Here is a 1,153,433-nt window from a genome sequence, read left to right on the forward strand (position 1 = left end):
CTGCAGGAATCCAGGCCTTTACTCTCGACATCCACCTGCATTGAATGCCCCCCACATTTTTATTTTCCCGTTCAATTCCTCCCATCTTTGTAAGTTTCAACTGAAGTTTGAGTTCCTACATGAAACTTTCTCTGAATTCTCCATGATTCTCTAATCTCCCTTTTTTTCCCCCGATCTTCTATTGAACTTAAGCCATAACACTCCATTTAACACATGTCCCATGTCTAATTTTGTCACATTATGTTAATCCTGTCATTCCACTAAGCTTGTGAAACCCTTGTGAGCACAGACTATGGGAAGAGTGAGAATTGGTTCTCTCAACCTCCGTTCTACCTCCTTTTAGGCTGAAGAAATCAGAAAGCTAAAAACATTCCTAGACTTTCTGGCCACTAAGATTCCAGAAGAGAATGAGGTTCTGCTAGCTGGATTTACTTTGAGAAGAACTGGAGAGTAGGAATGAAGCAGAAGCCACGTTTTTGCACCTCGTTGATAACACTAATGTGCAATGTTATTAACCATGTGCTGTTTCCTGCAGGAACATTCTTGGGTCCATTTTCCATCTTACCAGACAGACACATTTCAGTAGCAGCAGCACTAAGTATGGGGGTGGCTTTTTTACCCCATCTGCCTCATTCAGCAACAGGCATGTGTTTTTTTTAACTCCTGGCACTGCAAAATCAAATCAAATCAAATAAAAATCAGTAGCTCCTTAAGATCTTGCCTTGACCATGCACCTGAAGCTTTCCAATGCATTTCTAAGCACCTATTTCCTTATGTTAAAACTCTTGCAGTTGCTAATTCCTACAGTGATTTCTATGTTCAGCATTGAATCCTGATTGATATAGTGGTCAGATACTACGTTTCATTATCTCTGACAGCTTCTTATACAAAGTAGAAGATCTAGTAAGATATCAATAAACACTTAGATGATTGTATTAGCTATTTGTTCCTATTAATAAATTATATGCAAAACTTGACAGCTTTATACAGAAAAACATTTATTTTATCACAGTTTCTGAGAAGGGAAATCAGGCAGCCAGGAGTGGTTTAGCTGGGTGGTTCTGACATCTCTCATGAGGTTGTAGTGAATGTTTAGGCTGAGGTCAGCAGAAAGCTTGACTGAGACTAGAGGACAAATTTCAAGCACATTTACATGGCTGTTGATAACAGCCTTCATTTTCTCACTGGGGGTTGCTCAGAGGCCCCAGTTCCTCAACACATGGACCCCTCTGTTATGCCACTCATGACATGACAGCTAGGTTTCCTAGAACAAAATGATCTAAGGGAAGCATTAAGTGAGAAACAAAGAGAAAGAGAGAGAAAGAGAGAGACCAACAAAATGAAAGGCACAGTATCTAATGTAATCCATGTTAGAAGTAAAGCACCATTGGGGCACCTGGGTGGCTCAGCTGGTTAAGCAGTGGGCTCTTGATTTTGGCTCACATCATGATCTCAGGATCCTGGGATCCAGCCCTGAGTGTGTGGAGCATGCTTCAGGACTCTCTCTCTCTCTGTGTCCTTCCCATGCTCTCTGTCTCAAATAAATAAATCTTTAAGAAGAAGAACAAGGAGAAGGAGAAGGAGAAGAAGAAGAAGTAGAAGTAGTATTAGTAGTAGTAGTTAAGCACCATTACTTCTAAAAATTTCTCACTTAGCCCAACCTTGTTATAATGTGGAATGGGACTACAGTACAGTCTGAATTCCAAGCCATGGGGGCTATCTTGGAGGCAGTCTGCCCTCGCCACCAATAATTCGTGTCTATTCTATATGCAAAATATTCTCACCCTTCTCCAAGGCCACTGAGTCTAATCCATTACAACCTCAGTGTGATATCCAGAATCTTGTCATCTAATTGGGTCCAGGTCCAGAGAGGTCTACTTGTACGTAATTCCTTAAGAAAATTTCTTGAGTCCGATCCTCTCAATTTGGAGTACTGTGAACTAAAGAGACACATGATCCTGTCCCCCATGCACAAACCCCCCAACATACAATGGTGGGGAAGGCACAGGAGAACTACTCTAAGAACTCCTATTCAAAAACTGGAGAAACAGGAGACACACTCACAGATCCACAGCTGCTCTAAAATTCATCCAGGCGAGCAATGAAAATTCCTTCATTAAAACTCAGTTCAACACCTGCTTGTAAATGACTGACTTACTCTGGTTCTGGGGTCCACCCTCTGGGATCTTCATTCTGTGCAGAGTTATCCCTTATGTTCCGCAAAAGGAAATGTGTGTTTGGCAGCTGCTTCCTGTTTGTAGAAGCTTGAAAATCCAAAGGCTTTTTCTACTCCCTTTTAGTCAAGCCTTCTTGACTAATTATATTCTTCAAATATAATTTTCTTTAAAAAATATTTTGGTCTCCTTGAATCCTATAAAGGTTCATTCCATTAAACAAAAACCATAGTCACCAATCACTTCAAAATAAGTTCTCACCTAAGCTGCTAACATCGCTGAGGAAAACTCTCGTAAACTTATTCAAGGCCCTATTGTTTGAAGGGATTTGTGAGTCATATCCTTAACATTTTCAGAAAACCCTTTATCTGACTCAGTAGTACTCTGAAATTTCAACTAATAGCACACCCTCTACTTTATCTGAAGACTTCTTTCTTTCCACTTATGGTGACTGAATTCACTCTTTGCTGGGAAGCCATATCTTCACTGTAGCATTGTCTGTAGCCTGGATAGTCTCTGCACATTCCAGACCATCAGTCAAGTAAGTTCCAGTTTCTTCCTGTTCAGCACCTTTTCTTAGCTTATCTTTTTCTTCCTCCATGTTACAATAAGCTCAAGAACATACCAGGCAACATTCTGGCTGGAGTTCTCTTGGTCTAAATTATGCTGTTCAGTTGGTCAGTTTTCTACTTTCCACTTTACTAAAAGCAATAGTGTTGCTAAACTTTCTGCCAGTATAGAATAAGGATTCCTTTTTTACTAGTTTCCAATAAGATAGTCATCCCTCCTTTAGGCTGTCAGCCTTTGAAGGCCAAGAGATGTATTAAACTCTCCATAATGTTCTCCTCAAAGTCTGTCCAGCTTCTGTCCACTTCCCAGTTCCCAAGCCACCCATAAAAATAAATTTTTAGGTATTTATTACATAGCAACATACAACTGATAGCAAAATCCATATTAGTTATCTATTGTTGTGTAACAGTTTACCCAAAAGTGTCAGCAGCTTGAAACCCATATATTTATCATCTAAAAAATTTTCAGAGGGTCAGAAATTCAGGAGCAGCTTAACTGGATGATTCTGTCTCAGAACATCTCATAATGTTGCAGCCATGAAGTTCATCTGGGATGAGGTCATCTGAAGCCTTAAATGGGGCTGAAAAATAAACTCCCAAGGTTTCTATCATGGCTATTGGCAAGAACTCAAATTTTATTTTCTTTCTTTCTTTTAATATCTTATTTACTTATTTGAGAGAGAGAGCATGGGACAGAGGAAGATCAGTGGGAGAAGGAGGTTCCCCACTGGTTAGGGAGCCCGATGCAGGGCTTGATCCCAGGACCCTGAGATCATGACCTGAGCAGAAGGCAGCCACTTAACCAACTGTGCCACCCAAGTCCATCCAAGTTTCCCCAGGAACTAAAAGTTTCTCACTGCATATTGGACAGAGGCCTCTGCTACTCTCTACAAAGGTGTCCCCGTAAGGACTGCCCACAATTCTCAGACAGAATGATCTGGGGTAGAGACAGAGGCAGTCAAAATGGGAGATGCAGTGCCTTCTATAACCTAACCTCAGAAGTAACATACTGTTTCTGTGTTCTGTTAATTACACAGAAAAACCCTAATACAACGTGGGAGGATACTACACAGAGATATGAATACCATTAGGAAGGGATCATTGGTATCCATTTTAGAATCTGTTTACCCTAATGGTTGAAAGATTCCCAGATAATGTATCACGTTTTTCTTGTTAAATGTTGTAGCCTAAGAGTTTATTGGGTACCTGTATCTGGCAACAATTTTTAAATGTAAATATATTTAATTATAGTTATATTTACATTGCACAATATAATTATATTTAATTAATAATATTTTATGAGTCATATGTATTTGAGTTTTCCAGGGAGACAGAGCTGGTATAATATGTTGTGTGTATGAGCATGGGTGAGTGTGTGTGTGTGTGCATGTGTGTGTGTGTGTGTGTGTGTAGAGAGAAAGAGAGAGAGAGAAAGAACAAAAGAAAGAACAAAAAGAAAGGAAGGAACAAAGAAAGGGAGAAAGGGAGAAAGAGAAGGAAAGAAAGAAAGAAAGGGAGGGAGGGAGAGAAATTTATTTTAAGGAATTGACTCACATGATTATGGATGCTGGCAACTCAAAAGTCTTAAGATTAAGATGGGCCAGCTGTCTGGAGACCCACATGAGAGCCAATGTTGTAAGATCAAGTCCAAAGACTATCAGACTAGAGACCTAGAAAGAAAAGAGAGTCAGCATTTAAGATGGAAGGCAATGTGCTGGAGAATCCCCCTTGCTCTAGAGAGATCAGTCCTTTGTTCCATTTAGGCTTTCAGTTGATTGGATGAGGTCCACCACATTAAAACGAGCCATCTGCTTTACTCGAAGTGCATTATCCAAAAACACCCTCGTAGAGGCATCCAGAATAGTGTTTGACTAAATATTTGCACAGTGTGGCCCAGCAAGGTTGACACATAAGATTAACCATCTCATAATGTAAGTACTATACTCATATTTAAACAAGGAGCTGAGGTATAGTATTTTGGCATAATGAATTAAAATATTCTTCCCACAACAATATCTATCTGTGCTCACTGAGTTGCCATTCTACTGAGGCTCAGTTTCAGTTCAGAGGTGGTGGGAAGGTAATTTTGTTAAAGTTAGCTCTCACCAGTGAGATAGTTTTTCATGTCCACTCTTGGGGTTCAGACATTTGTTATGAATATCAGATTGGGGTGAGATAACAGAAACAGTATTTCAAAAAAGGCCCTAGGGACTCCATGGGAAAATTATCCAAAGAGAAATAAGAACCTGTACTATCAACTATCTTACCTATAAGGTCTGGGCATCTAGAAGAGAATGGTGGACTCAGGTATAATGAGTTGGCAGACACAGTAATCTATTGCAATACGACCTTCTGATGGCATTGTCGACCCTGGGGAGAAAAAGCACTGAGTGAGTGAATAGAAAGAGTTTTTATTTTGTTGCTCTAGGAACCCAACTGCAAGAACATCAAAAGAAAGTGAGATATATTATTTCGCTCTTTCAAGAGACTGCCATGCTGTATGGAAGGAAGGGAGAAATTGGAAGCTGACAGCATTCAATTCAAGGGGGTTAATAGAGCAATGAAAGCTGGTGCCCAAAGGGAGAGATTGTGTGTCTGGAACACCATGGTGAGTAGAAGCTTAGACTGGTTTGTAGTCAACATGAAGAATACAGGCAACACTAGTAGAGAATTGCAAAGAGGGAAGAACTTCTGAGTGAGCAACTAGGAGCTGGCAGCGGTAAGACTGCAGTATATAGTGTTCTTCTTCTTTTAAAAAAGCAGCAGTTTATACCCATCTAATATCCACTCTCCTTATCCTCATTTGAGGGAGAAGAAAGGATTATATATAAAAAAAAAAATCCCCTCTGAGCCAGGACCCTGGGATTATGACCTGAGCTGAAGGCAGCCGCTTAAGGGCTTTGCCACTCAGGCACCCCTCAGTATTCTGTTTCTTGAAGTTACAGTACCAAGGTCCTCATTTTCCTACAAGATATAAACTGAGTCACTCCCAGATTCTAGAGGATGCCACATTCCTTGAAAACATCCCCTTCCTCCATTTTTTAAAGCCAGCAATGGTAGGTGGAATCCTCAGATAGGTTGTCTTTGACTCTTCTTCCATCTTTTATGCTTCTAGGAGCTCATGGGATTGGATTGGGAGAATTCAGGTAATCCAGGATGATCTTCCCATATCAAAATCTTTAATTTTAATATGCAAAGTTTCTTTTTCCATATAAGGTAACCTTATTCATAGGTTCTTGAGATTGGTGTCTGGATATGAGGGGGGCATTATTCAGTCTACCACAGCAATGAAAATATGATATTAAGTTAAATTCATTCATAATCAAAGGATGTAGATTGAAACAATGAAATGATTTAATTGAATCTATTGAAAATGGCAAAGATTAAAAATTTGTATTTTTTAATTTCTTGAACTGGCAAAAACTAAAAATATGACAATATCAAGTGTTCACTAGGATGTGGGAAAACAATGTATTTATATACCACTGGTATACACTGGTATAGGTTCTAAACAAATGACACATGGCCATGCCCATATATATAAATATAATCTATATTTTGTTTATGGGTTTGTTCTATATATGCTTATGTTCATATAAATATTTTTTAAATCCAAAAATCCATCCAAATCATCACAATGATTTCCTCAAGAAGAGACTGTATAATGGGAAGTTGACTTTGGGTGGAAAAAAGAAGCTTTATTTTATCTGTAATTTACACATCTTTTTTTAAACCCTCCCCCCAAAATAAATAAATTAAAAAATAAAGAAGTATAAAATAATAACAGGTCTTTATTATGGGAAGTGAGACACAGGGTTTCTTTTTGTTTATCTATCATCTATCTATGCTCTATCTATGCATTTGAATTTTTTTTACTTGTAAATAAGTATATCTGAAGACAAGAAATAGATCTCTTTAGACTATACACATAAACTCACCAAAATGTATTCTAGTAATTGTTTAAACCAGAGGTCAGCAAAGTTGAACTTTTGTACCAAGTCTTGCCTGATGCCTACTTACATAAATAATATATATTGGAAAAGAGCCATCATTAGCATATTATTTATGGTTTCTTTCCAAGATACAGTAGCAGAGCTGGGCCATTACAACAGAGACCATATTACCTATAAGGCCTAAAATACATATTATCTGGCCCTTTTTTTTAGCCTTTTTGCTTAGAAGGGACACCTTATTAGAGTTGGCCAAGAATTTGTAGGACTAGAGCCCCTTGTCTAACCCTGAGTATCTGGGTTGCAGAATTATTTAACATCAAGTAAATCAAATCACACCTTGAAAGCAAAGATGATCCTGGTGTTTGATTAGGAATAAGTGCCAATAGAATAATAATAATAATTTTAAAAAGAATAAGTGTCAATGAAATTATTAAATGTATATTACTAAACATATTAAACATTTAAATCATATCTTTGTACTCAGTCACAGACTGTTGTACTTAAAGGCATGAACTGGGAGGTAGAATTTTGTTTGTTTCCTGACTGGGGATAGTTCTTCAATCAAATAATCCTAACCAAATAGAATAAGTATGTTTCAGTGTGTTTATATAGAGCTCTCCACCTAAGTTACACTGGGTAACAAGGAGCCTGCTTGCTCAGCAGGAAGCCTGCTTCTCCCTCTCCCACTCCCCCTGCTTGTGTTCCTTCTCTTGCTGAGTGTCTCCCTGGCAAATAAATAAATAAAATCTTAAAACAACCACCACCACCACCAACACCAAAAAACAGATTACTGCCAAAAACCCAAAGGTATGGGAAACAGGGTCTCCCAAAGAGCCTTCAGAAAGAAATACACCCTGTTGATGACTTGATTTTAATGCTTTGAGAACTGTGTCAGATTTCTGACCTCAAGAACTATGAGATAATAAATTTATGTTATTTAAGCAACTGACTTTATAGTAATTTATTATGGCAACTATAGAATTAGACATTAAAATTTATTCTTTTGTGCTTACCTGTTCTTATTCCTTGCCCATTTTTCTATGAGTTTGCTGGGTTTGCTTATTAATTTTTAGTTTTTGTACATTTTGTTTAGTAATCCCTTGTTATAGGCTCTATTATATGCGTTACAAAACTCTTCTTTAGGTCTGTTGCTTCTCTCTCTCTCTTTTTTAATATTTTATTTTATTTATTTATTTTTAAGATTTTGTTTATTAATTTGATAAACAGAGATCACAAGTAGGCAGAGAGGGAGGCAGAAGAGAGAGGGGAAGCAGGCTCCCCATGGAGTAGAGAGCTTAACATGGGGCTTGATCCCAGGACCCTGGGATCATGACCTGAGCTGAAGGCAGAGGTTTTAACCTACTGAGCCACCCAGGTGCCCCTGTTGCTTATCTCTTAACTTTGTTTATGGTTATCTTGAAATACACATGACTTTAATTAAATGTAGTAAAATTTACCAAAATATGTCTAATAAGGTTATGCTTTTATTGTCTTAAGAAAGCAGTCTTGGGGCACCTGACTCTCTCGTGTCAGTAAAACATGTAACTCTTTTTTCTTCTTTTTTTTTATAGATAATTTTTTTTCTTTCATTTATTTATTTTCAGTGTAACAGTATCATTATTTTTCACCACATCCCGTGCTCCATGTAATCCATGCCCTCTATAATACCCACCACCTGGTACCCCAACCTCCCACCCCCCCACCACTTCAAACCTCTCAGATTGTTTTTCAGAGTCCATAGTCTCTCATGATTCACCTCCCCTTCCAGTTTACCCCAAGCATGTGACTCTTGATCTCAGGGTTGCAAGTTCAAGCCCCATGTTGGGTGTAGAGATTATTTAAAGATAAAATCTTAAAAAAAGAAAAAAACAGAACAAAACAAGGCAGTCTTTGTTTCATTATTAAAAGACAGCTAGACTGTTTGCTGACTTCATCAGTAAGCTAATTTCTAGGTTGAGTGCAGATAATGTAAATGGGCTTCTTCGAGTTACATGTAATAAGACACAAAAAAGAAGAGTAGGAAAAAGAGATAAAAAGAAAATGTGAAATTTCACTTTGTAGTTGTTATCCACTATGACATTTAGTTTCCATTTTATTATTTTAAACAGTATAAAACTGATTGTTTTGAGTTTAAACAGTGTAATATTCGTCATTTCACACAATTTGACATATATACTCTTACACAATCTGACAAAGTTTAGTTTTTACATAGGTCATGATAAATGCACATTTTATTTAGATAATTCAAATTCCTACAATAGATTTTAACTTTTATAGGGTATTAGAAAGTTGATAAATAGCAATTTTAAAGCTACCATTAAAGGATACACAAGAAATACTCAACACTGGCAGGCCAGATGTTTCTTTAGGCATCTAGTATGTCTTTCCTTGGCCTTAATTCCCAGAGCTTAGAATTGAAGATTAGACCCGCAGACCATCAGAAAAGCATTTTGCCTGGCCTGACTTTCTCACTTAAATCCTATTTATAGATTATGACTGTTATGCAATCCAGTAATTTCCCACAGAAGATTTACCCAGGTTTCTAGTTCACTTTTCAGCTTATACCCTTTCAGATAGGTATTTTTGTCTGCCTTGCGTAGATTTGAAAGATCGCCAGAGCAGATGTTACCATAGTTTTCAGTTGGCACATCTTTGCTTTCTTGCAGAAATGCAAGCTATCATTACTTGAAAACTGGATTTTAAATGTTTTGTGTCATTGCTATTGTTGCTGTTGTTTCTTTTTAATTGAAATCAGGCAGAGAAGGGAGTCAAATCCAAATACTAGCCCTTGTTGGCTGATGGATAAAGTGACCTCAGGTCTCTCTCACACAACATGCTATGCAACTTTATGGATTTGATAATGAAAATATAATTTCTGTATCTAGTGAAAGCTTTTATATATTAAACCAGTCAGAGGCAGAGGGTATAGAGAGCTTTATATAGTTAATGAAGCTCTTTACTATCTGGGGATGTAATTCAAGAAATACCTAATGCATTTTTTTCAAAGTCCAAATTTTGTGGTGGCAGATGGAATTAGTTGAAATAAACCCAAAAGCCAATTCTCTTTCTGAAGAAATAAAAATAACGATGATAAATATTGTTACTATGATGATTTCTTTCATCAGGGATCTAAGTATTTTATTAATCAGAGGTACAGCTTGGTATAATTTCAGGGACAAAATAAAGCTCCTTTTTTCCCTCTTTCTTACAAAGATTTTTAGGTTAAAATTAAAGCGCATTTTAATAATGACTTTCTTCTACAGGTTAGATTAAATTAACTAGAATTTAGATAAAACCAGTAAATTATTCATTTATCTGAGATTGCTTAACACTTTCAGACTAGTTAAAAACCATTTACTCTATTTTAGTGACTATCGGTACACCATGTCCATCTTAAGGACTTAGTGGGTGAATTGAGGAAGCATTTACATCAGTTTTCTTAAGTATGGTCTACAGACCCCTACTTCATAAAATGCTCTAAGAAGACAAAATAGATGCATTTGAAAACTGATCCCTCTATATATTTATTGTGTGTGTATATTATTTATACATTTGTGTATATATATTTTATATATATATATAAATATATGTATATTTATATATATAACAGCCTAAATTGACATTTTAAAGTTTGTGAGAAGTACTGCAGTAACGAAACTTGCCTGACTTATTTAAACTAGTTTTTCCCAAATATATTTGCCAAAGAGCTTTTGTCTTAAGTAATGCCTGTTGATACCTTTAAAAACAACATTTCCAGAAAACACATGTTATGAAACTTTGATTACTGATGAGATCAGAATCCTAAATATACAAATTCTTGTTTTGAAGACTTTTTTTAAAAAATACAGATGACCCTTGAACAACATGGCAGTTAGAGAGGCTGACCCCTGTATCGTCAGAAACCTGCATATAACTTTCGATCTCCCAAAGACTTAACTACTAATAGACTACTATTGGCCAGCCTTACAGATAACATAAACAGTCAATTACCAGATATTCTATATGTAAATTTTTATAGTAAAGTAAGCTAGAGGAAAGAAAATGTTATTAATAAAATCATAAGGGGAGGAAATATATTATAGTACCGTATTATATTGAAAAAAAAAAAAAAAGCCATATAGGCAGACCCACACAATTCAAACCCATGTTGTCCAAGGGTCAACTGTATTTTATTTTAAACTCTGGCCATGACCTACACAGAATGAGGATACTATACATCCAAATATTTTGCTTCATCTCTTTTTACTCCAAAAAGTGAAATTGGCCACATCTGTTACACTGCTCTCAACCACTTCAAGCTGGAGAAGAACATGACCTTTTCTTCTTTAAAAAGAAAACAAAAGAAGTGCATAATATTCCTCCTCATCTGTTTACCAATTACCATAATAGTGAGTCATCATTTTTTTCTTGTGAATAGCAGAATTACTAATGTTTAAACACAAACCATGTCTGTTTTTAATCAGGTATCTTGAACTCTTTGTCAGAATATTTTCAGATATATATTTTTATCATTGCTATGGCCCGGCTACAGAGGTTAGAATATATATTGTAGCCGTGTAGCTATCCATTTTTTAAATATTAGATTTGAAATTCCACTTGAGCAGATGCCAAATACTAAAAGAGATTGATTATATGCATGACTATCCTAAGCCATATACAGAAACTTACCTATCTGCAAATTACAGAGAGGATGAGCTCAATTAGGAAGGAAATTATGATTTCAGTTTTTCAGTGAATTAAGTCATTTTTTAAAAGAGTTCAAGAACATTACACATAAGGAGTCAATAAAGAAAAAAAATTATTTTTTTTCATTCAAAAAGTATTTGTTAAAGAATGGGCATAAATAAGGGCTCCTGGGTGGCTCAGTGGGGTAGGCCTCTGCCTTCAGCTCAGGTCATGATCCCAGGGTTCTGGGATCGAGCCCCACATGGTGCTCTCTGCTCAGGGGGGAGCCTGCTTCCTCCTCTCTCTCTCTCTGCCTGCCTCTCTGCCTACTTGTGATCTCTGCCTGTCAAATAAATAAATAAAATCTTTAAAAAAAAAAAAAAAGAATGGGCATAAATAAAAGACAGTATATTAAGCATTAGCTGAATGCCTAAGAAAGACAAAGATGGTTAAATCTCATATTTTTAAAATCATCAAGCAACTGTAAAGATCTAGATAGTTTTCAATGAGTATCATTACGTGAAAGACCCTTCAGAAAATACAGGGTTATTGACAGGTTTTCACTGAAATTTCTTGGTGCTTTCCTACTCTAGCACTATTTGTCTGCTGAAATTGGAGACCAGAAAGAGACGAACATCCCCAGTCCCCAAAATCATTTTGATCCTCAAAATGTAACCATTTTAATGAGTAATAGTCAGTCACAGAAAAAAAGAAGAAGAAAATGGCATTTTTTTCACAAAATTCAAAGAAGACCTAACCTAACCAATCTACTTCCTGCCTCCTTCTCTCTGGATCTATGATAATGCTGGTAGATCTTTCTTCCAAGCATCTGAGTTCATTGTGGTTTGAAGATCACCCCCAAAATGGGAGATTGTCCATCCACATTTTCAAGGGTTCCAAGAGAGAAGTGTAATCGAAGAAGTGTTCCACACAGAAAAATGAACACTTGATGTGGAACGCCCCCTAATTTCTTAGTCTAAAGACTCTGTAATCTAACACTATAGCCTATTTATGACCTTGAAGCTGGAATTATAAGTGGGGATGTGGACAGTCGTTGAATTCCCCCAAGAGGTTATATGTATGTGTATACATTTAGGAAGCTTATAGTCTAAGAGTAGTTTGTGGCTGTCAAATAAGGCTATACTTTAGGCTCTATAAATAAAAATGTATCCCAGGCCCCACTCCTTTTTTTTTTTTTTTTACAACACTTCTAGGTGATTTCTAATACTGCTTTCTTTGCTATAGATAGTCATTGGGTTGCCTTTAGTAAACCACAATGACAGTCACCATTCAAGGAGTATAGAGAATTATCTTTACTACCTGGCTTATATTCAAAAGTCAGATGGATGAGTTGTCTTCATCAAGGAATATGTTTACAACCCGAGGGGCTAGAGTAAAGTCACTCCCTTCAGAAGTGGAGAAAGAGTTTACTAGCACAAACCAAACGAAGAAGCCAGCCCTTAGGTACAGGGTTAAGGTTCAGAACAAGAACTTAACACTGAGAAGGGCTTTTAAAGATTATTCAGGTAGGGGTATGGAAGGAGGCAAAAAACAATACAATTCACTAATTCAAAAACTATACCGAGCACAATTTAAGCTTTCACTCATAATTAACATCCTCTGAATTCTCAGTATGAGCATCAATTCTTACAGGTGTGGCAAAGTGGTAGTAAAATTTCAGGGTGGCGAAATAAAAAATACATTTCCATTCCCCAACCTGCCTCTTCCCATGACAGATACATGTAATATAAGCCTACATATAACAGAAAACTTAGAGATCTGCATATCTGTGGATGAGAGTATGTGTGAGAGCGTATGCAGCTGACTCATAATTCTATATATTTTTACTCTCTAACATTAAAAGGAGAAAGGAATTTCTGAAATATAATTTAAACATTATATATATATAATACAGCATATATGTAATATAGTACACACACACATATGCACACACTGCTTGTTTGTCTAGAGAATTTTAGACAATGCTTTTGAGGAACCAGAGTAAATCCATAAATTTGCTGGGTGTTAACAGCACTTCAGGGAAGGAAATACAGCTTACAGAGGGGAAATTTCTTAAACATTTGATGTTACTGTAAGTGATTCTATGGCATGCTGCTAAATGAAAAAACCTAGTATCTTTTGACTCAAATTTAAGTGACAAAATTTTAGGAGCATTATGGGCCTGTGTATAAATGTGTATAAATGTATAAAATTTTAGGAGCATTATGGGCCTGTGTATAAATGTGATGATTTTTAATAGGAAAAATATTAGTTCACGTAGTTTATCCAGAAAGAAAGTGGACAATGAGCTACCATGGGAAAATACTCCAGCAATGATTCAAAACTGGAGCAAGTTCACAGATGTTTGGTCTCTGATAAGAATGAGGTGCCAGTTATAATTTGCCTGTGGTGACCTTTTAAAATAATGTCAAGTCCCAAAGAACTACCACCATCTGGAGGGGTGCTGGCTATATGATGTGGATCTAAATTAGGCATAGAAAGTAAACCAGGATTATCTTAAACAATGACAAACTGATCTTAATTTGTAATAGGCCTTTGTTGGCTTCCTGATTTAGTCCATTACTCCCTCTGTGTCGTTTCTACTTTCCTGTGTAATAGTAAGCATCAGCCTTTATACTTACTCTCATGACAAGCCTATTACACAAAGTATATGAATGGTCCACTGTCTCTTTTCCACTCCCTTCTAGATAGAGGTGCTCACCAGTAGAATAGGACATGGGATGTGTGACAGGTAATCACATGATTAATTGTCTACACCTGATTCTAGCAAAGTTGTCGAGAGAAACAATGAGTCCATACTCTATCTGGGAACTCTTTCAAGCATGGAGGCTCAAAATAACTCTTTTTTACATATAATAAATTCTAACCCACAATGCAAAAGCTTTTCCCAAATCTTCTGTTGGCATTCCACAAAGGATGAACTAGCTAGATAATTTTTGGCTCGGCTATTAATTACTATTTACTAATTACTATTTACTTAATTTATTTAAAATAGCTATGAACAAACTTGCACCATATTTCCAAACCATTAAAACATAATTGCATTTCACAGTTGACTAAATCTAGAAGATAAAAAAAAATAATGAGGGATAATATCAAGCTATGGTAGGCTTAATAATGGCCCCCAAATTTGTCGACTTTTGACCCCCTGGAACCTGAAAATATGTTACCTTATATAGCAAAAGAGATTTTGTAGATATGATTTAGTAAGGAATAGTGAGATGAGATTATTCTAGATTATCAGGACAGCCAATGCAATCACAAGTATCTATAAGTGGGAGGGCGAGATCCACCTGACAAAGGAGGTGATGTGACAACAGAAGTAGATATGGGGGCTAATGGGCTTCAGCAGCCTCTACAAGTTGGAAGATTCACAGAACAGATTCTTTCCTAGAGCTTCCGGAAAGAACCAGGTCAGCTGATTCCTTGATTTTAGCTAAGAAAAACCCATCCTGGACTTCCGACCCTCAGAATTGTTATAAAATAAATGTGTGTTATTTTAAACTACTGATATAGCAGTGATTTATTAGAACAGTCCTATGACATGAATATAGATTTTGACAGCCGGGAGGGGTGCTGCTGTAAAAATACCCAAAAGTGTGAAAGTGGTTTTGAAATTGGATAATGGGCATAGGATGGAAAAATTATAAGAAGCATGATAGAAAAAATATCTCCCTGGGGCAGAGAGAGAGAGAGAGTTTAGAGGGAGAATCCTAAACAGGTTGCATGCCCGGTGTGGAGCCATCACAGGGCTCGATCCCATCACCCTGAGATCATGACTCTGAGCCAAAATCAAGAGTTGGACACTTAACCAGCTGAGCCAACCAGGTACCCATGTCCCCTATTTCTTGAACAGTATGTTGCACTTCTAGACTGTCAAAAAATATGTGTTGATTAAACAAATATTTTTTTAGATTTTTATTTATTCATTTGACAGAGAGAGATCACAAGTAAGTAGAGAGGCAGGCAGAGAGAGAGAGAAGGGGGGAAGCGGGCTCCCTGCTGAGCAGAGAGCCTGATGCAGACCTCCATCCCAGGACCCTGAGATCATGACCTGAGCCAAAGGCAGAGGCTTAACCCACTGAGCCCCCCAGGTGTCTCTAAACAAATAATTTTTGAAAGTATTTCAAAATGAGGGCATTTGGGTGGTCCAGTTGGTTGAGCATTTTGCTCAAGACATGTTCCCAGGGTTCTGGGATGGAGCCCCACATCAGACTCCCTGCTCAGTGGGGAGTTTGCTTCTCCCTCTCCCTCTGCCTCTCCCCTCCACTTCTGCTCTCTCTCTCTTTTAAATAAATAAAATTTTTTTTAAAAAGCATTTCAAAATGAAATTTTTTTGAAAAGATTTTATTTATTTTATTTGACAGACAGAGATCACAAGTAGGCAGAGAGGCAGGCAGAGAGAGAGAGAGAGAGAGAGAGGAGGAAGCAGGCTCCCCGCTGAGCAGAGAGCCCGATGCGGGACTCGATCCCAGGACCCCGAGATCATGACCTGAGCCGAAGGCAGCGGCTTAACCCATTGAGCCACCCAGACGCCCCTCAAAATGAAATTTTTAAAAATGTAAACTGACTTAAGGAGACTGTTACAGAAATAGAGATATTAATGACTCTGCTAGAGAGAGCTCAGAAGGAAGTGAGAGGCACAATAAAGCCTATTTTAAAGAATTCTTTTTAAAAAAATTTTAATTATTTTTTATAAACATATATTTTTATCCCAGGGATATAGGTCTGTGAATCGCCAGGTTTACACACTTCACAGCACTCACCCCAGCATTCTTAAAATGTCATAAACAGACTGCTGATAGAAATATGGAGGGTGAAGGTGCTGCTTGTGAGATCTTGTAAGGAAAAGAGGAAGAACATATCCTCAGAACTGGAGGAAAAGGTATCTTTCTAATATTATAGAGTGACAGAAAACTTTGCAAAACTGTATTCTATAGATATGTAGAAAACAGAACTTAAAAGTGATGAGCTTGGGAATGTAGCTGAGGAAATTTCCAAGGAATGTGTTGGAGGTGCAGCCGGGTTTATTCTTGCTAATTATAGTGAAATGCAAGTGGAGAGAGATAGGTTGAGATAATGACTATCAAGCAAAGAAGACCTAGGATTAATGACTGGGAGAATTCTTAGCCTATCCTGATTCCTCAAAAATGCTGCACTGGACTTGCCGTCAAGAAGCATGCTCTGGAGAGAAAGCCAATTTTGTGGTTGATAACCTTCTGCTATTGCCTCTGAAGGATCAAAAAGCAAATTGTTCTGTGACACAAAGGGGCTTTGAAGATAGTAAGTGTGTGACTCACGGATCCCTTCAGTCATCTTAGCTGTAACTACCTTCTGATTTGGAAAGATTCTTGTTTACCTCATATGCAAAATACATTCACTTCATCCAAGGCCTTTCAATTTCTCAACCCATTACATCAATTCAAGTTCTGACTTCCATATAAGCCTTACCAGCTGAAAATTCCCAAACCTCATCATCTAAATTAAGAATGAGGGGCAGTCTAGAAATAATTCACCCTGGGGCAAAAATCCTCTCCACTTGTGGACCTATGGGAGCATTTTGGACATATGACCTTCAGAACCGTAAGAGAATAAATATGTCTTGTTTTAAGGCACTAACTTTGTGTTAATATTGGTTATAGCAACAATTAAAAACAATAATAATCCAGCTTTAAAACTTTAAAAAAACTTTAGTGCTTATGGTTGGTAACCTCTCCAAACAATAAATAATATTTCAATGGAAACTTGTCAAAAAAGTTATCAACATTTTCTAGGAGATTTTTTTTTTTGACAACAAAGTGGAAAATTTATAGGTTAGTAGGAAGTCAGTAAAGACATCCTGTCTAACATGATATATTTTCACCCCTGTTTGAATGAGAATTAAGATATTCTTTTAACTCTAACCTCACTAAATTCCCTTAGGTCAGCAGCCTTTGGCAAGTTAACTTCCCTGAAGCTCAGATTGCAAATGTATAAAGGAAGGAAAATAATACCTAATTTATGGGATAACTATTGGGGTTAAAGGACAATGGTTGTAAATTCTAAAGTAATGGCATCTTAATCTTTATTATTTTCACCTTATTTGATTATTTTACTATTATTTTAATATCTGTTTAAATCCCTCTTGACCAAGGAAGGAAAAAAAGAAAAATATTTAATTTTACTTAGGGGTTTATTTTTTAAATGTCTAGAATTACAAATTATAAAATCAAAGGTTTTTTTTTTTTTTTTTTTTTGCTTTGTTCAAAATTGCTTTAAATTTTAATAAATAAAATCCTTTTAAAGTGAATCTTAATTTGTGTGTGAACTGAGAACAATTAAGAATAGACTATCAGGAATTCCTTATTTTTAAGGAAATCTGGTTTACAACAAATTAGACTTACAGAACAGATTAGGAATTTTGTATTTATTTGCAAGATATCACCTAACAACTTCTTTGAATAACCACCAACAAGAAAGACTTATACATATAAAATGTCTACAATACATTTAAAAAAAAAATAGGCTGGAGGCACAGCACATTCTCCAGAAAAAAACAAATTTTTTTCCATATGTATGTTTCTTTTAACTTTAGAACAAAGTCCCTCCATACACACAAGGGCTTATTTTTAGCTCATTATGAATATTCACGAGAATGCATGCTATTAATAATCTTGGAATTGTTTGCTTTTATATTTGTGAGTTTTCTTTACAGATAAGTTTCAAAATCAAGAACTCTTATCATGCATTTTTTGTCTTAATTAGGAAAGATGTATTTTAAGATAAAATGATGTTATCAGTTTAGTTTCAATTAAAAACAAATATATTAAATAGGATAGCACATATAAGGTACCTATTCAAATACCTATACATGATAGGTATTTAAGAAATAGAAAGAGCTAGAATAAAATAAAAAATTATAACTATGTGGCATTATTATAGTATCACTATTATAATCAATTTAGAAGAAGCCAAAGTGTTACACACACATCTTCACATAGATTCACAGAGGGTAAGACTAACATATATGCAAACACACTTTATAAGAGTGTGTTTAATAAAAAAATGACTTTATAATCCAGTCAGAGAAACTGATAAAGTTTTGAGGGAACCACTTAATTGTTTTATGTGATATTTTAATTTAACCAAACATATTTGGTTTTCTTTTTAAGCTAGTTGAACAGTGTTTTTTAGTTAATTATTTATTTTAAAAGATTTTTGTTTATTTATTTAACAGACAGAGATCACAAGTAGGCAGAGAGGCAGGCAGAGAGAGAGAGAGAGAGGAAGAGAAACAGGCTCCCTGCTGAGCAGACACCCCCAATGTGGGGCTGGATCCCAGCACCCTAGGATCATGACCTAAGCCGAAGGTAGAGGCTTTAACCCACTGAGCCACAGAGGCAACCGTTTTTTTTTTTTTTTTTTTAATTGTTATTTAGGTACTTATGATATATACAAAACTGAAAAAAAATTACAATTATGTTTTCTTTTCTCTGAGAGCATAGGAGTCTTTCTCCTTCCCACCTTTTTGATGGGCTAATATGTACATATTATCATTATATAATGTCCGCTTAGATACTGAACTTGAATTAACACTGAGATTTACACTATTAGAATCAGAATCAGAAATAATCAGAACACAAATCAGACCATAAAATGAAAATGCAAAATAATATCAGCATCGGATTCCAAAATCAGAAATGATCAGAATAATGCAGTAACACTAGAAATCATATATGTCTAACTTTATTAGCCTAATCTTGATATTAAATGTTGCTAGATTACTTCTTAACATTAGAATAGAACTAAAAGTACAAACACTGTTTTAAAGGATTATAAATGGGTGTTTTTTCTTATCATTTTTATTAATTACATATAATTTCATCACTCCTATATCTTAAATAATTTTGATATTAACATAGCAAAATGTCCTATATTTAGTCTCACTATGCCCTCATTTTTATTCATGTTTATAGTAGAACATCTGTTTGGTTGACATTTTAAAAGTGTACTGAAATAAGGCTAACAAATGTTATTTGACACCTCATATAACTAAAAGTAATAAATCTAAAAATGTGCAACAATAAGACAAGGTGATATTTACATCATTAAAAAAAACTACATAAGTGCTATAAACATAATTCACCTTTAAACATCTTTATGTGACAATGAAATACATTCAGCCAATCATAGTGCTTAGATATAAAAATGATCCATTTTTAATGTACCTACCAAAAAGAAACTCTAGAAGAAAGCATATCTTATGGTATGAAATAAGAATATGGCCAATAAATAAGAGTTAATGGTATATGTAGAAAAAAAGAAACAGTTTAAATTCCAGCTTTCTGTAAAGAGAAGTAATGCAAATACAATCAAAAGCAATGTCATACATATTTTCAATGTGTATTTGCCTATTTACACATATAAAGAATTCTTACATAATGACACATATTTTTGCTGCATTGTTTGTTTGTCAGCCCATTTTCACATGCATTTAACTTTGACCTTATAGCCACACTTTAAGGTAGACAAGCAGACAATTGAGCCGCATTTTATAGAGAACATAACTGAGACTTGGAGTGCTTGAGTTGCAAACTACTCCATTGCAGAAACGTGGAAGCTGTAGCTTGAATTCAGTTGTTTTTCAAGCCAAATTCTGAAAGTCTTGAGTTTGGGATGATTATTAGTAGATATTAGAATCCATATATACTAATTGTGAAGAGGAAACAACCCATTTCCTGAAAGAACTAGTTTTCTGGGGTTCTCTGAAGAAATGATGATGATGAATAAGGTTTGAGCTAAAAGGTCAGCCAAGTCAATATTCTCTTCTCAACTGAGAAGACAAAAAGATTATAAAGGTGGGAACCAAAATGTTATTTTATTGCTACTAACTTGGAACGGTAGAATGTGGCCTTGGACAAATGATGAGAATTATCTTTCTACTATTGATCCCGGAAAATCAGAAAGATATAACCTCCCACTCACTCATAGCCTTGGACCATCACGAGTCTTTCTGGGGGGCAGAGCCTTTGCTTTTAGGTTGACCCCTTAACCAAGAGCCTCAGACTTCTGTAGGCAAGCAGACCCCACAAAAGAGAGATGGGGCTAAGTTTCTCACACCCAGTTTGTTCCAGTACTTGCAATTAGGCGGAGGAGGAGATGAAGAGGGGCAGGAGTGTTAAAATAGTGGAGCTTGCCCTACGTGAAAGAAATCCTAAAAACAGGTGTGAAATAGTCATTTAGAGAAGAAATATAAGTGAATCTATTTAGATTTTTGAAAAGATTTTTTTAAAAAAATACAGTGTCAATATTTTGCACAAAGATATACAAAGAATTGGTTAATGAAAGGATATACTATCCAGATAAATGATTTTATTTAAATGAGACATTATGGCATCCCCCTCCCACCACTTATGTTAGACCTGCGGTCCCCATTGGGCAATTTTAAAAAGTATCCATAAAAGCGGGGCATACCTGATTTTTTCTGCAATCTCTTAAACTGATGTAAGGAAGGAAGTGTGCAGCTTATTAAAACAACTTTCATAAGATGGTATTATCTTCCAACTAGACCTAGATTTAAGTGGGTTCCTCCCTCCTTCTAGCAGAAGGAAAGTTACACCGAATTTATTTACCTTAACCCACAGTTTTGAATTTCTAGTACAGTATTAACTCATACCTCAGTCACTCCCACTTTACCCCCAGACTAGATTTTTAACTGTAAACCCAATTCTGCATTTCTTTATCCCTATAATGGGGTAGCACAGATTTTTGGTCCCTGACACCAACTTTTGCTGGAGTTATGACTAGAGATAGTCAAATTCCTTGATCACTATCCATGTCATTTTGGATGTACTTGTGGTGTCAGGAGCCTTGTTTTTCGTCTGTGTCACTACTTACTGGGTATCATTCCAGTTCTTTGCCAACCTGTTCTGTTCTAAGTATGTCTTTGCCTTGAGGTAAAGTTGCATGATGTCACAAGAAGCATATAATAAAATTGAAAATGCATTTGGGAACCGTTCAGCACTTCCAAATTTTGTAACGTTAAATTCACATAAATTGCAGTGACAGGCTATGTTTTTGTGTTCATAGGGAAATCAACAAGTACAAGTAACTTTAGAAAAATAAAAAGTTACATTTGGGGGGGTGAGAAGTTGAATGGGGGGAATAATACACATTCTTCTTTTTTTTTCCTCTGCCACAAAGAAAAACTATGATAGTTATCGGACTAATCCACCACTACTCACTACTCAGAGTGTGGTCTGTACACCAGCAATATTACCTGGGGACTTCCTAGAAAGAGAGAATTTCAGACCCCACCTCAGACCTACTTAATTAGTATCTGTATTTTAACAAGACCTAATATGGAGAAATCACTCTATTATTCCATGAACACAACTGTTCAAAGAGCACTTGGAGCCCAAAGCATGTTGGGATTTCTTTTTCTTTCTTCTTCTTCTTCTTTTTTTTTCCTTAAGATATCTCTGAGAAATCAGATAGAAATGATTGCCTTGTCCTTATTCAAAACGATGGATAAGCCACACCTGGAAAATTCCCTTGATCCACCTCCAGAAATAATGGCGTTGAGGAACGTCTGGAGAACTATAAACTGAAATTACTGAAGGGAAAGGGAGCCTACCACATGTGGAAGGACTAAAGACTCATTCAGCCCGCAAACATGAAAGATGAAGCAACAGTGATCAAAGTTTACAAAATCATGAAAGGCACAGAGAGCATGTTCACTGATATTAGTGTCAAGGAGCTGCCTCTGCTGGAGAAATATGTTCGTCCTCTACCCTGGCAAATGTAGATTAAGTGTCTGCTACTCAGGCAGCCAAGCAGCTGTTAGTCGTTACCACGTTTAACTTCCAAGCCAGGTTTCGCCCAGACTGAGTCTCAACCAAATGAGGGGAATGTGAAAATGGTGGAGGCCAAGACAGTGCGTTGGCTCTGTGTCAAAATTCTTCTTTGCTTCATACCCCTCCCCAATTACCTTTCCTTTTCACCCTTCTGAAGAGGGTCTCTCCAATTATTTTTGCTGCCTGCCAGTAGTTTCACATTATTTAACTGGACTTCACACACTCTACTCCCTCGCTCATGGGTGTGGATGCTCTCTTGATCTGATCTCTGGCGGACCGGACCGCTGCTCGGATATGCCAGCTTATCAGCTTCCCAAATTCCTTCAGGCCACCTTAGCTCTTGTTGGTGGGTGATTTAGGGGTTTTGATGACACTCCTTGGCCTTAAAGCGGTGACTTCATTCAAAAAATGGCAGGTATTTCTCTATATAATAGTAAAACTATCCTGTAAATGGTAAACTACTGAACTATAAATAGGTTCAAGAAGGTTTGCTATGAAAATCATTAAATCCGTGGGTATCTATGAATTCATGAAATTATTAAAATCTATGGGGATATTTCGAGGAAGAAAGAAGACTTCAATATTGCTGGTCACAATGGTGGAGGATCTTTCATAAAACACCCCTAAGTGTGTGGAGGCAGAGCACTGAGGAAATGGAATGGACTTCTACCCACTGTGACGTCTTTTATTTTCAGTTATAAATTAATAACATTATTTGGTTCTGGATTCTCATTATGGCTGAGGAGAGTGAGGGACAAATAGAAATCTCTGGAAATATTTAATATACTTTTGTTGTTGCTGTTCTCAGTTATTTCCAAACACACAAGACGCAACTTTTAACTTTTCATATACTCTATATTTATACATAATATCCCTTAATTATGTTTACTTAAAAATCCAATCCCTTCTATTTTCCATTATATGGAAATGAATGGATAAAATGTACAGAAATATGAAATATTTCAATTTATGGAATTGAACTTGTGGATTGGGTAAAAAACTTAGTTCAAAAAAGGATTTTTAAGAAAAGGGAGAGAATAGTGATAATTAAAAAAGACTGCTTGGCATCTCCTGAGTATAACTGTGTGAGAGTACTCATGCTTTAAGATATAACCCTATATATGTCTTATAATCTCAGTTTCTAGCCAATATCTCTAAGGCCAGAAAAAATATACTAGATGTCATTACACTTCCAGTTTTAAAGTGATTCCTATATCATCTATGCAAAACTTGTTTTGTGCTTGTTTCTGCCAACATTACCCCATCACCTACCTCCAGCTTCTAGGTAGGAGGCAAGAGTGACAGTGACTTGAGAACTATGGTGGTGAGGATTTCCCTGGAGGGACTCGTCATTGTGGAGTAGGTAGGGCTTCCATTCTTCAGCTAAGTAAGGATGGCTTCCTGCGGAGCACTGGAGAGCATGGTGTATGTTGCCTGGACTTTGACAGACAAACAGTCTAATTTCTGTCACCCATGAAAAATCTAAAGGAGGAGAATGCATAACCTTTATCCCACAGCAAGTTTCTCAGGCTGAAGGAAATCCCAGCTGGTTGAGAAAAGAATTCATTGGTAAAGTTTAGAGTTTTAGTATGATATTGGGCTAGATTTTTAGTATGATATTGGGCTAGATTTTGAATACTAGGAAAAGAGAAAATCTATTGTCACCTCAAATTTCTGGAAAAGTGTTGGGCCAAGAATGACTTTCACATAGGAGAAGGAAACAGGAAGGGGATAGGATTGCAGTCGCTGTTTTCCCTCTGAGCCCGGTCTATGTGACTAACCAGGTTCCACACTCCGTCTCTCTAATCCAGGTAATGTGATGGAGAGTGAGATGGAAAAGGAAAGAAACCTTGATTCTTTTCTCTGCCAGATTAAAGAATTTTAGGACAGCAAAATAAAAGTAAAGCCACGTGTTTTGTTTTTGTTTTTTTTTTTTTTAAGATTGTATTTATTTGACAGAGAGAGATCACAAGTAGGCAGAGAGGCAGGTAGAGAGAGGAGGAAGCAGACTGCCCGCTGAGCAGAGAGCCCGATGAGGGACTCGATCCCAGGACCCTGAGATCATGACGGGAGCCGAAGGCAGCAGCTTAACCCACTGAGCCAGGTTTTATTAAAGTACACTGCAAGGGAGGAGCAGGCCATTCAAGAGAAACAATGGTCCCAGAAACTCCAGGGTGTGGGCTTATATCAATTTTTTTTTCTTTTGCATGTGTCCTAAGGTCCCAACATTTGAGTGACAGTCCTGGATTATATAATAATTATCCAGCTACACATGTCCTTTCCCAGAATGTCTTCCAATTGCCTATATGGGGTAGGAAACTAGAACATTACTTCCATTCTAGAGACATGGATGTAATAAGAACGAGTGACAGGTTTCTGCACAATAAACCTAATTCTTCTGCAAGGATGTCACTACACTCCTGTAGTGTAGAATGGTGTGGTCCCTGGGAGGGCTTTGCTTGGGGCTTTCATCAGAATGTCTAAGGTCCATCTTCTATCACTCATGCCAACCTTCCTGCCTAACAGTAACATTAAATTTCTGTCCATAGTCACATAGGTAGCAACAGTTTTTTTTTATTATTTTATTTTATTTTGTAAATCATGTGCTCTTTTTAATAAATCACATTGTGAATAAATTTACTGTAAATTCATATACCTATCTTTTGGCCCAATGTCTCACTATTCACCCAAATAAACTTCTAGTCCAATAATAATCACCAACATTTATAAACTTGCTTTGTTTCTTACTCTATTATATTTACTTTAAATATGACCTTTTGTATTTCCTGCCTATTTTAATTCCACCACATTTATTAAATACACAAGTCAGCTAAATTTAATCTCTGCTTTAAATTGGTTCAGTTTTTGAGTGATGTGTGTGCCAGCCAATGGGGAAGGAATATAAGATGATTGATACAGCACCATTGATATAAGAAGCTAATGGATCTGGTAGGAAAGACATACATACAAGACAACATTTGATAACTGTACAACAGAAGTAAAGAGTTTTGGAAGGTCAGAGGAAAGTCCCACTACTTCTCACTAGAGCAAAAATTCTCAAAAGGGGCATTTGGGGTCTGGGGAGCAAAAACACTTATCCTTTTTATATATAAAGCAGAGATATACATATAGTAAATGAACATATGCAATCTATCTGTTGTGTTCAATATTTATAGGAAGGATAATTAGGAAAAATGCCTTAAAGGCTCTTGGGTGGTTGAGGGAGGTGCAAAAACAGAAAGAACTTTGAGAAACACTAGACTAGAGGAGCTGATGAGGACAATCCAGGTAATTTTTGTTAGGTTTTTATTTTGAACTAATTTAAACATTAAAAGAAATAAAAGCAGTACAAAAGGTATCTATACATTCCTCACCCAACATTTTCTCTGACTTCTTCCAGGATTTTTTTTCTCTAACTTTGATTTTCTGTAGTTGGAAAATAATATGCCATGGTGTATTTTGGTGGTTGGGTTGGGGTTGGGGGGGGGGCATTTATCCTGTTTGTTGTTCTCTGAACTTTTTGGATCTGTGGTTTGGAGTCTGACATTAATTTGGGGGAAATTCTCATTCATTGTTTCAAATATTTCTTCTGTTCTTTTCTGTCTGTGTTCTCCTGGGACTCTCACTATGCTTGGGCTATATCTGCTGTCATCATCCCACAGCCCTTGGAATTTTTTTTTTCTTTCTGTTTTTGTTCTCTCTGCTTTTTAGCTTTTGAAGTTTCTATTCAAATATCCTCAAGGTCAAGAATATTTTCTCATCCATGCCCAGTCTACTAGGGGGCCCAGCTAGGTGGTGCATCAAAGGCATTCTTCCTACCTACCAGTGTTTTTTTTATCCCTAGCATTTTCTCATGGTTCTTGCTTAGAATTTCCACTGCTCTATTTGCATTGGTCATCTCTCTTACAGGCTGTCTACTTTATCCATGAGAGCCCTCACCATGTTAATATAGTTGTTCTAAATACCTCGTTGGATAATTCCTATGTCCCTGACATGTCTGGCTCTAATCCTTGCTCTCTTCAAATTGTGCTTTTTGCCTTTTAGTATACTTTGTAATTTTTTTTTTTTTTTGACAATTAGATATGCTACAATGAGCAAAAGGAACTGCTGTGAACAGGACTTTAGTAATGTGGTATTGAGATGTGAGGGAAGGGGAAGTGTTCTATAGTCCTATGATTAGACTTCAGTCTTTTACAGAGCCTATACCTCTAGACTGTGAATTTCACAAATGTTTCTCAGTTCGTTTGTTTGTTTTTTCTCCCTCCTCCCCACCCTTAGGTGGTGGCTTGGTTGGAGTGACTGTCCAGTATCTAACTTCTCTCCTGATTTGGGGCCTCTCCACTGCATGCCGTATCTATATGATACAGTACCTCTTCGCACACTACAGAAGTCAACAGGAAAGATGCCTCTCTTGCTTGCTGCTGATGGCATCCTACAGCAGTAACAGCAGCCTCCTGACCCAATTGTTCTTGCTAAAATATAGTTATTTCTAGAAGATCCCTTCCAACTGACCTGTCCCCACATACATTTCTCAAATCTAGTTTGCCAGCCTCCCATTAAGCCTGTCACTATATTCCATTCTCATTGCTGAAAAACCAGGACTGGTTTCTGAGCCTGGAGTCACAAAGCCTGACTGATACAATGGATCACCCCCTAAGGTTTTTCTGCAAAAGGAATGATGCCATCATCTCTCTGCATTAGGATGTTCACTCTGACCGGTTTGTAGTAAGTGGATGAAAAAAGTAGAAGTAGAGATAGTAAGAAGAAATATATTACGGTAGTTTTGACATGACAGTACATTATGAGCTTGAACTAACACAGTGGAAGAAAAGGACAAAAACTCAATGTGATCGTGAAGATATAATCAGTAATTGATATGACGTGGTGATTACAAGGGTCAGAGGAAAGGATGAAAGAGAAAAAAGAAGCTAGTTGATTAGTCGATGACTCTTGAGATAGGATGTGTAGTATATTGATTGTACTCCAGAAGAACAATATTGTGAGCCAGAATATGAGACATATAGTAGTGTTTCGGTACCAAAAGTGAGAATTTGAGGATAAATGATTAGATCCCTTCTGGAAATGCTGTATTTGAAGTACCAGTGAAATGTTTCTTAATATCCTGACCACTTATTCTGTGCTTACTTCTTATGTAATGCTTCTTATGTAATTACTGGTCCACAGATTTTATTAACCCATAGCATAGTACCTTCAATAGTGAAGATATAAAATATCTGTGTTAATTCATTATAGTATTATAGCATTTAAAGTAATTAGATAAAAAATTGTGTATATCTATAGAGACAATTAGCTAAATGAAACAATCCTAAGCAGATTTTCCATAAACTTTACTTTATTAGAAATATTTCATAATTATAAATGTTAGAACATATCTCAGTGTACTTCAAAATGTTCATAAAATATAATGCAAACTCTTATATATATAATAATTAAAGGAAAACATATTAATAGGCAAAAACACAAATAATTATTTACCATTTTTAAACCTTTGGTTTACTCTTCTTTTTAAAAAATATACACTTAAAGGGCACTTGGATGGCTCAGCCAGGTAAGCCACTGACTGATTCCAGCTCAGGTCATGGTCTCAGGGTCATGAGATTGAGCCCTGCACTGGGCTCTGTGCTGGGCATGGAGCCTGCTTAAGATCTCTCTCTCTCCCTCTCCATTTGCACTTTCCCCCCAATAAAAATAAATAAATAAATAAAAATTATACAGTTATGCTTGCTCATAATAAGATGCAAACTTGATTCATCCGAGCTAAATCTCTCCTTTTTGCTGTACTTACCTCTCACTCCCACACTCCCCTACCCAATGATGAGGACATTAATGAACAACAAAATAATTGGGAAGTAAATCAACTAAAATAATATATTTGCCAAAGTAAATGAAAAACTCACATTAGTAATGTCACTACCCTGAGGAAAATCAAAACATATCATCTGATTCAGATAAGATCATTGTAATATATATTATATAATTATGTATTATATGTAATATATGTTATTGCATCATAAAAATATTTTTCATAATATTTGTATACATATATATATTTATATAACATAAAATATATAAGAACTTCTGGGAAATTTTTCTTTTTTGCTATTGCTTAGGCTATCATTCTCAAGAGGTATCAGTAGCCCTAAAACCTGTAGCCAGGAAAAATATTTATCTCTTATTACATAAAATATTAAATAATGGACCTAAAAGCTTGGCTTGTCTCTACTTCATTTAATGAACTGAAGAGATGATAGATAGATTTATTTTGATTGTCCCCTAGAACTTTATAATTTAGTTTCAATAGTTCTAGTTAAAGAAAAATTCTGGGATCAAGAACTCTCTCAGTCTTCCAGGGTGCCTCAATTAATGTTTTCATTGCTGTGAGTTTTATACTCTTATTCATCGATGGAATGAGCCCATTGCTTCAAATTAACCATGAATGAATTAAAATAGTCATGGAGAACACTGTTGTAACAGATTTACCTTCTTCCTCCTAACATCCTTCTGAGTCTAAAGTAGTAGAAAAAGAACATCTGTAAGGTAACTCAATGTTGAAGAGACAGACACTCTTATGTTCATGAAGTATTTACTATATGCCAGAGGGCTTAATCTTTGAAGTACAAATTTACTGGTTTTCTACAGATTCTATCAATATCCATGAGCATCTTCTTCCATATTTCTTTTTACCCCTGCTTCCAATGATAAGGAAAGAGAAAATTCCTAATAATCCAAGCCAGAGGCCGGGCAAAAGGGAGATAGAAATTTGGTGGGGAATATGAGTAAAAAGAAACAAAAGGATCAAGAAATTGTATTGTGAGTAAATAGGAATAAGGCCCAAAAAGAATGCTCTTCCTTGAGCATGAGATATGCATATAGCCTCTTCTGAAAATTTTGGATTCAGTCTTCCATATCAATGGACTAAGCCCAAGGACAAATAGAATGGGCTATATACCCACCATGTGAAACCTGCTGTTTGAGTTGGACTATTTAGTGCTCATGCTTGGAGAAAAGTGTTTTGTTTTGTTTTTTTTCTTCTTTACAATTTCTTGCTTCTTATCAACTATTTGTTATAGGCCTCACTACCTAGAAGTGCTATAATTTGGGGTTGGTGCTGCCTGATACCATTATATCATGACACAATGTTTTCCTGGGTCTTAACACAATTATGCACATAACTAACCTTGGCAAGACACTGACATGAGAATTGATGTGTTTATATAAGGTACAAATAAGCGTACCTTGTATTTGCCATGAATTTACCCAATAAGTATTTATAAAGTACTACTTGTCACAATATCTTCTCAGAGAGAAAAAGACAGAGAGGAAATGGAACATGGCCCCCAAAACCCAGAATGAGAGCACAACTACAAAGAGGAAACTATATCTTATGTGAATTTACCAAAAATCATTCCCAAGAGAGACTTTCCAGGAAATGCCAAAAGGTAAGTTCTATAAAAAAGCATGTAAGACCACATCCTTAACAGTGTTTTAGAAGGAAGTTATATATCATTTTTAGAGCAAGAAAGCTGATCCACCCAAAGAACTCAAGCAGACACCATTCACTGGTGGTTACTTAGAGGTTCTAGACCAATGGTTTGGGACTAATATGAGGCCATGCAGAGTGGTATATTTTGGTTTTTATTTGTTTGCTTGTTTGTTTTTGTTTTTGTTTTATTTCCTTTCAGCATAACAGAATTCATTGTTTATGCACCACACCCAGTGTTCCATGCAATCCGTGCCCTCCATAATACCCACCACCTGGCTCCCCCAACCTCCCATCCCCGCCCCTTCAAAACCCTCAGATTGTTTTTCAGAGTCCATAGTCTTTCATGGTTCATCTCCCCTTCCAATTTCCCCCAACTCCCTTCTCCTCTCCATCTCCCTATGTCCTCCATATGTCTATTTTGAATGTAACCATATGCTAAAAAGTAAGGGGTATTACATTTGACCAGTATCAGAAATTCAGGAAAGAACAAGGGATCCATAGAACATGAAAGACCCTGCCCTTGAGGTTCTGCAATGGTTGAAACACTTGAATACATCATCCTCAGTGTACTATATATCACTGGCTTTTTAATTTTATTTTACTTTATTTTATTTTATTTTTGTAAGCTTTTATTTTAATTCCAGTTAGTTAGCAGACAGTTTGATGTTTGTTTCAGTTGCACAATATAGTGATTCAACACTTCCATATAACACCTGGTGCGTATCACAAGTGCCCTCCTTAATCCACATCACCTAGTTCACCCACCCCCTCACCCACCACCACTTCTGGTAATCACCCATTTGTTCTCTAGTTTCTATAGTTAAGATACTGTTTCTTGTTTTTTTTTTGTTTTTTTTTTCTCTCATTCTCTCTCTCTCTCTCTCTCTCTCTCTCTCTCTCTGTGTGTTTCCCTTTGCTCTTTTGTTTCTTAAATTCCACATATAAGTGAAATCATATGGTACTTTTCTTTCTCTGGCTTATTTTACTTAGCATTATACTCTCTAGTTAACTTTTTGAGGAACCTCCATACTGTTCTCCAGAGTGGCTGCACCAGTTTGCGTTCCCACCAATAGTGCAAGAGAGTTCCTTTTTCTCCACATTCTTGTCAACACCTGTGTGTTTCTTGTGTTGTTGATTTTAGCCATTCTGATAGGTGTGAGGTGATATCTCATTGTAGTTTTGATTTGCATTTCTTTTAAAGTGAGTATTTCTGGAAAGAAACAAGAATGATGGAAATGAATTCCAGTTTCTTAACTATCTAAGAAATAATGGTTAACATGCTTTGTATGAATATTACAGAAATGACAAGAAGAGCAGCATGGGATTAGTCATTACTTAGGTGATTTTTGAAAGGAGAGCTTTCTATCTAGTAGCTAATAGTCTGCCTCAATTTAATTTCTCTAAAATTCCCCCTTTAACTCTCACTAACAATGGAGATAATTTAGGAAACAGAGATGAAAACCAAAGAGATCCAGAGCTACAAAAAATAAACTTAGTTTAGCAGCCTAATCTTATTCCTGAAGTGAGCTGGGCAAACATGTCATAGGAAACATATCCTCTCAAGGAATTTCTTCTGGAGAGGAGGAATGGGGTGGGGGTGGGGGGTACTGTTCTGCCTATGACAGTCTAGGCCAGATGTCCCCAGTTACGTCACATTTGGAGGTAAAAATTCAGGCCCAACAATAACCACAAACTGGTATAGTTTTGGGTCTTTCCCTTCAGCTCTTCAGGAAAAACACTGACCCCTGCCTCCACCATCTTCTCAAATTTCTTCTCAGTCTATACCAGAGGTCACTCCTCCTGTCACATATATGCTCAGAAAATAGTCCTGCCAATTACTCTGATTCTCTGCAGCACTGACCCCTTCCTGCTGAGGCTGGTACTCCGCCACAGAGCCGGGCTGCCTGGCCTTCCTGGACATCTTACTTGGGTTCATGAAATTTCTCTTTCTGGTTTTTCCCCTGTCCTTACTTCAGACCTTGTGTTGAGGCTGAGGCATGTATCTTCATGAATTGTGGCTGGAGCCCAATCTGAGTGACTAGCACTGTCCCACAGTCAGAAGAACTGCCCAAACCTATCTGACACCCACACCCACATACTCACAATGACTCCATACCCTGAAATGAAATCAAAACGGTTTGCATTCTCTATCTCCTTAGGATTTATTCTTTTCCAAAGAACTTAAAGGAATTTCTTCTTAATGCTGGAGAATATTTGTAAGTCCTGTTCATGAAAGAGGCCAGAGTCCCAACATAGAGCCAGGAAGTACCCTCACACAAAATTTTGCCATTTCATGCTATTATTCTCTGAATAGATTCCCAGCATCTCCAATCCTGGGACAAAGCAGTGAGAAGTTTGACTTTCCAGGCAGTTTCAGTAAATGACCTATCACCCTTGCTAAAATACCATAACATGTTTAGGTTTCTAAAATAAGTTTCACAGGATTTGTGATGAGAGCAACAATTACATTAGGCTTTCTGCTCATGCTTAGTTGGTTATAAAGAACTTCACAAACTTCACAATAACTCAGCAGAAATTTGCTATTGTCAAGGGCATTGTAGCAGACCCTGGTTAGATACTTACCCATTCCATTCACTGGTTGAGCACACTGGAAGAAAATTTCATAGCCTCTTTTGAGGTTAGCTTAGAGATCCATCCACGTGATTAGTTTTAACTAATGAAATGTAAATGGAAGTGGTATTAGCTTCTTTCTGTCCTATGTGCTAAAATCTTCCAGAGATATTCAGCTAAACTGTCCTCTCCCCTGTGCTCTGAGGATGAATGCAAAAGACTCAGACATGACTGAGTCACATGATGGAAAGAGCCAGAATCCTTTAATCACAAAGTCGGAAAGAACCTTGCCCTGGAGACACACTCACTCTGCATGTGAGTGTGAGTGTGTGTGTGTGTGTGCGTGTGTGTATGCATGCATGGGGGTGTGTGTGTGTTAAACCACTGAGGCTTGGGGGCTATTTGCTACAGCAACTAGTGTTGAACACTCTGTCTTCTGTGGTGTCAGGTGGAATCTCATTGTGGTTTTGATTTGCATTTCCTTGATAATTACTGATGTTCAACATCTTTTCATCTGTCTCTTGGCCTTCTGTATGTCTTCTTCGGTGCTCACTTCGGCAACACATTTACTAAAATTGGAATGTATGTCTTGTTTGAAAAAATACCTATTCAGTTTCTTTGTCCATTTTTAAATTGGATTACTTGTTCTTTGGTGTTGAGCTGTGTAAGTTCTTTATATATTTTGGATATTAACCACTTTTCAGATATATTATTTGCAAATACTTCTCCCACTTAGTAGGTTGCCTTTTTTGTTTTGCTGTTAGTTTCCTTCACTACACAAAGGTTTTTCATTTTGTTTTGTTTTGTTTTTAATTTTAATGTAGTCCCAATAGTTTATTTTTATTTTTGTGTTCCCTTGCCTGAGGAGACATATCTAGAAAAATGTTGCTAAGGCTGATGTCCGAGAGATTAGGACTTTTGTGGTTTCAGGTCACACATTTAGTTCTTCAATCCATTTTGAGTTTATGTTTGTGTATGGTGTAAGACAAATATTTCTTTAAAAAATACTAGATCCAAATTCTATTAGGCAGAGATTGACATACTTCTGTAGGCTTCCTGGGATAATACCACAGATGTCATGTATCAAGCACTTAGGTAGATAACGGGCACATATTACATAGGTTGGTTCCCAGTAAAAATGATTTAGGAATATGATTTCTTTGCTTCTATGTTATTTCATTTTGACTTTTAATAAAGGACTGCCTCTTCATCTTGTCTGACAGCATGGGTTTTTAGAAGGTATAATTTACCTTTGAAGCTAAACTTTCTCTGCTTCAGGAAAGGCACTAGGAAATGTTCTTTAGTTCCAGACATATAAGACAAGTACTTCCTGATCATTCAGGAATAAAACTTGAATTCTTCTAATTTGGAATAGAAATACTGATGGGTTGTGTAGAGTTATGTAAGTTAAGTTTATCTATAGATGCACAATAATCTTGTAAGTGATATTTTTTCTAAAAATAAATAAATAAATAAATACATTGGACTGTTGATAGCCCTATAATAGATCGTTCGGGAGAAACAGCAGAGGTTTTGGGGAAGTACTCTGTGCACCATTGGTTTATCTTGTTTACTTGTATTTCTTTGTTAAAAGAGAGAGAGAGAGAATGAGAGAGAAGGAACCCACAGTACATATTTAAAAAATAATAATAATAGCAAAGGACCAGCAGAGGATGTAGCTCATTTTGTGTTCCTCAACCTTACATCCTGGGAAACTGTGAAGAGGGTATTGAGACATGGTCAGTAAGTATTGATCCAGACAATTTCGTCTGCCCAGATCTTGGCAGTAAGATAATGCTGGCAAGGACTCCACCTCCGACCAGTAAGACTTTCCAATGACAGTAACCAGGATTGATTTACTCTTGCTCAAAACTAACTCTAGTGGGCATTGGAGAATACCTTGGGAAGAGAAGCTGAGGACCAGAACAAGATATTTTCAGTACAAGGGATGCAGCCTCAAAGCCATAGTGATTTGACTACTAGAAGACCTTATATGGAACCAGAAGTTGGTGAAGGCAGACACAGAAGTTATTTGGGCTCCCTCCAAACTATTTCTTATATTTCAAAAGTGTACCATTACGAGCCCTTTCCCTGATGCTGATTATAGGTTTCCCTTTATCCTTAACTTCATTCTGCCTTGCTTGCAGGAGGGAAAAAGAAGGTAAATCTTGAATGTTATTTTTAAGGCTTACTTGAACAAACATGGCATTGTCTTCCTTCCAAATGGTATCCTAAGTACATTCTAAACTGGGCCTGACACTTGGGTAATCTCTTAGAAGTTCACCAGGCCCATTATAAAAGAATTCTGCTTTATCATAAGGAGATACTTTTGCCGGAGGGAGGCAGTCTGGCCACTTAGCTTCAAAGCTGACTTCCTTCCACTCCACTAGCTCTAATTCTCAGTATATTGTAGCCTTTAGCAAAATAGCTTTAGCAAGAAATAAACGCAATGAAGAACAAAATCATCAAGGGTGATGAAAATAGCCTTTTGAGCTCTCATTTGCTTTTTGCCCAGACTAAAAATATAAACTTTATCAGGTTGTTCTCAAGTCAGTTTACACTCAGCTAGTTAATGGCATGAAAGAGACGTGATGAAGTTCATCTCTACAAAACACTGTGATTTCTTATTTCATGTGTAGTCAGTATTTTTCAGCTTCATAGCTCAATATATAAAGTGAACAAGTTGACAACCCAAGCCTCATTTATTGTCATAAACAAAACTGAAGTGTATTTTCTCTAGGATCTTGTCACATCATTAACTTAGGGTACAATATGGGAGAGATGCCTTACTGCTCAAAAGAATGTCATTGCGGTATTGATTCTTAGACCAACCATGATAAAAAGAATTAGTGCTGTTTTCCACCTCTCATTAAGCAGAAGGGAGGGAAGGCTTTAGAGTGAGGTTGAACAACAGGAAGATGTAAGGCAGTGGACACACATCTATCTTTCTTCCTACTCAGTGCCGAACTGAACATTGTCCCTGATATATATATGTGTTAGTTTTTCCGCTTAAAAAAAAATTACTTAATTTAAACACTCTATAAATTCAGGCAGAAGAGATCACCAGTTGGGTCAACCAACATAGGAAACAGTTCTCAAGGACCACAGGTCACATGACACTGAGTACCTTCTGTTTAAATAGTTTCATCCTGTCTGTCAGGTTTGACTAAACTGTCAGACTGAAATTTTTTTGAAAAGACATTGTTATTCAGTGCACTTTTAAGAGAAAAAAAAATGTACTAGGAAGAAGAATTACCAGGGAGAAGTGCAGAAATAAAATTTCCTATTTTAGGCAGTTAGATAATAAATTGCTCAAGCATGGAAATGTGGAATACTTTACATCAACTGGAGAATTGTGGTTATTAAAATGATCTGTCAATAGAAACAAAGCAAAGTTTAGGTGATGAATAGCTAGCAGCTGCACCTTTACTGCACACTCAGGAATTTATAATGAGGTTTAGGTACTGTGTTTCTTTTCATTTCACTTTTTTGGTAAATAAACAGGGAAGCCTAGAAACATCTTCAAGATTATGCTTGTAGTGGATTGCATTCTATGTTTTAAATGTTGTGGAATATTTATGTTTTGTAAAAAAAAAAAAAATGGGGGGGGGGGATAAAGCAATGCATTTCTTCTGCCTATACTGTCTTCATAACAAACCTGACAGTCCCTGAAAGCCTAGCTAAAGAAATTTCTATCAAACATAAATGCCCCTGGGTCAAGGATAGAATCTCTCAGACAATGATTACAAGCTCTGAACTTTCTTTATAGAAGAAAACAGAGATAAGTTTAAAAAGCCACTGATACGATCTTAGATCTTTTTAAATATATTTATCACAAAATTGACATTAAAATGAAACATTTAAACAAACGGAGTGTCCGACTCCCATACTGTATTACCTAAAAGACCACCTAAATTTCAAGTCTCTGTAATTCTAATATAAAATATAAGTAAATTGGGGAACTATGGTATAAATGATCTTTGGCTATATCTACCTTTTTGACTTCCTGTACCTCAATCTTTCTGAACTTTGTAGCTCAGGCCACTTAACTTCATTGTGTAGCTCCTCTCAGTGTTCTAGACCAAAGTCTCACTCTGGTCAGGTAAACTGCATGCTAATCTCATGGAAACAGCAAATCATTTTTGCCCAAGCATGTTGATTCTAAGAACTGGTCTCTTTTAGTTGTTGAAGCCCACTGACGAGACAACCAGAAAAACAAATGTAGTGTAAGAAAGTGAGGTGTGATAAAATGATTTATAAGAAATACATATTTGTTCATTCAGATGACCAAAATACATATTTCAGATATATTTGGTTTTTATCCTCAGTTCCTGAAAATGCTTCAGAGCCATAAATGTGAATGGGCATTGCGTTACTGATAAAGGTGACTTAAGGACCCCACTCAAGGATGGGGGGGTTTGCCAGGAGGACCAACCACCTGATTAAAGGGTTGGAACTTTCAGTCCCAACCTCCTGACCTCCAGGGAGGGGAGAGGGGATGGAGGTAAAATCAGCAAATAGCCAATGACTTAGTCAAATATGACTGTGTAGTGAAGCCTCCATAAAAACCCAAGTGGACAGCTTCTGGGACTGTTTTTTGGAGAACATCCAAGGTTGGGGAACCAGAACACTTGCCACTGAGACAGACCCCAAGCTCTATGCTGACGACACTCCTTTGTTGGGGACCTCATCCTATGCATGTCATCATCTGGTTATTGATTCATATTCTTTATCATATCCTTTAATAAACTTGGTAAACATAAAGTGTTTCCCTAAATTCTGTTAACCACTTTAGCCAATTGATTGAACCTAAGGAGGAAGTTGTCAGACCCTCCAATCTGTAGTTGGTCATCAGAAGCATAAGTAACAACCTAGGGGTTGTGACTGTTACTTGAAGTATGGTATAGAGGGATAGACTTATAGACTGAACCTTTACCCTTTAACCTTAAGTCTGATGTTATCTCCAGGTAGAGAATGTCAAAATTGATAGGATATCTTGGACACCCTCCCAGTGTTATATATGGAAGAACCTCCTCCACCCCCAACATTGGACTTGGATCTGGGAATTGGATGAGGTAATAATTAGTTTCCTGAGGCAAAAGAGAATACATACCACAGCTATTGTGGGGGCGATTTGGAAAAGGCTATAGGAAAGAAAGGATCTCGGAATTTTAGCTAGTCCTGATTGATTCTAAATAGGGACATGGAAGTAGGGGTCCCATTTTGAGATGAATGCATTCAATAAGTGGACTAGTTCCACAATTCAGTGTTTTAGTAATCTTTATTTAAGAAATGGGAGAAATGAAACGGGCCTGTGGATGTCTTGTCATTAGTAATTTCTTGGGTGTGGTGTGGCCTTGGGTATGACTCTATTAGAAACACTGTTTTTAAAAAAAAAAAAGAAAGAAAAGAAAAAGAAACACTGTTTTTTTTAGCTTTGTCCCTGATCCATTGGGAAAATGTTTGATGTTCCATCTTATCAGCAAGATTGATTTTTATTTCCACATTTTATTCCTGATCCAAAGAAGTATGTGCTATGAATCTCAGGTTATTGTTATATTCATTGGATTCCACCATCCTACTTGCTTGAGTTTTCTGTTCAGTGGCATTAGTCTTTTCTCGCCTTTCTCAAGACCGGGCACATGCCTCTGAATACCATTTGGCTGGGGTTGCAATAGTTTTGAACTTATCTTCCTCATGCTAATGACTTTATGGGACTTGATCTCCAAACTCTGTCACCTGCTAGGACATCTGCCTATTTAACTGCAGAATGTTTTAGTTGCTTAAACTTCCTTCATTGCCTGCTTTCGGAACTTTTCCTGATTTTCTGCCTCGTCAGAAAATTTGTGTTCTCTTCAGTCCCTCTGGCCCAACTACCAACTGAACTTCAACAGAAAAGAAGAAACACAGAACCAGAAAGTTGAAAAATTTGGCCCAAAATACAAACATTTCTGAATATATAGTTGTTCGGCAATGAACAATTCATGCCACACAAGTGAATATTTGGTTATTATCATTTGCCTTAAAAAATGAGAACAAAACACTTTAAATTAACTTAAAATGATGAGTGATGAAAGGGGAAGTGTTTCTTCTTTGTTTCAAAACCACACCAAGACAGCTTGGGTTTAAGCCTATGCTATTAGCAATGTGATACTAGAAAGTAGTTATTTAACCTCTTTGTGTGTTGATTGCCTTCCTCTGCAAAAACACATGCAATAATAGTCTTAGCTCATAAGATTATTGGTATGTATGGTGCATCATATGGCACATAGTGCCTGGTCATTATTATTATTTTTAATAAGGGCAATTTCTGAAGACAGTGTCACTGAAGGAAAAAAAAATGTTTAGACCAACTCTAAAATTATTAGTAGGGACATTTCTGAAAAATGTGAGCCTTCTTAAAGCCTTCTTAAAAGGCTTATTCTTAACATTTAAATGATTCTTTAGGTTTGTGCCATTGAACAGGAATATATATGATGACAAGAATGGGAATAATTCAATAACGTAATTTCTGAGATAATACACCTAAGGTCTGCTCATATGAGTAACAGTGATGTTGTAGTGCTAACACAATTCCTAAATGCCATTGTTAGTTATGCCATTGTTTAAATCATGTAGGATTTTGTAATTTACATGTTCCCAGAGATTTTAAAAGTAAGTGCACATTATAAATCAAATGAATAATAGTAATGGCCATAGACATTATCAGCAAATAAAATACGACTACTAAATTATCTTAGCAACTTTCAAACTAAGACTCATATTTCATGTGTTATTATTTTGTTTCTCTTAAGTATTTGTTTTAACCTAATAATTCAAATTCTTTGCTCTTCCTTAATGTATTACATAAAAATATTGGAATATTTTGCCATCCAATGGAGGAATAATTTAAATTTAATTCTTTCTATCAACTTCATATTTTTATTCCTCCAAATATTGCACTGTAATAACATGTAAAACATCACTTTCTCAGATGGAGATGGTGACGGTTTTCTGAGCCCTGCTTAGCAAGCCCTCAGCACAACTGAACCCCTTCATCGTCACCTTATGTTTGCTGACACAATTTCATTTTCTTATCAGCCAGTTCAACACAGTCCCTGAGCTTAGGAACAGAAGGCTTCTATTGTACTCTTTACCTTTATCGAGCTCCAGCAAGCATTCTCCACCTAAACATTCTTGAAAATTAACTTTAAATCTTTGCCTGAGGGGATTTTTTTTTTTCGCCGTCCAATTTTCCACTTCTGTGGTCTTCTCTTTGCTTCAGCATATTCTGAAATGTGTGCAGTTGATAGGAACACATTTGGAAAGGCAGTGCCAAGGAATACCCCTCTCCTCAGCTTTATCCAGGGGCTGCCCAGGTTTCATGTGCAGTGGGACCTATTGTGGTGGTATCTGCCTAACGAGGCAGTGGTGGTCATCTAATGTCTTAGGTGTCTTGGTAGATTCCTACAGATAGTCTCTTCTTTTATTTATTTATTTTTTAACACTGAGACAAATTGCCAGGGAAATGAAATTTAAATAACAGTCACAAAAACTCTCCAATGTAGATGACATAAAAGCCACTTACTAAAGTAAATCATATCTTGGCAACTTAATGTCTTGCAGTAATGAGAAAATTTGAAGTAATTCCTAGGAACAATAGATCATAGAGCTCTGTCCTTAACAGGAGCTTAAGATAAAATGAAAAAAAAAAAAAAAAAAAGGCAATAGCCATTAATATAGGAAACAGCTATGAAAATAAAACTTACAAGAAGATACACTAAATCAAGATTTGAACATCTTAAAAATAGTGCTGCTAAAAAGTGGGAAGCAATTCTAGGCATAATAAAAACCGTAAAAAAAATTAAAGTTCAACAGTCCTCAAATGCTGCTTCAAGTGAGGCAAAACCGCACAACACATGAGGAGAGAACATCTGGTCAGTCAGATATATGCAACTGAACCTTAAAAACTGAATTGGCAACTTGCTTCTTGGTTGGCATTTCCCTCTATGAAGTGTGGGCACATTATTTTATCCATCACAAGTGGACACTTTAGAAAATAGTTGATCACATCTAGAGAGTTGATGTTATCAATTCATAAGCAGTGATGAGATTCAGAGACATACGTATACCTAACAAACTCAAAGGGGACTGAATATTAAAGTTTATGTCAATGGGTCAATTGAATCCGGGCAAGTGAAGAGGGCACTAATGTTCCATGTAGTTATCTTTCTCTTATTATCAAAGTAAAAGTTGTTCATGTAGAAAATCTAGAGAATATAGACAAACTAAAAATGGAAAATAAAAATCAACCACAGGTGCACCACCCAGAGAGAACCACTGTATCACTTTGTAGTACGTCTTTCCAGGCATTTGGTGCATATATATATATATATATATATATATATATATATTCTATTTGGCAATTTACAGGTTTTTTAAAATTTAACAATATATAGTAAATATTTTTGATGTAATAAAATATACTTCTATAACAAAATCGCATATGACCTTTGTACTCCATTGTTTATGTGTTTTTGAAATTTGAGAAGGTAACACATCTCAACAACTAAACTTAACTCAGGAGCTTCAACTTTCAGTGATGATGCAAAAAATCTTAATCTTATAATCAAAGGAAACTGAATCTCCTTTGGATGAGATTTACATCACATTCAAGGTTCTTTTTCCTTTCTGAGGTGGAGCCTGTATATGGGGGAAAGTTATGCATGGTGGACATATGTGCATGGGTATTGGGTAGGAGGTCTTGTAAAGCTGACTCCCTAGGTTGGTCTTCCCCCAGTCTGGTCCCTGTTTCTGGCGGAGTCCACTGCTGCCCACACTTTCAACCTTGCACTGATGAGTGCGAAGAAGGAAGGTACCTAGGTTCTAGATTTGATTTGATCTAATGTCATTGATTCTTGCTGCTGTTGTGGTTTTGGCAAGGGTAATGTCCATTTCCTTTACCTTTTGGAGGATCCTTAGGCTTTCTCTTGTTGACTTCTGTCAACATCAAGTGCTGAAACCTCAGAAGGTCTTATGGGTCATCACTTGACTGAGTGACTTTGGGCTCTGGTTCTTCTCTCTCGGGTTCTAAAGAGCCCAGTAGGTTATAATCTATGCACACTGACATCCAAGGACAACTGCTAGGGAAAAGAGGAGGGAAGGAAGGCAAGTGTCTTCCAGGCTCTCCTATCGAAACAGGTGGCTACACTTCCCCAAGCTGTCCTGGAAAGTAACCTTCAATGAACCCCTAACTTCAGAATTTCCAGTCAAAGAAGGGCACACTTTCTTTATTTTAGAATCACCTGAGCTTTAATGGTTAATATTATGTGTAACCCTGCCTGGACCACAGTGCTCAGATGTTTGGTCAAATATTATTCTGAAGGACATTTCTGTGGAGGTGTTTTTTTTTTTTTTTAATGAGATTTACATTTATATCAGTGGACTTTGAGTAAACAGATTACCCTCTGTAATATGGCTGAGTCTTAGCCAAGATGCTGAAGGTCTTAAAAGAACAGAAAACTGAACACCCCCAAGCAAAAATGAATAATTCCAGCAGACTGCCTTTGGACTCAGACTGGCCCTTCTCTCTGGGTCTCTAGCCTGTTGGCCTGCTCTGCAGATTTTGGACTTGCAGCTCCACAATCTCATGAGTCAATTACTTAAAATAAATCTAGATAGATAGATAGATAGATAGATATCTCTGTCTACACACACACACACACACACACACACAGACACACAGACACACGCATATTCTATTTGTTGTTCTCTGTAGAACCCTAACTAATATGCCACACCCCCCAAATCAGAGAGATTCTTTGCCTCCAGTTCTACTTCTTCCTACAGGAGTGACCCTGGAAAGTAGAAAGGTTAGTGACCTTAGCTTTTACTTTCCTTCTCTCTAGTGGATTAAATAATGACTTTCCCCCTGCTCCCAAAGATATGGCCACATTCTAATGTGCGGAGCCTGTAAATGTTACATTATTTGGACAAAGGATCTTTGCGAATGAAATTAAGTCTTTTGAGATGAGGAGATCATCTGGATTATCAGGGTGGGCTCTAAATGAAATGAAAAGAGTCCTTATAAGAGAAAGGCAAAGGGAAACTTGAGACAGAAAAGAAGGAGGGAATGTGATCCTTCAGGCACAGACTGGAGGGATATGATCACAAGAAAGGAAATACAGCCACTAGAATAGGAAGGAGCAAGGAATGTGTTGTCCAAGGGAACCTAGGGAGCTCCAAGGTAATGCTGCTCTGTTGACACATTGAGGCCAGACTTCTATCCTTCAGACCTGTGAGAGAGGAAACTGCTATTATTTGAAGCTACCAAGGTGTGGTCACTTGTTATGGCAGCTTCAGGAAACTAATACATTCCTTCCTTTTGCAATTTAGTTTCCCCCTAAATTCTTTTTTTTTTTTTTTCTTTCCTTCCCAACACACTTTATATGTGAAAATGGAAGCAAATCAGATATAGAAGCAGATTCTTTTGGAATGTACCTCTAGGTAAATTTCTATTCACAATCCTTACCTACCCTTGAAAATGTCTAATAGTGGCCAACAGAAGAGAAGGGATTTCTTTAAACCAAAAACTAAAGAAGATGGCATCATTTTAAAATTTTGCCTTTCTACCAAAAATTATCTTTTGCTCCATATACTTTTACCATATCTAATTAACCAATATTGAGGCTGTTGGATATTTATCATAAAGTATATAGCTACAAGGACAGGAAATTTTTAAGTGGAAATAGTGAGTTATAGAAACTGCAAAGATCTAAGAATTTGGGCTTATTTATTATGCTTTCTTAGGTCTCTCCTTGCTTCTGATTCAGTGTTTCCCAAAGTAGGTTAATGAGAGATACTTTTTCCAAGAGGTTATTAGTGAATAGGCAGTAGGTAGGAAAGACTCCTATAGTCACACTTCTGGATATTAATTATATTGTGGTAATTCACTATGCTTGAAAGAATCTACATTTTAAATTCCTCCAGTCTGACTTCTGTTTCCTCTGTTAGAGCCTGAACTCAAATTCTTAGTCTCTCTTGCAGACAGAATGGTCACATTTACCCTGACTCCTCCAATCAGAGGCACTTGCAAAATTAGTTTTAGGAATGAGCAGAGTGAAATTACACATAATTGTCAACCTTTTGTAGAGTTTGGCTGTGGAGGTAGGCAGCTTTGCTAAAGCACTTACAGAAGAATTTCTGACATGTGATCCTAATTCTCACTGGTATGAACTGAGGTAATGGATTTAAGTAGTAGCAATGCTTTTCCTTGAAAGCAGCCTTTGTGGTATACCATTGAGGTTTTTTCTCACTGTACAGCTTACAATCCTAGCTTCCAGGCCCTCTTGGAGAATCAGTTAGTTGCTTAATATTTTTTAATAACTACCTTTCTGTTTAAACATGGCTTATCCTTTTTTGTCACAGATGTTAGACAAGTTTGGGAAACCCGGGGTTAAGTTTATGATGCAGTTTTCTTTACTAGAGACAACTTTAGCATATTTAATGTGCATTGTGGCCTTCCAAGAAGGTAAAGTATGCAGTTTTCCCTTGAATGTGTTTAACTACCACATACTTACTTGGAAGAAAATCGTACAAAACACATGTTCTCTGGGAGATTATTTGAGAAATGTTTTAGATTTCCCCGGTCTACCTGCCATGAGAAAGACAGAGTAAGCATGCCAGCATGCACGTGTTACCATGGTCCCCCCGCCTTCCCAAAATTCTTCAATAGTTTTTCATTGACCTATATGATAAAAATATAAGCTCTTTGGTAGACATAATATTTTACCTATGCTTTTATTTATTTATGGCTTTCAACATTTAACTCTTGATTCCCGATCCAACCTCATAGTCCCCCTCCACTTTCCCTATCTATGATCCCCTATGTTTGATTCCGTGATACTGAACTGCCTATAAATTCCAGAAAAAGCCTTGCCCCTCTCTCTGTATGCACTGTTACCTCTGCCTTTATTCTTTTCTTTTAGGAGTGTAACCAACTTTTTGTATCTTAAACCTCTCCGCTCAAATTCTATATTTCTCTGACACATTGCACTTGATACCCAAAGCGTCAATTCGGATACTTGTTTTCCTTCTACTGCGCTTAGCACACACACCATTAACGTGATTGCCTTATCTAGTTCCAACTGCTTATTTGAAGTGTCCCCCTGTAGTTAGGCTACCATTCCCAGAGGGCTCAGGAAGCACCTTCTTCTTATACAATGTCAGTAGCAAGGGAAGGAGACAGAAGTAGAGTTCTTTATAGAATCTAGTCTCCTGTCTCTGTTAGTGGATAAATTCAGTGCCCAGATTCAGAAGGATGTACAGAGAACTTCTTCAATTCTGGTCCAAGTTTCCTCCATACAGATTCCATTTTGAGTGGTGACCAGAAGACACCTATAAATACTACTCATCTCACCCACTAGTTTCTTCCTGAACATGGAAGAATTTCATTCTTCCCTATTCTCAATTCCCAATAGAGTTGGGCCTCTCACCTTCCCATAAATTTCTTATTCACTTCTTCCCCACATGCCCCAGAGCTCCATCAGGAATTTTGCTTCCCGATTCCTGCCTTCTACTCCCACCTCTTTTTTTCAAACTCCATTCTTGGTTGACAAACTTTCCCTTTGGCTTAATTTTTCTTAAAATGGAATTGAGAAGTTATGGACCTCTGAGATTAGAGAAAATGTTGAAGGAAAGAATAACTGTTTTGTTCTCAGGAACAAATATAAATAAGAAAATTAGCCACTTACATTGTCAAGCAAACTTTTTGTGGCATAACTGCTGTGTTTTTATGCAGAGAGATTTCTTTTTTCTTTCTTTCTCTGAGTTCTATTTTAAAAGCCTACATCTTTTATTTTAGAGCAGTTAACACCCAGAAGTGATACATTTCATGCCCAAGAAGGTGATAGTGGTAGATATATAGGTGAGGAAACTCTCTTCTGCCACATTTGCATTCCCAATGTCCAGCAGAACGAGGACACATAATATATATATATATATATATATGAAACTGTATTTTAAATTATCACAAAAATTAACAAATGAATGGCACTCCTAAGTAAAGAGCATTAGGTGTATAGTAAGGTCAGGAACCCATTTGGGGGAGGGGGGGGGTTATTTATTTATTTATTTATTTTTAGAGAGAGAGGAGAGAGTGTACAAGCATGAGTGGGGGAATGCCAGAGAGAATCCTCAAGCGAACTCCCCACTGAGCACAGACTCTGATGCAGGGCTTGATCCCATGACTCCCAGATCAGGACCTCAGCCGAAATCAAGAATCAGACTCTGAACTGATTGAGCCACACACGCTCCCTGGTCAGGAATCTGCTTGATAAATGATTCTGTGAACTGGAAGTTGCCCAGTAGAAACCAAATGTTTAGGTCACTTCTAAAGCTTTGCTCTGAAAGGAACAGAACAGCATTTGGAAAGATATATGGGGTCAGAAGTTTTCTATTTGCATGTTTTCATTTTTGTTTGTTAAAATGGGAAAGACATAAACATATCAATGAACTGAAGAGAAAGGCATTTTGGAGAGTAAAAGGTTAAAAGTCTGAAAGTAGAGGACAAAAATTAGGAAGCAATGTCCCCAGGGAGGAAAAAAAAAAGGGAGCATAATCTTGAACAAACATGAAAGAACTCACTTTGTGTAAGAAAGGGACTTCTGTCTAAATTGAGGATGGAGTGGATGTGAAAATGGACACAGAGGCAGTAACATCTATCATAGAAGATCAGGAATTTAAAGAAATTTGCACCTGAGAGCCTTTCTCTGTATAGACATGTATATATGTGTTTTTATCTTGTTTGCCAAGGGTTGTGTACATTTTACTCAACATGTAGTAGCACAGATCCATGTAAGCTTCCTCTTTCATTTTGTTTAGTGATTAATTTTATCCCTATTTCCACTTTTGTTCATCTACTCTGCCCCTACAGGCACTTACTCAAATGTCTTTTACCTGTGATATTTATCTAAACGATGGTGCATTGTTCTTAGCATATGCATGTGTGGATGCAGTTAGAGAATATGTCAGTGAGCAAAACAAAACAAAAATCTACTGCCTTTATGGATTTTCCATTCTAATATGAGGAAAGGAAGCATGAAAGAGAGAAAAAAATCAAATGACTAAAACATGCAGCTTAGAAACCCGTAAGTGCTATCAAGAAACAAGAAGGGGCTCCTGGGTGGCTCAGTGGGTTAAGCCTCTGCCTTTGGCTCAGGTCATGATTCCGGGGTCCTGGGATGGAGCCCCTCATCGGGCTCTCTGCTCTGCCTGTCAGCATGCTCTCTGCTCTGCCTCTCTGCCTACTTGTGATCTCTCTCTGTCAAATAAATAAATAAAATCTTAAAAAAAAAAAAAAAGAAAGAAAAAATCAGAGAATAAGAATAGGGAGTGGCCAGGAAAGGTGAGATTGGGGTTCTGATTAGGGCAGTTGGAGTATCACTGAGCAAGTGACATTGGAACAAACACTTGAATACAGACTGAGATTCATCTCTGCTGAGAAGTTCAGAAAGCTTCCCATGGAACAGAAAGCATGGATCCTTAGAAAGGCCTGCAGAGTCCTGTACCCCTGGTCACCCTCATCTTTGCAACCTCTGATCCTACTCCCCCTCACTCCTGAGGTTCAGAAACAGCAAACTCCTGTGTGCTCTTAGAATACTCCCACCTACCAGCATCTGCTCTGGCTCTTCCTCCAGTTAGGGCTCAGTTTCTACAAATATCCAAACAGCTCACCTCCTTTCTTTTTTCTACTCTTTGATTAATTGTCACTTTCCCAACAAGGCATTCCTTGAGCATGCATTTAAAATAATGCTAGATGCTCTGGACAACAACTGAAGACACCTTGTGCCCATGCTTATGGTGGATGGGAAGATGGTACCTAGAGATACAAAATACCCTCTGCTCCCTTTAATGGCCCATACTGAGACAGTTGCCTGATTTCCTTTCCAGCTCTCCAGCTATGAGGTCCTCCTACCCCCAGGAAGAGGGAGTGAACAAAGTCATTGGAGCATCCAAAAAATAATAATAGATAAATAAAATGTTAATGTATCTTCTATCCCCAAACCTGCAGTCCTTACCCCTCCCCCAGCCTAGTTTTATTCCATAAAATGTATCTCTTTCTAAAATGCAATACAGTTTGCTGCTTTTGTTTATTATCTATCTCCCATCAACTCGCCTTCCCAGTCCCCTCAAGGCAAAGATACTAGAAGGTGAAGCTCCTGGGGGAAGGGACCAGGAATATTCACTGACCATCCACTTCCTCCCTGGAGGACCTAAAGAAGTAGGCTTTGAATACATTTTTGAGAAGCACTTGAGCAGAAGGAACAAACCATGGGCTATCTGGGGGCGAGTAGAAGTTGCCCAAGGGGAGTGGGCCAAGGGAAAAGTATTCCTCATTTGTTCAAGGAACAAACACAGTAGCCAGAATAGATGAACTTAGAGAAGAAAGCAAGACAGTGGACAAATTTTGCTGGGTTTTGTTGGGTCCTGTAGGATTTTGGAAGCCTTGGGAGAATTTTAACAAATCAACTATAATAGGCTCAGGGCTAAAATTGAGAGATCAGTTAATAGACCAGTGCAACAAACCAGGGCAGAAATGATGGAAGAAGCTTAGCTTCTTATAAAAAGTTTGGTTTCATTTTGTGTTCTTACATATATTTTTTAATCTGCACAAAAATTATTATATTCCTTCTCTCTCTTTTTCTCTTTCTTTCTTTCTTTTTCTTTTCTTTTCTTTTCGTCAGCAATATGTTTTCACAATCTGTCCATGCCAATGGGTGAGCTGCTAGTCAATTGCTTCTAATTACTACGTATTATTCCACTGTCAGCATCTACATCTTTTTTCCTAATGTGAACTAGAAATAAAGCTAAGGTTGGGATAAGCTGTTGTTAGGGGAACAATGTGAGGAGAATGAGGGTAAGGAATAAATTGCTGAGGAAAATGGGAGAGTAAATCAGAAAAGCAATGGTTTGGATTAAACAATGTTAGAATTTGCCAGATGGGGACAGTGAAGGAAGCAAAGGTCAAAGAACTAAGAGAACTCATAAGAAAATGGCCAGAAGGACAAACCCTAGGCCCTTCTGGACATTAATTATAGTAATAAAAACAAAGACAGCACCAGTAACTATAAGTAGTTTTCCCTAAACACACAAGACCCAGGGTAGGGATTCACAGACATTAATGGAGGAATGGACTAATACATTTGAAGAACAAAGAAAAATCAGGACATTTGCTACTACATGGAAATCAGCAAAGTACTTTCACGAAAATAACAAAATGAAAGCCTTAGAAGTATAGAGTATGATATTCAGAAGCATTGATGCTTAATTTTCCAGAAACAAATACTCTTGAGACTACAACCAAGTCTAGTGAATACCTTCATAGCTCAGTGAGGAGCTAGGATATGTTAGAGAATCACATACATGGAGGCTGACGTTCTCTGAGATGATGGTAGGAATTAGAGTGAAAAAGTCAGTGACTGACATATGCTGATTGCAGTGGTAGTTGGGAGGCAGATGATGCCATCTCAGTCCCAATGATATGCAGATGATGCCACCTTGGTCCTATTGATATGCAAGGCCAGGAGAAATAAGAAGCCCATGCAGAGGATGGACATGAGGCAAGGAACACCACAGGAGGAATGTAAGACACCACAGAAGGAAATCAAGTGCAGACACTGAAGAAGAAGGCAGTCTCTGGTCAGTGGGACAAGAGCTTCCAAATGGCCCAATAATGAGGTCTCAATGAAGATAATGGGAGAAATTACAGAACCATAGAATGGTCAGAGGAGGCAAGAAATAGCTGATGGGATGTCTGGGTGGCTCAGCTGGTTAAGTGGCTGCCTTCGGCTCAGGTCATGATCCCAGTGTCCTGGGATCGAGTCCCGCATCAGGCTCCTAGCTCAGCAGGGAGTCTGCTTCTCCCTCTGCCTCTGCCTACCACTCTGTCTGCTTGTGCTCACTCTCACTCCTCTCTCTCTCTGACAAATAAATAAATAAAATCATAAAAAAAAAAAAAAAAGAAATAGCTGATAAAACAGGTGTGTAATTTAGCCAGGGAGATCTCATGGTTCTAAATCAAATAATGAAAAGTTTTCTCAGTTAAGTAAATAATGAGTTTGGAGTAAAATCTTTAAGTTAGATGAAGGCTTTAGCTCTTTGAATAGAGTCCATGCAGTAGGCATGTCTTCCTGATAGGGAGGAACTACAGCCTAGTTCCCCAAGCCCCCTGCCTTCCCACCCACCTCTCATACATCCATGTGCATATACAAAATAATATAAAAATTAAAACTATGAGCAAAGTTGTCATGATACCTATTTGATCAATTGGAAAAAATATGATAAGATATCATCCAAATAACCACATTAAATGGCCTTTCATTCTCCTTCCATTCCTTAGAACAAATAAATTAATCTGTTTCTGACATTTAATACTTTTAGCTTTTTAAAAACTTTTCTGGTTGGTCCTTCAACTGACAACTTTTAAAGTAACTTTTTCTTTTTACCTTCATAATATTTCATACACACATAAGCCATTAACAGGTCTGAATTATAAATAAATATGCAGAAGTCATTTTCTCACCTCAATTTTTGCACATCATTCTAAAAATAAAATATGATAAACTAGAGTGGTTTATATTTTGGAGAATCACAGAGTGCTTATAATTCAAGTAATAGGGTTCATTTTTAAAAGTTAAAAAAAATCCATATTAACTATTTGACTTCTAATTATAACAACTGCTCAGTAGCTCTGAACACATATATTAGAAGCAAAAGTCATATACCCCACCATCTCTGAGCGTGGTGATATTCACCAAGGTTCACATTCATTTTGAAGTGAACTTGTGCCCAATTTTGTTTCTAAATATGTTCTAAATCTCCCATAGATGGGTAGTGACTGGATTATGTCCTAGGAGGTTTCAGTCCACAGAAGACCCTGGTCTCTATTTTCTTAAAGCCCTGGAAAAGAACATGATCTTAGGTTACCTCCTTTAGGGTGCGAAATCATACCCATAGCCAGAGAATGGCAACACAGAATAGTATACTGACGAGCGCATTCCACAGCTTAGAGACACAAACGGAAGAGCTGGAAACCACCCTAACATTTGTTTTCCCATTTATTGAGCAGCACTGAGAGCTAGATGCTGGGAAGAAATAAACGAGGAGTTGCTCTGAAAGAACTCATAGTCCGTGGGAGGAGACTGGTGTATAAACAAATATTTACAATAATGGCAATAATTCATACTTGTAACCTCATAGCTGTGGCTGAATAATCTGGAAGAGCAGGGAAAATTGTCCATTGATAGAGATCTACCTTATTTGCAATCAGGTGTTAACAAATAAAGTCAAAGTTGTGATACAAAACCTTTGTTTGCTTCTTCTAACCAAGGAAAGTTCAGTCCCTTTAGTGTTCTTTTCAAGGTGCCATCAGGTATCTCCTCTCCCCCCGGCTGTTCTCTCTGCCTGTGTTTTTCTGGGTCTTTTCACTGTTTTAGATCTACCTGCAGAGTCCTGGCTCCAGGCTGGAAAGATGGCAATAGATCCTTATTGGCCTTCATATAAGGTAGCTATAGTCCTTCAGAGTCTCCAAAATGGAGAAGCTACAACATAAATCTTTCTTCACCAACATTTGCCACAGTATCCCATGAAGTTTCTCTAGACAAAATTGTTCCAGCGTTAATGGACAAGGTCTGATGATGTGAAAAAGTCATCAAGTACATGGACTCTGGAACCAAATTGCCTGGGTTTGAAATACTGCTTGACAGTATGCAACATCTTTTCTTTCCTCATAACATTGGTTGAGGATTAAATTAATTGATAATATGTGTAAAGAGTGAGGAGGAAATAAAAAGCAAAAAAGTAAGAGACACCACAAATCTCACACTATTATAGAAAGGTAGATGAGCAGCTCTGGAGATACAGGGGCTCAGACACACTGGCTTTGGGCTAATCCCCTGCTTTTGGTCCAGACCCCCTTCTGTCTGGGAGAAATTCCCACTGTTCTTGTCTCCAAAAGAAACTGCCCTCCTGGGGCTGCTGTTCCTACGGCCCATCCCCATGGAATTAGTCCTAGCAGTGGATGCAGTCCTCCCTAGTCATGTCAGAGTGGAGAACTGGCTCACCCTCTGCCCCCTAGTCTGTTTTCCCCACCAGGTGGGTTGGTTCTTTTCTCATGATGGACAGGATGGGTTCCAAGACCCCAAGTCTGACCCCTTACCTCTCATCTCTGTATCGTGCTCAGATTTCTTATGGCTTTCCCTTTCTGACACTGTAGATAGAGGTTTTGTTTGACCATTTTGCCAGCTAAAGTTGAACCAGACAGCTTCTATTTCGGTTCTGTGGACCCTGAGGACTAGTCCTGTGAACGCAGTTTCTTCTTCCAGAGATACTGAACTGAACCATCCCATTCTTGGTCAAGAAAATCTAAGGTCACCATCACTGCTAGTGCTGTGCCAATTGGTTTACCTTGTTAGTGGGAACACATTTTTCATAAACCTAATAATAGGGAAATGGTAGGGAAGGGAGCTGGGTTGTCTGTCCTATCTCCTTTGGCTGGGTGAATGTTTCCTAAATCAGGACCCTAATTCCCCTTCTTCTGAAAACTCCAGGTTTTTTTAAATCTTTCTTAAGTTTTGGAGCCCTCATTTGACTATTGTCTCCAGAGGTGAGGTATTTACAATACAACCCTTGGCTAAGCACATTCGTTCTCACAAAGGACTGTGGCTAGGCACTTTTTGGGTTTTTTTGAACTTATAATCTCCAAGAAATATAACCTAGAGAGTTTCTTCTATAGAGTAGTATTATGTGCAGGGTCATAAGGAGAGAGGGCAATGGATAAAATTTACTTCTAAAAAGGAAGACTGCTTATAGTCTTAGAAATGAAGATTTTAAAGAAATAAATCCCTAATGCCTCCTTGCATGGAATAAATAGCAGCAGAACATAATTGAAAAAACTTAATCTTAAATTAGTGAAAATGAATTAAAACCTCTCTCTCTTCCTAGCTTCTGGTCTTGAATTATTTACCATCTCTGAGGCTTTGTCTCCTCCTCTATGAAGTGGCTATATTTATTCCTGCTTCATATGACTTTTTATATAATAAAATGAAAAACCATGTAAGCAACTAATTGAGTATGGTGATCATCAGGATAAATAACAAAAACTCAGTTATTTATCATTATGTTGAGTTCAACTAAGAATCACTGAATTAGTCAACCCTAATTTCCAAGAATCAGTGTGGAATTTCCTACAAGTTTAAAAAAAAAAAGAAAGGGGCGCCTGGGTGGCTCAGTGGGTTAAGCCGCTGCCTTCGGCTCAGGTCATGATCTCAGGGTCCTGGGATCGAGTCCCACATCGGGCTCTCTGCTCAGCAGGGAGCCTGCTTCCTTCTCTCTCTCTCTCTCTGCCTGCCTCTCAGTGTACTTGTAATTTCTCTCTGTCAAATAAATAAATAAAATCTTTAAAAAAAAAAAAAAAGTCAAATTAATTTACCTCTCCGGAATATTTAAATATAGCTCCTCTAAAGGAATTTGATGACTGCTTAAGGAGCCATATCTGGAGGAATTAGATGATTTACTTAGCGCCTCATCCTGGATTTCTATTTCCCAAAATAAAGAACCAGAAGAGATTATGCTGTTCCTGTAGCTGCATAATTAGTACCCACTGAAAATGTTTGTATCATAGTCTATAATGAACGCATTATTCTCTTAGTTGCAAAAAGCTCTATCTAGAAGATGCTGTATGTTTTTCCAGATTGTGGAAATGTTGAAGTCAGTAATTGATATTATTAAATATGTTTACTGCTGATGCAGTGACACAGCTGAAATGGGCTTGCTTTTCTATGCTGAAAATTGATGGGATATTGAATTTGACTTCAATTCTACAGTGGATGTCAGCAAAACTTCAACGTGTGACTGCAGTTTCAGAAAGAATCTGTGCATGAAGCCAAGAATCACTGGTCCAAAGCAGCATGGCTGTTCACAGAATGAGGGAAAGTGCCGTGGAACAGGAGGATGGGGCTCTCAACCCTTCGCTCGGACCAGGTCTTGCTTGGGGCTTGATCTATGTGTGTGGCTGTCGTCCTCAAGCTTTGGAAAAATGACATTTTTTCTTACTATACTGGATGAATGCTAAAGAGTGTCAGGAAAAAAATAATCAGGCATGTAGATCAGAGAAATATTTTGTTAAAATGATAGCTGGAAAAATGAATATTTTGTTCATATAATAATGTATATTATATATTACATATATCATATATATAATGTATATTATCTTACATCATATAATAATGTAAAATGAATCTGGGTTTTTTTTCTTTGTTTCTATGGTGCACTGTGTCTAAGTGTGCATTATTTAGACAAAGATTTATAAATTGATATCAAAAGGTAAATTCACGATGGATAAGCAGAAAACTTGTTCTCTTCCCCAAAATGATATGTCCAATGTTCTCCATTTCATAACTTTAGATTGAACTCTTTTGTGCATATTAGACTATTTCCAGGGAGGGCAAACATTTACATCCACATTTACAATATCACTAATGCTCTAGCAAAATAATGTACTTTCCCATGCTTCATCTTACTGAGTCCCTAAAACAACCATGTGACCCATGTGATGTGGCAGTTTAATTCCCATTTTACATATTAGCACATTTAAGATTCTGGGTAGGGAAATGACTTGGTCAGTGTCAAATACCTAATAAACATCTCACAGTTGGCTCTCTTTCAACTATTCTGATTTTAAACTGAGGCCTTTTCTAGGGCTATCAGTGTATCAGCTTCCAACTTTTGTTTTTTGTTTTGTATTTTTGTGTATCAGTGTATTTTTCCCGCTTGCTTTGGATCATTTACCAACATAACTCAAAATAGGAAAAACTACCCCAATTGTCTGCTCTGTCGTTTCCTTCTTTGGCTATGACTAGTTCTGAGGATCATGTCACCCCCTGAGGTGGCATCACAGAATGTTAGACCTGGAAGATGTTAGCGATGATGTAGTCCAACCCTTACACCGGGTTTGCCAATCCCTTTCTTCACCTACACCTTGTGTACACTTGGCAGACCTTCTCCACTGTTCCTTTTCTAGGGCTATCAGTGTATCAGCTTCCAACTTTACTGATGAGCTATATTCCCTAGGTTTGTTGCAATCTTTCTCAAGTAAGATGTTGACATTTCAACAGAGTAACTGAGGATATGTTATTAATGAATGAAACAAGGTGTGAGCATAGTTAAAAGAACTAGTTTGGTTCCCTGGAGTCATTACCTCCAGGAGACCTAAAGTAGCCAGGGATGAGACAGATACTGGAACCCAAGGAGCTATAAGAGAGGTCTGGAGTGTATTTCTCAAGGATGAAGATAGGGAAACAAATCACCAAACTCTTTCTTTTGAACTACCTACTCTCATGCCATACCTCTCATTGTCCCAAATTGGAAGCCAGAGGGTATATTAGCCAAAGTATATTTTAAACAGATTATGCTGGGGCACTTGGGTGGCTCAGCTGGTTTAGTGTCTGACTCTTGGTTTCGGCTCAGGTCATGGTCTCAGGGTTGTGGGATCCAGCCCCAGGTCAGACTCTGTGCTCAGTGGAGAGTCTGCTTGAAATTCTCTGTCTCGGAGGCCTGGGTGGCTTAGTCACTTAAGGACCTGTCTTCAGCTCAAGTCATGATCCCATAGTTCCAGGATGGAGTCCCATATCTGGCTCCTTGCTCAGCAGGGAGTCTGCTTCTCCCTCTGCCCTTCACCCTGCTTGTGCTCTGTCTTACTCGCCCTCTCTCTCTCTCCAATAAATAAATTAAAGTCTTTAAAAAATATAAAAAAAATTAAATTTAATTTATAAAATAAAATCATTTTTAAAAAATGAAGAGATTCTCTCTCCCTCCCTCTGCCCTCTCCCCCCATGCTCTCTCTCTCTCTAAAAATAAGAAAACTAAAAAATAAACATAGCCTACACTAACATATTCTTTGGGAAGCAAAGGTGAGAGGGGAAAAAATGAGGTAACCAAGGGAGAGCAAATATTTTAAAAGCACTTTACTAAAATAACCCCATCTTCATAAGATGCAGATTGCTTGGTTTCACAAAGCATCTCCAGAAAAGTGCTACGAAGCTATGATGTCTCTTGGGAGTCTGAAGGGGCCCATTGACCAATAAGGGCCCCACAAAGTGTTAATTCCTCTAATCTGGACCATGTCAGGCATGGGCAATGACTGGTCTCATGGTGTTTCCCCCTTGACAGCAATGAGGAAGCGGCAGGGCATGAGGAAAGAGGTGGCTGGCATGAGCCAAGGTCCTGTGGGGTTGTGCCAGTGAACAATCTGAAGGAAAGTGAACCACCAAACAGAGGCACTCTTGGCCTACAGTGGCAGGAAAGGTCCAGCTCTATGATCTTCAGAATAATGTGAGCCCTCCCTAGGGCCACACCACTCAGAGAGCAAGCAAGCCAATGGTGCCAGTCTAGGAATATATGAACCAGGCCTGGTACAGAAGCCAGAGTGTCCATAAAGGTCAACCTCATAGGGTACAAAGAGGAAGCAGGAATTGGGGAGAGGAGAGCACGGTTGGTCTGGAGCAGAAAACAGAATATACGCATCATTCTGGTAAAAAATGGGAAGATGTTCTACAAACTGGCCATGTCATATTTTACAAAACTGTACCTCCAAACTTTATTCTTTCTTTTTTTAAATTTATTTATTTATTTATTTATTTATTCATTCATTCATTTATTTATTTATTTCAGCGTAACAGTATTCATTGTTTTTGCACCACACCCAGTGCTCGATGCAATCCGTGCCCTCTCCAATCCATGCCACTACCTGGTTCCCCCAACCTTCCAACCCCCGTCCCTTCAAAACCATCAGATTGTTTTTCAGAGTCCAGAGTCTCTCATGGTTCACCTCCCCTTCCAATTTCCCTTAACTCCCTTCTTTTTAAGATTCCCAAAGTTAAAGTGGCAAGATAGAGTGGGCTTGTGGTAGAGTCTGACTGCCTTGACTATAGTCTTAGAAAATTTTGCTCTGTCCCTTTTAGTGATTTATTTTCCTCCAAAGTCCTATAAAACTGCATTATTACTCACAACTCACCCTCACCATGTCCTCTATGACTGCCCTGACTCTGCCTTCCTGTTTGCTCTCTGCGGGACCACTGTCATCTTTTGCTGGGGCCTTTGCTTATTGCCACACACCTAGGACTCATTATATTTCTTCCCAGGTCATTCTTTACAGTGATAACAGAATAATCTTTTAAAAATACAAAACTGATCTCATCATTATCCCTTTTAAAAAGACTCTACTATCTTGTATACAAATTATTTTGTAATTTGGTATTGTAAAATAGGATATCAGTTTTATCTCGGTTAAGACCAGTGTGGTACCTTTATTAGGGAGCAATGTACTTTTTAATTTTTGATAGATTTGAGCACAAAAAGGAGGACATGGGCGCCTGGGTGGCATGGTTGGCTAAGCCTCCGTCTCTCAGTTTCAGCTTAAGTCATGATCTCAGGGTGGTGAGATGCAGCCCTGAGTTGGGCTGCCCGCTCAGCAGGGAGTCTGTTTGAGATTCTCTCTCTCCTTCTACCTCTGTCCCTCCCCCTGCTCACTTTCTCTTTCTTTCCCTCCCTCCCTCTCTCTCAAAATAAATAAATAAATCTATTTTTAAAAAAAATAAGGACATAAATTCCACTGAACGAAATTGTGTGCGAGAGAGGGCATGCGCGTGAGTGAGCACACGTGCATGTCCCAGATTGTTCAATTGATTGCATTTTTTCCGCTCACATTCTCTCTTGATGGAAAGGTTGTCCACTCCTCCTGCTTACACAGACCATTTACATACTTCCATGATAGTCCTCGTGACATAGTTCAGTAATTTTCTCTAATTATCTCTCTTCCTCACTTCTCTAAGCCCGACAGCGAGTCTTAATCATTGGGACTCCCTATAGTTGTTGTTACTCAGTGAATGGTTTTGATTGAAATGTAGAATCGAGTGTTTTAGTAGTGTAGGGTTTGCTTACAAGACTATTTACTCTTCATTTTATTCGTATCTCTATATATTTACATGTGCATTGATATTTCATTTTGAACACCTCTTTAATTTAAAAGCATGGATTACAAACATAGAGTATAAACAAAAACCAAAATAAGGGTGTATATTATTTAATTATACAATGCTCACCCTAGAATATATTTAAAGATGATTCAAAGACTTTTTTTTAATCCTTTTGTTGTTGTTTCGTTTATCAAAACTACTTCTCTAGCCTTTCCTAAAGGGCATTAAGTAGTGTTTGCCACTTAGTAAAAGCATGTCGATTTGCCAGCTAATCTGGCCTCAGTTTCATAGTCTGTAAAATGGGAAGAATAATATCTACTCATGGGATAGTGTATATAGCATGCCTAGCCTAATTCCTCAAAGGTCTGTTAGACCCCTCTCCTCTGTCTCATGTTGAAAACTAATTTTTAAAAATGCTTGTTTAATATGAATTTGGCAATACAATGGAAATATGGGCCAGTAGTGGAAGAATATTTTCATACATGTAGAGTGTGGTGGAAAATCTTTTTTATTTTCATACCTTCAGGTTCTTTACCATCATTGTCAGAAAAGGAAGTTAAGAAATGCTTTATCGACTTATTCATTCACTCAACAGATATTTATAGGGTTTCACATTTATACTATACACTGTGCTGAGTACTGAAGATTTAAAAAAAAAAAAAAAAGAGCATTGGTTCAGGTATGATTTCTCCTTGCCCCTTAAACAGATAAAGTCACCCAAGATCTACCAACTTGTGGCAACCCCCAGCTACCATTCATGCCTGGGACATGGGTGTTGGTTCTAATCTCCATCTTGCAGAATTTGCTTTTGGCCTCCTCACCTCAGTCTATGCCCTATCCTGAAAGTTTTAACAGAGTTAGTTAGAGATGTATACCTGTGTTTTAGTATTTAATTCCTTCTTACACATTGTCTCATCATAGATATTTAACCCACTAATTTTTTTCCTTTTTGATAATTACAATAAATTTTAATTCTAATCAGTAGTTAAAGAGAATATCATTTCCCCTTTCCAATATTGTAGAAACTAACCTGACCTAGAAGTGCATTTGCATTTATTAATGTCAAACATCATCTAGTTATCCGTAATTGTGATTGGAACCACATGGGGGAAGAAAAGAAGCAAAAAGGACTTGCCTACCTCAGCTGTCTAAATTCGACTAAGAATTAATATTTGCAGGTGGTGGGAAATTTATTATAAGGTTGCTGCCAGGGCACACCTTGATTTACCCTTGAGGCATGGCATTAGGCCTCCAAGTACATAACCCAGAAAGGAATTGTGCAGGTGCAAAACAAATCCACAGATGATTTGCCAAATGCCTAGTTTCATACTCCTCTGATTCTGGAGACGATGTCATCCATCTGATTTGTATTAACTTTTGATAAAATCTAATTATAAATAAAGACTAGAAAAATATAATAGAAACAAAAGGTATTCAACAATAGATTATAATCTTGAACAATCGGAAATTATTCTGATGGCTTTCCCTACTCCCGGCCCTGCCCTTGCCAAGTTGCATAGGTAAAGCTCCCTTTGTAAAGATGGTACATAACATTCCATGTATGATTAAATCTGGCATGAACAGGAGTGGATATTAGTACACAAATGTTTTTCACCAGAATGTTCTTTTTCTTTTTTTTTTTTTTCCAGAATGTTCTTTTTGTTTAAGTGATGAGGGAGTGGGGTATGTCTGCAAACGGGGAATTTTCAAGAAGCTTAGTTGCTCCTTGAATACGTGACAGTCGCCCTGGCAACAACCGCAACCACTAAATACATAATAATAATTTCTTCACAGTAAGGATATGAAATAAGCTATTAACTCCAGAGCTAATATTACATTAGAATAGTGTAAAGAGTATAATTTTGGAAAGGAAGGGTGCATTTTTGTAAATTTCTTCCTCTTTTGACATTTAACTTTGAGTCTGGGTGTCGATGGTGCAAATTACCAGGATCTGAGTCCTGGAACAGGGCCTAGACTTCCAATGTGTTGCATGTCATTACCAAGCCCACAGTTCTGTTTTGTTTTTTTGGCCCTGCCATACTTTCTGATGTCGAAGACGGTTTGTTTTCTTTTGTTTTGTTTGTTTGTTTTCCTCGTACCAGAACCCATTCTTGGCGATGCACCATGTTGCTATCACTGATCTACTTCAAATTTGTGTAAATAAAAATGGAGCTCATTTTCACGTATCTACTTCAGAATTGCAGTTTTTCAAAGAGCGGTGTATGGTAAACATTATTATTAAACGTTCACTGAGAATGAAAATTTTCTCAATACTCCCCCAAGATAGATGATTTCCCCCTAAAAACAGTAAAAACAAAACAAAACAAACAAAACAAAACAAAAACAAAAAAGAAAAAAAAAGATTAAAATTTCTTTATAACACATTAAAAAATGAATCAAGTTATACTCTTAGATGGATCCTGAAGGATGAAAATATACTATCTTAGCCCATCTTCGTTTTTTTTTTCTTATTAAGATTTTGTTTATTTATGTATTTGAGAGAGAGAGAGAGAGCATGAGCAGTGGGGAGAGGGAGAAGCTGGGGAGCCTGACGTGGGGCTCCATCCCAGGACCCTGGGATCATGACCTAAGCCGAAGGAGCTCCTTAGTCCACTGAGACCCAGGCATACCAACCCCCTTTGGTTTTATTGATAAAGAAACTAAAGTCTAATGATGCTAATTTAGTGGGCAAGAATGCAGCAGACCAAAGAACTATGAATGAAACCAAGAAGTAATTCGCTTCTCATTCCGGTACTATTTTCACTCTTCAACGCTGCTGGGTTCTATCTAAATCACAAACCAGAGTTTTCAAAATAGAGACCCCAGGTCTACTTGCATCGCCGCAATGCTCCCCCCACTATAGCTTCAGACCTATCTCCTGAGGTTCATGCTGCAGATCTGGAATGAGGCACTTGCATCTGCATTTTTAACAACCACCGTCCAGGAAACCCGCTGCTCCCTGAGATTCCAGAACACTGTCTGCATTGTGATGCCTTGGGTCACGATGTAGATGATAAGTGCTGATGACTTGCTTCCCACACAAAATGTTTTTCCCGTTGCAAAATGTACAAAATATCTCCAATTCAGATATTGGTCCTGAGCCTCTTATGAAAAAAAATCAACACGTAAGATTTGTCTGGACTAATCTATTTAGCCAGTGAAGTGCTGGAATATAGGATCTGGTAACAGAAATTAACTCCTCTCTTATAATTGGTGTGTACTGAGTGAAAATCAACTGTTGCATTTTACTTCTTCAGAGAAACTGGTGATGGGCATTAAACAGGAAGGCGTAGATATGGTTTCCTCTAGATAAAGGCTGTATACAGATGGGAACGGTGAGATCCTTGATAAATATTCAGCCAGCAGTGCTTGATTATACCCAGCCCCAAATTCAGAACGGTGGCATTCTGAAAAGGGTGGTAAGTTCCATTTACCAGCTGAGAGACGACGCTGTCGAGAGTCGGTATTAATATTATGATCATCAGGAATATTGTAGTACCTGTTTATTTGTGAAAGCGATGATACGGTTTTCTATTAACAATATTCCACAAGAATCAAGAGAACAGTTTTCATGCCAGATTTTGATTTTGTTTTTGTTTTGTCTTATGCGCGTGAGAGAAGGAGGGGACGGAGAGATACTTCATAGTGAAGTTTGATTGAAAACAAGCAAATGCCTGCATCGGTCTACATGCAGGACGAGGCCTCAAGTTTTCTCATTTCAAGCCTGAGTAATTTAGATCATCTGGAAGGCACGTGGGCACAAGGCCACAGTTTCTAGTCAGTGTCAGTTGCCTTTGTACAGGAGACAATCAAGCAGCAAGGCACACTGTAATTTTTCTTTTATGTTTCAAAGGGTTCTTTAAAAAGATTGTATTCTTCCCTCACATTTTCATTGCCACAGCTGGTGGCTCCCTCCTAAATGGTATATTAGGGCCCTCGAGCACTTGATGTTTATCTTCTCTTACTTGACTGACACGACGTGTGTCAAAATGTAAATAGTCTAATGCAGAAAGCACATGAGTTCAAGGAGAAATTATAAGGACCGTTTCTGAAATGTCTCTGATGGGCTGTGCTCTGAGAAATTTCTGCCTGTGACCTTCCAGCCTTCTCTAATTCTAAGCTGGTGGGTTTTTAAAGTGTGCTAATGACCACACTAATCTATACCCACTGGAAGGACCGAAATACTCTCTCTCACCTGCTTGAACACACACTTTCTGCCGTGATCTAAAGCGGATTATTCACAGCTTGCTATATAGCCCTACAATTCCTTAGAGCTAAATTAAATTAAGCCCATTTCAGATTCCTTTCCTAGTTATTAGGAATAGCGCATTTCATTTTTAGAACCTTGCTCTAATGAGAGTTCTGTTGTTAATGAAATCATTACGCATCGATAATGCTGTCTGCATCTGACCAGGAGACAATCGAATCTAGTCTTGGAATGCTGGAGATGGCAGAAGGTTAGAGACGTAGGACCATTTCGTTGGGCCTCCCCTCTCCTTATTTTCCTGACGCAACATTCTCTCTCAGCTCAAATGCCTCCCCTTTTTCCCACAGACCCATTACCTTGACGATGAAGACAGAGCAGAGTCTTTATCAGGGATCCTGGTAGAGGGAATCAGATTCTTTAAATGCTGGTCTCAGATTTCTGGTTTTTTCCTTCCTCTCATCTCTCTTACTTCCCACACTTACTGAGTGTCGGGTTTTGTGAAGTACCCTGCTAAGGACAGAGATTCTGTGATAAGCAAGAAAAATGTCTGCCCCAATAAACTAACAAGTAATTGCAACTGTGCATCAGTAACATAAGGTGAATATTAAAAGAGATATTGTGAGGATGGAAAGGTGAGATTTGCTTGCAGGATGATGAAACGCCCCACATCTCCCACCGGGAAAAGATGGCTCCTTGTTCGTCTCTTGCATTCTTACAATACCTCGTAGCTAATGGCTTGGCACAGTCAGATTGGTCCTACTTCCCCAAACATACCTTGGCATTTCACACCTCCCATCCTTTACATGTTTCATTTTAAACATGGTCTTCCTCTATTTCCATACCTCTAGGTGCACACACCTCCCACACACTCTCACAAACTCTGTTTTATGTGGGATCACAGTATCTGCATTATGAGGACAATACACAGTCATCTATTTTAAGAGAGATTCAGATCATTTTTTGACCTCATGATTTATTCTGACTTTTTTGAGGAAGTAATAGGATCATTTAAGCCCATCTCAAATTCTATGACTGCTTAGGTTTACCAGACAAAAAGACTGTCTCCTTGTGTCATTGTACATTTTACGGAAACATATACTATCTAAGCTCTAAGCTCCTGTTCTCTAAGTCACATTGTCAAAAGCTAAACTTGGCATCCTGAAGGGTTTCCACTTGCAATCAGAAAAACTCAAGGCTGTAAGAGCTATGAGTTCCGAGTTGCTCACAGACCAAGAGATTTTTAATACTAAGTATGAAAATTATTTGGCTTTTGTGGCTGATAAGTTGCCCAGTGGTCCTCTTGCTTATTTGGATCAGGATAGGTGGGAAGAAGGACTGGGGAAGAAGGCAGTCTAGAGATGACATGAACAAACTTGATATTTGAGGATTGGCTGGTTATTAGGATTTCTAAGAAAAGCTATAAATACCTGTAAGATTAAGTTAAGTTTCCTTTGTGTACCTGCATTGCCTGTCTCCATTTTGTCCTTGACATAGAGGGCTCCATTTTAGTTTGATTCTATAATACGCCTCTAACTTGTAAGAAAGAGAATTTGTCTATTGGGGTCCACAAAATGGAGACTGTCCCGAAGGTATTGCCCATAACATAGCTGGCATATGGGGAAATGCCTCATTATCAAGGAAATTTCATATACATCAATCCCAATTCTCCAACTCAGCTTTAGCTAGCTTAACCTCACTCCAGAATACAGACCTGCTAACCTTAAAAGGAAATCTCTGACCTCCTAGCCAATCCTGTCTTCTTTCCATGGCGCCACTTCTAACATTCTCTAAAACTCACTCTTGAGTAAAACCCCACTGAAAAAATGCTCCATTGTTTGTCCGGCACTGGAATCCCTCAATCCTTAGACAGTTTTACCTTAGATACATTGCACCAAATTCATTTAAAAAAAATATTTTATTTATTTATTTGCCAGTTAGACAAAGCACAAGCAAGGGGAGTGGCAGGCAGAGGGAGAAACAGATTCCCTGCTGAGCAAGGAGCCAGATGATCCCAGGTCCCTGGATCACCACCTGAGCCTAAAGCAGAGGCTCAACCAACTAAGTCACCCAGTTGTCCCACATCAAGCTCATTTTTAAATTGTTTTACTTTTGTCATAATTTATTATGGTGAAATTTATTTCAGAATTTGTTGTTATTAATACATTTGCATATAATTTTGTATTGGTTTCTAATTGGATAGGATTGATTTTTTTAGAGCTTCAGTTAATTTTAAAAAGTTAATATATAGCTTCCAATAGAATACTGCTATCATGTCCTTAAATCTCCTAAGTCACTGTTTATAATTTTTTTAGATTGAGGTAATGTTATTGCGGTTAATTTTAACCATTATGTATCAATTTTTTTTAATCGAACTCTAAAAAAGATAATCTCATTTCATAGTTCTAGGAACCTACTGTCACCTAGGATGGCAATCTGGAAGGAAGTAGTAGGATCTAATATTAAACAGTTGCTTCATCATTTCATAGTGAAAGTTTTACATCAATTGAATAGGTAATGCATGGATTTCAATGTCAACAGGATTATAAAAATAACTCATATTTATATAGCATTTTAAATATTAAAAGCAAATGCCAATTTATTTCATTCTCATAACCCCATGGGTGGGAAAATTATTATTAATAGATAAACCATTGGTGTGTTTCCCAATGACAGAGATTTAAAACAAAACAAAACAAAAAAACCTCTCATATAAAAACATTCAATTTGCCTCAAAATGAGATTCCTGGAATGTGATTTAGGCTTACTTCTCTAGGGCTTTGAAGAAACAGTAGAGTTCTGCCATACCAGGTCCTGGTACCAACACTCATGAACTCCATAGGCAAGGATATTTTCATGCATATGTACATCACCTAATTCACATGCTCAAGAGCAGGGAGTGTGTATGGATGATGGAAATCCATAAATAATCAACAACAAACTTCTTTGGCTCAAAGGGTTTACACTTTATCCCCAAGGAGGCTTTGGCCCTGATCTCTACCTAGAAGGAAAAATTGGCTGCTCTTTCCTCTTCCTTAGATCCCCTTCCCAGCTTGTGGCCATGAGACTCCCCTCCAGGAGTTTGTGTAGCATCTCCATTGGAGGTCATCTTTTTTTCATCACCATCTGGAGGTCTTTTCCCAGGCACTTTAGTCACTCCTCCACCTGATTACAATATCCCACTGATCCTGTTTTGCACTCTCTCTGCTTCTGAACAAGATCTCTCTTTGGTGTCCCAACACCATAAAAGAAGTTAATAATGCATAATGAGCTTGGACATCAATAGTTGGAGCTGTAGTGGACTAAAATTACCCTTCTCTTTCATGTCATCATGAAGGCAGAGTCTGATCATGGGCTCAGTGAATTCCCATGTTGTCAGGACTGACTGGATGTTTCGTGAACGACAGGAATCATGTGAGCATAGGCCAGAGCTAATGTGCCCCTCTCCCTCATTCTATTTCGTCTGGAAAACTGATAACTTTGCATCTGTCCTTGAAGAACCAGCAACTACTAGTCTGGAAAAATGACCTTTGCCTTATAAAATGCACAATATCATCTTTTCAGTTTCCACATAAATCCAACTTGCCTTTTATTACCTTTGGGTTTGTGTTGCTTAATAAATTACGATGAGCATGTGCAGCCACCCTTTTTAAAAAACATCTCTTTGCTGTAAGAACATAGCAGAATCATTGCTTAGCTAGGTCAGAAGCTTCCAAAATCATATTCTTTATTTTCCTTTAGTACATTAATAGAAAGGAAAATGGTGTCTGCTTTATGAGTTGATTGCTTAGAAAAATAAAACACACTCACAAAAGCGAGTCTCTAGGAAATGAATACGTGAATTAACTAATCCTTTGAAACAACTTGGGTACATGGACAAAACATCTGATTTGGGGAGAGGACAAGAAGTAGGAGGCAATTTGGGATCAGTGTTTGCTCCAATGAGTGTAATTATTGTGTAAATTGTGGCTCTTGACAAAAATCTCTGAGTCCTGTTGAGATGTTGTTAATGCCCCAGGAAGAAGCCTGCCTTCTCCAGTGTGATTGCTTACAAAGATGCTGCTGCCTCCTTCCGCCTTTTCCCACAGGAGATGGGCAATTTGCCAGTGTTTCATTTTCAAGTGCCATTGTTCACCTAGAGCTTTAGGAAAATCTTCTGCCTTTTTATTGTTAATCCGAGCCTAAATGATGATCATTTTTAAAAAAATCCTATAGCATTGTATAACAAATTTATTAGGCACTGACATTCGCCACTGTGGTACAAAAAGCTTTGTCACTTATTTTTTAACTTAGTAAGTAATTTAGTAATTTATGCAGCCCTGGAATGACTTTATTGGTTTACAAAATCTCCTTTTATGAGTAATTCATTGGAAAAATTATAAATCTAGAGCCCTTTCAACAATTCCTTTCAAACATCATTCTTCAGTTATGATTCTGACAACAAAGCAGCACGGTAATGTTTATTACATGATTTAATCCTTTTAATGTCTATTTTACCTGGCGTATGTGTATGCCACAGAAGAAAAACAGTCCAATTGTCCTACATCCGAAGGAAATAAGACACATTTGTTCATTAAAGAAATTGAAGAATAGGTTAAAGATGTTAATGATCATCGAATATGAGCTCATGCTGGGACCTTATGTGTATTAGGTTTGGCAGTCTTGGATTAATTCTTCATATTTAACAGACGCTGCACATTCAGGGGGGAAATTTCCTGTGTTTCATCATAAAGACGGAAGCGTGATCAAAATGGATGCCAGAATTTGAAATGGTTCTAAATGGTTCTATGCAAAAATGTAAAGCAGGTGATCTTCGTGATTATCACTCCGTCTAACATCCCTTTGCATGCCTTCCAGGATGTGCCCTCCCCTCCCCTCACTTGTCATGGCCTGCCCACCGCCTAGCACTTGTGGGCTGTCACTTGGCCAAAGCCCCACCATGACAGCATCCTTATGCTCCCAACCTTTCCCGTTCCCTTCATCCTCAGTTCAAAAATCTCCTCCAAATGTTACATTCTTTAAGAGTCCTGTCTAGTCTAGAGAACAAGAACATTGATTTGTGTTTAGGAGTTAATAGCGGGTAGTAGCTATTAATGTGACACCCTTCCCAGATATAATTTGCATTTAAACAGCTGCCTTTAACCGAAAGAAGTGGAGAATGCTGAGGATTTCAGACTCTGAGGCAGGGCAGAGGAAAGTGATTTTTTTTTTTTTTTTTTTGCCACAGAGCCCCTCCTAGTACCCCTCAGGTATTTAATCTGCTTGAGCAGCATTAGGAGGGAGAAAAACAAATAAATACGGCTCTGATTTGATTCCCAACTCTGATAATTACTGGCTGTGTGACCTTGAACTAGTTCTTTAGTATCTGAAATCATAAAATAGGGCTAATAAGGTTTTATGTGGACTAAATGAGTAAGAAAGCTAAAACTCCTGAAAGGTTTACTGTTACAAGAATGTCAGTTAAAAATCTTAGGGTTACACATGACAGAAATCTAACTCAAAGCAGACATTCTGACATAGTAGCTGTTGTCCAGGAATGTGTATTTTTTTAGCAAGCTAAACAAGGGTATATTCTGGTATGGTATCACACTTCAAAAATCACTGTTCTAAGGGATCAAGGAATATTTCTTAGACCAAAAAAAAAAAAAAAAGGAGGAAGGGGGGCAGGAGATGATAGAGAATATAATGATCTGGATCTAAAATCATCTGAAAGATGGGGAAGGCAACCTGACAACAGGTCATAGAGAGTATGGGTAAGACTGAAATGGTGTGCTGAAAGTAAACTGAATTAGTCACTAAATATTTGCTCAAGGCTAATCTTTGACAGTGGAATGAACTCTAATTATAGAACTCTGTAGAAATTACCTCTAATCAGGGAAGGTAGTTGGACCACTGTTAAGTGAACTAACAGTTCATTCCTTAGTGCATCACAAATGGAACCTGCACCAAGTAGAACTGTCACACACAGAAAACTTTATTTGCAGCAAATAAGGAGATCACAGGAATGACTTCCAAAGCCGTGACTCCCCGAACAAGGAACAAGGGTGAGTGGACTCCTTTGATTTAGGGTCAGGATAAATATTCAGAAAGGGAAGTTTTGTCATCATATATAGAGGCAGGTATATGGTCATGTATGTGCCTTGAGGAAACATGCCTCTACATACCTTGTATATTATGTAAACAATGTTTGTGTCCCTCCTTGGGTGGAGAGTTTCATATTATTAATGGAGGCAAACAAAGGCAAAGGACCCTGTCCTAAGAGGAAGCCACCCTTAAAAGGAAAAAGAACCCATCCTGTTATTCTACACCTCCCTGGAAGGAGCCTTCTAACCTTTCCCATATAAACAACTACCTGATGGGTAGATGAGTGTGTGGACAAAGTCCTGATTGGGTGACAGGTGTGTGGAGGGTTAATCAGATTAAAGAACCCACCAAAATTCCTATAAAGGCCCCTAGACTTAGAAACTCCCACAGCAACCCTCTTGGGTCCCCTCATTCTTCAGGAGCTTTGCTCAATCAATACACTCTGCTTTCCTGCTCACCACTCGTTGTCTGGTCTACCTCTTCACTCTTGGAAGTAGCATGACCAAAACCCCGGGCACTAAAGGAAAAGAAATCTTGAAACATTATAATGAGGTAAAGGTGGCTGTCAGTCACCCTATGGGTCAATTCATGATCCACCTATGCAGCCATGAGTTGGGGTTGAGCTCCAACTGGTCTGGGTGATCAGGGTCATCAGAGCTTGTCCTTGGGGTAGTTATTACCTCTTGAGGGGTAGTTTCACTTTCCATCAATGGATACTATGCTGTCGAGTCATTTGCTGAGTTAAGAGATAGCTGGAAAGAAGAGTTTAAGAAAGCATGTGGGACAAAGGTTAATGGGTACAAGCAGGTAGGCAGTAGAGGTCATATTTGGGATCTAGTTGGTGACACTGTTCTCAGTAAGCTGAAAAAACGGACAGAAAATGAAGGAGGTACCAAAAGACTGGAAATGATAAAATATAATCCTTTGAAGAGCCAAAGCTTGGATTCTTTGAAGAGCCAAAGCTTGGATTCAAGCAGATATAGAGCAATGGATCTTGACCTCAATATCAAGAGAGATTACCAAAAGGAATGTTGATTGAAATATGTCTAAACCTTCAACTGGAGAACATGTTACTCATTGAGGACCTATATCGATTTTCTAAGAAAAGGTCAGACTATGTCTAGTTTTAATAGAATTATTTGATTGGTAAATTCAGATGATCAGGGAAAACTGGCATACAAGATGTCTGGAGTTCAATTGTCCATGAATTTACTATGAAAAAGAATAAAAGAACCATTAACTATCAGGGAGGAAAAACTTTTCCTCTACCCTTTTTGGCTCAATGACTAAAGGCCTGTGTATTAAACCAACAAAAGACAGATTGACAAGAGAAAAGGCAAATGATTTTTATTAATATTTCACATGCACAGGAGTTCATTGAAAAGTGGACTCAAAAAAGTGGTTAGACTTGGGAGCTTATATTCCATTCTAACAAAGGAAAGGAGGGGTGCCTTGGTGGCTCAGCCATTAAGCATTGGCCTTTGGCTCAGGTCATGATCCCAGGGTCCTGGGATTGACCCCCACATCGGGCTCCCTGCTTAGCGGGAAGCCTGCTTCTCCCTCTCCCACTCCCCCTGCTTGGGTTCCCTCTCTCTTGCTATCTCTCTCTCTGTGTCAAATAAATACATAAAATCTTTAAAAAAAAAAAAAAAAAAACACAAAAGAGGAGATTTCGGCTTCACAGAACAGGAAATCATGGGGAGTGATGAGGAAATACATGGAGGAACTAATAGAAGAGAACGGTAATTATAGTAAAGTTTATAAATGCAAACTTTTCTTGGTATTGTCGGTCCTCTTCCTGGTTCAGGTGGGGAACAGAGAGTCGGGGGAGAGAACACCTTCACAACAGAAACTGAAGCCCTGCTCTGCTCTTAGATAGAGAGGGGCAACCGAAAATTCTTCCTGAATATATTGTTTCTCAATTACTTTTGGTTCAAAATAATCCTTATACCAAAATGGCCTACTTCGGTGTAACATATTCTGACACCTTCCTAGCCAAAGATCTTAAAGGAGTGATTCTCTAATTTTTGAACTCAGAATCCTTTATATTATTAATGTTTATTGAGAATAGGAAGACCTTTGTTCATATTGGTAGTATTAATCAATATTTTCTGTCTTACAAGTTAAAACTGAGAAAAATAAGTGTTAAATAATTCACTTAAATATTAATAATAAAGCCATTATATGTGAAGATATAGACTATACTTTCAAAACAAAAAATAGTGAGAAGCGGTGCCTTCCTTTACACTTTACAGATTTCTTTAGGCTTCATGGAAGGTAAATTCTCACATCTGCTTTTGTATTCAGTTTGTTGTGACATAGAAAAAACCCCTAGTGTTCTATTGTGCTTCAATAGAGCATCTATCTAGGCATTGTCTGTGACACACCTGTCCACCTTCTCAGATTCTGATTCTGTGGCAACTATTTACCATTCTGTAGGTAGCTGTAGGTGCCTGAAAGATGTGTAAAGCCTGTCTTTTTTGGTAGATGTTCAAATATCTTCCCTGAACGCTGTGGAAAAAAATAGTTCTTCCTCTGTTTGTAATTCATTTCAACATTCCGTTGCCCCATATACAATTTGGGCTTTTTGACTTTTCTTTTAAACCAGTTCCCTTGTATGCCTGGTTCTCTCCATTTAATGAACAAAGTAACATCTTAAATGCATGATCACTTCACATCCAAAGGAGAGTCATGATTTTACCTTTTTCGAAAACAAACAAACAAAAGTATCTTCTAACAGTGAAATTATTTATGATGTAGGATTAGAAATCTTTACTGTACACTCCTAGACAATGAAAGTGAAAATAAAAAATAATGTCTTAGTTTTATTAAAATGTAGTTTTAACATTGCAGACCCATCTCCAAAAGATCTTAGTGACCCCCAAGAATCTCAGGTTCATATTTTCAGAGCTACTGCTTCATAATTTTGAGGAGAGCAGTATCCTTTAACACAGATGATAAAAGGAAGTCAGAAAGATGGTGTGGGAAACCTAAAATGTATTGATAGAAAAGTTTAAAGAAACTGAAGGGTACATTTAGCAAAGAAAAGAGAAAATTTAAGGGGACGTGATATTAATATTCAAAACTGTGGAAGATTTCATGAAGGTGGAGATTGATTCCTCTCCCCTTGAATTCACTGGAATTTTAGTAATTTGCTTCCCAGAAATAGATTGAAGAATAAACAACACTGTGTAACTTCCAGAGCCGGATCATACAAGGTGGTAGAGCTTACCTGATCACCTCTCTGGACAGTCATTCTTGGAACCCAGCCAGCACGTTGTGAGGAAAGAAGCTCAGGTCACATGGAAAGACCACATGTAAATGTGCTGGCCACCAGCCCAGGATAAGGTTTAAATCAACAGTCAGAATCAACTACCAGACGTCTGAGTGAACAACACTTCAACAGTCAGGCTTTAAACCCTCCAGCTGAAGCCGAATAGAACCGAAAAGCTGATGACTGCCAAGCACTGTCCAACTTGCAAATCATGATGAAAATTTATGATTTTTTTTACCACTAATATTTGTAGGGGGCTTGTTATGATGCAAGAAATAGCCAAAACAAAGAATAATTATGTCTTGAAGGGTTATTACAAATTTTTTTGTGACAATTACAGAGAGTCCAATATTGGTTGACTATAGGAAAGATTTTTATAGTGAAAATCTATCCAAAAAATACAATCCTAGAATGAGCATGTTTCATGTTGATAGCATTGTACCTTATGGTTATCATGTCCAATTCTTTCAGATGAGGAAATGTGGACTCAGCAAGGTTAAATGATTTGCTCCTCTACTCATTAATGGCTCAGTCAGAGCTAGAACAAAAGAATCCTGAATCTTAATTAACTTCATTTTCCACTGCACCATTTTTGTTGGGAGTTCTTGGTTTTCCTACTTCCAGAGCTCTTCAAAGAGCATGACTTCCTATTTGTCAGGAGTGTAATATAATGGAGAACAAGGATGATGGGTTTTTGACTAGATGATAGACAAAGACCTTTCCAAACCAATATGCTATGATTCCATGACTTAAAAGGGACATATGTTTGCAGGCTTATGAGAAGTAAGGGTCTTTTCTAAGCACACTACTTATACTTCTCTGTGGTCCTTGTCTCCCCAAATAGTAATTCATATAGTTGTTTTTTTTAAATAATTTTAATTGTTAATTATCATTCAAAGAGACTGAGAGTCTCAACATGCATTTCTGTACTCACTAATTCATTCTACTGCTATTTGTTAAGAGCCCACATGTGCACCATGTTTTATACATTTAGGAGACTAAGACGATTAATTGCATCTCATCCAATTCCGGTTCTTCCAAATATATTTTCATCTAATTCACTTTTTGTACTTATTCTGTTTATCTTCATGCTAACTTTTCGTATTGAAAAAGGGTAAGAATTAATTTGCTATTTTTATTAAATTATAGATTAATTAGTAGAAAATATCAAAGGGGGTAGAATGGAAATAAATTGCAATCATAAGAAGATGTAGGGATTTTTGTCACAAGGCTACATTAGTAAGCTGGAAATATTTAAATTGTCACTAAATGGAATATCTGCTTTCTTTTTTTTTCATTATTATAGCTAAAGTATATGAGATGTTTAAGGGGAAAAAATCAAAGCAAAAGGCAAATATTTTCCAGAAGGAAAAGCATTTTAATGTTAATTGCTATTCCTGTACAAAAGTCTGAGGAGAGCAATGCAGGTTAATGGTTGACAGGACAGATCTATAACTGAACTGCCTGAGTCATATCTCAGTGAGTCCATTTCTTCATTGCCTTACTTAAGATGAGTTACAAACCTCTTTCTATATTCTTCACTGGCAACATGGGAATGACCATATTATTATCCACTTCATGTGATTAGGTAGTGTGGTTAATATTTGTAACAGTACTTAGAACAATGTTTTGCCACATGCTTTGTGCTGTAAAGACATTTGTGAATTAAAATATAACCATGTGATAATACTTTGACTCTTCTCCTTTTTCTTCTGATTAATTAAAAAGTTTAGTTTTACTGATTTACCTAACATTTTAGCAATAACAGTAGTTTGTTCATTTATATTTTTCCTTCTACTTCTAATTTCCCTAAAATTTTAGAATTCAGGTGGTTTACTATCATCATATAACTATTTAAACTTAATACAAACTGTCCATTTAATTTTAACCTAGTCACATTTAACATGTACCTAATGATTTCTGTTTCTGGGATCTTAAGAAAACTTTATTCACTTCAGAAGTGGAACAGAGATACGTTCTTGAATTTTTATTATACTTACAGTAATATCTTTCATTCATTTTTAATCCACCTAACTTTTAAATTTCTGTGTGGTGTAAAATTGGCATTAATTTTTAATTATCTATACAATTATCCAGTTTCCCAGTAACATATATTAAGGCCATCCATGTAAAGACAGATCCATATTTTGTTATATCCCGAATGTCCATATGTTCATGGCTCTAGATTTGGAGTCTTGAATGTAATCTGTTGGTCCATTCTTCCTCCTGTGCTTTGCCAGACTTTTATTCTTGTATAAATTTATGGGAATAACCAATTTACCAAGCAATAATGTATCACTCAGGACAGTAACTACCAAACTATAGAAGGAAATGAAAAGCTTACTTTAAAGCAACCAAACACAAGAAAGACATGAAGTCACTGAGGAGTGCAGTAAAGCAAGAAAGTGAGTGAACAGAAAGCCGGAATCAGCAAACAGTCCTCACATGAAAAGCTTATTAATTCTCTAAGTGAAACTATTGTTAGAATTACAAGTCTAATCTCCACAAGACTGACCGTATGTGACATTCAGACAGCTGTTTTAGCCCATTTATAATCTTTTTAAGATACTAGCTTCCATTACCAATGCAAAACTTGATCATTAGCAACAAACCCTGAAGAATTAGACATCATAACATGGAAATTTTCAATGGGTCCAGGATGCCCGGGTGTAACGCTGACAGGTGGGATACGTAGAGCGTGTCATCCTCACCTTTCTCAGGCTGGGTTGTAGACCCAAGATAAGAAAGGGGGTGAATGAAGACTTTGACAAAAGGAACTAAATCACTTTAAAAAATGTAAATAATCAAAAAGCTGCTTCCAATGTGACACAGTTTTGTCTACAGGCTGTTATCTCCAGACAACATTTTGAAACGTATCCCTTCCTGTTGGCTGCTAATATTGTAACCGTGCTTTATCCTGGATTTTCATAAGAATTCTGGAGGATTTGAGGAAGGCCAATTAATCAATGCCAGAGTGGATAATGATTTATGACCAGAGTAAAAATAGGAGTGCAGACGTTTCAATGTGGCTCCTTCTCTCTGTTGACCAGAATTTTTTTTCTTTTTCTTGGAATGACTCCAAACATCTTGTTGGCAAAGAGGCTGTATTTTTTGAGATAGCAAAGTTGTTTATTGAGCCACTGAGTTCAATCAGCATCAGTAACTCCCGCAGTAGAAGGAAAATTGGTAAGAAAAGGCTTAGTGTAAATCTTTGAATATGGAGGAACCCATTAGCTGGTTCAGCAAGTCACAGAATGGGACTTAGAATATGAATACATTGCACATAGAACGTGTGTTTGTGTCTGTCTATTTTAAAATATATGGGATAGTCTCTCCCTATTCCAGTATTTTGTTATGCTACCACATTTGTGCCTAAGTATTTTGATACTATTACTGGCATAGCACTCCCAGACAAAAGAAAAGATATATTTATTATTTCCCTGAGTTCTGTTTTTATCCTTCAAGATATCTGGTCCAGATATTCAATCAGATTTTATTACCTTTGTTTCCAAATCATAAATTGTTTAACAAATACCCCATCATTGATGTGTATCATAGAATAAGATAATATCTTATTTCTTTGATGAGTGATTATGGGATACTACCTTTATACTGCTGAGATTTATGCTACTCTTTTCAGCAAAAACGAGTGTAGGATGGTGAAATGAACAGTAATAAAGTTGGCAGGCTGAATGCTGCTATGTGTGTCTAATGTCTGAGAAAGGAGTCTGCTTTTATGCAAATACAAATTGGCTGTGAAGCTTGTAATTCGAGAATCCAAACATCTAGCATGTGTCCTCTGTATGACCCAATGTGATTTGAAAGACAGAGTAGAGACAATAGGTGGAGAGGGCAAGGAATGAGAAGGAAAATATTAATGTTGTTTGTGGATATTTGTTAAAAGCCCCTGCCTGTTAAAGAAAGAGACTCAGGAATGGGAGAACTGCTAACTTACAATCTTAGTATTAAAAGAATAAAGGACTGTTGTTATTATTTTTCTACAGCAATACCAAGGGTTAATTAATATCTAACACAGCCTTTGGTATTGAGTAAACACATGATTTCATTTTATCAAGTGTCGTTGTGAATACTAACAGTGCTTCTTTTGTGAGAAGGAATAACAAACAGGCGGAGAGCTATGCCCAATAGATCCAACCTGAAAAAGAGCCTTCTGCAAGCTGAGAGTTGGTAGCCGAGGACCATTCTGACCTATATGAAAAAGGTTACTGAGTCCCCAGTAACCACTGATGTAAGAGCTGGACACCGTGTCTTTATATTCCTCAACTGGGTAGCTCTTGCCCAATACTCTGCCCTCTAGAATTCCTGCTATCAATTAAGGGTATTATCAATGAAGGCTATGTCCTCAGGACTCCATCTTTTAAGTACCATCTTTGGTCCAAGAGTATAAATCTGACCAAAGCTGGTAAAAATAGTGTTCTTTGATTTCTGGCTGAAATCATTTGTCTGGGCCTAGGAACTTGACCATAGACTAATCAGAATAAGTCTCTGAGACGTAAAACCTTAAGATGAAAAGCACAGAAGGTATTAAAGCCATGTTTTCTGCCACACAGAAGAAACTTCTATAACTTTTATATTGGGAAAAATAGAAGTAGGCAAATGGCAGCCCAGCTAGTACATAAGAGTCCCTCAAGCCCTGTTTCTAGGAGTTCCTAAGCCTTAGCTGCATCCCCAACTTTTTTATTTACTGGGTGTTTCTTTATACCTTACATTTCCTGAGTTAAAATGTTGCCTGTTTTGTCTAATTAAGCCAACTTGGGATTTTGTCACTTGTAATTTGGAATCCTAATACAAAGGCGAAGGTCAATGACTTTCACGTATTCCTGACAGAGGATTGTTATCTTTTTTTTTTTTTTTTAAGATTTTATTTATTTACTTCACAGAGAGAGAAATCACAAGTAGGCAGAGAGGCAGGCAGAGAGCAAGGGGGAAGCAGGCTCCCCGCTGAGCAGAGAGTTGGATGTGGGGCTCAATCCCAGGACTCTGAGATCACAACCTGAGTTGAAGGCAGAGGCTTAACCCACTGAGCCACCCAGGTGCTTCAGGATTGTTATCTATTAACACGGGTGTACTATGTAAAAGATTATGGTACAAGATTTCTGTCTGGAATTGACCGAAACTTCTTTTTTAAAGATTTATTTATTTTCCAGAGTGGGGAGGGGCAGAGAGATAGAGAGAGAGAGAAATCTTAAGCAGACTCCCAGCTGAGCGAGGAGCCAGATGCAGGGCTCAGTCTCACAACCCTGAGATTATAACCTGAGGCAAAATCAAGAGCCAGAGACTTAACCGAATGAGCCACCCAGGTGCCCCACAATTTTTTTAAGTAAAGTTATTTCTAGAAACTATATTTGAAGGATTATGCTGAAGAGCTTATGATAGTTCATTACACAAATTAGTACAAGCATAAATGTAATCCTTTTATAATGTGGTTATATCAAATAGAAGATATTAACACATTGCTCTTTTTATTCCATCTCACCAAAAACTGCAGATTTTCTATATAAAAATTAGTTCAAACGTGGATGACAACTAAGTAAAAATAAAGGTGGCAAGTTGGGGTGCCTGGGTGGCGCAGTGGGTTAAAGCCTCTGCCTTGGGCTCAGGTCATGATCCCAGGGTCCTGGGATCGAGCCCTGCATCGGGGTCTCTGCTCGGCGGGGAGCCTGCTTCCTTCTCTCTCTGCCTGCCTCTCTGCCTACTTGTGATCTTTGTCAGTCAGATGATTAAATAAAATCTTTTAATAAAAAAAAAAAGGTGGCAAGTCAAAAAATAGATATGATTTGTTTATCTCTTTGCAGAGCAAGTTTGATAATATTGCCCCTGCTTTTTGTTCAGATTCACTGATATAGCCACTACCACGTGACAAACAATGAAGAAAGAACTCATAATTTTATGGAAGAAAGTAACAGTGAAATCCCAACAGCACAGAGAGAGAGAGAGAGAGAGAGAGAGGAGAGAAGAATACCTACCCAAGAAGGCTGAGTTGTGAAAATAAAAGTAATTCAAATTCAGGAAAGTGTCTTAGAAAGACAAGGTGTAAATAGGTGCTGGATATAGGTGAACTCTTTCTCCATCCCAGACCCATTCCTCACATTTGTGCTGATCTGTGATTGTTACATGCACCATTGTCCTTTGCTTTCTCCTCTCTATGTTCTTCAACTTTTTATAAAAAGATCTGCTCATTTCCCATATGCAGATCCAGCATACCCAATTTTCGTGAATGAGTCCCAACTGAGCCAGAATAAATTCCTACAGCAGCCATACCACCCTGCCCTTAATTCCAACCTAATCCAATGGGGCTTTCAATCGTTATGTGCCTGTATTTACCATTAAAGGTCCAGTCGTTACTTCTCTCCTAAGTGTCCCTTGCTGCTCATTTCTGTAAAGTCAAAATAATGCTGTACATCCCAGGGGGCTGCTCTGATTATTAATTTTTTAAATGGAGAGAAAATGCTTAGACAAATGACCTTCATAGTTTATCTATATTTATTATTTTTTATTAGTGACATCTATATTTGTTATTTGCCTTCTTCTTATCATTATTGTTATTATTATTATTTGCAGGCATTATCTTCCCGAGCCTAATAATAAGTGCATCTGTATCCCTCAAACTAACATTCTGGGGTTTGCCCTAGTTTTCAGGATTAATATTCTTTTTATAGTCCCCCATCTTAGTTCATTAGTTCAATAATTCACTTAATTAGTTAATATTTTTCAAAAAGCAGCAGGTAAAAGGGGGCTAGGTTAAAGACAAGAGACAAGGCAATGAGGGTAGCAGAAATGACCTACCCAGTTCAGCCTTAGGAGAGATGGGGGTAACCAGGATGGCCATATCTATACGTCATAATAAAGACATGGGTTTTTACTCTTGAAATGGGGTGAGAAAGACCTAAGGAAAAAGGTCAGTGTTTTATTAGTTTTTTTTAAACCACGTAAGCATGATCTCTGAACTCAAGAAAAATACATGTAGGAGGAAAGACTGACACATAAACATACAGTGGAATACAGGATTCAAAGTGGAATGTATGTACAAATAGGAATGCCAATAACTAATTGTTATGGATACATATTGTATGTGATACGTATTATATGCCAAACCCAGTAGTATGCTGGAGCTGGCTCTTATCTATACATCGGATCCAATGTGGCACATATCTATTCAACTCTACTTTTAGTGATGCCATGGTGCTATGAATCCCCTCATTTTTCTTTCCATCTCTTTTCTTTTTTTTTTTAATGTATTTTATTTTATCTTATTTTATTTTAGAGAGAAAGCATGAGAAGGGGAGGGGCAAGGGAGGAGGGAGAAGCAGACTTCTTGCTGAGCAGGGAGCCCGATGTGGGGCTTGATCCCAGGATGCCAGGATCATGACTGGAACCAAAGACACTTAACCAACTGAGTCACCCAGATGCCCCTCTTTCCTTTTCTTTTTTCCGGAAATGTGTGCAAAGGACAATGTCTACTACATTCCACCCATTTCAATGGTGATATCCATTCAACCCTCGCATTAAATTTACTGTACTGATTCCTCAAGAAGGCAACACTTAGCAACAATTATAGGAAAATGATAAGATAAAATTAAATTAAGACCCAAAAGAAGGATCAGCAGGTTAAGCTAGAGATCAGCAGCCTCCACTGCTATCGTTAGTCCTCAGGCTTAGGTGATACTCATCATCTCTTTCTTTTCTCTCACCCTTGGCCAACATTTCTGCTTCTCTGGGCTAATGAAATGGTAGAGTGACCTAGATCTTTGTACCTCACGTGAAAGCTCTTGGTACTGTGCCCTTGTTTGGCTATGGTCTGTTCTGGTTTAAAACAAGGCTTGAGATCACCAAGGACACCACAATGTATCTCCAGAGTCTCGGATACACTACTTTGTGTTACTTTGTATGAAAGCAATTCTATCTCCTCATAATGATCAGAGTCAAGTACCATAGCCAATATGGTAATATTCTTGTGTGCAAGTCTATTGGCATGAGGAACTTAAAATGGCCAGGGGGAAGTCATAATTTCAGAACCCTAGATCTGCCAAATTTAAAATTGCTAGGGCAGGAGGCATATAGTCTCTATATGGGGCAATGGTAGAGATGGCTAGAGGGGTTACTTCTGCTTCCATCCCATCATCTGGACTCATATAATCCAAATATCAGAGATTCGGGACAAAACAGCTATTAACTATAAATATATACCATGCCTGAATTTGATTCTTCAAACGAGCAAGGTATTACTTGCAAGTTAGAGCTTTAGGCATGCCTTTGAGTGGTCATTGCAACATTATATTAGACTGTCAGGCTTTGAGTCATTTTGAAAATAGGCTAATGATCCCTTGGGCTGTGCTCCATGTTATGATCACTTTTCTGCAAAAATGTGTCCTTTGATCTGAAGAAATATCATATGAGATAAAATGTCAGTCAATCAGACACACTATAAGCCTTTAAATACTGATCAAGACAGTAAGGGCAGAAAGGAAAACACATACCAGCACATCTGTCAGTTATTGCTCATTCCAGGGTGGAGGAGGTCTGATGTAATCATCTTGCCACCAAGTCACTGATTAATTTTTGAGAACTGGTAACACTTCAAGGGCCCAGTATCAAACTGTGTTGCTGACAAGGCAGACTTTTAGCAACAAAGATAGCTATATCAGACTTGTTAGAATAAGCTCATGCTATTGAACTCACGTAAAGCCACCACCTCTTTTACCAGGGCTGGTCCATTCATAGGTCTACTGTGTGAGCACTGGCTCAGGCTCAGATGAGTACAGAGAATGGTTGACATACTGGATGAGTCATCCTGGCCACCTGCTTGTTTAGTGCCTCCTAGTTGGCATGAATGTGGGCTACAAAGATCTACACACCCATGAGTACATTCACATCCCTTTTTTCTATTCAGCCTTGCTCTTTCCAAGCCAATGATCAGTCAGCTAAGCCATTTCCAACTTGCTGGGAATCTGACCACTTCTTTCTTCATGTGAGAAAGAAGACTATATACTCTATACAAACTCTGCCCCAGGAAGATTTTTTTCTTGCCACTGTCTTCCAACATTCCTTATGCACAGGACCATCAAGATCCCCCTGGACTATACTATGACAGAGGAGGAAAGTTAAAGTATCACTGATCAAGACTGGAATGTATATTAATTACTGTCTGCTCTGGCTGTAAATATATTCATCCCATTAAAAACTCAGGGGCTAGGAAATGACCACAGGGTGAATCCATGTTTTCTTTGGAATTGGACAAGAATTCCATTTATCACCTAGCATTACACTATAATGGGTGACCACAATGGGATTTGGGGTCCTTCATCTCATTATAGCTGGAACTTGTAACCAAGAGCTTTCAAAAAAAATTCTGGGTATTCCACCACCCCAATGTATATAGATCCCTTTAGGGAAGGATTTGGTGAATGGCTATAGCATAGCAAGGTCCTTCCTCAACTTCAGTTGTATCTTCTTCAGTCAAGCTCAGGTCTGTAAACTGGATGAGGAATAATGGTTTTCCACCAGGGTGGTTAATATCAGTTCATCTGCCTTTAATCTTTTTTTTTTTTTATATATATTAAACCTAACCTTGTTGGTTGTCCATTTTCCGGGTTCTTGTGAATACCATGGTGAATTCTCTATAACCATAGGTGCTGTAGGTCAGAGCCCCCACGTTTCCATTCCAACCTTATCACCCATAATGGCAAATACTCTCACTCTGTGTCTGATGGTTAAATGCTACCACCTAGCCTCTGCCATTCTGTAATCATATCACCCCCACAACAGCGGGTGCAGTTTCACAACAGCATTTCTTATTATTAATATTGGCCTCCAGTGGATAGCCATCACTCCACCACTAAGCTTCCATTTGCTGGCTCCTCTTTCACTCAGTGCTTTTATTAGTGAAAGAAGTATCCTTTGAACCCTTGTAGAAAACAGCTATTTGGTATGTTGTTTAAGCTATCATAACAGATCTAGTCTTACACACCTACCTCTCTGAGTATTTTTGTTCCTTTTTCAACATTCTAACAAATGGAGTTCTGTCATGTCCAGGTACTTTAATATGAGCCAGCATAATGTGGACTGTCCTTCCAGGAGCCATTTAAACAGTGCATTAAGTCCATGCCCTTTGCTAGGGTATTGAATGTGAATCATGAGAGAGAGCCTCCATATCATCTAATCCTTTCAGCCCGGCTTTAGATACTACTCATCTTCTCCAGGACCCTCAAGTCCACTCATAGCTAAATTTTCCTGATTCTAGCTGTGATATCCTATCCAGGTCTTTTTGTTCTTTGGTGAAATCAAAACAATCCTCTATCCTCCTTTAGTAGAGTTAGTACTCCCTAGTTGGGTTATTCTAAAACTTTTTTTTTTAAAGATTTTTATTTATTTATTTGACAGACAGAGATCACAACGAGGCAGAGAGTCAGGCAGAGAGAGGAGGGGAAGCAGCCTCTCTGCTGAGCAGACAGCCTGATGCGGGGCTTGATTCCAGGACGGTGGGATCATGACCTGAGCCGAGGGCAGAGGCTTTAACCCACTGAGCCACCCAGGCACCCCGGGTCATTCTAAGACTTGATTCTAGTTATTGATGTCCTTGCCAGGAGGGGTAATTTTCAGGGGGATTTCATTATGAATTCAGGGAACTAGATGCTTCTGCATTGTCTTTAAGAAAGTAGATATTGCTATCTTCAAGCAATAGTAAGTGGTCATGTCTGTAGACACAGAAGTTACCGGGCAATTTTAGGTTCAATGTATTCAAGCACATCTTTGTAGAGATTATGGGACTCCACTCTTTTCCAGACATAAGAGTAGAGACTTTCCAAATCTATGAATTTATCATTCTTTTTAGCTGCACTAGATTCACGTTTGAGTTCTAGGCCTGAGCCTAGTGTGGTCACTCTTTGGCTCCAGGTAAGAAGAGTTTCTGTTAGTGCTTCCATTGAAGAACTTTCACTTTTATATTATGCCTTGAGTTGGTTATTGACTAACCTGGATTTGTCATTCTCTTTTTGTAGTTCATCAGTGACACTTAGCAAAAAAATCAATCAGTTCCACAGTTCTAAAAATAACCATTACTCCTACATTACTTGAGTGATAGAGATACTGTATTAGCCAATACAACATCTTCCATCCTCAGCCCATTCCAGTTTACCATAAAGGAATGTTTTATGGGGCACCTGGGTGGCTCAGTGGGTTAAAGCCTCTGCCTTCAGCCCAGATCATGATCTTGGGGTCCTGGGATCGAGCCCCGCATTGGGCTCGCTGCTCAGCAGGGAGCCTGCTTCCCTTCCTCTCTCTCTGCCTGCCTCTTTGTGATCTCTGTCTGTCAAATAAATAAATAAAATCTTAAAAAAAAAAAAAAAAGGAATGTTTTGGTAACTGTAAGGCAGTTTTTTACCAGGAGTTACCATCCATTCAGTTTTCACCAGTAATTGCACCTCTGTTACCATCTCCTTGGTAAGTAACCTCACTCCAGAATTCCCTGCTGGCCATCTATTTCCTAAACCACCTCTGTTAACAGCTGTGTTAGACTGGATTCCCCAGAATCATATTCTGAGATAAGGTTTATATGAAATGGAGTTACTAGAAAGAAATAACTGAAAAAAGAAATAGGTATAGAATTGGGGAATAGGATTTCAAAAGAAGGAAGTTCAAGCATTGGTATGAGATCAAGACAATTCCTCTAGTTACCAAATTAGTTTTACATTGCTATATAACCAATTACTACAATTTAATGACTTAAAAAAAAAAAAAAAAAAAGAGGGAGGGTACCTGTGTGGCTCAGTCAGTTAAATGTCTACCTTCAGCTCGGGTCTTGATCCCAGGGTCCTAGGATCGAGCCCCATGTCGGTCTCCCTATGTCAGGCTCCCTGCTTCTCACTCTCCCTCTACTGCTCCCCCTGCTTGTGCTCTCTCACTCTTTCTCTGACAAATAAATAAAATCTTTTTTAAAAATTTAATAAAAAAGCTCACTTATTGACTCCTGTTCTACAGGTCAGAAACCCAAGCAGACTCAACTATCTCCTCTGCAAAGAGAAAATCAAAATTATAGCCAGGCAGAACTCATGTTGAGATTCTTGGGAAGAATCTGTTTCAAAGTTCTTTTAGGTTGTTGGCAGAATTTAGTTCCTTTCTAGTATAGAACTAAAGTCCCTGTCTCCTTATTGGCTAGGGAGCACTCAAAGCTCCTAAAGGTTATTCTTCAGTTTGCACATGTCTTCTGTCTTCAAGGTCAGCCATGACCCTTTGAGTCCTTCAAGTACTTCGTATTTCTGACTTTCCCTTCTGCTACTAACTGGAGAAAAGGCTTGTGAGATCACAAGCCCTTGTGGGCTCATCTACTGTTTAAAAACCTAGTTCACATGGGATTTTGAGTCTGGTTGATATGAAACCTCTCTATGATGTAAGGTATCTGTCTCTCATTTGGTTCATGTAGACTTATTGTTCATTGGAACACATTCAAGTTCCTTGACCATCTGTGATGGAATGTCTATGTCTATGTTCAGTCAAAAGTCAAATTAAATCTGACATACACATAGAGTAGTTGGAGTTAATATTTCTCTATAGCAAGGTTAAATGATTTGGAAACTCAATTAAATCTGTAAAATCCCTTTTGCCAGATCCTATAACATAGTCCCAAGAGTAATACCATGGGACAGAGATTATGGAAGCCATCTTGGAATTCTGTCCACCACAGTTTGCTACAGAGTTGCCATCAATAAATACCCAAATCAGTTAATTTATCTATAAAATGAATATAATAATCCTGCATAATTCATAGCATTCTTGTAAAGATTAGAAAAGAAAATCTATTTAAAAGTACTTAATGTAATACTCAGTCATAGTAAACTGTAACAATTCACTTAGGTAGTGAACTTGTTCAATTCTGGTAGCTATTCTCTAAAGATTGTGAATCTCCTAATATTCATGCCCTTGTATAATTGCCCTCCCTGGAATCTGGGCTGACTCTTATGATTCAGTTGTAAATAAATAATATGTAATGGAAATAATACTGTCTGACTTCTGACGCTAGGTCATAAGAACTCTTGTGGGTTCTGTCTTTGTCTCTTGAAAAGAATATTCCAGGGAAAGACTTCTTCCTCAGACTGTTACGTTCCGTGGAAGCTCAGTTATTCTTCTGGGGAAAGAGCATGGAGAGAAAGTTGCCTGGGCAGTCCTAAGTTGTTCCATCTCAGGCAGATGATACACCTGTGATGGAAGAAAATATCCTGTATGTCCATCCTTTGGTGTTCCAATTGAACCTTCAAAAGAGTCCAGACCTTTCCAACATCTGACTGCAATCTCATAGGAAACTCATAGAACCAGTAAAGGAAATAATAAATTGTTGCTTAAAACCACTCAACTTGTCATGGTTTCTTATTCAACAACAGACAACCAAAACAGAGTTCTTAGCAAGATAGTAAATTAAGTTGTCATTATAGGATTTCCTTATAGTTCCAACCTGAATTATATCTTTTCCTGGTTCCTATATGATTTTGAGGTTTGTTGATATAAAGGCTTTCTGTAATGTAGGCAATCAGTCTCTTATGTGGTTTATGTAGCCTTATTATTCACTGGAACACACTCCAGTTCTTTGACCATCTGCAGTGAACATCTATGTCTATATGCAGTCAAAACTCAAATGAAATCTGACATACACAGAGTGGTTGGAGTTAATTTGTCCTCCCTTGACTCCCACTTATTACAGAAAGACCTGTTCATTTAAGTGTTTTCAAGCTACACGTTCCTGTAGTTGGAAGTTATTACATGTTGATAGTTATCTTCACTGACATTCACTAGCCTTGATATGCCAGAGAATTTTAAATGGGACTGAGAAACAAAGGCAATACAGTTATGCAGACACTGGAATGTGAAATAACACTCCAGTGACTTAAAGAAATAGGATCAATGTAGCCCTAATAAAATATGAAGGCTTTCCAGTCCCAGATCCTATTATCTCCAGTGATACTCTAGTTGTCTGTCTTTTAAAAGTGCAGATGCAATCCAGTTAGAAAAATGTCACAGTTCTCCTGCAACAACATCAGGCTCTACACTCACAGCAATAAAGATTTTCTCCATCAGTGAACATTGTTGTCTTTGGTCCCTGGCACTGAGAAGTTTCCCCCCAAATCTCACAATCACTTTGTTTGACAAGTGGGCTGATCTCAGCCACAACAGCAGCAAATATCTTCTTTAACTTTGGTAAGTTGCCAAAATTAAATAAAGGAAATGATCCAAGAAGAGCAATAAACAACAGAGCCTGGATGCTAGTTGAGTAGCCTAGCTTGGCATCTGTGTCCAGCAGAGTGCCTGCGTGTGCTATTGTCAAGGGCTTATTGATGATAAATGACAGAGAGGTCATTATTTCCCTGAACCCAATTGCAAAACCTTCTCATTCTTATAAGCACAGTCATGCCTGAAAGCCATTTAAAGATATTTGTGACTGTCTAGAAACATGAAGGCTGCAGCTCCAAGCTTAATGGGCGGCCATGTGCTCTGAAGGAAATAACAGAATTACCCGAAAAACCCAAGACTTCAAAACGTAGGACAGTGAAGAAAGAGAAACTACACTCATAGAAATGTTAAGACCCCAAACTAAGAGGATATTGTTTAATAGGCTCCTTTATGGCAAAATTGTCAGCTGCGCAAAGACTGCAAATCTATTTAAGTTAGAGATCCATATTATCTCCTAATGAGGGACTTCTTTTGCCTTGATTTTTTTTTCCCCATTAAATCTCCTTTTATCAGCCCTTAAAAAAAAAATACAGCCATAGTGTGTGTGCCTGCTTGGAGGAGCTGAAGGAAATGAATCAACAAATAATCAGAGAACTAGAAGAGATTCTAGAATTTTAGTAGTTGCATTGTATTATTTTAGCTTTTCCTCCCTGATACCAGCCCAGAGACAGAGTTGCAGGAAGCCACACAGCTCACTCGTGACAGTCAGGACTTGGATAGAAGGTTTTGCCTCTGGGTCTTTTGCTCATTCCGTTGTTTCTCCTTGATGCTGCGCAAATCTCTATCATGTGCAGATGCTCTGCTCTTAACTTTTGTTTCGCTGTAATTCTTGGTTATATTAACCCTTATGTGGCCAAAATCCTAGTATTGACACGGTGAAGAAGAACAAGGAGGAAGACATGCTCTCTTCTACATTTATTGGGTTTTAGGGAAAACGGGGCAAGCAACAAGTTAGTGAATAAGAGAAAACTGCTCATGTTGAATTAGGACACTCTCAGAATGTTAGAGATTATTAACAAGGGGTCTCAGAGACTTTTGAAGTTAAAAGAGTATTAGTCTATTCCCTATTACAAGAAACAAAACAAAAACTTTTACTTATGGTTAAAAGGAATTGTAAAATCACAACTTGACTTCCAGGCGTCATTTTGAAGCTCTCCCTGCCTCCCATACAAAGACTGTCCTTTCCAGCTATATGTCATTTTTCCTATTCTCTGTTGGTTCATCTTTTATTCTTCCTAACAGAATCCTTTGGGGGTTTTTCCAATACCACAATGTTGTCAGTTAATATTTGCTTTCCCAGACTGCCTTGTTGCTAATAGAGGTGGCAGGGGCGGGGAGGGAGCTGCAAGAGGATGGTGACTTCCAGCTTATGTCATAGGAGAAGGGAGGAAGAGTTCTAGCAGAGTTCTATTTTTCTAGGTAAAATAGGATGGCTGGTGTGGCCAATTTGTCTTTCTCCCTCCTCTTGACTGAAGTTTATGTGTGATATTTGGAGCTCCAGTAGCCATCATGCTACCATAAAAGAAAGACACACCCTATTCCCTGAACCATATCCAGCAAGTCTATTGGGAGTTTTCTTCTTATGTGATATAAACAGATTTCTCTTTGTTTAAAGTACTGATATGACTTTTTGATTACTTGCAGTGGGTCACATTCCTAATGGATATGTTCTCCCACAGGGCCATGATTATTTTTCCTGACAGCGCACAGGAGAAGAATGAGGCATTTTTCCATGACTTTTCATACACTGACCCTTTTGAAATGTTTCCTGCTTTCCTATATGAAATGTGTTATCCTACCATTATGAAAATGATGAACCATAGCCCCTCCTATTGAGTCCTTCCCCAAATCCTCCACGAGTTATTAATTCCAAACCTTTATACGTCCTCATAGCTGTTTGTACTCACATTTAGTAGGTATTTCTTGTATGTTAATGATAATTTTGTATAAATCTGTATGGCCCCATGCCAGTTCCCCATAGACGCCATAGAGGTCGTATTAGCATTAATATTGATTTGTTACTTCAGTTCCCTCACATTCATGATGCCGTAAAACAGGAAGTTCCTGCAAAGACAACCCGCCCACTTCTCAAGTACGGAGGATACGGCAGATGTGGTGGGCGTGCAAAGATGAGTCTCTGCCTCTGGGTTTCTGCCAATAAGGCCTTGGGGCTCTCCTGGTATATGGTTCTCTCCGTCTGGCATTTGTTGGATCTAATACATATCTTAGCTCTCTGCTCTACTTGCCACAAAGACGCCCTCTTTCTGGGAAAATGAGGCTCTGATCCAGGTGCAGGAATCTAGGGCAATTTTGAATGGCATATGGCATCCTGGGGGTTGTTGAGCAATATTTCAAGAATCAGGGAGGCCAAGGAAGACTCAACAACAGTGTGCAAAGCTGTTTGGCTAGTTACTGGTGGAGCCAGAGCTAGAAGTTCTTTGACTCATAAGTCAACACGTCTCCTCTAGATGACCTTCATGAGAACTTGGAGCATAACGAATGCCTAAATGAGAACACTATTACCAGCTGGTTTCATTCTTCCAGAAAATCTCTTGTTTGCCATTAAATCGAGGACATAGAACAGTGTCTCTCACACGGCCTTGAAAGCCCCTGGCCAATCCTGGAAAGTGCGGTGGAGGACAGCTCTGCCTCTGTTAGAGAATTTACAACGTCCAAATAGAGGTACTGTTTTACTCTTCATACAGGAACAAAAACAAATTAACATGGGTCGGATTAATGCATGTGAAAAAGTATCTCATTCTCATACTCATATACGCACACACCACACATCCGTATCACGTATCACCGCCTTTAGATGGATGTCAGCAAACTCTAAAGATAGAGCAAAGGGAACGAACAGAAGCAGAAAGACAGCAATCAATACTCAAGTTGCCCTGGCAACTGGTGGAGGGGAAGCAAAGCTCCTGCCAAATGATTCATATAACAATAGTCTTCGTGGAGAATCCTGCAGTCACACCATTAACCATCTGGCCTAAAAAACAGGAGTGCCAGGGCATTATATTATTTCATTCCTGCTTCATCTGATCCCCCCAAACCAAGGTTTCTGACCCAAACTGAATTCAGTTAAAAAAAAAAAAAAGACAAACGCTACATAATATGTGTGTTAAGGCAGGGGAGACAGGAATTTCTTTTTTCTCTTTCATTATCTAAAGTTTTAAAATGAGTCTTGTGTCAGCCAGCTCGGGCTGCGGTAACAAAATACACAAACTGTGTGGATTAAACAGCCCAAATTGACTTTCTCACAGTTCCGGAGACTTGAAGCCTCACATCAAAGTGCCAGCAGATTTGGTTCCTAGAAGAGAACTTTCCTCCTGGCTTTCAGATAGTGGAGAAGGTGACTCACATGGCTTTCCCTCTGAGGGGAGAGAGAGAGAGAGAGAGAGAAAGATGTGGAGAGAGGGGGAGGGAGAGAGAGAGAGAGAAAGAGAAAAGGGAGAGGAAGAGAGAGAGAGAGATCTCTTCCTATTATAAAGCCAAAAGTCCTGTCACATTAAGGCTCCTTATTTATGACCTTATTTAACCTCAATTACCTTTTAAGGGCCCCATCTTCAAATACAATCAGTAGAAGGTTAGAGGGTTTTTTTTTTTAAGATTTTATTTACTTGTTTATTTATAAAGTTTTTTTTTTTTTAATTTATTTGACAGGCAGAGATCACAAGTAGACAGAGAGGCAGGCAGAGACAGGGTGGGGGTGGTGGTGGGCGGGTTGGGGGAGGAAGCAGGCTCCCTGCTGAGCAGAGAGCCCCATGCGGGGCTCCATCCCAGGACCCTGGGATCATGACCTGAGCCAAAGGCAGAGGCTTTAATCCACTGAGCCACCCAGGTGCCCCAAGGTTAGAGTTTTAACATACAAATTGTGGGTGGGAATTCATTGTGTAGCTTAAAGTTTATGTGTTTTTCATATGCAAAATACATTCAGTTTACCTCAACTTAACTCATTGTAACATCAAGTCTACATTCTCAAGTTCAAAGTCCCTTCTGAATATCCTCTAAATCAGGTATGAATGAGATTGTGGTATGATTCATCCCTGAGGCAAAATTTGTCGCTAGCTGTGAACCTGTGAAACCAGATAGGGTACTTCCAAACTACAATGGTAGGAGAGGTGTAGGAGGGACATTTTCATTCTAAAAAGGAGTAACTGGAAAAAGAAAGAGGTGACAGGTGCCAAGCTAGTTCAAAGCCTGGAAGTACAAATTCCATTCAATCTTAAGACTGAAAAATAATCCTCCTTGCTTTAATGCTCTGCCTTCCAGGACTGCTGAGTCACCCCAGGACTCTTAAGGGCATCCTTCCCCCTTTGTTTCTGCAGCCTGGATCAACCCATGCAGCTCTCTGAGAGGAACTTGCTCATACAGTTACCAGCAGTGGTCAACGTGTCCACTGAAAAGGAGGAGGAAGCAGGCTGCCCCGGGGACTCTGGTGGGAGTGGTGTCCTCCATGATCTCTGAACTGACTGTGGAGTCAACTGGTTTTCCTTTTTCTCTAAGTTTAACACACACGTTTGCAGCCTTCCTTCAATGGCTCCTGTTTTCTCTGTTTCCCTTGGTCTGGTGTTGGTGCTGGTATAATCCTGTCTCTGATCCTGCCTTCTATGAAGATAGCTGATTCAAACCTTGCCTCCTGCTTGAAGAGGCCCCCTTTTTGGGAAATAGGCCTGAGCAATGGAGACCCGAGTGAGGTAAAAGGGCCCATGGCCAACCCGGGGGGCTGAAGACAAACAGGCTCTTAAGGCAAGCCACCTCAAAATATCCAGGTACCAAAAAAGGAAAATCCCACAGGTTCCCATACCTCCCCGATTAGTCCGCCACCCCCACTGCCTCATGGCAGAGTCTCTCCTCTGCTGTCCTGCCTGCTGTTCCCTTGCAGTGCCTTCAATAAACTTCTGTCTGCTTTGCTCGCCTTGGGTGAATTCCTTCACTGCCTGCCTGTCCCACCAGCTGCCTCCCAATCGGTCACCCTGATGAGGGAGCAGGAGGCTGGCTGAGGACAAAGCAAGACCTGGCGCCTTGCACCTCCCCCTTTCATCCGCTCCCCTCCATAGGTGTAGCATTCCTCAGGCACCCCTGACTGCCATAAAATGATAAATAGTTAACTTGCTGAGATCACAATCCTACAAGACAGGAGTCTCCCTTGGTTTGCAAATGTCCTTGAGATTACAACAAAGAAGTTACCTTATCAATAGCCCAATTTCCAAAGACACAGAACTCAGTTTCTCAAGCCTAATGTCACCCTCCCCTCCATAAAAAACCGAAGGAGGTGGAGGTAAATAAAGTTAAATTTCTTCTAAACCTAAATCTCATTAACAAGGATGCTTGATAGCAGGAATGTAACATTCCACCAGACTTCCAATTGTCTTTACTTGATAGCAACTAAGCCTTCAATATCCTGATAGTATTCTTTGCCCCAATAGCCCTTCTGAACACCCGTTTGTCCTCACCTACCCAACTCCTGTGTATATAACCAACCACTCCTCACAACCCGGGGCAGCCGCATCTCTGCCTGCCCATGGGCCCTGTCCCCGTGCTCTAATAAATCACCTTTTGCACCAACGATGTCTTCAGAATTCTTTCTTTAGTCATCGGCTCCGAACCTCCTCACCCCACCGAACCTGACTTAGGTTCTGGGACTTCATCAACCCCACACTTGGTGGCCTATCCAGGGACCCTCTGCTGGTCTGGGACTGTCCCTGGATTCTTGGGGAATTTCTCAGAACTTTCCTTCAGTGGACTGCCTCCTTGTGGAACTGATGGACACCCAGCTAAGGCTACTCTTTGGTGAGGATCTGAAGTCTGGCGGGGGAGGGAGAACCAGCCAGGCAGTCCTTGCCCTAGAGGGTGAGGGATTACCCCTCTTGCCCTCTGGAGGGATCCTTTCCTCCCTCTCATTTCCCTTTTTTGGCCTTTCAACAGTATAACCCTCATACTCCTCAGACAACAGAAGATCTCTGGCCAGGGCGTCTCCCCAGTGTGATCTGAAGGTCTGAGGGTGACAGTCCCCAGGGACTGTCCATGACTGTGAGGTGAAGGACCCTCTTCTCTCCTGCTCTGTCCCCCTGAGATATCCATTCCCATGGTGCAGCACGACTGGCCGTGACAGCTTGTTCAGGGCAAATCCTCTCACCTTACGGACTCTGCTGGGACCCTTTCCTGAGCTGACGCTCAGCCACCTTGCTTCTTTTACGCCTCCCCCCTTTCCTTTGATCCCACAGATCCAGATGTCATCTTGATCTACCAGCAAAATGCATTCCTACGATCTGAGTGCTGAGTCCTCCTCTGCCCTTTTTCGGTACAGGTTCAGCCAGCAGGTGTCCTCTTTCCCTGTTGCAGAGGATGTCCCAGCAGGGATTGGTATTGCCATTTGCCATGACGCTCTCCTTGGTGGGACACTCTGGTAGAGTTATACGGTCCAAGACTTTTTGAGGTCAGTTGGGTACCCTGACTGAAATTGCAAACACCAGCTGGAGCCCCATTCCCTTTGGGAAAATGCTCCTTTGGGAATTTGCAGTTGGTCTTTCCTCTATGGGACAAAACTTCTCTATTCTTTTGGACTTACTCTTGGGCTGTATTCCTAAGGACTGGAATAAATCTGACCCCTAAGGCCTGAGAAAAAAAATTCTCATCTTTTCATGTAATGTTTCCTGGCTTCAGATCAAACTCCCAGATCAAGAGGTATGGCCTCTCCATGGAACTCTTAGAATACTATTTCCAGCTTGACTTCTTTTGCCAGAACTCCTCTGAAAGGTCAGAAGTCTCATATATACAAGCCTTCATGGCATTGTCCCTAAGCCCCGAACTTAGCAAAAAAGTAGAATGTGTCTTGCTTGGTTTCATGGTCCATCTGAGCCTGTGGACATTCTAAATAACCCCTCTTTTATTCCACCCCATCATCTTTCCCCTCCCCCTGAAAACCCAGAAGCTCTCTTGGAGCCTACTAATTCCCTAGGGGCCCCTGCCATTGGCAGCACCCTACCAATGGCCCCCTCTCCCCATCCCATACCTGCCTGGCTTTAACTATGAGCCTAAGAACTTGACTTCTATTTCTTCACAAAATGTAATGCTCCACTGTGAGGTAGCAAATGGGGATCCGGGACCATTAGGGTCCACTTTCCCTTTCCAATGTCTGATCTGTCTCAAATAGAAACAAAACTTGGTTCTTTTAACTTAAGATCTTTCCCATTTCATTAAGGAATTCAAAAGCCTCATAATTGCCTTTGATCTCACCTGGCAGGACATTCAGATCATCTTTACCACATGTTGCACCCATGAGGAAAGACCTTGTATCTGGTCTTTGGCTCAGAGCTGGGCTAGTGAGGCCCACACCTATATCCCTGACCATGCTCTGGTGGGGCTATGGGCAGGCCCAAAGCCAACAATAGATGAGATTATCAGGCAGGAGATCCTGGCAGAATTAATCGGCATGATAATTTGCCTAAATGAGGCCATGCAAAAAGCAGTCATAAAACCTGTAAATTATACAAAGCTTAAAGAAATAACCCAAAGCCCAAATGAAAATCCTGCTTTATTTCATTCTCCTGTAGTGGAGGTCATGAGGAAGTACACTAACCCAGATCCTGAGGGCACAGAGAGCAGGGCAACATTCGCGAAGTATTTCATCAGCTAAGCTTCCCCTGATATCAGATAAAGGCTTCAAAAGCTCCATCAGGACCTCTGATCCCCTTCCCCATACTTCTGGAAATGGCCTTCAAGGTCTTCAATAACCCAGAGGCAGCCTTGGGGGCTGAAAGGGAACAGAGAGACAAGCAGAAAGCTTAATATAAGGCTGTAGCTATCACTAGCTCCCTGTTCTTCTTTAGGTCCACACAGGGGCAAAAACCATCACAGGTGCCAGCTGCTAAGCCTCCCGACACCCAGAAGCTCCTAAAGCCTGCTTCCATTGTCGCCAGGGGCCATCTGGCCTAGACATGTCAGTGTGCCCTCTGTCAGGGCCTTGCCTGGCCTGCAAACAACCAGGGCATTGGAGAATAACGGACTTCCCTACCTTCCCACATGCAGAAGGTCATCCCAGGCCCAAAAGCCCCAAGCATAGGCCAACCCAGGTAATCTATAGCCTTAAGCCAAGGCTGCTGCAGGCAACTTGGAGCTGCCTTTAACTCTGTACTTCAGTGATCAAGAATTCAATGGAGGAACGGAGGGCGGCAACCTCCTCTCCTTTGATTGATGAGGCCCAGAGGCTGCTCAGGCTCCCATGTTCTCCATCTTTATGGCAGAGCCTCGGGTAACACTGGATGTGGCACAAGAGAAAACTGAATTTCTAATAGATTCAGAAGCTACTTAATCTGCCCTTAAATACTCAGGCATCTCTTCCAGTCCTCTATTCTCATCAGCAGTAGAAATGGGCACCCAAAGAAGGGATGTTTCACTTCCCTATTAATTTGTGCTTTGAGTAACAATAACTTTACCCCTTCTTTCTTGTTTTATTTGATTGTTTCACTCCGTTACTTGGAAGGGACAAAATAGCAAAGGTACAAACTGATCTTTTGGTACATAAGGTACAAATTTTTCTGAGATTGACTGCCCCCTGCTGGCATTCTTGTCCCTGAGGCTTCCACCCCTTCAAACACCAAGGTCTCTCCATTTTCCAACAGATTTGGGAGAGCTCCATTTTGGGGTGCTCTCTATCAGCGACACTGATAAGGATACAACTTAAAGATCGTCATTTCTCTCCCTACCCCTGAAAATCCCAGTACCCAGTACTTGTGTCCAGAAGTCGGACAGGGTCTACAGCCATTCACACAAAAATTCTTGGCAACAGGACTTCTACACTCCTGCATTTCACCTTGCAATACCCCCATTGTGGCAATAAAACAGGCCAATGGCCCACACGAAATGGTACAGGACCTAAGAGCTATCAACGAGGCCGTTATCCCTATTCATCCAATTGTTCTTAACCCTTATCCACTCCTAGGATCGATCCCCTCAGACTCCCTTTGGTATACTATGTGGAATCTAAAAGATGCTTTCTTCTGAATCTCAGCGTACCCAAATTTCCAGTTCCTCCTTGCCTTTGAGTGTCAGGACCACTCAGGTCCTGTTGGGTAGGTAACCACTAGGTTTCCCAACAGCTGACTTTGACTGCCCTCGCTCCGGGCTGTGGGGACAGTACACATTTATTTGGACAGGCCCTAGCCAAGGATCTGTCCACCCTTCAGCTCCCCAGAGGCAGACAGTGCCTTACTTCAATACATTGAGGATTTACTTACCTCAGACCCAATGAAAACACCTCTAACACAAACACTATCCTGGTGCTTTGGAGCTTGGCCTCCTGGGGCTATAAAGTCTCCCCTTCAAAGGCCCAAATTTCCCCTCAGAAGGTTCAATTCCTAGGATTAATATTTTTCTTTTTTAAGATTTTATTTATTTATCTGACAGAGATCACAAGCAGGCAGAGAGGCAGGCAGAGAGAGAGGAGGAAGCAGGCTCCCTGGTGAGCAGAGAGCCCGATGTGGGGCTTGATCCCAGGACCCTGTGATCATGACCTGAGCCGAGGGCAGAGGCTTAACCCAATGAGTCACCCAGGTGCCCCAGTTCCTAGGATTAATATTAACCCCTGGGACTATGAACCTCTCTGACCACTGTAATGGTTTCATTTTACATATGAAAACTCCCTCTACAAAACAACAGCTATGTTCCTTTTTGGGTATGGTTGGGTTCTATTGAGTATGGATACCCCAATTTGGATTAATAACAAACTTCTCAATGAGGCCCTGAGGGGAACTGGGGAGGAGTTTTTGGAGTGAGACTCTAAAATAACCAAGCTTTGGGGGGGCCTCAAACAGGCACTTACAACAGCCCCAACTTAGCCCTGCCAGACCTCCAGAAGCCCTTCATATAGGTACGTGAATGGAGGAGAACTAACTTGGAGTCTTGATCCAAATGTTGGGACTTTCCTGGCCATGTACCTACCTAAGAATCTAGACCCTATGGCTCCGGGATGGCCTCCTTGCCTTCGAGCCCTGGTATCCATGACCCTACAGATAGGAGAAGCCTCTAAATTAACCTTGGGATGAGATAGAACTGTTTATACACCCTATCAGACATTGGATAACCTAAATTCTAGGGCATTTCATTGGATCTCTAATAATAGAATTACAAAATACCAAACCCTTTTATTAGAAACACCAAAACTATTAGGCCATGTGAGACCCTAAATCCTACATCTTACTGCCAGATCCCACAACAAATGTCCCTTTGAAAACTTCTTGCCAAGAAACTATGGATTTGATGTTCAGGTCCAGGCCAGATCTTCAAGACATGTCTGTAGAGAACCTGGAGGCTGTTATGAGTCATGGATGGTAGCAGCTTTGGAGCAGGACAACGGGTCTCTTGGTGTGCTGTTGTTAGCTTAAATGAGGTTATTGAGTCCAGACTTCTGCCAGGTGCTGCATGTCAGCACAAAAGGCAAAACTGATTGCTCTAGCCCGAGCCCCCAAATGAGCACAAAACTGAAACTAAACATATATATCAATTCAGCTTCTGCCTTCTATTTGGTCCATGCCCATGCTGCTATCTAGAGGGGGGGGTCTTCTTACAACCCACAATACCCCAGTTAAACATGCCTCTGAAATTTTGGCCTTGCTAGAGGAGGCAGTTATGCTCACTGCCCAAATAACCATTATCCATTGTAAGGTGCATCAAAAGGATAATGACTCAGTCTCTGTTGGAAACAACAAAGCTGACAGACAAGCAAAGGCAGCCACCAGACTGCCTCTTCAAGCCACTTTGGTTGCCAGTCTAAATCCCTTTTCCCCACAACATACTCAGGAAGAAACCCAATGGACATTTAAAAAGGTCTTTCCCATCCTCCAGAGGGTTGGCTGAAAGGCCCCCTTAATAAACTGTTACTCCTGGGAATGTTACAATGGAAATTTCTTCATAATTTGCATCAGGCAACTTAGGACATCCCCCCAGCTCTACGGGGTATCTCCCAGATGTGTTCTACCTCTTGTCTCATCACACCAGAGGGGGCCCATAAACCTCCCCTTCTTCAACCTATCCACAGACAAGGGACTCTACCAGGGGAGAATTGGGAGACAGATTTTAAGCACATAACTCACTGCAAAGGGTTCAGATATCTATTGATATTTATAGACACATTTATGGGATGGATTGAAGCCTTTCCCATTAAAACAGGGCTTTGGAGGTCCCCACTCTTCTTGATCACATCCTTTCCCATTTTATGCTTCCTGGCTCTTTACAGTCAGACAATGGCCCAGATTTGGTCTCTCAAATAACACAGCGAGTTAGCGAAGTCCTCCAGAGAAAATACCATCTGTAGGCACCATGGCACCCACAGTCCTCCCATAAAATAGAAAGGACCAACCAAAACATTAAAAGTCTCCTCCCGGGGCGCCTGGGTGGCTCAGTGGGTTAAGCCGCTGCCTTTGGCTCAGGTCATGATCTCAGGGTCCTGGGATCGAGTCCCACATCGGGCTCTCTGCTCAGCGGGGGGCCTGCTTCCCTTCCTCTCTCTGTGATCTCTTCCCTTCCTCTCTCCTACTGTGATCTCTCTCTGTCAAATAAATAAATAAAATCTTAAAAAAAAATAAAAAAAAATAAAAGTCTCCTCCCTAAACGTATGCATGAAATGCAACAATCTTGGCTGACCCTCCTTCCCCTCACATTATTAATGTCACATATCACCCCAAAATCCACAACCCATGTCAGTCCATTCAAGGTTCTTTATGGGAGTACTTTACTCCAGACAAATCTTTTATTAGACCCTGAAAGACACCATGTCACACAGTATGTTATATTCCTAGGGCAAACTGTCTCCGTCATTAATGACCACCAAAACCAGTGCAGTTGAAAACCTGACCCACCTCTCTTTCTCAGGTAACATACATCCCAAACTTACATCTGGAGATTGGGTAGATCTTAAAATTCTTTCCCAGGACCAAAAGTCACTTGAACCTGCCTGGACTGCACCTTATCGAGCTCTCCAGGCCACTCACAGAGCAGTGAAGTTTCATGGTTTCTCCCTGTGGATCCATCTTTCCAGAATCAAGACAGCTTAGTCCACAGGTGGGAAGCCCTCCACTAAGTACAGCTGTAAGCCCTTAGAGATCTACATCTGTAATTCAAATGAGACTCAGGTTCTATACACCCAGAGGTTTAGAGGCCCATGTATCTGGTCAATCTCCATTCTCTTGTATTCAATCATTCTATGATAGTATCTTAGAAAAACTCCCCAGATACTTTCCTCCCCAAATTCCATGATTTCTCCTTCCCAATTTCAAGACTTCATTCTCAACCTTTTCCTTCAGGGTGACCTCTCTGTTTACCTGGTCAGAAATCATTACTTACCTGGAGCTGTCCCTGCTCTTGATGTCTTGCTCTCACAATACCATCATCACCTCCTTTGGGATTAATCTTTGTCTTTCTCATTGTAGCCTTCTTTTGGTATATATATCACAACCTAAACATGGATTTCTATGTTCACATAATTGGCTCTAAACTTAAATAGCAAAAAGACCAGCCCATTGTGAAGCATGACCCCTCTTCTGCCCTTCTTATGTTGTTTGCTTTCACTTTCCATTGACAATACAAAGGCTCCGCTAAGGAGACACAATACCTCCTCCAAACAGCCAATTCAACCTATTCCTCCAATTGTTGGCTATGTGTAGATGCTTCCGGGGGGATCCTGGATCCGGATCCCCTTCCTGGGCCATCCCGGAAGAATGGACACTGAGTGCTTGCTCTGGCAGCACGTATGCTAAAATTGGAATGATACAGAGCAGATTAGCATGGTCCCTGCTCAAGGATGGCACACAAATTCATAAAGTATGCCATATTTAAAGAAAAATAAGAATGGATATCAATAAAGGTCTCCTTAGCTTACACTGTAACCCAAAGCTAATATGCCCCAGTCAGCCTTAAATTATTAGCAAACAGATTTCAAACCTTACATGCCATCAACCTACTCATCTTGGGAGCCCACTTTTCAGTCATTAAGCTACCCTTACATGCACCATTTGCATGATGGCCACAAGACCACAGGGAATATTAGTTAGATTCTCTAGTGCCCCCAGGCTAATTGTTCCCCTTCAATCTCTTTGGATACAGGGGACATGACAGTTCTGTCAAGGCAAACCTCAAAACTGCCCAACTCCTTCACTTTGGTTACAACCCATAAAATGGGGACCCTGCCCATTCTGTCCCCCAGAAAACTCTTCATAGATGTCACTAGATATATGCTTTTCTGGAAAAATCATACAGTAGCACTTCACTTCTCAAAAATCATACAGTAGCTCTTCACTTCTCAGTTCCAAACTTTGTATTAGCTTGGGCTGTCATAACAGCCCAAGCTAATAAAAATCCCAGTTGGATTCTCTGGAGAGATCTCTCCTTGGCTTGCAGAGAGACTCTTTCATGCTATTTCCTCACATGGCCTTTCCTCTGTGACATACTTCTTTTCTACTCTTCTACTCTTTTTTGAAGGCTACCCGTCCTACCAGATTAGGGCCCTACCCTATGACCTCATTTAACTTCAATTATCTCTTGAAGGGGTATCTCCAAGTACAGTCATATTGGGAGTCTGGACCTCAGTGTATGATTGGGTGGAGGAAGGGTCACAATTTCATTCCTAGAAAGACTGTATACAACATACAACTTTTTCTAAAACATAACTTGTTGAAAGGAAACAAGTATTTCTGGGGTTTAGTAAATGGACATGAATGGACCTGAATAGATAGCATGATTTCCTTTTATTATAATAAATTATTCCAGGTGGTAACCAATTATTCTAGCTAGTCAGGTTATTCTAATTAGGAACCATTATTAGCCACAATGAGGTACAAATCTATGGTTCAACTGGTAGCTATCATAATTCTTCTTCTAACTATAACAGAAGTATGATGCAAATTTCTTTACAGGGATGAGAAAAATATAAACTGGGTAATGTAATTGAGATTTACTTTGAAATTATGGGTAATTACCTAGAGTTTAGAGATAATTAAACCTAAAAACATGTGCCCTCTTACCTCTAGGGTTGTCCTTCTAGATTGATTATACATTTTTGTTCTTCTATAGAGAAGGCAGCTGAGTTGGTTACATTATTCTCTAGCTCATATATATTATAATTCTCTGTACAGACTAATGACAAGAATTTTGTGATTGACTTTGCAGATAAAAAGGATTTAAATATGTAGGATGCAAGGATTAATATATCCACTGGAATAGAGTCTGTATTATATTTTTCTTCAAAAGTAGTATATACTCATTGCTTTCTTCTAACAAATGTACCTAACTTCCTAACATGCCGTCAGCATGTATTTCAGTGTCTTCTCTTACAAAATGATGGACAAAACTGCTCCATGTATCCACATGAACATGGACTCTGTATTGTTCTTTAATTAAATCTCAAGCTGTATTTATTCTTGTGCTGATACTGGCTTTATCCTTCTGGGCCCAAATGGGAACAACATGGTGCCTCTTAAAACAAGATAATTCAGTAAGGGCTCAGTGAAGGAAATACAAATATGTGAATAAGATAGATTGAAACCACAACCAAAAAAGTGCTACCACACTCAGGACCAAAGGGATTGTGGGATAAAAATAGTTATGGAACCTGGGAAGAAAGATCCCTTTGGAGAAGACCTGAGTGCCATTAGTGGAAGGGCATTACCTGAGGCATTACCTGAGACAACCCCATAGAGAGGGCCATAGAAATAAACATATTGGTTTCTTTATTCATCCCTCAGGTTTAAAAAAGAAAAAAAAAAAAAAAAGTTCAGAGCTTTTTAGCAGCAGAATCTAACTAGAAGCCAAAGTTAAGGGAATCTACTATTAAAACCAATATAGTTTAACTCCTGGGTAGAAAGCTGGATGGTGAAGAGTATTTTGAAGGGACAATAGCAATAGCCAGAAAATGGGGTATCATTATGCTGTTTGTGATTAATTCTCCTTACTAAGGGTGTTAGCATATGTCATTCCATCTCTCTCTTTTTTTTTTTTTAAGATTTTATTTATTTATTTGACAGAGAGAGAGAGTGGTGAGAGAGAGAGCACAAGCAGGGGAATAGCAGGCAGAAGGAGAGGGAGAAGCAGTCTTCCCACTGAGCAGGGAGCCTGATGAGGGGCTCAATCCCAGGGCTCTGGGATCATGACCAGAGCCCAAGGCAGACACTTAACAGGCTGAGCCACCCAGGAACTCCTGCCATTCCTTCTCCTTGACCAAGTCTTCTCTTCAATTCACTTTGCTGATTCCTATTTATTCTCTGGATATCAGTTTAGAAAGTCATTTCTTTAGTTAAGCCTTCTTTAGCTCCTTATTATTCGGGACATGTCAGGTGATGCTGTGATAATAAATAACTCTAAAATCTCAATGGCCGAATACAGTTAAGGTTTATTCCTTTCTAACAAGCCCAACTTCATAGGCCTGCAAGATAGGCAGTCATACAGGGCTCCAGGCTCAAAAGGGGCCAATGTTTGATTTAACTGCTGTCATCATCTTGGTATTCTTAAAAAGTTATTTTTTTTAAATCGTGGTGAAAAATACATAACATGAATTCTACCCTTTTTAAATGTACAATTCAATGGCATTCATTCAGTATAATCACACTTGAATTGGACAAATTGTATAGCTAATCCTGTTCCCTAATAGCACATGCCCATCATGAGACTCTGCTCTAACTACTCACTGAGTCTGCCAGCCCCATGGCATCTCCAGAATCTTGTAACCTCACCCCCAGAAATATATACTTCTTTCATTGCCTCAGCAGGAGAAGCATCCTCCAAGAGTCAGGCACACCTGCTCTTCTATGCTGACTTATCAAGACATGTAGTTGGAAAAGGAAGTGTATTTTAATAGTCCTTTCAGATAACAATGGGTAGTCTTTTTCTGATAATATATAAAAGTTGACAAATGGAATTTTTCTGAAATTAAGTTGCAGTGTAAAATTTGAAACCATATAAGAGACCTTTTAATCTCTGTTACATTAAAATCCATTCATCTATCATGCACTTTGTTTGTTTGTTTATTTGACAGACAGAGATCACAAGTAGGCAAAGAGGCAGGCAGAGAGAGGGGAAAGCAGGCTAGGCTCCCTGCTGAGCAGCGAGCCCAATGCGGGGCTCGATCCCAGGACCCTGAGATCATGACCTGAGCCAAACGCAGAGGCTTTAACCCACTGAGCCAACCACGTGCCCCATTCTATCATGCACTTTGAATTGATCCCTTGTCTGTGTAAGACTTTAAGTATCATGCTCTGGCCATTTGGAAAATATTGACTCATTGAGTTATGCGGAGTTTCTAACTGTCCGCTCATTTTGTTACATGATATCAAAAATCATATATACCAATATCATTACCAGTGTTACCAGAAACGCTGTTAAATATTGAGAAGTTGTCAAATTTATAGTGTGTGAAAACCATGCAAGTTTTCAAAAATTCTAATTTTTGCTTGAAAGCTCAAAAGTCATCATTAAGAATACTCTCATCTTTGCTTGAAGTGTTAGACTCACATCTTTCACTTTTGAAAAAAGTCTGTTGAGTGTCAAGCGGGCAATAGTTATTTCAAGTAAATATGTTCTATTTTAAAAACACATGTTTTATCTTGTTTTATCTTGGAACTCCCATTCATATGTTGGTATAAAGCAGAAGTGCTTTATGGGTACTTCTCATCCACTTCGTCGCACATAATATTAAAAAGATATGTACTCAGGGGTTGAGATTTAATTTTTATTTATGTCTTCAAAAATTTTTAAAGATTTAATTTTATTTATTTGACAGAAAGAGAGACAACCAGAGAGGGAAGACAAGTGGGAGGTTTGGGAGAGGGAGAAGCAACCTTCCCACTGAGCAGGGAGCCTAATGCGGGGCTCGATCCCTGGACCCTGGGACCATGACATGGGCTGAAGGCAGACACTTAACGACTGAGCCACCCAGGTGCCCTAGATTTAATAAATCAATACTTTTTATTGCTTCATCGAATTTTCTTTCTTTCTTTCTTTCTTTCTTTCTTTCTTTTTTTTTTTAAAAAGGGAATTGTGTGATGGTGAAAATCATAGGCTGAATTCTGTCTCCTCTAAAATGCATGTGTTGAATTCCTAACCAGCCCTACCTCAAAACGTGACTGTATTTGGAGATAGGGTCTTTAAAGAGGTAATTAAGTTAAAATGAGGACATCAGAGTGGACCTTAATCCAATATGACTTCTGTCCTTATAAGTGGAGGATATTAAGACACAGAGGGAAGACCATATAATGACACAGGAAGTACTCAGTTTCCATAAGCTATGGAGGGAGGGCTCAGAAGAAACTAACTCTACCAATATTTTGACCTTGGACTTCTTGTACCCGCAACTGTGAGGAAATGAATTTCTGTTTTTGAGTCATCTAATCTGTGATACTTTGCTATGGTAGGCCTAGCAACTAACACAATGGGTACAGGGAAGAATACAATGATTACTAGTACAGTTTGATGCTATTAATTTGATTTGTGTTCAAGGAGTAACAGTTTGAACTACCTCTACTTTTGCACTATCATTGTCAAGATAGAGTCAATGGAAAAGACAATATTTTAGTATTGTAATAAAAAATAGTGTTGACCTCACTACCTCTCTGAAAGTGTCTCTAGGACACCCAAGGTATTGGAAAGATACTTTGAGAACCACTAGGTTATCCACATTAAACAATTTATATAATTATTATTATTCATTGTCTGTTCCACCTGGGAGCATACTAACTCCATCTTTTCTAAAATGTCTGAAGAGTCACATAAATCTGGAAAGATCTTAAAATTCCTATTTCTGCTGGGATGTTTCAGAATCTGTATAAAACATGGTTACTTGAAAATAATCAACATCACATTTGAGTCTCCTTTTATACGACTGTATCTCTAAATGAAAAAAAAGTTGTTTTGAACACAGTTTTAAAACTCTATGCCATTTTCCCCCTTCACTTAATGGGAAAGATTTAGGGTAGGATTGGGGCAAAATTATTCCACAACTAATGACATTTATTTTGTTGTCAACTCATTCATTGAGACTACTCTGACTTGACAGCTTGTTAAGTTATATTAAGTCTGCATTTTTAAAAATATTTTTTAAAGTATTTTATTTATTTATTTGAGAGAGAAAACACAAGAGAGGAGGGGTAGAGGGAGAGGGAGAAGCAGACTCCAGGCTGGGCAGGGAGCCGGATGCAGGACTTGATCCCAGAACTCTGAGATCATGACCTGAGTTAAAGGGAGATGCCCAAGCAACCAAGCCACCCAGGCACCCCTTAAGTCTGTATTTTAAAGCATTTTCTTTGGGGCATATTCGGTTTCTTGCATCTAAAAGAATTATCTGATACATGGAGTATTCTAATGACAATATTTTTAATAAAAATTGTATTTTTTTCTTATAATATACCTCTTGTTTTTAATATGAACCTTAACAATGGAACAACAATTAGGGAAAAAAATAGACATTTTTTATAGTAAACAAGAAAACCAGAATTGAAATGTTAAGAAGGGTGAAACCTTTTGTCTCGTTTTCCCTGATAATTGCTACTGAGGACAACGGCTCATTCATCAACACCTGTATGGAGAAACATAGTTTCACTCGTTTAATTGATGAGTGACTTGTTTCCTTGAAGTATATTGAGTGACTTCTGGTGGGCTCAACTAATGTAGTGCATATCCCATAGCATAGCTGAATTCTTTTAGTGAGACGTTCTTTTGCGGGAGCACGTGCAGGAATCATTTTTAGCTCACGGACAATTTCTTCCAGATAATGCAATACTCAGGCATTTGCTAAATGCTTAAGATGATGCAAGGATCTTCTCACAGGAAAATATTGACTCTGTTTGCTCCCTAAGTATATGTTGCTTAAGTGGATTGACCTCTCCAGGTAAAAAATATTGGTCTACTGCCTAGAGTTTAACACCACCGATGAAATTGCCCTGAATAAAGTAATATTTACTGTGACTTCAATCCTCAGCTTTTATAAAGGGTTTATATTAAAAAATGATCTCTTTGAAAAATAGTCCTCTGACTTTTGCAAAGCTGCAGCTGAAGATAGTGCTACTGGCTTACTCACCACGTATACAAAAAAATCTCCTGCTAAATTTTTGCTTGCTTGAGGTTTTCACAGAATAAATCTGTTTGTCTCTTCAGAGGAGCTTCATGCTGTTGACTTTGACATAAAGAGGCAAAATGATGTGATAGCATGTTTTGCTCCTCTTAGGTTTAAGAGGGTTTAAGTCCAGACTTACCGCTCTACAACCCTGTTAGCTTCTAAACACATTCTTGTTGCCTTCTATTTTGTTTCCACTACTAATTAGCTTATTTTACAAAATGTTTAGACTTTAAGCTCTTGGGGTATTTAGTCAAATGGAATGAATGCTTTTACAGGAAAAGTCACAATGCCATTCAACTTAATGTGGCAAAATAATTCAGTGGGTGCCAGGATATTCAAATCAATTCAATACTGAGGCAGCCCTTCAATTCACTGTTGTGTCAGAAACTGGCAGTTGCAAAAGGAGTATAAGACATGGTGTTTTAGTGGCGTACATTTTTAAATATTTCACAATCTTTATTTAGAAACCCTCTCTCAAGTCTCAGATGGTTAGGAAAATAAATATACATGTCTTCAAGGGGGAAAAAAAATCATCTCTAATAGCAGTAAATTCAGACACGGAAAACTTGAAGTCCCTGATGGCAAGCTAGAACTGAAGAATGGTATCAGACAGAGCGTGGAGCAGGTAGAGTTTATGCCTGGGGAGCTAATCGAGCAAACTCACGTGCAAGAGTGCTTTGATTGTTGCCCCCAAGTCTTCCAACAAGTTTATTTTGTGAGCACACAGCTTTGCACACTGTTTCTGTGTGTATGTTTATGAGGGTGTGTGGGTATTGCAGAATTAAAGTTCTTGTGCCTTTGAATACTATGGAGTCATTTTAGAAGAGATATTTGCAGGGAATGGATGATTAATTATATTTTGCCATTTCATAATTATCCATACTTAGTCTTATGCTCTAATTATTTTTCATGTTTCTAAGCTTTCGTGGAGTTGGTCTTTAAAAAGAGATAATCAACAACTCATTAAGATCCTGGGGGAAGGCAGAATGGGAGAGAGGAAAGACAGGAAGACCGAGATTTGCTTTTTAAATCTATTTTTCCCTACTAAGTTTTATTGCACATCATTATCCTTGTTTTTGTTTATGTATTCTTTGCAGGATATAGTTTTATTTGTTGGTGCTCCTTTTGTAGTTAGTCCTCAGGCAGATCATTGTTGCAAGATTTATCAGCATTGTGTATTGTTCTTAATTTTCCCTAATGAAGTTCTTATTTGAGCCTTGGGGTCTGGTTTGGCTCCACTGCCTTCAACTGCATATGTGTAGAAAGTCGCTCTGCCCCACTTGGGGTTGTATTTTGTTAGTCATAATGAGTCTCATTCAGCTTGTGTCTGGTAGTTCCTGTTCCTGTTTACATGAAACCCATACACTTTCCAAGTGGGAATATTTCACACTGTATTATAATTACGATATTTATTTAGATTGCAGATTTCAGCTTCTATGACGTTCTTTACTGCGAAACTTACTGCACGTATGGCAAGTTTGGATACATAAAATTTAGAAATAGAATTGAATTTTCCCATTTATAAAGGCAAAACCCCCCTTTGAGGATGAGCTGTCTTTACCTTCCCAGAATGGAAAAGAAAACTTGTGAAGGGGGCTTAGGAGACCCTTTGTGTTCCTTTACGAAGTCTAGGCATTCTTACGCCACAGCTTTTCATCCCATTCACCCTTTCTCCACTGTATCTTTGTTCTATTGTTGTTTTCCAGCCATTCCAGACCACTGACTATTCCGCTTACCATTTACTATTCTGTATGTACTACGCTGTAGCATCTTACGTCCCCATGCTTTTGCCTAGAGAAAAGTAAAGCCCTATCTTCTTTGTCAAGGGGGGATAGAGACTGAGGCATTATTTGGTCTGGGATGCCTATCGTAACGCCTAGTCTGAATTAGGTAACCACCTTCCCTATGCTACGGCAACACTCTGCATGCATTTATCATATCTGGATTCCACCAAATAGGAGGTGTTGGCTCAGTGCCCTGGTTCTTTCATCAGACAGCAGTTTCCTATGGGCTATAGACTGTCTCCTGTCAGCTTTCCCTCCTCCAAGCTATCGTCTAGGAATCCTTCCCTCACTCAGTCCCTTTTAACACTGAAATCTCACCTGCCCACACCCAACCTCCGTGTTCCCTCCTACCTGTCAACTCCCGAAATTGATTTCTTCAACACTCATAATCATATATGATGCGCTTCACTCTCTACTTCTAATATAATGCTCACTCCATGCCTTATATTGCCTCCAACGAGTTCATAATGAGATTGAATGCTTTGTCATTGCCAGGCCCCACTATACTGTGCCAAGCAAAATACTATGTATACAATAAAATTCATTTTAAAACATTTGGTCACTTGAATGACAAAATATCCATTCCTTTGTATGTACATATGAATGTATTATGTGTATGTGATATATATATTTATATGTGTACATGAGTATATCTACACATATAAATGAGCATGCATATACATATATATATTTATGTATATGTATATGTGCATATATGTGCATATATAAACACGAATGCACATTATTATATGTATACACACATACAAATACATATATAATTTGTCTAGAGAAATAGAGATTATTGGCAGCATTATTCTGTCTGGAATGCCTGCCTGACTTGACCCCCATAATCTTTATTAGTGCCTCTTTTTCATGGTCTATGAATCTATTCATTATACCTTAGATTCTGCTGAATTGAGTTTATATACGTGTATGTACATGTGTTTATGTGCATGCATATATGGATTTCCTACTGCATGTTCTAGCTATATAATACATTTTAAGTACAGAATTCTTTTTATTTGGCTTATTATTAAAACAGATTCAAAATATCTTTCCACTTGAGATTCACTGATGAAAACAGTTCTTACCATCATTATAAATTTTAACCTTTTAAATAATAACTATTAAAATGATGTTTGTAGGAATTATATGGTATTAAATATTTAACACACTATTTCTTTAAATTTGCTGTCATATGTATACGGGTGTTTGTGTTATATGTTTTAGATATAGCTGTAGAATACTTTAAATGCCAGGAAAACGCTTCGAAAAAATGAATATCGTCAACATTAATGAAAACAAGGCTTAATCCTTGGCAGATAATTACTTGCACAAAGAATGCTTGCACATTTATTGAAATGTTTTAATCCCTTTTTAAGCTGAATGCTACTCTCCATTTATGTCTTTTTTTAAAGGCTGCTTCCATTTGTCTGCTCCATCTTTTTTATTAGAATAACCATTACCCATCGGCAATTACTCTGAAATCACCTATGTTGGGGCATTTTAATCTATTGATTGCATTCATCTACCATCTCAAAATTAATTAAGTAAATTTAAATCCCAACTCTCTCTATTTCACTTTAATTTCTCTTATGTCATATTCTTTTATACTTAATGTCAATGAAAGTTCATATAACGGTATCCTCAATTTCTCTTCTGTATTTTTATATTTATCTATTTCTGAGTACACTGATTTTTATCATGAGTAATTTGCTGCATTTTGCTTTCCACTGGGACTTAGTTCCATATTGTCTTACTGAGAAATGATTAAGTCCTCTCTCCCTAAATTTTACGTGAGCCACGAATTTTTGTTGTTGTTTTGCTATTTTTTTAATGATTTTTAACAAACTTCCATTGGAAGTAGAACTACGCAGTAACCATAGAGGAGTCTCAAAAGTGATTAAATCATACTTCTGAGAGTTAGGAGGAGGGAGACAATGAGTATATTCTCCTGCTTTAGTTTTAGTCTAATGATTTGGAGACTTAACGGTATAGAAGAAGAGCGTGGAAAAGCTGAAGAACACAACGCAGCATCATCCCTGATGCTCAAGTGCCGAGCACTGATCTCAGTTAAGTACTTAAACTCTGTCGTAAGTGGGAAGGGTACACGCAGTTTCTCACTGAACACCTTTTCTGTTATCGCCACAGAACACCTGAGATTCACACATTTCTTTCCCATGAGAAATTGAAATTAATTTTAAAAACCACAGCAAGAAAAAGACAAAACCACAGCGAGTTTTTTGGGGGGCCACTAATGTAGAGCCTAGGGACAGAATGAGGTTTTTAGGAGAGTTATTCCTCAAAGTGGGTGTCACAAACTACCGGTTCCATAAGATGCCTCAGGACAAAGGGTTCTATGTTGTATACAAATGGATCAAATTTGAAAAGAAGTCGAGTAGTAAAGAAATCTCTTTAGATGTTCACCTGTTGTTTTCTTCTTTATTTTAAAAATACCTATTAAAATTCCACAGACTATTTTGAGAAAGACTAGAATATAGATAATAGGACAGGGTGAGGGGGTATGAATGAGACTAATGTGGATTTTACTGCTTCTAAACGTATTTGGAAGCCTTGCTCATTGCCTCTTTCCGCTTAGCTCAAATACATTCATCAAAAAGATACTTTCCCAGAGCCTGGGTCCCTATTTCACAGGAGATACTCATCTATTTATGAAGGCAAAGGTTATTTCTGTTTTAACCATTCTGTACGATTCTTAGCACAATATCTCAGTACTAGCTTGCAAAATGAATGAATAAATAAATAAAACAAAAAACAAGCCGTTTTTCAGAAACGCATTATTCCTAAGTGTTGTCTAGAGACACATTGTGTAAAGATTGTCCAAACAAGCTGTCCAGGCCCTAGAAGCTGCATCCATGAAAATCATTTTATAGGCCAAGGATGCTATGGTGTCATGATCTGAGGGCAGTGACAGTGGCCTGAAAATTCCCTGTCATAGACATTGACCTGCGCCCTGATACTGTATTTGAATCAGAAACCTCAAGTGTCTTTTTCTGATTGATTGCCAAGGTAACTGAGTATGTATATTCTAGTAGCTCCACTGCTGCTTGGAGAAAGCGTTTGGGCTGGAAGATACCAAGGCGGGTCACACACAGCCTTTCAAATTGTCCTGCATCTGTCTTTTGGATTCTCGAGGGCTTTGCAACCCTTTCTTATACCAAATTTCTTCTCTGAGCCTGAAGAAAACTCCCCCTGGGACTGAGAGCCGAAACTAAGACTGCACTAAATTCATCCAGATGAAAGAGCCCTCGATACCTTTTGGAGACAGCTTGTTATCTTCCCGCCTTACTAAGGCTTTCTATGCGTCTTTTCTTATAAATTCTTGCAACTGGCTTTTCAGTTATTGCAATTTTATTTCACGTTTCTGTTACGAAGTGAAATTTAGCATGAACTTGGCTGATCTTCTCTTTGGAAGATAGAAAAAACACTCTCACAAATTGAGGGCATTGAATGTTATCTCTTGTTAAAATGCTTTCTTGTGCCACTGGCGTATCTTTTATATAGCTCATATGTAATAATTAAGAGACCACAGTGTTTTATTTTAATAAATCTTTCCGATAATTTTGCACTTTTGCCATCTGTAGGTGTTTCCATAATGCACCCAGATTCAATAGAGCAATGATTGTTTTCGGGGCGTCTGGGTGGCTCAGTGGGTTAAGCCTCTGCCTTTGGCTCAGGTCATGATTTCAGGGTCCTGGAATCGAGCCCCGAATTGGGCTCTCAGCTCAGCAGGGAGCCTGCTCCCTCCTCTCTCTGCCTGTCTCTCTGTCTACTTGTGATCTCTGTCAAATAAATAAATAAAATCTTTAAAAATAATAAAAAAAAAAGCAATGATTGTTTTGTAATTCCTCTACTTTTTACCATATTGGTAACGGATATATCTGTCTTTAATCACACCATTATGCCACTGTATTATGTTAATGCAACATTATTTGTAATTCTCTAATACTGTTTTATTTTCCTATGGGTAATCTAAATTAAATGAAATTCTGAAGCGTATTATCCACTTACCATGTGCTTTAAAAGTATTTTCAAATAAATAGTTTTAGAGTTCAGTTTTTTTATTTCATTTTTACTATTACTATATTATCTTAAAAAATACATGAACTTCTTTTATTTTTAGAAATAATTTGATCCTGTAATTGTACTTAGTGAAAAAGAATGAAATATTCATGAAGTACAATAAAATAGGGAATTTCTCTTTTCTACCCAGTCCCTAATACAACTTTTCAACATCCATCATCTTAGAAAAAGTTATCATTAGCTATTCTAAGGCAATTAAGAAATATCCACTTTCTTCCAATTCTCATACTTATTTATATTGAAAGAATCATTTCTGAAGGTAATTTCATAGATGAGAAGTTTATATTCTATCTACCTGAAAGTCTTTATGGGGTGGGGGAGATCAGATCTGGAGACCAGGGCCTATAGAGGGGAATCTATAATTTCAAATACTTTTTATATTCTCCATCAGTGTTAGCAGTTTAGTCACTACTGTAAGTCAATTTCTAGTTACCACCACCCAACCCATTACCAAAGGAGATAATTGGATCATGCATTTGGTCACAAAATATTAATGTAGAGTTAAAAAAGTGAGAGAATGGTCTGTTTGATTTTTCTACAGGCAAGTCTGTTTTACATAAATGGCTTTTTTACAAATTTGAAATGTGAATATATTTTATTTTTTCCCAGTGAGTACACAATACACAATTCTTTGACAATACTATTAACCAATTTTATGCCAATTTCTTTTCTGATCTAATAACATCAAATGAAACACATTAAGATTTTGGACGCTGTTTGATGACTTAACAGACTAGTTAAAAAAAAGTCCATCTATAAAACAAAGTATAAAAAGTCTACCCACGGCCACAAAATCCCTTATCTTGCAACACTTTAAAGTCACAATAAATGCTTTTGAAAACGATGAGATAAGAAAAATTAGTAAATTGAACTTCAGTGAAAAAAAGGTATGGGGGTTTCATTTGAAGGTACACATTGTAGAGAAGCAAAATAAAAGTAACTTCATCTCTAAGATAATGTGGAAAGACGTTGCTTTACACCAATTCTCATCATGTAACTTTATAAATACAATGTACAGAAGTAGATGTACAAATTAGGGAATGTCATGGTTCTTCATATCTTTAATACTGACACACAATCACTTTCCAGTGGTGAAGATAAATCACAGTTTAGAGCTCACTGGTATTCATGTAATTAAGTTGTAAATGGACAATTCCATAAATTTGTTGAATAGAAATTTGGAGGTGTTCTACCTGAGCTCATACAGACTTTCAACTTGAATCCCATGAAGATATATTTAAATATTTAAATACCCAGAGCCTTAAGCTATGACATACACCACCATTTTATCTGTCTTTGTTATTTAGAACAAGCATACTTGCAATGTTTTACTTCCCTTTGGTTGTAGGACACCTTCAATGTTGGTCTTGATTTTCCTATATGCTCCCCTGAACTGGATTCAAATCCTGTGAAGGAATCCATTGTTTTCAAGCCCCTGTACTATCCCACTTAAAATATGGTATGGAAAAGGTCTGGAAAGAGGCTGACTCTACCTGCACACTCGAGGCATACCTGAGTTGGGGCGCTGCTTGGCTTTTCCCCAGTGGAGACGTAGCATGTTAAGAATGGAGCTGTGTTGTTTGGGGCTTGAGTGCGCAGTAGCATGGCCTGTGAGTGCAAGATGAGTTTGCATTCTCCCCCACCCGGATTTCCTTCTGACAAGTCATGCAGACCTTGTGCAGACCTGCAGAAGACTGAGCTCAGTGATTCACATTCATTCAATGGGCTATAAGATGAAAAAAATTATGGGAGGTCTTGTACATGTTTGTATTCTTCTACTAATATTCTGACATACTGATTAGAAGCTTTTTACTTATAGTAAGTTGACAAAAGCTCTTAATTTTTGGATAGGATTCCTGAATTCATTTGGATAGCCACAGCATTTTTATATTGCTCTGTATCTGTGTGCAGATGATATATTGGGAGCAACATTTTACTAAGCAAATTATATACAAAACTAGACTTAACAGGGAATGTGGAATGTTCTAGAAGAACATTCCGCATAACCATAAGGTCTGTACTGCCAACATCTAACCCAAATGGTTATGTTTTATACACTGAAAATAATCAGGAAGGTCTGATGCTATGTCCTGCATTATTCCAGAAGTCACTGTCATACCCATACTCTACACTGAAGTCTTGGTTTATTTGTCACATTAGGGATCGGCATCTGTGTGTAATAAATGTGATTAATGAAAGTTTTAATCTAAAGTGGGTTACAGAGAAGCCTAAAGAGGGATCACAAATGAACAAAACTTTGCTTTTAAATAGAAAGAGGCGAAGTAGGGAGCTGCATAAATCAAAATTAAATTCCTCACATCCTACAGTTGTGGATAGTAGGTAGTCATTCTTCACAGGAACTTTTCACCTTCCCTAGACAATCTGACCCAGAGAAATCAAACTGCATTAAAATTCAGGCACTGGTGGTAGGAAGTTGATAACGCATTTAATAAGTGTGTCTCAGAATATTTTTTTTCTCTTCGGCCAAGAAATGAGCTACATGGCCCCAAAAGAGGTTGGGGCCCATAAAAAACATTACATTCCTCCACTCTTGCCTGTGTTGATGCAGTCTCAGGGAACAAAAAGGATAGAGAAAATGAATTACGTTATCCCTTTGCTATAATAATATGATACAGAATTGGAGATTGAGCCAAGAATGAATGGGAATATGAATTGTCATTCAAGTGGGTCCCCCATTAGAATTGATTCTAATAATCACATCGAACATTTTTCAAAGTACCAACTACTGAACACATCATAGGAAAAACATGAGAAAGTATAACTAGAAATAGAATTTACAGTTGTGGAGGCGGCAGATGGAAAAAAATGTCACCAGTGGGAATTTCAGGGAAGTTCTCTTCTACTTGACTGATCGACTATACACGAACCGAGGCTGACATATATTCCAAAGTCATATTCCTTTTGACCATACATGACTGATGTTCAGGAATTTCTTGTTCTCAAAGTCGTGGGAACAAATGAGGCAGGACACTGTTATTAATGTCCACTTAACGAGGTTTGGTTTTATTTAAAAAGTGTATAAACATGCATTTTTCTCCTTTTAAATTTTCGTTTTCAATTTACTCATTCAAAGTGGGTCAAACATCTTTTAGTTGGTAGCCAATTTCTGAGAATGTACCATAAAATGTTTATTCCAATAAATCTACTTACTGTGAACTGAACATACTCTGAGCACTGCCTTGTAAGCACTTACAATTTGGCGATACATTTGTGGCATAAACTTCACTTCTTAACCAAATAAAACACAAAATTGTCTATAGACTGCATTATTTTTCCAAAGTCATAAATTTAAGTGATGCAGCTCTATCCTCTAGTGTGTACTATACATGTATTAGAAAGATGAAACGAGATATTGCAATAGAGTTTTTGCATTTGGAAGCAGCCCGAGTATGTCCTAATAATAAATTGCCTCTTTAACTATTTGCTAGATATTCTAGAGTTCATTTTGTTTGTTTCCTTGGGGAACTTCATATTATAGTCTGACTTAATGAGTTGGAGAGATTAATTATGGTAATTCAGAAAATGCTTTTTTAAAAAACTGTAATATAAACACAGCTCTTGTGAAACACCTTAATTTCCTTCTGCTTGTTATAATTCTCAGACAGGTCAATTACAACAACAGGTTAAGTTGATTCTACATATAACCTTAATTTCCTTTTTTTTTTTTTTTTTAAGCAAGCTTAGTACATCTTTGCTATTTAGCCTGAAGACTTAAATTTCCTTCTTGCACCCCTGCTTTTTTGTCAATAGTAAAAGCCACCCTTCTGCTTTTCTTTTTGACTCAGTCCCTGATATTTAAAGAAGACTTTGCCAACACCACTGTTCCCTTGCATCTTTCTATTCCTACACCCCAACTGCAAACCCTCGAGCGTGATTGGTTCCCAACCGGCGCACCCAGCCTAGCTTACAGTACAGAACCTCCCCTCGAGCGTGATTGGTTCCAACCGGCGCACCCAGCCTAGCTTACAGTACAGAACCTCCCTTCACATTCAGTCCTGTTCTTCATGTCACGAGGAGTAGAGATTTGTGCTTATCACCAAATAAAATTGCAGTGCAAAATTTAAACATAAAAGTTACACAATTAAAAGTTAATATATGGCACCACAGCCTATTAATTCACATATAGTACAACAGACCAATAAAAACAGACAATAGTATGAACAGAGCTAAAAAGAGGGAGCTTGCATAGCAATGCACGAAAGAAATTATATACAGAGGAAAATCCTTTTCTTCCTGGAGGGCGAGTTTTGTTTTCTTTCTTTTGTATATACTCCTGACAAGAAAGAGTTAAGGTGGGTGGTGTACTTAAGAGAAGAACACAAGTAAAATATCTGTGGGATATGTGTGGCTGTGTGTCTTTACATTGCATTTACAGTTCTTTTAATAGTACATAAATAAAGAAATTGTTCATTGCACTGTTTAGTGTCATCACTTCCATGAGTTCAGACCTGGTGGTCCTTCAGAGCAGCTTTGCATGTCTCCTCTCAGTTACTCTACAAAGAGATAAAAATCAGAGGTAAGTTTGCATTGACATTAGGTAGGCTTTCCAACTGACCAACATGACAAAAAGCCACGTGAACAGATAATAAATGAAAATAACACCACCAGATGGGCTTTGCGAGTGTGTAAAGGTAGTGATGGGAAGGGAAAGAAAGAAACATTGTAAATTTGGAGATTTAAAATTCACATAGCGCTCTCCCTGCACGTCCCTGTGAGTTTACAGTTACGCTAAAATGGAAGTCAAAGCAAAATCCAAGCAGTCATGAATCAAATTAAGAATTATAAACATATCTTAAAAATGTGAAGTCTAGTCAATAAAGAACTTCACAGTTTGAAAGAACTTTTATTTTTCATTATTTCATGGCATCCCCCAGTCTGTGATGGAAGCATAATAGTAATGCCATTTTTTTAAGATCAGGAAGTAGAGAGATTGGGAAGGTAGCTGACTTGCACTGGGTTGAGAAGACTGGAATCCAGGGATATTCCTTCATCAGTGCTTTTAATGTGAATTCAAATGAGCAGCTGAAACTATTTAACAAGTATAATTCTGACATTGGAGAGAAGAATTGGTAAATTTTACGAAAAAAAAAATTAACACAAAGAATTCAGAGCTTCTTCCTGTGACTGTGACATGCTCTCTTTCTCTGTTGTCCGGTATTTTATTTTTATAGATTATTTTATTTTTATAGATTATATAAATTATAGATTTTTATAGAGTAAGATAATAAATAATCTTTAAAAAGATTATTTTATTTTATAGATAGTTATATCAATGTTGGATCATTATTCAAAAAGAAATTTATTTATAAAATATGTTATCGTAATAAAATATCAACTTTACAAGGTCGACTGTCTAAATCTAAAAAAAATTATAATAATAAATGAAGAGCAACTAGGGAACGAGGAATTCCTAAGGTTCTTTAAAAGGCAAAGAAAACTGCAAAGTGGACTGTTCTTAATTAACTTATAAATATTAAGATTAATTGCCTAAATATAGGCAAATTTTGTATCATGTAAATCAGACTTGGAATAGAAGAAATATTCATTTAATGGACAGCTGTAAATAGCCATGCTCTATTTCCAAAAATCGTAATCAATTTTTTTCTCTTAGTAAAGCATGATTTCTACAATTCTGAAATTTGTTTATTGTCCCAATGTTATTGATGAGGTTCAGGACGTGCTACCCCAAAACATGACATCTTGGCATATGGAATATTGAAAGCTGAAGGAGTCTGAGAAACCAACAAAGGGAGGAAGGTCACTCTGACCTCTCTCCTCCCCACCTTGATCTTCTTCTCTGAAACAGACCATAAAACTCCCATGTGAAAGTTACCCTCCCTCTACCAGAGGAAGGAAGACATTCTTATTCCCAGAGACAGGGAGTTATAGGGCCGAGGAATCTGTGCAAACAAACCTTGTTAAACTAACCCTTATCTTCCCAGTTACTTCTTTACCCTTGACTTCTCCTCTATACCAAACCCCTCGGTATCATAAAATCTTCACAAATTTATGGTTTCTTTGTCTAAAAGATATAAAAGCTTTCTGCTCTGTCACTTCTTTCAGTCTACATGCTCTTCTGAAGTCACCCGTGGGCATGTAAAAATTCGATAAAATTTGTAGACTTTTCTCCTGTTAATCTCTGTTTATCAGTTTAATTCTCAGACCCAGCCAGGGACCCTAAGAGGGTCAAGGAAACTTTTTTCTCCCCTACATTATTGACCCACTATTTGTTCTGAATCACCAGTGTCTTTGAAGGGTCCTAAAGCACTTACATAATTCACCTGTAAACTGTCCTTGACTATTTGAGCCCATATATCCTATGTCAAGAAGGTCGCTGGCATTGCGCTGATGACTTCCCCTCAACACCTCGGCTTTCCTTGGTCCAGTGGATCCTTTAGAAGACGCTGTTCCTGACGAGCTGTGACCTCCTGGAGATGGGAAACTGGGCTTGCTGTATGGCACCAATGTCTCCTCTGAAAAAGAAGTACAAAGTGCTAAGCTGAACAGCAACATGGAAGCCAAACAAACTTTAAACATTAAGTTCAAGGTGGGCTAGTTTATGATTTCACTCTTCAGTAAAATTAAAAATAAGAGGTTCAATAAGCCTGGATATTAAAAAATTTCCATGTGCAAACAACATTTCTGATAATAGGAACTGAAACAGGATTAAATTAAAAGGAAATTTGGGGATGGGGTGCCTGGGTGGCTCAGTTGTTAAGCATTAGCCTTCTGCTCAGGTCATGATCTCAGGGACCTAGGATGGACCCCCTTGTTGGGCTCCCTGCTCAGTGGGGAGTATCCTTCTCCCTCTCCCTCTGCTCCTGCCTCCTTGTTCATGTTCTCTTTCTCTCTCCCAAATAAATAAAATCTTAAAAAAATAAACTTGGGGATAAAAATACAATGTTACATATCATTTGCAAAATTTAAATTCATTAATAAAAGGGAGCTGAATACCATGAACCATATTATTTAACAAAAGCATTTTTATGAATATAATTTCTGGACTTCAGTGAGGCACCAATTAAATTTTTCAAAAATATTGAAGAAACATGGTTTTTGTTTCACTCGAAATTATAGCAACATTTTCTCAATCAATTTAGATAAAGAACTATATATGAGTTGACAAAGCTTCCTAAGTTTCTGTTGTTTCTGGGGATAGAAACACATTATTTTACAGATGGTGTATTTCCTTAAAAGAAAAAGAGAAATACACAGTTTCATAACTAAATAATAAATGAAAACACATTTTAGGTATCAATCCTACAAATAACACAAGGTGTATTATTAAGTAACTAATATTTTAAAACATTTTTTTCTTTTTTACTTTCCTTTTTCCTTCTTTCTCTCTACCTTTCTATTTTTCTCTTTCTTTCTAGATATGGGCTATTATTACTGTGATGACTATTTCTCTCCTTAAATGGTCTTTATGAAATCTCAAGAATCACATGACTTCTTTCACAACATGAACGATGTAAACTTCCTAAGTGTTTCACTAAATCTAGGTCTTAAAATGGACATATCTTGGCTCTTATAAACATTACATTTTCTAAAATCTTAAGTACCAAGTTGTGACATCATATAATTATTGAAAATGCCTGGGTAGAGGGCATATCTACAAATGACTGAGTCCAAATTAAAAAAACAAATGTGTAAAGAAACTTTCAAATGTTGTGCTGTGTGTGTTTGTGTATATGAATGAAAATGAATCCTGATATGAGAAGAAATGTTCCAGAAAATGTATTTCTATAATAGGCTCCAACAACCACTACCCCTCCCAAAATAAAATCCAACCACAAGTGATGACTTTTATTTTGTGACAGTTCCAGAAGCTTGATTTATAAACAAGAATATTTCCCAATGAACTGTTAACAATCAACTAAATTTAACCAGTTGGAGAAAGCACAGGCCCAGTTTAACCTTTTCTATCCTTAGATATTTACATACATTTATGTGCAACTTTGTTATTTCAATGAGTTCAACGATTTGACTGAAGTGAGTTCTCTTTTCAAAATGACTAGTTACTTCAGTCAAAATGAAAGTGCTTGAAGGCAGGGATTAAATGGACGTTAAGATGAAATTTAGAGGTCTTAAAAGCATTTTAGTATAAACATTAGGAGGCAAAAATATCAAATTGTCTCTTGAATAATACAGGTGAAATCTCTTGAGCTCAAAGACCCCTACGCAAGGTTAACTTGAGGAACAATCCCCATGGGAATCAGCCTTAAGGTGTATGTTGGTGAACTTTGCTGAGGAATCCCAACTTTTCAGTGATTCAAGGCAAACTTTTTTCCGATGCGCTTAAACAACTGCCATTTCTAAAATACCTGGTAGGGAAACAAAAGGTAAAAGTCCACACTTTCTTGGGACTGTGCAGAACACACCTGGTCCAACACTTTGTTTGTGTAGGGCTTTCCGTATATCTTCTTGGCGTTCTGTGGAGTTTATCCATTCTTGGGTTTGTCGCTGCCACTCTAGGGATGTTCTAGCTGGACAATCCAATGAGCTCTTTGTGTCTTCTAAGCTGGATGCTGGTGGTGTTTCCAGAGAGCTTCCTTTTCTCTCTGTTGAGTTTTCCACGTTACCAGCATGCTGGTTCGGGCCTATTTGCTGCCTTAAACCCTGACCTGGAGGGGGATCTGGTGGTGGTGGAAGATCTAAAAATTGTGAATAATGTTTAGAATGGACTAAAATTTAATGAAAAATACAGGTTTTAATTCATGATGAAGAAAAAAACCCGTGCCCTCCTAAAAGTCTCACTCATGCAAAAGAAATCTGGGGGTTGGGGGGTAAGGGAGGGTTGCAGGGAGGGCAAAGGTCAGTTATTTCTGTCTAAAATGCATATTATTGATCTCTTTGCTACCATTGGATCATAGTGTCTTTGAAACAAAATCGACTGATTTCAATTATAATATGTAGAAAGTGTTTTCAATTGCACATTGAGGCAAATGTACAAAATACAATTTATGTGTTCTCCATATTTTCTTCATTGTCCACTCCAACTCCCCAAAGTAGACATATCATGACACAAAAATGACTAGACATTCTAGCAGCTGTGTTAGTAAAAGGCCCTGGGAAGAATAAAGGCTGCCCTGCCACTCTCCATAGGAAATGTTGCCCTCGGGAAATTAAGAACTATATGCCGAATCATATGCAACATATGACTGCCTTTACCCATGTATGTGGTACATTTAGCAACAGTCAAGGGGTTAAGCTAACATTTATTAAATGCAATTAACATTCTGCCTGACAAACCAATTCTGGCTGTTCGTTTCATGAGTTAGCTAATGAGTTACAACTAATACATTATAATCTTCCAATGCATTAATTTTAATAACTAATAACTAATGTTCAGAGTACAGATAGAATATGCTTCATGGTGCTAGAATAGACAATGTATCATAAAAATTTGAGATGTGGTAGAATAGATAACTTTGTAAAAAAGCTCTTTAAATTAAATATAAGATATGAAAAAATCAAAAGTTCAAATGTGCAGCTAATTTTTTATTTTCCTTTCATTAACTGTGCAGATCATGATATCTTTATATTTGGATTATCTTCAACTGTGATCTTAGTCTCTTCTGTCATCTTTCTTTAAGAATTCTACTAGTTCTATAATATGATTTGTACCATTATACTAGTTCTAAAATTACTTTGTTAAAGATTTTGAAGTCTCCTGAACATTCTTAACATTCTTTTGGATTATTACCTTCTAATTTTTCTGGCATACTATTGCAAACTTCTCTGTTCATCCTTAGAATATCAGTGATTACATTAGTCGTTCATGAAATAAAATATCATATGCACTACATATATCTATTATCAATGGGACTATTGCATATAATCTTCATCCATTATTTCCTGTGCTGTTGTTGTATTAGTGCTCTTACTTCTAATAATACTGTTTGTGAAATTCAAAAGGAAAAAGCATGAATTTCTTGTGAACAAAAGATAGCTTCCTTAAGGAAGGCTAAATTGTTCTTTTTAAAGATTTTGCTAAGAAACTTTATACTCTCTCATAATGAGAAAAATGATATTGTCCTCCACTGAATTGACAATAACACTCTCCTCCGCATCTGCTTTGGGAGTTCCCACGCTGAAGCAGCATTCCCAGTTCTTATGTATGTCCTCTTGTTAGATTATGAATTACTAATTATTGAAGGGAACAGTGTTTCCATCTGGGAGAATAAAGTTGCATTTGGAACATTTCTTCCAAAATGAAGAGCTGATCCAATATTGTGATATCTGTTTGTAGAATAATCCAGAAATGAGTTTATGTTTCCTTTATATTCAAAACTGAATTCCTTCGGTAGGCATTATTGTAAATGTAAGGTAATTGTTTCACTTGAGTGTTTGGACTTAAGACTGCCAGTAGTGGGAAGGGCAGGAATTATGACATTTGCTTTCAAAATAACTATCTGGTCATTGATTTTCATTCTCCATCAAAGCAGCTTCATCTTTAAAATGGCCAAAATGGCATCTACGTATGCTAGCCAAAATCCTGATTACTGTTTAATTTAACCTGAAATCATATAGCTATATAATTAAGTAATTTACTTGGAGTTTGTATATTCTAAGAAGAAAGAACATGACATGCACATTGAAATAAACAAATTGGAAAAAAAGATGAAATTAAAAATGACTGTGGCAAAAATAAAAGTAATCAAATATGTTCACTTAAATTTATTATTCATTTCCAAGTTGATTCATTTCAAGTAAATCAATTCACTAAAGAGTCTCTTACTGGTCTACTGAGGATTACCCATTGTCAGGTACACAACAGTCCAATTAAATATGTACCATTTTTATTGTCTTTTTCAGGTTTAAAGAAAAAAAAAAGGCAAAAAGAAATCAGATACCTTCAGCTGGGATCTCTCCTTCTATGAACTCCAGGCTCACATCACTAAATCCATACTGAGGAGTTCAACTTAGATGTTTAGAAAGGATCTAAAATTTCACATATCTAAACTGAGTTCTGGACCTTCCTCTACAAGATATGCTTCTTCGGTAACGTCCATCATCTCAATTAGTAGCAACTGCATTCTACAAGTTGACCAAGACTTTGGAGTAATCCTTGACTTTCTTGCTTTATAGCCTGAGTTAATTTCACGAACAAATCCTGTTGGCTCTGCCAACCTATAGCCAGAATTCAATTCTTCTCCTTGCTTCCACTGATGCTACCTCGGGAAGAACTTCTACATCGCTTCCCTGGTTGAATTCTACAACCTCTTAAGTGGTTTCTGGGCTTCCACACAGAAAAGCACATTTAGTCTATCTTGAAATAACAGCTACAATGTTTTTTTTTTAAATAGAAGCAGAAGTAAAATCATGTTACTCCTCCACCTTAAACATACACACACACACACACACCCCTCTTCAATGGTATCCGATTCAAAGTAAGAGCCAATGTCCTTACAGAAGCTTAAGACCCTACAAACGCCCTCACTGACTGGTCTAACTTCATATTCTATTCTGTTTTTCTCTCTGCCTCGGTCACACTGCTTCTCTTACTTTTCAGCAAAAAAGCTTCAGGCTTCCACTTGCTGTTCCCTTGACCTGGTGTGACCTCTCCTTGATACCAGCATTGCTCTTTCCCTTTTAATCTTCCAGTCTTCTGTACTGTCATCTACTTAGTCAAGCCTTCCCTGAGACTCTACTTAAAAAAGAGGTGACCCCCTCCCGAATCCTGGTATTTCTCTACTTCCTTCCTATGTTTTTTCCCTCCATGATATTTGCCACCATCTTATATACTTTTACTTTCCCTTATATATTTGCATTGGTCTTTATCTTCCCTCAATAGAATGCAAGCTCCAGAAAAGCAGGGGATTTTGCCTGCTGGTTTCCAGCCTATCATTTGGTATGAGAATAAATTGATTAATGAATAAAGAAATTTGCTAAATGGTATAGGTTAGTTTGTAGCAGATCTGGAGTGTGGCCAAGGTAGTCTGTGGAGAGCAAAGACTCCATTCACTAATTAGGACATAGGAATGAGGGGAGAACAGACTAGAAGGAAATGCTATGGTGGGGGGGAAGTTGATGGACAGAAAATTACTTTCTCTGCCTTCTTTCTTCAGCACTTGTCAGTGTATTGCTATCAAAGGGTATTCTTTAGCTTATGCAAATGGAATAGAAGATTTGGACTGAACAATGCCTGCTTAGGAGAGTCTTTATTCAAGGGAGAAGAAGACTCCTTGATGTGTGTGGTGGTTTTTGCATTGCCTTTGAGACAGAGGCTGATGTTTTTCACTGTTCCCGATTCCTCTTACTAGACACAAGAAAACACTACTTTCCCATCTAGTCAGTAGTCTGATGTCATGTGCCCATGCTCTTGTCAAGGAAATGAGAAGTGATATATGCCACATAGAGTCTCCCAAGTGATCACCCAGATTTTGTCTTCCCCTCACTCAGAAGCCACAAATGTCTCACATTAAAAATGATGGCATCCCAATATTGAAAAAGCATACATCCTTATATGACTACTTAGAGGAGATCCACCTGACCTTTATAAATTATTATAAATTATTGTAACCATGAGGAACAAACTTGCTGTACTAAGCCATTGAGGGACAGCAGTGGTTTGGTATGGCAGCTTCCAGTAATTACCGATTAATTTACTCACCAAACACAATTTCGAAATGTATCAAGCAAAAGTTTAAGTGTAGAAATGTCTAGGCACTAAGTGCTAATCAACAGCAGCCTTCCCTAAAAGAACAGTTTGATTTTACATACAAATATTATAAAATTATTACTGATGCATGGATTCATACCATACAAATCTAGGACACACACATTTACTATAAAATAACAACATCCTTAAGGATGATCTCCAGACTGCCATCCATAATAGATGTCCTCATGTCATAACTGGAACATCATTGGATCATAAACTTGGGAAGACATGGGAGCCAAAATTTTCCTTGCAATATTATTGCTTCAAAAATATTTCTACAAACAATACATAATCCATAACCTCCTTTTGAAATGGTGGCAACTTTAAGAGTTAGGGACTGTCTGTTGTTTAGAAATATAAGCAATAAATTGATCATATTTTAAAGTAGGAAGCAGCTTATTTGAACTAGACATTCTGAGAAAACTTGCAAGAACAGTATTTTAGTAAGAAAAGGAGCACTATCTTTTTGGTTTATATTTTTTATCTTCTGGATATTCTGTATATTATCTTCTTACATTTCAGAAAAAAAATTCTTTTCTCTTTCCATGACATTGATAGCAGGAAAACTATACAAAATTGTTAATTCTGAGTTTTATAACTACCATATCAATGGGGGTGGTCTTTTTTATCTAGAGGGAATAAGACCAACACTACTGACTGCTTTAAATGCTGAACTAATCTTCAGATCATCTGAGGCAGAAAGGAAGTGGTGAGCATTTTTGTTCACCACAGGATATTGGTTTATAAAGGAATCAAGATCCTGAGTTCACCCTTATTCTCAAATTCCACAGAAATACTCCCCAATGAAAACAAGGTAGCAGGAAAGATAAGTAAACCTGAAAGCTTTTAGAACAAGTTATGGTTGACTTTTTAAGTCTGCCCTACATTACAAAATGACAACAGAAAGCACAGAGATGGCTACGAGATACAGACCCTTCACCCGAACCAATAAAGAGTAAGTACTTTTCCAACTAAGCCTCGTTCTGTCTTATAATGACAAGCCTAAGAGACTGAAATGAATGTTAAGGACACCATCATAGCTTCTCAATGCTGACTGCACATTAGATTCATTTGTGGAGCTTTAAAAATATCCATAATTGGTTTTCACTCTGAACAATGAAATCACAATCCCCAGGGAGTGCCTGGGTGCCTCAGTCGGTTAAGTGTCTGCCTTCAGCTCAGGTCATGATCTCAGGGTCCTGGGATCTATCCCCACATCTCCGCATGAAGCTCTCTGCTCAGCGAGAGTCTGTTTCACCCTCTACCTCTGTGCTCTCCCTTTCTTTCTCTAAGAAATAAATAAATAACAACAACAACAACAAATAAACAAATAAAAAAAACCCCACAATCCCCAGGGGATAATTTAAGAGTTCTATAGATGGTTCTAATGTGAAGCTTGGGTAGGTTCACCCTTTTGGTATTTAGTAGAACTATCTCAGATTAAAGTTTGTATGCCTAGAGGGGATAGTGCTGAGAAGCGGAAGAAATGTACCTTTGGTTTTGGGCATTATACATAAATCATAGGTATTAATAGAATAAAACATCAGGATAAATATTTGTATTCCTATTTTTAAATGTATGAGAATTCAGTTGAACGTACAGGAAATAGATCCCACTTTAAAGAGATGAACTACTCTGTATTGAACAAGGACATTGCTCAATAATGTGCCTCTTGAAACTAGCAGTGTTTAAGCAAGTACTCAAAGACTGAAAGTTATACACAAATACAAGAATTGAAATAAATCAGCAGACTAGGGTCCATGGGCCAAATTCAGCCACTGTCTGTTTATCAACAAGGTTTTATTGGAAATCAGTTACACGCATTCTTCTTTTTTTTCCTATAGCTACACTCACACTACAATGGCAGCGTTGAGTATCTGTGACAGAGACTGTATGGCCAGGTAAAACAAAAAATATTTACTATCCGGACTTTTACAGAAAAGCTTGCTGACCCATCTACCAGATGATCTGTAGTATGCTTTTAGTCCTGAAATTCATGAAACTAAAAAATTGCTAAGTTACAAATCACTTCATGGTCTTTTTCAAAAGTGAAATACCATCGAAGTTATCTTAATTTGATGTCAGAAATGTCCCAAATTTAATATCAGAAATGCACAGCAAGTGCACGTGCTACCTGCGTTTTCTTTCCTAACCTCAAAGGGGAATGTCCATTAAAAAGCATTAATGGAAAATGCCAGAATGGCAGCAAGATCAACATTGAAAAGTGGTATGGCACACATTTCTTGGGGCGTGGTAATACAGAAATCCTTCCAGATTGTTAGAAAAAAGGGTGTTTTCTTTAAGCGAGACCATATTGCCGGGTTTTCTGCCTTGTTACATAATGAGGCAGTGCCTAATCTACCACTGCTACTTTAATCTAAGTTAATGATTCGCACAGAGCGCATCTCTTCGGCGAGGAGACAAGAGAGAAGGAAACAAACCTACCATCTGTCATTCCTTCCCTTCGATGAGGCAAGGCTGGTTGTTGGTCCATTCGCCCTCCCTTGTGTTTTTTAGTGGGCCGAGGCCTCTGACTTTGACTCAGGGCTGCACTGGTATTACTGTCAGTAGAAAATGGGCTGGTTGGTCGAGGTCTTTGAGAGGAGGTAAAAGCTTTGCCTAAAAAGAAAACAAAGGGAATGGGGTATAGAGAATGTTATAAGGCAGTGATTCTGCCTGTTTTGTATTTCTGCTCTTACTTAGCCTAACCTACAAACTTGCCTAGAGATGCCATTTAAAGATACCAAATACTGGTGCATCTCCATAAAAAAAAAATATGTCTTCTTGCTTTTATTTTATCCAATTTTTAGTAACCAACACACTGCCCACTGGAAAAAGATTCAAGCAAATGGATGTAAAACAAATCCACCAACCAAAAACCTGATATTACTTGATTATATTTTTATTTAACCTTGATGATCTTAGTGGTATTTTTATGGTTATATGCAAATTCATGCTGCTTTTACTTCTTAAAATTAAAGCAGTTACTTCTGAAATAAATTATGTACTTATCTTATTTCCCTAATCAAATTTTATCCTTGGGATCTTACCAATTCTCTCTGAGCACAGAAAAAGGTCCTGAAGTAATTGCATTTGAAAAATCTACATGAAAGGTCTGCTCAGAGACATATATTAAACTGACCTTACCGCCCATACAAATACATGATGAATTTTACCTCTTCTACAGGAACTCAATAACATTAGTGTATAGTATAGGATAGATAGCAGGTTAAAATCACCTTGCATATCCAAAGTGTAATAGGTATTTTCTGATGAATATTACTGTATCTGAGCAGACTCCAAATTCTCATTGAAAAATGAAATTGTGTTACGTCCTTTTCTTGAGGTTTAGTACATATGCAGGGAAATTTATTTTGTGAAAAGGGTAGCTAATAAATGTTCAACATCTTATGATTTTAATATAATGTTCATTATGGTAAGTGAGGGTTGTTTTATGTGCATGTATCTATTCTCTTGTGCATGTTTTCCCTTTACATAAAATTATTGTATGTAGTTACATTTTCTTAAGTCAATGTGACATGATACTGCTTAATGCTTTATTAGCTATTAGCATACATGCAAGAAATGCACTTATGCCTTCTAATTTATTAGTTTCCTTGCACTTTCTCATTGCTGTGCTTATAGCTATGCCACAAAAAGCACTCAGGCAACATAAAGTTTCTGACTTACGCCTTATAAAGCAAGAAAATTCAAATAACTGTTATATTTGATATAATATATCATATTTTAGTTCGGATGCTATATGAAAAATAAACCTCTGCAATGCTTGGAAAAAAAATTTTATATCATTTGAAGATTCCTAATGCATACTGAAAAGAAATACTGATGGTATAATTCAAAGAAAATTTCCAAGACTCCTTTTTATCACCTGAGAGTTTAGTGAAGGGTCAAAACCATTTTTCTTCACTTTACTAGTTGAATACTATTAAGATTTCTTAAACATGTTTAAGGCTTCATTAGTTTGTTTTGTAAAGTAGCTCCATTTAATTCACATTTTAGAATCTTTTTATAAGTGCATTTAACAAGTACAGCCATAGAATAGCATGGATCAATAGCCGAAGCTATTTTGTTTCAGTAAAACAAACAAACACAAATTACTGATCTATTATGAGGATGAATCTCACATTTCTTTTAGGGAAAAGAATCAGATACATGAAAAATTATGAAATTGGTACTCAATTCCTCTCAGAAACCCAAATTAGATTAGGCCAAAGAGCCATACACATGTAGTCATCATTTTATTCTAGTGGCAAATGCAGTGGGTGTATCTTTAATTAGCATCCTTTAAAACAAATAACAAATTATTGGGTTAAAATTTTAACAGTCCAACAATTAATAAGACCATCAGCCATTTGAACGGTTAGACTGGCAGCCATAGACCCATTCACCCCCTGCTGAGAAAGCCTTCCCAGAAAACACATTTGCAGAAAGAAATGGGGCAAAGGAAAGTGATGGAGATAAAAGCTGAATAATTTTAATCACTGGGCCCATTATTGATTGTGTGAGAATTTGGCCAAGAGTGAGTTATTGAAAAGTTAATGGCCATCCCAGATGCAGCTTGGCTATCACGTAAAAGGAAAGCGGATTCCAATTAATCAGCAGAGCCGTGAAGGGGAAGGGAAAGAACGGAGAGAAGTGGGTGAGTAGGAGCCTATTCTCGGCTCTGCAAAAGTAGCATCGGGGAGAAAGTTCTGGTAATTGAGGATCCGAACTGTGGTCATGCATGTTATAGAAAGCCCTGCAGTCAGACTCACTGAGGAGGAAGAACAGGAGAAAAATAGCTCAGTGTCTAAAGGACAAGACTCTCTCATGCAAAGAGTGTGGACTCAGAGTCTACCAACCTGTTCTCGTAAGGCTGGTTCCATCCAGCCTAAAACCAGCTTTATCTGCTGCTGCCACCAGTGCTTGTGCAAAGCTGCCGCTGGCAAAGATGGCGCCATCTGAGGAACTACCTACACTAGATCTATGACTAGAAAAGTTACGGTCCTCATCAGATGCAGAGCCCCATCCATTTACCATTGAACCTAAAAACAAATGTAGTTGTCTAGTGAGTGGTACATACTGGATAGCTCATCTCCTCGCACACACTCCTCTAAGGAACAAGTAGGCTGCCTCAACTCCTCACTCCTCCCCGAGGCAAATCTGGTTCCATCCTGACCTCCGCAGCCATATGCAAGCCTCCTCCATGGTTTCCACATTCCTAGTGCGGGCGAATGAATCCCCAGTAAAACCTAAACCTCTTTGCAACGCATAAACAAAACATGTTTCGTATGGTTCCAGTCTTATATTGTTTATATTATTACATAATCGATTAGTGAAATAGAATGGCTATGTATACCTTCGGCCCCACAATTCAGAGAAGGACACTTTTATTGAAGTAAATTATAGTGTCATTTAAAGTAAACTTATCAAGGTTTCAGATGAAGGAAGAGGGTGAATATATATTTTGAATTTAAATAGACTCAAATGATAATTTGCAATCAATATACAGTGGTGTACTGTGGAGGAGCTAAAATCATTTCGAGGTTTTAAAATACAAATGGAAATAATCAGGAAATATAACAACAAACAGTATAAACAACAAAAAAAAGTATGACTAGTATCAGAGCATACAGACTTAGAACAAAGAAAAAAAGTATCTCTAAAAATTTCTATTAATTTCAAAGCTCAGGATGCCTTCTTTGCTTTTTAATTGTTTTAAGTACTCCAGGTTTCTTTTTACTATGAATCTTTGTTTTAGAAAATTAACTATTATGAGGGATGTAACTGGCCTTCATATGGATTTTTCTGCAAAACACAATATGGTGATAGAGGAAAAGAATGGTACTTTTATGTGTCAAGAGCAGCAAAACATGAAGATACTGAGAAATAACTTTTATTCTTAATTTTTCAGCACATCATTTACAAGTTCAGATTTTTTTCTTAGACCAAGGCACACGGAAACTTTAATCTATTATTTAATACAATTAATATTACAATATTTAAGCTGTGTACTATTAATTTATGACACAATAAAGTGTCACATATTTCCTAGCCTAACTTTTAAAAAAAAGAGGCAAAAAAATATTTATAAGAAGCTCATTTATGGTTTCTACATCAACAAATTACATAGTCACAAAAAAGAGATTAAAAATAGATCCCCCCCATAGATTCCCCACCCCCCTTTTCTCCAGCATTTAAGAGACAACAGTCCAGATAAGAGTATTGGTTTGATGCAGCGTTTGTATTTTTGGCTGAGGTGCCAGGATACAATCACACGGGTTCATGCACTTTCAAGAGAGAGAAAACAGAAACCAAAGGGGTTAGAAGAATCTGAGAAGTTAAAAGGGTGTTAAGTGTAGCAGAGAAAGATAGAGTTTTGATTCTATTTGCCAATAGCACAGAGATGTACTTTTTACTTTCCAAACAAATTCCCCTGACACAGGCCACTGCAAGGCAGCCCAGATAACAGCAGTCACCGAGCCTCCTCTGAGAGAACCATTTCTGAGTTAATGATCACAAGTCAAGGACCAACAGCCCAAAACGAAAGGAGAAATGATGCAGTGGGCTTTGCAATATAATGCTACGACAGATAAGAAAAAAAATCAAAGTGATTCAGTCAGTGATCACCGGAGAGTACGAAACCCTAGAACTGAGGAGAGTTTTGAAATATGTGAAAATTCTGTCCTGGTCTCTCCTACACACCTGTTTTCTGTATTTCTAAATGTCCGCTGAGCATCTACAGCTAAATCTTTGTCAGCTCTCTGAAGAAACTCCCTCTCCAAACAAGCAACTCCTTTATCTCATCTCCAGTTTCATTCTTAGGTGCCTGGTGATTTCCTTCTGGTCCCTCTGTCTTTCTCATTGTCATCTGAAGTAGTTTTCTCATTTGACACCTAATTTTGTTCCTCCCTTCAAAACCATTCAGTTTGCGAATGCCACATCTGGAGTCCAAGGTTAAGAATTTGAGCTCCTTCGGTATCTAGCCCAGCCTCTCTTTCCAGCCCTACACCCTCTTACAGCCCTTGTAGTCCCACTGCCTGCCCCACATATGCTGCATTATCTCTGGTCGCTTCGACACACCTCTGGATTGTCATTAACTCTACTGACCACTGCCCAACTTGAAAGTCCAAATCAATTTCCCTTTTATTACCTTGATTCCACCTCACCTTTAACCCTTAGGAAGAATTGATTTCTCTACTTGTGTTTTTCAAACAGTATGCATACAGTAGCGTATCAGGTGTCTACGAACTATAGTTTGTAGACACCTGATACGCTACTGTATGCATACTGTTTCTTATTCTAGACAGTGGAATTCTGGAAATGAGGGACTCTTACTCATTTTCCTATTTCTTCTATGGGGGCTGTGCCCAGTAGAAATTCAGCAAACATCAGGCATATTGAATTCAATGTCTTTAATGTTTCTCATTATTCACCATAAATCCTATATGTAATTCTATCCCATGTGCCATTTCCTAACAATGAACTTATTTTATTTACAGAAAAAATATATTCCTAAGAACTTGTAGAAAAATGTATTAAGTAGGAATATAATGGTAGTCAACTCTTGTTGACAACTTGGACAATAGCAAAAGAAGCGAGTTATTACCTGAAAGGGAAAACTAAAAAATTAATTAATATACATAGCTGTGCTTTGATATACTTGAGTATTAATATTTATTAATATAGTATTCAAAGTAAGATAATGATGTTATATGAAGTGGCGATTTGCTTTTTTCCCCTGAGTTCTCCATCCACACTCAATCATGTATTTTAATGTACTTAGCCCATTTTTGTTCATTTAAATTCTTTCTCTGCTGTAACCAGCCAAGAAATAATTGTTGTTTTTTTTTTCCTGTTCAAGTTGTCTTGCTGTGTGTTTTGAGCTTCAGGATTTATCATTATGACAAATACAGTCTCTGAACCTGAAAAAGTAGGAAAAATCCTTCACCACAGCAGCGTCATTAAAAAAATGTGATTTTATGACCTCTCTTAGCAGAGTTAGCTTGAGTTTCAAAAACACCATTTATCTCCTGTGGTAATGAGTCCTTCATATGCAGCTTGCAGATTTCAACCTACAAATTTGCCAATCCCTAAACGGACCAGCTACTTTGCTGCCTTTCTGTCTTTGCTGACTTTATCTCCACCATTAATGTTCCTTGCCATGTCCTCAGAAATCTCAGTTATTCATGAAATTTTCTTTGGTGCTTTCTTTTTCCTTTCCATGGGTGGAGAGAGCAGCATGGAAGATATGGCTTGGAGTAGGTTTTGGTCAATATAGCAAGAATAACAGCTCTGTTTTCTTTGCTACTCCATGTAAGAGCTAAGAAACTAGAGAGATGACTTCAAAGTTGAAAAGACAAATGCTACACAGGCCTGGCCTTGGTGAGCATCAGGAAATCTCATTACCCCAAGCTAAAGAGGGGCAAGTGCCCTAAGGTTAGTACAGTTGAGTTTACCTTCAAAATGGAGGGCAAGAAAGAAACAAAAGAAGGCAATAAAGTTTCTTTCTTCTTTGTCCCTCACTCTTTATTTTTGATAGCCCCTTTTCTCTATTTAAGTACGATCTACAGAATGGGGGTACTGGTGGGGAATATTTTAAAAGAAAATTAGCAATATACCATGGAGAAAAAAGTATAGAACATACATTAAATTTCTTGCATGCTATAAAATTGTTACATTTGTTTAAAGCAATCACTGATTTCACCTCTGTGGCTACCATTCTTGCTCTTTCTTTAGATTTAAGCATCAGGAATGATCTGAACATTTGTGGAAACCATTAAAATAAAAGAAGACAATGATAGGAAGGAAAGGAACACATTGGTTCACGAATTAGAAAGTAAGCAAGAAAGTAAATGGGTTTTACTTTCCTAGATGTAAATAGAAACATAAAAATTGAAATGAACACCAAGTGAATGAGTTCAGGTAGAGATTCTTTACAAATTATAAGCAATCCATACCAATTTGACATGTTATAGCCCCAAACATCATCAATACATATTTAAACATTTAATGAAAAATGAATTTATGTCACATAGCCAAATTTATTTGTGTTTACATTTTCAATCTTTGGAAATTTCTCAGGTTTAAAGTTGCTGAAAGGCCAAAAATATCTCAAATTTATTCAAGCTATTAAAGAAGAACTGCATAAAGGACATTAAGTTGTTGCTCAAATGTTACTGAGCAGTAAAATACCATGATAAAATGGCATCTTGCTGTGTCTATATTCCATCTTCAGCACTAAAATTAATTTATGATCAGTCATCAATTCATTTACATGTCGCTTTATGCTAAGTCCTTCCTTGCTGATAAATGCTTATCCTTAGATCCATTAAGCTAGAGTAAAGTCTGTGCTTTATAATATGACCCTGTTAATTGTTGCATTACCATTTTTATGGGATACAAAAACTGGCTGTCCCCCATTTTTTCAGCCAATATTTAATCCAGGAACTCTCCTTATTAAGTGCAATCAGTCTAAATATCTGTTAAATAAAATCTTCAGCTCTAAGTGTCTTTGGACAAATCAATCCAGATCTTGACCTCTGCTTAAACGTAGGAAAACATCTCTAATCTTTAGAAATCCTTCTTTCACTCAAACATATTAAATATGCAAGGATCCCACCTGCATTTCTCAGAGGGAAAGAATATGTAGTATATATGGAAAGCAAAATAAGTCATTACAAAATTTCTTCCTTGGGACATATGGCACCTGTTAACTTGTCCCACTCAGATAAAAGTGGAATATATGATATTCCTCTTTTATCTGTTAAATTCTGAAGTATATGTTTAATTTCTTTTTAAATACGTCACAGCTGTTGAAGTAGCCTAAGAAAGTGATTTAATTATTTGTAGCCTTATCTCTGAAATGCCCCTAATTCTAAAATATTTTCCTTGAGTTTGTGCAACAAAAGCAAGGCATCAGGTCACACTGTCGAGTGGCCAATTCTCTAAAAGCTGTGTGGTCGAGGAAGGTGGTGAGGCTGCCAGGTTTTATTGTTTTCAAAACAATCTGGTTTAGGAGTTCCAGTAAAAACCTCCAAGGACATAAAATCAAGAAAATATAAAGCCACGATTTCCTTTCAGCCGTAATATTTATGTGGGGTCCAGCAGTTAAGGAAACTTTTATTCATTTCACTTCATGGCACTCACTCTCCATTGTACTTTCTGTGATCAGTGAAGCAGTTAGAATCTTGGCACCGGGTACAGGACATTTTCCCTCTGTCCTCGCTCACATTGCCTTCTGTTTCTTTTTTCCTGTGGTGGAGTCATTAAATTCAGGAAACACTTACCCTGGACTCCCATCATGGAAGATACAGAAAGAAGCATTAACTCCCCTCCCTGTCCTGTTACCCCAAAATGGTGGATTTGGCATTAAGGAGGAAATATGGCAAGCATATTCCTGAAGACTGAAACACTCTGGGTGTTTACTTTATAGCCCCAAACAGAGTGTGATGTGCTATAATCAAGATAGTTTTATACTTTATTATAACCAAATGGGTTATAGTATGAATTAAATTAAAAAGATTTCCTATAAAAAGTGCTGCTACAGTTGATTTTTGTTAACATGAGTCACTATAACTGAATATAAACTAAATATAAGAAAATAAATAATAAAAGGTACATCTAAAAATTAAGATTTTTTAAATCTTGATCAAGCATATAGAGAGTAAGGGCTAATGTTTCCAGAGATAAAACTATATGTTGTATTTGTGTGCGGATATGTGTACATTTTTATTCATACGTGTATAAACACACATATGCATACACACAGAAAGGAAGACAGAGCAGAGAGAAAGAGAGAGACAGAGATCCATATGTTAAGTAATAGGCCAGGAAATCATTTTCTTCTTAAATATGTTAAATTCAGAGATAAAAAAAAAAAAAAAAAAAAAAAAAAAAGTTGGGCATATCCAGAGAAGGGATCATGATAATTTATCATAAGAGTGAGAACAATTGATTTTGAAAATTGTTCTGTCATTTATCACGTGGGTAACTTTAAAAATACTTTGAACTCCTCTGTGGCCCAATTTCCTTTTCTATAAAATGAGAACAAAAACAGGGTTGTGGCAGTTAATGAATTAATAATATGTTAAAACTTTACAACAAGGATCTGCAGACTTTTCTATGAGGTGTCAGATACCTTATATTTGAGGCTTTGCTGTCTTTTTTGTTTGTTCCATATTTTCTTAGAATCCTTTAAAAATGTAGGAAATATTCTTAGCCCATGAAGCCACAACAGAAAAGCAGGCCACTTCCTTGGATAGTGTCTTGTACCTACTAAGGGCTATATATGTGCAAGCTAATATTCTTCTTCTTCTTCTTCATAGCATTATTATTATTATCATTATTATATTTAAATTCCTAGTCAACAGATAGGAAGGAATAGACATCTGATAAATGTTTGTTGTTGGTGGGGTCGGGGGGACAGCGTCTGAGTGGCTGAGTCGGTTAAGCATCTGTCTTAGGCTCGGGTCATGATCCCAGGGTCTTAAGGTCGAGTCCCGCATCAGAATCCTTGCTCAGGGGGGAGCCTGCTTCTTCCTCTGCTCCTCACCTGACTCCTGCCCTATTAACACACACACTCTCCCTCTCTCAAATAAACAAATAAAATCTTTGAAAAAAAAGTTTGTGGTGGGAAAAAATATAGTATAACAGGTTTGTAAATACATTTTCCACATTACTGAGTTTTGGAAACCAAATGTTGATTTTTCCCTAAAATCCATGTGTTGAAACCCTAATCCCTAAGGTATAAGGAGGTGGGGTGTTTGGCGGGGCAATTAGGTTTAGATGAGGCCATGGATGTGGGTTCATCACAATTGGATCAGTGACTTTACAAAAAGAAGCTAGGGCGCCTAGGTGGCTCAGTCAATTAAGCATCTGCCTTTGGCTCAGGTCATGATTCCAGGGTCCTGGGATTGAGCCTCACATGGGGCTCCCTGCTCAGTGGGGATCCTACATCTCCCTCTCCTTTTGCTGTTCCCCCTGCTTGTGCTCTATGGCTTTCTCACTCTCTCTCTCATCAAATAAATAAGTAAAATCTTGAAAAAGAGAGAGAGAGAGAGAGACAAGAGTTTGCTGTCTCTCTCTACCATGTAAGAACACAGCACAAAGATGGCTGTCTGCTAGCTAGAAAGAGGAACTCACTAGGAATCAAATCTCCTGGCACCTAGATCTTGGACTTCCCAGCCTCCAGAACTGTAAGAAATAAATACTTATTGTTTAAGCCACCCAGTCTACTGCCTTTTGTTATAGCAGCCCAGCCAGGTGAAGACATGAGATTATGGCATATGAAACTACAGATATTTTCCTCTCTTCTTGCTTTTCCATTCATGACCCATTATTTCAAAATTAAAGAGGTCCATCGCAAATTACTTTGTTGTTATGAAAATATTGGGAATTAATATAATTATTTTTTTATAAAGCTGGGTTGGGCACCTTATTAGCTGCTGATATTACTTAAAGTGGTTAAGGCTGGAATGTAATATATCAAGTAAAATCCGGAATACATAGGCTTATTAACCCATCTCTGTGTTATCACTTGACTGTCATTCTGGTTGGCTTTAGAGTTTCAAGGAATGGAATAGAACTGTTTGTTCCATTTAATAAAAATGGTTATTAGTTTCATGAAAGTGAAAATCTCTATCAGGCGATTTAAGTCAAAGTAAATGCCTGATTTCCTCATACCACAGACAAATTTAGAACCCCAAGTAATTTACAGTAAGATCAGAATCCTCTCTGTGGGCACTTACCATCTTAAAAACATAAAAAGCCAATGGAAACAGTGTCTGTTTTATTGCCTACCTCATTTAGCACCATTAAGCTAGCTTTAAGTGTCTGAAGAAAACATAAACACGTTAGAATAATATACATCAGTATGTTGATTTCCAAAACATTTGGTTGATACATACATTAACCTCGGGGCCATCTCCATGTACACGTACATGTGTGCATGTGCACACACACTCTAATACACTTAAAATTCTATTTACACTCACTCACACACACACACACCCTTGCATACATTCACATGCAAATAAAACCACAAACCCTATCTATACTCTCTCACATACACATCTATACATTCACCCATGCTTCCTACGCACACATACTTTTTTGAGAAAACATATTTGCTCTTATTTTAATTTATATTTACTTACATTATACTTATATACTAGCAGACAAATTAAATCTTTGATCATACCTTTCCCACATAGTTATCACAGAGCCAAAAAAAAAAAAAAAAAAGGAGAAGAAAAAAGTAAAGAGTTTCCTCTTTGGCTACTTTTTGTAGAGTACAAGTTCTTTCACTGAGATGATGTATTATTCATAGGGTAAATTCATCATGTAATACATACTTAGAAACCATGAGGTTTTTATACACGGCAGTAATTAAGCAGTGAATTCAAGGAGGAAAACAGACTGTTTTCTTAGCAATAAAAGCTTCATTTGGAATGAACAGTATACTCACTACAAGGAGAGAGGCAGATTGGTTTTAACCACATTCACATTAAATACCCTAACATGTTACTAACAGGTGACCATGGAAACGTATGAAATGGCAGGCTTATAGATATATTTATCACCTCTGATACTATATATTTAATAAAAGAACTACATAGGCTATAACTGCCTTTTTTGTGTGTTATTATTGCAATTCTTACTGCATTCCTAATGGAAAAGAGTTCAGTATCATTAGTGAGATATGCAAAAATATGCAGAATTTTACCCTGAAGATTATGCTACAAATTCAGGCAAAGGGGCTTAACATAATAGTGCACTAATAAGTTAGCTCTCTGCATTCAAAGATTTAAACTTTTGCTCTGCCACCTTCAGTTGGATCAGGATTTGAAATCACAGCAGTGTATCTGCAGTTCTTAAATCTTAATTAGCCTGGCAAGCATACAGCCCCCAGGTAAGGCGCGAAACAAACAAACAAAAATAGTGGACTCATGCATCACACATTGTGTTACTCAGGAAGGCATATAGAAGAAACATATAGGTCTTTATCCTTCTCTATCACTGCCATAAAGAAGTTTCCCTCAGTGCTGGCTGAACTCTAAGGCATAGTGCGAGATCTGTGTAAGTTGGGAGCGTTGGAGTACAAATGAATGAAATGAAACCGTGATAAATGCCTACAAGGATGAAGATGATATTATCGAGATGAAAACAGAAAAGGGCGATTTTCTGAGAAAACCCAATGCCAGGCAAAAGCAAGATCTACGCTTATGGTGATTATGTCTTTCTAGTCCTATAGGAGACATTTGTGCATGTGTGTCAAAGAAGGGATACCTACTGGAATAAAAGATGAAATTTTTGTGTTTCTCCATAGTCACTGTGTACATATTAGGATTCAAGTTTTTTCAACAAAATGGGATAAACTTAAGTCCTTGGCAATATGTTGCAGTCCTGGGATCATCCTAGGAGAGTAACAACTGCTACCGTTCACATGGTGAGCAAAGCAGAGGACACCGAAGGAGTAAACAGCAAAAATAACTGTATTTCTTGGAAGAGGAGCAATTATTGAATCCAAAGATATGAAATGCGTAAATGTATGGCTTATCTCACTATATATTTTCTCCATTCCAAAAATAATACCTTGTGCAACCTTAGAGAGGCTCATTCTGAAGACTTGCTTATTTTCATCAGTGAATGATTTTACAGAGTGAAATATTGAGAGGCGTCTTAAGATTGCATTCACTTTGTATGTAGCTCCTGATAAACAAAATATATCGTTTCTAAAAGTCAAGGTTTTTTATGTAATAGACTTGGTTCCCCAGTAGAGTGAACTTTTCATGAAAGCCCTGGATATAATTGAGTTTTCTTTCATGTCTTTAAAGCTTTTTAAAATTCATGAATTTTCTTATCATTTTTGCAGCAAAGCAAAAGTATTTCCAAATCCTTTTTGAATTTTGTGTTTAATATTAACATATTTAAAATGTTATAGAAATAGCTGGAGTGGAATAAATCTTACATAAGAAAGTATTTGATTTCTGATGCATTTTAATGTTATAAATAGGTCAGTTATTCCTATTAAATCAGTTCCGTTACCTGTCACAGAGCTGTCTAGATTGTCCATACTGGATCCGGGTGTCTGCTCTAGTGCCCTCAGGGGCCGGGGCATTTCTAAAGCTTCCTCCTCATCGTCCGCATCATCATCTGGAACATCTGTTTCCAAATCGGAAATCAAGGCTCCGGACATATAACCTAATGGTGGAACCGGGGGCTGTGGAGGTTGATTATTGCTTTGAATGTGCCTAGAATTCAAATAGGGGAGAAAGGGAATTCATTAACATCCTACCAAATTAGAATTAAACAGCATGTGATGGCCACTCATTCTGTCTTCTTGCTTTCTGTTAACTTTTTGGAGATTACAGTGCTTTCTTACATTTCAGCAGAGACAACGGGCTATGTATACATGGCTAGTCAACAAAACAACAACAGTATTGATTGTATATTCTTCCATTGGTATTTATGGGATAATACACAGAGAAAAATACAGATCCAACATTTTTGTGCAAATAAATCATCCAAAGGAGAATATGAGTATTTGCTACAAATAATTGCTTAAAGCTTTTTTTTTTTTTTTGCTCCCCCAAATATAATAATTTGGTTTACATTTAGTGTCAAAATTCTACTTGGCCTGTTTAATCTCTGTGACCTGCTAGCCCTTACAAAGAAAAAAATGTCACATGAAGGGTTAATACCAATAACCCCTCTCCCAGCCAGAAAGACAGTGCCTGCCTTTCAAGGCTTTCTTCCTACACATCCCCCTCCCCACCCATGAATCAAGCTGAGTGGTGTTATCTACTGTAACCCAGTTTAAAGTAGGAATGGCTCCTTTATGTTCTAGCTATTTATTTATGCCTCTGTTTTACCCACTAAAGTCTAAAACACCTCAAATGTGGAAAAGATTCATCTTAGCACTCTCTGTGTTTGGAACCTGAGGTGTGTTAACACACCCTTTGCAATGCATATGTAACTTTAATCTCGACCTTGTGAAGTAGGCAGAACATGTATTATTCCCTTTTTAGAATCTATTAAAGTGAAATTCCAGCTTAAGTCACTTATTTCAAATGGCATGGCTGGACACTAGGGTTCAGTTGATCCATTTTGCAACTACTTAAGAGTTTCTTCTAAATTATAAAGGCCATGATATATATGAAAGTCATTGTTGTCTGTTACTGTCATTAGGAGTGAATATAACACATGTATTAACACATTGTCATTTTTTTTTTTTGCATCCATGCAAAGTATTTAAAAGACATAGGCTATTTAAGGCACATGTAAGTCAAGTGTTATGCATTTTTGAATTAAAGATACAAGATGATTTTTAACACTTGCATTTTGGGGGAAAATAATTCATTTTTCCGGAATTTCGTTAACATTCCTCTCCCAAGTGTATTTTTTTTAAATTTATTTATTTATATGACAGACAGAGATCACAAGCATGCAGAGACACAGGCAGAGAGAGAGAGAGGAGGAAGCAGGCTCCCCGCTGAGCAGAGAGCCCGATTGAGCAGAGAGCTCAATCCCAGGAATGGATCATGACCTGAGCTGAAGGCAGAGGCTTTAACCCAGGCATCCCCCCAAGTGCATTCTTGATCTTGCAACCAACTCCAATGTAACAACATTCTACATCTTTCAATGATAAAACAAAACAACACCCCCCCCCCCAAGATGTTAGTTCTGGGATCCCCATTTTTAATTTCACAGATCAGGCATCTGAGGTCCCAAGTCTTTATCTGACATTCATCATAGCTCATTCATGCAAAAATCAGGAAGTTTCTAAACTACTGGTATAGAAAATCTTGAGTGTTGATAATGACATCTTGTAAATGTTGCCTCAAATTCTGTTTGTGAATTAAGGATGGACTGAGTCAAGTCATAAGCAAGAGAATACTAGGTGGTATTTATATAAATGATTCATTTTTCTCTAATGGTGTGTACTTTTGTCCTGGAAAGAACCAAAGAAACTGACATTCTAGTTCTACAGCATTGCTGACAACTCTTGAACGGAACAAATATACATTAAGGTGTAAAATGGACTCCTCCAGATGAGCAGAAGTAGGAGATAAACTGAAATAAGAGGGTGCAAAACATTTGTAGATCTCTTGTAGTGACAAGCACTGTACTATGCACTGCATGGGTCCATATGAACAGAATCCCTGGAGGTGGAGTGTGGGAATTAGCCTTTTTAAAATGTTCCTCCTGTGATGCCGATGTGCACCTCACATGAGGAGGGCATTTCATTCCTGAAGGGCGAGATCCTACGGGAGCACATATAGGCTCATAACTTCTACAAAGCAGGTCACTAATGACATCCTGGAGGATTGTTGGGTTGAACAGAAACATATTCAGTGAGAGAAACAGGGTTTTCCCTACAGGTACCTGGAGCAGGTGAAGAACTTGTTTGTCCACTCATTTTGTAAAGATCTATGCAACACACACTAAAGGTGATGCTCTTTTAAGAGTGGCAAGATAGCAATGAAAAATTCAGGTGAAAACCTGAGCCCTTCTGAAGAATAAAAGCTCTAATACAGCTAGATACTGGACTATGTCCTGTATAAGAGCAAACTCATTTAACTCTCTCTTTTTTTAAATGACTTTATTTTTAAGTCATCTCTACACCCAATGTGGGGCTAGAACTCACAACCTCAAGATTAAGAGTCCCACGCTCTACCAACTGAACTAAGCGGAACTCATTTAGTTCTCACAAAAAACTGTGATGTGTAATAAAGAATTTACCTTGTCTAAAGAGAAGGTAGGCTTTTGCCATGTGCTCCAGGGAGGTAATCTCTCTCTAAGTTCTAGAATGTCCTATCTGATAGGAGTGTTTTTGTTCATCTGGAGTCCTTAGGCTTCTCCAGAAAGTCTAACAATGTGATTTATGATGGGGGCTTTCAGTCACATGGTGTCAACTTGCCTTCTGGAGGGACTAGAGACTGAAGTCAGCTCTACAGATAACCAACCATGTCTATGTGACAAAGCTGCAAGAAAGACCATGAAACTCAAGGTTCGTATGAGTTTCCCTAGTTAGAAATACTCTATGCATATTGTCCTACATTGTTGCTGGGAAAGTAATGTTTTCTACAAATGCATTGGGAGAAGACAACTGGAAGTTCAAGTTTTGGAACTTTCCCGGACTCTGTCTTGTGCATCTCTTCTTTTAGAAGATTTTAATCTGTATCTTTTCTATATAAACCATAACTTTCAGTGTCATGGTATTCAGTGATTTCTATGGCTTCTTCTTGTGAATTCTTAGAACAGAGGATGGTCTTGGAGACTCTGCTCTCGCATTGTATATGAGCTAATTGGTATTAGGATCGTCATTTTATAAATGGGGGGGAGGGGGGTGGAAGAACAGAAAGGTTGAGCAAGTTGCCCACTGTCATACAGATAGTAAGTAGGGGCAGTGGCAGTGGTTCCAACCACACCTGCCCTCAGTCAAATACCAGATCAATCTGGAATATATAGGGGTGACATTTAGGTATCACTACATTTTAAAATTATCCAGATGACTACAAAATGCATCAAATTTGAGAACATCTGAGCTAGAATCTGTGCCATAAATGACTAAGTACATGGTTATTATTAGTTAGCCTGAAGGAAATCCTTTGGCTCTTGAAGTAGTGGGCTTCAACTTAAATAGAGGTATTTTATTTTGCCTGATGCAAAATAATACTGTTTAACAGTAGATTGTCTTTGGCCTTTGAAAAACATCAGATCACTGAGAAAAAAGATGTCTAGAAACCCCTGGTTCTAGGAAAAGAACCTATGTTCGTAACTAGCTTCATATGATTGGCCTGGTTTTAGTATCTCTTTGTGTATTTTGTTGTACTTTTAAAAGAAATAGTTCATTAACACTAAGAACAAGATCTATCTCATTATCAACTATCCAGTACCTAAAACTATCAAAAAGAAAAGCAAATTGTATTTCATAAAAATTTAACTTGACATGCATCATGGAAATCAATAGAAGATAATCAGAGGTATGCCACTGAGATTTCAAGAGTCAGATTTCATCTGTCACTATTTGGGAGAAGAGAGAGCATATGAAAAAACTTGTATAAAATTGTGAGATCTTGTCCCACTTGTTTTCTTCCTATGCTTGCACAGGATACCCAAGTAGATTGCCATCTCTACCTTAGGAGAGGGTGTGAGTTGATTAGAAAGAAAAGAATTTGGGATTTGTAATTTATTCTAGGTGTTATTTTTTTTAAGGCATCTACTATATTACTGGTTTACTTTTTTCTGTCTCATTTAATTCACCCCAAGTATCTTTTATTAACTGACACTGACCATATGTGATTTGCAGAAGCTTACATTTACATATTCACAACCACATACAGAATTAATCACAGGCACTTTGAAGAATCTAAACGGAGTCTTTTATTATGGCTTTGGAAGTGAGTTCAAGGATAAGCTAAATGGAGCTAACTTTTAAATTAGAAAAGATTCTGGTGTAGCCAAAAGCAGTTTAGCCTGAAATTCAGCAGATCTGAAATTCTTGTCCCGGTTTACTCTTTAACCAGTTATATGACTTTGATCAAATTATTTAATGTAGCATCCCTCAGGCAGCCCTGACTGCCATGAACAAAAGCAAATAGTTAACTTGCAGAGCTCACAATCCTGCTAGACAGGAGTCTCCCTTGGCTTACAAATGTCCTAAATCTCACTAACAAAGATAGCAGGATTGTGATATCCCACCAAAATGTCTCCCAGCTATCTTAATGTTAATGACTGGTCTAAAGACAACATTGATCAAGCAGCAAGGGCAAGGCCTCCGGTAGGCCTCTGACATCCTGGCCCCTTGTAGGCCCTCTTTAGCATATGAAAACTCCACTGACACCTCCCTTCCCCTCACCTTCCCCCAACCACAGGGTACCCCTCACAACCCGGGGCAGCAGCTCTTCCTGCCCATGGGTCCTGTCCCCGTGCTTTAATACACCACCATTTTGCACCAAAAGAAAAAAAAATATTTAATGTATCCTAAACTAATTTCTTTATCCGGATGATTGAGTTGCACAAAAGTGCTTCTAACCCTCAGCTGTATAGTCCTATGAGAACTCCTTGCAAATGTACTGTAAACGAACATTTCCTCAATCCCTGTGATGAAGGCCTGGGTCCCCTGACCTGACAAGAATATTTACCATGTTTGCTTGGCTATATCAAACTGATAGGCTCTTGTCAACTCATCCAGGTGAGCTTGCAGCATGGGCTGCATCTCTTCCCGGGGGGATGGAGTAAGAGTTGCAGTGGACTGCTGTCCAAAGGAAATAGCGGGAGAAGAAGCCACGCCTCGGACAGGAGGTGTTGGGACACGATCATCGTCTTCTTCCAGTTCATCTTCCATACCCTGGTGTAAGTATGTTTGTACCGGTAATGGCGGGCACCAGCTATCACTGTCATACCTGAAGTTTAATGAGAAAAAAAAAGCATATTGATACATAAACACGTAAACATGCACACAATGATACAGGCAATTCATAACAACCACAATGGGAACGACAGCACCCTCTATGTTCTCTTAGTTGATTTCATCCTGATTTCAATTTGTTGGTGCTGCCACAGTAAATCACCTGGCTGTTATCTTAATTTCTAATCATAATGACATCTACTATCTCAATATCTCAATTTATTCTTGGAAGATCTTATTAGCTAATTGTTACCCCACAGTTACAAAAGGCAATAACTTCCCAACAAAGTTACTCACATGGAAAACCCAAATTGCTAATTAAAGACAATTAATGAATTAATTTAGTGCTTGTAGATTTAACTACTTTCTTCTGCTGTTTATCCTTGTATACCAAATGGAACACGCCAAGATTGATGGTCAAACAAGTGTCTGAGAATTTAACTTACTCTTTTTCTAGATCTATGCCAACCTTTCAGTCCATATGACATGTAATCATTAAGATTTTATGTTACAAAATGTATTCAATGGCCCTTAGATGTTTTTAATTCTCTGATTTTCTCAGTGGAAACTCACAGCTCCTTGTATCTTGACATCTAAAATCTATAAAACAGAGGTTCAAAAGCCAGCCTAATAAAATATATATTAAAAAGGAAAATAATAATTTATAAAAGCAGTGTGTTTTTAAGGACTCTGGTCAGAGAATATAGAGAATTAATCCAAACAGTTTTCATTGTGACATAATATCTCTCAGTGGCATTTCTATTTACACTTTCTCCATATACTATTATTTTCATTAATCAAAAAGATCCTTTTAAAGGGAGGCTTAAGGATAGGATAAACAATATTATTGAATGTAATTGTTCTATAAATTCCACTTCTTAAATATCTACCAAATCTCCTACTTCCCCTTTACTTCCATAATCACAGATCAGAATCATTCTGATGAGCACTAGCCCATTAGCTCTCCTAGTCTATTGTGACACCATCTTCATCTTTTTTATCCTATAGTCCATACAGACAAAGTCTAAAATCTTAATTTCCATCATACCTGTACTTTGAATTACTCAGTGGTTATCACTAATATAAGAAAAAGTTCAAATTCATTAGCAGAGCCTAAAAGACCCTTCCCCATCTGATCAGCCCATCTTTCTAGCTTAATTTCACACTATTTCCCCAACATCAGCCTACTGTGTATTTTTTTCTAAACTCTGTGTCTTATTCTCAGATCATCTGCCTGTGAGCTCCTGCTCTTCCTCTGGTTCAGTTCAAATGCCATCAGTTTTGTGAAGTCTTCTCTGCCTCCACCATATGGAATTGATTATAACTCTAAAATACATACATTGTGGTACTCTCCATATTATATTTTTAAAAGGGATTCTATTTATTTATTTGACACAGAGAGAGATCTCAAAAGCAGAAGTGGCAGGCAGAGGGAGAAGGAGAAGCAGGCTCCCCACCAAACAGGGAGCTCAATGCATGACTTGATCCCAGGATCCTGGGATCATGACCTGAGCTGAAAGCAGATGCTTAACTGACTGAGCCACCCAGGCGCCCCTACAGGGATTTTTTGTTTCTGTTTTTTCCTATTGTTTTATGAGATCTTTAAATTCAAGAACTCTAATTCTCAACTTTGCATTTCCAGCACCAAATACAATTTCTAGTACATAGAAGATTTCATTAAAGGAATGAAAAATCAAATGACTATTATAAATACACACACACACACACACACACACACACATACACACACACACATATCCTCTCCCTTACAAATGCTAACTTGTAAATGTTCAGATGATTCTTGAATATTTTTACTCAAGTGTCTTTACTTACCTTGTCTAAAACTAAATTTATTTAAAAACCTATACACGGGTGTTTGTAGCAGCTTTATTCATAATTGCCAAAACTTGGCAGCAACTCAGATGTCCTTCAGTGGGTGAATGGATAAATGAACTGTGACAAAATTCACCGAAAGGCCAAATTCTAAGTTTCTCCAGATAATGCAATATTATTTAGCGCTAAAAATAAATGAACCATGAAGCCATGAAAAGAACTGGTGGAAACTTAAATGCACATTACTAAGTGAAAGACGTCAATCCAAAAAGTCTACATACTGTATAATTCCAAGTATATGACATTCTGGAAAAGGCAAGACTATGGAGACAGTAAAAAGATCACTGATTGCCAGAAGTCAAAGGAAGGGAAGGATGATTAGGCAAAGCATGGAGGATTTTTATGACCAACTGCTCTATATGATATTATAATGTTAGATATGTGTCATTATAGATTGGTCCAAGCACATAGAATTTACACCAAGAATAAATCCTAATGTAAACTATGGACTTTGTATGATGCTCATATATCAATGCAGGTTCATCAGTTTAATAGTGTATCACTTTATTGGGAAAGTAGATAGTGGCAGAGGCTCTGGACGTGTGGGGAAATCTCCGTACTTTTTCTCAGTTTTGTAGTTAACCTAAAACTGATCTAAAAAATAAAGTCTATTTAAAAAAATCCTTGCGTTAATCACCCATTTATTCGACAACCCTGTATCAGAAGACTGCATCTATTTACAGAGCAGGCATCCAGTAGGGCAGACTGGTACCAAGCAATTAATCAGCAATACCAGGTACTACAGGAATAGGGAGACGGTGGGCTGAAACTAGTTCGGCAGTAGGGCAAGGCTATGCTGACTATAGGAAAAGGGGTTATTTTAAAAGGTGGCCCAGAGAAAGAGAAAAGATCACAGTATTTGAAGAACTCAAATAATTTAATAACTGGTAAGTGCCAACAAATAGAGTTGGGCACAGTTGAGGCAGGGGAGGTGACGATGTGCCAGATCACCTGGGGCCTCATCATCCCTGAGAAGGACTGTAAGTGATGGGTGGCCCCTGAGGGATTTTTTACAGGGAATAAACCTCATCATCAGTAGCAGTGCTATTTTCCTCTCTTGTTGAGGCTACCTGAATAATCTACCTGGTGAGCTGTGAACTGAAGAGCGTGTTTCAGCAGCCTTATACACTCTGATAGGGACAGCTCTGTCAAAATGTCTTCTATATTGTAGTGTAAGCAGGCCCACTTTAATCTGTTACAGATGACAGGTTTTTTTTTACACTGGAGAATACCATTGGTTAAACTCGTATTCCCATCAAATATGTAAGTACCAATCTGCCCTGAAAAAATACATTGCTCCAAAATGATGCCATTTTGATCTGTTTCATATGTTGGAGATCATAGTTAGATTTCGTTTGGGGGGGAAAAAAAGATTTTTTGGTGTACAAAGTTTGTCACCCGTGGTCCGATCTGGATTCCGTGCTTCCGGTTTTTCCCATCCGCTAATCAGTCCTCGACACCACATACAAACTGGTCTATGGAAACATCAGAATTGTTTTAATCAAACGTTCACTTCTGTTCATTCTATTCTATGCACTAAATATGTCTAAGTGTCCACCTACCTTTTTGGATGGTTTTTCTCTGAACAAGAATTTTCTACTCAAAATAAATTGTTTTCTTCATCATTATAATAATCTTTCTCTTCTCCTTCCCTCTCCCTCCCCCTGTCCCTGTCCCTGTCCGTCTCCTTCTCCTTCTTCTTCTTCTTTTTTCTTTTTTTGATACTTTTCCATCATGGTCTATTGCTTGAAATTATTCAACTTATTTTGAATGAACTGTACTTCTCCAGTTTCATCTACCTTAATCTTACAAATCCTTCAAGCTACATGCTATATTCCATATCTTTTATAAAGATTTTCCAGATGAGGCCAACTAGCAGTGATATATTACTCTTCTGACTTGCACTGACATTTTTGCACATCCACTTGAAAATTGATTTTCTGCTATGTTATGCCATTTCCAATGTTGGTTTCTTTAACTATTGTCTAATTTTTTTGAGAATTTAACCTTTCACATGTTAATAGTATCTTTTCCTCAAGTGGATTTATGCTACATTAAAATTATGACATTCAATTACTCTTGTCTAGCCACACCTGACATGATACTTTAAAAATAGTAGATGATAAGCCTATTTATTGATTTGAAATGAAAACACACAAACTGATTCATCAATAAGAATGTTTATGATTTTGATGACATGGCTAGAGGTAGAGAGTATAATGCAATGTGAACTAAGTCAGAGAAAGATAAATACCATATGATTTCAATCATACAAAACAAAGGAGCAAAGGGAGAAAAGAGAGAGAGACAAACCAAGAAAGATTCTTAACTCTAGAGAACAAGCTGATGGTTACCAGAGGCGAGGTGGGTGGGGAGATGGGTGAAATAAGTGATGGGGAGTAAGGTGTGCACTTGCTGTGGTAAGCACTGGGTGTTATATGGCAGTCCTAAGCAGACTTTGTTGACTGGAGGAGCCCAACATGGGGCTTGATCTCAAGACACTGAGAACCATGATGTTGAAATCATGACCTGAGCTGAAACCAAGAGTCAGATGCTTAACAGACTTAGCCACCCAGGCACCCTCAACTTTTTCTTGTGGTAACATAAAGACGACTGAAAATGCTCCTGATGCCAAACCAAAGGTCTTTTGGCCAACCATTCCTAGAAAAGCTTTCTTTGTTTTGTTTTGTTCTGTTTTTTTGTTTTTATATTGTCAATGAAGTATGAGGCATCATATTATCTGTCTTGCCTGGTAAATAATGGGAAAGATGACAACAAATCAATGTTGCATGTGAACTAGCTAAAGGCCACATACAAATAGTGAATTACTAATAAAAATACAATACAGTTCAACACCCACAAAAGCTTGCCAATCTTTAAGTATAGCAAAAAAGCAAAGTGTCAAATTTCTATTGAATCCCTACTGAATTCTTACTAGCATCATATGATAATAATAAAAATACAATATATTTATAGCTAAGGATGAATACATTTTGATTCCTTTTTATCTGCTTTATGCCAGATAAAGCATATTCCTTTTTATCCTTTTTATCCTTTTATTCCTTTTTATCCTTTATGCCAAGAGAGGCATATGGATGAGAGAGAACATTTACTATTGTTGTGATAATATTGAATTAACGAATACTTTTCTATCTGGACAATGATTTGGTAACTTTTGGTATTTAGTTCTGTGGGGGGAAATGACCCCAGAAAGGCTTAGAAATAAATTTAATAATATTGAAACTTTAGAAACAGTATTAAACATTGTAATAAAATGTAAGAGACCATCTTTTCAAGCTTGAGATTATTCTGGGCTAGGTATATTTCCCAAATTTATCCCTTTCCTCCATCCTACTGCCATTGCCTTATCTTATGGCCTTATCATTTTTTAAGCTATTGGCTATTCTGCTGTAGTATCCCAAATGTTATCCACCTGCCCTAGCCTCCTGTACTCCAATTCATCATCTATATCCAAAGGTCAAAATCCCTATATGACAGACAAGCCTTCACAGTTCGCCACAAGACACCTTTTCAGATTATCTCTTACTCTATGAATATTTCAAACCTCATACAGCAGGTACCGATTGCTGAAGGATACACATGAGCAATTAGAATGCAATGCTATGAGTACTACAGTAGAGTTGTAAGCTTAAGAAATAAAAAAATTAAGGAAAGGCTGGTCACCTTAACTAGAATAAGATGGAGTTTTCAAGGAAGAGTAGGGAGTATAAAGGAAAATGAATGGGGGCTATTCTTTTTTTCCTATCTTTCATTATATATGTGTATCTATAGATAGATAGATAGATAGATAGATTTTAAGATTTTATTTATTTATTTGATAGACAGAGATCACAAGTAGGCAGAGAAGCAGGCAGAGGGTGGGGGCGGGGGAAGCAGGCTCCCTGCCAAACAGAGAGCCCAATGTGTGGGGCTCTATCCCAGGACCCTGGGATCATGACCTGAGCCGAAGGCAGAGGGTTTAACCCACTGAGCCACCCAGGTGCCCCTATATATATATATTTTTTTTTTTTTTTAAAGATTTTATTTATTCACTTGAGAGAGAGAGAGACTGAAAGACAGAGAGAGAGAGAGCATGAGAAGGGGGAGGGTCAGAGGGAGAAACAGACTCCCCACCGAGCAGGGAGCCTGATGTGCGACTTGATCCCAGGACTCCAGGATCATGACCTTAGCTGAAGGCAGTTACCCAACGAACCAAGACAGCCAGGAGCCCCTACATATTTATATATTTTTTTCTTTCAGCTATGGAAATTTCTCTCCATCTGCACAGCAAATGGTGATATTAGCAACATTTTGCTGTAGTCCTTTGTTCATAATTTATTCTGGCACCTAGGCTGCTTTAGGTTAGGGACCATTGCTTGTCCTTTGTTTTTTCTGCCTCAAGCTCAGAGCTGGCACTCAACAGCTGGTTAGAACTCCGGGTGCTATTATTTGTGAACAAATGATTCAAGATTCACTTCAAAACTGAGCTTCTTTTTTTCCTTTTTTTTTTTAAATTTTTATTTTTTTTTAACATTTTTTTTCAATGTCCCAGAATTCATTATTTATGCACCACACCAAAACTGAGCTTCTATAGGACTGTCCCAACCTTACACCTGGCATAAATGGTTATCCTTTCCATAATACAAATTATTATTTTGTATATTTGCTCATCTAGGGCTTATCATATAAAATAGTGTGTGTGTGTACACAGTCTTATGTGTTTTCTGGTCTCTACCTACCACTCCTGAATAATTATGTATCAATTTCGTTCATCTCTGTTGCTTTCTTTCCTGGCACTGGGCATAGCATTTACTACGTACTTGAAAAAAATGTATGTTGGATAAGTTCTCTATTATGATATGCTAAAAACAGAAAGAAAAACTATATATCACCATAGGAAGTACAGTTGCAGAATCCTTGATTGCTACAATAAAAATAATCATAACTAAAAGGTGATTTCTGAAGTTTATTTTGTTTGTATTTCAAGAGAGACTTAAACCTACACAAGTTTCAAAACAAAGCATATAAACAATTCTACAGAAGAACTCATCTGTAAAATATTCAATGTTAGTTTCATGAATAGCACATTATAAAATAATCTAGGAAGTGTTAAAAACATCCTTCCTTTTCTTTTTTTTAAACATGTATTTATTATTTATTTGAAAGAGAATGGGCGCAAGCACACACATGAGTGGGGGTGGAGAGCAGTGGTGCCAGGGAAGACTTAGAGAGAGGGAGATAATCTCCAGCAGACTCTCCTCTGGGCATGGAGCTTGATCTCACGACCCTGAGATCATGACCTGAGCTGAAATCAAGACTCAGACATTTAAGTGACTGAGCCACCCAGCTGCCCCTTTTTTTCAATATTATGAGGTTTTCACATTAGAAAACAAAGAAGTATAAAGAATATATCAAGAAATGGAGTCCAGGGCGCCTGGGTGGCTCAGTGGGTTAAGCCGCTGCCTTCGGCTCAGGTCATGATCCCAGGGTCCTGGGATCGAGTCCCGCATCGGGCTCTCTGCTCAGCGGGGAGCCTGCTTCCTCCTCTCTCTCTCTGCCTGCCTCTCTGCCTACTTGTAATCTCTCTCTGTCAAATAAATAAATACAATCTTTAAAAAAAAAAAAAAAAAAGAAATGGAGTCCAAAGAAAAAGAAAATTGAATTTTGCTGTCAATTTAGTGATAGGTAAGACTTTACTATTTTGGTTAAAAGTGAAAATTTTTGTTTCAGAAAATACAAGATACTTAAGGCAAATAACTCAAAGGTTATTAAAAACCAAGCTCCATGCTACAAAGATTTTGAATATATATAATGGAAACATATATTTCTTTACCTGTCTAAAGGACTAAATGAATTTCTAGAAATCTTTTACAAAAGAAAAGATTTTCTAATAGCATACATCCTGGCTAAATACTAAAATAATCCAGAAATAACTTTATATTTTATGGCTTGCTGTTCAGAAAATAATTTATATAAAAAAAATAGAAGTCTTCAGCAATGTGTATTATTTCATTCATGAAATGATATTTTCAATTCTACTGCTGGGCAATAAAATAGAGTGAGAAGTTTAGCATTTGTTTGGAATGAATTAATTTTATTTCTGTGGGTAATAGCTATTGCAGTCTGTTTTTTAAGTAGACCTAGTGGGAAAAGTAAAAAAGAAAAGAAAAATTCCAAATTATCTACTTTATGCTTATACATGTTTGATAGTATTATTTTCTCTTCCCAGTTGACAAGCTCTATTTTCCAGTTTTCTGATTATAGCCTTTAAAATGCAGAATACTGGAATGCTTGGGTGGCTCAGTCCACCAAGCATCTGCCTTCAGCTTAGGTCATGATCCCAGGGTTCTGGGATCGAGTCCTGCATTGGGCTCTTTGCTCAGTGGGGAGTCTGCTTCTCCCTCTGTCTGCTGCTCCCCCTGCTTATGCACCCCCCGACAAATAAAATCTTAGAAAAAAATGCAGATTCTTAAGCCCTGTAATCATCTTTTCTTATGGAATTCACACATTTGGTTTTTCTTCAACAGACTTCATGTGGCATGGGCACATTTACATTATTGATGTTTTACATAAGATTATATGCAACGTTTAACATTTTTAAAAAGTCAGAGAAAAGAGGATGTGCTCTTAATTTCCTATTTTGAATGAGAACATTTTAAAAAAGTAATATAATAATGCTATGTATATATATGGGAATTACAATCCCACAAAAGCAGGTGAGGACCCTTGGAGAAAAAGAAATATGTAGAGGGCGCCTGGTGGCTCAGTGGGTTAAGCCTCTGCCTTAGGCTCAGGTCACGATCTCAGGGTCCTGAGATCGAGTTCTGCATTGGGCTCTTGACTCAGCAGGGAGCCTGCTTCCCCCCTCTCTCTGCTTGCCTCTCTGCTTACTTGTGATCTCCCTCTGTGTGTTAAATAAATAAATAAAATCTTTAAAAATATATGTAGAGAAGAAAATATAGAGGTATGTATGTGAATATATGTGTATGTGTATATGAATATATATACATATATGCACATCTATCATCTGTTTATATAATGTATATATTATAGTATATATGTGTATGTATTACATTACCAAAAAAAAAAAAGGTAAATGAGGTTTTTTTTAAAGGAAGCAAAGTTGTGGCATAGAAAGTTCCAATTCTATGGAACACCTGGGTGGTTCAGTGGGTTAAGCCTCTGCCTTTGGCTCAGGTCATGGTTTTGGGGTCCTGGGATGGAACCCCTGTTAGGCTCTCTGCTCAGCGGGAAGCCCACTTCCCCCTCTCTCTCTGTGCCTGCTTCTCCACCTACTTGTGATCTCTCTCTTTCTGTCAAATAAATAAATAAAGTCTTAAAAAAGAAAAAGAAAGTTCCAATTATGAATATTAATCTAGGGGTGCCTGGGTGGCTGAGTCATTAAATGGTCTGCCTTCAGCTCCGGTCATGATCCCTGTATCCTGGGATCAAGCCCCATATTGGTGTCCCTGCCCACCCGGGAGCCTGGTTCTCTCTCTCTAGTTCTCCCGTACTTGTGTTCCCTCTCTTACTCTCTCTCTGTCATAAAAAAAAAAAAAAAAAAAAAAAGAAAAGAAAAAAAGAAAATATTAGCCTGGAGGGACACTTGGGTGGCTCATCAGTTCGGTGTCCTGCTCTTGACTATGGCTCAGGTCATGATCTCAGGGTCCTGAGATCGAGCCCTACTTCAGACCCAGTGCTGGGCGTGGAGCCTACTTAAGATTCTCCTCTCTCCCTCTCCCTCTGCCCCTCATTTCTCTCTCCCGTTTAAAAAAAAAAAAAAAAAAATTAATCCCAGACATCAAAGATAGCACTTCTTTTAAAAGAAAAGGAGATGGAACAAAAAAAAACTATGTGCATGTGCTCTTTACACAAAATAAGACAGGAGATAAAGCTATTATTCAAATAAACTGAGGAGTCTTAACATCTAAATACTTCAAAATTTAAAGAAACTTGGAAAAAGAAAAGCTGTCTTTATTATGCATTTTCAGTTTCATTCAAAAGCGGTGGGGACCCAGAAATTGTGAGAAAGACAGAGCAATTAGAATTATTAAAATAGAAAGAAAAAAGGACTCAGTATGTTTCTCTTAATTTGCTATTTTTTTAAAATTAGAAAATAAAAAGTATCACTGTCTTTCAGCTTTAAATCAATTTAACACATTAACAGAGGAACACTAACTCTTGAGACATATTTGGGAATGAATAAGGAAACCTGTCACATTTAAATGCCCTTGAAGGACATTTTCTAACTTCAAGAGGTTTTGTTTCAGAATGTGCATGAGCTTGAATCTCTTTCACTGTTCTGGCCCCAAAACTCCCATCAAAGCTAACGATTAAAGTCCCTACAATTACACCATGGGATGGAGCTCAACAGTGGATTCTCTGCTGTGGCCAGACACCAAGTCATTAGAAAACTGTGAGAGATGATGAAGAAGGTTATTTTAATTCCCTTTTCAGCCCCGCTCAGGAGTGGCTCTTGCTGTGGGTGTTCGCTTTCAAACTAACAAGCAATATTATAAATGGAGGTTGCATTATCAGGATTGCTGACAATCTGAAGCACTTGACAGGCAAGGATTCCGGGTTCTCAATATGTGCTGTGTTGTATTTATCAGTGAAAATACATAGACAGTGCAAACAACAAAAAGGGGTTGGGGGGAGGGAAAACAGTACGAGAACACCAGATCAAGACAAAAAGGTACAAGAGAGAGAAGAGGAGAGCCTGGGGCATTTTGTTGGTATGGAAAATAGTTTTACCCATTTTCTTGCTGTTCCACTGAATAGTGTTCCAGCTCTGTACCAGGAAGGGGCTGGACTGGGGGAGGAGGTAGAGGAACATTGGCCCAGGTCGATCCATTGTTTTTCTGTGGTTTAGAAGAGTTTTTATTTTTTTTCTTTTTTCCACCTTTCCCACCTGAAAGTAAGAACACATTGATTCAGACATACCGTACATCGGTCGAAAGAGAGTACATCACAAGGGAAGATGTATGTATGTTTTCAGAACACCACAATCAGTATATTACATTTGTTAAAAGCTATAAACAATGAGATGATATAATCAGAAAAAAACGTTTTTATAAATTGCTCAAAATTATATTATTTTTCCCCGATGCATTAACTACAGTGCTGAATAAACCAAAAACATGGCTTCTGCAGCAAAAGCACACTTATTGATTTATTCACGTCTGCTGCCTCTACATTTTCATTGTTAGATGAAATAATGGGCCATAACAAATTCTTTCAAATGTCAGATTTTAGTGCGTTTATAATGCTCTTTTGCATAATCTCTCTCAGTGGAAAATGCAGTGTCTAAGGATAGAGGCTAAACTTTTCCATTAGAATTTACTCAATTTAATTAATCCAGGAGAGCACAGTTTTCTCTCAAAAGTGACTGATAAAAATCAATCAACTATAATCTGGATACTTGTAAATCTTTCACAATGATAAGTGTTATAGAATTTTAAACTAACGAATGGGGTAATTATTTTTGCCTATAGTGAGAGTAGTTCCCAGATGTTTTAAGCATAACATTTCCTAAAATTCCAAAAAGAGTGGGATAATTAATGGAAATGCAGTGATCAGTTTCAGTACTATTGTTAATACAAATGAATTCATGCACAAAACATGAGCAAAAAATAACTTGTCAGCATAAGAGCCAACTCTGGAATTACTGAAGCTTAATGAAATATAAAAATAAAATTCATCATTTGTATAGTGCTTTTCACTCTTCCAAAATTTAGGTAAATCAAGTTTCTTCCTAAATGGACCACAGTTGATTGCGAGAATGAGCGCTTCTCAAACAGCATAACAAAGGATTTTGTTTCATTGGAACCCAAGAAACTTACTTCACTCTCACTGCAGCCTATAGTTACATTTCCAAAAAATGGTATGGACCCCTTGGACCTCATCTTTCTGGCACTGCACGTTGTGAGCATTGACTACTTGCAGCAGGGCTATCAATAGAGGTAGTACTAGAAGTTTCACCTTCTTTCTTCTACCAATTACTAAACTGCATCAGCCAACTCAGAAAATTATGTCATTTAGTCATAGCTTATTTGAATGCCAGAAAGTGATGCAACTACTAAACTGGACATAGACACTGTTGCCAACTATGGAATTACGTCTGTCGTCTAGGTCATGCGCACATAAACACACAGATTTAAAAGAGCACCCCTACAGACAAAATGCTTTCACCCTTCCTTTTGCTTCCTATCTTTGGCAGTAGGAGAGGTATTAGGAGAAAGAAGAGCAGGTATCTTCTGCTTCAAGGATAATCTGGGTTCTACAAACCCAGCTTAATCTGGGTTCAAAGACTAGTTTCTCACTTGGTAAATTACTTGATAGATACCCCTTCAATTTCCACAGAGGTAAAATAGACACAAAGTTCCTACATTTTTGCAGTATTCTGAGGATCAAACGAAATAAACCATGGAGAGGTTCAGCTTATTTAGAAATTTCAATAAATCCCAGTCATTATTACTTTTTCCCATTTCCTCTATCTTAGAGTAAGCCTGGTTCTACCCATTTCTACAGCCTTCATCAAGCCTGACTTCTCCAACACCAATGAGTATCCCAGAAATAGTCTGATTCTTGGAATAAAAATAATAAATCTGCTTGAAAAGAAATCTATAATTTTTATGCTTAAGGTAGATAAGCCTTAATCCTTTGTTTCTTGATCATTCATCAAAATCATAAACCAGGGTCATGTCTTCTGTGCAGTTTCAGAACTGTATTTCAATAATTAAAAAAGGAAAAAGCACACTGGGTTGTGTGCCCTTACTAGCTTTCCCCCTCATTGCATATCTTTTATTCCTTATATAATTATAGGTGTACAATGTTTTCTTCACTCTTCACTTTAGAAATGTTGTATCATCACCACCAGAACTGAATGATACAGATAGGGAAGTTCTTAAATCTCCATAAAGCAAATTCTGTAATATTAAATTTAGTTGGACTAAACTAGAAGGGAATAATCACTTCACTCTCACCTCCCAAAGAATGCTTTCTATCACCAGTTTAAGTAATATTGTATTCAAATGTAGATGAAGTACTTAATAGACGAGAAAACAAAGGTTCTTTATAAAGGTTATGTGGTCCATATTCACACAGTAAGAAAAAGAAATTTTAAATGCAACAGCTTTACTAGAAATGACTAATGGAGCGCTAAACCCAACTCTGTTGAAGTTCTTGTCCAAGGTCAAAAAAGGCATTATCAACTCTTCAAATATCAGACTTAAAAATGAATTGGGGAAACAAAGCTGATTCATAGATGGAATTTTCCTCCAATAAGGTTTTCCTCCAATGCCCAATTTTCCCTCATTGGGAAATTTTTGTTCTGTCATTGTGGTGTGTCCTGATGGGACTATCAATTGATACGCTTTGTCCTCTCTTAGCATTGACCTAAAAGGTGGGGCTCTAAGCATGATGGGGAGCATATAACAGAAGTTAACGAAATTAAATGTTTACCTAAGATCTATACCTTGAGCTAAGTGAGCTATAGTTTGTTGTTGGTACTTGCAACCTAAGATCCCCAAGCATTTTAAGGGCAGAAAGCCTGCCTTATGCTTTAGAGGAACATATTTTGAAGACTGGCAATCATATCTGACCCATTTCTCTTCAACTCAAAATGTAAATATTCAAATCGACACTTACTGATGCTGAACGAACAACTTTCTTGCATAGAAAATTATAAAAATAAATCATTTTCAAGTTAGTTAAACACATACTCTATTTTGAAAAATACTGGTGTATAAAAATATTTCATTGTCACTACTGATATTGAGATACATATATGTATATACATAATTATGATTGCCTATGGTTTTTGAGAGATCTGAGGTTTTTTTCTTTTAGTGGTTGCATTTTTAGCACAAGCGCTCAGAACTTATGTATGGAATAAATTATAAAATTGTTTCAAAGAGGAAGAGGAATTCACTGAAATAATTCAAAAATGTCCAACTTTCTTTATTTTGTGATTATTTTAAATTGGTTTCATTACTGTGCACAAATTAAGATCTTATAATATATGATTAGATATCCATTGGGCAGTTGGATCTTAAATTTGAGCCTTAGAAAACACATCCATGATTATTAAAAGAATGAAGCAAATTTTGTGATATTAAACTCAATTGGACTAAACTAAAAGGGAATAATCACTTCACTCTCACCTCCCAAAGAATGCTTTCTATCACCAATTTAAGTAATTTTGTATTCAAATGTAGATGAAGTAGTTAATATAATTCATAGATATATATATAAATGTCACTTGGGAGATTAATGGATTAAAAAAAAGCAGTAAGCACTATTGTGAATCAAGTTCTGCTTACAATTACTCAGAAGGTAACTTTTAAAACTCAGTGTCAATCAACATATACAGAATATTTAATGAAAGATTCACAAAAGGTCTTATGTAATGCATGGCTTAAAATATATAGATTTTAAAAAATACATATATTGCTTGGAACTTTACATATCTTGAATAGAATATTCCTAGGATACATTACTTTTTAATTATTCAGTACAACTGTCGGATTCATTATAAATAAATGACATTATAAATGACATATAAGGTTATTCAAAATATCCCCCTATATTATTAAGCCAGTTTAAATTCATAACAGATGTTTAAAATTTTCTTGATTCTATAATGTATCTAATTCTACCAATAGGTAAGAAGAGCAAATGGCTCATTTTGGAGGGAAGAGAGAGCATTAACATTTCAGACTGAAAGGGTTCTATCTCCTGAGGAAAAGTCATTTAGTAAATGTTACCCTAATGTAAAAGAGTTAACTCTTTATGGCCTAGGAGACTGTGACACATCATAATACACTATAATCCTTTACTAAGAACTTGTAGATAAAAAAAAAAATTCATCAGAAAGAATGGCAAATCATTAATATGAAAAAATAAGCAAATAAGGTCATGGAATCAATTAGAAATGTGCTGATAAAAATCATCAGTTACATGATATACATGTTATGGTTGAAAGGGAGAATGTGTCTACTACGACCTCCTTATTTTAGAGGTGAGGATCTTGAAGAGTATCAGTTCTATTCATTATGACAGGCATATATTTCTGTCGGGTAAAAGTCTGTCCTGATATGTGCTATACAATACTTATATTATAGATTGTAGGTTTGGCTGATACAGGTCAAATATATATTAACATCTACAGCATAAAAGAATTGTCCATATACAGACTGAAATTTTTTTTGGAAATTAATTATAATGTCTGATATTAACATTCTTGGTTAGCATGGTAGCAGCACCATACTCTAAATATCATTCAATAGATAATAAATCCTATTCCATAATATTTTGGAAACATTGTCCAAAAATAGGTCACATCACTGGAATCCGATTGTTATGAAAAATGTCCCGAATAATTTGCATTTTAGCTGAATTCATCGTTTGCTGCCCATGTCATGGAGTTGACTTTCCCCTATGATCTTTTTATTATAAAGTTCTCTTGGCTCTTAGATAGGGTTCAAGGCAGATCAAACTCATCTGTTCTTTCCTAAATAATAGGAAAATCATATAATTTTCCAGTCAATATGGTGTTGCACACTTAGTACATAAAGAGTGACAGGGATTTTTATCCACCCACCCCTTCCCAAAGTCTGATTTCATTAGGATAAACTGCTATTGTCATCTGAAAGATAAATGCCTGACAGTGAGCTGTGACTCAGTATTTCTTCACGGTCGTTAGGAACACAGGTCATATGCTGGTGACAAACAAATATTTCTCCTTACTGTGATGAGACCAACCTGAGAGACTGCCACTCCTCTCTGAGCTGTTGTGAGAGCTGGTGGTGCTGAAATCCTGTGACTGGTTGTGTGGCATTCTATTAGACAATCCCTCAGCCAATCGGTAGTCAGGGATGTAAAGTAAGGCTAAGGGTTAAAGGGCAGAGGTCATAGTGGCATCATGTGATTAGTTCACAGCACAAGCCCATGCAGAACATGCAGTTAGCAACTCAGAAGCAGATGTCGTGGGACAGTGGAGGAATGTTCCGCCTCTCCTGCCTAATGGAAGTTGAGATGGATTACTGACCACTCTACTGAAAAAAGAGCTAAAAGGATGAAACCGATTGGTGTTGGTGTGTGGTGGCAGTGACGGTGGTGGTGGCGGTGGCGGTGGGAAGGACTGTGCAAGGTACCGAACACATGCCAAGAATATTTTTTTTTTTTTTTTTTTTTAGTTTAGGTAGTGAACCTGGTGATGAGTCACTAAATTGAACAACAAATACTAATTTCTATCTCATGCACAAATGATATGAAAAGAACTCCTCGGGGTGTTAGACCCTGACTCACCATTGTTACCTTTGTTCTGATCAGGTAGAGAATATCCGAATCCCATCAGGTCTGTTTTTTGCTGAATCGAGCTTTTCCACTGTGGATCGGGCAGATCGACAGCCAATTCGTGGATGCTGTTGGAATGCAGGATCTGTGTGGTGGCATATGGGGTGGCCTGTGTTATTTGGCTGGAACTGTTGTAAGTGGTTTTGGTCGTGAAGTCAATGCTGCTGTAAATGGCTCCGTCCGAGAGCATCGTGGCTGTTTTATCCCCTTGGCCTGGAACGGGCGGCAGCACATCTGTGGGGAACGTGAGGAAATGAGACAATTTAATGATGCACAGGAAGCCCCAAACTATCAGGACTGAAGATGAAAAATAAACGTGTCATGCCGCACGTTTGCATTTCAGCTGAGATGGGCTTTATGAGTCAATGAAGGGTAGATGATGTACAGCCATCGCCAAGCTATCAGCGTCGGTGACAGGCAGGCCTCCCGCTCGTCCTTCACGACTCGCTGCTTACCACGTCGCTTCCCCCATTTTCTGCAACCATGAATGAGAGGTTTGGGCTATTTCACTACTGAAAAATGCTTTCAGTTGTGCATCCCGTTTTTAGAACCAATGAGACTGTTAGCTCCTTACAGAAGAAATAATAAAAGCGAATCTACCAGTTACGGATTGAAAACATCTTTTTCCGCGTTACCCCCAAAGGCAGAGAATAGAGCGGCTGAATAGATGCAAAATTGTCCAAAATTAGACTACACGAGCCAACTAAGAGATACATTTTTCTGAAGTTCCAGCTTGCTGTTTCTCTCATTTGATTTCACAGTTCCAGTATGGAGTGGAGCGGATGGTAGGAACTTTTTTTTTTTCTTGGGTAACAAAAGATAATTTTCATGAATAAGTCATTTTCACAATACACCAGGATTTAACTATAGAAAAAGCAATCTGAGTGATCCGTGAGTTTAATTTATGCTATTAACTCTTAGAAGTGGAGAATTATAGTTTCAAGTTATAATACAGCAAGAGTAAAATTAAACTTTAGTAACAACACTGAATATCAATCAGTCCTTTTATCTTTTGGCGTGCTGAATTATCTTTACATGATGCATTATAATTCAGAACTGCCACCTCCCTCCCGATCTCTTATTTTTTTTTCCTTTTTTAGAAGAAAGGTACTAGATTTTTAAAAAGCAAAAACAACAACAAAAAAACAATACCAGGGTGCCTGGTGGCTCAGTTGGTTAAGCCTCTAACTTGTGATTTCAGCTCAGGTCAAGATCTTGGGATCGTGAGATCAAGAACCATGTCAGACTCTGCACTCAATGGGCATTCTGCTTGAGATGGTCTTTCCCTCTACTTCTGCTTCCCTCCCTACCCCTCCTCACACTTGCTCTCTCTCTAAAATAAATAAATATTTAAAAAATAAAACAACACTAAATGACATACTTTTAATCATGTAGAGTTAAAAGTGAATCTAATTATAGTATATATTCCTTAACAATCTATGTCTTGAAAGCCATACATCAGAGGACTTGAGATAGTCAATGATTTCTGTACTATGGGAAATTTTCAACTAGTTAAAGTACTGTAATATTATAAGTAATAAACCAAATTATTTTCCTCCTAAAACCAATTTATCATGACAAGAAAATGCAGAAAGTGAAACTTAGTCAAAATATCCTCAAATTTTTAGGTTTGATGATACCCAATTGTATGCAAAATAAAGATTCATAAAAAAATATTAATTTTGCTTTTGCATTTTACAAAAGCTCAAATGTCTTCTTTAGCAATAGAAAGACATTTATAATCCATTTTGCACACTGCATAATTTAGATCTTTCTAAAGTTTGGAATTCTAACTTGCTTTATAAGTAAGTGGATACACATTTTATTGAAGTAAATATTTTAAGTGCATATCAGTGAAATTGTTGAAGATATTCAAACATATAATATTTCACAAAATTGTACAAGCAAGTAAAATTGGTTTTGGATTTCAGAATCCCATAACTCCTTCTTGGCCCTTTTTGCTTTTACCTATAAACTACTTAGAAAATTGGATAGGGGTGCCTGGGTGGGTCAGTGGGTTAAAGCCTCTGCCTTCAGCTCTGGTCATGATCCCAGGGTCCTGGGATCGAGCCTTACATTGGGCTCTCTGCTAAGCACGGAGCCTGCTTCCTCCTTTCTCTCTGCTTGCCTCTCTGCCTACTTGTGATCTCTATCTGTCAAATAAATAAAATCTTTTTTTAAAAAAGAACGAAAGTTGGATAATAAAAAAGTATACTTCATCCTCAAATGTCAATATCATTTGCATTCTCAAAAGCATTTAATATTTAGTAATGTATCAGAATTATGAAAACAGATCCTTCACTCTGGGGAAATTTTCAGAATTTTGTTTCTGCCACATCTACCATCTTCCACTGATAATATTAAGTGGATAGACATGTGTGTCCGGCACAGGTCTCAACTTCCCAACACCTTGAACTTGAGGCCTTCTAAGTCATTCAGTTTAGATTGGGAGCCACTCTGTGAGCTTTTGAAATGGTTGCATGTTTAGATGTTTAAAAATGGAAAAAAGATGTCCGAGGACCTAATCCTACAGAATGTTATCCTGCAACAACTGAGGTTAGAGCGCTAGAAAAAGAATCTGCCTCTCCCCTTTGGATGAAATTAGCCAGCCTTCAAGTCTAAGTGCTTCTATACTGATGTGGAGGCTGCCCATGTCCTCCAGCTATCATTGGATCACTCCTCCATGTTTGGAAAATAAATTGAATTATATCCAAACGTTGAAATATTAGAAGATCATACAGGAATATCTGGATGTGGGGAATCATCCTATAATATCAGATGGTTTGGAACTCGGAGCCAGCCCTCCTCCAACAGCCTGGACCTGAATAGCGGCTGCCATCTTTAGGCAGGACCTTCTAGTTCCCACTTCCCACTGTCCACATCAACCTTTCCTTAGTGCTTTGGGCTGACTGGCACTTGTTGATATTTGAGTTTAAACCTCTGAATTACAGACACCCTTCCCTCTAGGAAGAACTACTCATGATTCATTTTGCAGTTTTCAGCACCAGAGTGATCTGTGCACTTATTTCTTTTGCCTGATATACTCGAATGAATGACTATCGCCTGTAACATATCCTAAGACCCAAGACACTTAAGAAGAGGAACATAAAGGATTTATGTCTGGATTTCCATAATTCCTCACCTAGTGTTTTGCAGAGGGTAAGTACTTGCTGAATGATTAAATGAATCTTTTATAGTTTGTAATGACAAAAGACAGACTTATGCAATAATTAGTAACTTTATTATTCAAAATACTATTTTCATTACATTTAAACATGTATTAGTATTCCATTCTTGAAAGGGAAATCTCAGTATCCACAATAATTCTTTTAAGTGACTGTAGTTACACAATCATACACGTGAATCCTACCTAGAGGACTGCAGAACAGTGTAGATAAAGGAACCGAGGCTTTAAAATGTGTGAGATCTGCCTTCTACACCTAGATCTCAAGTTATTCATTTCAATAAACCTTAGTTTTTTGTCCTTTAAAATATAAATATGATTATCTATTATTTATGTTACATTTATTATGCCAGTGAGATGAAATATAATGTACAAAAAAAGCCTACCTATATCTGGTGCGTAGTAAATGCTTACAATGCCTATGACACTGAAAAGAAATATAGTAAGCCTTGCAAAAACCTTGTCTTGGCCTTAATGTTCCCCTGTGAACTATTTCATATCGTAAAACTGTGGTGGGTATTGAAGAAAAATCTTGAAAAATCTAGAAATGTACCCTTTGGCTAAATTAGACTGAGACATTTTCGATGTTATTGTAGCCCACTAGAAAATGAAAAATAACAAAACCCAAACAAAACATTTTCCCCAACTTCAGGCATTCATTTCTTGATCTATAGAGAATGGTGTACTAATCAAATACAAATACAGCCAGTAAAAGACTGATCTAATCCTTGATTGATGAAAGCCTTCAGAACAGAATTTGTATTGACAAAATCATTCTGGGTAGCGTAGAGGGGAGTCTTCCGCTCTCCCGGTGAGGAGATGCTCAGCTATAGACCTATCCATGATAAAGTCACAGCCTGTAATTGAAGGGCTCAGAGTTTGGTCATGGGGGAAGGCAGCCACTTTCAGAGGTTCTGGACGAATAAGAATCTTAAACAGGTTCTGGACAAATGAGAATAAGAATCTTAAACAGGTGATTACAGAGGGCAAGCAAAAAGCTGAGGAGTCATACAACTTTTTTTTGTTTTGTTTTCTCATTTACTATACTGATGCCTGCTGGCCACTGCTTGTATGTCAAGCTTTGTGTTAAACCTGAATGTGTTATTATCCATTTAATCCTCATTACATACCTATGATGGGGGAATTGTTATTTTCTGTATTTTATCTGGAGATTGGGAGAGAGTGCCCTTCCTTCAAGTTGGTATTGACAAAATGAAGACTTAAGCTATAGTTAGTAGCTTTATTATTTGAAATACTATTTTAATTATATTCAAACATTTATTGGGATTCTACCCATAAAGAAAAAAAATGCCAGTGTCCATGATTATTCTTCTAAGTCAGTCTATTTCTACACTTATGCCTGTGAAATTCACCACTGAGGCTTATAATAGGTTAGCCAAGCCCTGGGTCTCCTCCATCGTTAATCCCACGCAGAGGTGTGGAAACCCTCTAGCAGATTCAGCCATACTTTTGTGCATTATACCACTGCTCTCCTAATTAATCATCCCATTTTCTACTCGAACTCCATTCCCCACCTGGCAGTGATCTGGATGACTTAACTCTGTACTTAGATTTTGGTGTTCTCCTCTTAACAAATCCTTTGGTGCCTTCTGACTACCTTCTGGACAAAGTTTAAAATCATTGTATATCTTAGAAGGTCATCTATTATCTGTCCCTCTGAAAATTTTTTTTTTTTTTTTTTTTACTACCTCTGCTTCCTTGTACTTTATACTCATTAGGAAATTCATTCATTTCTCAAATAGGTCAATGCCTCTCTTCTTTCTAGACCTTAAGATACAGACATTTCTTCACACACTTTTTCCACAATTCTGACTAATCTCTACCTCTCCTTCAGATATCAACTTAAATGACACTCCATTCATAGAACTTTCTTATTCCCAACAGGCAGCTTTTCCATGTTAGGCACTGGCAAAGCAGCGCCAGTCCATTACTGTTTGCACAAGTTTCTACCAATGGAAAACTTACATATTTTTGCCAAACTAATCACTGGGACCACAGACTTCTCCAGTCCCATCTTTCTCTAAATCCATCATTTTCCTATTGAATGGATGAAAAAGTGGCAGTAGGGAGCCTGTAATTATTTATAGCAGGTCAAATTTTGTTTCTACAGAGAGAACCCTAGCACCAAATTTTGGAGACCTTAGTATATCAGCTACCTAGCACCTCTTCGTCCTTCATTTGGGGTACAAATTATCAATGGTAGAACTACATTTAAGTTCTGCTTCAGCATGTGGTCTAATCTCTATAGCATACATCCTATGAGGTTAGGGACCATCTCTCTTTATGTTGATATTTTATTTTTATTGTCTGCCATAATGCCAGGTACATAGGACATAGTTAATAAATATATGTTGAATGACATGTAGAGAACAGAAATGACTATTCCAAAATCATAAGCCCTACTTAGCAGCATAGTTTCTGATTTTACTAATCTTGTGCTAATAGTCCTAAAGCCAAACTGTATTATGACTATTTGCCATCTTGGTTAGTAATGACTTCCTTAAAGCTTAGTCTTACGCAAAGTAATATAGACACAATGGTCTTACATAAAATATTTAGTGAATGTAGAGCACTGTTAGTACATGTATTTTAGTAATTTTAACTGTGGAAGAAAGTACTCTCTATTATGTATTTTTTAAAACATTTAGGAAAGCCAAGAAAACAGATAACAAAGTTTTGAATGCACAACTTACCTCCACGTCCAAAATTCCCAATCTCGTTTGGGCCACTATTGCTATTGTTTACTGGCAAGCTTGTGGCTGGCCACGAATCAGCAAGCCATGGGTAACTGGGATCCCCAGCATTTAGAAGACCAGGACGGCTGAAACAGAAATTAAAAGGAAATCAATCGGTGGAGCTCACTGAGAGATTTGGACACCTGTCTCCTACACTAAAATAGATGAAAGAATTTAAGAAGATTTTAATTCACTTCAATTAAAAAGTGTAGGTTCTCAAGAATTAAGGAACTTCCGTAGTTCATTAAGACTATATATAGCCTGTCAGTGGAAGCAGAAGCATCCTGCCTGGGATTCTGCTGACATCCAAATGAATTCTGTTGTCTGCCTTGAAACTGGTGGGAATTGGTAACACAGCAGGATCCCGAAACAAGGTTTGATGATAAATTGGCACCTCAAAGGAACAATTGCTCAGGGTGACTGCTTGGTGTCAGCCATCTCCAGGACTTTGGGCTATTGCTTCCTCCATTCCTACAGTCCCCATATTTTTCTGTCCCCTGTAGGCTGTAACCACTGTTATGAGCCCTCGTGCTTGATTTAGAGGCAAAGAACTTGAAGGAAATTAATGAACAGTATTTATATTGTTCTATCAATAGCACATTTCCAAATTCTCTAAGTTGTGAGATATTAGGGGTATACTAAAGATTTTAAGGTAATTAACGATTCACTGTGATCTGATCCAGCATGTGAGTATAATCAATGAGAAAAACTTCCCTCACATCATATTGAATAAAGAATTCTCATTTTTGATATAAAAGATGGGACTCTGATTCCTTTCCAGATTATTAGCATATTTACAAAGAAATAGCAACATCTATAATCATTGCACTTTATTTTTGATAGACCGTTTCTGTGAAATCCCTAAGAGAAACATGTGTTTCTATGGCAACTGCAATAAGAAGATCCAACTGCTTACTTGCTACATGCACTAGCTCTCATTAGACCTAATCTCTTTTTGCTAAAATATTGATTAAATGGGAGATTGGAAGTTATTACCAGAGCCTAATTACAATCTCCATATTGGCAAAGGGGAAATAGATGAGGATATATGGGTTTGTTATCAGCTTTTATCAATTTCAATTGAGTATCCAAAGTTGTGGAATCCAGTCCTATCAATCTACAGCCTATTCATCATCCATGAATCATTTACTTTGTGATCGATTATGTGTAATTGTTCACTCACAGCAATTTAGTGAGAGCCAATAAGGAGTCTTAAACAACAGCAACTTCATTTGCTAATGTCTAATTAATGCAATAAACATCCTGCTAACAAATGAACACATTCCTTGTGATATTTACTACTAATTTCTTCAGGGGCATCTGGGAGATATGAAACATCTGGACTTGATTCCTCTAAAGTGCACAACAGATAGATCATTAAACCTTGTGGTAAGCCATTTAATTCCTCCTAGAATTCTCAGACTTATAAGTGATCGTTTATTACAATAATAGTCTCTTACTATAGTTTCCCCAGTCCTGATTAAAAATAATAATAAAAAAGAATCTCCTTAGCATACCTCCCATTGCTCATTAGTCCTCCATCGCCTCTTTGAAATGTAACTGTTAAAAAAAAAGAAAGACACACACACACACACACAAGTAGTCAATATTAATTACGATTAATACCAACTACATATTGGTCCTTAGTTTAGAGCTGAGGCCTCTGGGAATTTTAACAAAATATAATTAACATAATTGTACAGAGAATAAGAAGCCGTGGTTTGGCCCAGGGCAAAGCCATCATTTGCTCCAACTTTAATAAGACATTTAAAAATACTTCAAGCCAAATGTATGGTTAAATCAAAAGGGCAATTTGTGTTTGGATATCAAAAACTGTTACAATTGGTAGATATAGTGTCATTGGAAGGTCAACATGCATTAATGGGGGATTATCAAATCGCGATTTTTAATCTTAGTATGTGGGTATCCTAATTAGAAAGCACAACATAAAATGCACATAACAGAAATTGAAACGGAATAGTTCAAACAGGTAATAACATCCTGCCAGTGGAAAAGAGAAACAGGTACTGATTGATGACGTAGTCCTCATCATCACAGATCCTTTTAGGGACACCATTAAATCACTATGAGTTGAACAACTACAATTACAGTAGACATAAAGTATAATTAATAGAGAATACTGTGTTGAGTGTTTTGTTTTATCATCAAAAATTCCACCCAAATGAAATTTTCAAATACTTGATGCGAAATATATTCAAATTGTATGTAATAATTGCAAAAGCTTAAGTCCTTTATAAAACTCTGGAACTTATTGGTCATATCAACAAGCATTCCGTAGAGCTATACCTGGAGAAGACCTCTCTCTAGACACTAGACTCCATTCCACAAAGCTATTAACATTTTAAAAAGTGGGTTTCAAGGATTGGCCAAAGACCATAAATATCTGGGTGGATCCATCATTTCTTATCCAAAATCTTTGTAGCCCAATATGTTTGGAATTCAAAACGTTTCAGATCTCAGAAAGGTAATCCAGTGCATACTCTAGAGAGGATCCAAGTCAGCAACTCTATTCAAAGTTATTTAATGTGTTCACAATAAAATATAATAAAATCATGACTGGTGGGATAAAGTCTATGATAGTTCCACATTAGCATGGATCAAATTTTGCCACTCAATGAGTTAACTAGAACTTTGGTGTTTAGAAGTTTACGGATTGCAAAATAGCAATTCTGACTAAAATAAATACAGATCAGAGAAACCAATTCCTAGGGATGAAGGAAAAAAACTTCTGGTTATGGGGCAGGGGAAGGAGGTTGCGAGGGGAGGGGTAAGATAGTTCATGGGGATTAAGGAGTGCACTTGCTGTGATGAGCCCCAAAACATAAAAAAAGCTAAACAAAACAAAAAATTAAGAAAAAAAATTATACAGATGTGAATCCAACATGTCTTTTGTTTTGTTTTGTTTTTTAAAGATTTTATTTATTTATTTGAGAGAGAGAGAGAGAGAAAGTGCACCCAAGCAGGGGGAAGTGCAGAGGGAGAGGCAGGCTCCCCGCTGAGCAGAGGGCCTGATGCAGGACTCAACTCCAGGACCCTGAGATCATGACTTGAGCCAAAGGCAGACACCCAATGACTGAGTCATCTAGGTTTCCCCAACATGTCTTATCTTTGGAAAATATTGATTATATTTACCATGATTTCCTAATGAGTAAAAAGTATAGAAAAAATTAAAAGAAAGTTTTATGAACTGATTCATATTTTAAAGAGGATATATTGTTACTTAAAGTATACATACAATAAATACTTTTTAATTTGAATAATCTCTCCATAATTCATCTATTCCTCAAATTTTTGCTATGAAATATGATAGCTCTTTAAATTTTGTAAATTTACATATGCAATTCCCCACTCCCTTCCCTAAGATCATTTAATGACACATCTCTCAGGATATCATAATTAGGTGATAGGATCATGATTCCCAGGGTCTATCAGGAGGTAGTGCTTTGAGGAACACCTGGCTGGCACCTGAAGTGTACTTACTTATCAATTTTTCAGGCACCATCTCAAATTCATTATAAAACAATTCTGACATATCCTTTGTATCTGCCCAGGGCTTGCTCTGGACAGTTCCTCAGAGAAGATGAAAGAATACTGATCACAACTCTGCTTCCTGACAAGTTTGCTTAAATGACAGGAATCAAGAATCAGCAGTGGTCCATACCACTTCAGGTCCCACTAATAACTACTTTTAACAACAACAAAAGAAGAATTAATCTGAAACAATTAATTTAAAAAATTGAGCACTAGTGCTGTGAAATAAAGCCCTGATTAGAAGAAAAAATATGCACACAAAATGTGAAAACAGTACAGCTAATTAGCTTTCCATCCGATGTGACTTTCTAGTTATGTGGTTTTTTAATGGACTATCAAGTGATTGTTTTACTCTACTAAGAGAGTTAAGATAATGTTGCGAATATCACTGTGAATATGCAAATAAGCAGGCACTGATGAGCTACACCTCAAATGTGCTGCTTAGAAGATAGGTGGAAAGAAGCTAAGTATTTCTCCTAATTTAGATGTGCTTTCGTCCCCACTCGAACTTTCCATTATTGCTAGTAAGTGATACAGAGAAAAGGAGGGCAACTGAAGCTGAGGCACAAAAATTGAGTTGCACTTAACTTTTACATACTAATCAATGGTAAATTATTCATAAAATGTAAAGTTTAGAGGTGTCTGGGTGGTCCAGTTGGTTAAGCATCTGACTCTTGGTTTTGGCTCAGGTTATGATCTCAGTCATGAGATCAAGCCCTGCCTCAGGCTCCAGGCTCGGTGAGGAGTCTGCTTTCAGATTCTCTCTCTCCTTCTCCCTCGGTCCCTCCCACTTGTACTCTCTCTCTCTCTGTGGGGATTCAGAGTGCCTGGATAGGTAAGATTTAAGTGAAATGTGGCTCCGGAGGTGAGACCAATTGAAAAGAAAAGGAGGAGTGCTGCAGCTCTGGGTTTCCTTTCAAGTTTCTGAGCTGAAAACAGCCAGATTTTTATTGTGGCTTAATGCTTTCATCTAGGGTGTAAATATTTAACTTAAAAGAAAAACACTCTTAACTTATGGTCACATGTTCATCATTCCCTTAGCCCATACACATGACACAAACACTGCTTGTTTTGTTTGCATCATGCATTGCCTCATATCTATATGTCTTGATTACTGAAGCCTAACATTCCTTTCTGTTTTTCTGTTCCTACTTGAGGTATTGATAAGACCTGCAATTAAAGGGGAGACTGAGCCTGGCTCAGGACCTTTTGCCATTAGAGAGTCTGGTCCCCTCGTTCTCTCCTTTCTTTTATTTAGGGGTCTGGAGTAATCTTTTCATTTGGTACCTCAGGGTTTGCTAGCCAAACCTAGCACTCTCTCTAAAATAAATAAACTAATATATATATATTTTTTAAAGATTTTATTTATTTATTTGACAGACAGAGATCACAAGTAGGCAGAGAGGCAGGCAGAGAGAGAGAAGGAAGCAGGCTCCCTGCTGAGCAGAGAGCCCGATGTGGGACTCGATCCCAGGACCCTAAGATCATGACCTGAGCCGAAGGCAGTGGCTTAATCCACTGAGCCACCCAGGCGCCCCTAATATATTTTTTTAAGTGTAAAATTTTTAAACTTACAAGGCAACACTCAAAATCTTATCAGATGACATCCAAATGGCCATCAAGCAGTTGAAATGATGCTCCACATCACTAATCATTAGGAAAACAAAAGTCAGAATTACAATGGATGCTACCTCGCATCCATTAAGATGGCTACCATGCAAGACAGAATAATAAGTGTTAGCAAGGATGTAGAGAAATGGGAACTCTAGTGCACTGCTGTTGGAATGTAAAATGGTGAACCCATAGTGGAAAATAGTTAACAGTATGGTGGTTCCTCAAAAATTAAAAATCTAAGATTATCATATGATCTAGAAATTCCACATCTGAGTCTATACCCAAAAGCATTGAAACCTAGGTCTCAAAGAATTAAAGTAATGTTATTCACAACAGCTAAAACCTGAAAGCAATCTAAGGGACCATAAATGGATGAATGGACAAGAAAAGTGTTGTGTATACATACAATACAGCTATTATGAAAGAAGAGAATTATGACATACGCTAAACTTGAGGATATCATGCTAAGTGATATGTCAGTCGTAAAAGGCAAGTACTATATGATTCCACCAATATGAGGTAGATAGAGTGGTCAAAATCATAGAGACAGAAAGTAGAAAGGTGGTTGAGAGGGGTTGGAGAAGTGGGGAGATGGGTGTTATTGTTAACAGGGTATATAATTTCAATTTAGAAGATGAAAAGAGTTTTGGAGTTGGACGGTGGTGATGATAGCACAACATTTTGAATGTATTTAATGACACCAATCTGTATACCTGAAAATAGGATAGTACATTTTATGTTACGTGCATTTTAACACAATAGAAAACTGGGAAAATACAATCAGGATTCATTTACAGACATGTTAGAATATGGACACTAAGCTAAGGGTCATATTTACCAACTAAGAATTACATACTGTGAGTAAAATGCTTTTAAATTTCAAAGCACTTAGGACATATCCAGTTTCTCTCTGTGTTACCATAATCATTAAAATCTGTTTTCAAACCTTTCTAGACCACTTTTGGCAAAATATTCCATAATGACACTTATCTTTGTACCTCTATATACCAAGTGTACAGAGGCAAAAATGAACAGTACATTATGTAAATACATGATCAACTGAAAATGGTCCATCGACAGACTTTGGTATACATGAAAATTCTCCATTTTGTATGCTTCCATGACAAAAGAAAACCTAAAAACCGAAACTAATCAAACAAAAAACAACTCTTATCATAGTAAGATTGATTCATTGTCTTCGGAAAACAAGGGGAAAAAGGATGAATATTCAAGTTTCCCTTTTATTCCATGCTCCAAACAGATTTGTTCCATTTTGAAAAGTAGACCCAAAGTAACTGGGTCATATTAGACCACAAGACGGAAAGTAGACTAGAAATAAGGACGAGCAATTAGAATGAGTAAAATAGAAGTCACATCTGGTGTTTTGATGAGCATTTTTCTTTCCTCCCCTCTTTCCTCCCTCCCTTCCTTCTATCCTTCCTTCCTCTTTCTTTCAGTCTCTCTTTTTGTGTAGAAATAAAATAAAATAAAATAAATTCCACAGCAAATTGAAAGCTGTTTGAGGTAGCTTTCATTTCAAAGAAATGTTGAACTTCCTTGCATTTAAAAGCAAGAGGGATGGAAGTAGAGGTTGTTGGACAATTTTGCTCTAGTCATGATTTTTATAATCACAGTGTAATAACTTTGTGCTTAACAGAGATAAGTTTGAAAGAAATGTGAATCTTTACCAGGAAGGAGTCTCTGCTAGTACCTAAAGTTAAGAACTTTCAGGGAACAACATACAGAAGTTTTTACCGAAAACTCACTGGATAGTGCTAATGTAGCTAAAAAGTTGTACAGGTACCACAACCTGAAGTGTTTAAGAATGGCATTAAATATTTTGAATTTATTGCAATATTTATAAAGGATATGAAGTAAAGAGATTTTGCAAGTTACATCATACAGAATGTACCTCTACTATTATCTGACAGGATTAATCCTAATCTCATGCCTGCTAGAACTGAGGGGGAAGGGAAATATAGTGATGTGGTAAATTGACATTTTGAGGTAAGGAAGCTTTCACAGTGCCTATCTCTAGAAGGCCACATTTTCCTACTCCAAATGGAAACTTTAATGTTGCTAGCCAAGCCTCCTTCCCTTTCCTGATAAGCTATTTCTCAAAAATGCATGTAGATTAATCCTCTTTTAATAAGCATTAACACAGCCCAGATCATCAGAGTATAAAAATTCCATCAAATCTTTTAGCTGTCTTTGGATAGTTTTGTCAAATAATTTCTATTTCACCGATGGTTTTTGAAGCCTATGCAAGAAGTGTTTAGCACTTCATAATTTGCTCACTCATTAAACTTGATATTTACTGAGTTTCACACAATCTGTTATTCTCAAAGGTACTACTCATAAACTATCACTCACTCCTTTACAGGTTAAAAAAAAAATAATATATATATATATATATATATATATATATATATATTCTCATTACAAAGTTGACAAATGAAAAATTGTGAATAACAGTGAACAATGTAAGTTTGAAAAGAGTCACGTAACCCTTGTGAGGATTATAAAATGGATATACATGAACATGCATATTATCTATATAATATAGCTTCATAGAATCCTCATGAGAGTTCCATAATGTTATTTATTTATCTATTCACAAACACTGTTAACACATGTGATCAAACATTTACTCTAGATTCAAAAATCACCTAATGGTCTCTGTATCTCCCACCCAAATCTTTTTACCAGTCATTTGATGCTACAACTCAGGTGGTGAATTATTCAAGCAGCCAGGAACCTCACATGCAGTGACAAGAAGACTGTTAGTGCTCAATGGAGAAGAAGATAAATAACATTGTATGATGCCCAATGAAAGTATAAAATCATTTCACCCAGAATATGAGATATAAGGATTCCTTTTTTTGTCATAGCTGCCCTTCTTTGCACCATGTGCAAAGATATGGCACGCGATTGTGCCTGAAGAATTTAAATAAAGGATAAATAGGGAAAAAGATTGAATAAGAAGTTCATGTGTAACATTGCCCTGGGGAAATCTCCACTATCTGCTGTGTAAAGAAGCAAAATAGGTTCAAGCCAAATTCTCCTTTCAGATCATTTTTTTCAAGATTTTATTTATTTATGAGAGAGCAAGCAAAAGAGAGAGCATGTGCCGGGGAGGGGGGAGAGAGAGAGGTAAAAACAGACTCTGCACTGAGAAGGAAGCCCAACATGAGCTCTATTCCAGGACCCTGGGATCATGACCCGAGCCAAAGGCAGATGCTTAACCAACTGAGGCACCCAGGTACCCCGCAGAGATCATTTAATATGTAAGCTTGCATTTGATTCTTGATAGTTGGTTTTATAATATAAGGTGTTATTCCACTAGTGTCTTATGATAAATATGTTTAAATCCTCTGATATATAAGAAAAATATCAATACCTAGTAGCACCTTTTTTCTTCCTTCTAGACATTCAAATATAATTATCCACATGACAGAGAGCCAAAGATTATCTGTAATAAAAGTCAGTGAGTTTTCCTGCACAAGTGAGTGGAAGGCATCTTGCTGAGAGTTAGAATCTCTAACCTGAAATATATTTACATATCTTCCCACTAGTTAAAATCTTCCCTGTTCTACCTCTAGTGGTTAAGAAGAGATTTGGAATGAAGTAGGAAAAAGGGAGTGCTGAAATCAAATTTTACCTGCTTTATAATTCTACATACAGTTGGCCAAACTTTATTAAAATGCATATCTATCTATCTATTTATATATATATATATATGTGAATTGCATCAGATACATATGTATATCTTAATATACGTAAATTTCATCAGCTGTCTAAGTATAATCTAAGAGCAAAATTGGCGTTTGAAATAAATGAAGTATCTTACGTTATAAAATTAATCTAAATACTTATCCCAAAGTAGATTTTTTGTTTATTTAGGAAAAAAACTACCAATGCTCTGATGAATTAACAATAAAGTCTGGACACCATAGAGACATTACCATGCAGTGAAAAAGTGAAAATATTAGTCTTTTTACTTTGTGAGTAAAATCACATTGTCTCCATGCTTATAAAATTTATAAGATTCCCACAGAATTGTTATGATAACCAAAATATAAATAGAACCAGTACAAATAGAATATATTCTCCATAATTTTTCCAACACACTTCAAAGAAAGAAAAAAAATAGCCCTGTATGAAATCTCTGTGCTCTTAAATAGATCATTAGCTCATGCATAAAATATCAGAAATTTGAAGCTATAATATATACTCCACTAATCATTCATATTTAAAAATCCCCTTTTTAAAAGGTTGTATAAGGACAAGAACATGAACATTTTAACAGGTGGAGGATAGGATATATATGGAGGGAAATGTGTAAAAAAATTTACCAAGGCAGATATGCAGTGCTAGCTACCTACGGTTTGGATTTTCATTTGCTTCTCACCTAGAAGAGAACAGCAGTTGCTAGAAGGCAAATTACTAGTTGAAGGTGAATCCATTCTGAGAGTCAGGCATCTATCCATTAAGTATAAAGGTTTTGAAAGGCTGCTCTCTGGCTTGGCCTTACTCCAAAATATTTGAAGGGCATAGCACCTTCTGAGTTAGGAGTTTCTCTACAAGCAGATGGATATCAATCATGATGAGAAATGATAATAGGAAATGTACTGTACTTGTCAAGCTCAAAGACCAATAGATATTTTCAAATTAAATGCATAGGTTTTGCAAAAAACTGCCATGGGGGGAAAAAGAAAGGAAAAGAAAAAGAAAAAAGAAATCTGTCTGACATAATTTTACTAAAAGCACAAACCTACTAGTTATGAGAACTATGTTATTTATAGGAGTGAGCACATGAGTGTGGAAGATAAAAATGCAACACCTCAAATATGGATATTCTAGAATTCTGCATTGAAACTAGAGCAGTCAATCTTCTATTATTTTCACTGAAATCAAGAAAAGGGATAAACACTAACTAGACAATGAATTAAATTAGTTCTTCCCTATGATTTACATGATTCATATGTATATCACAGAGATGAACTGTAACATGGTGATTGATTTAACAGATGGGCTGATGACAATGCCTACAAGGAATGAAGGTAGATCAGTGGACTACAGACCAAGAAGGTACATTAAAGTATCATGAATGTTCAAAACTCTGACACTAGTTACTGCCTAGCACCTCTTGCTGGAAAGAACACCTCAATGATGTGGGGATAAGCAGTCAAATGACACAGCCCAAGGAAGAAGCCACCAGCAATCAGTGAGACATGAGAAACGCAGAATGACTGCAAGTCACAAAGCATGGAATCCCCTTTTCAATGGATACACTGTCCTGCTTTCTCTAGTCATGGAAATTTACTCTAATGGTTAATAATCACCTTAATTTTCATAAGATATGGACATTAGTCTCAATGCTACAATAGAAAGATTATATGTAAATGCTGTCAAATCACAAGCAAGAGAACCAAGTATAGAACCCTTCTATTTTGCACTATTTAGACATCAGTGGCTAAGAAGCCTAAAAGCTAGAGCAGCTTATAAGCTTAATAGACTATAAAGCTTCTGTCAGAATCCATTATTAAGACATTTATAAACATTTAAACTTAAAGTTAAAACTGGAGATAGAAGATTGAATACACTGTGTCAAAAACTTCTGAAGTGTTTGTAGGATGATGTGAAATTAAAATTGTTCCCTTGTAAATTTTAGAAAGTGTGAAATATTGGGAGACAACGTATTTTTATGATTGTCGTTGTTAGAAGAAACACTTAAAATGAATTGCAATTAAAGTTGCTATTGAACATAGCTTCAATACTGAGTTCATTCTTTAAATCACTGACTTGATAATTCTACCCCCTCTCCTGTCTCCCTCCCTGCCTCGGAAATGTTTGGAGGGCCACAGGTTTTGACATCCTTGAAATTCTATCACAGATTCTAAGAAGAAAACATTTTTGCAAATAGCTAGACATCTAGGATCTCCTTTTCCTTCTTCTGCTTCTTTTCCTTTTCCTTTTTCTCCTTTCTAAAAGGCTGATTGGTCACCCTGAAATAGATAGACTAGACTAGTAAATCACTTAATTCATGCTTCATCAGTCTTATTAAATCTGATGAGATTTTTTTTTCCTTGTTTTTATTTGTCATTTAGGACAGTTCCTATTGTAATCTACATCTTGAAATACTAAAAGCTATATTTCAAATATTTTCTTCCTGAGCATGTTAGAAATGATCTTGCCTAAATCCACCTCTTAGATAATGGGTTCATGGCACGTCTGTGTGTGTAAGTGTGTGTGTGTGTGTGTACATGCACAAGTGTGTGTGTGTGTTTTGAAGAACTAGTTGAGAAAAAATGGTCACACATTTATCCGTGTGTACTCTTGTTATGATTCTTTGGAGATACAGCAAAAAGCTTGCCTTATAGTCATAATGTGATCTGGTGAAAAGAAATACATTAAGGCACATGTATAATTGCATTTTACAGAGCAGGTGTTTAAAACAAGCTACAACATCCATCCATTCATTCATTCATTCATTCACTTCCTCATTATTCAGACCCATTCCCTCTCTTTCATTTCATCACACTCCTAAAAACAGGATATTTTCTTAGCTAGAAATAGTCTCTTACCAGCATAGTTACTGAGTCCCTTTCTCTTCTTTCTTCGCCAATACAACCAGATGCTAAAACCCATCAAAATTACCCAGCAGGCACCACCAATACCAGCTATAAAGGCTGGCTGCTTCACAACATCAGTGATTTGCTCAGTAATACTGTTATTGTTTTCAGTAATGACAACTTCATTACGTCCCCCTGTGGAAGAAATAGTAGTTTTAGTTGACGGTAAGCACAGGAATACAACATGGTATGCCAAAGACATAGAAAATTAGAAAATTCCTACAAAGGCAGGTAATATTTGTGCTCTGAGCATGTCACAATTATTGATAAGTATATTTCATAAGTTTCAGAAGATGAGTTAAATTATGAGCCTAAACTGTGATTAAGAACATGGCTCCCTTATGTTTTGGTTTACTATGAATAGATTCAGAACTGCTTCTTGATTTATTGCCTTATAAATAAGTACTAGGGTGCAAAATAACAGCAACTTTTCTTTAGCTAGGTAAAGCATGTTTTAATATAGTCTCGTTAAAATATATAAAGCAACTGCAACATGCATAAAGTTTGCAAATTGTCTTTCCTCTATAGCACTGCATCAATTCAACTGTTCTTGGCTTAAAAATATGTCATTTAATATTGTCCTTAATAGTCTAACAAAGATCTTATTTTGATCAAACACCCTTAATTTTGGGGGATGTATTAAAACTACCATATAAAACAATGACAATTATGTGCTTCATAGAGATCAGTCTCTATAATTTATATATATGTATATACATATATACCACACAAAGGTACAATAAAACTAAACTAATTTGAAAATCTGCTTGAAAGTTGAATAAAAAAGACAACTTTAATACTAATTCTAAGGTCTATGTTACTAAAATAAACATTTAAATCTGGTCTAATATTACTCTAGAAATAGTCATGATTTTGGCAGTTTAGACCTTTCAGAGATAATTAAGAAAATCTTAATCCACATTTTCAAATAGGTTAAAACTTATGGAATTGTAGTATCACTGAAAAGCAAATATTTAGGTGTGTATTTAAAAGATTAAGATATTTACACACAGGAAATTAAGTGATTTGTAGTGTCAATATCATATCCTTTCAGTTACAAATCAAAGAGTTGAAAAATAAGTTGAAATCAAAATGTAAGTGGCAAATGTCAGCATATCACACCACATGTATGATGTTCATTATTTCAGTTATTATGGCATTATAACATAGAAGAAAGAACATGGTCTTTGAAGTTTCCTGTTTGGATATCATCTCTTCCACTTACCAACTTAAATAAGCAATAACTTTAGGTAAGGGACTTAATCTTTTCAAGTACCTGTTTCTGTTAGTTGGCAACAGCACCATTTCAAATATTTGGAAGTATTAGTTAAGATGATGTATGTAAAGAGGCTGATGACTCCAAATTATGACCCAAGTATGGGTAAGGGTTACTTTAAGAGCCACTCAAGGAACTTCAGGGATGTAAGTTATAATTGTCTAGATGTAAGAGTCTTGAAAACCACAGATGACTTGTTTGCCAGTTTCTCCTTTCTTCCAGGTCAGAAATTTAGCCAACATAGCCTAGACTCACTTGTAGTTAAGTGCAGCAAAGTGACTTACAATACTGCATAGGCATATTATGCATACTGCCTGTAGACCTGACCCACACACTACTGTGACAATACTTGACATTCTCCCTCTTTGCTAATGTTAAATAGAAAGAAGGGGTCTTTGGAGCATTCTGACTCCTGTAAGAGAATCCAGAGCTATTGATTGGAAGGATCGAAGTTTCCTAAATGACTGTGTGGAAGACAAACCCTAACCTCCATTCTGCTAATCTATATCAGATGGGACTATGAATAAGGAAAAAAAAACTTTTATTTTGTTATAGCTGTTAGCATTTTTCTTATACATACTTATATTCCATTTCTGAAATGTCTCTTGTGTTAAATTCCAGATGTAAAACCCAGATTCACTTATGTAATACCCTGATTAATCTTCCCAATTTATCTGACCTTAGTTATTATATACATAAACTTAGATAAAAAATATTTAAAATGAATTCATATTTTCAATATAAGACATACACATACCTGCTGATTTTTATAGCTACTAGGAGTTACCAAAAGGAAAATAAACACATTATTGAACAAGGAGAAAAGAAAACTTGTCCTTCATTTGTGTACAAGGTTGATAAAATATGATGTTTTATGTGCAATATTTATGTTACCAAAGGTGTATTACTACTTCTTATGTTGCTGGTATATTTGAAACAATGTTGTCAGTTGGACTAATTAGAGCATAGACAAGGGATGTGTGTGACCTGTAACGCTCCATTGTTCTTGCAGACAAAAAATATAATGAAATGTAATGTCTTCCTCCCATTGGAGAGTAATGAAGAACAAAACCAATTTGTTGGACTAAAAATTAATTAGACACATCAGATTCGATTGTATCTATTACTGTGAAAGTTTGCAGCTGTTCCACATATTGTTACCAACTATATAAGGTAAGCATTAAGTGGCCAAATGATTAAAGAAACAATAGCTATATTATTAAGCAAGATTACTGAAAATTATAAAGCAAAGTAAATTTACTATATGGCATAATCTTTGATGCTTACTTATGTAAATGTATGTGGTTGAATTTCTGTGTGTGTAAGTAAAATGGTATAGGAGAACTATGGACACTTTGATGTTAAATTATCTTACCAGTGGAAAATACAGACAAAAAACAATGCTTTTAAACATGTGTATAGCTATTTATTATATTTATATGATATTTTATTTAATATTCCCTTAATGGAACTTTCTGGGATGAAAATAAAACTGAGAAGGAATAGATGAAACAGTACATAGTCTGGCATAAGACAAATCTAAAATTATCAGCCATAAATTACAACAAATGCCAATACATGATTTAATTAAGGCAAAGGGGAAATGAGGTAGAGCTTGAGTCACTTCGAGTGCTGTTTCTAGTACTGAACAGACAATAGAGAAAGCACAAATTGAAACAGAAAAAGATTAGCCATCACTAAATCACTTTTCAGCTAAGGAATAACAGTTTTGTAGATAATGTTATCAGACAAGATGTTAAGGTAGATGTGCAGGAGTAATTAAAGAAACACTTAAAGGCTTCTTCAGTACAACAGTAGATATTAAAAAGAAATAAATCTCTTGAGTAGAAACAGCATTTTCTGTGTTGAGTTGTGCTTGTGTGTTTGTGTGTGCGTGTGTGTGCACATGTGAGCATGCATTTATTCCAAGTGGTGCAATTCCATTGATCACATCTCGAATACTGCACGTTCTAGTTACACAAATAGGAGATAGAAATAGCATTTATTAGATTATTTTTTAACTTCACAGAAAATTTGGAAAGAGTTGTATGATATGCTAAAAAATAAAGTAATAATCATACATTTAAAAACAGTCTTTTTAAACTAATGAAAACTTAAATAAAACTTTCTATTTGATTTAAAACACTCTAAGTTAGTTTTCCTTTTTTTAAGTTACTATACAGTTGTTAAGTTCTTAATTGACATGAGATGAGCTTGGTTAAATGGTATTATTGTAATGTTTTACTTGCCTCCAAGTACAATAAATCCCCCCAATATTGTGAATAATGCATACAGTCTCTACAAAAAACAAACAAACAAACAAACAAACAAAAAACAACAACAGCCAAAACTTCCCTTTGCTTGAGAATTACACTTCTAATAAAAATGATAGAAAATACAGTAAAGAAATATATAGATACTTGACAATCTGGGTTAGAAATATTCCAACTGATATAGACAATTAAAAAGAAAAAAAAAACACAAAACCCCACAAAGCTTTGTTTGCTTATGCAGGAATTTTCATAGAAAACGGTGCCCTTTAAATATGTCTCATAAACATTTAAGGAAAAAAGTAAGAGAAGTAAGAAGGGCTTACTTCTAAATAGCATAATGTGTGTGTGTGTGTGTGTGTGTGTGTGTATGTGTGTGTGTGTATCAGTTAAATCCTTTTGGGTGTACCTGTATTTCTTTCTTATTCCAATTTATTTTAGAAAATCTCAGAAGGGCAAGATTGTAGGTTCCCCTCAGGTTAAGAAATTAATTCGGTCTGTATGACTAATTAAGAAAGGGAAGGCAATTTAAAGGAAAGTTAATACTATAACTTTTTCTCCTTAACATTTTTAATATATAAAAGAACAAAAACTTGGAGAATATTAAAAAATCAACAGTATGGTTGAATGTTAAATCTCTTCATATACAATAAATATTTTGTAAAAAGAAACAATTTCCCAGAAATTGGCAGTGTGCTCTATGTGCATCATTTCAAAAAACAAACAGAAAGAAATGGGACTGGCACATTCTATTGTATCAAACTCTGGGTAAATATTCTTAAAATATGCAAACTCTAGGAAGAACATTTAAAAATATATTAAAGATACTAATAAACAAATAAAAGCAGGAAGAACTGAAGATATATGTCTCTTGAAAGAAGGGAGATGCACTAGGGGAAATCTGAATTTATGAGGCTTTCTTTTCCTTTAAAAATTTCAAACCATACAGTGCTAGGCAGCTTGAACCCAATTGCTATAAAGTGTCAGAGGATACAGTTCTCAGATGACAGAGTGACTGAAAATTTTCATTGGGAAGCCATGTTCAAGAGCCACACGAAAGTAATATTTCCAAATCTTTGTATGAACTCCCCCTTAATCATACGATGAACTCTTAAGAGTACCTGCAGAATGAAGATTCCAAGAATCTGGTGAATATCAAAAACCAGAAGGCTGAAAAGGCTGAACAGACTTTTCAGCTGATGTTCACTGTAGAGAAAATTTTGTTTAAACCTTAAATTTCATCAAGTTGGAAAAGAGATCAACATATTTGGCTTTTCACTGAAGCCTCTTAAGGGCCATGACTTGGAAGTAAAGGTCGAACTGAGATTTTGCTCTGAGAAAAAGGTCAAAACATAAACAGTCCCATATTAACAAAGGTAAAATCCAAGCCCCCGAAAAATCAAGATGATCAGCTAGTAACATAACTCTCTTTAAAACAAGACCCAACATTCTTTAGAAGATCACTAAATTTTATGGTATGCATCTGCAATGTATAGTATGCAGTAAAAAACTACTAAGCATGCAAAAAGAAACAAAATAACAATAGCAAAAAAGAAGAAAGAAGTAAAAAAATAGTAAGAGACAACCAAAGGTCAAGAGAAAAAAATAATCAACAGATACAGACCATGAGATGACATGGACGTTGAAATGAGGAGAAAAGGACTTTAAAGTAGCTATTAGAATAAATGGAACATGTAAAAGAAAACAAATAGAAATTCTAGAACAGAAAAGTATATTAAATAAATTAATAATTCACTGGATAATTCCATTTCTGCCCATAAAGAAATAACAGGTATGGGACACAAAATCCTCCCATAAATAAGTAGAAAAGTTGGCAAAATATGTAAAACAAAGAGCAGGATTGTGAGAAAGGGGAAGTAAAAAAAAGGGAGATTTTACTATTTTCATATTTGATCTGAAGATAGTGCTAATACTCAAATGCGATGCAGTGAAGAGGAACCCAAATGTGGCTAAACAAAATTCCTGAGAGGAACTCAGGGAGGCTGAGGAAATTGAATTTATAGAACAGAATATCTGATAAAAAATGAGTAACATAAAATTTTTTCTTAGTTTTAATTTACTTAAAAGATAAAGATAACTAATGATTTAAAGCAAAGCAAATCATAACACTACTTTAGTTTGTATATTGGTGTTTACTATATAAGAGTAAAACTATAACAATAGCAAAAATACTGAGAGGAATGAAAATGGAATTATATTTTTTTAAGTTCTTGCTAGGTAAATCCTAGAGTAACCATTATTTTAAAAAAACCCTTAATCCTAAGAATCCAATAATGGATACAAAATAGAATACAGAAAGTGACTTCATTCAACAAGAAGAAACTAAGAAAATAGGAACAAATTCAGATAGAAAATAAATAGCAAGATGGTAATTCTAAGCCCAAGTGCATCACTGATTATATTGAAGTTAATGGTCTAAACATTACAATAAAAAGGCAAGGATTATCATATTGACTTTAAAAGAGACTTAATACGTAATATAAATAGTAGAAATGTACAATATCCCTGTAAAAGGATGGAAACAAAGCACAAACTATGTAAATACTTTTAATATAATGTAGCTATACTAATATTAGACAAAGTACATTTTAGGACAAAGAATCTTACTAGGTAATAAAGCGGGGCATTCCATAATGATAAAGGGTAAGTTCCCTAATAAAATGTAACAATTCTAAGATGTATTCACTTAAAACAAGTAGTAAAATAAATGAAATGAAAACTTATAGACAGAAAGAAGAAATACAAAAATCTTTAATTATAATAAATTTCCAGACTCCTTTTTTATTTATTGAAAGAGTAAACAGGCAGAAAATCAGTAAAGACCTGAACAATACTACCAACTAATTTAATATGACATTTATGGAACATTCCACTCCAGAACAGAAAAATGCACATATTTTTCAAAGGCATAAGCAACATTCCCTAAGACCAAATGTTAAGCCATAAAATAATTCTCCATATTTAAAAGGCTAAATTCATACAATGTACATTTTCTAAACACAGTGGAATTAAATTACAAATCAGAAAGAAAAGGCTATTTGTGAAATTCCAAAATATCTGGAAATGTAACAATACACTGCTAAACAACCTCTGCAAAGAGAACGAAATCCTTAGGTGAAGTGAAAAGTATTTTCAACATCGTGGTAAATGGAAACATCGTGGTAAATGGAAACTCAAAATGTATAAGATTCAGCTGAAGATGTGCTTAGTAAGAAATGTATAACTTTAAATAATAATTTATTATATATTATATATAATATATATATTATATATAATATATTATTATTATTATTTATAATTTATTTTAAGTATCTGTATTAGAAAGGTCCAAATCACTGGTATAGATTTCCATCTTAAGAAGCAACAAAAAGTAAGTAGAAGAAAAAATGCAGAAATTAATTAATTAGAAATCAAATAAATAAAACTAACAAAGCCAAAAGTTTATACTTTTTAAAAAAAGATTTCATTTATTTATTTATTTGACAGAGATCACACATAGGCAGAGAGGCAGACAGAGGGGGGGGGAAGCAGGCTCCCCACTGAGCAGAAAGCCCAATGTGGGGCTCGATCCCAGGACCCTGAGATCATGACCTGAGCCGAAGGGAGAGGCTTAGCCCACTGAGCCACCCAGGCACCCCAAAAGTTTATATTTGAAAAGATTAAAAAACATTGATTAATCTTTATCAAAGCTATTTGAAATTAAAGGGATGGTTGGGGGGTTGCAAAACAAAGAGGGAGAGAAGAAAAAGAGAGAGAGAACATGAATTCTCAGTATATGAATAAAAGAGATGAGGGGCACCTGAGTGGCTCCATTGGTTTAGTGTCTGCCTTTGGCTAAGGTCAGGATCTCAGGGTCCTAGGATGGGGAACCATATTGGGTTCCCTGCTCAGCAGAGGTCTGTTTCTCCTTCTCTCTCTGCCCTTCCTCCCTTCTTGTGTCCTCCCTCTCTCTTAAATAAATAAATAAATAAAATCTTTTCTTTTATCTTTTTTTTAAGATTTTATTTATTTGATAGAGATCACAAGTAGATAGAGAGGCAGGCAGAGAGAGAGGGGGAAGAAGGTTCTCCGCCAAGCAGAGAGCCCGAAGTGGGGCTCGATCCCAGGACCCTGGGACCATGACCTGAGCCAAAGGCAGAGGCTTTAACCCACTGAGCCCCCATGTGGCCCTAAAATCTTTTAAAAAAATAAAAGAGAAGACATAACTACACATCCTGCAACATTACAATTAAAGTGGATTATAAATAAGGAGATAATGCAATTAAGCATATAACAATAAATTCAAGAACTTAGATAAGTTAGACAAATTCACTGATGGAAAAACCAAAAATCCATTTAATACAACCAGCAAAGGAATAATAACAGTTCTAAATAAATGCAAATTCATAAATACAAAGAGAATATACAAAGAAAACTCTAGGCACAGATATTATAAATGATTCTCGAAAGAATTTAAGGAAGAAAATAAAAGGCCCACAAAAACTCTTAGACTGTAGCCAAGAATAGGATATTTCCCAGCCCCTTTTATAAAGTTAGCCAACCTGATTCTAAAACCTGACAAAGACATTAGAAGAAAACTATTGATCACTATCCCTCATGAACATAGATGCAAACTTCTTTAGCAGATGTTGGCAAATTGGATGGAATAATATCTGTAGAAAACATAATGTATTTTGATCAAATGAGACTTATCCCAGGAATGAAAGGCTTATTCACTTTTGAAATGATTCAATAGATTTTACCATATTAACACATATAGGAAGAAAGGAGACAGAATATTGTTTGAATACACCCTGAAAAAATATGCCACAATTATTAAAATAAATAAGTGAGGTGAGTAAGGACATAAGATGAAAGGGTAATATATAAAAGTAAGTTTACATATAGTACAGAATAAGTGGTAAAGGAATTTAACAAGTATACTTACAAAAATAAAATAGGGAAAAATTTAAGAAAACATGTGCTGATATAATTAGGAAAATAAATAAGCCTCAACTCTCAAAACACATGCAATTACTTTAAGATGAGTTATAGACGTAAGCATAAGAGCTAAAATTATAAGGCTGATAGAAGAAAATCTAAGGAAATATATTTCCTATCTACAGATAAGACACAGTTTCTTAGAAAGCACTAAACATAAAAGAAAAATGTGATACATTATAGTTCACTAAAATTTAAAAATTCACTAATCAAAAGACACTATTAATTAAAAAAAATAGGGAATCCATAGGTGAGGAAAAAATATTTGCAATGAAAAACTATATGACAAAGAGTTTGTATACATATATAGAATTTATATTCTATGTATGTATCGGTTCTCCTATCCAGTAACAAGAGAGAAACAACACATTTTAAAAAGGCAAAGACTTGGAAATGGTACAAAAGAAAATATGTGAATGGCCAATAAAACACACATAATGTTGTTCAACATTATTAATCGTCAAAGAAAACTGAAGTAAAGACAATAGTCAGGTACACTTTCATACTTGTCGGCATGACTAAAATTGTGGATGGTTAACATCAAATGTTGGTGATGGTGTAAAAAAAATGCAAGTCATGTTCTTTGCTAGTGAAAGTATAAAATTATACAATAATATGAAAATCTTTACAGTTTCTTATAAATTATGTCAATCCTATTACCTAAAAATTCCACCTCTAGATATCTCTCCAAAGGAAATAAAAACTTGTGTCCTCAAAAAGACTTACACAGGAATGTTCATGCCCTCAAGAGAAAAGCAGAGAAACAAAATAAGATATATTCGTTCAATTGAACACTGCTCAGAAACAAAAACCTATGAATTGCATGATACATACATTGGTAAGTCTCAAAAACATTGTTTAGTGAAAGAAGCCAGACACAAGGTATTATATTCTGTGTGATTCCATTTACATATATTTCAAGAACAGGCAAACATAATCAATGCTAGTAGGGAAAAATTGTCTGTGATGATGATAGTGCATTTAATAGGAATTTCTTATTTGGGATAATATATTTGGATTACAAAGTTTCTTTTGGACTGTTTCTGGTGAAATTTTGACATCTTTCTTGCTTAGAGGATTTGAAACACAATGCACTTTCTTCAGTAACTGTCTCATTTCTTATTATATTTCAATGACATCAATATTGTTAGTGAAATTATTGATTAAAAATTATTTTCAAACTGACTTTCAGCATTTAAACACTTAGTGATTATAATTTGAAGAAGTTTCTGGGAAACTTGAGAGCACAAGAAATTGCTAACTATTTGTATGAGAAACCCTAGTCAGTCAACCTATTTGCCTATATGATGAGTGTACCCTCTTCTCATTGCTGCAGATCTACTCTTAGGACACAGATTAAAAATATCTACCTTTTTGCCAGTTGGCTAACTGATAACAGGCCACAGAGATGTACTCACCAATGATTATAGGCTGCGGCTCGCTTTTTACTCCAACCCCTGCACTCGTACTAGCGGCAACCTCTACCCGGTATTGGATACCTGGGAACAACCCACCAATTATTACAGATCGAATGGCTGCATCCACAGTTTTGTTGATATGGAATCGTGTTTCATTCCCCAGGCACCAGATCTATAGAAATGTAAAGTGAGAAACAAAAAGAATATAAAATTATCCTTTCTGTCAAATTGATGACCTATTTTTTTAGTAGTGACCCATCTATTCTCTTGGCTTATAGAAGTATTTGTAAATGACATTTTCTAAAGGCTAATATTTGCAATTTATTTATCTACGTGTGTGTGTGTGTGTGTGTGTGTGTGTGTATTAAAGGAAGAACAGTAGGAGAAGCTAAAACCACGCCATGTTCCTTTATATATTACAACTAACACTGAATGCATATAATGCAGTGATTCTTAAACACTTCTGGAGAGTGTTCTTGGTTGCAAAGAGTATTTGGGTATGGATTAAAACTCATAAACTTCTCTGATTAATTTATTTATCAAGGTATATTATGCATGTAATCTATTAAAACATGGTGATTATTAGTTGTAATATCCAATGGATATAGGTGCACATCTAAGTAATTTATATTCTATTTAAGAAACTATTAACTTACCCAGAAGTAGTTAACAAGATTAATTGACCTAAGTTATAAGTATTGACTGAGATGAAATTAAGGCCAGTATTTACATTGACAGTAATAAATCTCAGTATCGATCAAAACATATGGACATATACACAGACACATTCATGAGAACAGAGTGGTAGATAGTCTTTGAAAACCAATGTGAAAGAATCCAGGCTTTTACTCTAAGTAAAAATCAGACTTTAAAGCATACTTTGTCCTGGGATATGGAGATCTGTTACTGTCAAATGCATTATAAAAAGAATCATACTGTATATACATATTTGCATTCATAATCTACAGTATTTCATAATCTACATGGAGATACATAAGTAGAAATACAAATGGTTTTTTGAAATAGGTCAATTCCTGGAACTTTTTATTTAAAGTAATTCTTACTTATTTCTTTTATTTACACAATGATATCTATGTTACTAATGTAGGAATATTTAGGCCTAACTAAAATATACACTTTGTGACCGAAATAAGGCACTCTCATATGAGTGAGAAAGCTTACAACTTATAACAAAAAATACCATGTTATAATCAATATTGGTATATCAGTAAATGGAAGTTTAAGATATTTAGTTCCCAATGATACAAAGGTAAAATCCTAACCTCATTAAAACATAAATACCAGAACAGATCATTCTTTGCCATTGTACCCTAATCCTTATAAAATTTATATGTATGCATATATATTTATAAGTAATTGTGATTCTTATATTTCTTACACATTTCTTTATAAAGTGATGGGGATAATTTTAGAGTTAAGTGCTTGTGTACATGGTATCAGTAAGCTAATCATTCATTAATTTAAGAAAATTCTATTTTGAATTTTATTTTTTCTTAGAAATAACAGAATTCAACCTGCAATGCTTTCACTACAATTATTCAGCTTCATTTTACATATCAACTCTAAACTTTTTGGGTGAGATGGGGTGTCTAGTTTTCTATTCTTATAGATATATACAACATGTTAATTGTTAGACTCCCATATACATTTATTAATAGCAAAATCATAGTTTTGAATTTTTATAAGGTTTAATGAGGTTTTACTATCATATGTGTTCTAATCACATCACAGCTAGTCAGAGTCTTATTTCCCAAAGTTAGACATTTTGTCTGTTAAACATCAAATGATGGCAGGAAAACAATGGATCTATAGTTTCTAAACAGCAACAAAATTATCATTAGAAAAATGAGATAATAAACTACATTTATAAGTTTTTTCATAATTTGTTTTTATAATGGCTCCCTTTTTCAAGTGAAATATTTTCCAAAACCTCAATAAATTGACCAAAAGAGGACTTCAGAGTGGGAGTTGGTGCCATCCACCTCCTATCCCCACCCCAACCCTCTAAACCCTGGAAGCATCTTTTTATGAGAACACGGTTTAAAAATATCCCTGCTAAGGCCCCTTACACAGAAATTTAATAACAATGATACAGGACTTTTAGGATGAGAGCTGCACCACCTACTCTGTACCCAATCTCTCTAACTCTTTGAGGTTCTGGAATCATGCTCTATAACCCCCTTCCCAAAACAAAACAAAACAAAACAAAACAAAAACACTCCACTGTTCTGGTTTACTTGTCCAGGTGAGTTTTTGTTATCTGTGTCTTGGAGTTAGGTCCCAATCCCCTATGCATTTGTTTCTTTACCTGTCACACAAAGATAGAAAAATTACTTTACACTCAGTCTCAACAAGAGGGCTTCTGGAGATGAGCTTCTTGCATGTGACACTGAGACCTCTGGGAAGCCCTTCTGTGAGCCCTGCTTCTTCACCCACTTCTTCACCCACTCCTACCTTGTATTCTTGGATGATTCCATTCTGATGATCTGGAGGAGGAGGATCCCAGGAAACACTAATACTTGTGCTGTTGTGGCTTCCTACTGTCAGCACAGTGACAGATTGTGGAGGGGCACTTGGGGCTGCAAAGGAAGCGATTAGGGTAAACACCAACTGTAAGTCTTGATGTGCATTAATACTGCTTATAGAATATGGATATGCAGACAAGAAGCAAGAGGTCTGGTTTCCAGTAGCTCTCAATTTGCACGTAGTATTCAACAGTGACAGTTTTTTTCCAAAAATTGCCCTTTCAATATAATGGATAGGTTTAATGCAAACACAACAGCTTTGCTAATATGTGCTCGCTAATAAATTTAACAGCTAACATTCTGATGAGTGTTTTCTATATGTCTCGCACTGAGTTAAGCATCATATTTGATGATCACACTAACCTCAAGAAGTAAAAACAAATCTTATCTCAATTTCACAGAAAAGGAAAGCGAAGACAACTGTACGAGAATTATCTAAGTGAAACATCAAGGCAGAATTTGAACCTAGGTATGTCTGGATCTAGAGCTTTGATCCATGTGAGAATAGGCAGGCTCTCTTTCTGAAAAAAAACATTCCTATCAAAAATATTCTGAGAGTGGGGCACTTGGGTAGCTCAGTGGGTTAAGCCTCTGCCTTCACCTCAGGTCATGATCTCAGGGTCCTGGGATAGAGCCCCTCATTGGGCTCTGGGCTCTCTGCTCAGCAGGGAGCCTGCTCCCCCCCCCACCCCTGCCTGCCTCTCTGCTAACTTGTGATCTCCGTCAAATAAATAAGTAAAATCTTTATAAAAAAATATTCTGAGAGAATGTATTCCAAATTTTCATCAACCATTATCTCTGAATGGTGCCACTAATAATCTTCTTGTTTGGTATGGTTTTGTGTTTAATACATAAAAACAGAAACACAGCAATAAATTTCACCAAAATAAGAAAAAAATACTTTTTTTTTCATATCAGGTAAAAATAATTGACTTATACATTGACTCCTAATTTAAGATTTAAAACTTATTTTATGTTGATGGGAAAGAAGCTCTGAAGTTACAAATGAAAACAGTTCATGTTGGGTTGAGTGTGAAATGGATAGATTTTAATTTCCTACAGTTCCCATCCTTTATGGTTTCTCCTATAACTAATTATAATCACACTGAGAAAAGATGAGTGAGAAAAAATTTCTGATTTTAGACTGCAGCATCTGCTCTCCAGTCTCTCTGAGAGTTGAAAAATACTAATTTTATAGGAAAATTTATCAATTCTCCTTAAATCTCTGAGTAGGAAAAACAAAATGAAACAATAGTTGAAACAAAATTCAAAGAAATTGTGGTATTAAAGGATTTTTATGTGAAAGGTTCAATGCTTTCATAACTCTATACAGTTTAACCTTTGAACATGTGTACAATTGAATGGTGAAAGATATTTTAAAAGCCTATCCATTAAATCTCCCATGTTCCATAAATTTGTCATCGAGGTATGTCCATACGGCACTGAGATAGAGGATATATACAGACATAGTAGCACAATATTGCCCTGTATTATTCCTCTGTCTGATAATATTGTTGCAACATATGGCACGATGACATAAATCTAACCACCTGTTCACTCATTTTGTAGTTATTGAGTAGATTGCACTGAAAAATAACACTTGAAAACTGGTTTCTCATTTGCCTTGCTGCTGGCTTGGAGAGAATACCATGCCTGCTTCCTAGCAGGTCAATTATTCCAGTGCTCTGCTTCTACAGATGTGAAGCAACCCAAATCACTGCTTATCATTCCCACACACAGCCCCGCTGAGCTCCATTTGTTACCTTCAGAAGGCCACATAAACTCTAAAGGGATGCATGCCGAATGGTGAAAGATGTCTAATCCAGAGGAAAAGCCTAACGTCAGCAAAAATTCATTTTTGGAAGTGCGCTTTAAATGCAGCACTCTATATTACATTCACCCACTCCAGTCATTAGTAGTACACATTTTCAATATAAAGTAGAATTTAATGGTGGATGAACATATTACTATTAATTTTTAGTAGTTTTTTTCTTTACATATCCTAAAAGTTGATTAATACCTTTAAAGATATGCACTTCTGTTCATGTCAGCATATCACAGCAGAAAGTTTTCACTGTGATGCTGATTAAAGATATGTGCAATTTAAAAGCTCTTTGGTCAAACACAGACATCTATGGTACCATAAGTAACTGATACACATTTTCTTAAGATTGCTTTCATACTGATTTATGAAAAATGGCCATTTTCCAGGAGCTTTGTAAATAAAATTAGTAGAAAATCAGAAAAGGAGGAGATTATTACACTTGGCATCTGACTTTTTGTACTTTTAATACCATTTATTATAAGCCTCTAGTTTAGGGAAGGAGACACTAGTACAGGGACTGGTCAAATCTACATTAATTTCATGTCCATCATAAATTGACTTTAAAGTATCTGTGTGCAGGGATGCCTGCATGGCTCAGTTGGTTGGACAACTGCCTTCGGCTCAGGTCATGATCCCGGAGTACCAGGATCGAGTCCCGCATCGGGCTCCCAGCTCCATGGGGAGTCTGCTTCTCCCTCTGACCTTCTCGCTCATACTCTCTCTCACAGTCTCTCTCTCAAATAAATAAATAAAATCTTAAAAAAAAAAAGTATCTGTGTTCAAAAAAGTTTCCAAATGGAGGGGAGAAAATGTCACTAATGAGAATGTTATTGCAAACATGCAAGTGGCCTTCTGATTAGAAATTATGAGTCAGACAAGCAGAGTCCATGGGGAAGGAAGCTTATTAAAGAAAATGTCGCACTTTACTACATCAAAAACCGGAAAGTGACAATGAACAGCCTGCATTCTTGAGTTTATAAATGAGTTTATAAACCCGTTTATAAATGAGTTTATAAACCCGTTCTTATGATATGAAGCCAAATGAACTCAACCATGTTAAGAAAAAAAAATATGGGAAAATATTGTAATCAAATCCCAGTGTACTGGTAAAATTTGGAACAAATGTCTGCTTAAGAAAAAAAAATCCCCTTACTCGAATGTCATTTTTTTTTTAAAAAGTTGTCATATTCTATGAGATTCTTGGAATAAAAAGAGAAAAGGCCACTTCCTGAATTCACTTTTTATATTCTCTCCTGCTATTTCTCTAAGGTATATGATAAACTAGAACTTGAAGAGAAATTATCTTGGGACTCCTGGGTGGCTCAGCCAGTTAAGCGGCTGCCTTCGACTTGGGCCATGAGCCTGGGGTCCTGGGATTGAGTTCCATATTGGGCTCCATGCTCAGTGGGGAGCCTGATTCTCCCTCTGCCTCCCACTTCCCCTGATTGTGCTCACTCTCGCTTCTCTCTTTGATTTAAAAAAAAAAAAAAATTAAAAAAAGAAAGAAATTGCCTCCATTATGGGTTAAGTTGGCTTTTGTTAGAAATCTGAATACTGACCTTCTTCAGTAGTACGAATTATTTTAGATTCACTGTCCATTCCTTGGAACTCATTAAAATAGGGTCGAACTTTAATTTCATAAGTCACCCCCTTTTTCAGGTTGACTAAGACAGCACTTCGCTCAGTTGGGACTTTGGCATCTAAATTCTGCCATGTTGATGTTGCCTGTAGGCCGGAGGTCTGGCGATACATCACTCGGTAGCCCTGAATAAACTGGGGTTGGCGATCGACCTGAAAAACACAGCAAAAATCTTTTGAAACCAAATAGAAATATTGTAGACATGACAAGGAAACCATGCACATCCTAATTTCTCCTGTCCCTATTTTAGTCTTCGTCAACTATTATCTGTGGGATGCCATCATTTTGTAATTCATCTCCCTGCTTCTGATACCCAATTCCAATTCCGAGTTCACATTGCCTGTAAGTTATGATTTCCAAAATAAAGAGTGGGACAACTCTCTCTCCTGCTTAAAATACTCCATAGTATCCAAGATGTTTACTTAATTCAAATTCCTTAGAATAGCAAAGGCCTGACAGGCCTAGACATGCCAATTTGTCTAGCTTCACTTCTCATCATCCTTCTCCTATATTCCACAGTTCCTATTTTTATGGTTGGACATGTAATGTGTTATTGCTCAGGAATTTCCATTCTTGTCTTTGTCTATTCATTAATACCTTCGCTCCCTCCAGTCATTTGAGTTCCTACTAATCAAGTTACTAGTCAAGTTACATTCATAACTAATATCCATAAGCAAATGTTATGAATGAGATGGACAAGGAGTTAAGGAAGCCTGGAGGGGAGAGGACGTTGATAGAATCAGGAAGGGGAAAAAGAACCAGTGTTGAGTTCTGCAAGGAAAGTAGGACTATTTATTCCAGAGGAAGAAGTGTAGAAACAGCCCATATAAATGTCTATGCCTGGAGGAAGTGTATGAGAAGACAAGGAGTTGTGAAGTTAGAGCATCTATTTTAAAGGCATTTGAAAAGCTTATACCCACTAGCAAATATGAAATGAAAGACTTATTAGTTTATCAGTTTCTGGCTCCTTCAAGAGCCCCACTATTGGCACAATTTCACAATTTTTTTTATCCTTTCATTCACTTAAAGGTATAGAGGATAAGCAGCTGTTTTTAATGAAAGTCAGATTTTTGAATCTGAATATCATATCAAGTAAAAATGTGAAAATGCTGTTTTGTTCAGTCATAAAAATTACATGAAAACCGAATATATTAAAAATGCAAGCTAAAAATAAAACACGTCCTTACACATTTATTCGACAATCTCTATTGAAGTTTTACCATTGTTTCTTCTTCAGGAAGAAAAGGATTTTTACCATTTTAAACTTTTTGAATGTCTTGCCATTTTTCCAGAATTGCTTGATTTAAAAAAATAACTATAACAGAAACTTCTTCAATTAATTTTGCATATATTCTAGCTTAATAACATATTCCAAGAAGCCTTTAACTTGATAAATTTCACTGTCAGATACAGGGTAAAATTTAATGGAGAAGAGATGGAAAACCTCATTTCAGGAAGGTTGGGGAGAGAAGAAACAGAGAAGGAGATGATGAAAAATGGCTATTTCAACTTTTAAAAAATTTCTTTATCCAGCTGTTAACACACAATGAATAAAACGTATTGTCTCATGTATTAACTGCTTTTTAAAAAGAATTATTTATTTATTTATTTGCGAGAGAGAGAGAGAGAGAGAGAGAGAGAGAGAGAGAGAGAGAATGCATACATGAATGGGGGCAGGGCCAGAGGAAGAAGAAGACAGGAACGCCAAGCAGACTCTGCGCTGAGCTCAGAGCCCCCTTAGGGGTTGGATCCCAGAACCCTGAGATCAAGACCAGAGCCAAAATCAAGAGCAAGAAGTTCATCTGACTGAGCCACTCAGGCACCCCAGTCCCACATATTAACCTCTACCATTTATTCTCCAGTTGTAGCATTTTAAAATTATGTTTAAGTGGGAGTTGGAAACTTAAAGAACCTCAATCAAAAGAGAATGGAACTTGGGGTGTTTGGGTGGCTCAGTGGGTTAAGCCTCTGCCTTCAGCTCAGGTCATGATCTCAGGGTCCTGGGATCTAGCCCCGCATCGGGCTCTCTGCTCAGGGAGCCTGCTTCCTCCTCTCTCTCTGCCTACTTGTGATCTCTCTCTCTCTCTGTCAAATGAATAAATAAAGTCTTTAAAAATAAAAAAAGACGGTGGAACAAAGGGACATTTTTCTGTATTCAGAATGTCCAAGCTAGAGAGTCCATGAAGCTGGTGGGCCTGAGCTTATGTGTTTCTATGTATAGCTCATTCTAGCTTCGCAGATGAGCCTTAACAACTAAGAATGCCTTCGTCCACCTGACAGCATTCTTACCCTCAAAGATTCTCTGGAATTGGGGCTACACTTACAGCAGGCTCTGCCAAGAGAAAGTTCGCCCAGCTCTGATGCCAAAGCTCACAATCTTTGAACCTTCATACATGCTACCAGCTTGTGTTTGTACCAAGAGATGTAGTTTTTGAAAAGCCGTTGTTCTGACATTATAAAGCGAGGCAGCTCAAAAGCAAAAAGTTAAATTTATGAGAGCCAAAGAGAGGTGCCTTTAATCAAAACTGTCAATGTTCAAAAATTCCTTGCAGCATATGTTAAAACAACATTAAACTGGCATTTTATAAACTTCTCGGCATTCGCTTTAAGTGAATTTATATACTGAAAGAAAGACATAACTCACAATAATAGCTTGTTAATACTGAAAGAAGCAAGCTGTGTTTTTAAGAAGAACATTAAGCAGCTGTTTCCAGATGAAGAGAGTCTGTAAATCAGGGTAAATTGGTTTTATCCATGTTTGGTTTTCATTAATTAAGTGTTTTAGGGACTTTATGAAGCTAATGTTTACTACACAACATTGCCTTGCTCGCTTCATTGTATGCTGCTTTCAACCCCTATATTCTAATGGCCTACTTAATAACTAAAGAGTTTAACTTGATTTTGTGCAGTTACAGTAACTTCTTTTTCAGAAGAAAAGTTGTTGTTACAGGTGGAAGCAAAAATGAAAATGCTGAACACTACCTTTAAAAAAAATAGGTGGGATTTTTATTGCATATGTGTTCTATAGCACTGACTTGTGGTGCACATTTTGACAGGTGGTCACTTTCAAGTTAAACCAGATGCTTGTTACTAGTTTTATTAACATTCGTTTATAAGAAGGAGGATTTTCTTTAGTGTTGATTATAATCATAGTCTGGCCACAAATCCATGGGTCTGTAGAATTTAAAAAAAAGAATCTGTACTTTCTGAAATATGAACAAAAAAGCATTGTTTTCGGGGAGAAAAATGAAATGAAACAAATTTCCATCATCCAGTCATAATGTTGCAAGTGAGTTATAGCTCAGCCTTTTAAATTTTCTCAGCCTCAGTTTTCTTATTTCACTCAACAGTATTCATATTAGAAGGGCCTAGAGACAATTAAGTTAAAGAACTTTGCAAGTTTCAGGGACGCACAATGATAAAGCATCATTGGTAAGTAAGGGATCCGCATGTAGTCCGTATGTGGCCAAAGGGGAAATTGCGCAACACCATTGAATTGAAACCACATTCCATTAAAATGTGTAAGTGCTTACCACCATCTTCTCTATTAAAAAAAAAAAAAAAAAAATCCATCCAAACTGAAAACTTGAAGTGAATTTTCTTTGTTGGGCTTAGCCTGTTAAGGATGAGTGCGCTTAAAGCCAAATTCTGAAATTCTAGTTTGCCAATGGACACTTTCACTTTCAGTAGCTGTTATGTTAAAGGGGCAAAGGATCTGTGTTTTTTTTTTGTCCTTGAACAAAAACACCCCCACCACACACACTAGAATAACCTTTTTTTAAGCATTTTTAATTTTTTAGAATAACTGCTTTAAAAAAAAAACAGATTTATTGCTATTTTCTCTTGAAACAGTCATGTCTTATCATTTTTGCCTACCCTCGTCATAAGAGCAGTCACTTTGAGAAAGCAGTCCTGGCTAACTATTGTTCCTTCAAGATTAGCCTTGGTAAACCACCTCAGCTGGCAGCATGTCTGACTCCATAGGTTGGGGAATTTATTTCTCTCTTCCAATAACACATCTGTAACTCAAATACTAACAAAGTAATACTTTAAAGACCATGCACATTTAGGAAGTTGAAAATATGGCATGGAAAAAAAGCATTTGGTTACAATTTCTTTGGCAAAAGACCACACCCCTAGTCTGACTTTACTTCACTAAACTGACCTCTCAAACATATACTTAATTTCAAGTGTAACTATAAATTCACGGGGAACAATAGCCTGTGATCTAATTGAACACTCTCTTTTTATTTTATTTTATTTTATTTTATTTTATTTATTTATTTGAGAGAAGACAGTGAGAGAGAGCATGAGAGGCGAGAAGGTCAGAGGGAGAAGCAGACTCCCCATGGAGCTGGGAGCCCGATGTGGGACTCGATCCCGGGACTCCGGGACCGTGACCTGAGCCGAAGGCAGTTGCTTAACCAACTGAGCCACTCAGGCGCCCTGAACACTCTCTTTTTTAAAAACAAAAATACAAGGGTCTAAAAACAACTGATTTGATCATTCAACAGACTGTTATTGAGAGGGTATTTTATAACAGATGTTCTGCTCAGGAGAAACTAAAATGAAAAACATGGGCTCCAGACTCACAGAACTCAACCTCATGAGAGAGAGAGATATGCAAACTAGTCATGACAAGCTTTGTGGGATGCAGAGATGAAGATGACAAGGTTCCTCTCCTGGAAGAACTCCCAGACTACAGACCTGCAATTTTGATCTAATTCGATTTGTTCTTTTAAACTCAGTGACTTTTAAAGTGATTAACTTCATAAACATAATGACTTTGATTCTTACTCAAATAATTTCCACATTTAGAAGCCCCTTAAAAGAGGCCCCTTTGAAACTCCCAACAGAGCAGAGAAAGACTTTTCAACTGAGAATGAGGAAAAATCTGCTATTAAAAATACAATTCTTTCCTTGGCTTTGCTAGTTTTATATTTGGTTAAAGGCACAGAGAGATGGAAGAGGCAAGGCAGATAATACCCCTACTGTGTGTCAATGGAAAAATGATGAGGTCATTTTGTATGTACCCTCCATGGGAACAGGAGAACAGAAATCATTTTGTGCAGAAAACAGAATAAACCTATGCAAAATAATGTTTAAAATGGAATCAGAAACAATGTGATTGTAAGTAATTACTCTTAAAATATTATAACCTTAGTCTTATTTATGTTGAAATTTTATCCAATTTTGTATTCCTAGGACAAAATTTTGATCACATGTTCTTGTTTAAGAAGTAACAAAATGCCCCATTTGGGGCCCTGTGCCAAAATTCTACCATTAAAAAATATTCTTTTCAAATAAATATTTGTCTATAGTTTAAGTAAAAAACACAAAACACAGATTTAAAGTAAATAAGTTCTAATCCTAATTTTACCTCTGAAGTGAGTGTGGGATATTGGGAACATCATTCAACTTGAATACAGGGCTTCCTTTGAGAAAATTAGAGAATTAAGCAAAACAGCCTTAAATGTTATTTTGGGTTTTCCTGTTCTACTATAATAATGCCTTTTTATTTCCCCATATAGATGAAAATGAGTAGTGATGCCTTTTCTGGTGCCTGAGGATAAAGTTAATCACTTCTTCTTTGATTGAAATCTCTCTATAGGGTATGTATATATCTGTTATAGCTCTTATTCTTGTGTACTGTCATTGAGAATTTCCATGTTTCTCTCAAGTAGATTTGTCTCTTTATATAGTTCTCCACCACACCTAGGACAAAATTGTTCCATGAGAATGCTTGTTGATGTATTTATTATTGAGAGGACACTGGAATAATTCTCTTCCATTGTATTTTTTTTTTTTTAAGATTTTATTTATTTATCAGAGAGAGAGAGGGGGAGAGAGCGAGCACAGGCAGACATAATGGCAGTCAGAGGCAGAGGGAGAAGCAGGCTCCCCGCCGAGCAAGGAGCCGGATGCGGGACTCGATCCCAGGACGCCGGGATCATGACCTCAAGGCAGCTGCTCAACCAACTGAGCCATCCAGGCATCCCTCCATTGTATTTTTATACTTCAAATACAATTAATTAAGAACTGGTGAAAAACAACCAGTTTTCCTTTCTTAATGTCCTTTGTTGAAGGAGTTGATAAATGGTTACTTTCCGAAAGAAACTTGGACTGTAGGGATGCCTGGGTGGCTCAGTTCGTGATCCCAGGATCGTGGGATTAAGTTCCCGACTCCTTGTTCAGCAGGAAGCCTGCTTCTCCCTCTGCCTGTCATTGCCCCTGCTTGTATGCTTTCTCTCTTGGTCAAATAAATAAATAAAATCTTAAAAAAAGAAAAAAAAAAAAAGAAAAGAAAAACTTGGACTCTAAAACCAGAAAGCGAGAATCCAATTTCTTACTTAGTCATTCTTCTACTACAGCAAAACAACAATAATAAAAATAGGGACATACTTATAAATACTTTCCCATTAAAATCATTATTAAAGTAAAAGACTTTCTAGGTATTCCTAACTCAAATGTCCATTACTGATACAATGCATAAGATCTATCACATACGCAGACGGCTTAGCAAAGGATTTTTAGAGGTTATAATAGAGAAAGCTCAGATATAAATGAAAAGTTGGCGCGGGCTGTACAATGCATGGGGAAGAACATTACCTGGCTCTTCTTAAAACACAGACACACACATAGACACAAACACATATACACAAGTGTTGGTATCCTCTAATGTGGCTATTTTTATGCTATGTGTTATTTTCACTGCAGTGGCTATCAAGTTATCAAAACATTTTGGAGTTTGATATAACAGTGGGCAGGTTGACATTTAATAATGCATGGAATTGAACAGTCTCAATGCATATTAAAATATCAATGTATTTCTTAAAATACATTAGCTTTTTAGTATCTAAGTCATATTATTAAAATTATATTCATGTTTTGGTGCTATTATACAAGATACAGCTAAAGGAATGTACAGATGATTTATTTAAATTTAGAAGAAAACTTTATCAAATTAAATTTTGTGCTTCAAATGACATCATTAAGAAAGTAAAACCTGAGAGCCTGGGTGGCTCAGTCAGTTAAGCATCTGCCTTCAGCTCAGGTCATGATCACACGGTCCTGGGATCGAGTCCCACATTGTCTCCCTGTTCAGCAAAGAGATCTGCTTCTCCCTCTCCCTCTACCCCGTGCCCACTTGTGCGCATTCTCTCTCTCATGCATGCTCTCTTTCTCAGATAAATCTTTAAAAAACAAAAACAAAAACAAACAAACAAAAACAACCCACGGACTGAGAGAAAATATTTACCAACCATATATCTGATAAGGAGTTTGTATCCACTTTATAAAAAAACACAAGTCTATAATAAGGATGAAAAACCTAACTTAAAAATAAGCAAAGAATTTGAATATCTTCTCTAAAGAAGATATACAAATGCTCAAGCACCTGAAAAAATGGAAAATATCACTAGTCATTAAGGAAATGCAAATCAAAACCACAAGGATATTCCACTCCACACCCACGAGAACAGTTAGAGTCAAAAAAGAAAGAATAACAAGTGTTGAGGAGGATGTGAGAGAATCTGGCAAGGGTGTGGAAGAAACTGGTGGAAACATAAGATGGTAGAACCACTTGGGAAAACATTTGGGCAGTTTATCCAAAGGTTTGAGAGTTATCATTTTACTCAGCAATTCCTAGGTAGATACCAAGCAAAATGAAAACATATGTCAACTTGTTCTCAAATGTTTATGGCTCCCTGATTCATGTTAACCACAACTAGAACCAACTGAAAAGGGCATCAGCTGATGAGAAGGCAGAGGATATGATATATCTGTAGGATAGGATGCTATTCAGTAGTAAAAAGGAACAAAGAACTGTTAGATATTATAACATAGTTGAACCTCAAAAACATTACATTGAGTGAAAGAAGCCAGACACAAAAGATCACAAATTGCATGATTTCATTCATAGCAAAGGAAGAGGCAAATCTATGACAAAAAGTAGATTAGTGGGTGCAAAGAGCTAAAGTGGGGGAATGGAGAAGGCACGTTGCAATGAACACAGGGTTACATTTTCAGATGACGAAATGTTCTAAAACCAGATTCTGATGATGATTGCACAATTCTGTAAATATACCCAAACAGAGTTGTCCATTCTAACTCTGATATGGTAATTATATCTCAAGAAAGCTGTGAAAAAATAAGAAGAAGAAACATGCCATGGTTCTATTGCAATCGATCTATTTTTATTCTACTCTTTTATTCTATGGAATATTTTTCCTTTTTGCCATTAATTACAACTTGATTTTAAATGGTGAGGGTTTCCATTACTATTTGTTTGTGGATTCCCTTTTTCCATCTTTGGTTTGTTTTCTTGAAGGAATAAAAGAAACTGCCATTAAAATTGCTTTTGAAAACTTACCGTCCACGTGACTTGAACTGTGGTGGGAGTCAACACAACTGGAGTATGAAGACGGACAATGACATCTCCTAGTTCTTTCTGTACTTGTCTATGGTCCACTCCTTGTGCTGGTGGGCTGATATCTACAGAGATAACCATTCCCAAAATTTAAAAATTCCTAGTAAAATTTTAATGTGTATTACACAAGCCATTAGGTCATTAGAAATAATTGTAGGGCAAAAAACAAAACTTTGTGACAAAAAACATTAAAGCGTATTTATATACATACCATCCCTGCTAGGACCTAATTTGAGAGACGATATTTATCTCTACTAAAATAAAATTAATAAAAGTGTTTGTAATCTCTCACTCCCTTCAAATACATTGTTGTGGAAGATCTATTATTTGCTTATTAAAGAACGAAGTATGTGCCACAAGACATCTCTAGAAGCATCAGTTTTCTACAGATGTTGGCATATTGGAGGACTTTCCCGAGTAGTTAATGGAGCTATCTCTGAAAACTGCTGTTTAGGAATTTGTTCAATCCCTTGTCCCAATTGGTAGATTGTATGTTGTTACTCCTTGACCTATTCCAGACTGGAAGCATGGAAAAGAAAGTGATGAGGGAGACGTGGGAAGTGAATTATGTCACTAAAGGTTAACAAAGTGAGGGAAAGAAGAGGAAAAAGCCCTCAAATTTACAAAAATACTTCTGAAAAATTTAGGATACTTTTTAAATGTTCTAAAGTAATCAATTTTGAACACAACTTTAATATCTGATCCAAAAAAAAGAAAAAGAATTCGGCTGTTTTTGGAAGTGATTGGGGGAAGGGAGAAGGAGACAGAATTACAATATTTAGAATCCTATATGCTCAGTCATACATTGTTCAGCTGCCCCAGTATTCACCATTCCCATAATACTAGTCTCCTGTTTCATATAATGGTTTATATTCTGTGTGCCCATTAAGAAAAAAATAGAGAGAAATCATAGACTTCCGAGTTCATCAAATTGATATCAAATACTGAATTTCACACAAACTCAAATCAACTACGCTAACTGTTGCACTGCAATGTTAAGTTGATTTTTTTTTTCCTCCAGCTATCTTTTAAGGAAGGAAGCCTCATTTAAAATAATTGATTTTCTTAATCCTGTTTTCTCCTATTTTCTCGAGCCACAATGCAACACTCGGCAAAAATACTTGTAAAGTGCATATCTCAGCCATAATTTAAATTGGATGCACTAAAAAACTGGGACCTACATAGGGGAGGTAGCAGAAGGATGGGCAAATGGGTGAAGGGGAGTGAGAGGTATAGGCTTCCAGTAATGGAATGAGTAAGTCATGGAATGAAACCCACAGCATAGGGTAGAGAACAAACTGGTAGTTTCCAGAGCGAAGAGGGAGATGGGCGAAATAGAAGAAGAGGACTCAGAGTACATGTACTGGGGCATCTGGGTGGCTCAGTGGGTTAAAGCCTCTGCCTTTGGCTCGGGTCATGGTCCCAGGGTCCTGGGATTGAGCCCCTCATCGGGCTCTCTGCTGGGCGGGTTTGCCAGCTTCCCTTCCTCTCTCTCTGCCGGCCTCTCTGCCTAATTGTGATCTGTCTGTCAAATAAATAAAGAAAATCTTTAAAAAAAGAAAAAGCGTATATGTACTATGATGAGCAATGAGTAATGTATAGAATTACTGAATCATTAGATGGTATACCTAAAATGAATATAATACTGAATATCAATTACACTCGAATTTAAAATCAAATAAATATTTCTTTAAAGCCGCAGCACAGGAAACATAGTCAATGATATTGTAATAGCATTGAATAGTGATAGACGGTAGCTGCACTTGCGGTGAGCATAGGATAACACAGAGAGAAGTTGAATCACCATGTTATATGCCTGAAACCAATGTAATATTGTATGTCAGCTATACTAAAAAAATTAAAAAAAAAAAAAAACAGAAAAGAAAATTCTCAAGGACCTTAGTGTGATGTGGAAGAATGCATATAATATAATCAGAGGGGGAGATAAATCATGAGAGACTGTGGACTCTGAGAGATAAACTGAGGGTTTTGGAGGGGCGGGGTGGGGTGGGGGGTGGGGTGAGCCCAGTGGTGGGTATTGTGGAGGGCACTGCATGGAGCACTGGGTGTGGTGCTTAAGCAATGAATTTTGGAACACTGAAAAAAAAATAAAATAAAATTTAAAAAATGAAAAAAAAATGAATATAATGATATTTGACATTGGCATTACATATAGTATATAATGAAAGTGTTGCTTTTATTTAATATTTGGAATTTATATCATTAATTCCCAAATTTGATTTTAATTAAAATAGCAGGATTAAAATACCTTAAACCTCTTCTATTGTTTTCCAACCCTCTGTACCGATTTGAGTAAATCACAAACTTATCTCATGACTCAGGATATATATTTGCTATTATTTGGAAAATGTATAATGTAAACGATAAAAAAAATGAGTGAAAAAACTGGGACATAAATAATTGGGAACCAGGTTTTGGTGAATTTTTCTCCCCAGTTCCACTGTTTTTCATCCTTAACATAAATAGCAGAGCTATTCTACTTGATCCAGAAAAAAAAAATTATTAATAATATGTGAATAATATTAACCTTTGCTGACATATCTGTGTCTACTGTGATGTTGACGCTACAAGTATTTGCTGCCTTCCCAAAGAATTCCAAATTCTATGGTACTTAATAACTTTCAAAATAAGACCTCACACAGCAAAGTGTCCTTTGAAAAGAAGTGCTTCACAGAATGCAAAGCTGCTGAAAGTGTTGTGTCAAAAAATGAAACTGACATTCAAACACACAATATGAGTTTTCCTATTAAATATCTGTTAAGAGAACATAAGTCTTTTGCTCTATATAGTCTCTCAGCTGGATCAAGCCAGATCACAAACAACTTCTCATTCATCTTTTTGGACCTCTTCACCGAGAAGTTATTTTATGAGCCAAGATTTAGTGACTGGCAGAGGTCTGCCGGATATAATCACACCCAAAGTCTTCCCTACTCTGTGATCTCTCTCGCCTTCCATTAGAGCTACACACAAAAACTGTTTCTGTCTACACTGGTAAAAATGACCCCGGTACTCTGATTTCTTGAGTTAAAGCCACAAACATCTTCAGGTTCCATAATTTAATTTACTCATTAAATTCAGGCCCACTGAAAGCAACTGGATCCAAGCAAAGTAAAAATATAACCAGTTTCAGATCTTCAAATTTCTCGTTGTACTTTTTATTTTCTGGAGACAGGTTCTTTACCTACAGGCCCTTTATCATCATGGAAAATTAATCACATTACTGCTTAGAGAACAATAGAGAAGTGGCATTCCCTCCTCCCCTGACTGTCATCATGTCAGCAACGTTCTAAAATCACGTGGGGACTATTTCACTCGATTTCTTTAAGGCGCCCTTCTCTGTTATAAGAACGTGCGAGTTACTATCACGGCACTACATTGTAATTATAATAATATTTTTATGGCTGTATGGTGCTTTTCATTGCATAAAAATACTACTTTGAATTATATCTTGTTCAAAGCCTTTTACAAATAGGAAATAATTAACCCTTTCTCAAGAACCCTGCGGGAAGTCAGTTGTAACCAATAATAAAGCCACAAGGTCTGTTTTATTAATTCCCCCCATGAACTAGTAGGAAGGGAACTTATAATGCAGCATCCTGTTTTAACCCCTCGACTCCAGTGATTCTTAATTTGAGAAGAAAGATCTTCAGTTTTGAAATTATAATATTCTGCGTGTTCAAGTTTTTATTTCAATTCCAGTAGTTAGCATACAGTGTCCTGTTAGTTTCAGGTGTAGGACAGAGTGATGGCAGAGTTCCTCACCCAGGGCTTATCACAGCATGTGCGGTCCTTAATCCCCAACAGGGATTTCACCCATCCCCCACCTCCTCCTGGTAACTGTCAGTTTGTTCTCTAAATTAAGAGTCTGTTTCTTGATTTCTCTCTTTTCCCTTTGCCCATCTGTTTTGTTTTTTATTTTTTTAATCAGTCAAAAGAATTGTATACCTCCGGAAGAAAACCTGATTTATTCCTTTCGGAAACAAATTGCTCCTTTAAACTAACCTGGTCTGATAAAAAAAAATGAAAGAAAACAAACAACAAAAACAAAAAGCCCACCCACTGTAGGAATTCTTGTCAAACTTGAGCAGAATCATCTGCCAGAGAGCACCCTAACACAGACTGCTGGGCGGTACCCCCAGAGCTTCTGAGCTGGGGCCTGAGACTGAAATTCTACCGTGGTCCTAGGGGATGCAGCTGCTGCTCCCGTGGGAGCTCTGCCTGGAGACCCACTGTGCTATAAAAATAGAATTCTTAAACAATAGGGGTAATTTTGATATCCCCATCTGGGCATTAGATCCATTAAAGATCACTTTTTGCATTGTATCATTAACTTTCAAAGGAGACCAGTTTCCTCCTTTTGAAATATAGTAAAGTTCTAACTTAGCTGATTTACTACGTAAGTGTAAACAATTATTTTGTTTATTTATTTATTTTTTACTCAACAGACCCTGGCAGCTCCGAGAGGAGGACTCATTTACCAAGTGAACAGCAAGTTCCCTTCTCCTTCCCTGTATTGAGTCTAAAGAATCCTTGTAACAGGGCGCCTGGGTGGCTCAGTGGGTTAAGCCGCTGCCTTCCGCTCAGGTCATGATCTCAGGGTGCTGGGATCGAGTCCCGCATCGGGCTCTCTGCTCAGCAGGGAGCCTGCTTCCCTCTCTCTCTCTCCGCCTGCTTCTCTGTCTACTTGTGATTTCTCTCTGTCAAATAAATAAATAAAATCTTAAAAAAAAAAAAAAAAAGAATCCTTGTAACAGGTAAGGCAGACACATTTCTCTTTCCTCAGGCAATCCCTTTGTTCTTAAATTGCTGCTGAACGCCTCCTTCCAGAACCAGTCGCCTTTACAGCCCTTGAAATTACCTTGTGTGCGCACGGGATCTGACATGGGACTTGGGTCACTGAGACCTTGGGGGTTGATCCCTCTGACCATGAATAAATAGATCGTATTGGGCCGCAATCCCCTCACTGTGTAGAGTGTGGTCTTTACATGGTTTGCCACCGTCTGCCAGCTGTTGCTCACCGATTGGCTGAAACAGGAACAGAACTTTCATTTAAAGACCAGTCGTGAAGGTATTGGCAATGGAGTTGGGTATCAATGACAAAAGTTAATGGCTGAAAATTAAACACACACACGCACAACACTTGAAGTGTTAAGCCCAATAAATGAAACATTTGGATGATTTCGGTTTATTCAACAACAAAGCCGAGCCCACCTAACGGAAGTGCCATGCACAACAAAATTAAACTCAGCCCAGGAGATGTGACAGCCCGTTGCTAATGCACAGCAGCCCACTAAATGAATACCTGTAAAAGGAACAGAGGCCAAGATCACAACATCAAGTTTATACAATAAATATGGTCCTCGTGAATGTATGTATATATACCTTGAAAAGAATTAACCTGTAGAAAGAATAAATGGACTACAGAGTAAATTATGCCAATACATTTTCCTGTTACAAGGTGTGTTTTCTTTTGCATCAATTCCACATGCAATATTATAATAGAGCCTTCTAAAACTACATATCTGTAAAAGAAGAAAGGAAGCATGTAAGGAATATTTTCCTTTGGTCACATTTTTAATAAAATTGTACATTATACAGTATGTGATTTCTCATCTTCAAATGGTGAAATACCTCTGAATCTAGATGTGGAGACCCCTTAACAGCCCGCCAGAGATGGGATGCCCATTTAGAAAACTTTGTCTAAGGTCAAATGCTGCTTTTGTTCATAATGAGGAAAGAATGGGATTTTTCAGGGCTGCCCGTTCACTTTTCAAAAGTTCTTATACGTCAAAGCATGAAAATTATAGAAAAGCTGTCTTTTGAAAGTTGGAAATGATGTATTTGTTGATCGTTACCTTAAATAGATTAGGGAAGCCTAAAACGAAAGTAATGGTTTGTCCTAATGCTTTAAAATGACAGGTGCTATTGCTATCTTTATAAAAGCAAATAAAAGAACATTGAAACAATACAAACTTCATTTTCCCATATGTGTAAGTATTTTATCAAATTCTCACAATGACTTCATCATGACATTTGCTAATGTATAGTCTATATCCTTATATTAATGACAATTTTTTCAAGTAACAATTGGACATATTTTTTCCTTTCAGCAACCAGAAGTGCATGGAATCAATTCTTTAATTGTAGCTTTTCATTTTTTTCTTAGGCATACCCCAAAGCTTCACTAAAATATATAGCACAAAAACAGTGGAACTATTTTAAATTCTGCTGTAATTATGAGAAAGCAAGTTTCCAGGATTCCATGCCTCAATAAACAATGCAGAACTTAAAAAGTGTCCAGCCTAATTCAATTATTTTCGGCCTAGTTCTAATGACAAATTCTCATCTTAAGTCTTAACAATGGTCAGAGTAAAGAAAGGAGCTAAGTGGTTAGGTGTTGAGCTAGATCCCCATAGACTTAGGGGTGGGTAATGCATATTTAGTCCTATTATCAAGTTATAAGTGGAAAAAAACCAACTAGAGTCTATTCTTGAATAAAATCAGATAAATACTTAAAATGAATTGTTAAACATGTTCTTAAGATAAAACAGCAGGATAGCTCACGTGAGATTTTAGGATATAGGAGCTTAAGCAACAACCCAATGGAGAAAAAAAAAAAAAGGAACTGTCCCATACCTGAAAGCCTCAATGATATATGCACTTGCTGGAAGGGCTCCAGGGGTACCTGGTTGCCAGGACAAGGTGACACTGTTCTTAGTAACATCAGTGACCTGTGGTTTGGATGGTGACCCTGGCAGGTCACTTAAGTCATAATTTTTACTGATTGTTGCTCCAGATTCTATAGAGGACAAACAGAAAATGCTTCATTCCTGATTGCATAAGATGCCATAACACTTAACAGAAGGAAAATGGTCTATTAAAGAAGTTGACCTAGACAACAAGCAATTCATCTTCATGAATCAAAAGTATGTAAATGAATACTTGCCTTTCCTACATGTTATTAAATGTTTACTTTCATGCAAGATCACTAGAATTGCTTGCTCTTCAGGTAGAGGAAATAAGTTTATCGAGGACAAATGTATCAAGCTGCATATATGCAATGTCATGTGGAGAAATTAAAAAGTGGCATATGACTTCATTTTTGTAGTCAGTGAATTTAAAATTTTGATTATTTGATTGTTATTTGATGACGAACTAATTACTGAAATGGGCTCAAGATTTCTTCTGTTGAGATCATTCCCAAGGACTCACCTGTCACGTCCAGCACAGCACTCCACGAAGTCTCCCCACTTGAACTTGTAGCCACACAAGTGTAAGTACCAGTATCAGAAATCTAGTGTGCAACAAAGGGAGACAATTCAATTATTTTAATTAATTTGTAGAGTACTCAATCTCAAGGAGGTAATATTTCATTTCTTAAAATGTGATGTATCATTTGGCTGTCCAAATAGTTCATTAGTCAATCATACATGCATACAAAATATTAATTAACTCATATAATATTATTTATTCATAACAGGAATTGAATGATTTTTTTTTTTTTTTTTTTGTATTTCAACAACTAAATGTTATTTGTCTGGTAAACTCAATTTGTCTGTTCCTCTTCCCTCCAATGTAATACCTTTATCTTCGTATAACTCCAATTTACAATGGGGTTTCACTGTGTCAGAGTCACATATGGACAACTCACAACAGAATTTTTCAGAATCCTATAAATATTCAGAGATCAGTAATGCAAAACTATCTTTTCCACCTTAATACATTATATTTCAATGGACAAAATGCACTCAGAGTCAATAAGGATTGTGATACCAGGTGGCTGACTTTTTTTTTTAAAGACATGGAGAAAAGTGAAGGAAAAAAAAACCAAACAGGTCGCTCCCTTCAAATAGACTGGTATTCACTTATATTTAGATTTTAGTAGTGTTACAGAGAATGAGATAAAATTATATCATAAACACACAAACCATGTCTAAGGAATCCCTGCAGTTTAGAGCCGAAAGGGACCAAGCAAATAATCTCATGCCCCACTCTTTAAAGCATATTTAAGAACTGCCATTCCATTGATCACTTAAAATGCTTTTATTATTAGCTGAAGAACAGGAAAGGATTTTTTTTAAGTAGTTGATAATATAATCAAAAGTTCTCTTTTATAACTGTACAAGGTATACATTTCTGTGATTATGCTTTGGCAAAAGGCACCAATCAATGAAAAAGTGTATATCAAAAATCCTTGTGGTTGAGTTCTGTGGGCCTAGAGTAGAAACAGATTGATTCACACTGGTTTAGAGATGAGCCTGGGAAGAGAAACTGATCACCAGTCTGAATAAGGCAAGTCACATGACGCAAAGTTAAAATTCTGTGAAGAACATGAGTCTAATTGTTGATGAAATATGAGGGTTCACGGAATATAGTCTCTTCTGGGTCCACAGAGTAAGTGTATTGATGACTCAACCTTCCGCAATGGATTCTCAGGTACATCGTTAGTGCATGGATGTTACTGCTGGGCCACCATTTTAATTGATTTTAAATGTCATTATGTATTTTAACTTGAGTTTCAAACTGCTCTGAGCATCGTTCTCTGCCATATTATCTTCATACAATTGTCTTCTATTATACAGCGGGATGATGGGGGATAGCCATTGTCAAAAGAGCCATTCTTTCGCACGTGGCTGTATGTGCATTATAGTCATTAGAAATCTCTCCATTTAAGAAGCATCACTCACAAACTAAATATAATGAGCCAAGGTTGGATTTTAATGCGATGTTCATTTGAATGTGGTCTGTGAAAGAGTAAAGAATTTGCATTTTATTATAGCTGTTGAACTAAAATGTAGCACTTGTTATTATGTGCAAATGCTTAAAGAAGGGTATGTAGGTAATGCTTCTTAACTGCATCTCCTTGTCATTGTGGAGAGACACAGTCTGACATTAGCGGTGGTAGGTAGGTTTTAATGAGTATTGGAATATTCTACTCCTCAAAAGATACAGATTCAGTTACCAATTAGCTGGACTAGGAGAACACAGTGTTCATCACATTATTTCCGCCCCCCCACCCCACATTAAGTACCAAAAAAAAAAAGGAAAGAAATAGTGAGACACAAAGGAATATGACCTATAGAAACCCTCATTTGACTATACAAGTGAAGTAGTGTAAAAACACATTTTTATCTCACTTTAAAGACAGTCAGAAAAAGAACAACATTTTCATACTGGAGTTTATCAAAAGCCCTGTCAAAAGCCGAAATATCGTTGCTAAAACTCACTCTTCAATCACCATCATCATCACTACCTTTATTCTTATTCCTTTAACTTTAAATAATTTCTTTTTGGCTCATGAGTGCTTCATCTCTCTTCTTTCCTTTTCCTTTATCCTTAACCAAGTGCTTTAAAAAGAGATTAATGCATTGGCACACTCCATCACCTGCTTTTTTCCTTGCGTGGTTGGCTGCAGACAAGCCCCCAGGAACTTGCATCTCAGAGACACGACTCAGAAGCCTGACACAGGGCTTGAAGTTTGTTTGACATCATCAAGCACCCACCTTTAATTGCTTCTTTCAAACACTACTGGGGATCTTGACTATTCAAGCACACCTTTTAATTCAGTGGTACAGTGAAAATGCATTAACCTCCATGGCCCAAGTCTGTCTTTAGCCCAAAGAGAGAGGTGAAAGTGTTTACTCAAGGAGAGGTGGCATTAATTTTTTAATAACTCCCATTTGTTCAAAGAAAGTTAGCAATTAATTCAGAATCAGTAAAGAAATAGGCTAAAATCCGTATTAATTTATCTTTTAACTGAATTTGACAGCATTTTTTCCTAATTCAAGCAATAATTAAGGCCTATGTCTCAAAATTAAAAAGAAAACATTAAATATTAATTTTATTAACAAATATACAAATTAACAAAGGTTTGCGTGCTTTGAGTGTGCATGGACATACGACAAAAAGAGTCCTTCATTTTTTGTAAATATCTGGGTGATACACTGATAAATACCAAGTAAACACATAATTAACTATAAATATATTTGTATTTTAAGAGAAGAAATAATCCATGTTGTAATCAATTGAAAATACATGTAGTGAAAAATATTTTAACTTCTTCCCTAGCTTCCAGATAGTAAAATTCAGCATTGTTTTTCTGTTTTTTTTGTTTTGTTGTTGTTGTTTGTTTGTTTTGTGTTGTTGCTGTTGTTCTTGTTTTAATCTTGGCTCCTATTTCTACCCAGATACCAGATTCTACATTGCTTTTCCACCAAATATTTTTTTATTTAATTTTTCTTCATGCACTATATTAGTTATCTTAATTCTGGCTCTCATTCCCAATCTTTTGACTATTCTAGCAAACTCTGCAGTGTCAGCATAGTGATTCCCACATGGAGGGGGTGCTCTGTATATTTTGTTGAATGAAAGTGAATATACTCATAGAGGGCAGGTGGTCCCTATCTGGTACTCGCACCTTGTATAATCAATCCTTCCCCTCGAATGTGTGTGGGACCTGTTGACTTGCTTCTGGACCACAGAAGATGGCAAGGGTGACAGGATGTCACATTTGTGATTATGTAACATAAGGTCATAATACTTGTCTTGCCAGGAGACTCCCTTCCTCATTCACTTTGAGGAAGCAAGTAGTCAAAATGGGAATATCAATATGGCAAGGAATTAAAGGCAACCTCCGGTCCACAGCAAACGAGATTCTGAGGTAATCCGTATGATGGCCATTTGGTACTGATTGCTGCAGCAATCACGTTGCTTAGAAGCAAATTTATCCCCAATCTTCAGATGAGACCACAACTCGGATACCAGATTATCCCTTTGTGAGACCCAGAAGTGGAAGACCCAACTAAGTCACACCCAGGCTCCTTACCCCACAGAAACAAATAAATGTATGTTGCTTTAAGCCTCTAAGTGTTTGCTGATATTGTTAAACAGTAGACAGGTAATGCAATATTCAGTAAGAGGCATTTGAGTTGCTTCTGGAGTAAGTTTAATCTGTTAAATCGGCAGGAATAGTCGCCATCTTCCAATAAAAGAACAGCAATGACTTGTCCTTGCCCACAGGCTTAAATCTAAACTCTACAGCAACTTAAACTAAAATGTAAGATTTTCCACCAACTAGCCAAATCTACCTTTTATGTACTCAATCTTATCTCTTCAGTTTTTCACATAATAGCTTGGCCAAGCCAAGTTGTCCACCTTTCTTTCTTTCTTTCTTTCTTTCTTTCTTTCTTTCTTTCTTTCCTTCTTTCTTTCTTTCTTTCTTTTTTTGAAGATTTTATTTATTTATTTGACAGACAGAGATCACAAGTAGGCAGAGAGGCAGGCAGAGAGAGAGAGAAGGAAGCAGGCTCCCTGCTGAGCAGAGAGCCCGATGTGGGACTCGATCCCAGGACCCTGAGATCATGACCTGAGCCGAAGGCAGCGGCTTAATCCATTGAGCCACCCAGGCGCCCAAAAGTTGTCCACATTTCTTTACAAACTCCCTTTGTTCATGACAGTAAATCAGAAGGATCTGACACTTTCAAATTACTTTAAATATCCCATTACCATCATTAACTTCATGTGTTTAAGATTTTCAGCTTTATCAATTGGATACGTACAAGTTGGAATGAAAGAATTAAAAGTTTCTGTTATGATCTTATCATTAACATAAGGACTTTCCTTCTAATATCAGTTCATCAAATGATGAATTTGAAATAAGAAATAGGGAAATAAGAAATAACAGGGCCTATAATAAAAGGTACAGCAACTATGCTAGTATGGAAGATTTTAAGTTTACAAAGCCACTTCCCCCGAGGGCAATACTTACGTTGAAATGAAGACCCAAACACAAGTCAAGCATCACTTACCCGTAAATTCTTAATCTGCAGTGTTCCTTGTTCTTGTATAGTTGCTCTTGGATCTCTACCCAGAAAAGTAAATCCCTCCTTCAACCAGCTAATTATAGGAAGAGGATCCCCAGTAGCTTTACATTTCAGTAATGCTGTACCATCTACTGCTAGTGTTTGGTTGGCCGGGCCTTGTAGAATTATGGGTGGAGGTCTATCTGTCAAAACTAAAGGATAAGGATATTTTTAGTATATTTTAACTTCTCAGAATTTATATTATAGTATTAGATGCATATTACATATATATTATCTATAATTTATCCTGCATATTCTATGCCCATTATGTATCTATCATCTATACATACTATAATATATATACAGCATATTTACTGAGGACATACTATCGTTTATAACTTACTCTGAATTACCTACGGTAGATGACAATAAAATAAATTCTGACATTATAGTATTGTTGAAAGTATTTATCATATTAAAATAAAAATATGGAGAGTTCATAGCAGTTATTCACAAAATGTACATTTTATCTCTTACATGCATATTTAAGAAAGCCTATAGAATGTCATATGGGTAGAAACAATTTTCTTCTTTGTTTTCATTATAAATATACATATAATACATAATTTCACCCTTCAAAGCACCTTGCTCTCTCTCTATATATATTTATACATGTACATATATATAGACTATGATATGTTGGTTGATATTAAATTACTAGATATAAACACTATTTCCAAGATTATGACACTGGGCCTTAGATTACAGTATTATGATCTGGGTGATAGGATTTATCTAGTCCTTAGAATGAAGCAGTAATCTAGTTATACTCTATTTATGGTATGACAAATTAGGGTTTTCATGTAAAAATCAGTGTTTACATATATATCAATTCCTGTGTTCATCTGGGTAAAATTTCCACAATTCATGATTAAGTTAAAAAAATAAATTAAATAAATAAAACAAATAATTTAAGAAAGTGTTTTTGTAATTAAATTGTTTCATGACAGTATCTTCAGTGTCTTTGGAAGTATTTCATAATGATTTAGGAAATATAGCAGCATGTTAGTATTAGTTAAATGGATGATGGAAAGAGTCAATTGGATGCAAACTTTCATCCAGAAGTCATTAGAAGAACACTTCATAACAAAACTGACACGTCCAGGTCCAAGGAAGGCTTTGTTAAGAGAAAGTTCTAAAAAAAGTTGCATGGATTTTGGTTAATTACTCAAAATATTTATGCATATTTATATTATGTTTATTATATAATTACCAAAATAAGTATACCACAGATAAACATAAAACTTTCACAGAAAGGAAAAACAGTTGTGGATTTTAATGATTATTAAGCAACAATGAGGAGAAAGTATCTACAAAGTTTTTTTGTGTGTGTGTTACAATGTACCTTATCAAAATGTCATTTTGCTCATTAATACTCTAATCTCCTTTGTCCACCAGATTATCTATTTCCCAATCTATATGCAGCATCTTTATTATTAGGATTTGTGGTTTTGGGGGAAAAACATTAAATTAAATAGCCCCTTTACAGCCTACCACGAGAAAGCCAACCAATTTTAATTTAAAATAGGAGTTATGAAATAGATCTACTGCATGTGCATGTCAAGATGCAGTGAACTTCTAATCAACCTAAACTACTACATCAAAATATATATTAAAATGTGTATGTGTGTCTATGCACACATATAAAAACCTTATAAAAAACTAAAAAAATGAAATTTTGTTTGTGTATTATTTATAAAAATTAGAACTATATCTTTCATGATTTTCTTGATCAAATTCTTCATTTTAGAAGTAAATAAAATAATCTTCAGATAATGTGAAAATACAATGTTATATTAATTCTGACCCATACTACACAATCGATATCCAACCTGAATATTCGTGGAATTCATTTTCTTTATGGGTCAAAATTGAAGGGGTAAATCACAAAACATGAATAATTCTAAATTCAATGAGAAAAATGGGTCTACATTACTAGAATAGAATCTATTTATTCAATTTTAAATATTCTTACTGCTTTTTTTCAAATTAAATATCTCTACAGAATTCAGGTAACTTCTCATAACCTGTTTTTATTTTTATATCCCTGAAATCATTAGATATTGTCAAGGACATCTAATTACTTTCTTTCTTTTTTATTGCTCAAATGAGTAGCTCAATGTCTTTTTAATGAATTTGATCAATAAAGTAATTGAAAATCTCCTCGCCAGAAGGAATTTTCAGTTTCAAAGATGTTATGGGTGAAAGATGACCGCAGGTTTCCATGACACTGAGGTTAAAGGTTAAATGAACATTTAGGGTTTCCAGTGATCTGTGAACAATTCCCTGGTTTTCTCTAACTATGCATTATAAATCCTCAATAAACCATTTATATAAGATCATGGTGTGACATTTGTTGTCAATATAATATATAAATAATTTCTTCTCTCTAGTCCTTTTAGATGCTATTGGTTGCACTCAGCATTCTCATTATAATTTCCTAATTTTCTGAAAGAAAAAGAGCAGAAGGAAAGAAGAAATAAACAGTGCCAACGAATTAATGAGAAGGTCTTCTGAAAGGATATTTTGAAATTCAAGTATATTGAAGCATCTTCATTCAATCTATAATCAGTAAAATTATCACTCAACAGAACATTTCATCACCATTAGCAATCTCATCTTATATGAACACTTGAGTTAAAAATACCTCCAAGAAAGGAGTCTAAGTGCAAAAATGTAGCAACAGAAACACTGCTCTACGTGTTTTGCTTGTTTCTCTGAATATGACATACATTTTTTATTCTACAGTGGAATTTCAACTGGCCCTAAATTGCCCTGGGTCACACCCTCCAAAAAATGTTGCAAATGAAAATGATAGCTTACATACCATTAAATTGTTAACCAATCTGAAAACTCAACAAAACTATGAATAGAAGCTAAAGTCATAAGTCAATGTACCAAGTTAGTATTTAGAAAGAGTTATTTGTAATAAATAATGTGTGTGGGGGGGGGTTAGGTCGTGAAGTTAGAGTTCTTTCCTGTCAAAATCAATAACTCTATAACCTTCATTCAATATTTTTGCAAAAGGATCTTGACTTTGTGATTGCTTACTTAAGTAAAAATCAATGTAGGAATTAATATTCAAGCCAGTTGTAGCAAACCATTCCGTCCTCTCACTTATCAGGTTTAAACTTGTTTTTACTCTTTTAATTTTGACCTTAGAAACAAAGCTGGAATAACTACTGTTTTGTGAGATTATGTCATCAACCAACACAAGTTCTCAAAACAAAAGTTTTCCTTTCATTGCATCAGAAATAACCCTGCGAATCTGTCATATATTCTGGCTCTTCTAATTCATCAATTTCATTTCTTATAAATATGGTTTGCCTTTTCCCATAACAATTTATTTATTTAGAAATATTTTAGAGTCTGTCTTTCGTAAAATAATATAAGCAACTAGGTTACAATATAGGTTACAATAGAGGTTTTCATTATTAAACATAGACTGTTTTATTCTCCTATACAGAAAATAACTTAGGCTCTGGCCAGAATATCTTCTTTTCCCAGTGTATATATATCTGGACATTTTTGCTAAGTGTAGAAAGCATAAGGACTTAAGAAAGATGAATAATTATCTTCTATTTCTTTTAAAAAATACATAGATATGAAGGATCAAAGATATTGCCCATCTAAAGAAAGAATTTCTTAGCACTGTTACCCTTGAACCTGACTTCTTTCAGTTCCATGGCAGTAAAATTTCTGCAACATCAGCAGGTACGGCCATTAACGACTCAATGTTCCTACAGTCAATGTTTGTCTGTTCCATTTATTCCTATTCTTGACATGGTGCTGAGTCAGGCAACACCACGGACAGACATTAAAAAATATTTCCTTTGTATTAATTTTAAATAACCATTTAATCCATATGTAAATTTGAATAGCATAAAAGTGCACCATATTTCTTGAGCAGAGAAGGAAAAGAATCAGAGAGGTCACAAAACAGAGTTCTTAGATCTCAGAAACCAGCATCAAGGGAAAACAAAAGCCCCACAAACCTCACAAACATAAGAGAACAAGAGAGAATTTTTAGTTTAAGACATCAAACAACACGGATAAAATTGTGCTCGGAAACTCACAAAATATCTCAAGTTTCCTACCTACCAAGGGCGACAAATAAGCTCTTGGGGAAATAAAAACAGATTATGGAGATCTTTACATTCTTTTCAACAATCACTATAAATGTAGGTGTCTCAGCTATGATTTATAGTACATAATGTGCAAATAAAAATCCCCCAACAATTTTAGCATCCATCAGTAGTTTGGAAGCTATTTAATTTAATTTAGCGAATGAATAATTAAAAAGTCATAGGATGTCATAATGTGATTAGCTAACTAAGAACTCATCTCTGTTTCCCCTAATATTAAAGATGATATCTTTTCCTTCTTTAATGAAATAAAATTATTAATATCCATTAGAAGCAATCATGTCAGCATAAAACTAAAAAATATACAGATGACATATCTATACACTGGGAATGTGAGGTCATTTCTTTAAAATAAAGAATCTCTGTATTTTTTAAAATAAAATAGACAGTCTTTGATATTTTTCTTTGGAACAGTACCTGTAGAATTAGAAACTATTAACAATGTTATTTTTACCTAGATTCAAACTTAGAAGATAAGCATTCATTTACACATTTAGCAACTCAGAAAATTTCACTTGGTTAATATGGATCTTGAAATAAAAATTATTATTTTCCAAAGACAAATCTAATAATAATACCGCACCATCAGTAACTTCCAGTTGAGCTTTCGCTAAAATGCTTCCTGCCACAGTTAGGGCCTGGCAGATATAGTAACCCGCATCTGAGCGCTGAATGTTGGTAATTGTGAGGTCTCCAGTTGGCGAAACAGAGCATCTACTGTTGGGTTGCTGGGGTTGATTTGGAAAAAGCAAGTTCTGTGAAAGAAACACAATCTCATCAATATCTTTCCCACATAGAAGGAAAAATACATTAACAATAGCTATTATAATTACTGTGATATGGTAGGAAAAAGAAAATACCTATTTCTAAAAATATGGTCTTGAAATGATTAAATGCCACATAGTGAATTTCACTGGGAAACTTTCTCCAAATCATGGAAAAATAATATGCCTTAAGAAGTCAGCCTGTCTTCTGAAGTCTGAAGGAATAGTCATCTAAAAACCATGGATCTTGGGGCACCAGGGTGGCTCCGTCAGTTAAGTTTCTGCCTTCTGCTCAGGTCATGATCTTGGGGTCTTTGGATCAAGCCATGCGCAGGGCTCCCTGCTTATCGGGGAGTCTGCTAATCTGTCTCCCTTTGAACCTCCCCCTCTTGTGTGGGCACACACATACTCTCTCTCTCTCAAATAAGTAAACTCTTGTAAAAAAATAAGAAAAAATAAAAATAAAAAAATAAAACCCCTGGATCTTTACCTTAAGCCTTTACTTTCTCCCTGACTTACTGCCAGTTACTTAATATCTTTGAAACATGATTTCCTCATCTGTAAAATGGGCCTGACAATGCTCATGTGACTCACCAAACACTGTGATAACGGGGACTGTAACATTAACTATGCTTGTGTTTTATAAACTGCACATCACTAAGAAATGCAAAATAGAGTTTCCACTAATCATTCTGAATACTTGATGTAATTATCTGAATTTCTTATTAATTTCTTAATAATTTCGTAATTATCTGAATTTCTTAGTGTGTGGCTGGGACTGACAGAAAGAGACAGTCAAATCTACTCCTGCTACAAAATTTCTGCAGATTGTAATAGCTTTGAAAGGAGCTAGGTAGAAATATTACCATCTATGCAAGATGAAGCAAATCATTGAAAATAAAGAGAAGATGCCAAATGTTTCTGAGGTGTGCATGTGCCCTTAAAGAATTTCACAATATGACTTTCTTTTCTATGAAAAATTACTTTACAATACACCTCACATTAAATACAAGCAGCCCAAACGTAAAATTTCGAAAGTTCCTGTATGAGAGCAGTAATGTTAACTTGGGTGACCTATGTTGCTTTACTGTTGTTCAATTAAGAAAAACATCTGGGTATAACAAATCATATTGAGGTATGTTTCCAAGTTGGATTATAAATAAGAACATATCAATTTTTATGTTGTATTTACTTACAAAAAAGAACATTATAACCCTCTGGGATCTGTTCCTCAACATAGTAATTAATTTTTCAGGTTTGTAATTAAACAGTTTCAATACGTTACAATCAGGAGGTAATAACATTCAATTAAAGGCATAAGACACATTTTCACCTTAAAATGTTTTTACCCTTGAAGTAATACCAATGGAAGAGGATAAAATAGGGTATTAACACTTTTCAATTACGCTAAATGACTTTAATCCTGCGAATGATGTCCTACTTTAATTAGAAGCTCTTCTCTTTATTGCAACATGATGGATGTCCACTTTATTAGATTTGAGTGTGACACTATAAGCCCACTTTACATAAACATTACCGTGTTATTAAGCCCTTTCTAAAAGAAGTGATGTTTGCAAGCATGTCAGGAATATAATTTCAAAATGCTATTGCCTCCTATAAAACTTGTATTACTATATAAGGCTAGACATTTTCATGCATAGGAAACAATATGAGAACAAGCTAATTCTCGTGTGGAATCCAAATATATTACTGAAATAAACCATCTAAAAGAGAAGGGTCTAAATTTTAAAGCCACTTGAAAATGATACAATAACTCAAAGTATGCACTTTCCTACAATTAGCCATTAGAATACTCATTTACATAGCACTAATACATCAGATGGACTTAATTCTCTCTGGGATCTCTTCCTCTACAATGTAATATCAGTCCACCTTCTAAATGATTCGTTGACATGGAAAATGGCATATGATTGAGGTTAACCCATCATCTTTATTCGCGGCTTGTGTGACACAGGCACAAGAAAATGGATTACAAGCAAAACCCAGGAATTCTATAGAGCTCTTCTCGCCTTCAAGTGCCTAGGTGTCCTATTAGTGCTAATTGGCATTATCAGCACATATTGAGGAATATGGACCATTAAGTCCAGGCTCTTAACTCTCTCTACTGATGGAGAGTCATAGATCACTGTAAAAATTGGATACTGGAGACAGTAAGACCGATTTATTTTTCCTAATATTCTAATTCATAATTTGAAACTTTACAATTTCCTCAGGCAATTCTCTTTTGTTCTTATTCACAGTCTCTCTCTGTCTCCCTCTCTCTCTCTGCCCCCTCTCTCCGATGCAAGCGAGATACATGAAGGAAAGAAAACCAGACCTAAGATTATAATCAAATCAAAATACCTAACTAGAATTTTCTCCAGAGACTGATAACTCTGGAATTACCTGCCACTTTATCAAAACAAAACACACAAACAAAAAAAAACAGAAAAAGAAGTTCTTTAATGCCAATTTGATTATCTTCAAAAACCATTAAAGCAGAATGTAGCATATGTAAATACCATGTCTATGGGGCCACAGGTCCAATACACATGTTATCCAATATCTTATGTCAACCCAGAGCTATTTTAGGGCATGTGATTTACACATGATACAGCTATATTTATATAGTAATGAGATGGGATGATGGAATTTCACTCAATACATGGATTTATTGATTTATTTATTATTATTTTCAATACACAGATTTAAAGTGTAAATTTGCAATAATCCAATTGCTTCAGATATTATATTTATAAAATTGATAAAAAGTAATATATTCAAATCATTACATTTCCTATCAGTGGCTTGCAGGCGTGACTTTGATGGATCCCAAAGCAGCCAGGGTGGGTGGAGGGAAAGAGCTGCGGGCAAGAGTAAAAGTCCTTTCGAGCTACCCGAGCTCGCCAGCATTCACCCATCCCAGCCTTCTCAGGTGCTGTGTGGGTCTTGGGGCAGAGGTGACCAGAGTGGTGTTGAATCTCTCCTTGGTGCTGGGCATTACTGTCTGGGCAGCGGGAGACCTCAGGTCCTGGCAGCCTGGGCCTGAATGATAGTATGAAGATGAGGACAAAGGGGGAACTTCCTGATGCCTTTCTTTCTTTCTTTCTTTCTTTCTTTCTTTCTTTCTTTCTTTCTTTTTTTTTTTTTAAGATTCTGTTTATTTGAGAGAGAGGGAAAGCACAAGCAGGGGGAACAGCAGAGAGAGCAGGAGAAGCAGACTCCCAGCTGAGCAGGGAGCCCCATGTGGGGCTCGATCCCAGAATCTTGGGATCGTGCCCTGAGCCAAAGGCAGACACTTAACCAACTGAGCCACCCAGGTGCTCCTCCTGATGCCTTTCTACCCAGATAATCATACATAAATTCTGATCAACAGGTTCTTTTAATATAGTTTAAAAATTTTCCCATCCCTGGTAAAGTTTTTAGATTTCCTGGGACTCTTAAGAACCATTAAAACTTAAAACTCTTAAACCATTAGGTTTTCATTACTCCCCAAGAAATTCTTCCAGAATGTGGACTAACAAAAGAGGGTGCTGAGGTCTCTTCCTGTGAACTATATGCCTCCTGAAAGTTGGTTCTGGGAACACTACAATAAAAATATCTCTAGGTCCTTCAGGAATGCACTGATAAGCTCTCAGGCAAAGAACAGTTTTCGGTTTAAGCTGGAAATTCCATTCATTGCCTGAGAACCTAGAGGCCAAGTGCTTGTCCAAGTTGGACACTGCCAACGTGGAAAAAAAAAAAAAAAGTATATCCAATTGACTTTGAACAGAGTCAGAAAGGCCATGCTACCCACAGAGGGTCTTAAGTGGACAAATTAGGGCAGAGCAAAGACCAGGCAAGTGCTGATGCCTTCTGGTATATGATGTGTTATTTCCTATCTCACCCCATTGTGAACGAATCCAGACGGGATGATGGAACTAAATACTCTTAAATGGAAGTATCCTTAAATTAATGATAAAACAAAGGCATTTATAATATCTCTCTATGAACAAGGATTGCAACTGGCTTCTAGATGGATTGATAATGGAAATATTGTTTGACTGGTTTACATGTACGTAGGATATTCTAAACATTTTATACGTAGAAACTCATTTTATAATCCCAATGTAGCCTGCTGCCAGAAAGTAAAATTATTTTTCTGTTCAGAGATTTTAATAGCTATGGAGGTTTTAATCAGGCTTTTTAAGATGATTTAGTTACACTGAGCTGTATCTATTCTATGTAAAATACAGAATTTTGGATATTAACAGTGGAAAATACAGAACACTCTATTAGAATATCCAGACCTCACTTATTTAGACTTAATTGTTCTCTTTTTTGGAAATAAAATATATTCAACATCGATAACACGAAAGGCGAGACAAACTTTGAGAAGCACCAGAGACAGGAAGAGTTCAGAGATTTCAGAAAAGCAGTCAAGGTTCACACTCACCTGGCTGCCTTCTTTTTGCCAAAAAACAGCTGGCTGTGGATTTCCTTTAGTTTCACAGGGAAATGTCACTGTTCGACCTTGAGCAACAATCTGATCTCTTGGCCTAACCACAAACTGTGGAGGAGCTATAATTTAAAAGGAAAGAAAGTGTGTAAATATCAACCACTGACAAAGAAATAGATATCAAAGGGAAAATCTGGTACTAGATGGACTACTCAGAGCCAGACAGAAACCACAGTTTTTAATGTTTTTTTTTTTCTATTTTTTAAGGCATTTTTCAAAACACAGTGGGGAAAGGGGAAAAGCACTCTCTATCAAATGTAAGGAAAAGAAAACTTATTAGTAGATACTTCCTAAATGTTGTACATAATAATCCTGTAACCCTTATATTTGCTAAGGAAAATAGATTTTTCATGATATTCTAATGTCTTTTAAAGAAAAATATGGTTTCCCAATTTGGTTTTGCGATTTGAATAGATAAAGGTGAAAAAGAATCCCTTCATTACACAATTACAAAATACTCCTTCCTCTGAAATTAGTCTACTCACAGATATTGACCATTCCTGTAATATTTATAAGACATTGTTCTACGTGCAGGCAAACCAGAAACCTTAGAATATGATCCCTATCCTCAAAGTGCTTATATTCTGGAATTTGCAAATTAAAGTGTTGAAGACATCAAAGAATTATGAACTGGGAATTACATACAAAGATAACTAACGATATAATGACATGTTTGAAAGTGGTTGATTATACTTAATTCATTTCATTTAGATAAATAAGCATTAGTCAGACAATTGCTATGTTCCCCTACTGGACACGAGGATACAGAGATAAAAAAAATATATATATATCTATCCTGCAGTCTTCAAGGAACTCACAAACTAATGGGAAACACAAAACGTGATGATGACAACAGCAAAAGCAAGGTAATACAATTACCTAAGACTATGCTAAGTTCAGTGATAGACATGTTTCAGAGTACAGCATAGGAGCCTTTCAATCATAGTACATGTAAGAAATGTGACGGGACTTCAGGAGAAAAGGATCCCTTCGTGTTATGGCAGCTGTGAAAGGCTTTAAGCAGAAAATACATATTACAGACTTTGAGGAAAGGGCAGCGTTTAGGTAAGTGGAAAAATGAACATAATCCAAGCAAGGAGCTTACTGAGCAAAGTGCAAGAAGCAAGAACACATCTAGCATACAGTGTGTAATCTGGCAGAAATGAAGGGTCTCGGTTGCATAAACATCATGGGCTGAAAAACATAGATTTGGATGTGGCTTAAGAAAGTCCTGAGAAACCAAAGTGGGGATTTTGTTCAAGTTCTTTCTAAACTAAGAAGGGACAGATGCAAAGCAAAATCATTGGAAATCTTAGCCCTCTAATGAAGATAGTATGGATTGTGAGGGAGGCAGATCAGTCAGTAAAATAGGAACTCTGGTGGAAGACGAGGGAAATGATGTAGGCACAGATAATGAAACCTAGGCATGAGGAACTCCAATAGAAAAGAAACTAAAGGGATCGGGGGAGGGTAAGAATACTGAGAAAGTTCAAGTTTAAAGTGGGAGCCAAGTGAAAGACCCTAGACAGTATAACTGTTAGTTTTCACAAGGATATCTTCTTCACACTGAAACCCACTCTTGTTGACAAGAAAACAGCAATTTTATTCCATGACTTTTCTCATCATCTGTTTACACTTTAAATCATTGCTCCTGCTAGAAAATGGAGGACGAAAAAAAGTTTAAAGTCAACTCTAATTTCTAAAAGCTGCTGGCCATGGGAACCATCCTAAAATTTGAACTCTGAAGAATTAGAACAATAAATGACGTTCGGTTGAAGTCTTTACCCAGAATTCTTTCAGCCCTTTGGGAGTACACAAGAGCAGGTCCAAGAACAAAGTCAATGGAGGGTAGCCTCAAACATATAGCCAAGAGCTAACGCTTATAAGAATGCAGTATAGAAACAGCAGCAGCATTATTTTTTTTTTTTAATTCACTGAGATTTGCAGTGACTTAGTTTGTAGTGTTCTGCCTCCTAACTCAACCCATTCAACACATCCCCCAGGGACAGCAGGGATAAATCTACTAAGTGAAATTTTCTTCTATAACTATAGATAACAGTAGACTCAGTCTAACGGGATGGAGAAGCCAGATTTATGAATCTATTTGAACAGAATGTGGTTTATGTTGCCTCGCATTTTCAGGAGATTACTTGCTTCTTACAATCTTCTTGTTATTTCTACACAATTTCACTGAATCAGCAGATACATTGATTTTTGTTCCCTGTTTTCTAATAGGAATGATAGATTAAATCAATGTTACAAAATTACTTTGGGAACAACTCTTAAAACACTGCAATGTCCATTTTTCAGGGAGGATATGAAACCACCAGATTATTTATACCAAAAAAGGCTTAAGATTGGTCTCTATTCTCTCTAATATCCAAGGAAAATGATACATATTAAGCAAAATTTAAAGATCAGATATAGTTCCTTCTTCTTATTAATCCTATAAAAGACAAATTTCGTGTCAATATGGATACTAAGCCAGAGTAAATTATCTTATTCCTCATTATAAAAATAAAATCATGTAACAGTCTGATAAAAGTCACACAATCCCTTATTTGTTCATTTGTACTGCTTTGGACTAGAAAGAATTTAAATTGGCTCATATTACCTGGTTAGTAAAATCTTAGAGCCCCATTTGTGCTATACAGTCCTTCTTTATATAATTTAAAATGTAACAGTTGATTTTAAAATGTAATAGTTAATTTTTAATATGTAATAGTTGATTGAAGTCACCAAAAAACAATGAAAATATATTCTATAGTCTTAAGCATACTATGCTCACTCTGTATCTGTCAACCTATCTACTTCAGTAAAATTAACATCTACACTTTAATCATAAGCACATACCTCCTTGTATTTAATTTTTTTTTAAGATTTTTATTTATTTATTTGACAGAGAGAAATTACAAGTACACTGAGAGGCAGGCAGAGAGAGAGAGAAGGAAGCAGGGTCCCTGCTGAGCAGAGAGCCTGATGCGGGACTCGATCCCAGGACCCTGAGATCATGACCTGAGCTGAAGGCAGCGGCTTAACCCACTGAGCCACCCAGGCGCCCCTAATTTTTTAAATTTTTAAGAACTTCTTAGTAGAAAAGTGATTTTACAAAACACTTTTGGAATCTGGATCCTACAATTTTAACCATCTGCAAAAACACAGCCCCCCAAAAAGGACTAGCAAATGACTGCAACTATCTCCCCACTTTTCTGAAAACATGATTCGTTCATTTATTCATTCAAAATGCACTGACTGACCACAGATTATGAGACATTCTCTTTGGTACAGGGATGGGAAGTAAAAAAAAAAAAAAAAAAAAAAATTGGCAGTTACTTCCAGGTAAATAAGTAAATAAACACAAATGGAGCAGAGTATGGTTTGTATAGTAACACAAAAAGCAGAGGGTACTGGGTGTGAAAGGTTGGAAGAGCAGCAAATAGACCAGATGATGAAGAAAGAAGAGAGCTATGTTTGCGTTGTGTTTTAAAGCAAAAATAAGAGTTCACTGGATGAAGAGGAGTAAGGCTACTTGGAAAGAGAGAAGCAGACGCCAGGCAGAGACTTGAGGGGCTGGATGTGTTAGTGGAGTGTACGTGGCCTTAAGAATAAAATCAGAGGGCGCCTGGGTGGCTCAGTGGGTTATGCCTCTGCCTTCAGCTCAGGTCATGATCTCAGGGTCCTGGGATGGAGGCCCACATCGGGCTCTCTGCTCGACAGGGAGCCTGCTTGCCCCCCTCGCTCTCTGCCTCTCTGCCTACTTGTGATCACTCTCTGTGTCAAATAAATAAAATCTTTAAAAAAAAAAAAAAAGAATAAAATCAGAGATGCAGAAGTGATATAATTAAGGCCAGATAATTTATGCTGAAAGAGCTTAAATTTTGCCCCAAAACTATGGAGATCTGTTCAAAGATATTTACGCAAAAAGATGTAATAAGATTTATGTTTTAGAAAGTGTGCTTTTTCTAAAAGAGAAAGCACAGATGCGAGGTAAGAAAATCATAGCAACTTAGGGCGGAAAATCAGTTGAGAACTGTTAGTTATAGAAGCACCTTAAGAAAACATTTCACCAGAACTCTGAAAGGACAAAGGAATTCTGAATATTATAAATTAACATTTACTAGTAATGATAAGACCTAAGAAGACCAGGAAATCATAATTTTTGAGTTTTCATCCAATATTGATTTTTTTTAAAAACCCCTAACAAAATACTATCAGTATTTGTATTATTCACACTATGAAGAATTCTTTTATGTGACTTTCATTTATATTGTATTTTTATTCCATGTTATTAAAAACACACCCTATTTCTAAAGTACCAAATAGTTTCTTGTCATCAGAACTTTAGCCGCATTGCTCTCGGTGGAATCGGACTCACCTTATCATTTTAAAAATTAAACAAACAAAATACAGATCTTAAAGCTAAGCAAAAAAAATTTTTTTTTTCAAGAGTATTTCCATGTCTGAAAATGTACTTCCTTTCCTACTGTCACTTACAATTGGACCACCAAAACAAATCGTATCAATCACTTTTACTTCTGTAGTCTCTCTCTGCTCAAAATCTATACTGCAACCTCCTGTGAAGGGCTATCAGCTGAAGGAATTTATTTTTGAGGTCTTAAAGTGAAAAACTGCATCAATAATTCTTCTGCTAACATTTCACATTTTCACTCTTTCTGCCAGGTGGCAGTGAAAATGGTTTGAAAAGACGGTGCTTAGCGGATGGTACCGATGGGAGGGAGCAGGGAGAGAGGTGATAGTTTATCAATACGGCAAGGTAGCACAAAGCGTGCTCCACGTAAAATGGATTTTCTATGATGACTCTCATTAAACATAAAAAAACCATGATTGGGTCCTCAAGATGACAATTCCAAACACACATTTAAACCCAATGTGCATTAAAGAGGTTGAGTTATAAACTCCAGAAGAATAGAAATGGCAATTCTTGTACGCATTTTCCAAGAGAGAAGACTATAAAATACATATTTATATCTTCTCTAAAACCCAAAAGTGGTAGACAAATGTTTTGTGGTTGTGATATAATAACATAGTTGCTTAATCAGTTAAGTGATTATACCTTATTGTTACAGCTATCACAGGAAATGAGATGAAGAAAACAGTGGTAGGATTCAGTGTTCAATGGATACTTACAAGTTAAAAACAATAGCTTTATAAGAAAAGCGTGTTGTGTGATTTCCAGGAAAGTAGACCCAAATACGAAAAGGTCAATTGAGATTAGAGGTCTGGTATTGTTCCCTTGAAACAGCATTTTTGAGAATTTAAATACAATGCACAGTAAATTGGATTTGATTTCTGCTAAATTATGCTTTGATACTGTATTCAGTCCAAGCTGGCTTCAATCAAAGTCAGGCTACAGCTCTGTTATGCTAATGCCCGCTGGTGGAAGTGAGTGGGTGTTATGGAAATCAGATGGCTGAACATGAGTAGGAAGCATAGGCCATGCGTGAGGTGGGCTTGGAGAGGAGGGGATGGGGAGACCTAAAGGTTAATCACATCATGTTCCGAGTTGTTTTTACAGGAAAATATGACTTTCTATGGCAGACATGAACATGGAGATCGTCATGCGGCAGTTGCATATATTAATATGTGACAGGATGGTTACAGGCATACTCAGTACATCTTTCTTCGGGTATAATTATTGCCTGAGTGAGGAAACTTCTTGTTCAGTAATAAACATTTGGAACTTTATATCTTAAGCAAGTAGAAAATATTTATTTTGCTCTTTAATATTTTTGCTTGTTACATTCTAATATAGTCTATAAGCACATTTGAAAAGCACACTCATTTACCATATGTTTGGGTTAAAGATATGCTGAGTCACAAACTGCTTAATACAAGGACAATAATTAACATTAACTGTGTGTTCATTCAATGCCAGGCAGTGAAGGGTGTTAAACCATTCACAGGCATTATCTCATTTAATACTCAAAGAACCTTAAGTATTAACTACTACCATTATGATATCATTATGTATTAACTACTTATGTATTAACTACTACAATTATGATGATCATCAAGCCAAAGCTTACAAAGGGCATACAGGTTTTTAAAGATTAATGTACTAGGTCAGAGGATAGGTTTGACTTATGGTCCATCAAATGTCATAGTTGGACCTCTTAAACATTGAGCTTTTAGATTAATTCAGTTGACTTCCAACCATGATCTGATTAAAATTTGCCCTCTCTCGTACCAGATAGAAAGGTAAGAATCATATGCTATGATTTCCAATATGGCATAAGAATGTTAAAATCATAACAATACGTTACTCCTGAATAATTGCTTTGGTTATTAAAGTAGCACAAAACCTATGGTCTTGCTTTCTCTGTAGCCCTGAAAACACAATCTTTCTCAAGTATATTTATTTCAAGTCATTCTTTATTCAAAAACCTAGAGTGCTTGTTCCCCTCAGTGTAGCATTTGGCTACACTGGCCGGCGATTTTACCATACTGACACTCACTCATCCCCAGACCAGCTCTGGTATTTCAGCAGAACAGTCTACTTTTAACCACTTGCACGGGTATTGGCTTGTTCCCGAGGTTCACCCATCTCTTTATCTATTATTCTTTTATCCAACTTGTTGACAATGATTAGCCTGAGCACACTCTATGTTCTACTTTCTCGTGTTTCTTCCACTTTAAAGTACCTGCTTTTGCTTGCATTGCCTTTTTGTCTCTATTCTTGCCCCTGCCTAGCTGTCTTGCTTCCTCAGTGCAGTTGTAACTTCCTACTGGAATGGGGGGCTACCATCTGCATTGAAATGCAATCTTTATTTGGCCTGAAAAAGCCCCACATAGTGAGTGTTAAATGAATGTCTTGAATTAGGAAATTAAAAAAAAAAAAAAAGGTTCTTGATCTAGAGCAAATACTCAATGTCTTTTCCATTTTATCATACTGGAAGGATATGACACATTCCTACCAGAGACAGTGACTCACTATTGTAGCAGTTTGGGTGGAGAGATGCCAAGAAAATACATTGTTTGAAAACAATCTCCCAACTGATTCTGAAATGTCCTTCTGTAGAGAATGCCCCTGCACCATATTGGAAACTTCCGACACAAAGACTACAAATGAATAGGCACCATCCCAGAGTGGGTGTTGACAACAACAACATAGAAAAATAGAAGAATTACGTAACAACCAATTCTAGACTTTCCTGAAAAGACAGGCTTACTCCCACCAAAAATAAAAAGTGAGAAGTCATTTCAATAAAATGCAGTATAGAGTGGGAATAAGAGATGAATGCTTACTTAGTTTATCATGGACAGACTAACTTCTAATTGATAAATGATTGTTTCTTCAACTTACCTAATTCTATTTGATTTTTACTATTTAACACTTCATTTGACTTCAAAAGAATTTCTGTTAATAATATTGGAAATGCATAATGTCATAAAATATTTAATTTGAAGCTTATTAACACATAATTCGTCTTAGAGGAAGCGGCGCATATAAAAGGAAAACATAATTTAGGGAGATAGGATTTAAAATAATCACTTTTATAAACTCTGTTTAATCACATTTAATTCATTTGTCATTATTTTCAAGGAATACAAGTAATCAAATTACTAAATTACCTACCTTTCCAGCTCACCTCTTTCTTAGTGAGTTCATGGCATTAACTCTTCTAGATGAATGCTATGCCTTCTTTCTCAGCCAGCACCTTACTTTTAGCTAATATTAAAAATTCCATGGTAAAATTCCAACATCTATACCTTTTCTTCTAATAATAATGTAGTAATTATCTATCCATATATATGCTTCTTCAATAATCTAATGTCTCTTTATAAGTGTAAATATATATAAATTTATCTATATATTTGCTTCCTGAATGTCAGTATGAAAAAGTAAAAGTACCAAATGGCATACTGCTTTCATAAATATGAAAAGTAAAGTAAATATTCAAGGACAATAGAATGGTTACAAAGAATCACAATTCTTATATTCTTCATCCATTTAGACTTTCCATTCTACTCTACCTATGAAACATCTCCATTGTACAAATTGCTTTCAGACTTGTATGAATAAAGACATGTTGCAATTATGCAGCTATTTTAGAACTACTTTCATGGAATTTATTGATTGTGGGAAGACTACTTTTTGAGGGTTCACATAATAGCTAGAACTCAAAAAGTAATGCATGATTATTCAAAATCTGAAGATTAAATTAAGTCATGGAGTTGGTCAAATGAATGCTACAGTGTGACTATAAAATAATGAAAGTGGCCTTCTAAATTGTCATATACAGTAAGCAATTCCAAGGAGTATCAAAAGTACTGAGCTTTAGTAGTAAATATGACACACACACACACAAGTATGCATGTTTGATAATCCTGGTAAAAATCATTTTTTTAAATTTATATTCACACATATTATACTTCTCCCTGAAAAGGAACAATGCAAACATCAAAATGAAACATTTCTATGATTATCTAGAGTGCACAGAATGCCTTTGAAAAGAATAAATTAATTTGGTTCAAAATATCTTGAATTTTGGGGTTTTTATAGGCAAGCATATAATAACAGTGTTATAATAAACAGCTATATGCACATTACTACTTGTATTTGGTCTTAATTGTTTTTTAAAGACAATTTAAAGACATCACTGGAAAACATCATAGTAGCAAAATTTATGTTAGAAATGAATTCAGGTGTTGCTTGGTTGGTTGGTTTAACCAACCACAAACATTTACTGGTTTCATTTTGTGCTAGGGTCTGAGGGTACTAAGATCTCTGTCCCTGGAACTTACTGGCTACAGAGGAAACTCATATGAAGACAATCAAGTATGACACAACATGAGGAATATGGTGAGGGTGTAATACAGGATGTCCTACCATTATGACAATAACTTGACTCTGTCTCCAACATTTGAGGAAAGCATGGAGAAAGGAGGAGAGAGAGAAAGAGAGAAAGAGACAGGTTGAATTGTTCCTTTGAAATTAAGTAGATAAGGAAGGGAAAGTGGGAATTTGTTCTTCACAGAGGGAAAAAATGCATGCATTAGGACAGAGATGTGAGTTTCTCAGACTGCAACAGCTCTCACCCTAACTAGCCTGTGTCACCACCTTTGGCAATCCAGATCAGTCTGTCAAACTAAAGGATTATGTTGGTGGAACCATGAATTTTTTTCTTGTAAATAATCTTTATTGGCTTTAGCCTCTGATGATAGTAAATAGTTCTATGTTGCAATAAATGTAATAGTTAATTCCTAGAGTAACTAAGTTGGGTATATTTAAGATAATTTTAAACCTTATTATATTCCAGTGTACTAAAATAGATTTCATTTTGATTATAGATAAATATGGGAACCCCTGCAGCTGTAGGAAATCATTCTGAGATTCAACATGCAAATTTCATAGACATACCAAATTCTATAAAATTTGTAAATTGAGAATGCCTAGAAAAATCTGACAAAGTTTTAAACAAATTCTGAATTGTCAAGCACATTTCATATATCATTCTGTCCATTATCAACAGTAAGATTACTATTCTTGCTTTCCTGACTGACTAAATACTAAAATACTGAGGACAAAATAAAATTTTATTTTCTCTAAGGGACTGTTAATTCTCAAAAATAAAACAAAACAAAACAAAACAAAACAACAACAACAAAAAAACCCAAACTATTAATGTAAAAGCTAATGAATTATTAAATAAAGCAATGTTTAGATTATAGTTTTAAACGATCTCATTTTTCACCAACAGAAAGAGAACAGTTGAAAGAGTAGTGAAGAAAATTCTATCTAGATCCTAACCTGGGAAAACTAGACTTTTCCACATTGTGGATAGAAGGGGCTGTAAATATGGGGGTGTGGAGAGGATTCTTCAAGTAAATGGTGAGACAAGACATCCATTTTCACTCACTTAACCTGTCAACTTGCCAGAACTGTCATGTCAGCACTCCAGCTAAACCACGAAGGCTGATCACATCCCATTATCTCATTTTTTTTAGAAAAAGATTGCATGAAGATGCCAATCAGAAAAAAAGAAAAAAAAAAAGGAAAAAAAAAAAAACTTGCAACCAAGAAACAAATGTACTGATGCTGAAGGGCTGCTTAGTTAACGGAATTTTAATATGCAACTGCAATGTTTCTTAATAACATTAATTACACGCTTAGTAAGGCACCATCCTAACTCATTAGTGCCTTCTTTTTGTTGTATTTTATCTCCTCCTAGCAGAATGGAGACTATGTGATTGGCCTGCTACCATTAATGTTGCTTCATCTTTTTATAGCACTATTTAAAGCTGCTTGCATAAACATTTTCTAGGCAAGTATTACCTATGTATGCATATGTGTGTATCAGTTAATTGCACCACCATTTGGCTTGCCCCTACCACTTGTAAGTGTTATGCTAGACCTAGAGGCAACAGAACGATAAATGCAACAATGTATTTACTAACAAAGAGTTAACAGTTTTTCAGGACAGATGAAAATAATATCCCTAATAAATCTGGAAAGCATTGCTTGCCATAAGAGACTTTAAAAGGCATTCAGATATATTTTAACTCAAAATTTAATTTAACTTGGTAGCTTATATATTTTTAATGAATCTAATTATGAGCTATTCCCTTGAGTGACATTTAATATGTTTAAATAAGTAGAGTCATAATTCAACTGTCATGCATATAATTTTTAGGTGTAATGTATATCATAATATCTATTTTATAGTACATAGAAATACACATGAATATATATAGGTATCATGATATCTGTCAAATTACAAATTAGCATAACATGTAAATGAAAATTTTCACTTTCTTAGAAGGTGTGATTAAAATATGCTTGCTATTTCTTTCTGGTAGTAGCCAGTCAAATCTCTTAACACTAATCTCCTAATACTGTTTCAGTCCAGAGTATTTATATTATTTTGATATTTATAGTACTTTAATTTTAATTATTAAGTTAAATTAAATTATTAAATTAACATATTTAGTGTTTATTCTTATTTTAATAAACTCTAAAATTAATGAGTATTTAAGATTTTTGATACTTAGGTTAAGATAATGGAGTAAAGGCTTATTGTTCTACTTTCCTTTATTTATTACAAGAGAAATTAATAATTTAGATAAACTACATAGCTCAAAAACACAAGTGGTGAAGTACTTCTGTCAAACATAGTCAAGTCTTGAGAAAATGAGTAAGCATGGTAAATACCAACTAGTCTCTATCCACAATCTTCTATCAATACCAATTTCACAAAAACTATCTGCTAACAATGCAAAAGCCCATCCCATGGTCCTTTGATGAGAAAAAGAAAAAATTTAGTCAAGAAGGAGACTTGGACAATATGAGATATGACTGTAGAAAACCAGCTAAAATGCAGAAGTTGAGCAGAAGGTACTGAAAGAAAGGAAAAGCCAAGCCTAATGTGAGAGGCAAAATTGCAGGGTGGCCTCCACAGCCTTCACTTCCTGGAGACACTCCCATGATTATGTGATATCTCATGACAAAAGTAATTTTGCCTATGTAATTACGGTTACTAATCAGTTGACCCTAAGAATAATCAGATGGGCCTAACCTAATTAGATGAGACATTTCCATCCGGAAATTTTCTCTAGCTGATAGCAGAATGAGTCAACAGACTACTGCTGAAGTTGAAGGTTGTGACGGCCATGTGCAAAGGCTGGCAAGTGACCTGGGACCCACTACTGGCAGCCAACAAACAAGGACATGGGGATTCTAATCCTATAGCTCACAAAGAACTCAGATTTTGTTGTTGTTGTTGTTTTTAAGAGACGATGACTCTGGTTAGGTCCTTTTTTTTTTTTTTTTAAGATCTTTTATTTATTTATTTGACAGAGAGAGAGAAGGTACACAAACAGCAGGAGCTGCAGGCAGAGGGAAAAGGAGAAGCAGGCTCCCGGCTGAGCAGGGAGCCTGATGTGGGGCTCAGTCCCAGGACCCCACAGTCATGACCTGAGCCGAAGGCAGATGCTTAACCGACTGAGCCACCCAGGTGCCCTCAAAGAACTTAATTCTGTCAATAAAAAACTGAATGAATTTTGAAGTGGATTCTTCTGGACAGTTTTCCAGAAAAGAGCTTAGCCTGATCAAAACCTTGCTTTTGTCCTGTGAAGTGCTAGGCAAAGGACTCAGGTGAGTCTGTTTGGACTTTTTATCTATAGAACTGTGGCCTAATAAACAGGGTGCTAATGAAGTTGCTCAATTTGTGGCAATTTGTTACACAGCAGTAGAAAACTAATACATCTAAAAACCACCTTGATTATGAAGCAGGGCTTATGAAAAAAAATGAAGAGGGAATCTCATAAGGACTACAGAAAGCTTCTAACTTAAAGAGATCTGCTGTTTACCATCCAGGTCACTAGCATATTGAGAAGAAATAAAAACTTTTTTGATAAACTATTCAAGATAACATCCACAGAGGCTGCTGAATGATCCTGGTACTTCCCATTTGCTCTTCTCCAAACATGCAAACTCTCATCTTTAGCAGTAAACTGAATGACTAATAATCAGGTAGGGCCTAAAAACAGGATATATGTAAAATAAAATAAAACAAACTACCCATTAACTGTTTAATTATTGACAGAAAGAATACAATCAATTAGTCAAAGAAAGAAAGATAATCTTGAGCTTCAAAGAATTACCTAAGGAAACACAGAAGTACTTTAAACTAAATAGTAGTCCATAGTCTAAATGACATTACATGCAACAGGGCCTCTCTTTTTCAAAAGAATCAAACTTAAAAAAAAAAAAAAAACCAAGACCCTCAAAATGTAATAAAAGAGCTCAAAGGTAACTAGAGATGAAAACTAATATATTTAAGATTAGCAAGGAAATGATGAAAAGAGAAAATAAAATTAAATAAACAAAATGTATTTTAAAAATATATTTCAAAAACAAAAAATGATATTCACAATTGAAAAAGTTAGGGAGATTATTTAAGCACTAAGAAATCAGACAATATGAAATAAAAATGATACTTCAAAATTATTATACAGAAGTTAATAAATATGGAATTAAGACAAAGCAAAGCCACATAACTCATGGGAGACAGAAAAAGATAGTCAAAGATAAGAGAGAAGAAAACACTTGAAACAGAGTAAATTCAAGCATGAATCTGCAGATTCAAGGGGCTTGTGTCCTGGGGATATTAGTCACAGCATGATCAGGACCAATATATAATCTAGCAAGGTTCCAGAAGAAGGGACTACATTGGTCTTCAAATCATTAAAAGGAATCAGCCTAAGATAAAAATATTCCATAAACCTCAGACTTCTCTACAGTACCATCCAATACTAAAACAATCCAACATTTTCACCAAGGTCTGAGAAAAAAAAATACGACTCAAGAATTTTATACCTATCCTTTACTTTAGAGGCAGTGAACAGACATTGTTGAACACACAGGTCCTTGCAGAAGCATCAAGTCAGTGACTAAAACCAGGCAAGCTTGGGAAGTAGCCCATACTTGTTCTTCACTTTAAGAATTAGCATTAGATTAAGATATTTTAAATGTTTCACATTATGGAAATTCTGTTAGAACGTACAAGACAAAACAGAATGCATTTTTTTAAGCTACTATTTAATCAAAACATATGGAGCAATGAAAAACGTGATGCTTAATAAAAATTAAATGGGACTCTGCATAAGGTAGCTAATGAGCACCAGGTGCAGGAAACATTAAGTGCTTGTAGGAGGGAGATGATTACCTCAGGTCATGGGGTAACTGCTTGTCCAAAGAAGAAAGTCTGCAAGGAATAAAATTAGAGGTTTCCTTCTAAGACACACTCAGGACGCCTTTTGCAGAAAAGAGGATCTTGACATGAAAGGATTCATATATCATACCTACATGTTTTCTGATTAAGAAAAAGAAAGCCTGGAATATTTCCAATATTAAGTTAAATGATATGCAGCACATAAAGTTTTCCAGATTTCAAGGTGGAAGGGAGGGGTGTTGGTGTCAGAAAGATCAGTTGTGTTATTCTGTATGTAATGTCTGCTTCATAATCTGCCTCGGATGACTTTTTCAAATATTCATTTTTTATTGGACCCCTTGGTGGTCTCAATAATGTGTTTTAGAGCCCCTTAAAACAAAACTACACTTCGGGTCCAAACGGAACTTTCTATAATGAGGATATGTTTAATTGTTGTGTTTAAGCAGTGGAGAAGATTGGAAAGGAACAATGTCCCCATAGATTTTTGTTTAGAATACTGGCTGCTTCTTAAAAATAATAATTAAAAATGGGAATTTTGCCTCAAACATATATATTTCTCAATACCTACAAACTCTTGTGTGGCCAGTTATATTCTTTCATCCAAAGGAAACATACCTTTGAGTCACTAACTAAGGAAATAGGTAGAAGATTCCCTAAAATTGTGTATTGTCAGTTTGTTTTGATATTTTAAACAAGTTTTTACCTGATGCCCACAGCTTTTAGCTTCCATACGGGAGGCAGTCAGCATCTAGCATATGGTCTACATGATAGAAAACGGAGCAGGGCTCAGCTTCACTCCTAAGGCAGCTGGTAGATTTGACAGTTCTCTTCCAATTACTCATCATGTTTTGAGTTGCTGTAGGAAAAAATGTGTTGCCTATCTCCAAAATAGATGTTCTTTTTTATTTTTAAGCTTGGGAAGGGCTTCCAAGAGAAAAATAAGACAGATGGGTATAGGAAGCAAGATATGTATTCCATTTTCTGCTGTCAGTTCCCTTATCAGAACGTATCAGAAGAGTTTTCCAAATAAATGAATATTTCAGCATTCTTAGTTAATTCTGTCCTAGGATGTACTTTTGCTTCTCATACAAAGAATGACTTTGGAATAGTAAAAAGTCGAAGCCTCAGAAAGGGCTGGCAGACTTTTAATAATCAAAGTGGCATTTGTCCTGAATTTTGTGGTAAGCAAATTATGGAAGTTGCATTAAAGGACTCCTTTTGAAACGCTGACTTCGCCAATGGGCAAGTGAAATCTGGAGAACACTTTTCTCCATTGGCAAGTATGTAATTGTCTGCTTTCAGTGATATTTCCCCCACTGAAGATCCTGTAAGTCGAGAGTTTTTTCTGAAATCTCAAAAGGAGGCCAAAAGGTGTTTATTCCAACTGCAAATTGCATAGTGTTGCCAATTATTTAATTCAAATGCAGGTCATAAGAGTTATCCATTTAGACAAAACTCACAGTTTGGGGATTTATAATGATTTCTAAATGGGCTTTCCACAGGGACTACCAAGTTGTTGTGGTTGTTTTCTTAATCCTATATGGAATGTAATGAATGAAACTATAGATATTCTGGAATTTGCATATATTTCTAATTTTCTTTCAAAAGCTTTACATAGGTATTATCCCTTCCATTTTCTCTAAATTTCAGGTATTCGGTACATATTTCTTCACCTAATCTATACTGGACTTCAAAGCTGGATTTTCTCCCCCTTTCTGTGATTTCTTCTTTGTGGAATACCCTATATGTTATTGCTAAGAACTTCAAAGTTGAAAAACTTGCATTTCAAACCACTAACAAATATTAATATTAATGTACTTTGCTAAGAGCTTCAAAGTTGAGAAACTTGTGTTTTAGTCAACTTACAATATTAATATTAATATAGTTTTCTACTATTTGACTACTATTTGACTACTTTATGATCTACTTGATTTGTATCTTCTGACCTTCTAAAAAAAGTTGGCATATCTATAGCTCCTGAATTAAAACTCATGTAAAAAGTTTATGCAAAGAAAAAGCAAGCTAATTTCCTCATTATCCATCTCATCTTTGGTGATCCAATAAAAGCATATCCAACATTCAGTTTCCAAAATTAATAGCAGTTGTCAAGTTTAAAGTATAGTTCTTCATATTTCTGAACATTGTCATAAGTCATTGGAGATAGATTTATGAAATGACGACTTTCCCAGAATAAAATACAATGTGTCAAGAAGCTATTCTTTAGTTCCAGTCCAATGAGAACTTAAGAAATCATTTAAAACAAGAATAAAAACAGAAATAACTTTGAAATACCTTGTAGGTGACAAGTATATCTCAATGCTACCTGTACATCACATTTGCTAATCAATGTATATCTTTTTTGTTGTTGTTGTTATTTCTGTGTTTTAAATGTATTGGAAATTATGAACATACTATTTTCTGTCCTGGAAATTTGTGAGATAATATAAATCAAGTGGTCATGGTTTATTGGCATAACGTTTCTATATGTAAAGATCTACAATTTAAAAGTCATTTTTCCTTTTAACTTGAAAAGTTATCTTATTATTTCCCATTCACTTCTTAATTTTAGATGTAGTACCATAGGTAGGTAAAGTTATCGTTAATAGGAATTTGTACAAATACTAAAAAATAAGGCTTAAAATGTAACCTATTCCACTATTTCCTAACATCCCCAACTGTAAAAAGCATGATCAATTTAATAATTGTGTTTAAAGAAAAAAAATCACTGCCTTTTACATTCAAATTAATTGTAAGCCATAACTGTGTTTCAAAAAATAAAAATACAAAATAACATATGTCTCAGAAATTAAGAATATGTTAACCAATGTTGACATACAGAGTGTTTTCACATATATAAGCAATCTTGAGCTTATTTCATTCCTGCAACAGATTCGATAAGTCAATACTACTCTCTCCATTTTATAGATGAAGTGACCTAGGATCAGGGATATTAAACAATTATCAAAGGAAGTACTGCTCAGAAATAACAGATCAGAAGCTCAGATTGGGAAACCAAAGTTCTAATTTTCTGTATTTGCTATCTATGCAAGAATATACTACATAACAATAAGGTTTATAAATGTTTCAACTAATGGAAAAAAAATGTTATGAGTGGACCAATATATACCAAATGTCAATGTCAAGTCAGTGTATTAAGAGGGCTTTGGAAGTTAGATGGACTATTTATAAACCTTGTGTCAAATCAAATAACTTATTCAAGTATCTTTTGATATATTAAAAAAGCACTATAGTAAATTCATTCATCCATCCATCCATCCTTCCATCCATCCATCCATCCATTTATGCATCCATCTGTTCATTTACTTATAACACAATTACCAAGATTTATTTTATATAAACACATTTGTTGGTTGTTTAGGCTAAACTTTAAAAGAGATGCAGAAAGGTTATAAAATCAGTGAATTTGATAAGGTCTGACTTTCCAAATGTTTACAAATAATTACCACTTAAATTACTGCAAATGCAAACTGTTAACTTCAATTTTGTACAGTCAATGAAGGATGAGAAATGTTAAAACCACACCAACTTTTCATGCCAAAGAACACAACTCATCCTTCTCTTTTCTTCTTAGTGTAAGCGTCTACTTAGAACAACTGGAAGCATTCTACCAAATTTTGTTTAAATAGGAAAACAGATAATAAGTATACAGCAGTTGAAAATGCCACTACAAAGCAAGGACTTGAAACAGTTTAAAAATCAAAGAAGTGCATCAAGTTATCGAACCTTTTAATTTAGTTCCTAATCATTTATCTTAATGAATATCAAGCATTACTATTAAATGATTTTTATATATACAAGAAAAAAAGAATTATTATGCTTATGTCTTTAAGAAAAGTTAGCAGTTTCTAGTATTAAACATTCATATATTCTTTTCCATGAAAATCATTACCTATTCATTCTTACTCTCGTAGGTCACTACAAAATGGCTTATCAAAGTGATGAAAAGATCCAGAACAACTTTCATGGAAGATCCTCCCGTAATATTAAACATGGATGAATAAATATATTTCATGCTATCAAATCCTACTATGCATGAGTTATGAAGCATTGTACAAAGCCATGCTAAATGGATAGAAGGATGGCTACTTACCAACAGGGCGAGCTGTAGACATTACAATGGTGTGGTGAGAACATAAAGAAGAAATTTAAAAAAAAAAAAAAAAAAGAAAAGAAAATTATCAGAATGCATGATGTGTAATGTTAACATTTAAGTATGGACAGTAGAGTGATCTCTAGTCTTATAATTCAAGTATGAACAGGATGTCTGAGTTTGACTAAAACTGAAAGTTATAATTCTAAGAAAATAATTATTTTCATTCCAGAATTACCTCTTTGTGAATTGAGAGATAGTTTATGTAAAGTCATATTGTCATCACTTACTATATAGTTCTTATTTCAAAGTACTTTTTAAATACCCTCTATCACCCCAAAGTTAAGAACCTGATGAATATAACTATTCAAGTCACAGACTGGCAAATGTCATGTCAATAAAAGAAAGCCTCACTGTCTGATTTAAATAGCAATTGGATTTTAAGCATGGTTAGTCAGAACCATTACAAGGACTACAGAAAAGCCCCTGACGCTGCTTTTCAGCCAGTAATAAGTTAAGATCACATCACTTTTCATCTGTGGACAGGGTGGATGAAAATATAACAAATATGTTGGAACATCCTTAGAGATTTCAACTGAGTGCCTCCCTAACTACTGTTAAGCTTTTTTTCTTTCTTTTTCTTTTCTCTTTTCTTCCTCTTTCATTTCTTTTCTTTCTTTCTTTCTTTCCTTTTTTTTTTTTTTTGGCAGAGGGCAGGAAACAATGAGTGACAAGTTGATCCTTGTTCACACTGAGAATGGCTTTCAAACTGCTGCTTCAACAAATTATTATCATATTTTTTATTATACCATAACTCAATCATTAAAATCAGGCTGGGCCTGTTATTGTGCACAGCAATTGTGAGAGACACACATGGGCTCAATAATACTTTCTTTAAAGAGAATAAAGCCAAATCAACTTAGATAGTAAACCACTTCATATAAAAGCAATGGACAAATATAAAACATATGGTACCATTATTCAAGTGAAGAGGAAATACATTTAATAGCATTTGAATTATTATGAACTCTTATATTCAAAATATAAACTTACACAACAAACAAGTGTTTTGCCCACGTCCCCATGGATAAAGCTCTAGTGTGCATACAACATAACTCTAGAATTTAGGGTAGTTTTGTCTTCATGATGCCTCATTGGACACAATGAGATAGATATAGCCACTGCAACCATATTTATAGGCATCCATTCACTCAACCAATACATCGTGATACTAGCTTTGTGCATTCTCTGAAACAATAAGGAGTTGCCTCTGTAGGAAATTCATGGTCTTATACTATTATTTACAATGAAAAGGGGGAGATTCAGATAATTCAATGAAGAATAAAGCAATCATAGCAGCAGGATGAAAATTCTAGCTCAGTGACCCTCTAGTGCATTCCACAGCCTATGAGGTATTTGCCATAGCAAGAGGAAAAAAATCAGAAAGTTGCCCAATCCACAATTTCTTTCTTGGGGGCAGGTGTGCACAAAAATAACAACCAAGAACAAGACAACAGACTAACATCATAAGGTTGTGCCTCATTCGAAAGATGTATCTCTTAATTTTGTTAACATTTGGTAGAAAAAGAACTTTTCCTTTTGGTTTTGAATTTGCATTTTTCAGGTGCCCTCTCAGGCTGAATCCCCAACATAATGCTTCCTTTAGAAACCAAAAGGCATTTTGAATCTATTGATATTAAAGAGAGAAAAAGAAGAAACCATGGCGAAAAATTGGGCTTAAAAATATAAAATACATTTCTATTTCACTTAGTGTAGAGTAATTTTATTTAAAAGAAAAAAAAAAGGTTTTATTGCCCTAAAATCAAGATAGTTTTTTCCAATGAAGTCTTAATTTATGCAAAGCCAATCTGAATAACTGAAAATGGGAAAAATGTGTTTACAAATATGCAGTTTGTGTTAACTCATTTTGGACCCATTTAAAAACGCTCTATTAGATCATGAATTATTTGACTAGAATATAAATGCTAGGTCGACTGTTGTCTAGCATTATTTCTTTCTAATTTTATGTTTGTCAAGTCAGCAAAGGGAGCTACTTGCTGTTAAGTTTAATTTTATAATCTATTTTCACCTTATTTTAAAGTAGAAAACAACTAAGTAAATCTCTGTGCCACATTTTGACTATAAAAGTCCTTTTCATTTTCCCCAACTGGCCTTCATGATAAAATTTTAGCAGAAACATACCAATTAAACTTCTCGTTTCTGTTACATAGAAACATTTTATCTGGAAAAAAAAAACCTAGCAGGTGGATGTTTTCAAAATCAGCAAATTAAACTAAACTGTGTCCCTGCATTAAATGGATGAAAATGGATGTGGCCTCTTGGTCAGTTGACCCTGTTCTAATAAAACAATCCAGGGAAGGGCTAAACATTTCACGTATGTGCACAGAAAAATGAGCACAGAAAAAAAAATAAGTCGTAGATAATATGCTTTTTCTCCTGTTAACCTCTTAGCATGAGAAGTTCCAATTGCTTTTCCTAATGATAAAAATATTTTTAAACAATATTTTACTCCACATTCTATTGTATCATGGAGATTTTCTTTAACCCTATTTTTGAGGTTTCAGTCTTAGATGAGTAATAAATACATACCACACAGATTAAACTCTCTAATCCATCTACAGGACACAGATTAGAGGAGAGACCATTTAAGGTTTGCTGATTTAAAAAAAATCCTATTAAAAACAAAAAAACTCTATTAGTTTTTTAAGTTAGCTAGAAACATCCATGTGAGAGGAGCATGCTTTGTTAAATGAAATGTTAAACCTGCAACTTTCAACAAATTATGAAAACAATTAGCTGGGAAATATCTCAAAGCAAACAGACCACTTCACGTCTCATTCATCCAAGCATTCAAGTATAAAAAGAACCCTGCTGCTTCTATAAACAAATAACTCCTCACATTTTTATCACCATTTGTTTAGTCAGCAAATATTTTTTAAACGGAATATTTCTTGATGGGTTGTTTATTTTTTTTTCCCTCACTCACTTTAGAAACAACAAATAAACAAGCTTTGGGGAAAATTTGGTCAGGTGAATTGTTTTCCTAAAGGGGTGCCTAGTACATGAATACATACAAATATATAATCACCTACAGAGAATGTAGATTCAATGTAGTAATGTGGTTTACAAAGGTTATTGGATTCTGATACTATATAATCAGTCTGTGTATTTGATTGGTATATGATGACAGCTTTTGATGATCTGTTAACTCATGAGGAATGAAGATGCTTGTAAGCAACTAGCACGCGGATTTTGTCTAAATTTGTTTTGTATCTAAATTCCCGCTAGAAATGTCCGGATGGGGAAAAAATATGGATTTTGTGGAATAAAAGTAGAGCGATTGAGAAGTGTGGAATCATCAATATTTTCCAAGTTGTCCACAGTGTGTGTCTCCTAAGAGTTACCTGGGGAAAGACAGGTTTTGTTTTTTGGTTTTTTGTTCTACGATTTGGTGCTAAAATCATAGATCAGGAAAATAATGATGGCCCCCATGGAGGACCAACAGGAGAATCCCTGACACATTTCTCACCCACGCAAATTCCTCCAAAGCTTTTTGCCAATCACATGAAAACTCGGAGTAAAGCTGCACAAGGGTCAGAGGTGGGATTACACAGGGTGAGCTGTAACTGAGAGGGGGTCAGAGCCCGCCGCTGACCTTCTCACAAAGGATGACAAGGGGAGGCATCTGTTAAGGTGCGGGAAGATAGGTGGGAAGACTGAGCAGAGGATGTGGTCGCCTATCTCTGTCTGACGTTCTGTGAGTGTAAATGATGCCATGGGTGATGCCTATTGAGCGAGAATAAGTGTGGATGTCCACATGGTACCTCTTGGTACTCGGGACTCTATGATTTACTCCTGTGGATCAACGCTCACCACCAGGAAATCCGTTAATTCATTCTACCTCACTGTGGGGGTTAAGTAATGCTTTCTTTCACTTACAAGCAATTCCAGGGAGTCTATAAATGGACGTTATTCCATGAATGAAAAAGCGCATGACACCCAGAAAGTGAAAGTTATTACAGGAGCGACACTAACGATTTCAATTATTTAAGGCCAATGAACTTCACAAATCACTCTCTAAATCAGATTTTCTCATTGTGGGAGCTCATTTGTATCCATTTTTCACTTTGGAAGTGGTGTTGGCTTTATTTATTTATTTTTTATTGTTGCTTTTTGGATGCTGAAATAGAAAAGGATTTCAAACTAGTACCCTCCTGGTATAAACTGACGAACTAGTAAACAGAAAGCAGAGTACCTTTAAAATTGTGACATTTCAAAGAAGTAAATACTTCAAAACTGTGGGTACATAAAAGACTGGTATAAATCTTTTCTATTCTTAAGATTTACTTTTAAACCATCTCAGCTATTACTTATTAAATAAAAAAATAATTCCCTCAAATAATCATCCCTCTGAACCCAAATTTGAAATCAATTTTATTTCAATTAATAATAGAAAGGACACAAAATCTAGGCATCTTAATAATAATAATAATGATAAAAGAGTGTGAACTATTGTTTTGACTGTGAGTTCACTTACCAATTTAACCAAAAATTAGTCTGTTGATTCAATTGTATTTCACATCTTAAGCTTCTTACCTCGGACTGTGAGAGAAGCAGAGGCTTCTACTTTTCCAACCCGATTCTCAGCAATACACATATAGGTGCCTTCATCTGTACTCATGGCCTTTTTAATTCTCAGTGTGTAATCATCTTTGATGTCATACCTGTGTAGAAATGAACCGGTTTTATTAAATAACATATTAGATAAACTAAAATAACACTACATTTTCATCTTCATTTTCCTTTTTTGATTATCATATTTTAACTAAAACAAAACCCACGGGCATACATACATAACATTCAGCCACAAAGTGCGATCATTAGATTCAAGATGTTACTAAAAAGATCATGAATTTCATATTGGATCTCATTCAGCCTGATTACCAGCTACCCATATTTCATATATGTATTAACAACTCTTATTGCATCAAAACTATCAAAGGCGTTATTAGCACTTGGACTTTTTTTTGGAGGCAGTTCTTACATAGTAAGTAAGGAATAGTGTATATTTCAGTTTCTAGGTGAGTTATATTTCACTATTTTGTAAGTTACACTGTACTTCAATATATGACTTACTTTTTGGGCATCTTGAATCTAGAGCTAAACTACATTAAAGGAAAAAAATTCTCTTATTTGTTGGCAAATTGATACAAATACATTGTTGAAGGAATTAAGAGGGGGCTGAGTTTTAAAAATTAGTAATATTAACTCTTAATGCACCAACCTGCCTGGGAGTGATTTCTGGACACCCTCAGCTCTTTCACATGCATTTATTTTCTCACTTCTACTTTTTTAACAAGTAGACGAAGACACTAGTTCATAAAAAGATTATATAATTTTAACATGAATCTGTTGAAATACTTACATATAAGAATATGCTCTTATTAGATTCTCAGAGATTACAATTATACAAGCATAATAACAAAGCTATTATCTTTTTAATCTGATCTTTCCTCTTGATTTTCACTGACAGTCTTTGTTATCTCACACACATACTTTTGTAATAACTTTTGATGGATCATATTGCCCGTCTCCCTCATACATATCATACAAATAAAGCTGTATTTTTAAAATATTGCTTTAATTGTTTCTATCTACTCACAACTAGCTGTGATTTCCTATTGCTTTCAGGACAAAGACAACATTTTAGGCTTACTGTGAAGATTACTGTAATCAAATTTCTTCTACTTCTGGCTTTAGCTAAAAGATTAATAGCTTAAGTTTACTACAGAGTAAGACATAGACCTAATACTCGTTCCATTTGATAGAAGTTTACATGACAAAAAGCAATGTCTATGAACCAATCATGCCAACCAAACTTAGTTATCATACTCTATCCTCCAATTATGGTGGTTATTTTTCTGTCAGCACATTTTTCAGTTAAACTTCTGCTGATTTAAAAAATGTCATAAGCTATTAGAAAAGCTTTCGCAAACCCTTGTTTGAAACCAACCATTACAACACTTGACAATGGTATTAACTGTCTTCTTGGAACTTACTGCTATACAATCATGGCACGCTTGCTTACACTTTGTACCATTCGTCTCTTGATGAAGGCAGAGATCCTGCCTGCTTCACTCGCTGCTATAGCCTCAGCCCCTAACACTGAGCTTTCAACATCCAGTAGCATAACCGGGTGGTGAAGAGCAGACTGGAGCCAAATGGCCAGAGTTTCAGCCTTGGGCTCTACCTCCTCCAATCCATGTAAAAATGGACAGCATACTTAAACTCTCTGGGTCCCAATTTCTTCATTAGCAAAATGGTGCAGATGGTAACACCTATTTCATGAATTGAGAGTCACCTTTCAAGGAGACATTACACAAAGTTCATAAAACTGGCACACAGAAAGTACAATGCATATTAGCTATTTTTTTAATTAAATTGATTTATTTATTTTCAGAAAAACAGTATTCATTATTTTTTCACCACACCCAGTGCTCCATGCAATCCGTGCCCTCTATAATACCTACCACATGCTACCCCAACCTCCCACCCCCCCGCCACTTCAAACCCCTCAGATTGTTTTTCAGAGTCCATAGTCTCTCGTGATTCACCTCTCCTTCCAATTCACCCCAACTCCCTTCTCCTCTCTAACACCCCTTGGCCTCCATGCTATTTGTTATGCTCCACAAATAAGTGAAACCATATGATAATTGACTCTCTCTGCTTGACTTATTTCACTCAGCATAATCTCTTCCAGTCCCGTCCATGCTGCTACAAAAGTTGGGTATTCATCCTTTCTGATGGAGGCTCATATTAGCTATTTTTATTGTAACTCATGGGATCTCAAGAAATATTGGTTGGATATATCATGGATATTTTTAAAAAGATTATTTATTTATTTATTTATTTGACAGAGAGAGAGATCACAAGTAGGCAGAGAGACAGGCAGAGAGAGAGGGAGAAGCAGGTTCCCTGCTTAGCAGAGAGCCCAATGAGGAACAGGACCCCAAGACCCTGAGATCATGACCTGAACCAAAGGCAGAGGCTTAACCCACTGAGCCACCCAGGTGCCCCTATGATCAATATCTTGTTTCTTACTGATATAAGGGTCAACCAAATCTAAATGGCTGCAAGTTTGCAAATTTGCCACATTTATCTATTAAGGTTTTTTTATGAGCTACATTTATAACTTAGGGCAAGGACGGGGCTGAAATGCATTAGAGAGTAATAGGGCATACAAACCTGCTCTGCTTAACTCAGCCAATTAAAAACGAGAAAAAAAAAACGATTTTGATGACGGGCTCAGAAAAGTTGCTGGTGATATATTTACTGTCTAATAAAAACTGCATTTCCTACAGTTAGTCTATTTCTGCTGGACAAGCTTAGCTATGAGATACAAGGATTGAATAATAATAATGTATTTTGTAGACATTTCTAATTCATCTCAAAAAAACTGGATTCTGGGGGCGCCTGGGTGGCTCAGTGGGTTAAGCCTCTGCTTTCGGCTCGGGTCATGATCCCAGGATTCTGGGATCGAGTCCCGCATGGGGCTCTCTGTTCAGCGGGAGCCTGCTTTCCTTCCTCTCTCTCTGCCTGCCTACTTGTGATCTCTGTCAAGTAAATTAAAAAACAAAAACAAAAACAAAAACAAAAAACAAAACTGGATTCTGGCTAGAGTTTGGTCATGGTTCTTGTTTAACTTGGTAAAGTCTGTTCAGAGCTCTCTGAATTTTTATCAAAAGCTAAAAGAGGGGAAGATAAACTTGAATGTCTACAAAGTCCTCTCTGGATCAAACACACATGAAAACATTATTCTGAGTTTAAAAAAAAAAAAAAAAAAGACACCCATGATTTCTGATTTGTCATTGAGGAAAAATTTTAAAAATTATGTTGCCTCACAGTTTAAACAAACAAACAAAAATTATGTTGCCTCACAGTTTAAACAAACAAACAGTTTAAACATGCATTGGCTCACAGCAACCTCAGAATAATTCTCTTGAGGGGCGCCTGAGTGGTTTAGTCAGTTAAGCGTCTGCCTTCCGCTCAGGTCATGATCCCAGGATCCTGGGATGGAGTCCGACATCTGACTCCTCCATAAGCGATCAGAGAGGAGACTGCTTCTTCCTCCCCCTCCCCCTGCCTGCCTGCCACTCCCTCTGCTTGTGCTCTGTCTCTTACTATTGCTCTCTGTGTGTCAAATAAATAAATAAAATCTTAAAAAAAAAATTTCTCTTGAATCTGAAACTGTCATTTTACAGAAGAGGAAACTGACCCTTAGTTAAGTAAAATGATTTGCTCAAGGTCATTTTACTACTAAAGAGAAAAATCAGAATTCAAATCTTGAACTCTGATCTCAACCTGGCACTTTTTCCACTCTGTGTACATACCTCTTTCCTACAGTAAAATACTTTGTTGACATTTTTTTAAAGATTTTATTTATTTATTTATTTATTTGAGAGAGTGCACAAACCTATGCACAAAGGCTGGGGAAGGGCAGAAAGAGAGGGGGAAGCAGACTGCCCGGTGAGCAGGGAGCCCCGATGCAGGGCTGGATCCCAGGACCCTGAGATCATAACCTGAGTCAATGGTAGACACTAAGCCTACTGAGTCACCCAGGTTCCCTGTTGAATTTTTAATTGTTAACTTAAGACATATATGCCACATTATCTGTATCAATTGGATAGAAATATAACTTTACATTCATCAAACATTTAGTTATACCTTCTGGCAAATTTAACCTCAGGTTAGATAAATTCATTATATAGGTAACAACATGGTAGATAAACAGAGTGAGAGCTATCTATGTCTTGCTTTAGTAGGTAAGAGTATTTACTTATAAATTACAGATGACATAATATTTGAACCTAAAATATGTCTGAAATCAGACTTGCTGAGTTCTCATTTCTTTGAGGTGTATTTAAGAAAGCCAAGAATAGGAATGGGAACACTGCATCGGTGTTTTAATTTTCTTTTGTTTTAAATTGGATTTTGCTTGTTTAAAACCAAGAGATACAAGAAATGGTGCACCGTACCCTGTGATTACAATTCTGTTTTCAAGGAAAAATGAAAAATGAAATACATCTTGGGAAGAATAAAATGAATTAATATTAGCTACTAATGAAAGAGACTACCTTTCAAAGATACCATGCCATTATAAGAAAATAGTGATAGAAAATAGGGAATATATTTTTTTTTTCTAACTATAGACAGGGTTTCAGAAATAGGTTATAAAATTCTGGATAAGAACAATGGTGTTATGGAGATTCTTGTAGAATATTCATAAAATTCCAACTTGGTGCAGAAAGTACGTACACCAGGTAATAGGCCCATTTACTGCAAAACAGGTAAGCTTTGGAGTAGGAAGAGGTTGGGAGTGATGATTTTTAAGACTCTTTCCCTATATAGAGTGTTTCTTCACTGGAATTTGTTGATGCTCAGTAAATATTGTCTCATTTCCATTTACCTTTGAAAATCATTGGTATCTGACAAAATTATAATGAAAATTTAATTATTTTAATTATTTTATTCAAGAAATCCTAACATTTAAGGAGATGTACATGTCTCTTACATGCCAGGCACTGCATTAAAATTGGGGAGACATGCCTTCAGATTTTGTTTATTGGGGCACCTGTGTGGCTCAGTGAGTTAAAGCCTCTCCCTTTAGCTCAGGTCATGATCCTGGCGTCCTGGGATCAAGCCCCACATCAGGTTCTCTGCTCCGCGGGGAGCCTGCTTCCTCCTCTCTCTCTGCTTGCCTCTCCACCTACTTGTGATCTCTGTCTGTCAAATAAATAAATAAAATCTTTTTAAAAAAAAAGATTTTGTTTATTTACTGGACAGAGAAAGAGAGAGAGCCCAAGCATGGGGAGTGGCAGGCAGAGGCAGAGGGAGAAGCAGGCCCCCACTGAGCAAGGAGCCCAATTCTGGTCTTGATCCCAGGGATGATGACCCTGATTCCAGGGATGATGCTTAACCTACTGAGCCACCCAGGTGCTCTAGGGAATATATGTCTTCATAAGGCTCCAAGCCCAGGGAAATAGTTCTCAACTGGAAGGGATGAGATATGACTCCACAAAAAAGTCTATCAGAACTATCTCTAAGACCTTCTCCAGCTAACACCTACCTTTCCCCAGTCTAAGGTTTGATATGCACACATTTCCGAGGGCCCAGCTGTTTTATCCCAATTAGAAATAATGGCTACAATACACTAGTCCTGATGGGTCCCATCACAAAGGGTTATTGTAATTTAAAACCAAACCAAACAACAACAGATTGGAAGACTCTCAGATATCCCAGGGTGTTCAGAATCTTTAAATTCTCATTTTTTTCACTGGAACTTTGCCTGAGGAAAGCTTGTAAATATTATCAGCAGTATGGATTTATATAAAATATTTTGAATATATATGAGATGACTGAATCTTTCCATCAAGAAAAACCCTTCTGCAACCATCCATCATCTTTTGAATCCTATGTGCCACAATCTATCAACCAGTTTTCCAACTTAATTCCTATGATGAGTGACCTCTTCCATTTTTGAACATCTCTGATCTCTATTAGAAGGTCTCCTATAGATGATAAAACAAAAAGACTTCTTCCAGAAGTTTCTACTAATCCATTACTTCTTGGGCCAATCAGAAAGATGTACTCTCTCTTGCATGACAGCCTTTTGTGTTTTGCATTTTTTATGAATTTTCTCATTTTTAGGTCAACTATCTCTAACCATAAACCATATAATCTGATAACAATTATATAATCTAAGGGTTACTGGGAGAATGAAGAGCATCAATACAAATTCACTGGTTTATATACTTGAAGACGATTAAGTGTTTCTACTATTTGAAACCATCCAATGATTTCTCCTTCAGTCACTCAGTATAAAACCTATTTTTATGATCTTCAAGGTTTTAGATAATCTACTCCTCACCTACCTGTCCAAATTCATGTTCATCCTCTTCTAAGCACATGATCGTTCTTTTCTTTGTTTAACATAACTACCTAGTTACCATGTGTCTTTGTACTTCTGTTGCAACTTCATGGAATGCCCTTCTCTATCTTCCATTGAGCTTTTTGACTTTTAAGATTATTTAAATATCTTGACTTTTAAGATTCTTGACTTTTAAGATTATTTAAATATCCTCTCAAAGATGTCTTTCCTGCTCAAATACTGTGAAGAAGCTTTCTACCCACCAGTGACTTAAAAATTACTTTTATTTCTTTTTATTTTCATATCTTCTTGTTACTTTTACTATTTTTCTCTTTAAACCAACATCTCTTTCAAGTTTTTAGTTTCCTTGTTTACTGTCTTTCCAAGAGCATGTGTGCTCCATGAGAACAAGTGCTAAGTCTCTCTTTTCCCAAACTATGTACCCCAAGTCCTATCAAACAGTCCCTGAGATCTTGAATATATATGTTCACTGAAGGCTTACTGAATGGATGATGGAACACCCAACAAATGCCTTAAATTTTTCTGTGGTTCTTTCACAGCAGGATTACTCGTTAAACAAATATATGTAGAATGGAAAGATCAACTAATTTGAAATATACTATTACACTCTATCAAGAAATATAGTAATACTGTTAGGTTTATACATCAACAGTTAGCTCTCAAACATTGAATAAATTAATATCAATATAATATTGTGAATGAAAGAACTCAAAATATTTAATATACAAATGCTACTAGAAAGACAAAATAAAGAAGTTAACAAATCTTTACCAGCAATCTAGACATCTGGTTTACAAGTGATCATTAATAAATGTCCCTCTGTAAATTAATAACTTGAGAAAATAATCTCCCTTCCTGCAACAGAATAAATGATGTGATTCTGAAAGAATATCTCAAATAAGGTGAAGAGGATGAGAAAACAGAGTTAAAGCTTTGTGTTTTGCTGAAAGCTTTCAAATATGCTATCTCATTATTTTGGCAAGGCGGGTGATTTCTAATCACACGTCTTGTGAAAATAATGACAATAAAAAATACATTCATGGTGTTCTCAAAAGACTCTTTAATTTATCCTAACAAAAATTCTGGTAGAGGGGCACCTGGGTGGCTCAGTGGGTTAAGCTGCTGCCTTCAGCTCAGGTCATGATCCCAGGATCCTGGGATCGAGTCCCACATTGGGCTCTCTGCTCCCTCTCTCTCTCTGCCTGCCTCTTTGCCTACTTGTGATATCTCCCTGTCAAATAAATAAATAAAATCTTAAAAAAAAATCTGGTAGATAAGGAGGTAAAATATTATTTATTCCATTTTAAAAATACAAAAAACTTAGACATACAAAGTTCAACCTGCCTGAAGGCAAACCACATATCTTATTAATAAATATACTTTTATAAAATATAGAAATTGGTTATTCTAAGAACCTAACAGATTATAAATTCTGAGACACAATAAAGAATTGAAAAATTATTGAGTCTAGTTTAATGTTCAAAGTTTAAGTTTGGGAAAAAAGCACTTTGTTTTCTAGAACCTTGAATTTCACTGATAGCAAAGGTTTAGACCACACTGGAATCTAGAATCTAGAATCTAGATTTTTCATGAATTAGATTATAGAGATTATAACTTTCTACCAATAAATAGCACGAATTTTCAATTTATTTAAAAAAATCATGATGAATTTATTTAAATCATGATGAATTTATTTTAAAAAATCATGATGAACATATATAGAAGAAACATTTAAGTAAGTATGGGATTTACTCCAAAATGGCAACTACTCCCACAAATTTTCCTTAATGGCTTTGGTAAATAAATGGTCAATAGTACAATCAAGCTTTTAGTCACTGAGAATTCAGGCCTCAAGGTCTGGATACAGAAATTTTACACTAGATAATTTATACTATCTAACATAGAATTGCAACTTGATTATTTGTGGGCTGAAATATGCCTGAAAGCAGGTGTGTGTGTGTGTGTGTGTGTGTGTGTGTGTTTTGTCCCACTGATGATTTTAAATTACTGGAATAATTGACCTTATTTCAAGCTTTGACATTTTCATAAACAAATTTGGATTTTGAAATCAAGGTCTGTTTTACTCCAAAGTACATACTCTTTCTCCTTCATCATACTGCCAACCCAATGGATCTAATACAATGGTACACTCCACAGCTGGAAACACCACTCTTCCTTCTCACACTACTCAACCACTGTGCCAAGTTCTAGCCCAAACCCTGACAGTACACTGATGAGCCCAGCAGACTCAAGCACAAGTATGTCTATCAATTTTCAGAAAAAGAAGCATCTTGTGTCAGAGAAATGATAAACTTATGTGATCAAATTAGCTCTTACCTGCAAAAACTGCAGAAATTCAAGAATTGATTTTAAAGAAACTATGTCTGAAAGCACTTCAAGGGGCACTTGGTTGGCTCAGTCCATTGTGTGCCTGACTCTTGCTTTTGGCTCAGGTCATAATCTCATGGATCCTGAAATCTAGCCCCAAGATAGGGTTCATACTCAGCATGGAGTCAGCCTGAAGATTCTCTCCCTTTTCCCATACCCCCAACTCATGCATGGGTGTTCTCTCTCTCTCTCTCTCTGAAATACATAAGTTTTTTTTAATTATTATATTTATTGGACAGAGAGAGATCACAAGTAGGCAGAGAGGCAGGCAGAGAGAGAGAGAGAGAGAGAGAGAGAAGCAGGCTCTCTGCCAAGCAGAGAGCCCAATGCGGGACTCGATCCTAGGACCCTGAGATCATAACCTGACCCGAAGGCAGCAGCTTAACCCACTGAGCCACCCAGGTGCCCCTCAAATACATAAATCTTTAAAAACACTTCAAAACCCAGAAAGAAGTAAATATGTGGCTCATTACTAATTTCACATTTAGGCAAGATGAGGCAAAAAATGACAAACTTCCTCTCCAAAGGCCACACATTGAGGCAAATACAATCAGAGGAAAAATTGTCCTCAGTATCTACTACCAGTCTCTGTTTTCTCTAATGGGTCATGAATTTCCTGAGACAATAATTTGCTTCCTAAAACTACATATTTCACAAGCAATTGGATGTTAAATATTTCCAAAGGTCCAATAAATGTGGCCTTATTTCTTTAATTTCTTTCTGGATAAGTTGATACATGCATCATAGGAATCTCATTGATGCTTTTCACTTTTACATTAGATAATTGGAGAAATGCTCATTTTTCTTAGAAAGTAAATATTGACTGAGTTGTATACAAAATTATGATTAATAGCTCCTTACATTTAGAGAGATCTTTATAGTTTGCAACAGAGTTTAATACATAGTTTAACAACAAGGAGCAACTTAGAAAAAAATGCTTATTTCCAAACACCATTTTATAGAAGATGCTGAGATTGTTGTATTGAGCTATAAAGAGACGAGAATCAGTATCCTCTGCAGTAAGTACATTCATTCTTCTAACCCAGAGCAACACGCCCCTTCCACTGACCAGTGTGTTCTCACTGTGTGAGTGTGCATTGGGCAGGTGTGCATTTCTGTGCCAGTGATTTTATAGTCACAGTTCCCAAAACTCCAGAATATAACTTTACCAATATTTCACTCACTATTACTCTAAAACCAACTGTAATCCTAGGAGGCTCATAAATGTTTACTAACACACACATATTCTACAATTATCCTTTCAGTAAGCCATCTAATGTACCTAAGTTTTGTCTTGATTTCTTATTAGCCTTCTTAAAGTAGTTGAGAATACATTTTAAATGCCTAAAGCCTACTTTGATATAAAACAACTACTTTGTAAATATGGTACATTATGTATGATCAACATGTAGGAGGTATTGTCTGACTTTAATGAAAAGCAGGAAAAACAATGAAATGGATGAAAAAAAAGAACATTACTGGTGAGGAAATCCTCATAGAAATTGGGTGATTTTGATTGTAAAATCTGTCAGTCTCAGACTGGTATAAATGCAGTCATTGTTGCCAGGTTTGATTAATGACAGTTGTACAATCATGTGCTGACAGTCCCCACCATAAAGATACCTTTTTTCCCCCGATACTGAACACTGCTGAAAAATGCAACCCAATCAGATTTGGCCCCCGGACAACATGTGCTATCATCACTGTACCGTGAATTGAGATTGATTGGTAACCAGCTGTGACAAAGTGGGAAAAGAAGCTCTGGGTTTTGTATTCTATTTTTTCCCAAATAAAAAAAGAAAGAAAGAAGAAGAAAGAAAGAAAGAAAGAAAGAAAGAAAGAAAGAAAGAAAGAAAGAAAGAAAGAAAAGAAAACTGAATTGTGTCAAAACCATTACCATCTGTTCAGCTAAATAATCCACACACACAAAAAAAATTTATTTTAATACTGACAATAACAGTTTATGTGCAAGGTTCCATTGGTGTGAGATCTCGTATTTGATGATGAATCTTAAAAGTGTTTCCAAAGAGAAAATATTATTCATATTTAAGGAGCAGAATACTATCTTCTCAGATCACTTCTAAATTTAAAGAATCGAATTTATTTCTTTCTCCAGACAAAAATTTCGTAGGTAGTGGGAAGATTTCCTATTTATCTAAATTTACTTTGAAAATACCAAACAAGATTTTTGAAAACTGGCAAAATTTGATAACAAAACCACATTTCATACATTTCTCATACTCTGCAATCCCTAATGCATTGTGAGCTTCTAAAGTAAAACCTTTCTTTGTTTTCTGGCTTTTGTGAATATTATTCAGATAATTTAGTGACCTCTCAGTCCAAGCCTTCCACAGTGACTTTAGAATTTGGGACGATAAAAGAACAAAAGAAAACACAACACAACTTCTGTTATGAAGTGTGATTTTACCATGTTTGGTTCAAACCCACGTATCTCATCACCTTACTTGAATTATGTGAGGATTCTATACTAATAAAAATTCTTGAATGGCTGTTCTCATTTCAAAAGCTCCTTTGTTTTTCATGGAAAGAAATTTATTTTCTCAATATCTTTCCTTTTTGAAATCACCTACTACTTCTTGCTGCAAGATGTCTGGCTCCAATTCTGCAACAAATGTTTTGAATTAGCATTTACAATTTTATTATGTATCTGCTTTATGAATCATTATGTTGGCCAATAGTAAAAACGATGAATTGAACCAGGAAATATTTAATGTCTATGTAAGTAAATATGCCTTTCGTTTTAGGGAGAGTTTAAAAAGTTAGCTTTTATATTTTCAAAATACTTGAGTCAGTTGAAGATCACCCTATACCTTTTAAACTCTTACAGGAAACAAAGAAACGTCTACAATCATGAGCGTTCCATGGTTCCGTAATTCCATGAAAATTTAACTATGGAGATTTTATATGAAAATGTCACAAAGTCTATTGCCTGCTTTCAACAGAAGGATTTTCAGGATAAAAATTAATCATTAATTTTATGGAGTCATTCATAGATAAGTAAAGACATACCCATCAACCACCCGAAAGCTCCACATGGATGGCAGTGGATGTGGAGATAACAGCCATTTAGAACTCAGCAGTGATTTTCAGTTGCTCAAAAAAAATTCATGCTAACAACTCCCAACTTTGAATCGAGGCACTCCTATATAAAACATCAGCTTTCTCAGAGAAATTTAAATCTTTTGGTGTTTTTCACTCTTAAAAGCTGGAAGTGGATAAAAGTTGGTCAATTTTCCTAACACAATCTTCTTGCTCACAATTCTTCAAACAAAATTCCTCCCCAGACAACATTTGAAACTATTATTAAAACTCACAGAAGCTTGGAAGGGGAGGTGAACCATGAGAAACTATGGACTCTGAAAAACAATCTGAGGGGTTTGAAGTGGCGGGGGGGTGGGAGATTGGGGTACCAGGTGGTGGGTATTATTGAGGGCACGGATTGCATGGAGCACTGGGTGTGGTGCAAAAATAATGAATACTGTTTTTCTGAAAAAAAAAAAAAAAAAAAAACCTCATGGAAGTGCCTCTTGGCAACCCACATCCCAGGTGATATTTTCATATTCTGTAACACTTAAATATGTTCTAAAGTCATGTTCTTTAAAGGTTGATCTCTGGGACCCAAGAATGAGCACAATAGGCCATTATTTTTTGGGCAAAGGGATACTGAGTCAAGTTATTTATACTTTAGAGGCAACCCAGGTCACATCTTTCTTTTTATTTACTATTAAGCTACTGATATACTAATTATAATACATAATACCAATTATGATATATAATATATAGTACATAATACATGTACTGCAGTTATAAAAGTTAAGGTTTACACTGAAAGCAGAATTGTCTACCTATTCTTTCAGGATTCAGATCATAAGTATTTCTGGGCAGGGTACCTAAGACCAGTATGAAGGACAGATATCTTCTTAATAAATGAAAATTAATGTAATATTCATTGGAAAAGGAAAGAAAACCAAAATCTTGGGAGATCAGACTTGTAGGGAAATAATGAGCTACAAGGCCGTCTCTGAAGAGAACTTGCTGTTCTGGAAGCATCTACTGAAAGCCAAAATGAAACTTAAAATATGACAGCATTTGGCCCTGCCCTAAATAACAAAACAATATTTTAGATTCTCTTGGCTTTCCCTAAATGCTCTTCTTATTACCTCCATGCCAGGCATAGGTGTCTTCCTCATTGTCAGTCTGACCATAGACGCAAAACCCCTCTACCCCGTCTCCCTTTAGCACAGCTGAGAGAGCAGGGCATTTTCCAACTAAAAAGCTAAAAGAATGCGAACACAAAAAATGTTCAAAAATGCCCGCTAGGATAAAAAAAAATACTGTAATTGATTCGATGAAGTGCAGATTTCTGACCCCTGGATAACCAGGCCCTAAAGAACACTGCCCAGGATCCTGGACACTGCCACCACCTTAAAACCAGAGCCTCTCTCTGGAGCTTGAGCAATTAAACCAAACTGCAGCTGAGCCCTCCCAGAAAGGCCAAAGCATCCTGCTCACCCCAAACTCGGAGTGCCTGTAAGTTTTAATCACGGCAGGCTGCTGCTGTGTTTTGAGTGCCCCGGTCCCCCCATCTTCTCCTCCTGTGACAGACAATGGGGCCTCCAGGGATTAATTCTCTTGGTAAATTTCTGAGCAACTGTAAAGTTCAGAGCTGTTGTCCTTAGTCACCACTCCGTTTCCATCTTCTCTTGTTATCTCATTCTCTCATGTTTCACCTCTGCAGCGAGCTTGGTCTCCTCTGATACAACCTCTCACAATTCTTTTTTTTTTTTTTTTTGGTAACCACCTCCACAATTTTTTTCACTGTAGCTTCTGACATACCAGTTCACTGATTTGTAAAAACCTTTTTATCCTCTCTCGCAGATTTTTAACTTCGCTTCACATCTCAGTGGAAATCTGGCTGTTTCCCGAAAGTTGGTGAGAGGGTGGAGGAGAAAGGGATGTGGGAAGTATCCTCTGTGCCATGCCATTAGTGCCTAACAGGAACTAGTTACACAATCAATATTCTTTAAAATGGGTGGCTTATTCTCTCCTATGAAAATAAACCAAACCAAACCCAAATCCTATCCTATTGAAAGGGAATCATGTTATCCTGTTTGCACATGGAACCCTTAGAATTTCCTCCTCTTTAGAAAATATGGTAATAGGACTTACTTCATAGGACTGATTTAAGAATTAAAGGAGTTAAAATATTTAGAGTTTTGAGACTTGAACTTGGTAGATAGTAAATGCTCAATAAATGTCACCTGAGATTGTCTGTGGCTGCCCCTCTCTTCACTTATAGCTCTTCCTCCAGTGAAAATGTCTTTGTCTTCTTTTGGCCATTGTCTCATAGCAGATCCTGAACCTTGTTCTCAATGGGAATAGCTCACTTTTAGAATTTGATGTTTAAATGTCTGATGCTGCTATAGCCTCAGGCATTTCCTGCTGTATCAGTTTATAAACTGAGCCTCTTCTGCATTTCTATCAACTCTTTCCATCATCACTGCCTCCTCTATCCTACCTAGACTCTGTGTTCCCTAAGTCGTTTGCCAACATCCTCTCTTTTCTTGTGTTATTATGTATCAATACAATAGTCTACCCTTCTTTACTTACCAAGAGTAGACTTATAAATGCTTCAATTTACCCTCAACTGTGTCTCTAGAGAACAGTCCCAACCTCTGAACCTGCCCAGAATGTTCCTTCCCGACCTGGTCTCTGCTCACCTCTCCATTTCCATCTTGCACCATTGGCTACCTTACAGTCAAGCCCCCAACTGTACTCAGAATTCTCAGGCTCTTTCCTGTTCCTGCATCTCTGCATGTGCTATGTCTTCACATCTGGATTTTTCTCCATACCTCCCCATTCCCCCATTCTGTCTCCCTAGAGCCTAACTACTTCTGTTTATCCTGACACAAAATTAATGTGTTTGATGTCTCTCCACAGTTTCAGAGTTGAAGCTCTATGAAAGCATGGTCATGTCTTTGTTCACAGTTGTATCCTCAGAGCATGGTACAGTGAATTGAAATCTAATAGGTAGTCAAGATCAATTTGTTCATGAAGGAATAAATTAAGGGTGTACATACACAGGAAAAGGGTATCTTTCACCAGGACCAAACATCACTGATAACAAAATGCCAAGTCTGTAGAGTAGAGAGGCTGTGAACAACACAGGGCCCATTCTGAGCACTAAGACACATTTTAGGAGCACCTGGATGGCTCAACGGGTTAAGCATGTGCCTTCTGCTTAGGTCATGATCTCAGGGTCCTGGGATCCAGCCCTGCATCAGGCTCTCTGGTCAGCAGGGAGTCTGCATCTCCTCACTCACACTCTGTGCCCTCCCCACTCCACCCTTCAAATAAATAAATAAAATCTTTTTAAAAAATCACCTTATTTTCAGCCCCCTGAACTTTGACTAAAGTTAGTTAAATTTTATCTTTTACTCATAATTTTTATTTTGAAACATTTTCTGTGATCATTTTTTCTGAATCACTGGCTAATACTACAATTAACAATACAGTGCACAGGGCCCCAGAGCAATCCATAGTTTAAAGGAGACAGAGGATACCCTTGCTCACACCTATCCTTGTTCTATGATTTCATCTGTTGCCCAGATAAAGATACTCAAGTTCCATATCCAGCAGTAAGAAAAGAGTGAAGTCCCAAAAGTTTAAGATAAAAATTAACTTTTATGTCAAAATTACATGATAAAAGTACAGATAAAAGTATATTTCATCACTGATAATTAAAGGATTTACCTTTACAATCTTAAAATCAGAACTATTTTTTTATCATTGACATGATATCACTATTTGCCTGGCATATAGATTTTCTTTTTAATTAGGCTGCTTTTTTTTTGTTTTGTTCTGTTTGTTTTGTTTTTCTTTTTGTTTTTGGTATTATCTGCAGAGGGCACTGACCTATCACTGATGATTACATTATTGTTTTCAAGACTGCAAAGAACGTTTAATATCACCTCATATTTATAATGATTTTTACTAAATTTATTTATTTATTTATTTATTTTCGGCGTAACAGTATTCATTGTTTTTGCACCACACCCAGTGGATTTTCACTAAATTTAAATTCCTTGAAAGTTTAGAGATTAACCGTGTGTGTGTGTGTGTGTGTGTGTGTACATCATGTACTACTTTCTACCACATTCATATAAGATTAAATTCAAACCATTCTAGAGATTCTAGGATTTTCATTTGGTTCATAACAGCAGAAAGGAATATCTAATTCTTTGCTATCCTTAATATGCAACCATCCTTGTGATTTATTCAAATAAAATAATATCTGCTATTCCTTAAATGCATTACTTTAAGTACTTTTAAAACTTTAGTAGTATTATTTCCGTAAGTTTGTTTAATTAGAACATGAAAATTCATGGTAAAAATTGCCAACAAATCACAATTAAGGAAAGCATGTTGGAACAAATAAAGTGGTGGAGGCAGGTTAAATTATCCTTCAATTTAGAATTCATTATTGGCTTATATTCATTTAGACAATTTGGTTTTACAATAGGACTAGGAACTATAACATCAGGTTTGGAAAAGTGAATATATCTCATAGTTGTGTGTTTTGTTAGAAATTAATCTCAACTTTAAGTTCAGTTAGAAAAGGACTTCAGGGATTAAACCCACAGCAATCCACAAAATCCACAGTTTAGAGCAGGTATTTTTGACAGGCAGTTCTGCTTTTGTTCTCTTCTGAGTTGAGAAAGAATTATGTGCAATAGGGATTGTAAATTCAGAGTGAAATGGATCTTTGAATGTATCATATACTTAGTGGCCATGTGGTCCTCACGGGATAAACTTCCAGAAGATTCCATGGGTGTTCAAAGTGAGACTAGCTGAGGGAGGGGAAAGGGTGCTCTGCATATCAGAAGGAAGTTCACTTTGGACAATGCTATGGAAGAGTCCCAAGGCTCTCTCGCTCTCCTCTTCTGCCCACAGAAATCTCCTCATGAAATATGCTTCTGGAATAATTTAGAAATTCAACACAGCTACATGGGAGCACAAGTCATCATTAAGTGTATCACATAACACGTAGGTTGCTAGATATATTTGAAAACAGAAGGTTTGGGCACTTCTCTAATTAAGCTACTCTTAACGAGTTTTATCAATTCAGCAACTATTTAATGAGGAAGAAATATAAAGAAACATCTCATGCCTCATATATTCTAAAAATATGCAAAAATATACATTCATCTCAAGTCATTCGTGAACCTAAGGACCTTCTTGTATTCGATGATGATGTATTTCTGTCAAATCCAGCCATGGTATTATCTGTCTGTCTCACTGGTGTAAACTTCATAGTTAAGACAATAAGGAAAGACTTTGACATCTCTTTCTTTGAACTATATTCTATTATTTTTGCCCTAACATTATAAAACAAAAAATAAAAATCATATAAAATAGCATTCAGGTAAGCAATGCCTACATCATCTTTTCTACTAGATCAGGGTTTCTCGACCTCAGTCCTGTTGGCATTTTGGGCCATGTTATCCTTTACTGTGGGAATGGTCCTGTGCATAGTCTTCTGTGGAGCAGCATTCTTAACCTCTCCCCATTAGGTAATGGTAGCACTGAATCCTCCAAATGTCTCAATTTGGGGCAAAAAACTGGCAATCAAAAATGTCTCCCAATATTCCCATTACAATAACAGCAATTAACACTGTTTTCTCTTAGTTACACAGAAATAAATAAATAAATAAATAAATAAAGTAAAAACAGTATACTGTTTATATTTTTATATTTACTAAACAGTATATATTTACTAAACAGTATACACATATACTGTTTAGTAAAACATGGAAGGGTATTCCAGGTCCAAAATGAGAAATGACCCAAGCTTTCATGCAGAGAGACCTGGGGTTTGGATCCTGCTTTGCTACCCATAGGTCCTGTGACCTTGAGCACAAGGATGCTCACTGTCCCAAAGCTTCAGTTTCCTGCACTGTTATAAAGGGGATTCATACTTCAAGGTTGTTGGGAAGATTAATTATAACTGTGCAAGCACCTAGCATAAGACTAGTGGGCCCTGAAAAAAATACAGTGTTTCTGGGATGCCCGGGTGACTCAGTTGGTTAAGCATCTTCCTTCAGTGGAGGTCATGATCTGGGCTTTCCACTCAGTGAGGACTTTCCTTCTCCCTCGACTTCATGCTCTCTCTCGCTCTCAAATAAACAAATAAAATCTTTAAAAAAATATATAATGTTTGTTATTACTTTAATATAATTTCCTTTGGTGCCCTGGGTGGACTGGTCAGTTAAGCCTCTGATGATCTCAGCTCAGGTCTTGATCTCAGGGTTTTGAGTTCAAGCCCCACATTGGGCTCCATGCTAGGCATGGAACCTACGTAAAAGAAATGAATAATATAATATAATGTAATGTAATATAACATAATATAATATAATATATTTTCTTTAATGAGGAATTATTTAGGGGCGCCTGGCTGGTTCAGTCAGTGGGATATGCAACACTTGATCTTAAAGTTGTGAGTTTGGGCCCTCCCTATGTTGGGTGTACTTAAAAATATTACTTAAAAATAAAATCTTTTAAAAAATAGATTATTTAAGCATAGCAGTTTAGAGAGCAGACTTTAGGGCTAGTGTGCCTGGATGGGTTCAAATCCCTCTCTACCACTTGAATTTACCCCTCAGATTCTTCCTATGGTAACATAAGATTGATATGAAGCATGTTTCATGAGGAAACTGAGGATTAAATGATTTCTCTGCGTGTAAAGCATTTGAAAAATTAGCTAGCACTCCTTAAATCAATTTTAAGACCCTCATTTTTCCTATTTTAACAACTGTGACATTAGGAAAAATTTTCCATAGATAACATATATTGGATCTGGCAATTTTTTCTCCCTAACTCAGAGAAAAAGTACTGCTGGATCTTGCAAACAATTCCAGCCTGATTTCAGTGACATAAGATATTATTATGTGATTGCAAATAGTTGGGTTAAACAAATCTTTTGACTTCCATATTTATTAAAGACAACATCTGTCATCCAAGTTATAAGCCTTAGTATTAGCGTTATCTTCTCTTTTCTCATGAATCCTGATGTATAATCCCTCTTTTTTTTTTAAAAAAAAAAAAGGCTTTTCTTTGAACTTCCAGTTGCATTAATATCCATATTTGTATGTTTATAGGAAATAACCCACTGGAGTCCCCTAACTACCTTTTAAACAACTTCCCCCCAGGTATTCTCTACTCCGAACTCCAAGCATTCTCTACTCCAAACTCTCCTACATAAAATATGGGAATCGGTTTTTTAAACATAGAGACAAAGATACCTTTCTATTGAATGTGCTTCAGTGAAGCCCCGTTTCACAGTGTGTTCAGTATAAACACTTTATTTGGAATTAGAGGCTTTCATAATAAAGCCTCAACTAACCTTGTTGGCCTTAAGTGCCACTCCACTCCACTTCAGGCAAAATGAACCACTAATTGTTGGCTTATACTTTCCACCACCAAAGGTTTTTCATCCTGCTTCCATAGTGCTTGGAATAGTCCATTGTGCTGGAATATTCTTTGCAGCTCCACTTAGGAGAATTCTGTTTGCCTTTTCCGACCCATCTCTAATGTCACGTGGGACTAAAGCAGCTTTGCTTTTCTGAAACCCTAAAGAGTCATGTGTATTATACTTTTTACATAGTTTGCCTTATTTAATAGTTAATGCTGTACATATCTTCTACCCTCTACTAAAATCCTTTAGAACTAACTCATCTTTTTAGAAATCTGTTGCACTAAGAACACTAAAAAATTCAATGCATATATATAATTATTTTTGAATTTTTGAAATCTAATATTTTATTAGTGTACATTAGAGATTTTTTTATTATTCCTTTGACAGAATTAACATTTTGCTATAAATTATGCTCATAGTAAGGATAATATATTTTCTTTATCTCTCTCTATAGAATTTGTCATAAAGGTTCTATTATTTGTGGTAAAATGTTGAACAAAACTCTTAGAAAATGTAGATTAATGGATGAAATACTTATCTGACATATATGTATAATATATATTATACATTTTTTGTAACAAGTGCCATTTTTATATGGATTGCAGTGATGCATAATACTTAAATAACTATCCTTTATAAAGGCTCCAAACACCTAAATATTTGATGAAATTAGTTGAAAGGTATTATAGTAACTTTTATAATTGTGACGGTCACAATCATTGTAAGAATGAGTGGCAAAATTTCTGCACTGAGATCTTGTCACAGGTCTACCCCATAGATTTATATCATGAATCACCTTCCCAGAAGAGACTTCTAGTAATTTAATTTCTTGACAAAGATTCATTGTGTCTCAATAACAGCACCCAACACCCTCCACTACCAAACGTGACCTTTGAGAATGAAACTCCAATGAGTTGATATTATGCACAAACTAAATTTCTCCAATAATCGATTCTACTCTGTGGAGTTGGGTCTACTCTTACAAAGCTTTGAAAGTAGTTGAGTTTTCTCTTTTCCTTGACAACTGTATCTCCTTTACATACTAATAAAAATATAACTCTCATCCATCATGCTATTTTAATACTAGGTCTCAAGTTATTCTTTGTGGGTTTTTTTTTTCCTTTCCCTTTCAATTCATACCAATTGTTTTGAATAACTGGATTAAGCAGCAACTTTTCCCAAAGGACCATTATAAGAAATAATAATAATTATGACAATAATAATGGTGATGATAATAGCCCCACACTTTAGGAAATATAAAGTCTAGATCTCAGTCCTGTCAACCAATTCACAACTGTCCATAGAATGGCTGACAATCAAATACTATCAGGAAAATATAGAATAATGCTCTTTTGGTAAATTCAACCACTGTTTGAGTACCATTAGGCAGTGCAAATGAAAAGATGAATTAAACTACATGCTCTAGGAAAGTCCATAGTTCTAGATTTATATACTTAAATGGTTTAATTCTCACTGCAAGTAACTCTTTAGCTTCTTTTGTGTTCTCAGAGACTTCATTTTTATTTTTAGATACAGTGTTAAGAAGAGCACAAGAATAGAGGTGCCTGGGTTCCCCATTGGATGGGCATCTGACTCTCAGTTTCTGATCAGTCATGGTCTAGCAGCTGTGGTGTTGGGGTCTTAGGGTCTCAGCGTCTTGCCCCACACTGGGCTTCCCCCTCAGTGTGGGGTCTGCTTGTCCCTCTCTCTCCCCCTTCTGTCCCTTCCCTTGCTTGCGCTTGCACTCACATACACACACTCTCTCTCTTTCATTAAAATAAAGAAAGAAAGAAAATCAAAAGAGAAACACAAGAATATATTGAGCTAAAATATCCTGTGATAATAAAGACAGAATTATTTTAAACTGTGTTTCAGTGGGCAGTGGGAAGTAAAGATAATTTTTAAAATCATGCATACTTATTTGATATGATATATATTACTGATAAGTGCCATTATGATAAAGGTTATAAAATCATGTAGATGTACTTCATTACACCGATATATTTTGTGACCACCTGATAGGCAAACGTTTCTTAAGCTGCCTTTTCCTAATATTTAATCCTAAATGGAGAATGGAAAAAAGATTGTTTCCACCCAGCACCTCTAGTTAGTGGTCAAGAGTGTGGGCTTTGGAGCCAGACATCCTAGATCCCTTACTAGGTGACTGACTTTGTCATGTTATCCTCTTTGTGTCCCATTTTTCAACTTGTAATATGGGAATAACAATAGCATTTTTTTAAAAAGATTTTATTTATTTATTAGAGAGATGGAGAGAGACCAGGAGTAGGCAGAGCAGCAGACAGAGGGAGAGGAGAAGCAGGCTCCCCTGCTGACCAGGGAGCCCAATGTGGTGCTCGATCCCAGGACCCGGTGATCATGACCTGATCTGAAGGCAGGCGCTTAACCGACTGAGCCACCCAGGCGCCCCAACAATAGCATGTATATCATAAGGCTGCTGTAAGAATAAATATATTAATGTAAAATGCCTAGCATAGGTCTTGTATAGAGTAAGCACAATGTAAATATAATGTATTAATATTATATTTATAGAAAAGGAAAATGCAATAAAAAACAAGTCTTTTGAACTGATACTAGAATTTTCCTACAAAAACCTAAATAGGTTTTTAGGATCAAAGGTACTTAGGATCAAAGGCGATTTTGAATGAAAAAATATGTCTATATATATATATATTTACATATAAATATATATAATATATAAATATTTATATAACATATATGAATATTTATATATATAATATGCCTATATATATACATATATATATGGCAGGATATGTGCAAAATATAAAAAGTAGTTGTCAGCAATATATGGGCAGATGGATACTTTTATTTTCCTCTTTAGGCCTATCCATTTTAAATTTCTGGGTTTTTTTCCTCCTATAAAAATGTGTTATACTTGTTAAAATGCTCTGAGTTATTGCCATTCACAGAATCAAACCACTTCAGAATTTAAAGGCGTAGAAACCATCCTATCCAAATTACACATTTTGCAGATATGGACTCTGATACTCAAGATATTATGTAAATTACTTAAAACAGCGTGATGCATTTTGGCAGAGCTGGGATAAGATTGCTAATTTCCTAAATTCAACTTCACCTTGTAGGCCCCCATTGCAATGACAACTGATGAAGAAGTATAACAACAGCAAAAGTCTATCAGAAGTGTATCTTAAGGACACCTGGATGGCTCAATGGGTTAAGCCACTGCCTTCAGCTCAGGTCATGATCTCGGGGTCCTGGGATGGAGTCCCGCATCGGTTTCTCTGCTCAGCAGGAAGCCTGCTTCCCTCTCTCTCTCTCTCTGCCTGCCTCTCTGCCTGTCAAATAAATAAATAAATAAAATCTTAAAAAAAATGTATCTTAAGAAAAACCCCCAAGGGATTTGAAATCATCAAAGGGATTCTAAACACAAACTGTCATGTGAAGGCAAGAATTTGTGTTAACATGGTCAGTTAAAGAACTTTCCCCTTTTTATATTTTGTTTACAGTTAAGGAAGAATCTAGGGACTAGAAACTGTGTCTCCAACAGTGAATATATATATATATATATATATATTGAATATTCAATATACCCACCCGTGGCTTGATACAGTGACTATGTCTTGGTAAGTCTTTGACTTGTCCTATAATTTGGGCTATGGAAAAACATTGCTGGAACCCTGATGCCTGTCTAGTGAATTCTTGAATGTGCTTCACTTTGATGGATGGAACAAACCTGCTGCAGCTCCCGTGTTGGACAACACCCATGTGCCAATGACAGGTGGCACTCAGGCAGACTCTTTTGCTCTGCAGACTGGCACCTGGTCTTGGCTCTGCCTCGACACAGCACAAGAGCTGCCAGTTAACGGACATCTTTGACTTCAAGGCATTTCATATTCCAAGTGTGTCCCAGCTTGTTAGTTGACCACTGGCCAGAACCCAAATTGGATGCCAGTTCCTGCATTGTTCCCGAGCGGAGATTCTCAACAGATGGGCCAGTGTGGTCACAGGATGGGGCAACTTGCACTCCTCAACCTAAGCGGCAATTAGTTTTGTGTTAACAGCAACTATTAGCACCTATTTGATGAAAACACAGAAAAAGGACCATTTTGGCATCCCTCTGAAAGTTGCTAATTAATCCTGTTTGTAAACAAAATCTATATCTTCAACTTCCAACAAAGTAACTTTGACCTGGTCCAAATTTAACTTTTTCAAAACACTAAGAGAATTTATGTGTGGCTTATGAAATTGGTCTAAAAATTACCCTTAACATTAATGCTATATTAATCCCATAAAGTTATTCATAATAGAGTGTTTCTGATTATCTAAAATTTTATCTAAATATAAAATTTACAAGTGGCTCAAGTACATAAACAATTAATAATCACATAATTATGAAGCCCATTAGTTTAAAATACATATTTTAGGGGCATCTGGATGGCTCAGTGGCAGAGGCTTAAGCCTCTGCCTTCAGCTCAGGTCATGATCTCAATGTCCTGGGTTCGAGTCCCACATCTGGGTCTCTGCTCAGCAAGGAGCATGCTTCCTCCTCTCTCTCTGCCTGCCTCTCTACTTATTTGAGATCTCTCTCCCTGTGTCAAATAAATAAAATCTTTTTAAGAATACATATTTTGTGCTGGACATATTCTAAATCAAGTCCTGGCCATAATATGTATTAAGTGTGACTTTGGAAGAAAATTATTTAAGCTTCTACCTCCATATCCCTCAAATGGGGAGTTGTATTTTTCTAGAACACTATTGAAAATAACGTAATTAACATGCAGAAGTGTGTGACAAATAGCATGTTCTTCAAAACTACTTGCTTTTATTGTTTCAATAGTCTTCTTACAAAAGTGATGGTTTTCCTATTATGAGCTGACAAATGATAGAGTATAATGTGTGAAATTTGAAAGTCCTAACCAAGATATCTTTTTGAACTGAGGCGATGATGAAATATCTGGGCCGTGCACAATCTTCCAGAGGTAGAAAAATTGGAGGTAACTCTCGGGCTAGGAAAACTGGCTAGCCAAATATATAAATAAATCCATATGATTTTGAAAACAAAAGTGACATTTATTGAATCAAAGGGATTTTATGTGTTTCTATAAAAATTGGCCAAAGAAGGAGTGTCCTAGAAATTGAATACTCAATATTTTTCACCTTCACTATATTTCCCTTATAGTTTTTATATAAGTAAGAAATGCCAGCAATCAGCTGCATTTATAAAACTGGAGCACGTGTTACGTGTATCCGTGGTACAGTATTTACAGTGCTTTGAATAGTTATCATTTTAATAACCCTTTGAGTTAGAATGGATGGCATAATTATTCACTCTGTACGAATGAATCAAAGTGTAGGTTAGTCATTAGTCCCACTGCATTGCTGGTCCATTTCTTCAGGATGTAAAACACAGAGTTTAAATACCTTCTTCAAGGTCACACTCCTAGTTAGTGGTAGAGAAATATGTCAAACACCATTTCCAGAACATGGGAGTATAACTAAACAGATAAATGATTGAACAGTGTCAGAACAAGCCTAAAGTCTAACATCTCTGGTAATGGCCTCAACATTCTTCCTGCTATTGGTAGCTATTTTAAAAGACCTCCCTTTAAAAGACCTAATTGTACATGTAGTTCTAATTTTTTCTAGACAGAACCGCTAAGGCATCTGGATTGCTGAAAAATCATAGAATATTCCTTTATACTTTTTTTTTAATATTTCTAAACCTTAGGAACAAATCCACTTTTCAGATGTCATGTATCATGTGTTATACACATTGCTTTTCTCCAGCTCTCAGTTCTTCTCCTTCTTTTTTAAAAAAATTAATTGACCAATCTCGGCCAGCCTACCTAATCAGCGTGGTTATTTATCAGGAGCCCAAATTACCACATGTCCTTGAAGCACACACTGTATGTGAAGAAGGCCCATCTCCTCAGCAGCGAGGCTGAGCACCTGTTCAGCATCTCTCCATCCCAGAAGCACATGCTCTAAACAATGGAGCTTCAAAACAATTAATATAAGAACATTTTCCAGGGCTAAGTGAAAAGAGCCACTTAGTGTAAAAATGTTACAAAAAAAAAAAAAGGAATTATAAGTGATTCTATTCAGTTTCTTTTCTTAAGGATTCATATATTTATGTGAATCTCACATTTCACGGAACTAAGAACTCTAAAAAATCTCTCTTAAAATAGACTCGCACTTTAGAAAAAGGAATTTGTCAGTGGCTTCAAGAAAATTGATAGAATTTTGCACCATATATCTTGCAATTCTTAGTCTCAAGTCCCTTTTCTATTTTTATGAAATATTCATGAATTATATCCACTATGTGCAAGCCATCAACCGCATTTAAAATTTGCAGGCATACATAGGAATGTAAATGGCATATTTTATTTCCTTTTTGCTCTGACAAGCTATTATGAACATTCCTTTCTGTACTCTAGATCTTTATTAAGAAAGTTAGTGTCACTTTAGAATTGGTTTAGAAAATAAATAAAAATGAAATAGAAAAAATCATGGCGCTAGCTATACGGTGATACAACAAAATTATATGAATGATGAAGTACGTTAAATCTCCTATTTGCAATTCTTTAAAAGACTGCCAATAATTAACTGAAATACAATCTGTACTGACAGGCCCAGATAAGAAATTGCAATTAGATTCATTGCACTACTCCTTAACTAATTTCTGAGAAGGGATATTTTTATTCTCCTCACTACTATTCTATTGAACAGAATACTGTTCAATTATACTGTTCAGAATACTATTCAATACTGTTGGTGTATTTCAATTTAATTTTTATTTGTTTCATTGTAAATTGATTATATTGTTTCTTTCATATTAATACGTGGTATTTTTCATATAGCTTCAGGATATATATGTATATTATATATATGTATGTATATTTATTTTGATATAACAAATATGCACTATCCATGTAGTAAGATGAAACATAGCCTAAGATGAAACATTGTCTTAGTATTATAAATACTAGCAACTTTTATCATATGAAACACTTTGTGGAAAGATGTGAGGAAGGCACGAGTCATCAAAAGAGTATTAATTAGCAAAAAGCTCTAGGTTTGCCTGAGAAAAAAAATGTGGTACCCAAAGAAGAGACTAGGATTACTTTAGTCCTGACTTTCTTTAATGTATTGTGTATGTAAATACTTTCCCACATCACCCAATCTGGTTAACAAAAAACAAACAACCAAGAACAGTATATTTATCTTGATGAAAATGACTTTTTTAAAACAGACTGTCAGTGAGCATTTAAATATAGTAGGCACTTAATAAATGTAGGTGATTCTGAAAAGGGTACATTCTACCACTAAAATTACACTTAAACAAAACAAAACAAAACAAAACCCTGTTTTAAAAAAAATAATCATTATAAATAATAAAATCTTTCCCCTCTTTCCCCTTACCTCCCCATCTTATTCCCTCTACCCATTTCATTTTCATATTGGTATGTAAAATTCTCGTCCATAATAGAGGAGTCGATTTTCACTTATTTGAGCACACATATATGGAGCCCCTCTGAAAAAGATACTGATACTTGACATAGTCACAGATCAAAGCAATGACTTCTTTTTTCTCCCTAAAACTTCCAGTTGTGAAACAGTAGCATCTTCAGAAGTTTCAGCAAACAATCAACATTTTGACAGGAGCATGTAATAAGGTAAATGCTCCTTCCCATTTTGTTTCTTTGTTATATGGAAAATAGCCAAATAGACAACTTTTCCCTGGTTGGGCATTAGGGTTATTGCTGGCCTTAGGAACTGCTACTTTTCCCACCTCACCAAAACACTCATCTAATCAAAAAAATGTCTTTAATACAACTCGCCAAGGGTACATTTTAATTTTATTAAAGATAGTTACTGAGAAAGGTCAGGAGTTTAAAGGCTAAATCAAAGAAGGAGCTATATGAGTACTACTAAAAAAAATATTTTCACAGTAAAGATAAAAAAATATGCGCTTAATTCATCTCTGGTTACTGAAAGTTTGGCACAGATATCTTCTTCTGTGTCGAAGGTTTAAATAGCTATCACAGCATCTCATAAATTTAAACTTGAACTGAAAAGCTTTTCTTGTCTCCAAAAGAAAAATAGTCACATATTACTTACATAGTAATTACAGGCTATGCAGCTGCCCTACAAAGCTTTACTATAAATGTGTTAAGCATGAACCACTACACAAACCTTATTCAAATTGCATTAAATGTTAAGCCAAGGAAATGTCATCCTCCACACCACTTCACACAATTGCCTACACAAGAACAATGGCCATCTCCCTAGTCGGAGACTTAAATAATGTAATAGAATCAATGTTGTTGATTTAGGCTACGGTTGGTTAAAAGTCATTACTGTTATTCCTCACCAAGTAAAGAGGTCTATTTCCCCCTCATTATGCATAAGTGAAGCTTATGCTAATGAATACAAATCTAAGAATGAATAAGCTTCTTTGAAATACCATTTAAAGATTGAAAATTCAAGAAAGAGGACATGGCTTCTATCGTGACAAAAATATTGACCTCAATTTCTATACTGCACTGATCCTCACTTTAAGCCTTTCTAACGGAAAATTTAAAGCTTATGTAGCATTTCCATTTGCTTAATACTTTAAAAACATTTAGCTGGTCACACAAAGCGCAGTCGTAATATCATGCCAGTAATAGAAAAATAAAGAGGCCAGAAACCTATGACAATGTTTTAAGGAAAGTTAATGGAGGTAAGATTTCTCAAAATTTCAACCTTGTCTTAAGAGTCCTTTCTATCATCTGTTCTAAACATGTAATATTCATACTGTTCTTTCGTTTTTCTCATTTGCAATCCGAAGCAAATGAACTTTATAAGATCGGAGAATATTATAGCAATTAGAGGTGTGAGACTTATGATCTGATGCTTAAAGAAATCTGGGAACAAATCAAACTGGGCTTGATTAAGTTTTCTTTTACCTTAATTCAAAGACATAGACCCATTAAAATGCAACACACTTGTTCAACTTCCCATGTCTGAAACATTTGTGTACTGGATCTTGTTTAATGATTAAAAATGGCAGAATCATGAGGGATGTTCTAGGGATATCATGTAACCCCTGATATGATGTGACAAAAGGGCTATCTCTGTGGCTTTCTTCCCTAAAACTCCCCAAATCCAATCTAATTGTGAGAAAATACGAAACAAATTCAAGTTTGGGGAATGTTCTGTAGGCTACCTGGCCAGTACCCCGTAAGACTGTCAAGGTCATAGAAACAATGAAATATTGAGGACCTGTCATACTAGACTAAGGAAACATCAAAAGTAAATGCAGTATTCTATAAAATCCCAACTAAATACCCTAGATTGGATCCTGGAGCAGAAGGAAGCCATTAATGGAAAACCTGGTGAAATCAAAAGAATGTATAAACTTAAATCATTACGCATTAGTGTTTGTTCATTAAGAATGGCAAATGTTTCATCATAATGTAAGATGTTAACAAGAGGGGAAACTGAGTATTAGGTATACAGGAATTCTCTGTACTATCTTTGTAATTTTTCTGCAAAGCCAAAAATATTCCAAATTAAGGTTGATTGTTTTTAAATAAATGGACAAAGCTGGGGTGCCTGGGGGACTCAGTAGGCTAAGCATCTGCCTTCTGCTCAGGTTATGATCCCCAGGTCCTGGGATGGAGCCAGCACCTGGCTCCCTGCTCAGCAGGGAGTCTGCTTCTACCGCTCTCTCTGCCGCTCCCCCTGGTCCTGCTCTCTCTCTCTGTGTCTCTCAAATAATTAAATAAAATCTTTCAAAAAATTGACAAGGCTTTTTACTCCCAGTAATTTGAAATTAACCTGCACCTACACTATGCCAAATTTTACTATATAATTCATCTCTCAAATTCATATCAATATTTTAAAATTATACATTAAGTGCTCTCAAACTCAAGGATAATTATTGACTATACATAGAGGATAGATGCTAATAATGCCACTCCATAAACTCTTCATGCTTTTTAACCTGTTTCTCCACTGAGAAGACTTGAGGAATCTCACATTCACGAATTCCCACAACAACACTCCTTCAAAACAAGGTGTCTAACAGCAAAGTGACAAAGGAAGCAGAGAGATGACTTTCCCCATTATTTAATCTGAAAAACTAACCAAATTAAAAGTTTCACTTGTTTTATTCCTATAGCAAAGAATGTCTCACTTTCTAATATTTAGTCCATTTCAGACCAGTGTTTTTGATGATACAATTTTAGAAAATACAGTATCAGAGGCTTAGTGATAAATAAGCCAAGGTTTTTTGAATGAAGGGATACATTCAGTTAAGTACCCATAGCAGTTGCTGGTGAGAGCAGAAAAAAGGTTCCTGATGTCTGTGAAAGCATGTTTAATTTCAGTCAGTTGAATGAAACCTAATTTCTTTTTTTTAGAAAAAAATCACAAAAAACACAGGATGTGAAATTTTATGCAGATGACGATTGTAGTAGGAGTGATGGCTATGGTTTCAGAAGGTAAGTCTAGGGGGAAGACAAAGCAAATCTTAAATCCCAGGGTCCTGTGGTAGAGAGCCCCATGTAGGGCTCCCTGCTCAGCGGGAAGCCTGTTTCTGCCCCTCCCCCTGCTCATGCTCTCTCTGTGTGTGTTTGTGTGTGTGTGTGTGTGTGTGTGTATTAAATAAATAAATAAAATCTTAAAAAAAATAAAGGTAGACTTGCTCATTAGAAAAAACACTTGAAAACACTTGAATGACTCATTTGGTCATAAAGGGCAAGGTCTTAGAAAGATTTTAGACAACCAAAAAGTTAAATATTTTTATAAAAGGATGACAAGCAGTTTTGGACTTCCCCTAGAGAGTTGAATGGCTGGGTTTGGGGTTGGGTAATAGGAAGCATAGAAAACAGATGGAAGATCTCCATGAAGAGATGGAGACCGAGAAAGTGGCAGGCAGTCCCTAAGTGACCAATTCCCTGTGTGGATAGTGATGTCAAGTATTCACTGCCTTTTCACTATTGTGTTGCACAGGAAACTTCTGCTTCACTCCAGAAGCCTTTGCTTAGTGAGGCTCTGGACAACCAAGGAAGGCAGGCAGTAGCCAGCAGACAGAGAGGTATCACAGTAGCAGAGCAGTCACTGGAGGCAATCAGGCTAGGTAATCAAAAGTTCACCAGGAGCAGAATGGCAGACCTGGAAAGGGCCACTTCAGCATCGCTGATAGTTGGGGATAGTAGATGGAGTGGCGGATTGGGCATTTATGTGAAAATTCAATGAACGAGTGACAGTAAAAGCCTGGAGGACTTTGGCATATTATTAAACACCAGCTACGTGGCTCACATATGTAAAAACCATATGTGTGGAAATAATACACTGGGCTATAAGAGTGTTCGGTGGTACGATTGGGATGTCTTTTTCTTCCTAATTGTTCGGTGGTCATGTAACAATTTTCCACGTGTATGATGTCCTTACCTTCCTCTTGGCAAGTCGGCATCATCCTTTTTCCATCGCACAGTTGGTTGAGGATCTCCCTGGACCTGACAACGGAATTCTACAGCTTCTTCCTCCAGCACCACCTGGTTAATTGGCCTCCTGAGAAATGTGGGTCGTTCTTAGGAAGGAAAGAAGGAGAAAAAAAAAAAAAGCAACAATGGTAAAACAAAATGAATGTTGTGCATGTTTTAAGTACATTATAGAAAAAACAGAACTCTGAATCTCGAATGTGTCTTGATTAGACCTTATGAATCCAATGTAATTGAATAAAATAAAATATTTTGGAATACAGAGGTAGCTCTGGTTTTTATGAAACACCATACAGTCTTTTGGAAAATATTAAATTGATTTTTCAATGAATTCCTGAGCCAAATCATGTAAATCCTGTCATAAAAAATCTGAACACTGAATTCCACAGAAAGAAGGAAAGAGATAAAAAAATGATCACTTGAATCTATCACAATGGCTGAATGAGAAAGTTAAGAGTTGAAACCAATGGAAAATATCGAAAAGGAAACTAATCTTAATTCTCCATCAAGAATGCTAGCGTTAACCAGAGTTAAAATAAAGACTTAAAAAAAAAAAAAAAAAGAATGTTAGAGAAGACAAACAAAAACATTGTGCTCTCACATATCAGTGTTATCTAAGTTTTCCCAGATAGGCTATCATTTCACAAGGACCCCAAATATCCATGAATGTTTTCACTTCATGTATAAAAAATCTCTCTCCCTGATTTTTTTCTTAAATAAATAAGCTGTCAATCTGACTTTTTCTCAAGTCAAAAACACTGATATTAATAATTATTTTAAACTATTTATCATCATATATAGTTTTCTGGGACCATTCCAATTATCTTCTTAGTGTTCCAGATTTTTTCTTTACCTAACTTTTATGTTTATTTTTCTAGTAGTCTGTTTTCATTCTCCTCCCCTTTATTATTTTTTTGTTGTTGTTGTTACTTTGCACCTATCCTCCTTACTCTGCATTTCAGTACCCCTCTACATAAGGCTAGGAAAACAATCAATCCCTGTCCATAAAAATATTACCACCTAACAGAAATATAAAACACAGTCGCTTTATGGATTTCTAAGCACTGTAAGTTCTTATCTAGTTTCTTCCCTTTCTGACAATGGTCTGATACAGTAAACATTACCATTTAAGTATTTATTAGCACATGTCTCCAAATCATAGAGAGTCCAATAGTGCTACTTACTGAAGTAGAAAGAGAAGTCAGGGAAAAGAAAGATGAAATCCATTGGGAATTGACACAGTTTATCTGGCCATATGGCCGTATTTAGTCACTTAAGACTCTAGTTTCAAACCCAATTTAAAAACGTCAAACAAATGGCAACAAAACGAAAACATATTTAGCAAGGAAACTTTAAAGAAAATAAATCACTTCAAATAGCATATATTAAGAGTATAGGAAGGAAGTATATAATTTTATTGTCTAAATAAAAATCTGTATTTATAAAATAAATGCGTAAGTTGCAGGAGACATATAGTATTGCAGTAAAGTCAACAATCATTGGCATTCAGAAGGAAGACAACTCCATCTCTCCCTAGTGAAGCTGACAGTATGGATCAAAATTTTCTCTAAAAGAGCAGCCTGCATATGCTTACGTATTTGCACTCTGAGACCTCAAAATCCCAAGCTGTGAAACAGGCAAACAGAACTTTTCATGGAGTGCTTTTTTTTTTTTTTTTAAAGATTTTATTTATTTATTTGACAAAGATCACAAGTAGGCAGAAAGGCAGAGAGCGAGAGAGAGCGAGAGAGAGAGAGAAGCAGGCTCCCCACGGAGCAGAGAGCCAGATGCGGGGCTTGATCCCAGAACCCCGGGATCATGACCTGAGCTGAAGGCAGAGGCTTTAACCTACTGAGCCACACAGGTGCCCCCATGGAGTGCTTTTTTAAACACAGAATTTAGAAATAACCCATACAAACTTGGAAGGAAAAAAAAGTTTGCTCCTAAATACTTTAGGTAGTCAGAATCAATTAGCAGCTAGAGCCCCCTCCCTCAAAGACAGCAGAATAAATCTGCATGTTGGATAGAATGATTTACTATCATCCTTTTTTTAAAAAAGACTTTATTTGTTTATTTGGAAGAAAGAGAGGACAGCATGAGTTGGGGAGGAGCAGAGGGAAAGGGACAGGCAGACTCCGCACTGAGCATGGAGACTGTCTTGGGACTCCATTCCACAACCCCAAGATCACGACCTGAGACCAAATCAAGAGTCGGTTCCTCAACTGACTGAGTCACTCAGGTGCCCCGATTTAGCATGATCCTTTTGAACCCTGGACACTCTATGCTCCAAAAAACTATTTTAGCAGTGGCTGGTTGATATTGAGCCGTTGTTTGTGGTGGCAAATGGGCAACAGGGTAAGTAGAGTATCCTTGTGTGAACGCTTGGAATGCTAACAGCACAAGTGAATCATGAGCACAGAAAGCAGGATTAACTTTTTCTTTCGCATCACTTAGGAACGTTCATCCAATTCATCTAAAAGCTGCAATGACCAAGGTTAAAAGAGAGCTAAGCCACTGTTAATATGGCTTGAGATTGAGAAATCATCTGTCAGTAGACTCTTCCTGACCACTCTGACTCTAATGGGTGTGTTGGGCTGCAACCTAGTATATGTAGAGAAGTCATTTTCCTTATCTGCTCTTTCATTTAGCACATGTTAACACAGCTTTTCCTATGGCAGACTTTGAGCTTGGTTGCTGGTGAAGAGCTTGGTTTCTTTTTCATCAGGGAGATGAAGCTAGTTAGACAGACGAAGCTAGTTAGGGAATGGTGAGACCATGAAGGGTCTTATAGGCCATGTCAAGGAATATGAGTTCTGCCCTGGGAGTGCAAGAGAGCTGCTGAAGGGTTTTAAATAAAGAAGCAACGTTTTTAATAACACGCGGAAAAGACTGTGTCAGCAGGTCTGTGGAAGAACTGGAAGAGAAACATGAAGTAGTGAATTAGGTCAAATGGTTTTTGTAAGAAATTATTTCAGCTTTTTTTTTTTTAAGATTTTATTTTTATTTATTTGTCAGAGAGCGAGCGAGCGAGAGTGAGCACAGGCAGACAGAGTGGAAGGCAGAGTCAGAGGGAGAAGCAGGCTCCCTGTGGAGCAGGAGCCCGATGTGGGACTCGATCCCAGGATGCTGGGATCATGACCTGAGCCGAAGGCAGCTGCTTAACCAACTGAGCCACCCAGGCGTCCCTTATTTCAGCTTTTGACTGATAGAGTGGTTCTATGGATATGGAAAAGGGGACAGAATGAAGAGATAACAGAACTGAGTGATCAGTCAGATGTGAAGGTTGAAGAAGAAAAGTCTAGAAAGATTCTCATTTCTATTTAGCAAATTGGAACAGATTGGCAGGTGGAGTATGGTTATAGGGTGTGTGTGTGTGTGTGTGTGTGTACGTGGATCCTTTCATCACAAAAAAAAAAAGGTAGATAGGAGAAAAATGAACACCTTATCCTTATGCCACTGTGGTCAGGTTTCTGGGGCACCTGGGTGGCTTAGTCGTTAAGCTCCTGCCTTTGGCTCAGGTCATGATCCCAGGGTCCTAGGACCAAGTCCCACATTGGGCTCCCTGCTCAACAAGAAGCCTGCTTCTCCCTCTCTCATTCCACTCCCCCTGTTTGTGTTCCTTCTCCTTCTGTGTCTCTGTCAAGTAAATAAATCTAAAAAAAAAAAAAAAAGAAGTTAAAGGAGCCTGCTTACATATTAGAAGGGAAAAAGAAAAAAATATGATTACATCTGTAGATATTGAAAAGCTCTTGGATTTAAAAAATGAATAAAAAGGAATCAAAACTTCTTAAGCATGGGGAAGATATTTTATCAGAAGTCAAATGCAAAACTTTTTAAAAATAATATGCTAAAAACATGCTTACTAAAATCAGAAATAAGATGGACATGGCAACATTAATGATCAATAAGAAAAAGAAAGAAAATGTGAATATTGGAGAAAAGAATAATTTTGATAATTGATAACTGCAACAAAAAAAGAAGAACTACATAGGATCATTGTAGCAACACTGGGAGTATTGGAAAATGAGTGCTTTTAAGAAAAATTGTGGCAGATTCATATGTTGCTAAACTAGTAGGTCATTGGAATGATAAAGTTATCCCTCTCTCTCTGTCATCTATGTAACACAGAAAATTTCCATGACATGATACTAACTATGAATTAATTTCTATAACAGTACGTGAGACTAGTTCCATTAAAACACACATGGATATTTTTCAGGCCAAATTTTTGTATGCTTCCTTTAAGATGCTACTTGTCACAAAATTGCAACATATGAATGTAATTAATCCAAAGGGCAAACTTTACATTAGATTTGTTACAATACCAGAGTTATTAAAGGCAAAGTTGTTTCTTCATCCTTGGGACACTGTCAGGATCCTTGAGGGTTTTTTGGCTATCCTATGTGTTCTAAGCCCCACTGTTTTGTATGGGGACACGTGGAAGCACCTAATTTATAATTTCAAGAAGAAGGAAGATACAGGATCCCCTGCTGCTGTTCTGATGAACTCAGCAGGGGTGGCCAACTTCGCAATGAACTTGCACTATTTCCTTCTGCCCTCAAGCAGAGTCTAGTTGCCTAGCAACTAGATAACCATAGGGGAGTATGTGGTATAGAATTTTTGGAAGCCTAACATTGGCTCATGAGGGAAAATGTAATTCAATTGATGGGGGAAAAAAAAAGACAATGCAAAGAATAAGCCAGATAAAAGTCATTTGCACATATAGGGCACATCAAGTTGGGTTTCATACTTGAGTATCTTCAGTTGTACCTTTCAACAAAGTGACATAGACATTTACTAATACATTAGAGTCTGGTCACAACTTTTAAAGTATTATTCTGGGAATTTCCACAGCACCCATTATAGTAATTATCTCTAAATTGTATTATTCATTATTCCAATTGTTTTCTGCTAATTATATTAAATTCACCTTCTACCTCAATTTTAACTGCCTACAAAAAACAGTATGTTAAAAACTGTAGGTTTGCCTACATTTATTTAAATGGAAATATGTTTTTTTATAAGAATTATTTTCCAGTTTCCTTAACTAGACTTTATTTCCAGAACATATGAGAACTAGAAATATGAATATTAAAGACCAAAGAAGTTGTCCAGGTAGAAAGCATATTTTTGAAGGCTTTGCCACTGCAGTGACCACTGTTATCATGAACCAAACATAAAGCCATGCCCCTTTCAGACACAATTTGCAAAAATTACAAGGAAATGTTTTGGGGTTTGCTGTTTTGTGTCAAAATCATCTGCAAATAAATGCAAAGTTATAAGCGTTAGAAAGTAAGTTGATAAGTAATCATATTCAGTACTCATTAATGCTCACGAAGGAAGTTTTGCACAATTAAATATAGGTGAAAACATCTTGAACTACTAAATCATGAGCAAACTTAATTTTGAGGCATGTAAAATAAGGTCACTGATTTTTCCACGTTACCACCTTATGTCTGATCACATATTGAAAATCAGGGGGAGAAATCTCTAGGGCTGTTTTCTGACTGCTTATCAATTAGATCAGAGTCCCTCTGAATGGCCTGATCCCTAATTATATAGCCATTGAATGATCGGAGGCAATGTCTTTGCCAATGCAATTAACATTTTTTTTTAATGTGAAATTAACTGGATTTGAATCACCTGTATAACTTGCTTACAGGGTTAATCTCTCTTGAGACGTTAGTGTTGTTTGGCAGTGTGGTACCATGTAAAGTACAGCTTTCAAGTAGTCAGGTCAATTTAATCTCAAATTGGAATTCTGGAAAATCCAACTCTGTAGGGCTGTAATAACATCAAATGCCAAGTCTCACTATGGTCGTGTCAATAATGTTCTGAAAACAAAATGTTCGCTTTCATAAAAAATACGGTAAGTCTGAAATGTGGTTGCATAATCTCTCTTAAGTTTCTTATTTACATGGGACAATGAAGGAAATTAAATCCCCAGTGAACAAATTTCCGTTTTCAACTGCTGGCAGTCCTTGACTCGGGTGATAAAATTGGCAATGGCTGTGTCATGACAGCTATTACTGGGATCATCTTAACAATGTTAAAAAAAAACTTTGTTTGACATTACAAAAGTGGTGTTGCAGCAGTAATCATGTAGGTAGAGTCCTTTAAGTCCCATACGACCACAGCTATGCAATAAAAGGACAGTAGAGCTGACCAGTGCTTGTAAACCTTATCTTTAACTTCAGCTGACTCAGAAGCACTCGCCACCTTATGGTGTCTATTAAAATGGGAAGTCAGATGGCTAGCCTTAGTATGTCTCTTTTTATTTAATTGGGCAGGCATGAGGGGATGGGGTTATGATAGCCACTGAATGTGAATCACTGTGCCCTTCCAAAACAGACCAGATGATAATGATCAGTCTGTCTGAATGTGATTAAATAAATCCTGGGTGCATTAATTTCTTTTCTTGCCAAGAATTTTGTTTGTCTGAGAGAAATCATCCTGTGAAGCAAAGACAAACATAGGTAAATGTTTTCGGAGGAGGAAATGCTTCACTCACCATAGTTTCATGCTCTTGCTGATAACGTAATGCAAAAGGTCCACCAAAAGCAGGGCATACGGCTACTCATTTTATTACTTTACTAAACACTTAAATAGGGCCTGGCACATACGAGGTGCTCAGTAGAATTTTGTTGAATGAGAGAATGAACAAGAAATATTATGCTGTTCTAACGTTTGCAAGTAAACAATATTTAAAAGAACTATATTGCTCTCAATAATTATCTTAATTTTAATGATGCCTTATATTTGGAATTCTTACATGAAGGTCACAGGTTATCCATAAAACTTACACATTTCCTAAGGTTTGGTACCAAGATATCTTCTCACACAGCTTTGTCTCCCAGTATCTCAACTACACTCAGGCCACCACTGCCTATAATCTTTCCTCTAATAACTGGAAATCAACATCACCAGCTCCATCCTCTGTATTCATCTCCAGTGAAATGGCTACTTCTCAATTTGATTACCCTACCCTGAAAGCCATCAACTGACACAGAGATTCCAATAGTCTTTTTGGTGAACAGCAGTTAAATATGAATGAACAACAATAGATCACTGGCCATTTGAAGAAAGCCTCCAGTGTTAAAGATACAGTAATGTAGGAAAGGGGGGAGGGAGTAAGTCAGAAGAAATAAAAGCAGGAAGCATCACAAGAAAATTATATTTGAAAAAAGGATTAGTAAGATCCTAAGATGCAAAAGAATTTAACCTATCCATGAAACAAGAATAGAATATAATAAATAAGGAAGAATGAAAAAAAAAAAAAAGACCTGGAGGTTTAACATCAAATTAACAAATACATGATTTGAATAAAAAAGATGTGAGAGTATAACTCCCTTAATTAATTTAAATTACAATTGCTCATCAGCAAATAAATGAAAAAAGTGCCAAGTGAAGGCATAGTATTAAAACATTTCAGAACACTGGAATAAAGATACAGTACTAGAACCAGAAAGAGAAAAAAAGAAAGAGAGAAAACTGATCACATAGGAGTCAGAAGCTCAGTAGACTTCTCAGAGCAGCAACAGAAGCTGAATGATTTTGAAGTGGTGATTTTAATATTCTGACCAATGTTTTTTTAAACTAGAATTTTATAACCAGCCAAAGTATCAATTAAGTTTCAGAAAGAATACATGCATTTTGCCCTGAAATTTGCTCTAAGCTGTAGTCAGATAGAAGGCAGGAGAGAAACACTCGTCCATATTTACATGGTTATCATAACTCAAATTCTGAATCTTAATACAACCAATGTTTCTAAAGTCAATATACGGAAGGACAGATAGACGGGAAAGTGGAGGTGAGAAGGTGGGGAAGGGGATATATGTGAGCCAAACCACCATCTTACAAATAGGAAGTCAAAATAATGCATAAAACTACAGAATAAGGACATATTTAGTAACATGGAAATAAATCTCAGAAGAAAAAAATGACACAAGCTTGTAGAAATGCTCAAAGATGAGGCCTATGTGCATGTGCATGTGTATGTGTGTGTGTGTTGGAAGGAGGGGTAGGGCTAGACATTTTATTTTCAGTCTATTAGAAGTATAACATATGAAATATTTTTTTCATGGATTACTTTGATAAACATTTAAAAATCACTTAAGGGACCAGGCACCTGGGTGGCTCAGTCAGTTAAGCATCTGCCTGACACTCAGGTCATGTTCTCAGGGTTCTGGGATCAAGTCAGGCTCTCTCCACTCACCAGAAAGCCAGCTTATGCCTCTCACTCTCCTCTGTGCACTCTCTCTCCCTCTCTCTCTCAAATAAATAAATAGAAATCTTTAAAAAATAAAAATTAAAAAAAAATAAAAAATCTTTTCAAGGGCACCTGGGTGGCTCAGTAGGTTAAGTGTCTGATTGTGGCTCGGGTCATGATTTCATGACCAGCACTCAGTGGGGAGTCTGCTTGTCCCTCTGCCTCTCCACCTTCCTTATGCTCCCTCTCCTTCTCAAGTAAATAAATAAAATATTTTAAAAATAAATAAATGAAAATCATTTAAAAAATTGTTATTTTTAACTGACACTTAAATTTTGGATAACAGATAGCCCAAACTTACCTATAATTAGAAATTTAATTATGCATCTAGTTTCTCTGACTGCAGGACATTTAGAAGTTGATTCACATATGTAAAGTGTTAGGGAGTATTCTTTATGAAGGCAACTGGAGTGTTTCTCAGATTTTAGTATCCATTAACACTGTGATGCCTAATTCTTAATTTTAGATTTGGTACTGCCCCTTAACAAAGCTGTTAACTATGGCCAACAAATATTAAAGAACTAATAGGAAAAATGATGCATGGCGAATGGCAGAGTAGCAATTTGAAAATGAAGAATCCAAATACTTGCCAAAGGCTTTTGTATTAACCAAGATCTACTGTAACTCTTTTTTCTGTTTTTCCTTGTCATTTATAAATGAATTGTATTTTTTGAACAATTAATACTATTGGTTACTTTTTCTGTATAACATATTTTAATTTTCTGTAAAAATTTTCTGTAGCTGCAGAGAGGTTACAGTAGCCAAATTTTTTAAAGGAGAATTGCTGCTACTTGAGAATAAAATCGAGAGTCGGGGAGGGGTAAAGTGTAACCAGTTATAGGTTTTTAAACCCTGGGTTGGAAATAATAATATCTAACAATGATGAAATGCAAAGAAGTTTATTAGAAAATGTGTACTGGACAGAAAAGCACCAAAATAACGTAAGGAAGTCTCCACTATTCATAGCACAGTAGTTCTTTCCTCTCAGAATTGAGAAAAGTACAGAAGGGACCTTTCTCTCATGCAATCCTGGTCATGTCCTTGAATTGGACAATCACTACTATTTTTATCTTTTATTTCTAGATATGTTGTTTTCTTATCAGTAATGGAAATTTTTGAGTTTTTTTTCTCCAACTTCATATTGTACTTAGAACCCCTTGGGTTAGTTCTGACTAGTTTACACCATTAGATAAACGTTCTCAGCTTCTTAAATCAATTCTTCCAGAGGTACGGACACTAGACAAATTCAATCTTTTTGGTTTAGAGCTATTTTCAAGATAATTTAGAAGTTCCACTGTAAGTCCCACCATATTTAAGGATCTCTTGTAGTTCTTGTCCCACCATTAGGGAATATAGGGTGAATATTTCATAACACAGTCACGTTCTGGTAAGGCTGATTGCTTGGGTAATGATATTAAACTCTTTCAATTTCCTTCTGAAGGCAGTATGAACTGTTATAATGCAACATTTTTCTGTTCCAAAGCTTGTGGGCAGTTACAGAAAAATAGTAATGAGTGTTTCTTTAAATAGAACAGCTGCACTTGTGGGTTTTCAATGCTAATGTTCAGCGACCACTAATTTCATATCTTACCAGGCAAAACTGTATTTTATTCATTATGGAGCGAAACACATTTTGAGACTCTTAAGGCTGACTGCATGAAATTTAAGGGCAAACTGATACTTGTCTGAGCTCTGCAGGACAGAAATTTACGTGCATACTTTGAACAATTTTATTTTTACTACTCAATTCCTTTAATGAACTGTGGGATTTCTCTGGGTTCTGTCATTTGGGACTTCAAGCTGCTTAGTATCCATAAGGAATATTACCAGAGATTACTCGGTACTTAGAGTGATTGGAAAGAGAGGATTGCACTCGAGTCCATATTCAGAAAGCACATCTTAACACTCTAAATGTGATGGAAATCATAATATGGCTCTTTGGCGTCGTGGCACTCCCATTACACCATGGGATGGCACTTCTCAAACTGCAAAAGAAATTTCTTTCAGAAAGCATGCAGGATTCTGAAGCTACCCTCAAACATGTTCTGGGAGTCAGGACCAGCAATAAAATCTTTCCATAATTCATAAACCCAGAAGATTATTTTGCCGGCACAAAAAATTATTTAAAAATCACACTTATTTGTTGTGTTAAAAAAAATCACAAAATATGGGGTGCCTGGGTGGCTCAATTGGTTGGGCATCTCACTCTTGGTTTCTGCTCAGCTCATGATCTCAGGGCCATGGGATTGAGCCCGGTGTTGGGCTCCACACGCAGCAGGGAGTCTGCTGGTCTGTTGGAGATTCTCTCTTCCTCTGCCCATCCCCCTGCTCACATTCTCATGCTCACTGTCTCAAAAGTAAGTAAGTAAATAAATAAATCTTTTTTAAAAAATCACATATCAACAATAGTTAAATCTTTCAAAACAGAGATAGATAAACATATGTATGTGTGTGTATATATATGTATATATATGTGTGTGTGTGTGTGTTTGTGTGTATTCCTACATAGACTTAAATGGGACTTCAATGACTTCTAAAGGAATGTTTCATTTTCCAATATCGTTAGGAAATGTTAAGATTTTCCTAATTTTCTGTCACTTCATTTCTCTTTCAGTTTTCCACAGCTGCCCTATAATCTTTTCTTTTTTTGTTTACTCTGCTATTTTTGTAATCCTCTGTTCTCTCCTTCCTAGTGCTTTCTCCACAATTCCTCTGATACAGATCTAATCAAGATATGTGTGTGTGGGGGGGGTGGGTTGGTTGTTTTTCTGACGGAGGTACCGCGCCCAGTCTGGAGCACAAAGTGGGGCTTCATCTCCTCCCATCAAGACTGGAGCTGATACCAACCAGTTGCCACCGAAGCACCTCCACGTGTAATCGAGTTTAGTTCATTAATCATGTTACTCCAATAGAGTCCCTGGGTTCTTAAATCTAAAGAAACATGAATATAATAGCCATGAACTAGGGAAGCTGAAGGGACTCCATTTTACAATGTTTCCATCTCTGCTGTTTTTCTGGGAGGCCCCATTTACTCATATTCCATATGTTCCAAAAGAAGCTCTGTTCCCACTTCAAGGGGGTAGCAAGAAAGTTAATCATTCTGAGTTTTTGTCTTAGATCCCAAACACCTGTTAACACCTAAGAAAACCTTATCCCAAAATGTCCCAGGAGGTTAGCTTCAAACTAAGCATAACTGATGCTGGCATCAATATCCCTACTCTCGGTAATTTATGGAGTAACACCTATTGTTCACCCAGTACTTGCCCGTAATTGACCCTACCCTGGACTCCTGGAGGAACACATACTCCAGACTCTTTTCTTTTCTTTTTTTTTTTTTTAATATTTTATTTATTCATTTGACAGAGATCACAAGTAGACAGAGAGGCAGGCAGAGAGAGGGGTGTTGGGGGGCAGGCTCCCTGCTGAGCAGAGAACCTGTTGCAGGGCTCGATCCCAGGACCCTGGGATCATGACCTCAGCCAAAGGCAGAGGCTTAACCCACTGAGCCACCCAGGCGCCCCTACCCCAGACTCTTTTCTAATATTTACCCCTAGCTATAAGCAACAACAGAACTCATTCTTCTTTCCGAGTCTCCCAGACATTTTGTCTGCTCTTCTGTCTGTCACTTACACTATACAATAAACTCTATTTTCACTTTCTCTGGCTCACGTTGGATTTCTATCCTGAGTGAAGCCAAGGACCCTCTTGGCTGGTCCTGTGGGATCTTCCCCTGGGTTCTTAGACCCAGCCTGCCTGCATCAGCAAGACAGTTTATTTGTTTGTTTGTTTTTTTCTAATTTTGATTACATGTATGTATTTATGTATGTGTGTGCATATGTAGTTAGCTAGTTTTTAAAATCAAAGCTACACTGTAAATATTTCAATTTGAAAAATTTTAAAGTAGAAAGCAAGTGAAATATGTTTGCACTGCACTAATAAAAAAGAAGAAAACCAAAAAAAGTACCCTCTGTCTTGCACATAAAAGATACTTGATAAGTACATTACAGTGAATAAATTTTAGACAGATATAATATCTCAAACAGAATTTGAGAAAGATCAAGTTTTTGCATTCTGATGAAAAGCAAATCCTATAAATATATATGAATAAAATAAATGAATTATTGTTTCAAAGTTCTATTTTTCTTCAGATGAAATCTTTCATCCCTATACAACCTGATATTTAGTAACAAGGAATATAATAAACATCAAAGGAGAATTATATATAAATAGCAATTTAGAATTGAAAGTAAGTTTTACCAAAGACAGTCAGCTCTGCTGGATCACTGTCTCTTTCTCCCACCATATTGGTGCCAACACAGGTATACATCCCTGCATCGCTTTTCCGGGTATTGGAGATCATCAGTTTTCCACCACGGATCTGTTAAAATTAAAAAAAAAAAAAGAAAGAAAAAAGAAAAAAAAAAGAAAAGAAAAAAGAGAAAAGAGGGAGGGGGAAATAAAGAAAGGAAAAGAGAGAAAGAAAATGGAAAGTAAAATAAACAGCAAAGAAAAGATGACTAATAAATAATTTTGAATATTCAAGCAGAATATTTTTTTCCTAAAGGAAATTGCTCAGTGTCTAAAACACAAAACTTTCTCCCTATTTTGGAACCTGTGTGCATTTTTTTCTTCTCTTTATTTCTCCCTCAAGATAAGCCTTCATATTCCCTTTCTAGAAAATGCTTTTGGGCATTCTTTTTCTTTTTTGTCTGGGTCTGGTCCCTTTTTTGTGAATGCTTCAACCAAATCCTAATGGTTGGTCTTTACTCTGAAGTAGGTGGAATGAATTGCTATTGATACTTGTTATCAGAAAGAAGCACTAAAATAACTGCTTTTGGTAATATAATGAAATCCAACAGACACCAAGGATTCAACAAGCCACTTACTGACTACCTCTGTGGGCTGGGCAGTGTTCTAAATGCTTGAGATTCAGGGGTAAACCAAATAATAATAAACCTCTGCCTTCATGGAGCTTAAATTTCAATTGTTAGCATTAATTATCTATGTCTTACCTTGACTGTATATATGAGATAATTTCTGAAGAGGAAGGCAGGTTGGATAAAAATAAATATATATATTTTTAAATGATGAGAGTACAAATTGGTATAAATCATTGACTTCTAATAGGTGCTTCCTGATTGTCTCCTAAATGAGAAGCATTTATTGACCAAATAAACCAATGTCACATGTTAAAATGTCTATTTGTTAAAGAGGATATTGAAGCAGAATTAGATTTTCAGTATGTGTATCATCTCATGGTTTCTTTTCCAATTTTTTTTTCTTTGTATTTATGTAATTTGACAATCTTAACATCACAATGACTGAATGTTCTTCAAGAGGAGAGAACATGGTGGCTCCTCTGTTAACTTTTATCTCACAGGCAAACAAAACCCATGTAGGTATGTTTTCAATAGATATATTTCATGCTCTGATACTTGTAATGTCACAGAAAGGGACTTTCAATTTTATTTTTACATGGGAAGAAAAGACTGTCAACTTGTTCAGTGGAATATAATAAATTGTGCATTATAAAAATGGCCATGAAGGCCATTTTTCCTCCCCCTAAAGCTGAGTTTGGCAATATGACTTGATTTGACCAATGAAATTAAATCAATGTTTCAGTAGACAAAAAGTCTTCTCAAATTGAGACTTGTCTTTCCTTGCTATAGCTGGAATCCTGAGACCACGATGGGAACCAGTCTGATCTGGCCTGCTGGAAAATTAGAGGCCATGAGAAGAAGCAAGATGCCAAAAGGAGTATAAGTCAATGGCCAGACATGTAAAGTTACCCTAGATCATCCAGCTGCCAGCACGACTTTTAACCAGGCCACAGAAGCATGAGAAAACCAAGTGAAAATCAGCCAAGCTGGCCAAGAATAAAGAATTGTCATCTTACCCAAAGAATCATAGTCTAAATAAAATGGTTATTATAAGTTGCTGTATTTTGTGGTGGTTTCTTATAAAGCGAAAATTAAATGATGCAAACATGAACTAGAACCCCTTGAACAGTGATTTTACTCTATCACCAGGAGCATATTTCCATGCTTGGTATCCAAGCACAGACCACTGAGAACCAAATTCTCCTTGGCAATGTGGGTCCTCATGGTGCCAAGAGTTCAAGCCAGAATCACGTGAATATATGTTGTGATCTCTTACACGGCCTATCTGGTTCTATGTTATGATACAACCACGATGCAAATATTAAAAAAACCCTTCATTTATAAGATACTTTCAAAGATTATAGATACCAGTCTACATGGACTTTTTATAGAAATGGCACATTTGTTCAGTTAAAACTTTTAGAGTGAAATACATTCATTCTCAATAATTGCACTAAATATAAAAATTATATTAAGAATAGCATCCGAACTTTAAAGCATTATCTACTATTTCAGTGAACTGGTTCCCATAAGCATCACAAACAACATAAGCTGAGTGGGTCATCTAAAAATATAAAATAATATGCCATTTCCCTTCTCTATCTCTTTACAATGTTCTGAGTGTCTCGTTTTGATATTAATCAAAATAATGAACGTAATCATCAATTTTCCTTGAAAGCAGACTATTGTTCTACAAGAGCTAAATGGCAGAACCAAAAAAGCTATGTTTATTTTGATTTTACTTTATACCTCTTAAATTTTTAAATGAATTCAAGTATAAAATTTTTGTTATAAATATTAATTCTGAAAACTGGAAAAGGTGCTTTAAGTACCCATTACCTCACATTACTTTTTCTTATAATTTTGGAAATAGTGCCAAGAGAAATATTCTAGTTAATATGGCTTAGGGTCATCATTTACCCTTTATCACTCACATGATACTACACGATCAAAAGATGCATTTGAGATGTTAAGAGCTTTGTCATCTTTGTACTGCAAAGATATATATATATATGTATTTCCACATTCATATATATTTACATATTCATATCTTTTCATATTCAGATAGGTACAATTATTAATATATCATCTACACTTGATTTCTATAATTTGTGTCTCTTTGAAGCCTCATCCTAAAGTTTCAGTTCTCGGTTACTCTTTTTCAGTCCTTTCAATGCAGTGTAAGTGGTAATTAGCATTCAGTGCAGGTCTACAATTTTATTAGCAATAAAATATATCCATTTGAATACTTGATAGTCAATCTCTGTAGGCGTTAATTTTAATTTAACTCACACTTATTCTTTCTTCCTTGTCATCAATTCGAACTTTGTCTTTCTTCCAGTAGATGGTGGGTTCTGGGTGTCCCCTGGGAGGTTGGCACTCCAAGATGGCAGGCTCTCCAGCTGCTACTACAACATCTGTGGGATTTTGCCGGAAGTCATCTCGTAACACTGAAGAAAAACAATGGTAGTGAAAGAAAACTCAATGAGTACATCATTGTTGATAAGTACATCAACAGTTAGAATCAGTAACTGTAGCTTTCTCTCGCAAAAGGTAACTTCATACTTCGGGTTTTACTTTGTTCTAATCATAATTAAATATTTCCTAAGAAACATAGCCGTGCCCCTCTTAAAACATTCTAGAGCCAGCCTAAATGTTCAACAGGGAAATGGCTGACCATAGGATCATGCATCTTTGCTACAAAATCGGATTTAAAATATAAGAAAAGTCTAAGGAAAGTAAGAAAGACTCATGATACAATTTTGAGATTTAATACTCAAGGTACAAAATTGTTTATGCAGCAAGACCCCATTTCCTGTAAAGAAAAAGCATATGTACATACATATCTATAAAGACACTAAATTGTCAAGTTATACTTAAAACTCCCAAACAAGTCATGCACGCATGGTCTGTGAGCATGTATGCGTGTCTGGGAGAGGAAATGGGGTGAACACTTTTTGAGAATGCCCTTTTTCGTGACATGAATAGAGACAAGATCCATACCGTTTTCATTACACTTCAGAAGATGGACTCATTGTTCACCCTGCAACGCACTAGCACCCACATACACAGGGCTACATTTTCATTCTCATGCATCTCCACCTGCCAAGCGACATCTGGGCAGCGTGATATTCAGAGCAGAGATATCCCTTATAGCAGTTTGGGCATTCTGAATTTCCCCTCCTTTCATTAGGAGAACAGCAGGTTGGACCTCCATTGTAACCTCCGAAAATCTGGCATGCCTGGCTCTCCAAATGTCACCTATCTATCTGTGTGTGCTTTTCTTTGGCTGGCAAGATGAAAAGCCCGGAGAAATGACTTGGCCCTATCAGATTGCAGAATGCTAGATTTCTTCAGCAAATAAACTATGTTAGGGGAAACCTTCAAAAAAGTAGTGGAGACCGGACCTATACCATATACCTCAACTGCCTCTGCTTTTTCTAACCACCTTGACTTTCCTATTCCTTTGTATTCCAACAATGACAACTTTTATTTCCTAAGCATATTGAAGGGAAAACACACATATGCACGCACACACACACACACAAACCCACACACAGACAGACAAACATAGGCACATACAGTGCCTTATATCTATGTCTATCTTGGTCAAGCTGTTTGAGATGGAAATTAGGTAGCTTCTGCTAGCCTGTTATGAATCATCTGGTACAAATGTGGATTGGGTCACACACCAACTGCCTTTAGTGTCCTATAATGAGACCTACTTCCACACTCTGCTCCTTTGTTGGGCAAAGTCTCTGGGTTAATTGTCATTCTCCAAATAAATAAAAATTCCCTGGCCTGAAAATAGCTCCAGAGAGACAACTGAGGGACTTTTAGGGCTTTTCTTCTCTTGTCTCTTGCAACACATCCTTTAACAGGGGTTTCCATCTTAATAAAGTCATGGCCTTTACAAGATTAGAGAACCTCTTCTCCTATTGAAGGAACAGTAAGAAAGAATTCAGCACAAATTGCTCACTCCTAGTTTATAAGCTGATTAATTTACTGCTTTTGCTGCTAAGGAAATGTGTTCTGTTTTAGCACAGTGAACTGCACATTTTTTGGTTCTCTTGTCTCACTGCAAGAGAGGTGTGATTTATATGCATAGGGATTTGCTTCCGAATGGGCTCAGAGAAGTGTGCATTTAAATGTGACATTCAGGCAGGGGGATGGGAAGGGGTTAACACTGTGGTTCCCTTTTGCAGGTAAATCCTCCTGGGAAAGCAAGCTGGTGACTCATTTATATTCTAAATACAGAACAGCTGCCTATTTATGCAATGTTAAGACATGCAAAAATATGGTAACAGAGTGGTGAGCACCCCAACCATATCCAGAACTGGCAACAAATGGTGTTTTGGCAGTCCCTCAATCTGACACATCTGGCCAGTTGAAGGACCTTCTCTAGAACTGGCCTCCCTAACAGATGACATGCCAAAAAGCCTCTGCTCAAATGGTACTTCAGGCCATTGCAAATCATTCAGAAACAGAGTGTTACATCTATTTGCAACAAGACAAATTAAGAAAAAAAATAATAAAGGTCCTTTGACATGGAGGACAAAAAGGAGAAAAATATCATAACAAACTAAGGACTGCTACTCTCTTAAACAATATAACATGTGTTTATGGCATTCACAAAAAAAGAAAATGACTCCAATTTGCAAATGAAGCCAAGAAATCTAACATCAACTGTAATTTTAGGCTTTCAGACTATTCACCCAGAGAGTAGGGTGAGATAATAGTATAATTGGTACTGTACCCTCTTCAACTGGGAAAATGCTCTTTGGGGTTTGTACAGCATTCAGTTAATTCATTTTTTTGCTTAGTGATACCATTTCTTTTACCCTAAGTCTTTGGGGTATTAAAATGGGTTTCTTCTTTCTCTCAAAAGAAAACAGTCAAAGGGAACACATCCTTTTCATCAGGTCCTAATACCGAAGACTGCAAACTTACTCTTAACAAAATGTAAAGCCATTTTTACTCTTTTCAAACTGCAAAAAAAGGATAGGTATGTTCTGATGTTGGCTTACATGTGTCCAAGGTTTGTAGAGCCATTCCTTAATATAAGCAAGATAAAACAAAATAATAGGGCGCCTGAGTGGCTTCAGTGGGTTAAGCCTCTGTCTTTGGCTCTAGTCATGATCTCAGGGTCCTGGGATTGAATACTTGGCCTTGGGCTCTCTGCTCAGCAGGCAGCCTTCTTCCCCCCTCTCTTTCTGCTTGCCTCTCTGCCTACTTGTGAGTTCTCTCTGTCAACTAAATATATAAAATCTAAAAAAATAATAATAAATAAATAACTCTTGTCTCCAATTTTTGTTCTAATTTTTCATGCCTTGGATTTTGCTCTATACTTTATTGCAGGTGATAAAGAAAAGAAAGTATTCCCTGTAGTAAAGAATTCATGTATTTTGGGTGAAGGGAAGCAAAATGGTCTTGTAAATGTAGAAAAGTGAAGCAAATCCAAATTAAGCCTGTATTTTTTTTTCTCCTGAGCCCCTATTGTAGAAAGAATTGAGAGAGCTATATTTTTGATGAGATTTGACAAGTAAGCCAAAGCAAGGGTACAAAACAGTATGTGTAAAAACTAAAGCTCCAAACAGGTCTTTTAAATAGACTGAAAAGAAATAAACCCAATTAACTGAGAAAAGAATCTGGTTACAATGACAAAAGTTTAAAGGGTAGTGGTAAGTTATGCTTTCAGGGGGGAAAAAAAGATATAATAGATATACACTTTTGATTTAGCATTTACTTGTGGAGCTAAATTTAGAGTACAAGGGCTCAAGTCTCCATGGGGGGAAACATGTCATTGGCCAGAACTGAGATATTCTTTTCTGTATATGAGCTGAAAACCACAAATGAGAATTCACTCAGCTACTCCTAACCTAGAAGAGATCTGCATTTTTTTCACACTGACATGCACTGTGACTTAGAAAGTTATTCTGGAAGATCAGAAAATTCTGAATTACTTGTGTGTTTGATAAAATATAATTCATAGTCATGACATAAAGATCTGCAACAAATTAATTCAATTCTCCAGGAATATATTAGACACAACAATGTGCTTGCACTGTCCTATAAAGTGGTTAAGAAATAGAAAACAAGATAAGCTTTTTCTCTTTTTCCCTCAATGATCCCTCCCTCCTGGCATTTAGTCTCATGTGTAATCTCCTCCCCTGTATGGTGGGCTGGACCTCATGACTTGTATTTACTGAAGAGATTATTGCAAAGTGATGGAATATCACCTTCAAAATTGGTTTATAAATGATTGTAACATTCATCTTTTTCACTCTGTCTTTTTGTCTCTGAGATTCCTCTGATCATGTAAGATAAAGCCTTTCTCAATGGAGAGGCCCATTTGGCAACCATCTAAAGGCAGTTTCCAGGCAACAGAAAGCAAGGAACTGAGGCTTTCAGTCCAAGAACTCTGGAGGACCCAAATTCTGCCAACAACCATGTAAGCTTGAGAGCAGAAACTTTCCCAGTTGAGCCTTCGCATGATACCACAGCCCTGACCAACTTCTTAACCACAGCCTTATGAGAGATCCTACAGCAGATGACTGATTTAACTCTTATCTGGTTCCTGATCCACACACAGAGAATAAATGTTTGTTATTTTAAGTCACTGAGTCTTGTAGTTTGTCACACAGCAATAGGTAACTAATATCATGCCCTACAAGAGTGTTAGATCCAGTTGTGCCTTTAGAGTTTACATGTCTGATTCCTGTCTACTCATAATACCATCTTCTTTCCTTTCCAACTCCTCTTCCTTCTGTCCCAAATCAAGAGTCCTCAAGAATTTTAAAAACAGATATCTTATATATTTTATCTTTATTTATTACATAAACTATTTTATATTTTTTACACTTTTATTTTATATTTTGTCAACAAAGGCAAGGCAAATCCTTACTTAGACATTTCCATGTTATTTTATTACGTTAAATTAGCAGTCATAGTGAGACAAGACTGTTAAGAGGTCAAAGATGTATTTCTGAATTATAAGGTACACATGCTTCAAAGTAGTTACTAGAAATATAGAGACTAAAAATATTATCAATGAAAGTACTCATACACAATATTGGATAAAGAATACCATCTAAGACAAAATAAATCGATCATGAGAAAGGTAATCTAAAAGGAAACTAGAATTAAAAACATTGTTAGCAGCAGCTGAAACCAATAGCAACTCAGAGCGACACTGATAACGAGGCTTCTTTGTCAGCAGGGTTTCTCTCTCTATGTGCCCATAAGCTGTCAGAGCTGTGTGGCTCAAGACTTCTCAGTAGAAAACATACAGAGGAATATCTAATAATCAATGTACATTAGCATCTTGTCATCTTTCTGCTTCGAGATCTCCCCCAGATTTGTTTCTGTTTCCTTACTTTTTCCCATTTCTTCCTTTGGACACATACTGTTCCTTCAGTGTCAGCTTCAGACTTAGTCATCTGAGAAGTTTTCCTTCTATGCTCTCACTGGACTAGGTATCCCTCTAATGGACTCCCATTTGAAGGGCATAAGAAGACCTCATCATATGTTCTTGATTGGTTGACTGAAGTGACAAACTCCTCTTCAAGAGGGGTGTTGTAGTCCTTTCCGCGTCTCAAATAAACCACAACATTTTTGTTTCGTTTTGAAGCCACAATGTTTTAATTTGATTTTAAATGTCATTTATGAAGAACAGTTTAAGTTGGTTGAATTTAAGGGATACCATACTTGACTTGCCTACCTAGAAGCTCATCTATCTCTAAAATAAAATCCAGGCAGTTCAAGAAGGTCAGAAATTAATCAAAGACACAACAGATTTATGCCAGCCAGTAAAACTGGTAGATCAAATTATACTATCAGCATTATAATGGACTTAGAAAAAATGCAATAGCCATTCCTACAGCTGGTAGATATTGTTTCCTTCTCCCTACCATCACTAGCATCATCACCACCTAACACCATGGGGAACAATCAGGTGTAATGTCAACCAGCCTGAAGCTCAAGTCTTCTACTTCTGAGGAAGAACACTGTCTCTTCCTGTTGCACTAAATGGTTGCTGTTGATAGCCATGCTGTGACCCCAGGGGGAGCTCCAGCCTCAGTATGAAACTGAGGTTATGCACTTGAAAAAAATCCAGGTTCTTGATGACCTACATGAACAAATAAATCTTGAAGACTATGCTAAATCTGGACTTTCTAGTTACATGATCTACATAAGTTTTTTTTTTTTTTTTTTTCATACTTAGACCCGTTTAAATTGAGTTTCCCCTTTCAACCAAAAGCTCCCCACTGACAAGCTGTAATAATTCTGCATTTTTTCTGGTTTCAATGATGGGAAGACCAAATAAATCAAAAGAGGAATCACCATTCATAACAAACTATTTCATTGTGTTTGACACAATCAAACAAAACAGGGGCAGAATGGACAGGCTAGTCACCCGCTAAATAGATGATAAAATCTGATATGTAGGGGACAAGTCATCAGAGGTTTCTTCCGCACAGAAGGGGAACGAGAGAGAAGTAACTCAGTGGGGAGACATCCTGCCACTGCTGTGCAAGCTGACACTCTGGCACTTTGGCACCTCTGCAGCACGCTGACAATTCCAAAATGAGCTGCTCTCACCCTCCATCTCCACTATGACTCGCGGGGCAAGCAAACGCACTCAGCAAATGATCCAGACAAACCAGTGATAGGAACTGGAGCATGCTGAATAAACAAGGATGCCCTGTTGACTTGTTCACTTTCGAGTCACAGCATTTTGGGAAGCCTGGTATTCTGCAGGGAATAAAACACACAAACACACAATTCACCAGAGGAACAGCCCACTCCAGGTTTCTTAGCCCAGCCTTTATTCTTGAATCCTCTTTTTTTTTTTTTTTTTTTTTTTTTTTTTTTTTTAGCTCTGTTCTGCCCTCACCAGCAATAGAATTTGAAGACCTGCTCCGAGTGCCAAGTCTTCCTTAATGTTTTCCATTAATGTTTAGAACTTGCTGAAGGATTCTTAGAAATTGCATGGAAACATCGTGCTCTCTGTAATTTGTATCTGTAACCTCTGTAATGCATATGTTCTCCTTGGGGACCAAGTGTTGAGATCATTCATAAACTCTTGGATCGCATGTGGCACTGCAAACTGGTGACATCTGACCACGGCAGACTCCGAGGCCTGTCTCTGGCAATCATTTCCTTTGGTTTGAGTTAAGGAGCCAGCAGTTGGCATACCTTCAACACTTGGAAGTCCTATTTTTGGCAAAGCCCAGCATCTGATATTTGACAGGGATCTGCATACTCTATCCATTAGGTTAGGAGGAAGTTGTGGATTGGAGCTAATTAATGTTTAATCGGTTTCTCTTTTTTCTTCCTTAAAGTGCCATCGTCCATAAAACTGTTCATGTGGGATTAGTGTCTCCAGCATCACAGAGAGCTCAAAGGAATGAGAGCTTCTTAGAGATGTGCCCAAATATAGTGTGTCAGGAGGAGGATGGTGTCTAGAACAGCAGGTATTAGCCTAAACATGTTCAAGGTAAAGCCTTCTTCTATTCAGAAGAAACACCTCCTCTCAACAACCTCAAAATATTCTGCTCTATTACCCAAATAACTTCTTTCTAGCACCTGCCCCACTTAGGTCTAATTCCAGTCTTGGTTACGGAGATGCCTACAACTCTGGGTAATGGAAAAAACAGCATACCGAATTCAAAATAGAGAACTACACTAGCACTAAGAAAAAAAAAAAAAGCATTAAGTAGTATTTCTCAGGATGGTAACAAGGGGGACAGGCTTTGCTGGCTCAGTTGGAGGAATGTGCGACTCTTGATCTTAGGGTAGTGAGTCCAAGCCCCACCCTGGGTATAGAGATTACTTATATAAATAAGACTTAAAAAAGAGAAAAGATGGTAACAAGGGGAAATACCAGATTTTCCAAGCTTTTAATAGTGCCTCCTATGTTCTCTAGATCTGGGTTTGAGTATAGACAAACAAACAAACAAATAATCATGACATCTTTAAAGGATTTGTATTTACAGGGTGATTACAAATAGCCATTTGTCTGCTTCTAGCTTTTCAGTCTCGTTCATGTCCCCAGAGCCTCAAGTCTTTAGCCAAAGGAGTTAGGCTCCTAGGTATCAAGAAGGCTTGTTATAATCAGTGTTTTTCCCCTTACTTCCCATTTTTCTTCTACAACCCTCCCTTTCTCTTTCTTCTCATTGAATGCTTACTATTAGAACAAGGAAAATAAAAGTTTGAGAGGATTGAACATCATATATATATATATATATATATATATATATATATATATATGCAAAAAATAGTGGGTTAAAGCCTCTGCCTTTGGCTTGGGTCGTGATCCCAGAGTCCTGGGATCGAGCCCCACATTGGGCTCTCTGCCCAGCGGGGAGCCTGCTTCCTCCTCTCTCTCTGCCTGTCTCTCTGCCTACTTGTGATCTCTGTCTATCAAATAAATAAATAAAATCTTTACAAAAATACATATATAAAATAAATGTAAGTATATATTTAAATTCTAATTTCAGGATGCATCACTGCTTTGTAGCTACATCAGTCAGTTTGAATAAAAGAATAAAGAGTGCTATCAAGTAAACATTAATGTGCTGCCTTATTCTGGATCCCAATACATTACCCCCCTCCTCCTGCCTTGTTAGTCCTTATCTGAAGGCATTAGCTTTTACAGCATTCTAACACTGCATAGTTCACAGAGGTACTCAAACTCGACAGCATCTTCCTTTCATTCTACCCTGTCCTAGCATCAACGGGTTATTGCTCCAATATTTCTCTCCCATGGTGTATTCTGATGTGCATGATCAACATGAATTACAATGCCAAGTAACTGCCAGATGTCATGAGTTATAAACTCAATAGTCTAAGGATTATTACACATTAGGGCACCCTACGGTGCAAGGGTGTCCTGGAATTTATGTGTTATTTATTACCTATTGGCAGGGTCTCAAAGTAATCTCACCCCTGCTGATGAAATGAGGGTTGGAAGGAGAAGAAGGTCAAGGTCAACCTTCCTTGTCAAGAATGCCAGTTACTTTGAAACTACTGTTGCTTTACCTTTTTTTCCCCTCTACTGAAACTCAATGAAATCTCGGAATAAGAGGAATATATATTGTAATGCATCTATGGACTTTCAACGTAATGTTGCTTATTTCATTTTTCATCATGTTGCCTATTTTGACGATACATTTCATAACTATAACTGCCAGTGGTCCAATTTAGAGGGTACTGGTGAGCCCCACCATAATCCACAAACTTAAAAATAACCTCTTTGAAAACACACTGTTTATTTTCTTTTTTCTACATAACAGGTACATAGACCAAAGACTAACAGCATGAGACTTATGCAAATTTTCAATGCAACAGTGAGAACATTTTTCAAAAATCATGTCCCACAAGCCTGTGGACTCCTCATTCTTTCCCATCCAATATCTTACGATTTGCATATGTCCACACCACAAAACATGGTCATTATTCTAAGCTGTCATGAATTTTGCTGAAATGGATGTAATGTGACATGCTATATTCTTCTGGAAATGTTCTATTTGATTACTACATGACACAAAGCTTGAAATGTTTCCTAATCCAGAATATGGCATATTTATTTTCAAATTGACTGATTAAAAAAAGCTCTATCATCTCTCTCTTCTATCCCAAAGACCCAGTAACCTTCTTTTCTTTTGCCACCAAATGAATTCTGAACGCTGCAGTTAACATTCAGTAATCTCATTACCCATCTACCATAAATCTTCAAAAGCATCACCATGTTTTGACAGCTGAGCAGGACAAGAGGAAGCAAAGAGCAGAGCCAACACTTTTTATGAATGCAAATGTGCTAAAGACCACATTTAAATTATTTCAGAAAACTCATAGAACACAACTGACAACAACTGGAAGACAATGTGCAAAACAACTTTTGTTTACCTATGAAAAGTACAATCTCTTTTACCCCTGATGCTGGGTCCACAACCCACCCCCACTCTACCCATTGCCATATACTCTCTGAAGACAAACTGATACCAAAGAACCAATAATGAATATCTTTTCAGGTGTAAGTAATACTGAGTTCTCATGATGAAAATTTATTGTGTGTTTTCCTGGAAATTATTTAAATATTTATACATTCACATATACTTTAATTAAAACTTCGTATCTTATAATAAACTGGAAAGACGCCATTTTAAGCATGGAGGTTTAAAAAAAAAAAAAAAAATCCCTCTCTTCCTCTGCCATACCCTGGAGTCAACCTTGGCCAGCCACAGGCCAACCTTGGCCATGCTCAGCAATAAGGGAATAAATCAAATTGTTTTCTGAGTCTCTGGCTATGTTTTTATTCTCTGGGTTCTGCTGTTATTGTGAGAACAGGCACTCAGTACATTTTCATTTCCAAATTAAGACAAATTAAAAACAGAGCCACTTCATGCTTGGAGAGGTGCAAACTCCCTACCCAGAAACAACTATCTCCTTGTATGTGATTGTTTTAGTTTCTCTTCCTGAGAGGTTACCAAAACTTGAAAAGTAAAGGTTATCAAATAGTTGAGGGCACCTGGGTGGCTCAGTCTTTAATTATCTGCCTTCAGCTCGGGTCATGATCCCAGGGTCCCCGGACCATTGGGCTCCCTTCTCAGTGAGAAGCCTGCCTCCCCCTCCCCCACTCCTGCAACTTGTTTTCCTTCTCCTACTGTGTCTCTCTCCATCATATAAATAAATAAAATCTTTAAAAAGAAAAAAGTTATCAAAGAGTCTATCAAACCTTCATCAGTTTGTCTTAATCAAGGCTATTTGTGATACCAGTTTATTACAATTAACAAATTATTATAACCTCAAATTTTGGTCATTTTCATACACCAAATATCAACGACTTTATCCCACTCTTCCTTCAAACTGTCTATAAGTGGTAAAATTGGAAACATTTTCTTGATGCTATCAATAAACTGTTAAATTTATAACTATTCTGAATACCCTACTTCTCCACCATTTGCCCACTTACTTTTGTAGGTCCTAGAACTGGCATTTAATTTATGCTTCTGAAACTACCATATTTGGCAAGGAGGCAATATGGCATTGTGGTTAAAATAATGGATTTAGTCAGAGGCCTGGGTTTGAATCTCGGTTCTGCTATTATACTAACTGGATGGTCTTACACAATCTCTGAGCTGCTTCAGAGATTTTCTTTAACAGAAGAGTTTTCCAAATATGTCACTTCTTCTTCTTCTTCTTCTTTTTAAATTTTTTTTTAAATTTTTAAGTAATTTCTACACGCAACATGGGGCTTGAACTCACCACCCTGAGATCGAGAGCCACACACTCCAATAACTAAGCCAAGTAGGCTCCCCTCAGTTCTTTTTAATCTGATAAGTGTGTACTGCATATTTGGTTGTTGCAAGGTGCTATGCAACACATTTAGGAGGACAAGATACTTCAAGCTGAGATCTTGAGTTCAGGGAGCTAAAGAGACTTATATATATAACTCAAAATCTACAACCTGAAAGAAAGAAAAAAAAAAGCATGCAGTAACTACATTGAGAGGTACATTAAAAATACATTAAAGTCCAAAGGAGAGCAACATTGCATTCAACAAAGAAGGCATTTTAGAGGAGACAATTTCAGAGTTGGGTTTGGAATATACAGCATATGCTTTAATTAATTACAAGAAGAAAAGAAACATTTTGGAATGTGCTTGCATGCACATAAAGTGATCCCTGGAAGAATACCTAAGAAACTAATAATAACAAAGGTCTTTGCAGAAAAAATAAAACTGGGAAGGAAAAGATGGGAGGGGAAGACCTCATTATGTCTGCATTATACTTTTTGATTTTACAACCCTGTTCATGTAGTAATAATTTATCAATACTTATATTTAACAATGTATGAATGAAAATAAAACCAACTATGTGTGTTTTCAAAGTATACGATCTGTCCCAACTGGATTCAACAGAGTTGTAAAGAGGGTACAGAAACCTGGTTTTTCCCAAGAGTCATTCAGAGACACAAATGAAAGTTTATAGAAGGATGGCAGTTTGGAACATAAATGTCAACAGAATGTCTATAGATGATGATAGGCCTGACCTTAGAGATCAAAATATATAATTTGATTAATTAGCTATTTTCTCATAGCATAAAAATTCAGAAGACTTGAATGTTGAGAAAGTCTCTTCTTTTCATGGAAGGTTAACTGAAGCCCTACTATGAGCTTCATATAAGAGATAAGAAGGTGTGGAAGATGATAACCTTTTGATACAGACCTAGGCCTCTTACTACCTGTATAGAGGACCAGATGAAAAGCAAGGAAATTGCGGAGGAAGGAGTGAGTAGTGGTGACCTTGCTCTGGTTGAGAGAGGCTTGACGCCCTCACATATTCACTGTCTTCACAGACTGCATAAAAGCCAAAATATCTTTACTTAGAAAAAGTTCTTCATCTCTCCCAAATTGTAAATTGTGAATCTATAAACCAACTTTAAATATGCGTATCAAGAAAATTATAAATGATTCTTCCTTTAACAATAAAAATTGATCTCCATTTGAAGGTTGTTCATGGAGTCTTCTTTCTTCTTCTTCTTCTTTTTTTTAAAGATTTATTTGTCTTAGAGACAGAAAGACCATAAGCAGGAGAAGCAGAGGGAGAGTGAGAGAGAAACTCAAACAGATTCCCCACTGAGCATGGAGCCTAACTTGGGGCTCCATCTCAGCACCCAGAGATCACAATCTGAGTCAAAACCAAGAGTTAGATGTTTAACTTACTGTGTCACCCAGGTGCCCCTTCATGCAGTTTTCTTTATTGGACATGTTAAAAAAAATTGTTTGGCTTTATAAAGATTTTGGTTTATTATCTTTGATATGTCAATGCCTTTTGTATTTCACATAATTTGAACATACAAAAACATCATTACCTTTTCATCTTTTTCAAAAGATTTATTTATTTACTTGAGAGAGCAACGTAGAGAGGGAACATGTCAGGGGAGGGGCAGAGGGAGAGAACCTCAAGCAGATTCTCTGCTGAGCCAGGAACCTAACTTGGGGCTCAATCCCATGACCCATGAGATCACAACTTGAGTCAAAACTAAGAGTCAAAGGTTTTACCAATGGAGCCACCCAGGCACCCCTCACTTTTTATTTTAAAAATGAGGAGACTGGATACATGTATGTACAGATTAAGTATAATGATATTTTTCAGTCTTTAATATAATTTTTCTTATAAGATGATATTTGGCGATATATCATAAAATGAATTATATTCTATCTTAAACAATATAATTAACTCTTGAGGAAACTTTCTCTATACCAGTAAATTCAATTTTGTCTAATCCTTAGGTTTATGATAATGTCAGCTCATTAAAATGTTGGTTAAAACTTATTAAAATGCACACTCAGAGGTAACAGCTTCATTACTATAATATGAGGTAAAGAAAAAGAGAATGTTTTATTATCATTTAATTGTTTTCAGAATTGAATATATTTGCATAATAAAAAGTCTCACTGTATATTTTCAATAGTCTTTAAATATTAAGCTGCCCAGTAATTTAAAAATTAGTTCTCTAAAAGTGACTTTGTTACTGCAGAATTCTGGTTGTTCTTTGTCATTTAGAAAAAGTGGCCATACTAGCGATAGAAAATCATCTGAAATAATACTAAAATATGTTAACATAGTTTATTTCTTTTTCAATGTTTATAATGTTTAGGTAGAATAGGATTTCCACACAATAGTGGATGACTTAATCAAACGTTGCAATTAATTGCCTTCGCCAGATATGTCAGTACTTTGTAAGAATGGAAAGTCGGGAAGAAATTACATTGGAAATTAGCTATATTTCCAATGCAGATGTAATCATTTCATATTTCTCTCCCACAGTAGCTCAGCCTGAGTAAATACTTGGTATTATTGCTGAGAATTAAGATGTGGAAAATTTGTATAGGGTTTTGTTTTTGTTTTTGTTTTGTTTTTTTGGTATTTTCCTCCAAACCTGACATGATAAAACCATTACTATTAAAGCACTGTATAAAATATATCTAATTTTAATGTATATTTCCTATCTTGACTTCTAAAATACTCTCCTAATTTTCCTCCTACAAGCCATTTACTCTTGCATGTACTTTGCCAGAAACTTTCTGTTCCTTTATTTTTTTCTTAAAGATTTTATTTATTTATTTGAAAAAGAGAGACAGCACAAGCAGGCAGAATGACAGACAGAGGGAGAGAGAGAGAAATAAACTCCCCTCCAAGCAAGGAGCTCAATGTGGGACTCGAACCCAGGACCCTGGGATCATGACCTGAGGACGCTTCTTAACTGATTGAGCCACCCAGGGATCCCAGAAACTTTCAGTTATTAAAGCATAGTAAATGCCACTCAGATATGGAGGTCCTCAGACACACATTCTTCCAACTTAACCTCTGCCAGTCCTGCCTCCATGCTGATGACTCTAAAGGGAATGCCTCCAGCCTTGAGCCCCCTAGAGCTCCAGACCTGCTTGCTTGACATCACCCACCACTTGAGTGTCTAAGAGTATCTTGAATTTAATGTGACCAAAATGGAATTCTTGATCTTTATCACACAAATATTTCTCTTCCCAATCTTCAGTGTCTTTGTATATGGAATTGCATGCAATTTTTTCAAGAAGTTATTAATTTTCCTCCATTTCTCATATACTATCCCGTCTATCAGTGAGGCCTAAATGACTTTGAAACTTCCTCAGAATCACTTTTCTTTAACTCCACTGCTCTCATTTGGTCTGAGTCACTATCATGTCACCAGGAATAGTGAATCTGTCTCTTAACAATATTATTTTTGTCTTGCTCTTCTTACAGTCAATTCTCCACACAGCAGAATAATATCATTAAAATTATAAGACAAATCTTGTCATCCCTCTGCCTAAAATTATCCAAAGGACTCATCATATTTATAAAAAAACAAATACTGAGGGTTTTGGAGGGGAGGGGGGTGGGGGATTGGGTGAGCCTGCTGGTGGGTATTATGGAGAGCACATATTTCATGGAGCACTGGGTGTGGTGCCTAAACAATGAATTCTGGAACACTGAAAAAAAATAAATTTAATTTTAAAAACCCAAACAGACAAAAAACAAACCAAACCTAAATTCCTTATTCCAGCCTACAAAGCATCTTGGGGTCTGGCTCTCATTTTTCACTACCCTTGCCTCTTACTCCAGTCTCCCCCCAGTGAGTTTGGTCCTTCTCTTCTAGCAAGGCACGTAACTTCTTTAGGTCCTATTCCTATACTACTCACTGTGAAATTTTCTTCCCCTATGATTTCTTTTTAGATCTCCTCTTTTTGTCCATCACATCTCAGATTACATGTCAATTCTTTGGATTCACCCTTTATCATGACCCAATCTAAAGAAGCAACAAGATCACACATAACACATCTCTCTGCTATTTTTCCCCCTGCATATCACATGTCACTATGTAAAATTATTACAGTTTGCTTATTTGTTCCTTATCTGCTTTCAGTAGAATGTAAGCGAACTCCATGAAAGCAGGGACTACATTCATTTTGTCTCTTGTTGTACCCCAAGGGTCTGGAATGATAGTCTTGGCACAGAATAAGTGCAGAGTAAATATTTGAATGAGTAGACGAGTGAAGAATTTCAATTCTTGTCATCAGCTAAATTGGATATAGTTGATCATTACATATGCATCTTTGGTAGAAAGTTTCCTAAGTTGATTTAATGATTTTACTCAATTAATGTATAGAGTTTCTTGTTCTTTATTTTGGTGAATGATACAGTATGTTTTGAAAGAGATTATTGTGGAATGATCTCCCCACATTTACGAACTTTTCAAGATCATGTTCTGTATGTTTATTTTAAAATATTTTGGTTTTCTGGTAGGGTGAGATAAATCAAAGTCCAATAATCATCAAGACGTCCTGCCCAGAAGGTGAGTGGAAACCTCATGATGACCTGAGGAGATAGGTCAGTTTATGAATGAAAAGACAGGACTTCCAAAATGCCAACTTCATCCAGTTAATAAGAGAAGCCGGGATTTGAAAATAAATCTGTTTTTATTCCAGAGCCTACGCTTAAAGATTATTATAGTGGAAACTTGGGCATAACAGACATATTTTATAATTCCTAAACCTAATTATTAAATATACTAAAAATAATTTAACTTGATAACCAAGATCTTCATTATAATTAGTTATTGTATCATGCTGTGAGAGGGTGATTTTAAACATTAGGCTAAATCTATTTTTAATTCAAAATTCATGAAGCCACTTGCTTCTTTGAATAAATCTCTAGTACGAACTTGATTTTCTACAATTGTTTTTTTTTTTCTCCGAAAAACCCGAAGAACAGAAGCTAATGGCAAGTGAATTGCTGATCAGTATGACACGGCTGTCTTTCTGTATAATGAACTATTGCAGCTTTTCTAAGGGTGTATCCAACCCCTTAGGATTAGGGACTTCCTTTTCTTTTCCTTTTCTTTTTCCTTTCCTTTTCTCTCTTTCTTTCTCTCTTTCTTTCTTTCTTTCTTCCTTTTTCTCTTTTTGTTTATATGTAAGTTAATCTCCTCTTTCAGCAAAAGCAAACCTTTGTTCAGCTTCACTCTTTTCTCTTTTCTCATTTATTTTTCACTGAATATTACAAAACATATATCGGCGTCTCGGAGATACTTCACTTCTCAAAATGATATAATCAGTATGAGGTTATAACCCTTGCAATGCCATGTACAGCCAGAATTTTGCATCTCTAGCTATTCTCTGCCCTTTGAATGGTAGGCCCTGGTAGCTCACAGGTTTTGGTGAAGGAAATCATTCAGCTTGAATCCTGGGATCATTACTTATTAGCTACGGAATTTAGGACAAGTTATTTCCCCTTTCTAAGCTTCTGCTTCTTTATCTGTGAAATGGGAATAATGGTGACCATCATCCAGGGTGGCAATGAGGGTTAAGTGAAAGAATTTTTGGCATTTAGCACATATTTGGCAAAGACATATATTCACTCATTATCATGGCTTTGCATAATGAAATAGAGATGTTTAAAGTTAGAAATTCACCTTTAGAAAGTACATATCTCCCCACAGTGATAATTCTCTTGATTAAGTTCATAGGTATATAACAAAACTGTAGGTAACACACAATAGAATGGAAATTTCTCTATTATCATTAATTTCATAATGTAATATTTAATAAGTAATATTGAATATGTTGCATAAGCTAATATTCACTGGGTCTAAATAATCAGTTTAAATATTTGCACTAATTCGTTTAGATGAAAAGTTGTGACACTTTAATTTTGCTTTATGTTATTTAAGAAAAAATAATCATTTACTTTTTGGGCAGTCTTTCTGAGTAAAAACACACAGAACAAGTGGGTCAAGACTTTAGCAAAAGAAGGGATCAAAATGTATAGCAAGTAGATGCAAAAAAATGACTCTACAATAATGCCAAGCAATTTTTATGCCTAATTCTTACTGAACAATCATTTATGGTTAGTCTAAATGTAGATATTCTAACACAAAAATTAGCTTCTTAATACGGACTTTTATTATGTTATTTATGACATTATATGATGACATTATGCTATTTATGACATTTCTCTCCACATTTTTAACTACTGAACACCTGATTTCATTATTTACCAAATTGGGCACATGATCTCCAGAATTATGTCACTATCACTTATTAAAGATTAAAATAGATCATATATTTCAAGATTACACACACACACAAAGTTGAACTAGTGAGAGGAAAAAACCAAAACAAATCAGGGGCCTCAGTTCCTACAGAACCCCAAATCACCTGTTCCTGACAGTTCCATCTTCCACTTTCCATTTGGAGAGTTAGTAACAGAAAAGCAGGCCAGTACACCCCCTGACATCTTTAATTGACTTCCTAGAGAGTGTTATCAAGAGCTACTCAAGCAGGGCTAATAGTGCCTGCAGATAGCTCACACATGGCAAAGCTGGGGGAGCTGGGCTTTAAAAGGGCTGGAGGAAGAGTATAATCTCTACTCCATGGGGGGGGGGGCAAGAACTAAGGGTTATCTGGAAAGCAACAAATAAACCTTCAGCACTCTTGAGACAAGAGGGAAAACGTGAATGTAAGCCAGGAAAATTGTAAATGTAAGCGCATGAATAAATGCGGACTCCCCAGAGCTGCCTCCTTTAGATTTAGATCTTGACCCTGAGTTGTGTTAAATGATGGGACCTGACTGACAGGCAAAGACACTGGCCTCATGGAGCCTTCCTTTTGACAATTCACCTTGAGCCTTCCGAGAGCACATGCTTCCGGGAAGAGCCAGGCCCCGTCGAAATGAGGCAAAAAGGATCTGGCAGAATCAGACAAGCCCAGTCATTTCAGTGAAGTTGGAAAACCTCATCCCCACAGGGAGGGCAGCACATATGGTGCCTAAGATCTCTGCTTGGACCGCTGCCTCGGCACATCGGGATGAAAAGAAGACTGTTTGTTTTCTTTTCATTTTGGTTTTGCCACTGAAGGTCTCGCTTCTGTACCCGATATTTAATTGGAACAGAATGAAAGCCTTGCACACAAATCTCAGCACGTTGTATCTTTTAGGTTTTATTAAAACATATTTTCACATGAATGTTTGCCCATCACTTCCGAGACCGGCCCCTACCTCCTCTCCACCAAGCTAAGATGCTTTCCTTTGAAGCAGAGCCAACCCTTGAGGTTTCTGGTGAGGCCAACAAAACATAAACAATTAGGCTTCAAGCCTCAAGACAGCAACTCCCGTTTGCTCTTACTGTTAGATTTTCAGTGATTCGTTTCATTTGCTTGCTGCATCAAACTATGAAAAAGTTCACTGTACAGTAAAAACTATTTTATAGTTTTTAACATTATTTTTTTTCTAGTTGATACCCAATGTCAGCTTCTATAAGGTGTTTTTTATAAGTATCACATTTTTTATTTATTTTTTAAAGATTTTATTGATTTATTTGACAATGAGAGACACAGCGAGAAAAGGAACACAAAAAGAGGAGTGGGAGAGGGAGAAGTAGGCTTCCCACCAAGCAGGGCTTGATGCCGGGCTGGATCCCAGGCCCCCGGGATCATGACCTGAGCTGAACGCAGACGCTTAATGACTGAGCCACCCAGGCGCCCCTCGTATCACTTTTTAAAATATTTCTATACATTTCCCCTAGTTAGTGTAATTTAAAAAAGGATTTTTCATTAATGATTGGAACTGCTCATTTTTTCAAGTTTATTTAGTGAATCTGTGTTATCTTGTCAAAAGTATGAAAACGGTTCTTCTCATGAATCAAACAATATTCAAACTTTGATAGCAATTCTGTTAGTTTTAAATTCAGTTAAACTGGTTGCTTTGGAGTCAGCATTATAGTTTCATTCTTCTATTTATTATCTCATAATAACTTTACCTTTTGGAGTTACAAGCTATAGAATTAAAAACAAAAACAAAAACACGACTTTAATCAGCAACAGTAAACTACTCAAGCAATTTGCCTTGCCGTCTCCTGGTATTAAGCCACACACCTGGGAAATGGTGGACTAAATTACAGGTAGAGCCTGGGTGTAGGAATGAGTGCACTACAAGGCAAAGCTAACTTGTCCAAACCATGATGTTTCATATGGTGTCCCAGCAAACTTAATTAGCAGCATGTCAACTTCCACAGCAAATGAATGGTCATAAAGAAATAATAAGTAACCAGGAAGGGAGGAAAAAAAGAATAGACAATTAGATTAAAATTAGTTATAATGAAAAATAATGACTCTAGCAATTTTTAAGGGTGCATGATTGCTTCTTATGAACTTAGATGAATGTCATATACATATTAAAAGGACGACCTTTCAACAACATGTGAAATGTTATGGGTCAGCTAGATATACCATGGATTAAGAATAAATGTTTGTCTAGATGATGCCAGTACTGAATTTAAGGTGACATCACAGCATAAATTTTTGCTGTGTAGATTAATATAAATATTTCCATCTTTCTGCCTCAAGATATATTAGTGTAAGTAATGACTAAATGAAAAGGTTCCTGGCTATAAAACCTGGTATGCAATCAGGAGAGTTCTGATTGCAAAGGAGTCTGGGGTTCAGCATAAACACATGACCAATATGATGATAGTGGGAAATGCAGAGAAACTGATGAGAGTGGCTAGAGACTGCTACATTTAGCAAGGCTGGATAGCAGAAAATGCAAAAACAGGGAAATTAAATTGAACACTCATCTTTTATTCTCCCCGAACACAACCATGTTTATCTGGTAGCAACAGAGTAGCAATCAAAATAAACAACATTGACCAGAACAAATGTTTTTAAAAAGGGAATGCAATAACAGATATTGTGCTATAAATAGACAGACTATTCAAGGGAATGGTATCAACGAAAGGCTCAGCATAAGAAGATTTTGAGGGAGATGCCAATCTCAAATAATCCTGCACACAAATTCTACTGTTTGAATTCCAATGAGGGTATCCAGCTAATCCAGGTCTAATCATTGATGAGAATAAGGGGAACAAACGTGCTGGTTTAACAGAAAGATCAACAGAAAGGGCATGCATTTGGAGATACTTGAAACACATCAGAAATCTTGCAATCTCCTAGTGATTTAGTGATTCATCCTCACTTTTCTTCCTAGAAGCTCACATTATAAAAAGGTCAACTTGTTATTGGCCTTTGATTTGGGTAGTTAATTAATGTAAATTAATCAAAGGATTGTTCAATTACAATTCTATGCTATGCACCTGGAAAATAACAGTTAAGAAATGTAGTTTCTGTCCTCAACGACTGAGGGGTCTAATGGAAACCATGATTAAAAAGGAATAGACGTTTAATAATTTCCAGAAATAATCAAAAATATTAACTAAATTTTATATACTTTATTATTATAGCTGTTTGACAATGGCAAAAATCTCAAATCATGGAAGATGAATTAGTATCTGCAAATTGAGGGATCAGATTATTTCCAATTTTTTTTAGCCCTTACATCATCTTATGCCATAAAGAAAACATTAATGGAAACAAGCAAGTATAGTGAATGTGAAATTATAAATTCCACTTAAGGGATATGATTAGAAATTTAGACTAAAGTTAAAAAAAAAAAAGCCAGCCTTTAAAACTGTAACTTAAAGAATCTACCAAATAGTTGCGTGTTCGGGAGAAATCATTGTTTATTCAACTCTGCCCTTCCAAAGTCTAATATAGTGATTAGGAAGTTCCTCGGTAAATGTTTACTGAAATAAAAAGATGACATGGGGGATTCTTTATGGAACAGATGCAATATTTTCATTTCCTTTTAGAAGTGTTCTTGCAAATTTTTGGAGTCATTTAATTGGTAAGGTGATACATTCAGTTTTGGACAATTGAGAAAATAGAGTAAAGATGTCTCTAGGACATCCAAGTGGTAATATTGAGTAGGTTTGGGTACGCAGATCTGTGGTAGCTGGGCTGGAGAAATGTCCCCACTCAGGTAGGAACTGATGATCTGAGATTAAAAGGTATCACTGAGGGATACAGTAGAATTCTTCAAGAGAACTCTATGAAATACCAACTTTACAGAGCAAGTTGAAGAAGTGGAAACTGTAAAGTTTACTGCAATTTGATTCACTTTGAATTGTATGTGTGTTCTTGATATTCAAACATATTTCTGCAAATTGAATGAACTTGTCCATAGATTTCTATAATTAAATCATGTTTATATAGAAAAAGATACTTTGGGTTTAAGACACAAAACATCATATTCATCACATTAATCCCTTCAAAACTAATTTTGCCACCTATAAGCTAGATCATGCTACAATAACAGCTAACACTTATTGAGTAATTGCTCTATACTGGTTTATATTTTAAACATTTTACAGGCATTATCTGTTTTAATCTTAAAAATAACCCCAGAGATGGAGATTGTTAAATTGCCATTTTACTAATGAGGATATTTAGCCATACAAATATATACTTGGTAACTATTATTTGGCCACTGTTCCCATGATATTAACTGGGAGATTGGAATCTGTGTCTGTTTTACCCAAAGTCATCTCTTTGTATTTACTATAAAAGATTGAAACATAAGCACATTGATTTTACCTGAATTGAACATACTCAGGAAGGAGAGAAGGACTGTATTTCTGTAACTCAGTCAGTTCCAAACACTGTTTCTATGAAATGGGATTTAGAAATCTGTGCTCCTCTCACATTCTCCAATTCAACATGCAACATAAACACCTCATTATTCTGATTGTGATTAGTGAATATATTTTATGGATGATTTGAGGGATTTTCAAGGATGATTTTTACACCATTTTGCCTGTGAACTAATTTTTTAAAATTATTTCCTACTTAAAATGTAGTTCAGCAGTGTGTTTATTGTTTTTCGAGGGAGAAAAATGAAACAATGAAAGGAGAAAAAGAGGGAAAGGGAAGAAGCAGGAAAGAATGAGGGAAGGAATAGGGAGGAAATTGAGCAGACTTAGGACATCTTGCCTGATAATGGTGGAATACTCGAATTTCAAAGAGTGAGATCTTGCAATCATCTTCTCATTTATTCATTTAATACGTATTAAATAAAAACCAACTTTGGGCAGGCACTATGCTAGCAGGGAATGTAGGGCTGAGCCAACACACACACGAACCTTGTAACCTTTCACTCAAGTAAATATACCCTCCCATCATGAGCACATTAAGCCAAGACTGTGTGACCTACATAGTAAAAAAATATGGAAGTTCAGAGTAAAGCACTATGAGAGCATCAGAATTAGGGAAAAAGTAAGGATGGGGAAGGGAGTTTTTTTGATTTAAGTTCATGGGATCCTTTTAGAATATCAATTGAAAATTTTGGTTTTTATAGACAGGGATGACTTTTAAAGCTTCAAAATTCAAAGGATTTAAATGGAGAGAACTGGATATTACAAACGTGGCTTAGGGAAACGTGCTTAGAATGAATTTCAAACAATTGAAGCAAATTTTGATATAAGTGGGAATTAACAGATAGCAGTCCATTATATAACATCTGTTTATGATTTCCTTTGAGAATCAGGCTGTTCTCCAATGCATTTGGATTTCTGAAAAATTATAAATATGACATTTAAAAAGAATGTAACTGGGTGCCTGTGTGGCTCTGTTGGTTGGGCAACTGCCTTCAGCTCAGGTCATGATCCTGTAGTCCCGGGATCGAGTCCCACATCTGGCTCTCAGCATGGGGAGTCTGCTTCTCCCTCTGACCTTCTCCTCGTTCATGCTCTCTCTCACTGTCTCTCTCTCAAATAAATAAATAAAATGTTTAAAAAAACATAAAAATAAAAAAATAAATAAAAAGAGTGTAACTACTGAAACTAATGAATGTAATAAAATGTGAAAGAAAACCATGGGTTTTGGAATATGTTTTTAACTGTAGAATTTCAAATACGCAGTCAACAAATTAGTAAGTTTGACTATATTTTGAATTTTAATTTCAAAGGATCAAAAATTAACTAATTACTCGTATTGAAAGCCATCTATTATCTCAAAAAGTCATGCTAAATATACAACATGTAAGTAAGGCATTTTTTCTCTATCTTTACCTTGACCTTACTTTGGCTTATGAATACGACAAGGAAATCTCTGGTCTTTCTGAAAGATAAAGGCTTTAGACTTGTTCTACTTACTCTGCCATCTTGGATACTAAAAAACCAAAAATCGCCTATATATGTAGGCACAAATGATATATATTTTTTTCATATTAACTGCTTGGATTAAAGAAATTAAAATAAAAATTTATTACATACACAAGTTCTAATCACCATCACCATCATCATCATCACATTTCTTGAAATATTATTATCCAACAGGTACATAACCTCCAAAACTCACACCACCTTCCAAAAGATCATCTCCAGTTCAAAGATAAATGCTCCTGAGTATTAGAAATTGACTTTCCAAAGGTCATATAGCTTAGAATTGGAAACCCAAGGCTCTATGTCTCTAAAGCATAAACTCTTTTTACTTCTCTTATTGGGAAAGAGCTTATGCTATTTTAGGGCTTATGTGCATGATTAATATTCCATGTTAACAATAAGGAGGGAAGTGCCTCATTCAACAACTAAGTGGAAGATGTCGATTTGAACACTTTAACAACTGGATTCTCAATTCTAAATAAAAAACAGCTGACTCTACAATGCAATTATTCTAAAATATGCCCAGAGAAAATTGTTTAGAGCATCGAAAGATCAGCAACCAGATACTTCTCAAATCGAAAAACAAGAACTTCTGGCACACATATTACAAATTTAGAATATTTTTTTTTCCTGTTTACAGGAGACTTGTAGATTTTTCTTTTACTAGAACTGAACTAATAGACATTGAAACAAAGAATTACTTTATTAAATGTATTCATTTAAGTCAATTAAGCAATTCATTAAGTCTATTTTTGTGTCCATTAAAACTAAGAAGTCCATTGTGCTTACCAAGAAAGTCTGTGACTTACTTTTAATACAACTAGAATGGCTCACTTGGTAATAAAATGCTAGCCAATCCCCTATGGTCTTCTTCGAGGTCTGACTTTGCTCACTTGAGAGACACCATTTTTTTCACTTGAATAATTTTGTATAAATAAACTCAGATTTTGCTAGCTAAGCACGTGGAAGTCATATAAAGCACACCTAATCACACAGTTTAAGCATTCAAAATGTAGCATATCGCAAAAACTGCAGTGCTGTTTCTGTCAAAACCTGTCACCTGATGCATAAAATTGTTGGTTTTATGAGTCATTTTTCAGTGAACTCTAATGGAAACATGGCTGATGGGAGATTTTAATGAAGGATGCAGGTTTCTGTTATTTGAATGAAACTCAACCAACACTGTCCTCTCTGTGATTAAAATTAACACATTTTTTTTGGTAAGTAGAAAAAAATGCCTTTTTTTTTTTTTTTTTTTTTTTTAAAGATTTTATTTATTTATTTGACACAGAGAGAACACAAGTAGGCAGAGAGGCAGGCAGAGAGAGAGAGAGGAGGAAGCAGGCTCCCTGCTGAGCAGAGAGCCCGATGCGGGACTCGATCCCAGGACCCTGAGATCATGACCTGAGCCGAAGGCAGCGGCTTAACCACTGAGCCACCCAGGCGCCCCAAAAATGCCTTTTTTAATATACTTCAAAGTCTGATGAATTTTACAGGATGTATATTTTCCCTTAACCTCACTGGAAATATATTTGCCAACCTAACTATACATCCAATAACTTTAAAATTCATTTCCTCTATATGAGTTTTTTTTTAAACATAAATGAAAATTAAAATACATACCCTTTCTTTCTTATCCACTATTTTGTTTTTATAATCTTAATAACCTTTGTTTCTATCACTTAAAGTGATTATTTTATACTATGAACATAGTATTTTATACTATGAACATACTATGAAAGCTCAAGCTTTCTTTTGTAAAAGTTAATTGAGTTATAGAACAGAATATTTATATTATATTAGAATAAACAAAATAAATGGAATATTATTTAATTCCAAAGAATAATCAAGCTAATTACATTTTTTATGATTATTTTATACCTCATGTTAAATCAGCTGACATATTTAACTGGATATACAATTTGTAGAAATGTTTACACCTTTCATTTGATGACCAATAAAACCACAAAACTTACCATAGAGAGCTAAGATACTTATAAACCATTCATAGATATCCATAAATATCTCAAAATCATTTTATAATTATTCTTCAAATAAACCAATATAATCATATTAAATAAAATGGGTTATGGATGGACTTTATCCAAATTTCCTCAGATAATTTCTTTTCACATAGATTTGCATGCACATATTTTTGTCCTGGCTCTTCTAAGTGACTTTACAGGAAAACACTGACTGTTGGTCTCAAGCCCAGAGCTCAGTGAGAGACTGAAGGTGACTCTATTGATGTTTTATCACCTTAAAATTTAGTGGCTTAAAAGAAGCCAACTAGGGGCACCTGGGTGGCTCAGTGGGTTAAAGCCTCTGCCTTCGGCTCAGGTCATGATCCCAGGGTCCTGGGATCGAGCCCCACATCCGGCTCTCTGCTCAGCAGTGAGCCTGCTTCCCTGCTTCCCCTTCTCTGCCTCTCTGCCTACTTGTGATTTCTCTGTCAAATAAATAAATAAAATCTTAAAAAAAAAAAAAAGAAGAAGAAGAATCTAACTTAATGGCTTATAACAACTATTTCATTGGCTCACACTTGTGCGGGTCAATGATTAGGGTGGGACTTCACTGAGGGGTTCTTTTGATCTTGCCTAGGGCCCCTCATCCATCTACAGTCATCTACGGGCTCTACTGGAACTGAATGGTTGAAGATGGCCTGATCCACATTTCTAGGTAGTTGGTGCTGTTACTGGTCACTGGGATGGTTATAGCTTTTATGGTTGGACCACTCTCTCCATGCTGATCTCTCAGCTTCAAGGGGTCTAGGCTAAGCAGCTTCACATGGTGGCTTCCATGTTCCAAGCAGGCAAATGTGGAATCAGCAAGACCACCATGACATGTATGCTTCTGTGGCATTCTATTGCCAAAGAAAATCACAAGGCCAGCCTAATTTCAAGAAGTAGAGAAACACACTACTTCATCTTGAGAGAAATGACAACATTATTCATAGCAAGAAGGATTAACAGTTTTGTTAAGTTTTAGTTTAGTGTTTAAGAGTTTGTTTCTATTTAATGTTTTCAGACTTTAACAGATGTTAACAATCCAGCAATCTAAAGAAGAACCTCATCATTAATGGGCAGAAAGAAGAGCACAAGTGTTGGATACTCCCAACACATGGCAATCAGAATACAATGCCCTTCGGTACAGAAAGTTTCATCAAAAATATTAATGGTGCTTTCTTCCTGTATATACAAGAACAGATAGGTATTCATGGACTGTGTAGAAATACTGCTAAGTAACTTATTAGTCATGGCTGTTGTAATGAAACATTTCTGGGCATAGTATCAATTTGAATCTCAATATATGTGAGAGAAACCTCCCTCAAATACCAATGGGTTATAAGGAGGTTTTCCTTTATCGAAGTGTGATCTCACTTTTCTTTGAGAAAACTTCTGGCTCTCCAGGAAATTAAGTGGCATCTGATTGGCTTGTTTACACTTTCTCATTTCCCCAAACCATTTTGTTTCATTTACTGCATTCTGTCACAGTGAAAGCAATTTGGGGATTTCAAATGGATTCATCCTGCTCAAACAGATGTCAAAGATGAGGTACATTGGTTTTAACAACTATTTAGGGGCCATGAGAGAAATGGCTTTTCCCATGTAAAAGCCTATCGTGATCAACCAAAGGATTGTTTTAGGTTTTTCTCCATAGCTATATTTCGCTAAATTTAGTCAAATTTATTGGGCAACAGTTTTGTGTATCAGTGCAGAGAACTGACAAGCATCTTTAATTTAAAACATTCTGCTAATGTATTGAAGAGATTACAGTACATGGAAATAGTTTTGTTTTACTAGAAATCACATGTAGCATTCAAATGGCGTTAAAAAAAATACACATTTTTACATCCATAAAGTGATTTTAGAAGAAAATCACAAGTTCTGCTCATATCAAACTTCAAAGAATGTGACATCATAATGAACAAATTTGGGCATATGCTCTTTTTCTTGGTGTGCTTTTTTTGGTAGTAGCAGCACTGGGGTGTGATGAAAAATTAGTAAGCGCCCACTAGTTAAATCAGGTGTGGCTAGAGGTTGGCGATATAGCAGTTTTAATTCTGTTTAGAATCATCACTGATCTCAGATCATGTAATACCCATTGTGAAATATTACCAGATGAGGTGGAGAAGAGAATATTAACTGCCTGTGTCATCATTTTCTTTGTGTTTGCATGCACGTGTGTGTGTGGCTTTGATGTCCACAGTTTTGTCTTAGTAAGTGATTCTTTGACAATTAGATGGTGCTGAAAAGTATTTAATGACCTGAAGTATGATGCTATTAACATCAGCTAGAGAGACAGAAAAAAAAATCAATACAAATTTTGCTCACAATTAGCAAATAATTCAATGATTTCTCACTGGTTCTCTAGAGGGGAGAGTTGTGGAATCTTTGAATTCAAGGGACGTTACTCTGGATTTATTTCTACACAAAAGCTTATTTCACAAACATGATGAATAAAGGCATGAGTCTGAATGAATCAATGCCTCAGAATAATTGGAATTACAGACCCAATTACTCCAAGTCATCCTCGGTAATTATGTCACCTCTGTAGAGTATAAGATACAGTTTCTAAAATATGGTCTACATTTCAAAGAAAAGAGAAGACTTGCTCTCTGAAAATTCGCAAAAACGCACTCTTAAATTGTTGGAAAGCAACCATTACATTTTCATTGTAGGACAATGAATTAAACCAAAACACAACTTTATACATCTTTCTTTCTAAGAAACTACCATGGAAATTCTAACTTGCACAGTTACCAAGTTAAGTTTATGTCTGTATTCAAATACCATGTGATCCTTAGAGAGAGACTTTGTGGATGAACTTCTAAAATCCCTAACCTTATTTTACAGGATTATTTACTATCATTAAGAGTATTCTTTTCTTTACATTCTATGAGTTTTGGTCAAAAGTCACTTTTAGGTCACATATATGATCATTTTTGTATGGCTATTTAAGGGTGAGAGCATAAAGAAGTATATATAATTACTGAGGGGGGGTATTTTGTGGGCAGTGAACATGCTCTTATTACATCAAAGAAGTTTCTGTTTGTTCATTTTCACTACGATCCAATCAACTTAGAGATCTACGACAATTAGTAAATGTTCTATTTGTTCACCTGGCTGTTAGCAATCCCGACATAGCCTTCCTTCCCATATATTTTTCCTTAAATTAAAAAATGATTGCATTTTTTAACCGATCTTTCTACTATTAGCACAGAGTGGCTAATGATGCCACAGGCTTTCTGCTTTCGTGTCAGTCATTCCCCTAAGACACTGAATTATCTGAGTCCTTGAAGAGGCTGGATCTAAGGAAAAAGCAAAGTATGTCAGTGATGTAGCAGATGTGACCAAACTGGTGTGGCACATCAATCACGTACTGATTTTTACTTGCCAAAAAAGGGCCATGTGCCATTTATAGAATGAGAACCGTTCCAAACCAGCTCAGGTTTTGGAACTGAGAGGCACGGTGTGGCAGACACGTGGCCCCTCCTGATTCAGTCACAGCAATTAGAAAGGATGCCTCCTGACCTGGTAAACATGCGTGACACTTCTGCTGACAACTCCTAACTCAAGATACTACTAACTAACCAGGTACAAAACCTGGGCCCTTCCTCTATACATTGCACAATGTAAATAAAGGTCTTTCCTAATTCCCAAAGCCTGAGATGAACAGATGTGCTCTTTTCAGTAATTGCCACCTTTTTTCCCCCTTACAGGATTTTATGTCTGATTCGCTCAGAGAACTTCACTGTACAGGCAGCAACTGTTCTTTGTGGGAAAGTCAATGCTGCGAATCAAGAATTCCCATGAAGGTTTCAACCTCTTGATTCCTCTTTAAAATTTCTCAGGGTATCAAAATGTTAGTTTCAACTAACTAAACATTGAAAAGTATATTTTCCCATCAAAGGACAGGCTGATAAACATTGGCAGGCAGAAACAAGTATGAGGACACTCGACAGAATTATTGAGGATATTTACATGGAGACATGAGTTAATGTACACAAAATGTCCATTAAAATATGGGTTCTATCCATACACATCCACAATAATCAGAGCAAGTGCATAATTACATACTCAAACCTACCAAGCACCATAAAAAGTTTATATTCTCTTAAAACCTCTTCCTCTGTGTTAATTAGGAAGTTAGTCTTTCTAATAAAATATATAAAGACATGAACCTAGCCTAATTTATGCAAATATATGTGCAGGAAGGAGAGATATGAATATTAAAATTCTACTCAGCAGTATTCTTGAATTTACTCTCTATGTGAAGTTGAAAGGAGAATGGTGAAGAAATAGAAGAGACATTTTAAATCAAGGATGAAGTTATGGACAATAAGAAATAAGAAATAAATGCAGCAGTAACCAGAAGAAGAAAAGAGGCAAGAATAATTAGGGACATTAACTGCTTAATATGTAAAAGCATGCAGCCTGGAATGTTATATACAAAAAATTTTATAAGGCTGTAAAGTTAGTAACAATGAGATAGGAATCAAGAAAAAAATATTTGGTATAAGGCAGGGGCTCTGTATTAGATAACCATAGCATTACTTTTATCCCTTTCATCCAAGATGGATGGTCATCTTAGTGCTATATTTGCCTGCTGGCTATGTAGCTATGGCTTGCACCGGGAAAAGAGAGAAGAATTCTCCAACAGAAGTCAGAGGATCTGAATCCTTTCTCTTAATATGAGAAGTGATTAAGATGTGAAATTATAGGGGTGCTTGGGTGGTTCAGTGGGTTAAGCGTCCAACTCTAGGTTTTGGCTTGGGATCGTGGTCTCAAGATCCTGAGTGCAAGCCCCACATTGGGCTCTGTGCTCAGTGCTCTGTGTGCTTGGGAATCTTTCTCTCTCTCCCCACCTCTGCCACAACCCTGGCTCATATTCACTTGCTCTCAAATAAAAATTTTAAGAAAAAGATGTTAAATTATAAATTATTTATATTAGTGTCTGAATGCCACTAAGATCTAGAAATGTTTGGAGGAAAAGTGAGGATAATTATGTAGGTTTTTTTCTGAAATTGTTCTATTATTATGTAAAATTCAATTTCAGTAGAAGTGTCCTGCCTCTCAAATAGGAACTCTAAAGCGCATACATTGATCCTCCAATATTTTTTGGAGATGGTGCTACATGGTACTGACCATAGCTTACTAGCTATAATATTGAGTGGAAATGCACTGCTCTGAGTCAACAAGAGTGCGACAAACTATTTTATGCACCAGAAGATGCAAGCGATGCTGTCACATTCATCCAAGGTCTTCGATAATGAGGTCTTGGAAATCTAAGGTTTGCAAGGAAAAAAAACCCATGTCAAACTGAGTTTTTTTTTCTTCTATTTCCCATTCTGAAGAAAGGGATCATAATAATAATGAGCTTAACCTATATATCTGGCAATATTGTTTTGAAGATTATTAAACATAATGTGTAAGAAATGATTCTATAAACTTATAATGTTATTATAAGCAACAATAAGACTTTTAGATTTTACTTGTATTTTTCATCTGATTGTATCCAACCAAACTCTAGTAGTCCATAGAGGTGTCTAAGGGATCCCAAACTGTTAGACTCGAATTTCATTTTGATTTGGTTTGGGGGCACCTGGGTGTCTCAATCCGTTCAGCAACTGACTCTTGATTTTGGTTTAGGTCATGATCTCAGTGTTGTGGGATGGGGCCCCACAAGGGGCTCCACACTCAGCAGGGGGTATGCTTGTCTGTTTCCCTCCCCCCACAAGTTCTCTCGCTCTCAAATAAATAAATAAATAGATAAAATATTTTGAAAAAATAAAGTTGATTTCTTACTATCTTTAAAAATAATAAAAAAATACCATGTGTTAAGATATATTATATTTTTAATCTACTGAAGGTGCTGCCAATTTAGCTGATTTCACTCAGACCTTGAACTCAAAGTCTTACTAAGCACTGAATGCAAAATTAAAGTGTTTATTATTGCTAATCATTATATAGCATTGTAAAGTTTGCAAACCCATTCCAGACACTTTATATAGGATGGTCACGTACATTACATTGCTATTGATCCTGGACCAGAAGACTTAGACTTAATAGATTTTGTGAATTTTTTTTTTTAATTGAAAGCTTGTTCACTTGTCAGAAAATAAAAATGAAGCTTGTTTACTTGTAAAATGTTGCAAATGAGAATGCTACACACATAAACTCTGGTAGGGGCAGCTGAAGCTTAGGGGCACTTGCTGTGTGGGGTAGGGCATGTTACAGTGCTATAGTTGTTTGACTAATAACAAAAAATATAACATCCATCACACCAACATAAAATTATACTATAGACTATGTTACTATTCATCAGTTTTACATGTTTATCATCAGACTTCTATAATCATGATATCTCTTTAAACACTAATTAATTATATAGCGTTGTCCCTTACATAACAGAATGGTCTTATATAATGTAATGGCCATACTCGATTTTCAACTGGAAATAGCAGCAGCATGCAATAATTCATAATGGTAAATTTTATGTTACTCTTACATTTTTAACTAATACTTAGACATCAATTCTAAAAAATTTTTTTAGACATCAATTCTAAAAAAAATTTTTTTCCCTAGGGGAAAAAAAAAGCAAACTCAAATTTAAAATGCTTTAAAGCTTTTCTCACTCTGTAAACAAAATGTTAATAAACCTCAGCAAAAATGATCCTTCTAAATTTGTGTTTTCTTTCAATTGCCAAGAATAATAGCTTAAGACAGCATTCTTCCAGTAGCATTAAGTCTATTCACCAAAATTGATTTTTAAAGTTTAGAAACTAGCAGTTTGTTGTCTACCCGAGGCAAAAAAGTCACTTTGAGAACCTCAACCAAAGACATTTATCTTGTAAATTTTACTCTGGGTGATCGTTTTTCTTCAGTTTGATCCCAAAGGCTTCACTCTACAGATGTCCTTTGGAATACTGATTTCTCATGCAGTGTGATGAGAAAGTATATAAAGGAATTCTTTCCTTGTTTAAATTCAGACATGAAGATACATATTTTCCTCTTATATCATATTTTTAACCCTCCCAAAATGCCTTTTGAGTACGATTTTACAACAATGTTAAATAAGAAGTGTTGGTATTTTTAACCTAATGATTGTTCTCTTATTTTTACTACATACTATTTTTTCCAATATACATATGTACATAATAAACACACACTTAGACATTTCAATTGTTCTTCTGAACACATTAAATGGTTTGCACACAGACATCAAAACATATGTTTCTTGGATTAAATTAAAGAATACAATGCTCAAACTTAAGAGAAGTGACAAAGAGCTTCTGCATTAAAACAAAACAAAACAGAAAAACCAGCTGGACAATGAAGGTCACATGAGGCCAAGCCCCAAAATGAAAGAAAATGTTCATAAGGAGGCAGTGACATGTAGAACTCTACGTACTTAGTACTCTACATGTCTCACTGGTATCTTCTCCCTTAGACATTGACTTTCCAGATTCCGTAAAAATCTTTGTCAGAAAGAATTGCACAGATTTTGGGAAATCTAATAAAGACTTGGGTCAAGAAAAGGAGAAAAAAGGGGTTCAAGGAAGAGAAGGTTGAGTTGGGGCTCTTCCTGGATCTGAGTGTTCAACCCAAGAGCCTCCCTTCACATCCTTGTCCCCAACCTCCCCCGCTCCTGCCCTGATATTTCCTGAGAGGGAGTTTCTAGAACCAGTTTAATTCACAACAGTGGAAATGGAAAAGGAACCTAGCAAAAACTGATCAATCAAAGACTGGACTTTAGGCTGTGACTTCCCTTCTGTCCATGTAAGAATCAATAAACAAACAAAATTGGGCTTTCCCATAAGGAATGAGATTTATGGAAATTTTAAGATATTTTATCCAAAGAGAGATCATGAGAAATTATCAAATGTTTACTTTACTATAAACACAGTGAATTTATTCTTTGATTGTTCAGATTACTTTGAATAGAATAAAAAATTCAAAAAAACTTCAATTTATCATGCCATGACCCATATATATTGCCTGAGATCATCAGTATATGCACAACTCATTATAAAAAAGATCTCTTTATTACTGGAAATGCAGCATTATTATATTTATTTGAAAAACAGTCCATAGGCATTGCTGCAATTTAATTTTTATTTATCTCAAAAGACTTCCAAGTCATCAATGAATTTTGCCATTCAATACAAAGAAACATATAAAATGGGATATGAAAGTAACTACAGGGACAAAGTTCTGGATTTAATAAGTATATTATAGCCACCTATATAAAAAATTTAGGCCTTTTTTATTGACTGACTGATGTAAAAATGTATCATGTATAAAAAGTAAGTATAGTGCATCACAAGAAAGGAAATGGTATGAGCGATGGTTATTTTATTAAACTATCTTTCTTTCATTTTTATAGCAAACATATAGTAGGTTAACATAAATGGAAACAACTTGTGCATTTCAGCTCATGTATGTTCTTTGCCTCTCAAATGGAACCCCTATATAATAAATATCTTACGATTTTAAACCTATAGATTAAGTAAAAATTTAATTGCCTATGTATATTTTTCTGTTACACAATTTATTCTGCCAACACTATTCTGCTGCCTGCTGGACCAGTACCACACCAGTGCTTAACTTGGTTAAAAGCAATTTAGAGTATATTAAATTATTATATTACACTTTATTTTTTTAATTTAATTTTATTTTTTCAGTGTTCCAAGATTCATTGTTTATGCACCACACCCAGTGCTCCATGCACTACACCAGGCTCATCCATCCTCCAACCCACTCCCCTTCAGAACCCTCAGTTTGTTCCTCAGAGTCCACAGTCTCTCATGGTTCATCTCTCTCTCCAGTTTCCCCCAATTCATTTTTCCTTTCCATCTTCTAATGTTTTCCATGTTGTTCTTTATGCTCCACAAGTAAGTGAAATCATATGATAATTGACTCTCTCTGCTTGACTTATTTCACTCAGCATAATCTCTTCCAGTCCCGTCCATGTTGCTACAAAATTTGGGTATTCATCCTTTCTGATGGAGGCATAATACTCCATTGTATATATGGGCCATATTGTCTTTATCCACTCATCTGTTGAAGGGCATCTTGGCTCTTTCCAGAGTTTGGCAATTGTCGACATTGGTGCTATGAACATTGGGGTACATATGACCCTTCTTTTCACTACATCTGTATCTTTGGGGTAAATACCCAGTAGTGCAATTGCAGGGTCATAGGGCAGCTCTATTTTTAATTTTTTGAGAAATCTCCACACTGTTTTCCAATGTGGCAGCACCAACTTACGTTCCCACCAACAGTGTAAGAGGGTTCCCCTTTCTCCACATTCTCTCCAATACTTGTTGTTTCCTGTCTTGTTAATTTTGGCCATTCTAAATGGTGTAAGGTGGTATCTCAATGTGATACACTTTGAATATCTTACAGTTTTATTTGCTGATATTTCAATGAAGCTGAAGAAAAAAGCCATTCAGAGAACAAAGTATTATATATATAAGAGTGTCTATCTAGAACAGACCTACTACATGTTGGAATGTAAAATGGTCTGTTCAAAATGCATTTCTAGGAAAGAGGAGAAGGAGGAGAGGGAAAAAATGAGAGAAAAGTAGGGGAGGGAGGAAAGGAACAGACAATGCTGAAGGAAAGGAATTTGCAAAACCGACCGACATCTTTGCCTTAGAGTGTTGCTTTGTAGTCCCCACTGGGGATAATCAAGATGATGTCTTCTCTGGAATTGCATTAACACATGGAACACTCCTTCTAGCTTAAAGAAGACATTTTTCCCCACCATGGTTCTTCTTCTATTCTACCCTGAAAACCATAAGGATTTATCTCAGCATACACCAGAAGACAGAGGAAGAGAAAAATGTAGTCCCTCTTTTTCAGAGCAAATACGGATATCAAATTACTAATTCATATGATAAGAGGCCACAAAACTACAGAGTGCAATAAAATGCAGATTCGATGCAATGGAAAAATCACTAGGTTATTCCTTTTTATAAATTACATATTCCTCATATTTTAACATACGTCGTTGATTATCATGTTCAAATCCTGAACAAAGCAGATAAAGCAGAGTGCTATTTCAATAAAGCTATGAGTGCAGAGTCTGGAAATTTTAAGATATTAATTGCTTCTTAATGACTTACAAGATATCATTCCTTTTTGGCTATTAGTTTAACGGCTAATTGATAATGGTAAATATTCTATTTGATTAACACTGAGAAAATTAACTGCCAAAGTTGACGGTAATTACAAAACTTAATATATATATTATAAAATATAAATTAATAATGTCCTCCCCAATTACAATGCTTATAATTTTAGCCTTTCCCAGAACTACTAAGTATGTTTTTAATTAATTAATTAATTATGTATTCTATTTATGTGTTTGACAACGAGAGACAGCGAGAGAGAGAGAACACAAGCAGGGGGAGTGGGAAAGGGAGAAGCAGGCTTCCTGCCAAGCCTAGAGCCCGATGTGGGGCTCTATCTCAGGACCCTGGGATCTTGAACTGAGCTAAAGGCAGATGATTAACAACTGAGCCACCCAGGTGCCCCTGTTTTAAATAATGTTAAGAATATGGAATACTACCTATTTAATATCTCCATATGTAATACCTCTTTGAGAAAGTATTTCAATTCTTTTTTTTTTTTTTTTTAAAGATTTATTTATTTATTTGACAGAGAGAGAGATCACAAGTAGGCAGAGAGGCAGGCAGGAAGAGAGAGGAGGAAGCAGGCTCCCCACTGAGCAGAGAGCCAGATGCGGGGCTCGATCCCAGGACCCTGGGATCATGACCCGAGCCGAAGGCAGAGGCCTTAACTCACTGAGCCACCCAGGCGCCCCAAGAAAGTATTTCAATTCTTATAAAGTCAATATGAGTTGTTCAGTTTCCTAGGATAGTTATTTAGTAACTCAACTTCCACATACACACAAAGAACTTATCTCTTATTTTGTACATACTTAAAGTATAGTTTAGCAGAGGGGTCTGCAAATAACAGCCTGTGGGTCAAATTGGTCTGTTGTCCCATTTTCTTATGGCTAGTGAGAGAAGAGTGTTATTCACATTTTTAAGTGGTAACAATTTATATAGTTAGGCACATACATAATATCCTTTATTTATAATACTTTATAATATAATAGACATATCTATTAACACTAATATAATATTATATTATATGTGTGTGTGTGTGTACACACACACACACACACACACACACACAAACACACAGTAGACCCTTGAAGAACATGGAGGCTGGTGGCACTGACTCCCAAGGCAGATGAAAATCCACCGTAATTTTTAACTTCTCAGAAACTTAAATACTAATAGCCTACTGTTGACTGGAAACCTTACCAATAACATAAATAGTCAATACACATTTTATAAATGTACTACTATACACTGTATTCTTACACAAGAGTAAGATGGAGAAAGGAAAATGTTATTGAGAAAATCATAAGGAAGAGAAAATACTTTTACAGTACTGCATTGTATTTATGAAAAAAAAAATCTGTCTATGAGTAGACCCACACAGTTCAAACCCATGTTGTTCAAGGGTCAAGTGTAATATACATAATATCAAATAATGTGTGTGTGTGTGTGTGTGTGTGTGTGTATATCCCTTTCCTCTGGTATATATATGCATTATCAGGTACACACTTTTCATCCTACATAGCCTTAAATGTTCTAGCAAAGTAAGGGTGCTCTTTCACACATCATATAGTGTACCCTCACCCTACATACATTTTATACTGATTTAATATCTGAGAAAACTCAGTGTCAGGTCTCAAATGCTAAGAAACCAGTCTAGGTGGGGAGTGATTTGGACAACTGATAATCTTGCTTGCCGTGCTCGCTTCGGCAGCACACATACTAAAATTGGAACGATACAGAGACGATTAGCATGGCCCCAGCGCAAGGATGATTATCTTTCTTGTCCATCTTGTTGTCACTATTGTCATTTGCTCAGCTGACTCAGAGGCCAGCACTGATACATACAGAAAGAGAAGGAGAAAGAAAAAGTTTGAGTAAGGGCAAGCTTACATTTTCCAGACCAATCAAGGTTGTAGAGGCTGAAAAGTTTGTATATGAAGCTGAGCACATACCAAAGAAAAGTGGGTACGCTATGATAGTACCAATCTCCCAGACATCATGTAGAAGATAACCTAAGTCTTTTTTTTAAAGACTTTATTTATCTATATGTAAAGAGAGAGAGAGAGAGAGAGAGCACACAAACAAGGGGAGCAGTGAGCAGAGGGAGAGGGAGAAGCAAGCTCCCCACTGAGCAAGAAGCCCAATGTGGGATTTGATCCTGGGACTCTGGGATCATGACCTGAGCCGAGGGCAGACACTTAACTGACTGAGCCACTCAGGCATCACAAGATAACCTAAGTCTTAAGAATGATTTAAGTCACTACAGGGCATAGATTTCCATTACCGTATTGGTACACTTTATTTACCATCCTAGTTTTCACACCATACTCTCTTGGCTTCCAACTGATAGGATTTCTGATATCTAAATACTAAGAGCAAGAATAGATTGGTCAGAGAACACAGTGAGTTTACAGAAGTCTTCTATATTTCACTTTGGACATTTTCAAAAGAGACTTCCTATGATTTTCCAGGAGGAATTTTCAGGGAGTAGGTAATTACCAAATAAAAAAATCAGCCATTTTCTATGCTAGATTGTGAAAACAATGTCAAATTCCCTCACTTACCTACAAGGTTGTGATGAACGATATAATTAATAAAGGAATTTTCTAGTTCTATTTCATGTAGAAAGCTTAGACATTCTTCAATTCCAGGCAAATATGTTTTTAATGTGAGTATAAGAACCAAAGAAATAAACTAAAATTAGGTGCTTTCTTCAAAGGTACTGAAAACTATGTGTTTCTTTGCTAACTTATGAAAACTAAACTGTTAACCAATATGATGTATTTTTGTTTACAAGGTAATAATAATCAGTACTTCTACTTCTACTTATAGAAGTATATTCTACAAATATAAACCGTATTCACATTATAATTTCAGTTCTTGAGCACAAGTTTTATAAGATGAAAGGAATCAGAGTGCAGTAGCATTTTGAGCTTATCTGAAATGGCATCAAATATAAAAGAATCTTCATATTATAAACAAAATTTCAGAAGTCAAATTAAAAGAAAACAATAATTTTTCTATTATTCAAAGAATTTCAATGCTGATAGGCCAACTTATTGGTAAGCTGGATTTACACTGTCACCACAGGATGGGACCATTTGAGCAGTTAAAAGCAAAAAATCTGTCATCCTTGGTGAATTGTGAAGTACAGAAAATTTGGGTTATGCAAGGTATTATGGAACACATTTTCTTGCATAGACTGCAACTGCTATGTTCCTGTATGTATTCCTTTAGACCCGAGCTAGAAGGAATGTAAATGTAGAAAATTACATATATGATTGTCCAAGTTTTGCTAGTATAGAAGATTCACACTTCTTAATTCTAATACAAACAATGGGACTGAACATGCATTCTTCATTATTGCACAGCTACTGCTTCCTAGAGCTGACTGACATTTCCTTTGGACATACTTATCACCGTTGTTTGTTGATGTTACTGTTCAATTTTGGGGAGTACTTTTGTCCTTATTCCTTGGGTTTCAAATCAAAATAGCCATTAAAATTGGCTTTAAAAGCAAAGATAAATTAGAAATTAAAAAATGCATATATTTTTTGGAAGATAACATTCCGATTATTTTTATATTACTTTATTCTCAAATCCAGTATTGCTACACATAAATTACATACTATTTTTTTGTATCATCTCATAAATTCACATCTGACCCTATTAGAATCCTCAAAAATCCCCAAAGACATGCTAACTTGAATACTTGATAAAATAGAATATCTTTATTCTTAAAGTACAATATTGATACAGAATGACACTTAGTTTTTCCCTCAAAATATTAAGTCCTAGAAAATAAAAACTGTAGGTGGGGTGAGGAAAAAGAAATGTTGTGGTAGGCTATTTTTTCCCCCATAGATATAATGTTGAAATTAGCCTTCTCTGGTTCTATAATAGAGTGGTAAAAACTACGCAAAGAAAAATTTTTGCATATGCATATATTTTAGTATAGCATATTAAATTTTATTCTACAGGGGAGAAAGCTGGCATCTGATGAAATAGTACTTTATTATTATGCTAGAAAATATCTCTTCCATCGTTCAACCTTTTACCAATCCAGCTTGATATATTGGATTTTTAAAAATCTGTAACTTAAGAAAATCTTAAGGTAATATAAAAAATGGCTTGATGAACCTAAGAAGCACCTACATAACAAATCACACACATTCAGCTCTATATGAACAAGTATAGCTGTAAGATAAACATTAATTAGAGAATTAAATCCAAAGTCATAATATGTGCTTCCTACCTATATTTAAAATAAGAAAGATATTTTAAGGAAATGAATCAAGATTCAAAAGAGGAAAGTCTATAAAGAGCTAATCAGATTATAAACTAAATAAATGGTTCTGCTTGGGAAGGGGTCAACTTGATGGTACCAAAATATGAAATTTCGACACATGAGATGTATTGAATAACATGGCATTTTATGTTTGAGATTAAATTCTGCTGTCAGGTTGAAAGAATGTATGCCTATTCAAATAAGAACCTGGAGAGGACTGAAAGGTAAGCACAACCTTTGGATCCCAGAGGATTACACAGGTCAACATTAGAATCTGAAATAAGGCCTAGAGGAAAGTGTCAGAGAATTCTAGACTTGAGGACATTTGAATACAAGTGTTTGATAAAGGCAGTTGGGAACAGGTTTTGAACAGCCAAGATTCCCCATACGGTAAAAAGAGAGGAAGACTAGTTCACACCATGACTTCTTCTCATAAATACACTACAAACTCATTCTTAATTAAGAAGTCTCAATTTCCTCAAAGTAGATGGTGGTATAGTATTGTAGTCATTAGATATTTATAAATTGTGAAGTTTTTGCACAGTAAGTCTAGTGAATTCCTTTATTAACACCTATCAGATTAGCTTTTTTTTTTAAAGATTATTTATTTATTTATTTATTTGACAGACAGAGATCACAAGTAGGCAGAGAGACAGGAAGAGAGGAGAGAGGAGGAAGGAGGCCCCCCGTGGAGCAGAGAGCCCCATGTGGGGCTCGATCCCAGGACCCTGAGATCATGACCTGAGCTGAAGGCAGAGGCTTCAACCCACTCAGCCACCCAGGTGCCCCCAGATAAACTTTTAAGATGTGTTCATTTCATGGTCTCTAGTAATCTTGGATACTGTTTCTTTCATGACCTTTTCCCACCCTGTTTCATTCTTAACTGGTCTATGCTGCATATACACATTGATCTGTAGACAAAGCATTGTCAGATGAAATCAATATATCATTCCTTTAGTATTGAGACCGCCTCTTGCTTAGTTTACTTTCATTTTTTTAAGTAGATCAATAGTGCTAAACTGATGCATTACAAACTGGGGCTACAATTAGTATCTGTCCTCAACCTCATTAACATGGGAATATGGCTTGATGGGTAGACTTTACATGGAAAAAAATCTTCTGAAACTCTTAAATCTGTATTCAAAATTACCTCTTAAATATCAATGTTTTAAAAAGAAAATTATAATGGAAACAACAGCTACTTTTCACATTGCTTAATATTTACTTGGTTTGAAAAGACATTTTCTTATTAGATTAGTTTTTTAATAAACTATGATTTTAAATAAAATACTTTCCATCGATGTGTCAGGAAAAGGAGTTCTTTTTGAGTGTATACTCCCTGGTCTAGAAAGAAAATAAACAGATTCATAGAGTATTTATGTAAGATACTTAGAAATAAATGTATCAATTTCAAATAAATTTTCTGACAAAATTAGCTATATTTGTTATCTATATAAAAATGCACAGTTATAATTGTAAAGAAGCACAGAAAGTTAAGAATTAACTTTTTTACACTTAACATGATTGCTTTAAAACCTTCTTTACCTACTTTTTAGTTTGTATCACAGGTTCATCTCACTGGTGACAAAAGACCAAAAGACCATAGAGCCCATTTTCCTTCAATCCCATCAATATAGTCATTAACAGGACTTCATCAATCTCACTGCACTAAGAAAATATTAAATCTTCCAAGCATATTAAAATTGATTTCATGATTTCTGGATCAAGTATTCATTATTAGGCCATTTCTCCATTTTATATGTGAAGGCATTAAAAATAATAATACTCAGACTAAGTGGCTTTAAAATAAAAGAGTGATATCCAGTGCAGCCATTATCTACGTAACAGTAATAAGGTACACAATTTATTTAGTTTGACCCTTAACACCAAAAACACTGTTACATATTGATTTGTTCTTCCTTTACCTAGGATCCAGTTGCTGGACCTCATCAACATTTCATTATACATGCCAATGGGGAACAAGAAGGAGAGTAAACAACCCTAAACCGTCTTTGCAGTATATTGCAGTGCATGGTTTGAGGGTCCCATAGCTTAGATATGAAATAGTTTTACTTAGTTACCATGAATGGTGTTAACATTAGGTATCTTTTAAGATTGTACCTGTTAAATGAGCTATTCGTTCAGTCAGTCAGCCAGTAAACTGGTTGATTTCAACATCTATAGAGTTGTTGTGTTATAGGACGGAAGCACGGCCTTAACTAGGAAAACATAGCCCTTGCCTTCCTGGAGATTACATTTTAGTGAGGCTGACAGATTTTACATAATTATGCACTAATTTAATTCATCATGATTGTGATTACAGCTACACATGGAAAATTTAGAGCAACTTACCTAGTCTGATCATTCTTGAAAAAAATCACATTAAGACACGACTTAAGTCCTGCTGAGAAAGAGGTCAAGATATTGTCTAATACAGGGAAGTGGTGGCCTTCTTAGCAGAGGGAAGCACATAATCAAAGAGAGGAAGAAGAATGGCATTTGGGAGGAAGGGAAAGAGACTACATAAGGCCCATGCAAGGACTGGCAGGTAACATTCACAATATTGGACTTTTTTTTAAAAGCAAAAGGAGGTCATTACAAAGTTTCAAGGAGAAGAACGACATGAATCGGACTGAGACTGGCTTCAGGTGGACCAGATAACAAGCTGTTTCTTATTCCTGTGGAGAAATGCTGCTGCTTTGACCAGGATGGTGGCAGCATGAACAGAAAGAAGCAGATGGATTTGCAATGATATTGAGGAGAGAAAATCCACTGAATCTGTTGATGAGATCTAGAAAATAAGGGAAAAGGATGGGACAAGATTGACATTGCAATTCCCAGACTGAGGAATTTCATTAAGGTGGAGACATTCACGATTATAGGAAATTAAGGAAAGTAGAATAAAACAAAACAAAACAAAAGAAAAAAAACAACCGAAATCAAGAGCGAGCCAAATAGAAGTGTTTCCAAGTAGACAGTTGGATATGTAGCGCTGAAGCTCAGAAGATAGGTTACTCATTTTTTATGCATTTGAGTTATCAGCTTATAGAAGTTTGAAGCCATAAGTAGATGTGATTGTCTAGGGAGATCATATAGATGAGAAACTTGAGAGCACACACAACTAAGTCTAGAGGAACTCAATCACTGAAAAATTAGATAATTAGGATTACACCTAAGAGGGAAGAGGAGAAGAAAAAGGAAAACCATTGGAGGGGAGTCCTGGAGAGTGCCAAGCATCCTGCCTGGTCATCACACAGTGATGCTACCCGTTTAACATAGAATAATAATGGATAATAGAGAACTATTTAGGGAAGTCTCGTATAGGTTAGGCAACACCTAGTTTATGTTCATCTCTTTTAGCTAAAAAAATGAGACACCCAAGGGGCCCTGCAACACCATTTTCCTCCTCATAGCTGCCTATAATATCCTCTTTATTTCTCCCATACTTGTTTTATTGACTCCTGCCCAGGACAAAATCTTTTAACTCATGTCCACATGGTACCTCACCCAAAGACCCACCATAAGTAGGGCCTGAGATGCAGAAAGGCTAGTAGTGGGAACAGTGGTGATGAGATGGAAGGAAGTAAAAAGGATTCAACCCTGCAAGCAACTCCTTCATCACTAGCTTCCAAGAGAGGTCAATGTACCCAAATCGAGCCACATGTCTTTACTTCCACAGTAGGCCAAAAAGCCACAGAAGAAATTAGCCCAGCTCCACTCTTATGTCTTCAGCCTATGTCCTGTCAGAGTCCCATCCTTCTTAGACCTTGTGAATCAATTCTGGCTACACAGAGTTGTACTGATCACTGAATAGTGGGTTAAGGAAAATACAAGAGGGAATTATAAGCTACAGCAAGCCAGCATATTGCTTTGGTCAAGAAAGATCCATACCTGAGCTTTGGAGTCAAAACTCTGAACAAAATTCCCCACAATTCACTCTCCTTATAATTTTAGAGATCAGTTAAGGACTACCTAGGGATAGGCAAACATTTTCTCTGAAAAGTTTAGTTTTACAGGCCAAAAGGTCTCTATTGCAACCACTTATTTTTGCCACTGTGACCCTGAAACAACCAGAGACAATATGCTAATAATAAGCATGGCTGTGTTCCAACAAAAATTATCTTAAAAAATTAGGAGGTAGCCTGGATTTGGCCCACAAATCATGGTTTGCTAACCCATAGCAACCTACATATCATTAGCTTTCATAACCTTCAGGTACTGAACTAAATCAAGTTGTGTGGGATAACTAAAACCTATATCTAATACTCTTTTGGTGCAAAATTATCTACCATATTGCAGAATATTGTTTACAAATGAATTTGGGAAACCTGACGACGTCACAGAGGGCACTTGCATTCCTCAGACAGAATTCACTACACACACACGCACACACACACAGGATTAAAAGGAAAAAAAAAGTGCCATTCCTTGTATTTCCTATAAATTTTTTAAATGTTATCACCCTAGCTTGAAGATGAAAATGATTTTATTTTGTTTTAGAATCCCTTTAGAATCCCCCTTATTCTGGGTATATTCATTAATAAAAAACAGAAGAGCAAAAATATTTGACAAAGATTTGATTCCAAATTGCTAAAAATAAATAAATAAATAAAAGTACAAAGCATATTGTACCTACATCACATGTAGCACAGGGAATTGTTCTGCTTTGTTTTGCTAAATATTTATAGCTATATCAATATCCAACACACGTCTCTTAATTCTTATCCTTAGTTCCAGGGTTTGAAATTCAAGGGTGTCCCTACGTCCAGTAACTGTTAGAATATTCACTCTGGTGACACTGAAACATCAGCAGCAAGCCTTAAAAGTTTATTATTGAATCTGCTGTACAGACTTCCTTATAGACTGGTAGGTTCCTAATATTTGACAGGAATGACAACAACTACTACTACAAAGCACCTCTCTAAATTTAGCATAGGTCAATATCTTCTCTAGGACCAAGAATGGAAGTCAACTATCCTGCCCCCTTTCATCACTTTTATCACAGACTTTATCTTTTATGAAGCCAACTATAGATTCTTCTGTATTTGTTAACTCAGCCCATATTTATTGGTTATAAACAGTATCAGCCAAGTACTGAGCTAGATTCTGGAAACACAGGATTCAAGTAAGACAGACTCTGCTTTGGGAAGGCTCAGAGTCTAATGAGGGTGCCATTTCAGGAGGAATGTGCAAGTAAGGTCATCACTAAAGCTGAAAAGAGAAACTTAATTTTAGAAATCAATAATTATTTACATCTATTTTTGAACTGTGGGTGACTTCTACCATTTATTAGAAAATTATCCTGTAGAGCATGTAGAAGGTTGAGTTTTCCTCATTAGTATCTCCCATAGATACTTGTTGAATGAATGGATTTTTATGTAAGTACTTCATGCTGGCCAATCACACAGCAGATCTCCATGGATGGATTTTTATATCCCTTCTCAGATATGGTATCATCAAAACCCCTTCACCCACATGTAAATTGTTGAAATCTTCTCTATCTCCATCTTGCTTCCATGTACCATCAAATCCCATCAATTATTTTGCAGATTTTCCCACATGCAACTTTCCTATCCTTTGGCATTCAGATTATCGTCACCTCACATACAAAGCAATTGTTTGCTGAAGCCAGCTCATTCTGGGTCACAAGAGCCAAGTGCTAAATTTTCTGGTATTTTGTGAGTTTTTTGATAAAATATACACATTTCCCACTGGTACTAAAGCTGAAAAGTTTTCAGTTTGAAGATTGTCATTTATATAAGAACGAGAAATAGTTTAACAGTAGATCACATATTATGGCTAATGAAAATAAGTTTAGTGGGCACAGAATTAGCAGATTAGGATGCAACTCCATTTGGCAAATTATGGTTGAACTGCAACCACAGATTGGCTATAGATATAAGAGCTAGGCAAAATCGATGAAAGCACTAGGAGATATAAGATTACAATAAAAGATATTATACCTTTTATTGTTATTTGTAAATTGTGTGTTCCATATCCTCATACCAATAGAATTTAGAATAAATATGTACAGGTGGTTCTAATCTTTAAATTTTGCTCTTACCATTCTCCCAGTTTGAACTGACCTGTCCTCCTCTCCACCTTTCAATTTCTACTCATCCTTCAAGAATTGGTTCAAGTCCTTCCTTCCCTATAGAATTTATTCAAAACCACTAACCAAACCTGGCTTGGATTTCTACCTATCATTCAATGTCTATGCCATGTTTCCAGGCATAGGGGTAGAATTATACGAAACATGACTATCATTGCCTGTTCCACTACTACACACACTTGATCCAATCCCATGGGCAAAGCAGAGTGGGTAAGGGTAGGCTCTCAACTCATAGGATCTGCCCTGCTAATCCAGATGTGTCTGCTCTTTCTCTCAGCTGTTGGCAACCATTAGTGGGCCCTGGAGCTGAGAAGCCATGAAGTTGTAACTTGGATGGAGACATTTCACATCAGAGGTAAGAGGTTTAAAACATCAGAGGTAAGAGGTTTAAACAGAGAGAACTAAGAGAGAAACAAGGTTCATAGAGAACACTGTGTTTCATAGAGAAGACTACAACCGAGTTTTTCAACTTTGCTACTTTCAATATTACTTTGTTTCCTTATTTCCATGAAATAATGGGGACAGCAATGCAATAAAACAGCTTTTCACATGAGCAATTGTGTATTTTTTTCATTACTTGCAACCGAAAGAGGCATGGACAGAACAAAACACTAACGTCCTTCTCTATACTAGGTTGGACTCTCTTCAGACATCAGCAGAGTAGATTTTATTGATTGTTTGATTGCATAAGGAATTTCCCATCAGGTTTGGGGGAGGGAGGAGGAAATATCATTTTGCTAGTCTTCATTTCCATTCTATGATTCCAAATGGTTGGGTACTGGTTGGGGCCATAGTGTTGGCTTAAAAATATGTGGGAAAGGCTGATAAAACAAGTCAGGTGCATTTATAGGGTAGTAATAAAATGTGGCTGCTGGACTATTCACAGAATCAGGAAATGAAGAAGTAAAACAGAGAGAGAGAGAGAGATTGTATTTTAAACCTGTCATTCTCTCATATTCAAGAAGAGTTGAAGATACTTTTAAATTCATATTTGGGAATTAAATGGCTGATTTATTTAATGGTAGGTGCTGCTTGTAAAATTTGCTCTGTTGTTTTGTTATACATGTTTCTAAAATGTTCAGATTAGGCAAAATGGAGATTTTTCATAGGTAAAAATTACTTAGCTGATGTAACTGTAGTATTAATTATTCACTTGGTTCTAATCTAAAAATGTCAAAATTACACAGTATGGTTTTGACTTTCCCTTCCACAGTTATGTTTTGACACAAAAGGCACTGTTTTTATTAGACTGTTAACATGCCAATGTTTAAAATTTCCTGAGTGCCTAGGTGGCTTAGTTGGTTAAGCGTCTGCCTTCAGCTTAGGTCATGATTCTGGGATCAAGCCCCACATCTGGCTCCCTGCTCTGTGGAGAACCTGCTTCTTCCTCTGCCCTCTCCCACCATGTGCATTCTCTCTCTCTCTCAAATAAATAAGTAAAATCTTAAAACAAAAACAAAACCAAAAACTTCTTAATGCATTAATGCTTTTTGAGTTCACGCATATATGCATTATGCAATATAATCCTGGTATGCAGTGGACCAATACAAATACAGAATATTTCTTGTTATACAATTTTGTTTAGCCATAGCAAAAACAGAAAAATAAATGAAAAATGAGCACTGTTCTGAGAATGTTCAAATGGATATTAACATTAAAATATTCCCTAAACTTTGATGGGAATGCCTGAAACATAAACTATTTCCATTGTTACGTATTTTAAATCACATAACTTCGATACTGTATCCCCATTAAATTTCAGTAACAAATAAAATCACACACTAAAAGGAAGAAATCGATCTTCTAAATTAACAAGAGTAAGGACTCTGTGTTCGTAGGTAGGTTCAAAATGATGAAGATTTCGGTAATACCACTAAAACTGCATGCATTTCAAAGCTATGCCACAATGATTTTTCTTAAACAGGTAACATTTGTCTTGTTGCACTTTCTTGGTAAGTCACAATATTTTTCTGTTCCTGGAATGAGATATCACAGGAAGGATTCCATGATAAGATAAATGCCAAGTTTTTAATGAAAAACCAGCTCAGCTCAACTCTGCTGAAAGAAATGGCTAATGGTTGCCTGTAAGTTTAAAAATAGAACATAAAATTAATCTTTTTATATCAAGGATCAATGCAAGCTGAATAGTCAAAATTATTTCTCCTTATTAACCATTATCTTTAATGATTTATTGCATTCTTTATTGATAGTTTAAATTATTCCAGTGAGGTAATTAGCAGATCTTGCAAACACAATGAAGCTGACTAAAATGATTCAGGTGAGATGAGTCAGCAATGTACCAGGTGCAGAAACTGCAAGCCTTGCACTTGGGAAAATTATGGTTTATGAATGAACAACTTGCTCCTATTTCCTGCTCTTTCCCTTTTCACCAGTGGGGGCCGGCAAGCCATCCACCGTAGGCAATAACCAACCCTTCTTTCCTCTGGGATTGGAAACTTTTGCCTGGTTGCAGTCCTCCCAATCAACCAATAATATCTATTCATGTGCACGGGAGTCCGAAGTCTAGCTTTACCACTTCCCAGCTATGCAAATTTGAGATCATCTCAATTTCTTGATGTATAAAATAGACATAAAAATTGCACCCATCTTAGGAGAGGATGAGAATTCTAGGAGATGAGGTCAACGGCTTCAATGTCAACGGCTGACAACCCTGGCTGCCATATTGGCTCTTTTTGTTATTACTTTGGCCCTGTCTTTTCACTAGCCTGAGACATTCTGGATTCTGACAATATTTCTGTCAGATGCAACTTCACTAGAAGCGGCAAGGGTAGCTACTCTACCAAGTCCCAAATGCAGAGATTTTTAGGGTTAACTTAATCTGTGTTCCATTGCCTACACACACCTACAAATTGCGTCCTATGTATTTGAAATTACATATTGGAAAATTATTTGAATTTCTGAAGTTGATTTGAACACAGCTTTTCTGATACCAAACGGTATTAATTATTCTTTTCATGTCCTAAAGAGGTGAATGTGTGTGTGTGTGTGTTGTTTGTGCATATATGTATGCACACATATTTACATTTTATTTTTTCATTTATATTTACATTATACACCCATTCAAATGGGCTTTGAATATACTTCTTATGATTAAGAAAAAGATAAATTTTATAACCTCAATTATCTATACATTCACATTGTTCAAATCTATATTTGTCTTCTAAACCTCGCTCCTGATTTCTAAACACTACAAAGTCAAGCATCACAAAAAAAGCATAGAGGGCTCAACTCTCCTTCTTCAACTTCAACCTTGCTCACACAATGGTTACCATCTCTGTTGATGGCTCATCCATTCATTCTATTGCTAAAGTTAGAAATCTGTAAGCTCCCTTACATTGGTCCCTTTCCCTTACATCACGAAGCCCTTCATCAAGTTCTCACAGCTCTAGCATCTCCCAAGTATTTGTAGAATATGCTCACTTCAATCCACTTCCACTGTCATCCTAGTCCAATCCACCATTTTTTTTTCTTGTCTGGACAATTTACTGGCATTCCAACTTCTCTCTTCCTCCTCTCCAATCCATCCTCGATAGGATAATTCATAATTGATAATTGATAATCTCAGAGATCTTTTCCTGTTAAAGCACTTCCCACCTTAAAACACTTGTGTACTTTCTTATCACACACAGAATAACATCTGAATCCTTACTGTGGTCTGCCTAATCCCGCCGGATCTGGCTGCTTTGGACCATCCATCTTCTTTACATGCAATCTTTCTCTGTATCCTTCAGTCATGAGTTCTCCTCACTGGTCTACCACAGGTTCCTTTAGCCTACAAAGTTCTTGCCACAGGACCTCCTGCCTAGCACTTTCTCCCTGTCATTTGTATGGCTGGCTCCATCTTTTACCTCAGATCTCAGTTTCTTGGTCACTCCCTCAGAGAGAACATCTTAGGTGACCTTCTCCAAAATAGAGTACTCTCTGAAGGGTTGACTACAACTTCTCTAAAAATACTTTCAATAATTTGTATTCATTTGTTATTTTGTATTCATTTATATTTTGTTGTTATGTATCTCCCACTAATTCAAAACTCCATATGGGGAAAGTTCAAAGTCCATGCCCTTCTCTCTCTCTCTCTCTCTCTCTTTTTTTTTTTTGTTGCCATTGCATCTCTGACAGCTAAAATGCTGCCAAACACATAGTGAGCACTCAGTAAATGGTTAAGTAAATTGAAAATGACTCAGTAGAGGAAAAATTTAGATATTAGCCATGAGTATGAGTTTAGTAGACACATATATAATTTTAAAAAGTAATACTATTAAACCAGTTGATAAATCTATCTTTTGTTCCAATTTACAATAATTGAGAGAAGCTACCTATGGTGAATTTTTTTTTTTTTTTTTAAGGAGACTGTTATAACCCAGGCTAAACACAGGAAGAAAATCTATTGGCTGTCGATGTCATGCTGTGGAAGGGTAGTTACATGAAAGCCTCAGGTACCAACCCTAAAACTAAACTAGATTTTCAAGGCGTATTTCTTTCCATAAATTCCCTCCACGGCCCCTCCTTATGACTTCACACACCCAAACACACACACACACACACACACACACACACACACACACACACAGCGTTCACATTTATCTCTAAGAGACATATAAAAGAGAATGAAATTGTGTAAAAATCTCCTTAGTATTTTCTGAAGTTAACAGAAATAATTTGATGGGGATTAAAAAAAAAAAAAAAAGACAAAGACAACAACAACAAAAAAAACACTTTATATTACCCAGTACAGAAGGCCAGTTGTTTTAGTAAAGTAGGAATATATTTATGTATAAATCAAGTTTTAAAGTCTGAGATTACAATTAATTTACAACTCTACTCTAACTTTTAATGGAGGATGCTTTTATAAATTGATATTTATTTTTCAACGAAGATAGGACAGTCTCTAGAATTACACACACATATATATGTGCACATCATATATATATGTACTATATATATATATACACACACATATATATAACACATATATAAAACACATATATATGTAAAACCAAAACCACACACTTTCTTCAGAAATGAGGACAACCTTGACTAGTTTAATATTCTCTTTGCTCACTTTCCTCTGCACATTTTAGGATTTCCTGCCCCAATGATTTGCCCATACCACTCCATTCACATTCTCCCCTTTCCTTCATCTGTATTAATGTGACCCGTACTTTAGGATTCATTTTAAATCCCAGTTCTTCTACAAAATCTTCACTGGCTGTCACTGCCAAGACTTATTCCAGACTTACTAATTCTTTGGGTAAATAATTGTGCTAATTATCTCCCAAGTATTGGAGATATGGGCTCCCGAAGGCAAAGTTAAGTTGGTGTAGAATGAGCTACAAGATTAGTGAGCACAGAAATACCAGCAAAGAAATATAATATACCAATATAAGTTTAGATGATTTTTAACATTTTTAAATGACTTTTAACACTTTGAGTGTACTATTCGCCCTCTAATTCAACTCTTAAGGAGTAATGGCAAGCTATTTTTCTAAGCCTCAATTTTCTCATGTGTAAAATGAGGAGCAGAAGTAGAAAATTGGCAAGGTCTCACCGAGTTCAAAATATGTTGTTACTGAATTATTAACATATTCACATATTCATTCATTCAGCACTTACTTAGCCCTGGCCAGATGCCAATCATGGTAATAAGCTCTATAGATACAAATATGTTGTGACATCTACCCTCAAGGACACAAATATGTTATGACACTACCCTGGAGGAATTACTTTTGAGGAAGGGCCAGGGTGGGCTAGGGGTATATGAAATCACATACTCTAGGATATTGCCACACATTCAAATATTTTAAATGTAAAAGGCATGCAATCAGTAATGCGGTATCTCACCCATGCTCTGAATTTCAGTCAAGATACTTTGAGCATGCTGTGTTCTAGCTGAAACTGTACCATGGGGAGAGACCTTCCAGGCAGAGGGACCCACAAGGACTGTGACATCAAACTGAGGGACAGTGGGATATTAGGCAAAATTGGAAGTTTGCAGTTACACCAGGTTGACAACAGTTTAAATGGGCAATTTTATGTATTTCAATCAAGTGTAACCTTAACAACTGCTTTCATTTTTTTACTTACAATATTTGTTGTTCTACATTTTGTATTTGTGTCTTTTTTTTTTTTAAGATTTTTATTTATTTGACAAACAGATCAGAAGTAGGCAGAGAGGCAGGCAGAGAGAGAGAGGAGGAGGAGGCAGGCTCCCTGCTGAGCAGAGAGCCTGATGTGAGGCTTGATCCCAGTACCCTGGGATCATGACCTGAGCCGAAAGCAGAGGCTTTAACCACTGAGCCACCCAGATGCCCCTTGTATTTGTGTCTTGACTCTGCAATTACTTTGAAAACCTGTGGCACAAAAGGTCCATTTCTTATAGAAGAATATCACTGAATTGAAATAGTAGTTACTCACTAAATATATAATTAATGTGACATGATAATTCATTTAAAAGTGATTTGTTTGTTGAATAGCATTACAGAGACTAAATAGTAATAATAGAAATCTTGCTTCATAAACTGGTTAAAAGTATAGACCATCCTTTAGTTAACTACTGAATATTGTGATGATTTTCTTTTTGCCTAATAAGTAATAGAAAAAAAAAGAAGCCAGTCATTTATGTCAACATAGTATTATATTGCATCTAATCCCAGGAAATCTGCTTTTTTAATCATTTAACTCCCAGATTGTACTATTCTGACTGCCACAGAGAATATACTTAGACTGTATATGGGGCAACTGGGAATCGGTAAATAATGAAAAATAGTAATTTACATAAAAGACTCAATGATTGCCTTCCAGTGGCATAGCTCTAAAAGTGAGTAAAGTGTTTTATTCAAAGAGTACTTGAGCATTCATAAAATGAGGGCACATCATTTTCTAAGGCTTCTACGCTTTTAGAAAAAGTCATATAATTATATAATCATAGGCTGACACATCCATGAAAAATAGGTGCAAATCACTGTGAGTGTCCAAGCAGAGCTTGCCGGCTTCCGCAATAAAGATGGAGTAATTCAATGAGGGGAGGTCAGATAAATGTAAAGAAACACATTAGCTGTGTTTTGCAGAAAAAATACTAAGATGATCATTTTAAAATCCGTGCCTGAAACATAGTTCTATTTAAATAATTCCATGGTTCAATATCATTGAGCTGACTGTCATTGTTGACACAGCAGTTAGGGAGTAGACTGATTCCAGAGTCATACTCCTATCTTAGAAGGACATGGCAAATGCATAAATTAAAAATGTGTGTGTTAAATTCCCACTCTATGCCCAGTTTGTGCCAGGAACAGTCTGAGATACAAAGATAACCACGACATTGGGCAGAAAGGTATGTTTTAGTGATAAACACCTTCTTAGTCTTCCTGTCTCTTTCTGGGAAAGACTGTCTTGACACAAAAAGATCGAGTAGGTATATCATGGAAAGGAAAGGTGTAAGGTGTCAAAACTCAGAACTTCCTAATCCCCTATGCTAGCTACACCAAGTTGGTTTTGCCTTCAGGTATTAGCACCATCAGAGCGCACAGGCTGCACGAAGACAGATGCTGTAATTAGGTAAATGGCTTCTTGACTTTTGTGACTAGTCTGCCGATGTTGGCATTTTCTGTGGTGCTACCTCAGCAGTGGAAATTGCCCGAAGAGTATAAAGCAAAGTGCCCATTAAATGAAAGAATACAAATCAGCACATGGATCTAATATTTCATGATACTTCAAATCCATTGGAATGGATTTTGATGAGCTCCAGATTAGAGGTGTCTAAATTAATAGCATTCATGTATAAAGGAAGATAACATGCTTTAACAGCATTCTTTTTTACACATAAAATTATTTAAAGTTTATATACTTTATTTGCTCTTTCTAATAAAATATTAAACTACTGAACATAAGAGAATGATGGAGTCCTGTTAAATCCTACTGATTGACTTTTATTTTTCTATCTCTACTTGTCATTTTCTTCTTTCGTATCCACTACAATCAACTTATTTCTAGAGTTTTTAATAGTCTTATGGTCACTGAAGGAGCTTATTAGCTCAGTGCTTTTGACGATTAAAACCCAAAGCCCAGTAAAAAATGCCTACATAGAGCATTTTCCTGTAGTTGTTACACACATTTTTGTGGGCCCTCCCCCAACTTATACTTATGCTATCATATGAACTAATCTTTACAAAGCATTAATCTCCAGTTATTATGGAAATAGTCTGAAATACAAATTCATACTGATGTTGCATCAGCCTCTGTCCAATGGTATGAGAGCATAATGTTGAAGACGACAACAGAAAACGAAAGATGCTATTCGCGGTCAGTTTAGGATGAAATGAGAGAAAACTTGAAATGGACCTTCTCTGGGTGTTTGTCACGATGTAGATATCACAGGGGTAGATAATTATATAAAACACAAATATAGAGAAATAAAATTTTTTAAAGAAGATGATACTAAATATTTACATGCAAACAAATGTTCCATGACATTTCCAGACACATCTAATCCATAAAATAACCCCATTTCCCAGATTACAAAACCAAGGCTCAGAGGGGCAAATGAGCATGTCCACAAAGCAAATTGTGGCGGGGACCAGTGTGTGACCTCGCATCTATGTGATTGGAAAGCTTGTGATTTTGTTCTTTCTACAATATCTTATCTTGCAGATTATTAAAAAAAATTATAGAGACTGAAGTGGGTGAAGAGGTGAGTTGGAAATTCGAATGGGACTCTGACCTCCTAACTATCTCCCCTCTTCATTATATATGTATGTTTTAAAGATTTTATTTATTTATTTTATTTATTTATTTTTTGGACAGAGAGAGACACAGCAAGAGAGGGAACAGAAGTAGGGGGAGTGGGAGAGGGAGAAGCAGGCCCCCCATGGAGCAGGCCTCCATCCCAGGACCCTGAGATCAGGGCCTGAGCCTAAGGCAGATGCTTAATGACTGAGCCACCCAGGCGCCCCTCCCCTCTTCACTTTAGAAGGGCATCTCGAAATCCATGGGACGTACTCTTCTGAAAGGAACCGCAAGCATTACAGGAGTTAACTAACAGCACATATTTTCTATACGAATATCTGACCAGTTTAATTTCCTTTTAAAAAACTGAATCAGAGTGACAGACAACACATTTGGTAAAGCTTCAATCCTGCCTGTTTGGCTGAAATTATTAGAGGAGCAGGTGGCTTTCATTCTGTTGGACGTTTCCCAGTTGTACAGCTGCTAAATGGGAAGTAAAGCGAGCAGCCACTCCCAGAAGGACGTGTGCCCAGGAAATCTGGCCTTATTGGTGGAGCCCTTCTTACTGAATAGCAGGACCCAGACCAAAAGCTACCTCTTCATTTTATTTTTCTTTGAGAAACACACGATATGTACCACACACATACACTTATTTGGGTCTATTAAGAAGCATTTAAAAACAATGACTTTTTCATACTGATAGCATTTGACAAAAGGAAGTGTCAATGCACAACTCCTTGAAAGCTGGGCATTGATGGGACCACTGCAGACTCAGATCACTCTTTCATTTTGTAGCCTTCACTCCCCTCTGACTAGCATCCTCTTTTTCTGAAAGACTAAATTAAGGAAATACAGATTTTTTTTAAATGGGGGGTTGGTAGAATAATTTGAGTGTCTGTGTTTACCTTAGTGCAAAGGTTCTCAGGTGTTTAGTATTAAAGAATTATCCCGAACCTTTGTTTAAAATGCCTCCTCCTGCTCCCCGAGACCAATTGAGAAGGTGTAGAGCTGGGCACAGTCATCTGATTTTCACTACTCCTCCAGCCCCCATTTTCAGGAAGACCATATGGAGATCATACTTGGGAAATAACAGCCTGTCGAGGCAGCTCAAAAACTTTAGTCCCAGCACAGAAATGAAATCGTTTTAGAGGAGTGCTTGGTTTATTTCCTTTTAAACAAATATCGATTTCTTTATAATGGCATTTCATATTAAACTCTAGTTTACCAGATAAAGCTCTCAGTCCCAAACAGTAGAGTCTTAGAGCTACGTGTACTATAGCTTTCTTTTTTATTGTTATAGTAAGTGGCTATGTAATATTTTTATATTGTGGAATGGGTTTTATTGCAGAAGGCAGAAACAGAAAGTGCTAAAAAGTAGGTTGCTTATAATCCACAGAGTTCTATTTCCTCAATCAGATACCACACTATTTTTATAATACTTATGCCTATGTATTCTTGGTTTCTTTTTTCAGTTTTTATCATAATATATGTTCTCATGTTCAATTTATTTTGTTATTACTCTGCTTATCACATGTAGGTGTTTACAGATACTATCATTTAATTAATCTCTTTATGCTTCAGTTTTCTTATCTCTACCAAAACCATGCTAATACTACCATTAAGGTAAAGATTAAATGAGATAATATATGAAGAACCCTCATCTGTATTCAATATGTAATAACTATTTTTGTTGTTTTTAGTGATTATTTATTTGAGAGAGAGCACACACACAGGTGAGTATGAGAGAGAGGCGTAGAAGGAGAGGGAGAAGCAGACTGCCCGCTGAGTGGTGAGCCCACCATGGGGCTCAATCTCAGGTCATAACCTGAGCCAAAGTCAAAAGCTTAATCCACTGAGACACCCAGGTGCCTCTTGATAACTATTGCTAATAATATTTATCATTACACTCTTAGGTCAATGTCACTCTGTAGGTTGACGGAATATGATTTAAGCTTTCCTACGGTAGAACATTACTGAAGCCATACAAAAGAGTTCATGTTGCCTTGGAAGACCTTTACAGTCTCCGCCTCTTTCTCTTTCAGAAATTAAAATAACAAACAATGAGAAACTGTTATTTTTCATGAGTAGGCATGGAGCCATCTCTCCCTTAAAGCCTCCAGAAGGAACCAAACCTTGATTTCAGATATCTGACTACTTGAACAAACAGGGAACACATTTCTGTTTTAAGCCACCAAGTTTATGGTAATCTATAATATCAGCTAGGAAACAATTGAACCATTATTTCTTCCAACCCTTTTTCCTCCACCTGTAGACAGATTTTCTTTCATCCTTCATGGCATATGGAACACGCCACCTTTAGTAAAGCTTTCTTGATTCCTTAACCATGTTTTCTTGGGTGTTCTCACTGCTTATCATTTTATAAAATGTTGCAACAGACATGGGGGGCCTGGGTGGTAGAGTTGGTTAAACCTCTGACTCCTGGTTTTGGCTCAGGTTATCCCAGGGTCTGGTGCTCAGTGTGGAGTCAGCTTGAGAGATTCTTCCTTTCCCTCTGTCCCTTCCCCCACACATGCACCCTTTCTCTTTCTCCCCGCCCCCCCAATCAATTAATCAATAATGCTACAACAGACCTATTACAGTCTATCTTGCATTGTTAAATGGCTGTCTTCACCATATTATTAACTCTTGCAAGATGCAGGTTGGGCCTTAGTTTTGTTTGTTTGTTTGTTTGTTTTTAGATTTTATTTATTCAAAAAAGAGCAAGAGTGAGAGACAGAGCGAGAGCTGGACAGGGGAGAGGGAGAAGCAGACTCCCTGCTGTTCAGGGAGCCAGATGTGGGGCTTGATCCCAGGACCCTGAGATCATGACCCAAGCCAAAGGCAGACGCTTAACCCACTGAGCCACCCAGGTGTACTGGGCCCTATACTTTTAAATCCTGTAACTCCCAGTATAAAGGTAATTTGCATAGAAGTCTTAGTCACATGAATACACAAATACAATATTTTTCTTCACGGTACTTAAAGAAATTTTGTGTCAAATAATGTTTGGAGTGTGAATCTCCAAGTAAAACAAACAAACAAAAAAAAAGAAATATAAATGAAAATAATAGAATAAATTACAAATTGTAAAATTTGGCATTATTAGGTTAATTTTAAGCTAGCTTTATAAGTTGATCCATGCTTAATAAAAAAAATCATATGATTAGGGGCTCCTGGGTGGCTCAGCCAATTAAGCATCTGCCTGCAGCTTAGGTCATGATCCCAGGTTCCTGGAATCGAGTCCCGCATCTGGCTCAGCAGGGAGCCTGCTTCTCCCTTTCCCTCTGCCCCTGCTCATGTTCTCTCTCACTCTCGTTCTCTCTCGCTCAAATAAATAAATAAAACCCTTAAAAATTTTTAAAATACCATATAATTAGGCTACCATTTATATCAGCAATAAAAGTGTGTACTTGCTTTGGGATACGATGAAGTTGGAAAGTTATGCTGCTATAATAAGAGTGTAGCCTCCTTTGAGTAAGGACAGGCTGATTAAGAGAACACCAACAAAACTGCTGCTCCAAGTGCTATACCCTCCCCACTCTAGACCACGATGTCATCCACATCAGACACTAGCAGTGCCAAAAAGGCTCTGTGACTTTTTCATCTACCTCTCTGCCGGTCTGCAAATGATAGAAAGATGTTAGTTTCAGTGGGCTACTAATATTGTTCAAGGTGAGATTAAAAGCAAAACAAAAACCTGGCATAGCAATAGGGCTTATTTCTTAGTTCAGTTTGTGTATCCATATGTTCCTTCTTTTATTTTTTCTGCTGCCAAAGAAACCCCACAAAGCAAATAAAAAAAAACCCCAAACACTTTAAGATATAATAAAGCCATTTATTTAATAAAAGTATGAGAAATAAAAAGAAATTTTTTTAAAAAAACAGGTAAAATGAGAAAATTGTAAATATATTAAAAATAAAAACAATTAATGTATTTGCCATGATTATTCATTAAATTTACTCTAAGTTTCTAGGGAAAAAAGCGTTGCTCTGAGTATATATAATGTCACAATAAAAATAATCCTACCAAATTCATGTGAACTCTACCTGTTATAGGTACCATTTTCTGACTACAAGAATATTAGGATAGCATAACTAGAAAACAAGAAAATATGGTGACATTTCATGGCACTCCTTAGTTTGTTAAAAGACGTATTTACTTATTTTTGAAGTTTTATAATGTATCAACTATATAAACCAGAAAGATACAAATCAATGAGGTCTTTGTGGATTGGTCAAATAAGCATTCTATTCTGTCATTAAATGGTCTTGGTGTATAATTAATGACCTGGGAAATGCAATAGGGAGCTTGATGTATTTATTATGTATGCCTTATTGAAGTTCTTGGAAATCTTAATACTATACCCCAAAGCATTTTCCTCTGCTCACATCATCTATGAAAGAAAAGTAAACTATTTCTTTTCTTTGTGGTATATTACCATTTCCTTTCAAGATCTCTTTCCAGTTTTGTTTTATTTTTATCAAAGGATTAGTTGAATGTGAATATACAATAACAAAGAAGAAAGTGAAATATTTCTGGTCACTCTTATAACTGACAAAACAATACAGAAAAACCAAAAACTTCCATTCAGAAAATCTGGCCACTCTGCATAAAAAACACCTTGCTTTCATAGGTATGAATGAATTTGTCCTTCAATATTGAATGTCCTTAACATCATTTTAATTTTACCTACTTATTGCTAATTTTTTTCTTCTTTGGTTGAGTTCAAATGATAAGTTCAATGTCCACTAAAAGAAAAGAAAGACATCAACGAAAGATCCCAGACTTTCCAGCTGCTTGATCTCTAACACTGAATACGTACCTGATGAACTCATTACCCTCATTTGTTTGCCTCCTGACCAAAACTGCTCCTCCTCAGTATTCTAGATCTTGACAAATTACCTCAAAGTGTAATTTTTACCCCAATTAGAACCTGTGGTTATCGTTATTATTTTTTTTTCCCAAATAAGTCTCCAAGTCCTGTTTCTCCTTCCTTTAAAAAAATCATATTAGGATTTACACCTTCCCCCCAATTCTACTGCCATTTTTTTTTTTTTTTTTTTTTGGTCATTTCCCCATTATATTTTGTCTGCACTGTTGTAGAGGGCACTGAATGGTTTTACGGCCTCCAGTTTTGGCCAATCTCTGCTCCACGTGGCTACTAGATTTATCTTTCTACAACACAGACATGATTATGTCACTGTTGATGTTTATACAATACTATCCATACTCCTTAGAATCAGACCCATTCAGTATGACTCTAATCTATCAGCCCTAGCTTCATTCCTCCTTTCCTTTTGTTTCAATAATTTTCAAAGCCTTAACTTTGCTTTCCCACACCTCCCAGGCAAAGTTGAATATTCACTCTTCTGTTCTTCTGTAACACTGTTGATTTCTCTGGGTCAGCACTTGCAAACATCTGATACTAATTACAGTAATGGTGAACATATGCCCTGAGTATGCCTGAATGGTCCTCATGTTAAGTAAGTATTCTCCGCTGTCGTCAATCCATGGGTGGGGTGATCACTCATGACTTTTATTTAGAAAAAAGTAGTCACCATGTCCTGGGGTTCTTCCCACCAGATAGGCAGCTCCCTGAAGGCAGGGTGGGTCTCAGTAATCAGTAATCATATGTTTCTTTGTTTAATTAAACCAAATTGGAAAAGGAATTCTCTATTTATACAAGTTGACTATAAAAGGAGCCATATGTGATAGATTACCAGAGATCTCAACACTGTCTGGAAATCTGTTCTCTTTCAACACAGTTCATTGTTCCTCTGCAAAACTATGTAAGCCAGTGTTTCCATTTTATTTTTCAAACATTGATGTGAAAAAATAATCTTGCATCATGAGCTGCACCCTATAAAAATCGAACATATGTGATTGTCTATCTGCTTTACCCATATAACTACATCTATGGCTCCACTGTGTACCTTGTCTCATGAATGGATGATCTGTCCCTGTGTCTACAGCAGAGCCACTTCTCCACTTGTACCTAGCTCCCATCTCTTCGTGCCCCCTCAAGGACACAGCTTCAGCAATTTCCCCCTTTCTCTTCTGAATCATGTTTTCCCCCTCTTTACTGGATGATTTCCATAAGCATTCAGACAAGGTTTTACTTAATCCCATTTTAATAATAAATGAAAACAAAACTCCTCTACTGTCTCGACTTTCCTCTCCTGATACTCTCCATGTCTCTCTTCTCTGCAGAACTCTGGGAGTAACCTCTTTACTTGGGGTCCCCAGGTTTTTTTCTAGCAATCTCTCTCAAGCGCTTTGTAATAAACATTTGTCTGCTGCTACTCCAGCAAAATTGCTCTTATACTGGTTACCAATGACCTCCACATTGTGGTACCCAATGATCAATTCTTGTTGCTCACCTTTCATCCTTCAGTAGCATTTGACACAGTTGAATATTCTCTCCATCTTTATATATATATTTCAATAACCCGAGGGATAACATACTCATTCCATTTTCTTTCCACTATCAGATTTTTTTCCCTCTCTCCTTTGCTATGTCCTCTTTCTCTTTTCAACCTTAAAAAGAAAGTGACCTAACATTCAATCTTGAGATTTCTTCTACCTCCACATCAACTCCATGTATAGTCTCATCAAATCTCATGACTTTAACTACAACATGTATGCTAAGATTCCAAAAATCCAAGCCAGACCTCTTGCTCCAACCACCTACTTCACATCTCCATTGTTAGATGTCAAACAGACAATGTCAAATTTGACTTGTCCCCTAAACCGTCACCTTTCACAGTCTTCCCATTTCAGTAGATGCCAATTCCCTTCTTCCAGTGTAGCCCCTCAGAAGTGATTCATCCGTGACTCCTGTCCTATTCTCATGATCTCACAGAAAGTGCTTGAACCCTGATGCCTTTCGCTTCAAAGTATGTCAGATTCTAATTACTTCTCACCACTTCCACTGCCCTGACCTGGTTAGCTCTCACCTGGATCTTTGTAACTTTCTTCCCTCTTTCAGCTCCTGCCCCCATGTGGGAAACGCTCAATTCAGTGCCAAGAGTGAACCTTTTAAGACATTAGATGGATCATGTCTCTTCTTCCTCAAAACCTTTCAGTGGTCCCAGCTTGGTCTAAAAGCCCCCCAGAGGAACTGCCTGGCCTGGCCCCTGCTCATGACTCTTCCCTCCACTCATCTCTCAGCTTACCCTTCTCTTGGACCAGGCTGCTCTATTTGTACAACCCTCCCAATGCTTCCTAATTTGGGACCTTTGCACTTGTTCTCTCTCCTTCCTAGAACATTTTCCACCCACATCCCTCATCCCCACATAATTATGATTATTTTTTAATTTCCCTTAAGGCTTCACTCAAAATTCACCTTTTCAGGGAGGTCTTCCCTGGCCACTTGATCTAAAATCACAACTCCCTAGCTACTCACCCTGTCCTGCCTCCAGGCACACATGCTTTCTCCTGTTTCATGCTTTCTCTCTTGTTACACAACTCAATCACCTGAACAATTTGTGTCCTTTATTTGCCTCTATTGTCTTACCCACTTCTAGGAATAAAGCTCCATGGAGATATTTTTTTCCCTTTTTAATCCTCTTTTCTTCCCTTTTCTTCCCTTCTGAATCCTCAGCACGTAGAAAAGTACTAGGCTCAAAGTCATGCTTGGTAAAAACTTTTAAATAAATGCATTCAGTTCAGAGAATTTACTGCACTGACTCATCTCCCAAAGCAAAGAGGTATTAGCTACAGTGGGAAAGGAACACCCTTTACTAGCTCAGTGCCCAGGGGCAGAGGCTAGCTCGGTATAAAACAGGAGTGTGGGACCAGGCTAGGAGTGAGGACAGAGCCCCCCGGGAAATGGATTAGGAAAGCATTTCTGGGAAAAGTCCTGGCAGGATGGGGCTTTTGAGGCCTTTGCAAAGACTTTGAGATCTTAAACAGAGAACCCTGGGCTGGACTGCTCAAAGAATGCCCAGAGCTTGGGTGTTCCAGGAATGAACACTTCCAGTTTGAAATTCCAAATTCAACATTTACTGGGATCCAGGAAGCAACTGACCCCAAGATTTAGTGATGGTACAACAGTACCCAAGTCAGGGTTCTTCTGTGTAGGATGTGAGTCAGTAGATCTTCGGGACGGAGGGGGCAGTTTTTATTTTTAACAAACATCCCAGCATAAAGCAAACGTGATGGTTTGTCTGTCTTTATAAAACATATGTCATAACCACAATTTAAACTACTGTGGCTCAGAGAGCAACAGCTCTGTCCCTTCTGTACCCACTATTGTCCCCTTTTCTTTTTCCAGCACGCTGTTCCCTGGGAGCCCTCTGGGTATCAATCGCCAGTTAGAAGCTGACTGTGACTGCTGAGCTCTTCCTCCTTTTGTCAGGGATGTGGATTAAAGCACCTAGAGTAGTCTTTGGCTTGCTGGGCCCACTTTAATCAAATGATCGTGCACACACAGCCTGGAAAGTGCTTTTAGAATCATTGCCTCAAGCTTAACCACTGAGAATTCCGTGTGAGCTAACAACTCTCCTCTTCTGTATCAGAAACATCTCTGGGAGGTAAGAGGCTACCCGTCAACCACATACTAATAAGAATGTAAGTTGTTTTTCTAATAGCCAGTCAAAATCAACATCACTAAAGTGGGGAGGAGGAAAAAAGGTAACTGGAGCATTCAAACTTGTTATATCCGGAGGAGAAGGAAACAATACAGGATCTAATACAGTTCTGTATGTGTTTTTATAATACAAAAACATTTTTAAAGTGCATTGTAAGATGGCTTGCTCCCAGCCTTGTCCTTTGGCTTCACCCAGTTCTCACCCCCATTATCACACAATATTATCAATATCTTTTGTGTCTTTCCACGTATGGTTTATGCATGCATGAGCTAATGTGCCTACATGTTCATATATGTACCTACAAATTCAGTTTTCTTACTTTTGAACAACAGTTTAAAATGGGCATGTACAATTCAGCACCATTATTTTTCCTGCCTAATAAAGTATCTTGGGAGCCTTGCTGCATCAATGCCTAAAGGCCTTCTTCATGTCTTCTATTGACTTGACCCTATTTAAGTTGATGACTATCTTTTGCTATTTAAAACAATCTTATAAGGCATAAATTTGCACATAAAGTGCCAGTTTCGTACACACACACACACACACACACACACACAGCAGTAATTTATCTGAAATACACATTTATACAAGCGGAATTTCAGGTCTGAGACTACAGGCATTTTAGACATTTAATTCATATTGCTAATTTGTCCTCAATAAAGGTTTTATTAATTTGCACCCACACCAGCAATGTATGAGCAGGCCTCAGGGCTGACTTTGTATACGCATGCAAATAGCCTACAGGTACTTCTTTCCTGGGAGACAGGGATAAATGACTAACAAGAGTCAGAAGACCCCTGCAAGTACTAAAGTACTAAAATATTTTTATTTTTACTCTGTGTTTATGATAAACTAACAATTACTGAATACTTTACTGTATTGTATGTAACATAGTCATCTTTGTGAGCCAGCCCATACCAGAAGCGAGATAGGGTCTGGGGGTGGGGGCACTATAGAGTCTTCTAACATACTTCTAAATGAAATTTCAAGACTCATAATAATAACAATAATAATAACTTTAGAAATAGAAATCTTACATTAAAGATAGGTAATTTACCTATTAGCACATAGCTGAAAACTGATATCCAGAAACAGATTCCAGAGATGGGATATATTTATCTAATTATCGGTGGTGATTCTACGTTTTTTGAAGATTTCTGCATCGAGTGTTAAATCAAACCCAATGTTGGCACATTAGTGGGTCCGTACACTTAAAGTCATCATACAACTACAATTTCTAATGGGGCATGTAAATTAGTTATTGCATGGAATTTACTGACCACTTAGAAGATAACCCAATTAAGGAAGTAAAGATTAGCGGGTAGACATTTCATGATGTAATGAGTAGTTTCTGGTTTACATGTATTTTTATTGTGCTATTCTGAGTGGGAACATCTCTAGATTTCAATTTCAATTCTGTAACGAAAAATGATGCGATCAGAATTTGTGCGTGCGCGTGCGCATGCACGTGCATTAAGCACTATTCGCTTTGGTCCTTTCCTTGGCCTGATAACTGGAAATATGAGCTAGAGACATATTGCGACTGGGCTCCCGCGCTTCCTCAGAATCAACTGAGCTGCCAGAACATTTTTAATGCTTTTTGAAACTGTTAATGACAAAGAGTCATTTGCTTATCCATGGCCCGTCCTTCTCCAGTGAAAATTACTGGTCATGAATCTGGTGAACATTTACAGGAATCTGCAAATGAAACAGCTAAATCCTTGCTGACAAGGAGCCTCATAAAGGCGGCTCATTTATTCTCTCAGGGCACTCATCCCTGCCACCCAGATCAATAGAAAATCTCATCTGATATATTCTTAAATGCCATAGTGCAAATGCTCTCTTTGCAATTTTGCAGAAGAGGCCCCACTTCCACTTTAAGAAACTGACACCAAACTCACTAAATAAACACAAATAACCTTACCCTGAGTCTCCTTTAGTCTTAAAGCCTGTAGAATAAAAAAGATATATAGATACAGATAGATATACAAATATATAGATATATAGATACGTATTTTTTTCCCTTTCATTTCAACAAGAAAAAGTAAGATTCAGACATTTGGAGATTTTGAAATTAACTACTAAATAAGAGTTTATGATTTGGCTGCATATCTACCAACAAAAATATTAGCCGCTTCAGAGTCTCAAACCAAAGATATGAATTAGCAACTTGTTGCAATGTGGCTGTTCTATCATCTTTACTGGTTTACTCCACAGAGTAATGTGATTAATATCACAGAAGTGATATTAATCTCAGTAAAGGATTTTAAAACATGTGTGTTTTTGAGATGTGCTAGCACAAACAATTCCAAAGCACAGCTAAAAAGACAGAAAAGGAGAACTCAGTGTAGTTCTGTTAGAAGTGAAAGCTCTGATAGCAATTGTGGAAACAGCAACAATATCATGAAATTTATGGTAACAGGTTTTTAAGCCCAGAACCTGATAGGATATTACAAAATATGACAGAAAGATTTTACTTTTTCTATAAATGCCCTCCTTTATAAATGTCATGACTGCTTACTAGCAATTTGCTGTTTAATTAATATAGGGGGTCTGTCAATTCTAAAATCTTAACATCCTAATAAAATGCCTTTTGGCAAGAGTACAGATTCTATTATGGTTGGTAAATTAGGAGGCTAGGGGATCTATAAAGGGACGTGTGCTTTCCTTTCAACTCAGAAAAGCTCAACAAGGACATTAAATCTTTTCATTCCTTCCTTTATTGAAAGGGCAAAAGTAAAACCACACACTCACAGACAGAGAGAGAGAGAGAAAAAAAAAACACACAGTCATACAAAAACTTATCACAGAGCTAACATAGAGGTATATGTATATGTATATGTATTCTAAGGAGAGGGTCAGTAACTAGCGGGTATATTTATTTACTATATTATAAAGGCTAGAATGTTCCTCAGAGATAAAATACTTGGATGTAATTCAGAGAAAAAATTCACTTTTATTTTTCATTTCTCCTCATTGCCCCTCTCCAGCTTCTATTTAATTATAAATGCACAATTCACTGACAAATTTGTACAAAGAATATAATTTCGGGGATGGGGGGGAGGGGCATAACTTTCCAGCATAATCAAAACTAAAGATTCAAACTAGTGTAGATCTCATTTAATCTGTTAGTAACATGCAAGGTGAACAAGTGTAACTCCACAATCCTGCCAATGACCAGGTATGTATCGATATAATAGTGTGCTTTTTTCCTTTTTTAAAGATTTTTAAATTTATTTTAGAAATAGGGAGATTGAGAGATAGCAAGTTGGGGGCAGGTGGGGGAAGCAGAGGGAGAGAACCTCAAGCAGACTCCTTGCTGAGCACAGAGCCCAAGGCAAGGCTTGATCCCAGGACCCATGAGATCAGGACCTGAGCAAAAACCAAGAGTTAGATGCTCAGCTGACTAAGCCACCTAGGTGCCCCTTGTTTTTCTTTTTAAATCAGAACTTAAGAAGAGGACAATCATTTTTATACTTTACCAAGCAAAGGCCCTATTTTTTTAAAAAAAAAAAATGTCTTAAAGATGAGGAATCGTGTCATAAAAAAAGCATAAGTGACACTTTAGGAAACTCTGCTTTTCTTCCTTAAATAGTGAAAAGAGTTGGGTTTAGGCAATGGCCTAGGAGGCACCAGGCTAGCAGGAGGCCAGGAGGATTATTCCTAATTACCTCATGTTTCACCTTAATTAACTCTTGATACAAAAAGTAAACGCCGCAGGAATGATGGGGAGACCTTAGGCCAGTAGGCAAGATATCTGAGCTCTCTTTGTTTGCACATGATAATCTTTCTTTTGAATTTCCCTTAATTCCTCCAAAAGATCAACTGATGGGCACACCATTGAACTGTGATTAGCTGTGCTATAGAGATATTATGCAACTTTTCATGTTTGTTCTTGGCATGGAAACCACATTCTCAACAAGGCAATGTATCAGTGGAGTGTCACAGTACTTTCCAGTCTACATGTTTATAATGTCATATAAATAGCTAAAAAGCTCTTGTAAAAGACTCAGAACAAAGTATTCTGTGGTTGATGTAATATTTATATGAGAAAATATTTGACCAAACCACTAATAACATTTTTTTTTTAATCCACCAAACACCCATTTTCCAGATGTCCCTGTACCATATATTCCTTGACAGCAGAAGGCAATGTGAACCCTTCCTATTTGCTCATCACTTTGGTTTGGTGAATACCTACACACATAAAGGGAGTCAGAGCTGTTAAGAACAATACAGCCTTTTCTACTGTTCTTCCTCATAAAGGTGCCTCATCACTGACTACGCACCACATTGCAATCTCAACTTGAAATGAAGTTCAAACATTTGTTTAAAATATCTTGTGTAAAATATCTAACTGAGGGGGAACAGGGAGTAATACTGAAGCCTAGAACTTAAAAACATATGTAAAAAGCAAATGGACTGCTTGTAGTCATACTTGTTCTATAAAGGGCCAAAGAGTAAATATTTTCAGCTTTGGGTGTGGTTAGATTTGACCTAAGGGAACTTTGTGCTGCTCTGCGCACAATTAACTAGTATTTCTTACATTCCAACAACATTGTGGGGGTTTAGTCCCCTCTTTTCCTTTAAGCTCCTAAATTCCTAAAAATCTCAAATCCTTTAGTAGACTTGGAAAAAGCTACTTGGCAAAACTTTGTGCTTTCTATAATTACTACTTATCCTTGGGGGACTTGGCTGGCTCAGAGGGTAGAGCATGTGACTCTTGATCTGGGGGGTTGTGAGTTCAAGCCCGATGTTGGGCGTAGAGATTACTCAAATAATAAAATCTTTAAGAAATATATATTTATCCTTAACTGAGTAATGGCAATTCTGACTTCTGCATATTTTTAATCATTGCTAATTTTACCTGCAATGTTAACTTATAGTTAGAGCAGAACAGCATCACACACTTACTTGAAAGTCTTCATTGTTATTTAAGGCTGAATTGTAAGGATAATACGAAGATATTAAAGGTATTACAGTAATTTTTTGTTAATTAAACCCATCTGCAGTATTGAAAGAAACTACATTTTTTTAAATTTTATTTATTTATTTGACAGACAGAGATCACAAGTAGGCAGAGCAGCAGGCAGAGAGAGAGGGGGAAGCAGGCTCCCCGCTGAGCAGAGAGCCCGATGCGGGGCTCGATCCCAGGACCCTGGGATCATGACCTGAGCCGAAGGCAGAGGCTTAATCCACTGAGCCACCCAGGCACCCCGAAACTACATTTTTTTAATCAAAGAAAGCTTTAATGTATTATCTTATTCTTATCAGAAAGCACAATTTCAGCATTGTCTAGTGATTGAAATAAGTCTTAAATCACAATAAATATATGCAACATTTGTTCACTAATATATGGAAGGCTTACTCAGCACACATAGAAACCTATCCTTCAAAATCGGTTCCAAAACCTGAATAAGTCTTTTTTTGGTCATGCTATCATCTGAACACAATTAATTCCCATTGACTGAAATTGCCCTCTTATTCTGTTGGATTTTTAAAAATTCTTATAACACATGTCAAGTAATTATAAGAAGAAGAGCGAATGAATATTTCACTTCCATTTTGCCAAATTTCCCATAATTGATTCCAGGTAAGTTCCCCTTCCCCTATGAAATTCTAAGAACATCCATATGTCCTTGTAAAATGTTACATTAAACATTGGGAGAGAGTTTACCTTCTTTCATATTTCATTGGAACATATGCGAAGAATGACATGCTTTGGACTGCAGAATGCATTTTTTTCCTATTAGAAACAAGCGCGGGGATTCCTGTTTACGCCGTGCCATACTGCGACCTTTATGATCCCTTGTTATTTATGTGTTTATTTCTAGACTGATTACTAAGTTTAATTATGACATCTGTAGGCTCTTAAAATGTCAGAGCTTGTTGTCCAACAACTGTGAGAAGAAATACTGTAAGTGACACACAGAATAAGAAATGTAATCATGAAATTATTTGTTTTCTATAAACACAGCTAAAAGTCAGTTCTGCTTCCTTACATCTTATACACGCTCACACACCTAATGTTTACATAGATGGGTTATATACATAAACATACACATGAGATATTATATCTCATAGAGTTTTCCTGTCTTTTAATGGCTTCCCCATGGCTGATGTTTATTTTAAAACCAAGGACCCATGAGTAATGATGTTCCCTGTAGACCATCATCTAAAATTTTGGCAGCTTCAGGGTACTGAGGACTTATTATCCCCCAGTTTCCTCATAGTCATAAAGGAACTGTGGGACTTGAGCATCTTTAATTGGATGCACCCATTTGCTGGTGTGGTTCTAGTACAGCAATTGTCAAGTGAAAAGCAACCATTTCCAAGCATAGTGTCAGCTGGAACCCTGACCTGCTCCAACCAATCCAGGTCTGAGAAGCAAGTGCCAATTGAGAAACCTCAGGGCGCCTGGGGGGCTCAGTGGGTTAAGCCTCTGCCTTCAGCTCAGGTCATGGTCTCAGGATCCTGGGATGGAGTGCCAAATTGGGCTCTCTGCTTGGCAGGGAGCCTGCTTCCCCCGCCCCCCCCTGCCTGCCTCTCTGCCTACTTGTGATCTCTCTCTCTCTCTCTCAAATAAATAAATACAATCTTTAAAAAAACAAAAAACAAAAACCTTTTTCCTCTTGGTCTGACTCAGACTGCCCTATTCTCATTTGCATGTGCTACTCCAGTGAAGTGTTTGTAGTATCATTGGTTACAATTCCACAGAATATGTCCCTTAGAGCTTTCTTTCCAATATCTCAGTGCTCTCTAAAGGACACCAGACCCACCAAGTTTTCAAATGCATACCCCTTTTATACATCCAATAGGTTTAATTTTGCCTCCCTCTATTTAAGAGAGTCAGGATAAGGTCATCAAAATGAATTATAGTGCAAAATATAATTGAAGAAGCATTTGAAAAGAATTCTGAGCTGTACCAGCACAATACAAGGCAATAGAAAAATATGCTCTCTGTGCCCTGAAGATGCTGAAAATCTAGTTGTGAAGAGAATACTGGGGTTTGTGAAAAGGTCCCTAACACTGGATGAATGGCGCTGAATTCTAGAAATATAAACAACTTCTTTTTAACTTTTAAGGATTTAATCTTCCTCCCTGAGTTCAAACAAAACAAAACAAAACAAAACTCTAAGATAGCACATGACCAGCAGAATGACATGAAATATAAACTCATAATCCATTCACCAAGAACTGGGATTTTAATAACCTCAGGGTTGATGAAGAAGTAATCTAACCAATGGCACAAAGTTTCTGGACAGATTTAATTCCTTCCACGTTTTGTATCCCTAGTGTCTGTGGCTTCTGTGGAAGAAATAACCAAGAATCCAAAAAACAATCTATAATCCCCACATAATCCTATATTTTTATTCTTACAAGGATCTTCCCAGGGAAGATAGGAAAGACCATAAAAATTGTTCACATAAGTTAATACTTCAGAAAAAAAATAAGGCATAGGAATGAACAGTAGAAATTTTATAAGTAGAAAAGAGTTGAATTGTAATTAGAAATTTACCACTCAGGTGTAAAATTTTAAAAATTCACTTAACTCAGCTCTATCTCATTCTGTCATCTTCAAAATGGAGAGCTTAATATCAATCTCATAGGGCTGTTGTGAGGATTAAATATAGCTACACTTAGCTCACTCCCAAATCTTTCCCAAAGCCACAGAAGCTATCTACCAGCCAATATGAAAGTATTCTTGAACCAATAATAGCACAGTTTATCAAAAAGAAGCGCCTCAGAAGAAAAGTTGATTATGATCTTTCTCACTTAAAAAAGACATGAAAATAAGCTCTTTTAAAAGAATTATTTGTAAAGTGATACATTTAGAAAAAAATGCACTGGATTTTTTTTTTAATAACTAAAGTGAAGTTACTGATTTTTTGGAGCTTTGCTTCCCAATATCCGATTTACTTCACAAGGCCCCCAAAGTGACCCTTGAAGAATCCATGGTTGATTTCACAAAACTCATCCTTTTTTTTTTTTTTTTAGACTGATTTATTTGAAAGAGAGAAGGAGAAAGAGAGGGCAGGGGTTGGGACAGAAAAAGAGGGAGACAAGCAGACTCCTCGCTGAGCAGGGAGTCCAACATGGGGCTCAATCCCAGGACCCTGAGATCATGACCTGAGCTAAAATCAAGAACCCGCTGCCTAACTGACTGAGACACCCAGGCACACCCCCCCTCTCCTCTGCCACATTATTAATTCTTAATAAAAGCTACGGGAAAGAAATTAAGTGCAGTTAGAAATATTAACTACCAGTAATTATTGAAGATGTCCTTAAAGTTATTGGAACATTTGAATAGCCCTGCTTGATTACAGTTTACCTAGAGTCAGATTATTCGAGTCACCCATATATTCCTCTCTGAGCTAAGCCTTTTGTTTTTAAAGCCTGAATTTTTGAATGCATAGTGAATCTCTTTAACCAAAGGCTCTATGGTTAGAGTAATCACGAAATGGCAATTTAAACAAGTAGAATTTAAAAATCAACTTCAATGTCTCTGTTCCTAAGTCCATCATTTTCCCTAAGTGTTTATCCATTTTTCTTGTCATGTCTTGCCACACACAGCCTCCTCCACCTTATTTTCTACCTGCCATCCATACAGCAAAATATTTCCTAGCCCAGAAAAATCCAGCCCAAGGCAGTACACTGCAGTGATTTCAACCTACACCACAGTGTCAGAATGCGTGCATTTCATTTTTAACACCATGATTCCTAAAGCTATGTGATTTTCACAGATTACTTAGGATTTCTAGGTCTGTTTTCTGGGGATAGTATAAGCTTTTACTTTTGAAAGTTGTAAAAACAATTTAAAGGATATACAGATAGAGATGGATGGCTACACACACACACACACACACACACACACACACACCCTTCATATATATTCTTATCCTTGAAAGGGTAAGACTATATTTAATACTATTAAGTACCACAAAAGTGTCAGTCATTATCATGGCAGTCCTAGGTCAATTTATTTTTGGATATATGATTGTCTCTGTCAGTTTGGGCTGCTAAACAAATCGTCATTCATAGAGTGGCTTAAAAAACAAACATTCACTCATCAGAATTTTGTTTTGTTTTAAGATTTTATTTATTTATTTGAGGGAGAGAGAGGAACATCAGGGGCAGGGTGAAGAGCAGAGGGAGAGGGAGAAGCAGACTCCCTGAGCATGGAGACTGAGGCGAGGCTTCATCCTAGGATCTTGAGATCATGACCTGAGCTAAAATCAAAAGTCAGAAGCTTAACCAACTGAGCCACCCAGGGGGCCCCTCACTTACAGAGTTATGAAGGGTGGGAAATCCAAGACCAAAGTTGCCAGCTGACCCACTGTTTGGTGAGAGCCCCCTGCCTAGTTTGCAAATGGCCATCCTCTTGCTGTTACTTTATAAGGCAGAGAGAAGAAAGAGAGAGGAAGCAAGCTCTCTCCTGTTACTTTTCATAAGGGCACTAATCCTATCATGAGGGCTCCACACTCCTGACCTAATTACTTCTCAAAGATCCCACCTCCAAACACTGTCACAGGAGGCTGAGGGTTTCAACACAGGAGCTTGGGAGAGACACAAACATGCAGCCCATAGCAATGGTTTCATTTTTATTAAGTTATGATTTCATCCTCAAGAAAGTTAAGCATTTTGAGACTTAGGACTTAGAGTTTGGCTTTAAAAGGCAGAGCTTGAAGCTTGCGTCAAAGAACACGAATTTCAGACTCGGTTCAGCAGCTAAAGTTATATAGAATTGTGATTTCAAAGCAAAACAAAATATTGGATTGTCAAGCCACATACTGTAAAGAAATCATCAATAGACCTCCATAAAACATGTCCAGACGGTGTGGGAAACAACAGCATAAGAAAAATGACTAAATTTCCTTACTACTTACAACCCACTGACAAGTCCTTGAAACAGGCAGAGTGATATTTTGTCTAGGAACTCAGTTGCCTCGATGTTAATACTTTGCTAAGGGCAAAAAGCAACCTTAGTCTGACCCCCAGGATCCTGTAAGCCTACTTTAACATATAAAAATTCCTTTGGAAACTTCCTTGATCTCAACCCTCCAAGATACATGTTGGCAATCATCCCCCAAGCATATGACCCAAGGATATACATCTGAAGGGTCTCAAGACTGAGTTTTTGCTAAACAGTAACAAATGACCTTTCCTAACAATAGCTAGCCCCCTCAGGATCCTGGAAACCTTGTTTCCAAAATACCTGAAAGACTTAACCCCCTCCCAACTTGAAAGTATATAATGGGCCACTCCTCATGACCCCAGTGCAGCTCTTTCTGCCCGAGTCCTGTCCCTGTGCTTTAATAAAATCACCTTTTTGCACCAAAGACATCTCAAGAATTCTTTCTTGGCACCAGCTTCGAACTGTAATATCTTCTTCCCTACATCACTGACTATTAGGATAAAAATAGCTCTTGTTGCCAAAGAGTGTTTTCCTTAGGGTACCCTTTCTGTTGAGCTTTTTTGAGGAACACTAGACATCAAGGAGATGAATGTAGCAAAGTAAATTTAACTTTGTCATTCATTCAAAGTATTTAACTAGGCTATTCTAGTAGTTAAGAGTTAGTTCTAAGGGCTTTCCTAGAATTATTCATCGTAGTTCATTTAAGTATTTTCCTGAATCTACTTGTAATGAGAACTGGAAGGAGAGAAATATGAAAACAAACAAACAAACTTGACAATTTAACTTGTCTTTTCAAAGACACTCTCAAAGGTACCCATTAGCCACCAAATATTAAGTTGCAAGTCTGTTAGTTTCTGAAAAAGGAGCTCAAGTTCTAGCAAAGGGGGAAAAATCTATTAATTTTCAGCTGCTTTATAAGACTTGGTTTTAATGAAGTCATGAAAAAGAGGCCCAGTAAAAATCTATGTTGTCTATAAACTTGACCCAGAAGAAGATTTTTACCAAAGTAAATGATTTTTTTTCCCTTGCAGATAGTCTTACATTGTAAAATATATAGTCTAACTATAGACTACAAAATTTAATCTCCCTTTCTCTGTTCCCCCACTCTTAAAATCGAAAGAACACTGAGAGTTAATAATTGAATAATCTCTTCAGTTTGGTATCAAGACCTCCCACAGCTACCTTTTCAGTCTGAACACTCACTTCTTGCCACCCAACATTCCAAACTAATTCCTGCATCTTCTCTGCAAATCCTCTATTTTGGTTTCCCTGGGTCCAAAGAGATAGCATATGGCTTAGATGGGTAAAACCCAGTTAAGTGTAGAAAGGAAGGTTCATATAATTAGCTTAAAAATGACTCATTATCTCATTATTGGAGTAAATATTAGTGTATAATTTATATATAAAGTGTGTTATATATATAATAAAGTATTTATAATGTACTATATAATTCCTCATGTGTATAAAATAAAAGAAGACTATATACTTAAATGTTAAATACATTCTTTTTGTACTAGTATATAAAAGGGTTTAAAGTTTTTTTTCTCCTCTCTCTATTTGTCTCTTTCTCCTTATTTGTTTTTATTGTCTGGCTTTTCTAAAAATAGTATACATTACTGAAATAATCAAAGAAACCCTTAGGCAGGTAAATTCGGGGATCCAACACAAAGCTAGGCAATGGACTTAAGTATTTTCCACTGCAAGACGATTTAGAGCCCTTAAATGTTATAGATTACATTAAGTAGAAGAAAAAAAATCTTTAAAAATAAATGCTATTTATAAACCACAGTTTATTGCTAAAAATATTTTATAAATCATATTGAACACTCATCGCATTCATTTATAGGTAAATGTCATACATACACAAATTGCCTAAAGGAGGACATACCTCTTTGCCAAATGGTGTGGTTACTAGATACAGAGAGGTATATGGATATATATCTTACTCAGGATTTTTAGTCAAATTAACTGATTGTATTCTCACCTATAAAGCACCAGCTCCAACCTGGGTTATCACCTAGAAGATGGACAGTACCTTCTATGTAAGAGTTTATATTAGAATGCAACTCATGGAGATGAAATTGTTCTAGAGAATGCATTTCCAATGTTCTTTAGAAACTAAGGTCTTTGGGGCATCTGGGTGGCTCAGTGGGTTAAAGCCTCTGCTTTCAGCTTGGGTCATGGTCTTGGGATCCTGGGATCGAGCCCTGCATCCGGCTCTCTGTTCAGCAGCGAGACTGCTTCCTCCTCTCTCTCTGCCAGCTTCTCTGACTACTTGTGATCTCTGTCTGTCAAATAAATAAATAAAATCTTAAAAAAAAAAAAAAAAGAAACTAAGGTCTTTGATTACTACTCTCAGTTATAACCAGTTTAAGTGTATTTTCATGAAGAATTTCCACTGTGTAGATTTTTATGTAGTTTGAATTCACCAAATCTCTTGATTAGCAGAGTACAACAGAGGGACACACCATGATCAAAATCACTGACTAAGCCTTTTTGGTCCCATATAATTCTCCAAGATACACAGATGGATCTCCTTTTGGATGGAGGGACAAATAATTTTTTTCAGTAGTATGTACTTCTATAATAACACTATGGATATTTTCTTTGAAAAACCAGATAATAGAATAATACTACATGCACAGATATTTTCTGAAGTTCAGAGATCTTACCCTTCCACATCCTTTAAGTATTTATAATCTGGAACTTCTGACATATATTTATATTTAATCAAAACTTGCCACAATTCTCTCAATGCATTCACTTGTACTGTAGACCTCAAATGATGAACTCCCATTCCCACCTTAAAGAAAACTAAAAATTGTTCTACTCATAGTTTCACAGTACTATAGAATAGCTTGACCAGATAAGTGTCTTCCTTTCCTTTGTTTATCTAATGCTATAAAACAAAATTGACACCATTAAGACAAATGCCATGATGTATTTTTGCTGACTGGCTAACTGCAAGGTTCAAACTACCCTCACTGGCAGTTAATAGACTTATATAACGGAGACACTCAACAGCAGCAGCGTCTGTTGGATCATGGAAGCGTCTAATAGGATGATTGTGTCCAGAGACATTTAGCATGGGAGTGGGGGCGGGGGCTGTGGAGGGAAGCAACTGATATCAACACCTGCAAATAGATATGACTTTAAGTACAACAAATTAAAAATCAATGATTCTGCGTAATTGTGCTCAATTAGTCTCTAGCGGAAATAGGAACTACAACAGAAATACATAAATATTTTAAAGATCAAGTGTTTTATGGAGTTACTCTTTTGTCACTGCATTGTCATTGGAAGGTGCTGAGGAGGCTTTTTGTAATTTGCTTTTCAAAGATGAAACAACTCAGAAGCATAGCAAGGAAGAAATTTATTTATTTAGAGCAATTTAAAGACTGACTACCATTAGATTTACTTAAAAAGTTTCACTCATTATTTTGTAATTTTCCCACAAATTGTGAATCTTTTGTGTTTGAGTGGTAATTGAAAAAAGCAGTACCTATCATCATCATTTAGCATATAGAGATGCAAATAGTAACCCAGGAAGTAGAGACAAAAGTCCCCAGAACTTTAACTTGGGGGTAGATGGATGCAATTGAGAATGCAAAAATATCTTCTTTAAGAATTTCTCAGAAATGGGCACCTGGGTGTCTCAGTGGGTTAAGCCTCTGCCTTGGCTCAGGTCATGATCTCAGGGTCCTGGCATCAAGTCCCACCTCTGGCTCTCTGCTCAGCGGGGAGCCTGCTTCACCCTCCCTCTCTCTGCCTGCCTCTCTGCCTACTTGTGATCCCTCTATCTGTCAAATAAACAAAATCTTAAAAAAAAAAAAGAATTTCTCATATACAATTTTAAAATCTTATTGGCAGATTTGAAAATACACAATTTTCTTGATTATTTGGATGCCCAAAGGATTAAGTGATTGCAGAATGATTTCCTAGTAGTTGAAATTTTCAGCATGCCTCCAAAGAGAATTAGAGGAAAAAAATTTCTGAACACAGGCAAAATGACAGCACTTTGACACCTATGGCTTGTACATGCCTTAAAGAAATATAAAAAAAAAAATCTACAGAAAATATAATCCAACAAAATTATAGTGACATAGTTAAATGGTAGATTAATATGTATTACAAAACACATTAAACTCCTTTAAAATTCTATTGATAATTAAATAACAGTGAATTGTTATTAACAATTAGACTCTTGTAAAGGAAGAACTATATTGCATTCCATTCTATTATTAGAATCCTGTACAGAACTTATCCTGATGTCATTTTATGGTTAAGAATCCAGAAAAACTTGTTGGATTGACTAACGGTAACAATGAATTAGTGTCAGGTGAGACCTTGGGTATTTTATTGGTCCACAAACATTTAAAATACGATGTAAATAAAACACTGATAATAAAATACAAGCAAAGATTGAATTTAAAAGCTGAATTAGACCATCTGATACTCTTACCCCTTCTAATTTTGCTGCTCTCCTAGAGCATAAATCTCCTTCTAGTCCCTCCAAAATGTTCAATTTTTAATAAAGTAACATCTGGTTTGGGGATGAGGCTATGCTACCTGCTGTTCCCGCACCCCTGCGGGAAAGTGGAAAAGTAAGCAGTTATTCAACATCATTTTTGTTATCCTAGTAACAGCTGTGGTTTTTAAAGGGATAAAGCAGGAGAAATTAAAAATGAGAGTACTTGAACCCCACATGTGGAATGCACAGTGATATGTATTAAGTTACATTAAAATTAATCTATACTAATGGAAAATTAGACTGTTGCAATCCTACATGGGGTGGAGGTAGGAAAGGAGGAAATGATGGATTCTGTGGTCAAATATTTTCATATATTAAAAAAAATTAAAATAGCAAGAAGCCATTAAATAAATTATTGTCTTAGCAGATTGTTTTTGTGAGTGTAAGCAACCTGTTAGTATAAAAAAATGGAGAAGTATGGGCTTATTTATGCAAGCAGGATCTTAAATAAATTCTAAATTAAACAGTTATTAAAGAAACATTGGCATTGAATTTTAAAGATGGTGTAATATGGTTACAAAACGGTTGCTACCTTGATACCAACACAGTTGCTAATATTCATGACAACAGAAACTTGGTAAGGAAGATTTTACCTAGACTATAAAAGCTATAACAATAATTTTTGAAGTATTAGTGTTTCAGACATTCTTGGTATCTTTATGGTTCAAGATATTTTAGCATTTTTTAGTGTTATTCTAAATGGAAAAATGGTCATTCAGGGAATGGAAAACCGACGGACCAAAGGTAAAAATGAGCCAGAGTCACTTCTTCTGTGTTCTCAAAACCCTTATTTCCAGAAAATGAAATGGAGAAGTTAAACTCTTCTGAACACAAAATAGGACACTGTGACACCAACTGTGTTATCCTCTTAACAATCAGTATAGAAATATGTTTTCCTTGGATTTTTTTAAAATAGTAGTTCAATATTTCAACCTTTTTTTAAACTGGTGTTTCTTCTTCCCTTTATTATCCTTAATATATTCCACTGAGAGTTTTCTTTCAGTTCAAGAATAAGGAGGCGACCAGCCAACGGCATCTCCCTCCCAGAAGCCATTGCCGTGAAACCCGCACACTAATCAGAAGTGGGTCAAATGGTCTTCACATGAAAGCATCTAACAAGGTCCCCGAGGAAGCCCTGTAAGTGGCAGCAGAGAAGAGCTCGGTTGCTTTCTTTATGGAAGACGGATGCTGGCTTCCATTGGCCCATCTTAAAGTACAGATGCTTGCTGCTTTGAAGTTACTATAATCACGGTTGCTTTTGAAAGACTATTATGGTGTTGAAAACAAATTCCCTGAGATTTGGGATCAGAGGCAGTTATGAGAGCTTTCCATGCAGGGAAAGACTGCACATATAAAAACAACTTTTTTTTTTTTTGGCTATGGTTTGGTCAAAAAAGAAAAAAAAAAAAAAAAAAAAAAAACCACACACTTGCAACCTGCATTTCTCAGCTTCCAATTGTAAATGTTTAAACTAACTCTGGGTTTAAAAAGGCCTATTGTAGATTTTAATAAATTGACAGAATGATTTATAGATGTGTATAAAATTACATTCTACATAAGGTGAACATAAAATTATATTCTATAAGCTTGGCACATTACGAGAAGCCCAGTTGGTTGCAAGGAACACCCAAATGGATGAAGTTAAACATGCAACAGTTAGCATATGAATAGTAAATTAATGACTATTGGATAATAACATTATGACATTTGGATCAGTAAGGCTGTAATAAATTTTCTCCAAATATGACTATTCTGAACTATGTGCTACTGTCCTGGCTAAGAGGGCTGTCATCAACAAACACTGTTTGAGAAGTTTATCGTGTAACAGCTAATTCATTCACAAATTCACCCACATATTTACAAGTGCCTTATTACATGCAGTCACTGCGTGGTACTATACTTAGAGGCAATTTTCCTTCTGTCCTTGAGAAACACTATTTGAACATCTACAATGAAGAGGAAGTTTCTATGTGTGTTCTCTGTCTTCCAGAAGTTTTAGTTCATGCTATTTACCAACTTCAAAACTCTAACCTGTGCTTTTACCAAAGAATAAAAAAGTAAAAAAATAAAATAAAAACAACAAACAAGACCAAATACAAATTTCTACTCAAAAGCCATCTTGCCAGCCTGTTTCACTAACATACTTTTATAAGAAGAGGCTGAGAAGGGGAAGTGACATAACATTCAATTTCTGTAGGTATAACAGATAAAAACATGTTAACTGATACTGGGCCAATGAACAAAGGAAAGTAGAAAATGAGATATCATTAAGAAAATTTGCAATAAATCCAAATGAGATATTGAACAAGGTTGGAAATATAACTAGAAAAAAGGAGTTCTTTCTAATATATGAAAATCAAAAGTGCTCTATTAATACAAGTGCTTCAGTTTAATTTAAAAATGGTATTAAAGTCTTCTGAACCTATCATTTTATGAGTATCCATGGTAAAATTTCTAATATCAGAACAAAATAATAGGAAAGGTCAAATTTTAGTGACATCACAAACTTGTTTTGTCCAAGATTTACTTTGTATGTATAACATGAAACAGACCAAAGTTCATAATACTTCTGCAAATGCAGTAGGAAAAAGACAAAGGAGTAGCCTCCTTCAGGAATAAAAAAAATAGTACTATGTTTAAATCCCACAAAATTAATGTTTAGCTCAAGGATTTGCTGTTCATCTCGGAACCCCTCAAGCCTGAGGCAGGATTAGGTCAGACTCATGTTCGAACAACTAGAGGAAATCAATGGATTTCACTTTATTAATAATTAAAAGGCTAATGCAGACTGGCAAGTGATTAAAAATGTGTAGAACACATATTTATTACTGCAATTTCAAATACCTTCACAATATATAATTTTAAATTGGGCCACACAAGAAAGAAAGAGGTTATGTTAAATAAGAAGGAGTAAGAGACAGAAAGGAGAGGCATCTAATTCTGTGTCCATTGTAGGTTTAGCAAAGTCTCTGCCTGCAGCGGGAAAAGCAAAGCTCATGACTCGTTTGGATACACAACCCAATGCTGGGTTACTTTGCAGCTTATTCTGTCCCCCAGAACTAAATTAATCCCTATTAAGATTTGTCAAGGGTGACAAAAACAAAGTTTGCACAATGAAAGACATTAAAGCTCTTCTGACAGTGTCAAATAGGTTGAATTTTAGCAATTCAAAAACAGTCTGTTAAAGATACATGTTAGACCACACAAGCAATATCTCAATAACTTCATTACCGTGGCCACTAATAGTTTAAAGATGATTAATGAAGTCAAAGGATAGAGGAACACACTTCTAAACGAAATGTCAACCTTCAATTTAACATCAAAGCTTCCTGAAATATCACGGCTTTGACACCTCTTATTTCACACTGCCATTTTTTCCATAGATAAAAATCTGTTATGCATGAGCTGGCTAAAATTAAGTTTTTGAAATAATAAGTCTCAAGGGATTAGAGAGAATATGGACAATAGATCATAGGAAGCAAATGAGATAGTCCACACATCCTGAGGTGTGTATACTTCTTACCTTCCATAAAGGAATCCTTTTTGTTTTGATATTTACATATCCTCTTATCATACATACTCAGGGAATTATAATGAAATCTCAGATTTGAACACATACTTGAGGTTACAAGCAATTTGCTAGGGGGATGTTCTGTCTTATACACCATCACCTCCTCCCCCTTATTCCTCAACTGCTAGCACAATACCTGGTACTATAAATTAATTAATTAATGTAAGAGAAAATACTACTCTCTTCACAATGAGCAGAGCTGTGGACTCCAAGAGAAATATTTGGGAAGGTGGGGTTAATTCCTTTGGGGGGAACAAAGCAGACATGAAACCATGAGACTCAGAACTGGGGAGGGCATTTAAGTGAAGGCAGACTTGGAATCCAAAGGGACTGGAACACATCCGGAAAGTGCAGGGCAGGGAGAGGAAACATGTGTTCACTTCTCTGAAAGCTGAAAGAGGTTCTAATGAGAGACAGACCGGAAAGATGCCCTGAGATGTTGGGATGCTAGGGATTGAGTGGACAATCTCCCCAATAAGAACTTTGGGCACTCTGTATACCGAATGTGATGTCTGCAGGAATAATGGGTAATCTGGATTGCCATATGTCTTTAAAATATAAATGTCCAAAAATTACTTTAAAATATGGTATTTATTCTTTCTATATCACATTTTGATTATAGCTTTCATAGACCCAGAAGAAAACCAAAGGTACTTAACAACAACTTTGTCCGACACAATCATTTTACTTTTTCCAGGAGGAGATTGACCAGTTTATAGATGACCTGTTGGGAAGGTAACACAGACAGCTTGGGATGGACTCAGAGCTACATGGTTGATGTGATGAAGGAGCTCAGAGACTGGGCTGTGGTCCTGGTTCTTACCATCACCATCCCACTGAGTCCTACTCCACTCTAGGTGGTCTAGCCCTAGTGAATTTTCGGAAAGCCCTACTTCTTCTGTTCTGGATATCACTGTATTTATTAAACATTATCAGGTAAAATCACAAGTTTCTAATCCTCTTTATATTCCTTCATAGGGAATGTGTTTGACATTGTGAAGTATAAGGCAAGAGTACAACCCTGTCCTTCCGTGACCAGAGGAGCACATGTCTGGATTTAGTATCCATACTTGCTGTAAGTGATGTCATAAACACAGACCTACATGCCTATAGAGTGGCTAAGCCAATGGGACCTTGCTGAAATACCCAAGAAGAGAAAAAAATGTTAATGGCTTAAGTCAAAATTAAAATTATTCAAAGAGAGAAATTTTAAAAATTATGAATTAGAATTAATAAATTAAAATTATGAATTAGAATTAATAATAAATTAATAAATATACACACATATATTCTAAATATAAGATGATTTCTGTAATACTGTCTGATTTTCTTGAGTACTCAAACATCCAGCTCTATTGGACAGTGCTGTTCAAGAGAACTTTCTGTGATGATGGAAATGTTCTGTTTTTATACTATCAAGACACAGTCACCAAGACAAGTGGCTGCTGAACAACTAAGATGTGGCTAGTGAAAATGAGGAACTAAATTTTATATTTTATTTAATTTTAAATAATTTAAATTTAAATAATTTAATTTTAAATAATAGGCACATGGAACTAGAGGCTACTGTATTGGTAGCATATATTTGGGATGGAGGGATTTTTTTAAAATAAGAAATTAAATATAAAAAAGGAAATATCTCTGTAGCCAAATCTGAGTTCACTGCATGGTCTATATTTACAAATGCCAAAATCCTCTTTCCATTTAAAAATTGCTTTTAGAGAACATTGCTCATTAAGACATTTTTTAAAATATATATTTTATTGGTGTATTAAAGTTCCTCCCTGATTTACAGTCAATTTACTATGGTGGTAAAAGGCCAAATGGAAGAGTGTGATAAAGTACTCAAGACATATCATTCCTTCCCAGCAGAAACTAGAATTTAGCCTTAATTGTGAGGGAAAGAAAGAAGAGGAGTAGAAGGATGAGGAGGAAGGAGAAGGGGTGGGGGGGGGGGAGAAAGGAGGGGGAAGGGGGGTGGGGGAGAGGGTTAGTAATACTGATGATAATGGAAGGGAACCCCAAAACATTTTTACTTATTCATTGTAAATTGAGAAAACCACTCCACATCCTTTTACATTTTAGTAAAATTTTACTTTTATAGGAAAATAAATACGTGTATGAATATATGGGGACAGAGTTTGGGCTGGCTGCTTATACATATGAAGAGAATATAACTAAATTTGCTATAAACATCTGACCACTTGGCAAGGGTAAGTGGTGGGACAGCTGATATTTCTTTTCAGAACCCAAGCAAAAATACTTCAAAATTTGACCTTCAAACTTTTCTGCTTTGAGCAAGCAAGACTATGTTTAAAAAGAATAATCTAGTTGAAAAAATTAACTGAATTTTAACAGTTAAGAAAATGTGTTTTAATAAAACATCTTATGACCCTCAAGTGCTACTAGAAATGTACCTGGTGTAACGCTAAACTAGAAGCTTCCACAATGGTGTATAACTTGACATTTTTGTAGCTGAAATGTAATGAAATGCATTAATTCTATACCATGGGGTTTTTTTGTTTGTTTTGTTATTTTGCTTGTTTTTTTTGTTTTGTTTTGGGCTCTGTGTGTGTGTGTTGTTCTTTTTGAGTGGACAGCTCTTTGGTAAACATTCACTACTATTTCAGTTATGAGAACAGGCTCTGAAGTCAGAATTTAACTCTTAGGGTACCACTAGTGGTGCAAACTTGTGAAAGTTATTTCACTTTTTAAGTCTTATTTTTCATACTTAGAAAATAAAGACAATATTCATTGCCACTTCTGAAGGTTCCTGTAAAGATAAAATAATAAAATAAAAATAAAATTTTTAGCGCAGTACAAAGTGCTTCTTATTAGCACTCAATAAGCATTACTGTTAGAATAATAAAATATAAATGGCATTACAAATTTACTTTATAAGACAACATATCATATTTTTGTTTTTCCTTGTTGTATTATAGTTATTGCTGTTGGTGGGGTTAGATTTAACTTCTAGATTTAGGATTAGAAATCTCATGATAGAGAATCCCTGGACCGAGTGTTAGGATTCCTGTATCTAGGCTCTGTCACTCACTCTACTGAGACTTGAGTAAATTATCACAACCCTTCTGTGAAGTGTCTTCACTGCTACATGAGACAGGAGAACACAGCAATGTCCTCCTATGGGGAAAGAGCTTTATGTAACTGATAGGACTGTTAATAGGGGAAGTGTCTTATTTTATTTGAGAGTTCATTCCAAGGACCTCACAGAAGAGAGAAGTTTTATAACTCAATCTTCCCACAGGAAAAGTTGTGAAAGGTCTCTGGAGAAGAAGCTTCCACAGACATACCAAGATAAATCTTTAGGTTTCTTCATAGCTTATCATTGCTAAACTCTGTTCCAGTGTTATCTTCAGATGTGTTTTCTAGGTCCATGTACTACCCCTAAAAGGTCACATCAGTGATATTACAATGGAAATTGAAAAGACGTGAAATAATCATAATTTTGAATGTTAAAACAGCAGGACATTACTACTCTAATCACTTATAAATGATTTAATAAATGTTAAAACAAAGAAACACATTTTGTATCTGTAATCACAAAGCCTGGATTCTAACGAAATGTGGTGGATATTTCTATTTATCAGAGAATGGAAACTGTCTAGAGTCAACAATTCAATGAGCCCAACAGCTTTGAAACTATGGAAATTTTGAAGATGTTGAGGTAGAGAGAGGAAGGTTTACACTACTTAAGGTTTTGTCTGTAAGTGGAATTTTCCATAAATCTAGTCCTATTCTACATCTCAATATTTCAAGTTTTCATGACTCAAATTCTGATTGTTTATTATTGATGGTTCAAGACTCTATATGAGTCTTGATTCAACATATGTTGTAAATTTATTACTCTATGTATTAAAATGGTATTATGGAATATCACTTGTATTTCAAGCAAAGTACTAGATGGAGAGCCATACAGACCAATAAGGCACAACCTCTGTGTTTAAGCAGTGCAAAATCTTCTTGACTACAAGATTATCATTTGATTGTTTCTACAAGTTGAAAAGAGTACTTATCTTCTGTTCAGAGGGCTGATTTATCTATCTGAGATATAGGCCTAAAGAAGTACTTTATAGTTTGGGTCACTTTTTTAGAAAATAATTTGGAATAAAATAAATATTGGAAGCTCCTCAGATTACAACATCAGGAAAAGGATGAATTTGCTGGAAGAATTCTTAGGTTAATAACTAGTGAAAGCCGTTATTTAGTCAGACACTGAGGAGGAAGTATTATCTAAATATCTGGGAAATATTAATTAGTATATTTCATTCTGGCATTAACAAGATCCGATTTAAAGAGTTTCAGTTGATATATAAATCTTAACACTCTGGAAAACAATTCAGCACTAATCTCCACCCAAGTATCACATATATTTATGATGACTGCATATGTAAAGAGAATATATGAAAAAGTAGTGCCAATCCTGACTTTTTTTTTTTTGTAAATATTCTGCATGTGAAAATACTCAAGAGAATATATTTTGTTTTTGTTAATTGGCCAATTTTTTCTAGAATCCCTCTGAAATTTTTGATAAACCTCTGTTAGGTAAGTTGTTATAAATATAACCTCTTCCCTCCCCAAACACACATAGATAAAGCCTTAGTACTTTTAGTGATTTTATTTGAGCTAGTCTATGCAGGTTTATTAGAACTGAAGTGATAAACATCTATGAAATACTACGGAGGGTGCCTGGGTGGCTCAGTCAGTTAAGCGTCTGCCTTCAGCTCCAGTTCTGGCCCCAGGGTCTTGGGATCGAGCCCCGAGCTGGGCTCCTTGCTCTGCAAAGAGTCTGCTTATCCCTCTCCCTTTGCCCCTCCCCCCACTCTGTCTCTCAAATAAATAAATAAAATCTTCAAAAAAAAAAAAAAAGAAAGAAAAGAAAAGATATACTACAGATCTTACTATGGATGAAAAATCTATTCTTTTAGAAAGAAGCATGGATGAAGCAAATAGAAAGGAAAACAGCCCAAATCTTAAATTTCCTATGGATGATACCTCCTGAATATTTTTTTCCTCCTTGGCAAAATGTAGAAGAGAGTTCTTGACTTAATAACTTCTAGATCAAAATGAATAAATCTACCTTTAGGAACCAAAAGAAAAAAAAATAGTTAATTTTTTTGTTTTGTTCTAAAGGATTTTTTAAAATTTATTTACTTTATTTTCTTGAGGGAGAGAGCCTCTGAGGGTGGGGAAGGGTGGGCATAGAGGGAGAGAGAAAATTTGAAGCAGACTTCATGCTGAGCACCCAGCTGATGGGGGTACTTGGTCTCATAACCCTGAGCTCATGATGGAAACCAAAATCAATAGACACATGCGTAGGGTCGCCTGGGTGGCTGAATGAGTTAAGTGACTGGGTCTTGATTTCAGCTCAGTTCATGATCTCAGGGCCCTGGGATCGAGCCCTGTGTCCAGTTTATGCTCAGCACAGAGTCTGGTTAAGATTCTCTCTTCCAGTCCCACTGCCCCTCCCTACCATGTGTGCTCTCACTCTCTCTCAAATAAAATAATTCATTCTAAAAAAAAAAAAAAAAAAAAAAAAGTTAGATGCTTAACTGAATGAGCCATCCAGGTGCCACAAAAGTAGCTGAGTTTCAGCTCAACTTTGAGTCGTCCTAATGATAGGTTGAAATTCAACACAGCTCAATGTAGGATTGAGTAAGGAAGACTTTACGAGTCATGATTAATGAAAATAATCATAGATGTGTAACAGAATATAAAATGGGAATGTCAGAAATGTCTACTCTGTCTAATCTGGAATTTTCATTATTTTTTTAATATCCATTTTCAGGTTCAAGTTTATCATATACAACTTTATATTCAATCAGCGGGCTTGCTATTCCTCGGTATAGAAAATAAGATCAAGAGGCAAACAATTTTTATTTTAATATGTGCTCACTCATTTGTTGGTATGTCCCTAAAATATCTGACTCCATCTACAATTTTGAGCTCTTTGCAAGGAATCAAGGACAAACTCAGCTTGGGGATTTAATGTGTATTATCAAAGGGGGTAGATTTTAAAAATGAAATCTCTTAGACACATCAAATTTCTCCCAAAATAAAACAGATTTTGTGTCAAAATGGTATCAAGTTTCACATGATCTCCCCACTCCCAACAAATCAGAAAATTTCCATGATAAATTTACTGTGGTTTAAACATACATGAACAGAAAAGGACTACCAAACAAAACCAAATAGCCACAGCAAAAAGAAAGAAGAAATCATATGAGGGTGAAACAAAACACAATAAAACAAAACTAAGTACTCATATCTGTGAATGCATGCAAATAGGATTCCCTGGGATTTTCTGTGATTATGTTGACAAGTATCCTTGCCTGAAGTCACTTTTCTTCTTCAGAACCTGAACATTCACAAATATCTAAACTTGTGATTATCTAACCATGGGTAGTGTGTGTACTATACTACATGCCTTGAGGGAACTGCAAATGTCAGGAAGATGCAAAAATAGTCAGAGTGTGAAATCATCAAAGGCATACCGAAAGTTTAGAAGCTATCATTTAAAAGGCCCTTCATGCAGAGTTTCTCTGTTGAAAACAGCCCTGCATTATATTTCTGAAGATCTAAGTTAAGCTCAAGAGACTGGAAATCTGATAATGGCGTTATGGGCTAACAGGGCATCCTGGATACTTTAGACCTTCTGTAGATTCCATGGAAACAGAAAATGTAAGAATGCTGTCTTGATTATTCTAAATGTCTGCTTTCAGAAGAAATGGGGAGAAATGCCAGATTCTTTTTCAAGGGGAAAAAGGAGAAGGAACACTCTGATCTTCCTCTCTTTGAGTTTGGGGCTGGAGTAGGGATGCAGGAATGACATCAAAAGATGGAGGTTTCTCACACTTGCCATTTGAGATTGTACTAATCAGTGGGGAGAAGAAGAGAAACATTTATCCTCACACAGATGTATCGCTGAAAATAATCTCTGTAACACTCACTGCTCTGATTTGAAAAAAAAGAAAAAGAGAGAAAGATAAAGAGGGAGAGAGGAGAAAGGAGCAGCACATTAGTCTAAGAACTCGAAGTGTTTATAAAAAAATAAAGTAGTACTAATTCTGTTGATTATTGAATTCTAAAAAAATCCTTAGCTGCAACTTATCTCTGTTATTACCCTTTTATTTTCATTTTCATTTCAGTCCTCTGTCTTTTAAACTTTATCTCAACCTCTCCATTCTCCTCCTCCCCTGTGATGGACAGAGAGGAAAGATAATCAATTGGTCAACATTCCATGATGTCCCTATATCCACATCAATGCTGTCTACTTAACAATGGGAAAAATAATTAAGAAGTTCAAATAGCCCACGTGGCAAGTGTGTTTCAGCTTCTAAAGTAAAATTTGCATTATTTTGATTTCCTACAAAAAGTATGATGTTTTCGACTTGCCGCTGATTACAAGAAAAGCAAGTCCAATTCAGGTGGTTTGCTGATGGCAGTTATTTCGATAGAGTTTTCTTGTTCCATAAATTTTATATTAGTAGCCTACGAATATTATCCCTATTGCAAAGTAGGCTCAAAGGAAACATGGTGGAATAGAAAATGTCCTCGAGAAGTGACTATCAATTAAGTCTCCCTGCATGTTTTAGGGCAATCCAAGTAACTTTGCTTCTCCCTGGAAATAAAGACAAATTTATCTGCCTGGTTCTGAAGTGGGCGGTGAAAGCTGACAATGGAACTGCCACATTCACAGAGGTGGATGTGAGCCTGGAGAAGACGGTCATCTAGGAGATGAGTTGGGAGTAGCAAGACCAGGAAGGAGGCAATGGGAGAGATCCCCATGAAGCAAAGAACAGGCACCACAGAGAGAAGAACTTTGAAAACGGGTAGCAAGCAGGTCAAGTAGAAGAATTTCAGATGCCAGAGTTTAGAGGCATAGTAGGGTTTATTCACGTATGGTGATGAAAGATAAAAATTATTCAAAATTATTTTTAGAAATTTTTATCCAAATTGAGAATGTAAAAGATAGTATTCCATATTTTACTTTATCTAACAATATCAGACTTCTTCAAGGTATATAGCTCACATTCATTACAGTTAAGCAAATGTTAAGATTGTGAAATTCAGGATAGTATAGGCATCATCAAATTTTTTTTTTAAGATTTTATTTATTTATTTGACAGACAGAGATCACAAGTAGGCAGAGAGGCAGGCAGAGAGAGAGAGAGGAGAAAGCAGGCTCCCCACTGAGCAGAGAGCCTGATGCGGGGCTCAATCCCAGGACCCTGAGATCATGACCCGAGCTGAAGGCAGAGGCTTTAACCCACTGAGCCACCCAGGCGCCCCAGCATCATCAATTTTTAAATTCTTTCACCGACTGCCTATTGGGGGCTAAACAATATACCACATGCCTTAATACAAAAACCAGGTCACCCTACTTCATTTAAAGATATCACAGATAAACAAGAAGACGCATGTTGAACAAATACATATAATGAAGTATTGGTAAGTTCCCTTAGCTATGCTATGGAAAAAGGCACCAAGGAAAGAGGACGACCTTGACTGGTTCTGCATGCTGGATGTCAGGGGTGGTGCGACCGACAAGGCTTCACAGAGGACATGATAACTGAAAAGAACTTAAGTAGAGATTTTACGGTAATCTATCCAGAAACAACTGCATAGTTGACCGTGACCTGCAATTATAAAACAGTTCAAAGAATTTATGATTGGCTCAGTGAAGGCACAACTCACCTCACTTCAGTAATGCACAACCTGCCCCAAATACCTTTACTTACCTTTATGTTTATACCTACATCTACATTTACCTATAACTATTAGCAACTAAGAGGATAGAGGTTTGGTGTTAGACTCGAGAATCAAACCCTGGCTTTGCTACTTAGTAGATACACGGCTTTGAGCTTTCTGAACTGGTTTCCTCAACTGAGAGGTTGATGGTAAAAAGTTTAGTGGTAGAAAGTAACAGTGCTTAGCTAAATGCCCTGCTTATTGTTTTTTTGTTTGTTTTGTTTTAATTATGGCTCAACTGCATCCTAGTTCTGCTATTATTTTGAGCAAGTTCATAAGTTCTCTGCTTCCTGCTTCCCTGCTTCTATAAAATGGGGCCAGTAACACTACCCACCTCATAGGGACTGAATGATTTGATACATACAGGGCTCTGAAAATAATACCTGGTAAAGAGAAATTTCTCAGTAAATATTAGCTGAATTGCCAAATTGGAGAGAATAATTCTTACCCACTCACTTATGATAAGATTAGGGTAATTTACAAAAATGTTACTTCCCTTCAAACTCTAAATGAGAAAAGAAAGATAAGCCTTATATCTACTATCTTAAGCAAACAAACAAAGGTCTAAGATTTATTGATCTTTCCAAAGTTCTGTTGCAACGAACTAGATTTAGTTGGCGTCACCATTTAAAGAATACAACAGATACAACTTTCTTCTGGTAAGTATAGACAGGACCTGAATTACTGCAAAGAGGATACTCCAAGAGTCAGAACAAAGAAAATAAAAAGTATCCCTCACCTCTGGCATATACCTGATTGTATCTTTCTGATTAGTTTCTGAACTGCTTTGTTTTGCCGCCAGACTGAAGAACTACTGGCATTAGTCACTGATATTAAGTATTGTTTATGTCCAACCTAATGGCAAAGGGTTAAAGGAAGGTACACAAAGGATTACACACCAAAAATCCTGGGTTTTTCTTTTGAAATGGATATATTCAACTAAATCAGATATCGGACTCCGATTACAGTAAGTCAATAACCTTCAGTCACTTTAACAACATGGTATGATGGCCTGACACCCTAGCCAAGGACCATGGTCTAACATCTTTCATGTGGTCTTGGGGACAAAATGAACTGGTATCTACATGTCTACTAGATTTGTATTCCATAAAGGAAATTCAGGAAGCAAAACTCAGTTTGTATACAACATAAAATGCAATGCTTATCTAGCCGTAGAAATGAATGAAGATATTCTCTGGTACAGCTACTGAAGAATCACCATTATGTATTAATGAAAATTTCAAGGATCAAAAAAATAATGTGTAGTGTGTTGACTATTGTATAACAAAGGGGAGAGACTAATGTATTTTTTATATATTCATTTGCTTGTATTTGCACAAAATATTTTAGGAGGAATAACCACAACTTTTGAGAAGAGCAACTGGAGGGGCTCACAAAATAATTATTACTGTCTATTCTTCTGTACTTCTGAATTCTGAATCAGGTAAGTATACTTTATGGGAAGGTGGGTGAGCCTGGTATTGTGGAGGGCATATATTGCATGGAGCACTGGGTGTGGTGCATAAACAGTAAATTCTGATACACTGAAAAGAAATTTAAAAAATTAAAAATTAAAAAAATAAAAATAAAAACAATATAGATATAAAAAAAATAAAAACAAATGAAGCTCGAACCCAACCATGTCCCTAGCCTAGACAGCTTCACAGTAACGAAGGTCTATACTAAAGGGTGAAACCAAAAATTACCAGTTATGACAAGTGAAGTCATGTGTGAAGAGAGAAAGTTAAATCAGCACCAGCATCTGAAAAGCAATACGGTGATATTCTAAGTTAACACTGTAATGTTTTTTACAATTTAAAAAGTACATCCTTTCAATGTTCTGCTCTTGACTACTTATATGACAGCTGCTTGATATGACAGGAAAAGGAAAATGAGAAAAGAAGAAACATATCATTTTTTTCTTTTTTTAAAAGATTTGAGGGAGAGAGAGAGAGCAAGAGTGGGAAGAGCAGAGAAAGAGAGAGAGAGAGACTCAAGCAGACTCCACGATGAGCACGGAGTTAGATGTGTGGCTGGATCTCATGACCCGAAGACCACAGCCCGAGCTGAAATGAAGAGTCAGAGACCTAAGCAACAGTGACACCCAGGCTCCCCAAGAAGAAATACATCCTATTGCCACCGGAAACTGAATGAAGGTAAAATTTATCTTCTACTCAGTGACATGAGGCCCCAAAAAACACTTTTAGTTTCATTCATACACCTTACCATGTGAAAAGCAAAGGTTGTTTCAAAGGTATCTTTGAAATATTTTTTTATCACAAAATGCAAGGATTAAAACAAGAAAACAAGAAGCTGCTGAGTCAAATACTGCTGCTGAATTATTGGGGGATGAGTTCCATAGATGCCAGCAACATTGAAAGTTCAAAGTTACTAAATCAGGGTCTCTGGGTGGCCCAGCCAGTTAAGCGTCAGACTTTTAGTTCTGGCTCAGGTCACGATCTAAGGGTCCTGAGATCGAGCCCTGCATGGGGCTCCGCACCCAGTGTGCCCACTGCTTGAGATTCTTTCTCTTCCTCTCCCTCTGCCCCTCTCTCTCTGGCTCTCTCTCTAGCTCGATTTCTCTCAAAAATAAATGAATAAAATCTTATAAAAAAACAACAAAGTTACTAAGTCAGTACTTACTAATTTAGTCAGCACATCTCCATTACTACTTTAATAAACTGACAACAAAGTACATTTAAACCAACAGAGTCAAACCTATAACAGCAAGAGAGAGCAATATTCAGAGTATCTAAGACTAAGGCCATACAGAAAACTTCCAGAAAATAAACTTAAGAAACTTAAAGAAGGATATTGACTCATACTAAATGTAGCAATACTCTATAGAGAGGTTTCAATGACAATATTTTCCTTGAATACAATTCTTTAAGGCTCTAGAAAGTCAACAAATCCTTGATTAAATATACATTGCTGATGTTGAAATCACATGTAACTTTAAAAACCATTTACTTTTTAACTACATCTATTTCCTACAAATAATCCCTCAACATCCTTCTTTCACAGTTTATTCTAGCTGTTTCAACTTATTATTTTCTTTTTGATTCAATCCCAAATTTCTAGGCTTTTAATATTTTTTGTTAAAAGCACCTAGACAGCAAATAAAACGCACACTTGTCTTCATAATATTGAAGAAAGCATTCAGAATCTGTTTGTTTTGGATTTTTTAGTCCAACTTTTTTCTTTCTTTCTTTCTTTTTTTTTTTTTTAATCTTCTTTGGTGTTAAGGTTGGTATAATCATTTCTAAGAGAGAAAATGATAATGCCAAGTGCAGGCCCAGACAAGAGCAAGGCAGGGAAGATGACCCTTTCTCCTTCCTCTGGATAAAATCAAACTGTGAATATTCTCCCTAGAGTGAGAGCGGCTGGCAGCTATAATTTCTCTGATACACGCAATCAAAACATACTTTTTTTTTTTTTTCCTAGTTCCCCTTTTCACTAGGAGGTAGCTGTTCTGGAGAGAAGTAATCCACTTGCCACTTTCTGTACTTGCTTTCAATTTTAATATTAATACTATTATTTTTAAGGATAGTAATTTCTTTATATGCTAGGAAATTCCACAATAAATATATAATATTAGTAAATAATAATAAAGGCTAAGACTTTTTTTTTAGTAACTAAAAATAAGCTTATTAATAGAGAGACAGAGAGACAACCACACATAGAAGTATTTAAGTTCAATGAAGTTTAAATGAAATCCAGAGGCAATATCCCTTGTATTTTGTAGTTTCATCATTAATGCATAAATAAATAAGTTACTAAGATGGAGTAATACTGACAAAGGTATAATTAAATATGGTCTGATAATCTGCGCATTTTCCCCTTAATTAGTATTGTCCTGTGCTTTCCAAATTTAAAAAACGTCTAAAATTATAACTATATCTTGTTTTAATTATGAATTTATTATAATAAATTTATTTCTTGCGCATGATTTTAACATAACTGGTTGGGTCAATGGGAAAAGTATATGGCACCTCCATTCCATCTGAACAGGGAACAGTTAACACAGTAGTACATACACTTCTTGAACTGTCAGCTGTCAAAAACACCATTAATAAGTAAGAGAGTAGATATTATTCATGAAAAAAGAAGCTTGGCTCAGAACTCTCTAGTAATAAAGCCTTAATCCCTGCCAATCATTCTATCTTAAGAGGAAGGAACTGTGTTTAATGCAAATCCAATGATAACAGTTTTGACCCAAACTACAAGCAACCAGCAAGATTTGCCTCCAAGCCTCCACTGTTTCCCCCTACTGAGAGAATTGCATGTTTCCACTCAAGGAGAATAAAAATTCAGCTTGCATTTACATTTTGGGTAAGAACAGTATAAAGTTCATTTGCAAAGTCGATGGAAACAATTATTCTATGGTTTTGAGCCACTTAGCTTTATAAATTTCCTACTGACAGTCCCGTTTTAGAGACTGATAAATACTTTTCAGCTTTAGCATGGGGTTCCATTACATATTTCCTTCTCACCTACAAACTATAAATGGCATAAGAAGTTAGTTAAAATGTAATATTTGGGGAGAATCTTACCACCAAAATCAGAGATAGAAAGAAACTTGAGGCTTCTTTAAGTAACTCTTAAAATTGACTTGGGCCATTCTTTTGCATTTGATATCTTCTTCTTTTTGTAGGATCAACTCTGCATAAATCTGACACTTCTTAATAATGCCCTTTTCTTTTCCTTTCTTCTTCCTTCCCTTCATCCACCCTTTCTTCACTCTGGCCCACCTTCCATCAATCTTTCTTTCTTTCTTTTTTTTTTTTTTTTTTAAAGATTTTATTTATTTATTTGACAGAGAGAAATCACAAGTAGGCAGAGAGGCAGGCAGAGAGAGAGAGGAGGAAGCAGGCTCCCCGCTGAGCAGAGAGCCTGATGCGGGACTCGATCCCAGGACCCTGAGATCATGACCTGAGCCGAAGGCAGCGGCTTAACCCACTGAGCCACCCAGGCGCCCCTCTTTTTTTTTTTTTTAAAGATTTTATTTATTTATTTGACACAGAGAGAGATCACAAGTAGGCAGAGAGGCAGGCAGAGAGAGAGAAGGAAGCAGGCTCTTTGCTGAGCAAAGAGCCCAATGCAATGCTCGATCACAGGACCCTGGGATCATGACCTGAGCTGAAGGCAGAGGCTTTAACCCACTGAGTCATCCAGGTGCCCCTCAATCTTTCTTTCTTTCCCTCTCTTTTATTCCTTTCTCCTTCAACATAGTTTGTATTGTCTCCATTCTTCTGCAGGTTTGGACATGTACAGAAGGATAACACAGAGCCAGTGGTATGGATTAAAATCTTATGGGTCACAAAAAGTGGAATGCTCCAGTTACCTACCCAACTCAGATCCTGGCACAGGAACTAGTAAGAAAGTATTAATCACCTGTAACTGTTGCCAATTCTAGTGCTCTGTTATTATAAGGGCCTCCCTAAGCAATTTGGTGACGTTGCATTAAGCACCTAGCTTAGTTTCACTGGCTAGTAAATGATGAATGAAAGTGTTTCATCACTTGTGTGGGAATCACACTATGATTCAAATGGCTAAGCAGACATTAGTTTTTTAACTAGGATAGTTACAGGTCATCCTTCCATTTCTGAATGAACACAATATTATGTGCCTCTAGAAAATAAATTGTATTCTGAGCCTCTTTATTTTTTCTTTACTAAAGAAAGATAGACGGTGTTCTCTCCTCTCCAAGAACAAGGTTGGCACCTGCATGACTCAAATCCTTAACACTCCATCCTGGGTACTTGTCTCACTGTGGCCCCAGCTCTGCCATAGTCATACCCAAGAGCAACCTCAGACAACATTGCTTGGCTTTTCCTGAATGAACAAGAAAATACCTTTTTCTGTGTTAAGCCATAAATATCACAGGTGTTTTAGGTATTTGTAGCCAGAGTCTACAACTCCAATGCAAGGTAAAATTTTAACCTCCTATAGGTCTTTTAATACCTAGTTTTTGAATTAACAAACTTCTGCCAGGTGATTTTTATGGGCATTCCCCAGCAAAAGATTACACTATTCATGTGTTCATATATATCAATATTGCTAACTGTAAGGTAAAGACTTAAATTTGATATCTTTAAATGAGCACTAAAAACCTTTTGTAATGTTAAATAATCAGTTCAGGAAAAAAGAGAAGATCTTCACGTTTCAAGTGTAAGTAGACAAGTGTTTTAAGATTATCACAAAAGATGCAGGACACAAGATATAAACAAAGCATTCACATGCACACACAAACATGGAAGCATGCACAACATAGAGTAAACATGGAGTTTATGCCTCAAGTGGTTATATTATCTAGTATTTTGACATAGCCCCCTTTTCAAACTTAGTATGTTCAGCAAAGTGTAACATGAAGTAGAGTATATCCAGAAAAGTATCAGCTATTGGGCAAACAATTGTTGGAATTCCATATAGCTACTGGTTAGTGATGAGCAGATTCAATGCTTAAGTTTCTTTTCTCTTTTTGTTTCAAATGTATGTCAGAGACAGACTCATTTCAGAACCCCGGAGTCTGTTATTATACAGAAAAGTTTTCAAATATGTAGACACATGTGAAGTGTCCATATTATACATACACAGTGACATGAACACATACAAATCAATAATAAATTTTACATGGGCTCTTAGATGATTAATTGGGGTTTTCTTTTTTTTAATGACAAATAATAACATGTATTAGATTCTAAAAAAGTTGCAATAAAATAAAAAAAATGATAATTGGGAATTTGGTATGGACAAAACATAAAGAATCAAAGCACTTGAGATTATAAACTATGCCTTTGAAGACTTAGAACCAGAATCTGTTTAATAGCCAAACACTCGGTATATGTATCATGAATACGCTAAGAAAATACTTACAATGAAGAGAAATATCAGACAAGGCAGATGACACTAAAAATATCACCCTATATATAAAATGTAATGTTTTATTCCCAATAATTTCATAAGTAATATTCCTACATGGAAGAAAAAAGTTTCCATAAAACCACATTATCATCCAAAAACTCATTTTCCATTTCTACTAAAGACTTTAATAAGATGCTGAAGCTCACTAGTCAAGTGTTTACATAAAGAACCACAAGTGATATACTCAAAGTGTCAGATGCTGGTAAATCTTAGCAGTCTAAGAGTTAACATGAGAGCAGAATCCCTTTGAGAGGATAAACAGAATAAAGTTCTGGAAACTAGAGGTAATATTTCAACCACAGAGTTTATTACACACAGTTCCGTTGCTAAGCATAACGTGTCCCACGGAACCACAGAAAATTACTATTGCTATTCTTGAAGGTTGAGACTCCATCTCCTCCTGGTAATTCTGTAGTAAAATGAAGAAAATGTCTCTTGGCATCTGCACAACACCTTTAATTTTTCATGCTGAATGTCTTTTTTTTTTATTACTCATCTAAGAAAACTATTAAGAGCTGTGTTATTAACCTTAGTGAGTTATTATTATTTCCAAAGTGGGAGATGATTCTCAGAGTGTGTATTAGGACCATCACTTACTGGGTGGAAGGTGAGGGAATGGGGCAGGGAAAGAAAGGGAAACCATATGCCAAAATATTCACAAGGATACCAATATTAAGGATAAGATATAAAGGAGATATAGCTCTCTCCTTAGAAAATGAACACTTACAAGTGACCAACATTTCATTTTGGTTAATCACTCAGCACTTTTTGGTTCATCGCCATTCAGTCATCACAGATTTCCTGCTTGTACTTTTTAATGTATATATTCACACAGGAACATGACCACATAGGACCCGAGGATTCTTTGAGCTCCAAGGTGCAGTGTATGCACAGAATCAACCACAAGCAATGAAATTATACAAGAGAAAATGCTAGGGTTTCAGTGAAGGTGAGAAAGGTCACAGAGCAGAAATCCCCACACAACTTGAACTGTGAACTGCACTTTAAAGAAGACTTGCCATGTTTCTTCAAACTATTTCTTTCTAGAGCTCCATAGACAGATGAGTATTATAATACATACTTATTTTCAAACCCAACAGAAAAAGAAATCACCATGGTTGTATTTTCATTTGGTTATCATGTCAATGGCAGAACAGAATCACTGTTTTGTTATCTGACTGTTTTAAGTTGAACTATCCTTTAAAAAGTGGCAGAAGAAAAAAAAATAATTTTCCCTACTCAAAAGTATCTTTTTAGTCTATGCAATTTCCTTGGATTTTGTTAGTCAACACTTTTCTCTCCTCCCCAGTGAAATACATTGTCCAATATTTGGTATAGAGCTTCTATTCACATTTCTATGTCTTTGGGTTAGCTAGAATAATTCATCATACTGGCATAAAAATGAGAAAGTGAGTTATAATTCACTATGAATTTTCTTACTGCCCAATGTGAATGGTTTACATGTAGGCAGAAAGTCTATAATAAATTTCCACCCCTAACCTGTCTGCTGAACCTTAGGTGTTACACAAAGCAATGAATCATTCTAAGAAGATAGAACAATTCCTTCCAGTCTAATTGTAGGTATGGAACAACTATTTAGACTAAGGTCTATTATAGCCACGGAAAGGACCATCAACCCATCAGAATGGTACAGAGATTATTTTAAACTGAAAACATCTGAACAAACCACAGCTACAGAAAGAAACCTTATCTAAATTTAAGCAGAGTCTTCTGAAAATACAGTTACCCGTAACCCCCCACCAAGGGAATTTCCTGCTTGAGACAAGACTAACTCAACATTGAGAGACAGGAGTTCAGATGCTATAAACACCCTCTGGGAGAACTTCCAGACAAAAAGGAGACTACCCATTACCTTCAGGGTAAAAATACCCAAGAGAACCTTCTAGGCTTTTCCATTGTACCCCGAAATCTCATTTTTTGTTAAGCTAGCACATAAATCCTTACTTCTGGGTAGGCTGGTATATATACACCAGTGTCTTACCCCCAGCTGTTCTGTGAGTTACTCACTACTGAGTACTCCCACATTCATGTGAATCAAACATTTTCTCCTGTTAATCTGCTCTCAGTAGTTTTGCAGGCCCCCAACTTCATGGACCTACACTGATAAGCGTTTTCCTCCCACAGCCACACTAGAAATTAAAATCATTATCTCCTTACATAATCTCAGTAAACACACAAGTAAATTAAAATTTTTTAATATCATTATTTCATCTTACAAATTGGTAAATTGAAGCTTAGAGAAACTATGTGCTCAAGGTCGTATCAGTTAGTGAAGGCAGAACCAGTATTCTGCTCCCAAAATGATTTTCTTTCCAACATTTACTACCTTATTCACAGAGCCTCTGATATGTATGCATGTATGTGCATATATTCATACCCACATGTATATATCCTTTGGTGAAAACATGGATGGACCTAGAAGGCATTAGGCTAAGTGAAATCAGTTAGATTGTAATATGATCTCACTTATATGTAGAATCCTAAAAAAAAAAAAAATCTCATAGATACATAGATGCAAAGAACAGATTGATTGGTGGTTGCCAGAAGTTGGGAGGTGGGGCAAAATGGGTGAAGGTGGTCAAAATATTCAGACTTCCAGTTATAAAAGAAGCAAGTCATGGAGATGTGATGACAGCACGGTGACTATACATAGTGACTATACACAGTGACTATACAACACTAGCCTGCACATTTGAAAGTTGCTAAGGGAGTATAGATCTTAAAAGTTCTCATCATAAGAAAAAATGCTTTTATGTACGGTGACAGATGTTAACTAGACCTGATGTGCTGATCATTTTGTGATATACATAAATATGAATGGAGTGCCTTTGTGGCTCAGTTGGTTAAGCATCTGCCTTTAGCTCAGGTCACTATCCCAGAGTCCTGGGATCTAGCCCAGCATGGGGGGGGGGTCCCTGCTCAGTGGGGAGCCTGCTTCTCTCTTTGCCTGCTTCTCCCTCTGTTAGCCCTCTGTGTCTGCACGCTCTTGCTCTCTCTGGCAAATAAATAAATAAAATATTTAAAAATATATATACTGAAGGGCGCCTTGGTGGCTCAGTTATTGAGCCTTCAGCTCAGGTCATGATCCCAAGATCCTGGGATCAAGCACCGTGTCAGTCTCCTTAAGCCTGCTTCTCCATCTCCCACTCCCCCTGCTTGAGTTCCTTCTCCTCCTATGTCTCTGTCAAATAAATAAATAAAATCTTAAAAAAAATGCCAACTCTCAGGCCCCTCCTCAGACCTACTGAATCAGATGCTGCATTAAAAAACGATGTGCTCAACATATATATATAATCACTGTATTGTACAACTGAAATTAAGGTATATCAATTATATCTCAATTAAGAAGGGAAAGGAAAGGAGAAAAGAAAGGAAAGGAGAGGAGAAGAGGGAAGGAGAGGGGAGAGGAGATGGAAGGGAAGGAAAAGAAAGGAAAAAAAAAGGAGTCAGTCCCTGAAGGCTTCAGTTGTCTGGTATAACCTGGTAATTACCAATGTTTTCGTTAAAGCTGAAATATTTTCTGATGACATTCAATATCTCCACATGGATGTTTTAGAGCTAGGACAAAAACCCAAGATCTTGTAATTCATGATTTCTCTCTTCAAGTTCCTTTGTTTGCTTCAGGGAATGGCACTCCCATACAGATCAGAACCATGAGAGAAATTTTAAACACTTAGTTCTTCTTCAACTCCCACACTTAAGCCATCAACATTTCTTTTAATTTTCTCTCCAGAATAGCTCTCAAAACTACCCAATCCTCCCTAACTACATGCCAAGCAATTAGAACATGAGTGAGAGCTGTTTTTGTATAGCTTGCAAGCTACGGGTGATTTTACAGCATGAAATGGTTAATGCATTTAAAAAAAAAAAAAAAGAAAAGGAAATGAAAAACTATCTCATGACACATGAAAGTACTATGAAATTCAAATTTTAGTATCAAACAAAATGTATTTTTTTAAAGGTTTTTATTTATTTATTTGCTAGAGAGAGAGAGCACGCAGGAGAGGGAGAGGGCAAGGGTATGAAGCAGGGGGAGTGGCAGGCAGAGGAAGAAGCAGGCTCCCCTCTGACAAGGAGCTGGATCCCAACACCCTGGGAACATAACCTGAACTAAAGGCAAAGGCTTAACCGACTGAGCCGCCTGGGCGTCCCTCAAACAAAATTTTACTGAAGCACAGCTACCCTCATTTACATATCACCTACAACTGCTCTACCACTCTACAAGCAAAGTGCTGAGTAGCGGCAAAGGTGACTGTACGGTGGTAAATCCAAAAATATGTACTCCACAGCCTTTTGCCGAAGAATTTACCAATCTCTTTTGAAGACCACCGGGATCCTTTGGCTGGAGGAATATACTGACCACCCAGGAAATGCTTTATCAACCTTCCAGTCAGCTCTAATCTTCCCTCCTTCAAGCAGCTAGATTCATCTTTTCAAATGCAAATCTGATTTCTTTTCTGAAGCCTTGCAAAATCTTCCCATTGTTTTTTTACAATGAAGATCAAAATGCCTACTGGGTCCCACTTTATCTTTTGACAGACCTCCTCCACTGCCTTTTTAGTAACACTTACTACTCACTGGATTTCAACCACAGACACCTGCTTAATTCCCTTCTACTTAGAAATCCACTTCTATTTTTTTTAACCTGTCATTTACCCAATTTAGTTCCATTAAGGTTTTGGTTTTAGTCCAAATTTTATTTCTTCAGGGAGATTTTTACCTGACCCTCCCTCTCTAACCCACTAGTTAGGCCCCCTGTCCTATGAACAGTATCCTTCCTTACTGTACTTATTACAGTTTACTATGCATTTTTGAGATTATGTGATTAATGTTCTTTTCCATTAAGTTATAAATTCCATGAAGGCAAGGATTATGTTTGTTTTGCTCCTCTTTTAGGGCCTGACATTTTAGGTACTCAGTGAACATTTGGGAAATTTGGGAATTAATGAATAAACATTAACAGGATCCTAAATTTATTTTTTATTCTCTCCCCCAACCATTAAAAAGATATTTGGGTCCGTTACACACATTTTTAAAGATGGTCTGATGTATAACATTTTTAAACTAATAACTTCCAAAACTTTTCCCCTTTAAGTTAGTGTTGTCAGATGAAAATAACAGAATGATGTGTGAAATTTAATAAGATGAACAAAAAAACCCACACTTTTTAATATAGTTACGTTCCATAGAAAATAATTTTGTCCCCATCCTAAGAAAAAAAAATAAACCTATTTTTGGTTTACCTAAGGTTTAAATTTAACTGGACACCCTGCCTTTAATCTGGTGATACTACTTTAAAAATGTAATCAAATGTAAATTTGATTTGGTTAATGAGGTTCTACCTAGGTATTAGCATAAAGAGCTTACAAAATTATCAAAGAAGGTGCCTGATAGAAATGGATGGATACGGCATTTTAAATTTAAATTTAAGTTCAATTAAATTTAAATTACCTATGGAAGTGAAGGGTTATTATCTTAAATAAGAAATAAGCAAATTAGCAGAATTAAAACAACCAAAACACCAAAAATCTAAGCAAAAAACAAACACAAACAAAAATCCAAGGTCATGCTACAGGCAGATAAAAATCTTTCAACAATGAATCCATGTGAGAACCCTTGGATCCTTCCAAAAATGTAAAATGGGGGGCGATGAAAGCCCAAAGAGTTAAGTTGAGAGGAGGAGAGGGTGGGTCACAGGCACAGCACTCTGTGGGAGCAGCTCCTGAAATTTGGTGAACACAAAAATCTGTTTGCTTCTTCAAAAGTATCTTTAGTTTGAAATGAAAGCTAATAGCAGATCACAAGGCACAGTTTCATGTCTGTAACTTAAAAAAAAAAAAAAAAAAAAAAGAGCTCCGAACTTTCTTAATGCTATATAATGCTAGTACTAAACTATCACAAAGGAACTTACTGATAAAATACAGAGAGTTACCATTATCTATACAAGCCCAAGACAGCATTTATAGCATTTAATAACAACATATTCTGACAAGGGTCATTGATTTTAATTACCTGGATGGATTTATTTTCCTGTATTCCTCTCTACCCTCTAGCTCAAAAAAACCCAAATATGTGATCAATGAAGCTAATAAAAAAAAAAATTAAATATTTTTCTTATTTATTTGACAGACAGACAAATAAATAAATATTTATTTGAGCAGAGAGCCTGATGTGGGGCTCTATCCCAGGACCCCAGTATCATGACCTGAGCCAAAAGCAGAGGCTTTAACCCACAGAGCCACCCAGGTGACCTAATGAAGATAATTTTTTTACAGGTTATCAAATTCATGGCAACTTTTGCATAAAATAAAACCTTCCAGGACTTTGAAATTTTGGTGGAGTTTAATGGCATTCCAATTCTTGCAAGTTAGTGCATTTGCCACTAGAATATCTAAGCCCCTCCCCTGCCACCCAACAACGGGCTCCCTTGAGCCCAGATCATCCCTGAATTTGATGAAGAGTGAAGAACTGGTCTGACCACTGGATGCTAGTGAGTCTTACCTTAAGTGCTCAAGTGGAAATTGGGAGAATGCTGGGAACACAGCAGAGACTTAATACTTCAATTTTGACACTTAGTATCTTGTATCCATCTATTTCTGAATAAGGACTGAATTAAGAAAGCTGTACTTAAGGGGGCATCTGGGTGCCTCAGTGGATTAAGCCTCTGTGGTTGGCTCAGGTCATGACCTCAGGGTCCTGGGAAGGAGCCCAGTGTCAGGGGGGTCTGCTTCGGCCTCTCCACAACCCTTCCTCTGCTTAGGCTCTCTCTCTCTTTCTCTCTCAAATAAATAAATAAATAAAGGGAATGAAGAGAAGGAGGGAGGCAGGGAGGAAAGCAAGCTGTATTTAAAATGTGTTTTTTTCTTTTTTCTTTCTTTCTTTTTTTTTCTTGAGTAGTCTATTTTTGTCTCCTCTACACTGTCTGTTCTGGTGGGCAACACATACCATCCTATACTCACACTCTCCTAAGTCAAGGAAGTCTTCAGTAATCCTTGATTTCAAAGATTCACTGGACACGGATAATTGCTGAGTACTCTGCGGAGGCACATTTGAGGTTTCTAAATCAGCATAGGTAAACTTTGTTTTTTGTTTTTTTTTGTTTTTTTCAAAACAGTTACTTTCTGTCTGAAAGGACACATGCATTCATTTGTTTTTTTCCATTTTATCGTTTTGCTATCAGGTCCTGAAATAATCTCTCCTTTGAATTTCCCTTGATCACATTCCAGCCATAGTATATAATAGTTCCAAGCCCTCTCAGCTGACATGGAAATGCATTTTCTATTACTATTCACATCCCCCCCTGACTAGGCAGACTGTCCCAGGTGCTTTGGATTTTGCTGCTTAATGAACAAGGACTGTCCCTGAGAAGCAAATAGTATCCAGTTGTTCTCCTGATTCTTTTCCATCTTTTTCCAAGAACTTTGAATTCCTACTGAGATACTCCTGCACTGCTTTTACTCAAGATAGGGCAGGAAGTCAGTGTGAGACAGTGCTCACCATTTTGCATGAGAAAAACAATTTTGTTGCCATAAACGTTTTCAGCTGGAGAAGAAAACAAAACCGAATGGAATAAATAAAAAGAACAGCAAAACATACCAACGACTTTTCCTACAATGATTTTTCATGTCTTGTAGGCCTGCTGTAACAATGTACATCACCAAAAGGCTATTTATGCAATAACTTATTTGACATACATACTATAATCTATTCTGAATTAGGAATTTAAAGAATGATAATACAGTTTTATGCCACTGGTTTCTTAATTGGGGTGATGCCTTCAGAATCTCTTTTTCTAGAGAAATTGTTATCTAGATATAAAATCACAATACAGAATAAAAAATGTTAGTGATTTAAAGTGTGTACTATTCAGAAATAAAGCATAGCATATATAAAGATGCATGAGGACATATATACCTAATTTTACAAAAATACACACACACACACACACACACACACAATTTTAACTTAGTTTTAATGTGGAATATCTACCAAGCTCAAAAATGAAACCCGACACTTAAAAAGAAGGCCTGACTTTGTTTTCCTGTTATTATGGGTTGAATTATGTCCCACAAAAGGTATGTTGAAGTCCTAGCCTCCAGTAGTTCTGAATGCAAATTTATATAGAAATATACAGCATTAGAGGTAATTAGTTAAAATAAGGTCATCCTGAACTTGGAGTGGGGGTGGGAGGGTGGGGAAGGGGGCTTTCTCTAAATAAAAAATGATCAGCGTCCTTATAAAAAGATGTTAGGAGTGCCTGGGTGACTCAGTCAGTTGAGTGTCCAACTCGCGGTTTCAGCTCAAGTCATGATCTTGGGGTTCAGAGATCATGTCCTGCATCAGTCTCCACACTCAGCACAGAGTCTGCTTGGGATTCTCTCCCTCTGTCCTCTTCCTGCTCATGCTCTCTCTCTCTCTAATAAGTACATAAATAAATCTTAAAAATAAAATAAAATAAAATAAAAATGTGAAGATACAAAAACAGATTGCCCTGTACAAACAGGGGCAGGGTTTGAAGTGTTATGCTGCAAGTCAAGGATGCAAAGATTGAGAGCTACCACCAGAGAAGCTAGAAAGAGTCAAGAGGAGACTGTATCCAGGGTCTTAGAGGGAGCATGATCCTGCTGAAAACTTGATTTCAGACTTTTAGACTCCCGAACAACTCCCTGACTAAATTTCTATATCAAGCCAACCAGTTTGTCATACTTTGTTGTGACAGCCCCTGAAAGGTAATATACCTGTTTACCCTTCAATATTTTCAGTAGGGATAAAGTCTGAAACAGGATCTTTCTGAGAATACACTGCTTCTTGTGCCTGAGCTAGCAGTTCAAAAGTAGAAATAAAAAAATGTGCATCCATCCATATTAAAGCTCTCAAAGGTTTAGTTCTCTGCTAATCTTCTTTTAGGAGGAAAGGTAGTTTTTAGCTTGTATCTCTCTTCGACTTTTCCTCAAATCTTGCTTTCTGTTTCTTAGCTCACTTCCTAATAACTCATCTGATTTAGGGCTAGCCCGAGGCTCTTCCACATCTCCTGTCCCAACAGGAAAAAAAAAAGAAATGCATTTGTGACAGAGCATGGACGTTAAGTGTTGGGGCTTTGAAGGGAGTTGGAATGCTTGAGTTAAAATCTTAGTTCTATTATTTGATTACTGGGTGACCACAGATAAGACTGTAAATCCTTCTAATCCTTCTTGTATCCTCACTAAATCCTTCTAGGTCATTTTCCACATCTGTGATTCATATAATTTTTGTAAGGATTAAATGATAAAACATACATAAGGCATTTGCAGAAGTGTTTAGTATACAGCAGCTTCTCAAAAAATGTAACTTATTGTTTGTATTATGATAATTCAAGAGAAATCATACTGGTATCATCTCAGCCCATTTCAAACACGTCTCTCAACACCCCGCATTTTAAGCAGTGTTTATTATATTCCCTCAAAGTATTTCCCATTTTTTCCCTTAGTCCTCATCTAAGTAACACACACACACAGAAGCAGAGACAGAAGCAGGCTCCCCACCAAGCAGGAAGCCTGATGCAATGTGGGGCTCAATCCCAGGACACTGGGATCATGACCTGAGCCAGAGGCAGACGCTTAACCACCTGAGCCACTCAGGCACCCCAAATTTTGATTTTTTTATGTTGTAATTTTTCTCTACATTTTATTTTTGTTTTGCTTAAGAAGTTATTTTTCATCTTAATATTATATTAAATAAGTCTAAGAATTCTTTTTAGGGTTTTCATTATTTTTAACATTAAAATTTTTAATTTATCTAAAATTAGTTTTCCCTATTCCTTGCTACTTATTCCTAAATGACTAGAACTTCTATCAGTTCAACTTCCAAAATGTTTTCCAAATCAACCATTTCTTGAGACTTCCACTGCTGCCACCTGTGGGAACCATCATCCATCCCCCTTGTCTAACTTGCTACAATCACTTCTTAACAACCGTAATACTGTGATTCCCATCATAGCAACTGAGTTATTTCTATACAATGTAAAGCACTTTGTATCACCATTGGCTCAAAGCCTTCAGTATACATTCAACAGAATGAATGTATGGCAAATAAAAGAAGTCAGACTCAAAGGCTACATATAGTTTGATCTAATTTATGAAACAGTCTGCAAATGGCAGAACTACAGAGGCAGAGAGCAGAGCCATAGTTGTAAGGAACCGGGGTTAGAAGGAAGGGTAAAAGGACAGACATAGTGGAACGTTTTTGGCGTGACAGATATTTTCTTCACGTTGATGGTGGAGATTGTTATATGACTCTATATGTTTATGAAAACTCCTAGCATCATACACTAAAAAGGGTGAATTCATATATGTAATATATGAATTACATATATTGATTATATGTCAATAAACTTGACTTACCAAAGAATCTTCTGGTGGCCTTCTACTGTATTTGAAATGAAATACAGCTTTTTAAAAAAAGTTTTTTTTTTTTAATTCCACTTGGTTAACATATAATATTATGTTAGTTTCCAGTATATAACACAGTCATTCAACACTTCCATACACCACCCTGTCCTCAATAGGACAAGTGCACTTCTTAAAACTCCATGCCCTATTTCGCCTGAAATGTAGCTTCTTATCACAGTTTATAATGCTCTGCCTGAAATCAGACCTGTCTACTTCTCAATTTTATCTTCCACACCTTTCCTTTTAACTCATTCTGACCCAAGTCATGCATGGCTTTTTACTCTCTTGGAACCAAGCCAAGTTTGTTCTCATCTCAGGGTACTGCACTTGCTCTTTTCTATGCTAGAAATGCCTATCTTTGTGGTTGTACTGGTTAGGATTACTAGCTTATATAAAATACCTATGTTCAGGCATTGGTCCCAGGGATTCTGGGATTCTGGGATTCTGTTTCAAACAAAACCCTCATTCAACATACTTCCACACTATGAGACTTCATGGAGATATAGCTGTTTCAATTAACAATCAAATTCCTCATCTAAGACCAGAACTTAGGCTTTCCAGAGCTATCTTGGTCTCGCTCACCATCATAAAGGTAGTTTGCTAATTTATATTTTCCAAAGAAAGTTTTAAATGGCTTCCAAAATCCATATTATCAAATCAAATAAACTAAGTAGATAAATATATCAAGGTGAAGGAAAATTAATATAGGAAAATAAGAAAAAAAAAAACAAACCTGCACTGAGACCAGGACAAAAAAGCTATAGTATTCTGTATGAATCCTAGAGATGTGCCCTAAATTGCTCCGCATTTTCTTGGCTTCAGTGTAAACCGGGAAATCATTTTTATAACTCTCAGTGTCCATGAGGCCAACAACCATTAGCTCAGGAAAGAGAAGACTATTCTTGGTACCGAGCCTGGAGATATATTTCTCCTGGGGGGTTCTCACAAGGTGTCCACTGGGCAATTCAGAGAACAACATCCTTAACAAAATTCTTAAGGGAAATAAACTAATGAGTTTCTCAGGGCTGTTTCTTCTAAAGATTCTCAATGTGGCCCAAGGGTATAATTCCAAAATACAACTCAGTAAAAGCAATTCAGACACCGAGTTGCAGAAGAGACCAGAGGTGGTACCAGAGAGTAATTAATGTAATTTATCTATACAATTTTCTATACTTACAGTTTAATCCAAGAAGAGATTTCAGATTTTTGAAAACAGTATTTTCTAAATGTATTTCTTAACAGTGTTAGTAAGTTATTGCATTGAAAAACAAACAAACAAACAAACAAACAAATAAATCAACTTTTGGGGCACCTGGGTGGCTCTGGTGGTCTGTTGGTTAAACAGCCAACTCTAGATTTCAGCTCAGGTCATGATCCCAAAGTCCTGGGATCTAACCCTGCATCAGGCTCCACACAGAGGACAGAGTCTGCTTGAGGATTCTCTCCCTCTCTCTCTCTGCCCCTTCCACCATTCTTGTGTGCACATGCTCTCTCTCTCTAAAATAGATAAATAAATCCTAAAGAAAAAGTTTCCATGGTAAATTATCCAGTACATGAAAAAACTATTTTGAAGCACACTAAGGAATTTGATGCCAAATACACTTCCTCTTTGAACATTTTTCTCACCACTGCCAATCTTGGTTCATATAAAATGGATGGAGTTGAACAGAAGTGTACTGTCCTCTTCCTGGTTCTTAACTATGCCCAGACATATGATCTCTTCCCATCAAGTTTGTCTAAAATGAGACCTTGTCATAAAGCCACCTTCTCTGAAGCAGCGGTCATTGTTCAAACTCTCATGTCATTAACAAAACTCCAAAAGTGTTTGTGTCCCACACTGCAAAACTATATCATCTGGTTACAGGAATTTCTTATAGGAGACACTGCAAAATTAAAATATTAACTTGAGCCCAGAATTCATTAAAGGGGCTTATAAGTTAGTCCTTTAAAAATAAACATGAATGGGGCACCTGGGTGGCTCAGTGGGTTAAAGCCTCCTGCCTTTGGCTCGGGTCGTGATCCCAGGGTTGTGGGATCGAGCCCCATGTCGGGCTCTCTGCTCGGCGAGGAGCCTGGTCCCTTCCCCTCTCTCTCTCTGCCTGTGGCCTGTGTCTCTGCCTAATTGTGATCTCTGCCTGTCAAATAAATAAATAAAATCTTTTAAAAAAATTAAATAAATTAAATTAAATTGAATAATAGTCTATGAGAAAGCCTAAGCTGATAAGAACTTTTTCCTTTATCACAGAATCCAAAAGGATCAGTTTTGAAAAGTCTCTTGATAACCTGTAAACAGGATATTAATTCAGACATAGGCAATACCAGACACAGAAGATTAATAGATCTGTTGAGAAAAACACAAACTAATTATAAGGATTTTGTGATGGACCATATGAAATGAGATGTTTAAATTCAGATATTCTGGATTCTTATTTTTCTGACCTCTGGATCTGGCCATCTTGACATAGAAAGAAACAGTTTCCAACTTGCAGTGTCTGTAGTGAATTAGCAGAATATCAACTCAACAAAAAAATATCATTCCCACTGATAACTTCTTTGTTGTCACACTGGTGCTACTGATGTAGAACCCCCCCAAAATAAAATGAGGTTAATATTCAATGCTTTGTCCATTAAAAAATAAAATAAGCATTAATGAAAGTATTAAAAATGATCAATCGATATCACACTTTTTTTTGGCTAAAAAACATATCCTAATTTTTCATGACTTATCGATGGAAAGAAGAAAGCACATTATGGCCTTGTGATGACTATAGTCAGAATGTCACTGACTTTAGACTCTGGGAAAAAATAGCGCTGTTTGCTATAATTGATTTTCTCCTTTTGGTAACATTGTTGTGCACAGACACATGCGGTCAGACAGCCCATTTAAGCTTATTATCTACAATACAGAACAATGCACAGATTATAATGAAATACAATGAATTGTCATCATCTCTGAGTCAAGAAGTTTGAGAACACATCTGTAGTCATGCCTGTCCATATACTCAAGTCCCAGGTATTATTCCGTGATATCCTAAAAAGCCTACATTTCTCAGGGGTGCCTGGGTGGCTCAGTTGGTTGAGTGACTGCCTTTGTCTCAGGTCATGATCCTGGAGTCCCTGGATCGGGTCCCACATCTGGGTCTTGGCTTAGTGGGGAGTCTGCTTTTCCCTCTGACCCCTCCCCACTCTCGTGTGTTCTCTCTCTCTCTCTCATTCTCCCTCTCCCAAATAAGTTAAAAAAAAAAAAAAAAAAGCCTACATTTTTCATTATGCAGCTCTGTAGTGCTTTGGCCTGAGTTTAATATAAGCTCTTCTAGAAAGCTAGTGTGAAACACTGAAACCTGCAAATCTTGCTGCCAGACACCCCAGATTATGTTGTGCTCTTTCTACTTACAATGTTGACATAACATATCCTTCCTGATTCACTCTTTTTTTTTTTATGATTTTATTTATTTATTTGAGAGAAAGGAAGAGAGCATGAGAGGACAGAGGTCAGCAGGAGAAGCAGACTCCCTGCTGAGCCCAAAGCCCGATGTGGGACTCGATTCTGGGACTCCAGGATCATGACCTAAGCCGAATGCAGTTGCTTAATTAACTGAGCCACCCAGGCACCCCCTGATTCACTCTTAACAACTTCAGGCTAAAGAGAAAACATGGTTAATTACTAGAGTGATCTTCCTTTTTGCTTGCAGATAAATGCAAACTTCCTGATGTCTAACACAGCACATCTCCTTTGTATTTCAATGTAGATACACCATCTTGTTGAGGGATAATGTCCATGATGAGACCCCTTAATGTTCTCAAAGGCAGAATCCTTTATCTTAGTTCAGCCCCCAGTTCTACTGGTCTCAGTTCATGGGCCTGGAGATCATCTACCTTCTCATCATTAATCCCTCCACCTGCCTTCATAATCCCTTTCATGCTCCCTCTAGCACAGTCATGTTACCTTTCATACCCACCTTCCATTACCCATTTTTCACTTCTGTTTATAACTGAATGGTGCTTTGACTTTAAAGAATTTTTAGCTCCAAGACTAAAATTCAGGTGTTCTTAATTAATCAGAATGGCAATATGTTTTGATATGTTTATGTTGCTCTTTGTTCCTTAAAATTAATTATGCAAGATCCGACTATGGTTATAATAGAAATTTGAAGTTGTCACAATAAACCTCCCTAAGGTTTATCTTCTAAGATGAAATAAACGGAAGTCAGGAATAAAACAAACAAATAAGAGGAAGAATGCTTTCTTGCTAGAAATATTTTCCTTCAATACCGTTAGCTATTACTCAAAACTTAAAAGGAAGGAAACCATCAAAATGTAACTTATTGAAACATATAAATGTATCAGTTAAAGTATTACAAACAATCTGTGGCCAGTTGTGTTTCATAAACCAGGAAGTCAGTAAATGTGTATTTAGCTCTCAACCAGGTTGACTTAGAAATTTGGTTTTCTTGAGTGAAGACATGGAAAGATAGAATTTTCCTTTGGGTCTCTCTAGTGTACTGTTCCCTGTAACTGTTCCTCCCCACTCCCTGCTGCAGGTGACCTTAGCCATAAACTTTGCTTCTCTACCACCCACCTACCTACCTACCTACTTTTTCTTTTCCTTCCTTTCTTTCTTTCTTTCTTTCTTTCTTTCTTTCTTTCTTTCTTTCTTTCTTTCTTCTTTCTTTCTTTCTTTTCTTTTCTTTTTTCCCCATCCTTCCTTCCTTCCTTCTTGCTTGCTTGCTGGCTTCTCCTTCCTTTCCTTTTTCTTTCTTTCTTTTTTTCAGAAAGAGAGCATGGGATTGGTGGTGGGGGGTGGAGAGAAGGGGCAGAGGGAGAGGGAGAGAGGGAATCTCAAGCAGGCTCCACACCCAATACAGAGCCCCTCGCAGGGCTCGATTTGATGACCCTGAGATTATGACCTGAACCCTAATCAAGAGTCAAATGCTTAACCAACTGGGCCACCCAGGTGCCCCTCCACCACTTTTTGATAAAAATCCAAAAGGCCAAAATAAGGGCTATCAATCTGCAAGAGCAATTCCTCCCTCTTCTGAGAACCAGACTGTCCTTGACCAACTATTTCCTAAAGTTGCTGAATTTCAGCTAACACTTCCTGCTAGAGCCCTGTTTTAAAGAACTCCATCCTCCATCTCTAAATTAGGACTGTCTTTCACAGTCTTCTCTTGTGCAGCATTTCAAGTAGAGGCAGACACCATGAAAACTCTGGTTGATTTTCTCCTATATCTAAAAGATTAAAAGCACTTCCATATTTAATGGAAGTAGGAAGAGGTGCGGAAACTCACACTCAATTAACCAAGTGAGGAAAATTGATATATAAAATCACAATCTAATTTTTAACAAATCCTTAGACCATAGCTGTCAAATAAATCAGAATATGTGTGTCAGGAGGATCTCCCAAAAGTAAGCTTCACAGAAGCCAAATCATAATCGTAAGGTCAATTTATTAACTTTTAATAAGAAATAGTTAACATCAGAACAAAATCGCTGGGAGCACATTTTGCCAGGAATTCTTCTTTTATAGAAAGGCAGAGCATGGAAAGTTAATTATTAATCATAAAGTTGTTTGGTAATTATGGAATGAGAAAAACAAAATGAGTTGGTGAGATGAAACAATGTTCACTGGCATTGCTGAGAGAGTATCCACAGTCACAGAGATCCTGAAATCCGGACTCAACAGTTGCATGAAGCTCCACTCCCTGGGATGCATTTTATTAACTTTTGCTTTTGAGTATTCTTTCGAAGTGCCTCTAAGTCTGCCTTGTCTTATTAAAACTTTCTCTTTAGAAATGGCAAGCCATTTAATCAGGAAGGGTCCCTTTGGTTTAAAAGCAATTCTCATTCTTTAAGGTAACTGATTCATTATATGTTGACTTCATAGTGTAACTCTCAGAAGGCAATCTTATTTCTTTTTTCCAGGTTCTTGGGGGACACTGCACTGTAGTTCCCAAGAACAGACAACACTATATTTTTAGCGCTTATTGTAGTGGAAAGAAAACCAGGTTAGGAGTCAAGAGAGTTGAGTTTTGGTTTAATCTCTGACACTTTAACTAGTTTTGTGACCTTGGGCAAGACATATAATTGCCCTCATTTGGAAAATAAAGAAAATAATACCCTCTGTATCTATCATAAAGTATTGTAGCCAGCACCAAAGTATCAATGACTTTCACATATTTCTTATTTTATGTCTCACCATTAAACATTGACTGACCACCCACTGTATTCCAACCTCTGCGGTGGGCACCAATGTAGTGGGGAAAATACAGACAAAAATGTCTGCCCACATGGAGTTTACAGTTTAGGGTGATGACAGATAAATGAGAAGATAAAATAAGAATGGGGATTAGGTAATGTGTGGATGGGGAGATTGCAATGCAAAAAGGAGTGACAAGGGAAGGTCTCCTAGAGTAGAAACTTTTTGAAGAAATACTTGAAAAAAGGGAGAGCTGACCAAATGGGTATCTACTGTCAAAGCTAATGAGGCAGACCAAGAGCTAGGGCATAGACTCTGAGGAAAAAGCCAGTCATCTGTGAGAATGCAGACTTGGCAATGGGGGAGACTATTAGCACAGAGGTCAGAGATGTGGTGGGCCCTGGTGCTGATGTAAGATTTTACTGAATGGAGGGAAGCTCAGACTGAGAGACTTGTCAGGAAGATTTTGCCATAATGCAAGTAAGAGATATTGGTTGCTTGATGCTGGGTGGGGGCAAAGGAGATTAATATAATCTGGATATATTCTGAAAATAGAAGAGATACTTTCTCACCCTGGGTTGGATAAGGGATTATGGAAAGATGTATAAGATCAAGAACTTTGGCCTAAGTAAGTGGAGAATTGTGGGTAGAACAGGTTTTAGAGAAGGAACTGGAAATTTTAGGAGTTCACTTAGGAGTGGGTTAATCTTGAGATTCATTTTGGACTTCGAATGGAATATATAGTTAATAGTTTTGGAAGTTCTGGATGTCCAGGCTTTGGATATTACTTCAGTGCTTTTTAGCATGTAGAAAGGGTAAAGGCATGAAGCTGTTGAGACCACTTGGAAAATACATTTGAATAGAAAATGAGGAGATTCAAGGACTATGGGTGGAGGTATTCTAAAATGTAAGGTTTGGGCAAAATGGTGGAACCAGCATACCTATCAAAGAAGAAGTGGCCACGCAAACAAGAGGAAAACAATGCAAGGATGCTGTTCTAGAAATCATCAGGGAGGCAAGTGTACCCAGAATGAGAGAGGGATCATCTGAATCAACACTGATTATAGGTCTATTAAGATGAAGACTCAGACATAGCCATCAGATTTAGTACGTGAAAGTCACCATGGTTCATGATAAGGGCAGTTTGGTAGAAAGACTGGGGGATAATGCTGGATTTTAGAGTGGGATCAAGGAAAAATTGGAAAGAAATTGCAGACAGAAAAGATAGATAAGGATAGAAAGGGGTGAATGTTTACAATAAAGGTTCTTTGTGTGTGTGTGCGTGTGTTTGTGTGCACACACACGTGTGTTTTTATTGAGAGAAATAAACATAACCATATACTGAAGGGAGTAGTCTGGATCAGAGAAAAAGGCAGGGGACCATTGACACTGTAATATTTTTAAGAACAAGGAAGGGAAAATTATGATATTTGTTTATTTATTAGTATATAATCAGAAATAAATTCAAGTCTGAAATATAAGATATTTATGTTGCAAATGTTTCAATTTGGCTGGTGTATGTCTTTTTTTTTTTTTTTTTTTTTTTTTTTTTTTTTTTAAGATAGAGAGAGAAGAAAGAGGAAAGAGGAGGAGAAAGAAACTCAAGCAGACTCCACTCTGGCCGAGGAGCCTGAAGCATGGCTTAATCTCACCACCATGAGATCATGAACTGAGCCAAAACCAGGAGCTTAACCGACTGCGCCACCAGGTGTCATGGTATCTGTATTTCTTGATAGGCCATGGATCACTTAAGAAACTTTGGTTGCATGGTGCACTTATAATTAGAACAGTCTTTTCCTGAGTTTTCTCTTTGTATCTTCTTAAGACTCTGTTGCTGAGGACTCAATGTAATCATAACTTCTTCTGAGAGACCTTACTCAATATGACAAGCAATATCACTCCAAGCCTCTAACCAAACAACAATCCTGTAGTAGGCAGAGGCAGGATTAGAAAGATATCCCTCACAGATCCCCTCTACTGGTTAATCTATCAGGTTCTGCTGTGGAGGGTTCTACAGGTGGAATTCAGATGATCAGTTGTGAAATAGGGAAATGACTCCAGATTGTAGGTGAACTCAATCCAATCACATGGCTTTGGAAGGGAGGAAATCTTCTCTGCTTGAAGTCAACAAAGGCAAGGCAGAGGGGGATTCAGAGGAATTCTAACTTTGAGAAGGACTCAACCCTCCGTTGCTGGCATTAGAAATGGAGGAAAATGGGTCACAAGACAAGGAATGTTGACAGCCTCCGGGTGATACCCACTCCTCCAGAAGACCCTCTCCTCATCCCATGGTCCACGGCCACCAAGGAAAAGAGAAGTTCAGTCAGACAATTGCAAGGAACCAGATTCTGTCATGAACTTGAATAAGCTAAAGAGTAGATTCATCCCTAGGGCCTCCAGAAGGAAATGAGGCCTTGGCCAATGCCTTCATTTTGGTGTAAAACCCAGAGGAGACAAAAAGCTGAGCCTAGACTTCTGACCTACTAAACTGCAAGATAATAAACAGATGTTGTTTTAAGACATTACATTTATGGCACTTTATTATGCAGCAATAGAAAATTAATACACGCCCTATTTGCCAAAGGCTGCTCCCTGGCACTAAAAACAAAACAAAACCAAACCAAAACAAAATAAAACCCGATGTTCTAAGAGTGGAAAGAAGACTAATAAAACTAGACTCAGGAAGTAAGTTGATACTCCATTCTATTAGCAGTACAACTGAAGGAATAAACATAATTGTATTTATAATCACAGCACTCGTGAAGCTTAAAATGTACATTTAACTTAAAATTGATACTTGGATTTGTTGCAAAGAAGATTACACTGTGACCTACAGATGTTTAAAATATATTGAGCAAGGCCACCTAAATGTATCAAATGCATGCTAAGACTGAAAGGTCATTACCTGTTTAATCACAGGAAATGCTCCGAAACGCGAAACTATCTAATGTTTGGTGGAAAGCAATAGAAGACTGGTGGTTTTGTCTTAAATGCCATAGGATATGATGTGCTTCATACCAAAATTAGCACAATGATAATGAGGTGCATTAATAGACCAGAGCCAAAGAATCAACCAGTAATACGTGCAATTTCCAAATGTACCATGTTAGTCGCCATAGAACAGCATAATTAACATTTAACCTACATTAACAGGCAAATAATGTGGCTAACATTTTAACATAATAGACCAAATTGGCTGTTAATTGGTTGAAAAGATTAGTACAGCAATGAATTGAAGAGTATACTGGAAAATAATCACCATCAATTACGCTGGACAAAGTCTTGATAATTTATTCCGAGCATATATTTTCACCTTCTGATTTGCAAAGGTATTTAATATCATTATTCCATTAAATAAAGCTAATTTAAGTACCTGACCAGAAAAAAGGTATTATTATAGAAATGTGTACTCTAGAGACCAAATATGGATACTGAAGTTCAAAGATAATTATGTCAGTTATTAGTTGAAAACCACAAATTAACTAGGGATTGATTGATTGATTGACTGGCATCAATTCCATAATGCCAAATACAAAATACTGCAAATACTATTTAAATGCTAAAAATACTGTTTCTCCCTGAGGATTGCAGCCTCTAAGATGTTCACTAGTTGTCTTCATCTCCTGTTACTCACATCATACAGCAGTGTGAGTACCTCCCACACTGAGGAGGTCTAATGTATGTGAACAATACAATAATGTAGACATGAGGACATGGGACTTCCAAGAGTAAGACAAAAGTCACACTGTTGTTCTACCTGATCTTGGACTGCTCAGGAAAAGACAAACACCATACTGTGAGGGCATACCAGCAGCCCTACAGAAAGGCCCGCCAGGGAAAACAGTCCTCCTGTCAACGACCAGCATCAACTTACCAGCCACGTCAATAAATCACCTTGCACAAACATCCTCTACCCAATCAAGCCAGTTTACCCAAAATCTGCCCAGACATCTTCACTAAAACCTCTTAACTGATTTTTTTTTTAAATGTCTTGGTAGGTATCTCACAAGCCAGAACTCCATATTCTTGAGTCATATAAACTATAAAGAATAATGGATGCCTATTACTGTTTGAAGCCTCTACTCTTTGGGGTAACTTTTCATTTTCCCATAGTTAACAAATGCACTCTAACTCAAAAATAGATGATCAGAATGTTCATCATGATAGTTTGATGCCCCAAACCCCCAGATTGTTAGAAGATAAAGCACTTTAAAAATAAATAGCTTTTATTCTGGATATTCTCAAATGTACCTAAAATTAAAATGAATCCTATAACAGACTTCCAAGGACCTACCATCCATCACCCACCTGAGTTCTTACTCAGCTAGTACTCTCCATATCACTTATTGGTACTATTTTATTTACCTTCCCAGTTTTTTTCTTATGTATTTCAAAGCAAGACTTACAAGTCATTTTTTTTTTTAAGAAATAATATTTTTGATGTATTAAGGAAACTATTTAATTTGCCTGGATCTTTACATGGGTGACTCCTGTCATTCCAATTTTAAGTCAAACATCACCTTTTCAGTATGCTCTCGGGAGGACATCTCTGACCACCTAGGAGGATTACTGTATCTCTATATCAAGGACATTTTTCCTGTCCTCTGCACTTATAACTCTTGATCACTTACTTACTTGTTTATTAATTGTCTCTTTTCCCTAGAAAATCAGCTTGAGAACAGGGATGTCAGTTCTGATTTCCCACCTGACATCAAATATAACCTGGAACCTGGCAGATGATAAAAGCTCAATAAAACAACAATAACTTTGGAACATCTCATTGTCTCCATCTTGTTCAGCACGTTGGTTGGCGGGGTCTAAGTCTACATTCATTCACCCATATCTTTGCTGTATCTTTAAGGAAAGATATGCCTGGTGTTTGCTGCCTTTCTCTTTCCAACTGAAAACTCCTACAATTAGGCGTTAGCACTAGTGAAAAGCCATTCATTTATGAAGAATTATGGGCACTGCTTTATTTTTATTTCAACAGCAAATTATTTTAGGCACATAACATGTTGTTCTGAAACTGTCTTACTATTGATTTATTTATTTGTTTGTTTATTTTTGCTAACTATGAGTTCCTAAAGGGCAGAATGCTGTTCTTTAGATGCCATGCCCCTGGGTCCATCCCTCTCCTGTATATATAGCTGGGCATTTTATCCATGGTAGATATACAAATAAGTGGATTCATGAATGATAAGTAGACTTGTGTTCAATCCGTTGTGTTTCCTTTAAGGTGATATAGAACCTTCTTAATATTTTAAATGCATTTTGTAATTTTAGTAGATTTAATACCAGTGTATAATGAAGAATTAAAGAAAAATACTCCAACTCATGGATAAATTACTGGTAACCTAGTCTACAGACGAACACCTCTTATAGCTCCATAGGATAAGTGAAAAAATTTAATCAGCTGTCTTGTGTAAGTCAATTTGTGTCACAGGTACTTATTACAGACTGAATTACATCCCCTTAAATATATCTGTTGAAGCCCTAACCCCCAGTAGGGCCATATCAGGAGATAAGATCCTTAAGAATTAATTAAGGCTAAATAAGGCCATAAGGGTGGACTCTTCATCCAACAGGACCATGTGAGGACATAGTGAGAAGTTGGCAGGCTGCAAGCTTGGAGGCGAGCTTTCACCAGAAGCCAACCATACTGGCATCCTGATCTCAGACTTACATCATCCAGAATTGTAGGAAAATAAATTTCTGTTGTTGAAGCCACCGGTCTTTAATATTTTGATATGGCAGACTGAGCAGACTAATACAGTATAGTTGTCCCTGTAGCATAGAGGTCTAAACCATGGGTCCACATACATACAGATTTTTTTTTTATGAACACAGTATTAAAATACTGTAAATGTACTTTCACTTCCTTAAGGTATTCTTTCTTTCTTTATTTTTTTTAAGAATTCATTTATTTGAGAGAAAGAGAGAGAGAACAGAGGGAGAGTGAGCGGGAGAAGCAGACTCCCTGCTGAGCAGAGAGCCCAACAGGGGGCTGGATCCCAGGACACCGAGATCATGACCCGGGCCAAAGGCAGACGCTTAACCAACTGAGCCACCCAGGTGCCTCTCCCTTAAGGTAATCTTAATCATATTTCCTTTTCTCTAGCTTACTTTTTGTGAGATTATAATATATAATACACGTTGCATATGCAATATGTTTTACTTGGCTATTTATGTCATAAAGCTCCCAGTCAACAACAGGCTATTAGCAATGAAATTTTGGAGGCATCAGAAGTTATACCTGGATTTCCAATTTTGCAAAAAGAGTCAGTGGACCTAATGCTCACACTCTTGAAGGGTCAACTGTTCTTTAAAAGCAACCACTGTATGAGGAACACAGTGATGGGTTTCATGAAATTTTAAAGATATATGATAAGTGGTCCCCAGCATACAGCCACTTACAACGAGGGATGCAATGACCACACCAATCAAAACAATCTGTGTGGGGGAAGAGGGCAGGTTCAAACAAAAAACGACTTAAGGGAAGGGGCCCCACTGAAGAGTTGGGGACAATCAATCATCAAGAGTTCTGCACTCTTTGTACCAGCAAATGGGGAGTCTTCAGCTTCTCTGGCTCCAAGGGTTTTCCTAGTGCCCCTCAGGGTACAGCAAAGAACTTCTCCGGTGCCATAATGTGGAAGACATGTTCAAGCAGCCACATACGCAGATATGCATACATATAACTGTGCAGTTCCAAAAGCATAATTCTCCCTACAACAATTATGGGCTATTTTATTTATTTTTTAAGTCGACTCTTGAAATTCCCACTAAAGCAGACGGTCTGTTTTTGTTTTACAGTGACCTCACACTGTGTTTTCAATCCAGGTGCCGAGAACACCGAGCTGACATATCCTACGCTTTTGAGACTTTAATGATGCCCAGAGCTTTCATTTTCTTTTACACACTGACAATGGAAAACATGGTCTCCTTATGTACAACATAAAACCTAATAAAGTATCCAGCTGTTCTTTCCCTGGTGATTCCGGCTGCTTCTAGCTGAAGTACAGTAATGTCAAATTTTCATGAAAAGGTTGGAACACATACTATATAATCGCACCATACCAGAATACCCATAGTACGTTTGCCTTTTTCTTCGTGCCTGCCTTTATATATCAAATACACACACAGAAGCTTTATTTCCCAGTGGCCTAAACCTACGAGATAATGCATATTCTTAATATCCAGCGATTTCTACGTGGCTCTTTCTTGCAATATTCCCAGAATATTCTTTGTTCTCTTCTATTTTTTCTCTCTCAAACTACAAATGCAAACTATAAATGCAAAGAGGAAAAGAACTAGAAATATATTTATAACTAAGACTGTCTTCTTAAGAATGACTGTATAATCACTCCTATTCCACATTGCCTCTGGAAAATTCTGCTAAATCTATTTCACGAAGCACAACCATGCTGACCAGAGGCTTAGCTAGATTGCAATGACGAACACTACATGTCTCCAACATCATAATATATACTTCGGAAGAGCTAATATCTATAGAATGTCAGGATTCTCTTAGGGAAAACAGATCCTTGAGAAGCATTTAAAAGTTTGAGGAAATTCTTTTTCATTATAGTATGTGCTGCTGCTTCACCAGCCCCACAAAACCACACTTCCTCAGTTCCCATTGGCCAGCAGGCTTTGAATATTTGTATGCAAGCTCAGAGATCCACCCGTAGTGAAAATAAATTAGACTTGATGTGTTGAATGTTTCAGGGCTCAAAGGTACAAGGAATAGAACCATGGAAAAGGCTACGACAGGGAAGTTTAAATGTACAATCAAGATTTGCTCTTCCATCTGGTCTGATGCGGTCATTTTTGGTATGGCAGTTGCCCCCACACCCCTAGAAGAAGAGGCCAGTTGCCTAATGTGTAAAGGTTACTGTTTGTATCCATAGCCCCACAGTGGGAGGCTTTGAGAATTAACCTCTTGTGTGCTGGTGCTCAAGCAAGGAAGCCAGCAAGCCTTTTCTGTTCAGGATCAGAAAAAAAATATTTTAGGATTTGCGGGGCCATAACATTGCAGGGTGCCAACAGCCATAAACAGAATGTAAAGTAAGGAGTATGGCTGCATTCCAACAAAACTTCATTTTTTAGCACCCAGATTTAAATTTCAAGTAATTTTTATAACACAAAATACTAGTTTTCTTTTTTCTTTCTTTCTTTCTTTCTTTCTTTCTTTCTTTCTTTTTTTCTTGGCTGTTTGTTTTTTGTTGTTGTTGTTGTTATTTGTTTTTTGGTCAATCATTCAAATCGTAAAGAACATTCTTAACTTGCAGTTGCCAGGTCTGGCCCATAGACTACAGTTTTGCGATTCCAGTTCTAGAACAGAATAAATGACAATACCACAGACGTTGAAACCAAACTTTTTAGCCTAGATATCTTTGGGATCATCAAATTATTAGCTACTAATTATATGTCAAACTGTCATTATCTACCATCTGGCATGCATTCTTATAGTTGGATAACTAGTATTATAATGGGTAACCAGTGTGGTATAACTTGAAACTTCCCAGGCAGGATGATCTGACAGCTCCTTTAAAAACAAAGCCATCCCACAGAAAGGACTTAAATGAATTTGAACATATGGTTCCTATGTTCCTATGAACAGGAACAACCAGACAGGGTCTTCTTGTTCGTTTGTAACCTATGCCAGCTAATGAAATAGACCTTACACGCATTTCTGAAAATGGTGATTTGTCTTTTTATGTCTCATTTTTACCTCATTTTTCCAGAGAACTCAACAGGACAAACTGGCAACAAACAATGATTTAAAACTACAACCATAGACTCCTACAAGTATTAAGAATGAACATCACTTACCTAATTGGGAAACAAAGAGCCAAGTCATTTGGAATCAATCAGCAATCACGGTTTCCAAATCCGCATTAGCAAGACATGAAAGAAAAGGAAACAATAATTCATTAAGATATTTTCTTCAGAAAATGACTTCTACACAGTCCCATTACTAATTCTACTGCCAATAAACCACCACCATTTGGAAAACTAACTGGAGGTATTCTTTTATTGTTCTCATTATCACTGATTACAAAGAAATGATTTTAGAAATATCTGATAAAAACCTGTAGAGTACTTGTATAGCTAATATGAATTGAACAATTTTACCACTTATGAGAGCAAGCACCATAGCATGGTTTTGAAAATGACTTGAATGAAATCTTTATCTGAATATCAGCAGGCAAAGGGCCAAGGTAGAATTTATACAATGAGAAGGAAATTGAACAATTCAGATATGTTTATGGAAAGCTTGCAACTTGGGGCATCTCATTTGCTATCAAATAAAGCTGTTATTCATGATGTGCAGCAACAATAAAAAGTAGCTGTCTGGTATAAAAATTTTGCCAACAGGGCAAATTCAGGCAAATAAGCAGTTTTTTTAATAAATGCATTGGAGGGGAAAGAAAAAAATAAACCTATAAAATGTGTGCATGTTGAACTCTTTCTTTAATATATATTATGATGCCTAAAGCAAGCATTTCATGAGTAGGTCATCATTCCCCATATCTTTTCGTTCTATATAAAGGCCATAATAATGCTTTCCTCCTGCAGACCTAAAAATGACATAGATTTTAAAAGATGACCCAAACATACAGGAAAACTGAGAAGCAGCTCTTCTTCCATTTCAATGGACAGCTTCAATGCTCTACTGACCAAGATCATTTCTTGCATTTTTAGGCTCTGATGTTATCTACCGATATAGGTTTCACTAATATTTCCTATGCAGAACATCAACATTTACAAAGTTATATTTCTGAGAAAGTTGAGATTTCCAAGTGAGAAATACAGTGAAACTTATTTGGAACTTTCAATCTCATCACACTCTTTCATTATCTGAATGTTTCTTTGTGGTTGAAATTATCCGTGTAACCAAATTATCTGGTGAATGGACTCCTGCTCAAATTCTTTTTGCTCAGTTAGTCATGGTCAGCATTTACTAGGTTAATTGTAGGTACACTCAAACTATAACCTAGTCCTGGATACCCCTAACTTTAACCACACCCATTTTTTAAAAGTATGACTTTCATAATGTATGAAGTTTTTGGTGTGATTATCATTTGCCTAAAGCAATGAAGATAAGAAAAATGGTCTCTGTGTCCCCACCTTTCCCCACAGGAAAAAGTAAATACTTTATTAGGTAACCAATCAATGATTAAATGTATTATAAATGATTAAGTAACCTGGTATTCTTTTATCAAGATACTCCTGCAAAATGAAAAATTAAATAAGCATTTTGAAATGGTACTGAGGACTCGCCGAAGAGCTGTTTCTATTACTAGATAGACCATTCCAAAACAAATCAATTACTTAAATATACTAGATTTATTATCCCAGTCTCACTTAAAATATGGAATCCTTAAGTCATTTAAACAACTTACTCAATAGAAATGCAACAGTTCAGGAAAAACACGAGATTGGATTGCTAATATCAAGTACCTAATCCTGGGAATTTTCTTGAACTATGACCAAATACATTAGGATAAGTTTAAAATGCCGAATACTTGTATTTTCATATACTTAGGATTTGAAACATGTTTAAACCAAGGTTTTCATTTGATGATTGTATTCTATGATGGTTCCTTAAAGATCATCGTCTGTTTTTTCCCCTTTTCATTTTGCAAAGATTAATAAATTCTTCAAAAATAATCACCACAACATTGCCTCATTGTTTTGTATCAACTATGTTCATGTGTTTGCTTTCTGCGTTTTCTCTTTAGAGTTATTTATCTGCAAAATATGAGCTGAGTCTTCTTGATGTTCCTCTGCTCCTTTTTCAGCCACTCTGGTGAGGTCATGATGATCCTGTCTGAGATTTCATGAACAATTCCAGAACAACCAGATGTGGGGGGCTTACCAAAATAAGGGAGGAGTAGATGGTATCTAAAAAACAAAGTCCATTTCCACAAAAATATCCCAAACAACAAGAACGAGAAGAAACCCAGTGTGGAAACTCTGAAGTTAAACATTTTCCTCCAAAGATTTTTCTTTTCAGACTTCTCCCCTGATCAAGATAAAATACAGGCTCTAGCTTGGTTACACACATTAAAACTAGGTCTGTGGTCCCTCTTCTCTGATGTCTGTTTTCTAAACCTTAGCTTTAGAATTGGAGATAACCACATTTTCTTTGCCTATTATTATGGATTATAGTTGTTTGTTAGAAATTTGAAAGTTCAGTGGAATGTTCCAAGGACACAGGGATTAAACTTCAACCCATACTTACAGATTTATTATTTAGTAAATTAATTTGCTTATATTGGTTTGTGGAGGTGAGTTTGAGGATTTTCTAGAAAGGAAACAGAAACTTAACTAATAAAATTATTTAGGATAAACACCTGATACTTCTTATGCATACATTTAAAAGGCTCTACCATTTCATACTAGAAAGTAATACAGAGACTTTTTTCTCCCCCTAACTTGTGCAACATATTCCTAGAAGAAATGAATTTAGTTAGCATCAAGATCAGCAAATGCTTATGTGATTCAGAATCAATCTACTTTGTAATGGTCTTACTTAATGTTTTACGTGGACCTAAAGTAATAGCTTATTTGGACAGGATATGGAATCTGCAATTTAATCATTAGGTTAAAATAAAATTAATTTACAATTCAAGAAACATAATCAATAGATATAAGGTATTTTGTTTTTATATTATCGTTTTATTGGTGTATAGCTGATAAACAATATTACATGTGTATAACACTCAACAGTTCTATATTTTATGTTATGTGTTACAGTATCTTTTTAAAATATTTATTCTCAGAGATACTCTAAAAATATTTGTTTTTGTTTTTTTTTTTATGTAATCTCTATGTCCAATGTGGGGCTTGAACACGTTAACCCAAGATCAAGAATTGCATGTTCTTCCAACTGAGCCAGCCAGGCAGCCCATATTATAGTATTTTTTTGAAGTACTTTTGAAAAGTACTATGAACTCAACTTAAGCTGAGGTAATGTAGTTTATTTCAACATAAAAAGGGAATGTTGCGGTTCAAACTCACCAAACTTTTGAAATGAGTAACCTTTATTTAAAAAAAAAAAAAACAACCTAATTTCCTTTTTGGTCATAAGCATGAAGAGAATTGGCTGCCTCACTCTTAGCCTAACATTTTGTGGGCTAATCTTGGGAAAGAGATGTCATATTTCTCAGAGTAAAGTTTTCCTTCCAAGGAAGAAAGTAATGTATCTCCTAATAATTGTGCCTGCTGTATAGATGGAAAAGGCAAACTGTTCATGTTTGAAAGGAAAAAGAGAGACATTTTAAGGCTCCAAATTCACCTCTGTGGCAATGTCTCTTTAGATATAGTAGCTGACATTTCAATAGCTAGAAATCGGTGATGTTCCCTCTGAAAGTGAATAATTACTTCTGAAGGTAAAACCAGCACTTCAAATTGTACTATGCAAACATATATTGAAACTTTGTCTCTTGGGGACCATCTCTCCTCCTTCCCTTTTTTAAGAACTTGTATTTCCAACCATTTGTTGGACAAAGCCATCACCTTTTCCTGGAGACAGGCTAAACTCAGCAAAACAAATGTGGAACCCATCTCTCCCTTTTCCCTCACAAATATTTTCCACATCCTTTATTTTTGACCTTGGTAAAAGGCTTCACCAATTGATTCAGTTTCACAAAACAGAAAGCATGCTTTTATTCCCCATGACGGTTCTCCAGCAGTAAATCTTCACAGACTGCCTGTACTGTGCCAGGTAGGGGCAGTAGAGACCCAGCTTAGGGAAGCAAGGTGAGACCTTTCCCTGCCTTTGCTCTCCAAGGTGGTGGGGGAAATGTCCCATTCCTTCCATCGGCTACTTTCTGTAGAAGGCTCTCATTAGTTGCCTGCTGGACTACTGCTAACTCTTCTGTTTCACACACCAACACTTCCCCACCAACCCCAATGCTAGTCTATCCACCACACCGCTACTAGAGATATTATCCTTGAACTAAAAGCCAAAAACAACAACAACAACAACAACCAAAAGAAAGAAAGAAAAAAAAAAAAAAAAAGATGAGGGGAAAGAAAAAGAAGGAAGGAAGAAGGAGAAAAGGAAACAAGGAAGATTGGAAGGAAAAGGCAGAGATGGGGAAATTATCAAGAAGAAAAGCTGACACACAGGTCCCTTGTGACCTTCTGTTGCTCACAGGACAAAAACCATGGCTTTTTCGCTTAACCAAAGAGGTCCTTTGCCCTCTGCCTTCAGACTATTTAGTCACCTCCCATAACGCTACGCCCTGCCCACTGTGCCCGACACAGTATCTCTCTGTCACCTACCAATGGGACCCTTCAAAAAAAAAACCACATTTGTGCAAGTAGGACCCCTCTGTCTAAACCTCTTTTTTTGCACCAGGCATATTCCTGCTCATTCATTAACCCATCTCAAATGCCATTAGTCTCAGGCCATTCTTGCCTTTATAAAACAGTCACTGGACCCCCATGCTTTATAATCTACCCCACCCTTAATAGGCTAGTAACAGGGCCTCTCTGTTGTGACTCCACCGTGCCTTGCATATAGCACAAGGACCACAATTTCCATATGTTTAGTTTATGAGTTGTTTTTCCCATCAAATCATGAGTGTTCGGTAAGTGAATATTAGTTAGTACTTACAATATGGCACTATTTTTACTCATCTCTCCCCTATTAGAGTGCCAGCAATGTTTTTTAAAGATTATTTATTTGACAGAAAGAGAGATCACAAGGAGGCAGAGAGGCAGGCAGAGGGAGAGGGGGAAGCAGGCTCCCTGATGAGCAGAGAGCCTGATGTGGGGCTCAATCCCAGGACCCTGAGACCACGACCTGAGCCGAAGGCAGAGGCTTAACCCACTGAGCCACCAGGTGCGCCCCCACCCCCAGCAATTTTTTTAAAGTGTCAGCACTTTAAAGCCCAAGTTGCCTTATCTAGCATGCACATTAGCTCAGCTGTCATTCAATGAGTGACTGTGCTTTGCAGGTTTCTTCTTTCCTCTTGATGTCTACTCTAAGTCAGAGAATGACCTAGCACTTAGTAAACTTTATAGCCAATGATCCCTCAGTAATTAGGACCACTATGCTCATGAGTAGGCCCAACTAGGTGGCAGGTGAGTTACGAGTGGGCTTGGGTATGTAGTAAAGAAGCTAATCTAGATGAATGAATAAGGGTAGAAAATCATTATATTCCAATGTAAAACTAAATACCATTGTGTTCATTTTGTAGTTGAGTTAAAGAACATAGACATAGAGATGAAAGATACAGAGATGGGGGCGGCTATCAGTTAAGCATCTTCTTTCAGCTCAGGTCATGATCCCAGGGTCCTGGGATCAAGCTCCACATTGGGCTCCATGCTCAGTGGGGACCCTGCTTCTCTCACTCCCTCTGCCCGCCGTGTCCCCTGGCTGTGCTCTGTATATAAATAAATACAATATTTTTAAAAAGAGAGAGGAAGAAAGAAAGAGATAGAAATGAAAGAACAGACTTTTTTGGTCTCTATCTTTATGATTTTTCCAGGTGTAAAGTACACTCAACTATCTGCTACATTCAAACACATAAGGAAATTCATATTAGTCATATGTCTACTTAAACAACCTTTGGGGAGAAGACTATTTGTCTCTTCAAGTTTTAACTCCTTTCTGTTTGTGTGATCTGTGTCTTTGTGAAGTTCCATCTTTCTTGCCTCTTGCCACAGACTTGAAAATGTCAAATATAATGAAAGAGATAACCTTACAAAACAGATACGTGTCTTGCTCATACTATCCTATGGGGAATTCTCTTATGGGCTGTGTAGAGTTTTCAGGACCTCAAGTAAACTTGAGTTATAGGGCTTAATAATTGCCACCTTTCTTCAGGTTTGTGTCTCACTAGGGCATACACCATCAAAAAACAATTCCTAAAAAATAGCTTGTGTCAATTTTTTTCCCGCCAGGCTTAAAAGTATCTGTCACTCCTCAGAGCACAGCCAAAGAGCTATTGCCTCTTCTTATGCCAGAAAGCCTGTTATATTGTAAAGAATATCAAAGACCTTTCCAAGTGCCTGTATGGGTTAGGGAATGAGGAAGGGGAGGTGGGGGAGTTTATTTGTGACATATGAATGAATAAAACAGTTAACGCTTCCTCTTATTTCAGGGCTGGTCCTCCCTCCCCCCACCCCAAAAAAGAAAAGAAATCCCTCTTCAAGCCTGAAAAACTATAGCAGACATTTAATAGATTGGATTGTACGAGGAAAGAAAATTAGTGCCTGAAGCTAAGCACAGGCAATCTGGGACAGGTCCACCGAAGATGTCACCAGAGATAATGTTCAGCTTCATACCGGTCAACGGTGCCCAAGGCATTCCACAGCTCAAGTGGTTCTTTGGTCTCCTCTCACTTTTCTGCGTCTATCCTCCCAAGATCTTCAGTCATACTTCTTTCAACCCTTGATCCCAACACTCTTACTTTTCTCTTCCGCTGCCCGCCCAATCTAAGTACAATTGAAAGCTCTGAAATTATCCCTTTCTATCTACCAATTATAACGTTCATGCTTTTCAGGTAGCTGACTTTGGCTAGGCGTTTGGACAAAAGCACCTGTAATTTTTATCAGGGTAATTCACTTTAAGGTACAGGTGTGGGCAGAAGAATGAATCTTAGATTCTGCCTTAAAAAAAGGCGGGGGACAGAGGACACTTAGGTGGCTCAGTCGGTTGGGTTCAGCATCTGATTCTGGCTCAGGTCAGGATCTCAGAGTCCTGAGATCCAGGCAATCCAGGCAGCATCTGGCTCCCTGCCCAGCAAGGAGCCTGCTTGTCCCTCTCCATCTCCCCCTCCCCTGACTCGTGCTCACTCTGACTCTTTCTTAAATAAAATAAAATAAAATAAATAAAATCTCTAAAAAAAAATAAAAAAGGGACAATGAAAAAAAGAAAAAAAAAATCAGAGACTTGCTGGTTCTTCTTGCCTCTGCTGGATTAATGCTTTTTTCAAACACATTTTAGGAGAAAGTGGCGCCAAAGTATTCATTTCTGAAAAGTGTGCACCTCAGACCAAACTATGTGTAATTACGTGAAGAAAATAACATGATGACTTTCATTATTGAAGCAAGGAAATAGTTGCACAAATCGGTCTTTGTTTTGCATACCACATTTGACTGCAGATGGCTATAACAACCTCCTCTACCAACATTTGTAAAAATTGAGGCATATGTGATGGTGAGTTTTGAACGCATGAGGTAAAACTCATTGTCAGGTTTGTTTTCAAGAGTCATGTGGGCAATGATTTGTCATTATTTATTACAATAACAGATCTACATCTCCTCACAAACAAATGTGCTAAATTCAAATCACCAGTTCATGACAAAAATATAGGAAGAGATTTGTGTTCATGTAGATTTCTTCATTTGAAAGCTTTGATACTTGCATTCTGTTGGTAATAATCAATCTAATCACAGTAAAACTTAGGATTCTTTATGTTTTCAATTGTTTAGAAGCAGACAGCTTCCCTTCTAAGAGTAAAATTAGAAATAGAGTAGAAGAAGTGGCCAAGGAAATTTAGGAACAGCTAGGTTTAATTAAGGTGTTTCAGATACCATCTTTAGAAGCCATGATTGAATCAACAAATCTAAAGCTGTAACCTCTTCACAGTTAATAAAATAGCTAATACTGGCATATAACCAAGCCTCCACTGAATCCATTATAATAAACTGGCTTAAACTAGCAGAACTGTAATCATGTGCATTGTATCCTGTCAAATAATTCTTTTTCGGGAAAGAAAGGAGTCTGCACAGAGTATGGAAAAGAGGAGCCTAGGAGCACGAATTTAGATTTAATTCAACGCCAACTAGAAATAGGGAGAAGCAAATCATCAGACACATTTCCTGATTAAAGCAAGAAACTTGTCCATGGTCTGGGTGAAATTTGCATTAAAACTCTCCATCTCCTTCTGTTTTAATCTAGTATTCAACAAGCATCTTTCTGATAATGAAACTGTACTAACACTAATATTAATAATAGCCTTTAATACCGATTATTAATTTGGGGTCACACATGAAAGGTAAGGTATTTATAATGTAAATACTTTTAGATTTGTTGATTTAATCATGCATTACTTCTTTTCATCATTACGATAATGTAGAAGATATGAACAAGAACTGCTCATTTTATAGTAAAGGTCTAGTGAGGCCACATTAAGTAGGTCAAGGATACATAATATGAAATTGATGAGGTCAGGATTCAAGGCTATAGAGTTCTAATCCAGAGCTTTAAACCACACACCACATTAACAGCGCCTGTGAAAAAGCCACCCACAAAGTCGAGGACCAGCGGAGATGATGAAATCACAACACCATTGTGCTAACTGCCCTGACTTACTCACTCGTTTTCCACTGTATCTTTGTGTCATTGTCCTTATCATTTGAACAAGGACAGGGAGTCACAAAAATTTCAGATGGAAACAAAGGCAAAAGCAAACACAACACCTGGCTTCTTTTTTCATTTTAAAAGTATCTGGCAATAGAAGTGAATATACATTATGCCTGTGAATATTAAATAAAGAGTTTTAGCCACCACCAAAGTTGTTATCTAGATAACAAGGTTAATTTAATTTCTATTGTAGGAATACCTCAAGCAATTTCAGAGGTTTTAAGTACAGAGAACAAAGAATATGGACAATTATAACAATACCACATCTAACCAGAAAGGTAGCCATTTCAAGCTTGTAAAAATAGTGGCAGTTAATTTTTAGTTAAACTGAAGAGCTAGTAAAATTGGGATTCTTGGAATCTTAGAAAATCTAGATATCAGATTTGTAGGGTTTTTTTTTTTTCATTGCCTTAAATATTTGAATTTAGCTGCTAAAAGGGATTTTTTTTTTATTGCTATCAAGTAGAAATTTGATTACTGATAAAATTTGATACAACGCTCCAGGGCATATAAACCACATCTAAGAAAATACCCCGCTTTATTGTTTTTCAGACTACCCGACTGCAACTGCAAGTGTCCTCAAAATGTCATCAACAATAAACTGCAAAAGGCTTCACATCTCCTCATTAAACAGTCTCCCTAAGGCACTAGGCTGTAAACAGAAATTGCCTGGTTCCTTCGATGGGGCTTATGAATTCAGACACAGACATTGGCACTTTCACTAAACACAAAAGTTTATATTTTGAATCTTATTTATGTAGCAATCAGTGCAGAGTACATAGAAGCAAAAATACACTCTAGATAATTACCATATTAATGGGTTTAATATATTTCTGTCATCTCTGAAACATCTAGTGCACATTTCGAAATCTATATTGGAGAATGTGTATTTCTGATGCCCTGTGGGTCTTTTTTTTTTTTTTTAAACATCGCTTTTTTTTTTTTTTTTAAGATTTTATTTATTTATTTGAGAGTGCGAGAGGGAGCATAAGAGGGGAGGGTCAGAGGGAGAAGCAGACCCCCTGCTGAGCAGGGAGCCTGATGTGGGACTCGATCCCAGAACTCTGAGATCATGACCTGAGCCAAAGGCAGTTGCTTAGCCAACTGAGCCACCCAGCTCCTCCCCTCCCCCTCTTTTTGCTTTTTGTCAGATTCAAGAGCACTCCCTCCGATGACAGCAGACACATCTAACTTTTTCACTCTGAGTGACAAAAATCTACATCAGATAGCATATTTGACAGGATATACCTTTTCTTTAAAAATGGATGAAACAAGTCAATCAAATATTGAGAAACAATGTCACATGGCTAACTTATTTCATGTTGGAATTTGGAATCACTAACATTGGAAAAAAAACACTACTACTTTATCAAATAAAGAATATTAACAAAGGGGGACAAGACAATGCTCAGTAAATACACATTTTCATAAGTTTTCATCAGATCAAAATTGAAATTTCTTTGGTTGCCTTTCAAGGACTTTATGACCACCCACCGAACTTTTCATTCTTTACTCTTGTGCCTGAGCCCTGTACTTCCAAATGATCTTCTAATAACCTCCCAACACACTCCATGAATGTCTATCTCTATTCATTAATCTACATAAATGGTTCAATCATAATTGACTGCCACTTAAATCTACATAGGACCCTTCACAACATGCTGTGTGATTACTAGACATAAAACATGTCCAGTTCTAGGTCATTCTCTGTTACAACATGGACACCAAATCACCAAATAAGTGGTACTTTGTGACATGCCTTACATTTTGACTTTGAAGTGAATGGGGGGGGGGGCAGGCAATGGTTTAATTCATACTGAGAGAGGTTAGCCTGTGTGTGTGTGAAAGTAACAAAATTACTAAGTCGTAGAGGAGGAATTCAATTTGAATTTGTCTAATGCCACAGTTTATGCACTTTAGCCTAACTGAACTTCCATTATTTCTATGAATCCTTCCTTCACACCTCAAGCTTCACAGTTATGAGAATTAAGTACGATAATATTTGCCAAGCACAGTGCACATCACCATGAGCTCCTGTTGATTATGTCATTGGGCTTCTTCCCTCACATGATACTAAAAGTAGATGCACGTTATAATCTCAACACGGTCGGTGTATATCGATGGAATTATGGGGTCTACAAAACTTATATTGGCTGGACAAATTGGGTGAATGCCCATCTTTTAAGCTTTGTGGAAAGCGTAGATCTAGTGAAAGGCACAGGGCAGTGGAGAATTGGAACTATGACAAAATATTCTGGAGACAGGGCCAAAGAACCCAGTTTCACCAGACTGAACTCTCTCTTTTGGAATTGCTATTTCCTTATGGGCAAAGACCAGCCCGGAGGATGTTCAGGTTTCATAAAGGGTATGGGATCATTCTTAATGTAAAGGGACCCTACATAAACAAGAGTTTGTGTTGTTCCATTAGTCTGAACATAACAATCAGTAGTATTTGTTATATTTGGCCATGTGGGCAAGAATTGAATCTTAAATTCTCAAACAGTTGAAGGAGAATAAAAATAGAAACAGAAGTTCCCAGAAATGCGCCTGCTCTTGCCTCAATCAAATTTTATCCACATGTATCTGTCTAGCAAATCTTACATCTGGCATTTCACATTCCATCATTTTTTCTCCTTATTAAAAGCTTCGATGCTGATTTATTCCATGCCAAATTAGCTTTGGATTATTTATTTTTATCCTTAAAAGAAAGACTACATCAATATCAACATTAGATCATTAATTAATGGGGGAGAATCCAACTGCCAAACCCTGTTTAGGCACTAACATGTGTGTTTTAGGGAAACTCAGATCAACACATCAGAAAGCAATACAGCATAAAGAAGTTCAGTGGCTTTGACAAAAGAATGCAAGGGAAGGAAAAAATAAAGAGCCGAGTCCCAGCATTGTTCCTGAGATTACTGCCAAACTATCACAGATTTCAGCAGTTTATGAAAACAGTATTTTGTGTTTTCAAATATGCTCTTAAATTTTTCACAGGATGTATCAGATGGGATGCATTCTTGTCATTTTTGGAAAATGTGGAGAAAACAGGCATGCCAAAGACCAAGAACAGCATGTGGGAATAACACTTTACATGCTATTTTTATGCCACTTTTTTTTTTTTCTTCCCAGAGTACAAAGTGTTGTGAAACATTAGCAGGGGCAACGCAGTGTTAAAAGGTTTTAAACTATATATCTATCTCTTTTATTGCATTGAAGTGCCCTGTTACATTTTTAACATATGCCATTATTATTAATGCTGGCCCATCATCATTACTGTAAATTAAACAGCAGATCAATTGCCACATAATAGCATAGCAAAGGGTATATAGAAAAATGATGAAATGCTGGCAGGTGATTCATATTTTTAAAAAGCTAGATTAAAACTTTAGATTTGGTTAGATGCTGTCAGTCAATAAATTCTGGCTTAACAGTACGACCCTATAGAATATGAGACGGTGTATTGTTCCAGCTCCTAAAAAAACTGACAGAGCAAACTGGTTCCATGTTTTAAAATATTAATTTGCTTCACAATGGGGCCTAAACTTTATTCATAAACTCAAGGGCAGCATGTGGTTAATTACTCAATTCATTGAGTCCTTCTAGTGGCCTCCTGTGTGTTTCATCATCACAGGTAATGGGTGTACCAGAGAGGAAAAGGCTTGTGGAAATTTCAGCAGGGGAGGGCAGGGGAGGGGGGAGAAGGGGGCATGTAGAGAGGATAGAGGGACAAGCAGAATGAGGTGGTACAACAGGAACCCTTTCGATCTTTTACTGTTTGATTCAACATATAAAGGTAGCGACTCAACAGACTTTCAGAAATATTGCCCCCTGTATAGCAAAGATCCAGAAACACGTTGTCAGACTTGGACAAGTAGGGTCCCTCCATGGGCCTCCCTCTTCTTCTCCTCCCACCCATGGTTTCTGTTCTCAAGAGCATGGTCTCAATCTGCAGAATGAGGTTGCAACAATGGAGAAGGGATAAGGAAATAGGAAAACCTCAATCTAAATTATCCTCAACCTAGTTCGCTGTGTTTCTCCAAGGTCCACCAAACTACTCCCAGAAGGTATAGACCAGCCTCCTAGGAACGACACACTGAATAAGACAACTGAGGGTATCCCCAAGGGAAAAAAGGTATTTTCCCCTCCAATCCTGGATCCACACACGGGCTAGAAGTATTCTTATAGAACTATTATTATACAAAGAGGTTAGGCTTTGACAGTACTAGTTATAACTATATTCAGCTACATTATAGGTTAAATAGGCTTTGAAGGGCTGTTCAGGAAACCTAATTCTTATAGAAAACCCATTCTTACAGAACAATGTTTTTATGGTAAATGACATCCCAAGTTCCAAGTTGTCTATGACTTACCCATGGACATTTAAATATCTTTCAGTTGTAAATTGTAAATTCGGAGCAGTCTGCACTCTGTTCTTTCACCACATCAGTTAAAGGAAAAGGCTGATGGTTGGTTCTTGGAACACAGAATGCGTAAGCCAGTCTTCAAAGCAGAATTTCCACCAAGGAGGAATTCGAATAAAACCCAACAAGGAGGAAAAACAGCAAATGAGGGTTACCTCTCCTATCACCAGGGAGACTTTGCAGGAATTAGCTTGTGTTGTGTTAGTTCTTATCCCTGAAGAAGCACTGCTAAGCTATTTGAATCTGCTTTCTCAGAGGGATTATCTCCTTCAATCTGTTTTAATCACAACTAAATGCTTTCAATTGCTATATACTGAGCTAGAATTAGAGAATCAGAATTCTGCTAGATCTCTGTGATTTGGTTGAAAAAAAAAAAAAAAAGAAAGAAATACACACACTCACACACCCATACACACAAATGCATTCTCAAAATTAAATTGCCACCTTCCATTGTTCTCCTGAATCAGGAAATATAAAAAGGTTGTATTTTTAAACAACACAAAAGATCCATGCATATGCAAAAACATTCTACATGGAAATGCTTCAGGGTTTAGAGGTGATTTTAAGAAATGGCCGAATATATTATTCAGAAAAGGGCTGCATTTGCTGATGATCACTATGGTCAAAAATAACTAATCTGAAAAACAGAATGGCAAAGTGTGCTACAATTTATAGGTGAGAATTATTTCTTGCTTACTTTGCCCATTACTGAGATTCTGTATTAGCCACAAAAACCCTCACACATTTATTCACTACTCTACCAATTTTTAGTGTTCTCACAGAATGTGTTAATCCATGTGCTGTGATGAGAGAACCGATCCCTGACCAGTTCTACCTAGGATTAGAATCATCCCATCAGATACCAGCTTGCTCCAGGAAAGCTAAGACGATGGTAAAAGTCCTAACTTTCTTCCAGTGAGTATTTCTCAGACAATACAGTCTGTTAATTGTTATTTTCCTTTGAGGAAATGAACAATTATTTTCTTGCATTAAAGCTAAAAAAAAAAAAAAAGAGAGAGAGAGAAAGAAAAAGAAAAAGTAAAAATAAATAAATTGTGGTTCAAGGAAAGAATTCCACAAATCTAGAATCTTCTGTTCCATGAGAGAAACCTCATAACTCAAGATGAGGGCATGGACCCTGGAACTAGATCGTTTGCATTTGAATCCTGGTTCTACCGCTTTTCAAGGAGTGTAATCTGTCCTGTCAAATGAAGATCAAAATAATACTATTTATGTTGTAAGATTGTTGTGAGAATTCCATGAGCAGGTAGCTTAATGAGTGCAACCACTAACAGCTCAGTAGAAGGTTACAATTCATATTTCCGTGAACCAAATTTAAAACAAAGGATGACCTAACAACAAGCCAGGCACATTTTTATTCTCAATTATCACCACCCCTGATTCTAAGACTTTGATGGCTATTTTATGGACGTCAATAGGTTCACATTTTGCCCAAGATGTAAAGCTATCAAATAATTTTATGCTGACATCAGTTGCCTCTTGACATCTCTAAGATAGAAAATAACAAGCAGTCAACATCGGTGCTCTTAAATCAAGCCCAAGGGCCCCCGTGGTAGCAGACAGTGTCAGCTTGTTACTGCTAAGGAAATGTCAGTCCAGTCAAAGTGTGGTGCGGTTGTCAAATTTCTGGTTGGGTCTGCTCTGGTATAACTAACATTCTATAAGGTAACTTTCATAAAGATGCTGTAATGTTGCTCAAAACCCTGAAGCAGAAGAGCCATCATGGCTCTCGGAGTTGAGGCAAGTTGTTCGACTTCTTCCATCACTGGGATTCCTCCCTCCACTAGACAGGCTCATTTTCTCTGTGTACAGGCCCAAGATGTAGGATCAGAGAGCATATTTTATCTCCCTGTGAATGTTATCAGAATTTATATAGATTCAGACATCAAGAAACACGTGATTACCGACTACGGTTTGCAACACTTATGAACCATTTTTTATTTACTTCTCAAATGCTTTGGCTTTCAGAATTACTTATGTCTGCCCCCTCATATCGTAACTGCACTTTAATTTCCTTGCACTTGGCAGTGACCCTGATATCCTGCTATTATCCATTCTTACCTGCAGCATCTTTGTAATGGCAAGTATCACTTACCTCTAAGGTGACATATTGGTTCAACCAAAGGGTCTTATTAGAGATTTTTCTCTTTTTATTTAATTTTAAGAATCCTTTCCTGCTAATACATATGCTCATTTAAAAGCTCCTTTTTTTTTTTTTTCGCTATGCCTATACAGTATGGCGATATTTTGACTATGCTTCAACTTTCCCATCCACAAGCCCATTTCTAGGCTCTATGCCACAAAAAATAATAGAATGTGTTGGCTGTTCTCAGTCCTATTTGCCAGTAAATATCGCTGCCCATAGATCTAGTTTTTCATTACACTTGGCGAAGACCTTTAGTAGCATTTAAGGGCTTCAATCCCATAGTGCTGTACCATGACCAATCAGAGTTCCATCTTTGAGCCCATGCTTGAAGACGACATTCATCACCATACTGCAGTACCTGGATCTCATCCTTTGCTGACACTTACCGACAGTCCCCTGTGACTTTTATCATGAAGAGTGTGTTGGGGTTAGAACTGGGTTATAGTCTATAATCATTAATCTAAAGTCTCAGCGTGGACTTTCCTGTGCAGCAAATTGCAAGTCTCCCTCCCCTTCTTCATATACCGGTGTCAGAGGAAAAACTTACATCTGTGCTATAAATCAATTTGAATATATGGTAACAGAAACAAACATATGGGTTAAATTTCCTTGAAATTACACATGGTTATAAAAATTGACCTAAAAAAAAGCACTTGGAAAAACATGTTTGGGATTTGATTGAACAAAAATATTTTAAAATATCTCAAGCTGTTTGGCAAATCCCAAAAATGCCAAGTGATTTCCAAGTCTACTCACAACATCCTTTGTCTAATACAAGTCTCTCAAAGCATGAAAATGTGTGCGTGTGTGTGTGTGTGTGTGTGTACGCATGATTGAAAGAGAGAGAGAAAATGAAGCAATGGGCTTTTTAACCATCTTCAGGAATTTCATCTATAAAAACAAACTAAAGAATTATTTTTGAAAAATTATTATCAGTATTATAAACGTTTATCAGGTCCACGTTCAGCTCTACACACAAGTAGACTCCAAAGATAGGTACTCGAGGTGATTAAGTAATGCCAAAATTATTTGACATGAATTTTCTTAATCAAATGGCACATTTTCTTCAGGGGGGATAAAAAAACCTAGCCCTTTCAGCTAATTTGGGGAGAAGGCAGAGGTTAAAATGCAAATGTGTTATTCTATTAGCATGGAGTAGCTCCTCAGATCACACACTTGATCTCATCATATACTTGATATCAGGGACTTGAAATAACATCTGTAAGAGACAATTAAGTCTCAACTCAGGAAAGCAGATGAGAAAAATCAAGAGCATGAGAGCATTTCCAAGGAAGGGTTGATATGATAGTCCCGGGAAGCTGAAGATCTTTGGGTAGTGAAAGTGAGGGTAAGCACAGGTGGTGTCCAGCACAGAGAATGTGTTTATGGACATGGGTGATAAAACTTTATTTGATGCAAGTCATTATGCCTATTTTTCATACCTGTAATTATTATATACATATAAATGTATATATACACACACATTATATATACTTGAAATATATAATATATATTATGTGTACATATATATATACACACTATATAACATATAATGTATAGTTGGTATAAGGGTAATATATATACATATACAGTCTCATCATGAAAATCTGAGAGTTTGTAATATCCCAGCTTGAAAATTACCTATAGAATGTGCTACAATATAGCCAATTAAACCAATTAAGGATATTTTCTAAATAAGTATTTGTACATCTCCTGATGGCACCATTTCTTTACTTACGGTTGCCTAGCTCTGGGTCATCTGTTAAATTTGCTTCTGAAATCAAACTTAAACACAAAAATGTCATTTTACCAGGTAATTCTTGACTACCTAACATTGTGAGAATGAATCTGTAATTTTGTAAGATTGTTCCTATTCCTGTGTGTATATCACCTAGGGGTCAACAACCTCATCTTCTCCCATTTGATAATTTAGCATGCCCTGAAATCTATGCTTTAGGGAAGTTATGAAGGCATGAGTTCCATTCAGCTCTGCCCAGATAAGTCAGATCAGCCCTCCGTACTGGAAGCTCCATTCTCCCTGGTTGCTCACAGCCACACCCTGAAGCTCTCTCTGCTCAGTAACATCTGTGCACTATGCCCAATCTCTTGATCAATTCACCCACTCTTTTGTGCTCCACTGTCCTTCCTGGTACTCAGAGACAGTGGCCACTCCATCCTTGGTGTTCTCCTATAGTCCTTTTAGATAATTCTACCAGTCCTGTCTCATTGCTTAGTGATCCACTCACTGGCCTCTCGTTCATCTGGTTTCACTTCCTCCATATTGTCTAGGGTATGGCACATTCTTGGATTTGCTTAAATACTTTCCAACTGGATAAGCGAATGTAAACAAACTCTAGTTATAATTACAACTCTGTACTCATTTCAAGTGCCATTTAAATTCTAATGCTTAAATCTTAACTATCTAGTGATTATGGCACCTCTCTATGAAATTTTTATCATTCTGAAGTGTTTCAAATACATAGAGAAGCACTGCAAATATATCTATCACGCAACTTTACATTCATACTTTTTAATTACTTTAAACACATCTTACAAATGGGAAAAAAAAATCCAGGCCCATTTTACTATCTTGTCAGTCAATTAGAATCCTTTCATTTGGAACTGTGTGTTATATTTGTAGGTTACTGGAGAACAAATGCATAACAAAGTAGTTTTGTCTATTTTTTCTTTCTAAAATTGGGTTTAATAATTGAAGAGATTCATAAGTTTTAAGGAGCTCAATTTTAGTTGCAAGACCTGTTCTTTGATATATTTAATAAATAAATTATACATATCAGATAAAGTTTTTAAAAAAATAATGAAAGGAAGTTTTCAAAAATTGGACCATAGTCTATAAGTGAAATACCACACTTGACCACTAGAGGGAAGCGACTTTCAAACTCACAAAGAATTATATTTCCCCCCTTGTGATTCAACAAGTCCCCATCGTTGTCTAGTCAGGTATTTGGTCAACATACTAAGTAGTATCCTTTATTAACAATAAACATGATTACAATGTTTAATCAAATAAGAGCCTTAGTTTCTAAGAGCTAGAAACAAAGAACCCTATAACTGGCAACTACTGTTAGCATCCCTCTAGAGGCAGAGGGAAATCCATAATTTGCCTTGAGAAAGTGGAAAGAGATCAGAGGCAAAAGACAGAAGCAGCACCAAAGTGCAGTTCTTATTCCTTTACCATCTGTCACAATCACTGTCGTTCCCCGAAGGCCATGTTTAAAAATGAGACAAAAGGGAGCTCCTAAGAACCTGAAAAAGGCAAGAGTCCTGAATCAAACTGAGTATTAAAATTCAACAATACCAGCTAGAAACTGCTAGAAATCAAGAAGAAAAATGTCTTCCAGTATAAGCTCATAGCAAGGAGAAGGGCTATAAAACAAGTAGGGAAGGAAGAAGAGAATGAGCCCAAAATAAAACCTTTAGAACTATGTATTTCATAGAGCATGACTGTATGTCTTAAAATTTGTTTACTTAGTGTACTGAATTAAAATGCACAGACATACTTTCAAGAATTACTACGCTGCTATGATTTGAACAGATGAATTCATATTATATGCAATAAGTTTCTAATTGTTCAGCTGTTACAACCCAACAAAAACCCCTCGGCCACACAAACGCAGCCAGCACTAAGTCAGGGAGCGACCACACTATCTTCCCAGGTTCTCAGCCCTCCACCACTTGGGGGCAGACTAAACAGAATCAGGAAAAGGAGGATAGCAATATTCTCAACAGATTCTGTAAGTGCTATTTAAAATACAAATCGGTGAATGGAAGCCACTTCCCTTCCATTGGACTCCACCTCAAATACAACTGGGGAATGAAGACATTATGATCCAGCCAGAGTATCATTTGAATAATTTCATATTGAAAGTTTACAGGAAAAAAAAAAAAAGCCATGTTCAATATTGGCATTCACCACCACTGCCAGCCCCAGGCATTAGTGATGGGGAGGTGGAGGTACTATAGCATTTTTGTTTTTTGTTTTTTGTTTTTTTTCTGTTTCCCCACACTCTTCACAGGTTTCAACTAAAGCTATCTTACCAACAGAAGAGTCTGTCGTAGTACTGACTTCGCAGACAATGGACAGATTTCCAATGAATAAATCGCAATGACGAAACAAAGGTTTAGGCTGTATAGATAGTCAAAACTTGTTCTGCCAGTCAGCACGGGCAATTAGGTATTTATTTGCTGCAAGTCTAGGCAGGTCCAAGGATAAATCCTCCTCTTACTTAGATCAGATTTCTATAGGTACATCTGATCAATGACTGAAGTCATTATAATAAGAATCTATATTTCCAGGCATAGAAGAAGTATTAAATATAGAATATAAAAATAGATATTTCTTAGCCCACGGTTAGATTAATGTATGAATAAAATGTATCAGAATTCTCAGAGTATATCAGAAGAGATTCATCTTTTGCTTTCTTCGGATTCAAAGGATGGATTTCTGAACACCTGGTATGTGAGCAATTAAACTCATAATGGACTTGGCCGATACCCATATTGTCAATGAAGTAAGACCAAATTAAAATGAAAAATAGAAACATAATTACTTTCCAGGTATTATATTATTGGACAAGGAGCACGGGCTAATCAAGATCATTGACTTAGTCATGTCTCTAGAAGATGGATCCACAGATATAAATGGAAAAATATAGAGATTGATAGAAGATGAATGATAACCACTATAATCTTAGAGAAGAACCTTAAAGGCACCAAAGTGATTATGATGACCCAAAGTACAGTAATTGATAAATATTACCTTGACATTAATTTCAATAAAACATCAATAATCTTTAACTTCTGAATCATAAAACGTAGAAAAAACATTCACTGGTTGGTGGCGGCACCCACTACTTACAGAGAGATTACCATATTCTAGGCATTGTGTTTAGTCATTTGACTACATGTGTTATTGTCTAATTAACAACTTGAACTTGTGAAGATGCCATCTTATTTTACAAAAACCTGAGGTTAGAGATGTGAAGTAATTTGCACAATTGGTGGGAACCTGGTGTGAGCTTAAGTCAGTTTCACTTTAGAACCTATAATTTCAGTTTACACTGTTTCTTGTTAATTATAACTCTGGTTTGGTGAGATTCTAGCCCAGCGAAATAGCAATTATAAGTAATAGAAATATTATACCACTATTATCCATCATGATAAAATAGGTCTCTTTGGCAGAGACCACCAGTTGTTGGTGTAATACTTTTATTTTCCTTTTCTTTTTTATTAATAGAACCCTAGTTTGGGGGCAGGCATAATAAGCAGTGACAAAACTACATTGCTCAGCCTTCCTTGCAATGTGAGACCTTATAACAAAGAAGGTAATTTGCTGGGTAAAGAATTTAGGCAAAAGTACTGAGTCTTTCTCAAAGGAGACAGACTCACTATCCACTTAGTGTTTAGCTTTTTGTCATTCTCATTATTCTGTAAATAAGAGGCTGTGCAGACCTTCTTGCAAAACATGTAGACAATTAGTAAAGGAAGTTAAAAAAAAAAAAACTTCCGAACACCTTGGGTGCATTAATCCAAATTTTCTTTATGACATGAACTCTTGGTTATCTTCTACTAGCAGTTGAATAAAATCCCTAACTGATAACAGCCTGGTTTTCCTAAATGTAAGGAAGTAGAAGATATAAACTCAAAGTCACTTCTAGCTCTTAAATGTTACGATTTGATTAGATTAAGCATCCCAAAGATAAAGAGAGAAAACAAGTCAACTTCACAGGCATTCAATGTTTGGTCCAACACTGTAAAATTTGATTAAATAAAGCCCAGACTTGTTGGAATTCATCACAGAATGCCATTCACCCTTAGACCTTGGAACTCAAATATGTGAGAGCAGTTTGATCAGATAAAATCAATGTGGTCTGAAAAATGAAATTTAATTTCCATTTAAAATTGTGTGCCTGTTTATATACCGTCACACTTACAATGCTTCTATTTATGTGGTTAAACTAAGACTGGTCTGCAAACAAGACCTTCATGCAATTCCAAGTTCATAGCATTAGTTTGGAAAGGTCAATTTTGGTTTCTTCATCTTAAAAAAAGGAAGCTGAGGATGGGAGACAGGAAGTAACTTTATAAGTCACAGTAATGTGGTCTAGTACTCTTCTTCCTATACCACATTTATTATTATTATTATTATTAAAGACTGTCCCTGCACTTATAACATAATGGTGAGAATTTAACTAGGCAGATAAACATAAAATGTCCAAATAGATTGATTTGAAAATTGGTTTAAAAAAGAAAAGAAAGAAATCCCACTGACATTTAGTCAAAAAGGTCAAAAGAAAAGTTTATTTTTAATAAATAACCTATAATCATATTCCATTTGGCAGTGTTATGCTTAGTGTTTCTTTCCAATGAATTGAATAAAACAACTAAGTGATAACAATTTTTCTGTCGGCCCTCTCACCCAAAGTGGACAGACGTATGTAGCTTTGTGTACCATCTTGTTGAAATATAAAAAACAGATGACATATTTTTAACATTTCCTTGTCAGCTCTGTGATGTTAGTATTCTACGATTCGTGGTCTGTTCTCTGCAGTACTTACAACATGACATGCAAACCACAGAGACTGTAAATCTCAGGAAATGGTCAGAAGAGATCACTGAACTCTTTGATAACAGAATCTCATGTGTAAATCTTAATCCTGTTAAATCAATGTCATAATTATTGGGCTTAGTTACTAATGACACATTGACTAATGCTTTTTTTCACCTAAGACAGAACACCTTAAAACAAAACAATATAAACCACCCCCCCTCAAAAAAAAACAAATGAACAGACAGACACATTAATAATAGATAGAAGAGGGGACGCCTGGGTGGCTCAGTTGGTTGAGCAGCTGCCTTCTGCTCAGGTCATGATCCCAGCGTCCTGGGATCGAGTCCCACATGGGGCTCCTTGCTCAGCAGGGAGCCTGCTTCTCCCTCAGCCTCTGCCTGCCATTCTGTCTGCCTGTGCTGCCTCTCTCTCCCTCTCTCTCTGAAGAATAAATAAAATCTTAAAAAAAATAATAATAATAGAAGAGAACCCTGTTGAAAGAAAATGAGGCCAAGGCAAGATGTAGTTTGTAAAAGCTCAATAAACTAAATATGGGGTCAAATCAGCATCCAGACTAAATAAAGTGGGTAGAATTGGGTCAATACTGAGGTTGGAGATTGGTAGTTAATACCTCTGTTATCATGATCATAGCATGCCCAATGGCTGTGGTTGTCCCCTCTTTCCACAGACATGGCTAGACTGCCTTTTGACTTCCTTATGGTTTTGTGTGGCCATGTGACTTGCTGCAGCCTATGAACTGTGAGAGAATATGGCATGTGTTACTACAGACTAAAGATTTATGCTGATGCAACAGCCTCTAGAGCTCTCCTTTCCCTCTGCCATTGTCATGGGTTGTCAACAATCCTTCACCCCCAATAGTGACAGAAAGTCAAGGACCCAGTCAGCTTGCAATAAGTATTTAACCCGAGGGAGTGACAAAAAAAAAAATTTTTTTTTACTTAAAATCACTGAAGTTTTCAGACTTTGTTGCCCAAGGAACCCTAACTCATCCTGACTGATAAAATAAAAATTGATACTTGAAATAATGGATGTACACATATGCTTTATCTTGTTCCTTTAATCTTTCCTTGACGGAGGGTGGAGTAGATTACACCATTTTTAACTAAAAGGTTTTTTTCTTTTATTGAAAACAGCTGCTAGGTTCCAATTAGACATTTTTGAAAATGAAGATAAGCTTCGTACTGTCAGCTGTGAAATTAAGCATGACTCTAAAAGCCATCAGGCAAGACAGGTAAAGGTCGTAGATTTATAGATTTGGTGATAATTAAGATTTCTGAATTTTAAAAAAATGTGTGTGTTGAATCATTTCCATGAATACCTGACATACTGAATTCTGAAGTGGGGTTTTCTACTTTGTTCTCAAGGACTGTTTCCTCTCTTTGCTCAGGGTAGACAATTTTCACTCACTAATAATACAAACTATGTTTATTTCTCACTTAAGACAGTTAAAGTTTCACATAAAAAAACATACAGTCATCAAACTCCTCAGCTTGTATAGGAATCTATCTTTTCTACCACATGGCCAGAGGACAAAACTGATGAATTATCTGACTTTTCTAGGCACACTCCCTCAAAACTCTTAAAAGAGATATGGGTTTCTATTTTACTGTCTTACTACTTCAATAACCATTTATGTGTGAGCTGAAAGGTAAGACAAAAAGGACTCACTTATTTTCTCTTCTGTTCTGGGTTAGATACAGGAATATTGAGTTTTTCTATTTTTTTCTTCTTTTTTTTAAGATTTTATTTATTTATTTGACAAAAAAAGAGAGGAGAGACAGAGAGTACAGAAGCAGGGGTTGCAGCAGGCAAAGAGAGAGGGAGAAGTTGAGCAGGGAGCCCAATATGGAGATGGACCCCAGGACCCTGGAATCATCACCTGAGCTGAAGGCAGATGCTTAACTAACTGAGCCATCCAGGTGGCCAGTTTTTCTGTTCTTCTAAAGGCATTTATAAACCTGGCTTCAAAAATACTTCCAGATAATACAAATAAAGTTTATAATTTTCAAATAATACATGGATGATATGAGGCATAATGGGGATTAAAACATACCTGAAGCTACTAATGTTTTGTTGTTGTTTTGTTTTATTTCTTTATGTAGGCTCCATACCCAATATGGGGCTTGAACTCATAACACTGAAATCAAGAGTCATCCACGTGTCCTCAGGTTGTTTTAAAAATAGCTCAGGGAGGGGTGATGGGTAAAGGGAATCAAAACATACAAACTTCCAAAAAATAAATAAATCATAGAGATCAAATGTATTACCAGTTGACTATAGTTAATAATACTGTATTGTATTAATATATAATATTAATATATATTAATATCTATATTAATATATAATATAATAATACAATTAATAATACTGTATTGTATGTTTGAAAGTTGCTAAGAGGGCACCTGGGTGGCTCAGTGAGTGGCTTCAAAATAATTTTAGCAACTATATTCACACCAAAGATGATGAGGACCTTCGCCAGATGATTTAAGAGGAAGCCATAGAAGTCAATTAAAGAATAATATATATTTCTAATTGACTCTATATTGGAAAATGCTGTTGAGCAAGAAAATGAATCATCTTCTTTGATGTTGGCTATAGTGACATTTTTCTAGATATGTCTCTTAAGGCAAGGGAAACAAAAACAAAAAATAAATTATTCAGACTACATCAAAATCAAAAGCTTTTATGCAGCAAAGGAAACCATCAACAAAACAAAAAGGCAAACTACTGAACAGGAGAAGATATTTATAAATGATTTATCCAATAGGGGGTTACTATTCAAAATACATAAAGAACTTATATGATATAACGCCAAAAAAATACCCAAAAAGTCCAATTAAAAAAGGAGAGGCTATTTTTCCAAAGACGGCATATAGATGATGACCAGCACACATGAAAAGATATTCCTCCTCAGTAATCATCAGGGAAATGCAAGTCAAAACCACAATGAGATATCACCCTATACCTGTCAAAATAGCCAGAATCAAAAAGACTAGAAATAACAAATGCTGGTGAAGATGTGGAAAAGAAGGAACCCTCTCATGCACTGATGGTGGGAATATAAATTAGTACAGCTATTGTGGTAAACAGTATGGAGATGCTTGAAAAAAATTAAAAATATAAATACCAAATGATCTCATAATCCCACTACTCAGTATTCACCCTGAGAAAACAAAGACACTAATTCAAAAAGATATGTGCTTCCCTAGTTTTATTGCAGCATTATTTGTAATATCCAAGATGTGGAAACAACACAAGTATTTATTAAGAGATGAATGGATAAAAAGGTGTGGTACACACACACACACACACACACACACACACAGAGGAATATTACTCAGCCATGAAAAGGATGAGCTCTTGCCATTTATGCCAATATGAGTAGACCTAGAGGGCATTAGGTTAAGTGAAGTAACTTAGAGAAAGAAAAATATCATATGAATTCATTTATATGTGGAACTAGAAAATAAAACAAATGGACAAACAAACAAAAAGTACAATCTAACCTATAAATACAGAGAACCAACTGATGGTTGTGAGGGGAAAGGGAAATGGGGGGGATGGGCAAAATAGGGGGTGGTGAGTGAGAGATACAGGCTTCCAGTTATGGAATGAATTAGTCATGGGAGTAAAAAGTACAGCATAGGGAATACAGTCAATGGTACTATAATAGCATATGGTGACAGAGGGTAGTTACGTCTGTGGTGAGCACAACATAGTATATGTTTTTGAATCACTATGTCGTACACCTGAAATTAATGTAAATCTGTGTCAACTATTCTCAAATTTTAAAAAATGGAAAAAAATCACTTACTATGGTCTGAGAAATCATATCAAAGACACACTTGCTCAGAGCTCAGAAAACGCTGAAAACAGCGTACATACAACCATACAGTACTGTTGAAAATGTTAGCTGTATGTAGTTGTGTGGCCTTTGGCAAAAACCAGAAACAAAGCTGCAAAGAAATGACTACACAAATTACAGCCTAATCAACTGATGAGGAAAAGAAGAAAAATTAGAAATGAATACGTACATCGGGGTAAATCTCTTATCACTGAAATCGATTTTTTCATGCATCTTAGATTTTGTTTTGATTCAATGAATTAAATGAGTCAGAAAATGTATTTAAATCTACCCACAAAAATTCATAATAAAATGTATGGTGGATTACTTCTGCTATGACATTGCAATTCACTCATCAGAAGACATCTGATTACTCCTGAGTGCTTATATTACATTAGCCTCTTTACTCATGACTAAAGACTGTAGCAGGACTCATCCATTATGGGCTTTTTTTTTTCCCCCCACTTAAAGCTCATCACTTACTCCCCACATTAAATTCTACATTTAAATGTAAGACATTGGATTTTTAAATCTTGTTATATAATAGAGAATTGTTCTAAATTATTTTTTATCTATCAGAATATTGAACAATTGTTCTGAAAACAGAGCTTGGGTCTTCAGTGAAACAAGATTATATAAATTTTTGTAATACTGTTTAATTTTGAGACCTCTCAAGCAGAAAGAAATGCGTAGTATTTCTGAAGAACACATTAACTCTCTCTGGATTTTTTTTTTTTTTCTGGAGTCAGATTTGACCCGAACAGCAAGTTAAACAGACACAGACAAAATCTTTTCTTCTCAGATATCCCCAATTGTAGAGATCTGATACTCCGAACAGAACTGGAGCCACTGCCTTGCTTCCTTATCTGTTTTAGTACTCTTGGTACATAAAAAAGGAAGTTAATTTCTCCAAAGGGGACTCCAAAACTATCTTTCTCAATTTAATTTCTCATAGATTTTCAACTGGTTGCAATGCTCTATTAGACACGTAGGGAATATAATTTAATCCAAAACTTTTTTTTTTTTTTCAGAGACTATCAGAATATAAATAAGGACTAAATTTTCATGTTTTGATTTAGTTTCCTAACAAGATGGTTAATTTTCCCATAAATGTGCTATAGATTTGACTGTAGATGTACTTAAAATCTGGTTTGTGATCCAATGAGAGAAATATAAAATAAGAGGAGGTCTTTTCTAAACCATTGGAATCACAGGTGAGGCCATCTTATTCTGAATGACCAATCTCTGGATGGCCATCCTCCGTAGAAAATGATCTTGACGTTTTACTGTGAAATGTCTGTAGAGAGAGAGTTTACATGAAGGAATGAAGATTTCCTTAAAAATCTTTCTTTGATTTTAATTTGATTCTAAAATCATTACTGAATCACTAAAATCATTAATTTCAGTATAATCTTCTAAATTTTACTCTTGCTGTTTTTCAAGTTTTAATGCTTTAAATATCAGCATCATCCCCTGAGCAGACACAAATGTGGTTTCTGCTGACATACATGTTTGATTCTTCCTGGGATTGTCCAGAGGGATGTTTCATCTGGGTCACAGTCTCTAGAGATGAAAAGATTTACATTTTGTCTTTTGCAGACAGAGCAGTTGCTTTCACTCATCTGGGAAGGAAACCAAAAATACTGGTCTGGAGATTAATTTGAGAGCCAAGCTATTAAGGGTAGAGTTGCCAGATAATCAAATTTAATACAAATATTTTTATTTGTTAAATCTGGCAATCCTTTTTATGAGCCTTTCATTATCATCCAGTGGCTTCTTCCAGGAGAGAGCAGATAAAGGAATCTTTCCAGAAGCATGAGCCACGAGGCACACTCGACAATCAACAGAAGTTCTTTCTGCTCCTGCTAGAGCTATGTTATGTATGTCCAAAGCTGCTACTGTTTTGTAAAATAAGATATTTAAGTTGATAAGGTATCCATTTTGAGGCTGACAGAGGTCCTGAGAATACATTATTGAACATTTTTCAAGGATAACTAGAGTGAAAAGTGAGAGTCCACCTTGTCAGAAGCAGAGATGATGTCTTTCATACATGATGCCTTTGTTCCTGATGGGAACAAAACATCAGTACGACATTTGATTTTCAAGTTAAGGTTTCTAAATAAATGCTGTAATGACTTTTGAAAACAAGGTTTCTAGGAGAAAGGGGGGCACATTCCTCTAATTCTTGTGCTTACCTGTGAGATCTCATTTGAGAATTTTTGTTATTATAGAACCATAACAGGAAGATAAATTTCTCCCGCACACATACTGACATAAACAAGTTTTATGTTGGGTGGTTTATGTCTCCATCTTTTTCAAAGAATGATTTATTTTCAAAAGTCAATTTGGCTTTCAGAAAATAGTTTATTGATCTATTAGTGAACTTATCTTTTGAAATAGTGTCTCATTGCATTTTTTAAATGTACATTTAGCAGATGCTGATTTTGTAATAGAAGGAACACATTGCAATTTAATGTGCGACGTAGTTCCTCATATTAATAATCATACTTTATAATCTTGAATGTATACCTGTATACTGCATTGCCCAAATAACTGAATGCTTTAAAAAGATGTAGATGGATTTACATTTTATTAATCAAATTGTATTCCATAGGTACCAACAGAGTTCCCAATCAAACAAACAAACAAACAAATGTGGGTTTTTGTTTAAAGAAACTTTTACCCAATTAGAATAAAGTAATATTTCGAAATTTATTTAAATGGGATTCTTTTAAAATCTAATACTTACATAAATATATCATTGGTTACTGAATAAATGGATACATTATTACATTTTTACTATTTGAGCAAACTTGAAAACTAAAATAGAAAATACATTCATTTTCATTTAATACTTAAATTGTTCTTCTATTTTTATGTGACATGTGACTACGTAAAAGAGGAAGGAAAAACGGATGCTGTTATTATTTCCTAAACCCAAAATATTTCCGTGCCTTGTTGATTTATTTTTATAACAATAAAGAAATTACCTGAAACAAATACATGCAACATAAATTCCTCAAAAAAATTTTTTTCCTAAAAAAAAGTATAAAGGATACACACACACACACACACACACACATTCTTGAGTAAATATTCAGGTTCATTCGCATTTAAATATTGCAAAACTAATTTAGTCCTCTATCTGAAAAACTGGAAAAATTTAAACTTTTTAGTATTATTTTTACATGGAAGTCTGGCAGTTTTTCAAAATGAAAATAGTTTTTTGTTTGTTTTCTTTTTCTTTTTTTGTGACTTGTTTGGTATTTATGGCAAATGATCATTTTGCAATAGGTATTGAACTTGGAGCAAAGATGTTATCTCTCAAGCTGAGGATGTATATGTTTTGTTTTGTTTCTTTACCACAGGCTTTAATTCAATTTTGACAATGCCCATGTAAACATGGGTTGAATTCAGAAATTTCTTTTTTTATTAAAGACTTTCTTTATTTATTTGACAGAGATCACAGGCAGAGAGGCAGGCAGAGAGAGAGAGAGAGAGGAGGAAGCAGGCTCTCCGCTGAGCAGAGAGCTAGATGTGGGGCTTGATCCCAGGACTCTGGGATCATGACCCAAGCCAAAGACAGAGGCTTTAACCCACTGAGTCACCCAGGTGCCCCAAAATCAGAGATTTAAATGTAACGTTTTAGAGTTGCAGATAAAGGGGGAAACCAACAATATCCCAACACCACAGACTATATCCTCCTATCTTTTTACTTCCCATCTGAGAACACCACCCCACAGTGTGTCAGCTTAGAGTGCGGATGTATTGCTGTGCATGGCACATTCTGGGACTTGGATACATTGGCCACCTTCAGTTGTATAGTCTAACACTAAGAAAAGCAATCAGGGTGACTGGCTAGGAAATCAAATGAGGCATGCTTCCACAAAGGCAGCTGAAATTCCTTGGTTTGCACCTCTTGTAGGAAGGCCGTGTTTAAAAATTCCACCATGACAACTAGATATTTATTGTATATTTGAACAGCTACACTGAGGAGTATTTATTTTTCAAATGTTGCTAAACAAGGGCCAAAATCTCCGTAAAAATCAAAGCAAAACAGCCATCTACTTTTACTGAGTAACTTTCCAAACGTAACTGCTGAAATTCACTCATTACTGAGGACAACTGATAGAGTCCTTATGAGCAATAAACATTCCCAAGGGAGTCAAGGAGCTGGGAAAGTAGACTCTTTAAAGACCATTTATGGGGCGCCTGGGTGGCTCAGTGGGTTAAAGCCTCTGTCTTTGGCTCAGGTCATTATACCAGAGTCCTGGGATGGAGCCTGGAGTCAGACTCTCTGCTCAGCGGGGAGCCTGCTTCCTCCCTACCCTCTGTCTGTCTCTCTGCCTGCTTGTGATCTCTGTCTGTCAAATAAATAAATAAAATCTTATAAAAAAATAATAAATAAAGACCAGTTATAACCAAACCCGAAGAGATATAAATAATGCAATATCGAGAACTGCATCTGATCATTTTAGTGTGAAATACTGCAGACATACAGACGCATTTGCCAAAAACGACATTTACCTATGTATCCTCTCCCTAACTGACACTTCACACATAAATTGACTCCCCTTCGTCAGAACATTCTTCCAAGCACAATACATAGATGCACATACCAAATTTATCGCACTGTTATCGGACTAGGGAAGATCAGATTTCCTCATACAAATAAAGTGAAAATGGTTCTTCCAATTTAAGGTCCATAAAACACTTATTAAAGATGGAAGCAGGTTACTTAGCAATATTGGTGTTTGTGAGACGCACTGTGGGTGCCCCAGAATGAAATAAGAAATTTCAGGGATGGAAAATCATCCCCCTTCCCTCTCAATAGTATAATAGTAACCTTTTAAATCATGTTTGACATTTGTAAGTTGAGAGAGCTGGCAGGCCTGGAAAGTCCACGTGGTAATAATATATGTGGTGAACCCTTTCTGGAGCAGTAATCTCATCGCTGTGTCTAACGGCTCTCACTTCATGTGGCCGGCTGGGCCCCCAGAGACTTATTTGACTCTGCCTTTCTCGAGCCACTGGTTGCTAATGTTCCTTATTATGAGGAAAGCAGAAATGTGCCTTCAGGCAATGGCCACTCTGCTCGAGGTACAACCATCAGCCAACCTTCTGCTGAGCTGTTTTGTTTTAAACGATTAAATATGCACACGCGTTATACAAAGGGGGTTCTTTGTGCTTCAAAACACAATATGACAGTGATATTTACTCTGCTCCCACGGCTAATCTGACAAGCTCCATCTGGTGAGCAGACCCTTTCTCTTGCCATCACCCTAACCCTCTGAAGGAAAGTGGACACTGGTGGCATATGTCTGTGGCTGGTCCTTATGCTTAATGAGGTAGAATATTTATAGGTTTTAACTTCCAGGACACCTATAAGGCATGCCGCTTGGTGTTGAGAAGGAAAGTTTTTCCACTAAAGAGAACTAGTCCATTTTCTATCATTCCTCTTCTCATTTAGAAAGGAAGCCCAGCAATGTATCTCCTTACAAAGGTGAAGTGGAGACTGAAGTCTTCTGAAAACATTTCATAATCTTCAGCGATCCCAGAGAAACCTTAGTTTATCCCTAGTTCTGGCCCTTGTATTTTTATCGCTGTCTCATTTATCCGTCTATCCTATACAACTGTAAGCACTGGGAAGGCAAAAAAGGTAGATTATTTCATACATCGACACAGTAGAGGTTTTCTAGTATTAGTCACATGGATAAATGTAGACATTTCCACTCTGGTATAAACATGGGATATTTACATCATAGGAATAAATATGATGTCGAAATAATCATTCTAACTTATTGCCCAATCAAACATATGGGTTGGTTATTTCTGTCTCCCATAGTTTATCAAAGAATTTCATCTATCTTGTCCTTCGTTACTCATTATGCAACTCGCCCACGCAGCATTCACCCTGAGCGATCTGTATTTATACCTGAGAAATAGTCTAGGAATTCAAATTTTCACATTAACACAGTACTCTCTACATACAGCTTAACCTATTGTGCTTTGGGCCGAGTTTAAACAACAATTAACATTATTATTTCACAGTTCCTGTGATACAGTTCAGAAACAGAGGAGCAGGGGCAGTTAGCCGCTCAAAGCATTTCACAAGTTGCAGAAGATTTCAGCCACTGTGGGGGTCATTTTAAGGACTGACTGGAACTAGAAGAGTAGCATCCAACTTGACCCACTCAGGGAGCTTAGCCAGCAGGTTGGTGTTGGCCATGGTCATGGGCTGTCAGTATAGACCTGTTCGGTTTGTAGCGATATAAAAAGACTGAGGCATGGGGGCCTTGTTGCATGTTCCTCTCTAGAAACGAATGTGTTTTCTGAGGGAACTAATAATTTCTATCATTGAATGTGGTAGCATATTAAGTCCCATGAATTCCAGGTATGGAGGGATTAAAATGAGAGGTTAGGGGTGCGGGGGTGGCTCAGTCCTTAGGCATCTGCCTTCAGCTCAGGTCATGATCCCAGGGTCCTGGCATCGAGACCCACATCAGGTCCCTGCTCTGCAGGAAGCCCACTTCTCCCTCTCTTACTCCCCGGCTTTGTGTTCCCTCTTGCTGCGTCTCTGTGAAATTAATAAATAAAATCATCAAAAAAACAAACCCCCCCCCCAAAAAAACAAAACCAAACAAACAAAAAATAAAACAAGAAAGGTTATTTGTCCATTTTAAGGAAAGAAGTATTAGTGCTGTTTTCTATCAGACGCTGATGAAAAAAAAAATCTGAACAGGAAAGATAAAACATCCCCTCACTCAATTTGCATTTTAAAGTTATTTTTTTAATTTATTTGACAGAGATCACAAGTAGGCAGAGAGGCAGGTGGAGAGAGAGGTGGGGGAGGGGGGAAAGCAGGCTCCCTGCTGAGCAGAGAGCCCGACGAGGACCCCAAGGACCCCAGGATCACGACCGGAGCTGAAGGCAGAGGCTTTAGCACACTGAGCCACCAGGCGCCCTCAATTTGCATTTTATACACAATCTAAAGCTGACTTTATCTGATTGGGACATAAAGGCATCCGAGACTTTGGAAGTGGGAAATAAATGAAGAAATTTCCTCGGCCATTTTCTGGGTCACTTTCTCAATATAAAGGTCATAGCCAGCGGCTGCTGTTGCCTTCCAAGTACATATGTCAGCTATATTAACGTATACTTTTATTTATTATTTAGAGGATATTTAGTATATTTTCCAATAGGCACTTGAAATTAGAGTTGATTTTAAACCTTTCAGAATAACAGAGTGAGATGAACCGTAGTAGAAGAGACTTGGAAAGATAGCAACAACACCTGGACTTGGGGTCCACAATCACCAAAACTTTTAAGAATTTCTAGCCAAGAATATACATTAAAAATATAGAAATATACATAGGTACACTTACTGGCTCATTGGTTTTATTTGCTTAGCTACTACAACTCACAGTCATTTAGGAGTGATTGTGCAAAGTGAAAGAGGTTTAGCCCAAAACTTATGTTCATATGAAGAGAAGTGAGGCTTTAGAGTGATAACACTTATACTTAAATTAAGCGCTCGCTATGAACAAGGCACTATTCTCAGTAATTTACATGTGTTATAAGTTCAATCTTTATAGCCACCTTCTGGGGTCAGTACTACTATTATCATCATCTTAATAATGAGAAAACTGTGGCTCAGAGAGGTCAAGAAACTTGCCTGAGGACACAGAGCTAGTATGTGCCCAAACTGAGCAGTTTAGCTAGTCATGTGCTTAGCAACCCCACTGTGCCTCCAGTAATTCTGGAAGTTATAATATTTGACAACGGGTTTCTAAAATAAAAGAGAAGTCTCATTTTAGCCATTATTAGGAGTACAAGGGGGGTTTGAAAAGGTAATTTTTCATTTGACTATTTATGACTGTTTGGCAAATAAGTGATATACAAAAACTTATTTTTATTTTTGTTCACATGTGAATTAGATATCCACAACGATATGTGCCAGAGGAAAACATTCAACCTTTGATGAGTGGATAAACTGATAATTGAATAAATACATGGATCTCTGCACAAAATAAATCTATGTCATTCTATCGTTATAAAGGCTACATACCAATAGTAAGAAGCCACTCCTGAGTATCATTTCATCAACTGCATTTTGCTAATGCAATTACTGATATTATCAGCCATGACGGCACCTGCTTTGCATCTCTCCCTGTCACCGTTAATAATTATCCTGACAACAGTATTATTACTAATAGTAAAAACATACTGGGAAATCAGACTCTAAAAATAGTATGGAAAGTATGAATAAAAATATCTTTAGAAAATTTTGTTATCCTCTTATATCAGCACCATATAATTTAAATGTTGAAAACCCATCTCGGGGCACCTGGGTGGCTCAGTGGGTTAAAGCCTCTGCCTTCCACTCACGCCATCCTAGCGTCCTAGGATCGAGCCCCAAATCAGGCTCTCTGCTCCGTGAGGAGCCTGCTTCACCCTCTCTCTCTGCCTGCCTCTCTGCCTACTTGTGATCTCTGTCAAATAAATAAATAAAATCTTAAAAAAAAAAGAAAACCCATCTCTTCTTCCAATGCAGTTTGAGTCCCCAGGAGCCTCTATTTCAGTCAGACTGTAGCCCTGCACCTCTCCTATAAAGAAATTCTGGAGCTACCCATTCTCTAAAATGTTGAGGTTTTAATGAAAAGAAAAGGAAAAAAAAGTGCAATAACAACCACCACCTAGATGGAGAGAAAGAGAGAGAGAGGAAAAGCAGAAGGTAACATGGTTTATTAAATAGTAAACCAAGGGCACCTGGCTGGCTCAGTTGGTAGAGTGTGTGACGACTGATCTCAGTGTTGTGAGTTCAAGCACCAAGTTGGGTGTGAAGCCCCCCGCTCCCCACCCCAAAAAAAGGCAGGGAGAAGAATACCGACTGGCAAAACAACAAGATTTAATGTACCACACTTTGTTCTTCCTCTTACCAACAGTTTTTTGTTGTTGTTGTTATTTTGTTTTGTTTTTCTTTTTCTTTCATCCTGTTAGCATCAGTGCCTTGTGTAGCATAGCAGGGACAGAATTAAAAATTCCAAAGACTGATACAAAAATAACCTCTTTAAAATTAGAAAAAAAGAACAGATGGGTTGGGCTGCTACATTCAAGCTTTCTACATTGTACTAAATTGAGTTAGAAGGAATAATCATCTCTTGGGGTCCCTGCCTAAAGATCTAGTTAGAGGCTGACTCTTAAGCTACTATCGATTATCTTCAATTCCGAGTGGCTGCTCTGCAGACTAAATTAACTAAGTAACTTTTCCTAGAATATATTCTGGAATATGTAAGACAGTTTTGCAAGTGATAAAACTTGAGGCAGCATCACTGGCTTGAATAAGAGCAATAAGGAACATGTGATTTCCCTACTGCGCTACATATTAAATTCTATATCAGTTTCTCTTTGGCTCTGAATCTATGCTAATCTGCAAAAGCGATTCAAATTACAGCATACGCATTGCTACCCATGTTGTGTATATACAATATATAACGTGCATGGCAGATTTATATGTTTATGGGTGAAGGGATGAGTTACTTCTTCAAAGTATGAGACTATGACAAGGGTTATGGAAATATTTGCATTCCATATTGACTTTCACGACTCTTGTCTCTTTCTGTGTCACCAAGGCTCAAAATCTTTGAAGTAACTTGGAGTCCCCATCTCCCTTCTCTTAGTTCCATCTAATTGGCAGACCTTGCCTGTCATTCCTCCGCTCTTTCATCTGTGTCATAGTCTTCACAGCTGCTTCTCGAAGTCCTGCTCTCAATTAGTCTGAATGAAGATTTTGCAGCCGTGACTTAACGCACCCCTAGACATCTACTCTTTGTTCTCTCCAAATCACCCTTGGCTCGCTCTAAAACACATCCGGACACCACCCCTGCCACCTCTCTAGTCCACTGCCCCACCCCCATTTCAATGCAAATTTAAAGGACACTTAGCCTAATATTTTAGGTTTGCCTGGATGGAATTTCAATTCACTTTCCTAACTCTATTTTTTTTTTAAGATTTTATTTATTTATTTGACAGACAGAGATCACAAGTAGGCAGAGAGGCAGGCAGAGAGAGTGGAAGGGAAGCAGGCCCCCTGCCAAGCAGAGAGCCCGATGCGGGACTCCATCCCAGGACCCTGAGATCATGACCTGAGCTGAAGGCAGCGGCTTAACCCACTGAGCCACCAGGCGCCCATCCCTAACTCTATTTTCAAAGTGTTTCTCATTCAGTGAAACACCACCGATTTTATTCACACATGCCTCTCTTTTCCTTCTCTCGAAAACACTTCCTCCTTCTTCCTCACCATCCACATCCTACTTAATTCAAAATCTAGTTCAAATTTCGACTTTTTTTGTCTATGAAATTTCCTTGGCTCCCATAATTCTATTCTCCACACGGGATGAAAATAACACCTCCGTCTTCTCAGATTTCCTGGCTACTGATCTATTCTAGACGTCAGAACAGATTTTTCAAAATCAGTGTTTTATTGTCATTATGTTCACATTTGTCTTATCTCCCACACCAGTTACAAGCAACTAACGGGGATCGTCTATTTGACTCTCCAGTGCCAAGCATACTGACACGTACATAAGAGGCAGACATGAATGCATAAATGAGTGCATGAATGAATTTGTCCATGAAAGAATTTGAACTCAAGTCTCCTGAATTCCTCCCACCTCGCCACCCCCCCCCCCCCCCCCCACCGAGGTGTTCGGTTCACTCCTCTGCTGATGGTAACTTGCCATCTTGTCAGCTGTGACTGTTAGGGCACACCACCTTCAACACTACACTTCCACAGTATCGAATAACCCTCATTACAATTTTCCATGACTGATGTAAACCTTTCCCCACTGCAATTCAGTCTCCTTATATTTTCCCCTGGTCTGAAGGCAACACGATAGAGTAAGAAGACAAAAGGCCTGTTGAGTTGAGCAGTCTGGATCCCAAGCCCAGCTCTGACACGTTTCTCAGCTTGGCAAATCAGTTAGCCTCAGTTTCCAGGCTTGTTCGGGCTGGATCATTTGGGAGTTGCTTTTCCAGTTCTGAAATTCAGCAGAGGTGAAAGGCATAATCTGCCAGCCTTGACCTTTAGAAAATCATTTTACATGCCTGAGTTCCTAAGAATTATTATTAAATGACGCTGTTCTTCCCTGGTGCTAGTTGGTATGGTTCTAATACTCCTTCTGAGATCTAATGTTCAAACTTTATTTGAATATTGTTTGGTTCATGCTGAGAATGTCCCTACATCTGTGTCACAGCCTTCAGAATTTCCCTGGAACTCTTCATCCAAAAGGCTTCTTTTCCCTATCACTGAATCCTTTGATGGTTTTAATGCCATTCATTATTTGGTTGAGGAGGCTTTGCTGAATAACCCACAGGCTTAATGCCTTGCCTCCTTGGGTAGCCATCCATTGACAGACCCATGCATCTGCTGCCTGGTTTTTCAACCTTCTTGGCACTTGTCCAGTGACTCTTCTTACTCTTTCTAACCTTCGTAAGTATGCCTCTTCATGTCACTGTGCCTTCTATCCCAGACGTGGTCTGCTTTTCTCCTTTCTACCCATGTTCAAGGTCTGTTTCCTTCCCTTTCTATCCTGCACAAACTTCTTTTACTCTTTTGTTTGCCAATTTCTTTGTCTTCCCATAAATGTACAGACCCCGAGTGTTCACTGGGGTCTAGAAAAGCAGAGGCATTGATAAGACGGTGTGGACTTGACATAAATGTGGGAAAAGAATCAGAAGTGATAGAAGTACAAGTGTTTAACGTTAGATCCTAGATGGCAGACTATTGGAAATACAATATAGTAAATGTGATACAGTCCGTGGCAAACTTCCAGAGGAGGCAGGGAATGTGTCATCTCATCACAAGCATTCTGGAAGCTGTTTCTTTTAACTGGATCTGCCTTGAAAGAAATCATCTCTGTGCTGTGAAAAGAGTGCACTTAGACAAACACCTTCGGGTGTTCATTTTAACTTCCTCTCATTTCCAAAAACCAAGAGATTCGTGTTCCGTTTGAAGATCAATGTGCCCAAAGTTCAGCTAAATTCAAAAAGATTTATCCAGTAGATCAGTAATTACTAACTTGAGCTGAATGTTAGAGCCATCTGTGGATCTCAGAAACTATGCTTATGACACCTAGATTGTCCAGTTTGGGCCTAGACATCAATATTTGTAAAAATTGCCCCCTAGCCACCATGAAACATGCCCTTTACTATTTAATCTAAAACAGTTAAAAACTTATATCCAAACAAAAACCTAAAGACGGATAGCAACTTTACTCATAATTGCCAAAACTTAGGAGCAACCGAGATGTCCTTCATAGATAAAGGACAAATGAATGGTAGTACATCTAGGTAATGGAACACTATTCAACATTAAAAAGAAATGAGCTATCCAGCCATGAAAATACATGGAGGAAATTTAAATGCATATAACTAAATGAAAGAGCCAATCTGAAAAGGCTTCGTCCTGTATGATCCCAACTATAGGATATTTTGAAAAAAGCAAAATTATGGAGATTGCCAGAGATTGCCCAGGAATTTTTTTTTTGGAGGGGTGGGTGATGAATTGTAGAAAACAGAGCATTTTTTTTTTTTTTTTAAAGATTTTATTTATTTATTTGACAGAGAGAAATCACAAGTAGGCAGAGAGGCAGGCAGAGAGAGAGAGGAGGAAGCAGGCTCCCCGCTGAGCAGAGAGCCTGATGCGGGACTCGATCCCAGGACCCTGAGATCATGACCTGAGCCGAAGGCAGCGGCCTAACCCACTGAGCCACCCAGGCGCCCGAAAACAGAGCATTTTTAAGGCAGTGAAAATATTCTGCGTGATAACATATTGATGGATACATACCATTCTATATTTGCTCAAACCCACAGATTGTATAATAAGAGTAAACCACAATGTAAACTATGGACTCTGGATGAGGTTGATTAGTTGTAACAAATACAACACCCTGATGGGAAATATTGACAATGAGGAAGGCTATGCACCTGCAGAGGCAGGAGGGATATGGGAAATCTCTGTACCTTCCTCTTAATTTTGCCGTGAACCTAAAACCGCTCTAAGTAATAGACATATCTATCCTTAGTAATTGCCATGTGCAACTCAAGTTGAAAACTCAGACTGGCATAGAGCCACCGCTGGTGGCTGGGAGATGGAAGGGTTGGAACTTTATTTAGTGACTGTTTAAGAACCATCTCTATCTTTTATAGATTTTCCAGCTTTGTGATAACTTAAGACTGAAGAATATGGAAAAGTTTTATGTTTCTCCAGTGACCAATGATCCCAAAAAATGACTCCTGTTCATTTGAAAGTACTAGTAAGCCAAGAAGTCAAAATATGAGAGAAAAGCAAAGTCAACCCTGTTCATGTTTTTCCTGGGAAAAAAGGTGGGGGGTGGGTAACATGTCTCCTCAATGAGTTGAATGGCTTCCCATTATTATGGAGCAAAGACCTAACTCACTCCATGTCTTGGTCTACGAGGCCCTGCACAGCCTGGCTTCTTTCCTAGCTCTTCCATCTCAAGCTACACATGCCTCTCCCACTCCCTCCCTCCTCTCTGCCTTCCAGAAGCAGCAGCTGACCTTTCAGCACTTTTAAGGTTTTGTAGTGCTTCATCTTACCAGAGGCCTTTTCATCTGCCTGGAACGTCTCCCCAGTGGTTCTTAAATGTTGCTATGCATCAAAATCAGCTGAAGATATTCAAAAACTCTCAATGCCCAGGTCATACTCTGAATAATTTATTAATCAGATTTTCTAGAGATGAGACCTAGGCATCAGTAAATTAAAGAAACTCAAAATTCCTAAGTTCCTTCTAATGTGCAGCAAAGTATATGACCCAGTATCCTAATGTCCTCAGTTCACCTGCATCATCTGCAACGGGATCTTGGGTCTCCACAAATTCTCATTTCCTAAGGAAAACTTCCTTAATTCATAGCTGCTGAATACCTCTATGTAAAATCTCACAGCAACCCCCTCTCCTTATATCAGGGCGTTAATTTTATATTTATTACCAGAGCTATAGTCTCTATCCCAGCCTCAAGACTGGACTATACAATCTATGTAGCCAGTGACTATATCTAATTTTGTTAACCAAAGTACCCCCAATTCCACAAGAACAAACACATACAAAATATGCCAATATCCAGACTCTTAAATTCGTAACATATGCAGGTTTAATAAGTTATCTGGTCTTTCTACAGATTCATAATGGTGCTGTATACACACTGACCACCCCGTTTCTAATGATAAAGTTCCTAGATCTGATGCTTCTGGCAAAAAGTTACTTTCCATAATAACATAATACAGTGTTATTATACTTTTCAATTCTAGACCCAAGGTATAATCATTTGTATGCACAGGCTCGAATCATGCCTCTTCTCCTTTATTTTTTTCCCCAGTACAAATGAATGCAATCCACTAATTGTAGATCCTCTGTAACACATTCTGTTAATGCAGTTGTTCAGGAAGAGTGTGATTACATTTTTGTTTGGGTGTATTTTGTACAAAATCTGCCATGTTGAAATTCTCCTCAGCTGTTGGTGCACAGAGGGTGTCAGACCTGCGGGCTGTCACATGGTCAAATAAGGAAAACCACACAACAGGCATGTTAATTAGTATTGCATAAGCACAGCCATAATGAAGTCTAATTGCCTTGCAGTGGCGGTTATCGTAAGACCCCAAACCCTCACTGGTCTTCCGTGAAAAAAGTCAAAGCAATGAGAATTTTTTCCTCCCCAAAACTTGTATGCTTTTAAGCATGTGGCTTAACATGCAAATACTCTATAGAGACGTTAGTGACTCGTAGGTTTTTTTCGCTGTACTATTCTCTCTCTTCTTTTATCCCTTACTATTCTCTCTCTTCTTTTATCCCTCGCTATCCATTACCATCATCCTTTCCACACCCACATTTTTACTAACAACTGTTCATCTGATTCTTGCCATCTAAACTAGCTCCCACCATTTCTAAAAACAATTTCATGCTCGGTCAGTTTTGCAGTCTGTATTTGATCTTAGTGTAAAAAAGAAAAAAGAGCCAAATTCATCACTACACACATAAAATAATCCTGTTCTTCAATAAACCTAAGAACCAAATGGGAAACCCACCAGTTTTTCACGAACTTAAATTACTACTACACACCAAGATACCCACTTTTAATCAAATTTGGAGTGATTCAATGAGGATCTAATAGCCAAATGTTCATTTTATACATAATATTGTCACTGATCCTAAAGGAAAAAATAAAATAAAATCTGTGTGTGGTTATTTGGTCAGTTTCATTCATGCTTATGTTAATTTAATTCAAACTTTTCAAGGAACAATGACTGTCAATTACATTAAATTATACTCTAGGGACAGGCCTTGGGAACATGTGGATTACAATCTGCAAAAGAAAAAACAAGACATCAAAGCATTTCAGTGATCTGAATTGCAGTCATCTTTTAGAATGGCATCTTAAGGAATTCTAAGAGCAGCAGAATCTATGCGCAGCTCCTCTCAAATATCTGAAATCCACTAAAAATCCCTGTCTCATATATATAGGCCTTTTACTGTATGTTTCCTTAAATTTTATTCTTACCAAATCAATAGTTTGGATTCTGACAGTCTAAAGATGTGGGAAAAAAAAAAAAATAACGTGCTTTGAGATTTGAGGAAGGAAAATAAATTCTGAACGAACTGGGGATTGCATGTTTCAAAAATAATCCCAGTTTTATTTCTTTTTTTTCTTTTCAATCAAAAGGAAATATATCAAACAAAGCATTTTTGAATTAAAAAAAGGGGGGTTGATGGTTCAAAGGAATAAGAATAATTCTTGCAGCTGAATTCAGAAATCCATTACAAGATAATGTTAAAACAATATCTGCCAATTTGAAAACTGTGCTGCAATTCTATTTTATAAGATTTTTTTTAAGGGCATAACTCTATAGGGACCTTGCGCTCAGAGAGGGGTTTGTGAGTGTTTATGTGTCTACGTTAGTGAGCGTATAGCATCTTACTTAACAAATACTCATGGGTTTATTTCAAGAGTGGAAGGGATTGCATGATGAATCAGTTCCATAAAACAATGGCTTATGAACTCCAGATGTAATGCTTTTGCACTTTGTCTAATAAGCCGAGGGATTTGTCAAGAGAGCTTTCTTTTCTAAGAGAGCCCAAATGAACAACAACCACTATTTTTAATCTGCTTAGAATTCCAAGTTGTCTTTCCCTGGTACAGAGGAATCAAGAGGGAAACCATTTGCACTTGTATCTCAGTGGCATATTACTCAAAATCTTATAAGGTCCAAAGTTCTGAAATATAATTTAAAGAAACTCCTGGCTAAAATGCAACAAACAAATAAAAAAAAATTAGGAATGTTTCACATAGTTTTTGGAGAACACTTCAAGAACAATAGACTAAATATTTATTCAGTACACTCATGTGAAGGATAAGGGAGAACCACATGGACAAAATGGAAAAAAAATAAATTTCTGCCTATTCAATACATAAACATTCCTTTTTAAATCCCTCCCAAAGTGACAAAATGAGTCCAAGAACAGTCTACAGCGATGATGTCAAGAATGCAGTTTCAGAATATTTGCCAAAATGATATGGTCTCATAATTTTAAGTCTCCATGCTTCCATACGTTCGTTGGATATTTTCAGTTCACTTTATTTATCAATGTGGAGGATCTTCAAGAGACAGGATTCACTTAACGAAACACGGTATAAAATAATGTCTACAGTAAGCTGCCAGTTTATAAAACACAAAGCTAATTACATAGGAAAAGATTATTCACAGATGTTGATGAAGATCTGTACAAGAAAAATAGCAACATTTGTTACTGGGAAGAAGGAAATGGGATGCTTAGAGGTTATGGTGGGAAAGAGACTTAATTTTCCTTACATAGCTTTTATATATATATTTTTTCACAGCTTTTTGTTTTGTTTTGTACTAATAGAGCATTCTCTTTTTTTTTTAAAGATTTTATTTATTTATTGACAGAGAGAGAGATCACAAATAGGCAGAGAGACAGACAGACAGAGAGATGAGGAGAAGCAGGCTCCCTGCTGAGCAGAGAGCCCCATGCGGGACTCGATCCCAGGCCCCTGGGATCATGACCTGAGCCGAAGGCAGAGGCTTAACCCACTGAGCCACCCAGGCGCCCCTAAAGCATTCTCTTTTTAAAGATAAATAAAATCTAATGTCAAAAATATATTTGATTACTATTGTAAACATAGCTCTCGATTAAAACGTTGGTCTTATTTTCATGGAACACATATATATTTTGGGAAAATGAGTGATATGTACATACATAAATTAAAAAACAAAGGTTTGGAAAATAGCACAACAATGAGGATATGATGTGGAGTAAATGGGATCCATGAGTCCCATAAAGATCACAGTGTCTTAAATACTTGAGAAAAAACTTCGAGGGGAACACCTCGGTGGCTCACTGGGTTGAACATCTGCCTTCCGCGCAGGTCATGATCTCAGGGTCCTGGGATCAAGCCCTGCATCAGGTTCCCCAGTCATCACAGAATCTGCTTCTCCTTCTCCCTCTGCCTCCTTCCCACTGCTCATGCTCTGTCTCAGTCTCTCTCTCAAAAAATAAATAAAATCTTTAAAACAAAACAACTTTAAAGTGCAATTAGAGACTGTCGATTCATAGACAAGGAAAAATAAAGACCAATTTTGTCAAAAACCACGTGTTTAGAGCATAATATGGAGACAAGGTTGACCAAAGCAGAGTCCCATTTGATTATAGCAGTGTGTGCGTGTGTGCGTGTGTGCGTGCCTGTGCGTGTGTGCAGACTGCTTAGAGCTGTGGAGAGTGATGCCCGCGTCCGTGTGTAAGTGCTGAAATGAGGTAAATGGATCTGAGGGCAGAAGCTTATTTTTTTTCACGATTGTTGAAAGCAGAACAAGCAATTATACTTATTTGATTTTCTTTTTCTTTCTTTTTTAAAAGTCTTCTTGAACTGTTTTTTAAACTCAAGTATAAATACCTACAGTAAAGTGCACAAATCATGACTGTTCAGATCACTGAACTTGTACAAAGTGAACATATCCACATCACTTGTCCCTAGATGAAGAGCCAGGACATTACCAGTCCCCCAGAAGTCTCTATCATGAATCCCCCACACACACACCCCCAAGGTTACTAATATTCTTCTCTATTACCAAAGATGAGTTTTCTAATTGCAGAACATTAAATAAAGGGAGTCCTATCACACAGGCTCTCCTGGGTCTGGCCTCTTTTACTCATTAAGTCTATCAGATTCATGTATGTTGATGCATGTGGCAACACTTGACACAAAAGGGTTAATCTTTTTAGTCCTTTTGGCTAAATAATTACACATTATTCATTACCTCAAGTGTAAAGCATGGAAGTGAGAAAAAAGGTTAATTAGGCATTAAAACCTTTGATTTGTATTGTACTTTACAATTCACCTTGCTATATATTTCTTAATTCATTTGCCCTGTGTGATAATACTGGCTACTGGGAGATATTATTATTATTATTATTACTATTATTATTTTACAAATAAGATTAGAGAGTGTGATTTACTGAAGGTTTTATTTAAACAGCAAGTAAGGGGTTAATTGTCATTCACTCCTAGGCTTCCACCTTCAAAGGACATGTGGCTATAATACTAAACCACATTATCTACATTATTATTTGAATAAAGAAAATGGAAAAACCCATTTCTCAGCTTCGATGACCTCAGAAAATGCAGTGTCAGTGCTGGGTAACATTTAGGTCGCACCTACCACAGGTCAGACCTTTTCCTAAAGGCATGTTTCTCCCATTTAATCATCTTAAAATTCATTAGGAAGAAAGTAGTATCTTCAACCCTAGTATATAGCTGAGAAAACGAACACCCAGAGAGGTTAAGAAAAGTTGCTTAAGATCATACAGCAAACTACTCTGTCTAGGTTGGTGAATTCTGGTACAGAGCTAGATACTAAATATTTTAGGTTTTGTGGGCCACACTGTCTTTCTCGTGCCTATTTAGTTCTCCCGCTTCTGCACAAAAGCGGCCACAGACAGGAAATTAATGGGCATGGCTGTGTTGCAGTAAGGCCTTATTTCCAAAAAAACAGCTCCTAGGTCAAGTTCAGCCTGCTGGCTGTAGTTCGCTGATTCAGTCTGTCCGTGCTTGCAGAATACTTGAAAACACCACAATGCAAATTCTGAGTAAAACGTAATTTGTGGGCGAAGCCAGAGACACACTTGCCAAACATAGATATCAAAACACGTTGCAAAAGCAAAGCAGAATATGTCTGAACACAGAAGCATCTAGTTAGCTCACTTCCATCCTAACTAGCTATTCCCTAGTGGCTGGTTTGAGACCCGCAATGCCAAGTACACAACACAGGCCAGAATCAAAAGGCAATCGAAAAAGAACTTCCTCAACAAAAAGCGAACCTTAATCTTTCGTTCCTTATCTTATATATGGAACAATCTTTCTTGTTGGGCTTGAATGAATAATCAAGAGTGAAAACTGTTCTATTGGGCAAAGGCTGGATTTCATTGGTCTAAGAGTTAGTAACGAAAACCAGTCAGGTAGCTTCAAAAGATCCAAATAAATAGAACAAAATTGAAATGTATCACATGTACCATCACGTCAGTTGAATTCTGCGACTTTCATCATTTTAAGGAGTAGTTGGGGAGTATATTTTTATTTTAGTGATAAAAATGTGCCTTCCTCTTCTAAAAAAGTACGAATAATAAAAGCCCTGCTTCTTTTATAAAGTGTAGGCTTTGCTTGCCCTTGTCTTAGAATCCAGTTTATTTTTAAAACAAACATTCTGAAAATCTTTGATATCACATTCAGCAATCCATCTGCTCCAATGTAAATTCTTTCAAGTGCACGTGGCCTATAACGTTGTGCGAGAGCAATTAATGAAGTTTTAAATCTCTTTTGCTCTTTCACGCTCGGCTGGATGGTAAAAAGGGGTCATCATCTTTCATTCTCTAGCTTAACAGTATACACAATTAGATATTTTCATGCCTTTTTATTTCCCTTTTAGATACATATATTATACATGTTTTCTGGGTAGTTCTAGATGCAGACCCAAATGTACCAAAGAATGATAAAAATATTAAAATATACTATAGGTTACATTAATAATGCTTTAAAAAGTAGAGAAATGTTATAAAGAAAATATTTCAATCAGCCACAACTGTCATTTGTATTCTCAAGCCTATAACAGCAACTAAAGTAAAAAAAAAAAAAAAAAAAAAAAGCAAGCTTTTTATACTAACATTAGTTGTTTAGTGGAAAAGTCCCCAAATCAGATATTTATTATGCTTCATTTCAGATGCAAAATTTCTCTTCGTGTGTTAGTACCACATTCACTCTAGTTAAATAATAATTCAATAGCAGATTTATGAATTAATTGATTGGACCCCCCAATTTTTCTGATTATTCTATTATGCTCTGAGCCTAATGGTGACTCGGATCAAATTATGCTTAAAATAAAATGTATTAGAGCTTGTTTAATTTATGACCTTTTTCGTGTAGATATACTTACTATATTTTCCTAAGTACATTGAGAATTAAGTTGTCTGACACTGAACTTAAATTTCATAAGGCATGGATGGTGTGGATAGTTTTGTGAAGAGTGCATTTGTTTGTTTTAACATTGAATACAAAATTTGTGCTACTACTTCAGGGAGAGAAACATGTCGTCATCATTAAAATTCAATTTGTGGGGCATCTGGGTGGCTCCGTCGCTAAGCATCTTCCTTCAGCTCAGGTCACAATCCCAGGGTCCTGGGATCGAGTCCCGAATCAGGCTCCCTGCTCAGCGGGAAGCCTGCCTTTCCCTCTCCCACTCCCCTTGCTTGTGTTCTCTCTCTTACTGTGTCTCTCACTGTCAAATAAATAAATAAAATCTAAAAAAAAAAATTGAATTTGTATATTAGGATGTAAGGCATTTGTAGTAATAATTAAGGACACACAGTAAATATTGGAGACCAAAGAATAAAGTTTCTGAAGGAAGCAGCCCAGGCAGTAAGTCTTGTCATTCTGGTAACCTGTGCAAATGGTACATATAATGCCAGTTAGCTGTCACCCAACACTATACTATAGACTATACATACTTATAAATTATATAAAAATCATATTTTCAGGGCGCCTGGGTGGCTCAGGGGTTTAAAGCCTCTGCCTTTGGCTAGCGTCATGATCCCAGGGTGTTGGGATCGAGCCCCACATTGGGCTCTCTGTTCAGCAGGAAGTCGGCTTCCTCCTCTCTCTCTCTCTGCCTGTCTCGCTGCCTACTTGTGATCTCTATCTGCTATCTATCTCTAATTAATAAATAAGTAAAGTCTTTAAAAAAATACATTTAAAAAATCACATTTTTATGCTTTAAATCAATTATTAAAAAAGAAATTCAGTCACAGAAAAAGGGGAGAAACACTACACTAATGAACTATAGTAGTTGATTTAAAAGCTTATAAAATATATTCACTTTTAAGGATATTTCAGTACTCTTTTTCTTTCTTTTCAGTTTTAATGCAAAGTAAAATCTTAATATAGAAACTTAGTAAAGTTCTTGTCTAACCACATACTTGTTACATTGAAGTCAGAAAAAAATTTGTGTTATAACTGTCTAGATGACACCTTTTGCTTTTCTGTTTTTATAAAAATATAGTTTATTTTTTTAAAGAAACTCAAAGTTTGTTTTTAACAGAACAAAGGGATATTGAAAATTTTTCAGAAAATAAAACTTAAGTGAAGAGCAAACCTTATCTGGACAACTCAAGATAGAGGTTTGGAACTCATCTATTGTCAGCTGTCATGCTCATAAGAAAATGGAAAATTGAAGCATCTTTTGCTAGGGTTGAACATGCAGCCATTGGATGGATGCTTTTTCTAGTAGGCTACCCTGGAAAGTCAAATGCCCTTTCTAACCTAATACCTGATAATCCACCCATCTTCATAGTCCACTTGATTTTGACAGAGACATTTGTTATTTTGTGTCTTTGCCTATTCTGTTCCCTGTGCCTGGAAAACTTTTCATTCCTCTGTTTCTACTCTGCTCAAATGTCATTCACCTAGTCCTTGGACCTAGTGTCAGGCCCTGCTTTACTTTAATTTTTAGTTACGCTTTCCCAATGTAGATTTTGATTGCTTGTATGTCATCACTGTTCAAAAGAGTGTCTGGGGTTAGATAGAGGTTATCAGTAAACTGAGAAAGATGAAAACACTGAAAAGAAGAAAAATCACAAAAAATTTTTTTACAGTCAGAATTAAACATCAGATACTACCAGAGAGTCACAATAAACTTATAAAGCAAACAGAACTTAAAACACACGAAAGTATATTATTTGTGAGAACTTCATGAGACCACTTAGTTGTGTAGGAATATGATCAAACTGGTGTGGAAAAAAAATATTTGCCTTGTTTTATGGATTAATACCTCTAATCATTCCTTTTTTATTATCTCTCAGTAGCCAAGTCAAGCCAGATCTGCTCTTAGCTGCCTATTAGGGTTGATCAAGCCAACAGAAGATATGATTTCTCTTCTCTAGCTGGAAAGGCAAAGCATTCACATATTTATCAACTATAGATTTAAATTAGCTATAACTGGTTACATATCTGTTTTGTAGGGCATGTAATGAACCAACTACAAATACTAGAACTTCTTGAATGGAAAATACCACGGTGACTTAAGCAAGTTGGGTAAAGTTTCTTGGTAGAAGGGTTGTTCATCTAAACTTCTGGGTGATGGCAGGGAAATGTTTAATGGTCATTCGTTTATTGGAAACATAAAATTAGTCTAGAGACCAGATGAGAAAGGAACATCTGATGAGCAGTGAGAATGATGCTTTGTATTGCAGAACAGCCTTCAATGCTAGAGATCTGAGATCGTATCTGATAATCAAGAATTAGTGAGTTCCTTAAACAGAGGAAGGGCATAAGCAACTTAAAGAAATAGCTAACAAAATGTCCTTTAATTTACACTGAAGCAAATATCTAGGGCAGTTTTTTTTAAAGTAGCCATAGTGCATTTTTTCACTCTCAATTAAAAATTGAATATCTGTGTGTATTTGGTGTGTCAGACACCAAAACCCAAACAATCCCCAAAAGCACAATGTAACATACAAAATAAATTAAGCCTAACCACAATATTCTAGTTCATAACATATACTTAGGAGGAAAAGACAGATACCAAGACTGTTTATTCTTTTTTTTAAGACTGTTTATTCTTAATATGATTATTTTCTTCTACTTCGAAGTCCTAATAAACAGAATGTATTTAATTTTGTGTTCATAATATTTTTAAAAATACCATATCAAAAAGAAGAGTAAAGAAGACTCCACATGTTAGTATTTGTATTCATGATGCCTTACTTGTAATTTTAGTCATTTAACTGAAAAAAACAAACTAGCTGGATCTGGACTAGTCCACTAAGGTTTCAAATATTTGCATGTTAAAAAATACATATGCATGAATTTTGAAGTAATCATTATGAACACACCCCACAAGTTAAGCAGAATTTCCTACTATACATATTCAAAACGTCTTTTTCAAATGCTAATTTGTTAATTACAAACTTTTTCTCAAGCTTAACTAAACTCATAGACTTCATTGCAATACATTTGCATAATGTTTCCAGTATAGGCAATGGCATCATTATGTTACTGAAATTTTTCAAATGAAAAGGTACATTTTATTAAACCTCAAAGAATTAAGTTTGTTGTTCAAGGCAGTTATATTCAGAAAATAGAGACAGCTCTGAAAATTTTAGAAGTTTAAAATAAATGAAGCACTACCCATTTTATGTCGTGATAACTGTGTAAGACATTTTCAGTTTGCATAGAGCACTATTTAATTATCCTTCATACCTCTCACACCAACAAATAATCAAGAACATCACTAATAAAATATTGGGATCTAGAGTCTCAGAAATATGATTAGCATCTCTGACCTTCTGTCTCCTCCTCAGTAAAACAAAAGTGCTGCTGTGAAGGTGATGATGATTTAGTAAGTAGTTAACTGATGCCAGCTGTTATCACAGTTATGATGATGACAGTTGTTAGTTTCAAAACAGCCCATCCTGAAGTTCTGAGTTTAAGTCATGTTTCTTGTTCATCTTTTTTAGTTCTGGTGGATATTTTGTTCTTGTGCTTAATGCTAACATCTCCACAAGAGTAAAGGTGGAAAGGCACCACCACCAAAAGCATTAAAAATTTTTAAAAAGGAAGACACAAATGAGTCAACTCTTTATAATCTCTCAAAAGAACCATCGATAAAATCAGCATTTAAAATCAGTCTTTAAAATGCAGTTTGGAGGGCGCCTGGGTGGCTCAGTGGGTTGGGGCCTCTGCGTTCGGCTCAGGTCATGATCCCAGGGTCCTGGGATTGAGCCCCACATCGGGCTCCCTGTTCAGTGGGGAGCCTGCTTCCTCTTCTCTCTCTGCCTGCCTCTCTGACAACTTGTGACCTCTATCTGTCAAATAAATAAATAAAATCTTAAAAAAAAATGCAGTTTGGATATTATTTTACTTACATATAAAAAAGGGATAATACAAGTATCTATTCTATAGGCTTGTGAAGTTAAAATTAGAAAATCTATGTAAAGTTCATAGCATTGTACTTGGTTTCCTGTAAATATTTAACATAATCATAATAATCCATAAACTCTAATCATTCACATATCAACAATCTTACATAAATTAGCATAATTTGTAAAATCAGTATACGTGCTTTTGCATTACATTTATTTCCTAGTAAAACTATTCTTCAGCCCAGATTATAACCCCTAAACGCACGCTTATTTATAGGGTTTGGAAAGACATCAGTTACATGGTAATAGGAAGGCTGGGGTTGAGTTTGGATGTAGGATGCTCAAATAACCATTAACATATTGGGAGCCTAACTGAGCTACTGGAGTTGATTATGACAGGCAACCTCAGTCCATTAGCACAGCCTTTTCCATGGGTTTCCACAGCCCTTCACTAATGGAACAAATATTAACTCTAAGTATGTCAACTATGAAAATCAAAACCCAAGTTCTTTGCTTAGAAGAGGCTAATTTATTCTCATCTCTTCCTATCCTCCATGTTCTTTCAGAAATGAACAAAGAAAACTGCATTCCCTTGAACCGTATAATTGAAGCATTTCCAGGTGGAGGTCAGGAGAGATAATACAGAATGACAAAAAGAAAAAAAAAATCCCTATACATAAGAATGTTCTAACTAGAGCTGAAACAGCATGCATTCTGAATGGGAAAGGTATCACCCCCAACAGGCAAATAGAGATTTTTGGGGTGGAAGGAAGCAAAAACTGGAGGGTTTTTTTTTTTTTAAACATAATAGCACAGCTGTACATACAGCACATAAGCAGATACAGAGTTTGTCTATAGCACTAAATTTTTATAGGCATCATATTTAGGAAAAATTGTTGGAAAACACCTCCTTTCAGGGGTAGTAATAAAAAAAGGGGGGGGTGATGCTATGCTAAGCATACCAGAGTTTTGTTTTTTGTTTTTGTTTGTGTTTTTGTTTTGCAATCTGTTAACAAAGACACAAAGGAACATACTTCAAAAAGCACGGATACAATTAAAATGTAGGGAGAGAGTGAAGGGAAGCACACACAACTTTTATACAGAATGTTTAGGGATTTCACAACCTCTCCATAGACGGTGAAATGATTCACATTATATAATGCATCAGTAGTGCAAGGGAATGTTTGTACAACTCATATGGTATCTCCATTGCACCATATATAAAGGAAAAAACAACCAGATACTATCATTTAGGAAACACATGCTTCAGTCTACTTGACTAGTTTCCTGTAGACAAAGGAGAGAGTCCCAAAGATCGAGAGCAATTTAAAACAAACATTTCAAATACAACATCACTCCTGGCATTTCATCTAGAGATAAATTAGGAGAAAATATTTTTTAGGACATATTTTATATCATATTCTATACAAAACTGTGGCCCTGGTAAACTCATGCACCAGTTTTGGCGGGCAATTTATACTTTAAAACCTTATTATGTTGTTATATGGCTAAGAATCACAATTTCAATACTGTAAGTATGGGGGAAAGATTTAATAAAACAGGGGTAAACTAAGATAAAGAACAGTTGCTTAAAAAAAAAAAACCCTGAAGATATTAGCTTTTATATACCAGCTTATTTTTTCCCAAGTGTTCTGTTTCTTTACTAATGGCTCTTATAACTATAAGAGCAGAGCAACTCTGCTGGGGAGAGATCAAGGGGAGACACAGATCTTTAGAAACAACAGTAATAATGATTCAGACATGTGCTCTTCATACTTTGGGAGGTTCTCTGCATACACTCAAATTCCTCAGTGATCTGGCATTATGAGAGGCTAACGTTGTGCCGGGAAGTTTTCCCGGAAAAGGTTTTGACATAGGATAGATTTGAATGGCAGAAAGTTTAGTTCTGACTTCAAGTTTATCAAAGTTGCCTCATCGCACACAATGTCTCCTCAAAGCTGTGTCTAAAATTTTGTCTTCAGGGACACCCAGGAGGCTTGGTTGGTTAAGCAACCGAATCTTGATTCAGTTCAGGTCATGATTTCAAGGTCTTGGCATTGAGCTCCACCATGGGCTCCACAATCAGTGGGGAGATTCTCACTCTCTCTCTGTGCCCCTCCCCCAACTCGTGTATGCATGCTTTCTCTAAAAGAAAGAAAGAAACAAAGAAAGAAAAGAAGGAAGGAAATTCTGTCTTCAAAACAAACTAAGTGGGATACCTGCGTGGCTCAGTCAGTTAAGTGTCTGCCTTTGGCTCAGCTCATGAACCCAGGGTCCTGGGGTGGGGTCCTCTATTGGGCTCCTTGCTCAGCGGGGAGCCTGCTTCTCTGCCTGCCACTCCCTCTCTTGTGCTCTCTCATTTGCTTTCTCTCTTTCTCTGACAAATAAATAAATATAATCTTTAAAAAAAAAGTTTTCAAAGTCATTATGTATGTTGATTGGTTGCTCTGTGTGTGTGTGTCCATCTATATCTATTGAATTGTGAGATATATTTCATGTCTCAAATAGGGATTCTACATTTTCAAAATGTTCTTCATCAAGTCATTCAGTTACTTCTCTAACTACAGTGTGAATCCAAGACAGTTATCGGTTATTCAGAGAGTTAACTGAAAAATGTCGTTGTCTCAATACATTTTTTAGATATATAAAATAATACCATCCTTGACTTGTTCCAATTCTTAGCACCAAATCCTGATGCATAAATACAGATACACAACTTTTATTTTTAAATCAATCTTTCTTTTCATTCTAACCTGAAACAGAATAATAGTTTGTCTGCTGTGTCACATGGGACTTTAAATTCATCACTTACATTCAGTTTATTAGTCCACAAAATGATGCTGTGTGACTATCCATTCTAAGTACTAATTTTTAAATTATTCACGTAAGGGAAAAATGCACTTATTAAGAGAAATAAGATGATGTTTACCAAAACAATCTGGAAGAGATTCTACATCTTAAAATTTATTCTCTGTATCTATTTTAATCCTTAGTCTGTGATTTTCTTTTATTTTCGAAGATGGAACGCTTTTAAAAACATGACTAAAATGAACCTGGATCTCAGAATATCCATTAGGCAGCCATCCATGCTGCAACATATTTCAAAGTGGTTGGGAAGTGACAGGTACAGTTGCTACTCAACCCTATGACAGAGAGGTTCTGCTAGTTTTAAATGCCAATTCTAAAAATTTTATTTTCATGAATAAATATAAAACATTCTTACAATATATACAAGTGTAATTTTAATAAGTGGCTAGCACTCCCCATCTGCCTGACAATAAAACCATTTAAAAGAGTGAAACTACAAGGATCATGCCAAGTTATTTGGCTTTAGTGCTTCTTAGACAATAAAAAAGGAAAAAAGACCATATGTTTCCTAATTTTCCCACAACACTTTATATGCAAATTTGGATATGAATGCATGTATTTTATATGCACTTGTGTGATAAATTTTTCTTGGAAAAAAATGTTTAGTTTGGTTAAAATTTATACCACAATTTATCCCACTTAAATGTTCACATAGCAACCAAAAGCATATAGTAGGGCTATAAATTATTCCATTAATAACTTCATTAATACAATTTTTATATAGTTTTAACTTTCTGGAAAAAATCAGAAAAAAATTATCAAATTTCTTTGAGAGGATTGACATGGAAGTGAAATAAAAGTTTTCAAAACCCTTTTGGAAATATTTTTCCTGTAATAAAATTAACCAATTTTAATAAAGAATTGGATGGGTCTTGAAATTTCTATACTGTGATATAATCACCACAATATTCATGATACAGTTGCAATAAAAAACATTTCCATCAACACCACAAAGTTCCCCTTGGACCTTTGCAGTTATTTCTCTCCCCGAAACCCAGCTCCTGAAAATCACTGATCAGCTTTCCATCGGTACAGTTTTACCTCTTCTAAAAGTTTTTATATAAAAACCCATAAAGCATGTAATTACTTGAATCTGGCTTCTTTTATTTAATATATTGTTTTTAATAGCTCTCTGTTATCATTCTGAATCACCAATTCATTCTTTTTATTGCTATATTATTCCAGTGCATGGGTACATTGCAATTTGTTTATGCACCCATTTATGGGTACTTGGATTATTTCTACTTCCTGACCATGATGACTAAAGCTGTTATAACACTCAGAAAAAAGCATACGCATAGACATAATCAACATTTCTCATGCATAAGTATCTACAAGTAGAAGTGCTGGATCATATGGTAAGTGTGTGCTTTAGGAGAAACTGCCAAATATCAAAGCTATAGAGTTTTGCCTTCCCATCAACAATGTATCAGAGTTTCTAAATCCTCAACAATGCCTGATATTGTCAGTCTTACTAATTTTAGCTAATTTAGTGGGTGTGCAGAATATTTCATTGTGGTTTTATTTGATCATCCCTAATGACAACAGTGAGTACCTTTTCGGGGCATGTGGGTGGCTCAGTGGGCCTCTACCTTCAGCTCAGGTCATGATCCCAGGGTTCTGGGATCCAGCTCCGCATCAAGCTCTCTGCTCAGCAGGGAGCCTACTTTCCCCTCTCTCTCTGCCTGCCTCTCTCCCTACTTGTGATCTCTCACTCTGTCGAATAAATTCTAATAAATAAATATATAAATAAATAAATAAAATGTGCCTTGGCATGTTTTCTTTAGAGTTATACTTCTTCAGGTTTGTTGAGCTCCTTTAAATATGTCAGTTCATAGTTTTCATTAAATTAGGAAAATTTCCAGCTATTATTTTCTTAACTATTTTTTCCATCTTTCTTTTACTTCTCTACTTGCCTAACTCTAATTACGTATATACTAGATTGCTTGGTATTGTCCCACTATCAAATAATATTCTCTTCATTTCTCCTCTAGTTTCTTCTTTCTGTGCTTAATTCTGAATAATTTCATGTAATAGTTCTTCAACTTTGCTGATGATTTCTTTGCTTCACCTAATCTGCTGTTAATCTCATTCAGTGTATTTTTCATTTCAGCCATCATATTTTTCATCTCTTTTTATATCTCCATGTCTCTCCTTATCACGCTCATGTTTTCTCTACTTTCTAGAACATATGGAACCTGTTTATAACTGTTTCAATTCACTGGCTACTAGTTCCATCATCTCTGCTATGACTAGAATTCCTCCTAATAATTGATATGCATCATGGATATGTCTCATATTTCCTGCTTTTTTGTATGCCAGGTAATTTATGTTTGAATGATGAACATAACCAATTTTAAATTAGTTCCTGCTGGATTTTATTGTAGTCTTTTAAATAATGTTGGATTTTATTCTGGTGTGTGGTTAAGTTACAGGGAATCAGTTGAATCCTTTCAAGTTTTGCTTCTCTGTTACATCAAGTTCAAAGTAGTTTTAGCGTAGAGCTAATTTATCCCCACTACTAAGGTGATACTCTTTCAAGGATTCTACCCATTGGGGGGAACATAAACTCTTCCCAACTCTATGTGAGTAACAACAGTTCTAGCACTAGGTAATTTTCTTCCATATATGAACTGATCAGCACTAAGCCAAAGATTTGAGAAGACCTCTCTACAATTCTCCAGAGTTCCCTCTTTTATCCTCAACCCCAAAATTTCTTCTTCTTCAGTGTTTTACCTTGCTAGATACACCAGATTGTTCAAATTGTGATCTCTTTGTTTCATGTCAGTGAGACCAGGAGGCTCAGTATCCTCAAGAAGAAAGTTAGAAAAACTGTAAGACTCATCTTTCTGTTTCCCTTTCTTCACACATCACTGCATGGAACTGCCTGCCACCCAACATTTGAAAAACACTTGCTTTGTATATTTTGTCTGGTTTTCTAGTTGTGTAGGGTGGGAAGATAAATTTGAAGCACTATTCCGTCATAACTGGTGAAATCAATTTTCATATAGCATCAGTGATAGTGTACATTAAATCATTAGATCATTTTACTAGTTTTGCTTCCTAACAGTTATTTTTATAAAGAATTATTATTCTTTCTCAATATTTAAGAAGTATATCTCATAAGTTGCACTTACTATTACTTTTTAATGTGATTTATTTTGCTTCTTATCAATCATGTTATTTTTTTTTTTCCATCATGCCCTACATCCAGAAGGAAAAAAAGAATTAAATATCCTGCCCTACAAAAAAGTATCTTTTATGGCCATGTTAAAGACCTAAAAATTAGATAAAATAAAATAAAACACTGGCGATTCATGGATTTTACCCCTGGGGATACAAATATATGCTTATAAAAAATAAAAATTTAAAAATAAATAAATAAAACAAAATAAAATAAGACACATCAAATAACAGTATAAATTAAGGTACAAAGATATTGGAATATTTGAAACAAAACAAATGAAAGTAGAGAAAAGGACAAATTCGGCAAATGTGAAACTGAGAGAAAAATCTCAAAAAGAATAGAAACCATAAGGAGGAAGAGCCTGGAATTAACCTAGCAAAATTTTATTATTACATAATACATCACCTACACTTTGGTAACAGCTTTGTAAAACTGTTAGATTAATTTTTGTTTTTCTTTATATTAAGACTCAGATTCCTGCATATTCTTCAGCTATTGCTGAAATTATCCAGCCATGATTCTGGCACTTCAGCAAGGATTATCCATGCTCAAGTCTATCTGACAAGAGTATTTACAGATATCTTCTACCCTTCAAGACAAGACCCTGGCTTAGCAATTAGTCAGTCAGAGAGAGACAATTATCATATAATTTCACTCATACGTGGAATTTAAGAAATGAAACACAGGATCATAGGGGCAGGGAGGGAAAAGTAAAATAAGACAAAACCAGAGAGGAAGTCAAACCATAAGAGACTCTTAACTATAGAGAACAAACAGGGTTGCTCGGGGGGACGTGGGTGGGGGATGGGGAACTGGGCGATGGGCATTAAGGAGGGCACGTGATGAAACGAGCCCTGGGTGTTCTACGCAACTGATGAATCACTGAATTCTACTTCTGAAACTAATAATACAACATACTGATTAACTGAATGTTTAATAAGGACTCAAACTTAAAAACTGTCACGTAACAAGACTTTATTTCATAAACAACTATGAAGTTTTTTTTTTTACAAAGAGAAGCCACGTTTACAGTAATGAAACTTTGATAATCTATGTAAAGATATTCTTGCCACAGAGTACCTAATAGGTAATACTATCACTTTTGTATTAACTTGAACCCTACACTTACACATCCTTCCCCATTGCTAACAATTTTTCATTTTGATTAGAAAGCCTGGATTCGTCCGTTGAAAGGCATCTTTGTTCTTTCCTTAGTTTGGCAATCATGGCCATTGCTGCTATAAACATTGGGGTACAGATGGCCCTTCTCTTCACGACATCTGTGTCTTTGGGGTAAATACCCAACTTTTGTAGCAACATGGACGGGACTGGAAGAGATTATGCTGAGTGAAATAAGTCAAGCAGAGAGAGTCAACTATCATATGGTTTCACTTATTTGTGGAGCATAACAAATATCATGGAGGACAAGGGGTGTTAGAGAGGAAAAGGGAGTTGGGGTAAATTGGAAGGGGAGGTGAATCATGAGAGACTATGGACTCTGAAAAACAATCTGAGGGATTTGTAGTGGCGGGGGGGTGCGAGGTTGGGGTACCAGGTGGTGGGTATTATAGAGGGCACGGATTGCATGGAGCACTGGGTGTGGTGAAAAAATAATGAATACTGTTTTCCTGAAAATAAATTAATTAATTTAATTTAAAAAAAAAAAAAAGAAAGAAAGCCTGGATTCCTTTTTAAAGATTTTTTCAAACTGGTTCAATTTCAATCAGCTGCACTAATTCTCCATCTATGGGCTTAAGATGGCAAACCAAGGGACGCCTGGGTGGCTCAGTGGATTAAGCTCTGCCTTCAGCTCAGGTCATGATCCCAAGGTCCTGGGATAGATCCCCACATTGGGCTCTCGGCTCAGCAGGGAGCCTACTTCCCTTCAGCTCTCTCTGCCTGCCTCTCTGCCTACTTGTGATCTCTCTCTCTGTCAAATAAATAAACAAAATCTTAAAAAAAAAAAAAAAGGATAGCAAACCAAGAAGGTCAAGAGGAAAACCAAAAGAACATACTCACTCACATCGTGTAAAATTATAGCCACCTGCACTATGTTTGCAGTGTTACTAACCCAAATGAAAAGCCCAGAATGCAGTACTTCCTTCTACTCTCTGCCGGGAACTGTAACACAGAGCAGTCAAGGGAGCCCCTCTTCCCCACTCACACAGGCATGCTAAAAATAGCGCTCGAATCCTCCGGCTGCACGGAATTGTTCAGAAGATGAAATGGCTGTTGGTTAACCATAAGGAAGAATTCTCCAAATGATGAAACAACAAGAAAAGGGTAAAGTCAGGACCCACTGGGAGCATCTCATTTTAGTAGAGGAACTTCTTTGTTACTGTGTAATTAAGGACACATAAAACCAACAGCAAAAGAACACTAGCCTACATCTGAGCAGTACTTGGATTTTTTTTTTTCCCACTTGTGATTCTATCTTCAACTTCATTATGCTTTGTATAGGGGTGGTAAAAAATGTCACTAAAAAAATACTGATGTGATTTTATAGCAAAAGACTAAGAATAGCACACTTCAGAGACTCTAATCACAGTTGATGCTCACTTCCTAACTCAATGCTGATGCTTCCTTAATCTTTCAGCTGTTGCTTCCAAATACTCTTGAGGTTAATGCTTGACACATACACGTCTGTCGTAGAGGTGCCATGTTTTTAAAGTATAACATAAAACAAACACACCCTTCATAATTTACTACATCTTTCTATTATAACTTTACCAGTATATTTCCTTCTGCTTCTGGAAAGCCTCCAACTATTGAATACTTTTTTTTTTTTAACGAAATCTTAGAGAAATATTGAAAATACTCATGTAAGTATCACTGTAGTTTATACTGCAATCTTTAATTGGTAGAAGGTAATCTTGTTTGACGTTATCTTCCCAACATCTGACACACAGAAGCTTCTTAATAAATATCCATTGATTTAATCTAGATGCTAAATAGAAGATATAAAGTAACTACCATAATACATATTTTTTACACAAGGAATGCAAAATTTCTGAGGACTGAACATGTAAAAATTTATTCTACATGTACATCAATAAAATGACAATTCTTATGTAAAAAGTACAAAATAAAATCACATCAACTATGATATAAAAGATCTATTAAAAAATAACTCTAAATTCTCCTTAAATATTTTGTAGTCATTTCAAACTTAAGTAACCCTTCTTCTTTTCTTTTTTTTTAATATAGGGCTCGAACTCAACACCCTCAAATTAAAGACCCAAGATGAGATCAAGAGTCAGATGCCCAACAGACTAAGCCACTCAGGTGACCCTCAAACGTAAGTAACTATTTTTTTAAGAGTTTATTTATTTTTTGGAGAGAGAGAGAGATAGCAAGAGTAGGGTAGGAGGGGAAGAGAGAGAAACAGGCTCCCTGCAGAGCAGAGAGCCCAATGTGGGGCTCAATCCCAGGAATACTGGGATCATGACCTCGGCCAAAGGCAGATACTGAGGGTTTTGGAGGGGAGAGGGTTGGAGGGATGGGTGAGCCTGGTGGTGGGTATTAAGGAGGGCACGTATGGCATGGAGCACTGGGTGTGGTGCATAAACGATGGATCTTGGAACAATGAAAAAATTAAATTTAATTTAAATTTAAATTTAAAAAATTAAATTAAATTTAAAAAATTAAAAAATAAAATAAATATTACAAACAAAACAAAGGCAGACACTTAAACAACTGAGCCACCCGGGTGTCCCATAAATAACTACTCTTATATATTTTATGTGATTTTTGTATTACTGGTGAATACATCAGCAGCAGTCTTCAAACATCAATGATTAGGGATTCCTGTCTACATATTATAATATTTTGAACAACTGAATTCAGTTTTAGGCATTCTAATTAACATGTTCAATGGTATAAGAATGTAATACCAGATAATCATATAATTCTAAGAAGCAAATTATATCTGAATGACTCCATTTTCTTACTGACTATGTCATAATGTGGCTGAGTCTAACTCTGGTAGATAATAAGATTACTCAGTATTTTGTGGGCCAGCATGAAAAGTAGGTCAAAACCTGCAAGTCTTTTTAATGTGAGACAAGAAAGTTAAATTTAGGAAATGATATTAATTTGAGTATTCTACAATGTTCTTAAAGAAACATTCTAGAATGTTCTTAATTTTTAGTTGTTTCTAAAGGAGTACAAACATTATAGCTACATCATTTAACTAAGGAAGAACTGGGAAAAGAAAAGTGATATAAAACATGGAATAAATGAAGGTAACTACTTAATCCTCATTTGTACCAACATTTGTTCACACAGTTCAACTTCCTAAAGTTGACATTGAATTTACTTATGTTTTTTAAAGATTTTATTTATTTATTTGACAGACAGAGATCACAAGTAGGCTGAGAGGTGGGCAGAGAGAGAGAGGTGCAAGCAGGCTCCCCACTGAGCAGAAAGCCCGATGCGGGGCTCTATCCCAGGACTCTGGGATCATGACCTGAGCTGAAGGCAGAGGCTTTAACCTACTGAGCCACCCAGGTGCCCCGACATTAAATTTAAAACATAATTTTGTATGTCTGTATTCTGAAATGTTTCGTGTGCCATTAGTTGCTGTATCTAAATTTTAATTAGAGGGCTTTTAAAAACTAAAATTAATATCATGTACAATGTAGTTTCCACTTATTTTTAAAACACACAATGAATTCTAGCTGCCAAATTATAATTGAGAAGAAATCACACCAAGCCAGAGAAGAGCTCTTCTGCCAACACAATTTCTGAAAACCATCAAGACTTTTCTAATACATGAGAACCATGTTATTGGTGATTCACCCGTGCTTGTTATTAATCTCAGAAATATATATTATAGATGATCATCCCTTGTGCATTGCTAGATGTATGAAAGTTGGGATTTTTTTTTGCTTTAAAATGTGGTTCACTTTCATAGGCAGATATATTGACCCCTTATCTTGGAAAACCCCTTGCTAACCATGTTTTCATTAAAATTCCTTAAATTATGGAACAATAACCTCAAAGGGGATTGTTTATTAGAGTTTTCTAGGCACCCTATATACTTGTGACTTGCAGATGAATTCTAAATGAATGCTAGAAGTGCCAAAATCCAAAAGAATAGCCCATGTGGAAAAAAGATGTATCAAAGCCTAAAGGATTTATGTTTAAATTATTGAAATTCAATTGTGGATGCATGGTTTATTTATGCTGATTTGCTTTCTGGCAGCATTGTAGGCTCTAAGTCTACTGGGTTTAGGACAGAAGACAATGACTTCTTTTCTGTATATTTTAATATTTTTTCTACATCACTTGTCCATGTTGATAAGACTAGCGACTCAGAAATGAAAAAATTTTCATGTAGCACATGTGTAAGTCAACTTTCTTCTCATCTGTCCTTTAATTGACTCAGAGATCTGGATTTTCACTCCAGTGTGAGAAAAGCAGTCATTCGATAAAGTAGGTATGAGAGCATATTTTTATACCAATAAAAGAATGCAATCAAGTAGGGTGACAGTGAAAATGTTATATACCTAACTAATATTGGATGGAACTATTGTTTAAAATATATCTTGCACCCACCATAAACACTGTAGTAACAATTTATGTAGAGAATGGATTGTTTTATAGGAAGCTTATTATTATATTCACAATAGTAGCCAGAGAAGTCTTGCTATTTGTATAGATGGGCAGTGCCCTGGGGAATTCTGGAGTCCAGCTAAGGATGTATGGATCTTTCATTCTTTCTACGCACTTCAGGCTTCTTCTCAGTTGTTGCCAAATCCACCAAGAACTGTGCTCAGAAGAGAAAGAAAGTGAGTATCAAAATGTTACTCAAGACCCTGAAATAGCTAAGGATGTATCCTTGCAGCTTGCGAAGATGTTCTTTCAGAATTCTAGGGAAGACACCTTCTTTGTCCTACCTGATCCACATGAGGGGCACCAGCACGTGTCAGCTTACTGACTGGCTTTCCTAAAATAAGGTAAATCGTACTGGTAAGCATGGCATCATCAGATGGTCTTTCTTGAGTGTTACTCTGGTTGGCAGGAAAATATGAAATTAGCACAGTATATATACAGGAACTTTTTCTAGTATTAGCGTCCATGGTTTTCTCTCTGGTGGCATATGAAAGGCCTTTGAAAGCATACATTATACATATGAGAAGATTCCAGTGCTGAGGTTGAGAATTAATATTGTGATGGTGAGAAGGTCTCTGCTGGAATTGACTCTGATAAAACACTGAAGCACACTTCATGTTTAAGACAGACACTGTACTTCCCCACCCCCGCCATGATTTCATATAAATGTCCTAACATTTTTTTAAAAAACTTGTTTCTAACTGTGAATTGAAATATATGCATTTTACATTGAGCGTAAGTTTCCTATTATATTAGGAAAAAGAAAAGGAAGAAAACCCAGACAAAAGAAGCTAATTAAAAAACACTAAATGTTTCTCTAGTGTAGTGTATGAACAGCCCTTTAAGAATTATGTTATAACAGTAAGCTGTAATTATAAGTCGGTATAATAATGATATCATTCAGCAAGCTCAAAGCAGTTCGACTACATCCAAACACGGTGAATACCCAGCAGGGAATGGCATTTTACAACAACTTGCTTTCCTGTTCTACACAGGTCATATAATATTTATCTTTTATTTCACTGAGTGTGATCATGATACAAAATAATGTGCTCTGTTGTGTAGAAAGGGTTAAGTTATGGCCTTTGTGAGCCATTAGTTGGAGATTTATTGGGGGAGTTAGTGAGTCTATAGTTCAATATGTGGTGATTGAACAAGGACCATAGGTGCAGAGACGGGGAGAGTTAGAGAGGCGAGGCAAATGACATCCCTGGGGCTTTACAACATATGGCCCATCAGTCAAGGGTCAAGCCCCCTCACAAATTGCATGCACTTTACATAGCCATCTGCATCAATAAATTACTACTCTTCTACAGCCAGGCACTAATGCATGAGCAAGAGGGATCAGTCCCACTTACAAATAAACTGTTTTATTTATTCGTGTTCATTTGGGCCCCATGGTGTGACCTATCTTTCCACAGTAGAATTTTTTTCCCATGGTCACGCCAACCCACTGACAAACACCTTAGTTTTTTAAAAATGTACATTTGTCTTGTCCGAAGTGATAAGCTATGTCCTAAAGAGTAACTAAGGTGAGGTGTAGGGGCAGCAGGTCAGAAAGCCCGTGAGAAACTGAGCCTGCGAAGATGAAACTTCAACATGTTAATTTGTCTTGTTTCTTTCCACTGAGATTTTCCGGGGCGTCCAGTAGCCGGCTTGCTGGGGGAACTGTTGTTCATTCATGAGTGAAGACTGTCCGCCAGAAGGCAACTAGTTCTTTTGACTACCACTTAGATGTGGAGAGAACCTTCAAAACTGGTAGTTCTGGGCACATTTGAATCGGCGTACAAAACCCATTTCACCTAAAATGCTTTTTGTGTAAATTCGGTTATTAGTTTTATTGCCTAATCTCTTATATGTTTGGCTTCAGTGCATTTGCTTAAAAAGTTAAAGCTTTGTGGGCCTGAGACTGTCTTTTATATCTAAAATATGAAAAAATATATGGTACTTGGTATTCAGGAAGAAGCAAACGCTTCTGAAAACGTATCAATACTGGAAATGTCATCAGTTTATAGCCATGTGATTGGCTGGTGGCACATTTAAAAAGCCAATCTATTTTCACAAAAGCAGGATATTTGGGGAGAAAAAAAAATGGAAAAGAAGATGAAGAGGAAGAGGTGTTTACTTTGAGGTGGTGACTCTTTCATCAATCATTTCCTTTAATTCTTGCAACAATCTTTGGATGTGGGTAATTATTGTCACTATTTTATAGGTGACAAAACTGAAAGCATACATTATATTATATTAAGGGATTTGCCCAAGATCACATAGTAAGAAGAGTTAAAACAGGGATTAATAATAACTCTGCCTTGTCCAAAATTCACTACTACCCAATCTTCTAAGAAAAAAGAAAGGAAGATGGAGGGGAGCTGTGAGATCCATAGTCATGGAGTCCTAAGGCAGAGAAGGCCCATATCTGTAATATTGTTCAACCAATTCTCTGCTACTCTAACCTCATCTATAACAAGAAGTACTCATGGGTAGCACAAATGGGGGAGAAGAAGCAGTTTGGTTCAAGAAGAAAAGTAATACAGATAAGAAAAGAGATGTACTGTGAGTGGATATAAATTGGTGTAACCACTAAGGAAAACAGTATGGATTTTCCCCAAAAAGCCAAAAATAGAATTACCATGTTATCTATCCAACAATACCACTTCTAGATATTTATCTGAAGAAAATAAAAATGCAACCTGAAAAAATATATATGCACCCTTATATTATTGTAGCATTATTTATAATAGCCAAGATAAGAAAATAGCCTGAGTGTCCATCACTGGATGAATGAAGATATGTATGTACATATGTGTGTGTGTGTATTATGTGTGTATATATATGTATATACACATATATATATACATGTGTACATACACACAATAGAATATTATTCATCATAGAAATGAAGGAAGTCTTGCCATTTTTGATAACATAGAATGGACCCTGGGGCATTATACTAAGTGAAATAAGTCAGTGAAAGAAAAGCACTGTATGATCTTGCTTTGTTTGTTTATATATGGAATTAAACAAACAAATTAAACAACTTCATAGATACAGAGAACATATGGTTGGAGGCAGGGGTAGGGGATGGATAAAATGGATGAAGTACAGACTCCCAGTTATAAACTAAAATAAACCTTGGGGAAACAATAAATATGGTAACTATATTTAACATTACTGTACTACATTTATGAAAGCTGCTAGGAGAGTCGATCTCTACTAATGTAATATTATATGTCAATTTTACCACCATGAAAAATAATTAATTATAATTTTCCTTTTTTTAAGAAAAAGAAAAGAGAAGGAGTAACTGGAGATCAGTACATCTCTGAGGCTCAAATGTGGCCAGAAACAGGCTCAGTGATTGTGCATATCAAGGATAGGTTTCAACTTATAAGCTGTCTGGAGCACTGAGCAGAGCAGGATTCTGAGTGATGCCTGAGATCAGTGGGAGAAAAAAATACAAAGATGGAACAGCTTAGAAATAAGTAGCATGAGGAAAAGAGGAAGTTTAAAGAAATACCTCTGCCAACTGAAATATTCTTGAACTCATCTGAAAAGCTGGTTGAAATCCCAGTTTGCTCTTATACTTTTTGAGACTGGGTATTGATATCCTTTTGGAAAATATTCTGATCTTGGACATCTTACAGAATATGTAGAATACCTATATATGTATAAAAATATTGAGATACATGTTCATGATTTCTTATGGGTTAGTATGTGCTAAAAGGGCTGACCTGGATTCCCATAAACCCTATGCAATTCTTTAAATACTCCAAAGTAGTGTATCAATGCAAAACTTAATTAATTACCTTTTAAACTGAGAGCAAATAGACACAGGCATGATTTAGTATGAGAAACACAGATGTGTACTTCACATCTGAGATTGGACTCTAGTTCATGAAACATATTAGAGTGGACACAAGACCAAAGTCTTTTGATTTAGATGGAAAGTATACAGTAAGATTTGCATTGTAATGGATCCATTGACCCCTGGTCAAGATGGAATTGTCAATAGAAGTGTCTTATGTATGGTATGAATCATATCTAATGGTTCTATTAACATCATATTGAGATTGAAGTCTCAAGGAGCATGACTTAGAATAATGGAAATGGAAAAGGGCTTTATTTATTATTTTCATTTCATTTCTCTAAGTGTATTTTTCTCACTTTTATATCATTTCTCATAAAAAAGTAAGCAATGATATACTTGTTAAAATTATATCAAGGCACATAAACTTGTAAAAGGCATGCAGTTTTAAAACAGATGTTTTTCCCCCAACAAGAACAATTCCCTAATGGCCTATACCTTAAGGAATAAGGAAAATAGGGACTAATGGAAAGAGTGGAGGACTGGCAGTGAGCAAACATAACATATTCTGCTACGCCTGCCTCTGACATACTGTGCAACCATCAGCAAACGATTCTCCTTCCCTCTCTCGCATTCTTCAGTTCAAACATGGGGATAACATAATGCCTGCCTTTCCTTTATGTCCTGGGATGTGAGGATGAGTCAGATAATATAAATGAAGCTGTTGGAGAACATTAAAAGATATTGGTTTTTGAATTACAGTAATTATTTAATGATGTCTTATTCCAGTTCCATCAGATTGACTAAATTCGGTGTTTAAGTAGTAAAATGAGCAATCATCAATCCAGATGTTTTTCTCGTTGTTCAAGGTATTTCTGAAGGAATAGGAAGAAGAGACTTTTTTACGCAGTGGTAGCCCTGAAGCAACAGTCTTATATGTCATTTTAATTTGTAAAATGTTAAAATATAGGATCTTAACTATTCTCCGCATTTGTTTTAACAGGTAAGTGGGAAGGCGGCTCTCTATTCAGACTTGTCAGAAGCACTACAATGACTAATAATAAACTATCAAAGAAATAAAGTATTAAAGGGACAAAAAGAAAAATAAAAAAGCCTTCGTCTTACCATATGGACAACTACATATTGGAAATAACCAGAGGTTAAAGCTGTGGTTCTGGCAGATTCTGAATGCTGATGGAAGATTTTGGCAAAAACAAAAAGACCTTGAATTCTTGAGAAGGATCAAGCACAGAAACTGAAGGATATTTTTCTCAGCAGAGGCCTTTCTCAAAATGGGGGAAAAATCATAAAAAAACTAAAGTTAACACTCCCATGAGCGCTGAGGGTAAATCTATATAAAACAGAATAAACCTGGATGGAAATTACAAACTTTGTCCAAATGTACACAAGTAGAAAAGAAAAATCTAGAAGCTCATGTGACATGGCAGTTGCTACAAAATTACTTTGTTGTAAAGAGAAGCTGAGTATAGATGTGACCAACGATGAACAAAGGGTCCCGTGTTAAAGATTTACCAATAAAGCTGAAAACGACACTTGTCCATGGATGTTTTAACTTTCATGTAAGAACTAGACCAGGACTAGGGCGCCTGGGTGGCTCAGTCATTAAGTGTCTGCCTTTCGCTCAGGTCCTGATCCCAGAGTCCTGGGATAGAGCCCTGCTTCTGGCTCCTGGCTCAATGGGAAGCCTACTTCTCCCTCTCCCACTCCCCCTACTTGTGTTCCCTCTCTTGCCATTTCTCTCTCTGTCACATAAATAAATAAAATCTTAAAATAAAACAAAACAAAACAAAAAATAACCTAGATCAGGACCTAGAAAGAAGCAACAAATATTCTGTTACTGTAACTACTTATATAACTTTGGTAAAAAAAAAAAAAAGTGTGTGTGTGTATTTTTTTTGCAGTATACACACACACACACACACGCACACACATATATTTTTGAAAAAAAAAATCATTGCCATAGTTTCCACTGGATAAAAGCACATAATTTGAAAACTCAGAAATTCTAATTTAAAAAAAATGGCATTATTCTCTTGGATACAGGCCTTAACAACATACTTATGAATATGTCTCCTCAAGAAAGGAAAACAAAGCAAAAATAAACTACTGAGACTATATCAAAATAGAAAGCTTTTGCACAGCAAAGGAAACCATCAACAAAACTAAGAGGCAACTTATTGAATGAGAAGATACTTGCAAAGAAAATATCCAATAAAGGGTTAATAACCTATATATATATATCAACACCAAAAAAACCAAACCACCCAATTAAAAAATAGGCACGGGAACTGAATCACATTCTACCCAAAGAAGGTAGAGAGACAGACAACAGACACATGAAAATAAGGTCAACATCACTAATCATCAGAGAAAGGCAAATTAAAACTACAATGGCTACAATTAAGACACCAGTCAGAATGGCTAGAATAAAAAAGATAAGAAATAACAAGCATTGGAGAAGGAATGTAAATTGGTGCAACCACTAAGGAGAACAGTATGGAGTTTCCTCAAAAAATTAAAAATAGAAATACCAATTGATCTCATAACTCCACTACTGGAATTTACCCAAAGAAAACAAAAACACTAATTAAAAAAAAAAAAAAAAGTGGGGGTGCCTGGGTGGCACAGTCGGTTGAGCATCTGACTCTTGATTTCAGCTCAGGTCATGATCTCATGGGTTGTGTGATTGAGCCCTAATCAGGCTCCATGCTCAGTGGAGACCCTGCCTCTCCATTTCCCTTTCTCTCTGCCCTTTCCCCAACTTGTGCTTCCCTTGTTTCTCTTGCTCTCTCAGTTAAATAAATCTAAATATATATATATATATATATATATATATATATACCCTTACATTTATTGCAGCATTATTTACAATAGTCAAGATGTAGAAACAGCCTATGTGTCTATTAGTAGATGAATGGATAAAGAAAAAAAATACAGAGAGCATGCAAGAGAATGGAATATTATTTAGCCATTAAAAATGAGATAGTGCCATTTGCAACATGAATGTACCTAGAGGGTATGATGTTAAGTGAAATAAGTCAAACAGAGAAAGACAAACACCACAATATTTCTTTTATATGTAAAATCGAAACAACAGGACAAATGAATGAACAAACCACCAAAGAAAACCGCAAACTCTAAATACAGAAGAAAACTGGTTGTTGCTGGAGGGGAGGGGAGTGGAGAAAGGGCAAAATACATGAAGGAAATTAACATGAACAAAATTCCAGTTATAAAATAAAGAAGTCATGGAGATTAACAGTATAACACTAAAAAGTAGCAGATAAGTAACTTACAACTTAGCTTTCAAGACATGCCTTCGTTTTTTGGTTTATTTTGTGGGGTTCTTTTGTGTGTGTGTGTGTGTGTGTGTGTGTGTGTTTTGTTTTGTTTGTTTGTTTTTAGAATAGGGCTTTTTCTACTTCTCTCATGATTCAGAAATCTAAATTTCCTTACCTGATCAGAGGACTCTGCAATCATTTTGCAAATTGCTCCACTGAGATACAATACAACACAGGGAACAAATCTTCCATTTAGCAACTATGTGATCCTGGGGAATCTATTTAAGCATTATATCTTAGGTTGGTTTTGTTTTGTTTTGTTTTGTTTTCATAGTAAAATGGGAATGATATAGAACTATTGGGGGCATTAAATAAATTAATAACTAAAGTATTTAGAGTATCACTCAGTTCCTAGTAAAGTTAGCTAAAAATATCGTCATCAAACTCATCCTTCTCACAAAGATTTACTATAATCATTTGCCTATTTTGTAATATCCCAACTATGATTTATGAGGCTGAAAGACAATGGTTAAAATATGGATGGCATCCCAAGTAGCTTCACTGGATTTTTAAAATATTTTTTTCTAGGGAGTTTTTAAAAAATATTTTTGGAATTTTTTGTAGGCGCAAGAGACGTATGCTTACTCCGCATTTCCAGGCTCAACTTGAAGAAACCCCAAGGTTTCCTTCAATAGTAATCTATTACTTGCAAGGATGTATAGGCAAGGTCCATCCAAAGACTTTTATGGAGAGAACATTCTCTCACTGTGAACTGCACAACTCCCAGTATACTTATCAGCACAAGTACCCTTCCATATTTTGTGCAATAAAAACCCGGTTCAAATTGATCATTTAACTCAAAACTTTTTTCACCCCTCACACATCTTTAGAAATGTAAGTACCACGATGTTGCCATTTTTCAATTTGCAAAACCTAGGTTTCAAAAGGAAGAAATATAGTAGGATGTGCTTTTTAATCCCTAAGCATTATCTGCCCCATCCAACCTATTGTGTCACCTGGGAATATCTGTTGGAGCTTCATCTCAAAGATATTTTCCCATGACTGCATGAAACAATGGAGTTGGTGACACATTTGTTCCCAGCCCTAATAGTTTTGTGAATGTATAAAATTGAAGTGGTAAAAATTACAAGGCGGGCTGCTTTAAACCACTGTTTTTCAGGTCTGAGGATGTATTCATCAGTGTAAGGGTATTTTAGAGTACCACCGATGGTTCTCCCATCTCATTCACACAGATGATGAAATCAGAAATGCACTCTTTTGGCAACAGAGCAGCCAGAGGCTTTTTTCCATAATGGTGCTGACTTTCTTCCAACTGAGGCAATGAACCAATTTAAAAAATATATATAGCACACAGACATGCGTATCTGAGCATCTATGTCTGCGTATCTTAGCATTTTATTGCTGATGTATGAACAGTAATATTGTCATGATTTTGGATTAAAATATATTCTTGTATATAAAAGCACAGATTCTCCAGAACAAAGGATGAAGCCATAATAAAAGCTCCCTTTTATGCTAGCTCCTTAGAGGGCTGACAACACAGTGTAGCAATATGTCTTGTTCTTTCCAAGACTAAACATCGTTTAAAAAGGTCTATTCTCAGTCTGCAGAAAGGCTTTAACAGCTCATTCCTATTTAAAGTGTCTTTGGAGAGAATATCATCCTTCCCTTGGATCTAATTGTCGCTGTTTTCTTAAGTGGCTACATTACTTGTAAGGTTGCTTCTGTAAACCGCCCCTGCTTTCCCCATGAACATGTTTGCCATTTGGCCACAGGGACTCATGAGAGTCCTGTCTCTCTCTCTCTCCTCTCTCTCCCTCTCCCTTCCTGGATTTATTTAAAATAAATTTAAAATTGTTTTTGTGGCAGACATAGAGAACAGAGGCAGGTCTCCAGCTAAACTGCTTTCCCATACGATCTCTTCCTTCGCCCTGAGATGCTTCCTCAGATAGGTGACAGGCCGATTAGAACCTGAGAGTCTGGGAGTGCCTCATTTCATCACTAATTCTGGGTTGGCAGGCTCTGGGTGAAACGCCCATGAAGCCCAGCTCCCAGGAAGAAGTTTCCAAGAGGTCAAACAAATGCTGTTCTGTTAACGTGTCCTGCCTGGCTGGAGCCTGCTCCCTATTCTCTACCCCTGAAGCCACCACCAAAAGGTGAGGTTACCCACTGGGGCAGCACAAGCATCAGAGCATCAAAGTGAAGGGGAAGTTGCACAATTATCAGGTCATTTCATCATTTCAGGGACTCGATTATTGTGATTGACACTCCTGTCAGCCCCACCGTCATGAGATAATTGTACAGACCTCATCGTCAATTCCACTTGGGATCTATGGCCTGTGTGACCTTGGGTAAGTCATTTAAACTCCTGGAGTCGATTCCTCTTGCCAGAGAGAACACTCTAAATGACCGTGGGAGCCCAGTCTTCTTTGCGCTGTTTGCTTCATTTAATGGATGGGTTTATTGTAATTCAAAACAGTGAATCAACTCCATCCACCTCGGAGAAATTTCTTAAATCACCGTTCTCAGGATCACAAAAAGTCATGTTACCCATCCGGAGTTGCAAGTAAATCTTCAGGCGACTGACTGCTGAGAAATATCACCCACTCTGTTTTTTTGTTTTTTGTTTTTTGTTTTTCAATTTCATAGGAATTCAAGTGCTGTTCTGTTATGCTGTGAACTATCATCGCCTCAACTAGAGAACATTACACTTTTTCAATAAGTCGGAGAAAGGGCTATAATAGGTATGTTTTCCGTGCCCAACGCGTGAAATAATATGCTCAACAAATCGTCGCTGATTCCCCGCCCCCCAAATCCATAAACGGGCTGCGGAGGATCTGGAAAAAACATTCCATCCCAATGCTGCCCCCCGCTAATTTCGTTGACCACCTGTTTTCTGACTTCTGTAGGGCACTGCAGATACATTACGAGGAATAAGTTGAGACCATGTGAGAGTCATTTAAAAGGAAATTCTAACCAGAATGACAAGAGGATCTCATAACCGGCCTGACCCTCAGCATGTCCCACAGGTAGTGCCGAGGCCCAGCAAGGCTATTAGTGTAAACATTCAAGAGACAATAAAGAAGGCTGGCCAGAGCCCCAGATGGTGCTGCCGTAAAAACACATTCCGAGGCTTGGCATCTGGATTTCACAGCTGCCATGCACAGCCCATATGCGGCAATAAATATTGGTTCTGAGGTTGGAACGGCTAGAGGTGAGGGTCAAACGGAACCATCTGAACCGTCACAATGGGGCCAACAGACAAAGCCCGGAAGTGATTGTGAAATGGCACACACTTGCTCATACTGCTTAATGCCTTTTTTTTTATTGTCAGCAGCTGAAATCTAAGGTAAACTTTCAGGGAATAAGAGTTTATTTGTCAAAGATCAGCAGCGAGGATGCAGTCATGCTTTTTTGTCTCTGCTGTTATTCTGCTCGCTTCCAAATATTAAGCTCTACTTAACTCTCATCTGTTGTTTTGTCATCGATTCAATTCTTAGTACTTGTGTTGGGCTATCATTTATCGCTTATGCACAACCTCTTAGTAACCTATTGTTTTCTTTTTCAGATGCATGATATTTATATTCATGTAATTGTGCATTCACTCAACAACTATTTTATTGATTATTTACTATGGGCCGAGCATCAAAGGGGCAGGGATATACACAACAGAGTCCCAACTCTCACAACACCTACGTTCTACGAATGCTAATTTATATACTCACTCCCCAGTATTTAGTAAGCGCTGACCACACACCATAGACTTCTCATCTCAAAGAGAGAGAAATTTTGTTTAAGGGGACAGACAAGAAAACAGACAATAGTAAGTGTGTGAAATGCGGAAAATAATTTCCTGAGAACACAGAGAAGGATCTTTATTTTTTATTTATTTTTTTTTAAAGATTTTATTTATTCATTTGACAGAGATCACAAGCAGATGGAGAGGCAGGCAGAGAGAGAGAGGGAAGCAGGCTCCCAGCTGAGCAGAGCGCCCAATGCGGGACTCGATCCCAAGACCCTGAGATCATGACCTGAGCCGAAGGCAGTGGCTTAACCCACTGAGCCAGCCAGGTGCCCCGAGAAGGATCTTTAAATTGGATATGATTACCACAAAGGGATGAGGGAAGGCTTTGCAAAGAGAGAGAGACCTCAGCTGAGAATGGGAGGTTTAGAAGGAATTAGCCAGGGGAACATTCAGGAAATGAACAACCCAAGAAGAGAGCTCAGCCAGTGGTTTAGCAGAGGTGGAATGTCAGACAGGAGGAAAATACGGAAGGAACTAAAGGTATGGTGGCCTTTAGTGGCCAGTCTTGAAGGGCTTTTGCAAAGTACCCATGAATTAAAAGATAAAAGGGATGAAGTCCCAAAGAAAGATATTTTGGAAGTGGAGAAGAAAGATGTGGCTTATTTCCAGCCACAAGGTCCCTGAGAAGGTGTATAAGCTAGACCTTGAAGCAGAGGTAGGATTTTAGAGAAGAGGATTGTGAGTAATTTGGCAAAAAATGAGTATTGAAATATTGCAAATTCTTCCTCGGACTTTTTTTTCTTTCTTTCTTTCTTTCTTTCTTTTTTTATGATTTTGTCCATTCATTTGACAGACAGAGATCACAAGTAGGCAGAGAGGCAGGCAGAGAGAGAGAAAGGGAAGCAGGCTCCCTGATGAGCAGAGAGCCCGATGCGGGCCTCGATCCCAGGACCCTGAGATCATGACCTGAGCCAAAGGCAGAGGATTTAACCCACTGAGCCATCCAGGCACCCCCTTACTCAGACTTTTAAAATGATCTGCTCCTCTGAGGAAAAGGAATATAATGTTTGAGCTAGTAAAGTTAAAAAAAATTGAGGAAGAACATGTGATTGGATAAAAAGTAACCCAGACATGAACTTCTGCAATAGCCATGTTTTCCTCTCACACCAAGGGATTTACTGTATTTTTAAAATTATTTTGGTCATTGCTTAAAGCAACACTAATCTTGTTTCCAACTTTAGGGTCACCTAAATTTTCCAGATACCCTTTCACCTCAAATCCAAACAAGTGGATTTGGACTATATCTACCTTTTAAATTTCCTATACATACTTTCCATGCCACGCTGGCCTCCCTCTGATATGCTGGCACATTCTTTCGAACTTATAGAAGTATTTCATTGGTTGGTTATAAAACCAATACCTTTGTCATCTACTTCCTGTCTAGCAGAGTTCAATACAAGTTATTTTTCCCCAGATTCCACTCAAGACATTTTAACTAAAGAACTGTTTAAGCGGCCTCATAGCAAAGCATTTTATTTATGAGATAGATTCAAAGCACATGCCCTGACATACTATTATCAAAAGATTTTTACAGCATCATTCCTTATTACAGATTAGTTTTTGTCAACCTGTACTGTGTCTTAACTATTAATATAATCTGAAACAACTACTGGTAACAATATCTTCAGTTACACCACAGATCTCTCACCTCATAAACTGGAATTAGAAAATCATAAAGACCCTGTACCTTCAAGTAACAGATGAGTCAATCGTATGCTAAGCCAATGTTGCTGAAAACACAAGTTCGACCATTTTCACCAAGGGATTTTCCCTGTTTACACACAGACTATGTTGTCTTTCTTTATTTTTACTGAGAGTTTGCATTTCTAAAAATTAAGGCTTTTCTTTTTTTTTTATTTTAATTAAGGATTTTCATTTCTTTCAGTCACTATATCGTGACTTTCCGTTATTTCTAGCAATCACTCCTTCTCAAATAGTGTTCTGGTTGCCCGCTCAAGTCCAAAACGCAGGCCCGTTTTCATGGTCCCTGCATTTGACTACAACAGCTTGCCAATTAAATCTTGCCAGGTCTTGTCATTTCAGCATTCAAAAGAGCTTCTAAAATCCCACCTGCTCTGCGAAGCTCCCCAGCAATAAAGACCATTCACAGGGCTGTGTTTGTTCTGCCTTGTCATAACCTTTGGGCTACATCCTGTTTGCTGAAAAGCCAATCTTTTGCCTGATAAGGCTTGCTGAGGGCCCCGTCCTCTTTGTGCACCATGTATATTTAAATAATAAAACAGAAGCTGGTGATCACAGGGACCCTCATTTCAGATTATCAAGTGTAAATTAGCCAAGTGTTTTGATAGCTCTTAATTATTGACAACAGACAGGCTCATGGAAGAGTCTGCAGAAGCCACGCGTCTAGGTAATGTGAAACCTCGCTCCTCTCCTTGGCAATTACATCTCTGCTGAGACATGGGGAGGGGAGGGCGACCACCAGGTGTCCACCAAGAAGGACAGAATTTGTGGATTAGCAAAAAAAAAAGTGAGAGCTAATGAGGCTGTGTTCTAGGAGAGCTTTCATTAGCAGAGCTGTCTTAGTGCATGATTCGGAGACCATTTTCAAAAAGGCTCTAAAAACGGCCTGAGCAATCAGTGGTGCACAGCAGAAATTATGGAGCCAAGCAGGCTGGCTTGCTCAGAGTACCAGGGTGGGTATTCCCTGTGAAATCTTGCTTTTATACTCTCCTCTGAACAAAAGGCTCTCGTGGGTCAAGCTTATCACTCTTCGCTCCCTTCTCCATCAGTACGCTTCTCAAATAAAGTGTGAGAGAGTACTAACTGATCAATTCTTGAAGGTTTTTTTTTTAAATTTTATTTATTTATTTAACAGACGGAGATTACAAGTAGGCAGAGAGACAGGCAGAGAGAGAGGAGGAATCAGGCTCCCTGCTGAGCAGAGAGCCTGATGTGGGGCTCGATCCCAGGACCCAGGGATCACGACCTGAGCCGAAGGCAGAGGCTTTAACCCACCGAGCCACCCAGGCGCCCCTTGAAGGGTTTTTGTACGAGGTTTTTATACAAATACTTAAGCCTCCCATCAGCTTTATGTTAAATAAGATATAAGAAGCCATCAAGATGTTTACGCTGAATAGAGCTTATTTTCTGAGAGGGTGTATTGCACGCGCAATTCTGAGAGGGTGTGTGCACGCGCGTGCACACGCACGCACTTACTGAGAAGCACACTGAGCATTTTACTCCTCTGACTTCGGTTCATACTTTATGGTGCTGATATTTATCCTTACCATGCGCATAACGGAAGAGATTAAATAATTTTCCCAAATCACCTCATATTTGGCAGAGACTTGCTTTTTTTTTTTTTTTAAGATTTTATTTATTTATTTGACAGACAGAGGTCACAAGTAGGCAGAGAGGCAGGCAGAGAGAGAGAGGAAGGGAAGCAGGCTCCCTGCTGAGCAGAAAGCCTGATGCGGGGCTCCATCCCAGGACCCTGAGATCAATCATGACCTGAGCCGAAGGCAGAGGCTTAACCCACAGAGCCACCCAGGAGTCCCAAAGACTTGCTTTTAACACTAAGGTGCATTATAAACATTTTAAACTGTGAAATATTAAATAAGTGATGACTTAAGTATTGGAGATTTTTTAAAGTATTTCTAGGATGATAAAAATACCAAGAATTTAGGGGTCTGTCTTTTGTTGTCATCTGTGTTTGGATCTATTAGTCCCGTTTCTGCGAGAGGTATTACAACAGGAGGATCACTGGCACCTGAAGACAAATTATCTAAAGGCAAACAAAATTTTGATCAACTGTTGACAATTAGGTGGCTTCATTGGGTTAATGAGTTTATAGACACATTAGCCATCACATACAGAGCTTTAATAATTGATCATTTTGGAATCAAAGATATTTTTTGATGTGATAATTGAAACACATGCTCAGGGCTGACAACAAAGCTGGCTTACAACGTGCAGTAACTACTCAACCTCCAGACAGAAACACCGCTGGTCAGTTTTATGAATGCAGCTAAATGTCTAGAACTAACTGGAAACCTTCTGTTCTTACACACCCATAGGCTTTCTGTTGGCAAGACTGTTTTCTCACGGCTTTCTGTAGAACAAATTGAAATGTACTTTCCAGAAGAAAAATTCTGTTGGCGCTTGGAATACACTTAGAAACATAATGTCTTCTTCCACTATAACTACAAAAGAATCTGAAACAAAATTTAGCTCCTATTCTTGCTCATGGTTTTCATCCTGTGATATCTATAAAATAACTTTGCTCTCCAAATTTACAGGACTCCTGAAATACTAGAGTAAGAGTTGGGATCGTAATAGAAGTATACTGTGTTACCCCAAACCGTTTGGTTCCTAAGTTGAGAAACTAAGTTTAGCTACCACTGGACAGGTGGTACTCATCGGCACCTCAGAGGTTAATTTCCTCGCTGGACCCAGTCTCTGAGATATACGTACCACCACAAGGTGGCAGTAGAGATTTGTGGTCACATGGTTAGGAACCTCAAAGAATGGGGCTTAAATATATTCAAGGTTGATAGTACATTTACTAGGAACTGGTTGAATTGTTTTTAAAACACGGAAGACTTTATTCTAAGCTCATTTTATTAATTCTTAAAAAATTTCACTTTGCCAACACTTCTTTAACAGGTGCCTTTAAGAAAGGCTTTCTCTATTTTCAGACACATAAAACCTCATTTGATTACAAAACCTCAAAGATTTTGGTTCCCCTAAATCTGTATTTCACTGAATAATATCACATTTACATGTTTCCTCTACCAAAAGAAAATTCAATCTCCCCAATACGAACCTAAATTCTACCTCCCTAGGTATCTGGGATTTTAATGAAAAGTCTCAAGGCTACTTCTCCCTTGGACAATACAGTTGAAACTTTGTATTTCAGAGGGTTTTCCTCTATAGGAAAAGATACAGTAGTCTGTCCCTATTATGCACAAAAGTGGCAATTGAAGTTTAATGGAAAGGTCATTAGACCTTGGGTCAGAAGATCTGGGACCCTGTCCTTATTCTGCCACATTTTGCTGGGTGACATTGAGCAAGACACTTAACCTCTTTGACCCTTGGTTTCCTCTTCTGTCAAATGGAAATGTTGGCTCAATAAGGAAATAAGGATTAAATAAAAGTGAATGAAATAAATGCCCAGAACAGAGTAGGTCTTTAACAAATGCTATACTAGAAAGGGCTTTAATTTCTAAAACTTGGCAGTCAACACGAAAAGATTATTAAGAATAAAAACAGGCTATAATAAAAACGCACTCAAGAAGTAAAACAATTCTCTCCTTTTTCTAACAGCTCTGAGAGGCATTCAAGTTCAAGACCACGTAAGGCTACAAGTAAGAACCTTTTATAGTTCAGTCATCAGATTTTATGTTCTCAGCTTAGAGAAAGGAGGCAAAACCATCATTCTCTCAGAAACCCAAGAAAGAACTGTTTTAATCACCTACTATATGGTAAATCTACTTCTAAGGTTTAGTCCTCTTTTTACTCTCTAGAAAGTAACTACCTCATAAGACAAATTGAGCTTCCTATCAATCAATTAAAATATGAATAGTTAACTTATAATAGCAACTGCTGTTCAGTAGCAGAAAATTGTGTTTTTAAAAAAAAAAACAAGGCAGCATTTTTCTGATCTTCTTAAACAAAATCAAAATTAACTGTTAGCTAAACTGTCCTTAAATATAGTGATTAAACAAAATATAAAATAGAACAAAGGAAAAATTACATCCAACATGTGTATTTTTAATATTATTTTAAACAAAACATATCAAATATTATATATTAGGATTTTTTTAAGATTTTATTTTTAAGTAATCTCTATACTCAATGTGGGGTTCAAACTCACAAACCTGAGATCAAGAGTCACATGATCTACCAACTGAGCCAGCCAGGTTCCTCTACATATTGGTAGTTTTTAAATGTCAATTTATATTTATGGTTCTAGGTCATTTCTTTACCACTTATTTCTGGTTTACATTTTTGGAATCAACAGATTGGAATCCATACCACTCTCTAAGAAAACCACAATCTTCTTGAAATAACTCATACACTTAGAATAGAAGAAAAGCCCATTGACCCACTGCTGACAAGTCATTTCTCAGTGGCAAAAGAGAAATCAATCAATCAATCAATCTGATTTATCTGATTTTCCATCACTTTAAAGTGTGCAGGCCTACTTATTTTATTAGCACATTGTATGATTTTCATTGCCCAACTAGATTTAGATTCTTCCTACCAAGGAAAACTTCTTTTCATGTCAGGCCTCACATTTCACAATACTTTGGTAACACTAGATTTAATTTTTAAAAAGACTAAATTTAAGATTCTTTTTTTTCAATAGACCTATTCAATGAATATTTCTGTTATTATTTCTGTAGTTTATGTCACTTAGCTCTTTATGTGAATAAATTCTAGATAAATCATTTTTTTCTCCACCGGATTTAATATTAAATTCCCCTTCCAAATGAGTATATTCAAATACCTAAAATACAGAAATAGTTCCTTGGCTTGAACTTTTACAATTAATTTCTAACTTCACCTTTTGAAGAAGTCTCCTAGGAACCACATTATCTTTCTAACATCCTAAATCAAGTCAAAATTTAGTGTTGAAATTGTGTACTTCAGAGGGAGTCCATTTTTTACAGAATCAAATATAAGCATCTGTTGGCCATCTGGAGAAAACAGAGATATGTTGGCGTGAGCAGTCTTAATCTGTGCTTACTTCTCAGAAATTTGTTTGCAGTACTTCCTAGTTTTCTTTGACTTGGATCTTAAAATGCTCCAAACATACCTGTACTGCCAACTTCTGTGCACCCAAACATTTTTCAAAACAACATAATTTGAAGGTTAATACAACAAGCCGTGTAAATGAAGTTAATGTTACTTTGTCAAATAGAGTAATCCACCTTTTCTAAACAGGTGATCCATTAGAATTCACTTACCAAATCTTTCTGTTCATTCCTAATTTTAAAATAAGATGAAAAATGTTCGGTCTTTAGAAAGAATCAAATGCCATTTAAAATGAATGGAGTGATTTATGAATAACCCCTCTACATATTTGTCATTCTTGGTCACCATATTTTTTTCTTGGTGTTTTTGTTTTTGTTTTGTTTTTAAAGATTTTACTTATTTATTTGACAGACAGAGATCACAAGTTTGCAGAGAGGCAGGCAGAGAGAGAGAGGGGGGGGAGGAAGCAGGCTCCCCGCCCCCCACCAGCAGACAGCCGGATGCGGGGCTTGATCCCAGGATTCTGGGATCATGACCTGAGCTGAAGGCAGAGGCTTTAACCCACTGAGCCACCCAGGTGCCCCTGTTTTGTTCTTTTTTTTTAAGAAGGGGTAGTCTCTCCTTGCTCATGAATCACAGCTGCAAAAACAAACAAACAAACAAACAAACAAAAACCTGAAAAGCACCACCCCTCAGTGGTCATGAAGACACAATCCAGGTGTATCCCTAAGTAAGCTCAAGGATGGTAAAGTGGACAATACAGAAGGGAATGTCTATTCCAGTGAGTTAACACTAAAATGTCTGATCCTGAAGCAAAAGACTTGTGTCTGCTTCTTCTACTTTCTGTACACAGCTCAGTCATGGTGCACAAAGACTATACATACTTTGTCTAGTTTGATGAATTTATTTTTAAGAAGGGATTAAGAAAATGTTCAAACCTGAAAAGTAAAACCAACCATCTGCTCAGGTGACATGAGGTTTCTCTCTGAGATACACCACATCTAGGCTTATGGCGTCAGCTCTGCCTTGCCTTCAGCACGAGAGGTAAGGAAGAGTGGATATTGAAGGCAAAGGGAGAAGGCATTTCCAGCAGCGGAATGATAGAGACACAATGGAAGGAGGCTGAATATTTGCTGAGAGCCCAATATGGATAGGCCGGTCCAGGCATCTTTGACAATTACCAGACAGAATCCTCAAAGTCATCTCCAAAGTAGCCTGAAGGCCTCCGTTTTTCAGAAGAGAAGACTTAAAATGGCCCCAAGATAAATAACTAGACCAAGATGACAAAGTGAATTAATCAAAATCCAAGAAAGAATTCAGTTCTAGAACTTTCCAGCTCTGAAGTTAATATGCTTCTGTGAATTGTAGTGTTTTTGAAGTAGGCTAGTCATTTTACTTATGACTGTATGATAACAATATCTGAGCACTATAATTCTGACTTTTTACATGTATGGTATTAGTGTGATATGATATAACAGTTCTGTATTTATATGGAAAAAATATGTCTTTGGAATGGCTCCTTAAAAGCAGAGTTCCTTAAGTAAAACCTACATAGGGAAAATCGGGAAAAGATACTAAATCTAACACTTGGTAACTTTACAGCCAGCTATTAATTTTCTGTGCTTAGATATACAGGTCCTAGGTATCACCATCACCATCATCATCATCTAGAGTAGATATCCTCAACCATCATCTGGAGTAGCTATCCTCAAATTTTATCAGAATAAGAAAAAATTTTTAAAAAGAAAAATTCTGACTCCTCCTACTATTACTTATTTGTTTTATATTATACAAATATAAAATAGGCTTAAGTTCCATATGTTTGTGCCCACAACATTTTTAAATATAAAACTAGGCAATTTCTAAAATTTAGATTAACAACATCATTTTAATTTCATAGGTGGTATTATTCAGCTGAAACTAAGTATCCCTTGCAATATAAAGATAAGGTTGACTATCAGGTACGATTTGGGGAGCATCCGTCTTTTTCTATTCAAACACCTGCAAAAACTTTACTCATTCAGTATAGTACGTTGCCTTAAAGTCACTGTTTTTCACTAATATCTCATCTGGGTGGGAAACTTTGATGACTTCTCTCTAGACCACAAACATTAAAGAAGTATCATCTGGAACAAAAATAACTGTAAGGAAAAACAGACACAGAAGTCACAGCAGAATCCTTTGTCATAGCTGGTTTCCAGGTATCCCACACCAAAAAGCTGTTTTGTTGCTTTGTTTTGCATTTTATTTCAATGAAATAAAAACCAAATGTTAAAAAAAATGGTAAAGATATTTTACAGCTATGAGAGTAAAATTGGTGGATAGAAGTATCAGAAATACCTCTCTCAAATGATCCCCCAAACTCAACTTACTGGGTAATTTTCTTTCACAGTGTTATTACTAATTTAACAATGTAAATTTACTTGTTTAGCATCAAACAGTAAGGGGGAGACCTGAGATTCAAATTTAGATCAGTTGGATGCCTTGAAAAGCTACAGAAATGGTGAAAAAAATACTAAATCCAAAGGAAAAAGGGCACATAACATCTGCAAAGTTCTGTCAAGGAAGATGACTCTATCACATCAGAATTTTTGGTCGTAGGGGAAATATTCTATAAGTAACATCATTACTCTTACTGAAGAGAAGAGGAGTCCAGGTATTAGTGAGAAAGTAATTGAAGGATAGCAACTGGCCTCCTATTTGAGATGTGGACATTCAATCATTCATCACCATCCACAAACAGGCTCCCACATGCCCAGCATTCTCTGTGAAGCCCTCAGATTGAAACCCCTGTAGCACGACCAAATTCTGAAATTTTCCAGAAGACAGTATCCTCTCACCTAAAACATAAATAGAATCTGCTGATTTCTCCCATAGCTCCATGACAACCTACTCTTGCCAGCTCCGTGAATAAAGACTAGACTCAAAGCCCGAGAGCTATTCTGAGCTGCTCATGGGAATAGCATTACACAATTCCACGGCAACACCATTAGCAATACATTTAAGTTGAATAAAGCAGTTCCAAGCATGGGATCTTTAGTGACATGGACAAGAGACTTCAGTCTGTTTAGAATGATTCATCTCTTGCTAGATAACCACCCAAACAATAAATGCCATTGCCGACCATGAGTGAAATATTTTAAAAGTTGCCGCCATTTTTTTCACGAGAATTCACCTTAAACCTTTCATTAAATTGAATATAACTCACCCTACCCCTCTTGGACTTTCAGCACCAGTTGTCAATGACCAGTTAAGCAATCAAGTGGTTGGGGAAGCAAATTAACATTTAAATTAAACTGCCAATATATCTTCCTGTTTCTTTGACTAAAAAATTATGGCCCCAAGAGATAGCTTGTATATAATAGGACGAGGTCCAGCTATAACCAAGAGCTATATTCTGAGGAATGGCATGTACTTAAATAGAACTTATTGTTTACCCAAAAAAAGAAAAAAGTGCTAAACTGCGTTCCTGATACCTTTCAGAATGTTTTAGGGAATCTACGCAATATTGCCTTGGAGCTCCATCGGAAAGAAAAACAAAATGCCAATATGTCAAAAGACAACTGATGTCTCATGATTCATGTTTCTTTGAGAATGCTAGAGTAGGCAGTACCTTTGCCAGGGGGCCAAGCTTATTTTGCTACTTCATATTTCACATTTATTCTTACATGGTAGTTCAATATCTAATGGTTTAGATATGGCTTTACCACTAAATTATCCTCGGTACAACTAAGGATTGACCCAACCCATTGAGCTGAGTTTAGAGTAGGCACACAATCTTGGGGTTAAACTTTCCAACAGAGAACCCTACTCCCTTTCTTACCTACTCATCCAATACACATCTATATATATAGTCAGTAATCTGAAGCCAAACTCAATTTTCAATCCTACTTCAGGGATCTTCTGGGATTCAGGGAAGAACTCATAGACCTCTCTTTGTGCCCAGGAACGTGCAAACTCATTAAAAGTCTTTTAGATTCACTATTCCTTTTCAGGAAATTCCAAATAATGAAGGTAAGGAGGGCTGATCAGTTACAAATAATTGACTTGGTTTACCATACATACCATTTGACTTATCAGTACTATGTTCACAAGTTTTAAGTTCATATCATTTAACTCACTTGCCCATAGTGACTACCAAAAAAAATGAACCTTACCTCTGATTTAATTAGCAAAACACAGTACTTATCCCAGTTATTACGACAGCATACCTACTGAATGGTACATAATTTATTTTTATGCCTCAGCCAGAACCTTCAGCTAACTATGATTCCCAACTTTATAAATAACTCAGCAATAACAAGATCCTTCTGCGATACCTGGTCTAACTTAAAATTCATTAAAATATCATGGTTCCATTTCAATCCTAACATATTATGGTTCTATTTTTAAAAGTCACATTGTACAAAACATCGGCTAAAGAGAAAGCAGCAGCAAATGGCACAGTCTTCCCCTCCATCTTTATGAGAGGTTTTATCAGAACCCATACTTGTTTGCCACAGTTACTCTGAAATCTCCATCGTATTCCCACAGCCTCCTCCTAAGGAGAGCTGAGCTAAATGAGTCAGCATGTTAATTATGTGCTCTGGGAGCACAAAGAAGAAATAAAGAAGTTATTACCTTCCCAAGTTTCTCAGGTAATGAGACCCACTTCTGGAAATATGTGGCACTCCACCAGAATCTATCATGAGAATGAGCTTTGCAGTACAATGCACAGAATTAATTTTTTAATGAAAGTCCTCTACCGGTATTCTGAGTCAAATCCACGTGACAAATGTCACTGGTCAATGTCATTACCAGTTAACCAGCACAAGGCCCTTAGAACAGATGGTATACCAACGCCTTTCCCGAAGTGAGGCCAGCTAATTTCAGCCACCCTCCCATGAAAAGGAAATAAAATAAAATTGGCTCCATGTCACTCAAACATGACAGTACTTTGGATTTCTCCCCCATGATGTTTTTTAGCCTTGAGGCAGATATGACAGGCGCCTTATTAAATTCCAAAAATAAATGTGGAGCAAGAAGGCAGTGCATTCCAATGAGACATCCAACTTGTTAAAATGCGATATGCATAAAACTTGGTTCATTTTATTTTTAGCCATCATCCTCATCACTTTAAATCAAAACAGAAATATATCTGTAACCACAAATAAGATAAAATTAGTCCAAAGTTTTTTTTTAAATTTAAATTTTAATTTTTCTTATAAAGACTAGTTTTTACTCATTGTTCACAAGTACTTAAGTTGGATTTCCCAAAAACATCTCAGTCCATATCTGGAAATAAAGCTAAGAAAAAAATAAAAAGATTTGTGGAAGCTGTCTCACTCTGCATTTTAGCATTTATATCCATCCTACTAATAATCCCTTAGACAAACCCAATGATATTTAGGGATCCCTGCCTTTCTGCAGACTATCTATCTATCTATAGATATAGATATATACACCTATGTCCTACCTATGTCCAAAAATTTAATTTTCACTGTCTTTCGCCCATACCATCATAAGCCACTATTCTTTCTCATTTTTTACAATATGTATCTTATTCATCTATTAATTAGCACTTAATTCATTTATTTATTCTGCTTCATATGTTAACTAATTTCCTCCACTAGGGATATCTACTTTGTCTACTAGCTATCTTTATTGGGGGAAAGAACCCTTATTTATTCTTATATAACCTAAGACATCTAGCCTAAGGCCTTACACATATCAGGGACTTAATAAATGTTAAAAAGCAAAAAACACGACCAATTACACATACCACAATGACACAATCACTATTGTTTTGTCACTAATGTACGACTGTGGCTCCAAGGAATTTGGATACTTGAATACCAGGAGGCTATCCAATTCTGAAGTCCCAAATATGTGCATGTTGGGTACTGTAAAAAAATACAACTAAATTTCAGAATGTGTTCTTTGGCTTCAAGGAGTTTTCAGCTGGAGTGTAGAAACTAGGCTTTGAAGAAATTGCTGGGGAAACCACTGACTCATCTCCCGTAACAATGACAACTGGCATTTGCCTTGGGATTAAAAGTATCTAAAGAACTTAAATTTTTTTTTATTTAAATTCCAGTTAGTTAATATACAATGCAATATTAGTTTCAGGTGTACAATATAGTAGTTCAACACTTGCACACAAAACCCAGGACTGATCACAGCAAGTGCCCTTCTTCATTCCCACCCCACCTGCCCCCCAACCCCCGTTAACTCTCAGTTAACCCAAACCCCCACCCACCTCCCCTCTTGTAACCATCAGTTTGTTCTTTATAGTTAGGGGTCTATTTCTTGTTTTGCCCTCCTCTCTCTTTTTTCCCCTCTATTTGTTTGTTTTGTTCTTAATTTCCACATATGAATGAGATTATATGGTATTTGTCTGACTAACTTATTTTAACTAGCATAATACTTTCTAGCTCCATCTATATTATTGCAAATAGCAAGATTTTTATTCTTTTTTATGGCTGAGTAATATTTCATTGCACACACACACACACACACACACACACACCTCACCTTTTCTTTATCCATTCATCAGTGAAGGGGAACTCGGTCTGTTTCCATAATTTAGCTATTGTGGATAATGTTGCTATAAACAACAGGGTACATGTATGCCTTAGGACTAGTTATTTTTGTAGCCTTTGGGTAAAAACCTAGTAGTACAATTGCTGGATTATAACATAGTTCTATTTTTACCTTTTTGAGGGACTCCATACTGATTTCCAGAATGGCTGCGGTTTGCATTCCTACCAACAGTGCAAGAGGGTTCCCCTTTTCTCACATCGTTGCCAACACCTGTTATTTCTTGTATTGTTGGTTTTAGCCATTCTGACAGGTGTGATGTGATATCTCATAGTTTTGATTTGTATTTCTTAATGCATTAATATTAAAACATTCCTAGAGGAGGCAATATTAACCTGGTGTCACAAATCAGAAAACAGATTCAGAGCTGGTGTTTGAGCTCAAGTATGTTAATGACGAAAGCCATGTACTATGTCCCTTTAATTACTCCACAGTTTCACAAAGCACAAAGGCATCTCCCAAGAAACCTGGCAGAAACTGCACTAGCAAAGCCAAGATATTACATACAGAATATTTATTCCATTTTACACTGATGATGTTCTCTCATGGGCTAACATCTGAGGGACGGACACAGCCTTCATGCCCAGCTCTAGAGAACGCCGGCGGAGCACCTTCCCTCCAGATCTGGGTGTTCCTACAGATATTCTTGGGCTCCTCAAGTGAAGGGCCCCTGGGTTGCTCAGTCAGTAAGGGGTTACCTTCGACTCAGGTCATGATCCCAGAGTCCTGGGATCAGCCCCGCATCAGGCTCCCTGCTCAGCAGGAAGTCTGCTTCTCCCTCTCTCATGCCCCCTGCTTGTGTTCCCTCTCTCACTGTATCTCTCTCTGCCAAATAAATAAATAAAACCTTAAAAAAAAAAAAGGCTCCCCAAGTGCTAGTAATTATAATCATGTAGGTCAGTACCAGAGTACCCACTAGCAATGACAATCGCAATGACTGAATGGACTAAAATTTAACTTTTTGTTGTTGTTGTTGTTATTGTATCTGGTTCTATTGTGCTAAGTAATACTTCTCATGTAAGAAATAAATTAATATTTTACAATATGATAAGGTAGGATCTGAAATGTGTTATGCAAATCATTTTTATTTCTAGGAAAAGAAATAAGGTTAACCCCAGATCAAAAAGATGAGAGGGGCTTTTGCTATAGCTAGAATTCCTTCAGAGAATGTTTACTGCCACATCCTACATCAGAAAGTTGGCTAGACCAGGTTGGAGGAGGTGTTTGGGCTCTCATTGTTTCTCTCTCTCTCTCCCCACCCCCACCCCCTCTCCCACCCTATTTGATGATTTTATTTTCATCCAATTAATTTGAAGCTAGACCATGTCTTGAAATATTAAGACCCACTACACTAAGCCATATATTACCTTCCACATTGAAAGCTGCATACAATGTGGACATCCTTCATTAAATATGAAAAAGAAGGCAGTGGACTTGGTAATAATATTTTTTTAAAGGCAAACACATAAAGATACCATCAACTGCTCTCTCCTCTGCCTTAGAATTTACTCTACATGTTAAAGATTATCCCCTTCTGTTCTTCCTTCTCCATTTATTCTACTTCTCTGTTGAAATTCAACAAGAAAGCTGTTTTAAGGAAGAACATTTGCTGTTTATACCACCCTCTTGTAAACAAGTCGTGTCACTGTTGATATAATGTCATATCTATAGCAAAGCTGGATACATGCGAACTTCCCACACACTGGAGAAATTACTTCAATAAACTGTAAAAGAGAATATATTCTAGATAACAACATCATCAAGGGAGTGTTTGCCTCTCTACTAAAACACTTACTACACCTTAGATTTAAATTGCTTTGTCTAAATAATTATCTTTTCCTTTCCGTTGAAGATGATAAAGCAGAATATATTTCACAAAAAAAAAAAAAAAGAATTTTTGCTTGCTAAAACTTTGATTAGAAAATGGAGCTCTAGAAAAAGGAGCTTTGACAGGGAAGGATGTGGCCATCTTTCTAATGTCAAGATTTTGCCTTTTGGTTACATTTTAAGTAACCATTTTCTCTCCCCGCCCCCCACATAAATATAAATGTATCCAATCTTACTTGCAATGTGTGAATCTTTAACACTAACAGCCCCTGCCTGCCAACTGGAATCCATAAGGCAATACATATTTCAGCACGTATTTAAGTGTTCTCTTAGTATAAAAATATAAAAAAAAAAATAAAAATAAAAATAAAGTGCTAAAAGAGTTTATTTTCCACACGTTAGCAAAATATCTACAGAAGAGTTCACCGATTTGGGCGTGGTACATGCCTATGTTTATCAGGAAATCTGCTGATAATAATAAACAATTGCTCAACAGTTCCGGAAATAAGCAAAGCTTTCAACTTTTGATTCCGTAGGCACTTGTTACTTTAGATTCTAATCACATAAAGGGAAGACTGATACAAATGGATGATCTTTTTTTGATACTTAGTTTGCTTTCTGGTATTGATTAATCACACTGGGGTGGTGGAGAGCCCCGAATTAGAGGTCGGAAGATGGATGTTTTCATACGAGTACAGCCACTATTTACTTCCTGGGTGAGCTGCCTCCCGACTAAACCTGTCTGTACCCCAGTTTTCTCCTCTGTCGATTGGGATCCATGACGATTTACCTCTCATCATATGAAAGTCAAATGGATAATGCTTATTGTTTTTATTTATTAGCATCATTCCCGCCAGGTAGAGGAATTAGAGAAAGGCATTTAAAATAGAAAATCGTGTTCTCTTGGGTCACCCGGGTGGCTCAGTGGGTTAAGCCTCTGCCTTCAGCTCAGGTCATGTTCTCAGGGTCCTGGGATCGAGCCCCGCATCAGGCTCTCTGCTCAGCAGGGAGCCTGCTTACCCCCGGCCTTTCTGCCTGCCTGCTTGTGATTTCTCTGTCAAATAAATAATAAATAAAATCCCCCCCCCAAAAAAAAAAAAAAGAGACAGAAAGAAAGAAAGAAAGAAAGAAGCTAGTGTTCTCTTTCCGTAGCACAAGCTGAATTTGCAGGAAACAAGAAAACTAAAATAAAATTTGTTTTCTTACAACAATCATTTTACTTTTTGATTTGTGCACTTTATGGTGTGAATCCAAGTTAGAAATAGGAAAATGAGATCATTATTCTGTTCATACTGCTCCAAAAAAAAAAAAAAAAAAGAAAAGAAAAAGTGTAATTTTTCACAAGTGCTTCTATTCCACCAGACTGAGAAGGTGTCGTAGAGTTCAAGTCTGACTTAAAAGTACATAGAACTTTTTGAATAATTGACCTCACCCAGTCTTTGATATTTGACTATTACTGTCTTATGACAACCAGTGAAATGTCTAGTGAATCTGTCTGCAAAAGGCCAGCTGATGCACAAAAGCTCAAATATGTATGAAGTACAGAGATTTCTGCCTAAAGCTAGAAGCATTTTATTTATTCCTTCATCAAAACTGTTTATCAAGACATGCTTATATAGGGGCGCCTGGATGGCTCAGTGGGTTAAAGCCTCTGCCTTTGGCTCAGGTCATAATCTCACGGTCCTGGGATCCTGGGTCCAGGATCCCTTGATCCTGGGATCGAGCCCCCGAGCCCCGCATTGGGCTTTCTGCTCAGCAGGGAGCCTGCTTCCCCCTCTCTCTCTGCCTGCCTCTCTGCCTACTTGTGATCTCTATCAAATAAATAAATAAAATCTTAAAAAAAAAAGAGAGATGCTTATGCAGAGTCTGTGAGATATTTTCATTTGAGTTGTTACACCTGCCAATCACCCCTTCAAGCTCTTGGCTAATCCTCAGACACGAAGAAAAATCAAAGAAAATTTCTAAATAGAGTTGTAGCTGAAATTTAAAACTACTAGAATCTGATGTCCATTTTTAGTTGTGTTCTGTTTGTTTAAAGTTTTTTTGTTTGTTTGTTTACAGTTTTATGTGAGGTCTGGACTGCTATGTATAGTTTACAGTTTCCCAAAACACATCTATTTTGTTCTCATATCCCTTTTCTGAGTAGAATAGTATTCCCATCTTCACAAGAAATATGAATATTTCCTGACGTCTGTAAAAAATATAAAATTTTAATCAAAACACTATATACTTCTCAAGATATTAGCCACCTCCTCTATCTGTACTAGAAGAGAAAACGAAATTACTCTAGTATAAAATCACTAGGCCACTTCTGCATCCACACACAATATCCACACAGTAGGTATTGAATACATTCCAGCAGAAAGTACTTGTTGATGTCCAAGGAGGCCTACTTGCCTGAAAGGTCCAAATTTAAACAAGTTTTTGTTTTAGAAAAAGATGAGAAATGTGATCCTAATGAGTAATAGAAAAGTATCTTTACTCTACTAAATGAAATATGTCTCTGAAAAAGAAAATTGGATAAAATAAATGGCCAAAATTAGAATTAAAATATTTTTTAGAAATACAGTACATGTTCTGAAACAATTTTTCATTCAAATTATTTAAATTTTAAAAGATTACTATTCATAATCATTCAACTTTAATTTTAAAGGATTACTAAAAGGAATTCTGAAGCCATAAATATTCTCAATAAAAATGGCCAAATGGAAAGTAGTAATAGTGATATGGACTTCGTTTTCAGAGGTAAGTGATATCAACAAGGCACTGAATGCTAGTATCAGATTTGTCTAGCAGAAAGAAGGTTAACTATCCAAATGAATGCTTTTGAATGACATTTTATTTTTGGCAGAAAGCAAGATAGAAATGTTTTTAAAAAACATTCTTAAATCTCTGAAACTTTGTTTAATATATAATTGGAATTGATTATTTTGCTGATACAGAACATCACAATTTTAAGTATTACATTTTAAAAAGAATATATAAAAGAATTCTTAGTTCAAGTTCATATTTTACAGTTAAGTTCTACTCGCACCATTACTGGCTTTTTCTCTCATATTATCAAATTTATAAGATTTGAGCAACCTAAAACCTTTCAGGTCATAGAACATTTTTTCATTTTTAGAGATTAAAACTTAGTATTTACACTATTTTATTTTTCATGTCCATCACTTTTATATATTACATTTTCTCCTAAATATATTGTATATTTTAATAAAGTTTATTTAAATATTATCATAATAGATTATAAAATCTCCCCCAATGTGATATAAAGTCATTCATTGTTTCTCCAGTGGTCATTTTTTTGGGGGGGTGGGGGAAAAGTCATAATAACAGCTTTTCCCATTTTGTCTGAATGAGCTAGTCTGTCTTTTCTAATTATAATACTTCAATAACAAAAATGCATAACTTTTAAATGTTACAGTGCAAAAAATATATAGCCATCATGCTTAAATATAAGCAATCATCAGAAACCCCCAGAATTAAAGTAAGGTCACTTCTTCCCTTGATGTTGACATTATCCTCCTGAGCACCAAAGAACCAATCCCAAAAGTCCCTAACCAATAACCATGAAAGCCTTGACATTGAGAAGATAAGCTCTAAACAGACACTATTTGAACCTTTGTCATTGAATTTTTAATTCTGTTTCTTTTTCAATAAACTCATCCCATCTGATGACTTGCCCAGAAGAGCAAGTGTTACATGGACAAAGCACTTACATAGGTCAACATGAAAATTACAAAAGAAAAAATGATAAAGAGATTGTAACATTTAATTGAAAAATATTAATAAAAGTCTATTCCTTTTAAGTAGTTTCCTTCTCTCCTTGGGGGATAAATGTCCCTTTCTTATGCTAGACAACCTTTCAATAGATGCATCTTTCATTTCAAAGAATGTTCTCAAAGGCGGATTGTCTCTGTGATTCACCTAATTGTATTATTCTCTGTCCACATTCACATGAAATGACTGCAATATCATTCTTGAAGCCAAAAGAATTCCACTGTCGGAAAAGTAATAACAGACATCCAGGCATGATTAGTACTCAAATATTTGACTGCTCTCTCCTAGAACCCTAATCTCACTTCATTTTAACATGAACAACCCCCCCAGGGTTTCTGAGATGGTAATGATGTCACAGTCCCAAGGGCAGAAGTGGGAGAAGGGAGGGGGGAGGAGTCAGGTTTGATTTCAGGAGACAATATGAGTTGTGGCTCTTCTATGAATTTTGACATTGCCTTGAATGAAGGAAGGATCCTGTTCAAAGCCAGCCCAGACAAAGCAATATTAAATATTTAATTTCCAAAGGCAAAAGCCCAAGGTCCCAAAGCTCCAAGAAAGCTAATGGTCCTCTCCCTATTTAGGCTGTAAGGAGCAAATGCCAAATTCAGAATGAATTTGACTATAATATACAAGGACTTTCTTCAGAATATTTATAAATCCCAAGGTTTTTTCCAATTTTTTTTAAACAGAAACACAAATATGGTCTGCATATTTTTAACATGCAAATAGTAACTCATACCTGTATGGAAATGCTGAGAGGATTCACTAACATACATCATGTCTTGTATGTAGAGGTTAAGAGCCAAATGAGTTTTAGTTTCCTTTAAGTATTATTTTCTTGAGAAAATCGATTTAAACTAAATAATGAGAATTAATTGGCTCACATTTTCTTTTCTAAATTTAATATAAGCATCCGATTATACATAATATTAATTTAAAACATAAAAATCTATATAAACATTTATTTACAATTTGGCTATAGTTCTGAAATATTATTTAAAATAGTAAAGTTTAGGGGCGCCTGGGTGGCTCAGTGGGTTAAAGCCTCTGCCTTCAGCTCAGGTCGTGATCCCAGGGTCCTGGGATCGAGCCCCGCATCGGGCTTTCTGCTCAGCAGGGAGCCTGCTTTCTCCTCTCTCTCTCTGCCTGCCTCTCTGCCTACTTGTGATCTCTGTCTGTCAAATAAATAAATAAAATCTTTAAAACAAAAATAAAATAGTAAAGTTTATAAATAGCATGGGATAGCAATGCAAAAGTGTTATACCAATATTATATTAAAATTTGGAATACAGTTAAATACTCATCAACTTCTAGACCCTAATATGGCCATTCCATACACTGGATCATGTTCTTTTGCATAGCATGACAAGCACGGTTTCTTTTACTTCTGTAACACAGAAGGGCCACCAAGCAGCTGTTGCCTTTGTCCTCTGACACCGGGGCCTAATGGTGTGCTCTTGTAAATCACCCTGCCTTTACCAATGCATAACTGCTTCCCGTAAATTACCTATAACTCACAGAACTATCAAAGAAAATAAAGCAAGAGTTCTCCTTCACATTATTTAAATCACCTTCCAAATACAATACAAATAGGATTCTTCACTTTGGCATTACTGAACTGTTCACGATATTATCGACTTGGAATTTTCATACGTATTAATTGATGAGGCAGCAATCAATCAGATTAGCTATGCAGAGATCAAAATTAGTCACGAAGATAAGTAAAACTTATGTGACCTTGTTGTAGACTTCTCTTCCTTTTAGATTTCCCACGTAAGTAGAGAAAATATATTCTACTTCTCCATATTTGGTTGGTTTCTGATATTACAAGCCTCAAACACAGTAACTTGAATTTAGAAGTTGTATAATATGTGTCACAAACAACTGGTGCCAGTAAATTAAAAAAAAATGCTTATCTTAAAGAATAATACCTAATTTGAAAATTATGTATTACAGTAGCATAAATCCAGAAGTATTTTGAAAATGGCGAGGTAATTGAAATCAACAGATACTTGGGTATTGCATTAAATGCTGGAAAGGGGGCTCGTGAACCAAATAAAGAATAATAAGAAATATTCTGAGTTTGCAATGTACTGTAAGTCATAGACATTCATATGATTGAGAGAAAAAAATTTAAAATCTTGTAAAGTCAATAAGGACTGAATATATCTGATTGCTGAAAGAGGTGTTTTGATGGGAGAAGTGGAGGGTAAGTACAAAAACAAGGAGACAGATAAGTAATAAGTAATATTTCCAGATAAGAAATATCCAGAGGAAGAACAGGGATTCCATGTGAATAGACTTTCAGTGGAGAGTGAGAGCCAGAGACTAGGCTGGAAAAGTTGGTTACAGGGAAACTTATGGAAGGGTGTGAATGCTGTGTGATGAAACTTTTGTCTTGTAAGTCCTAAACTTGGACAACAGTAGAGAAGAAGACAGAAAAGAGTGACTCCAGAGAATTGTGGAAAAGAGAATCAATCAAATGCAGCAACTGACTCAATGGAAATGAGTCTCCAGCTAACTTGAAGTTGGTGACGTCTTCTGATGAAGAGATCTGTGTATCTCTGACAACTTGAACGAGGTTAGTGGGAGTACTAATAGGAAAAGGGTATACATGTGACATAAATGACAAAGGTCTTGGCTACTGAGTATGTGTAGGTAGCATAGAAAAGGGATCTTGACCAAATATTGAATGAAGGGGAATAAACAAATAATTACCTTATAGAAATTAGAGCAGAAAAAAAACATAGAGGAAAATGGTGATCCCACTAATATGAAAAAGAATCCAGTACAAATGTTCAGGGAGGAAGCAGGATGTGTAGCAACTTAACAGAAAGAGAGCTAACTAGCAGGCTGTAGAAGCTAGACAAGCTTGCCCTGTGGAGCAGGTATATTTCCCTACCATGGACACCACCTCCCACACCATCAACTTCTCCATCAGTCCCGGATCATTCTCTGTAGCAGACTAGAGTGCCATCGCATCTCCATTTTAAGAAGCTTCTTATGTCCGTTATCCTTCAGAGCCAACTTTAGGAAATAAATTATACTCATTGTCTCCATTTTTTCATTTTCCATTGCCCTAATCCACGTAACAACACAACTTGGGAACTATTCTTACCAGATTCATCATTCTTGTATTTGAACCTTTCCACTTGTTCCTTCTTCTTCCAGAATTCTTCTTACTTTGGTTTTTGTAGCACAGCTTCTCTTTTTATTTATTTTTTAAAAATATTTTGTTTGTTTATTTGAGAGACAGTGAGCACGAGTGGGGAAGGGGAAGAGAAAGAGAAGCGGACTCCCTGCTGAGCAGGGAGCCTGATGCGGGGCTCGATCCCAAACTCCGAGATCATGACCTGAGTTAAGGGCAGATGCTTAACCGACTGAGCCACACAGGTGCCCCAAAGAGCCTCTCTTTGAGTCTCAGTTCAAACAGTTCAGTCTTGGGGTGTCTGGGTGGCTCAGTCAGTTAAGCGGCTGCCTTTGGCTCAGGTCATGGTTCCAGGGTCCTGGGATCAAATCCCGCATCAGGCTCTCTGCTCAGCGGAGAGCCCGCTTCTCCCTCTCCATCTGCCTGCTGCTCTGCCTACTTGTGCTCTCTCTATCTCCCTAATAAATAAATAAAACCTTAAAAAAAAAATCACAGAGAGTTCAGTCTTGAGAGCTCAGTCTTGACCATGCCAGGTAAATAGCTGCCTCTGATCCAGTTACCCTATAGACCATTGCTTTATTATATTTTCCCATAGAATTTAATGACCATTTTAAATTATTTTGTTTCAGTGTTTCTCAATTCAGTTTTTTTCTCTCTTTCCACAAGCATGCAGCTCCATGAGAGCTGGGACATTTTCTTTCTTACTAACTTGTGTGTCTCCAGTTTCTCTAACATCCCATGACTACTGGTAGGTATATAATAAACAGTGACTAAAAGAAAAAAATCAATGAATTTGAAAAAAGAATGAACAACACAGCAAGACTGAAGATAGAAAGATAACCAAGGTAAGGTAATACAATATGACCGAATTCAAGGAAAGACATAGTCAAGGGGATCAAATGGTCAGTAATGTGAAGACTACAGAGAACAAGGACTGGGTAAAGCATTTAAAAGACTTTTAAACGCATTTAAAAGGATGGTTTCAGTAGAGCCACGAGGATAGAGACTAGACTCTAAGAAGAGAGAACTGAGATAATCCACTACTACAAGTGGTGCTCAGCGGATAGAGTGGGGACAAAGAATCACTGGAGAAAAACAAATAGAATTATAAGAGAGCCACAAGGGACAAAATGACATTCCAGAAAAGGCTAACAATTTAAGAAATAAAACACCAGCTCAGGGGCTCAGACTGGGAAAGAGTGGAATTATCTATCTTTGAAACTGCAAGGAAAGTGAAAATTTTTAAATAACATATTAGGAATCTATAGGTAAAAAGAGTCAATGATTCTAGTATGGCTACCTCTATTTTCTTTGGAAAGCAGGAGGTAAGATTTTTAAGAACTCAAACAACAGATATAGGCATAGCATTCCAAGACCTAATAAAGAACAGAAGAACTTAATCAAGGGTCCTATGGCTTTTATCTCCACATCCTGCTTTTAAATGCAAGGCTTTGCTTTATTCTAAGGCCCATACCACCAACAAAATCTTATGATCTTACCGAACAGGATTATTTCGAACTAGTGAGATAATAACACACCAAGGCAATTTTCTTTCTTTCTTTTTTTTTTTTTCATCAAACCTTCCAAGCACATGTTCAATCATAGATTTTTTTTCCTTAACTGAAATTTAAACTACATTTTGAGTAAACATTCTAGAAACATGCTTAAAATAAAACATTAAATCAAAATAGAGAACCCAGGGGTGCCTGGGTGGCTAAGTGGGTTAAGCCTCTGCCTTTGGCTCAGGTCATGATCTCAGGGTGCTGGGATCAAGTCCCACGTTGGGCTCTCTGCTCAGCGGGGAGCCTGCTCCACCCCTCCCCGCTGCCTGCCTCTCTGCCTACTTGTGATCTCTCTCTGTCAAATAAATAAATAAAATCTTTAAAAAAATTTAAAAAATAGAGAACCTAAAGGCTTATGTATGTCAATGATTTTCAACGAAAAGTTAATGGAAGAACAATTTTGCATTTGAAAAAGACTAATTTTAAGGAAACCCAGAAATTGTTGTTTGAAATATTCTCTATCAATCAACTATTTAATGTTTTTTCTTAATTTAAAAAATGACCCGTGTTTTAGAGAAACTTGAGTTTCTCTATACTTTAGGCAGCAACCAACCTTCCTGTTCTTTCATTAAGACAATTTGAAAAAGAAACCAGTTCTCATATAACAACTTAAAAATTTACTTGAGGGATCCTAACAGAAAAGTAAATTAATATAAAATTAATGTACTCTAATAACTATGTCTCCACTCGAACAGCCACATACATCCAATTCTAGTCTTACTATACATTTAATTTTCTTTTCCTATTTTTTTTTTTTTTTGGCAGAACCCATTGCATTCACTTTTGCCCTGAAAGAAATCTATGTTAACATTACATTTGTAGAGTAACTTCTCTACTATTATTATTGTTATTCCTATTATTATTGTTCCTGTTATTATTGTTGTTGTTATATTTTTTTAAAAAGTAGACTAGCACGAATGATTTACATAACAACCCTAAGTATTCTCTGACACTGAGAAAAACGTGTGCTTCCCAGCATCAGGAGAAAACCACTTCAGGAAGCTCAAGGTTTTTTCAAACCAGATAATAGAGTAATTTTACTTTTTTTTTTTTTAAATAATTTTACTTTTACATAAATCACCATATACTTTTTACCGTCAAAGCTAAGACAGCCAGTTGAAACAATTATTATTGTATAAAACTCTGAAGTTAAAAATGGAACTAACTTTTATCACAGAGGGAATTCTGAACAGAAGTTGTTAGGAAAAATAATAACTATCTGATTCTAATGGGTTGAAATGTATATCACCTAAGGGAAACAGAAATGCAGTGCTAGGGAAACATGGCATACCCTACAAACGATGGATTCCCCACCTGTACTCATGAGCTCATCCAACTTGGCCCACGCGCTATAACTTTCCCAAGCCTCAGTTTATTTATCTAAAAGCTTTAATAACATATGATGCTTATCTCTGGGGATGTTTCTAAAACCAAATTAGAAATATATACAAAGCAATCTCAAACTATACACAGCGACAACATAAAGTTCAGTAGTGAATCATACGTACGCCTATACAAACGCAAACACACACAAACACACACCAATAACCAAGAGGTGTGTTTTGTCATGATGGGTAATTTGAGAGAAATATGTTACAGAAACCATGCTAAAGGCTTAGAAGTTCATCAGTTGTAAATGTGAAAATAGTTACTTAGCAATTCATTTTATTGGTTTAGCAGCTATCTTACTAAAACAAAAAATGCCAGATGAAACAGCTGCCTGAATTTATGTTGAGCCACATAGATAAATTGCATGAGGACTACAACTGAGTAGTCCAACTATTTTAAAGTTTGTGTCCTATCCCTAGTTTGTTGACTTAATGAGCCTAACCTGGACTAGAGCCTTTCAACAGTTACCTTTTCAAGAGATCAAAACTAATTAGGTCTTTCACTGGATCAGTTCAGTGTTTCTCTCTGGGTTTCATTAAGATTTTATTTTTAATATTACAAGTAAAATTTTTTAAAAAATGTGTGTGTATATGCATATGTTTCTGTGTGTGTGTGAATTATAGTATCTATTCTCCTGACTATTTGATGCAAACCCTCAACAAAATCCTCAAATTTTTCCTAGTTTGCCTCCAATAATGCAGAGAAAATATCAAATGGTTCTGTAAAGAAGCATTTTAATTGTCTGTTTAGCATATTATGTAAGCCTGTCAAAAAAGTCAAATATTAGGAAAATACAGTGTTGGATTTAACTTCAACCTGGCTTCTCTCCTACACGCACCCACACCCAGTAACCTTTGTGTATAGTTTTCAACACATGAACTGACATATTTGTTATGTCTGTGTTTGCAAGAGTGAGGTAATAGAGTTCATAAAATAAAGCTCTGCATACATGCGAAAACTAGTTCCACTATTTTGACTGACTTGACAGTCAATGACAAGGTAAAAGAACAATCAGGTTATTTGATTGATTTGAGTGGATGGTATAACATCTTTCCTCTCCCCTGTCCACCCCAATATCCCACCTCACCCTGATCCAGCCTGTCAGTCAAACCCATCACATACAAAGAGCTTGTACATGTAGACATTAGCTTAGGAAGAGTTATTGAGTGCAATTCTAAAGAATTGAGTGCAATTCTAAAGTGCAATTTCTGGAGAACTATCTCCACAAATATTTAGCTGTTGTGTGTTACCTTAAGTTGTTCTCACCTTAGAAATGGGCTATGCTGGAGTTATCTGTCCAACAGCACTACAAAGGAATCAAATTTCTAATGGTTCTACCAGAATCTTATTTTAGAAGTCAAAATGTATCATGGTAAACTCTTACCAATAATAGCCTTTTGGAAAATCTTGTTCAAACCCATTCACAGAAAAACGATATATTTTAAATATTTTTCTTGACTGCCCTAAATGGAATCAAGGATATAAGGCAATTTGACAAAGTTGTTATGTCTGAATTTTATGTAAATATTTTAAAAGACATATTTGTTTGTTTGTTTTTAACAGGATTTGATACTTTAGATGCATTTTTAGTCCACATTTCTTAATTATATTTCTTTTTTATATTTTGGGACAATTAAAATACTTCATTAAGAAATATCACTTTTGGGCGCCTGGGTGGCTCAGTGGGTTAAGCCGCTGCCTTCGGCTCAGGTCATGATCTCAGGGTCCTGGGATCGAGTCCCGCATTGGGCTCTCTGCTCAGCAGGGAGCCTGCTTCCCTCTGTCTCTCTCTCTCTCTCTCTCTCTCTGCCTGTCTCTCTGTCTACTTGTGATCTGTCTGTCGAATAAATAAATAAAAAATCTTAAAAAAAAAAAAGAAATATCACTTTTGCACACTCCAAAAATTAATACAGAACCTGTGTTTTCCACTAACATAAAAATGAAATTATAATCCAAAAAGCCTTTTCATAAAAAGCAAATTTGCTTTTCAGGTGAAACTTTCTTCATTCTATAAAAGGTTAAGAATTCGGGCACCTGGGTGGCTCAGTGGGTTAAAGCCTCTGCCTTCAGCTCAGGTCATGATCCCAGGGTCCTGGGATCGAGTCCCGCATCGGGCTCTCTACTCAGCAGGGGGCCTGCTTCCTCCTCTCTCTCTGCATGCCTCTCTGCCTACTTGTGATCTCTGTCTGTCAAATAAATAAATAAAATCTTAAAAAAAAAAGGTCAAGAATTCATTAAATAAAATCACATTTACATTGGCATCACAATTCAAGCTTCTAAGAAAAATCAACTTTGTCAGGACCACTCATTTTGAATTGAGTGACCTTGTCCTTGTCAATAGAGACACACAAGGAATCAAAATAAGGCAGATTTACCTTAGCTGATACTTACACTCTTCCCTCTCTGAGCATTTTAGTGCAGGTAACAAGATTCACAGTAGGTCTGAGCCGTGTCATGTGATGGAAAGTGAGCAGAGAACAGAAAGGAGAAGGTAACAGGGCACAGAATAAGGAAAAGAGGAATGAGAAAAACTGCCCCCAACTGAAATCCAACACTGTAGTCTCAGGTAAAAATTAAAGAAAAAATATTAAACTGGTTAAAAAGAAGAAGAAGAAGAAAAGAACATGTTTGCATAGTCCTAAGAGGGTCATCTTGTTTTTCTATGATAATAATTTCTTGCTCTTTGTTTCTTAACAACAACAAAAATAAGTTATATTATTTCAGTCAAAAGAGCTTTAATTGAACCTCTTTGTTGTTCGGATAATTTTGACATAGCTCAATGTTTTTATGAGTATAACGTTCCTAAAATTGAGAAAAGGGTTCATGTTATATTACTCCTTGCAAATAATAGAGGAGTAGAACTGTATTTCCAAAGTTTCATTTCAGTAATGCTCCAGGTGATAAGGACAATGCTTACCTGAGTCTCACGATACGTAACTCCACTCTAACTAAAATCCTTCTCCCTAAAATCTCAACTTAACAAGAAATACTGTCCTAAATTAAACATCATGAATCTCTTCCTCTGATACTGAAGCTTACATTGCATCAAATCTCAAACAGAAATTATATTTCTGGCTGAAAGTGAAGGATTTTGTTTAAATATTTACATACAGTTTCTTAAAAACTATTATAAGCTTACGAGTGTGAACTCAGCTTCAATGAGTCATTTTTTATACTATTAAGTGCATTTTAATATACTATTCCACCCAATCACTTGACAGTGAATATGCTTGTAATTGATTTTAGCTGCATGTAGTATTCTGCTATCTCTTTAGTATATCATTTTTTAAAAATCAGGTTAATCAAAAATGACCCACAGAGAGCTTTATTTAATTTATTATGGAATTTATTAAAAAAAAAAAAAAAGGTTGCCCGGTAATGCATGGCTGCAAGTATATTAAAGGAATTGCACTTTGAAGAACAAAAGGGGGAAAAAAAATAACAGGACTTCATCCAGCCTGAGCATATTGTTGAAGATGAGTTTCCCCTGAGCAAAAGAATCCAAAGGCTCTCAGAAAGAATAAAAAGAGGCTTTTTCATGATTACATATTATGCAAAATTGACTGAATTAGAATCCATTAATGAAAGCAAAATAGGAGGAAATATCCTTGGAAAAAATCTATTCTTTGTTTTCAATAGAATGACATAGTATGAGCCTAGACGCCAATTTATTCTGCATCTTTCATTAAAAAATACTGACATAAATTTCATTAAGTTTGTGTGTGTGTATATATATATATATATATATATATATATATATATGTGTATATTTTGTGAAATGCCTACTGAAATATCTACTAGTGAAGTGAAATGCTTTAACATACTTCAGAATAGATTAAAAATGCAGCAAAATATTAGTTACAGTAGTATCTAGGTCACAGTTATATGTCATCAGATCACTACGCTATTTTCTATAATTTTGTATATGTTTGAAAATGTTTGTAATAAAAGGCAAAAAAAAAAGAACCCTAAAATGGTAGATTAAACCTTTTACATTAAATCTGTACCTAAGTTCAAACCTTTTCTATATTTGGTGGAAACTTACCAACCAAATGGTATTTATTAATATTGTAGACTAAAAAATGTATGTCTTAACTAGAACCCATGTAATCAAGAATTTCAGATGGGTTTTCTCACACTATAACCCATTCTATTATTTTAGGAGAAAAGTATAATTAATAAATAAGCTTGTTAATTTAGTTTAAAAAATAAACTCTCTGCCCCCGAAAAAAAATGGTTAAATAATTTAAAAAAACAAACTTCAGGATAAGTTCTAGAATTAGCATAGATTTAAAACAACTATTTTAGTAGGTACAATGATTATTAATATCCGTAGTGATAGCAATGAAGCAGTGTAAGACCGTAAGTCCCCAAAATATTAAATGTTGTTCTCTGTATTTTATGAATGTGTTTTTTAAGGCATAAGAATTTCTCTGCAAATGGGTAAGCCAAAGACACTATTTTGTATAATCTTAAATTAGCCAGATATCTTTTCCCTAAGCCAGCTTATAGATACCATATTTTACTTAATTAAGCAATCTTTCCAGCTCTAGTTTTCAAGCTTTGGTTTGTAAAAACCACTATCCATTATCCTTGGATTTGGATGATATTATAAGTAAATTCAGAAATTTGTGCCAGGGTCCTACACTCCTTTGGCTTTCCTCTAGTCAAAGAGCTGTCTTTACAACAGTTGAAAGCACATTGGTAAACAGTATTAGAGATTATGAGTTACAATTAGGAGTCAAACAGTTGCTACTACTTTTAAGATCATCGGTTAGAAGTACTCTGATAATGTATTATACAGTGGCGAGCGGAACATAAGAAAAAAATAAAATAAATAAAAAATTAAATAAAATATTAACCCATGTTTAAAAAAGGGAAGTATTCTGATTACAACAGACCATTTTAAAACACAGAAGTGGCATGGCCTCACTTATACAAATTTAGAAGAACATGACTTGTAAATTAATTCTAATAGCAAAAGTATATATTTAACTACTTTAAAACATTTAAACAAGCAGTGAGGATGTTACTGCAACGGGAAACCCAGCAATTCATAGAACATTAACAAAATAAAGTTCCAAGCGAACCACATCAGCTTGATGCAATCACACTGAAACTGACCAACAAAACTAGGAGGAAGATAAAAAGAAGTTTTGTTTCTCCTAGGGCCTTCATAAAGCATCGTGCTAACTTTTAATAGGATCTGCAAATAAACATAGTCTACCCCACAGTTTCCCAAAGTGATTTTTCTGTTTTTGTTTTTAATATTCAGAAGTTAAATATACCTGGGCAGTTCAGCTGAACCAAGATAGCACAGATATCTTTACTACAACTTCACGGGGAGGGTAATGGGCAAAGCTCAGTTACGAATCTACAGGAGAAGGTAGAGTAGATAGCATTTGACTGTGTAACAGTTTGGCCACGGAACAGAGAACCACATAGGCAGATATGAGCAATCAGTATTCTGCAGGGCACAATTTTGAAGAATGTGGGATCTACACTTCAAAGAGGGAAACAGATACCAACTATGCATCACATGAAAAAAAAATGTTAGCTCAAACCCCTAGCTTGTTATTCCTTTCTCTTAGGAAAGCAAGTTAACAATATTTAGCCTCGGTATCCATTAAATACGAATACTTTGTACCTAAAACTATTTAACAGTTTTTAAAAACTGGAACCCTTTCCATTATAAAAGGTCAACAAAGGTAGAAACACTCTGAAATTCTTTTCCAGGCCTATTTGTTTGAAAGTTGAAAATTTACTCTTTATAGATGAACTATTAAAATCTCACAGATCCATCATTTTGGTAAAACAGTACGGCTGTTCATGAAGTAAATTCACCTAAACTTCCGGCTTTTGTAACATAAGGCCTTTGAAGGTGAATAAAGCAGCAAGTGAAGGTTTCTGTGTATTGTACACCTCAATGATCTTGGAAATCATTTTCCCAAGGTAGGAGAAGAGGTCACACATACATTCTATTTGATTCTATTTTGACAGGGTGAAGTGGATTACCAAAACAACAGTTCATACATATTTAAAGAGGAAGGAAAGCACTCCTTGGGAGCTACAGCTTTAAGTGCTTTCTACACCAGATGTCTCCTTTTTAATGGGTCTTCTTATTTAGGAAATGAAAATGAAAGTAAGAGTGGATCATATTTTCCCATAGAACAAATGAGTGTATCCCGTGGAGCAAAAGGACATACCACCATGCTGTCTCATCATCAATTTAAAATAAAGAGAAAAAAAAAAAAAAAAAGTTTAAGTGGGAAAGAATGCTTTAAAAAAAAAAAAGTTTTCTTTGTAAATGCATGTATAGAAAGATACATTTCCTGAACATCAGTTGTTTCTGATGACCTAAGGAAAATTTGAGGAGAGAAAAACCAATAAATAACACCTGAAGGGAAAAAACAACTCTACATTGCAAACTAAATTTCTCTCACTTAACATTCTTACATCCTTTCATACTGGAAAATGTTACAATCTTTTTTTCAAAACCCTTTTAGAAATCTTTCATTTCATTTTCACTCAGCAATTCCGACTTTGAAAATCTTTTGTGATGTTCAAATTCTTCTGAAGACAGGAGACTATTGCTAACATATAATTCACTAGAAAAAGATGCTCCAAATTGGTGAGATTAAAGAATCTTAAGCAGATACCATTTCTCTATACTTAATTCTTCATATCGACAAAATTTCTACAAGAGGTTTTGGCTAAGATACTATATATATTTCTAAATTATCTCTTCCAGTTAAAGTTTTTTATACAGGAGGATAAAGTAAGATAGTATATTAATATTTCATTGGAATATCCATTTTTTCAAAGATATGTAATTCATTTGTTGAGCAACTACTGCCTGTCTTCACAGGAATCTCCTTCCTTTGGAAACTCTCATTCTACAATTCCCGTCCAAATGCCTATGTCTTACACGTTCCAGCAGACTGCTGCATGGAATGGGCACTGGGGCTAACCTGGGCAGTGAGTCCTTTTCATCCGAGGGACACACTGTAGGATGAATTTGAAGAAGATTCCTGAGAAGGTCAGTTTGTGGAAAGAGACAGACATCAGAAGGTAGATATGAGCGATACAAAAAGAAATTACATAAGGGTCTGAATGCTGGCGGTAGGCTCAGCTTCCTTTCCGAGCATTGGATCAGTGACACTCTCTATGAACAAAAACACTCTATAACAAAAGCCCTTTTAGGTTTAAATTGGTCGAAGTTGTATTTCTGTTATATTTAACAAGAGACCACCAAGTAATACAATGTAACCCTATAAAACGCTCTTTAAAAAAGCAAATAACCTTCCATCTACCTTGGAACAGATCTGAGGGTTGGGATCTGAGCTCACAGAGCCATACAGCGTGAACAGCAGAGCACTGGGGAGTACAATCAGCACTGTAGAGGGAGCCAGATAATGAACAAATGCACCCAGAGGTGTGAACCATGAGAGCCACAGGAAGACAAAGCTGTGTCCTCTGGGGGCTGCAGGGCTCAGGTAATTGATGTTTTCCTTGCCAAAAAATACTTAGATCACATAAAACCTGAGGAGCGTAGGAAAGGTTTAGCATCGCATACATAGAGGTCACCGAAAAATTGTACCTAATGCTAAATGCAACCTGTGATTCCAACATTTTGCTTCTACTTTCTATGAGTCTAGTTCACTTACTTGTTTTTGTAACAGAAAAGGTGTGATTTCTCCTGTTATACAACATAATAATATTTAGGATGCAAGTTAAGCAATAATTAATCTTTTTCAAAAAGATGAATGGGTAACTGTGTTGGATAAAACTGAAAGTTCATTAATGTCTAAATGATAAAAGAGATACTAATCTCTCTTCATTAGTCAGGTGAAGCTAGTTACACCTACTATGAGAGTGTATTCACAACTTACATGATATTAAGTATACATCAATGGAAGATTCTATGGTTCAACTACAACGTTAGGAAAAATGTCCATTTAATCATCTTGACAGATCCATGCCTTTATTTTTTTTAAAGAATCATTTATAATTTCTATAAAGAATTCTAATTGAACTGCATTAAGATAGTAGAGACAATAATATTCTCATATTTGAGATTTATGGGGAAATGACAAATAGAAAGGAACACTTTTTAATAATGTAAAGCACTAAGTTAAAATGAATAATTTGAATTAAGTAATAGTACTGTAGCACACTCTTATTTCTAAGAGAAAGTGTATCTATATTTTATTTGATGTCTGAATGTTATTTTTGTGTGTATGGAGAAGTTTTCAGATTGTGAAGAGATACAGGTGTGTTTTCTGAAGCCCTGTTCTGAATATTTTCTATTGTCATCTAAACTTCTTTTTGGATACGTCACTGTTCCTACTTTACTAAAAGACTTACCTTAAAGTAATTAAAATCTACAACTCTTTACCATGTCATAAACATATTTAGTTAGAGATCTAAAAAATTCCTATACAATTTGGACTTCTACTATGAAGTGAAATTTATAAAGCATTTTTTAAATACTAGATCTAATTTACTACTGTGATTTAATGAGGGAAAATGCTACTGTTTAAACATTTTATAAATCAGAAAACTAAGGGCCATGGTCAAATTGCAGGACTACAATTCAAATCTTTAATTTCCTACCTAAATCTATTATATTCCAAGGGAAAGTACCCAATGTGATATATATATATATATATATATATATATATGTAGGTAGTCAATATAGTTCCTACAAAGTTTTACTTGTAAAATAAAGACTAATGAGTTTGATCATTTAACTGAATGGAGTGGGGGAAGGGGACTGTATGCCAGATAAATGAAAAGGAATAATAATGGTCCAGGTAGCCAAAAGGGTGGTAGAAAAACATAAGACTAAAGATATTGGAAAGGGAACGTCATTCATTCATGAATGTTTAATTAACGCTTTCAGAAAACATTTAAAAATTAAACAAAAAGTGTAAAAAGACACTTTCAATCTGCCATGTTCTGTGTTACATTTTAAGTGTAGGGTATTACATACAAACTTATGGTTCTTGATGTCATAGAATTTATTATCTAGAGGGAAAGTCAGATATTAATCAAATAAATATCTCACTACAAATTATAGGAGAATTATAAAGGAAAAGAGGTGATATGATAACTGAAATAATTTCTGTAAGGAAAATTCTGTAAGGAAGAACTTCAGGTGAACTCTGAAAGTGAAGTAGGCACTAGACAAGTAGAGACTGGGGATATAGGGAATTGTACACAAAAGGGGGGTTTGTGTGAGAAGGAACTTGGCACATCAAAAGAGTAGGGTAGGGAGAGGTTGGTGGAGGTATGGATGAGATCACAAAGGACCTTGTTTAATGCCCAGTCCAGTGGGAAACCATACTGGGCAAGGGGAATAACATTTCAGACATGATGATTGGACCCTACAAATTATCAATTTTAAAAAGAGATATGCATAGTCCTAAATCTGGCTCATAATTTTCTTGGAATCTATAAAAGATGTGTCTATTTATTATAAAATGTCTTTCTTGAGATTTAAAGTTATCTTTGGCATGGATGACCGGGAGCTTGTAATAATGTATCCAAATGGGAAACAAAAGATAAGCTAATTGCAAAATAATTAGATATTAACTAATCTAGATGGAAAACTACTCCAGTCTGTAACACTAATTTACTTTTTTGTGTTCTACTGTCCTTCTTTATGAGATAAAGGTTAAGCCTAGACCCCAGGTTTTCATATGAATCCAAAAGGTGTGAAACTTAATAAAATTAATAAAAGAATATTCATCTAGATTGCTAGCTCACATGAGTGTAATACCCAAAGTAATACCTCCTACAATTTTTATGTAACTGGTTCCCTTCAGGTGTCATGTTAATAAGCTTGGATCAATTAATAACTGTAATTGAAGCTGAACATAATTAAGCATTTAATTTTGAGCTGTTCAAGTAAAATTCCATTAAAATCACATCATGAAACTGGGGCTAAATAAAGAATTATTGACAAAAGATGACTGGGAATGAAAAAGATTCATCACACAGTCATGCATGGCTTAGTCGGGTCCAAACTGACAAAGAAGTATGTCCATCTCCAAGTTGACAATAGAAATATAAAAGACCTATGCACATATGAATTTCTGATTGTGAGCTTTAGTTTACATCCTCTAGTTTTCCCTTGACAAAATCATCTCCAGCACTTTGAAGCTCCAACATTAGCTGCATAGTATCTTAAAATGGATCTTTACATTTTTAGGCTAAAAATAAAAAGTGTTTTCATGCTACTGTCCCCCATATAAACTTACACACTCTCTATGAGAGATTTTTAAAAGAATACAAAGTAACAAAGATATTTTGAAGAAAAATGTCTGTCTAAACAAAACAAAACACAAAGTATTCTTCCAGAATTCCATCCTTTCAGAGATAGAAATAACGACTCATTAGAGGGATATTTTGCATTAAAGTCTTTTTGTTTTTCCCCCTGCACATGTGAGATTTTATTTTGATATTTTGTTTGTTTACAAACATAGGATAATAATCACTTGTTAATTTGCTTCTTTTACGAGACAATATATAGTGAATATTTTCTACGTCAATAAAGTAAATAAAGTTCTAGAAAAGAAATTTAAGGGACGCCTGGGTGGCTCAATGGGTTAAAGCCTCTGCCTTCGGCTCAGGTCATAATCCCAGGGTCCTGGGATCCTGGATCCAGGATCCCTTGATCCTGGGATTGAGCCCCCGAACCCCACATCGGGCTCTCTGCTCAACAGGGAGCCTGTTTCTTCCTCTCTCTCTCTGCCTGCCTCTCTGCCTACTTGTGATCTCTGTTGGTCAAATAAATAAATAAAATCTTTAAAAAAAATAGAAAAGAACCTTTAATCTCTGCAGAGTATAATATTGTATAGCAAAATTCTTTTAACCAACTTCTTCGTTTGGGGTATCATGATATTTTAAATTAATTTCTATCACAAATATATTGTGGAGAATATCATTATACATAAATCCCTGAACACGATTCAAGATCAATCCCTCTAAAGAAGCTACTAAGCTAAAGCACATGCAAATTTTAAGGCCATTTTCCAACTTAGAGGGAGGGGAAAGGTGATCTCTTGAGATATTTTTTTTTTTTTTTTTTTTTTTTTTTTATTTTTTTTTTTTTTTATTTTTTATAAACATATATTTTTTATATACATATATTTTTATCCCCAGGTCTGTGAATCACCAGGTTTACACACTTCACAGCACTCACCAAATCACATACCCTCCCCAATGTCCATAATCCCACCCCCTTCTCCCCAACCCCCTCCCCCCGGCAACCCTCAGTTTGTTTTGTGAGATTAAGAGTCACTTATGGTTTGTCTCCCTCCCAATCCCATCTTGTTTCATTTATTCTTCTACCCACTTAAGCCTCCATGTTGCATCACCACTTCCTCATATCAGGGAGATCATATGATAGTTGAGATATTTTTTAAATATCTTCACAGCATGGTTCTAATCCACAGGAACATGTGTTTACTTCCAAAGTTAAGTCTTAAGAGCCTGAGCACGAAATCCATAAATGTGACCTAATTTATAACATAACGATATTTAGAAACAGCTTAGAAAAATATAGAATTTAAAGGTTTGCTGTTTCGTTTTTTCTTTTAAAAAAGGAGACTCTCTTAGGGGTCATATATTTCAACTGTGCTAAAACAGTTACACAACAGAATCACCTGGATTGCTGTTTTAAAATACCTGACCCTGAGCCCCACTCCAGATATAATAAATAATTATTTCTGAGCGTGGAATCTGGGAATTAGTGGTATTTAAAAGTTTCTGAAATGATTTTGATGCGGCCAGCCTGACATTTGTCCTTGGACGAGCAATTTGGATCAAACTGCCTACTCTAATCTTTTCATTTTGTAAATTAGGAAACTGACTCCACACACATTATGTTGTTTGCCCAATTCTCTAGTTAAACAGGCAGATAGAGACCTCCAAATCTCACACCAGTGTTCTCTCTACTATATTAATTTGCTTCAATTGTTGTCAATACGGCATACCCATGTGATAATCAGCCCACTGGTTCCACCATTAAACAAGCAATCAGGAGAGAAATGGATTATTTAATGATATTCATTGCATGATCTTACGAAGTGGAGCACATGCCTCACGAATCCTGTTTATTGATGTTTGGATCTCATTTCTTTTTTTAACCTTGAATTTATTGAAAATTAGATGAAACTATCAAAATGAAACACTTTTACGTGATTTTGCCTTCAGTTAAGATGTCTGTATGTGACATCAATCCACTAAGATACGAACATTTTGGTAATCAGCAATAGTGAATGTTTTTTAGATTGTCTAGGGCAAATAAATATCTGGGAATCTAACTATATTGTTTTTCTACTAACTATATGGTCTTGGATTTATAAGCCATGAAACAAAAATGCTGAATTCTATTTTTCCTTAATCTTCATATTTGTATCATAAAACTAACATTCCCACATTAATTCTGAAATAGTTATTAACAACAGATTAATTTTTTTCTGAAGACCCTTATTAATTTCATAATACTGCCTACTTCTCAAAGAATCAGATTTGAGATCTATATCTTAGAGCTTTGAAAAATTTCACCAAAAATGAGGAACTATTTATATCGACCATAATGTTCTCTCAAAAATTTGCAATATCAGTCCATTATTCAAAGAAGTCCAATGCTTCTTTATTCATTAAAATTAAATCCAAGTGACTAATTAACTTATACAGCCCAATGTTATCTGAACATGCCTTTCTCTCTGAACTTTCTGCTGTTTTTCTCCTCACCTGTTTGGCCTTCTTTCCCTTCAAGTCTGCCAAGCTCTCATACACTTGGGTCCAAAAGCAGCAGCACCTTCTGGAATACCATGCTTCCACTCTAGATATTTATAGAGTTCCCTCAAAAAAATGCCTCTTCTTCAGGGAGACCATGACTAACAGCCATGTCTAAAATGACACCAACAAAATCTACTGCAGCAGATTTTAATTCTCTACAACAGTTCTGATTATCTAATTTTTATTTGCTTGTTTGTATATCTACTTGCTTATTTTAAAAAAAATTTATCTTGCCCCCTTGCCCCCCAGAATATAATCCCCAGAGGAGCAGGAGCTATGTTTCTCTTATTCATAGTTGGGAACAAGTATTGGGAAGAATGAATGAATGAAAGAGTGAGTGAATGAACAAATCTGTATAATAGGTATTGGACAAAGTATTATCGCCAATGCTTCCATTTTTTTTTTTTTTTGCCAATGTTTCCTTTTTTTTTTTTTCATTATGTGAAATAAATTTGTTATTTGAATACATGACCATGAGGTATCTTGTTATTTTAAAGTGTCACTGAGAAATTCAAGACATCTCAGTATCACAAGAAACATGAAAACATGGTTTTCTTACACAAAACCAAAATTTCAGATTATACCACTAACTCGGAGAATCATTGCATCATAAGCCATATGGCCAGAAGCTTATTGTCTATCTTCAAACAAAGATGAGACTAATTTCTCACTTATGACTGCATAGTAATAATAGTGTCTGCCTATTAAGTATTGACTCTCCAGCTCCATGGGTTCTCAGGAGCTACGTGTTAACAGATTAGAGCCAATGAAAACATACTAAGAATTGTAATGCTGTTCACTATCAGCCAACAATGGGGGGAAATCGGAGGGGAGACAAACCATGAGAGACTGTGGACTCTGAGAAACAAACTGAGGGTTTTGGAGGGGAGGAGGGTGCAGGCTTGGGTGAGCCTGGTGGTGGGTATTAAGGAGGGCACAGATTGAATGGAGCACTGGGTGTGGTGCATAACAATGAATTTTGGAACACTGAAAAAAATTAAAATAAGGTAAAATGTTTAAAAAATATTTGTCATGCCAGCTTGTGAAAACTTTATCAGTTTCAATTCACTCTCCATGTTCTTTAAAACAAAAGATGAATTTATGGTAAAAGTAACTGATGCAATGTTAAGCTTGATCAGCCATATCAAAACAAAGTCTCCCCCAATACCACATTTCATTCAAAGAAAAATGTAGTTCTACAGACTAAGAGAACAATAGAGTCACAACTTGTGAATTCTTAGGGAGCTTTGAGTTCCAGGTGACATACTTTTTAAAGGGATATAAATGAGTGGACAAGGTCATGGGATGAATACATTTCCTAATCAGTCTGTTCACGCTAGGTAGAGCTTTGACAAATGGTTTAGAATCACAAAAGAGACTAGGAATTAAACTCACCATCAGCGAGTTCTAATGCACAAATCTTACTCTTTACAGAAGAGAGCTCGTGATAGATTCTTTATCTGAGCCAACTGCTGTCCACGGACAATTCCCACAGTAGGAAAGAATCATCATAAGCTCCTGTTGAGTATGAAATCAATTCTCAGGAGTAAGAACATTTTTAGTGCCCACACTTTTTGAAAAGCAGCAAGGATCTTAAAATGTCAGCGGCATGGAAGGCATATCATTAACAGACTTCACTCCAAGTATTTAGAGCTTTAAACACAGAGCCGATGAATCTGCAATTGCTTCACATTAACCGAGGGTACTTTGAAAACTGCTAGACACTAGGAGCCTGTGACTGTCTTTTTGCAATCACTGGAACTTCACCTCTAATCCTGTATTAGGAGCTACACTTGTCCAGTGCATAGTGCGCGAGAAACAGAGAAAATAACGGAACAGTGAACAGTGTTCATGGAACAGTAGAGATAATTTTGCATTTCATCTGGTCACGACATACACAAAAATGTTGATAGGAATTATACTCTCCTTTTTAACCGTCCCTTTATCCAAAAATGATGTTGTGATCACGTTCTGCTAATATTCCTAAGCATGTTTTCAAATTAAAATGATGGCAAAAGTATAAACTCATGCTTGGGTGTTTGACTTAGATACCTAAACATAAAATTCAGATCAAAACTGTAATTCTGACTTGTTTCATATAAAATTGGGGTGAAAACTGGTTCTAGATGTAGAGAGTATGACTGCCAGAATGGGTTTTATATATCTTATAAAGTATATACTTTAGAGTGACCCCTACTAATGAAAACAGACATAAAATAATAACTCACTACTTCCTCTCATACTCCAAACCCCTTCTAAATCTTAAACTTTTGATGGGAGAAACCGGATTTAACATACATGCACATTATGATACTTTTTACATGCTCTATAATCATAATTTGTGTTACCAAATAAATCAGTTCAATTGATATAACCTCCTTATTTAGGTAAAGTTATTTAAACAAATTCTGTATTTATAGTTTATGGGCATAAAATGCTATCTTGAGGCTAGATTACCTCAAATCATCAGTCCAGTGATAAAAAGAAAAATAAATAAATAAATAAAAAGCCCAACCAAGTGCCATACTTTCTGTGGGGCCAGCCAGTGAATAGTATGCAATCATGTGTAATTCAAGAATATTGCAGTGTATTTGGAAAGTCCGTGAAAAAGATTTTAGAAATGCTAAACACTATATTTTCTTATAGAAGAGTATTGTTACAGCATTTACGTTCATGCAAAGAAGACCCTGCACTAGAATTACCTTACTCCAAGAGGGAAATAATATCAGAATTAAAAGGGGGAAAAAACATATCTTCATCATTACAGGTTGATCTATGTTCTCCAAAATGATATGCTGACACTATAAACCCCAGTACCTATACATATGACCAAATACGAAATAGGGTCTTTGCAGATGTGCTGAAGTTAAGATGAGGTCATACTAGAGGACGGTGGGCCTTTAATCTGATGTGGATGGTGTCTTTATAAAGGATGAGAGAGAGAGAGAGAGAGATACAGGAAGTAAAACACCACATGGAGACACCGGCCCAGAGAGAAGACAGCCGCATGGAGGCAGAGGTGAGAGTTAAGCGTAGGCAAAAACCCAGGCATGGTTGGGCTACCAGAAGCTGGAAGACAACAGAAAACATCTCTCTTAGAGGATTTACAGACAGCATGGTCTTTAATTCTAAACTTCTGGTTTCCAGAACTGTAAAAAGAAAGAGAATAAGTTCTTATGGCTTTTAGCCACCCAAGCTGCAGTCATCTGTTAGTAGCCCCAGGAATCTACCCTTGGTCCCTATAACCCCGATCTGGGAAGGTTTCCATATAATTTGTTTCAATATTTTCCCTCTCATCAAAGCAAGCTTATTATTCCTTAAATCCCATCTTTGAAACAAAATCAGTTGTAATTCTTTTTTTCCCTATATATTAAAAAAGTGTAATAGTTCCTCCAATAGTACGACATACTAAGCTACTTTAAGAACACATTCAGCCGAACCCCTGGTATGAGCTCTGACATATTCCTACCGCCCTACATAAGATCTGGTTAATTAAATGGGCCACTATGAGACAGGTTCTTAGGGAAGAAAAATAAAGATAACCTCTCTTAGAGCACGTTTTGTTTCCTCCTTTACACATTTACAGAGAGAAAATACTAAAGTATAAAAAGTGCTGTCAGGTCGAACATTGGTTAGTCAAACTTCAATAAAGAAAAAGAAAATTGCATATTCTAGGATAATAGAAACATTTTTCTATTTTTATAGAAGTGAAGGGAAGGCTAGCAGTTTAAACATGTTCAAAGATGCGCCTGGGTGGCTCAGTGGGTTAAAGCCTCTCCCTTCAGCTCAGGTCATGATTCCAGGGATCGAGCCCCACATCGGGCTCTCTGCTCAGCAGGGAGCCTGCTTCCTCCTCTCTCTCTGCCTGCCTCTCTACCTGCTTGTAATATCTATCAAATAAATAAATAAAATCTTTAAAAAATAATAAAAAATAAACATGTTCAAAATACAGATTTAAACATATAGATATTTTTAAATTATAAATTCTGTAACAGAAAACATGGTCATTAAAGGTAAGCTATTTGTTATAGATACCTTCTAAAATTATTTTCTATATTTTTTTCAGAGGGGGAATGGTTCCTTAATTTTAAGTTATCATACAGGTTACCCTCAAATATCATTTATTTGATGTAAAAATTTGGGATAATACAAAGGAGTAGCAGGCTTACAAAATAAAAGTGGTATCTTTTCATTGCATCCATTGGATGTTATCCAATATTACATAATGGTTTTGTAGCAGGTGCAGAAATGCAGAACAGAGTATCTGATGGTACTCTGTATCACTGAGTAACCACTGAGTTTGGCTGTTGGTCCTATAATTCTAGCCACTCCTTCGGCATCCTGAGTACTTAAACCAGATTTGGATAAGCACTCTGACTTAAAATAGACCCACCCCAAAATTTTAAAATAATACGGATAGGTAAATTATTTATATTTACCTTCTACTGTAAAGTAGACTAACTTCCTACTTTTTTGGGGCGGGGTGATGAGGGCAAAGCCATGTCAGACTGGGGGTTATATTCTGTCCTAAGAAAGAAGGTACCCAAGAGAGAGACCTTACTGTCATCAAAGTTTTCATGCAGAAGTGGTTTTGCCTTGTGGTTTAAAGAGCATAGGCTTTGGAACCTTGCTCCTTCACCTACAGACTGCCGTCCTGAAGGTGTTCCAAAGTCATTTGTACTTCAGTGCGCTCATCTCTGAAATCGGTATGACTCAATTCCTACCTGACAGAGTTGCAGTAAGGACGGAATAAAGAAATCCAGGGAAGTCAATTTCAACAGTGTCAATTTTAACCACACACCATCACCAGCAAAGTACTTGTAGAGAAGCTGCAAGGTCTCATTCAGTAAAAACACGAAGCAGTAAGAAAAGGGAAAAAAATCAAATACATGTAAATAATAAACTGGCACTGGCTATTTTGGGAAAAGATAGACAAGTTTGACTCAGGAAGTTTTACCCAGTAAGCACAGCCAAACACTTCAAACCTACCACTTTAAATGTCCACACCATCTTTGGATTCTGATGCCTTTATTACACAGCAATCTCACTTATACTAGCTTTCTCTCCCAAAGAAATGTGGAACCTCATTTATTTTTATATTATAAGTGTTCCAGGGGAGGAAAAAAAAAATCACCAACAACAATAACAGATTCTTAAGATGATTTGCAAACTTTTAAAATGCCACAAACAGTTTGCATTCCACCTCCGAAAAGTGAGTGCAATAAATTATTTTATGATAGGTTTGCAACAACAATTACTTAATACTGTTGATCAAAAAAATCATTAAAAATGGGTTAGGTGACCTTCGAGCCAAAGATATTCTACCAATTGCAGAATCCCTTCACATAGTTAGGGCAGGATCTTTATATGCAATGCTTTGTCTTTCAGCATATGTGGAACTGGAGAAACACACAGCCATCCATTTAGTAATGTCAAGAGAGACGGGTCTTCCTCCAAATCCCAACTGACTTTACAGCATGAGCAGGCATTCAAAATTCTCTGCAGTCCTGCTGCATTTTATGAATGGCGGAGCATCTGTGCTCCTGCATGCTAAAAGGCGCTGTGGGTGAAAATGTCTCTGCTGGGGAAACTCTGAATGAGAGCTCTGCCAGAGACCATCCTTGCTGAGTTCCTGCTCTCCAAAGGCTTTTCCGGTAAATTCAGTCATGTCATTCAGAATCAAATTGTTTGATTCCATGGGGCTACTACGATCATCCAAAGAATCCCTGACAGGCAAAAAAAATAAAATAAAATAAAATAAAAAATATTTGGCGAATGCAAGAAAGGAAGAGAGAAAGAGGAGATGTATAAGCCGAAAGAGAGGGAGAGGGAGTGGGGGGTTGACCCTTGCTGAAGAGAAAGAGAGGAAGGCAGGAAGGTAGGAAGAAGGAAGGAAGGAAATCAAGTATTTAAGTTGAGAGCTTTCTTACATAATGACTCCATTACTCATGTTAAGGAAAATCAAATTGCCTCTGAAGAATACATTTTAAAGCAGTAATGGAGTTGGACGGACAGGAGGAAGTATATCTCAGAACATGAGCCCCACTCAGGCCATTTGCCCGTGTTGGAATGGTTAGGTATGACGGGACAGGCACACATTGAGACCCTAGAAGTTGTGACTGTGTCATCCCTCCTGAAACAGCACAAAAATGTTTTTCTTCAAACCATTCAGCATTTCTCTCTTACTCTAGAAGACAGACAGGTAATCAGATGGAGCAAATTAGAATAAAGTACCATGAGGGAGAAGTGCTCCACACTTGAGAAAATGTGTCTAGAGCAGTTTGAAGCATATGGTCAAAGCTCAGAGAAAAAGCCCAGCAACCGGTAATTTCACAGTTGGCTAGCTTCTCTCTGATCGTCGATATTATTCCTCACTCTTTCTTTGACTTCTAAGTCGGGGCATACCTACCTAAGCATACCAAAATTAAAGCCACCACTTTAATCAAAATGTAGATTAAGTGGGAATCATACACACCCACCAATTATCTCTAAATAGTGTGTATATGCAATTTGTTTTAAACCTTAGGAATTTGTGAGCAAACCACATGTATAATTTTTAAGTTAGTAAACCCAGAAGGCCATCCGTAATTTGTTTGTCTTTGAAGATCAAGGTACAATCTTGATAAAAACAATATTTAGGAAGTTGGCTACTGGCAGTTACACAGCATTGTATCTCAACATAAATTTTAGAATCTAATCTGTCTTTATAGAAGTAGTACCATGGTCATTAAAACAAAGACCCAGCTATTATAGAAGCTGTATTATATTTTATTATTATAAAAATAGAAGTATAGCAGAGATCTTCACTGAAAAGCCAGGAGAAAAATAATTTATCTTCTTTGTACCCTATCCCCACTCATGATTTCATTACTTTCTGGGTCTATTCATTTACTGTAGTTTGGCTTTCTTTCTTTTTTTCTTTTTTCTTTTCACAACAAGTATTCCTCTGTGGTGTGTATCTGTGTACTGTAGTTTTACTACACTTAGAACTAGAAAGTTCTTCTTATAACCCACCTACTCCCCTCAAAGCCTAAACATGTGTCCCCCAGTTATCCTGTATGCTTTTTAAAACTGGAGGTTCCTAGTCCCTGCCCCATACTCATTAAATCAGAACCTCTGGGAGTGGGTCCAGGAATGTAGATTTTTAACACATCCTTCAGTAATTCTTACACTCTGAAGTTTGGGTATGTCTGCCCTAAGGTACAGTCCAGTTATGGGTCCAGTCATGCATAAGGTCCAAAAATACTTTTTAGGTGACAAATGCAATAGATACTTCTAAGCTCAGTTCCCCCACAAACACTCCAAGACATGCAGGAATTCTCTGTTCTGATGCCATGCACAGGTGATACAAGGCAAACCAAACTACTTTTACAGAGAATTAAAAGATGGAAAATTTGGGACTATATCCTCAGCTATAAAAAGATGTATGTGTGTGTGTATATACACACACACACATGAGTTTCCAAAATACTTTTATTTTGTTCTTTGGCCTATTCAAAGTTCGGAGGTCTTGTTACTAAATCAATTTCAGAGGCACAAAGAGCAACACAATAAATATAACTTTAAAAATAAGAAAAATTAAATTGTAACTGAATCCTATGCTCAAATTCTAAGTTAATCACACATGGTTGCAATGGAGTTTGTTACTTTTTTGGAAGGATTTTCCTCTTACATTATTCTATAGCGTTCATAAAACTTTTAATGGTGAATTAGTGAGGTATGTAAGGAAGGGAGTATAAAGTAGATAGAGCACAGAATCCAAAAAGACCGGCGCTCAACTCCAGGTCATCCCATATTATGAGAGGTGTGACCTTGACCAGGTTACTTAAAATTTCTATTGCTCTCATTTTCCATATTTTGCACAAGGAAGATAAGACTGTCTTACCTTTTAAAGTTTTGTTAAAATAACTAGGTAAGTGATACAGCACTAATAATGACCAGCACCTAGTAGGTGCTTGAGAAATGATAACTAGGAGGACAGAAGCAATGACAAAGGCACCGTGTATGCTAATTACATTCAAATCACAAATACTCATTACAGCAATGGCAGACCTGCAGCTGCGCAGTTACGGATGGCCTCAAGGCTGGGGGCTTCCTTGGGGGAAGAAAGTACTTGGCCCCTAGTGTCTGCAACCATCCTCGTTTGCCAGAGGCATGTCATTGAGAAAGAATGTGTGTAAAGAATATGTGCTCTCTAGTCACTGTTATCTGAAGGATGACAGAATATGGTACCCCAAAATAAGTCACTTTGGCATAAAGATCACTTTGAGCTAAAGGCACTTTGGGAAACGGCAGGTACAGAAAGGGCATGCTGATCTCCCTTCTTCCTGAAAGCAGGAGCTAAAACTCCCCTGTGAAAGATGGTCTCCCTGTACCAGAAGGAAAGAAGCGTTCTTAGCACCAGACATGAGGAGTCCAGGTTGACAGAATACTGTACAGACAGACATTGTCAAAATATGTTTTACCTTGGGGCAACTGGGGGTCAGTTAAGTGCCCGACTCTTGGTTTGGGCTCAGGTCCTGATCTCAGGGTTGTGAGATCAAGCCCGTGTCTGGCTCCATGATGAACACAGAGTTTGCTCAAGACCCTCTCTCCCGCTTCCTCTGCCCCTCCTCACCCACTTTCATGACCTATCTCTCTCTCCCAGATAAATAAATAAAATCTTTAAAAAAATATGTATCTTCAAGTGGCTTTAGTCTCTCCATATGTTTAGTGACTTTTCCACAACTGCCTCTCTTTGTTCAACCTCATATACAGAAGCACGTAGGTTATGCACTTCCTTGGGTCTTCATTTCATTATAAAGGCTCCTGTTCATATAAATTTGTATGATTTCTCTTTTTATTTTTTTAAAGACTTTTTTAAAAAACATTTTATGTATTTATTTGTCAGAGAGACAGGCACAGCGAGAGAAGGAACACAAGCAGGGGGAGTGGGAGAGGGAGAAGCAGGCTTCCTGCTGAGCAGGGAGCCCGATGTGGGGCTCGATCCTAGGACGCTGGGACCATGACCCGAGCTGAAGGCAGATGCTTAATGATTGAGCCACCAAGACGCCCCATGCTTTTCTCTTTTTAATCTATTTTTTGTTAGAGAGCCCCAGACAAGATCCTAAGATGTTGAGATTTTCCCTCCCCTACATATTAGACAAATATGTATCTATATATACTTATATCTATATATCTATATCTATACCTACAGCTGTATATGTTTTTAGAAAATTAACTAGCTCTCAGGGACTTCTGTTTTTCAGAACAATCTTATTGTGACTGTCTTTTTTTCTTATTCCACAGTCAGGTCGAGACTAAGAAAGGAACTGAATTACGGCTTTTCTGATAAAAATCTCACAATTGAAGGATCATCTGATCTGCATGTTAGATGAAGAGGGCCATCTGCCCTGAGCATAAGTAGACCAACAAATGGAGACCTCAAACAACACACAACACAAAGTAAACACTGTTTTTGAAAAACATATATGTCCCATTGAGAGTAATACTGATTTAATTGTTCTTTTTTTAAGTTGTATTTCTGTGTAGCTCTTTGGGGCTCTGAAATTGATCTAATACCAAGGACAGTTACCGAAAGTAACCATGTTTGCAGTCTTTGAAATAGTTTCCACTCTGTGCCTTTTGCTTATAATGATTAGACTATCGGATCAATTACACAGGTTTTTTACATATACACACATATATGCACACTATGGACATATATTTCATTATTACCATCCCCTTATAGATCATTGAAATAAAATTGTTAAATAAAAGAAGTCCAAAAAAGAAAAAAAAAAGAAAGCAGTCCATAATACCTTCTAAATGTGATCCTGTTTCCAAGAGCAAATAGCTTTGGCGAGTCCTTCCACACCTTTTCTTACACATATGAATACATACACATATACAAACCCAGAAATTTATAATGTTTATACAGGGGCACCTGGGTGGCTCAGTCAGCTAAGCATCTGCCTTTGGCTTAGGTCATGATTTCAGGGTCCTGGGGTGGAGCCCCATGTAAGGGTCCCTGATCAGCCGGGAGCCTGCTTCTCCCTTTCCCTCTACTCTTCCCCTTCCCCGCAATTGTTTTTTTTTTCTCTCTCTCTCAAATAAATAAATAAAATCTTTTAAAAAATGTTTTATACGAATAAAATCATGCTCTTTTTTTATTTACTCTTTACATTCAACAACATATAATGGGACATTTCCATAGGAACTCATAAATGTCTACAAGTACACTATTTTGTGATGCAAAAAGACTAAGAATAGCCTGCATCACTGCCCACCTACCGTGCAGAGAGACCTATCAGCTGCGAGACAACAGGCCAGCCATTTTTTTTTTTAAGATTTTATTTATTTATTTGAGAGACAGAGATCACAAGTAGGCAGAGAGGCAGGCAGAGAGAGAGGAGGAAGCAGGCTCCCTGCTGAGTAGAGAGCCCGATGTGGGACTCGATCCCAGGACCCTGGGATCATGACCTGAGCAGAAGGAAGAGACTTTAACCCACTGAGCCACCCAGCCACCTAAGGCCAAACATTTTGACAAATGACTTTTAACTTATAATGAAAACAGTTGAACTACCATGTGCAATTTTTTTTTTTCTCAGTACCCTTGTGTTTGCACCTGGATATCACCTGGACATCACCACTTAGAGAGCAGTGACCCACTGTACTTACTCAAACCTTCAGCTAGCTCATTTGATGCCTCTGGCTCTCTGAATAGTGATCAACCAGGTTCTCTACGTCAGTTGCCAGGGGAGATGGGCAAAGAGCTTATGATTCAAACCACCTTAGATAAAAATTCTGATGCATAGCAAAATAAGAGAGAAAACATTTGCATCAAGAAACAGTCAGGAAGTACTAACCCAAGGAGAGGTAAACCCAGGAAGGAATCCTGCAAGAGATGGCAAGGTATCTTTCACCAGAGAGGCTAACCCTTCACTTTATCCACTACTGAATATTACCCTTTTGGGAATCATTACTATTGATTACTATGTCATTTATATGTATCACACTGTATTGTAATTATCTGTTTACACATCTGTCTCCCTGGAGTCTGGGGTCTTTGAGAGTAAGTACCACTTAAAGTTTATCACTGAGGAACAAGCACTTAGACGCAGATTATATTCCTTATAAACTTCGTGAAATGAAATGCCATTCTAAGAGCCATGTGAGAGCCTGACCAAAAGAAGTCACATGCAGCCGGAACTCTTGACCTTGGTCCTCAAACGCCCACATAGTCAGGATACTTGGCCTCCCACACTCCCATTAGATAACTCTGTTCCCCGTTCACTCCTCCCCACCTACCGAGTCCACTTTCCATTCTTAAATCAGTCAACTGCTTTTCCGGCTCAGAACCTTTGGTCAGGTGGTATCCTCTTCTGAGAAATCTCTTCTCCTGGCTCTTAATGAGACCAATTCCTTCTCCATCTTCAACTTTCCGAGGAACTCCTCAGCGCTGACCACTCTGACCAAGTCTCTCTGCTATTTTTCTATCATTGCGTGCTGTTAATTTTTTTTTCCTCCAGCACGTATCTTAACCTCGAATCATTCTGAAGACGGATTGTTCTTGTTTACTGTCATCCGCAGAAGAAGCAAGATCCATGAACACCTTAGTGGAAGGGTTATATGAGACACAGCCAACTTTGGGGTCTTAACTCAACCTAAGGATAGAGTACTAGATATCTCTCTCTATCTCTTTTTAAGATTTATTTATTTATTTGATAGAGATCACAAGTAGGCAGAGAGGCAGGTAGAGAGATGGGGAAGCAGGCTCCCTGCTGAGCAGAGAGCCCAATGTGGGGCTCGATCCCAGGACCCTGAGATCATGACCTGAGCCTAAGGCAGAGGCTTAACCCACTAAGCCACCCAGGCACCCCAGAATACTAGATCTCTAAATGCATGGTGTTCTACCTGTCTTACTGTGTTTCTCTTTTTCCTCTAGCTGAACTTCTGAGCACAACAAGATGGCAAATGTTTGCAGGTCACATTCAAGAGGGAATTTTTTTTTTTTTTAAATGAGGGCTTCTTTTTGACTGGTTTTGGGAAATATATATGCTTAGAATAAAATATTTCCCCCATGGCTTTAACGTTCAATGAATATACATTATTCATAAATAATTAATGTAACTAAGAGAGCCTAAGCTATTTTTTACATTTATGGCTTACAAAATTTGAAAAGCCATGTCCTCTGGCATTGATTCATTTGCTCACTAGCTTATTCATTCAATCAAACATTTACTGAGCAGCTGCTATGTGCCAGGGATTCAACTGTGAACAGGACCAGCTGCTGGCCCCTGTGAAGCTTACATTGTATCTGGGGAGTCAAAAGATAAGCAAACCATATACAGAGACGTGGCTGGTGGCCCCTCTCTCCATGTTCAAAGCTAGCCATGTTGCATGTCTCTGACCCACCTTCCACAGACACATCTTCTTCTGAGTACAGTTGGGAAAGGTTCTCAGCTCTAAAAGACTTGCATAGTTGGATTAGCCCCACCGTAGATAATGCAGAATATTCTCCCCATCTCAAAGCCCTACCTGAATTACGTCTATAAAATCCCTTTTGCCCTGTAAGACAACATAGCCACAGTTCTGGGACCAGGATGTAGACATCCTCGGAGGTCCATTATTTTGCCCACCACAAGCAGCTAAATGAACTCCTTCTCATCCTCCTCTGTATGTAGATCTTTGGATGTTTGATTTACTTTTGCTTCCATCTGAATGGCAAACATATACAAGTCAGCAGTGTTCGGACCACTTTCTTTCTAGCCACTTTCTGAATAGTTCCCACTTGTGTTTCCCCTGGAACCAACAGCCTCCCCAGTGAAACTTGTTTTTTAAAGGAATAATTATTTAGCCAGTCTCCATGCTGTTCCCTCATGATGCTTATTGACCAGCTGCTTTTTGGTATCGCGTCATTCAGTCTCAGTCAATGCTCAGACTACGATTATTCATAATCGGGTAGAGTCAGGTCATCAGTTGCTCAGTAATGAAGCCTTCCACATAAATTCAGTCAATATTAAAAGTGGTTGATAACTACATGTAAAGTCCTCTTTAAACTTGCAAACGTGGTACGTGTGAAATTTCACCTTGGGAACTTGAAAGAAATAAGATTTCAAAATTGGATCAATGATCTTCCTCCAGATAAATCATGTGGAAGACCTCTTGTCCAGCACACATATATTTTTCACGATACCATAAAAACATTTTAGAAGATAGCCAATGGTTTCATGTATGAGAACGCTGTATTTGTTTCATGTCTCTGAACAGTTGGAAGTTTTGCATTATTCATCTTACTTTGTGTTTTTCCCCTCTCTACCTTATAACAAGGAAATAATTTGGGTCTCTCTTTTTTTCCTTCTTAAGTAAGCCAAGTTACTTCCAAATTTCCCCTTCCTTTTTTGATTCTATTATATATAGTTTTTTAGACTCATATATATATAACTCAAATATGAGTCAAATTTTCTAATGAATTTTCATTAATTTTATTTTCTAGAGTCACATTTTCTAATGAATAAATCTAATCATTGAAATTTATTTCCTAATTGGTCCCGATTTCGCTTAATCAGATATGAGCAGCAAATAAAAAACATGTATTTTTCTGTGTTTGCCTAAGTCTCAAAAGTTTGTTTAATCATCATCTTTTGATTCTCTGATTATGACTTAACCAAGGCCACTTTTTTACCCTTATAAATTAAAATAATGGAAGACTGACCTGAAATGAATATTTGCATACACAAATAATAATATATCTGTGTAAAATATACACATATATAACCTTGAACAACCTAAATGTATTTAAGTATATTCTGATCAAATACATATTAAATTATTAGGTAAAGAAAAAAATAATGAAAGTATGAGAGAGACTAATTTAACGAAGTTTGCTGAATTCTGTCAGGGGAAAAGAGATGCCCTCCTCCCCATCAAATTTTGTTAACTCGGTAAAATAATACTAACATCTTTCTCAAACAGTTTATTACAAACTTACAAAAACTATTTAGGAATCCCAAAGAGATCTTGGTTTGAGAATTCCAATTCTTTATAACGGAATTCCTACATTTTCCAACTAAAAGCATGATGATTGGAAATTACATTTTTAATGAAACGCTCAGGGACACATAGCACTGGACTAATTCACACACACCGTCGTACCACAGTGTGTAATGGCTAAAATCACGTAACAGGTTTTCTAATGGGTTTCTCAGGTTCTCATATAGAACTAGCAGAGCATCGCACTACCTGTCTCTTGCTCCTCTATTAGCTCTCGACTGCTGCCCTCCAGCAAGGTGCCAGGGAAGGCTCTAAATTATTTGATTAGTTTCAGGCCTTCATTTTTAGCGAGTCATCACCCTCTTAACAGCAGATGATGCCTCCTAGTTCGAATCAATGTGAGTGGCCCTGGTTACAATGGGCTGGATTAATGATGAAAAATGTGTCGTCAGCCTAGAGGTCCTTGGACATTTATCACCCAATGGGTCTGCCAATTGGTGGGCTGCCCCTGGCCCATCAGCACAATACTTTCCCAGCTTTAAAGAGATAGCGTTCTTCTCAGATTAATTTAATGAGGCCTGGTAGGTGGAGAGAACATGGAAGACCGTTCAGTTGACAGTTAACTTGACAAATTTAGGTTCTATACATTTCCGTACTTCCATAACAAGTGTGTTTCCTTCTGAAATTTGCAAGGCAAGTACATGCTGTATCTGGAAGTCTATAATTGGTGGTGTTTTGTTCTAAAATTTTTTCCTTATAAAATAAAGCTAGGAGATCTTCTTAAGATAGATATGACAGATTTAAAATGTCTGCTGTTAACTATGATATTTCTAAAAAACTTCATGCCTGATTAATTCTCAAAATGAAGTAATGTAACTTTAAAATTATTTTATCCTATTCTTTTTTTCCTGCAGTTTATATATAATTTTACTGTCAGCTTAGAGTTGTTTTCTTGAACTTGATCACTAGTGCATTGACTTTCATTTGGAAGACAGAAAAACTGTAGAGAAAAAAAAAAAAAGAAAAAAACTGTAGAGAAGCACTTTAGGTAAGCTCTCCTTTTTAAAAAGTTTACATTCAGTCTGTATTCATAAATGCTTACTTAACACTTCATTGATCCATTCTTATACTTCTCCAGCTCACCAAAGTAATGGATATGTAGAAATTAAGGTTAAAAAATTATTTTATATTTTGTAAATAAGTATAAATTGAAAGCTTCAATAGCAAATTGCAGCTTTGACAAATGTAACATGGACAAAAAAGAGACTTAATGTAAAATTTGTATAGTATCTTGTTGATTTGAATCTAATGAAATTGATAAAGATAACTTAGTTTAAAAAACCTGTTAGTCACTGAAAGGTAACAACACACTCATGTCACGGATTAAAATTTGGAAAGGGCGAAATGACAGATTTATACTTCATTCCCAACATGGAAAATCCTAACATTGACCCTTTATTCTGAAATTCTTTCTTCCAGGAGCCATCTGATATACAATATATAAGGAATTATAATGATTACTATGAAAAATGACTTTCTGCTATAAATCAAATATTACAAATCAAGCTTTACATTACAATCACTCTCTCCTCCAATGTTATGTCTCTAACAATGCATTAATGTAGTCTTACTTTTTCCATTTTTGCCTGAAGAACATGAATCTGAGATTTCATGGGAAGTACTAAAAAACACAAGTCTACGAAAGTGTAAGTTAACAATGACAGTTAACCTAATGTTGATTCCAGAAAACTTGGGAATATTTTTTTTTATCAGATTAGTAACAAATATTTGTAAACAAGATTTACCCTATGAACATATGATTCTGGCAATTAATGAGTTCTCATAAACACTTACTGAGCTGAATAAATGAGCTCAATATTCTGCAGTCAGTGAAAGAAATATTAAATATAATCCTATTGCATAACAAATAATAACAAATAATAATATAAGAAAGAATATGGAATCTGGAGTGACCAGAGAATATGAAGGAGAGATTAAGTAACACTCAGAAAAAGGAGTTACTAAAGGTAACAAATAACCATGTTCAGTTTGACACAAGTGAACTTACATGAAAGAGACATCGGCCAATTAGATATTAGCAGTGAATGGGGCCAATGACAGAAGGAGCTTAACTGGAGAGTCCCCTAGAGGATTTGGAGGAAGGCTGCAAATTGATCTACTGGCTTAAGCTGCCACTGATCTTACTATCAATTGTGACTATTAAGAACAAGCTATAAGACTTAGGAATTTTTTTCTGGGGAGGATGTGAAGATAAAAATCAAATTTGAATCAGTATCCCATGCCCTTTAGTGTTTGCATAAGCTATCATCTCACATAAGTTAGGCTTTGTGGATTTTCGTTGTTGTTGTTGTCTTTGCTTTTGATTTTGACAGCTGTTTGGGGATAACAAAACAGAATAAGAAACTCAGCTAATATCTGACCAGGTAGTTTCCTGATTTCCACATTTAAAAAAACAAACAAACAAAAAACCAAAAAATAAAACAAAAAAACCAGACCCATATACGTGAGTAAAATAAATAATTCTTAGTACAGCTATATTTGACAACCAGAGCTTCAAAAAAAGGAGAGTGCTTCACTTTCATTCTTACATTTTTTTCAGTTTTATGTAATTTTATAAATTTTAAGAATTATAGGGGCGTAAAACAAGAAATCCTTCAAAGGACTGACTACCAGGGTGACTACCAGGTTGACTACCAGGGTGACAATATAATTTTATTTACCCTAGCTGATAAGGTCATGGCCCATTGTCCCCTTCTGCTAATCCAAGGTCATGATCCAATTAGTCCAGTGAAGGAAATTTGTCTATTAAATTATTTTGTTGACTTAAATACATGAAGATTCCAAAGGTCCACAGATTCCTCAAATTCTCCCTGCTGGTCATCTAAGTAAGCCCTGATGCCAAAAAGAGTCCTTTCTGTGTAATTTCTGTATTTCTTCTTGGCATGTCCTCTGAAGCCAAGAAGTAACTATAACATCACACATTTTGTTCTAAAAGCCATTTTCTACTCCTTCCACTTTTGATTATTCTACCAGAGTGAAACCTCAAACCATATTGAAAGAATGTCTACCTTTTAAAGTTGGCATGCCACTTTTAAATCAGGCACTTCTGCGAACATATTGTAGAAACATATTCTAATATTTGTGAAGCAGAGTACATGTCAAAACAAAAATGTGGTCTTTCGTCAAGAAGGAAAAGATCTTTCAATTTTATTTATTTATTTTTTCAAGATTTTATTTATTTATTTATTTGACAGAGAGAGATCACAAGTAGACGGAGAGGCAGGCAGGCAGAGAGAAAGAGAGAGAGAGAGAGAAGCAGGCTCCCTGCCGAGCAGAGAGCCTGATGCGGAACTCGATCCCAGGACCCTGAGATCACGATCTGAGCCGAAGGCAGAGGCTTAACCCACTGAGCCACCCAGGCGCCCGATCTTTCAAATTTAATAATAAATGACTTAAAGTACCGCATTTGTTATCTCTATGACCAGCAGAAAATACTTTAAAAAATTACTGGCTAAGAAAAGTTCCCTCGTGGTTCAAATCAGTTGTCAGATAACTTGTTTAGCTCACATTGTAATTATGACTAAACCCGAATAGCTGAAGCAAAAAGTTAAAGTTGTACTTATTCTAGGGCTACGTGGCTGGCTCAGTCTGTAGGGCATGTGACTCTTGATCTCAGGGTTGTGAGTTCAAGCCCCACGTTGGGTATAGAGATTACTTAAAAAAAATCTTAAAAAAAAAAAAGACTAAAATAAGATGAAACCAGAGAGGGAGACAAACCATAAGAGACTCTTAACTCTAGGAAACAAACTGAGGGTTGCCAGAGGGGAGGGGGGGAGGGGGATGGGCTTAAGAAGGGCACATGACACAAGAACACTGTGTTTTATATGTAACTGATGAATCACTGAACTCTACATCTGAAACTAATGATACATTATATGTTAATTAATTGAATTTAAATAAAATATGTAAATATATATTGAAATATATATTATATAAAATAAAATAATGAGAGAATAGAAAATAAAGTTATACTTATTTCATAAGAATTGGTTCCAATAACTGTGTAAAGACAATACAGCAAAGTAGAGAAATTTGTGATCGTGCAAACCCAGTGACTTTACGAATTGGAAAACATGCATTTCGAATTCCTAGGAAAGTACACTTTCCTTAAAAAATAATGTGTGACCAATATATTAAACATACTCATAAAGCAGAACATATTTTTTATAAAATTATGAAGTTGGGATAATTGCATTAATGGTGGATCGGCATTTAAATTTTATTTTTAAACTGTCTTGTAAAAGAAAAAAGAAACAACATATCTTCTCTGCTAAGCATCAAAAACTGCATACCCAATTTTTCATAACAATGTGAATTAATGTGCAACTGCTTGTTTTTTCAATGGATAGTTTACCACTCTGTTCAGATATTACCACTCATTTCCACAATTGCTCCCCCAAACGGAATCCTACTCATTTTATGACCATGCTATGTACTGTCCACAATCATCTTACATTTAAAAGAAAAGTGCTATTTATAATGTTTATTCCTCTTGCCAGTATACTTTTACAAGTCTTCGACATGTCAACGTGAAGAATTTATAGATGTACAATAAAACTTCATTGTAAGGATTTTCAAATAAACGAAAATGCATTTCGTGTTTGTCTAAAAGGCTCAGTAATGAAGCCCTGGGGACTTGTTTATGCATAGTGTTTTCCCAGCAGGAGAACCAATATTGGTCAGTCCTCTTGTCCTCAGAGGCTTTTCTCACTAAATGGAACAGCATTAGCTTTGTTCTTTAAGTCTAATTAACAAGCAAATCATAAATTGTAGTCTTCAACAATCCAATTGGATTAAGCGTTTGGCAATATTTGCGTTAAAACATTCCTACTGTTCTGAATTTTATCAGGTAAAAGGCAAAATCAAGGGCACAATGGTAAATACCAAAGGCAAGAGAGTGGGCAAGTTTAATGCATTAGCCTCTTATCCCGAGAGAGCGTGGTTCCTATCTGCCTTACGTCGCACTTTTAAAGAGCTGAATGATCTAGAGAAATCCCTCCTGAGTATTTAGCCCTATCACTGAGTCCCTGAACAATTAAGGCTTTCTGCTCAATTTATGGCTCTCTACCGGACTAACCGTAGAGAGTCACAACAGGTCAAAAATCAAGGTACTCACAGTAACCTTACATTGCTCATTAGGGTTATTTTAGGACTAAAAAATATAATACGCTCAGGGCATAATACCTGTCACCTTGTAAGTCATTAATATCAGGTAGATCATATAATAGTACTTTCCATTACTTTTTTTTCACTTTTTTTTTTTTTAAGATTTTGTTTATTTATTTGACATAGAGAGAGATCACAAGTAGGCAAAGAGAGAGAGAGGAGGAAGCAGGCTCCCTGCTGAGCAGAGAGCCAGTGTGGGACTTCATTCCAGGACGCTGAGATCATGACCTGACTTAACCCACTGAGCCACCCAGGCACGCCTTTTTTTCCACTTTCTATTACTGCTAACTGGCCATGAGAACTTAAACTAATACTCCAGACACCGATAATACCTGTTTATTTAGTATCAAATAAGAGTCTATATTTGAAAGGCAAGGTTACTAACTTATTTTCATCTTTCTAAAGTTCTGTGTTTTTATTTAGATGTTTGTTTGCTTGGGTATAATGTTTGAAATATTTCTAGCAGCATTTATACAAAATGTACTTCTGAGATGCAAACTTCCCCCCCCCCCCCCCCCGCCGAGGTTCATGTACATGTTTCTTGCCAGCAGGGCTATTTACATTTAAGATAAACAACTTTAGCACTTTTGTACACCACTAAAAATTATAGAAAAAAAACAGATATTCCTATTTGAGAAGTTCCTTCCAGGGACATCAGTATAATGATTTTGTTTACACACCTCACATTTCTTCGAGTCGAAGACTGTAGTAACTCCTAAACAAAGCTCTCCTTTTCTAGTACAGAGCAGCAGAAACAAATTCTTTTAAGGCAATTTCTTTTTAAAAAAGGCTTTAGCCAAGATAAAAGTACAAAGTGTGTTCAGCCAAAATACAACACTTCCTAGCTAGATGCTGGCTGCCAAGATCCTGGGTTTATTTCACACATGATAACGCTGCTTCACTGTTCTCCCTGAAAAGAAGTTACACAGGTTTTGTCTGAGAAGAAAACAGAGTTCACTTTTACCTGATAAATTGGGAGACATTCAGGTGAAGATTTGTTTAAAGAGCTTTCAAGAGACAGCATCCTTTAAGAAACATCTGGCAGAGCAGTTAAAATCAGAATTCATGTTTCCCATTTTGCCCACAGAGAAAGACACCCTGAAAAAGTCGCGAATGATTACCAGAGGATTTTCTAGCAAAGGCAGAATTTTCCATAGTTTTAAGTTAATTGTTCAGTTTTAATTGTAGTCTAGTCTCTCATGACTGTCTGGAATATAACAGGGGCTAATGAAGAGAGGAATCTTCTTTGCAAAAATTGCATGCATTCTTCAGAAAAAAGGTTCAAGTTTCCCACAGAAAAATATTTCATGAAACAGATACGTAGTTTCGAATCCAATGCTAAATCAGCCTGCAGTACTTTTTTTTATGGAGAGAGAAAGAACATGGACAACAGTGCTAACATCAGTAACTGAAGCTGACTGCGGTACCACAGAACTCAACTATCTTGTTTAAAACTAATGCCTTTATATTCCGCTTCAGCTACAATGACACACACTGCTGTCTGATCCAAATATTTGCTCTTGCTTGAAAATTTATTTAATTAAATTATTATATATTGTCCCCATATCTACAAATGTGTTTTATATAATCTCAGCATAAAATGAATATCCTATTTTAAAGACTATGTCGGGGATATAATATTGAGAATAAAGTCAGTATTCAAGAAAAGAAGTGGATCGAAAAAGCACTGTTTTGACATGTTCAAGGTTTGTTATTTCTTTGTCATAGTGATTGAGTGCTTGTAAGTGATACATACCCCCGATAAAAGAGGGCACAGATATCTTCTTTAAAAAACAGTTATCATGACACATGAGGTAAATATCGTTTATCATCTTTCCATGGTCACTTCTAAGAGGGTTTGTTACAAATCTTATCTTCAGTGTTCTTGTCTCAGCAAACTTGGAATTCCTTCAGTTTCCATATAATGTTTAAGATGTTCTACATTTTAACTCTATCAGCTCTATTTACAAGAGTTCACAGGGTCAAACCAAGGTAAATTAGTACAATAAACAGTTACAAAATTTGTCATACCAGAAAAATAAAATTCTAAGAGATTTCATTAGGAGATCAAATGAATGAGGGAACCTATGAGAAGATTCTAGTTCAGCTAGAATAACATGAGTCAATTTTTACAAAGTATCTAATTCAATACTTTTACTTAAAAATGTGTTTTATATAAGAGAAATGGCATATAAAACACATCTAGACTTTAGATCTAGTCTTTGAATTAAAAAGCCAAGTCTCTCCCTCTCTCTTTGTGTCTCTGTCTCTATCTCTCCGTCTTTCTCTCACACACATACACATACCCAAAGTTATACAAATAATCTTCAAGTTGAAAATATTTGTTCTTAAACTAAAATATTTGTTCATTACCCACAAAGCATTGCTTAAAAATATATCAAAAGAATTCTTTTCTTTGAGATTGCTGTTGGGCTCTGTCAAGGCTACGGATCTAAAAATACTTTAATCAAATATCCCTGTGGCTGATTTTCATAATTTCAGACTAATATATGTTTTAATTTGTGATGAATATAAAATGTAGACAGAGGGATACTAGACTATAAAGAACATAATAAAAATGTTCTCTTACAACATAATAAAATGTTATTGCTAGCTTTATCCTGAACAGAGTACATTTTGCTTTAGCACTATACCTTATACTTTAAGTGGTCATTTTTCTTCCTTCAACTAATTGTGAACTCATAGGTAAGCATGAAAATGCCACATGAAGGTATATACATTCTCAGACAAAGCCAGGAAGCCTCCGATGTAATCACATGCCCAGAAACCTATCGCTTCACCTTTGTTTCTAGGGCACTGATGAGGCGGCAGGTGTCAGAATTTTTTTCCATAATCCTGACAGGTCATTTTGCATATAAAACACATCTAGACCTTAATAACCCTCTAGGGTAAAGGTTGTTCTATTTTGACAAATATTAGTGCTTTCTTTCTTTACTTCATCCTTTAGTTGAAAAAATAAATAAATAAACCCCACTGATTTCCCCATATGTTTGTAAGTTCATTCAGTTGGCTTTTCCCTTCAGAGTAAATCATATGTGAGTGAATAAGCCTACTTGATTTCAAATCTTTTTTTTCCTTTCCCTTCTTTTTTTGATTCTTTTTCTCTTTCTTTCTTTCTTTTGCAACATGCTAATTCAAAGGAAGAAGCCATTTAAGGTCAAATGGAATTAAATTGTAAGCAAAGCAAAATAGACCTGAAACCACTCGTGCTTAACACTTTGAAAATTATGCTCTTACTCATTTATCCCATTTGAAAATATTATCCCTATATGTTATGGTAATTTGGAGATTGGAAGCCATTTTATTTATGGCATCCTAGCGATATAGTCAGTGTTCTTGTAGTAGGATCAGAGCAATTAGATCTAACATGTCTTATAATTCATTGGCTATATCCCTTACTCAATCCCTTACTCCAAGTACAGAGAAAAGAGAGAGAGAGAGGGAGGGTGCATGTGCATGGGGGGAGGGGCAGGGGAAGATGAAGAGAGAAACTCAAGCAGACTCCATGTGAGCTCAGAGCCCAATGAGGGGCTCCATCTCACAATCCTGAGATCATGACTTGAGCTAAAACCAAGAGTTGGACACCCAGGTGCAGTCGGACTGCACCACCCAGGTGCCCCCTCCCTTATGCGCTTTTAAAATGAAGAGGTAAAGTCATTCTCTGAAACTTATTTCAATGGCTTATGATTAAAGAAAATCCACACATATGTACCAATTATAAATTTATGAATTCATTTCGAACACAATACACTTCAGTTTTTATTCTTTTTTTTTTTTTTTTTTTTAAAGATTTTATTTATTTATTTGACAGACAGAGATCACAAGTAGGCAGAGAGGCAGGCAGAGAGAGAGAGAGGAGGAAGCAGGCTCCTTGCCAAGCAGAGAGCCCGATGCGGGGCTCGATCCCAGGACCCCGGGATCATGACCTGAGCTGAAGGCAGAGGCTTTAACCCACTGAGCCACCCAGGCGCCCCTCAGTTTTTATTCTTAAAACAACTGAGATTCGGAACTTAAAAGAATTGCATAATTGCTTTTCCTACAATTTACTGGGGAGACTGCAGAAATAAATAGAATTGGAGAGACTGTCCAGGATTTTTAAAAATTTAAAAAAAAAAAGAACTAATGTGTAGAATTGTTCCCAAAACATTCAATGTAAAATAATCTATAGATTCTATGGTGGTATTGAAGCATTTTGTAAATGCAATGTCATTTATATTCCTCTGCCTGTCAAAATAATATCAAAGATAACTATAAAGATAAAAGTCCTCATCATAAATATAAAGATTTTAAGCAATATTTCAAATTGATTTGGCTAGTTTTAAATATATTTATTTTAAATTGGCATTCAATAACTTTGGGTGCAATCTGGGTGTTGGATAAATGGGCCTGATGGACACCAAACAGAGCTTTCAGATCCCCAAGAAAGGCAAAACCAAACCTATGCACGTTAACATTTTAAAGTGAAAGAATGAGTTTTACTTCTCTCAAAATGGCATAAGTTTCAGGCTAATCTAGATAGAGTTAGCTTAACAAAATTAACAAGATTTAGATGCTTTTTGTAACCTAACTACTCCATAGAAGAAATATTTTAATACAGATGGCTTATAGAGTCTTTATTTTTATTTTTAATTGTTTATATTTAGTTTATTTTTTTATATTTATTTTTATTTTTTATATTTAGTTTTATTTTTATTTTTACATTGAAGGATTAGTCTTATTGTTTTCATTTTCATTTACTGCAGTGGGAATTTTGCAGGAGAAACAGAGGCTATGATTTTTTTTTTTTTTTTAAAGATTTTATTTATTTATTTGACAGAGAGAAATCACAAGTAGATGGAGAGGCAGGCAGAGAGAGAGAGAGGGAAGCAGGCTCTCCGCTGAGCAGAGAGCCCGATGCGGGACTCGATCCCAGGACTCTGAGATCATGACCTGAGCCGAAGGCAGCGGCCTAACCCACTGAGCCACCCAGGCGCCCCAGAGGCTATGATTTTATTTGTGACAATGATTATAGAAAATGTGTAACTTTTACTTCCTGTGTCCAGAATATGAAGAGTACAAGTGGACAACCAGCTGATGTGAATGTGGTTCATATTACATGACATACATGTGATAGTGCAGCAGACCTGTTAGATCTGTAAATAATAATGCCTAATCAAAAGAAAGTTAAAGCAACTTTTTATAAACTAATCAGCAAGGAAAAGCATTAAAATCCAAAGGACCCATAAAAGAAAGGCTGCAAGTTTGAAGCCAGATGGACAGGGTTAGGATTCCAACTTGGCACAAAGAGTTGTATGACCTGAGTCACATTCTACAAAGCCATGGACCCACAGGGCCCATGTCTGTATAATAGGATCACTCTACCTACTTCAAGAACTGTTACCAGGTATAAAGCGATAATCATTAAAAACCATGTTCTCATGACAGAAAACAAAGCCAACCAACCAAACAAACAAACAAAACCTCTCTGTGTCTTTGCAACAGTCTTCTGCAGCCCTCTGTGCTCTGGAGAAACTGTGTGGGACTAATGTCCAGCTCCATCAGTTGCTTTCTGTTGGAATTCAGATTTCGCTGTTGCCTGTATCATCTTTCTCTCCTGCAGGGTTCTTTCATCCTGCTGGTCCTTCAAACTATCACCTCCTATGCTAATGTTAATTGCTGATTTATTTTTTTTTTTTTTACCCCCTTGCCATTTAGAATAGAAAGTTATCAATGTATGAAACCTGCTCTTTTAAAAAATTTTTTATTTTGGGCTGCCTGGGTGGCTCAGTGGGTTAAGCCTCTGCCTTCAGATCAGGTCATGATCTCAGGGTCCTGGGATCAAGACCCACATCGGGCTCTCTACTCAGCAGGGAGCCTGCTTCCTCCTATCTCTCTCTGCCTGCCTCTGCCTACTTGTGATCTCTGTCAAATAAATAAATAAAATCTTTAAAAAAATTTATTTTTTATAAACATATAATGTATCATTAGCCCCAGGGGTACAGGTCTGTGAATCACCAGGTTTACACACTTCACAGCACTCACCATAGCACAAACCCTCCCCAGTGTCCATAACCCAATGGCCCTCTTGAAATCTGCTCTTTATAAGACCATCCCTGAACTTTCTGAGCTCGAAAAACTTTGGGCCTTTCCCCCCTGATTTACTTCACTTCAGTTCCTCCATGGGATCAAATATCTTGACCACTTCTAATCTCCATAATCCCCATGATGTTAACATTTTTATCCCTTCTACTTGTCTGACCACTCCCTTGTTTACGTCTAAGGTTTGATTTTGTCTCTCTTCCAAAAACACTCCTTCCTCAAAAACCTGTTCTTCAGCATTATCTATGTCTCCATATAATTTCTTCTTTAGTAATTGGTCCTTGACTACCATTCTAAACTGAAAACTTTCACTTTATGTGTATCTAAATCTAAGCTGCTTATGATGTATATCCAATGGTATATCCCCAAATGAACATATTTTCTTTCAACACAAACATATCCCCACCCTCGCTCTTTCTGATGGGACCTATTCCTGTGGCAGCCTTGAACCTACACAAAACATGCCAACTTTTTCAGGATCTGTTTTCAAATATCTCCACCATCCATTACTCTCTATGTCTATGGCCGCTTAGCTATTTCAGGCTGTGATTACAATTAAATTCATCAACATGTTCTATAAGCCACTAAGTGCTGGGCATTATGTTAGAATTTGAGCGTGTAAAAATAAGCATTATATTATCTCAGTCTTATTTGCTCAATTGCAGAGCCCAGAATATTCTCTAAAGCTTTTCTCCCCCAGTTCATTCTACAGAGAACAGAAGCAGAATATTTTCATATAAAATCCATACTCAGAAATAGTAGACATATTTTTACTTTCTATATAATGATATAATTTCTTGAAGCTGGAAGGATTTCCTAATGGGAAACAAACCTATTTCAATATTTTCTTTCATTCCTAATAAATGTATTTTACATGCATTTAAGAAAACACATGTATTTTCCTACCTGTTTTCACTCACATTGTCCCACTAGCTTGAAGTGCCCTCTCTCTTCCACCTCCTCAATGTGAAAACTTAACCCTTACACGATTAATGGCAAAATCTACGTCTGATTCATCTGCCTATCTCCCATAGCACCTTATGCATTGAGAAGGCTTCAAAAATTGTCATCAGTTGAATGGTTGTCCTGCTAGAGTTGAATTGTGTTCAGGAGACCAAATATTTCATGAATCTCAGGATTTAAAAATGAAGAAAGTTTTGTGAAGATGAAACGCATGTACCTCATAATTAGTCCGCATCAGCTCTGGAGGTTTAGGTGATATTGTCCAGCTGTAAGAAAACCTCCAGAGTCCTTATTTATTATACCAATCTTATAAACATGCTTCTAATTATTCAGTGAACGTATCTATAAATATTTTTATCCTGGAAGTTTGGTTGGTGTTTAATGGGATCTAATGATGTCCAGGGCCATGAGGGAATGGATAATAAACCTCAGAGGCAACCTCATGTGAAATCCATGATGATTAAAGACCGCAGAGAAATTGGCACTGTGTGCTCGTGTGATAGACAGCATAGCACAAATCAACAGTGAGAGATTTTTATGAATCACAGCATATCACTTGAAAATAAGAAAGTTAATCAATTCTACAGTGATTTATTTATGAAGCATTTATTAGGTGAACAGAGATCTGCACCATGTTCTAGAGGTGATTTTGAGGTCCCAGTCTGTATGACATATCAAAGCAATTGAAATGACAAAACGCACAAACAATAGCTGTCATCACCATCACATTGGTTTGTAGGATGGCCACAGCAAGGTCCCACAGTGTGGGGAACTTGAACACCAGAAATGATCTGAGATCAAGGTTTTGGCAGAGATGCTTCCTTCTCAGGTCTCTCTCCTGGGCTTGCAGGATGGTTGTCTTCTCCCTGCACCCCCACGTGATCTTCCCTCTATAGAGGTGTCCTAATCTCCTGTTTATAAGGATATCAGTCCTAGGGCATTTAGGCCCACTCGAATGATTTCATTTTAGCTCCATCACCTCATTAAAGACTCCATCTCCAAATACAGTTACCCTCTAAGATACTAGGGAGTTATGACTTCACCCTATGAAGTTTGAGAGACACATTCATCCAGTAACAACTATTATTACCTGGTCACGTGTCTAGCAGAGGAAGTAATCGCTATGGCAATACTGGAGAAGAAGTAACTCTTGATCCCTTGGAATTTCCAAATGATAAAAGAGCAAAAAGAGAAAAGCATTAAGCTTTGAAGGTGAGAACTAGCAAGGGTTTTTTTTGTATGTGTGTTTTATATTTATATTTGTTTTTGCTTTTGAGAACATGTAGTGGGTTAGTAACAATAAAACATGAGTTGGCCTTGGTGAAACACAGATTTGCAAAGATGGTCTGCAGTCTGATTAGATACAGGATCAAAGCTTAGGGGAGCGAGCAAGGGCAAGGAAACAGTTTGTTTTGTTTGTTTATTCCTTCTACGCCCTAAGATAGGAGGCGTAATTTGGAGGACGCTCAGAAATGCTTATGCAACATTGTCATTCAAAGACAAGTTTGGTGAGTTGTATTTTAATGAAAAATGCCTGTATTCAGGAGGTCTCAGATGATGTTATTTTTGGCCTGGTTACATCTCTAGACATTAACACCTTTGTTTTTATAAATTTCTTTAGCTGTGGGACTGCCTCATCTTCATGGAGAGGCCTGCATCTCACCAACTCATTGTACTTTCAGGGATTAAGCTACAAATGGCACCGGGCCCTGCTTCTGTCAGCTCACTATTCATTTAGGTCTGCTCCGTCTACGGTCTGTCTTATCAGCTGATCGATAGGTTGGCAGCTCTCTTTGGCTAAACTACTCAATTTAGGAGGATGGACTGTTGCTCTCTCATGTATTATTCAACAGAATGGGCTCAAATTCAATCCTTCCTCATCCCGCCTCAGACAGAATTAATCATTCTCTCCTTCCGAATTACTGTTCTAGCTTGTACATACCTTTATTACGGTGCTGATCACACTACAGCCTTACAATAATTTATTTGCATGTTTTTTTCCTCTTCTAGACTAAAGACTCCTTTAACATGAGGACTATGAGTATCTTTGTAGTCCCAACACGAAGCACAAGGACTACACCCTGTTAGTCCTCAAACACTATTTGTTGAATGAATGAATGAATGAATGAATGAACAAAGGAATGAGTTATCTGGCTGATCCCACCACCATAAATATAAATTATAAGTACTACAGTGGATACTAATATGCGTTCTACACATATTTGGTCTCAGCTGTTGGAAATTTCTTGATAGGCAGTAGGTTTAATCTCAACTGGCCTTGTTAAGATGGGTTTAAAAGTTGCCACATATGTCATTTTCAAAGTAATAAAATAAGCCTCAATACATGAAATAACCATTTACAAAGGATCAAAGGTGACTGACAATTTTCATAACAGCTGGATTTCATATGGCTAAAACCATACTGATTTTTGTGGCTCATGAAAGACTCAAGGTTATCTCAACTAAAATTGACCACTGTACCAATAAGAGAAATGTTAATAGTTCTACCCAAGAAATGCTTGATTTAATCAACTTCATTGTGCTTACCTCAAAACTCTGTTTATCAATTTACATGTGATTTGCATTTCAAAATATTTTCAAGATAATTAAATATTTGACAAATTATATATGCTAAAATAATAAGAACAAACATCATCAATACATTCTGAAAGACACAAAAAGCCAACATGTATGTGCATCATTCTTCTTAGGTTTGTAGTCAATAATGCATTTTCGATCTATACATTTTATGTTCGGAGTAATTTGGTTAAGACCTATCCCTGTCCTCTTTAATTTCTGCAAAGATTTTAAAAAGGCAAATACGCTTTATACGCCTTAGGGGTCCCAGACATCTGTGAGAAAATATTAACTAAACCTCACACTTATGTCCTGATTTTTTTTTTTCATTTCATGTTTAAAATTATATACTGAGATAAAATGCTTAAGTGGCAGAACAATTCTACCTTAATAAATTCCGACCTAACATTCTCAGTCACGGGTGAACTCCTTCCCCAGAATGACACACAGCTTTGGAACATACATGGTAATAAGGAAAGAGCCACTCTATTAGCCTCTCCTGTTAGAAGGAGTTGTTTCTCATCCCCTCAACAGTCATTATCTCCACGGCGTGGCAGATAATCTTGTGAGGTCACCTAATCAAGCCTAACAGAAGTTTAGTGAGAATTCACTACAAAACCTTAAGCTGTTGAAGCTTCTTGACACAACCAAAAGGTGTTTCAGTTTATCTTTGCTAGTTCCTCTGTTACAATAGGTGGGCAGCATTAAACATTGGCACTCAAGGGAGATTTAAATAATCTAGTACTTTTAAATGCTACTCTTAATTAGACCCTGAAGGTCACTTGTAGCGGATTATTAGAATTTGTAGTAATAAGTATGTGCAATTTTTATAATGGTCACTACTGAGTTCTGTCAGTGAATTAAATGCAACTCAGAATCTGGACCAGAAGTAACGCTTTTGCAATAATCTTTTTACTTGGAGCTCTAAAGGTCAGTATTAACATCTAGGTGCTTTTGTGGGATTTTATGGATGAACATTATGGGCCAAACAAATGCCACATATGAAAGTATACATTAATATTCTTTTTTTAGAATTTCTCTCTTCCTCTCTCTCATATATATATGATATCTATATCTATCTATATAACAAGTTTTAAAATATTTGGGAAGCATTAAAGAAGAATTTGCTTTTAAACAAAGTGTAAGATGAGATCTTTAATGATATAGAGATAATACATTCCTAATATGCTAATAAACTTCATGGCATTTCCTTTTTTTTTTTTTTTTTTCTTTTTAAGATTTTGTTTATTTATTTGACCAAGAGAGAAAATGAGAGAGGGAACACAAGCAGGCAGAGTGGAGAGGTTCCCGCCAAGTAGGAAACTAGATGTGGGGCTTGATCCCAGGGTCCTGGGATCATGACCAAAGCGGAAGGCAGATGCTAAAAGACTGAGCCACCCAGGCATTCCATGGCATTTCGTTTTACATTTGTTTTCCTTCATTCAACTGAGATGGTATATAGAAAACTGTATAAAGGATTCCTATTGATAGTTTACAGACCTTTTTTCTACTCTTTATCTCTTCCCCCAACTCATTTAACCCTTTTGTTCTCAATCGCTTAGTTAAACAACTTCTTCTACATTTGGTCTGATGATTCAAATGAAGTTAATTTTTCTGGATCTGCTCTGCTCCATGGAGCTTAAGCAAAACAAGTTCCCTGTTTTTATTTCCTCTTTGTGGTGCCAGGTACCAGTTACAAGTGTTCATAGCGGTAAACAGAAGATTAAATGTAAGTGTTAGACCTCATCAACGCTAAACGTGGGGAAGGAAGAACGTCTGTGGCTCTTTTCCAGGCGGCAAATTAATGCATCGCTGGCAGTGGTACTGCAAACACGCACTGATGCTTTTATCGACTCCCTCACCATCTCAAACCCAGCCCAGTATTCAGTCAATACTTGTCATTCCATGGGAGGCACTAACTGACTGTTGCTGTCAGTCTTCCTTATCTAATTACAAATGGGCTCCTGCTCACAAAAGGGTCTCCTTACCAGAGTACACCCAGGACTGCAACTTGTTAAGAGACAATTTAACCAAAACTTTGCTCATTGTCTCAGACCTCATCTTGTAGTCTCGTGTATTTCCTTCATAACAGCAACCTCTACTCTGTTTCATTCGTTACTTTTGCTCGTTTGTGTCTTTATGGAAAGCAACAAAATGGATGGGAGGTTTAAGATTATGTATTGATGTATAACATTTTTAAAAAAGTCTGGAAAGCAACAGAAAAGAGTATCAGTCCCTTTTTTTTTTTTTAAAAGATTTTATTTATTTATTTGACAGAGAGAAATCACAAGTAGATGGAGAGGCAGGCAGAGAGAGAGAGGGAAGCAGGCTCCCTGCCAAGCAGAGAGCCCGATGCGGGACTCGATCCCAGGACCCTGAGATCATGACCTGAGCCGAAGGCAGCAGCTTAACCCACTGAGCCACCCAGGCGCCCAGTCCCTTCTTTTTAATGCTCTTCATTCTTACTACCTTGCTGTTGCACAAATTTAAAATGTGACATTTTTCCTGCCCCCCACTTTCGATTAGATATTTAATCCTGGTCCTATCATCTTCATATAAAATATTTATGATTTTTTAAATAAATAATTTTTTTCAAAACAGAAATCTTGTTAAAAACATGTGTTTGTACACATTCATACATTAAGTGAAAGAATAAAATATATTTGCTTGGCATCATACGAAAAGGAGATAGGTACATGAGTCTTCTATTTAATTTAAATTTTTTCTTCATAGATTTATTAAGTAAACTTGCCTACAGCCATTCAATCTCCTGAGAAGTGAAGAGTTATTAGCAAGTGACCAGGAGTTTTGAAGCCTATTGTCAAGGATGGAAAGGACACGGACAAACCATACCTAAAGGCAGTTACTAAATATTAAAGCTATCTGAATTTTCATTATGCAAAAGACAGTTTTAAAAAAAAAAGTCTTTTATATTCAATGTTTCTAAGGAATATTCTGTGGCTAGTAATAATGAGAATAACTTTTTTTTTTTTTAAGATTTCATTTATTTATTTGAGAGAGCAAATAGGGAGAGAGGGCAGGAGTGGGGTGAGGGGCAGAGGGAGGAGAGGACTTCCGGCTGAGCAGGAAGCCTGATGCGGGGCTTGATCCTGGGACTCTGGGATCATGACCTGAGCTGAAGACAGGTGTTCAATGGTTGAGCCACCCAGATGCCAAGAGAATGACTCATTTGGAAATAAGAGGAATACATACAGTAACTAACCACATATTATATGTTACTGCATATCTAAGTTACAAAGTCCTTCACAATGAATTCCTTTGGAACTACTGGCAGATACCCAAGTCAGCCCCAGTGGTAACAGTATTCAAGCACACCTACCATCGTTGTGGTGTCTAAACAACAGCAAGAAGAGAAAGAACAAGATAATATTTTTGTCCCAACTCAGACTCAAACTTAACATTTTGAGAGAAAAAAAAGATTGAATTTGCTTTTATTACGAACACACTTTCTATTTTCAAGATATTTCTGCAACAAGAAAAAAAAAAGAACAGTTATATCTTGAAAAACAATAGTAAAGATATTCAAATGTAATCAGGAGCCAAAAATTCTTATGCAAATTGAGAATTTTTCTACATACATGGCAACAAATAATTATATGTACTTTGAGAAGTTAAAAAGTATTTCGATAAACTAAAGTGGTGCTTATTTGAAATATCAATTAGTTGCTCAGATTTTTTAAATTTCCCTTTGTGCATTCTCCTGAGGTACATTCTCAACTGTCTCATAAAGCAGGATGTCTTTCATTCTGTGAGTATACATTTTGTGTCAAGCAGGTTTTGGAGATTTCAACTCAAGGCTGTCGAGCATGGTGTGAGGCAAACATGCCAAATAGTGACATATCAAAATGTACAACTGAGGCATCAACATATAATTTTCCATGATAGAGCTTTGAGGTATTCTGAAATCACACCCTAATCTATGTGTTGGCAACTCTAGTTCTACAAGACAAAATGATGAGTAAGTGGGAAAGAGAAATATGGATTATACATTTCTTTTAAAGATTTATTTATTTATTTGTCAGAGAGAGAGAACACAAGTAGGGGGAATAGGAAAGTGGGGGAGAAGCAGGCTCCCTCCTAAGCAAGGAGCCTGATATGGAACTCAATCCCAGGGCCCTAGGATCACGACCTGAGCCAAAGGCAGATGCACAGGTGATGACACCTGAGCCACCCAGGAGTCCCTGGATTTTACATTATTGAAAGAGTATGCAGTGGATATCTGCAAGGCCTGCCTTTTCCATCACAGTCTCTATCTGTCCTACCTTCTGTGGTGCCCCCCTCCCCAACAAGTTTCTATTTTTTTGTCTTCTCTTCTGTTGTCTCTACTCTTTTCTTCTTCTTAAATTTAATATCATTTATACATTTATCTTCTGTCTGCCTCTTTCAGATGGAAGCTCTATTAGGACAAATCTTTGTCTCTATTATCTATTGTTCTGTCTCTGACATAGTAGATGCTCGATATACATTTAGCTGAATGTATTAGAGGAGTTGCAAAAGTATGGGATGATAAATGCAACACTTCTCTCGCACATACACATACATATTCATGAATGAAAGGGAAATCCATGTTGATTAACTGGAAAGCATAAAGGAAAAAAAATTGCTTAAATCAATTCACTCACAATCTTTGTAGGGTATGTGACATTTCTACCCTCTTTCCTACTGATTACAAATCTAATTTTCTTTTTTATTTTTAATATTTTCATGACCTTGGAAGACACAAATTTTTTTTCTTAAGATTTTATTTATTTGACAGACAGAGATCAGAAGCAGGCAGTGAGAGAGGAGGAAGCAGGCTCCCCGCTGAGCAGAGAGCCCAATGCAGGGCTCAATCCCAGGACCTGACATCATGACCTGAGCTAAAGGCAGAGGCTTTAACCCACTGAGCCACTCAGGCACCCCCAAATCTAATTTTCCATATATAATCAGAAAAATGGAAAGAACACTGAAAATTATCACCAAGAAAATGAAATGATCCTACTATTATATGAAAAGAGAATATGGAATAGGAAAGTATTATTTGGTGTTTAAAGCAAATAGGTTCTTAGAACCAAAGGACAGGATGAAGAGCGTATTTCATACTCAACTGCCCTGATTAAAACAAATCTTCAGAGGTTTTGAACTTAAAATTTTGTGAAAATGCAAGAAAGTACTCCAGCTGTGTTTTTATTATCTTCCATTCTAATCGATGAGATCTATTAAGTCTTAAAGTGAAGTGCAGGTAAACAAACTGCTAAAATTGACATTAGTTTGAACCATGTTTGTGTATTTTATGTATTTTCTTAGGCAAAAACTTAATGAATCCACAAGACAAATAACCAATAGATTATTCAAAGATATGCTTTGTAAATAAGGAGTCTAACATTTTGCTGTTTTTGATGTGGAGAATGTCAAGTTCATATTTTTGTTCCTGGTTTTGGCCAGATTCTCAGTCTTCAGTGTGAAAATTTTACATAATCAAAGTAAACCATAGTAAACCAAAATAAGAGGTCACATACTTCTGGACCAAAATTCATTCTGATAGCTTTAACATATTGCTATTTATTCCTAAGAAAATGAAACAACTTATTTTCATTAATCTAAAATCTTTTTTTTTCTTAAGTTTAAGCATGTATGGATCTAGTAAGATCCACAAATGTTTGACAGCAGAGATAAAGAATAAATTCTTAAAATGGAAAAAAAACCCACAAAGTGCATTGTGGTCTTACTTTACTGTGATACATGCTTCTGAAATGCTATGTATAAGATAAATAGTGTACACCAACTCATATTTCCCTATTGGCTTGCATTATAATTTTAAAGATGTTTGAAAAAATAAAAAAATAATTACAAACCCTAAAATCTACTTTAAAGATTATATGTTTACGAACTATTTACGAATAGTCTAAAGGTACACAAACCCTGAAAGTACTCAAATAGACAATCTGTCCACATAAACATCATATACATATCTGGGTTTTTAAATTTTTTTTTAAAGATTTTATATATTTATTTGGGAGAAAGAAAGAACAGAGAGGGAGAAGCAGACTCCCCACTAAGCAGAGAACCCGATGGGGGCGGCTCCATCCTAGGACCCCGAGGACCATGACCTGAGCCAAAGGCAGAGCTTAAACTACCGAGCTACCCAGGTGCCTCTGTTTCACTGTTTATGACCCTACAGATTCATTTAACCCTTTTGAGGTATCCTTTCCTACTCCTCCTGCTCCTGCTACTTAAATGGAAGTGCCACCGCAGGCTAATTCTTAGCCTTGTCTCTCTTTCTCTCTATTTTTTCCTGTACTTTATTCTTTAATGATTCTTTCTACTCAAATAGCATCAACTTCCTTTAACTAGATGATTCCAAAAACTATTTTCTGCCCCTGACTTCTCTACTTTAAAAATGACATTTCCAAATCTTGATGTGGGTCCTCCATGAATATATCAAACTTTATATGTACCAAGCCAGATATTACCCAAATCAGATCGTCTTCCCAATATTTCAGTTTGCATTAATGGCTCCTCAGTCTTCTCAGTCATGGATTTAAAATCCTGGAGTTCTTTCTTTCCACCCTTGCCTTTGATTCTACAGTCCATGACTATCTCAGCCTGAAAATCCTATGAATTCTGCCTAAGCTACTTTGACATATTTATGTCCTTTCCATTACACTATCACTTTCTTGACTGAGGCTTTGTGGTTTCTCATCCACACTACTATAACAACTTCCAAATGATTATCCATTTTATCAATGTTTTCTGTTTCAACTTAGCCTACATTTGCTAACACATAAGCCCCAGAACTGTCACTTTGGGTTCAAAACTTTTTTTTTTTTTTTAAGATTTTATTTATTTATTTGACAGACAGAGATTATAAGTTGGCAGAGAGGCAGGCAGAGAGAGAGGAGGAAGCAGGATCCCTGCTGAGCAGAGAGCCCAATGTGGGGCTCGGTCCCAGGACCCTGGGATCATTACCCAAGCTGAAGGCAGAGGCTTTAACCACTGAGCCATCTAGGCGTCCCTTGGGTTCAAAACTTTTGATGAGTCCTCATTACCCACTAATTAAGTCAGAATTTTTGAGTGTAGAATTTAAGAACCTCTATGATATAGTTCCAAGCTGCATTTCCATTCCTGTCTCATGCTACTCCCTTTTAGATGTTCCACATACAAAGAAAAAACAAATTCTGCAAACAAATTTGGAAAGCTAAGCTTAGAGACCCAAAGGTTTTATAGTCCACAACATATGCAAATACTGTGTGGAGAGGTAGTAATATTGTGGTCAGGGAAATGCTCTGGAGTCAACTAAGTATAAACTTTGGCTCTAAGAGTTACTTCCTACTAGATGTATGACTTGAGTCAAGCCTTTAATCTCTCTTTGATTCACTTTCCACATCTGTAGAATGGAAACAATAATAGAACTTTTCACAAGGTATGAAAAATATATGTATTGTTAGTTGATACCATTAAGATTATGTGACCCATTGTATCCTTTAGGGATTAAAAGTGAGTTACATTTAAAAGAATATTTTGTGATAACCATTAGTTATATTTATGTTATGACAGGCTTTAAAATATTAAAGATTATCTTCAAAATGTCACTGTCTTATGAAGCCCTTTTATTTTCCAACACCAAATGTATTTTTTTTATTTAGGAAGTCCTATAGAATTCTTTTAAATTTACCTATACCATTCTATGTTTAGCATGGAAGAGAAGTGTGTATGTTTCTGTTTTAAGGCTGTTCAATAAAGAGTGAAATTCCAGAAAGAACGGATATGTGTCAAGTATAGAATGGAAATAAATGAAAACCCTAAACATAACTAGGCAGGATAGCCTTTGACAAGAGTATCAGAACAGAAACAGAGAGAAAAAGGATAAAAGACAATTTGGAGTAATCTTGAGATAAACAGGAAAAAAAAAAACAAAATAATTCACAAATAATAACTCCATATTTCTTCATGAAATACAGATTAAAGTTATTTTCTAAGAGTGAAAGACAAAGGTGGAATGGGAGGAGGGGAGATCCACAGGGAGGAATAAATCTTTTTAAAAGAAATTTTAAAAAATAGCAAGTAACAGTAAAGTCTGAGTTGAAATGTTTTTGGCCTAAATGCTTTTCAATTTAAAATCTATTAAGGGAGGTTAATATATCACTTTCTGGGTTGTATAAAGAAACCTCTTCTCCTTTGCAAGAGTCATTTATATATTTTAAAATTTCAAAACATTTTTAATTGTTCTCTATGCTTGAGGCAATGCTAATTACCATTGTAAATCTTATTTAAAATTTATGATTAGAAGGATTTTCTTAGTCAATCAAAGCTATGGGGATGGTACACCTATGACCCACTTAAAATGTCTTGGTTAAAAGGTATCATTACTTTATAAACTACTTAGTTCAGGAAACCTAGCTTGAGGATAGATAGAATTCTACTTATAAGAAAAAAAAAATTAGTGACTGATAAATGAGTGACTGCTGAGGATTATGGTTATTCCATTTATTTTCATTCTTTCTATCCTTTTGGTAAATAAATAAATAACAAATGTGGAAAGTTCAGGATACACATTTAACTTTTAGAATGCCTGAGGCATTGTATATCACGATGAGGAGATAGAACATGCCAGATGGTAGGTGTTTGGAATCAAGAGCAATTTCCCTTATGGTCAATTCTAAGACAACAAAGGTTGTAGTTTCTAACCTCAAGAGAATTGAGGGAGATAATATTCCCTCTTTATAACCACTGGGCCTTCTAAAAACCCTTCAGATATAATATCTGCAGAAACAAAATATGCTTTGCTAACTGATTACAGAAATGTTTTTGAAATGATTAAATATTAATAATGCTTTAGAATAAATTGATTTAACACATACATATTATTGTTTAAAAAATAACAATTTCAAGCCTGTATTAGGAGAATACACACACACACACACACACACACATATATTTGTTTCATTATTTAATTTCTTGTGAAAACTCTTTGAGATGGGCATTATTATCCCTATTTTACAAATAAGGAAATTGAGGGTCATAAAAGGTCAAGTAAGTTACCCAAGATGATATGCTTTTATGTGGCTGAGCAAAGACCCTCAGATTCCTAATCTGAGTCTTTGTATCAAACATGTGAAAGGACAAACATAATGAGGAAAAAAAAATCCTAAAATGTCAAGGTCATTTCTTATTTGCAAAGCAATATACTTGCCAAATTGTTAACTTGAAAAAAGTAACAGCATGCAAACTTTTCATGAAATGTGATCATTCTCCTGGTGTTGACAAATATATTACAATACATAAAGATTTAAAAAAAATAAATATTGGACATTTTTAAAACCAAACTTCCAAATGACATATCATTATATTAGAGGGTTAAATATATAAAAATTGTTAACATGTTGTCTGTTCTTAAAATCTACCTGCCTTTCTTGTAAATAGCTTTTTTTTTCCCTTCACAAAATGTTCTTAACTTCCAAAGTCTTTAAACATATGGGCCACACTTTCTAAATTGTGGGTGGCTCTTTCTAGGGATTGATTCTGCCTTGTTGATTTACCTTGTCTATCTACCTGACATCTCCACTCCATTCAGAGTTCATTGAAGGCAAACATTCTTCTGATTAATGGCTAATTTATTATTTGCCTTGCAAATGTTTATCTGCTGGGAAATGGGATAAATACTTCAGTTCTGACAAGTAGGAGGGTCACTATTTTAGGCCTGATGGAATGGTCAGTTGATGGCATCCCCAAGGACTTGTACCGTGCCTTGGTTTTCCGAGACAATCTTCTGAAAAGCTAAGTATCTATTTTTAATGAGTGCAATGGAAAATCAATTAGCTGGTGGTTTATGAGAGGAAATTAAGATAACTTTTGTATAGCATCTTACAAGCCCTATCAGAAATAACCTCCATATGCAATTACTTGACAGTATTGTAACCTACTTACTTAAAATAAAAGGACACCACCAAAATCATAGACTTGTCAATACATTTACCAAGCTCAAAAACAGCATCACTGAAAGCACTTAAAAAAGTGCACATACTTATATAACACATAAAATTTAAAACGCACAAATATGAAAATGTTAACAGTTTTTCCTATAAATGGTGGGTAATTTTTGTTTCATAGTTTGTACTTTTTGGTATTTGCCAAATTCTGTAATAAAAAACATTCCTTTCAAAATCATATAAATAGTATTTAAGAACATATTTCTCACAAAGAAAAAAATACATCTGATGCATGTCACGAATGCCACACAGACAATGAAGAACCAACATCGTATATCACATTATTTTCATCTCTACAGTGACCAATTCTGTAGAAAGCAACTCTCATGAGACAACTGAGGAAAAGCCTCAAAGAAATTCCCAGTTTATCCCTCTTGTGGGGAAGTAGAACAAAGATGTGTTTATCTATCTACATACAGGTGTTTTCACTTTGATGTTAAGAAAATCTGCAGTAGGGAAAAATGTCTAATTCATACAAAAAGAGTACATGTAAATTTGACTGTGTAAAACTATATTCATTGCGAATTTTTCCAAATGGTAGAATTCCAGCAGAATACACTAAATTTATGAAATGATTAGCCTCAATGTAATTAATTAAATAAATGACTTTTATGAATTAATACAAAGAAAAAAATCTCTTCATGAGGAAAAAAGATATAGTCAATTGGCAATTTCCATGCTCCAAGTAGTCTGCCTAGTTTAGGTGTTAGTTTCTCTACAACATTAAAGCAGGCAATGGAAATACTGCTCTTTATCTTTAAACTTATTTGAAACTACTGAACAATAGAACACAGAGAAATAGAAAGATGAACCTTAATAGATAATCCAGTAGATATCCAGTAGATAGTATCCTGCCCAGAACACATTCTACAATTTAAATGATGGCTTTTTGCTAAAACGATGGAGGTTTAGGGTTTCATTCTGATACTGATCAGTAGAATTCACAAGTTGTACATTTGGATTTTGGCCAATAACATGAGACCAGGAGGAGAAGTTATAAGTTACCCTCACTCATGAAATATGCTACAAATGTGATTATTTCTAAAGAATAAAAATATCTATTTTCAAGCCTATTTGAACTTGCCAGTCTATCTTAACTAGAAAAACAGAAAATGATTTTTGTTCTGATATTAACTCTTAAACAAAAAATGACACCACCAAATGGTAGTCCGCCCCCAAAATTCTATGATTAATTTTCTAAGGAGGATGAGGCAAGGTCCATGGTAGATCAGAGGAAAAGGCAATGTGGTGTGGGCCTGGTATTCAGACATCATATATGTAACAGTCCTGACAACTGCTGATTATATCTTTTTTTACAGGAGTGTTTTCTTCCTTTTTTTCTCCTCCTCCTCCTCCTCCTCCTCCTCCTTCTTCTTCTTCTTCTTCTTTTTTTTTTTTTGTTTGCCAGTTATATCCTCTAGTGTATATGCCAATGCAGACAATGTCCCCTCACTGGTAATTGTCACTAGGCTGTCTGTCAGTGACGAGGAGAAAAGGGTGACAGCCTTGACATCCCACCAATCATCCCTCTGGAAAATTGATATTGTCCTTCCCAGTAAACAACAGCTCAAGAATCGATCAGTCTCGCCAGCACATCCCCGAACAATCAGCTTCCATTAAGGGCAGAAGCCACACATTTATCCCACCACAGTCCAATCAATAGGCAACTGACTTTTTCTGTCCCTTTTAAGCACTCTCTACTTGTATTCTACACTTAATACCCCCCAATTACAAACACCTTGAGGTTCTTGTTTGCTTCACTAAAATTCACAGTAAGATTTAAGACATTAATTTGGGAGGGGGTAGAAAATTCCCCAGTGTTATATTTTATTTTTAATGTCATTAATAGGAAACACTGGAAAGACACAAATTTCTGCTCCTGTAGATTTGTGACTTGCCAGATTTTTAAAACATTTTCCATACCTTACATCTCTAAAAGTGAAAAGACTATATCATGCTATTTACATGGAAAATATATTACAACAAAATGAAACCAGATAACACTATAGCTGATTCAGGTATGACTTTCAAGTAAAGAGAAATGTGTTTCCTAGGGAAGATACATATTTTTTTAATTAAAAAAAATAACCAATAGTTGTTGACTTCCTTGCAATGGTTATAGTCTGATTAATGTTCAAAGCCCTTCAGATTCTTAACGATTCTTGTTATTTAAATGCTCTAAAGTATTAGTTATCATACAAGACCACTATGTGCAATCGTTTACTCATGATTACAAATACATGTCATTCGGTCTGTGTTCATACACTTACATGAGCATTGTCTTTTACAAAAGAAATGTATTTTGAATTGTTTTAGGTGATATACCCAATGACTTTAAAGAAATTGTGAGATTTGAGACACTAATAAAAAAAAACCTAATCCCTAATGACAATGATTTAATAATACATGGGCAGCCACTCAGATAATACCACCTAGGCAGAATAAGAGAGGAGATAAAGAAAAGACAGCATTCAGCTACAGCTGACAGAGAATGTACACTCTTTAAAAGGTGACAGGTGTCAGCTCTGGAGGGAAGGCAGTGGCTAAAGGATCATGCCAGAATACTCACTTGCTGATTTATGAAGCCTCCCTGGTGTCAGTCTGGGAGCATGATGTGCTGCTCTATTTCGGGACCAGAGTTAGGGACAAAGGAAGGAACCATTTGAGGGAAGCCCATCCCTGTCAGATCCCACCCCCAAGAGCCTCTGGGAGGAAAGCCAATGGAAGGCTTCCGCTCCACTCATGTCCCCTTTGTGGACAACTGGGCCTGTCTCCCCTGAAGTCTCTGCCCTTCTGGAACACTTTTGACTCATGAACAACCTTCTTAGAATGATAAAGTAATTTTCAGTAATAGTATTTATAAAATGTCAACTGTATAAACTAATATTCTATTTAGCATAGAAAAATTTTATTAATATCAATGGAAACCTTTTTTTTTTTTTTGGAATTTAAATCCAATTCTGATATCTGGTAAGAATGAACTACAAATGAGTGGCAAGTCAGAAATCATACCATCACTTGTTATTTTAATTTAGAACTCCATCTAGTAGGTAACGATAAAGGTTCATTAAAGCTTGGAACACAAAAAATGAAACAGAAGGCCATTTTAGTCATGGTAATTAAAACATCCCACTAGGAACACTAAAAAAAAAAAAAAAAATCCAAGAATCCAAGTGAAGTTTTAAAAACTAACACTTTTTAACCTATAACATAGCTTAATGGTTTGTTCATGAGCTCAATGGGAACAGACACATATTTCATATATTCACATTTTTCAGAAGCTGAAATCTGAAGGTTGTCCATTTGTATATATATATAGGTACAATCAGAACAGAATCCTTATTCTGTATTCATTCAGTCCTCTCCACTGAACACTGGAAATGAAACCACTGTTCCTCCCCATTTTCTGGTAGCACTTAAAGACAAAACACACTTGGCACAAGACAGTTACCTAAGCCTAGTAGAAAACATTTGCGTAAATGAGAATGGACAAGTCTGTACACTCCAGTGCCAATATTGTCCTTCCCTGAGATGAATTCTAGAATTCTTTAAAACCACACAGGTAGGACTTGATGTAGCAAGAAGCAAATGGAACTCACTGGGAGGGAGAATTAAGACCGTTTTTCATTCAATCATTAAAATACTCCCCAATTGAGCAGACTTTTTGGTTTTGTTGTTGTTTATATTCCTTGCTATGGGTTATGCACTTACTAGATGCTGGGGCAAAAAAATTAAAATTGGATGTTATCTACTGTAGAGATGTAACATTCTAATGATATATATACACATTACTATGATATAAGCAAATTGCTCTGAGAGTGTGAGGAATGTAACCAGGTCCCATAGCTCCCCTGTCTGGGGCTCTATGGCAAAAGGAGTGAGAAGAGGAAGATCAAAATTTCCAATCAGACTATTTTCTGTTTTACCTGCTAGTTTTTAAAGCTACAAATTCACAAATGTAACGGAGTGAAAATACTCCCCATGGAGGACAGATGACTCCATAAAAAGAAGGATTACAGGATGATACTTCTTTTAATTGTACACAGACAAGATTAGCATCAAGCTTAGGAACCATCCTGGTTACACGGCCATTGTACCATTGACATTATCATGTCTGGGGACAGATGGCATGTTAAGCAAGATTCTTGGAAGGTTTACTCTTGTGGAGATCCAGGTATAATGATGGAATGCAAAGCCATTGGACAGTTCATGGGACCCTCAGCTTTTTACTAAAGGGACACAATCAATACCTTAATGGGGATGTTTGGACTCAACCTTATGAGAACCAAAATGGCATATGAAAACACTTTTCCAGGCTAAGCAGTAAGTTCATGTCCTTTTCTCATCCTAATTACAAATTTCATTTTTCTCTGATCAAAATGAAGACAAGTCTCTCATTTATGGGCTTAGAGTTTTGCCATGTTAATGTTTTACAGGGAACAATAAAGTTAACATAGCAGAGAACATCATGTCACTCCTCTTGGTAGACCATTAGAGACAAGGTTCCATATTGCAATAATTCTGATGGAAGTGACACAGAATCTTCTATAAAAATATGACAAAATTGTGAAGTGAGAAGATTCAAGGGGTAATACACCATATGTTTTTAAAAAGGTGTCCACTACTGTAACAAATGCGCTTTTAAGTTTTATCTAATGCTGCCATACTTCCCTAAGGTCTAAACATCACACAGAAAATTAAATGATTCCTGAAGAGTACAGAAAAATATTTATATATTTATGAAATAAAATACAATTGGTCCTTGAACAATACAGGTTGGAACTGCCTGGGTTCATTTATATGTGAATTTTTTACAGTAGAGTACCGCAAATGCACTTTGTCTCTCCCCTATGCTTTTTTAAATAACATTTTCTCTTCTCTAGCTTACTTTATCATAAAAATATAGTATATAACACCTATACAAAATATATGCTAATTTTCTGTTTATGTTATCAGCAGGACTTCCGATCCTCCGAGGCTATAAGTAGTTAAGTCTGGAGAAAGTCGAAAGTTATTCACAGATTTTCAACAGCATAAGATGTTGGGTGTCCCTGGCCCCTGCGTTTTCCAAGGATCAACTGTACAGAGCAAAATAATACATATGTAAGTTTAACTGCCACTCTAGTAGGCCCTCTTACTAGTAGAACTCAAGGAAAGAAGAAAAGTTCTAGGGTAGACTGTGAGGTACACAACAAAGAGAATATACTTGGTGGTAAAGAAAGCCAGCTCTTCAAAAAATGTTTTACCAGCTTGGAAATTTAAATTAGACAAGTTCAATGGAATTGCTATAGTATAAATTCCATTCAAATTGTTGCAGAATTCAATTCAGAGCATATCCAGGCATAACATTCATAACAATATAGGATTGCTATTCTACCCAAAGCAGTAAATGGCAAAGTATTCATGTAATTTTCTATTCCATGGCGGTAGTACTAATTTCAAATATGGTACCATGGTCATACATAATGTTTAAATAAACATGATAGAATTTTGACAATCGAAGGGTGTCCAATACACTCATTTTAAAGATGAAAAATTTAAGGTCTAAAGAAACCACCAGGTTTCCCTGAGTTCACGTAGTTTGTAATTGAGTTGGATGTGGGTTTTTCTACCTGGAAATCCAATGATCCTATTCCCACATCACCTGTTTATTACCTTCGACAGCCCAGACGCTAAACTACATACACTCTTAAAACATTTCAAAAGACCGTCAATATTAATGAGTCTACATTTGCAACTTTTTCTCTAAGACATAAGTAGATATGAGACAATTTGTATAAAACAGCTGGTCTGGTTTTAAAAACTTGGGTGTTGTGAAAAACAAAAAGTGCTAGAAAACATTCAAAGCAAAGAGAGAGAGTAAAGAGACATTTAAAAAAAAAAAAAAATTTTTGCCTGATCCTAAATTGGATCTTGTACCAAAACATAATAATGGATGTAATTGGAATAACCGGGGGTATTTGGAGATGAACTTTATATTAAATAATGATGTTGTATCAATTTTAACTTCCTGAGTGTGTAAAAGTTTTATAGCGGTCATGTAGAAGAATGTTCTTGCTCCTGCGAGGTGCAGGCTAGAGTACTTATGATGAGGTATCCCTATCTGCAAGCAACTTCAAATGGTCTGTATATCTATGAAGCGGTAAGGAAACTTTGGCAATATTTCTAAGTATTTTTATTATTAAATATTGTTATTTAATAATAATATTTATATAATATAAATAAATAATATAAAATAATATAAATATACAATAAATAATATTAAATAAATACTATTTATTTAAAAATTATTAATATTTAGTTAATACACTAATATTAAAACTTTTTTATACATCTAAATTTTTCAAAACAGAAAAATAAGGATGAAAGAAGACTTGATCTTTGGAGTCAGAAGCCAGGACAGAGTTTCCTTCATTTCTTTGGGTACTGGTTATACAGGCTTCTTCAGTTTTCAACAATTCATCATGTTGAATATCTATGAATTTTTTAAAAAAATTTTCCATTACCCATGTTATGATTTAATTAAAACTATTAAAATACAGGAATTAGGCAATATGGAAATCTTATGAATGTATTAACAGATCATCGTTGTTTTAAAATGTCTCTTGGGCTGGCCCAATGCTTTTGTTTTTGTTTTTTTAAGATTTATTTTGTTTATTTTAGAGGGAGAGAGAAAAAAAGGAGGGAAGGACAGAGGGAAAGGGAAAGCAAACTTCCCACTGGGTGCTGAGACCTACTCAGACACATCTCAGGACCCTGAGGTCATGACCCAGGCGGAAATCAAGAGTCAGGCACTTAACCAATTGAGCCACCCAAGCGCCCCTGGTCCAATTCTATAAATGTGTAAATTATGGATACAAAATATCTTCAACTGCCACAGCAATAATTTTTTTAAAATACTTTATATATTTATTTGACAGAAAAGAGAGAGACAGCAAGAGAGAGGATACAATCAGTGGGGAGTAGAAGGGGGAGAAGCAGACTTCCCACTGCAGGAAGCCCAATGCAGGGCTGGATCCCAGGACCCTGGGATCATGACCTGAGCTGAAAGCAGACACTTAACGACTGAGCCACCCAAGCGCCCCTTGCTACAGTAATAATAAGTAGAGTTGTCTTATTTTTCATTTTCAACATCTGGTAATGTTCTTACACAAATTCCACATACCACTTTTCATTAAACTTTTTTTTTAAGATTTATTTATTTATTTATTTGACAGAGAGAAATCACAAGTAGATGGAGAGGCAGGCAGAGAGAGAGAGAGAGAGGGAAGCAGGCTCCCTGCCAAGCAGAGAGCCCGATTCGGGACTCGATCCCAGGACCCTGAGATCATGACCTGAGCCGAAGGCAGCGGCTTAACCCACTGAGCCACCCAGGCGCCCTCATTAAACTTTTTATTTTAGATAATTTTGGATTCATTTGCAGTTAGAAGAAATGATAAAGAGCGATGCCAAGTACCCTTGGCATAGTTTCCATCAATGGCCACATGTTGCAAAAGTATAGTATTTATTTAACCAGGATATTGTCATCCACCTACTATTTTATCTATGTGTTTCTGCATTAGAGTGGATTTTCTTTATCAGACTACCTCAGTGCAGTGGGGGACTGATGAAATACATAGTTGATTCAAACATATTCCTATTAAGAAATAATGAATTCTGTGTGCATATGAATAAATCTGCATTTATCTCTATATCTACCTGGTTAGCTATCCATCCATCCTTCAAGAGAAACCAATTTTGGTTATGCCAAAAATATATTTAAAACATTGATTTTTTTTTTTTAAAAAGTAACAATGAGACATTTAAACTATTATAATCCCCCAACATCATTTTCTTGAGCTATTACATGTGCCCCAGACCGTGTCTAAGTATCACATGTAAGTGGTTTAACAAAAAAGAGCTGTCAGTCAAGAAAACATAAACAAATGAACATGCAGATATAATTTTATGTTATTAAAAATATGATAAGATGAAATGACAGACCCTAGGAAGGAAAACAGCTGAGAACCCCAAAAAGACTCAGCAAGTACAGCTGATTGTTGTGAGGTGTTTTATAATATGCAGCATTGTGAAATGAATGGCCCGGGACGCACTATGTCATTGGCTTATTGTAATCCCTGTAAGTTAACAGTGTAATGATTTGCAGGACTACTGTCGGAACCAGCTAGAACTCTCCCTTACAGCAGTGATGAACTCTCACTCATTGATATTTGTGGATAATACATATAACATAAAATAACATTTGGAAAATCTATGTATGGGTTCTTTATTCCGATATCATGTTAAGAGGGCAAGAAGAATATTTTTATTGTGTACCATTTTCAAAGCTAGGGGACGTGGTTGACCTCAGGAAATGCAAAAACATTGCATATATTTAGAAGCAGCAGAATTTATAGTACCAACTTTACCGAAATCTCCAAAGTAATAGTCCTAAATCCTAACCTAGAAGATTTTTAGTATCTTCCACCTCTGGTGCCAATCGCCATGCATCCCCTCCCCCACACTTCTGGCCCAATACTTTAAACCTGCTGCAAGCTTACTACAGAAAAAGGGAAAGGCATACCATTTATAAAAGATAAGTTACATGATTCATATAGGAGGGAGATTGTTTTTAATGTTCTATGCCACATCATTTTTAATCAGGGAGTTGCACACAGGCAGGTGTATACCGTTTCCATTAGCAACATTTCAAGAATTCATTAAGAAACTAAACTTGGCATCTAGAAGATGGTGTTTCTTGGATCTTGCCTGTGGAAACAGTTTTGTTTATTTGCTTGAAATTAATTTAATTAAATGCAGAAGACAATGGTAGCTTTTTCCCTAACACAATACTTTTATGCAGGATATCTAAATATGTAAAGTCAGTCTTCCTTAAGTCACATATGATTTCATTATCCACCTTCCAATCAGAATGATATATTCGTAAAACACCCACCAACTTCAAATCTTAAACTATGAAAATAAAAATCTGCTAAAGATGTATATTGTGCTGTTATTACTGGTACAGATATAATATTTATTCTGAAACTTTTTTTTTTCCTTTTTAGCTATTCTATTTCACAGAGTATACTTTTGGCCATATGTCTTCCTTTTGGGATATGGGAGAACTATGACTTCGGAAAGTTTGCAAACGTCCTAAGTGGAAACTTAGGATTTTAACTCTCAGGTTTTTACACATTGAAATGTGAGAAGAGATGAGTTACATCTTCTTCAGAAAGAGATTTTTTTTTTTTCTATTGGCACCACTGAATTTGCAATCGAGCAAATGTTCCTGCAATACTTTCAAGACCATGACTTTGTATGTAATTTGGATGAAGCTACTAATTTGAAAAATATATGGAATATTCTTGTCCAGAAAAACAAAACAAAACATGTTTCAGTAAAGAAATATGGCAGCAGAGAATGGGATAAGAAATAAAAGGAAGGAGGTAGGAGAGAATTAGAACAAACAAACAAACAAAAAAACCCTGAATGATCGTTCCCTGTCAGAAGAGAAACAAAGAAAAGAAGACATATTTTTAGAAAATACATGGGAGGGGTGCCTGGGTGGCTCAGTGGTTTAAGCCTGTGCCTTTGGCTCAGGTCATGATCCCAGGGTCCTGGGACAGAGCCCTGTATCTCGCTCTCTGCTAAGCAGGGAGCCTGCTTCCTCCTCTCTCTCTGCCTGCCTCTCTCCCTACTTGTGATCTCTGTCTGTCAAATAAATAAATAAAATCTTAAAAAAAAAAAAAAAAGAAAGAAAGAAAATACATGGGAGGGAATGAAAGCTGGAGTAGTAAATAATTTTTGAATTGATTTCTTTTTTATTTCTGAACCTGATTTCTTAAGAGGAGCCAAAAATAGAATATCTGGGGTACATTTCAGAAAATAAAATCGAATTGCTATGGAATCATTAGCTAAATAAACAAAAATCAACTGTTTTACTTTGATCATATTATGAACAAGTGCAAGGTGGATATTACTCGGAGAACAGAAAATAATTTATAACTTTTAACCTTACTTTTCCTATTAACTAAAGACTGTCTACACATACTTGTCCTTAATAAAGAGTTGAAACACTGCTTGAAGAGTGGTCCCTGGGAATGTTTAATATGATGTTAAATTAACAACAGTGGCACCACAGTCAAACAACGTCCGTATTTGAATAGTTCTGGCTCTATATGCAAATGAAGCATTATAAAAATGGTGCTGACGTTGCATTTTTATGGAAGATGGAAACTTGTGTTACAGACGCAAAAATCCAATTCCAAATACATAATTATTATTACGGTTATAATGTGTGTTTCTCAACATCTAAATAAACAACGAACACCCCCGGGGACCATGATGCCCTAGGCAGTCATGCTCCATTGGCTCTATCTTTCTGAGAAGTGCAGACCATGAAGCTTCCCGGGAGGGAGAGCTGTAATTAGCAGCCTCTTCCAACCCACCGGAGTACTCCTTCTTTTACCTATCTGTGCAACCAGTTAACCATTCAGTCATAAAGCATGCTTTAATAACACTCTACATATTTGAATGCCTATTCTAATAGGAAATTGGAGAAGTTCTCATAGCAATAAATTATTCTTTGGGAGCCCAAATTTACAATACAAGCCATTCAAAACCAACACACAATTTCACATTCAAGCTCTCTTTTTTAGTTTAAAATTACAGTATCAGTATTTCTTGAGGTCAATATAAACTGTAACTCCTATGCAATTACATACCAAGAATGCAGTAATTATATATATGCTTGGTGTGTAACTTGAAGTAGCAGTATTACAACTGTAGTTCAAATATATTTTCTGTACCACATGTTGGCAACTCTTTACATCTAAACTGCATGGTATGCCCTAGAGATATTCTGAATAGCTTCATCTTAATTACCGAATGGTAATAAATATATCAGTTTGTAAGATGAAGTAATTCAGGTAAAGCAATTGGTTGACTTCTTTTTTCCTTTCCTTCTATCAACACCTTCAACTTCTGGGGATCTATTATTAAATAAGTATATTTCAGTAGTAAAAGAAATGGCTAATGCATCTAACACATTAATCCACTAAAAATATCTCAAGATCATGTAAATAGAATAACATAAATAACATATGCTCTACAAAAATAGCTTTTTAAGTTTCTAAGGAAAAAGTGTTTTCTAAGCCAAGCCTTATACAAACAGTAACTGCATCATTTTTTTTTCAAAGATACATTAAAATTTTTGAAAACTTTCATTCCCCTTCACACATAAAATGCTATCGTAGGTAAAGGGCTTTCCTAAACACTGGGAAAACACATCTCCACTTATTTAGGAGATAAATAGGTTTTCCATAAAATATATTAAAACATTTGCCTGTGTTTTTTTGCACTCCACAATTTCTATTAAGATAGCAGTCATCAGAGAAGGTATAATTTACATTCTATATTTGTGTCTTTAACACACACATACAAATCAGTTATCTCTGGTTAAATTGACATTTTTCTCTCTTCTCTTCCCCCCCCCCTTATAATTAACTCCCACAGTAATGAAGATGTGAGGGGGATAATTTTAGAAGAAACAAAGAACCACAATAACATGATATATTATTGGCAAGACAATGTTTACCCACTTAATCCCATTGTTGAAGAATTGTTAAAGGATAGGTTTAAGTACAGAAATTTTAAATTGCACCTGTCAGTTCTCTTAGTTTTTAGATGACCTCAAGGGAGAATTCTCTATCATGCTAAACCATAATTTATTTAACTCACACCCTTCCATGAATATAATATATTTATATGAGATACCGCAAATTTTACATTCTTATTAAATTATCCAAGTTTGGTCACAGACTACAGAGAAATACTATTATGCATCCACTGACAGGAGTTTTTGTACTTCGATCTGGACAGATAGCCACACTTGACTTCCATTTTCTAGACAACGTTAAAGAAATCACCTACTTTACAGGTGCCCTTGTGGACTAAAGAAGTGAAAGTCCTGGACCCAAGTTCTATGAGCCAGCTGTTCTTCATCCTGTGCAGGTACAGTGGAAGGACTGCAGCACTAAGAAAACTCGGGAACCTGCTGAAACACCCCCTTGCGCAAAGGCTGGGAAATTCATTACTAAGATGTAGTAATCATCTTGCAAAAGTACCAGCAGATTGCACACATTACCTCCTGCAGATTGAAGTGGGAATAACTAAAAGAAAAAGGGTAATGATGGTCGGGGGGGGGGGATTGAATTTTCATGGCACTTATCTTCGGTGCCAGTCTATTTGCATGAGAACAATGATAGTTGCAGACATTACAGGACCCTAATGAGAACAGGAGCCTCTCCCGATGGGCAGGATCCAGGGTGGGTGATGATGAGACCCATCTATCAGGGAGATTTTAAAAGGTGCAGTAGTCCCTGCCTTGCTCATAGCCTGCGTGGGTGGGCCTTCCATCCATGGAGAGAAGAAATTAAGAATGATGACTTGAGAGAGTTCAAAGCACACTTGCTTCTCTGTCAGCTGGCCCTTAATGATAACGTACTACTGCTTTCCTTAAAGAGCTTCATGTCTTATTCAGGGTAAATGGTGAAAATGTGGCATTTTAGAAGCCATGATGTGTTTTTCTATTGATGCTGTCAGTGTGACCAGCCACTAAAGGAAGAGTTGTTTGTCAGCTCCCATTCTCTTTGGTGATTCATCAAACAGAGGCAGTTCATGCATGCGGGATCAGAAAGAGGAATAAATAACTTAACAGCTCCACACTGAACACTCCCATATTTTATGAAGCCGCCACCAAGCCTGGGGCAGTTCAGCATGTCAGAAGACAAACTCTTCAGGGGAGATCTCTCAGCACATCCTTCAGGTACGAGCTAATTCCTGCTATAAGCATTTATTATCTGAAGATATGAGAGTCCCTTGAGTTCCAAATGGAGAGATGAATTTTATCCTCTGGTCCTCTTCTTTACGTCACAAGGACACTAGTAATGACACGCCTCCCTAACGTGTTCAATGTGTAAACTCCTTTTCCTCTGAGTGAATTCAACTTACAGTACCCCGAATTACATATATTAACTTACCTCATACGGTGAGCCGTCTGTGGTTCACAGGCTCAACTACATTAGTGCCTGAGTGGTAGCTTTCTAAATCATAGCTATTAAGGGCAAGTAATAGTCTTCAAACACTGATAGCATACAGACTGGGGACACCAATTACTCATTGAGAAACGTTCCACGAACCACTTTCAGTTATCAACAAGCACCACCCCATGTCGGAACAGGGGTTTCTGCCGACTTAAATCTTCAGAGTTTTGTTAAGCATTTTCATCCCTGCATCAGCCCACAGGAGAAGATTTAAGTATACTTTCAGTGACTGTATTTAGAAGCGAGGTACCTTGAATGACATGAATTTCATATGAGAATCCTGAGTTATAATTTATATGTTTCCCTTGCCTTTGTGCAAGTCCAATGGCTGAATTATGAAGTCTTGGCTAAAGGTTAAGGCAGTCAGGGCTGTGTTTCAGGATTTCTTCTGTCCCTTATTATCGCCTTGCTCCTACAACAGCTCCTCGCTGCTGAGCAGAGAGTCCAATGTGGGGCTCGATCCCAGGACCCTGAGATCATAACCTGAGCCGAAGGCAGAGGCTTAACCCACTGAAACAACCAGGTGCCCCTCCCATCAAATTTTAGCAAATATATACGGACTAAAACTTAATATCTAAATAGCAATGTTTATTCCCAGAATAAAATATAGTTAATCTCCAATAGAGAAACAAACTGTTTCTCAAAAGCCGACATAGGATTAGTTTGAGAAAACAGAATGTATTTCTTCATACGCAATGGTTCTCTTCAAACCTACAATATCCTAAAGCAACGGTGTTCAAATTAATTCATGATTGCACACCAAAAACCAAGGCATGCATGGCTTCTTTGCTTGTTACTAACTGCTAAACCAGTCCCCACCTCACAGACTCCTTTAGCATCCCGGGTTGCCTTCTCTCTCACAATGGCAGAAGAGCAGATGTGTAAACAGAACTGTTCTGTTCCCACACAGAAAGCAAAAGAATCCTCCTCCAAGTATAAACTTGTTATAAGTTTCTTCCCTTGGCAATTCAACCTGGGAATTGGAGAATCATTAAGTTTCCGTAATGAAATAAAACTTTTAGCACAGGACATTGAAGTTAAATATAGTTTACAATAAGAACATTCAATTAATTCTTAGACATTTGAACCTTTTAATTATATGCTCTCCTAAATATAATTGGGGACACTAATTATTAAGTCTGGTATCTCTTGCTTAGTATGTTGGAATAAAACACTGAATTATTGGCTTATTCTGTTTTAGTGGCCATAAATTAGTAAGTCAAAAATAAAAAGAAATTGGTTAGGTGCTTGTCCTATCTGTAGATTATGAGAATATAATACTGTGGTTTTCCATAGGTAATGTGCATCAGAATCATCCGGACAGGGGCGCCTGGGTGGCTCAGTGGGTTAAGCCGCTGCCTTCGGCTCGGGTCATGATCTCAGGGTCCTGGGATCGAGTCCCGCGTCGGGCTCTCTGCTCAGCAGGGAGCCTGCTTCCCACTCTCTCTCTCTCTGCCTGCCTCTCCATCTACTTGTGATTTCTCGCTGTCAAATGAATAAATAAAATCTTTAAAAAAAAAAAAAAAAAAAAAAAAAAAAAAAAAGAATCATCCGGACAGCTTATTAAAACATTTATTTCGGAGCTCCATGCAGTTTCTGGTTAAGTGGGGTGGGGTTCAATAATTTACATTTCAAACAAGTTCGCAGGTGATGTTAATGCTGCTGGTGTGGTAACCACACTTCGGAAACCACTGATATTGAAGAAAGATTACGGACATTAGAGACAGAAGCATATTCAAATCCTAGGGCTTTTAATCACTAGTTAGCTTAATCCTTCTAAGTTCTAATGAATCGATAAAAAAGAGTTTTAAATACTAGCACACATTTTTAACAATTAAATTGGCCACTATAAAATAATACAATATTACAGGAACTTAATAACATGAAACCTTTATGACATAAACACCACTGAATTTTTGAAAAAAAAAAAAAAGCTGTAATTTCTCACATCAAATTGCAACAGAGAGGAAAATGTTCTCTCCACTAAATTTCTAGTGGCTAATGTGTGTGACAATGGATTTAACTAATAATCATTTTCCAGCATCATAGGTACATTAGCACATTAACAACTCGACCAGGCAGTGAATGCAAAACCAGCTGATAATCTGGGATTTATTAAAATTGGCAATTGACATCAATGCCATCAGTTAAAATGACATCATTTTCACTGTGGAAAATATGAAAAATTATTAATATGTATAAACTTGTGATCTTGTCATTTTTAACATGATCTCTAGTCATGTTAAATGCAGATTAAATGCATTTTCAGCACAAGTTCTAGCCTATATCAACCTTCCCTCACTCCTTCCCAAGGAGAGCCTACCCTGCTTCTTTCTCAATCAATCCAGAAGGACACAGAATTTATGAATACTGAAGGGAAAAACTAGGAAGGAAAGCTTCTAGACCTTCATTCCATATTGTTTATTCTTTATGTTTCCAAGATCGTGATCCTTCATTATTTATAATTTTAAGTAAAATGTCATGATTGAGACTAACATGGTGCTAACATTATACTGAGGAAGGAGTGTGCTTCACTTGCTCCTAGGGTTACTGAAGTATTTTAGGAAATTGAAAAAGTGCAGGGCACTTGCAAGAGTTCTATCTTTACCTTAAAGGCAAGAGAAATAATTAGACAGAGATGGGACATGATGAGGTTAACACTCTAAAATGCCTGGGGCTACAATGTGGAAGATACAGTGAACACAGTGCAGAGTGCTTGCAGGTCGGTCATTCCCATAGCTGTCCAGGTGAGAACTGATGATAACTAGGCTAGGCTGATGCAGGAGAAGTGGGAATAAAGATGATCAATTGCAGATATATTTTAAAAGGAATGCCTTGATTATAAAAGGAGGAGGAGAGTAGGGTCCTGTGCACAGAATAGCTATGAGCTCAGTTTGGGAGATGCTGAGTTGAAGAATCTTTGAGACTACATAAAAGGGGTTCAAGTAGGCGGTGAGGTTTATGGGTAGAGCTCAGAAGGGTAGCCTGGACGGAAAACAGAAATGTGCATGCGTTCTAGAAAGAGCGGCAATAAAAGCAGTTAATGCAGATGAGGGCTGCAAGCAGAAGAGAAGCCTTTGTTCTGAAGAAAACCACTGGCCCCCAAATGGTATCAGTTAACCGTGTTACCAAATCTGGATGTAATCCTTAACCTACTCACAAGTTCAAGTTTAGAACACGGTAGGAGATACTTTATGCATATGTTTCAAGAGAAAATACATTAGGGAATTTAAAGTGTAGATTATGTTCTCAGAATTTGTTTTTAGTTTGATCCCATTATATTTTTGTCACAACTCTACTAAGAAGAAAATGCATTGCTGCCTTCTGATATCTGAAGGGTTGTCAAATACAAGATGAAGTAAAATGTTCCATAATATTCATGTTGACAGAAACAAAACCAAATGTACATAGCCTAGGGGGTAGTTTTCTGCTTAAAATAAAGGAGCTCCTAAATATTAGACTTGTCTAATAATAAAATGGATTACTTTATGAGAGGTAATTACCTTGTTAGTATAAGTATTCAAGAAACAGGTGAAAGGCTATCACTCCATTATAAAATAGTAATGTTAAAAAATAATATTGGGTGGAAGGTTGGATCAAATCATGATCAAGTTTCTTCCAATATTTAGAATATGAACTTAACTTAGACGTGACCTTTACTATGAAAATGCACTGCTGATATTTTGTGTGTTGTTGTATGTCTTCTTTTTTTTTTTCCTGATGTAGGTTACTTCCATTCATTATTTTACTACTGGTACTGTCTTTTTTTCTGTCTAGCTTTTCCCTGTTATTTAAATGTTCTTTGCGCATTATGGGGGAGTAGGAAGTCAAATGTGGCTAAAGAAAAAATCTTACTCCATTATCCACTGCTTGAGAATTCATGAAGATGTATTAAATATCAGAACTATACACTTCTCAGGGCTCATTTTGGCTGTACTGTTACAATCCTACCTACAGGGAATAATCTTTGCTGCATGTTATATGGGAAAGTAGTGAAAGAAAAGTGTTGACTTCCTCAGTTCACTTAATACTTCATCTGTAGAGAGGATATAAACATATTTTTAGAAAGCTGCAATCCACTGAATATGACTCAAAAAGAAATAAAATATCTGAACAGACCTGTAACAAGAGAATACATTTGTAACCAAAATAAACTTCCCACATAGAAAAGCCCAGGCCCAGATGGCTTCATTGGAGAATTCTACCAAATATTTAAGGGAGATTTAACACCTATTCTTCACAAACTCTTCCAAAAACTAGAAGAGTAGAGAATATTTCTCAGCTTATGCAGAGACCAGTATTACTATGATACCAAAACTAGACAAAGATATCACAAGAAAAGAATACTGCGGGCCAATTTCTCTATAAATATGGATGCAAAACCTCCCCACGAAATACTAGCAAACTGAATCTCTCAGCATATAAAAAGTATATACTATAACCAAGTGGTATTTATTCCAGGATGTGATGTTGGTTTAACATATAAAAGGCAATGAATGTAGTATACCAATTAATAAATGAAAAAAAGTAACTACATAATCATTCCAACAGATGCAAAAAAAATTTTTTTTTGACAAGTTCCCACTACTCTTCATCTGAAAAACATTCAACAAATAAGGAAGAGAAAGGAACTTTTTAACCTAATAACGTCCATCCACAAAAATTCCACAGCTAATGTCATACTTAAGAGTAAAAAACTGAGTACCTTCTCCCTATGATGTCTGGTCTTATCACTTCTTTTAAACGTCGGAGATTTATTTTATTTATTTGAGGTGGGAGGGGCAGAGGGAGAGGGACAGAGAGAATCTCAAGCAGACTCCCTGCTGAGCATGAAGCCCCACATGGGGTTCATGAACCTGGAATCATGACCTTAGCTGAAATCAAGAGCTGGATGCTTAACTGACTGAGCCGCCCAGGTGCCCCCTCCTCTATTAAATGATACTAGAGGTTCTAACTTGGGCAATGAGGCAAGAAAACGAAGTAAAAAACTTATAGATTAGAAAAAAAAGAAAAAAAAATTTCTCTATTCCTAAATGGGACTGTCCTGTCTATAAGAAATCCTAAGGAATCCACACATACAGAAAAGAAACTAGTAGAATTAACAAATGAGTTTAATAAGGTTGTGGAATACAAGTAAAATAGAATAATCAGAATATATAATTAAGAAAACAGTTCTTTTAAAATTGCATCTGAAAGAATAAAATATGTAGGAATAAGTTTATCAAAGGAGTATAAGATTTATATATGAAAAACTACAAAATATCACTGAAAGAAATAATAGAATACCTAAATAAATGGAGAGATATGCCATATTCATGGGATACTGAAAGACAATAATTTAAAGATGGCAAATCTCCTCAAATTGACCTACAGATTCAACACATTTCCTATGAAAATCCCAGCTGCTTATTTGCAGAAATTGGCAAGCTAATCTAAAAATTCATATGGAAATGTAAGGGACCCATGCCAAAACAATCTTTAAAAAAAAAAAAAAAAAAAGAATAAATTTGAAGGACTCAGACTTCCCAATTTCAGTACTTGTTACAAGTCTATACTATACAAGTCAGTGTGATCCTGGCATCATAACAGACATGTGGATCAAGTCCTGAAATAGACACCTATATCAATATCTATTTGATACAGGATACTAGTGCAGAAACAATTCAATGAGAGAAAAAATACTTTTAAAATAAATAATGTTGGTACAATTGGATATCCACATGGGAAAGAATAAAGTTGGGTTTCCACCTCATACCATATATAAAAATTAACTCAAAAGTGATCACTGTCTACCACCTCACATCCATCAGAATGGCTAAAATTAACAAGTCAGGGAATGACAAATGCTGGCAAGGATGTGAAGAAAGGGGATCCTTCCTACACTGTTGGTGGGAATGCAAGCTGGTGCAACCACTCTGGAAAACGGCATCGAGGTTCCTCGAAAAGTTGCAAATAGAGCTACCCTATGACCCAGCAATCATACTACTGGGTATTTAGCATAAAGATACAAATGTAGTGATCCGAAGGGGCACGTGCACCTGAAGGCTTATAGCAGCAATGTCCACAACAGCCAAACTATGGAAAGAACCTAGATGTCCATCAACAGATGAATGGATAAAGAAGATGTGGTACATATATTCAATAGAATACTATGCAGCCATCAAAAGAAATGATATCTTGCCATTTGTGATGATGTGGATGAAACTAGAGGGTATTATGCTTAGTGAAATAAGTCAAGCAGAGAAAGACAATTATCATATGATCTCCCTGATATAAGGATGTTGAGAGGCAATATGGGGGGCTTGCAGGGTAGGAAATGAATAAATGAAACAACATGGAATCGGGAGGGAGACAAACCATAAGAGACTCTTAATCTCACAAAACAAACTGAGGGTTGCTAGAGGGAGGGGGGTAGGAAGAGGGGGGTGAGATTATGGACATTGGGGAAGGTATGTACTATGGTGAGTGCTATGAAGTATAAACCTGGCGATTCACAGACCTATACCCCTGGGGTTAATAATACATTATATGCTAATTTTTAAAAAAAGAGTGATCACTATCTAAATGTAAGAGCTAAAACTATAAAACTCTTAGATGAAAACATATGGGTAAATCTTCTTGACCTTGGATTTAGTAGTATTTTCTTAGATATAATCTCAAAAGGTTTGAAAGAGGGACATTGGGGAGGATATGTGCTCTGGTGAGTGCTGTGAAGTGTGTAAACCTGGCGATTCACAGATCTGTACCCCTGGGGATAAAAATACATTATATGTTTATTTTTTAAAATTAATTAATTTAAAGAAAACATGAGAGATTATGGGAAATACTTCAAATTTAAATCATTTCATCTAAAGGTAGTACACAGAATGGGAGAAATGTTTGCAAATCATACATATTATTAGGATCTTATATCTAAAGCATATGAAGACCTCTCATCACTCAACAATAAGGATACAATTCAAATAAAAACTTGGCAGGAGTGCTTGAGTGGCTTAGTCAGTGAAGCATCCCAACTCTTGATTTCAGCTCAGGTCATGATTCCAGGGTCATGAGATCAAGCCCTGCATCAGGCTCTGCCCTCAACAAGCAGTCTACTTGAGATTGTCTCCCTCTGCCCCTCCCACTTTCCTCACTCACTCTCTCTCAAATTAAAAAAAAAAAAAAAAAAACCTTTAAAGAACTTGGCAAAGGATGTAAGTGGATCTCTCTCCGATGAAGTTATACAAATGGTCAATAAGCTCATGAAAAGATGTTTAACACTATCAATAATCAGGGAATATAAATGAAAACCAAATGAGATACCCCTTAATCGACTAGGATGACTAGAATCAGAAAAATGAACAATGAGTGTTGGCAAGGATGTGGAGAAACTGGAATCCTCATACATTGCTGGTAGGTTTACAAAGTGGTATGCCACTTTGTAATACAATCTGGCAATACCTTTAAAAATTAAACATAAAGTTAACACATGACCTAAATCAACTTCTAGGTATTTACCTAACAGAATTCAAAATATATATCCAAGCAAGAACTTACACACCAATATTCATGGAGCATTATTCACAAGAGTCAAGAGGTAAAACAACTCAAACTTCCACCAATGAAGAAATAAAATGTGGTGCATCCATGTGTTGGAATATTATTTGGGGATAGATTACTGAAATATGCTACACCATGGTGAACCTTAAAAAAATATTTTGCTAAGTGAAATGAGCCAGACAGAAAAAGGCCATATATTGTATGACTCCATTTATTTAAAAAAAAAAACAAAAACAAAAACCCAGTATAGGAAAATCCATGCATACAGAAAGTACATTAGTAATTGCCCAAAGTCTAGGCCAGGAGGGACTAGGGAGTGATTGCTAAGGGGTATATATTTTCTTTCCAGAGTAAGAAAAAAGTTCTAAAATTAGACAGCAGTAATAGCTGCACAACATCAAATATATGATATAACACTGGAATGTAGACTTTAAAAGGGTGAATGTATGTCAGTTGTATCTCAATAAAGCTGTTATAAAAAAAAAAAAAAACCATGGTATATAGAGTAATACCAATTTCCTTACATTTGAAAACCTCGAAATTTTATATGAATACTAGAGTAATGTTTTTTAATTGTTAAAGTGCATACAGGGACGCCTGGGTGGCTCAGTTGGTTGGACGACTGCCTTCGGCTCAGGTCATGATCCCGGAGTCCCGGGATCGAGTCCCGTATCGGGCTCCCAGCTGCATGGGGAGTCTGCTTCTCCCTCTAACCTTCTCCTCGCTCATGCTCTCTCTCACTGTCTCTCTCTCTCAAATAAATAAATAAAATCTTTAAAAAAAAATAAATAAAATAAAGTGCATACAGTCTAGTAAGAATCTTGTTATAATGAAGATTCTGATCCAGTGGGCCTGGGCTGGGGCCTGATACTCTATCCTTCTGACATGCTTACAAGTGATGTGGATGCTGCTTTTCAAAAGGCACGTTTGAGTAACAAGCTCCTGGAGTCAACACTGTCGACACGGTGGCCACCATGCAGTTACGGCTATTGAGCACTGAAATGTGGCCACCTTGAATTAATTTGTGCTCCAAGTGTAAAACATGCATTGCATCTCAATGACTTAGCATGAAAAAAAAAAATGCCCTAGTCTCATTAGCATTTATACTGATCACATATTGATATTAATTTTGGGGGGCACCTAGGTAGCACAGTCAGTTAAGCATCTCTTGGTTTGGGTTCAGGTCATGATCTCAGGGTCCTGAGATCAAGCCCTGTGTTGGGCTCTGAGCTTGGCATGGAATCTACTTGAAACTCTCTTTCTCCCCCATGCCCTATGCTCCTCCCCACTTTCTCTCTTTAAAAAAGTTGGATATTGGGTAAAATATAATGCTAATTTCACCTACTTCTTTTTATCTTTTTGATATGGCTCCTAGAAAATGTTAAATTATTTATGTTGCTTACATTATTTTTCTGAGACATTGTTCTTCTAGCGCATATTGCCAGTCACCAACAAACTGTGTTGTTGAACTATATAGGTCAAGACATTATCAGTAGCAAAATCATTCTTAGTTGTCATCAGTAGTAAACAATTCATAGTTTGTAGCACAAACGTACTCTGCTGAATGAATACAATAAAATAAATAAAAAGGGGATGTACCCAAAATATTGGGTACAGAGATCCTAAGAAGTGCTATCAAAGACAAGCAGAAGGAAATTGTGAAAAATGTCAATCTTCATATAACGTAACATAGCTGAGGGTTATACCAGTATAATAGCAGTAGAAAGTGTATATACTAGAGCAAGGCAAAAAAACTGACTTGGAGAAAAACCTAAAAGGTAGAGCTCAGTGGGAAAGATGCCATGAAAACCAACAGTATATTCATACCAAAATGTAAATTTTACCTATATGCATTAAGGAAAGGTACAATCAAGATTGCTTAATTCCTTTGATTTCAGCAAAAGGCGTCATTTGCAAATGCAAATTTTAATATAAGACACAGGATCAGGGGCGCCTGGGTGGTTCAGTGGGTTAAACCTCTGCGTTCCGCTCAGGTCATGATCTCAGGGTCCTGGGATCAAGCCTCCGCATCTAGAGCTGCATACCAGGCTCTCTGCTCAGCAGGGAGCATGCTTCCTCCCTCTCTCTGCCTGCCTCTCTGCCTACTTGTGATCTCTGTCTGTCAAATAAATAAATAAAATCTTTAAAAAAAGAGAGAGAGAGAGAGAGAGAGAGAGACAGAGACAGGAACAAATATTCTCTGGTGTTGAGCTAGAAATTGGAAGTAAGGTGAATGAGTCTTTTTCTCTGACTGAAAGATGTGTTGGGGGCTTACATCATTAAGTAAGGATAAAACAGAAATACTCAAGCATTGTTACAGATTTACTCAAGGACAGCCTGAACAGCCACTCAAAGCTGTCTGCTGACACAAAACGGAATGCCAACAGATAGGTGTAGGAGTCCACATAAAACTATACTGCAATCAGAAAGAGAAGAGTCACAAAGCATTCATTTTGGCAAAGTGGATGAGTACAGCTTTGAGGGTGTGATGACTGCAGTCTTGTAATGTCAAAATGGCACACGAAAAAAAAAAAAAAAAAGCAGAAAACCAAGCAAAGATAATGAGACCTTTGTTTCATTTCTCACTTTTTTGTTTTTTAATTTTCTCCAGGACATCAGACCCTTTTATTTATTTATTTTTAAAGATTTTATTTACTTGACAGACAGAGAGAGAGAGAACATGAGCACATGTTGTGGGGGGCGGAGGGGAGGTGGGGGGCGGGGGGAGGAGAGGTGGGTGGTGGTGGGGGGGGAGGTGGGTGGGTGGGCAGCAGGCAGAGGGACAAGGAGAAGCAGACTCTTCCCTAAGCAGGCAGCCTGATGCCAGGCTCAATGTGGGACTCCATGAGGGGCTGGATCCCAGGGCCCCAGGATCATGACCTGAGCCAAAGGCAGACGCTTAACATCTGAACCACCCAGGCACCTGACATCAGACGATTTTAAAAGGCACTCAGTGATACCCTATCAAAACATATGAAGTATTATCGCTCTTAAGGTCAGCAGCAAAGTTGACTTTCAATGCAAAACTAAAAATAATAATTTTTAAGCTCATGGACACCTTAACTCAATGACCACACATGGATATTCAGTAATCAATTTTACTGAAAATTAAAATGACCCCTTAAATTGCAGGTATATTATACTACCCCAATCCTCTAAAAAAGGGATTCTAATAAGCAGCAGACCGTAAGCCACTAACACCAATAATATATGAGGACTTCCCACTATGAGAACTGATAATGAAAGAAAGATATATGTTCCTTTAATGAGCATGAGAGATTTAATTTAGATTGGGGGGGACAGGATGGGCATGGTCAATGAAGAATTCCCTGGCATGACTTGGAGATCTCACTTGACAAGATGGGTAGACACATAGATGTAGAGAGAATTGAAAAGCATTACAAGCAAAAAACATAGCAGGTGTAAAGGCCCTGGGGCAGGAGGTTGATGAATTTATAAAACTAAAAATATGAGGCTGAAGTATGGGGGAAAGGAAGAAATGAAATATCATAAAAATAAAGTACATAAGAATTAGCCATGTAAATCCTCTTAAACAATGAGAAGCTATTGAAGGTATCTAATCCAGAGCACTACTTAACCAGATTTTATTTTGATATACTGCTGAGAATGTACTGAGGAGGAACTATGAGTCAGAAAGAAATTGTAGTAGTCTAGGTGAGATATGATGACTGTTTTGATAGAGATGAGAGAACTCGGATTATAAGGGAGGTAAAATCAATAGGATTTAGTTATGGGTTGGATATGGAGGTTAAGAGAGGCAGGAGTCAAGGAGGCACAATTAAACAAATACCACTCCCTGGACTAGCGGTATGTGGAAAGGACCCTTTGGGTTGAGAGACCTCATTAGTAAGATTTTGGACATTGCAAGCTTGAAGAGCCCCTGAGACCTTTAAGAACAGTTGTTAAGTGCACAGCTGGAAATACAGATCAGAAGCTTAGCAGAATGGTGTCCGGTAGAGATATAGATTCGGTGTTAGCATACAGGTTATAAGTAAAGTCATGTGTAGGGATGAAATGGTTTAGGAAGCACGTGTAAGTTACGAGGAGGCCATAGAATCAGGGCTTAAGGAATTCAACGTTTTAATAATCTGGTATACAAGAGCAATCCTACGAACAAGGAAGAGGAAGAAAAGCCAGAGATGCAAGAGAATAACTCATTTCCTTATTCACCTCACCTGGAATAAAAACAATCTTCTTTGGATGGGGAATTTCTATTTATCCCTGAAGCCTCAGATAAGTTATCATTTTATTTCTTTGGCATATTCTTAATGCACTCAGCCTCACTGAATATTTGAATACAAAATTCTACTTTGACCCATATAATATTGTCATACATTTCTTATGTTTTTAATAATTTTTTTAAAAGATTTTATTTATTTATTTGACAGAGAGAGATCACAAGTAGGCAGAGAGGCAGGCGGGGGCGGGGGGGTGGGCAGGGGAAGCAGTCTCCCTGCTGAGCAGAGAGCCTGATGCAGGGCTCGATCCCAGGACCCTGAGATCATGACCTGAGCCGAAGGCAGAGGCTTAACCCACTGAGCCACCCAGGTGCCCCCATTTCTTATGTTCTTATATGTTCTTTTGAGGGTAATAGATTATGAAGGGAGATAACTAAATTCTACACTAGAAATCATATATATTGTTGTCTTGAGACTAAAAAACATCTAGGATGCACCTGTCACTTTTGATAAAAAGAGGTTAAGTTCTAGGCTCCTATTTAAGTGTCCCTTTTAAAGCACAGAGTGTCACATTTAATAACAAAATGATGATACTGCAATTGATATTAATGGAGAAAATAAACTGTACACTATGAAAAACTCAATCACACTTGCAGCTCTTCCTGGAATCTACTATGTCTCGAAAGCATCTGTTCCTACAGTTAATTAAACTTGATTTTTACGTGGTCGAATCCTGCCAACCACAGTTTCCAAATAATTTTCATTCCCTATTCACAGTCTGCCATAGACACACATTCATTTTTGTTTGTTTGTATTGCTTTATAATAAACTACCAAACTGACACCATCCTTGGGAAATGGAAAACTGAAGAGCCAGTGTTCTTATGGAAACAACAATAACAACAAATTTCTCATTTCAGAATTTCATGAATACAGCCCAATCTGCATTTACAATTTCTAAGGCTTCTCCAGCCCAGCTTTGAAATATGATGACCTACAGACACGTTTCTGTTGTTCCTTACAGAAAAGGTTGGGGGTGGTGGGGGATAAGGTAGGATGGCCTCTCTTTCTTGGCCATAGATAGCATTTTATTCAACAATCCTCTCTTTTCTGATACAGAGATAAGAAAGAAAAGAGCATCGCTTGGGATAAAACATTCCTCTTAACTTTCAGAGGCTCTTTTTTTTTTTTTTTAATGTAAAAAGATTTCAAAAAATGACCTCAAACATGAATGAGTTACTCATCTGTCCTTCTCCACATCTTACTACGAAGAATTTTTCTTTTGTTCTCAATGCAAATGGTCATTGGTTCATTTTCTCTCACTCGGGACAGCTATGTCACATCTCTTGACTAATACGCATGCATTTGCCACTAAAAGACATTTTAACTGAGAGCTGTCACATCCGTCATCTCCACTCGGCCTGGTTAAAAATTTTATCTGCCGTCTTGAATTAATTTCAGCTTGCCTGAGCCCAGCAGGGGAGTTTAGAGTGGTTTAGTTAAATTTTTCATTTTAAAAGAACATTATGGTTTCCTATTTAGAGTTTTCCTCCACATATAATTTTTGTTTCACATTACTAAACAATGATATAATTATATATCCACCGAAAAAGAGGTAAAAAAAAAAACAGGAACCAAAATAAAATAATCATCCAATTGTCAATTTTCCTGAGGAAGCATTTTCATTTTTTGTTTTTTTGGGTTTTTGGGTTTTTTTTTTTTTTTTGGCTCATTTCCCTGCTGTTTCACAAATTAGCTAGAACCCCACCTAAACAGTACATAATTAAGAAGCAGATATGCAGATTTTAGAGAAAAAAAAAAGGAAATGGGAACCAGAGCACGAATCTATAGTAGAATCACAAGAGCAAGGGGGGAAAAAAAAAGTAAAATAGGAATAAGGCCTAATCACCAAAATATTTAGTACAGATCACATCTGGGACAAGACTGAGTGGAGCCAAATCAATAATCTATTCTCCTTAAAGCTGTTGCTCAACAGTTTGCTTTTCAGGCAGCCAACACACACATTGGTAGGTGAGGAAGTTCCAGCTGTGAGTTGGAGGAGAGGGAGGTTTGAAGCTGACTGATGTCAACAGACGCATCTAAATCTGTTATAAACCACTACTGGCCTATGGGAATATGAACCCCTGAGCCAAGTACTGAACTCTTGATAGATGTGCTGTCTTAGAGGTGGCACATGGAGTTTTCTGAGCACAGAGAGAGCTACTGGGACGGCTGACTAAGAACGTGCAGGGTACTAATGCTCTAGCCAGGGTCACATTTAATAACAAAATGATGATACTGCCTTCTTTACCAGTCTACCTAAAATTCTACTCTCTGCATCCACATGTTGCAAGACACCATTACGATATGGTAATGATCATAAAAATACAGTGTCTCCGAGCTTCTCATTAATGAATTTCAGTTAGAAGTGATCTTAATACCTTAAATCAAAAGGATTCGTGAGACTCTAATTCTAACAGGAAACGTTCTCAAGCATTTCGTTAAAAAATCTCAAAGGGATACATTGGGAGTTGGAGAGGAGAAGTGAGTTTGGGGGAAATTGGAGGGGGAGATGAACCATGAAAGACTGTGGACTCTGAGAAATAAACTGAGGGGTTTGGAGGGGAGGATGGTGGGGGGTTGGGTGAGCCTGGTAGTGGGTATTAAGGAGGGCACGTATTGCATGGAGCACTGGGTGTGGTGCATAACAATGAATCTTGGAACACTGAAAAAAAATTAAATTAAAAAAAAAACTCAAAGGGAGAGGATAGAGCCTGTGCTTCTACTTTCATAGAATCAAGATCGAGGAAATTATACCTTTTAATTTAGCTAACTTGGAAGTTTAAAATTTTGTATTTAATTTGTTTTCTAACAGTAAACTAAACTATGAAATAGTGTCGATATTCAATTTCATATTTAATGTCATTTGTTTAACAAATAGTATTAAATATTTGTAAAATCTCATCTGGTAGGAATTATTTTTGTGTCTCTAGAAAAAACTGTAAAACCTGCCTTATCAGTTTTCTCCTCTTTAAGATTATCCTCCCTGAACACTGCATTAAAAATGTATTTATGACTAAAAAATGTGTTTCCTTGGACAAAGAACATGAGAAATAAATGCATAGTGGTACTTTTGTGTATTATTTTAACTTTGTACAAGGAATTGAAAACAAGATGTTTAGGTAGTTTTTCTTTTCTGTCATATGTTTACAGGAGTAGAGACAGAAACAAAATTTTCATGCAGAGATTATCAGAAGACAGGAAGAAATGCCTACTGACACTTGGGCTTCCCCCAATGCCAATGTAAACAACTCACAGTGAATCACAATTCGTCTTCTTGTAAAACAGGCAATGCAGTATTGTGTTATTAAAATCCTTTTAATCAATAGAAGTGATGGAAGGGGCTAAATCAAAAGTGGTAACCAAAATAGTTGATTGCAAGGGGGTGAGGGGAGGGTAAGAGCATTAAAGGCGGATGAGCCAAAGTGTTTTAAACCTATATCCTTTAAAATTTTACTAATTCAGCCATCTGGCAAGTTTACTGCTATTATTATAAATTCTTATTTAAATGATAATAAAATCACTTGCTGACAGGAAATTAGTCATGCAAGGGCCTGCAGACGCACTGCCTTCTGCCCAGGCCCTGGAACTCTGTGTGCAAAGTTCAAGGCTGCTCATTTGCTCAAACCACATGGGGTAGGGAAATGCTGACAGCTTTAAGTCTTTCAAGGTATCCCCAAACTCAACAGATCTTTTGTAACTTTTGGGGGATGTGAGTGTGCGTGTGTGGGGGGGGGTGAGAATTTATAAAGGTCAGATCCTCATTTCAGTTATTTCATCTTTTTTTGTTAGTCCAAATGTTGAACACCCAAAAGGAAAAAAAAAAAAAGAAAGAAAGAAAAAAAGATTTATCAGTCTGTGTAACTTTTGCGCTAATTCTTGGCACAACAAGTTACAGCAAAGTGTGGCATTAGCAATAGTATTATATTAAAACTTCCATTTTGATTCTCTAGAATTATTTGGTCAACCATATGTGGAAGGAAAGAAAGTGCATCACAAAAATACTTTAACATACCAACTGTGTTTTACACAGGAACTATTTCTAGGGAACTTTTAGTATAATGGCATAATGGTACAAAGTTGTTTTTTAAAGCATTTTGTCCTGAAACTAAGTATTTTATCTTTTTATGGAGATTGTGGCTACTTGTATATAACATTAGTATGAACAGAAACACTAATATAACAGAATTTGTATATTACATTACTGTTTGAAAAAAAAAAGCACAATTATCACATTAAATTTCCACCTTTTCTAGCCCTCTCAAGTAGCTACCAGGATTCCTATTTTTACAGGTGAAAATACTGAGCCTCAGGCAGATTAAACAAGCCATGCAAGGTCACAGAACTATAAAATAGGACTATAAGATGCAAACAGCAGCATCCTGGCTCAGATCTTCTGACTCAAAACCTAGAAGACTTGAAACAGGATTCTAGTAAACAAGAGTGGAAATAAATTGAAATAAGCCATGTTGCAGCAAACAAGTTGAAAAACAAAGCTGACGGTATTGTTTCTTCTTAGGTAAATAACTTCCTATATAAGCAGGTGTGTATTGCCTGTATCATAGATAAGAGCTCACAGTATATAAATTCACTGTGAATTCTTGAATTTCTTGTTTCTTTGATACATTAGATTAGTCATTCTTTTGCAATGACATCATCTGACTTTTTTTAGGAAAAGTAAGTGTAGAAAAGACCCCAGGTAATATGATTCATCATCATATTCTTAATTGTCTGTGTTACTGAAAATATCACTATCGACAGATAACATCATCAAAATGAGTCTTAACCTGGTTTTAATAGAACCCTTCCCTCATTCAACTTAAAGGAGGAAAAAAAAAAAAGATTACTCCCACAGAGAAAACTCATCTTGTATCAACCAATACTGTCTGATCATGCCTCCCCGTCTCCCTACAAGCTGGCTTTGGCTCTTCTGCAGGCAGTAATGAACCGCTTCTGACAGAGCCTCGCCCTTCCCCCCTCGCACCACCCCCCTGCGTCTATTTAAATTCAAACATGCACAGCTCATGTATAAGCAAACAGGTGCAGGGATCAGGGGGCTGCCAAACCCGGAGCAGGCAGGAGGTACATGTGTATCTCGCTGATTGTGGCACACCACTGATAGAAGACGACAAGCCCAGACAATGGGGAGGGTCAGTAGGTGGCTCTTTGATTTCTCTGGCTTCCTGACAGGGCTGGGAGTCTGTGGCTCATAGAAGAGCTCTACCCTAGAACATTTAAGTAGCGGGAAGGAAAATTTTAAATGACCTGAACAGCAGTAGCCTGTGCTGTCTAATCACTGCCTTCAGCAGATCTGTATGGGAGTGTTACCTCAGACACCCGAAGTCCCAAACCATGCCCAACATGACATATCGTGGAATTTTCCATGAACAGCAACAATGGTGCCCTTGACATACAAACAGACGTAGAAGCATGCTGTTAAGATTTTTAAATCATTGTTAACAATGAACAAGGATTAATCAGAAACTGAGATTGGTGTCAGGGTGTTTATTGTACCTGTAGAAGCCGTTTTTTTTCTAGCAACACTTTCACACAAGTTTACCCTGCATTTATTTTAGGTCTCTTCAATGATCACATTCACTTGATGATGCTGGGGTAGAATCATAAAAATGACCTCCTTACACCATGAAAAGTGCCACCTTGTTATACTTAATTTTAAAGGACTGGGGCGACTGGGTGGCTCAGTGGGTTAAAACTTCTGCCTTCAGATCAGGTCACGATCTCCGGGTCCTGGGATTGAGCCCCGCATACCGCCACGCCCACTGCCGCCTCTCTGCCTACTCATGATCTCTCTTTCTGTGTCAAATAAATAAATAAAATCTTTAAAAGATCCATCACGGCTTTACGGTTTGCCGACTTTTAAAGCATGTAGGAATACATCAAAACACATAAAGGTTATGCAGAGTTTTATTCACATTTTTAAATAGTGTCTCCCTTAACTTATAAAGCAACTTAGGTATTTGTATTTCTATGCCTTATAAATGCATATAACCTACAACACAGTATTTTCCCTTGAGAAAATTAGTTACAAGAATCACAGTAATATCTTAGAAAATTAAACTTATTTTTTTGTAACCATAATCGTTATGGCCAAAATGTTCAATTATCAAACATGTCTCCCTTGAATTGGTATTCATGCTGTTTTATCTTAATTCTTTTTAACAGATCAAGAGAGGATGAACACCTTATACTTTTAGAACTTCTAGAACTTTAGAACTTCGATTTCCTTAGTTCCTAGAGATGTGTGGTCTCTACATTGTCCACGGAGCCCATGTTCAGCCGGCTGAGCTGCACTAGTCACTCTTCAGAGCTCTACTGTAGCCATACCAGACTCTAAAGTATTGGAAGCCCACAAATTTCCCCGATTCATTTTCAGTGTGAATCCGAGGGACTTCATTATTTACAATATCAATATTTATTTATTTATTTTTTTAAAAAAGATTTTATTTATTTATTTATTTGTCAGAGAGAGAGAGAGAGAGAGATCACAAGCAGGCAGAGCGGCAGGCAGAGGCAGAGAGAGAAGCAGGATCCCCGCCGAGCAAGGAGCCTGATGTGGGACTCGATCCCAGGACCCTGGGATCATGACCCGAGCCGAAGACAGCGGCTTATCCAACTGAGCCACCCAGGTGTCCCTATAATATCAATATTTAAAAGCAAATGGCAAAAGATAAATATATCAGGGACATCGACAGCTTCCTACAATGATCCACATTTTTACATTTTGATAGATTAAAATAAGACAAAACAAATGACCAGAAAAGTGTCTACTGCCCATTTTTATCATCATGCTCTACTGAGCAAGGTTTAATAAATAATTACTTCACAGGCTCACACTATCTTCGATATTTGAAACCTGACCCTGATTGAGAACAAAATATAGCTAGTTCATCATAAAGCTTACATCTCGGAACTGATAAAAATTCTTACTTCCATTGATCAAAATTCTACCTACTTCCACCTCCTTCTACCGGTTAGTTTTTTATACTCCCTATAAATTAGTAATACAACTTCATACTAGAACTCCAGAGCCATATATCTTGTCATCATTTCATCTGTAGAGCAAAATATTACTATATTTTATTCAATATTTCATTGACATTTACAAAGTTTACCTAAACTGTGTTAATCTTTTTTTTCTTTTCAAACAAGGTAATATACATGATTATTATTTATAATATATAAAAGTAAAAATATAGTGTTATTTTTTCAGTAGAACATTCTGGGAAGAAAGCTGCCATGAAGAAATCATAGTTGAAACATGTTTTTAAGAATTTTTAAAATTTTAGGGGTGCTTGGGTCGTTCAGTCAATTAAGTGACTGACTTCTGATTTTGGCTCGGGTCCTGACCTCGGGTCCTGAGTCAGGAGTCTGCTTGAGATTCTCTCTTTACTTCTCTCTCTGCCCCTCCCTCCACTCACAAGCTTTCTTTCCCTCTAAAGTCGGTAAATAAATCTTTAAAAAAAGAATTTTAAAATTTTTAGAGAGGCAACATGTTCACATATGCAATGCTCATGAAGAAAACTGATGAGACCATTATCAAGAGTTAAATTACGTAGGGAAAAATAAGTCCAATGGGACTTCAAAGCAGATAGGGTCAAGACAATGGATTTGTGGGAGAGTAAGTCTTGATCCAGGAACTACTATCCAGTTTTTATTGTGGGTGATATTTAAGAGAAAGAAAATGAAGGGCAAACTGATTAAACAAGAAAAGGCATAGAGTCAGAAATAAGCATGAGCGTAAGTGAGAGATGAGGGGTGTGGTCTGTTAGAGAGCGATTTCCTGAGAGAAATTATGAAGTAAAAAGGTTTCACGGGGGCACCTGGGTGGCTCAGTGGGTTAAAGCCTCTGCCTTCGACTCAGGTCATGATCCCAGTGTCCTGGGATCATGCCCCGCATCGGGCTCTCTGCTCGGCGGGGAGCCTGCTTCCTCCTCTCTCTCTGCCTGCCTCCCTGCCTACCTGTGATGTCTGTCAAATAAATAAATTAAAAAAAAAAAAAAGGTTTCACAAATAAAGTGGGATCAGATGACGTATGGCATTCATAGTCAGTCCCTGAAGGCTGGTCTTTTTTTTTTTTTTTTTTTTTAAACTTAATCTGAACGACTATGTGCTTTAAGAAAACTGTCAAGGAGAAAGCAAATTTTTCATGACAATAAATTGCCAGGAATTTTATAGCATGGAATGGAGTAGCAAAAAGTGTAGAAAGGGTATGAATAAGTAGGAGGATATCAGAATAGTGACTGTGAAAAAAAATGGACAGGAAATGAACGGCAGAGTAATTCTGGAAGAATACCAATATTTATGTATCCAAGAGTTTAGCAAAAATACACAATATTGGATTGAAGCGGGGATAACAGGCTTTACTTCCTATTGTCTTTATTTGGTAAAAATTGGTCCCCACGTATTAAATACAGCTGAAGAAGGCGGTGTGTTATATAGATCTTTTAATAGTTCTAAAGATGAAACCAGAGAGGGAGACAAACCATAAAAGACTCAATCTCGGGAAACAAACTGAGGGTTGCTGGAGGGGAGGGGGGTGGGAGAGAAGGGGGGCTGGGGGATGGGCACCGGGGAGGGAATGTGGTATCGTGAGTGCTGTGAATTGTGTAAGACTCATGATTCACAGCCCTGTACCCCCGAAACAAATAATACATTATATGTTAATAAATATAAAAATAAATAAAAACATGAAAAAGATACAAAGTGACATCTAGCACTGTAAGTGGATGACTTGTGTGGTACGTCAGGTATCTCAAAAAGTTGTTTTTAAAAAAATGGTGTCAGGGAGGTGAACTGAGGAACGGCCATAAAGCATTACAGTTAGAAGTTTGCTTCTGTTGCTTGCTTGTGTTAAGATACACAGAGCCCAGATTCAAATTGGTTTTCCCAATAATGGAACCTTAGGTGAGTTTCTTCATTTCTCCTGGCCTTAATCATTTTTGTTTCCCAGTGACTGCTGGGGGACAAGCTCTGTGCTGAATGTTGGGGAAACACCCTTCTCATCTGTAAAAACATACCACCCTGAGCTATGCTGAGGCCAGAATGAGATGCTGCATGGGCTTAGCTCGGTATTTGACCCACCTCAGGCTCTGGGAAAAGGCAGCTGCCTTCCCTTACTCCGATGGCAAGTTCCAGAAGGCTCCCTTTTAAAGCAAATAGAGAATTGATAGACCCTGTGCTCCTGGAAGGCACCCAAGTGTGAGGAGGAAGTGAAGGGACAGAACTTCTCCATCCATTAATCCTGTAGGGAAGCCCGAGAACTGACTTGCCTGCCACTTAGACCATTTATTCTGTGTTCCACGTGTAGAAGAAAAGGCTCCAGTAGCACACAAAGTTGGTATCACAACATCATCAGACAAAGCTACCTTTCAGACTTTGCCATTTCTCCTTCTAAAAAAGTTAATTCTATTTTATTAGCATTTCTATTAGAGTAATATACTTAATATTAGACTATCACATACAGGCACTCCTCAAGAAATGTGTCACTTTGGAGGAAAAAAAAAACAATCTAACTTTCTCTGAATACATGTATGTGTTTACATGTGAGTGTGTGTGTTCTTATGCCTTAGGTATATAATTAAATAAACTTGTGTATACAAGGATATTTCCACTATATATTCAAAACAAATGATATATTAAAAGTTTAAGACTATCAACTATAAGAATATTGTTTCCTGACTAAATTATCTTTTAAAATCCATCTATAAATTTGATTTTAAATTTAAACTTTAATCTTTAAAATTGGATAAAAGTGACCTCCGGATCTGACTATGTATGTGCACACGGATATTTCTAGGAGGCTTTAGATACAGATGTGACAAATGGAAAGAATGAAGGAGAGAGAGAGAGAGAGAGATTTTTCTAAGTTTCAGTAATTTTCAATTTAAAAGTATAAATATAATTTATAAGTAACTCAGCAACTTTCAATTTATAAGAATGCAGAAATGTGCTAACTGGAGACTACTTTTAATTGAGTATATGGTCATCAGTTATTTTGAGAGTACATTAACTGAATGCTTTGCCAGCTTTTCCAATCAGTAAACACATAGTATAACATAAGAGTAGGGGACACCATGGTGTTAGCACCATTTCTGCAATAGAGTTTTACCCAAGGATGCAGCAGAAATGAAAAATCATTCAGTAAGCCTGTTTGGTCTGCCTCTAATTTATCACGGCTTACATCTCTTGCCTGCCAGCGCAGCCGAATTCATACGTTATTGTCCCAAACCTGTCACTTCCTGGACTGCTTTTTAATCTTCCTCCCTGAATTACATTCAGAAAGGTCACTGCTATCCAATTAGAACCTTATCAAAGATGCACATGCAGTCCGGATTCACGCTTATCGAGAATGGGTCATAAATCCAGAAATTGCACATCACAAAGTGCCATTACCATAATGAATAACTGAGGAGGGAATAAAAAAAAGAGTGAACAAAACACCTGTGTATTTCCCAGTCTTTGACTCCCTTCTTGGGGGTATCGAGAAAGGGGAACAACTAGAATGTAGGCAACAGGGCACAGAGAAGAAAAGAAGAAAAAGCAAACAGTCCTCAAGAGTATGAGCACGAGCATGTCATTCTGCCTGAAGACATATATGTCTAGGAAGAGCAAGTGATGATGAAATACGTATATCTATTGTGAGAAGATTATATATTTCATTTTAGAATATAAAGAAGGAGTGAGTGCTGCTTGGCCAGAACATAGAAATATATACCCACAATACTTTATACTTCTATACAGACTTTAATTCTTAAGAATCTGAAATAAATAGGACTCACTACAAGATTAGGTCAGATTTATGTATTTCAGGAAATACATATTACACTTTCTTTTTAATCCTAGATTATCACATTGGGTCATAACTTTCTGGGAAAGTGACAGTTTCTTTCATCCTGAAAGTGAATGTCTCACTGACAATCTATCACAATGCTGTTACCTGTAGGTAACCCACTACCCAACATACACAGGATGCGGTAAATAAAAATTTTGATTTAAACAAGTGAGAATGGAGGATGGGATATTTTCTTTCATTTTATTGAGATATAATGGGCATTCAGCGCTGTGTAATTTTAAAGTGTAGAGCATAGTGACTTGCCAGTAAAGATTCACTGTGCAGGAAGGATTTATTGCCTTTTTTTTTTTTAAGATTTTATTCATTTATTTTGAGAGAGAGAAAGAGAGTACGAACAGAGAGGGAGAGGGAGAAGCAGTCTCCCCTGTGGAGCAGGAAGCCCAACTCAGGGCTCGATCCCGGGACTCTGGGACCCTGGGATCATGACCTGAGTAGAGGGCAGACGCTTAACCAACTGAGCCACCCAGGTGCCCCAGGATTTATTACCTTCTAAGAAGACAAGAAAGTAGAATTTCTATAGATTTTTCTTCCAACAGTAAGTCTTTAGAGTATTTATGAAAAGTGAGGCAGAGAATTTTAGGAAAATAACTGATTATACAAAGAAAAGCACCCCATTTTAACCTCCTGCCATACTCTCTTACATTAAAGTGTTGGGACACCTGAACCCGGGCTAGACTCACATGTTGACAGGAGTGTGGGAATTCTAACACCCGAAGACCATTCGAGCACAAACTCTCCACTGCTAATGCGTTTGTGATCTGCTCTCTTTACGTTTTCAATGTCAGTTCCCAGCGCACTCACTAATGCGTATTTCCATGAATGCTGATTCCAGGGAGACTGGGAGGTACCGTATAATTAAATGTAAATGCATCCCTGACTTAATCGGAGCAGAGCCGATTTAATATCAAATTTATTATATGAAGGAAATACCTCTCTCCTTACCCCTTCAGTGCTTAGTGAACAAAGCTGTGTGTCTTTATCGCGCTGATGGTCTTAGCCAAGTTTTTCATTCAACCAGAATCCAGTTATCAAAAAGAGCACCCTTTGCACCCCACTCAGCTTTAAAACATTTCATCTCCCTCTAGAAAACTAAGCTGGGTTCAGGAAAAAAAATCCCGCTCCGTCGAAGGCACTACAAGGTCATGCTGTTAACAGAAGCATTTGCATTCCGTCAGGGTGCTCATAGTCCATGTTTAACAAGCGGAATGTAATTGTCCATTCGTGGAGCTTAAAATTACAAAACCTCCCCAGAACCATATATCTGCAGTTGACAAAGGCAGGGCACACAGCCACCCTTTCTTCATCCCCCCCTGCCTCTGGTTTTCTGTAGGGTTCTGACTTTCAGCTGGTCACGAGGAAGTAAAGATATACTCCCAGTTTTTTGATGGTGACAAGCTTGTCATCTATAACTTGGGCTCTGACATGTGGCGTTGTCAGGATTTGCCTTGATGGGAAAGTGATTGACCTTTGCTCATAATTATCAAAACAAGGGGAAGAAAAGTGACTAGAGAGGCAGCTGCTACTTCGGCTGCTGTCCAACTTCAGAGAAAGTGGGGACGAGAGGTCTTTTCAAAATGTCTGAGTGCCAAAGACATGGCCGACAGGAGCACAAAGCTGTACTGAAAGTGGACATAGAATTAACACAGACGTACTCTGCACGGGTGCTCTGCTGGGAGGATGTGCTGATCTTTCTTGCTCAGAACTGTTAAGTTATTTGAACTGGCTTCAAATCTGCCTTATACAACCACACACTTCCGAATCACTCAAGGGACCCAAGATTCAAAAACAAACTCGAGGCAGTAAATCGTATCTCCATTGTTAAGCCCTTAAAATGTTGGCATATCTAATTGCAGCAAGGCTGCTTAGGAGTAATGCCTGCGTAAGTTTTGGTTGGAAATACTGTTCCAAGTACAGTCTATTACTAGATCTAACATGCAGCAGTTTTAAAATGTGGAGTATTACTAATGGTATTAAATACATGAAAGATTTTTTATTTTATTAAAATATTCAGAAGATTTTTCTTTTGTCTAATACCAGGTTTGTAACATTGGGAAACTGTTCATATGTACCTAAAGTTTTCATGTATATATTTGTTTGCATCTGGGCTGTGGAGAGCAGCTTGTCATCATTCTGTACTCTTGAGACCCATCAGAGTTACCCCAGGAAGAACTGAAACGTAGACTTTCAACCTTTTCCTCAACTGCTCTTTTCGTCTGTTCTCTACTGAATCACATTTTCCTACAGACCCAGAGGTTAGAACTGCTCAGATCACTCCTGACCATTTTTCCTTTAGTAGAATATAATTTTATAATCAATGTTCATTTCACAAATAATTTTAAACACCGTTCGATGGCTAACTTATGGTCTAGCCTGGACACCTTGTACTATTCAACACAGACCCGGACATTTTTCTTTCTTCACAATCAGACACTTCCAACCTTATGTCCACGCATGTGCTTTTTCCTTGCAAAGAGTGGAAAGGTACGTTGGCTAAAACCTCCTTCAGCTCAGGAATTGCTCCTGTTACTCCACGTTCAGCTCGCTTGCTCGTGGCCACTTTCTGGCATCAAACGGAACACAGAAACAGTCCTTCCAAGTCTTTTCACCTCTGTTATTAGTTATACTGTTGACTTAGAACTAAAACAGAACATTAAACAGGGGATAAACACACAGGTTTTTAAAAACTTCTTCCACCTGGTACTTTTAGGGACTTTTTTTTTTTTTTAGATTTTATTTATTTATTTGACAGAGATCACAAGTAGGCAGGGAGGCAGGCAGAGAGAGAGAGAGAGAGGAGGAAGCAGGCTCCCCCATGGACCAGAGAGCCCGATGCAGGGCTTGATCCCAGGACCCTGGGATCATGACCTGAGCCGAAGGCAGAGGCTTTAACCCACTGAGCCACCCAGGCACCCCCTTTTAGGGACTTTTAATCATCATTTCAGTCCTTTTATTGGTTTCTTCCTATAGCGACTGGTCTCTCCCTTCTGCTGATCACAGTCCAAGCTGTATCTCTAACAAGAAAATATGTTTCAGAGTATTCTGAACTAGATACACAAAAGATTCTGTAACTGTTTGTATATTTGTATTTAAAAAGATCTTCTCCATTCATGATTCTGTCATTATCGTGAAAGTGTCAGGGTACCAAAATTATTATTGAGAACAGGTTCCCTAAACAATATTTAAGTAGTTTGGTGAATTCAGCATATGCAGGAGACACTAAGATGCATTGGACTCTCCTTGATAGTATGAGCAATTAACTGTATTTTCACAAAATAGAATGAAAATGAAAAGAGACTGTGGTTGTTCAACAGATTTTGTGAGTTTCGGGGCACAAATTGAAGAGTAAATGAAAGCTAGTAGAGAAACTAGAAGTGCTTATGGTATTGATCTGAAGAAATGGACTATATCTTCAAATAATCTATCATTATAATAATTCAGAAACGGTACACTGCAAGGGAAATTTCGGAAGAGATAAAAAAGAAAGTTGATGATAGTCTGTCAGATTCAAATGTATGTGAGAGCCAATTATGTGTTCAAGTCTTCCATAGTGTCTAGAATATTGTGAATGCTAAAACCTTGTGTTAAGGGGCGCCTGGGTGGCTCAGTGGTTAAGCCGCTGCCTTCGGCTCAGGTCGTGATCTCAGGGTCCTGGGATCGAGTCCCGCGTCGGGCTCACTGCTCAGCAGGGAGCCTGCTTCCTCCTCTCTCTCTCTCTCTGCCTGCCTCTCTGCCTACTTGTGATTTCTCTCTGTCAAATAAATAAATAAAATCTTTAAAAAAAAAAAAAAAAAAAAAAAAAAAACCTTGTGTTAAATTTAATTGTTTTTTTTTACTTGGAGGCTCTGCACAAAGACCTTCTCTGTCAAGGTCACTGTGGTTATGGGGATAGCCTAAGAGAGAAAGAATTCTGAATACCCTGGTCTGCATTTCATTCATTGAATTTTCACCTTAGGCATATAAGACTGAACAAAGTACATCTCCCCCTCCACATCTCCTTACCGGACAATCAACATTTAGAACAGGCAGCCATTTAGAGTGTTACTCTTAAGCACAGACTTGTTTGTGCTCGCTGGACTGTGCAATTAGAATTCCCTAGACAATGGGGCAAGAACTGCCCTCAAAATTGGTGGAGTAGAGCTAGAGTTTTAACAACTTTGATCATCATTTAGTTTGTGCCTTCTCAAGTCACAAAAAGTTAAACGCAAATTAAGGAAAAATTAAATTTAATATACTATATATATCCTATCATTAAATCCCCTTGTGATGGCTTTCCTTCCTTGGGAAATGCTCGGAAGTAACATAAAAATAGTTACTTTAAAGAACAGTAGACTCCTGGGGCTCCTGAGTGGCTCAGTCATTAAGTGTCTGCCTTCTGCTCAGGTCATGATCCCAGGGTCCTGGGTCCTCAAGCCCCACATTGAGCTCTCTGCTTGGTGGGAAGCCTGCTTCTCCCTCTCCCACTCCCCCTGCTTGTGCTCCCTCTCTCACTGTGTCTCTCTCTGCCAAATAAATAAGTAAAATCTTAAAAAAAAAATAGACTCTTTAGTAAAATCATCAAGATTTTACTAAATCTTACATCACCTAGGCATTTTTAAGACTAGGAAAAAAAAACACATCTTCTTGCCTTTTCTTAGTTACATAAAAAGATAAAAGATATGGAGGTACGAATTAAACAGAGTAGTTTTCCTTAATACAACTAGAATATATTATTCTCCAGAGGAACAACGATTAAGAAACAATAATTCAGCGCCTCTTAATGGAAAATAGTACATTAGCATTTTATGAAATTCTTAAAGAAATTTAAGAAATTCTATCTGACTCAAACCAAGATAAAATTTTAATTTAAAAAAATCTATTTTTTTATGAAGGGGACTCTGAGGTTTACTCTGAAGGTCTCTTATAATTCATTTACTTCTGCCATAGTTAAGAATAACATTTCATGGGCGCCTGGGTGGCTCAGTGGGTTAAAGCCTCTGCCTGCAGCTCAGGTCATGATCTCAGGGTCCTGGGATCGAGTCCCGCATCGGGCTCTCTGCTCTGCAGAGGAGAGAGCCTGCTTCCTCCTCCTCTCTCTCTGTCTGCCTGACTCTCTGCCTACTTGTGATCTCTGTCTGTCAAATAAATAAATAAAATCTTAAAAAAAAAATAACATTTCACTTTTGGAATTCATCACCCTATAATGTACAACCTGGAAATGCAAAGTATCTGCCAGAAACTAATCATGTACACGAACTCCCAAGGCCAGAATATTTTAAAAAGAGGTAAAAGGGTGAGAAGTACATCTTTATTACTGCTACTATCTCTGTATATCGTGCTACAGAAAATTCCTTTCAGACATCAAGTTAAGAATAATGAGTGCATTTTTAAGTTTGGAAACCAACATTGCACATGCTACACAGAAAATCCAAATGAGAACTCTCGGCATTTATTATAAGTCTATTCTCAATATTTGCCTTTTCTTTATTCCCCCACTTATGTTAACATGGAGTACCATGAGTTATTACATGAGGTAAAGAGAGAATCATTTAAAATAAAGTCAGTCTCTTCAAGATCCTTCGTGTGAGTTATGAGAAAATTTAGAAGGGTGGCTAAGCCCAATGTTTCCGCAACCAGCAGTATTATCTTAAGATCCCACTTTGTCTGGAAATCTAGAGTTGATTGCAGAGCTAGAACTAAGACAGACCATGGTAGATTTCAAATAGAAGATCAACTCAGAACCCGGACAAAGCACCATGTTGCTGTTTGGCTCTCATATAACTTTTCACATATCATAAAACTAAAGTTTAAACTCCATCATTGCCAACGATTAAAAATCATGACCCAGGAGTTTTTCATGTTGAAGGTTGCCAGAAGTATTGTCAAGAGTGTGTAATTGCTGCACACGGCCCTTAGGACCGGCTTCAAGGCTGATCTATGAACCACTCAATCCCACAGCTGTCAAAGCACTGATACCAACTACAGTTAATGACACCGCGTCATCTAGCTCCTATACCTGCCGCCTTGCAAACAAATAGCCACAGCAGCAATGGGGTGGAGTGGGGGGTTGTTGGGGGGAGGGGTGCTCAGCGAAGAGCAGATACCATATTTATCATAATCACTATGATCCACGGTAGAGGAAAATCAATTTCTCTTAATCGAGTAGAGTGACTTATTAAGGGTTATGAGTCCTGGCTGGATAGCTGTACTGATTTGATTATGTTGGGAGGGAAATTAGCAGTGGCCTCCTACACAGTCTTTTCCTTTGTCTTCAGGCTCAGAGTTTGTTATTAAATTATTATCTTATAAAAGCCTTAGTGAGCAGGTCATGCTTTGATCAAGAGGAAACTGAGAAACAAAGTGCTGAAAGGTTTCAGAAGTGCTGACAGGTAGCGATGTGAACACTCACAACAGCCTGACTGCAGAGCCGTTGGTTTACAACTGAAAGGGTGTAGACTGCGTATATGACCATGCCAACACTGGAACCTTCTTGAAAGAACCCCAGCATAAGCTAACCTCGGTCCTTCCATTTCTCCCTCCTGTTTGTCACACTACAGTCTCAGACATCTAGAAAGCAAGACACCTTGTTATGTTGTCTGAGAAGAATACATCAGTAGGTTAAAAGATACTTACATGTTTTTAATCATTAAAGAACACTTTGACCAAAATCAGTGGCAAAAAATTAAAAAAGTAAGTGTGCATTTTTTTTTAAACCCTCCGTATTTTTAAAAGGTCACAAATCATGCACAAAAAGTGGAAAAGATGCTGTGGAAATAACTTTACAAAGTATTTCCTCACAAGAACCACCTCTCCTTGCCTTCTTGTCTCTGATGCAACTTTTGGGAAGGAAAACAGAATAAATTTCAGTTGTTTTCACTTCTGTTTTTCTGAACAGTTTTGGTTGCAATTTTACAAGCATGTGAGCACCACCAAAATTGTTTCCCTCTTAGTAAATACAGAAATAATAAAATAATTAGGTGTCTCTTCCAACATATTTAACAACCAAATATGGCAGATTAGTAAAAATTACCATCCTTTGTAAATAGATCTATTTTATAAATTATCTGCATGTACAACCAAATATGTACAATTTTTCTTAGTAATAATATTTCAAAATGTCAACAAAAATTACCGGGTGAATTTTTGTTAGGAGAAAGCATTAAAAAATTAAAGGAATCCCAAGACAGAGTGTGTTTTAGTTGAGCAAAACACTAGATTTCTTTCTGTTTCTCTTTTGCAAAATACCATAACCCATGAGATGTATGTGATTCCTTTGATAATCATACACTTGTGTTTTATACATGTTAGAATTCAAACATTTGGTCAGTATATAGCTATGATTTTTTTTGATGGTCTCTTAAAGGAATTGCAGTCTAATTTCCTCATGAGTGAAGTCTTATTGTTAGTACATGATATTAACAATGGAACAATGCAATTCTTAGAAATAGGACAGTCTGGGTTCCAAAATTTTTTGTTACTTTGAAAAGCACACATATATTCTCTGTTTCCTCTCTCCAGTGGCCTCATCATTACCCCCCCAAGAAACACCTGACATAAAATGAAAATTTTTCATCCCATAATCTCCCTTCACATTTCAACCCTCATTTAAATGGCTTTTTATTCTCCATCACCCAGAAAAAAATTGAAATTGTACTTGTAAACCATAATTATTGCAAAATGTTTCAACCACGCATTTTATCACATAATTAAATAAGTACAACGAGATTAAAGGAAACAGGAAGTTAAAAGTTATTTATATGCTTATTTCATATGTTGCATTCTAGAAAAGATTAACAGACATCTATCCATTCATTTCTCTCAGCATATTTTCATTTTTTGCATATATTCATTTTTATAACCCTGCAACCTAGCATACAGCCCAATGCACAGAAGATGTTCCAAAGATACTCGTTGAATTAAACTCAACAATACTATAGGCATATCAAACGTAGTTTACATGAATTATTTTCTCTCTTTAGAATTTTCATTTCTGTTAGTAGTCCTCATTTTTCTTGCACTTCCAATTACTGGAGACATTTCCATACTCTAGAGACTAAAGACTGCTATACTTAAAAAGTCAGTGGTCAAAAGAGATTTAATGACTGGATAGAAACTTCCATTAGCCTATTAGGAATAATGAAAATTTTCCAAATCTACTGATACGTAGTTCATCTATTTCATCTAACATCTATAAAGGCATTTTTGGCTGATCAAGCAGTAATGAAGAGTGACTTTTTCATAAGGGCTTTCCCTGTGGTATAAACAATTATATTTGTGAGTATAATGATAGCCCAGTCCAAATAGCCCTTTCTCAGAGTAAAAATTACTATTGCTAGTTTGATGATAAATTTGAATCTGATAAAATTGACACATTACACCAAAAAGACCATATTAATCAGAGAGAGTTAGAGAAACATTTGCTACTGAGCTCTATGCAGCATCATTTTATTGCTTTTCAGTCAATAATCGCTAAACACATTCAAGTACTCTGTCTCCTGGCTGAGAGAAATTAAAACTACAATAAATCTTCTGACATACAGTATTACAGTATTATTAAACAACATCATTCAATACTAGGACATTGGATAAAAATCACAACCCCGTAATAAATCATATGTATTTTGTAGGTAGAGATTAAAATATACTTATCTTTATTCTTATAATTTTATGAGTGAGAATGGGAATATATTAGGTCATATTCTAAAGGAAAGTATTCAACTAATCCATTTTTATACACTTTAAATGACTGACTTCAAAGGAATTCACTTAATTTAATAATGTTTTTCATGTCTTTAATAATCGGGTTTTAGAATATTATTGTTTTTAAAAACACAGCCACATTTGAAAAAATACAAATAATTTACCAAAAGTGGTATTAAATGTTTTCTAATTAATTTATTACTTCCTTTGCTAAGTGGTCAAACTTGATAGGAACTTAGGAAACTAAAGAGTTGTTCCTAAATTCTCCAGTCTCACAGTAAATTATAACAAAGAGTGCAGAAACTATTATATTTATTCAACAAATTTTAATTGGACATTTACAATTGTACTAAGCACTTTGATATGTGTCATAGATTTAAAAAATTCAGAAATAAATAGTTCTGCTGTCATTGAACTTAGAGATTATCAACAATTTACTTTTCATGTTTACAGATCCCAAAGTTTGTATATTTCCCCTTATGTCAGGGACAGCTCCTATAGCACCAGACTTTCAATCTCTAACCAGTGACTCTTTTGTTACTAGAAGTCTTTAGTCACTAATTGCGGTTGACTTAAAATTTACATGCCACCTGGGTCCAACAAAGTAATGTATGAATAAAGCATTCAAGCTGTGGGTAAATTTGGTTTGTAGGGCATATGGAGATCTGGAGAGAACAAGACTTACCTAAAAGCATATACATAATTAGAACACAACAATAGCAAAACACCGTGAAGGCTAACAGTCTATCTATACTTAGTCTTTGGGCCATCTGTTCTAAAATATGAAAAATAAGACAGATAATTCAAATACCTCCAGTGTATGTCAGCGGAAAGGTGTATGTAGTGGGGGAGGGGATATCTTTCATCCATCAGCATTAAGTTTAGGATTCTACCAAACCTATGCAGTTGGAAAGACTGAAATGACATCCATGTAAAGAATACAGTAGATCTGTACATCTCAGTTACTTTAATGACATTTTCTCTTTGCTAGCTATCTAAAACTTCTCCAATAATATGTATCAAAGGGGAAACCAATAAGAGACTCTAGCACTTCAATAAGAAAAAACAAAAGCCAATTTAAAAATCCATTTCTGTAGTTAATACAAGTAGTTTACATACACATGCACACACACAAAAGAAGCTCACACATAAGCAGTGTTAATAATATTGACGATATAACAGATAAGTAAAATGATTATGGAAAATTATATATGCATTAATTTTGAAGTAAGCAGTAAAAAGTCATGGAGGCTACTCTGTTTTTCTATGTAAAAATGGAAAATCTTCAGGCCACCTGGGTGGCTCAGTCGGTGAAGTGTCTGCCTTCAGCTCAGGCCATGATCCCAGGGTTCTGGGATCGAGCCCCGTGTCGGGCTCCATTTTCAGCAGGGAGACTGCTTCTCCCTCTCCCTCTGCCCCCACCCCTGCTCTCTCTCTCTTTTCAATAAATAAAATCTTTATTAAAAAATGGCAAACCTTCATTTATGCACACACACACACATACACAAGAACATGAAAAGATGATTACTTCATATAGAACAAGTTCTCAAGTATCAATAAAAAAGCACTGTAATAAGGAAAAAAAACCACATTCAAACAACATGAATAGCCAATTCACAAAAGAAGGAAAGAAAAAAGACAATAGTCACACAACAAAAGTTTTAGCCTTAGTAGAAATAGACCCTCGGGCATTATCTAGTTTAAATTGAAACAGCCTTACTGAAGAACTCACAAAACTGTTGAAAATATGTATACCCATTGACTCAACAATTCTACGTGTGTGAATTTACTTGAGAAAAATAATCAGGAATGTGTACAAGGATTGTTATCATCATATCATCATATGTCCTTTATAGTTCACATATTCATATGTAACCCTGAAGATTAGCAATGACTTAAACACTCAATGATAAAAAATTGGAAACTTAGCATACAGCATGAAATAAAATGTGCAGCATGGTGAAAAAGAAGATGATATGAGAAAATATTTATAAAATGCAAATAAGCAAGAAGACATAGCTACAACGGTAATCTGAAAAAAACTGCAAAACACAAACACAGATACAAACATGCAAAAATATGTTATCCACAAATCATTAACAGAGGACTTCCAAGTAATTTTATTTTTGTACACTTACATTCACATATTTTTCAAGTTTTTGCACTGAATATGTAAACACTGAGCACATAAGCTATAGGAGGCCACAAATGACTTTTTCCTGGTTCATTGACAAACATATCCTAACTTGGCACTGAACCTGGTACACAGCAGGCACTCAATAATCATTTGCTTAAAAGAATGAAAAGTATGTATAAATTTTTAAACATTTCCAGTCTTCATGACCCATAAATGAATCAATCTTACAAACTCTAAAATTATACGTATAATGATCACAAACACCTTAAAAGGCTAGAATCCTCATTCAACTTTATAGGTAAAAAAACCCTAAGATTTAGAAGTTAAATAATAGTTAATAGGTAATATATGATAAGTGATCTGTAACTAGAATTGAGTAGAAGGTCCTTGGTTCCCATTTCATTCCTTTGGCATCTCAACTCAATGACAACCTCACCTTATTGGTGATCTGCTGGTCTATATATATGACATACAATATAGTTACAATATATAATAAATTATATATAGAGAGAGAGATCTATCTACCTATCTATCTGTCTATCTATCTATAAAACATTTATTTATTTGCTTGGATGACACAAAACTTTACCCTTAACTGATGACATGCCAAAAAGGAAGCACGTCATAATAGTCTTCCTTTTAATTCATTTCTTAGGACAGAAAAAATGCCAATTTTAGGTGGAGACACTATTTTAGAAAAATGCCATGTTACAGGTTCTCTGCTCTGCAGTGAGCCTGCTTCCCCTCTCTCTCTCTGCCTACTTATGATCTCTCTCTCTCTCTCTTAGAAAAAAAAAAAGAAAAGAAAAATGCTATGCTAAATTTACTAGCAGATAGGAGTACCCAACAGATAAATTATCCACACAATGAAAATGTACTTTTCTTAAATGCACTTTTTCAAAAAATTAGGGCCAACTTTAAATCAAATTTGTAATAGTGTTCTCATAAAGGATATCTCTGTTAATAATATAATATCTCTGTTAATATAAGAACTTTGTAATCCATGATGTGAGATAACCTGTAATGAAAAGACATTATTATAATTGTTTGTTTCTTTCTTTCTTTCTTTCTTTCTTTTTAATATTTATTTATTTATTTTACTGTGAGAGTGGAGGTGACTCCACCAGCATGGAGCCTGATGTGGGGTTCAATCCCAGAACCCCAAGATCCCAACCTGAGCCAAAACCAAGAGTGGGGCTCTCAACCCACTGCACCACCCAGGTGCAACGATTGTAAAAGCACAAGAAATGATAGAGGACACAGCAGAACAGGAGAAAGTGCAGACAGATGCAGAGCTATGAGAGAAATGAGGACAATTGTGCATGAGAATACACCAGAATTGAGAAATGATGAGACGAAATGGGTTTCATGTGGAAGACGGAACACGGGATTATTGCCCTTGAAACAAAAAGATTATGAGGATCCTTCGGAGTGCACGAAATTGTAGAGATGCATGTCCAAATTGCAGGGTTGCCGAAGGAAGAGGGTGGAAAGGCAGGGTTTTCTTTAAGTCAAAATTTCTACATGACTTTAATTAACCAAGGGAAAAAAAGTTTCTAAATCAAATATACAGGAAATATATTGCACAGAGATTTCAACATCTTTCACTAGGAAATAAAAATAATTATTGTGCATCCAGATTCCTTTTTCCTCTCAAGCATAACTTTAAAATGTTGATAGAATTCCCTGGAGAACTTGTGCTGAAAGCCTGACGTTAAACTACTGGGGAACATACGAATGAAAAGTGCTGAATAATTTATCATGAACTGGTGATTGTGGACAGAAATGTCTAAAATAAGCTGATATAGACTTAATGATCAAGAAGAAAACAACTAAAAATATGAACTGGAAATACCAAACCACAAGGGATAATCTTTTAAATCCAGTGTTTGCTACTGTATTTCTCTTACATAAATTGGAATTGGTAAATCTGATTTGTGAATTTTAAGTAGGCCAATTACGGATCAAACAGATGATTACTTCATTGCTTCTATAATAACACTGCTAGGTAACCGATTCAAACTTATATTTAATGGCCGTACATTTTCTTTTAAATCATCTTCTGAATACATTTTGGAAATGGACTGTGACAATGGTTTCAGCTTTATTTCTCTCTTCAGCTACAAGTCATCACAATTTTGACTGTAATGAGGTTACTCTGCATCTGTCTGTCACAAATAACCTAGTAACAACTAAATGGATTGCCATCAATCTTTCAATTAGAATGTATAACTTTATTAGCACAATATTTTTCGAACTGATTGTATTACTTTGAAAAAGGGCTTTCATTTACTTTGTCATTTAGGGTCAAATGTGTGCAATCACTGGGAGCTGAATAAATAATAATAACCTGTTTTGAATGTGTAGGCTGTAGACTTTGCTAACATGTTTTCCTTTAATTACATAAGCTAAACAACCAGTGGTACATCAGAAGTAGAAATGAACTAAACATAGGCATATTTTTATGACAATCCTGTAAATTTTACTCTATAGTATCAATTCCTAAGAACTGCATTCTGTAGAATCAGCCATTAATCAATTTACCTATGACAAAAATTTCATATAAATTATTGTATAACGTATAACTGGTAAATACATACACTCAAAAAATTATCCTTTTGTTGAAGAAAACTCTTCCTATATTCAGACAACTTTTTTCTTATTTCCTTATGATGAAAAGTTTAGATTCATTCATATAATACCTTTGATCAAGCATTCTAAGTGCCCACGTGTAGCCTACACACTCTATGTTCTTGTACTTCTCAATCTTTCAATCTTTTCTTTTTCATAAGAGAGTGTAGCCTATTAGTAAAACAAGTGATATAGCGCTAAAATTTGGCTAGAGCGCCAAATTCAGCAGAATTAATATCAACATATTAAAACAATAACACTATATCTGAAAGAAATGCGAAATAATCAATAAAACCGACACCAAGGGACCATCCAAGTCCCAGGAAATGTTGGAAGATGTGATTGAAAATGAGCTTCAAAGGCAAAGCTATTCCTTCTACATCCCCTGGACCTACCTGAACAGCACGGTGAGGTACGAATCCAGAAATGTTCATGTGACAGTGATTATGACATTGTGCAGACAGACTACAGCTGTTAGAGTTAATATGGTTTTCTGCTAAGGTTGGATATCTGGCCTAAATTTTATTAGAGTTCGGGTTTCATACCAAATAAAGTTTGCATATAAACACTACATAGAAAATGAGCAGAAATAGGGACCTATCATTAGTTAAACTAAATATTTGAAAAGTGCCTAGATTCTCCCCCTTTTTAACCCTGATATTCCTGGATCATGATGATTTAATCTCCTTCATAATAATGAGTACTGCATGTTAGACTTTAATATTTATTATGATTAAAAAGCCAGTATCCTGTATGGCAGAAAGAGCTATAGAAAGAAGAAAGGAAAAAAGGAAAGACAAGACAGAAAATAAGAGGAGAGCAACGGGGACGGGAGGGAGAGAAAGCAAAAGTCAGTCCTTGGAAGCTATAAGCAATTAGATTGGATAAATCAATTTGCTACTTTAAATCAGAGCTAAAAATGCTTGTACACAGAAGATACATACTGAAGAATGCACTTATTTTATAGCTAACATAAGACATAAAAATAAGCATAACTGCATTACTATTCCTAATATCAATATTCCTTTTACTGAAGTGAACACAAGAATCCAGCCAACATCTCTACTCTCCTCCCGCCTTGACTTTATTTTGCACAGTAACCCGTTCCCACAAGTCCGTCAGATACTGTCATAGAACAGTGATCTCATTGTGTCATGCCCATTTTCTCTTTCTGTCTTTTTTTCCTTCCTTCCTTCCTCCTTTTCTTTCTTTCCTTTCCTTTTTTTTTCTTTTTTCTTTTCTTTTCCTTTTCTCTTCTTTCTTAGAGTGAGAGATGGAGGAAGAGGGAGGGGCAGAGGGAAAGGGAAAAAGAGAGAGAATCTTAAGTAGGTCCAAGCATGGAGCCCCATGCAGGGCTTGATCTCATGCAGGGCTTGATCTCACCCATAGATCATGACCTGAGCTGAAATCAAGAGTTGGATGGTTAATCAACTGAGTCACACAGGTGCCCTGTGTAGTGTCCATTGACCTAGATGTAATCAATACTGCTTCTTGGATATTAAAGAAGAAAGAAAGAAAGAAAAGAAAGAAACAAAACAAAACAAAACAACAAAAACAAAAACTCTATCTTTGTGGTCCATTTAACTCAGCTCCACCCAACCTAGGTGACCTAGGTGACCCCTTGCAAGTCAATATTTTGAACTCCCCTCTTGCCAAGCTGGTCTTCCTATAGCTCTTCAAACAACAACAAAACAGCAACAACCAGTTTCTTCATGGCTTGAAGTTTCTGCCTTCACAACATTCTTCCTTTCTGAATATGCCCAATTTTCCTCTCTTCCAATTTCTTGAATTTTATTTCATTCAAGAAACATCATCCCAGTGTGGAAGGTTTTACCAACTGCTCTACACCATAGCCCACATCTAGCTCAGGACTCCCTGGTAGCCTATAAAAATGGCTTTAAATGATTTGAACCCTCAGAAGATTCTAGAAAGGAAGGAACAGATGTCCCTTGCATTTATCTGACCTGGCCTTTGGACAATGGGGTTTCCTATAATAATTTGGCTTGTGGAAGTATTTATTTAAATGTTTTATATACACATGCAGGCACACACATGCATATGTGTATATGTGTGTATCTCAGAACTTCTGTCCTATAGCATCTACTTAGATTTATCACTTTCTTGCCTGCTGTCTATAATGGTCAACAGTTTCACATGTGCATGTCTTATTTTTCCAATTAACACATAAGCAGCCAAAAAGCAAGGACCACCCCTTAATGCAGAGTGAAACAGGCTGAAGTCATAATAAACTGTACAAAGTACTTTGTTAATTAAATATATAATTGAACAAAATACTTGCAAAGTTTCAATCTCAATTATTTTTTCGACTTCTCTAAGTTCTTCCGCATGTCTTTACAAAAGCAATAATCTAAAAAAAAAACACCAACAAAAACACAAAAACTCAAATTATATAGCCATGGAAGGAAAACTTTTTTTAGTTCAATGAGAAAATTACAAAAACAAAAACAAAAAACAACAACAACAGGGGCTTAGTCAGTTAAGCTCAGCTCAGGTCATGATCCCGTGGTCCTGGGTCAAGCCCAATGTCAGGCTCCCTACTCACTGGGGAGCCTACTTCTCCCTCTCCCTCTGCAGCTCCCCCTGCTTGTGCTTTCTCTCTTATCTCTGTCAAATAAATAAACAAAATCTTTTTTAAAAATTGTCTTAAAACAACAACAAAAGCAAAAAAAAAAAAAATCTACATATCTGCTGGAGAGATATTTAAAGTTGTGGTTCCATACACCATTTATCATTTTCCATGATGACACAGTTACTGTATCACTAACTACACAGAACTACACAATATAGTGTAGAACTAAAAGGCACTTCAGAGTGCTTTAAATTTCTACTTTAGTCATCTAAATGCTGCTGTTCTGTGGATGTTTATAAAAATCACTGGTTAACTTTGTTGTAAAAGAATTAAATTGTATATATAGGGCTAACATCTTTCTCGACACACTGATTTTTAGAGTTCGGACCCTGAACAAGGTTTTGTTGTTACTGCTGATTCCTCTCCATTCTTCGCTTTTAATAACAAAGTAATATGGTTTTGATCAAACCATCCTTTGCAGCCTGAGAAAATACCCTCCCAAGCTGTTCCCAGACTTACTGTGGAAGACAGTATGTCGGAAGCAGTGAAACAGCATATTGGCTCAAAGGCCATTAGGCAAGAGAGAGGGGGAAAAAGGCAGGATATTCACTTTTAATTTCAAATCTATCAGACATGGCTTGTCGACATTATGTCATTGGCCTGTCAGAATGAAAGAATACAAGACAAAACTGTTTTAATACTTCACTGCTTGCAATATTACCGCAACACCACATGTGGAATAGATCTGAGATGGAAGCTTTGAGTAAAGCATCATAGATTCATTTTTTATGTTGTCATCACCGTAAGAAAGATATTTGACTGGACGACAACGTTTTGAGCAGTCATTGTCTCTGGGTTTAGTACTGGCGTAGCAAAAATATGAGTTTAAATGAACTAACTTTGGGGATTCCTACATATTCTTTGACTATGAGAGCTAATGAAGAATTTACATGTTGACTATATCTGTTCATACAAAAGGGGAGGGATGGCGAGAACTAAGTGATAACCTCAACTCTCGGCTTCGGCAATGCTTACTCATGTACACGTGTGGATGAACGACCGCCATATTTACATCTATTTATCCCTACAGGCTTAAGGCAAGGGGCGCTAGTCTGAAATTAAAAACAAACACAAAGTACCTATGTTTATGATCACAAAGTAACAGTCCTCATTAGCTGGAGAACAGATTAATGTTGAATACCATTTTTTTTTGCTCTCTCTCTACATATAAACACACACACACACACACACTCCTATTTTGGACAGTGATCTACTTCATCTACATAGAAAAAAGAGTAATACCTCAAGAAACCAAGATCTTGAACTCACAAAATTAGAATTGTTTACTGCAATTCATACTCACAGAAAGATCAATCCTAAGGATTCTCCCTAAAATCGAATACTCTAGATACTGTTTAAGTGGAAAGAAATCCAGACCACTGAACTGACACATGGGAAGTGTGTCAAAAAAATCCCCTCTGACTAGCTATATGGCTTTCGGCAGAGTTTTTGTATAACCTGCTATTTAATTTCCTCATGAAGAAAAAAGGAAAATGATAACCTGAACATCAGTGGCTTAAAGTGAAGATGAAATGGTGTTATGAAAAATCTTCAGAATATAATCAGTGTTTGACTTATGTAAAGAAAATGCTGAATTTTTCACTCAAATACCAGAGCATGTATATTCAAGATTTTATAAATATAAAGAGAACTAATACTCAGAATTATTACCCAAGAAATTCCAACTAATAAATAATATAAACTATTTTAATTTCTTTAAACAAATAAATTTAAATAAAATATAAAATAATATACACAATATTAAATAAAATTTTTAAGAATGATTTCCAACAGAGCATCATGGCTTAAACAAGACAAACCAAAGAAATCTGGCTTAACTAAGTTAACTGGAAAATATTTAAAACAAAATCATCCCTCACGGAATTTCAACGAGTTAAGGGCTTATGTGGATAAACAGTGAAACGGATCTTAGTAAAAGTATTCAAAAAAACATCATTAACAGCATACACTCACATTGACATAATAATATTAAACATCTACTAAATAATACTCAAACCTATCAATTCACCCAAACACTGATTAATAAGACATTCTTTGGGTTTCTTCATTGTAAGGAGTGTGTCAAACACTGCTGGCTACTGGTATGATCAATTTCCAAGTTTAAATGGCCCTTTCAACTCACAAAAATGATTACTCTAATGTTTCTTCTTAGTATTTTGTCATAAGGTCTGTATTCAGACCTAGCTGAGATGTATAATATTCTGAATACAGAAGAGGGCAATATATTTAGCTCACAAAATTTTTTTTTAAAGCCAATTGCTATTGCTGTAATTTCAGCTATGCTACTGAATTCTGTCTTTGTAACAGTTAGAAATCATAATTGTGCCAGGCTAATTTGAAACCCATGGAATAAAGGCAAATTTTCCTTTCATATTTTGTGTAACTACAATTGTAAATGTAAACCACATTTACAATTTTACTATCAACTTACAACTATTAATTTAATATTAGCATATCATCAGGTTTTTGAGAGGTAATTATACTATGAATCAATCCAGATCAGAAGCATCATATGATTTACTCTGTATCCTTTTGGCACACATTTTAGAAGCCTCATAATTTGCAGAATTTCCCCAGTGCCTAAATCCTTTAGGTCACCCAGGTACAATTATTAAACAGTGATTGCTATGTCAGCATCACCATCTTAGTCCTTTTTCACATCTTCCCAAAGTTACCCTGCGCAGTGTATATGCTGGGCCCACTGGAATAAATGGCAATGCATGCTACAAGTTAAGTTAATCAAAAATCAAGTTAAGTTAATCTTGTGTTCATTCACTTGTTATCATAACTGTTCTTCAGAATGGTTAAAAAATGGAATTTAAATGCAGAAAATCAAAGTTGTTGACAATGCAAAGCACTAATCCAATAATTTAAAAGAAGTAAAAAGAATCATTGACACATACTAGAGTTTAAGGAGAAAAAAAAAAGACGAGGATAAAAGTCATCCCAAATTAGTGATTCAAATGCTTACAAGGGTAATGTAGAAGCCAGCATTTAAAAAATGTGGCTCTGAGCTTCTTCTTGCATTACATTTTAGTACATGAAATTGGCCAATGTTAATGTCCTTGCATGAAAAATCATTATATGTCAATACCTATTCTGTAAAACCATAAGTCTTAGACTGTCGGCACAGAAGTCTCTAAGAACGGATTGCTGTGCATTCTCTTCCTTACTGTCCATTTCAACGAACTCACACAGCATTAAATCACATACATCACATTGTTGGAGCTTTTGATAGTTCATAAAGCACTTTAGCATTCATTACTTTGCTTAATTTCTCAGTCTTCCTGTGTGGTTACAGATGATCACATCCTTTTACTATGAGAAAGCACTGGGAAATCCGATGTACAAGTGTTCCTTTACCCAAAGAAATTTCAACACACATCAACTCATATTATTGAATATTTTCATCGCAGTTGATTCCTTTCGATGCAATCGCAAGTTTTCATGTAAGGGATGGATCCACATGATCGTAATTCCAAAAGAACGTATTTCACTTCCCTATGCTCTTTGCTTGTTTTTTATGGAGATACCTTTTGACCTACTTCCAGCAACTTATATATAACTTAAATGTGAGAAATTGTAAATAAAAAAATTTTAGGTTATCTCAGAAAGAAGTAGGGTGAAAAATAAAGCGGAAAGGCGAATGTAGGCACTTAACAATAAAATAATTGTTTTAATTTAACAATCAAAATATGGAGCGTGGAGTGACACCTCTGCCCAATTTTAAAAGTGCAGTATAATATGCCTGAGAAAGCATTAAGTGGTGGTCATTATAGTTAAGGACGTAAAGTAAGTGACAAATGTGGAATGTTCTGATATTCAAAGGGGCTGATCATTAAGGAAAATGTCACAATGGCTTCCCCACAACTGCTCAAATCAATTCTCCAGATCAAATTCAGTTATTCTCATCTGACCTCTCTTATTATTTAATTGTGTCTTACCTGAATATCTATGACAGTTTTTCTGACTCACACATATAGATTCTTCAAGAAAGCATCCTGAAACTTGGGTTCATCCAAAAATTTTCCAAGCCAACTCAGAGTTCTCTAAGGAGAGATGGGTTGATGGAATGCTATCATCAACTGCTAAAGGTTTCCACAAAATTATAAAAGAAAGCTCAGTTAATTTTAAGACAAATCAGGAAGGCTTTAGTAATAAAAAAAAAATGACCATATGGCTCGTAATACTGCCAAGTTGTCTTATATCATAAAAAAGCTAGACATTCAGTGGTACCTGGGTGGCTCCGTTGGTTGAGCATCTGAATCTTGATTTCAGCTTAGGTCATGATCTCAAGATCCTGGATTTGAGTCCCATGTTGGTGGGCTGCACACTCAATGAGAAGTCTGCTCAGCGGTTCTCTCTCTCTCCCTCTGCATACCACCCCCCCACCCCCGCCACTACTCGCTCTCTCTCAAATGGATAAATAGCTTTAAAAAAAGAAGAAAATTTAAAAGAAAAAAGGACATTCTACGAGGGCCTGTCAATTTTATGGCAAATAGCTCAGGTGTGGATTTAGTGAATAAATATAAACTGTACTGTCAATGAACTCAATCTTTATTTTGTGAGCAAAGATAATATTTCTAAGTTCTTGTCAGCTTGAAAATTCAAGAAAATGTGTGAAAGTAAGCTATTTAAAGACTTAGAATCATTTTGAGCTTCACAAATATTTTTATGACAGCACACATAAATAGTCAATGTAGCACTGTCATCACGTAGGCCATTAGACACATGGAACATAAAGACAGAGGAAGAGTCACATGAAACACAAAGGAGAGTAGAACCTAAATAAAAGTTAAAGTAGAACCTAAATAAAAGTTAAAAGTCACAAATATCTGTTGTGACTCATTCATTTCTCAGCAAGTGCGCCAGATTTTAAGATCTGAGCATACAGTAAAACAAACTCTTAACCCAGATCATATTTGTTTAAATAACTAGTCACAAAATGACCCTTAAATTTTATGTGGAAGTTTGAAATAGGAATGTAAAGAAGATTGCATTCGAATAAATTTTAACGAGGTGGACAGAGGACTAGAATATATCTCCATGTTCGATTAGCATTTGCTACAGGACTCTTATTCTTTATTATTAGAATCCATTTGGGATAAAAGAACCACTCAAAAGTAACAATAAATAGAAGAAAGGTTTTTACAAATCCTTTTTTAAAAAAGATTTTATTTATTTGACAGAGAAAGAGAGTGAGAGAGGGAACACAAGCAGGGGGGAGTGGGAGATGAAGCAGACTCCCAACCAAGCAGGGAACCCGACGGGGATCCTCGGATCATGACCTGAGCCAATGGCAGATGCTTAACAACTGAGCCACCCAGGTGCCCCTACAAATCCTTTTTGAAAGAATTTGAATAGTAGATATTTGAGTTGTTTTATTTTGGTAATCCTGTAATTTCAGTAGACCCCAAATTTAAGACTGTTATTTTAATTCTTTAAATAGAGTATTTTGACACAAGTGATCTTTTTATATGTAGTATTGTTTCCAAAATATTTCCAAATACCTATTTCATCAATTCCACAATACACATGTTAAAGAAAGAAATAAAAACATCACCTAACTCAGCAGAGCATAATTAAAGTACAAGTCAGTTCTCGTTCTGGCTATAAATGGTGTAAACCACTGGTGCTTTTAAGTTTTCAAGTGTCGGTGCAAAAGTCTTCTAACTCCTGTGCCTTCAGTCTTATTAATTCCGAAGGAAACATTTCCAATATCCAGCTCTGTGATCACACAGGTAGCTGAGCATGTTATTGTCCAAGCAAATGTGTTATGAGTCTTCAGATGATGGACTACACGGAGGCCAGATGTCAGAGGTGCTGAAATTGATAATCCGTCAGTAATTTTCTATCTGTCGCAACAGCTCTGACCCATTGAACTAAATAAATATGTTTAATCACTGACTGGCCAACTTATCAAACGGTGCCCTGGGCTAAGGGGAAGGACTTGTCAAATCTAGAGCAGATAAAGCAAGAACTACAGCCATAGGCAAGAAAGTAACCGCATCCCTTATCTCTACCTCTTTCATCTCACTTTGGGAAAACACACTTAGGAAATCATACTAGGAAAGCAACTTCTTGGCTAAGGAAGAAGAGACAAATGTTTCCTTAAAGTTCTGCTATTTCTTCTATTTTTTTTTTTCCTATAGAAGCCAAACTGTTCATATTTTTCAATTAGACTGCAGTTATATAAAGACATCCCAAGTTCAGTGACAGGTAATAACACTGAAACACCAACAGTGGCGAAAGAGTTAAGAGGAGCTGATCCCAGGGTTATTTTTTGCCACATGGCAATAGGAATTTGAGAACAAGCCCATTCAGTCTTGAAGATAAAGCTCTCCTCTGAAAAGAGAAATGTCCTTCACCACCCAAGTAAGCTAAAGGATTCAAAACTGCTGAATATGAACAGTTACATGACAAGCCCATTACACACAAACATTAATCATAGTTAATGAGATAAAAGCTTTCCTAACGTGTGACATTGGGTAAGTGATAGATCAGCCGTCCTTTCATTGAATGTGCCAACAGCTATGTGATTATAAAGGCCAACTGCCATCACTGTCCAGGAATGGAGCAAACGGAGATTAGATGCACTGCGCTGACCAGAAACAGTAGGATCTCCCGGGCAGGACTGGTGGAGGTGCACAAAAGAGCATTCTCCGTAGTAAGTTCTCTATGTCTTACTTTGCCATTGCCATGAACTGGCAGTCCTGACAGGAAGCTCTTGAACTTGTTTATTCACACTTGTTTAATCCTGATTCTACACACTGACTCAGCCGTGGGGTTAAGAAGATGGATGAGAGGAGCCAGGGCCATGAAGGGGTCAGGGTCATGATGTCGCTAGATCTCATTAACTACATCACTCAAGACACTAGTCCCTCCAAAGGTCACTCCAACTGAGGACTCTAGATAGGTAAGGGAGAACCAGTTGGATGAAATGAACTGATTTTTCTGAGAATGGACATCACATATAAAAAGAAACCTATTTGAAATTTGCTTTCTAGAGGCAATGGTACCTACTTGTTAAAATAGTTTGAAGAAATGAATACATTGTTAAGTCACTATATGGAATACTTGAAACTAATATAAAACTGTATGTAAAATAAAATCTTTAAAACATTTAAAAAAAGAAATCAATGAATAAAGTTTAAAAAGAAAAATGAAGAGTAGACTACCTACAAACTCTCAAGCAAAAAAAAAAAAAAATAGACAAAAGTTGTAAAAGAGGCCATCAAAATCTAGTTATCCCATGAATTAACAATTACTGTGCTGATTTTTTACTGTGTAAAATTTGGCCTATCATTTATGTTAGCTGGTATAACAGGGTAGAGGAAGAGCTAGTATTCACAAAGGTATCACCGTCATTAAAAAGCTGAAAAGCAACCTTTTTTGGTGACAGAAAAATTAATGACTTTAATTTATTTTACAGAGATATTAGATATATCTCTGTAAGTATATAACAATAACAATTGTTATTGTTCTTATATAATAACAAGTATATAACAATATAACAATATGTTTTCCCAAATATTGTTGTTATAACAAGAACAACAACAAGTATATAACAATAACAAATTATATAATATATAACAATATATTATATTGTTGGCAGGAAGACCATTACAGGAAAATATTCAAGAAACCACAATGTAAGAATTTGGAAGGACTTAGTAAGCATGTTTGCAATTTAGTTATACTATTTCCTGAGGACATGTGCAAGCCATTATTATGAGACATCCAAATTTCTAATTCTTCAAAGAAATAAAAACTAAAATTATGTTACATCTTATCCAAAATAACCAAGTTATAGCACTATTTATTTATATGTGTAGTACATCTATCTTTTATTTTATTGAAGTATTACACAAAATTGAATCCATTTCACAGACTGACTCTTATTACAGTGATATTGTTGACAAATAAATAAAAATAGAGTGGAAATAATGATGCTTATTTCTGACAGTAATCTTTTTTTCAACTTTTATAGTTTCTAGCATTTCTAAAATAAGAACATAGTACATATAACTACAAGAACACATAAAAGTAAAATACAAAATAAAGAAAACAACCAAACAGACATCAGACATGCACAGTAGAAAAATGTTTATAGTAATTCAGATAATATGGGTCCAAAGAGAAGAGAAATGTAAAATTGGTCTAATATATGTATAGGTATATGTATATGTATTTATTTATAATAAGTAGGTGAAAATATTGTGGTAAATAGCAAATGGCATTTTATTTAATAAAATACTTTATACACTAAGTATACGTGAAATATATAAGTAAAAAAAATTGCTTCATTTCCTTCTTAGAGAAACAAAACAAGATCCAATTTCTGTAGAAATTTATATTTTTTTATTTGCATTAAACTTAAAGAGACCAGAAATACTGCTCTAGAATGTACATAATTTTTCATAAAGCACCAATTACCTTAGACCTGAATGCTTGATTGAAAAAGAAAAATGACTTAATTACATGGTGATAAGGTGAACAGGGATTGTGTAGATGTGAATACATGATCAGTTAATTCCTTAAAAGACACAGAAGATTAAGGGGAAACCTCATTTACCAGCAATATTATCAATTACTTGTTATCAACCAGAATTCACATGAAGAAATGGTTAAAAAGAAAAAATATGATCTGGGTTAAGAAGAAAGTCTTTGCACAGACTGGGGACAAGCCAGTTAAAGATTACTGCTAAACTTACTTGATATCCAAGATTGGCTCCTCTCAGTTTCTTAAAAGCCAAATGTAAATGAAAAGTTAGAAATATTTTTTTTTCCCAATAAACTTAGTTCAGTAATCACACATGACCCTTTATATAGCTTAGTTTGATTTCTCTTTGCTGGAGGATAAATGATCTAGTCCAATCCCCTCACCTTAAATTCAAGAAAACAGACCCAGAGAGATTAAAAGTTTTGCCAGAAATCATGGCCGGAGTTAAAAGAGCCTGAATCTAGTGCTTTCTGGGAAAAGAAATTCCAAGAATTACCTTTTCCCTACATTGCTGTCTCATGAAACTGGCTCCCCTATTCGTCATTTCAAACCTGCCTCTCACCAGCTAGGAGCTCTGATTAACTCAGTTCATTTCTCAGGGCCTCAGTTTCTACTTCTGAACAAGACTGATGATCTCTACAGTTCCTCCAACATGCCAGATTCTAAATGCACGGTTTTATGATGACCCGATTCACCCGAAGTTTGCTGCTTCTTTTTTTTTTTTTTCCTGATTTAATCCCACATTCATTTCTTATGAAAAAGCTTCCATTAATGCCCCTGTAATTAACATCAAACCCAAATGGAATGAATGGGAGATTTTCTTATGCACAGGATAAGGACCCTTAAATAAGAATGAATAATGATAATATTTCCCAGAAGACAACTATGGCAGCCCTCAAGTATGATTAACTAGACCACTCCTTGTCTCTCTTTCTCCACAGAAATAGAACAGTTCATTTGCATGTCATCTGATATAAAGAGAGATTCTAGCATATAATGGGTTATTACCATTGGGTACTTCATTAGTAAAGCTTTTCCTTATGATGTGACAGAATAGAAAAAGACAAAGTAAATTGAGATTCTTACATCTCTATTAATGACATACACATTTGAAGATTAGATTCTATCAGCTTATCCATCAATCCTAAAGAACCACACAAGTACTTAGGAAGGGTTTTACAAGTTGACCCCTTTCTAGGTAGTCCTGTTTAACAACAGGCTTTTGAGAGAAGCTGCTTTTAAAAGAAAATCCTATATGAATATTAAAGACAGCATTTTCCCCCTTCTTTTAAGAATATTCAAAGCAGATCCAGGAAGAAAACAAAAATAAATCAGCCTTTCTATCAAGCTGCTCTTGAATTTGGACATGTGGGTCCTGGGGAATTATATGTTATAAATGAGGGGTTGGGCTACAAAATGCAATTAATTTAATTGCTTATAATCTCAGAGGATTTCAAAATAGGATGTGTAAGATGCATGCACAAATGGGATTTTTCCAAGGACTTTTCATGAAACATGATAATACAAAATTTAAGGAAATTATTTCTACTTTATGGAATTCCTGGTGAATAGGAAAGTGATGAGGATTATTTTGCAACTGAATAGGTCACCAGTACTATTTTGTTACTTTTTTTCATTATTGTGGAGGCTGAGTTTTCCTTTGAGGAAAAACATAAAGCAAAGCCATACCAAAATACAGGGTTCTACATAATTTTTAAGGTTCTCATCTGACTGCATTAACACACCAATTTTGGTTTGCCTGTAATTCCTTAAGATCCCAAGAAAGAAGTCATATACAATAATAACTGTCCAGCATGCTAAGGCAAAATCTGCAACATCTATCTACTGGTCCTTTTCTTTCCTCAAAGGTCAACAGAACAAGTATATTCTTTCTTGGTCTTGACAGTTCTTGATATGCTTGGTGAGAACTACCAGACCTACCAGAACTACCAGTGTCTTCATTGCTCCTGGTTCAATAATCTCAATTCCTTCGACTCTTCCTATTTGGGACAGTCTTAAACGCTTGATCTTTTTCTTCTAAGGTACTCTTCATTTCATGGTGAATTTAAGCTGACACTCAGAACTACTGACAATATTCCACCCACAGTTTTAGCAGCAAAGACTCAAACTGGATTACATTTCTTAATCTCAACTCTTAATGCAATTTAGAGAAAGAGACTTTCAGCAGTTAGATAATGGACCCCATTCATTAGCATACATTAGGGACTCTTGATACCCATGAACAACCACAAGCCTTTTACATTAACCTCTGCTTCCCCTTAAAAAATGCCTAGCGTTAGACTCAAAAACCATGATGGAGCAAAAATCAAAAACAGAAGGAAAATTCACAGAACTGTATATAGAACGGACAGCATGTTGAATTTATGAATTTCAAACAATGAATTTGAAGTAAGTCTGATTAAGAGTTTTAAATAGATCATGGACAATTCACAAAAATATGAAATCATCCATACTTAAGCAAAACACTTAAAAATGTAAAAGTTACAAAATAAAATATTCAGGGGCCTGGGTGGCACGGTCGCTTAAGCATCTGACTCTTGATTTTGGTTCAGGTCATGATCTCAGGGTTGTGCAGTCAAGCTGGGCATGTAACCTGCTTGGGATTCTCTCTTTCTCACTTCTCCTACCGACCTCCCTCTCCAAAACAAACAAACAAACAAACAAGCAAATCATTTCATAAGATACATTAGAAGGCATCATACATTAGAATGTATCTTAAGGATACAGTTCCTTTATTTAAACTTCTTACTTTGAGATGAAACTTGTAAAGAAAGTACAGAAGTCCTGTGTACCCTTCACCTGGTTTCCCCTTCAATGGTTACATCTTATATAATGACAGTGTAAAACCAAGACTAGGCACTTGACATTGGTACAATGCGTGTGTAAGTGGTTCTATATAATTTTATCACACATATGCCTTTGTGTAACCACCATCACTATGAAGATGCGTAACTATTTCATCAACGCAAAGATCACCCCTTGTTCTCCTGTCGTGGTCATACCCATGCCTCTATCCCTTACTCTCAACAACCCCTAATCTCTCTTCTATCACTATAATTTTGTCATTTCAAAAAGGTTATATAAGTGAAATCATACAGTATATGACCTTTTAAAATGGCCTTCTTTACTGAGCATACTGCCTCATTCATTCTTTTTTATTGCTGAGTCATATTCTGTGGTATGGATACAGCATGCTTTGTTTAACCATTTACCTATTGAGGGACATTCTAGTTGTTCCCATTTTTTGCCATTACAAATAAATTGGTCATTAAAAACTGTGTATGGGTTTTGGCAGATAGGTTTTCATTTCTCTTAGATAAGTACTCAGTAGTGCAACTGTATAGGAAGCATAAAGTTAATGTTTTAAGAAACTTTCAACTTATTTTCCAGAGTGACTGTACAGTTCTACATTCTCATCAACAATATAGGAGAGATCCAGTTTCTCTGCAGCCTCACCAGAGTTAGGTAATGTCACTACTTTATTTATTTTTACTCTATTTTATTATTTATTTATGTTATTTTGGCTAAAGGTATACGGTGGTATCTCATTCCACTCTTAACATGTATCTCCTGAGGTTGGTGACATTTAACATCTTTTTCATGGGCTGATTTGCCATCCAGAGATCCTTTTTTGGTGAAATGTCTCTTCATGTCTCATGCCCATTTTCTAATGGGATTGTTTGAGTTAATGTTGAGTTTTAAGAGACCTTTACACATTCTAAATATGAGTCTCTTGTCAGATATATGTTAGGATATATGTTACTTATAAACATGCCCTCCCCTAATATATTACTTATCTCTTTATCCTCTTTACAGGATCTCTCAGAGAATAAATGTTTCTCATTTTAATGAAGTCACATTTATTTTTTTGGTCTCTGTTATGAACTCTTCACCAAGCTCTAGACACCAAAAGGTTTATCTTACCTTTTAAAGGTTTTCTAGGTTTACATTTTATGTTTAAATCTATGACCCATTTTTAATTCATTCTTTTATAATGGGTGTGGTTTGAGGGTCTTTCTCTTTTTTTTTTTTTTTTTTTGCCTATGGATATCCAATTGCTCCAAAATCACTTTTTGGAAAGACCGTCTTTCCTTTTTTAATTCTTTTTTTTTTTAAATATTTTATTTATGTGACCGAGAGAGATCACAATTAGGCAGAGAGGCAGGAAGAGAGAGAGGAGGAAGCAGGCTCCCTGCGGAGCAGAGAGCCCGATGCGGGGCTCGATCCCAGGACCCTGAGATCATGACCTGAGCTGAAGGCAGAGGCTTTAACCCACTGAGCCACCCAGGTGCCCCTTAATTCATTTTAAAAACAAATAGTTATTTGAAAGCCCAAACTGACCCATGTTAATGCTACTACGTACTGAACTTGGAAACTCTCAAAGTCCGCAAATGTCTACAAGTACATACACAATGAAAAAAGTGCATATGATTGTGTTAGTAACTCTCAAGTACTCTAGAAAATAGTATAAAGGCATCATTGCTATTATCATGCCCCATTTTCTATACACTTAGTCAAGTTATCTTTAGATATTAAATGATAGATGGCTCATCTTGCGAATTGAATTCTTAATCTCCAAGCTGCTTTGGCCTGCAAACATGTCAATAAAACGTGAACGTGATGGATTTTCTTGATACTAATATTTGACAAGTAGGAACTGTACAGAGAAAATCAAATTACTTGAATAAACTAATGAGCTCTCAAATGTCAATATATAACTAAATAAAAAAGAAAGAAAAGCTCACCCTTCCTGTTGTTTCTTTTCTTTAACATCCCAGGATTCACAGAATTTTAACACCAAAACAAAGCTTTAGGCTTCATCTAGTCCAGCACCCTCCTTGTATGTGTAGATCAGATCATCCTGAGTGAATCAACTAAAAAAAATGCTAATGATTTCCTCTATGTGCAGAATGACTTTATTCGTTTAAACAACTCAATGAGGACTCTTACCTTAGTGGTTAGCAAAGCAGACTGTAGAGGAAGGTTGCCTGAGTTCGAATACTGACACTTATTGCTGTCTAAGCAACTACAAGTGAGTTCTTTGGGCCTCAGATATAGCACAGAGCAAATAACAGGGTTAGTCTGAGAACTGAATAAATCATAAGTATAAAACATTTAAAAAAGAAGCCTGGCATTTAGCAAGCAGCAGTGAAATCATTCCACTCCTTCCATAATCCTCTTGGCAGAATCAACTTCTTTCTCTGAATCCCCTCAGAATGTCAGCCCAAGGACTCACACATTTTGTATTAACGTATTAACACACTATGGCAGCATGTGTCATGCCTTGCTCTGCCTTTTTGGTGTGTTTTTAATTTTTTAAATTTTTTTGTGTGGTTTGGTTTGTTTTTTAACTGAGGTGTTTAAAAAAAATGACATAAAATATAGCATCTTAACCATTTGTAAGTGTACAGTTCAGCATTGTTCAGTAAATTCACATCCTTGTGTAATGAATCTCCAGGGCGTTTTCATCTTACTACAGTGAAACTTTATACACATTAAATAACAACTCTTTTCTAAGTGTCCATACCCTCAAATACCTACCTGGGTACTTGAGAGTTGGAGAGTACTGTAGGGAAATACAGCAAACTGAATTTATATTGTTCCTTGAACGACAAATCATGGCTTAAATTTTTATCAGAATGCTCTCTCTCCTCTTTCTAATATCAACTTAACTCACCAGCTTATCTCAACCCTCGTCCTATTGTACCTTAACTTGCCAAGATCTCCGCAGCCAGGCTCCCCAGTGCTCCCACCTAGAGTACACTCTGTTTAACAAATCTTCACACCCCACCTCCAAGTAACATCCTCAATCAAAAACACTAAAGAGCTCCCTTAGCTCTTTGAGGAGAATAGGAAACTCCTCAGTTGGAGTCATTACCAGTCTCCACTTCCCTATTTAAATTATCTCCCTCTACTCCCCAGCATACATTCTTCAAATCAACATATATTCATTTTCTCCAAAGTAGCCCAGCACAGCCTCAGGGTTTTGCTTTTATTCTTCTCTCCAGTTTCCTAAGGCCATTTGCATTCATATTCACCCAAAAGCATTTGGTACCACTCCTACCTCCCAAGGCCCTTTCTATCTCAAGGCCCTTATCTTTTTTTTTTTTTTTTTTTATTTAAGATTTTATTTATTTATTTGACAGAGAGGGAACACAAGCTGGGGGAGTGGGAGAGGGAGAAGCAGACTTCCCGCTGAGCAGGGAGCCCGATTGGGGATGGGGGACAATCCCAGGACCCTGGGATCATGACCTGAGGCAAAGGCAGACACTTAAGGACTGAGCCACCCAGGCACCCCTGGAGGCCCTTACCTTACACCTACACCACAGTGGGACATCACTCAATGAGGTCGCCCACCCAGGCTTCTCACTAATAACACTAGCACCACTGAAGACATGGAACTCTTCAAATCATTCTCAATTCCTAATGACTAGGAAACCCAATAAAGACTTGTTAAATTATTTATGGAAAAGCACATCATATATATATGATGGCCTGTATCAAATATACTTCTGTTATGGAAATAAAATAGTCATATTATATTTCCATTTATAAACTATAAAATTTGCTATAAAATCTTGGCATAGACTAAGGTGTTAGATAGCCACATTTAAAAAAAAAAACTTGGGGCGCCTGGGTGGCTCAGTGGGTTAAGCTGCTGCCTTCAGCCTCAGGTCATGATCTTGGGGTCCTGGGATCGAATCCTACATGGGGCTCTCTGCTCAGCAGGGAGCCTGCTTCCTCCTCTCTCTCTGCCTGCCTCTCTGCCTACTTGTGATCTCTGTCAAATAAATAAATAAAATCTTAAAAAAAAAAAAACAAAACTTAATGATTGTCTTTGAAAATACCAGGAAGTACTTCTTTTTATTTTTTTTTAATATTTTATTTATTTACTTGTCAGACAGAGATCACAAGCAGGCAGAGAGGCAGGCAGAGAGAGAGGAGGAAGCAGGCTCCCTGCTGAGCAGAGAGCCTGATGCCAGGCTCCATCCCAGGACCCTGAGGTCATGACCTGAGCCAGAAGGCAGAGGCTTTAACCCACTGAGCCACCCAGATGCCCCCAGGAAGTACTTCTATACCTGGAAAAGGCCTGATTATGGGGGGCGGGGAGGGGGAGGGGAGGAGGGAACTTACAGATGATTAAAAAAAAAAAAAAAAAAAGAGCTCCTTCTCAGATGTTAATGTAAACTTAATTCCCAAACCTCTGTTTGCAATAGGACTCAATGGGCCAATGACAAACAGCTAATCAGACTTTTAGAACGTGCAATCCAGCTGACAACCTCACTTGGCCTTTTGAGGATCAATTCTATAACAGGCTTGGAGTAATCAGGGAATAAATGCCTACAAATGATAGATTATCTGCCAAAGAAAAATAAATATACCAAAAAAGAACCTGTCGGTATTCACCCCAGATCTGGACCTACATATCTGTCACAACATCAAAGCACCTGCCTCCCTTACAGTCCTTGCTTCATTTCTACCCAGGCACAGGAATACCAACTTACGGATGTCTGAGCAGCCCCAGGGGGTGCTAGGGAACTTTAGAGTTCATAGAAATCACCCCAAGCAGGAACCCAAATTATTTCTTGTGAAACATACACTCAATTGACAAAAATGTATAAATATCTCCTTTTTTTTTTTTTTTAATAGTGATTGGGAATGTTGTTTTTGCTTTTGAAAATCTTCTAAGGGGAAAAAAACCAATTCCAATGATACAGAGTAAAAGAATATGTCAATTTACGATTGAACCTCACCCTTTAGCAGTTAAACCATAAACTGCTACAAATTTTTATGCAGAAAGAAATTTACAGAGTTGAACAAAAATTCACCTACTGTTTTTACTTCTCTACTCCTATAAAGAGCTCACCATAGATACCGAGTCATGCATGAAAAGAAGGGTGATCTCCTTTATAGAATTATAAAAATCTTGTGGGGGCTGCTTCAGAATAGAAAGATGTGTATTATACTTATCAGAAACGAATTCAGTCTAAAGAAGAAAATTGGAGACCGGCTGTTCTGCTGAAACACAGATCTTTAAAGGACTGTATACAAGTTGCAGCCCATATTACATTTTCTAAGTATAATGTCCACCTGTAAGCATTTTTATTAAAATCAACTTATATTTATACACCAATTGTTTTCAAATAAATTGAAGGCTTATAGGTGCAAAACCCTCCCAAACCTTGAAGATTCCTTTTCTTAACTGTATCTAAAGGAAGTTTCTAGGGTTGAAAGCAAGCACCAACCACAGCATGTTGTGTCTTGACCTACCTTACCAGCACCATGAATAGTTTTAGCTGTCACTCCATGCATGGGATTTATATGTTTGCAGAGCTCAGGACAATACTGTTTTCAGAAATAATCTCTTGAATAAAGCAGAGGACATCACGATTTTCCCTTCTTTTATGTACTTTCCCTGGAGTCAGAGCTAAGTCAGGCTAATTTGAGTGAAAAGCAACTTGAGACTTGTACTAAGGAGCGTTGCATGCAGTCAATTCAATCAACAGAAACCTGATATCAAAATAGAGCATTATACATATTTAAATAGATCATAAATGCAAACATGTTCCCCAAGAGCAGCAATTTCACACTTTCCCTTGTGAAGATTAAGGAAGAGATCTGTATTTGAAAAAATTTGATGGAATTTCACAAAATTAAAAGGTACACACGCAGAACAGCCCAACAATACAGATATACATATGCATGTATACACACTCACCCTTCTACGATCATCTGTTTTCTAATACCAAATGTTTGCTTCATCTTTTATGTCTACTTAAAGATGTGTGTGTGTGTGTGTGTGTGTGTGTGTGTGTGTGTAGTCTACTGACTGGGTCAGCCAGACGCCCCCTAGTTAAAGCTATTTTAGATTAATTCCTTGATGCCTATACATTCTGGCTTATAATACACTCAATTGAGTTTACAGATTTCTTTTAAAACAGCCTCAGACCAACATTGTAGAACAAAATCTACAGAATGCAAACAATATTTGATTCTCATCATTAATTTCTTTTAAATACTATGTTAGTAGGGGTTCCTCTTGCTTTTTTTTCTTCTTTATTTTAAGATTCTATTTACTTATTTGAGAGAGAGAGAACACAAGCAAGGGAGAGAGGCAGAGGAAGATGGAGAAGCAGGTTTCCCACCAAGCAGAGAGCCTGATGTGGGACTTGATCCCAAGACCCTGAGAACAGGACCTGAGCTAAAGGTAGCATCTTCAATAACTGAGGTACCCAGGTGCCTCCCCATTTTTTTTTTTTAAGTCAGGGAGGGTTACTCTTGTTTTAAGATTCATGACCTATATTAATGTGCTAGGGCTGCTATAAGACAGGGTGGTTTAAACAACAGAAATTTATTTTCTCGCAATTCTGGAGGCATAGATGTGTGAGGTCAAGGTGTTGTAGGGCTCGGTTTCTTCTAAGGTCTCCCTCCTTGGTTTGCAGACAGCCCCTTTTCACTGTGTTCTCTCAAGCTATTTCCTCTGCATTTGGCATCCCCTGTGTCTCTCTACATGTCCAAATGTCCTCTCCTTATAAGAACACTTGAATTAGGATTCACCCCAATGGCTGCATTTTAACTTACCATTCTAAAGGTTCTAACTCCAAATATAGTCACAGATGGAGGAACTGAGGGTTAGGGCTTCAGAATATAAATCTGGGGGAACACAATTCACCCCATTATTTGGCCCAAATATCTTGGACTATGAACATTTTTCAATTGCTAATCCTTCCTACCCTACCAAAAAAAAAGCCTCTGAATTCTCTGTTAAAATGTGTAGAAACACAAATAGAAGAATCATGAAAAAATCAGTTGCATCTACATTCTTTATGGTCAAAATCTATGACTATCAGTTCCAGATTGACTCACTATCTCTTAGGTATCTAAATGGATAGGTTTGTTTGTATGTTTGTTTTAGGAAAGTCATTGTGTGGTGACTTCAAAGTTAATATAAGTTAAACAGACTACCAACCATATGACTCAGCAATTCTATCCCTAGGTATATACCCAAGAGAATGCCCAAATGACACCATATGTCTATACAAAAATTTGCCCCAGAATGTTCATAGAAGTATTATTCATAACAAAAAGTGGAGATAATCTAAATATACATCAAAAGAGGATAGATAAAAAGTGGTATATCCATTCTATAGAATATTATTCAGCATTATAAAGAAATGAAGTACAGATACATGTTTCAACAAGGATGAGCTCTGAAAACATTATACTAAGGAAAAGTAGCTAATGTCAAAGAACATACACTGTATGATTCCATTTATATGACATGTCCAGACTAGGCAAATGTATAGAGATGGAAAGTAGATGAAATGTTTGCTCAGAGCTGAGGCAGGAGGGTTTGAGAGGAATGGGGATTGACTGCTAATGGGTATAGAGTTTCCTGTAGGAGAGATGAAAATGTTCTAAAATAAATCGTGGTGTGAGTTGGACAACTCTGTGAATATACTAAAATATAATGAATTGCACACTTTCAATGGTAAATTGTATGGTAAGTGAATTGTATCTCAATAAAGCAATTTTTTTACAAAAATTCTCCATGATTTAGCCTTTTTTGAAATTTATTTTGTGTCTTTATGGAGTATAAAGGTAATTTGCCTGGATAACATACATTTACAGCCAAAATAAAAAGGATAAAAGTCACATATTTATTAACTTGGAAATATCAGGGAAACAATTTACCTCGTGTTCATTTTTAATGCCACCTGTGACCTCTATTACTAAAGTCAGTCTACTTCTGTAACCTCTCCTCCTTGTACAGATAAAACATCAATTTCATTTTGGATTTAAAGTAAACAGGATCATTATGTTTGTAGAGTGTTCCATAGCTTTGCTATTCTAGCAATCTGTGACCTATAAATAATGCAAGACCTTTTCCTTCTCTAAATGACTTTCTTGCAGCATGAGTCTTGATAGAAAGGAAGAAAGAGAGAAAGAAACAAAGAGAAAGAGAGAAAGAAAGAGAAAGAAAAAAGAAAGAAAAGAGAGAAAAGAAAAAAAATCACCTCACAGTCATGGAATTCAATCTATTACTAGTTCCTCAATTACATTATGAATCACATCTGTCTTCTCTTTTGTAGTTGCTTTGTAGACCACTTTTTAAATATCTTGCCATTTTATTTTCATCAAAGCAAAATTAAATCACAGCTAAACTGAAAAGTTTTTGTGTTTTGCTTTAGAAGGAAAAAAAAAAAATAGATCGGTTTCTTTGTGACCCCTGACCTTTGAACCACAACCTCCTTGCCACTAAAGCGTTCAGCACCTCATTTAATCTCCCCTCTCCACACTGGTAGAGTGCTGCGAAAAGGAAACAGAAAACATAATCTGGGGACTTCATCAATTTTTCATGAATTTTCATTTAGGCCAGAACCCCCTCTTACCCTGGTCGATAGATCAAGCTGCTGTCATATATTTACCACCTGGGGCTACAGCTGCTATCTCAAGGGGCTGCCACTGACTCAGGCTGTATCACAGGCAGCCACAAAACGTGGAAGGACTCCTGTGCTCCTTCTGTTCCAAACACAGGGAGAACTGGTGTTCCATGAAACCCTATCTGCACCAGCTACGCCTCTGCTCTCTTGGTGGTCTCATCGGAAAACTGCTTATTAACTTCTTCAGTGCCAGGTGTTTGCTAGGGACCCTGGAGTTCTGCTTTCAAATTAGGTGAAAACTGCATTCACCTAAAGACCTTACTTGAGTTCCAGTGATCTGAAAAGTACTTTCTGGATGACTTGTTTTTTGGGAGGCTTTTTGTGCTTTTTTTTTTTTTTTTTCAAACCAAGAGGAAGAAAGCAAATATGAGATAAAGGATTCAACACTCCATAACAAAGGTTGCTCTTGAATATTTTTTTCCCTCTCCTATATTATTATGTTACATAAAACTGAAGTTTTTATTAAAGGAAAACAATAAAGAGAACGTGTACAGTTCGGTAAGGAACAGGCTGACTTTTTTCTATACAATCTGTCAAGACGGACAGTTACCGATAAAATTGCACATTTCATCTGACAGCAGAAACCAAGCCTTTTGAAATTAAAAATGAAAACCAAGGTGAAACAAGGAGAGTCCAAAACTCTCCATATTTTTCATCAATAATCATATTTCACAATAAAAGTTGTAACAAGTTGATTTGCCACTTATCCATACACTTAATCCCCTAGATACCAGAGATCAGTAATTCTCAATTGATTTTGAGCCCCCCAGGGGACATTTGTCAGTGTCCAGAGATATTTTTAGTTATCACAGCTGGGGTTGGGGGGGTCTTTTTGGCAGCTCCTGGGCAAAGGCCAGAGATGCGGCTAAACATCCTACAACACAGAGCACAGCCCTCAACAACCCCAAGAGGCAACAGTGCAGAGACCTGGGATCTTGCTCTAGTTCCCTCATACTCCATTCAGGGCTAGATTCTTGGGAGAGGGGCAGCATTTGCCCCTCTAATCCCACCACTTACTCCTTCTTCAGCTGCTATGCTCTCTTTCCCCTCCTACAGTCCACGGAGTCTTTTTTATTTAACCAAAATGTGGCATTTGCATCACAAAACACTTTTTCTTTCTTAAAATTGTTTCCTTGTGCTTCATGTCACTTCCCTCACCATGGGCCATCACTCTGATGCCTCCTCAGACCCCCCTCAACCAGTACTTCTTTCCTTTGCCCACCGTTAAATATGGGGGTTCCAAGAAACAGGAGTGATCTCAACTCTTATTAACCATTCCTGGCACACAGCCTGCCTGGGCAATCAAGTCTACTTTATCGACTTCCACCACTTTCTTCTCTATGTGGTAAAGACCTTTCTCCTTGGTTCTAGAAGTTCCCTTTTTAATGCAACATGAGATAGTTTTACCTCGATGCCTCATCGGCATGTTAAATAACACAGCCAAAGCTGACTTCACTCTCCTGTTCCTATTAGTTATTTCTTTTAGACCTGCCATCCCTATGGGGGTAGCACTATATACCTAGTCACTCAGTGGGAAACAAAAAACAAACAAACAAACAAACAAACAAAAAATCAAACACTGGTAATCATTCATTATCCCCTAAATCCCTAAGCGGACCATAAAGCAATATGGTTTATAATTTCTAAATCTGATTCAAACTATTTCCTTCTTTCAATCTTCACTGCTAGTTTCAGTTCAAAATCTAAAATATGCTCTTTTCATTTGACAGCTTCTTAACTCGTCTCTGACTTCAAACATCATCCCCTTAACCCGGTCTTCAATTCTCTTTCAAAGGCTCCTTTTACATAACAACAACAACAAAAAATCTACTTTTCCAACTTATGTTGCCCACCTACCTTATATCAAGCTATCTACAGTTCTCCAAATACACAGCGTCGCTAGACTTCCATTCTTTCCTTTACTTAATAAACAGTGACATGTCATGACTGAGCTTTTATGCTGATTGTTCTAAATTATGAAAGCCAAACATTGATCAAATCTATAGCTATTCTTCTATCATTTTATAAAAAAAAAATACTTTAGTAACAAATAATACTGAAAAAGCACAGTGCTTCCTCCCAAGTTTCCATATTAATACATTTTATGAAACACTTAAGGGAAAAGAGATGACGGATGATCTAATGTGAAAGAGATGAGTAGCATATAAATGGGTATTATTTGATCTTGTGTTGCCTCAAACGGCATGAACTGTTGACAGGGCATTAGAAGAAAGAATTTTATTCACTAGCTAAATCCAATTTAGAAGCTTTCTTGTTTTCCTCTCTAGGTCAAAAGTATTTTTAGCATTTCTCAAAGCTCATTGATTTAAAAATAAAAAGTGCTACTGTCATATTACCAAGGAAAAAAATCATGGTTTAAATTTTTCCTCCTAAAACAGTTTGATTCATTATTAATGATGCAATTAGGAAAGAGAGCAATCTTCAGATTAAATAAAAACACAAGATGTATGTATGCTGGGAAGAATTTTTAAAAAGTTAAGTTTCAGGGAAAAAAGTGTTTATAGATGCCCAACAATAAAATGAGTGGCCAGGTTAGGTAAACTTCAACATGGAGAAGGAAAGTTAGTTGAGAATTAAAAATAGATACCTGTTGCTGAGTAGATAAAGTAGACACTTTAAAAAAAGTTTTGATTTAAAAATTTTAATTTTTAGATGAAATTTTAGACCAAATATCATTTAGAATTTCATTTTCCTAATATGGCACAATTCCCTAAAACTAAAATTAAAAGAATCAGAATCTGGTCTTCAAATCCCCATTAATTTATAGCCTGAGTCTTCATCACTTAACCATCATGGGTTTCATATTATCTATAAAGTGGGAGAATGATGCCTGTTATATTTACTACAAAGGGATTCAGTGGCGGTGGGGGGCGGGGAATCAATGGAATTTGATATTGACATATTTCAGTATGTTTGAAAATTTCCAGGAATAAGATATTTCAGAATAAAAATAGAAGAGTTAGGAATATTGATGTTTGAGCTTCTGTGTGTGTATTTCAAATCTCACTAAACTGCATTTAATTTGACTGCTTTTTTGAACTAAGTTATAAAAATGAAATTACCTGGTGCCTTGAGCAAAATCACATTGCTAGCTAAGGCTCTAATGCTCTTCTCTCAAACTACTTCACAAAATAAATTTGGGTTTTAGGATTCTTCTAGTCTTTTCCTATTGGATTTACACATTTTAAGCATTAGTAGGTTTTAGATTTCCTGGTACAAACCATAAATCAGAAGACCAGACACTTGAGAATAAAAGCTTTCACTGAAGTAGATGAAGAAGAAACAGTATGACTGCTTACTAAAAGATGATTTCCTATGTAAAGTCGATAAATCTCTGAGAATCACAATACACATATACACATGTTTGATAATTTATGTGATTGTAGTGTGATATCATGTAGCCTGCGGGTACAAAGTACCAAGTTTAATTACCAACATGAAACCATGAGCTATTATTTAACAATCTGCTTCCAACTATATAAATAAGACCTACGCATCTTGAAATAGCTCAATTTTCTTATCTATGAAAACCTACTGGTACAACCAGAAAGTTGAAAAGTACGAATTTTTTTTATGCCCAATTGTTGCCATGTTATTAATGATCAATTCCAGATAAAATCTTTCCACAGAATAAATCATATCAAAAATTTATGGTACTGTTTAAATTAGGACACCAAATCCTAATCTGTAAGACACCCCAAAAATCTTTCATATATTTTAATTTGTTCTGAAAAACGATGAAGTTATGAAGTTAATGTTCAAATAGATGCAAAGCACTGATATCTTGATTTACTAGTGCTATTTGGGCTATCTGATGAACAAATAAATATATTTTTTTAAATCCCAAAGGCAGGACAAGCCCTTAACTATTGATGATTGCCAAGACTGAGCAAGGCCCTTCCATGTATGAACATTTGGTCCCAACAAAAATTAGATCTCTTCTTTTGATGAATTTCATTGATAGAAAAAAATATCTAAATATAGTTGCTTGTTTCTATATTCTTCCCACATGCCTATGGTAATGATTCCTGAATTCAGACTGGAAGTAAAAGAGTTAATATAACCAAGGGAGTATATTTTTTTTAAAGGTGTCTGATAAAAATTAGACTTAGAAATATTTATATAAATATATATACAAATATATGTATATATATATGTGCAATATGTAACAGTTATATATACATACATAAATAAAATAGGTACAATACTGAATTTATGCTCATTATTTGATCCCATGTTACATTTAAGTTTTCATTTTAACATAGCTGACTTTAATACTTGATTATATCTTTCATCAATAATTCAAATTTTAAATATGACCAGCAACATCATCGCTTTGCTTTAACGTAAAAATATAATTTCCACCTTGCTTCAACAGAAATAAATTTATTGCGACACCATGGCTTGACATTATTTTGACCAGCTTTGCTTTAGAGAAGGCAAAGTCTCCTTACCCATGGCATGCTGGCTGTTTTCTTCTTTAGGTATTAAGTACCCATGGGGACAAATCAAACCTTGCTAAAAATAAATCCAAGTAAAAGTCCATGCTGTTCACGAAATTCGTTATGTTTACTTACATGCCACTTCCAGAGATGCATTTCGACTCACTGCTTCACCGAGATAGTTCCTGGCAACACAGACGTAGCTTCCTTCATCGGGTTTGCTTCTGCGCCCGTGTACGATGCGCAAGAAAAATAAGGACCCGCTGGGCAGCAGCATCCTGTGAGAGCGGGGGTCATCCTTGTCAGTCTCCACCCGCTCACCGTCCTTGTACCACTCGATGGTGGGCGTTGGCCGGCCCTCTGCCTTACAGTTCAAAGTGGTGGGCTCCCCCTTAGAGACAATGACATCTGAAGGGTGCTCCACAATCCGCGGGGGGAAGTCTTCCTGGCGAAGACGAGATCCTACAAAACAGGACAGAATGAAGACAAGTGTTAACATTTTCTTATCCAGGGCACCTGAGTGGCTCAGTTGGTTAAGCAACTGCCTTAGGCTCAGGACATGATGGTGGAGTTCCAGGATCAAGTCCCTCATTGAGCTCCCTGTTCGGCATGGAGTCTGCTTCTCCCTCTGGTCCTTCCCCTTCTTGTTTCTCTCTTTCTCAAATAAATAAATAAAATATTTAAAAAAAAATTTTTTTTCTTCTGACGCCTGGGTGGCTTCGTGGGTTAAGCCTCTGCCTTTGGCTCAGGTCATGATTTCAGGGTCCTGGGATCGAGCCCCGCATTAGGGTCTCTGCTCAGTGGGGAGCCTGCTCCCCCCTCTCCCACACTGCCTGTCTCTTTGCCTACTTGTGATCTCTCTCTCTCTATCAAATATATAAATAAATAAATAAAATCTTAAAAAAATTTTTTTCTTATCTATAGCTTTTGTCTCTTAGGTTGACATTGGTGAAATTAAACTCTTCAATTATTCAAAATGTACTTGTTACTATATTTTTTCATTTTTCATACTTTTGTTCTTGATGCATCTCCTAAGTCATCCCAAGTCCTTTGTGGAATGTGATAATAAAGCAATAAATTAATAGTTTCATTCAAATGAGTTAGGTTTAAATGTTCCATAAATTGACGCAAGGAAAAGTAAAAGAGAGTATGACCTTTTCTTTCGGGTACTAAAATGAGCAAGATTAATTCGTCCTCAAACAATTACTATCTACTGGGGAACAAAGCCAAATGGACAAGTACCCAGAATACACAATGTGGTGTGTATCATACTGGCATTGTGTCATCAGACTTCATATAAAAAGAAACCCACAAACTATGTACAAATATTCACTCAACTTAACAGATGAGGAAGCAGCTTAGGAAATAACATTAATTGCCCAGAGAGGTAGAAGAAATAAGCAGTTGAGGCAGGATTTGAACCCAGGGACATCTGACTGAGGAATTCAAGCATAAATCATTATGTGAAAGTAAAATAAATGTTCCTTGGAGGTCTGAGAAATGCACTATAGAAAGAAAGTGGAGAAAAAACTATTAACCCTCACTAGAGTGTAATGAGGCCTTCCCTGAAAAGACATCATTTAAGTGGAGAGGTGAAGAATAAAACCATGCAAATAAAGGGAAAAGACATTCAGATTGAAGAAACAACCTGAGATCACGAGAGGACATGCATGATACATTTCATAATCAGGGAGGAAGTTGATATGACAGGTGGAGGTGAAAAGTGCCCTTGGCAATCCAGATAAACGGGTTTTAAACACCATGCAAAGGATTGTGATCATCATTCTATATGGCTAACAGATTTTGAGAGGGCAGTGATAGGACTATCCGTGTATTAGAAAGGTATTTTTGGTGTGCAGTGTAAAAGATAAAGAGCCACGGGGGCAAAAGAACAGGTCAAAGTTACTTAATTATTCCAGAGGACAATAAAAAGAACCTGACTTTGAGAAATGATGCTGAGAGTAGAAAAAAAGAGAAAGATACAAGGCATAGCATAAAATAACCCTTGACAGAATTTGGTATGTCACCATATAGTAAGGAAGAGTGATGGGCACCAGGACTTCCTTTCGAGTGCAATGAGAGTGGAGCCATTAAAGGGTAGAAAAAATAGGAAGGGAAGAACCTGTTGGTATTTTAAGATGAAAAATCTGCATGATGTGTCATTTTGAACATTTTTAGTTTATGAGGTGTCACAGGTCGTTATTTGTGAAAGGGTCTTAGCAGCTCCTGCTCATAAATCTAAAGGAGATGGTGAGAGAAATAACCATGTCTGAGGACAGAATGATAGTCTAGATACAAGCTTTAACATTTTCCAACCAGTCATCTAGTAGAACCACATTTCAGCTCAATAAATAGAAGTAATATTTACTCCTCAATGTTATTCCACTTTATTTTCACTATTAATTAAAAATGCACATTTTTAATTTAATAAAGGGTATTTAATTATAGTGAATGAACCTTTTCTTTTCTGAGGAAGATTAATTTTAAAGGTTGCTGAATATTATGTGTTATCTCATCAGATCCAAGAAGGAACTTAAATATATTCCAAGTGCAGAGTACCTAAAGCCAAAGAGTAATTTACAATACATAGGTCAGAATTTTTTTTTTTAAGTACTAAAGAAACCCAAAGCATTTAAATATGAACAGGTAACCACACTATGCATCACAACAATAAAGAAAGTTATACTTTGAAAGTACTGGGTCCCTAAAGCAAATCAGGACTCTAAAGAACATAAAGAGTAAGATTTATTTTTAAAAGAAATGAATTTAAAAAAGATCTCAAACCATTTAAATGTGAATGGCTAATCACAGTTTGCAAACCAGTAACATATTCCCAGGTATAATGGTCTGGACACAGAGCCACAGAATCTGATTCTAAAATGGAACAAGAGTTTAATCTCACTTTTCATGTAACAGGCATATAGGCTATAATCACTTTGTTTAGATACCTTTCTAGTTCTTCTCTAATTTCCCACATGCATTTATCCACAGCTCTGCTATGTCAAAGTTGTTCTATTATTAAAACTAAGCAAGTCAACCATCCATGTTAGTAAAGTGCTATTTACTTTATCAAATTGTTCCCCACCTTATTAGGCAGTTGGCCCAGAGATGGCCTGCAGAGGACCTGAAATACACTAACATTTATTAATGAATATAAAATAATTGACTTATAAAAGGAAAGACAGCAGAGTATCTAAACTGCTTAGCAATAAGATCTAGCAACCAGCATGTCTAGAATTTCACCCATTTATCACTACAACATATGTAAACCTATTCTAGTGTGTCTCATTTGGATATTCTTTTAATCGTTTTATTCCCACTGTTATAAAAACTTCAAAAGGACACATACAATCTAGAAGAAAGAGGTAAAACTATTGATTAGAAGAAATTATAGGAGCCAATTTTTCATGACCTTGACTTAAGCAAAACTCTCTTGGGCACCAAAAGCACACACCACAAATGAAATAATGAATAACTTTGGTTCATTGGATTTAAATATTTGTGCTTGAGGAAAAAAAAAATCAAAAGAATGAAAAGACAATCCACAGAATCAGAAAAAAAATTTGCAAGTCATATGTCTGAGGACTCTTAGATCTAGAATATATAAAGAACTCTTATAGCTCAATAAAAATACAAATTACTAAATTTTAAAATGAGCAAAGGATGTGAATAAACATGTATGCAAAAAGCCAGACAAATGGCCAGTAAGTCAAGAAAACATTCTTGACATCATTAGTTACCAGGGAAATGCAAATTAAAATCTCAGTGACATACATTTCACACCCAGAAGAATGACAATCCTAAAAAAAAAAAAAAAAAAAAAGTAAAATAACAAGTATTTTTGTGGGGAGAGGGATGTGGAAAATTTGAGAGCCTCGAACATTGCTGATAGGAATGTAAAATGGTGCAGGTGCAACCACTTTGGAAAATATTCTGGATTTTCTTAGACATGTTTTGGAATAAACAGATGACCGAGCAATTCAATGGCTATGTACACATACTCAAGAGAAAGGAAACTTTATAGCCACACAAAAACTTGTACTTGAATGTAATGCAATGTTTGTGATAGCATTATTCATAATAACAAAAAAAAAAAAGGAAAGAACTCAAATGTCTATCAACTGATGAACAGATGAATACATGTTGCATATCCACATAATGGAGTACTACTCGGCAATAAAAACAAACAAAAACAAAAACAAAAAAACAGAAACAAAAACAAAAACACCGAAGTCCTTATACGCACTACAGCATGAAGCTTGAAAACATTATAGAAGAAGCTAATCAGAAAAGGCTGCTATTTATACCATTTATATGAAATGTCCAGAAGAGGCAAATTCAGAGAGACAGAATGTAGGTTTGCCATTATCGAGGGTGGGGGATAGGGATTGGATGTGAAGGGGTCTAGGGTATCTTTAGCAGGTGATGAAAATATTCTAAAATTGCTTATGGTGATGGTTGTACAACTCACGAAAATAATAAAACACTTGTATTGCACATATTAAGTGGGTGAATTGTGTAGCATGTGAATCATATTTCAATAAAGTCATGGGTAAGGTGCTATGAATAAATTTATTATAAGGAGTAAGAATCCATGTTCACTCATATCAACAGCTAGGTTATTTTCTTCACTTATAATTCTTGGTTTTAAATATAATTATTAGGGCAGCAATAGCCAATAGGGCAGGCATCAAATAAAGCTGAAATGTGCCACTATACAGATGTATATATAAACAGAGACAGACATGGAGACACATCTAAATTTTAAGATGCTATTAAAAATGAGTGGATTAATTCTGTACTCCCGTAAATCCAGACATTACACAATATAGCAGTGACCTTGAGATGGATAAGTTTTAGGTAGGTTATGAATTCTTCAGAATTGTGTAAAAATGGGCATTCTTGTGTGGGAAGGACAGGAGAGATGTGAGGAGGACCATAGCTTTCATCAAATTTGCGAAGAGATCTGGATCTTTTAAAATTAGGAAGGCCCACTAAACTACCAGGTATTCTGCACTACTGGGCCATGACCCCATTATTTCATTAAAACAAAACAAAACAAAACAAAAACAAAGACTAGAGTTGTCAGCTAAACTCACTGGCGATTCAAAACTGACCAGTAGAGGGGGCTGTACATTACAGGAAGGACCCTGAAACTGTTTAACCAAGACTTTGACCTACTAAGGCATCTGGGAACTACAGGACCCCCAGCCCAACTCCAGACCTATCCAATCAAAATCTGCATTTTTTTTTAATTTTTTATTTTTTAATAAACATATATTTTTATCCCCAGGGGTACAGGTCTGTGAATCACCAGGTTTACACACTTCACAGCACTCACCAAAGCACATACCCTCCCCAATGTCCATAATCCCACCCCCTTCTCCCAACCCCCTCCCCCCAGCAACCCTCAGTTTGTTTTGTGAGATTAAGAGTCACTTATGGTTTGTCTCCCTCCCAATTCTCAATGAAACAAAATCTGCATTTTAACAAAAACCTACTCCTACCCCCTCTCAGGGATGCCTACGCACATAAAGTTAGAGAAGCCACGCTCTAACCAATTTTTGTATGGCCCTCAGCTAAGACTGTTTTTTCATTTTTGTGTTGTTAGAAGACAGACGAGGAGGTTTAAATGCTGGGAATATCTGCTGACACTTTATGGAAAAAGTCTGCCAATCCTGCTTTAGAGTACCTGTTTGTCACTTTCCACTAATAACTCTAGCTTTTTCACTTATATTTCTTTTGTATAGGATCATAAAAATGTAAACTCCAGATTTTAGATTGGAAAAAACAAACAAAACTTTGACTGTAGTGTTAATATAGCTTATGTAGTTACTCAGGGTCCTTATACGAACAGATAAGCTAAACATAGATAAAATCTATGTTTATCTATGTAAGATTTATCTGAGAGTCTAACCCTACTTGTGGCTGATAACAAGTCTAGATATCTTCGTATATCTCAATTATTAATTAGGCAACCACATAGTCAAGTTTTAATTGAAAGCATTTTATCCAACTGTCCTTATCTTAAAAAAAAAAAAAAATGGATCTTAGTCATGGAGTCTTAAAGATGAACATCCCAATTTTGATAGTTACTAACCAAGAAAGTAAGGTATAAATCAGTCAATTGACCTGTTAATAATTAAATAGCTAAAAGAAGCAGAGTTCCAACTTAGGACCTTTAATCTGATATGTGCAGGCATTTATAAACTCGATGTAGGAGGAAGTAAAGAATACACATTACAACTACCTTAATTCCAAAACCCTCTTCTGTGGATGACTACAATAAAATGAATCAGACAGATGCCTGTAGTCATAATAGAACATCTTCTTTGATTTTCCAAATGTGCTTCTCAGCCTACCTGCATCAGAATTACCTGGGATATTTCCTTAAAATGTGATTCTTGGTCCCCACAGTGAACAGGAAGTATCAGAAGTTACAAGTGAAAGGGGTCTAAGATGCTCCATTTTGGCAAACTCACCAGAAGGTCATGCACTTGGGCTTGGGCTAGACCTGGTCAGTCTAGAAGGTGACACACTTAGACCTGGCTAAATGCAAGCATTCCACAAAAACATTCAATTAGTCAGCTACATGCAGAAGCATCTTTGAATAAGGTACTAAGCACCCTAATTTACAAAACAGATTATTTCTGCTTCTCAGAGACACTCAAACAATGATTTTGAAATGATTTTTGGTAAAAACAAAAAACAAAAAACAAAACCCTAAAACCAAACTGAGTAGTTTATTAGCTCTTCAAATTTTAGAGGGTTGGAGAAGTATAAAATTGTGATTCATAAATATATTTAAATTTCGTTTTATTTAGTCAATAACCATTCATTTTAGTGAGTGCTATAGTAATTTTTATTTTCAGAAGTGACTTCAATTTCATAGTATGATAAAATAGGATAAAGCCACATGAAAGAACACTTGATTTCATTTCATGTGTTTGAAAGAAAACTGCTCTTGCCTCATTATTCCCTTGGAACTAAACCTTGTTTTTCACGCATATACTATAGTCACACCTAGTCAAGTTAAACAACACACTTAAATTTTCCTGAATTTTTTAAAATTTTTTTTAAAGATTTTATTTATTTATTTGACAGAGATCACAAGTGGGGCGGGGGCGGGGGGAGAGGGAAGCAGGCTCCCTGACAAGCAGAGAGCCCTATGTGGGGCTCGATCCCAGGACCCTGGGATCATGACCTGAGCCAAAGGCAGAGACTTTAACCCACTGAGCCACCCAGGCGCCCCCTGAATTTTTTAAAGGCCAGAAGAAATTCTTGGCAAATATACTCTCGCCAATGAAATTTCTATGTAGTATCTTTTTTTCCCCTAAACACACATACACTATTATAGTCCTAGTTCATAATAACTACATTTTTTTTTGCTCTTGTTTTTTTTTGTTTTGTTTTTGTTTTTGTTTTGTAGGTTTTTGTGCGTGTGTGTGTGTGCAAAAACTGCCTTTATTGAAGCACAGGGATAGGACCCTTGGGAGGGAAGAGTCGCACTGTGATCTTGAGGAGAGATTGATGATAAACTTCTGTATGGTGACCTTGCAGGGAAAGAGATAAAAGAAGTCTCTGAAGAAGGCTTACAGGATCCTGGAGGTCTGGCTATTGTCAAGCTAAGGTTGCTTTTGGCCTCTAGCAAAGCATTAATACTAACATTAAGAAAGTTGTGAAAAATTTCCCCCCAAAATCCTAGTAAAATTAAACCTGCAAGATTCTCTATGATAACTCAAATTCTGAATGTGACCAGAGATACCTCCTGAAGTTTTCCCTCTAACTACAGAGGTACATAGTACTACACGAATAAATGAAGGCTTCATGACCCAGCACAGTAAAGAGGCAGCATTGTGATAGGAAGAAAGAATATGGGTTATTAACCAGCAAATATTTATGCCTTACTTTTACCAGGTGCAAATCAGAATACAAAGGACTCAACAGTCAGTTTAGATGATGGAAAGAAACTCTACACAGACCATAGGACATGTAGTAAGCATTGTTTATCTTATTTTTTTCTCTTCCATAAATGGAAGATTCTTCCCCTAGATTTCCACCTTAAAACCCTGATCTCATTGACAAGAGTTGATTTCTTTTTAGGTCTTTCTTGTATTAATATTTTTCTGCACAGTAAATTTTCACCAGGCTGATCCCTTTATACTAGATTTCAAAATAACTAAAGTTGTTGCTGCTATTTTGCCAAAATAAATCCTATCAAAATTTTCCCCATGGAAAGAAATGTATCTCAATGCCACTATAAATGCCATCTACACTGATTAGTGATCTAACGTAATTTGTAATGAAATTGAATTGATCACTCCATCAATTTTAAATTTTCTTCATTTTTCCTTAAAATTTTCCTATCATTTTTTTCTTTTTTCTCAAGGTGGGGAGGGGCAGAGAGAGAGAATATCAAGCAGGCTCCATGCCCAGCACAGAGCCCACTGCAGGACTTGATCTTAGAACCCTGAGATCATGACCTGAGCTGAAATCAAGAGGCAGACTCTTAACTGACTGAGCCACCCAGGCACTCAACAACTTTCCTTTGAATTCTTCACCATAACTAAATTCCACTTTTTTCCCCCTAGAAGTTCTGTATGTGACATATTGTGGTAAGAAAGTCCATATTCGGGAAACAAAAAGACCGTTTTATCCATTCGAAGCTTATTGAAACTTTCTCATGAGATCTGATTGGGCAATAACTTAAATAAACAAACTAAGAAGATTCTCATTTTTGCTGGAAGCACAGCAGTGCCATGTTAAAAATAAGTTTAAATTAGAAACTACACTAAAATTGAGACCTAGAAAAACTAATTTATTATAAAATTTCTATACCACTTTTCAATGTCATAAAACTAAAGGGCAAAGTGTGTGAAAGGGAAGTGACAGGTCTACAAGATGTTTCTTGTCAAACTTAACAGGCAGCCTCAATTCTGGAAGTTTCAGTTGTACAATACAGTGTCCAGCAGCATTCCTATTAGCCAGTCTTCCAGGTCTAACAGGAAGAAGCCCGAGTCACCAAAGACCCTGCTGTCCCAAATGCCTACTTTACAGATGAAAAGAAAAAGAAAATAGAGAAAACAAAACAAACAAAACTGAAAATTTCCCCCAAAACGGAGATTAGAAGAACATAATTGTCTTAGCAGTGAGTCCAAGCTCTGCTTTGAGGATGAGTTTTCCTTCCCAATGACCGCTTTCTTACCCATTTATTTATTTATTTATTTGAAGCCTAGAATAGAAGTCCCAAGCACTAGATTGCAATTTAGTGTTGGTTTGGTTTGGTTATTTTGTTCTTTCCCCCTGCATCACTGTGTGATTAGGTATATGACCTGAAGCAAGTTACCTAAACTTTCTTATAATACTATTTCTTTATCCTAAATTTGAGGTGACTGGAAGAATAAATTGCTATAAATTCATCGTTTCAGGTGCCACACAGCATGATAATGGCTGTCACAACATAACGAATATAACTAAAAGAGAAGATAACAGGTAGCAGTACTAACATAAAGAAAATTTTTGAAGATACGTGCTATAGATTAATGCTCATTGTTTTCATAAAAGGATAGACTAGAGAGTTTGCCTTGGTAGGTCTGTGTCTACTATCAAAAGAAGTGGCTACCAAATGCTTTCTTAGAGAACTCTTCAAAAATTAACAATGATTTAAAGGATTTTATTTAGAAAATAGCTCACGTGGGGCGCCTGGGTGACTCAGTGGGTCAAAGCCTCTGCCTTCGGCTCGGGTCATGATCCCGGGGTCATACGATGGAGTCCCTCATCGGGCTCTTGGCTTAGCTGGAAGCCTGCTTCCCCTTTCCCTCTGCCTGCCTCTCTGCCTATTTGTGATTTCTGTCTGCCAAATAAATAAATAAATAAATAAATCAGCTCATGTAACCCTTGGGATTTATTATCACATTTCTAAGAAGTTTATTTACATTGCCAATAAACAAATGGTTCCATACATCATTTTAACCAAAGACCAACTGATAGTACATGAATGTTATCTTAAAAGTAAATAGTTTATCAGTGATTTAAAATACAACCTTAGTCAAAGATATTTAACAATTCTTTCCTTATTCAGGGTAAGGAGGTTGCTACTGTAGGAGAGAGTAACTAAGGCAGATTTCATGAAACATTTTCTCTAATTTCACAATTGTATTTCAGGCCTTTATTTAAGTACTCTTAACAGAAATTGCTGAAAATATTAAAAGTGGAACACATTTTCCTTCTCTCTTTTTTTTTTTTTCTCCACCACTTCATGGTAGTTAGTGACTTCATTATGTAAGTTTTAACTGCTTTTTATTATACATTTTCTGGCTGCCTACCTCCCATCCACTAGGTCACTGACCTCTCCTGAGCAGGTGGATCTAGACAATAGCCCACGAGCATCCAGAGGAAGGCATAACACTTTGGGTAAGTCAGAACCAATAGCCAGTTGAAAGAAATCGAAGCCAGGAGTAGACACATGAGGATATCTATATAACATTGAAGAGCAATTTTGAAACCACAAATCTGAAAGGTTACCAGCCGACATTATTAGGAGTGATTTCCTCTTGAGAAAAAAACAAATTAATTTCCTACTTTATAAATTCATTTTCCAACAATTCAGTGAGGAGCCAATGTATTAACCTGGACATTCATCCAATACTATTTCAAATCAATTTGCTACACCTTACCATGGTTGAAGGCATTCTTTAAAGAGTGATTTGCCACCCAATCAGAGTTTTCATGGGTTATGCAGATTTGCCTTACAATAACAAAAGCAATCTCTAATCCAGGAAGAGATCTTGAAGTTTAGCTTCTTATTGTCATATTTACAATATGGTTATATATATATTTATAATATTTCATAGTTATATGAATGGTTTATATGGTTCTATAGATTTATATTTCATGTTTGTATTTTTATATATTCATGTTTATATAATATCTCATATTTATAATATTTCAATGTGGTTTCAAAATTGCATTTGGCTTTATAAAAGAAAGATGATACAATGGGACCATCTCCAAACTCATTAAATTTTTTAATGATGTTTAATTTCCTAAAAACCTCAAAGTGTATTTGGTGGAGACTATGAACAGTCTCAAACAAAAAGGGCATTCTTTTTACGTAAACTCCCAATGGAGTGATAACATTTAACCTTATACTCTATTTCCTAAGCAATATATTTTGAAAATTCTGTAGCAATGGCGTTTGATTCCAAAGACCCCAGGGTCAGCTTCACAAAACAGCATTCCTACCAGCACTGATACTTTACACATGTGCTGAGCTTTGTTAAATATTTAGTCTCTGCTAAATCTGTGTAGAACTCTTGATTTATGTTCTTCTAACCTAAATATTTTATTATCAGCTTAAAATGAGATCCAGTGACCTAGTCAAGATGACCGAAAAACTTCCTTTACTATCTAGTATAATAAGCATTTTTTAAAAAAGAGAGTTGAAAAAATGCTAATACAATTCAAAAAGTTTAAGAGAACAATTGCTAAAACATTACCCAAAAAATCTGACTGCCATGAGCCAAATATATTAGCTCCATCATGTCTAAGTAATGCACACACTGATTGATTTGAGCCTTGGTCACTTCCTATCGATATTCAATGAGAGTTGACCCTTGAACAAATTGAGAAGGGGGTTGGAGGCTCTAACAGTCAAAATCTACAAATTCGTGTATAACTTTTGACTCCCCAAAGCTTCCCGTTCACCGGCAGCCTTACCAATAACATAAACAGTTGATGAACTCATATTTTCTATGTTATATGTATTTTGTATTGTATTCTTATAAGAAAGTAAGGTAGAGAAAAGAAAAGATTATTAAGAAAAGCTGAAGGAAAATACATTTACAATGAATCTGTCTCTTGAGTCAACAGTGTTTGGACAGAACAGACCCAGGGATGCTCTTTTTCCCAGCCTCTGACTACCCGCCAATCTCTTTCCCAGCCACAACGTTCAGAACCATCTTCTAAGCTATCCTCTGCCTCCAGGACCAGCCAACACTGTTTTCTGGGTCTTTGTTTTTGTTTTGATGGTTGGTTGAGTTTAGCTTCTTATTGCTGACCAACCAGGAGCTCCCATATCCGTCAGAATTATTCTACTGAGATAAGGACTACAGACAACCCCCAGGTCAATGTGTACCCATGTGTCTCCTACCCTTACCTCTCTCTGGGTTTCTGTTTTAACCACAAGTGGCTCAGGAGAATAAGTGCCAATTCGGCGAGTAGCCCGAGGGAAGTTCAAGGGTGCCAAGTGTCTCCTGAAGATGCAAACCCAGCCCAGCTGCTGGGTTTTCCTCTAGGAAGTGCAAAAGTTGTCCCAATGTGAGGGGGTGAAACCCAGGATGCCATGGGAGCTGCTATGGTCCCGAAGAAGAAAATGGACCAAGCCCTTCTGGATCTGTAAGCCCTGGGTTCCACCTCGTAGACCTCTGTCTCTCTAACTTCCTGGAGAATCACTTCCTGGTTGAGGAAATAAAACTTATCAAGAAGATGGTTACCACCTGACTAACCTCCACAGGCTGGCTGGCAGGCCCTGACACTGGGCTGGGGGTAGCTCTTCCCAAGACTCACTCTCAAGCAATGAATAGGAGCCTCCAGAACCGAGTGGCTCTGGAGAGGTCCCTCAGACATCCCCTTGGTGTCAGAGCCTCTGCCTGAGCCTCTCCCTGCAGCCATTGGGAAGCTTTCTAATCACCCTGGAGCCTTCACACAAAATGTGGACCAAGTGAAAACAATGAAGCTTTTTACAGCCAGGACAAAACAAAATAAAAAACAAAAAACACGTGTAAGCGGACCTGTGCTGTTCAAACTCATGTTGTTCAAGGGCCAACTGGCATTGTACTTAAGAAGTTGTCCTAACACATGAGTCTCATCGCATTACTGTGTTGTCATTTTTTGATATGGCTCTTAAGCCATGGATGGGCTTAGGTGGAATGGAAGAAAGGAACACCTCAAAAATTGGATGCAAAATTTTGTGAGCATGTGTACATGTGCCTTTTTAAGAAATGACAAGGCATGTCTTTGGCAGTTAATAGAGACTCTCTTCAACAAGAGGAGTCTGACTTGAAGTCGCTCTTCAACAAGTGCTGGATAGGATTGTGAATGCAGGCAAGTTTCTTATCCTCACCACATTTTGTTTTCCTTATCTACAAAATGTAGCAGCGCCAACCTAATAACATGGCTCTGAAGACTGAAGGAGTTCCCTCTACATGCTGAGCACAAAGTAAGCACTCAGTAAATGTCTACTCAATTAATTTTAGTATAAAGTGTAATTATTTTATTAGGATAATCTTTAGCACTATACTCAAAGGAACTGGTGGCCCTATAAAAACAAAGGACTACCATCCACAAAATATAGTCTTTTTAATGTAATAGTGTGTCATTCAAAATATAGCTTCTATCTCTGTACTGTGATTTTCTACTACTGCTTGTTCCTACCTACCAATTAAACGTCATTCTGAATGATATATCTACATTTCCCTGAAGGCTCCATGTTTTCAATGATTTGGTACTCAGATTTGCCACATACTGTGTTTCTAAAGATGAAAATACTAGGTGCTCAATCAATATCTGATATAAATGCATGAGCAACTATATTCCTTTTTTTATTCTGTTAATGGAGCTATAGGTAGCTAGATTTTGATCAAAAAACTCTCTAACAGCTAAAGAATACCTCACTGTAGTTCATGACAATTGGATATGTGGAATTCTAGTACTAGACACTACTGTCTAGGCATAGTAAAGAAATTATTTGTAGATTCTAGTCATTAAAAATTAATCAAATATTGGTGCTTAATAATTCTCTGTGCCCCTCTGAAATAGATTATACCAATGTCGATTATTTTCTTTATAAAAACCTTAAAACCGAGATGCCTGGGTGGCTCAGTGGGTTAAGCCACTGCCTTCAGCTCAGGTCATGATTCTCGGGTCCTGGGATCGAGTCCCTCATTGGGCTCCTGCTTGGCAGGGAGCCTGCCTCTCTCTCCACCTCTGCCTGCCTCTCTGCCTGCTTGTGTACTTTCTCTCTCTCTCTTTCTGACAAATAAATAAATAACATCTTAAAAAAAAAAAAAAAGAAAAACCCTTATTATCATTGTGTGATGAATACATGGGAAGCTTCTACTTTGAGGTTGTTTTCCATCATAAGTTTAATGAAATAAAAGAATATTAAAAAATTTTTGTGAGGGCATAATAACATGACTTAACTTAAATGACATGACCGTAACAGGAATATTATCAGAATACTCTCTGAAATTAACTTACCAGTGGTTTAAAGGGGTGGTTAAAGGGGTGGTTAAAACCAAATTGTGTTCTTTCTTTTAAAGCAAAGTAGTTCTTCCTTGGAATCTCTAAATTACAATTTTATGAAATTGTGCTTCTTTAAAATAAGTCTAAGCACCTGTGACAAAAGACCCAATTCAATGATGAGTACAGTGATCCCAAAGAGGAAAAGAAAGCTTTTTCTCTTCAGTGGTGGGAGCAGCCATATTATATTCGGTGTTTTTTTGTGTGTGTGTCGTGCAATGGAACATTGGAATTCTTTTTCTGAAACTTATACCTTAGGGCATAAAGGCAGTTTACAAAGGTAGCTGAATACAACTTGTACTTATAGCTTTGTCTTTCTCTGTCACACTCAGAGTGAATGGGTTTTCACAGTTGACCAAACTGAATGGAAGGGACAGCATCACATTTCTGAAGAGCTGTTTACAGGAGACACGCTGCAATTCACTTTCAAAATGTTTATTCCACTAAAAACACACTGGACAAAATTTTGATCCAGAAGAAGTTGAAAAAGAGGCCATGTTTACTTTGCTGTGAGTAGCTCTTAAGTTTGGAATGAAATGCGTTTTTAATTCATTAAGATATTTTAGAAAAATTTCAGGTTGGCATTTTACGCCTCACGTTATGTACTGCATTGAATTAAAAGAAATCAATATAAACTGAAGTTAATCTCTTAAAAAAATATATCCAGTCTAACTCAGTAAATCATAATGAATTTGATATGACATCTGTTGAAAGACTACACAAATGGTTGGTTAAATTTAGACTGAAAATTAGAGTTACTTTAGTGTAGTAGATAAAGAATATGAGTTACCTTAATTATCAGGATACTTTTCATTTGGGGACCTACTTTGTCCTCATTTTTCTTTATTTACCATATCTGTTGATACCTTTAAAAACTGAGTGATTTAATAAAACTTTAAATTTCCTTTCAAGGGATGTCTTGTTTCAGAGCAAAATGACCACCAGATAACATCATTGCTGCCACAGAAATACTGAGTATGGTTTTCAGTTAAAAGATTTGGTGTGCACAGAGAAAAAAGAGCTTGTTTTTCTACTTAATGGAGAAAAGCAGCAAACGGGAGTGCTATAAATGTTTTAAAATGATCGTTTTCTGCTTGAATTATGTCTCACTAAAATAGATCAGAGACTCAATTCCTTGGGTCTCTCAGAAAACGTTTGCAGTTTCTAGAAAACTCACAAAAAAATGTTATTTCCCACTCAGCTCATTTACTTTGAAGGCTTATCAGATGGGGGATCAAATGAAACCCATCGTTCTCTAGTTTTCCAGGTTATTACCACGTGGATATGGAATTAGCCTCCATCTAGCCACTCTCAAAATGCAATGCTTTCTTTTCACAAAGCAAAAGGAATGAAACACACAGAATATTTCTGGATTATGCTAACGGAAAAGAGAACACTGACAGGCAGGGGAATCAAAATGTATAGAGTCATAGCAATTATGAAAGACCAGAATAACAATAGCTTAGAGGTGGGTGCTATTTTTTAAATGTAGGAAGTTGCTTTTACCACCAAGCCCTCAATATACCCAACTCTGACAAGCTGGATCTTATAAACAAGCAGAAACTGAAAATCTGAAAGAAAATGAGAAGTGTGTGAATTGTTAAAAGGGTATAATGATGTTTGCTTAATCCTCCATGTGGGGATGGTACTTCCTAAAGGGCCATTAATAACAGTGCTTTGTTTTTGTAAGGGATAGACACACTACTTGTTGACATTTAATGAAATCACTCCTCGTAGCTAGTTCATTTTATTATGAACTTCCATCGCAAATGGGAGGGAAAAAAATCTTTGAGTTATATGTAAACTACTGAATTAGAAGTCTGAAGTGAGTTTAATAATTCTGACTCCACTAATGCCTTCTCTGAAGTGTGATGTAGACCTCCTCCGCGCTTCTCTTGGATGCTGACCACAGGACCCCATCCCCGCTCACTGTGATAGGTGTCGCTTCTATGACCACAAAAGTCAAACCTCCAGGTAAGATCTACACTTGGTTCTGTTGCCCACATGAATGTTCAGTTATAATCTCAAATTCTATAAATCTCAAAAGAAATCTCTCACTTCCCTCCTTGTTCTATGCCTCATCGCTCACTTCTTTCTGGCATGAGTCCATTTGCTTCAGGTCCCTAAGGCTAGAAATCCCACTTGTAAGAATTAACTCTTTAATTTCTTTCACGTCCATTTAAGGCACAGATGCCTGTGGGTTCTTCCTTCAAGCAACTTTTTAAAACAAACACACAAAGAAGTAGGATAGCCAAGTAAATCTCAGACTTCCATGTGTGTGCTAAATTCTTTTCATTCCCGTGGCCAGTAGAAATCCATTTATTCAGCCAGCTGAATTACAGATTGCACTTTCTCAAGTCCAGCTTTTGCCGCCAGGATTAAGCAAATTGCCCCGTGGGTCTTAAGATGAGGCATGGAATTCTGAACCAGCACGCCCAGGCTTGGCATTTATTTGGACAGTATGTCCTCGTGCTGCCATAATGCCTTTGCAGCACTAATTTATAGTCGAAGGTGCCAAAACATCACTTACTATATTAAAAGTTGGCCATGTTTCCCCGTTTTCTGAGTTCACTGCAAATCTGAAAAAATATGTCAACAGCAGGGGAGAGAACTAGGATGCAGCACCGTTGGTTTCACTGAGGCGGCTTATATCTGTTCTATTTACCTAATCTACCTGCACTGAAATCACGCCGGTGGGGCAGCTGCTTTATATGAATCCAAAAATGATGATGCAAGAATGGATAAAATCTAGCTAATTTTTTTCTATTTGACTTTTGCAAATTTTTTATTTTTTTGCATATTTTTTATTTTTTAATTTTATATTATTTAAAGTCAATTAATTAACATGTAGTGTGTTAGTACTTTCAGAGGTAGAGTTCAGTGATTCATCAGTTGCATATAACACTCAGTGCTCGTTACATCACATGCCCTCCTTAAGGTCCATCACCTAACTCCCTACCTTCCTTCCTTCCTTTCTTTTCTAAGAATTTTATTTATTTGTCAGAGAGAGAGCACGAGACAGTGTGAACACGAGACAGTGTGAGCACAAGCAGGGGGAGTGGCAGGCAGAGGGATAAGCAGGCTCCCCGCAGAGCAAGGAGCCTGATGGCGGACTCTATCAGGCATGACCTGAGCCCAAGGCAGACACTTCACCGATGAGCCACCCAGGCCCTGCCCATCACCTTTAAGTGTAAAACGAAAGAATATAACCTAGCAAATAGGGGTCTCAAATTAATTTCTGAACATTTTTGGTAAGATGCTTAGCAAAAACAAATAATAAAGAACACGAAACCATGCAGTAGCACTGATGTACTTGACACGCATGCACTAGACTCAGTCTATACGTCTATCTATATTTATGTCTATCTATATGTCTCGTTTAAAGAATTTGAACTCAAGTAGGCACAAACACTGAAACACAACTCACGGCAAAAATACATCCACTGTCTAAAGTCTATCAGCAACCAAAAATGGAGAAGATTGTATATCTGGTCATTAGTTGACAACTAAGTGATTGCTTTAATTATCCTCATTGGGGCTCGACAAGGTATTAAACACCCAATAATCAGTCACAGAAACAAAGGCATGAATAAGAGGACAATGTCTGCCTCTGCCAGGCTCAGTGAGCACCACCTTGATGTACTGATTGTTCTTAATGAGGACAAGGCTCCCAATGAGATGACTGGCCATTAGGTCAAAACCTGAAGTGTCAAAATAGGAACAAGGGACTGACCCCTGAATACTCCATTATTTTTATTTATTTTTTTTTAAAGATTTTATTTATTTATTTGACAGAGAGAAATCACAAGTAGGCAGGCAGAGAGAGAGGAAGGGAAGCAGGCCCCCTGCTGAGCAGAGAGCCTGATGTGGGACTCGATCCCAGGACCCTGAGATCATGACCTGAGCCGAAGGCAGCAGCTTAACCCACTGAGCCAACCAGGCGTCCCTACTCCATTATTTTTAGATGGTCTTTAATCACTCTCATAGCAGAAGACAAATTTTAGGGGTCACTTTTTACTACAACAAGGAATTCTGCTTTACCCTTTGCATTTTGCAGGCGTGTATCTTAGCTTGACTTTCTACTCTCTTCTCAATTTTGCTGGAATCTAGCTTGATACGTTCTTCCATTAGGATCAGCTTGTATTAACGAGTACACAGTTAGAAATACAGGCCATACGCTGTTTAAACACAAGACCCTAAGCAGATAGTGTGCAGATTCTGGATTCAGACAGACCTCGGGCCCCACCCTGGCTTCTAGAGGGCAGGTTATTTTTGAAATAGAAGATATGAGCATCAGATTCCTTAGCCAATATTAAGAGTGTCTCCAAAACCTATCCTAGTATTAGCGTCTGGGAAGGATGTAGGAGAAGCCCCAGGACCTCATAGGGGAGGAGGAGGAGTGGCAATTTATTTAAATTTTAAAATTTATTTAAAATACATGTCATGTATTTTACATGGAACAAATAGATCACATATTTTATATGGTATAATTATGTCATATATAGTATAAATATGGTATAAATAAATCATGTTTTATATGGTATAAATATATCATATATTATATATATATAAATAAATAAATATCTTATTCCTACATGTATTTAAATACATATCATGTATTTTATATGGAATAAATAGGTCACATATTTGATATGGTATAAATATGTCATATATTTTATATGGTATAAATATATCATGTTTTATATGGTATAAATATATCATATATGATATATAAATATAAATAAATATCTTATTCCTACATGAAGATATATAAATATAAATAAATAAATATCTTATTCCTACATGAAGAACATTGCCCTAAGAACTCACTATCTATAGAATTATCTCTGCTAAATCAATATTTTTTTTTAAAGATTTTATTTATTTATTCAACAGAGATCACAAGTAGGCAGAGAGGAAGGCAGAGAGAGAGGAGGAAGCAGGCTCCCCGCTGAGCAGAGAGCCCGATGGGACTCGATCCCAGGACCCTGAGATCATGACCTGAGCCGAAGGCAGCGGCTTAACCCACTGAGCCACCCAGGCGCCCCTAAATCAATATTTTAATTCTTTTTTTTTTTAAAGATTTTATTTATTTATTTGACAGACAGAGATCACAAGTAGGCAGAGAGGCAGGCAGAAAGGGAGAGAGGAAGAAGCAGGCTCGCCGCCAAGCAGAGAGCCCCATGCGGGGCCCAATCCAAGGACCCCGAGACCATGACCTGGGCCGAAGGCAGAGGCCTTAACCCACTAAGCCACTCAGGCACCCCCCAAAATTTGAAAACACTTAATACATTTTTGCACAAATCACTGCCTTCCTCCACACAACAAAAATAGAAATTATTCTTGCTCGCACACTGGCAGGCAGCCCACGTCTGCCCGTACTACGATTATTTCTGAATGACTTGGCACAACCTTTAATGGTATGCTTCTTGCATCATAGGATTCGATGTTCCATTTTTGCCCATCTCATTACTTTAGCCTCCAGAAGCTGTACTTGCCTGGTTATTATTAATACACAGGGACACTTCTGCACGGCTGTCCTTAGATCCCACACTCTTGGGCTGCCTTACAGGAGAGATCACCTTTGGATCTCCACTGGCTCAGTTCCTTTGGCTGGGATCCAAGACAGAACTGCTTTATGCTGAATTTCACTGCTGTGGCCAGTGACGTACTAATGAGGCTCCCGTATCAACACCTTCTGGATTTTACAGGGTCATGTTCCCTATAGAAGCATATGCCCCTAAATGGTGTTTTTCTTTTAATTTTGTTTCACTCAACTTTTTTCTCCAATGATCAGGTCCCAATGCTGTATAAATGGATGAAGTATCAGCAACCTGCCGTTTTCCATCAACTAGCCTACAAACAGCACACACACACACACACACACACACACACGCTATAAACACAGTCACAGAATCATGGGCACAGAATTTTTCTCTTAAGTAGGAAAATGACACTCAACACTGATGTCCAACACCTGAGTCACGAAACAAAACACGTAACTCCGGTATGTTCAAAAATCCAAACACAGAAGAGATACACTAATATTATTGAATTAAAACAGCCACTCTTTTTAAGTGGAATTGTGCCTAGTTACTAATGCAAGACTTCAGATAACTACGCATTTAGGAAGAGAAATACATGAGCAGAGATTTTCAAGCTCACTGCACGCATGCCGAAGGCAGTTGTATGCCTGAGGAAAAGGACACAGGTCCCCCCTTATAGTCAACTGTAGCTCGCTCAGCTGAAGAGAGCTTTCCAGTTCTTGGCAGAATAACAAATTCTCAAGCGGAGAGGGGATAGGGGTGAGATTTTTTCTTCTGTAAGTAACTTAATGAATGAAGTACTAATTAACATTATGGCATTGATAAATGGAGAGAGAGATTAGGGATGTACTCGATATTCAGACCTTCGCAGATGGACTGTCAAAGCCACATTAATTCCTATCTCATTGGAGCATCTGCTTCTCCCATAATCCACTGCCCCTTGGTACGAACAACACAAACTGTTGTGACTCAATTCGATTTATATCAATCTAATTTCTCTTAATCCAATTTGTATTCCAATCTACTACCTTCTAATCACTTAAATCTTCAGCCTCCATCTGGTAAATTTTCTCTCAAAATTAACCGAGCAGATGCCTCCGCGATTGTGTTCCACAGTCAAGCTAATCAGACCCTCGCAGTGGCCTATAGAATCCCCTGACTAGGTACGTGACTTACGGTGTTGCCCTTCTAGTTACAAACTCCGCGAGGTAGGAAGACCATTTTATCTATCATTAATTGGCTCATTTGCATAACACTGCTTGGGAAGAGGTGACGGACACAAAAGCCAAGAGAAGAAAACTACAGGAAGAGAGTAAAATGGGCTCATTTGTCAAAGGAGCTTTACAATTCAATCTGTCTTCTGTTGACATTGACAAGGGTGGGGTGAAAATATCATTTCATAGGTCCACAGTCAAAAGCTACCCTCTGCATGCTAAGGGATTAGAAGAGTTTTTTGTCTCATCATCGTAAAGTCCTACTGAGACCCAGTTTTGGTTAGCGAGCATATTCTTAAACTAAGCTTCTGAATTTCAGAACTGCGCGCTAATTTATTCACCAGAACCTATGTCATATACACAATATAGCCCCTGGCTAGCATTGACTTTCACTCCCATGGAACTTTCACTGTGATCCATAATTTAATGTCACAAATTAAATGTTCCCCTATGAGCAGACTGGGCAGCCCTACCTGTGGAAGAAACATCATTCTGGAAACACAGTAATGAAGAAAAAATGTCAATAAAGGATGAAAACAGAGAAAGGCAAACATAGGGAACTACTCTGGGGTAGGACTGATTGGCACATCAAGACTTACGAGGTTGGTTTCATTAGCTTTTTAGCCATTCTTCTTACGCAGTGTGTCTTGATAATATTTTTAAGGGTTCTTTCCCCAAATTTGAAAGCATCATAAAGAGAACTATTACAAAATTCAATTTGGCCACATAAGGAATCGGCCTTAAGAAACCTTTGGCTGTTAGAAAAACCTGAAAGATTAGCCAAGAAAACCATTAACTCTAGAACATGGTCTATTTTGGAGTGACGAATGACTAAAAAAAAACCGGTCTCGCTCACATTATGAAACAGAAAAGTGTCAAAATGCCTTCATATAGCATAACATAAAGTATAAACAAATGGATTGAACAACAGAAAGTGAAGTTGTTTCCTCAGCTCTGACTCTGAGGCTCTCGGGTGGCTGAGTGGACATCCGAAGTAAGTAGAGAAACCCAGACTGAGAAGTCAGAGGGGAACATCACTGGGCGTTCTGAGAAACTGGTAAGAACTGGGAGACGGGGCGGGGAGGGGGTGGTGCAAGAAGCGCTGGTGATCCATGTCTGTATCTCCACACTGAGGTAGTGAGGCACACAACCATCCGGTGAATCAAACCAACCCCTTCTGGCCCCAGCTGCATCTCACACTTGCTGTTCTTAGCTTGAATCATTTCCTCTGGGAAGTAGATTGAAAATTGGACTTCTGTGTACTGTGTTAAAGATGAAAAGGAGCTCATACAGTGACGTTCTACTCTTCATCAAACCCACCATAAAAACACTTAGATCTAACTGCTTCTTCCTCCTGCTTCTTCTTCACTTCCTCATGAAGTCTCCTGGGTCACATAAAACACGCATGAAATAAATGTGTGTGCTTTTCTTTTGTTAATCTGTGTTTTGTTACAGGAGCCTCAGCCAAGAACTTAGAAGGGTAGAAGGAAAAGATATTTTCCTCCCCGACAAAGTCCTTGACAACATTTGCACTGGTATCAGTCTGCTGAACTCTTTAAGGCAAAACAGAAAGCTCATAACCTGGAGCTTTTTTATTGGAGAAGGCGGCTCGAAATTCTCTATAAATGCCAAGCCTATGATTTTAATCAAGGCAAATGATGAATCCTTCATCTAGATGTATCTGTAAGTGATAGTAGGTTATATGTGATGCAAAGTGCCATATTATTTAACATTAGAATTTATGAACTGTGGTTGGTGAGATACAGCTTGATAAGTGAAGAAAATTTGTCTTCCCTCCATTTTTACTTGTTTCCTAAAATCTCTATCACTTAGAAAAGCAAGCTTTGAGGAACAACAACAAAAACCCGAAACACAAACAGTTGTTTGGTGTTTTTCTACCATATTTGCTAATGCATCTCCGTTCCTCTGGACACATTTTAGACATTTAAATTAGGTGCTCTGTATAGGAACTCGTCTAATTTAATTCCCCAAAAGTTAAAGACTGTTCATAAGAAAAAGCAGGAGGCACAAGGAAGCACAATGACTGGGGTACGAGAACCACAGTGTAGGGGCAAAGAACATAGAATCTCTATAGTACGTCTTAGGATGCAGTCAAAAAAGAAAATTATAAAAATGAGTCCTTTGAAATAAAATGTCAAAATAGGAAAATGTATTTGAGCTTTCAAACTGTTTTCCAACTATTATCTTTTTTTTCCTGATCTCAGGAAAAACAAACAAACAAACAAACAAACAGTAATTTTAAGTCCCATTAGTGTGCCAGGAAGAAATCAGAGTACACAATTAAAGCATCGCTCTAACGGTAAATATGTCGGCCACATTTTGGTGTGTACGTTACTATAAAAAACGAAAAACACAAAAGGGGACTTTCTCTGTTAGTAATTTTCACCAGATCACTGATTGAAGGAAACAGAGTAAGGCTCAATCAACCCTGACAGAGTGACTGTCTTAGAGCACTGCTCCCCCTTCACTTCCAAGTTCTTAATAAATCCATGCACGGGAGCCCCAAAACAGCCTTGATAAAGGGCGGAGGTGGGGGGGACATTACTCTGAACTCTAAAATCTTACAGGTGCTCCCAATTTCTTTTCTTACTTAAATTCATCAGTATGTTCATCTGAGGTATTCCTATTTCTACAGCTTCCACATACTGTACCTTCAGAGACAGTTATGACCAAAGACTTATTCTCAGTGAAATGAGGAAAGCAAGATATGACTAGTAAGAAACCGAGTTGGTCATGCTCTCATGCTAATACAGAATGGGAACGTATGCAGTACAATGCGAACACCCAAAGAGTTGCATTTTATGTGTACATGTATGTATTTGCATTTTATGTGCATATGTATGTATTTGTATTTTATGTGTCTGTGTCTGTATTTGCTGCCGACCACAAGCAAAGTGACTTCTCTTCTGCTTACAACCCATTTTCCACAAACAAGGTTTTGCTATATTCAGAATTTTCAGTAATGAAAATTTAAGTGATATGACAAAAACCTAAAAACTGAAACCATTTCATTGAAAACGATGAGCGTAGAGTTTGGCATTTTTAAGTCTTCTCAAGACGAGATAAAGAAAAATGCAGCACTTTTAATACACACAAAGGTCCTTTGGAGGAAAAGGTTGCTGCACTGTGATCTCGCTCTGCCTTTAGGGACACTGATGTTGAAATCGCATTATTTCTTCAAAGGACTGCGTGCATTCATTCATTCATCATTTATTTATTTATAGGGAATGTGCCAGGGACTAATATCCACCCCAGAAGCAACAAAAACAATACAGCTGATGTTTTTTCTAAGAAGGGTTACTCTAAAAGTTAGACAGAAATACAAAGCCACGAACTAACCCAGTGCACAATTTTTTTTTTTTTTTAATTGAACTGGTTGTATTAGTTCTTCTGCTGGCCTAAAGGAAACATCTGTCGGCAAACCAGCTGAACTAATAAACGCTCTAATGTGTCAGAGAAGAGTATGACTTGATCCGTTCAAAATATAATAGATAAATACAAAGGCCTTCTCCGGAATGTGACTAATTGTGTTAGCAGACATTTGCAAGGAAATGAGACACATAAAAAGTCCTCTGCTCCTAACTGCTTCTTTTTATGTTCTAGAGTTGTTGTGCAGGTTGATTTTAAAACCAAACCTTAGAGAAAAGATGAGAACATAAGTTCGGATGACACCGTGACATTGAAAGGTAGCCGTCACAGGTGGCGAGAACAGAAAATGCAATTATATCACATACCGATACTTGGAAAAACAGAGAACACGCGTGACTATTTATGCTACATCTAAATTTAAATTGTATTTATAATCCATAAGTGGTCCAGTGCTGCTAATAAAAATGAAATATTAACACTACCTGTTTAACGAGAATGCGTTCATTTGTACTCCACAGGATTTTAATTTGTAATGAAATTGTTGTACACTTTTGTATTTGTTACTAAGATCTATATACCCAAATGGTTATCAAGATAGCTAGTTTCGAATAAGTTAAAATGTATGTTCGATTTAACAAACTTCATTTACGCTCTTTCTTGGAGTATATTTTCAAGTCATAATCTCTGGCTGGGCAGAAAGCCACACGACTGCATAATTTCACATTTAAGGAGTACACCATGCCCATAGGACGATCCTATCTGCTCACCCTCAGTGTGAGGGTCAAGCTGCGTAGTCCTCAGAAAGTAGCATTAAATAAGACAACTTAATAATGCACTAGGGAGGAAATCACTTAATATTCATGTTGACAGAAGAGAAGATTAATCACGGGGACATTGTGCTCTCAAGGAGGACTCAGGAAGGCCCGAGGTTCCAGTTCCAGGAAAGCTGATTGCTTTGGAGTAGTTCATAAGCAACCCTTTGATGAAATGCTAGGGTTTACTGCAAATTGGCACTGGGTGACAAATGAGGGACCTTCCTTACTTTAACTTCAAATTAATCATATTGTCCCATTGATCTTTGTTTTCTGTCATGTGCTTCTCACAACCTTTTGTCCTCTTTTGTATGGAAAAACAATCTTTTCAGTGAATTTTCAACAATTATAAAGAAAATCTCCTCTCCTGTTTACTTCGCCCTACAGGTGATTTCAGAAGCAGCATGCTCTCTTTTTTCTCTTAGCAAATAAAAATGGGTTCCTCACACTCTTGCTAATTTTTTATGGCAGAGTAAACATAGGAAAAATAATGGCCGATGTTTACCAGGTATCCAGAACGCGGAGTTAAAAGCATTCAACCTGTTAAAGACTATTTTTAATGATAGTGATTAAATATAATTATAACCCTTTTCCCTTGAGCAATTTATTAACCCCCTTTGGATTAAATACTTGTTTGCAGTAATTTTTAAAGGGCAATTGTTTTCATATCTATTAAGCATTTTCCTCAAAACCTATCTATGAAACCACTCAAAGGCTTCGATATTACAAACATAATAAAGGCTTAGCGGATTCATTTCCTTTTTGTGTTTTGTAAATCACTTCCCTTTTGACTTCTGGTAATCGTTGCATTTAACAAAATCATGATGGCCTAACTGTTCTTCCATTTAAAAAAAATGAACCTCACTCTGTTATGTTTATAGTAAATAAACGTAGATGTAATCCCGATTTTAAATAAAAAACAGTTTACTACGGAACACAGCCTCAAAACACACAAGCTTTAGGGATGATGAATGTTTAGAATGTCTAAAACATATTAACATAGAACATATTGATTCACAAATATACGTGTTGAATACTTACTACCAGCCTGGCACTGGGTATCTACTGGTGAAGATAGACTACCATCTGGTTGTATGTAAGTATAGAGTATGTAAGCATCTGTTTAAAAATTGTGATAAATGCCACAAAGAAGGATGTAACAGGAAGAACTCATTTGGATTACTAGACAAGAAAAGTTTCTCCAAATAAGTGACTTTAAGCAGAGTCCTAAAAGATTAATGGAGTTAGTCGAGATAGGAAGGGGAAAAGAACATTTCTGGCAGAGTACCCAGCAGGGTTGGTTTCTTGGATGGGAAAAATCCTGATATGTTCTAGAAATTGAAATAACATCAATGCAGCTACAGCATACCATAAGAGAAAGGGTGGTGAAATACAGTTTCAAAAGTAGGTAATGAGGGGCGCCTGGGTGGCTAGTGGTGAAGCGTCTGCCTTCGCCTCCAGTCATGATCCCTGAGTCTCAGGACTGAGTCAGCCTTGGGCTCCCTGCTCAGTGGAGAGCCTGCTTCTCCTTCTCCTTAGGCTCCTTCCCCTGCTTGCATGTACTCTCTCTCTCTCTCTGAAATAAATAGAGAAAATCTTAAAAAAAAATAAATAAATAAAAAATAAAAAGTAGGTATTGAGGGCCAAGACTACGTAGGAGTTTATAAGACCCGTTAATGATTACAATCCTATCATGAGTGCAACAAGAAATCATTGAGGTGTTTTAATCACCTCAGAAAACTAATAACATCTGGTTCACATCTTCAAAAACCACCCAAACTACTCTAAGACCAGTCCTGTGGGAGCCTGGGTATCAACCAAGAGGCTTTCAATCACCCAGAGAAGAGTCCTTTGCCCCTGGAAGCTGATGATTCCCTGATTACTTTTTAAAGACCCAGAAAGACCGAGAATCAGGCACAAAGACAGCAGTGGCTCACAGGAGGGAGTATTCGCACACACCACCAACCCCTGCAGTCACCTTAGACAGAATGTGTACGAAGTCTCTGTGCCCCTTGGCCATGCTTTGAAACCATCATCCCTCATTTTGAAGGAATGTGAGAAGAAACTATGGATGAGAGAATTCTTTTCATTTTTCACTCATGCGTTAGGCAGTGGTGGGGAGGGGTGGGCGGGAGGGGGATGTATCACTTTTCTTATTTCCAGGCAAAAAGCCCAGGCTACAAAGTTTTAGGTGGCTTCACAAGCATCCATTAAACAAAAACCGAAAGGGATATTGATACTGAGAGTACTGGTTTTACTTTAATTTCATCCTACTTTAGGATTTACTGACATACTTTTCACTGAATGAACAGGTGTTTCGAAAAAGCAAATTTTCTCTGGGCTAGAGACTTGTTCATCAATTGTATTTTGTGGGGAAAGAACAGCTCTAGTTTAGAAAGGAATATATGTCATCTCAGAAAAAGAAGGTTACATAGGATGTCTCCTCAGAGGGCTGTAGAGGGAACTGCTAACAATGGTCCCTCCTAGAGTGATGACCGTCAGAGCTCGAGCTGAGACTTCCTTTTCACAGCACAATCTTCTGTTAAGACTCAGAAGATTTATAGTCGGCTGGTACTATTACAAATACGAAGGCAAAGAAGCCAATTAATTAAGGAATCACCCATGATTTCTCCCCACTCTGTAACATGCCACTCATGAACGTCTTAGTTTATACCCAATCCATCATCGTGTCTTCCAAACCTGGCCCCCCTTTCTTCCCGGCTGTATTGAGCACCTGCCTCTCCTCTTTACAAGGGCCAAAGAGGCTTCCCCCTATTTCCACTCTTGTCCCATCACTCTACAACAGCCAGAGATACTCATTTAAAATGTGGGTCAAATGATGCTACTTCTGTGCTTAAAACCCTCCAAGCTATTTTCTTTATATTAGAATAAAATCCAGACTCCCCACTAGCATCTACAACACCTTATCTTTATCTCTTGCCTCTCCCCGCCCTCATTTTGTTCCATCCCCTCCCCTTTGCTGACTACCGTCTGGGCATAGAAAGCTGTAGCGAGTTGAACACTATCCTGCCAAAATTCATGGATGCCCAGAAGCCTAGGAGATTATCTTTTTTGGAAATAGCGTCTTTACGGAAGTGATTAAGGTAAGGATGGAGGTAAGGTCATACCGGGTTATCGCAATTCCTAATCCAGTGAGGGTATCTTTAAAAGAAACAGAGAGGGTGCCTGGGTGGCTCAGCCGCTGCCTTCAGCTCAGGTCATGATCTCAGGGTCCTGGGATCAAGTCCCGCATCGGGCTCTCTGCTCAGCAGGGAGCCTGCTTCCTCCTCTCTCTCTCTCTCTCTCTCTCCTGCCTCTCTGCCTACTTGTGATCTCTCTCTGTCAAATAAATAAATAAAATCTTAAAAAAAAAAAAAAAAAAGAAACAGAAAGAAACACAGAGACATGGGGGAGAAGTCCATATGAAGATGTTGGCAGAGACCGAAACGAGCCCACAAAAGCGTGGGAACACCAAAAACCGGAAGACGCAAGGAAGATATATTAATTTCCTAGGGCGGTCTTAACACAGTACCAAAAATGACTGATTTAAACAACAGAAACTTATCTCGTAGCCCGCGATGCTAAAAACCGAAATCCGAAATATTGGTAAGATTGATTCTTTCTGAGCACTGCAAAGGAGAATCTGTTCCAGGCCTTTCTCCCAGATTCTGCTGGTTTGCTGGCAATCTTCAGCATCCCTTAGCTTGTAAATACATTATTACAATCTCGGCCTTCATTTTCACATGAATTCTCCCTTTGTCTCTGTGTCCAAATTCTCCCTTTTCATAAGAACACAGTCATAGTAGATTAGGGCCCCACCCTAATGACCTCATTTTAATTTATCTCTATAAAGATTCTCTTCACAAAACATCACGTTCTGAGGTACTGGGGATTAGGATGGCAACAAATCTTTTTAAGGGAGCACAACTGAATACAAATGAGGATTCCTCCAAAGCTTGATTTTGGACTTCTGACTTCCCAGAACCATGAGACGATGAATTGTGGTTGCTTTTAAGCCAGAAAGTCTGTGGTTATTTGTTATGGAAGCCCCAGAAAACAAATATACTAGCTTCCTCTCGGGTTCTTGAACACATCAGTTCTTTTCCACTTTGGGGCTTTTGCATGAGCCCTTCTGTCTTCTGGAATGCTCTTCCTGCAGATCTTCGCAAGACAGGCCCTTATACAGGAGTTAGCTAAAACATTTTCTGCATTTCCTCCCACCAAGACTTCTTCTGATGACTCTATCTGAGAAGGCCCAAACTGCCTGGTACAGTCATAGCACTACACAGTACCTTTAAACATCAATTTGTCTATAAAGTGATCTAACAATTGATTTGAGGGCTTCTGTATTATCTCTCCTCCCCTTGGGGACCCCAGCCCATCAGTTCTAGGGAACAGGTATGTGGTCTGTGCTGCTCATCATCCAATCCCAGGGCCTAAAAGGATGTTTGAAACAAAGGAGGTATCCGTGCCTATTTGCTGAACTAATGAATGAGAAAATAAGAGAGTCACTCAATCTAACCACTTTTAGACATTCTGACCACGAGCCTAAAAGCTTATGTTTGAATAACTGAAGTACTAAGAAAAAAGGAAATCCTGCCATAATAGTATAATTGTATTAGCTTATTCTTTTTTCCTACATTGAATCAACATATGTTTCAGTAAAATTTCCACCTATTTCTCCTGACTCCAACTTTAGTCCTTTGTGTTAAATAGAACGAGTTAGCAATTTTCCCACATGATGGTGGATATTTGAAGTGGTTATGATTGTGATCCCAAACAACTACTTTTTTTGGCAAAGCATCATATTCTTTCAACCACTTCTCACATTATGTTTTAAAATCCATCTCAGTCTTCCTTCTCCTCTCTCCTTAAATGAATTCTAGTTCGTCTATTACGTCTTAATATTTAGCACTTTTGTATATGGTCTCACAGCGCACGCTGGAGTAAAAGCATAAAAGCATCATTCTTTTATTTTAAATCAGAAATCAACAAAAACTTTTTTTTTTTTTTCAAAGAGCAAGACATCAAATATTTTAGGCTATGGTAGTTATACCCACAGCTACTTAACTCTATCTCTGTAGCAGAAAGGTAGCCACAGACTGTGTATAAACAAATAAGCACGGATGTGTTCCAATAAAACTTTATTTGTGGACAAGAAAATCAGATTGAACAAAATTTTCACTTATCATGAAATACTATTCTACTCTTGATTTTTTTCAACTATTTCAAAATGTAAATTAAAACATAGAAAAAGAAACACTTACAGTTTGTGGGCCATATAAAAACAGGTGGCAGATCAATTTTGACCCAAAGGCTGCAGTGTGACTGCCTCTATTTCAGAAAATGTACTCTATAATAAAGCCCTGGGAACACACTACCATGCAGACGTGGGTTGTAAATTGTACTGTGGAATAATATTGAATTGAATATTCACAAAAACATTTAGGTCTCAATTCACATAGTCTACTCCCAATCCTACCTTTTCTCATGCTGCTTGATACCATGGACCCTGTTCCACAAAGGCATGATGTGCTTGAATTATATATTCCAGCTATGTTTTCTCTTTATTATGACTATTAAACTTGACTCTTAAGTGACTAGCTGGTAGGAGGTTTCAGAGATTAGCACTAGAAAAAAAAAGATTATGCTTTATTCTAAATAATGCACATCTAAAGAGAGATAATTCTCAGTAGGGTATTTCTTCATTCTCATTTCAAAGAGTCAAAACAAAATGGCTTCTATCACTCCCTTGGGAAATGATGGCACAACAGAAGGAAACATCTTTGCAAGTGCTGTCTTAATTTTACTCGTTTCTGACACATAAGACTGACAGCTTTCTTTCACCATGAAAATATGTTTTCTCATATCAAATTAAGATTCACACCCTTAACATAAATATCAACCAAGAAGTCTGTGCATTCGCCGCGGTGAGTGAGAAGTAGAACTCCAAAATAGGGCAGTCTCTTCCCTCCAGTTATGACATTATAACAACAACAAGGACAAAAGCCAACCGTGCCGTGTTGGAAAGTATAGCAAATATACACTTAAAATTATTTTGAAAACAACTTAAAAATGTGCCAAGAACAAAAAGAAAAAAGAAAAAAGATAGCAGCAAGAGAAATACAAATAAAGCAAAGATTTCAACAGGACTGGTTAGAGTTGAAGAAAATATCTTCAACAGGTATACACTGTAAGACAAGAGTAATGATGATCTCAAAGATCAATAAAAGAAAGAAATAAAAGAAAAGAGAAACAAAAAATAGAAGAAATAAAAAAGTTGTGAAGTATCCTCTACATCCTTTTTTGAAAACTGAGATAACCTGGTAATTTGTGAATGAATTACGTGCCATGTCGAATTAATTCCCAGGATTTCATACTAGGCAATCCTGGGGACGCCTGGGTGGCTCAGTTGGTTGGACAACTGCCTTCGGCTCAGGTCATGATCCTGGAGTCCCGGGATCAAGTCCCGCATCGGGCTCCCAGCTCCACTAGGAGTCTGCTTCTCTCTCTGACCTTCTCCTCACTCATGCTCTCTCTCACTGTCTCTCTCTCAAATAAATAAATAAAATCTTAAAAAAAAAAAAAAAGAAGAAGAAGAGCAATCCTGGATTTCCCACCTACTTCCTAAAAGTCTATATCCTCTGAGGCTGAAGATAATATGTCAGTAAAGAATTAGATGACATTCGTTAAAAAAAAAAAAAAAAAGGCAGCAGCAAATACTCAATTCACCACTGAGTAAATGTGAAGCATGTTGCTAGTTGTCTTCATGTGTTATCTCAGTTAATGTTCTCACAAAAATACCATGACTTCGTCCCCAGTCTTCTCACTTGTATTACTCACATCTAACTCAAAAGTGGTTTGTTTTAGAGACATATATGTAAATTCTTTTTAATTTACTATGGATGGATAAAACTTTTCCTTTTTTTAATCACAATTTTCCATTAGCTTAGCTTTCACTAACTATTTATCTTCCTTACGGATGATAAAGAAAATATTGAGAACAAGTAGCAAAAAAAAAAAACCAACAACAACAAAAAAAAAACTACGTTTGAGAATAAGCAAAACTGATTCTTATCGAGTATACCATTCAGTTGATGGGAGCGTTGAGTGCCTACCACACTAGAATACCCTTTTAAGTCATGTATGTCTGGAAGGATTCTGGCCTCAGTCAGTACAATTCACAACAGAAATGATGGCTTCAGGGGCTCCTGGGTGGCTCACTGGGTTAAGCCTCTGCCTTCAGCTCAGGTCATGATCTCAGGGTCCTGGGATCGAGTCCCGCATCGGGCTCTCTGCTCAGCAGGGAACCTGCTTCCCCTCTTTCTCTGTCTACCTCTGCCTACTTGTGATCTCTGTCAAATGAATAAAGTCTTTAAAAAAAAAAAAAAAGAAAAAGAAAAGAAATGATGGCTTCATTCATCCAGCCTCACAACTTTGGGAGTCACTAATAACGAGGTAAAGACAATTCTTAAAATACGTGTAAGAGTTGCTAAGCCCTACCAACAAATGCAAGCTGCTTTGTGTTTTTGTTTTGGGGTATGTACATGTAGGAGTGGAGAAGGGTGTTGAGGTATATAGTAGGGAAGGAGGCAAGAGGTTTTTTTGCTTGAAACCATGTTTAAACCAAAAGCAAATGAAGAGTTTAAAATCTGATAACCCAAACAAGAGTGTTAACTAAAAATTACTGCAAGGATACCAAAGATTTGTGTTTTGTTTCATTCTGAGTAAATAAATAGATAATGGGGTAAGTGTTAAACATTTTAATATAACCCTCCAATACACAATATTAAGCAACCATTCCTTACACATCCTTCAGAATTTGTAAGTAATTTCAAAAACTGCTTAAAAACACAAATAGTCATTTCTCAAAAAAATAAGGTTAACTCTACAAATGAAACAGGAACATCGTTAGCATTAAGGCATACACCTCCATTCTTAGTCTTTTACTATTCACATACTGTTGTATGATTTATAGGGTGACACTATATACAAACAGCCTTCCCACATAGAGTTTTTCTATGAAACTTTCTCAAATTAATTTGCTATCAATATACACGATAAAAACTTTGAACAATTATAGAAACTGTGTTATTAAGGAATTTAAGGAACAGAGTTGATTTTGAAACCAAATTTTCCCATTTTTTGGGCATCTAATATCATACCCATGCATTTAAATTTTAAAGTTCATGAAAAATATGAGTAACTTTCAATTTATTGGAATATAAAGCAATCTTTACTTTTCTCAATACAATTGAGTGAAGGTAGTTATAAAACTACAAGCAAAATCAAGAAGATAGCCCCTTCAAAATTATTCCAACTTTCTTTATCTCATTGTTTCCCATAAGCAATCCCATAAGCAATTAGTAAATGTCTTAGATAGTTATTGTGCTATTACCAATCACCACATTTATTATGATGAGACATAGTTCTTCACTTCACAAAGTGAATGAACGTATCCTAGGCCATTTTTATAAATATTTTAAAAAATCTCTGACCTATACAAGAGTCCACCTCTGTAGCAGGAAATACCTTCAGCCTCATGCCAACAAAATCCTGGGAGAACGCCAATTACGCCAATTTCACAAAAACAGATGTACGGTGATTTTGCAATATGGACTATTTTACACCAGGGACAAAGGCCAAACCATTCATCTCAATTTACTTAGGACCTGAGGCTTCGTTTGAACTCTGACCTCAGAGTGGAAAGGTCATCTGTATATCCAATAATAGCACAAAGCACCATTTTCAAAGAGAAACATACATATTTACCTTCATATTCCACTAGTTTTTCAATTAATTATGCAAACGATGATATTGTTTGACTATTTTAATGGTCCCTTAAAATTAACCAATTCCAAGCAATGCTTAAAATTTGGGCCATTACTAAGGTAACAAAGTGTTTAATCAATAGTATGGATGACGGCCATTGATTGAAACTCCTCATTTAAGGTGCTCTCAATCTTGCTCACTGATAGTCAAATGACATCTGACTAAAGATTGCTAAGAATCTTGTTACTCACTGACTGTAATGGAATTTTGAAAATAGGTCACAGGAATGACAGGTAATTGGGTTTAAATGAAAATACAAAGCGAAACAATGAGCTATTTCTCACAATTAATTTTGAAGAAAGTTTTGATTTGGTCATCATTTCTCGTAGTGAAAAATAAAAACTTTATTTCTATAAAAATGAGTTGTAATCTTTGCTGAACCACCTATATATATTCCGAACACAGTTATTCCTATTTAAGACATCTTCTTTTCAACATGTAATTTATTGCAGTACTCCTTCCCAGGGAGCTTCTGAGAATTAATGAGACAATTGCCAATTGCTTGAAGCTCCTTAGGGAAAGAGTGGTATAATATTACTAAACATTATTGTGATTATTATTTTATATGCAGTCCCCTCAGTTTTTTTTTTTTTTTTCCCTAAACGAATTTAATGCCCTTGGTTAAGCCAGACCCACCTTGCATTTAAATTACTGAATAAAAATACTTTGTGAACACTCCTACCAACCAAATCTGGGGAGACACACAATTCTGGTCACTTTCCAGAAACTCATTTCTTGCCTTCAGTTGAGCATTAATGCTATCATGACCTTCCTATCCCCCTGGTGGTCATCAACCTTAAGGAAAAATGGGAAATGAGAACATCAGGGAATTATTAATGCAAATACTTTATTATCAAAAATAACTCATTTTCTCATTTTCCAAAGGAAAAAATCAAAATAATTGAGTGAGAAAGCACAATTCATTGTTATATACACTGGCTTCTGATTCAAGTATTTATCTGTCCCCAATTTAAATTGTTACAAAATTCTGAACTTTTTATCCTGCAGTGAAATATGTTTTATTATATCTTGAAATATCACTAGTATCTGACTATTAGTTTTATTAAATTCTATATAATATAAATTTTAAGTTATACCAAAAAAAGACCACTAATTATTCATATGCTTGAATATTTATTTATTTATTTATTTATCAGAGATTGAGAGAGAGAGAGAGAGAACACAAGCAAGGGGAGCGGCAGGTAGAGGGATAAAGGGAGAAGCGGGCTCCCGAGTGAGCAAGGAGCCTGAGGCAGAACTCAATACCAGGACCTTGGGATCATGATCTGAGCCAAAGGCAGATAGATGCTTAATCAACTAAGCTACCCAGGTGTCCCTAATCTCCTTTCTTTGAAAGGAATCAACTGACATAATTTAATATATTCTCCTTCTAAAATATTTTTAAAAAAATAAAGCCAATTCTTTTGACCAAAAAAAAGTGATAACAAATACAATGAACTCAGGCATTTCTTTTTATGACATTACATAATAGAAAGCTTAAAAACAGTAACATAAGCATATTAATCTTTATGCTGGCTTTATATTTTTATTTTTTTTTAAGATTTTATTTATTCATTTGAGAGAGAGCGAGCATGAGTTGTGGGGAGGGGTAGAAGGAGAGGGAGAAGCAGACTCTCTGCTGAGCCGGGAACCCCACATAGGGACCCAGAGATCATGACCTGAGCTGAAGATAGCTACTCAACTGAGTGAGCCACCCTGCCCCCCTCTGCTGACTAAAAAAGAAAGCAGGTGTGGCTTTCCATCCAGGTAAGTAAACTAACAATTGTAACCCACTAAATGTATGTAATGAATGAGAAATTGGATTTATTCACACAAATATAGACAGGAGATAATCCCATCAAATTCAGAATACATAAAGTGTGTATATTTCAGAAAGTGATGAATAGATGACCTTAAATTTGCACACACTATTGATGAATTCAGTAAAACAGGGTTAATGAGTAGTTTTTGGTAAGGCTGAAACAAGTAAGGACCAAGAAGAATTGAATTAGACGGGGAATTTTAATTTAATTCAACAAGTATTTAGTGAACACTTTTTATGTGCAATGTTCTCTGCCACCCATGGCAAGAAATAACAAGGAAATTGTTATTTCTTGGCAGGAAATTATTCCTGACACAAAGTAGTCTAGCATAATTCACAATGCATGTATACAAATAATTGTAAAGTAAAGTAAACCTTTTTAATGCAACTGGTCTGGCGGAAGATGGGAATAGCATCTAGCTCAATTTAAATCTGTACTCAGCCCAAGGTAATCCCTTCTGATCCTTTTCTCATCCCCAGAATGGCTGAGGTTCTCATACAACATGGTCTCATGGCACCCTAAGGCCACCCCTAAACTAGAGCTCATCACATTAAGTACACTATCCGGATTTACCACTGGACATCTTTTACCAGCCTAGACATTCCCTGAGCAACATAACAATTCCATTGTCTTGGGATAAAATTTAGAATCGTTACCTACATATTCTATGGTCATCCAGCCCAGATTTCTTCTACCTGTCCTTTGCCCACAGCTTTCCCTTTTACTCTTCCAGGTTTTCAGTGGTGTCAGGGTCTCCCCTCCCCACTCCCTTTGGGGCCTCTCCTCACCCTAGAATGCTCTTCCCAGATCCCCCTCCTCACAGGACTACCCTAATCCCACAAGCCTCAACATAAACATTCCTTCCCCAGGGAGGCACCCAGCCATTACAAACGAAATTCTACAAACATTTAAATCCATTTGTGACACTGTATTTTTTCTTTATACAACTTAAATTCAATTAAAAGTACAAACATTCAGCATGATTATTATCTCTCTTTCTCAATAAATTGAAAACCCACTACACTATTAAGCCCCCAGAATAATGCAGATGCTTGGTAAATATCTTTGGAAGGAACTAATGATTGATTGCACATCTATGCTCTCATCCAAACTAATAAGAAACATTGCAAACTTGGAAATAGCAAAGCAAGATGAAATTTAAAAAAAAAAAAAAAAAAAAAAGCAACTTATCCTTTAGTGCCATATTCTGCAGATCTATTTTCCATGCCTTTTTCAAGAGCACTAACATATCCTTATGGTCCTCACTCACCCTCAGAGAAGATACAACTCATTCTCTGGGATGTAATGAGACATGGGGCACCTGGGTGGCTCAGTTGGTTGAGCATCTGAGTCTTGATTTTGGCTCAGATCTTGATCTCTGGGTGCTGAGATAGAGCCCTGTGGTCAGGCTCCCTGGTTAGCAGGGAGCTGACTTCAAATTCTCTTTCTCTATCCCTCCCCAACCCTTGCACGTATGTTGTCTCTCTTTAAAATAAATAAATAAAACTTAAAAAAATATATTAAGTAATATATTTTGAAAAAAAGTAACTGGTCATTTTTGTATTATTGTACTTACAAAGGCTTAAAAATTGTCATAAAAATCATGTCCTATACCTAACTTTGAGTTATCTGTATATTTAGATCTATGAAAATTACACCAAATATACTATATATATATTTTTGTAACCGCCTCATTCCCAATATTATCCAGTCCTTCCTTTTTTAAAATATCCATATAAATAAGAAGTTCTTAGTTTCTCCCAATTCAAAATGAAATATTATACAATACTCAGGTCTTCTTATGTATCAAAGCAGATCATGAATTAAGATATTAATAATAAGCAGTAGAATCTTTCATTTTACATTTATGTAGCCTAATTCTACTGGAGCTCATCAAGCAAAATTGGGTTTTTATAAGCTCTACCAAATTTGCTTGAAAAAAGAGGGAGGAAGAGGGCACCTCAATGGTATAGTCAACTAAGTGTCTGACTCTTGGTTTCAGCTCAGGCCCTGATCTCAGGGTCGAGATCAAGTTCAGCACAGGGCTCCTTGCTCAGCATAGAGACTGCTTAAGCTTCTCTCTCTCTGCCCCTCCCCACAACTGCACACCCTCCACGTGCACGCTCTCTCTCTCAAATAATAAATATTAAAACAAATAAAAAATAGGGCGGAAGAACAAGCTTTTACACAGCTGGATCCTGAAAGGGTAACTCCATCAATGAGAGTCTTAGCTACATCGTAGAGAAAGCTGGGAAACGAGATCGTGGTTCTTTGTGGCCATGATCCCTTTTTCTTATTCTGAGGACTTCATCTTGTTGGAACTTGTTTAGATTGAATGTGCCTTCACAAAGTTGTTTCTCAAATATTTCAGACCTTCCTGTCATGTAATGTTTTCCCACAAAAGGAAACTTTCTTCTTTGTGTGAGAAAAATACATACAAAGCATGTCTTCAAACCTTTCCCAAAAGACATTATTAATTTCATGCATTCATTTATGAGGACAGTTCAACTACTCGATTTACCTGGTTGAGTTAATGCTGCTTAAAATGTAGTGTGTCATGGGGGGCCTGGGTGGCTCAATGGGTTAAGCCTCTGCCTTTGGCTCAGGTCATGGTCTCAGAGTCCTGGGATCAAGCCCCACCTGCTTCACCCACCCCCCCTCGCCTGCCTCTCTGCCTACTTGTGCTCTCACTCTCTCTGTCAAATAAATAAATAAAAATCTTTTTTTTTTATGTTTAAAAAAATAAAATGTAGTGTTTTATAATAATCACTGTTTTTGCCAAACCAGGGTCACTTTATAAACATTTCTTTGGTTAACCTGACCCTAATTTTAACATTAGAGCGGGAAAAGTAAGAGACGATATAATAGTTATATGTATTTACAGAATAAATTGATTGGGATAGGGTGTAATAAAGTTACCCTCACTCTTTTTTATTAGTTCCTTAGGGCACAAAAATGTAGTTTAGTTGTATTTATATAACACAAGTTACAGTCCAATCCAATTTATACCAGTTTATACGTGGATATATTTACTTAAATGAGTCCTCCAACTGCATATTTTCCTCAAACTCTGTATAACCCTCGCATGGAATGGAAATTGAAGGTACTCAGGAATATTGTGATAGGATAACAAGTTAGGAACTCACAACGCAAAGGAAAAAAGGTCTACTATATTTTCTTTTGCAACATCTATATTTCTATTTTATTTTTTATTTATTTTTTTTTTAATTTTTTATTTTTTATAAACATATATTTTTATCCCCAGGGGTACAGGTCTGTGAATCACCAGGTTTACACACTTCATAGCACTCACCAAATCACATACCCTCCCCAATGTCCATAATCCCACCCCCTTCTCCCAAACCCCCTCCCCCCGGCAACCCTCAGTTTGTTTTGTGAGATTAAGAGTCACTTATGGTTTGTCTCCCTCCCAATCCCATCTTGTTTCATTTATTCTTCTTCTACCCACTTAAGCCTCCATGTTGCATCACCACTTCCTCATATCAGGGAGATCATATGATAGTTGTCTTTCTCTGCTTGACTTATTTCGCTAAGCATGATACGCTCTAGTTCCATCCATGTTGTTGCAAATGGCAAGATTTCATTTCTTTTGATGGCTGCATAGTATTCCATTGTGTATATATACCACATCTTCTTGATCCATTCATCTGTTGATGGACATCTAGGTTCTTTCCATAGTTTGGCTATTGTGGACATTGCTGCTATAAACATTCGGGTGCATGTGTCCCTTTGGATCACTACATTTGTATCTTTAGGGTAAATACCCAATAGTGCAATTGCTGGGTCATAGGGCAGTTCTATTTTCAACATTTTGAGGAACCTCCATGCTGTTTTCCAGAGTGGCTGCACCAGCTTGCATTCCCACCAACAGTGTAGGAGGGTTCCCCTTTCTCCGCATCCTCGCCAGCATCTGTCATTTCCTGACTTGTTGATTTTAGCCATTCTGACTGGTGTGAGGTGATATCTCATTGTGGTTTTGATTTGTATTTCCCTGATGCTGAGTGATATGGAGCACTTTTTCATGTGTCTGTTCGCCATCTGGATGTCTTCTTTGCAGAAATGTCTGTTCATGTCTTCTGCCCATTTCTTGATTGGATTATTTGTTCTTTGGGTGTTGAGTTTGCTAAGTTCTTTATAGATTCTGGACACTAGTCCTTTATCTGATATGTCGTTTGCAAATATCTTCTCCCATTCTGTCAGTTGTCTTTTGATTTTGTTAACTATTTCCTTTGCTGTGCAAAAGCTTTTGATCTTGATGAAATCCCAGTAGTTCATTTTTTCCCTTGCTTCCCTTGCCTTTTGCGTTGTTCCTAGGAAGATGTTGCTGCGGCAGAGGTCGAAGAGGTTGCTGCCCGTGTTCTCCTCAAGGATTTTGATGGATTCCTTTCGTACATTGAGATCCTTCATCCATTTTGAGTCTATTTTTGTGTGTGGTGTAAGGAAATGGTCCAATTTCATTTTTCTGCATGTGGCTGTCCAATTTTCCCAGCACCATTTATTGAAAAGGCTGTCTTTTTTCCATTGGACATTCTTTCCTGCTTTGTCGAAGATTAGTTGACCATAGATTTGAGGGTCTATTTCTGGGCTCTCTATTCTGTTCCATTGATCTATGTGTCTGTTTTTGTGCCAGTACCATGCTGTCTTGATGATGACAGCTTTGTAATAGAGCTTGAAGTCCGGAATTGTGATGCCACCAACGTTGGCTTTCTTTTTCAATATCCCTTTGGCTATTCGAGGTCTTTTCTGGTTCCATATAAATTTTAGAATTATTTGTTCCATTTCTTTGAAAAAGATGGATGGTACTTTGATAGGAATTGCATTAAATGTGTAGATTGCTTTAGGTAGCATAGACATTTTCACAATATTTATTCTTCCAATCCAGGAGCATGGAACATTTTTCCATTTCTTTGTGTCTTCCTCAATTTCTTTCATGAGTACTTTATAGTTTTCTGAGTATAGATTCTGTGTCTCTTTGGTTAGGTTTATTCCTAGGTATCTTATGGTTTTGGATGCAATTGTAAATGGGATTGACTCCTTAATATCTCTTTCTTCTGTCTTGCTGTTGGTGTAGAGAAATGCAACTGATTTCTGTGCATTGATTTTATATCCTGACACTTTACTGAATTCCTGTATAAGTTCTAGCAGTTTTGGAGTGGAGTCTTTTGGGTTTTCCACATATAGTATCATATCATCTGCGAAGAGTGATAATTTGACTTCTTCTTTGCCGATTTGGATGCCTTTAATTTCCTTTTGTTGTCTGATTGCTGAGGCTAGGACCTCTAGTACGATGTTGAATAGCAGTGGTGATAATGGACATCCCTGCCGTGTTCCTGACCTTAGCGGAAAAGCTTTCAGTTTTTCTCCATTGAGAATGATATTTGCGGTGGGTTTTTCATAGATGGCTTTGATGATATTGAGGTATGTGCCCTCTATCCCTACACTTTGAAGAGTTTTGATCAGGAAGGGATGTTTTACTTTGTCAAATGCTTTTTCAGCATCTATTGAGAGTATCATATGGTTCTTGTTCTTTCTTTTATTGATGTGTTGTATCACATTGACTGATTTGCGGATGTTGAACCAACCTTGCAGCCCTGGAATAAATCCCACTTGGTCGTGGTGAATAATCTTTTTAATGTACTGTTGAATCCTATTGGCTAGTATTTTGTTGAGTATTTTCGCATCTGTGTTCATCAAGGATATCGGTCTATAGCTCTCTTTTTTGGTGGGATCCTTGTCTGGTTTTGGGATCAAGGTGATGCTGGCCTCATAAAATGAGTTTGGAAGTTTTCCTTCCATTTCTATTTTTTGGAACAGTTTCAGGAGAATAGGAATTAGTTCTTCTTTAAATGTTTGGTAGAATATATTTCTATTTTAGATTCACTATGAGACGCTCTCTATTTCTGTACGCCTCGTCAGGGAACCGGTCCCTCCAGAGTTCACAGACTGTTATGAAAATCAAAGCTCCTCCATCAATACAATAGGCAATATACTGGCCCAAGAACAAAACCAGGAGAATGAATTTTATGCAGAGATTCCTAATAGCAGGGCCATCGCTTTCAACGTTATATGCTCTATGTTACAGGATGATGGACACCAGATGCAGAGGGATCCGATGTTAGTGGGAAGAGGTGGGTGTTTGCTGAATAGAAAAGAAAACCTTTAAAGAAAATTAAACTATAAAAGTAATGTATAGAAACATAGAAGGGTGAGTTCCAGGTAAGTAGGTTTGTATGTTATTTCTAAAAAAATGAGTGAATGTCTCTCTTATTCTAGTTATTCCTATATCTTGATTCCAAAGATAATATGGAGGCACTTAATTATCAGGGTGCTTATCTCATTACTGATATATTACACTTTGGCAAATAAAAACACACATGCTGATGAAATTTTGTAGAGCTAGACTCCTCTCAACCACCGGTTACAGCAACGGTAGGGAATGGTGCCCAGAGGCTTTCAAATGTGAGCTATGATGTGGCCCACAGCATGACAGGGACATAAAACTGACAAAATAAGACCAATTAGGAACTCTAGGAATTGGCCTGATTCACCTCACTGTCCATCTTATTTTTTTTTTTTTACTTTCCTATCACTGAAATACTGGCTCTATCCTATTTCTGTCAAGCACTATCTTACACCAGGAACAAAAAATATGAGGAATTCTAAAGACGGTGGGGAAAGAAGCCAACACAGTCTTACAGTAACCAAAGAATCTCACTTGTACCATTTTCCCTGGACTGTTATTCTCAGGCTGCATAGCTTATTAATCACCAGGTTGGTGCAGAGGACATTATTTTCTTTGAAAAGTCACTGTCCAGGTTCCTCCTCTCCATGGCGTACTTCCTTCTACCAGAAGGAAGCAAGATCCTTGACCTCAATAGGAACTTTTACTCATGAACATATTTGGGGTCAGATGGCATAAAGTGCGTCAGCTTCTGCATTAAAAAAAAAAAAAAAAAACTTACAAAGAACAATTTAATACATTCAAAATTAATAAAGCCCTGTTTTGGGGCTATATATTCAGCAGATATAAAATGGACCAACATGTAAACACGGGCCTTCCTGTATCCTGACAGAAGCTAGAGATATCTCTTGGAAATAGATAATCTCCAACTTCTGTCTAGAGAATTTGTTCTTGATTTTGAAGATACTGTGTTTTCTCTAAATGGAACTATTTGAACTTTTCAAAAGGAAAGCATGTATACAGCAGTTGGTGTTATACTTTTAAATTACATATTAAAGCTGAGTTCAAATGTATGCAAGCTCAAACAAGTAGAAAGACAAGAAATCAAATCTAAAACTGAGTTCAAATTTATACAAGTCCAAACAAGTAAAAAAGACAGGAAATCACACATAGCAAAGAACTACCACTGCCTTCCAATTTAGAGGACCAGCAAAGAACGACATGGAGAAAAATCTTTCCTTCAAGTCTGAAAGATCAATTTTCAAAAAGATTTTATTTATTTATTTGACAGAGAGAGACAGGAAGAGAGGGAACACAAGGAGGGGGAGTGGGAGAGGAAGCAGACTCCCCGCCAAGCAGGGAGCCTGATGCGGGGCTCGATCCCAGGACCCTGGGACCATAACCTGAGCCTCGGAAGGCAGATGTTTTAACAACTGAGACACCCAGGTGCCCCTGAAAGATCATTAATACAAGTATACTTGAGGGTGTCTTAATTTTGATTCACCTTTTCAAATTCCCAGTTTAAACCAGAACACTTAAATATACCTGCTCTTCTCTGTATTCCCCCAGACCCAGTGGTGTGACAATTCTGTCAAGTACACCTCCACCATAGCTTTTGAATCAGTCTCTCTCCCTGCACATCTAGTGGTGGTGTTTTTTAGTCCCTCACCATTTTATCCCCAAAAGACTTTCTCTGCCTTTGGTCTTTTCATCTTTAACAACACTTCGATAGAGGTCCCATATTGCATTTTTGAATAACATTAACCAACTTCAAAATCTCTAGATGAGTTTTTGTCACCTTCCTTCCATGACCGAGCCTTTCTCAAGAAACCCTCCAACTCTGCTCCCCAGAGGACTCTCCCCTCTATCCCTACACCTCAGCCAGAAACATCACATCACTGAGAACTGGAAGGAAGACGGCAGAGTACCCAGAGTTCTCCTAGGCCCACGTTTTCAACTAGATAGCATCCATATACAAGTCAGGAAACTGGAGAGTGATCCAAAGGTTTGCAGAACTAACTTCACAACTGACTGTAGAAAAGAATCTGCAGCTGAAAGATTAAGAGAGAGCTGTGCACCTGGGGATGGCAGAGAGACTGGCCCTTGCACCGGGGAGCTCACCCAGGGAAGACTCATACCCATAACATTTGGTCTTGAAATCCAGTGGGGCTGTGCTCGCTTTGGCAGTACATATACTAAACTCCAGAGGGGCTGAATTCTGTGAGTTAGTATAACTGGTGGGACTTGGGCCTGGAGCTTTGAAAGTCAGCTGACTCAGCTCTGGGCCAAGATGAATGATAGCTGGGTCAGAGTCCTTAAAGAGACAGCACCCTACATAGAAAGGGAACAGCAGTTTACACAACACCTGGGGGCAAATGGGAGGCCGATCTGTCCATGCTGCTTTTGACACGTGTTGAGGGACTTCTCTGAAAATGAGGGAGCTGGAAGGTACCATTTTTTCCCCTACTCCCCCAGCAGAAACACAGGGCCAACTGTGGGAGGCAGAGCTACATAGACACCTACCTGCTGCCTAATCTGCTAGCAGTGTGCCAGGCCCACAAGTTCTCCTGAGGGCTCTCCCACTTCAGACTAAACTTGGTCCGTGGCTTAGGACAAATTTTGTTAGTGCACACACCCTGCCTGGCCAAGGAGTGCATAGCTGCCACCATGAACCACGCCCACTCACCCCACCATTCCCAGGTGCACCCAGCCATTGCCTGGCATTTTGCCCAGCCTCGTGCCCCCAGCCACCCTGACCTGCAGTCCCCAGCCACCACAGTGATTCAGATACCTGGAACAGAACTAGTGGTCCCGAGCAAATGTTCCTAACATCCCTGCCCACTCACTTGCTTGGATCCCACCAACATCATAGAAAGTAAGCACAGCCCACAACATGCAGAGAGTGAGTGCAGTCCATTGCGTGGAAAGGGAAAGTGGCTCAGACACAACCGCAGGGCCATAGCAACACACACAGGATACTCTCTCGAAATGCCAGGTTCTAGGGACCAGGGGACACTGCAGGCCCTCTTCTTCCTAAAGTCACACTTCGAAGAGCAGAGGACAGAGCTATATTTGTTAACACAGAGAAACAGACCAGAAAGGCAGACAAAATGAGAAGACAGAGGAAATTTTCCCAAATGAAAGAGCAGGTCAAAGCCATGGCCAGAGATCTAGGTGAAACACATATAAGTAACATGCCTGATAGAGAACTTAAAACAATGACCATGAGAATACTCATTGGACCTGAGAAAAGAGTGGAAGACATGAATGAGATCCTTAATGCACAGATAAGGAATAACATAACAGAGTTAAGGGCTCAATAAATGAATGAAGACAATGCTTGATAGAATGAACAGCAAGATGAAAGAAGCAGAGGAATGAATTAGTAACCCAGAAGACAGAGTAATGGGAAGTAATCAAGCTGAACAAAAAGGGGAAAGAATTATGCAAAATGAGAATAGATCTAGGGAACTCAGTGATTTTATCAAAAGTAATAACAATGGTATTATAGGAGCCCCTATAAATAATATAATAAATTAATATGATAATTTGTATATTATTAATATAATAATAAAATAAGTAAATAGATAAATTTATTTATTTAAGAGAGAGCATACAGGAGTGGTAGGGAGGGGCAGAGGAAGAGGGAGAAGCAGACCCCCTGCTGAGCAGCTTGATTCCTGGGATCATGACCTGAGCTGAAGGCAGATGCTTAACCAACGGAGCCACCCAGGCGCCCTAACAGTAGTGGATTTTAACACCCCAACTGTATCAATGGACAGATCCTCTAAATAGGAAATTAACAAGGAAATGATGTGTGTGTGAATGACAGTGTGAATGACACACTAGAATAGATATATTCAGAACAATAGATATACTCAGAACATTCCATCCTAAAACAGCAGAATATACATTCTTTTCAAGTGCACAGGGAACATTCTGCAAAATAGATCACATATTAGCCCATAAAACAAGACTCAACAAATTTAAGAAGACTGAAGTCATACCATGCATCTTTCCTGACTACAATGCTATGAAACTATAAGTCAATCATGGGAGAAAATCTGGAAAGACCACAAATATATGGAGGTTAAATAACATGCTACTAAAGAATGAAATGGTTGACCAGGAAATAAGATATTAAAAAAAATACATGGAAGCAAATGAAAATGAAAACACAATGAAAGCAAATGAAAATGAAAACACAAACTTGGGTTGAAGCAAAAGCAGTTCTAAGAGGGAAGTTTATAGCAACACAGGCCTACCTCAAGAAGCAAGAAAAATCTCAAACAATCCAACCTTACAGCTAAAGGAGCTAGAAAAAGAACAAAACACAAAGCTGAAAGCCAGCAGAAGGAATAAAATAATAAAGATTAAAGAAAAATAAATCACATAGAAGCTAAGAAAAACCACAGATCAATGAAATTAGGAGATGGTTCTTAAAAAAAAAAATAAAAAATTGGTAAGCCTCTACCAGATTTGTCAAGAGAAAAAAAAAAGGACTCAAATAAAATCACAAATGAGAGAGGAAAGATAACAACCAAGGCCACAGAAATAAAAACAAGCTAGAAAAAATAGATAAATAATATAAATAAATAAATTCCTAGAAACCACCACAAAACACTAAAACTGAAAGAAAGAAGGAAGAAAGAGAAAACTTGGACAGACTCATAACCAGCAAAAAAATTGAATCAGTAATCAAAAAATTCCCAACAAACAAAAGTCCAGGACCAGACTACTTCACAAGGGAATTTAAAGAGTTATTACCTATTCATCTTAAACAATTCCCAAAAAATAGAAAAGGAAGTAAAACTTCTAAATGCATTCTATGAGGCTAACATTATCCTGATACCAAAACCAGATAAAGATACCACTAAAGAAAAGAACTACAGGACAATGTCCCTGATGAATATAGATGCAAAAATCCTCAATAAAATACTAGCAAATCAAATCCAACAATACATTTAAAAAATTATTCACCATGATCAAGTGGGATTTATTCCTGGTTTGTAAGGCTAGTTCAATATTCACAAACCAATCAACATGATACATCATGTTAGTAAGAGAAAGGATAAGAACCATAGAATCATTTCAAAAGATGCAGAAAAAACATTTGACAAAATGCAACATCCATTCATGGTAAAAATCCTCAACAAAGTATCACAACAAATAAATATCAACAAATATCACAACATAATAAAGGCCATATTCTCAATGGGAAAAAAACTGAGAGCTTTTCCCCTAAGGTCAGGAACACGACAAGGATGTCCACTCTGACCACTTGTATTCAATATAGTACTGGAAGTCCTAGTTCCAGCAATCAGAAAACAAAAAGAAATAAATGGCATCCAAATCAGTAAGTAAAAAGTTAAGACTTTCACTATTTGCAGATAAGATGAACTATATATAGAAAACCATAAAGACTGATAAACAAATTCAGTAAAGTTGTAGGATACAAAATCAATGTACAGAAATCTGTTGCATTTCTATATACCAATAATGAAGTAGTAGAAAGAGAAATTAAGAAAACAGTCTAATTTTTAACTGTGCTAAGAATAAAGAGAAGCCTAGGAATAAAGCTAACCAAAGAGATGAAACACCTGTACTCCAAAAACCATAAAATGCTGAAAAAAGAAATTGAAGATGATACAAAGAAACAGAAAGATATTCCATGCTCATGGATTGGAAGAACACGTATTGTTAAAATGTTTATCCTACCAAAAGCAATCTACACATTTAAAGTAATCTGACCAGAAACTAAGAGCATTTTCACAGAACTAGAGGAAACAATTCTAAAATGTGTATTGAACCACAAAAGACCCTCAATAGCCAAAACAATCTTGAAAAAGAAAAGCAAAGCTGGAGGCATCACAATATTATATTACAAAGCTGTAGTGATCAAAACAATATACCCCTGGCACAAAAACAGACACACAGATCAATAGAAAAGAATAGAAAACCCAGAAATAGTCTGACAATTCTATAGTCAATTAATCTTTGGAAAGAATATCCAATAAGAAAAAGAATGTCTCTTAAACTAACGGTGTTAGGAAAACTGGACAGCAACATGCAAAATAAAGAAACCAGACCACTTTCTTACACCATACACACAAATAAATTTAAAATGAATAAAGACCTAAATCTGTGACCTGAAACCATAAAAATCCTAGAAAAAAACATAGGCAGTAACTTCTTTGACATTGGCCATAGCAACTTCTTTCTAGATATGTCTCCTGGGGCAAGGGAAACAAAAGCAAAAAAGAAACTCTCGGGACTTCATCAAAATAAAAAGTTTCTGCACAGCGAAGGGAACAATCAACAACCCTAAAAGGCAACCTACAGGGGTGCCAGGGTGGCTCAGTCGGTTAAGCTTAAGCGTCTGTCTTCAGCTCAGGTCATGGTCCCAGGGTACTGGGACAGAGCAGGGAGCCTGCTTCCCTCTCTCCTTCTGCCTGTGGCTCCCCCTGCTTGTGCTCTCTCTCATTCTCTCTCTGTCAACGAGATAAATAAAACCTAAAAAAAAAAAAAAAAAAAGGCTACGTACAGAATGGGAGAAGACTTTGCAAATGACATATCTGTTCAAGGGTTAGTATCCCAAATATATAAAGAATTTGTAAAATTCAACACCCCAAAACCAAATAATCCGAGGAAAAAATGGGCAGAAGACACGTACAGACATTTCTCCAAAGGAGATACCCAGATCCAACAGACACGTGAAAAGATGTTCATCATCACTGATCATCAGGGAAATACAAATCAAAACTACAGTGAGATAGGACCTCATACCTGTCAAAATGGCTAAAATCAGCAGCATAAGAAGCAACAGGTATGAAAGAGGATGGAGAGAAAGGGGAACCCTCTCTCCCTGTTGATGGTGCAGCCACTCTGGAAAACAGTATAGAGGTTCCTCAAAAAGTTAAAAATAGTACTACTCTGTGATCTAACAATCAGCACTACTGGCCATTTACCCAAAGACTATATAAACTCGAATTCGAAGGGATATATGCACCCCTATGTGGATAGCAGCATTATTTACAATAGCTAGGATATGGAAGCAGCCCAAGTTCCACTGACTGGTGAATCAATAAAGAAAACGTAAGATAAATGCACATAAGTATGCATGTGTACTTATGTATACATATTATGTACACATATTTATGGGTGTGTATATATACATCCATGACTATTACTCAGCCATGGAAAGAATGAACTCTTGCCGTTTACAAGGGCATGGATGGAGCTGCAGAGTGTAATTAAGCAAAATAATCAGTCAGAGAAAGATAAATACCATATGATTTCACTCATATGTGGAATTTAAGAAATGAAACAAACAAGGAAAGGGGAAAAAAGAGAGTAAGAGGGAAACTAAGAAACAGACTCAATTATAGAGAAGGAACTGATGGTTACCATCAGGGGAGGCACGGGGGGGATGGGTAAAATAGGCCATGGGGATTAAAGAGCACACTTAACCACCATGAGCTCTGAGTCGTGTACAGAACTGTTGAACCCCTGTGTCTCCTATAACTCTGTACATTAACTAATTGGAATTAAAATAAAAAGTTAAAAAAAAAATAAACACCATACCTACTAAGCTCGTGCCTTAAACCCTTTCCACCTTACCCAAGTACTTGTTCAAATGGCAACACAACACTCCTTGACTGCCCAAGTTGAAGCTTCTCACAGGGCTGTGGACAGCTTTTTAGGTTTTAGACTGTACAAATACCTCAACTACAGTAGTACTTGAGGGCACCGACCTGCCTGAAGTCGTCTTGGACCTAAGGAGCACCGTCAACCGCACCTAGTAAGGGCATTCCAGATGTAAGTTGACAGGATGGATGATAAGTGGTAGATTTGGAGAAATGTTATGGGGTGGGGAGGGGAATGTCCATCTTCTGGCTCCATCTGCCTTATGGCCCAACCCACTCTTTCGTCTACCCCTCTAATGAAAAATGGGTATTTTGGGCACCTGGGTGGCTCAGTGGGTTAAGCCGATGCCTTCGGCTCAAGTCATGATCTCAGGGTCCTGGGATCGAGTCCCGCATCGGGCTCTCTGCTCAGCAGGGGGCCTGCTTCCTCCTCTCTCTCTCTCTGCCTGCCTCTATGCCTACTTGTGATCTCTCTCTGTCAAATAAATAAATAAAATCTTAAAAAAAAAATGGGTATTTTAGATTCAACAAGCTATAAAACCAAGCCAAATCGGGCTCACTCTCTGTTTTGCTGTGATGCATATACAAGAAATGTTTTTTTTTTCACTTTCAGATCATAAAGAAAGTGAAAAAAAAAAAAAAAAAGTAGTGTGAGAAAAAAAGAAAACAATATTTTGTGATGTAAAAAAATTAAAACTTAAAATTTCTGTGTCCATAAATAAGAGTGTTATTAGAACACAGCTCTGCTTGTTCATTTACATGTTGTTTATGGCCACTTTTCCCCGACAAAGGCAAAGTTAAGTAGTTGGGACAGAGGAGGTTTTAGGATCAGCAAAGCTAGAAATAGTGACGGGCCCTAAGTCCACCGTATCGTGCTCCTTCCCTGACTAGCCGAGGCACCAGGAGACTACAAGAACAGGAAGGCATCAATGGGCATTGGCAGTCAGTTCTACATTCTTTCTGTTCTCTTGGGCTTATCATGAAGGATATAAAATAATCACCAAGCCTTGGGTGCTAACTGCCATGTGATGCCTACCAAACATTTGGAAATGTTTTAAACCGAGAAAGGTGATTTTAAAATCCAATTTCAGAATATCGTTGTGCTCACTACCATTAATTTATTAAAAATAACGAGACCAGAAGAAAAACACAAGGAAGAAGTTGAACCCGTGCAGCCAACCTTAGGTGTTATTTTCCAATCCAGCTACCATTTTGCAGCTCTCTACAGAACAGAGACTATAAAATTTTTCACATTTCTCTTAAACTGGAGAGCCCCAAAGGGTGCATGCCCAAGAAGACCTCACTATTGTTGAAAGCAATAAAAGAACTACGTTTTGGATCCTGTTCAACCCATGCGTCTGGTTAAAATTCATGTCTATTTGCAAAGTGGATTCATATTGTTTACCACCTTTCTTTTTTTTTTTTTAATAAAAGATTTTATTTATTTATTTGACAGACAGAGATCACAAGTAGGCAGAGAGGCAGGCAGAGAGGGGTAAGCAGGCTCCCTGCTGAGCAGAGAGCCCAATGCGGGACTCTATCCCAGGACCCTGGGATCATGACCTGAGCCAAAGGCGGAGGCTTTAACCCACTGAGCCACCCAGGCACCCCTACCACCTTTCTTTTGAAAGACAATGCGTGTTTGCATTAATCATCTCCTTTAACTTAGTTCAAGAATAATTTTAAAATCTGAGTATTTTTCACCTAAGCTTAACTCATTGCTTCCAAATTTCTGTGACTCAGTCATGAAAAGTAGTGGGTGAACTCTTTTAAACATGGTTACGTTTTTGTCACTCTTTTCTTTCAATATTTAAAAAAGCCTTAATGGGATCCATCTTAATATTTTTTCTCATGATCTTCGGCAAGGATATTCAGAGACAGTAAGTACATCCTTCTCTAGTTCTAAGTGGATAGGGATTTTTCAAAAGAATCTGTTCTATTCTGCCAAAATCTCTCTCTCACACTCTCATGGTCTAGCCATGAAGTGCAAAATGACAGAAGTATTTCAATGGCACTTGAGCCACATTCATTGAGAGAGGCTCTCCCTCGTCAGTGAGGCAGCACTCCAGCCTAAATGGGCACTAGAATCTCCTGATCTTTAAACTGGGACACAACACTTCTAATCTGAATCTCATTGGCTCCTTGCACCCACTCTGGTATTTATGCCCCAGGCCCTTTCAGTTTTATTGGTTTGCTGGCTTCTCCCTCTACTGAGATCTCTGGATTTCTAATTATTTCCCTGAAGAATTCATTTGCATGTATATACCAAATAAAGCATTAGTTCTTACTCTGCTAAGAAGTTCTGCAAATCATTTCTATGCTCGGGGTCAAGGGGTGTGTTAGGGAGGGTTCGGTCCTGGTAGCTTTCTAATATTGGATATATAATTTCTTTTTATCATTTTGTGCTCTCCTTGGTATCACTAATAAAGATGTTCAATCAGACCTCACTTGAAGCTGATCTCTAGACATCACCCACCAAATCGTTACATTTTCCTCTCTGATTGCCCTTGGGTATTACCACCTCTTAACAAGCTATTTCACTTCCACGGAGTGAAAAACAGGTTGGGGGAAGCATCGCTCAGAGCTTTTTAAACGTTGTTTGTTCTCATATTCAGACCACAATAAAGGCTTTTCCATGAACATGAGTACAAGGACCAGACTAGGCTGCTACATCAAAAAAATAGATTTAAAATGTAAAGTGAACAGCAGAATGAGAATAATTGTAAAAGCACACTAAGGGCTGGCCTGCTTTACCAGCCAAATATGACCAGTGTAGATGACATGAAAATCATGCTAAAAACAGCATGAGAAAACATCACCTTGCAATTTCTAGCTGCTGTACGGGAGGCCCTCAAACCTGGAAGTTTTTCTAACAATGCAGCTCAGGTGATTGACACGGTTCCTCAACCTCAAATAATTTTATTTGAATTATGTCATGTATCCAATGTAATGGAAAGATATAGAGAAGAGAGATCATAATGATAACCTCTCTAGTCCCTTACATTAAACTCGCCTGTAAGTTATCAATAGACAGACAGACATACACACATAACAACGTCTTTGTAATCACACTGTTCCTTATATCCAAGTGCTCATGGGAAAGTAACACCTGCCACCCTTAACACTTTCTCATTAGATGCTTCTCTAAAATCTCAAGAGTACTGTAATTAGTTGCTTTATCAAACAAACAAAAATGTGATTTGGATGCTGTGAAAGGGATCAGTTCAGACAACGTTTTGGATATAAGATCTAATATCACCTCTTAGCTTGAGGGTCATCACAAACATCATCAAAATAAAAGAGTGGCCAAATGGGGTTTTTTTTATAAGTGTTCACTGGGGATAGTCTCACCATTTCAATTGTATCTTAACAGTTCATGAAACACTATTAAAAAAAGAAAAAGACTTTCAGGTAGTGAAAATTTAGCAACTTCTTTGTCTAAAGCTTTGACAATGTATAAGATCTAATTTGCAAAGGAGCCAAAGTAGTATGAAGACCTTTCTTGTCTGCCTTTTCCCCCCCATTAAAAACAGAAGGTATTAATCACCCGATTTCAAAGGCGGCTGACTGATGCTATTCACAGAGTAGGGCATTCTCACTAACGTGGCCCCATGAATAACTCTCAAGGCTTTTATTATGGCTCTGAGTGGACTCTTAGCAGCACAGTCTCACTTTAGCAAGCCCTCATCCCCTCAGGCTCCAAAAGGATTATAGATAGTGGCTGAAAGAAAGCATCATTGGTAAAAACAAAAGTTTTTAAGGAGACAAAAAATGGGAGCAAAGTGGACATATTGGAGACAAGTCATGATTCATGGCCTGTGCTGTGTTCTGCCTCTCTTTCTCTTACTCAATGCTCTCTTTAGTTTTACTGCTGGATAAGAGGAGACCAGCCCAGTGCACTTCTCCTAGCAACCAATATCAGTAGGCAAAGAAGGCATGTCATCTGCTCAAAGGGAAAACGGAAGAATTTGGGGTCATACAAAGCCAGACACATGTTCTTTTGCATTTGATCCCAAATTGATTATCAAAAAGGATTCAGTAAATGCTAAATAATTCTGTTTTATGTGAATGTTAACAATCCATAGAACTAAATATCAGCTTGTCCACTTGCTAGATAGTAGAGTTTCAAATGCTGGTCCAATTCATTTCATTCAAATGTTCAGTTTTTCACTTTTTCAACATTCCCCCTGCCCCCCCCCCCACACACACATACCACTTCCCCAGCCTCTTATGCTTCACAGAGATTGTCCTTCTCAGATACATCCTTACACCTCATGGCCTAGTTCTAATATAAAGATTACGTATAATAACTCCTGTAGGACCCCATGTTCAGTGCACTTAAACTGAATCCTAAGACAGACTATAAAAACAAGTGCCTGGTTGTCTGATGGCACAGGCCATCTTTAGCGGGGATTAGGAAGGTAAAAACCACTTTCTGAAAAGAAAAGTTGAACCAACTTGGAATCAAAGCTCAACACAATGAGACACATTTACTGGGAGCCTCAAAAATCTGGAGAGAATTTCACAACATCCAACTGAGGAACATCACAGGTGTTACAGTTTAACTGAAAAGAACAATAATAATTTATAGCCTGGAAAATGTTCTTCTTAAAATAAAAGTTGTCTGTGGGATTGTGAGTAGAGGGCAGGCATCAAACAACTCAAGTTTATTCATATCTTACAACCATGTGTGTATGGGGCAGGGGGAGAGGAGGGATCTTTGCCCAAACCCTGTACCCACATGTTGTACATATTTTTCTCATTCTTTTTCTCTTTCATTTTGTGTGAGAAGTTGACATTATCCAGGCTTTCAAATCACAAAGGCGGATTGAAACACTTAAAACCATACTTAGCTACAAAATCACCTACATGTTTTCATGACAGTGAGCGAGGAACTCCCCAGTTAAATCTGTTAGCACTTCTTTTCTGGGGAAATTATTAAACTGCATTTGTGAGGAGAAAAGGAAGCTGAAAAATCAACTGAATGATGGCTGAAGATCTGCGAGTAGATGGCTCAGGTACCCTGGAAATACTCGTTCACTGTTAGCTCTTAACTCTTGAGAATAAAAGAATATCTCTTAACTCTTGAGCAGCGAAAAAGGTAGTACTGGAACAATCAGATTCATGTTCTAACTCTTTACAGCCCATTCTGCATGAAGATAAAAGTACCGGGGAATTGCTCAATTGCCTGGCATTTTCTTTTTCAAAGGTTACATCCTTCTTACTCAGTTTCTCTTCCAATCAATGAACCAGGTGGGGAGGGGTTCACGTGATTGGCATTGAGTGATGGCTTCTTGCTGTAGTTGTTGACATTCGAAGGTATTTTAGAATAGACAAGCTGCTGCATATTTAAGGAGGGGAAGGTGAAAAGCCTTCCCTAGTTTAAAAGATCAACAATGTACTTCATCAATAACTACACTATTATTTGACAATACCTTAAAGTTCACTTTAAAGATATAAACACATCTTAGAATGCCTGTTGCCAGGTTCATACCAAATTTCCCTTAATTTAAGGTTACCCTGAAAACTATATTCTAAAATTATCAGATACGCCTAAATGATTTAGTTTAACTGTATTTTAGCATTTGCTAGTATTTGGAAATAAATATTATAAAACTTTAAAGTGTGCCCATAAACTCGATTTATAAAATTTATAACTTTTTAAAAAGATTTTTATTAGTTTATTTGACAGAAAGAGACACAGACAGAGAGGGAACGCAAGCACGGGGCGTGGGAGAGGGAGAAGCAGGCTTCCCGCTGAGTGGGAGCCCGATGTGGTACTCGATCCCAGGACTCTGGGATCATGACCTGAGCTGAAGGCAGCCGCTTAATGACTAAGCGACCCAGGTGCCCCTATAACCTTTTCTTATAAAGAAAACTTCTTCATTTAATCTTTTTTTGAAGATCAAAAATACCTTTTTTGATCATACCTATGAACATTTTTAATTTTTAATTTTATTTTATTATGTTATATCAGTTACCATGCCCTACGTCATTAGTTTTTTATATGGTGTTCCAAGGTTCATTATTTATGATAAGCTCTGAACATTTTAATTGTTTGTAACTTGCATAGGTTTTAGACAAATCTTCTAAACAAAAAATGGTTTCAACTGGGGGTTCCTTTTTTAAACTTGAAAAGACATGCAATGGCATAGTTGAGTTATATTCCATGTTCTCCAGTTCATTTCCAAAAAGACTTGGAACCAAAAACTAGAACAAACGATCCCACATCAATCCTTACAATGGAAATTAAAAAGTGGTTATTAACTCTGCCTCCTGAGCTGAAACTGCTGGGTTGCATATGGTTCTAGTTACAGTGGTCATAACGTAAGTACATTGGCTTAAGACTATTGTTTTCTCAATATTACTATTTTTTAATTCAATTTATTAATAAAGAAACCAGGGGTTCCACTGGTCGTTAATGGATAAAAGTGGATATAAATCGTTAAGGCTAGGGAATTTGGTTTAACATCCACACTCACATCATGAAGCCCACACCAAAATACAGGGTTATACCCTATGTGGAATGGACAATAAAGGATTATTTTCCCCAAAGATGGATGTGTATGGTTTGGGATAATTTTTTTTCAGGCTAAATTTTCTCCTCTAATTGTACTCAAACATAATCATAAATGATAAAACATGAAACTAAATTACTTACAATAACAGAATTTAAGGCTAAGTGGATTCTGGAGATTACAAAGTCATACAATTAATTAGCAGGAAAGCAAAAGATGCAGTCTAGAGCTTCTGGCCACCCGAAAGTGTGTGGTCTTCCACAATAGTAATGATACTGTTTTACTCAGATTATCCCTTCCGATATATACAACCACTCAATATGGAAACCTCATTAATGGGTAATTGTCAAAATTATTAGAATCAACGTGTATACTAACTGAAAGAAAGAGAAGTGAACTGGAGAAAAAAATATGAGAGCTGACTGAATGTTGATTTTTAAAAAATATTTTCTTCACTAGGAATGTTTACTTAGAACAAGGTAAGTTTGTCTTACATAATATAGATCTTCATGGTACTCTGCACCAAAAGCACCAAGTAAAAAATATTTTGGATAATATGAAAATCAGTCAACATGAACCAAAATGCAGGTTTATATGAACATGCTCTATTTGTTAAATTGCTATTTATAGTAAGCCTCTCTTGCTTATTCCTTTCATTCATAATGCCACTCTCTTGGGAATCCCATTTGTTCTGTAATCAGCATATGATGCAATGGAAACGCACCTGTCATAGCACGTTTGTCACAGTTGCATAGGTGTGGCCACAGATGATTGCCCTTAAGAGGCAACAGAAGTTCTTAATCAGTCACCTGAAGACCCATGCTTGAAAGATTATCTGAAAATTATGAAATGCATCTCCAAGTTCATACTCAATTTGATAGCCAAAGTCCTCTTAAAATTACTTGTAGATGATACTGGAAAGGGAATAATGATATAATAAAAATAATTAGTAACACCTAAATGGTGCTTATTAAGTACCAGGCACTCTTCAGAACGCTTCACATATAATTTCTCTACACAGATATATGTGTGTGTTTTCTTATATATATATATATACACACATTTATTCCTCACACCAAGTCATGACATACATATTATCAACATGCCGATTTTACAGATAAAAAGGCATAAAAAGTTTAAAATATTTATTCAGACTCACTCAGTAGTGTTTGTTGACTGACTCAATACTCTTACACTCTGCGCCTTATGGACAAACTATGTTACAATTCCACTAGATTCCTTGCCTTTGCCTTAGCACACCTTTGTCATCGCTGTGCCACTCCTCCTATTATTCCTTTTGCTTTAATGCAATTTCCAATCTTTCTGCCTACTAAAGTCCCACTCTTCCTATAAGTGACTGTTTGATCTTGACTGCCCTCAGATTGCACCAGCTGGAAATCATCTATTCCTTCTCTGAATTCTCACACTAGGTTGTGTATATCTTCAACCATTTATCAGACACTACTTTTGCTTTAGGGACTCAAACAGGTGTTATCTTCTCTTCTAAAGGGTGATCTCGTTGAAGGTGGGAACCATTTCACAGGTCATTATGTTCCTCACAGGGCCTATAGCCAGTTGCCTTGTTTATAAGCAATGCTCAGTAAGCATGTGCTAAGTCAAATAAATAACCTCAACACATCTCAAGCTATTTCTCCTGTTGACATGCTCAGAAAATAGCTAGTCATTTCAGGAACAAGAGTCTGGAACTCTTCTACAAGAGTTTAAGAGCTGAGAAGTTGGAAAGAGTCTCTCCAGAGAAGCATCATATAGAGATAGACATCTCTCAACCCTAGCTACAGCTCTACCATTTCGTAGCAAAGGAATCTGGGACAAGGCACATAAAATCACTGAGCTTCAGTTCTCCATGTGTCCAACCAATGGCAGAGCTGTACTGCATAGCTGCAAAAACTTCTAGCTCTGAGGTGCTATCATTTCCAGGATATATATTGAGTATTACTGAAGTCTCTACTAAAAGTGAAAAGTTCAGTTTGGGTTAATTTCATTTGTAAGACTTTATAGGGTGATTGGAGAAGACTTAGAAGACAATCACTGATGGGATTATAAACCAGCACCGATGAAAATGTAACGTGTATTATTACAATATAAAGTTGTTTCACTATAAAACACCATATCCAACTCATAAAGGCCACCCAATGTTTTCTTTTCAAAGTGAATTAAAATACATTCACCTCATACTTTGCCAGTAGGAAAGTAAAATGGCACAGTTGTTTTGGAAAACGGCCTTGCAGTTCCTCAAAATGTTATACATGGACTCACCATATGACCCACCAACTCTACTCCACGTAAACATCAAAAGAAATGAAAATATAGGTGCGCATAAATATTAATACTCAAATGCTCACAGCAGTATTATTTATAATAGACAAAAACTGGAAACAACTCAAATGTCCATGAATTGATTAATTCACAGGATAAATGATAAGGAATAGTGCGCTGCAAGAAAAGTAATGAAGTATGGATACGTCCTGCAATGTGGGTGAGCCTTGAAAACATTAGACTAGGGAAAAGAAGCTAGTCACAAAAGACAGATAGTACATGGTTCTATCACATGAAATGTCCAAAATAGACACATGTACAGAGACAGAAAGCAGACTAGTGGCCTCCCAGCACTGGCAGAGGGGTGTTAGATGAGGAGTAGGATATAGGGTTTTTTTTGCTAGATAACAAAAAGTTATAAAATTAGATTGTAGTAATTTGCACAATTCTATGAATAAGCGAAAAACCACTGACTTGTATACTGTATGTAGGTGAAGTGTATGGTATATGAGCTACATCTCAATAAACTTGTTGGAGAAAAAAAATTTAATTAGTAAAACTGAGCCATGTCTGTGTTGGCCCTTATCTGAGTTCAAAAAAAAAAAAAAAAAAAAATGAATTTTCCAGTTAAGACCCCTCTGAATTTTATTCTTAAAACCAAAAGTGGGTCTATAAAGACGGTCAAACATGCCTAATTCCTGACTATACATCAGTTTAATGTCAATGGCGATCAACGGGGCCTTGGATATGATGATTGCAACAACAGATAGGGTAGGCCACTGTCCACTAATGAGGTATTACTTTTAATCTTCCTCTTTTTCAACTATTATTGAGACATCTATTTGGAGACTAATAATAGAAGTAATCCACTTAATTGTATATCTAAAAACTCACTTTTCTGTTGCTAATGCACACATGGAAAGCTGCCCTAAATATACACAGAAGTCTCAACTTCTAAACCATTATATAAGTCATTATATAAGTCAACACTCCTTAGTGGGGAGGGAACATGTATGCCCCTAATAAGGCGCAACAGAACCATTTAAAGGAGTTCTCCATTTATATACACACCGTTCAATAATGTGTTAAAAACACAGCAGTGTTAGTGTAGGGTGTGGGGGAAGAATGATCATGAAAACCACCATGACAGAAAATATTCTTGGTTTGATGGAAAAAGAGCCTAACAGAGCAAATGGTCAATTCTCTATCTTCTGCCATGTGAAAAGCAGAACATTAAATCACCAAAATTCATGATGTCCCTTGTGTCAAAATACACGTTTGAGAATCCTCTCTGTCTCTCACTAGGCTCACAAACACAGATGCCCACACACAGACCTCAAAATAAATAAATAAACCTTGTTCAGATGGTAAATGTCTCATGTGTTGAGAAGAGCATGATTATAAACATCTCAAAAACACCCCATGAACACATTTTAATTTACTCAATAAATATTTGAATATCTACTATGTGTCATCCTGTGCTCTAGGCACTAGAGGAACATTCTTAAGCATGACAAACAAAACTAAGTCTCTGCCCTAGGAGCCCAGTGGAAGAGTCAGACAATAAACAAACATTTCTACCTGCCTATTGTTGGGAGAAATTTTTCCATGGGTGTTTCATGTTTCTGCACATCTTGCTAACAGAGCCACTAATCCCCTTTACTCCAAATGATCTTTTCAAGTATATTTACATACCAAATAGTCTTCTAAAATTGGTGGTGAGCTCTCTTGAGAGAAGAAGGCAGATTTGCTTATTATCCAATATAGTCAAGGCAATGTCTTCCTCTGGGGCAAAGGTTAGGCAGTTTCCTTATTGCCTGTTATAAAACATTCAGGTTCCCAAGATCTGGCTTCCTTGGCCGTGTGACTAACCCACTATGTGTGTGTCATCTCCCTTGGCCACACTACACTGCCTCCAAACCACTTCAGGGGCAAGTAGATTGAAATGACCATAACATCATGCTCCTTGCTCTGACATGACTAATGAAGCCCATCATCTCTGATCCAGATATCTCATTTCTCCTCCCAGCATTCATGAAGTTGTGGCACTCTTAATTTCTTAGCTTACAAGCAGAGTAAGGTGCCAGCCCCTTCATTGCTGGTCACACACACACACACACACGCACACACACACACACACACACACACACTTCCAGGCGGTGATAAGTGCTACAAGAAAACACTGAGACAGGTAAAGGAGGCAGCCCAATACTGTTTCAAGGGACATAATTTTAGTTTGGGATGCCCATATTTCTGAAGAGATGTTATTAGATAGGGACTTGTTAAATCAATTGAAAGATTTGCCCACGGAAAAATCTGAGGAAGCACGTTTCAGTTAACAGAAAGAACAAATGCAAAAGCCCTAAGTCAGAAACAGAACATCAAAAAGGAAAGTTTTAAATTTAGGTGTGGGGTGTGAGCAAATGAAGTCAAAGAGGCAGAAAGGGGCCTGAATAGTCTTGTAAACCATTGTGAAGAGTTCTGAGTAGATGCCTTTACACGATTCTGGGCAGGAAGCTGCCGTTATCTTACTTCTATGCTTTTAAAAAGGTCTCTCTGGCTATTGTGGAAAACTAAGGGGGATGGAGGTTTATGCAGGTATTGGAGGAGCAAGAAGTGGAAGCTAGATAATCATTTCTCAGGCTATTGTAATAGTCCAGTTTTTTACCAGGATGATAGTGGTAAAAGAGTAAGAAATGTTTGGTATCTTATTATTTGAAAATGTGTCAAACAATGTAATGGATGGGATGGGAGATGGATTAAATAGGGGTTGGTGATTAGGACGGCCCTTGTGATGAGCACAGGGGATGTACGGAAGTGCTGAATCATTATATTCTACACCTGAAACTAATATAACACGTGTTAACTCACTGGAATTAAAATAAAAACTCCATGCTTAGAAGAATGGATAAATGGATATCTATGAGGTAATCAGGTACAGTAAAATAATGCTAGAAAGTAGGAGAGGATACATGAGTGTTCACTGCACTGTGCTTTCAGCTTTGCTGTATGTTTGAAAATGTTTAAAATAAAATGTTGGGAAATCACAAATTTGCACATAAGATCATTGGTATCAAGATATATTTCAAAGTGTTTACTCACAAGTTGGATATGGACTATGAGAATAAGTCAAGAATGATTTCTACTTTTGGATCATGAAAAGCTCTGTAAATAATGATTCACTTACTGAGCTGGAAATGACTAGAAAGAGAAGAAGATTCTATCCTCAGCTTGGGTTTGGTATTTTTCCTTTTTTTTTTTTTTTTAATGACATATAGTTGACATATTGTATTAGCTTTAGATATGCAATATAGTGATGTGATAATCTGTATAGATTGCAAAATTATCATCACAGTATGTCCAATTACCATCCATGTTTGATATAGTCTTCTTAGATTAGGATAAAATGTCCAGTAGTCAGCTGGATGTGCGAAACACTGTTCCAGGCACTGGAGATACAACAGTACATATTAGAGCCAAGATGCAGTCTCATGGAAGCTATATCCCCCCACACAACGATTTACAGGAAGGTGAGAATCATTAGCATTAGGATGGATTTAAAATCCATGTGATTAGGTAAGAATTCTTAAAGATTAGATGCAAATGGAGAAGAAAACACTAAGAATTGAGGCTAGGTTATCCCACAACAGTTTTGAGTTAGGAAGAGGTATTTGAGGGGCGCCTGGGTGGCTCAGTGGGTTAAAGCCTCTGCCTTCGGCTCAGGTCATGATCCCAGGGTCGTGGGATCAAGCCCCCGCATCAAGCTCTCTGCTCAGCGGGGAGCCGGCTTCCTCCTCTCTCTCTGCCTGCCTCTCTGCCTACTTGTGATCTCTGTCTGTCAAATATGTGAACTCCATTTGCCAAATAAATAAATCTTAAAAAAAAAAAGAAATAGGTATTTGGGGTGAGTATACTAAACATCAGATGATATATTAGAGCTCTGTGATGGTAAAACATACACTTAAAACATTGAAAGAATTGATGGGAATTCCCCCTTAAAAGACTTTACATAATCACTCATTCATGCTTTATTCAATAATTTTTAAAAAAGAAAATCAATATCAACATTAATGTACTAATTTAGATTGATAGGTCTATACCTGGAAACACTGTAAGAAGCTAACAGTATTTTTCTTTAGAAATAAATCTATAAAATTGCACTCTGTGAATTTCCATTGTCTGTCTGAACTCAGATTAGTAGACTTCTGTTTGCCTAACTGGTAAAAGACAGGATCTATGCTAAATAAGTTTTCATAAAGTTGTATAGTATTATAACTTCATAGATATATTTGAATATATCCAAGGGTAGAACATTATTAACGTTTCTCCTTTAAAGGCATATTTTCTAAATTGTTGTTCAAGAAACATATCTTCTCCACTCTTCAACTGTTCCTCTAATTCTTTCCACCATGGTCCCCCCTTCCCCCAAAAAAGGAGGAGGAGAAGAAAGAAATGAAGGAGAAAGAGGAAGAGGAGGAAAAAGGGGAAGAGGAAGAGGAGAAATAAGTAAAAGAGAATTTTTTTTCCCTAAAACTCAAAAAAAAAAGATTGCACATCAGAAGTCAATGTGTCTCGTACAGACTGTGGGAACTCCTGAAGCAGCTATCACTAGACTCTCTCACATAACTAAGTTCCTTTCATTACTATATATGTATCTCAGTATATGCACTGTGCATCATAGCAATATTTTGATTGTCAAAGATGCTATTTTATACAACTGCTCTGGGATAAGATAATCAGAATTGTTATTATTATTATTTTCTATAATCTTGACCTTTTTTCTTCCTTTAATATATTCTTTTTTACGTTCTAAGGAATCCTTTTGGTTTATGATCCTCATGTTGCCTAGAATCAAAGGTTATTTAAACAAAGCCAACTGGAAGTGATATTACTACATAGTTGCAAGAACAAATTTCAGGTTACTTATATGCAATTTAAGTTCTGAAATGGACTACATATGGCTATGATAATGAGCCCATTATTAAAAGAAACACTTTAGCAAAATGTATAAACCTGTATGAGATTATGCATCTACACTATGCACACACATTGATATCTCCCCAAATATCATGTGGGCCATTTTCATTTAAGAATAGTTAAAAATTAAAGATAAGAACAGTATTCTCATTTTAAAAACATCTTTTCACAATTACTGCAAAATTACTAAATTGACACAATACACAGGAAGTTGATGTAATTAAAAAGCATTGTAGTAATTTATTTTTAGTTCCCTGTAAATGACTGTAAAAACATAGTATCACCTAAAAATAAAGAAAATCTGGAGAACAAAAACTAAACTCAACATGTATTCTCCCATGGAACAGTACAGAAAAATATGCATGTGGTTCATGAATCTGTATTAAATGAGAAAATCTTTATTTATATATATCCCAAATAGAAAAGTTTGTCTGTAGTTCCCAACTAACTTAATGTTTATTCTCTACGGATTCCTACAGACATAAGATACTGAAAAATCATAAATAATATTAGCACATATCTCCTAGGAGGAGGCAAAACTCCAACATTTTTCATATACTATAAAAATGCACATATAAATAACCCACCAAGCAAATTTCAATGCAAATCTATGTATCATTTGTCACTGAATAAAATTAATTTCTCTGTCTAGCACAAGGATAGTCAGTATATCTTTGAAATGGTACAAGCTTCTCTAAATTTGAAATTCATGGGGAGAATAAGCACACACTTCTAAGAAGGATAATAAGTAAATAGAAATCACAGAATCCTGGAAAAGAAAGAGCTTAGAGATCCTAGAAACCAACCCCCTCATTATATATGTGAACGCTCCATCCCAGTGTTGAAATAGCCTAGAGGGCAGTGTTGTCTACATCCCAAATTTTCAACAATCCCCACGGAGAGGCTGTCATCATTCTGGAGTAAACCAAAGGCAGTCCAATGTCAAATGTATGCTTTATGCACTCGTTCAGTAAGTGTCCACAGCTTCCTTTGCTTTAGAAGTAGTAGAAGCTAATACAAAAACTAGTTTCACGCACACACAAATTTACCATTCCCTTTTATTGGGCATTCTCACTACATTGCCATGAATTTTGCAGCACAATTTTGATTCAGACATAAACTTCCCCCTTATCCTATAATGTTAAATCAAAACAAAGGTCCGAGGTGTGTCTCGGGGGCAGGAGGGGTGAGATAGGGCGAGAAGGAAGAAGGGAGAGAGGGAAGGAGAGATGATGTCTTTCTACTGCTGTTCCAGCAAGCTGGTTAATTGCATTTGTTTCATACATCTCCAAACACCCTGGTACATTAATTACATTCTGTAACACCAAGCTTTTCCGATTCCCTCTGTCACTTCCACTGAGCAATTTAATTGTATTCCTCTTAGCTACACACTAATTCAAAAAAAAGGAAAAGAAAGAAAGGAAAGAAAAAACAACTTGGTGATAATTCTGTAATATAATACATAATTTATACATGCATTCCCGGTATGGAAATATGTAAATTCATGGCTTATAAGGCTATATTATCCAAAAAAGTTCTATCAAAGTCTTCTTATCATGATAATCAAACACACTTAGGAGAAATATGTAAGCCTTTTGGTTGGGGCAACGTAAATGTACTGTAAAGGTAAAGGTATTGCTGAAGAAAATGTATGGTGACTGATTAGGTATGACTATGGATATTGTCACAGTGTGAGTCACAGTGATTAATTCCTAAACATCTACTACTTAGAAGGGAAAAAGAAAAAGCAGTGTGCCCACATGAATGCTTTGCCTCCTATTGCTGGGGGCAAAGGTACTCCTGTAGTCCCTGATTGAAAACAGCCACGTGACAGTAGGTAAACTCATCTGTACTGCTTCATGTTTATAGAAAGTCTTCCTGTTTGTATCTTCCGATAGATTGGGTTCTGTGCAACAGCAGCTGCCAGGAACAAAGTTAGCTCCTACAGGCGGGCAAAAATAGGCAGTGTCCCAAAAAATGAATTCATCCACAATGCAACCGCTGAAGGAAAGTTTATGTAGCAACAAGCTACTATGGTGGCTCAAATATTTGGACCGAAACACGTATTCTTTACAAGTACAATAGTTACAGATCTAAAGTCCGACAATCCACATTCTCAGGAAGAACAACAACAATAACAACATGCTCTACTCTTCTCTTTATACTTATTCTTTCCATTGATTTAAAAATTAAGGTCTCTAGAAGGTTAATACCAAATGTTCTTTCGACTTTCTTGTTATAAACAAACAAAAAAGCATGTTAATGATTACTTCCGCACATCATTCAAAAGGGCTATGTTTAAAAAAAAAAAAAAAAAGATTTTGCAATCCTCACACCAGAAACTGACATCCTGTGAAAGTATCCCAGGAAACCATAGCTGAACAAAAGACAGGAGAATCGGAGGTAGAATGCTATCTGCTTGAAAGACTGGCTCAACCTAGAGGGAGACACCTAGGCACCCTTTTCAGATCCCCATTGTGTTCGCCACTGGGGACTGAGCTGAGTGTTCTGTGCCCACAGCCGGCCCAAAGCTTATGTTTCCCCCTTCCTGGAGCCTCGCCCAGTCTTACTTTTGACAGTTTTCTCCCTAGGATCTGAATGCTTGATTCTGATTTCACACTAGAAGAGCACTCAGCCACACACAAGTGACACCCATTGATCCCTGAGACACCCTGCCTCGAATTCCTAACCCACTGAACCTTCGCTGAAGTGTCTATTACTATTTTTCTTCACTTGAATTTCTAAGCCAAAGTTCAGATACAGAAACAAACACCAAAAGGGAGTAGGCACAAGCGTATCCGAGAGATTTGCTTAAATATTCCTTTTTCGAACAAGACTGAGAACCTACTATTTATGATCCAACTCCTCAATTAATTAAGTAAATTACAACAATAACAACAATAGGTGACTATAACATGTTCCACCTGCAGCAGTTTAGAAACAAAGACTTAAAACCTCTGCCCCCCAGAAGCCCCCGTGCCTGTTCAAAAGGGACTAACAGACATAATGTCATTTTATTTATAGCCCACAACGCACTCGGAAAGAAATGGTTTTGGGGGTGGGGGGAGGAGAAAAGTATTTTCAACTTACCGTCAACCCGAACGTATAAAAATCCACAGAGCAGTAGTTGTGTAAACATCAGCCGGCTCATTTTGACATATTAAAAAGGATCCAGATTGTTTAAGAAACCAATCCCAGAGAGCAAAAGTACAAAAATAAGTATCAAAAAAAGAGGTAGGTCCGAAGTTTAGACTTTCCTAGATGCTAATTAAAGTCAGGAAGAGCAAATCGCCAAGATGAGAAGGGGTTAGTGGAGAGGTCTTGAATGGGGCACGTTTAGATCCATCCAAATTAACAGAGGGCACTCCAAAAGATGCTGTATTTCCACCCTCGGGCTTCCTAAATTCCCACAAATTCAGCCCAGCCGGAGGGATTATTCAAGTGTGTCTAACCCTCTCTCCTCAGGCTCCATTGCCATCCAAAGCCAAGTTCTTTCTTCAGAAGTCAAGAAGATGAAGGGGGAGGAAAAAGACCTAATTCCTAGAAAGTGTCCCACAAACTTGCCAGCGCGCAGCCGAAAAACCATTGGCCTGCCTACGGGTGTTCTTTCCCCCGTCTCCTTCTCGGTAGCAGCTCCACGTCCAGAGTTATTTTTTTTATTATTATTATTATTATTATTATTATTATTATTTTCACTTAACTTCCATAATAAGGACGTGTCAAAGCAACACTTTGCAGGCGGGCCGACTTGGCGGGCCTCTCCGTGGCAGCCTCGTAGCCTCCCGCCACCACTCCGGCTTCGGAAAGAGAGGCAAAGAGCAATCAGGACGACTCGGGTGGAGAATCCGAACTCCTGCGAGGTGGGGCCGCTCGGGGAGGGAGGGAACGAGGGGCAGGGCTGAGGCAGCGGCCACCCCCGCGGTGCCGCCTCCCAGCGGCTGGGAAAGCCCGGCGGCTGCGGGCGGCTGCCGAGCCGGGCGAGCCGAGCCCCGGAGCCCGGGGAGCGGGCGCGGAAGGGAGCGCGCGGTGCAGCCGCCTGGCGCGGTCCGGCCGCCGGCCGGGGTCGCAGCCGCCGGTCCCTCCGCCGCCGCCGCCGCCGCCGCCGCTCCCGCGGCCACGCAGCAGAGCGTCCGCCTCCTCCTGCAGCTGCCGAGAGTGGAAGGACTTAGAGAGGAGGGAAGGCGAGGAGGCGGGAGGGGTGGGGAGGAACGAAAGCTGCTCGGAGTCTGCCCCGGGGAGGGGGGCGGGGGTGAGGAGGGGGTGCGCTGAGCTTTCCACCTCCGGAGCCCGCCGCCCGCACGTGCAGGGGACGCCAGCCCGCTGGGCAGTCGGGGGGCGGAGGGGCGGGGAGCCGAGACTCCTAGGGGGACGGAAATTAACAAATTGGGAGCCCGAGCCGCCGGTCAACTCCTTCCCCCTCTGCGCGCCTCCGGGTCCCGCCCCCGCCCCCCACCCTCCTTCCAGCCCTGGGAAGGGATAGGTGGGTTCCAGGCTCCTGCTCCTCGCGGCGTCCCGTTTAATGGGCAGGTAATTTTCTCGGTGAGTGATTTCATGGAAGCCCTTCCTAATTATTCATCCCTCCGTCTGGCCGAGATGCACGCGCTTTCTGGAAGAAGATCATCCTCCAGGACCCGGGGCGCAGCCTCATTACCCGTTAAAATCACACAAACACTCACTCTTCACCTTTTAGCAAAATGAGAAGCTGAGCGGGAGGGAGAAAAGGAAAGGAAACAAAATATAACCACCTTTTGGAGCGGAAAGGTTGTGTGTGGGTGCTTCCTAGGTCGTTAAAAAGGCACAAGAAAAAAAGGGGGGGTGTTGTAGAGAAATCTCTAGCATCTAAGGGGATCGTTTTCGCCAAGATCTATGGCCCCCTGAGGAATCCCGGGGAGAGGAGGGTGGTGAAGGGGTGGCATCCCCTCTTACGTTACTCAGTTGCCTTATGATCCCTCAGAGATGAGTTTGACGCGGGATTGTGGGATGGATGCAAGGAGTTCGGGAGAAAATGCTTAGGTTGGGGAGAGGGGGTCAGAGACTGGGGGAGTGAGGGGTGCATGCGAAGCCCTTATCCTACAGAGACTAGCACCTCTGAAAGGAAATTCGGAAAACACAGGATGGAGGAAAGCTGAAAACCCACTGAGCTAAAAGAAGCTCAGAAAGAGCCGAATTCCAGCCCAAAGATGACAAACCCTGAAAATAAAGGCAAAAACCACCAAGTGAATGCCATCAGGACCAGGGATGATTATGGAGAGCCACGTTAGATCAAAGGGATGCCAGTGTCTGCGGTGCCCCCGGTGTGGCCGGCGTGGCCAGGCCCACGTGTGATCACAGGCTCACTGGTAGCTGTTTGATGCTTGTTCCGGTGATTAGAAGGCGGGTTATGGGAACTCACGCAGGTCCCCCGAGCCCCGCTAAATGCTGGATAGTGAGTCTTTAGTTCCCCCTACTGGAAAATATTAGGAACGAGGCCCTCCGTTTGTGGTGGCTGCAGTTAGAGCCTTTTGTTTGGTGGATAGGTTTTGGTGTTGCCACTTAATTTAGCTCTCCCTTGGCCATTATGGAGGTGATATTGTGTGTTTCCAAAAAAAAAAAAAAAAAAAAAAAGAGAGAGAGAGAGAGAGAGAGAGAAAGACTGAGATGGTCAGCGACGCTTAAGCAATTAGGAGAGTTCTTATGGCATCTCAGCATGCTGGAAAAATATGGTGATGAAACAGTCTTGCAAAAGAATAAAACCACTTTTCTTGTGAAGCATTAAGAGTAATTTCAGCACACTTTTGATCTAAATTATTTAGTTGTAAAATTTAAAAAGTCCATTAATGTGCTGAAGTTAAATCACTTGAATCCTCACAGTAATGTTTCTGACCTGCGTTACTGTTTGCCAGTCTGTGAAAGTAAGACTAAACATGTTCTTGTGTTTTTTATTTATTTTTTTTTTCCCCAAATGGCCAAATCTAAATTAATACCGTGGTCGGGAAAAAACCCCAAAATTCTTTGGAGTAGCATCTCCCTTATCTATCTGTAATACTGAAAAATGACTGATGATTCTTTAAGCATGTATTTTAAATGTTTGGACTAAGATTTCAAGTAAGGACTAAGATTTCAAGTAAGGAACCCCATTCCTCTAAATAATGTACCCCCCTCGACACACACACATGCAATCTCTATCTCAGTCAAATTTCCTTACATGTATTCAATAAAAATACTCTGACACTAGAATCTCCCTAATAAAGAATGCAGGAATTAAAATGATATGGATTTTAAGCCCTTAAACTTCAACATAGATATCAGAAAGGAAGATATTAGAACATTTTACCTGGAAGACTTTTCTTATGGCTATTAATTTATAGGACAAAAGATAGATTTCATTTTATACTTGATAGACCCACTATCTATAGATGCTTTTCCTTAAGTGATCTTATAAAATCACTCAGAGGTGGAAAGGTTGTGTGTGGGAAGAAGGGGGCTAGGTTGGAGGAGAATGACCTACCATTTACTATTGTCCTCTAGGGCAGAAAAGTGTTGCTTCATATCTTACAGAGAGTTGTCCTTCTGTAGAATATGACGAATGAACTCATGGGGAGAAAAGGCTTATTTAAAGGAAATCCCTGTGGTTATATTTCCTTGGCATTTTGAGCCACGCATCATCATTTTGCATTCATAATACTTTTATGTACTGAAAATGGCAAAGAAAGCCAGTGATTTCTGTCTGGTGCCACTTTTTGCTAGACATTACCTACCTTATGTAGTAATGTCTATAACAAAGGAATTTTGGACTCCATGTTTTTTTGCTTTTCTCCAAGATAAGTTCATAAGTGATATTTTAAAAGAATGTATTGTCAGTATCTTATTTGATATTAAATGTGACTCAGGAAAACTCATGTGTGTTTTTTTTTTTTTTTTAAGAATCTCATACCAAGTGATGGTTTAAGATTATGAGCAAAACTCTTACACTGTCAGCAACAGTGAGAGTCAGCAGACAGAAATGTAATACGGACAATGTTAAGTCCAAGGGGAACAAAGACATCTCCTTCTGGAAGATTTGATAAGATCCATATTAGAGAAATGTGTATATTTCAATTAAATTTAGCATACTTCTGGTGAGCACTGTGTAAAAAATTGATGTCTCACCCTATTTTTTTTTTCTTAAAGTAAAGGAAAATCTTTAAAACCTGAACATGTGACTAGAAGTTGGAAATTCAATTTTATCAGTGCTTTCGCTTCAAAAACATTTTTTTAAGGTTTTCAGTAAGACAGAAAGCTAGAAATGACTTCAAACAATGAAGCCCCACCACCATTAAATCAGAGAGTGGAAGACACAGAAAATTAAGTGGCCTGTTGGTTTCAATATCTTTCCAAATTCAAATTGCTTTTTCTTCTCCAAACAAGCAGCTGAATAGAGAAATGTACATAGAAATCTAGGCTCCTTTTATGTAAAACTTGGAATGGTATTATTATGTACTCAAAATGTGCCTACCAGATAAATATATATTTTAATACATCCAAAGACAACTGTGTGTAAGAGACTATAATTAACCCTAATTTGGGTAAGGTGATCAAATGGCCTTCTTTGTGATTGTACCTCTAAGTTGGCATTCATGGAAAACCATAAAACACTCATCTGAAGGCAATCTGCACAATATAGGATGGAAAATAGTAAATACTTCTTTTTCATACCAGATTCTTCAAAAATGTGGTATAAATAGAAAAACTCCATCCATTTTTTCCCCCCACTCTTTCCAATACATTCTTGTTATGATGACTGTAAGAGAGTATATACAGGCAAATCAAAGGGTTGATCCAGGATGATAATTTTAATATCTGTCACCACACACTAAGCAGGTCTCTGTGTCAGGGATTTTTATAGTTTTTAAAAAATTCACCACAGTGTTTAATTCTTGGAAAAGTTTCATTATGTGGGTGATATCCTTCCTATTGTGCAGATGAGAATACTGAAGATTAGAGAACTCACCCAAGTTAATAAAAGGTGTAGTATTCCTTTGAATCCAGATATGACCACAGAATCTATGCTAAGTGTTAGGCTCTGTTTCCCAGGATTTATTGGAGATACCCTCCACATTATAGAAACACTTTAATAAATTGCTTTGATTGATAAATTTTAAAAAATCCCTGATGTACCAAAAATACAGAAATATATAGTCTTTGTTTTCAAAATCGAAGAATTTTTTAAAGCCAAGAGATCACCATGTGTTATCTGTTCAGTTTCAATTCTTCTGTATAAGATTGTCTTAGCATACCATACAGAAACACCATGTTTGGATGAAAGGTATGGGTTATAATCTACAAAAGGATAGTAGACAATTAAAATATCCAGAGTATTAAAAATCCAGAGCAAAGAAGGATGAGTCATTCCATTCTATGTTATTTTTTTATTACCCTCCACCTTATTTTAAAAGTGATTTGAGGGAGCCAAAATAAATTATTTTTCTTCTGAAATATGTTTCAAGTATCTAATTTCAATTAATTCACTTTCAAGTCTTCATCAATACTTTTACATATATAGTAAGTTTGCCTACCTATGTATCTATTGATGATTCTCATACTTTGGGTACGTTACCTGTAATCATTAAAATATTCTATTTTTAGAAATCTGGAATTTAAGCTGACTAATATATAGCAATCTTTCATAAAAATAGCGTGTTTCCTCCCAAATACCATCATTGTGATCAAGAAGAATAGTTTTCTTTCTTTAGAATTAATGTCAAATTGGAAAACCATTTTCTATATTGATTGAAAATTCGAGTGATACTTTCAAACTTAACATCGTTTTAGAATCAATAAAATATTAGAGTAATGTGTAATATCGAGGCATAATTTGTCTAAGTGTGTTAACCTTAAAATCTGGAATTTTAAAAAAACACATAGAAACATCCCCGAGTTCCTTGAAAATATCGTATCTTCATGATGTTAGTACTCCTCATTCCACAGTTGTCCATCCCGCTACCCTGCCTTCATTTGAGTAATCTGTGAACCCCGAACCCCTGCCAAAGTTTAAAATTAGCTCTCTGGTAGCAGAGATGATAACCTCTCACCTAGATTAAAAAAGTGTTTTTATAAAATAAGCAAAGTTGTCAACCTCACAAGCTACAAGCACAACTCCATCCTCTAACTGTGACAGGCTAGGATTTGCACGTATACGTGGTCGTTTTGTTTTGTTTTGTTTTTTGGTTTTTGGTTTTTTTGCTTCATATTTTATTATCTCTATTTAAAGCTTTTGAGTTCTTATTTTAGTATATAGCCTAATTTCAATGACGTGAAGTAATACACTTTTTGCTATTTTTACATCACAATATCGTGAACCAAAGAAAATCCCTTTGATTCTTTGCCAAACTATTTCAAGTCCATCTGCTCCAATCTGGGCTTTGTATAATTGAATTTTAGCAATGCATAACTGTAATCCTAATAAGGAAGACTTTTAAAAATCTGAAAGAGAATTCCTGTTGTTCTTAAAAAGAAGGGATCGTCAAAGATGTGAGAAGATGCTTCTCCTATCTATAGGTCTCAGATTTTTACACTTATCTGCTCACTGAGTGTCTTTCAGATATATTTAATAATGGATTCTTCAAATGCAAAAGAAGTTGCTTATTCCCTTTCACAATAATACCGTGGAATTAATCCAAGGGCACTTGTAATCCAATTGAACTGCCTATGTTTCTATCATACAGAAGAACTAATCTGTTTGGGAGCAGATTCTGGTTTTCTTCCAATATCCAAATTATCTTATTTCTGCCTGATAAAATAACTTCTGATTGCTTATGGAGTACTTGAAGTCCTTTTATTGCAACAAATACTAGGTTTTTAGTTGTTAAATACCATCAGGAAGTCTAGATAATATTGTTTTGCTTAAAAACCTGAGAGATGTAAATACACATTGTCTTCCTTAAGTGTCAGGTAGATGTGATAACCACTACACTACGGAAACCCCTCCATGTCTTCCTTAAGTGATCAAATGAAATATATGGATGAAATCGTCATGGTCCAACTTTACAGACAAACCTGCAAATGAAAGAATAATAGGACACATAAATCACTCCATGTCAAAATATTTGAATTTGGATGAAAAGTCTTCTAACCAGTTTCTACTGATTCTCTTTTACTTAATAAAAAGGAGTATCGAAATACAAAATATTCATAATTTCAGCTTTTCTGTTATATACAAATACTGTTGTCAAGGGACCAATGGACTAAATGATTCAGATTGAAAAATGTTAGTACAAGTTTTGACAGCTTAATACAAGTTGTATAGTTCCCTATTGCAAAGCTTGTTTTCATTTCTAATATTTTGTCTTTATTTCCAATAACTAGTTCCTTACATTTAATAGGAATATGAAATTTAAATTTTATCTAATATAAGATATGTTGGGCATCTACATTAATTCATGGTTTTTAACAATGAAAATTTTCACCAAATCTCTGTCCTTTAATCACTGCCTTTTTTTTTTTTTTTTTTTCAAAGATTGCTCATTTAGGATCCTTTCCTTCAGTGATCTGGCAAACATGAGTGTTTGAAGTACTGATTGTTACAGACGGGGCCAGTGAAAATTATGTGGCATGATGATCACTGAGAGGGATAAGCTTGTCTCTGTAGTTGGCTTAAGCCCAGGTTATTACTTATCTATTATTCAGTTTCTTCCTTCTCCACTTCCCACCAAACACACACATTAAAAAGACGTTATATCAGGGCACCTCGGTAGCACAGTTGGATGGGCACCCCACTCTTGGTTTCGGCTCAGGGTGTGATAAGGTCGTGAGATTGAATCCCTGGCAGGCTCTGCATACAGCCCAGAGTCTGCTTGAAAAATTCTCTCTCCCTGGCCCTTTCCCCCCCATCCTGCTCTCTCCCTCTCTTTCTTTGGAATGAATAAAGAAATATATCCTAAAGAAAGGAAAAAAGAAGTTCTATCACAAGGCTGAATGAACATTTACAAGTCTCTGGTTACTTGTTTTCCAGCCTTCATTCTGAATCATGTTTAAACTATCCAAGAGACATGGAAATTTATTTTAAAGACTTCCCGAGCGGCACCTGGGTGGCTCATTTAGTTAAAGTCTCTGCCTTCCGCTCGGGTCGTGATCCCAGGGTCCTGGGATCGAGCCCCGCATCGGGCTCTCTGCTCAGCAGGGACCCTGCTTCCCCGTCTCTCTCTCTGCCTGCCTCTTTGCCTACTTGTGATCTCTGTCTGCCAAATAAATCAATTAGAGCGTGCTGGCTAATAGCTCGTGCTCTGGATCGAGCAGATTTGGATTCTAATCTTGGTTCTCCCACCCACAATGTGATCATAACAACCGCCTCAACTGAAACGAAGATGATAACTGTCCACTCAGAAGAGCATTCGGATGATGCGTTGAAAGGCCTTGGCACAAAATACATCTGGTTTCCGACACTTCGGTCATTGGAGTGTACTAACGGATCTCTGTGTCACGGTGACAGAGACAATGCTGGTGTTAATCCAGAATCATCTTCTCTTCTTTCACTCAGAGCTTGGCCAAATTTCCCACATGCCCCAGCCTCCCTTGCACTTAAAGGAGATCATGTGATTGAATTCTAGCCATTGGAAAATAGGGATTTCTAGGTCTGGCCTGTAAGATACCTCCCACACCATTTTCAGTGCTATCTGACTATTCTGTCATTTACTTAATGTCAAATCCTGGAGAAAACACTGAGTGACCAGAGGGAAGAAATGAATCCCGGAATGATGGTACAGCACAGTCTATCTCACTTTCTTTCAACACTTGAGACTATGAACTGAACAATGAATAACTGATAATGTGTTAAATTATCGAGGTTTTAGTATTCTTTGTTTTAGCACGTAGCTTGTACTAACAAGCTCCTTTGAATGCGATCAGCTCCTTTGAATTTTGACTAAAGTATAAATGGAAATGCAATATATTTCTTCACAGGGCATTAAACCATGATTAATGTTATAACAATTAAATTATAATAATACCTAAGTTTTTAAAAATAATTACTATGTGGCAAGCACTATAATCTTTTATGTCGATTGTCTAAATTATCACAGAGCATACGAGAGTGATATTATTTTTAGTCCCATAATTCAGAGTAGTTAATATAACCACAAATGGATGAAGAAATTTTGAAAGTGTCTGTCAGAATTTGAAACCTAGATGGTGTCAACCAAACTTGTAATATCACTGAGAATCCTTTAGGTTATTCTATTACAGTTTTCTCACCTTTTTTTCATTGTTACTCCCTTACGGAGCATGTTTAGACATTTTGTTTTCTAATCACCTCTCCATGGAATTTTAATACCAGACACTGTATATTTGTTTATGTATTATATGCATGTATGCACTTTATACATTAAAAAGTGAGATCTTATTTTGTCACCAAGAACCGATTTTACATTACTCCCATTGAGAATGCATATTCTACACATACAGACAATTCCCAAATCTCAAACAACAAAGGTTGTTTCTTGCTGTATTGTGAATCTACTGGGGGCTCTGCCCTACATCATTCTCAGTCCAAAGCCTAGTTTGGTGGGAGAACCCATTTTCTAAACAAATGGAAAGGCAGAATATGGCTGTTAAATCCTCTGGCTGGAAACAGATGGCACTATTTCTTATATTTTATGTTTTGTTGCCAAAGAAAGGCACAAGACCCAGCCATTCACCCTTCATGAATGGCAGAAAGCTGGAAATATTTGTTGAGCTGCTCTATTTACTATCACACATATCCATCTCCTATAGATGTATTTGCTTTTGAAAGGAATTATGTAAATTTATTATAGCAATATGCGTCATCACAGATTGAAGAGAAACTCTGTTTGACTACCATATGATTCTGGACTGGGCTGAGAAGTAGTCCCCAAATTCATGTACACTTAGAACCTCAGAATGTACTCTTATTTGGAAATAAAGTCTTTGCAAGTGTAGTCAAATTAAAATGAGTTTATAGTGCATTAGGGTGAAAGCCCTAATCTAATGACTAGTGTCCTTACGAGAAAAGCATAGGCACTTGGGTGGTTCAGTGCATTAAGCATCTGACCCTTGGTTTCTGCTCAGATCATGATCTCAGGTTTGTCAGACTGAGCCCTGCTTTGGGCTCTGCACTGGGCATGGAGCCTGCTTAAGATTTCCTCTCTCTGGGGCACTTGGATGGCTCAGTGGGTTAAAGCCTCTGCCTTTCGCTCAGGTCATGATCCCAGGGTCTTAGGATCAAGCCCCACATCAGTCTCTCTGCTCAATGGGGAGCCTGCTTTCCCTCTCTCTCTCTGCCTGCCTCTCTGCCTACTTGTGATCTCTGTTTATCAAATAATAAATCTTAAAAAAAAAAAAAAGATTTTTCTCTCTCCCACTTCCTCCCTCTAAAAGAAGAAGAAGGTGGAGGAGAAGAAGCAGGAAGAGAAGGAGAAGAAGCAGGAGGAGGAGGAGGAGGAGCAGGGAGCACATAGCAGGGAGCAGATAGCTCTGTGAAGACAATGGCAGAGATTGGTGTCAGGCTGCTAGTTGAAAAGAAATGCCTGTGGCTTTCGGACCCTGGAAGAAGCCGGAAAGGATTCTTCACCAGAGCCTCAGAGGAATATGGTTTTGCCACACTTTGATTATCTAGCCTCTAGAACTGTAAGAGGAAATTTCTGTTGTCATAAGCCACCAAATTTGTGGTACTGCCTTACAGCAGCCTTAAAAAATCGATATAGCCATTACCTGTTTTAATCAATTCAAAATGGGAACATAGCTTTTTAGTTACTAGAGCCAAGTGAAGAGGTACCGGGATGGCTCAGTTGTTAAGTAGCCAACTCTTGGTTTTAACTAAGGTCATGATCTCAGGGTCCTGAGATTGAGCCCCAGGTCTGGCTCTGTGCTCAGTGGGGAGTTTGCTGGAGATTTTCCCCTTCTGCCCTCCCCCCGCCCCCCTACCACATGACCTCTTTCATCTGCAAGCACTCTCTCTCTCTCTCTCAAAATAGAAAAATAAAATCTTTAAGAAAAAGATTTTATTTATCTATCTTACAGGGGGGAGGGGCAGAGAGAGAGGGAGAGAAGCAGACTCCCCACTGAGCCAGGAGCCCCATTCCGGGCTGGATCTCAGGACACTGAGATCATGACCTGAGCAGAAATCAAGAGTCAGATACTTAACCAACTGGGAGCCACCCAGGTGCCCCGATATATAAAATCTTTAAAAATAAAGCCAAGTGGATAGATGGCAAATTAGTAGAGGCCTTTGAAAATAATGGTGATATGCATTATATATCTATTTAAATCACAAGTTTATTCTGCATGTATATGTACACAAATGGACACATATATATCTAAATTCAAAGGAAACTAAATTAAAGAAAAATTTAAATTTAAAGAGTTCATTTGAAAAGATCCATTTTAGAATTTCATAACGGAATGGTAATCTTAAAGATCATCTATCATAATCTCATTATACAGCTCAAGGATAAGAGGGCAATTTAATTTAATAATAGACATCTTATTCATAGATTGGTCTTTTAAAATGTATATTAATTTAACCAAGTCAATTTTAGAACTTAGATATCGTCTTTTGTTAATTGTTATTGTAATTGCCAGTGGTTTCTGATTAAAATCCATTATATACATATTAGCACATTTTAAAATTCTTTGTCTAATTAGAATTTTCAAAATAAAAAAGTAACTTTATATAATGAAAATATTAGAAGAAATAGTAAAGTCTATTCTATAGTCTCTATGTAGAAATATAAATAATAATATTTGGTCCTGGTTTTAGTGATGTTTGTTACTGAATGCCTCTACAAAATATAGCAAATGTTATCCCAGGTCCAGATCTGGACAAATGCCTATGGCAGTGAGTAGAAGACTTAAGACATTTCCTCTGTTGATTTCTGGAATGTAGTTTGAAAGAGGGAGAAGCCTTCACTCTCATCATTTTGCAGCTCTCGTTTTAAAGAAAAGAATTAGCCAAATCTCAGCTTCCACATCATTAGTTCATTTCCTCCATCAGTTTTCTTCTATGTTCCAAAAAACAAAGAATTCTCCAAATTTAGAAGGTCCTGAAATTACCAAACACGTGACCTATCCTGGCAACTTTTTTTCATATGCACTGTAGCTCTGACCTCTGCCAATCACCCTGATCATTAACAAGTAGCAATAAATACACGTACTCCCCAAAGGAAAAAAGATATGGAGCCTCTTACTAAGTTGAAGGAACTTAGTCTCATCAGTCTGTTTCTTTCAGTCTAAAGTAACATCCATAATAACAAGGACTGAAATGTACCACAAGCTATTTTATACAGAGAAACGTACATGGAATCCAGCAACAATCTGAACCAACTTCATAGATAGGCCATTCACTGATACATTGTACAGTACTTAATGCTCTGCCTTGCACCAAAACTTCAGTATGAAAGGGAGGTGGTGGAAAGAAGAAAGAATTTATCAGTTGTCTTACAGTCACTGAAGTAAAAAACAAAACAAAACAAAACAAGAACAGAAAAGATCGATGTTAGAAGTTTCTGGAAAAGTGTGATACATTCCACAAATATTCAGCCCCATACATGGGGTCATGGAGCAGAGTTAGAGGGAAGTGCAAAACCTCACATTCATAGAACCAGGGAGAAAAAAAAAACATGGACAAGAGATATCAGGTGTTTTTTTTAAGTTTTTGGAGGACCTAAAACAGATCAGCAACAGGGAAAAAGACTCTTAAGAATGACAAAACACTGAGGTTCTGAGAAATTAAGTAATGTCAACAAAAGAGTGCAAAAACAGGAGTGCTGAGTCCTGACTGACATCCAAATCCATCTCATTTCCACTAAATTGTGCTAATTTAAGGCTGATCATTTTTCTCCAGCTATAAAGAGGGTGTGTCAAATATTTTTTTCTTGAATATTTTTAATTTGAGGAAAATCACTGGCGGTTAGCAAACTCAGGGATTTCAGAGCGGTTCCTTGTTTACTGGTCTCAATCAGTTATGAAAAAGGGTAAGGAAATAAAACAGAATAAAAGGGAAATATATGTGAGGGGGCCAGAGAGGCAGGAAAATGAAGCAGGAGAGGGAATGTTGGATCAGCATGGTTTCTCTAAGAAAAAAGCAAGAGAAAGACATGATTCCATATTCCTTGGGCTCCCAATTTCACTTCTCAGCTTAGTGAGTAATCTTGATTTCTTCTACCTTTTGTCTTATAAGAAAACTGAGATGTGGCCTCCTTAGCTTACACCATAGGACTTTGAGCCAGTTTAGCTGCCATCCCCCTCCCCCACCCTCTAAATTAAATCTGCTAGTGGGTCAGGGGGACATCCTTGACTCCTACCCTTACCAGAGATCTGAGCCTGACTCGCCATGGTCTTCAAGGGAGCTCTCACTGCTTAGAAGATTACATTAATTGCTATAGTTCTATCAAGTATTATGCTGACATAAATGTGTCAAAGATCTTCCTTGCCGTTCCTCCTATCATGATAGTGAAAGAGTTAAAACAACTTAGTGAGTGCCATGTAGCAATTTCCTGGTCAGAATTTGGTCTTATGTTGGATTGTCCAATTTACTTTTGCTGCAATGTGAGCTCTCCGGGGTGTCCAAACTGGTGATGTCTGTGTGTGCTTTTGCATGAACTTTGGAAGCAATAGGTGACCAATTTAGTCTCAGCCCCTTTCACGCATGCAATGTCTGTCGGCTTCAGGAAGATGTCACTTTCTTGGGCCATCAGTCTGACAAGAGACCTAACTGGAGTAGGAGATTTAGGGGGTTTCTTCCTACCTGTTTCGCTCAGACTGCGATTTCTTTTTGTAATATGATCTTATCATCACCGTTGTCGTCAGAAAGACATATAAGGGGGTTATTAACATTATTGTCAGACTTCTATATTCATTTTCCTTGAAATAGTGTTTCAACTGAAGAATAGAATTATATTTTGCCTTGTCTCCAGAAATGCTTTTAAATTAGAATTGATGTTTGAGCTACATGACTTTTCACTGCTGATATAATTTAGATTTTTTTATCTGAATGTTTGATAAGTAGCAGTATGACTCTATGACTCTATTCTTCTAGTTACAAATCCATTAACCATCCCCCGCCCCTTAAAAAGCTGTTGCTTTACAACAGTAGCTTTTATGCCAAAGACAAACACCAGAATGTATTATCTTAGTCAAAATGCCTGTACCCATTCCTGGATAAATCTCTAAGGCATGAGAAACTTCAGTGGTTGGAATAAAGAAGATTGGGGGAAGAATCCCCAATTGAATTGAATTCAATTCACTCAACAAATTTTTATTGTGTGCTCTTTCTACGTGCCAGGCTAAAACAGAAGTAAGGTCGGCCCCATAAACATACATTGCTTTTTTTAGTTCCTTCCCCTGTAAATGAGAGATCTGGACAAGTGACGTCCAAAGACAAGTCCCTCCTAAGAACAGATTTCCCATTACTTTATTTTGCTCACGTAGAAGGTATTTCCAAGGATTTCAGCTTTTGTATTAATAATTGGGCTTGAGCCCTTTGCAGAAGATAAAGAATCATGGCTTCAAGTGTCAGATTCTGTGAAATAAGATTACTTTGAAAGCTGTGATAAGGGTCAGTGTTTATTTTGATAGTGTTTCATTGGCCAGTCTGGTCCAATCCTTTCTGCTTGTATTCACGGGCAGCTGTCGGGATGTTAGCAGTTTTTCTTCAGCGGCAGGTGTAGACTGGAAAGTGTGGTCAAGCCTGCTTGGTGGTTCATCTGTTACATTATATGCGCATAATGTACCTGCCTTATACTAATATCACAACTGTCTATTAAAGTAAAAGAGGATATGAGCATCCTTGATCTAACACAGCTTATAATGATACATATATCGTGCCGTAAGGGTCAGAATTTACCAGTTGTTGTGAAGTGGTCTCTAGGGATTCCATTGAGTTACATTATTAAAGCCTATAGGATGGAAGAAAATTACAGTTAACTCTCATGATTAGAATGCGAAACACTCATGACCACACGTGAGCATATACACACTTCTGTCATTTGCCTATCTACTTGCAGTGAACATTTAGTTTTTTTTGTTTTGTTTTGTTTTTTTTAAGAAACACAAAGTTTTATTTTATTAGACTAATGAAATAATACAGAGTATTATCTGAGCATACAATTCAAGAATTTCATAATCGTAAGTAAAATAAAGTGGATTCAAAATCTAAAGGCTAAAAATAACCCTGAAAAGCTATCTTCTCTGTTTTTTTTTTTTTTTATTTTTTATTTTTTATAAACATATATTTTTATCCCCAGGGGTACAGGTCTGTGAATCGCCAGGTTTACACACTTCACAGCACTCACCAAAGCACATACCCTCCCCAATGTCCTAACCCCACCCCCCTTCTCCTAACCTCCCTCCCCCCAGCAACCCTCAGTTTGTTTGAACATTTAGTTTTGACTGTTGATTTGATTGTGGCGGTTGCAGTGAAGGAAATTTTTAAAATAAATACATCGAAACATTGGGGGGCTTATGGCAGAATTACATCTGCCTGTAGACCCTCCTGAAGGCTGTTCCCTTATCAGATAACACTTAGAGCATAAAATTTTGTAAAATGTCCAGTTAAAGAGCAGCAACAAGGAAAATTCGTCTCTAGGAGTGATGCGGAGTTTTCAGCGGGCATCTTCAGTAAATGCTCCAGGGATTCTTATATGTTAATCCCTAAACACTAAGACTGTAATACTTTCCATTAGCACCCTACCAGCCCATTCTAACACCCCTCGGCACAAATGATACCACCCAGGAGACTTTCCCTAAGAGAGTTGTAAAGATTCCTGAGGTTGTTTGCATTTCAAAAGAAATTCACTTAAATCATGCATCTTTTGTCTAACCTTATGTCATCCCCTTTTATGTTCAGTTGGGAGCAATTTGTCTGTTCTTTCAGAAACTTTTGTTAGTTATCATGTTAACTAAATTTGCGAGTCACTACAGGACATTACTCTGGTTTTGACCTTAGCAATAAATTTATATCTGAATTTGTTACACCAGGAGAACTGAAAAGCTCCCACAAATTTAATTATTGGCGTCACTTGGGACACGTTTGCTTATATCTTAAGACGTAACATCGTAGCAGAACCGTAAATAAAGAGCAACAATTTTGGAGGCGTCTTATGAGCTGATGGCAGTTTTAAGAAGTCATTAGTAAAGACAAGTCCAAAATAATAATTAAGGGTTGGAATGCAAATGACATCCACTGACCAAGAACATCTAGTAACAAAAACTAACAGAAATAGTTTTTTTCATTATAGTAAAATATTTGGTTAGAGGTTTATAACCACTTCCTTTCAACATAACCATCACACATTCTAAAGGGAGGAGCTAGCCACCCAGTCTCCTGTCTTCAAAAGAGGGCATACTAAATTAATTTACTGCCAGAGAGAGGACTGACCTTCTGTCTTTTCAAAAAAGTCCAAGAGAAAAAACAAAACAAAACAAAACAGGAAAAGGTCAAACTAGTGGTCATTTCACTAATGTGTCAATGTCTTCACTTTATGGTATTCATATATTCTTTTTTTTTATTTTTTTATTTTTTATAAACATATATTTTTATCCCCAGGGGTACAGGTCTGTGAATTACCAGGTTTATTCATATATTCTAAATCATGTCTTCCTCTTCCAATATGGTACTCAGTCACAAATTCAAAATAAAAATAGATTTCTGGAACAATAGTTAACACAGGAAAATGCTCCAAAATGGTGATATGAAGAGTAAGCTTAATAAAAGCACAACTGAATTTCATTTTCTCTTCTTTTGCTTTATTATTCTTCAAAATGCAATCCATAACTGGGACTTACAGCCCTTCGTTATTTCTCTCAGTACGGTAAGTGGCTACGAATCCAACATTAGCTTCTACTCTAAGTACCCCATTCTCTCTAAACACTGGATCATAGAAGAACCATGTATGTTTATGTCCATGCAATACACAGACAATTTTGTTTTGTAGCTGGGATGAGTCCCTGTTTTGCTGGTCCCTGTCCCTTTCCATCAGCACCTCAAGCTGCCCATTTGACTGCCTCGCTTTCCAAACAGTTGTGCTCAGTGTCAGACCTGTTTCTGCACTGACACTGATATTCAGAACAATAAACACATAGGGCTTAAAGTCTTTCCATCCGATGTCCCTGACATTCAAATGTACCCATTCTGCATCTTCTCCCATCTCATCTCCACTCAAAGATTTCCGAGATAATAATTCGATCGATGTTGGAATATTGAATGTTCACCGACCTTAAATTCAGAAATTTAACTGGGTAGGGACATGCTAAATCAATCTGTAGAGGGGTGTTGGGGATAAGGTTGAGAACTTATAGTAACTAAGTGAATCCTATTGGTTTATGTGTTCCCTCAACATAGAATTAACCTTCTGTGCAAATATCTGTCATCCATGTACATGATATAGAGATAATCCAAATTATTAGTCCTGAAAAAAGTCATATGAAACACCACATTTTTTTACTTTAAGAAGTTAAATTAAGGTGTCTAATTGTAACTATAAAACATACTGTAGATATTTTTAATTTTCAAAAATAGAGATGCCCTTTATCCTGTCATTTTATGCATATTTTGTAATTTAAGTATAATCAAAATATTTCTAAACACTTCTTTAGCTATAGATGTTATGGACTAACATTAAAATGAGAAGCTAATACATTGGCATGAGAATTTCACTAGTATATAAAGATTTTAATTTTTTCTGACAAGTTATAGGTTTGAAAGAAGTGTTTTGAAATAGTTCTGTGTTGATAAGGGGGTACTTAGAGTTTTTTCAATACTGGTCTCTAAGAGGCTGTATCCCTTCAACACAGTGTCTAAATTTCTTGAACTCTAAAAATACGGAAACCTTTGACATAAAAATGGTTATTAAAATTATTGTACATCATGACATTTTAAATCCAATCATAATATATCTCAACTATTTTTTACAATGTTTTGGAGGCTGTTTGACCTTTTATGACTTTATTTCCTTATCCACTATTTGGCTTACTTTCTAGTACTTTCCTGGAGAGAAAAAAAAATGGTTTGTAAAAATATTATTTCTTAAGCCAGTCACAGAAGGACAAACATTGTATGATTTCACTGTATGAGGTTCCTAGATAGTCAAATCCATAAAGACAGAAAGTACAATGTTGGTTGCTGGAGTCTGAGGGAAGGGAAGAATGAGTTGTTAATTAATAGGTACAGAGTTTTGGTACAGAGATGGATGGTTATGATGGTTGCACAACAATCTAAATGTATTTAGCACTAAAAATCACTAAAATGGTAAATTTTATGTTTTGTTAAAATGATTTAATTTTATGGTATGTTTTTCCACAATTGAAAAAAATGTATGATTTTGCATGTTTTCTTTGGTAAGTAGATTTTTCCACTGCTTATGTATAGAAAATGTTTAAATACTAACAAGTATAAAGATAAAATTTTATACAACTCACCATCTTACCATTCAAGAAATAAACAAGGTTTTCATAGATTTCCATTTTTCTCTGCATATTGTTTTCCAGTTGTGTTTAATATTTATTATTCTGTATCCTGCTTTTTTTCCACATAGTGTTAATGTTATTAAACTTGTAACCACCACTTTATATGGTTTATACCATATAATATGGATACACCCTATTTATTTAATATTCCCTTATTATTTGACATTTAGGTTATTTCCAGGATTATTCTTTGTTTCCTTTAAGGAACAACACTGACTTGAACATATTTTCTATAAGCCATTGTGCACATTTTTCATTTCTTCATTAGACTCTAAGTGTTTTCTTACATAGATTGACTTACTGACTCAAAGGATGTGAACTTTTTAAGGTTTTTAATATGCATTGCAAAGATCTGAGAAAAACAGGAAAAACTTACACTCTCACTAGCCATGAATAAGAGTTGTCTGCTTCAATAATGCTTTTATATATAGAAAGTTCTCCCAATCCAAATATTTAATATATTACTGAGTTCTCAGTTTTTACTGCTTTATTTGTGGTTTTATTTTTACATTTAACTATAAAAATCAAAATGGGGTTTTCAATTTTACTATGTTTCCTGAAACCTATTCAAGTTTTATTTATTTATAATTCTTCCTCTCCTTACTTTTAAAAACATCAAAGTCTCTTTTAATAGTTCTAACAATATATCAAAAATGATAATGACTAGAATTAATGATTGTGCTTTATGTTGGCTATGCTAAGCATTTTACGTAAATGAACTTGATTATTATCTTTGGATTCTTATTGCCAAGTCCCTGTTACTGTTTAATCCTCTTCATTAGATCAACCAGTGGAAGTGGTAGAACTGTGGTTCAAATCCAAATCTGTCTGAATCTAGGGTCCAAAATCTTAACTTTGAGAGACAATACAGAAACATCACCTTATCAAAACCAACTCATTTCTTGTTCTTCAAAAATTTCCACAGAAATTTGAAATAGTCTATTAGCAAAGTTACAAATACTTACAGATGAAAGAGTAACTCAAAAATTGTTTAAAGTGATGAAATCCTCAAAACAAAGGGTCTGTTTGGGCCTCTCTGTTTCCTTCGCAAGTAACATTTCCCCCTAAATTTCCCGCTTACCATGTCTCTTTACTTTCCTCCATTCCCTTCAAGGCCCCTCTGTTTATGAGGAATTTCCTAATATCTTTAGGCCACAGAGAACTATTCTTCCTTTATAATAGTTATTTTGGGGAACACTCATTTAAAATTTATCCTAAGCTCTTTGAGGGTCTAGTAGGAACCATTGTTCTGTTAGATCAGTGGTAGAAGAAAGATGGTCTGGGGCGCCTGGGTGGCTCAATGGGTTAAAGCCTCTGCCTACAGCTCAGGTCATGGTCTCAGGGTCCCGGGATGGAGCCCCACATCGGGCTCTCTCAGCAGGGAGGCTGCTTCCTCCTCCTCTCTCTCTGCCTGCCTCTCTGCCTACTTGTGATCTCACTCTCTGTCAAATACGTAAGTAAAATTAAAAAAGAAAGAAAGAAAGATGTTCTATTTTAGAAGGATGACCTTCTCGGCCAACCACCAACATGGGAAAGGATACCCTTGGACCAGAGATGACGAGGGAGTGCTGCTTTTTCTTGGTAATCCAGAATGGCAGAATCAACTGTGACAATAATTGGAAATGCCATCAGGTTATCCTTATCTTCCATTAATTTGTATTTTAAAAATATCTATATTGAGTTTATACATGTTAGAATAAATCTAAAATATTGCTCTGAACTGATAAGCGCTTTCCCTTACTGCATACTTCATGGTCAGAAGCTTTTCTATATGAAAGCAATACACAGGGCTTGGGCTGGGCATTCAATATTTTATTAATATAAATAAAATATAAAAACAAAGTTAGGGGTTCCTGGGTGGCTCAGTGGGTTAAAGACTCTGCCTTCGGCTCAGGTCATGATCCCAGGGCGCTGGGATTGAGCCCCGCAGGAGCCTGCTTCCTCCTCTCTCTCTGCCTGCCTCTCTGCCTTCTTGTCATTTCTGTCAAATAAATAAATAAAATCTTAAAAAAAAAAAAAACGAAGTTAGAAGATTCAACCTTATGTCCATAGTATTTTTGATTATCAGGTACAGTGCAAGTCAAAAAAGAAACTGAATATTTATTGAATATTTATTAAAAGTTGTGTGATTCACAACATATATTTTAAAATAAAATTGGAATCTTCAGATCCATGTCCACAAAACAAGTGAAATAAATAAAATTATGCAAATACTATAGTAAATAATATTAGAAACTTCATGGGTTTATGGTTCTTCCTCATGTGTCTCATTTTTAATTTTGCCTCTTTTTAAGTAAATGATTCATTGAAGAGACTTAAAAGGCTTTTTCTAAGGATGGGATGAAAAATAATAAAATGTGAAATTTTTTTCAATATGCTTCTGTTTAAGTAACTTAAAGAACTAGTTTTATTAAACTAATACTCTAGGAAGATTGTGCAAGAAAACCATGTCCAATCTACTTCATATACACTTTAATTTCTTGGGTTCTGATAGCTATTTGATGTTATCCCTGATGGGGTTCGAACAATCATTTCGTAAATCAGTGTGACTTCCCCATTTATTTACTCTGTATTCCTTTTACAGTAGAAGATTTTCTCTTGTGGTTGTCTTATTCTTAACACATTTTCTTTGAATTTAAAAGATGAAAGGTCAGAGACACAAAGTCTGATTATTTTTCCACCTAATGGTTTCTAGAATTAGGTGCAAATTCCAAGGCAACATTCTCATATTTTAATAGCCTTCTTTTGTGGGCCTTTTTTTTTTTTTTTGGTCTAATATGCTTTTATTTTAGTTCAGAATTCTAGACAAAATAAAGATCTCCTGGTTTGATAATTACTTGAGGTAAGATTATTGTGCACATGGGCTATAGAGTAAATTAAATAAGATTGACAGCAGATGTAGTTACGGGCTTTAGAGGTAGCTGTAAAATCTTAGACAATCTATGCTGCTGATTTCTGATCAAAAACTTAGTCAATATTGTTTTAATATATGAAGTTCACTTTATAAAGAAGTATATTCGGTCTGAGGTGGATGGTTTCGCACTTTCATGCTGCTATGGAACCTAACTTACTCTTTGAATAAACTTGCTCTCTTTACATTCAAAAGTTCTGAGCATATAGGGTAGCTCAGTGCAAGAGAAATGACATGAAATTTGGAGAGATGTCTATGGCCAGATCCCGCCCTAACATTCCTGGCAGTGTGGCCTTGGACAAAACTCTTGTCTGGGAATCTGAGAGTCTTCACGGAGAGAAGCAAGATAGCAACTGCATTGTGGGGCTATCGTAAGTATTAGAGGTTGTATTAGATCAAGCTATATGAACATGTCTTTGTAGACTAAAAAGTTCAAATATTGGTTATTTCCTGTGGTTCGACTTAAAGCATGTAAAGGTAATGTCTCAGTTACATGGTATTAACATCATATCGCCAGGAGCTGGACTTACAAAGATAAATGGATATGATGTCATTTTTGGTGGCTTGAGAATCTTATATGCATATTAAGATAACAAAAATGTGCTGTTCACAAGCCGTAGTAAAGCATTTTGGGGTTTTTGTTTCTTTGTTCTTGTTTTAGAGAAAAGATGAAGATTTATGTGGGGGTCTAATTCACAGTGGCACCATGATCTGACAAAGCAAATTCATATCAAGTGTAAAACTGCGGGTGAAAATTACATATGAGGACAAGGATAATGAGAGGCAAAATAAATAAGTTAATAAAACCAAATATTAAGGGAGCCTGGGTGGCTCAGTGGGTTAAAGCCTCTGCCTTCAGCTCAGGTCATGATCGGGCCGCATCGGGCTCTCTGCTCAGCGGGGAGTCTGCTTCCCTTCCTCTCTCTGTGCCTGCCTCTCTGCCTACTTGTGATCTCTGTCTGTCAAATAAATAAATAAATACACTTTAAAACAAAACAAAACAAAACCAAATATTAATATCGGATATGGATCAAGTTATGTTTCCAATGTAGGAATATGTTGTGCTAAGGTGACATGTCTCTTCAACAGGTTTTCCTTTCCTGTTATGTTTAAGGTAAGGGGTCATTGTCTGTTTTTCAAACTGTGGGTTGTGGGCTGGGGATAGGGGAATGAAGAGGGAGAAACCCATCTAGGACCAGCCTTAGCATTGTATGTAATAAGCTGTTAAAAATGTGGAAATTACCGGCCTATATGTTTAGCCCCTTCTAACTCTAAAATCCATTGATTTTTATAACTCTACCCAATATCAACAGTGCTAAATGTCATCCTAGAATGTAATTTGCATAGAGTTGTTTTAATCGTCGGTGGTTATAGGTTAAGTATTTCTTGATCCTTCAGTGACCTTTTAGGAGGCATTCCAAGAAGACAGAGTAAAAATGGAGTGTTCTCTTAAAATATCAAAGGCAAGGAAAAGATAGAATCACTAATACCATGTTACATTTCTGGGCTTCTTATAAATCCCTTACGTGTACACAAAGGCCTTTTCATTACAAACCGGTCACAGTTTTTAGAAGTGACAGCACTAATAACAACCCCTAAATGATATTAATCATGTTAAAAGAAAAGAGATTTTGCTTTAGTAAAACATTAGCTAACTCTTGTTAAATTGATTTTGGCCTCCTTGGTTAATTGATTTTAAACACTATTTCCTTAGAGCTTTTATGATGAGCTGCACTGGGGGGAAATGACAAGGTTTCTCCTGAAATGCTGGCTAGAAATATGTTTTTTTTTTCTCTTAAATGAGTACTTTCTTTTTTAGAAGGCTTTTGTAAGCTGAACTTTTAGCGGGTAGGAAGAATACCATTTTGAAAGCAAATATCTAAAGTTCATTAGAATTCCTTTGTGAGTATAATCTATGATTTGCGATAATATAAATGTGACAAAGTTAACAATAAAAACATAATTAATAGAGTGAAAGATCCATTATTCAGCAAAAGGAAGACACAGGAACACAAATGTTGAATAAGGTTCTGCTGATTCATTTAGGTGAGTGCACTCTTTCTCTCTCTCTTTAATGGCCAGCATCAATCCACAACTCCTTCTCTTGTCTGTGATAATAGAACAAAACTTAGGTGGTCTTTTGACCACCCCCAGGCTCCAGCTGGCCTGATTGTTCCTTCCTTAACAAAACCAGGTCTTTTTCTAATCCAGCACCTCGCATTTTTATTGAGCTGGTGACTCCACGGTTTAAGTAAAAATGGAAGAGTCTGATAGTAAGAACTTCCAACACCACCATGTCATGTTCTAGGGGTTTCACACCTTAGAAAGTGAGTGTGAAAACTGCTGGGATCTGTGTCACAGGGCAGCCCCATTTGGAGTCACACACTTGTGTGCAGTTCACCTTGTGAGTAGCTCTGGCCATTCCCTATTTAAGCACAGCTGTAGCCGGGGAAAGAATGAACACTCCCCCTCACCCCTGCCCCCCATTGCTATTGTGAGCTTAATCAGAGTTTCACCCTTTTCTTCCAGTGGACAAATTACCTAAGTTGCTTGGGAAAGAAGAATGTCAAATGAAAAAGAAATCCATTAGGTGTTTGGGTAGGGAATCTTGAATAAGAGACAAGGCCAGTTTAGCAACACTTAAAAAACTTTTTAATGCTTTAGTGTCTGTCGCACCAAATGTTTATGCTCTCTCAGATTCAGGCTCAAAAATAAGGAAAATGAGATTTCACACAATGGTAATCATCTTAAAAGTATTTGGGCAGATGTCCCTGCAAAAAAGTAACCATAGAGAAACTAATGTTTATCAAAATACTAAATTCGAGTAACTTATATTCCAGAATGTTCTAGGTTAGTGGAAATGCATAAAAATTTTCCAATTTTAGAGACACTGTTCCTAACTATGTTTGGTTAATCCCCATAGCCTTTCATATCAGAGGATAAGAAAATAATTGAGGCATCTGTGCTAATTAAAATTTTTTTTATTTTTAGGATCTTAGAAAAAGCTGTATTTACTAAGGATACAGAGATACTACCTTACCCCAAAAGAAAGGAAACATCAATATGCTTTAGCTAGTCTGTTTCTCCCTACCCATTTCATATTTTCCACTTACGTCTACACCCTTAAATGCATGGAGATTGAGATGCACTATTTCTTGATGCATTTAAGTACTATACCATATTTATTGAAAAAATATGCATATGAGTGGACCCATGAAACTCAAACTTGTTGTTCTATGGTCAACTGTATTATTTTAATCAATGTCTAGAATTTATATTTAAATACATGATTTATAACATAATTTTACATCAAAGTTATATTTGCTTTCTAGACCACATTCTTCTTTGTATCCCACTATAAGAGCCATGCCTTTGCAATTATAAGCCCAAGTCAATGGGAAAATATAATTTAGTTAATAGAAATTACCTCTATGGCTAATCTTTCAGAAACACATCTATCTTATAAATTAAGGTGTACCTATAATCTAATTTATTTTGTCATTATTTTTCTACTTTCCTTTAAAAATATTTCAATTCTTATTAAATTAGTGATGTGATGCCTAGTGATTGCAAATTGTATTATGACACTAATATTGGCTAATGCTTAAAGATAAAAGGATTTTTATAGAAATTTCTATTTCTTTTTCATAAATGACTAGTCCTCCAGTCAACTGTATTTTCTAATTCTTATTTAACATCTGAGATAAAAATAGAAACACTTCTTAAAAAAAAAAATATGGTGCTGTTAAAGAAACTGAAATGAGGTAGTGAAAAGGTATTAGAAACAGAAATCTGCAAATGCAAAGGTTCAATTAATAAAAATCTGCCCATGTAAAGAGAAATATAACTGAACTGGATTTAGGAAGATTCCATGGGAAGTAATCACAGTGGCTGACCATCAGGAGAACTTGAGTTAATTGAAATAAAGATTACCAGGCCAACTCAAGGGCATCTTAATTCAGTATTTCTGGGCCTTAGCCTGAGAATCTATATTTTAAAAGTTTTATCATGGAATTCTGATACTCAGACAAATCACTGACTTTTGAGTTTCCGTAAGACCAATTTTAACAATAAAAGCTTCTCATCCAGTGGTTATCTTATCTTTCTAATCTACCCACATAACTAAAACTTATATTATCAGGTGACTTTTCAGTTTCCAACAAGGCATACATACTGTTTCCAGGAGACTAAATTCACAAATGTTATTCGAATTTGTTGGATAGTGTCACAGTATCATGGAACATTTGTTGTATATTGACATAAACTTCCCCAAGTTCATAAGGAAGTTTCACCATGTCTGGAAATGGAAAGCCAACAAAAGAGTAAGTTCCCAAAGACAAAATTGCAAATCTTGCAATTGTTTGGTATCTCTCTGCTCTGAAGTCCTTAACATGGACAATGACTAATTCTAAGATATACAGTGGTGATCAAGGTATACCGAAAACCAGCATAAAATGTGCATACTCCTGAAGTATCAAATTTATTTATTTTTTTATATTATAATAGACACGAATATATTATGAACTAAAACTAAAACATTTTCCATATTCATATGTTTCTCATACATACGTGTGTGTGTGTATCTTACATATTTGTGCTTAGAGAGGGAGAATAATACAGTTCAAAGAAATTATGAGCTTACATAAAATTGCTTTAAGTTAGGTGCTCATCTCTCTCTCTCTTTTTTTTTTTTTGAAATAACATACCTAAATGATAAATCAATCCATTATTTTTAAAAATCTAGGTGAAAAATCTTTTGAATGAATTTTTCAAATAAGGGACCTAGCAGAAAACAGATGGCATACTCTGGCTAGTATTTTGAGGATACTTTAATAAAGGGATTATTTACTAAAGTTTATGCAAGGTTTAAAGAAAATTGCCCTGGGGCTAGTCACAAAGAAGGAGCTATTACCACCTCTAGTCCTAAGAAGGATAGCTATATGTAGATGTTCCTCCGACAGGACTGTGGCCTTTTGTAGAGGGCTAAAGAGGTCCAGCCAACTTGGGTCATTAAGTCTGAAAAGGAAAAATTGGAAAAAATTCCCAAGTTCATCCTCTCTTTTATACTATCACTTGCAAATGCCTACCACTGGCCAAACTCATGTAGAAACCAAGCTGTTGATGTCTGAATGGATTAGTCTCCCAGGGCATCGAACAGGATGAAGGGTAGAGAAGCAAGCAAGAAAATACCCAACCCAGGGAACAGATCATTTTGATGCTACTAACGTGTATACCTATTTTGATCGGCATGTACAGATAACCTTTCATTCATCTGAAAAATATTTACCAAGTACCTATAGTGGGCAAGGCTCTATGCTAGGCACGAAAGACCTTATAGTGAAGCAAACACACAATGTTTTTCCATTCATAGGGCTTTCTGTATATAAGGAGCTAAAGACAGAAAGAAACTTTTAAGTGTGATGGGTTTTATGAAGTATAGTGCAGAGGGATGGGGTATGACATTCAGTGGTGTTTTAGTTAATAGTTCAAGGGCAGCAAGAATGGCAAGCAGCCAGCCTTAGGATAGCCTGAGGAAGGACCTCTCGGGAAGAAGAAAGGGCAAGAGGAAAGGTCCTGAGACTGGAGCAGGTTTAGTGTGTATACGGAAGAAAACAAAGGGCCAAGAAAATGGTGGACTCTGATGGGAGCTGAGGCAGGAGTGGCAAGATACGGCCTGCTTATGTGGGGAATTGTGGATTATTATGAAAAGTGTTTCTTTCATTATAAGAATAGATGTCTTTGGAGAGTTCTCAGTAGGAGAATTATGATTTTAGTTTAGGTTTGTTTTTTTTTTAAGATTTTATTTATTTATTTGACAGACAGAGATCACAAGTAGGCAGAGAGGCAGGCAGGGAGTAGGGAGGGAAGCAGGCTCCCCGCTGAGCATGGAGCCTGATGCGGGGCTCGATCCCAAGACCCTGACATCATGACCTGAGCTAAAGGCAGAATCTTTAACCCCCTGAGCCACCCAGGCGCCCCTGATTTTAGTTTTTTAAAAGATTGCTCTGGCTATTCATCCTTCAAGAGAAGCAGAAAGCAGGTTACAGAACTATTGCAATAGTCCAGGCTAAAGATTTTGGTGGAACGGACTGGTGGTAGGTAAAGCAAGTGAGGAGATTCAGATTCAGGCTGTGGGCTGAAGGCCGTTCCTACATGTGTAGTTTAATTTTATTGAAATCAAACAACTAATACGACTTCTGAATGGTAAAACTCTCTCACCTCCTGTTTCTGAAATCAACCAAAGTCAATGAAAATGACATAAAATTAAACGTAATAACTGATCCTTTAAGTCAGCTTTCTGATTATGCTTTCATAGTCTTTCAATTAAATTAATAGAATTCTGAATTTATACCAATTAAACTTAAAAGCTGAATATATCTGTAAGCCAAGATCTAACTTAGTTATAAAGGTGATTTTTTTCATTAGTAATTCTTTGGTAAAGAAGTATAACTTTAGAATAACCCTCTCCAGGGGCACCTGGGTGGCTCAGTGGGTTAAAGCCTTTGCCTTCAGCTCAGATCATGATTTCAGGGTCCTGGGATGGAGCCCTGCATCGGGCTCTCTGCTCAGCGGGGAGCCTGCTTCCTCCTCTCTCTGCCTGCCTGCCTCTCTGCCTACTTGTGATCTCTGTCTGTCAAATAAATAAATTTTTTCAAAAAATCTTTAGAATAACCCTTTCAAAAATGATTTTATCCGTTGGAGTTCTCTAACCAAACAACGTAAAAATCTGTGAAGACCAGTAGCGACCAAATGTCATTTCCATCATATTTCACTTAAACATTGTTCATGAAATAACTCTTTAACTATAATTCTTGTGCAGTGAATAATTTAGAATTACCAGGAACATAAACAACATTGGATTGGAATTTCACTTATTTTTTAATTGTTTAAAAATTGGGTTTGAGTCATTATTAAAAAAAAATTTACCTTGACTTTTAAATAAGTTAGCCTGTAATTTACTCAAAGGAAAAAAAAATCAACTCAGACCCTCAATGAATTTTTCTCAGTATTTAAATGAGTTATTGGTAGGGTGAGGACAAGTATTCATAAACTCTTAATTCTTAGTCCACAATTTAACATTAATGGTGATAGCAATAGTAACCATTATAGTGTTTATCATGATTCAGTCTTTGTGCTAAGTCCTTTAAACGGGTTACATGGCTTAATTCCATTTTTTGAAGTAAGCATTAATTTATTCCCATTGGACAGATGAGGAAGCTGAGCACACAGACATAATGCTTCCACACCCCTACTGCTCATTTTATTATAATGCATTTATCCTCGCTTTTCAGTGGCTAACATTGTCAGGATAGGAAAATAGTAAATGAACAATTGTTTACACATCTACTCAGCAAATATTTTTTGAGCTTTTACTTCATGTCATACATAATTTCAGGCACTAGTGATGAAGTAGTGAACAAAATGAGAAAAGTAAGTGTCAACTTATGTGAAGCTTCCCCATTTAGGCCTTTATATTTTCTGTTTAGTTATTATTGTGCTTTCGTTCTGGATGATGTTAAGCAAATCTGAAGCAAGCCTCTGAGATTCATATCTCAACAGATTTTTCCAATTCTATACCTCTAGCCTAGATCTAAGAGACCTAAAAATAAAAGAACAAGTGTTTTTTCATAAGTGATGAGCAACTTTCTCTGGTTTATGTTGTTTAAGCTATTCTTTTGTCGTTAGTTTCCAGAGTAGGCTTTCTATGCTCAGAAATCATGGGAAGGGGATTTATCTGGTTTATTAATTACTATAATGTCAGTACCTAGAGATGTTCTTAGCTCATCTTCGGTAATAACTGCTAACAGTTTTTTTCTAGACACCCTCTGTGTTTTCTGCATATGTGACTCACCAGCTTATCAGATACGAAGTGGCTAAAGTTATAATCAAATGTTATAAAGTTTATGTGGTTCAATCAATAGAATCATCATTCTCCCAATTGCAATAGAAAGAAGTTTGTAATTAGAATTGACATATAATTCTCCCTCACCTCATGTAACAATTAGGTTATGACCTAATTAGTCAACAACTATGTACATTTTACCACTTTTACCTATGATTCCTTGAGAATTTACATCAGTTACACACATACATGTAACAATGAGAATAATCATACAGATGTTATAAAGGATTTCACTCAGAAAGAAAATCAATTACTATATATGGATACTGTTCTCGAATAAAAAGATATTGCTCTCCCTCTTTCCTATATTTGTGGTCTCAGTTTTTGTTTTTGTTTTTGTAACACCAGTTGTACCAAGACTATGTTTCATTTAATTTGGATTTGGGGTTTGTTTTAGATTACATATTCTAAACATTAGATTTAGATTAGTTTTAGATTACACATTCTACACATTATAGCAAGCCAAACTTTCCCACTATTTTTATTTTTGGAAAAAAAATCATAAAGTGATATTCTTAAAACACAATGATGCTAATAATTTTGATACAGTGTACTTGCAGCACCAGGAACTTGAACTTAATTTTGCTAATAGTTTCCAGATGAGAGAAAATGAACTATGAAAAAAATTTTTAGAAATCTGTAATTTTAGCATAAACCATATATTCTGATAATAATATATATCAGACTGGATTAAATGCAGTGTTCAAATTCATTTAAAATAAAAATGTTTTGCATAATTTCTTAGTAAAATGTTAGCATTCAAACGTAAATTAGCAAAGCCATTTTGGAGAGTAACTTTAGAACTGATTAAAATTGTTTAAAAAATGTATTTACTTGGACCCAGCAGTTTTCCTCTGAGGGATATAGAAATATATCTCACATATATGCTTGAAGATGTACATACAAAAATGCTGCAGGATTTTTTTGCAATAAAGAAAATTAGATCCAACTTAAAATCCAGAGGTATAGAAATGGGTTAAGTTATGATATATTTAGAGCATGGAATACTCTGCAGCTACTTAAAATGCAACAGATTTATATATTAGCATGAAAATATTTTGAAGGGTCTTTTAAAATATCAACTTTCAGGGGCACCTGGGTGGCTCAGTGGGTTAAGCCGCTGCCTTCGGCTCGGGTCATGATCTCGGGGTCCTGGGATCGAGTCCCACGTCGTGCTCTCTGCTCAGCAGGGAGCCTGCTTCCCTCTCTCTCTATTCCTGCCTCTCTGTCTACTTGTGATCTCTGTCTATCAAATAAATAAATAAAATCTTTTAAAAAAATAAAAAAATAAAAAATAAAAAATCAACTTTCAGCATATTATCTTTAGTAAAATCCCAATTTGTTTAATAAAATAAGTTGTGTTTCTGTATGTGTAAGTACATGCAGAGGACACAGACAAAAAGGAGAGCTATCAAAATATGGACAGATGCACAGTCTCTGAGAAATGTAGTTGGAATGATGGATGATATGAAGATAGATGATCAGAATTTTAACATCTTATACAATGAAAATTTGGTGGGGAAAAAGAAAAGTATAATGAAATTAAAATAAACACTGACATGTATTGATTTTTTTAATGAATTCATAATCATCACCTGAATTTAATAAATTCATGGGTGATAACTTATATAAAATATTGAGTTATAAAAATCACATATTTTAGCAAAGAATTTGCATCGGAGTAGATTTCCTCATCCCAGCTTTTCGAGGACAGTAGCCCCTCTCATTTGCCTTTCACCTCCCACAGGTTTTTACCCAAGGTCAACTGTAGTTTGGAAGTAGATGATTCTCCCTCTGACATTGTCAGGGTGAGTATAGTACAAAAAGATATTTTAAGAGAAGAGAGAGACCACATTCACGTAACGCTTATTATAATATGTTATAATTGTTCTATTTTATTGTTATTGTTGTTAATCTCCTGCTATGCCTAGTTGATATATAGATGTATATATAGGAAAAAAGCAGTATGAATAGGTTTTGGTACTATCCATGCTTTCGGGCATCCCCCGGGGGTCTTGGAACATATCCCCTGCAGATAAGAGGGGGCTACTGCATCCCCTGAAAGAAAACTATCCCTACTTCCATCAACATGGTGCTTCAAGTCACTGACTATAAATTCTGTCACCCCATAAAAGCCTTACATGTTGACTAAAGAAAGTATTGTTTCTATTTTTGGATCTTGAATTAATTCTTATTACCTTGCTTGAGACTATTGCTTTGAAGTTTCAATAGATTAAGGTACAAATTCCCTTTGACCCTTTATTTAATCTCCATATATTCTTTTCATTGTTCCTAAGCAAGCTGTACTATCTTTTTTGATCTGTTTCTTAACTAAAGAAGATCTTACAACAATTATTAACTACACTTCTTATTATATTTATTAAAATCTACCTTTTGATTTTTAGAATCTTCTTTCATATTAGTTTTATGATTTTACTTTAAAACTCTATACCTCCTTTAGTTTTTATTATCTTATGTCTAAGATTTAAACCTCCAAAGTAGCTTCTTTATATTTCATTTTTTTTCCTCACGATAGAGCAATGGTAATAAATATTTTAAGAGTGCTTTATCATTTATAAGGTACATTCTTAGACATTGTCATGGGATAAAACTACTAGTCCTATCAAATAGTATTCTTAAAAACAAAAACAAAACAAAGCAAAACAAACAAAAAAACCATCACCACCACAACAAAAAACACAATAAAACACTAATTTTGAGGGAAATCAAGAGACTTGTGTACAATTTACAAAAAGAAAACTAAGACTCAGATTCAGATAAATCATTACACATGAACTTGATTATAGTCAATAAGTAGCAAATTGGGATTATTTTAATCTAAATCACTTTCTCCATTTTTAAAAAAGATCTATTGATTTATTTTAGAGACGCGGTGAGGGAGGGAGGAAGAGAGAGAATTTCAGGAAGAATCCCCCAGGGGTGGAGTCTGGCTTAGGGCTCCATCTCTGCACCCTGGTCTCATGATCCGAGCTGAAATCAAGAGTCAGACACTGACTGAGCCACCCAGATGCCCCTCTTCATTTCTTTTTTTCCCCATCACACTGTGTAACCTTTTTTTCTTCCTGAGTTCCTCTTGTTGTCACTTTCACAGGTATTTTTCTAAAATAACTTTAAAAAAGTCTTACATACTGTCGCATTTCTCCTACTTTCTTCATCTTTCCTTTAGTTCTCCTCAAACTTGGATTCCTGTCACAACTTTTCAGTGAGATTTTAAGATTACACAGGCTTCGGGGTGCCTGGGTGGCTCAGTGGGTTAAGCGTCTGCCTTCTGCTCAGGTCATGATCTCAGGGTCCTGGGATCGAGCCCCGCATCAGCCTCTCTACTCAGCAGGGAGCCTGCTTCCCTCCCTGCCCCTGCCCTTCTCTCTGCCTACTTGTGATCTCTGTCTGTCAAATAAATAAATAAGATCTTTAAAAGATAAATTGCACAGCCTTCTTGAACCTATACCTTGCACATACACACACAGGCACATATATTCTGCAATTCATTTTCCATCATTATTTGGCCATTGTGTACATCACTGGTGTCCCTCTTTGATTTCTGTATTTCTCTCAGTTCCATACATAGTCCTTATTGGATAATACTCGAATTTTAAAGGTATAGTGAATCCTTGACCATCATAACAGAACAAGCTATTGTGTCCAGCAATCCTGTCCTCTCTACAGGAACCTGAACTTTCTCTTCTTAAGATTGTTTTCCTATGAGCCATATCTTATGACGAGTTGTTTTTGTAGCAAAGGGAAGACATCTGAACAATCTCATTTTTAATCACACCTTAATTCTCATAATCTCCTTTGTGGTATTTAAGTAGCATCCATGCCTCCTTTGTATCTAAAAAGAGCTTCCTTATATATTTACGTGAGGGGCCAGGATGACTGATTATGCAAATTAGCCTTCCTAGTTTATCTTCTTTAGGGTGGTAGCCATCTTTTTGTGATGACCTTTTTCTTTTTCTTTTTTATTTACTTATTTTTTAAAAAATATTTTATTTATTTATTTGACACACAGAGAGAGAAATCACAAGTAGGCAGAGAGGCAGGTAGAGAGAGAGGGGGAAGCAGGCTCCCTGCTAAGCAGAGAGCCCGAGGTGGGACTCAATCCCAGGACTCTGAGATCACGACCTGAGCCGAAGGCAGAGGCTTAACCCACTGAGGCACCCAGGTACCCGACCTTTTTCTTTTTAAACTGACATGCTCTCTTAGCACTGCTGGACCCAACTGTCTATACCCACTGTTGAAACTACGATGTGATATGGTGCCTGACATTTAACAAATGCTTTTCTGAAACCATGAGCAAGTTTCAATGGTGTAGGTTACGTTCTGCTATTACTACTTCCAAAATAAGCTTCCTTGTGGTTTATATCCTTAGAGGTCATGAGTAGAGATTTTATCTGTTTTCTTAATTACTATAACTTTAGTGGCTAGAAATATTCCTGGCTCATCTTTGGTTGTAACAGTTAACAGAGTTCTCAGGTTGCTCATGTTTGGGTGACTATGGAAGTGACTGTTCTCGCCTTTTATATGGTTAAAGATTAACTAATAGTGAAAAGAACCTGACAAAAGTTTACAAGCAAATATATTTATAATCCAAGTAAAGCTATTCTGATTTTCTTACATAATATATAGTAGAAGGTCAGCACTAAATTAATTTTCAAGAAAAAGCACTTAATCTAATAATTGACTCATTAAAAAATTAAAATTTGAGTTGTTTGAAAGACAAAAAGAATATTTGCAAATATTCGAGTTTTGATGTAAACAACGTTCCAACTAGAAGAGAAAGGCTTCTTTCCTTTTTGGGTATAATCTTCTTTAAGAATCTGAGGGTATGACAGCCATGGAAAGCACATTCACATTCTTGGTCAAAATTCCTCAGAATCATATATACAAACCATAAATAATCTACTATCATGATAAAATCAACAACATCAGATGACTAATCCATCAGTTGCTAGCCTCACCTCCTTTGAGCCTTCTGCTGTCATTGATGTCCTCCTTCTTTTGTTTCCTTAACCCTATAAAGTACATTTTTTTATTAGTCCTCAGAGAGGATACATATCCATACACATGCTTTCAGCAAAGCTCTTTTCTTTTCCACCTAGCTTATCGACATTGTCAAAATGTAAAATCTATTTGAACAACAAATAAAATTAATCAGTACTGAATGATATCTGCCTTTACAGCAGGTAAAGTTTTTTTATTATTATTATTATTGTGTTATGTTAGTCACCATACAGTACATCATTACTTTTTGATGTAGTGTTCCATGATTCATTGTTTGCGTATAACACCCGGTGCCCCATGCAATACGTGTCCTCCTTAACACCCATCACAGGGCTAACCCATCCTCTCACCCTCTCCCCTCTGAAACCCTCAGTTTGCTTCTCTGGAATCCACAGTCTCTTTAAGGATTTATTTATTCATGAGAGAGAGAGAAAGCATGGGTGAAGGGAGGAGCAGAAGGAGAGAGCGACAAGCAGACTCCTCACTGAAAAGGGAGCCTGATGTGTGGCTCCATCCCAGGACCCTGAGATCATAACCTGGGCCGAAACGAAGAGTCAGACCCTCAACTGACCGAGCCACCCAGGTTCCCCAGCATAAACCCATTTTACTTTTAAAATATATCAATTAACAAATATAAGGAATTTATGCCAACAAACAGTACACTACTCTCAAGGGAGTGTGTCAAATCTGTCCCAGAATCTATGCTTAGTGCTCTCACTAGAAATGTAAAGAAGACATGGGCTCTGTCTTTAAGAAGCTCCTGGAGAGGTTGGAAGCAAGTTCTGTTGTGAAATACTTAAAAGGCAGTCAGACACCAAAGAAGGGCAGTTGGGGGGTGCTTCCCAGTGGGGATACCATTTGAATGGAGCAAGGTTTGACAAGATCTGGGCCATAGAAAGGAACTTGCTGTTAATGGGAACAACCTATGCAAAAGGCATGATATTTGAGGGGAATATTGCCCCTGAAATGTACAAGATGAGGATTGCAGGGTAAGAGGGCTGGAAAAGCTACTAAGGTAGGTAAAATCTATAAAAAGCAAAGTTTATGTCATCACCATGATATACATTAGACAATCCATCTGCAAAATATCCAAAGAAACAAATACCAGCATCAAAACATTTTACCGAAGGCAAAAAGTCTATAAATGGGGCTCTCTACTGACTTTTGCCACCGTTCTCTCAATAATCAGTCTGGTCCCAAAAGAGTGAATGAAAACTTTGATGATAAGCAGCTTTCAGCTGAATTCAGACATTTGGTTTAGATTGGTTCCTTGGATAAGTTAGAAATACCATAGACATTGTATAGCTCCAGGCTAGTGACTGACCTAACCAGGGTTCCTATTTTCAGAGGGAGTAAAATGTGGAAGTAAGTATACCTTCAATTACAGTCTCTCCTACTTTCAATCCTAAACTATTACTCAACTAGATGTCAGCAAGGAACAAAGAACAAAAAGCTGAAACCATTGTTGCCTATAGATTTTCTTTATATCCTTTTCTTTATTTTATATCACTGGCTGAATTACAAGCCACAAAGCTTGTTCCTATATTTAAGAAGCCAAGCCAAAGAGCTATGAAGATTTTATTAATGTCAGTTGCCGTTAATTCCCAAGGTTTCTGAAAAGTTTAACATGACAACAATATAATCCTGTTGGTGAGGCACATTTTTAAAGTGGCCAGAGTTTATTACATAGGAATATACATATTCAAAGTTAATTATCTTTGACTCAGGTAAGAATTTACATTTTACAAAGCTTTTTTAAAAGCTGAGTTGTCAACTGAAATACAGTTAAAGAAGTGAACATGAATTTGTACGTGAAAATTCATTTTTAAGTGTGGCTATATATTCTGGGAGGCTGCCAAGTTCATAATGAATGACTAAGGGGACCAGCTAATTAGACAAATTCTAGGCTAAGAGAGAAAAGAGCTTCGCAATGTCCCCAGGGAAGATCCTCTAGATCTGACTAAAGAATCCCCATCTCCAGAATGCGTGCTCTGAAGTTAATCTAATGGGGTAAAGAAATGGCTTGAAAAAGAACAAAGAGTAGTGGTAATTAATAATTGTTCTGTTGTTGTTGAGCATTTAGTATTTGCAACATAGATTTCTAACTGTTTAACAAGTTCTAGCTCATCTATTCTCACAGCACTATGAGTTACGTAACATCATTAAAGTGTTCCTCCGAAAGAAATTTCTTATTTTATTGTCCCTCTGGATTATTCCTGGATATGGACGTCTCTTGGTCCCATGTTTCCCCAGCTGTAGAGACAGCAATTATCACAGGATTGAAGTGTTCCTGGAACTGTAGAAGTGATGTGCTGATTGTTATTTCGTAGAGGAAATCGCTTCTAAGCCAAGTAAGGAACTATAGAGATGCTAAGGAGCAAAGAACATTTTTTGGCATCTACCATATTCACAGGTTCATAGAGAAAGATATTAGGCGCTCTCTACGTGGAGATGAAAAGTAGAGAGTAATACAGTTATACTCAAGAGGGAGGTTGCGTTCTCCTTTGACTTTTCTTTGTGCTTACACAATACAAGATCCATAGGGGATGTTTCCATTCATCTCTCTTAATTGCAGTGTATTTCAGGACACAAAGGCATTTGTCAGAATGCCTTGATCTTGTCATTAAACATAAATATTTGAGTAGGTATTTCCCCTCCTCCATTTTTTTTTTTTCTTAAAGTAAGCTCTCTGCCCAACATGGGGCTTGAACTCCCAACCCCTAGATCAAGAGTTGCATGCTCCAATGACTGAGTCAGCCAGGGGCCCCTACCTCCCCCTCTAAGAGTTATTCTGGACATGTACTAAGTAAATATTATTGTACTATTTCCCTGGGTTTCATGGGTGTGCCAGATCAAAAAGAAAAACATTAAAAGGTAACATAAACCGCAACTAAACTAATAATTATCTATGGGTTGCACTTAGAGACCGAGACAAAAAGATATCACTGAAGATTAAAATCCAAATTGAAGTCCTTTGCCAGTGTTTAGACAAGACTCAAAACTTCAAACTGAAATAAAGTCTTATATTTATGTTAGGTCTTCTTAGAAACTAAAGATGTCCTCTTTCAACATACTATTATAAACAGAATCATGACTATCTTATTATTCTAGTATTAATGGGCTTTTGAATATTTTTAGCTACTTTAATAAAGCATTAATTCTGGAATTTCAATAATTATTTGTGATTATAAAATAGATGATCCAGAATATGACAAATATTTTAATACAAAATAATGCATTATCAATATAATTCACATATTTTTTAAAAAGATTTCATTTATTTATTTGACAGAGAGAGAGAGAGTGCCCTCAAGCAGGGGGGGTGGAAGAGGGAGAAGCATGCTCCCCGCTGAGCAGGGAGCCCAATGAGGGACTCGACTCCAGGACCCTGAGATCATGACCTGATCTACCTGACCTACCTTGGTGAAGGTAGATGCTTCACCAAGTGAGCCGCCCAGGTGCCCCTAATTCACATCTTTAAATAGAGCCCTAGTCCTTAAGATTTGGATTTTGGAACGATAGAAGTGTTAGGATAAGATGTTCAAAGAAAGAAATGTTTTATTTGATATGTAAATTAATGCCTGTACTAATTACATTAATAAATTCAGATTTAGTTTGTCAAGTCCCATAATATGTAATATAAAGGTCATTCCAAGAGCTGAAAGTGATAATCTAAGGACATATAAAATAAAGCATTAATTTGAACAGTAAGAAACTTAGAACCTCTAATGTCAGTGTGGTTGAGAAATAAAGTTCATTTTAAGAAAATAAATTCATGCATAATAATTAGTAATACAGGATTCATATGTATTTCTGCAGATATATTTACTATACTCTCCTCAATGACATAATATATTTGAAATGCTGTCATTCGTTTATAAAATTCTCACAGATGTTTAGTTTTGTGTGAGACATTATGCTAGAATGAAGTAGATGGAAAGAACACACAAAGAAGACAGGATTGCTAACAGTGAGTAGGAAGCAGGAAGATGGTCACACACGTGTGTACACCAAACCAATTAAGCACCAGTGTTTTGGGAGCAAAAAGACAGCAGTAATTTTATAGTTTGATAACTGTTAGCTCATTCAGGACTAGAAATATGCTCATAATGACATTACTATTTGAGTTTGACCCCTGTTACCAGGGACCCCTTTGCCCATGCATGAAGAATCTTGGCGCCAGTAGCCAGTTTGATACTCTGGTGGAGAAGAATCATAAATTTGACACAGGATGGGGTTTATCATGTCCTTATGAAATTCAGAAGTTATACGTTTCAGCATTTAGAAGACCTCAAAAATCCCCTTTGAAAATCCCCTCTCAAAACCCCCTTTGCTTGGTTTGCCAGTGGTATCCATCACTGACCATGTCTGGAAAGATCTCCTGATCTTAGAATATGAATCATGTTTATACTGTGGTTAGAGATATTTCCATTGTGATGCTCACAATTCTTTTTAATATTTATGGAATGGTGCTTCAATCTGTTGCAAATTCAGAGCATATGTTCACCAGTGACAAGAAACAGAAGAATACCATACATTTTATGAACTGTTAATAAGTCCGTAAACTGATTGTTTTGTAGCCAAAACTCTGCTACTACTGGCATTAGCTGACATTCCAATTTTGATTCTGCTTGAAAATGAATCTGTTCTAAAGTAATAGCTCTGTTCTTGCCCTACTTTTGCTCAAAGTAGTATCAGATTTCATTTATGGAATGGAATTTTAGGAAGAAAAAGAAGTGGGGCCGCACTGTTGCTTCTTTGTTCTTGGGTGAAACCAGCATTCTCTGTTTTAGATTTTGTGCTTATTCTAGAAAGTTAGCAGGCACACAGTGTCTATTGGGTAAACTTGTCAAACTTCATCCTGGCTTTCGAATCTATGGTGCTGAAATGGATAGATTAACACTGATAGCATGTCAAGTCAGGTCTTGGAAAGTACCTCTGTATCCAAAGCCACTCATTATTCATAAATTACAAATGTATATAACAAATGAGATAGTATCTGCAAATGTACACTGAATCTAAAAAGCATGTCCATTTGAGTGATATTTATTTTAACATCATTATTTTAATATCACGCTTTGGTAAACTGTTTTGCAGTTTTCATCCCCCATTCCACTTCTCTACATTCAAGATAACTTTCTCAGCAGATCAGTGCGATCGTTAACAAATGTCTGTCAGTTATCGACCATATTCAAAGTTCTGTTTTAATAACTGTACATATAAAAATTTGTAAGACATGATCCCTATCCTCAAGCTCTTTTTTTTCTTATCACCTAGAGTTCATGTTTATATTTGGGCTCATTCTTGGTTCTGTACATGCTATGAGACTACAAAGGTATAAGGACTTATAGTTCCCACTGTAGTCATATACAGAGTATTTTTGCTGCCCGAAAAAGCCTTTGTGCCAGCCTAGTCATTCCTCCATTCCCTCAAACACCTGCCTGGGGGAATTTTAAAATATCTAAAGAGGCCAATCATAGAGGGAAAAGTAGCTAAGAATATTAGCAATCTATAAATAAGTTTCTTTTCTTTTTTTAAAAAGATTTTATTTATTTGACAGAGAGAGAGAGAGAGAGAGAGAGAGAGAGAGAGAACAACTAGGCAGAACAGCAGGCAGAGGGAGAAGGAGAAGCAGGCACTCCGTGAGCAGACAGTCCGATGTGGGACCCGATCCCAGAACCCTGGAATCATGACCTGAGCTGAAGGCAGAGGCTTAACCAACTGAGTCACCCAGGTACCCCCCTATAAATAAGTTTCTAATGAGTGTTTGCAAACATAAATACTGAAAGGTTTCAGAAGAAGGAATGACCACTCTGGCTTGAAATGACCAGCAAAGGCATAGCTTAAGTGAAACGTAACAGGAGAGGCAGGACCTTGAATAAATACAGACATAGAGGAAAACATGTTCAGACTGGAACACCAACAAAGCATGGGGGTAGGGGAGTGGACTCTGGAGATAGGGTGTGTATAGGGTGGGTCTTTGGCATTTAATATTTGCTCTTTTAATAATTCTTATTGGGCCCAAAGAACTTTAGTGACCTAGCAGGAACATGTCATATATTTGACAGTGAGACAATAGTTGAGAAAGTCCATCCATATCTGACTGTAGTTCATGCGTGAAATAACTCTTTCTCAGTGGCCTATTTTTATGGGAGGGTTCTTATAGATTGGGGGTAGTATTTTTAGCCAAAATCAAGGATGGATACTTTTCCTTCTCTCTCTGTCTCTCTCAGTGGACATTAATAAGGCCACCTTGTCTCAGGTAGATGCATAACCTAGAGGAAGAATAAGATAAGTCTGGACATGTTGGGAGTTAATGTAGAGTATAGATTGCCAGAAATCTGCCAGGCATTCTATTTTGAGCCTACTCTGTTTTGTGCTAGTCCAGCAGAGGATACAAAAGAGTGAAATTTATCTGTAACTTCAAGTTTAACAATACATAAAGGAAAATAGTGTATGACACAGAACACACAGGAATATGTGTTTTGATAATGAATTAGAAAGCACATCCTCAAAATGCTGAAGGTCAGGACTGAAGCGAGGCCTGGATTAGGAGCCTTCACACTGGCAGAACGCGTCTAACTCTTCAAAAATGTATTTCATACAAGTCTCAGGGGCTCCTCATGTATGTTATCAGTCTTGACACACATTTCTTGCTAAAATGTGGGTCTTTTCTGTTTTTAGTCAAGAACTGGAATTCCTGTAATTATTACTAGAGGGAATACCATTAACTAGAATATAGTTTCTCCAGGGAATAAAACAGGAATGACATTTCTAAACTAATGTGATGTTATTTTAACGAGGAGTCATTTGACAAAAGCATTTGGCTCTGCTGAGTTGTAAAGACAGAGGTTTAAAAAGAAAGTGTAAATAACAGTGGACACAGTTTTCATTTTAAGCTAAAGGACACTGTTATCTGGAGTAAGGGTTTTCTAGGTGCCCCCAGTCATCTCCAAGAGGGTTACTGACTTTATTAGTGATAACCTCAAGTGTACACTTAGACTCACACGTGATCAGATGGAGAGCCCTAACCTCCCCCATAGGTGATAGTGCCAATCTCAAGTTTGAGCAGAGACTGGAACTACATTTCACAACAAATGAATAGGTGCTTGGGATCATCGCTCATTTTGCAGTTAAAAACCTTTTCTGTTCCATTAGTAGATGATTATAAACGTACCCCATATGCAACATTATCACTCGGAGCCGTACTATGAAGAGCAAAACACAGAAAACCTTGTGGATGTGGACTAATTTGGAGGGAGGCCAGTACTAACTTTAACACAGTGTCATTGATTTTGAACATAAATATTAATTTGAGCTAAAAGCTAATTAAATACTTATAAGTTGAAATCTTGCTGGGACTGCTTCAATAAATAGAATACGTTTATTAAGGTCATTTGAAAACTTTTATTAAGCAAATAAAAATGTTTCCTATAATCAGGCTTACACCCTCAATATTCTTGGCAAATTTTTCTGCAGCGTGTGAGAAGGTGCACTTAATTCAAACCTTCTAGAGAATTGCCAGTATGTTGGCTTCATTAATCACCAAACTCCCCCAGGCGTGAAAATTAGTCATAGGCTCGTTGCGCGCTCGCTAGAGAATATCAACATGTGAAGGGTTCTTAATGCTCAGTGTCTAACTTTTTCCCTAAAAGGAAAAACGATTTATTTAAAATAACTATGTTACGAATCTCAGTTTCCATACCTATGAATTGTGATTAATATTTGTCCTACTGATTACTGTGAGGATGACATATATATTATTTTTTGTCACACAAGGATCAAATGTGTGTGTAAGTTTCCTTTTGAAACTCTGTGAAGTACCAGATGTAAGCTAAGCATTGTTCATATGGTCTGAGACTGCATTCTTTGAATTTACATTTTCAGTCATCCAGATTTCTTGAAAATACCCTTAATTTCTCTTGCTCTCCCTCTCATCCTGGGTTAATGTCACACAATGCAGCTGAGTCCTTCTGTTTCCTACTTTCTTTCTTTCCCTTCCTCCTTCCCTTTCTTCCTACTTTCATTCTTGCACAGGGCCATTCAGAATGTGGCCAAATATATCTTCTGGAGCCTCCTTTAAAGATTGTTGTAAATACGGGGCACCTGGGTGGCTCATTGGTTTGAGCCTCTGCCTTCAGCTCAGGTCATGATCTCAAGGTCCTGGGATGGAGTCCCACATCAGGCTCTCTGCTCAGCAGGGAGCCTGCTTCCTCCTCTCTCTGCCTTCCTCTCTGCCTACTTGTGATCTCTCTCTGTCAAATAAATAAATAAAATCTTAAAAAAAAAAAAGATTGTTGTAAACAGTTATCATATTAATTACTTATTGTGCTCATTTATTTACATCTAATGTAAATATAAACATTGACCTTAAGGTCAAAATATTCCTAATTATAAATTAATGAAAACTCTACCTATCTGGGAAAGATTTGACAATAGCATTTTCAAATTTAAAATATGGGACTTATTAATTAAAATAAGGTTTTGTCAAATGAGGTTATGTTTTTATTACATTGCTCACTGTAATACTTTTTTTAGTTTTTGATGAAATGTAGAAATTTTTAGTATATTTTTGTAGTTTATGGAATGGTGAGGACAAAATATTAACATGGGCTTCTCTAGGAAAATAGGATATAATTTCATAAGAGTGCAATCTCTCTAAGGGCAGGTGTCAAGCTACCTAGATCTTAACAGCATATCTACAAATCCTTGCACACTATCTGGCCCCTAGTATGTCCTCAATAAAGATGGACTGAAAGACAGAATAAAAGATTTCTTACTAGCTATCTTGATTCCATCATTAATCAGGCTTCAGATTAGAATTTCAGGAGAAGTAATAAGACTTTTTTTTATTATTATACAGTTATAATTCTGTTTGCTCACTACAATCATGTTCCAGTCAATTATTGATAATTAGGAAAGAAAAGGATGATGAATAAAAGTTTCCAAGTTACACAACACATTTAAAAGGTTTATAGTTTTTATTTGGGAACTCAAAAAATTGCCTTTCCTTAGAAACAACCTTATAAATAGATTCCCAGGTCACAAGACAAATTCCTATTTAATCATTAATGTAGCTAAATTATATTACTATTGGAACAAGTCTAAATTCAAAGTTCTAATGGTTGATGGTCATACAGCACAGAGAGAAAAAAAAGACCTTTTCCTTCTTTTCTTATTACAGAGTTGTCCAATGCTAATATTTCAAAATATTTATAGATTGTCTATTGAGTTCATTTGCCAGGTTTTTTGTTTTTTTTAAACTTTCTCCTACTTCAGGGCCTCCCAAAGTCTCAGGAACCCCTACCCATCAAAGTGTGGCAAGTAACTTACCTTTCTTTCCTCTTCCTGTTTAAATAGAGCAATTAGGGTGGAAACATGCTAATTAAACCAATTCACACTGAAGCATGAATGACTGAAAGCCTTTTAACAAGATTCAAGAGAGATATTTGCATTTGTTTTTTTTTTTTTTTAAAGTAGGTCATTAAACCAACTAAACTTTAGTTGAAAGGATTTCAAGCACTATTTCAAAGTAATGTTAAAAAAAAAGAAATAGTCGATATAAATGAAGACTTTGGGGAGCAGTTAGCTAGAACAAATATAGGTTTATTTTTAATGATTTGTATGCAATTTTTAGGATCATTTTCTCTAAGATAGCTTTGAATTTCACAAATTCTTTATTCCTCCATTTTTCAAGACAGAGTCACTAAAAGTTGCAAGTTGTAAATTTATCTAATTTTATAATTTTTAAGAAATAATACTTCTCACTAACATGATATCAGTAGCTCTTATTATAGAGTAGATAGAACAAAAATAGTTGAATAGAAGATTAGCTATGAAGTCAGAAGTGTTGAAATCAAGGAATGCTTTGATTTTTCTCAAAACATTTTTTTTCTAGTCAAAATAACGTTTGAGTTCTTATTTTTTAGAATGATCACAGTAGAAAGTAAGTCTCCTTAAAAACACAAAACTAAACCTATGCCCTCTCAAGTTTTTTGGGACTCAGTACTACTCCTGGCTTGGGGAGGAAGATTCCTATTCAGCGGCAGAGACATCAGTCCTTGTGTACCGGAACAAACCAACAAATTCCCTTATTTTTAGGGAAGACTTAATGTTATGCCAAGATTTCAAATAAGTTTCTCTCACGAAATATTGGTCCAACTACATTGTTTTTTTCTTCTTACCGTGTGTCTCAGAATGTGTGAGCTTCAGTAACCCACAGCTCTTTCCATGAGGGTGGGGCTAAGTCCTCCTAGAGGCATGTCAGCAATGGTAATGTGTATCTGTCGCTTAGGGAGCAGAGCTTTCAATGTGTTTACGATTTTTTTTTTCCTAAAGTTAAAATTAAAATGCATATTTACTATTATATGGATATAGATAGTTTCTCCAGACTGACTGATAAGGTATCCAAGAGTCTGTGGAGACAATGACCTAGGAGTGAAAACACATTATTGCCATGCCTCTACTATATTATATGCCCCTTATCTCCCTTACTTTTAGCATAGGATGAATAATCCTGCGGGAGGGTAAGTCTATTTCTAATAATGTATTTTGCTTATGCTACAGGATAGTAAGTAATTTTGGGGAGGACAAGAAGGTCTGTGTTCTGGATGGCATAAATTTCACATTCATAATAAAAACACACATCAGCATGGGAGACCTGGAAGTTCTATTTGGTCATGGAAATTTATAAGGGGCAACCCCTTGGAATTTATATAGTTTTCCATATGTACAGCAGAGTGAATATCTGATTAAAAGCTTTTCAAATAACCCTCCTTTTGAGGATATATATCCTCCAAGCTGGGGTCAATAGCCTTACTGGAATGAAAAACACGAATTCAGAGCTTTTTGAACTCTGCCATACTCTATTTTCTCTAATAGTTAAAGCCTTTCTACTCCCACTAACGATCTATTCACTTGGTTTCTTATTGCAAATCAATAAGTGTCAAGATATTCACGCTGTGCATATTAATACACTAAAAGCATTGTATGTTAATCTAACATTTGGGGTTTTAACTATATTTCCTAGGGTAAAGAATTTTTTTTTCTCTTCTTTGGATTGCCAATTTATTATCTCTTCAAAATCCCCGAAACTCAATAAATAAATACTATGACAAAAACAAAACAAAACAAAACAGCAATGTGGAACCATAATTTATACAGCTCCCTTGAACAAACACAGAGATTCTAGCTGATGGTGGTTGAGAAAATATGAGCTACATTTCATTGTAATTGTTATTGATGACTTCAAACTGCATAGAGAAAGTGAAAACTAGAAAACAATGTATATTGTGAGATGATATTGCACTTAGATTAATTACTTATATGACTTAGAATGTTGCAATACAGCATATTGCAATGGTTTGATTTAATACAGCAATGGTTTGATTTAACTCTTAACCATCATTTCCCATCGTGGTGGTGGGGGGGACAAGTTTCACTGGCTTTTATTTGGCAATGTTAATAATATTGAATTATACATTGTATAAAAAATTACCAACTTAGGTCGAGCAGGTGTTATTTTAACTTTAACATGTTGATTTCCCAAATTGTTATGTCCATGAAAAACTTGAAACATGAAACAACTTCATTATTTCATAAGTTCTGTGTTTCTACCATTAATGATTTTGTGTAAGCCGTGTATTCTTGTGTCCGTATGTCCTCACTAGAAATTCATGGGCGGGAAAGCTACCTGGTTCAGCTGAAGAAAGCAAGTTTTTGGGGCGCCTGGGTGGCTCAGTGGGTTAAAGCCTCTGCCTTCGGCTCAGGTCCGCGATCTCAGGACCCTGAGACCCTGAGATCTAGCCCAGCAGAGAGCCCCTCATCGGCTCTTTGCTCAGCGGCGAGCCTACTTCCTCCATTCTCTGCTTGCCTCTCTGCATACTTGTCATCTCTGTCAAATAAATAAATTTAAAAAAAAGAAAGAAAGAAAGAAAGAAAGCAAACCTTCTGGCTAAGGCTATCAGAAGAGTAATTTTAAGAGAGGTGAAGGAACTAGATCAAGATTAATTTTTTAAAGGTGGTAATAGGTTTAAACCTTCCTATTCCATTTTTACATTGTATCTTTTATTTTTTAGAAGATTTTATTTATTTATTTGAAAGAGAGAGAGAGTGAGTGAGAGCATGAGCAGGGGAAGGGCAAAAGGAGAGGGAGAAGCAGGCTCCCCACTGAGCAGAGAGAGTCCATCCCAGGACCCTGGGATCTTGACCTGAGCCAAAGGTAGACGCTTAACTGACTCAGCCACTCAGGTGCCTCTGTATTTTATTTTTTAAATAAATAGGGGAAGAGTGAGGGAAATTGAAACAGAAAATGTCTTTCAGTAAGACTCATTAAAGTAAGTTACTGGGGTTGGGAAGGAAAACAATAGTTTTACCATTCTGAGATCTATTGGATCTCACAAAATTAAAAAAAAATGTATAAATTGAAACCATTCATTAGTTTAAATCCATAGTTTTAATGCTAATGATAGGATTCAGGAAGAAGAAAGATGAATAATAAATCTGTTAGATATAAAAGAAGCACAAGCATTTCCTTGTTTACATGTGCCCACATGCCTGTGTATGTGTACACAAAGCACACACATATACCATGTAAGAAAATTTTATTTCATCTCTCATTGTAACTACTTGAAATGTTTTGTCCCAAACATCCTGCCATATTTCTCTCCACACTCTTGTATCAGTGTTCCAACACTAAAGCCTATGTCTTACTGAGATACCAGGATTGCAGCAAGGTGAAAAGTCAGAGCATATAGGAGGAAATATTCTCAAAACAAGGACTAATTTAAAAATTTAAATTAAATATTGTTTCAATAGCACAATACTCTATTTTTCTATTATCTTTTTTCAAATATTATCCTACGAAAAAGTGGTATGTTTATAACACACTTATCAACCCAAATGTTGCTTAAAATACAGGCCAACTTTAAAACAAAATCATTCCCAAACTCTTTACTCTCACAATAGTGGGTAACAGAAATTGTGTTTTTTAGTCTTATCGAGTTATATGTTGCTTATACTCACTAGACCATCACTGAGTGCTTAAGAGTGGGATCAGCCTTCACAGACAGACTCAAAAGGTTATTATATTTATTATAATTTTTCATCGGCCAGTTTACCTAATTTTTCTGTGCCTCAGTTTCCCAATTCATAAAATGGGCATAATAGTATCTCTTGTAAAGTTCTTTACTCTTTTCAAGAGTTTTATTTATTTATTTTTCTGGCAGAGAGAGAGTGAGAGAGGGAATACAAGCAGGGGAAGTGGGAGAGGGAGAAAGAAGTAGGCTTCCCACTGAGCAGGGAGCCCGATGTGGGACTCAATCCCAGGATCCTGGGACCATGACCTGAGCCCAAGGCAGAGGCTTAATGACTGAGCCACCCAGGTGTCCCTCTTGTAAAGTTCTTTAAATCCGACAAGTTGGTATAAGTCCTCCATAAATATTATCTATTATTATCTACTCCATGCAACTTGTTTTCCTATTTTAGCAATTTCACATTAAGTGATTTTCCTCTTTGAAATTATTAAACCACCAGTTCTTCCATTGGTGAGTGAAAATGAGGATGAAAAGTGTCGATATTTAGCACTTAAGAATCATGTTAATCAGGACTTTAAGGAGGTAATAAATATGAAGAAACAGGATTAACATCTCTTCTACAAATCCTGAATAATGACATGATATTTTACTCTATATACGTTAATTTTCTAAATAGCGCAGTGGGGAAATTTGAAGCTTCTCGTTGACGTGGGTCTCTAAATGGGTAGCATCAGGACAGGGAGGACTGGGGATAACCACTTCTTTCCTAGATTCCTTCTATGGAAATGTGGGTGGGGCTATCTCTATCCACTTATCTCAGAGCACAAACTGCGGTTCAGAGAGGAAGTTGTTTTTAGGCTTTGTTGTCCAAACAAAGAATCAGAGGCGTGCAAGTCTCAGGTCTACGTGGCAAAGACAATTGCTCCGCTGGGAAAAATAGGGTATTGGAAGTAAAGGCTACACCAGCAGAGTGAAACAGAAAATAAAGAAATTTAACAAGATAACTCTAAGGAAAAAAAGGAAGGAAGGAAGGAAGGAAGGAAAAGGTGGGGGGAGAAGAAAAGAGTATTATCTTCTAGATTTCTGACCCTGACCATGGCCCAAACTCCCACAACACAACTTAGGTAAATTATTGATAGAGTTCTCTGGAAAGAGCTTTTTAGCCTGACTTACTCACATAATTGACTCAATTCTCAATTTACTACTTCACTTCGGTGGTGAGGATGTGGCCAAAGAGGACTTTTGGCCACAGTCCATGCCCCTGCTGACCTCTTCCTAATCAGGTTAACCGCAGATGGAAATACTTGATTTAAACTATAGTTTTATTTGGTCCTTGGTGAAACTGGGAAACAAATTTATAGCTCTACCTTTAGATTTGGTATGAAGGAGTACTTCGTAGGATTATTTCAAAAATCCAATTTTCTACCAGGAAATAAGGTGAGCAATGCTGTAATGACCATATCAGTAAATACGTTGCATAACATTTGAGTTTGTCTTACAATTACCTTCCAACCAAATAAAGTATCGCTTATATACATGCATTTTTGATGCAAAAAAGTAGGATTTTCAAAAATAAAAGCATATATGCTGACAAAGATCTTTATAGATTATTTTAATACTGTTTTGTTTTTAAATCTTCATTTTGTATATGTGCCAGAGTTAAAACCTTTAAATAGTTAATAAATACACTTAATTGATTAGATGTTTGCATGCAAAAAAAAATTTTTTTTGTGAACTAAATGAAACGAATATTTGGGGTAACTTTAGACTATTTCCAAGGGGATACCTGTTTATGCACAGATTAATTTGGTAATCAGCATTGATATAAAGAACATATAAGAACTGTGATACCATTGGGGGGTGGGATGTAGAAAAAAGAAATTTAGAATTATTGATTTGAACATAAAATATAACTGGGTTTTTAAGGCAGTAGAAGATCGGGGTGCCCGGGAGCTCAGTTGGTTAAGCATCTGCCCTCAGCTCAAGTGAGGGTGGCATCCAGCCCTGCATGGGGCTCTGTGACTGGCCTGGGTCAAACCTCCCCTGCTGCCCCTTCCCCCCGACTTGTGTGTGCACACACGAGTTCTCTCTCTCTAAAAAAAAAGAAAGATCAAGCTAAGTTTTCAAAAGTGCACGAATTCTTAATGGCATAAATTCGCTTGCAGCGTCCCAGTAAAATATGTTAATACATAGTTTTTGCTTTATGTTTTGTGCCTATTCCCGAAAGACAAATAGGAGCAAGTAAATACTGTTTGAAGGCAAGGAATTCAGCTATAAACCCTGAGGAAGATTTTAGTCAAAGGGAAGCCACACCTAGACTATAGCATTCAGAAAGAAAATAACATCATGGCCTCGGCTTTCCCCTCCTCTACATGCCCCATGGCGGTGGGGAGCTTAAACAAAATGAAATAAACATAAAGCAAATAGGTCTGTAAATGCATGTTCTTTGTAAATGGTCAAGATCTCTGGAGGGCAGTGTATTAAATTGCAGATATTATCTAGCTAAACCCCAAATCATAAAAGCATGAAATTAGTAATTGACTCAATTTGCCTCATTTATTAGTAGCTCAGACCTCTGCTTGAATTAATATTGCCCAATGGAATTTCAAGTAGTGGTGACACGGCGTATCATGACAGAGATTAGCGGCTGCTTCTATTACTGTACTTCCAATGTCCCATGTCCTCCAATTAGGTTAGCTCTAATCTAACGTGTATGCTTTTGGCATTTTTATTGTCAATAAGACGAGACATCAGTTTTTTTTTATAATTGCATGCTCATTTTAGGCAGTGTGGGATTCATCCTGCCTTAATTTGGCATGTTCTTTTCAGTTGCTTGTTGTATCTTGCTTCAGATAGGAGTTTCCTTGTTGGTTTCAACAATATGTATATCAATTAAAGATGGAGGTTAATTATCTATACATGCCTAATAGAAGAACTGATAATAACACCCTGAGTTATGCAAATAGCATAACCATGCAATTATATACATTTTAACGCTGTATTTTTCTAGGTGATGATTAAAATGTACATACATGTTCATATTGATTTTATAATGTGATTGTTAAAAGCATCTCCTTTTTAAAGAATTGCTAATATTCTTTTGTTATCTCAGTAATAACCAAAAAAGTATTTTTTTAATCTATGAGAATGAAGAAAATCAATTTATAGGAGAATATTTGTACTTTTCTAGTCGTTATGGCAATGGGTTACAGAAAAGTAAGACACTGTTTTCTGTTTTTTAAATAACTAAAAATACATTTTGGGAAGAAATCATTCTTTATAGAACCCACATAAACCTACGTACCAGAACTTCGCCATAAATCTGACCTGTGTCTTGAAAACAGTAATATAAATCTTGCAAGCAGTGGCAACCCCTCAGAATTTTAATCTATACGAAACAACCCTGAAGATAGACACTCTACGTTTTGTAACTTGGATTTCTACAAATTTTATCTTTGGCCAATGAGTACTATATAGCAAATTATTTAAATAGGTACTTTGGGGGGTGGGGAGAGGAATAAAAAAATAGTTCCTTTGACTTCCCATTACTTGAAACCATTTGTTAAAGAGGATATCAGACATCTTTGCCATGGTGGTGGTATAGGAAACCAGTGCCAAAATATCTATAAAATATCATAATGGAATCTGCTTCCAAATGCATAATCATGAAGTCATTGTTTTTTTGTAGTCAGTGTGGAATAAAAGAGCACCTTCAAAAATGAAGATTAAAAAAGTCCTGCCCAAAAATTGTATTAAGAGAAGGGGGATAAGTGTTACAAATGTCCTTGTAAGATATTTCCAACAGAATTAATGGCCCCATAGAGTTAATGGCCCTAGGAGCACAGGCACTTCCAGTCCAGTTGATCATTAATCCTCTGGAAATACTGGCATTGGATGTTATTTTTGAAACTATATATAGCCAAGATTTCCACTCTGATCCTTCGTTGTGGCTTGAGTTATATCCCACCTGTTAAGTCAAAGTTGACTATGCAATGGAAAAATCTCTGAAGGACATTAGCTATTACTAGCAATAATGATCAAATTGATTATGTCCCCCCTCCACAGAAATGAACGACTCCAACTTCTGTGCAAATAGAGATTATCTTCATTTTACAGTTTTCCTAGCTAATGTTTTCCTGAAACAGATATTTAAAACTCATTTAGTAATAAACATATCCATTTTAAATGATCTCCAATGTTAAATACTGTTCAGATTAATTATAACTATTAATTAAAAGTCTAAAATTGGAAATGCTGAGCCCAGTAAATTCAGTGTACTAAGATTTATGCAAGAGGCTGAACTTGAACAAAAGAGGGAAGAAATAAAAGAAGTAGAAAGATATGTTTCAACATAAATAAAGACTACTCACATCAATCTTATTAATAATTATATTATTCAGCTCACATTAATTTTATATTTATTAATAATTCTGAATGCATTGGATTGGTTTGAAGAGAAATTATACATATATGTATTATTATGGCAGGAAATGTTTTTAACCTATATACATGTATGTATGTGTAAAATTGGACAAATTAAAAATGAAAGGATACAAGTAGTTATGTTAGATAAATTGTGTATTAAATTATACTAGTATAAAATAGTTTTCCTAATTCTAGGTCTTTTTTTCCCTTTTTCTACTTCATTACCCCACTCCCTCAATTTTCTTTTTTATTCCTCCTATATCACCCTGATCCTAATCCAATCTATTCTATGTGAATCAGAATTTATCCTTCTTTTCATATTAGATGAATATCATTTTTGCTGTTTGGTGTAACCTTCCCACAACCTTTTCATGTGTTTCTTTTAACCTTTTCCCAGCAGAATGGTTAACTTAAAGCAAAAAGGTCCGAACCCTTTCTGGATTTCAGTAAAGGCTTCTATCTTCCCTGGAGCCAAGCTACACTCATGAAACTAATAGAATATGGATATCGTATGGTTGAGCCCTTGGAAAACGGTAGGCTTAGGACAGGCTATGGATCTGATTTTGCTTCATTTATATTTTTTCAAACCTCTTTTAAAAACCTCTGTTTTTAAATGGTTTGATCTGTCATATTGCATCTTAGAAGAAGGCTGAGCTCTAATAAGTAGGGAGCCAAAATAGCTGGTCTGAATTTCCTTTTAGTAGTTCAAATTAAGAGAAAGGAATGTAAAGAAGAGAGAGGCAGGATGGTAAGGCTAAAGAAAAAGTTTGGAATCTTATAACCTGAATATAATTCCCTGTTCTACCAGTTACTTATGATATTGGTCAGTTACACTTGTAGGAATTTGGTTTCCTCACTAAAAAAAAAAAAAAAAAAAAAAAAAAAAAAAAAAAAGACATGTTATTATCTAGACAGAGTAACTAAATATGATCATGAATATGAAGTCATATTCTGTATCGTCTACTACATATTAGGTTCTCAATAAGTGTATATTTGAAATATTTGAATAAGATCTGGGCAAACCTATTTATTTAAACAATCAGTGTTCTTCTTCAGGTACATCAGATATTCCTTCACACATAAGATCAGACTCTAATATTTGGTGGAAAAAAGGGATCAAAGCAATTAATATGGATATTATCAATTGAGTTCATGGATGAATTTTATTAATATGTATAATTTATCCTTTGCATTTACTTTATACTTTCATTGGCTTAGGTAAATGTATTCACTACATTATATGTTGTCTACAAAATGAAGCGTATACCTCTCAAATCCTTGAGAAAATTTGAAAATTGTTGACTTAGTGATTCTTATCCTTTCTTCTAAATATTGAATAGGTATGTTTCATAATTAAATACTGAATTGAGATAAAAGCAATGCTAAATTCTCTTTAATACTTAGCAATTATTGAAACTGGATATTTTGTTGCTTGGGTATGACTTTTAATTCAAATAAATAAGAAGATTTCTAATGGGCATTGATTTTTAGATATTCTCCGAATGGACCATTGTGAAATGGAAAAATGTATATAGAGAGATTCATTCACTGATACTTCCAATATGAAACATCACTTTCAATATAATTTCTAATATATTTCAATGTTGCATGGAACAATTATATCTAAAATTATATCTGCAATTATTCACATGCAATTAGAAACTAACAGGTATAAATCAACAAGATATATCCCTCCCTCAAAGTTTGTTTCACAATAGATCTTCCTGTAATAAAAGTATACTTTAGCAAAAATTCATAAGTTTATCTTAAAATTCATATGAAAAGTCGAGGGACCTAGAATGGCTAAAAAATTCTTGATAGAAAAGAACAAAGTTGAAGGACTCATGCTTACCAATTGTAAAACTTACTACAAAGCTTCACTAATTAATGTAAATCAGAATCCTGATGAGATACCGCTCCACACCTACTAGGACAGCGAAAATAACAAGTGTTGTTGAGGATGTGAGGAAATAGGAATCCTCATGCACTATTGATAGAAATGTGAAATGGTACAATCACTCCGGAAAAACAGACTGGCAGTTCCTCACAAGATTAAACATCCAGATGCCATTGGACCCAGCATTTCCACTTTATACATAAAGGTTCATAGCAGCATTATTCATAATAACCAAAATGTGGAAACAACCCAAGTGTCCATCAATTGGTAATGAGATAATAAAATATGTTATGTCTATACAATGGAATATTATTAGGCAATAAAAAGAAAGAAAATAGTGCTATGAGGTCTTGCATATGGATGACTCCTGAAAAAGTATGCTAAGTGAAAGAAGCCAGTCGCAAAGGATGATACAGGAATTCACTGATATGAAGTGTCTTAGAATAGACAAATACATATGTTTACCATATAACATCTATCTATCTGATATGCAGACAGAGAGAGACAAAGAGAAAATTTTGAGTAGTCACCTAGTGCTGGGGAGTTGGAAGAGTGCATTGAAGGCGAAAGTGGGATGGATTTCTTTTTGGTGTGATGAAAATGGTAAGAAATTGGACATTCGGACAGAAATTTGGACGTTTCTCCGAATATAATAAAAAGTATTGCACTGTACCCTTTAAATGGATGAATTGTATGGCACATGAATTATATTCAGTGTTGCTATAGAAAAAAGAGAAGAACTTCAATGACAATGTTAAATCCACTTCTAAAAATGCCCAGTTCAAACTGTATAAACACTTGAAGAAAAGGCATTTTATTTTCCCTTTATATTGAAAATATTTTTTTTTCTTATCTATGCTTTCACAATAATATGATCTGTGTCATTCTTTAAATCTCCTAGCATGAGAGGCAAGACTAGAAAAGCTGATCTTCCTTCTATCCAAAATACCCTTAACACCATACAGTAGCTGATGCTTTCTAAGTTACAATTTTGGACTATTTTTTAATATTTTTATCTATTTACTTGCCACAGATTGAGAGAGAGAAAGAAAGAGAGAGAGAGAGAGAGAGAGCACAAGTAGGCAGAGTGGCAGGCAGAGGGACAAGGAGAAGCAGGCTCCCCCCCAAGCAGGGAGCCCAATGGGGGAACTTGATCTCCAGGTCCCAGGATCAAGTCCTGAGCTGAAGGCAGATGTTTAACCAATGGAGCTACTCAGGTGCCCCCAATCCTGGACTACATTTATGGGTTTAGAAAGCTAGCATGGCTTCAGTAGGCTAAGGGGAGAAAGGGAGTTCCATTTCTACCTTTTGGTTACACAGAAACAATGTGGTGTAGCCACCTATGGCTAAGGAAAGCCCTTGAGATTAAGTTTAGGCTACATCACATTGAGCCACTCTGAAAGCTAGAAGGTAGCCAATACTAGCCATAGAAAAAACATCCCCCATTTGCGGAGTTTTACGTGTCGTCTTTCTTAAGCTTTATCACTTTCTCATGAATCAAAATTAAGTTATTTCTTGGTGTTTGGGACCAGACGTGTGTCTTTCTAGCATCATCTCCAAATATTGCAGTTTACTTTCGTTATAACCTTGGGGAACAATTCAGCGGAGAAATTTTCTACTGGGTTTCCACAGAAGGTTCAGAGCAGAGAGTTCTGCAACTGTCCATGACTGTAACTGATTCCTGTTTAGTCCTTGACCTTATGAAAGTGTCTCAATCTTGTTGTCGGGAATCTCCTCAAATTACTATGCTGTGAGTTTTCACTGAATAAAAGAGAATATCAGGAAGATAATGCAAAATAAATGAGGAAATGAAGACTTTTAAGCATAAGTGTGTGTGAGTGTAAGTGTGTGAGTGTGTGTGTGTGTGTGTGTGTGTGCGCGCGCGCACAAATACACAAAAAACTAATTGGAAGAAGTCGTTTACTTTCCCAGCACAGTGAAAGACAAAACAAACAAACTGAACAGAGCCCTTAGAACTCTGCAATACCTTTGTCAGCCTTTCCATGGGCAAGTCTTTTTAAAAATTCTTAAGTATATATTTGGTATGTTTGTTTGTGGAACCTGACACACAGGGCAGGGTGATAACGTACTTTATTTCCACTATTGATTATAAGGCAGCAGTTTCTCTTCTCAAAACTAGTCAAGCATCTAGTTACCTATTTTACTTTTCTCGGGTATAGACAGCTCAGTTTTTGAGAACCTTGAAAATATCCTCTATAATGTTGCTTTCATTTTTTTTAATCCAAGCAGTATTGATTTCTCTGGTTATTCATTCTGATTTTGTGGGCAATATAGTTTCCACCTGGCAACAGAGAGCTAAACTCAGCTATTTAGAAGAATCCATACGCATTTATTCATTGTTACAAGACACTCAAATGCATTTCTATAAATCCCACGTCATTAAGAGAACTTGTGATATCCTTTCCTCCAAATAAAAATATATCAGTATGTATTTTGACAGGAAAAATAGAAAAGAGTGCTTTGTCTCATGTAGGACAAGTATTTTTATTCTGAGATAGACTGTAAGAATGATGTATAAAGTAATCTTTAGTATATTGCACTTATTTGCTACTTAACAAAAATAGGCTTATAAAGTAAGATGGACCCTGGATCAGGGTTTTGAACTGTACTATTGCTAGGTTGAGCTAGATTACTTGCTATATCTAGGTTTGAATTTTCAAACACTTTACTAGTGTTTTAATTTTAACATAGTGAAAAAAAAAAAAAAACGGCCATAGAAATCACCAGGAATATTTTCAGGGTCATACATAATTCAAACTTGAAAGTTCAAACTTGAAAGACTACTGAGGTTTGGAATCTTGAGCTTTTAATGATTACATAGAAATTCATATTTTTTAGATTATCACCAAAGATCTCTGGAGATCACTTTGAAATATAAATTGGTCTATGTTAAGCACAGTCATATTACATATATATTTTCTGGTGAGGATATACTATTATTACTTTAAATTCACAGATTATTTTCTTATATTTACAAATTACTATTTTTGAAGGATACTCTGTGACTGTCAAATGCTTTACATCAAAACAAGACACACTAGACACAAATAACTTTAACTGTAGTTAAAGCAAAGCAGAAGATACCAAATGTTTAGCTGAAATCTAGCTACATTATCACTTTTCTTTTATTATAAGTTTAATAACAAATTAAAAATATATAAAGTTAGTTGTCTTGCCTTAGGAGAACCAGAACTTGCTCTCTGAGCACTATTTCCATTTCTAAATATTCTCAAAAAATATCTTATAATCCATAACAGAATTGTTTTTTTTTTTTTTTTGCATCAGCATAAAATTTAGTATATAGCTTTCTGTAAAATAATTTTCCTGTTTACATCTGCCTATAATGAAAAACACCCTAATTATCAACAATTTATTTACCTTTTTAGACATTATAAAAAGCACGACATTGGTCATCTATCCTCTCACAAGATCAATAGGATATTCAGAAATCATAACAAATGTTCACTATTACTCCATATTGAAATACTTTCCTCTGGTAAAGTTTTCACTTAAAAGTTTTGTTATAATGCAATCCATAATAGACAGTGATCTTGAAACTGGTGGGGAAATTTAATGTCTACATAGTGAGCTGCCAAAATTGTCCAATGACACAGAGCTTCCTTGTATGAGATTAGCTAGAATAGTTTAACCCTTGATAATTCCTGCACTGCCTGCTCTCCCTTCTAGTATTTGGTTTCAGTTTCAAATTGGCCTGAAAGCATTTACATAGGGATGCCATTACAGGCATGGATAGCAAATGAAGTCATAAAATTATAAAGCAAAAGTCTGGAAAAGAAATTGTTGTTCAGCAGCAAATGTTCAGTAGCAAAAGTGAATCAGATATTATTAAAGTGAACATAGAATTTATACTCTGATTTAATTATTTATTACACTTTGCTTTTCAGAAATAGCATAAGGTGAAATTACTAATTACTTTTCACTCAAATTCAACATGATGTTCACATAGCATTGCTTGATATGAAATTCTTCTTAGCAATGGGTTTAAAGAAATGTTTTGTTTTCATGTATTAACTTTTCTAAACATTCCCCCATGTTCTGCAATGAATCATTTATTTAAACAGCTTTCAAGATGCGACTCAAAAGAAATCTATATAGAGAATCATTATGCGTCCTGTTTGGAACTGGTGGTAAAGGGGTAGGGGTGTTCTATTGAATACACAAGGTCATAAATTGTCATAAAATGTCACCGTCCATGTTACATGTAAACTTGCTTACCAGTCATTCTTTGTAAGGTTTCCTATGGACATACTAAAAACACAATCTAAAGATTAAACAGAAAATACCAGTCATTGCACTGTCATTTCTACACAATTTAGGGAACGTACTACATTTCCCACTACATGATTAAAACAAATTAACAAACAAAAATTATGTTAATAGCAATGTATATCTGTGTGCTTATGTGAAAGTGTTTTCTAACCTACAAAAATTTTATTTTATATTACTGCAAAATAATAGAGCCTTGTCTTATGGGATATTGAGGCACAAGCTATAAAATAACATGTAGATAGTTCTCTAGTTCAATACATTTGCATGTTTCATCTACCTGAAAATGTCTGTTCTGCATGTTTTCTATCACATTGATTAAAGTGAATTTCAAATCTCTATTCTTCTCTTTACATTCTATGAAGTGAGCTTTCAGTTTAAATATTTAAGGTATTGCCACTTCATATTCTCTAAGAACTTCTAACCAAAACACCACGAAAAAATAGCATACTTTGAGGGGCATCTGGGTGGCTCAGTGGGTTAAAGCCTCTGCCTTCAGCTCAGGTCATGATCTCAGGGTTCTGGGATCAAGCCCCACATCAGGCTCTCTGCTCAGCGGGAAGCATGCTTCCCCTCCTTCTCTGCCTGCCTCTCTGCCTACTTGTGACCTCTGTCTGTCAAATAAATAAATAAAATCTTTTTAAAAAAATAGCATACTTTGACCGTGATGAAGGGTTAAGTTTTCTTTCAAAGAGTTGGAATTCAGTGGTGGGCAGGACTCTGTATTTCCACTTCCCATCTGCCCATTCTATTTGTTTATTTTTTAAAGTAATCTCTACAACCAACATGGGGCTTGATTTCACCCAGATATCAAGAGTTGGATGCTCTACCGGCGTGAGCCAAGTGCCTCCTAACTATCCACTTGAGGGATGTCTATTCCATTGTCATTAATCTAGCATATCTGAGTTCTAGTGACATGTAGACCACAGTTAAATCCCGCCTTCATCTGCATAATCAATATATGTGTATCATTAAAAAAAAAAAAGATTTATCCATTTATTTTGGGTAGGGGGAGGGCAGAGGAAGAGGGAGAGAATCCTCAAGTGGACTCCCCACAGAGAGCAGAGCCTGCCCCGGGGGTCCATCTCAAGACCCTGAGATCATGATCTGAGCCAAAACCAAGAGCTTGGTGCTCAACCAACTGAGCCATCTGAGCGTCCCTGTATATAAATTAAAGCATGTTTCTAAAAAGAGATTTGGAGGTACACAGCTTAAAAACATTTTCTTTCACAGACCTGGGGATAAAAATATATGTTTATAAAAAATATATGTTTATAAAAAATAAAAAATTAAAAAAAAAAAAACATTTTCTTTTAGCATAATCTCACCAGTTCCATCCATGTTGATGCAAATGTTGGAGATTATGCTAAGTGAAATAAGTCAAGCAGAGAAAGGCAATTATCATATGGTTTCACTTATTTGTGGAACATAAGGAATAGCATGGAGGACATTAGGAGAAGGAAAGGAAAAAATGAAGGGGGGGCATTAGAGGGGGAGAAGAACCATGACAGACTATGGATTCTAGGAAATTAACAGGGTTTTGGAGGGGAAGGGTATGGGGGGATGGGTTAGTCCAGTGATGGGTATTAAGGAGGGCATGGATTGCATGGAGAACTGGGTGTTACATGCAGACAATGAATCATGGAATACTACATGAAAAACTAATGATGTATTTCATGGTGACATAACATAATAAAAAAGCTGTTTTTTTTTTTAAATTAGCACTGCTCAAAAAATTTTTTGTTGTTTTTTAACTGTTAAGAAAACTGACTTAATTTAAAAATATGCTCAGATTTCAAAAACCATTGATGTTTTCACAACTACAGTGATAAGATGACTATGGTTACAGCTAAAGACAGAATTTAAAAATAATATAAATCAAGAGATGCTTTTGTAAGGCCAAAACTAATAGTGTCTTCCAAAAGAAAATCAGGAAAGAAATCTTGGGGAAAAATAGAGGAAACAACTTCAACATCATTGTCGCTATTATAGGAAATCTCAAACTGATACTAGAGATGGAATTATATTGGTCTACAACAACCGTTCCCAACCTGTGCATGGAAGCACCCTGTAGAGCAGTGCTGAGAATTGTTGCCAAGTCCCAAGAACACGCTAAAGTACAATGCACTTTTCATGTGTATGTTACTGGTTTCTTCCATATGTTACATAATAAGATACAAGTTCACATGAAAGCATTCTGCCTTCTAAGCGTCTTGCTATTTTCCATAAGGTACTATTACCATATTAGGGGCGTTCATTTAATTTTCTTAATTAAAAAGGAATCCTTTGTGGTGCCTGGGTGGCTCAGTCAGTTAAGCATCTGCTTTCAGCTCAGGTCATGATCCCAGGGTCCTGGAATCCCGCCCTGTGTTGGGCTCCCTGCTCAATGTGGAGCCTGCTTCTCCCTCTCCCTCTGCCATTGCCCCTGCTCATACTCTCTCTCTCAAATAAATAAATAGAATCTTTAAAAAAATTTTGAAGAAGAATAAAAATGAATCCTCATACAGAGTGAGGATGGACTATTATGGAAAATGGGAAAATGAAGATATATCTTAGTTGGCTTCAAGTGCTGCACTACTTTTGCTTTTCTGAATGGTATTATTTCGCCACTGTAGCAAACCAGTACCATCCCACAAAGCCCTTGAAGGGCTACCAGTAGCTGGGAGAGAGGCCAGAAACATTTCTAAGAATAGATTTTCTTAAAGACTAAGTGAAAAAAGCACATTTCAAGAAACAGATCTTGTAGGAATTTAGAAACAGAAATTGACAATGAAAGTCAGAAAATGCAAATGTCACATCAGAGAGGTTCCTGGAGCAGAGAAGAATAAATAAGTAAATAAGTTACTATGCTTATGAGAAACCTGAGCTTAGTGACTAGATCCCCTGCATTACTTGCCTTCAGTCTTCTCCATCCTACTAAGTAATCAACCTTGGGCAAGTTACTTGCTCCATGTGGAAGCCCTATTGAAAAGAATATTTATTTTGTGAAGATCAAATTAGTCAATTCATACAACTTTACCAGATTATGACAGTTGGTGACCAGCTGTTCATCAAACAGTTTTCCTTCTCACAAGTAACAGAATTACAGCCCAACCCCACAAGAAAAGAGGTTGTGAAGGGCTTACAAAATAGGTCGAAAATCTTTGCCTCCAGTGTTAATGTATACCAAAAGAAGCAGTTGATTATAGCTTTTGTCTTTTCAGTGTTGCAGCAAATTGTTGTCTTTCAAATAAAATATTAAATAATATTTTCTTTTTGCTTTCTGAATGTGAAAAGGCTAATATATGCAAGAAAGACCCATGTAGACATGTAAATAGTGTGACTTGTTAACAGAATCATCAAAATTAGAAAAAGTGTTATGAAATGTTATCTGTCTGTTATTAAGATGGAGAGACTTAAAACTTCTCGCACTTCAACTCATCCTAAATTCATCATTTTTGGAATGTTGCTTTTCCTTGGGTTTGTCCTATCCCTTCCCTCCAGTTTACTCAGAGCTACAGTTGGTCAAATGCAGTGAAAGCCTTGTACAAGACGATATTGTCTATTGCATTTTGAGCAAAACTGGGAGCCTTTCATAACAGTGTGGGGTGGGACAATGTCTAATTACTTTTTTACCTTCCTCCTATTTGAAAGTAAAGTCACATACATAGAACTTTGTAAACAGTCACTATCACACTGAAATTTGGAAGCTATAATTCAATTCAGAAAAAGTCATGCCCTATCTCTTGTGTTTCTGGTTAACTGTCCATGACATATTGAAATATGGTATCCCCCATACATGAAGACAATATCATTGATAATAGAGTATAAGACATGGTCACTTTTTTTTTAACCTTTACAATAGAGGTTTTGGCTTTGGGCTGTACATTAATGATTATGTTTAATAATAATGTGAATAGTATACCTATTATTTCTGTGGTATTCTTGTTAAAATTATGTTTTGTATACTGATTTGAATTCTGTAATGATTTCTTTTTCAAAAAAATTTTTAGTGCTCCTTTGCCTCTCTCAGAGTGAGAAGTGAGGCAAAAATTTTATAGATAATCACCTGAGTTAGGCGATAGATAAAGTACCAATTTTTCAGCAGAATACTGAAGCAAATTGCTCATTGAGATTTTAGGACTTGGTCTAAGATTTTGGCACTAGGACTGGGCAGAGTTTAGGTACAAATGGGAAAATAAAGGGGGAAAAGAAGCCTAAACTTAAAAAGATAAACAAATTTTAGGCTTTGATGCAGCTGAACTTGGGTCTCAGCTTATCTTGTTGTAGGAGGTGGCAAATAAACATGTTCTCAGAGGCATCTGAGGACCACAGGCCATGGTTATGTCAGCTGAATATATGTTTCATAACTTGTGAAATATAAACACTATTTCTATGTTAAGTAACTGAATAGCACTTTAAAAACTTTAAGAATTAGAAAAATTAAAGAAAAGAAAGAAAAAGAAGAAAAGAACAATGAGTTCCCTTATCTGACTTGTTAGCAGCTAATAATGTTATTTTGCTGTTAGCTATCCTTAATATAAGAAATGTCAGTTATGCTTATGTACATTATATATAATAGATATGCATGCATACATGGACATATGTTCATGAATGGGAACAGAGAAAGAGCCTCAATCATGCTCTTTCCTACTCATAAAATATAATGAAAAAATAAAATCCAATTAACACTGTTCTATGTACCCAAAAATACTTAAAAAAAAAAAAAATCAGCCACAAATAACAAACATTAACCTTTCCAGGTTAATGAAGAGATTAATTTTTTTTTTAAAAACAACTGATTTCCACAGAGGAAATACAGTCACATAAATATTTTTCTTGAATGACAGGTAGTGAAATATGATTCATTCCCAAACATAAAATGCTTTGTAGGGATAGGGCCCAACCAAGCAGGTGAGATATCCGTGGAGACTGGAAACTTGTCAAGTTTTTGTTTTACAGATCAATGGGTAAGAAAGAGTTGCAGCAGAAACTTCCTTTAAAGAATTTGTTAATGTGTTAGCCATGATTCTCAGGGGGTTCTTGGGCTAAAAGAGAAAGGAGAAAAGGAAAGGAGAAACATAGAGTCTCCAGGTATTTGGGAAAAGTAGGTATCAAATGCGTAACAGTGAAGTTGTCAGAGTTTGCATTTAGATACGATCAAAATGAAGTTAAGTGTATTTTTTGAACTGGTTTAATCAGCCTTGTGCTTGACTTGCCAGGTTAGATCCTGCTCACCTCTACCCGCCTACCACATGAACTCCCTTTGCTGCACACCTACCAACCGCTGAGGGCCCAGAACACCACCATTTGGTGAGCTGAATCAAGTTAATAGGTTCTTTGCTGAATCTGGCATCTCTTAGCTTTGCTCAGTCATTTGCCTTCAAAGGAGAGTTCTTTCAATATGTAAACTGCATGCAAGATTGTAAACATTATGGTTTTCCTTTAAGCTTTCTAAACTACTGTGTGTCTACCTAAAGCAAATGACACAGGTGAAGAAACGTTCTTTTGGCATCTAAAGTAAAAGTGATACATTTCCAGTGTGCAGCCTTTTATTTTGCTCGTATTTGTTTCTTCCTGCCAAATATACGTGTTTATCCTTCATTTTTTTAATGCATCCCAGATATAAGATCTCACTTATGTTAATTCAGCTGTGTCTAAATTGATAGTACACCTAGGTATATGACTTCAGTTTATATTGATGTTAGATAATTGGACCATTTTCAAATGCCATGTATTTTAAGTTTCAATATATTTTAAAATTCTATAATATTTAGGAGTATGTTTCTCCTACAGGAGGCCTTTTCATCTTATTGCAGTCATCTCCATATTAAAGGATGCAAAACGCTGCTGCCAATAACAGTTTGAGAGGTAGGAATACCTGAGGGAAATGATGGCCAGTTCATCATGTAAGATTACATTGGGAATGAAGGAATTATTTTAAAGGCACATCAAAGATATTCCTTGATATATTTTTTTCTTGAGTTTTTGCTTACTATAAGAAACTATATATATAAAATATGTGAATCTAATTAATAAACACGTGACTCTCAAAACCAGAAGTTCACAGCACAGTGGGAAACACCTGGATTGAGAACCTGAATTCTGGGTCATCCGTGTATTAAATATGTAATGTCAGCCGAAGTTCCCTAATTCTTTTCTGACTCAGTTTTTCTTGTCCATACAACGGAAATAACAACCACTTATATTTCATAAACTTGCTATGAAAAGTAACAAGATGATATATGCGCTATTACGTGGCCAATGGAAGAGACTCAATAAAAATAATTACATCTGAAGAAACTAACACATGAGGGGTTCATATGAGATGAACTTCTTTAGAAACTATCACACCCTAAATACCCATTTGCCCTTTGTCTATTTTAGTGAACTGTTATCGGTTTCTTAAGTATTCTAACTGAGCCATTTATGATGCTGAGATTGGATTCACTGCTTTGATTCATGGCCTGAGCCCGGCATCAGTCCTCGTGCATCCTACCAGTTTGGTTTCCTGGAAAGACTTGCCTGTCACTTTCCATTTAGCTCTTTTCCAGCTTGTAGATTTTAAGCTGGTGAAAATGGAAGCCAACCAAGTGCTTGTCACCCAGCCAGGCCACAGGGCTCCCTCATTTGAAGACATTAGTTTTCCACCACGTTTAGAAGGGTAGAAGACTTCTAGTCCTGATTTGGCTCCATGGGAGGTCACCTCTCAAATATGAATTAAATAACTGAATTCTGCCTAAATTTATCTCCTGGTAATTTTCTCTCTTTAAATGATATATTGTGTTTCTTTTTAAAGAATAAGTTGTGGTCACACTGTGGCATTTTCTTAAAATCTCCTTTCCCGAAAGTAAAGGAAATGGTAGACTTAGGCCCTTGAGAAAGTGATGAATCCCCTGACCACAGAGAAGTAAAATGACAACGTGGATAAATACCTTGTCTTTTAACCCAAGTTTCAAGTAACTGTGGCCAGTCACAGCAGAAATTGTAATGAGGGGTCTGTGGAGAATGGTTCTTCAGAGCAAACCAGCAAAGCACTGGTGGAAATGTAAGAAAATGATAGTGGTCCCAGAGGGATTTCCTTTCTTCCAGGCTTACACTTTGAAGCTTTGAATTCTGAACTTTTGAACTATGTTGGCTTTATCTTGTCCCTTTGGAGAGATTTGCAAGGTACTCTTATAACACTCACTATAATTATATTCTTAAAAATTAATGATACAGTGATTTTCAAAGAAAAATTGTCTGCTTCAAAAATTCTACAACCAGCAAACATTCGCACACAGACACAAATACACAAAGCCCTTCTGATACGATTGGTTCTAACACAGTCTAAGGAAAAAACAGTTCTCTTTGTTAAATCTCCAAAGCCCCCCAATAATTTATAATAAAGCTTGTAAGTCATTATCAGAGGCTGGAATACTCTTTTTATAACCAGGAAGAAGACATAAAGGGAAAGCTAAAAGGGTAGAAATCAAGAGAGAAAAACCAGCATGTGGCCAGCCGAGGATATACAACTGAAACTGAACACATTCTTCAAAAGAATTATTTTTAACAAATCATTCTCGGTTTGATATATGATTCAGCAAATGTACTGTCTCGGGTTTTGTGGCTCTTTGGTACTTAGAGTCAGAGTACATCAGATTCTCTAAAATAATAAAATTAGGTTATTGGGACAATTTACTGGAGCTTAGAGAGTCTCTTGCAACAAAGATCAGTCTCTCAAAGACCCTCTATGTGCTTTGCAGTCCGGTCCAATTTCTGGTTTAGTATAATGAGAGAAGCCACGGCCACACAAAAGGGGCCTGGTATTTCAATTAGTCATTAAATTTTAAAGCTTCATTATTCTCCAGAAGGAATACTTTAACATTGTTTTCTATATTCACATGTTTATGTATTGATTCTGAAATCTGCAGTAGGTAAGGTCAAATTTCCTAGCCACCTTATTGAATTCTGTGATTTTCACTTATTTTCAAAGCTTATTGAACCAGTTGATAGCTCCACCTTACAAACAGTTAAAGAAATGGCTTTCACTTGCCTCAAGTCTTTATTTAATGAATGTATAAGTCTCCAAATGCTGTAGTATCAAGGCACACATTACTTAGATTAAAACATAAATTAATGAAAAGCTATCCATGCTGCCTAGAATAAAACTGAGACTGATCACGCAGTTATGCAGCTGTCACTGAATTAACTTTTAAAGATGATTAAAAGGGAAATACCAAGTCTTGAAAAATGTAAACCACTGAGACAGCATTCTAAAATATAAACCTTGTTGTAAAAAAGAGAACGTACATAACAAGAGGGAATGTCGCATAGTTGGTTGACAGTATCCATCAATCATTGATGAAATTATAATATTTATGATGGTTTTCTGGCAAACAGTACAAACATGATGAAAACTTGCATATAATAGTAGACCCTCCTCAATTTTAAAAATGGAAATATTCAAGATTTAACCTTCACTGGAAGCTAGTAGAACAAGAAAGAATAAATTGTAAGACACTTCTAGGAGGAAACATATAAAAAGTTTGAATCTTCTTAATCACTGATATTTAACCAGAATATCAGTTATTTTTTTTGTTCAAATTTCATATATATATATATGTGACTCATAGCATATGATAAACAATAACTATTGATTTTATGCATATTCACATTATGTTATTCTAAAAGGAGACATTAATTAGATCATTGTGAGACTTCCATAAGATGTTAATATATGTTATCATGTTAATATATGCTATTAGCATGCATTTGGGTTAAATTAAAGATTTGTAGACGGTTTCCAGAACACATGGGTACATATAATGATATTAGAAATTTCATAAATAGAAGACATATCTATAAGACCAATGTACAAGCCACTGTGCCTCATATATATTCTAGAGAGATTTAAATTAGATCAGTTTTCCATGGACAAGTTCTGTCTCAATCACTGTTGGATGACTATTAGAAATTATTAAAAACATCAAAATTCATATATGATGCTTGAGGGCAACAAGAAATTTGGATATTCAAGTCATGTCATGAACCTTCTAATTCACTCCAAATATCAGGAAAAATATAAACATAAACAAGGAAACAAACAAACAAAGGAAACAAAATGTAAGTCTTCCAAAGCCAAGACAGGGAAAAATCTTTGTCCCTTCTTTAATATCACAAACAATGTAAGACTTGTGAGATCCTTCTGTGGCTAAACTGTCAGGGTCTAAAATGTAAATAAGCAATTTTAATAATATGAAAATAGTATTGTGAAAAAGAAATGTACATAGTAGAATAAGTCCTCAGTCTCTTTCTAAAACGTATTAGTATTTTGGTGAACACCTGGGTGGCTCAGTCGGTTAAGCGTCTGCCTTTGGCTCAGGTCATGATCTCAGAGTCCTGGAATCGAGTCCCAATTTGGGGGGGGTGTCCCTGCTTGGTGGGGAGTCTGTTTCTTTGCCCCTCCCCTGGCTTGTCTGCTCTCTGTCTCACTCACTCTTTGTCTCTCAAATAAATAAATAAAATATTTTAAAAAAGAAAAAATGGAGCACATTAGTGTTTTGGTCATCTACTAAGTGTGTATGTATAACTCTGGATGTGTGGCTTTCCCTTTACATCCACCAGTAAAATGGGCACAATAGGAATTAACTTACTAATTTGATGTGGGAATCACAGGGGTTGTATACACAGTGCCTAGAAAACTCTCTGGGTTATGATAGACATTTAATAAACGGTATATTTAGTGTACATTTAGTGTAACATATTTATTCTGTTTGCTCTATCAATGAGTGTTGACTGCTGTGGTGGGGCGCCCTTCACTTAATGCAAAGCTGTTACAAGTAAAATTGTGCTGTATAGATGAAAATTTTCTTCTGCATCTTAAACCTCCTCTTTTTGAACCCATGCTTAACATCGCGATAGTTTGAAAGCTTACTGTGTATCCTTTATTTTAACGCATTGAATCTTCTCAAGAATACCAAAATAGAGGCACTATTGTTAGCTTCATTTTACAGTTGGGAATACCAAAGGTTGAAGGCAGATGAGTGGACTCACTTGAAGTCACATAGCTGGCAACTGAAAAGTTAGGATTTGAGACTCGTCTAATAACAGTGACTAATAGGTTTATGAGGTAAACCATGACCTCTTCCACTTCCTGTCTTCCCATTCATCAGCTAAACATTTGCTCATACATATTCTCTCTTCTCTGAATTCTTATTCTCAACAGAGAGAGGCATTCTATTAGAAAGATTTAAAGCATACCTTCTCTCAAGTTCTGGCTCTCCTTTTTACTAGCTTCTGACCTTGGAAGTTTTTACTTAACTATCCTATGACTCAGTTTCTCATAGTAAAATGGAAAAAAAAAAAAAAAAGGAATAACACAGGTAAAACTCTTGAGCACCGTGCCTTGAACCTGTTAGGGCCTCAATAAATATTATATATGTATCATTTATAGCAAATAAACTACGAACATCTGCATTCAAGTCATCTTTATGAGTCAAATAAAAGATTTGCCTAGTTAAATAAATGTAAAGAAAAGGACAAGTAGGAAAAAATTTACTGATGTGAATGTTCCTTTACCAGTATCCACAAAAGGAAGAATAATTAACATTAAAATAATCATGGTGTAGCAGCTACATTTTGAATAACAGCATTGTGGAAATTTCTTTACAGATATGTCTAATTCTTATAACAACTTTCCGAAGTATTATTTTCCATCTCCTATAGACAGGGAAGAGCAGACTCAGAATTTAACTTCTAGTCTAAGGTCATATAGCTATCAGATGTCAAAACAAGGATTTGGATTCTAAGGTGTATATGCTTCCCACTTTGCCAACTTTCTCCCCACACAGTATGGGTACACACAGCTTCCCTTTGGTGGAGAACTGGCCTTGAGATATAGCTATGCCAGGACCAAGGAACAGGAGTGGGAACATCTGCAGATGTTTTTGGAACCCACACAAACATGAAGGCAAGGAGGGTCAGGAAGGCTGAGGTTACTGATCTCTAAGAAGTGTCCTGGAGACACATCTTGTCCTATCTCAATGCCAGTGTCAGCTTGCCACCACACAGGTCAACCCTGCCCCTGGAAGCGATATTCAGATGTCTGGATTTGGCTGGCATGGAGACCTCTGCTATAAACCAGAAGATGTGTGTCTTCAGCCCAATAAGGAGATTCTTCTTTCCATTCCTATTCCACCATTTTCATCCAAGCCCACTGTCAGCTCTAGCCTTTTGCTAGCTCAGTGACTGTGTCTACTTCTTACTCTTGTATCCTCATCCACTTACTTATATGCATTTGTGTGTAGCAGTAGGAGCTCCTGGAGAAATATTCCCCCACCCAAAAAAAGCCAGCTTAAAATCCATTTGGGGAATCAAAGATGTTTAGATGTGATATCTTTATAGCAATTCATTACAAAGTGGCCCATTAAAGAGACAAGCGAGTAACTAGTCGATTTCTAGGTTATTATAATGATTATAAATCATCAACAATAATAAATCTGAGCTGCTTGCTGATATGTGATAGGTGATATGATAGGTGATATGCAGTGTGTTACTTCTTAGAGCACCGAACAAACAATCTGGAATACTAGAACTACATGCCATTACACAGTACAGAAAAGAAATACTATTATTGCAAAGGGAATAACAGAATCTGAATCCAAGAGAGAACAACCTATATCGGTCATCTATTCAAACCTTATTATTTTATTTAGATGACAACTAAGGCAATGAAGATGATATATTTGGAGTATATTAGAAGCTGGATGAAATTCAAAAGGTCATCAAATAATTTGATCAATCATTTAAAATGTAATGTGAATTAAAACCAATGTGATGCCAGCCTCGGTGCTATCCATTTTTTCCCCTTAATGACTACACATAGGAGAAGCAATCCCGGAGTTTCAACATTTCCAAAGAACATTTACAACCTTCCACAATGTCATGCTTTACTGTTGAACATGTTCCTCTTTGGGGAAATTTTCTAATCTGCTATTCAACCTTGAAGTTGAACTCAAAACCATATTTTCATTTTCTTTTCTTTTCACTCAGTGAGATGACTAGTTCTTTTTGTCTGTGTTATAATTAGCCTTGAGTTCAATTGGTCCTGGAAGCAGGGAGAAAATAAAATAAATGAGATGGAATCTGAAACCCATCCTGACTTTTTGTTTCTTTGACTGTTCTTCATGGATTTTATGCTTAAAACTTTAATTTTCTAGTTTTTAAATCTATATAGGTCCTAATAGCTTTTGTAATTTAGGTCTTTTTGATTTACAGGCTGTCTCTCCAGAGACTACTTGGAAAAACAAAGGATAATAAATATGAATAGAGGAAAAGTTATTCGGACAGTTTTATTGCTGCTTATTTTTATACAGTCTACTGCTTTATTGTCTGTAAAAGTTTAAGTAGTGCTAATATGGGAATAGAGATAAAAAGTCCAGTGCTCAAATTTGCCAAATTCTCTATGAAATATCTGAACAGTAACAGATCTAGGAGAAGAAGCTTGCATTCCATAAAACTTTCCTTCTTTAATCACTCTGTTGAGTCATAGCTCCTTTGTGCTAAAAGTATAGTTTTAATCAATCATGTGCACAATTATGGTTCTATTTGTTTCCTGAAATTTTCACTTAAAATTAATTCTGCATTTATTTTATATAAGAACTCTTATAGTGTATTTTTGTGTAAAAGTGAAAAATTTACATTGAAAAATTTTACACTGAAAGTATAAAACAATTATAGTGTAAAACAATAAAAATAAATATTTTGAAGAAGAAATATATAAACTAAGACAAATGATCCAAATAATATCATGTTCACATAATCATGTCATTTATGTATTTTATGATCATATTACTGAGAATAGAGATTTCAGGGCTGGTTCCAAATAATCTGTGTTAAAAGGACCAGAACATTTTGCTTTGACCCTAGTATACAGAGCTTAATGTTTTAAACAATTGTCTTAATCTTTCCTTTGTCTTCCTAAATTAATGTGAGGAAAAACATATGAACATGATTTGCTAATTTATAAGTTGATAGCTGGCATGTTTAGATAATAATGCTTAGATCCACGCACCAAAAAGGTTTTAGGAAGCATGTTTGAAAAACATGAATCGTTGGGATACATGTACCTTTTTAGCTATCACATACTTGGATTTATTTTACATTTTCCTTTGTGGTCCAGAGAACATCTAAACTGGTTTTTCTCTGTGGCACATTGGCATATAAAAAAAATATAAATATTTAGAACAATTGATGGAATTGTGGATTCAGTAGGGTTTGTGTCTTTTAACAAGCTTCAGTGCAGATTCTGATGATTTGCCAAGGTTAAAAACCACAGTCCTAAAGAAATTATCTGATTGAATATGGGCCCAACATTGGCCCAAGGCAGATTTTTAATAATGCTCCTAGATTTGTTAACTGTGCAGAATGACAAGTTATATAAGAGAGCTCACACGCACTATGCCATTTGATGTTCAAAGTGCTATCTCAGAGAAACTACTAGTTGCTTGACAAGTGATGCACCTTTTATCACGCAGGAGATTTAATTTTAATAATATGAAGTTCTGAAAATTTTAAACTTTCGTTTCTTAGTTATCCTCTCTTGCTCCCAGGATTCTACTACTTTATGTTTTTATCATGTAAATCGTGCTACCTTTTTGCCAGGTATTAAAAAGGTTATTATGATGAAAATGCTCTTAGTGGCTTTCTCAAATTATGAAATTCTGTGATAACATATAAACCAACAGAATCTGCATCCCCTTTACAAGTTAAAGAGCTGTTCATACCTTCTTAATTTCACAGGAATGCCATGGAAGGTTGACTTCATTTAGGTGTGAGGTTTCACCTCCAAGAATTTATTTAAATTTTTTTTTCATTTTTCTCACTTAAAATGATCTTAATACTAGAGTTCAGTGGAAATTTTAAAAATATTTTAAGTTAAAACAGTTATTGAAAGTTGTATTTTATATTTACAAGTTATATACATATGTATGCACACCTACATTTATAAGGGGTTTGAGAAAAGAGAAAGATCAGTGTATTGCCGAGAGCCAAGGTAAATAGAAAAGGATTAGCAACCTACGTCAACAAGAAATATACAAAGATATTTCTACTGTAACTTTCTCGAATTTTCTTCCCAGTATTGACCTATGGTCATCGTGTGGGTGTCAATTTGTGTATTACTCACATGGAATATATTTTTAAGAATAATTATCGCTAAAAACAAGCAAATCTTATTCAGGGTTGTTTGTATACATTTTGCACCTTAACCTTTAAAATTAACCTCTCCTCAGGAATGCCAAATTGATAGGATAACTCAAGGACAACTTCTGAGGAATTTTCACCGATGTAGCCTGCCCAGTGATAGAACTCATAATTTTGTTTCTCTGAGTTACTCAGAAAACTGTCAAATCCCAATTCTCTCTATCATTTCCTAAAGCAAAGCATAGACAGCAAACCATTAAGAAGTTATTTCTAAAAGAAAAAAGAAAGTCAGTAAAAGAATAATGACTACTAGGGGTGCCTGGGTGGCTCAGTGGGTTAAAGCTTCTGCTTTTGGCTCAGGTCATGATCCCAGGGTCCTGGGATGGAGACCCGCATCAGGCTCTCTGCTCCGCAGGGAGCCTGCTTCCCATCTCCCCGCCACCGCCCCCCCGCCGCCCCTGCCTGCCTCTCTGCCTACTTGTGATCTCTGTCTGTCAAATAAATGAATAAAATCTTTAAAAAAACAAAAAAGAATAATGACTGCTAAATTATGAGAAATGTAAGGTGGAATTTAGGCATGGGCATGGAAGAAGCATTTTGGACTCCTACGTTATTTTGCCCAGCATTTCTCTTCATACGCTGATCAGCAAATAATCACTTTATACTTATAAAATGAAAACTTCCTTTAGTCACCTTCACCTAAATTCAATAAAAAATTATGTTTGAAGAAACAGAAAGAAATATTTTCTTAAGGCTTAAAAAATAACTTGCCATCCATTACTTATTTAAAAGGAATAACAAATGTACATATGAAAAGTGTAAGTTCATGTGACTGGCAGGCATGTGCCTGTATCATTAATCTCTAATGACAGAAACTTAGCATCCTTGAATACTCGTATTTGTCAGTTCCCTGCACTAGAAAACTACCTTTGAACACGGTCTTTGAACACGATATTCACTCTTTCTCTTGCTACTTATGCAAACGGTGTCACTTCAGTACTCGATGAACCAGCCACTAAATTGGTCCTTCCACAATAGGTCTGAGATCAATAACTAATTTTGAAAACTGATTAGTTTGCACCGGAGTAGTAGACAGTTCCGAATTTTGCCAGAGGACATAATCAGCCAGTAAATAGAGGTCTTAGTGCACTAGTAATAGGTTGGTAATACAGCCCATCTCTACCATAAACTCTTTCCCACAAAGGGCAAATTGAGTCTTTATAAGCAACTTCACTTGTAAATTAAACTTCTTTTCTGATGTTGAAGTAAAGGCTTGTTTTATTATTCTACAGAAATGGTTAGTAAGAGTTGTTCATAAATGCATTCTGACAAAGCTAGCAAGCTCAGCTTTGGGTAACTGTTGGGGAGCCACAGACATTTTATATATCTCGATGGGTTGTGAATTCCGGATGTTTCCAACGTGAAAAATAGGTTGTGTTCTAACAGTGAATGTTGTATTGCCAGCCATTCAGAAGATGTATCTTTCTATTAGATGGCGACGTTGCTATGGAGATAACTGTAAAAGTCTGACCTACAAGAAGAGGTGGGAAGGAAATTGTCATAAAGGAAGGGAGAATATCAATTATGCCAGTAATTGAAAATAGAGTGAAAAGGAAACATCTTAGCCCCAGCTACTTTCAGAATACATATGTAAACAAATGACGTACCAAAATAGATGTTGTTTTAGCCTCTTGCACTGGTTTTATATTTAGCTTCATCAAGCGACCATGCAAATAAAACCTGACCACTTGATTATAATGCGAACTGGCACTAAACTGGATACCTAGCTTTAAAAATCCTTCCAAATGCGTAAACTATATGCACTTGGCAATGACTGGAGGGTCATGTTAGTTCTGTGATAAAATGCAACATCAGAAAGTTCTAGCAAAATATGCCCTTCTTAAAACCTGGAAATCAGTTGGGATTCCATGAGCAAAAGAAGTCCTCCAACCCATGATATGGTACAAGTATAACAAAGCACTGCAGCTTGAACTATTACGGCAGAGTTTCGTCATTTGGATTGGGATTTTAAATGTGTATACAGAGTGCAATTTGATGTCTCAACGTGAGCTAAGAGGGCAACAGCAAACAGATAAAAACCACAAACTATATTCCGAATAGAGATGATTTGGTTTAATATTGGGAGGGACTGACTGACTTAGAAAAGCAATTGTAACTCGGAAGCTTAGCATATCACCTTGGCAGTGCTCAGATAAAGCTTTTAGTCTGAAATGTTTCATTCACTGCGGTTAAGAGATTAATATTTCGTCTTCTGTTTTTTCACTTTCTAAATGGCAACATTCCACCCATAATTCCACTTTGGAAGGAAAGCTCTCAGGAAAGGGAAAGAAAGGAGGGAGAAACAAAGGAGGAGAAATGAACAGGAAAGGCAGCTCTTTCGCTTGGGTGTCGATGCTCCTCGGAAGACTTCCATGTGGGGAAACGGCACACTTTCTTTCAATCTGGTCGTGAACACAGTGTCCTCATTTCAAGTCTATCCAGAGTTAAATTTTACTACTTTCTTCCTTTTAAGGATTTTATTTATTTATTTGACAGAGAGGGACCCAGTGAGAGAGGGAACAGAAGCAGGGGCAGTGGGAGATGGAGAAGAAGGCTCCCCGCGGAGCGGAAAGCCCAATGCGGGGCTCAAACCCAGGACCCTGGGATCATGAACTGAGCTGAAGACAGATACTTAATGACTGAGCCACCCAGATGCCCCACTACTTTCTTAACAAAAATGGTTAATTCTGTCAAGGGTAGTAGACACTCCTAGGCATGAGCTACTATTGATTCTTTGTGAATTAGTTGAAAAAACTCACAGATGTTGTTGATTCAAATATTACAGAAACATTCCAAATAAGAGACCTAAGATGTGTTCTAATGTTTAATTACTTTTAGGATTGGAAACATAATGTTGATTACTCTTTGACAAAGCAGAGGCATTAAGGAAGGCCCTTGATGGGATGAACACTTGGTGTTATACGCAACTGATACATTGTTGAACACTACCTCTGAAACTAATGATGTATTATATGTTGGCTAATTGATTTAAATTAAAAAAATTAAAAATTAAAAAAATTAAAACAAGAATATTTAAGGGAAGTAAGTTGAGTTTTCTTTTCTAAGCAAGAGAATATTGGAAGCCAAGTGGACATAATAAGCAAATAAGATCCAGAATATAGATAGACTATTCCACTGTTTATCTGGTAGAAATGCGCTGTTATTTCTAGTACTTGAAGCAAACAAACAAAAAACAAAAACAGCAACAGACTAAAACATGTCAATAGTTTATGCACAAATGTATCAATATTTTGAAAGAAGATAATGTATTTAAACTTAGATATTGAACATATATATATGCTTAAACACGAAATTTGAAACAAAAGCCTAGATTCTGTTTTCCAGGGCACAATAGTTCATCTTCAGGACTCTCAATTTTGAGGTCTGTGACATGGGAATTATATAAATGTTAGTTGTTAAGATTAGTTTAGAACAACACCTCACTACCCTCCCTTGTTTCCCAAACTGGCCTAATCATAAGACTTTTCTGCTGTTTTGTGAAAAATGCAAATTCCTTCATGTTCTGTTGAAGATCTTAATTCAGAGGTTCTGAAATTGGAAAATAGGGAGTTATTCTTGTAGAGGTTCTGCTTGGGGTGATGAAAAAGTCTGGAAACAGATATGATGATTACACAACATTGTAAATATAATTAATGCCATTGAATTATACATTTAAAAATGATTAAATGGTAATTTTTTGTTATATTTTATGTTTTATATATATGTATATATGCATATATGATTCTTTTTCTTAAATATGTCCATGGAAATTACAGATATATGCTTCCTGACTTTGATGTAAAAATTAGGCTTATAATTTTTTCTCCATCATGACAATGTGATATCATTACATTTCTCAGATTTTAAAGGTGATTTACATGATGTTATTATTTTTATTGATCGATGACAGTGAAATTATTGTAAGAACCATTGGAAACTATTTTTTGGACAATATTCTTTAGTTAGCTTATCCATACAATGATGTTATAAGCAGAAACCTCAAGCTTTTGTTATTTTTATTATGCTTTTGTGCTGAGACACTGTTTTAAGAGTCTGTCTTCTGGTTATGTTATAGGAGTTCTTTAGCTAATCTGCTCTCAAGTGTGGAGATAAATATAAGGTGTCACATGTGCTGAGAGAAATATGCACACTTCAGGTGTGGCACTAACTAGATTAGATCTTTGGCCTGAAATAGAGTGAGGAAATACATTCAGAGAACTGCTCGTATGGTAAGATTTTACAAAATGAGTAATAAAGTGCAATTGCATTGTAACTTATGTTTTATTAGGTGCCATGTCAATGGCACTGTCCTAAAATATTGGCAGAAGTAGCCCAAACAAACTAGTGGTTGATGAAAACCTACTGGGACTTTTAAATGTGCCCTTCTCTGTAGGGCACATTTATAGGTAAATTTCCCTATGCTTAGGCCTCTGGGTTTATGTTTTATATATTGAAAGAAAGGTGGTCTCAAACTTGATAAACATTTTCCAATTTAATTCTGCTGCCTAAATATTTACTCTGTTGAATAAATAAACGAATCAGTTGGGAACTGTAAATGTCAAGTCACTGAATTTTTTCTCACTTCGTTGTAAGTCATTCAGCACATATAACTGAATAGATATTTGAGAATGAAAGACAGTCAAGGTTAAGACTACAGCTATATGGCATTTAAAAATTCCCTCTAGCAACAGAGCACTTGAGTACAGATTTACTCCAGTGGAATATAAGTTGCCAGCCTTTAAGTTGCCAGCCTTTCTACGTACAATGGTAACACACACACACACACACACACACACACACACACACAAATTTAAAAAGGAACACCTGGTCTTTTATGTTCACCTATTGATATTAAGGTAAAAGACAAGGAGCAATATATGTGTTTGTATGTGTGTGTGTGTATGTGTGTGTGTGTGCTTGAGAGAGACAGAGAAAAAGACAGAGAGATGGAGAGAGTGTGTATATTTTTTAGGACAGTGTCTCCTCACAGGTAACCATATTCCCTACCAAACATAATACAGAATGAGGCTTGATATAGCTTATACTTACTCAACCAGTAAAATAGATTGAAAGGACCATTTTGTTGTAAAAGTTCATTTCCAAAGTGAAATTCAACATTCCATCAAGGAAGAGTGCTTGTTGAATTGGAGGTCTATTGAATTATGGAATACTGGCAAGACAATGGTATCCTTGAGTATATAGACTTGACTTATAGCTTTTTAGGTCTGATCCTTATCATTCAGCATAAAATGAAGTTTGAAATTAAATGTCCTTAAGTCCCATTTACTCCCTAAAGCTGCCTAGGCACATTACAACAGTACTGATATATGGTGCCCTTTTCTGGCGATCACTGAGCATTCATTTATCCCTTGATTAAACACTTCCATGTATGTGTAGCTTAATCAGTTAGATTACATCAAGTTTCCTTCATGGGAACAACCATATCTGTTTGTCACCAACTAAAATGCACACTTACTGAAAGTTCTTTTTGTGATTTTCAAGATGGGTGGAATTCGTAAGCAGCAGACAGTGGAAGTTAATAGTGTCAGTCTTCACAAACTTGTCTATTATAGTAAGAGGTATTTTTTTCAAAGATAAAGAGATGCATATTCAGAATCCATTTTTAAAATGCTGAACAGAATTTATATTTAATTTTCTATCTAGAAATTGTTAAAATTTCAGCATTAGTACATTGTCATGATTTTTGTCAGAATGGCAGGAGATGGCAAATTTTTCTACAGGTTTTGTGATGAATACTGTCAAAAGTTTGATTTTGTTTGATTACAGTAAAAGGCTAGAATTACTAACCACCATTTGGTAGAAGTTTATGTAATGTGTGCAAATTTTAGTCAATAAATTAAAAAATTGACATCTGTACAAGTTAAAATAGAATCAGAACATTTAGTTTAATTAAAATTCTTCCTGCTGAACATGATGGGAGAAAAGCAAATGTAGTTTATAAATTGTATTTTTATTATTACAAATATAACAGCAGAATATTATACATAAAGATATACATTAACATGTACAAACATATGCTAAATATATAGAAGAAAAAATTATGCCACGTGATAATTTCATGACTCTAGAAAAATGTTTTTCAGGGGTTGGATATAAAAGCAGCCTGTTGGGGCACCTGGGTGGCTCAGTGTGTTAAAGCCTCTGCCTTTGGTTCAGGTATGATCCCAGGGTCCTGGGATTGAGCCCCACTTTGGGCTCTCTACTCAAGAGGGAGCCTGCTTCCCTTTCTCTCTCTGCCCGCTTGTGATCTCTGTCTGTCAAATAAATAAATAAAATCTTTAAAAAAAAAAAAAAAAGCAGCCTGTTAAAGGGAGAGTTGATTTGCCATGACCTGATGCAGGAATTATTTATGTTCATTGACAATTAAGTATTGTACCAGCTGACTTAAAAAAATACTAGTAGTCATGGTCAATTTGAAGGTGGGCTGAGTTTTCAAGAATATATTGACTATGTGATGGACTGAGCATCTCACATACTCAGTTGACTCATGTCGATTAAGAGGATATGTTACTTCCAAAATAAATTACCAGATACAATTTACCAAAGTTATGTAATCATGGAGTCTGTGGAATAAGGAATACGTTTTATGTCCTGTAGAACAAAGTTGGGCAAAGAAAGGCTGCCCCTGAAAACTTGATGTGAAAATTAAAGAACATGAGAGTTTCCTGGTAACAATGGCTATTTATATGTACTATTTGGGCTTTGGAAACAAGAAAAAAATCTGAAGATAGAGCAGTTAGTTATGAGAAAAATGAGAGTGAGATGATTTTCAAATCATGCTTTATATTAGCCTAAGAATGGCTCAAATCTCATGAAGAGGTAGAAGACCATGCTTTTTCAAAGAAGTTACCTGTTCTTACTTAACAACAACAACAAAAAAAACCCAAAACCCAAAAACAAAACAAAACAAAAAAAATTCACTAACAAAGAAAAAAGACAACACACTTAACTAGTACATTCTTTCTGTTCTATCAGGAATAGCAAACCTGAGGATATGAAAAATAAAAAAATAATACATCACTTTATAAAATTAAGATTTAAAATAGTATATTTGCCTCTGTTTCCTATCTTTTTATAAATGCTTAATTAAAGCACATACACACATATAGACACATATCTTCAAGTTTACTTTTTCTGTATTACCTTTACTTCAGGTGACATATACATTGCAGAGAAGTAAATATAATTCAAATACACCATCAAGTTAGTGTTGAGTGAACCTAGACTGAAATGCAGTAACTGAAGATGACAGCGCTATGAAAGAAATAGCATTTGTTAGGATAGAATATGGAAAATCATTGGGAAAAAATACAAGTTGTGGGAACTAATTTCAGTTCTTAAAATGGGTGAATAAATGGTTGATGGACTTAAGATTCAGATTACAAGAGTGAACTGAGGCCAAGTGTAGTATCGATGGTGGTTTTAACTTTCTGTATACCTATAAAAGCTGATATCTTCTTGACTTTTATTAAATTGATGATCACTATACTATGATTAAGTGATGATTAAATGAATCCATCTTCAACTCATATCTTTAGGAAAGTGACAATGAAAAGAAATAAAGCATATCCTAGAGTGTATTACAACCTGGGGGGGATCAGTTGGGCATGGCCTGATTCACACCCTGGTTTGTTGCTACACAGTGTGGTCCACGGACGACTGCCATGAGCTGATTAAAGGAATTGGAGTGTTTAGACACCTTCATGGCAAGTTAAATGGCTGTGACATCCTAATATGTAATAATTATTCTAATGATTCACCCTCCTGTATTTTACAAAATACTTGATATCTTAGAAATAAATAATAACAATTTTCTCATTACATACAGCTTTGAAATGAGACTCTCCATTCTAAAAAATGAGGCTTTCATGTGTGCATGTTACTCACATGGTAACTGAAGCTTATGAAATACCAAACAACAGAAAGACTAATCTGATTCTGTTAGAGAAAAAAGAAAACCATGGAAAACTTTGGCTTCTTATTTGAGTAGGAGCGAAAGAACCCCCCTGATGGGAAGGATGGAGTAATTCTTATATTGCTGTTTTCTTACCTCTGTCATTGATCACAATCTTCAAACTGAACATTATAGAATAGTATAAGGGATTTTCATCTCCCAAAGTTTGGGAAATTATAAAGAAAGTCCCACCAATGTAAATTGACTAAAATATCTGGCCTCTATGAATTGCATCTTAGGCAACTGAAAAGATGACCACCAAACCAATTTTAGGGATTTTGGAGAATTTGTGACAAAAAGAGGGATATTAAAAGTGTATATGAGTTATTCTAGTTTTATAAAGTAGAAGAAAATAGGTTCAGTTAACCATATTGAGATGGTTTATAAACTTATCGAGAAAGCAATGATTACTATGTTCAGTGTGATTCACTAGGAAGTGATTTTAGAATAAATTTCTTCTCTCTTTTTGCACTGATTTCAGACAGAGCACAAAAACAGAGTACACACAAAAACAGTGAGAATCTTGTTGATTTTGCCTGCAGAGTATTCCTTATAGTGGCCTCAGACTCAGCTCTTCTTTGGGGAGTCTGCCCTGCCCTCTCTTTTAATTTCACGTCATTCTGATGGGGTTAAATCTATACCCCAGATCCAGAGACTGGTATTTTACACAAAAAAATGATAATGATGCATAGATTTTTTTTTTTTTTTCCTAGAACTGTTAATAAGAAGAAGTTCACATTCTGCTGGGGTTGCCGAATTTGTGAGAGTTAGCTCATTGTCATTCTACATTTCTTAGAGAAAAATAAAATCAGCATATGGAGAGCATATCTAAGACATGAAGAAGATTTTGATGACATCACTAATTCATCAGAATTAGCTACTTTAACTATTGGACTTTTCTAGTACAACATTCAGTAAAATCTCATCTCTGACTTAAGATAGCTTGATTTGGGATTCTATCATTAAAACTGAAAGAATTCTGACTTTATATGCAGTATATCTGAACATCAGTAGACTATTTGTTTGCACTGGGCACAAGAATAAGGGCTGAATGTAAAGACAATTTAATGAATTGGAAATTAGTAGAATGGCCATAATTAAGCTTTATGGTCATCATTAAACAACACAGTTCTTAACTAAATGCCATATAATACTTCATTTTTATCTTTGTCACAGGAAGCATGCTTCTCAATGACTTAGAAGAAGTAATAGAATATAAGACTGTTTTAGAAAAGCAAACTTGAAAAACAATATTTCCACTAAAAAACCTTGTGAATAATTGCTAAAATAAATAGCAAGGAGTAATAGCAAGAAAGCTGATAAAAATATCTTCATGAGAACTATAGCTGCTCAGTGAATCTTTATTAATCTTAGTACTGTAAAGTGTCATGTTTTTATAATCATCTTGGGGACAGGAGGCAAGGTGACCAAGTTGGTCCCATTAAAGATCTTTGAAAGACCACACCCTTAGTGAAAAAGTACATTAGAAGCAGTCAACTTTGGAAAACAGTGTGGAGATTCCTCAAAAAATTAAAAATAGAGCTACCCTATGAGCCTGCAATTGCACTACTGGGTATTTACCCCAAAGATACAGATGTAGTGAAAAGAAGAGCTATCTGTCCCCCAGTGTTCATAGCAGCAGTGGCCACAATCCCCAAACTGTGGAAAGAGCTGGATGCCCTTCAACAGACAAATGGATAAAGAAGATATGGTCCATATATACAATGGAATATTATGCAGCCATCAGAAAGGATGAATACCCAACCTTTTTTCAACATGACGAGACTGGAGGAGATTATGCTGAGTGAGATAAGTCAAGCAGAGAAAGTCAATTATCATATGGTTTCACTTACTTGTGGAACATAAGGAATAACATGGAGGACATTAGGAGAAAGAAAGGAAAAGTGAATTGGGGTAAATTGGAGGGGGCCACAATGCATGAGAGACTATGGACTTTGAAAAGAAAACTGAGGGTTTTGGAGGGGAGGGGATGGGAGGATGGGTAAGCCTGGTGGTGGGTACTAAGGAGGGCATGTATTGCATGGAGCATTGGGTATGGTGCATAAACAATGAATCTTAGAACACCAAAAAAATAAAATTCAATTTTAAAAAAAAAAGAAGAAGAAGAAGAGGCAGTCAACCCACTAACAATTGGAAACAGGTAGGTTAGTCTCTCAGATTCAACCAATCTCAAAAGTCTCTGAGAATTCATAATTATTATTACTACCTTCCACCTAGTTTGGAGTTCAAATTTACTCTTCCTGAGAGAGAGAAAAACCAAGAAACATACGGGAGTGGGGATTGGGTTAAATAGATGATGGGGATTAAGGAGTGCACTTGGTATGATGAACACTGGGTGATTTACGAACTGTTAAACGACTATATCGTATACCTAAAACTAGTACAGCACTGTATACTAACCGGAATTAAAATAAAAATTTTAAGGAAATGAAAAAATATCTTAGCTCAATGTATCAAATTATATAAATATGTAATTGGTATCAAATGAAAAAAAGCAGAAACAAACCCATAATTACAGAGAATGAACTGTTTATTGCCACAGGGTGGTGGTGGGGGGAAGATGAACAAAAAGGGATGAAGGGGAGTGAAAAGGTGAGGGTAAGGGGAGATACAGGCTTTTAGTTAAGGAATGAATAATTCACAGAGATGAAAGGGAATATGGTCAATGATTTAGGAATAGCATTGTGTAGTGACAGATGGTAGCTACACATTGCATAATGTATAGACTTGTCAAATCACTATGTTGTACATGTGGAACTAACATAATATTGTTATGTCAACCATACTTCAATAAAAGTAAAAATAAAAGTAAAATAAGAAATGCCCTCTTCCTGCATCATCCAGAAAACTCCAGGTCAATAAACTAATCTAAAGTTGTCCTTATTGTTGGCACTGGGTCAAGCTAGGAAAAACAAAACAAAACAAAACAAAAAAAACCACTGAATTCTCTGGAAAACCGTTGCCTCGAACTAGAACGCACAGTATTCTAACAAGACACAACATGCTTAATCCAAAATTGCAAAACACATGAGGAAGCACATACCATATATGAGTAACAGTTGAGAGCTGCCCACCACTAGACTCCCACAGAGTAGAATCCTAGAAATGTTCTTCAAAAATAAAGGAAAAATATCCCATAAAGAAATTTTGAGATGCAATAAGTAATGATGAGCACAGATACTGAAAAACATGGGAAAATAAAAACCAAAACTGACTATAAAACAAATAATTTTGAACCTTGTCAGATTAAAACCCCCAGCAAAACAGCCACCAAACAATGATGTGACTTGAAGGAAAAAGTATTGTTTTCAGATGAGAATGGTGACAGAGCACAAAACTGCATCATATGCAATTGATTGAATTGGAGGGATTTGGAACTGTTAGCCAAGAGAAGACCACTTTGGGAAAATAAAGTCTTTCTTAAAAAATCATACTGGAACACTTACATTTTATTGTGAACACTACCAGGTAGTAGGGCAAGAAATAATGAAGCACAGATTTCACTGAAATATAAAGAAAAACTTTTTTTCATTAAGTCTATTCTAAAAGAGTGGACATCCTCCGAAAGAAATAATGTTTTTGTCTCTAGAGGTATCATACATAGTTTGAATGGCTGCTTCTACGTATTCTTACAGGAAAAATTCAAGAACTAGACAGATGGATTAAATACATTGTAATATTTCTTCTAAAGAGATACTAGTTTGGGACTATGGTTATAATACAAATATTTTTTTCTTGATTTGTGAAAAAGGAATTATGCACATAAATAAACCTACAAAAGAGATGGAAATTTTTATCATATGATTATTGAACGATAAGAAGATTAGTTTCCAAATTCTGCTTCCATATAAGGTGGAGTACCAAGAACTAAATATACCCTCTGACATGAAACAATGAAAACATCATACTAAACACTGCTTTTCAAGACATTGGATATCAGGCAAAGAAAGGCATTACATTTCTGAGAGAGGAAGGTAAAAGAATCCCTATGTTTGCCCCTAGCTTATAGCTGGAGAGAATTTGTAGGCTACACTCAGAGGGGGATTCAGGTGGAACCTAGCAGTCTTCCTAAATTGAGGAGACATTACTGGAGTCTGGGGAAGCTACTGACTAAAGTTGACAGTAGAGGGTTCCAGAGAGAAAAGAGCTGCATGCAGAGAATTCTCTTCAAGTATTCAGCTGAGTAGTTATCAGTGCACATGAGTGAGCAAATTCCCATCATTGGACAAAGAGCCATCTAAAAGAATGAGAGGAAAAAATATTTGAGCATCATAAATAGCTTGGAGTAGTTATTGATTTGGTAAGCCTGAGTGAAAACCTCATAATTCAAGGGATATTTAGTAAAGTACCCAGAAAATTTTGCTCCACTAGGACAATAATTAGCCCTAGACTAAATACTTCCATAGCCCCACATAACAAAGCTTAAAAGTAAGACCAGAAAGAATGACGTTACTTTCAAGTATCTTAACCACATCTCAGAACATAGCTCAAGAATGTTTTTAGGAATATAATAATACCTAGTACCTACAAAGGTAAGATTCTTGATATCTGGCATCCAAGGAAGCAGGAAAAATATAACCCATAGTATTTAAAACAAACAAAGCAGTTAAAACCAACCTAGAAAGACAGAAATGGTAGACTTAGTGGACGAAGACATTAGGGAAGTTGTAATAACTATATTCTATATGGTCAAAAGTCAGATGAAAGATTGAGCATGTTAATTAGAGAGATGAAAGCTATAATATGAGGAGATCAAATTGAACTCGTAGAACTGAAAACTACAATGTACGAGATGGGCATAATAGCCAGTAAGACACTGTAGAAGAAAAGACTAATGACCTTGAAGACATAATAGTAAAAGTATTCAAAATAAAACAGAGTAGAAAAACAAAGACAATAAAACAACAGCTAAAAGCATCAGTGAGTATCAGTGAGTTGCAGAAAAACTTCAGCTGGTCTGATATAGGTTTAATTGTAGTCTCTCTCTTAAAAAAAAAAAAAAAAGGAGGTATGTTCAGGGTGGGGCCAAATAGATGTGTAAAAAAAAGTCCAAATTTTTTTCAAAACTTGATGAAAACTGTAAATCCATAGAACCAAGGAGCTTCATGAACCCAAGCATATGTGTACAGCCTAACAAACACCCTAATTTATGATAGGATACTTCAGGTTCCAATTCAGATTCCATAAGAAGCATTAGAAAGATGGTAAGCTCTGGCTTCAGTTTTTTTTTCTTTTTTACTTTTTTTTTTAATTATTGATGTACATAGAGATAGCATCATCAGTAACAAAAATAAACATTCTTTGGATGCTTGAATATAAATAGTTTCAATTTCTAAAAACTTAGGCCCACAAACTAGCACATAATCACTTCCACCATATTCTCTTGTTAAAAACCGTCACAACACCCACCCAGATTCAAGGAAAAACCTGAGCCCTCACCTCCTGATAGAAGAAGCATTAAAGAATATGTGGCCATCTTTAATCTGTCCACCTGTCCATACTGCCTTTCGATATTCATCTGAACTATTAGGATTTGGGTAATTCTAAGTGCAGAAATTTGGTAGACATAGCTAACCATAAGAAAATAATTTCTCTTGTTACAGAGAAATATCCATCCTTTATCTGTGGCTATTAAAAAACATTAGGATCATAGCTCTCATTTTTTATTGTCTGGAGAATATCATATTTGCTGGATTTTTAAACCGATATAGGAAAGAGGACAAAAACTCCAATATAACTAAAATTTATATTTTTCTTTTCCTTCTTCAGTTTCTTAAAACATACTATATTTCCAATTGATGGCAGAAATCTTTCAGGACTTAATTTAGAACTATAATACTTATGGATTTTTAAAATTACAATTTTTTTTTTTAAAACAAGAAAATTGTATGTCATTTGTTTGGTAGAGTATGAGATGAATGTTACTTGAGGAAATGTTATATTTAAAAATATCAACTATTAATTTTTGCTGATTCAGTAAATACAGTTACTTTGCTTTAGTGCAATTAACCTTGTTCATCTGTACTTTTAAAATTGTGCTAATTCATTCAAGGTAAGGCTAGTATTTATCTTTTTATCATCTAGAAAAATATATTTGTTAAAGTAAAAGTATAATAGGACTCCACAGTATGTTACAAAGTGCTTAGGAAAGTTTTAATTTTTTTTTTTTTAAAGATTTCTGTACTTATTTTAGAGAGCAAGGGAGAGAGAAAGAGAATCTCAAGGAGTCTCTCTGCTAAGCACAGGGCTCAATCTCATGTCCTATGAGATCATGCCCTAAACCAAAACCAAGAGTGAGATGCTGAACCAACTGACCCATCCAGGTGTCCTGAAAAGTTTTAGTTCTTCAATAACTCTCACTAACTGTAGAAATACAATTTACATGAGACAACTGGGAATTTAACATAAACAGATCTTTTTATTGGAAAAGTTTTTTTAACTGCTAAGATCATTATAAATACATACATATATATCTATCTACATATATAGATATAAATTTAAAACTTTTAAAAATAATAATTTTGACGTTCTATAAATTTACCAAATTTTTTCTCCAATTAGCTCAAAGCATTCTTTAAAGCAAAAAATAAAAAGCTTTGAATTAGAGGAGCGCCTGGCTGGCTCAGTTGATAGAGCATGAGACTCTTGATCTCATGCTCATGTTGGGCCAAGAGGTTACTTGGAAAAAAAAAAAAAAGGTTTGAATTAGATAAGTAAGTCCAGATTGAATTATAGTCCGTCAGTTTGTTATATTATCATACCTTCTGTTTTCTCCTTGTTTATAAATTAGGATTTATATTACTTGTTTTCTGAGTTCCTTTAAGGATTTAATAACACAGCATAATATCACCTAACAGCATTCAGCACAGTGTGTAGGACAGTGTATATTGTAAAGACAAAAGACATTAACCAAAATCTCAGTAACTAACCTAAATATTAGTAAACTTTTTAAACTTCTCTTGGAACTAGGTAGAAAAAAGTACAGGCACAAAAAGTGGTTTCTCTCTTTTTGCTCCTTGCAATAGCTCTATATAACTGTGAATGTGTGTTTTAGTTATCAAATCTATTGTGCAAACCCCATTATAAAATAGGGTCATTATTTTCTAGTTTGGTAACTGATTTCAACTACAAAGAAGCAGTAGCTTTAAGTGGTACTTTCGCATATGTTTTTCAGAAACTTAGCATGTGTTTTTCTGACTTTCTTAAAGATCTAATCCAAAATTCATTATCTGGGAAGTTTAGGATCATAAAAGGCAGGTTGGAAATATGAGAAGAACAATTATAATTGAATGATGACCTTAATAATAAATGAGAATGGTCTTTAAATATTCTTGCCGGGTCTGCAGACACAGCTACTAACAGCAATGAGTGTACATAGAGCTCAAGACAGAGGAGGTCAGAGGGTTGGGATGGGGAATTTCCCAAATGCAAATTCCAACCCTCTGAGACAGCTCTTTCAACAGATCATGGTGCAGACTTCCTGGAGAGGACCATCTGAAAGTCAGTCTACTGAAGAAATGCAAGAGTAAATTTGAAAGCACATTTTATTCCTGGTATATGAAAATACACTCCCTCCCTCTTCATACATAGCTGAGGAACTCACATGAGGTTAGGTACACCGTTAAAGGAGGAGCACTGAATTAAAGTCTATGAATCTACAATATACTTTTGACAGTAGGGTAAGAAGAAAATAATGTCACAGAAGTGTGTGTGATAATAAAGGTATATATCTTAGGACTCTCAATGAACAGGAATATGTACTTTAAGCCATAGTTTGGTGTTCAACATAATAAAATAGAACATAAGATTTCAACAAGGTTATTGTTTCCTTTTTTTTTTTTTTTTTCAACTAAGAGATGGAAAATTGGAGTAATAGAAAGTGAGAGTTGAAAGACTTCTTGGGGTCCATCCAGATTAACTCCTTATTCATGAATGGGGGAGTTGAAATGAAGAATTAAGAGGAATATTCAAGTATATCTCTCTACAAACTATATGAGATGTTGCCCAATTTATGAGTTACTTAATAAAGCCAATTACATCTTCCAAAAAAAAAAAAAAAAAGGACTGCTCAATGTCAAAGAGAGAACTGGAATTAGAATTATCTAAAACTAGACTTCTGGGCTTCCAGAGGCTAGTGTTTCTTCTGAGCCACATCGATAGGTTTCTATTTTGTTTTCCCCCAGAGTCAAAGAGATGGGTATGTCCAGTCTCCTAAGCAAACCAAGGCAAACATTATCCTCTGTACTTCCCTAAGCAGCTGTCCTTAACACACTGATAAGTGAGGCTGACACTCTTGAAACGTCACTGGTGCTTTCTGTGCAAAGAATCTGAAGCAATCTCAGTGAACAGAGAGTCTCTTTCTATATTGAAAAGAATTTTGCTTAGGTAATACGTTTATATTATGAGAAATCCCCGTCTGTGGAAATACGGAGTCAGAACAATAAAGCCGAGCTGGTTGTTAGATTTGCATGTGCTACTTAGCCCCTGATGTTTCTCTTGTAAAAGTGAAATGTTTCACTTGTAAAAGTGAGGTGAGCTTTGCAAATGAAAACCAGGCATTCCATTGGGGTGATAAAAATGTCAAACTTAGAGCTGCTGGGGTGAAGGATGAAAAGGAAAACAAATCAATGTGTTTCAACAGGAAAAAAAATTTAAAGTAGAAACCACTGAACAGTTTAAATCTCCAGTTTCTAAATAACTATAAATTTCCTATATAATCTAAATAATTGTTCATATGCACCAACTTCTTTCATATCACAGTGACTTTGGTATAACTCTCAGAAATATATAGCAGAGTTTTTCTAGGAAATTGAACTATAACATGTATTATTAATAAGTCAAGGAAATATGTTTTCTTTTAGACAACTTTTTTTAAAGATTTTATTTATTTATTTGACAGAGATCACAAGTAGGCAGAGAGGCAGGCAGAGAGAGAGGGGGAAGCAGGCTCCCTGCTGAGCAGAAAGCCAGATGAGGGGCTCTATCCCAGGACCCTGAGATCATGACTGAGCTGAAGGCAGAGGCTTTAACCCACTGAGCCCCCGCTAGACAACTTCAATAATAACATCATTCAGTTAATACTTAATTACCAGTTATATTCTAAGAGAGTCCCTTTTCTGTAGTGGAAGAGTTTCTGTTCTTTAATTTCAAAACACTTGTATTTTTAAACTTTGCTGGTCAGCCAAAAGAAGTTTATCAGGCAATTATTATGTATCAGGCATTGGGTTATGCTCTGGTAATATAGCAGAGATCAAGTTCTGCTGTATTATGATCAAGTTCTGCTATAGCAATGCCCTCCCAAAGATTATGGACAAGTAAGAAAGAGAAACATAATAATTGCAAAGAGATTAGTGTTATGAGGGGAAAGGTCACTGAGTCTAAGAAATTATTATTTCTATCATTACAGAATATAACAATTCAAGAGTTAACAAGGTAAAGGAGTAGAAGCCTTCCATGGTAAGAGGACAGCATGTGTGATCACTCAGCTTTAAAAGAACTTTGCTTAATTAAGGCTTTAAAGGCAGGCCAATGCAGCTGAAACCTTGAAAGTCAGGGAGAAAATGGAATAATATTATCCTGGAGAGGAAAGCAGAGGTCACATCTTGAAGGGCCTTCTGAATCTCGCTGAAGAATTGATGCCATAATGGGTACGTTCTAAACATTTCATATAAGAGAATAACACACAACATTTTGAATAGACTAAGATGGTGGAATGACTTAATAAATTATTTTTAAAATTCTCCCTTTATTAATTTGCAGAGAAAGTAGCAAAGGAGGGGAAGAATGGAAGCAAGGAGGCCAACTAAAATTACATTGTAATGTTGACTGGAGAAGAGTATGTTGGCAAAATAGATCAAGAAGAATGCATTCAATTGAGACATTGTTTAGTGGGAGGATTGACAGCTTTTACTCATGGGATAAAGGACATTCTGAAGATGAATCTAAGCTTTAGACTTTAGAAAATGTGCAATTAGGGGCACCTGGGTGGCTCAGTGGGGTAAAGCCTCTGCCTTTGGCTCAGGTCATGATCCCAGGGTCCTGGGATCGAGCCCCGCATCGGGCTCTCTGCTTGGCGGGGAGCCTGCTTCCTCCCTCTCTCTCTGCCTTCCTCTCTGCCTACTTGTGATCTCTGTCTGTCAAATAAATGAATAAAATCTTAAAAAAAAAAGAAAAGAAAATGTTCAATTAAAGGTATAAGTTGGTGCAAAGTTAAAAAAAATTAAGGATGGAAAATACTTGGGGGGAATAATCAAGGGTTCATTTTGTAAGTTGAAGGTGCCTTTGAAAAATCTCAGTGTGAAGTCAAGAAGGCAGTTGGATATAGAAATCTAAAACTCAGAAAAGGGGTTTGGATGAAAGTTGCAAATTTGGGCATCCTCAGCTTAGGTAGATTTAAAGCCATTGGGACAGTGGGGTCACCAGGGGAGACAGTGGACAAGGAAATAAGAACCTAGTTAGTGAGCCCAGCTTATAGATCAATGCTTATTTTGTATAAAAGCTACAGACAGTGTTCAATTTCATCTCAAATCTCAGTCACTACAACTCTGCACATGATGGCTATTGTGGTACCATTGGGATGAATGAAAGCTGAGACACTGTAATTGACAAAGACAGCGTTATTTAATAAAATGAATACAACTAAAGAAAATGAAATGTTTGGGTAAAATACATCGAGTAATTTGAGTGAAGTAAGCATTTGAGTGAATTATGTAGAGTTTTTGTTTTAGCGAGAACTCTTAATTGTCCTGACTTGACCAAGTCATTATTGACCCTGTATTGAGAACAGCGATCAGATGAATATGGTAAAAACAAAACAAGACAAAACATTTACTCTTTCATTCTAAAACTATGTGGATGGACCTAGAGGGTATTATGTTAAATACAGTAAGTCATACTGAGAAAGAAAAATTCCATATGATTTCACTCGTATGTGAAATCTAAAATAAATAAATAAATAAAATACAAAAAACAAATAAAAAAACAGCAGACTCAGATCTATTAATAGACAGCAAACTAATGGTTGCCATAGGGGAGAAGGGAAGGGGGAAGGCATACCTGGGGGATGGGACAAATATGGAATGGGAGATATAGGCTTCCGGTTATAGAATAAAAAAGCCACAGGAACAAAAGACATAGGATAAAGAAGATAGTCAATGATACTGTAATAGTGTCATAGGGTGACACATGGTAGCTACACTTGTAACAAACATAATATATAAACTTGTGAATCACTGTGTTACACACCTGAAACTATTGTAACATTGTGCTTTAACTAGACTCAAAAATTTATTTAAAAATAAATAAAATCTATGATTCTAATATTTGGTAATTTCAGAATTTCTTATTGGCCCTTCTCCCATCTGCCATGCTTTCTCCCAAATTAATTGTTGATACACAAACTGGTCTAGAAGCTTACATAGTGTAAAGAGAGAATCTTACTAGCAGATCCAGTCAACTACAGAACTCATGGGTATGCAACTTGTTATATATAATGGTGAGAAAATGAGGAAATTGAACACTCTGTTCTGTGTTCATGAATCTTTAGATCTTGGGGGAAAATAAGAAAATTTCACAAGAAAGGAATCATGTGCCTCATCATTAGTGTTGACTATTTATTAGAATTTTTCTTCATTACAAATTTTACCACTGTTAAAAACAACAATTTTCACAATTCATTCCTCCAAGTCATAGAGTAATCATGACTGCTTTCACATATGTTACCATAAAGATTTATCAAGAACTATCTAAATAACCTCGAGAAAAGTTAGTGGAAAAATAAACATATTTTCAAAACCTAATTAGTGGTAAGTATGGGGCAATTTTTTTCTCTTCTTCTTTGTTTTTATGATTATAAAATATCTAAAACAGAACCACACATCTTTCATTTATTATACCAAATCAATAACAGATATTATCTTTTAATTTCCTGTCTTATTCCCCTCCCCTTCTTTCCTTAACCATTCTGTACATTACTTCCTATTCAGTGGAACAATGGAGGTCTGTTTGGTTTTTTGTTTGGGTGTGTGTGTGAGTGTGTGTGTGTGCACGCATGCACGCAGGCAGAGTTTACTGCTAATTGTGCTATGTGTGGTCAAAAGCATCAGAAAGGATCAGAGGATTTGCTGTCCAGCCATCGGTGCTCAGTGTGCTGTCACTCTTATGAGCTTGACCGTCTGCCAATTTCTAGAACTGCAGAATTTCAAACATGAGCAGGTCAGCTGAGAGAAACCTAGTGTAGGCTGGTGGCCTTGGTAGGGCTATCCAAAAGATCCAGCAAAGGAATCAGTTGATGATGGAAGCAGGTCAGTTAAAGAGTAGAGAGACAGAGAGATAAGGGAAAGTGGGCATCCTCAAAGAAAGAAAATTGAAAGAATGTTGCCTTGATTGCTGACTTGGTTCTCAAGAGCAATTTTATGAGGTTTGCCTGAACTTTCTACCTATCGGCTCCATGATAATTCCTGTCTTCTCACACTGACCCACTGCACCCGGTATCACCCTGAACCTTTACTTGAGCTAGTTTATTTTTTCAAACAAAACAAGACAGTACTAAATGAATATGCCCAAATCTGTGCGGGTGCGTAAAGGTAGGATGATACTCTCTTCTTAAAGATGACTACTTAACCTCGTGAATAATCTTGAAAAATTGAGGCCAGTATAAATAGTGGCCTATTTATATCTACACTTATATCTACAAAACTAAAAATTACAATCTCGTTACCCATGCATGCCTTGAGTTTGGAATAAAGGCTAAAAATGTACAATCATATAGTTTGGTTCCAAATATGTGAAAGTGGTTTTCTTTCGTTGATGAGGTGATAGGTTATTATTTCATGTCACTGGCTTTTCTTTATTTTTACATTATCCAAAATAGGCATGCATTATTTTCCTAGTCAGAATAATAAATTATATAAGAAAAGGAAAATATACTTATTATAAATCAAAACAAAGAACAGAATGCAAGATTATAGTAGACTATGATTGTATATATGATTTAAAAAAAACGGAAGGGTATATCTTGATATGACTTCAGTAAATTTTTATGGTAGTAGAATAGGGTTTTCTTTCCTTTTCTCTCACTCTTTTTTTTTGTTGTTGTTGTTTTATTCACTATTTTGCATAGCTTTTCTCATAACCTTTAATTTAATAGATAGCATTATCTGCCATATATCAGGCATGAGTAGAGTAGACATTTGAATCAGGTATCTATAATTATGTAAGAGTAAAATGACCTAGCCCTTCTATGGATAGCCATATATCTTACCTAACCTAAGTTGTGTTCTCTTGTAAGGATCAACAGCTGAAATACAGAAGTATCTCATCTCACTCCTGTCTTTCACTTTAGGCTTTTTTTTAAGTTCAAGCAGGAAAATGGAGAATCCATTAATGGAGAGTTTGAGGCTAAGGAGGGCTAAGTCAACATGAATACTGGTCATCAGATAGGATTGGCTTATTAATCTACACCCTGACCCCCCTCTTAACACTCTCTGGCAATCTCGGTAATTGTCTTGGAATAATGTTTCCAACAACCAGCTCAGAGTCAGATGTGCTCCTAAAAATATATATACAACTAAAGACAAATACAGAAGGTAAGAAAGTAAAGTTATGTTAAACACCAAAAACGTAATTACTATAAGGTCTAAAAAGACACTCTTGCTGTGATTAAAATTAAATTCTTAAAACCATTTCCTCAACCAATGTATTAAGAATGACCACAGTTTTATAACTGGTGTCTTTATATGTCATAGATATGTTCATTTACAAAGAAAGCCTACTAATGTGGATACATTGGTGCTAATTATTATGTGTTGGCTCCAGCCAAAAATTAATTTATCAGATCTTGCTTTTAACATCTCATAAATACTCAGGCCACACCTTCTCTGACTTGGAGGAGCAACACCATTCACAGTAATGTTTTCATTTTCTGCCTTGATGTTGGTACACTAGAAATCCTCAGATGTTTAAAATTCTTTACAGTTTCAGACGTAATTTCCATTTAACTGCATTTTCAAAATTTGTATGCAATTAGAGGCTATCTGGACATTTCATGTATGTAACAACATATAATTACTGTTAGAAGGAGACATACAACAAAATATTCTGTGATAGAGATTTTCCCATTATTTAGGAATCTACAATTTACCTATGATTCCCTGAACTTAGGTTTCTGTCTTGGAAAGAATATGTCTATTTCTTAAATAAGATCATAAATTCATTTGTGTGTTTTATATATCTGATGTCTACCTTTGCCTCACTTCTCTTTCCATACAGGCATCATATGCTACCTAATATGATTTGATGTGAAGGGCATAAAATCACTTTCATGGAATTCTTGTTAAAATGCATTACTTCAATCTGCTCATGAGAAAATTTCAGACAAATCCAGATTGAGGAAAAATTCAATAAAATAATTGACCAGTCCTCTTCAAAACTGACAAGGTAATGAAAGACAAAGAGAAACCAAAGAATTGTCCCAGATTGGTGGAGAATAAGACGACACACAATATAAATGCAAAGTAATATTCTGGATTAGATCCTGGAACAGAAAATGAATATTAGCAAGAGTACTGGCAGAATTTAAATTAGGTCTGTAGGTATGTTAATAGTAGTGTATCATTGTTAATTATAGGTAATCAGATAAACATTAGGAGAGAGTGAGTAAGGGGTATAGAGAATAATGGGTATTATGTTTTGCAATTTATTTTGTTAAGTGAAAGTTTATTTTAAAATAAAGAAGAACAACAAATTCCACATTCTGAGCCCAAAGGGCCTGAACTTTTATCTTTGCAAAAAAAAAAAAAAATAAAAAAATAAAGACAATTCTGATAATTCCTACAAAAGATCTTGGCATTGCAGAAAATGTAACTGGTGAAATAATACTTTGTAGCCCTTCTGTTATTTCCAAGGTGGCGTGAAGCTATTTTCCCCATGAAGCACACGCCGATAGGACACTGATTACATTTTATTCATGCACCTATTTTTTTCTATTCATCAAACCATAAATGCCACAGAATTTTAAAAAATGATAAAAATTTATAAGGAGTAAAATATAACTATCCCATTAATTTTTTTTTTCTGGTTTGAAACCCTTAAAATCCATGAAATATTCCCAAACTAGTTTGAAAGGTGATTTAATATGTGTTCGTTTTTTTCTCCCCACTCCTTTTGACCTCATGCTATCTATGGGTCACTTTATAGGAATAGGACAACACGGCAATGAGGCAGCAGTTTCTCTTGGCTATGAATGAAGTTGTCATTATGTTCAACCATCTTTCTCAAAACAAAGTTTCTAGAACACAATACAATACAAGCTTTTAAATGGATGAAATGTAGTCCTCAATACGCCTTAAAGCAAATTTCATGCCACTAAATATTAAACTCCTGAAAAATAGTGGATTGACATGGAATTACTGGCAGCATCTGAACTATTTTTTATAAATAATACTCTTGTAATGAGATATTATTTTAGGAGAGATAGGACTGTGTCTTTATGATAGAGACACGTATAATGACAGCTGATGTCTGGAAGGTATTAGACTGTGGTTATAATAATCACTATAATTGTAACAGTTCATGCTAGCGCAACTGCACATCTATTCTTCATTTGTCTCTAAACTAATTTGTTCTACATATGAATATATAACCTTCATCAATTTAAAGTGCCATCTCTTGGCTATGTGGGTCATTAAAGGAAATACATAATGTATGAGTTCCACCATCCAAACTTAGACGGGGAAGTCTTTGTAACCAAGTGTGAAATCATTGCTACAAGGCTGACTTCTGAGATTTAATCAAAATCAAACATGATCACAAGTGACCGTCAATCAATTCCAGAGTTACTCATATATTTTATTTTGAACAGAGGAGTTTCATTCACAATTTTGGACCCGATATTGATCATGAGAGCAACTAAGGTCATCAAATGATATGGGTAACTTAATGAAGTTAAAGAAATTTCCCAAAGGGCATTACTGTTCCAAAAGACTAACAATCAATCCCTAAAAATGAATTCATTGGAACAAGTTTATTCAGGGGGCACAGCACAATATCTGGGATGACAGAATAAGTAGCAAGTTTGTTGCTACTTATCACAAACAATGAGAGAAGTAGAACAAAATACATCCCATTTGAGATTAACACTTTTGGGGAGCTCTACAGTATGTGGAATATGAAGAAATTAATTACTACTAGGGAAAGATTATAGCGTTCTTGGTAGTGATGCTAATACTATGACATCATTCTTGACTATTTAACATTTTGTATTTTAATGAATATTATTTTGTGTTCTACTTCCTATACATTTCCTCAAACGTAGTTTGAGTTGAAGATGTTTAAAAAGAATACCCCTGTCCTAACAAAAGGCATGCATCCTGAAACACAAAATAGGTTTGTCCAGGATCACTCAATTCAGCCTCCAATAGTAAGGATGAGATTTTTATCCTTGATTAGGATAAAATTGATTAGGGAGGGGGATTCATTACCTTTATCTAAGTGTCCTCTATGAACATATACAAGTAGATCAGATTCAGAAATTGGGAAATTTTTCAGGAATATGCATAGGTGTCAATGCTATGTGAAGAGTGAAATGTGGAAGGTCAGTGCTTCCGTGTCTTGTTCAAAGTACAGCAGATTAAGTCCTGAGTTCATTGCAAGTTTAGCAATTTTGGTTTAGATAGTTCTCTTAAGTAAATATGAAATTTTAGAATCGAGGTCCCTTTCCTTGTGAACTGTTGATTTTTTGTGGGTGTGCTTTTATGCAACAATCAGAAATAAATGGTTCTCTTTTGGGAAGGTTGGGTAACAGGGTGATGGGCATTAAGGAGGGCAAGTGATAGCATGAGCACTGGGTGTTATGTACAACTGATGAATCACTGTCCTCTACATCTGAAACTAATAATACCCTATATGTTAATTAATTGAATTTAAATTTTAAAAAAGCTGCAACAACAACAAAAAAAGGCAAGAAATGGCTCTCTTTTTGGCCAGAAGATTCTTTGCAGTTCAAATGAAGAGGAAAATATAGCTATAGCATATGGAGAGTGGAGGCATTACATAACACACTAGGGATTATAGTTGCAAAATAGACTATGGTTTATATTTCTTTTCAGAGAATTTGTGTGTGTGTGTGTGTGTGTGTGTCTGTGTATGTGCGTTTCTCAACATGCATACAAATAGATGAGGCAGGACCATTTCCTTTTTGTGGAAATAAGATTTTATTTCTACTTATCTTATGCAATATCTAATGGTATAGACTAAAAACCTATTTTAAATCAGTTTGTAGAGGCTGGGCTATTCATTAACCATATTAAAAAAGAATATAGGAAGTACTTTTCAGTCTTTTATTTTTCCGTTATGGCAAATATTTTATATTCCTCTTCATATCTTCTAGAATACTAACTCCAAAGCAAGAGTGCTGCTAGACTTCATAACTTCTACATGCTATAAATTTTTTTTTTTTTTTTTTTTTATTTATGCTATAAATTTTTTATTTCTATTCTATGTTTAGAAGTCCCGAAAAAAGTTGAAAAAGCAATGTGGTGTCAAAAGTCATTCAACCATATAAACTACCTTAAAACTTTTGCTTGACAATTTTCAACTGAGATTTGGGCATTTAAATTAGCATTAAAAATGTGCTTGACATCCTGTAAATAGAGTACCAGGCTAATAAAAAATATTTGAAAATACTGCTGATGACAGTGACAATATAGCAAGTTTAAAATTAAATGCTCTCACAGGCATACATGTGTGTGCACACACCTGTGTACGTTACAAAACAGACCAAGATGTGGTGACATATTTTTAAATGTAATATAAATATTTAAGTAAATTATGTAACTTAATAAAGGCATCAAAAGTTTTATATCTTCTTTTGGGTTGGTAAAGAGTCATATGTTTAACCTGCAGTACATGTGAGTTGAATTGAAATCAAATGAAAATTGGTAGTTTTCACTACTTTACTCGTGAACACTGAAAGATAGCAGCAGCAAATACTCCCTCTCTCATTCTTCTATTCAATCCTTGCCCCTTATTTTTATTTATTCATTCATAAAACTCTTTTTTTTTGGGGGGGGGCAGGTCTTTCTCTAAGTACTGGGGATATAGCAGCAAAAAGATGAGAAACATCTCAATACTCCCAGAGCTTCCATTCTAAATGGAGAGAAAAAGACAATCAGCTTGATAATTAAGCAAAAAAAAAAAAAAAAAAAATGATGCTAATGCTTAAAAAATAATTAAGCCAGGAAAGAGAACAGGAAGTGCTTGGCTCACAGTGGTTATAATTTTGCAGATGGTGGTCAGTTAAAACTTCACAAACGACACTTGAGAAAAGGTTTGAGGGAAGTGTGGGTGAGAGACATATGCAATGAACAGCAAGGTGCGGGAGGGCTCCTGAGATGGGGCTGTGTCTGAAACATTCAAAGAACAGCAAATAGGTCAATGTAGAGGGAGTAAGAGGAAGACAAATCAGGATGAATTCAGAAAGCTCAAGAGAATGGATGAGAGGTCACTAGATGGGTTTTACCTCTTATTCTGAGTGAGATCTAAAGTGAGATCTAAAGCTACTGGAGAGTTCTGAGCAGTGCTTTCATATCCCACGTTACATTTTCTACGGGTAGCTTGTCTGTTAATTTGAAGGAGGAGGAGTAATAGTAGAGACAGGGCGGGCAGTTGGTAAGCTATTACAATGACCCTGAGCACAGATTTTTGTGCCTCGGGTCAGGTTGGTTGCAACGGATATAGTGAGAAGTGGCTGAATTCTGGGTATGTCCTGAAAACAGTGTCAAAAGGATTTGCTGACAGAACAGGTCTTATTCACAAGATAAAGAGTAGTAGAGAATGACTCCTGGATTTCTGGTGAGAAGCACCTGGAAGAATGGAGTTTCTCCCTACTGAGATGGTGATGAGGTAGAAAATCAGCGACTCAGTTTTGGATATTTAATATTTGAGATCCTGGTGGAGTCTAGGAGTTGAGGAGAGACCAGCAAAGGGAAAGTGGCTGATAGAGAGGAAGAACACCAGCAAGGTCTGGAAGCCTAATGAAGACAGTCTGAGTTGGTACAGTTGTTGACATCCCTGAGAAAATGGATAAGGATGGATTCAGAGAGGAGGAGAAACCAACAAAATGGAGGCAGAGAAGTCTCCCTTCGATTCTGAACAAGACTACCTAATATGTCAACATGTTTTGGGTAGAAACTGGAAGGTGGTTGTTTTGTGAGTGTATTAGTGCTGCTGTAAAAAACTGTCACAAACTTAGTAGCTCAAAAACAACACAAATGTATTATCTTGTAGTTCTGTAGATCAGAAGTCCGAACAAGTCTCACAGACTAAAATTAAGGGATTAACTGGGCTGCATTTCATTTTTGGAAACTTCGAAACTGTTCTTTGTCCTTTTATAGTTTCCAGAGGTCACTCCTATTCCTTGGCTCATCCTTCTTTGTCTGTCTTCAAAGGCAGTAATACTACATCTCTTTGCCAATTGTTCCATTGTCTCATGTCCCCCTCTCTTCTTTCATTTTTGAGTGCCCTTGGGTCACAATGAACCCACCTGGCTAATCTAAAATAATCTGCCTGTTTGAAGGTCAGCTGACTGACAACCTTGAGTCTCTTCTGCCATGTAAATTAACGTATTGACAAAATCTGGGGATTAGGACATGGGCATCTTTGGGAGTGGGGTGGGGCTGTTATTTTGCCTACTTCAATGAGAATATAAAATGCTATTGGATGATAAATCATTTTTTTCTTGTTATTCATATTAGCACATTTATTTTTCCATTAAGCCTAATCATTTTCTTCTAAGTAAACAAACCAGGGTAGTGCACATACAAAATAAAATAGTTATAAAACACATTACTGCTTAACCAATTATGGCTACAGTCCTGACATGGAATAGGGAGGTATATGCAACAGGTGAAGTATAAAAGACATCCAAATTGACAAGAAAGAAGTAAAACGTTCACTATTTGAAGATGACATGATGCTATATATAGAAAATCAGAAAGACTCCAAAAAACTGCTAGAGCTGATAAACAAATTCATTAAAGTTGCAGGATACAAAACATACAGCAATCTGCTGCACTTCTATACACCAATAATGAAGCAGCAGAAGGAGAAATCAAGGAATCAATCCCATTTACAATTGCACCAAAAATAATAAGACACCTAGGAATAAACCTAACCAAGAAGATGAGAGATCTATACTCTGAAAACTGTAAACCACTGATGAAAGGAATTGAAGATGACACAGAGAAATGGAAAAACATCCCATGTTCATGGACTGGAAGAACAACTATTGTCAAAATGTCTATGCTACCCAAAGCAATCTACACATTTAATGCAACCCTATTAAAATACCAGCAGCATTTTTCACAGAACTAGAACAAACAATCCTCAAATTGACATGGAAGCACAAAAGACCCCAAATAGCCAAAGCAACCTCAAAAAATAAAATTCTTAGTTTGGTATATGAAAAGAAAAAAAAAGTGTTTATGATGTAAATGAATATTGTACAAAAGTGTGTCTATAGAAACATTAACTCTATGAATATTGAAAAATATTGTGAAATTGTTCAGTTTTTGTTTTGTGTTGCACAAGTATAGGAAGAGCCAAAGCCAGCAGACTGCCTTGAAGGAGATGGTGGAGCTAGAATTTGGGTTCCAGGCAGAGGCAAAGCTAGGACGCATAGATTGGAACTGGTATTAGGAAAATCTTTTAACAGTCAACAAAGTTTAATGAGCCAACTATGGGAGATAGAATTTTAGGTTATTATTGGCTCAAAATCAATAATAAAGAATATATAGAGGGCAACATATGGAATCTAAGGTTTAGAGTTAGGCTTCTTGAGTAATATTCTTGAAGCTGATATGTCCCTTTGTGCAGCACTGATAATTTTTCATGTTCTAAACAACTATTGTGTACTACTAATCTCTGCATACACACACACATACACTAATCTCTGCAACACAGTCTCTTATGAATAGATCTTAAAAGTGCTCATCACAAGAAAAAAATTGTTACTATGCAAGGTGATTGATGCTAATTAACTTGTGATCATCTTATAATACATACATATATCAAATCATTATGTTGTATACCTTGGACTCACACATTGTTTTATGTCAATTATGTTTCAATGAAACGGGAGAAAAAGTCTTTTATGTTTCTCATTTCTGAGAAAAATTCTCTGCCTTTAAATAAAATGATTATTTACTAAATTCATGTTATATGTAATGTAAGGTGTTTGGTTCTGTGATAATATATAAATGCTGCTCTTTAGCATTTTACAACAGCATATATGTGGATAGAGCATAAGCATATTAAAATCTTTAATAAATAGACAAATATTGAATAGTGGTGCATTAACAAAACATATACATGATTTCCTAAGACCACAATATAGGGTTTTATTAGTAAGAAGAAAAAAAAAAAACAACTAAAAAGGCAGTTGTACTTTTTATCTGACTAGATAGTTTAAACCTGAGTGGGAATTTAACACTAGTGAGTCATGGGTTTTTAAGAACAAATGAAGTCGTCAAACTACTGGGAAGAGATTAGTCTAACACGATAAATAAAATAGATTATACAAGATTAGAGTCATGAAGACCCGTTAAGATTCTGTTTTAATCATTCAACATTTACAATAATTTAAAATGAACCACTGTGTTTAGAAATGGAATTCAAGAGACAGATGGGAGAGAAACTGTGAAAGAAAACCAGAGTGTGAAGTAAAAAAAAAAAAAAAAAAGAGTGAGTTTGCTGACAGTGGATATTAAAATGAGAGAACACAATTCTAGGATAATATTCAACCTGGAGATACTATGTGCATAAATAGCAACATAAATAGCAAAAATTCAAATTGAGAAACTATTTGGTGGTGGGGGTGAAGTGGTTGTGGAGGGAAGGTATGAAGTATATAATAAATTTGCTCCTTTCAAAGTTTAAAATGGAAAGAAATAAAAGTCCATGCAATTTCATAATCCAAAGATAATCATTGCAAATTGTTGATATATTTGCTTCCATACTGTTCTGTACTTTAAAAAGTGTATATATATATAATAAGCTATTCTCTTAATATACTGACAAAGTTGAAGAAGTCCAGATGAAAAAAAGGTGATTTTATATATTGCTTATATAAAACAGTATTTCTTTCCTGCACAACAACTTGACAATAGGCAGCAAGAATTTTAAAAATATTTATAGGCTGTTCTAGGAACACCACTTCTAGAAATATACTATTAGAAAATAATCAGGGATGCCAACAATTTCTGTACAAGTATGTCCATTATTGTGCTGTTTATAATACTGGAAAATTGGAAGAAAACTACGGATAGCTTAGCATAGTTTGTGTTGTATGGGAATTATCTTTAAAATGTTCTTAGAAATTTGGAAGAATTTACTGGAAAAACTTACAGGCCAAGAATTTTTGTTGCTGTTGTCGGGAGGGTAATTTCCCAACAAACTTTGTGGAAATGTATTTCTTAATGCTAGTTCTAAGGACATGTTAGAGGTGTGTCCACTTGAATTCAACTACCTATTAAGTCCTTTTCTATAATGTGTGAGAGGAGTCAGAAAAAATTCAGAGTCCAGCAATGCTCCCATAAGTACTTCTGCATTCTTAGTAATTTCTTAAGTTCAGCAAAGATTTAGTCGAAGGTGAGCATGGGTAACGAGAAATTTTGTTACAGCAAATTACTTTGGACAAAATTAATTACTTTTTCCATTACTTGCAGCTCAGCTTTAAATGCTTGAAAAATGATTCACCTTCTTTTGTTTTCAAATGAAATGAATCAGTGAATAGATTACAATGGTGTTTTCTTGAGTTAGACTGTCCTCAATAATAGATGATTTCGGGTCATTATTACCGATGAGTTCTTTAACTCCTCTCACAGTTCACATATTGACAATTTCAAACTCAAAGAACTTCCTGTATTTTGAAGTGGAAGATTTAACCCCATCTCTTCAAGAAACTAACTAGAACCCAATATAAATCCACTTTAGTGAAGTGAATTACTTATGGATATGAGATGGGTGGGAGGAAACCAAGCTTTATAAAATCATTAGTGAAGCTACTAGTGACAACATCATTTCACAAATACTTCAAATGCATTATCTTGATGATTTTTATGAGAAAAAATTAAGGCAAAAATAAAAGTCTCCAAAAGGACCCAAAGAGATTTGTAGATGAGTATGGTGCCTTGTTTCCACTGAAAGATTCCATGGAAACACAATTAGCTCCTAGGATCAGTTTTCTTGTATTCTTCATACACCATTACAATGCCAACACTTTTTTACGCTCGCCTCTTTGCCTAAGTATCCTCATGCTCAACAAGAAGCCCAAATTTTCAGACAACCAGAGGAATTTCAAAACATGAGCCCAAGAAATGTGGCTACATTTGACTATGAATTTTGTATTTAAAGAATAATATTTAACCTGGAGATACTATGTGCATAAATAGCAACATAAATAGCAAAAATTCAAATTGAGAAACTATTTGGTGGTGGGGGTGAAGTGGTTGTGGAGGGAAGGTATGAAGTATATAATAAATTTGCTCCTTTCAAAGTTTAAAATGGAAAGAAATAAAAGTTCTTGCAATTTCATAACCAGAATAGTATAGTCAGAATAACCACATAGTCAGAATAACTAGAATAACCATATAACCAGAATAACCACATAGTCAGAATTCTGTGAGACAGCAACTCTGGGACTCGGGAGAGGGAAAAGCAATTTCAGTCAAAGGGGAAATATGAAATTCTTACGTAGAAGTTAAAATTAAAGTCACCAGACTTAATTGAGATGGAAATAAAAAGACACTGGTCTTCCAACCAGTTGGCCGTATGGCGGTTTTTAAGATGCATTGCAGGACAGGAGTCAGGTCTGTCCCTAGCATCATCCCACTGGCTCCATCTCTGAAGGCAGTTTGATCTTTTCTTTGTTCAGAGAAGCACAGGCTTTTTCTGATCTGGCTTTACCCAGATAATTCTATGGAACATAGTTGGCACTCACTCAATATTTTCTGAATAAATGAATGAATCCACCATAATCTGGTGATGATTGTTTCAGTCATGAGATCTTTGTAATTCCAGTTTGTTCTCTTTCCTAGGTGGCTCCATTTCCTTAATCTTAGTATCCACCCCTCCCACTACTGTGTTCCCTCCTGGGCATCATGAACTTAAGAGCACAAGAAAATGTGAGGAACACATTATAAATGTGAAACAATATTCTACTCCTTTTAGTCAATTAAGGACACCTCTGCTAGGTTGTTTATGTGCCGTCTCCCCCAATACATACAACTTCACTTTAATATTTAGGTATGGTTAACATTTTGACACGGAAGACACTTAATTCACTGATGTTTTACTGAAACTGACTTTAAAAATACCTATAATTTTACTCAAGTTCAAATGTGAAGTTTGAGGGGCGCCTGGGTGGCTCAGTGGATTAAGCCGCTGCCTTCGGCTCAGGTCATGATCTCAGGGTCCTGGGATCGAGTCCCGCATCGGGCTCTCTGCTCAGCAGGGAGCCTGCTTCCCTCTCTCTCTCTCTCTCTCTGGCTGCCTGTCTGTCTACTTGGGATTTCTCTCTGTCAAATAAATAAATAAATCTTTAAAAAAAAAAATGTGAAGTTTGAGTTTTATTAGGCAAATACATAATGCAACCCAGAGATAAATCAGAACTTGTAAGGTCTTTATAGTTACTTACTTATTATCTATGCAAAAAGCATTTTCTGAAGTTTGGAAGAGGAGACATGAACGAGAAGATTTTTAATGTTAATCACTGTATTTTGCATTTCGCACATATAATATGCTCACTTTATCATTTTACTTATTCTATATATGACTTATTCTCATTTTGCTTATGAGGAAATGAAGTGCGGAGGCTCTAAGTGTCAGAGGGGCAAACTGTCAGCTGGGTGAGTTTCTGCAATTCATTTTTCTGAGGCACCAATGATACTCTGCAGAACAGAATGATTATCAGTAGTTACTTGCTCTTTTCCCTTGCTCCTGGCCAAGGAGCTAGGCCAAGGAGCCAGAGGAACTCTGATAGAAAACCAAAAAGGGGCTAGACTTGTTAGCATTTTCCTTTTCTCATTATGGTCATTTCCTGCAGTTCACTGTGTTTGTATGGAGCCTATTTGGTGACCCAGGGACTGCATTCTTGCTAATAACCATCAGATACACACTTAGGTCGCAGTGCCATCTTAGCTATGCTCTAGTTATGATATATGGCTATTTACATACATGTGTTTTCTTTCTAGGGCAAATCACAGCAAAATTAAAATGTAGAGATTGACTTTCCAAAGGGGCACATTATCAGGGAACATTTTCCTCTATTTTTAGAAAGGATGATAATGGTGAAGCTAAATGGCAGGGGGCCCTTCCTCCGAGTCTCTAGCAATGATTCGTATTTTTGATAGCTCGGAGTGAGGTAAGCTTTGTCTCTGTCAGAGCAGCCTCTTTATACCTGGATGAAGACATAAATCCTGGGGGCACCAGAAGGAATGCAGCCCATAGACTCTGCCCTGTATGCCAGAAACAAACTGTGCGACAGCCAAAAACAGAAATAAATGTAAACCTCCCCACTATTACCGTGTTCTTCAGGAAACAAAGCTTTATTTCATTGAGTTATCTTGACAGGGGATACAAATGAATTCCTGATCACAAGAAGATTGAAAGCATGTTACTTTTGCACTCTGTCAGGAAAGTTGAAAGGCTGAGTTTCAGTGACTAAATGAAATACTAGCATCCCAATATACAACATTGACTCCTACAAGGTTTTGATGGAATCAAAAGCTCTCCATAGAGTGTGAACCCTTTACAAGGACTCTTGGGACTCTGGAAGGCCCCTGGATCAAAAGCCTGTCCACTGAGATCTGGGGTGGGAGAAGTAATAAGGAATGAGTTTCAGCTTTTCCTCTCGAACTCGGTGAGATGCTAAGACAAGTGGATAATTTTCTGTAAGCTGGGATGGATAAAATTGCTTTTCACTTCTCATTCTGAGGGAGGTCTTCCTGGCTCACTTTCCTCCCTCCTGAAATACGTCAACTCTCGCCTCAGAATCACACCTTCTCCTCACCCTTCTCATGATTTAAGAACAAAGGTGTGAGGTTCTTTCAGTGGAATGCTTTGGTCGGGTCTCGGTTTTACAACTTAAGCCAAAATGGTGCCTAAAGCTCCAATTATTATTTCTTCCTTGTGTTTTTGAAGCAATTGGTTAGTAAAAATATCAGAGTGTAGGACTCTGCCTCCTCCAGCTTTAGACTTTCCGGCTTCTATCATAGTAGCCCGCACGTTACACATTCTGTAGTATGAATTTTTTTGACTCCATTCTATTTTTATTTTTATTTGTTCATAGAGAAGTATTTTCATTCTGCTTTGTAAAAAACAATGAAATGTATGGTTCTTCTGGTATCCCTACCAAAATCCCAACACATTTAAAAAAAAAAAAAAGAAGGATAATTATCCTGGCTCACATGACTCTACAAAGTCTAATTCTAACAATTCTGTTAGCATTTTCATCTTGTAGAACAATAGTAGCAATATGACTATTTTGTCACCATCTTAAGTGCCAAGAATGATACCTGTCATCTAAAAACAGTCAATACTTTATAAATTATCATTACAAATATTTGAGTTTGTACATAGCAAAACTGGTTATATTTATATGGATATCTCTCACATAGTCTTTTTTACATTTACTTTTTATAATTAAACAACATTAATAAGAGGAATTTTTATGGGTCAAACACAGATCCAACTGTAATACATCCTAAATCACAAACCATGGAAAGCATATATTCAAGTGATGACATCAATCAATTTATTATGGATCAATTTGCAGCCAAGCATTCCCCTAAACCTGTCTAATGTTTTGGCAAGGAACTTGAAAGGACTCACTAAAAATTTATTAGTGTAGCTTGAAATAGTTTTTTTTTTTCATTCTCTGGCTCAACAAAGAGAATACTGTTTGCCCTCTGAACATATAGATTTTATAGTTTAACGTAGTAATGGATATGCTTGCCAAGAATCACAGTTTTTAATGAGCCTTTATTAAAACCATTGCTGTGTTTTAGCTTTCATTTTATGTACTGCATTTTTATTTAAAACCCATTCTATTTAAATTTGTCTGTTTAGTAATCAAACTTAACTGGTAGTTTGGAATATATTTTGTATCACTTTGCATCTTCTTTTCAAAAGGTTTGAGTATAAACTAGTTTAATTAATTGATACTAATGTTGAACACATGCATTATGTAAACATTAAAAACAGAACTCACATTCATGTTAAAGAGTGTGTTACTTTCATATGCAATGTTTTAAGTAAGCTACAGCCTTGAAAGTCAACGTATTTCAGAGACTGAATTAAATTTCCAAAGTATTAGCTTGGTGCAGTAGACACAGCACCAAATGAACAGCTTTGTAGTTTATTATATATTACAAATTTAAGATTTTTCTGGTCTCTAGAAGAGATCAAACAGTAATATTTCAAACTGAGACCAGGAAAGGGTGAACTTTTAAACTGTAATAAAACTTAGTGTTGCTATTGACCAAAAAGTGGCAAAAAAAAAATTAACCCAAATTTTATTCCTTAATGAAATCTGATATAAAAGATAGCAGAACATTTATTAATAATATTTTTTCTCTAAAAATCTCATTTTGAGAACATTTCATCAATAAAAGAAGTGAGTTTTGATTTCTTCAAGTGTAATTTTCTAATGTGTTATAATTTCTTTTCTTTTTTAAGCTTTATTGAGATATAATTGATATGCAAAAAATGGTTTGGATTAGTTTGGACATACACATACATCTGTGTTACTACCATCGTAATCAAGTCCTCCAAACATGTCCTCGTATTCTTTGATATACATGTGCATATGTGTATGTGTGTGTATGTGATAATGACCCTTAACCCAAGATCTATCCTCTTAGTATGTTTTAAAGTGTGCAATATTCTATTATTAACTACAGAAACTATGTTGTACAACCAAGATATGAAACAAAGCAAATGTCTATTGGTGGATGAAGGAATAAAGAAAATGTGGTATATACATATAATGGAATATTATTCATCCTTAAAAAAGAAGAAAATTCAGGGGCGTCTGGGTGGCTCAGTCGTTAGGCTTCCACCTTTGGCTCAGGTCATGATCCCAGGGTCCTGGGATCAAGCCCTGCTTTGGGCTCCCTGCTCAGTGGGAAGCCTGCTTTTTCCTCTCCCACTCTCCCTGCTCCTGTTCCCTCTCTCACTGTCTCTCTCTTCTGTCAAATAAATAAATAAAGTCTTTAAAAAAAAAGAAGAAGAAAATTAGCTATTTGTAACAACATGGATGTATTTCGAGAACATTATACTAAGTGAAATAAGTTAATCAAAAGAATAAATATTGGGACGCCTGGGTGGCTCAGTTGGTTGGGCAGCTGCCTTTGGCTCAGGTCATGATCCCAGCGTCCTGGGATCGAGTCCCACATCGGGCTCCTTGCTTGGCAGGGAGCCTGCTTCTCCCTCTGCCTCTGCCTGCCATTCTGTCTGCCTGTGCTCGCTCTCTCCCCCTCTCTCTCTGATAAATAAATAAAATCTTAAAAAAAAAAAAAGAATAAATATTGCATGATTACACTTACAAGAACTATCTAAAATACTTGAACCCATAAAAACAAAGAATAAAATGGTGGTTTCCAGGGACTGGGAGGAGAGGGAAGAAATTGGGATTTGTTGCTTATGGGTAGAAAGAGGTCTTTTTTCTTTTTTTAATGCAAGATAAGTAAGTTTTAGAGGTCTACTGTGATTTCTATCATAATATAATGACTTTAGGCTAAGTTGTTTTTTCTTCTCAAAAAAAACAAGAAGAAAAAATATTCTAAAATCAAGAAAAAATGAAAGAGATGAAAGACAAATAATATACTGGATGGCAAAAAAGTACCTGAATTTACCGGATTTTGGATTACTACAATTTTTCCCTCTGCTTTTTGAACAAGACTCAATAACTCCATTTTGAACTGGGCTTTACAAATTGCATAGTCATCTCTGATCAAAGTCTTACGTGTCTAATTTTCTTAATTAAAATAAATAGGTAAGTGGGAGGTTTTCTGTTTAAATTAATACTTTAAAAGGATAACTGATCAGGTAGTAAACTTTGTCAATAAATTATCACAAAATAAAGCTTATACATGACATTGCAATAAAGCATACCAGAGAGTTATTAGGTTTCTGCAAAGAGTTTAGAATTTCTAGTTTTGAAAACTGCTACAACATTGCAAAGCAAATAGCCTTAGGTTTAAAAATATAAATTAAATTTAAGATTGATTTTCAGTGCAAAAGAATACTATTTTCAATACAAAGTTTAGATGAACCAGTCATTAAGGGAGAAGACAATTATTGCTTTCTGCAAGTAAAGATGCATCGATAGAATGCACCTGCAAGTGCTTTGAGATATATATATAAATCACAAAGCCATTTTTGTTTTTTTTGGTATGGCCCCTACAAGTTGTAGGAAATATCAAAGAAAACATGAAAATGCTGTTATATAAATTTACATTGAAAATTAAATGCAGACTAAGGTGAAACTGATTTGTATGGAGTGATAAACTTAAAAAAAAATTTCCCATAAAGCATCAACAGCTGCATGAGTACTAAAACTTATATTTTAAGGTAATTTATCAGAAATTTATCCCAATATTGTCTATAAAGTATTCTTCACTCCCACACACCATAATAATACTTTAAAATTAAAAGTTATCAAATGTTTTTTGCCATCAAACATTTGCATAGAGTAGCTGACACCACTCTGAATAATGCTGATTGAAAATAAAGCTGTTGAAAGTATAAATTTGGATGACTTAATAAATCCATAAAAAAAAGCCAGAACAATCTTATGATCAATCAAGATATCATATTAACAAAATGCTAATGTACTATATACAATTATGACACCCAAATACTTTTTGGTGATTTGTAAGTTATTACTCATATGTTACCTGTCATGTTTTATAAGTGATAAAATATTTTCTTATTTATTTATTTATTTTTAAAGATTTTATTTATTTATTTCACAGAGAAAGACACAGTGAGAGAGGGAACACAAACATGGGGAGTGGCAGAGGGAGAAGCAGACTTCCCACTGAGCAGGGAGCCCAATGCAGGGCTTGATCCCAGGACACTGGGATCAAGACCTGAGCTAAAGGCAGAGTTTAATGACTGAGTCACCTAGGCTCTCCAGTAATAAATTATTTTAAAAGAAATTGTTTCACATCTTACTACTTTTAGCTGTATTTTTCTTCCTCCTTTTTTTTTTTTTTTTAAAGATTTTATTTATTTGTCAGAGAGAGGGAGCGAGAGCGAGCACAGGCAGACAGAGTGGAAGGCAGAGTCAGACGGAGAAGCAGGCTCCCTGCGGAGCAAGGAGCCGGATATGGGACTCGATCCCACGACGCTGGGATCATGACCTGAGCCGAAGGCAGCTGCTTAAACAACTGAGCCACCCAGGCGTCCCTTCTTCCTGCTTTTTGAACAAGGGATTCCACGCTCTCATTTTGCATTGAGCTCTGCAAGTAGTGTAACCCATCATAATCAGTCTTCTATGCCCAATTTTCTTAAAATAAACAAAGAGGTAAGTTTTCATTTCAGTTCATTTCATATTTAGAAATGTTAACATAGTACTATTTCTTTTTTTTTTTTTTTAAGATTTTATTTATTTATTTGAGAGAGAGAGAGACAGTGAGAGAGAGCATGAGCGAGGAGAAGGTCAGAGGGAGAAGCAAACTCCCCATGGAGCTGGGTGCCCGATGCGGGACTCGATCCCGGTACTCCGAGATCATGACCTGAGCCGAAGGCAGTTGTCCAACCATCTGAGACACCCAGGCGTCCCAACATAGAACTATTTCTTATCCCGGTTTTTCTCTTTCCTTTTCCAATGCTTTGAGTCTCCTTAATTACATATTTTTCTTTGTACCTGCTCATATTTTCTGGCGAGCTAAGAAAAAATAATCCTGGATTTCAGATAATAAACCATATTTTTCTAGCTCACCAGATTATCCACTTGCATGACTATCAGGAGCCAGATTTTTAAAAGAACTTTTTCTTTTTTTTTTTTTTTTTTTGGTGACCTCAATGAGAAGTTCCCACCAGCCATCCAGCCATATTTGACACAGCTGGTGAATGCGCAAAAGACACATATTGTTACAGAATCCCCAAACAAACTGCACTCGTCTTTCAGCACCACCTGGGGCCTCTTAATGTATGAAGCAGGAAAAGGAAATATGCAAATGTTGGTATTCATTTGCATAGAGCTGATTCCACTGAATAGTTTTCTTGGGTTTCCTAACATTTTCATGGTTTTCTCAGCATACACTTAATCATTTTTCTTGTCAGTAAAAATCTCTCTCTTTTTTTTTTTTTTTTTTTTTTTTTTGTTTCCATGTTAGGTATTGCCTGAAGGTATTGCAATTTTTGAATCCTCTCAAGGTAAGAATTTCCTTGGAAAATTCTATAATTCTCAAAAGAAAAGAAACCACCATTACCGAAAAAGCAAATAGCAATGATCCCAGTGCATAATAACCAACAGACTACCAGACTTCATTCTTTACTTTAATGGGACTCTTGATTGCCATACGTAGAACATAAAAATGAAGCAGAAACATTATGGGCCTGATGCCAAGCTGCAGTGTTCTTCCCTCTGGGTATGGATCCCACCCTGTCCATGGTTCCTAGCCTAGCCTGGGTTTATCAGTTATCATCATCAATGCCTGTGTTTAAGAGCCACTAAAATTTAAATGCCCCTTTTATGTTAAGGCATATCTGCTTTTCTAGTCAATTTGTGCTTCTGGGAAGAATGACCTTACAATTAACCAAAAAAAAATAGTCCATAATCTCTCTGTTCCTCAAGTGGATTAGTACTTTCCTTATTTGTTAGACATTTGTTAATTGAAAAAAATATATATATATGTTGGCTCATAATAAGTGAGGGAAGCAAAACCTTTGTTTTCACATTTTTGTGTGAACTCAAAGAATCCCTTTGGATTTATTCTTTTTTATTTTCCTTTTGAACAACATTTGGAAAAAAAAAATTCACAGCTACCACTACTGTTTGATATACAGGACATTATTAAGAAAGTAAATCCTAAGAGTTATCATCACAAGAAGAAAATTTTCTTTTTCTTTCTTTTTTTTTTTTTTAAGATTTTATTTATTTATCTGACAGAGAGAGATCACAAGTAGATGGAGAGAGAGGCAAGCAGAGGGAGAGAGAGGGAAGCAGGCTCCCCGCTGAGCAGAGAGCCCAATATGGGACTCGGTCCCAGGACCCTGAGACCGTGACCCGAGCCAAAGGCAGCGGCTTAACCCACTGAGCCACTCAGGTGCACTCTTTTTCTTTCTTTTATTGTATCTATGAGATGATGAATGTTACCTGAATATATTGAAAGAAAGAAAAAACAAACAAGATGGAAATGTTATGGTGTTAGGTCGCTCACTCTTTTTATTTAATTTCAAATGACCACATAAAAATCATTCGGCAACTACTACCTCACATGTATTTTTTAAGTATACACATGTTTGCAGAAATCGTGTTTAATACACAAAAAGCATGCCTGTCTACAGGCATTTTCTAATAATTTTTTCTATTTCCTAATAATTTTGCTCTATCAGACTTTGTTTACTAAAGTTAAGATTGTTGCAAAAACGTCTCACTCAAGAGCAAGTATCTGTGTAATTCTCATCAAAAAGATCAAGTAAAAGATGAGCTTGTTAAAACAACCCCATCTTTATTCAAAAAAACTGTTAGCAACCACTACATTTTAAAACCCATTCTGTACAGGTGATGGGTTAAATGTGTCTGTCACCCTAAAACTCAGGTTGAGATCCTAACCCTGAATGTGTTGGTATTAGGAGGGACTGCGAAATAATTAGGAGATGAGGGTGGAGCTCTCATACTGGGATTAACACCCTTCCACGAAAAGGTAAGAGAAAGCTTTCCTGCTCCCTGCTCTCTACTGTGCGAGGATATGAGAAGACAGCCCTCTACAAACCAGGAAGCAGAAAGGAGACCAAGTCGCAGAGCTGCCTCGCTAAAGTCATTTTCCTCATTCTTCCCGTCCTTGCCCTTGAGTGCTATGACAAATCACTTCCTATTTTGTCTTTAACCTTTTATAACGAGTTTCTCAGTACACAGAAGACACGTGATTCAGGGGTATCATGTATATTTCAGACTGCTTGCTAGAGGTGGCTGAGCATTGGAATGATGTGGTCCATAAAACTCCCATCATCCTTTCTGTCATGCGACCTACATTCTGGGGGGAGAGACCAACAAGAAGTAAGTAAACATAAAGTTTCAAACTGTGATGATGATAATAAAAGAATAATGTACCACATTAATAAAACACAAATAGGTGTTTCAAAGAGAGGAGAGGGGAGAAAAAAAAGAGAGAGAGAGGAGAGAAGGTTTTCCCTGAAGTTATACTGATGTTTAGAGGGGTTACGTTTCTGTTTCCCTTTGTAATTTCTTCATCTCAGCAATGGCGAAGCCCAATGAATACAAGAACACACTTTTCCCAGTGAGAATGCGATGCTTTCCTGCCTTTCTCTCTCTCTCTCTTTTTTTTTCTTTTTCAGTGAGAGAGAGAGAATACAAGCAGGGGGAGGGGCAGAAGGAGAGAGCAGAGCCCCACATGGGGCTCTATCTCATGACCTTGAGATCATCACCTGAGCTGATATCAAGAATTAGTCGCTTCACCGACTGAGCCACCCAGGTGGCCCATGCCTTCCTCATTTTTTAGAACACGGCTCTCTTGTTTTTCATCTTTTGAAATCTTTTTCCTTTGCTTTCTTTCTTCTAACACATGCACTAGCACCTTGTCCTATAACCAAATTAAGAAGGCATATTAAAATATATGCAACATTAGCTCCTATTTTGCCTTTGATCTTGATGTAGTCATTGTAATACCAGTTTATGTATTGTAATGCATACCAAAAGGCACCTGCACGATTGAATAAATTTGTCCCAATTACTGTGTTCAACCTCCTGGCAACTCTGAAACAGAAAGACATAACGCTGACCAAAAAATAGAAGTAAGAGACACGCTAACTATTGAGAAGTGACACAGATGTTTTTGAGACCAAGATTCAACAATTATTTCTCTTGGGACTCTTCAGCAAGGTGAGTACTTTTAATATCATAATAACTATAGGTAACACTTATTGATGATATTTTAAAAATATAAAATAATGAATAATGTACTAATGAACATTAATACACTAAGTAGAGCCTAAATGTTCTGCTTTCTCCTTTATATTTTCTTATGTATATTGAAGTAGGGAAATTATGAGATTATGTCCCATCAGATCTTTTTTTTTTTTTTTTTTTTTTAAGATTTTATTTATTTATTTGACCGAGGAGAGAGATCACAGTAGGAGAGAGGAAGGGAAGAGATCACAGAGAGAGAGGAAGGGAAGCAGGCCCCCTGCCGAGCAGAGAGCCCGATGTGGGACTCGATCCCAGGACCCTGAGATCATGACCTGAGCCGAAGGCAGCGGCTTAACCCACTGAGCCACCCAGGCGCCCTCCCATCAGATCTTTGTATTTTAATTCTAAATAGTTGGTCAGCTTAGAAGGATGTTACTCTTGTTGGTAAATTTAGGAGGCACTTAACACGGAAGTCTGTGTAATACTGATAACCTTGGGGTTGCATGTGGTGGGTTTAACCTATGTGGCATACTTCATGCATTTGAGAATAAATTTTAGTGTTTCCCATGAATATAAATATTTAAGAGTAATCGTTACCAACTCCCAACACCAAATGCTTTGGTAAAAGTTCTAACTTTAAGCTATTATTTTAATGTACAAAATTATATCAGGAACCCAACTGAATTTCAATCTGCTTTGCACTTAACTAATCTTAAGGGGCATTATTTACCAGCAAGAGGTTGGAATGGCCCTGCAGCGGTCCAGCAAGTAAGTGGCTGAATTGAAGTTACTGCCACAGTGTTTTTGGGCTGAATAAAATAAATCTCTTCAACACACACAGTGCATTGATTGATTTATTCACCAGATTCAGTCTGTCTTAAAAGAAAAGCTTATTAGATTTTTAAACTATCTTTGTAATAAAAAAAAAATGACTTAAGATGTTGAACCACAGATTTCTTGATTTATTGTAGTACTGATAATACATAGAAGTAACGTTAAAAAGAAATATTCATATGTAAAATATACACACAACATGTAGGTAGAAACATGTCCCTAATTAATGCTAAATAATAGACCCAACTAATTTTTTACTTAAATTGACAGCTGTGAGTAACTGAATGCTAAGCCTTTAAAATGTCTCGGGTTGTTTCACAAGGAGGGAGCGCCTGACTCCCTCCAAAACGATGATCTTGAAAACAGGTAAAATGACCAGCGAGATGTCTCATTAAGACCTCTCCCACCCCATAAAATACTCATTCATATATCAACGCAGGCAGTTTCATGGGGGGAGGCCCATTTGAAAGAGGGTCAAGGTTTCAGATTATAAAGTGGGAAAGCTCATCATGCTTTCCCATTTTGTTTCTTCTCCCACCCCATTAATTCAACATTTTTTACAAGGAGCAACAGTAATTAGACCTGATCTGGACCACCACCAAGGTTTTCTATCAAATTCCTTTCCTGTTTATGTTTTAGTTATTCAGAAGTTATCTGTGTGCCCTTTGGACATTTAAGGCCTATTTTTTTTTTAAACTCCCTCAGTACGAAGAATGTAATCTTAGCTGACTCGGCTCTGGACTGTATCATTGTATTTCTCTGTTTCAACTGAGAAATCTCAGCGTGAAGAGCAAAAGTAGTAATTCATCATAATAGTCCACTTCCTCCCAGTTCAGGGGGAAAAAAGATACTTTATGTTTAAGAGGCTTCATGGCCTAAGATTGACTATATATTAACTAATTAACTTCAGTTTAGTCAAACAGAAGTTTTGTCTATAAATTATTTTCTTACGAAGCCATTTTGAAGTTGTTTCTATAGGAGTTTTTTCACGTCTACCTCTTTTGAAGTTTTATTTGGGTTCTTTGTTGAAGAGATAGCAATTGGAAAACAGAGCAAACAGATGTTATCGATTAAAAATTGTAAGAATACCTAGGATGCTAATTGGCTACTGATTATTGTGGGATGATAAAGTGGGCAGATTTGTAAATGTTTTACCTACTAAACTATTTTTAAAAATTTTTTAAAATTTTTAATTAATTAATTTTTTTAAACAGCATTTTTTTTTAAAGATTTTTATTTACTTATTTGACAGAGAACACAAGTAGGCAGAGAATCAGGCAGAGGAGAGGGGGAAGCAGGCTCCCCACTGAGCAGAGAGCCCGATGTGGGACTCCATCCCAGGACCTGAGTCAAAGGCAGAGGCTTTAAACCACTGAGCCACCTGGGCGCCCCTAAACAGCATTTTAATCTGAGTAATTTATGTACCCTGAGAGATATTCTTGGACAATTTATGTTAGGTTGTTCCCAGGATACTTCTAATTTCAAAAAATCAGAGAGGAAATAGAGTTTTCTTATCTACTTCTACCTTATTTTTGAATATGAGCCTTATCATAGTATTAAAAAGCCTTATCATACTATTAAAAACTTCTCAGGTCTGATTTGGGAATAGGAGCTGCTCTATCATGACTTCTCTAGAAATTTAAGGGATTTGGGGAGCATCTACTCCATTCGTTTCCCATCACAGAAAAGGAAACACACACAGAGAAATAATCTGCTCAGGTTACACAGCTCATGCCTCAATTAGCTTTAGAAACTTGGGTTCTATGTCTAGTGCTTAATATTTTAGCCACCGTGCTTTCAGAATTGGCTTTTGGTTTTATAATCTGAAAACCCTAGCTATGCCTGAAACTCCTACTGGAGAATAATTAGAGGAGCGTTGAGTTCTTTGTTGCCTTCTTAGAAAACTTACAGAACACATGATATAGATATGTATACATTGTTGGTCAAAAATATTTTCTAGTTAAATAATCCACTGATGAATTTTGAGAATGAAAAACACATTCAAATTCGGTAACAGTAATAGCACAGAGTGGAAGAATCTGGAAGAACTGTAATTTTTAGCTACAGAACATCCATAGTTACAGGCACTGCTGACAAACTTCAGAGAGTTGCATAATTGGGTACAATAAAGTCTTACTTTACAAACTGGATTTAAAAAGTAGCCCTCACATAAAACAACAGTTTTCCTCACCTAGAGTAAGGCTCTTTGTAACTTTGTTCATCATTTGAACATTTTAAGTTTGCCTCAATTCCAACCCCTTTCTTTCTTTTCTTTTCTTTTCTTTTCTTTTCTTTTCTTTTCTTTTCTTTTCTTTCTTTCTTTCTTTCTTTCTTTCAAGACTGTATTTATTTATTTGTCAGAGAGAGAGAGAGAGCACAAGTAGGCAGAACAGCAGGCAGAGGGAGAAGCAGGCTTTCTGCTGAGCAAGGAGCCTGATGTGGGACTTGATTCCAGGTTCCTGGGACCATGACCTGATCCGAAGGCAGATGCTTAACCAACTGAGCCACTGAGGTGCCCCCAACATATTTCTTAATCCTTGAAATGATGCAACTCTAATTTCCTTTCATTTTTTTTTTTTTTTAGATTTTATTTATTTCTTGGAGAGAGGGAGAGACAGAGCAACAGAGAGCATGAGCCAAGGAGAAGAGGGGGAAGCAGGCTCCCCACTGAGCAGGGAGCCTGACCCTGGGCTCAATCCCAGGACCCTGAGATAGTGACCTGAGCCAAAGGCAGACCCTTAACTGCCTGAGCCACCCAGTCGCCCCATCATTTTGTGTTTAAATTGGTATCCACTGCCATGTTTCCCCCATGATTTTAAGGGAGTAGAAAACTACTCAGGAAAGGGTTTCCAGTTCTTCTTGGAAATATAAAGTAGCAATGAATTTCACAAAGACTTAAATACACCATTATAACACATAAAGAAAAGGCAAGGTCAGATCAGTAAGGTTTATGTTAGAAACAATCTATTATGCCACTTGTTCACAATCCTTTTCATTTCCTCAAAAAGGACCTTGTTGTGTGCAACATTGTTTTTGATCTTAAAAATGAAATCTCCAGCAAGCATGACATTTTTTTTTTTCATTTCTTAAAGTAAGTTCCTGCTTAGTTGCTAAATTATCTCAAACTTGTTTATCTCAGAAGTACAGATGGCACATTTTAGAACCTTTCCAAATGCCCACCAACACATACACTATTAAAACCATGTATTTTTCTCAGATCACTTAGGAGACAATCTTATGAAGAGTATTTAAGTAAACTACTTAAAGCATTGGGAAGTAATGAAAACTTGTCTGCCCCACATCTCTTTTTCAAATAATTACATGACACTTGCCCCTTCTCATAAGGAAATAAGGTGAAAAGTACATTCATGCTTAATGCTTTCTGATACACATTCATCGACTATAAACATTATTTACATGGGCAAAATGTGTGTGATTTCTAAAACATTTTTTCAGAGCCCATTCAAATGAGATTTTACCTGCTTTCTCATCATTTCATATGCATAAAGAAAAGAAGTAACTTAAATAGACTCATGTTTATCAAGATTCAACAGTCTCATCTATAGTTGTGGAGGACGTATTAGTTTCTTTACAATTCGGTGCGTTTCATAGCAGCTAAAGAGTTAACAAATGTTGCAGACTTTTGAGAACAGTGACCCAACCAGATGACTGAGACACCTTGAGTAGAGCACAGAAGTAACACTTCTCTGAGAAGAATAGTTAGTATGTAAGAGGAGGAAAGTTCATAGCCATTTTGACCTAAACTTAGTAGATCTTGACTAAGCATAATAGGAGTAGTTATGTGTTAGTTTTTTAGCATTTATACTATATATATATATAAATAAACATGATTCCATGTTGACTTTAGGTCTTCCCAAAAATAGTGGGAAGAAGTGAAAGCTCAGAGAAGTTAAGAAAGTTACTCGGTTTAAATAGCTCTTGACAGGAAAATCTGGGACCCTATTTTCTGACGTCAAGGCCAGGGCTCCTTTCCATACATCATTCTGCCTCCCCAGTAAACTGTATGCCAATGGGGGGAGAATATATTAATTTTTATTCCCTTGGAAAGACCAACTGAGAGTTTTACCTGGGTAAAATTTGTCTTAAATTTTGAGTTTAGTAATCTAGAATTATGAGACTCTAATTTTGACTAATGAGACCTAAGTATTAGAAGGGTTCCAAAAGATGCTGGCTTAAAATGTGAATTAAAAAAATCTACTACTAATTACTGAATGGAGAAGGATGTTGCGATTTGACCAAATTTAGCTGAAGTCAGATTAAAAATCTTCTTGGATTCATTTCTGTTTACATATGGCTATTCAGGGTAAGTATCTTAAAATTTTTGGGATCAGGGTGATTCATTATTCTCTCAAATTAAAAAATAAACTAGAAAAGATGCTAAAAACTAGTAAGAAGGTGTGTCATTTTAGTTTTATCATACTGAAGGAATAAAACAATAATCTTGATATTATGTACCAAGTCCTTCATTTGAACACGGATCACTTTGGAGGTATAATTCCCACAACTTCCCTATTATACAGGTTCCTCTAAAACAAGTATATATGACATGAAGAGTAAAATAATTAACTCTCCTAAGGAGAAACTTTTTAAGGATATCTTTCACTTGTATTTGTGATTTATCTTTTTTTCCCCCAAATTATCCTTTCAGCTCTGCTTGAATTCTCTGTTCCTCTAGAGTAGTAGCTATTCAGAAAAGGATTACTTAAGTAAATTGCTTAATGCACAGTTTTGAGTGTAAGTGCCACAAGAAAAAAGACTGGAGGTCTTGTTGACAAACTTGGCAAGGTTGTGGTTTGGGACTCTTTCTACTCTGACATTTACTCAAACTGATCACCTCGTTTTTCTTCTACCAAATGGTTCCATGTCAATGACGGCTACATCTGGGTCTATACTAGGAATGCTGCTTTGTAAGCGAACTACATTTTATCATTTTCGTCAAGATTTAAAATTGGAACAGTACCAAAATGTTTGGGCTACCCAGTTGGAGCCACATGTTAAATTGTCAATACTAATTCTTTCCATCACACACCAAGTTTGGTCCAAAGCACAGAAAGGAATCAAAGTTACAAAGAAACTTAAAAAAAGAAAAAAAAAAGTTTAGAGTTGACGATTTATCTATGGCTTTGACTTATTTGGAATATGGTATTAAAACAGAGAGCGGGGCACCTGGGTGGCTCAGCGGGTTAAGCAGCTGACTCTTCCACTCAGGCCATGGTCTCAGGGTCCTGGGATGGCACTCTGTGTCGGGCTCTGTGCTCAGCAGGGAGTCTGCTCCCTCTCCCTCTGCCTCTACCTCCCCTCTTTCTCTCAAATAAATGAATAAATCTTCGAAAAACAAAAACAAAAACAGAGGGGCATGTACCAATATCTCTGAGGATCGTTTGATTTAGCCATTTAATGAATGACTGTGTTCCCATTAGACTGCTCTATTGTGGTAGGAATTATGTAAATTTTTGTTCTTCTCTCTGGCTTCCGTATCTAATAGACTCCCTACCCCATAGTAAGCACTCAATAAATATTATCAAACGATTAAATGAATCTTGGAGAAGTCAAGAATTCTTATTTTGTTCCATTGTTTACTCATGGTGAAAAATTGCATCTGTTACCCTCATTAAGTTGATTAAATATATCTGCTTGGCTACAAGAGAAGAGAGAGATGGGAAGGAGGGGCAAAAGAAACAAGTAAAAAACACAGAATTCCACTTCATTATACACTAAGAATCTAAAATGTTTGCTTTACTGAGGGAAACTCTATCATCTTCATGCAGGAAAGGCATAAAATTAACTTAAATACTAACATTTTTCATAAAAACTAAATTATTCTGCAGTCTAATGGGATCTTAACCAAATAGACTTACAAATTCAAAAAATGAATCATTTCATACACTTGTAGTCAAGCTGGGACATATCAATACAGAGATGAAAGAGGATACTGTAAAATCTATAGCACAGTGGGAAAAAGGGAGGAACATTTAAATAATTATATTACACGAGCTTGTGTAGCAACGTGGCTAAGAAAACAGATTCCAGGGGCACCTGGTGGCTCAAAAGTGGGTTAAAGCCTCTGCCTTTGGCTCAGGTCATGATCCCAGGATCCTGGGATCCAGCCCCACATTGGACTCTCTGCTCAGCGGGGAGCCTGCTTCCTCCTCTCTCTCTCTGCCTGCCTCTCTGCCTACTTGTAATCTGTCTGTCAAATAAATAAATAAAATCTTAAAAACAAAAAAGAAAACAGATTCTAGCATTCAGACTACCTAACTTTTAGTTCCAACCAGGCCACTTACTGATGTGCCCCCAAATGAGTTATTTAACATCTCTGTGTCATGGTTTTATCAACTATATACTGGGTAAAAATGATAGTACATATCCCATAGAGTGATTGTGAGGATCAAATAAACTAATAATTATATATTACTTCATTCTAGGTTCTTTTCATATAATAATAATCATTATTATTATCAGATGAACTCAGTGAATTGTCAGCTGTGTGCTCTGTGTCTATGCAGCTAAATATTAATGAATCAAGAAAATCTTTTGAAATCCCCATTGCCCTTTTTTTTTGTGAAATATATCTCCCAAACCTGCACACACTGTATTGGATTACATACAGGCAATCTAGTCTATTTAACACGTGGTTATAAAACATAGAGAAATATTTATTAAACTATGTAATTTTATTAATATATTATTGAAGGATAATGTTTATTTCCAGTAATAAGGCTTTACTTTCCATTAAAAAAAATTCAAGGCAAAAATGAGTTCGTTTTTGACATAAGAAATGCTAGTGGATCTCATGACAGCTCTTTATAATTATCTGTGAACTATAATAACAAACAGGCCACCACCACACACGTTTTAAAAATCTCATCTAATGTCAACACATATTCGCTTCGAATTTAAGGGAAGCAGTTCATTTTCTGCTTGACTGCTATAACAAACATGAGCCCAGAGGAAAAAAAAAATTGTTAGTTTTTATTGATAGCTATCAATCTTTCTTTATACTTGTCTCAAAACTGTGACATGATGACAAAAACAAAGATATTAAAAGATGAAAAATACAGTTAACTCCAGGATCTAAATTTGGGAGATAGGGGTTCTAGATTTTTATAGCAGTGATAGTAGTAACAGATACTTCCCTGAGAATGTCTCAGGACAACATTCTGGTGTTTCTGAGCTCAAAGATGGTGACTGAGTCAGGGATCTAAATAACAAGCTTGTATAGATCCACAGCATTCCATATTGAGAATAAAAAAAGATTCCCAAGTTATATCTTTGATTTTTATATGTAATTTATAATTTTCCAGTACTGGTAGTCTTCTGATGGAAGAGATAACAGACATTTTTTTTAAACATTGTATTTATTTATTTGAGAGAGAGAGAGAGCTTGAGAAGACATAACAGACATTATTTTTTTTAAACATTATATTTATTTATTTGAGAGAGGGAGAGAGAGAGAGAGAGAGAGAGCTTGAGAAGGGGGAGGGGCGGAGAGAGCAGACTCCCCGCTAAGCATAGACACCCACCCCCCTCCTTGGGGCTCCAACCCAGGATCCTGAGACCATGACCTGAACCGAAGGCAGACACTTAACTGACTGAGTCAACCAGGTGCCCAACAGATATGTTTTTTAATTAAGCATTCTCTAGCAAGGGCCAAGACAATGAAGAGGCACTGAGGTGGGAATTTGGAAAAAAGGGTTTGGGTGCTACCTTTTCTAGTTGTTATGGTCCTGTTGTGAGTAAGGTAAGATTTTATGTGGACTGGTGGAAATCAAGCTACTATCCTCAAGATAGTCTGATACTTGAAAATGTAAATGGTAAAATGTGTATTATCATTTCAAGTGTCAGATCATGAAAGCTTCCCTAAGTTTATACTAGTTTTTTTTTTTAAATTAACATATAATGTATGATTTGCTTCAGGCATACACGTCTGTGAATCATCAGACTCACACAATTCACAGCACATACCTTCTTCCAGGTCCTGCTGTGCCTTCACAGCACAAGGGCTGCCTTGCCCTTTCTCATCTCATTCCCTCATGTTATCCCAATTATAACTTCTCTCATTTCTGGTGTGCAGGGCCTATAGTTGAAGAACTAAAGAGCAAAGAGGAAAACATGGCTCTCCCATTGGTTGTCCTCCTACGTAGCAGCTGGGGTACCACATCGATTTCCTCAATACATATTCACTCCTTTTGTCTCACTCACGTCCTCGCTAAGTATGTCTAGGGTAGCCAGAATTTAAGAGAAATTATGAAATTTTGTTGTTCTTCCAGTTGTACTTAGGTTAAAAACACAACTACACTAAACTTTAGATGTAGCTTGTGTGATTTCTCAAAAATTATTTTTCACTACTTACAAGAAGCAATGCTTTGAAACTCTCAAAGAATATGCACTTGGGAGAAAAGATTAAAGAGGTATAAAGGATATCTTTACCAGAGTTAGTCCTGGACAAGAGAAACACGGTTCAGATGTAACCATTGGTGACAGTGGAAAGGCAAATAGGATATTCAGTCACAAACTCCACTGAGCAATGATCATGTTCTGGAGATATAAAATAAGAGATTTGTCTGCCTTTGAAGGTTCACATTCATGGGGTAAATACAGATAGAACAGGCAAATCAAAGATTCAGGACCCAACTAATGGATCTCTAGACTAAAGAGACCATAGGAGCCAGTTCTCAAATCCTAGACCCTGGTGTCTGGGATGGATATTTGTCCATCTCACTTGCCAGCAGGTGGAGACAGTGAGAAGGGAGTTCAGGACTGAAGAGCTAGGAGCCTAGTACCTCGACTTGGAAAACAAAATCTTTTCTGGAATCATTCCATTAGTAGATGTTAAGTCTTAAAATATTATTAGAAGAGTAAGATACTTCAATTATATCTTGGTTCAGTACATTTTTTCAGTTTACCTATAAAACCAATTGTTATATTTGGCAACATTAGTATAATAAAAAGCATTGAAACAAATTTGAAGAAGGGCTTTTTCCATAACTCCTACATTTTGTTGTACTCCCTAGGTATGCTGAGCAATTCCTAGACTTCCATTACTGAATAAGTCTTTGTCCTAGGACAAACATGCATACATCCTTAAGGATACAGTAAAGTGTTTTCAGCAAATCCATTTAAAAGTTAATCCCCCCCAAAACCTTAAAATATGACAAAAAGCACTTGAGTCTTCCTTATATAAATTATCATGTGCTCGAGCGGAGAAAGATGAATCTGATGGTTGTCCTTAGGTATGTGTGGTAAGTTGGAGGAGGGAGCAAGAAGAAAAAAGGTCAGGGTGAAGCCACACTAAACAAGAAAAAGGAAAAAAAAAAGAAAAACCCATGTGTACTAAATCTGTAAATTACATATATGAACATATTTCTTAAGAAATTAAACTGGATTAAAAGTGTCTTAAAAAGAAAAGTCATATTTCTCTTGGTTAAAAATAAATAATAAAGAAAATAATTAATTAATAAATTTTCCCTAGGACTCAGAAATGTCCTTTGTTACCTACAATGCGTCTGGACTAAATATTTGCTGCATTGTAGTTTACCTATAAAGGATTATGCCCCCTGTACCATATTTAAAGAAAGCAAATTAATTTTTCTTTAAAAGATGTATGTTGAGTGCCTACTGTAAGCAGTTTTTAACCTAGACTAAAACACTTCAAAATCTTTGTCCTTGTGCAGCTTAAATTCCAGCGCCAAAGAAAGAATATAAACAAAAATAAAAAGTTAATATATAATACAGTATTTGGGGATACATTCTACAGACAACAATAAATTAGGGAAAGCGGTAGAGAATGCCAGAATATTGCAATTTAATATAGGAAGAGAACAGCAAAATCCACGTTAACCCTCCTACTTGGGACTGGTACCACTAGGCTGTTGTTTCTGAGAAAGATTAGCTTGGGATCTCATTACAGTGAGCGGCTTTGCTCAAAGGTACCTCACTTCTGTTTGGACTCTGCTTTATTCAGTATTTAATTTATTCCCAAGCAATAATTTGGCTTAGATGATTCAGCCTAAACAACACACGGCTGCGAATGTATTTTTCTCCATTCTATTTTCCTTTAAGAGTAACTGTGAGCTCAGCTGCTGTAAAACACCAGATGGAAAGGAAATAGTTCGACACCATCTTTTCTTCATCTGCATCGCCGTGATACTGAGTTTCTCATTGGGCACAGGAACTTGAAAATTCCAGGCCTCAGATGTGGTCACATCTATCCTCTGCTGACGACTACGGATTTGCCTTCAAATGAACCACAGGAATGTTCATTTCTTAATAATCAACAGCAGCTTCTCTTGTAATGTGTTGTTTTGTTTTACATATAGGCTAGCAGCATTGGTCCTAATTTCTAGCCTTAGCTGGTGGGGTCACTTTCCCTTCGGAAGTTTTAAAAATCACCACTATTAAGTTAATTTTGCCTAACTCCTGTCACGGGCTACAGAGGGGGGAAAAAAATCTTACAGTGTCTTGAAAAAAATATGACAACCCAGGATCAATTCCTATTGATAATCTTTTTAGTGATCTGGCCCAACTTCCTCATCATGCGTGGTGTCCTGTTTTGACACCACCTGAATTGATAGACCATCTCATGAATTCTGACAGAAGGGTCTTCTCCAACTAATCTAAGTTTAGAGTCAAACTTAAAGTTAGTCAAAGTAGGAAAAGGGTCCACTTCCCATTCCATGACACAAGGTCATTAAATCTGACATTAATATTGCTCCAGAGGGATACACCTTCCTTTATATGCTTCAAAAACATATACTAATGAGTACAGTATATAGAATAATGAGTATAATAAGTATTCATGAATATTCATCTAATTCTAAAAATTTTGGGTGTGTGATACTGTGGTAAGGGAATGTGAAATTAACCACACCCCAGAGAAAGAATACAATGCAAACAATGAAGTTGGGGCTTTGAACTATGTCTCATACTCAAAAGGTGCTCAATAAATGTTTGATTAATAAATGAAAAAATAGTATCTGCTCATGTCAAATAAGTCTATGTAGATGTCAAGGTCATATCCTTGCAAATTATCTTTTTTATGGGAAGAAAATGGTTATTGAAGAAACTGAGTAATTTAAAAATAATTTATGAAGATTATAATTAAGCAATATTAAAATTACTTTAAAATGTTCGTGCTACATAGCAAGATTGTCAAGGGTTTGTGAAATAATCTAAGAGACAATTTAATTTTTAGATCGTAAGCAGGAGGCATTATTTAAATCCATGTACTTTTTTTACATTTGTCATACAATGGTATTTACTTTATTTACATAGTAATCTTCACATATATGAGCTTGCACGCTTTTGACATAACAACTGGATTAGATTTTTGCTTTTTTCAATCACCCTATTTTTTTTTAAAGGATAACAATTGAGGAAAAAATTGCGAACAGACTTAAATGTCAGATCAAGAGCTCTATCAAAACTTTCTCATCCCCTCCCTTGAAAAAAAAATCTGGTTTTATTTATAGCGCTACACTAGATTGGCTATTAAAAAAAAAAAAAAAAAAGATTTTCCTTTTGAGGAAAGTGGAGGCATGGTTGCATACATCCTGCATCTGGTGCTGGGGATTTTGAAAACACATGGAACTGGTGTGCAATTACCCTTCTTCTACATCTTAGGGTTATCACGTGACCTAGTCTTCTCTCCCGTCCAACACCAAGAAAATGAGGGCTCTGTACTTGAATGTCTGCAGTTCCTGGGATGGAATCCTGCCTTCACCCAATAATTGGAATATAACAAATGCCAGCTAGAAATAGTCTCTTTCTTTCTATGCTGGATATAGTACAACATTTATTTTTAAGAAATATTTATGTTACCGAAGAATCCGAGATGACCCCAAATATACAGAGAAACTTAGTTAATATAATAGTTATTCTCCACTCCACCATACATACTACTGGAGGAAATTTTACTGTTCTCAAACTAATGTAGGAGATTCACTGAACTGATAAAGACTAAAAGTAAAATTCCTCCTGAAACCTAACTGGGCAGCTGGGTGGGGAGAGTCTCCTGCCTTATATATAAATATATGTATAAATTTTCCTTAAATTAGGAATTGTTGATATTCATTCACAAAATGAGATTATGTCAAATGACAAAATGAGATTAAAAGTACCAAACATAGATAGGATCTTAGCATGTAAACCACTGTTATTTCACAATGTTTTTAAGAACGCAACAATTTACACACACACACACACACACACACAATTAAACTCTATGTGTATCAAAGTTTCCACAGTATGTACTACCTATAAATTCTATCAGTAACCATCTTAAGTAAAGTTGCTTTACAATTATAACTTAATATTTATTAATGTATGAATTTATTGAATCAGATCTATTGGAATTATTCATTTGTGATATTTTTTGGATTGACTTATGTGATTTAATTGTGTTAAAACTGTACTAAAAGTATAAAGATAATTTAAATTGTAGCACTTTAAAAATATAGCCTGTATATTACTAAGACATGTAATTGTTATAACATTTATTTATTTCACAGAAGTAGTCTATCCTCTTTTCTCTCCATGAGATACAGTATTTTAAAATAAATAATAAAGTATACCAAAAGACCCAGCAATAACTAATATCTGCTATTTCTTTTATTTATTTTTTAAATATCTGCTATTCTTAATTCTTTGGGGGAAGTGAACAAGCCCTCATGCCTTTTTGAGAGACAGTGTAACACATTTCTACTCATACCTTTTGGTGGTCAAGAGGTTGTCTTACCATGAAGAATTTGAGAGGCAGGCTGAGGGTACGTGGGGGGAAAGGAGAGAAAAATGAAACAAGATGGGACCAGGGAGGGAGACAAATCACAAGGGATTCTTAATCTCAGGAAACAAACTGAGGGTTGCTGGGGGTGGGGAAAGGGAGAGGGTGGTTGGGTCACGGACATTGGGGAGGGCATGTGCTATGGCGAGTGCTGTGAATTGTGTAAGACTGATGAATTACAGACCTGTACCCCTGAAACAAATAAAACATTATATGTTAAAGAAAGGAAGTTGTCTCACCATAATGAGTGTTCTGATGCACAAAGATATTTTAGAAACACAAATAAAATAACTACAAAAGTATAAAAACTATACTGAGTTGGTTATGAGCATTTTTGGTTATTTATTATCAACTGTTTATTTAATTAATTAAATAGATAGGTTAAATATATGACAACAAGGTGCCACTATTGGATATATCCACTGGACATATAAAAGCTTCCATGTTGTTTATTGACTTAGTCAACAACATATAAACTCTGTATTTCCAATCCAATTCAAAAATTAAAAAAAAAAATGAAGGCTATTTTGTCTTTGAAGACCTTTCATTTTAACTAGGGAACTAGGACATACATTTATAAAGGGAAAAATACACATTGATAAGGTGAATTTAACCTTCAGGACCTTCTGGCTCTTTTCTTCTTGCAGCATTTACGTCTTTACAATCAAGTCATGTTGGTTGGTTTACTGCGTCTGCAACTTTGGACATCTGCACTTGTCGCAGGGCACGATTTTTCTATGTGCTTGATACTGATGTCAGTATCATACCCTCCACTTTGCTTTTTTAAGATTATGAGCCTCCTGTGCGTTGGACATTTTCAGGAATAAAATTTCCAGGCCTCACATAAATCATCAAAAAATTCATTGGGATGTTTCAAAGTTTTACAAAACTGCTGAAACTCTCTTTAATACAAGTTAAAGCCAGTGGGCTTTTTTTTTTTTTTTTTTTTTTTTTTTTGTGAAGGCAGCTGTTTCCTGACGTTGTTATGCAGTTACACAAGAATATAATTAGCATTTTTAATGTGTGTCTAAATTTCAATCCTTTTCCAACTACTGATAGATCCATCATAACTATAATGTAAAAATGAAAACTGCTTTGCACAGTGTTTGTGAGCCATATGTAAACTGGGCACTCATATTTTGGACACTCAATGTCCATCATATTTTTAAACCCATGTGTAACTAAAAGATCTGAAAGGACTCTCGGGGTACAATGTTTAGCTTTCGTGAACAGCAGTGACAGCTGTCCACACTATGGACTAAGTGCTAAGTGCAATTTGGTAATCCTGGCGTCATCCAGCAATGAGGCAGCAATTTACAGCAAGTTAAGTCAAGATTTGATTTCTGCTAAAATTTAGAGCTTAAGATATAATTTAAAAATACTCAGAAATTCTCTAAATGTTAAAAAGTTCTCCTAAATTTTCTTAAGTATTTAACATCACAATCATTGGGCTCACATCCTAAAATAGTTCAATCTTAATAGTTCCTGTCTAATGAAAATATGATAAATTCTCAGTCAACAATATTATCAGAAAATGAAAATTGTATCAAGTAAGTTACATAAAACCATCATTTCAACACTTAATTTTAAGTGTTGGATAAAATTCTGGATAAAATTCTAATTACTAATTTTATCAACTGAATAGGATTTATTCTAAGATTTAAAATGGAAGATAACAGCATTTAAACATGTGAAAGAACATCATCTATCCCAACTCTATTCACCCAAAAGCATTTATGGAAAATATAAAAGTATCACATTATTATTATTATTATTGCCTTTGTATTCAATGCAAAATTTAATCAATCAATACACCACAAGGTCTTGATATCAAGCCCAATGTCGGAGCTCAGTGGGGAGTCTGCTGGAGATTTTCTCTCTCTCCCTCCCTCTCCTTCCGCTCCCCCCCCCCGCTTGTGCATGGATGTGTGTGCACACGTACTTTCCCCCTCTTGCTCAAGTAAATAAATAAATATTTTTAAAAATACAAAAAATAAAGATCGACTTAATATTAAGTGACATGGATTCCTCTAAATAGAAATATTGATGTCTCATCCGGATTCTTGATAGCATACATAAAGTTTCTAGTAGAACATAAGAGGTTCATAGGTAGGTGAAAGGTTAGAAATGATGTTTTCCTTCTGCCAGAGATAGAGAAAGCAGTCTTCTCTCAAATACACCAAACTGTCAGTGACATTGCAGTGAAAGCAATGAGCTCCTGGTGGAGGGTCAGATGGAGGACTCCAAGCAGCGGTGAGAACTCCGCTACACGGTTATGATGAACGAGAAGGGGAACTGTCCAAAGAGCAAAAGGAAAGATTCTGATTGTTCCAAGTGCAAAAGGTCAAATAAACAAGAAGTGGACTTTTGACAAAGTGAGGGATGTATAGGCCAGCCGGGAGAATTCGAGTTGTCAGAAAATGAAATTAGTTAAAAACGCCTTATTCAGGGGCGCCTGGGTGGCTCAGTGGGTTAAAGTATCTGCCTTCGGCTCAGGTCATGATCCCAGGGTCCAAGGATCGAGCCCTACATCGGGCTCTCTGCTCGGCAGGGAGCCTGCTCCCCGCCCCCCCCTGCCTGCCTCTCCGCCTACTTGTGATCTCTGTCAACTAAATACATAAAATCTTTAAAAAAATTAAAATGCCTTATGAAGTCAAATTATCACTCTTCGCAGATGATATGATACTATATGTGGAAAACCCAAAAGACTCCACTCCAAAACTGCTAAAACTTATACAGGAATTCAGTAAAGTGTCAGGATATAAAATCAATGCACAGAAATCAGTTGCATTTCTCTACACCAACAGCAAGACAGAAGAAAGAGAAATTAAGGAGTCAATCCCATTTACAATTGCACCCAAAACCATAAGATACCTAGGAATAAACCTAACCAAAGAGGCACAGAATCTATACTCAGAAAACTATAAAGTACTCATGAAAGAAATTGAGGAAGACACAAAAAAAATGCCTTATTCCAAATCAGAAAATAATTTGTGTGACCATAAAATAACCAAGCTAGAGTAAATGAAAACTGTCTTCTTAAACAGGAACATAAAACTTTTTTTCTCAAGTGCTCTATGATGTAATCTCATCCTATTTTGAAGTTATTTTAGCTATTCTGCTATTATTTTTTAAAGATTTTATTTATTTATTTGAGAGAGAATGAGTGAGAGAGAGCATGAGAGAGGAGAAGTTCGGAGGGAGAAGCAGACCCCCAAGGAGCTAGAAGCCCGATGCGGGACTCAATCCTGGAAGTCCGGGATCATGACCTGAGCCGAAGGCAGTCGCTCAATCAACTGAGCCACCCAGGTGCCCCAGCTATTCTGCTATTCTATTCCAGAATCCCAAGAACTTAATTTTGCTACTTATATAAGTCCAAAGGAAAGTAAAGCTTCCTTTTTGGAAGGTTCCTACTACTGTTCTCAGAGCTACCTTTAAAACATCATTATGTGAGCATGTACTTGGGCCTAATACTATAGATTTCACCCAGTAATTACTAAAGAAATGACATGTGCTATAAATATATACTGTGATAAAGGTTAATAAATAACAAATGCATTATATTTCAATTGTAAATAGGTTAGAAATGTGTAATTTTCATGGCACTAAACATGATCCTCTGGTCTTTACTTGAACTATCTCAAACTTTAAATTATTTAAAAATTTATGATGATTTAGATATAGTGCATTTCAACGAGGGAAAATATCGGGTAGGCATTTGGCATACTATCAACCAGGATGTATTTGTTTTGCTCGATGGAGTTGTTTGGTAAACTTATCTTATATGTTTACTTTTTAGAGCCAAATAAAATCATGGTGGAAACCCTGGAAAATTTAATTGATCATGAAGATTCTTCAAGAAGAGAATAAAAGAAAGAAGAGGAAGATAAATAAGATGGTGACAGATAAGGAAAAGAGGAAGAAAAGAGCAAAAAAAGAGGCAAGAAAAAAATACTTTCCATGACAGAAATGCTGCAATTTGAAGCTAAAATCTATTTTTTGCTTTCACAATTCCAATTTTTACTAACATGCTTAGTATGGAAAGAATTAACACGATGCCTTTTAATACATTTTCTAAGAGGACAAAACCCAAAATTAAGTTAACTAAAAGAAAACTATCCTGGTTCTGTCATACAAATGTGATCCTATTTTTTTTGTTGAATGAAAAAAAAAATTGGGCTTTTCTGAGTAACTAATACAGTTTGATTAAGTCAAACCTGTCATGACTCGGAAAAAAGTAAGGTGACTCAGTATAGTTGAATGAATTTTTTCCAGGTACTCTGACTCTGACGAACAGAGAAAATAAGTTTTTATAGTTCTGAGCAAGATTAAATTTGACTAGAATAATTTTTAGTTAGGAAGCAATTCAGAAGCCCAGAACTATTCAAATGAGAACTGCCATAATTTCCTGTGACTACTTTAGCTCAAGTCATAGAGTGTTTCATTCTCAGACATCTCTCTCATATAACAACACTGCCAATGGCAAGCAAATATGGTAAATAGATCTGTTTTTCAAAGACACAGCATCATTCTTCAATAGAAATAAAATTATATAATAATAATTGGAAATTATTTTATCTTCAAAAATACATCAAAGCAAAGCCATTCTTATATACTCTGACATACCAATTCAAGGTAGAAAGATACACTAAATCACAGACATCTATGATTTAAGCAGGCATTTATCAGTTTCAGAAGACAACAGCCTGATCCACAGCAACAGCAAAAAGATAATTCAGTTATCATATTTTTGATCCACAGAGATGACATTTTGAAATATCAAAACATGTACAAGATCCTATTTGTATACCAAAAACCTAATAGGATCTGAAATGCATTGAATTAACAAGTTGTACTACAAGTAATGGTAAGAGGTTTTGTGAGATAGGAGGAATAGATGTTTTTTCTCTGGAGATAATTGACACTATCACCTAAATAGCAGGGTATAGACCAAGACTTCTAAGAGAGATAAGACTGCTCAAGGAAATGCTTTGGTAATCCTTAGTACTGAAAAAGTGAACTTTTCCCATATCAGCTAGAACTTTTTATCAATATATAGGATAGGATAGTTATTTACATTTTGCTTATAAAAATAAGAAAGAAAAAATTGAAAGTTTTCCAGCAGAAATAATCAGTTTGTTCAATCAGACTTTATTATGATTTTGAAAGAATTTTCTCTTCCCTATTCCCAAGATTATCCCTGACCATTCTATCCCTCTTCATTGAAATAGGAATGAATTAAATAAATTTATGTATACAAGTGTCTTGTCAATAGAAGAAATAATAATGACATTGCAAAAATCATTCACAGGTCAATGTTTAATATATACTTCCAGAAAGCCTAGAATGTTAATTTTAAGTATTTGACAAAATGTGAGATATACCCAGGAATGGAATGGTATCTGGTGTTTTATTTGGAAGAGCTGGCATTAAGGAGAAACCAGAACAATTATTTATCTTTTGAGGTAGGAGGTTGGCCATACTAGGCAGGTCATGAAGGTACGTTGAAGGGTTGTTGGAGCATGTGGAAATCCTCTTCAATTGCTTATGTTTTCTCAGTGAATTAACAAGCAAAATAATCAGCTTATAGAAGGGGTGGAGAGGATGTCTCAGAGGTCTGCAGAGAGTGGGAAAAGTATCCACTTTTGGGAAGAGGGAAAACGAATTGGCTAGAGAAATGAAGGAGGAGTTTTTGGCTCCATTAAAGTTCCTGGGTCACGAATCTAAAATGAACCAAGACAGTCTGGTTGTGTGTTTCCCTCCAGCTATGCAGGTAAAAGGTAAGTGAGGAATTCAATGAGATTTACATTTTTGCCAGTTGAGGAGGGCAGATGAAGGGAAATGTAAACCAGAAGAGCATGTCTTTGAGGAAGTGATTATTAGGTTGGTCCAGGAAATTGAAGTCAGGAAGGAGCAAAGTGAAGGCTGAATGGGATTGTTAGAGAGTGAGTCTACGCATTAGAAATCCAAAAGGACTGGAAATATTGTTGGCGTCTGGGCACTGGATAGGATGGACAAGACAAATAGGAAATGACAGCTAAGAGCGGAATGCTTGATTTGAGATTATGGTAATGACTACTGGCAGAGGCAAAGATTGGATAAAATAACTAGAGCCAAAGAGTCAAGAAGCCAGGGTACTATAGTGTTGGATATATCATACTTGTAGATATCATAATCACAAAGACTTAAGGCTTCCAGGAATGATCCTGGTGAAACTGCCTAGGAGTGCAGATCTTTGTGTGTTGTTGGTATCTTTCCTTGTGTGGTCTCCACACAGGGACAGGATTACTAAACCAGGGACTGAAAGAGTTCTGCATGTTCTGGAAGACATTTCCCACCTCCCATCCCTTTTAATAATGTCAGTATTTATACCTTCTTTTTCACAGTTCCCCTAAAATCCATCAGGTCCGATCCCTTAAACATCCTATATTCCTAGTACTCGAATCCTTTAGCTCATTGAGATTTAGAGCATGATTTCTCCTCTCCCTCTCTCCAATTTATTTTAATTTTATGAAGCTCACACCATTAAGTCCAGCCATCTACCAACAATACTTATTTTGGTTATCCTAGGACCTTTCTGCCATTCTCTTCTTTGTCTTGAAATATAATTAATTGGCACTTGCTTGAAAACTCTCTCTCCCTCCCAAACCATACCTGCCATAATTCTTGCATTTCACTACCCATGTCAACTCAAGAAGAGGTAAAAGGACCAACAGACCCACAACCATGGAAAATACTGGAAAAGTAATCAGATATCAATACCCCTAAAAGACATTAAATTGCTAATGGCATTACGCTGATTTTCATTAAAAATCAAAACTAATAATTCCTAAGTTATTTAAACTGAGCCAGAACATAGAAAAACATAGAAAACTCTCCATCTTGTTCTACCAGGTAGCACATTCTTAAAACACAAACTGGATATTATTTAGCACACAAGAAAACTATTGTTCAATATTAGGAAGACAATTCATATGAATTATGAAGAGAAGTATAAAATTCTGAAACACCAGCAAATAAAATCCAGAACTATTCAAAAAAAAATCTATCATGAACAATACAAAGGTGGTTAAATATTAAGAATTATACAAATGTCATCCATCATGTTAATGAGAGGAATGTGAAAAAATAAACCATGTGATGTTGATTGATGTTGAAAAAACATTTGATAACATTCAAAACCCATTTCAGATTTTTTAAATTGTTTAGCAAGCTTGGTAAAGAAAGAGTTGTCTTGATTTGATAAAGAGTATCCACCGGAAACCTTCAAGAAATGTCACACCTTATGGTGAAGTATTAGAGACATTACCACTAAGGTGAACTGTGAGATAAGGATATTTAAGAGTGACGAGTGATACCGAGTCATATATGGAACTATTGGATCACTATATTGTACACCTGAAACTAAAATAGAACTTTATGTTAGACACACAGGAATTAAAATTTTTAAAAATGTCTAAAAAGAGGGGCAAGTGATTAAAAGGAAGACACAAAATCGTCATTATTTAATAATAGTGTCTACAGAGATATCACAAAATAATCAATAAAAAATATTATTTTATTGAAACTGGTTGGAGTGTTCAGTAAAAGTCAGTGGTCAATGGAGAAAAAACATAGTATACAAGATCAATAAAATATGATAGAAAATATATAATTCACCAAAGCAACAAAAACATATGAAAAAACTAGAAATCATCCTAAAACGTTTTCAAGCTTTCTGTCAAAATGTTGGGAAAGTGCCTCTGTTCTGGAACTTGCCTTAAGGGGAGGCACTTGAATTTAAAAATGCTTAACCAGGAGTGTCTGGCTGGATCAGTCGGTAGAACATGTGACTCTTGGTCTCAGGGTGGTGAGTTGGAGCCCCACGTTGGGTGCAGAGCTTATTCCAAATAAATGAATAAATAAATAAACCTCTCTCTTTATATATCTATATTTATAAATATATATATGTATGAACTGCTTATTCTAGTAGGATTTTTTTACCTGATTTTAGGTAATGAAGTATAGTGGCCAATCATGAGGACTCAAAACAGAAAAACTGGGTTCAAATCCCGGCTACACAATATACTAAGTAGGTTTGTTAATTTCACTCTTCTGAGCCTCGATTTTATGTTCTTAATAACAAAAATTGGATGATAATAATAACTCTCTCTACTGGACTGTTATTAAAATGAGATATGCCACATAAATGTATTAGTATGATGTATGTCACATGGCAGTAGTTCAATAACCCACTATCTTTTATCTAATGCATTATTATCACATCTTCCTCACCAGTCTCCCTACTCCTACCCTTGGCTCTCTATAATCTGTTCCCAATGCAGACTGACCCTGTTAAAAAGTATATTTGATGATAGTAATCTTTGGCTCAGAATCCTTAAATGACTTCCTTTGCATGTGAATAAAAGCAGCCCTTACAATGGACTAAAGACCTTTTTATTTGGTCCTTGTTCCTCTCTTCTCCTACTCCACTCCCATTTCTTTCCCAGGAGCCTTGAATTTGTGCTCTCCGTACTTGAAGCCCTCTACCCTAAGTTTGTTACCTACTTTGGTACCTCACTTCCAGCACCTCTTTGCTCAAATGTCTTTTTTTGTAGAGAACCTCCCTGACCACCCTGTCTAAAACTGAAAAGCAAACCAAATCCCAAACTCTCGCCCTAATACTCCCTCGTCCCATTTTCTTTTAAAATTAGTTTTTCATTATTACTAATAGGCATTATATATATTTATTTATTTAAAGATTTTATTTATTTAAGAGAGAGAGAGAGCACAAATGGGGGGAAAAGTAAGACAAGAAAACTCCCTGCTGAGCAGGGACCTGGCTGCAGGGAAACATCTCAGGACCCCTAAGATCATAGTCAAATCAGACCTTACCAGCCTGAGCCATCTAGGCACGCTGGTGCTATATTTGACATAAGTATCTATTATTTTCTTACCTACTAAAGTGTAATATACATAGGGACAGGGATCTTTACCTGTTTTCTTCTTTCCCCCTTTATCTAGAACAGTGCCTGGCATACAGTACACATTCAATAAATAGTTGTTGCACGACAATGATTGTTATTCCACCATTCCTATGAACTGGAGCTATTGAGTTTACTACCAAGTGTTAATATGGACTATTACATATTAAAAATGTGCATGTTTCAACAGCATATTTTTATGATGATTTTATCATTTTTTTCCCTTTAATTCTTGGTAGAGGAAAGCCACCTTGTAGATGTGATGGTCCAGGATTTTGTTACTATCTCAGGTATCTCTCTCTCAAATCTCAAATCTCTCCAACCTTAAATATCTCTTGATATCTACTTCTTTAAGATCCTATGCTTTAACAAGTTACAATGAAAAGAAGAAAAAAGGCCTACATTTCAGACGTATTTTCCATAAGTTACTTTGTGAAACAAAGGCCAAGACAAAAAAATCAGCCTCAGTGCCCAAACAGGCAAGCCAGTCCCATCTCAGGCAGCAACTTGGCCTGGTAAAGGGTTTCTCTCCATCACTGTAAATGTGAATCAGATTCTCAACACCTCTCATCAGTCAAGCCTTGGGGGCACAGCTATGATTTGGAAAAGCTCAGAAGAAGCTGTATAGGCCTTGCTCCAACAGAGGAGCCACTGTGGTGTTTAAATTGTGTGAGGAATGAATAAAAATGATGAAGAACTTCTTCAAGTTTTCACCAAACAATCTGTCAACTTCTGAGGGCATTACAAGATCCAGGAAAAACTGGCCCTTATGTTAAAGGTTATAAGCCCTTAACAGGTACTATTTTCTGGAGGAAGCCTGAACCAAAGTAGTTCCAACAGAGATTAGAGGATTTTAAGCATTGCGTGCATGTTACGTGCGTGTGAATATTTAAAAAAAAAAAAAAATCAGCCAATAAATCAGTTTCCTTAACTCTTACTGGCATTGATTAAAACTTGGAGCCCAAATCTTTTAGTGGCATGAGACAATCAAAAGCAGTTTTTGGAGTGATGTGTAAATGATGCTTCAAAAATGGTCAAGATTGCAGTGTCATAAGGTAACAAAATCTACCTAACATGATTCTCCCAATATATAGCTGCAATGATAATCCTGATGGAATACATACACGAATTTCATTGAAATTATTATAAAATTTTACCTAATCCATATTCACATGTATTTTAATTGGATTTCCACACCCATTTTCCATTTACCTATATAAAACTTTTGGAAATTCAGTATTAACTGTGCTTCTACTAATGTTCACCCTTATAATACTGAACTAGATTCATTTAAAAGTTTTTTTTTAGGCTCTTACAATCCACTAACAATTCTATTTTAATTTGAATGTCTTTAAAGTAACCAAAATATTTTGAATTCCCTAGTGCTAGATGACTATAAATCTATAGTGATAGAGTTTTAGAGATAACTGTATGTTAGTAATCTCAGCAGTTGGGGTTTATTCCAATAAACTTCATGCTTCAAAACACTCACTAGTTCCATTCTATGCAAACAGTAATCCAAGTGGGAATATGGCGAGTCTCTTTGGCCGGAGATAATATGTCTGAGATGACTTCCTAAGGTTTGACTAATACATGCATGCCGTGGAAAGAATGCACTTCAGTTTACCCAGAATGTGATTGCAGGCAAATATTGGTGCTGGAATTCAGGTTTTGTTGAATCAGAGAATATCAGAAAAGATTTTGGAGAGAGCTGTGTTTATTGATTTCAGTAGCAGAACATTTTTTTAATGAAGCGATACCCGGAGTCTTAATTTAATAACCCAAGCCTCTTTTTAATTGAAGTTGGATGGGGGAAGGCAGAGGATAAAGACCATCCCACTAACCACCCCTCACCCTCTACCCCATGTGACAATGTGCTACCTTCGATACACCCTTCTGTAATTTTGGACTCAATAAAAGTTGCTTTGAAAATAGGTTCTCTTTTTAAAATTTATTTTTAATTTTATATTAAATTATTTCTTACCTAGAAGTAAGAACAGGTGGTCATGGCAGCTTAATGTCTTTATTTAAAAGCTGCAACAACAGAGAAGCCATGAACCCAGATAATTTCCCTAGGATCACATGGTTAATTTTTGAACTGGAATTTGAACTAGTGCTTTTCTCACCACATCAACCCTAAGAAAGAAAGAAAGAAAGAAAAAAAGCTTCCTGAAGCAAAGGTAGAAAAATCTCATTAGTAATAAAAAAACCCCACACATTTAAAAAAGAAGATATATGGGGCACCTGGGTGGCTCCATGGGTTAAGGCTCTGCCTTCAGCTCAGGTCATGATCTCAGGGTTCTGGGATCAAGCCCTGCATGGACTCTCTGCTCGGCGGGGATCCTGCTTCCCCCTGTCTCTCTACCTGTCTCTCTGTCTACTTGTGATCTCTCTCTCTGTCAAGTAAATAAATAAAATCTTTATAAAAAAAGAAAATGTCTTTTTTTTTTCCTTTTAAATAGGTACTTTTGAAAAAAACACTACTACTTAAAACCTGTTAACAAACACTATTGGTTATCCCGTTGGAAAACACCACATCTTCCAAGATCTAACCTAGTACTTCCCAATAAAACTTTCCTATGATATTCCTGCTCTGTCCAATATGATGGCTACTAGCCATATGCAGTTAATGAGCACTTGAACTGTGGCTTCTGTGACTGAGGAAGGAGATAATAATTTTAGCTAATATACATGTAAGGTAATGTAAATGTGACTAGGGGCTACAAGTCAGACAGCCCAGACCTTACCTCCTCTCTATGTCATCTCTTACCACACTCTCACCTATCACCTGTGGCTTATCCATAATAAAATTTCAGTTTTATGAATGGAACCATTCCCTTCTGAGTCATTCTGTTAGTAAGACTTCCTAATTTCTCACTCTTCTTCTAGCCAACCTCCACTCACCTTTTGTGTTTTGATTAGATGATGCTTTCCTTTGACCCTTTTCTACCTTAATCCTGTTGAGATAACATCTACCTAATGTAAACAGCACTTAATCTTCCCTAGGGCCATTGTATTTTTGTTATCCTTTTCCTTCCTGGAGAATGTAAGAGTCTCTATGGAAAAAGCTGTGCCAGTAACAAGCATAAGACTTGTCACATGTATTTTGCACAAATGAGTAAAAGAATTAATGAATTACTGTTTAAATGTCTGCTTAAGGGGTGCTTGGGTGGCCCAGTCCTCAAGCCTCTGCCTTCTGCTCAGGTCATGGTCCCAGGGTCCTGGGATGGAGCCCTGCCTTGGGCTCCCTGCTCAGCGGGAGGCTTCTAATTAACATATATTTGTTTCAGGTCTGTGGTTCATCAGTTTTACACAATTCACAGCACTCACATAGCACATACCCTCCTCCCCAGGCCATCCCCCAGCCACCCCATCTCTCCCAAACCCCTCCCCTCCAGCAACCCTCAGTTTGTTTCCTGAGATAAAGAGTCTCTTAACAGTTTGTCTCGCTGTCTGGTTTCCTCTGGTTTCCTTTTTTCCTCTCTTCCCTATGATCCTCTGCCTTGTTTCTCAAATTCCACATTATCAGTGAGATCGTATAACTGTCTTTCTCTGATTGACTTATTTAGCTTAACATAATACCCTCTAAATAAAATTTTTAAAAAGAATAAAAAATAAATGTCTACTTAATTATATTAATCATATTTTTGAAAGTTGGGTAGGAAAAAAACATGAATGCAATGTTGAGAGATATTGTCAACTCTCAAGCAGAGTAACAGGCCAATTCTACACCTCAGTCGAACAGTAGTATGATGAGTTGATTATTAGTGGAATATTGCCTAGATATCCATTCTAATAGTCAGCTATGAAGTGATGAGGGTCGGGACTAGAGTCATTCAAGTGGTAGTGGAAAAAAAGATGTGAGTTTGAAAGACATGTTGATAATTGGGTTGAATAGAATTGGAAAAAAAAATAGTCTTCAGAAACAATTTCAATGTGCCTTTCATAAGAAATACCTAGAATAGTGATTTCAAACAAAGATATTACATATGGGAGGTTAAAAAAAAACTTTAAGTGAAATATGATGAAAATGATGATGTACAAAAAATTCAGAGGATCGCGAAGTGTGAAATGTCTAAGTGATAAAGTTGTATAAGCAGTTGGTAATATATAACCACTGAGAATGTAACTGGCAAATCAAGCTAAAAGTTGGGGATAGTAAAGACATATAATTATTTGAGGGTTTTTGTTTTTTTTTATGGAAATGTGTAGGAAGAAGAAAATAAAGTGGTAACTAAGTATTTAAATGTATCCAAGTAAGGAGACAGAAGGAAGTGGAAATGCCAGTACACTATTTAGAAATATTAAAAAAAAAATCAAAAGATTAGTGTTTTAAAGAAGGGGCATAGTTGAAAGTACTGACTTACCCAGAGAAACTGAATTGGAAAAAAGGGAGAAAATGAAATTTGGATAGATAGAGTCTTAGTGAGTGACTTTTAAGACAGCTGTCATTCTAATGTCTTGTGCAAAGAATAAATATTGACATTCCGTACTTCTCAAGATGCCAGAGGTTTTTGTTCCAGATATAAGACCATAAATCCAGAGGTTGGGCTTACTGTTGTCTACTGTATTTGGGACCAGATAAAATTTTTTGGTTTGTTTTGCTTTTGAGAGCTAGAAAATGAAAGTCTAGTAAAAGTTTACCACTTAAAGCTTAATACAAATAATTTTACGGAAATATTTGTCATTATTTTTTTTCCAAAGCTTTGTGTCAAAGGGGACTATAATACACAGTGTCTATATGAATTTTTTGTAACAGGTTATTCTCTTAGCCCTGAGGCCATGGAACCTGAAGCAGAACTTTTCATGCTAATATTGTGTTAGGAAGTGCTTTCCCAGGGAAGTCACAGTGAGGGAAAAGGAAAGGAGGCGAGCAAAATTATGGAGGTGAATTACCAATCTTTCTACACTTCGTATCAAGCATAATTTCACCATCTTTAAGAGGTCGTATGAAGGAGGGAATCTCAGTCCATCTTGAAGCAAGGAAAGGAGAAATGATATCTCACAGTCCCATTTATATTGTCACAGGTTTGCTTCATGAGCGGTTCACATACCCCTCCTCCACTCAAATTCACACACTTCCAGGTTGTGCCCCCATGACATCTCCTGTCTCGGAAACAGTAAGAAAACCTCAAGGACAAAGGCAGAGTGTGCCATGAGAGCATCAAGCAATGCTGGTCCACTCGAAGCCGGTCGTTGAAATAATCCAAAACCTTAGAGAGAGAGAGATCTTAGATCCTACTAAGTGGTTCTTAGACATAAGAGGTATCAGACACAGTTCACCAGACCATCCACTTTATTTTTTCTTCCCTGACCCTAGCACTCAAGGGTGGCATGCATACAGCCTCTAATTTGAGTTCTATTTTTGTGATGGGGTAATTATAGACAGTGTGTGAACAGAGATATTTTTAGAGAATACATTTCCTGGGATAGTTCGAGTAGGAATAATGGCCTGACTTTCTTAACTCTGATATTAATAAGTGACGGTAGTTTTCATACCAGCTTCACTTCTGTACAGCTTAATCTTCGAGATCTTATACTCTTGAGATATATCATTTAAAAAAAAAATGTTTTGATCAACATGCATTTTATTTTTTTAAAATTTTTTTTAAAGATTTTTATTTTTTTATTTGACAGAGAGAAATCACAAGTAGATGGAGAGGCAAGCAGAGAGAGAGAGAGGGAAGCAGGCTCCCTGCTGAGCAGAGAGCCCGATGCGGGACTTGATCCCAGGACCCTGAGGTCATGACCTGAGCTGAAGGCAGCGGCTTAACCCACTGAGCCACCCAGGTGCCCTCAACATGCATTTTATTAATGTGCAGTGGACTTTTGCCTTTTCCACCCAACAGAACTTCACGCTCTTCAAGGCTAAATTAAAGAGTCACCTTGACCCCAAGGATGGTATTGTACAGTTGAATCTTACTTTAGCTTAACTTCTTAAGTCCCTTTATGAGGGAGAATTGAGGACAGACGAAATGACCCATGAAAATAATTTAAATCACCCCCTAGAAAGAGTATTAACTTTATACACATTATAGAAACTGTATTGTATTGTTATTATATTATTATATAATTATTTGTTTGTTTATACAAACCTGTGTGAAATTTCCGAGGTCTTGGCCAGTCAGTGTTTTCTGTGTGGCTCTGAATCTCACAAAAGCCTTAAAATCAGTCACACATCTGTTCTTTCATTTTTGCCCTTGAGTTTCTGGCTTACTTGCATCTATTGTTTATGTAATAGAGTCAAGTGCGTGACTCAACTCCGCTGACGCAGACCTTCTCAAAAAGATTAACCATTTCTCCTTTGCACTTCGATATCATCTTCGTTATGCTATTGGCAGGTAGCTTTATCATATTTATCATGACTATTTGGTGAGATATGACAGGGAGCCATTTCCTACAGCCATCTCCCATTTGAACATAATTCTTTGCCTCCTTAGAGAGACACAGTGTTAGAATTAAAAATAGGAAAGATTGCGGACGAGGTGGCCGAATGGTTAAGGCGATGGACTGCTAAAAATAGGAAAGATTAAAATATAATCTGATAGGAAAGTATCTGGAATAATAACATGAAAAAAAAAACAAAAAAAACCAAAAAAAACAAACCCTAAACTGCAAAGTAAAGACCCCTTCCCTGACTTGCTCTTTGAGTTGCTTACAACTGTGTTCCTAGATGCCAAAGCTGGGAACTGAAGCTAGCAGAGGTCATGGTCCTAGAGGAGCTCTGTTAGTAAATCTTGACTTGGCCTAGGAGCCGACCCCCTCCTAAGGCTTCTCTGCTGCATTTCCCTACAACTCTAACAGTCCTGTGCTTGGTTCTCTCCAGAGAACTCACTTGTTGAAAAGTGAGTTCCGTGAAAACAAGGACTATCTCTTTTATTTGTATCCCTGATGCCTTGCGGAGCTTAGAGGATGATAGGTCCTCAATAAATGCTTAAAGATATAATGAAAAATCTTAAATTATGCTGTGTTTCCACATAAAATCTTCTCAGTTCTTACAATCCTCTCAAAGTATATTATATTAAATAAATTTCATTAACTGACAATGAGGATAATTTGTGTTTATTTGGTATTTCTAATTGTTATATTATAAAACAAAATTGTGCTGAATTTAAGCTTAATTCCTAAGAAGCTTTTTAATTTATCATAAAAAACAAGTGAAGATGTGCCACTTAGATGATTCATTATATTGTTTATGCCCATACTAAGCAAGAAGAGGTAATTAAACCCCCTAGTGTGTTCACACAGAGGCTTGATAAATGTTTATTAATTATTATGGATGTGCTATAGATAACAAAAGACAATATATATTGGATCATTTAGAATCAGCTGGTGTCTAGTTTAAGAGTTGAATTTTTCTCATTGCATTGCTCTATTGCCTGAATATAGCTTTAACTTGAATAATTAAATTGAGGACTCTCTTAAGCAAAACTCTCTAGAGCAATCTTGAAAGAGAACATTGTTGAACAACAAGTTCCAGCACCAACTCTACACTGAATATTTTTAACAGTCTTAGGAAACCATTGGTTTGATAATAGCTACTCCTTGGACATCAGAATTTAATTAGGCAATCTCGTATTGGACACCAGATAAAGTAAATGGATAGTTAGCAACCTTAGATCACATGGCACGAAATAAATCATAATACAAGACTTCTTCCATTTACTTCCTTCTTTCTATAGTGCAATACTAAATTGGTTTGAGATAAATGGTTTCCATCATATGCCTCTGTTGAGGACAAAAACCAGAAAATGACACTATTAATATACTGAAGTTGCCTCATTATTCAGAAAGATTAGAATAAAGAACTGAGATAACAGGCCTGTAGATTGTTTTCCTAGCATATTAGAGGGCTTTGCTAATGACTACAAAGTTTGATTACTTATGTATATATCACAAAAAGTAAGCATGACAGTAGTGTTAAGTAATTAGGAATATGTTTCAATATTTTAAGATTTCTTACATACTTTCTTACATACTTTTTCTCTTGTAAGCTTATGAAGTAATTAATCTGATTGTATAGACTTTCCTAATAGATTAAAAGAGATAATATATAAGATTTTTTCAATGAAAATTTTAAGTCAGCCATTTATACTTATATGTATTATGGAGTAAATTATACATATGACTGTTCATGATTCTGGGTAATTATTTCAGGAAGAATCATTATATTTCCTTTTAAACAGCTGTAATATAGCTGATTAATGCTTTAGAAAAATCAGAGGAGCTCTAAAATAAGTGATCTAATGGGTGATGATGATATTTTTGTTTGCTATCATGTAAGTCAATGAGGTCATTTTCCTTCCTGTAGGCAGAACTCCAAATTAATATCCTTTTACAGATATGAATATCCCTAGCATGGACATAACAAATGGATAATGGAAACTAATTAATGCTGGGAAGCCAACACTATTTGAGATCTCATTTTTAAGAGTTGCTCATCTTTGAAATTCTCCTTCACAGGCAGAGTAGCTTAGAACATTCTTTTTTGAGTGTAATAAAATTTGAGTTTCCTAGGATAAAATTCCGTATAAGAGTAAGTCTCTTTCAATTTCATAGATGGGGAGAAAAAGTTAACAGTGCACAAATGTGGTAAATAACCATGAATAAATTAATACAAGTAAATTATTTTCCAGAAAGTTCTCAGTAGATTTTTAAAATCATTTAATCATATCCTCAGTTTTGTATTTATATCAGAGCTGTGCATTTTTGTTCATTTTAATTTTTGTTACTGAATACATTTTTTGCTTAGCATGGTACAGGTAACAGATGCTGAAAGTCCTAAAAACACTAATGTTATTTTCAAGAAAAAGAAATGCAGAGAGTTTTTAAAAGCTATTTTGTCACTTCAAAAGTATTTGAGATATAAGTTCCAAGGGTAGAGGGGAAAGTGAATTATCTGGAAGAGGATTGATGACATTGCTATTTTCAAATGTGCTGAAGATTAACTGTACCTGAAGAGGTAAATCCAGATAGGTAAATGAGTCTAGGCAACCTGCTAAATAATTCTGATTATTTAGAATCACTGAGTGTGACATTAACAGATTGACAACACACCTTTCTCACCTCTACAAGAACTTGGATTGTTAAAACCAGTACTGTAACTAACAACAACAGCTTCAAGAAAACCCAAACTTACAACCTACAGATCAAACACCAAACAAGATAAATATTACCCTCACGGAAAGTCAACCTACCACACAACAAATGTCCTGGTGATCTTGCTGAGTCAAAACAAACAGTAATTACAAGGGCAGGCATGGAAACCAGCAGACAGGGTTATGTTTGATCACACATCAGGCTTTGCCTTTTTTTTTCTTTCTGTCATAGGCAGGGCCATAATCATAGTGCCCCATTTAGATGCCACGTCTGGGTCAAAAGGCATATTCAGGGATCCAAATAAGCACTCTGAGTAGGAGAAAACTATTGACCTATGGACATCTTTAGTTGTATGTTGATTTTTATTCAACAATTTATTCTGATGTAAAGTAGATGATACATAGCTTGAAGCTCTAGAATAATTTTGCAGCAGGAATATGTCCTAATAGTGACATTATTCAAGTTAACATATTCCTGAACATTTTGGAAATGGCATGGTAAGTCAGTAAGTCAAACAGTGCAACGTAACAGATGAGGTTCAGACCCAGAAGTTTCTAACTTGAAGTCTCTTGCAACTGTGCTTTTCTCATTTTAAAACGTAAGAGCTAAAGTATTTTTTTAAGACTTTATTTATTTATTTGACAGAGAGAAATCAGAAGTAGGCAGAGAGCCAGGCAGAGAGAAAGGGGGAAGCAGGCTTCCGTTGAGTGGAGACCCCAATTGGGCTCGATCCCAAGACCCTGAGATCATGACCTGAGCCGAAGACAGAGGCTTAAACCACTGAGCCCCCCACATGCCCCAGAGCGGAAGTATTTCTAAGAACCCTGCACACTTCCAGATTCAGTGCCTGTATACATTTTGTGACATCAGATTTCAGACTTTAAAATATAGGAATACATTTACGTTCTTCGCATTGAAATATCCCAGAGATTATCATTAGGTATCATAGGTAGTGTTTCAGAGAATAGTCTCTTCAGTTTTAAGGATTCACTCGATAATTCTACACTCTCTGATCCAATTTAGTAACAGAGAAAGAGATACAGGGCACTGTGGTTAATTGTAGAAAATGATTGCCAATGACTATTTTCTGAGGTCTGGGAAGCCATCTGAAAGATCAAACAGTACACAAAACTAGGTACAGTGTATTGTAATTAAGCATCACAGCTAATGGCCCTCGAACAAAACTCTGCTGGAAGACACAGTGATTAGAGACACCTGCAGGTTAATAATTAGAAGCATCTGAGCACAGAAGCAATTAATATAGGAAAACTCTCCCAGGAGAGAAAAGGCTGAGTAATAAACAAAGTAAGATTCCTTCCAAACTCTCATTTTAAAAAGTCTGTGCTATTAAAATATCACCAAGTCCAAACTTTTTAAAGAATGCATTAAAATACTTATATGTAGTTGTTCTGTAGCATATGCTTTTATGTTTACTGGACTCATAAATGTTTTCATTCAGTATAATCAGCAAGGATTGTTTTTTCTGCATTTACCAAGCGAGTATGAAACAATTTGGAGGTATTAAGGATCAGGTATGGGGACTCGTAGGAACGATTTGCGAGGCAAAACAAAGACTTCTGATGCTGAATTTATATTTGAATTTCTAGAATTTTTAAGAAGGAAGACTCTAAAAACCCGATTTTTAAAAATAAAAACCATACTAACATGTCTAATGAACTATTTATAGGTAAAAATTAACTTAAGTTGTGAAACTCTTTGGTTTTCATAGAGAAACATTTGCCTCATTTCAGGACAGCATGCTTTTTTTTTTTAATATTCAGTAACTACTTTTGGCTACCGAGTGAAATGTGTTCAGCTGGCATACATTCCTCTATTTTGTGCTGATCATCTTTTAATCTTTATTGTGTATATGTATAAGCATTCCTCATTTCAAAATTGTATCAGTTTTAGAGATTTTAAATACATAATGTTCAATTAGGTCCCACTGTTCATTTTCTGTTCCAAGCTGATTGCAAAAGTAGATGTTTTGAGGGTATATAGCAAAGGCTAATGTATTCCTAAGCAAAATGGAAAAATGATAAACCAGGAAAAAGAGAGACATTAAAGGACATTAAAGGACTGCTCTGGCCATGTGACCCAATCATTAAAAAACACTTCCAGGGGGAAAAAAATCTAACATTACAGAAATACGGATTCATGAATTATGTATAGTCATAAAGGCCCTTGGAAAACATGTAAAATTCAAGCCCTAAATCATTACTTTGAGAACTACTTCTATTATTTTTCTTTGTCTTAAAATGAGTAATTTGCAACAGAATCCCAATGCATGCATCTCCTATAGCAAAATGTACTTGGTCAAATACGAAAGATACCATATTCTAATTTATTTTTGCTTTCACTCTTTTTTAATACTATTATCTTTTGTTCAGAGGGACAGATGTTGAGCCGTTTTAGTACACAATGGTTCAGATTTAATTATAATCCAAGTTGACTATGAGCAAACATTATAGACAGCATAAAGGTGCTATAACATACTAGCTTTATTATCATTATATTGTCATTATTATTACATTACTGCTTCAGAATGTCTCTCTTTGTATGCAATTCATATCAGATTTGTTCTGTTACTATAGCTCCTGCTTCTTGATCACCCTTGTTAGCCTTGATCTTATAGACTTAAAATAACCTCAGGGGCCTTTATGGATACATTCTGTTTGCTAGGCTTATTCATTGCTATGCTGCCTTTTTTTTTTATGTTCCGTAAATCTGAATTTCCTTGTCCTCTTCTCTTTTTCAAGAAAGATGTGACACTTACGGGGATTGTTTAGGGATTGTCATCTGGTCTCTAGCACTTTGATACTCAAAGTGATGTCCCATGGGCCTCAGCTGGAAGCTTGCTAAAAATGCAGATTCTTACCCTCCAACCCAGACCTTTCTGAATCAGAGGTTTCACTTGAACAAGATCCCAGGAAATCCAAATGCACATTCAAGTTTTAAGAGCATTGTACTTGGCACCAATTGCATACTGGCTTACAAATGAAAATGTGATTTTTCTCCTCTTCCCTATACATTTCCTTTGACTATACTTTCAATTTAAAAAAAAAAAAAGAGTAATTTGGAAATGTCATGGAAATTCAGTAGAGGAATGGAAGTTTAGATAAAGTTACAACTAGAGAAATCACCTTGTGGATCTTTTTGCTGAATAAATCTTTGGGCTTAGTTCAGTTGAAATTTACATTCAAATTTCAAAATATATTAGATTTAAATTTAAGAATCTTATTTAATCATTCTCCTCTCACATGTTTATTGTTCTAGCTGAATACATTATTTGTTTTGCATTTTTGTTTAATTTTAGAAACCATGATATATTATCCCTCTTTGTAACACCCGGAAAGGAAAAGAGAGCATGAAATGAATCATAAAGAGATAAAAACAAACATTTACACCATTCATTTTCATATTATTAACATGCAGCTTAGAATTTTCCTTTCTCTCTCTCTCTCTCTCTCTTTTTTTCTTTCCTTTCTTTCTTTCTTTTTGGAAGCTTAGAATTTTCAGTCATTATGCTGCAGGATATCAAAGCCTTGGTTCCTTTTCAGCTTCTTTTCTATTTTTATAGTATCTGTGGGCATTTGAGTATGTGGAATTTTGTCCTAGACTACTTGTTCTCCAATTACAAAAGTTTCCTCTCTCTACTGAGTAAATGATAAAGGAAAATAGTGATAGGCGGCAAAATTTTACTTGGTAATTTTAGTTTATAATGTTTTAGTATTGGTCTCAGCTCAGACTTTTTATTTTTTATTTTAAAGATTTTTCCTTATTTATTTGAGAGAGAGAGAGCACATGAGAGAGGGGACAGTCAGAGAGAGAGGCAGATTCCCCACTGAGCAGGGAGCCTCATGCAGGACTCGATCCTGGGACTCCAGGATCACGACCTGAGCCAAAGGCAGTCTCTTAACCAACTGTTAGCTCAGACTTTCTTAATCAGTATTATAGTTTAGCAGTGATCTGGCTTATTGACTATAAAACAAATATCCGATTTTTGTATACTTAATTCCATGGGAAATGTTTAAAGAGAGCCTAAAATATTTTCCATTGGAAGCCAGTTACATACAATCGTTAGAATGAAAAGGATTGATTTTAGTGAAAGACATTTTGACTTTGCTTTGCTTTTGTATTATTTTGAATAATCACTGATAAAGCGGAATAATGGGTAAGTCTCCTTTGAGTCACTTTAAGTTTTTATTTCACTTCATTTAAGGCTAGCGGCTTAAGGAACTTTCCAAAACCCTAGTTGTTAAAAATGTTTGAATAAAATTACCATTAGCCAGAATTCAAAAGTTTCTTTTATTTACCTCTGTATCTACTTCTTTTCTTTTCCTTTTTTTTTTTTTTTTTTTTGAGAGTGGGAGGGAGTTGGAGGAGACGGGAGTGGGGAAGAGGGAGAGGGAGAGAGACTCAGGTAGGCTTCAGAGTCCAACCCAGAACTCAATGTCACAACCCTGAGATCATGACCTGAGCCAAAATTAAGAGTCATGTGCTTAACAGACTGAGCTACCCAGGCAACCCTGTATCCATTTTTTATAAGGTTTCCTGAAGGTTTCCTAAAGGAAGTACTCAATGAGTCCTGGGGGCAAAACAGGCTGGACTGAACTGTGTCCCTTCAAGACTGATATAACAAGTCCTTAACCTCCAGTGTGACTATATTTGGAGTTTACGTTTTTAGGATGTAATGATGGTTAAATTAGGCCACGAGGGTGGAATCCTAATATGATAGAATTTGTGGTCTTAGATAAAGGGGAAGAACTCTCCCTTCAGACTTTGTCTCTCTACACACACACACACACACACACACACACACACACACACGCACACACAGGAAAGGCCATGTGAATACAGCAAGAAGGCACATGTTTTCAAGCCAGAGGACTGTTCTCACTAGAATCCAGCCATGCTGATATGCTAATCTCAGACTTCTAGCCTCAAGAAGTGTGAGAAAGGAAGTTTCTGTGGTTTAAGCCACCCAGTCGAGGGTATTTTGATATGACAGCCCTAATAGACTATGACTGATTTTGGTACTGAGAAATGTGGTTCTCCTGGAACAAAAACCTAAAAATGTAGAAGTGACTTTGGACCTGGGTAATAGGTGAGGCGGGAAACGTTCAAAGGAACACGCTAGAAATAGGAATGCTAAAGGTGATTCTGGTGAGATCTGAGGCAGAAATAAGGAACTCGTTACTGGAAACCAGAGGAAAAGTGACTTTTGCTATTAACTGACAAAGAATGTCCCTGAACTGTCTTCTGGTTTGTTGTGGAGGACAGAACATGCAAACATTGAAATGAGATCTTGAGTTGAGATTTCTAAGCCAAGTGTAGAAGGACCAGCTTGGTTCCTCCTGGCTCCTTATCATAAAATGTGAAAGGAGAAATGAGTTGAGAAGAAATTATTAAGCAAAAAGGAGCCTAAACAAAGATTTAAAAAATTTTCAGTCTATCCATATTGGGGAAAAAAGAGAAAGAGAGAAAGTATTTGTGAAGAAAACACCAAAAGAATGGCTGGACTATCACTTGCTAAAAAATTTATGGGATTATACAAGAAGAGATAGAAAAAACAAAACAAAACCCTCCTTGTTTTTTCTCTCTCGACTGCTTACTATTCCAGAACTTCTACATGGCCCTAGAGCACAGAATAGAAAATTAATTAGGCTTGGTCTCTGATCTAACAGCATAATATACTGAAAGAAAAATAAATTTGGCTGTGTATTATTTGCATATGATTCAGATTACCATTCTTTGAGCAGAACTAAAATATTCCTTTAAATTAACTTTAAACTGGTTTGTGCAGAAAAACTTGATTATCAGATTTCCTGTTCAGTGCTACTGCTATCAGAAGCTCTAACTTTCAAATACTAATAAAATGATACCATCTTACATTGTACCTTCTTATAAAGTATTTGTGAAACTTGGGAGTCTTGGAAAACATGGAAATATTCTGTTTTTTTTTTCACTTTTATGGAAAATGTAAAATATTTTCTTAGGATTTGGAAGTTGTTTCCCCTAAACTTGAATATCTTAAAAATGATAGTGTCTGGTAAAAATCCATTTATTAATATTTAGGTCATCAAATAACAACTCCAATTTATTGTTCTGGAAGAAAATGTCAGCAATTTCTAATTGCAATGAAATAGCCAGAATTTCATAAATTTTACTTCTTACATACAGTTATTCTGGTTAAGGTCTTATTCCCCTGAACACTGGGGCACTTATTTTTGCAGAGCTGAGAGTGAGGTAAAAAAATGCAGATGATCTTTACAAGCCAGAAAAGGCAAGGAATGGATCCACTACTAGAAGTTTTAGAAGAGATGCAACTTTACTGACACCCCAATTTTAGCACTTTAAAAACCCATTTTAAACCTCTAACCTCTGGAATGGACTAAATTTCCACCGTCTTAAACCACTAAGTTTGTAGTGATTTGTAAGAGCAGCAATAGGAAACTGATAGCACTCTCCATAGCAAGGAAAGGATTCTCACATTAAATTATTAAGCAATTAAGTCAGAAAGAGTGAATTCAGTTACATAGGTAGCATCTCAATCTACTGTTCCCATGGAGTCAGGTGATAAGTGTTCTTGTCCTACCTCTGTCATTGACTAACTGGGTAGTTTAGGAAGTCATCTCACCTGTCTGGACCATGTGTCTGGACCATGATGTCTTTGCATCAACTATGAATCACTTAAACAAAATCATCATCTCTTAAATTTTCCTGACTAATTCCATACCTTTTCAAACCTTTTCCCTTCTTCTATTTAACTTTCCATGGACTTTAATTTTGGTTGTTGGAATTATGGTCAAATAAATTCATTAATACTATGTGTGAGTGTGTGTGTGTTTTTCAAAAAATAAAAAAAAATCATTTCCTTCTATCCTCCAGACTTTGACATAAAATTCTGGGCTGTGGAGGAAATGGTTGCTTGAGAATCAAAGTAGGAGGACCCTTTTGGCTTTGAAAATCTGACCTCAGACAAAACCATGCCAACCCGACTTCTGGAACTTTTTATATAGTTTGAGAATTAATCAGGAATACCCTCAGGATTTCTTAAGAAAATTTCTGGGCAATAATGAATAATTAATCGAAGGAGAAAAAAAGTCAAGAAATCTGATGGTGGCTTGATCAGTTATTTCACCTAATAACTTGCAATTTGGCTTTGGAAGATTCTTAATGGTAAGATGAAGTGTGGACAGACAAACCCAGAGTTAATGGCTCTTGGAAGTCAAAGGCACTTTTTTTTTTTTTTTTTTTTTTTTTTTTATTGGTCTGAAAACAAACAACTAACTTCTACATAGACTGTTTAACCTAAAGCTTTTGTTTAACCTAATGGCACTTAAATTCCTTTTCTCAAATTCCCAGAGTGACTTATCTTCTCAGTCAATCAAATGTGGCTGGCCCACTAACATGCTCTCCTCTCTAACTTAGGGGTCTGAGGGAAATTGACATTCTTTAGCTTACTTCTGTTATGCTTCTGTTTGGTTCTTTCTCCATTCTATTTATTCAGCTAGTGCCATTCTCTGTTTCAAGGCCACCAGGGTCAATAACCAAATTAGAAGGAGACCAAAGCCTGGCCATTCTGGGTGGTAAACTTCAGAATACCCAGTGTGCCTGTGACAAATAAAAGGAATGAGGAGAGAAACTCTTTTGCTAGCGTTGGCCACTCTTATGCCAAATGAGCGAATTTTATGAGAAAGCTTTCAGGGCAAAGTACATTTTCTACAGTGTGTGCTACTGCTATTGTTTCAGTTCTCTCAGTTTCTGGAACTGACAGTACAAGATGACCAATGGAATTGAGAAGTGCCACAAATTTACAGAAAGCACATTGCTCAATTCATTCCATAATTCAGAGAACGTTTTTAAAAAATTGGAAATTCAAACAAAAAGTTTGTTTGCTGACTATACAAGGAGATTTTCTACTTCTAAAATGCTGAGTGTTCTCAGGAGTCTATATCGATTCCAGACACTACATAAAAAATAAAATAATTCCCATGGTTTACAAGTCATTCAATATACCCTTATTCCAGTTCTGAAATAATTAAAATATTTATGAAGCTTTTTTCCTTGCCCTAGAGCCCATGAACTTTGCCTTTAGAAGAGGCTTAAATATTGACTGATTATCCATTGTAATGTGACATTTATTAACCTATGTAATGTTTAATGTGCACTAAAAGTAATCTTGGTTTAACATTATTCTTCTGAGGAACAAAAAATTTTTGGATTTTTTTAAGTCAAGTAAGAGTTAATAGTACAAGATTTGTTTTACTTATAAAGGATATTTAAAACATCAAAATTCATACGAATTCTTTGTATGAACAAAGCAGAATATAACTTTTTTATTACAGTCTTGAAATTGTCAGCATCTAACAATATTTAGGACTTCTATGCTGCTATTGTTCACTTTGATATAATGAAAGCAATTTTTTTTTTTTTTTCTGCCCAGACACATTGGATGACTCTGGTCTATGTAAATATAGAATACTTAACAGATGCAATGGAAAGCAACAGAAGAAAGCAAACAGAAGTCTTAACAGTAAATGTATTTTGTAGAAGCAGAAATATATGAAATCCAAAGCCTTAGATCTACAAGTATGAATATTTTTAATGCAAACAAACTTGTTGCTAAAGATGCAACTAGTTCTAATTTAAAGCTTGGGGAAAATATATGAAAAAATTTCCTGATGCCATAGGATTTATTTCCTACCAAAACTTACACAGATTGTGGCCTTACTGATTTTAAATTTCAGAAATTCACAAACAGGTTACTATTATATTCTGTTCTTGGAATACAATCCATTATTTGAAAACATTATAAGAATTTAATTCATATATTTTTTTCTAATATGCAGAGTTTTTTAATTTCTAAAGACTAAAATGAAAATAGGTTTTAATCCACAAATATAACTGCAAAGAAACAAAAAGTTTTTTCCGAGTGTTAAGGTTATGAATAATTTGTAGTTTTCACTATATTTTCTGTATTTTCTCAGTGTTTTATGGATGTCTGAGTTGCTTTTATAATTAAAATTATCAGGTTACTATCCAAACATCTTATTCGAGTCATATTTTAAGTGTTTTCAGTAAGAACACACTAGTTTCTGGTCTGAAAGATAAATCAGAAAAACAAAAAACAAAAGACACAGGAACACTTTAGTTACTAGGTAGAGTTCCTTGCTCAATTTATAAATACCATTTTTGGATTATATTTCTAAAATTTAAGAGATACTATCTTTGTAGAATATAAGAAAATCAAAAGTGGTTATTCTCTGTTGGTGACTCAATTAATATTTCAGTGACATTTATGACAAATCTCCAGGTGTCACAATTTTCCAAGTTTAGCTCTTTCATTGAAAAAAAGAACCGAAGAAAATTTAAAAAAAAAAATGATGAAGACTTACTGCTGAGTGCCAGCCCTGTCATTATTTCCGCCAGGTTTGCGTCCCTACAGCCATCTGCAGCCCTTCCCTGCTAATTACAGCCATGGTCAGCCCAATTTTGATAAAACCAAAGGCTTGTCTTTTTTAGATCTACCCTTGTCACAGTTAGCCAGACACTGACTTTCCAGGAAACAGGCTGGCTGCCATTCACAGTCATGAATCTCTGTATTAGGTAACAATCACAGACCTGTTCCTCAGCTCCCAATTTCCATGCAAAATGTGATTATTTCTTTATAGATCCCACCAATCATTTTCCCAAGGTGAGTTAGTGATTGCTTGAATTTTTAGCTAACTCAATGTTTTTCAAAGACTAAATCCTGGATTAAGTTAGGTGAAACTCCACAAAGTACAGAGGAATTAAAACTGAGACTAAAGTATAAATTCTCTAGAGATTTCAAAATAGCGGCTGAGGACCAAGGATGTAGAGAAAACAGTTTCTGAGAAACACTGATCATCACATGACACAGAACCAAAACAGTCACTGAGTCATATATCATTTTCAACTCCCAAACTACCGAATAAGCTTAAAGCCTTCATTATTGTTTTTGGTCTTTAGGGGTATAAAGGCTACAAAGTCTGATGAAGTAAATCTGTTATTTAGAACCCTCTACATCTTCTGTTCTACTCTAGAAACATTCCCTGAGTTAATTTCACAATTACCATACTTAATCAAATAAAAACTAAATAACTAAATATACTTTATGACCCAATTTTATTTCTTTGTGGGTGGATGAGGGAGCAATTAGCAGAGTTCCTTTAATGTTTCCTCATTTAAAAGCCAAAAGAAATTTCTCTCTTATACTAGATCTCTAAAAGAGGAAGAGAAAAGGAAATAAAAGAAAAAGAAAGAAAAAAGAAGGGAAGAAAGAAAGAAAAAAAGAGAGAAATGGAGAGAAAGAAATGGAGAGAAAGAGAAAGAGAAGAAAGACATCAACCATTGGAAAAGGCAGGTAATTGGAGGACATGACAAGATGTACAGGAGGGAAGCTGGGTTATAATTAACTAAATAATTTTTTGACTCAGTGTGTGGACATTCAAATCTTGTATACCTATGTCATTTTGCCTTATCTTTGAGAAAACTGACATTTTGCAAAACTAAGCAAGATTCATTTTCGGTTTACAGAAGTATTTGCTATTTAACCTGTATTTCTCTTAATGTAGGGATATAAAGAGAGATTATAGTTAATTTAATATAAAAAGTTATGCTGATTTGTTGGGATATTTAATTTACTAAATTAATATTGATTGAATGTCAGATACTGTCCTAGACCCTAGGTAAAAAAGATGAATGAAACATGCTCTCTAGGAGTCATAGCCCAGCGAGAAACTGGGGTTTAATTCAGAGAGATCCCGTCCCGCATTTACACCAGAGGTAATCTCCAAAGTCAAGCTCATACACAACATGGGAACTTGGGCTTTCTAGAAAACAGGAAGATCACCTGAACACAGGTTTCTAAATAGCAGTCTTCATTGGCTGTAGGAGAATCATTTGGAAAACATTAAAAAAAAAAAAAACCTAAGGTCCATATCATGTCTATTGCATCAGACTATTGAGGTAGGTTAAGAACTCATAATTTTAAAAATGTCCCCAGATAAATTTTTTTTTTAAGTAGAGGCCAAGATGGGAGAGGGGGAGTAGGGCCAGAACTCCCAACCCCAATATCAAGACCTGACCTAAGGTCAAGAATCAGAACTGACTGAGCCACTCAGGCTCAGGCTAAAATGCCCTTTATTCATTCTGATGAAAGTCAAGTTCATGAATGACTGCAAGATTCAAAATCTTCTTTTGAGGGGCATACATCCAAAGAAGTCCATCGTTTGTGGCATAAGACCACATAGCTATTATTTATACTGTTTTCACATCGTGGTTTTCACATCTAATTACTGAATTCGAAAACGATTCCAATTATTCTCTCAAGCACTAAAGAAAAGAAATACATGTTAGCACAATACAAATTATTCCTCTGACAGAGGCTTTTGGAATTCGTGGTACTCTACATTGCAAAATTAGGGCATGTTTTTAGATCTTCATAGCATAATATGATAGATAAGGATGATGTTTAGTCTTTTTTGTTTGTCTATTTCTTTACTGTGTCTTGTCATGTATCCAACAGGGAGTTTTATCCCTTGTCTCCTATCATCTTTTATACCTCAGAGACAAGTTTCTGTATAAACAAGGATGGGAAAGTGGTGTTTGCAATTCGTTTGGTGATATTATCTACTTGAACTCCTGCTCACTTTTTTTTTTTAATTTTTATTTATTTATTTATTTGACAGAGAGATCACAAGCAGGCAGAGAGGCAGGCAGAGAGAGAGAGAAGGAAGCAGGCTCCCCACGGAGTGGAGAGCCCGATGCGGGGCTCGATCCCAGGACCCTGAGATCATGACCTGAGCCAAAGGCAGAGGCTTTAACCCACTGAGCCACCCAGGCGCCCCACTCCTGCTCACTTTTAACCCGCACAAATTCCCTGCATTTGTTCAGTTCGGAAGAATTTCAATCAAAAACATCATTAAATTTACCACTGTGTCCATTAAAAATTAGTATCTTCTTTCCTTCATTATTATATTCATTAGCCCTTGTCATGGCCGTCAGTAACACCCTTAACAAAATCTTTTTCCTTGCTAAATATATTTGTATGGATGTTATCTTTGATAATGTCTTTTAACAAGCATGTCTCTAAAACACTCCAAAAATATTGTAAACAAACAGAATTTTTTTTGTAGATAACAGCTTATAGGTATATTTTAGGAACATACCCCCTCCCCAATCTTTCTGCACTAGAAGGCTAAAATCACTCCCCCACTTGTTTATGGAAATATTGCAAAAGCCAAGTATCTGTTCGACTCACAGAATTGCCAAAGCTGCAGAAACTTGCAGATTGTAGAAAAAAACAAACTTCCCCAGGGAATTTGTGTGTGGGGGGGCAGTCACCATACGACATTTCTCCAGTCTGGGGATCAAGGAAGTAATATTTAATACATGTGGGTTAAAGTTCCTCCTAGGTGTGCCCTAATTCAACTTAGGAAATTGGATAGGTTATGTGGTATTTGAGCGATTGAAAACAAGTCTTTGAGAGTTTAATAAATCAATTAGCAGAAAATATTAAGTGTGTCATAATTACTTGGGATTGGACATGAAGACGGCGTGGGAAGAACAGAATTAAGATTGTTAGGAACACTTCTAATTTAGAATGAACCCAACGGAAACCAATCCATTGACCTTCCATTGCACTTCTATCCTCCTAGCATATCGTCAGAGGCATAAATAGCCCTAGCAAGGGGCAAATTCCATTACGAAGTGACTCTTTTTTCAATATGAATGAAGGTGATATGTTATTTTTAAGGACTCTTCTCGCTCTGATACTCTCAGTTTCAATAGTAAAATAAATTATATTTTAAAAAGTGGTCAATATCTACTAGTCACAAAAAATATTTGCCGAATGCTATAAACATCCATTTGGTGCCCCCCTGCCCCCCCCAAAAAAAGTACTTTAAGTTCCTAACAACTGTGTGTGCAGATCTACATGCTTACTAGCATGGAGGCAGTATATGGAATGTTATCCTTAACTGGGTTTGAATCCTAACTCTATTGCCTGTGTCACTATCAGCACCGTGCACAAGCTCTCGGGGCTTCAGTTTCTTCATCTACATAAACAGCATAATGATTTCTATTTCTTAGGGTTTGCAGAGGATTAAAGGAGTAATGTAAATGTAAATGTAAATGTAAAGCACTGAGGAAGGAGAAAAAAAAAAGTGTGCCCAGAATGAGTGTTTACTGAGTGTTATTATCTCTTGGGCTTCTTTTTTCATGCATACCTATCTCTTCTCTCTCTCTCTTTTTTTTTTTTTTTTTAATTTTTTTAAAGACTTTATTTATTTATTTGAGAGAGAGACAGTGAGAGAGCATGAGCGAGGAGAAGGTCAGAGGGAGAAGCAGACTCCCCATGGAGCTGGGAGCCCGATGTGGGACTCGATCCCGGGACTCCAGGATCATGACCTGAGCTGAAGGCAGTTGTCCAACCAACTGAGCCACCCAGGCGCCCCTATCTCTTCTCTCTTGAACTAAAATGCTCTGGTTAGAATTTAAAGTTTTCACATAGTCCTACATTATAAGACTAGAGATAATTATTCCTAATATTCTTTAGTGATACACTTAACAGAAGAAATGCACATTAGCACAATGCATGCTATTCATTTGAGAAATGTGAATTTAGTTCCCACTACATTATGTTGCAAAAGCAGAGAGTGATTTTATATGTTTTGTGCATGTAATGTGGCATTTAAAGACTATCTAAATATTTCCTTTTTATTCCCATATTGTTACCATTGTTAATCCATTTATTGTAAAACATAATATGGTTCCTGTGATTTCTTACTGAGTTATTTGGCTGAGAGGCAGGCAGAGAGAGAGGAGGAAGCAGGCTCCCCGCTGAGCAGAGAGCCCGATGTGGGGCTCGATCCCAGGACCCTGAGACCATGTCCTGAGACAAAGGCGGAAGCTTAACCCACTGAGCCACCCAGGCACCCCTTGCTGAGATTTTTAGATTCACTTTATTTAGTGATTTTTAAAAAGGTCAATTTATTTATTTGAGAGAGAGAGAGCGCATGCAAGATGGGGAGGGGTAGAGCGAGAGGGAGGAAGAATTTCAAGTCGACTCCCCACTGACGATGGAGCCCAAGGACATGGGGCTCTATTTCATGACCCTGAGATCATGACCTGAGTCAAAATCAAGAGTCGGATGCTTAACCGACTGAGCCATCCAGTGCAATATGCCCTAATTTATAAATTGAAAGTTGTCATTTATTGTCTTGACTCGCTTTGTCTAAGTTTTAACAAACTGATCAATGTAACAAATGTGTCCTTGGGGGTGAGAGCTCCGACTCCAAAAAGACAATCTGTGGTCAATTCTTGTTCATCAAAGAGCAATGAATCAAGACGAGCGTGTTATAAAAGAAGAAAGTGGAAGATGAGAGGAAGAGAAAAGCTTATTTAGAAGAGCATACTCTTTGCGGGGACAGAATATAAATTTGTAATCTTAAACCCAAGAACTGCAGATGGTTAGGGGCAGCAAACATTAATAAATTAGGGAGGCTGCCAAAAAGAATCTGTGCTGAATGAGAAAAATAGTTGTAATTTACAAAACCGAAATGTAGATTTCTTTTGCTCTATCTGAAATAGGGTTAGATCTACCTACATTGTCTACGAAAATGTATACTGTTATATGCATAGAATACTCCTAAAATAGGGATGAATGCATATTGCCTGATAATTTATACTGAAAAAAAATCAGTTTGTATGGGGGTGGGGTAGGAAGGGGATGATACTGTCAAGCCCCTAATGCCATGAGAAAGCACACACTTTTGGGCGGTAAGAGGGAGGGCAGAGTTGTGTCAAGGGAGTCCCGGGTATGAAATACATACCTGATACTTTTATCATTTGCTTCAGGTATTACTGGCATCCCCCGTATCATGTCTAAAGCTCCATGGAGAAAGCACCTGCCCTTTCCCTTTCTCATGTAGTGAGTTAAATTTTCCCCCCATATGTAAGTTTTCAAGGACAGACTCAGCAAATGTTTTTCCCTAAATAAACATTTCTTTAATTTTTAGAATTCCTTTCTAATTTGAAGCAATTTACAAGACCAAGGCTGCTAAAGCACTCCTTTGGAAACTGATGCTAACATTTGCTATTAAAAGAAACCCGAAGCAGCACTCAAGTTCATCCCGGATACCTTTCTGTCCCAGAGAACGAACAGCATTAAACAAAATGCATTCCCCCCAAACTGGAGCTCCAAGGACTGTGACCTTTTAAAACGTCAATTTCTATGGGCTAAGTTTTGCTTCAATCCAAACTCAGATGAACACAAACCAATAAAGCAACAGAGGCAACATCAACGCGTAACATTCTACGATGCACATAAGCCTCTTATAAAATGGTCTTATCTGGAAGATGATCCCTGAGCCTGTGTGCCTCAATAGGACTCCCACCCACCAGACTGGGACTGCTATCTGTCTAATGTAGAAAAGCCCGATTAACCTATATTTCTTACTAAAGTAAGAAATGGATGCCTTATGACAGACCAAATGACAAGTTTTTCACTGAACAAGATTTCCCTGGAGAGCAAAGGTCGAGCTGATAGTCCATTATATGCCATTTCCTCCTGTCTTACAAAATAACAGTAATTTAGGCTAGTGTTAATACTCTTCAACATATAAACACTTAATAAATGTCTGTTGAATTGAACCAATGCCCTCCTCTTCTCCTTGCTTAAAAATAAGTGGTGGTCATGCTTTTCAGTTAAAATGTAGCTACTATCTTGTTGTGAGACAGTACATTATATATTCCAAGTCACTTAGTGACTTTAGCCTGGTAAGTCACTAGAAATGGCTGAACAATTAACAGATAGTTCATTAAATGAGTAAGATCGGGCCCTTGAGAAAATCCCAGGGCACTGGGAAGTAGCAGTTGAGATGTGCAGGTGCGTCTACTTATAGCTAGTGTGGATTATGAAAATTATCCTACTTTTCTCTTATTCAGCCTGATTACATATAAACAATCGCTCTCATTTTTCATTTGTTTTTTTATTTGCCAAAAATAAAATGAAATACTAAAATAAAATAACTGCTAGATCTATGGCAGATAAGATTTATGGAACAAATGCTGATTTAAGACTTAAACCCTAAGATGCTATTTGAGAATTAAATGTACAGAAGATACAGAGACAAAATGCTTAGCATGGCTAACTAACAGAGATGGTCATCAATAGTTCTCTAAACTTGGGGTCTTGGGTAGTTCTAAATTTATCATTATTAGCTCCCAAATGGATTGACTTTGTTTTAAGGGAAATTAATAAAACTAACTTTTTGGAGTATAATTAAAGTTTGGGAGCAATAATATCTTAAAATAATAATTACATTTCGAATTCTAAATGTGCAGTAAAAATATGTACAAAATAATATTTAAACAGTTGGCCTACCTTTTATGGCAAAGGCTTTATGTGATTGATAAATGAATCATGGCAAATATAAGTAGTGTTCTTCCAAATAGCTTGTTTTATCTTCAAAATACGAAGTTGAATGACTTTTTTGCACAGCTAACCTACATGCATTCCTTCTTGTCTTTCTTTCTTTCCTCCCGTCTTTTAAAAGCAGTTGAATTTACTTACCCATATGGAGTGGTAAAAATACATAGAATATTTTTTACCACTTTGAATCTGGAAATTCTTTGAAAAACTCATGGACTTCTCTTTCTTTGATCAAATTAAATGGAGTGAAACATGCACCCTCAAGACAGTTTTTAGATAGGAAAAGATCAAATAAAAGCAATTACACTGTAATTTGGCTGGTAAGGCTTAAAATAAGGAGCCTATTGAGAAGCTCTTTCATACTTCAGCTCCTGCATAAGTAGCCCGATTTTTATGTTTAAATTAATATAATCATACTGAAGTACCTACTAAAATACACGGCAACTATAATTGATCCTAAAATTCTACCTGCAGGAATAAAATGCCTCTTAATTCAAAATGTAATACAGCATTTAAATAAAAAGTGAATTAGATCAGCTCTACTTGAAATAATTTAGGTGGTATAGCAGGGTAGTCCTTAGATTTTAAAATTTCATTCAATGTCCGTAAACAAAAGTTTGTCTCTCCACCATAGATCAGGCTAATCAATATTAGTCACAAAAATATCAGTCACCCTATTTGATAATCTGGAATAATATGACAAGTTCATTGTAATAAATCTGGGTATTATCCTAGTGATCTGATCTATACTCTTAAAAAACTTAGACTATGGTAGGACAGAGAAGATTGACTCTGTATTTATGTGCCGGAGAACATGTATTCTGCCCTGGTGTAAGCATTGCTACTCAAAGAGTGATCTGTGGACCAATGATTGTCCACAAACGGCTTGTTACCAGTTCACAGTGTGCTAGGCACAAAGCTGGAGAGTAAGCATTGATAGCAATTGAATAATTATTTGCTGCTACTGATTCTAATAATAATTTAAGAACCGGGGGATTCCTGGCTGGCTCAGTTTGTAGAGCATGCAACTCTTGATCTCGGGTCGGGAATTCGAAGCCCACATTGGGTGTAGAGATTACTTGAAAAAAAAAAAAATAAAGTGTCAAATATTTATGGATATCTGCATCTGCAACAGATAGATCACAAAACATTTATTTAGGAATTAATAGCTTTAATTTCCATGGCTTTGAACTTCTATTTTTCTAGTAATTCATTTTGATTGTATTATGCAAACTATTGGGCCAAAACAGAATACAAAAACAAAACAAAAACAAATTCTCAAAAAATGGGGTAGATGATATGCTTGCCTATATTTTTGGATATGTTAAAAAAATGAAAAGAAAAAGCACAGGGTAGAACTAGAATAATCTCTAGGGAAAATAAACTTCATACTTGACATTTTTAATGACAGCTCAATTGCTCAATAATTTAAATTCTGATTTTCTGCCATTCTAACAGTGCTTTCAGTTTAGCTGTGCTAAATCTATTAGTTAGACAAGTATCATATTGTGCATTATTAAAACTTGTCTTGACCTTCAAAAAACTGAAAACTAGTTCCACATTGTGTCATTTGCCATTTCTGGTTATTTTAGTACAAGTCTATTCTTAGGTCGTTTTTACAACACGGATATAAAACAGCATTTCAGAAGTTTAATCATTATAAAGATTGATTTTAGTTGTTTACATTCCCATATATATATACAATGTTTGATTATCTATTTAGCTAATTGTTAGGCAAGAAAACTTTTTTTTTTTTTTTTTGGCTGCAGATATCAAAGTTAAACACAAATTACTATCAAGGGCTAGATAAACTGCTTTTTCTTTATGTATGGCAAATTGCTGCTCAAATGTGGAGACCTCCACACACCCACACACATACGGTGACACAATTTTTTGATGAATGTCAAAATAAAGGCACACGCTGGGAGTAGGAAATGCTATGATGTCAACTTGAGTTTCTGGCAATTCTACCTTAGAGACATAATGGATGAGAAAAAATGGAACATGGGATATGAAATACAGAGACTAAGAGATTCTTGTGATTAGTTCTGTGATGTCTGTGGAATAATTTTCCTATTCATCAAGATAAAGTGAAGGAAGTTTGGTACCTTAACTGATATTCCAGAACAAAATGATTGAAGTGAGAAATTATTCAATCTACTTTCTTTCATACAGTGAGGAATTTTTTACTGAAAATATAAATCAAGGAAAAGAGTCTCAATATTATAAAAAAAAATCAGATTTGTAAACAGAAGAAACTGCAGACATGTAGCCATCTAATAAAACATACTGTGAATGACAGTGTTCCCATATATATCTTAAACATTTATCATTTCTAAAATCTATGACCCAGATCCTATTAAAAAAGTGAGCCCATTCTAGAGGAGGATTTTGTTCAACTCACTAGAATGACATGTAGAGGATTACTACACCAGAGAACTACATTAGGCCCCTGGGAAATGTGCCCCCACCTGGAAACATTATTCTTTTGTACTAGAAACATTGACCTTTCACGACAGTAGAATTCCTTAATACTCATCAGGATTCTTTTCATATAAAGAACAAAAGTCTTGTTAAACACCAAGAAAAGGCACGGAGTAAAAGGTAATTTAACTATATTTCTTCAAGTATAGATTTAAATGTGCTGTAAAGTTTAGTGTTTTTCTTGCTTGGAACATTGCTTGGTGGAGGTGATTATTTTCTTTTTTTTTTTTCTTTTTTTTAAGATTTTTTTTTTTTTTAAGATTTTATTTATTTATTTGACAGAGAGAAATCACAAGTAGATGGAGAGGCAGGCAGAGAGAGAGGGAAGCAGGCTCTCTGCTGAGAGCCCGATGCGGGACTCGATCCCAGGATTCTGAGATCATGACCTGAGCCGAAGGCAGTGGCTTAACCCACTGAGCCACCCAGGCACCCGAGGTGATTATTTTCTTTACAGGCATAACATGCATTATTATAATAATTATGTATGCTAATAAATTTAACTTCAGATATTTAAGAGCTCAACAAACTTTTATTGAGTACCTACAATTCTGTATCTATATAGCCGATGAATAGGCAAGACCAACAGGTACCCATGGCATTCACAGTTTTAGAGGGGAAAATAGATATTTAAAATACCTCTTACAACAGAGTAAGTTCTTCTCTACAATGTATGATGTATAAAAGATAAAGCGATGTATGGGGTATGAAGGTACAAGTGAGTAACTCACCCTGATTTCACAGAACAACAACAGCAAAACTAGAAAAGTAATATCTGAGCTGGATCTTGAAGGACATAAAAAAAAATGAACAAAAAACCGAATAGGAAAGTAATGTCTGAGCTGATTTTGAAGGACATAGAAGGGGAGGAAAAAATTTCATGCTCTTTTGACATAGCATGTACAAACCCACAAAGACAAATAAATGAAGAGCAACCTCAAGAGATTGCAAATAATTTGATGTGGCTGCAAGACAAGCTACAAAGACTGTTGGGAGCTAAGTTTACATAATTAGGTTGATGTTCATTACTAAGTACAATTTTTGCCCTTCTAACAAAAAATGCCAGTGTTATAGTATGGGATAGTTAATGAAGAATTTGAGATGAGAGTTTCCATGATCAGGCCTGTGTTCTATGAAGTTGACTCTATTAGTAATGTAGAGACCAAATTTCATAGCATTTACTCTTTTTTGAATGATGACATTAAACTAGGTCAGGGGCCATGGAGAAAATGAGAAATGTAGTAAAGGAAAAATGTGAGAAACTGTAAAGTTATAATTTATAAGATAATAGATATTGGAGACCACTCATTAAGTCCCCCAAAAGATAAACATGTCAGGTGATGGATTTGTTCATTAATTATGTAGGAGGAGTCTTTATACACATACAGAATGTATGTGTATAATCACCATGATGTAACTTGAAAAAACATATAATTTTAGACATCTATTATACCGTCAATAAAGTTGAAATTAAAAAAGCAAAAACAGGGGCACCTGGGTGGCTTGGTGGGTTGGGCCTCTGCCTTCAGCTCAGGTCATGGTCCCAGGTCCTGGGATCGAGCCCCACATCCAGCTCTCTGCTTGGCCGGGAGCCTGTTTCCTCCTCTCTCTCTGCCTGCCTCTCTGCCTACTTCTGATCTCTCTCTGTCAAATGAATGAATAGAATCTTTAAAAAAAAAATGTCCAATGGAAAAAAGACAGCCTCTTCAATAAATGGTGTTGGGAAAATTGGACAGCCACTTGCAGAAAAATGAAATTGGACCATTTCCTTACACCACACACGAAAATAGACTCAAAATGGATGAAGGACCTCAATGTGTGAAAGGAATCCATCAAAATCCTTGAGGAGAACACAGGCAGCAACCTCTTCGACCTCAGCCGCAGCAACATCTTCCTAGGAACATCGCCAAAGGCAGGGGAAGCAAGGGCAAAAATGAACTATTGGGATTTTATCAAGATCAAAAGCTTTTGCACAGCAAAGGAAACAGTTAACAATATCAAAAGACAATTGACAGAATGGGAGAAGATATTTGCAAATGACATATCAGATAAAGGACTAGTGTCCAAAATCTATAAAGAACTTAGCAAACTCAACACCCAAAGAACAAATAATCCAATCAAGAAATGGGCAGAGGACATGAACAGATATTTCTGCAAAGAAGACATCCAGATGGCCAACAGACACATGAAAAAGTGCTCCATATCACTCGGCATCAGGGAAATACAAATCAAAACCACAATGAGATATCACCTCACACCAGTCAGAATGGCTAAAATAAACAAGTCAGGAAATGACAGATGCTGGCGAGGATGCGGAGAAAGGGGAACCCTCCTACACTGTTGGTGGGAATGCAAGCTGGTGCAGCCACTCTGGAAAACAGCATGGAGCTTCCTCAAAATGTTGAAAATAGAACTGTCCTATGACCCAGCAATTGCACTACTGGGTATTTACCCTAAAGATACAAACGTAGTGATCCAAAGGGGCACGTGCACCCGAATGTTTATAGCAGCAATGTCCACAATAGCCAAACTATGGAAAGAACCTAGATGTCCATCAACAGATGAATGGATCAAGAAGATGTGGTATATATACACAATGGAATACTATGCAGCCATCAAAAGAAATGAAATCTTGCCATTTGCGACAACATGGATGGAACTAGAGCGTATCATGCTTAGCGAAATAAGTCAAGCAGAGAAAGAGAACTATCATATGATCTCCCTGATATGAGGAAGTGGTGATGCAATATGGGGGCTTAAGTGGGTAGGAGAAGAATCAATGAAACAAGATGGGATTGGGAGGGAGACAAACCATAAGTGACTCTTAATCTTACAAAACAAACTGAGGGTTGCTGGGGGAGGGGGGTTGGGAGAAGGGGGGGTGGGGTTATGGACATTGGGGAGGGTATGTGCTTTGGTGAGTGCTGTGAAGTGTGTAAACCTGGCGATTCACAGACCTGTACCCCTGGGGATAAAAATACATGTTTATAAAAAAATAATAATAATAATTAAAAAAAATTAAAAAAAACCAAAAAAAAAAAAACCCAAAAAACCACATTATTCTCTTCTTCTATGTCAATTTTTGGAAGAAAACAAAGTCACCCATCACTCCCAAGGTTTCTTTGTGGTTGGATCTAACCACGTGACCAAGTTCTGGCAAATGGGATAAAGAGGATGTATATTGTGTAGCAGCTTCAGGGAACAAATCCTACCTGCAAGAGGGAAGGTTTGCCTTTTTCTTCTTTCTTTCTTTCTTTCTTTCTTTCTTTCTTTCTTTCTTTCTTTCTCTCTTTTTTTTATCTCTTTCTTTTAATTGCTTTCAGAACTACAGGCATGATAGCTGGAGCTCCCTTGAAGTCTCCTTTTTAGGAAGGTAGAAAAGTGACCTACAAGAGTCTGAGTTTCTGAAGATATAATTAAAACAAAATAAATGATCATATGTAAGCCCTTTCTACCTGAGGTCTCCATTCACTTGTAATAAAATCTCTTCCGAGTGATATAGCAGTTAGAAGTGGAGGCAAGGAGGAAAAGCAAGTAGAGATTTCTAGCTTGGATGATTACCGAGTAAAAATTCATGTTCTGGGGAAAGATACTAACTTCAAGATTTAGAAATTTTGAGTTAAAAATACCGGAGTGACTTTAAAAGGGAGAGGTCTAGTAGGTGGTGAAGTATACTGGTAAGGAATTCATGTGAATGGCTGGACATAAAAATTTGAGAGGCATAAAAATACGTGAAATGGACATGGCATCTTGACAATAGATATGATGGTCTTGGAGACCACTGAGAGGACATAAGAGAGCAGAAAAGGGAGCTGTAGGGAGCTCCAGTGTGTAGGCTGTGGGTGAAAGAAGAGAGGGGGAGGGAAAGGGAAAAAAGCAACAGTGATGATGGTGGTGCTGGCGAGGCTGACCCTGGTAACAATAGTAATCGGGTCATTCCCACAGCCTGTACTAGATGCTGGGCACCACCATAAGTACCTCACATGTATTAACACTTTCGATCCTCAAAACAACTCTATCAGTAATACCTAGCAGATAAGTGAAGTACTGTTATCACCCACATTTTTAAAATTATTTTTAAAAAATTTTTTATTTATGTATTAGGCAGAGATCACAAGTAGGCAGAGAGGCAGGCAGAGAGAGGCGGGGAGAATCAGGCTCCCTACTGAGCGGAGAGCCCGATGCTAGGCTCGGTCCTAGGACCCTGAGACCATGACCTGAGCCTAAGACAGAGGCTTTAACCCACTGAGCCACCCAGGTGGCCCTTATTACCCCCATTTTAAAGGAAGTAGGCACAAAGAAGTTAATAAGTTGCTCAATATGACACAGTCAGTGGTGGTGTCCATTAGGGGGCTCTAAGTGCCCTTCCTCTTCACTATTCTACCCCATTTTCTCAAAATGGAGATTTTCAAAGAGTTATACTATCAGGGCAGAGAAAGGCTGAGAATTTGAAAATAATGAAGTTATTGGCTCTTACTAATATTACAGAGAAGTCAGGGGAAGAGGCAAAGAGCACTGACCGGATTTGACATTTTGGAGGTCACCAGTGACTTTGCCGAGAACGAGAACCGCTTCAGCTGAATGGCGGCTCAGAGTTTGATATGGATGCACTGATGAGAAAGCCCATGCCTTCCTTTTATCACACACACACATATGCACACACACATTTAAAAAAGCCCTGTTTTTAAAAAAATGGGTGGGGCGGGAGGGCATACCATTCATGTGTGAATTAAAGGTGAGAGTCTGAGAAAAAAAATAGGGACAAAGGGTTTTTAAAAAGTTTGTTGTTATATCATAGAGAATTAAGTATGATTTATCATATGTAGTGAAGAAGTCATCAGACTATCTGAAAACGTGGAACAAAGATGGAAGACTAAAGGGCCAAGTAGTAAGGAAAGGCGGCAGACAATAGGCTATGGGGTAGGAGCACGGAAATGTGAATTTTCTCAATGTTTCAGGAGTAGTACCAAATAAAGACTGCCTGAAGATAATGCATCCTCGAGTATGTTCTGAGAACCAAGGAAAGGAACAAAACCAAAAAGGACCCAGAAGACAGCATCCACCATAAAAATCATATCGGGATAATTATCATGAAGTTTGGCTTCAAGTGATTGGCTCTGCCCCAAACTCATGGATAGAACTCCTCCTGAGAACCACGATCTCTCAATTATCTTATTTGTAAATGGCCCTAATGAAACAGTATTTTTGCATGAAAAATGGAAATAAAAAGCCTCTGAGAAGAGACTATGCTCCACAAATTTATTATCATCAGGGAAAACATGAAGAAACTACAAGTTATCAAGTTGGTTTCATGTGAAAAATACCAGCTCGGGGTCAGCCATGCCACATCCGTGCATGTCACTGAGAGCAAATCACTCAGCCACATTGGATCTTGGTCACGTCTCTTGTGAAATTAGGATAATTGTCCTTAGATCAAAGCCTTGTTTGTATATCAAACTAAATAACATACTCAAAATAATTTTATAATACCAATCGCTACACAAAGGCAAGCAATTCTTTCGGGAACCATGAGATATCATTTGTAATACAAGATAATAACAACACAGTCAATGATGAATAGCATTCACATTCAAATATCTCAGTGGTGGTGAGAGGTAGACTTGCCACAGATGTCACATCTGGTTTCCTTATTGTTCGGATGAGTCACACTTAATTTTAAACAGCAAGGCAGTTCTGTGAACAAAGGAAGTGGTCTAGGAGATCACAACTCTGCTGGCCAAAGAATGTTTAACTGCCATATGCTAGCCAATGGAACAGGGAGAAGATGCATGGCCACCACTGGCGGGGTGGGGAAAAGATGTTGCTAGAGACTGTGGCTGAGGCAGTTTCAGTGAAGTTATGGGAAATCTTTGTGCTTTTCCCATGTGGTCTTCCCACATCCTCACAGACCCCCATGGTGGGGCTCTTGGGAGAGATGTAAAGTAATAGGCAGGGGCAGGAAGGCAGATAGAATGTAGGAGACAGGAAGTGGAGAGGTACCAAGGACAAGGATGGGGGAAGATTGGGATACAAGGGAAGAACAGAGCTCTGGGAAAACAGGAATCATCAGACAGTGCTGCTGCACACACTCTACTTGGACTGGGGTACTTGGGTGTAAGCCAAGAGCAGAACAGTAGAAAAGTCACTCAGCAAAATAATCCATGTGGGCTAGTCACAAGGACATTTCACTTCTGTATGTGTCTAAAACTTCAAAATATCTAGAAGTTAAACTGTAGAAGTTAAACTTTACATGACTAAAAATCTATTGCACACAAAGACTTAGAAGTTTTGCACATTCATTATCTTGGTAACCTTTACCTTTTCTCTCTTGAAAGCCATATATTCTTTGGTTGGATCTCTTTTTTCTCTGTTACGACGGCCCTTTATCCTCTAACCTCTTTTTGGTCTTACCTGACAAAGTAGATGCTCAGTGCTCATGAAGTCGGCCCCGTTTTTATTTCAACTGATACCCATATTCAAAATCTCGAACTCAGAACCCCATTCACACCATGGAGTCTAATTTTTAACTGCTTACAGATCTTCTTTGATTTCCATTGACCTTTACATAAATCTGGTTTTTCCAAAATTCCCATCATCCCTCATGAGACAAATGTCTCTCCTTCTCCTCACTCTATTTCCAATTACACCGCTTATCTTCCAGGCCAGAAATCATGTGGTTATCAAGGCTTTCATTCAACATATCTCTCCCTATTTCACAACATTAATACCACACACGCATAGATCTTCCTTATCCCACATATAAGCTACTGTAACAGCTTAAATTCATTATCTTTGTTTTCCTAAATCATTGTGTGTATTGTGTCACCTTCCCATTCAAAACACTGTAATAGTTCTTAGAAGATCTTCTACAGTTTAACTTTAGATATCAACATCTTACTTCTCATTACTCATGACATGGTTAGAAATCAATAACCTTTTTATAATTAAAAATAACCCTTAAAATAATAACATTTTTAGGGCCCCTGGGCGGCTCAGTGGGTTAAAGCCTCTGCCTTCAGCTCAGGTCATGATCTCAGGGTCCTGGGATCGAGCCCCGCCTCGGGCTCTCTGCTCAGCAGGGAGCCTACTTCCTCCTCTCTCTCTCTCTCTCTCTCTCTGCCTGCCTCTCTGCCTACTTGTGATCTCTGCCTGTCAAATAAATAAATAAAAATTTAACAAAAAAATAACATTTTTATAATTAAAAAATAATACTTTTAAAAATAAAAAGTAAAAACTTTTTAAAAACGTTTTTATTGAGTTTCCATTATCTGTTGGCACTGTGATAAACTGGGCTATGTGTGGCACCCTCCTATTCTCTGGGGGTTTAAGACCTACAGAAATGTGGGTTAACAGGGCAGCTCCTGCTACCCTAGAAGTATGTAGATGGTTCCTGAGAATAGGGACTTAATAGAAACTTGGGCCACAAAGGAAAATTTTTAAAAGAAGTAGAAGAATGAGCTGAGTCCTAAAAAGACAAATAGGAATTAAGTGGGAAAGATAAGAGATGAAGACATTTTAGGGATGGGGATCGGTAGCTTGAGCATACATGGTATTTTTAAGGAATCTCAAATTGCTTTTTTATGAGTGGAGTACACAATGTTTAGCTATAAAGCTACAGAGGTAGGCTGGGGTCAAATGATGAGAGAGACTAAGAGATATTCATTTTATGCTGAAAGCAATGGGACTGTCAAAAGATTTTAAGTAACATAACAAATTGCATGGTCATATTTGTGTTTCAGAAAAATGCCTGGAAACAGAGTTGAAAACCCCTGGAAGGGATGATACTGAGGTAGAGAAACCAAGTTAAGAAGTTTGGGTTTCTCACAAAGTCTTGGGAAAATTTACTGCTTAAAACAACCCTTACCACCACCATCACAGGGGAAAAACAAACAAACAAACAAACCCACTCTTATTCACAGTCAGTGTGTAAATTCAATGGGCTAATAAAATTATTGCTGGTAGTGAAGACGTATTAAAATTTAAAAAAAAATCAAAATATGGGTCTACTTTGCAAAACAAAGAGATCAGCATTTCATAAGTTGTAAGTAAAAATAAATCCTTTGAATTCAGTAACAGGCTAGGGAAATGCCCTCTAATTCCCATGGTTTTCTCTTCTAATCTGTTAAGATATTTTTCTCTTGTATTTTATTCATAGATAATTAAGAATAGAGATTCATTAATTTATGTTCCATTATATTCAGGTTTTCAATAAAAAAATGGAGCTGGGGAATGCAGATTCTACTTCAAAAGAGGATTTAAAAAATAAATTACTCTTAGTTTTTAACTCCTTGCATATAATATAAACCATATGTAAACAACACTATGCAGAATCCGGATTAAAGAAAACATTCACTGTGTTGAACTGTTGGATATGTATGTTGTTCTGAACATTCCTCCCCCATTTAATTCCTGCAATCTGTCTGCCAGTATAGGCTTCTTAATCATTTGCCATACTGTGTTTTCATCTGAAAGACTTACATATATTTTATAGAAGACCAATAGAGAGCCAGCACCATAAGATATTTAAATACACTCTGGTAGATCAGTATCATCACTACCTAAGAACTACTTAGAAATAAAAATTATTGGGCCCCACCCAATTCTTAGAGAATAAGAATTTCTAGGGTGATGGCTCAGAAATCTGTATCTTAACAAGTTTTCCAGATGAGTCTTATGTAGCTTTAACTTAAGAAACACTATGGAAAATGATCAGTCCTAAAGCAGGACAATTGAAAGGCACTTCATTAAAAAATTAATCTTGCTGCTGTGAATGTCTGGATTTTTAACAGATAACCACAAATACCAACTAAACTTGTACCAAACCTGTATTGTCTCCAGTTGAACCAATTATGTCTTCTTAATCACGTAACCATGAGCCACAGGAAATAGACCCCGCTAAGCTTATGCTACCTACTCCTGAGACTCCTACATCACTAGAGACCTGATCAGCTCATCTAACAGGAGAGATCAGCACGTTCAATAGAAAGTACATTTAGGATAAGAAATGAAGTTCCTCAGTATGGACATTGTTTTTTTAAATACAAATTACCCAATAAAACTCAAAGGCATAGTATTTTCAATGAGCTTGTGAGAATAATTGTTGGTCACATTTTTTTCTGGGCCATAACAAATATTCTTATTTTGTAAATTAGTTGTTTGATACTGACAATTACAATAACTTAACCAGGGGTATAATGTGCAGAAACCGATTAGAATGCATTACGAATTAAGAGACAAAGCATTTCTTTTTCTTGATGGAAATCAAATAAAAATGTCAAACTGCTGCAATCAGACATCCTAGATATGAATATTCATTGGCAACTGTTCATGGCAGATTTATGAATTCTTTCACCTGCTGTTAGGAGGAAAAAGGAAAACATTAAATTGTCAAATAAAGCTATTAACATAAGCTAAGAGAAAAAAATATATACACAGATGGATGCTGATCTTGGAATTATGCAATCTTACCAAAAAAAGACCTATTTCTTTGATATTTTGAAAACATTAGCTTTATGCCTGCAGATTGCAAAGGTCTGAGATTTGAACTCCGTATCCACAATCAGCACTATGTCTTGTGGTTTATGGAGGACAGGGAAACCAAACATTGATCACCTTGTCATGGTAAAGCTATGTGTAAAGATACTCATTAACAATCCAAGTCATCCTTAGAATGTCTGCCTCATTTCTTCAGCAACGTTCACATCAACATCCACACACACACTGAACTATTTTGCCCTAAAGAAAAGCTTTTGATTAAATTAGACAATATCATTTAAATGGATGGTAACAAACTACTTCAGTGGATTTGTTTTCAAGGTTTAGTAATGAGAAACCATATAAAATGTTTGTTTAGGCATGTTAGGTTACTTACTTAACCATGTGTGAATTTCAGTTAATTTGTGGAACACAGTTTTCATGAGCATTTTTAGTGCTTCCTGATTATTACCAGGGTTGGAATGCTACAAAAACATAACATTTCCTGAAGCACTTCAGCACTTTCATTTATAGCCAAGGAGAGGATGCACAGAAGGAGTAAAAACTACACTTCATATATTTCATTATTTTCTCACATACAATTTGATTCTTGTTTGGTTCAGATATTTTTTGGCTTAACTTTTAGATGCCTTTCTAAAGACACAATTTTAGATGCCTTTCTCTGACACAATCTTTTGAAGAGTTATAGAATTATTTCCCCTTTTAGTTTATGGCTTAAATAAATACATATTTAAGATGAATGGGCTCTTTCATATTAATTAGTTGAATAAAATAGTAATGCAATTATTAGGCCAAGAAGACTTTGGGTTGTATTAACATCCAATAGTCCTAAGATTTCAACTAATCTTATTTGGCACAGCAATCGTGGCATTTTTTTCCACAAGACAAGACATTTGAAGACAATTGCAGAGGTCTGAAATGTTACTTTTCCCCAACTATGCCAACAAGTTAAACTAGAAGTCATCTGAATATATTCCCAATATATCGATTTGGTTGACAGAACCAAAGTCAATGGCACTGAGTTCTTAAAAGTTTGCATTATCACAGTCATTCATTGTTGGTGGAAGTGTAAGTTAATGTTGTCTGTGGAGGAAAATTTGCTAACATTTGTTATGGAGAATAATTCATCCAACATATAAAAATTAAATATGCATATGCCATTCATACCAGCAACTCCATTTCAAGGAACTAAACATACAAAAGTTTTCTACATTCAAAAGTATTCATCGCATCACAGTTTGTAGCAGGAAAAGGATTGAAAGCAGTCTAAATGTCTATTGATTGGGGACAGGTAAATAAATTATGGTTCACCCACACGATGGATTATTTGAAGACATTGAAAGAATGAGGTTGTTCTGTATGTACTAATGTGGACTGATCTTTAAAGTGTATTTTTTTTTTAGAAGATTTTATTTATTTGAGAGAGACAGAGAGAAACCACACAAGTGGGGAAGAGGGGCAGAGGGAGAGGGACTAGCAGACTCTGTGCAGAGCATAGACCCGATGCCAGGCTCAATCCCAGGTCCCTGGGATCATGACCTGAGCTGAAGGCAGACGCTTAAGTGACTAAGCCACCCAAATGCCCCTTAAAGTGTATTTTAAAATTAAAACATCAAGCCACAAAATTGTGTATAATATGCTCTAATTTTAATGTAAGACCCAGAGAGATAGAATCTATTTTTTTCTGTTTATCATCTATGTAGGAGTCTAGGGTAGGCAAGAGACTCAAAGCAATGCTCATCTCTACTAGGTGAGTGGTATAGGAATATACACTTTTCATCCTAAGACTTTTTGCATTTTAAAGATATTTATCATGTAAATGTACTAGATAAATAATTTAAGAAATAAAATTTTAATTGCAAATAATTCATTTTCAAAAGTAAGGCACAGTATAAAAGAGTATGGATTAACGTAGACATAGAATAAACAACCATATCCTAAAGATTAAAATGTTGTGCATTATGAACAGTTAGGGAATATCCTTCCAGTGGCCTTTCATTGTTTAGTTTTTTAATCCAATGGGCTATATTTCATATCTCAAAGTTCTGCCACCAGTGCTACACTTTCAGATTTGAATATACTATAGGCCTTCTCCCAAAATTGCACACATGCAGACACCCACAGATTTGCAATAAATTCAGGGAACTTATTTATCGTAACCACTCCAAGGCCATCCATGGATCCCTAATGCTCCATGAATCTGGGGATGACAAACCTTATTTGAATAATGACACAAGGTAGAAATTAAGTATCATTCATTTTCATTCTCAAATCGTGTACAAAGAATGACTCTAATAACCAGTTTGAACAAGACTTCAAGAATAAGTACATGTGTTAAATTGAAATTTGTGATTATAATCTAAGCCCAAGTAACTTCTGAAAAGCAATACATTTACAGTCCCAAGTGGCCATCTTACCCGCTTCCTTTTACTCATTATCTTGGCAACATTTCTGTCATCTCTGAAAAAATTGTTCAGGGGGAAAGAAAACCACAATATTTAAATATTAAGAAAGTGTTACTATAGTCCAAAAGTTAAAGAGTAACAACATGGAGGTTGTATGTTTTTAAAAAGATTACTTGATACTACTTTCAAGGGTGTGATGGGGCTTGATATTAAGATACAAATTCAATATATATCAATCCAGAAATAAACAAAGATACTAGCTCTTTAAATGCACACAATTACTTAACAATTACTCGAAATTTAACTAATATATATTTCCCAGGAAACTGCTGATAATGCTTTTATGTACATGTATATGAACTTTCTTTTAGTATTATATTTACAATAATCATGACACTTTTAAAACAATAAGAGTGACTACAACATCAACTGCTAAATACACTGGCAGAGTATATAGATGTATTGGCTAATGTAAATTTTATAATTACTACACTATAATGAAAGATATTTAATCACACCATACATATGTTATTCTTACACAATATCACTGTTCTTTTAGATTGGGGCTGTGTATATGGAGGTTTCCATCAGTTATTTTTATGGGTTTGTTTGAGCTTCTCATATTCTCTGTCTTAAAACATTTGAAACATAGCATAACATCTCTTTCCTTTGACCTCTTCTGACAAATTAAATATTCAACAACCCTGAAGCATCCATTACCCTTGAGATGACATCATGATCTCAACAACATTCCTTTAGGCAAATCAACATAATTACCGCACATCTAGAACATACAGAGCTTCTTCTTAGACAAGGCAGTTAGAGTCTCTGCTATTAAGAGGTCAAGATTAGGTTTAAAGGGTACAGGTTTTAGATTCAGCACTTTACTTAATGTCTGGGTAACAAATATAATCTCCCTTTAATTAATAAATGCAGAAAGATGAAGTTATAAAATCCATATTTATAGGGTATGATGGGAATTAATATTCCATAACATCTACTTTGGATATCAAGGCATTTACCAAAATACCTTTCCCCCCAGTTTTTTCAAGGAGTAAAGGTAGCTGATAGGTAAACTGAAGCACTTCCTAATAGGTATCCCACTTAAGGGGACAAAGGGATGTGCTCACTCATTATCAATGATAGTGTTACTGGTGTATCTGATCATACAGCTAGACTTCTTAACTCAGGTCTTATTTGTAGTGGATTTCAGATATTCTAATGATGTCCTAATGACTATCTGAAAACAACAATAAGAACAGTAACAATAATCACAAACAAGCCCTTATAGAGAATTTGTTCTGGGCCACGCACTATTCTAAATGTTTTTAGATTATTTAGTTCACTTACTTCCTTACAGTCAATGGAGGTAATATTATTATTCTTTTTTAAATATTTATTTATTTATTTTGAGAGAGAAAGAGCACAAGTGTGGGGGAGGAGGGGCAGAGGAAGAGGGAGAGAGAGAGAATCTCAAGCAGACTCCCTGCTAACCATGGTGCTCGGCTGGGGGCTGAGTCCCAAGACCCTGAGATCATGACCAGAGCTGAAATTAGGAGTCAGATGCTCAACCAATTGAGCCACCCAAGCAGCCCTAGAAGTAATATTATTAACTCATTTAGAGATGAGGAAAGTATGGTGAAGAGGGATTTACTTATCTTGCTCAAGGTCACAGAGCTTGGGGAGAATTTAAATCCAATCCAAGGAAATTTACACATGTAAACACTACTAAACTATATTTGGCATTATAGAGATGTTTTAAATCACCTTATTTTTATTATATTATATTATATTTTCCAAAAGAAAGATTACAAGACTGGAGGAGTGATAATTACCTATGACATCATCCAACAGGTATTTCTAAGTTACTATTGGGTATTGTGGTGGATGCAAATTAGAAAGACCTGAATGACAACCTATATGAAATTTGAGGAACCTAATGCAAAAAGCAAGTTTTCTGAAAGTGCTCTATTATTATAAACCATTTCCACTTACATCAAGTAAGAAAATTGAAATATAAGAGACACAGAAATTTTCAATTGTTTCTGTAACTCTCATCTGACGAGATCGGGCACGTTCAGGGTGGTATGGCCATAGACTCTGTAACTCTCATCTATATATTCTTATAACATTAGCAGTTATAAAGATATATTTAAAGCAGTGTTATTTGACTATTTTATAATTTTACTCTACAGTTTGTTTCTTTCTGTTAATTTAAGTCTAAACAATGTTCAAAGAACTTCCCTGACCCATTTCTATTTAAATGCCCCTAAAGTCTGTAACAGTCTGCTTTTCTGACTAACCTTCAGATTATCTACCATGAATCCTTTCCTGAAGACTTATGTATAAATGATTTTAAAGTATGTGATTGAAAATACTCACTTAATATCAATTATGCCCAACTGTATATTCATATTTTACTGAAGTTTTTAAGTATTATTTCTTGAAGGCTGGTTGTTGGATTTAATTTTTTCATCATTCCAAGCAGCTCTAATATAATTTTCTCCATGAGGGAAATATTCCATAATTGTGCCATACAATATAGTTGGCACTAGACACATAATGGCTATTGAGCACTTAAAATGTGACTAGAGAGACTGACAATTGAATTTTTAATTTTATTGACTTTTAATTAATTTAAATTTAAAGTTAGTCACATGTGGCTAGTAGCTGCCTATTAATAATGTACATCTATAGTGATGTACGCAGAATAGATATTTAATAGTTCTGTGGAATAAATGAATGAGAGAGTGAATGCATTCACAAAACTTTACAGGTTCCTAAGAAATATCTATCTGTACCCAAACTTTAATTTTCAAAATTATGACGGATCATTTACGGAAGCAAACCTTCTGGAGATTTACAAACTTAGAATGATAAAGTTAGCCTAGGAGGATAGTCTCCATCATTCCGCCATTCAAACTCTTACTTGATAAATAAGAGACAACTGAGTCCACAGAAGAGAAGTTTTCTTGTTTCAAAACTAGATTGTGAAGAATCAGGACAAGGAGCTCAGGTACTTTTGTTCTGAAGGCAGTACTACTTGCCATAATATTCTAAAATTTCATGGGTAATTAACCTCTGTATATGATCTCCCTGTGAGACTGTAAATTTAGTCTAGTGTTTTGTTTTGGAGTTGCCTGGAAGCAGAGAGACCCCAAGGCAAGCATTAGAATGTAGGTGGTTTACTTGAGCTACCGTTATGAACACCACCAACAGGAGAATGAAATAGGGAATGTTACGTATCACAGTGAAAAGTATTATCAAGACAGATACTATGGGCACTAAAGCGTAGTCCTGTGAGGAAAATTCTGGATGTAGTTTAAAATGCATACTTCAGAATTATCCCAGTTTTGCAAAGGGAGGTATCAAAGGAGGGAGTTGGCGTATTTGTCTGCTCTGATTAGCCAAAACTCCCAGGCTTTTGGAAAAATCTGTAGAGCTCAATGATGAAGTAAGGCCAAAGACATATTGGTGGGACACCTCCAGTTTGTGTTCTTGTGTTCTACTTAGTTTTTAGTGCAGATTCAAACTACAGTAGTTGTTCAATCAATAAGATTACATATAGTTCTTTTTATCATTAAATCATAGAATCTTGACAAAGTAAGAACTTTAGAAGACAAAAAGTACTTTGTATCCCAGGAGCTAACATAGTGTCTAGCACAAAATAAGTGATTTCCAAATTACTGTCATAACTTAATCTTGTCAACATAATAGACAAAAGAACAACATAATATTTTGATAATTTATAGCTTCTACTACTCTCAGCAATAAATACTAATTGATCGTTAACTACCTATTTCTAAATAATTGTCATACATCAACTTATTATTCCCACCACAATACTATGTTAAATATACTATTTATTATCCTATCATACTATAATAAAGAATAAATAGTTTTTAATGCTTTCTTTTGAAAAAACTTGTGTACATTATGACATTTTGAAATTAGTATTTATAATTTAATGCATTATTTTTATTTCTAATATGGGATTTCTTTTATATTGGGATCATTTTTGTTTTTTAAAGCTGGAGATGGAAGCCTACGGACTTTGATTTCTCTTAACCATCACTATGTTTAATGTTAGCTGCAAAATTAGTTGTTTTCTGAAGTATACAATACAGATATGGCCATGAAAAAAAAAAATCAAAGTTTGGAAGAACACATGGAGTTGGAAAAAAAAATACTACTTCTCCCCTTAAGTTTATTTTTCCAAAGAAGCGAGCGCTTGCTATCACTACCTACACTACACACTGAACTCCGAGTAGATACAGTAGATGTGATGCCTACTATATTTCCTTGACTTTATTTTATTTCATTTTTTGAAGAAGAAAATCTTTTTATTAATCACAACATGAAATTGATTTGACATCCCATTAGGATCAAGCCTTGATAAATAATGCTGTTATGAAATTTACACCCATTTTGGAGGAAAATATTACATTATTAGGCCTCTTTTAGAAGGTTTTTATGGAATGATTTTAGTAAACCTTTTCTTTTTCAACAGTAAATAGCATGTATTTTCAAACTGTGCTAAAAAGCACTTAGTAAAATAACTATAAAATCTATATTCATTAACAACTGGCAGGACTAGGACTATTCTGTTAAACATTAAGAACCATATTCCTGTTTTAGCTGTTACATCAATGCCCCTTTTTCATTGGTAAAGCAAACACTTTCTGGGAGTGTCATGATGATTAGTAAGTTTCCTCAGTTAATGATGCTTGCTTCCTCAAGGCTCAAATGAGTTTCCTCTCCAGTTTTACTCTCCTGGAGTAGAAACAAGTAACTTTGGGTTTTGTATAGAAGGAGGCTAACATTTCGAAATTCTGCTATTGAAATTTTTTAACTGATAATTTACAAAAGAAATGAATTATTATAGGAATAAGTCTGTGAACTACTCCCAGTTTTGAAATAAAAAGGCTTCAGAATAACTTCTCAAACTTACCTTTCCATTCTGTCACACGACTTGGGAATCCTAATATGTCTGATCCGCATTGCCGTAATTCCTCTATCAGCTACATTTTGCCCTCAATAAGGGTTAGGATTGTGGTTTCAAACAACTTTTGCATAGAAAGCATCTTTAAGTAAGTTTTCTTTTCATTGAATTGAGATTTTTTTTTTCACGTAGGTGCCTGTGGAAGGCAATGTAAACATACGCACACATATATATATACACATTTGCATATCCATGTGGGTGTGTATGTATGTTTTTTATTTTTTTAAAGATTTTATTTATTTATTTGACAGGCAGAGATCACAAGTAAGCAGAGAGGCAGGCAGGGAGAAGCAGGCATCCTGCTGAGCAGAGAGTCCCATGCGGGGCTTGATCCCAGGACCCTGAGATCATGACGTGAGCTGAAGGCAGGGGCTTTAACCCACTGAGCCACCCAGTCACCCCTGTATGTATGTGTTTTTAAAATAAATTAGTTTCAGGGCTCTTGGGTGGCTCCACGGGTTAAGCATCTGCCTTCAGCTCAGGTCATGATCTCTGGGTCCTGGAATCAAGCCCCAGGCAGGCTTCCTGCTCAGTTGGCCGCTCATGCTCTCTCTTTCTCAAATAAATAAATAATAAACAATTAAAAAAAATAAAGTAAGTTACTTTTACCAGTAGAATAAAATTAAACTACAGGGACAACTCTGAGAACAGGTTAGTCTTCCTCACACTCCTCTAGGATGAGGAAGGCAGGTACAATTCTCCAAGGGAGGTGATGAGGCTGTGGTAAGATTTTTCATTATCCAATGGTCTGGCCCTGCCAGGCCCCACTACCACAGTGATATGCACATCCGCTTCCTCAGAAGCACTGGCCTCTAGAGACATGTCTGTCAGAAACAAGATGTTAATGGTTGAGCAGCGACGGCTGTTTGCAATCTTTTGGTAACTCTCTCCACTTTACGTCCAATCTTGGTATCAAAGTGATCATTATCAAGCTCAAGAATATCTCAGTTTGTAGAATGACCAAATAATAGCTCTGGGCCTCTACATTTCCTGAAGACAAGATATACGCCTTCATTCCAGCCTCAGTCCATTTCCTGACTGTTCATTCCAGCCTCAGTCCATTTCCTGACTGTTCATTCCAGCCTCAGTCCATTTCCTGACTGTGGGAACTACATCCTCAAAGAACTCTGTTTTCATGCCCCCAGCTGTGAAGGCAGCTCTCCACAGACAGCCCTGCCTCTATCTGAGCGCTCTGGTCTTTTGCTTCAGAGACATCTGGCAGCACACGTTATCCACCACAGCCTGGATCATCCGCTGCAGGTCATCTGCTCCATTCCCAGATGTGGCAGATGTGACCAAATGGAAACTGCTGATAATTAAACGAATAAAACTAAAATAGATAAATTGGGGCAGTGGTTTCTAAAGCTTGTACCAGCATAGTTTGTTCAGCTGATTGTGCACATCTTTTCTCAGGATCACGTTCAGTGAAGAGATTTCATGTTGGTCACTTGAAATTCATCATGGCGGGAGTAGTCACACCACAGGAATCCTCTGTGTTACAGACCGAGTTGAAGCCCTTCTCCATCCTCTCGTTAAACAGTAAGCAGCACCATTTACGAGTGTACCGCCACATGGCCAAGACCATGAGACATCCCAGAACTCATAACTTATTTAATTTAACATCAGATAACAGAAGCAACTTCACTTGTGCAATGTATAAGAATTAGGTGACCAAAGTGTTTTTTTCTGGAACCACAACAACAGAAATACCCACATGAATCCTAAGATGAGGTGTTGCTTTCTGTAATACTGTCTCTACAGCCTGAGGAAGTAATGATGGAGATTAGGAGTGTCCAGACTGACATTTTTATTGCAACTAAATCTTTTTCTCTTTAACCCTGGGACCATCACAATGTTTCCAATTTTTATTTTGTTAAGAAATCATTAAAAAATCTCTTGTCGTCTCCCAACCTAATTTCATGACTGAAAGAACATTTAATACTAAGAAAAGTAAAATAAAAATATCTAATCTCTAAATACATTACAATTCTTCCTAGGAAAGAAAATTTTGCAGTCCTACACTACCATTTACTACGTATTAGTATAAGCTTTATCACAAGCTGGCTGAGTACTTTGGAGCCCTCACACAATAATTATATTAATTTTTCTTAACAATAAGTCATCAAAAGAAGCATATTCTGAAGAAAAAAAAAACAGATAATATCAAGCTGTGAACTATGTTGAGAGCGCTTCAGTTGCCAGACGGAATACTTAGTTGCACTGACAAAGACCATGGGGTGTCTGTATCTCTCTTAGCTAAGGATGACTTTTCAGATTATCTAAATTTGTGACTTCCTTCTCTCAGCTCACTCAAGTACATTTCTTATAAGAAAACATTTTTCAGTATTATTTTTATACACAGACTATATGGCAACCTCCAAACACAAGTATGTAGTCTCCTTTCCAGTTATCTTTCACTAAAATTAACAGTTATTTTAATTCATCCTTAGTCTCATGTACATTTCACTCAGTGTGATCCTTTCTGTGTGTTGGTAACATGTAGTTTCAGAATGAGCTACCTGAGAACTCTATCTAGAGACAAGGTAAACAGATTCAAGCCTGGCCTGATCAACCTGCTCCGGTAGCTGGTCTGGCATATCCTGATCAACACTGGGATCAACACCGTCCTGTGGCCTTCAAACTATGATAAATATTATTTCAATGTCTTTAAAAATGTTCATTTATCTTAAGTGATATTGGAGACTGGTATTCCTTAGGTATCACTTCTAGAAAACTACTGCCCATGTATTGAAATATTATTTTTCCCTTTCTGAATATGTAATAGGAACAGTGTTCCTGTTACATCACATCTTCTAATAAAAAAAGACACATTAAAAAAAAATCATACAACAGTAGATCAACTAAGTAGACACAACCAAGTGTGTACTTGGCATATTTAACAAAGCTGACCAATAGCTCTAAATTAACACTGAATTTGCTCCTGTAAAGGAGAATTATTATTGACATTTCCAGCTTGTGGGGCCACTGAGAGTGAATAAGTTGATTGTTGTTCAATTATTTAATTAAGTTCCAGGAAAGATGTGAATCACAAGGCCTACCAGCATTAGCACTAAATTATAGAAACAGAGCAGTATTGGTCAAAAAGTGGATAGCAATGATCACGGAGAATATGTTATATATTGACTGTCTTTGTCTGCTAGCGTATTGACAGGGAACATGCAGAAAACTAATTTTGAAGTTTTTAATTATAATGACTTTTTAAAAGTATAAGGAATCACGAATAGTTCATAGAGCTTAAGCACATAGGCTATTTTATCTTATATGACCTCAGAAGAGCAACTAAATAGGTACAAACATAAAGAGCAAAATATTCCCAAACCACTCTTGGCCCAGACAACATACTGAGCATTGAGAATAATAAGTTGCTCTCATTAATAGTAAATTGAAGTACAATATTCCCCCTTTATTCTGGTTTTCATTTCTGTAGTTTCAGTTAGCTGCAGTCAACGGTGGTCTGGAAGCAGATGGTCCTCCTTCTGAGGAGGAGAGGTCCCTATAGGTCAAGAGTAACCTAATGCTAGGTCACAATGCATGTGTCATTCACCTTGGTTCATCTCATCATGCAGGCATTTTATCATCTCACATCATCAAAAGAAAGATGAATACAGTACAAGAAGATATTTTGAGAGACCTCATTTGCACAACTTTTATTACAGTATATTGTTATAATTGTTCTATGTTGTTATTAGTTATTATTCTTAATTTCTTACTGTGCCTGAAGTATAAATTAAGTTTTATCATAGATGTGTGATATCATATCATATGAGGTTCATATATATGTATATATATATATATACATATATATGAGAAAAAGCAGGAAATATACACAGTTTGGTCCTATCTGCAGTTTCAAGCACCCACTGGGATCTTGGAACAATCAATTCCCTGTGGATAAGGGGGGATTACTGTATTGCCCCTTGAAACTGTCATTTGGAGACACAAATGTGAAAGCACAAGAAATCCACTCATTTTTCAGGTTTTTAGATTTCTAAACATGTTAAGATGTTTACCATATGTACATTATGAATATAATCTAGCTAGTACAAATGGTAAGAATGTCTGCATGGTGAAATTTGGACAGAACTTCATATTCACCGCAGGAAGCTGTAAACAATCTATGTAAAATATTTCTTTTAGGGACCAGAATATGTACAAAGAATAACTATTCTGTTAATTACCAGTGTGAAAGAATAACTACTTTGTTAACTGATAGTAAAGTATATATGTTTAGTAGCTAAATCTGTATCTGTATCTATGTCTATATATCCTTTATGATCAACTGCATCTATCATAGAATGACAAACATGACCAACTAAGAAAAAGCAGTAGATCCAATACAATTTTATTTCTTAAAGTTTTGGTTTCATACTACATGCCAAAAAGTCATCACTAAATTAGGATACATTGCCTTGCTTCAACCACCATTAGGTTATAGCACAGAGCTATTGGATTAGAGGCAATGCGTTGGATTTGATTGCCCACTGCCAAGTTCAGGTGACATAAGTCATGTTCCACAATGTTAGTTCTAGACGTACTATTAAGAATTTTAACCAGTGACTTTGATGATTGAATTGTGAACACGAGTGAACATGATCTTTAATTTTACAGGTAAGTTATGGAGAATGACATCTCCAGCACTATAGAGGAAAAGAATGTGAATACAAAATAGCCTTAAGAAATTCTACAAGTTTTCAGAATTAATTATGATAAAATTCAAGAGGAACAAATCAAGGTCATCATAATACTGAAAAAAATTAAGGGAATACAAAAGTGAAGAAATGTCTATGTATAAATGTTTTTGAAGAAAAGTCTGAAGCACCATGGAGGAAGGAGATCAAAAGTCAAATGGGTACACAATGAACTTTAACTTTTAAACTTTTTAACTTTTAAAGGGAGTGACAGACTTAGTTTCTTGAATGAGGTAATAATAGTATAATGCTGTGGACAAAGGATTTGGAACAGGAGACTTGGGATTGAATCCAAGTGCCATACTTACTAATCTTGAGATCTTGGGTTAAGCCATTCTATATCTCTGAATCTCATTTGAAAAATGGACATGTTAACAATATCTAGTTAAACTAAAAACTAATTGGGATAATTTATGTAAAAATACATTGTAAATTTTAAATTACTGTTTACTACTGCTGATTTTTGAAAATAATTTTTATAAAGGTTATAGTCCCTCAAATTACAGACATTTTACATTGTATAAAATTTTCAGAAGCTTTAAACATTTTAAGATTTTTAGATAACATACTCTATCAGAAGGGCTTAAATACCATTTCATTTTTTAAAATGTCTTAACCAGGGTTACATGGGTGGCTCAAAGGTTTAAAGCCTCTGCTTTCGGCTCAGGTCATGATCCCAGGGTCCTAGGATTGAGCCCCACATCGGGCTCTCTGCTGCAGGGAGCCTGCTTCATCCTCTCTCTCTCGCTGGCTCTCTGCCTACTTGTGATCTCTATCTGTCAAATAAATAAATAAAATCTTAAAAAAAAAATAAAATGTCTTAACCATAAGGTAATTTCTAGAACACAGATGAGAAGTAAGCATTTTTAAATTGCTTTTAAAAAAAAACCAAAGTTTCATTTTGTTAACTATGGTATTGGAGTTTTAACTCTTGTTTTAAACCAAGGTTATTAGGTTCTGGAAGGCTATAAAATCTTTTATTTTCTAAGTTTCAAAAAACATGACTATATTTTCATCAATTTGAGAAACTGAGAATATTCATATAAGGTCCAGGCTACAAACAATTTGGATATTGTCTGAAAGGTCTTTCAGGGGCACCTGGGTGGCACAGTCAGTTCAATGTCAGATTCTTGGTTTTAGCTTGCGTCCTGATCTTAGGGTCGTGAGATGGGGTCCCACGGGGGGCTCCACGTTCAGTTCAGAGTCAGCTTGAGATTCTCAGTCTCCCTCAGCCCCTTCTGCTCAGGCTCTCTCTCTAGCGCTGTCTAAAATAAATAAATAAATCTTAAAAAAAATCTTTTAGCAGGCCTTTCTGGTTTAATTATTGGTCTTTTCTTCCTTTTCTTCTCCTCCTTCCCTTTTTCCTCTTCCTCTTCTTCCTTCTTTTTCCTCTTTCTCCTCTTCTCTTCTCTTTCTTTCTCTCCTCCTCCTCCTCCTCCATGTTCCTCTTTCTCCTCCTCTCCCTCTCTTCCAATGTGCTACCCCTAATTCATTGTTTTCACTAGCCTAAAGTTTCTACTCTGTTGATCTTTCGAATGAAGTAAATACATCATTATATTGCTAGTGTATAAAGACTTGGGTTTTTCTTCCTTCTTTAGTTTTAGGCAAAAGAAGGAGACCCTGGAGGAAAAGCCATACTTGTAGATTGAATGCCAAGAAAAGAAAATAGAATCCAATGCAATTCAACCTCACAAACTCTGCTTTCCAGAGACACGGATAGCTTTAGGTATATAGATGTAGGCATATTATAAGTATACACAATTAGAACCCCAAAATCCTATTTGGGATAAAACACTTCTGGAACTAATGAGATCCAGGTATAAGTAAAGCTCAGAGAAAAACTGCTGAGGAAAAGGCAGGGACTCAAGCATGTAAAGTTAAATTCAATAATATATAAACATTTTTCTTAAAAAAAAAAACTATACATGGTTTCCACTTACTACTGTTCCATGATCTGAACCCCACAGCCTTAATATGAAAAATCATTTCTCTTGATAAGGTAGTTTAATTTGCACATGTGGTTTACTACATATACAGATCTTTCTACATTTCCTGATTTATTGGTGTGAAAATTTCACTGATCCAGAAGAATTTATACTAAAATTGCTTGGTAATATGAAATCTGTTCAGGAAGATTAGAAAACCATATTATATGCCCAAGAGATTACACTATCATTTATAACAGTTGCATCCAAACTAACTCATATCTACTTAATTACAAACAACATTACATGAACCATTTTAACCCTAAACATGCTATTTATACAAATAATGTAAGTGCTGGGGAAACAAACAAATAAAGATAACAAGGTCCCTTAGCAACAAGGAGCCAGAATTCTTCTAAGGAAATTAAGTTCACTAAGTCAATAAAATAACCTAAATCCCTTAAATTTATAACTTCTACATTTAATACATTCTACATTTAATACTGTTCAGTAATTCCACCATATTTTCTGCACCTGAAAGGATATCAGGTCTTTTGTTTTTCTTCTTTTTTCTCCTGCAATTAAACTCTTCTTGCTACCACATTAGGATATCCTAAATCTCCCCCATTTTCACTATACATCAAAGTTATGTTGTGTCCAACAAAAGCAAAGCTTTTTACTGCTTGTGGTTTCTAGAACAATGCTTTTAAGATATTAATGTACAGGCCATTCACCTGGGGATCTTGGAAAAATGCAGGTATTAATTCAGCAGATCTGGGGTCTGGCCCCACATTCTGCATTTCTAATGAGGCCCCAGATGCTATGTATTCTGCTCTCAAATAGCAGCAAGCTCTTAGACACATGAAGAGGGTGTATTCCACCAAATCTATAAATCATCACAAAAGTTTTGATATAAAAATCTTGCAAATCTTAATAGTTCAATAAGAATACAAAAATAAGGTAGTAGGAATTATGACTGTATACTCAAGAACTAGCTAAGGAAACTGAACTAAGGAAAATTGCACTAACCCCAGAGGTCAATGCCCCTGTATTCCTGTCAAGAGGAAGTCATGATTTAAATTTCTCGTTAATACTCATAAAATATTTACAAGAGCAACAATGTAATGCACTATAGACGGGCTAGCACTCTACTTTGAGTCCTCTGGTACCTCTCAAACCTTCTTATGGAAGCTGATTTTGAATAAAACCTGACATTCATAATTATTCTATATTTTTAAAAATATTGCTATTAAAATCATTAAGGACAAAATTGTGAGCAAAGGCTATAATTGATGGCATTTAAAAAACAAATACAACTAATTAGAAGATACTATATATGAGATATGTCAAATGAAAATCCCGTAAAGATTGACTTGCTAGATTAATAGTAAACAATGTTACCTATTTTTGTTATCTTTAAATCTATGGAAAGAATAGACAGGTGGAATGAGCATTGGATTAGAGAAGGAGAAGCTCTGAAGTAAAACTAGCACTTGGATTCAAAGCCTCCAAGGCCTCTGTCCTTGAGCAGTTAAATTCAGGTAAGAACTCACTCATAAAGAGCTAAAACAAAGAAATGAGACAACGCTTAGAAGATCCTTTTCTTTTTTTAAGAGTTTTCTTTTTTTTAAGATTTTATTTATTTATTTGACAGCGATCACAAGTAAGCAGAGAGGCGGGCAAAGAGAGAGGAGGAAGCAGGCTCCCCGCTGAGCAGAGATGCGGGGCTTGAACCTAGGATACTGGGATCATGACCTGAGCTGAAGGCAGAGGCTTTAACCCACTAAGCCACCCAGGCGCCCCTGCTTAGAAGATCCTTAGCGCTGTGCCGGTGGTTAGCAACTGTAATTACTAGCTTCAATTATTATTATTGTTTTTAAATTCAATTAATGAACCTCTACTGTTTCATTAGTTTCAGAGGTAGAGTTCTGTTATTCCTCAGGTGCATATAACACCCAGTGCTCATTACATCACGTGACCTCCTTCAATGTCCCCCACCCAGTTATCAGTATTCTTAACCATCTGAGTTTCTATGAAAATTACATAAACGAGGATGTATTTATAAAATGCCTTTAAGGTTCTACTCCTAATAAGCACAATAATAATATCGATTCCACCATTTGTTGAATACTTGCATCGTATCAAGCATCGTGTGAAAAGCAGTAAATAACCTTTGAGCCCTTATACATGTCCAAAGTTTATACTTTACATAAGAATGATCAAGTCCAGGGGCGCCTGGGTGGCTCAGCGGGTTAAGCCGCTGCCTTCGGCTCAGGTCATGAACTCCGAGTCCTCGGATCGAGCCCCGCATCGGGCTCTCTGCTCAGCAGGGAGCTTGCTTCCTCCTCTCTCTCTGCCTGCCTCTCTGCCTGCTTGTGATCTCTCTCAATAAATCTCTCTCAAATAAATAAATAAAATCTTAAAAAAAAAAAAAGAATGATCAAGTCCAGAAAAATACAGTAGTTTACATAAAATCCCTAGAGTTTAGGCACAGCAGAACTGGCATTTCCACCTAGATTTGTCTAACATTTCCACTACAGCGGTGTTTGAAGCTGTTCCTTTGTGGTTTTGTCGTCATCTGTGGAATGAGATTAATAATGTGGACCACATAATTTGTTTGGAAAACTAAATCAGATAATGACCACTGAAAAGCCAGTACAATGACTGACACAATGCTAGCAGCCAACAGACAAGCTCTACTTATAGTTGAGAGATGGCACAAATACTAAGTTTGAAATGGGCTCTGCTCCTACTAGGAAGCGCTATGATACGTTTTCAGTCTTAGACTTTGTCATCATCAGCTTCTCCTGTACCCTTTACCCCTGTCCATGCAGAGTTTCCCATCATGCCATTGATTATATTTAGCCAGATATAACATAACATTACTGTGGCAAAATAAGCATCCTGCCCTTTTGGGATTCCTGGCAGAATATTCCAAACACAACTTTACTTTTGCTGATGCTGTTAATTGCACAAATGCTCACGTCATCTTGTTTAGACTGTGGTTTCATCCTGTTTTGACTATCATGTTGCCCTTCTGCTGGGCTCCCCGTTGACAGACTTCAGCTGGTACAGACTGCGCCTCCGAGTCTGATAGGCATCAGCTGCAGCAAATAGACAACTTCTGCTCCAGCTAGCTGCCAGACACAAATTTGTATTAAATTGTACTTTTAATTCGCCGTAAGAAAATATTTTTAGATTTATGTATGCAAGATGTCTTCCCATCTCAAGCATTAAGAAATGTCTAATCCTCCATTTTCTCATACGTACTGAATGAAGTGGCATGAAAAAAACACCAATGGCCCTTTCTGTTACATGTTCCTCTGTGGTACCTTTTTAAAAAGCTACCATTTATCTTTCATTGGCACTTTTAAAGGCTGATGAAATTAGATTTATTACATGTACAGTAAAAAGAGAAGACAGGGATGTCTAAATTGTTAATGTTCTCTCCTAACAACAACAAAAAGTCATTGACTGGCCCTCACCCAAACAAATTCCATGAATGCTGGCCAGTTCAGTGTGGCTTTGCTGTAACTGTGCGTTCCATATTTTTGTGGCTCTAGCTTATAGGAATTATAAAGACCAAATTTCAGATATGTTGAAAAAACGCAGAGGAATTCTGTTCAGGTGCACAGCAGAGTGTTAGAAATCTCTGTGTGGAAGTCAGAAGCTCTGTCATCTGGGGTCACATGGGTCTCTGAGTCCAGAATGTTATCACATATCTGGAATAGTCCAAGTCTGTAATTGTTTCTATCTGGTTCTTCCCTGTTCCAGTGGCTCATGCACAGTGCTACAAGGTCTCAGTTCTCTAAAATGTTGCTTTTAATATGTTGTAGACACTTCCTTTTTGGGGGGGGCTACCTGGTTTACATTACCCCTCCTCTGTTCTTAACCTCACTCCTATTTCTGTTAGAAAAATATCTCTGCTCACTGTGTGTAGTCTTGATACTGTGGAAATCCATCTGCCTTCCTTCTACTACTATAACAGAATGGATCAGAGCTTTCTAGTTACCACTTAGTTATAGCTATGGAGTGGGCATGTGGTTTACATCAGACCCATGAGAGGCATTCCCTTCAGGGACTTAGAATCTTGGGCATGTGTCACAAAAACAGAAAAAAATAGTTGGAGTTTCTTTTCTTAATTAGAATGGCCCCAAGCAAAAAGTGGGTCATAAGTGGAACATACTTATTATGAATATCTTCCTGTAATTCCTACTTGTCTTTTATCCATGGCTTCCCAAATCCTGCCTTGTTGTCTCCAAATTTCCCTTAGAATATTTGAGCTCTGATTATAATTATAATATTTTCTTTTTCTTATTTTAGCAAGACTTGAACCAAAAACTCTGGATGCGTGCAACTCAGGAACTGTGCGTAGTGACATTTTCCTACTTTGGAATTTCTGATTAGTATGATCGTCTGCAGAATGAAGTATCAATCCCTTAGGATCTGGATCAGCTCTATTCTCCAACATTGCCATCACTTTTACCCAAACAAATGCTTTACACTAAGTGGACTAATTTATTCTTTTGTGCACGTGTGTGTTTATGTATCTTTATTTACCTGAATAGGATACCCAGCACCCATTCCTTCCAAATTTCTTCCTTTTTCCTCTTATTTGAATCTTACCTATTTTCAAAGTGCAAACCAATTCCCCAATTCCTCTGTAAAGCCTTTTCTTTAGTATTAAATCCATGATGGTATCGTCTCTGTTCAAATTTTATAACAATCATTGCTGTATAGTGCTAATATTCAACTAGGTTCCTTAACAGTATTTACTCAACAAATTCTTGTATTTTCCTGTGTGCCTTATTTCATCAACTAGACTTTAAATTCTGCCATGGATGGGTTCAAAGTTTGTGTCCTATCGAATTCCTTCAGTGCTTACCATACTGTCCCATGAAATACTTTTTAAATGTGCATTTTGGTTCTCAATATTTAATTCCTCTTTGCATTTGGGGAATACTTGCTGTGAGATTTCTTCCTTTTTATATTTTCAAAAGTAATTATTTGGACGGCTACTTTCCTATGCTCTGCAACTTACATGTATTAATGATGTCACTTTTCTTTTTTAAAGCATTATACGTTAAAGAAAGTGTAGATTGTGTACATAGTGGCTTCCGGTTGCAGTAAAGCAGAATGTTCAAATATTTAAGAAATGATCTTAGTTTGGTAGTTTTATGAACTGATAATAGCTAATGGTTATTGAACATACATCAAGTACCATTCAGCGCACAAAGTTCATATGGGGGTTATTTTTATCCACTATATTTACAGATGAAGAAACTGAAATTAATGATTTTGAAAAGCCTATGCAACAATCCCCAGCTAATAAGGGACAGAGTAAGAGTTAAAAATAAGTCTGCCTCCAGAGTTCTAACACTGAACAACAATGCCATACCAGCACTGTTGTAATTTCTGGACATAGATCAGCAAAGGACATTTTAAAATTAAACACACACACACCCCCCCACACACACACAATTATTTAAAAATTATCCCCAGTGATTATAGAGTAACTTTGTTTACATGGTGATTTATACAATGTGATTTTCACGGGAGCTAAAAAGACTGACTGACTGCTCTTAAGATACCAAGGCAGGTCTATGACTGAATGCTCTAAAAGACTAGAACTATTTCTTTTCAGAACACATAACTACGTAAATGCTAGACATTCTTTTATTCCCCAAAAGTATGTGGCATTTTTATGCAAAATCCCCAAAAATGGGCTTAAGTAATATATTTTTTGAATACTGTACAGCATGTGCATTCACATTTCATTAGGCGAAAAGTATTGCCCCTTTAGTTTTAACAACGCTGCACAGATACACTGGAAAATCCTCCAAGTTAAAGAACACTAAGAAGACAAGTCAACTAAATTCAAAGTCTGATACTCAAGTGGATCTTAGATGGAAAAAAAATGCCATAAGATATATTATTAAGACAACTGACAAAACTTAGATATAGGCTGTATATTAGATAGTATATGGTATGAATGTTAAATATTCTGAATTTGACTACACTATGACTACAGAACAGATTTTACTTGTTCTTAGGAGATAACCTTTGAATTATTTAGAGTAAGGGGATATGTTTTCTGCAGTTTGCCATCAAATGAGTCAACAACAATAGTAATATATTAATACTATGCATGAGTCGAGGATGCTAAAATAAGCCTGGTAAAATGTTAATTTGTGAGTCCAAGTCAAGGCAGTATGTGAACTAACTGCACTGTTTGAGATTTTCTGTTAAGTTTGGAACTTTTAAAAACATAAAAAGTTCATGAATAACTGTATATGATGGTAAGAATACTTTAAAATGGTTTACCTCTTTGGGATATAAAATATTTTTAAAATATCCCAACTCTTTTTGTATAAATTCTTTTATTTATATGAAGGAAATACCTATTAAGGTAGTTGATTCTTCTTATTTTCCTGTAAGTTGCTTAATGATTAGTCTGAAGTCACGTAGCACAGTGAATGCTTTTTATTATACGCATTAGGTAGTGTTTTAAATATTCAAAAAATCTGAAGTAGTTCAACTATGTATCAACTGTAATATTTAGTGTAAAGTAAGATCCGTCTTCTTCAACTCACTTTTCCTTGGTTTTATAAAGTTGCTTGAATGATAAACTATAGCATGGAAAACTATAGTAAAACACTGTAATAAAAATGCAGTATCCAAATACAATACATGTAGATGGTAACATGTAGATGACAGGAGAAAAGGTGTTTTGTCATAAAATAAAACATAATATAATAAATTTAATATACAATTCTATAATTATAGTCAGATAATTCAGTAGCCTGCTCTTAACAACTGATAGAACATTTTGACAGAAAATCACTAAGAATAGATAAGACTTGAATAATACTATCAACCAAATTGACCTAATTGATATTTGTAGTACACTCTACCAAAAGCAGAATAAATATTCTTGTCAAGCATGTAAGGAACATTTATTGAGATAGACTATATCCTAGTTCATAAAGTAGGTCTAAATAAATTCAAAATGATTCATGACTTACAAAATAATTTTTCTGACCACAATGGAATTAAATTAGAAATCAATAAAAGAAAAATACCTGGAAAATTTCCAAATATTTGGAAATTAAATAATATACTTCTAAACAATGTATGGGTCAAATGAAAATCAAAGGGGAAATTATAAACTATTTGGACTCTCTATGGGAAAAGAGAAGTTTGCGTGGACTAAATAAAAATGAAGACACAAAATACAAGCAAAAAGCTTAACAAAATAAAGCTATTAAAAGCATAGTCAGGGGCACCTGGGTGGCTCAGTGGGTTAAAGCCTCTGCTTTTGGCTCAGGTCATGATCCCAGGGTCCTGGGTTCAAGCCCCGCATCAGGCTTTCCGCTCAGCAGGGAGCCTGCTTCCCCTCCTCTCTCTCTGCCTGCTTCTCTGCCTACTTGTGATCTCTGTCAAATAAATAAATAAAATCTTAAAAAAAAAAGGCAAAGTCAATGTTTTTAAATAAAGACTTTTTTAAATAGTTAAGAATTTTTTTTTTTAATTTTTATTTTTTATAAACATATATTTTTATCCCCAGGGGTACAGGTCTGTGAATCACCAGGTTTACACACTTCACAGCACACACCAAATCACATACCCTCCCCAATGTCCATAATCCCACCCCCTTCTCCCAAACCCCCTCCCCCCGGCAACCCTCAGTTTGTTTTGTGAGATTAAGAGTCACTTATGGTTTGTCTCCCTCCCAATCCCATCTTGTTTCATTTATTCTTCTACCCACTTAAGCCTCCATGTTGCATCACCACTTCCTCATATCAGGGAGATCATATGATAGTTGTCTTTCTCTGCTTGACTTATTTCGCTAAGCATGATACGCTCTAGTTCCATCCATGTTGTTGCAAATGGCAAGATTTCATTTCTTTTGATGGCTGCATAGTATTCCATTGTGTATATATACCACATCTTCTTGATCCATTCATCTGTTGATGGACATCTAGGTTCTTTCCATAGTTTGGCTATTGTGGACATTGCTGCTATAAACATTCGGGTGCATGTGCCCCTTTGGATCACTACATTTGTATCTTTAGGGTAAATACCCAATAGTGCAATTGCTGGGTCATAGGGCAGTTCTATTTTCAACATTTTGAGGAACCTCCATGCTGTTTTCCAGAGTGGCTGCACCAGCTTGCATTCCCACCAACAGTGTAGGAGGGTTCCCCTTTCTCCGCATCCTCGCCAGCATCTGTCATTTCCTGACTTGTTGATTTTAGCCATTCTGACTGGTGTGAGGTGATATCGCATTGTGGTTTTGATTTGTATTTCCCTGATGCCGAGTGATATGGAGCACTTTTTCATGTGTCTGTTGGCCATCTGGATGTCTTCTTTGCAGAAATGTCTGTTCATGTCTTCTGCCCATTTCTTGATTGGATTACTTGTTCTTTGGGTGTTGAGTTTGCTAAGTTCTTTATAGTTAAGAATTTTTTAAATAGTTAAGAATTTTTTAAATAGTTAAAGACTTTAGACTAACAAATTAGCACACTGGTTAAAAGTCATGAACAAGGTATTCAGTTAAGAGGATGCAAGTTCACTCATGAAAGGGCCAAAGTCAAGAATGTAAGGGCCAAAGATGGTGGTGTTGGCAGAGGATATATTTTTAATCTAAGATAGCATTGGGAAGAATTAAATCTCTGACACATGGGAAAACCTCATAAAATATTTAACTACCAGAAACGTATCAGAAATATATCATGCCAAACTGAAGTGCAGTGGAAGATCATAAAGGAAATCCCTCATTGATAGCTGCCAGGATATAAAGTGTTAATTACATCTTCAAAGTCATTTATTCAGTCCTGTAACAAATATATGCTGAATGACTATAATTTCTGTTCAAATAAATATTAATCAAACACAAGTAATAATTAAAAACAAATATTCAAATGGTACACCATTAATAAATGCAAGATATAATAGAGATTGTTACTATATCTCAACTATCAAGTGGGGCAAAGCTGATTCCAGAATTAGCCCTGAGTTAGTCTCCTTGGTTCCAAATTCAAGAATTCCAAATGTCATTTCATGCTGTTTCTCAGCTATCTGCTTTTTGTCTTTTTTTTTTTTTTTAAGATATCCTTTATTTATTTGAGAGAGAGAGAGAACACAAGCAGTAGGGGAGGAGCAGAGGGAGAGGGAGGAGCAGACTCCCCACTGAGCAGGGAGCCTGATGCAGGGCTCAATCCCAGGACCGTGGGATCATGACTTGAGTTAAAGGCAGACGCTTAACTCACTGAGCCACCCAGATGCCCATCCTCTTGTTGTTTCAAAAGGACTTCTCAGAAATTAAAAAGTCAAATGTTTTGTGTGTTTTATACATATAGGGTACATGGTCTTGGATTTTAGAATGTGAATTGCAGATAAAAACACAATATTTTCTTTAGAATAGGTACCATGGATTTTCAAAAACCAATTTAAATGAGCAAAAGTAAGGAACAAAATGGTAGAACTGTGTTGGAAAAGCTTATCATCACCCTTGACAAAGTACTGACAATATGGAAAACCCTGCATTGAAAAGCCTTGTATTTCATAAAGAAATTAATATGTAGAAAGCAAATTATGTGATTCTGGGAGAAATACAACTAAGAATCATTGTAGTATTTGTCAGACTAAACGTATACATCAATGATCATTCTACAACAAATAAAAACTGAATATATATGTTGTTGTGTGTATATCTATTAGTGACTATGACCTAAAATGCATTGTATATTGTGTTTGCAATTATATGTTTGTGTGTACATTTATAAAATTTCTTATTTTATTTTTATTTTCAAATTATTTATTTGTGTGTGTGTGTGTGTGTGTGTAAGAGAGAGAGAGAGAGTGCATATGGTGGGAGGGGCAGAGGGAGAGAGAGAGAGAGGACCTCCAGCAGACTTCCCACTGAGTGTGGAGCCTGACCCTGGGCTTAGTTCCAAGACCCTCAGATCATGACCTGATGTGAAATCAGGAGTTGAATGCTCAAGCAACTGAGCCACCCAGGTGTCTCCTCTTGATTTTAAAAATGACTCACTTTATGTATCATATAGAATGTAACACCAAAAATTTCTATTTAAGCTTTGACAATATTGACAAATTATTTTTTGGCAATATTGGCAAATATTTAAATTTTCCTCATGTAATTATTTTAGATTATTTTTAAATTTTTTCATCATGTGATTTCCAAATTTTCAATATTTCAAGTAAGTTTTAAGATTTAGATGAGATAAGCATCAAGGCTCTAAACCATTCAGGAAAAAGTAACTTGTAACTTGTTTTTGTGGTCAACTCAATAATATATTTCTTGAATATTCATTTGAACTAAGAAGTTTGCAATGTATACTGACAACTATCATAAAAATTGTTTCTTATTTATTACATATAAGATGTAATTTCTTCTGCTTTTACAAAATTGTGAATGTATAGACTTAGTTGAATTTTTCCAATAGATATTAAAACTTATTTTCCACTTCTTGGTCCATCAGAATTCTGTAAACAGCCACCACAAATCTCAGAAAAATTTATTTGTATTTAACAAAAGGGATTATCTCAATAATTTGAAAAACGGTTTGAGCCAATGAAGAGATTGCCTGTATTTGCATACATATACGAATCTTCTCATTGAGGAAGCCATATAATAAGCAGTGTGGACTAAATTCATAATTTAGGTGAATACAGTAACAAAATGACCAGTGGGTATTTGGATAGTTCTAATATTAAGAAGACAATAGGAACAGTGCTATTAACTTCGGACTCTAAATCTAACCAGCACAAGGACATAGTGGGCACTTTCAATTAATTTTAATTGACTGGAAGAATTAGACTTAAAACTTGTTTTTCTTTGAGAGTGGGTGTGCCTGTGCATGCATTTACAAGTGTACAAGAGTGAGATGAGGAGAAGGAAGAAGGAGAGGAGGAGATAAGGGAGAAGGGAAGAACTAAACAGGTGTGCAAGAACAGAGGACAGTACCTAAGTGTGTGGGCGTACAAGTTAAGTGAGATAGGGATAACTTCTGTTGTGAGTTCACTTTTAATATATTCTCACCAGCATGTCAATGTGTAGTAGACATCTTTATTAATGTAGCCATACAACACCAATCAAGATCTAAATGAAAACTGCTGACTCTCTCAACACTCTTGTGTTTCCACATAACATTATGCCTTTTAAATGGTTTGTTCCTCATAATTCTCAGACAAAACACTCTATGCCACAAACTTAATTTTTCTTAAAATGTTACAATTTTGCTGAAATATCTGATAAGTGGTGGCATTACTACATACTAGTCTGTCTTTGGAGGAGGGGGCTGCATGTGTGATCCTGTCACACTTTGCCACCTGTTTCTCAAGGAGTAAAAGAAATGATAAAGAAAATTATTTTGTTGATATATCTAACATCTTCAGAATATATATTCAGACCTAATAGATATTTGAAACCACTTTTGGTATAAATGTTGGAGCTAAAATCTCATGAGGTAAATTTACTTGTTCAAGATCCCATACCTTGTAAAAGTTGAAAAGTCCTAACCCATTTCTGCACTTCCTGACCCTGAAACTGATTTTTTTTAAAGAATGTTTTTTAAGATTTTTATTTATCTATTTATTTCATAGATAGAGATCACAAGTAGGCAGAGAAGAAGGCAGAGAGAGGAGGAAACAGGCTCCCCACTGAGCAGAGAGCCCCACGCGGGGCTTGATCCCAGGATCCCGAGAACATGACCCGAGCTGAAGGCAGAGGCTTTAACCCACTGAGCCACCCAGGCTCCCCCTGAAACTGATTTTTGATAAGATACTTGCGTTCACACTTTTTGTCACACTGGATTTAAGAGACTGGATTTAAGACTCCCCAAAATTGAACCTTAGTCTATTTCTTTGTTCTTACTGTCCAAATTTGGATGAGTCTAACTGATACATTTTTGAAAAACTTCTGCTTTGATCAAGTTTACCCTCAGATGAAGCCAAGTTTTATACCTCTGAAACCTGTCCTTGTACTAGAATTTTAGGTATAGCCCATCCTCACCTTAACAATAAAATGCCCTCTAATATTAATTTTGAACAAAAATTTCCATCTCTAGGCAGCCATTTTGTTCTTTGCCACCTCCCTGTCCCATCCTTCTCCACTTCTACATGTACTCATACCCTGTCAACGCCTGCCGTAATCATTTTTACTTATTTTTTCTTTACCTCAGATGGGTTTTTCTGCCTTTTTTTCTACTTATCCAAATTGTACCACCTTTCCAGGATCATATCAATTCCCAAATGTTTCTAGAAGCCTACCTCCATTACGTCTAGTCAACAAAGACACTTCCCTTTCTTAAGGGAGCATTTATCTTATATCACCATTCTATATAGCACTTTATGATGTATTAAATGGTTTCATTTTTCAATCATTTTATGTGTTTAGGTGTCGTCTCCACAATCAAAGTTGTTAATTTCTTTAGGGCAAATACTGAGGCTTACATAAATTCTGCAATCCTTGTCATTAATAGTGTGCTATAACTTCATATTGATTTTAACAATGAGCAGGAAATAGTCTGACATAATATCCAACAGTCCTCAAATTCTATGCTTATTTAGAGACACATTAAATTGAAAATTAGTTCAATAAGTCTTTACTTTCTTTGCGTATAATACGAAAGTACCTTAATTAATTCATTGACTTGTGTTAAATATTTTCAGTCTTATGTAGAGCATTTCAGAGTGAAAGCATTAAATGAAGTCAAAGTTATTAATTAATCTTACTGTGGTCATTGTACTTGTCTTCCCAACCTTCATTTTTATTAATTTCAACCTTCCCCTCATGTATAGCAATCATGTAATTTGAAAGGGATTGATTTCTTCTTTCTTCCTCCATTGTATGGATTGCTTTGACTAGTCTAAACAAATAAGTATTCTTTTCTATTCCAGTAAATTCCAGTAATCCTAGCCTGAGCCAGTGAGCATGCCTGGCTATAAAGCTGATCCTGTGTTGACCCATTCAGCACAAAATTTAGCTAATTTTGCTAAGACAAATTCTTCCATTTATAGGTACATGATCCAACAAGTCTTCTAAAAAGCTTAAGACAATTTATGTTGGAATTTCTATGAAATATAACACAAAGCACCCCAATGATAGTTTTTGTTTGTGATTTTTTTAAAAATTTTTTATTTTTTATAAACATATATTTTTATCCCCAGGGTACAGGTCTGTGAATCACCAGGTTTACACACTTCACAGCACTCACCAAAGCACATACCCTCCCCAATGTCCATAATCCCACCCCCTTCTGTTTGTGATGTTTTAAGAGGATAATGAGAAGCTATTAATAATTTTTAACTCACAAAGATATGTGTGCTAAAGAAAGGAAAAAATGGCTGAAAATGGAATGATAGATAACACAAATTTATAAATGTAAAACAGGAGTCAGTGACTGCAATGGTCACCTACAACTAGTTGAGTCTTCAGGAAAAGATGATGAATTTAATATTATAGATATTTTTAAAGGAACTTAAAATCAAGGCCTCATTTTTTCTCTCTAGAAGAAACACATTATGTAATGTTATACCTAAAAATATAGCCTATACAAATTCACACCTTTAGATATTTTAGTAGATTTTTCACAATAATCCATATTGTTTATGTGAGAAGACTGCCTTGTAGATTTGTTAAAATCAGCAAATGTGTTTTTAAAGTTCTTTAAATAGATCATTGGACTTATCATATTATAAAATGCATATTTTTAATTTGAAAATATTCATTTTATTACATATACAAATAGTTTTGAGAGAGAGATAATGATTAAAAATATAAAATGCTCCACCCCCCAATTCTTACTAATCTACCAGGATATTTTTGACCAGGATGCTTCTAAATGTATTCAATGTCTCTAGGTGTTCTTTTGTACATAACAGTAGTAATTGTGGTCAATATCTATTGAAGAAGACCTAAGTGCACTGTGCTGAGTGCTAGCAAAAAGAATGACTATAAGATAATGAGGATAATTCTAACGGTTATGCCACAGTGGGACTTTTGATCTATATTTTGGAAGTATGAGTAGAATAAGGGAAACAGCATAAGCAAAGTCATGGAGGAGAGAACATTTTTGAAAAATTCTTGGACTGCTTGAAGGACGTGGGATGTGACAAAGTCCAGATTGTGGAAAATGCTAAAAATATTGTGTTTTATTATGTAAGCAATAAGGAACAAACAAATGTTTTCTGAGTAGGAGATAATATTAGATATTGCTTTGGAGAAGATATTCTGTTGGAGTTATGAAAGCTGGATTAGAAAAGAAAAAAATAAAAAGGGAGAACTCTGCAAAGAATTAGAATAATATCAGCAAAAACTGAGCCCAGGGAAGTAACAGATGTTTCTGAGGTGACTGACAAAACTGATAGGGGCTTGTCAGTTGTGAGGATGAGGAAAAATGAATATTACAGTGATTAAGGTCCACAGATACACAAATATTTCTTGCAGTAATCAAGATGGTGAATATCAAAGGAAGAACATGAATAAGGAGACAGATTGAGTTGTGGGTGTTCAGGAAACTGTGTTCTGGAAACCATTGGAAAATCTATGCTGGGACTTCAGAAAAGAGAGGCCAGGATTGAAGACATAATATCTGTGAAAGCTCCTCATTATACATGAAAATGAAGATGACTAAGGATGTTGCCATAGGAAACACAGCATCTAAAAGGTGGTGGAGGGAAAAGAATTTGAGAAGAAACCAAGACAGGAATTGATGGAGGTGGAAAACAAGGATAAAGTACAGGGAGAGTCATGCAAAGGAGGAGTTTTTAGAAGAAATGAAGACATGTCATGAAATGCTGCCAGGACATCAACCAAGATAAAAAGTCTGAAAAGACATGACTGGGTTTAGCAATAACTAGCATTTTTGAGAGGACATTTTCAGTACTGAACCGAGAGAAAGGAAGATGAGAGCCAGATACCCATGAAAGCTGAGGAGGCAGAAAGTGCAAATATAGACTAAATGAGTTTTGGAGGTTATGGGAAGAAATCAAAAGGGAAAGTGATTTAGGGGAGGCAGGATTAAGGGAGGGTCTTTAATTGGATTGAAAGGACTCGGGCTTTTTGTGGGCTAAGAGGAAAGAGACAGGGAGGATGCTGAACTAGGAGATGCATGTAGGGAAACATTTTAAGATGACAATTTGACTAGAAAAAAGGTGCAAGGGACTACTGGGTATTTACCCCAAAGATACAGATGTAGTGAAAAGAAGGGCCATCTGTACACCAATATTTATAGCAGCAATGACCATGGTCACCAAACTGTGGAAAGAACCAAGATGCCCTTCAACAGATGAATGGATAAGAAGATGTGGTCCATATACACTAAGGAGTATTATGCCTCCATCAGAAAGGATGAACCCAACTTTTGTAGCAACATGGACGGGACTGGAAGAGATTATGCTGAGTGAAATAAGTCAAGCAGAGAGAATCAATTATCATATGGTTTCACTTATTTGTGGAGCATAACAAATAGCATGGAGGACATAAGGAGATGGAGAGGAGAAGGTAGTTGAGGGAAATTGGAGGGGAGGTGAACCATGAGAGACTATGGACTCTGAAAAATAATCTGAGGGTTTTGAAGGGGCAGGGGGTGGGAGTTTGGGGGAGCCAGGTGGTGGGTATTATGGAGGGCATGTATTGCATGGAGCACTGGGTGTGGTGCATAAACAATGAATTCTGTTATGCTGAAAAGAAATTAAAAAAAAAGAAAAAGAAAAAAGTGCAAGGGAGGGACTCAAGGCAGTGTATTGTAAAAGGGAAAAGATGATTTGCTTCTTTGTGAGAAGAGGTAACCAGAGTTCTGTATTTTGACAAGAATGGCATGTGAATTTTATTCAAAAGCCATTGGACTATATAAGGGCCAGGAACAACACAGATGATGAGGGATGATTGGCATATCAAGGTGATTGGATACACTTAGATATGTTTTGTCAGTTATGTGGAAACAGATGTCCTACAAACATGGATTTTTATTGTAAAAATGAATATTTGATGATATTTTAAAAAGCCTAGAAAATTCTCACCTAATAATGGAAGTACCTCTAAGGACCTAATTAACAAGTTAATTTTCAAACATAGCTCACACCTTTCAGTATTACACACCTTCTTATGTGCTGTACTCATTTTAGTGTACTAATAAGTTGTATTGTTCATTCTCCTTCCACACTGTACATTGAACATTAAGTTAGTGCTAAGAATAAGTAAAAAAGAATTATGCAATTATAAATATAAGTATATATATGTATAGAACATATATTATTTTCTATATAATTATATATGTAGTTATATAGAAAATTAATATCCAATTATACACATTTATATAGTATCTAGATGGGAAAGTAATAGGAATCAAATGATATTAACTTAAATAACTAATCAAAATAATATATTGATACAATATACATGATATAAGGTACAAATGATAATATATAAATAAAATAAAAAATAGGAATAATTTACTGAACACCTACCATGTGCTGGCATTGTGCAAGATGGGGACTTTATATATTATTTCATTTATCCCTCATGGCCACACAGTGAAGTAGAAATTGAGACTCAGAAAAGGGGCATTAGTTTATCCTAAGGCACAAAACCAGGCCAAGATGTGAATTCAGGTCTCTTGATATTGCATTCAGGATGTTGCTTTATTTTATTTTTTTATTTTTTTAAGATTTTATTTTTTATTTCAGAGAGAGAAACAGAGGATCGGGGGAGGGGAGGGAGAAATAGAGAGAGAAGCAGACTCCCCGCTGTGCAGAAAGTGTGATGTAGGGCTCCATCCCAGGACTCTGGGATCACGACTCAAGCTGAAGGCAGATGCTTAACTGACTGAGCCAGTCGCACCCCCAGGGCGCTGTGTTAAATCAGTCTGTGACCACATCTAATGACATCACTACTTTACCTTATTCCCTAGTCTAGAGCTGTGGTGGGGATAGAGAACAGTTGGTTCTTTTATCTACAACTCTTTAAGATCTTTATCTCACAGTTTATTATTATTTTCTCCAACAAATAAGTCTAATTTCTTAATGGTCCTTAGTCTCTTTTCTTCATTTTCCTTGGCTGGTATTATCACTTTACCATCTTTCAAGAATCTGTGAGGTAGTCACATCACAGCAGTTTTAACTTCCAAGGCTGAGCATAACAACGTTTTCTGTAAGCTTGACTGTTATGAGCCACTGAGTTTGTGGGTAAGACCACTAGGAAAATAGTTTGCAATATTAGGCAATAATGTAATAATGAATATGGAGGAAGTGGCTGATTGACGTGCTCTGCAGAGTAAGTACACTGTTCTTAAACTGAACCGTGAAAATGATTTTATGACAAAAATACTGGAGGGTGAGTCTGAACACCAAAAACTCATTTAAGACTGTGCCACTAAATGTGACCTTGGTCAATTTTCTTTAACGTTCTGTGCTGCTGTTTACTCAAATCGAAAGGAAAGAATTTGTTCAACAATCTTTCCAATTCCACACAGTCAATAAAACTGTTGGATAAAGCTCTATTTATACAGAACATCCTGGGACTAGGGCTTACCTTAAACTAATGGGTTTTGGAGGAAAAACAGATGAATCACCTTCTTTTGGCCTTTACATATAGACCAACTTCACAAATGGCAAATGATCAGAAGTAAGAAAGAAAGAGCAAAGACTACATGTATCCATTCATTCCTTTCCTCAAATCTAAAACTCCCAAATACCCCACTGAACTCAGTTAACTGTGTAAGTCCAAAAGGGCTCTTGTTTTCCTAAGAGGAGTTAAAATAAAAATTACCACTACATGTTTCAGGAGTTAATGCTGCTGTTCGGATGTCTTCGTTCAAATCTCTTGTGATTTACTGTCACAAACATTTCCAAATGATACCGAGGCAGCTCTACCTAACAAACGACAGAGAAGCCATAACCGTATATTGTTACACGCGACAAGTTAATGTGGAGCGTTTTCTAGCGCTGCCCTCTCCAAAGGTTCCAAAACACAAACATCAGGCGGAGTGTATTTAAACAAGCAGTGTTTGAATTCATTCCAACCTTTCCATTTACTGCAATTTAAGACTATTTGTATTCAGGAAACAAAATAACAAGGGACAGCTGTTTCTCTACTTTGCTCTTACTTTGAGGCTATTTAAAAACACTTTGACAAGTTAAAAATGTAAAAGAGCATCATTATAATTTAGGGTACGCATACGTCAGGTAAAATTACGGATACCAGCATAAAATCAATGGTTTCCTTTTTAAACCAATTTTACTAACAGAGAACTAGCTTATATTCTGGAATACAGGCAATGGGTTTGGTATTTATATGTCCTATATCTTCAATCTTAAGAGATTCCAGAATGAGCCCATACGAGGACAGAACCTTACCCATGGGTGGTCCTCCATACATCTAGTCCTGAAAAGCATGGTCATCTTATTACGGAGTGACACCATTCCAGCACACCATTAGCTGAAGACCACTTGGCCGATATACACAGACATCACCTCTGTATTCACCACCATTTCAGAGTATAAAGATGTTATGTGATAATAAGTTAACTCATCCACTAATTGCTGAAGAGAAATTCTGGGCCAATATGGCTACCACAATCACATCACTAAAGTAGTTGAATGACACCCACAACCTTAAACTGTCTTTATTGTTACTCAACCAAACAACAGTACGATGATGTATGAGAGCCTACGCTGTGCCTTAACGTTATTCTTTCTAGATGGCAGATTGGAATGCCATGCTTGAAGAATTCAAATGTTCAACATTGGCAGGGCTATACACAACCAGACATTTTCAAAGATGATCACAGCCTATTGGAAATCTACCTTTCAGAACTCTGCTTATGAAAAATTAGTTTGGAATCAAACTCTAAATTGCTACTTCAAAATGTTGCACTATTACAGCTACTTAAGAGAAAAAACACAAACCCACTGATTGAATGTGCCTAAAAGAATGCTTTTGATTAAAAAAAAAAAAAAAACTAATCAACAGATTTTTTTTCTGCTTCCTAGGATGTGTGAGTGTTGCTTCTATTCCTTAGATACCACATATGAATATTAACAAAAGAACAGTATGCACAGGAGAAATGCTTTTTTCGTAAACTCAATGGGATGAATGTTAACAGTTTTAGGAATATGTTACGGTAAGGGGGGAGGTGTCCATATGCATGTGATTATTTTTAGGTAAGTAAATTACCTTCCAAAGGAGCCAGATGGCTCTAGGAACACATCTGCAGCTTTGGTTTTGTTTTCTCACTACTCGCACTGATAATGACAGGGTCATCGAAGAGATGGTCACAACAATCCTATGAAACAGACCCTGTCTTGTGTGAAAATAGGGGATAATATAAACTATAGATTTTTTTTTTTTTTAAGCTAAGACCATTAAGAAGATGGACTTCTCTTATTGTTTAGCCTATTGACAACACTTTCCTTCATGGCTGCTCTACATATGGGTAAGGAACTTGTTGAGGTCCATTATAGCACTTGGGGAGGTAAGAGGGCAAATTCTCAGATTGAAGATAATCCATGAATTAAAAGCCACCTATTTGGGGGGGAATATTTTTGTTTGTTTATATTGAGAGGAAAACTACAACATTTTTTCATCCTATTCAGTTCTATAAGGAGGAACTTTTTTTGTGTTAAGACAAGCACCTTCTACAAAATTCCAAGGCACCCCTATCAACTCAGTGTCTTTCCACTTCAAATCCACATTTCTTTGTCCTGTTTCATGATACTGAGGCTGGATCCTTGAAGTATATTCTTTTCCAGCTGGCAGGATGTTCAGCCTTTGTTGGTAGAAGTTGTTGGGGGGACACTATAGGAGGAAGGGGTCCTCTACTTGCTTCTAGTACAATTTATAATTCGTAGCACATGACTACTGGTGAAGTCAAGGACATCCAGTGGCACTCACGTCCTGCAAACTTCACCAGCACCCCCCAGGGAAGCTTCCTAGTAAGTTTTGTGAGCTTGCAAGCAGGCATCTTTCCCAGTAAGTTTCCATGGGAGCCTGGCAGATGGTTTCATGCTAGCTACAGCTCCTCTGTATCTCCTCAACTAACTTTGCCATCCAGTGGTCACCACCATACCCTTTCCAACAAACTCTGACTCTCAGCATTGGGGGACAGGGTAGATGGTCAGTAATGAGGCTTTTCTAAGTTTGCTTCTTTGGGTACTCTATCTCTACCTCGAGGTAGTAGTTGCTTTCCATATCTGCTATTTCAGAATTTTTTGGACTTCTTTTCACCCCTTAGTTGTTGGTTAATATCCTGCTACTATTTAATCATATTAGTATTAAACTTTCCATGTTCAGACTACTTGAGTGGCTTCTGTCTCTTGACTAAATCTTAACTGATACACTCAGTTAAAATATTCAGGACAGGATGGATAATAAGATATTTTAACTAATAAATGGGAAGTTAAAAGTAATAAAGTTTGGAAAAGATGGAAAACATATAGACCAGGAAGGTATGAAAGAGAATAGACAAATATGGCAGAGACTATAAACTCTTCACTAAAATCTGCCCTTGTCCTCTATTTTTTTAAAAAAGATTATTTATTTATTTATTTTAGAGAGAGAGAGAGAGAGAGAGAGAGAGAAAGAGCATGCACAAGTGGGGGAGGAGAGGCAGAGGGAGAAGCAGACTCCTCACTGAGCAGAGAGCCTGACCTGGGGCTCGATCCCAGGACCTTGAGATCATGACCTGAGCTGAAGGCAAATGCTTAGTTGACTGAATCACCCAGGGGCCCCTACCCTTGTCCTCTTTAATACTCACAGAATTTTAGCCAGGCTAGGAATTGCCCAGCTCTCTCTATTTGCTTGTTGCCTTAGTTATGTGTGATTATAGGACCAAGTTCTCAGCAACAGAGAAAGAATAGATGTGACACATACCATATCCTTCTCTGAGACCTGACAGATCATGTATACCTTTGTTTTATTCTTTCTCCTTCCTGGTCAGAGGACATAAAGAAGTGGAGTGACTCAGCTGTGACCATGCAGATGACAACACTGCTCTAAACAATGGTGGAGCAACCATTCAGAAGGAACCTAATTCTTGAACAACTGTGAAAAGCAGAGGTGCCCTATAAAGCTAAACTGCTTACCTCAAACCCACTTCATAGAAGAAAGTAGATTTTTATAATTAAGTCACCATAATTGGAATCTATACATTATAGCAGTTTAGGTTTAGTTGAATTAATATATCTGCCAGGAGAGTCACTATTGTTCTTTTGTCTCATACCTCTACCCAACCTGGATGTTATTATCTAGTTATGGTTGTTCATATATATTAAACTATTATCCGACTATTTCCATATCCAAATGCATTCAATCCAAAAAAATTATTTTCAATCTGTAGAACATGGTCTTTGTCTTCTTTGCTGTACAGATGGTTGAAATATTTTTATTTGGTCTATTGTTTCCATGTCTAATACCTCCCATCCCTCAAGAATTATCTTTGCTCATTCATAATTCTCTCTCTCTCTCTTTTTTTGACCAGACTAATTGGAAGAAACCTCCACTTCTAACAATGAGTGCAGTTATTTTCTGAACAAATCACAAAGTCAAAAATCAATTCCCAAATGAAATCTCTGCTGTCCAAAATACTTAAAATATTCATTTTTCATGATGCAATCTTTCTTGTGTTTAATTTATTTTTTAAGTTTCATTTTTTTTAAAGATTTTACTTATTTATTTATTTGACAGAGAGAGAGAGGGAGTACACAGCCAAGGGGAGCAGCAGAGGAAGAGAGAGAAACAGGCTCTCCACTGAACAGGGAGCCCGATGCGGGGCTCAATTCCAGGACCCCAGGATCAAGACTTGAGCCAAAGGCAGACACTCAATGCCTGAGCCACCCAGGTGCCCCTAATTTTAATCTCATCAAATAGATTACCAAGTACTTGAAAATAGGACAACTTTATAACTTTCATAAAGTCCAACTCTATCACCTAAACAAAGGAAATATTAAAAAGCTTGCTATTTTAATCTAAATCTCCACTCAAAGGAACCGGGGTTCCATGGAGAAATGGGTTCCCTGTATTGGTCAAGAAATATAAAAGATGAGCCTGAAACTTATTGTTGTGCCAGAAAGCAAGGAAACCACCACATTTAACTAGCAATATGTCAGAAGAAACCCATCTGAAGAGTTTCTGCTAACCAAAGATAGGGTAATTTTAGCATCAAGTAAGCCTAATAATTTGCAATGGATTGATGCACATATGAAATGTATTTCTTTTCCTTCCCAGTTTATGGATAAAGAAAGTTGAGACGGGCACAACTGAAAAGGTAGGTAACTTGTCCAAGTTCTTGCAGTTGCAATTCTCATTTAACCACCATTCCCCATAGTTTTATAGAATCGGTGCAGAATCACAAGGAAAAATACCTTTCTTTGCCTCTATCTGTTCTAAAAAATAGTATCACTGCCTCTTTGGGGTAAAACAAAGGAAAGACAAATATAAAAATAAAAGAAAAAGAACAAAAGTAAAAAAAGACAGGAAATCTATATTCTAACTTCTTAATCCTTTAACAGTCCATAAATATTGTAGAGGTTCTTTCTTTTGACCTTTTAACCCATACTCATTTGTTATTTCTTTAACTTGTATTCTACCATTTTTCACTTTTGCATAGCATATTATTCTGTTCTATTATATTATTTTTAATGTTTCATCATTGAAAATGATCATTCATGGTGCGCCTGGGTGGCTCGGTTGTTAAGTGTCAGCCTTTGGCTCAGGTCATGATCCCAGGGTCCTGGGATTGAGCCCCACATTGGGCTCCCTGTTCAGCAGGAAGATGGCTTCTCCTTCTCCCACTCCCTCTGCTTCTGTTCCCTCTTTTGCTGTGTCTTTCTCTGTCAAATAAATAAATAAAATCTTTTAAAAAAAGAAGAAAATGATCATTTATGAAGAGGATTTACTTCATGGAACTTTCTGGAAGTTGGGGATAATAGGTGATGACTGAATGAGGCTAGACATATAAAGCACACTGAATGCTGTCCAGAAATGTTAAGTCCTCAATGAATATTAGGTCTTATGATTGTTGTTAATTCCTATTTTGTATTCCATGTGTCAATAGCACATGAATTAAAAACTGGGTCTCAAGAGGAGGAGCAAGAGGGTGGAGAAGTAGGAAACCTAAATATCATCAAGTCCCAGGAGTTCAGCTAGATAGTCATCCAACCATTCCAAACACCTGAAAACTCAATAGGAGACAGAAGAGAAGAAGAGCAGCAATTCTAGGAACAGAAAATCGATCACTTTCGGGAGGTAGGACATGTGGAAAAGTGAATGCAGGACAACTAAGGGGACAATAGACCACGACGGGAAAGGATGGCTCCCGGCAAGTGAGAGAGCAGCAGAGCACAAAATCAGGACTTTTAGAGTTGGCTCCACTGAGGGATGTCACTCCAGAGGCTAAGCAGGGGGTGGAGCCCTCATGGGGACAGTGTGGTCTCAAGACCCATAGGGTCACAGAAAGACCAGGGATGTCTGAGTGTGGCAGAGCTTCCAGGTGTTGAAAGGGGTTAGCCAGCTGCAGAGACAGAGTCCAGGAGTGGACTCTCAGCTCAGGGTTACCTTAAACTGTGATCTAAGGCAAAGTTGGGCTACTACACTTTAGGTAGGCACCCAACAAGCAGCAGACCCAGGGAGACTCCCTTGGGATGAGTGGCACAGGAACATATTGCAGCAAAGAGCTGGGTTTGGGGCCATGCACCAGAGATAGAAACACTCAGTCACAGGCTGGGTCTCCCTGCTGGAGACCAGGGAGAGAGGAGGAATTGCATGCTTTTCTCTGAGGGCACATTGAGGAGAGGGGCCCTGAGCTCTAGGCTCCTATGGCACCAGAGATTAGGAAGCCACCATTTTCATTCCTGTCCTCCAAAGGTGTACGAAAGCTTTCAGGGAACAAAGCTACTGAGAACAAAACTGAGTAGATTGTTTAGCCTGCCTCAGGCAAAGACATTTGAGAATCATGGTAACAGGCCCCTACCCGAGAAGATCAGCAAGAATATCCAGCCAAGACCAAGTTCACCAATCAATGAGAACTGTGGAACTCCAGAACTAGGAGAAAGCAACATAGAATTCATGGCTTTTTTCCCATGATACTTTAGTCTTTCAAAGTTAGTTTTTTTAATTTTATTTTTTTTCTTATTCTATTTTTTAAACTTTTTCATATTTCCTATTTTAATGTTTTTAAACTATTTTATCTTATCAATACCTTTTTAAAAATCTTTTAAAATTTTCATTCTTATAGTCATATTTTATCCTTTCCTTGTATTTAACCTTGTTTTTGTATACATATAGGTTTTTTTCTTTAAAATTTTGGGATACAGTTTCTTCTAATAGATCAACATATACCTTAAATCTAATGCACAGCTTTGTTCTAGTTTCCAGCCTGATCACATTCTTTCCTCTTTTTTTTTTTTTCCAACCAACTTCTTATTTTACTTATTACTTATCTTATTTATTTTATATTATATTTATTTTATATTTATATATTTTATCTTATTTTATTTTATTTATTTTTATTATTTTATTTATTATTTTTATTATTTTATTATTTACTTATTTTATTTTTATCTTATTTCTTATCTTATTTTTTAGAATATTTTAAAATTTTCATCTTTACAGTCATATTCCATCCCTTCATCATGTTTACCTTTATTTTGTATATATATGTTTTTCTCTCTTTAAAATTTTGGAAGGTAGTTTCTTCTAGCAGACCTAAGTACGCCCAAAATCAAGTATGTAACTCTGTTCTACTCAACAACTTAATATATATGTGTGTATATATATATATTTTTTTTCTTTTTTTTCCTCTTCTTCTCCCCCCAGTTTTGGGTCTCTTCTGATTCAGTTAGTGCATATTTTTCTGGGGATGCTGCTTCCCTTTTAGTATATTTTCTCTCACCCATCTATTCTTATCTGGATAAAATGACAAGGTGGAAAAACTCACCACAAAAAAAAAAAAGAACAAGAGGCAGTACCAATGGCTAGGGAACTAATCAATAGTATGTAACTAATAGTATGTAACTAATATTACATACATTAGTAATAGTCTGCAACTAATAGTATGTAATTAATATTACATACATTAGTAATATGTCAGAACTAAAGTTCAGAATGACGATTATCAAGGTGCTAGCTGGGCTCAAAAAGAGCATGGAAGATCCTAGAGAATCCCTTCCTGAAGAAATGAAATCTCTTCCTGGAGAAATAAAAGAACTAAAATCTAACCAAGTAGAAATTTAAAAAGCAATAAAAAATAGAGGCTTTTACTGCTAGGATAAATGAGGCAGAAGAAATAATTAGTGATAAAGAAGACCAAATGATGGAGAATAAAGAAGCTGACCAAAAGAGAGACAACTACTGGACCACGAGGAGAGAATCCAATAGATAAGTGAGACCGTAAAATAAAACAATGTTAGAATAATTGGGATCCCAGAAGAAGAAGAAAGAGAGAGGAGGCAAAAAGTATATTGGAGCAAATTATAGCAGAGAATTTCCTTAATTTGGCAAAGGGAACAAGCATCAAAACCCAAGAGTCACAGAGAATCCCCCTGAAAATCAGTAAAAATAGGTCCAATACCCCATCATCTAACAGTAAAACTTACACATCTCAGTGACAAAAAGAAAATTCTGAAAACAGCTTGTGACAAGAGGTCTGTAACCTACAGCCATAGAAATGTTAGACTGGCAGCAGACCTATCCACAGAGATCTGGCAGTCCAGAAAGGACTGGCATGATATATTCAGAGCACTAAATGAGAAAAATAAGCAGCCAAGAATGCTATATCCAGCTAGATTGTCATTGAAAATAGGAGAGATAAAAAGCTTCCAGGAGGGACGCCTGGGTGGCTCAGTTGGTTAAGTGGCTGCCTTCGGCTGAGGTCATGATCCCAGCATCCTGGGATCAAGTCCCACATCAGGCTCCTTGCTTCGCGGGGAGTCTGCTTCTCCCTCTGCCTCTGCTGCCACTCTGCCTGCCTGTGTGCGCTCTCTCTCTCTCTCTCTCTCTCTTTGGCAAATAAATAAATAAAATATTTTAAAAAAAGCTTCCAGGAGAAACAAAAATTAAAAGAATTTGCAAACACTAAACCAGCCCTAAAGGAAATATTGAAAGGGGTCCTCTAAGTAACAGACCAGAAAAAAAACAAGACAATATATAGTAACAGTCACCTTACAGGCAATACAATGTCACTAAATTCATATCTTTAAATAGTTACCCTGAATGTAAATGGGCTAAATGCCCCAATCAAAAGACACAGGGTATCAGAATGGATAAAAAAGCATCCACTCGGGGTGCCTGGGTGGCTCAGTGGGTTAAAACCTCTGCCTTCAGCTCAGGTCATGGTCTCAGGGTCCTGGGATTGAGCCCCACATTGGGCTCTCTGTTCAGCAGGGAGCCTGCTTCCCTCTCTCTCTCTCTCTCTCCCTCTGCGGCCTCTCTTGCCTGCTTGTGATCTCTATCAAATAAATAAGATCTTTTAAAAATAAAAATAAAAATAAACATCCACTGATATATTGTCTACAAGAAACTCATTTTAGAACCCAAGACACCTCCAAATTTAAATTGAGAGAATGGAAAACAATTTACCATGCTAATGGACATCCAAAGAAAGCTGGGATGGCAATCCTTCTATCAGATTAATTAGATTTTAAGCCAAAGGCTGTAATAAGAGATGAGGAAGGATACTATATCATACTTAAAGGGTCTGTCCAACAAGAAGATCTAAGAATTTTAAATATCTATGTCCTTAACATGGGAGAAGCCAATTATATAAGCAACTTAATAACAAAATCAAAGAATCGAATCAACAGTAATATAATAATAGTAGGGGACTTTAACACCCACCTCACTGAAATGGACAGATCATCTAAGCAAAAGATCAACAAGGAAATAAAGGCTTTAAATGACACACTGGACCAGATAGACATCACAGCTATTTTCAGAACATTCCATCCCAATGCAACAGAATACAAATTCTTCTCTAGGGCACATGGAACATTCTCCAGAATAGATCACATCCTGAGCCACAAATCAGGTCTCATTTGGTACCAAAATATTGGGATTGTTCTCTGAGTATTTTCAGACCTCAATGCTCTCAAAAACTAGAACTCAATCATAAAAGGAAAGTTGGAAAGAATGCAAATACAGGGAGGCTAAAGAACATCCTAATAAAGAATTAATGGTTCAACCAGGAAATTAAAGAAGAATTAAAAAATTCATGGAAACAAATGAAAATGAAAACATAACTGTTCAAAATCTTTGGGACACAGCAAAGGCAGTCCTTAGAGGAAAGTATATAGTAATATAAGCCTTTCTCAAGAAACAAGAAAGGTCTCAAATACACACCTAAGCCTATACCTGAAAGAGTTGGATAAAGAACAGCAAAGAAACCCTAAACCCAGCAGAAGAAGGGAAATAATAAAGAGCTGAAATCAATTAAATAGAAACCAAGAGAATAGTAGAGCAAATCAATAAAACTAGAAGCTAGTTCTTTGAAAGAATTAATAAGATTGATAAACCCCTGGCTAGACTTATCAATAAGAAAAGAGAAAGAACCAGATTAATAAAATCATAAATGAAAGAGGAGATCACAACCAGCACCAAAGAAATATAAACAATTATAAAAACATATTATGAACAACTATACACCAGCAAATATGACAATCTGGAAGAAATGGATGCACTCCTAGAGACATATAAACTACCAAAACTGAACCAGGAAGAAATAGAAAACCTGAACAGACCCATAGAAGTAAGGAGATTGAAGCAGTCATCCAAAATCTCCCAACAAACAAGAGTCCAGGGCCAGACAGCTTCCCAGGGGAATTCTACGAAATATTTAAAGAAGAATTAATACCTACTCTCCTGAAACTGTTCCAAAAAATAGAAATGGAAGGAAAACTTCCAAACTAATTTTATGAGGCCAGCGTTACCTTGATCCTGAAACCAAAGACCCCATCAAGAAGGAGAATTACAGACCAATATCCTTGATGAACACAGATGCAAAAATCCTCACTAAAATAGTAGCCAATAAGATCCAACAGTACATTAAAAGGATTATTCACCACAACTAAGTGGGATTTATTCCTGGGCTGCAAGGGTAGTTTAATATCCACAAATCAACCAATGTGATACAATACATTAATAAAAGAAAGAACAAGAACCATACAATATTCTCAATAGATGCTGAAAAGGCATTTGACAAAGTATAGCATCCTTTCTTGATCAAAACTCTTCACAGTGAATGAACAGAGGGTACATACCTCAATATCATCAAAGCCATATGTGAAAAACTGACAGAGAATATCATTCACAATGGGGAAAAACTAACAGCTTTTCCCCTAAGGTCAGGAACTCAGCAGGGATGTTCACTATCACCACTGCTATTCAACATAGTACTAGAAGTCCTAGATTCAGCAATCAGACAATAAAAAGAAATAAAAGGGATCCGAATTGACAAAGAAGTCTAACTCTCACTCTTTGCAGATGATATGATACTTATGTGGAAAACCCAAAAGACTCCACTCCAAAACTGCTAGAACTCATACAGAAATTCAGTCAAGTGTCAGGATATAAAATCAATGCACAGAAATCAGTTGCATTTCTCTACACCAACAACAAGACAGAAGAAAGAGAAATTAAGGAGTCAATGCCATTTATAACTGTACCCCAAACTGTAAGATACCTAGGAATAAACCTAACGAAAGAGGCAGAGAATCGGTACTCAAAAAAACTATAAAGTACTCATGAAAGAAATTGAGGAAGACACAAAGAAATGAAAAAATGTTCAATGCTCATGGATTGGAAGAACAAATATTGTGAAAATGTCTCTGCTACCTAAAGCCATCTACACATTTAATGCAACCCCTATCAAAATACAATCAATTTTTTTCAAAGAAGTGGAACAAATAATCCTAAAATTTATATGGAACCAGAAAAGATCCCAAATAGCCAGAGGAATGTTGAAAAAGAAAGCCAAAGTTGGTGGCATCACAATTTCAAACTTCGAGCTCTATTACACAGCTGTAATCATCAAGGCAGTATGGTACTGGCACAAAAACAGACACATATATCAATGGAACAGAATAGAGAGCCCAGAAATGGACCTTCAACTCTATGGTCAACTAATCTTTGACAAAGCAGGAAAGAATGTTCAATGGAAAAAAGTCTGTTCAACAAATGGTGTTGGCAAAATTGGACAGCCACATGCAGAAGAATAAAACTGGATCACACACAAAAATAGACTCAAAATGGATGAAAGATCTCAATGTAATACAGGAATCCATCAAAATCCTTGAGGAGAACACAAGCAGCAACCTCTTTGAGCTCAGCCATAGCAACTTCTTCCTAAAAACATTGCCAAAGGCAAGGGAAGCACAGGCAATAATGAACTATTGGGACTTTATCAAGATCAAAAGCTTTTGTGCAGCAAAGGAAACAGTCAACAAAACTAAAAGACAACTGATAGAATGGGAGAAGATATTTCCAAATCACATATCAGATAAAAAGGTAGTATCCAAAATCTTTAAAGAACTTATCAAACTCAACACCCAAAGAACAAATAATCCAATCAAGAACTGGGCAGAAGACATGAGCAGACATTTTGGTGAAGAAGACAACCAAGTGGGCAACAGACTCATGAAAAAGTGCTCAACATCACTTGGCATCAGGGAAATATAAATCAAAAACACAGGGAGATACCACCTCACACCAGTCAGAACGGCTAAAATTAACCAGTCAGGAAATGACAGATGTTGGTGAGGATGTGGAGAAAGGGAAACCCTTCTACATGCTTGGTAGGAATTCAAGCTGGTGCAGCCACTCTGGAAAACAGTATGAAGGTTCCTCAAAAAGTTGAAAATAGAGTTACCCTATGACCCAGCAGTCAGACTACTGGGTATTTACCCTAAAGATACAAATGTAGAGATCTAAAGGGGCACATGTGCCCTAGTGTGTTTACAGCAGCAATGTCCATAATAGCTAAGCTATTGAAAGAACCCAGATGTCCATCAACAGATGAATGATAAAGAAGAGGTAACACACACACACACACACAGGAATACTATGCAGCCATAAAAACCCCCCACAAAATCTTGCCATTTGCAATGATGTGGATGGAACTAGGGGGTATTATGGTAAGCAAAATAAATCAGAAAGATGATTATCCTATGATCTCTAATGATATGAAGAATTTGAGATCCAGGGTTGGGGGGTTAGCTGTGGAGGGTAGAGAGGGAAAAAATGAAACAAGATGGGATCAGGAGGGAGACAAACCAAAAGAGACCCTTAATCTCACAAGACATACTGAAGGTTGCTGGGGGGTTGGGAGGGAGAGATGGGGTGGCTGGGTTAAAGAGAATGGCAACGGTATGTGGTATGGTGAGTGCTGTGAAATGTGTAAGCCTGATGGCTCACAGACCTGTACCCTTGGGGTGGATAATACATCATTTGTTCATTAAAAACAAACAAACAAACAAACCAACAAACCTGGGACTCAAAAGTTCTCTTGGTATTGTACTAACAAAATGATACTTTATGACTACTGTAGGACTACATAAACAAGAAACATTTTTAACCTTCACTGGTAATTAGTGACATTTAAAAAATTCTGAAATTAAAAAAAATTATTGAATATGCACCATATTTGAGAAGCAGGAGTTTATTCAACAAAGTAGACCTGGTCCTTGCCCTTGTGAATCTGATAATCTAATGAGAAAGACAGATATTAAATAAGTACTTAGGAGGGTTCTTTTGAAACAAAACATCCACCGATTCCTGAATCTGCTGAATCCAATGAATGCTGCTTTATTAATTTGAATTTACAGATACATAGTCTTATGATGGCAGGCCATGTGCAATTCAAATATGACTGAAAATAATTTACCTGATTCATGCCACCATATATTGATTTTAAGTCTTTTTGATGTCTAGTTTGGGAACATAAAAGTAGAGTTTTATCATTCAAGAGTTCAAAATGTATTTGTCTTTCTATTATTTTCTGCAGCCGCATACCAAAGCACATACCAGTGGTTGACCCTGGCAGATGAGAGTATTTTATCACTGAGATTGTTTAGAATTGCCAGTACATAATTAGAGTTAAAAGTTGACTACTTTTGGTCAGTTTTATTATTGTTTAAATTTTTCTGTGCACCCAACATGGAAGGCACTGAGGGCAGAACATTCCTAGTGTCCTTGCTCCTCAATATGCCATTGGCTTTCTCCAGTGATCTTGGAACCATACAAGCAATAACATTATAAACACTAAAGATTCTTTTGAATTTAGATATTTTATTATATCTTATGTTGGTAGAGCATTTATTATACACCAGGGAAGGTCCGAAGTACTTCACAGATATTAACTTCAAAATCCCTCATAAAAACCTTTTGGAGAAGATAAAAAATATTTTTCAAAAATTAAGGACTTTAGTTAAAAAATTATCCAGTTTAAAGAGTCAGTGCTGTTTTTCTGCGCAAAATTACTGTTAAGGTTTAAAAATTGTTTTGTGCTGTAGAATTGAGTTTTACTTTGTAGTCTGAAATAACAGCTATTGTCTGGGAGGGAATTAATTTGACCTCTTTGAAATGCTAATTAAATTCTTATCTACAAACCCAATATTTGCACTGTTGAGCTATGTAAAGGAAATATAAAATCCATAGGCTTGATGAAACGATAAAAGACATTTGTTTAGCTAAATCATTAAAAAGAAACAATCACTTTTATTTTGAATATGTGTTCTGTCCCACATCTAAGGACAAAATAAAATAATACCACTATATAGAAAGCATATTACACTCAACTACACAGTAATGTTTGTTATTTAGGTTGCGTTGACATTACACAAAGGAATAATTCCTGAATTTTAAAAATTATAACAGACTAAGTTAATATAATCTGTACCTTTACATAAACAATCAAATGATTTCAGTGAACCTAAGAATTTAAATTTTCACCAGGTTCCAGATATTCTTTTTTTTTTAAGATTTGGTTTATTTATTTGAGAGAGAGAATAGTTGGAGAAGGGAGGTGGAGAGGGACAAGCAGACTCTGCATTGAGTGCAGAGCCCAAAGTGGGGCTTGATCTCAGGATGGGGATATCATGACCTGAGCCAAAATCTAGTTGGACCCTTAACCACCCAGGCATCTTCCCCGTTGTTCATTCTTTTTTTTTTTTTTTAAGATTTTATTTATTTACTTGACAGAAAGAGACACAGCAACAGAGACAACACAAGCAGGGGAGTGTGAGAGGGAGAAACAGGCTTCCCGCTGAGCAGGGAGCCCAATCAGGGCTCCCTAAGTTGAAGGCAGACGCTTAATGGCTGAGCCACCCAGGTGCCCTCCAGGTGTTCATTCTTATTAGTCAAATATCATTTCCTATTTTTTATACTCTTACCAACATATTCTGTTATGATTTTGGTTATACTTTTAATTAAAAACATTCTTGGACTGTAGGAAAGTTTATGGCATAATTTCCAATAGATCTGGTTGGTGGCAAGGGTTCATAATGAACAGATACACAATAATCCACACTACATTACATATTTTAAATAATAACTACATATTTTCAGACTCATGCTTCAATTCAAGAAATCCTACATTCAAAGTACATCAGTACAGTGATTTTTGTCTGTTACCTACCTACCCATTTGGATTTCCTGATACAAACAAGTTCAGGCCAAACAATTATCCTTTTGTGTTTATTTGGCCACAGCCGAATTTTTCCATTTTTAGATTTTTAAAAGAAAATTGAATATATAACAATAATATTTTCCCTCTGCATTATGGCCATCTACCACGATGGCCATAAATTAACATAATCATAATAAAATAAGATTATGTGCTTTATTTTAATTATCTAATTCAAGTGATAAGAGAAAAAGAATAGGCTTACACTGACCTATATGAAATGGACTTTTGTGGACATAAAAGTGTCATTTTTCATATTGATTCAGGTGTAGAAATTATTTCCTGTCAAAACTAATGTCGTGTCACAGAATATCTTACAAATAAAATTCCCTCTTCTGAGAAGGAATGGGCCTGTTTATGTGTGTGGATGATTGAGAATGCTAGAGGTGTTGATTTAGATGGAATATAATTGTACTTCAGAGTCTGATGCTTAAAATCACTGTGAGTCAGAATAATGTATACATGGAACAAATCGATCAACAGGACTTCTCTAATAACTGACATGTTAGTGAGGCTATATTGAACCAGGATTGAACTCAAGTCAGACTGTCACTCATGATTTACCTGGCGGGGCGTTTTGTTTGAGTGAAAGTGAGTTATGTCTTTGATTAGAACATACAGGAAAATAGAGTCATCAGATAGACAGAATGGAGATTGACTTGTTTAAAAACTTGTATTGAACCAAAGCCAGTATTTTTCCTCATTCTCCCAACATGGGTTTACACAACACAGACACAGATCTGAGCTGAGGCTACAGAATAAAGATAATAGCAGAACATTTGGTATTGCTTTGAATATAGATTAAACTGGAAAAAGAGGCATACTAGATTAGATCCTTTTGCCTTTTTTTTTTTTTTTTTGGTATATTAGATGCTTATTCATAAGGCAAATGATCAGTTAATTAATATGTAGTACCAGTTTTTCCACATAGAACATTTTCTACTAGCCCAGAAGTTTAAAAAAAATCTCCGAAATTCCAACATGAATGGCCCTCAACAAAAGACACTCATGTTTTATTCCTTTAAGTTTCCTTGAGATCATCATGATTCTCTTCTTTCTTTTCTTCAAGCTACACTTTTTTAGTGATGTTTCGGGTGCTTGGAATGAGGAAAGAGGCTTCCAGAGGGTTGAACACCCTATGGGACAGCACTGATCTCAAGAAGCACAACTTCCAGATAAAGCCCAGTAGCTTAACAGAAGGTTCAGCTCAACAAAGGATCAGAGAGATAATATTTGTCTAGAAGAAGGTGTCCAAAGAGACAACAGACTTTATCATGACCTAACCTACCTAACCCCTATCCCCCACTTCCCTTCCCTAACTCTTACTCATTCCTTAGATCTCAAGTTAAATATCATTTAACTTGACCCCCTGACCTAGTAAAGTGCCTTGTTATATTCTCACAGCATTCTCCACTTATGTTTGGTATAATTCATTGCTATTTGTTTATCTATAAAGCTGTGTTTATCTAATTTCACTGTAAATCTCCATGCCTTGCCCATAACAAGCACTCAAAAATATTTGTTAAAAGAATGAATGAATAACTGAGACCAGGAAAAGCAGTTACATTTTAGGGCTTTCAGAGAGAAAATCAGAGATGGAGAGTTTGATTTTGAGGGGTAAGTACTGGACCATTTCCCTGTAACACTTCTTAATAATTTCCTTCCTCTCGTTTGAAGTCACAGCTCTTTGTTTTTGCACAAAGAATACGATTATCCCCATGATATCTTGACAAATACAAACATACTTATCTTTGAAGTACACAATCTACGATACCACAATTTGCACCAGCATAATGGGAATGGACCAGGGAGCAGACATTTGAATCTTCTACTCATCCTTTGTTTATGTGCCTAGAGACTCCAAGTGTTGACAATAGCTCTGAATTATTTTTAATAGGCTAATGGTTAACACTGAAACAAACCACATGTACTTGAGCATGAAAAACGTCGTATTAACAGTGTTGTTAATATCGTAACTATCTCTTGTATCAGACTGACCTCGCACTTAAAAACAGTAGCATAGCAATTATGGTCCCCGCTAGATTCTTAATCATGTATTTCTTCCCATTCCATAATGACACATTCCAATGATGGAACATTTCCTGATGATGATTTTGCACTAATTCTACTGAATACTGAAAGGCACTAGAATGTCTTATTGTAAATTCACTTTGACCATCAACTCGTATTGGGAAAAAACATGTTCTTATAAACATTACAGTCTTCTCTGGAGTGCCACTAATAACAAAATTCCCACTCTGCATTTAGTCTTCAAGTAGCCCTGTCCTGCTGCTACAACAGGGACTTTGTTTTCAATTACTCAGCACTTGGGGGCAGAAATCTTTGCCTTTCCCATCTCAATCCCTGTCTGAGCAGCAAAAAGGATAACACATATCAAGCAGTTTAAAATCCTCCCTGGTGTTAGACACAGGCAGTTAGTCAGAAAGCTTTCTAAGGAAAAATCCCTCTCCAAACAGAAAAATACACTTGAATATTTTGTGAGCACTTTGTAGAGATAGAAATAAATGGAGAAAGCTACAAGCTGTCGGATTCACTCCCCTAATACGTCTTTGCTGTCATCGGAGTAGGATTTAATTCAAAACTGAGCACCGCTTTGGAAATTTACTTTCCTCAAGAAAAGTGCAGCCTGGAGGAGAAAGTAATTACTAAATATGAGTGAGGAAAGGGAACAATGGACCGAAGCCTAAACAGATCATTATAGTTGTTACCAGAGGGTTTCAGAGTCAGGAAGAGGAAGAAAATGGTATGTACATGTTTGACATTTTAATATTACACTCTCATTAGCTGCTTTCTAAACTCTGAAATGTTTGACATGTAATTTAACTACCCAGAAGATAGGCCATTTTCTCTAACCCTTACAGAGTAAGTCTGTTTAAAATAGAAAAAGAAGAAAAAGATGGAAAAAGAGGTAGAAGAAAAGAGTACTATGTGACTACAATTTTAGAAAGCTGAAGAGAATGGTTATATCCACCATTTGGGATTATCATGAATTACTGGCAATATTTTTTTTTAATTTAAATTCAATTAGTCAACATAGAGTAAATCATTAGTTTCAGATGTACTGTTCAATAATTCATTAGTTGCATATAACCCCCAGTGCGCATCACATCACGCGCCAATATTTTTAATAGAAGTTGTAACTTACTCATTGTTGATTGCATTAATGAATTTTCAATTTTACTGGAAATCAGTTATTGCTATTGACTGGGACAAGGCTGAAAATATTTAAATATTTATGCAAATTTACATTTAAAATAGTTTTATTTAATGAGCTCCATGAATCTATATCATAACTTACATAAATTCCAAAGAAGCAGGTGTGGATGACTTTGAAAATACCTACTAGAGAAGAGGTGATACTTGTTATCTTATTTTCTGCTGGTTGTTAAGACATTTGTGTAAAAAAATTCTTCCTGGATCTTTTATAAAAAATCAGGTACTGGTTTTCTTTAGCATAAAGAACAAGCAATAAATATTATTAAGATCAGTAGGTTGACTACCTTATCATATGAGTGGAATTTAATAAGCCGCCCAATTTTCTGCTCCTACTTTCAGAGTCACCAGACTAACAATGCACATTTGAAAATCCTAAATGAAAAAAAGGCACAACTACAAACTTCTGGAATATAGACATGTGTGTTCTCTTATCAGAATTCTCAGCTGGCAGATTCTCAGCAAATGACGTTTTTTGTTTATCATTTCTGCATACTGGTCTGATTCAGAAAATAGTTCTATATTTTTATAAAGTTCTATATTTTTTATATTTTATATTATTTTTTATATATTTTTATAAAGTTCTATATTTTTTTCCAGAATTTTTTTCCTTTTTTTTTTTCTATTATCGCTTTTGGCCCATTGTGAAATAGGTCTATTATAAAGAGAGCTAACAGGTGGAATATGGAAAGTTTCTTTTTCATTTCTTGAATTACATGGTTCCCGGACCTCCCTCTTAGGAACTTATCATAAAATATATTAAGATACGCTAAGTTCATGTTCTGCATAATATTTAATTGATTGAAGGGAAATATTGCTCCAACTAATTTACCAAAAAAGTATACTTATTTTGCCCAAACTAGGGTAATCTGCTTCCTATTAATCTAAAAGGTTAATTTTTACTCATTCCATAAACATGTTTCCAATACAATGAATAAATTGACATGTCCTATATTTCCTCTGAATGATGACTTGGCTGTTGAGGTTTTGTTCTTTTTGGGTGGTGGAGATGAAAAAGAAATGGAGAGAAGAAATGGGACAGATCCCTCAGGCTTTTGATTGATTCAAGCCTCGTCGTCCACTTTTTCCTCTTTCTCTGCACTGTCTCTGAACACAAACAGAATTCATAATTATCTCCATTGCCATGATCATCTAACCTTTGCTTTAATATGTGCGTTGTCCAGTGTTGAACACACAGTATCTGTTTATTTAAATAAATTATATCCTTATCCACATTGCATGAGAATGCTCATTTTCTCAAAAACTTACTAGACTGATACTTTGTTTTCAATTTGCCCATGTAGTTTGAGAAAATATAATGCCATTTTATGTTTATTTTCCTGATTACTAATGAAATTGAATATTATTTTTGCATATAAAGAATTTGTATTTCTTTTGGGAATGACTTTCCAAATATTTTGCCTGTATTTTTTGGCCATATATTTTGCCCATATTTTTGGGGCATATATTTGCCCATATTGCTATTTCATGATCATTTTAAAATGCTTTATTAGAAAAATAATATAATTTTCTTGTTTCTCATTTAGCTCTTAAATGTGTTGATATCATATTTCACTGTTCTTTAATTAGTACAAGCAAACTTTTCTTCGAGAACACACCAGATCCCTTAATTTTCATCTTCAATTACATCTTATATAGAGTAGGCCAAAGATAGGGACTTTGAGAAATACACCTATATATATAATGGTGAATTTCTCCTGAGAGCTACCTGATCAGCCAAAATGAACATAGATATTGGGCTATTTTAATATAGCACTGATTTGGGTATATTTAGGATATTTAGGTGCCTTTCACGAGTTTAGAAATGGTTACTTTACAACATCACTTATCATGAACAAACTAATTATAAACTAAGGCATCACTTGTCACTATCCAGTATTTTTAAGTTTTCTTAAAGCAAAATCATAATGTTTTAACAATGGAGGCAATTACTCTAGTTTGTATAGGAAATTATTCTTAAATGAAGTTTAAAAAATGTTTCACAAAAAAGATAGACAAAATCAACCTAAACATGTCCTAAGTCTCAGGTTTATATTTTCTACAGATTAGTAAATTTTCATCGTATTTTAACTTCAGGTTTTTGGCTAAAGATCAATCAATGTTAAAGTCTCAAAAGAGTAATGTTATTTAAACACGGGAAATATCTTAAAATATAATTATTTGGGCCTTGCATATGTATATGTACTTGGAGAGATGGGCTGCAGGCACAATTTTCTTAATGAGCTATGACAATACTTAAAAGAGACTGTGTGCTATGCTAATTTGAATTTCCTGATAGGAATTGTTTTAATATTCTTCCAAGTTCTTAAGTTTGCCTAGTGACTGTGCCAGTACAAACAATGAGATGTACTTATTTATTCTGCTCTTCGAGGAGTCTCCTATCCAAGTTGTCTTTTTGATTTCTATTATATTATAGATTTTATGTTTGTATTATATTATATAATACAATATATAAGTATCCTAGCATAGAAATAATATATTATTATAAAAAATAATATATATATATTATATAAAATATAAAATAATATATTAGAAATAGAATAGAAATAATAGAAATAATATATTATTTTTATATATTTATTATCATATAATTTATATATCATATAATTTATATATCATTTCTATGTTTAGGATGTTACATTTAATTGGATTTCTGATCACTATCATGCCACCAATCATTTTTGTGGGAAACTTTCTTCTGATAGTAATTTTGCTCTACATGTTTTATAGTTTAATTTCTTATGTTCAAAAAGTGTTGACTGGTTATCTATTGATATTTTATGAATGTATTTTAGAAAGATCTAATGTTTTATTTTAATTATAATGAGAACAAGTATTTTGTTTTAAAGGGCAATTGAATATTTTCTGAGAGAAACAAAAGTTTTCATCATAAATAATTTATTTTATCCTACATAAAGATAGAAAAAGACCACAGATGATTTGTTCTTTTCTGCTATGTCTTTCTTTCTCTAACTTTCTTTCTTTCTTTCTTTCTTTCTTTCTTTCTTTCTTTCTTTCTTTCTTTCTTTCTTTCTTTCAGTGTTCTTTTTGAAATTCAAGACAAAGCCTTCTCTTTTACTCTAAGCTTCCCCAAATCCCCTTTCATATCTATAAATTCTTCCAATAACGAAGCACCAAAATGTTCAAATACCTACGAACTTTGGGCATGGAATGATCTACTGCAAACATTTTTTTCTTTGAGAGATCTTTTGTCTTAAAAATTCATGATTTTTAAAAAAGTTTTAATCTGTAATATATTTATTTCAGTATAATAAATAATGTAGAGCTGAAATCATGAAAATCCTAGAAGAAAACATAAATGGTCAACTCCTTGACATTGGTCTTGGTGAAGATTTTTCAGAACTGACACCAAAAACAAAGAAAACAAATGAAAAAATAAAATAGGTGAGACTGGGTGCCTAGGTGGCTCAGTCAGTTAAGAGTCTGAGTCTTGATTTGAGCTCAGGTCATAATCTCAGGCTTGTGAGATCAAGCGACACATTGGGCTCCACGCGTGCTCAGCGGGAGTCTGGTTCTTTTTCTTTCTCTCTCTCCCTCTCAAAACAGTCAATAAATCTTGGGGAAAAAAAAAAGTGGGACTGCATCAAACTAAAAACCTTCTGCAGAGCAAAGGAAACCATCAATGAAATGAAAAGGCAAACTACTGAATGGGAGAAAATACTTGCGAATCATATATCTGATAAAGAGTTAATATCCAAAAGATATAATGAACTCATACAACTCAACACACACAAAACAAACAATCTGATTAAAAAGTGACCAAAAGATCTTAATAGACATTTTTCCCAAGAAGACATATAAATGGGTGACATGCACATGGAAAGATGTTGAACATCACTAATCATCAGGAAAATTCAAGTAAGAATCCCCAAAAGATATCACCTTCCACCTGTTAGGTGGTTATTATCACAAGACAAGAAATAGAAATGTTGATGAGGATATAGAAAAAAATGAACCCTTTTATGCATGGGTGGGTGGGAGTATAAATTGGTGCAGCCCCTACAGAAAACAGTATGGAGATTCTTCACAAAGTTTAAAATAAAGCTACCATATGATCCAGCAATTTCACTTTTTGATATTTATTTGAAGAAAATAAAGATGCTAATTCGAAAAAAATATATGCAGCCCCATGTTCATTGCAGCATATTTATAATATCCACGATAAGGAAACAATCTAAGTGTCTATCAGTGGATGAACGAATAAAAAATACATGGTGTGTACATATGTACGTATGTGTGTGGATAATATATTGTAATAATATATATATTATTACAACAAATATACATATATATTTGTTGTAATAACAAATTATTGAGCCATTAAAAAAGAGGAAATCTTGCCATTTGCAACATGGATGGACCTTGAAGAAATGTGAAATAAGTCAGAGAAAGGCAAACACCATATGACCTCACTTTTATATGGAACCTAAAAACAAAACAAAACAAAACAACCAAACAACAGGAAGAGGTCATACATACAGAGAACAACTAGTGGCTGCCAGAAGCAGAGAGTGGGGAGGTTGGATGAAATGGGTGAAGGGGTCAAAAGGTACAAACTTCCAATTGTAAAATAGACAAATCATGGGGATGTAATGTACAGCATAGTGACTATATTATTTTGCATATTTGAATGTTGTTAAGACAGTAGATCTTCAAAGTTTTTACCATAAGATAAAATATTAGATGTTAACTAGAATTACTGTGATGATCATCTTGCAAGATATACAAATACTGAATCATTATGTTGCACACCTGAAATTAATATATTATATGTCAATTATACCTCAATAAAAATTGTGTAGGTAAAATACACAATAAAAAGTAAATAATGATTGGATCAATTAATATAAAATAAATTAGTTTAGGAAAAAAAGTCTCAACTACTACCCAGATTTCTGAACAACAATGACAAAAAAAGGACCAGTAACCACAGAAAGCCAGACAAGCAGTCTGGAGAACAAATACTGAGATAAAATCGTGAAAATCCAGCACAACCTACTCTTAGTTCTTGATGTGAAAAAGATTGGTATTTGGTTTTCCACGTCTGAAAAGCCTGGGTTGGGAGCTGAAAGTGTCTATAGAGGGTGACAATTCACCAAAACTTGTAGATATGGCTGAGCTGATTGCAAAGAATCTGGATGAGCTACAACATTTACAACATGACTCTCAATACCAAATGACAAGCAAAGAGAATGGTTGTGGGACTACTTTTCATGAGCTGTTTTATTTCACCTCAATATTCTAGTATTTCATCAGTTTTAAGATCATATATAAGTAATATTATTTCATTGGTAAGAAAATGGAGCAAGAGTACACAAAATTAAAATTTCTCAGTGTCTCTATTGTTTTTTTTTTAACCTAAAATAAACAATATAAGCATTTTTTTCCAGGTTTTTACACTTGGAGAGCTGCATGTTTACCAATGACTATATACATCTCAGAAACATCTGATCACAAATGCTAGACTCCTCTCATGAAGCCACTGAGTTCTGCTTGCCTAAATATAGTCTTTTCTCAAACTTTGAATATTATAGACTTGAAGATAATGAAAATCTTTTTGAAAAATGTCTGCTTATTAGTCATGCAACACTATGAGTTTGTCCACCTCATCATGAAGTCCTTATTTAGTAATGAAACGCTGATTAACACTGATTAACTGATAGATCACTGATTAAAATGGTTCATTAGGGAAGTAACTTGCATCTTATTAATAAACAACCAAATTATCCTCATCTCACAAACTGTCATTAAATAGTTTAGTCTTAGAAGAAATTTCTCTGTCCTCCCCAAATAGTAATGCTTTGTCTCTTAATACCTTTCTTAATTTCAGAATGCTTACCCCTTAGTACACTTACAAGTTAATTTTTAAAGCTTATTAGATTATTTTTTGTCCTCAGGTGTATCTTTCACCATTCCTGGGTAACATTGTATGAAACACTATATCTAAAAACTGCATGTCAAATACTCAGCTAAATGATTATATTCAATAGTCTTTAATCCGTGTAAACTGTGTCTGTGAAAAGTGTTGATTCTTCCTCTTTCTACCTCCAAAATAGGAATATGGCCTAAGACTTATCTTGTAGCTGGTTTCTTTCCCTCTTTATTCTTCTCTTGGAGATCTCATCTGATAAATGCTTTATATCTTCACGGTAATACCAGAATATTTTTGTCGAATGCAGCTACCTCCCCACATGTCATATGTGTTATCTTTGCATCTATTATTTTTTATGTCTGATATTCTTCCTTCACCCAAAATTCAATACTGGAAGGTCACTGTGGTCTGATAGAAAGTCATTCTAGTCTATGAGTAATCAAAAAAGTTGATTTGGGGTCCTGAACGTGCTCTGATTCTGTGATCTTTGTCAGAGTTGTTGATTACCTTTCTCATCTCTAAAACAAGAATGATAGAACTTTTTCTGTTTCTTTACTCTCCCTTGTTACATAATGATTAAAATTAATAGTCATTTTTCCTCCACCCTTTTTGTTCCTTATGAGTCTGTAGTGTTCATGATTTACATCTTTTTATTCTTCCATTTAACCAGCCTCTTGAAGTCATTTTAAAAATCACCTGATATTTTGAACTCTAAATCCTGCCATTCATGAGGTAGTGATAATTCACTTTATTATGATTCTTGCATAGTAATATCCCCCAAATAGATCTTTCCCTTCCCATTTCCAATGTATACTCCATGTTCTAGATTTTATTACTTCCATTCTGTAATAATGCCAAAAACTATTCTAACTGTTCACTGAGCTTTATTTTCTATTTTCCTGTTTCTTTCCTCTGCTTTCCTTGATTGAATTGTTTTTTCTTATTTTTCTTAGTTGTTCACTTTATCCCTACATTAAAAAAAAAAAAAAGGATATAAGAACATTTATAAAGAAGACCTCTTGGGCACCATGTGGCTCAGTTGGTTGAGCGTAGGACTTCCAATTTCATTTCAGGTCGTGATCTCAGGATCATGAGATAGAGACCCGCATTGGGGCTCCATGCTGGGTGTGAAGCCTGCTTAGGATTCTCTCTCTCCCTTTCCATCTGTCCATCCTCCCCATGTGCTCTCTCTCTCTCTCTTTCAAACAATTATAAATAAAAAGAACACCTCCTCCCTAATTGATTTTTGAAGAGCAGAAACAATGATAAGTAAAAATGGGATGATAAAATGGAGATAATAGATGTTTTAAAGCTAAGCATGTGATCACTTATTAAGCACCATGGGAAACTAATAAAGCACTTCATTCATTCATTAATTCATTGAATGAATGTTTTACTTTATCTAAATAGATTGTTCTTTAGAGGGCATAGAATGTGTGGGGGTGGGATTATGGACATTGGGGAGGGTATGTTCTTTGGTGAGTGCTGTGAAGTGTGTAAACCTGGTGATTCACAGACCTGTACCCCTGGTGATAAAAATATATGTTTATAAAAAATAAAAAATTAATTAATAAAAAAAAAAAGAATGTCTACTCTCACAATGTAATCACTGGGACAGCCAGGATCTCAGGGGAATGTGACTGAGATTAGTACTCTTTTTCCAAAACACAGCCACTCCCCTGTACCATTACTTCTATTTTAATTTCCCACTCTTTCCACTATGTTATTCATTCCCTAATCACTGGCGATATAATGACCATATCTGGCCACATAGGCTCTACCTTCCATAACCAGACTTTTTATTCATTCTTTTCTAATACAAATGATGAGAACCTGATCATAATTTATCTGCTCACCACCTGTATGTTATTAACACTTTTCATTGTCATGCTATTGAGAAGAGTATAAACACACAGAGAACTCATTCTATTTCTCTCGTAAATTAGTATCAGGGACTAATAGTTAGAACCAAAAGATGATGAAGGCATTTTCAAATTTTAATTAGTTATTAAGTTTTGGAGTAGGTGGCAAATAAAATCCATTAGTAGGTGTTCTTATCAATGAACATATCTGTAGGGAGTCTTTTACATAACAGCCTGTCAATAAATGAAGAAGCCTGAAATTTTTCATTAAATGAAAAATAGGCATTTTAAGAAGGATGTTTATATATGTTATTTTCATGGATGAACACAGTAGGAAATAAAAGTACTGAAGCTGATAACTGACTTGTTGCAGGGGCCTGAACTGCAGCTTTAATTATAAGCAATTATAAACTGCAAGTTCCTGACATCCCGAGGAAAAATATAATTCAATAAATCATCATTTAAAAAATGAACTTGGATGTATCATTTCACAACAGAACTAAATGACAGCACAGACAACTATTTCACATACATCATATATGAGACTAACCTTTTAAAATTGCAACAATTAAAATAAATCAATGTAATTCCTTCATAACTAGAAGTTTAAAAACCTTCTTTCCCAATTTTTAAAATTTGAGATGTTGACATACAATGTTAACCTTAGTTCCAAGTGTACAACGTAGTGATTCAACTCTACACATTCCGTGGTCACCATAAGCGTAGCTACCGTCCGTACCATACAAGGCTATTAAAGTATCATTGACTACATTCCCTCTGTTATACCTTCTAGTCCTGAACTTCTTTCCCAATTTGTTAATGTAGAGAAATGCCGTTTCAGTATACTGTGTCTAATTTCTCATGAATCCATCCTAAAAACTTGTCCTCAAATCACGAGTCAGCGACTATTCAGTTCTAAGTGTGACTGCACAACTTATAATTTGGTCCAAAGTGTCATACTGAGATAAGAGAGCTAATATGTCTTCTTATCGCATGCACAAATTAAAAACCTACCACATAAAGCAGTTAGGGGAAATCTTACATTGAGCATCAGACTCTTGATTTCAGTTCAGGTCATGATCTCAGGGTGAGATAGAACCCTGCACCGGGCTCTGTGTTGGGTGTGAAGCCTGCTTTAGATAGTGTTTCTCCCCCTCCCTCTGCCCCTCCCCCTGTGCTCTCACTCTCTTTTCTCTCTCTCAAATAAATACAAATAAAAAGAAAACCTCCTGCACCTTTATATACGTGTGTGTTATAAATCATATATGTATGTATAATATGGTAATATATAGACTAATATATAAAGATATATAATAAATACCATAGGCGAAGCAAATATCATTATATATACATACCAACTCAGAGAAGTAGATCACAAACAAATTTACCATTTGAGTACCAGATGTGTATCATTTGAGTACCAGATGTGGTAACTTAACCACAACTTTCTCTATTGTAGACTAAAGTTCTTCCCCATTAAATGTTGCAGGGAAATCTACTATGTAGTCTTATTTATTTGTTTTTCCTATTGTGTAGTTTTAAATGGTAAATATGCCAACCAGTTTGGTTGGCATCTCTGAGATGTTGATGTGACACTTCTCAGAAGTTACAGCTATTTTTAAAGTCACTATTTCTTTTCTTTTTTTATTTGAAACAACGAGAGAGAGGGTAAGAGCACATAGAAGTAGGGGGAGCAGCAGAAGGAGAGGGAGAAGCAGACGCCCTCTTGAACAGGGAGCCTGGTGAGGGACTCGATCCCAGGACCTTGGGATCATTACCTGAGCCAAAGGCAGACACTTAACTGACTGAGCTACCCAGGTGCCCCTAAAGTCACTATTTCTAAAATGTTTCCTTTTTATTCATGTTTTCTGACACACTTCTACTTAGCTTTCCAAGCAAAGCCCAAGGAATCATCTTATCAAAAACTTGACCAGATAGGATTTCCTAAACTTATACCTATTTTATAGACCTCTGTGACATCAGATGTTACCTTATTATTTGGAGAACATTTGTTTACTCATGGAAGTATCTTGAGTCCTAATTTAAGAATAGGAACTTATTTCTGTTCAACTGGGTATTCAAGAGTAAAGTAGGAAAGAATTTTAAAAGGGGGAAAATACATTTGTGTGTGTGTGTGTGTGTGTGTGTGTACCTACAACACACATATGTGTTTACACACATGCACACACACATATGCCAGACCAATACCCTGAGAACTAGAATTAAAATTCCAGGAGAAATAATAATAAAGAAAATAATTAACATAGAGACTGTGATAAGGAATATTGTAGACAGTAAATAATCAAAAGGGAAAGAGAAGAGGATTTCAAAAGAAACTTCAAAAGACTAATTAAAATCACCCAGATATAGAGAAAGCAGAGCTTCAAGCAGAACCATGTAATGCATTAAGAACACAGACAGCTAGAGGAAGAGGACTAGATGTAATCTTAGTACAAGAGAAACAAGCCTCAATACAAAGAAGGAAATTGATTTCACATCAGGGGAGGGACAGGGGCACTTTCTTCGGTCTGTAAATGAAAAAGAAATATAGAGGGGGACTTTAATTTAGGATGCCACGGCTACGTTTGGAGATGTGCAAGATCCAAGTTTGAAGATGCTCGATGAAAAAGTGAATTAAGGAAAGATTCAATTTTTAGATGCGTAACGCTCCACCACCTCTAAAGAAATATGAAGGGGAAAAAAATGATTTAACCTTCTTATATATTCCAGCGCACCAAAAAAGGTGTCTGTGAGGGCAGACTTTCTACAGTGTCTTAGGAAACAGACAGGATTACAGAAAACAGAAAATGAGCCACAGGCCAAATATTTAGATGCAGTCTGTAAGACATGAAGGATACTTATTTAGACATCAATGCCAACAGTTTGGAATACACTTCACACACACGTGAATGTTCATGCACACACACACACACACACACACACACACACACACACACACACATTTACAGGGTGCCTGGGTGGCTCAGTCAGTTAAGCGGCTGCCTTCAGTTCAGGTCATGATCCCAGGGTTCTGGGATCAAGCCCCACATCAGGCTCCCTGTTCAGTGGGGAGTCTGCTTCTCCCTCTCTCTCTGCCTGCCACTCTGCCTTCTTGTGCTCTCTCTCTCTGTGTCAAATAAATAAATAAATTCTTTTTAAAAAATATCTACACATATACAGAAGGAAATAAAGAAATCAAAGTAAAAGCAGTGGCCAAAAGGAAAGATTCTTCTCTCTCTTTTCAAGATATCTTGGTGGCAAGGTATATTTTAAATGATACAAAGAAAGCACTCAAGGAAGGAGTAAACCCAAAAGCTTTAAAGAGAAAAGTAGATATTCCCAGCTGTAGAAGGTGTTCAGTGAAACATGTAGTTGGAAAAAAATAATCAAGAGTGAAGTGGAGCAGAAACAGCAAAAATGAAAGGGCAAAGAAAAGACATTTATATTGACAGAGTCAAGAGAAGAAAAGAAGAACTCTGCTTTAAAAAAAAAAAAAAAAAAAAAACAAATTCACCTGCAGAAATCCTAAGGTTTATATCCTCATTCAACCATTGTTTATTATGTCAGGTACTATGATACAGAACTTTGCAAATGAATAGGCCACAGCTCCAACTTTCCAAATATTAGCAGTATTTTGGGATTATTCCAAGAAGGACTGTAACCATAGTGCAATATTTATCCTCCTTTCTCTTCATTGGAGTGAATGAGGTCTTATCGTGTTCTTTTTTTCCTTCTTCAATGCTTTGGTAGTGAGCACATAGAAAGAATTCATATATATGCTCCATAGTGTGCTTGTTAAAAACAGCATATGCTCTGACGTTAGACTCCGAGTTTTCATTCTGGCAAGGTTAAAAATGAATTCATCTTAAGACACGGGCTCTTGGCTAAGTACTCAGTAAATATTAGGTGGTATTGTGTTATTTAATATTCAGATTGACCACAGGAGGTAGGCACTATTATTATTCCCATTCTAAAGAGAGGTAAGAAAAGATGAAGAGAGATTAAGACATTTAAAAATGGCAAAGCTAATAACTAACTGACAGAACCAGGATTCAAATCCAAGGGTTGTATGTCTTTCGACAGAGTCTGTGCCAAAAGTTTGACCTCAAAGCACAAAGCACCAATAAATATTAGCCATTACTATTATTAATCTAAGGATTCTGTTATTTATGACATCATCGCTCAGTCTGTGCACTTGCCATTGTTAGGTAACAGGCTGCTATAAATCATCCGCTTTCTTTCCATACCATAAACACACCTGGAGGCCCTTTATGCTCGCAGTTCCCTCTGCCAAGAACGCTTCTCTCCCTTCAGATGTTCATGCCAGTGAATTGCTCCGAAGATTTGGTTCTAAGTGCCAATGGTCCCCTTGGAGAAGCTTCCCTCAAGCACCCCAGAGTGCCATGTCGCATTAGCCAGCACAGCTGTGGCACGCGTCACTCTCTCATTTGTTTACTTTTACTGTCTCCCTAGAGAATGTGACCACCATGCTCCTTCGCCTCCGTATCCACACAAGAGAGGAGATCAGTAAATATTTGTGAAAAGAGTAAAGTAACTAGGATATTTCCTTATGTGCAGAATGCACCCCATAAATGTTAGTTCATCCCTCCGCTTGCCCACCCATAGAAGCTGCAACAGAAAATCTGCATGTCAAGCAAAGGCAGAATTTCCCTATAGCTTTGTGTCTTAGCTCTCTTAAACGTGTCATGCATCAATATCAACGACCATGCTCGTTATGACTTAGCTGAAAGTGACTCCAACTTCTCTGCTCACCATGGTCTCCCAACTCATTTAAAGTTTTCTTGCAAGTTGTTAAAAGCATTTGTAAAATTTGTTTTAGGTGTCCAGGTTGGAGTTGAGCCTGTTAAATAAGTTTAAAGACATAAACTACAATATTTGATTCTGCACAGATATGTAATTTAGTATACACATGAAAATTACCAATTAAGTAAACCTAGAAAGCTAAGCAAAACTGCTATAATAAGAGTACAGAAGGCTAAGGGTTTTTGTTTGTTTTGTGTGCATGTATTTTCTTCCCCCACCTTCTGTCTTTCCTTCCCCTATTCCTTCTCCTTCTTTTGCATTAGATGAAAAGAAACAGATATTTCAATGTCTGGGGGAATCTCTTGTCTTCTAGGAGATATGTTCCAGTTAATCTGATGAAAGCAGATGGTCTTCCCTGAATGCCTCAAGAATAAGGAGGAAAGTGAATGACCCAGTTATTACTACTGTCTCTCTTTTATCAAGTGGGTGACAAATTAAATATTACTGGTATTTATTACTGCATTAGCTGTATCTTCCTTATCAAAACTGTCTTTGGTGGAATACTTAATGTCTTTATTTCTGTTCTACCTATGTAAATGCGATCAAAAGATCTCTAAATTTAAGCCATTATCCATGGTCTTCAAATTTATTCTCTAGAGACCATAAAGAAAACAGCTCTCCAGGTAACTTTCCATAAATCATAGAGTTCCAAGTTCTGCTTCTCCAGGGGCTCATATATCATTTGTTCTTGTCCCTCATCCATGTGGCATTTCGCTAAATATTTACAAGGTAAGGGACATAGAGTCCACATCACTACTAAGGGTATAAGGGTATTTATTTTACCACTGGCACTCATCCTCCCAAGAAAAGTTTTTGTTTGTTTTTTTGTTTGTTTTAGGTAAAAAAAAAAAAAAATATTCTGAAAGTGGTATCTTATAGTGATTTTAAGACCATCCTCCATGAGCCCAAATAACCTGGAAGGTCAGATACTAAGTATGGTAGATTTATTAAGTGGATTCCTACGATAATTAAAATGTCATAAACTCAGAAAAATCATTTCCTTTAATATCTTTGTACTGGACTATTAGAAAAGTGCTTACAAATAATTCTATAAGGTAGTCATTTCTACTTTACAAATAAGGAAATTGTGTATTGAAAAGAATGATTAGCTTTACCGAAACTGATTAGCTAGCCAGAGTAAAAATCCTAGTGAAAATACTTCAGTAGGTTAGCACAAGGATGTTACTTTTATTTTATTTTAAATAGATTGGCAAAGGAAATGCCGCAAGTGATTTAGTCTGGATATATTTTATATTGCTACTTATATTTAATAAAGCTATAATAAATTTTAATGAAACCCATTTGCTGTAGGGTCAAAAAATGGCTTAAAACACAATCAGAACATGATATATAGAAATGAATAATATAGATTGTTCAGATATAGAAAACCATTTTAATGATATTAACCCACCTACAACCTTATCCCAAATTTCAAAGCTCTTGATATATTACCTTTCCATATAGTATATTTATAGGATTTTCCTTTAAAGTTAGGAATCTTATGAAAGTTAAATAGCTGTTATTATTCCCACTTAACAAAACTAACAGAAGGGACATTATTACTAAAGTGCAAAATGCAACTGTCTCTAAATTTAGAATATACTTTAAAATTATGACATTAAGGTCCACTCTGACTAGCTTGCTTGGAATCGAAGCTATTGTTGATGTTAAATTCCAAAGTGAAAGTTCCCAGATTGTATGTAAAGTAAAATATGTTCTCACCAAATTATTTCTACAATTTTTCACTGTTCTTCCACTTGCCTCAGTTGTAAAGGAGCTCAGATTGACAAAGGATTAAAGTGGACTGCTGAAAGGCCAATCAAAAATTCTGACATAAAATTTTAGTTAATAAATATCTCACAGCAGTATGATCGGTTATAGTATGATCTACAACAGTGAAAAGGAGGAAGCAATATGAAATATATCAAAAGAGAAAATTGGATAAGTGAAGTATATTTGTATACTGAAAACCGATACAGCAATGAGAATATGTTAATAATAATATGCAATAACGTGGCTGAATCTTGCATATACTACATTGAATGAAAGAAGCCAACTATGAAAGACTACAGAGTGTATGATTCCATTATATAAAATACACAATAGCCAAACTATGGAAAGAACCTAGATGTCCATCAACAGATGAATGGATCAAGAAGATGTGGTATATATACACAATGGAATACTATGCAGCCATCAAAAGAAATGAAATCTTGCCATTTGCGACAACATGGATGGAACTAGAGCGTATCATGCTTAGCGAAATAAGTCAAGCGGAGAAAGACAACTATCATATGATCTCCCTGATATGAGGAAGTGGTGATGCAACATGGGGGCTTAAGTGGGTACGAGAAGAATCAATGAAAGAAAATGGGATTGGGAGGGAGACAAACCATAAGTGACTCTTAATCTCACAAAACAAACTGAGGGTTGCTGGGGGGAGGGGGTTTGGGAGAAGGGGGTGGGATTATGGACATTGGGGAGGGTATGTGCTTTGGTGAGTGCTGTGAAGTGTGTAAACCTGGTGATTCACAGACCTGTACCCCTGGGGATAAAAATATATGTTTATAAAAAATAAAAAATTATTAAAAAAAAACAAAAACAAACAAACAAGAAAAAAATAAAATAAAATACAGAAGAATGCGCACCTAATCTGTGGTTTAGAAGTCATGCTGGTGTGGACTTTTGGGGGTATACAATGATGGAAGGGGCGAGGAGGGGGCTTCAGGGATACTCCATCAATGATTATGTTTTAGTTTACATGTAGGAAATACTCAGATTGGCTAGAGAAAAGGTTGAATAAGAAGCTCTTTGTAAACATGCAAAATACACAACAAGCCAGTTTACCAAGGTCCCAGCTCTCTGAACTCAGACTCACCAGTGTAGTGAGAGCAAAGGGATTCAGAGCACAGGCAAGTAAGTGAGGAGGCATTTGCTGCAAATTCATTTTATGATGGCTTTTAGAGACACTTCATTCAAATATTAAAAATGAATGTGGTTAAATTAGCACCACGAGGAAGGCAATGTCATGGCAGTAGTGTTTGGAGTTGCACGTTGTTAAGATTTCTGAGAATGTGCTTGGCAATTCCCTCACCAAGTCCTTTGCCTTAATGGCAAATTCCTATTATTGCCTTGAAGGTTCAAGTTTGGATACGATGTCTCATCTCGCTTGGAAGTCCTAGTTTCCAAGAACAGCCCCAGGATACCTTGGGGATTTGGGGGAAACCATCTCTTTAGGAGTTATCTTTCTTCATCTTTGATTGAATAAGTGATATTAATCTTCAGAGTGGGCACATACTTTGTGAAGCTGAAGGTCAACCCCAAATTCTAGGTAAATATGTATACCAATTATTTCTTTAAACCATAGATTATCGCCAGTTGCTTTAAGATAAAGATTAGTCTTTATAAAATAAAATATATAAATATCAATAAATATAAAATAAAATAAAGATCAGTCTTAGTTTGAACTTCATTATAATCATATAAAATATAACTATCAATAGTTTACATGTGGCCAAATGAGGAAATATTTACCATGCAGACTGTGTTCTAGGTTCTTTTCAATTTGTGTAGCTGGCAGTGTGTATAACATGCAGAGCTATGATAGAATCAAAAGGTTCCTTGTGGACTTGCTATATTTTTTTTTCCCTGAGCCCTTGACTTAATACATGACATTCCTTTTTCTTGACATTCTATTTCTTAAATCAAATTTGCTGTGCCCTAAATTGGATGGAAAAATCAAGTTTCATTTTGCGTTATGTTCTTTGTCCTTTTTCACTTATAAACTCTACATTGATTTTAGTGAGGCACTCACCACAGCTTATGAACTTGGGCAGCTTCCCTGGAAAAAAAGAAAATGAGTTCGCCTGTGAACCCGTTTCCCCCCAAGCCCTGCACAAACTAATTACTGCATCTGCAGTACAATAGCAAGGGGAACAGAACCACACGGAAGGTTAGGGAAGGCAATCAGACAGCATGCCTCTGTCTGCACAACATCCTGGGAGCCAGGATGCTCCCTTATCTTGTGATGATTACCCCTCCATACGGCAAGTAGCCACAGTCATTAACTCCTTAAAGAACTTCAAGTGTAATTTAGAGTTGCCAGTGCAGTCTCCTTCTTTATATAATGGCATCCTAGGCCATTAAACAGTCATTTGTATTGTTCTGCTTAGGAAAACAAAGGCATCGCAATGCTCTTTTTTTTTTTTTTTTTTTTTTAATTTTTTATTTTTTATAAACATATATTTTTTATATACATATATTTTTATCCCCAGGTCTGTGAATCACCAGGTTTACACACTTCACAGCAATGCTCTTTTTAAAGAGAGAAAGGGAAAGAGTCATTTATAGACATAGAGACAATAGAGGACCCAGGCTATTGGAAAATCCTGGCAAGCTCAGTGCACAGGGAAATAGCCGCCCTGCATCTAAGGGTATGGGATTCTTTGTCCCTTTGACGCGAAGCAAACTCTAGCCATGCTCTAATGAGGTGCTTTCCTCCTAACCCATGTGAAGCCACTGACATTTGGCGTTTTGGGCAGATAGATCAAAAGTGGCCTACAAGCCTGTATAAATGTTTAACACCCAGGTGCTCGACTTGACATTTTCTTGCTATCTAGCAGCTGCCTGATTATTTAAGGATTACCAACAGTCATTGAACATGGAGAAAGGTCCACCTGTACTAATCATTTGCTATAATAGGATCAGTGTTCAACTCTCAGGTTCTTTTGATTATCACTGTTAAACTTTCTCTTAGGTCCCCCAGCTTGCTAGAGGAAAAAGACTTACTGAACTGCGCTATATCAAAGGCCCTCCTATTGAAATGTTAGTGGACATTTTTGTGTCTCCAACAATAGATGTTTTCCCTTCAAGCTCAGATAAAGAATACTAAGAAATATTTCACTATATAAACGTGCTCTGTCATATGTATGGTTATTATACAATCATATATAAAACGGTATTAATGCAAAAAAACTCTTCCATGTCAAACTGCTATAAAGTAATTTTGTAGCCTAATTTCTTATCATAAAATTAATACTAAATTGGCAACATCTATAATGGGCAGGTAGGGGTGTCTGTTCTAGTCCAGGTCCTGTCTCTGACCCTTTATGAGGTGCCTGGACTTCAACAAGTTAACTTCTCTGACCTTCAGTTTCCCCCTAGTAAATGATTATAATAGGTTTGTTAAGAGAGATAAAAAGGACTTTAAATCATATTTTGGTAGAGTAAGGGCCGAGTTTGCACTTCACACCATTTCAGGTAGAGACAGGGAGGGATGGAATTTATAGGAGTATGTGTTGTGTCAGGTGGAGGTGAAATTATCTTTTCCTTTTCTCCCAAATATTTTTGCCCCAAGTCTGTATTTATTATTCACATTATCATGTGCTTGACATAATCTAGGCACTCAAGAGATATGAGTTCTTTCTTTTTACTAACACTTCGCTTTGTCATTCCTTCCCTTCTGTTTTACTGATAATAGAATTGGAATCTTTAAGAAATAAGGAGGGTAAGTTGCTGAGATAAGAGAAAATCCCATTCTTTGAAATTTGTCCCCTATTTGGACCAATTTAAAACAGAAGACTGATACTTTCCCAGGTTTATTGTAAGCTATTGTCAACATTAGGTTTCTTTTTATTGCAATTAAGAATTGCTACTTGGGTGCTCAGTTATGTTCCTGCACTGGTAGCACAATAGGTCGTTGCACAAAGCGAAGGAGAGATGGCCTGTGAAAATACTTTGCTACTAACACGTACAAGAAAACATATGCTAATTTTTTTGTTTTGTTTTGTTATTTGGCACCTGTCATAGACCTAAATACTTTGGGGGTGATTTTTATTTTTTTTGGACATTTTTGGACCTTTCAAAAATATTGATTTCACATGTCAGTCAAATCTCTGGCTAATTCTCTCCTGATTGCTAGGTGAGTAATCAGTTTTGTCACTCCTGAGAGAGTGGCAGTGTGTACGCCATTTCCCATTTTTGAATATATATGGAAAGTAAGAGATTTAACACATTTGTGGATATCAAAAGATAATTTTGCAGTTTGATTTCAGAAAGTCCCATGATCTTTATCATGTGGGGGTTTTGTGCTATCTCTTTCTACATGAGGTTTTGGTAGCTCATGAAACAAATGTAAATATTACCCTCTGGTGAAAATAATGAAGAATGATATGGTAGGGTTTGGTCAACTATGGTCCACGTGCCAAATCCAGCCAGCCATCTGTCTTTGTGTGTCCCAAAAGCTAAAAATGTTTTTGTTGTTGTTGTTTATTTTGTTTACATTTAAAATGTTTGAAAAAATCCAGACAGGAATGGTATTTTGTAACGTGAAATGTACACAAAATTCTGACATTAGCATCCATATGTAAAATTTTATTAGGGTATCAGTTGTTTGTATCTGCTTTCATGCTACAAGGATACAGTGGAATAATTATGACAGAGACCATATGGCCTGTGAAGCCTAAATAATTACAATCTGGCCCTTTACAAGAAAAAGTTTTTAAGCTACTGGCCAAGGGTATCATTTAAAACTTTAAAACAATTTGGTATTCTCCTAGGTCAAATAAAGGTAAAATATCTCTCTGTCATTATGTGCACATTGATGAGAGAAACAAACTGGAAAAATGTATATTGGATGTGAGAATACAGGAAGCTAAAATCTTGAAATCATCATTTCCTGGAAATTTATAAACAAGTGGAAAGAGTTAAGTTCTACCTATAAGACATAGGTCACACAGCTCTGATATGGGCTGATGCGTACAGACATACATACATATAAATACAGGTTAAACAAGTAAATTTGGGAGCAGGAAGTTATTTAGGACTGATTGACTGAAATTCAACAGAATAGTTTCCTCCTCTGTGCCCTCCTCTGTTAAGGAGAATAAAAACTTAGGACAAAAATTAAGTATGAAACTACATGTAACAGAAACGTATTAATTTGGATATTAAGGTGTAGAAAAAGTACCAAGGAAAAAAAATACCAGTATCATTGTAATAAATAATACTAAAGTTTACTGAGCACTTCTCCAGTCTTAGACTCTACGCTAAGCTCTTATATACATCGTCTCTGTTCATTGTTGCTACAGTCCCTTGAGGTAGACACTAATAGAATGACTACTATTGTGGCAGAAAAAGAAATTAAGAAACAGTTACACATTTTGTTAACTTCAGATCAGTCTCTGAAGTCCAGGAATTGTGTGTGTGTGTGTGTGTGTGTGTGTGTGTGTAAGAGGGTTTTGATGGAAAATCCTACCCTAGTTTTAATCACTAGGCAAGTGGGTTTGGCTTCAGTTGTCAGTCTGGAAATTGGGTGGGAGTGGAAGGGACTGAAGTTTATAACAATATGTGTAATGTCATGTGCAGATAGACAGAGCCAAAAATGTAATTTTTCTTTCTCTCTCGTAGTTGGTTCTGAGTTTAAGTTATTTCAATTTCTAGGACAATATGCAATATGAAATAAATATTGATTTAGTGCTAATTTAATTTAATTTTCGTTTCTTTTTAAAAAGAAGTACCATAAAACCATCCATTGCTATACCAATTATAAGAAGAACACCTGCAATGTATGATTTGACAAATAAAATATATCCATCCTTGGTGCATGTATTATTAGGTGGCCTCTTAGCATTAAACTGTGCATTAGGAGGACATGCTCACAGAGGAACTTGGGCCAAGCTTTCTTAACAGCTTAACAAGATAGTCTTAGTTCAGTGAAGCCTCTAGCTGATTGATTTTCAGATCCTGAGGATTCCCAGCACATAAACAATTAAAATACAGGCTATTTATTATACAATGCTCTGCCAAACCTGCACCTCAGTTTTAATTTCCTGTTGAGTCTAAAATAGTAATGGAAGACAAAAGGAAGAGATTTAAAAGGGATTGAAGCTAAAATCAGCCAAGAATAAAGAAGATAGAAAAAAGAAGATGTGCTAATGAAGAAAATTTCCCCACAGTGGCATAGGCTAATAGTATGATCTCTGGAGTCTTTTCTTTAGGACTCAGCTTGGAATGATAGGAAGGGCATGGAATATGGAGCCTAACAGACCTGGGTCCAAATCCTTCACAAGGCACCTTGCACAAATTTAACTCTCTAAATCCTATTTTCTACAAAAGCAAATTGGGAAAAAAATAACTATTTAGCAGGATAAATGTCAAAAAGAAATAGTGTGTAAAGTTTTAAATATAGTTCTTGAAAATTTGGAGAAACAAATACTAGTCTCTTGCCTTTTAGGTGTACAGCCCTTTTTAATGTGTTCCCTGAATTTTTTTTCTAGTCTCCTGTCTCCTCTTATTCACTAATATGTCCATTGGCCCTGCACTTAGTTATCTAAATCCAGCCATTACAAAAGCTAGTAAGAGAAATCTTGATCAGTAACAAGTACTGTTCAATCTTGACCAAAGAAATAATGACCATTATTTGAGTATAAATAATTCTTATGTAACATGTCCACAGTGTAACTCATGAGGTTCATTTCCAAGCTACAAGTACCTCTTAGAATTATTAGTTACTTAGGATAAAAAATAAAAGCATTTTGGAGGAAGACAACATTGCCTCCATATTTGTTCACTTTTTCAAATCAATAAATACTTAGTGAACATCTACTTTGTACATCAGAAATGAAATCTGTCATGAAGGAAATTATAACAGAGTGACCAAGACAGGCATCAGTGAAATAACTCGTTTACTGGGGTGCCTGGGTGGCTTAGTCCGTCAAGCAATGGACTCTTGATTTTGGCTCAGATTATGATCTCAGGGTTGTGAGATTGAGTCCCGAGTCAGGCTCTGCAGTCAGTGGGGAGTCTGCTTGAGATTTTTTTTTTCTCTCTCTCCTGCCCCTCACCTTGCTTGCGCTTGCTCTCTAAATAAAATGAATACAATCTTTAAAAAGAGAGAGAGAGAGAGAGAGAGAGAGAGAGAAATCATTCTTTTTCTAAATGTAAAATTATAACTATAGTAACTGTTGTAAATGGAAGTATAAATACAAATTCTATGGGATGCTGTCAAAGAGAAGAGGTCCAGGGCGCCTGGGTGGCTCAGTGGGTTAAGCCGCTGCCTTCGGCTCAGGTCATGATCTCAGGGTCCTGGGATCGAGTCCCGCATCGGGCTCTCTGCTCAGCAGGGAGCCTGCTTCCTTCTCTCTCTCTCTCTGCCTGCCTCTCAGTGTACAGTGTACTTGTAATTTCTCTCTGTCAAATAAATAAATAAAGTCTTTAAAAAAAAAAAAAAAAAAAAGAGAAGAGGTCCACATAGAAATGTCTAGAGGGCTTCAACTGAGTCAGAGACCTCAGCTGATGTCTGAAAGTGAAGAGAAATAAGCCGAAGCAGAGGGGCCAGGAAACAAAGAGACACAATGTCTGTGAGGCATTGCGAGGAGGACCTTGTGACAGGAGCTGAGAAATGAGATGAAAGAGGTAAATGGAAACTTTGTTCATCTTTTATGGAATGTTAGCCTGGACTTGAGCTGGATGGCTGACTGTAACGTGATTTGAGAAGTAAAGATATGACCGTTAGAATTCTCTCCCAGATATTTTAACATTCATTCATCTATACCTAACCAGATACAGGCAATCTTCTCTTTGCATGTCAGGGCAGGACCATAAAAATGACAGTGCAAGTGGAAATCATGCAAAGCAACTGTAACATCAATGAGAAAAAATGATATCTCTGTGACTTCATAATTAAAGACAAAACATCAAAAATTTTCTTATTCTCAGTTATTAATGTATAGAGAAGTAAAAATAGTAACAGTATTTTTTATTTAAAACACTGATTAAAAATATTGGAAACATTGTTAATGGAAGTATACTATTTCTTTGTTAAAAAATGTATCAAGTGTGGGGGCACCTGGTGGCTCAATCAGTTAAGCATCTGCCTTTGGCTCAGGTCATGATCCTGGGGTCCTGAGATGGAGCCCTACGTCAGGCTCCCAGCTCAGCAGAGAGCCTGGTTCTCCCTCTCCTCCCTGCTGGTGCTGTCTCTCACTAACCCTGTCTGCCTGTCTCTCAAATAAATAAGTAAAATCTTTTTAAAAAATGTATAAAGAGTGGTTTGAACAGTAGCTGCCTTCTTATCATATAACATATGATATGGTATGCAGTGAGCATCTTTGCTCTGCCTTGGTGAATTGTTGTACTTTTTTCTAAGTTCAGATCAGCTTCCAACATTTTAACTTCCACACTTCCAATGTCGTGAAATTTCTCTGAGAATTCCTTTATGTTGGGTATTTTGTCAGAGCACTTCTTCTGAGACATCTTCAGCCTCTTTGTCCCAACAGTCTCCCTAATTTATGTTGGTAAGCTCCCCTTCTCTGTTTCTCTAGCTGCATATCTGGAATCTCTTGAACGGTGACAATGACACCATTTCTTCTAGTGTTACCACTTTTCATTCCCCTGCTGTAATTTCATCTTTGTTAGTCAATTCCCTCTCTCAGTTATCCACTTTTGCAAACAGGTTATCACTGGGAGTTAAGGAGTCGACGTGAATACATGTGTTGCTGTCTGTGTGCATATTGAATAACAGGTATGTGGTGACCAACCACTGACAGGCTTTCAAAGAAGTAACTGATTGGTCACTGGTTACAATGCACAGCTGTATCTTATAACAAGTTTTTCAGGTATTTATAAAGATCAGGCAAGGTTGAAGCACACTGCTACAGAAAATCATAATAATGGGAAAGAAACACTATAGAGAAACACACAAGAACCTTTCAGAGTCTTACACTTACTTTTATATAAATGATCTTTGTCTGCAGACCAACTAAACTGCCATCAGTTATCAATAAGTATGCTGAATCTTTATATAAGAACCAGAAGCCTGAGTATCTTCTACACCCTACTAGTACAAATCCAGGATAGGCATGTACATGCAATTCTTTTCAGATCAACCTTTACAAAAAAATTAAATATACAAAACATCACTAACAATTTGGGATATATAACTATGAACAAGCAAAGGTGTACATAAAAGGTTCTGTTTCATGTTTCCCATTCAGTGTCCATTACATTTCAAAACCAGCTTTGATAATTCTGCTCAATTCAGCAGAAATCTCATATACACTAACTAGTATTTTAAAATTAAAGTCATTTATTCAGCAGATGAGAAATTAGAGTTATTACTTATCTCATACATAATTCTACCAGTCATCCTGGTAGCAATCATTTCTCTCCATAATATCTCCTTAAAAAAAGTCAATATTCTTTTCACAGTGGATAATAACTTACACAGTGAATATGAAAAGAGTGTTCAACTCCTTTGTGCAATCAACTCAGTGTCTTTTGTTAAGTATGTATGACTTCAAATCAGTGTAAAATGGCAGTCTAGCAGTTAAACAGTGTGCATTGCTGGATCTAATTAATTCTACTATTTTATGCCAAAAATTCCATTAGTTTCCATTAAAGGTCTTGATGTAGTGCAGGCTCCTTTATGTTTTGTAGTTAAAACAGTCAAACTTCATTTCAAATTAAGGATTATGCTGCAGAACTGAAGGAATGCTAGGGTAGCTCTCTAGCTACTCTAGCATTGAGTAAGTTACTCAATTTTAACAGGATATTCAGAACATGAGTTAACTTCAAAACAGTTACCTTGTAATAAATACATCAACAGTACACTTAAACCCATAGGAAAAAGGCAGCTGGGAAAAGGCCGTTAGGAGTCTGCCCTATGTGCTATAATTTTATGGTAATATTACAATATACCATTGAAAATGAAAATTTCACTAGGGTTACTGGAAATGTTGGAAGCAGCAATGCAGCCAAATTTAATATTATTATCCCCCTTGAGATTTACACCTCTGCTATATATGCTCATTTAAAGATGCCACACGTTAATAATTCATTATATAGTTTTATAATCCTTTTGTTTGGTTGGTAAATAATGCTTATCATAAACCCACTGTGTGTAAAGGATCATCATCACTATGTGATGGCAGATAGATAACTGAGTCACGTGGGAAATGAATCATGACATAGTGAAATGGCAGATCTTCATCAGCTCCCAAGGGGTAGAAGCACCCAGGACTCTTTCCAGTAAATAGCAAGAATGTTTACTTTGTTTATTCTATTTTTTCATGATTGATACTAGCTTACTTTTACTTGGCTTAAGGATCGAAACCAACACATTTTGGGGCAACTAGGTGGCTCAGCTGCTTAAGCAGCTGACTTGGTTTCTGCTCAGAACATGATCTCAGGGTCATGAGATGGAGCCCCAAGCCGTCTCTGAGTTTAGTAGGGAATCTGCTTGAGATGATCTCTCTCCTTCTGCCCCTCCCCGCCCCCCACTCCCACACTCTCTCTCAAATAAATAAACCTTAAAGAAACAAAAACAAAACAAAACACCAATAGCTGTTTATGTGAAATAATCACAATGATAATCTATAATAGATAAATTTTAGTTCTCACTTAAGGACTTTTCTTTTATAAGAGAGAAGGAGAGAGCACATGGGCACACAGGTATGGGGGGAGGGGCAGAGGGAGAGAAAATATTAAGCACACTTTTCCCTTAGTGTGGATCCTAAGGGGCTAGACCTCAAAACCCTAAGATCATGACTTGAGCTGAAATCCAGAGTCAGTGGCTTAACTGATTGAGCCACTCAGGTGTCCCAGGATTTTTAAAATACAGATGTCAACACAAGTGCTTTACATTTTTTGTTTTGTTTTTGTTTTGTTTTGTTGTTTTTGTTTTTTGCTTTTTTTGCTGCCATTGGCTTATTTTTTATTAATCAATCACTCATCATCAAGTATTACTTGAAAACTCATTATATTTGTAGTGGGGGCTAACACTAACATAAAATATAAAATCAGTTAGTTATAATTATTATAACTATATAGTTGTGAGTTTATTCAAGATAATTTATTACTGCATAATCCAAAATTTTGAACATTTTTATAAAATATAAAATCAGTTATAATTATTATAACTATATAGTTGTGAGTTTATTCAAGATAATTTATTACTGCATAATCCAAAATTTTGAACATTTTTGCCTGTGCCCATCTATGCTTTTCTTTTGGGGAGATATTCATAGCTTTGGTCACAATCTTGAAATGTTTGTTCTGATAAGCCTGAGGTATTCTTACGGATAGAGGGGGAAGCTATGTATAGAAGAATTCACACTAAGTATTACATTGGATTACATGAATTACACAGAGATGGAGGGCAAGAGTTCAGAAAAGGCAATAATGCTGTGGACTGGGACAGTAGAGAAGAGCTGCATGTAAGACATGCTTAAATGCACAAATAGAGCATATGTACTGATCCCTGCTTTTTAGGTATATGGAAATAAATACATTTTTCCATTAATACACAATAGTAATAACTAAAAATCCTATTTCAATTTTATATTTCACTTAGGCTTAAATTCTTAAGCTACATAAAATAATTTGAAGGCCTAGTTAATATGACTGAACAATTAAATAGCATCAACATACTCCATGAAATGGATTTTGTCAAGAGATCAATATTTTCATCAATACTCCTTTCAGAAAAGATGTTAATGCTATGGATGAAATTAGCTTCAATTGATTCTAAAGAAAAAAAAACCTAGGATATTAATAATTTCTATATTTAGTATTTTCTGTGCAATTGTCATAAAACCAACTTATTCATTGCTAAGTACAATAAGTTACTGAAAATAAAAAACAAAAGACTGAAGTATATAACAAATTAATTTTTAGATTTCACTTCACCTTTTCTTCTGTCCACCATTTTTTGTCAGTTACTTAAAATTCTGGATAAAATAAATTCAATAACTAATAGCTTCTTTAAAATTCACAGCTATAGGCTTATCTATAATTTATATGTCATATTCTGCAAATTAGTGGGGACTTGTTCTGAAGAGTTTAAAAACAAATGATGTTTCTTTCTTGTAGTCTTTATGAACAGATAATTATATATATATACATATATGTACATATATATATATACCTTGCAGAACAGTAATAAACCAGATAAAACCATAAAACTTGTTCTCTTTTCATATATGCTGGGTTAAGTACTAGGTGTCAAACAGAATCATATACATAGTTACATGAAGTGGGAAAATTTGTTTCCTAATCTAATACCATAAGATTTAAATTTTGTTTTCAATTTAGAGAAAACATTTTAGAGTATTTTTAGGAAAAAAAAAAAACAGTTCTAAGAAACCTTTGGATCCCCTGTAGTTTTATTCTAGATACTTTTTATATCAATTCCACTTGTTCCATAAATTGGATCTTGATCATGAAGCAAGACCCCAGTGAATCCAATTCATCCCCAAACTCCTTTGGAGAAATCACATCCTTTGTATTCTGAGTCTTTATGCCAAGTTTTGCATCAAAAAATTTCTGTCAATTATTTCAGAAAATTTTTAACTCATAATGAAAGAAATATTTAATTTTCCAATTACTATCTCTCAGAGAAAAAAATATTCTAATTTCCAAACTTTTTCAATTTCTCATTGAATGCAAAACTACGGAATTCAAGCAGCCACCAGAAATACTGTCTGTTGAGAATATAGGACATATCTTTCAAATCATAATAATTATACCTTGTCTTCATAACCAAAAATAAAACCTACTTTCTATTTGCCATTGGTCTTGACTTTCCTTCTCCCTCCCCTTATTCCTGTTAATTGAAGGTACCTGGCAATTTTATAGCCTGTCTGTTAGAGGGGGGACACAAGTGCCAATTTAAAGAAATTAATACAAATCATGGCATATATCAGGTCTATTTTTTAAAACTGTGACTTGCCCAGAAACAGATTTAAACTAAGATATACTATGAATTAAACCAAGAAATAAAATTATTCCTATACAACTCGACCTTTCAAAGAAATAAGAAAGGGTGTATCAGATGGAATCTTTCTTTCACCTCTGATATTCTGTGATTCTAAAATTGTTTTTGCAATCAAAAACAGAAGAGATAATAATTTCATTGTTACTCCAGGACCAAGGAATCAGACCTTGTGAATTAGAGCATTAAACTTAACAGTATTTTAAATTGATTATTCATAACTGCACTGGAAATACAAAGTTGTCTCATGAATTTCAAAATTATATCATTAGCTATATAACATATTTATTGAATGAAGATTCATTCATTTCAAAGAAGATACAATAATCTAAATAGTGTTTATGTTTTAGCATCTGAACAAGTTTACAGCTTTCTCATATATTCGATGCCTTGAAGTGCCACGGAAAGAAAACCAACATCAGCCACTTGTCTCTTAAAAAGGAGCACCTTTATACCAAACTGGAAAAAGTAATCCCCATTTGTTCATACTTACCATACAAAATAACCAGTGGAACAAATTTCAGTTTCAGTGACTCAATTTGTAATTCATTACTCCTGTTGTTATGCTTCCCCATCTTTGATTTGTTTGAAGACAAAATAAATTCAGTATGTTTCTATTCTCCCCCTGGTTATTTTGTAAGCCTTTTAACCCCATTCTTTTCTGAATGCTTTTAAAATACTGCTATTTAAACAGGGGGTCTAAATCTGATCTCAGTATTCAAAAAGTATCCAATTAAGACTATGTATAACATACTAAGACTATATGTGACATATATGTAAGAATACAACTATAGATAGCTAGATAGATATATAGGGGTGTATTTATATATGAAAGTTCACTGTGCTACAAGATTTTGAAAAATTCATCTTGAAAAGAGAAAAATCTCAAATTTGAAGCTCATCAGATAATAAGATCTGAATAGTGACTCAAGAATGTCATTTGCTGATGAAGACAGAGTCAAGACCAAAGCAGAAAGGTAAGCATATACAGATGAAAACCTCATCATTAGATGCAGGTAAAAGCTAATGTATGTGAAGAAAGAATAAAACTTGCTCATCTAATACAGTTGACTGACCTGATCTTGGAAGACTTCAAGAACAGGTTACTTAAGAAATCACAATTTAATTAAAAAAAAAAAAAAGAATAAATTTAATAGTCTAATAATCTAATCAGACTTACAATTTTTTTAAAAAGAATAAAACATGCATCACAACAAAAGAAACCTTCAAGGCAGATATAATCATGGTATGAATAATGTTGCATTTTATTATTGATTAAAAGGATTTAACCATGACATTTCATTCATCAGATTCCATTTCTCATTATATGAAGACAATGCACGTTTATCAAGTGTATGTGTAGCTTCTCACAATTATGTTTTCTTTGAACTCTCTCTTTGCCTTCACTTCTGATGGTCATAGTATTTATTATGACTTTTATCAGAATTTCAGGGTCTCATCATCACAGTCCTTCAGATTTTCAGCCTATTCCAAAAAACTATTGTGAAATGGAGTGCACAAACAGAAAAAAATTCGACTTCATCCCATTACGACATCAATTCAGATTTCTTTGTCTCAGTTGTTGACATAAATATAAATCATTGACTGTTAAGGACATAGATTCCCACTAATGAAAATGGAAACCAATTGAATTCTCTGGAACTGGTACAAATCATTCACATGATTCAGTGATAGTCCACTCTGGCAAATCACTATGACATGATGATTACAGCACCCCTTAAAAGGTAGTAAATTGTAATGCCTGCACCACTCTGTGCTATCTTCACTTCCCCACTAATTCAATATGTCCCACTAAATAACAACGTCAACTAAGGTAAGCCTTTAAAAAATTAGAGTAAATAGAAAAATCAAGTTCTACTTGCTCAACTTAGATCCCCAAAGATAACTTGGAAAAATATAAGTTATAATGTGAGGCAGGGGGACTACATTAATTATGGAAATATTTACCTAACAAGTGTTTTTAATATGTGTGTACTTATGTGTATGTACATATATATACAATATGAGTTTTATTTATTGTTAATCATTGTCCAGTGACTAGTAAAATACAGTCTTGAGAAAGCACTTTACTTTAGGATCTATAAATGGCTATTATAGATCCTGTAGAAAAATATTTTAAATTAAATATAAAGAACTCATAAAAATATAACCTGAAATCATGGAATAAGTCTATCTCATAAACAAAACCCACATTATGTAAGGCAGTTTTGTTGTATCAAACACCAAGACCCTTGGAGAAGGCCCAGAACAGACTTGCCTTATACTGATTTCTGTTTACTAAATAATGCTGGAAAAGCTCTTCTCTCTACTATGATTAAGAGCATGTGTCACTTTGTTAGGGGCAATATACAATGTCTATGAATATCTTTAACATTTCCATTCTGCAATTTTAAAATCAGCATTAAAATATATTTTAAAGTAAGAGTAAGAATTAGTGTTAAACTAACCATTTTATGAGTAAAACAATACTTAACTATAAGTAGGAAATACCTTTTAAGTTTCTCTCTTTAGTATTTTTATTTTTTATAGCACTTTCCCCCCTAAATTTTATACTTATTTTCAAATAAATTTTTAAACATTTATAGAAAGCATATAGTTATTTTGCACAATATCAATTAATATTTAAGATGAGGAAAGAAAAAAAAACACTTCTTTATATTTGAACACTTCATGATGCTAAAGTATTTAAAACAAAATAGGTGTTAACTTTGAATCTGACTCAAATATACAGTCTGGGAAAACTATTATTTTGAGTTTTTTTTAAGGTTCCATGTTGAGGAATTATTTTAGCATTCAGATTAATTGGGAACAAAAATTTCAAGGGAGAAAATAATATTGTATGTTACAGAATAAAAGAAATAAGGGGGAAAAACCACCTTAGAGCTGTGCTGTCTAAAAGAAATATCATGTGAGCCACATATGTAGTTGAAAATTTTCTGGTAGCTATATTAAAAAGAGCAAAATGAAACAAGTGATTTGAACACTTTAAAAATATACCTTATTTAATCCAATTTTTAAAATATTTTCATTTCAAATATAATCAACCTAAACAAATTATCAATGGCATATTTTCTACTCTTTTTTGTATCTGAAGTCCTTAAAAGCTGCCTATATTTTACATGAGCAGCGTATCTCAATTTGGACACTTAAGTGATAGTCACTGTACTAAACACAAAGTCTTGGAAGACTGGTTTGTAACCCTCATGAACCCTGCCTTTTACAAGAAATCTGCATTTAAGAAAAGTGAGGATAAAAATGCATAGGAAATATCAAAAATAGAAAATATCACAGTAGAGTAAGTTTAATATTTTCCCCCTTGAATGTGAAAACATACCAGTAGAATTTTCCACAGGAGTGTAGTCAAGGGCAAGAAAGTAGGTCTGGAAGAACAGCTGAAGGAAGTGTTGGAGCATGCTCCTTTTATTGACGCCTTATAGCCAACAATGACTGCTGCCATTAACTTGTAAGACAAAATCACCTCAGTGGGTGGTACCGAGCTGTATAGCTCTTACTCATATAGCTTCTATTTTTAGTTTCTTTGGTTTAAACATATGTCTATTTAAAAAATATCTATATTTTTAGAAGGGAGATTTTTTAATACTAATGTGTTCTAAAGTTAATATTTCCCCTCTCTTCCTTGTATTCTTTGTTCCTCTGTGGCCTTTGCAACATGTGCCTGCTAAATAAATAAATAAATATATGTATGTTGGGTGTAAGGGTGCATATTTATGAGAAACAGGCATGTGGGAAGTCAAACTGTGAAGAGAGCTTTGCTCACAGAGCCCCCTGACCCTTTGAAATACCCTCAGCTGTTCTTAAAACCACAGGAAACCTATTTGTTTATGGAAGTGTGCCAGGTGTTTCTTTTTCATAAATTTGTAATTGATTAATCATCATCATCTAGGAAAAAGGGCAACGCCATGATGAAAGACTGTATTTTCATCTGTACATTAAATAAATAGAGTATTTTGAATGAGAAATGATGAAAAGATAAGGCGGGAAAGGAGAAGAGGGAAAATAGAACACAAAGTTAGACATGTGGCCTTATAATTTAACCATATAATCCCAAGCCATTCAAATGTTACACCTACTTGTTAAAAACCTGCAAATTGACAAAGTCTGTGAAAATTTTATTTTAGAGTTATGCCTGATTTAATTATTTTTTCAGAATAATATTCAGTCAAAAAAATGAAGTTTAATGTTGCATGATCATCATTTAAAAAATGAGTATATTTATATAATATCAGATAATGTTTTATTAAAATTAGTTGTGAATAAAAGAGAATGCTGACATTAGGTGAAAGATATATATCTGTGAATGGTGATATTCTCCCATGGAAGCTTCCAAAATTTATTTAAAAATGGAAAATGGTCACTTCAGAGAGATGACAGGAATGGAGAGAAAAATGATAAGAGCTAGGACACTAAGCGAAACCATGGGAGAGGTGAACAAGCATAGTAAGTTATAAAACAGATCTTTTCTAAAGCCAGATGACTTGAAATAAAGAACATGTGCTTGTAATGGACAGTAAGGGAGAATAATTTGCCAATCTGACATGCACTGAAACATCAGGAATGGATTTTAGTAGGATCTGGGCTCTATGGCAAGAGGCAAGAAAGGAATTACAGATGGAGAGCTCTTTGGAAACATCACATTTTGAAGAATACAAAGTATATATCAAAACTATATTTGAAATATAACTGTAAATGATTGCTAGTTAAAAAGAAATGCCCACTGTCTTCTTGTATTACACTGTAGTTTTATGTGGGCTTTGTTCTGAATTATGATTTACAGATAAACAATCTATTTTGGAATAGTGACAGTATAGTCCAATGTAGATCACTGTATGAATGTAGATCATAGCTAGAATCCTAAGTTGTACAACTGACCAACTAGACAAACCAAAGTACCTGTATGTCACTACTGCTCAAAATGGGGTTCATGGAGTATCATCATCACCATCATCATCAAGCATCAACTGAGAGTTAGAAATGTATAATCCCAGGTTCCACTCCAGACCTACAGAGTCATGATCTCAATTTCAATAAGGTTCCCAAATTAAAATCTTAAAAAAACACACACACACACACAAAAACCCAACTCTGCCTGCTTGTCATCTCTCTCTGTCAAATAAAATCTTAAAAAAAAAAAAAAAAAAGATTCCCAAATTATTTGAAAATGTATTAAGTGCTGAGAAGTGCTGTTCTAGAGTAGTATGCTCCTCTATCTTGTTATTAAATGCTGGAGGTTCTGAAAGCCCAGTTAAAAAGCTATTTTTTCTTTTCTTTTCTTTTTTTTTTTTTTTAAGATTTTATTTATTTATTTGACAGAGAGAGAGAGAGAGAGAGAGAGATCACAAGTAGGCAGAAAGGGAGCAGAGGGGGAGGGGGAAGCAGGCCCCCTGCGGAGTAGAATGCCTGATGCAGGGCTCGATCCCAGGACTCTGAGACCATGACCCGAGTTGAAGGCAGAGGCTTAACCCACTGAGCCACCCAGATGCCCCAAAATCTCTTTTCTTGATCCCAGAGGCTGGGAAGAGGACAGAGCAAGAGGACCCTAAGCTCACCTTGTCCCAAGAATATGATTAGATAACACTCACATTAGTATAAATAACACAGAAAACAACCCAAAGACTGGCATAATAAACTCCAGAGCCAAAGGCAGTAAAGAGGCTACACTGAAGAGGGTAGGAAGATTGGAGATGCAGTGGATAGCAAAAATGGACCACAGCCTTCTTGTAGAGGGGGAAGAGCCGGGGGAGTCCTGGGCATAGAGAAGGGGGAAAATCAGACTTTCACACTGGGGAGCCTGTATGAGGAAGACAAATTCCCTTAACATTTGGCTTTAAAAGCAAAAGGGGCCATAGTTTGTGAGTTCTTACAACCAAAGAGACTTAAATCTTGGAATTTTAAGAATCAGCAAGCTGGGTTCTGGGAGAAGACAATAGGAAGCTAAGTCTCCACCCTTTAAGAGAGAGCACTACAGATAGCACATGGAGATACAGCATAGAAGGAGCAGTCTGGGGGGCTGTGGAAAGGCTTGGTGCATTGGGAAAAAAACTATTTATTCATCTCAAAACATATCCCGAAAGAGACTCCTTCAGGAACAAAGGAGTTGGCAGGTGACATTTCCCTCCCTTGCCCCTCAACATAAACACACAGCCACCTACAGAAACCAGCACAGAGCTAACACTTACTCCCTAATTTACCTTACACCAAGGCTCACCCCCAACACTTTGGCAGATCTGCCTTTTTCAATCACATTGGCCTCAATTCAGGTTCTGTGGTTCTCCCCCACTTGAAAACCAGCAAAACCCTTGCCAACACCTCATCTCCTGACCAGTGTGCTTTTCATGGCCTTGCTCTCAGTGGTGGCAGTAGTGGTGGACCCTGTAGAAGCCTAAGACATACATTGTTAAAACTGTGCACCCCACCTGTGCCGCCCTGTCCCTGTAGTAGCAACTGCAGGTTTCATTTTGGAAGCACACTTGCCCACAACTTGTTAAAAACTGTTTGCCCACCCCAGTCTGGGAACAAACACTGCCTATATCAGGCAAAGAAAGCATCTGCAGACAACTGGACTGAAGGGAAAAGCAGTCAGGACAGGATAGCAGGGCACAATCAACACACATAAGAGACAACCCGTGAAATGCCAGGTTCTGGGGAATAGGGGACATTGTACTGCAGGGCACTATAGAGTCTCTTCTTCATAAGGGCATTACTTTCAAGAGCAGAAGAAACTTATTTTCCTAATACACAGAGACAGACACAGATGAGTTAGACAGAGACAGAGGAATATGCCCCAGATCAAAGAACAGGACAAAATTACAGGAAAAGACCCAAGTGAAACAGGTATAAGTAATATGCCTGATAGAGAATTTAAAGTAATGATTGTAAAGATACTTACTGGACTCAGGAAAATAGTGGAGGACATCAGTGGGGCCATTAACAAAGAGATAAAAAGAGAACCAATCAAATGTGAAGAACTCAATAAATGAGATTAAAAATATACTTGATGGAATGAATAGCAGACTAGAAGAAGCAAAGGAATGAAATAGCAACCTAGAAGACAGGGTAGTAGGAAGTGATCTAGCTGAGCAAGTAGGAGAGAAAAAAATATGCAAAATGAGAATGATTTAGGGAACTCAGTGACTCCATCATTATAGAAATCCCAGAAGAAGAAGAGGGAGAAAAGGACAGAAAATTTATCTGAAGAAAAGTAGGTGAAAACTTACCTAATCTGGGGAAGGAAACAGATATACAGATCCAGGAGGCACAGAGATCCCCCAACAAAATCAATCCAAGGAAGTCCACATTAAGACACATAGGAAATAAAATTGTAAAAAGTAGGGACAAAGAAAGAATTTAAAAGAGGCAGGGAAAAGATATTTACAAGGGCATATAGTTACATACAAGGGCAACTCTATAACTCTATCAGCATATTTTTCAGCAGAAACTTTACAGGCCAGAAGAAAGTGGCAGATATGTCCAAAGTGCTGAAAGGAGACAAAACAAAACAAAACAAAACAAAAACCTGCAGCCAAGAATCCTCTATCCAGCAAGTTGTCATTCAGGATAGAAGGAGATATAAAGGTCTTCTCAGACAAACAAACAAACAAACAAAAAGAGTTCATGACCACTACACCAGCCCTATTAAGAAATACTAAAGGAGCCTGAGTGAAAAGGCAAGAACATATACAAGAGTATGAAAAGTAGGGAATGCAAAAGCAGTAAAAATAAATAAGTCTGTAAAAATCAGTCAAGTATTCACACAATAAAAGGACAAAATATGATATCATATGCCTAAAAATATGTAGGAGCAGGGAAGCAAGAGTGAGTTCAAACACAAGTGGCCATCTATTTAATATAGACTTCTCTATGCAGAAGATGGTATATACAAACCTAATGGTAACAATATATATATATAAAAATAGGTATGCAAAAAAACTCAAGTTTTTTTGGAACTCAAGTAAATCACTAAGGAAAGTTAACTACCCATGAAAGTGAGCAAGAAAAGAAAGGATCAGAGAAAAACTACAAAAATAACCATAAATCAAGTAACAAAAAAATACATATCTGCCAAAACTTCTTGAATTTAAATAGAGTAAATGCTCCAATTAAAAGACATAGTGTGATCAAATGGATTAAAAAACAAGACCCACCTATATGCCACCTATAAGAGTATCATTTTATACCTAAAGAGACATGCAGATTGAAAGTGAGGGGAGAAAGAAAGAGTTATCATACAAATTGATGTCAAATGAAAGCCAGGGTAGCAGTACTTACATTGGACAAAATAGACTCAAATGAAGACTGTAACAAGAGACAAAGGACATTATATAATAATAAATTGGACAATCCAACAAGAAGATATAACAACTGCAAATATTTATGCACACAAATACATAAAACAGTTAATTACAAACATAAAGGAACTAATTGATAGTAGTACAATAATAGTGGGGACTTTAATACCCCACTTATATCAATAGAAATATCTTCCAAATAGAACATCAATAAGGAAACAGTGGTTTTTAATGACACACTGGACCAGGATTTAACAGACATATTCAGAATATTCCATCCTAAAACAAGAAAATACAGATTCTTTTCAAGTGCACATGGGACATTCTTCACAATAGATCTCACATTAGCCCATAAAACAAGCCTCAACATATTTTAAAAAATCGAAGTCATACAATACATTTTGTCCGACCACAGTACATTTTGTCCGATTTGAAACTAGAAATCAACCACAAGAAAAAATCTGGAAAGAGAAAATATACATGGAGCTTAAATAAAATGCTACTAAATAATGAATGGATCAATGAAGAAATTAAAAAAATAAATCAAAAATTAAATGAAAACACAATGTTTCAAAATCTAGGATGCAGCAAAAATGGTTCCTCTAAGAAAGAAGTTTATAGCAATACAGATCTACCTCAAGAAGCAATAAACATCTCAAGTACCCTAAACTTACAGGAGTTAGAAAAAGAACAAAGCCCCACACTAGCAGAAGAAAGGAAATAATAAAGATTTGAGCAGAAACAAATGATATAAAAACTAAAAAATAAGGGAACAGATCAATGACCAGGAGGTGGTTCTTTGAAAAGATCAATGAAATTGATAAACCTCTAGCCAGATTCATCATTACTAGCACCACCAATAACAACAGCAACAAAAACAAAAAGAGAGATAGGGAAAGGACTCAAACGAAAAATAAATCAGAAATGAAAGAGAAGAAAATAACTGACACCACTGAAATACAAAGGACTGTAAGGATATTATGAAAAATTATATGGCAACAAATTGGGCAACCTAAAAGAAATTGATAAATTCCTAGAAACATAAAACCTATCAAACCTGAAGCAGGAAGAAATAAAAAAAATTGAGCAGACCAATTACCAAAACTTAAATTGAATCCGTAATCAAAAAAAAAAACTCCCAACAAACAAAAAGTCTGGGGCTAGGCAGCTTCACAGATGAATTCTATCAAACATTTAAAAAATAGTTAAAACCTATTATTCTTGAACTATTTCAAAAAATAGAAGATAAAGGAAAACTTCCAAATTCATTCTATGAAATCAAATTACCCAATACTAAAACCAGATGAAGACACCAAAAAGAGAGAGAGAGAGAACTACAGGCCAATATCTCTGGTGAACATAGATGGAAAAATCCTTGCCAAACATTAGCAAACAGAATCCAATAATACCTTTAAAAAATCCTTCACCACAATTAAGTGGGATTTATTCCCAGGATGCAAGTGTGGTTCAATATTCACAAATCAATCAATGTGATATATCACATTAATAAGAGAAAGGATAAGAAACATATGATAGTACCAAGAGATGAGATGCAGAAAAAACATTGACAAAGTACAAGATCCATTCATGATAAAACAAAACAAAACAAAACAAAACAAAAAACCTTCAACAAAGTAGATTTAGAGGAAATTTACCTCAACATAATAAAAACCTACAGGTAACATCCTACTCAATGGGAAAAAAGTATCAGGTCAGGAATAAGACAATGATGTCCACACTTACCACTTGTATTCAACATAGTACTTAGAATCCTAGTCACAGCAATCAGACCAGATAAAGGAACAAAAGGCATCCAGATTGGTGAGGAAGAAGTAAAACCCTCAATATTTGCAGATGAAATGATACTATACATAGAAAATTCAAAAGAGTCTACCAAAAAAACTACTAGGACTGATAAATGAATTCAAAAAAGTCATAGGATACAAAAGTCAATCTACAGAAACCCACTGCATTTCTGTATACTAATAATGAAGCAGCACAAAGAGAAATTAAGAAAACAGTCCCATTTATAATTGCACCAAAAATAATAAAATACCAGGAATAAACTTAACCAAAGAGGTGAAAGACCTGTATTTTGAAAACTAAAAACACCAATGAAAGAAACTGAAGAGAACACACAAAAAATGGAAAGACATTCCATCCATGCTCACTAATTGGAAGAAAAAAAAATTGTTAAAATGCCCATATTACCCAAAGCAATCTGCAGATTTTTAAATCTTTTTTTTAAAATTTAATTTATTTATTTGACAGACAGAGATCACAAGTAGGCAGAGAAGCAGGCAGATAGAGAGGTGGAAGCAGGCTCCCTGCCGAGTGGAAAGCCCAATGCGGGGCTTGATCCCAGGACCCTAGGATCATGACCTGAGCTGAAGGCAGAGATTTGACCCACTGAGCCACCCACGTGCCCCAAATCTTTTTTTTTTTTTTTTTTAATAGAGAGAGAGAAGGAGAGAGTATCTCAAGCAGGCTCCATCTCATAACCCTGAGATCATAACCTGAGCTGAAATCAAGAGTTGAATGCTTAACTGACTGAACAACGCAGGTGCCCCAGGAATCTACAGATTTAACGCAGTCTCTATGAGAATACCAACAACATTTTTCAGAGAACTAGAACAATCCTAAAATGTGTATGGAATCACAAAACACCTTGAATAGCCAAAGCAATCTTGATAAAAGAAAACAAAACTGGAGTTATCACAATTCCAGACTTCAAGTTATGTTACAAAGTGGAAGTAATCAAATCATAATAGTACTTGCATATAAATAGATTTTAAAAAATCAATGGATCGAAATAGAAAGCTGAGGGGAGAAAAAAACACCCTACAATTATATGGTCAGTTAATCGTCAAGAAAGGAGGCAAGGATATACAATGGGAAAAACACAGTCTTTTCAGCAAATAGTGTTAGGAAAACTGGACAGCTTACATGAAAAGAAAGAAACTGGACCGCTTTCTCACACCTTACACAAAAATAAACTCAAAATGGAATAAGAACCTGTATGTGAAACCTGGAACCATAAAAATCCTAGAAGAGAGCAGGGACAATTATTTCTCTGACATTAATTGAATCAACATCTTTCTAAATATATCTCCTGAGGTGAGGGAAGCAAAAGCAACTATAAATAAAATAAACTGAGCTATTGGGACTGCATCAAAATAAAAAGCTTCTACCCAGCAAAGGAAACAATCAACAAAACTAAAAGTTAACCTGCTGAATGGGAGAAGATGTTTGCAAATGACATATTTGATAAAGGGTAAGCATCTATAACATATAAAGGACTTACACAACTCAACACCAAAAAAACAAGTATTCCTATTAAAAAATGGGCAAAAGATATGAACAGATATTTCCCTAAAGTAGACATATAGATGGCCAACAGATATATGAAAAGATGCTCTACATCACTCATCAGGGGGATGCAAATCAAAACCACAATGAGATATCACCTCACACCTGCCAAATAGCTAAAATCAAAAACTCAAGAAGTATTGGTGAGGATATGTCAAAGAAGTTATCAATGCCTACTGTATCAGTTCCATTGAGAAAAAAGCAAATTTAATATTATACTAATATGTCAAATTAGGCAACCCTATCAGGACCCCTCTCACTCTTGAGAGCTTTTTCTGTATCTTCATTTAATACACTTCTATTGCTTTACTGACACACACACAAAAATTATATTAATATACCAAATTAAACAGGTATGTATTTACTTGCTCCCAAAATATATGGTCCCTTTTGCCTATGTTCAGTGAAAATCCATAAAAGTATATTCTGCATTCATAATTACAATTTAATTAATGTTATTTGATAATATGAACAATTCACTGGCATTTTGTATATATGAATGGACATACATACATGTTGAATTGGAGGCTAAAATATCTATGTGATGTGCTTTTTCTATACTTATCATATATACATGCCATTATGATACATTGTTTTAAAAGTAGAACAGGGGCACCTGGGTGGCTCAGTGGATTAAAGCCTCTGCCATTCGCTCAGGTCATGGTCTCAGGGTCCTGGGGACCGAGCCCTGCATTGGGCTTTCTGCTCAGTAGGGAGCCTGCTTCCTCCTCTCTCTCTGCCTGACTCTCTGCCTACTTGTGATCTCTGTCTGTCAAATAAATAAATAAAATCTTAAAAAAAAAATAAAAGTAGAACAATGAAAAACTTAATCAGAAAAACAAAAATTACCTGTTATACCCTAAATTTTTTAAAAAATCAACTTTGCATGCACTTTTCTTTATGAAGATTTCTCTGAGCTAAAATGGTCCAAATTAGCACACAAAAGAGAGACAGAGGATTTGTTTACTCTTTGTAAAACTTAAAGCAAATTTTTAATGTCACTTTTATACCCTTAATTATGGATGTTTAACATTTTATGAATCTATGTCACTGATACACCGTAAATTAAATGTCATAATGTCTACTTTAAATCAGTCTCAGAACATGAAGATGTATGATTAAATCAATTAATTGCTAGCTAATTATTTTATGGATCCCGACTGGCTAACTGCACTAATCTACAAACCTTAATAAGTTTTTATGTAGGAGTTAAATATTTTTTTTTTTTTTTAAATAACAAAGGCAGTAAAGTGTAAAAGCCATCCATTCTTAGGAGATAATTGAAAATATCATCTTTAATGCATGAATATTCTGAACTTCAATCACTTACTAAAAGGTTTTTGTCATACTTGTTGATTGATAAGAGTTAATACAAAGAAGATAAGCTGAAAGCAGAAGTCTAATGATGCCAACTACTTTAGGTGTCTTTAAGCACTTTTGTTTTAAGGTTAGGTTAATATAATTTATTGTCCTATATTTATCATTCATAGGTAACTCAGCTTTTTTTCTATGCATTGATTCATCTCCTTATAAATTCTATAAACAATGGGAAATGTGAATAATTTTCACCTTGTAGAAACCCTTCTATTTCTCAAGCTATGTATGCTCAGTTGCTCTCCTATTGTCAGTCTGCAAGTCAATATTAGAGTCAAGAAACATGGCCTAAATAGTTCCCTTGTCCTATATATGTCCTCAGAGTATTCAATTACACACTAGAGAGCGATGGCAAATATTAACAGTGATTTATGGTAAATCGTTAGCTATTGTTCCATTATCCATTTATCCCAATGAGAGCTTTGCCTATTTAGAAATTACTGCACCTCCATCCCCACTTTATTTTTAAGGAAAAGATCTATTGGGGATATTAGTAAAATCATGACAATTCAGGGTTTGGGGGAAGCACATTGTCCAAAGTAGAAGAATGCATGTCATATTTCCCATTATAAAAATAACAACCAGAGAAAATGCTACTGCTTTGCTCTGTTCACCTTTTCAGTAGGTGTTCCCATCAGAATCATTGCTCATTTTTTCATTTCTCAAGCAAATCATTGCTTAAACTTCCTTTCTGCTGTTTTCTTCCCTATACTTCACAGCAACACTCCAGTTTAAAAAGCTGCTAGCCTCAATGCTCACATAGTTACTATCCCCTCTGAGTTCATAGGTTAAAATGAAAAAAAAAAGATTATTATTAGAATATTATACAATCTTGGAAAAATAGAACTATATCTGATGTTAGAGGTCATTCATTGAATCAGTAATTCTCATTTTCACGGGAAGTGGGGCAGAGGTTGGGATGTATGCAAATGTGCAGGTCACAGTTTCCTTGGCTGGCAAAGAACTTGGAGTAAGTCTTGGGTTCGAGTTCTTATGTGGCAAAAGCCACCCTTGAGACTTCAGATCACATTGTAGAGATAATGATGGTAGCCATTCCATCTGTGCATTTAGAAATATGACAGTGTAGATAAAGGTAATTTGAAAATACAATTTATTACTGTTGATAGCTACAAAGAGATTAAATGAGACCTAAAGAGAAAGAAAAACTTTCCTGAAAGTATAGAGTTGGGACCAAAGCGCTCTTTGGAAAGACGACTGGTTCTGGTGACTGGTGCTGTGTAACAAACTACCCCAAAACTGAGTGACTTAAAACAATTTTATTTTGCTCCCCAGTTTGCGATTCAGGAATTAAAGAAGAACTCAGCTGGGTCGTTTGTACTTACTGCCTCTCCCGTAGTTGTAATCAGATGTCAGCTGGAACAGGTTCCGTCATTGGAAATATGACCTGACTAGGACATCTGAGATGGCCCACTGATGGATAGCAGTGATGCTGGCTCTTGGCTAGGATTTCACCCGGATCTGTCCCCAGAAGCATATATGAATGGCCTCTCCAGTGTGAGGGTCTCAGGCTAGTTAGACTTGTAACATGATGTATGGCTCCCCTCAGAGTGAACACGTCAAGAAAACCAGGGCAAAGTTACATTACTTTTTATGGACTAGCCTGGGAAGCACCCAGCATCATTGCTACCATACTTTATTGGTCAGAGCATTTACAGTCCCACTCAGATTCAAAGGGAGATGACATAAACCCCAGATCTCAGTGGCAGGAAGAACAAAGAATTTGTGATCGTTTTAACAACCTCCCATATTCTGTTTTGGGCCTGGTGTGCACTGGCATATTCTGTCATTTCTACTGAGAAACTTTATGAAAAGTTATCATTTCCCATATCTCTATAAATGGCCAGATACATAATTCTCATGGTAGAAGTACAGTGGACCTGAACAAAGAAAAGTGTCATATTTCATACATTTCAAATTTAGCAGCACATGATTCAACAGAAAATCAACAAAATGTAACTGAGTACAGCTGCTGAGACTTGAAATCTAGGTACTAGAAATACAACTATTGAAGCAAAATGCCCTCAAGTCAGGAAATGAAGAAAAGTAAACATGAATTAAAAATAAGGTTGTGTGAAGTTGCTACAACAGAAATATGCACAGTTTGGGCTCTGCAAGGGCTTTGTTGCTCAGGGAGTTAAAGAAACTGTTGCAGAAGACTGGGATTAGAGGGGCTTCTGGAGGGATCCTTGACCAACAAGATGGCCAGACCTCTCCCTGTGCACAGACATGGCATTCCAGATACACATACATTTGAGAAGCCAAAAAGTATGAACAGAAAATTCAGATTAAATTTGATATGGCTTTGGAGTAAGACAAAAATGTGGTCATTAAAGAAGATGAGTCTGGGATATTAAGAAAGAACCAGAAATAGAAGTCTCTTCTATCATGGTCAGGAGTTTATATATAAAAGATATATATGGTCATTTAATATTAATAATGTAACTCAAACAACTGAAAAGTGGGTTGGCATTATTAGATTCCTTTGGGGATACTTTCAAACAATGGAAACAGTGTGATTAAAATATTTCATAGTAGTGAAAACTTCATGAAGTTACAACCAAATTCGGAACGAGGAGGAAGCATATTTAAACAAACCATAGAAAAGCCTACATGAAGCATAAATGAAGCTGGATAGAAATCAGGTGTTGACTTAATTTAACTTCGCCATGGTATGTGTTGGGTTATGTTCCAATCACCTAGTATTTGCATTTACGTACAGTAATCAAGACAGAGCAAGCAACCAGGAGAACAGATTCTACATTTTAATTCTCCAGGGACAAAACACATGGTCCTCCCATCAGTTGGCTCCTGTGATTTTTACTGTATGGGAGCTGGCTAATTGAAGTGACTGAGAGTTTCCTCGATCAGGTACAAAACAAAGATCCTTTGTGCTTAAAATTTTCTGCACATGGAATGTGTTAAAGTTAGGATAAATATGCAGGGTATTGTTTACAGCTCAAAGATTTAATTATTTGTAAGAAGAATGCCTGTGGAAAGTAAGTGGGATGCAGGACAATAATTTAACAGGAGCAACTGGGGCTTCGATGCACAGGCTCAGGGCAGTAGAACAGAAGCTTGCTCCCCTAAGTGTGCTTTGCAGAGCAGCAGCATACACATCACTTGGGAGCTTGTGAGAAATGCAGCATCTCAGGTCCCAACAAATCAGGATCCACCTTTCATCTAGATTCCCAGGTAATTCTTATGGGTGTTAAAATTTGGGAAGCATAGATATTGGGTACAGGACACTGTAGGTTAAGGATAACCCTGAAGGGTGAAGTCTAGACTTTTTGCATTTATTTATGTGAGTTCATTGAAATAAAATAAGTTTTGAAGCGGAAGAAACCCATGAAGGAACATACAAAGACGGGAAAACAAATTCAAAAGCAGTGGTGATTGAACAGGCCATGAAGAAGGGGATGAAGTCATATGTATAGTTGCTTTATAAAGAGTGGAATTAAATAATGGAGAGTAAGAAGTAGTTTAACTACGAATAGTTAGAATAGCCTGCTATCAAGTGCCTACGACATTGGTTGGCACATGGTAGACATTCCACGCTGATATTAATTGAGTGAAAAGCTGTACATATATCACTGTACCAAGTAAAGTGATTTTGTATACATTATTGCACTTTGAGTCTCACAACATCCCAGTGAAGTAGGTAGAATGGGTACTTGGCATCATTAGACAAATGCTTTCAACTTGTCTACTTTGTAATAACTTAAAATCAACAGGTATGACAAAACCTTTTAGTGCATGATTGATGTTAAGAATATTCATGCATTCCCACCAACAGTGTAGGAGGGTTCCCCTTTCTCCGCATCCTCGCCAGCATCTGTCATTTCCTGACTTGTTGATTTTAGCCATTCTGACTGGTGTGAGGTGATATCTCATTGTGGTTTTGATTTGTATTTCCCTGATGCCGAGTGATATGGAGCACTTTTTCATGTGTCTGTTCGCCATCTGGATGTCTTCTTTGCAGAAATGTCTGTTCATGTCTTCTGCCCATTTCTTGATTGGATTATTTGTTCTTTGGGTGTTGAGTTTGCTAAGTTCTTTATAGATTCTGGACACTAGTCCTTTATCTGATATGTCGTTTGCAAATATCTTCTCCCATTCTGTCAGTTGTTTTTTGATTTTGTTAACTGTTTCCTTTGCTGTGCAAAAGCTTTTGATCTTGATGAAATCCCAGTAGTTCATTTTTTCCCTTGCTTCCCTTGCCTTTTGCGTTGTTCCTAGGAAGATGTTGCTGCGGCAGAGGTCGAAGAGGTTGCTGCCCGTGTTCTCCTCAAGGATTTTGATGGATTCCTTTCGTACATTGAGGTCCTTCATCCATTTTGAGTCTATTTTTGTGTGTGGTGTAAGGAAATGGTCCAATTTCATTTTTCTGCATGTGGCTGTCCAATTTTCCCAGCACCATTTATTGAAAACCACAATGAGATATCACCTCACACCAGTCAGAATGGCTAAAATCAACAAGTCAGGAAATGACAGATGCTGGCGAGGATGCGGAGAAAGGGGAACCCTCCTACACTGTTGGTGGGAATGCAAGCTGGTGCAGCCACTCTGGAAAACAGCATGGAGGTTCCTCAAAATGTTGAAAATAGAACTGCCCTATGACCCAGCAATTGCACTATTGGGTATTTACCCTAAAGATACAAACATAGTGATCCAAAGGGGCACGTGCACCCGAATGTTTATAGCAGCAATGTCCACAATAGCCAAACTATGGAAAGAACCTAGATGTCCATCAACAGATGAATGGATCAAGAAGATGTGGTATATATACACAATGGAATACTATGCAGCCATCAAAAGAAATGAAATCTTGCCATTTGCAACAACGTGGATGGAACTAGAGCGTATCATGCTTAGCGAAATAAGTCAAGCAGAGAAAGACAACTATCATATGATCTCCCTGATATGAGGAAGTGGTGATGCAACATGGAGGCTTAAATGGGTAGAAGAATAAATGAAACAAGATGGGATTGGGAGGGAGACAAACCATAAGTGACTCTTAATCTCACAAAACAAACTGAGGGTTGCCGGGGGGAGGGGGTTGGGGAGAAGGGGGTGGGATTATGGACATTGGGGAGGGTATGTGATTTGGTGAGTGCTGTGAAGTGTGTAAACCTGGTGATTCACAGACCTGGGGATAAAAATATATGTTTATAAAAAATATATGTTTATAAAAAATAAAAAATTAAAAAAAAAAAAGAATATTCATGCATTAATGATAGCATTTTCAATTGTCTTCAAAGGAGGATAATTTTTACATGTTACTGCCTTTGTTTAAGAAAGACTAAGATAGTTAACTGCTGTCTAAATGCTAACATTGAATAGTGAATTTACTCAGTTTAATTAATTTCCAGTTTGTATCCTACTTTGCTACTTTCAAGGATTTAAAGAGGGCATCATGAACAATGTAATTTAAAATATATACGGGAGATAGGTTAGGGACATACCATACTTCGTCATTATTGAAAGGGAATTGAAGAGGATATAATGTCATAGGTGGTTCTGGAAACCAGGGCCACCTTTTGCATCTCTTTCACCTGGGTGCAGAACATTTGACCATTTAGGTACCTTTAACATAAGCATAGAAAACAGAATATTGAGAATGTTGAAGTACAGTGAAGTAGTAACTTCTAAAAATCACAGGTGGGACTAGGGTTTGAAGTCACACTTTCTAATTAAAAATTGAGAAAATATTCCTCCGTGGTAAACCTCATTTCAAATTTGAGACATATTGTTCAATGTGTATGTGACCAAGAGATGGTTGTTTGCAGTTATTAGGGACTGTCCATGTAAATCTGGACCACATTTTCAACATAAATTGCCCCTCAAAACAGTTTGCTCATGTTTAAAGGAATAAGTAAAAGCTGGACTTCTCATTGTAGAGAATAAACAAAATTCAAGAGCATATGGTTACTTTATTTTGTTGGATAAATATTTGATTCATACAAAGATATACTGGATTATATATTTTATTAAATGAATAATTTTTTCTCAGATATTGAGATCTTTTTTATGTTGTTGTGGACAGACACTTTGTACATGAAAAAACCAAAGAACTTTAAAAAAAATTCATAGTACAATCTTATTCTCCCAATTTATTGTTCATTCTAAACCTGCTCAAATTCACCATAAGCAAAAGCAATTAAACAAAATTAATTTAAAGGATAATTAGGTTTTCTGTTCCAGCTTTAGTTTTAATTCTCTAAAGGCTTAAAAGTTCATATTTTTTTAAACATCTGAACTGTATACTAATCTCTGGAATCAAACACAGTCAACCACATTATGAAGTTCAACTTGTGTTGAACTCTACCAAACTACTTAGTTTGGGGAGATTTCTCTGAAGATGAAAAAGAAACTGTTTTACTCCACTGATACCCATAAGGGTCCACTGAGGTTATCCAATACAAAATTATAATTATAATTGCTCCCATATTTTCTATACTGCCTATGCACAGGACACTCTTGGGCACCTGATACACGATGTCTCAATTCTTATAGCCATCTTTCCAAAAAGTGTTATTATCCTCAAATTGTAGAAAAGGAAATGGAAACTTAAAGAAGTTAAATTTGCCAAAGATCATGACTCAGGCTCTATTTTAAATACCGTGTTCTTTTTACTATGCTGATGCCTTATTGCATTATACAAAGTCACAACTTGAATAAAATAGCATTTGCATTTTCAGGGGATCACAGCGTATCTTTGCATATCTGTAACCTCTTAAGAAGATTCCTTTAGATTAAAAAGAGGAATAACAATGTCATATATAACTATACAGTAATTATATAATTACACAATAATATAATAAAATCTAGTTCTGAGAAAAAAGACAGACTATAATATTTAATTTTGAAAGAAATGGTAGGGAATTTCCTCTTTTTAAAGTTAGCTAGGGCAATTAATTCTGGAATGGTTCTATGGCATATGCACAGTGGTAAGGACACTACATATTTTATTTTCCAAAGCAGGACCCTTTTGAGACTGAAAAGGAGTAAACACCAGACAGATGATGGGACTGAAAACTTTAACTGGGACTGTCCTGGGCTAACAGGAATGTATGGTCACCCTACACACAGGAAGTTATAAATGTTGAAAAAATTGAATTGGTGAATGAAAGAGAGCCAAGACTAACCTGAACTCTGCTCAGAAGTACCTTTTTCTCTGAGGTTTGAATTAAGTAATTGTATATACCCTATGAAAAAAATTTTTTTTTCTAGAAGAGGTGTGCCAAATAAGGGCTTGGAAGGTTTGTCTGATGCTATTTATTACTCCCTACTTATACAGTGATCTGATGTAATTAATTACCTTTGAAAAAGGATGCTTTAAAAAAGATTAGAGACTATTCCAGGTTAGAGAAAAAAGGGGAGATAAAATGCTAGAACGATTCCGCCTTTTATGTCTTCCTGATTCAGAAGCTATATAATTTCCCTCTTAATCAAACTGCACTATTCTTAAATCAGATATTTAAAACATTCCATTAAGTACTAAAAAAAAGTTGTAAGAACAACAAACAGACCACATAAAAAATAAATCTGCAAATGCCAAAGAATTTTCATTGTGTTAAAAATAATTTACGTAATTCCAAAACTAATACAATTGAATGGATTATTCAATAAATGGAATTTCATATCGTGTTTGTTATCAGCTAAATAATTCATTATTCCATTTTATATACACACTCTTTAATTAACTTACTGACTCAGAGGTAAGATGCTGCTAATCCATTCATCTCCCCAAGTCCACGAAGAAAAAAAAAAAAAAAGGTACAAAACGTGTGTGAGTATAAGAGCAAAAGGTTAGGACTTTAATATGAAGGGATTTTTTAATCAGGGGAGAAAGCATCTGGTTGAGGTTCTCTCTACCTCCAACTGGAGATCCCAGATTGCATGGTGATTAGTGACACCTGTTTCCTACTAGCTTTTTCCTGAATCAGGCAAAGCATGAAGTTGGCTATAGGAGTGTTCTTGGCATTTTGTTATACTTTTAAAAACCACATTTTCTTTAAAGTCAGGTATTTATTTTTAGCCATGGTGTGTGTATTAAAAAAAAAAATCAGAGGTGAAATTTGCCTGCAGGTAATAGGAAACTATTTTACAAGGGGAAAAAGGGAGAATAATGTTTTTTTTTTTTTCTTCAGTAATTTGGAAAGAGGTCTATTTTAGTATACTCATAAATGTTTTAAAGTTTTCAAAAGATTCACCTGAAACTTAGCATTTTCAATACGATTTTATTAACAGAAGCATATTATCTACATAGAATCGTTGAGAGAACTCCTAGTTCTGTATGAGCACCTCGAGTTCATCTCACTCTTGATTCCACTGTGGTTTCATGATTCCTTTGTTTCAACTACCACTTCCTTGGAACCTGTATACATTCAGTTTCCTCTTTCCACATGTCAGAGTTGGAATGGACTTAAAAGACAATCTGGTTCAACTTGGCTATTGCATAGGTGAGGGTTTTGAGGCCCAGAAAAGGGAAGTTACTTATTCAAGATTTTACATCTTTAAAGGGGCAGAGCTGAAACAAGGTTGTGGTACTTTGTGGCAAACTAATACAAGGGACTGGGTAAAGCAAATCAAGGATCAGGGGATCTATGGGATTAATCACGGAATCAGTGATCCCACTGATTTCAAATTCTTTACGAAGTTTATGAAATTATGGTCCAAGGAAGAGGGGCACCTTCTCTAGGTAGTTACACTAAAGAGGGACTAGAACCCAAGTTCTCAAACACCCAGTTCGGGTAACCACTTTCTAATGTCCCATGCTATGTTTTATGCACATAAACTCCACCATAAAAAAAGCCTCTAGAAATCCTGGGTCCCAGGAGATAGACTTTTCAGAAATTACATTTACTGCTTATGGTTTGGTCCAACACATGACTGCTTTTCATGTTTCTGGCATTTTAATGACTTTCACAGAGCTCCAACTATGTATTAAGGACTGTGCCAAAATTAAATATTTACCTAAAAGCTCACAACTGCATCTAGAACTTTAATCACCTATTGCCAACATAAATTTTGATAGCACATTCCAAAATTTTTTAAAAATTCAAATTATACTAGTAACTCATGATTATAGAAAAGCAGTGGTATAAGGGAAAAACCACTAAAATTATTGTCAGAAAATATTTTAGTCCTTTACTGTTTAAATTCTGATATTTAATTAAGTCATGTAATCAAACATGAGCCAAACAGTTGACCATATTTTAGGGACAAGGTAGATTAGAGAAAACACAGCATCATTAGAAAAAACATAGGACTAAAAATTATAAGACGACTTCCAGTTTTAACTTTTCTACTTACTAGCTTTCACTGTGGCAAACACATTCTATCTGTGCTTTACTTTCTTTATCTGCAAGTAAGAAAATTTGACTCATCATTTAAGATTCCTTCTAGCTCCACCATGATTGAGATTTGAAAGAGTAAATATAACTTTAAGCTATGATCTGTTTAGCCAAGAATTGCATTAAACAGAGGATAGCTCAAGAAATAGAGAACTATTTTGACATCCACTTTATTTTTTAAAATATTTTATTTATTTATTCATGAGAAACAGAGAAAGAGGCAGATGCAGGGGGATAAGCAGGCTCCCCAATGCAGGACTTGATCCCAGGACCCAAGGATCATGACCTGAGCTGAAGGCAGATGCCTAACTGACTGAGCCAGTTAAGCCCTTGACATTCACTTTAAAACAGTATGTGTGCTCTGTCTTTACTATGTGTAATAGAATGAGGCCCAGATGTCATGTGTGTATGTGTGTATATATGTGTGTGTATGTGTGGAATGTAGTTATGTGGGGGATAGTTACATATATATACATATATATATAAGGGGGGGTCAATTTCATATATATATATATATATATATATGAAATTTGTATGAACACATGTTCTTTCCATCTATGAAAAGGGAATGGTGTGTATAAATGGGATGAGATATATATATATACACACATATACATATATATAAATATATATAAAATTGACCCCCCTTATATATATGTATATATATACATACATATACATATATATATATCCCATCCCATTTTTATATATACACACCATTCCCTTTTCATAGATGGAAAGAACATGTGTTCATACAAAGCCTTTCCCACTAAAATTCGTTAGTGTGTGATCTTCATTTAGAAAAAAAAGAAGAAATTAATGGACAATGTCTGCTGCCAATGACATGATGGTGTATTATGTTAAGGCTGGTATCAACCAAAGGTCTGTATCCCACGTTTTACCACGGAGGTTTCATTCTCCCAACAAAGAGCAGGATAACCATTGCAACCAATGAGAATGTGACTCATTGGTACAGTTTTCAAGAACTGGTTAGTAGAAGTTCAGTTACTTAGAGAATTTCTGGAGCCTCAAGGTCGTTACTTGATCTCTCAAAGTACTGGAGCCAGTAAGGGCACTTACGTGAATAGTGTTGGAAAGATGAACAAGAGATATGGTGATGAAAGGCAAAACCTGAGAATAAGCATTGGTAGGCCATGTCTATGAACCTAAGTGGAGCTATAATTCTCACCTTTCTAGTCAGCTTCCTTTCCCCTGAGGAAAATTTCTCTGTGCTAGCAGAGGTCAGTCTTGCTCATCTAGTCTGGAAGGTTTCCTCCCAACATCTTTGTTCTATAGTAGACATTCCTGATTATGACTTTCAGAGGTATTAAAGGTGAAGAGTGGCAGAAATGGATATTCTTCTATCCCATTGAAACAAAATTATGCAGTTTTCTTGATCAATGTCAATTTTAGGCGCCTTCACTACAGATGACTTAAGAAGCTGTTTGTTTTGCATCAAATTACGTTTTACATTTCCTTTTCTAGTCTGCCTTTAATGAAATATTAGAGTATATCTTATCTATAATTTTAGATTTTTATCTTTTGAAGACTTAATCTGGGCCAGGCAGTATGAAAATGCTGGGGACACAATGCCTTCTAGAAAACTTACAAAAAGCAAACAGAGAACTAAATACAAGAAAATGAAATTAAGTTGGATAGAAATTGCTCAATCAGCCATTGGGACAGGCATGGGTGGTAGTGTTAGATGAGTCTTTCTAATGAATGTGATTAGATATTACTGGGGGGAAAAAATGAGGAGTGAAGTAAATTAGATGGGAAGAGGAGGTGGGGGAGGGGGATGAATGGACAAAGAATGAAGGTGCACCTTCATTAGAATTTCTCTGATTCTTTCTGATTTTATAATTCTGGTTCTTTCTTAGAGGCACCTTATTGCTATCCTTATACAAAATGTGTCTTTTACAGAAACTTTTGTTCCTAAAGACTTACTAGGAAAAAAGCTGACAACTCCCCTAACAACACTGGTGAGTCTAATTCTAGCCCTTACCCTCACTTCCTCATGCCCACAGAGTGAAATCTCTTCATGGCTTAGAAGATTTCATCACCTTTCTCTTAGGGTGAGTACAAATAACTCTTCTGTGAAGTACATGTCATCATCACTTATTATGTTTATTTCCTTCTTCTCTTTCTCAAAAATTGAAGCACTCTTTTTATTGTTTCATAAAATAAACAAACAACAACAAAAAAAACAATTAAAACACAATAATGGTATATTTTATTAACAAAGCAACTTGTTACCTGGTTTTCAATCAGGTAAATTTTAAAAATAACTTAAAAAAATTAATTAAATACCTAAAAAAAACCTAAAAAATTTTAAAAATAAACTATTTTTATATAAGTGAATCCCTCTTAAGCTACTAGAGGGGCTACTGTCTTAAGGTCGAGATGAATGATTCTCATAACTTTGTGACATCAACCAGAAATTCAGGTCAGGCTAGGACCACCAACCCTACCTTTAAGCAGTAGAGACATTAACCCAATGCCATCTTTCTTTTCCTTGGTGACTAAAACATGGAAAAGGACTGGTACAATTAAGGATCTGAAGTTACATACACTCTTCTTTTCCTACTATCTAAATGGGTCTTATCTTTATGTCGAGTGAACAACTTACGAGTTCTATGCCCTGGTCCCATGAAATTTCTTTTTATAGACTTGGAGGGCATGAACATAGGATAAGAACTAGAATACTTCAAGTGAAATCCTATTTCATTTACTTCTTCCGTGAAACTGAATTAAATTTAACCTCTCTTTATCTCCATTTTTTTATCTGTAAAGTAGAGACAATCACCCTACCTCCTTTACCAGGCTGCTGTATGCGTAGTATGGAAAAAAGCATGGCTTTAAACATGTTGTAAAATCCAAGGTACCACAAAAATGTCAATATTTGCAATTGCTTGATTTTTTAGCGACCATAATCTCCAAGGTCTCTGGACATCAATGTGATTAGGTCCAAATAATGTCCCATGATCTCCCACCTACTCATCACTAATAATTTCCTCACCGTCTTCCTTTCCACTTGGATATATTCAATATATATGTTTGCCACACCCCTGTTTTAAATTAGAGAATTTTATGAAAACCTTCTCTGTCACATTCAACAAGACCACATGACCTTAGAAGATAGGACCTATCTTCCTATGGATAGCCCTGCTTGGGATCTAAATAGGTTATAAAGCTCCCTGGGAACAGGTTGGCACTGCCTTTGGTTATAGATGGAGTACTTTTGGCCACTATCCAGTAAGAAAACAGACTAGGAAAAGTAGGTAATTAAAACTAAGAGATCCTGTTAACTCTAATAACCACTTGACTTTGTCAAATTATTATGGAAATTGCAGCAACTTCCTTTTTTTTCTTTTGATTTTGCAAACATTTTTAAATGACATAATCACATGACTAGGCAAAAGTAAACTGCAATTTTATTGGCCTTTTGAAAAAATGTATTATTTTTTTCATACCAAATTCATTCTTACTGCAATGTATTGTCTGGAGCTCTGGCCATAGGTATATTTAATTCTAGTTTGTTAAAAAATTTCCCAAATCCAGGATTGGGACAGATTATAAAATAATTCATCACTGTAAACTATCTCCTACACAGTTTCTTTCTTTTTTTTTTTTTTAGGATTTTTTGTTGTTGTTGTTTTAGAGAGGTGGGAGGGGCAGAAGGAGAGAATGAGGCTTAAGCAGACTTGGTGCTGAGCATGGAGTCCCGAAGAAGGCTTGATCACAGGATCCTCACCACCTGAGCCTACACCAAGAATCAGACTCAACTGACTGTACTACCCAGGTGCACACTCCTGTAAGAATATTTTATAAATATTCTTTTAAGGATAACTATTTTTGTGATTATTTTCCCATGATTTCAATTTTCTCTCATATTGGTAACTGGGACCTTTTATATTTTGTAGGCAGAAACATTTCAAAGAATAAATATAACCCAGTAACACACTTCATTCAGGAATTTCTTCTTGAGCTTGGCAATAGACCATGAAGATTCAACTTATAGTTTCCCAGTATAAAGTCTACCCCTACTAGATGAACCTTGTGTTATTGGAACTAAAATTTCACATATTAATAGCAACTTAATAATTGATGATGATGACACATTTAAGGTATTTTAAAATAAAGAAATGCTCAATAATGTTACCATATGTTTCTTACTGCCCCAACACTAGGTAGGTGAGTAGGATGACCATATATGTTCCGAGAAAGGGATACAAGTGTTGACTTAGGGAGTTTTTATATTCCACAATACTTTGAAATCTTCAGGTCTAATCTGAAGCAAATTTAAAGAGAAAAAAATAATTTTCCTACAAATGATATAGAGATAGATTTAAAAAAAAAAAAAGAGAGAGACAATCCAATACAATGAGGAAGTTAGAGTACACTGGAGATGGGATTATAAGAAAGCAAATCTTTAGGCTTAATGAAGCTGAGATGAGAGTAGAATCAGGGCCAGAACATATACAGAAGTAGGACTTCGTCTTGAAGTGTCACTAATTTTCTAACATCACTTTGTTGATGCTCCTTCTTTCTCTTAATCTGATTTATTGTTAGCATTCTTTATACATGCCTTTTTCTCAGGATAAAATCTGAAAATACACTTATGACATTGTACAAGTACCTACAGTTACAGACCTCACTCTGAGGTAGTTATCTTTTAAGTAATCTCTTATGACACATTCTGGATACTTTAATTACAACACTGACTGGTTCCAGAATAACACAAGGACTGATAAACTCCTCAAAGGTAAAAAATGAGCCTTATTTGAACGAGTACTTCTAAAATCTAGAAAATGCCTGTCCCGTGGAAACTATAATAAATATTGAATGAATGAATGAATGAACACTGGGCACCAGAATAAATAGATATTTATATTTCCGAGAATTTGTTTTATTAAGCAATCATTTAATAAATAATCTGAATATAAAATGAAAAAGACTAATGATCAAATTATTTCCAAGAAATACAAAATTAAGTTCACTAATCACAGAATTTACATAATTACCTCATGGGTGGATTTGATGAGTATATAGATAGTTTATAATGTCCAGAGATACTGGTGATAGATTGTATGTAATGTGAATACTTGGATAGTATTTGTGTTTTTCCATTAAAAGGTGATTAGTTGGGCGCCTGGGTGGCTCAGTGGGTTGAGCTTCTGCCTTCAGCTCAGGTCATGATTTCAGGGTCCTGGGATCGAGCCCTCCTTTGGGATCCCTGCTTGGCAGGAAGCCTGATTCTCTCTCTTTCTCTGCCTGCCTCTTTGCCTACTTGTGATCTCTCCTTCTGTGTCAAATAAATAAATAAAATCTTTTTTTTTTTTTTTAAAAGGTGATTAGTTGCATAGAATTCAGACTGGATACATGCATGCCTGATGTTTTCTCCACTAGCTTTTAAGATTTTTGAACTTCCTTTGTAATTCCTCCCCCTCCCTCCCCTCATCACACAACAGTGCCACAAGCTGATACCCAAATGCAAGTGTGTAATGACAAAGTGCCAAACTCCCTAATTACTGCCGAGTCTCAAATTTGATGATCTCAAACATGTTATTAGCAATAACCTTGAGATGACTATGAGTGAGTTATTAAAAGGGAGGTCTTATCCAAAGATCTGATTTGGGTACCTGGAAAGCCTTAATAACATCTGATCAGCAGTACAGTTCTTAATTGGAAATAATAAAAGAAGCAGCATTATCACAAGTAATCAGGCTTTCTTAGTTATGATACTTAAACATCATAAGACAGGTGATTTATTCAACTATTTGGAGCTTTTCCAGAAAAGCTGGAACATAAATAAAACACAGAACAGCAGCTAGACTGGGAAGTCACAGTGCAGTTCAGGAATTGTGAAGAAGTTAATACCTCCCCCACTCCCCACACCCCTAAAAGTGTAGCAACTTAAATGCATATAGTGCAGTTAGCCTTTGACAAATAACACAAATAATGCAGACGCTACTACACAGGTTATTTCCACATCTTGCCTAGATGCCATATCATATCCCCAAATGCCATTTAAAGAAACCTGTCTTATGTTCTAATTTATCCAATGACCTGGAAAGAAGAACCTTGAGAAAAACAAAACAAAGCAAAGCAAAATAAACAAACAAAAAACCCAGTAAACTAAATTGTTTTGTGTATTATTGTGAGTTGTCCTAAGGAAAACTAGCTCCTATTTGAAATCACAACTATTAATGAAAGTATATTTTCTTTCTCCTTCCTGTTATTCCTATAAAAACTGTACAGTATATCTTCTGAACATATATTCCCTAATTTGTCTTTCCTTTGTTATATCTATACTAATAAAAAATTTTACAAAGATTTGTAAGATGTATTGCTATTTTCACTAATTTATATGGACCTCATATATTAGAAGCTGAAAGGCAAAGTGCAAAAGAAAAAAAAAAGGAATGTTTGACTGAAAAAAAAAAAAGACTGGTAGTTTTACTGTAAAATGTTCACCAAACTAAGTGTGTTTCAGTTAAATTCAGAATGAGAACTGAAAATAATTGAACTACAGAGAAAATTAGTTTGCCTGTAATGCTACGAGCAGCCCCTGCTGGTTACTGTTATATAATTGAGAAAAGGGGAATTTTAATGAAGAAGAAGTTGAAATAATAGAACAGAAGATGCTGAAGAGTCTTTTCTTTTTCAGTAACACATGATTTCTCCTTTGACACTTTTTCAATATGTGACCTGCAGTGTTTGCCACAAATCGCATACAAATTATCAAATACCTAACTCTCAAAGTTGTTGTTGGTTTTTTTTTTTTTTCCTCCTTTGAAGTAATCATTTCAAGAAACAGCTCAACCACCAACTGATGGGAGAGTTTGCCCAGATAACCCACCCCAGATAACTCATTGATTGTAAGAGGAAAACTAAAGAATATTATTGTGGGTATATATTTGTAGTTTGAGCTGAAAGTATAACTTTATTGGATTCACACATTATTAGATCGTTACTTTTTAAATGCATAATAGGGGCATATTAAAAATAATAAAATAGCATATAAGCTTCTAATTATGGCTCTATAAATAAAACAGAACATAAAAGTTGAGTTAAAATATTTAAAAATTAGATTCCTTTTTGCTCTTACCACCATTTTTTCTTAAAGGTAATAGGAAAATAATAACAAAAGGAGTTAAAACAAACTGAAATCATTGTGTGCTTTATATTTTTCCTCTCCTCCCTTGATTGGTCCTTGCAAATACTTTGTACTTTATTTCTGCACAGCAGCTCTCTGACCATTTAAGTCTTTGGCCATACATTTAATAAAAATCTGAAATGATATGTGTGTGCAAATATGTCACATCTACTTTTTAAAAACCCTAGAAATTTTGTTTAACTCTTTGGAATAAGTGACTAAACCATTAACATCAGTATATTTGTTTAATTTGATGCCATTATGAATTCTTCATTGACTGACGCTGGATTTTCAAATTTTCCTTGTCTTTGCATTCTAAGCATTTTGCAGTCTGTGGAATCATAGTCCTATACCATGTTCCTTAAACAGTCACTAAAGTCTTAAAAAAATTATGCATACTCTATTTCCTTAAATTCATAATGCAGTTAGGATATTAAACTCTTTAGTAGAGGAACATGTCTAGCTTTTTCTAATTCAGCTTTCATAAAATTTTTTTGGTGACATAGAACGTACTTTCAGAGCAAACCTATCCAATCTTGAGAAATGTATCTTTGTGTAACTTAATTTTGCTTTGTGTAACTTAATTTTAATTCTTTAAGACTGAGTACTAAGCGTATTTTAATGTCAATCTTTAGCTCACACCTTCTTATCCTTAGGCATATCAGAACACAAAACTGATAGAGGAGGAGAAGGAATCATACATGACTGGTATTGCCTTCCCCAGGGCTGCACCTGCATCCCCAAACCATTCTGTAAGTACTTCCAGTCCACGCAAGCCTCACTATCACATTTGTAATGCTCTATTATTGTTTAGGAATAAATTTCAACCATCTTTTCTTGTATATAGGCGGGTCTATGCCCTGCCACCAATATTTGTACACCCAATTATGTATATACAATAAACCAAAATGTATTTAACTCACATTATGTAGATTTCTGATTTTTTTTAAGTTTTTTTTGGTAATGTACAAGTCACAATATTTTGAACATCCTGATGGACTTATATATGTAGATCTATGATTATCTCCTTAATACAAATTCCTAAAATTAGACTTGCTGGGTCAAAAGATATGCACATTATAAACACATCTTAAAAGTATTTTAAAACTGCTCTTTAAAAAGTTGTAACAGGGGATTGGGAGTCAAGATGACAGAGAAGTGCCAGGCTGAGACTATATCAGGTAGCAGGAGATCAGCTAGATAGCTTATCAATCCATTGTGAACACCTACAAATCCAACAGGAGACCAAAAAGAACAGCAGCAATTCTAGAAACAGAAAATTGACCAATTTCTGAAAGGTAGGACCAGCGGAGAAGTGAATCCAAAGAGAGGGGAAGATAGACCACGGGGGGGGGGGGGGGCTCACAGCAAGCAGCGGAACAATAGAGCACAAAATCAGGACTTTTAAAAGTTTGCTCCATTGAGGGACATTGCTCCAGAGGCTAAACTGGGGTGAAGCCCATGTGGGGCAGTGTGGTCACAGGTCCCATGGGGTCACAGAAGGATCGGGGGTGTCTCAGTGTTGCAGAGCTCACAGGTATCAGAGCGGGGAAGCCGGCTACAGAGAGCTGAGGAGTGAGCTTTCAGCTCGGGGTTACCTTGAACAAGTCACAGGCTGGGTGAGCTCAGAGCACAGCCAGAGGCCAGGGAGATGGGTGTGATTGAGCGCTTGTCTCTGAGGGTGCCCTGAGGAGCGGACCCGGAACTCTCGGCTCCTCTGGGCGGGAGATTGGAAAGCCGCCATTTTCATCCTTGACCTCTGGAACTCTAGGGAAAGCGCTCAGGGAACAAAAGCTCCCGAAAGGGAACCCCAGCGGATTACTTAGCCCAGCCCCTGGTAAGGGCAGTGCAATTCCACCTGGGGCAAAGACACTTGAGAATCACTACACCAGGCCCCTCCCCCAGGATCAATAAGAAATCCAGCCAAGACCAAGTTCATGTACCAAGGAGAACAGCAGAATTCCAGAGGAGGAGAAAGCAAAGCATGGAATTCATGGCTTTCTCCCCATGATTCCTTAGTCTTGCAGTTAATTTAAAATTTTTTTTAATTTTACTTTTTTTCTTCTTCTAAATTTTTTTTAACTTTTACCCTTTCCTTTTTTTAACATTTTTAACTAGTTTATCTTAACAATACCTTTCATTAAAAAAAAAATTAATACTCTTTTTTGAACCTTCATTATTATAGTCATATTTTATCCTACATTTCATTTTTTTGTATACACATAACTTTATCTATCTAACTTTATTTTTTGTATACACATAAAGTTTATTTTTTGTATCTAACTTTATTTTTGTATGCACATAAAGTTTTTCCTTCTAACTTTATTTTTTGTATACACATAAAGTTTTTTCCTTATAAAAAATTTGGGGTACAACTTCTCCTAATAGATCAAAATACGCCCTAAATCTAGCTCTGAGCTCGTTCTAGTCTCCAGCCTGAGCAAAATCTCTCCACTTTCTTTTTCTTTCCCAACCAACTTACTTTAACAACTCCTTTTTTAGAAATTAAAAAAAATTTTATTCATCTTTATAGGCATATTCCGTCACTTCATTATGTTTACCTTTTATATGTTTTTCATTCTTTAAAATTTTGGGAGGTAGTTTCTTCATAGAGACCAAAATACTCCTAAAATTAAGTGGGTGACCCTGTTCTAGTCACCAGTCTAATATATATATATATATTTTTTTCTTTTTTATGTTTTCTAAAAATTTGTTTTCTTTTTTTTTCCCTGAACTTATTTTTATCTCCTTTCTCCCCTCCATGATTTGGGGTCTCTTCTGATTTGGCTAAAGTGCATTTTCCTGGGGTCTTTGCCACCCTTTTAGTATTTTATTTGCTCCTTCATATATTCTTATCCGGACAAAGTGACAAGGCGGAAAAACTCACCACAAAAAAAAAAAAAAAAAAAAAAAAAAGAACAAGAGGCAGTACCAAAGGCTAGGGAACTAATCAATATGGATATTGGTAAAATGTCAGATCTAGAGTTCAGAATGATGATTGTCAAGGTTCTAGCTGGGCTCGAAAAAGGCATGGAAGATATTAGAGAAACCCTCTCTGGAGAGATTAAAAACCCTTTCTGGAGAAATAAAAGAACTAAAATCTAACCAAGTTGAAATCAAAAACACTATTAATGAGGCGCAATAAAAAAATGGAGGCTCTTACTGCTAGGATAAATGAGGCAGAAGAAATAATTAGTGATATAGAAGACCTAATGACAGAGAATAAAGAAGCTGAGCAAAAGAGAGACAAACAAATACTGGGCTATGAGGGGAGGATTTGAGAGATAAGTGACACCATAAGATGAAACAACATTAGAATAATTGGGATTCCAGAAGAAGAATAAAGAGAGAGGGGAGCAGAAGGTATATTGGAGAGAACTATTGGAGAGAATTTCCCTAATATGGCAAAGGGAACAAGCATCAAATTCCAGGAGGTGTAGAGAATGCCCCTCAAAATCAGTAAGGATAGGTCCACACTGTGTGACCTAATAGTAAAATTTACAAGTCTTAGTGACAAAGAGAAAATCCTGAAAGCAGTCCGGGAAAAGAAGTCTGTAAAATGCAATGGTAAAAATATTAGATTGGCAGCAGACTTATCCATAGAGACCTGGCAGGTCAGAAAGAACTGGCATAATATATTCAGACCACTAAATGAGAAAAACATGCACCAAGAATACTATATCCAGTTAGGCTATCATTGAAAATAGAAGAAGAGATAAAAAGCTTCCAGGACAAACAAAAACTGAAAGAATTTGAAAACACCAAACTAGCTCTACTGGAAATATTGAAAGGGGTCCTCTAAGAAAAGAGAGACTCTAAAAGTAGTAGATCAGAAAGGAACAGACAATATACACTAACAGTCACCTTACAGGCAATACAATGGCACTAAACTCATATCTCTCAATAGTTACCCTGAATGTTAATGTGCTAAATGCCCCAATCAAAAAACACAGGGTACCAGAATGGATAAAAAAACAAAACCCATCAATATGTTGCCTACAAGAAACTCATTTTAGACCCAAAGACACCTCCAGATTTAAAGTGAGGGGATGGAAAACAATTTACCATGCTAATGGACATCAGAAGAAGGCTGGGGTGGCAATCCTTATATCAGATCAATTAGACTGTAAGCCAAAGACTATAGCAAGAGATGAGGAAGGACACTATATCATACTCAAAGGGTCTGTACAACAAGAAGATCTAACAATTTTAAATATTTATGTCCCTAACATGGGAGTAACCAACTATATAAACCAATTAATAACAAAATCGAAGAAAATCATTGACAATAATACATTAATAGTAGGGGACTTTAACACTCCCCTCACTGAAATGGACAGATCATCCACGCAAAAGATCAACAAGGAAATAAAGGCCTTAAATGACACATTGGACCAGATGGACAGATATATTCAGTACATTTATATATTCAGATATATTCTGAACAGATATATTCAGAACATTTCATCCCAAAGCAACAGAATACACATTCTTCTTTAGTGCACATGGAACATTCTCCAGAATAGATCACATCCTGGGTCACAAATCTCAACTGGTACCAAAAGATTGGGATCATTCCCTGCATATTTTCAGACCACAATGCTCTGAAGCTAGAACTCAATCACAAGAGGAGATTTGGAAAGAATCCAAATACATGGAGACTAAACAGCATCCTTCTAAAGAATGAATGGGTCAACCAAGAAATTAAGGAAGAATTGAAAAAAGTCATGGAAACAAATGATAATGAAAACACAACTGTTCAAAATCTGTGGGACACAACAAAGGCAGTCCTGAGAGGAAAATATATAGTGGTTTCTCAAGAAACAAGAAAGGTTTCAAATACACAACCTAACCCTACACCTAAAGGAGCTAGAGAAAGAACAACAAAGAAAGCCTACACCCAGCAGGAGAAGAGAAATCATAAAGATCAGAGCAGAAATCAATGAAATAGAAACCAAAAAAACAATAGAACAAATCAACGAAACTAGGAGCTGGTTCTTTGAAAGAATTAATAAGATTGATAAACTCCTGGACAGACTTATCAAAAAGAAAAGAGAAAGAAACCAAATAAATAAAATCATGAATAAAAGAGGAGAGATCACAAGCACCACCAAAGAAATACAAACAATTATAAGAGCACATTTTGAACAACTCTAAGGCAACAAATTTGACAATCTGGAAGAAATGGATGCATTCCTGGAGACATATAAACTACCACAACTGAACCAGGAAGAAATAGAAAGCCTGATTGAAACAGTCATCAAAAATTTCCAAACAAACAAAAGCCCAGGGCCAGAAGGCTTCCCACGGGAATTCTACCAAACATTTAAAGAAGAATTAATACCTATTCTCCTGAAACTGTTCCAAAAAATAGAAATGGAAAGAAAACTTCCAAACTCATTTTATGAGTCTAGCATCACCTTGATCCCAAAACCAGACAAGGATCCCATCATAAAAAAGAACTACAGACCAATATCCTTCATGAACACAGATGCAAAAATTCTTACCAAAATACTAGCCAATAGGATCCAACGGTACATTAAAAAGATTATTCACTACGACCAAGTGGGATTTATTCCAAGGCTGCAAGGTTGGTTCAACATCTGCAAATCAATCAGTGTGATACAATACATTAATAAAAGAAAGAACAAGAACCATATGATACTCTCAATAGATGCTGAAAAAGCATTTGACAAAGTACAGCATCCCTTCCTGATCAAAACTCTTCAAAGTGTAGGGGTAGAGGGCACATACCTCAATATTACCAAAGCCATCTATGAAAAACCCACTGCAAATATCATTCTCAATGGAGAAAAACTGAGAGCTTTTTTGCTAAGGTCAGGAACACAGAAGGGATGTCCATTATCACCACTGCTATTCAACATAGTACTAGAAGTCCTAGCCTCAGCAATCAACAATAAAAAAAAATTAAAGGCATCCAAATCAGCAAAGAAGAAGTCAAATATCATTTTTTGCAGATGATATGATACTATATGTGGAAAACCCAAAAGGCTCCACTCCAAAACTGCTAGAACTTGTACAGGAATTCAGTAAAGTTTCAGGATATAAAATCAATGCACAGAAATCAGTTGCATTTCTCTACACCAACAACAAGAGAGAAGAAAGAGAAATTAAGGAGTCAATCCCATTTATAGTTTCATCCCAAACCATAAGATACCTAGGAATAAACCTAACCAAAGAGGCAAGGAATCTGTACTCAGAAATCTACAAAGTACTCATGAAAGAAATTGAGGAAGACAAAAGGAAATGGAAAAATGTTCCATGCTCCTGGATTGGAAGAATAAATATTGTGAAAATGTCTATGCTACCTAAAGCAATCTACACATTTAATGCAATCCCTATCAAAATCCCATCCATTTTTTTTAAAGAAATGGAACAAATAATCCTAAAATTTTTATGGAACTAGAAAAGACCTAGAATAGCTAAAGGAATATTGAAAAAGAAAGCCAAAAATTGGTGGCATCACAATTCCGGACTTCAAGCTCTAATACAAAGCAGTAATCATCAAGACAGTATGGTACTGGCACAAAAACAGACACATAGATCAATGGAAGAGAATAGAGAGCCCAGAAATAGACCCTCAACTCTATGGTCAACTAATCTTCGATAAAGTGGGAAAGAATGTCCAGTGGAAAAAGGACAGTCTGTTCAACAAATGGTGTTGTGAAAATTGGACAGACACGTGCAGAAAAATGAAATTGGACCATTTCCTTACACCACACACAAAAATAGACTCAAAATGGATGAAGGACCTCAGTGTGAGAAAGGAATCCATCAAAATCCTTGAGGAGAACACAGGCAGCAACCTCTTTGACCTCAGCCGCAGCAACTTCTTCCTGGGAACATTGCCAAAGGCAAGGGAAGCAAGGGCAAAAATGAACTATTGGGATTTCATCAAGATCAAAAGCTTTTGCACAGTAAAAGAAACAGTTAACAAAACCAAAAGACAACTTACAGAATGGGAGAAGATATTTGCAAACGACATATCAGAAAAAGGGATAGTGTCTAAAATCTATAAAGAGCTTAGCAAACTTAATACCCAAAGAACAAATAATCCAATCAATAAATAGGCAGAGGACATGAACAGACATTTCTGCAAAGAAGACATCCCGATGGCCAACAGACACATGAAAAAGTGCTCCACATCACTCGGCATCAGAGAAATACAAATCAAAACCACAATGAGATACCACCTCACACCAGTCAGAATGGCTAAAATTAACAAGTCAGGAAATGATAGATGCTGGCAAGGATGTGGAGAAAGGGAAACCCTCCTATGCTGTTGGTGGGAATGTAAGCTGGTGCAACCACTATGGAAAAGAGGATGGAGGTTCCTCAAAATTTGAAAATAGAGCTACCCTATGACCCAGCAATTGCACTACTGGTATTTACCCTTAAGATACGAATGTAGTAATCTGAAGGGGCACGTGCACCCGAATGTTTATAACAGTATTATCCACAATAGCCAAACTATGGAAAGAACCTAGATGTCCATCAACAGGTGAATGGATTAAAGAAGAGGTGGTATATATATATATAATGGAATACTATGCAGCCATCAAAAGAAATGAAATCTTGCCATTTGCAACGACGTGGATGGAACAAGAGGGTATTATGCTTAGTGAAATAAGTCAGTTGGAGAAAGACAACTATCATATGATCTCCCTGATATGAGGAAGTGGAGATGCAATGTGGGGGGTTTGGGAGGTTGGAAAAGAATAAATGAAACAATATGGGATTGGGAGGGAGACAAACCATAAGTGACTCTTAATCTCACAAAACAAACTGAGGGTGACTGTGGGGAGGGGGACAGAAAAGGGGGGTGGAGATATGGACATTGGGGAAGGTATGTGCTATGGAGAGTGCTGTGAAGTGTGTAAACCCGGCAATTCACAGACCTATACCCCTGGGAATAAAAATACATTATATGTTTATAAGAAAATTTAGAAATTTAATTAAAAAATGCCAAAAAAAGTTTTAACAGGGCACTGGGATGGCTCAGTGGGTTAAAGCCTCTGCCTTCAGCTCAGGTCATGATCCCAGGGTCTTGGGATCAAGCCCCCCATCAGGCTCTCTGCTCTATGGGGATTCTGTTTCCTCCTCTCTCTCTGCCTGCCTCTCTGCCTTCTTGTGACCTCTGTCTGTCAAATAAATAAATAATATCTAAAAAATAAATAAATAAAAAGTTTTAACAATTTATAACCTAACCAGTATGATGATTTCCCATATCTTATTAACACTGGGTAATGTGCTTAAAGAATGAAACAACACAAACAAATATCATAAATAAATAAATAAATATGATAAATTTTTGAAAATGAAAATTTACATGTTATACTTTGTCTTTGATTACTACTAAAACAAAATAATTGTCATATTAATAATTAATAATTATATTAAAATATATTTTGTTATTCTTATTTTAATATTTCGTTCATTTTATGGGTTTTTAAAACTTTTTATACATCAAGAATTTTATATGAATTGCAAATAAATATGCAGTTTTTTATAAAACTCTTTTAAAGATGATTTTGTGGCATCAGGTAAATCTATTAATATTTTCTTTTGTGATTCTTTAGTTTTATGCTTAAAAATACCATTACCAAAATCACAGAATATTAATCATCACTTATATTTTCTTGTATTATTTTTGGCTTTTTGATTTTTATGCAAATAATATTTTAATACATATTACTTAGAAATCAAGCCACTGAGGTGGGGAGAAAATAAAGACCCAATATCTTAACTTACAATTTTAGGAGATTTTGTTAATTTATTAACAAAGGTTAGGGCGAATGTGCTGCCATGTTAAGTTTATATGGATTAAAAAGTATCACTAGATTTCAGAAAAAATAAATTGGGAGAAGTAGGAGAATCAAAATGTTATTTGACAGCCCCTTAGTTGCCTGTGCAGATAGAGATTAGGACTAATTCTTGTGGCCATTAATTCTCTCCTGTTATAATACAGAATGGAATTTCCAAAGCAAACCCTTAAATCTATAGAATGCCTTCCATTTTTCCTTTCTAAAAAGCAAATATTCAATTAAATTGACACCTGGGTTGAATTGGAATCCACAAATCATTTCAGGGGGAGAGCTATGTGTTTAATTTATTCAAACTAGATTTAAAGATGTTTCAGTATTCCAGTTGTTTGAATTCAACTATTTTTAAAAATGCACATTTATAAGCTCTTTATACAGGATATTGACAAGGACTGAAATTACATTTTCTATAATGCTTAAAAATTTGCTAGGTTTTATTCATGTTTTAGAAAAGCTCCTTGATAGTAAAATTATAATAGCAGAGATCAGTTATAAAGAGCTGTATTCAAAGAAAAAAGATCTGTGATTCTTTTTATTTAAAACTCTTAACTATATTTTAATTTTTGAATGTAATCAGCCCTCATTCAAAAGCAGTTTTATTCACCTATTCATGTCAAGGTGTAAAGGTAGATTTCTCTAAGTTATAATACTAATACAAACTCCCTGCATTTTCTTTGGCCAAACCTGAGTCTTCACATATTATGATTAAAATAATATTTTAATATTCTATGAAAGATAAAAATATCAGTAAAAATGTATATATATTTACACATACTCAAACAATGTCATTATTAAGAAAAATAGACATAAAAATTGACATAAATCCCCTTCAGAGTTACTGATGGCTATAATATGGAATTATTGCTTACACTGTTCTATAAACTATTTTGTCATTTAAATAAACATATATTCCTACATAAAAGCAAACAGACATGTTTTCAGAAGGACCTGACATAGATTTGAGTGTGCTGAGAGGACAATTCCTCCCAGATGGGGGAGTCTACAGAAAAAGCAGAGAAGATCCTAAATGAAGTCAGTATCTCTCCTCACATATAAAAGAAGAGGCATAGAGATACAGACTGGTATATGCCACCTAGTTTCTGCAACACACAAGGACAAATTATGATCAGGAATAGAAGTAAGAAAGATTCTAAATTGAAATGCGCCACTTTGATTTTTATTGCCAAGTTATCTTTTTTAACTGGTCAGAAGAAACACACACACACACACACACACACACACACACACACACATTGTTCCCTTACCTTTCCCCTAGTAAGGAAAAACATGAAATGATCTAAAACAATTAATTCTAGGAGGGTATAGAATACAACTTTGTCCTTGAACCTTATTACAATGTATTCTGACCGCTCATATATAATAAAGAGATGAAGAGGTATAGTACCGAAAATCATGCTGACTATTGAAATCAAAGAACCTGGGGTAAAATTACGCACTGAAAACCTTAAGAGATAGAGATACAAATACAGACAGAGATACAGACATGACAAAAACTGGGATTTTCACTGACTTTATATTATACCTATCTATATCTTTTTATTGACCAGTGCATCTATATATCCATAAAACAAAATCTATGTTCATATAGATTTAGAGAAAGAGAGGGAAAAGTGATTGACAAAGAGAGTTTGGAATGGTAGGTACCTATCTCCCTTCAAAACACAGCTCAACTTTAACTTATTAGAACCCAAATAAGACTAATAGCAGAAAGATGAATCCTCAAATATACTTAAGGAAAGATAAATCTTTTCAAAGTCATGTGCACTTTTGATTTCTAATGTAATTTGAAAGGCAAGGGACCCTTTTACAGAACATTCATAGAATTAGAAAAGGTCATTGATCTGAATCCTTCGTCTTCTGGCAGGGAAAGTTAAAAGTAAGTACACAATAAATCATGTATTCAGGTGAGTACTTTCAGAGGAAAAAAAAAAATAGACTCTTTGATTGGGCTAGAATGAACATATGTACTTTTTTCATAACACAATTCCATCCAAACTAAAAAATTGTATTTCTTTTAGGAAAAACAAGTAGGATAATCAATTATTTTCATTTAAAATTTTCATTTAATTGTATTTTTGAAAGATTACATTAAAACTCAACTTATTACCCTTTAAACCTTTCTCCATTAATTTATACTTAATAATTCAGAATTTGCTGAGTTCCTATTGTATATCAAGCAACAGAGGACTAGATTTATGCAGTATAAGAGAAAAAAATGGGCCATGAAAGAACAGAAGTCTAAGAAATAATGTAATATTTCTTGAAAAATATAATCTAATTCTTCTCTGTTCACCACCTCACTCTTTTATTTATTTTGCATTCACATGATTCTCAGGAAGTAAAATGTAGTTTCACTTTTCATGAGAAAACTAAAACAAACAAACAAAACAAAACAAAAACCAAAACTATCCAGAGTAATTCAGATATCACAGACAAAATTTACATGATGCACTTTGTTGACCTGATCCATTCTCCTCTCCGTGAGTTATAGGTACTCAATTTTTATTTCATTAAAGTTTTATTCCATTATTCTCCCCAGAACCCTCTTGCCTTAAGATGCCATTATATTCCAGGGTTGGGTTTACCAGAGCCCAGGCTTTGATTTGGGCCTAAACCAATTAGTGAAATTCTTAGCCCTACACTAAATGTTCCATTAAGGGACTGACATTTGCCTTAAGATTATCCAGTCAGAATGAAGCCCAGGACTTGTGTTTTAAATTTGAGGGGAAAAGTTGATTGGCCTTGTACATGAGCTGGATTATGTTGCCCCAGTTGCTCCTGGCAGCCATTTTGTGACATCAAAGGGTGCCCTTCAGAAAGTACCTGATACGGGATTTTCCTAAAAGAGTGTATAAGTAAAAACTACATTATCATTTGCTCATGTTTCAGCATCATATTGTTGGCCATGGAGCTACTTTATTTAATTAGTACATAATCCCTTGATCTCATCACAGGGTTAAATTAAAAAGTTAAAATAATGTCGTGATTTGACAAATAAGGGATAGTAAGTATGTGGGAGAATGCATATGTGTGTGTGTGTGCATATTATAAAACAAATTATTTTTAACAGATTAAAAAATGTTGAGGGTAAGTTCACATTCTTATTTGGACATAAAAATAAAATAATGATAATAACACCAAGGTAAGTCTGATGTGGTTGTGATGTTCCTACAAAAAGCTAACTGGTTTTCAAAGGCTTACATGAAAATAAGTCCTACAGTTGTAATTAACTACATCAGCATATAGATTTATCCATGTCTTCTTTAAATCTTTATTTGGAAATGGATTAGGTGAAATTTGGGCTTATCTCTTCTAGAACTAAATGGAATATAAAAGGGGCCTTGGGGATATATTTTTCTAAATTTTTTATTTAAATTCAATTAACCAACATGGAGTACATCATTAGTTGCAGATGTAGCATTCAATAATTTACCAATAATTATTGCATTATTGTGTTATCAATAATTTATTGATTTATAACACCCAGTGCTCATCATATCACCTACCCTCTTCAATGAGCATCACAAGCCCACCCAATGTGCATCAGCCATTGCCTCCAAAATCCCTCATTTTTTTTCCTATAGTTAAGAGTCTCTCCTGGTTTTTCTCCCTCTTTGATGATTTCCCATTCCATTTTCCCTCCCTTACCCTATGATCCTCTGCTCTGTTACTTATATTTCACTTATGAGTGAAACCATATGATAATTGTTTTTCTCTGCTTGACTTATTTTGCTCAGCATATTACTCTCCAGTTCCATCAACATCAGTGTAAATGGCAAGTATTCATCCTTTCTGAAGGCTGAGTAATATTCCATTGTGTTTGTGTGTATGTGTGTGTACTTTATATATATATATATATATATATATATATATATATTATATATATATAATACATCTTCTTTATCCATTCTTCTTTTGATAGGCACTTTAGCACTTTCCACAGTTTGGCTATTGTGGACATTGCTGCTACGAACATTGTGGTACAGGTGCCCCTTTGGATCACTACAGCTGTATCTTTGGGGTAAATATCTATTAGTGCCATTGATGTGTCATAGGGTAGCCCTATTTTTAACTTCTTGAGGAACCTCCATACTGTTTTCCAGAGCGGCTGTACCAGCTTTCATTCCCACCAACACTGAAAGATCTGTATCTTTGCCAATATTTGTTGTTTCCCATCTTGTTAATTTTAGCCATTCTGACTGGTATAAGGTGGTATATCTCATTGTGGTTTTGATCCTGGGTATATTTCTTCACAACATCCTTTCAACCTTTATTTTTCCATTGTGTGTATTCTGTAAAGTCTTCTTGCTCTGTATTTTCACATAGAGTATTTTTTTTTTTTAATGGCTCTTTTATTCAAGTAAAACAATGACAGACTTCTACCTATGGAAACATTTACTTGCCTAAATTGTGAGAATTCAGGATTTAATTCCGACTGAGACCTGATCATCAACTAGCCTTCATCTTTTACAAGTACAAAAAAATTAAGTGGATAGGGAGTATTATCTACTCTTCTACCTGAAGCATGTCTTTTTCAGGTAAAATATACATGTTTCCCATAGCATCTCTGTTGATATATTTTTGCCTGAAGAACTTCATCACTGTTAAGAAATCTAAATTGGTGGCTGGTGTCAACTGCCATGAAGTCACTTAAATCCCTATATGTAATGAAATGATTTACCCAAGTACTATATTGTACTATCTAATAGCAGAATAAACTAAGAAAAATATTTTACCAAAATGTTCAAGCTATATCACTTATGATGGTTGACAACAAATCCTGGCACATAATCCACCACTCACAGATACCTTTATCTATAACCTGTATTTAGCTCTTACCTACTATGCTGAGTCATAAAAAGAGTGCCATTCACCTCTCATTGTCCTTAAGAACCTTAAGAATGAAATTTGGAGAATCAGAAAAAGATTGTGAAACATGTCATTTTAACTCGGAATTTTAAATTCCAAACCTCTTCCTCCAGAAATCACTTTCTACTTTAAAGTTGTCATTTAATCCTGATGAGCGGTCATGCTATAAATTAAAATGGAAAAAAAAAAAAACCTGTAGAGAAAAGGTTATACTCATAAATAAATAAAAATATGATTCCTGCTTGGTTCTATTGTAGTAAATATCAGCGACATTTACTGGCAAAGGAATCTTTACTTATGGTCAAAGACTTGTAGAGTTCATCCGGTCATTTTAATAAAGTGAAGATTAGACACATAAATATTTAAACTCTTGGTACATAAAATTAAAAAGTTTGGAAATCCCATTTGCTGCTTTCATCGCAATGAACATGTTTAATTAATTTTACCTTTTCTTTATAACTTTAAAAATTGAAAAATTTCTCTCTGGATTTGAGATAAACACATTTGGAAAAAGTAGATAAACAAGGTATTTGTGGTGGGAGTCCAAAGTGCATTTCAGACATATCCTTAAATGTCAGAGCCTATAAACTGAGTAAAGAGATTAGGAATGTCCTACAGACAGACCAGGCTATGAGGCTAAGAACCAGCTAGAAAGGATTATAATAAACACCAGAGCATTTATAAGATACTATGAGAAGGAAGCCATTGGTTTTTCAATAGTTCAAAGGGTGATACTTCCTTAGAATGACCAGGCTAAGATAAGGTAAGAATATTTATAAAATAAAGGTGCCATAAACCCCCAAAACAGGCATAATCCTTTCTGTCCATGTAGTTACTTAATTACTTTCTTTAAAAATCCCAAATTACTAAAGTAAAATATATTTCAAAGAGATTTTAAACGCAGTCTTCTAATCGCACGTGATTTATAGTAAGCTTTATGTTAGCAATAATTTGGTATTTTTAGAAAGCACTATATTTCAGTTTTTCTAAAAGCCCTGGTAATTTAGTCCTCAAAGATTTTCCTATAAAAGGTAACCTAGAAATACGGGTAAGATACAAAATGTCACTGTCATAGTAATTAACATCCATTAGTCATGAATGTCAAAGCTTTTCATAAATGTAAATATGTTTCATTCTTTCAGGTCAGAAAATAAACCAGCTAAAGATGAAATCAGGGTAAGAGAATTCAAAACATTAGTCAAGCTTTTAAAACAAAGGTCAAAGTGAACATTTCCTCAATTTATGTTTAGTTCTGTTGGGTTCCTAAAGAATGAGCCACTGGTACATATCTCTCGCAAAATATCTACGCCAGAAGACAGGGAGAGGTAAATAGCAGACAGACTACAGATTTCTTCCAAGTCTGTGATAGAAGAGGAAATAATTTACTTTGTTTTCAAATTTCTGCATTCATCAACACAATGAATACTTTGAGGTTTTTCTCACTGAGAACATTTTTTTCCTTTTTATGTTATTGAACTTGTACAAATGTATCCTCTTTTGTATCTTTTATGATTCAAATCAATAAGGCCATATAAAACTCTAAGCAAATTGACTTCTAGTCAGAGAATATATTGATTTAATGATAAAGTTGTTCCTTAACGATAATTTTCCTTACACTATTGCTATTGTTTGGAATGCAGTGTTGTATAGGCAAAGAAACCCACAAAAATGTATTTTTTTCTGAATTTTGAGAGGGAAGACTTAAGTAATATATTTCTTGTATACTACAAGCAAATAATAAATAAAAATATTTTGGCAAGAAAAACAGAAACAGGAATTGTATCTAATTTTACATAAAGTATATTATAATATACATAAGGTATATTATTCTAGCAATAAGATGTATGATTAGGAGTATGTTTTACTTAAGGCATTATTCCAAGATCAGCATCAGAGGACTTAACAGAGGATTTCTAGATTTTATCCATTTTTGACGCAGCAAAAACAAAGCAGAACTCTACTTTAACTACCTGCAAAACCTACCTTTGTCTTTTTTTCAGCAAAGTAGCAAAGTCTACCTACTTTAATAATAAAATACATTGCCAGAGCTACTGTTTCCTAAATCTAAGCCCTAAATTTCTCTTTGCTTTGCTATATTTTAAGAAATGTTTTACCAGGTCAGCTCCTCCACTGAGAAACTGAATCCTTATCCATTTTAAGGGACTGTTACTTCATTTATTCTCCCTTTCCTGCCCTGATTTTCCCCACTATATCTCACCCAACCAGTTGCAAACATGTGGTAGCAACTCCTGTTTTTAAAAACAAAAAACTATCAAGAAATAAGAATAACCCAAACAGCCTCATTTGATGCCACATCTACTTAATAGCTTTTGCACCAGGTATCTCCTCCTCTTCACAGAAAATACTTTCCTGGAGAGCTGTGTCCATTTCTTTACTTTTCATTCCCTCATTCACATCATTTTGATCTTCATTTACAGAACCACAGTTCAAACTCTGTTTATCAAGGTCACCAATGACTTCCAGCTAACTATCTCGAAAGATCAATCTCTCTCTTCATCTAGCCCGGTGGCTTTCATTAGAGACAATTTTGTCCCCTGTTCTCCCCCACCCCATCATCTTCCAAGGGACACTTGGCAATGTCTGGAGGCATTTTTAGTTGTCAAAGCTGGGGGTGTACTACTCTCTACATCTAGTAGGCAGGAATCAAGTTTGCTGTAAACATCCTACAGAGTACAGAATAGCCCACCCACCAAAATATCACTGGGGGCCCAAAGCTCAATAGGCTTGAGGTTAAGAAGCCTGAGTATCTCAACCTTTAACAACATTCACAGTTGTAAACACTTGTTTATTATTTTTATCTCCCGCAAAAAGCATACGCCCAATGAGGATTGGGCCTTAAGCTGTCTTGTTTTTTATTGTATTCATTGTGTGTAGAAAAATTACTTGTCCCAGATCAGGCAGGCAATTTCTGCATTTCATAAGTAATACTCTCACATGATTACTGCTTTCTTTAGCAATCTGCTTAGATATTATACTAATGATAAGACAGACTGGTTTCACTCTTGTGGAAGAATTGACATAACTACAACCTCTCCACAGTACAACTTTCCCAGAGTAACTAAAGGTGAAGTTCTTGTCACTTTGCATCCTTCCTTCCATCTCCGTGCTAGGAGATACTCCAGGCTTTCTTGGAGGATAGAACTCCATGTAGCTAAGGAAAACTACAGCTCAAAGTAGCTTGAATTTGGGTCTGTTATTCTTGATATTTATGAGCATTTTAGGATATTACAAATATGTTAAGGTAAACAGGTCTTTTTGAGCTGGTCAAGAATCTTTATTTGACATTAAATAAGAACCATTATTTGACATTGTAAACTCTTTACTAATTTCTCCCAATGAAGAAGTGGATTCTAAGTCTCAGAAAATGATGTCCAAATAAAACTGGGAAAACAAGACTTTTGGACACTGAGAAATAAATATAGTAGAAACTATATAACAGGAATGACCAGAAAGGAGGGCACTTGTGCTGAGTACCGAGTGTTATACAGCAGTGATGAATCACAATGTTGTATGCTGTATAACTGAAATTAATATTACACTGTATGTTAGCTAATTGAAATTTAAATAAAAAATTGAAAAAAAGGGAATTACCCAAAAAAGAAACTGATGAATAATGAAAACAACAACACTGAAGCACTGCATTCTAGATGGGAAAAGTAATGTGAATTTTCTTCTCACTACAAAATAATACAAACACAAATAATACCTGATAAAACTATTCATACATAGATTTCCTCTGTAGGAAGCAAATTAATTGTATTTCAAAGAGAAAGAAGCCACAGTAGTTGTTTTAATATGCAAGACATGGTTATAATAATCTCAGGGAATCACATTTAATTCTTGTACCACATTTTTAAACCTGTACCAAGCTTCATTCTCTGCCATTCTCAGCAGCCATTCCGAGCCTGCTCCTTAGAAAGAGTTCAGACATGCGCATCTTGGGAAAATCCATAAAAGCAGGATGGAGTACACTGTAACAAAGAAATACTACCATTCTTTTCTGCCTCACATATTTTAGATTACCATTTACTGTTAACAATAAAGGTACTTTGTTTAAACAGTAAATTTTAAATTCTTACTGAGAACAGTAGCAAGCAGTAATGAGTTTACCTTCAACTTTAACAAAAATTTTCATGGATTCAGTATGTAAATTATATAAAGTTCAGAATAAAATAGATGAAATCACATTATTAGATAATGAGGTTACAGGAGTATGTCCTCAAGTGAGTGTTCAAAGCCCAGTTTACATTAAAAAATGGGCAGATTTCCTCTGAATCTGAATTTCTATTTGTGAGAATTACTTATTACTGAAGATTTTCTTTCAGTAATTCTAAAAGTCTTTCTACCTCTATCCACATTTATTGGTGAAAAAGGGAGTTTTTGTGTATTTATATATTTCATCGGGTGTATGAATTTGCTCTGTATTAGAGCACTTAAAAACATTAGCTTTCTTTATCACTGAATGCATTGACCATATTCAATGGAAAAATGCCCAACACCACATAATCTAGGACAACGCTAAATATTACCCACTTAACATTCAGTGCCTCCTGAAATGTTCGTGGAGAATTTTTGATCTGTGTTGTTACTTATTCCAAATAGCATGAGCCACAAAATTGCCTGGGCTTCTTGAGATTTATCTAATTAGTAAGGAAGGATGGAGTAGATGAATTCAATTAAGGGTTTATTTTAAACCTTATTCATATACTTTCATGATATTTGGGGGATGATCTCTGTTTATGAGCTTCTTAAAGAGGCAGTGTCACGATGTCTTTTCTAGACAGCCAAGTCCTAGTTCCCACTAGATAGAAATTTTACTTATTGAAGTGTCTAGAAATGATAAAGAGTGACAAGACAAAAGAACTTTTGTATGATTTGTTTCCAATGTTTTCCTTTGGAAGAGGACACCTGAGGAAATTATCCTGCTTGGTCCTGTGGACTATATCTGAGCCCTGTGAAGAGAAAAAAAATCAATTTGCTCAAAGGAGTTTGGCCAAATGGTCAGTTTTCTGAAGGAACATCATCAAATTTATGAACTGTGGGTTTACACTTTTAAAAGTTCTGTTGGTGATATGTAAGACCTTTAATTAAGAAGTTTAAAAAGTTTAATAACATGGGGACCAAACACCCCAGTTAACCTGGTAGGGTCCAAGTTCAAACTTTTATCTTTGGGCAATTATTAATAGTGTCCCTTTTACTTTCAAAAGTGTCCTCAGCTTGGAAGATAAGTTCTATGGCCATTCCATTTAACAAAAATATTCAACTTTTGTTACTGATGGGAAAAAAAACAACTTTTTTTCCCAAATATTAACAAACTACTTGAGAAATTAGCAGAAGAAACCTAAAATTTCTAAAATATGAGCCAACGACTGTATTTGTTTTGCATTTATTAACGCAAAAATTCTGAAATGAAAAATTGATTTTTTTCATTTACAGATACTGATCATTATTAAGCATTATTGTTATGGACTTTATTTTGTTTTTGTTTTCTTGTTATTAAAATCTGCTGTACCATAGCTGAGTGGCTTGGACCTGTTACTGAAGCTCCTCTGTGCAATGGTGCTAGAAATAGTGTTGTGAAGATAAAATGAGTAAGTTTATGTAAACTCTTTCTAATATATGCCTGGCACATAGTGCTATATAAGATTTAGATTTATAACTGTTAATCATAAATTGGTAAATTTGGCAAAATCAATGAATTAATCTTTAAGATTAGAAAAAAACGTCTTCTGGCAACTTGATTTTCTAATACTTGACTTGCAGCATACGCAATGTGTCCCCAGGCTTCACATAACTAACCCTGACAGAGGTCAAGGAAAATGGTAACAGTATAAACCAGCACATTTGAATTTGTACAGTTACCATAACCTCATTTGTTTGTTATCTGCAGACCTTTAGGTTGAGGTCTAGGGAGATTTTGTATTTCTCTATTGACATTTGAATTTGTTGAAATTTTATTGAGTTTATTGACAAATTGAAACTCACATTTGAATTTATACAGTTACTATAACCTCATTTGCTTGTTATCTGTAGTAGACCTTTAAGTTGAGATCTAGGGAAATTTGTATTTCTCTGTTGTTATTCTGGGCAGGCACAAAAGCCTGGATAACCAATGTTCAGAGAACATTCTTCCATGTTTGAATGGGTATTTTGTATTTGATCACCTCTAAGCCAGTAAATATGTCTCTTTCTCTTATGGGATAAGACTCCTGAGCACTTCCCCACAGATTTTAATTCAGAAAATAGAGTCAAAATATGCATCTAGGTCCCTGGGAAATGTTCGCTTTCCAGTCAACCACAATGTCATCAGTACGCTAGGAGTGAGCCATTCAGGACTATAATGGGGAATATACAACAACTATGATGATCAACTATGCGATATCAGCTCTGCGCATTAGACTCATCTTGAACTTCAGAGAGCATGTGCCAGGGCATCTTAGGAAAAAGAAGCAAAAAAAATATTCATTGGCCATATGTACAGAAATGAAATCTGTTTGCTAAATTACGGTGCCAATCCATCTCCAATCTGTCTTTTCTGGCCATCCTACAGCTGATATGTCATTTCAGTCCTTATCATTACTCATCCAGACCACTCCATCACTTACTAAGGCCTTCCTCCCCTCCCATCTTCCCTCCAGCAACCATCAAAGACTAAGTCCCTTTGTATAGCAAGCATTATTCAGGGACAAAAAAAAAAAAAAAAAAAAAAAAAAAAAGTCAATAAAATTGGGTTCCTCCCTTGAAGAATTTTAAAATTCTATTGGAGGAAGTCAGGAATGTCAAGAATTGATCAATTTCCAGCTGGTTGGTCACCTCCAGTTCCTATCTTCTGCACACAATCCCATCACCAACAGTTATTTTTATAAAACGTATCTCTGTCTTCCCCTACTTATCAATCTCCAGTGATTCCCCCAGAGGATTCAGGATAAAAATCCAAAGTCTTCATCACATTATAAGAAGACTTTTCAATCTGCTTCAATTTCCCTTTCCAGCATCAGCTTCAGCCACATCACACTATATGCCAATCTTAACTCTTTTTGCATGTGCTCTTTTCTTTTTTTGCCAACCTTTTCCTCCATTATTCGTAAAATTATTACTCATTCTCCAAAAATGACTCTTGGTTACTTTCTCACTGAACCTTTCTCTGATTCTCTCAGTCACGAAAAAAGGATTTCTTGTTCCCAGTTTCTGCTGACAGTGTGTACTGTCATTATAGTATTCAAAAAACATATTTTGATTTCAGGGTGATATAATCTCTGATGGAACTCTGAAAAACTAAGAATCATGACTTGCTGTGGGGAAATTTGTTGCATTTCCTCATTTCTTTTGTAGTCTGACAGTAGATGATCAATAAACATTTGTCAAATAAATTAATGAATCCTACTCAAGTTTCAAGAGTCAACTATGTTACCTTTTCCATGACCCCATCTCCTCTCCTTGATATGGAATCCTCATGAGCTTAAGAGACATCACTCAGGGCCCCTGGGTGGCTCAGTGGGTTAAGCCGCTGCCTTTGGCTCAGGTCATGATCTCAGGGTCCTGGGATCGAGTCCCACATCGGGCTCTCTGCTCAGCAGGGAGCCTGCTTCCTCCTCTCTCTCTCTGCCTGCCTCTCTGCCTACTTGTGATCTCTCTCTGTCAAATAAATAAATAAAATCTTAAAAAAAAAAAAAGAGACATCACTCATTCTTCTCTGCTAACAGTTGTTCACAAAGTACTAGAAACAACTGTATGAATACCAGAATATGATATATTGTTCAAGGTCCTTTTACTAGACGATAGTGAGGGGAGATGAGATTTCAGGGCTCTTCTTCCTATAGTCCTGGGCTTACAAGGAGTAACGAAGAATAATGAACTCACCATTCTGTCCAATAGAGGAAATTCCTCCAAACTGATCATTCAATGCCAGACAACAGACAAATCATACTAACAAGGTAATTCTCTTGAATTACCATTGAGAAAGAACTTTAGAAAAATCGCCTTGTGGTCCAGAATTGAAGGTTTTAAGAAGAAAAGCAGGATAAGGTCACAATAATATCCTCATCATAATTTCCAAGGGGGAAAAAGCATATGGGTCTTTCAGGGCATTTTATATCTTGCAACAGCAATGAAACATAGTTCCGTGGTACCCAGTACTTTCCTCCAGCATTCATGAATTAAGGGAAACTTCCAGTAAACTGGACACTAAGCCCAAAAAACATATAGTAACAGGTGACAAACTGTTACTCATTGTTGAGGACTCTTAAGGCCTCCAGAACAGATGCTGATCTCTCTATGCTTGCCCTGGTCTTTCTCTTTCAGCATCTTCTCTTACTTCTTGCTCTCCTTGAATATGGCACCTTCCTTTTCATCTCTTCTCCCACCTACTTTTCCACACCCAGAAAGCACACCATATTGTTTTACTAAAGGCTTCCTTAATTTTCATTGAAATAGGTAAGGAAATCTATTGGAAAATTCAGATGGTTTCATTAAATCATTTGTGATTTAATGAAATCATATGTGATTTAATGATTTAATCATATGTCAAATGATGACAATATTTCCATTTACTCTTAGATTTTTTCACATTTAATTATTTTTAAATTTTTATTGAAGATGAACTTTGATGGTTTTCAGATATTTGTTTTATACACCCAGACTATGGAAATAAATCAAATACCAGGTTATAAAACTCCTAAGACTAAACTAATGGAGGTGTTCTAGAAAAATATATGTATTCCACAAGAAAAAATTATAATATTTAAACATAAATATGATCACTCAAAATAAGTGTCAAAATATATCAAACATTCTTGTTCTTTTCATCATTTTACTGTTTCATGGCTTAATCTTATGATAGTCATAAAATTAAGGATTTATAAACCTTAGCTTCCATAGATTTGCAGAATAATTTTGGTTTAATGAAATTACAATTATTAGAGCAAAGAGTTATCACAAAAGAGGAGAGAGTACTCCCATATTGCTTTCAGAGTCAATTTCTAGGATAATTTTTATTACTACATCTTAGAATTTGGCTTTATTTGAAAATGATCAGAAAACCTTGGCAATTGTTTTGCTTACTTATGTTGAAAAAGACAGTTACTGTGGTATTACAATCAGAACCCATTTACAGAGTCCAATATGTTTGTTAGGAACTAAAAATACCTTTATATAATGAACAAAGTAATAAATATCTGACAGGCAATGTTATGGTTCTAGTAGAGGATAGTCCAGACTGATGAGCAAGACAGAAATCATCACTGAAGCACTAACAGAGCCAATATTTACTAAGACTGGTAAGAAAATACTCTTAACTCCTCAAAAAGAAAGAAAGAAAAAAAAATGGTGGGGGTGGTGTGGGGAGAGAAAGAGGAAAAAATAAATAAAATGAGAAAAAGAAAGCACATTATCTTGTGGTGAATAGAATACTTTTAACAATGCTACACTAGAAACCAAAACCTTTCTTAAACGAAAAGGGAAAGGTTTTGAGCAAAATGCCTCCCAGCACATTTTTAATTATGTAAATAATGGATTTCATATATAAATGTATTTTACTGTGGGGTTACCATTTCTACTTTGCATTCACATTTTAGAGGTAGGGTAAAAGATTGTAGGTTATAGAGATGAACTTCTAGACAAAGGTTGACCATAAAACCAGTTAACTGTTTTTCCAATAATTACTGGCCTCTAGGGGGACATAATTGAAATATATGAATTTCTAGCATCATGGTTTCCAGTGCAAGCTGTGCTTTATAGAACTTACAGGACTAAATAAAAAGATATGCTTATAGCAAAAGAAGGCCTCAATTTTATGATTTAGTAATGTTTGAAAACAAATAAACAAGGCTCATCAATACAATTTGCAATCACGTTCAATATTGTAAGAATTAACTTCAGGGAAAGATACAGGTCAATGTTCAGCATATTTAATGCACTTATTTCGCAGATTTCAAATTAACTATAAAACAAAATCTTGCTTATTTTCTAAAACATGAAATGTGTCAATCCTTGGGAACTCCAGTTTTGGTACAGTAATAGAACATAATTACTATGCTAGCAGAGGGAAAGAAAGGTAATATATAAATAATGCATAAGACAAATTATGTTTTATAATATATCTTGGGCATATATTAAGGGCCATGACTACAATTAGGCAGTTTTCTTTTAGTATCTGTCTCCAGCAGTAGGCCATGTGCCCTCATTTTTTATTCTTTGCACATTAGATTTAAGCCCACAGTAGGAATCAATAAATATTTGTTGAATGAATGAAAAATGAATGCAAGCACATCACTTAAGAGAAATCAGGCAAATAAAAATGAATAAAAGGAACTTAGAGCAGCAGATCAGAAACCAATAATTTTGAATATTTTCATATGATGTTTTTGTCTTTCTTTTCCCCCTTCTTTTTGTGTCCCTTATATTTCCTACTTAAGGTCATCTTAAAACATTAAGTGTTGGTTTTAGGACCACCCAGACCAGAACCCAGATCTTCTGATTTCAGTAACTTTATTCTTATAGCTTAGTAGCTTAACATCATGGATGAGGAAATATGTAGGACATTGTAGAAATATACAGTGTAGCTTTTTCTACATTAAAAATACTGACATTGGGGGGCGCCTGGATGGCTCAGTGGGTTAAAGCCTCTGCCTTCTGCTCAGGTCATGATCCCAGTTCCCTGAGATCGAGCCCCACATCGAGCTCTTTGCTCAGTGGGGAGCCTGCTTCCTCCTCTCTCTCTGCCTGCCCTTCTGCCTACTTGTGATCTCTGTCTGTCAAATAAATAAATAAAATCTTGAAAAAAAAAACTGACATGGGGTGTCTGGGTGGCTCAGTGGGTTAAAGTCTCTGCCTTTGGTTCGGGTCATGATCCCAGGATCCCGGGATCGAGCCCCACCTCGGGCTCTCTGCTCTGCAGGGAGCCTGCTTCCCTTTCTCTTTCTCTCTCTGTGCTTCTCTTCCTACTTGTGATCTCTGTCTATCAAATAAATAAATAAAATCTTTAAAAAAAGATACTGACATTTTACATTCTTTGAGACTATGAAAATGTGGTATATGCAATAGTCAAAAAAGCTGATATCCAATTCTGACATTATTTCAGTTTTTAAATTTAACATAAAACAAAGATATGCTTGAAGAATTAAACAACTCAATCATTGCAAATATCTTTTCCAGTTTATACATGCTACTCATATATAACTCGTTATATAATAACCTACATTTAAACATTTTTTTCTACTTTCAAAAACAAAAGGCCTAAAAATTACATAAGCCTCTTTTCTGTAGTTGCAAGAACTATCTTTCGCCTATAAAATAATAAATAATTTCCTTTGGCTCTGGGATTTATTCCTTCCTTCCTTCCTTATTCCCTTCCTTCCTTCCTTTCTTTCTTTCACCAGATTTTTATAGAGAGCCAGTCATGCATATGATAGAAATGAGACTTCCACATATGAAGAAGACATAGTAAGCACTCCCTGGGAGCTTACAGACTTGGTGAGATTGCAGGGGACTCCTATGAATATCTAAAATGCAGTACCAAGCAAAAGTATAAGATGTCAAGAGTTTCGCTAAACCACTCCATGGTATTGTTGCCTCACTATCCATTTTGTGTAGCCAAGCAGCCTGTGGAGATCTTGGACTGACAGCAGCCCTTCATGAAAGTACACATCCTGGATGGCAACCACAGAACCACAAGAAAATTCAAGTCCCTGACAGCCTTGTGATAACAGTCTCTCCTGCTTCCCAGCACCTGTATGCCTTTTGGACTCCTTGGATAAAACCACTGGAGGACTGACCAAAACTCTGCTCTTTTAGTTTGGGAGTTGACCAATTTGGTCCCACCCTTGGAACCTCAAAGTCCTCTACACATGGATCCTAATAAAGGAAGTACCCCTGTCCTGCCCCTCTCTCTGCCTGCACCCTGCCGTGACATCTCCAAAGGACACCTTTGGTGTGGTGCCCTCTCGACCTCCTCTAAGACCTGTGAGTAATCAACTTTTCTATTTCAATTTCTTTTGTGGTCTTTTGTTGAACTGTGTTTCACCACCCAGTAGCCTGTACTCCAGTTAACACATGTTAATTTAACAATGTCATAACATAAGTTATAAACTCAGAAAAGTGAAGACAGAGGGGAAGAGGAAGCTAAAGTATGAGAAAAGTACAGTAGCTCCATAGAGGATCTACCTTTTTAGTAGAAATCTGAAGAATGAGGAAAAAAAAAACATTTCGGTAGGCAAATTGGAGAGGGCGAAGAAGTAGTTATATGACTAGAAAGATTATAGCTTGTTTTTATTTTTTTTTCTTTTTTGGTTTGAGGACTACAGTTAAATATCTCTGAAATAACATTGGTATGGTGAGTGAAGAGGTAGACAAAGATCACCATCTGCCCTGGAGGCTGTAAGAGTCAACAATAAGTAATGGGTGTTCTACTTGAAAGATCAACGTAGACACAGTGTGAAGAAAGAGATGAAGGGAAGACATGAAAAGCAAAGAGGGGGTGCCTGGGTGGCTCAGTGGGTTAAGCCTCTGCCTTTGGTTCAGGTCATGATCTCAGGGTCCTGGGATCGAGCCTTGCTTGGCAGGAAGCCTGCTTCCCTCTCTCTCTGCCTGCCTCTCTGCCTATTTGTGACCTCTCTCTCTGACAAATAAATAAATAAATCTTAAAAAAAAAAAGGCAAAGAGAATCATGTCTTCAATTTTTCTGTGAGGTAATTTACTTTAATTAATTGAGGAAGAACAGATTGATGTATTTGTGTGTGACATTACCTTTTATCATACCCTAAGGATGGTTCATTGATATTTGAAAGAACCCCATCTGAAACACACATTCCAGAGGAAGCTTTTACTAGTTCAGCTCACTAGCATAAAGGATTTAGACATTAAATTGGAAGAAGGAGAATTCCTCCACTGGAGGAATGAGAATGAGGACTATTCTGGATTCATCATTGTCTGAAAGTTTCCACAGGCTCATCGATCCTCTGTGAACACTGTATGAAAGACTGGCCAGTCACAGCACCTGCTACTTTGGGGCAATGCCCCATATAAGAGAGAATTCTGTCTCTTGATCTAACTAGAAGTTTGGCTGCTCCTAAGGGCATAATATTTCATTGATTCAGGGGATGGTCCTGAAGAGACCTGACAGGAGAGCTGACAGGAGCTTGCTGAGTTTCTGGAACTTGTATGAAATGTTGTTCTTCTTTACTAAGAAGCTTCTTTGTGTATAGCAGACTTTGGTCTAGGAGCTGCTTTTATCGTAAAAGATGAGAGGTTTTTGGAGACTTCAAGCTACTTCCTACCCTGTAGTCACCAACACCTATTAACGTTTACCAAAGAATCTGAAAAATCTTGAAATAATAAAACTTGGGCCACTTTGCCTTCTAGAAGGCCAGATCAAAAGTTATTTATGGCTCAGCAAAGATAATGGCTGTAGGCTTGTGAAAGAAGGCATAATTTTGAAAAAGATGTATTCAGTAGAATCAACAGAATTTGATGATATATTGACTACTGGAGATCAAAATAAAGAAAAGTATACTTATATTATACTTATATTATATATTATTATAGTGTTACTTATATTTTTATCTCCTACATTCTCTTTGCACATAAAAGAAACTCAATAAATGCTTTTTAAAATATGTATTTTTTCTTTACACTCAAGCTTTATATTAAATCAGTCTATAGAAACTTATCATAATAGCATATTTCATTTCAGAAAGCAGGTCACATATATGTGTATTTTTATTTATTTATTTATTTATTTTTTAATATACTTTTTTATTTTTTATAAACATATATTTTTATCCCCAGGGGTACAAGTCTGTGAATCACCAGGTTTACACACTTCACAGCACTCACCAAAACACATACCCTCCCCAATGTCCATAATACCACCCCCTTCTCCTAACCCCCCTCCCCCCAGCAACCCTCAGTTTGTTTTGTGAGATTAAGAGTCACTTATGGTTTGTCTCCCTCCCAATCCCATCTTCTTTCATTTATTCTCGTACCCACTTAAGCCCCCATGTTGCATCACCACTTCCTCATATCAGGGAGATCATATGATAGTTATCTTTCTCCACTTGACTTATTTCGCCAAGCATGATACGCTCTAGTTCCATCCATGTTGTCGCAAATGGCAAGATTTCATTTCTTTTGATGGCTGCATAGTATTCCATTGTGTATATATACCACATCTTCTTGATCCATTCATCTGTTGATGGACATCTAGGTTCTTTCCATAGTTTGGCTATTGTGGACATTGCTGCTATAAACATTCGGGTGCACGTGCCCCTTTGGATCACTACGTTTGTATCTTTAGGGTAAATACCCAATAGTGCAATTGCTGGGTCATAGGGCAGTTCTATTTTCAACATTTTGAGGAACCTCCATGCTGTTTTCCAGAGAGGTTGCACCAGCTTGCATTCCCACCAACAGTGTAGGAGGGTTCCCCTTTCTCCGCATCCTCGCCAGCATCTGTCATTTCCTGACTTGTTGATTTTAGCCATTCTGACTGGTGTGAGGTGATATCGCATTGTGGTTTTGATTTGTATTTCCCTGATGCCGAGTGATATGGAGCACTTTTTCATGTGCCTGTTGGCCATCTGGATGTCTTCTTTGCAGAAATGTCTGCTCATGTCCTCTGCCCATTTCTTGATTGGATTATTTGTTCTTTGGGTGTTGAGTTTGCTGAGTTCTTTATAGATTCTGGACACTAGTCCTTTATCTGATATGTTGTTTGCAAATATCTCCTCCCATTCTGTCAGTTGTCTTTTGATTTTGTGAACTGTTTCCTTTGCTGTGCAAAAGCTTTTGATCTTGATGAAATCCCAATAGTTCATTTTTGCCCTTGCTTCCCTTGCCTTTGGCGTTGTTCCTAGGAAGATGTTGCTGCGGCTGAGGTCAAAGAGGTTGCTGCCTGTGTTCTCCTCAAGGATTTTGATGGATTCCTTTCGCACATTGAGGTCCTTCATCCATTTTGAGTCTATTTTTGTGTGTGGTGTAAGGAAATGGTCCAATTTCATTTTTCTGCATGTGGCTGTCCAATTTTCCCAGCACCATTTATTGAAGAGGCTGTCTTTTATTTATTTTTAAGATTTTATTTTTATTTATTGGACAGAGAGGATCACAAGTAAGCATTAGGTAGGCAGAGGGGGTGGGGGAAGCAGGCTCCCTGCAGAGCAGAGAGCCTGATGTGGGGCTCGATCCCAGGACCCTGGGATCATGACCTGAGATGAAGGCAGAGGCTTAACCCACTGATCCACCCAGGTACCCCTAGGTGTATTTTTATAATACACATTTTTAAGGGAAAATTTTTGATAATTAGAACTTTATTTGTTTTTCACTCAAATAGCAAAACTTTATAACATAAAAAATATTATAACATTTGTGTATTTATATATTTTACCTTTAAAACTAATAGTATTCTCATTTAATGTGCATGATTCGAAATAAGGTTCTTCTTAAAATTTATTTTCCAGGTTTACTGATCTGATGTACTTCTCTAATAAAATATGTCTACAGCTTTTTCCACATTCCAATTATAAAGAAACAAAAGGAATAATATACATAAGCAAAAAAATAATTTAAATTTAAAGAGGATTCTAATGTTACTGACAACATTATTAATAACTGACAAAAGGTAGAAGCAATTCAAATATCCATCAACTAATGAAGGGATAGATAAAATGTCACATATTCTTGTAATGGAATACTATTCATTAAGAAAAAGGAATAAAGTACTGATAACATGCTACAATACAGATAAATCTTGAAAATATAATGCTGAGTGAAAGAAGCCATTCACAAAAGATCACATATTTTACGATTCCATTTTTATGAAATGTCCCAAATAGACAAATCTATAAAGACAGAAAACAGATCAATGTTTACCAGTGACCAAGTTCAGGGTATAGCAAAAGGGAAGGGGTAGTGAATACTAATGGATATAAGGTTTCTTTTTGGGATAATATATTAAAATCAGTTTATGGGACGCCTGGGTGGGTGGCTCAGTCAGTTAAGTTTCTGACTCTTAATTTTGGCTGAGGTCATGATCTTAGGGTTCAGGGATTCAGCCCCACCTCAAGGTTCACGTTCAGTGGGGAAGTTTGCTTCAGGATTCTCTCTCTCCCTCAGCCCCTCCCCCTTCTCACTCTCTTTCTCTAAAATGAATAAATCTTTAAAAAAAGAAAGTAAAATTAGTTTATGATGATGGCTGCACCTTTCTGTATGTGTGCTAAAAACCACTGAATTGCACACTTTAAATGGCATATAAATTATTTCTCAATAAATCTGCTTGAAAAAGAATGCTTTCTAAGATCCCCCTCCAGGATAACATACAATCAGTCCTATGAAAAGGCCCCCAACAACATACCTTCCTATTTCATTCCCTCTGTTTTCTTACTTCAAGCTAGTTGCCTCTTTCTGCCTGCAATGTGGTGAAACATTTCCAGAGGTGTTGCTGCTAACACAGAGACCCGTTCCATTCAAAGTCACAAAGTCTCACTTAAGACTCTACTTTTTAGATCACTTACACTTGATTTCTTCAAGGCTGACAGCAGGATTACTTCCTACCCCTCCTCTTTCCCTTGGTAATAAATATAAAACACATTCTGGAACACAACTTCAAGTTTCTTGTAAAATAAATCTCTAAAGCCAATTGTAACACACTGGGTGTCCCAAATCTTCTTCCCAAAGATCAAAGTCTGATTTCCCTGGATTGTTAGCACAATTGAAATGAAAACAGCTTGCTTCTAGCATTCAGCCTTATGATCCTGACAATAAAAAAGAATAAATGTAGTAGAAACATCTGTACGTTTTCAGGAATGATAAAGTTCAGCTGGAATTTTCTTAAACTGAAGTTTTGCATTTGAAGTTTATACCAGCAACTAACTTTAGACAGTCACATATGATCCAGAAATGGGGCTTTGAAGATGAAAGACAAAAAGCAGCACAGCAGAATAAGGTTGGTCAAAAGAAGATGAAATAAACGAGTAAATAATGCAGGAAGTCATCAGATTCAGAGAAACGTGGCATAAAGAACTTAATAAAATGAAAATCATTTCTGAGGAGAAATATATCATAATGACAGTTTCTTGCATTATATTATGAAGGCAATAAAACTGTAGAGTCAAAAGACTCATCAGAAATACTCTGCTTTATAATTAATGTGAAATAATCGATGAAAGGCAAAATGAAATGTATTTATTTCTCTTATCACAGAAGCCCAGGTGATATATAAAATATGAATACTTCAAAAGTGAAGAAAAATGTTTTATGTAGAAGCTGGCAAACTTTGTAAGAATTTTGGTATTTTTAACTTCACTGCCGAAATATTTGAGATTTTTTGATTTGGGATATAAAGTAAACTTGAGAGCCCAGGATGATTTTTTTTTTTTTTTGAAAGGTGATAATTTGTACTAAATGGAATCTGTGAGCCCTCCAGGAGAATTGTAAATAGGTACCCTGATTCACACTAAGGGACTCAAACTGTTTTATTATCCGTGCTAGAGTTTTGAAATCTTGGGTTTTGTTAAATTGTATGTATTTTTTAAAAAAGATTTTTTTTTTCTTAAAAAATTTTTTTTTAATTTCTTTTCGGTGTTCCAGAATTCATTGTTTATGCACTACACCCAGTGCTTCATGAAATATGTGCCCCCTATAATACCTACCACCAGGCTGACCCAACCTCCCACCCCCCATCCCCTTTGATAGAAATTCCAGAATATTTTTGTGATGCAGTGGACAAAAAAAAAGCTGCTAACCAGTTGCTGTATTATCAGAATTTGATCGTTGTGCTAAAAACATCTAGTTGCTAAACAAATGCCCTCAATGAATGATAAATTCCAGTACTTTCAGGATTACCCTTCAGGGACAGACTTTGCAAGGGACAGGTGCAAATAATTAGTCTCCTAAGTCAGGATTTTAAACAGAAAGCTAACCATGTTCTTGACCTGAATGACTAATCATGATCCTAAAAAAAATGTATCTTTATGTTACTCAGGTCTGTAGCTTCTCCTACTAAAAAAATAAATCAGTAAAAATAACTATATTACTTTGCTTTGGTTCTGTCTCTAGTGAACTTTGAAGTATATAAGATCTGTACCAAGTAAGAGGTCTTCTATGTCATTTTTTTTTCTCTCCTTTAGGAATATACATGTCTATGAAACTCTTGGCTAACTTTTAGTCAGTTGCAGATGCCTCTCAGACCTTTGCTATATGAATAAACAAAATGGCAAACATGATTCCTCTTTACAATGCTGACAAAGATATCTGCTGAGGGTCCCATTCCCTTATGTAGACACCTACTTGATCAGCTCTCAGTTAAAGAGGTAATAGAAGTTGATTTTTTAAATACATAATTTCTCTCTAGCAGAATTGATACATTTTTATTGCCAGATTCTTCTTATCAAAAACTTTTTGTTAATGACAATCAGAATGAATGTATTAAATGAACTTCATGTTGATTTTTTACTTTAAAATATATAAATATTTGTCTACATAAAATAAAAAAGTTTAGAAGGGGAGCATGGCAATTTCAATAAAGTTGGTTAAAATTTGAATAAAAAAAGTAGTTTAAATAGATATAATCAAATGTTCCATTTACCTGAATTTTAAAATCCTCATCTGAAGCAGTATAAATATTATTGTTATGTCTGAATAATTGGAAAAGTAGCCAAGTCTGTGTTGAAATATATTATTCCTTTTATGTGTGTTAACCTATGTTAGCATTGGATTACCATTTTTCATAAAATTTTACACATTTCCATTGTAAGTATGCCTAATACAAAACCTTAGCAAACTATGTAAATCTAATCTTAACATCTCTGAAAGTAACAAAGTATGACCACACTAAGATTTCTTATACGTTACATGCAGAGAATGCATAAGTGACAAAAAAAAAAAAAAATCTAAAGAAATGATGGATAATGTAGATAATGTAATGAGGCAAAAAGACCCCAAACCTGGAAAATTGGTTCATGCTTTGTTGAATGTGTCTGTATTGAGTTTTGTATTTTGTACCATTTGAAAGAGCACTATGTCCATGGAAACAGCCAATACAATACTTTTTAATAATGTTGACTAAAATGATCTAGGCAGTGGTTTTGAGTTTTTAGGGAGTAAAGTCTTTATTTTGTGACGTTTTTACTATAAATACGTTCTTTCAATCTACATTTCTCTAATCGTAAATGTAAAGGCTTAATACTTCTATCCATGAAATAGCATTGCTCGACAAATCTGTCTCAAAGGGAACATTCTTGTAACACTTCCTAAAATGGTGAAAGCTCTTCAGACCTAGATCTTTAATGTCCTGTGACTACTTATAAGGACAGAAACACTTTCTTAATTTAATGACTTTTAGGCGTAAGTTGCTAAGATTTTTAAGCCTATTCATGGTAGGTTAGCCCTTAGTAAATTTTTCCAAGATGAAAATTCAGGAAAACACCATCTCTCTTTCAACTAAGGAAAGGTCATTGGCCATGAACTTTCATGAGTAGAGCAGGGGCAAATGGAAAGGGAGAGAAAATCCTCAAGCAGACTCTCCACTGGAGCCCCAGGAGGGGCTTGATCCCAGGACCCTGAAATCATGACCTGGGCCAAAACCAAGAGTTGGATGCTTAACTGACTGAGCCCCCCAGTGCCTCATCTGACTATAATTTCTAATGCTAATTTGGATGATAAGGATAGCTGTTCTTATATAAATCTTGAGCTTACTCTTTATCTGTTCTTCTGTGACAATTAGAGAGATGTCAAAAACTAAAGCATTTAGCAAAGAAAGACCTATTGTCAATTAATGTTCTCAAGTAAAAGTATTATAGAGATAATCCTGTCTACCACAGACATTTGCAAACATCATTTCTTCACTCACTTCTTTAGGCAATGCTAGTAAGACTAACAGGCCAAGAATTAAAACCATTCTATCTGATGGATTTTATGTTTACATCAAAAGAAATTGAAATCTTAGAAGTAAGAAATAAATATTTACAGGAATTACCAATTTTTTTTTTTAATTAACAGAGTCCAAGAAGCTTTCATTTTGAAATCATTTGGATTAAAAATAATTTTGTGATCATCTGTGTCACCTTCAGAGACTGCCAGTTGAGGCCAAGTAAAACTTACAGAGCCAATAAAGATTTTGCTTTTAATTCTTCTGACAGTCAGACAAGCTGCCTTTTATGAAGAAACTATGGACAGAGTCTCTGTGAAAGATTTACAGTTAGAAAGGAAAACAGAATAAATAGAGTGCTATCGTGCTTCCCAGTCTGAGGCTGTAAAACTTAAGGTCAAACATTACCTTCACATTGGCAAGTTTGAATGCCCACCCACCTTTTTTAAGGAAAAAGTGCATTTGGAAAAAGAACGGAAAGGATTCAAATTTGCGGCAGTGATTTCAATGTGTAATGTTCCTGAAATAAGCTACAGTGAGATGTTGGTACATTTTCATGAGAGTAGGCATGACTTACAACCAGAGGACGCTAGTGACTCAGAAGGATTTGTTATGGTCAGTAAACGTGGGGCAGAGCTTGTCATTGGCTAGCATGTTAAGCAATTCAGGTTCCCTGTAGGCAAATGTAAGCACACAGGACATCTGAGCTCAGTCATGGAAATCAGAAAGGAAAACAGATTCTACAGGATAGCTCAACTGTTTCATATTTAATGGTCATCTGTGGCCTGTAAACAAGGTTCAACCTAGTAGGTAAACAACCAATTTGTTGTTTGAAGCATAAACAAGGGATAATTTATTTATTTGTTATATTTTTCTTGCTTTAGCACATTAAGTTATATTTGTTCTTTAACACATAACTTTAATCTAGACTTATCTAAAGTTCAATTTTCTTCAGAATTAGAAGCCTATTCTTATTCTTTTGGATAACCTCAGTGTGGAATATTTCCAATTTCTAAGGGCAGATTTTCTTTCTTTCTTTCTTTTTTTTTTTAATAAGCCAAATGATGTTTGAAACCATATCTGTTATCTGCAAAAAAATATTTTAAACGAACAAATAAACAGATGGGTGAGATGTACCATTTTTTCTTTTCTTTTCATAAACCTCATGTATTCATTAAAGCAATAATGACAATGTCTTTGAAATTTACAAACTAGTTTTAATGACAATTTCAAAGAAAGAGACATCAAAACAGTATCTAAAATAGAATTGTCTAAATGAATGTATTACGAATACATCTATCTTGACAATATGCAGAGGCCAATAAAATAAATCAGTTTTACCTCTTTATGGTTCTACCTCACACACAAAACTGTGATAAAACCAGAATAAAGTAATTCTAAAAAATGCATAAATCAAGTATGACATATTTTGTCATTAGAAGTGTTGTTTACAAACTAGCTTTCTATAAGAACATAATTTTGATAAAATATTTTAAAGCAAAGCTTCTAACCAAAATTCAACATAGAATTGTTTTGTGGCCAAAGCCTGTCTTAAACTTCTTTTAAAAAAGACAGAACTTAACAAAAACTTATGAGCATCTATGTCTCTTTTGTTGTATGTTGAATAAGATTTATATATGAGGTAAGCTGTAGATCTGGTTTATATTTTTCAATAAGACAAAATAAAAGGGGACTGTAGATTGAAGACCTCTGTGTATATTTCCTCTTTCATTAAGGACCATAAAGAAAGAAAATTGGATTAAAATGGTTAAATGTTTTTCGAACAATTCCCACAAATGCCAATAATTATAGATTTTGGTTTCTTTGGTTCTCGTGGCTCTAATCTTTAGTAGCTTATTATAATGCACAACACCGCATCAGATACTTTCCACATGACACACATTTAACATCCTCACGTTACAGACCATGGGCCAAGACTCTGGTTCTAATGCAATTAGGTTTAAGCAACGTGATAGGTACCACAGGAAATGTGAGCACTATCAAATACTACCCGGTCCCCGCTACTGAGCTGGATTGTACCAGAAAGGAGTCAGTCTTTAAGACTTCTATTGTTCCCATCTCCCACAATTTTGAAGTAGACCTGAGTCAATCTTTATCAAATGTGTATTTTAATGATGGTCTTACAAAGGGTTTTTTTTTGGTCCGTGGTGGTGGTGCTGGTGCTGGTGGTGCTGGTGTTGGTGGTGTTTTTAACAAAAGCATAGTGCAAGCTGCCTTTGAATTTCAGCAAAATTGTTTGCCAGAGATTCACATAAGACTCTGTGGGGAGACATATTAATCTGAGCTTGGATCTCTAATTGTTTACTGTACGGAAGAGGAAAAGGATCTTCTCTTTCTCTGTGTGCGTATACACTGGAAAATCTATGTTCTCCCTAATCATGGTGCACATACAAAGTGACATTGCATCCTATCACTTAAAATAATCAGACCAAAACCTTCAAATGTTCCTAGACTGGTAGCAGGAGAAAATAGTGTTTATGAGCTTGAGGTCATCGATTGTAAATTCTTACAATATGAGGAGTTACCTCGATCGTTTCTTTGTCTAATACACACTTTGGAGACACTAAAAAGAGTAGGCTAACGTTTTGAATAAACAGTTAATAGACTTTTGGGCAGAAACATAAATCTATCTATTTCATAACAGACGCTGATTTTTACAACAAAAAATTTTTATCAAAAAACTCCCAAAGTCAGTGTTATTGGGAACAGTGTACTATACCAGCATGTATTTACATCCTACTTCAGTCTAGTGCTAATTTTGGAAAACTGCACTGTGTTGACTAGAGCACAAATTACAATTTAGACTCTGGGGTCTTTAACAACTGACTGTATTGCATTGTCCTGTTATACACTCTGTTAAAATGTCTGCCTTGTGAAAGGGAGCCTGAGCTGAATACTTGATATTCCAAATATATGTACTGGTTGGCTTCCTTGCTCACATGTTCTCTGAATTTCCTCTCTCACAAATGGAATTCGTTTAACTTCCTTTTCAGTTCCAGCTAATAGCAAAAGTTGCTTTTCAATGGGTTCAAACAGATTTTTCACAATGCTACTTTTAGACACAGAACCCATCACTGCATGCCTGAATGGTGATTAAGTCTACCCACACCCTTTGAAAAATAACTTCCTAAAGCAAACACTTCACCTCATTCCCTCCCAATCAACATCAATGGCAGCAACACTTACTGAAACTTACTATATTCGAGGCTTGATCTAGTTTCTAAAAAGGAAAGGGTATAAACAACTCATGGGCCAAGTTTCCTTCCTAGTTTGAGGATGTATTGCAAATGTCGACATTTTCCATGTTATAAAACAAAAACAAAAATTTACCTCTGAGTATCAAAAGATTTCATTCTATTTCCCAATATACTGACTATACGGTTTTCGGTAGATTTTTCTGAAGTGTAGTTTTCTGTATGTCTCTGGAGTCTTAGATTTTTTACTTTAAAAATTCACAGGTCAAGATCTCACTTAAGAACTATCCTAATTTAATCCTATTAAATGGAGTCTACTACATTTGCTTCTAATTTACATTACCTCCCAATCATAATGGCTTACAATGGAACTGAAGTTCCTCTGTACTTCATAGATGGGATTGAGAACTTGAGTCAACTTGCCTCCAGTTTTGGAGGACATTTTAAAGCATGTACTTTATTTTGAATAAAGATGACTAACTAAATCTTACCAACTGATTGGAAATAGAAATAAGAGAGCATTTTTGAACAACATTGTTGTTGTTCAAGGTTAGCAAAATGAAAAATTACCAGCTTTTCTTAAAAATATTGATATTTAATATTCATTGAACTAATCCCCAGAGACTGAATTGGTCAAAAGCAAGTCTATTTTGAAATGAATTATTCATTCCTGACCAAACTGCATTTGGCACTCATTAGGATGTTAAACCACATCCAAAACAGTTTGTTGGAGATATCTCATTAATATGGACAGAAGATTCATCAGTGGAACTAGACATAACTAAATAACTAAGATAAAAATCTAAGAAGAACAACAAAAACCTTTTAAAAAATGCATAGAGGGATATGGCATGGAAATCACTGATTAAAACTAGAAAAAAATTATTTGATTTAATTTAGAGGAGCATAATTAAATCATTTATCTGATTATCAAAAGCAACATTAAAATAAACAACTTTAAAATGGCATAAGGATTTTGAAGTCCTTCATTATGAAGTCAAAATTGCCTGAAAAGTTTTTCCCCATGTATTATAACAGAAGCACTTTCCCAACTTTTCCAGGAGATGGTTACAGATGTGATACTAGGAGATAGCTCCACATCAAGTAACTTGGGAAAATGTCAGGGTTTTTTTGTTTTGTTTTGGCTGGGGATGGAGCCAGAGAGACTTTTTTTTTTTTTTTTTTTTTAAGATTTTATTCATTTATCTGGCAGAGAGATCACAAGCAGGCAAAGAGGAGGAAGCAGGCTCCCCACTGAGCAGGGAGCCCGATGTGGGGCTTGATCCCAGGACCCTGAAATCATGACCCGAGCCTAAGGCAGAGGCTTTAGAGAGACTCTTAAGCAGGCACCACACTCAGCATAGAGCTGGACACAGGGCTGGATCTCACAACCCTGAGATCATGACCTGAACTGAAGTCAAGAGTCGGATGCTTCACTGATTGAGCCACTCAGGCACCTAGGAAAATGTGAATTTTTAAAAGAAAACTTACTTATAAAGTTTCTTTATTGAACAGTTTATTAGGTTTTATTGTTTTACGGTCTTCAGAACTTCAGACTTCTATTCCTTGTGAATCTGAAAAAAATTGGCAGTTTTAGAAGTATCCTGTGGACAGTGTTTCAAAGAACACTGCAAAAAAGTGCCAAGCCAGATGTTTAATGTGGAAAAGTCACTTTAAAATCTGGAAAGCATAACTAAGTTAACTTCATTCTAGTATTAACAAAAAAAGGGGAGTTCGGGAGAGAAAGGAAGAAAAAGAGTTCAGTGGTGAGTAAGCAATTTTATAACCTTTCAAGGTGGCATTAATGCCATCATGTAAGTACAGGATCAGGGCCCGGGTCAGACCACCATAGAAGATTTCCTTTACTAAAAGAACGCTGTTAAGAAGAGCAGCCAGAAGTCACAGTGAGCCATCCATTCCAGCCCAAGTAAGGTTTTTGTCTGCTGATTTGCTTTTTGTAAGGGGACAGAAGGATCTTTTAGGAACTTAAATCTGGAGGGGAAATGGAGTCTGACCCCAAGCATAGTCAGGCACCTGGGATTCTTTTTTCAGAATTACTATCACTTAGCTTTTAGATTTCTTTTTTAAAGATATTATTTATTTGACAAATGGAGATCACATGTAAGCAGAGAGGCAGGCAGAGAGAGAGAAGGAGAAGCAGGCTCCCTGCTGAGCAGAGAGCCCAATGTGGGGCTCAATCCCAGGACCGTGAGATCATGACCTGAGAAGAAGGCAAAGGCTTTAACCCACTGAGGCACCCAGGCACCCCTAGATTTCTGAATTGCCTTTCTATTTTCTTCTTCCTCTCCTATTTCCTCTTGAGCCTCACATGATGGTGCAATTCTCCTTCAGCGGTGTTCGCATGTTCCAGAATCATCGGACAATAAACTAATTAATTTTTACTTTAACACTTGTAGAAGTTCCTACCAAAAATAACAAAGCAACATAAAATGGAAAAATGCCTCATTTTGACGCATATTGGATTTGAATGTTTGCACCTAATGTGATGGGGGCAAAAACTTAACTGAGAGTCATGCTTACACTTCTTCCTTTAAATAATTATCATGCAGCAATCAAAAAATTTTATTAGAATGATTAGGTTATGAGGCAAAAATAGAAGTGTTTCTTGTTCATTCATACAGTCAATCAGCACTTATTAATGAGAGCCTATTTTATTCTGAGAAGTGTGGTAAACACTGTAAGTACAAAAGTTAATAGAGCAAATTTCCCATTCTCTGGAAGCCTTGGAGGAAACACACAGACTAACAAATAATCAGAACAATGTAATTAATGCAGTAATAGAGTTATGAACAAGGTGCTCTGCCAGAAAAGGGTGGAAGCCTGGGCATTGTGAATAAAACATGGGTACCTAAAGAAGAGATTTCTAAGTAAAATCCAGTGAAAACCAGTAGGATTTGTCAAAGTGTCCAGGAATGAGGAATAGCAAAATTCCAGACAGAGAAAAGTGTTTCAAGCCTGACAGATAAGAAAAAGCATGGCGCTGATGGAAAGAGGTTATGGCCTAGCATCTGTGATTACTACCTCTGTGCATACTGACCCGGACGTGTGTTCCTCCAGGCTTCTCACTCCGTCACCCTCTGCCCTGCTCTCACACTGCCTCCCATGTAAGAGTTGGTCAAGACTGATGTGTAAGAAACTGTACCTCATTGTTTCTTAATTTTAATTTTCAGTTAATGAGCCTAATCGCCTTTCCCTATGGTTATCTGTCTGTTTAAGGGAAGGTGTGTTAAGCTACAGACAATTCTGAAACAAGAGAAAGTAACCAAACTTGGAGAAGCAATGGTAGCAATAATGTAAATCTTAAGTTTCCACCTGACCATTTACAATCTTAAAACCGAAACCTACACTACTTTTGTCATTTCCATAGTTTTGAAAGCCCAATATGAAAAAATGAAGAGTAAAAGATTATTGAAAAACAAAAGAATAAGTGGACTAAAGGTGCTAACATCTAGTGAACCACCTTACTGTAGCTCATTTTACTCATTTTCTATCACATCACCTGCTTAAGGATGGACACATCTTCTTGTCATCTATGTCTTCTCTCTCAGATCCATAATCAAGTTCTCTAAGCTCTCCTCTACACATGACCAAGTGCTCCCATTTAAAAAGAAGTAAGTTCCTCTTCAACATTTCATCACCCCCTATCTAGCATTCCTTTTCTCATCAAACCAAGATCTTAAAGAGAAAGCTCAATCTTTCAACAGATCTATTCTGACATCTCTCTCTATAACTCAGGCTTATTACCACTCAAGGCGTTCTGTTAACCAAATCCAGAAGGTAGTTTTCAGTAGATTCAAGTATTAACTAACGTGGAAATTGGCCCCAAAATTACTACTGACATAAATAATATCTTTCCTTTCTTTCTTAGTGAAGTCTCCTTCTTCTCAGAATATAACAACATTAAGAAATTTTGGAAGATTGGCAGCCTCCACCATCTTCTTGAATTCTCCAGATCTCTCTGCTTTTTTCCTCACTTGTTTTCTTCAACCTTATAACCCTGCCTCTAGAACTGTGTATAGCCCTTCCTCATACCTCAAGGATATTGTAGGTCCAGCTCCAGACCACCACAATAAGGTGAGTGCCACACTGAAGTGATTCAAATGAATATTTTAGTTTTCCAGTGCAGATAAAATTATGTTTAGCACTATATTATAGTCCATTTGGTGTGTAATATCATTAGGTCAAAAAAAAAAACACAACAGTGTGCATATCTTAATTTTAAAAATACTTTATTGCTAAAAAATGTTAACTATATCTAAGCTTTCAGTAAATCATTATACTCTTGCTGATAGAGGGTCTTGCCTCAGTGTTGCTGGCTGCTCGGGTGGTGGTTGCTGATGGTTGAGATGGCTGTGGAAATTTCTCAATGTAAGACAGCAATGAAATTTCTGCATTAATTGACTCTTTCATGAGCAAGTCAACTAAGTTTATATAATATTCTAAGTCATTTTTTATTTCAACAACCTTTACAGCATCTTCACCAGGATTAGATTCTATCTCAAGAAAAAAACTTTCTGGGGCACCTGGGTGGCTCAGTGGGTTAAGCCTCTGCCTTCCGCTCAGGTCATGATCTCAGGGTCCTGGGATGGAGTCCCGCATTGGGCACTCTGCTCAGCAGGGAGCCTGCTTCTCCCTCTCCCTCTGCTTGCTGCTCTGCCTACTTGTGATCTCTCTCTCTGTCAAGTAAATAAATAAAATCTTAAAAAAAAAAAGAAGGAAAGAAAGAAAGAAAGAAACTTCCTTTCCTCATCTGTAAGAAGCAACTCTCATTTGTTAAAATCTTTTTCATGAGTGCCCTAATTCTGTCACGTCTTTGGGCTCCACTTCTAATTCCAGTTCTCTTGTTATTTCTGCCACATCTGCAGCCACATCCTCCACAGAAGTCTTTGACCTCCAAAGTCATCCATAAGCATTGGAATCAACTTCTTCCAAACTCCTACTTATGTTGTTATTTTAACCTCTTCCCTTGAATCATGAATGTTCTTAATGACATCTAGAGTGGTAAATCATTTCTAGAAGGTTTTCAATTTACATCCCCAACATCTATCAGAAGATGAACTACCTATGTAGCCATAGCTTTATGAAATGTTTTCTTAAATAATAAGACTTGAAAGTCAAAATGATTTCTTGATCCTTGATCTAGTTGCAGAATAGATGTTGTGTTAACAATCTGAAACAATGTTCAGCTCAGTGTATGCCTCTACCGGTACTCTCGGGTGACTACATGCATTGTCAATATTTTTTTCTTCTTTTCTTCATCCATGATCACTGGTTACAGATCACCATAAAAAACACAATAAGTATGAAAAAATTTGGAATATTGTGAGAATTACCAAAATGTCACACAGAAATACAAAGTGAGCAAATGTTGTCAGAAAAAATGATGCCAATCAGCTGCCACAACCCTCAATCTGTAAAAATCACAATTATCATAATTAAATGCAATATAGCAAAGTGCCATAAAACAAGGTATGCCTATAGTTTATTCTAAAGCAATTAATCTAGAAACCAATTATTTCATTGGTGGAAACTCTAGCATTGATGCAGCCAACACTACACTGCAGCCTTTAATGTGGCTGACCTCGCTTTCTTTATTCAAATCTCCTGCACCGGACCCTGAAGTCACAACTCACTGCTCTCTCATTCCTTCTTCATGTAGTCATAATCCTTATTTTGGGGGACAACCATCCAGGCAGTTAAATTCTTATTTTCCAGTTCCATTCAGAAGTATGTGCTCCTATGTGATGGTTCTGGCCCAGGAGACATGGTGGAAAACAGAATTCTGAAGATTTTACTTTGCTGACACAAGGAGACAGATGAAACTGGCACAACTCCTTACTTTTCTTGTTTTGTTATGAAAATATATGGAAAATATATGTGATATTTGGAACATCAACATTTATTTTATGACCATGAGATAGCAAATATGAGAGAATAGCCTAGAAAACCAAGCGGCCTTGAACTTGACATGGCTAAACTGCTAAACTGATGCCACCTCCAGATCTGAGGTTTTGTGTGACACATAGCTGTGTCCTCTGATCTTCATTCCTCCCTCTCCCTCTCATCCCCCTAAACGAATGCATACCTTTATAATGACTCTTTTAGGTCCATCTTTTCAAGGTACTACTAAACCTTTTTTTCTATTAAGGTATTTTATAGAAACCTTAAATTTAAGATCTCAAAATAAATCCATTATTCTTTCCCTTCCAAACCAAAACCAAAATGTGTACATTTTCTCCTTGAGTTAATGACACCATCATCTATCCAACTACCCGAATGGGAAATCCAGGAGTCCTCCGTACTCCCAGACTTCCTGTAATTCATACATCCTATGACTCAGTAATGCCTGTTAATTTTATCCCACTAATATCTCTTGGTGTTTGCCCTTCTCTGCTTTCCTTCTGCTACCATTTGATTACTCTGGCCAGTCACTGAAATTCCAAATTTATTCCTTTTCTTCCAATCCCCTTATCTTCATTCATTCATATCTATGATGTCAGAGTAATCTTTCTAAAAATTGCATCCATCCCCATCATTTTCCTTGTAGGAGATCTCCATAGCTATAGAACTAAGTCCAAATTGCTAGGGATAGCATTCAAATTCTCATGATGTGAGATGCTGCTCTTCAGCTAAACACCTGGCCAAATGACATGTTTCCTGGATGATATTCTGCTGCCAATTTTTATTTAATATTTTTATGTGAATAACATATAAATGTTGTTTTTATATGCGTGAGGCCATCAGATAAAGTTGATAAGATATCCTTAAACTCTCAATTGCCCTTCACCTTCCATTACCCGGATACAGCAACTGTCAAACAGTGGATGTGAATTCCACCATGTTCTCTTACATCCCAACTGCTGTGTTTCTGTTCCCTCTTCCAGGAATGGCTTTCATTTTTTGTGTAATGGATATTTGTAGACCTAAGAGTCTAGACTCCAATATGATCTCTGTAAGAGAACATTTGCTCAGTTGTGTAGACCTGTAAAGAAAGTACTTTCACGTTTCTCTGTGTTTAGGGTATTCTAGACAAGAAAAACTGAAAGCGAGCTAAAGGATATGCCTGGAAAGTTAAAGAATGATTGGCTAGATAGTGATATTCTGAAATATTTATCTCCCCAGAGCTAAGTGCTTCTATTTCAAACAAAAATGAAACTAGGAGCCATCCACTTACATTCCAAATTCCAGTTTACATTACATTTCCAAAGTGTAAAACATTTGAGAGAGGGTTTCTTGTCCTGTCTCAAGTAAGTTGGGTGACAATTCCCATACAAACTTCAAGATTCCCTCTTTTGAGTCCTCTCCTGTGGTATAAATCCCTTTACACACACAAGCATAACCAATTGGTTCTCATTTCTTTGCATCAGATGGGGGATTGGGGTCTAGAGAAATAGTCTGTTTTTGATCTTGAATCCTCATATTTGCTTTTGGGATAATATAGATAAATATACTTGTTAAAATTTTATAACATTGTCTGAGAAAATTAAGGCTTCCTCCCCTATTCTCCCATAGGTATGTGTTTACACCTCTAACAATAAACTTAGAAGTTTGATTGATTTATATATATTTTTTTAATTTGTTGCCCTTTAAGTATGAGTTACACATTGGATGATACAAGCTGTCACCTATTTTTTTTTTTTTTTTGAGTCACAGGTTACTTGTGTGTTTCTTACGACATTGGGGATACTTAATAAATAATTGAACAATAGAAGGATACAAATAACAAATATTCGGGTGTAATTTATTTCCTTGGAAATATTCTACAATGCCTCCAAATAAGAATAAAATTGACATCATATATCTTTATAGCCTATCATTTCTTTTCCCATAGAAAACCAAAGTTTATATTAAATTTATTTATTACTGAAGCTTATATTGAATTTATATTAAATTTCCTTATAAAATTCAGAAAACAGGAATCTATCAACCCTGTGACATTCTATTCTATTGAACTAAAATGGAGGATTAGGGAGTTGGGTAAAGAGTTCAGGAAGAGCAGGAAAAGGCAGAGAAATAGTAATTCTTACCTCACCTCAAAAGTCAAAATAAAAGGACATTATTACTTTTGAATTTTGGGTGGCAGAAATAGGAAGATTGTAAATTTCAGACAAAGAAATCAAATTTAATAATACCAAATATTCAAATAACTGCTGGAACAAAAGTAATTAAATTACTTATATCATTATAAGTAAGTTAAAACCATGACAAATGTTTCTTTCTTTATAATTGTTTATATTCCCATATTTATATTAGAAATAAAATTTCCTTTTTTTTTTAAAGATTTTATTTATTTATTTGACAGAGAGAGATCACAAGTAGGCAGAGAGGCAGGCAGAGAGAGAGAGGAGGAAGCAGGCTCCCTGCTGAGCAGAGAGTCCTGATGCGGGACTCGATCCCAGCACCCCGAGATCATGACCTGAGCCGAAGGCAGCAGCTTAACCCACTGAGCCACCCAGGCGCAGAGAGGCAGGCAGAGAGAGAGAGGAGGAAGCAGGCTCCCTGCTGAGCAGAGAGTCCTGATGCGGGACTCGATCCCAGCACCCCGAGATCATGACCTGAGCCGAAGGCAGCAGCTTAACCCACTGAGCCACCCAGGCGCCCCAGAAATAAAATTTCTTTTTGTGCAGGCTAAAATCAAGTAAAAATCAGAGAAGAATCTTTTTTTTTTTTTAATTCCATCATGAAGTAGTTTTTGTGATGCCCCCAAATCAAATGCCAACTGTCATGACAAAATAATTAAATCTGACTATTATTATTTCTTTCATGGATTATTTAAAAAATTAATACAAATTTACATTGGTGACTAGGAAATGAAGTGGATTAAGGAAGTATGTCAATGAAAACATTTTTTTTTTTTAATAACTGGATTCTCTCTTTGGGAAAAAGAGTCATTGACTTTACTACAGAGAGATTATCAGTAAACGTGTGCTGCTCACCCACCATCCTAATCATTATTGTCATGAAGTCAATTTGAGATCACAGGTCACAGCTTTAAATTCAAGTGTGGCATAAGGAATTTAATCAATAAATGTATGCACACAGAAAAAAGTATGCTGTAAAAAAGCCTGTTTTAGTAATACATTTATTCAAACTGGCTTAAAAGTATTCTGAAATGTATTTCAGGAAAGGTGATACTTGGGTGAAGTGCATTTTAAATTAAGTTGTTCTTGATATTAGAAGATCTTCTACATCATATTGTAATCAAGCCTAAATATTTTGCATTTTAGTTTCTGCCTCAATAATTCCATTGAAACTCCTTCTTAAAGGTCACCAATAACCCCCTAATTGCCAAACCCAAAGGCCTTCTTTATTTCTCATCTTTCTCAATATGGCTTCATCATTTTCTACTGCTCATGTCCCCCTCTTTCTTGAGTGTAAACTCTTTGTCACAGAATAAAATAAATTTAAGACATGTACTTCTCTAGATATGCCTCATTCTGTACTATTTTTTTTTCCTTTTGGAATTTTTTTAGCAATAAATGTAGGAGTAAACCTGGTAGAGTTCATGGAAAGTTAATTAGCTGTTGCATTACTCAGGCATTTCTATATCCACTTTTCAAAGATGCATAATTACAGAGGATTTATCACAGAAGTAAAAGCAGTACATACACAGAGGCAACAGGTTAGATCAGTGTTGGCAAACTATACCATTGGCCAAATACAGTCCACCGCCTTTTCTTGTAACTCAAATTTTATTTGAACACAGCCACACTCATTCATTTATACATTGTCTGTGCCTGCTTTTTTGCTACAAGAGCAAAGTTGAACAGTTGCTATAAAGTCCACATGTCATGCAAACTTAAAATATTTACTATCTACCTTCATTCAGAAAAAAATTTACAGGCCCCTGGGTTCGAGGATTAGATGATGTAAGAAGGAGGCGACCATTCAATTTTTGATGCAAAAAAAAAGATGTCAGTTGTGTAAAGATTTATGATAAGAGAGGAGGATGGTGTGGAACTAGTTGTAGTCATAAAATTCTTCCACCAATGCTTTTTAGATATAACTTTCATTTTGGGGCATCTTTCCTCAAGGATAAATGTATGGAACCAGCATAACTGGTTACCTATGAAGACCTTACAAGACCTCATGCCATCTCATCCACTTTTCTGGTTTCAAGAGTGCACACAAGTACATGGATCTCTATCTGTGGTAGATAGACCCAAGCATGGAAAGGAACTAAAGGGAGGTAGAGAAACTATATGTACCTTCTCATAGCTATTGCATCTCAATAAATTAGTCTCTGAAAGTCTGCATGCTGCAAGTAAAATTGATTTACTTCATTCCAAGTAGGAAGGATACTAGAAACCTTGCCAAAGTGAAGTTCCTCTAAGACTTGCTGGCCTCAATTTCTTCTTGAATTCCATGATACCTCCCTTATGCTTACAAAACCCAATCTCCTTATTCAACCATTCTTTGATTGAGGACTTTGGTTAACAAAATCACCTATCAGGATGCCTATTATCTTGAAAACAAAAGACAACAAATGCTGACAAAGGTATGGAGAAAGTGGAACCTTTGCACACTATTGGTGATAATACAACACAGAGCAACCACTATAGAAAACAGTATAAACTTTCCTCAAAAAATTAAAAAAAGAACCAACTTATGATCTGTAATCCATCTCTTGGTATTTATTCAAAGGGACTGAAATCAGGATCTTGAAGAGATGCTAGCACTCCTGTGTTCATTGGAGAATTATTCACAACAGCGAGCAGGTGGAAACAACCTAAATGTTCTTTGATGGGAAAATGGAAGAAGAAAAGAGATAGGGGTTGGGGAGGTATGTCTATAACATGAAATAATATTCAGCCTTTAAGAAAAAGGAACTTCTACAATATTCAACAACATGGGTGAATGTTGAGGTCATTTTATTAAGTGTAATAACATAAACCAGTCACACAAAGACAAATAGTACATGATTCCACTTATATGAAGTATCTTAAATAATCAACTCACAGAAGCAGAGAATAGGATGGTGTTTGCAAAGAGCTAGAAGAGGGGAAAATTGGGAATTGTTCAATGCATATAAAGTTTCAGTTATGCAAGATGAGTAAGTTCTAGATACCTGCTGTACAGCAATATAAAATAATGTGTTGTACCATAAAATATAATAGATTTCATGGCAGTTGTTTTTACCACAATAAAATAAAATAAAATAAAATAAAATATTGAAGTGTAGTGAAGATCAGAAAGTGATGATGCTAGAAGTAAAATTAAAATTGGACAGACATGGAATCTTAGAAGCAACAGCTATCTATCTGTGAGAACGCAGACATTGCCAAGTCTCTGAGAGACTGTAGAGATGCAGCCAGAGGTACTTGGTGAAGGCGAGCTTGCTGACATAAATGAGGAAAGTGGTTTTGAAGAATATGATGAAGATGTCCCAGAGGAAGTGATGCTGGCAAAATACTCCACATTAAAGGATTCTCACAGACATTTCATTACATTAAAAGCACAAAGAATAAATTGTTGACGTTGATCCAAACTTAGAAAGAGAATGAGAATTTACAGAGGCAAGAGAAAGATCCCAGTTCCATAGTATTGCTGATGTAACCAGAAGGCAAGTACTGTTTGAACTACTCTTGTTGAGGCTGTTTTGTTTTGTTGTTGTTGTTTAGATTTTTGGGGTTTTGTTTTTGTTGCTGTTTATTTGTTTGTTTTTGGGGGGGGGTTGGGGAGAGACACAGAGATAGAGAGAGAATCTTAAGCAGGCTCCACAGTCAGTATAAAGCCCACACAGGGCTCATCTCACAACCCGAGCAGAAATCAAGAGTCGGATGCTTAACCTGAGCCACCCGGCCTCCCACTTGATGAGATTTTTATGAAGAAATAAAATATTTTAATCCTCAATGTTTCTGGTGTTTCAAATATCAGTATACTAAATATTAGTCTCACTATTTTTTTAAAAAAATGTCCTTACTCATTGATAACAGACAGAGAATTTTTAATGTTTTGACCAAACATTGTCACGAAACAATCATAACTTTTCCCATAGATTAATAAGATTTTGGCACAATTGCAGCCTGTATGATCATTTTTTACAGCCTTGTACTCTCTTGAAAAGTGAGGATTGCCTATATTAGGTTCAGTAAGTTTTACTGAATATACACTGTGAGAATTTTCAACACAAATACTAGTGATATCTCACTATATATTATTTGGGTGGTAGAAGGGGGTGAGAAGAATTTCTGAGTAAAGTTGATCCCAAGCCTCTCAGTGCTCTGTTAACTACATAAGAGCCTGTCCCTTTCAGAAGCATGGTAACGTTGAAAAGTAAAAGAGCAGCTGAAGAGCTCTAAAGGATTGAATAAGCTCATTATCATTTCAGTACCAGTAATGTTCTGAAACTCACCATTCAAAGACTAGAATCCTGGTATCTGAACCATCACTCAGCTTCTCTACTCAAGCGTTTCTTGGAGGCTGCCTTTTCTCACCCATCCTTTATACTTCTCAGTTTCTCTTTCTCCCTTTTCCCTCATTCATTCCATTGACTTTTTTCTACCTGGCTGATCTTGGAATAGATCCATATCTTGATTATTGTTCTTTTTCCTCTTTAACATGTGTTGTGTTTTTATGACAAAACTGTGACTTTGGCTCAGTATCTATCATCACACCACATCATACTTCTGTTCAGAATATTCAGTAATTTCTACTTCTCTCTTGCTCTCTCGCACACACAAATCAACAAAATAAATAATGTCTCAGAATTAATGTTTTTCCTTGTATATGACCCTCAGTTGACTTTTTTCCCCTATGTTTCCATGGCACTGGAATTATGTGCATTAAATGAAACTCATTTCAAAGCATTAACTTTTCAATACTTAAACAATTCTCTTGATACACAGGTTAGAGAGATTTTAATTGTATGCATCAATCTGAGTCCTGTTCATCACAATCTCCAAATCCTACAAACATAATTGGCTTCTGGGAACGTGCATAGTATTAACCCTCTAAAAGAACTCACTGTGCATTTTACCAAGCAATTATGTTTCTGATTTGTTGACTGAAAGGAGAAAGACATGAAAAAATATAAACATCAAAAAACTAAGTATAAGTTCCATTGAAATTCATAAAATGTTATATGTAGTCATATATTCTTAATAAAATATACCATTCATTTGCTAGTGCAATTTTAATTGGGAAGGGTGGAAGCATGATAAATTGGCAAAATATGTAGAAATTAACCCAGAACAATTTGCACCTCACACTCTGGTCTATATGATTTTAAACCTGGTTTTGTCTGAAACATGAAAAAAAAAATAACTTTAATGGTATCTAAAATCCCTTCGACTTTCAAATATAGTTCTCTGAACAACATCCTTGATCATGAAAATTATCTTTTCCCTTGAGACTCCCACACAACACCCTAAGCACTGATTATTTTGGTAGTACATCTCAAATAAAATCTAAACCAAAATTATAAAGCAAAGTGCCTCTAGTTCATTTCCCCCTTTTAATACATCTTGTAAAAGAAACTGCTTTTAATCTAACAGTCTTCTTTAGGTTGTATTCTATTAGAGGAAATTAGACCAAAATTGATCTGAGTAGTGAAATTTATCATTACCCACAGAAAATGGACAATGAAATGTGATTAGGCTACATGTGCCCATCATTGCCTTTTTCGAGAGCAAGCCCTGAATAGAAAAGCCTGGATTCAATGAATCAATAACAGTAAAAGCAAAATTGGAGGGCTGTCAAATCAACTTAATTCCTCTTTTCTGATCAAGTGGTGTCCAATCACCTAAAGCACAATGCTAATAATCAAATTAGATTGCTTTTGACTCCTTTTACCCAGAGTCAAAACACACATCTGACTGTAACATTTTATATACTCAACTTCGAAAAGCCACTAACATACCGATGTATTCCAGAATTAAATGCTTGTTGCATTCTCAGGATGAGGCAGAGGACAAAATTACTTTTGATTATGCTCTTAAACTAAATGGAACAATTAAAATAATAGGTTGCATTCATCCATTCAACAAATATCTCAAACCTAAAGAACTTTGCCAGCATCAGCATATTAATCTGGTTTATCCCTTTCAATAGCATTTCTTTTGCAAAAAAGCAGGCATTTTTCATTCTTCATTGCATGGAAGACCTAAATATAACATTTATTCAATCAGATCACATACTTTGCCACCTGGTCTCTAGGTATCTTTCTTGTGGGTTCCCTTAGCAATTTATAACACAGCTCTTATTATACTGTATAATAATTTCCTGTGTATAATAATGGAGAGGAATCATGACTCAATATTCTTTCAAATGTAAATGCCTAGCACAGTGATATTTATTGAATGAATAAATAACTATGAAAAGATAATGTTATGGATGTGGCACAGTCTAAAATTGTGACTGTCTCAGTAGAGATAAGAGTGGCCTTTAAGAAAAAAGAAAGTTATTTTTAAAATCCTCCTGGAGTGGAAATTTTTTTTTCCCTTTGGAAGTTGTTAGGGAAGCTATAAACATAGATGTGAGGCTTCATTACATCACATTGCCAAAGGCAACACTTCATTCAAGAAGATAATCAAGACCGTCCTTGAAGGAGGCAGTTTTCAATGTGGATTTAAGGAGAGAGGGGTCTTTAGTGGATGCTAGGCTGTGGATCTTTATATTGCCAAAATGAACTCATCAAGACTGTTGGAGCCCAGCCTGCCTTCAGAGAGTTTTCCTGGCATTAGGAGGGGAAAAAACAAACAAATAAAAAAACCATGAGTACACAGTTATAATTTTTCTTTCCCAACAGTTTCCCAGATGGCGATTTGCATGGAATTGAGACAACCTGTGGTCAGATTGTGAAGGTGGAGGAAGGAAGAGGAGGACATGGGATAAACCTGATCTCTTAGGAGACAGCTTTCTTCATTCGGATAAAATAAAATGAAATGATAAATCCACAACACTGCCAAATAGAGCCCAAAGTAGAAATTAAAGCCAGGAAAACAGTATGAAAGATGAGGAAAGGGAAATAATTCCTAAAGGATAAAAGTAAAAGGATAGAAAGAAAAGGGGAGAAAGAAGAGTGTAGGAAAATAATAGTTTTGTTCGGGTGAAACATAGCATTGCTCTAGCCTTTTCCCAAAATTAGTTTTTGTGTGTGTGTGTTGAAAATACTTGTAGGGTGCCCAGGTTTAGGAACAGGCGATGCCCAAGGGGGCCCAGGTTTGTTTTCCTTTTCCTTCTTCTCTTAATCTCTCAAAATGTGATTCACCCGAAAGGGACATGAGGCCAGAAGTGACATTTACCAAGCTCTGTCCTTCCATAAGAGGCATTATTTAGTTTAGCCGCAACATCCATAGCGTTTGACCGTCCTATAACCCAACCGCTTTGGTGGGGAGAAACCCATGGCAGAGTTCAGCACATCGTCAGGCACCGAGTTAAATAGTAAAGCATTAAAGTGGAAACAGAGGGAGGAAGGTGGGTGTTAGCTACAAAGTTACAGAAAACGAGCAAGGTCATTAGTGAGTGATCCACACCACCTTGCAAAGTCTTGACTTGAAAAGGCACGCATGGTTCAGGGCTATAAAGTGATGTGCATTGTGTTAATGGATATGTGTTTTTAAAGGAAACCTGGAAGGGTTTTTAAACATTTGCAGATGGACCAGATGGGACAAAAAGAAAACTGCATTATTCAGATTACACTGTCCTGGTCTGGGCACGGATCTAAAACAAAAGGCAAGGGTTAGGAAGAGATTTAATATCAGTATCAGATCTCTGTACAGACACACACATCTGCGTTGATAGTGACCAAAAAGAACCTGGATGTCAGAAAATCCAAATAAAAAAGAAAAGAGTCTTGGTATGGGGAAGGCCTGGAAAAGTCTGATAGGAGTTTATGACACTTCCCTTCCCATAAACTCACTCTCCAGTAAAAGATAACTGGAGTAGAAAGAACTTCTCTCAGATGGAGACATCTTGTCATGCAAATTTTGTTTATTCAACAAGACCTGGATAAACAGCAGATCTGATTAGTAGCTAAAGGAAGTAATGCTGGTAAGATGTTTTGAAAAGATCTCTGTACATCAACTGAGCTTAAGCTGACATCTGATGGGAGCAACTGTTAAACTCTTTATACTTCTTTTCAGTGTGGCTCACTTGACATTCTAGAAAATAAATGCTTTGCAAATTTAAATGGCAATTGCATTTGTATTTAAATTTCCGTAGATGTCTTCTGTGCCTCATAAGAACTCAGAAAGATATCCCCCGACCTTATTTCTTTAATTTTTACTGAAAAGATAAAGCTTTACACTTTTTGGAAAGTTAATCACTTGCAAAAATAGAGCAAACAGTGGACATCAAAAATAGCTATGAAAATCTAGAACAAACTTTATTCTTATTACAAGTATGAAATATAATGTTTCTTTTTAAAAATACATCCATTGAGAATGAAAGAAATAGCTGTGTTTGGGGGATAGGGGTGCTGCTGGGGAAAGAGGTATAGAATCTAGCATCCTGAGATGGTTAAAGATAAATTTTGGAGTGGTCTCCACCTAAGTACTAGAGCTAGATCTTGGAAACATCACCAATCGGACTAGGTTTATAAGCAGATTTAAAGATATCAGTACACTTGAACATCCCACTATCAACCTGGGTTTATAATGGTTACTTCGTTTCAGGAAAAACATCCACCCCTACAAGTGGGCTGAAGTCACCTCCCATTGGCTGGGTTCCCAAGAGCCGAAGGCGCACATCTTTTCCCAGCTCTACCGCCTGTGCCATTGGTATGGTAGCTTGAAATTGGCAAAAAGTACAAATCGACTCTCCCCCCCAGCCCCCCACTTCAAGAAAGCCAGCTATTAAACTTTTATCAACACACCACTGTCACTATCCTCGTTCTGTGTCTTGTCATCCATCTGAGGAGCGCCAAGGTAAGTAATTAACACTTTGCCGGGAAACCTGTCAATAAGACACTGTGTCAGTGGCCAATGTTTATTTTCATTTGCAGCCCACAGCCCAGTTGTGCCCTGGGGCTTCCTGCCTCCATTCTCGTTGGGATGTTCAAATAACTGATTTCGTGTCAGGATGCCAAACCATGGGCTGGCCTGGTGCAGGTGGAGAAAATCCAAGAGAAGAATAAAACGCTATAGCTGCTAATAAGCATTCTAAGTCTAATTCTTTCAAATTTTTGAAGATGGTATACAAATTCCATCTCTTCTGTGCAAGGCTTGCTCAGTCTCTTCCCTTCATTGCTCTTTATTCTTTGCTCTTTGAGGGTGGCTTTTATTTGCATTGTGATGGTTATTTCATCTGTCTTTTAATAACAGGTTGATGTATATAAAAGGCCATTATGTAATTTTTTTAATATAAGCAATTTCATTAGTGTTAACTAATACAATTGTGCAATCTTTTGCCCTCCATTATAATGTAAGTTTTTTGACGGTTGGGACCAGAACTTATTCATCATTTAGCCGCCTATGCTGGACAAACTGTTCACATATGAGTACCCATTAAATTTTAATGAAGTGAATGATAATTAGAGAAGGTATGATTTTTTTTTAATATAATTTTTTATTTTTTATAAACATATATTTTTATCCCCAGGGGTACAGGTCTGTGAATCACCAGGTTTACACAGTTCACAGCACTCAGAGAGAAGGTATGATTAAAGACAGAATAGTATTCAAGGACCCATATATGTTAAATGAAAGTAAAATATTAATAACACCTTGGTCTTCTTCTATTGCTTTCTTGCACATTGGAATATACTTAATTGATCTGTTTATGACAGTGTTACCAGTAGGGTGTGTCAATGGCATTTATCTGGGTAAGTGTGGATTTCCAGTGTATTCGGTCTGGTAAATATGTATCCCTTAATAGATCCCATAACATTCTAGCTATAATTCAGAATCTGCTTACAAATGGTTATATGAGAAATGTTAATAACATATTTTCGTTTATATTCTTAGTTGGTTTATTATAGATAGATACTTTATCTCAACATCCTACCTAGTGCTCCTGGCCCTATAAATTGGAACTTTATATAATAGGTACTTGCTTTTTACTATCATTTCTACCAATCTACTTTTCCCAGCTACATTTACCTTATCAAAGAAAAAGCAGAACAAGGTACCTAGAAGCAAACAGGGGAAATTATTTAACACATCTAAATATAAAATGAGAGTAGCAGCCCATGGAAGAACATAAAACAGAAGAAAGGCAATTAAAAGTTGCTCTTGCTCCCTTGTGACAATTGAAATTGTGGCCTAAAGTGGAAATTGACAGGCAAAACTCTTGAATTAGCTGTTAACATATCGATAGGTGTAAATTGCAACAGGCAGTGTTGACTTTGATTGAATGATCCCTATCATAGCTCTGATTTTAGCCTTGAGATGCACAAACAAGAAGTCATTTTATTCTGTCACTTCAGATCATAGCGGAGATACAGGGCAACAAGTTCAACCAAGACAAATAGGATATAAAGCTTCCCTTTTCCAAGAGGGTGGCTAGGTGCACTGACCCAGGGAAGGGCAGGTGTTAATGATTTCTAATGGTTCATTAAAGATAGAGACCTACTTAAAATTGTGTTTAGTTTGGCAGAAAATGTCTAGGAGTAACTAGGATGAACAAAAGGAAAGGCAGGAATAAACATATATTGCCTCTCCATTGATTACTAGTTAAAAACCCATCTAATACAGCCATCTAGAAAAGAAAGCCTCTACTACAGTACCAGGAAAGCTACACTGGTTAACAGTTTTCTACCCAAGCCACTGATATCTGGGTCATAGAGCAAAGTCAAAGCACTAGATCAGAATTAAAGATGTGAGAAACCAGAGGAAAGCAATTTGTTATGACATTGTAAGGAGGAAGAAAGCTAAAAACCAAACAAACAAAAAACAACTTCCAAATTATTTATTAATGAGTTATGACATTTCAGTTCCCATACTCTATAGACTGTGGACCACCTGTGCGGCAGGGAACTGTGAGTATGTAGAAAGCATCAAGTTACTGCAAAAGATCAGCAAAGCAGATGTGTACTACTGTATGAATATCTCTGCCTCACAGAATGGAGGCTGTATAGCACAGTCATTAGGTACATGGATTGAAGCTAGACCATCTGAATTCAAATCCCACTTCCTAGCCATTTGACTTACCCAAATTATATAAAGTCTCTGATATAAAGTCTTGGATATAAGTTGAGGAAATGAATAACACCTCCAGAATTACTGAGAACTAAATGAGTTAAAACATCTAAAGATTTGGAGATAGTACTTGCTACCTAGGAAACCAAGCACAAATGTCTGCCATTAGGATACTGACAGGACAGCTGGCAATTATAAAATAGAACACAATACACACTTCTAATAAAATATAAATTAATTCCAAAGCATAGATATGGTAACATGTATTGTAGCTTTATCTTCTTTATCAGCTGTTATTCATAGTACAACCATTTTCAAGAGGAAGTTCACAATATTTTTTTTCCACTTAAAAAGAGATGAGCCGAGGGGCACCAGGGTGGCTCAGTGGGTTAAAGCCTCTGCCTTCGGCTCCAGTCATGATCCCAACATCTTGGGATCGAACCCCGCATCGGGCTGTCTGCTCAACAGGGAGCCTGCTTCCTTCTCTCTCTCACTGCCTGCCTCTCAGCCTACTTGTGATCTCTGTCAGATAAATAAATAAAATCTTTAAAAAAAAAAAAAGAGATGAGCCTGAGAATTTTAAAAGTAAGTCATGATTAATTTTGAACATGGCCTACTAAAACCAAACAAGCAAATAGTAAAAATCTTTAATCTTTCCCTGACAGAGCTGTCAGACAAGCATTAAAAAAAATAGCTCTGGGTCTCTAAGCATTACTCACTTTCCCAATATATTATCCCACCACTGTTGCCAGAAAATTGGGGTCTCCAAAGAGACAGATAACCTCTCATTTCAGGAGTTTAACATTAATTTTAACTTATGCCCCCCCCCCAAAAAAGCCTCAGAGGCTTGAATCCTGGTATGATATTCAACTCATCCACATTTAAAAAATAAATATTAATAAAGCAAGTTAAAACTAAAGAAGTCTCCTACTCATTTTGAAATTGCTCTTTCATAAAAGGCTTATTTCCTACATCACTGTATGCCTTGTATGGGTTAGAAGCTCATTTACCCTTATTGAATTGATACAAGTAAATTTAAAAATGAAATAGCTAACAAACATATTTTTCTTTCCAGAGCAGAAATACTATACTTATTACACACCCAAATTAGATAAATGGAAAAAAATTCTTTTAAAGACACTATAAAGTGTCCGCATGAAGATAATATATGGGGTTTAGTGTTGAGAGACCTTATGCTACTTTCCGATTGGTGAGAAAAGTAATAAAGCTGCACTTGAAAACTAAGAGGATGAACTCTTTTGGCTTATTTGGGCTCTTAATATAACAGTCACTGAACTAGCTAATTAGCTTGGCACAATTTCAAGCTATTGGATCGTAGGAAGTGATAGAGTACAACAGAAGGCATCTCTTGGCGAGAATAACTATAACTCATTCTTTTCTGGGAGACATTCTTGTGGAAAGGACTTTTAGCAGCTTTTTGATCTCTGGCACTAATTTGGAATAAAGGGAAACGCCCATTGAATTCATCATGGTAACATTCAATGGTGCACAAGCATAGCGAGGAAACAGCATGCATGATCTATATACGAGAGGACTCAAGGCTAGGGGCTGCATGCTGCTCTCCAGGCAGTAAACGTTCTCCTCCGATAAATATTTTAGAAAGTTTTATGGCCAGACAAATTGCATTAGCATATGGAAACTGTAGGCAAGTTGAGAGCCCTCCATAATCTTCCTCTCACAGAAAGAATATATATATAAAAATACCCCAAAAATGACTCAAATGATAGGTTCCAGAAAATTCCCCTTGCCTATTCTCAAAATTTGGAGGCTTGGTCTAACACGCTTCCTTTCAAAAACACGGATTTCCCCAAACACCCTGAGTACGAGAAGAGAAGGGCTTTGAAAGCTCACTCAGGGGTCAAATCTGCCTGATAGATGTATTTGTCACTGGAACTTAGTAAACTGATCAGCTCAGAAGGTCTATAAATGTGAAGTTCATTGCTTCCAACCGCTGCCCAGCATGCTGGCACTGGCTAGTATTCATGGGGAACAGAAAATGCGCTTCTTTAGAAGGTGAGTTGGTTTATGCTCTGTCCTTGGTCTCCCAGTCTGCCTTGGGAGGTAGAGCGTCTCTGTCACCAGGCTCAGGATACATATCGCAGGCCTGTGACCAGCACTGGGGAAGTTTTGCACTAGGGTTTCAAGTCTAGAGTTCACCAAATCCACCCAAATTTGATTCCTTCCAGAGAGACCACTCTTCTAAGACCAGGAATACCAATCCTAGGAATTTTTTTTGGAAGTACCTACAGCCAGGCTAGCCAACATTCTGTGGGATGTCAAAAGCACCTGCTGTCCTTTCTCCCCTGATTATCCAATGGCACCAGCCAGCTGACTCCTTGGTTCTCAACCCCGTTATTTTTTGTCAGTGCCCAAATTGTCTGTTCTCTCTTTTCCCATCCTCCATCTGTATTCTTTTTCTTGATTGCTACTCTTGCAATATCTCACAACTTTTTATTGTGTCTTCTGGGACAAGCCTTCACAAATTTCCCTAAAATCTCAGCTACTTCTCTGAATTTCTCCATCATCTTCTTGACTTAAATGTAACTTATCTTTTCTCTGAAAATACCACTTCTCCTACCTACATTCTTCCCCTCTGGCGGCCGTCCATCACTAGAATCCATAGACCTCATGTCTCGAAGTTGGTTAGCTTCTTTTCTATTCCACATTACCATCCAGCCATGCTTCTTTCTGGTTGCCTCGCGTTTTCAGGTACACTCCCCTTCAGTGCAGTACTCACAACCTCCTCCTGCGATCAACCTGAATTTGCTGTTTTCTCTGTTCATTGATCTCGTGATCTTTAAAGACATTCACTTTATTTTAGCCATCCACTCCTATATCCAGGCCCTGGATTTTATCATCATCACCCAAAACTGCTTCACATTTTGAATCATTATTTTTACATCCAACCATCCCCTCATCAAAGCCTCTTTTCCCTCTAGCTCTATTACCTCTCTCTTCTCAATCCTCGTCTTCTCAAAATCAAAACTCATTAATATGTTCGATTGCTTTGCCCATTTATTTTTCCTTTTTAGCCTCCACTTATTCTTGATCTCTTTTTAATGGAAGTCATCTCAGCCATTATGTCATCTATTTTCTCACAATGCACTACACTCCCTGCGAAGTCTCAACACTGGATAAGTCTACTATCTTCACAACTGTATCTAGAGCTCACATCCAGTATTAATGCATTGTTTACCAAGTGCATATTTATTGAGCAATTCTAGTTTCCAGGTACCAATCAGGAACCAGGGATACAACAGTGAGCAAACCAGTAATGGGCTTTGTAGCATACCTCTTTGCATCTAGAGGGGAATAGAGACATTGATTAAATAACATAAATAAATATAAACATGCAAATATGTCAAGGACAAACTTCTTACTATGGGGCAGTAGGCATTCCAAGATCATGCATCTACTTATCCACTTTATGTCCATATGATGACATGGTCTCCTTTCCTATTATTCTTACCACATCCTTCCCCTGCTTAGATAATGTTCTGGACAACTCCTATGTATGCTTTTGTTCTCCTTCCATTTCCAGGTACATGTTGGGTACTACACAATGTATTCTTAGGGCACTTACTATGTCACCTACCATGGTGAGAACAGATTTGGCTAACCATGTTCATTCTCAAAGGGCGGGCAGTAAATGGAAGATGAACTACACTTTCAAAGGAAGGCAAAGAAAGTAAAGACAGAGAAGAAAGGAAGTACAGAAATTGGAAGAAAAATGTGGTAGACTGTGGACTGACTACACACACATACACACAGAGGAGACTGGTTGCATAAAGAGGGGGAGAGGATTTTAATACCTGTTACGGGTGAGGTAATTCAAAGGAGAAATACCTACACAGAACTACTGGGAAGTCTTCTTTGTGATATCTCTTTAACCCTCCTATGTGTTTGTTTAATGAATGTTACAATAAAGATTTATGTCATTCTTAAAGGTTTCCGGTAGTCAAATTTTTGTTTCTTCTATTTGCTTGCTTTGGGGGATAGGAAAAGGGAAGTTTTGTGTGCCCAGCCAGGGTGAAAGAATCCAGGCTATATTTTAATTTTTTGTGCTCAGTATCTTGTACTGAAATTGTAACTGTTTTCTCTGATACATTCTAAGCTCCATGAAGCCAAGAATCATGATTAACTTGGGTGGCATATTAATAACATATTGGGTGGCATATTCCAGTTACACAGGAAGAGATAAAAAAATTATTAAGTGAATCTAAACGTGAACGAATAAATAAATGAGAGAACATACTGTTGCGTATTTTTATGACTTCATTAAATTTGTCAGTAAGATATCAGAGGCTAACAGTTCAAGGATACACAACAGCTAGTAGGAGGACAGTAATTGCAACTAATTTTAGTTTTCTTTTAGGAAGAAATGCAAACATTTAAATTATGTGTTATTTTATAATTATCTGATTTTAAAGAGATATATCATTGGAATATCTTATTGACTTTAAGGAAAATTGTGTTTTATTACTTTTTATGCTTATGAGATCAATTGTGTCTAACAGACAAAGGATGTAGTCAGTAGATTGATTCAACTCTTACATCACATTTATTAAAAGGGGATGGGGAAGAAAAAGAGAGATAGAGATAGATAAGAGAGATAAAGAGATAAATTTTGGAGAAAGAGTACATGAAATTAGATTTCCAGATTGTATAAAAAGCATGTGAAAGGGGCGCCTGGGTGGCTCAGTGGGTTAAGCCTCTGCCTTCAGCTCAGGTCATGATCCCAGAGTCCTGGGATCGAGCCCCACATCGGGCTCTCTGCTCAGCAGGGAGCCTCCTTCCTCCTCTCTCTCTGCCTGCCTCTCTGCCTACTTGTGATCTCTGTCAAATGAATAAATAAACATCTTTAAAAAAAAAAAAAAAGCATGTGAAGTTGCTAAAGAAAGAATGGGAAAGATGATTATGAGGGAATAAAATAGCTCATTCACAGGAAAATAATAGTCTAGATTTGTTTTAATAATTTCTTAATGAGTAACTTGAAAGGACTAGGATTACTCCATTCTTGGCTCCTTGTACATATGTGTCTATGCACATGGACAAACATCACACAAACACACAAACACACACCACTTAAAACTCTCCTTATGGTCTACAACAGAGTCTATTATCTTTTCTCCACCTCTAAACCTACTAATGGTTATTTCAAATTTTAATGTTGGTTACAAAATACGTTTAAAATTTAACTTGATTTCCCTGGAGAGGAAATAGTCCAGAAACTTCCTCACCACCCAATATGACACCATGCTTACTTACTTAAATAGTCTACTAACTCTTTACCATCTCTTGATTCAGATCTGAACTCCTTTGCATGGCTTGTGTGACTTATCAAAATCTTATCTGAGATTTGTCTCAGCCATAGTTTCATTCATAATTAATTCTGCCTAACGATTCTATTACAATGAACTGTTTTTGTTGTTATTTCCTGAAGCATGCTTTGCCTTTTTCTTAATGGGTGCTGTGACAGACTCTTGTTTGCCAAACTAACATAATGAATGTGAAAATGTGGGCACACCATAAACTATGATGCATGATCCCTTATGGAATATGTCCTCATATGTACTCATATGCAATGAGATTAATTCTTTTCAGTAGGGCTATTTGATTTTTAGAATCATTAATATTGTTCTCCTCTAAACTTCTTCATGAACTATTTAAAAGCTAATAAAAGAAAAAGAATGGTAACCTTAACACTTTAATATTTCAGATGATTAGTAGGGATTAAAGGAATATTTTCATAGAAGGTAGTATAAATCCAAAATATTTAAGGCCATAATTAAAAATGCCCTTTTTTGAAACTGCAGTGTTTAAGGAAATGCAAAACACTCCATTTTTAAAGAACACGAGGTTCTCCTTTGCCCTTTATATTGGTAATAATACAGAGACCCATCATCTATCTGGCATTGACTTGACATTTTTGGCATTTCATTTTTTCCCCCCCCAAAACTAAAATCTTTTGTTTTAAATTACTAATTTGAAAAAATTACTAGTGATGTTGCCAGAAATTTTCTTCTGTTATCATTTCCTGCTTTCAAAAGTGATCATGAGGAACAAAATTCAACATGTTTTTATGACTCAGTCTTATTACGAACATATTCTAGTTCTATTATGTTCATCAATGATCATTGTGGAGGTTCTAGAGGACTTTAGAGCTACCATCCTTAGTCTATTTCTTGAGTTTCAAAAATGCGCATTTTAGTAATTTTTATACCTTTTCTTTCAATGTGTGATGGTTATCTTTTAAGGCCTAAGAAACATTTCTACTTCTCTTTGATGCTGTGGTGTCAAGTCACATTAAAGATGCATATTTATTGGATGGAAACTGTGTATAAAATAGCATTCTAAGATTTCTGTGTGTCCTAACTCATTGCCTTTTCCCACCAGGTATATTCATTTCACACAGGAAGAAATGGAGGCACAGAGAAGTCAGAATGTCTCTCTAACACCACGTGACTAGTAGGAATTAGACCCCAGTTGCACTGGCTTCAGAGCCTGTATTTTTAATCCTTGTAATATTATGCTAGGTAGATACGCGCTGAAAAAAATAAGCTCTATTATGAATGTGTATAATAAATAATAGCGATATTACAAATTTAGAAGTCAAAATATGTAGAAAGGAATTAAAACTAATATGCCTCAATTCACACGTATTTATAAGGTACCTCGTATATATCAGGAAGCTTAAGTACAGTGGGGGTCATACAGACATTGTGAAACTGATAAGAAAATAGGCAAAAGGAAAATGGGTCAGGTGTTAAAATTCAGTGAGTATTACAAAAAAGAAAGTAAAGGAAGCTATTGAACATATAGCAGGGGGACTGTCCTATTCCGGCAATAATCACTGGTAACATTTTAGATTATAAAGGTAAAGGTTTCTTTCTATCATCATGAACAGTAATCATATTTTACATGCTTTTCTCAAATATGCTTATTTATTTTTAAAGATTGAATCTATTTGTCAGAGAGAACGTGAGAGAGCACGTACACGCAGGAGGAGCAGCAGACAAAGGGAAAGGCAGGTTGCCCCTGAACAAGGAACCTGATGCGGCACTTGATCTCAGAAACGAGGGTCATCACCTAAGCCAGAGGCAAATGCTTAACCCACCGAGCCCCAGGTGTCCCTCAAGTATGCTTATATTTTAAGAAGTATAATTTTCACAGAAAACCTATGATGAATTATAAGCATCACAAACGTCTTGCATTTCAGCTACTCATTGGTTACATCTTCCAAGAGCTAGAAATTAAAATTGAAACACATTTTTCTTAAAAAAGTTTTTTAGATTAATCTGAATAGCTAGAACACTTTCAGGTTGACCTTAGTGATTTCAGTTTTAGGAACACCAAGCCATGGATTCTTGGGACCACCCAGAGGAAAGCATAAAAGTAAATGCAAAGTGAACTGGAAAATTTACTACTTCAAATTACACACTTTCATTTATTAATTTTACTGTCCTGCTAGACAACCACTTGGGGGAGTTTTTTTGATTCCTGTGAATATGTTGGTATAATAAAGCTAAAGGTTTTATATACAGTGTTTATTGTAAACTAATTATTGGCGTGGAGATTTCTCTCTCAAACAAGTAGGATGCAAATATCGATATGATTTCTAGGACAAATGAAATTGTTCAAGTCATCTCACAGACTTCATGGAATTTATGAAGGCTCTGATACAATGCGTGTATTTTTAGTATCCTGCTTTTTTGAAGGAGAAGATATATGGCTTATGCAAGTCTCTCAACAGAATCTCTGACCAGGACAATCTTAGGGTCTCTGGTCTATGAAGCTTTAGCTCTTGCTACATTTTACTTCTTGAAGGATTCTTTTTAAGTCAAATATTATGTGGTGAAATTTATCTCATAAGCAAGCTTTCCTTCTTTATAAGTAGAGTAGACTGCAATTTCAAGATTAACACCAAAGCTTATATTTTCTAAATGATACAATCAAGAACTATTTTACTGGAGAAGTATACTGGTATATTAGTGGGTTTAAAGTTATTGCAAGCACCTAACTCTATTGTTAAATCCCTTTCTTCTCTAAGCTGACTGATTCAACCAGAAAATTAATAGCAGACCTCTGATTGCGTCAAAATGGTTCAGGACTATATCTTGTCACTAAACTGAAGATCAAAGGGATGGTCCTTTTTCCCCCAACTTGGGCCACTATCACATGCTTTTAGAGATAAGGAAAGGAAAACCCAAACTTTTTGATGGGGTGGGTAGGAGCAGGTTCTTTGTAGCTCTAGCTTTTCATTAACCTTTTGCTTACTCTCTCAAGGCTGCTTGTCTACCCTCTCTTCAAAGTTAAGCAAGGCCACAAAAGGATGGATAATATTAAAACTTGCAAACGAGGGAAGATGAATGTTAAATTAGAAATCATGTCTATCTTATCCATTTAAATAATACTGCCTTCATTTTTTATTATAAATATACATTAACATTCATTCACCTTATCCAAGGATATATTGTAAAGGAATTATTCAGGCTTCAGTCACAAATTCAAATTTAGTAGAACTTTCTATTTTTAGAATAACCTTAAGTAACTTTCTTTTATAAAAACGGACTAGTTTTATTGAACCAAATTTCATTATTAAATGGGTCCCCAAGTCTTAATTAAAATTTTTAAAGAAAACCCTAATTAAGTTTTTAAAGAACAGGGAAAAAGAAATTAGTAAAATAACATTTACAGAAGGGAAAATATAATTATGCCATCAGAAGTAAATAATGTGTCTGTATTTTTGAAAGTCAAAAGAATGATTCATTACCATATATTGCTCTTATTTTGCATGATTTTAACTGATCGTCTTATTTTATTAGAGAGAAATTCCCCAGGAATTTTAAATCTTTGTGCTTTACTAAAAATATTTTTACCTTTAAAATTTGCGAATTTATGGTGATTTGATGCACAATGTCAAAATTAAATAACAGGGAGGAGTCAAGATGGCGGAGAAGTAGCAAGCTGAGACTGCTTCAGCTAGCCGGAGATCAGCTAGATAGCTTATCTAAAGATTGCAAACACCTGAAAATCCATCGGCAGATCGAAGAGAAGAAGAACAGCAATTCTGGAAACAGAAAAACAACCACTTTCTGAAAGGTAGGACCGGCGGAGAAGTGAATCCAAAGCGACGGGAAGATAGACCCCGGGGGGAGGGGCCGGCTCCCGGCAAGCGGCGGAGCAACCGCGCACAAAATCAGGACTTTTAAAAGTCTGTTCCGCGGAGGGACATCGCTCCAGAGGCTAAACCGGAGCGAAGCCCACGCGGGGTCAGCGTGGCCTCAGGTCCCGCAGGGTCACAGAAGGATCGGGGGTGTCTGAGTGTCGCAGAGCTTGCGGGTATTGGAACGGGAAAGCCGGCTACAGAGACAGAGCCGACAGTAAGCTCGCAGCTCCGTGTTACCTTGAACCGGTCGCAGGCTCGGTGAGCTCGGAGCGCGGCCGGAGGTCAGGCAGACGGGAGTAACTGGGCGCTGTTCTCTGAGGGCGCACTGAGGAGTGGGGCCCTGGGCTCTCGGCTCCTCCGGGCCGGAGACCAGGAGGCCGCCATTTGTATTCCCGTCCTCTGGAACTCTACGGAAAGCGCTCAGGGAACAAAAGCTCCTGAAAGCAAACCCGAGCGGATTACTCACCCCGGCCCCGGGTAAGGGCGGTGTAATTCCGCCTGGGGCAAAGACACTTGAAAATCACTACAACAGGCCCCTCCCCCAGAAGATCAACAAGAAATCCAGCCTAGACCAAGCTCACCTACCAAGGAGTGCGGTTTCAATACCAAGGAGAGCAGCAGAATTCCAGAGGAGGAGAAAGCCAAGCACGGAACTCATGGCTTTTTTCCTGTGATTTTTTTTAGTCTTGCAGTTAATTTAATTTTTTCTTTTTCATTTTTTTTTTTTTTTTTTTTCTCGCCTTCGGGTAAAATTTTTTTTTTTTTTTAACTGTTACCTTTTTCTTTTTTAACGATTTTTTACTAGTTTATCTAATATATATATATATTTTTTTACATTTTTCTTAGGTGTTTTCTTTTTAAAAAAAAAAAAATTCTTTTCTTTTTTTTTTTTTTTTTTTTTTTTTTTTTTTTCTTTTTTCTTTCTTCCTTTTTGAACCTCTTTTTATCCCCTTTCTCCCCACTCACGATTTTGGATCTCTTCTAATTTGGCTAAAGCATATTTTCCTGGGGTTGTTGCCACCCTTTTAGTATTTTACTTGCCCCTTCATTTACTCTTATCTGGACAAAATGACAAGACGTAAAAATTCACCACAAAAAAAAGAACAAGAGGCAGTACCGAAGGCTAGGGACCTAATCAATACAGACATCGGTAATATGTCAGATCTAGAGTTCAGAATGACAATTCTCAAGGTTCTAGCCGGGCTCGAAAAAGGCATGGAAGATATTAGAGAAACCCTCTCGAGAGATATAAAAGCCCTTTCTGGAGAAATAAAAGAACTAAAATCTAACCAAGTTGAAATCAAAAAAGCTATTAATGAGGTGCAATCAAAAATGGAGGCTCTCACTGCTAGGATAAATGAGGCAGAAGAAAGAATTAGTGATATAGAAGACCAAATGACAGAGAATAAAGAAGCTGATCAAAAGAGGGACAAACAGCTACTGGACCACGAGGGGAGAATTCGAGAAATAAGTGACACCATAAGACGAAACAACATTAGAATAATTGGGATTCCAGAAGAAGAAGAAAGTGAGAGGGGAGCAGAAGGTATACTGGAGAGAATTATTGGGGAGAATTTCCCCAATATGGCAAAGGGAACAAGCATCAAAATTCAGGAGGTTCAGAGAATGCCCCTCAAAATAAATAAGAATAGGCCCACACCCCGTCACATAATAGTAAAATTTACAAGTCTCAATGACAAAGAGAAAATCCTGAAAGCAGCCCGGGAAAAGAAGTCTGTAACATACAATGGTAAAAATATTAGATTGGCAGCTGACTTATCCACAGAGACCTGGCAGGCCAGAAAGAGCTGGCATGATATTTTCAGAGCACTAAACGAGAAAAACATGCAGCCAAGAATACTATATCCAGCTAGGCTATCATTGAAAATAGAAGGAGAGATTAAAAGCTTCCAGGACAAACAACAACTGAAAGAATTTGCAAATACCAAACCAGCTCTACAGGAAATATTGAAAGGGGTACTCTAAGCAAAGAGAGAGCCTACAAGTGGTAGATCAGAAAGGAACAGAGACCATATACAGTAACAGTCACCTTACAGGCAATACAATGGCACTAAATTCATATCTCTCAATAGTTACCCTGAATGTGAATGGGCTAAATGCCCCTGTCAAAAGACACAGGGTATCAGAATGGATAAAAAAACAAAACCCATCTATATGTTGCCTCCAAGAAACACATTTTAAGCCCGAAGACACCTCCAGATTTAAAGTGAGGGGGTGGAAAAGAATTTACCATGCTAATGGACATCAGAAGAAAGCAGGAGTGGCAATCCTTATATCAGATCAATTAGATTTTAAGCCAAAGACTGTAATAAGAGATGAGGAAGGACACTATATCATACTCAAAGGGTCTGTCCAACAAGAAGATTTAACAATTTTAAATATCTATGCCCCCAACGTGGGAGCAGCCAACTATATAAACCAATTAATAACAAAATCAAAGAAACACATAAACAACAATACAATAATAGTAGGGGACTTTAATATTCCCCTCACTGAAATGGACAGGTCATCCAAGCAAAAGATCAGCAAGGAAATAAAGGCCTTAAATGACACACTGGACCAGATGGACATCACAGATATATTCAGAATATTTCATCCCAAAGCAACAGAATACACATTCTTCTCTAGTGCACATGGTACATTCTCCAGAATAGATCACATCCTCGGTCCTAAATCAGGACTCAACCGGTATCAAAAGATTGGGATCATTCCCTGCATATTTTCAGACCACAATGCTCTAAAGCTAGAACTCAACCACAAAAGGAAGTTTGGAAAGAACCCAAATACATGGAGACTAAAGAGTATCCTTCTAAAGAATGAATGGGTCAACCGGGAAATTAAAGAAGAATTGAAAAAAATCATGGAAACAAATGATAATGAAAATACAACGGTTCAAAATCTGTGGGACACAACAAAGGCAGTCCTGAGAGGAAAATATATAGCGGTACAAGCCTTTCTCAAGAAACAAGAAAGGTCTCAGGTACACAACCTAACCCTACACCTAAAGGAGCTGGAGAAGGAACAAGAAAGAAACCCTAAGCCCAGCAGGAGAAGAGAAATCATAAAGATCAGAGCAGAAATCAATGAAATAGAAACCAAAAAAACAATAGAACAAATCAACGAAACTAGGAGCTGGTTCTTTGAAAGAATTAATAAAATTGATAAACCCCTGGCCCGACTTATCAAAAAGAAAAGAGAAAGGACCCAAATAAATAAAATCATGAATGAAAGAGGAGAGATCACAACTAACACCAAGGAAATACAAACTATTATAAGAACATACTATGAGCAACTCTACGGCAATAAATTTGACAATCTGGAAGAAATGGATGCATTCCTAGAAACATATAAACTACCACAACTGAACCATGAAGAAATAGAAAGCCTGAACAGACCCATAACCAGTAAGGAGATTGAAACAGTCATTAAAAATCTCCAAACAAACAAAAGCCCAGGGCCAGACGGCTTCCCGGGGGAATTCTACCAAACATTTAAAGAAGAACTAATTCCTATTCTCCTGAAACTGTTCCAAAAAATAGAAATGGAAGGAAAACTTCCAAACTCATTTTATGAGGCCAGCATCACCTTGATCCCAAAACCAGACAAGGATCCCACCAAAAAAGAGAGCTATAGACCGATATCCTTGATGAACACAGATGCGAAAATACTCAACAAAATACTAGCCAATCGGATTCAACAGTACATTAAAAAGATTATTCACCACGACCAAGTGGGATTTATTCCAGGGCTGCAAGGTTGGTTCAACATCCGCAAATCAGTCAATGTGATACAACACATCAATAAAAGTAAGAACAAGAACCATATGATACTCTCAATAGATGCTGAAAAAGCATTTGACAAAGTACAACATCCCTTCCTGATCAAAACTCTTCAAAGTGTAGGGATAGAGGGCACATACCTCAATATCATCAAAGCCATCTATGAAAAACCCACCGCAAATATCATTCTCAATGGAGAAAAACTGAAAGCTTTTCCGCTAAGGTCAGGAACACGGCAGGGATGTCCATTATCACCACTGCTATTCAACATCGTACTAGAGGTCCTAGCCTCAGCAATCAGACAACAAAAGGAAATTAAAGGCATCCAAATCGGCAAAGAAGAAGTCAAATTATCACTCTTCGCAGATGATATGATACTATATGTGGAAAACCCAAAAGACTCCACTCCAAAACTGCTAGAACTTATACAGGAATTCAGTAAAGTGTCAGGATATAAAATCAATGCACAGAAATCAGTTGCATTTCTCTACACCAACAGCAAGACAGAAGAAAGAGATATTAAGGAGTCAATCCCATTTACAATTGCATCCAAAACCATAAGATACCTAGGAATAAACCTAACCAAAGAGACACAGAATCTATACTCAGAAAACTATAAAGTACTCATGAAAGAAATTGAGGAAGACACAAAGAAATGGAAAAATGTTCCATGCTCCTGGATTGGAAGAATAAATATTGTGAAAATGTCTATGCTACCTAAAGCAATCTACACATTTAATGCAATTCCTATCAAAGTACCATCCATCTTTTTCAAAGAAATGGAACAAATAATTCTAAAATTTATATGGAACCAGAAAAGACCTCGAATAGCCAAAGGGATATTGAAAAAGAAAGCCAACGTTGGTGGCATCACAATTCCGGACTTCAAGCTCTATTACAAAGCTGTCATCATCAAGACAGCATGGTACTGGCACAAAAACAGACACATAGATCAATGGAACAGAATAGAGAGCCCAGAAATAGACCCTCAACTCTATGGTCAACTAATCTTCGACAAAGCAGGAAAGAATGTCCAATGGAAAAAAGACAGCCTTTTCAATAAATGGTGCTGGGAAAATTGGACAGCCACATGCAGAAAAATGAAATTGGACCATTTCCTTACACCACACACAAAAATAGACTCAAAATGGATGAAGGACCTCAATGTACGAAAGGAATCCATCAAAATCCTTGAGGAGAACACGGGCAGCAACCTCTTCGACCTCTGCCGCAGCAACATCTTCCTAGGAACAACGCAAAAGGCAAGGGAAGCAAGGGAAAAAATGAACTACTGGGATTTCATCAAGATCAAAAGCTTTTGCACAGCAAAGGAAACAGTTAACAAAATCAAAAGACAACTGACAGAATGGGAGAAGATATTTGCAAACGACATATCAGATAAAGGACTAGTGTCCAGAATCTATAAAGAACTTAGCAAACTCAACACCCAAAGAACAAATAATCCAATCAAGAAATGGGCAGAAGACATGAACAGACATTTCTGCAAAGAAGACATCCAGATGGCCAACAGACACATGAAAAAGTGCTCCATATCACTTGGCATCAGGGAAATACAAATCAAAACCACAATGAGATATCACCTCACACCAGTCAGAATGGCTAAAATCAACAAGTCAGGAAATGACAGATGCTGGCGAGGATGCGGAGAAAGGGGAACCCTCCTACACTGTTGGTGGGAATGCAAGCTGGTGCAGCCACTCTGGAAAACAGCATGGAGGTTCCTCAAAATGTTGAAAATAGAACTGCCCTATGACCCAGCAATTGCACTATTGGGTATTTACCCTAAAGATACAAATGTAGTGATCCAAAGGGACACATGCACCCGAATGTTTATAGCAGCAATGTCCACAATAGCCAAACTATGGAAAGAACCTAGATGTCCATCAACAGATGAATGGATCAAGAAGATGTGGTATATATACACAATGGAATACTATGCAGCCATCAAAAGAAATGAAATCTTGCCATTTGCAACAACATGGATGGAACTAGAGCGTATCATGCTTAGCGAAATAAGTCAAGCAGAGAAAGACAACTATCATATGATCTCCCTGATATGAGGAAGTGGTGATGCAACATGGAGGCTTAAGTGGGTAGAAGAATAAATGAAACAAGATGGGATTGGGAGGGAGACAAACCATAAGTGACTCTTAATCTCACAAAACAAACTGAGGGTTGCCGGGGGGAGGGGGTTGGGGAGAAGGGGGTGGGATTATGGACATTGGGGAGGGTATGTGATTTGGTGAGTGCTGTGAAGTGTGTAAACCTGGTGATTCACAGACCTGGGGATAAAAATATATGTATATAAAAAATATATGTTTATAAAAAATAAAAAATAAAAAAAAAATAAAAAAAATAAAAATAAATAAAATAAAATAGAAAAAAAAAAAAAAAAAATTAAATAACAGACTATATCATAGCATTTCCTTTTTCTTGAGAACCCACTGTGCTCCAAAACTTTTGGGGGGCATTTCTTCCTTTGTCTCAGATATATTTTGGTACTCATTATGCTAAAATTACTGGCAAAACAAAAACAAAATCCCATGAATAGTTTTGTGACTGGGTGGTCTATGATTTCAAGAATTAGTTATGGTTTTACCAATTAACTCCTGTGATTGTTCTATACAAATTTTATTGGAAAAATGTCCTATGTGGAAACTTTTCTTTCTGGGGGTGTGGGAACTTTTTTCCTTTCCATATGTGGGTGGGGAGACTTTGCATTTGTAGTGCAAATGTTACAATTTATTTAAAATACTATAACAAAATTTTGCCTGGGGTTTTTAATTTTCCTTTAATCAAGTGGTGTTTAAAATAAATACACAAACAAGTAATTTTCTTTACCTGAAAACATCACAAAGGGTAAAGAAAGATAAATTTATGGGACATTGATTAAAAGTGACAGAATCTTAAAAGGACAAAAAGTTTTAAATTGATGCCATCAGTCTTGCCACTGTGAGGGCACAGCTTTAAGGAAACATGCTTGATTTTATTTTATTTTGGACAATAGTAGAATAGAATATGTATGCAGTGTTAGTCAATGATTTTCCTGGAAATAAAATGTAATTCTTCTGTTCTTTGCTTCATAACAGAATCTTTATGTATTATTTATATAATCTCTTGCTTGTAATGTAAAATTAATATAGAATTAAAACAAAAGTCAAAGAGACTAAGAAACTAAGTAATGGACAATGTCTCTCTTCCCCAGTACTTACAAATTACTAAATTCACTTTGTTTTTTGCCTTCTTTCTCCTTTCAATATCCCCTGCTTCTTCTCTATGGCTGTTGAGTAGAATTAACACACTCTATTCGGTTAGAAACTGATAGGATTCTGCTCTGGGTTACTCCAACTTTGAACACTCTAGTGACGAGAACACTCTAGTTCTTGTCAAAAGCCTTTAGAGGCACTTTCTTCGTTGCACAGCTTTCTTGAATCTCTGTCATAACTTCCAAACTGAACGATGCAGAAAGAAATGAATGAGGGAAAAGAAGAGCATAGACTGTGTGGTTTTGTAGCATGAAACTTTATGTATGTTTGTTGTTTGTTTCTTTGTTTCAATCAACAGACTCATTTTTTCCTTCTCCAAAATGTTAAGTCTTCCTGTCTGGAGTCACATCTAATGAAGTCCTAATATACAACCCTTTCCTTTCACTTCAAGTAGGTGTCTAAGTTCTAAACAGCTTCTTGAAAAGGAATCTAGGTTTGCCAAGTCTTTTGGAATATAAATTCCTGAAACAAATAGAATCCAATATTATTTATTTTTTTAGGCAAGAAAAAAAAATAAAACATTTAAATTGTTTTATTTTCAAATGAGGACTAAATTTGATTAAGTTATTGCCTAATTAGATAGAGTGTTATAATTTCACTTTTTAATGACAATAGCTAAGCAAATACATAAAATTCTGTAATATTCTAGAAAGTGTTTGTCACAATCATTTGAGAATTAGAGATTCTAGCTTAAATGGAATCTTTTTTTCCCTCTTGCTTACTTCAAGTCCAAACAGATATACAATTACTGAAAAACCATTTCTAAATATGTTTCAAAGATCCCAGTCACATGAAATTATAGAATATATACGTAAATGAAACATTTGTAATCAACTGGAGGGCCACAAAGTAATGAATTTGAAGAAATAATTATAACCTAATGCTTGATTGACACCAGATGACATATGCATGTGTGTTTTCCAGTTTTGGGGGTTTCTTTGAAAAATCCTTGTATCATCCAAATCTATATTAAACAAAATCATATTATGCTGAAGCTATCAGAATTTTAAACAGCTTTCTCTCTATTAAAAAAAAAAACACTATAAAAAAACCAAGAAGTTATTTGTAATATTTGACTGATTTTTTTTTTTTTTTTAATCAAGCCTGAGTTGGTTCCAATTTCTCATTATGTGTCTTAGGTTATTTTTAAACTAATTAAGTTACAGAATTTTTTTTTTTTTTACTCTAATTTCATTGTCCTTGGTAATCATATTTTCTGGTTTAGAATTCTTAAATATGCCTCAGGATGCCACAATCTTTCTGTTGCCCTTTTTCTTTGCATAAGACCTAACCTAATTTTTGTGAAATATTTGCTTAGGTCATTTATCTAATGATGTAGGCAATCCTTCAAGGCTCAGATTTGGACCTGTCTCGATTCTATATTTAATTTCTCTTCCTCACTAATCTCCTAAGGTATCATTTAAACTCTTTCTTTATATTAATGATTCTTAAATTCAGATCCTCAGTTCATACTTCTTTTCTAAGTTCTAGTTTATCTATGCGCTATTGCATGTCTTGTTCTCTTGAATGTCCTATAGGTATCTTCAACCTAACATGCCAATAACAGAACGTTGCATTTTTACTGTTACAACTTTTATACCTTCCCCAGCTTTCCTGATCTCAGCTGATGGCATCACCTTCAACTGAGTTACTCAAGCCTAACTGTATTTCACCCTCCCCTTATTGAAATTTTTAATAAGCTTTACTTTTACAGCAGTTTTGCGCTCCTAGCAAAATTGAGCAGAACGTAAAGAGTAAACCTCGGCCCCCACACAATGCACAGTCACCCCCATTACTAACATCCCTCACTGCAGCAGTACATCAGCATCAGAACCTGCACTGACACATCATTATTACTCAAAGTCCATAGCTTACATGAGGGTTCACTCTTGGTGGTGTACGTATGTCTTATACATTTGGACAAAATTAACATCAAATGTCATTCTCAGTTTTCCCCTTTCTTCCCCACCTCCATCCCAAGTTCAAATTTATCTGTCATCTTCATGGATTCCACTAACAGAAGTGGTTCTTGAGTTTGTCCTTTTTCACAGCTACTGCCTCTTACCTCACATCTGGAATACAATAGTAGCTTCCTAAATTGCCCTTCCATTTTCATTCATGCCGGGACACACACCGTACTTCCAACAAATGTATTCTGTTAATGTCAACCAAATCAGTGTACTCATGGCCAGACAGCCTTTGATGGTACTTCATACAAAATCCAATCCCTTTCCATGGTCTTCAGGCTCTAAATAATCCAGCCCTTCGGTAGCTAACGTCTCCTTGTACCACTCCCCCTCAAACTCAGGCTCTTTTGGCCAAGCTAACCCTCTGTACTCAATCTGCCATACTTCTGCCTGCTCCGGCTTGTCACACAAGCCATCTCCTCTCTTGAATGCTCCACCACTCCCCACACCCTTCTGGTGGCTGGTTACTTCTTGTCCTTCAGATCTTAGATCTCAGTTTAAATATTCACTCTGGAGAAAAGCTTCCATTGATCACCTGACCCAAAACAGGGTTATACACCAAACTCAGCTACTTGTTAGCTAACCTCAGGCAAGTTCAAAAACTTCTCTGTTATCTGTGAGATGAATAAATTAATCACTGTATGTATTTCATAAACTTATTGAGTATTTAAATGGTTGATATGTGCAAATTGCATAGAATACATTAGCTATTAGAAATCATTATGATCACCTTGCCTCTTTTTTTCTTTCCTCTATATTTCATCAATACGTTCAGATTTTTTTTCCCTCACATTATCAAACTCACAGCATTGGGTTTTCTAATTGTCCTTCTCTATTTCTCCCCAATAAGAAATCACCTTTTGTTGAAATTTGATTTTAGATTATCTCTTCTAATACCAGTATTATCACTTGGGTAATTTTATGCAATAATAACCTAGTTTATTTAAATTATAAATTCATAATTATTTAAACTATTAAATAATTAGCCAAGGGTGGCTTAGTCGGATTATTTTGGCTCAGGTCATGATCTCAGGGTATTAGATCGAGCCCCACATGTACAAGTCAGCTTGTGATTCTCTCACTCCTTCTCCCTCTGCACTTTCCCCCAGTTCATGCTGTCTTTCTCTCTAAAATAAAATAAATACATCTATTTATAAAATAAATAAATTTAATAAAATCTATTATTTTGCATGCTGACAAAGTACCCACTATGTACATATATATTTATATTTTATATTTCTGTTATTGACAACCATGTTTTTAGCCTTCTCCTTAGGATTTTAAAACTTCAGATACTGAGACAATACAAAAAAGAATCTGTATGACACGACATATTGAGAATATTTTATGTGGGAAGATAAAAAGGAGAAGTTAGTAGCACCCCAAATGACCTGTTTATGCCATTTACAGTATGTTAGCTTTAGCCATTAACCTACCTTCTTCATTCATCAACATCCACATTCCTAATACAAAAAATGATATCAGCAATGTCAGCAGAAAAAAAAAGGGGGGGTGGATTTTTAGTTGACAGCTTTAGATGGAAAGAAAAAATGGTAACAAGTGGGTAATTAAGTCTGACTTCATTCCCTGTTTGTGCTCTTAAAAATATATCTGTATTAAGAGGTATATGAGGCAATTCCATAATAAAAGTGAAAATAAGAAAAAAACGAATGAAGTTCTAAAATATGCAGATAGTTCTTAAACTATCAGAGATAAGGATCATACATTTTATAAAAAATAATAATTACCAGTATTTTATTTGATTTTGAAAGTATCACCAAGATTTTTCTGTAAGTTCTTTAAGTACAATTTTTTTTTAAATGCAAATAATGTGAAGTTTTAGGTGTCAAAGCAAAGCTGGATTTCTTTGTGAACTGAAGATTGCTAATCATCTTTCTCTGCACAATGTTTAGCTTTAATTACCTTCAAAAACATACCAACTGCACACAGCAATAATTTTATACTTATGTTGACAAGAGCTTAACTATACTCAGAGCACCACAAAATCCATCATCTCTAATCCCAGTGGCTCTGGAAAAATAACACTAAAGAAACCTCAGCTTAATTTAAATCTATAATAAGCCAAAGAAGGAATAAAGATAACTATCCCCAGATTAGCACACATTCTGACAATTTTAAGAAAATAATTACCACAACTTTCTTATGTGGAATTGCCAATTTTGCAAAGCACAAGTTAGAATAAAATAAAAGGAAAAGAAGAATTTTACCACATAATTATATTGTACTAAAGTAGCAAAATCTGTAGCTGGATTTCAATGCCTCCTACCCCACCAAGTGGACTAATAGTGTTATTTTTTTTGTTGTTGTTAACAGCTTTTAAAATAAAGTACCCAAATTGCAGGCTGAAGAAGCAGAATATGTTTCCATTGGAAATAAAGCTGTTTCCTTCCAAATTTAGATTTATAAATTTTAGCACTGAATTGTAAAGTAAGCTGCATAAAGCATTCTTACATCAGTTTTAAATTTATGTAACTATATAGAAACAACTTCCTTTGCAGCTTATGATTTTAGTACATAAAGCAACTTGGGTTAGAGATTAAAAAAAAAGAGCTAATAGGTTTTCAATAAAGTCTGTAAGACATGATTAGAGCTAGTCTAATTATGATAACAACAATAATCATACTTTAATAAAAGTAAATAACAAATAATCAGGATTTACTCCATGCCAGGTATTATTTTAAGGATTTTCATGAATTATACCATTAGAAACTCATAAATATATCCCTTTAACTCCTTATAGTCCTTGTTTTACAGATACTGAAACTGACTCCATGAGAAATTGAGCAATTGTCCAATTTCGCACCAATAGTAGTGACCAAAGAGAGAATTCTACCAAGTGAAAATGTCCAGAGCTCCTCTTTTAAGCACTGCAATGGTAACATTCAGTAAATGTCAAATAAATATATATAATATTCATCCACTTATCTATCTATCTAATATCTTTTCAGGGAAAGCATAATTTTAAAAGTAAAAACAAAAATCAAAAATCTGGTAATTATTTTAACTTAAAAGGTGAGTAATTTTGACTTTACTAAGAAATTGTCTTTCATACAAGTGAAGAATTCCAAAACATGATCATCAGGAATCTTCACAATACCCATCTACCAAGCCCCTACATTGTAGATGACAATTAAAGTTTCCCTTGAACCCATTTGGATCCTATTTCATTAACTGCAAAGAATTTTAAAAGGAACCTAGTGGAAGGTAGACTAGCTACACTCTGAATAAATGAGGAGGACCAAAAAAAAAAAAAAAATTCCATGGATTCAAAGCTTGCTCTCTTTCTCTGCCAGTGAAAATACAGTCTACAGGTTAGTAATAAAAGGTCACAAACAAATTATAGTTATAAGAAAGAAAGCCAGCAGAGTCACAACATTGGAAGTATGCTAGACACTAGCAGTCACATACTATTTTTAAGTCAAGGATATGTATTATAATACTATAATATTATAACAAAATTATTTCACATAATTCAAGCATATATAAATTTTAAATCAAAAATAATCATTTTTTTCTTTCTTATTATAAAAGTAATGCATGAATAACAGGTAAGAGTCATAACCGCCAGCTTCACTTTATAAAAGAATGATGCCTAGCAATACTTTGGTCTTGCTGGGACTAAGAGTAGAGTAATCTCAATAAACGTGAACTTGCTTTCTGCCAAAAATATTGTCCAAAGAGCTTTAAAATCCTGAAAGTTGGGAAATCTAATCTGAAAGTATTAATTGTCCTCTGTAGGATTATACTTGGAGGTTTGAACTCACTTTTGATGGACTGGAATGCGTCTGTGTAGAGTGAGGAGGTGGAGAACACCTGAACTATTCTTCATATAGAGATAAATTACCTTGCCAAACAAGTTAAGAGTTGTTTTCCTTGGAAATAACATTGTTTCTCTGCAGACTGTTTTCTTGATTGGGAGGTAGAATTGAAACCGATGGTTCTCAACCTTGGTGACACTCAGAATCACTTATGGAGCTTAAAGAAATGCATATATTCCGGCAGACTCAATTGAGAAATTTTATTTACTTGGTTAGGCTATGCCAAAACTTTAGTAATTTAAAAAAACTGAAACTTCTCAGGCGATTCTCTTTGTGACCCTTGATTGGAGACCATTAAGTTAGACTGAGTGTCATGGAGAAGTTTCTCACTTCTCCTTCCTCTTCCTCTTCTTCTTCCCCATCTCTTCTTCCCCTTCATCTAAACCAAGAAGACTAGGAGTCTGGATTTCCCCTAGATACATTGGTTTGGCATACGATCAACGGAAATTCCATTAAGGAATATTACATGATATCCTTTAAGCACTGGAGAAGTAAACTCTGGGGCAAGACAAAGTCTAGTAACTATAGGAGTTGTTGTTATATATAGTACCAGTTTTAATTTTTTTCCCAGTATTTTAATTCCTTTCTGCTATTTCAGGGCATTAAAATTTTATTAAATGATATAGTAAGACTAATGTGTTGTGGTGAAGTCAGGAAGGAGCTCTATTTAGCTTGAGTAGAGTGGTACCCACTTTGGTATGGGGTGATGGGCAGGAACCCAAAGAAGAAAGACCAGATGACAAGACAAGTGATCCAGAAGAAGTCTGAAGTGGTCTTGTGCCAGAAGCTGACTGAAGTGAAAGACCACCAAAACAGTTTTATGCAACATGTCAGCAGTCTTTAGAGATTTTCAAAAGTACATGGTAAGCAGAACCCTTGAAGCATGGGATTAGAAGTCAGGATATTGTTACTTGTGTGTTAAAAAAAAAAAAAAAAGGCAATGAACAAGGTTAAAATCTGGAGAGTTTTGGGATATCAAGGTTATTCTAGTAAAAAAACAAAAACAAACCAAAAAAAAAGAAAAACAAACAAAACCCAACTTGCAATTCCATCTGCAGATAAAGACTTTGCTCACACCTTTTTGTTTCAATCCAAAGATATAATTATAACCTACATTTTTGCTTTGTAAATTTCCCTTTTAAAAAATTAACAATATAGTACATGTTGCAAACACATGAATGTGTAAATAAATTTGCCACATCCATTTAATGGCAAGGGTACCTTTTAAATAATTAATTTCGAAACAACTAAAAAAAAACCTTACTGTACTTTGAAGCCATAAGTCAAAGAACTTACGACTTCTTCAACCGAAGTCCTGGAAAATTGCCTCCAGTAAATGCAGAAACAAGCATGAATTTATGTCTCCCCTAAGATTTTTGTACTTTTGGAATATTAAGAAAAAAATCCTCCAGAGGTGTTTAAATTCTGAGACTTAGACAGAAGGAAAAAAATGTCTTTTTTCCCCTCCCTAGAAGCTAGATTGTATCTTTTAAAAACCTTTGTTCTCAGCATTTCTGTAGAGTATGGTCTGAATGAACCCTGGACTTGATCCAAATTCCTGAAGGGCACACTATAAAACTGAGTCCTATCCAAGCCTGTCAACGCAAAACTCCAGCTTGGGTAGACTTCCTCTGTGGAAGACTAGGATTAAAATGGGGGGTGGGGGCGGGGTCCGTGTAAGATCTATACTTCAGAGTATCCATGAACCACATACAGTTAAGTACAGTATGTTCTGTGTTTGTATGTGAGGATTTTTATAGGGAGAAACACTGTTCTCAAAGGGAGCCATAACCTTAGCAAAATGTAAGGAGGTTGGTTCTACAGTATGTAGATCATTTCTGGTACTCTTTGATTTCTACGTGGGAATTACGGCAAGGACATAACCCATCCTAGAGACTGCTTCCCAGGCTAGTCCTTGGAAGATCAGGTGGAATGGGTTGTAGTAATCCTTCATCTCCTTTTCGAAAACTGTCCTCCAGAGGAAGTTCCGGGACTCTGCGGAGGCAGAATGGAAATCTCCCTTCCAATGGACCCAGAACTAACTGAGAGATTTTGACTAAAGATGATCAATGGTGTGTCCTTTGAATAATAAAGGTTCCCCTTCCCCAACTCCATCTCTAAATCAAAAATTTAAATTTCAACACATAGTGGGGTTTGATTTAAAAGAAATAGCTAGACTTCCTCAAAAACTAAGCTTATGTTTTGAAGTCTTGCTACTAAGCACATGCCTTCCCAGCCCACAGCAGTCCACAGAAACAAAAGAAACAGGAGAGAAATGCAGAATTTCAGATCCTACCCTAGGCTTACTAAGTCAGAATCTGTGTTTTTAACAAGATCCTTAGGTAAAATTTGTATAATATTCAAGTTTGAGAAACACTATTTATGCTATTTAAATTTTATTTCCTGTGTGAGTGTGTGTGTGTGTCTGTGTGTGTGTGTGTGTTATGTTTTGGGGAAGTGGACTAAGGCTGGGAGGCATAGTTAGTCCCTACCAAAATTTTCTTACTTTTTTCTTTGTAAAGCTGTAATATTTCTATATCCAGATTTGAGTGACTACCAGCAATTGGAATTGAGGATCCAGCCAGATTCCCTGGGTTAAAGGATGACAGCCAGTGACTGCGGGTTGTGAGGTCTCTAACTTAGAAGGGGCTGAGGAGCAGTGGCAGGGCCCCGGCATATTTCTCCACCTGACCCTGCCACCATAAGGTGTCCTTTCAAGATAATTGGTATTATTGGGTTGCCCTGTAATTTTGAGCAAGGTGCACTATCTCCAAATGTGTTTTCGTTTTGTTTTGTTTTGTTTAAAATATAATTTTATCATTTCACTTTTTGAAAGACCTAAGGATAAGTGTCTGGCCTTAGTTTTTAATGTATGCCTCCCCATTGTCCTTTTGCTTGTACAATACCAACTGAAATGTAAATTTCCAGAAAATACTAAGATTTAATACTGATTGAAATTTGTGGTTGGTTAGAATATATAAATATATATATTTTTATATATTATTTATTATATATTATGTATATAAATATCTTATATATCTATATATAAAAAATACATCCACAAAAATGTAATATTCAAAGCCATTTTTCATGAAGTAGCTCCAATTCTGAATGTGTGAAAGACTGCATTAAAATTAGTCTTAAGGGGCACCTGGGTGGCTCAGTCATTAAGCATCTGTCCTCGGCTCAGGTCATGATTCCAGGGTCCCGGGATAGAGCCCCACATCAGGCTCCCTGCTCAGTGGGAAGCCTGCTTTTCCCTCTGCCATTCCCCCTGCCTGTGTGCCCTCTCTCGCTGTCAAATGAATAAAATAAAATCTTTTAAAAAATTAGCTATTAAAATTTTTCTATACTATATTTGAAATACTTTTTTAAAGATTTTATTTATTTAGTTGAGAGAGCGAGAACGAGAGAGAGAGAGCACAGAAGCAGGGGGAGTGGCAGAGGGAGAAGCAGATTCCTTGCTGATGTGAGGGTACACGGCATTGTCAAAACTATACACATTTTGGAATCTTAAAAGAATGGTTAAAATTCACACATGAAGAAACATACATGGCAAACAAACTGGAAAAGTTTAAAATCATTGAAAGTCAAAGATATGTGCATTAAAAAGTTTGCAATACTTTTCAATTTATACATAAAAGTGACTGCTTTTTTTAAAAAAAATCATGTATAACATCCTGTATCTGTGAATTTGTAAAGAAATTGTAAAGAATTCTATAATCCAGACCAGAGCCCAAGGCAGAAACTTAAAGACTGAGCCACCCAGGTGCCCCTGAAGTCACTGTGCTGACACATGTGACACTTGACCAATGGAATGTAAACAGAAATAGTGTGTGGTGATTTTGGGGAACTTTTCTTAAAATGTGGATGACATCCAACCTTTGCCCTTGTCTTCAATAATGTTGCTTAGAAAATAAGTGTGGGGTCTGGAATTATCTTAGACCACAAAGAGGAATGCCACACTCTTACAGATGGCAAAGGAGAGAACCAGAAGTTCATTTAGCAGCACTGAGATTTCTACATCTGGACATTCATTGGAAAAAGAAACAAACTTCTTTTTTGTTTAAGTAATATTTTTAGGGTCACTTATTCATAGATAATCATAATCCTAAATGAAATAAAAATCTGTCTTTGTGAATTGAGGGCTGAAGCTATAGTTTTCTACCTTTGTCCCCAGTATATGTTAGATTTTAAAAAATTGTATAAAATCAGTTTTTGAATAAACCACGACAGATTTCTGAAACATAAATCCATGAGAACTTTTTCAATACCTATTTCCTGTATAGTGAATTTTAATATTTTTCAAAATATTTATTTCTAAATATTCTCATACTGATGTTTTATAAGCACCAGATTCTCTCACCCTTTTAAGCTTGACTTTAGAATCCCCTCTTCCACATCTCAATATTGTATTGGTTAGCAAAGAAATTGCATTTGCAAGCTTAAAAAGGATCAAGGGTTTGAACCATGAATGCACATATTCTTTTATTTTCTTATGTTTCCCGAAATGACAAAGAGGCAAAACAGATACAAAACAAAGAAACAATCAAATAAAATTCAAGACAAAATAAGAATGAAAAGTCAATTAAAACATGATAACAACATGTCTCAAGAGACAGGGAGCTTAGAATATTATAGCTCTTCTTCATATAAAACTGAAAAATTAGATACACAATTTAATTCATATTGTTTGATCTATAGCATAGCTCCTGAAGGCAACTGATAACCATTTAAGTGATATGGTTCTTCATCTCTCTTTTTTTTTTTTTTCTTTAACAACTTAGCTTCCATGGGTCTCATTATTTCCATTTTTTAAGATATTTCACTTATTTATTTGAAAGAGAGAGGGCATGGGCAGGGGTTAGGAGCAGAGGGAAGGGGAGAAGCAGACTCACCAGCTGAGCAGGGAGCCTGTTGTGGGGCTCGATCCCAGGACTCTGGGATCGTGCGTGACCTGAGCCGAAGGCAGATGCATAACTTAGTGAGCCACCCAGGTGCCCCTCTTCATCTCTTAAGATTATAGTAACAAAGACATTTCTTTCCTTCTCCTTTTGAAAACCACCCAAGCAACAAAGACCCCAAGAACTGAGAGCAAGAAGTTTCTACTTTTATGAACTAAAATATACGGAGACGAAAGGATGGTGACTGACTTCACATATAGGAGAAAGGTGGGATCTTGAGTCCTAGAAAAGGCATATTTTTGAGACGCAAGCTGGCTGGCCTGGTAGATTTTTCAAATTCTCAGGAATTGGAGGCACCAAAGCAAAAGATTGGAATGGAAACTGAAATAGACATGACTTAAGAAGCATATTTATTAAAAAGCAGTTAAAGTCACAGAACCCAACATTCACCCTCTCCCAGTATCACAGGAAACATGTAGTTTATTTTCTGCCAAAAATGTATCAGAGAGGTTGCAGTGTGGAAACATGGCCGTGCATTTTGGGCGGGATGTATGCAGAGTTTGGGTGGTGGGATCAATAGAGAATGTGGTGTCCGAGGATCATATTTACTTAGCTTTTATTTTTTTTTTTTAAGATTTTATTTATTTATTTGACAGAGATCACAAGTAGGAGGAGAGGCAGGCAGAGAGAAAGAGAGAGAGGGGGAAGCAGGCTCCTGCTGAGCAGAGAGCCTGATGGGGGCTCAATCTCAGGACCTTGAGATCATGACCTGAGCTGAAGGCAGAGGCTTTAGCCCACTGATCAACCCAGGCGCCCCATTTACTTAGCTTTTAAAAGGCAGTATTCAAGCTTACAGCCCTTGGGCAGGTGATTAGAGGCTCCTTCTGCAGAGAATGGGAACCATCCCTTGGAAAAGACCGATAGACACTGACAGCTGGGGAGCTGGACCCAAGTAAAGGGTGCAGTTGCTGGAAGCCAAAAGCAGCATAGGTCAGATTCTCTAGCTTAATGAGTTTATGGAGCCTCAACTGCTTTCGTTTTTTGAAAGAAATTTTGAAGGACAAAGTCATTTTAAAATTGTAAGACAGCACTTTGCAAGAATAAGTACCTGGAATTTTCAGATTTATGCTCTGAAATCACAAAGTAGTCTTCCTGAGAAGTATTGTATGAGGCATGCTGTTCAAATGACAACGTAAATGTTAAAAACACATTCACGTAAAGTGACTAGTTTTTCAAATCAGTGGGTATTTTGATTAATGCTTCAATATCAAGTAAGAGGTGAGTTTCAGTGTAGATTTCATACTGCTCAGGGGAGCAGGCAAATACTGTTGTTCTCCAAATGCCCTAAGCCATGTTATCAGATGTCCTGGATGGCATGAGGGAAATAAACAAATAAGTAAAAAACCCAAATGAATAGCCTAAGATTTTTCTTCCACTTATTTTTCAGGATATCTTTGTAATGGAGTAATCTTATGTAATTTATATGAAAAAACCTTCAATTCTTCTTTCATTAATTATTCCTCCTCTACCTGACTATTTTTAAAAGAGATGTCAATTAGTGAATTGTTTTATGCCTTGTGGTTTTTTCTTAGGTTTTCGTTTACTTGTATTTAATTTCTCTGGCAAGTGTCTAAATTGTCTGAGGACAAGAAAGATGTACTATATTTCCTATGAATCACTCATAGCTTCTAGAATAGAGCCAAACAGTGGATTAAAAAAAAAAAAAGGTTTAGTTCATCTAAAACAAAGCATTCAGTATCAGGGTTCATAAGTCAAGCATATAAAACGACCAAATTTTTAACAACATAACAACAAAAAAATGAAATTATCTCTGTATGAATACAACAATTGAAGAATGGAATTGATTTATAAATATAAGTGTAGAACAGCCATTTTTCTAAATATTGTAAATACATGTCCTCGTTATAGTGAAATACTTTCATTCATTCATTGTAATACAAGTTATATAGCGGTAAGCAAGATAGGAATAGCCACCCAGTCATGCCCCTTCCAGCATATAATATATCAATATGAATTAAGAATGCAGATTTGCCCAGGGGGTAGAAAGCATAGTGAATGGAGCCAGAGAGCTTTGGGTTTAAATCCCTCCTTTGACACTTACTGACTGACTCTTATGTAGTATATTAAATATAGGTGACATTTCTGGCAGCCATACAGAAGCTATTTGATCCCTCATTCTTCACAAGCTCATGGGATGGAGAAGGTCAAGTAATTTGACCTTTTTGTAACAAAACTAGCCTAGAAACACACCTGAAAGGAACTGCGATTTAAAAAAAAAAAAAAAGTAACTAAAAAAGTCACATGTTTTCCTAAGTAAAAAACTGTTAAAAATGTGGAAATTTATGAAATGTATGAAACTAAAATGCTAAAATGCACAGAACACTTAAATGAAAACATTAATTAAAACTAACTTGAATGTCAGTTTTATGAAGATCTTTATTACCATTTCCTTAGGTGTATATATTTTTCTTAATATAATATCTTTGACATAAAGGCAAACAAGTGGCACCTATTGAATGTGTATAAAAACCATAAAATATGTAACTGCCATATTTTTATCTCAGGTAAGACATCCTATTTATTACATGCAACCCTAACTATATTAATGGCATGATCATAGGAAAAATATTATTATAAGAAGGAAATTTTAGAGATGATTATTATATATTGAGTAGTGTGAGAGAGCAAATCTCTTTTAATTAAAGGCTCTGTTTCAAATTAGGATCCACAGGATGTAGTAATAAAAATGTGGGCTGAGAAGAAAACTTGAGAAGTTAATGTATTGATAAAAATAGAGATTTAATTAAATTCATAAATATTGAGAACAGCAATCGTACGTTAATTCAGCTCCTAACAGCGGTGGTCATAGCATTCAGCGTACGCATCTCACCGTTCTTACACAGCCTAAGGGAAACCACCCTCTCCCGCTGATGGAGGTCCATCAGTTGACTAAACCTGGGTGAAAAACTGTTTTGGATAAGGATATTTTTACCGTTTCTCTTATCAAGTGGGGGGGGGGCACGGATTAGAGAGAGTGAGGAAGCAATAGAATGAACCTGATCAGATTTGTGTCCAAAAGATCCTTTTTTAAAATTTTTTATTTTTTCAGTGTAACAGTATTCATTATTTTTGCACCACATCCAGTGCTCCATGCAATCCATGCCTTCTCCAATACCCACCACCTCGTTCCCCCAACCTCGCCCCCCGGTTCAGAACCCTCAAATTGTTGTTCAGAGTCCATAGTTCTCATGGTTCACCTCCCCTTCCAATTTCCCTCAACTCCCTTCTCCTCTCCATCTCCCCTTGTCCTCCATGCTATTTGTTATGCTCCACAAATAAGTGAAACCATATGATAATTGACTCTCTCTGCTTGACTTATTTCACCCAACATAATCTCTTCCAGTCTTGTCCATGTTGCTACAAAAGTTGGGTATTCATCCTTTCTGATGGAGGCATAATACTCCATAGTGTATATGGACCACATCTTCCTTACCCATTCGTCCACTGAAGGGTATCTTGGTTCTGCAGATTTCCTTTATCTGTGCTCTCCCTCTACCTCTGAGCACAGATCACCCCACCCAAGACTCCCTGCTGTTGATTCTTTCTTGCTCTCTTCGCCAAAGTAAATGTTTTGCAAAGTTAAAGGAGGAAAGAGTATGTTCTACTTTTACCTCTTCATGTGATTTTTTTGGCCTCTAAAGACATTTCATAAATGCATTTGCATAGCAGCAATGTTAAGAGAAGCATTTTATTTTCCCTGACACATCCACAATGGGATGTGGGATCCCCTTCAGATACAGAAATGACAGTAAAAGAAAACGAAAAAACAGTGCTTGTCCTTCGGAGGGTCAGAAGAAGCTACTTTCATGTTTTAAAAGATCCTAATTGAGGTCTAAATTCAGGAGCAAGGGGCTTTTCCCTGGGAAGGTGCTTCCCACATGCTGTGTTCTTCCTAAAAGAAAGCCATTACCTGTCAATTTGCCTCCAAAAGAGCCTTACATTCTATATACCCCAGGGCAGGATTCCAAGAAGAGGATCTCTTCTTCCTAGGCACCTTCTACCTCCAGAGGAAAAGGGAAGAAATTATCCCAATTTCAGCTGCCTGCTTTTTCACTTTGCCCTCAAACTACACTTAGCGTCCTAGACATAAACCACAGATGGCCAGACAAAGCTAATTATTACTGCCATGGCAATACTTGCTGCTTATTGATTTCTTTTTTCTTCTGGTTTTGGAAGCTCCAAACTAGTGAGAGTTTAATCTATCTTAATAAGCAAACCCCATCCTAGGGGAGTAAGGAGGTATTCTGAAAACTACAGCCCTATCTTCCTAGGAGATCTTCCCTAGTAGATGAAATAAATCTTTGATCAAACTTTATGTAAGATACAAAGTTGTTATTTGGGGCTAGACCAAAGCATAGTGTTTAATAGGCTAAGTTACAAAATGGCAGCTTTGCGCTCAGCAGGTTACCTAGGGATTTAGCTTGGCCTAGTCCTAGGATTTTCATTTTTTAAATTGCATATGTTTAGTTGAGGCCTAAATTTTCCAGAACTCTCAGATCCTATTGCACAGATGCTCTTCTACTAGAGGCTTCCCATACACAAGGTACCTGCATGGGCCTCTGAAGGTGTCTAAGTTTTCAATTCCCACATTGAATAATAACATTGTTTGGTCCTCAGGAAAGAGAGGAGTATTTTTGCCTATGCCAGGATTTTTCAAATTCCTAACAGTCAAAGAAGTGGCATCAGAATAATTTTTTTTTTAAGATTTTATTTATTTATTTGACAGAGAGAGATCACAAGTAGGCAGAGAGGCAGGCAGAGAGAGAGGAGGAAGCAGGCTCCCCGCTGAGCAGAGAGCCAGACTTGGGGCTAGATCCCAGAACCCTGGGATCATGACCTGAGCCGAAAGCAGAGGCTTTAACCCACTAAGCCACCCAGGCGCCCCCAGAATAATTTATTTTTAAAATTAATTTTTTAACAGAAATAAATAGCTGCCCTGGGGGGTTACAAAATTTTCTAGACATGTTGGACAAAATATGTAGATAAAATTTTGTATGTTTTTTTTCAAACCTGCTGTGTCTTTGTCAGTAATGTATAAAAGTCTGTTTTTATCAAATCATGTTATAAAATATTTTTTATGCTTTTAGTCCTATTTATTTTTTTCTCAAGAAATGTTTAATAACTTCTATTTTTATTATAATATGTAAAAGTTATTTTTTATATCATATAATGAAGACTACATAGTTTAAAAGACTGTGTAGAGGATATAGGAGCAGAGACAGCCCGACTGCAAACATAACCCTAAAATAAGAAAAATAATAGTAGTAAATAAACGTTAACAAAAAGTGCTTATTATTTATGCCTGATTACTCTGATGCACAGTAATCATTATATGTTCAATTAAAACTCATCCGATTAATTTTGTTTTGTCTGATTTGTACATTAGCCTTATTTTTAATTTTAGTTTTGAGTCTGTTTACTTAACAACATGGCCTTCTGTTTGCCCATAACCGCTTATGGGGTGAATAAAGAGGCTGAAGTACAGAAGCCAACAAAAAAGCTCAAAATCTATGTTTTTGGCAAACACTATTTAATTTGGATTCAGTTTTCAACAACTGCTTTTATAGTAATAGAAAAAACAGATGATTGCTTTTGGGAATCTTGCTTCTATTACGTGTGTTTAATATTTCTGTTAAACTGTATTTTAAAAAGATGGGCAATTTGTCATCAGTTCTCAGGGTTTCCACAGTCATCTATCAATAACTAATCTGAAAAATTATTTTGTGTTAAAGCTGTCCTCTTTACATGACTCAAAAATCTAACTGCCCTCACCTGTAACTGCTCCCCTGGGACAGTTTATGCTACAGAAAACATACTTTTCAACACCTTTGTCAGTTTCTCAATAAAAGCGTGTTCCCGTAATAAATATCCTTGTGAATGTTCACTCTGTCCAACATATGTAAATGAATATGTGTCATTTCCTCTGAGTTAAGTGAATTCTGAAATGTTATATATGCCATGTCCATAAAATATAAATATTATCTGAGAACAAATCAATAGACTATTGATGGAATTCTGTCACTGCTGAGGATAAAGACTTTCTAAATCATTATTAGTTATTTTTTGAACACATCAACAAGATTCAAAAATAGAATCAATAACAGAATTAATTTTAGAAAGGCATGCTTATGTGCTGGTAATAAAAGAAATAAGAAGTAAACTGGTTTGATTAATTTTTTTGAGGTTAAAAAATAATAATCGAAATAAGTTTAAGAGACAGTTTGGCTTCAATGGTGGAAAGAGACATTAGATGTGACATAATCGGTTTTCACTTTTCAATAGACTGAGCTCTGAGAAACCCAGGATTAGAATTAATTACTAATACTCCACCAACAGTGTTAGATGTAATTACTAATACTCCACTTTGGTGGAGTATTAGTAATTACATCTAACATGAAATCAGGACCTCCTGGACATACTAAGAACCTCATGACTTCATGATTCTGTTCAGACAACCCAAGTTCACCAGTGTTTTATTGTGTAATATAAATTAAATATGAAACTATGTTAAATTACTTTGATGATGTTTTTCAAGTTATACTTGAGTATCACCCACCAGGACATTTGGGTCACAGTGAACTAAATGTCACCCAATAATAATGGTCAAACTGCCTGATTAAAATGTGGTCACTGAGAACTTCGGGTCATAGTCCAATTACACAATTAGGTAACATAGGTGGGTACTGTTATATTGTACCTGTTTATATTAAATATATGAAAAATTACCCCCAGATACTTAAAAATTATATTATACATTCTGAGACTATAAAGGAAACATTTTTACAAAGATTTAATTTATTTATTTGAGAGAGAGAGGGAGAGACCGAGATAGAGAGAGAACAGGAGCAGGGAGGCAAGGGAGAAGCAGACTCCGTGCTGAGTGGGAAGCCTGATAAGAGCTCAGGGCTCAATCCCAGCACCCTCGGATCAGAACCTGAGTGAAGACAGACGCTTAACCAACTGAGCCACCCAGGTAGCTCTAGAGTTAACATCTTAATAGTTTTTTCCTAACAGTCTGAAAAATATTTACAATAGCTGTATTCATAGTGGTAGGAAAGGGAAACGAAATGTTAGTTCACTCATATGGAGGACGTATTTCTACATACATGCATATATACATGTGTTTGCATCCACAAATATACACATACAAATGTGAAATATAGTTAGTTTTTAAAAACACTACTTAAGTGTTTTAGGGCTTGGAGATAAAAAGGACTTACAAATTATATCACTGATAGATATGATGTGAAAAAGGATTTTAAGGCTGATGATCAGAGTCTTGGTCATTGATATTATCAAGATCCAAAGACAGTGACTGACTTCCTTCTGAAGGCCCAATCTTAGGCCTTCAGAATACTGCCCACTGAATATATGACCTTCATCGTTGTGCTATTGCTCCAAAATCTCCAACAGTTGGGATTTGGGTAGAGCAAGGGAAAAATCTGGGTGACATGATAGAGAAGTGTTTAATCTAGGACTTTGGATTTTCAGCTCAGATGATTTATGAGAGGAAAGGAAACATATTACAGCAGCTGTAGGCATGACATTGGACATCAGGCATGATCACACTCTAAGCTCAATACATTTCTTGTTATATAGCCTTGGGCATGAAATGTAACTCCTTTGAACTTCAGTTTTTTCATCTGTAAAATGGCACAACACCTTCTTTACTGTGTTGTGGTGAAGATGAAAACAGCATATGGAAAACGTTAGTTGAGAACAGATTGTTACTAGGACTTAACAATTTGGGCGGGCCAAGGAGTACAATGAAAAAGAGACGTAAGAATGCAGAATGTGAAAAAGAAAAACCAGGAAGCTGGGAATTAAGAAAGGAAAAAAAAAATAGGGGGAACAAATGAGTAGCTTATATTTAATTTCTGTTTCTTCTTCACACCCTCCTCAGCTACAAGGAAGACTTGGCTCCCGCCAGCACACTGAAATCAATGAGTCAATCAAATTTCATCTATCACTTTCTAATCAATAACTCCAGTGCAATAACTTGGATCCTCATCCAGCTCATATCTGCAGCATTTGACTCTGCTAACCATCTTTCCTTCTAGGATGTTTCTTTCTAGTACTTTCTCCAGGTTCTCCTTGTCTGAGTCTACCTCAGGCCAATGCTGACTCGGACTTCTTCAATTGTCAGCAATTGTTAGTTTATTTGTTAGTATTATTGTTAGTAATTGTTAGTTAATTAAATGTCAGTATTCATTCCCCAAATATCTTTTCCTAGGCCAAATTTAATTAAATTTCATTTTATTCCAGGTAGCTCAGCTAACTAAACCTTAACTAACGAAACAAAACTAAACTTCTCAAATCTTCTCCCCCCAGATTTCCCATCTTTAATCTCCACTCCATTTCTAGCTGGTCACTGTCTCATATCAGATGCTCTTCATTTTTCAAATCAGACCATTAGAATTAAACGTAACGGTTTCTCTCACTCTTATCAATCCCTTTAATAAAAGTTGCTTGTTTAATTTTTGCAAAGTGCAATTCTAGTCATACCCCTCACTATTCAAAACCTTCCTCACAGGACATAACCTATGAAATAAAATCTAGTCTCTGTTATGCTCCGTCATCTGGCTCAACTCTCCCCTTTTGATGGCCTTTTCCTACTCTCTCCATATGCTCAGAATCTCAGCAACATCTGTCAGTTCCAGGGCTTTCACAGCTAAATGCCTATGCTTATATGATCTCTGACCTCAACCTATAATTCTTCAAGTCTCAGCTCAAATTTCATTTCCATTTGGAGAAGCTGCTTTCACTCCTTCCAATGACAGTTGGAACTAATGGCAAATTACTTTCTGCATCCTAAAGATCTGTCCCTCTCTTTATTCAGTTGTAGGTATGATCAGTCAGTTATTCTTTATTATTCCTAGATCTTCTAGGTAAAGGAAGGATCCCTGCGTATCGACATTTGTGGCTTATGACCAACCTGGAAAGGGAAGACTATTGCAATACTACATAATCTTTGGAAACACTTGCTACGGAATATGATACACCCTCACCTTTCACCTATTCCCCAGGCAGCCTCATCTAGAATCATGGCTTTAACTAACAGCTGCAAGCTAAAGACAACTAAATGTATCCTAAAGCCCAGAGTTCTTTTCTGAACTATACGTTCCACCTGGATATTACATACCTCTGCAAGCTCACTCTGCCTCAGTGAAAACTCAGCTCTCTTCCTCCCTAAATCTGACTTCTGTTCTTAAATATTCAGTTCTATTGGTAGTACCAACACTCATCCCGTTTCCAAATGGAAAAACTTGGAGCCATTCCTGATCCTTTCTTTTTCTTCATCTCCCACATCCTTTATAGTTTTTTCTCTTAAATGTCTCTCAAGCACGTCTATTCCACTTTGCCATTGTTATGGACTGAACGTCTGTGTCCCTCCCCATAAATTCATACACGGGTGTTCCAACCTCAACATGATGGTATTAGGAGGTAGGGTCTTTGAAAGGTGATTAGATCCTTAGGATAGAGCCCCCATGAGCAGGATTAATATTCTCATGAAATAGAGAGAACTTTCTTTTTCTTTTTTTTTTTTTTTTTTTAGAGAGAGGGTAAGTTTTAATCCTGTTTTCCACTCTGATATCAATACACATTTGTGCCTTCACTGACATTCTTTGAAAACCAAATACTTCTGGAATTTTCTGTTATTCCATTTTTTTTTTGAAGGCGTTTAATAAAATTTTTTTTAATTTTTTTATTTTTTATAAACATATATTTTTATCCCCAGGGGTACAGGTCTGTGAATCACCAGGTTTACACACTTCACAGCACTCACCAAAGCACATACTCTCCCCAATGTCCATAATCCCACCCCCTTCTCCCAAACCCCCTCCCCCCAGCAACCCTCAGTTTGTTTTGTGAGATTAAGAGTAAGAGAGAACTTTCTTGCACGTTTCACTATGTGAGGACACAGCAAGAAGGTGGTTGACTATGAACCAGGAATCAGAACCCCATCAGACACACTGAATCTGTTGACACCTTGATCTTGTACTTCCCAGCCCCCAGGACTGGGAAAAATAAATTTCTTTTTTTTTTAATAAGCCTCCTGCCCAGTCTATGTTATTCTGTTATAGCAGAGCAAACTGTCTGAGATAATGACTGATACATTTCTTGGAGGAGTCTTTTTTATTTAATACCTAATTTTCTAACCACACTTCTTTCCTCTGACCTTTTTCCTCTAAAATCTTTATGACTGCTTTACATGAAATGCAGATCTGACCCTGACCTACCTGTAGATTCTTCTGCAGTTCTGTATTCCTTTATGGAACTGAATCCAGTTTCAACAGATTATAAAAGACATTTTATGCCCTTCCTCTCTGGGCTCTTTCCCATATACTATATGCTGCCTACTTGATGATTCAGATTCATAAATTGTGCCTACTCTTTTCTTCCAGACTTCTTGATTCTGGTACACTATTCCCGGTTCCTGGATGCTTTTTCTTCTATTCACTTCATTTCCTTTTTTCCCTTGATTCTTCGGCTTTGTTAAGTATGCCTAATGTCTAGATATGCTATTGAATTGACAGGGAAAATCTGCAATTTCCTAAAACTGGGTTAAGTGTTCCTTACTTTTCTGTCATTAGCATTACGCATGTCTTTCTCCTTTGACTGTGTTTACTTTAATCCTCCAGAAAACTGAGTTCCTTAGGGTGGAGAACATATCCTAGCTATCTTGGAACCCACAGGGCCTCAACCAACAGGTAATAAGATAAATAGGTAATACAAAATAGAAATAGATAATAGGAAAACTCAATAAAAATTTCTCCAGTAAATTTTTTACCTACTGTAGATTCTTCAGGTGACTCAAATTTCACATTTTACCCTTGTAATCTGGCACACTCAGAATCAAGAATTTCCAGAAACTGAAGCACTGCACTTATTTCAAAGAATATTCTCTTACTCAGATCACACTAACTAGATAGGTTCAATTAACATGTTAATGAAATTAATAATATAGATGACAAGGTTATTATAGTTAAAAGAAGTAAAGCTACCTATATAAAAGTGGTTGCTTCTATGGCTAATCAATCATTCATTTCTCATTACTTTTGTTGAGAAATTTTCTCTATCTTAGATGGGGTATGAAATGCTCCATTACTCTTTTCATATTTTAGTATTTTTTTAAGAAAAGAAATTATATATCCTCATTCATCACTAGGATATCTACACAAGAGAAAACTTTAATTGATGAGAAAAATTAAGTGCTTAAAATGAGTAAGTCCATAAACATTCAACAGCTGTAGTTTCTTTTTGAGCATCTAAATGTCAAAATAATTTTGATTTACATAATTAAATTTGCCAAATCATTAGTCCATAATGTAATGGCTCTTGATATCATTCAGGGGGATTGCAACAACTAAGCCCTTAATATTTTAAAATTAACTACAACACTGGAAACGATTTTCACATAATCACTAGAAAGAGCTAAATAAAAATGATCTATTTACAACACATTTGGGCTGTTATAACTTCTGAGGTCTTGCTTTAAATCTCCAGTTATTTGGTGAAGCAGTTATAATGGTGCCCTTGGAAAGTGCTGTGGCTCCAAATGAAAGTATAGTCCATTCCTCCGTTCTAGGACCTAGGGCATCTTTTCACAGATTAATTATGTCATACCAAGAGTGAACTGGTCTTCACTCAAGAAACCTGAGTGTTCACTTGGGAATTGCAGTTTTTATCTTAATCTTTTAATTCACTGTAGTCTCTAGATACTTCTCCTGGGTCACCTCTAACACTTTTCAAACTATCAGTGGTGGAGGACCAGTAACTTTCTTGTTAAAAATTTCTAATCTCTTGCAGTTAATATGTTTTGTTAAAAAAAAAAAAACCTAAAAATTAACTGCACAAAAACAGAATTAAAAATCCAAAGACCATACATCCAATTTTTAAATTATTTTTATTGGTTCCGCAAGCATAAAATAACTCTGTAAAATTGTTATAATCACTTCTTGGGCTTACTCAATTACTATATTTTTTTAATTACTGACCAGTAACAAGGTTTTCCAACCAGTAATGGTTCACAGATCATACCTGAACATCACTGAATCCGTATCTAAATTTTTAATTCACAAAGCAGGTCTGAAAATGGAAATACTTGCTACTCAGTTTTCTAAAATGTCCTTAAGCATAATGAAGAAGACAATTTTCCTAGAACTCTAGATGGACATGGCGCCTCCATCCTCTAAATCCTTTAAAGTTAGGACATGCCTCTAGCCATTGTTTTTCCAAACTCCCCCACATTGATTAAACCTCAATGTTTATTGTTATTTATTTATTTATTTACTTATTTTTATTATTTATTTATGTTATTTATTTATTTATTTTTGTTTTCTTTCTTTTATTTTTTTTAAAGATTTTATTTATTTATTTGACAGAGAGTGATCACAAGTAGGCAGAGAGGCAGGCAGAGAGATAGGAGGAAGCAGGCTCCCTTGCTGAGCAGAGAGCCTGATGTGGGGCTCCATCCCAGTACCCTGGGATCATGACCTAAGCCGAAAGCAGAGGCTTTAACCCACTGAGCCACCCAGGCACCCCTATTTATTTATTTTCTTTGCTCCTTTCATATCAAAGTATTTCCATTAATGCTGAAAAAAACCCTTTAGTTTCCTTAACCAATTTTTAAAAGACAGCATTCCCTGAATTTGCTTAAACTTGCATTTTAACATCTAAATATTAAGCTTCCTTTTAAAATATGTATTAGGTTATGCTCTAGGAATTGTCTGTTCTGGTTAGCTATTATGTGGAAAAGCTGGGTACCATCACAAAAAGAAATGGCAGCAGGAGAAAGCATAGCAGAATAAAAAGCATGCACGGAAAGGATGACTCAAGACAATGTTGCCAAGTGCCCATTAGCTAAGAGATACTACAGTACAGGTGAGCCAGTTCCAAAGAGCCAACAGTTTGCAGAGCAAAATAGTGACCTAATTCATATTATATGTATGTGGATATATAGGTATATATGCAAATCTTATATATGTCATCTATATTATACGTGAGTTACATATCTCACGTAACACATATACAAAAAAGTATTCAATAGATGCCCCTCACACTCCCCCTTCCCTAGAAAATACATCACAGACAAATAGCATCATGATAAAACATAATATCAAAGATTATCTGAAATGTCTACTTTAAACCTAATCATTTCTCTAAGCTTCAGACTCAAATATTTGTTGGAGGCGATGGCATGGTGGGAGTCGAGGATCAAACCAGGCCCTGACTTGTGTCTCCTTCAAAGTTCGGACACCTTGACAAGGTTAGGAACAGGAAAGTTGAGTAACACTGAGAAAAGGGTCTATGCTATGTGTCATGTGCTTGCCTACGTGACTTCCCACACACTCCCCCTACAGAAGGGAACATTGTGGTCAGGGTCATGAATTCTTAGTTGGTCCTTGTTGTTCTGTACCTCCCATAACCCACTCCCTGGTTGATTGTCTTGCTAATGGCTTTAGCCGAAACTACCTGGTCTCACGAGGTTTGCTTGTAGTTAATGTAAACTTGTTATAGAAACTTGCGGTCATCTGACTAGGTACTGATGTATTACTCCTTCTATTGTGGTCTGCCTTATAAATGCTTGTAAGATGTGGAATAAAATCGGCACTGTTGGACATCCTCTTCAGTGTCCCTCCTGCCCCCATCTCTTTGTCTCTTAATTTCTTTTCACCATCCTCTTAACCCTCACGTTTTCCTGGTCGATTTGTCCCGCTGGGCCATGACAAATATTCAAGTTCAATTCTATAACTGATGCCGCCCTCAAAGGTTTCGAAGAGAGAACACTGATATATCTATATCCAAAATTGAACTCCTGACTAGCTACCCAAACCCAATTTTTTTTTTTTTAATGAGGCCTATGACACATGACTCCACTTTAGGAATTTATGTTACAGAAATTGATAGTGCATCTTTCTTTATGAGAGCATAATAACTACTGATATAGGATTAATTAAATAAATAAAGGAACAGCTATTTAATGGGATGTTATTCGACTTTTAAATAAATGAGATAAGTTTCTATATCCCGCTTAGGAAAGTATGACTCAAGATATATTAAATTAAGAAAGCAAATTTCAACACAGTAAGTAAAGTACAATTAAATTTTATATAATAGTAAAATGACCTATCTGTATAGACATAAACTTTAAAAAACTGAAAGAACACATGCAAAAGAGCTCATAGTACACATGTGTGGGTACTCAGATTAGAGAAAATGTGCACTTTATAAATATTTCTATAATTTATGACACTTTAAAAAGCATTTTTATTATTATTTTAATTTTTATTTAAATTCCAGTTAGTTACCATATAGTACAATATTGGTTTCAGGAGTAGAGTTCTATGACTCATCACCTATATACAACACTCAGTGCTCATCACAAGTGTCTCCTTAATACCCATCAAACCGTATAGTCCATCTCCCCTCAACCTCTCTCCATCAACCCTCAGTTTGTTCTCTAACATTGAGTCTCTTATGATTTATTTTCCTTTCTCTCTTGCTCTCTCTTTTTTTCTGCCCCCCCATGTTTATCTGTTTTGTTTCTTAATTTCCATATGTGAATGAAATCTCAGGGTGTTTTTCTTTCTCTGACTGACTTATTTTGCTTAGCAGAGTAGTTCCGTCCACATTATTGCAAATGACATTCTTTTTGATGGCTGAGTAATATTCCATTGCTAAAATACATACACACACACACACACACACACACACACATCTTCTTTCTTCTTCTTCTTTTCTTTTTTTAAAGGGGAGAGGGGCAAAAGGAGAGGGAGAGAAAGAATCTTAAGCAAGCTCCATACACAGCACAGAGCCTGATGCAGGGCTTGACCTCACAACTCTTGAGATCATGACCTGAACCAAAATCAAGAATCAGATGCTTAATCAACTGGACCACCCAGGTGCCCCATATACCAGATCTTTATCCACTCATCAATCGAGGGATATTGGGCTCTCTCCATAATTTGGCTATTGTTGATAGTACTGCTATAAACATCAGGGTTCACGTACCCCTGAGAATCTTTATTTTTGTATCCTTTGGGTAAATACCTATAGTGAAATTGCTGGATCATAGGGTAGTTCTATTTTGAGCTCTTTGAGGAACCTCCACGTTGTTCTCTAGAATGCCTGCATCAGTTTTTATTCCACCTACAATGCAAGAGGATTCTCCTTCCTCTGAATCCTTGCTGACACTTGTTTCATGTGTTGTTAGTTTTAGCCATTCTAACAGGTGTGAGGTGATATCTCATCATGGTTTTATTTGCATTTCCATGATGATGACTAATGTTGAGCAACTTTTTATGTGTCTGTTAGACATCTAAATGTCTTCTTTGGAAAAGTGTCTATTCATGTCTTCTGCCCATTTTGTAGCTGGGTTATTTGTTTTCTGGGTGTTAAGTTTGATAAGTTCTTTATAGATTTTGGATACTAATCCTTTAACAGATATGTCATTAGCAAATACCTTTTCCCATTCTGTAGGCTGACTTTTAGATTTGTTGATTGTTTCCTTCACTGTGCAGAGCTTTTTATCTTGATAAGGTCCCAATAATTCATTTTTGCTTTGTTTTCTTTGCCTCTGGTGATGTGTCTAGTAGGAAGTTGCTATGCCCATGGTCAAAGAGGTTGCTGCCTGTGTTCTCTAGGATTTTGATGGTTTCCTGTCTCATATTTTGGCCTTTCACCTATTTCGAATTTATTTTTGTGAATGGTGTAAGAAAGTCATACAGTTTCATTCTTCTGCCTGTTGCTGTACAGTTTTTTCCAACATCGTTTGTTGAAAAGACTGTCTTTCTACTATTGGGATTTTTTCCTGCCTTGTTGAAGATTAATTGACCATTTAGTTGTAGGGTGATTTCTGGGCTTTCTGTTCTGTTCCATTGATTTATGTGTCTGTGCTTGTACCAGTACCATACTGTCTTGACAACTACAGTTTTGTAAAACAGCTTGACATCTGGAATTGTGAATGCCTCCAGCTTTATTTTTCTTGTTCAGGATTGCTTTGGCTATTTGGGGTCTTTTAGGGCTCCATACAAACTTTAGGATTGTTTGTTCTAGCTCTGTGAAAAATGCTGGTGTTATTTTGATAGGGATTGCCTTAAATATGTAAATTGCTTTGGCTAGTGCAGACATTTTAACAATGTTTCTTCTTCTAATCCATGTACATGGAATGCTTTTTCATTTCTTTGTGTCATCTTCAATTTCTTTCATCAGTGTTTTGTAGTTTTCAGAGTACAAATCTTTTACATCTTTGGTTAGACTTAATCCTAGGTATCTTACTGTATTTTGTGCAGTTGCTAATGGAAACAATTCTTTGATTTCTGTTTCTGCTGTTCATTATTGCTGTATAGGAACTCAACAGATTTCTATATGTTGATTTTATGTCCTGTGACTTTGCTGAACTCATGTATTAGTTCTAAGCAATTTTTTTTTGTAGAGTCTTTGGGTTTTCTATGTAAAGTATCATGTCTGCAAATAGTGAAAGTTTGACTTCTTCTTTACCATTATAGATGCCTTTTATTTCGTTTTGTTGTCCGATTGCCGAGGCTAAGACTTCTAGTACTATCTTAAACAGTAATGGTGAAAGTGAACATCTTTATCTTGTTTCAAACCACAGGGGAAAGTCTCTCAGTTTTTCCCTACTGAGGATGATATTAGGTGTGGGTCTTTTCTATATGGCTTTTATGATATTGAGGTAAGTTTCATCCATCCTTACTTTGTAAGAATGGATATTGTATTTTGTCAAATGCTTTTTCTGCATCTATTGAGAGGATCATATGGTTCTTATCATTTATTTTATCAATGGGTGTATCACATCAATTGAGATACGAATATTGGACCTGCCCTGCAGCTCAGGAATAAATCCCACTTAATTGTGGTGAATAATTTGTTTAGTGTACTATTGAATTCAATTTGCTAGTATCTTGTTGAGAATTTCTGCATCCATATTCTTCAGGGATACTGGCCTGTGATTCTCCTTTTTTGGTGGGGTCTTTGGTTTTGGAATCAAGGTAATGCTAGACTTGTAGCATGATTTTGGAAGTTTTCCTTCCATTTCTATTTTTTGAAACAATTTGAGAAGAATAGGTATTAAATCATCTTTAAATGTTTGGGAGATTTTTGATTACAGATTCAATTTCTTTGCTGGCTATGGGTCTGTCCAAATTTTTAATTTCTTTCAGTTTCAGTTTTGGTAATTTGTATGTTTCTAGAAATTTGGACAATTATTTTGGATTGCCCAATTTGTTGGCACATAATTTTATGTAATATTCTCTTAGAATTGTTTGTATTTCTGTGGTGTTGGTTGTGATCTCTCCTCTTTCATTCACAATTTTATTTATTTGGTTCCATTCTCTTTTCTTTTTCATTAGTCTGGCTAGGCATTTATCAATTTTATTAATAGTTTTGAAGAACCAGCTCTTAATTTCATTGATCTGTTTTATTAGTTTTGTTGTTGTTGTTGTTTCTATGTTGTTTATTTCAGCTATAATCTTTATTATTGCCCTTCTTCTGCTGGCTTTGGGCTTTATTTGCTGTTTCTTCTCTAGCTCCTTTAGGTGTATATTTGAGATTTTTCTTGCTTCATGAGGTTGGTCTGTATTGCAATTTACTTCCCTCTCAGGACTACATTTGCTGCATCCCAAAGGTTTTGGACTGTCATGTTTTCGTTTTCATATGCTTCCATGACCTTTTTACTTTGTCTTTAATTTCCTTGTCAATCCATTCATTTTTTGCTAGTATGTTCTATAACCTCCACGTATTTGTGGTCTTTCTAAATATTTTCTTATGGTTGACTTCAAGTTTCACAGTGTTGTGGTCTGAAAACATGCATGGTATGATCTCAATCTTTTTGTACTTATGGAGTACTTTGTAACTCAGTGTGTGATCTATTCTGGAGAATGTTCCATGTGCACTCAAAAAGAATGTGTATTCTGCTGCTTTAGGATAAAATGTTCTGAATATGTCTGTTAAGTCCATCTGGTCCTGTGTGTCATTCAAAGCCCCTGTTTTCTTGTTGATTTTCTGTGTAGAAGATCTGTCCAGTGCTATAAGTGGGGTCTTAAAATCCCCATTATTATTGTATTATTATCAATTAGTTTCTTTACATTTGTTATTAATTTAATCATACATTTGGTGCCTAAGTATTTATAATTTTTGGATCTTCTTGATGAATACACCCCTTAATTATGATATAATGCCCTTCTTCATTTCTTGATACAGTCTTTGTTTTAAAATCTAATTTGTCTGATATAAGATGGTTACTTTGGTTTTCTTTTGGTTTTCTTTGGTTTTCTCCATTAGCATAACAGATAGTTTCCTATCTCCTCATTTTCTATCTGCTGGTGTCTTTAGGTCCTAAATGAGTCTCTTGTAGGCAACATATAGATGGATTGTGTTTTTTGTTGTTGTTGTTTTATCCATTCTGATACCCTATGTTTTTTGATTGGAACATTTACTCCATTTACATTCAAAGTGATAATCGAAAGATATAAATTTAGTGCCATTGTGTTACCTGTAAAGTTAATCTTTCTGACAATGTTCTCCATTCCTTTCTAGTCTTTCTTGCTTTTGCTCTTTTTTCCCCCTCAAAATCCCATTAATATTTCTTACAGGGCTGGCTTAGTATTCACTAACTCCATTATTTTCTGTTTGGGAAATTCTGTATCTCCTTCCATTCTGAATAACAGCCTTGCTGGATAAAGCTTTCTTGGCCGCACATTTTTCCCATTCATTGTATTGAATATATCCAGCTATCCTCTTCTGGCCTGCCAAGTTTCTGTGGACAGATCTGTGGCAATCTTTCAGGATTTTTTCCTTGTTTGTGCATTTTGGGAATTTGACTATGATATGCCTTGGCAGTGACTGGCTTTGTTGAATTTAAGGGAAGTTCTATGTGCTTCTTGGATTTTAATGTCTGTGTCCTTATCCAAGGGAATTTTCAGCTATAATTTGCTCATATAAACCTTCTGCCCCTTTTTCTCTCTCTCCATCTTCTGGGACTCCTATGATATGATGATTACTACATATTAATAAGCCACTGAGTTCCCTAAGTCTACCTTCATGATCCTTTGCCTTTGCTTCCCTCTTCTGCTTCATTATTTTCTGTAATTTTATCTGCTCTATCACTGATTTTTTCCTCTGCTTTGTCTGTCCTCATTGTTATGGCATCCATTCAGGTTTGCATCTTGGTTATAGCATTTAATTTTGGCATGACTAGATTTTAGTTCTTTTAGCTCTGCAGTAGGGGACTCTCTACTGTCTTCTATGCTTTTTTCAAGCCCATCTAGTATACTTATAATTGTTGTTTTAAATTCTAGTTTATATATCTTACTTATATCTGGCTATCATTTCTTTCTGTTCTTTCTTTTGGGATGAATTCCTCTATCTTGTCATTTTGGAGGTCAAACAAACATAAACAATAAAACAGAATTAATAAAATGTAATTAAAATTTTAAAGTAAAATATAAATAAATAAATGAAGGAATAAAGGAAGTTAGATCCTAAGAGTTTTGGTCTGCTTATTAAGAGAAGCAGACCAAATTAAAAATTAAAAATAAATAAAATTAAATTTTTAAAAGATGTATTTATTTGACAGGGAAAGAGCACAAGCAGGGGGAGCAGGAGAGGGAGAAGCAGACTCCTCACTGAGCAGTGAGCCTGATGTGGGGCATAATCCCAGGACTCTGGGATCATGACATGAGCTGAAGGCAGATGCTTAACCAACTGAGCCACCCAGGTGCCCCTAAATAAAATTAAATTTAAAAATTGCTCTTTCTGTATCTAAAACAAAAACAAAAGCAAACTAACAAAAACCCAACAAAAACAAACCAAAAACCCAAAGGAAGCTAGATTTTCTTAATATTTTTTAAAATTAACATATCATGTATTATTTATTTCAGGCTTACAGGTCTGTGATACATTTATCTTACAAAATTCACAGCACTCACCATAGCACATACCCTCCCCAATGTCCATCCTTTAGCCACTCCAGTCCTCCTACCCCTTTCCCTTCCAGAAACCCTCGGTTTGTTTCCTGAGATTAAGTCTCTTACAGTTGATCTCCCTCTCTCATTTCATCTTGTTTCATTTTCCCCCTACCTTCCACTCTGATCCTCTGTCTTGTTTCTCAAACTCCTCATATCAGTGAGATTTCTGATAAATGTCTTTCTCTGACTTATTTCATTTAGCAGAATACCCTCTAGTTCCATCCATGTTGTGGCAAATGGCAAGATTTTTTTTTATGACTATTCCGTTTTGAGTACTATTCCATTGTTTATATATACACCATATCTTCTTTATCCATTTGTCTGTTGATGGATATCTAGGCTCTTTCCACAGTTTGGCTATTATGGACATTGCTACTATAAACATTCGGGTGCACATGCCCCTTAAGATCATTACATTTATATCTTTAGGGTAAATACCCAGTAGTGCAATTGCCGAGTTACAGAGTAGCTCTATTTTCAACTTTTTGAGGAATATCCATACTGTTTTCCAGAGTGGCTGCACCAGCTTGCATTCCCACCAACAATTTAGGAGGGTTCTTCTTTCTCCACATCCTTGCTAACACCTGTTATTTCCTGACGGGTTAATTTTAGCCATTCTGACTGGTTCCAAACTAGATCTTGTTGCCCTAAAGCTGAAGCTTTGCAGTACTCTATGATCAGTAGCCTTGGTGCCTGTAAGGGGTTTGTGCTGGGCTTCTGGAAGAGGGGCCTGCTGCTCTGATCCTCAGGTGAACTTACCCTAGTGGAGATGGGCCTGCCAGGCACAGTGGGGCAGAGGTTTGTGTAAGCAGCTCTGGTCTCCACTTGGTGGTGGTGTTTTTCTCTTGCTGAGTTGAGTCATTGCTGGTGGGCAAGTGGTGAAAATGGCTTCTCTCCGCTCTCTCATCTCCAGAACAGGGAGTTCATACCAGCCACTCTTCAGGAAGCCCTCACAGACTGTAAACCATTGCTTCCCCTGTGTCTGTGGCTTTCATCAGATCTGTGCCTTCACCCTGTCTTTGTAAGAGTTGTTCACAAGCCAGACAACATAGAACTCCTGTGTTTTATCTTTGGCTGGCTGGGTTTCAATGTCCCACGTTTCAGACATTGCTGATTCTCTGGGAGAGGGTCTTGCAGCACTATGGCCAGTGCAGTCTTGTCCCATAAAACAGTCACACAACTGTGCAGTGGTTCAGAGTTTATAATAAATTACAGCACACTGCAGGTGCCAGGTTCTGCTGCCTTCAACCAACATCTTTGTTCCTATCCCAGTGAATGGGACAGTTCAATGGCACCCACAGGGTCCTTTGCCCACGGAGAGGTTGTATTATCTCCACCAAATGCACTCCAAGCAGGGGAACCACTTCCCTTGTGCAACCCAGGGGACCCTCAGACCACACCACCTGCTCCCAGGGCTCTGACTTCCTTTCTCACCAAAGTACTCCTCAGCTAGCCACACATGGCCCTGGTAATGGTGCTGACTTCCAAAATTTCAGACTCTGCCACGTGCTTTAAAACAAAAACAAAAAACAAAAAACTGGTGGTATTTAAACTCTCTCCTTTTTCACAATTAATGGAACAATTTTATTGTGTAGTCCCCTGTGTGTATTTTTCAGTCTTTTTTTTTTTTTTTTTTTTTACTTTTCCTTTTTCATTCTCTCCCTCTCCCCTCTACCTCTTTCTCTTTGCCCCAACAGGATCTCTTTTCTCCCCCAATCAATTCACTGTAGCTCTTACCTTCTAGGGTCATTTTTTTCCCCTGATTGTGGGTATGCAGTTTGTTCTCTAAGATTTCCAATCATTTTCTTGGGTATTCAGAATTATTTGATATTTATCCAGCTATGTTCAAGAAAGGAGGCAAGCTTAGGGTTGCCCTACTCTTCCTTCGTCTTAACCAACTACATTTTTATTATTTTAAAGTCAGAAAAATAAAACATCTCTAAAAATGGGGAAAAAAAAGACATAAGTATGGTGGCCAGGTGAGAAATACAGTAAAGAGCAGAGGAATAAAGATAGGAAGCCCAAATAAATGAAAAAGGAAAATTAAGCAAGATGGGTGCTTAGAAACTTAAACAGCGTTTGAATGTGGCTTTCCCAGAGAAAGAGCCAGGTAAAGACTAAGCAGAGTTATCACAATGTCACTAACTTTTAATTTTACATAAGATGAGAGTCAAGCAATTATTTAAGATGATAAAGTAACAGGAGGTTTAAATGATAATCCGCATTCCTAAACACTGATTTCTTGATGTCCTCAGGCCCAAGAGCACTGTTTGCAAGTTCAAGACTGCCAAAATGTCTCAGAGGTCTGAAGCTTACAGAGAGTAAAATGATGAATAATGAAACCTTAGTCAAAGCTTGAAGTCTCTAAAAACACACAAAAAAGGGGAGAAGGTGGGTATTGAGTCTTACAAATGTCCATAAAGTAGGCAGCTCTTTTGATTTAATTCTGTACTATCATTTCTTGCTACCAATTGCTTATTGTCAATTGTGAAAAGAGGTTCATTTTTGGCCAGTCTTGAATGATTTTTGTAAGTAATACCTTCAAAATAAGTAAAGGTAATGGTGAGAGAGGAAATTAATTGGGCTATATGCAGTATTTTTGAGGTTTGTTTGTATTTTAGAGTGATGTAAAAGCTAAGGGTACTGACTACATTTCCAGGAACAGAGGATACAATGTTTTGATGAAACACAAAATATCAAATATATTCATGGCAATGTTAACCAACTTTGACCCCTAATAATAAACAGGTCTTCTAGCTAATGACACCCACTGTAATAATTCAGCTACTACCAGGGATGTGACATCAGGGGCACAATGCAACAAGCCTAGGATTTGCACTTTTAGTCACAAGAATTTCTTGATAAAACCATCACAATCATCTTACTGCACTCATTTTACCAGATTTTTATTGTTTGAGTTCAGCTGCTTTTTGCTTAACATAATTAAAACCGAGATGAGTGAATGGAAAAGTTCCTTAACAATAAAATCAATGTGTATTAAAACAGATTTATCTAGATCAGTGGAACAGAATAGAGAGCCCAGAAATAGACCCTCAACTCTATGGTCAATTAATCTTTGACAAAACAGGAAAGAATGTCCAATGGAAAAAAGACAGCCTCTTCAACAAATAGTGTTGGGAAAATTGGACAGCCACATGCAGAAAAATGAAATTGGACCACTTCCATATATCACACATGAAAATAGAATCAAAATGGATGAAGGACCTCAATGTGAGAAAGGGATCCATCAAAACCCTTGAGGAGAACACAGGCAGCAACCTCTTTGTCCTCAACCGCAGCAACATCTTCCTAGGAACATTGCCAAAGGCAAGGGAGGCAAGGGCAAAAATGAACTATTGCGATTTCATCAAGATCAAGAACTTTTTCACAGCAAAGGAAACAGTTAACAAAACCAAAAGACAATGGACAGAATGGGAGAAGATATTTACAAACAATATATCAGATAAAGTATCCAAAATCTATAAAGAGCTTAGCAAACTCAAAACCCAAAGAACAAATAATCCAATCAAGAAATGGGCAGAGGACATAAACAGTCATCCAGATGGCTAAAAGACACATGAAAACTGCTCCACATCACTCGGCATCAGAGAAACACAAATCAAAACCACAATGAGATACCACCTCACACCAGTCAGAATGGCTAAAATTAACAAGTCAGGAAATGACAGATGCTGGCGAGGATGTGGAGAAAGGGGAACCCTCCTACACTGTTGGTGGGAATGCAAGCTGGTGCAACCACTCTGGAAAACAGAATGGAGGTTCCTCAAAATGTTGAAAATAGAGCTACCCTATGACCCAGCAATTGTACTACTGGTATTTACGCTAAAGATACAAACGTAGTGATCTGAAGGGGCACGTGTGCCCGAATGTTTATAGCAGCAATGTCCACAATAGCCAAACTATGGAAAGAACCTAGACATTCATCAACAGATGAATGGATAAAGAAGATGTGGTATATATACACAATGGAATACTATGCAGCCATCAGAAGAAATGAAATCTTGCCATTTGTGATGACGTGGATGGAACTAAAGGGTATTATGCTTAGTGAAATAAGTCAATCGGAGAAAGACAACTATCATATAATCTCCCTGATATGAGGAAGTGGAGATGCAGTGTGTGGTGGGGGGGTTGGGAGGGTATGAAAAGAATAAATGAAACAAGATGGGATTGGGAGGGAGACAAACCATAGGAGACTCTTAATCTCAAAAAACAGAGAGTTGCTGGGGGGGGCGTTGGGAGAGGGTTGTGGGGTTATGGACATCGGGGAGGGTATGTGATATAGTGAGTGCTGTGAATTGTGTAAACCTGGCGATTCACAGACCTGTACCACTGGGGCTAATAATACATTATATGTTCATAAAAAAATTATGAAACTCAAAAAAAATTTAAAAAAACAGATGTATCAACAATTCTTATAACTGAAGCAAGAATAGTAGGCCATTATTAAACAGAAATTTCTAAAAAATATTCTGTTTATTCTTCAACCAAGTATTTTGTATAAAAAATGCCATAGTTATAAAATAGACATTCATTTTTATTTTAAAAGAACTTTATATTCAAATAATCAGATTATTCATAATCTCTGATTCATGACACATTATCATCTTGATTCATGACCCTCTTTCTCCTGTTTTTCCTTTCTTCCCTACCTCCCTCTTTTCTATTTTTTTTTCTCTCTTTTCTTCAAATTTTTAAAAATATAATGTATAATGATTAATAATACTCTAACTCAAAAAATAGATTATAAAAGTTACATGAATCTATGTGCTCTCTCTCTACTCCTTATTTAGTTCCTCAGATTGAGAAAATCAGTATCCTACAATTTTTTAAGATTTTATTTATTTATTTGTCAGAGAGAAAAAGAGAGAGAGCATAAGCAGGAGGAGTGACAGGCAGAAGGAGAAGCAGACTCCCCACAGAGCAAGAAGCCTGATGTGGAACTCGATCCCAGGACCTTGGGATCATGACCTAAGTTGAAGGCAGGCACATAACCAACTGAGTGACCCAGGCATCCCAAATTCTGCATTTTATCACTGTTATTTCCTTAAAGGAAAAAATTCAACGTGTATCATATATAAGTATTCTGAAACTATCAGTTATTTTCTTAAAAATATTTTTATAAAAACTAGCATGTAGTTTTGCAGGTCCCCATTTTTTTTAATTTTAATTTTTTATTTTTTATAAACATATATTTTTATCCCCAGGGGTACAGGTCTGTGAATCACCAGGTTTACACACTTCACAGCACTCACCAAATCACATACCCTCCCCAATGTCCATAATCCCACCCCCTTCTCCCAAACCCCCTCCCCCCGGCAACCCTCAGTTTGTCCTGCGAGATTAAGAGTCACTTATGGTTTGTCTCCCTCCCAATCCCATCTTGTTTCATTTATTCTTCTTCTACCCACTTAAGCCTCTATGTTGCATCACCACTTCCTCATATCAGGGAGATCATATGATAGTTGTCTTTCTCTGCTTGACTTATTTCGCTAAGCATGATACGCTCTAGTTCCATCCATGTTGTTGCAAATGGCAAGATTTCATTTCTTTTGATGGCTGCATTGCACTATTGGGTATTTACCCTAAAGATACAAATGCAGGTCCCCATTTTTTTTATTCAAATTTGTGTTAAGATTATATCATGGATTGCTTGTATTTAGCTATAATTCATGGATGTATAATATGTCATTGTTGACTAGGCTACAGTTGATCTCTTCACTCTGTTGAGGAAGTTTTGAGGATTCATTACGGTAAATCCTAGCAACTCTACTTCTGAGAATACTAACAGCAAAATTTTTATACATGTGCATCAGGAATGTTTATAACCATGCAATTCATAATAGTGGGAAAAAAAGACATCAGAAATCTTGATTTTGAACTCTAACAAAAGGAATTTATTTATTGGAACTGTCTAACATTCTCATACATGTATGTATTGTGAAATCAAGTGAACAGTAAGTATGTTTATTTGATGTGAACTTTAAATTTAGTATTATATAAAAAACTATATTCAATAAAAATGTTCTGGAATATGTTCACTTATCTCCATCTACACTACTAACACTACTAGTACCACTATCTGGAATGGATACCTTATAATTGATTGAGCTCCGTTTTAATCCTTCGCATAGCAATTCTCACTGACTGATATTTTTCCTCTTATTTTGATGATTCTCTTTTTCCAAATGAGCAGGGATCTTACCACTCTTTGACACCACTGTATCCTTAGCCCACAGAACACTGTCTTGTACAGAGAAGATAGTCAGAGAATATTTGTTGAATGAAGAACAATGAGCACTGTAGTATGGACCTATTCTAGTGACTGATCACCACACTTTGGTGTGCCTGAAGTGTTAAGTTTAGGACTGTGGATGCAGTGATAAAAACATGTTCTGCAGCAACAGTATATTTTAACTTCATCAAATACAAGATTCTTATGTTCAAGTCTGCTAAAATGCAAATGAAAAAATTTTCATCATTTATTAAGTACCTCCATAATTAACTCACAACACTTCTTTTACATTCTGCCAAGAAAAGAATAACTTTTTTTTGCTGGAAAATGTAAAAGTCAACCAAAAATGGGGCATCTATCTATTTCAGAGGCCCCCTGGTGATTATTGTGGCCCTAATTAAGGAAGGCTTTCTAAAGTGAGAGGTAATTGCTGACACACACAATGCAAAGAGTTCAATGAGGAAAATGAGCAGTAATGAATATTCACTTTGATGCTTGCCTGACAGAGTGCTTAGATTATGGAAAGTTGAAGAACTATCTTGAATATGCCTGATAAATGAGATTCCTTTCCTGACCCTCACTTCCATCAGTACTTAAGCAGTATCACTCTTAATGCTTCAGTTTGGGTGTCTTGGCTCTAAAAGTCAAAGATTTATGGTGAGTGAAAAATGTCCATATTAAAAAGGTAAGAGGAGATCCAGATGATATCCACTTTTGACCACTATAATTAATAGCTGAATCTTCAGTGGTAACTAATTGAATGGAGGTCAGCATGTTGCCATGGTAATGTCCTAGCCAAGCAATTTTACCCATTTTCCAGTCTGCTGCCCCTTTGCATAACTGAAGTTATAAAATGCCTTAATTGCAAGATTTGCAAATGATGCAACATCTGGGCTTGAATTTACATATAAAGGGAGAAGTTTAATGGAGTTATTAGCATATCTGCATGAACTCCTCAATTTTTAGATTTATGAAACTTGCGGTTCCACCAATGAACTCTATGTATATAACTGAAAAAAAAAAAAAAAAGAAAGAAAGAAAAACCAAAACCAGTAGAGTTAGATATAAGAATGAGCACATAAGTTGCCACCATTTCAATTTACGAAATACAATTTTTAAAGTGGTGACTCTTTACTAGGACTTCGTCCTAACTGATTTAACAAATTTGGTAAATGGCAAAATTCATTAGACAAATCTGCATCATTTACAATCACAAATTACATCATTCTCATGATTCTTTGTTAAAATAACAATTTTTCAAGTGTTCAGATCATGCTTTAGAAAATTCAGCAAAAAAGAAAAATACCAAATGTAAAATGTTACTTCACTCTTCTAATACAAATATATTAATATTAACTATAAGCTTTGTTTATAATATTTAATTATAAACATGTGAGAATCCCTATAACAGTATTAGCTCAAGAGAGAAGAATAGGCTATATATGTGTTATGAATTATGTAATTCAGACATAATACAGATAAGTGATATTTCTATCGTAATATTGTCCTAAGAGATGAGCATAAGATATACAGGTTTGTAAGTTTATTGTTATTGTTATTTTATATAGAAAAAAAAATTAAAAACCCTTGTCCCCCCCCCAAAAAAAACCCCACAAAATAAAACAAAAAGCCAAGATGTATCATTAGAATCATTGTTTATTCTGGCTATTGGGATCTGAAATAAAGTCTCTCAAGGGCCCTCACAAATTTGTAACAGCATGTAAATATCCTACATACCCCTTCCATCAACACAATAGTTAAAAAGATGGAACTACTTTATAGGTCCTGTATGAGTAAAAATACTGGAAACCAGGGAGAATAGTGTTAGAATTAAAAAATAAACATAAGCCCAAAACCCTTCTCCATTTTTCTAATGGCATTACTCTTTATTTTACAAGTATCAGTGAGCTTTCTAGTAGGATATTATGCCTGAGGCATCTTTTTCTGCCCAAACCATGACTCTCAACTGCATTTTCCAGGTTGCTGACATAGCTAATTATCTGAGATTTCATACCTTTCAATGCTTGCAGAAAAGTTGGTATACAAAAAAAACAAAAACAAACAAAAAAAAAACCAACCTGACAAAAATACTAAAGATATAAAGGTTAAAATATAAAGATATAAATTTAAGCATATTTATCATGCTGTTAAATAGCATTTAATGCATTTTTTGTAAATATCAAATATCATATTAAAAATTAATCAAGAAGAAAATCTCGTCTGAATTTTAAGTATGCAGTAAAGCATAAAGATAAAGAGCAGGGGATCTGGTGTCCAGGGAGCTTGGTACAAATGCCAGCTCTTTTCTTACAAATCAAGTGATCTCCGGTAAACTATGCAATATCCCAGGGCAATGTCTGCTTCTGTAAGGTAGGACTGATAGCGCCTACTAACCATCTCATCATAGAAATTTAACAATGCAAATAAAAAGTCTTCAGGAAGATGGCTGGTACATAATAACCTTCAGATAATAGTAGATAATATCATTTTAATTATGATCCTCATTTGTGGGTACAGCTACTACCTCTGATAGAAGTGATTGAAATTGGCAAGAGGAAGATAAAATCATGGCTGACTGGTAATTCTGAGTTAGCCTATGGTCTCCTAATGAGAGTATAGTCTTCTGCTAATAGCCAATTTGTTGGAAATGAAGCTGCTTTAAAGTCCCATCAAGGCCCATATTTTTCCACTACTTCCCTGAATTTCTTTGCTGCTGGACTATGAGAAATCCTAAAGGGAGCATAATCCTCTCCTTGGTAAGACAAAGGTAGTAGAAGTGTTTCCTCCAGAAAAGCCTGTGCGAAACTGTACCTAGCAGAGAGGGCAAGATGCTTGGGTGAGATCAAATGATGGTTTGAGAGAAGGAGGTATGAGAGTAAAGAGGCACAGGAAATGGAGAACTGAGAAAGGCAAGGACCAGTGTATCTGTAGGAAGTACCAGAGTAGTTAAAAGCTACACATGGAGAAAGCCATGATTTTTTTTCAGGTGAATAAACAATAACATTTTTAGATTTTTTTTTTTAATTTATTAATTTGACAGAGAGAAATCACAAGTAGACGGAGACGGAGAGGCAGCCAGAGAGAGAGAGAGAGGGAAGCAGGCTCCCTGCTGAGCAGAGAGCCCGATGCGGGACCCGATCCCAGGACCTTGAGATCATGACCTGAGCCGAAGGCAGCAGCTTAATCCACTGAGCCACCCAGGTGCCCCAACAATAACATTTTTAAAAGGAGAGGCGGGCAGAATTATATTAACAAAGAGTTCTAAAGAAAAATATTACCATGCAAATTTTTTCAAATGTATCTAGTTTTTATCTTTAATTATGCAAACAGCTTTCACTTTCTCCTTGCAATTTTTTTAAAAACACATTTGAAAAAAAATGTCTATTTTTTTCAGTGGTAGCTCGTCATTATGGCCCGAGGACAACTCTTTAAATATACAATGAGTAGCTAGTTCTGGCTCTCCGTGAATGCAGTGGAAACTAATGGAGTGGAAACCTAAAGAAAGATAATTCACTCAACTAATGGAAGTCAAATAACTCTTATTTTTGCTTAACTGTGACTATACCAAACATTTAAGATTGAATCCCTGCTCTCCTGAGATTTATGGTCTCCAAGGAAGTGGACACATAAGCCTGGCAGCCAAAGTGAGTGCACTTTGTTGGTCCTACAATGATTCCAGAATGGTCATTCCACCAAAGGGATCCATCTCTTGATTTTTTGCAGAATTATTAGAAAAGTAGAGCTCATTTCCTTTTGGAGCTTAGAACTGAAATTCTGAAACCTCTGGGGACCATCTTTACGACACTGTGGAAAAATCTTTCCTAAAGATGACAGGAAAATTGAGCTGAGAGATGGAGAGAGCTCGATATTTTCACGGCTTACATATACATCTACGGCAGAAATGATCATACTTTTAGACCATCAGTTATATGAATGTTCAACTCCTCTTCTTCCTTAAGCCATTTGAGAGGGATTTTGGACTCTTGCAAGTAAAGTGAGGATTCTGACTAATAAAATTGATTTAGAATGTGTACGGGTAGAAACATAGAGACAACCACAAATTAATTTTGTCTAACAAAAGCCTTTTAATGCTTGAATTTATGATGAAGTGAATATGAATGTTTTTACTAAATTCTAGCTACTATTAAAGTCTTAAGGTTTAATCCTTTCCTGTATTTTCTTAAAATTCAAAATAATCTAAGTGCTCTGAAAACAATATTGCTCTAACTGATCACACTATACTATTTCTTAGGCTGTATCTAACATCTTTAGAGTTTGAAAAATGATTACAGTTTTTTTTTTTTTTTTTTAATTTTTTATTTTTTATAAACATATATTTTTTATATACATATATTTTTATCCCCAGGTCTGTGAATCACCAGGTTTACACACTTCACAGCACTCACCAAATCACATACCCTCCCCAATGTCCATAATCCCACCCCCTTCTCCCCAACTTGATTACAGTTTTGATGGTTATTTCTATTCCAGAATTCTGCTTAGACAGTTTGAAGACACCACTTTAAGCCCCATGCTGGGATGTTTATGGTAAAAATAGAATTTTTGTGAGCAAAACGTGACGGCTTGGAAATAACTGCTATCTCCTTGTACCTTCCTGTTGCAAAACTGTCAAGTACGTCAACCTGCTAATTATCAGCAAACAGAGCTTGTGATCATTTGGCTAGGAACAGAAACACAGTCTCTCAAAAAAAAAAAAAAAAAAAAAAAAGGAAAAGAGAGATAGAAAAAAGGAGAAAATGTATTCTCTGCTAAACAGTCAGTGTTAAAAAGCTCTGCTTATAGCAAAACAAACAAATCGGCAAAAGTACAAAGCAAAGAAAGAGAATGATAAACAGAAGAATGGCTGATTGGTTCGTCCTGGGGAGATAGACGTGGGTTGGACAGGGAGAGACACACCGGTGACTTTGTCACAGAGGTGTGGATGTTCTAGCATGATGACACAGGAATAGGTGTCACTGCATCAGTAAACTTTGTATCTAACATATATTTTGATATTTCTCCGCTTCTCACTGCCTTTTGTTTCCTATTTTCTCCTTTTTTTCCTAGTAAGCATTTTCTTTTTTAATCTCAATTTCCTTTGGACTATGTTTATGTTTCTCTGGGGATTGGGATGTGGAATAGAGATGGATGAACAAGAAGTTTGAAAGATAGTAGCTAATGTACGTCTGCTCGTGAGATCAAATATACAGCAGAGCCACCGAAAAGGTTTTTTTTTATTCCTTCCAGGAAATATTGTTTTACATTGTAAATTCTCAAAAGGAAGTAACGTAATATCTGATCTGACACACAGTAAACCTTCAATTTGTTTTCATTCTTGGTGTTGTTATGATGAATAGATTTTAAATGCTTTGTTAATGTGGTATTGTAGGAGCACTATTTCCTCTATTTAATATTTTTATTCTTTCCCTTTTCCCACTTAAAAAAAAAATAAGAATCCTAACTCTGAGACTGATTCATTACCAACTGATTATTTTTCATATGGATGTTTCAAAAATACTTTTCAAGCACAGGTCACTGATTTAATAGGAGACAATATAATAGGAATTCTTAAATAACATATTTCAAACATACAGTTTTAAACATTTCCTTACATAAAAATTTCTTCAACAATCAGTCAATATCACTGGACAAAATCCTCACTTTCTTTTATGACCAAATTTTGTTTTGTTTTGCTTTTTTGCACAAAGAAAATATTTTAACATTCAAGCTTATACCACACTTACTTTTTTAAAGAAAAGACTGAGTAAAGTTCAAGTTCAATTATAAACTTGATAATTGTTTTAGGAATGTAGAAGACAGACACGGAGAATTTCAAAACAACAATACTTTCTTATATGTTATTTTTAGAGTTGTATTCTTCTGTTGCGTATTTCTGTTGGTGACTAGAGAAATCATGACTACCCTTTTTTTTTTCTCTTGACTTTCCAAAATTCATTGTTTATACACCACACCCAGTGCTCTTAAACCATCAGAATAGAGGTCTATAAAGCACTCAGCTCTAAGATGACATGGCACGTCAGTAACCTGAAGAAATGTAGTTTCTGTATATAATTAAATTACAGTAGAAGATTTTTTTAAAAAACTAGAAGAATCATTTGAATTATAACCAAACCAAACCAAACAAAACAAAACTCCAAAAGTAGTTTCTCAAAATTGAGCCACATTCACCTGCTTCCAAAATTATTTTCTGGTAGAACACTGAGAATACCAATCATTTGGATTACCTTACTACTAGGTTTGATTTAAAATCAAGTCTACATCCACAAAAGATTTCATTTCCTGAAGTACTGAATCATTAAATTCATACAGGATTGCAAAATATGAGTTGGAAGCAGCAAAAAAGATTTTGTATGCTACCTTCTCTATTTTACAACCAAGATGAGGTTAGTGAGAATGTAAACTTTAATTTTATAAGTTAAAACACTAAACACTTCCACACTGGAATTTTATGAAAATCAAAGTCAGGTGATGATAAGAGTATTCTATTAATGTTTTCTTTAGTGTGATTAACTACTTTTGATTATTATATTTATTCCTTATCTTTTTATTTTGACAATATTGAAAGCCACAGTAAAGTTGTAAGAATAACACAATGACTATTCATATACCTTTCACCAACTGTTAATATTTTTCCTCTTTTATAATTTATTGATAATTTGTTTATTGATGATTCCTTTACTTTTTGAAATACGTAACACTAAGCTGCAAATATCATGTTAGTTTACCCAAAATATAACAATATTTTCCTATATACCCACAATGCAATTGTCACACTTGGAATATTTTACTGATATAATAGAATTATTTAATATACAGCCTACATTCAAGCTTCCCTAAATAGCCACATGATAGCATTAATGCTCTTTGTTTGCTTCAAAACTGAATTAACAATCATGCATTATACTTAGTTATCATTTATCTTTGGTCTCCTTAAGTTTAAAAAAACTTTCTATATTTTATTCCATTTGAAGTATTCAAAATACCTACTTTTTCACATTTTATTCCTAATTAAGATTTTTTGGTTATAAAATCACCGGAAAATATCTACTTTTAAAGGTTCCCAAGGTTTTACTATTTTCAGCGTTTAGAAGGGTTCAAAATTTTCATCATCTCATTTGTATTGCAGTTTATTTTCTTTTCACTTTTTAAAGTGAAGCAGTAATTTATTTTAAACGATACCAATGACTTTGAGAAACAAGCCACAGGTTACAGTAATATCCAGAATCATTCTATCACGGTAATAAAGATCCATTTACCTCATATATAGTTTTAAGATAAGTATCTGTGACTATCCTTCCCTACTAGCTCTGCTGCAACACAGAGCCCTCCTTTGCACTAGTGCCACGAGTAAAAAACCACACAGGCACAAACCTATCTGAAAATATTTCTGAACAAAAATTTGTTTTTTAACTCCACACTTATTTTATGGACCACGGAAACATACTGTAATATGATTTTTTTTTTTTTTTTTTTTTGACAGAGAGAGATCACAAGTAGGCAGAGAGGCAGGCAGAGAGAGAAGAGGAAGCAGGCTCCCTGCTGAGCAGAGAGCCCGATGCGGGGCTCGATCCCAGGACCCTGAGATCATGACCTGAGCTGAAGGCAGCAGCTTAACCCACTGAGCCACCCAGGCGCCCCTGTAATATGATCTTACGTGAATCTTTTTCTCCTCAAAATTCCTCAATCTACAATGACTGTCAGACCTCTCTTTATTTTATCTGCCTTCTCTCCTGCCCAGACAAGCCCACTCTACTCTCCTGCCTGACACACACCGGATTCCCCAAACCAGGTCCCCTTGTCTATCTCACTCACAAATCAGGTTCACGGTCACGGAAGTTCCACCACCACAGCCTTCATCACATGAACATTCACCTAACTCGTGTAACTGAGTCCAGGAGATATTTACTATATATTTTATTTTACCCTTTTTAAAAAAATGATTTTTACCTTTTATTCCGTTTTGTAAACTCTCGTCTCTCAGCTCCCGACTCACCTTTCTGTACTCTGCTTTGTGATTTTGGATCTGCAAGTCGCCTAGCCGCATTTCTTCTTTGCCCACCTCTGTCGGCTAGGTTCTGCCATGAAGAGCACGAGCAGGAAACTGCAAGGCTCGAGCAGGAAGGGTCTTGTTCCTGACAACTCTTAGGAGTTTCCTCACCTGAGCGGCAGCGCTGATGGACAACAGCAGCAGCTGTGGCCAGTTTGCATCTTGTCCCTGCACTTGCAGAAGAAGCTATATCACAGCTAAGCTCAAAGACACCCTTCTTGTGGTTTACCCTCTGCAGAGATCTTGCTCCTATAAGCAGTACCCCCTTCTCTGGATCAGAGTTCCAGCCTTTCCAAGCTTCTAAGTTGTTGTTTTAAGATTTTATGGATTTATTAGACAGAGAGAGAGAGAGCATCATCAGGCAGAGAATCAGGCAGAGGCAGAGGGGAGAAGCAGGCTCCTCACTGAGCAGAGAGCCCAATGTGGGGCTCGATCCCCGGATCCTGGGATCATGACCTGAGTTGAAGGCAGATGCTTAACCGACTGAGCCCATCAGGTGCTGCCCAAGCTTCTAAGTTTTAATAATTCTTGCCTCTTCTCATTGTTCCCCTGACCACAGAGGTGGCAAGGACTGGCTAGATTGCTAAGTCTATAGTAACTTAGTGTTCTTTCATGTCTTTTCAGTTACCTAGTCAACAATTTTATATTTAGTTAACAATTACTTATATTAAAATCTCTGTGCCACTTACTGCGGTGATTATTGTATCTTCACTGGACCCTGACTTTTACAACCATCTTTATAGTCAATACATAGCATTGATCGGGGCCCCTTGGTAGTAACAAAGAAGTCACGGAGCCCCCGAGTTCATGCAGATGTGTCTTCACCTATATCATGGAAAACGTGTACTATTCATTCATCATTGCTGTGGGTCGGGAATTGTGTTAGATGCTTCACTTGCATAATCATGCTTAATCCTTGCACAATTACCAAGATGTAGATGATATTTACAATTCACATTTACAAGGGAGAGATGTGAGACTTACAGAAGTTAAAATGCCTATTGGTCTACACTTCCCAAAGCTGGTAAGTGGAAGTACTGGTCCTACTGGAGGAGTGTTGACAATACCGACTCCGTCTTTGACCCTCCATCTTGTTCATGTCTGCTCTGTGATCTCACTCAAGGCTATATGTTCCAACTTCTTGGAGACTCACATACACGTCTTAGAAATGCTCCTACCAGGCCAAAATGCAGGGAAGCTTGCTTTGGTCTCCCATGAACCTGTTAGAGATAACACAGTCTTTCCCCCTCCTGATGCACAGATGATGACACAGGTCTGTTAGTTGTTATTGGCTGTCCATGAGGTGCCTGCAAACCCTTTGAGGTACATGTGAACCTTTCGATCTCACTACAGTGCCCTCCTGTACATCCCCATAAAATCTGGAGACTAAGGCTGGGCTTCACAGAGAATGGCTGGGCATCTCCTGGACCATTGTCTGCCTGATCTTCCCCATCAGCAAGTCACCCTGAGCACAATTCTGTATAACCTACACGGAGTCACCAGCTTAGGTTTTCCCATCTCAGAGAGTACTCTACACTCCCCTCTCCACCTTCTAACACTTACCTTGGCTGTTTGACTCCAGAGACTTCAACCGGAAGCTATGTGAACCAGCAGACAATAACCTCAGAAAACCGGAAATGTCTATAAGCAAACCCTCAGTAATCTTTTTTTCAGCACCTTCAGTCCTCATCAGTATTGGCTTTCTTTCCACTCACTAGTCCACACACACACAAAAATCTTGTTTACTTAGTCTTTTCCTTTCTGGGGCTTTTCCAGCCCTACAAGGGCACCTTCATATCCTTGAACACTTCCTGTCTTATGGCCACTTTTCAACCGACTATCCAAACCAAAATTGGACTCCAAACTGATTGTTTCACTCTCCTCCTTAAAGTATTAGCAAGATCCCAGTTTCCATTAGAATTAAGTCCAACATTTTAGATCCCTGGTGACCCAGACCCAGCTTCCCTTTCCAACTTCCAAGCACTGAGTACTGTTAAAAAATTATTTTAAATGCGGTCAGGGCAAGGTATCTTTTTTCTGCTCTTTTCCTTTCTAATACCATCTACAGTTCTGGGTACATAGTACATGATTTTGTAAATAAATTAATAAAATTTATTAATTTTATTAATAAAAACAAGTACTGTGGTGATTACTGAATGAAATGCAAAGCCATTTTCTATTTCCATAAACTTCTCTAAATTTTCATCTCTTCTATCTATAAAATTAAGTTCCTTCATTCTTTTACTCATTCATTTGAACCAAAAGTTTGTTGAATGTCTTTAATTGGTCTCATTCTTCAACATTCATCTTTCTCTGATGCCACTTTTTCCATGAAGCCTCTTCTGAAATCCCCAGAAAACAGACCAAGCTCACTCTCTCTTTCTCTTTTTCTCTCTCCCCACCCCCATACAGAGTTGTTATATTACTTTCCGTATAGCACTTATCTTCATTTTTATGTTGACTGAAACATGTTGTAAAGGGAAGGGCTGTCTTACTCACGTTTAATTCCCCAGAGCGCTTTTTTTTATTATTTTCTTTATTGCAGACATCCTTTGAGTTACTGAATAAAGGGGTCTTTGGAGAGGGCCGCAAACTCAGCTGGGCCCAAGACATCGAGTTTCATGTATTCCATGGCCTTCAGAAGATAATGCCCTTATTTCTGTTCCCAACTCACCTATAATAAAAAGACTAGGATTCTAAAGGAAAGTGCTATGAGAAATATGAGCTTTTTGAAATTCCTCACATTCCTTAATGAAAGAGGCAGATTTCAGGCTTAAAAAACAGCAGCAGAAATAATTCATTATCATAGAACTATACAATTTTGAAATAAATTACCAACCCATGACCAAGGTTTCAGAATAAGAATTGCCTGTGGTGTTCAGTTTTTATGTTCACCTATTTACTGAGAAGCAGGGATGTAGAGAGACTAGAAACAGAGACTCTGAAGTCAGACGTTTGATTTTTGAATTGCTGTTGCTATCTCCTGGAATTGTGACCTTGTGATATTATTGAACCTGTTCAATCTGCAACTGCTTGATGAATTAAACAAGAAAATACTAAGGATTCAGCTCATGGGGTTGTCATGATGACTGACGAAGATAACGTAAAATGTGTCGCACAATACCGGATACATAGTAAGCACGCAATCTTCCTACCCTTTTAATGGTAACCACCTAACATCTCCCTGATGTCCATGCAAAACTTCCCAATATAACTGTGGATGTGACTAACGTGATGTAAGATACAGGAATTCAGTTCCAATGCAATGTCAGAGCTCTTTGCAAGAAAGCGGGAGAAACAAGAATCTACTATATGGGGGGTGGGAAGGGGTAGAGATGGATTATGTGGCTATCAAAACTATTAATTATTGGGAAGACTTCAGGTTAGTCCTAGAGGAAGGTCAGTTCGAGTGGGAATAGGGGTTAGGGATCAGGGGAAGGCAGAAATACATTGATGCAGTAGGTGACACTTTGTGGGGGGCTGCTGTTCGAATATATGAAGGGTCAGACACACTGAGAACAAGACAGAGGCCCAGGGCAAGGCAGGGCTGCAGTAAAGGTTTCAGAGAAAAATCAAGGGTGATCTCGATATGTGTGGTTGGTCAAATGAAAGTCTAATGTTAATATGTCGAAGATATTTTGCTTTAGGCATTTTTCCCCCTTCTGCTCATGTATCAGGTTGTGTTGAATTGAAATGCCTTTGTGTCACTTGCTTTCAATGTCTGGCTAGCTTCAATCAGATAGAGCTGGGTTTTCCAATGTAAATTAGGGGGATATGCTCGTGGTCTCTGCAGCCTTGGTAAGCCTGGGCTCCAACCTGTGAGTTGGATGTGGCTGCCATTATTGACCTTAATGGAAAAGAACATAGGAAACGTGTTGTTAGCCAAAGATAAGGTGAGGAGTGTCACATGTAGTTTTTAATATTTAATGAATCTATATGGGCACAATCCATTATGTGACAATTTAATTATATGACAAAAAAGTTTGATAAATAATATTGTGGTAGGACATCTAATTCATTATTTAACAAAGAAATCAATACTTTCATAAATCATAGTTCTCTAAAGATGTACTTTTTTTCCCCCTTCCAAGTGTGTAAAACCCTTATTCAGAATCCATAGGCAATTTATTTTCCGGTCAGGACAAGTTTGAATGGAAGTTTAATTGGACCCAGGACAGACATAAATTCTATTTACTTTTTTTTTTTTTTAACCATTACATGGAAAAGCTTTCATTACAAGTATTTTTCAGGAATCCTTAGCTGTATTCAGATAGCATTTTCCTACAGTGTGTTTTAAGAGCAGAAAGTAGTGGTAGCAATAAATTATGCATCAAACTATAACAAATCAAAATAATAATACAAGAATATTTTTGCACACCTCCTTCTTCCTGGTTTGAGTTCCATATATATTAAGTAAGACAGGGTTTTTTTTTTTCAATATTTTCAGCAGTCTTAGGTTTGTAATTTTACAGATGATACATTCATTAAATATATGCTTCCAGATCAGGACAAATTTTAATTGTTTGGCATCATATCATCATGGAAGAAAATTATTTTCTTCTTCTTTTTTTTTTTTAAGATTTATTTATTTATTTGACCGACAGAGATCACAAGTAGGCAGAGAGGCAGGCAGAGAGAGAGAGGAAGGGAAGCAGGCTCCCTGATAAGCAGAGAACCCGATGCGGGGCTCCATCCCAGGACCCTAAGATCATGACCTGAGCTGAAGGCAGCGGCTTAACCCACTGAGCCACCCAGGCGCCCCCATTTTATTTTAAACACTTGTAAACTAGGAAATATTCCTCCCTCATTTAACTTAAACCCCATCTCCTTTTGTTAGCTATCATAATGCTCTTTCATGTAACTCACATTTATCCAGTTTGTAATTTAATAGAGTTATGCTGCTTTTGGCTGAATTGCTATGCATTGCCTGCTTCACATTCTAATTACAAACATTATTGAAAAGAAGAAAACGATCACATAGTATTTTTTTTTTAGGGATTTTATTTATTTGACAGAGAGAGACATCAAGAGAAGGAACACAACCAAGGGGAGTGGGAGAGGGAGAAGCAAGCTTCCTGCTAACAAGCGGTCTGATACAGGGCTCAATCCCAGGACCTCAAGATGATGACCAGAGCTGAAGGCAGACACTTAAAGGCTGAACCACCCAGGCGCCCCTCACATACTATTTTCTTCCCACTTAGATTGTTTCTGATTGCAGATCATATGTGAGTGAAGTATTTAAGTTTCCTGCATTTCTCAAAAGAATTAGCAGTTCAAAAAACTAGTTTTCAATGATAAAAATGACTTCCTTTACACAAAGGTCCAAACTACTAATTCTCTATAACAAATTCAGAACCAGAGACAGCCACCAAAAGCCTTCTTTGAATATAGTAAAATACATTATTTGCAATTTTTCATCTCATCTTAGCAACTTTATCGCATTAGTAACTGTCATATACTTTATTATTAATGATTTTTTAAAGTAATGAAGCATAAAAGCCTTATGGATGCATTTTCATTTTTGAATGCAAATATTCCCATTTAGTTATTTTGTAAAATCTCACTTAATAGTTCAACGGGTGACACTGGGTTGAAAATTACTGAAAGAAAAATAAGTTTTCTTATATCTCTTAGCATTGAACATAGTAAAATAGCATTTGTTTACCCAGGGTTCTGTTGTATATAATGTTGTAGTACCCCAAATGCCAAAGAAGAATTAAGAGCAAGTATGCATATTTCTGAATTGGCTGAGACTCAGACGGCATAAAATCATAGTGGTTAATATCTTGACAGGGTGCCTGGGTGAATTAGTGGGTAAAAGCCTCTGTCTTCAGCTCAGGTCATGATCCCAGGGTCCTGGGATTGAACCCCACATTGGGCTCTCTGCTCAGTGGGGAGCCTGCTCTCCCCTCCTCCCCTACCTGGCTCTCTGCCTATTTGTGATCTCTGTCTGTCAAATAAACAATAAAATCTTTAAAAAAAAAAACCCAAAACAAAACCAAAAAAAGATCTTGAACTTGAAACCTGGCTCTGCGATTTTCTAACTTGGGCATCTTGGGCAAATGTTTTTATTGTTGTTGTTGTTGTTGTTTTAAGATTTTTATTTATTTAACACAGAGAGAGAGAGATCACAAGTAGGCAGAGAGGCAGGAAGAGAGAGAAGGGGAAGCAGTATCCCTGCTGAGCAGAGAACCTGATGAGGGGCTTGTGTGGCATCATCCTAGGACCCAGAGAGCACGACCTGAGCTGAAGGCAGAGGCTCAACCCTCTGAGGCACCCAGGTGCCCCTTGGGCAAGTTTATTAACCTCACTGTTCTTCAGTTTTTTCCTCTGTAAAGCAAGGAAAATGATAATAATAATTCCTTTCTCAGTGTTATCAGAAGATACATTTTTTTTAACTTTTAATTTTAAAGATACAAAAAAGTTACAAATATACTATAGAGAGTATCAATACCCTACATTGTGTACCCAGAGAACAGTTATCAAAACCAAGACATTAAAAGTACCATAATACTGTTAAATAAACTACAGACCTCATTAGAAAATCATATGCTTTTCCCAAAATATCTTTTTTTTTCCTATTTCCATTCCATTTCCTATTTCCATTCCAATCCTACACTGTGCTGCTTCTTAAATCTCCGGTCTTCCTCCAACCTGTTATAGTTCCCCAGTCCTTTCTTGTCATTCATGCCCTTGGCACTTTGATGAGAAATGGGCAGTTATTCCAAGGATGACATCTTAATTTGGATTTATCTGATAATTTCCAATGACCATGATGCTTTTTTGCATTTTTTTATAAAAATACCCCAGAGCTGATATTGTGTCCTTCTCAGTACATCATATCAAGGATCATATGATGCCACCATTTCTTATTACCAGTCATGTTAACCTTAACCACTTGGTTTAGGTGATATTGGTTGGGTTTTCTTACAAGCTACTATTATTACCCCGTAACAGATAAATATCTTGCAGTGGAGGATGCATTGAAATTCTGTGAAAATTCTGTTTGTCTTCAGACTTTTCCCTGATAATTTCATCATTCATAAGTAAAATTTGCCTGCAACAATTATTAGTGTGGGTTTTTTTTGTCCAATTAAATCCTTCAGTTTTCTTCAATTCTTCTATATTTATTAACTGGAATATTATATAAGGAAGGATTGCCTATTGTGCATTTATGTATTCAATTATGAATTTAAATTAGACTCATGGATATTTAGTAGTGTCATTATTTGTTTTGCTGCTCAAATTGCTATGGCTTTGGCTGTCAAGAAATCCTTCAGATTGGCTCTTTTGTCCTTCTGACATGGACTAATTCAATTTTTTTTAAAGATTTTATTTATTTGACAGACAGAGGACACAAGAAGGCAGAGAGGCAGGCGGGGGGGGTGGGGAATAGGAACAGTCTCCCCACCGAGCAGAGAGCCTGATGCAGGACTTGATCGCAGGACCCTGAGATCATGACCCACTGGACCACCCAGGTGCCCCGGACTAACTCATTTTTTATCACTTTCTTATTTTATAGCACCATAAGATGTTCCAGATTCATTTTGTATTTTTTTGCCCCAACTCTAGAGTCAACTACTAATCTAAGAAGCAATGGTTCCTTTTATTAGTTATTAGAGGCTAATATTTAGAAAACAGGATCTGGGTGCTAGGTATGTTCATTGCTATGGGATATAATTGCTTTTAAACAATCTCAACCAACATATGCACACATACACCAACACTTATTTATTACTATGTCTGTATGTTTATATATTAGAAACCAAAGTGATAGCTCTGATTCTAATTCAGCAACACAGGTTCATTCTAGCCTTCTCCCTTTCCTTATTTGTAGAATCTTTCTCTGATAATGAAAAACTTGGCTCTTATCATATATAATATAGTCACTTATTTGTTCAGTCCTAGTAATAGAATGCATAAGTGTCACAAAATTCTTCAAAAATTGAAACTAGGTGCCTGGGTGCCCGGATGGCTCTGCCTTCGGCTCAGGTCATGATCCCAGGGTCCTGGGATTGAGCCCCGCTTCGGGCTCTCTGCTCAGCAGGGAACCTGCTTCCTTGTCTCTCTCTCTGCCTGCCTCTCTGCCTACTTGTGATCTGTCTGTCAAATAAATAAATAAAATCTTAAAAAAAATTAAAACTAAAACTGCCACGTGAATTATAATTCTTGGTATTGATCCAAAAAATCTGGAAAGTGGCTCAAAAAGATATCTGCACCACATGGTCACTACAATATTGTTTACAGTAGCCAAGGCATAAAAACAACCTAAGTGTCATCAGTGAATGAACAGATAAAGAAAATGTATATATACACACGTACACAACAGAATATTATTCAGCCATAAAATAGAAGGAAATCTAGCTATTTGTGACAACACAGATGGACCCTAAAGGATTACACTATGTGAAATAAGAAAAGAAAAACAAATATTGTATGATCTCACTTATATGTGGAATCTAAAAGAAAAAAGAAAAGAAAAGAAAAGAAACAAGCTCACAGGTGCAGAGAACAGATTGGTGGTTTCCAGAAGTGGGGGTGGGGGGGTGGGTGAAATGAGTAAAGGTGGTCAGAGGTACAAACTAACCGTTATGAGAAAAACAAGTCCAACGGATGTAATGTACAAAAATTAAATTTAAAAAATTGCTAAACATTAGGTAGCTATGCACTGGCTAAATTATAACCCTGGGAGAAACAAATTTGCTTTCTGGAATATAGTATTTGTGTATTGTTCCTTCAGTTTTTTTTTTTTTAAGATTTTTTATTTATTTATCAGAGAGAGAGAGGAGGGGAGAGAGCTAGCCCAGGCAGACAGAATGGCAGGCAGAGGCAGAGGGAGAAGCAGGCTCCCTGCTGAGCAAGGAGCCTGATGTGGGACTCGATCTCAGGATGCTGGGATCATGACCTGAGCTGAAGGCAGCTGCTTAACCAACTGAGCCACCCAGGCGTCCCTTGTTCCTTCAGTTTTTAGCTTTGTAACATCCAATCAGTATACTGCTATCCAAAGTTCATAAGTTTAGCCCTTCAGTAAATACATGTTAGCTGTTATTCTTGTGAATTGATTTTCCTAGAAGCTTTTAAAAATGCCAGGGAAATTTTCATTTTTGATTAATTTAGTGATGTGTTGGTGGACAATAACTACCTCTAAACCCACTGGTCTATTTGAGTGTCTGTAGAAGAGGACTGAGTATTGGCGTTCACTACACATTTTCTCTGTCTGCTCATCTCTGCACAATTTACAACTATGAGCTTTGATTCCCTTAAAATTGACAGAATAGTATATACCTTGGAGATCTGTTATGGAAAGTAGATGTGAAAGTGTAGCTATTTTGCGAATAATATTTAATTTAAAAAACATTTTGTATTAATGATCTGTTTTTTATGTATATTAGTTTTATTACTTAAAGTAAAACTTTATGGTAATACCTTTGGTTGAAAAATCTAATGTGGGATAAATGAGTAACACTTCAGCCTCCGTGTGAACTCGAGAGGATTATCTGGGTACTTAGAATCTTTTGAATAGAAGTGCTAACACATTCAGCATGAAGATAAGAAAAAAATGGAGGGACCTAATACAGTATATTACAAATAGCATTCTGTAATACTTGCTAATTTGAAGTGTGATTGTGACAAATATCACTCTTGGTTACTATCCATTTAAGAGACCAAAGAAAAACCAAAGAATTAGCCATATCCCGAAGCTAAATATAAAAACGAACGTAACTAGTCATAGTTTTGTTCTCCCTATCAGGATAAAAAGCAAGCCTAATATATGTTAAAAGATGACAGTAGACAGAAAAGTGCTTCAGGCTGATAACAAGCTAAAGAAGAACAATTTTTATCATTTTGAATTTCCTTAAAGATGGCAAAAATATACCTATTATGGATGATTCTAAAACTGTATGCTATTTCCTGGAAAACACATTGACAAACACTTTTTAACCAGTGACTTAAGTATTTCTAATACAGAAGAATCTTACTTCACATGCATGTACTCATAATTGGAGATGAAATTGACACAAATCTGATTTAAATATTTTCCATCACTTTCCTTACTGTGCTAAGAAAGGGGGGGGATATAAAGCGTACTTTGATATGCTGGAGCTAGAGTTAACAAGAACCGTGAAGTAGCATGTTCTTTTGAAATATTGACCAGTTCTTTCTTCGGAATTATTTTTCTCTTATAATAGTTTAAATATTCATGTTCAAAAATGGAATGAGCAACAGGACCATCAGATAATCAAATTACCATCTTATCAAGGCTAATGATAGGACTGTCTCTTTCATGAATCATCAGTGATTCATCCCATATAGTCACAAAAGCATTCAAATATGTTTATGGGAGGGGGCTCCCATAACTGGATAAAAGTGTCAGAAGGTTATTGAGGCAGGATTCATTGAACATAGCAGGAGAATTAAGACTGGATCAAATCTACGTGACAATTCCTTCATGCTTCCAAACATTCCTTAATATAAATGGCAATTTTTTAAACAAAAAGTAATCTGGCTATATCAATTAATACTCTAATAAGATGTAAATTGTCCATTCTATTCAATTACATTATGCATTTTATATTAATAAGCATATCCCCATAATATTATACAAATACCTAATAGCACATCAAGAAACAGTTATGGATTCTACACAAATCTGCTTGATCACAAATTACGTCTTCTGTGAATTTGGGCAGCATTGGCTTTTATCAGGATAAAAGCTTAGACTTTCCTAGGTTAGTTTCAAGCTAGAAGATAATACAAAAAGCATTTTGAAGCCATATTAATATGCAATATGGTTCATAAATGAACAAAAGATTTTCTACCGCTACTTAATGGCTCTTCTTAGGTATTTTGAAAGCTTATTTTTCACCAAGTTATATAAGATAGTGAGAACATGTATGCACAGAGTAGCAGACTGTTATTTTTCTAATTTAAAAAATTAATACATGATTGTGGGTAAAGAATTATACTGAAAAACAAATGAGAAAAAACAGAGCAAGAGGCAAACCGTAGGAGACTCTTAAATATAGGGGAGAAACTGAAGATTGCTGGAGGGGAGGTAGGTGGGGAATGGGGTAATTGGTTGATGGACATTAAGGAGGACACTTGATGTAATGAGCATTAGGTATTATATGCAACTAATGAGTCATTAAACTCTATCCTGAAATTTAAAAAAAAAAAAAAAAAGAGAGAGAGAGATGCAGATTCACCAAATCTTTGGGAGGGTTCTATTTTCCTTCTGTTCTCTGAGTCCAGGTCAGTTCAGCTCTCAAGTTTGAAGCTCCTGAAGTCCTTCAAGGTTTATCTCTTACTAGAGGCTTCTACCTTGATTGCTTCCAGGTTTGCAGCTACTAGGTTCTCTTCCCTGTGCCATTACAGCTGCTGTGGTGAACACAGCATATACAGACCTCCTGTCTTGGTCCAAAATTGCACTGGAGTGCATGAAATAGGCATGAAACAGCCACATCCTAGAGCTCTCCACTTGTCTCACACCACTGCACAGGATTTCATCTACATCTTGGCCATACTGCTCATGCAATCTCAGATCTTCCCTAGAAACCACCATGGCTCACTCTTCATGATGCCACTACCACACTTTCTCCCACTATAGCCCTGCCATCTCCTGTCCCTCCTGCCTGGTGGCTCTTGCTCAAACCTGGCTGATAACAATACTGCCTCTGTATCAGACTTCTACAGATCTTAGGTCATTCTACTTGGAGACAACCTCAATCTCTTGCCTCTGTCACTTTTCCTGCAGTCTGCAAATAACACAGAACCAGCCCAACTCTGAGGTCATTTCTGATGCCCTACATGGTACTGTGGCTGCCTACAACTACTTTTTTAAACCAGTTCTAACTCTGATCAAAGACCGATCAGAAGTTTGCCCAGGTGCCCAGCCTGACTCCGAGTCTCCTCCAAATTCCTGTCTGTATTATCTTCCCTGGTTTTCCTCAGCTCCTGTTTGTCTTTGTATCTGGGTTTCTGGATTCAGATTAATATAGACTATTGGCTGGATCTGGAATGGAGACTCACAAGTCACAGGGACAGTGCTCCTTGAAGCCATCTTCCTTGAAAAGTCTTGTTCCCATGTTATGGTTCTGTGAGCTCCTCTTGAATAAGTGAACTCCAATTTGGGAAGAATTCTGAACCCATAATGCTGTCCCATATCACCAAATGCAACTTTCTCTATGGATGGTTTACAAAACTAAACAAGACAAGCAGATGCTAATATTATTCACTAGGATGTGAATTATTCACTGCTTTTATACCAATGAGATTTAATCTACCTGCCTCTCCTATATCTGGGAATACCACCTATACATTTCCTGTCTATTTCAGTATCTCTACTCCTTTGAGATTAACAGATTATTTCTAATTTTCAGTAGGATAATATGGGTATAAATTATACAAATAGATACATGAAATTACATATAGTTATTTTTTATCATGAACAAGCATCATGTAACATCATTTTTTTGTAAAATATTTTCAAATAATTAGATGGATCATTGAGTCTCAGATAGATCTCCTTTAAATCATCAACATAAAAACATTGTTTAAAATCCTTGTTGGCTGTTAGCAGAATCAGACTAACAGGCTGAGCCAATATTCTGCTAAACTAACTATTTTTGTGTGATCCAGAGTGGTCCTGAGGCTTTACCTCTGTACTTGTTTTAGAGAATTTTTCTAAGTCAGTGTCAGTGGTCTAGGCAAGCTTGGAGGCCTAATACAACAGACGATTCCGTTAAATCTTAAAGTTTCAAAATGTCAGAAGCCAAGTTAAATAATATATTCCCTTGTTTATAAACTTGTGAGGAAATCTCCATACACTTACATCTAAATTTTCAAAAACTTCAGTCTTCCTGAAGATAGACATCAAAACGCGTGGCTTTAAGATGATTGGCTAAGAAGTTATGAGATAAATACTGGAGGCAGAGGAGAAAAGTCAAAGACAATGGAAAAGTAAGCATGAAAGATGGTTGGAGTAAAGAGTAAGAGAAAGATGAACATTTGCTAAGTAACTTATACTTCACAGACACTGCGCCCAGCCCTTTACGCACTGCCTATCATTCAGTTCTCCTGGAAGACCTTTAATACAGGCATTTTTATCCTCATTTCAGGACCAGATAAACCAGAGTATGCCAAAGGCTCAATAAAGTTCTGAACAAAAGGAGGCATCCCATTCAGAATTCCTGAGTTGTATTCAGCAAAACCTTCTGCGAACTCATGGCCAAAAATCAACCAACCAAACAAACAAACAAAACTGCACAAAAACTCAGTTGATTTGTGTAGGAAGATGATGTGGTGGTTCACAGAATTAGAGAGACTAAAGACACAACTTGAGAAAATCAAGAAGCAGGCAGCTCCAGTGTTTGGGTAGCAGATGTCCTCCAATAGAAAGAAAATGACTTATTCAAAATCATCAGAATGACTAACAAAAACAGAGGCACCACCAGAAATAAGAACTCTGATCACAGCCCTAAATTTAGTGTTTGTAATGGATTGACTTGTATTCCCCCAAAATTCATTTGTTGAGGCCGTAACCTCAAGGACCTCAGTATATGACTGACTGTAGTTGGAAACAGGGCCTTTAAAATGTCATTAAGTTCAAATGAAGCCATCAGGGTGGGCCCTAACTGAACCTAGTCAATGTCCCTATAAGAAGGAGAGATTTAGACACACAGAGACACTAGAAATGAGTGTACACAGAGGAAAGACCATGGGAGGACATGGCAAGAAGGTGCTGCCTGCAAGCTAAGAGGAGAGGCCTCAGGAGAACTCAAGCCTGCCTACACACTGATGTTCGATTTCTAGCCTCCAGAGCTGTGAGACAAAAATCCTGGTGCAGAAGCCATCCAGTCTGTGAGATTTTGCTGTGGCAGCCCCGGCACACAAATACAGTGTTCTTTCTATAACATGATCTCTTTAATGAGTAAATCTTGTTTAAAAATCATTTTGTAAGGTCAATATTCTGCACAAATACCTCAACAGTAGGCATTCAATTATATGTGTTGACTCTTACTTATTAATGCTTGTTAGGGGTCAAGGTAGCATAGTGCAGAAGAGGGAAAGCTGTAGGTCCAGAAAGCACAAATCCCAGCTCTGCTACTTACTAGCTAGAGGTCCTTTGGTCAAATTTCTGAACCATTCCTTGCGTTCTTCCTCATGGCTGAAGTGGGGGCCATCATTGTATCCATTCATAAAGTTGTTGTGCAGATTAAATGAACGAATCCATGTAAAGCACTCTGGCCATGGCCTGGCCTAAACTGTTGGCTTTACTGACATTTGATTGGAGGTGAGAGAGAAAGAGCTTGGGGAAACATTTCTGGGGGTATAGTCAACCCCATCAGGCCATGTTCCCATGTCAAAATTAGTTTGAACATGTTTAGTTCGTGGTTACCACAAGGGAATCCTTCAAAACTCTCTAAGAAGATTATCTACCTCACCTACCTCACCTAATTTTGCCCTCTTTTTCCTTGCTGTTGCCTTTTTTCCTTTCTGTGAATGAGGAGAAAGTGTGTCAGACCTTTCCAATGGCCATTTTATTTCCCTCCTATTTTTTACCCCCAACCAAAAGTGACTATTTGGCCCTGAGTCACAATAGAGTCATAAAAATAAAACAATCCAAGGACCATCCGAAACTACCAGTTTGGGACTCTGAAGAACTTGATTCCATGTGCAAAGCTTGGTGATAAATAAGAAAATATTGGTTCTTATTGCTATGTCTCTTACAGACCATTCTATAAATCATCTTTCTTTTTTGCATTTTGATATCATGTCTTAAAAACAATAACTGGTATTAACACATTGAAAATATGTCTTTCTTACTTGTCTCAAGCTATATCCCAATTGCAATCTGTACCTTGCAAAGTGTGAGTTTAATTAAAATTACAATAATCCTGTAAACACATTTTGACATCGTGTCCTGTGGGCTAAGCAAGTAATATTTGTCTGAAAGGCGTAATGCTGTAATGCATTTCTCTTTGTTCTTTCAGCAAACAGAATAAAAAATGTATTCTCCACAACCTATTCTACTAGAAATTTGATTAACACATTTTTCATTGCATTGTTATGATGACGGCAATGGTTCTTATAGCAATTTAGCATAATAGATGAAGAGACGGATCATTCAAACATGTCAGATATTTTTCACCTATGAAATATTAGACAGTCACATGCATATGACTTCATTGGGTACATCTCAAATACATATTACATGCATGTTATTGAAATCTGTTACAGGGAAAAAAACCTACCTTTGTGATTATATTTCTAATTAGCATACAACATACGTTAAAATGGTTTCTAAGTGATCTGATTCTCATATGCAGTGACACTCTTCATGTGACAATATGCTTCTTCGTGGTATGTTATTTCCAGCTGCTGATTTTTATTCATTTTGAAGATGGGCTCTTATTTTTCAAATTTTACTTCCTTGATTCTATGGCATTTGGTAAGGTCTCTAACTTATGTCACAGTGATGCAATCATTTTAGGCACTATTCATTAAGCTCGGGTATCCCCAAATGCCAGAGGAATGAATTAACAGGTAAAGCCCGAGGCACTTCCCAGATGGACCTGAACAGGCTAATGCCCCAAAGCAGGCATGATATGTACATGACAGCTCAGCAGTGACAAAGGCACGGAATCTGTCATTTCCCTCCCGAGGTCTATTTGCCAAGCGCTGCACCAGGACTTATTGATAGTCTTATTTACAGATAAGGACATTATAGGATTTCACTGAGGTTGTGACTTTTCCAATGTCACGCTGCAAGTTGGTGACAATCCTTGTTTAGAGCTCCCAGTCCCACTTTACCCTTCTTGGCTAAACCTGCTGAATTATTTTAAAGTTTTTAGGACAGAGAAAGGACGCATGTTAGCATCTCACTGAGACAGGCCCAGGGAAAGCGTGCCAAATAAATGAAGTAACTAATTCATGAAGAGATTGTTTTATTAATTAATTTGCTAAACCATGTCTGGATGACTAGGTAACTTGGTATTTGCTCAAGCAATCACTTGTTATTTTCATCGACATCTTTTTGGTAGTGCAGAGAGGGAGAAAAATGTTTCTGTCCTGGTTGACTAAGTGGCTCATAGTGATTTCTCAACCCTAACAGATGTTCATCATCTTGGAAGCACATATACACATGTAGAAAAAAGAACCCATGACTCACGACCTGCAAGTAATTTTGCTCCCCTGGGTGGACTAGGGAGCTGGGGATTACTTTCTAACTATTTTACCATTAGGGCTGTTGGAACAACAATAGCATAAGCTGGGTGGCCTGTAAACTAGGAGCATTTGTTTCTCACAGTCTTAGAAGCTGGGAAGTCCAAGATTATGAGGTTGCAGATGGAGAGGCCTGTGAGAGCATATCTCCAAGATGGCCGTCTTTTTGCTGTCAAATCACGTATCAGAAGGAGCCAGGGTGCCCCTTGTGCCTCTTTTGTAAGAACACTAACCCCATTCATGAAGTTTCTACCCTCATGACCTAAGTAATTCCCAAAGGCTCCACCTCCTAATACCATCCTATGGGGCATTAGGTTTTAACATGAACTTTAGGGGAACACAAACATTCAGTCCATAGCACCAACTGGAGAAACCAGGTTTAGCAATAATTGTGTGTGTGTTTTTTCCCAATGCCTGGTAGCCGGCAGCAAAGAAGAAAAGGCTTCTGACATGCTGACCATGCTTCAAATCGATGCACTTGACTAGTTGCCTTTTTTTTTCCCCAAACTTTTTTCCAACCCCCTCCTGATTTCAAAGGGATCCAGATTTATTATCTTGTCATACGTATACAATAAAGGCTTATTTTCAGCTTCTCTAGTACTTACATTCAGACCTCGGAGAACATCCTTTTGGATCCATCTCAGACACTGAACCCTTGTTGTGCCCTGTGCTCTTGGGATTTAAAATAGTTGCTCTTTTCTCCCGTAAGCTAGAAAATGGGAACCCTATCACTATTGTCCAAGCAAAAGAGTATTTACCAGAGGTTTGTACATTGTAACACTAACAAAACATAGCAAATTCCCACCCACCCCCCCTAAAATTTGTGGTCTGTTTTCTATTCTAAGCTGATCTTTTATGTAGATTATTGTTTTCTATTTGGATTCTGAAAGGTATTCATTCAATTGTTAATATTTTCCGTTGAATAGAACTGAAATTAGATGTATCATTTCCCAGAAGAATAATGAAATCTACCTTAGCACTGAGATGTATTATGGCATATATTTTTAAATTATATTTATTATTTTGTCTTATTTTTCTGCAACTCTGGAAATGAAAAGAAAAATTAGATATTAAAGTCAGAAAAGAAACCACTGACTGCTGGAAGATCCAGTTAAACTTACACACACACACACACACAGACACGCACACACACACACACATTCTCTAGATTGTACATTCTGAATTTAAATTCAGTATTGAATTTAGATATCTAAGAGAAAGGTATTCTAGATTTATGTTTCCTGTATGTCCCTCCTCTCTACCTCTTGACATAATAAGGAGTCACTAAATTTAATTTAATTTTATTTTTTATTTTTTTTAAAGATTTTATTTATTTATTTGACACAGAGAGATCACAAGTAGGCAGAGAGGCAGGCAGAGAGAGAGAGAGGAGGAAGCAGGCTCCCTGCTGAGCAGAGAGCCCGATGCGGGACTCGATCCCAGGACCCTGAGATCATGACCTGAGCCGAAGGCAGCGGCTTAACCCACTGAGCCACCCAGGCACCCTAAATTTAATTTTAGAATAGAACTTTGGGATAAGTATAGTTTAAGGAATTTGTATTATAGGCATAGATTAAACCATAGATATTCTGCCTGAACTCATATTATTTGTGTTTCTTAAAGTATATTTATTGTTTAAAATCTATCTTACATATGAAGAAGTCATTTTTTTAAATGATTTTCTTTTTTTTTTTTTAAAGATTTTATTTATTTATTTGTCAGAGAGAGAGTGAGCGAGAGCGAGCATAGGCAGACAGAGTGGAAGGCAGAGTCAGAGGGAGAAGCAGGCTCCCTGCCGAGCAAGGAGCCCGATGTGGGACTCGATCCCAGGACGCTGGGATCATGACCTGAGCCGAAGGCAGCTGCTTAACCAACTGAGCCACCCAGGCGTCCCTGAAGAAGTCATTTTTAACCAGTGCCTCAAAATTTCTAATCTTTGGTCATTTCTCCATTTACCACTCAGGTAGCTTGAGTTAGTCTCTCCATGGTGCCATGGAAAGTGAAGGATACAAAAAAAGTCAGCTTGGGGAGGAGGCAGCAGCTGAAACAACTCCTCAGAGAGCTGGTGCCACCTGTTCTGATATGTCAAAAGATGTGAAAAAATTATGGAAACATGGAATAAAGGTGTATGATGCAATTTATCATGGCAATGTCAACTTCCAGAATTTCCAGATAAGACTGGTAATCTGCTTGGAAGGGGGCACTGGTAACTGTCTTGAAGGTGTATTTGCATACAGAACAAGCATGGTATTTTTACTCAGATTATATTATTAATCAAGTCTGCTGATAACATATTCTGTGAAGGTCTATCTATTCACACTTTACTGAAGACTGAAGAAACATCAGCTGTGCCTAATAAACAAAACTGTTACTATATCTTGGTGCCTCTGGAGAAGGACAATGTGAATTTTGGATAAACTTTACCTCAACTCCTCCTCCACTGACATGATTTTTTGGAATCATCTATGTCGTAAGACACAACTGGGCATGTCAATTACTAGGAACTAGTTAGTTGCACTTAGTTCCAGCTCTTTGTCAAATGTGTGATGTTGGCTTCAAGGGACCCTAAGTGAGAGATGCAACAGCATAACCAATTCTGCACAAGTCACTCTACATTATGTCAACTTTGCATACACTCAACATATTTGGAATAATCAGTACCAGTATACGAGTTCTAGAAAGAAGCCTTCTCCCACTGAAACAACTCATACTAATTTGTTGGGATTTGTAATTAAATGTATTTTAAAAACTCCTAAAACATTCATTGTCCTGCTTTTTATTTGTAGTGGGAATCCTGTCAATTATAAGTTAGAAAACTAAAAGGGAAACAACAACAAAAGGGACTCAAATATTATATCTTTCTAAATGTGAGCAAATAAAGTAGAAACATTCCATGTGGCAGAAAACAGTAACCTTTGACTAGATTTTCGTAACTGTTTAAAAAGAAAAAATAAATCTCAGACAAAAGTAGATTCAACAACTTTTTAGATCAGTCAGAAAATATGCTTTCTTTTCCAAAGCAGCATGAAATGACATAATTGTTAAGGTCTGATTTGTTTCTTGAAAATTGAATTGGAAAAACGAATGTTTTCATCTTAGCAGTTGACAAGGACTAGCTGGGAACTGAAAAAGCATAAAAGCTATATCCCTAGTGAATAAAGGGATTATATATCAAGTAGGATAGCATGCTTATTCTGTTTGGACTCATTTAAGGTTTGGAAATCATTTTGGATTGAGTTTTAAAGCCATAAGCATTATAACTTATTTTAACTCACATGATATATAGTACCCCTTTTTCTGTCCCAAAGGATTTAAAACTACCACTGTCATAATATATTCAAAGTTACTAATTTATAGTCATCAATCATTCCTGCCACTTTTTGGTATCCATTTATGTTTCTAGACTTTGTTTTAGGATTATAGCCAAAATTCACACACATCAGAAAAGAATATTAAACGAGGAAAAATATCCCTTAAACCACATAAGGATTAATTTCATGTTCAGAGACACCATTTACTGCAGAAATAATTAATACAGGCAAACAACTGAGCTTCCCCTGAGATGTACTTCATTTATACTCCGAACCCCTGTTACAGACCTCTTCCCTTCCAAATATAGTTTTTCAGTGTTTACTATACCTTAACGTTTTTCTTATCAATTTTTGAAAAACCAAATAAAACAATCCTTCAAGGAAATTGAAGCTTAGAAAATGTAAATTTTATTAGTTATGCACAAGGATTCTTAGCTATGTATTAACAGTTTAAGGGATTAGAGAGTTGTTTCATCTTATAAATTTGAACTGCTGGAAATGACAGTTGATGTGAGAAATTTCTTAGCAGCTGATATCTGCACACTAAAGCCAGTTGCTTTCATAAATGAATAACATGCCTATCTGGGAGCATGGCTAAGCAGTTATCTTCATCCCTTACATTGTGAATATGGGGGATGCTCTTGCTTTCTCTGGAACTGCTAGACACAATCCATTTAGATTTGCTCTATGAGGAGAACTACAAAGCTCAAATGAAGATTTTTATACTTCAGTGACTGACACCCAATGCAGAGGGTTAGGTTACCATGTAGATGGACTCAAATGAAACCGATATGTGAGTCTGTTAATTCAAAAAAGGAATGGAAACTGAGTAAGATGAAGGAAGAAACAACAAATTGTGCTTAAGAAGCTTTTACATGAATAAAATGTGGAAGTTTCAGGAAATACACAAATTACTTTTAGAAGTGATTTAAGCCCTTTCAGCTTCTTAAAGGAGAAACATATTAAATTGTCCCCTAAGAGCCCAAATGAAAATAAATTAAAGAAAATGAACTATTTCCTAAGTGGGATGATGGGTAGATGTATTGGTTTTTATTATTGTCAGAGATAAGAAAGATAATAATAATTTTATTATTATCATTATCATTACTTACTATTACTATGTAAACTAGACATGTTCTGTATTTATTGTTTTTGTGCCATTTGACCTAGCAGCAGCTTTGGACATGTTGGATCACTACCCCCATGAAATACCTTCTTTTCTTTCTTGGGTTTCTTGGAACTTTTTGGATTCTTTTATGGCAATCTCCTTTGTTGACCCCAGTTCATTATCCTAATCCAAACTCTTCTCAGGCTCTGTGCTTCATTCACTGCTCTCACTCACTAGGTTCTCTCATGCAGGCTCAGCTGCTAGATTCGCTCTTTATACTTTACCTTCCTCAGTTTGTATCTCTAGTCTAGGTCTCTCAACAGCAGATTTTTATACCCAACTCTTTGCTCATATCTTCACTGGGCGACTAGTAGGTATATCAAGCAACACATACAGTACTGACCTCCTCCCTTAAAACTACGCTTAGGACTATGTTCTCCATTTCGGTAAATGAGAACTCCCATCTTCCATTGCTCAGACCAGAAACCCTGGAATTATTCCATTCTTTAAGTCTTTCTTTTGTTCCCTGACCTACCCTCAAGCTATGCTGACTGTATCTTGAAAATACATGCTGATTCAAAGTACTTCTCACTCTCCCCACTCCTCCCCTACTGAATTATTGCAATAATCCATCTTTCACCTGGATCATTTCACTGGATCAATCGCCTGCCTTGACCTTTGCTCTTCACCCTCAATCTTTGCAAAATATAAAGGCAGATGGATCCTTTCAAAAGGATCATATTTTTTCCTCTGTTCAAACCCCTCTGATGGCTCCCTATCTCACTCTGAGTAAAAGCTATCTTTATACAGGCTTATAAAGCTCAGGATTTTACCCCATCCCCTTCCTTACAACAGCATAGTCCCTGCTAATATGCCCCTTGTGTACTCTTTTCCAGTCATACTGACTTCCCTCTGCTTCTCAAACATGTCAAGTATTTTGATACCTCAGAACATTTTCTCTGCCAGGGAGGCCTTTTCCTCTGATATCCACATAACTCCCTCCTTTATTTCCTTCAGCTTATGCTCAAATTACTTCATCAGGGACACTTTTCCTAACTTCTCTATTTAAAATTTCTCCCTTTCATTGCATTGTTTAATATTTTGTTTACTCTAATTTCTCTCCACTGTACTAGAGAAAAGGTATACATCCCAATTGACTCAAGGTATTTTCTTGATGTTTGCTTATTTCTTCTCTCCCACAGTCCATGAATGCTCCATGAGAAGAGGGGTTTCTGGCTGTGTTTACTGGAGTAAATCAGATACTTAGAAAAGAACCTCATATAATACCTTAACAAGTCACTGAATGAGTGCATTTTGTATACTCTTTAGATGTTTATTTCATAATACAGATTTCAAAAAAGGCAGTAACAGAAAAAAAGAATAAAATATCTTTATGGTTTCTACATAGAGGCTGTTTAAAAAGTTTTATTGTTTCTTTTAGTAAAAATCAAATTCCATTACATAATGAAGAATTTTATTAAAATTAATGCTTTTCAACCAGGTATTATGCTATCATGTGGACAAATTAGGATTTTGAAAATTAATAGGTGAATTTATGTAATTTTACTGGAACAGAGATGATATTAAGAGATGGATTAAGGTAACTTCATTAAATTGATTGTGATGGGGAAAATAAATACAAATTCGTGATTAGAAGTTATAGCATTAGAAATGATTTAGTATCACATTGATAAATTTGAAAAATATTCCACTTTATGCTATTTACTATTCATTTATCTTGCTAGCTGGACTAACAAAAAAGTACCAGTTCTAACATGTATATCTGAGACACTACAATTTTCTACAAAGCCATTCTCATTCACATTTGCAATGCTTTCTGGGTAGTCAGAATTTTTAAAATACCCTTTTTATGGCTGGGAGACTTCTAAGTTTATCAGTCAAGATAGAAGCCAGAAAACCTGACTCCATGGGCACCTTGAAAGCTAGAGTATGTGATGTGACTTGGTGCCACCATCAGATTCACTCGTATACAACTTGGCCATGCAAGCGATTGAGTTGAAAAACAAGTACCACTCACAAGATTCTGTTCTTGGCTATAGGACTCAATTAATAAATGTATGTTGAATGTAAGCCATCCCTATATTTAATTGCTATTATGGCTTATAATATGTACAATCCATACTTACAAAATAGTTTCATGTAATGGTTGAAATAAATAAATTAGCAACCCTTTCCTATTAAACTATGTCTGTAGTCTTTCCAGGTAAGAATATAAACACTTTTTTCTTTAGTGGAGAAAGCCTGTTTTGTGATTTTTTGTATAATCAACAGCCCATTTTCTAGTCCTGGGTATGTAGATGCTCAACAGATAATTGTTAATTGATAAACTGTATTGGTTATAATAAATGTAGTCATTATAAATCAAGAGACAAGAGGCCCCATCATCATGGAAAGAACAAGAATTTCAGAATTATCCAGCCCGACTGGATGACCTTAAAAGTTTCCTGAACTGCCCTTCGCTTCACTTCCCTTTCCCTAAAATTGGGATAACAATGCCTATTTTGGGCAGAGGTAATTAAATCAAGCACATTTTAAAGCAGCTGGAACCTAATAAGTATTCAATTCAAATCATAACTGGTGCTTATAAAGTTAAAGATTTTAGAAAAACCTATATTCTGAAGGTACAAACATAATCCGGTTTGAGGCTGCAGAACATGTCCTATCTAACTACATGGAAAGATGCTTAGAGCATAGTTTAGACAAAATGTGTTAGATAGCTATAAATTCTTATATGAGACCAAAATTGCTGGTGTACATTAATAAATAGTTAGGCACTTGGACTTAAACACTTCTCTCTATACTAGGACATAAACCATGTAGCAGAATGCAAATTATTTAACAGCAATTTAGCCATGATTTGCAGAGTAATAATATCTATTTCCACCAAGGTTACTCTAATTAGAACCAATGAGACTCATTAAAACTAAAGAATGCATCCAGAGCACCAATGCCATAGCAGACAAAAATAAAATCAAGCACATTGGTGAGATATTTCTTCTTATGTACCTTCAAGTTAGATGCTGCTGCAACGTTTCCTTAATAATTTGCATCCCTTAATACACTCAAATGTATGTATAAAAATGCTCTAATCAATACACATATTGGAAAAGTAGTTAAGCCTGAATTTTTATGACTCGGCTGCAAGTGGAGAGGGTCACGGTAGGAAAGGTTGTAAGTCTATTTTTTGCCTGAAGGATTTTGGACAGTACATGGATTGATGCTTCACTAGTTTCACAGTGAAGAAAGGAAACAGTACCAGAGCAGAGACGGAGGTGAGGTGACAGGGGTCTGTGGGGCATGGCAGTAAAGCACAGAGGGGGCCATTCAGGGGCAGGCTCTCTGCATCGGAGAAATCTGTCAGAGGATATCAGGCCTTCAGCACCTGACTGGGCTTCAGTGGTAGGATTTTCTTCCCTGACAGGTGCCTGGAACACCTGTAGTCTCCCAGCATCCTCCCTGGGAATAGAAACCGCATTGTAAGCCAAGTAATGGAGTATATGTAATATCCTGGCAGGTGGACGAGATGAAAAGAAAAGATTCTAGGCAACGGAACGACACGCGAAAAGTTGTCAGAGGTTTGAAAGAGAATGAGGCGTTTTGGGAGTTGTTAGTGGTCATTGGCTGCAGCCCAGAGGGCATTAAGGAAACCGTGGGGACTGAAACCGGAAAGATGGATTTGGCTCAGAAAATGAAGGATCTTGCATGCTGAGCTATTCGACTCCTAGACTTAACTGAGAATGTATATATAGAGTGGTGCGTGGGAGGGGGGTAGGACTGTTGAGAGATCTTACCCAAGGATCGCGATGCACAAGGTGAGGAAAGGGAATTGTCGGTGTGGGCTCTAAAGGAGGCTAAGGAGGCTGCCTTTTGAGGAGTGGAATGGATGGAATAATGTAGAAGGAATGGAGAGGGATCGAACCAAAAGTAAGTAAGCATGTGTGGAAGACACCGCCCATAATGGTATTAACTGGCCTATCTGTATGATTAATCATTAGACTGGTATTTCACCATAATTAACATTTTTTTTTAGCATTTCAGTTCGTGTTACTGCCAAACAACAGAGTGATTTCTTTATATACATTCTGACTTTAAAAAAAAATGAATAAACTAAATTTACCATGATCCTACTTTAAAAATCCCTTTGAATAAAACTGGTGACAGGAACAAATAGTTATTAAGCATCTATTTTTTCAAATATTATTTTTCTAAGTGCTTTACAAATAACTCATAGCAACATCACAGCAACCTCCTGAAGTGGGTATTATTATTATTTTCACTCTACAGATGAAGAACTTGGAGCTCAGAGAGGTCAAGAACGTTTCCAGGGCAGGGCACCTGGGTGGCTCAGTGGGTTAAGCCTCTGCCTTTGGCTCAGGTCATGATCTCAGGGTCCTGGGATCGAGCCCCACATCGGGCTCCCTGCTCAGCGGGGAGCCTGCTTACCCCCCTCTCTCTGCCTGCCTCTCTGCCTACTTGTGATCTGTCAAATAAATAAATAAACTTGGGGAAAAAAAAAAAAAAAGAATGTTTCCAGGGCACCTGGTGGCTCAGGTGGTTAAGCATCCGACCATTGGTTTACATTTAGGTCATGATCTCAGGATCCTGACATTGAGTGCCCTACCCAGCTCTGTGCTCACAGTGGAGTCTGCTTGAGATTCTCTCCCTCTGTCACCATCCCCATTTCTAAAATAAATAAATAAGTTTTAATTTTTTTTCCCCAAAGCTCCATATTTAGTAGGTGGTGAAGTTAGAATTTGAAATCAGGCAAAGCTTGTGCTTTGCCTGATTTTTTACAAGCTCCTATTGGAGCTTGTGCTTAAGAAAATACACAATAGGATCAAAAAATGTCCATAGTTACTTGGAACCACCCGAGCTATCTTCTTGTTATGTGGTGGTGCTTGCAAGAATTTGGGTAATACCATTTTCAGCATGTAATGTAAACTGGAATGTAATTATGCACTGAATATGCAGTCTTATGAGACTAGAGTATAAGAAACTTCTATCTGCTGAAAACTGGAATACATGTATACATATTGCAGTGCTTAGATACAGACAGTAAATGCATGAGGCAGTTTAAATAAAGCACTCAAACAGCATGTTTAAAATCTCCAATATATTTAAAAATGTTAAAAACAAAAGGATTAGCCTAAATTATTTTCCTGCCAAACAAAGGATAAACTAGAAAAGAAAACTATTATACATAATGTTTTCAATGAGAGGGTTTTGATGTATCCATCTAAAACTAAAAACAAAATATGAAACAATCTAGGTTTAGCAGTTGCTTTTGTAGCATATACCTTCTACTCCAATAGTTAGAGTGTGACTATTGTATTTTCACTGTTAGTATAAACCCAGGACCAGTATTTTGTTATTTTTTATGTATAATATAGGATTAGAACTGGTCTCTACGCTTTAGTATTTACAGGCTAATTAAGAAGCCATTCATTTTATAACCGGTCATAATGTATATAAATATGTACCTATCAATATCTTTTATTTCATAACTTTGTGTCTAATGACTGAGCCATTTTAAAAAGGTGAATATTAAACAAATAAAAATTAGTATTAGATAATTACATAACACTTTTTATCAGCTTTACTCACACTTTTATGTCCTATACTGAATTAGGAGCTAGAATATATATTCAGTCACATAAAACACAGTGACTACAAACTCTTGGGCTGTGGTTCCGATGAGCATTACATCATCAAACTTAGTTGGGTTTTTTGTTTTCTTTTGTTTTTGCTTTGCAATAAAGCTTTTACTTACAAATGGGTTTTTATTATCCATAGAAAATACAAATGATGCCAGTTAAACTCATTCAAGATTAATTTTCATTTGAGAAGTGCAAAATTTGTCGCTCTTCTCATACATGGGCAAATATCCATAGCTTCCATTAATGTTTCATGAGAATAAACAGCATATTAAAGGAATCCTCATGGAGAAACAGCGTTTAGTCATATCACATACAGATAACTCTGACATTTGGTGGGACAAAGAAATATCATTTTGACATTATCCTTTGCTAAGATTTTAAAATAAAACATGGCATTGTTCTTTCTTTTATTTCACTCAGCATCATTTATAATTCCCCTACCTACCGGTTACAATTTTATGCACAAAAGTACACAAGTGTTCAATTTCTTCAACCGAACATGTTTTACATTTGCAAGCCTTAAGCCGAGCAACACTGATACTTATTTTTATTATTATTTAATTTGTATGAGTTTTGCTGAAGTGGGAGTAAGAGAAAATTCCTTGGGAGCTTCATTAGGACTTCTATCTGAATCAGAAAAGGGAACAGTTTCTTTTGGAGTAAATAACCACCGAGAGCTTGTGGTGATGTTAGGTGCCAATCATGGGATCCAAGTTCACCCCAGCTGAATGATTTAACAATTTTGAGTTATATTACCCAGGAGGGCTGTGCTGTTATGAATCTATCCTCCTCAGTAGGTTTTGCAGTTGAAACTCCTGTCTAATGGTGTGTGCTAATACATAATGATAATGTCCTTCACTGAGCCTCTCTCTAATGGTGTGTGTTACTTTATAATGATAATATGCTAGAGTGCAACAATAACTTTAATATCCCTACTCTGTTGAAAACAATATACTCCAAATATTACAGTGCTCATGAATGAGCTCGACTCGTGGCTCTCTCAAATTGGAAAACAGCAAGTGAATAAAATGAACAAGAAACATAAACCCAACATCCTTTTTCAATTCACCACACAAGAAGAGGAACCACTCCATGGTAGTTCATTAGTATACAAAAGAGTTTGAAGGACTGGGGTAGATTTTTTTGTCTTTCCTTTTTCTCTCACTCTCTCTTCTAACATAGATGCCCAGGGGTTTATGATTACTTACTCTCCAAGTGGCCCTTGAAAATGATTTCTTTTTAGTGGAACAGATGTTAAGGGAATCACTGTGTCGAATTACTCCTGGGGGTGAACACACTTTAGTTTTTCTTGTAGGCTCTCCTATCATTCTATTCAACTAATACAGCAGCATAGTAAAAGGAAATCATATTAACGCTGTTTTACACCAAGGTACTTAGGGCTTTATTTACACTGGAAAAGTCATCTAACAAAAATATCCATGTCTGTTTTTATTAGGGTCAGTTGTTTTAAATATAATATAATGTGGGTGTCAGGGTCTAATAATAAGGGGAAAATGCTCTATTATTTTAAAAAGAACATACAGTTGAGAAAGTAAAATACCTACTTTATTCTTATGGGACTATTATATCATAGGAGTGATTAGGTGAGTATGGAGAATCATAATAAAATATTAAAAGTTGTGTAAAAATATATATGGATTTATTTATTTATTTATTTGAGAGAGAGAGTGAGTGGGGGGAGGGACAGAGGGAGAGAATCCTCAAGCAGACTCCCCACTGAGTGTGGAGCCCAAGCCAGGGCTCGATCCCATGAGTCCTAAGATCATGACCTCAGACAAAACTAAGAGTTGGTTTCTCAAACAACTGAGTCACCCAGCCACCCCTCAGTTTCATTTTCTTTGTGTGAAGATGTCACAATACTTCAATTAATAAGACAGTGGTCGTGAAATTCCCTATAAACAACTAAGCTTTATTACAATAGCAAAAAATAATAACAATTTCTGTTTATTGGGCACTTAACAATATGCCAAACAGGGAGAAGTAACTTAAATTTATTATCTTATGCAATTCTTTACAAAATCCTATGAAATAGGTGTTATTCTTGTTCTTAATCTTAAAGTCAGTACCATGCCCAGGGTCAAACTGAGAGACAAAACAGGAGTGACCAGCATCTTATCCTTTCTGTCTCTGAATTATAAATTCTTATTAAGAATAAAATCATCCCTCCATAGGTCCTATAAGATGCTTTGAGGCCAAGAACTCAAGTTGTCCATAGATTTGTCATTTTCTATTCATATACCAAGTTCATACACAAAGTCTCAGAGTAGGGGAAAAGGTGTATACAGCAAGGAATCACTCTAGCTTTCTCATCTAGTCCATGTAGTGACTGACTTTATAGTCATCGTTTGGTAATTCCTATTCACTGAATAAATAGAGGAAGAATAAAGATATGACATAATGAATATTTTTAATACCATTATGGCAATAATGACAATAAAACAAAGCTATTAAAAAAATAACCCCACAAAACCTTAAAAGATATAACCCTGGTTAAGGTTCTGACAGAGGTCCTTTCTAGATTATAAAATTAACTAAGATAATAAATAAAATAACTGTTAAATGGAAAGTAAGCTTTAATGCAGGGGGTCCCAAAAGGTGACAAATTGCAAATAAAATCTTTAGATGCTGTGCAGTAAAGGGTTAACTCAACAGGCCTAGGATGTTCAAACCCTGAACATTCCAAGGAATAATGGTCCTTTGACAAGCTCTTGGCAGATAACCTCTAAACCCTTGGAATATCTTGCTTGAGAGTGTCTTTGTATATCTGGCGTTTTGAGCAATTCTACGTAGTTTATGGTAACAGTGTGATTTATGATGCATGCTTGCTTTTTAATTTTTTTTTTTTACTTTTCGTTTTGTTGACCTTATGTATTGGGACATGCCCTACTGATCAGACTTCTGATCTGAAAGTAGAGACTGTGTAGCTAACTTCAGTCATATAGGTAATTCATGTCTACATGACTGACCCCAGTAAAAACCCTGGACTTACAACTCAGTAGAGCTCCTCTAGCTGGCAATACTTTATATATGTGGTTCCATTTGTGTGCTTGGAGAATTAAGTACTGCTTCTGAAAATCCAGTGGGAGAGGACAATTGGAAGCTCTAGATTCTACTCTATGTGCCTTTTGGTTTTGCTGATTCTGATATATATTTCTTAGCTGTAATGAGCTGTAACTGTTGTATAATAGGTTTCCTGAGTTCTGTAAGTTCTTCTACTGAATAATCCAACCAGAGGATGGTTCTGGGTCCCAGAAAAAAATGTTAATAATACATCATGGAAACCGCAGAGTGGAGAGTTTCTGAGGATGCACACAGGGCTTATGATAAAACTTGTAAGATATTTGTACCTGTTGGACAAAAATGAACTAGCAGAAGGCACATATTAAGACCTTTTACTCAACTCTTTCACTTTCTTGAGATTTTAGGTCAAGCAAACTTGCTGAACTTTGGAAATTTCCCAAGATCCAACTATTAGGTATGATTGCAAAGTGCATACAGAGAAGGAAGAAAAGTTCTATTTGGGGGCAAAGCAGTAAGGTAGTGAATTTGTTGAAAAAAATATTGGCATATAGATACCCAATTACTTACTGAAAAATTACTTTTTAAGAAACATTAAGCTAAAGCTATTGACAATATAGTCTATTAAGTTTTCATGTAGCACTCCTGAGAGTGGTTCCATTTTAAGAGACCAAGAGTCTAGCCTAAACTCAGCAACTTCTCAGTATCAAATTGGGGTGATAAAAAAGGTCAGAACTATTTAGGACTCAGGAGAATTAATCTTCGACCAATCCCTGCCACTTGGTAGTTTTGTGAATTGGGTGATTCGTTTACATTTGGAGCTTCTGGTTCCTCACTCCAAAACTCGAATATTGAATTGCATATTCTGTATGTTGCAAGGGTCAAAAGTGATGACATTTGTAATCCTGTTTGCACTCTGCAAAGCAAAATACAAATAAATGGAGTTATTTTAATTAATAAAGTAAATATATGTGGTTTATATAAATGGATTAAGATAGGATTATGAGGGGGCACCTGGGTGGCTCAGTGGGTTAAGCCTGTGCCTTTGGCTCAGGTCATGGTCTCAGGGTCCTGGTATCGAGCCCCACATTGGGCTCTCTGCTCAGTAGGGAGCCTGCTTCCCCCCCTTCTCTCTCTCTGCTTGCCTCTCTGCCTCCTTGTGATCTCTCTCTGCCTGTCTCAAATAAATAAATAAATAAATAAATAAAATATTTTAAAAAAGAAAAAGATAGGATTATGAGGTGTGAAGAGACTAACAAGGTTAACCTTTAATCCGTACTTACTGGCAAGGCTAATTATATGTCCCCTACTCCAAAAATTCTGTTTTGGTCCTTGCCCATTTCTAGATATGATCTCACTAAGTCTTTGTTTGCGCTTCTCTTGTGACAATGATCTTACTTTGATTTTCAATAGTCACTTGTGTTCCTGTATATAAATTCCTTAAGAACAAAGGCTATCTTGGTAACCTGTTTAGCATCTAGAACTGCATGTTCAAAAGGCATGCTCAGAAGTCTGCTAAATGGAACAATTATTATTTTTTCAAGTCATTCAATCTCACTGCCCAGGTGAGACCAATAAATTAGTGTGCATTCGTGACCAGAACTCTGTGTTAAAACAGAAATCCTCAATTCCCCCTTTCATTTAAGTAAACAAACAAACAAAAAAAAAAACCAACAACAACAACAAAAAAACAACTCAATTGACTTTTAAAAAAGGAAAAAAATCACCCTAGACCAATTGATTCAGGATTTCTCAAAATGAGAAACAAAACATCAGCTCTAAAGAAAAAATTTTTTCAATTTCCCAGTTGGCTATAATAAGGGGAGGGATCAAAGAACCATTGATCTAGAATCAGAATTTTAGTTTAATTCCCTTTGGTGGAAATTTTTAATGTTTAAGTGTAATAGATTTATGTTAAATGTATGGAACTTCAATTGAATTTTGGCCATAATCTTGTCATCAAAGAAAAATTATTTCTGAAAAATACCAGGTCTGACAGTTAGGAGCTGAGGAAGCTAGCTTTCTTTAACATTTAGCAGTAAGTGAAGTATGATAGTTTCTAACTATGTCACCCCCATTTGTTTCAAATTATTTATGCACAGACATAAACAAGCCATTATTTAGTACAGTTAATAACCCATGACAAGTTTCCTTAAAATAAATGGGGTCTCGAAATTCAATTTTATTTATTAGCCAATTTGAATTTTTTTCCTAGGCATTTATCCATCAAACATGGCACTGTTATTGCACATGCATTATGCAGCATGTCAAATTAAACCATTGTTGATAAAACAAACATTAGTTATTGAAATGATCCAAATGCCAGCCTGAAATGCTGTGTTGTAGCTAATAAATACGCGTAACTTCCAGTGCAGAAAGAGTGGGCAAACATGGTAATTTGATTTCTATGCATATAGTTCATAAAAAATACCAATAAAAAGAGAAACTCTCACAAAGAACAATGGGTTTATCTTCTCTTTTAATGCTAGTCTATGGTCTGACACAAGTCAGTGACGATGGCGTTAACAAGTATTATGAGAGATACTAACAAGTTTTCTCTCATTTTGTTTCTTTATCTAAAAACACACTTATTAGCATCTTTAATCAGTGAAAAGGCCTTTCCAGTCCTGAATTTAATATTATTTCTAAGGCTCATATTTCCTAGAATAAGGAAGATGGCCTGAGACCTACGGATTTAGATCCATTAGTAAGGAAGGGAACAATTCCACATCCACATGTTTTTATCACTTATGAAGTAAAGAATGGTTTGGCTTTTTTTTTTTTTTTTTTTGCATATAAACATTTTAAACACCTACTGATAAGCTTATTTCAAGTCTGAGTTTGAACTTGTTCCTGCATTCCAGTATTTGTTGAGCTGGCTTTATGATAATCTATAACAATTGGCTCAGGTCTTCATAAAAGATGAACTTCGTTTTAGAGAGATGACTAGAATTCTCACAAACAATTCCATACACTTAGTATTTACAAGGTCAGCCTCCTCGTCTCCATAGAGTCCCCCAGAACTTTCCATGAAACAACGTTTAAGGATTCTGTGAAGAATCCAATAAGCCAGTGATATCCTCTCATTTTTAAAAAAAATTTTAATTAATACATGTATTTTGGATAGAAACATGACTCCCATTTTAAAATATAACTAGTTGCAGAAAGTGAGATTTAAGATATTAGTTTTCACCCTTTTCTCAATCTATAAAGCATTTAATTTTTAAGCTGAGCAAAACCTCTGAAGAAATGAAACTTAATTAATAACTGATATGAATTAGGCACTTTACATATAACTCTCCCCCCACAACACACACACCTCTTTCTACAAATGCACTCCTACTGGAAGTCAGGCAACACTTTGAACACAGGGGATGCCCTAGTGAACATTACAGACTCTGCCTCTGTCTTTAGGCAACTTGCTTTTTGACCATTAAAACAGATGTTTAAACAGGCATCTACAATTAAAAGAATATTATAAAAAATGTGTAGCTGTGGGAGAAAGGGAGTGCTATAGGTCCATATTATAAAAGACAATACAGGCAGAGAAAAATCAGGATAGGCTTCCTGATGGGAATAATCTTTAAACAGATATTCACAGTAGCATTTCTCCAGGCAAAATTTGGGGTGGGAGTGAGGGGAGAAAGAGAAGGAGTTTCAGGCACATATGAAAGCATTTTCAAAGGACTGGAAAAAAGAGGAAGTGTGTCATGCTCTAGGAATTCAAATATAGTTATTGTTTTTCATATTCAGTATCTATAGAAGAGGTTCACAGCCTTTGCACTATCGACATTTTTTGACTAGATCATTCCTTATTGTATGTCTGTATGAGGGGGCAGTGTTGTCTTGTCCTGTATATTACAGGATGTTTAGCAGCATCCCTGAACTCGACACACTAGATGCCAGTAGCACACCTATCTTGATTTGTGACAAGCCAAATGTCCCCTGAGAGGCAAAAACCACCTCAAGTGACAATCACTGTTAGAGGTTACGGGACTTGAGACCAGGACAGGTGTGTATCTGGCAAGAGATGAAATGGCAGACATTAGCAAAGTTGAATGCCCTTCCACCATAACTGATTTCCATCTGTCCCACATTCAATCTGAGGCTTATTGCCTAGACCCAGTCTTCTGCAATCCTGTCCTTCTCCTCCCATTCAAAGTATGGTAAGACTGACAGAATGTGTGACACTCCAATAAGATAAAGCCTCATTGTCCAAGTTAAATAGGGGTGAGAGGGACCTGAGTGGATCAGTTGCTTAAGTGTCTAACTCTTGGTTTCAACTTGGATCATGATCACATGGGTCATGAGACAGATCCTTGCATCAAGCTCTGTGCTCAGCAGGGAGTCTGCTTAAAGATTCTCTTTCTTTTCCTCTCCTTACTCATTCTCTCTCTCACTCTTTCTCTCTCTCTATCTCAAATAAATAATTTTTTTTTTTTTTAAGAAGAGTGGTAAGAAAAAAGGTACCATATGCCACCATATGCCATATCTGTATGGCAGAGTGACAAGATAGTAGATTGAGGAAGTACTCAGGAATTAGATTTCAAAATGGTTTGGATAACATGTTAAGAAGTTTGAATTTATCCAAAGTTTGTAGAAATGGAAGATTTGTAAATAGGGGCTTTCTCTTTAAAGAGAATCTCTGTGATAGCTCTATGGATTTGTAAGGAATTGGATGGAGTAGAAAATAGCTGGAGGCCAGAAAAACAGTTGTAATAGGTTTATAACCTTAGTGAGGAATGTTGAGGGTCAGAGCTGAGCTACTCTATGTGAATGGAGAGAAAACAGATTTCAAAGATTTTTAGGAGATAGCGTCAGTATTTATTCATCACAAATATTTTAATGTGGTGAGGAAGAGGGAGATGTCAAGATGATTTCCAATATTTTCTGGGTGATTTGTGATGCCATTCACCAATTCTGGGAAATAATTTCAGTGACTGTAAAAACTCAAGGAATTTTCTATAATGTAGTAGACAGAAATTGAGGTAACCTAAGACCATCCAATCTTGTACTGCATGGGACATAGTGTGGATCAGAAAGAGAAATATTTAGTAGCACATGCTTTCTTTATTAGAAAAACATCTAGAAAGATATATTTCAACCTCAAAAATTACTATTATAATAAACTATAGAATTTTATGGAAAATGGCTATTTTAGCATCAAATATTATTTTCAACTTTGTAAGACAAAGTAAATATTTACCATAGTACCCTGAACAAAATATGGGGGTAGATGTCCAAGAAATATTTATTTTGAAAGTTAAGCCTTAACAGGCCACATTAAAAGTGCAAGGGAATATAAATTCACAGGATTTCTAAATTACCAGTGATTTACTAGGTTTTTAATCATTCTTTTTTTTTTTTTTAAAGATTTTTTATTTATTTATTTGACAGAGAGAGATCACAAGTAGGCAGAGAGGCAGGCAGAGAGAGGAGAGGAGGAAGCAGGCTCCCTGCTGAGCAGAGAGCCCGATGCGGGACTCGATCCCAGGACCCTGAGATCATGACCTGAGCCGAAGGCAGCAGCTTAACCCACTGAGCCACCCAGGCGCCCCGGTTTTTAATCATTCTTAAGTGATGCTGTATTTATTACGTTCATGTGGAAAATCATGGGAAACATTTATATGGAGTAGAGGTAAGAACATAAATTATACATCACAATGATTCTTACTAAAAATTGATATTATTTTCTTTATTGTATGAATGAGTCCAGTATAACAGAATGGGACCTCCCCAACCAAAAGTACTAGGCGTTATAATGTGAAGACTCCTCTCTTCTTCCTTCCTGCACTTCCTTTCCTGTCTTTATTCACCTTTAAAATTTTATTTTTAGTTTCAAACAGGCACAAACAAGTAAAGGAGGAGAGATGCCAATACACAGATGCTGAGACAAAACCAAGAACAAGTTAATATTACTGTAAAAGTAAGTCACTATTGCTTTCCCCAAGATACGTCTGACTTGATTTTAGATAATGTGCCAGCTGAGACATATCTCTCTGTTCCCCAGAGACTTTTGAAATAATTACATTTAGCTTGCCCTTCTTTTATCAAGAGGCTGAAGATGCTATCAATCTATTTCTATTCCACAGAGCTTAGAAACCTTCAGTGAAATCCTGGATGTTTTATAGCAAATATTGTGAAGAAAACTTGCACCATAAAAATGTTCCTCCATTAATCTTTGGAGTGTTTTGTTCTGGTTTGATCATAGTTCTTGCGATGACATTATAGTGTGTTTACTGTTTGAACTCTGGTTTCTAAAACCTGATCCACAGTGTGCTGGGGGATGTTGTAGTTCTATAGATTTAGGGCAAAATTAGGTCACACAACACAATGCAGGAGTTGGTGCCAACCCAGCTTATGTAAAGAAGAAAAATATTACCTCCCCTGTTTCAAAGAAAATGCATGAAACCCTTTTATTTCTCTAGTAGAATGGACTCCCTTTTCCAGAAAACTGACATTCTTCCACGAGGCACAAAATTTATAGACCATACACACAATACATCCTAGTGACTAAATGATTGTGTAGGAAAAAATCTCAGAAAATATCTGGTCTAGCCTCCCTTCAAATAATAGGATTTTATCTACAGCGTCATTGAAAGACAATGATCCTAATTACACAATGCCTCTGTTCTTCTAATGGGCAGTCCATAGTGAACCAAACTCAATCTTCCAATTAGTGTTTTCTATTCAGCTTCTCCTAACAAACAAGGAGGGGAAAAGATCTACTTCCACATGAATATGATCGTCCTTTAAATAACTGAGGATAACTAGCATATTTCCCACCGTTCATTAATTGTCTATGCTAAATACTCCCAATGTCTCCACTCCTTCCATGATTTACAAACCTCCCATTATCCCCCATTCCCTTCTCTAGACAACCTATTGCTTCAGTTTTACCCAGAATATGTAGTACCCTGATCTGGCCACTAGACTCCTATGGAAGAATTCTGCATATGAGAACAGCTAAATTGTACCACAAGCTCATGGGCAACTTGTATACATCTTAAATTCTAGGACTTTTCACATAATTACTCACTTATTTCTGAAGACTTTAAATATTTTTCCAGCTCAATCCCATCTTGGTTTCAATGCTTAACTCCACTTACCAAGGTGTTAAAAATCGAGTTAGAGAGGCTATCAGAACCATGCAATCCTAGATTTGAATCCTAAACTTGGGTTAACTGTTCCGCCCTAAGAATTTGGTTTCATCTGCATATTTGATCTCTAGTGTCTTTACTGGACACTTTGATAAAAATGTTAAAAAAGATAAAAATAGAGTACTCTTGTACACTTTCGCATATAAATATTTTAGAAAAATTAGTCCCATTACTGAAAACACTTAGCATAGCCATTCAACAAGTTTTGAATGCACTCAAATATTTTAATCAGTTTATATTTTTCTATACTATTTATAAGATTGCAGTATGATTTGTAGAAGGCCTTGCTGAAGTATAACCTTACAGGTACATGTTATTATACCCCTTTGCTAGCCTTGAAAATCTTGTCAATTTGACATAGCTTGTTTCTTCTAAGCCTAGGCTGGTTCCTCCTATTTAACTTTTGCTTGTATAAATGTTTAAGTTATTTATTTGATGAGTTATAATTTTTCTAGGGATTAAGGTTGTTTCCTGGTCTGTGCCTTTGGCACCCTGTTCAGCAAGCAGACCAAACTTCTACCTGTATAGTGATATACTAATTACATAATTTCTGCAGTAAAGGGTAGATGTGCAAAGTCAAGATTTCTATTAAATATATTCCCAAGTGAATGTATTGACTATCCAGGACTGGGGCAATGCGGCTGCAATAAAGATTAACTGGAAAAGGTTGGTCCAGATTTAATTATTAAAATGGTTCTTTTAAAAAATGTTTAATATAAAATTAAATTTATGATGTCTTATTCTAAAAGGAACTGATATCCAAAGATATTAACACAGAAGGTCAGCATTTGGGTGTCTTAAGATCATAATATATTTATTAAACATTAATGTTTAATAAAAAAAAAGTCTGACTAGCTAGGTTATGTTACTGCTAAAGCATGATGAGCATGATTATAACACATACGGCTTTTTAAGTTCAAAATTATATCCCAGGTTTATGCAAAATGTCTTTACTTGTGCCACAGCAACAATTCCTTTTTGCCCTATCTACCTCATCCTCAATTGTCACACCAATGAACTATTTATTTAGCAATAATACCTTTATCAAATGGCAAGTGAATTTAGGTAGATAAGATGACCTGCAGAACTTATCATCTACTTGTAGAGTCAAGCCTTTATTAAACCATGGTCTTTTACACAGGCAGTTAATTTTATTTCAGAGCTGAGAGACCACCATTGGCGTCTAAGGCCAGTTTCCTTCTTTTTTTCTTCTGGCAACAACTGTTTGTTATCTGGATTAAACATTTCAGTGCAATGTGTAAAGGCTCGAAGACATGCTGTATATGCCCCTGTTTAATTTGACCGGAAACTACATGACAAATTCGTATTTTAATTACAAACTTGTTGCTCGGTATGCCAATGACCAATACCAGAGTGACACTGAAAGGGCCTCTATTCCTCTCTAGACATGCAATTCGCAGCAACTAAAGATATATGATATGAAGCAAGTAGCACTCCACAGGTAATAATTGAATTCATCCAAAAGAATAAACCAGGAGCCTCTATAAATAGCCAAGATTAAGGGGAAAAAAAAAAAGCAACAGCATTTCTAAAGGATGTATTTGGGGAAAAAATTGTGGGTAGTTTGTGGGTTTTTTTGAGATTTTATTTATTTATTTGACAGAGAGAGAGAGAGACAGAGAGACAGAGAGAAGACAGCAGACAGAGAGAGAGGGAGAAGCAGGCCTCGCTGAGCAGAGAGTCCAACTCCATCCTCTAACCCAGGACCCTGGGATGATGACCTGAGCCGAAGGCAGATGCTTAACTGACTGAACCACCCATGTGGGACATCTCTGTACCTCATTTATTCATTAATCAATGTCATTTTTATTTCAGAAACTTAATACCTATATTCCCATTGGCCTACATTTATTTTTATGATTTTTAAAAAGTCTTTTTAAAAAATTTTAAGAATTTTTAAGAATTTTTATAATTCTTCAAGAATTGAGAAAATATTTGTATAATTACAAGGAATAAATTTATATAATTATGTCACTATATTGTTACCAGAGAATGATTTTCTGATGATCTGTAAAACATTAACTTTGGTAAGTTAAAGTATTTAGAGACTGAATTAGAAGACTGAAGAGAAAGAAATATGAAGAGAAATGTCCCCTTAATTTGTACCATTAGCCATATGTTCTTATTTTGGAACAGATGGAGAATGTACTATGAACCTTACAATGTTTTGGTATAATTATTTTTAAATCATTAATATAGAAGACTTTTTAAAATATATATCTTTAATTTACATAGTTCAAATGGGTAGGCCTTAAGAGCAGGGGGTAATTCAGGGTTGTGAGTCACTTTGGGTTGCCTTTAAAGTGTTTAATGGCATTCAGATATAGAATAATGCAATTAGACATGATTTTGTATCTGCTGTTTTCCAAACAGATTATATAGCTTCTTGATGGACATTGCACGTTCAAAGAGAATATAGTATTATTAATGAATATGGAGTACTAAATGACAAAGAAGTTTTAGAGAATTAGAAATTAATTACTGAATTATTACATTGGCATTTCATTTTAAATATGAAATTTTATAATTTCCCCCCTTTCTCCCATCTTAATGTGATCATATCCTTCAATTTTATATCAACAGTATCAGCATATACAAAACTTCACAATTTCCTTAATAAATGGGTGATGGATATTAAAGAGGGCACTTGTGTTGAGCGCTGACTGTTATATGTGAGTGGCAAATCACTAAACTCCGCCCCTGAAACTAATATTACACTCTATGTTAACTAACTAGAATTTAAATAAAACTTGAAACATTAAAAAAGTCAAATGATAGACATTTTTAATTGAAATTTTTATTGAGATAACTAACATGCAACTGTAAAAAATAATGCAGAGACCCTGTGTACCCTTTACCAAATTTCCCATACTGGTAACATTTTATAAAAATATAGTATAAAATCACAAACAGAACATTAATATGGAAATGATCCACCATCCTGATTCACATTTCTCTTTTTTTGCCTATATTCATGTTTGTGTATGTGTATGTATGTGTATTTAGTCCTATACAATTTCATCACATTTATCCACCACAACATTCAGCAGTTCTATCTTCATAAGGGTCCCTTGAATCTCCATAACTAAAGCCACCTCCCCTCTGTCCCCTATCTATGCCTAACCATTGGCAATTGCTAGAAGATTCCCCATTTCTAAAATTTGCCATATGTAATATCTTATACAAATGGAATTATATAGTAAGCAACCTTTTGGGTTTCTTTTTGTTTTTGTTTCATTTTGGCTTGTTTTACTCAGTGCTTCCTCAATGATTCTGAGGATACATTTAGGACATCACATCTATCAATAATCTGTTGCTTTTTACTGCTGACTAATATTCCATGATAGGAGTGTACAACAATTTAGCCATTCATCTATTGAAAGATATCTGGGTTAGCTTTGGGCTAGGATGATAAAGCTGTTGTAAATATTCACGTGTAAGTTTTTTGGTAAGTTTTCATTTCTCTGAGATAAATAGTCAAGAGCGCAATGGTTGGCCATAAGATAATGGGTAATTACATGCTTAATTATATTTTTTAAACTGCTTAATTATCTTGATGGAAGTTATATAATTTTTACATTCCCAACAGCAAGGTATGTACGATCCAGTTTCTCCACATCCTTGTAGACATTTACTGTTCTCTCTTTTTTCATTTTAGCTGTTTTGATAGCTGCTATCTTATTGTGGTTTTAAGTTGCATTTCTCTGATGACTTAGCATATGTCATGTGCTTCTTTATCATCAGCATACCTTCTCCCATGAAATAAGTGTCTGCTCATACCTTTTGTTCATATTCTACTTTTTTACACTATTGAGTTTTGAGAGTTGCTTATGTTTTCTAGATATTAGTCCTTTGTTGAATATGTGGTTTGCAAATATTTTTTCCCCAATCTGAAACTTTTATTTCCCCATTCTCTTCACAGAACAAAAGTTTAAGTTTCACTGTGGTCCAATTTATTAATTTACTTTTTATGAATTATTCTTTTTGTTTCAATTTGGAAGAGGTTTTTGTCTAACCTCAATCTTAAAAATGTCCTCCTCTGTTTTTTTCCTAAAAAATTTCTCCTTTGTTTTTTCCTAAAAATTTAGTAGTTTTACATTTTCACTTAAGTCCTTGATTCATTTGAACTTACAGTCTGTATAATAAGATGAGAGGGTTAGGTTGGATTTGTGTATTGTTCTACGGATGTCCAATGTTTCACTGACATCTGTTGAATGGTTAAGATGTTTCAATACAATTTTACTTAAATATTTGTCCTACTGCTATGGTGGTAGAGATAAAGTCACTATCAAATTGACAAAGAGCTTTGAACACTAATATTTTTTATTCAGAGCAATTCTTTTTATATGATATATCAAACCATAAACAGAACTTTACTATCATACAGTCTTTTGAGCACCTTCTGTTGATTGCCCAGTAGTTTAAGTCAAGCTCCAATGGGAATGAGGGGAAAATTTACTTTGAGAACCATCTGTGTTTGCTCAGCTTGTGATCTTTACCTGCATTTTACAAATGACGATGCCAAGGCTCAGAGACTTAAAAGACGCAGTCCACACTCGTCCAATCAGTAAATGTCAGAGTCAGTTCTACCTGATGCCAAATTATTTCAATCTTTTCGACTCAAAGTGCCTCTCATTGGATTATTGTATGTCTTTCCTAATTCCTAGACATGCAGTTCTTTGTCATTAGTCTAAATAAAAATTTTTAACATATTTTCTATTACTTGCAGGGATTCTCCAAGCATTGTCCCCTTTAATTTATTTTCCCCTAAGATTACTGACAATGGAACACTCTGAAGGATATGCGAATTCTACCATTCTAAAAGCAAACAACTAAAAATAAATGGAAGCGTTTGTACTTATTCTCAGGTCTATAGTTGCCGTCTCTGTATAAACATTCACTAAAATAGGGCCTTACTGTTCTCTCCTTTTAATCTTGATTTGATGCATTTTTTTCATTCCTAACACACTTTCAAGAAATAGACATTTTCTGCCAGAGCCTATGCTTTGGCTCTGAAGGCAGGCTTTGTGTATATTACAGCAGCCAGCATGCTAATGCTGATTACCAACCTGAGCTGCCTCCTTGTAATTACAGAACACAGCTAGCATCTTTGTGGTTTCATGTATTGAACGTTCAGTGATGAATGGAATGTGTGCTTCAGAGAAATACAGAGATAGGGCTCGTACTGAAATGGTGAACTTCAAATAGACTGTCCAAACGTGGAGGATACAGCTTGCCAACATATCTATAATATAATGTTTCTTTGGATATCCTCATGCTAATAATGCCCCACACCTGCAAAATTATTCCATTTTGACTCACGTTTTGAATTCTTGCATTCATGAGAAGGCACAAATAATTTCATAAGGAATCATATATCAATGATCTTGGCCTTATGTGTGATGCATGAATTTCATTTAACTTAGCATGTTAACCATTCCATGTATAATCTGTAGATGTCATCCAAGTTTAAATGATTCCTTTTTTGAAACTTTTAGTAACAGAAACATTACATAATTTTATACTCTCATTACATGTTGTCATTCAATACTCTGCCCTTTACTGTTGTTAGCTCCCACACTACTAGAAAGCGCAGAAGTTGGCATTATATAGGTAGGAATATAAATCTTGCAAGGGGTACCATCATTTTATAAATTATAAGGTTCAAATAAACTTCTTGTGAAAACTTTATACTTGCACAAAAGTGTAATAATGTAATAAAAATATGCTATACAATTCCTATTTTATACGCATACATCGAGTTTTAAATACTTCCTCAGTTTGTACATATTTCTCCAGATTTTTTTCTATCTTGATATGGAAATGTAATTATGGACTTCCCACATGTAAGTGATATAATATTATAATTGTTATTTTGTGACTATTTTTTTTTCCCAGTGAAAACCAGCTTTGTTTCTTTTTAGCTGTGATGCCATGCAAGTAACCCAGGCTCTCTGGGTTTTTCATCTATAAAAATCAGTGATCAATAACTGTTTACTTCAAAGCAACATTGAGAATATCATTTATTCATCAGCAAGTAACCACAATTCACTTAGGTATTCATTCCTTGAGCTCTGACTTTGTACTAACCATTATTCTGCTCTCATGGTGTTTATGTTCTAATGGGCATAGAGGAGGTAGGAAAATACCACCAAATATAGACAAGTTAATAACTTCTAATAGAAATAAAGTAAAGTAAGGGGGCAGAAAGTAACCTTGGGATGGTCATTGATAACATTTTAAATAGGGCCCTTTAGAAATTATATTAAATATGGAATAGAATGACAGGAACAAGACCAAGTATGTATTTCTTACTCCAATGGTATTTCTTCTCATCTTTCTTTGCTCTTTCTTTTTCCTTCCTGATAACCCAGGATGATGGTAAGAGTTTAAATCCAAAGGAAGATTTTTAATTTCACTATCAGTCCTTAACTGCCTCCTGTGATTTGGCTCAAATTCTTACTTTCTGAGAATGAGACACATACACACACACACACTGAATGGACAGAAACCAGATTTTGATCTGATCCTGCTTTCAACTAGATCTGCAACCTGAAAAGAACAGTCTCTTAATATCTTAGCTTATTCTTCTGAGAAAGGAGAGCTAGAGGTTCCTAAGTATTCTTGCACTGGATATTCTTTAATCTCTCTACTCTAACCTTAAACGATTCAGTAGGATTAAAACATTCCACAGCTTAAGTATAAGACTTCTGACAAAATGCTGAAATATTCTTTATTCTAGGAAAATATGCTACTTTCTTAATACTTGTATTATGCCTTCTCTTCCTATCCTTTTCTTTAAAAAAAAAAAAAAAGTTTCTTTATGAAAAATGAGGCAGCTTAATCTCTAAACTCTAAACTTGCTTTTAAAAATACTTTGATATATCTGGTAAAATGTCTTCAGAAAATATAAGAAGCAAACATTAAGCCACCATAAATGCAAGAATAGTTAAGATATCCATCATAAATGCAAGAATAGTTAAGACAGAATGACTCGACTCTACTTTTCATTTCTCTAATTCTTGTTTACTTCTTAAAACATATTTCAATATTGTTTCTGAAAGAATACCAGACATTTAAGTACATTAAGTCATAATTTCTAAATAAGTATTCTAATTCTGAAAAATCTTGATGAAACCACTTAATTTCTGAAAACCATTAGTAAGCTAACATGCTGATCATTAGCTCTTGTCATATATAATTTGCATGTTAGGCTCATCCATTTCAAGGTGATTAACAGTACATTCAGTTATCTGATCAGACTATTTAGTATGGAAAAATCATCTTCTTCCAATTTCCTGGAGATGTCATCAAGATCCTGGCACCTTAAGTGCAGCTATTTCAGAATTGCCCTTGGATCTGAACTGATGGTTTCATTTTTTAGGCATGCTTGGAATATTTTCAATTCCAGGTCATTAGCCAATCTCATTCTACCAATGCTGGAAGTGGCCAGCTTTGAAAAGATAGCTGGGATTAAGAACAATCTTGTCATCACACACACAAAAATAAAGTACTATGTTCAGTTTGATGATGAGCTGCTGTAAAATAGTGTGATTCTGTTTTATAAAAGGTTAGAAACTGTACTATTCATGTGTGTTTTCAGCATCTAGCATAGTAAATGGCACATGGTGGGTGTTGAAATATGGTCAGCTGCTTTACTAGCTGAGTGTATTACTTATAATTATTTGTGATCGGGGTATATTTGGAAACTAGGCTCTTTCAAACAGTGATTGTGTATTTGTTAGTGCATTTCCAATGTCAGAAATAATGGCTGGCATAAGGCATTATTCAAGAAACATTTCCTGATGGAATTAGTGAGTATATGTAAGACAGTTTCAACACCTTTTTTTTTCCCCCTCTTGGCTGAGAGCCATGAAGAAAATGCAGATCTCAACATTATAACCATAAGGAACTGAATTCTGGCAGCTAGCTGAATGACTTTGGAAGTGGAGACTCTCCCAGGATGTCCAGAATAGGTTTCTTCCAGCAAACATTTTGAGTGTGAAAGCTTGAGGAGAAAACTCTGTAAACCTGTTCTTGGACTTCTGAACTACAGAACTTGAGATAACAAATAGGTGTTCTTTTAAGCCCCTAATTTTGTGGTAATTTGTTACTCAGTGTTAGGAACTAAATATGGAAGATTTAAATGGCCGCAAGAGTATGTTTTAATATTTTGATACAGTTTTTGATAAAATGTTGGTCGTTGTATCACAAAGCTATTATCTGAGAATTACTTTGATCTCTAAAATCATGTTAAGATTACCTTTAATAAAACTTCAATATGAACAGGATAACTAATATATATGATTAAATCATTTTTGTTACTCTTTTCAGAAATGCAGTCTTGAGTCTCATGGGAAACTGGCTAAAAAGTGCAAATCAGCTGTACTGGAAAAACAGCCCTAAACTGGTGTGTCCTGATTTCTTGTTCAACACTTGAAGGACACATTTGCTATTCTATCTTGCAAAGCATGTTTTAATTTAATCTAGGAGAAGTAGAGGAAGAAGAACTATTTAAAGTATACCAGTACTTTGTTTCTCCTGAGTTTTTTTAAGAAATGTTCTCATTTTCTTTTAATCTATTCCTTAAAAATGTGACATCTTCCTATGGAAAATATTTATAGTATGTCTTAAGCTATTAATTGTTTACTGCATTCTCCTTGTCTACATGAAAATCTAACACTAATATCACAGAGTACCAAGCTCTGTGTAATATAATTTGAATTGCTAAATCCTTATATTATATGGCTTGGCATTTTGATTAATACCATGAATTCCAGTGCACTTTCAATTTCCAGAACACATTTTGCACAAAATCACATGTACACTGCAAAGACTATAAAAATAAAATTAAAGGAAAATTACACTAAAATATAGTTCTTAAACATTTTTCTACATTATTTGGATAAGGAAATTATTTCTAAATATTTTGTCTGATACATGCGCAATAAATTCACGGTGCAGGTGTCTGGGTGGCTCAGTCAGTTAAGCATCTGCCTTTGCTCAGGTCATGATCCCAGTGTCCTGGGATCGAGTCCCACATCGAGCTCCCTGCTCAGCAGGGAATCTGCTTCCCCCTCTCCCTCTTCCATTTCCCTTTCTTGCTCTCTCTCTCTCAAATAAATAAATAAAATCTTTTTTTTTTTTTAATTCACAATGCATATTTCTGAAATAAATAGATAGCTTGGCTCTCAAGAAGAAGAGAGATAAATTAGATTGACTGAAATACAGTTTATTCTATGGCAGAAGTTATTAACTTTGGGTCCATGGGCACTTGAAGAGTTTGCAGATAGAATTCTCGGGGGTCTGTGATATTGAATAGAGAAAAAGATCATCTTTATTTTCACTGATTTTTATAACAGTGGTCAACAAGCTCCAGCACCACTAGAATATCTATGCTTTAGACACTGCAGTTTTTTCCTATTACAGTGCAATTGTTGCCAATACCTCAACATATCCTTTATGGCCATTGGTATTTTGAAATTCTGTTAATTATTAAACCCGCCACTAGATCTTGGAATCTAATGCACCGATAATGAGTTCCATGTACAAGATACTACATATTTAATCACATAATAATTTGATAACTCTATTTCAATTTGTGCCTGAAAGAATTTTATTATGCATATTTTAAAACATTATTTTGAGAAAGTGTGTATAATCGCTACAGAGCTTCCCAAGTGATTGAGGCCCCTGCAAATAAAGGTTGACACTCCTTGGGTATTTATCCAAAGGAAACAAAAACACTAACTGAAAGAGGTCAATGTACCTCCATGTTCACTGTAGCATTACTTACAGTAGCCAAGATATGGAAGCAACTTACGTGTCCATCGACAGAGGACTAGAGGAAGAAAATGTGGTAAGAGTGTGCCTACATGCATGCGCGTACACACACACACACACACACACACACAGAGGAATATTATTTAATCATTAAAAAACAAGGAATTCTTGTCATTTGTGAGATAACATGGGTGGACCTTAATGGCATTATACTAAGTAAAATAAGTCATATAGAAAGACAAGATATGATCTCATTTGTACATGGAATCTAAGAAACAAAACAAAATAAAAAGCAAAAAACCTTCCAAACTCCAAAAAAAAAAAAAAAGAGCAGAACGGTAGCTGCCAAAGGCAGGGTATGGGAGGTGGACAAAATGGGTTAAGGTGCTCTAAAGGTATAAACTTCCAGTTGTAAAATAAGTAAGTCTGGGAATGTAATGTACAGCAACGAGATACAGTGAAAAACCATATTTTATATCTGAAAGTTGCTAAGAGATTTGATCTTAAAAGTTCCCATCATAAGAAAAACAATATATTTATGTGTGGTGATCAACGTTAACTAGATTTATTGTGGTGATCATTTTGCAGTATACAAAACTACCAAAACATTATATTGTACACCTAAAACTAATATAATGTTATGTGTACATTATATCTCAACTTAAGAAAATGGAAAAAGAAAGTCAACTTAGTCTGTATCCTATGGGCCTTTTATACCTTGGACTACCATAATTATGATCGAAGGAGTCCTGAAGAGATTTCTAAAAAAAACCATCAAAAATATTTTTTCCGGGGCGCCTGGGTGGCTCAGTGGGTTAAGCCGCTGCCTTCGGCTCGGGTCATGATCTCGGGGTCCTGGGATCGAGTCCCGCGTCGGGCTCTCTGCTAAGCAGGGAGCCTGCTTCCTCCTCTCTCTCTCTCTCTCTCTCTCTCTGCCCGCCTCTCTGCCTACGTGTGATCTCTGTCTGTCAAATAAAATAAATAAAATCTTTAAAAAAAAAAAATATATTTTTTTCCTTCAATACATAAATATGATATAAAGTTTCATTCTCAAAAGTTGAAGATCTTTCTGGAATCAACTCAAACATTTTACCTTGTCATTTAGTTGATGTGTTGCTGTCTGAAATGTAGATTGATGGTTGACAGCATTGAGGTTATAAATTATGCATGCCAATTTAGCGAACACAATTAAACTGAGGCAGTATGGGTAATTTAAATAATTACATGTATAAATAGTATTATTAGTCTTGTCAAAATCTGTACCTATACTAAATGTCAGCATTTAATATCAACAAAAGGTGTTAAGGATTCGGGATTTTGCATCAGTATGGTTGGGAGACTGATTTCAAGATCAATTACTTATTAAAATAACATTAGCATAAATTTGTCTGACAACTTTTGTTTTTGACTTTTATCTGAAGTTTGAGTAAGAATATAAAATCTTTAAAATGTGAGTTATTTTTACTCAGCTTAATGGCACATAAAAGTTAAAAAATCAGCAATTTATAATACATGGTAGCCCACTATTTATAGTTTTCTATAGTTCTTTTTGATAATTATCAGTATTTGCTGTGTTTGTATACTATAAATCTACAAGATTTTCCATTATCCAGAATATACTTTTTATTGTTACTTTCCTGAGATCCTACTATCTACCTAAAGGTGAAGAATAAAGAATTCTTTAGCCAGATTAATTCTGGTTTTTTTTTTCCCCAAATATATTACAAGTACATTAAAAAAAAAAAAAAACTAGATGTGGGACATTACTGGATTAGCAGTGAATTATGTTTCCGTTTTTGGAGTATCTTCCTGTATGGATAGGCTGTGTTGGTCAGCTTTTGGATTTAATTGACTTGGATTTAATACGAAGAACTAGCATATTAGTAGAAAATTCTTAAAGATTTATTGTAGCATTTTTGTAACTAAACTGTTGAGCAAAAAAATGGCTCAAGGCACTCAAATACTATTGCAGTTTAGCTCTATTTATGCAGGGTAAAAATTCACTTGGGTAGAATAAAATTCACTTTCACATGAGGTGACTTGGTATAGGTAAGTTAGTAATTTTAACCCATTTAATTGATAGTTACAGAATGCCAAGTGTATCATCAACTCAAAGCTATACACACACACACACACACACACATACACATACATACACACACAATGCCTCTGTGGAAGATATCTTGATCTTAGATTATACAATCTGCAACATTTTCCAAAGTATGTTTTTCTAATTAGAAAATCAATATTTAAAATTTTCTTGTTATATATTAATTTTTTTAATTTTTTAAATTTATTTTCAGTGTAACAGTATTCATTGTTTTTGCACCACACCCAATGCTCCATGCAATCCGTGCCCTCTCCAATACCCACCACCTGGTTCCCCAACCTCCCAC

General features: G+C 36.3%; 1 protein-coding gene, 1 long non-coding RNA gene, 1 other non-coding gene and 2 pseudogenes across 22 annotated transcripts; 2 read left to right on the forward strand and 3 right to left on the reverse strand.

Moving 5' to 3' along the window:
* Positions 1 to 97,832: 97,832 nt before the first annotated feature.
* On the forward strand, positions 97,833 to 97,939 carry LOC131826146 (U6 spliceosomal RNA). Its single transcript, XR_009351443.1, has one exon. It is a non-coding gene; the product is annotated as a U6 spliceosomal RNA (small nuclear RNA).
* Positions 97,940 to 114,040: 16,101 nt separating this feature from the next.
* Positions 114,041 to 706,853, reverse strand: ROBO2 (roundabout guidance receptor 2). Of its 20 annotated transcripts, none has more exons than XM_059164449.1 (30): positions 706,107 to 706,853; positions 639,614 to 639,940; positions 291,471 to 291,628; positions 288,556 to 288,676; positions 275,980 to 276,118; positions 245,303 to 245,430; positions 240,686 to 240,697; positions 222,818 to 222,942; positions 218,202 to 218,373; positions 213,420 to 213,625; positions 208,825 to 208,906; positions 208,249 to 208,411; positions 206,471 to 206,637; positions 201,535 to 201,656; positions 193,084 to 193,315; positions 189,629 to 189,753; positions 187,154 to 187,325; positions 177,141 to 177,323; positions 166,905 to 166,947; positions 165,346 to 165,473; positions 159,409 to 159,681; positions 158,854 to 158,979; positions 153,844 to 154,000; positions 142,931 to 143,191; positions 137,829 to 138,034; positions 127,643 to 127,825; positions 125,226 to 125,399; positions 118,495 to 118,767; positions 116,386 to 116,586; positions 114,041 to 114,606 (listed from the first exon to the last, which is right to left on the reverse strand). In XM_059164449.1, coding segments are annotated over exons 1-30 (4,722 nt in total). In that variant the 5' UTR covers positions 706,168 to 706,853; the 3' UTR covers positions 114,041 to 114,604. The 20 variants fall into 20 exon arrangements, with proteins under 20 accessions (XP_059020432.1, XP_059020431.1, XP_059020430.1 ...); XM_059164448.1 differs by having other exon boundaries at positions 116,395 to 116,586; positions 159,400 to 159,681; XM_059164447.1 differs by having other exon boundaries at positions 159,400 to 159,681; positions 706,107 to 706,852.
* Positions 328,594 to 328,692, forward strand: LOC131826168 (U6 spliceosomal RNA; annotated as a pseudogene).
* On the reverse strand, positions 601,644 to 605,981 carry LOC131825251 (uncharacterized). Its single transcript, XR_009351169.1, has 2 exons — positions 602,736 to 605,981; positions 601,644 to 602,507 (listed from the first exon to the last, which is right to left on the reverse strand). It is a non-coding gene; the product is annotated as an uncharacterized LOC131825251 (long non-coding RNA).
* A 181,688-nt stretch (positions 706,854 to 888,541) lies between the features above and the next one.
* LOC131825956 (enolase-phosphatase E1-like) lies at positions 888,542 to 889,144 on the reverse strand (annotated as a pseudogene).
* Between the last annotated feature and the right edge of the window lie 264,289 nt (positions 889,145 to 1,153,433).

Source organism: Mustela lutreola, chromosome 2 (genome assembly GCF_030435805.1).
Source record: "Mustela lutreola isolate mMusLut2 chromosome 2, mMusLut2.pri, whole genome shotgun sequence".
In the NCBI taxonomy this organism is placed as follows: Eukaryota; Metazoa; Chordata; class Mammalia; order Carnivora; family Mustelidae; genus Mustela; species Mustela lutreola.

Excerpts from the sequence above, each read along its gene's own strand:
- ROBO2 (XM_059164447.1), bottom strand. The coding sequence starts at position 706,167 with ATGAGCCGGCTGATGTTTACACAACTACTGCTCTGTGGATTTTTATAC. Across the intron at positions 177,324-187,153 it reads GCCGCAGCCTATAATCATTG|GGGGACGTAATGAAGTTGTC; the intron begins GTGAGTACATCT and ends TTTCTTCCACAG. Across the intron at positions 165,474-166,904 it reads GGACTAATGAGCAATGGGAG|CCGTCCTGGTCTTCTAAATG; the intron begins GTATGCTAAGGA and ends TTTCTGTTTCAG.